This window comes from Lissotriton helveticus, chromosome 9, assembly GCF_964261635.1.
Source record: "Lissotriton helveticus chromosome 9, aLisHel1.1, whole genome shotgun sequence".
Lineage (NCBI taxonomy): Eukaryota > Metazoa > Chordata > Amphibia > Caudata > Salamandridae > Lissotriton > Lissotriton helveticus.
Window position 1 is genome coordinate 873,363,295 of NC_136070.1, and position 1,139,496 is coordinate 874,502,790.

General features: G+C 43.9%; 1 protein-coding gene and 1 pseudogene across 1 annotated transcript; both read left to right on the forward strand.

Moving 5' to 3' along the window:
• Nucleotides 1-21,716: 21,716 nt before the first annotated feature.
• LOC144781939 (cytochrome P450 2G1-like) lies at nucleotides 21,717-751,215 on the forward strand. Its single transcript, XM_078661027.1, has 10 exons — nucleotides 21,717-22,075; nucleotides 183,663-183,879; nucleotides 192,303-192,465; nucleotides 234,808-234,960; nucleotides 269,647-269,807; nucleotides 377,516-377,692; nucleotides 480,046-480,187; nucleotides 620,408-620,595; nucleotides 679,869-680,010; nucleotides 749,098-751,215. Exons 2-10 carry the CDS (start codon nucleotides 183,709-183,711, stop codon nucleotides 749,277-749,279), a joined length of 1,479 nt encoding a protein of 492 aa, XP_078517153.1. The 5' UTR covers nucleotides 21,717-22,075; nucleotides 183,663-183,708; the 3' UTR covers nucleotides 749,280-751,215.
• Nucleotides 751,216-1,014,548: 263,333 nt separating this feature from the next.
• Nucleotides 1,014,549-1,023,821, forward strand: LOC144783024 (thioredoxin-related transmembrane protein 2-like; annotated as a pseudogene).
• Nucleotides 1,023,822-1,139,496: the final 115,675 nt, after the last annotated feature.

The window sequence follows — 1,139,496 nt, forward strand, 5'->3', positions numbered from 1 at the left end:
TCCTGCCTCCGCTTCTGCTTCCTGCATCCTGTGTGAGACTCTGCACTGCTAACCATGAGCTCTTGATTCAGTTGTGTAATGTCAGTGGTGCAATGTATATAATCAGTGACTGATTCCAGGGGAGACGGAGAGTTAGGCCTCCTCTCGCTCGTGGCTGCCGTCCGGCTCTGTTGCTTGGATCTGAAGCACCCGAAATCAAATACACGATATACAGCAATATGTTATGAAAGAAAAAGAATTTCTCTCTTTTTGAGAACAAACAAATGAATTTTATGAAATAATATGTCTATTGTGTAATTTATTTACTTTTTATGTATATGTCTATCTTATATTTATATTAAAGTATATCCTTTTGATATCATTCCAGTCCATTGCTTAAATCATTTTTTATTATATAATTTTGTGGTATCTTAACATTGTTTTTATAGTCAGCCAGCTCTTGTACTCTTTTGCCTGCCTGGGTATTTATCCCTACAAGAAAAAGCACCCGAAATCAAAGACAGTGCTGTGAGTACCTCAGAAGGAAAGCAAACGGCCTACTCACCGGGTCCCAGGTCTAGCGGTAGCCAAAGTGCGGACCTCGGGAACGGCTACGCGGGTGCAGGAATACCCGGTTGCCTGTCCTTAAGATGGCGGTCCCGGGGACAGCAACGAAGAGCCGAAGACGACGCACTTCATTTTATTTAAACAGTGGAAATAGATTTGAGACTGCTGGGCCTGATTATATAGTGCAGCACAGGACAACAAATTGAGAGGTGATGAGAAGCATCTCTACCTATTGCGAGGACCAAGCAAGGTATTTTGTGTAGATGCTGCGTGGGACAATGATAGCCATGATCATGCTCCACTGTTAAATTGCTACTATATGGTTCTGGAGACACTGCTCTACTGCAACTTAGAGTTAGAGTTGGTCCATTGAACACCAAAGGACTTCAGCACTAAGGCAGACAGTACCAAGATGGCTGATGAACTGAAGCTGGACAAGTAGCTCCCACGGCCGGGATCATTAGCATTTTTATATCCCACTGTTACCCTGCCCTGCAGCAACTTTTAACCAACAGCGCCTCCAGACTTGTCCTCATTCTTGTTGAGGCTAATTTATCCTTAAGACTAGAGTCAGAGGGATATAGGAGGCACCTCGCCTGATCCCAAAATGGCAGCTGTTTCTCCCCCTTGTTGCTGTATTATGGCTATGCCTTCTCCTCCTCTGCAGGTGAGCGGTCATTAGCTCTGCCTTCTAGCTGCTCCATTGCTCGACGGGCACCCCCCTTCAAGCGAAGAACACTTGGACCGGCCGAATGTAACACAAATGTCAGAAATCTCTTGCCTGACCTCAAGTTGGCTCCTACAGTAGCCCCTACCACGTTGTGCTACTACTCCGGGACATAAAACGAACTTCGACCTGACCTTAAACCTATCCCCCATCATGATTACTCGTCAGGAAATTGAACTTGTTGATCTTTCCTCCGACATTGGAGACCTAGCCTTCTGGCTGAGGCCCGATAGAGCTACTAAATAGCTAAAGAGGTGATGGGTTGTGGACTTCCCCTTCGGCCTTCACCTACCCAGCCGGTCCTTGGTCAGACCTTCCTTTGTCTCTCTGTCGTACCTCCCGCCTTCCCCTTCACCCTACCACCCATTCATCCTGTCTTCTACGATTTTTAAATATTGTTCTGTGGGCTGTTGACTTCCCCCTCAGCCTTCACCTACCCAGCCGGACCTTGGGCAGATTTTTCCTTTCGTCTTTCCGTCGTATCCCCCCCCCAACCCCGTTACCCTACCCCTCACCCTCTACACTCCTTTGACATCGTCCTCAAAAATATTTATACGTTTCCTGTAACTGATGTTATTTTGGAACAATGAGGAATTCATGCAAAGCGCTCTGATACCTTCGGGTCTAATCTGTTTTTATACCTGAATGCTGAGACCTGAGCAACATGGCTGATGCCCGGTGGAGCTGCTAGACAGCTAAAGAGGAGATTGGCCCTGGTATCCTCCTCGACCATCACCTACCCAGCTGGACGTTCGACATAGTTCCTCCTCATCTCCCTGCTTTTGGCTCCTTCCTCCTCTCCCTGCCTCCCACGAACTCTCACAACATTGATTTTATACTGTACTTTGCTATGCTCGTGTAACTGATGTAACTTGTAACGTAACTCTGTCATTAATTTACTGTACATTGACCTTATGTTAATCGCTATGATTCCTTAACTCTTGAGTCTAACATATTTCTCTTTTCGCCCGTCTGCCTTTACCCCCTCCTCCCTCAGGTTCCCCCCACCCATCCTTTTACTCATACTCCTGTCCCCCTTTCCCTTTCTGCCTCTGTATCATTTGTCATTCACTTTTAATTTACGTGTAAAATCTTTAAAATTATTATTCTTGTAACTCAGTGTTGTTCCTTATGTAAAGCGCTCTGATAGCTACGGGTCTAGCCAATGCTATATAAACTCAATAAATAAAAAAAATACAAAATAAATCGCTTTGATTTTTTTTTTTAAATATAGCTGACAAGAGTCTCACAGTCATGTATAAAAATGCCGGGCCAATTCTGGCATTTTAGTCAGCAGCACTATGAGTATGAGCCCTTATTGAAAGTGTAAAAAGGAAAACTACATGGTCCGCAATGCTCTGATCTTAAAAGCCAAGAATTGCTGATAGTATCATATGTCATAGTGCTACTTGGCAGGCTTGTGAAATGTAAAAAGGAAAATTACATCTAGACTGAGTTTAAGCTTGCAGGGCATCAACAGCCAAGTAGGTGAGAGGACAGAGTTAGCCTTTCAAAGGCAAATATAAGCTAATCACTGCAAATGGGTTAACATTAACACTCATTGGAAATGAACATTTTAACAAAGGATGCTATTTACCAGAACAGTGCAGCAGTAGAAGAAGCTGGACATGTCTAAAGACACATTTGGAAAGAAAAAACAATATGCTGGACCGTTCTTCCTGAGGTTAATTTCGCGTGATTTAGATGGGGCATCTACATCTCCACTATGATTGATGTAATCTGCCTTGAACAGGTGCGCCACTTCCTGCAGGTGTGGCATGACTATGTCTTGTGCTGATGACACACCAGTGTTATACCCTCAGCAGGGGTCACAGGTCACCAAAGATGAGGGTGAGGCTGGTGGTCATTGGGACACCTCTGTTCTTCCTGTCTGAGCACTGTCACTGTGCATGAGGCCCTGCCCATGCACCCTACAAGTTCAGTAGTTAAATCAGCACCAATTTAAAATGATGATTTTAGTTTTGTACTGCTCGGCTGTGCTGTCAATCATTAGGTGCCTGAGTGCGAGCTTGCTTCCTATCCACTCAACACCAACAGGCCAGTCATCGCATTCACCAGGTGCTGCACAGACATGCACTTGGGCTCAGCCTTGATTTGCTGAGTGAATGTTATGATGGATGGTGGCACTCGTTAGGGACGATGACAAGTGTCAATGACGGTAAGTCACTTTTGCATTCTGGGAAGGCTGAGACAGCACACATTGGTGTCACATGTTATAATGCTTGAGGAAGGTCAGCAGGAATACCTGTACTTTCCTTGTTCCCGCACTGGCCCGCTGATGTAAGCGACACCAGCAGTCACCACATTGTTTTTATCTTTAAAAATTTTTTTTTTTAACTACTTCGCATATCAACACATGGCCAGCTTACGACAATGATCAATGTCCATAATTCTCATCGTATTATTAATCCCAGCACCCTCATGACCTTCCACACGAAGCCATTATTGTTTTACGATGTTAATACAGTATTATCCCTTACACGATAATTTTCTCAATGAGCTCATGAGTGCTGTAATAAAACAGGGTGTTAGGTTCTTAAATGCCTTCAATCACCAAGACAAGTCGTATAGTTTATAATAAGCCATCGTAATCAAACACCTTCCCCGCTCCCACTGCCGCCAGTGTGTCCTAACACCTAACCACCTATTATAGTAACATCCGTACCTTTGCAACTTGATTCAGGACGATCGAGGGACGGTACGCCTCGGTCCCGGTACTCCTCTGAACCCCCCATTCCAGTGGCACAGGTAGCCCTGTGATTTTAACCTGGTGTAAATTTGAAGTGTATTCCACCTATAACTACGTTTAGACAGTTTATCTTTATCCTCAACATAGATAACAACTGTGCACTAGATTTGGTTAGTTTCCTAAAGTCTGGAGATGAACCCCAAAAATGTGTTAGGCTTTGTGAACTCAATTCCATCTGTTCTTGTTTCCTCATGGGGAGCCCATCAGACCCTCCCCAACAGGATCCCCTTCCGAGCCAATCTCTGGAATCCCTAATGCTATAACTAGTGCCTCCCACGACCTTTCTGCCTCCATCGCCTTCTCATTATTAGTGCGTATAGCCTGCTGCAATTTAACCGTGCCCTCACTCCTAGCCCACACAAGTAGTTCTGATTTCCACTTCCCTATACTAGACTCGCGCCGTGACTTCCATTGGGCCGTGATTTCTCTCTTAGCCAGTAGCAGACCAAGATCTATAAACTTACTTGTGATTTTCGTTTTGGGAGTATGAGGAAACCAATGCAAAATACAAGTGCCTATGTCGACCTCTATCTGTCGCTCCCTGACACCACATAGCAGCCAACCACCTCCTGCCACTACATTCCTAACTGTCCGCAGCTCCACAACATATGGTGCAGCTCCACCCCCTCTAGGTTACAGCGCGGGCACTGGGCCGTTCTAACTGGAAGTACAGATTAATCTTGGCCGGCGTCAAATAGGTCCTATGCAGTATAAAGAAATGTATCAATTGAAACCTAGCACGCTCTTCCAAGGTCAACTTCCCACTTTCTCTGCAGGTCTTGCAAAGGCTGCAGTCCTTCAGTGACCAATCGCCTGTAAATACAAGTGACCGCCTGAAGCATTCCCGCCACCATCACTACATACTGACAGGCCATATTAGTATGTGGTTCCAACAGCCCTCCCTTCCAGTGGCATTGTGTCGCTGCAACCAGGGCTACACGCAATAAATAGTCCCCAAGCGGCAGGTCGTTCCTTTCCTGTAGCTTCTGAAAAGGCAATAACACCCCATCGTCATACAAATCCCCCATTACCTGGACTCCCATTGTCTCCCAGTTTGCCAGTGCAGACCAATCCCCTTCATGCGGTAGGGCAGTACACATGCCCTGGGGTATCTCCGGAGCGTATGGGCGACTAATGCCCGCTCTACGCTGGCTCCAGTTGCAACACTGTCTCAGGGTTGGTTCTTCCGAAGTTAGTGACCCGACACACAGACCCTGCTGTAACATTGTAAACAACAGCACGTGGTGCTGTATCCACTGGCCCTCAGGGCCGTCCGGTCCCCTGAACTCCCGAGCCATCGCCTGAGTGAGCCTTTGCAGCTGGGCCGCCAAGTAATAAAATTCAAAGTTCGGTACCGCTAAACCCACATCCAATCGCGGCCTCGTCATTGTAGGCAGAGCCACCCGCTGTCTCCCATGTCCCCATATGAAGCCGCTAACCATGGATCTGATCTGCTTGAAGATGGCCCCCGGTATCCACAATGGTAATGTCCTAAAATAATATAGCAAGCGGGGGAGCGCCACCTTCTTCAAGAGTGCCACCCTGTCAGCCACAGATAGTGGGAGAGTGCTCCAAAAGGCCAAGTTACCTCGCAGTCCCCGCAAAGCTTGTCCCACATTCCCTTCCAGTAAATCGGCAGTTGCATGATATGTATTGGTCCCCAGATAGGGTAAGCAGCTCGGCTCCCACCGAATACCTTCTACCCAGGCCGAACGTACTGTTGAAGGGAGCATCGGAAATCCCCCCAAATATTCTCAACAGGCTCGTCGCCCCCTCAAGTGCCTCTCCAGTGTCAACTAAAAAGAGAAGTAGATCGTCAGCATAGAGAGATATATACTGTTCCTCGCCACGCAAGGACAGACCCCTATAGTACCACCCACTCCTAGTGTGCTCAGCCAACAGTTCTATGGCCAATGCAAACAGCAGCGGCGACAACGGACATCCCTGTTGCGTTCCTCGTTCTACTGAGCAGGGGAGGATATCACCATCCCTGTCCCCACCATAGCGGTAGCCGTCCTATACAATAATCCCGTCCATCCCACAAACGCCTCCCCCAGGCCGACTGCACCCATTACTCGGTACAAATAAGGCCACTCCAGGCTATCAAAAGCCTTCTCTATGTCCACAGACAATACTGTAGCATTTGGAGCATCCCTATGATCTGCGTCCAGTATACGAAGTAAGCGTCGCACATTAACAGCCGTGTTCCGGGTCGGATGAAGCCCACCTGGTCACAGTGGACCAGTTGGACCATGTAGGCTAAAAGCCGAGTCACCAGAATTCTGCTCAATATCTTGTAGTCAGATGTCAGCATAGATAACGAGCGATACAACGATCTGTCTAATGGGTCCCTTCCTGGTTTCAGAAGTGGGACAACGATGGCCTCTCTAATGGAAGCTGGGAGCCTCCCCTCTCCCCGCGCCTCTTTATAAACCGCCACCAATTGCAGAGCAAGTAAATCAATATAAATTTTATAAAATTCAATGGGCAGACCGTCAGTACCCGGTGTTTAATTACGTGCCATGTGTTTATAGCGCTCCGTATTTCCCCCAGAGTAATGTCTTGCCAAGGACTCCCATATAAGCCCTCGTAATACTCTAAGAACAAACCGTTAATCCCTCTCTGGGTATAGACCGGTGTTCCCAACGATAAATTCAACGCTAACATAGGCGTGCCCCGAGGTGCCGGATTAGCCAACCAGGCCAGCAACATGCTCGCCTTGTCCCGCTCCGCATGTGCCTGTGCCAGATAGGCCCTGTGATCATAACATTGTAGTCTCTCTATCAGAGTCGCCACCTCCTCCCTGCCCCCCACCATTTCTTCCTGCTGCTCGGGGTGCTCAGGCCTCTCCCTCTCAACTCCGCGCAACCTGTTCTCTGCTGCCTCCACCTCATTTTGCAGCGTCCTCCGGACTCCCGCCGATTTAGCAATGCACAATCCTCTCATCACCACCTTGAAGGTGTCCCACTCCATAGCTATATTAGATGCCGACCCCCCATTTTCTGTAAAATACTGTTCAATATCTTCTATATCCTTACAGAAGGCCGTGTCCTCCAACACCTCTGGGCATAATCGCCACAGTGGTATCGCAGGTCTCTCCCGAACCCAGCTAATCGTTAGCAATAGCGGATTGTGATCAGAGAGCGTTCTTGCCAAATACTCACTATTAAGAACTTTTGCATGTACATCCGGAGTGCACAATATTGCATCTAGGCGCACATGCAATTCATGCAAGGCTGAGAAAAAAGAATAGTCACAGTCGTTCAGGTGTTGCATTCGCCATCTGTCTACAAGCCCCAACTTCTCCTTCCAATACCTCCTGGCCCTAGCAATCCTGTGTATCGGAGCCTCCGGCAATGGTGGGTGTGACCAATCCATAACAACATCAGCTATCGAATTAAAGTCCCCTCACAGTATCACAGATCTGGTCAGGTAAGGCGCCAGTTTTTCCGACAAACGTTCAAAAAAGGCCACCTGCTCAACATTAGGGGCGTATGTGCTACACAATGTTACATCCAGGCCGTTCAGCCACCCCCCCACCACCACAAACCTCCCTTCTGGGTCAACGAATTGGCGGGTCATCTGGAAGGGGACTCCCGCCCTAATGCATATGAGCGACCTCCTTACAAACGCAGAATAAGTTGTACAATAAACTTGCCCCCGGCATCTACGTTGCAAAGCGCTGCCCTCCGCCTTATTAATGTGGGTTTCCTGTAGAAAGGCCACCTACACCCCCCACCGTATCAAATAAGCATGTACCCTGTGGCGCATTCTCATCGTATGCCTCCCCCTCACGTTCCACGTCAGGCATTTAAAATCAAGTATCGTCCCCATGTTGATCTGTTATCCCTCGGTACCTCTGTACTTTCCCCCTGGACACACCGGCATCCCTCACAACTCCAAACAAACCATTTAACAATCCCCAATAGCCCTACCCCAGAACAGGTCCCAACAAAGCAGCACCTGTCCAAACTCTAAACTACAGATTCCCCAGTAGCTACCAGGGATCTCTACTCACAATAGAGGGGAGGTGGCCAAGTACCAGATGGCCCAGATTCCAACTCAATCAACCATCACACGCCTTACCCCCATCCCCACTTATGCTACAGCACCACTGTAGCCCCCCTAAATAAGGCAACACCTCCCCAAGTCCTCCATATCCACCACCCCATCCCCACCCCATCACGTCTTATAATATAACCACCAATAGTAAAGAGGAAGAATGTTCGTAACCAACAGCACCCTCTAGTCTCGGATAAAGTCTTACTTTACTATGCATTAGCAATCTCATCAGCAGTCCCTGGAGTGACATGAGGCATAGTAACACTTGCAGAGTCCGATTCTTCAGACGCCGTCCCGGCGAATCCCTTCTCGGAGTCATTCGCTCCCCTCCATTCTGGCTCCTGTTCGTGAGATATCTCTGTCATTGCCTTCAGTGCTGCTAAGCTTTCTGTCTCCGTCTGGGAGACCGTCTGCTTCCGGGATCTGAGCCTCCGCCTTCCAGTGTGCATTGGTCGGGCAGGGCCCCCCCAGCCGCCTCCGAGCCGTGGCCAGCCTCTCCTTGCCCTGCCCTATAGGATTCCAGACAGTCCCACGCCTCCTCAGGGGTGCTAAAGAAAAAGTTCTTGTTATCCATGGCCACCCTCAATCGCGCTAGAAACATCAGGGAATATTGTAACCTTTCTGTGCGGAGTGCCTTCTTTACTTCCAGAAAGGTGGCCTACTATCGCTGCACCTCGAAAGTATAGTCAGAAAACAACGTCACATTGCCATTTTCAACCCTGAAGGGGCCCACGGTGCGCTTTATTCAGAAGCAGATCTCTGTCTCTGTAGTGTAACAGGCATGCTACTACAGGTCTGGGCAGCCTCCCAGGATTCAATGGGCGTGCCGGCACCTTATGCGTCCTCTCCGGGGTGAAGAAAGAGGACAATCCCTCTGACGCAACTTCCGTCTTCAACCAGGCCTCCAGGTAGTCCACCATATTATCTCCTTCCACTCCTTCAGGCAGGATCACCACGTGTGCATTATTCCTTCTGTTCCACCCCTCAGAATCCTCTGCCCTCTTCTGCAAAGCCTGCAGGCGTTGGCTCACGTCCCCCATCTGTGTCACAAGAGCTTTGTGCACCGGCTCCAGATCTCCCAGCGTGGGTATTGTTATTTTTACTTGGTCTGCCAGTTTTGTGTGATCAGCACGGAGAATGCCCAGCCCCAAGGACACCTGTGCTATATCCTTCTGAAGTGCATTTCTAGTGTCTGTGATAGCTTTAGGTATCACCTCCACTTGTTGCTGCATCATTCCCTCTGGGTTGCGACTCCGATGCGGCAGTTTTTCGGTGATCCACCGCCTCTTCCTCTTGTTCCGGGGGAACCCCCCCTCTGTTTGCCCCGTGGCTTGCCCATGGTCATCGTCCTTGCAGGTCTAAAAACTCCCAGCCAGAGCCGTGCTTCGTCTTCCCCGTCCTCCTCCGCCACCGACTAGTCTTAGCAATGGTTCACGCCATGAAGTGCCCCGCTCGTGTTCCGCCATATAGGGCTAGCCACCACTCAGCCCCCAATATGAAGAGGTCACTCCCCTGGTTGCTCCTCACAGCTCGTGGTCCTATACAGTATGGCGCTCAACTCTCCTCTTGGTCCCTTAGGCCATCACTCTCCTGAGTATACACCACCATGGTCTGGGTCCCAGCCCAATAGTCTCCGGCAGCCCCACCTCAAACCCTGGGCATACAGCCAGCAACCACACCCGTTGCCGTTCAGGTGAACACCGTCGCCCAGAGCACAGCTCCTGCTAGCCGTGCTATCCCCACAGATTTTGGCCTCCTTGCCGCAACGTCAATGGCAGCCCATCAATGTGCTCCCTCTCGCCGTCAGGTGCAGGCCATACACACTAGGGCACCCGGGTAACCTCCACTCAGAGCATTCCACTGCTCCAGGTCAGCTCAGGCAACCAATCCGGATAGCACCCGCAGGGTTCCGACGCTTCTTCGCACCCCTCAGTCGCCAAATCAGCAGCTCAACTAGCCATCACCCCAGGCTCCTCAATGAGTCTCCATGCGAATCCCATAACATCTCAGGGTCCATCCCGGGCAGTATTCGCCCACAGGGGGTCCGCCCCCTACGTTCAGACCTCCAGGGCAAGCGCCGTTCTCACATCTGCAGCCTGGCCCTCAATAGTGTCACAAAGCTTTATTCATTCAATGGTGGCCGCACGATCACCATAAACTATCTGCACCCACCTCCACTCCTGGTCTATATATGCTGCAGTGCTACCTCATAGGGGGTCCCTGCCCTTCTGTACTCCGCAGCTCTGCACCTCATTCCTTTCAGCCCCTCTAGCCTCCCTGCGTTGCTCCAGGAGAACAGTCCATTAGAACAACAATCAAACCTCTGGACTGAGTCTGGCAGAAAAAGCATAGGGCTGACTCAATGGCTTTGCTGCATGTCTTCCACGTGATCCTGCAGTTGCAGTAGCCCTTTTTCAGTTTGTGTCTGTCTTTTTTTTTTTTCATTTTCTTTTAGGAACCTCCCAGTCCCCAGGCGTTGCACCGCTACTTCACAGGGTGTACCTGCCCTTCTGCGCTCCTCCGCACTGTGCTCCTCTTTTCTCAGCCGCTCTAGTCTCCCCGTGCTGCTCTAGAGTGATGGAGGCCAGAGGGGGAGGAGAGCTCCACGGCAGCTGCTGCCGCCCTGTACGGTCGCTACCGCTAGCTGCCGGGACCACTCCTCATGTTCCTCCACCCGGTAGACAGCTTACAGCAGTCCGGCTCTCGCTCTTGCAAGCTGCTGCCACTCCATGTTGGCTCAGCGCTCCACCTTGACCGCAGCCGCCATCTTGCGCACTCAGGATCCCGGAACCCGTTCACCTTTGATTTCCCTCTGCGGCGATCACGTCCCCCGTAGGCACCGTCGCCAGCACCAGGGCGGCACCGCACACTGCCAGCCGTTTTGCAGGGACAGAGTCAGTCCCTATGCAGGAGAAATGCTGGGGTTGGCGCGGAGCTCTAGATCACACGTCCATCCGCATCGGCCCTAAAGCCACGCCTCTACCAGCAGTCATCACATGACCACCATGAATGAATGACTGTGGGTAGCGCATTTCCAACTCTATAAACCAGGCTGACAGCAAGGAATTGTGCATGGACAAAGCAGGTTCCACACTTGTTGGCCAATCAAGCAAAGTTCTGAATTACTGAGTCTGAGGCCCACTGCAAGTAAGACAAATAGGACATATAATTTTATTTAGGTATGGAAACGCAACTAAAGTGCAGATGTGTTTATGCATATAATAGTTTTACAAAACCCTTAGGTGTTGCCCTATGAATACTTTAGAACAGTATAGAAGTAAAGAACGTGAAATGAATAGAATTATATGGTGATGAAAAGGAATTTGACCACCTGGATATGGTACACATTAGGAGACACGAAAATGGTCATCCTAGAAAAAGGTCTTGAAGGACCTTTTTGTCTGGTTTTATATTGACTAAGTTTTAAAGGGTGAACATTGAATGCATCTCTGAAAAGGCAGTTTCCAAGGTGGTTTCTGAACTGAAGACACTTTACCAGGGTTCTCATGAAAAGGGTCCAGGTTGTTCCTAAAGTAAGCCTGCACGCACATCAAGCACCTTCCTCATTTGTCAGTGTTCTGGGCTTTTGAGCTGTGCAGCACTGTCTGATCATGAGGTTTTCATAGGTTGGTAAGGTGAGGCCAGATGCTTGGCGGTATGATAAAGAGTGACTACTTTCATGTGAGTGCGGATGAGGACTACATGGATGAATGCATAGAGGTACTTTCAGTTGTAAGCCAGACTAATTGACTTGGACAATGCCTTCTCATAGTGCAGACACCACGATACAAGGTTTAGTAGTTCCAACTTGACTCTAATTCATTTTTTGTTTATTAGACACAAGTTTCTTTTGCAGGTGCATTAGCCCACCATATCGGATTGCAACAGGTAGCACTATCTTTGAATATCTAGTATCACATAAATCACCAACTCCTTGGCTCTGCACATGCCCAAGGAAGTCCAGGTTCACACCTGCTTCCACCATTCTAAAATATGAGAAAGCTTTGTGCAGCATGAAAGGGTTTTCTCACTAATTCCTCTTGCATCTTGTAAATGGCCCACATGTGGAGGGGCACTTAAGGTGTGACAGGAGCAGGACTTTCCCATAGAAACTTAAGATAGAGAGTGAAAATCGGGACAAACAAGTTTATCTTTGCAACAGACAAGAAAGGCCTGTATCAGATAGAGATGCAAACTTTATGTCTAGCTACTTGACTGCAATGCGGAAGGAGTGTGGAGTGAACTACAAATTCACCACACCCTATCACCCACACTGCATTGGTTTAGTTGAAAGATTCAACAAAACCTTAAAGGGTATGATCGAGGGTCTCCGAGAAAAGCTTAGGCGGAGATGGGACATCCCATTCAGGGAGGTTCCTCAGAAGGGGGTTGGCTACAGCCCTTTTGAACTTCTGTTTGGGCATCCTGTAAGAGGACTATTGTGTCTGGTGAAGGAGGGATGGGAGTTACCTCTCAAACACCCTAAACAGGACATAGTGGACTATGAACTTGGTCTCCGCTCCAGGATGGCCGAGTATATGAAAAAGGCAACTAAAAACCTTGAGGCTAGCCAGGAATTACAGAAAGCCTGGCATGACGAAAAGGCTCTACTGACTGTTTACCAGCCAGGACAGAAAGTGTGGGTGTTGAAGCCTGTGGCCCCTGCAGCTCTCCAAGACAAGTGGAGTGGACACCACACTATTGTTGAACAGAAGGGAGAGGTTACCTATTTGGTAGATCTTGGAACTCCCAAGAGCCCCCATTGGGTGCTTCATGTGAACTGACTAAAACCATATGTTGACAGGGCAGACATGGGCTTGCTCATGGCTACTGATGAGGGACAGGAGGAAGAGAGGGGCCCTCTCCCAGACCTGCTCTCACAGAACCCTGATGATGGGTCAGTAGATGGTGTGGCCTTGGCAGGCAGCCTCACTGATCAGCAGCAAACTGATTGCAGACAAGTGCTCAGTCGAACTGAATGAGCACTTGTCAGTTCATATGTCTGAACTGGACATATGTTTTCTCTAACTCCAAGTCAGACCACCTGGTACACTCATGAAGTAGACACTGGGGACAGTCTGCCTGTTAAAAATAAGATTTACAGGCAACCTGATCATGTCACTGTATCAGGACAGAAGTCTAGAAAATGTTGGATTTGGGAGTTATTGAACCCTCAGATAGCCCTTGGGCTTGTCCAGTGGTCTTGGTACCAAAGCCTCACACCCAGAGTGGTAAGAGAGAGATGAGGTTTTGTGCTGACTACAGAGGTCTAAATGCAGTCACTAGGACTGATGTCCATCCAATCCCAAGAGCAGATGAGCTTATAGATACTTTGGCCTCAGCCAAGTTTCTGAGCACATTTGATCTTACAGCTGGCAACTGGCAGATCAGATTAGCTGATGATGCAAAGCCAAAAACAGCATTTTCAACCCCTAATGGGAACTATCAATTCGTGTTAATGCCCTTTGGTCTGAATAATGCACCTGCCACTTTTCAAAGGTTGGTGAACAAAGTCCTAACAGGCCTGGAAGACTACTGTGCAACATATCTAGATGATATTGCTATATTTAGCTTCACCTGGGAGGATCACCTGGTCCACCTGAGAAATGTTTTGGAGGCCCGGTAGAAGGCAGGCCTAACTATCAAGGCTACTAAGTGACAGATAGGGCAGAGTCAGGTTGTGTACTTGGTCCACCGTGTAGGTGGAGGCCAGGTTTAACCATTGCAGAGCAAAATCCAGACCATCAAGGACTGGGTTGCTCCAACTACCCAGACTCAGGTCAGAGCTTTCTTGGGCCTGACTGGGTACTACAGGATATTTGTCAAGGGGTATGGTTCCATTGTGTCACCCCTGAATGACTTAACTTCTAAAAGAATGCCAAAGAAAGTTCAGTGGACAGTTAGCTGTCAAAAGGCATTTGATGACCTGAAGCAGGCCATGTGCACTGCACCCATTCTGCAAAGTCCTAACTACTCCAGAGAATTAATTGTCCAAACAGATGCATCTGATTTGGGGGTAGGGGGCTATGCTATCACATTTGAATGATGAGGGTCAGGACCAGCCAGTACATTTTATTAGCAGAAGGCTGACCCCTAGAGAGAAACGTTGGTCAGCTATTGAGAGGGAGGCCTTTGCTGCGGTTTGGGCTCGGAAGAAGCTGAGGCCATACTTGTTTGGCAATCACTTCACTGTTCAGACTGACCATAAGCCCACATTATGGCTAAAACAGATGAAGGGTGCAAACCCCAAACTTTTGAGGTGGTCCATTTCCCTACAAGGGATGGACTATACAGCGGAACACAGGCCTGGGAGTAACCATGCCAATGCAGATGGACTCTCTAGGTATTTCCACTTAGAACATGAAGTATCAACTGGTCTAGATTAGATAAATTCCCTGCGTTTCGGGGGGGGGGGGGTTGTGTAGGAGCGTAGGATCTGCCTACTATGGTTACCCCCACTTTTTGCTTTGCTGGTGTTTCACTGTTTTTCAACTTTAGTCTGGCTGGGGCCATGCTAACCAGGACCCCAGACTAGCTGCTTCCTCTCTAAAATGATTGCATGCACATTAGGTACATTCCAGATTGGTTACTGGGTTACCCTTGTGAGTCCCTAGTATATGGTACCTTAGGTACCAAGGGCATAGGTCCCCCAGAGGCTACCAGGGGCTGAAGCATGCATTATGCCACCACTGGGAAGCCTTCCAAAATAGCACCACAGGTATGCTACTGCAGCCTGGGTAAGGTGGTGCATGCACCCCTTACTAAGATATAGGTTACCTATATCTACCTTTAATCACTGACACATATAAACCTATAAGTCACTCCTATGGCAGGCCTTATCAATCCTGAAGGCATAGTGCTTAGATTCGTGTAAGAGGGTGCCCATGCATGAGCAGGACCTCTGCAGCTTTCAGAATCTATTCTATGAGGCTGTTCTGTGGTGCAGCCAGACCATATACCCCCCTGCCAGTTCTGGAGGCGGGGGTAGAATTCCACCCTTCTAGAGGGCGAAGACATGTACACACTTACTTAACCGGTAATAATTTAAAAGAGCCCCAGCATCACAAAATGGATGCTGCAGCCACAGACACGAGTCTGACCTGCGGTTGCTGGACAAAATTCCAGCAGGGGAGGCCTGGACAAAAGGTTTCCTGTCACAGGTAGGTGTAACTACCTCCCAGACAGGCTTTTGTGTATTGGGGCTGGGTAGGTTCATTCATAGAATGCTTTTCAGACAGTGCTGGGGGCACACTTGGTGCCCCTCTGCATACCCCAGTTCAAACCGGTTGCAGGGGCACTCAGCCCTGCTCTGGCGCAAAACTGGGTAAAGGGAAAGGGGTGTAACCACCCCCCTCACTTAGAACCTCCCATAGCTGGATCCCTAGAGTATGTCTAACCCCCTATCTTAGTATAAGTATGGGATCCCAGTCCTTGGGACTTCAGATTACACCTGGACGAAACTCTGCAACATATATCCTGGAATTTTGACATTCTACATCGACTAGAAGACAGAGGAATCTCCCTTGGGGTCAAGGAGGGACTCCCCTGTTCAAACAGGCACCAAAGAAGCATCTTGCCAGTCTACAATGCCAAGGCTCCTTCCAGAACCCGACGGATTTGCGACTCAGGACACGGACTTCCAGACTTCTCAGAGGCCGACGCGAGATCCCAGTAAAGCTGAGACCCGCTGCCCTCACAAGTGACGTGGGACCGAAACTCCTGGACACCGTGCACATTTGCAAGTGCATCAACTTCCCGAAATTGTGCATTGGGCTACTTGTAGTCCAAGCCCGAGCACCATTTGCAACGAGTGTTCCGCGAGCCCGCTTCTGCCAATTCTGCTCAAGCCCCTTCGCAATCCCTGGTCCATCGACTTTTGGATCCTCACAAAGGTAACTTCTGTTTTTTGGGCTTCCCTGGTTGCGCCAGACGTGCCCTGACTCCCCTCCAAAGGCTGAGGCCCTCAGACCTTGCTGGTCTCCACCGAAGCCAATCTTTGCTTCTTGCGTGGGTTGCTGTTGCCAAGGCTTTTGGGTCCGATCTGGAAACTGACACCACAGCACTCAACATCCTTCCTGGCACAGCTCAAATCCAGCACCTGGTCACCCTCGACACCTCCTGGTCCTCGTGGCTGAAGAGTCAAGCTTCACCTTCTTCACCTGAAATCTCCCGACATCGGTGGGCATCTGTTCATCGCCTTCCTGGTCACTGGCTAGTGACCCAGACTCTGTGCCCTCTGCTTTCCGGTTCTTCAGATCTCGGATCCACCCTTGGATCCACCCGCACACTTTCCACTTGGTCGCCTGCAGCATTCTTCAGCACCTCGCCATTGAAATCGACGACGAAACCCGACACGAAAAGACACCTATGCACCCGGCTTCCCTGGGTGAGGTAACTTGAGTACTCCGGTACTCCCGTGGGTGTTGACTCTAGAACCTCCTAATTCTAAAGGGGTTTGCTCCAAGTCCTCTACTAAGTGTCCTTAATCAGTAATTTTCCAACCGCGACTTTCCCCCTAGAAGTCAATGGTGATTCGCGGCTGTGTTTAGACACTGCACGCCTCCCCCGTGGGTCCCCTGTGTCACTACCTTGGGTGGTTCCTGGTGGCCCCAGCGGTTCTAAAGGCTCTAGGCCTTGTATCTATGTCAGTCGTTGTTCTTATACCACTTTCTTAGTATATGGTTTGGAACGCCCCTAGGGCTCCACCTATATTGTGCTAATTTACTGTGTGCTAAATAAGTTTACAGAATGTACTTTTCCCTCTAGCCTCATAAAGAGACTAGTGCGATCTGTTTAGAATAAATACATATATTTTATATATATACCTGGTGTGGTCCTCCTTTCATTTGGTCATTCGTGAGATTATAGACTGGTAAAACTAGCTGCTTTACATACCTTCAAGCCTTAGCCTGAAGGCTGCTCTCCACAGCTACCATTAGGATAGCTTTCTGAAAAGGTTGTCTTTAAACTCACCATCAATAAGGGTTGTTTGGACTGGTGCAAGATGCCCACTAGAATATGGACTGCATATGCCAGGCCAACTTCTCACACACGGCATATCCATTTCCACCAATGGCAAAAAGCATGGAGCTGCCGTACTGCCCTGTAAGTGTGTCCGACCCTGGCACCCCAGAGAAAAGCAAAATATTAGTTGATGGCGACCACAATCTTTAATATGTTACAAGTTCCGTTTGCCTATCTCGCCTGCCTGTTGCAGCAAAAAAGGTCTGCTTCGTGTGAGTGCATGTAAACCTGATCCACTTCTCCCAGCTTTGGACGTGCAGGCAGCATTTCCTCCTCCAATCACCTTCTCTCTGTAATAGAGCAGCCTCCTACGAGCTGCTAAGCTGTATGAGCTGTGTGTTTGTTCTTGTGTATTTCGCATGTATCACTTGTGTTGCGCAAAATATTACTTTTGTCAAGTGGGCTGAATGTAATATTTGAGTTGACACTACTATAGTGCAATATTTTTGATAGCTTACAAAGCGATGGAACTGAATCTAAGCAAAAAGTTGACTTCTTGAACTAGCGTTGGAATAAAAATGTTCACACATTAGGTAAAAATTATTTCTAGGGCACAAAAGCTTCGAGTTTGAGTAAGAATGTTAGTGAACACAGGCACAGTGAATGAGTAGAAGTGTTTAATTGTAATGCATTTAGGGTGACAGGCCGTGGATCCTTTGTATAATAGCTTCCACTCAACATTCCAAACAAAAGCTGGCATACAAATTTACCTTTTATACAATTGTGCACGACTGTGCTTATCACTCTGGTACTGTTTCTCGCACTATACAAGTTTATAATTCCCTCTTGTATGTAAATACACCTTTTTCACTGTTCCTTGACCTGTGTATTTTTGCTTGCATCACTATGCTACTATCACTGAAATTGTGATAGTCGGGTATTGTCACTGATCGTCATAATTTAATGTCTGTCACGGGCAAGTCGAGGTTCTCGCTGCTCAAGTGTGCTCAAGTGGGAGTAATTTCTGATATGTACATGTTTTTCATGTCTTCAATGCTTAACTTTGCGCGCGAGAATGTGCCCTCTTTGTCATTGAAGTGTTGCTCATTAATTACAGTAAAATTATGAAAATTTCACACATAGCAATCTGAAACCTTGCCAGCTATGTGCTTGAACTAAAGTAAGTAGACATACAAACATGTGTGCCCACCACAGCTCACGATGAAAGTGGCACAAAGGCATACATGTTTTTTTTCAGACACACAAATATATGCTCACATACCACAGACATATTGGCGCACATAAACTGTAAAAACATTTCAATAACGATTTTACTGTAAATCACTTTGTAATCGTGCTTCCTGAAAGAACTCTGCATCCGGGAACGTAATATGCTTAGCCAGCAGTTGGAGTTGGCCTAGAAAAGAACTGTAGTATGAACTAATTCAGCACCGTTAATTATTTCCTCTTCTCTCTCCAAGAAGTAAGGGATTCAATGGCTGTATAAGAATCACCTGTCTGCAATGCGTGCATTTCTATCAACAGCTCTGCTCAGCCCGCTGCTCGTTCTGCCTGCAGGAGCCAAGGTTCTTCTCTCCTGGGGTGGGCTGGGCTGCTGGGGGCTTGTCCAGCTGTTCAATAGGCAGGTTGTCCGGAATCTGCTGAAGAGAAGGGGATACACGATCCAGAGGGGATACCAGATATTACACAACACCAAGACACTCTATGGAGTAGCCGCGTGCTCAGGGCCGTTTCTAGGTGTTTTGCCACCCTAGGGGAGAATTGAAAAATGCCACCCCCTCCCTTTTACTACTGACTCTTTCCCCCTGTCATCCAGGCTAGAAGAATTAGCTATAAAAAGCATTAGATATAAAGGAACTTGTATTAGGGGCTAGTAGCAAGAAGACTGGATAGCTGGCTGTTGTACACTCCTTACTGACAGCGAAAGTATTCACAACTCCCTATCATTACCATTAACAACGAAGAACAACAGGGAGTTTAACCAGAATGCAGAGTTTTTTCACCACTAAGCAACATTTCACAATAACAAAATGGCAAAAATGTATTAACAAAATTCATGTAATGCCAATATTTGAATTTCTTGGTATTTGGCAGCCGTAATGAAACTTTCACTCAGGCCTCCTTATATTCTAGAATGGCAAATTATCTCTCAATAGCAGGGCCATTTATTTTTCAAATTACAGATAATCCTTAATCTCCCCATTATGCTTCTATAACCCTATTCTTTCACATACACACTTCCAGGTGCAGGAAGGTTTGGAATGACACGGAGAAACAAGAGCCGGCCTTTGACTGCCTGCCCCATTCTCCTTGACCTGTTCCCTCCTCCGTCCTCTCTTTTCTTTCTCCCTCATCTACTTAAGCAATTCTCTCCTCACCCCTCCCCTCGTCCCACCTCACACAGCCCCTGTATCTTTCCCTGTCTCTGTACCCCCTACCCCCTGCCTCCCAATACCATCGTCCTTCTGCAGCTCCCCCCTATGGCTGTGTCCTTGGGGCTGCAAGGTCTCCTCACTTTGCCTGTAAGTGCTTAAAGCTCACATGGTAATTGCAGCACCCAGGCCTGTCATGTCATCTCTCCTCTATCATCCTCTCCTCACCCCCCACCCTGCGCTCAACCCTCCTCTCTCACTCAGGTGCCATAACCATTTGCACCTTGCCACTCCCCCCCCCCAGCACCCACCTCAATGTGCACCTGCTCTCGTTCCTATCTCTGTGTCCACCTGTACCTCCATGACTCTACTAGGCCCTCCATGTCCGTTTGCCCCACGGAATGTTTCAGCTTTTGTTCTTACCTTTTCTATCTCTCTTCTGGTCTTTGCGACCCCTCGTTTTATGTTCTGTCTTCATGAGGCCATGTGCCCCCATGTTTTACTCTCCTCAGCGATGTTATTTAGAATAGATAGGTATGGTGTAGCCCTGCATGTATATTTATCCGGGGAGGGGGGTCTCTGCTGTCTTTGTGGTCACAGTTCTGAGAACAGTAACTCCTGCCACTGAGCAGGGGAGGGGAGGGGCAGAGCGAAGCCTATCCAGAGCCGGAGGCACCAGATCACACTATCGCTTTTTACTGCCAGGAGAGCTATTAGTTGCCAGCTGTGCGTCGCCCCACTTGTCACCCCCTGGCGCACCCCTGCCTTGGTGCGTACCCGACTGTTTCCCTGCCTCTCTGTCTGTTCTGTCTGTACTGTCACCCTAATGGCATGTGCAGCGCAGCAATGCTGGCAACGCACAGATCGCAGCGCACACGGCCCCCTCCAGTGGTGCCAAACGTGACATCAAGGCCTACAACATTTTTCCCCCTTTTGCCGCCCTAGCCCTTTTGCCGCCCTAGGCAGCCGCCTAGTCCTGCCTAATGGTAGAAACGGCCCTGCGCGTGCTCTATAAATGCCCAATTACAATTACAATGTGCCAGTATTCAGCTTAATTGTGAATAAAGCCACATAACAGCCATTTACAAATGGTAGTGCCATTCATATTGAGTGACATCATTTCGGCTGTTTATGAAAATTTAACAGCGACCCATGCATGAGTAGCTCAGCCAGAACAGGATTTTCCCTTTGCTTTATAGGACTTAGAGTCCTTTTTATCTCATTATAAATTCAGCACTACAAGTCCCAGAATGCAAAGTAAATACAACATTTGCTGAGCACTCAAGCCTGAACCTCTAAAATGTGAGAATTTTGCGAGACACGTGAGCCTCTCTCCAGTAAATTTTCTGTACTGGGCATTTTGCAAATGTTTTGGGCTCCTGAAGGGCCAGGAACTGGCATACAAATAATAATTTGTGTAAAATCGTCCATGTCATTTTTTTTTTTATTCACCAAGGTTGCTTCTGCCTTAAATTTGTTTTAGGAATAGTCCAGAAAGCTTTAACAACTCTTTGGACGTGTTATCTATTTATTTTATTTCACATATTTACATAGCATAACTCCCCATATGAAAGGCTTTAATGCACTTTACATAGGGAGAACGGGTAGGCATCTGTAGTTCCAATATTGTGGTGGCCAGAATATCTTTACAATAACGTAGGAGACAAAGCAATACATTAGAACTTACATTAATTTCAACAATAAACAAAAAGGCGAACACAGGTGGAGTTAGTTTTATGTAAGAGGGAAGGCAGGAGCAAAGGTAGTTAGAAAGATGAGGAGAAATGAAGAAGTGGAAAGAATTGGTGTTTGGGTATGAATTCTATGAACTATGAGAACAAAAGGGATCCGGAGAAATGTGAGAATAGGCAAAGCCAGTGATAGGTTAAAATAGACAATAAACCGTTAACTTTTGAGGTTTTTCGCGGCATTGACAGAGGTTTCTAAGACGTCGAACTATTCGAGTAGGCAGCTCAGAAACTCAGAAACTTGGAAGTTCTATTTCCTCCTTAAGTTTTAGATTCCAAACAGATGTTGCAGATAGTTGGCAAGTAGTTTGAATTTAATTGATGTGATGTGGATACATTTCATGGCTTCAGTTTGTTTCGTTAAGTTTATATTCACAAGGAGAAAATATTTAGGGATTTTAATGACTGCCTGATTTTTTTTTTTTACAACTCTCGACCAGAAAATTCCAGTAAACCGTTTGGCAACCCTATCTCCGGCTTGAACCAACATGCAGTTCACACGAGAAGCAGGGAGATGTATGTTAGGCTGAAGATAGAAGAGAAAGGGCAGCCTTTGTAGACTCCATCTGTCAAAAACCCCTTTAACTCCAATGGGTGTGTAGTTGGCAATGACTGCCCTAATTTCAGTGCAACGGTGAGGAATATGCCTGTCCTGGAATTCCTGCCCGGTTGCTTCTTGCCAATGCCTGGCTGGCTCCCAGTCCTTTGCCTGCGGACTAATCTGTAAACAGCAGCGAGAAGTTGATTCGAGGTCAATACTTTAAACTGTTTGGATACGTTTTGAGCCTGAGCAGGAAACAACGCACACAGCGAGCTGACTCTGGAGGCAACACCTCTGCCGCTACTTTCTGCAGTTGCAAAGAAGGTACTTTCATTTTTAACAGCGTTTCTGGAAAATGCACATTTATGGGGATGTATCATGATGGGCTATAGAGGCACAGTGCAGGACTCCAGCGACTGTTTCATGCGCCAGCTGTCTTAAGTGATTTCATTTAACTCTTAAGGGCAGAGTAACAAACCCCTTGCGCCTCATTTACGCCGCCGTTGCGTCACTTTTGTGACGCAGCGGCGGCGCAAATCCTGCTCCATGGTGCGGGGGTACTTACAATGTGACGCATCTGGGAGATGCGTCACGTTGTAATGCCCTGCACCACATGTAGGCGTTCCTGTGCAGGGGGGCGTTCCGGCGCAGGAACGCCTCCTAAAAGTGGCTGAGTGAAATCTACAAGATTTCACTGAGTCACTTTTAGGCCCATGCTGCATCAAAACCCTGCGCCTGCCTGAAGCAGGCGTAAGGATTGATGCAGCATTAACTAGATAGGGCCCCCAGAGCATTGCTGGAGCTGCGTCGCGCTTGCGACGCAACTCCAGCAATGCGTCACTTTTACGGCACCGATGCGTCACGCATCTGTGCCGTTTTTGCACCATGGTGCGCCGCATTGTAAATGCGGCGCATCCATGATGGCGGAGCTGTGGTGCACAATAACTGGCGCATCCCTGCTGATTTGCAGGGATGCGCCAGTTATTGTAAAAATGCCCCTTGAGGTGCATAAAACAGGCGCTCGGCTCTGCGCTGCGCCAGCAAAGCCCATCAAGTTATGGGCTATGGTATGGGCTTTTGATTGTATAAGAGGGTGGCTATGTATCGCTCCTCAAAAATGCAATGATTTTATATCTAAGGACTTGTATATAAACCAGCTTCTAAGAAATAAATATTAACCCTGGGGGCGTATTTTATGGGCTTTAATGACGCAGAGCAAAGGGCCTGTTTTATGTGTCTGCTGGCCGTAAACCGACATTTTAAGGTTTTCAGATAATACAGCTTGGAAATAGTGAGCAAGGATTACCTTTTTCTGTTTCTGTCCTATTTTGCCTGAAAGTAAAGCACTGACTCAAGCTTGTCTGCGGCACCAAAAGCCATGAATTACGCACTGTTTAGGTATCCTGTGTATGCTGTTGTTGTCTTGTCAATTTTTGTTATTTTTTATAATTGCATCTCTTTTAACGTTTATTTATATGTTGTTTCAAATCGGAAAGTACGATGTCCATTCTGATTGTTGTATGTTTTATGGTATATTACCGAAGTAAAGATTTCTGACTGACTGACTCAGGGAACAAGCACTGGTAAAATCATTAGTTTTTTTTTTTAAATATAATTAATAATAGGCTGTTTTTTGTTGGTAGTTGTGGCTTGCTGAGTAGTTGTATAATGGAAGTTACAAAAAGTCTGTTACAGTGTTATGCCTTGTTATTGTACAAACAAGCAATATATTGTGCTGTTACTGGTGGTATAGTGTGAGAGTAACGGCCATTTTTTGAAAAATTAAATGAAAGAGGAACGTAATAGAATAATTTGATGTAATAGCAATATTATGTGTTTAGAGGACTTCTGACAACTTTTGGCCCCAGTACCACTGCACCTGTAGCACCATTAAAATCATGACTCTAGTGCCTGCTAGCTAACTGCACTTGTGATTGCCTGTTTAGGTGTAAAATGTAGCAATATTCTATATTTTGGCCCTGGTGCCACTGCACCATTCAAATCAAGCCCCTTTTAACTACAACGGTGTCTGCTGTATATAGGAAAATACAGCAATATTAGGTATTTAGAGAAGTTCTGGCAACTTTTGGGCCCAGTGCCACTACACATGCTGCACTATTCAAATCATGATCCTGTTGTCTGCACGTTAACTGCACTTGTAACTGTATATTTAGTAGTAAAATATAGCAATATTAAGTAATTAGTGGGGTGCCTAGAGCTTAGACTCCCAGTGCTACTGCACCTGCTGCACCACTCAATCATGATCCTATTGCCTGCTAGATAACTTGACATATGGCTGCCTGTTTATTTGTAAAATGTTAACAATATTTGGAGTTTTGAGGAGTTCTGGCACCTTTTGGGCCCAGTGCCATTGCACCTGAAGCACCGTTCAAACCACGTCCCTTTTAACTGCAAGGTAACTGCAATTGTGATTGCGTGTATAGTACTAAAATATAGCAATTTGAAGTGTTTAGAGGAGTTCTGACAACTTTTGGGCCCAGTGCCACTGCACCTGCTGCACCATTCAAATCATGACCCAGTTGATTGCAAGGTAACTGCAATGGTGACTGCTTATTTAGTAGTTAAATATAGCAATAGCTGGTGTTTATAGGAGTTCAGACAACTTTTGTCCCCGGCGCCACTGCACCTGCAGCACCATTAAAATCCTGGCCCTAGTGGACTTGTGATTGCCTGTTTAGTTCTAACATTTAGCAATATTCTGCGTTTAGTGGTGTCCCTAGATCTTTTGGTCCAGGTGCCACTGCACCTGCTGCACCATTCAAATCAAGTCCCATTTAACTGCAATTGTGACTACCTGTTTAGTAGTCATATATATCATTATAATGCGTTTAGAGAAGTTCTGATAATTTTTAGGCCCAGTGCTACTGAACCATTCATATCATGACCCTTTCAACTGCAAGGTAACTGCACTTGTGGCTGCCTGTTTATCAGTGATATATTGCACAGTTCTTGTATATTAATTTTATTTTCAACGAGCAATGTTTACTACAACTTTTAGAATTTGATCAACATGACCAAATAGATTAAGTTGAAATAATCAATCCGATAATGCCTGAAAAGTGCAAAGAAAGTTACTAGAGCATGAATAGGAAATGCCACAAAGGTTCTAATGCTAAAACATCTGCTTTAGAAAAGGAAGTAATAAAAAGCGTAATAAAAAGCAAGCATTCTAGCATACTGTTAGAAGCTGTCTGCCTTTTCCTTGGGAAAAGATCTTATTCTGACAGTGAATGGGGCTTAAACAGTGTGAACAGTTTTGGTAGAAGTATTGTAAATGTGCGCAGCCAAGGGAAGTTAACAAAAAGTTAAAGTTCCAAAGAAAAGCAAACAAACTCAGTAGTTTGGCTACGGGAACTGATAAGAGCCCACTTTTAAGAGATTTCACAAGCAAAGCACAATCGCTGTGAAAAATGAAACCTAAAAATGGGTCTTACCGCTATCAGAATGGTTGACTGGCGATTCCTGCAAGATCTACCTTCATGGCGACGCATGGCGGAGGATCTAACTTGCAGAGGATGTGGTAAAACAGCTGAAACTCTGCTGCATGTGGTCTGTCTCTGCCCAGCCCTTAACTCCGAATGCAGGTCCAAACTTAAAGCTGAATGGAATAGGCTGGGCGTCCGGTCCTGTAGGCAAGCGATTATGGTGGCTCTGAACCCCGAAAATACTGTTTTAAATATAAAATTCACAAAATTCATTCAGCTGGCATACCGTAATTTTGATCAAAATGGGTCCTGCTAATGCACCCCCCCTACTCCTGTTAATCTTTAATGCACCCCACAACAGATTCTAATTTTAAGGGGGGAGGAAATTAAATTTAATATAGAGGTTTAGGAATGTTGGTTGTCTTTTATATGTACGGTACCATCGACAATGGGTATATCATAAAAGGGTTGATGAGAAAAGTTATCTTGCACAATATGTTTTAAGCTATCCTTTCTCTTATCACTACCACCCTGTGTTTTTACTTTCCTTTTAAATTGCTATGGAACAAGGAGGCCCAAGAGTGGATAAATTCTACTTTTATCACGGCTGGTTAATTGTCTGTTACTCGTTCTCTCTTCGCTTTTTAACAGTTGCTACATAATGTGAACTTTGTAATTTTCTTTTAAAGATATATGTTTATATCTAAATAAAGATATTTTTTGATTTTGATTTTGATTTGATTTGAAACCTAAAAATGGGGTTAAATGAATTCCAAGTATGCTTGCGGTGCATAAAACAGGCTCTTGGCTCTGCACTGCATCGGAAAAGCCAATCATGATAACAGCACTGTTCTCTCCCCCACCCCATGTAGTCTGTAGCACTGATAAGAACCATTATACATCTATTGAAAAATCTCAAACTCATTTCTAAACACAACATTTTGTTTTCAATTAGGAACTTGGTCCAACGGTTTTGAAATTCAACATTTTTCTCCAAATTTCCCATCCATGTTCTGGCTCTATGATGAATTAGAAACAAAAGGCAGCTAGGTGCAAACTGCTCTCCATGCAAGTTCTGAAACCCACATGCTAGCCAGGATGTGGTTCTGTCAGGGTTTCTTTGCTTTAGTACTCTCCTTTGTGCATGCAAACCATTAAAAATGCACATTTGTAACACAACTTGAAGTTGGGCAATTGCTCTGCTCCAAACCACATGGCCTTCTAGACATTTCATAGTGACTTCTATAATCATGGTAAATATTTTAGGTCTGGGTATAAACAGCCTTAGCTATTTAGATAACATCATGTCATCAGAGAGTGGATTTTGTGCCAATTCCCCCAGCCACTGATTGGTCTTGCTCTTTTCATACCTTATCAATAATAGAAAATGTCGCGGCCAAAGCATTTCGAGGATGGTTATGTTGACATATTTGTTTTCCATTTTATTTCATTAATGGGATTTCAAGTAGTCATCTTGTAAGCCAGTGTATGTTCTTTGAGATATTTACTGAGCATAAATATTTATTGTGCTCATGGCTTACTGTTTTTCAGGAAATGCTGCTGCTGTGGTGCATTAGCCTATTATAAAAGCACAATGCCTAAGCATCTTTGCACAATAATTTGTTGATTTTAGTGTTAGCCATACACCTTTTAGTTTTTCTAAAATGATATACATATGTAATATACTCACTGGTATTCTGACAAAAAATCAAGTTAAAAAAATAAGTAGCAGAAATATCAAGTTTTAAATATCGTGACACAGAAATATTGTGTGCAAACATATAGTTGACGGAAATATACATTTTTAACGTTTCCTTATGTATTTAAGTAATATTTTAATTGTACATTTTTATTGTTTGTGTAATTGTTAATGTTTTTAAATATAGTTAGTAATTTTAAGTTATTATATTTGTTATTTAATTGTAATGTAGTAATTTATGGTGTTGTAGCGGATTGTGAGTTCTATAGGGGTACTTGTATTAATCTAAGATATGTGTTTGAAGGGAAGTACTTTACCTACTGTGGCATAGACTGGAATGGGAATAGTACATTTTACCCTTTTGGAGTCCAACTCTTACCCTATTGTTGCACAGACTGGAGTGTGAATAGTAAATGTTACCCCTCCTTTGTCCAACACTTCCCCTACTGATGCACTGACTGGAGTAGGAATAGTACAATTTACCCCTCCTGAGTAGGGTGACCAACTCTTCATATTCAGGACACTGAGTGTAAACATTCAGGACAAAGGGTCCGAAATCAGGCCAAAAATACAGGACATTAGGTCGAAATTCAGGACAAAACTTTGGGACAAAAGGTACATTTTACAAACACATCGGTGCAATTGCTTAGGATGTAGCTAATTGGGACCTGCAGTGCTGGACTAGAGTGCAGTGCTCCCAGTGGCCAGCTTTATGTGTCAGAGCGTTTCAGTATTCCACGTCTGTTCAGCTGGTGATGAGTGGTATAGGTGCTGGTACAGTCCTGAGTGATTGATAAAACCCATGGCGGAGAGGTTTTGTGTGAGAGTAAGAGTGTAAAGCAGGAAAATGAGCTGTTAACTAGCCTGCATTTGCTATAAAAGGCTGCACACTGCTGAGTGTTATGGTATTATTTTGGATTAGAAGGGTTAGATAGGAGTTGAAGTTACTAGACAATGCCCTGTCTAGCCATATACCAGCCCTCTATATTTTACCTGTATATGGGAAATAGTACACTGCTTGGGCCATTTAATTTCTGTGAGCTGTAAACTACAGATTCTCATTGATGCACAGAAGTGTGCTACAGACTTAGGTTTATGGTACCAGAGTACTTTACATCACACACATATAAAGAAAGAATGAATCATATGAGTGTAAATCAGTGTATAGAAAATGTTACATAAGGCAACGGGGACTACAAGGTGTAGGATGCACATCATCCATAGGCATTTTGTAAGAGCGCAGGTCTGAAGAAGCACAGAATCAGGATCCAAAACATAACACAGTAGCTAGCATTGACTTTAATGATAAGAATGTATTTCTGCCCAAACAAACCCTTTTTAGCAACATCAGGATAATGAAAAACTGGGAAGAAAACATAACTTTTTAACCTGTATCATGCAGCTTGCATGCAGCTCTTTGATGGCAGTTCATTGCTCACTGAGCTAGATTACGTATTTAACTCATGAACTGCATAGTAACAAAAGAATTTCAGTGACAAAAGCAGTAACCCACTCAGCCCTCACATAAAATACTGTTCTTTGATCGGCATGGTGCACATTCTTTGCAGCAGGCTTATTAACGCTCTGTGCTACCTTAGATGATTCAAAACTGCTTCAAAACAAAACTCCCATCTCTCTCTAGTGGGTACATTAGTCACCAGAGTTGTTGTGACAGTTTTATTGTTACCTGAAACTGCTGGATATACAAGGAACTTTGTAGTGCCAGCCCCCTTGCAACAAAACTGCCCCCACCCTTCCAGCCTGCCAGAGAAATGCCAGATGCCTGGAACAGCCAGTCCGGACTTGCTACCACCCTCCAATGGTGCCCCTCATCTTCAGATAGACCCTCTCTCATGTGTATTTAATTTGTTTATAGTGCCACTCATTCGAAGAATGTACGGCAGGGTGTTGGAATGTGTTACATCACACACATATTATATAGAGACAAGGTCAATTCATAGGAAATGCTACTAAAGACAATCACGGCAACAAGATGTAGGAGTTATATGTCACCCATACTGGTAGGCAGTAGCGTGGTGTGGGTGGGGCTACAGGGGCAGTTGCCCTGGGCACAATATTCTTAGGGGTGCAAAAGTTTAAAAGAAAAGAAAAGAACTACGGTAGATGTGACTCGAGTCATATTGGTGGTGGTGTCTGCAACTGCAGGTTATGTTGTCTTGACCACCTTTCCATGCAGAAAGGTCGCACGGAGCTGACACCATGTCATGAGTGATGTATTTTGTGATATCATCAGAAATGCATTGCAGGGGCGCGAGTTACAGTTAGCAGAACTAACTATAATGGAGGAATTTCTATGGTATTGTACGAGTGAAATGCCCAGTTAACTATAACAACCCTGAAACCAAAGATGTTTTCAGTGAATTTCTAAGGTTTTTTAAATGCTAATTTCTAACTATAACGTGCCTGAAACCTATGTTTTTTTCAGTGAATTTCAAAGGTTTTTCAAATGCTAGTTTATACCTATGCCTACAGAGGTAGGACATGTGAAGAAAGAAGAAAAAACGCATAGAAAGTAAGCATGGGCGGATTTTGCGGATTCGCAATCCGCGAATTTGCGGATTTGCGTATTTGCGGATTGCGACAATACGCAAAATCCGCGAATTCTCGCGGATTTGCGGATTTTTTTCGGGGGTGTATGTTCGCACGGGTTTCTGCAAGTTCGCGAGGGTTTTGTACAATTTCGCAAATTGCGAACTTACTTGTCGGGTCGCCAGTTTTGCGAACTTGTTGTTTCTACGTGCCCAGCCTGTTTGCAAGGCTTTCTTCATCACTGCCACCCTCTGTCACCACTGGCACTCTCTTTGGTCACCCATGCCACCCTCTGGCTCACCCATGTCACCCTCTGTGTCATCACAGCACCCTCTGGTTCACCAGTGTACATTATTGGGGCAAAGCAAAGCACTGCCATCCTCTGTCAACACTGGCACTCTGGTTCACCCATGCCACCCTCTGGCTGGCACACCCATGCCACCCTCGGTGTCATCACAACACCCTCTGATTGACCAGTGAGTGTACAAGCACACCTGCTAAGTGCTTTAAGTTTTGCAAACAACAACACCTGCCCTGCCCCAACTGACATTAATGAAGGCTGGCACCTGCTTGTCGGCTCCCTTTCCTTTTTGTTGCAATAACAGGATGCAATGGCATACTTGTAACTATTCTGTGACTGTCAGAGCAGGGTCACACAATAGTTGCAAGTAGGCAACCGGATTCTGGAGGGCCCCTTCAGGAAGCACTACAGGTAAATGGTTACAAATGATGAGCTCGAACTTTTGCACCTGCTCGTTGGTTTTGCTTTTGCAAAACTCATTTTTCGGTAATTTCGCCCTATTCGCGAGGCGCGGCGTCGTGCGAAATCGACCGTGGAAGCCGCAAACTCGTGCGAGTTACCCCAAGGTTGAGTATGGGCGCCGCCATTTTGTTTGCGTGACGTATTTCCGTTTCCGCCCGCTATGTGTAATCTCGCGCAATGAGCGCCTTGCGAATGCAAGTTCGCACGAGTTCGCGAGAGAAATCGCGTGCGAACTTACTTACACGCACGTGTTCGGGCCGCCATCTTGTTTTTCATTCATTCCTATGTGTCTGGGTATGGTGTTTATATCCTCTGTATATCTCTGCCATCCTTTGCTTGTTTTGATATTTTTTTGATCTATTTAACTTTTTTTCTATCCCTCTATTTTTCTAGGTCTATATTTTTGTGTTTTAGGCTACTTTTGTTTACTTTTCAACTACTTTTTTAAACTTTTATTTCCTTCTTCCCTACTCTTATTCTTTTTGCATTTTGTCTCCTTACTGCTAACACCTGCCCAGAACATGGTGAAGACAGCTGTCAAGCTGGCCAAGACGGGCACCGCAGCCCGTGCCCGGCTCCCGTGTGGCCGCTTGAGGGCGGAAATGGTGGTGCCCCGGGAGATCTTCAGCCCTGAGGAGGTGGGCTCACTCGTTTTTTATGTGCAGCGCCGTCTCCCCAGGACCATCGCGGCTGGCGGCAGGATCGCTGCTGGTTATACCAACAGCCAGGAGCGACGGAAGCGGTGGGGGCAGGTGTGCCGGGCCCTTTTTAACATCACGGGGGTCCAGCGCACCTACAATCAAGTGACCCACCGCTGGACCGATATCCTGGACCGAGAGCGCGACCTGCTAGACGTGCTGGGAGTGGAGGTCCCCGGGCTTGGTGAGTAGTAGTAGCAATTTTTTCATCACTCACTACTCTGTTTGTTCTCCTGCTCTGTGTGACTGTGTTATATATTGCAAATGTTTGCTTTAACTTTTTTACAAAGAGCAATAATGCTGCTGATTACATTGATAGGAGAGGTAAATTAATATTTCAAAATCTTCTGTGCATTTCAGGTGCACTGTTCTCCTTCTCTGTGGCGGTGCCACTGCTTATTTGTTTTCTATTTTGTGTTTATTTAATTGGGCTGAGTAATGTATGAGTGTATTTTACAGAACTGCGTAATGCTAGACACAAAGGGGCAGATTTACAAGCCCCTTGTGCCACGTTTACGCTGCCTTACCTGACGCACAGCGACGTAAACGTGGCGCATCCCTGCGAGTCATGTACAACGTGATGCATCTAGGGAGATGCGCCACGTTAAGGCCTGGTCCTGCATCACAATGGGTGCGTTCCCACGCAGGGGGGGGTGGGGGGTGGGGGGTGGCGGTCAGGCAGCTGTGCGCCTCGCAAAAGTGCCTGCGTGAAATCTACAAGATTTAATGCAGGCACTTCCGTGACGCTGCTACGTCAATTCTTTATGCCTGCTTGCTTGAAGCAGGCGTAAGGACTGATGCGGTATGTTGAGTATTGGGCAGCCCTGAGCATTGCTATAGTTGCATCGCGCCTGCGACGCGACTGTAGAGATGCGCCTCTCTTTCGTCACGAGATGCGTCATGCATCTGCCTACCCTTGCGCCAGGGTTTGCCGCATTGTAATTGCGGCGCATCTGCCATGACGTAAGGTTAGTTTTGCGTTACGCATTTGTTCAGGTGCACATCTGGAGGTGTCCAGCTCAGAACTCGTAAGTATGCCCCTAAGTGTCAGATTAGCAATTACCTGCGCATCCCTGCAAAGTGTGCGGCACGCCAGCACCACCCATGGTGCGCCGTATTTACAATGCGGCTTACACACCATGGTCCCAAAACGTCACCGAAGCGTTACGCATCGGTGCCGTAAAGGCGGCTCATAGATGGAGTTGCGTTGCAACGATGGCGCAGCTCCAGCAATGCTGCGTCAAGCCGTAAGTCTGCTTCATGCAGGCGCAGGGTTTCAGTGACGCATCATTGTCCCAAATGACTGATTGAAATTTTATATATTCCCCATAGCCACTTTTAGCATGCGTTCCTGCGCAGGAACGCCCTCCCTTGCGCTGGAACGCTCCCTAATGGCGCAGGGCTTTAGAATGGGATGCATCTCCCATATGCGTCACGTTGTTAATATACGCCACACCATGGCGCCTCTCTTGTTGTGGCGCTGCGTCACAAAAGTGACGCAAGAACGGAGCAAAAGAGCTGCAAGGGGCTTGTAAATCTGCCCCTAGAGTAGAGGCTCAGGTGCAGTCCTTCCTTTGTAGCCCTCATTTCGGATGAAATAGTTGGTTCTTGTTCTTTCTAAATGTTTAATTTGGTTGACAAGGACATCGACAAGCAGCAATCATCAATGTTTTCTGTTCTTTCTTTCATGTTGTACGTCAGGTCCGCCCAGGGGCAAGCGGACAGAAAAAGCGGATGCAGTGGCTCCAAAGGAGGAGGATGCAGGCCAGGGCGGCGAGGGCTCCTTTGCTGGCCCCAGTAAGTTTTCATTTAAATATAGAGGACCTATTGTTGTCCAAGCGTTCCTAATTTAATTTTTTCGAAATAGTGTTTAGATAGGAGCAAAATCAATAATACTACTGTTGCAGGGACAATTCTCCACAAACCGAACTATGGACACCAAAGACCAGAGTAATAATATTTCAGAGTGGCGTGTTTGGCACACTGTATAAACCTGGTAGTGTCAGCGGCACAGAATCCTCCTTGCGAAAATTGCAAAACCTTTCGCTCAGTCACTCTAGTCTGGAGGACCAAAAACCACAGAGTCTATTCAAGTTTAAAAGCTTTATTAAAAGTAAAAGTAAACACATATATTAAAATAAAGTTAGTTGGAAATGGAAAAGTGCTTGGTGCTGAGTTGATGAGTAATGGAACACATTTCTTGTGGTCGAGCCGAGCTTTCACCTGGTTTGAAGTTGATGTTGCTCTTGTCCTTAGAAGTCCAGTTTCTGTCTGTTCAGAGAAAAATGATGTGTGTTAAAATTAATCAAGCATTCATCAATTATGACAAAAAAATGCAGCAAGACAACAACCTTCCCTGGAAGGATGGACCTTTTTTACTTTAGACTAGAGTAGACAGTCAATTAATGTTTCTGTTGTTTTCACATTTCTTCATTCCTAGACCAAATACTAGTGAGTGGTGTAATCTAACATTCTTAAATTTACTTTGTAGGTGGAACATCTGGTGGTGGGGCCAGCTCGGATGTGGTGGTGATCATAGACTCTGAGTACGAGGACAGCTATGGGGAGAATGCGGCGCAAGAGGAGTCGGACCAAGAAGTACAGACTGTGAGGAAGGAGACAGTGGCGGTGGCGAGTACAGGTAAGCTGGATCATGGTACTATCTGACTCTTAGATAGGATATGATGTGTATCCAGTGGTGGCCCAGTGACAAATTACAATATGGTAATTACAGCAGGCTGGGACCGACAGACAGATAGAGGCAGAGACAGAGAGAGAGGAAGACAGAAGGAGAGAGAGAGAGAGGAAGGGAGCCAGAGGGAGGGTGAGGGAGGGAGACAGAGAGAGAGAGAGAGAGGGAAACAGACATATCGCCTGGGCCTGGTGCAGATGAAACGGTTGCTGGAGTGGTTAACGGTTCAGAGGAAAAGTCACTCACTTCTGCCAGATCTCTTTCATATGAAAGAGCACCAAACCAAGGATACAAGTGAGTTGTGGGAAGGGAAATGGTGATTCAAGCACCCCCCCTTGCCCCTCCCTGCGGACGCCCATGATACTGGCCTGAATAGTTTTGTACTGTGCTGGCTAGTTGCTAGTTGTACTGTGACACAACTTCCTGCTGAATCTTTTTGTGTTAATCATATACTTATAGAACATTGGTTACAGATTATGTCTTTCTTTCTTCATATAGTTGGTCATACTAAAACCTCAACACCGAGCAGGAGTATGAAGGCTGTACTGGCCCGGCAATGGAGGCTGGATGCCACTGTTGCCCAATATCGGCGGCTGGTGGAAATGGAGGGGGACGACACGCACTCCAGTGCATCAAATGTAACATCTGCATCCTCCTCCGTGACCCCACGTTCTGCCGGTAAGCGCAGTGCTCCAGCGAACCGGAGCCGTGCTGGAAGACGCCACCGCCGAGCAGCAAAGGCTGCACCTCATAGTACTGTTAAGGCTCGCTTGCGCCGTGCACTCCGCAGAGTGTCCGACCTAGAGGCGGAGGTCCAGAAATGGAACGAGTATCAGAATGTGGTGGAGGGCCTCCGCTTAGATCACGCCACCCTCCAGGAGAAGTACGATGCCCTGGCCCTAAGGCATGATGCCCTGGAGGCCAAACTCAACACCTTGCATCCCTAGAGTGTCCCTTGCCCCTTTTTTAGAGACTTTTGGGGGGTGGGAATTGGGAGTTGGGTTTTTTGGGGACTTTTGAAGGACTATTTATTTGTTGGGGTTAGGGAGGGTCTTGCGGGAGATTATTTTGTTAGGGATATAAATATACTTTTTCAAACTTTATCTGAGCATACCTGTTTTTTTACTACTTTTGAGCTTGGTGGGTGGTGGTTTTGCAGTAAGTTAATTTAACTGAACCCTGTCATCGTGTTGGTTCACGTGCAATAGGCCAAATGTTTTCCAAAGTAAGGGGCAGATTTATGTTAACTGGCGCATCCCCAGGGATGCGCCAGTTAACATGCGCCACAGTGCGCCACAGCTCCGCCACCCATGGTGCGCCGCATTTATGATGCGGCGCACCATGGGGCAAAAACGGCACAGATGCGTGACGCATCTGTGCCGTAAAGGTGACGCATTGCTGGAGTTGCGTCGCAAGCGCGACGCAGCTCCAGCAAGGCTCGGGGGTGCCCCATCTCCACAATGCTGCGTCAAGACCTACGCCTGCTTCAAGCAGGCGCAGGCTTTTGACGCAGCATTGGCCTGAAAGTGACTGAGTGAAATCTTATAGATTTCACTCAGCCACTTTTGCGAGGCGCACCTGCCCCGGAACGCCCACCCTGCGCCGGAACGCCCACAAGCGGCGCAGGGCTTTACAACGTGACGCATCTGCCTAGATGCGTCACGTTGTAAATCGTTCGTAGGGATGCGCCACGTTTACGCCGCCTTGCGTGACGCAACAGCGGCGTAAACGTGGCGCAAGTGCCTCATAAATCTGCCCCTAAATGCCTGTCACAGAGTTTGTTAATTAAGAGCCCTAGGACTTTACTACTAGTACCACTGTCACTCTCTCGCCTCTCCGAACACTCCATAATACTACCTCCCATCCAAACGCTTATCTTACCTGTAATTTGTGTTTGAGGGCTGGCTCCACCTGGAATTCACAGAGTCCTAAAGCGTTCTGCAGCAGGGCAACAACTGGAGTTTCCCGGCGTGGATTTTCTGCAAAACAAAAGCAATCAACATTAGAAATGTGGCAGCGGTGCTCACACACCACAAAAACCTAGAAGCCCCACAGACAGCAGCCCTAAGACAGGCAAGCGAGCAATAATAACGCCTAAACGTTCACGTGTAATAGGCCAAATGTTTTCCAAAGTAAATGCCTGTCACAGAGTTTGTTAATTCAAGAGCCCTAGGACTTTACTACTAGTACCACTGTCACTCTCTCGCCTCTCCGAATACTCCATTATACTACCTCCCATCCAAACGCTTATCTTACCTGTAATTTGTGTTTGAGGGCTGGTTCCACCTGGAATTCACAGAGTCCTAAAGCGTCCTGCAGCAGGGCCACAACTGGAGTTTCCCGGCGTGGATTTTCTGCAAAACAAAAGCAATCAACATTAGAAATGTGTCAGCGGTGCTCACACACCACAAAAACCTAGAAGCCCCACAGACAGCAGCCCTAAGACAGGCAAGCGAGCAATAATAACGCCTAAACGTTCACGTGTAATAGGCCAAATGTTTTCCAAAGTAAATGCCTGTCACAGAGTTTGTTAATTCAAGAGCCCTAGGACTTTACTACTAGTACCACTGTCACTCTCTCGCCTCTCCGAATACTCCATTATACTACCTCCCATCCAAACGCTTATCTTACCTGTAATTTGTGTTTGAGGGCTGGCTCCACCTGGAATTCACAGAGTCCTAAAGCGTTCTGCAGCAGGGCCACAACTGGCCAATTTCATCCCTTAATAGACCTTGCCAGCAATGGCCCAGCCAAGACCCGTAAACCCAAGCGCAAACAAGTTTGACACCCCCAAACAGCCAAAAATGCAAATCGGGGAAAAAAAGTCACACTTAGCAAAATGTATTTAAATGAGGACTCACTACTTCCAGTCCCTCTTTAGGGGACTCAACGTAAGTTTCTTCATTGTGCAGAATCCAGGCATCAGCATTACGGGAAATGGATAGGATGAGTGGAGGAGGAGGATAGACGACCAGGACTGAGTTCTTGTCAACTAACTGTTGTGAACATGAGGAATGCTGCGGCATCAAAATCAAGACAGTTCTGCTGATGGGCTTGTTGTTGCTTGTGATGGGGTGATTACAGTTTTGTTGTGAATGTGATGAAGCACTTGCTAAACAAAGAAAGACAGACACACAGGAATAAAAGTGAATAAGGAGGACTAAATTTACAGTTAATGAATGATTGACTCATTTTCAGAACTCGCTGTCAGGGAAGCAGAACTCGTCCTCATACTCTGCTAATTCATCAGTCGGTTGTATTTCTGGTAACTGAGGAGAACTTTCCTCAGGTAGGTCGGTGTCCTCTTCTTCCTGCGTGCATTCTCGTACTTTGTAATCTGGTGGTATGAAGTGCTGGTTCATCTTTATCACGGTGAGCCGCTCCACATTTGCGGGCAAGAGGCGGGACCTTTTGCAAGTCACAATGCCACCAGCAGAACTAAAAACACGTTCTGAAGACACGCTTGCGAGTGGGCAAGACAAGTAACTGATAGCCAGGTTGGTGAGCTCTCGCCATATTTTTCTTTTCCCATGCCAATACGCCAATGGGTCCTCAGTAATATTGACCGCTGTTGAGTCCTCCAGATAGGCCTGCACCATTGAAAGAATGTCCTCCCGCATTCCTGTACTTTGCACTTCTGTGTCCTTTCTGGGACAAGGAAACCCTAGCTCACTTAGCCAATCCGCTTCAGACATATCACCTGGGCCTGGTGCAGATGATACGGTAGCTGGTGTGGTTAACGGCTTAGTGGAAAAGTCACTCACTTCTGCCAGAGGCACAGATGCAGAAGTGCTTTTTTGGGACGCCTGATGGCCTGCTGATTCACTAGTAGTACTGTCTTCTCGTACAGTTTCCTTCCGCTCTCTTTCAAAACGAATGGCTGACTGAGCTAGCAAACCTTTGTACTCTGTAACATCTGATGTTTCAAAAGGAATTATTACTTTGCCAAACAATGGCTTGTTGTAACGTGGATCCAGAATAGTAGCACAAATGTAGTGCTGTTGTTTCTTGATATTTACAAGCCGTTTATTGCTAACTAGGCGTTGTAATAATCTCTGCGCCAACTCATATGCTTCATTCTTTCCAGCATCTTTTATTTATAAAGACACCACCTTGACTTGGTGCTCGAGCTTCAGCAACAATGGGATAGCTTTGCTCAAAGAACAGTCCTCCCTGCTGACGTCACGCGTGAAGACCTCAAAAGGATGAAGCATGTCTGTCAGGCTTTTAACTAGCTGCCATTGCTCCACCGCTAGCATCATTTCAGTCGTATCACCACCCAGGTTGTAGAAATACTCATTGACTACTGGAAACAGCTCATGCAGATGCTCAAGCATGTAGAAGGTTGAGTTCCAACGTGTTGCCACCTCCTGGATAAGTGCTTTCACTGGCATACTACGTTAATTTTGCTTGCGCCACAGCTCCTTCCGGGCCTTAAACGAATGGTTAAAATGTGTGCATATTCTTCTGCAGATGGTCAGTATTTTGTCGACTGCAAGTTCTTTTTTCAAGAACTTTTGCACGACAAGGTTCATACAGTGCGCCAAACACGGCACTCTGAAATAGAAACCGTCCTCCATGGCCCTAACTACATTGCTGCCATTATCAGTAGAAACATAACCAACCTTGCATTTTCTTGGGGGCAGCCATTGGGAGACCTTTTTGTTAAAGTCATCCAAAATGTTGGCTGCAGTATGACTTTTCTCCATGCCAAACATGGCTAATGTTGCATGTTTACGAGCACCCTTAAAAATCTCGACCAAGTCACCACCTGCATTTATCTGTTTTGTAACCCCTGAAAAAGAGACCCAGTGTGCAGTGATGCACATGTAATCAAGGGCTTGGCAACTGGTCCACATGTCTGTTGTCAGGTGTATAGTGTGAACAGCACTCTTCTGCAAAGCAGCCCCAACCAACTCAAGCACCTCTTTATATAGTGCTGGAACAGCAACCCTGGCAAAATAGAACCGGCTAGGAACCTTCCATTTAGGGGCCAGTCTTGCCACAAGTTCAAGGAAACCCACACCTTCGACAAACGAAAAAGGGAGAAGGTCCACCGCTAGCATTTTAGCCAGCTTAGTGTTATACAGGCGTACAATTGGGTGGTTGCGTTGAAATTGCACATCTGAGGAGAACATGGCTGAAATGGTGTGCTGGACAAATTTACTTGATGATGCTGATGCCTTCTTCGACCCACTTCTAATCAGTGTTGACATTTTCCGCATTGGTGTGTCTCCCAAACTCTCAGTGTGCCTCCTATGTGTTCCGGAGGGTGTGGTGCTGCCAGGGGTACTGGGTGCAACCGGACACATGTCTGACGCTTCTTCTACCTCCCCGTCATCTTCAGATGAAACACCTAGTATGGGTATATTTTGGCCACTTGCCCTTTGGGATTGCTTTCCCTTGATGTTTGATAGGTGCGCAAACAATTCGACAGCGTGCCTTCTTTCAAGATGACCTATCTGGCCTCCGGTTCCATAGTTGGTACCAGTCTTACCACGGCTAACGCTAGTCTTACAAATGCAACAAACGGCTATGTTATCATACTTTGCATGGACACTAAAAAAGTTCCAAACTGGGGACTTGAAACCTCTGGTTTTGGCGCACGAGATGATACTGCCAATGCCAGATGAAGCAGTGGTGGATGAGCCTTGCAGACATCTACTGGGTTGTGCAATTATTTCAGCAACCCTACTTGAGGGAGTCGAGCTGGATGGAGTCCCCCTCTGGGGAGAAAATATGGGAGCTGTAGATTTTGTTGAACGTGTTGTACTACTTGACTGCATTGGTGGTGCTACCAGTGGCACGTCGCCAGGGTCACGCTCAGCCTGACGTCGGGATAGGGTATAAATGTCTGTCTGCTGCATGGCCGGTGTGGCTGGAATGACGTGTGTGATGACTAGGTCATTGCTGTCATCCTGTACATCAACATCAGAATGAACCACTTCATCAAGTCCGACGTTCGGATCCATAAGTATGAGCTTTCCGGGGCCCTTCCTTTTACCATTTGATACCTTTCGCAGCTCATGGTGTGCCTCCCTCTCAGACGTCGGAGATGGGTGCCAATCTAGATCCAGATCATCATCTGATGGAGCGGGGCTTGAAGAGGAACTTCTACACACTCCTTGATCTTTTCTTTGGTGGGGAGCTGGGAGAAAATGAATCATCAGGAGGAGTGCCTTCGTCTTCCTGACATGATACCCCGGCTCCAAAGTCAATTTCCTCCTGTGCCCCTACTTCTGGAAGAACAACCATTGTGGGCACTTGCACCGCTCCATGCGCCGCTACATGGGCCTCTTCACTGATCGCTACTTGCAACTCTCCATGGACCTCTCCTTCTCGGCCTTCTCCTTCTCGGCCTTCTCCTTCTCGGCCTTCTCCTTCTCGGCCAGCTCCTTCTCGGACAGCTCCTTCTCGGACAGCTCCTTCTCGGACAGCTCCTTCTCGAACAGCTCCTTGCGCATGTACTTGTGCTTGTACTAGTAGCCCATACAGTTGTTGTTGCGGCTTTGGTTGTTGAATAGTACTTGTGAGATGAGTTACAACCTGTGTTGATGGTGTGCTGCTACTTTCTTGCGATGAGCCAACATCACTGGTCGTTGGTGATTCAACCACTAAACAGGCTACCTGTGCAGCACTCATGGTGGGCCTTTGTTTTCCCCACAAAAATGTAGTGGTGGTGCCACCAGTCTCCTTGGTAAGTGGTGCCACTTGCTTCTTCTTCTCCTTAGTAGAGACATCTTTCTTGCTAGAGGACCTACGGGCACCTCTTTTTGGAGCCATCTTCTTCAGATGTCGGAACAACAGGCCGCAGCAGGACTTCTTCCTGGCACTGATGCTCAACGATGATGCGGATTTATTGACTTTATGCACCTACAAGCAAACGAAGACAGAGGAACATCAGTAAATATATGTTGCATATGTAGCACTTCAATAAATAGTTTGCAAGTAGGCATTTATGAATACACTCGTGCACACCACACAATATGGAAATTTCAAAATTAAGAATTGCTAAATTTTTGGGAAACAGGAATTTAACATTGATCCAAGAGAGCACACACAGAGAGGGTTATAGTTTCATGTACCACTGACTCCCCCTGGGCACAATGGGTGAAAGCAAGGCAAAATGGGTGCAGGCCTATGGCACAAAGCTCACTGCCTGCCTTCAAAATGGCCGCTTGACCCCCATCCACATGGCCAGGACCATGCCTCAAAATGGCCACCACCAACATAGCCAGCCCCCAACCCCTACTCCAAAAAGTCAAAAAACACAACACAAATCAAATCACCACAATCCAATGCCATCCATCAAGTTTCAGAAGGCTTATGCTGCCTGCTGGTGGTTTTCTGGTGCAAAATTGCAATTTTTACAATTTCGCAAGTGCGAGATTGTTGCTTCACGGCACGAACGTGCCGAAAAACCAGCAAAATCCGCGAACAGACCGATTCTGGGCCCCCTGGCCATAATGGATGAAATCAGAGCACACTGGGTGCAGGCCTATGGCACAAAGCACACAAACTGGCTTAAAAATGGCCCATAGACCCCCATCCACACGGGACCAGGCAATAAAATGGCCCCCACCCACATAACAAGCCCCCAACACCACCCCAAAAAGTCGCAAAACACACAAAAATCACCACAATCCAATGCCATCCATGCCCTGGCCAGAATCATGTTAAAAATAAAATTCAACAAAACAGTTGTATCATGCATGCACCCATAACTAAGCCTGGTGGTTTTCAATTCATGTGCAGAATTGTAATTTTTACAAATTCGCGAGTGCGAGATTGTTGCTGCGCGGGACGCGAGCAGTGCGAACACAAGCAAAAAAATCCTCAGCTCGCGAACTTGCAGATTTTCCCCCCAAAAAGTCGAAAAACAAGCAACACACACAAAAATCACCACAAACAACATCAACTTACTTCCTTGTGAAATAAAATGTCGAATCCAAAAGTAATCCAAAAGGCCTCAAATCCAAATATCCAGCAGCATCCACAAAAAGTAATCCTTCCCAGTCAAGATCGAAATCAAAGTGGCCAGGAAATGGACTAAGCAATGGGAGGAGCTTGCTGGACAGGAACAGGAAGTTGGAGACTGGGGCACTTCCTTCACCCCACCCCTATGGGAGGAGCTTGCTGGACAGGAACAGGAAGTTGGAGACTGGGCCACTTTCTTCACCCCTCCCCAATTGTAATTTTTGTACTTTCGCGAGTGCGAGATTGTTGCTGCCCGCGCCGCGGACCGCGAGCAGTGCGAACACAAGCAAAAAATCCGCTTCGCACGGATTTGCGTATTTTCGCCACATCCGCGAGAGTTCGCGGATTGCGGATTTACCGAAAATCCGAAAAATCCGCGAGCGTAACGGATTTTCCGCTCATGCTTACTAGAAAGAAGCAAAAGTAATGCAGAAAGAAGCAACAGAAGTCCACAAAGAGGAAGAAAAGTGCAGGAAGAAGCAAGACATGTGCAGGCCTTGTTACAAAATCATCCTGTGCCCAGAACTTTTTCAGAAGGGTACTGGTGGTAACTGACTCTGACTAACCAGGCCTAGAGCCAGTGGTATGCTGAAAAACACATAGAATACAGTGAAAACACCTACATATACTAGGGAATACCATGCGTTGGGGTACCCTTGTGATTAGCATGACCTCCTCTGTGAGGCCCTAGTACATAATAGGGCAGGGGGATTAAAAGTACCTCTTAAAATGCGCTGCGGGCGCGTTGCTGCGGGCGCGTTTGCACAGTGGTGAAGGGGGATGGCCTGAGGTGACGTGTGCAAACACACCCTGTGGCCATTTTAAGTTGGGAGATTGAGTCCCCTTGAATCCTGACAGTCCCTGGGGTCCAACTAGCCAACCAGGTACCTCCAGTAAGTTCCACAGAGCTGCATTGCAGAGAAGTGTAAAAAGAGGCGTGGTCTGGACCACCTCTCTGCAACATAGGCCTCTGGCACTTACTGGAGGTACCTGATGGGCTAGTTGTCTCCCAGGGGCCCTCAGGATTCCTCACGATTGAAGGGGAATTAATTCCCCAACTCAAAATGTGCCAAAGGGCGTCTTTGCACACATCACCTCAGGCCCCGCCCCCTCCCTTCACCACTGTGGAAACACGCCCTGTGGCACGTTTGTAGTTGGGTGATTAAGTCCCCTTGAATGCTGAGGGTCCCTGGGGTCTAACTAGCCCACCAGGTACCTCCAGTAAGCGCCACAGAGCTGCGCTGCAGAGAGGTGTAAAAAGGGGCATGGCCTGGACCACCTCTCTGCATCCCAGAGATGTGACTAAATGAGGTCAAACTTTACAAGTCAAAGTCAAACTTGACGATATTTACTATTTTTTTAATGTGTGCAGTGTACCTGATAGATTTCACTAATCTTATAGGCTTGCATTCAAATGGAGTCTGTATAGAAGTGCCTACTGCGTCATATTTATATTACAGATGAACAGGTCTTTAAAATGATTCAGAGATGAGACAGAATTAGGTGAGAGATCAAGTCATTATGCAGGACAATATTCTTCAGGGCTTATTTGCAAGACTCTTGCGCCACTTTTGTGTTACTTTTCTCATGTTGAAAGTGATGCAAAAGTGGCGCAAGGGGCTTGTAAATAAGTTCTTTCATTTCTAATGCATTTAATCGGAGGCACTGTATATTTAGGTCGCTCTGCTTACCTTGTGTAAATATTGTGGCCAACAGAGTTCACAACTTGAACTCAGCTTTGGTTGGTCACGGCAGAGTGTACAACAGCGTCCATAACTTTAAAAGAGAAAGAGAAATGATGTGAGAGGGAGAGAGAGAAAGAGAGAGAAAACGACATTAAAACTGTGAGAGAGTGAAGTTATAGATGGAGCAGTTAATAGTAGAGAAAATACTCATGGCTCACCTTTTGCCTTGGTTGTGTGTCCAAGTATGTGCTGGTTCATAGTGCATCCTCCAGTTTAGTGATCCGAAATATAGTATATAGAGTTAGTCATAGTATAGTACATACAAAAGTGGCATAAGGGGCTTGTAGATTTGCCTCTCAGACTGTTGTAATCTATCTATTGTCACTGCTCGGAGGTAATTGTGCATTCCTATGCAGTAAATCTGCTGCACACTACCCACTCTCTCCTTTCACAGATGACTTGTCGTTGTTTCGGAAATAAGCTCTTTTGCTCACCTTGTGCCATTGGCGTGATTCAAAGAGGGTGCACCACGTGTTGTAGCAGCCTTCTCAAATGTTGTTACGATGGCCACGCATCATCACAGAATCCTCGAAAGTTGAGTTTTAGAGGTGTTGGGGGGACGCCAATTTGTGAAACACAACCTGTAAGATAAAAAGGAAGTTAACATTGTGTGTAATTTTTTTATCAAAGGAGAGAGGAAGTGAGAGAGTGACAGCAAAGAATATTCGCAGCTCAACTTTCTGTCACCAGTGTGTTTTTCATCACGTGCTGGGACATAATGCACCCTGAAGCTCTACATCTAAAAGATAGTGAAAGAAAGATGTTATGTTTGGTATTTGTTACTATCTTAATGTGGAGTTGAATATCATCAGCCTTTCACACACGTTCCCTCTCACATTTAAAAGAACTATTTGTATAGTTTATATTCTGGACGTTTGAGCGATTATAAAAACGTTCCTGCTATTGGAAAAAAACACTTACATGTAAATTGATACACTATATAGGACTGCGTTTGTTTAAATCGCTGCGTCGCTTTTTTGTATCCAGTCTGCTGCATCCCATTGACTCACTCCAATGTACACCCAGGCCTCACTATTCACCTTTTCGTGGACAGGACACCTTCTGCATCCTGTAGTCCCGATCTGCCACTAAGAAGCCTCATATATGGTGCTGAGTCTTGATATTGGTATGGCTCGTGCTCCCATCATCATCGCAGGTCCCTCATCCGCTCAGTGCTTCTGATACCACTAACTCACTGACCAAAGATGCCACACACATAGTGGTGGGCCCCCCTACTCGGTGGTTCGTGCCTACATGAGGCGTTTGAATCACTAGAACGGGCCATCACAGCGCTTGGGATGAGAGCAACTCTAAAATGGCGTAAAGCACGTGTGCCCCGTCTATTTTATTGGTAGGGTCACGTGTGTTGTGACGCAGGTGCTGGATGGTGTGGTGTGGGTGTATACCAGCCATGAGGGAGTGTGTGTGTACTGTTCTGACAACTAGACCTGGAAGTAAGAAATCACTACAATTAAATCTGGGGAATGTTTTGTTGTTATGTTTTCCTGGAAGCGTTAATGGAGTGGGCTGGCCTGACGTATGCCAGCGCTGCTCGACGCTCTGAACCATGATTCCGGAGCTATGGGCGTGGTCCCGTTGTGAGCTATATGAGAAATCAAGTGATTCTGGTGTCCGTTTTGTAGTGCTGACGTCACCTGAGTCTTAAAAAGAAATGTGTCATTATATCTGTAAAGTCCCACAACTTGGCCAACATGGAAGGTACGGGGTATCACTGACTCTATATTCGTTCATAGTTGCATACATAAAAGATGGTGGACATGACACATTTCTGCGAGTATGAATCTTTGTTGTACATTCAGTGGAGTGTTGTAGCTGTAGTAATACAGGGCTGTGAAAGGTTTAAGTTGCAGTTTTTGGCACATGAAGGGCAGCTAATGTATATATATATATATATATATATATATATTTCCCTCCAAATACCTCGATGATTTCCGAAGCAGACCAGGACACACAGAATTTGTTTGCAGATTTATTAGCAGGTGAAAAAGTGCGACGCGTTTCGCCGATAAGGCTTGCTCACGCTCGTCAGAAAAATAGTAACAACCATTTTTAAAGTGCTCTACACACACCCCCAGTGAATCATGTGTTTCATCAGGTATTCGTCGCGGCCATTTTGTACATATACTGATAACATTATTGTGTTCAACAAACACCATAAAATAATGTCGAAATTCATTATACAGTCATGTATGTGGAAACCATATTAATGGGACATAATTGTGCAAGAGCAAATGTGGTAATTCAAAAATTTGAGTACGCATTATACTCTAATTGCATACTTGTCTCAATTAACAAGAAATTTCAATGTTATTATATACAATTCAATCGCATTTGAAAATACTGTATGATTGCACGCATTCTCTTTGAATCCAAGTTAACCATGAATATGTTTCAATATGTAACATCGATGGACATTGGTTGATGAGTTCAGCCATTTTTTGCTGGATTCAGTCTGATTGGTTCGCGTTACCACGGGATGCACACTCACCTCCATGTGCTTCTTGGTGTCAATAAAGTTGTTGAAAATAATATAAACAACCGAGAGTCAACAAAACCAAAAAGTCTTTCAACTGCCCATGTGGGCTATCATGCGGACATCAATCGAGATGTGAACACAAATTATACCCAACCAAATGTCCATCAAACCAGAAAGTCATGTATCTGCCCATGTGGGCTATCGCGTGGACTTCAACTCATCATGCTGGTATTAATTCTGATCTATTCCAATCAGTGTGATGCGATTCTGCCCAAGTGGGCATATATATCTCCTCACCGCATCAGGTTAAATTTGAGACAAAAAAGTGTCCAATACAGTATATGTTCTGGTTCCCACATTCCAATACCTCCAGTAGTACCACACAATTCCTGAAAAAACACACAAATGTGATATAGTTCTGTTAAAATTGCAATTAAAATACAGACGGCATATGTTCAATTCAATTTATCAGTTTCATTATTCTTCATACAGATGTACTGATAATTCCTCGCTAGTGTTCAGCCCCATAGGTGTCAGACATTGAAAGTCAATTATATACTTGGACTCAAGTTTTCTCATGGAGAGTTCATAGTTTCCCCCCCGTATTCCCAGATCGACACAATCAATAACCACCATGCGAAGTTTGGTCTCATCTTGCATGTGAAAATCAAAGAAGTGTCTCGCGACCGGATATTGTTTGTTGTGATTCCGTATCGCTCTTAGGTGTTCCAACACTCTCTTTTTGGCCTCATGTTTTGTGCTACCCACATATAGTTTGTTGCACGGACAAATTAAAGCATACACACTGTATGGGGTATTACAAGTTAATCGTTTTTTGATGATAAATTCTCTGGATGTGCCAGGTATCAACAGAGTCTTGCAATCTCTGCTGTGTTTGCATGCCTTGCATTTCCTACAGCAAGCAAACCCAGCATTGATAGCATGTTTCGATCGACCTACGTCAGTTACATAGTTATTGCTCAACTCATCTCGTAGGGATCTACCCTTCCTAAACGTAATCTGTGGATTATCTCCCAGATATTTAGAAAGATGTTCGTCAGTGTTTAGCACATGCCAATGTTTCTTGAATACCTTTCTTACATCCTGTGACTGGCCTGAAAACGTGGTTATGAATCTGATTGTTTCAGACTCTGGCTGGGTCAATTTTGGAGCTAGTAATTCATCTCTTGTTTTACTGTTGCTACGTTCTACCGCCTTTGCAATGACCTTGTTCCCGTAACCTCTCTGTCTAAATCTCTGGCACATTACCATTTCTTCCTTCTTGTATCCTTCCTGCGTGCTGCAATTGCGCCTGGCACGCAGTAATTCCCCATAGGGGATGCTGTACACAAGATTCTTAGGATGGCAACTCGAAGCTCGTAGGAGACTGTTCCCTGATGTATTTTTTCTGAACAGTTTTGTGGTCAGATTATTGTCAACCACCTCAATTTCAACATCTAGAAATTCCATTCTAGATTTGCTGATATGTTCAGTAAGAATCAGATTCAGGTTATTGATGTTCAGTTTATTGATAAACTGTTTAACCGAGTCCTCATCACCACTCCAAATGAAAAAAATATCGTCAATGTACCGCAGCCACAGGTACACATTGTTGAATTCTGCCATCTCCATGACAACCCGCTCCTCCCACCAGCCCATGAATAAATTCGCATAGCTGGGGGCGAAGCAGGTTCCCATGGCCGTGCCCTGTGACTGGCGATACATGACGTCATTGAAATAAAAAAAATTATTCGTTAGACAGAAGTCTATCATGGATAGCAACATTTGGGAATGTAGCAACAAAGAGATGGATCTTGAGTTTAAATAGTGTCTAACTGCCTCCAGACCATCCTTGTGCTGGATGCAGGTATAGAGGCTGCTGACATCTAGTGTGACCAATGTGTAGTTGTTATCCCAATGGATTCCATTAATGATACTCAAAAATTGAGTGGTGTCCTTCACATAGGACGGCAGTGCCACCACAAAATTCCTGAGATAATGATCGATATATTTGGAGGTATGCTCCAAAAGGGAGCCAATGGATGACACAATAGGACGACCCGGTGGATTGTCCGGGTCTTTGTGGAGTTTGGGGAGGAGGTACAATATTGGTACTTTCGGGTGGGCACAATAAAGGTACTGATATTCCTCTATTTCTAGGAGTCCTTTATCCCTCCACTCCAACAGGAGATCTCTAAAATTCCCTGTAGATCTTAACTCATCATCCTTCCCACATCTGCAATAACATGTTAAATCTTGTAGTTGTCTGAGTCCTTCTTTGAGGTATGTCTGTTTATCCAAAACCACAACATTACCTCCTTTATCGGATTGTCGTATCACGATTTCTTGATCTGCTCTAAGTGACTCAATAGACAACAATTGTGCACTTGATAGGTTCTTGTTATTCTGGGGTATTCTTTTAAATCTTAATTTCCCCAGATCTTTCAGTACCCCCCTCTCAAACACATCAATAGCGTCACATTGAACTGCTGGTAAAAACACACTCTTAGGCTTAAATTTTGACCCTGGGTTTGTATCCAAATCAAGGCCCCAACTCTCCCAGTCCGGTTCAACACTAGTGTTCTCATCATCTCCAATAATTTCTTCAAGTAAGAAAATGTCCTCAACATCAAGATTACTCTGGGTATTACTAGCCAATAGAACAGGTCTATCCTTAACTTTGGTGCAAAACCATTTCTTCAATTTTAGTTTTCTAGCAAATAAAAACAAGTCAATGCGAGTCTGGGTGAAGTTCATATTCTGAGAAGGACAGAAGGAAAGGCCAAGTGCCAAGATCTCATTCTCACCTTCCGTTAGCACATGGCGTGAAAGATTCACCACAGTCATGTTCATTTCATGTTTCTGCTCCTTGTTTCCATTCCCATTGGAGCTTTTGTGGCGTTTGTTCCTCCTGTTTTTGGCTTTCTTGTTCCTCCTGTTCCTCCTCTGCTTCCCCGTCCTCGACCTCTCACATTCCCCTTCTCCCCCTGAAAAGTGTCTGTCCTGTTCTGACTCATCATCTGGAACTGGGCTAAAAAATTCACCCTTTTATTTGCAACGGCAGCAGGTTCCTTCGCTGTACCCGGATTGGAAGCATCCGACAGATTACCATCGGAAATATCACTTTCTACTACCTCAGTGCTTGATCCAGGTTTCTGTTTGTTGATAACTGCCATCCCTGTATTTTTATCAAAAAGATGATCATACTTCTTTTGAAATGTTAGGGTGCGTCCAGATTGGTAATCATTGAAGTCCCTGATAAATTTCCGTTGTTTCTTTGCCGTGATCTCTTCCTCCAACTTCTCCATTCTCCCATTCAATTTTTTTATATGTTCTTCCAGTGCCTCTTTTGTCATCAGAGGTTCGATTTCCGCTAGGAGGCTCTCTATATTCAATAAGAGCTTGGCACGGTCCTTTAGGGCATATTTGACAAGGATTTTCAACATTATTACCGAACAGGCGGAGGTGTTATCTGACCATTCATTTATCATTTCTGGGTCGGGGTCCTCAAAAGTAGGAATGGTAAAAATTCTCAGACCTCTTGGGACGCGTTTCACTTCGATGTATCTAGATAGTGACTCCGCCTCCCACCACTTGGAGAGTTCTCTCTTGTATAGTTTCTCCAACTGGCTGAGTTTAGCTTGCAAAGTTATTTCTTGGCCAATGCTCTTTGAGATCTGTGCTGGCTCTGCACTCGTGCCCGCAATATTGAAGAATAATTTATCCGCCGTCTGTTTACGACGAGAGTCCAATTCACCTGCCATGGTGATCAAAGTAAAGCAAACAGTTACTGTACGTGTCACGAAGCTTGTAATTGCCTATCAGCTTCGAACACGCTCGCAGACTTCAGTGCAATAGCGTAGGTAGGCTGGTACCCGTGCTGTGCGAGCCTACGTGAAAGTATCAAGGTGTTCCCACCCTGTGCTCTCCGCTAGCTCGCCTCTCTGGATCCTCAGCTTTCCTATATGCAATTTAAATCAAATCACCGTCTGGGCACACACGTTTTGTTAGTTCTGCAATATCTGGAAAGATCCCCCACACTGGCGTTTCTCCAGCAGGTTCCAAACACGGTGTTTGTGCACAGAAGGTCAGCCAGTGCACCTCATATGCAATTTTCACTCCTCCAATGCCGGTTTGTGCACACAGGCTGTCGTTGCGCGGTCCTGGACAGGCCACCGACAGGCCTCGAATAATTCCCTCCAAATACCTCGATGATTTCCGAAGCAGACCAGGACACACAGAATTCGTTTGCAGATTTATTAGCAGGTGAAAAAGTGCGACGCGTTTCGCCGATAAGGCTTGCTCACGCTCGTCAGAAAAATAGTAACAACCATTTTTAAAGTGCTCTACACACACCCCCAGTGAATCATGTGTTTCATCAGGTATTCGTCGCGGCCATTTTGTACATATACTGATAACATTATTGTGTTCAACAAACACCATAAAATAATGTCGAAATTCATTATACAGTCATGTATGTGGAAACCATATTAATGGGACATAATTGTGCAAGAGCAAATGTGGTAATTCAAAAATTCGAGTACGCATTATACTCTAATTGCATACTTGTCTCAATTAACAAGAAATTTCAATGTTATTATATACAATTCAATCGCATTTGAAAATACTGTATGATTGCACGCATTCTCTTTGAATCCAAGTTAACCATGAATATGTTTCAATATGTAACATCGATGGACATTGGTTGATGAGTTCAGCCATTTTTTGCTGGATTCAGTCTGATTGGTTCGCGTTACCACGGGATGCACACTCACCTCCATGTGCTTCTTGGTGTCAATAAAGTTGTTGAAAATAATATAAACAACCGAGAGTCAACAAAACCAAAAAGTCTTTCAACTGCCCATGTGGGCTATCATGCGGACATCAATCGAGATGTGAACACAAATTATACCCAACCAAATGTCCATCAAACCAGAAAGTCATGTATCTGCCCATGTGGGCTATCGCGTGGACTTCAACTCATCATGCTGGTATTAATTCTGATCTATTCCAATCAGTGTGATGCGATTCTGCCCAAGTGGGCATATATATCTCCTCACCGCATCAGGTTAAATTTGAGACAAAAAAGTGTCCAATACAGTATATGTTCTGGTTCCCACATTCCAATACCTCCAGTAGTACCACACAATTCCTGAAAAAACACACAAATGTGATATAGTTCTGTTAAAATTGCAATTAAAATACAGACGGCATATGTTCAATTCAATTTATCAGTTTCATTATTCTTCATACAGATGTACTGATAATTCCTCGCTAGTGTTCAGCCCCATAGGTGTCAGACATTGAAAGTCAATTATATACTTGGACTCAAGTTTTCTCATGGAGAGTTCATAGTTTCCCTCCCGTATTCCCAGATCGACACAATCAATAACCACCATGCGAAGTTTGGTCTCATCTTGCATGTGAAAATCAAAGAAGTGTCTCGCGACCGGATATTGTTTGTTGTGATTCCGAATCGCTCTTAGGTGTTCCAAAACTCTCTTTTTGGCCTCATGTTTTGTGCTACCCACATATAGTTTGTTGCATGGACAAATTAAAGCATACACACTGTATGGGGTATTACAAGTTAATCGTTTTTTGATGATAAATTCTCTGGATGTGCCAGGTATCAACAGAGTCTTGCAATCTCTGCTGTGTTTGCATGCCTTGCATTTCCTACAGCAAGCAAACCCAGCATTGATAGCATGTTTCGATCGACCTACGTCAGTTACATAGTTATTGCTCAACTCATCTCGTAGGGATCTACCCTTCCTAAACGTAATCTGTGGATTATCTCCCAGATATTTAGAAAGATGTTCGTCAGTGTTTAGCACATGCCAATGTTTCTTGAATACCTTTCTTACATCCTGTGACTGGCCTGAAAACGTGGTTATGAATCTGATTGTTTCAGACTCTGGCTGGGTCAATTTTGGAGCTAGTAATTCATCTCTTGTTTTACTGTTGCTACGTTCTACCGCCTTTGCAATGACCTTGTTCCCGTAACCTCTCTGTCTAAATCTCTGGCACATTACCATTTCTTCCTTCTTGTATCCTTCCTGCGTGCTGCAATTGCGCCTGGCACGCAGTAATTCCCCATAGGGGATGCTGTACACAAGATTCTTAGGATGGCAACTCGAAGCTCGTAGGAGACTGTTCCCTGATGTATTTTTTCTGAACAGTTTTGTGGTCAGATTATTGTCAACCACCTCAATTTCAACATCTAGAAATTCCATTCTAGATTTGCTGATATGTTCAGTAAGAATCAGATTCAGGTTATTGATGTTCAGTTTATTGATAAACTGTTTAACCGAGTCCTCATCACCACTCCAAATGAAAAAAATATCGTCAATGTACCGCAGCCACAGGTACACATTGTTGAATTCTGCCATCTCCATGACAACCCGCTCCTCCCACCAGCCCATGAATAAATTCGCATAGCTGGGGGCGAAGCAGGTTCCCATGGCCGTGCCCTGTGACTGGCGATACATGACGTCATTGAAATAAAAAAAATTATTCGTTAGACAGAAGTCTATCATGGATAGCAACATTTGGGAATGTAGCAACAAAGAGATGGATCTTGAGTTTAAATAGTGTCTAACTGCCTCCAGACCATCCTTGTGCTGGATGCAGGTATAGAGGCTGCTGACATCTAGTGTGACCAATGTGTAGTTGTTATCCCAATGGATTCCATTAATGATACTCAAAAATTGAGTGGTGTCCTTCACATAGGACGGCAGTGCCACCACAAAATTCCTGAGATAATGATCGATATATTTGGAGGTATGCTCCAAAAGGGAGCCAATGGATGACACAATAGGACGACCCGGTGGATTGTCCGGGTCTTTGTGGAGTTTGGGGAGGAGGTACAATATTGGTACTTTCGGGTGGGCACAATAAAGGTACTGATATTCCTCTATTTCTAGGAGTCCTTTATCCCTCCACTCCAACAGGAGATCTCTAAAATTCCCTGTAGATCTTAACTCATCATCCTTCCCACATCTGCAATAACATGTTAAATCTTGTAGTTGTCTGAGTCCTTCTTTGAGGTATGTCTGTTTATCCAAAACCACAACATTACCTCCTTTATCGGATTGTCGTATCACGATTTCTTGATCTGCTCTAAGGGACTCAATAGACAACAATTGTGCACTTGATAGGTTCTTGTTATTCTGGGGTATTCTTTTAAATCTTAATTTCCCCAGATCTTTCAGTACCCCCCTCTCAAACACATCAATAGCGTCACATTGAACTGCTGGTAAAAACCTTCTGTGCACAAACACCGTGTTTGGAACCTGCTGGAGAAACGCCAGTGTGGGGGATCTTTCCAGATATTGCAGAACTAACAAAACGTGTGTGCCCAGACGGTGATTTGATTTAAATTGCATATAGGAAAGCTGAGGATCCGGAGAGGCGAGCTAGCGGAGAGCACAGGGTGGGAACACCTTGATACTTTCACGTAGGCTCGCACAGCACGGGTACCAGCCTACCTACGCTATTGCACTGAAGTCTGCGAGCGTGTTCGAAGCTGATAGGCAATTACAAGCTTCGTGACACGTACAGTAACTGTTTGCTTTACTTTGATCACCATGGCAGGTGAATTGGACTCTCGTCGTAAACAGACGGCGGATAAATTATTCTTCAATATTGCGGGCACGAGTGCAGAGCCAGCACAGATCTCAAAGAGCATTGACCAAGAAATAACTTTGCAAGCTAAACTCAGCCAGTTGGAGAAACTATACAAGAGAGAACTCTCCCCGTGGTGGGAGGCGGAGTCACTATCTAGATACATCGAAGTGAAACGCGTCCCAAGAGGTCTGAGAATTTTTACCATTCCTACTTTTGAGGACCCCGACCCAGAAATGATAAATGAATGGTCAGATAACACCTCCGCCTGTTCGGTAATAATGTTGAAAATCCTTGTCAAATATGCCCTAAAAGACCGTGCCAAGCTCTTATTGAATATAGAGAGCCTCCTAGCGGAAATCGAACCTCTGATGACAAAAGAGGCACTGGAAGAACATATAAAAAAATTGAATGGGAGAATGGAGAAGTTGGAGGAAGAGATCACGGCAAAGAAACAACGGAAATGTATCAGGGACTTCAATGATTACCAATCTGGACGCACCCTAACATTTCAAAAGAAGTATGATCATCTTTTTGATAAAAATACAGGGATGGCAGTTATCAACAAACAGAAACCTGGATCAAGCACTGAGGTAGTAGAAAGTGATATTTCCGATGGTAATCTGTCGGATGCTTCCAATCCGGGTACAGCGAAGGAACCTGCTGCCGTTGCAAATAAAAGGGTGAATTTTTTAGCCCAGTTCCAGATGATGAGTCAGAACAGGACAGACACTTTTCAGGGGGAGAAGGGGAATGTGAGAGGTCGAGGACGGGGAAGCAGAGGAGGAACAGGAGGAACAAGAAAGCCAAAAACAGGAGGAACAAACGCCACAAAAGCTCCAATGGGAATGGAAACAAGGAGCAGAAACATGAAATGAACATGACTGTGGTAAATCTTTCACGCCATGTGCTAACGGAAGGTGAGAATGAGATCTTGGCACTTGGCCTTTCCTTCTGTCCTTCTCAGAATATGAACTTCACCCAGACTCGCATTGACTTGTTTTTATTTGCTAGAAAACTAAAATTGAAGAAATGGTTTTGCACCAAAGTTAAGGATAGACCTGTTGTATTGGCTAGTAATACCCAGAGTAATCTTGATGTTGAGGACATTTTCTTACTTGAAGAAATTATTGGAGATGATGAGAACACTAGTGTTGAACCGGACTGGGAGAGTTGGGGCCTTGATTTGGATACAAACCCAGGGTCAAAATTTAAGCCTAAGAGTGTGTTTTTACCAGCAGTTCAATGTGACGCTATTGATGTGTTTGAGAGGGGGGTACTGAAAGATCTGGGGAAATTAAGATTTAAAAGAATACCCCAGAATAACAAGAACCTATCAAGTGCACAATTGTTGTCTATTGAGTCCCTTAGAGCAGATCAAGAAATCGTGATACGACAATCCGATAAAGGAGGTAATGTTGTGGTTTTGGATAAACAGACATACCTCAAAGAAGGACTCAGACAACTACAAGATTTAACATGTTATTGCAGATGTGGGAAGGATGATGAGTTAAGATCTACAGGGAATTTTAGAGATCTCCTGTTGGAGTGGAGGGATAAAGGACTCCTAGAAATAGGGGAATATCAGTACCTTTATTGTGCCCACCCGAAAGTACCAATATTGTACCTCCTCCCCAAACTCCACAAAGACCCGGACAATCCACTGGGTCGTCCTATTGTGTCATCCATTGGCTCCCTTTTGGAGCATACCTCCAAATATATCGATCATTATCTCAGGAATTTTGTGGTGGCACTGCCGTCCTATGTGAAGGACACCACTCAATTTTTGAGTATCATTAATGGAATCCATTGGGATAACAACTACACATTGGTCACACTAGATGTCAGCAGCCTCTATACCTGCATCCAGCACAAGGATGGTCTGGAGGCAGTTAGACACTATTTAAACTCAAGATCCATCTCTTTGTTGCTACATTCCCAAATGTTGCTATCCATGATAGACTTCTGTCTAACGAATAATTTTTTTTATTTCAATGACGTCATGTATCGCCAGTCACAGGGCACGGCCATGGGAACCTGCTTCGCCCCCAGCTATGCGAATTTATTCATGGGCTGGTGGGAGGAGCGGGTTGTCATGGAGATGGCAGAATTCAACAATGTGTACCTGTGGCTGCGGTACATTGACGATATTTTTTTCATTTGGAGTGGTGATGAGGACTCGGTTAAACAGTTTATCAATAAACTGAACATCAATAACCTGAATCTGATTCTTACTGAACATATCAGCAAATCTAGAATGGAATTTCTAGATGTTGAAATTGAGGTGGTTGACAATAATCTGACCACAAAACTGTTCAGAAAAAATACATCAGGGAACAGTCTCCTACGAGCTTCGAGTTGCCATCCTAAGAATCTTATGTACAGCATCCCCTATGGGGAATTACTGCGTGCCAGGCGCAATTGCAGCACGCAGGAAGGATACAAGAAGGAAGAAATGGTAATGTGCCAGAGATTTAGACAGAGAGGTTACGGGAACAAGGTCATTGCAAAGGCGGTAGAACGTAGCAACAGTAAAACAAGAGATGAATTACTAGCTCCAAAATTGACCCAGCCAGAGTCTGAAACAATCAGATTCATAACCACGTTTTCAGGCCAGTCACAGGATGTAAGAAAGGTATTCAAGAAACATTGGCATGTGCTAAACACTGACGAACATCTTTCTAAATATCTGGGAGATAATCCACAGATTACGTTTAGGAAGGGTAGATCCCTACGAGATGAGTTGAGCAATAACTATGTAACTGACGTAGGTCGATCGAAACATGCTATCAATGCTGGGTTTGCTTGCTGTAGGAAATGCAAGGCATGCAAACACAGCAGAGATTGCAAGACTCTGTTGATACCTGGCACATCCAGAGAATTTATCATCAAAAAACGATTAACTTGTAATACCCCATACAGTGTGTATGCTTTAATTTGTCCGTGCAACAAACTATATGTGGGTAGCACAAAACATGAGGCCAAAAAGAGAGTGTTGGAACACCTAAGAGCGATACGGAATCACAACAAACAATATCCGGTCGCGAGACACTTCTTTGATTTTCACATGCAAGATGAGACCAAACTTCGCATGGTGGTTATTGATTGTGTCGATCTGGGAATACGGGGGGGAAACTATGAACTCTCCATGAGAAAACTTGAGTCCAAGTATATAATTGACTTTCAATGTCTGACACCTATGGGGCTGAACACTAGCGAGGAATTATCAGTACATCTGTATGAAGAATAATGAAACTGATAAATTGAATTGAACATATGCCGTCTGTATTTTAATTGCAATTTTAACAGAACTATATCACATTTGTGTGTTTTTTCAGGAATTGTGTGGTACTACTGGAGGTATTGGAATGTGGGAACCAGAACATATACTGTATTGGACACTTTTTTGTCTCAAATTTAACCTGATGCGGTGAGGAGATATATATGCCCACTTGGGCAGAATCGCATCACACTGATTGGAATAGATCAGAATTAATACCAGCATGATGAGTTGAAGTCCACGCGATAGCCCACATGGGCAGATACATGACTTTCTGGTTTGATGGACATTTGGTTGGGTATAATTTGTGTTCACATCTCGATTGATGTCCGCATGATAGCCCACATGGGCAGTTGAAAGACTTTTTGGTTTTGTTGACTCTCGGTTGTTTATATTATTTTCAACAACTTTATTGACACCAAGAAGCACATGGAGGTGAGTGTGCATCCCGTGGTAACGCGAACCAATCAGACTGAATCCAGCAAAAAATGGCTGAACTCATCAACCAATGTCCATCGATGTTACATATTGAAACATATTCATGGTTAACTTAGATTCAAAGAGAATGCGTGCAATCATACAGTATTTTCAAATGCGATTGAATTGTATATAATAACATTGAAATTTCTTGTTAATTGAGACAAGTATGCAATTAGAGTATAATGCGTACTCGAATTTTTGAATTACCACATTTGCTCTTGCACAATTATGTCCCATTAATATGGTTTCCACATACATGACTGTATAATGAATTTCGACATTATTTTATGGTGTTTGTTGAACACAATAATGTTATCAGTATATGTACAAAATGGCCGCGACGAATACCTGATGAAACACATGATTCACTGGGGGTGTGTGTAGAGCACTTTAAAAATGGTTGTTACTATTTTTCTGACGAGCGTGAGCAAGCCTTATCGGCGAAACGCGTCGCACTTTTTCACCTGCTAATAAATCTGCAAACGAATTCTGTGTGTCCTGGTCTGCTTCGGAAATCATCGAGGTATTTGGAGGGAATTATTCGAGGCCTGTCGGTGGCCTGTCCAGGACCGCGCAACGACAGCCTGTGTGCACAAACCGGCATTGGAGGAGTGAAAAAAAAAAAAAAATATATATATATATATATATATATATATATATATATTACCTACTGGCGGTCGCCAGTAGGTATATATAGTTAGGATTTTTTCTCTATGGGATTTTTGAAAATTCTATGTCTAATAACTTTGGCGTTTGTGGACGGAATTGGCTGAAATTTTCTGGAAAATTGAACATTTTGTTTCTGAGCAGCCCCTGGAAATTTGGGGGGGGTCGTCAAGGGGGGGCCGAGAAAAAAGGGGGGTCCCAAAACGTGTTTTTAACATTGAGTTTTCCATAGGGCGGTTGGCCTCACTTTTAGCCCGAACGGCTGAATGGATTTCCACGAAACTTGGCAAAATTGTAGGGACTGGTAGCCCGATGTGCCTTTGCTAGGTCTCAATATATGTGCTTCAGTGGATTTTGAGAAATTAACGTTTAAAAAAAGATATATATCTGTAAGCGCGCTCTGGGCAGCGCTCCGGTTCGCGGACTTTACGCGTAACGGAACTTCGCGAAGCGAAGCTGATTGGCTCTCCGGTGTCTGTCAACATTCTAAACAGTCCGGAGCGGCCGACATCTTGTCTCTCGGTAGGATCGAGAGACAAGAGGAGGCCAAAACAAAGGGGGAAATGACCATAAGGGGGCATAGTAGATCCTCCCTGACCCCCTAGGTTTAATGTGGAGGCTTTAAAAGGGCCCCGCGGGGCAAAAAAAAAACGGGAAGCGTTCTGGGCAGCGTACTATAAGGAAAAAAGAATGATAGACTTTTCAAATACTGTATGTTAATTGATTGTTGGTTTTGTTGATTATTATTTTTTTTTTTTTTTTTTTTAAGCAATTATTTATTATTGTGATTGTGTTTGAAAATTTAATAACATTTCTAACATTTAACTAGTTTATGAATTACATATAAAAATGATTAAAGACTCAAACAATTTTTTAATATTACATACAATTTTATTTTTCGGATTGTTTTTCAAAATTTAATAGAACGTCTAGCATTTGACTGTCCGATATGTCCTCTTGTTGAGTGAACATAAGTTCCCACATTTGACCGTCATCATAATGAAGTAAATGATCCACAGATTCTACACATTGAACTAATTCATGGTCCCGTGATTCATCCATGAAATCTGAGTCATCATTGTCCTCAATATCTTTTTCTGTGTTGTTCTCCAGAACAATTTTGAAGGAAACATTCTGCTCACCTTCCATTTTATTGCTGTAATTTGCATAAAAAATAAATATATCAGTAGAGATAGGGCACTGTTGGGTTTAAGTTCAGACAGGTACTTGTGAGTTTATAACAGAGAAGTAATCTATGGGCACTGTATGGTTTCAGGCGTGAAGTAGTACTATTAAAAAGTGCCTGTGAAGAAGCCTAAGTAAATTCATAATTATACCACAGAAACCTAAATCAATCCATAATTATAATAAAGAAGCCTTTCTCAATGTCTAACTCTTACAGAGGGATAGTATATAACTATCTGAAAATGTTTTCAAATTTATAAAATAATATCTCACCTTCTAAAAAGAAGTTTAAGTTGTGAGTGAAAATGATCTTGCAATGTAGTTCAGGAAGTAGTAGTCAAAATGGCTGTGTTTCTCTCTCTTCCTTTATATATATTCAGGTACATAGCCAATCAAATGTCAGGTAAAAAAAGTAGAAAATGAAAGTAACATTTTAATTGGTTGTCAATTCCAACACTTCAGATGTGTTTTGTGAAGTAATTTACCTCAGGGTATTTAGAGAGGTCTACAGGCTAAATGGTTAAATGGAATTTCAATCAAATTTGTGAAAATGGTAGGCATTGGTATGTAGTATGAGCTAATCTATATTTGGTGAAATTGTCTCCAGTCGCTTTTCTGTAAACTACTTTCCCACCTTTTTTGATGGTGCGCTTCCCAGGGAGCGACCCGGTACGCGAACTGGTGAGCGCCCCGGTTCGCGAACCTTAAGCGTTACGGGAGTCCACCATTTTGTGTTTCGGTCGAATTAAGATACAAGATGGAGGGCAAATAATGTTCAGAATGGGTAGAAGGGGGCACGGTAGACTTATCTTGACCCCCTAGGTTTTCTGAGGGTGGCTGAGGAGGCCCATATGTGCGGAAAAAAAAACATTTTTTAAAAAATTTAGCGAGGTTAGCTCCCGGTTCGCGTACCGGGTAGCGCCCCAGGGAGCGTACTTTGTTGAAAATTAGTGAAAAATGTTAGAGTAAAATAATAATTGTGAGTGATCAGATGTAGGGTAGCTCTGAGAAGAGCTTTTGGGTTTATGGTACATTTAGGTACTTATACGTAGGTACCAATGCACAGTCTTAAATTCAGAATGAAAATTCTGTTGCCCTCATCTGAGAAGTGAACTCCATCTCCTCTGTAGATATCTTGCATGTAGTAACGCAAGTTATTGTTGTACAGGGAGCCCATTCCATGGTCTCTCATGTAAGCTGAAACAGATTTGTTTACATGCTTCCTCGACTTCTCAATTTGTGGACAAAATTGGTTTGACCACCTCCATTTCTATCTTTGGCATATATTTGAATATACCAAGGCAGTCTGAGGAAAAAGTGCCATCAATTGCTCAAAGGTGTCCTTTAAAAGCATTTCCAGACCTACCCCAGTCAAAGTGCCCAAATCATTACCTCCACAGTGCACAATTAACAGGTCAGGTTTTGGCAAATGCATAAAGGTTTTCACCAATGGTATCAATTGGTGACATTTTAATCCTCTGTGGCCAAACCACTTAATTTCCACATCTTGTAGATTGAGGTTAGGTAAATTCCTGTTCTCAGCATACCTCTGAGCCCAATAGATGTAACTATGTCCAACAATCCAGACAGAAAACATGGTGAGAGAAGCTTCTCCTGCAGTCAGATGAAGTGTGGCAATGAAATGGCAGTTGAAAAAATAAGAGTTTAAATTGAAAAAAACTGTGGAGTTTCTGTGTTAATGAAGCAGTAACAGTGATTGGTGGATTTTGATTGCTGAAAACAGAAAGTTAGGGTGCATGGATGAGTTGTTTGAAAGATGTATTTTGAGTGGTCAAGAAAAAATCATTAAATGAAAGAATGCACTGGATATGAGGTGCACTGAGAGTTCAGAGTTCAATTGCAACATTGTTGTGTGAACTTGCAAACACCAGAGGTCTTCCAAGAGGTGGTTGCCATGCAGAAAAGGCATGAAATGGCAGAGGGGGGAAGGGTTTTGATTTGAAAAAAGTGAGGGAAGAGTTTTGATTGGGTGACATGAGAGATATGTGTGAAGAATTACAGCATTTCTGTGCTTTTGATAGCTGCAGACTCTGGAGTGCATACCTTTTGCTCTGCTGAAGACAAATTGGTGTGTTTCTGAGACTGTTTTGAAACTCAAAGTATTTGCTAAGGTGAGAAAAGATTTCTTTAATTTAGATAGAGAATAGTGTGCTTTAAGGAGAAAATTATGAAGAAAGTTGTGTTCTTCAAATGTTGCTTTGTCTCAAGTGTTTTACAAATAGATTTTGTTTCTTTGAGAAAATGTAATTGGAGAAAATGTGAAGTATTAGTACTGACAGGGTGTTATTGTGCATAGGAGCTGTGGAGTCTTTTCAAATTATGATTTGAAAATCGTTTTTGAGGAAAATGAATGGTTACAATATTTATGACAAGGACATAATGGTGTATGCTTCATTATAAGGCAATTGAGTGTCTCTGATGTTATTTTTCCCATTTTAATGTAAGACCTTTCTCTGTGGAGCATATTGCTTGTAAATATGCTCCCACCTGTGCATGGCAAATTTAGATTTTGAATGATTGTGTTACATAGCTATGTTAAAAGTGACCCAACCATGCTGCAAAGGCAATCAAAAAACGCTTTTATGTGTCTTAAGGACATTTTAAGTCATTTCCCTATGTGCAGTGTTTTCAAATCATGATTTGAAAATCGTTTTTGGGGAAAAGGAATGGTTTGTAAATTTATGACAAGGATATAATGGTGTATGCTTCTTTATAAGGCATTTCAGTGTCTCTGATGTCATTTTTCCCATATTACATTAAAAGACCTTTCCCCGTGGGGCACATTCCTTGTAAATATGTTCCCACCTGTGCATGGCAAATTTAGATTTTGAATGTTTGTGTTACATAGCTATGTTAAAAGTGACCCAACCATGCTGGAAAGGCAATCAAAAAACGCTTTCATGTGTCTTAAGGACATTTTAAGTCATTTCCCTATGTGCAGTGTTTTCAAATTATGATTTGAAAATCGTTTTTGGGGAAAAGGAATGGTTTGTAAATTTATGACAAGGATATAATGGTGTATGCTTCTTTATAAGGCATTTCAGTGTCTCTGATGTCATTTTTCCCATATTACATTAAAAGACTTTTCCCTGTGGGGCACATTCCTTGTAAATATGGTCCCACCTGTGCATGGTAAATTTAGATTTTGACTGTTTGAGTTACATAGCCATGTTAAAAGTGACCCAAAAACTTGCAAAGGCTTTAAAAAAACACTTTCATGTGTCTTAAGGACATTTTAAGTCATTTCCCCCCGGGTGCAGTGTTTTCAAATTATGACTTGAAAATCGTTTTTGACGTAAAGGAATGTTGTTAAAATTTATGTGCGCCATATGCCCCCAAATTTCTTTTTCAGGGGTGCAGCAGGGTGTTCTTGAGACACCCCTGCACCTTTGGAAAAATTCCTAATTTGCGATGAGCTAATTGCTAATCGCAAATTGCACCTTCATTCCTATGGGCCTCCTGGCCCATGGAAATGAATGGGTAATTTGCAATTAGCAATTTGCTCATTGCAAATTAGGAATGGTAAAGAATCGCTATTTATTCCTTAAAATTCGCTATTTTGGAAATGCAAAATAGTTTGATGATACATATGGCGGTTCATCTCTAACAAGATAAGAAGCTTAGGGATACATTTATGATGACTGGCGCAATGAAGTGGACATCACTTACTTCATTGGTAGAGCTTTACATGTATTATCTCCTCTGTATTCTTCGTCAAGCGTAACTTTCATCTGCAATCCTGAGTAGGCCTCACCTTAAACAAACCTCTGGATAGGGCACACCTTATCGTCATCCTGAATTAATCATTTAAAATGCTAGGGACAGATTTATGATAGGTGTATGCCTCTTTTGCGCCACTGTGCGTCACTTTTGTGATGCAGCGGTGGTGCAAAAGATTTGCTATGAGGCGACAAAATTACAAATTAATGCATTTAGGCAGATGTGTCATGGTGTAAAAAACACCGTGCCACATGAAACTGATGCAGCAGTGATGCAAAAGATGCACCATGTTGCAAGACAGGCCTCACTTGGGGCCATATGTATGAAGCTAATTAGCATTTGCAAAGGTCGAAGTTCTGTGAATTTTGGCTTTTGCGAATGCTAATTAGACAAATGGTATGTATCAAACAAGTTTGATGCAAAATAAGGAATAGCAAAATTTGCTATTCTTTATTTTGCGATTGCACTGAAGGATTTGCAAATTTTGTGATTTCTTAAATGCAATGTATCAAACAAAAAATATGCAAAAAATGCCATTAAGGATTTGCAAATTACCACCAACTTCTAGTTGGTGGTATTTTGCGAATTCTTTTCAAAAAGCTTTTTTTCCAAAAAACAAAAGGTGCCATATGACGCCCATACATGCCCTTAGGGCATGTATGTGCGCCATATGCCCCCAAATTTCTTTTTGAGGGGTGCAGCAGGGTGTTCTTGAGACACCCCTGCACCCTTGGAAAAATTCCTAATTTGCGATGAGCTAATTGCTAATCGCAAATTGCACCTTCATTCCTATGGGCCTCCTGGCCCATGGAAATGAATGGGTAATTTGCAATTAGCAATTTGCTCATTGCAAATTAGGAATGGTAAAGAATCGCTATTTATTCCTTAAAATTCGCTATTTAGGAAATGCAAAATAGTTTGATGATACATATGGCGGTTCATCTGTAACAAGATAAGAAGCTTAGGGATACATTTATGATGACTGGCGCAATGAAGTGGACATTACTTACTTCATTGGTAGGCCTTTACATGTATTATCTCCTCTGTATTCTTCATCAAGCGTAACTTTAATCTGCAATCCTGAGTAGGCCTCACCTTAAACAAACCTCTGGATAGGCCACACCTTATCGTCATCCTGAATTAATCATTTAAAATGCTAGGGACAGATTTATGATAGGTGTATGCCTCTTTTGCGCCACTTACAAAACACTGCCCACGGGGAAATGACTTAAAATGTCCTTAAGACACATGAAAGTGTTTTTTTAAGCCTTTGCAACTTTTTGGGGTCACTTTTAACATGGCTATGTAACTCAAACAGTCAAAATCTAAATTTACCATGCACAGGTGGGAGCATATTTACAAGGAATGTGCTCCACGGGGAAAGGTCTTTTAATGTAATATGGGAAAAATGACATCAGAGACACTGAAATGCCTTATAAAGAAGCATACACCATTATGTCCTTGTCATAAATTTACAAACCATTCCTTTTCCCTAAAAACGATTTTCAAATCATAATTTGAAAACACTGTACATGGGGAAATGACTTAAAATGTCCTTAATTCAAAATTTGCTATTCCTTATTTTGCGATTGCATTGAAGGATTTGCAAATTTTGCGATTCCTTAAATGCAATGTATCAAACAAAAAATATGCAAAAAATGCCATTAAGGATTTGCAAATTACCACCAACTTCTAGTTGGTGGTAATTTGCGAATTCTTTTCAAAAAGCTTTTTTTCCAAAAAACAAAAGGTGACATATGACGCCCATACATGCCCTTAGGGCATGTATGTGCGCCATATGCCCCCAAATTTCTTTTTCAGGGGTGCAGCAGGGTGTTCTTGAGACACCCCTGCACCCTTGGAAAAATTCCTAATTTGCGATGAGCTAATTGCTAATCGCAAATTGCACCTTCATTCCTATGGGCCTCCTGGCCCATGCAAATGAATGGGTAATTTGCAATTAGCAATTTGCTCATTGCAAATTAGGAATGGTAAAGAATCGCTATTTATTCCTTAAAATTCGCTATTTAGGAAATGCAAAATAGTTTGATGATACATATGGCGGTTCATCTGTAACAAGATAAGAAGCTTAGGGATACATTTATGTTGACTGGCGCAATAAAGTGGACATTACTTACTTCATTGGTAGGCCTTTACATGTATTATCTCCTCTGTATTCTTCATCAAGCGTAACTTTAATCTGCAATCCTGAGTAGGCCTCACCTTAAACAAACCTCTGGATAGGCCACACCTTATCGTCATCCTGAATTAATCATTTAAAATGCTAGGGACAGATTTATGATAGGTGTATGCCTCTTTTGCGCCACTGTGCGTCACTTTTGTGATGCAGCGGTGGTGCAAAAGATTTGCTATGAGGCGACAAAATTACAAATTGATGCATTTAGGCAGATGTGTCATGGTGTAAAAAAAACGTGCCACATGAAACCGATGCAGCAGTGATGCAAAAGATGCACCATGTTGCAAGACAGGCCTCACTTGGGGCCATATGTATCAAGCTAATTACCATTCGGAAAGGTCAAAATTCTGCGAATTTCGGCCTTTGCGAATGCTAATTAGACAAATGGTATGTATCAAACAAGTTTGATGCAAAATAAGGAATAGCAAAATTTGCTATTACTTATTTTGCGAATGCACTGAAGGATTTGCAAATTTTGCGATTCCTTAAATGCAATGTATCAAACAAAAAATATGCAAAAAATGCCATTAAGGATTTGCAAACTACCACCAACTTCTAGTTGGTGGTAATTTGCGAATTCTTTTCAAAAAGCTTTTTTTCCCAAAAACAAAAGGTGCCATATGACGCCCATACATGCCCTTAGGGCATGTATGTGCGCCATATGCCCCCAAATTTCTTTTTCAGGGGTGCAGCAGGGTGTTCTTGAGACACCCCTGCACCTTTGGAAAAATTCCTAATTTGTGATGAGCTAATTGCTAATCGCAAATTGCACCTTCATTCCTATGGGCCTCCTGGCCCATGGAAATGAATGGGTAATTTGCAATTAGCAATTTGCTCATCGCAAATTAGGAATGGTAAAGAATCGCTATTTATCCCTTAAAATTCGCTATTTAGGAAATGCAAAATAGTTTGATGATACATATGGCGGTTCATCTGTAACAAGATAAGAAGCTTAGGGATAGATTTATGATGACTGGCGCATCACCAGGGATGTGCCAGTCATCCTGTGCCACTGTGCCGCCACCCATGGTGTGCTGCATTTACAATGCGGCGCAGCATGGGGCAAAAATGGCACAGATGCGTGACGCATCTGTGCCGTAAAGGTGGCGCATTGCTGGAGTTGTATCGCAAGTGCGATGCAGCTCCAGCAAGGCTCAGGGGTGCCCCATCTCCACAATGTTGTGTCAAGACCTATGCCTGCTTAAAGCAGGCGCAGGGTTTTGACGCAGCTTTTTCCTATCTGATTGTAAATGCGGCACACCATGGGTGGCAGAGCAGTGGTGCACGTTAACTGGTGCATGCCTGGGGATGTGCCATTTAACATAAATCTGCCCCTTTACATTTAAGTATGTGCAGGGGACACAGAGTCGGTGAGGCTTATCCAAGGTTAAGAAGAGATGAGTCCTGTTCACTGAAAAATTAGACATAGGCTTCACCTGCTCAGCATCGCTGGACATGGCTAAATAATAGCTGCAAAATGTTACTCTTGTTAAACAATTTTACTATTATAATCTCTGAGATTTGTCTCTTACTCTGCAACATCTCATTGTTGTTATCTTTCTTTAAAGATAAAGACAACATCAACATGAGCGACAATCAGCAATCAGTTGATTTCGACCTCATCATTGAACTCGTAATTGAAACATCAGTGGATGTTGATCCCTTGGATGATTTAAATCCTGAGGATGAAGAAGAACGTGATGAGGATGCAGATTTGTCCGAATTATATGACATAGGGTGGGAAGCTGACCTGCTTGAGCCTATGGAACTATAAACATTTATTTTTAAAATTTACAATAAATGAAAAGTAAAAATGTAAACTGTTTAATTTTAAATTAAACACACCTTCAAAAACAGGTTATGTGTAGTGTCTTCAATAAAATATTAAAATATGCTCATAAAATTAGATCAGATTCACATATAAAACAGGACAGGTAAATGAAGAAGAATTCCATTTCTTTTCTGCTATTTCTGTATTCTAAATTTGCCAAAGCACTAAAAAATATTATATGTAAAAATGTTAAGTAGTGTGTTAAGTTTTTGTTGACTGTTATTGATTTACTGTTTGGTAATAGTGGTTAATAACATTTTTTATTATATTTTACCACAGATTCAACTGCAGATAATTTCAAATTTTGAGAATGCCAACTAAGGAGAGAATGAGAAAGGCTACAAAACGTCAAAGACAGCAGGTCCATCATTTACAGCAGCAGTCCTCTACAAAAAAAAATCGTCAAGTCACCAAGAAAGCACCGGGTAAGAGTACAAAAACATTCATAAGAAATATTTGTAGTAAAAAAAATATTACTACAGAAAATGTTTCAGTCCAGAAAAAGAGAAGCAATTCAAACGGAAAGGAAAGGCCAATCAAAAATGTTACTGCTAGAGCAAGAGATAACTCTGTGCATGATCGTAGAAGGAAACAACAGTTTAGGGAATTTCGTAAACGAATGTTCCGCAACAGGATAATTGGCAATTTGTTAAAAAATATTAAGAAAGGTCAACAGAAAGTGCTTTTTTATAAGAGAAAAAAAAAGTTGAGAAAGTTATTGATCAGGCATTTGAAATTAAACGTAAGTTATTTATTTTGATAATCAATAGAATTAGGAAGCTAAACAAGGCAATTTATGATTTCAAAAGAAATAGTAGATGGAAGAGAATAGTTAATCGTAGTAATTTTTGTGAAGTTTTTTCTGGAGAATGGATGCATAGTTCAAGCTGTGAGGCATTTTTTAATGAAGAGAGCTATTTCCAGGATAATGATTTGGTGCATGCAGTTGACACCAGTGGTCGTGCTTATGAAGTGAAAGATGGTTGTCCAGTTGAAAAAGAAAAACTTGTGACAACAGAGGCAGAAGAGGTGTTAGGTAATGAGGTTTTAGGAAGACGTGCTAAGGGTCCTGTGTACACCTGGAAGTGTAGTAGTATTTGCAGTGTGCGACAGGATTGCATCAATTTGCTTTGTGATTTTGTACGGTCATTTAATAAGAAAAGTTTGAAGCAGAAAATGAGGTTGTTGCAAGAATTAGATCCTTGCAGAGTGAGAGAAGTGACAGGTTTGCATGGTCATTCACTGGCTTGTCTTTCCAGGAGAGTATGCCAGAGTGTTTTTCATCATTTCAGGATGCTAGCAGTGCATCATAATAAAGTGAGGAAATTAGTTAGAATGTTGTATTATGCTAAGAGTCCAGCAATTATGCTTAAACAATTATGCGCTGCTCTTTTGCATGGTTCTGAAATAGATGTGAAGAATATATGTGAAGAAATTGAGTTTTGTTACTTTGGAAGTAAAGAGGAGAATGTTGAAATTGACCAAGAAGAAGCGGGTAATGTGGAAGATAGTGTACAGGTTTCCAGTACAGATAATTTCCAGAGGGAAATTGCGACGTTTCAGGTCAAATCAAGTGAGAGGCCAAATTTCACTTGTGTGTGTTGTCGACGCACTTATTATAAGAATCAGACTAAGTTAGTGGATTTATATGCAAAAAGTGAAAGGGAAAATAATAGTGAATGGAAGGATTTCACAACATACTTGATGGTAGAAAATTGTTTTGATTTGGGATTGGATCAACGTGTGTGTACTTATTGTTGTTGCAAATTAAATCAAAACCAGATGCCTGCTAGAGCAGTTCATAATAATCTGGAATTGGTTGAGATTCCTTCTGAATTGAAGGATTTAAATACTTATGAATCTATTTTGATTCAAAGTATCCATCCCTTTCAGGCTATTGTAAGAATGGAGCCAAAGACAGGGAAATTGCCTCCATCAGATTTACAGAGAGGATTAAAGGGAAGAGTTGTTTATTTGCCTCTAGATTTGAAGAAAAACATTAACACAATTGGAGTAGAAAAAGTGGAAGAGGAACCTCTGGTTATCTTAGTTAATGGGGTTCCGACAAAGAATAAGAAAATATGGCAAGATTTAGTGGATGTTAGGAAAGTTAAAAAGGCAACATTGTATTTGAAAAAAAATAATAAATACTATAAGAATGTATATGTTGCAGAAGAGGAAGTAAGTGAGGAAGAGGATAGCGATTTGTGTGCTGGTCAAATTGAGAAAGTAGAACCCTCTACTAGTGAAGAAATATATGAACATTATAGTGTTCATCCTTTGCATTCCAAGGAAGTCATGGGGAATGCTATTGAGTTGTTTGAAATGAAACAAGCCAAAGGGAGTCCCATTAGTGTTTGGGAGGAAAGTTTGGAAGCTCGGTGTTTCCCACAGCTTTTTCCAACAGGTCAGGGAGGAAGATATGATGAGCGACCTCATCAAATTCCTGCTTCTGAATACCGGACTTTGCGATTGTATGCAGGAGATGCTAGGTTTCGACAATGCATTCCCTATTTGTTTCATCTCCTGTTTGAAAGCGATCTGTCTGGACTGTCATATGCAGTGAATCACATCTTGAAAAGTGGTATACACATGCAAAACATCTCGGCAAGTGACTTTATGGATAAAGTCAATGTCCAAGACAGTATTTTGGATTCTCACCTGATTAATCTCATGGCGTGTCAGCGTGGTACTAATGAGTACTGGTACCGTCGTCATGGTGATTTAAAATGTATGCTGAGGAACTTAGGAACTCCCACATGGTTCCTCACTCTGAGCTGTGCCGAGTATGGCTGGGAAGACTTACTTGAATTTCTACGAGAGGCAAATGCTAATGTAGAAAACATCGAATTCAAGACACCCGGAGAACTGTGCTCTTTGGATCCAGTCAATGTATGTAGGTACTTCAATCATAGATTTGAAGCTATGATGTCTTTCATCATGAATAAGAAGAATCCACCTCTTGGAGAGGTGTTGGATTTCTTCTGGAGAAAGGAGTACCAAGCAAGAGGTGCTCCTCATATACATATGTTGCTGTGGATCAAGGATGCACCTAAATTTGGAACGGATCCAGAAGACTCAGTGATGAGTTTTATACAAGAGTATTCTACGTGTGCTGTTCCAAACGCAAAGGAGAAGAAAAGCCTAAGAGAAAAAGTTCTGCGTTTCCAAAGCCATCGATGTGGAAAGTACTGTCGTCGTAAATTCCGAAACAAGGACAAGTTCTACACCAAATGTCGTTTCGGCTTTCCACGACCGGTGATTTCTAAAGGAAGAGTAAACAGTTTGATGTCTTCGCTGCGACATAATGTGATGAAGAAATCACCTAAAAACACATACAATTTGAAGAGGAACGAAGAGTCCAAGTACATCAACGACTACAACCCGGTGATTTTGTCCATGTGGAATGCTAACATGGATATACAGTTTGTGGCTGATAACTGTATGGCTGTGGCTCGGTATGTGACGTCTTACATCACCAAAAAAGAGAAGACAGAATTGAAGGATATGTGGGAGGACATTTCCCATGAAAAGAGCCTCAGCAAGAAGTTGTACAGTTTCAGTCTGAAGATGATGTCGCATCGAGAAATTGGAGCGTACGAATGTTCTGACCGGTTGTCTTCAGCAAGTCTCTATGCCAAGTCCAGGAGTATCATTTGGGCGAGTCTTGGTCTTGCTGCAACGCGTAATCGAGTTCTCAAACCTGTGCGGGAAATTGAGTATTTGGCGGAAAAGGAGCCAAACAGTACCGACATTTTGAAGACCAACATGTTGGATACATATTATCCAAATAGAAGCATTCACCTCGAGAATGTTTGTTTATATGAGGTTCTTCAAAATTACATATTCAAGAGGAACATCAAAGAAGATACTGAGAAAGGAGTGTATGCTTTAATAGGAAGTGAGGGATGTCTGGTCAAGCAAAGAAAATGCCACTTGGTAAACCATCGAAAATTGAGTGGCGAATCTCCTGAAAAAAAGGAGTTTTTCTATTTAGCACTTTTGTAACTTTTCCATCCTTGGCGTGCAGAAGAGGAACTGCTTGGAGATTTTCTCTGTTACGAAGACTCTTTCAATGCCGCCAAGGAGACCATAGAATGTCCTGCTTTTCCCAAATATGTAGAAATGTTGAATGCGGAAATTGAGCAGGAAGCAATGATTGCAGCCGAGATTGCCAGAGACAGTTCTCAGGACAGTCAGAGTTCTGCTTCATTGAGTCAGGATCCACTAGGAGGACCTGTTATCGAAAATGAAGCTGCCACTGCTATGAATGAAGTGGAAAGAGCCATGGCACATGCTCAGGAGGATGCGGTTAACTTAGAAGAGTTGGAAAGACAACTCAACGTTGAGCAGAGGAAAATATATGACGAAGTTACCATGCAAATTGATCATGGATTAAGTCATGACAAGAAAGAGTGCTCATGTACGTCGTTGAAGCCTGTCCGACTGTACGTGAGTGGAGAAGCGGGAACTGGAAAAAGTTTCCTTATTAAAGTAATTTCATGTTATTTGCAGGAAAGGACAGAGTCATCGCTGTCTTGTGTTGTCACCGCTCCAACTGGACTGGCAGCACATAACATTAAAGGGATTACTTTACATCGTTTACTGATGCTGCCAGTGGAGCATGACAACAAATTACAATATCACAAGCTATCTGGAGATGCTTGTTTTGAAGTTTCAAGAATCTTGAGGAAAATGAAACTTCTTATCATTGACGAAGTAAGCATGGTTTCCAATGTCATGCTTGCCTTTGTGCATTTGAGAATGCAAGAAGTTCTCAAAACAGAGTATGATGTGTTATTTGGTGGCAAACACATCATTGTTTTCGGAGATCTTCTGCAGCTGACACCAGTGAAAGGGCAACCTGTGTTCAAAATGCTCACGCATGAAGATACCAGGAAGTGCCTAGGCAGCATTGGCAACGTCAATATATGGTTAAACTTCAATTATGCTGAACTGCATGAAAATATGCGTCAGGCGAAGGATGAAGTTTACAAGACTATTCTACAAGATGTTAGAATTGGAAAAGTGACCGAGCATGGGAAAGAAGCTTTACATGCACGATTACTGTCAAATTTATATCCAGAACAAGATGTTGTGCCTGAGAATATTTTTCAGAAAATTACTGAGAAGAAATCTGGAATATGTTTGATGCCAACTCTTGCAGAATGTGCCAAATTCAACAACAAAATGTTGCATTTAGAAAAGCAAGAGATTGTGAAACTGGAAGCTATTGACAGAGTAGAGCATATGGGATCAACAATTATTTTGTCTGAGAATCTGAAAACAAAATTGGATTCATTAGAGAAGAGTATATCTAAAACTGCAGGTTTTGAAAAGACTCTGAATGTGTGCTTGAACTGCCGTATAATTTTAAGAAGGAATTTACATGTTGAAAGAGGTCTGGTAAATGGATCAATGGGTAATGTTGTTGATTTTGTGAAATACAGAAATAGAGATGGAATTGAATTTTTAAAAATTAAATTTGATGGCATTGAGGAAGTACAGCTAATTGGTCGTTGTTCTGCTAGATTTTTGCTTGTAAAAGACTTATATGTTCGCCGTAAGCAGTTTCCTGTTTGCTTGGCATATGCGGTGACAATCCATAAATCGCAAGGTTTAAGTGTAGACAGTGCATTGGTGAATATTGGCAGTTCTGTGTTCAAGGAGGGTATGGCATATGTGGCATTGTCACGAGTTAGAACTTTATCGGGATTGTACTTGATTGAGTGTGATGTCACAAACATTTGTGCGGATCTAGATTGTGTTAAGGAATACAATAGGTTAAGAAGAGAGTATGCGCCACATTTGCCTCAATATCCTTTGTTTGAGAAACGTGTGGTAGGCCGGAAACTAAGAAATGTGACCAATACTAGGGAGGTTGTAGCAAAAAGACGAAAAGTCGATGAACCTGAAATTATAAGCAGAAACAAAAAGGATTCTGTTGAAGATGTTGTTGGTTTTCAATTTGAAAACAGTTCTGGTGTCAACTGCTATGCTAATGTAGTGGTTAATGTTTTGTTTTCTCTAGAAAATGTAAAAGAAGAGATTGTGGTCAATTCTGATCAAAGATTTTGCAGTTTGTTAAATTCTGTCTTAGAAAAATGTAGCACTGATAGAACAAACATAGAAAGTGTGTCTGAAATTCGAAATCTGTTAGACAGATGTTCAGGCCAAACACAATTCTCTCAAAATATTCAGCAAGATTGTCAGGAGTTTTTAATGTATATGCTTGATGTATTGCATGCTGAAGGTGTAGATGTAGATCAGCTGTTTGGGCTTTCTTATCAATGGCAGCATGACTGCGAGAACTGTATGGTATCAAGTACTACTAGTGTAGACTCAGAAAGATTGATATATTTAACTTTGCCAGACAGTAAATCAGTCTCCTTTAATAAGCTATTAAAAGCAGCTGATCACAACATGGAGTGTAGCCAATGTAAATCTGAAATGATGTCCACATTATTTATACAAACATATGGCCAGTATGTCATTTTAATGTTCCAACGATGTAGGCCTGATGGAACAAAATTGACAACTTTAATTAAAAATTTTGTGGCTTCGCAGTTGTCAATATCAGGAAGGACTTTTGTAACTGCAGCAATTATATATCATGACGGTCCTTCAATAACATCAGGACATTACACAGCTTATTTAAAGTCTAGAAATGGCTGGTCATTCTGCAATGATTCTGTTTTAATTTTAAAAAAAAATTGCCGTATGACCTTAAAAACTCTTACCTGGTGTTTTTAAAACCAAAATTTTAGGGAAAGAATCTCGGGATGTGCTCTGAGGAATTTCAAGAAGTTCTAATGGCTCCTACACGATTTGGCCTTGAGGATAAGTGTAGTTCAGAGACATAACTTCTAACCATAAGACTGGACGTCATGGAGAAATAAGTGCACTTTGAATGAGTTCAGAAAAACTATTTCTTTTTATAAGCTAATTGAAGCAGCCAATCAAAACATCGAGTAGAGGGAATGTAAGTCTGCAATGCTGTCTACTGTTTTACATTGCTTTGTGATTAAAAGTGATGTAGAGAATTAAATAATTGTAGTAGTCATAGAGGTAGTGTAAGTCTGCTTCATAGTAAGCAGTATCAGTGTCATAGGAAATGTAGAACATGACTGAGGAAGAAGGGGAAGATATTACTAGTCCAGGATTGTGAAAATGATCTTCAACATTTTAATTCTGAAAGTTGCGGAAATGCCAAATGACGGGATTGGCTTACAAGAAATCCAATAGTTATAAATGGCTCTGACAAGATTTGGCCTTGTGGAAACTTGTGGTAGAGAGCAAGAAGTCATTTATTGTATGTAACATGTTTTTCAAAACGATGGAGGTTTTCTTTCAGAAAGTGGCGGGCTGAAAGTAATAACAGCACAACAGAGTGTAAGCTGTTCATAGGACATCCTTTGACGTCATGGAAAGTAAGTTAACTTTAAGGAGTTCTGAATTCTGATTTGTTATGTTGTATGGGTTTTTTAAACACAATCATTTTGATTGTGTTTTTTTTCCCCCGCTGTTATATGATGAATACCTTCAAGTCACTGTTTTTAGTGAAATTTGATACATTCTGAGAACAGCAAAAATAAACCATTTAACATGTATAATTAATTCTGTACTGTTTCCATTTATGATGTACATTTAGAACTGTGTAGGAGGGATGGAGAAGGAGAGGCTTCTGTAAGTGTCAAAATTCTTGCATACAGTGCTCATATTCTACGTAGTCTTTCATATGATAGACTACATTTCCACAATGAGATACCTAAGCAAAGGAAACACAGGTCATATGATTGTGGAATGAGCAAAAAAATTTGCATGTTTTTCAATTATATTACCTGTGTTTCCTAACATTACACACCACATTGTGTAGATGAGGTTTAGGCCTGTTCCTGGAGACAGAGGAGGTCTGACATTTGTTCAAGAGTGCAGTGGACATTAATCACTTCGTTGGTAGGCCTCCACATGTATTATGTCCTCTGTTCTCTTCAAACAACTCGAAATTTCATTTGGAACCCTGAGTAGGTCTCACCTCAAACAAACCTCTGGATAGGACACATCTTATTGGCATCCTGAAGCAATCATTTAAAATGTTAGTGTCTTGCGACACTTTTCTGAGACAACAGCAGTGCAAAAGATGCACCATGTTTTAAGATAGGCCTCACTTCATCTGCATCAAGATACTGTTAGTTTAAAATGTATATCTTTAGGACTGTGTAGGGGGCCTGGAGAAGCAGAAGCTTCTGTCAGTGTCAAAGTTGTTGAAAAACTGTTTGTCCTTCAATCTTTCCCCTTGTCTTTTGTAATTTTTAAATACATGTTTTAATATTTTTCAAATGTCTGTTCTCTCTTTCACAGATTGAAAGTATAAAAACAAAAAGTGAGTAATTTAACGACAATTATAAGGTAAATGTTTTGTATTCTTTTCGTTACATTTCTATCACATTCACCTACTATTAGTTCCACAGCTTTATTTCTTTAACCCTCAGTTTCCTGCCTTTGCTACTTTCCTCATTCCTTTCTCTTTTACCTACTTACTCAACTCCTTCCACTCCTTTTCTCAGTCCCTCTCTTCTCATAGTTCCTCACTCTTGTTCACTCACTCCGTCTCTATTACTCTTAGTGTCTTTGACTGATCACTTTTTCACTACTTGTTCATAATGCTTTCTCTGTGTAGTTGAAGCACACTAAGGGGCATATTATGAACACAGCCAATAAAATTATTGCTGTTTTTATTGGCAGAAAACTGGTGCAAAAGTGGTTTTAGTGGCAGTTTTCTGCCGCAAAAGCGGCTTTGGTGACATATTTCTGCCGATAAAAGCTGCAAAACTTTTATTGCCTATGTTGATGATATGGCTCTATGTTATTTACATTTCTTTGCTGTTTCAATTAATCTTTTTCTGTTATTTTTTGTTTTCTGTTTTCTATTTTTTCTCTCTGTTATTCCCCATGTTTTAATCTTATTTTGAACATTCACTCACATTCTCCAAGAAACTCTTCTTTGTTATTGTTCTACTCTCTTTTTTTTCTTTCACTTCCTTATCTATTTTGTTTTCCACAATTATACCCTCTTCCGTCTTTTCTTCGGTAAATATATCTATTAAACAGTATCTCTGGTTTACTCCCTATAGCTGTCTTTCTTTTAACATCACTCTCTGTTTACTTTCCTTATACTTACTCTTCTTTTTTATTTTTTTTATTTTTTTGGTTCGCTCCCGGTTCGCGAACTGGGAGCGAACTAAAAGAAACAGAGCTTGCTAGAGTGCTAAACATTCTAGCAATTTTTTTTGAAAGGGGAGGTAGTTCTGAAAAGAACTTTTTTTTAATGTTTTTGTTGTTTTATATTTTTTTTTATTTTTTGAACATTTTTTGTTTTTTTTGTATTTTTTGAACAATTTTATATTTTTTTGGGTTTTTTGGGGGCGGGGAAACAACAAAAAACAGGCATTGAAAAGGGCTCAACAGGAGCAAAAAAAAAATTACTGTGTGGGGCGGTTAGGGCAATTATGATTGTGTAAGCTAGGTTTATTGAATTGATACTCATGTTGCCACATGATATCAATGCACCGCAGTGCAGACAAGTAAACTTCATATGCCCAAAATTATCCTGGATGTTTGGCACGGTTTCCCGTGCCTCTGCTGCTGTCAAAGAAATCAACGAAGTGGACCTGGCCACAGGAGTTGCTGTTGGGTTCTGTTCCATGTCTCGTATTTCCGCCCGGCTGTAATTGAGTGGATGCCACCTGCTCATGTGCCTATGCATGGTATAGTTCCCATAGCTATACTTTTTATCAGTCCCTCTTGATAATTTTTCTTTGCAAATGAGGCAGGTGACATACCTCGCATTCACTTTCTTCTGGCCTGGAGGCATTGAAAAAAACTGCCAAATGAAACTGGCTTTCCTATGGGAAACCCGGGGCACCTCTTCCAAGAACTGTGGTCCTTCTCTCTCCTCTTCCTCTATTTCTTCCTCTTCCTCCTCTGTGTTGGTGATGACCTGGGGAGGTGGTCCTCTCTTCCCATGAGGAGGTGGTGGTGGTGGTGGGGGTCCACCAGCTGAAGCTACCATTGAAGCCATTGCTCTAGTATGAAATAAGGTCTTCCTCTCACAAAGATGAAAGTCAGAGTGAGGAAAGAAGGAGGGGTTTTCATCATTTGGGAAAAACAATAGTTCTAAACCAATGAAAAGTGTTATTTTTAGGTCACCTGACCTAGCCTTACATGATTATGAAACCAAAAGTTAAATGAACCAATGAAAAGTTTTATTAACAAGTCACATGACCTCTCACGCTTATGTTACGCGCTGCGGAACGCGCCCCGGATCGCTTCCGGGTCGCTGCGCTTCGCGCCTCGGTTCGCGTACCGGAGCACTTCCGGGTGCGCTAACGCAGCGCGTCATAAGACGCATTACGCGACAACGTGATACGTCGCGCTTCCGCGACGCGTCACGATGTTGATTTCTAAGGCGGCAGTTGCGCTAACGGAAAGTTTACCGGTTCGCGGACCGGGTCGCGGCATCAAATTGAGCTAACGGAAAGCTTCCCGGTTCGCGAACCGGGAGCGAAACAAAAAAAATATTTAAAAAAAAATTATTAATAAACATATAAAATATATTTTTGGATTTAAAGAAGAATACATTTTACAGCTATAGATATTAGCTTTTAAAAAACCAATGAAATTCACTGAAAAAACCATAGGTTATAGACCATATATAGTTAGGAATTAGCATTTACAAAACCTTGAAAATTCACTGAAAAAAACATAGGTTATAGACCATATATAGTTAGGAATTAGCATTTACAAAACCTTGAAAATTCACTGAAAAAACCATAGGTTATAGACCATATATAGTTAGGAATTAGCATTTAAAAAACCTTATTTTACTCACACAAAACCATTGAAATTCCATATATAGTTAGTTGTACTAACTATATATCGCGCACCCGCAATCCACTGCTGATCATGTCACATATTACATCATTCATGACATGGTCAGTGACATCACTGATGACATCACTGATGACATCTCAAATGACATCACTGATGACATCACTGATGACATCTCAAATGACATCACTGATGACATCACTGATGACATCTCAAATGACATCACTGATGACATCACTGATGACAACATCCAGTGACTGTATTTTTCTGTAAAGTTAAAATATGTCTTGAGTGGATGTATAAGTGTCTGGATGAAGGATTTAGTAGGGGCATGACTGACTGTATGAGTGACTGATTAAATGTGTCTCACTGAGTGCATGGGTTAGTGACTAAACTGTCTTAATTTGTGCATCATTATGTCTGTTGTTCTGTAAACTGCTGCATGTGTTGATCAGTAGCTATATGATTAACTATATGGGTTATTGATTGGTTGCCCAAGCATTTGTATGGGAGACTGAGTGTGTGTGTGGGTGGCTGGGAGGTGTATGACTCTCTGCATAGATGTGTGAGCAGTTGATTGACTAGATGTATGGGTTAAAAAGTGCATGTGGAAACAGCTGTATGGGCAGTTGACTGTGTGCATGAGTGTATTGGTGAGTGAATGGATATCTCAGTGCTACATGTTAAAGTAAGTACATATGTAAAATACAGTACATGTGAGAGTTGACATATATAAATAACTGTGCATAAGAGCCAGTGAATGTGTGAGTGGCTGTATGGATCATTGTGAACTTGTATCCAGGATTGTATAAGTGAGTAAATATGTTTTAGTATATGTTTGAATAAGTAAGGTGTGTATAACTGTATAGTTGAGGAAATGGAGGTGTGATTGATTCTTTGTATGACTGACTAAGTGTCTGAGTAACTCCATGGATGAGTGACAGTCTATGAGTGTCTGTTTACACTGATTGTATCTAAGGTTATATTAGAGTCTGAAGAGGTTCATCGTATTATCACATGAATGATGTCATCAGTGATGTGATCAGTAATGTCAAATGAGATGTCATCAGTGATGTCATCAGTGATGTCATTTGAGATGTCATCAGTGATGTCATTTGAGATGTCATCAGTGATGTCATCAGTGATGTCATTTGAGATGTCATCAGTGATGTCATCAGTGATGTCATTTGAGATGTCATCAGTGATGTCATCAGTGATGTCACTGACCATGTCATGAATGATGTAATATGTGACATGATCAGCAGTGGATTGCGGGTGCGCGATATATAGTTAGTACAACTAACTATATATGGAATTTCAATGGTTTTGTGTGAGTAAAATAAGGTTTTTTAAATGCTAATTCCTAACTATATATGGTCTATAACCTATGGTTTTTTCAGTGAATATATATATATATATATATGTATATATATATATATATATATATATATATATATATATATATGTGTATATATATATTACCTACTGGCGGTCGCCAGTAGGTATATATAGTTAGGATTTTTTCTCTATGGGATTTTTGAAAATTCTATGTCTAATAACTTTGGCGTTTGTGGACGGAATTGGCTGAAATTTTCAGGAAAATGGCACATTTTGTTTCTGAGCAGCCCTTGAAAATTTGGGGGGGGTTCGTCAAGGGGGGGCCGAGAAAAAAGGGGGGTCCCAAAACGTGTTTTTAACATTGAGTTTTCTATAGGGCGGTTGGCCTCACTTTTAGCCCGAACGGCTGAATGGATTTGCACGAAACTTGGCAAAATTGTAGGGACTGGTAGCCCGATGTGCCTTTGCTAGGTCTCAATATATGTGCTCCAGTGGATTTTGAGAAATTAACGTTCAAAAAAAGATATATATCTGTAACAGCGGACCGGGCAGCGCTCCGGTTCGCGGACTTTTCGCGGTACGGAGCTTTGTGAAGCGAAGCTGATTGGTTCTCCGGCGTCTGTGAACATTCCAAACAGTCCGTAGCGGCCGCCATCTTGTCTCTCGGTAGGATCGAGAGACAAGAGGAGGCCAAAGCGAAGGGGCAAATGACCATAAGGGGGCATAGTAGATCCTCGCTGACCCCCTAGGTTTGATGTGGAGGTTTTGCGGGGCAAAAAAAAAAATATAATAATAATAATCGAACGGCTGAATGGATTTGCACGAAACTTGGTAAAATATTAGGGACTGGTAGCCCGATGTGCCTTTGCTAGGTCTCAATATATGTGCTCCAGTGGATTTTGAAAAATTAACGTTCAAAAAAAGATATATATCTGTAACAGCGCTCCGCTTCGCGTAACGGAGGTTTGCGAAGCTGATTGGTTCTCCGGCGTCTGTAAACATTGCAAACAGTCCGTAGCGGCCGCCATCTTGTCTCTCGGTAGGATCGAGAGACAAGAGGAGGCCAAAGCGAAGGGGCAAATGACCATAAGGGGGCATAGTAGATCCTCCTTGACCTCTTAGGTTTGATGTGGAGATTTTAAAAGGGCCCCGCGGGGCAAAAAAAATAAATAATAATAATAATCGAACGGCTGAATGGATTTGCACGAAACTTGGCAAAATTGTAGGGACTGGTAGCTCGATGTGCCTTTGCTAGGTCTCAATATATGTGCTTCAGTGGATTTTGAGAAATTAACGTTCAAAAACAAGATATATATCTGTAACAGCGCTCCGCTTCGCGGAGATAAAATTATATCTGTATTACCTAGCTGTTGCTAACACCAGTTAGCGACGGCTAGTAGGAGATAGCGACCATCTTGGGCCCCACTTTGCATGTGAGTGATATTTATCACTAATGACATGCAAAGTGGGCATGCCAAGATGTTAGCGACTGGAAACAGTCGCTAACATCGCTATCTCCTATTATCAACTTTTGGAAATATTCGCGATAAGCGCGAATATCTGCAAAAGCTAGCACCTGCCCTGAGCAGTTCTTAGCCATGTTATCCAATGGGAGGTGGATAACATGGCTAAGAGCATTAGCTCGGTAATGCATGAATATCGCTGAGTTTTCAGCGATATTAATGCATTGCGGTCGTTTTTTATCGTATTTGCGATAAACCTTGATAATAGCAAGGTTTATCTGCGATAATTTCTGACGATGCTTAGCGGTAAAAAAATCGTTGCTAAGCATCGTTAGGGATAAATATCGCTTAACTTTGGTAATATGCCCCAACGTCTGTTAACGTTCGATTCGAAGGAAATCAGGAAGTGTTGAAAAACATTGTCTGCGCCATCTTGCCTTTTTTCAAATGCCACACTTTTGTCGTGCACGGCAGTCATTTTAGATGCCTTGACCAGACCCACTCTGTGCACGCTGTCGATCCTTAGCATGGCTCCCCACCCTCGCAAGCATCTCCCCCAGGCAGTGGTCACCCCCGCTCTCTGTCTTATGCATGGGTAATAAACCACCCCCCATCTGCGCTGCTCTTCCCTGAGAATCACACCCTGTGCCCGCCCGACACCTCCCTTTCGCCCTATTCACTACCGCACCCTCTGACACTCCTTTTCCTCTGTGTCCGATTGTCCAGGCCGGTCCTAGGGTATCAGCTAGCCCGGCAGATGTAGTTTATGGCCCCAGCTGTAAAGAATCACCCCTCTTCAAAGGAGTTATAGTAGATCAAGGCCCACACTCGATGAGATCCGTCACAGCAGACGCGTTCCTATTATCTGAAAACCATCCTGTATTGTGATTGGGGAGGGTACCGAGCCTGAAGCGGAAGATTCCAGGGATGACTCTTTGTACATCAAAGTTTTTACAATTATGTGTCACATTAAAAATATATAGCACTCCAACAAAGTAGTAAGATTATAAAACTTTAATAACTTATAAATATATACAAGAAAACAAAAACAGTAATAACATATAAACATTTTTAGGGAAAAACAACGAAGTAGCGGTCGGCTGTGCGAATAGTCCCAACGCAGCACAACGTCCAGATTTCTGGCGTGGGGCGTCGCGGGGGGTGGGTCATCAGTAGCAAACTGTTGTGCGAATAGTTCCAAGGCAGCAGAACGATGGCACCAAGGTGATGTCCAGTAAGTTGCCGCACTGGTTTTGGTATCCTACAATGCTGCTCGGAATAACGGCGTGGGGCGCCCCGGGGGAGGCGGCGTGAACGGGCCTCTCCAGGTGGAGTCTCGTCTGTTGTAGTGGGGCGCCCCTTTACCGTTTCAGTTGCCATTCCGTCCGCTTTTGGTCCACTGTGTCAAAAGCCGCAATTCAGCTGAGTTGCGCCCACTCTTGCGGTGCAGCGATAGGCGGCTGTCACAGGACTCTCAAAATGGCGGCAGGCTGTTTCCTTTTTGGGCCTGGTCCACTGAAATGGCCCTGGGACACCTTGGAAATCGGACGCTTGTCTGCTAGGTCTTGGACCCCATTCTCGAAAGCGTCCCCTCCGCCTTGAGGATTCATCAAAAGTTTTGGGGGCCCCCGACTCCTGTAGGCTTCTGGTGGGGAGCGGCTGCCATGATTGCTCGCGGAATGACCATGACGGAGCTACGAGATGGTGGTGCTCTCATGCTGACGCCAGCTTCAGTCTGAAACATCCAGAAACAAGGTGGGGCTTTCATCGTTTGGGAAAAAAAAAAAGTTTTCATCCAATGAAAAGTGTTGTTTTTAGGTCATATGATCAAGCCTTCCATCATTAGGAAACCAAAAGTAAAATGAACCAATGAAAAGTTTTATAAACAAGTCACATGACCTGTTATGCGGCATAGGGTATAAAATGCGGAGAAAATACGTTGGCACGTGAGGCGGCGTCAGTAGCGGACCGATGTGCGAATAGGCCGAAGGCAACACAACGCGCCAAGATCCGGATGGCACCGAGGTGGTGTCCAGCAAGTTGCAGCACTGGTGTGGCCATCCTACAATGCTGAAAGTCGGCGTGGGGCGCCCCGTTGGCCTGTGAGTTTGCGTCAGTAGCGGACCGATGTGCGAATAGGCCGAAGGCAGCACAACGCGCCAAGATCCGGATGGCACCGAGGTGGTGTCTAGTAAGTTGCCGCACTGGTGTGGCCATCCTACAATGTTGAAAGTCGGCGTGGGGCGCCCCGTTGGCCTGTGAGATGGCGTCAGTAGCGGACCGATGTGCGAATGGGGCCAAAGGCAGCGCAACAATATTTTCTGACTAGAAGACACCACAAGGCGCTGAGATGCCAAGATTCGGATGGCACCGAGGTGGTGTCTAGCAAGTTGTGGTACTGGTGTGGCCATCCTACAATGGTAAAAGTCGGCGTGGGGCGCCCTGTTGGCCTGTGAGATGGCGTCAGTAGCGGACCGATGTGCGAATGGGGCCAAAGGCAGCGCAACAATATTTTCTGTATGGAAGATACCACTAGGCGTTGAGATGCCAAGATCCGGATGGCACCGAGGTGATGTCTAGCAAGTTGCTGTACTGGTGTGGTCATCTTACAATGCTGAAACTCGGCGTGGGGCGGCCCATTAGCCTGTGAGATGGCGTCAGTAGCGGACCGATGTGTGAATAGGCCGGAACCAGCACAAGGCGCCAAGATCCGGATGTCACCGTGGTGGCTTCATAGTTGAGAGGCACTTCATCTGCAGTGGGGCGCCGAGATCCGATGGCACCGAGGTGATGTCTAGCAAGTTGCTGTACTGGTGTGGTCATCCTACAATGCTGAAACTCGGCGTGGGGCGCCCCATTAGCCTGTGAGATGGCGTCAGTAGCGGACCGATGTGTGAATGGGGCAAAGGTAGCGCAAGAATATTTTCTGAATAGAAGACACCACAAGGCGCTGAGATGCCAAGATCCGGATGGCACCGAGGTGGTGTCTAGCAAGTTGTGGCACTGGTGTGGCCATCCTACAATGGTAAAAGTCGGCGTGGGGCGCCCTGTTGGCCTGTGAGATGGTGTCAGTAGCGGACCGATGTGCGAATGGGGCCAAAGGCAGCGCAACAATATTTTCTGACTAGAAGACACCACAAGGCGCTGAGATGCCAAGATCCGGATGGCACCGAGGTGGTGTCTAGTAAGGTGCACTGGTGTGGCCATCCTACAATGCTGAAAGTCGGCGTGGGGCGCCCCGTTGGCCTGTGAGATGGCAGCAGTAGCGGACCGATGTGCGAATGGGGCCAAAGGCAGCGCAACAATATTTTTGGAATAGAAGAGACCACAAGGCGCTGAGATTCGGTTAGCACCGAGGTGGTGTCTAGCAAGCTATGCAGCTGAGTTGCGTGCGCACTTGCGGCGAATAGGTCGAAGGCAGCACAACAATGTTTTCTGAATAGAAGACACCACAAGGCGCTGAGATTCGGTTACCACCGAGGTGATGTCTAGCAAGTTGCCACACTGGTGTGGCCATCCTACAATACTGCTCTGAATAACGGCGTGGGGTGCCCGAAGGGGGGGGGGGGGAGGCGGCGTGAACGGGCCTTCCTAGGTGGAGGCTCGTCTGCTGTAGTGGGGCGCCCCTTTACCGTTTCAGTTGCCATTCAGCTGAGTTTCGGCTGTTCTTGATGCTACAGCGACAGGCGGCTGCAACAGGACTCTCAAAATGGCGGCCTGTTCTTTGGATTTGGGCCTGGTCCACTAAAAGGGCCCTGGGACACCTTAGAACTCGGACGCTCGATTTTTTTTTCTGTACATGCAAAAAAAGGTAAATGCCCGGTACGTTACACGCTTCATCTGCCACGATGAACTCTCCAGAGGAACCGAAAAAAAATATAGTTATGGTAACTATACCATGCATCGTCATATGGAAAGGTGGCACCAATTAATTATAATGCTGCATAAAAGAGAGATTTGGAGGAGAACCCCTGACCTGCTAGTACATTCATCAAAGAAGTGGCACTGACAGCATCAGAGGCAAGGGAAACGGTCCCAAATATTTAGAAGAACTTTGGAAAGATTAAAATGACATGTTTAGATTGTGGCAAATTAATTTCATGTGGACAGATGAGTGTTACTCTAATAAATACAGCATATGAACATCATCATAGTCGATGGTTGGTAGAGACATTTTGACTATATCCTGGACCTGCCCGTCCTCGCCCAAAATGGCGCCGGAATAAATGGGACTCGTAACTCCTTGTTGTGTACTGGTTGCAGAACCTTGAAATCACGAGATACGTATGCAGTTTTGAAGCACATGGCGGGCGGGGACGAGAATTGATTGAATATTTCGACATCCCTATTGATATTAAGTTCTGATGTGTTATTGATTACTGTACTATTGAAAGTTCGAATTAACGTCACCCATGGTACTTGCCCGCAAATGTATATCTAGATAATTTTATTGTAACTGGCCCTGTCGTATTTTAATTATAAAATGTACGTCCACCGATTCCGTAACTGTTAGACACCTTAGTTCTTGCAACCTAATGGCCCGCCCGTTACGTTCCTCTACAGTGTAAATGTCTACTCATCATATACGATTACAGTTTGCTCCGTGGCCGGCCCACGTGGTTATAGGCTCGTATTTGTATAATGAAATTTTCACAATAAAGGTTTTTAAAAGAAAACATGGTAGTAGTATATACATTGGTAAAGTTTTTAATAATAGTCACTGTTTTAGAATCATTAAAAGGCAAGTGAAATAAAGCAGACCAATTACATGAAGGGTAAAAGGTATAATACGAAGGAACGCAGTAAAGATAAATGGTCAAGGGCTGTTGTGTTTTCTACTCCTGCAACATAAAGTGATCGATAAGAATCTCATATTCAGGCGTATCGGCGACTAAGACAGCAGGTCGACCCTCTTTTGCTCAACGGCTCCGTCATGGGACGAAGAAACGCTCTTTTTCTCGAAAAAAGAATATATTTTACTTGCAGGACAGTTGTAAATTTTCCGGGAAAGTACATTAGCCTGGAACATTATAACATATATTTAAGAAAAAATAATGTTCGGAAGTAATAAAAAGCGTAATTTTTAGGTCATATGACCAAGCCTTTCATCATTAGAATAAGAAAAGTAAAATGAACCAATGAAAAGTTTTATTAACAAGTCACATGACTTGTTATGCTTACGTTACGCGCTGCGCGCCCCGGATGACTTCCGGATGCGCTAACGCGGCGCGTCATATGACGCATTACGCGACAACGCAGGTCCAGAATATAGTCAAAATGTCTCCACCAACCAGCGGTCGGAACACAACCCCTTTCAGCAGGCTAAATAGTTCTGTTAAATGACAGCAGAAGGGACAGGCAACAAGAACCATCAGTCAAAGAGGGGAGGGCTAGTTCTTCTCTACCGGGTTACATTGGGGCGCTACCGGAACTGATCGAATTGGTAGTCTACAGTGTTTCTGGATGTTTCAGACTGAAGCTGGGGTTAGCATGAGAGCAGCACCATTTCGTAGCTCCATCGTGGCCATTCCACAACCAATCATGGCAGCCGCTCTTTATCGTTATTTTGGGCGGGGTGGGTGGCGAAGCCGAGCTGTTTTGCAGCCATCATTGTGTGGAGTTCAGTTCATCTCACTAGTTTTGTATTTGTCATGAGGGGTTGTTCCTAATGTTTCTATTTTAGCGAGGTCAAAAAGAGATCCCATTAGTGGCCTACTGATTTTGCTCGATTCCTTTTCTTTTTTTCTTACACGATTTTTCGTTATCTGCAAAGACTAAACAGAGTATTGCGACTCTGTGTTGGTTTGTAAATAGAGAATGAACCAAAGAGAACCAATTCTAAAACAGTAAATACTTGGATAACAATCAATCAAATGGAGAGAGAAGCAGGCACGACGTATTACAACGGGGGCAAAGGCCTGCGTTAACTACCCTTCACTATGTGCAAAGAGAGAGTACTCCTAATAGAAATGAGGGGGGGGGCACATTCAAAGCAGATCAGTGTGCATAAACACGAAAATGTTTTCACTTACCACGTACTTGACATTCGACAGCTTATGATATTTGCTATTAAAAAACCATTGAAATTCACTGAAAAAACCATAGGTTATAGACCATATATAGTTTGGAATTAGCATTTACAAAACCTTGAAAATTCACTGAAAAAACCATAGGTTATAGACCATATATAGTTAGGAATTAGCATTTAAAAAACCTTATTTTACTCACACAAAACCATTGAAATTCCATATATAGTTAGTTGCACTAACTATATATCGCGCACCCGCAATCCACTGCTGATGATGTCACATATTACATCATTCATGACATGGTCAGTGACATCACTGATGACATCACTGATGACATCTCAAATGACATCACTGATGACATCACTGATGACATCTCAAATGACATCACTGATAACATCTCAAATGACATCACTGATGACATCTCAAATGACATCACTGATGACATCACTGATGACATCTCATTTGACATCAATGACCACATCACTGATGATATCATTCATGTGACAATACAATGCATCTCCTCACACTTTAATATAACCTCTGTTACACCCAGTGTTAAATACAGAGTATAATTTTTGAAACCATTGACACACCAATACTAGTTACTACATACGCACTCGGTGATTCCTATGTTTACACACACATTCACTCATTTACCCATACAATCATTCATACATACAATCACTCATCTTTACAACACTATCATATGCACTCATACACCTATACAGACTCTCACACTCTGTCACTCATCCATGGAGTTACTCACACACCTAGTCAGTCCTGTAAATAATGAATCACACTTCCATTTTCTAATCTATACAGTTAAACATAGAGCACCTTACATTTTGAAACATATACTAACACATACTTACTCTCTTATACAATCATTGATACAAGTACACATTAATCTGCACAGAGTCACACACCTCCCAGCCAGCCACACACACACTCAGTCTCCCATACAAATACTTGGGCAATCAATCAATAACCCATATAGTTACTCATATAGCTACTGACCAACACATGCAGCAGTTTACAGAACAACAGACATAATGATGCACAAATTAAGACAGTTTAGCCACTAACCCATGCACTCAGTGAGACACATTTAATCACTCACTCATACAGTCAGTCACGCACCTACTAAATCCTTCATCCAGACACTTCTACATCTACTCATTCTTCAATATGTAAAACATATTTAAACTTTTCAGAAACACACAGTCACTGGATGATGTCATCAGTGATGTCATTTGAGATGTCATCAGTGATGTCATCAGTGATGTCATTTGAGATGTCATCAGTGATGTCATCAGTGATGTCATTTGAGATGTCATCAGTGATGTCATCAGTGATGTCACTGACCATGTCATGAATGATGTAATATGTGACATGATCAGCAGTGGATTGCGGGTGCGCGATATATAGTTAGTACAACTAACTATATATGGAATTTCAATGGTTTTGTGTGAGTAAAATAAGGTTTTTTAAAAGCTAATTCCTAACTATATATGGTCCATAACCTATGGTTTTTTCAGTGAATTTTCAAGGTTTTGTAAATGCTAATTCCTAACTATATATGGTCTATAACCTATGTTTTTTTCAGTGAATATATGTGTTGATCAGTAGCTATATGAGTAAGTATATGGGTTATTGATTGGTTGCTCAAGTATTTGTATGGGAGACTGAGTGTGTGTGTGGGTGGCTGGGAAGTGTATGACTCTGTGCATAGATGTGTGAGCAGTTGATTCACTAGATGTATGGGTTCAAAAGTGCACGTGGAAACAGCTGTATGGGTGGTTGACTGTGTGCATCAGTGTATTGGTGAGTGAATGGATATCTCAGTGCTACATGTCAAAGTAAGTACATATGTAAAACACAGTACATGTGAGAGTTGGCATATATAAATAACTGTGCATAAGAGCCAGTGAATGTGTGAGTGGCTGTATGGATGATTGTGAACTTGTATCAGGGATTGTAAAAGAGAGTAAATATGTGTTAGTATATGTTTGAATAAGTAAGGTGTGTATAACTGTATAGTTGAAGAAATGGAAGTGTGATTGATTCTTTGCATGACTGACTAGGTGTATAAGTAACTCCATGGATGAGTGACAGTCTGTGAGTGTCTGTTTACACTGAGTGTATCTAAGGTTATATTAGAGTCTGAAGAGGTTCATCGTATTATCACATGAATGATGTCATTTGAGATGTCATCAGTGATGTCATCAGTGATGTCATTTGAGATGTCATCAGTGATGTCATCAGTGATGTCATTTGAGATGTCATCAGTGATGTCATCAGTGATGTCACTGACCACGTCATGAATGATGTAATATGTGACATGATCAGCAGTGGATTGCGGGTGCGCGATATATAGTTAGTACAACTAACTATATATGGAATTTCAATGGTTTTGTGTGAGTAAAATAAGGTTTTTTAAATGCTAATTCCTAACTATATATGGTCTATAACCTATGGTTTTTTCAGTGAATATATATATATATATATATATATATATATATATATATATATATATATATATATATATATATATTCGAACACGGTTTCACTCCAGTAGGGCTGAAAAACAGGCTAGCACACAGGTCTCCGGTTTGTAGATATTTATTGCGACCCCCTCACCCTTAACAGACGCGTTTCGCTTGGAACAAGCTTCGTCAGTGTCAATTTGCGTGTTGGTACTAACGCCATTTTAAAGACCCACTCATACTATGTTTCAACAACATAGAAAACGGTATACTTTCATCATATTACCAAAATGGTCGCCATCTTATAGTGTGTTTCATCATTTCCATGGTTAGTGTCTTTTTATCTGGCGTTTCAAAATAAAGTGCTCTCGTGCAAAACCCCGTTTTAAAAAACAATGTGACAGCAAATTGATAATATACCACAATTAATGATAGCCTGGAACATAACGAAAAAAGTCAAACTAAATTATATCATTTTTTCGTTGAATTTCATGCCCTGAATGGGCAGTTTGAGTGTTATAGTGATGTCATGAGTGATGTAATATGTGACGTCATCAGCAGTGCATTACACGCGCAAGTTATAGTGAGTCCAACTAACTATAACGTGGAATTTCATTGGTTTTATATCAGTAAAATTTACAGCTAACTATAACTGGTGTCAAACCTATGGTTTTTTCAGTGAATTTCATAGGTTTTGTAAATGCTACTTCCTAACTATAACGTGTGTAAAACCTATGGTTTTTTCAGTGAATTTCATTGGTTTTTAAAATGCTAATTCAGAAATATCTCGTGTATACAACCTATACTTTTGTCAATAAAGTTCTGGAAATATTTTTTTCGGAAACAAGACGTTTTCTTCACTGTTCAAGTTGCATAGAGACTCATTGTAAAGCGATACAGAATTAGAAAGTCTGTACCTTGCCTTTTTTTCAATGCATTAAAATTTGCCTGTAATTAAAAATAGCCTTTCTAAACTTTCGTGCACGACCCGGTGTGCGCACTCTCGGCAACAGTTCTCAATAAAATGGATAGCGCATTTCCAGGCTTTCGTGCGCGACCGACTGCGCGCACCCGCCTATATATTTCGTGAAAACTTTGCAATCTGAACTTATTGAATTTCTTCATAGACCCATCAAAGAACTTATACTACGTCAAAGAGACTAAACCTAGGCTTCTTTTTTAATATTATGAAAATTTTCATTAAATGGAGCCGAATGTCTTTTTAAACTTTCATGTGTGACCGAATGTACACACCTTGGTATTTTAAAAAAAAATATAAAAGGTTTTATACTTTAACAATTGTATGCTTGAATCAAGCTCAGAAGATATATTAAATCCGGATATGTTTGGATTTACTCCTTTTCACGTTTTGAAACTTCGCTGAATTAGACCGCTACTTCCAAATGGCGTACGTGACCAGATACTATCACCGCGTACACGTCCTGAGACGCGCATGTGAAGTCATGTGACTTGAAAACAACACTTCCAATTGGTTCTTAGTAGTTTCTATTCTGCAATTTACACGGAGCACTCCACCCACTTCTCTCACTATCTTTTCTACTCTCAAAAGAGAACGACGTTCAACACGCTACGGAAGACTTTGCTGAAATGGCTGCCGCCCCGCATTCATCTTCCGAATCTGAAGGAAATGAGCGACTACCTTTAAAAAGAAAAAAGGAATCTTTTATTTGGCAATTTTTCACTTATCCTGAAGAACAAAAGAAAGTGAATGCGCCAAAAGTTACCTGCACGATATGCAATTCGGTTCTCTCAAGAGGAAATCCAAGAAAAAAATATTCCTTTTCCATACATACCATGGTGCGGCATGTCAAACAAGTGCACCCTATGGAATTTGCAAAGGCATCGACAAGAGCCCTGGTCACGCTATTACCATCAGAGGTGGCCAGCACATCTTCTGGTGGACGACCTGTATCTCCATCGAGTGCTGTGATGGACTTGAGACCATATCTTGCAACGGTGCACATGAAATGCAACGAGTGTGGAGAAATTCTTCTGTACGGAGAGCAGAGCCTCATTCTTACTAAACTAAAAATTGAGAGTCATAAATGCCCCGAGAAAAGATACATTTCTTCATTTCATTTTGATCTTGTGTCACACATGAAAATGTTGTTGCAAGTTTAAAAAATCAAAAACATCATAACACTTGTTTAAAAAAAAAAAAAAAAAAAAGTTATTTTCAGAACTAACTCATTCTACCAAAAAGAGCTCCAGGAGCATATTATAAAGGGGGTTTATCTCCGCTTTTTTGGCTTTCGTTAGTGCGCGACCGTGTGCGCGCACCCGCCTATATATTTCGTAAAAACTTTGCAATTGCAACTTATTAAATTTCTTCATAGACCCATCAAAGAACTTATACTACGTCAAAGACACTAAACCTAGGCTTCTTTTTTTATTATTATCAAAATTTTCATTAAATGGAGCCGAATGTCTTTTTAAACTTTCGTCCGTGACCGAATGTACACACCTTGGTATTTTTAAAAAGAAATATAATAGGTTTTATACTTTAACAATTGTATGCTTGAATCGAGCTCAGAAGATATATTAAATCCGGATGTGTTTGGATTTACTCCTTTTCACGTTTTGAAACTTCGCTGAATTAGACCGCTACTTCCAAATGGCGTACGTGACCAGATACTATCACCGCGTACACGTCCTGAGACGCGCATGTGAAGTCATGTGACTTGAAAACAACACTTCCAATTGGTTCTTAGTAGTTTCTATTCTGCAATTTACACGGAGCACTCCACCCACTTCTCTCACTATCTTTTCTACTCTCAAAAGAGAACGACGTTGAACACCCTTCGGAAGACTTTGCTGAAATGGCTGCCGCCCCGCATTCATCTTCCGAATCTGAAGGAAATGAGCGACTACCTTTAAAAAGAAAAAAGGAATCTTTTATTTGGCAATTTTTCACTTATCCTGAAGAACAAAATAAAGTGAATGCGCCAAAAGTTACCTGCACGATATGCAATTCGGTTCTCTCAAGAGGAAATCCAAGAAAAAAGTATTCCTTTTCCATACATACCATGGTGCGGCATGTCAAACAAGTGCACCCTGTGCAATTTGCAAAGGCATCGACAAGAGCCCTGGCCACGCTATTACCATCAGAGGTGGCCAGCATATCTTCTGGTGGACGACCTGTATCTCCATCGAGTGCTGTGATGGACTTGAGACCATATCTTGCAACGGTGCACATGAAATGCAACGAGTGTGGAGAAATTCTTCTGTACGGAGAGCAGAGCCTCATTCTTACTAAACTAAAAATTGAGAGTCATAAATGCCCCGAGAAAAGATACATTTCTTCATTTCATTTTGATCTTGTGTCACACATGAAAATGTAGTTGCAAGTTTAAAAAATCAAAAACAACATAACACTTGTTTTAAAAAAAAAAAAGTTCTTTTCAGGACTAACTCATTTTACCAAAAAGAGCTCCAGGAGCATATTATAAAGGGGGTTTATCTCCGCTTTTTTGGCTTTCGTTAGTGCGCGACCGTGTGCGCGCACCCGCCTATATATTTCGTAAAAACTTTGCAATTGCAACTTATTAAATTTCTTCATAGACCCATCAAAGAACTTATACTACGTCAAAGACACTAAACCTAGGCTTCTTTTTTTATTATTATCAAAATTTTCATTAAATGGAGCCGAATGTCTTTTTAAACTTTCGTCCGTGACCGAATGTACACACCTTGGTATTTTTAAAAAGAAATATAATAGGTTTTATACTTTAACAATTGTATGCTTGAATCGAGCTCAGAAGATATATTAAATCCGGATGTGTTTGGATTTACTCCTTTTCACGTTTTGAAACTTCGCTGAATTAGACCGCTACTTCCAAATGGCGTACGTGACCAGATACTATCACCGCGTACACGTCCTGAGACGCGCATGTGAAGTCATGTGACTTGAAAACAACACTTCCAATTGGTTCTTAGTAGTTTCTATTCTGCAATTTACACGGAGCACTCCACCCACTTCTCTCACTATCTTTTCTACTCTCAAAAGAGAACGACGTTGAACACCCTTCGGAAGACTTTGCTGAAATGGCTGCCGCCCCGCATTCATCTTCCGAATCTGAAGGAAATGAGCGACTACCTTTAAAAAGAAAAAAGGAATCTTTTATTTGGCAATTTTTCACTTATCCTGAAGAACAAAATAAAGTGAATGCGCCAAAAGTTACCTGCACGATATGCAATTCGGTTCTCTCAAGAGGAAATCCAAGAAAAAAGTATTCCTTTTCCATACATACCATGGTGCGGCATGTCAAACAAGTGCACCCTGTGCAATTTGCAAAGGCATCGACAAGAGCCCTGGCCACGCTATTACCATCAGAGGTGGCCAGCATATCTTCTGGTGGACGACCTGTATCTCCATCGAGTGCTGTGATGGACTTGAGACCATATCTTGCAACGGTGCACATGAAATGCAACGAGTGTGGAGAAATTCTTCTGTACGGAGAGCAGAGCCTCATTATTACTAAACAAAAAATTGAGAGTCATAAATGCCCCGAGAAAAGATAAATTTCTTCATTTCATTTTGATCTTGTGTCACACATGAAAATGTTGTTGCAAGTTTAAAAAATCAAAAACAACATAACACTTGTTTTAAAAATAAAAAAAAAAAAAAAAAAAAGTTATTTTCAGAACTAACTCATTCTACCAAAAAGAGCTCCAGGAGCATATTATAAAGGGGGTTTAGCTCTGCTTTTTTGGCTTTTGTTACTGCGCAACCGTGTGCGCGCACCCGCCTATATATTTTGTGAAAACTTTGCAATTGCAACTTATTACATTTCTTCATAGACCCATCAAAGAACTTATACTACGTCAAAGACACTAAACCTAGGCTTCTTTTTTATTATTATCAAAATTTTCATTAAATGGAGCCGAATGTCTTTTTAAACTTTCGTCCGTGACCGAATGTACACACCTTGGTATTTTTAAAAAGAAATATAAAAGGTTTTATACTTTAACAATTGTATTCTTGAATCGAGCTCAGAAGATATATTAAATCCAGATGTGTTTGGATTTACTCCTTTTCACGTTTTGAAACTTCGCTGAATTAGACCGCTACTTCCAACGTGACCAGATACTATCACCGCGTACACGTCCTGAGACGCGCATGTGAAGTCATGTGACTTGAAAACAACACTTCCAATTGGTTCTTAGTAGTTTCTATTCTGCAATTTACACGGAGCACTCCACCCACTTCTCTCACTATCTTTTCTACTCTCAAAAGAGAACAACGTTCAACATCTTTCGAAAGACTTTCTTTTCACGCGATAATGTGAAATACTGAGATTGTTACAGGATTTTCTATCAGATATGTGTTCCCATTTCTGTTGAAGCACTAACACCGTGGAAAATTCCACCAATAGCAGTGATATTTTTAACGCCGAGCACCGGCGATTTTTATCACTTAGAAGCCTTCCTATTATGAAGGTTTATCTCCTAAGTCTCTGATTCTCAAACTGTGCAACACGGCTCCCCTGTGTGCCGTAATGAAGTGCTAGGGGCGCCGCCCACACTCTAGTGTGACTAACCATCTATAAATTCCACATACATCTCTACCCTGTTATCTGCAATTGTGAGCATCAAAAGGAGCTGCGCTACGCCCCTGTGAGAGGCCTCACTCCCACTGCTGCAACGGCTTGGCAGTCCTCCAGATGCACAGGAACAGCCCCTCCGATCCATTGAAGTTCTCTGTCGTGAGAGGCCTCACTCCCACTGCTGCAACAGCTTGGCAGTCCTCCAGATGCACAGGAACAGCCCCTCCGATCCATTGAAGTTCTGTGTCGGTCTCAATACCACTTACAAAATGAAAATAAGCACTGAAGAATATTCAAGTATGTAGTACTCCTCCTGCTACAGCATACAGAATGCATTCTATTACCTATAAAAAAGTCAAACACCCACGCTACAATCATATAGAACACTTCCTCTAAAGAAGCCTGTGAATAACTTTAAAACATCAGGTTAACCTTTTTTTACTCTCTCATCATTATTAAAGATAAGTATTTACAATGCTAAATTAAACAATGCCATGGTTCTTGCTTTTTAATTTTAAAAATCTTGCAATCTTTCACAAACCCAATACTCATGGCTTCTTTTTCGTGACAAAAATCTTGCAATATTACATACCTACATAGAATAACAGAAAAAACATAACACTACAAAGGCCGAACACTCTACTAAACGCGGATTTGTAACCTATGGCGCAGATTGATGTTAACTACTTCATACCCAGATATGCACCAGTTAATGTGCACCACAGTATGCTAGTGCTCCGTTACCCATGGTGTGCCACATTTGAAATGTGGCGCACCATGCTACAAAAACACCATACATGCGTAACACATCTGTGCTGAAAAAGTAATACATTGCTAGAGTTGCATCGCAAGTGTGATGCAGCTCCAGCAAGGCTCACCAATGCACTATATTCACAATACTGCATCAATACCTACGCCTGCTTCAAGCACATGCACAGTTTTGAAACAGCATAGGTCTGAAAGTCACTGAGTTAAATATCATGCATTACAGTCAGCCACTTTCAAGACGCATTCCTTCAGAGGAACACTTCCTTATGGTGCAGGGCTTTAGAATGTGACATATCTCCTAGATCCATAACGTTGTAAATATGGTACATTATTTCCACTGTCATTGTATTAAATAAACTGACGAAATTGTGGCGCAAAGAGACGCAACGTCAACATAAAGCTGCTACAATGTGTTTTAAAGTGCCCTTTAAATTACAACCAACACTCTCTTTCAAGAGACCCCTCATGTTTTTTTAACACCTGTTAAGTCCTTCCATGCTCATGCGGAGCCGCTCCATCACGAGCATTGCCTCAGCTGTCCTCAGAATAGACCAGTTTTGTCATGGGCTTGCCGCTGTGCTTGCACAGCACTAATATTGTACCTCCATGACACGTTCTATTGACTAAGCAGAGCCATGACAGAACCACTGTATCATGAACAGATCTCAACCGTGGCTCATGAAGGAGTACCTCTATCATGAGCATAGAAGTACCACTCAGCCCCCCGGCCCCCTAATGCTGAGGCAGAATTGCCACTGCAGCAAAGGACTTAAACTCCTGGAAAGAACAACATGTAACATTTAATATCATTTCCCACCAATGTTTTCATATATCAGTGTTGCTGAACTCACTCAGTAAAATGTCACTCATTTCATTAAATCACTTTTAAAGCATGCCTTATAACAATGCACCCAATCCTATGTGGAAGTGCTTATATTAAACATGACATTGCTTTAAACAGGATAGACAAAGAAATGACACAGTGATGTAAAAGTTTCTTTATATTTTATACTTACCTAAAAAATAGTAAAAAAGTAAAGTAAATATCTTTTCAAAACGTAGTACCTGTGGAAGAAAAGTAAAAATAAGATTATAATGTACATTTCATAAAATGAAAAAAAGTAGGAGTCAATAAGAGAGAGGCAGAGAAAACTCTCGGATGTTATTAGTTGTACTTACCTTATAAATATAATATCTGTGGAAGACAGTAAAAAAATATGTTTTAATACATATTTCTAAATTCAATGTAACAAAATAACTCAAACAACAAATTAAATGGTTTATTTTTGCTGTCCTCAGAATACATTGATTTTCACTATAAACAATGATTTCAATATTAATCATCATATAACAGCGGGGAAAAAAACCCACAATCAAAATGATTGTGTTTAAAAAACCCATCCAAAATCTCCATACATATTATAAATACCTGAAAAAAACATATCTTAAATGTTTTTCTCAAATTCGCAATTTCTTGAGTAAGCACACTACATCTTCCACAGTTACAAACTAATTAAACTATACGACCTATTTTTAAATATATCTCAAAAAAACACAGTGCAAGTATCTCCTATAAAAATCTATCTTAACTATACATTTTCTTCTCTCATACCTTTCCGCGTGGCCAAATTGTATAAGTTAACTCATTATCTTTTAAATACCTCTCTCAAAAACTTGCGTCCATATATGTTCTAAAATAATTATCTAAAGTACTCATTTTCTTCTCTCATATTTTTCCACATGGCCAAATACTATGAGTTAAGTAGTTTTTTTCTGAAATTTCTTAATCTTAATCTTATCTATTCTTTTGTGAACCTTTACAGTAACAATGTGTAACATGTTTTATACCATCAAACATTAACTAAATTTCTATCTGATGTTATCACTATACCAAACACAAATTTCATTTATAGATTTGTAGACCCTCAGTCACATGATATTTGTAAACAAGAAAGTTTCATATCTTTACAGTATTAATCTTCCTACAGCAAGTGATTCTACTGAAATTTGGGTTCCAAAAATAGCAGATAGGAGTTAGTTAAGGCAAAATCAAACGTTTCTTAAAAGTCAATTGGGTATCATTGCAAAGCGTCCAGCCACTTCCACACTTCAAATAAGCTGTATAATGTCCTGATGATGTGGAAGGCCCTTCATGAAAAATGATGGCTACAGTTACAAATGTTCTTCTAGAAATAGATACTTGAGTAGCCACAAAATTTTTAATTAAAGTTGACAATTTACTCCCATCAGCTCTGCATCGTTGAAACATTAATATTACATATTGTCCATATCTATGGATAAATAAAGTTGATAACATTTCAGACTTACATTGAGAACAGACCATGTTCTGATGCGCATCTTTTAGTAGTTTATTAAAAGACACTTCTTTACAGTCTGGTAATGTTAAATATATAAATCTTTCACTGTGTATATCAGTACTACTTGAAAATGAGCAATTATCACACTTATGTTCCCATTTATAAGAAAGGCCAAAAAGATTATCAATATCTACACCTTCATCTTCCAAAACTGTAAACATATACATAATAAATTCCTGACAATCTTGCTGAATATTCTGTGAAAATTGATTTACTCCTGCACATATGTCTAAAACATTCCTTAGTTCTGAAACACTTCCTACTTCACTTTCACCACTACTACATTTTTCAAATATAGAATTTAAGGAATAGCAAAATGTTTGCTCTTGATTTTCTACAATCTGTTCCTTAAAATTTTTTAGAAAAAAAACAACATTAACTACTACATTTGCATAACAGTTGACACCAGACCTGTTTTCAAACTTAAATCCAACAATCTCTTCAATACTAACCGTTTTCTTATGCCTACCAACAACAGCTACATCTTTTTTTCGTCGTTTCTCAACTACTTCAGCACATTTCTCCTCATTTTTCCTTTTCTGACCAACCACACGCCTTTCAATTAAAGGATATTGAGGTAAACTTGGAGCATATTCTCTTCTTAACCTATTATACTCCTTCACACAATTTAAATCTGCACTAATCTTTGTCTCATCATAATCAATTAAATAAAGTCCACATAAAGTTCTAACTCGCGATAAAGCAACATATGCCATACCCTCTTTGAATACAGTGCTTCCAATATTTACCAAAGCACAATCTACACTTAAACCTTGAGATTTGTGAATAGTCACTGCATATGCCAAACAAATTGGAAATTGCTTCCGACGGACATATAAGTCTTTCACAAGCAAAAAACGATTTGAACAGCGACTAATTTTCTGAACTTCCTCAATTCCATCAAATTTAATTCTTAAAAATTCAATCTCATCTCTATTTGTATAATTGACAAAACCAACAACATTACCCATTGCTCCATTTACCAATCCTCTTTCTACATGTAAATTTCTCCTTAAAATTATCCGACAATTTAAACATACATACAGATTTTTCTCTAAACCAGCAGTTTTAGATATACTTTTTTGAAGAGAATCCAATTTTAACTTCAACTTTTCAGACAAAACAATAGTACTACCTTCATGCTCTATTCTATCTTTAGCTTCCAGTTTCCTAATTTCTTGATTTTCTAAATTCAACATTTTCTCATTAAAAACTGAACATTCTTTCACAGTTGGCATCAAGCATATCACTGATTTATCTGCTACCTCTTTACTATATATTTTCTCAGGTACATTATCTTCATTAGGAAATAGCTTGGAAAGTAATCGTGTTCGTAGAGTGTGTTTCACATCTTCAGTTAGTTTTCCAATCCTTATATCTTGAAGAATATTTCCATATTTACTATCCTTTGCCTGTCGCATATTTTGAATCAGTTCAGTATATTTGAAATGTGACCATATATTAACATTTCCAATACTGCCCAGGCACTTTCTAGTCTCCTCATGCGTAACAGTTTCAAATACAGGTTGTCCTTTCACTGGAGTTAGTTGGAGTAGATCTCCAAAAACTATGACATGTTTACCTCCAAATAACACATCATACTCTGTCTTAAGTATCTGTTGCATTCTTAAATGCACAAAAGCAAGCATTAAATTAGATACCATGCTTACTTCATCAATAATAAGAAGTTTCATTTTTTTAAGCACTCTAGAAACTTCAAAACAAGCTTCTCCAGATAGCTTGTGATATTGTAATTTATTTTCATGTTCAACTGGCAGCATCAGTAAACGATGTAAAGTAATACCTTTAATATTATGTGCTGCCAATCCAGTTGGAGCAGTAACAACACACGACAGTGTTGACTGAGTTCTTTGCTGTAAATATGTAGTAATTCCTTTAATTAGGAAACTTTTACCAGTTCCAGCTTCTCCACTTACATATAATCGAATAGGTTGAAATGACATACATGAGCAATCTTTTCTCTCATGACGAAAGCCATGCTCAATGTGCTCTGTCACTTCATCATATATCTGTCTTTGCTGAACATTAAATTGCTTCTTTAATTCTTCTAAGTTGATTGCTTCCTCTTGACCTTGCTGCATTGCTCTTTCCACCTCATCCATGGCGGTGGCTGCTTCATTTTGGATAATTGGTTGTCCCAGTGGATCTTGACTTAATGAAGCCGAACTTTGACTATCTTGTGAACTATCTCTAGCAATCTCCGCTGCAATTGTCGCTTCTTGCTCTATTTCATCATTCAACATTTGGAGATAATTACTAAAAACAGGACATTCAATACTACTTTTAGAAGCGTTGAATGAATATTCATAACTATCAAACTCCCCAAGTAGTTCCTCTTCTCTACGCCATGCTTTAAAGAGTTGCAAAAGAGCAAAATAGTAAACTTCTCTTTTGTCAGGTGTTTCGCAACTCAGTTTCCGATGATTAATCAAGTGTCCTTTTCTTTGTTTCACCAGACATCCTTCTTGTCCAATTACAGCGTATACACCTTTATCAATGTTCTCTGTAACATTCCTTTTAAAAGTGTAGTTTTGAAGTATTTCATACAGACAAATGTTTTCTAGAAGAGTACTTCTATTTGGATAGTATGTATCCAACATATTTGTTTTCAGAATGTCTGTACTGTTTGGTTCTTTCTGGGCTAAATATTCAATTTCTTGCACAGGTTTTAGAACACGGTTTCGTGTTTCTGCAAGACCCAAACTCACCCAGAGAATAGTCCTTGATTTAGCATAAAGACTTGCTGATGATAATCGGTCACAACATTCATATGCTCCAATTTCTCGATGAGACAACATCTTCAAACTGTACGTCCACAATTTCTTGCTTAGGCTCTTTTCATGAGAAATGTCTTCCCACATCTCCTTCAGTTCCGTCTTTTCAGATTTTGTGATGTAAGACGTTACATATCGAGCCACAGCAATAGAGTTGTCTGCAACATATTGTATGTCCATGTTAGCATTCCACATGGACAAAATGAGTGGGTTATAGTCATTTATATATTTGGATTCTTCACCTCTTCTTAAATTGTACGTATTTTTAGGTGACCTTCTTCTGATGTTATGTCGCAAAGATGACATCAAATTGTTGACTCTTCCTTTTGAAAGTACCGGTCGTGCAATCCAAAACGACATTTGGTGTAGAATTTACTCTTTGATTAGAATTTTCGCCGACAATATTTTCCACAACGATGACTTTGAAAGCGTAACACTTTTCCTCTTAAGTCCTTATCAGTTGTACTATTAGGTATGTCACAAGTGGCATACTGTTCAATAAAAGACAGTACAGTCTCATCCGAGTCCCTTCCAAATTTAGGAGCATCCTTGATCCATAACAGCATATGAATATGAGGAGCACCTCTTGCTTGGTATTCTTTTCTCCAAAAGAAATCCAGTACTTCACCAAGAGGAGGATTTTTCTTGTTTGTAAGAAAAGACATCATAGCTTCAAATCTATGATTAAAATATCTGCAAACATTAACCGGATCTATCGAACACAGTTCTCCGGGTGTCTTGTAGTTTATATTTTCTATGTTTGCATTCGCCTCCTGAAGAAATTCAAGTAAATCTTCCCAAGCATACTCTGCACAGCTTAGAGTTAAAAACCATGTTGGTGCTCCTAAGTTTCTAAGCATGCACTTCAAATCTCCATGACGACGGTACCAATACTCATTAGTACCACGCTGACAAGCCATTAAATTAATTAGATGTGAATCCAAAACACTATCTTTCTGTTGCACTTTATCCATAAATTCCTTTGCTGAAATATTATGCAGATGAACTCCACTTTTTAAGATATGGTTTACTGCATAAGAGAGACCAGATAAGTCACTCTCAAACAGAAGATGAAACAAATATGGAATGCATTGGCGAAACCTCGGATCTTCTGCATATAATCTTGTTGTCCGGTATTCAGATGCAGGAATCTGCATAGGTCGATCATCATATCGTGTACCTTCACCTGTAGGGAATAACTGTGGGAAACAACGACCTTCCAAACTTTCTTCCCACACACTAATAGGATTTCCTTTCGCCTTTTTCATCTGAAATAATTCAATAGCATTCCCTATTGCTTCTTTGGAATGCAGTGGATGAACACTGTAATGTTCCTAAATTTCTTCACTTCTGGATAGGTCAACTTTTTCAATTTGTCCAATAGACAAATCACTCTCCTCTTCTTCACTTACATCTTCTTCTTCTACGTATACATCTTTATAGTACTTATTGTTTTGAACTAAATACAACGTTGCCTTTTTGACTTTTCTAACATCCACTAAATCTTGCCAGATTTGCTTACTCTTTGTAGGTACACCATTAACTAGAATAACTAGAGGTTCCTCTTCTACATTTTCAACACCAATTGTTTCCATATTTTTTTTTAAATCAAATGGCAAATATACAACTCTACCCTTTAATCCTCTTTGTAAATCTGAAGGAATTAATTTACCAGTCTTAGGCTCCATACAAGCAATAGCCTGAAAAGGATGTACACATTGGATCAGAATAGTCTCATAAGTATTTAAATCCATCAATTCTGATGGAATATTTATCAACTCTAGATTATTATGAACAGCTCTAGCAGGCATTTTATTTTCATTTAATTTATTATAACAATATTTACAAATACGTTGCTCAAAACCCAAATCAAAATAATTTTCCACCAACAAATAAGTTGCAAAATCTTTATATTGACCATTATTTTCATCTTCACTTTTTAAATATAAATCAACTAACCTAGTTTGACTTTTGTAATGAATGCGTCGACAACAGACACAATAAAAATGTGGTTTCTCACCTGCAATTACCTTAAACTTTATTATTTCCTGTTCAAACTTTTCAATATTAACATGTCCAACATTTTCTAACACATTTCCTTCTATAATTATATCAGTTTCTGCATTATCTTCCTCTGGACCAAAATAACTTACCTCAATTTCTGCACAAATCTTCTTAACATCTAATTCACATCCATGCAAAAGAGCACTATTTAACTGTTTAAGTTTAAGTGCTGGACTTTTTGCATAATACAACTTTCTCACTAATGTTCTCATTTTAGTATGATGCACTGCTAACATCCTGAAGTGATGAAACACACTCTGGCATATTTTTTTAGAAAGACAAGCCAGAGAATGACCTTGCAGACCTATTTTTTCTCGCACTCTGCAATGATCTAATTCTTGCAAGATAACAATTTTTTTTCTAAGACTTTCTTTAGTGTACTTACGTAAGAAATTGCGAAAGAAATCAATTGAATCCTGTCGTACACTACAAATGCTACTACAATACCAACTGTAAACAGGAACATTAGGACGTCCCCCTGAAGCTTCTCCAGCCATCACCTCTTCTGCATTTCTAACCACAATTTTCTCTTTCTCAATTACACATCCCTCCTTCACCTCATATCCTCGACCACTGGTGTCAACTGCATGCAACAAATCGTTACTTTGAAAGTAACTCTCTTCATTAAAAAATGGTTCAGAAGTTGAAGTATGCATCCACTTCCCAGAAAACACTTTACAAAAATTACTCCTATTTATGTGTCTCTTCCATTTACTTTTAGCTTTTAAAACTCGTATTGCCTTATTTAGCGTATTTATTCTATTAAGTACTAAAATAAATAATTTTCTTTTTGTCTCAAACGCGCGCTCAACAATACCCTCTATATATTGTTTCTTCTTGAGAAAAGCAGATCTTCTTTTAGAAACTTTCTCCTTTTGTAATAAATTCGAAACTACTCTTTTGTAAAACATACGCTTCCTGATTTGACTAAATTGATTCATCCGAGTTTTACTGTACAGATTTTCCTGTCTGCTGATTCCAGAAACATTTTTATCTTTGGTTCCATGTCTCCTTCTCGATACTGGTATACTTTTTTCCTTGTCGACTTCAATACTAACATTTTTCCTTCCACATATTGCTCTCAAAAACATTTTGGTTTGCTTACCAGAAGCACTCTTCTTTTCATCCGTCCTATGTTCTTTTGATACTTCTTCAATTCCTTTCTTCTTCAAATTGTAAGTCCGTTTATAGAGCTTTCTTTTTTCAGTTCTGGTCGGCATCTTAATTTAAGATTTTGATGAAATTCTCAATCTGTAAAACACAAACATAACAAATATTATAGTTGACTACTAGCATATAACGTACAAATTTAAACCACAGATTCATTTTCTAAGTAGAATAAAGAAAATAACAGAAAGTCTCTGAACAGAGTAGGAAATCCTGTAGTAAATGTTGGTTCTTAATTTTATCACACTCCATATCTGTTTTAACATTATAGACAGTTTTTAATTCTAATTTTTAAAGCATACAAACAGTACACTTTTTTCAAGAACTATGGGTCATCGTAGATGTTTTAACCTTTTTTACTACAATCTCTTTTACACTTCATGAGAACATGTCTTATCACTCTCATAAAGCACATCATCGATGAATAGGACAAGAAAACTGTCTTCAAGAATGCTTTACTATTAAATTTTTTTTTATTCATTGAAAAGTTCATAATCTAGTAGAACTTCCAGCATTATATCATCAGTAACTTCTTCAAGTCCAAAGTCCTCATCTCCTTCTACCATCTCTAAGTAAGCTGAGTCTAAAGACATGTCCATAAAATCATTATTTTCATCTATTTCCTCTTCAAAGACTGCATCTAAGATTTCCTCTATCACTTCGTTAATGATTTCAAAATGAATTTGTTTCTCTTCTCAGGAATTCTCCATAACTAGACTCAGTTTATTCTTCTGTATCCTTTTAAAAAAATATACAGACTAAATTATATCTTTTTTCATAAATGTATAACTTAAAAGTACCTTTACTAATTTTTAAACTACATATATTTTTATAATTTCTAACTTATTAACTGTATATATATTAAGATACCACGTTCCGCTTGTTTTGAAAAGAAATTGGCAATATAACCCTAAACATTAACACTGATCTTTTTTTTTCCATTAAATAATTACTGTTCTTAAAAGACATTTTACAGTAAAATTTCTTTTTAGATTTTCTAGATATCACAAATATTGATTAACTGTAGAATTAATTTTTAGAGACCCATTTTTTCAGTTCACCAGTACAAAGAGCTATGTAAACTATATGCACTCTGAAGAGAAGGCTCACACTACACAAACCATAGCATTCACTTAACAGATTACTACTTTCCACAGAGACAGTTCCTTTTATGTTTCAACAGCATACTCACCATGTAAATGTCATAGCATATACAAAATGTCATACTAAGCATGAAGAACAACCTCATAATAAACCTCTGCATGAATATGTAAAACAATACCTATACATAGTATAATCACAGATATGCAGGAAAGATACCCATCACACCTAGAACCATATCATAATACCTCTCTGTAAATAAAAGAGAAAGACTTCCAAACATAATGCAACAAGATTTAAAAAATCATGAGCACTTCACAAGATTTAAGTAATGGAAACATGAAAGAATTATACCCCAGTGATCCATAAATCTGAACTCCATCAAAAACAACACATGCACCAAGCCCATTAAAAGATAATTTCAACTGTCAGTGGAGAATATCTCAAAATACATATCTAGTATAAGCAGATCCAACCCATGTGAATAATTAAAAAGAAAATCATATTTCAAAATGAAATTTTACAAACATTTAAAAAAATCTTCTTCATTATTTTCATGTGCACCCAAAAAAATTGCCTATGCAAAAATAGCAACTCAACTGAAAAAAAGAATATAATTCCTCAAATTGTGTAATTCAGAAGGCAGGTTGTTGCTTTTCACCACCAAACACTGTAAAAAAGAAAATATTAAAATTGAATTAACTTATTACAGACTTATTTCTTACACAACATAGAGCCATTATAGCAAAGAACAAGCATAACAGATAAATTCCCCAAGATTCTCTATCATTACAATAAGATACAAAATGTCTCATTTATGAAACCATTGCGCCACAGATATGTCACTTTTTCCCATGTTAAAACTGATGCACCAGCGACACAAGGCCTTCATAACTAAAAGCCCATGTGACGGAGAACAAGTGCATAGACAGAAAATACAGGGCCAACCTTGGGCATATGCAAGCAGTACACCTGCACAGGACCACCAAACCCCAGGAGCCACCATATTAATATATATCCTTAATATAATAATCCTCTAAGGATGCATACATATTTGCGTAGCGGCCCATAGCAGGAATTTGGCGTGCTCTGGCTCTGTTCCACTTCCAAACACCTTGATCCACCCCCCCTATTCAGTGGGCTGCACGCTCCGCCCCGCCCAAACCCCCTGTTACAGAGCCCCCTACCTACGCTCCCTGCCCAGGGCTGCCATGACCCTATACCCGCCCCTGGAAAATGTATAAGACACAGCAACAGTAAAAATCAAAGAATAGGCAACATGCAGAAAAACTGCACAGTAGATAAAGAAACATATGTTTAAGATAACGCCATTGAAAAACATGTAGTAATTTTTTTAATCTGCCATGCATCTAGCCCTCCAGGACCGCTTTGGAAACTCCTGCTTTAAACCTTTACATTCCATTTTCACCACACACACGTTTTGTAAAAACCCATGTAACGGACAACAACTGCATACACAGAAAATGCAGAGCTGGCCTTAGGCATATGCAAGCTGTACACCTGCACTGGATCACCAAACCACAGGGGCCACCATGCCAATATATATCCTTAATATAATAATTCTCTGACAATAGATACATGTTTCTGTGATGGCCCATGCCAAGAATTACGCGTCCTCTGGCTCTGTTCCACTTCCAAACACCCTCACCCCTCCCCCCCCTTTACTGGGCTCCGCACTCCGCCCCGCCCGGACCCCCTGTTACAGGGCCCCCTACCTACGCTCCCTGCCCACGGCCACCATGACCCTAGATCCGCCCCTTGAAAATGTATAAGACACAGCAATAGTAAAACTCAAACAATAAGCAACATGCTGAAAAACTACACAGTAGATAATGAAACATATTTTTTAGATAACTCAATTGAAAAACATGTAGTAATTTTTTTAATCTACCATACATCTGGCCCTCCACGACCGCTTTGGAAACTCCTGCTTTAAACCTTTACATTTGATTTTTAAACCATACACACGTTTTTTTTCAAAGCTGCATATTAAACGCCTAAACATGTATTTAGTCGTCCACATGCAGGCACTTTCAATTACATGACTTATTTAAGTGGAATCCCTGTAATGTTGCATATCTTTCCAAAAATACACCAGTGCCTATTATTATACGATTTTTTTTCATTCTTCATCAGTGATATTATTTTTTACATATAATGAAAATCACTATGACTTTTTAAACGACAAAGCTTACGCGGTAAAAATCACTCTGCATTTGCTTCCCTTTAAGAATGTAGTTTATCTACCCCACGCATTTGAACCTTGATTTTTTCATCTGGCAGCAAATTCCGGCCTTGAATCACAAGACATGAACAACAGCCTTATTGTCACAAAAAGAAGTTAGCGTAGCATCTGTTCGCGAACATATCTTTCACTTAGCTAATATTCACAGACAACACCATTCCTTATAAAAGAGTGGCCTTCCTTTACAATTTACTGAGGTGACTCCCTTAATTTTAAACGCATCCTCCACTTCAAGACAGGCTATTTTTTTTATAACTACTAAGCAATGGTTTTGTGACCGGACTGCCAAAAATTATATCAAGTCATTCTGCTACTCTTCACTCCATGCTCTGCGACCTATTTCTGTGGACTTCCTGTTGAACTGCCAGTGCTGCGACGTTTGTGTACCCATCTCGTTTATTTCAAAATGGATGTCCCTCCTGTCTTCGCAAACAAGCCGGAACACTTAGAACTATTTCGCCAGAAGATGCTTGACTACTACGGCATCTTAGCACTCTCAACTTTGAATACTTCATATCGATTATCATTTCGATATTCCTATTTCACCTGTGTACAGCCTGTATTTCATTGCCTGAGCTGTGATTTCATGTGGGCCCTGGACTTATGTCTCTGCAACTTGGTACCTCCTGAAGTGAATTACAATCATCTCATGAATCCGTTAATTGATCATGAACAGCTATGTTGCAACGGAGGGATTATGGCCTTTGCAGCGATACAAGGAGTTCTAGGTCATTGGAATATATTCGCAGCGGCGCAAGATTTCCTGACAGACAGCTACATTGAAAACCCACCGAGCTGTCCTCTGATGGTACTAGAGGCTCCGATAATAACAGATCATGAATGCTGCTTTCCTCTTTTCAATTGGATGGCTGACATGTTTTCGGATCATAACAGTGACTTCCTGTTAGAGGCACTTGCTGCCTACTTTGCCTATACAATACTTGGATGACTGTTATGCAAGCCATTGACGTCCACATTTCGTTTTGCCTCCCTATCTTTTTCACGTTTTCTTGGATATTTTCTTAACATGAACAGACCTATTGGCTTTACTAACAGTGGACATTATGATTTCCTGCTGGTTAAATTTTGATCTTTTCTGTGGACTAAACTTTTTTTCTTCAGCTACTCGATTTTGAACTTTATTTTTTATTAAAGTCTAATCTCTTATCTTATGTTCTTTCAAACGTACTCGAAGCAAAACTCGGTAATATATGCTACATGTGCCCTAATTAATGTGTAAATATAGAATGAGTTTTTTATAACTGTAAACGCCATTTCGCATTTGAACTGCTTATTTCCGCCTCACACACCTCTGCTCCTTTAATTTTCCATAAACTAAAATATTTTTTAATACATAAGAGAAAAATATGTTCTTTCAATAATATTTCCATTGTTTTTCGTACTGTACTTCAAATGCAATACTGCAACCTTCAAAAGATATCTCAATACAGTAGTTCTTCTCAACACTGATTTGCGAACGATCCAACACATTACATACATGCACCTCTCGCCATTTTGTCGGTTTTGGCGCGTTTTTTTCCCTTACACAATAGCATAACAGAAACGTGATAGTGCTTCGCATGCAGAGAGCTCATTGATAAAGACATATTGTCTAACCACTAGCATTTTCATGTTTTGTTCCTAAACTGAAAGGCCAGAGACCTTCTTGCATGCAGAGAGCTCATTGATAAAGACATATTGTCTAACCACTAGCATTTTCATATATCGTTCCTAAACTGAAAGGCCAGAGACCTTCTTCCATTTATTAACATATAATGAGCCTTATTTATGAAGGCCTTGCGCCGCCGGTGTGTCACTTTTTCCCATGTTAAAAGTGACGCACCGGCGGCGCAAGGCCCTCATAAATCTGCCCCAATATACTTCCTCATAAGAGTGTATAATTAATTTTGCTAAACCATATTCATTTTTCATCAACTATACCGTTTGTATTTTATGTACTAGTGGCTATACCGATTACTTTGTTTTTTGCAATGTCTGTACTCGTATTAGATACGAAACTTGCCTTGAAAACAGTGCATTTCTGAATAAACATTTCAAATATACACGTTTTCTCTTTTAATCCATAATCTCAACTAAAATGATTGTATATTGAAACAGTATTCATGTGTTCCACGTAACTTCAGCTGTACTAACTTAATATTTTCTTTTGTTGACCTGATTTACTCATACTAGAACCCACAGGCCTATAACAGCCCGTGAACCCTTTCTTAGTAGGTCGCGCACCATCAGACAGTTGTACCTCTGTAAAAAAATAATTTATTACTCTTAGCAAGCACTACCGCAGTTCCGCTTCTCTCAGTGTTAATCACTGCTCCCACGCTTCTACAGACCAGACTCTATGTCGTATTTCACTCCTTATCACGCTTTAATCTCCACAATAACAAACACTTCTCCGCCAGCCACCAGAGAACAGAGTGCAGATGCAGAGGCACTAAGTAGTGAAATACAACATACCCTCTGCTCTATGGAAACAACCGAGCGGTAATTGTGAAAGAAAACATTCACTAGCGCTTCAAAAAAGCATTTCAATTATATAAATAGTTTTATCAAAACGTTCCAACTACTTTGATGAGACTATCTGTGTGTGCCTACACAACAAAGTTCCTCAACCCGGACTGAAGGCAGACACAGACAGACACACACACAATAAGATAACACAGGGCAACGGAGACGGAAAACAGAAGGGAGATGAAGATGCAGTCAAACAGCAGGAGTGAGAGAGATATTTTTATACTCCGTTTGGTACCTCAATTTACGAACACATTTACTGCACAAATCTGTGTACAACCTCATGGTCAGAACTTTTCATTTTATTTTACTCGACCACCTCCCCCTCTCACCCCAGCAGTGCAAGCCGCGGCCACAAACTACAATGTAATTTTGTCGTCTGTCAGAAAGTTTAAGAATTCATTAAGCATTACCACTTTTTCAAGACGATATCACATGTAATGTACCAACTTTTCATTTTATTTTACTCGACCACCTGCCCTTCTCACCCTACGCCCACCATCGCAGGCCGCGGCCACAAACCGCACTATAATTTTATTCCATTGTTTTACGTACTGTACTTCAAATGCAATACTGCAACCTTCAAAAGATATCTCAATACAGTAGTTCTTCTCAACACTGATTTGCGAACGATCCAACACATTACATACATGCACCTCTCGCCATTTTGTCGGTTTTGGCGCGTTTTTTTTCCCTTACACAATAGCATAACAGAAACGTGATAGTGCTTCGCATGCAGAGAGCTCATTGATAAAGACATATTGTCTAACCACTAGCATTTTCATGTATCGTTCCTAAACTGAAAGGCCAGAGACCTTCTTCCATTTATTAACATATAATGAGCCTTATTTATGAAGGCCTTGCGCCGCCGGTGTGTCACTTTTTCCCATGTTAAAAGTGATGCACCGGCGGCGCAAGGCCTTCATAAATCTGCCCCAATATACTTCCTCATAAGAGTGTATAATTAATTTTGCTAAACCATATTCATTTTTCATCAACTATACCGTTTGTATTTTATGTACTAGTGGCTATACCGATTACTTTGTTTTTTGCAATGTCTGTACTCGTATTAGATAAGAAACTTGCCTTGAAAACAGTGCATTTCTGAATAAACATTTCAAATATACACGTTCTCTCTTTTAATCCATAATCTCAACTAAAATGATTGTATATTGAAACAGTATTCATGTGTTCCACGTAACTTCAGCTGTACTAACTTAATATTTTCTTTTGTCGACCTGATTTACTCATACTAGAACCCACAGGCCTATAATAGCCCGTGAACCCTTTCTTAGTAGGTCGCGCACCATCAGACAGTTGTACCTCTGTAAAAAAATAATTTATTACTCTTAGCAAGCACTACCGCAGTTCCGCTTCTCTCAGTGTTAATCACTGCTCCCACGCTTCTACAGACCAGACGATATGTCGTATTTCACTCCTTATCACGCTTTAATCTCCACAATAACAAACACTTCTCCGCCAGCCACCAGAGAACAGAGTGCAGATGCAGAGGCACTAAGTAGTGAAATACAACATACCCTCTGCTCTATGGAAACAACCGAGCAGTAATTGTGAAAGAAAACATTCACTAGCGCTTCAAAAAAGCATTTCAATTATATAAATAGTTTTTTCAAAACGTTCCAACTACTTTGATGAGACTATCTGTGTGTGCCTACACAACAAAGTTCCTCAACTCGGACTGAAGGCAGACACAGACAGACACACACACAATAAGATAACACAGGGCAACGGAGACGGAAAACAGAAGGGAGATGAAGATGCAGTCAAACAGCAGGAGTGAGAGAGATATTTTTATACTCCGTTTGGTACCTCAATTTACGAACACATTTACTGCACAAATCTGTGTACAACCTCATGGTCAGAACTTTTCATTTTATTTTACTCGACCACCTCCCCCTCTCACCCCAGCAGTGCAAGCCGCGGCCACAAACTACAATGTAATTTTGTCGTCTGTCAGAAAGTTTAAGAATTCATTAAGCATTACCACTTTTTTAAGACGATATCACATGTAATGTACCAACTTTTCATTTTATTTTACTCGACCACCTGCCCTTCTCACCCTACGCCCACCATCGCAGGCCGCGGCCATAAACCGCACTATAATTTTGTCGTCTGACACAAACTTTAAGAATTCATTAAACATTACCACTTTTTCAACACGGTATCACATGTAATATACCAACTTTTCATTTTATTTCACTCAACCACCTGCCCCTCTCACCCTACACCCACCAATGCAGGCCGCGTCCAGAACCCGCACTCTAATTTTGTCGTGTGACAGAAAGTTTACGAATTCATTAACCATTAACATTTTTTCACGACGGTATCACATGTAATTTACCATTTCTCTCTCTATCTGCATTATCTGTCTCTCTGCTAATATCATTTTTTCACTTCATAAACAACTTCTCTCATTATATATAAAGGCTTCAAAATCACACAAATAATTACTCTTTATATTAAACATATTTTAAACTTCATATTTCACATTTAAATTAAAAATAGTTTTAGAAATACAACACATTATGACAGCCAAAAATGACTTTAGTTTCAAACTATGAGGAAAATCAATCATTGTTTGTGAGTAAACCATATTTTACGGTACATGACAAAACAAACAGTTACAGACTTACCTTTACCAATGCTTTGTACGATGTACAACAGTGACAGTCACAAAATAGATATTCGTTTGACAGAAGTCTCAATTATGCTGCTATCACTGCAACCAAAATTCAATGGCACAGATATCCAGTCAATACAGACTCATATATGTCTCTTCAGCCAATCATATTTCCTCCCGCAAAATTTTGTATTCAAATTTACATTTCAGTTGGTTGTCCCTCACAATATTTTCAATGTCACATAAAAGTCACCCATCACCCACTGCCATCTCTGGTTGTTTCCATGGTAACACCTCATTCTGCACCTGGCTGAAGGCACAGGTCAAAAGTTCATATCTCAACGTTCTATAGCAAACTAACAACACTGTTTTCCCTCCAGAAACACCTGCCTATCCACAGCTCTGTTACATGTCATTTTTTTCACACCCAATACTACTTTTTCTTTTACATAACATTAACATGCAACGTAGTCTTCAATCTTCACGTATTACAATCAACCAATCATTTTTCGTTTTTCAACCACACCAAGCTTCATCCATTTTTTTATCCTGACTTTCAGCTTCTAACTGCCATTCCACTTCCAGAACCCATCGGAGTACGAGTGCATCTGCCTTGAAAATGAAGGTTTGGCTTTTAGGACACAGCTATATTCACTGGAGTGGAAAATATGCAGCAAGCAGACGAATTTCCAACCTTAATTTACCAAATGTGCAGATAACGTGGATTGGGCAAAGAGGATTAAGATGTCACCAATTAATACCATTGGTGAAAACTTTTATGCATCTCCCAGAACCAGACCTTATAATTGTGCACTGTGGTGGGAACGATCTAGGCACATTGACTGGGGTAGGTCTGGAAATGCTTCTAAAAGACACCTTTAGACAATTGATGACACTTTTTCCTCGAACTGCCTTGGTATATTCCAATATATGCCAAAGACAGAAATGGAATTGGTCCAATCAACATTGTGCACAAATTGGGAAAGCAAGGAGACATGTTAATAAATCTGTTTCTGCTTTCCTCAGAGATTATAGCATGGGTTCTATTTACCACAACTACTTGCGTTACCACATGCAAGACATCTATAGGACAGATGGTGTTCATTTCACGGATGAGGGAAACAAAATCTTCCTCTGCAACATCAGACTCTGCATCGGTACTTACTTATAAATGCAGAAAAAAATCAATTAACACAAGGGCTCTTTTCAGAGCCACCTTATATCAAAGCACTCAAACTTCTAATTTATCTCCATTTTCACACTCTTGTAATTAGGTGTGCGCGCCCAAGTGCGCGCACCCCGCAACTTAAAAAAAAAATATATATATATATATTTTCGCGTTTAAGGGCCTTACTGCACACCCTGAGAGAACCTACGCAGCAAAACAATCTCTACCTTCTCCCCTTTCCATGTTCCAACGCTTTGAAATGACAATATATTTACTCGCAGTGACAAAATGGCGGTCAACACTTCCTGATTTCCTTCGAATCGAACGTTAACAGACGTCACGCAGCAAAAAAAAAATTCCGCTCGCGCGCAGCCGCTTGAGTGCGCGCACCCGTGCGCGCTTATAGATATATAATTGACTTTAACTTTAATTTTCTCAGCAACTACTGAACAGATTTACACCATTCCAAAAAAAGTGTAATCTGCGAGCCGGACTCTACAGTTTTGCCAAATTTCTTATAAATCCATTCAGCCGTTCGACCTGTAGCCGTGTCTAAACGTCCTATGGAAAATAACATGGAGAAAACACGTTTTGGGACCCCCCTTTTATCTCAGCCCCCACTTCACCATTCCCCCCCAAACTTACAGGGAAGGAGCGCAACGGACCGAGCCATCTTCTTTGAGAAATTCGCAAAGATTCATCCACCAGGGCCAAAGTTAATCCAAATAGAATGTTGAGGATTTCCTACGGAAACTAGGTCCTAACTATAACTACCTACTGGCGACCGCCAGTAGGTAATATATATATATATACGTATGTGGTTATTCAGGTACACTGTAGAACTTGGTGCTGGAAATAAATGTTCGAGCCTCGGAGTTGCTTCCACATCCTGTTATTGTAGAGTAATGACGTAATGTACGCAATCATGAAAATGTATTCGTTTTTGGTTGATTTTGCGCTATATAAATATGCTAAAAAAAAAGAGGAATAGCCCACACTTACTGTCACAGGTAAGATGATTGCATACACTATTTATAGCAAAATATAATGTGGTAGGGCGGAGGAGCAGCATTTTACCACCACAATAAATACACAGGCACAGATAGATAGTTGAAGTGGACACGGGCACGTGTGCTCGACTCCATTTTATTACATTGTTGTTGGTAGGAAGTAGAATAGTAATCATGATATCATATACAGATATTTAATCATAAACGGTTTATGACTGCTGCTGTACAAAGGTAGGAGCATTGTATGTCAAATAATAAACAGAAGATTCTATCATAAAGAGTTCATGAGTTGTGGTGGACTGAGGTAGGGGCGGTTTGTGTGGAACCTGCGATGATGTGTGGTCCAGGCAGACGGCACTGGTAAAAAAAGGTGTACTGAATTAGTGGTACGTCTGGTGTTTATCGTGTGCTCACCCTGCGATGATGCGTGGTCTGAATGGGCTGCCCTGAAATCATTCTCTGTTGCATATTGGAGTATATGAACTTTGAGGGTGGAAAAAAACCTAGCATCGATGGTTATTAATTGCTGTGAAAATTAGGTGTACCGATTGCTCCTCATAACAAATTACACAATTCCTCTTCATGCAGTGCATTGTAACTTTCACAAATTGGGGATGTATGTCTGGTGGCGATGTTGAAGGTGATACCCCAGAGGTATTTGGTATTGCTGGTGGTGGAGGTACATTTTGGCACAATCTTGTACATTGTTTGTTATCATAGTTCACATGATGCAGCTATTGAAGGTGCTTGCACATGCTAGCAGTGCAACAGCACTATTTATTTATCTGCTTTAAATAAACCGAGGCTGAATTTAATACTGTCTGTAGTGTAGATGAAAAAGTAAATTGAAGTTGAGAACCCTACAGTGCACAGTGTACATAGAGGCTAGTAGTCAGTACAGTTGCAGAACAATGTTTTTTTCACCTATTTAAAAAAAGTCTGAATACATACAGTATAATTGTCTCTGCATTAAATAATCAGGGTTTAATTTCCTACTGTCTATAGTGTAGATGCAAAGGTGAATTCAAGTTGTATACCCTGCTGTCTGCAGTGTAGATCTTAGTGTGGAGTGCATCATCAGCAATTATAGTGGAAGTGGAAGATCGAACATGTATGCAGCATGTGTGTTATTATTCAACTAAATGTATAAGTGATACAAAGTAAATTTTTCAAGGAAGCATAATAAAGAGATATTGTGTAGGGTGTGATAGGTGCTATACTTAGTTTGTTTTTAACTGAGTTAGTGGTATCTAAAACAAGAAGGTTCTGTGGAGCCTGCGATGATGCATGGTCCAGGCAGGCTGTACTGATAGTAATGTTTTTTGTGTTGTGAATGGTGCCTTAGTAAGGCCATGTGATAATCATTTTTGGTGCAGTGAGTTTTCTAGTATCTTTGGTGCTTAGCGTGTACATATTCTGCTATGATGCGTGGTCTGGGAGAGGAGGGCACAGTAATTGGAGTAATGTCTTTTGTCGATTGGATTCTGCATGAATTCCACTTAAAAGTGATAGTATGCCTCATTGCTGACATAAAGCTGTTCACTCCTCTTTCCTATGATTTATGGTGCACTGAGTTAGTAGTATCTGTGGCCCTAAGCTTGTACGTACCCTGCGATAATGCGTAATGCAGGGGGGCTGTACTGGGAGCAATGTTTTTTGCCTAGTGAATGCTGCTTTAATAAGGCTATGGGGAAATGACTTGTGGTGCAGTGATTTAGTGGTACCGAAAGAAGTCAGCATGCTTGTACCCTGTGATGATTTGTGGTTGGGGGGGTCGCAGTGGTATAATGTCTCTTGTCTACTGGAATGCTTGATGTTCAATCGTCATTCTATCTGAAAAAAATCTGAACACATACAATACAATTGTCTCTGCATTAAATTAATCAAGGTTGAATTCCTTATTGTCCGTAGTATACATGCAAAGGTGAGTCCAAGGTGAGAACCCTGCTGTCCGCAGAGTACATCGAAGGCTGTAGTTGACACACACATTGAGGAATGCATTTTCTGTTACATTCTATAACAAAATCTGACAATACAGTACTATTTTTCTGCCTTAAATAAATTGAGACTGAATTTTATGTTGTCTGTAGTGCTTATGCGCCACTTGTATCAAGTGATGAACTCTTTTGATCGCAGTGTACATTTGAAAACAGAACTCACTACAGTCATTGAGGAATGTTTTTTGTGGCATCCTTTAAGAAAATAATCTTTGCCTTACATAAATAAAGGATATCTTGAATGTTGTCCGTAGTATAGATGGAAAGCTGAATTCAAGTTGGGAACTCTGTTGTATGCAGCGTAGATTTAAGGCAGTAGTCGACACAAAGATCGAAGCATGCTATTTTGTCACAGAATCTGAGGACACAGTACACTTGTCTCTGCCTTAAATAAAGCAAGGCTGGATTCAATGCTGTCCGTAGTGTTGATGCAAACCTGAATTGAAGTTGTGAATCCTGTTGTATGCAGTGTAGATTGAAGGCAGGAGTCAACAGAAAGATCGATGAATGTTATTTTGTCACGGTTAACAGAATCTGAGGACACAGTACAATTGTCTCTGCCTTAAATAAAGCAAGGCTGGATTCAATGCTGTCCCTGCTGTTGATGCAAAGCTGAATTCAACTGATATCAAGTTGTCAACTCTACTGACCGCAGAATAGATTGAAGGCAGCACAGATACTGAAGACAAATTTAGATCCAAAGTTGAATTCAAGTTGTGAACCCTGCTGTCCGCAGTGGCATGGAAACCACTAGTCGATACAGACATAAGTCTGCAGTATTGTGGCGCAGAGTTCGCAATCAGCCTGTATCAAGGAAGCACGCGGTCATAGCAGCAGCCACGTGGCAGGGTGCGGACCTTCGCTGCGGCGCATTCTGTTATCTTTGCAGAAGTGAAGCACGTCTAAAGCGTAGACTAATTATTTATAGTCTTATGTTGACATTGCTTAAGTTGGACTAGCCCACTCTGCTTCTATTTCAAAGTAGGTGGGTGAACACAGCTACATGACCAAAATATTCCCTGGTGTCTGAGATAATATGGTTGCGTCCACTATTCAGTACACTACACGTATCAATGGTATATGTACACACTGAAAAGTTTTGATTTCTATAGTGAATTGTGTATAGTATTTCACTGGTAGTCTTAGCGTTGTGTACAATATTGTTGATGTTCGAGTTCTATCCGTTATGCATACTTGGTTGTCACATCTCTATAGATTGAGCTAGTGTACTGTTGAGGAGATATATTATTTTGGAAAGGTCCGTAGCACTGCCTCTGAGGTAGTAGGAAGGAGAGGTCTGTGGGGGTGGTTGCAGTGGTAGTGGTGCTGAGTATTGTGATTTTGTTGGGTGTCGCAAGTGTATAATTACAATCTCTAACACATATTGCTCTTTAAACATGGGTGTGAGTTCAATGTAATTCACTGAGTACAAATTCAACGTTCTAACAGGAGTTAAATGTTGATGTTAATTTGTTAGTGGTAAGTGGAACTATTGCCTGATTTTTTATGTAGCATTACAGATTTGGTTTCTGGTTGAAAATTTTGGGAAGTGGTCAACATAATAGGTAGAAATTGTCATTTAAAAAACCTTTGAAATTCGCTGAAAAAACCATAGGTTTCAAGCAGGTTATAGTAAGGAATTATAATTTAATAAACCTTTGAAATTCATTGAACAAACCATAGGTTTCAGGCAGGTTATAGTTAGGAATTAGCATTTAAAAAACCTTAGAAATTCACTGAAAAAAACATAGGTTTTAGGAATCTTATAGTTAGCTGGACATTTCACTCATACAAAACCATTGAAATTCCTCTGTTATAGTTAGTTGTACTAACTGTAACTCTCGCGCCCGCAATCCACTGATGATGATGTCACATATTACATCATTCATGACATGGTCAGTGACATCACTGATGACATTTCAAATTACATCACTGATGACATCATCCACGTGACAATCAGATACACCTCATCATACACTACTATAATCTTTCATCACTCACTGTAAAATATAGAGTGCCATATTTAAATCCATTGACACACTAATACAAGTATCTAAAACGCCACTCAGTCATTCTTAGATCTACACAAACATGTAATCAATTATCTATAGATTCACTCATACATGCTGTCAATGATCAATAGAACACTATGAAATATACTTATACACCTATATTGATATTACACACCAGCACACATCCTATTTACTTATGTAGTCATCCTGCTCAGTTATGCAAACAATGCATCATACTTATATTTACTGAGCTGCACACTTATACAAACACCACTTCATTTAATGATATAGATAGTAACTCATACTTGTGTGTTATAAAATTTATATTACTCATTCATTCATAAATCTTTATTTCGGTAATTTTTCACCATAAAAGATAAAGGAACCATTTCATAAAACTGTTAAGACATTAAAACATTAAAACATTCGAAGGTCCATCAAAGTCCATAAGAGTTTTTCATTAGTACAAGGTATCACATTTTTACTACAGTAAAGTTCAGAGACCGGCCTTAAGGCACTGTCTTCTCAGGGACCACATTGCACCTAGATATTTAGCCACTGCAAAAACAATGTGATCCGACAGGTCTGTTTTCAACACTCTGAACGCGGCCAGACACTCTGCAAACCCCAAATTCCTGCATACAGGAACAATCCATTTCTTGCGGGTCACGTTATAAGTCGGGCAGAAAAAAATTATGTGCAGCTCAGATTCATTGGCCACTCTGCAGGCCGGGCATAGGCTGACTGTTGGTTCGCTCCACTTACTGGTAAGGGCTCGGAGTGGTAGTGTCCCGTGCCTCCATTGCAAATAGAGTTTCCTGAGTGAGACAGGATATAATTTATCCAAGGCTGGTTCAAAGCTGTAGATGTCCTTAATACGTAAAAATGACTCCGTGAATGTCCCAAGGTTTTGTCGACGACAGAGTGCCGCTAATTTACTGTTGTAATAAACCTTTGCCAGTCTCTTTTTTGGGATTAATGGGCAAGTGGATAAAGGGTCAGACCAAAGAGTCGAGAGGCCTAGACCCTCCAGCTCAGTTTTAATAAATTTAAACCATTTAATTTTCCCTACATTAGGCATAGCAAGCACCTCCTGGAGCCCATGCCTATAACTAATCAATTCTGGAACTGCCCACAACCTACGCCAATAAGCCAAGGGACGCAATGCCAGTTCTTCATCAAGAGGTTGCATCCCCAGGTCTAGCCTTAGTGGGACAAGAGGCGTACTGGGGGGAAGTGCTACCACCCGCCAGATACACCTCATCATACACTACTATAATCTTTCATCACTCACTGTAAAATATAGAGTGCCATATTTAAATCCATTGACACACTAATACAAGTATCTAAAACGCCACTCAGTCATTCTTAGATCTACACAAACATGTAATCAATTATCTATAGATTCACTCATACATGCTGTCAATGATCAATAGAACACTATGAAATATACTTATACACCTATATTGACATTACACACCAGCACACATCCTATTTACTTATGTAGTCATCCTGCTCAGTTATGCAAACAATGCATCATACTTATATTTACTGAGCTGCACACTTATACAAACACCACTTCATTTAATGATATAGATAGTGACTCATACTTGTGTGTTATAACATTTATATTACAAGTATACAGTTATCCAAACAGTGATTCATGTAATCACTTAGTCGTATGTATACTTATTTATATACAACAAATGTCACATACACTGCCTTTTATTATTCTAGTTTGTTGGACGTGGACCATTGAGAGATATATTTGCTAATCAGCACATCCATATACATATTCACTCACCCAAACAAGTATTATAACATGTCATCAGGGATGTCATTTGAGACGTCATCAGTGATGTCATGAGTGATGTCAGTGTCCATGTCATGAGTGATGTAATATGTGACGTCATCAGCAGTGGTTTGCGGGCGCGCGAGTTATAGTTAGCTGAACTAACTATAACGGGGGAATTTCAATGGTTTTGTATGAGTGCAAATGACCAGCTAAATATAACATGTGTGAAACCTATGGTTTTTTCAGTGAATATAGAGATATAGATATAATGAATGCATAAAAAAAATTGGGATTGGCGTATCCCTCGCAGATCCGCAAACCAAAAGCACACATCAATGCAAAAGAGAACATTTAATATTTTTAGTTAAGGGCTCTGAATGGAGCTCACAGCAGATATAACAGAGTCTAAAAGAATATCATTTTTGGTGCATAAGTGTGTTTGTGAATGGGTGTGAGATTGTTTCTATGGGGTATCGAATGGGTGTGACAATGTCTGTATGGGTTTGCAATGGTGTTACAGTGCCTCTATGGTATATGGATGGCTGTAACACTGTTTATATGGGTTTGTGAATGGGTGTGAGACTGTCTCTATGGGGTTGTGAATAGGTGTAACAGTGTCTGTATGGGTTTCTTAATGAGTGTGATAGTGTATGAGTGGGTATGTGAACCAGTATGACAGTGTCTGTATGAGTTTGTGAATGGGTATGAAACTCTTTCTATAGGTTTCTGAATGGGTGTTAAACAGTTTTTATGAGGTTGTGAATGGATATGACACTCTCTATATGGGTCTCTAAATTGGTGTAACAGTGTGTCCATGGTATATGAATGGGTGTGTCAGTGTCTGCATGTGTGTGCCAATGGATGTGACTGTATGGGTTTGTGAAGAGTGTTGCACAGTGTTTATATGTATTTGAACTGACATGCCAGTGTCTCTATAAAGTTGTGAATGGGTGTGATAGTGTCTGTATGGGTTTATGAATGGGTGTGAAAGCCTATCTATTTGTTTCTGAATGGGTGTCACACAGCCTCTATGCTGTTATAAATGGATATGGCACTCTCTGTAGGGGTCTCTAAATTGGTGTAACGTGTGTTTATGGTATATGAATCGGTTGTTTATATGTGAATTGATGTGAAAGTGTCTCTATAAAGTTGTAAATGGGTGTGAGAGAGTCTGTATGGGTTTGTGAATGGTTTTAATGGTGTGTGTTTGGGTATGTGAATAAGTGTGACAGTATATGTATGGGTTTGTGAATGGGAGTCACAATGTTTGTATGGGTTTGTGAATGGGTGTGACAGTGTCTGTTTGGGTACGTGAATGAGTGTGATAGTATCTGCATGGGTTTGTGAATGGGTCTGAGAAGGTTTCTATTCGTTTGTGAATGTGTGTGAGAGTGTCTCTATGGGGTTGTGAATGGGTGTAATAGTGTCTGTATGAGGTTGTGAATGGATAAGACAATCTCTGAATAGGTTTGTCAATGGGTGTAACAGTATACCTATGGTATATAAATGGGTGTAACAGTGTCTGTATGGGTTAGTTAATGGGTGTAAGAGTGTATCTATGGATATGTGAATTGGTCTCACAGTCTCTCTATGAGTATGTGAATGGGAGTGATAGAGCGGTATAAGTTACTAAATGGGTGTGACTGGAATATGCGATGTTACACGGGAAACAGCATTTACATCGCAAGCACTACAACGCATGCAATTACAACGACTTTGTTGTTACAACGCAAACCATTACATCGCAAGTCGGTTCTACGACTTGCTGTAGGGGCCGTGTTGGATTTAGGAATAGTATAATTTACTATTCCAACTCCAGCGTGTGCAACAGTAGGGAATGTGATGGAATAGTAAATCATACTATTCCTTAGTAACGCTGTTTCCCGTATTTAAATTTCCAATGAGGTCCACTTAAAAACCACACAATTAATGTATAAATACACATTAAATGACGAGCTCAATTCATTGCCATCGCAAATTGAATAACATATTAAATTCCAGCGTAATTGTATCAAAGTTCACTAAGACACAGTATTTATAATTACATAACAGCAGCAGTATTACATTCAAAATAGCCCTTCATAGCAAGTTGTTAAGGCCTACAAGCAAATGGGGAGAATCAGTAGCACCAAATATGCAATAGGAAACGAGGGTATTCACTATCAACAAAGGACATACATTTAAATACATATGTAATTTTGTAGATAATATAATACAGTACAATATCAACTTCATAGTAGATCTATGTTAAGTAAAGTGCAACGTGCAGCAGCAGAGACTTATGAGCAGAGCAGGTTCTAAGGAGGTAACTAAAATATCTCTGACTACCAACTGGTTTTCCCCGGCAATTACGAGTAATAGCAAGATATGATCCAATTCTGTACAAAGTACATTTATATAGCTGCAGAAACATATGTAAACAATAGGATAGTATACAATATCAGTTTTAAAATGAGACCAGTTTTTAGCTAAAGTATGTTATGTAGCAGCAGAAAATGAAAATTGTAAACCAGAGGGAGTTCTAATGAAGTAAATTAAACATTTGTGGCTAACAACTGTTTTTCCCTGGCAATGACGAATAACAGCAGGATATGATCCAATTCTGTGGAAAGTGCATTTATAAAGCAGCAGAAACATTTGTAAACAGTATTATAGTGTACAATATCAGCTTTAAAATAAGACCAATTTTTAGATAAAGTGCAACATGTAGCAGCAGAAAATTGTAAATCAGACGGAGTTCCGAGGAACTTATTAGAAGATTTATAATTAAAGATTCATTCTCCCTTAGCAGCAGCAATTAAAAACAACACAAAAAATAGGGACCTGCATAAATAAGGGTAGGGAAAACTGAAATATATTCATAAACACCTTAAAAAACTTTAATAATTGTATACACACTATTTCTTTTTTTGGAAAAAGAAGGAATTCACACCCTGATGATACATTCTTAATGCTATTTTGCAAGAACATAGGTCAAAGCCATCTGTAACAAAACTCAAATAAAACTGGGCAAACTAACAGAATATGATCAAAATTCTGATTGCCCAGATTACAACATCTACAATTATTTTCTAATTTTCATGGCAGGGTACCAATTAGCTAGTAGATCATTTAATGGAAAAAAGGTTCATATGACATCATGTAAACCATCGTCGAAACCATGTTCTAAATTCCAGGAGAAATATCTGAGTTATTCTCTGTGTTTTTCACATTGCTATTATCTTCAGCCTTTATTTTGATCTGAAATGCTTAACATCTCTCTGAAAGCTAACCATACAACTTGTGTTTGTTTAGAAAATAATAAAATACCAAAGACAAGAGGGAGGTCACTGACTCCTCCTTTATGTTAAAATAGTTCAATGCTAAGGAGAAATCACGTGCAAAAGACTATTTATCAGTGGATCCTTCAAAGATTTCCTTACACATAAAACCCCCTAATGTGTATAATTCACTATTCTTTAACTGGTATCCCAAACATGATATACTAGCTAAGCCTTGAGTGAATGAACCTAACAAACTAAATTCCAGTCTAATGGCAGCTATTGGGACCGAGGTATTAAAATATATAATTTACGTAGGATCTGATCTTCAATATTATCTAAGAAACTAGTTTCAATAGCATATAGTAAAGTGGGAGAAATGTTTGCTTTAAAAACAGCAAGCAAATATAAAAAAAATCTTCGTCCCACTGCGCTATAAAATATACGTAGACCATTTGCACGTATTACAGCTTTAGAAGAACTCTGTGCAATATGTGGCTTATTGTTTGTGTTACCCGTTATTACTTTCCCCAAATAAAGAAAATAATCTAGCATTTTTAATTTTTCTGAACCAATTTGCCACTCAAAATTACCCAATTTTCTACTTCTGCTACATTTCATAATCAGAACTTTACTTTTAGAAACATTTATCTTTAAGTACTGCACCATTGTATATTTCTTCAAAGAAATCAGCTTTTTATTCAACCCATCAGGGGTCAAGTCCATAATTACAATATTGTCTGCATACATAAGAAATGCAAATGGACGGCTACCTATCTTTGATGCATCTCCTTCTAAGGGAGAAAAGCATTCGGGTAAGTTTGCTACATACAAAGAGAAGAGTAACGGGGCTAATAAACAGCCTTGTTTCAGTCCATTTTCAGTGGGAATTATTGTTGATAGGCCTTGATTTCTCCTATTAGCACATGACACCAGGTTCGTGAGTGCAGGTCAATAATTAAAAATAACTGGGTGCTAGGCACTTCCATTTTATGGAATTCTTTCAACAGTAAGGCCCTGGCAACCTTATCGAAGGCTGTTGAAAAATCTATAAGAGCCACATAAAATTGAGCTACGAATAATCATGTTCTTTTCCTCTATTAGTTTCAACATGCTAATATTATCCAAGGTAGAATAATGTTTCCTAAAACCTGCTTGTTCTATGGGTAAGATTTTCTCCTCCACCACCCAATCTGTAAAATGATCTAAAATGCTATAAGCAAATATTTTCCCTATCGCATATAACAGGGCTATTTGTCGATAATTGCCCGGATGATGCCTATGTCCCTTTTTATATAGTGGAATTAAAATAATACCAGACCAAGATTGGGGCGTCTTACCCTGCCGGTAGCAATAAGCAAATGGCAGTGCAAGATACGTAGCCCACATTAGCGGCTCTTTTTTAATAACTGTCATAGGGATTTCGTCAGGGCCCATTGCTCCTCAGGCTCTAATTTTCTCAATACAACCCACAATTTATCCCTTTGAGGGTGCAGAGCTAAATTTTAGAGGTTTAGTGGAATATCTTGCAATGGATGCAGGACAAGAAGAAATAGGATTTGCAGAGTAAAGTTTGTTCAGATATAATTTCCATTCTTCTTCTTTTATAAGAATTGGAAGAGATTTTAATCTTGTTCCACAGCAGTCTGCAATTATTTCCCAATATCTTTTAGCATTTTTTTTCCGAAACTGCCTCTTTTAACTGTATCAATTCATAGTCTTCCTTTTTTTGTTTCAGAGAATGTTTTTTTCTTTGTCTTTTTCTCTTTAGTAGGGTTATTAATGTACTACATTTAAGGGAGAATTTCAGGAAGTGGGTCCTCACTAGTTTATTTAGTTCCCTATTTAAACGTAATAGTGGATCAAAAGGGACCCTCCGTTCAGCTGGTAAATGAGACAATTTACTTGTCGAGACTAAGGGACTTATATAACATTCAAAAGCTTCAAACTAGTTAATTTTGGGAGGCTGAGGATCTGCCACTGCTTGCTGCTGCTGCTGATCTCTTAATAACATTGTTAAAGTCTCTTTAAGTTTAGAAACAGCTGGAATATTCCAAAAACGTTCTGATATTCGTTAAAATAAAGCCTACCGGGGCCGGGTATGCTTAAAATTCCAGGACCCAACCTTAGCACAGGACATCTCAAATTTAGTGCAAATCAGCATGTGGTTGCTAAAATCATTTTCAAGACTTCCATACTGGAGAGTTTATTTTAAAAAATCAGCTGTTATAATTAAGTAATCAATGCTAGTTCCTCCAGTAGGAGCCTTATGTGTGATTTTTGCTGGTATGTCATTTCCTAACCTCCCGTTAACTATTAAAACGTCTAAAGTTCTCAGACCTTCCAATAAAAGTGTGACTCTTTTATCTGTCTGACTGCTATTCGGGAAATGAGCAGAGGGACTATTTAAAGCTTAATTTTTTGAGCCATTGGCAAATAGCCTTATACAATGGGTAGAGACCTTGGCATTCAAATCACCAACCAACATTAATGCCTACAATCTTCTCCGTCCATAGTAGTGGAAATAAAAGTGAACAATTATTTTAATAAATAAGTATTAGAAGTGTCAGGAGGTATATACACATTAACAATCAACAGGGAATCTAAGCTACCAAGTTCTTCTTTAAGATCCAATTCAATCCCCTAAATTAGGTTAGAAGTAGGGGGAATTACTTTGTATATCCATGTAAAACTTGTTCTAAGAAGAAGAGCAGTGCCTCCTTACGCATGTCCTCTGTTTCGTTGGAGCTCAGGACGGCTCAGCACATATACTCTTCAATGAACCAGTCCTTTATGATCCAGGATTCTTACATGCACGTTATATCAGCATTCTGTTCTTTCAAAAGTAACAATTTGTTTTATTTGTGCTTAAGTCGGTTGCATTCCAGGAAATCAGTTTAAGACCCTTCCTAGGTAGAATTCCCGTGTCTCAGGCCCAAAGAACTATTTATGTTAAGAGCCCCTGCTACCCAATTCCATTTCATGTTTTCCATGTCTGCAGTTATCAGTTGGGTATTCTTTTTCTCCCCAAGGAGAGAAACTCCCCTTCCACCCTTTCCAAAACAGACCTGCAATGTGCTTTCTTTCTCTAAGTAAGGCAGGTCCCCTGAAGGACGATCTAAATGGAAAGAGGGTTGTTGATTGTAAATCACTTTTTTTTAAGCTGCTTCCTCTTTAGCCACTAAAACATCAATACCATAAGTTCTTAGTCTGTCACTTTTTGACAATACTTGATTGGATATTATCTTAGAGCCAAACGTCACGCTAGCTCCCCATAATTGCTATGATTTTGAACTTGTACCAAGGTTAAATCACTACTCTGAATCATATGTAGATCAGGAATTACAGCAAAACAATTCAATAAAAAGGTTCTATTCATATACATCTCATGATCAAAGATAAAACAAAAGTCTGGATAAAGTGGAATAGAATGTAAATGGCTTGCTTGACAGACCTCCTCACACACCATTCCAGTTGGAATATAAATGACATTACTGCCTAGAGAGGAGGAAAATAAAGCAGCATTAGTTCAGATTACAATGTGCCACCAATTTAGAACTTGAACCAGGAGTTGAGACTCCTTGTAAAGTCAGAATTGAAGTGCTTGTGTTCTATAGCGGAGATTGAGGACCCATTGGAATAGTTTCAACTTGTCCTTCTTCCCTCTTTTGAACATTCAATATCTAGTTCAGGGGCACATTTAGGATTGCATTAGGGTCAAAATGTAGTTGTTTAACTCTTTTTTTGTTTAATTCGACATTTTAACCTTTGTTCCTTCTTTTTTCTACAGATAGATTTACTTTTGATTTCCTTTTCCTCTAATATAGGAAGATCAGCTTTTAGTTCCTCCATTTTAGAATGACCAGCTTTTTTATCCAATCTTTTTAGAAAAATAAGGAATACGTTTTGCTCTATATTTGTTGTTTCCTTCTCTGGGCCCTGGGAAGGCAAATGTATTTGTGGAGGGTAGAGACCTCAGAAAGCTGCTGAAATGAGGGGGATAGAATTTAATCAAATATGTCTTTCTTTTATTTGTCAGTGTGATTTCTACCACCATAAAGTGTTTCAGCCTGAGTGCCAGATTCCCAACAATTTGGATGGAAAACAAGACAAGTTTGTGTAGATTTGGGCTGATTAGGATTAAATCCCTGAAAGAGGTGAAGAAGGAATCCTGTTACAGGAGCTGGATTTATGACAGAGCACTGAAGTAACTTTAATGGTCGGGATCCTGGATGAGAAATTAACATTTTTCTCAAGGACAAAAGTGAGTCCAAGATGTAATCTGAAATGCTTGCAGATTGCTCCATTAGGGCTAAAATAGACAACAGAACTCTTTCCAAGCATAACAGAGATTCAACCATCCGTATTTTTCCCTCTGGGTCATTATTTAATAAGAGAAAGTTCAACAATAGATCAGGAGTAATGGATGGCCTTCAGTTTAACATCTCTCTTCCAGTAGGTGTGCTACTAAACAACTGCATCTTGAAGAGAGAACCCAAAGGAAAATCCTGAGAGTTTGGAAGAGATGAAGTTTCAGCAGTGTAAGGCTATAAAAACTTGGGTTACTGAGGAACCTTGGGGAATAGTTTCAGAATAATATTGATATCTGGGAGAGTGAAGTCTTCCCTTGGCGGGCTTTCCTCTTCTGGTTTCAGACATCTTCCAACTTCGGCCTGGGTCACTCCATTTGGAATAGTGGACAGTAAGATTTTGTTTTTAACTCTCTGTTTTGATACGTACAATTGTACATACAGAGAGCATCACTCTTGCAACCACAATCCCATTTTTAAGGTTGAGACCATCTTCATCCTCTATCGTCATGTAATCATAGTCAATAGTGAACAGATTGGTACATTTTTCTCTTCGACAGTCCCCGATATATATGCCTGCAATGCCCCCCAAATTTCTCCCCTTTCTAGGGGAACCCTCTACTTTTCTAAATCGTTAATTTTGCTTGCCAAAACTAGTCCAGGTAATTTTCCCATTCCTCTAGTGTAGAGGTGGTAATCTCACGTCCATGATTTTGACACATTCTGCTTGGCAACCACAGCAGAAAATATTAGCCATTGTTTTGTATGTCGTAGCCAATCATCATTTGTCCCTGTTATTAGGAGAAACCATTTGGGGGTCCAATGGCACTTCTATGCCCACACTTCCGAAATTTTATGAGCTATCTTTATCCAGTATACTTGAAGGATCGGGCATCCCAGATTAAATGGTAGAAGGACCATTCAGACCCACACCCCTTATGGCATCTTGTATTGTCGCTTCTTCCCAGGTCTAATAGCGCTGACTTGGAGTAGTATACTCTGTGTAGCACTTTAAGCTGTATTAGTCTGAACCTAGCCCGTATCACCACCTATCTAGGGCCCTGCAGCATCTCGACGGATTGCTCGTCTTCCAGGGTGCCTACATCTTGTTCCCATGTAGACCGCAGTGTCTTTGTGGGATCTGGGGCATTAGTGGACAGTACAATTTAACAACAGGTTCAAAGATAAATTCTTCCCCATACCAGGACACTATAATTCCAGAAGAGATGTTGGTAAAATTTGTTGGAAGTGATTTTTGAGTTCCGCTTCAGCCACTTCGATCACTTCGACTTCTGCAGGAACAAATTCTAGCTTAGGCCCCATCATCAATACTTGGTTTATACTTGTCTCCTTTTTTGAGAAGAAGATGGAGATGGTGTCAAATCCTTTCAAGGTATTCAGCAGTATTGATTTATTCCTTAAGGGGTTAGCTTTAGGTTTTTTACATAAACCAATTTTCCTGAGCGGAGTTTTCTTGGAGTCATACCTCCAAGTAAGTAATTCACCTACCTCCGTCTTCCGACCACCAAAGGAGTCCAGTGCCCTCCCAACGCTTATCCTGAACCCTGGGACCTAAATCCAGGGACCTAGGTTTAGGTTTAGAGAAGGCTACCCTGCATCAGTACTCTGGCTGGAGATGAAGAAAATAACAATGATGATGGAAGCTTAAGCTGGCCGCAGACAGCAACCAACAACCAACAGCCTATAGCAACAGCATCAACGTCAGCAGAGAACTAGCTATGGACTCCAGTAGAAACAAAGCTGCACCCAGAACTTAACCGGGCCGCCTCTGTGCCCAATTGTAGTAAGCGCGCCGGGCCGGGGAGTATGCCCTGGACTGACCGCCCTCCAAGATGTATCCAAATTAAGGCACTAGGGGCTACTACTAACCCTCTTTGGCTTATGGCGGAATACTAAACCTATGCTGGGACACGGGCATCAATGAGGAGTATAAAAGGATGCAGGTGGTGACGATGCAGGTGGTGACAATAGGCAGACTATGGAAGAGTAACATCCAGAACCAGGGCAGAAGCTCTTCCTTCTTCCTCCTCCCTCCACCTCCGGGCGGTTCACCTGCAGTTTCACCTGTGGCCCTGCAGCCCTCCCCGGGCTCTGCTCACTGACTCTGGACTATGATCCAAGTCCAAGTCAATCAATCAATCAATCAATCATAACAATTGTATAGCGCGCTACTCACCCGGAAGGGTCTCAAGGCGCTTGGGGGAAGGGGGCCGCTACTGCTCGAACAGCCAGGTCTTGAGTTGTCTTCTGAAGGCGAGGTGGTTCTGAGTCAGCCGAAGGTGGATGGGGAGGGAGTTCCATGTCTTGGCCGCCAGGTAGGAGAAGGATCTGCCTCCGGCGGTGGCTCTTCGGATGCGTGGTACGGCGGCGAGGGCGAGGCTAGCGGACCGTAGCTGGCGGGTGGGCGTGTGGAAGGTCAGGCGGTCGTTGAGGTACTTGGGGCCCAGGTCGTGGAGAGACTTGTGTGCGTGGGTGAGGAGCCTGAACGTGATGGATGTCGAGGATGAGTCGGGGGGAGGCGTTCTGGATGCGTTGTAGTTTTTTCTGTAGCTTGGCTGTGGTTCCGGCGTAGAGGGTGTTTCCGTAGTCCAGCCGGCTGGTGACGAGGGCCTGGGTGACCGTCTTCCTGGTTTCGATCGGGATCCATCGGAAGATCTTGCGGAGCATGCGGAGGGTGAGAAAGCATGAAGAGGAGACGGCGTTGACTTGTCTGGTCATCGAGAGGGAGGAGTCCAGGATGAAGCCCAGGTTGCGTGCGTGGTCTGTCGGCTTGGGGGCGGTGCCCAGGGCTGGAGGCCACCAGGAGCCGTCCCAGGCGGAGGGTGATGGTCCAAGGATGAGGACTTCCGTCTTGTCTGAGTTCAGTTTCAAGCGGCTGTTCTTCATCCACTCGGCGACGTTTTTCATCCCTTCGTGGATGCTGGTTCTGGCGGTGTCGGGGTCTCTGGTGAGGGAGAGGATCAGCTGGGTGTCGTCGGCGTAGGAGATGATGTTGAGGTTGTGTTGGCCTGCGATGGCTGCGAGAGGTCTCATGTAGATGTTGAAGAGGGTGGGGCTGAGTGATGATCCTTGCGGGACGCCGCAGATGACTTCGGTGGCCTCGGAACGAAACGGGGGGAGGCGGACTCTCTGTGTTCTTCCATCGAGGAATGAGATGATCCACTTCAATGCCTTCTCTTGGATGCCGGTGTTGCTGAGGCGTTGGACTAGGATGCGGTAGCAGACCGCGTCAAACGTGGCGGAGAGGTCCAGGAGGATGAGTGCCGCTGTTTCCCCGTTGTCGAGAAGGGCTCGGATGTCGCCGGTGGCTGCGATGAGGGCGGTCTCGGTGCTGTGGTTGGCTCTGAAGCCGGACTGCGAGGGGTCGAGGGATCCATTCGTCTCGAGGAAGGCGGCAAGCTGTCTGTTGGCGATCTTCTCGATGACTTTGGCAGGGAAAGGGAGGAGCGAGATGGGGCGGAAGTTTTTGAGGTCGGTGGGGTCCGCTGTTGGTTTCTTCAGTAGGGCGCTGAGCTCGGCATGCTTCCAGCTCTCCGGGAAGGTGGCGGTGTCGAAGGAGGTGTTTATGAAGTCTCGGAGTTGGGGTGCGATGGTGGAGTCGGCCTTGTTGAAGATGTGGTGGGGGCAGGGGTCGGTCGGAGATCCGGAGTGGATGGTGTTCATCGTGCGGGCTGTGTCTTCGGTGGTCACTGCGGTCCAGGTGCGGAGGGTGGCGGTGGGGTGCGTTGGTTCGACGGTTGGGTGTGAGGAGGGTGCGCCGAAGCTGTTGTGGATGTCGGCAATCTTACGGTGGAAGAATGAGGTGAGCGAGTCGCAGAGATCTTGTGACGGGGTGATGTCGTTGTTGCCGGTGCTGGGGTTGGAGAACTCCTTGACGATGCTGAAGAGTTCCTTGCTGTCGTGGACGTTGTTGTCCAGTCGATCCTTCAGAGAATTCTTCAAGGTGGTGCGGATGAGCTGGTGGTGCTTGCGGGTCACGTGTTTGAGTGCGGCATATTGTCAGTGGTCCGGTCGAGGAGCCAGGCTTTCTCGAGGGTGCGGCAGGTCTTCTTGGAGTCCTTGAGTTCGTCGGTGAACCAGGGGGCCTTCTTGCTTCTGGGTTTGCTGGGAGGGTTCTTCAGTGGTGCAAGGTCGTCGGCGCAGGCGGTCAGCCACTGTGCAAAGTTGCGGGCTGCTTCGTTGGGGTCCGGTGTGCTGGCAGGTGGGTTCTGGCTGAGGGAGGTGGTGAGCTGGTCGGCGGTGATCTTGCTCCAGCTTCTGTGAGGAACCTGTTGCGGGTGGTGGTGGGTAGTGGTTTTTCTGAAGCTGAAGTGGACGCAGCTGTGGTCGGTCCAGTGGAGTCCGGTGGAGTGGCTGAAGGCGATGTGCTTGCTGGCTGAGAAGATGGGGTCAAGCGTGTGGCCGGCGTAGTGGGTGAGGGTGTTGACCAGTTGCTTGAGTCCGAGGTTGGCGAGGTTGTCCAGCAGGGCGGCGGTGTTGCGGTCCTTGATGTTCTCCAGGTGGAAGTTGAGGTCCCCTAGGAAGATGTAGTTGGCGGGGGGGAGGGCGTGTGGGCTGATGAAGTCCGTGATGTCTTCGCTGAATTGTGTGCATGGTCCCGGGGGTCTGTAGATGAGGGTGCCTCTGAGGGTCGTCTTTGGGTCGGTGTGAATCTGGAAATGGAGGTGTTCGGCGGCGGTGAAGGTGTCGTCGGCGTCGGTCGTGATGCGGATGGTGTTCTTGTGGACGATGGCGATGCCTCCCCCAGTCTGGTTCACGCGGTCCCACCTGATGATTTTGTATCCATCCGGGATGGCGACGGCAATGTCGGGGGCTGAGGAGGCGTTCATCCATGTTTCCGTGAGGAACGCGACGTCTGGCGATGTGGTGTCGAGCAGGTTCCAGAGTTCGACGGCGTGTCTGTGGACGGAGCGGGTGTTGAGCAGGATGCACTTGAGGTCGCTGCTGGGGTTCGGCTTGGCGGGCGCGGTGCATGTTCGGAGGCAGGTGAACTTGCAGGTTGTGCAGGTAAAGGGTCCGTGGAAGCGTTTCGGGGCGGCCCGGCAGCAGGCGGGGTTCCGGCCGGCATTGAGTGCGTTGAGGGCGGCGGCGTAGGTCTGTCGGGTCGTCTTGCATCGGTGGAGGCCAGGGGTCCTGGCGCTGGGCGCGGTCCAGGCACGGACGGGCGCAGACGGGCTTGCCTTTGGTGCGCCTTCGGCACACAATCAGTGCGCCCTCTGCGCGTGACCGCTGCGCGTTCGCGTGGACGTCATAAGAGAGGAGCCGGGAGGGAGGAGCAGCTGGGTGGCGGGAGCGGGGCGGCGAATGGGCAGGAGGGGGGCGGGGCCGCAGGGAGTCAGTGGTGGGAAACAGAGGTTCGAGGGCGGCTCAGCGGCGGCTGGGTCATCTGGGGGGCGAAACAACAGAAACAAAACAGAGGGACAATAAAAATATAAATGAAGGGCTAGAGTGAGCAAGCAGAACAGAGGCACAATTAAGGCACAAGGAAGCAAAGCGAAGGGCAAGGGTGAGCAAACAAACAGAGGCACAAGGCAGACCAAAACGCAGGGCAAGAGCCCAAGGCCAGGCGGGCAGCAGCGAGGCAGAAGCAGTGGTGTGTGGGGGCGACCTCGCCTGTTTACAGGCTCGGCGGGCTGAGCTCAGTCCAGGTCTGAGCTCAGAGTCCACTCCACAGCACCTCCACAGCACTTCAGCACTCAATGCTCCTCAGTGCTCATGCAGCTTCGTAAACACCTTCATTCTCCAATCTCCAGTCGCTAGCCCCCTGGTCTACTATGGATGGTCGGGCCTTGCCAGAGCTGGAGCAGGTACAAAAGGGAAGGGAGGTAGAGGGAGGAAAGGGCATAGGCTCACCCTCCAAATACTGTAGTCAACAGAAGATTCCTGAGAACAGAAATCAAAAAGCCTAGCCGATCACTATAATTCCATTCACAACACTCATTGGGGTTGGACTGGTAGGTATAGTAGATGGAAAAAGAGGATTGCTCTTTTTCTTGGTGTCCCCTCACTCACCAGGGTTGCCCCATGGTGACATGCTTCATCATAGGGGCCATCCCAGTCCTCTACGGACTGGGGCGTGCTGCGACTGGCGAATTAAGTAGGAGCACTTATAGTTTGACTATGTGTGGTGCGGGTGTGATAGTGGAGTGGTCTAAGTGATTGGTTTAAAAATACCTGCCTAGTAAGCTTTCAATAAACTTTATTCCTGCTTCCAGGTGGTAACATTAAAATATGGGGTGGAAATACTAGGATCCCTAAACGCAATGTGTTAAGGTGTACCTATCAACTCCTGTCAACATGTTTCGTGCATCCCCCAAGCACTTCTTCGGGACTACACAGGGACCAGCCCTGTGTTGGCCACTCATTAAACGCTGCAATGAGCTTTTTAATAAAATGCTGCAATCGACATTAGTGCATGCATATAGTACCTACGTATTCAATTGATTCACGAGGTTCCTGTAAGACAAAGAACAACTTGAAAAGTCAAGGGGTGTTATCCCCAACATGAACACACATAAACACATATTGGATTGCACGAGGAAAAACGTAATTCCATTTCCCGTGGTCCTCAACAGGACGTTTTCATGTATAAAAAACGTGATTGTTTTCATGCATAAAACGTGGTAGTTTTCATGCATAAAAACGTGATAGACACCTTGCTGTGAGAAAACCAAACACTCATCTTGCTCTCACACTCATACATATTTACATACATGTAGTGGGACCTAACTGCGCCCCATGGACTCGAAGGGGTTCAGTATCCCAGCAATCTAAAAAGAGAGAGATGGAAACAGGACGGATAATTCATCTGCTTGTCTTGTTTCTTATGACCTGCAAGGTTGTGCGCTTGTCGATCAGCCCGCAGAGCGGTAACAGACGGCACTTCATTTGCCAAACACTTGTTTCATTACACTTACTTGCTAACAGGATACCTCCCTCTTTAGCACCTACTCGCGCCTCTTCGGTCCGAATGTTGCTGGACCGGGGAGACCGGGTTAGTTTTAAGAACTAAGCTTGCCCGGTTACTTCCGCATTGCACGTAGCGCTCTGTCGAGGGCTAGAGCACGTCGAGTAAACGCGATCAATGTTGGCGGCCATCTTAGGTGTATTCAGTACACTTTAGCAATTTTGGAGAACAGATATTTCTTTATTGGGATGACCATTGTTGTATTCAGTTAATTTTGGGCCTACTTCTATGATTCATTGTTATTATCAAGCGATTTGCCACAAAAAAATTTAAAAAATATAAAAAGTATAAAAAGGTCGTGATTCATGGGAGTTATCCGTCAGAGCAATCTAAACAACTCCAACAATTAGCTCCAAGTACTATATACTGTATGTTGGGTTTTTTGGATAAGTCCATGAAAATTACTGTTTTTGATCACTAAATTCAGTATTCTTATTATGTGAATTGTCCCCAAGGGATGTCATCGTTCAAACCCACAATATGAGAACGGAGTTTAAAAACCCAAGGTTGTTCTTTCTCTAGCAGTTTTTTCTCCATGTCTGTGTGTGGCTGTTGTATTTCCAAAACAACCCACCGCATGTCATTAGGGGTATGTCCCTTCTCCAGAAAATGTGTGGTCATTTTTGTATTGGAGTGTTTACACCTGAAATTACTACGGTGTTCCACCATCCGTGTATTGACCTTCCTGGTGGTCATGCCAATATATTGTAGATCACAAGTACATGTGATCATATAGACCACCCCAGCTGTGTTACAATTGGAAAAGGATTTCAGATCCCAGGTCATGCCATTGTTACATATGACTTGTTTAGTTGCACTAGTTAGGTGACAGACACTACAGTTCGAACATGGGTAGTGTCCTATTGGCAGTGGATGTAGACGACGAACTGGACCTTCTATAGTTTTGGGGCGTGTATGGACTATTAAGTCCTTCAGAATTTTACCTTTGCGGTGACTGAACATGGGTTGGGTGAGGTTAAGGCCACCACTATTCAGTGTCCTCCAATGTTTTTTGACAATTTTTGCCACTTTTTGTGAGGCCACGGTGTAGGTAGTAACACATATGGGCCTCCTGTCAGTGTCATTCTTAGGTTCAGTTCTAGGCTTTGTTTCTAAAAGAGCTTCTCTGTCGTTATTTGGCACTCTCCTTTTTGCTTTTGACACAATCTTGCGTGGGTATTGTCTCTGGAGTATTTTCGTGCTCAGTTCTTTGGCCTGTGTCTCGTAATCACGTTTTTCTGAGCAGTTTCGCCTCAGGCGTAAGAGCTGCCCGAAGGGTAAATTCTCCCATAGTTGCCGTGGGTGAAAACTTTCAAAGTTTAACAGACAATTTCTGGACGTGGGTTTGAAGTGTGTGGTTGTGGTTAATTTACCACCTTCTGCTCTGATATTTAGGTCTAAAAAGACCAGTTGTTCTCTGCTCATTGTGGAGGTAAAATTCAAAAATGGATCTTGTGAATTCAACCAGATGAGGAATTGGTCAACTTCCATCTCATTTCCATTCCAGATGAGGAAGACGTCGTCAATATAACGCCTCCACATCTGGATATGTGTTGAGTATGGGTTGTCGGGAGTCAGAATTCTTTTGTTCTCCAGTTGGTGGAGGTACAACCCAGCCACACTCGGCGCGAATGTACTTCCCATGCTAGTTCCATGGGTTTGCCTATACATGGTATGTTGGGATAGAAAAAAGTTTTCAGTCAAGGCTAGGCGGCAGCATTCCAAAACAACATGTCTAGGTGTTTTGTATTGCCATTCATTTTCAAACAGAATCTCCTCCAAGATTTGCAATGTTTCTCTGTGGGGCAAGCTAGTATAAAGACTCTCCACATCGAGTCCAACCAGTATTTGTGTGGCAGGGTCAAATTTGAGGTCCTTGATTAGGCATAGCACTGCCTTGGTGTCTTGTAAATATGTCTCAGTTTGCTGCACTAGGGGTCGTAGGAACGCATCTGCAAACTTTGACAGAGGCTCCAAAATCGACCCAATCCCAGAGACGATTGGTCTCCCTGGTGGATTCTCTAAACTTTTGTGGATTTTTGGGATTGTGTAGAAGTATGGTGTCCTTGGATGTTTATTATCAAGAAAATCAGCTTCTTTTTTGGATAGCCAATCATTTATTAGGCATTCCTCCACCATTCTCGCAATTTCAACCCTCAAACGTTCTGTTGGATCCGCAGTTAGGATTTCATAATTCCGTTGGTCTGCCAAGAGTCTGAGACACTCGGTATCATAGTCTTTTGAGTTCTGCACCACCGTTGCACCGCCTTTGTCGGCCGGTTTTATTGTGATGTTAGTATCATTTGCCAATTCTTGTATTGCCTCTTGTTCGGATCTGCTGGTGTTGTAAAAAGTTCTCAATGACCCTGTTTCCAAATCCATCACCTCCTTTAGGATTGCTTTCTCAAAAGACAGCAGTTCCACTGGTAGACTTGCCGCTGGCGGAGTAAAGGAAGATTTTTTCTTTAGTCCTGTATCACTCCAGGTTCCCACTGGTTGTGGTTTATCTTTAAAAAACACTTGTAATTTTATACTGCGAACGAACTCCTTCAATTCACAATATAACTTGAATTTATCCAAGTTAGTTGTTGGGACAAAACCCAGACCCTTTTCTAGTACTCTAGTTTGGTCTTGGGTAAGAACTTTGTCTGATAAATTGACCACTAGGCTCAGATGTTGCTGGTTGATGGTGCGCTCACCGGGCGTTGGCTCCTTGTGTGTGTTCTGCCTGTTTCCAAGGGTTGCGCCCATTGTACTTGTTGGCCTCTGGTTTTTCCTCTTCCCGGCCTTTTGCCTCTCCCTAAAAAAGGCTGCTGTTGCACACCTGATGTTTGGGTGTTATCCCAAAACGGGAATGGTTGTTGGGGATATGGTTGATGGAAAGGTGGAGGGCCATAGAAAAACTGTGGTGGTGGTGGTCCTTGAAAAGGTGACCAAAAATGTCCTCTGTTTCTCATCCTTCCCGCTCTGCTTCGTCTGTTTCTTGGTTGGTTACGGTTGTAACTTGAGTCAGAGGAGTCGGATCCTGAGTCTGAACCCCCACTGTCTGTATTATAACCAGGGTTTTTTTCCGGAAAGGACGTAGTCCACCTTGATATATGGATATACTTTCTCATGTGAAAAAGACTTCTTGTCTTTGTGAAATTTTACATATTTTGTATCCTTCAGTGAGACTTCAAATTCAGTCATTGATTTGTTCAATTCATTAGGTCTTTTTTTAAGTTCTGCTGGTGATTGGTAGGACTTCAATTTAACCTCTAAGTCATGAATCTCAATTTTCATGGCCTCTGCTCGGCGTGCCGCAGTTTTTACAATAAGGACTAGCCAGTCCCTAGTGCAGTGCCAGCTGATCAATGACCAATCTTTTTTGAAGACGAGATCATCTTGAAAGTTGAAAGGTTCGTTGTTTACTATTAGGCCACGTGGTGCTGCATTAGCCCTATGATATTCACTCATCATGATTCCATGTATTATTGTTTTTATTAGGTTGCGTTTCAATTCTGTTACTTCATCCCAACATTGCTGGGCTTCACTCGTATCTTTGTAGGGTATGCTATTGTGGGGGAGCATAGAAGCTATTATCCTGTCTTCCTCATCTTCAGTGAAAGAGAGTCCTGTAATTTCCGCCATGGCGGTATCTACTGTGTGATGATGTATTGATTATGTTCTTCGTAAGTCAAATGATAAGCTGGTTTTTGTCACAGAACAAGGTGTGTTAAAAAACTCCCGCAGCTGCACGCTGCATATAAACTAGTACAAAAGGGAAGGGAGGTAGAGGGAGGAAAGGGCATAGGCTCACCCTCCAAATACTGTAGTCAACAGAAGATTCCTGAGAACAGAAATCAAAAAGCCTAGCCGATCACTATAATTCCATTCACAACACTCATTGGGGTTGAACTGGTAGGTATAGTAGATGGAAAAAGAGGATTGCTCTTTTTCTTGGTGTCCCCTCACTCACCAGGGTTGCCCCATGGTGACATGCTTCATCATATGGGCCATCCCAGTCCTCTACGGACTGGGGCGTGCTGCGACTGGCGAATTACGTAGGAGCACTTATAGTTTGACTATGTGTGGTGCGGGTGTGATAGTGGAGTGGTCTAAGTGATTGGTTTAAAAATACCTGCCTAGTAAGCTTTCAATAAACTTTATTCCTGCTTCCAGGTGGTAACATTAAAATATGGGGTGGAAATACTAGGATCCCTAAACGCAATGTGTTAAGGTGTACCTATCAACTCCTGTCAACATGTTTCGTGCATCCCCCAAGCACTTCTTCGGGACTACACAGGGACCAGCCCTGTGTTCGCCACTCCTTAAAAGCTGCAATGAGCTTTTTAATAAAATGCTGCAATCGACATTAGTGCATGCATATAGTACCTACGTATTCAATTGAATCACGAGGTTCCTGTAAGACAAAGAACAACTTAAAAAGTCAAGGGGTGTTATCCCCAACATGAACACACATAAACACATATTGGATTGCACGAGGAAAAACATAATTCCATTTCCCGTGGTCCTCAACAGGACGTTTTCATGTATAAAAAACGTGATTGTTTTCATGCATAAAACGTGGTAGTTTTCATGCATAAAAACGTGATAGACACCTTGCTGTGAGAAAACCAAACACTCATCTTACTCTCACACTCATACGTATTTACATACATGTAGTGGGACCTAACTGCACCACATGGACTCAAAGGGGTTCAGTATCCCAGCAATCTAAAAAGAGAGAGATGGAAACAGGGCGGATAATTCATCTGCTTGTCTTGTTTCTTGATTTCTGTTCTCAGAGCTGGAGCAGGGACAGGAGCAAAACAGCAAACAGCAAAACAATGGTGAGCAAGCGTCACATCACACGCCGCATGATGGCACGTTGGTGCAAGTCCCAAGCCCCCAGGCTTGAATGGGTATCAGGCTGGGTATCAAGCAAGAGCTGCAAGGTACCCGCAAGCCACACCCAGACCTAGCTGGGCCGCTTCTGCGGGTGTCCGGGCTCTCACTCAGTGATGGTCTACTAAATCCCTTGCACTTGAAAAGAAACAGCTGAACACGGCTGCGGCGCACCTCTTCCTACTGCGAGCGACATCATAGCTGCAGTCGCCTCCGCAACCGTAGCCGACAGTCGCCAGGCCCGGCTCTCCTCTCGCTGCTGCAGCGGAAACACAGCCATCCACAATCTCTCCCGCCTGACTTCCTCTCTCGCCTGACCTTCGGGTGTAACGTAGTTATATAAATGGGTGGAACAGTGTCTAAATAGGTATGTCAAAGGGTGTGACAGTATCGCTATCAGTTTGTGAATGGGTGTCACAAAGTCTGTATGAGGTTGTGAATGGGTGTGACAGTGCCTGTATACAGTTCTCAATAGGTGTGACAGTGACTGTATGAGTTTGTGAATGGGTGTCACAAAGTCTCTATGGACATGCAAATGGGGTGATAGTCACCCTATGGCTATGTGAGTAGGTGTGAAAGTGTCTGTATGGGTGTAAGAGTGGATGTGGGAGTCTCTGTATGTAAGTTCACGTGGAGTTAGACAGGGGGGCCGTGCTAAGCTCAAGACATTTCACGTATGGCCCCAAACTTTTTTTTCTTCACAATTCTGACATCAGAGCATATGCTCAGCCCTCTTTTATAACATGTACAAGGGGGTCAGGAAACCCATTTATTCAAGTTCAAGTTCAAGAAAAGCTTTATTCGATTGGTAAAAAGCAATCATAAAAGCACACAAATATACCATACAAAGACAATTTGATAAGAAAATCCATAATAAAAACATTACGAGTAATTACATTAAATATTACAGAATGACTATCATAAAATTGTAACCATCGTTACTGTGCAAAGTGAGCATTAAAGTGACCATCAGTTTCCTATGATAAAGCACTTTTTTCAAAAAGTCTAAGATTCTTAGAACACTGTTTTCATTGACTAGTAACTGTAAAGACAGTAATGCCGGGCGACATTGACGTAATCCAGCTCTCTTTAAAATGGGAACTAAAAACAATTGCCTTTCAATAGAATAGAATTTGCAGACTAAAATGACATGGATCCTAGTTTTGGGGGAAGTGTAATCACGGGGGCAGGGCCGGAGATCGTGAGTCTAATCGTTCATGACAGGGAAAGTAACTAAGCTATGGAAAGTCCCCAGCTTAAAACAGGTTAATAAAAACCTGTCATAAGCACAAAAGATAAGTAGGGTTGAATATTAAAAGTTGTTAAAATCAATTGATGGTGTAGGACAGTAGGCTTTAAAATCTCTGATGCCATTCTCAGGGTATCCAGCAGCATTAAACACTCATTTCTCAGATCCTTTCTAGTTACTGTTTTAATAGAAGAAGGATTTAAAAAATATTGTAAGTGGCCCAAATCCTTGAAAGAATTGTGAACGTATCTCAGCCAGGGAATCATTGTTGCTCCTTCCAATTTCATTAAATCTGAGAGGATATCTCCATTCAATTTAGTTTCATCTTTCGTCCATAGTCTGTGCCACAATTGCACAGGCTCTATCCTAATTAAATCAGAGATAAACAGATACCCAGTTCAGCGTGGCAAACACACCCTGAGGTGCTATTAGGTACGGCTAAAATTTATTTTAAAAAGGAGTTTTCAACTGTCTGTATAGGGGAGAGATCAGCAAGCCCCCATACCTCACTCCCATAAAGAGCAGCAGAAACACATTTAGCCTTATATATTTTAATTAATTCCTCAGGAGGTAGTTTGCCAAGTTTCCTGGCAAAGATGGTGAGTGCAGAGGTAGTACGTTAGAGGGTCAATTTTTTTTGCGGCTACTGCTTGTACCCAAGAGTCGTTCTGGGAAAAAAGAATACCCAGATAGGAGAATTTTTTAGTAGCCTCAATCCTTTGTCCTGCAATAAAAATATCTTTGTTAATCTTAAAACCTCTGCCACAGCGCATGATAAAGGTTTTGGTGGAATTAACCCTTAAGCCCAACTCTTTCATAAAGCGGGTAAAGCTATCCACGACTCGTTGCAGTACCACCTGTGTACGTGACATCAGGACAACATCGTCAGTGTACAATAGGGCTGGTATTTGATGGCCATCTACCTGAGGAAAATCCAGGTTATCTTTACATACGCACCCGGAACCATCCCACAGCACTCGTCCTGCCGGCTTTTCCCCGCGTTACGGGGAATCCAACACTGAGGAGCCTCCACACTCCCCGTGATTGACCTAGTGGACGCCTATACCATTCCAAGCAACCCATTACAGAAGTCAACCCACTGCAACAATACCCTAATTTGAAGCATCTCCCAATTCTCACTGGACATGATCAGTACTGGACCACTTATGACAACGATTTGAGATTATTTAACCTGGTCTCGAGCGGGGCCGGGTCGGAATTATCACAGGCACAGCGACCTGTGGTTCAGCACCCATTAACTACAGCCCTGAGGAGTCGCAGAAGTATTGTATTTCCTCTGCGACGAAACACGTGTCGGCTGGCCATTTATAAGCAATAAAAGAGGAGCCGAAATACTCGTTGTCCCCTTTCTTCAACAGTGGAAACTTGAACTTTTAAATGTCCATTGAGGCATCTATTTTCTGTACTTTCTTCATGTAGTGTGCAACAGGTTTTGGTTTACTTTGTACAGTGTGTGTTTTCACACACTTTTGGAGGGGTTATAGGGCTTTTTTCCCCTCACCTGTATGCACCTACTGCCGAAAACAACAACACTCACACCTCCTGCGCTTCAACCATGAGCAGTGCGCCCAGCATTTCCCTCACTCTAAAAAACCCTGTTCTCAATTGGTCCTTATCTTTACATAAGGCTTCCACAAGCCCGTTTATATACAGATTAAAGCGGAATGGAGCCAGGACGCAACCCTGCCTGACTCCACTCCTAATCGGAAATGCAGCCGTACACTCGCCCTTCAAGCCGTAACATACGCGTTCCTTAGCGTCACGATAAAAACATTTAAGAAAATAAATATTATTCGCGTCAACCCCCATATCTCCTAGAAATTTCCATAATTTCGAGTGGACCACGCAGTCAAAAGCAGCTGAGAGGTCCACAAAAGCTAAAAACAAATTCCCTTTCTTGGCCCTCGTGTATTTTCCCACCAACAAGGAGAGATTCAGACCCTGTTCTACTGTCCCTAATCCAGCTAGAAAACCGTATTGCAGATCGGATTGGATCAAATTTTCGTCAGCCCATTCCAATATGCGCTCTAATATAACCCGGCCCACAACCTCCGTGATAGAATCCAGCAGGGAAATCGGTCTGTAGCAGCCCGGGTCATTCCTATCTCCTTTTTTGAAGATAGGAATAATGGTGGACTCTACCCAAGTGGGTAGGAATCCGGCGTTGCAACTCGCGTTGAGGACCTGCACAAGGAGAGGCCCCCACAAAGGTATAATTGACTTAAACAGGTCTATGGGGACCCCGTCTGGTCCAGGAGCCTTACTGGCGCGTAGGGCCCTCTCAACTTCCTCCAGGTTAAACGCTAGATCCATGGAGTGGGGAGAATCGTTTATATCTCGGGTCCCTACTGGTGTTTCTACTCCTCCATAAACCTGGGTAAAATGCTTTATCCACAGTTTCTCCATGATGGCTATCTCAATGGAAGGGCCAGTATCGTTAGATAAAAAAGGTGTTCTAATTGCATTCCAGAAACCTGCGCTATCATTAGTTACTGAAGCCAAGTGCAGAGCCTCTCAAGCCTCATTCCTTAGTATATTTTCCCTGTCTCTTAGGACACTTGTTTATAGGCCTGTTTAGCTCTCCTGACTTCGACAACATTCCTTGGTTTCCTATACTATTCTTTTTTTTACAGTGAGTGAAGTTGAGTACACTTTGAATCAAACCACCCCCCTCTGGGCCCTCTTTCTCTTTTGTTGCCTGATGAGGGACTCTCTAATTACCTTAGTTATCTTTTGAAAGGACACTAGTAATGCGACTGGGGGAGTATCTTCACTAAGACATGTCTCTATGTCTGAGATACATTTAACGATAATTGATTTAAGCATCTCTGTTTGGTTCACCATTGCCCATCGCAAGGAATAACCGTTGGTACTTGCAATTGTTAGATTCTCTAGCAGTCGATTACTATAGTTGGTCGCTGCAAATTTCTCAAGCGGCAGTGTAATGGGTGTAAATGGGTGTGACAGTGTCTAAATAGGTATGTCAAAGGGTGTGACAGTATCGCTCTGGGTTTGTGAATGGGTGTCACAAAGTCTGTATGAGGTTGTGAATGGGTGTGACAATGTCTGTGTAATTTTCTCAATGGGTGTGACAGTGACTGTAAGAGTTTGCAGAGTCACAGAGTCTCTATGGACATGCGAATGGTGTGGTACTCTCCCTATGGCTATGTGAATAGGTGTGACAGTGTCTGTATGGGTGTAAGAGTGGATGTGGGAGTCTCTGTATGTAAGTTTGTGTGGCAATATCTGTATGGGTATATGAATATCTGTGAAAGTAAGAGAAAGTATTAAAATATATGTATATTTTTTTCAGCAGCACTAACTCCACGGATCCCCGTTGAGTTAGACAGGGGGGCTGTGCTAAGCTCTGCATGAGATTTCACGTATGGCCCAAAAAAAAGTTTTTTCACATTTCAAACATCAGAACATTTATTATTTATTTATTATTTATTCATTTTAAGGTTTTATAGAGCGCGAACTTGACCGGCGAGGGTATCAGAGCGCTTTACAGGTTCATAGAGTAATACAGAAAAGATGGTTATCACAGGAGACCAGTACATCGGAGAGCTTTACATAATCTAAGGGTCATATGGTAGGCAGGGTGTCAAAAGGGTACTGTGCAATGGCGGGAGGGGGTGCTGGGTACTAGAGGGAAGGGTTAAAACTGTACATCGGATCATTTTACAGATTAGAGGGTCATACAATAGGCAGGATATCGCAGGGGCGCTTTACATTAGGAGACGGAAAAAGAAAACTATACAACAGGGTAATTTACAGAGTCGAGGATTATACAATAGGCAGGATATCACACGGGTACTAAGTCTCTCGGTGGCTGTGGAGCAGGTTTAGCCAAGGAATTTACCCATGTGGAAGGATTTAGCCTCTTTTTTGAAACGTGCCAGGGAGGGGATTCTGCCGATGTCGGGAGAGAAGGAGTTCCATATTCTTGGAGCAGTCCCGGTGAAAGCCCGATTGGAGTTTTTTTTTTTCGTAAAGTGTGCAGGCCGGAGTAGGAAGGCATTTGCCGATCGTGAGTTTCTGCTTCCTCCGGATATCACAAGCTTCTGTGCTAGATACGCCGGGGAGTTAGAGTGTAAAGCTTTGTGCGTGATGCATGCCAGCTTGAGGTGAATCCTAGCCTCGAGGGGAAGCCAGTTCAGCGCTTTCAGGTGAGGAGTGATGTGATCGAATTTTCTAGAGCCTGTAAGTAATCTGGCGGCTGTGTTGAGGCAGGCTTTTAATGGTGCCAGAGAGACCTTGGGTAAACCGGAGAGGGTGGAGCAACCATATTCCAGCCGAGAGATAACTAATGATTGGACTGCAAGTTTCAGGTCGGGAGTAGCTAGAAAGGGTTTCACTTTCCATAGGTAGCTCAGGTGGAATTTGGCAGATTTGGCCATTGAGTAGATGTGGTCTCGCATGTTTAGGTTGTAATCCAAGGTAATTCCCAGCGATTTGGCCGAGTCCACAATGGTCGGGGGACAATTTAAGGCTGTGATAGCTTTGATCCATGTCTGGATCTCAGAGTTGCTGTTGGGCGGGGAGATTAGAAGGAACTCAGTTTTATTAGCATTGAGTTTGAGTTGGTTGAAGCAGAGCCATTGGATGGTCAGCTTCAGGGCCTCATTCAAGGTGAAGATATCCGCAAGAGATGAGATTTTTATGCAGATCTGAGTGTCATCAGCATACATGTGGAAGGATATATTTGCAGGGCAAAGGACTTCGGCAAGGGGTTCTAAATAGAGATTAAAAAGGGTGGGGGACAACATTGATCCTTGAGGGACTCACACAAGGTTTTTTAAATGCTAATTCCTAACTATAATGTGTGTTAAACATATGGTTTTTACATTTATATACAAAAACTACCTCTCCGTCAAAGAAGCAAGAGGACACAGCGGGGAACTTGGCGGGGGTTCTTTATTGAGCAGCTTGTGTGGCATAATGCATTTCGGCTCCCATGAGCCTTCTTCAGATGGCGTAGCTGAAACGAGGTGAGTCCAATTCCTCCTTTATAATTTTAAGGCCCTCCCAATGCCGTAAGGTCAGCTCGCTCCGCTGAATAGGGACTCCATCTCCCAGGAGTCCCTGTGCGCCCAATCGCTACCACCCGAGCCGCTCTCCCTGCTGGATACTCCCCCCGGACATCTACCTCCCTATTTTAGCCGGCCACTAATCCCGCTGCGCGGGAGTGCGCCGAACGCCGTGGCTGGACCGTAGCTGCTGCTTCTTTGCTTTGCCACCGTCAACCCTCTACCGCTCGCTGTGCGGGTCCAGCAGCGCACTGTCACCAGCCGGAGCTGTGGAAGGGACTGCACCTTGAGGAGGAACTTTGTGGGCTGTGTTGCGGCGGAGCAGGGCTGCGAGTGTTGAAGCAGGGACTCCATCTCCCAGGAGTCCCTGTGCGCCCAATCGCTACCACCTGGGCCGCTCTCCCTGCTGGACACGCCCCCCGGACATCTACCTCCCTATTTTAGCCGGCCACTAATCCCACACCGCGGGAGTGCGCCGGGAGAAGCCTGGGAGAAGCCCGGCACAAGGGCGGGACCATCTGTGGCCGTCCGTGGTCGGAGGAGGTTGGGTTGGGTCACCCCCCCTTGATCTGTTGTATTAATTAGATATATCCTTATTTAATGTCATTGGTTTAATTATGCCTCTACGCTCTGGAAAGGAACGTACTGTTCAGTTGCAGACAACTAAGGGGGTAGTCTCTGGCCCCTTGGACGCCTTCATCGCTATGGCAACAGGCATCTTGGAAAAAGAGATAGCTGTGGCTGAAAAAGGCTCTCAATTGATTTAGTTGGTGGGAAACGCTCTTCGTTGGGTACAATTGCTACAATACCTAGCCCCGATGCACCGGTACCGAGTGCTAGTCTTTTTTTGGTTGCAGCACCGGTGGACGTGCATCGAGAGGCGGCGGGGGAGGGCTCGTCCCTGATCTTCTCTGATAGTGAGATCAACTCTGGTAATTTACACGGCAGTGGGGCAGAGGGTAGTGTGCTTTTGGCTAGTCAATCTCAGCCGGACTCTTCCTTTGATGAGGACTCCATGAGAAACCTATCACGTAAGAGGAAAAGACGCAAGGGCCGTCAGAGGGGAGGCGCTACCAAGATTCTAAAGACAAACTGTTTATCTCAGCCAACCACTACTCCCGAAGCAATCCCTACTGTACTCCCTGCCTTGGTCTTAGATGATCCCCCGCACCCTCCAAAATATCCTTTTGGGCTTTCAGATCCTTGTCCTACATGTTACAATAGCGATGATGGCTTGTTGTGTAAAATGGAAGCTTTATTCAAAACCCTTCTACTGCCCGTTTTGGAAAGAACTAGATTGATGACCTCAAAATTGGATGCACTTGAGAATCTTGTTAACACCAATACTGGTCTTTTAAAAAAACTAGTTAATTCACAAAGTGCTATGGCGAATTCCATCCCCTCTAGTAATCCCAAATTACAGGGAGCAGTGGCCACGGGTAAGTCGTCTTCTATAGTACCCGCTAAGCCAGTATCCATAAGACCTGCTCTAAATAAACCCGATGGGACGAGGGTAGGGGGCAGAATTGCGAATAGTGATAACATACCCACATTGGCCACGACTATACAGGTCCCAAAGAAGGCTAGTTCCAAATCAAACCCCTTGGGACAGCCAAGTATCCCCAAGTCCGTTGTGGCCACGTTGGCCCAAGCCCATGTGAGGGACGATTCTAATACATCTACACAGCCCAAAAGAAGTAATGGAGTATTGGGGAGTAGACCTATCAATCCTTCCATTCTCTCCTCAAAGGCAAAAAAACGGGGACCCCCCGGCACAGACTTACCTGTTGAAGCCACCCCATATACGATTGTCCTAACAGGTGTCGCACCCATTAGGGAGGACCAAACTGAATACTTTGGGGATCTCAAAAACAAAGTTGTATTTTGGTTAAATAAACACCGTCCCCTTCCTCCCTCCTCATCCACAGACATACTGAATGTGCGAAGAGTTGACTGGGTGGGCCATTGTACTAAGGACTTAGAAGGGGATTGTATTATCATATCCTTCAAGGACCCTTGGGTTGTGGACTTCATACGCAGGGAAGCTAGGTTTGGCAGATTGGGTGATGTGCAGACATTGGGTCTTGGATATTTTTATCCCCATCGATTTTGTGAGTTTCCCCCCAACCATATGATTCCAAGAAGACCTATTAGGAGATACCAAGCGGATAGAATACCCTCTACCCCGTATTATCCCACATTGTTCAACCGCTTCGAATCCCTTTCTGGCCTAGAGGGTATCGATTGACTTCATCCTGTTGTTGGAAGTGGGAATGATCCCAGCAATTATGTAGGTGGGGCTGAAGTAGTTTGTAATACGGCATTGAGTCTGGGGGGAGGCACTCTGGAGATAGAGAATGGGACAGCCCTAATATATAACATGGACGCTAATCTGGAGGGGGGCCCTCAACCCAATAAGTGTGAGAACTCGGGAGTGGCCCATTGTGTTCAGAACGCCACGGCATCCTCCAGTCAGGTGGTGTTGCTTAAACTAGCTTCATGGAATATAGCGGGGTTAAAGGGGCGCTTGGGTTCAGAGGATTGGGTAGAGTTCATCGACACCTATGACATCTTATTGTTTCAAGAGAGCTGGGCCCCCGGTCCAATCCACAGAGTAGGGTTTTTTAAATTTTTCAAACCGGCAGTGAAGGGTCATAAGGGTAGAGCCTCAGGGGGCCTAGTTATCTGGGTAAAACAGTCTACTGGCTATAGGCCAGTGGAAATTGTTGTGGACAACCCAGATCTACTGGGAAATAAATTACGCAAGGAAAACTGTCAGGATGTTGTAGTTATCAACATCTATGCCCGAGGCCGCCCTGGAGGGCGTAGTCCTGTTGTACTAAATGTATTAGATTATTACCTCGAAGGGATTGGGAGAGACAAGTTACTCATTTTAGCAGGGGACCTCAACTGCACCTTTGAACCTTTTCTTAGTGCGGGGGAGGACATGGGGTTGGAGGATGACACCGTGTGGAATATCCCGATGCTGTCCCTGAATAATATTATAAGGGGCACAGAGGCGGCATTACATTGGGCGGGATTGTGCCTGGACTGGGGTCTGAGAGCCGCCAATGGTCGTACGGCCTCCGATAAGGCCGGAAAACCCACTTTTGACAATGGGGTTAGTAAAAGCAGAATAGATTATATCCTGTTAAAAATGGAATATTGGTCATTTCTGGACGACATGGAAGTCATGGTTCGCCCCGAAAGTGACCATAACCCATTGTCACTTAGTCTAAGACTTCCTGGTGTCCCCGGTAGGCTTACTTCTGCTGCATATATAACGGGTGATGCCATCCTGACTAATGTAGAAGAAGGCTTAAATGGTCAAGGGTTGTGGAGAATCCCTCCCTCTTAGATGGTATAACGGAGGTAGTATCATCGACTCTGAGTGATATTTTGAAATTATCGCCCACTGCGGCTGCCATTGACCAGATCTGTGATCTTCGCGAACAGTGTTTTGACAAACTTAAGACCCTTCTAACCCTCCCATTAACACGAGGAAAGGCGAAGGCACAGGGTTGTTAGGAAAAATGGTATAATAAAAATTGTAGGGTCGCGCATAGCGGCTTAATCAAAGCTGTTAAATCTAGATCACTAGCGACATGAAAGAGGCACGTTTAAGGTACAAAAAAGTACAGTGGGAGGCGAAAAAAGAGTGGGATGAACGCCATTGGTCAGATCTCTTAGAGGCTTGTAGCTCCTCTAACCAGGTCAAATTTTGGGAAATAGTGAAGTGGGGTAGAGACCACGATTCACAAATCGCTGATAACCATGTGTCTGTGGAAGCATGGGTTGAATTTTATTCCAGCCAGTTTCTGGATCCTGATTTGGAATCTTGTACCGGACAAGTCATGTGGGAAACCTCCCTCCACACTTACAACCAAGTGTTAACGTTTACGCCTTTAGAAACAGAGTCTGCAATCCGCTTAGTTCAGCGTGGGAAAGCGCCAGGGATGGATTCCAAAACTAATATCCAACTCTGGGTTCCTTACATAACTTCAGTAGCAAATGCCATTGCTAAGGGGGCACGGATCCCAGATTCCTGGAAGGGGGCGGAAATTCTTCCCATCTTTAAAAAAGGGGACCGTTCGGTCCCGGGCAATTATCGCCCTATAAGCTTAATCGACTCCCTTCAAAAAATTATTGCTAGGATGGTCCTAGCTAGAGTCCAGGGCTGGATGGAGATGGAAAGTATTCTTTCTCCCATGCAGGCCGGCTTTAGATCAGGTACCAGCAGCATCAACCAGGTATTCAGATTTACTCTGATATACTGGAAAGGGGTGCTGTTGGGCGGCGGATCCATCTATGCCGCCTTTGTAGATCTAAAGTCGGCCTTTGATCTTGTGCCAAGGGTTAAACTGTGGGCTGTCCTGAAAAATTTGGGACTGCCGCCGGAATTGCTCGACTTGGTAGTAAGATTACATGAGGGCAACTTCGCTAGGGTGAGGTGGGGAGGCCAAGAGCAGGTGACTGATTGCTTCCCTGTAACTCGAGGCGTCCGTCAGGGGTGTTTATTGGCACCCATGCTCTTTCTGTTGTTGATCGATCAAGTGGTGAAGTTCTGCCGATACCCCCACTGATGCTCCTTCACTGGGTGGGACTAAGTACCCCATGCTCATCTTTGCCGATGACACTCTGCTCCTCTCAAAGACCCGCAGTGGCTTGCAAACTGCATTAAATAGATTTGAGGAGTTCTGTTTGGTCAACGATTTGAAAATTAATGTGAGCAAGATCAAATTTATGGTCTTAACTAAAAGCCGCCCCCTTAAAAGTTTTATGAGCATGAATGGAGTAAGTCTCGAACAAGTAGAGGTCATGACCTATCTAGGAGTAACCTTGGACCATCGCCTTAGCTGGAAACCACAGGTTGACACACTTTACCTAAGATTTCCACACCTTACTGGTTGTCTTCTGCAGGAGCAAAAAAGGTCTATAACCAAACGGGTTAAACCCGCCCTTAGGATTTATGAAACTAAGATCAGTTCCGCAATTTTGTACGGGGCAGATCTTTGGGGGTTTATGGACCTATCAACGTGGTAAAGGTTCAAAACACATTTTTGCGAAGGTTGATAGGACTTCCCCAATCCACTCCGACAAAACCACTTTGTTTGGACATGGGGTGTACACCAATCAACGAGATGGCCCGATATCGGTTAGTAGCTCTGTGGAGACGCATTTGGACATCACCAGATTTAAGCCTCTTTGCTAGGGAATTAGAGGAAGTAAGATCAGCTTGGGGGTCCAGTAATATACCCTGGCTGCGCGAAGTCAAACTAATTTTAGAAGACATAGCTGTAACCAGCTGTGGGTTTCTCCGCAGTCCACTACCTTTCCCTCCAAGCAAGATTACAAAGCATTATACTGGGCCTCTGTTCGACAGGAGTCTGTTATTAGCTCAGATGCCACCAGCCTAACTGGTAGATTCCTGTCCCACAAATTGGACCCTTTTTTGAGAATTATTGGGACCTTATAACCGAGACATCAGATAAAAAGCTGTACCATCAGTTTCGAGTCGGGTCTTTGCCTTTAAGGTCTTTTACTAAGAAATGGTCCGCCCTTTCAATTGATCGTTGCCCTTGGTGTATTGACCATAAGGAGAGTGTTGGTCATCTTTTATTTGCATGCCCTGCCTATTACGCACCAAGAAACAAATGGATTAGGCCCATCTGCTACCTTCTTAAAGTACGAGGGTGTGACGAGGCGTTGTGGGCGCTACGTACCACCACCTCTAAGGTGGTAGTCGTAGGTGTTGCCAAATTCCTGGGGTGGGCATGGGTTATTAGAGCAATACATTTACAGGTATCCTGATTTTTAATTTTTTTAATGGGTTTTTGTATATGAGGTCTTTATTACACTGTTTAATTCTTTTTTTTTAATGATGATTTGTTCCATGTAATTATGTTGATCTTAGACCTAGTATTTTATGCATGTTCTATTTCTTAAGCTGTCTTAAGATGTAAAAATCGCAATAAAGACTTTAAAAACCTGAATAATTTTTTTGCAGTTCGGGGTCCTTCAGGGACCCCCTGAGAAGGCCTAGAGGGTCAGGTAGTCTCTACTCTGCCCCCTTTTCACGTTCTCCACTTTTGTTTTTGATTCACTTCTGCCTCGAGGGTGCGTGCAACGTGCGCACACCTCCCGATTTTTTTTTATTTTAAAAAATTAGTTTTTTGCCCTTCGGGGTCCTTCAGGGACCCCATGAGAAGGCCTAGAGGGTCAGGTAGTCTCTACCCTGCCCCCTTTTCACGTTCTCCACTTTTGTTTTTGACTCACTTTAGCCTCGAGGGTGCGTGTACCTTGCGATTTAAAAAAAAAAGAAATGTTTTTTTGCCCTTCGGGGTCCTTCAGGGACCCCATGAGAAGGCCTAGCGGGTCAGGGAGTCTTTTCCCTGCCTCCTTTTTACGTTTTTAAAAGCTTTTACGAAAATTGGGTAAAACGTCATTTATATGCGACGGTGGCGCAATGTGCGAGCCCCCGTGCGTGCACCCCGTGTGCACACGTAAAGTCATGTGACTTGAAAACAACACTTTTGATTGGTTTATTGTAGTTTCTTTTCCAAATCTTCAAAAACCCCACCCACTTCCCTCACAACCTGTTTCACTTCTTTGAGAGGAGCACCTTCTGGATTTTTCTCAACCATTTCAAAATGGCAGAACAGCAGCCACAGGATTCTTCTGACTCAGAAGTCGACTACTTACCAGAACAACCAAAGGTAAAGAAGACAAAAGAGTCATTCATTTGGAGATTTCTTTCATACCCTGAAGGGCAAAAAAAAGTGAATGCCCCAAAGGTGACTTGTAAAATCTGTGGATCTGTTCTATCAAGAGGAGATCCCACCAAGCACTACTCCTTCAGCATCCACACAATGATGCGGCATCTAAAGAACGTCCATCCGAACAATTATGCTCGAGCTTCAACTCCTAATAAACAACAGAGAATGCTGGTGCTAGTCGATTAAACACAACAACCTTTTTTATCCACAAACATTGGAATCAAACCAAATGTTTTTGATTTTTATTTTATTTTTAGTTCATTCGATTTATTCAGTATTTCGTTTATCACATGTTATTATTTTCCATTTCACATATTTTACAAATTTTTAGACCTTATGTACAAAACCTAAACATTAATATTCCAAAAACAAATTCCTAACAAAATCATGCAAGCTCTCAACCATACTCCACTCATACAATTACAGATAAAATACAGCTGGAAATGTAATATTCACAGCAAAGCCATATGACATATGAAGAGATTCAAATTTGTTATATAGTCTTTTGATCTGTTTGGTCTTTTCAATGGCTATCAACAGTCAAAGTAGTGATGGAGGAAGATAGGAAAGAGAAGTGAGGGACAGAGAGGGGAAAGAGGCAGTTGGATAACGTGAGTGAGGGTGAAGAAAGAGTACTGATAGTGAGAGAAGGACTGTAAAGGTGAATGAAGTGGAGTAATGAGAATGAGGAAAGATGAGTAAGATGAGTAAAGGAAGGGTAGTAAGAGAGAGATTAAAGAATGGGAAAGAGAGAAAGAGAAGTAATAGAGTGATGAAAAAGTATTTTTGTATGTTATACTTATCTTATAAATAATGACAAGTTAATAGTACATTTTTTTATAAATATAATATCCGTGGAAGACAAGAAAAAACTGAGTTATATTATATATTTCATAATACAAAAGAAAGTAGGAGTGAAGGAAACAGAAAGGGAAAGAAAGGAAGGGTGAGGGAGAGAGAGAGGGAGAGAGTGAGAGAGAAAGAGAGGGAGAGCGAGTAACTGACAGGGAGTGAAGTGGTTAGACTGAGTGAGACAGAGGGAGAGAGGGAGAGAGAAATGGAGTGAAGAGTCGTGAGAGACTAAAGGAATGAGAGTTACCAAAAGGGAATGAGAAAAGGGGAATAAGGGAAGGGTATTGACGGATGGAGTGAGCCAAAGAGAGTGAGGGGGAGTGAGGGAATGGGAGCAGGAGAAAGGGAATGGGAGTGATGCAGAGAGAGGAGAACAAGAAGATGGGGAAGAGGACTGAGATTAAGTGAAGGGCAGTGACAGTGAGGGAAGGGATATAAGGATGAGGGAAGGGGAGTGTTGGAAAAAGAAGCATATTAAGAGAAAGGAAAAAGGAGTAAGTGAGAGAGAAGGATTTATAGAAAGAGATAGGAAACAAAAGGAAGACTAGTGGAGAGAGAGGGAGACAGTGAGAGAGACAAACAGAGGCAGAGTGAGGGACTGTGAGGGTGTAAGTCAGTCATAGTGACTGAGACAGAGGAAGAGACTTAGAGACGGATGTAGGAAAGGGGAGTGAGGGAGGGAATAATGGAAGGGGAGTGAGCGAAAGGGAGTAAGGGAGTGAGAGAAGTAGAGTGACTGAAAGTGAGTGAGGGATGGTGTGAAGGAAAGAGAGTGAGGGGGGAGTGAGAAAAGAGTGAGGGATAAAGCAAAAGAAGGATAGTGATGGAGGAAGAAAGAAAAGAGAAGTGAGGGTCACAGAGAGGAAGGAGGGAGCAGGAGAAGGTAAGTGAGGGTAATGGAAAGGGTACTGATGGTGAGAGAAGGAGTGTAAAGGTGAATTAAGGGGAGTAAAGAGAGTGAGGGAAGGAGAATAACATGAGCAAAGGAAGTGGAGTAAGAGACAAAGTGAAGAAAGTGAAAAAGGTTAAGAGATGTAAGAGAGTGATGAGAAAGTATTGTTTGTTTGTCATACTCACCTTATATGTAATGAAAAGTTAATAATCTATTTTTAATAAATATAGTATCTGTGTAAGAGAAGAAAAAATTGAGTTATAATATATATTTCACAATACAAAATAATATGTACAATATGTTTTGTATTTTATTTTGCTGTTCTCAGAATAAATTGAATTTCACTGAAAACAGTGAGTTCAATAGTACTCATCATATAACAGCGGGCGAAAAAAAAAGACAATCAATAAGATTGTCTTTAAAAAACCCATTCAACATTTTCATTAGGAATGTAACAATTAGAAAAATACATATCTTAAATGTCTTTTTCGAACAGCAATTTTTTACGTAAGTAAGGGATATTACCAACAATCACAAAGTAACAAAACATTATTACTTCTTTCTTATACACTCTACATAAAGTGATGTACAAACATATGCTAACAACATTTACCCGAAATAGTCATTTTTTGTTTCACATATCATTCTTCATGGTGGCCAAATAGTATGTGTGAAATACTTACTTTGGAAGTTACTTAATAGTACTCTTAAGCGTCCGTTTCCCAACCTTCTGTATCAAAAGCACCAACATCTTTTGGACCATCTAACAATGGTTATACCTCCACCCGATGCTATTTATCATGTTCATAGAACCTTAAACAACTAGCATGCTATCAGAACCTCAACATCATCTGGTATGCCGATCACACTCTGCTCATGCTTTATCTTACCAAGGAGCTGTATACCATTAAAAGAAACCTCAACAAGGGAATAAAAATGTCATCAACATCTCCAACAACTACAACAAATCTAAAACATCTCTGCCTCACTGATAATCAACATCTCCTGTGATAGCCACATCACCCACTATCTGATACACTTACACTACCTCTACGTCAACTACAAGAATTGTTTTAACCTCATCACCCTCACTCTCAAAGTACTTTTCAACACCAGACTACCCTTTCTTAACAGCAGTAATTTTCCCAGGCCAATTATTTTCCCTTAAATTTGGGTTGTAAAAACACTAGGGAAGAATTTGGTAAGTCATAAGGCAAATGTTGTTTAAAAATCAATTGAGTATCCTTACAATGAGTTCAGCCTTTCGTACATTTTAAATAAGCTGTGTAATGTCCTGATGTTGTAGAAGGACCATCATGGAAAATAATTGCTACAGTTACAAAAGTTTTTCCTGATATTGATAGTTGAGAAGCCACACATTTTTTTATTAAAGTTGTCAGTTTTCTTCCATCAGGTCTGCATCGTTGCAGCATTAAAATTACATACTGTCCATATATTTGTATAAATAATGTTGATAACATTTTAGAGTTACATTGGGTACAGACCATGTTTTGATTTGCTTCTCTAACTACATTATTAAAAGACACTGATTTGCAGTCTGGTAGAGTCAAATATATAAATCTTTCAGTGTCTATCTCAGTACTACTTGAAAACGAACAATTGTCACAGTCATGTTGCAATTTATAAGAAAGGCCAAAAAGATTTTCAATTTCCATACCTTCTTCTTGCAATACAACAAGCATATACATTAGAAATTCCTGACAATCTTGCTGAATATTCTGTGAAAATTGATTTAACCCCTTCAGTGCTGCGCGAATTTCACTGCAGTGCTGAAGGGTTTAAAAGCGTATTGGCTCATGACGGAAATGTTCCGTCATCAGCACCGGAGCACCGACGCTGATGACGGAACCGTTCCGTCATGAGCATGGAAGGGGTTAAACCAGAACATATTTCTAAAACATTTCGAATATCAGAAACACTTTCTATTTTAGTTTTATCACTACTACATTTCTCAAACACAGAATTCAACAAACAACAAAATCTTTTGTCCCGATTTTCAACAATTTGTTGTACTAAAGTTTCAAGAAAAAAAACAACATTAACCACTACATTAGTATAGCAGTTGACACCAGAACTGTTTTCAAACAGAAAACCAACAACCTCTTCAACAGAATCCTTTTTCTTTTTGCTTACTATCACTGGTTCATCTAGTTTTTTTCTTTTCTCTGCAACCTCGCTACAATTTTTCTCATATCTTCTTTTTCGACTTACCACACACTTTTCAAATACTGGATATTGAGGTAAATTGGGAGCATGTTCTCTTCTTAACCTATTATACTCTCTTACACAATTTACATCTGCACTAATCTTTGAGTCATCAAAATCTATCAGGTATAATCCAGATAAAGGTCTGACTCGAGATAAAGCAACATATGCCATACCCTCTTTAAACACAGTACTTCCAATATTCACCAAAGCACTATCTAGACTTAAACCTTGAGATTTATGAATAGTTACCGCATATGCCAAACAAACAGGAAACTGTTTACGGCGGACATATAAATCTTTTACAAGCAAAAATCGAGCAGAACAACGACTCAATTGTTGTACTTCTTCAATTTCATCAAATTTGATTTTCAAAAATTCAATGTCATCTCTATTTGGGTAACTCACAAAATCAACAACATTACCCATTGCTCCATTTACTAAACCTCTTTCTACATGTAAATTACGTTGTAAAATTATCCGACAAATTATACATGCATATAGATTCTTTTCTAAGCCAGCAGTTTTAGATATTGATTTTTCTAAAGAATCCAATTTTGACTTCAACTTTTCTGACAAAATAATAGTAGCTCCTTCATGCTCTATTCTATCAATAGCTTCCAGTTTTGTAATTTCTTGATTTTCTAACTTTAGCATTTTTTCATTGAATATTGAACATTCTTGCAGAGTTGGCATCAAGCATTTCACTGATTTCTTTTCTGCAATTTTTTGATATATATTCTTTGGGAGAATATTTTCATATGGAAACAAATTTGTAAGTAATCGTGCTTGTCAGGGCATTTGGGGAATAGTTGGTAGGTCCGCATGAGCCGGATGATTTATTTTCCCGAAGCGCTGTTCACATATTGATAAACAACAAATCGGCGAAACTTGGGGTTTCATTCATTGGACCTGCCAACTATTTCCCAGATGCCCTGACATTGAATATCTATTACAGCGTATACACTTGTGGTATCCCAGTCTTCTCATTGTTACATAGGGGCAACCATTGTGCATAAATATTAGTCCTGATGATGGTCTTATAGACAACAGCACTCAAGACCGAAACGTCGACCAAATCATCATCTCCTAAGCTAGACATCGCTTCAAGAGTATACCTTTGTTAATGAAATGACTTGGTTATCCTGCTCTAGTTGATGAATTGTTATGTACTGATCTGCTGACCCACGCGTACATCTGTTCATAACTTTGCTTTGCTCATTTATTTATTTTTTTGATTCCCCATGAAATAATTTCCTGATTAATTCTATATAAATACTTTTTCAGATTTGATTACTTTCCCGTGTGTTTCTTGTTTTGTTCTCTTTGTTTTTAACATTGAATGTTTTTTCCATTGAATACAATTATTACCTGATGAATACATATTAGTTATATTCTTTTGAACTAACTTCATTGACTCATGCCACCAAATTCATTCAACCCAGTAAACAAACTAAATCCCTTGTAGTTTTTCCCTACTTTGAACTGTTCACTGCCCATACCTACAAGGGTCAATTGGGTTACCCATTATCTGTTTACGTTACCTGTAATCAGGCCCACACTAGTGTACTTGAGGGATGTAGGATGATGCAACGCGTACCATCACAACGCAGTATGCTACATCGCGGTTTTGACAATGCAATTTGTTACATCGACTTGCGCTGGAGAGTGCTAGACTTAGCAATGGTGTGAATTACCATTCCAACTCTAGTTTACGTACAGTAAGGAAGGTGTTGGAATAGTAATTCACACTATGCATTAGTCTAGAGCACCCTCCAGTGCAACTCGATGTAACGACATGCGTTGTTAAAACCAAGATGTAACCATACCGCGTTGTAATGGTCTTGTGGAAAAGGATGTTTCCCGTACTCGAGAGATGTCACCCAGCATGGCCGCACTATCACTGTGGCTTGATCTCAGCTGCCATGTTTGCGACTATGGTCAGGCTGCAGTTTAATCAGATGATGGCAGAAGGAGCCTAACTTCCATTACCACTCCTTCTCATTGCTGCTCGGTTGTACAGTGCAGTTGTGCACTCTGAGGGTAGGCGCCCTACCTGGTCTGCAGCTCTACATTCAGTTCTACCACGCAGCTGCCACAATCTTGGTCGTCGCAGTTGACTGTGGCTGACTGTGGTTATGTGCAGGGACCTCAAAGGACTCCTCTCAGTTTCCAATGTCACCCCAGCTATTCGGAGTGTCCTGAATTGTGTGAGGGCTGCTTTTGGGCTCTGGGCAGGCTGTAGTATCGGCAGATGGTGAGGCCTGTGGTGGTGGGGACGAAGGAAGAAGAAATTGCATCCTACCCGGCCACCATTCTGGCCACGCCCCCTTGTAAGAGTTCTTTCAAGTAAATGGATTCCTTTACCCTTAGATTGAGAGGAGGGTTTTTAGATTGATCCAATCAAGTTGGGCTCTATAGTTTATATAGAGGTATGTGTCAGTGGAGGGTTAGCCCATGCTCTATAGCAGCTCTTCAATCACCTTAATTTGTTTAAGGAACAGTGGAAACTGGTAAAAAAGAGTACTTGCTGATTGAACTATATCCAATTTCAAATGACCTACAAGAACAGGTGAAAGAGATTATGGACCATGTCCACTTTTTTGAGGACACTGAGTGGAAATTACAGCATCTGAATGTGAGGGTGGTTGGAATCTGAGAGTGAGAGTAAGGCCTGGACATGGTCACCTACCTGCAAGAGTGGTTCTAAATGAGCTTGGTTTCATGGGACTTCCTCATTTCTTCACAATGGAATAAGTGCAGTGTTCTAGTAGGACCTTTCCGACCAGGAGCACTCATATAGCCTCTACTGGCAAGACTACTGAATAATAAGGACAGCAATGTAATAGAGTAAAGACCAAAATAAGCAGGATATATATTTTTTTAAGATGTAAAGGTTATGATTTTCTATGATTATATAATAGCAGTCCCGCACCAGCTCTCTACTGGCGAGATGTACAAAATAACATATTTGCGATTTCCTAATAGCACTTTTTTTGCTATGCGCTATTAGGAAATCACAAACTACAATGTGCAACAGTGTGTTTGACACTGTTAGTGATTCACAGTAGGTTGTATGGACCTGCCTCATTGATATTCATGAGGCAGGTTGCAATTTGTGACCCATTTTGAATGGCTACAATCTAAAGGATGGTGGCCTGCTGAAGTCAGCAGACCACCTTGTCTGTGATTTGTTTATAAATAAAGCAATATTTTATTTGTAATACAGCCCATTTCCCTTAAAGGAAAACAATGCATTTCAAAAATAAAAATGAAAAGATACCTTTTCATTTTTTGAGAGTAGGCAATGGTCTGTGGCCAAATGCCTGCTCTTAGAAAATATTGGGACCCATATTCACAAAGAGGAAGTTGTACCTTGGGGCCCCTTCCCTTTTGCGAATGGGTTACCACCAACTTGAAGTTGGCAGTAACTGCGAATGTTTTGCAACCGCATTCCCAGTCACAAAACATTCATACATGCCAGTGCAATTCAGTATTAGGAAGGCACGCCGTAAACACGCTCCTTCCTAATACACAATACCAAAAGCAAAATGTGATTCGGTAACAAGTTACTGAGTCACATTTTGCCGTCTGTACATGTCAAAATGCTTTTTACCGACTGGTAAAATGATTTGTACATATGGCCCTACATTCCTTTAAGTGACGTGCAGAGAGGGTGACCTAGGAAAAAGGCATGTTTCAAGAATTTCTCAGAAGATTAAACCTTTTTTTCGCAGATGGAAACTTGAACAGGAGGTCACCTGGTGAATGTGTTGCTTCTGAGCACAGCATACACAAGTTCAAAATCCGATGTTGACAGTCTACAGAATGTGGACTCTGAACTGCCTATAGGAATTGTCATATAGCAAGTCTGCTCAAAATGTGTTTTGTAGTACTGACCTGACAATGATTGCTTATGTGGTTACAATAGTAATGAGTTACTTATACTGTAATGATGTTATTTATATTACATATGTTGATTGGTACAGATGTGTCCAGGTGTGAGGAAAGCTCCCTAGTTTATTAACCCATATTATGGTGATAGGGAACATGTTGTTGCGCAGTATAGAGGACCACTGCCATGCTGTCCTGGGAAAGGGAAGTTGTTGGTTGGGGATTCAGGAATAGTTATAAATATTTGGGTCATGGTCAGTTCTTACTCTTCTCTAATGACTGCTTCTGTTGCCATGAACAGACTCATGCATTTAGGGTTACTCATAATAATATTGGATGATCACTTGAAATGTTAGGAGCATCAATAATACAGTAAAGCATTTACAATGCTGTGGTATTCATGTATCTTTATTACTAGAAACACACCTAAAATACAGGTGAAGGGAGCAAGAAGTAAAGTGCTGGAGAAGCCAAGTGTCTTATGCCATGGGAATTTACATATGGGTGACATTTAGAGTACCTTTGGTAGTACTAAAAGTGCTAATATATAAGAAAGGGAGGTAAATTATTTAGGTTACTTTTTTTGTCCCGCCAATTGGTAGATTATGCACATCTACTGATGTTGTTAGGAGGGAACCTTAATAGTGATGAGGAAAGGTGCTGAGATAGGTCACATCCAGGGTTGAACACATCCAATATGGTAAGAGTTGCAAAAGTAATATCAGAAGGCCATCGACATTAGGGCATGATTGACACTTGGTACATGTTTAATCTACTTGCCATTGAGTAGTCTTTTTTAATCTCACCCATGCATGAATTACATGTTAGACTGAATAGGATCTATTGTTCTGTAAGGCTGTAAATATAAATAACATTCACTGAATATCTTCGGAGACTGCTTTCTGACCATAGCCCTTTCCACCTTCATCTGTATTGGGTAGACCAAAGACAGGAATACCGTCCTTGAGGTTCCAGATCACAGCAAGGTAAACCATGTTTGTTGACAAATTATTTTGTTGCAAGTAAAGTACGCTATGTAGGAATCACCAAAGATCTCCTGAACATTCTCCAACCCACCCAAAATGCTACAGAAAGACTCATCCTAAAACTATTGGTTCTAGATCCTGTCAAAAAAATGGCTTTGACCGCTGCGTTCTGGATCACTTGTAGTCGGCTCAGAAGATATTCAGGAAGGCCGAGATACAAGGAATTAACATAGTCCAATCTAGACATCATCAACGCCTGAACCACTATCTTCCTGTAGGGGATAGAGAGCAATGGGAGGAAATTTCGCAACATTTTCAGTAACCCAAAGCAAACCCCAGCTACCGAGTGTACTTGGGCCTTCATAGAAAGAGTTGAATCCAGCTTGATTCCCAGATTTTTCACCTTGGAAACGTCCAACACAGGGGAAGACATATCCTGGGGCCACCATTCATGCCAGATATTAGGTGGCTGAGGCCCAAAGAAGATAATCTCAGACTTCCCGGAGTTACATTTTAGATGGTTATGACTTAACCAGGAGAAAACTTTAGAATAACAGGTGTTTATTCAGTTACCATCAAACTCAAACATCACTGCCCTATACACAAACACACTCTGTTTAAACTCCTCACACATGCACAAAGAACTTAACAGCATAGACCTCACCTATCACAACAGCTGCATTCACTTCCACCAACCTTCCAGGCACCTCTGCACGACTGGACTCTCACTCGGAAATGTACCCCACATACACAAAAACAGAGCCAAAGATTGCACCTTCTTGTACATCTCCCACAACGCATGGAACACTGTCACATAAAATAACATACCATCTTGGATGAAATAGGGCACTACTTGTAAGACAGCCTCTAAAGTCCTACTTAAATTGGATACATTTAAAGTAGTAATAAGGAGTCATTGTAGAGGGATGACGTATGCAATACAAAAGGGACTAGAGAGAAACCAAGGTGGAGCTGCAGTGATGGTCGTGGGGCCTTCGACATCAGTGGTCCAACTCAGTATTATGAGTACGGTGGTCAGATCATGAGTGGACCGCTGCAAGGGACCTGCGATCCCTGGGCCTGGCAATGCAGTCTTCAGGCAGCAATTTGATTGGCGGTTCCTCTGAAGCACCTCCCATCATAATACAAGTTTCTTCACTGTAACCCTAACCAAAGCAGTGAGACTGCATTTGTTATAGTGGCGGTGAGGAAATGAACATAGGGGGTAGCACAGGCCCCCTGGTGCCTCATGGCCAATGGGATGCATGTATGGGGGCACATGGTGTGCCCCTCTGTGTGCATGCACCCCCTTTCCTTCATGGCATAAACTTCACAGTCTATGCCTTGCAGGAATGGGCTTTGGTGTTCTCATTGTGGTGCCTTTTTGAAAGGCATTGTAGTGGGAATACCAAAGGCCCACCCGCCTGACCAGGAGAAAACGCCTAAGCTGTCGGTGGCATGCCTCCCCGCACCACCAAACTCATAATCAGGCCCTAAGATACTGTCCCAAGTGGAAAAACTGCAGACCTTAGACCTGACTGCCTCCACACTCTCAGGACACAGAGGGAATATGACCATCAGATTTATTTGAAGGCTTGCTTTGTTTGGATTATGGAATCTACATATCTAACTTAATGAAGGGAATAAGAAGGGGTGCCTGATCATCAAGGAAGAACCAGGGGAGACTAGGATTACACATCACTGGGGAAAGTACCTGTCCGCTCATTAAGGAATAACACAGATTTATTTTTGATAATACCCTGACTTATATTTAGAGATAGCCTTAGTGATTCTACAAGATCAGTCCCCACATCTTGAAACATTTAAGCTAACTAATCTACTTGCTAATCACATTACTACCATGGAAGAATCAATGTCGCTGCCTGAAATAAAAAATGTTTGCACTGATGTGGCCGTAGATAAAACTATGAGGCCAAACAGACTACCAGCAGAATGTTGCAAGACATATGCCAATGTCCCAGGACGGATATTTCATGTCCATACAAAGTGACCTATTAGAAAGGAGATAGAGGGGGATTTTTTCTCTGCAAGCCTGGTCATGACACAATCAATACAACAGCATTTAGGCAACACTCAACGTTAAAAATTGACTATAATATTTTCACTAAAGTCATAGTAAATTGTGTTATAAGGACATTGGCGTTGATAGTACACCCTTGTTAAAGTGGGTTTAATATTAGGAGGAACACTTCACCTAATATTAGGCATTTGTACCATAGAGCATGTTGCAAGACATTTACCTTCTATTGGGATGCATGTGGGCATTGCTGTCTCATTCAAGGTCCATATTGTTTGTCTTTATAAGGAAGACATAGGTCCAGATTGCAAGTTGAGGTGGTATTTATCGCCCCTGATACAGAACAGTACCACTGGGTATGTTATTTAATGGGTGCAATAAATAACACCTATTATGATTTATGGGTGGGAACATGCAGATTTTGGTATTTAACACACCGAAATCCTCATGATAGGGCAAATATCAAATGTATTCACCTGTGAAATTTAACGTAGGTTAGTAGTAGTACAAGCTTTATTCGAGACAATTTCTCATAAAAGCACAACATATAATCAAATACAATACAGATAAAAACAATTGATTCGTTCATCATTATATATACATGTTCTAAAAAAGAGAAAACAGTTGTGCAAGCTCATACAATACTAGACACTAAGAATTGCACACAAGAATAAGACCAAGTTGCAGTAGAACTACATAAAAAATTACATAGAATTAAATAAGCCTATCTATCGACCTCCGCCACATTGACCAAGCCCACCCCAGATATTGGGCCACTCCAAGGACAATCGACTCTTGGGTGGATGTGCATAGGATTCTCATAGCCACCACACTATGTCGTGTCCCAAGATTTTTACAAACCGGAGTTAGCCATACCCTCCTTGGTAACAAATAGGCATCGCAGACAAATAGAAAATGGCCTAGACTTTCGGTAGCAGCTTTACACGCTGGGCAACGTATAGAGGTCGAACTCTGCCAACCTGCAGTTAATGTTTTTAGCGGAAGTGATCCAGACCTTAACTGGAAGACTAGCTTCCTGTCCAATGGAACAGTTATACTGTCCCAGTAGTTTTCTAAAATGGGACAGATTTTAACTTCCAGAAAGCGACCAGCCATAGAATCAGATCTCGTGCCACTCAGAAGGCTGCTATCTACCCAGTCCCAATAGTGGGACTTGAGGGCTTCTTTACTTGGAAAAACTTCCCCCTGTGGATTAGTCCAAAGGTTGGAAAGCCCCAGTTTGGTTAGCATGGATTGTAAATTCTTTAGCCAGTCGATCTTATGAAAGTTATCTTCCTTAATTATTGCCAGGAATCCATCCGCATAATGTTTAATCTCTGGAGTTGTCCAAAGACGTCTCCAGTAAAGGATGGGGCGCAATCGCGCTCTATCACTGATTGATCGTCTACCTAGATCAAGAAACAATGGAATTAGGGGAGTGCTCTGGGGGACGCCTGTAATTCCTCTAAGGAACTTATTCTCTGATGTCTGTAGGGACGATAACTTTCCCCAGGCCCACAACTCTGCACCATATAGGGCCGCGCCTAGGACCTTTGCATCATACACTATGAGGACAGGCTTGATTGGTTTAGTTTTAGATTTTCTATGTTCCCCCTGCAAAGCCCCCGAAATTTGCTGATGTTTTAATACTGTTTTGTCCAGGTGATGTGACCAACCCAGGCCATCTGCTATTTGGACCCCTAAGTATGTGAACTCCCCGACCACCTCTAGCTTAGTATTATTCAAAAATAACCTAGGATGGGCTTTGTGGCGCGGGGAAAAAATCATGAACTTCGTCTTGCCCACATTTACTTCAAGGCTGTGCTCTTTACAAAAATCATCAAATATGTTTAGGGCACGCTGTAAGCCTGCAGGAGTCTTTGACATAATTAGGGTATCGTCAGCGAACATCAGGATCGGGACCCTGACGCCCGCTAACGAGGGAGCATCTACACCGACATCCAACAACCTCCCCACAATCCCATTAATAAATAGTGAGAAAAGTAGGGGTGCCATTGCACAGCATTGGCGGACCCCCCTTTCTACCGGGAAATCTGATGTGGACTTGCCATTCCCACCCCACTGGACTGTAGCAAAATTACATTCATGCAATCGCATGATTAGGGTAAGAAGTTCAGCTGGGATGCCTAGTTTGTGTAAAACCATCCATAGTTTGCACCTTGGGACCAAATCAAAGGCTGCCCGCAAGTCGACAAATGCAACATCCAGGCAGCCTTTGCCAAGAAATACTGTCCTCCACCGCAAAATGGTGAAGCGAAAAACTTGGTCAATTGTGCTGGTGGCCCGCCTAAATCCTGCTTGGTAGGGGGAAAGAGCATTGTTATTGTCAACCCAGTCCATAAGCTGATTTACAACCATTTTCCCCACGACTTTCTGTATGGTAGCGATCAAGCTTATTGGCCTATAGTTGGCCGGTAAAGACCGGTCTCCTTTTTTGTAGATGGGTATAATAACGGCACCTTGCCACAGCTCAGGGACCATCCCTCCCTTGGCAATGGCGTTACCCAATAAGAAAACATACCTCGCCCACCTCTTCATGTCTTGTTTAAAGACATCCGAGGGTATCCCGTCTAACCCTGGTGCCCTCCCCCCTTGGGCTGAGCAAATTGCTATTTCAACTTCCTTAAGGGAGAACAGATTGTCAATAGCAAAGACTGGCGATATCACCTCCCCTATCCCGACCTTCTTTACTTCTGCATATTGTGGTCTAAAGTACTCAACCCAGGCTTCTTCAGCTACATTATTGTCAGGCCTATCAGGTGTACCGCCTCTACCCCACTTTATAATCTTCCAAAAGAGCCTGGAATCCTTACTACAGGAAGCCTCCTTCAACTCTACCCAGTGCTCTTCATCCCATTTTCTCTTTGCTTGGGAAATGCTTGTTTTATACAATTTCCTGGCTGCACTAATTGCAGCCTTATCTCTTTCTCTGATAGCACGACCCAGTGCCAATCTTGCTGACCTACACTGACAATTAAACCACCTGGCCACTTTAAGAGGTTTTTTCCCTTTAGTGCTTTGTGGTTGCATAAAGTGCGGCTTTAGGCGACAGAAAAGCTTGTTGTGGATATCTGTAATATCCCTGGAACCAGGGATTGTAGGTTTAGCCACTTCCATAGAAGTAAGAGCCTTATCCACCTCAACATTAATAAAGGTCATTGTTTCTTCGTTTGCTAGTACCTTTGGCCATTTCAACCTTCGCATATCGTTGGCCATTACTGGGATTTGGTCATTTCTTATAAGCGTGTTTTGGGGCCCAACATTCCACGATTTGTGGGTCACACAAAGGGGATTGTGATCGCTTTCCAATCTACCCTTGATAACCATATCATGAACCCCTTGCCAGAGTGAAAGACTACATAATACATAATCTATTCTGCTCCTACTATGACCATTGTCAAATGTACAAGCTCCCTCTTTATCCCCTGATGTCCTCCCATTTAGGGCTCTTAGCCCATGCTCCATACACATGGCGTTTAGTAGCAGTATGTCCTTCGTCCACCTCTTGACAGGGCTTAAATACAAAGATGGTACTCCCCAGAGCATGTCCTCATCATGACCTAGGGGGTCGTTTGTACTGTCAAGTGGTTCGAAGGTCCTATTTAAATCCCCAACTACTACTATTCTGTTGCCTAGTGACTTAGTTTCTAAAAAGGCGGACAATGCCTCTAAGATGGAAGAACTCCCTGAGTTGGTACCTCTTGCGTAGATGTTATACAGATCGATCACATCCCACCTTTCTGAGGACAATCTTAACATTTGTATGTCACTAAGGCCCAACTCCACCACTTTAATAGAAATACCCAGATCCTGCTTTATCCATACTGTAAGCCCTCCCATTGGCCGGCCCCTGGCCCCTCTAGAGGCAGGAATAGAAAAATGTAAATACCCATGGAGGAAAACAGGGTCACAGGCCCATGTTTCTTGGAAGCAACACACATCGAACCCATTAATGAAATCTAACCAGATTTGTGATTCTAACTTACTGCCCAACCCAGCAATATTCCAAGGTAAAAACTTCCCAGAGCTAAGCCCATCCCCACATACTGCATTTATATTAGAACGTAGTTGGTGGTTCATAGAGCTTTCATCATCCCCAACTAGTCTTGCGATTTTCCTCATGCCACCCCCATCTATATCATTATCAACATTTGCAGTTAGTGTGGGTAACTCCCCCGCTCCAGCATCCACACTCGCTTCCCCACAGCCTTCCACCATTTTCATAATCTCATTGCCAATATTCAAGACATTTAACGTTAGACCAACATTTGAATCAAGTTCAACACAATCCCCTTGTTGATTCCTGCTATTTCCTCCCCTACTAGTATTCGTGTGATCAAGGATTTGTCAACATCCCCACCCTAACTCTTGCCATCCACCCGGGAGATTATAGTTCGGGCCAGTGATATGGTTATGGCACTGTAGCAGTGGAGCTGATGTAGTAATCCTTGGCCATCGGGGACTTGAGGGGCAGTTTTGCTCATTCAACAGACTAGTCGAAACACTGGTAGGACGTGGATAGAAAAAAGTAAGGTCAACAATGCCAATTCCTCCATTATTTGTGCCCCATCCCTGTCTTGTTATCCATCCTGCCACCCTTGGGTCTTGAAAGTTAACCACAATACAGTCCCCCCCCAGGCTTTTGGTGGTAGAGCCTATCCAATCTATTCTCCTTACCCCCAATATTAGTCCGTCAACTTCCCCTGGTAGAGGCCGATTCACCCTTAGCCAGTGCATAGCCTTATTTTTAAGCATCTGGAAGGATTCTCTCTGTCCCGTTGGAAGTGGTGGGACATTTATAAGGACTACTACAAAGGGGAAGGAATCTGGGGTGAGGTTCATGGGGGGTTTCTTATGAGGTGGCTTTATCAGGGGTGGTAAGGACGGTCTGGGAACTATAGGAACAGGGCGGGGTATAGGTTTGTTTGCTAGAGGCTGGTTACCAATTAGAGGGGCAGATGGTAGAGCAGTACCCACTCTGGTACACGCATTACCCCCTGCTCCCACAGTAACCAAGGAGTTTAAGGTAAGCGGTGGTTGTTGCGCCTCAGTCTGAGCTGAGATTACGATATTAGGGGAATTTTTGTAGGGTCCCGGTGGCGCTAAGTCGAGAGGCTTAAGTGGTCTCTTCGCAACCGCACTAACTGCTTTGGGAGAGTTAATTTGTTGCCTTCGTCCCTTATCTTGTGATACACATTGAGTAGTATTCTGGGACTTGCTACTTCCGTCCAGCCTTACCTGAGCTTTTATCAAAGCCTTTGTTGAGAAAAAGTTATCTAATGTTACCTGCTCAAAATGGTCTAGCCGGTCAGAAAGCTTGCTAATACGTTCCTCTAACGGGAGCAGAATTGACCGTAGCAACCTTTCTAAGTCAGGAAACAGGTTGCAGGGGAGTGGCGGTTTATCTGCTATAACCATACCAGTGTCTGAAGAATTAATAGCACTAGGATCTGGGCTATCTAATAGCACAATATCCCCCTCTTGTACAATTTCCCTACTACGGCTTACTTCAGAGACAGCCTTACTGGGGCACGTACTTTTGTTTACTTTTCTAAGTTTGTGTGGTGGTTTAGCTGGATTACATTTTCTAGAAACAGTAGACCTTTTTCTTTTTGAACCAGATTTAGGTTGAGCCAAGGAAACCTGAGCACATACTTCTGCTGTACATGTTGTAGAGTCTATATGGCTCACACCAGATGGAATCGGTTCAGCTACAGTACCCTGGTTCTCCTCATTAGTGATAGCATCATGACATATTTCGGCTACAACAGGCAAATTTAGTGAGGACAAGGGTGTTACCAATGCAGGATAGATTTGTACAGAGCGTTTGTCTATGGGATTTTTAAGAAGTTCAATAGATAATCTGCGCTCAGCACGCCTCTCTGCAAGCCTTATCTCTTTGTCTATAATCTGGGTCGGGCGGTTAAAGAATGTATCTAACGGTCCAATGACTGCTTGCCCAGCCTCGACCGGTGGAGTCATTGGAACGATACTACTTGGGGATTCAGGCATACCTTGTGGTAAACAGCACTTATCTGGCACAGCAGTATACTTATAACTATGATATCCATTGGAATCAATGTCAGAGGGCTGGCCCAGCCCGGCCTCCTCCGGCCCCGGACGGCCACAGACGGTCCCGCCCTTGTCCCGGGCTTCTCCCGCGCAGCAGCAGGGACTATTCCTTATATGTAAGGGAGGTGTTCAAGGGCGGGGCAAACAGGGAGAGCGACCAGGTGGAGGTGATTACAGCGCAGGGACTCCTGGGCAATGGAGTCCCTGTCCCTTGCCTGGCGCTCGCAGCCCTGTGCTTCCTCCTCCTGCCCACAGTGTCCGATAGTAAATTCCTCAGGGAAGCACCCTGACACACAGGCGAAGTCTCCCAACAAAGAAGGCAATCCGGCGGGGGAAAAGCAGCACACAAGGGTTCTCCTTCCTCAAGGCACAGAAAGCGTCTCCACCAAAGCAGCAGCTTGCAGGCACCTTTCACTCGGTGCTCAAGGGCGGGGCAAACAGGGAGAGCGACCAGGTGGAGGTGATTACAGCGCAGGGACTCCTGGGCAATGGAGTCCCTGTCCCTCGCCTGGCGCTCGCAGCCCTGTGCTTCCTCCTCCTGCCCACAGTGTCCGATAGTAAATTCCTCAGGGAAGCGCCCTGACACACAGGCGAAGTCTCCCAACAAAGAAGGCAATCCGGCGGGGGAAAAGCAGCACACAAGGGTTCTCCTTCCTCAAGGCACAGAAAGCGTCTCCACCAAAGCAGCAGCTTGCAGGCACCTTTCACTCGGTGCTCAAGGGCGGGGCAAACAGGGAGAGCGACCAGGTGGAGGTGATTACAGCGCAGGGACTCCTGGGCAATGGAGTCCCTGTCCCTCGCCTGGCGCTCGCAGCCCTGTGCTTCCTCCTCCTGCCCACAGTGTCCGATAGTAAATTCCTCAGGGAAGCGCCCTGACACACAGGCGAAGTCTCCCAACAAAGAAGGCAATCTGGTGGGGGAAAAGCAGCACACAAGGGTTCTCCTTCCTCAAGGCACAGAAAGCGTCTCCACCAAAGCAGCAGCTTGCAGGCACCTTTCACTCGGTGCTCAAGGGCGGGGCAAACAGGGAGAGCGACCAGGTGGAGGTGATTACAGCGCAGGGACTCCTGGGCAATGGAGTCCCTGTCCCTCGCCTGGCGCTCGCAGCCCTGTGCTTCCTCCTCCTGCCCACAGTGTCCGATAGTAAATTCCTCAGGGAAGCGCCCTGACACACAGGCGAAGTCTCCCAACAAAGAAGGCAATCCGGCGGGGGAAAAGCAGCACACAAGGGTTCTCCTTCCTCAAGGCACAGAAAGCATCTCCACCAAAGCAGCAGCTTGCAGGCACCTTTCACTCGGTGCTCAAGGGCGGGGCAAACAGGGAGAGCGACCAGGTGGAGATGATTACAGCGCAGGGACTCCTGGGCAATGGAGTCCCTGTCCCTCGCCTGGCGCTCGCAGCCCTGTGCTTCATCCTCCTGCCCACAGTGTCCGATAGTAAATTCCTCAGGGAAGCGCCCTGACACACAGGTGAAGTCTCCCAACAAAGAAGGCAATCCGGCGGGGGAAAAGCAGCACACAAGGGTTCTCCTTCCTCAAGGCACAGAAAGCGTCTCTTAACGTAGGTTAGTGTATTTAATGCATGATGTGTTAAATAAAGCCAAGCTTGAAATTCTGTCCCATGGATAAACTGGGGTTTACTCGCAGGATGGAAAGAACTGCCTAACCTGTAATCAGGCTCATACTAGTGTACTCAAGAGATACCACTACAGTGATCTGCCAGGTAGTAGAAGCATTTAAGCACTTGTGATTCGTATCTGGCTTGATGATCAACAGGTACAAGTCCTGTGTGTTCACAAATAGAACATAACATATTGCAAATTCATTGCCTTCCTTGAATTGTGCTCTCAGTCAAGAACAGCAAACTTACTGTAAGTTAAGAACAAATGTCTAAGATGAAATACTGATGTTATAGAAGCTCCTTTATCATCACAAACTGTATTTGAACTACAATGTATTACAGTGTAGATCACCTTCTTACGTGCTCAAAGGAAAGTCCCCTTCAGGTTGGGAACAATAGACAGATCACTGGAACCACACCCATATCATAGTGTGTGTACTATTGTGTAGTTTTGAATGTGCAGTGTGGCATAGATTTAAGCTTTTTTCTAATTCATTTCTATTTTATTCAATATACAAGTCCATTCATGCTACGATTTCATAATATTAAAACCCTTTCGGATATATTTATGAGCCCCTTTGCATCAATCTTGCACCACAAATTTATGAAGCCACACATGGCCACCCTGTGTAATGTAATTATGCAAATCGCTATGTTGCATTACTCTGCCTCAGGGAGGTATTTTCATGGGTGTTGTGTGGGAGTTCCCATGTAACATCAATGGATTTTGATGCATTCCCAGATTTACAACAGCAGGTAAATATGGGAGTGCACCAAAAAGATATCCCTCCCCAGGAGAGGCATAACAAGCACACATATCTGTATTACTTCTTATGTTGTCCTCTTTCTATGTGTGCTACAGAATGCAGCACACTTAGATAGCCTCTCAGGATTGTTTTTTGTGCAGAAAGGTGCCCCTTCAGGCACAAAACAATTACGCCTACAACACAGGCACCATTGTACCATGGTGCAAGGGTGCCTGTTTTGGCGCTGAGCTGAAAAAATGTCGCCAGCCCAATGGGAAAAGGACAGGAATGTGCCAATTTGTATACATGTGACATATTCCTGCCCTTTCCCTGTGACGCAGAGCAGAAAGGTGACTTGCTGTGCTGGCCTGTGTCACAAAAGTCATAAATATGCTCCTTTGTTTCCAGAATGTATTCATTGCCTATAACATTTCATTCTTACTTAGTAGAATCATAGGCTCCCTGCACCACTGCCCGTATTTCTTTGGGATTCCATTGGTGGCTACAGTCTATCAACCCAAGAATGTGTTGTTTCACTTGATCATCTGAGCCGACTGATGAAGGGCAACCCCCAAAATTCAGTGGGGACATTAGTATGAATGTTTTGATGTATTAGAGTGGAAGTACAGAAATGTAAGGCAAAATATAGATTTTCAATAGGAATAATGAACTATTTGATGGTTGTAGGCTACAACAATATTTTGGTTTCAAAATCTAGGTATGAGGCAGGTGTTCGTCCTGAAGATGCAAAAAAGCATTTTCTTTTTTTCTCTGAGCCTCATAAGTTCTGGTGGTTTTGTGGAAATTTCCAGAGAATTGACGTTGACCTCTGTTCTAAAAACATTTTCAGAAAAGAGGCTTACAAATAACTGTGCTATAAACATTTTTATTCCAAAACATCAACTTTGCAGTATCATGAAAATGATTTTGCTCAAGAGGGGGATAATATGAGATTTCCTAGCTTACATAAAGGAAAGTTTAAATTTGGTTAAAGACACAGAGGCAATGATTATGCTTTCCTTGTTCACTTTAATTGAATAGCAGCTATGTAAAACCATTAGAAAAAACACAAATCCCATGAACATCAGGAAACCAGTTCATTGGAGTTCAACAAAAACATTGACCAATCAGGATGCCACTAGTCCATTATACCCCACAACAGTGTCCATCCTTCCTCTTTCTTCGAGGTGAAGAAAAGACAGAATCAGCCAATACTCCTGTCTGCCCAAGTCATTCCCTGTGAGAGAGCACAATGCTGAGAACCCACTCTAAATATTAGAATGCATCATACAGGTGATATACCTATCCTTCCAGAAGCAGTTGTACAACAACAACACTTGTGACTTACAACTAACACGGAATCAAAACATGAATTACTCGCTTTCTTAATGAATCATCAACCATATCGAGGGTGGAAGGAGTTGTTCTGTGACCCCTGACGGGTTTATGCTTGCCTCCTGGTCCTTAATAGGATTCAAACTTTCCATTATCAAGGCTAGGAAATATTATATTCTATGTAAGGACAGGAGGTGAGGATTATGCTAGTTAAAAGCTTCTCCACCACCAAGGTTGCCATGTGTCTTAGTATAAAAACTCTTGAAAACAGAGTCTGAAGGCCAATCAAGATATCCTCTTGATAGGCCACCAAGGAAAATGCTTTAGAAGCCATAGCCTCCCTGGTAGAATGAGCCCCTAAAGTCTCCATAGTGATGCCTGCCTCTTGCATGGCTCATCTGATCCATTCAGCAATGGTTGGGGATGACATCACGTTATTGGTTTTTGTGAGAGCGATAAGGACTTGTTGTTTCTATGGGGGTGCAGATTCTCTGTCATTGCCACATTAGCCTTAATACATTTACCCACACTTAGTTTAGGAGAAAGCGGGAACACTGGATATGAGATTATTCTGGAATTAGTCTTAGTCCGTTTTGAGACAAAAAAGGTGACCGATCCGGGATAAAAGCCCTACAAATGATGTCCAAGGCACGGACATTGGGAGACCTTCTGCAAGAGATCATACAAAGCAGGGGTGCTAATTTAGCAGATAGATGTTTACAAGACAAACACTTATCTCTTGGCCAAGAAAGGAAGAGGTTGAGCAGCACATTTACGCTCTAAACGACTGACTATCTGGGAACGAGGGGGTTAGAGAGGAGTACTCCCCTAAGATGTTTTTGTACCAATGGTTGCTCCTTGACTGGGAGTCTGTCAATGGGGGGCTGACCCGTCAAGATGGAACATGTTGATAGTTCTGTAAACCAATCCCTCGGATGCCAAAGTGGCAAAGAAGTTTAGGACGTGGACAATGGTGCTCCCCACGAGATCCAGGTGTCTTTGACAACATCAACACAGCCACCTGGACCAAGTTGATCTATATCTTTAATTGGTATTGCTTGCCCATGCCTTGCAGAAAAGGTCTGCAGCCTGGCCGAAAGGCTTAGGGCATGCTATGGTACCTAATCATCTTCCACGCTATAAGCCACAGAGAACTTTCCAGGACTGGATGATCGGGACTGAAGGAGGGATCCCGGAGGAGAGTTGCCTATAGGGGTAGATGGATTGGAGAATCCCAATCAAGTTCAATCAGCAGTGGAAACCATGCTTGAGACCTCTACTGGGGGTGATCACCATCACCTTCTCTCGCTGCCTCTAAACTTGGGTGGACAGCCTAATATAATCGAGGAATGGCGAAAGGCATAGCCCTTCTCCATCCCCAAGTCTGTGTGAATGCATCCGTAGCTTGGGCCAATGGATTCAGTCTTCAGCTGAAGAACTGGTGACTTGGTGATCCAGACGAGACATAAAGAGGTCCACCAAAAAAGGGCCCCAGCGAAGGTTCAGTTAAAGAAATATGGAGGGATCAGGCTTCCAGAAACTGAGGTCCCTCAGATTTTGTGACTGCCAGTCCACCACTTTGTTGTCCACACCAAAAAGGTGTTCCGTTTTGAACAAGATTTGGTTCTCCAGGCAGCTTTCCCAGAGGCTCCGGGCCAGGTCGGAGAGACATTTTGAATGAGTTCCCGCAAGGTTATTGATGTATCTGACGAATGTCACATTGCCCATATTTAGTAGTGATCACAAATGAGCCTGCCATCAGCTCCAATCAATTGATGTGAAGAGTACTTTCATGTTCAGACCATCTTCCTCCTGTGTAGAATTACACACATCTCGCCCCCAGTCCACACCACTATCATTTATTTATTTATTTATTTATTTATGTAATTTTTAAAGCGCTACAATTACCCAAGGGTGTCTCGGCGCTAAGAGCTGTATATGCTACCAGTATCCTAAGGACAAGTAAGTTCTGAGTCTAACGGACTGAGGGCTCATTGAGAGAACAACCAAGTCTTGAGTTGTTTTCTGAAAGTAAGCAATGTAGGACTAGATTTTATAATAAAAGGAAGGGAGTTCCATAATCTTGCTGCCGCAACAGTAAAACGTCTGTCTCCCCAGTTTACTTTCCTTGTTCTGGGGGTTTGAAGCAGGTAGGCCGTGTTAGAACGAAGCGTTCTGCGAGTTGGAAGGGGCTTTAAAGAATTTCTGAGAAATTTGGGTCCCATATTGTGTAGTGCCTTATACACAATACACAAAGATTTAAACTTAGTACGGCTTCTGACCGGGAGCCAGTGTAGTTGGGCCAAATGTTTTGTAACAGAGGCAAATTTTGGAAGGCCTAATAGAACTCTGGCAGAGGCGTTCTGGATCATTTGCAATTTAGAGATGACTTTTTCCTGCGCATTGAGGAAGAGGGCGTTACAATAATCGGTGCGGGAAAACACCAAAGTTGAAATAAGAGTTTTGCCTGTTGTAGTAGGGAGGTATGGCAAAAGCTTCTTAATTTTTCGCAGGATGTAAAATGACGATGAAACAACTGAGTTCACATGGTGATGAAAAAGAAGTTTGTCATCGAATGTAACTCCCAAATTCCTCACTTTGCCCACTGGTTCAGGTGGAATGCCCATCTCTTCCGGCCACCACGATGGGGACCAGGCAGGCTGGACCTTGCCAAACAACATTACTTCGGTCTTAGCAGAGTTAAGTTTTAAGCAGTTGGAAGCCATCCAACTGCTAATGGCTCGCATCCCATCTTTAAAGTTGGCCGCTATCGTCGGGCCATTTTTGTGAATAGATAATACCAACTGAGTATCATCAGCGTATGTAGTCAGGCTGATGTTATGCGCTTTTATTACTCTCGCCAAGTCCGACACATAAATGTTAAAAAGGGTCGGACTTAGCGAGGAGCCCTGAGGAACGCCGCAAGGGAGCTTGAATGTTGGTGAGGTAAATGGACCCATCTTCACTGCCTGTTTGCGATCAGCCAGAAAGGAAGCTATAAGGTCCTTCGCCTTGTGTTTGATACCGATGGCCTCGACACGGCCGATCAAGGTAGAATGATCGACCGTGTCGAAAGCCGCTGATAGATCCAACAGTATCAAAATAGCCTGACCATCGTTGTCCATAATGGTTCTAATTTCATCAGCAGCCTTGATCAGGGCCGTTTCTGTCCCATGACCTTGTCGAAACCCGAACTGAGTGTCATCCAATAGGTCATTGGCTTGAATGTAGTCAGATAATTGTTCATTCATGACAGATTCGAAGATCTTAGCTGGGAAAGGCAATGAGGCAATGGGACGGTAGCTGGAGGACTCAGATGGATCAAGAGATGGCTTTTTAAGTAACGGTTTTATTATGGTATTTTTCCAAATATTAGGATATGTGCCAGATGCGAACATAGTATTACAGATGTAAGTCAAAGGTGGGACAATAGTGTCTGGAATGGAATGAAGTACAGAGGGATGACAAGGGTCCAGAGGAGAACCTGATTTAGTGGACAAAATAAGTTTGTGGATATGGTAAGAGTGTACCTGGGTAAATTCCAAGAAATTAGCTGGGTTGGACTCAAGTTGAATGTTCATAGGTGACCTAGTATTAGAGTTAGGAGTAAAGTCCTTAAAAATGGAAGAGACCTTATCAGAAAAATAGTCAGCTAATTTATTACATAAACTTTGTGAAGTTTCAGTAGGAGGATGAGCTGGTTCTGCAAGGTGGTTCACTACATCGAAGAGCTTTTTCGCGCTGCATTTCGCCTGATCTATTTGGATGGTGTAATAGATATTTTTTTCCCTGGCTATTTTCTGCTTATAGTCAAGGAGAGCAGCTTTATAGATTGTTTTATCTGGTGTTTTATAATGTTTACGCCAGTTGCGCTCTAAGTTGCGGCAGTGTTGACGTTGTAGCCTAAGTTGTTCTGTGAACCATGGGGCCGAAGGAGTTTTCCTGTTACGTTTGAAAGTTCTGGGCGGAGCTAGAGTTTGAAGCGTCCTTTCCAGAATGGAAGTGTAAGTGGCGGCTGCAGTATTTGGGTCTGTTTCCCCCTCTGCGTGTACAAACGCGTTGGTGAGAATCAGATCAAGATGGTTATAGTCCAAGTTTCGCCAATCTCTGGTGGTTGAAAGAGAGTTATGTGAGGAATTTTTACCTGTCTTTGGTTTGGTTTTAATATCAAAAAGTATAGCAGAGTGGTCAGACCAAATAAGAGGTAGTACTTTGTTCACAGTAATGAGAGGGTTATTGGAAAAAATACCGTCAAGCGTGTGTCCTGCCTTATGTGTGGGAGTCGTTATCAGTTGTTCTAAGTCTACAGCAGATAGGTCCACGATGAGCTGGGCCGTGTCTTTATCCGTCTGAGATTCTAAATGGAAGTTAAAATCACCCATTATAGTGAAGTATTTATATTCAACAACTAGTTCACTTATTTGATGAAGTTGGGACAAAAAAGCGTTGCGAGAACCTGGGGGGCGGTAAAGTAGTGTGCCCGTGAATGATTGATTGGTATTGCGCAAAACAGTAAATACCAGGGCCTCACATGCCGCATGTTTAAGGTCAATAGCTTTTACTCGCAGAGTGTTGCGGTAAATTATTGCGATACCACCACCTTTTTTTGGTGCCTTGCGATCTTGTCTATAGACACAATAATCCTCTGGCATAGCGGCTTTAAAATCTGGTCCTGAGGCTTCATCTCCCCAAGTTTCGGTCAGAAACAGAAGATCGATATCATGACTGGCAAGCAGTTCCAGTATTTCAATCTTGTGGCAAGGTAGTGAGCGCGCGTTCACTAGTGCTGCCTGTAATCGTTTAGGAGGTATCTGTTTGTTTTGTATGATGTTTTTGCACAGAGTGCACATAAAAGGACCTCCAGTAGGATCTGCATAGATACACACCGGTGGATCGTGTGTGTTGTGGAAGGTATTATTCAATGCATGTAAATCATATGAGGAATACACTAACCGTGGTGCTATTGGTGAGACAGGGGGGGTGGCCCTGGGCTCGGTCCAGGCTCGGACGGGCGCAGACGGGCTTGGCTTTGGCGCGGCTTCGGCACGCGCCCGGCGCGCCCGCTGCGCCAGCCCGCTGCGCCGTCTGGTTATGACACACATATTATAGTAAGAGGAGGGTGGGAGTCCTGCGTGACTAGAGCGCTGACCCCGCTCTCCTAAGATGGCGCCCACCGCCGGCCGACGCCTGAAATGGTCTACGTCGGTGGTGGCAGGAGGAGGGAGCGTGAAAGAGTGTCAGTGTGCCTCAATTCTTATTCCCAGTAATTTCTAGATGAAGAGCCCCCCAAAATACAAGTTTAAAATACGATCCAACACTTTTACTGTAAAAGTTTAAAAACGATTAAAATTGGCTAATTAGTTGTCCACAAGTACTGATGATGCAGCGTTAGCTCGCAGCCCCTGCAGCTGTCACGGGGAGAGCTTCTAAGGCAATGCGGCCTCTGAATGATGAATTTAAATATCGTCGGAGGGCGGGAGTCCTGCGCGACTAGAGCGCTGACCCCGCTCTCCTAAGATGGCGCCCACCGCCGGCCGATGCCTGAAATGGTCTACGTCGGTGGTGGCAGGAGGAGGGAGCGTGAAAGAGTGTCAGTGTGCCTCAATTCTTATTCCCAGTAATTTCTAGATGAAGAGCCCCCCAAAATACAAGTTAAAAATACGATCCAACACTTTTACTGTAAAAGTTTAAAAACGATTAAAATTGGCTAATTAGTTGTCCACAAGTACTGATGATGCAGCGTTAGCTCGCAGCCCCTGCAGCTGTCACGGGGAGAGCTTCTAAGGCAATGCGGCCTCTGAATGATGAATTTAAATATCGTCGGAGGGCGGGAGTCCTGCGCGACTAGAGCGCTGACCCCGCTCTCCTAAGATGGCGCCCACCGCCGGCCGACGCCTGAAATGGTCTACGTCGGTGGTGGCAGGAGGAGGGAGCGTGAAAGAGTGTCAGTGTGCCTCAATTCTTATTCCCAGTAATTTCTAGATGAAGAGCCCCCCAAAATACAAGTTAAAAATACGATCCAACACTTTTACTGTAAAAGTTTAAAAACGATTAAAATTGGCTAATTAGTTGTCCACAAGTACTGATGATGCAGCGTTAGCTCGCAGCCCCTGCAGCTGTCACGGGGAGAGCTTCTAAGGCTCTCCCCGTCATCTGACTCCATCACTAGGTTAAGACTGGACCCGAAAATGGCACAACAGTTCTTTGCCTCCATGTGCGCCAACCACCATTTGAGTTCTGCTTTCACCTCCACCGACAAGGAAAAACATTCTGAGTATGTGAGGCCTTTCCGTAAGTGAGATATCTTTTGGCACTGGAGGGACCTGCAGTGCAGGGGGCCCAGAAATATGGCTTGGATGGATAAGGAGAAGAGGCTGACTACTCTTGCTACTTGACGGAGGGAGGTGACCGGTTTTCCCAGGGTGCGAGCCAATTCTTGCCGCTTCTAGGCAATTTTTCATGAGGGACGAATGATGCTCACTTGAACGGAGTCCACCACAAACCCTAGGAAGACTATGGAGTTGGAGTCAATACTGCCTTTTTCTTGTTGATGTGAAAGTACAAAGATGGTAGAAGAACAACCACCCACTGAAGATGAGTTTGTAAGGCTCCCTGATCCTGGTTCATAAACAGGAGATCGTCCAGGTATATTATTAGGTGAACTCCTCTGGCTCGAAGGCGTTCCACCACTGGTCGAAGGACCTTGGTGAAGCACCAGGGGACAGAGGAGAGGCTGAAGGGGAGGATTGGGAATTGTTAGATAATGTGGAGACATTAAAACGGGAGGAAGCACCGAGGGGGAGATGGGAACCGTGAGGTATGCATCTTTTAAGTCCAGACAAACCAGCCAATTGTTGGGAAGGAGAAGTGCTCGGAGCAGATGAATACCTTCCATTTTTAAGTGGTGGTAGACCAGCGACTCGTTGAGGTGTTTGAGATTACTGGGAGTTTCCGACCATCGTGTTTGTCCACCACAAAAATATTGCTGAGGATGGCACGAGGATGGGGAATTGTCTGGACAATGGCCCCTTTGGATAAGGGGCTTTATATTTCTGCTTCCACCAATTCTGACTGCTTTGTGGAAAAATTAAGGGATGGTGGAGGTACGGACTGAAAGATGGACTCTATGTGGAATCCTTGGATAGATTGCAAGATCCAAAGCGTTGGATGTGGACAAAGTGTGCCAGTCTTCCCCATATTGCCCTTGAGAGAATGGTATGACAGTCACTGTGAGAAGTGTTCTGTTGGTGTCTGTCCTGATGTCCACCTCTGGAGCCGCTGTGTCTGGTATATGAGCGGGTTTGATAAAAATCTCAGAATCGGGATTGTTCTTGGAATTGGCCACATTTAGAGGCTGTGCCCCAGAGGCAGGCCTGCTTTTGCCCGCGGCCGCTGGAGCATTCCCCTCTACGTTCGGCCCTGGTGAAAACCCCAGGGATAAAATATTTTCTTGATTGAGGATTGGGCCTTGTCTAAGGAACTAAAAGTGGCAACAAATTTGACACTCCCTTTAATTAAGGGCTTGCCAAATAGTCCGTCTTGCGCCACCGGACCTACTTTGGAATTGGATAGCTCCCCTAGCTTGAGGTCGGTCTTAATTAGGAGGGAGTATATCCTCTCTGTGGATAGGGCACAGTTGGCATTATCTAGAAAGATTATTGCTCTTCTGGGACTTCTGGAGAGAACTTTGGGTGAAATGATGGAACTGAAGGCCTTGGCATCCTCCTACATATCCATAATTTTGGTTATGAGCCCTACTGTGTCCAAAGGTTTGTCTTGACAGGATCGCCATTCTTGGGGTCTCAAATATATTTGTCAAGAAAGGTTGCCAGATGTGGATTGTTCTCTGGCATAAGGGCCACTTTGTTTGTCAGTGAGGAATGGGGATATTCTGCCTTGAGGCAATTGCGAACCTCCTTGTCCATGTCTTTCCTAAGCTGCTCAGCCATATAGGTTTGCCACTTTCTCCGCCAGGACCCCGTCCGAGAATCTGGGGTGTAGAGGGTCATCCACATCCAGGAGAACCTATTGAGCTATTGTGTAGGAATCATTGCCGTCAGGTGGCGCAGATGTCGGTTGGGGATGCCAGGGTCTGTTGGGCTCCAAGTCTGCGTCAGAAAATGGGGATGCATCCCTGTCAGGAGACTGGGGAGGTCAAGGGGATCTCCAGGTTAGGGATGAAGGGCGGGGGAAGATTGAGGGGTCTGCTGGCTCCAAGGAGCTATGGTTTATGAAGGCACCCTTTAGGGGAGCAAAGGTGTCTAGACCTGTGCAAGTGCACTTGGTACAAGCATGCTTGGGTGTCTTGGGTCTGAACGTAGGCTTAGGAGGTGGAGGCCCCCTGGGTTCTGCCCTTGGGTTGAAGGGTTTTAAGGCATTGAACTGCCAGCATCCTTAACTTGTTTTCGAGAGACACTAAGGCTTCTGAGACAATCCATTGGATTGATGCATCCATGACATCACATAGTACATAAGTATTTCATTTGAAAAATTGCCATTGTCTGCAAAAATAGACTCCCTTGGGGTGTGCACACTCCGGGCCTGGGGTGCTTCTTTTTAGGACGACACAGCCGTTGTGCCCTATTGATAATAACAATATAATAATCCACATTTGTAAAGCGCGAACAATCACCTGTAAGGATCTCTAGGGGCTGGGAGCCATTGGGAAAATTAAGCAAGCTATTGCCCAGAGTCACATGGTGCTGGGCTAACCTGCTGCCGGAGCTGGGGATCGAACTGAGATCCCCAGATTCCAGCGTCAGTCGCCCTGGCCGCAGCGCCACACCTCTCCCTCGATCACACTATACTGAGGAATGTGATTTGAGGCCCCTAGACAAATGCTGAGGCCACCAGCAGTCAGGGGTCCACACCTCAGAGCCCCGACACGCCTGAGAGGGAGGGACATTTTTGTGGGACTATAATGAATTTGTGGCTCCCTGCTTGGTTAATGATTTTGTTGAACTCCAATTAACTGGTCCCCTGATATTCATGGGATTTGTCATTTCTCTAATGTTTTTACAGGACTGCTATTCAATTAAAGCGAAGAAGAAAAGCATTATCCTTGCCTCAGGTCCAGACATAGAATTGAGAATCTACAGCTGTGTTATGCTATGCACTGGAAATGTCAACCTCTGTTGATCCTAGACGTGCTTTGAATAGTAGTGATTGACACTCATCTGCACTGGATATGCTTTGGAAAAAAGAGATAACAACCCTCACGCAAGACATCTGATGGCATTTTGGCTGTGTAAAATCTCTTGTTCCTGATATATTTACCAGACCTTCTGAGCAGTTCCTGAGTGTTTCTTGTGTAAGAGATCAATTTGCATTTGTCATTAAAATACTGAATAGGTGCAGTATTTTCACATATGTGTGCAATCTTACTATGCTAGCATCACCCGTTGCGTCCTCTAGCATTTGCACACTAGTGCGATATTAGGATGCACATATTGGGTTTGCTAGAAAATTGCAGATTTGCCAGTCCTGCTCCCTAAAATTCTAAATTACACTAGGTTTTTCAATAAAATATCTCTGTTGAGGTTGTTCATAATTTTGAATGTTCATCTTGTCGTGTTCCTTTAAGTAAGACCCTTTATGTATTAATATTGCATATGTTAGCTGCAAGATATCACAAACGTGAATGCGGATAGTTAGTAAAGTTGTGCTACTGTTGTATTCTGTACTTTCTGATGAATTCTACCTTTTTACATTTTTAACACCCCTACATGCAAGAATTTCATAGGATTGAGTACCCTCAGGTGAGATGTAGTAAACTTTTTAGCCATTGGAAAACTTCTGATTCACAAAATTAGAGGGGTTGCTGCTGCGAAAAAGCTGTTTGCTTTGTACTAAACCTATCTTAGGGTTTGCTAATGTTTTAACAACTTCTAAAATGTGTTTATAAATAGAGACCCTCTTGCATTATGGAAGAGGTGTGTTGTGGGTATCCCTTCCAAATAGTGATGCTGTGCCATATGTATCAATATCTGGAACAGGAATATTGGTAGCAAACCATTAATTAATTACTGACTTCCAAGTTGGGGTGGCAACTGAATCACAATGCAAGCAGAATGTTAATTTAGGGTATGTTCAGTCCAAATCATTTTTTATAATTGTGCTTCTACAATGCCTCTCCATGGCCTAAGATGTAATTTTGTTAAATCTTCTTTTAAAGGGAGTTTCCTGCAAATACAAACTTAATCTAATCAACGTGTAACCCAATGGATTTCTTTGGAATAGTCACTTCCTTGCTCATTGCCTGGCTCTCCTGCCTGTTTCTAATTATTGCCTGGAACAAGAAGCTCAATCTACCACCTGGACCCTTTCCTCTACCTTTGATTGGAAACTTCCTTCAAATAAAGAGCGGGGAAATTGTGAGCTCCCTGCTGGCAGTAAGTTTATTTTGTTTTTGTATTTTTGCATATTTCTAAGGGATATGCTTCCTCAATACATGTATTATATATTGTCTACAAATGTTTCCAACTGAAGGTGGTTGGTAAGGGAACTACATTCCAAATTAGGTGCCCACTCAAAAATCCTTATTTTCTAGCATGCATACATTAGTTATGACAATCCAACACTGAACTGCACTTACAAGTGTGTAATTAAATGATTCTCATGTAATACTGGAAAAGTATTGGAAAGTACACAAGTAAATCATACATTTCCAAGTAGAAATTCTAAAACTCTGAATCACTCCATTTAAATGAGACATGGGTGTTCAAATCGGGTAAACTGTTTTTAATCGCAGCAATGCATAGGCATATGCCTATGCATTCGGAGATTCCAACATTTTGGGGGATTTGTCCTAATGTCTTCAATGACTCGCTTGGGATTCTTGGGCAAGTGTAGAGACTCAGGGACTCATTTATGAGGTTTTTCCGTAGGGCAGAGCCGCAGGCCTTCCTGCTGCGCTGCCCTACGGCATATGAAAAGGGAAGGAATGTGCCTTATCTATCATTCCTGCCCTTTCTCCCAGTGCTGGGGCACAATAGGCTGCCATGCGCCAATGCAGCCACCTTTCCACCATGTTACAAGGGTGCCTGCGTTCGAGGATGATTGTTTTTGTGCATGAAGGGAAACCTTCCTGCCCAAAAACAATCACAAGAGGCTTTTTCCTCTTTCTATATGTGCTGCAGAATGTGTGCTTCTCCTCATTATGCCTCCCTTAAGCCTCCCCTGGGGAGGCATATGTTTTTGGCATGCCTCAGAGTTACGATTAGTGTTGAATCAGGGGCAGTGTCAAAAAGTGTCAGGGGGCAGTGTCAAAAAGCCATGAATGTTGCTGGGAGAGGCCACAGCAACAGCCATTGCAAGACTCGTTAGCGAAGAAAACTGCACTAAAGGGAAACCATTTACAAGGCAGCATTATGCCCAAAAAAGTGGCTTTGTGCTGCCTGGTAAATATGGAGCAGGCTCCTGCCACCGGAGCATTACAAAAGGTGACGCACCGGTGGTGCAATGGGCTTATAAATGAGCCCCTCAATACCTAATTTGTAGAAGAAATACTTCAAACATTGTAGATATTCAGAAGTTAATTCTCCTGCCTCATCGAGTGTATGTGTTTGTGTGTGTGTGTAGGAGGGGTGTTTGTGTGTGTGTGTAGGAGGGGTGGGGGTTGTGTTTCTGGCAAATTAGCTGCGACACATCGTTGGAAAAATACTGGCAGTAGACCAGATACCGTTTTCTTTAGAGCATTCCCTCTTATGCCAGTCTCATTGGGCAATCCCAGTCAGTCAGTAAATATTTTTATTTGTATATGATTAATTAAAATATTTACAAAATTGTGAAACGTCCATAGTTGTTGTTACTTAAACATAACAAAAATAGGATGCATAAAATTACAGTATTATTAACAGTTTTATAGTTACCCTCGAGGGATTTAAAAAGTTCATCTGGCATGATTAAGTCTCTTTCTTGTTAGGTCAAAGAACTTCACAACTTGACAGTTCAATTTGATGTCGCTAGTAGAGAAGCACAGTTTGGCTGCCTGTCTACAGGTCCGAACGGCATGTAGGTTAAAAAAAGGACGTAAGAGGTTGAACCTCAAGTCCTTTACGCTACGGCAGATGCAAATCACATGAACTATGTCCTCTTTGCCGGTTTTGCACATGCGACACTGTTGTGAAGGGTTGTTTCTCTCCCAAGGTGGAAGATGTGGAAGTATGGGAATTACCCCGAGGCATAATTTTAAGAATTTTTCTTTAACATTTATTTTCATGCCGATGCTGAAGTACGCTTGTGGCCGCAGTTTTTCATAGTCACCCACCGTTAGCCATCCGTGTGCTCTGTTTGCTAGGTCTTTCTTGTCTTCTATCGCTGAGATGATGCTAGCTGATTTTTTGGCTACTTTTTTAAAAGACAAGAGTCTATGTGTTTGTGTGTGTGTGTAGGAGGGGTGTTTGTGTGTGAGTGTAGGAGGGGTGGGGGTTGTGTTTCTGGCAAATTAGCTGCCACACATCGTCGGAAAAATACTGGCAGTAGACCAGATACCGTTTTCTTTAGAGCATTCCCTCTTATGCCAGTCTCATTGGGCAATCCCAGTCAGTTCTGTCCAAGTCCACCATATCAGACATTGGGGTCCTAGAAGGGAAAATGGACAAAAATATCTCCCACCCTGTTCATGAGGGCATAAGTTATTTTATTTCTAAAACAGGACAGGACCCCTTACTTCAGGAGATGATATAGGCAAGGACAGATCTACTGCGACACTCTTTATTCCTCTTGCGTGCCTTCAGGATGCAGCACCATTTCATGGGACAAACATCAAGTAAAGAAGCAGACAACTCTACATTTAGTGGCCTCCGCTGCAACAGCCATAGGAAGCTGGTAAACCTAATTCTATATTACCCTCTTCATTCCTATTTCAATGATTCTACAGTAGTTTCCTTGGAAGACAGGAGACAATATCCTGGTCTTATCAACGTAATGGAAATGTACAGTAATAAACTCACGTTTGGCAGATGTTTGACCATGCATTCCCAATGTTATAGTGATGTGTGTTAATTAATGTAGACATATATCAATGGGAATGATGGTTAATTTGCATTGTTGGACGCAAAGCACCGAAATACCGTTTTACCTAAAATATAATCCATATTGAGATGCAATGAAAAATGTCTAATTTGGCTAGCCTTTCATTGAATTCCTGAGGCAAACCATGGAATTAAAGTGGTTAAACATATCAATTACACTAAGAATGGGCTTCAATTCTTTAATTTAATTTTTATTATCATCCTTGGGATTTTGTAAAGTTTTATATATATCAATGGAACCTCAATGTGCTGCATACACACTGTGAAAACAGGTACTGAATCTAGGGAGTAAACATATTTGCTGATAACTAGGCTATCAACGTTATCCCAGTTGAAAAAGGTGTGGAATACTTCTCAAGGATTGAGGAAAAGAGTTCCCATCCATGCCATATTGACTGCACATCTTTGCTGATGATGGAAACAAGCTTTAATGGAGGTGAATTGATCAGTTATTTGATTGAGGAGTGAAGAGGACACGGTAGAGAGTGAATTATTAGACAAGCAGGGAGGAATTAAACACTTTTGCGCAGAGATTTATATAACAGGAACAGAGGTGGAATGAGAAGCATTTCTCAATAAGGTACTAGTATAAGGACTTGAACATTGCCTATTGTGGCATCTGCAACTTGAAATACAACCATGCGTCATAATTGTCGGAAAACTAATGTTTCTTTAGTAACACTGACAGCAATTTGCAACAGCCACATTTGGGAGGACAGATTTGTTGCACATGTTCCTAATGCATTCAGGATGTTGATGATAGAAGATATTAGGACATTAAGGTGAGCTGTATCAGGTTTTAATGGTCACAGACCCCTCAAATAAGTAAATCAGAGTGTTTGTGAATGATAACACTTTTTAGGCGATGTCCTAAACACAGTTATTGCCTCTTTAAATGCCTGTCAGAATTCTAGAGGATTCTTTGGCGAGCATGCTATGGCCAATGATGAAGCCTGACACCAGGATGGTGTATGAAGCCATCCTGTACATTTTCTCACACAATTGTGTAGGTCCAGAAATATCAGATGAACAGAGTAGCTAGAGTTTTTCCTCGGTGAAGGAACACCAATATCATAAGGTGTGTAAAGGCCCCCATAAGAGTCTGGGTTAGAAAACATAGGGACCTGTTAATTTCTGGGGTGGAAGACCACAAGCAATCAACAAAAATTAATTACATTTTGCAACTTCTATGTGTGCTGCATAAAAGATACAAAACACCATTTAACAATTGTTTATGTGCAGGAAGGGAGACCACAATCATCCCCTTAAAGCAGACACTCTTGCACAATGGTGCATCGGTGCCTGTGTTGGCACTAGGGGCCTTATTTATGAAGGCCTTGCGCCGCCGGTGCGTCACTTTTTCCCATTTTAAAAGTGGCGCACCGACGGGGCAAGGCCTTCATAAATAAGGCCCTAGGTTGCTAAGTCTAGCGCCAGTACAGGGGGAAACATAGAGATGCACCATATTTTTGTAAATATGGAGCAGCTCTGCGTTTCTAAAGCGGAGGAGTGCAGCGTTAAGCCAAGAAGGATAACGCTGCACTCCGTCACTTCGTTGTAAATATGCCCCATAGTTTCTTGACATAGGGGAGTTACATATTTGCTGACATTTGTAAATAAATAAATCATGATAGTTGTAAAAACAAAACAAATATACATTGCCAGATTAGTTTCTTTGTGACGAATCAATTAGGGGTGAAGGAATAAATTGATGAATAAATTCATGATTTAAAAGTTTTCTGAGATGGGTGGATGAATCTAGAATTCACGCTACCATGGTAAAGACCCAGTGTTAGAAATGGCACACGTCTCACAAATGGCTGCACCCAAGAGCCATTGGACAATTTGAGTTGTAGATAGAGGTATGTGCCCATTAATTAGATCTAATGAATGGAATAATATCTTCCAAAACTCATGTTCTGTTGTGCTTAGTAGGCGTAATATGCCATTTTAATTACTTCGTTTCAACAGTGTAATCATTTGAAAAAACAGCTGACACGTGTTTCTCAAGGCTGATATTGACAAAAGGCCACAAGAATAAGTGGTACAGGGCCAGGGCTAGGGTCAAATTGTAAATAGTTTATATCCAAAACAATGTAGGTAGTGTGCACAATAGAAAACAGAAGGCAGTAAAAACCCAGATATACTAAGTCAGTTAGGCGAGAGAGATGTGTGTGAAACAGTGAGGATAGAAATATTAAAGAATTTGGAGAAAAAGGGAAAATTGTCAAAGGTTAAAGTTATGATAGGCAAACCACAAGGAAAGATGGCATAGCTTATTATACAGATCTTTCACTGACGTTCATTAACAGAAATGTTACAATGGCTATAACAACAATGTGTGCCGAATGAACTCATATAAAGTGATACAAAAGGGGATGATGGACGGAGCGTTTGAGCAAATCAAACACTCACCCCCAGTCAACTGATCTGGGTTTAATCCATCACCATTCTTTAGCTCACTCAGCCACCCCAGTTCGGACATGGCCATATGCAAATCAGTCTGACCCTGTGCCTCATGGGAACAGTCCAGCCCGAACTGCCAAGCCATGTCTTCCCTGGACCGGAAACAAGCATCCTGGGACCGGTTTCGGATTCATAATTCTCATCAGCCAGGCTATCTTGAATCCAGTGGCCAAGTGAGCAAGGGACTCACGTCTGAGCATACCCTGCCAACTTAGGGCGAACAAAGCGATACAAAAGGGGATGATGGACGGAGCGTTTGAGCAAATCAAACACTCACCCCCAGTCAACTGATCTGGGTTTAACCCATCACCATTCTCAGCCACCCCAGTTCAGACATGGCCATATGCAAATCAGTCTGACCCTGTGCCTCATGGGAACAGTCCAGCCCGAACTGCCAAGCCATGTCTTCCCTGGACCGGAAACAAGCATCCTGAAAGTAAATATTTGTGGTGTGAATGATAGAAAAAAAAGAGGCTTATTGACCAAACTCATACAATATATGCAGATAGATGTCTTATGTCTGCAAGAAACGCACATACCCTGGAGTAAATTGGGCTGGCTGAAGGACTTATTGACAGGGAACTCATCAAGGCACTTCAATAAGGGGGGTCGGTATCTTAGCAAGCGAGGAGTTATAATTAGTAAATGTACCCAGGAGGATACATTTTGTTCGATGGGTGATTCTGGAAGCTGTAATCAGTGAAACTCCGTTTTCAATCTGTTCATTGTATGGGTTGAATCTGGATGACCCGGAAGCTTTGAATTACTCAAGCATAGAATTGGCCTTATAGCCATACCCGCTAATACTTTGTGGTGATTTTAATATCCATTTAGATAGTAGTTTCAATTTTCTTAGTAATCCCCCGTATCAGGGAAGAAAAGTTAGGACTTTACAGGGACTGGTCAGGGAACCTGGACTTGTTGATGTCTGGCATAGGGAAAGGCAGGGTGATCCAGGATTCACTTTTTACTCAGCTCCCCATAACAAATTAGTCCGCCTGGATTCTTTTTTTATGTCATATCAAATTGCTGAGAAAGTTAGCATTGAGCTCTCCCCTAGGATCATTTCAGACCATAACCCATTAGTGGTGCAACTTCCATTAAGCGGCCTCCCAAGAGCCCAAAGGACTTGGACTTTTGAAAGAAAACTGCTATTTGATCAGACATATTGTGTGCAGATGGCTAAGTGGATTATGGAATTCTTTAATATAAATAGAGGCACTGCCTCTGAAATTATAGTGTGGGACGTGTTGAAAGTGGCTGTATGGGGTGAGACTCTTAGTTTTTCCATACACCGACAGAGCATGGTACAGGAAAAGATTAGAGGCTTGGTCGAACAGCTTAGACTGTTAGAGGTTGAGCTTATGAAGAAAATTGGTGAGGCTCAAAAAACAGATTAGTGCCAACAGCTTATCGGGGTTACAAAATCTAGGATACACCAACACTTTGGGGAAGAACTTGCTATTAAATATGTACCGTATAGGGGTGATATATATGCACATGGGGAGAATACAGGGAGGATCTTGGCTAAGTGCGTACAACAAAGGGGAGTGTTGAATAGAATTTGTAGGATCAAAGATCAATATGATCAGATCCAGGATTCTCCGGCAGGAGTGTTGGAAGTATTTCTGAACTTCTACCGGCAACTATACACTGCAGAGGAAGATGGGACCATGGAATCGGTAGAGGAATTTTTAAGTGATCAGGAAACAAAGAAGGTTTCATCTGACCAAAATAATATTCTCGTAGCTCCAATCGCATGAGAAGAGATCGAAAATGCCATAATCTTTCTAGCTGCCGGGTTGGTGGTGGGTCCAGATGGGATACCTTTAGAATTCTTTAGGACATTCCAGCAAGTACTTCCGACAGCACTTGTATCTTTATTTCAACTAGCTCAAAAGGGTCAAACGCCTGAGTCTTGGCTGAAAACCACCATAGTAGTATTTAAGAAAAAGAACAAACCTGAACTTAACCCATCACCATATAGACCTATTTCGCTTATTAGTGCTGATAGTAAGATGTATTAAAAAATCATTGCCAACTTCAAGTTGGTGGTAATTTGCGATTTCCTTGAAAAAGCACTTTTTTGCTTTTTTCAAGGTGCCATGTGGCACACATATATGCCCCTAGGGCCCTAGGGCATGTATGTGCACCACATGTGCACACATGCGCAATTCAGGGGTGCAACAGGGTGTCCTTTTGGAACCCTTGCACCCTTGTAATTGCGCATGCAATTTGCGAGTACCTATTGGGTACACGCAAATTGCCTGCGCAATTCCAATTCATTCTTATGGGCCTCTGGCCCATAGGAATAAATAGGAAGCCATTCCTTATTTGCGAGTCGCAAATTGCGAGTCGCAAATAAGGAAGGTGTAGGAATCGTAAAAACCATTGCGATTCCTACCTACATAGCATTTTGCGAGTCCTTAATAGAGATTCCCTAATAATCACTATTAAAGACTTGGTAAACTGCATTTACCTACATCTGGCCCAATATCTTCCCAATCATTCCCTTCTAGAAGGCTTTATTATCAGATTTAACAAAGCTGATCTGCCTGCAGATAAAGTATTCCTTGTCAATTTCAGAAGTGATACACCTATTTCAATAGATCTTGGGATCCAGGAATTCCGACAAGACATGGACTCTATTTATCATTGAGCAAGAGGGACACGTGGAGATGGACCATTTTGCTATCCCATTACCACTGATGTCGAGGAACTTCTTACTTCTTTATGGAATTAACTAAAGACACCCAATCTACACTTTGATACACCCTTTCTTTTTGTAGAAGTCGAATAACTCCTGACATACAGCCGCTTCCAACCTGAGTTACACTTCAGCCACACATCATCCTATGCATGCATCTATGCTCTAGAATGTAGCTAACCTGGATAAGGTAATAGACTGAACTGGAAAATAACATTAGTGATGGATTATTGTAATGAAAAAGTTAATAGGAATAAAGATATTCTATGCTAATTTGTATGTATGTTAGAGATTTGTGACTGTGTGTTTGAAGGAACTTTCTACACCCTGAAAGTGAAGGGTTTAAGAAGAGAAGCTTAGTTCTCTGTTTATATGCTGTACATGTGTTTTACATATGTCTTCTGTGTATAGGTGGTGCATTTACATGAGAGAGTGTAGTCGCTTCTTGTGTGTATCTCTTTAACTCCTACCACCTTTTTGTTATTGAATATTGTCACCATAATGAATTGTGACTCGATAGGTCAAGTTGTTTTTCAATGCCACAAGTGCCAACAGCAGTTTCACATCTTCACTCAAAATGTTTTCTTCTTTGTGTTTATTAATGCAGCTGAGAAAGAAGTATGGAGATGTGTTCACAGTGTATTTGGGTCCTCGTCGTGTCATTGTTGTGTGTGGCTATGAAGCTGTAAAGGAGGGTTTGATTGATCAGGGAAATGACTTCGGTGGAAGAGGAACAGCACCATCATTTGACAAGGTCTACAAGAATCATGGTATGTACGATTTCCCTTTCCCAAGCAAATCCTGCCGATGTGCTATGACTGAAGTTATCTAGTGTCCTAAAATATTGAAATATATAGGTCCTTTCAGACCCTCACCATATTACAGGTGCAAAAAAACACCCATATGTTAATTCAATTTATGCCAAACTGACAGGAACTTGGGAAAATGGTTATTGCATCTGTTATTCTTTTATTATTAATTTGTTTAGTTGGTACCAGCTAAAAACTATTGATATTTTCCTGTGTAAAACCGCGGGCAAGTGCAATTTACACTTGTTTACTAACTGGAGTTTGACAAAAAAAAGCAGCCCGAATGTGCAAAAGAATTACAAAAGGCACTCAAAGAATGTCACACTGTTAGACCTAACATGCCTAGTGTGGTCGTTTCCCAAATGTTCACCTTCTCCCCTCCTGTTACCTGGATTTCAATTTTGTTGGAATTAGAACTTTGTGCACTTTACCACTGGTAATCTGTGCTAAACTGCTTGTGCTCTCTCCTATGGTAAAATTGGATACACATATTTGCCACATTTAATTCACTTGTAACTCCCTAGTGAACTGGTACTACGTGTACCCAGGGCTGGGAAATTAAATGCTACTATTGGGACTCTGGCTCATATTGTGCCACTCACTAAATTAGCCCTTTAAATCATGTTTCAGGTTTGTCATTGCAGCCTGCAGTGCAGTTTTGAACTGCCAATTCCACCTTGCAAAATAACCTTTTTGATAAGCCTAAGCCTTCGTTTGTAGCTTTTTCATGCACTATGATTGTGAATCTCTTGTTTATAATATCTTTTGAAAGGAGGCTCTTATCAGTACCCCAAGACAAATTACTGTGTCCATCCACTGTTGTGTGGAACTTTTATTTCATTTTGCCTGGCTGCACGCACTGCAATAGATGTGTTACATTCCTGATTGTTTCATTGTGATACCAGTGAGGAGAATACATTTGGGGCCAGATGTAGGTAAATCTCATTTACCGATTCATAAATACCGAAATTTTACAGATTCCGTATTTATGAATCTGTAAATGAGATGTAGGTAAAAATTCGGTATTTTTTACCAAATCGGTAAGATTCGGTATTTACCGATATCGGTATTTGCTATTGAATCCTATGGGCCTTGAAGCCCATAGGATTCAATTGCAAATACCGATTCGGTATTTACCGAATCGGTAAAAATACCGAATTGCTAAGGGGGACAGGGTGTCACTTTGACACCCTGTTGCACCCCTGTAACTGGCTTTTGCACCATGCACATGGCACAGGTGTACATGCACAGATGTGCATGTACAGAAGAATTCGTAATTTACCATGCAATTGTATTGCATGGTAAATACCGAATTCTAAAGGCCCTGTAGCACTGTTAGAAGTGCTATTGATCCAGCGGCCTATAGAAAATATGCCATAAGCGATGCTACCTAACTCTATAACCTACTTTATAAAATACTACTCTAACTCATGGACCCATTAACTAAACATGACATATTTTGACCTACTGAATCAGGTGGCCAAATTAAACCTATACAACTTATTTACAAATTATATACAATTATATACATTCGCGGTAAACGATGACATCATTTGAACAATTCCTAACTATTTAAATGACCACCATGGCGATGGCATCTAGCTAATAGTAACCTGTACTTCTGAATAACCAAGACCAGCTTGTTTTCAAGAGTAAGATTTTATTAACTCATTTTGAATTATTAGGATTATAATTTCATAAATGCAAATTTTATTAGAATCATAGCAAGCATGTTTGAAAAATATTATAAAAGAAATACAGTTTTAAGCAAGGAATTATAAGTTTAGCATTTCTAAAAACCTAAGTCCCTAGCTAAGCTAAATAAATGGAAATAAAGTAAAGTCTTTAAGGATTCTTACGTGCTCCACGCAAAGTCCGACAGCACGACACCCTCATCAGAAAGTTGGAAAGCAGCAGCCAGCCCATCCCCAGGGCATGGGATTTTTATACCTTTCTATGCTAGCTAATCTAAGTAAAGGAACATTTTCTGCAAAAGTCGATGTCTCATTGGTCCATGAGTGACAAGTGACATGTCACCCAGATTTCAAAACTTCCATTCGGTCATATTCTTTGGGACTATTGTCTTTCTTGTACGTGTTCCAAAGCTTCCTTGATTTGCAACAAATTTGAGCAAGAGTTCTCACTGGTTTCAATACACTTCCTCGGAGGCCAAGTTATCTAATGTTCTTTCTACCGGTTTCTGACCTTGGCCACGTCCGACAAAAATAATGACAACGCTCCTTTATTGTTCAGTGAATGAAACTTTGATGGAAACTTTCAAAATGGACATCTCGTGCTCCTTGCAGAATTAAAATTCATCTTTTAGCAAACTCGAGCAAACTAGGCCCAAAAGCAGGCAACTTATTTTTCTAGTATAAAACAAACACAAGAAAAGTATTAATGTAAGAAATATTATTTATTCTGTTTCCACCCTTCGTTTACTAATTGATTAACCCTCCCAATTAGTCTAAAGTTACCTAGCAAGAAGCAAACAAATAAAGCAGCATTTTATATTTACCAGTCTTCATGAAACCATTAAACCTTATATGCACCTAGAATAGTAGAAATGACACCACATAGACAAGGAAAGCAAAATAAGCACATGCCTCTTTTAAATCTGCTGCAGTTAATAATGACAAAACGAAAACGACAAAATTAATGTATTATTTTTGCACGAACAAAAGATGCAACAATTATGCACGTTTATGAGCACACATGTTAATGTCCCCGTGTGTAAAGTTTAATCTAGGTTGTGTTAGCATAACACATCACAAACTATTAATATTATTATTTCATGTTATGGAAGTGTGACTTCACGAGTTTAAACAGATTTCTGTTTTCTATCTCGCTCCATCAACTCCCTCATCTGGTGATTAACAAATCACCACACCACCACCCAAAATTTGGAAATTTAGATTTCTTGGAAAATGATTCAAATTCATCTGTGTCAGTATTTCTAGAAATTTGTTTCTGCAAAATCCTTACAATTGTCATAACGTGCTCTGTGTAATTCTTGTAACTCAATCTCTCTTTCTTCTTCTTTTTTGATTTTATAAATCCTTCTCTTTTCCTTCATTTGTTTCTTTCTCTTATGCAACAAACAACCAATTTTTGTCAGAACAAAAATGAATATTATCACAATCAAAGGTGCCAAAATCTTGCCAAGAACTGAACTTCCAATGTCATGAAACCAATTTTTAATTGATTGTAATCTTTTTGAAAAATTTTCTGAAAAATCTTCTTCTTCTAAGGGAATTATCTCTGAATGCATCTCTGTGATGTTTTTAATGTACATCTCAATGATCTTACTTTCATCAGGGATATAGGTGCAACAATGTTGCACATGTAAAATGCCGCAGACTCCTCCCTCTTTTGCTAGGAGTATGTCTAAAGCAAGGCGATCTTGAATCACCATGGATCTGATTGCAATGACTTCAACATTCACTAATTGAAAACCATCAGCTGTATCTGTTGACAATCTGTCAACAATTGTGGACAATTTTCTGATTCTTCCTGCATTTAGGGTTATACCTACAAAAGGTATCACTGCTTGAAAAATATCTCCCAAAACCTCTGTGAAAGTTTCTCTTTTAACCCTATTTACATAATTGTTGATTTTGAACAGTCCTTTCGAATCTCTGTCAACATGGAACATCTTAGGAAAAACAATCCCAACATAACAAGTTCCATACCAATGATCAGGGAGATTGTAGTAAGCCTTGTCACCACAAACAAAATAAATTCCAGGGAAAATTGGATCTTTTCCACCTTTGAATCCCCAACCTCCCATGATTTGATATGTATCTTCACAATTACTTGCACCCACAAAGTAGTTATCAAAAAGTGTATTGTCTCTTCTAATGCAAAGCTTACCACTAACTGGTTTGTCTATGTGAATTGCAACATTATCAAGCATTTTGCCATTTAGCTTCTCATCCTCTTTCTGCCAGAACCTAGACTTAGTCTGCTTGACTATTTCATTTCTCTTGTAGATTGCTCTCCTCTCTTCAACTAGGTTCAAAAACTTCTTTCCCTCAGCACTTAGTTTGCAGGTCAGATTGTTCTTGTAAGCATACTCATAGGTGAGTTCATTAGTGACAAGGAAAAATTCCCTCATCTGTTTCGCTTTTTTATGCTTATTCAAAGCACCCTCAATTTTTAAATTTGCAAAAATCTCGTCAAAATCTGAATAATAGTAATCTAAGCGTCCAGTTTGATAGAATAAGCTAGCTAACACACTGCATGTCACACCATATGTAAGAGGAAGCATATTGTATGTCACTCCCTCTGAAACAGAAGCAGGTAATTTAACACAGACGTAGCAATCTTTTGCATCCATTACCTTAACATATTCACTCAAAAGCTTTGTGAATGTATTGCTTGAAAAATCACTAATAGATTTGTCCTGATGAATGTTAGGTTGATGATCAATAACTTTGCCTGTTGCACTATGTTTGTTTTGACTAACTGAAGCTTTGCTTGTCATGTTGGCTTTGTTAAAATCTTTGTTAATTTCAAATGGAATGATCACAGCTAAAACTAACCAGAGCAGAATTAAAATGAGCAGACACACCAGAGTCATCTTACAGCATCTCTTAAAAATGGAACACCTTGAAGTACTCTGTTCCATAACGTAAGGCATCTTTGGTTAGTTTTGCCTTAAAAGAAAACAAACAAAAAAAACTATTTTAAAATTTAAATTTAAATGATTAATTATTTACACCCCCCTTTTTAAAATATATATTTTTTTTTAAATTTTTTTTTTCAAGACCCTAACAGTATTTCTTCGACCTTATGTCACAAAGTAAGTTTTCCTCAACTAAACAAGTTTTCTTCGACCTTGTGTCACCTAACAAGATTTCTTCAGCCTTTTGCCAAAAATTTAAAAACCCAGAAAATCCCAATTAAAATTTCTGTACTTCAATCATTGTCACTAATTTCTTCAATGTCTTCTTCTTCTTGACTACTATCATAAATGTCAATAACAGGTGGAATTACTAGATAAGTCCACTCAGGAGATTTATATTTCTGATTTGGTCTTATAATCCTCTTTCCTTTTCTTGTCACTACTTCAATTTTTCTCCCAACTCCAACTTCCTTTTCAGGATCCTTTTGACTACTGATTTCTTCTACCTGCTCTTTCGGTTTCTTGATCAACCTGACTCTCAATCTTCCACCAGGCCAAAAATCTGTTTTCCTCACGAATTTTCTCTTTGGTTCTGAAGCTCTTGTCTCTGACTTCCAAGATCTTTTCTTTGAACTTCTATTTTCACCATCCACGTCACTTTCTTCAGTATCACAGTCTGAAACTTCAATGATTGACTCAGGAACTTCTCTATTCGGCAGTTTCACTCCTTCAGGAACTATGCTTTGTCCCCCATCACTGGTACTCGGTAATTCGTCTTCCTCCTCCTCTTCAATTACCTCCAACTTCCCAGATTCTGGTTTTTCGTTCCTTACTTCAGAGCTTGACTTCTGCTTTTCAATACTCTCCTGGTCAGAAATGTATTTTGATTCAGCTTCTCTGTCCTTGATAGAACTTAGTCCAGTTGTTTTTCCTTTTAATAGATTCTCTTCTTCCTCAGAATCTATTTCAATAACTTCCAAATCTTTTCTTGTCAACTCTCCATTCACAGGCACAGGTTCCAGATGTCGACCTCTCTGTCGATCTTCAGTATCTGGATTTGTTCCACCTTCTACTTCAGAATCAGAATCTTCTGTAGTATCACTTTCAACATCAGAACTCTCAGGAGTAGGCACTGGAATAGTATGACTAGGATGAATCCACCTTTTCAATCCTCTGCATTTCACTGAATTTGTAGTGACCAGAATTATTTGTCTAGGCTTCTGCCACCTAGGAGCCAAACAATTTCTTCTTCGATGTACTTTTGTTCTGACCCAATCACCAGGTCTCAAATCATGTGTCAAAACTTTCTCATCTGATTGTGCTTCAGTTCCCACCTGATTAGACACAGAAGTCACTATATCAGATAACTTTTTACAGTAATCCAAAATAGCACTGTCATTTATGCTCAACAATTTTCCCACAGATACAAAAGCTTGTCCCATGACTCTTCCCATCAGTATTTCATGAGGACTCAAACCTGTCTTTTTATCAGGTGTACTTCTCAATGACATTAAAACAAGTGGAAGAGCATCAGTCCACTTTACACCTGTTTCCAGACACATTTTTCCAATCCTGTTTTTTATTGTCCCATTAATCTGTTCAACCACCCCAGATGCCTCTGGTCTGTATGCACAGTGTATCTTCTGCTCAATGCTTAATGCCTCACATATTAACTTCATCAGTTTGTTATCAAAATGGCTTCCTCCATCACTCTCAATAGTGACTGGAAAACCGTACCTTGGAATGATTTCTCTGAGTAGCAGTTTTGCCACTGTAACTGAATCACAATGTCGTGTAGGAAATGCTTCCACCCATCTTGAAAACAAACAAACAATCACAAGAACATATTTCAAGCAATTATGTAGAGGCATTTCAATGAAATCCATCTGCAACCTGGTAAAGGGACCACCCTCTCGACCAATTACCCCTGTACCTACAACTGATTTCCTGTTTGGGTTCATTTGTTGGCATGACAAACACTTTTGACAAAAAGATTCTGCAATCGTTCTAAATTTTGTATTGCACCAGGTCTCTCGAAATAGTCTAACCATGGAATCTCTTCCAAGGTGAGCTGGGCCATGATACAATCTGGCCATATCAGCAATCAAGCAATTTGGTAAGACTATTCTACCATCTTTGTAGGTCCACACTCCATCCTCATCACGTGGTCTACAATCTGCTCTTAACCACAAATCTTTTTCCTCATCATCTGCTTAATTTTGCAAATCTCTGATCTCCTGCCATGTCTCTACAACTGTTGTTAGCATTAATGAATTTGAATCAGATTCTTTACTTTTTTCCCGATTGTATGCACAACATTTTCTCGCACAATATTTTGCAGTCTCATCTGCATAGGCATTACCCTTTTAAGATATAATCCACTCCTTTTGTATGTGCTGCACACTTTACAATTGCAATCTCTTTTGGCAACTGTATGGCATCAATTAGTCTTTTGATAAAAACTGCATTTTTAATTGGTGACCCTGCTGATGTCAGATAACCTCTCTGAGACCAGAGCTGTCCATAATCATGCACAACTCCGTACCCATACTGACTATCAGTAATGATGGTAACGCTTTTGTCCTTTGATACTTCACAAGCACGAATTAAAGCAATCAATTCAGCCACCTGTGCTGAACGAATTCCTTCAAGACATGATGCTTCTTCGACATCTGCAACTGTACAGACTGAGTATGCTGCTTTCAAAACACCTCCCTCCGTCCTCAGACAGGAGCCATCCACAAAGTAGACTACATCTGATTCAGGCAAAGGGACATCTTTAATGTCCTGCCTTGGTTTGGTGCAACATTCCATGACATCCAAACACTCATGTTCCATTTCATCTTCATCAACAATTTCAGAATCAGGCAGTAATGTAGAAGGATTCAAATTCAAGCATCTTGAAATGGAAACATTGTCTGCTCCCAGTATGATTTTCTCATACTTAGTCAATCTGCTACTGGTTAAATGTTGAGTTTTACCTCTTGTCAGTAATATTTCAACCGAATGAGGCACAAAAACTTTCACAGGAAATCCCATTATGATTCCTTCGCTCTGCTCAAGACTGACACTTGTAGCTGCAACTGCTTTCAAACAACCTGGTAAGGCTTTTGCAATTGGATCAAGAACTGCAGAGAAGTATGCAATAGGTTTCTTTAGATTCCCATGTCTCTGAATTAACACAGACAATGCACATCCTTCTCTCTCACTGCAATACAGTTCAAAATCTTTCTCATAATTTGGCATGCCCAAAGCAGGAGCTTGACATAAACTCTTTTTCAGGTTCTCAAAAGATTCCATCTCAACTTCATTGAGAGTAATTGGATCTTTTACATCAGACTTTGTCAGTCTCTGTAGTGGTTTCGCAATTACCGAAAATCCACTTATCCATTGTCGACAGTAGCCAACCATTCCCAAAAACATCCTAACCTGTCTCTGTGTTCTTGGTGGTTGCATTGCTTGAATCATTTTTATTCTCTCAACTGTCACCTGTCTTTTTCCCTTTGCAATTCTGTGACCAAGATATTTCACTTCTTGTTTGCAAAACTGCAATTTTGCTGGAGACACTTTATGTCCCTCATCGGCAAGATGATTCAAAAGTATTATTGTGTCTGTTACACAATTTTCTCTTGTTTTAGCAGCAATCAACAAGTCGTCGATATACTGCACCAACGTAGATCTGCCAGGTAAATCTAAATCTTCCAAAGATCTTTTTAACAACTCATTAAAGATTGAAGGACTCTCTGTATACCCTTGAGGGATTCTACACCATGCGAGGGTCCTACTCTGGAATCTGAAAGCGAAAATTTCCTGACTCTCTGGATGTAAAGGAACAGTAAAGAATGCATTGCAAAGATCAATGACAGTGTACCATTCAGCATCATGTGGAATCTGATACAAAATGACTGCTGGGTTTGGAACCACAGGACAACATGGAACAACAATCTGATTAACTTTTCTCAAATCTTGAACAATCCAATACGTTCCATTCGATTTTTTAATTCCCATGATCGGTGAATTACAAGGGCTACTCTCAATTTCTTTTAAGACACCTTGTTTAATGAATTTTTCAATCACAGGTATAACTCCCTCAATAGTCTCTGCTTTCATCTTGAATTGAGGAATATTAGGAAACTGTATTCCTTGCTTCAGTGTAATTTTTACTGGATCGACATGTTTCATCAGACCCATCTCATTCCCAGTCAAATCCCAAATTTCAGATTTCACTGTTTCCTTGAGCTCTTCTGGCAAATTCTCTTTTTCAAATGTAGGAAACAATTTTGTTTCCTCTGTTTCCATTAGCATCATTGTCATCCTGTACAAACCATCTTCCTCCATAGTTTGTAATTCAACTCCTTCAGGAGAACAATATATTCTGCAATTCATCTTGCACAATATATCCCTGCCCAATAGATTCACTGGACTACTGTTACAAACCACAAATCTGTGCTTATCCTTAAAATTTCCAATTTCAACTGGTACTGGATCAGTCAAATCAGTTCTGATTTGTTGATTGCTTACTCCAACAACTTGGATGGTATCCCCAGAGAGAGGTAGGTTTTCAATTTCCACTGATCTAACAGTAGAACGGGTAGCACCAGTGTCCACTAGAAAAGTGATATCTACATCATTAACTTTCCCGTTTACAAATGGACCAGACTGGTCAACCTCAAGAGTGGCTCCAACAACACACTCTTCCTCCTCTCTCGGGCACCGTCAGAAGTAATCATCAGAATCACTTCCCTGACCTTCTGTCAACAAAAACTGTTGTGAAGCATTTTGCACCTTTTGCCTTTGGGGTTTTATTACCTGTTCATCTCCTTGAAATCCCACACCAGAATTATATTTTTGAGTTCCCCCACAATTTGGAAAAGGAGGTTGTGGCAATTGACTCTGTTGGTTATTCACCTGTTGATGCAGCTGTCGCTGAAGATTTAATTCGTTTAAACTCTGTTGCAACTGTAGCTGTTGCTGCAGGTCAACATCACTCTGCATCTGTGGATTTAACAATGGACTTTTTAAATTTCTAGGTGGTTTCTTACATTCATCTCTCCAGTGTCCAATCTCGCCACAATTAAAACAAGGTAATTTTTGCTTCATCTCTTCAATCCTTGGGTTAATTTTTCTTACAAAATTATTACTTTTAAACTTTCCTTGACCTTGGTTCGAATTTGTAGTTTGAACAAAATTTGTGTTTTTATTACCAAGACTAGCAATCTGTTGCTCAGCCACTTTTACCTGAGCCCACATGGCTTTCTCCTTGAGCTTCTTTTGTCTCACTTCTAACTCATCACTACAGTATTTTGCTTTTCTCAAAATGTCATCAACAGAAAGTGCTTGCCATCCGACAATACTATTCCTGATCATATCTGCAATTTCTGGTTTCAAACCATAAACAAATCTATAGACGAAATGACTCATATCTTTCTCGTCTAGTTTTTCATAGCCACTGTATTGTTTAAAAATCAACAGTAACCTTTCGTAAAATGAATGAACCGATTCTTTTGTTTCCTGGTTTGTTCTTTCTATCTTAACCCAATCGACCTCTTTTGGTGGAATTTTGTTTTTCAACCAGTAAATCACCTTTTCATAAAAATCCATTACAATTGGATTTGGAGCACCTGTTTCTTTAATTCGCTCAGGTTCTACTTTTGGCCAACTTATGGCTATTTTGCATTCTGTCCAAAGATCTGATGGGACAACAATGTCAAAAAATCCATCCAGATCAATCCACAAAACCTTTGAGACTTTGATGAACCTGTACACCTGCCTATACCACTCGACTGGCTTTTCTCTCAGTCTTGGAAAATCATTTGTGAACAGCAATATGTCCTGTCTTGACCAAGGGACATGAACATATCCTCCACCTGCAATCTCTCTCATTGGAAATTGTTTTGACAATTTTTCCAATTTCTCATCTTCCTTCTTTCTCGTCCATTTCACTCTCCACTTGCTCAATTCTCCCAGTTTTTTGATGTAAACAATCAAATCTTTTATGTGCATTATTCTTCCCATTGAGTTCAAATTCTCAATGTCACTTTCTGAAAAATCTAATCTGTAATGTTTTGCAAAATTCTTTTGCCTGCTCAAATCAATTTCAAGTTCAGCTGCCAGTTCATCCAACTGATCATATTTGTTTTTTGTTTTCCACTGAATACTCTTGCAAATGAACAGTAGTTCATCATCTCGATAAAAATTTAAACTGTCAGGACCAATTGTACCAATTATTAATTCCTCCAAATTTGCTTTTAATTTTGCAACATCAAGTTTAGGTTTTGTCACTCTGACTTCTGAGCACTCAGCTTCAGATTCTGCACCCATCGGTGATTTTTGAGATAAGTTCTCATTAAAAGTCAAATTAGGCATTCTCGATTTTGAAGAGTTAATTTCAGATATGTCTGAGTAAAATTTTTCAGCAACCTTCTGAATTTCTGCATTTAAAGGAACAGTCAAACCTGTCTTATTTACTTCTCTTTGCTCAAAAACAGGCTGAACAGGACCAATTGTTACTGGAACTGTCACAGCTTCCATGCTTTTTGTTATTTGTCGAATTAATTCTTCCTTTGATCGTAAATATTCAGAAGAATCTCCAGCCTCCACATTTCTAACTTCTCTCACATAATTTTTTGGAGCTTCCCTTTCTCTTGGAATTAATGAAAAATGTCTACCTCCAATACAGACATTTGCATTTGCCTCAGCTTCTGATTTTCTTGGAGTTTCAAAACATTCAGAACTATTTGGGTAAATTTTAGGAGTTTCAATAACTGGAGGTGCACTCGGTGTAGTTTCTGTAGAAACCATCGGAGTAGACCATGACCTAGGGGGTCTCAAAGGCTCGTTCCTTTTATCTGATGTATAGATTTCTTCTAAAACTGCATCCTCAGATTCACTTTCTACAGGAGCATTATTTCTCTTTTCAGTTCTTTTTCCATCAGGAGAACCTAAAACCATCTCTCTAATTAAATAGAGTCCCTCACTCATGCTTCCCTGTCTCCACATTCGCATCCTATCCTCATGTGTCTCTCTTCTATAACTCGGAGCCTTAGGAGGTCTTTTAATTCCACTAGCTTCCCTTTGTAGTTGATACATCTCATCCTCCCATTCAACTAAAGCTTCAAATTGAGTTGGTCTCGGCTTTGGTGTAAGAGCATTCATTTTCTCTCTCAAATTTCTCAAAACTTTTACATTAAATGAACCATCGTCTGGCCAAGCCAAAACACCATCATCCTTAGTGTAGTGTTTCCAAATATCAAACCACAAGACAGTATGATAACCATATTCACCTTCCATATACGCTGCAGGTGTTTTGTACTTATGAAGTAATTTACCACCTCGCGTTTCAATTTTCTTGTCAGGTGAAATACAACAACGTTGGCTTTTTCTCAACGTGTTTAAAATGATAACTCATTTTTAAGAGTTAAATTCAATCGACAATTCGTTCGTAAAATATTTCCGGGATGTTCCGCAAAAACAACCAATCCGTGCGCGAAACACACCAACAAACCAATCAGGGTTGAGCTACGTCACTTTTTTACTCAACCAATAAAAATGGAGATTTTCTGAAGAACCAATCAGCTTACAGCTCGTCAGAGATTCAAGAACCAATCAGGACAAATGTTTTATATCTATAAACAGGTGAGAGTCCTGTACGGATAACGTCGTTATTCTACTAACGGTGCATGATTTCTATAAACAGGTGAGAGCCCTGTACGGATTTCATGTGTGTTTGAATTTAGGGATTTTTCCGTGTGAAAGTGCGAGTTTGTTTTGTAATTTATGTTCGAGTGGAACTTTCGGACAGTCACTTAGTTGTGCGTTCTGAGGGAAATGAGTTCATAATTACTTGTTGAAGGGTAGAGTAAAAAGATTACTGTACTGGCAAATGCATATCCTATGAGAATAGCGTTGTCTATTCCGAGTAAGAGAATACTTGAATGTATGTAAACTATCTGCTACCAGAAGAATTGATCCAGCGGCCTATAGAAAATATGCCATAAGCGATGCTACCTAACTCTATAACCTACTTTATAAAATACTACTCTAACTCATGGACCCATTAACTAAACATGACATATTTTGACCTACTGAATCAGGTTGCCAAATTAAACCTATACAACTTATTTACAAATTATATACAATTATATACATCAGCGGTAAACGATGACATCATTTGAACAATTCCTAACTATTTAAATGACCACCATGGCGATGGCATCTAGCTAATAGTAACCTGTACTTCTGAATAACCAAGACCAGCTTGTTTTCAAGAGTAAGATTTTATTAACTAATTTTGAATTATTAGGAATATAATTTCATAAATGCAAATTTTATTAGAATCATAGCAAGCATGTTTGAAAAATATTATAAAAGAAATACAGTTTTAAGCAAGGAATTATAAGTTTAGCATCTCTAAAAACCTAAGTCCCTAGCTAAGCTAAATAAATGGAAATAAAGTAAAGTCTTTAAGGATTCTTACGTGCTCCACGCAAAGTCCGACAGCACGACACCCTCATCAGAAAGTTGGAAAGCAGCAGCCAGCCCATCCCCAGGGCATGGGATTTTTATACCTTTCTATGCTAGCTAATCTAAGTAAAGGAACATTTTCTGCAAAAGTCGATGTCTCATTGGTCCAAGAGTGACAAGTGACATGTCACCCACATTTCAAAACTTCCATTCGGTCATATTCTTTGGGACCATTGTCTTTCTTGTACGTGTTCCAAAGCTTCCTTGATTTGCAACAAATTTGAGCAAGAGTTCTCACTGGTTTCAATACACTTCCTCGGAGGCCAAGTTATCTAATGTTCTTTCTACCGGTTTCTGACCTTGGCCACGTCCGACAAAAATAATGACAACGCTCCTTTATTGTTCAGTGAATAAAACTTTGATGGAAACTTTCAAAATGGACATCTCGTGCTCCTTGCAGAATTAAAATTCATCTTTTAGCAAACTCGAGCAAACTAGGCCTAAAAGCAGGCAACTTATTTTTCTAGTATAAAACAAACACAAGAAAAGTATTAATGTAAGAAATATTACTTATTCTGTTTCCACCCTTCGTTTACTAATTGATTAACCCTCCCAATTAGTCTAAAGTTACCTAGCAAGAAGCAAACAAATAAAGCAGCATTTTATATTTACCAGTCTTCATGAAACCATTAAACCTTATATGCACCTAGAATAGTAGAAATGACACCACATAGACAAGGAAAGCAAAATAAGCACATGCCTCTTTTAAACCTGCTGCAGTTAGTAATGACAAAAGGAAAACGACAAAATTAATTTATTATTTTTGCACGAACAAAAGATGCAACAATTATGCACGTTTATGAGCACACATGTTAATGTCCCCGTGTGTAAAGTTTAATCTAGGTTGTGTTAGCATAACACATCACAAACTATTAATATTATTATTTCATGTTATGGAAGTGTGACTTCACGAGTTTAAACAGAGTTCTGTTTTCTATCTCGCTCCATCACTATCTACATCAGAAAATACATTTTCGGTATTTTTACCGAATGGTAAATTTACCGAATCGGTAAAATTGACAGAATCTGTAAATTTAACGATTCTGTAATTTTACCGATTCGGTAAAATTACCGATTCGGTAAAATTACTGAAAATGTCAGTTTTTGGGCCCCTTCATCTCCATAGCCCTTTACTGGTCGGAAACGGCCGGAAATCGGTATTTTCGGCCGATTCCGACCGGTAAAGGGCTACCTACATCTGGCCCTTGATCTCACTCTACATTTTATATGGGCTTAAATCTTGAATTCGATTTTATGACTTTGTTTTGGGCAATTACATTAGTATGCCTGTATGAGCCATGTCAAGATCTCATGTTACTCTTTCCCCATATTGGAAGAACTTGACAGCACTGCCATCTACTGGTTATTTTAATTGAATATAAAAAAAAATGGTTTTGTATACATGTTTCCTTCGGGTTTTATGTTGCTTGGGTACTGAACCGATCTCCAGTAGTCAACTTGGATATCAAGCCAGCTATCTTTGTTTTTAGGTTTTGCCTGCATAAACAGCTTATTATCAATCACATAGGCTAAACTAATGCACTCATCAATGATTGTTAATACATATGTAAACCCTAAGGCAGGCACTAAACAGCCCACAGGGTCGAGCACATTGAATTAAAAAAAACCTGGGTCATGTGTTTTTAGGTTTGCATGTCCTGGAAGGGAAAATCTCCTAAACTAATTTTTCACTACTGTAAGGCCTACCTCTCCCATGTGACAGCATGGGGTTATGTTAGTAAATTTAATAACTGCAAACCTTTGATTGGGACAGGTAGAAATGGCATGCTTGTTCTCAAATGAATGGTAATTTAGAATCAATCATTTTTATTATGCAGGATGGAACACAGCCCAGCTCCCTACATCGACTTGCCGGCAGGGCTGATTCGTGCAGGCAATACACAGCGTCTGGAGCTACACCCCGGAGGTCGACCCCGCGTAATTGAAGTAACTCCGCCGACCCTCCTGCGTTACAGTCTCCGCTTTTAGGCAAAAAAAAAACAACAAGGAGAAAGAATCAAAAGAAACAGGAAGAACAAGACCTCCCCCTCCCTAGCCCATATCCTGACCAAAACCTCCCTCCCCCCAACCTCCTAAACCTACACAGCTCCCTTAGACACCAAGTGCCCCTAGGGCTCTATCTGCTCCACCTGCCTGCAAGCAACAGCTCCTCTAGGGACTGGTGTGGCACCTACAGGTTCCAAAGGTATAAGCTGTAGGACTTGCAAATACTTTGGGCACGTCACTTCCCGAAAGTCTTTGGACAACAGCTGTAAAAACGGGCCCCAGAGTCTAGCTTACTCCGAGCCTTTCCCATCTATACTCAAAGAAAGGTGCTCCATAGCAAGGGTGTGCCACTACCGTTGGATCCAATCTCTAGAATCAGGTATTACTGGAGAGCCCCACTGAGCCAAAAGATCCTGCCGCGCAGCCAGCAAAGCCAATGCAATTTGTCTGCCCCTAAGGGAGCCCCAAGGGAAGAATTTAGGATGGTGTAGCCCCAGCAATGTGTGCTCAGGTAGCCGAGGCAGTGTAATTTGAAAAGCAGCATCCAGCTCGTCAAGGACTGTGGCCAATAGCGTTCCAGCTTTGGACAGCGCCATAGCAAATGTATCAGGTTCCCAGTCATCCCACAACCCCTCCAGCAGAGGCCGGACTTCATCTTGTCCCACATCTTGATGCGTGCAGGGGTATAGTACCAATAGGTCGCTGTCTTGTTGGACGATTCAGTCCCTGGGTTGTTAGCGGTCATGTGGTGCACTCTATAGAACACATGCTCCCATTCTCTGGCTGAGAGAGGACGCCCTAACTCCACTTCCCAGCGGACTTGCGCTTTCATACGTTGCTTCCGCGAGTAGCCTAAAATCATTGCGTAAAGCTCCGAAATGAGGCTCCGATCATCGTTTTTACAGACTATCCAACGTTCAAAGGCCGTTAGTGGCCGAGACATGAGGGCTACGTTGGCTGGTTGGGTCACCCAGTGTGCTACCTGTGCATGGTAGAACGCATCCTCCGTGCGCAGATGAAAGTATTCCGAACGCAGTGTGGGAAACGGGATCAGCCCGTCGAGATCAAAGAGTGAGCCCACTCGTTTGCATCCTTCCTCTCGCCAACGATGGAAGACCGGTGATGCTCAGCCCGGCGGGAAGTCAGGGTTATCTACTATGGGCATCATTGGGGATGGGAAGGAAGTCCAGCCTTTATGCAGCATCAACTGATCCCAAGCTTTTAGCGTCGGGGAAGTCACCGGGGAGGAATACAATCCCCACGCCCTACGCTTGCGTGGCAGCCATAGCTCTCGCCAAATATTACGCCCAGCCACTGTCTGGTCCATAAAGTTCCAGTGTTTACTGGACAAAGGCCTTTTCCATTCTACTATGTACCTAAGGTAGGATGCTTGAAAGTATGCAGCTAGCAGAGGGAAACCCAGTCCCCCAGCCGCTTTCGGGGTAGTAGTAACTGCAAACGCGAAGCGTGGCCTCTTGTGGTTCCATAAGAACTTGTTGAGGAGACCGTGTAGCCTCCGCAGCATGCCCGGCGGTGGACTCAGGGGCAACATCTGAAAAAGATAAAGTATGCAGGGGAGCACCGTCATCTTGATTGCGGCCAATCTCCTGAACCAAGCCAATTTAAGACGGGACCAGTCAGAGAGGGACTAACAGGCAGATGCATCAAAGAAAATACCGGGAGCAAACGGGCAGATTATCAGAATCTGGCCGTTTGCTCCCGGTATTTTTACATTTGGGATGCATCATCCCAAATGCAGATATCGCAATTTAAGGAATCTCTAAATAGTGATTCCTTAAATTGCATTTAAGGAATCCCAAAACGAGATTCCTTAAATGCAATGCATGAAACCCACAAAAATAGCGAATTCGCTAATAGGGGGAGCAAATTACCATGAAGTTGAACTTCGTGGTAATTTGCTAAAACTTTGAAAAATGCACTTTTGTGCATTTTTGAAAGTTACATGTTGCGCACACACATGCCCTTAGGGCATGTGTGTGTGTAACATTTGTGCACAGGTCCATTTCAGGGGTGCAACAGGGTGTCCTTTGGACACCCTGGCACCCTTGAAATAGCGGAACATTAGCGATTTGGTAATAGCTAATCGCTAATAAGGAATGGGAAAGCCATTCCTTATTAGCTATTACCAAATCGCAAATAAGGAATCTGTAGGAATCGCTAATAACATTGCGATTCCTACATGCATCCCGTTTCGCGAGTCTTTAATAGCGATTCCTTAAAATTCGCTATTAAGGACTCGCAAAACATAACTTTGATGCACCTGCCAGTTAGTAACTTGTTCCGGTAATAGGGTATAATTTAAGTTGGCTAGTATCTGGGCTAGCCGTATACCCAAGTACGTGATGTCTGATTGTACCCATTGGAAGGGAAAGTCCCTCTGCAGGTCTACTACATCAGCGTTTGGTACCGATATGTTAAGAATTTGCGCTTTAGAAAAATTTACTTTAAACCCCGCTGCTTTTGGAAAGCCAGGAGTTCTGCGGACAGTCACCGTAGAGAAGAGTCAAGATGACATCGTCTGCATATAGACTGATTTTATGGACATCGGCCCCGAAACGGATCCCTGAAATAGCAGCTTGAGAGCGCACGCGCTGGGCAAAAGGCTCCATATAGAGCGAAAAAAGTAACGGGGAGAGGGGGCACCCCTGCCGCGTCGCCTGAGTGATGGGAAAGGAGGCAGATCGACACCCATTCACCCGCACCACCGCTGTCGGAGCTGCATAGAGGCACTGTATCCACCTCATCAAGTTATCGCCTACACCAAAAGCCCGCAGCACCCCAAACATATAGTCCCAGTCGACACGATCGAACGCTTTCTCCGCGTCAATGGAAAGCAGCAAAGCCTGCGACCTAGAGCGGTGCACCAGGTCCAAGAGATGGAGCAGTCTCTTAGTGTTATCACCCTCTTGCCTAGTTGGTATAAACCCCGCCTGATCGGGTTCGATCACTACATCCATCAAAGGGCTAAGCCTTGCAGCCAACACCCCAGCAAACAGTTTAGCGTAAATGTTGAGGAGTGAAATCGGCCGATAAGAGCCGCATTTCCCTGGCTTGAGAATGACCGTTATGGCTACCTCAATCATGGAGGACGTTACCACCCCGGTGTCGAGGAAGGAGTTGAAGAGGCGAGTCAGAAGAGAAGCCAGCTCCCTACAGTACGTTTTTATAAAATATAGCTGAGAACCCGTCTGGCCCAGGTGATTTAGCTAACTTCAGCCGAGCAATGGCGGAGATAACTTCCTCCACTCGTATCTCCGCATCTAACGTGTCGGCCCAGTCCCGATATAGGGGCGTGATACCAGACGATGCGAGATACTCCTGTATGCTCCCAGGTGCTGTGTCCTCTTTCTGATAAAGCGATTGGTAAAAGTGGCAGAAGGCGCTAACAATGGCAGCATCAGCAGTTTGGGTCTGCGTCTGATGATCTTTGATTGCTTGGATAGAGTCTGACTGCGCACGTGTGCGCAAACGATGTGCAAGCATCCTACCCCCTTTTCCCCCACATAAGTAGAATTTATGTCACAAGCGCAATAAGGCATGAGCCGCTCTGTCAAGATCCAAGTGTTTGAGCACACGTCTTTTCGCTTCAAGCTCTCTCCACACCCTTGGAGCCCCTGTTCTCTTGTGTATCGCCTCCAGGCCGCGCACGTCTCCCTCCAGCTCCGCATGCTTCTCCTTGCGCAGTCTAGCATACGTAGCTGAAGGAGATATAAAGTCTCCTCGGACCACTAGCTTCAGAGCTTCCCAAACCGAGGCTAGCAGAGTGTCCTCTACCATATTTTCCGCCAGGTAGCGAGTGATAGTGTCACAAATCTTCGAGACCACAGAGTCAGAGTGCAACATGGAGTCTCGAAGGCGCCAACCGGCCGAAGGTGGTCGACCGCCACTGAACGAGACCTCTACAGATATAAGAGCGTAGTCGGAAAGGGAGCGTGGCGTGATATCCGCAGCAGATAAGTGAGGCAAAAAGGAGGATGAAGCCAGAAAGTGATCAAGGTGCGCATAAGTCTTATGAGCAGCTGATTAGTAGGTGTAATCACGCTCTTGGGGATGTTGGACGCGCCACACATCATGCAAGCCCTCCTCAGAAAGCCACCGTTTCCCTTCTTGTGACCAAGCACCAGTTTGGTGTGAGCGCTGCTCCGATCTATCTATCCCCCCTTCCATCACAAGATTTAGGTCTCCCCCCACCAAGATCAATGCATCTGGGGACGCCAGTACCTGCGCAAGGGCTGCACGCAGTAAGGATTCTTGCTGGACATTGGGAGCATAGATAGACCCTACTGTGAAGATTGACCCGCCCCACTGAACTCTCACGGCTAGAACCCTTCCTCTTATGTCAACTACCTGGGAAAGCACCTTACAATGCATGCGGGCACTAAATAGCAGCGCAACCCCATTCTTCTTATGCGGGCCAGAGGACCAAAGTTGTAGTGGAAACCGCGTATCCTTCATGCGCCGGACATCTTTAGCAAGGAGATGCATTTCTTGTAGGAGGAACACATCGCTGTCAGCATTCTCCAAGAGGGACAGCATCGCAGCATGCTTCACTGGGCTGTTGAGTCCTCGAACATTGAGGCTCACCACCTTCAAATCCCTGGTCATTCTACCTTAAGCAGGGGAACAGAGCTATCACCCCCTACTGCGCCTAGGCCCACCGTGCGTATTAGGGACATGTAGCGCGGAGAGACCGGCACCCCAGCTGCCCCGGATCTCAACACCCCCTTGTGGGGATTCATTATGTGACCCCCCCCTCTTATCTCCACAGACGAACGATTGGGGGTATTCTATGGAGCAAGGCTGTTCCCGGGACGAGGACGACGGCGGTCCCTTTAACTGGCACCTACCAGGCGAGGGGGAGGAGCCTACACCGATGTCAAATACGGAAGCTGACAGCACACAGGTGTGCTTGTTCACCGGAGGCGTAGGAGGAGTTGGAGGCGAGAGCGGAGTGGAGTCAAGAGAGGAGACGAAGAGTGAAGGGAGAGAAGCAGTGAAGACCGGAAGAATCGTTGTACCATCCCAGAGAGGAGGAGAGACCCGTTGGCGACGTGGGAGCCAGGAGGCCATCGGCATCACGAGCCGCCCAGCTGCACGCCAGGAGGTGTGTGGCTCACAGAGGTACGGAGCCGTATCGCGGGCTGGGTGGAGAGAAGGGGTAGACCCGTCCCCTGACCTGAATTCCCCTGTAACCCCTCCCTTTACACCCCTTTCCCTCACCGTGACCTGTAAAGTAGCACGGGTGGTGTTCCCGCACTCCCTTTCCCTTGAAGCACTCTCGACGTCAGGACTTTAGACTGATACCTGTCCTTTCTTCCTTTCCTTCCTGACGGCTGTCCTGGTATCATCACGGAGCTGGAAGCGTCTCGTTCACGCCGGAGTCCCCGACGTCCTACAAGGGAAGAAGACGGCCCTCATCCCAGGAGGAGAACGATAAGGAGCAGATCACCCGGGAGGTTCCCTTCGAGGAGAACTTGTACTGACTTTCTCTATAGCCAAATAAAACCCGCTGTCACTAAAACCCGCCTCTTGCCCTTTCCTCCACAACCCACTACAGGACAACACAAGCCTCCGGGGAACCTCCCCCAATACCCCTCTGCGTGCATACCGAGCCCCCCAATCCTTACTCATGCCCCCCCTTAGCTGATGCGGAGCACCCAAACCCCCCACTCCCCCACCCGCCACTCCCCCCCTCCCCAAACAAGGAGAACCCCAGAGTCCCAGAACACAACAATCCGAGAAAAAGGATTAAACGATAGTCCGTTAAACAGGCCCCCAAGGCAGGGGAACATAGCTTCAACCAACCCAGTACCCAGTTCCTGATACAGGACATTTCCCCAGACAAGGACACACGCATGTAACTCATCTGTTCCTCGTGGATAGTCTCCTCCGGCGCCAGCTACATGCCCTGAAAGGGCCCTGCAAAGGATCGAGTCTCACGTGTCTCCAGGAGCGTCCGTCACCAATGCCACGGAGGCCACCGTGTCCCCCCTCTCTCTCAAGCTCATCAACAGGTCAGGTTTCAGTGCTGCGTCGGCTTGCCGACTGTCTGCCACTCCGTGGAGCGCCGCCGTCATCTGTTGGGAGAGCCGCCGCTTGCAGTCGGGGTAGTGGGCCTTTCCAAGCCCAGAATATCAAGGGTCGCTTCCAGCAACCGGACCTGGACCAGCTTGGATTTCCATTTGAAGATAAGCCTGAACGGGTGCCCCCACAAGCAGGGAACACCCTGCTCCCTCAGATCGTTAGTGACAGGCTTAAAGTCTCTCTGTTTAATCAAGGTAGAGGACGCCAAGTCCTAAAACAGCATGGGGCGGTGGTCTCGAAATTGAAGGGGAGTAAGGTTGCGTGCCTTTCTCAGAATCCTTTCTTAAGTTGAAAGTCATGCACACACACTAGAATGTCGGGAGGAGGGGCCTTGGGCCCCCGCGCAGACCCACTCGGAGTACTCGGTCCATTTTAATCTCCTGCAAGCCCTCCTCGCGCAAGATGTGCCTAAAGAGAGCTTCCACATACTCCCGTAGGTCCGCACCCTCGCCTTTCCACGGAACCGCCCTAATCCGAATGTTATTTCGCTGTGATCTGTTCTCCAAATCCTCGGTGTGGGCCTGTAGGTCCAGGTTCTGCTCCGTGAGGCGGATTACATCCTGCTGCAGCCGATAAACATCCTCCGCCGTCCCCAGATCGTGCTCCTCCAATGTTGCGACTCGCTCCCCCGCGTCGTCAACGTCCTGCCGCAACTCCCTCAGGTCAGACGCAAGCTGGGAACGTACTTCCGTAATGTCCTCTTTAATGGCAGTAAACAACAATAATAATGTGAAAACGGTTCTCCCGAAATTAATTTTAGGTCTAGAGGAGGGAGTGACAATGGAGAACAACAATAAGGAACCTCTAAACTGACCTATATGATATTAAAGTGACTAAATCTACAAACTTAAATGGATGCAACACATGTAAAAAGTTTCAAACAGACATATTATTTTTCATGTTGTTTATTTTTCTTTTACTATTTATTTATTTATCACTCGGGACACTGGAGCAGGACGATAGGTCGCAGGAGCACGCTGATCGGAATTACCGATCTTCTTCCCCTCCCTGCCAAGTGACCCATGAGGCTTTAACAGCAAGTAGCAAGTTAAAGCAGAGGGAATCCCCCTCTAACACGTACAGCACCTTAGCGAGTGCGACACTTTTTACCACACACTGTCACTTAATATAGTTTATTGTCACCCACACATACTCATTGGTCCTGAGGAAAGCCAGTTTTAACCAAAAGGCCTGGCTGAAACATGTAGACCACAAAGGACGTAGGAGCTCTTAATACACTCCACATCGTCCACAAGCCTTTTTATCTTGCTAACAGGGGCCCAGATATTAAAATTTACCTTTCACCCTCGGGAACTGGGACCACCTGTATAGCTTTTAACTTTTCACGTTCATTCTCACTATCACTGCACACTCAGTAAGCATACCAGCTCCTCAGTAATCTGGAGTCGCAGCACACCCGGGACACATTCGGTGTCACTGTGGTGGGCCCGATGATGAAGCATGACACCAACTAGGTTGGTGTGTGAGGGCTTCATGACCAAACCTAACCAAGCCCACAGATGTACCTCCTGAGTCTCACTAACACAACCTAGCTAGTCCTATATTGATATTTCTACATATAATCAGGGGACCCGGACTAGCTTACCTAGTCCTCTCTCTCCCTTTTGATTTGCTGAAAAGTTTCAAACAGACATATCATTTTTCATGTTGTTTATTTTTCTTTTACTATTTATTTTCTTTTTTGTTTGTCAAAGTAAAAAGGTTTTTATGGCATTTTATGGCATTTTATGAAATACATTATTTACACTACATAACTTGACAAATTCATTAAATACAAGAGTTAAGACAAAAAACCGACATGAACCCCAGATATAATTAAATAATACAAATTATCTCATCATCATTCATTCCTGAACTTTTTCACCATGACAACCACTCATGCATACTCATACCAAAACTATATAGAAAACAACTACAACAACAAGGGAAGGCAGTACAGCTGAGATTCTAAGCGTATTCACAAATGTTTACATCTACAATTCTGTATCTTGATGCTCCATCAGTTATACATTGCTTTTTTATTTATTCTTCTCATGTGTAGATCTCAGGTGTATAGGGCCTACGTACGTTTCGGTGAACATGTATAACTTATATCACCTTCTTCAGGGCCAACATAGACAAAGACATGTACATATAAATATAAAATCTGGGGGATCTTCTTATCTTAAAATGAATATATAACACATTACATATATTTGTGCTGCATCCTTAGCATCTCAAACGATCTCAATCTGATACTTAATATTTATTAGGTGTGCTATGAGGTGAACAAGAAGCTAGCAATTTTAGAGCCATCATATAATTGAGGGGATTGTGTCTGATTGTGATTACCCCGGTTGGACAGACTGGACAGAATACCAATAGTGAGAGAAAAGAAAAAGAAAAGGTGGAAGAAAGCTAGAATTACACCTAGGGTGCGGTCGTTATCGCTACATATAGTGACAAGGTCCTTCACCAAGAACAGAACAATAAAATATACCTACATGGAAATAAATGTATCAACGTCTTATAGTGAAAGACTCAGAAAGCGCAGTCTCATTATCCAGAGCAATACTCTGAAAAGAAGGATAATTTGAAGATCACAGGTCTTTACCCAATAGGATATTTATCATTGATAAGCAAGTAAAGTGGGGGGACTGGGAGGAAGAGACAGATATCCTCCAGTAATTTACAATTTGCAAGATATTTCATGTCCTCTCTTGCTTAATATTTGTTGACAGGAGTGCCAGAAGAAGGATATCTCATTAGAGATGCCAGGATGTGGGCAAACATAGCCTGAAGGGGGGGCAACAGACAGAGGCTGTGAGCTGTCTGATCATATATATGTGCTCTCACTGCAAAGCTCAATATGACAACACTACATTTCACCTAGTGCACGGTCATACGCTGCCTCCGTTTTTCTCTATGTTTCAAAATGCGTTTGCGTTCAGCGTCAGTCCTCCTACGTTCACAAAGTATGCCTATCACAAGAAAAAAGGCCCTATTGTTAAGCCTAAGTCCTGGGCAGGTTGGAAACGGTATTAATTTTGTCTTTACAACTGAGCTGGCATACATGCTGGTAATGCCGTTAAAACAGGTTGGTAACGTAACCGGAGCGGGAGGGTGAACATGATTTATATTAGTAACCTGGCCAGCAGTGGTGATTAAGCTAAATATAACTAAATATGCTGGCATGGTTTATGAGGAGACAAATTAACATGCTACTCTTGCCAAAAGGGCAGGGTGATAATGCGCCCAGAGTGGGAAAACGAACATAGGTTATATTTGTGACATGGCCAACAAAATTAAAAGTAGGCGGGCATGATTTGTTTACGGTGGATGTGGTAACCAAGTAGCGGTTATGCTTTAAGCCTACCCAGGTCCTAACATATCCCAATGGGCCCTATTGCTCTTACCTGTAACTGGTTCTGATACTGCTCCTCTGTACGATTAATGGGGACTCAGGGTCCACGTGGCAGCTAATATGAGGATGAGAGCCATTCTTTATATACATATGGAGAGAGCTCCCCCTACGCAAGTGTCTTCAATTGTCAAGTTCCCGCCTGCCAGGGAGTCATAGAAGTAGTAAGCGGACTGCGGATACTGAGTTTATCTTGGGCCAAGTTTAACGTGACTAGTAAAAATAGACAAAGAATATAAGACTTTAAGCCAGACCTATCGAAAATGGCGCTCATAGTCGGGACTACGATGGTACCACGCTCTACCCGGAATGGTTGCAAAACTCAATTAACTGTCTAGAAGGGTATTGCAAATTACATAGTAAGTTTTATGTGGGAAGCATTTATAGATTTCACCCGAATATATTAAATACAAATGTGCTTGGCACCCCCCGCAAAGAGGCCATAAGTACTCCTGCAGTATCTATTAAATGTATTTAGGTTGTCACTATCCACATGATCTCCTCATTGTGCCCATGCCGGACCGTGGCCAAAGTATAAATCCAGTATGACTCGTGCTGCTTTCTGAGCTTGGGAGTGTCCTTCCCTGGAATAATGCGTATACGCTCCAAAATGAGCCATCGCATGTCTCTCTCTGTGTGTTCGTGCTGCTGGTAGTGTGCAACCATAGGTGCATTCATTTTGCCTCTTCTGATGGCTGACTTATGTTCTGAGAACCTAACCCGAAATTCTCTTGCTGTCTCACCCACATATCCTATGTCGCAGGGACATAGTATAAGATAGATGATATTTGAGCTTTTGCAGTTGGTCATTTCTCTAAGTTGACCTGATTTTTTGCCATAGATGCAGGTTTGTCTCGTGATAGCTTGATCACATGCGTGGCAAGTGCCACATCTCTGATTTTCTTTTGGGCGTGGCTATCCATCTAAAGTAGTTTGCCTCGTGATGATGGTACTACTCATTCTACTATGGACCAGCTTGTCCCTCAAGGTAGGATATCTTCTGAATGCCACCAGCGTTTTTTTCAGCATGGTAGCCTCTTCATTGGTGTTTAGAATCTTCCAGTTTTTACAAATTACTCGTCTGATCTTATCATTTAGACTGGAATGATTCAGTACGCATACTAATTGTTGGTTATCCTGTTTAGGTGTAGTATTAATCAGGGTGTCTCTATTATAATATTTTGCTCTTTTTAGAGACTGACGAACGAATCTTTTTGGATCGCCCCGTAACAACAGGCGATCTTTTAATTGTAGTGCATGAAACATGAAGTCTTTCATGTTTGTACAATTCCTCCTTATCCTAAGGAATTCACCAAAGGGAATTGAGTCTTTCTGGCAGGGGGGGTGATAACTGCTATATTCTAGTATGGTTTTTTTCGCCGTGGGTTTCCTATAAAGGCTTACCGTTAGCTCACCATCTATACAGTGTATCCATATATGCAAAAACTCAACTTGGTGGGGAGAGGAGTTGCAGGTAAATTTGAGATTTTTATCTGCTAAGTTCAACCATGCCATGTACTCCTTTAGTACCTGTTCTGAGCCCGTCCAAATAAAAAAAATATTGTCAATAAACCTGTGCCAGCTCATAATATTTTTAAGAAGGGGGCTATTTCATTGAATACATGTTGTATTTCAAATTACGCCCATATAGATATTAGCAATGCTAGGGGCACAAGATGCCCCCATGCTAACTCCTTTGATTTGCTGGTAGAGGTCTTGCTGGAATTCAAAGAAGTTGTTTTGAAGGACAATCTCTAGGCATTCTGAAAGGAAACTATCTGGTCTCACACCCGGTGTCCTAGCCAGGAGTGCTGCTACCGCTTCCATGGCAAGGTCCTGGGGGATGTTAGTATAGAGTGATTTTTTATCTAACGTTACCAGAAATTGTGTGGTTTCATTAAAAGCAGTATGTTCCAAAATGGAGATCATGTGTCCTGTGTCTTTTATGTATGACTCATATGTGGTGGTATGAGGACATAAAAAGGTGTCTAGATATTTAGACAGGGGTTCTGTACAGGAATTTATGGATGCCACAATAGGTCTTAAAGGTGGATCTTCCACATTTCTGTGTGTCTTGGGGACACCATAAAGTGCCGGAGTCACTGGATTAGATTTGATGAGGAAGTCCATTTCCTTGTGACAGATGAACCCCTCTGAAAAAGCTTTATTTACTGTTTCCTCTATTTGAGTCTTTAAAGTTGAAAGGGCTCTGCTATTGATATTCCTATAGTGTTCTTTGATAGATAGCATCTGGCTAATCTTATTGGTGTACTTGATAGTATCCATTACTACTATGCCCCCTGCTTTATCGCAGAGTTTAATAGTTATGTTGTGGTTTTCTTGTAGCGTTTTTAGAGCTTGTCTTTCTGATACCTCCATATTAGCTTGAGGTGAGGGGATGAATTTCATAATCTTCTCTAGTTCTTTGATCACATTCTTTTCAAAGATGTCTAATGTTGGAGTGAAGGTAGAAGGAGGTTTACAACCCGAGATCATGCGGATAGTGACAACCTAAATACACTTAATAGATTCTGCAGGAGTACTTATGGCCTTTTTGGGGGGGGTGCCAAGCACATTTGTATTTAATATATTCGGGTGAAATCTATAAATGCTTCCCACATAATACTTACTATGTAATTTGCAATACCCTTCTAGACAGTTAATTGTAGTTTTGCAACCATTCCGGGTAGAGCGTGGTACCATCATAGTCCCGACTATGAGCGCCATTTTGGATAGGTCTGCCTTAAAGTCTTATATCCTTTGTCTATTTTTACTAGTCATGTTAAACTTGGCGCAAGATAAACTCAGTATCCGCATTCCGCTTACTACTTCTATGACTCCCTGGCAGGCGGGAACTTGACAATTGAAGACACTGGCGTAGGGGGAGCTCTCACCATATATATATAAAGAATGGCTCTCATACTCATATTAGCTGCCACATGGTCCCTGAGCGCCCGTTGATCGCGCAGAGGAGCATATCAGAACCAGTTACAGGTAAGAGCAATAGGGCCCATTGTGATATGTTAGAACCCTGGTAGGCTTAAAGCATAACCGCTACTTGGTTACCACATCCACCGTAAACAAATCATGCCCGTCTACTTTTAATTTTGTTGGCCGTGTCACGGATATAACCTATGTTCGTTTTCCCACTCTGTGCGCATCGTCACCCTGCCCTTTTGGCAGGAGTAGCATGTTTATTTGTCTCCTCATAAACCATGGCAGCATATTTATTATATTTAGCTTAATCACCACTGCTGGCCAGGTTACTAATATAAATCATGTTCACCCTCCCGCTCCGGTTACGTTACCGACCTGTTTTAACGGCATTACCAGCATGTATGCCAGCCCAGTTGTAAAGACAAAATTAATACCTTGTCCAACCTGCCCAAGACTTAGGCTTAACAATAGGGATTTTTTTCTTGTAATAGGCATACTTCGTGAACGTAGGAGAACTGACGCTGAACGCAAACGCATTTTGAAACATAGAGAAAAACGGAGGCGGCGTATGACCGTGCACTAGGTGAGATGTAGTGTTGTCATATTGAGCTTTGCAGTGAGAGCACATATATATGATCAGACAGCTCACAGCCTCTGTCTGTTGCCCCCCTTCAGGCTATGTTTGCCCACATCCTGGCGTCTCTAATGAGATATCGCTCTTCTGGCACTCCTGTCAACATATAACAAGCAAGAGAGGACATCAAATATCTTGCAAATTGTAAGTTACTGGAGGATATCTGTCTCTACCTCCCAGTCCCCCCACTTTACTTGCTTATTAATGATAAATATCGTACTGGGTAAAGACCTGTGATCTCCAAATTATCCTCCTTTTCAGAGTATTGCTCTGGATAATGAGACTGCGCTTTCTGAGTCTTTCACTATAAGACGTTGCTACATTTATTTCCATGTAGGTATATTTTATTGTTCTATTCTTGGTGAAGGACCTTGTCACTATATGTAGCGATAACGACCGCACCCTAGGTGTAATTCTAGCTTTCTTCCACCTTTTCTTTTCTTTTCTCTCACTATTGGTATTCTGTGGGCATGCTGACTATCCCCTCTGTCCACCAGGCGTAAACACAATCAGACACAATCCCCTCTATTATATGATGGCTTTAGAATTGCTAGCTTCTTGTTCACCTCATAGCACAACTAATAAATATTAAGTATCAGATTGAGTTTGTTTGGGATGCTAAGGATGCAGCTCAAAAATGTGTAATGTGTTATATATTCATTTTCAGATGAGAAGATCCCCCTGATTTTATATTTATATATACATGTCTTTGTCTATGTTGGCCCTGAAGAAGGTGATATAAGTTATACATGTTCACCGAAACGTACGTAGGCCCTATACACCTGAGACCTACACATGAGAAGAGAAAAAAAAATAAAGAAAAAAGCAATGTATAACTGATGGAGCATCAAGATACAGAATTGTAGATGTAAACATTTGTGAATACGCTTAGAATCTCAGCTGTACTGCCTTCCCTTGTTGTTGTAGTTGTTTTCTATATAGTTTTGGTATGAGTATGCATGAGTGGTTGTCATGGTGAGAAAGTTCAGGAATGAATGATGATGAGATAATTTGTATTATTTAATTATATCTGGGGTTCATGTCGGTTTTTTGTCTTAACTCGTGTATTTAATGAATTTGTCAAGTTATGTAGTGTAAATAATGTATTTCATAAAATGCCATAAAAATGCCATAAAAACTTTTTTACTTTGACAAACAAAAAAGAAAATAAATAGTAAAAGAAAAATAAACAACATGAAAAATAATATGTCTGTTTGAAACTTTTTACATGTGTTGCATCCATTTAAGTTTGTACATTTAGTCACTTTAAAATCATATAGGTCAGTTTAGAGGTTCCTTATTTTTGTTCTCCATGGCAGTAAACAACTCCAGCATGAAAGCCTTGGTTGCTGGGGCATCGTTGTCATCCCGTCTTGGGGACTTGTCAGCGGCGGCGAGGCTGGCTGCAGAGAGGCCTTCTGGTTGCTGTCTTTTGTCAGCTTGTATTTCTTGAGCCTGGCTGCTGCCATTTTGTTGCCTTAGGGGGCCCACAACCAGTGCCATTCAAAGATCCGTCTCCCCTTACACGGCTCCTCTCCGGGTTGGACTGAGCACTCGGCAATCTACCGCTGCCCGTAGCTGTCCGTCGGTCAGCAGACCGTGAAGCAGGTGACCTGTGAGGTCTCCCTCCCACTCCTCACCTCTGGGAGCCGTGTAGGTATAGGAGAGAGGGAATCTGCGCCTCCGGCGGGAGGCGGGCAGCTCCGATACCCGAGTCCGTCACTGAGCCGTCACGCTCACCTCCCTCTCTCCGCCGTAGCATCTCAGTGGGGCTATTTCGCCACACCGGCCACTGCTGCCACTCTTCCTGCTCTGGGTTTAGAACTCCCAGACGGCAGCTCCGATGCCCAGCAATCGCTGCTCCAGTCACACCATCGGCGTAGAGCAGACCGCTCTGATCCTGGGCTCACCAGCTGCCCCCTGCTGCTGGCAACGCGACTCTCCTGGCTCGTCGCACGCCTTGGCCGCGCCGCGACTTCGGGAAATAAAGCCACACAGCTTCACCGGACAGCTTCAGGGTACGGGGCACCGCTTTTCCCGGCGTGGATGGATACCTTTCAGGGCGATATACAAGGCTGTAGAACGCGCGGTGCCGGGGGGACTGAAAAACACGTCCTACTACGCCGCTATCTTGGGCACGCCCCCCATGAATGGTAATTTAAAAACCTCTTTCATGGTAAAGTCGGATTTTAAGTCACAATTCTGAAAATGCTACTCTTAGAAAGTTTGCAATGTCTTGCCCTTACCATTTGGTGCCTGCTGCCTGTGTCCTTCGTCACATAATTGTGAATAGTTAGGCAATTGGCCTTTGTGAATTCATTCAAGACAGTAAGACAAAGGTGGCCTAAGTGTTGGGAGGGGTGGAGCTGTTCCTTGCCCCACTTACATTTCAAAGGGCTGTCTCCAGCATAATCACAAAGGAACTTGACACCAGTCCTGTGCCACTCTGGAAAACGTGGAGCCACGCAGAGGAAGCAAAGGAGTTTTCCAGAACTAGATGTGGGGAGTAGCCTTTAAATTAGCCCCATTTTGAATGCTGGAATCTGGTATAAATATTGGACCCTCATACTAACTCTTCACTACACTCCTGGACCTGTGGAGAACATTAATATGACTGTCTTGGACCCCCAGAGGACAGGCCTGCATCTTGATGCTTGTTTTGTACTTTGGAGGACTACCCTGCTGCTTGAGGCTTGCCTTAGAGGACTGCCCTGCTGCTTTATGCCTGCCTTTGTGTCCTTGAACCCAGGACTACCAGAGTGACTCCAAATGCTGTTGGCTTGCCTCCTGTTTAAGCTACAGGGACATAGCAAGCTCCTGATGCTTTGAACCTTGCACCTGGCTTGTGCTAGAGTGGGTTCTGACCCCCCAAACTAGTGTTCCACAAAGTCCTTGACCCTTGGTAGTGATACCGAAGGTGCTGCTCCTGAATAAGCCTACATTTTAGGTTTAAAAAGAATGTTCTTTAGAAAGTGGCCTGACACCAACAGAAGACTGGGACCTACCTGCTTGTTGATCTGTCTAAGGGACATCGGCGGTTGGCCTGACTCCACTGTATCTCCTGCTACATTCTTCTCCACAGCAGCAAATCCTGTTCAGCATGCCCTATCACCGAAGTTATTGTGCCTTGTTGAGTCCTCATCTGATACGGCCTGCAGCAACATCCCATTGGAGATTTGTGACTTCCAAAAAAGGGTCAAAGTCCAAAGATGGAAATATTTAGTATGACTCTGTTTAGCGACTCCCTGACAACAATGCCTCCTCTTCTCCTCCTCTGCCAGCTGCCTTGCCCTGCTGAACTTAACCTTCTCAGGGACTTTTATTCAAAAATTCTTTTGAGTCTGTAGGCAAGCAGACACCTGGCACAATCCACTTTGTGTAATTGTACCGTGCTCCTTCCCAGTCGGCCTTAACGTTTGACTTTACCCTTGTATTGAGCGACCAGATACCCATGGCTGCCACTTTGATCTTTGAGAAACTATTTAACACCTAAAAGTTTAAAAACTCATGACTTTGGTTGTACTGATTGGTTTCAATTTGTTTTGGTGTCATTGCATTTATTACATCGTACTCTATTTTTCAAATTAGTGTGGGATTTTTCATGTGTTGTGTTTTCAATATATTACTGTTTGTGTGCTGCATAAATACTGTACACAGGACTTTTAAGTTAAGTCTGCCTGCTTTGTGTCACAGTACCAGAAGTTTAGTCAAAAGTTAATTTAGTCAAAAGTTAATTTCATGTGGTTCACTCTTACAGGAATTGTGGCTGTTGACTGAATAGGGTTTTCACCTCCCATCAACCAATAACCCTTTTTCTTGCACATGCTGTCCTGGAAGTCAAGGTTTAGGTCAAGGGCTCGTATGTTAGACTAGATAGAGGTTAAAAGAAGTCAAAGCAGGCCCACTAAAATGGGTGCTAGCAAATGCAAGATCACTGATCAAACATAGGACTGAATGTGCACTTTTGTTGGAGGAATACAAGATAAAACTGGCTTTCATTACAGAGACCTGTGCAGATAATGCTTCAGGACCAGACCTAGTGACAAGGACCCCTCCAGGTTTCCAATGCTACACATTGGATAGACCGCTTAAAATGGGAGGGGGGTTGGATGTTATATATCACGCATCACTAGAGCCTACCTTCCACAATGCCTCTAATACTTGCTGTGAGGCCCTATCATTTAGTTTCCACACTGCACAGCATAATATCTTTAAGGGGATACTGCTTTGCCGCCCGCCAGGCCCCAGAAGCTGTTTTCTGGAGCTGCTAGGCATGTTATGCCTAGAACGCTTCACGGTGCTGGGGGATTTCAACTTTTATCTGGAGGTTCCGTCTAACTCAGATACTTCCTTACTGGAGCAAATTATGGGAGCTGGAGACCTCAAGCAGTTGGTAGATGTCCCTACACATAATAAAGGACACCCTCTGGATGGATTATATTCTAATCACCCAGACCTAGCCTGTACTGCAATTCTCCCTTTACTGTGGTCTGACCACAGTGCTATTCAATTTGAATTGAAGTCCCCGCGTGCCATCGAGCTTTCTTAAAGCCCCCTCAGGAGATTTAAAATAGAGCATGGAAAGATGCGGACAGCACTGAACTAGAAGAATCTTTGAGTAGTTCATTGCGTCCCCTCACTTCTGGAGTGGAAGAGGCTACAATGTCCTATGCACAATGGCTTGACGCAACCTGTAACATACTAGCCCCTGTAAAGAAGGGGACCCCTAAAGGAGCCCAACCCTCAGCCCCCTGTTATTCGGACGAACTAAAAAATCTAAAATTGGCCTGCAAGCGCCTGGCGGAGAGGCTATAAAAGTGCAGATAAGGAATCATATAGACATAGCATTGCTATCTCTAAGGAGCTAGTGTTGGACACCAAAAAAAAGTTTTTGACTGGGCACATTTTACAAGCTATATCTAATTCGAAGGAACTTTTTAAAACTATTAAGAAATGTGCTAATCCGAATGTCCTTAAGAGTTCAAGCAGCCCTCAACTCTGCGATAAACTGGCTGATTTTTTTAAACAGAAGGTGGAATTCATGTTTTCCTCCTTTACCTTAGCTGACAAAAAGGAACAAGAGTGGCCACTTCCAGTGAAACCAGATAGCCCAAGCCTTATACCGGTCTTAAACCAATTTCGTCCTCTTGAGATACAAGATACAATTAAACTTTTGAGTTCCATTCGTTCTGGGGCTCCCTCTGATCCCTGTCCAGCGTCGGTTTTGAAACAAATTTCACAGGTCATTGGGACAGCACTTACACTGCTAGTGAATGCCATATTCAATTCAGGCTTTTTTCCCAGCATGTGGTAGAAGGCCTCCATACTTCCCCTACTGAAGAAACAGACCCTTGACCCAAAAGACCCTAATAATTACAGGCCTATATCGTGGCTTCCTCTTCCCGCTAAGGCCACAGAAAAATCCATGAACTTCCAACTCAGTGCATTCCTCCAATCTAACAAAACACTTGATCCATCCCAATATGGGTTTAGAGCAGAGCACCGCACTGAGATAGCCCTAATCAAATCGACAGAAGAAATCAGGGAGGCCCTGGATAGGGGAATCAATGCTAAATGCTATACTAATTCTTCTAGACCTGTCCGCGGCCTTTGACAAGGTCCATCATAAACTTTTGATGGACCAGCTGTCTGAGGTGGGGATAAAAGGACTGGCTTATCCTTAAGTCCAAATGCAGATTTCTATGCTAACTCCATTATACAAGCACCTAATACCACTAAGGCTCTATTCAAGATCGTTAAGGACCTCTCCACTCTGACCTGTATGAGCAATAAAGTGATGGCATCACAGAAACTTTGTGATGAGATCTCCTCCTATTTTGAAGATAAAATCGCCAAAATTGTTGGTGGTCTCCACCCCCACATTATTGATGATCAGGATACTCTTGTGCAGTGGGTAGAAGAGGAGCTGCAAGTGACAACCTCTCTGGACAGTTTTCAAACTCATACCAATACTTCTTTTAACAACCTGGCTCATAGTGTGTCCTCGGGCTCTCCTCTTGATCCTCTCCCACACAAAATTTGGAAGACATATGGTCAAGACACCGTCCCTTGGTTGCGACAGATCTGTAACCAATCCTTGGAAGAAGGCACGGTCCCAGAATGTTGGAAGCAAGCCATGGTAACACCTCTTATTAAGAAGCCCTCATTGGACCCGACAACCCCAGCAAGCTTTAGAGCTATGTCCCTCCTGCCATATCCAATTAAAATCTTGGAAAGGGCAGTAAGCAAGACTTTGTCTTGCTTTTTAGAGGATAATCAACTGCTGGATAGGGACCAATATGAGTTCCGCCCATGTCATGTGACCGAGACGGCGTTAGCAACTATGCTGGATAATCTTCGTTTGCGAGCCGACGACGGGAATGCTACTATTTTAGTGCTTCTCGATATGTCGGCCGCATTCGACGCGGTGAACCATTCAATACTGGTTGAGAGATTGAGGGAAACAGGGGTGAAGGGACGGGCTCTGCAGTGGCTACGGTCCTATTTATCGGGGGGACAGCAGATGGTGACCATGGCACCGTTCACCTCTAGCAAATCCCCGGTAATTCTTGGGGTACCACAGGGCTCTGCGATTAGCCCTATCCTTTTTAATATCTATCTGCAGCCCCTGTTCCCCATCATGAAGTCATTTGGAGTTGACTTAGTCAACTACGCTGACGATACCCAACTGGCGTTTTCCTTGGAAGGGAAACACGCAGTCTCCATGGGCACGTTCCAGGAGTGCATGCGTCAGACTGCTGGCTGGCTGAGGAGGAACTCTCTGCAGTTTAATGGTAGGAAAACATAGGTGGTCTCCTGCTCCTCCGTTAAGATGTCTAAGCACTTGCAACTGGAGTTTAGGCTCACTCCTGAAGAAGAACCTCTGCTCCCTGTCAACATGGTGCATAATCTGGGGGTTCTGATGGACGATAACCTCCAAAGGGAGTCACAGGCAAACAAAACTGCCAGCGTGTGCTTCTCTTTGATGCACATGCTTCGCCAGATACTCCCATTTTTACCAAAGGACCCACGCTCTCTTGTAGTGAGAAGCACAGTGCTAAGCAGGCTGGATTACTGCAACTCTCTGTACTTGGGAGCACCTCAATACATCTTTCCGGGGTTGCAGAAAGTCCAGTCTGCAGCAGAAAAGCTGGTGCTAAATAGGCAGCGTAGGTCTTCCACCACCGTGGCCTTAAGAAACGTACACTGGCTGCCTATTAAGGAAAGGGTCCACTTTCAATCGCTCTGTATGGTGCATAGAGCGGTACATGATCGGGGCCCAGTTCCCCTGCAGGAGAAATTCACCTAGTACCTCCCCAAGAGGCAGCTCTCCTCCTCTAGTGCTAATTTGGTGAGCGTTCGTAAATGTAAGCGTTCTAGTATGGGGGGGGGGGTCTTTAGTGTGGCTGCTGCACATCTATGGAACGAACTACCACAGAGTGTCAGACAAATTGATTGTGTGACCAAGTTCAGAAAGAGCCTGAAAACCTGGCTCTTTCCCAAGGACTGATCTCCCTTTTCTCTGATACTTCTACTATACAAGTAGTTTTTACAATTTACAATTTACAATTTACAATTACAATTTACAATTTACAATTCAATGAGCCCCTAAGTCCAAACAAAGAAATCCTGACCAGGGGAATATGAGAAACATTTCTAACTAACTAGACAACTTCCCGGGCATGAAAATTGAACTTTTCTGCCAAAATCAATGCTTTCAGCTAGACTTCGTCCAATGTCCATCCTTCTTCTAGAGGACTTCCTCGGATACAGTTTTTACTCCACTGAATGATTTTGACTTCTATTTCAGAGATAAAGTCAGAAGTTACAGTCTTTGAATGGGAGGAACGGCCTTCACATATTCGACCTATGCTCTATCGCGGTCAGTCTGAAATAACATCTATATTCCCTGTTCCATGCGACAAGTACTTCTGAATGCTTTACAAATGTTCACCAAGTTTACGCATGTCTGCTCTGTGGCATAGCTATCAGGGGTTGTGCTCAGGTTTAAATTATTGAAGCCTTTGTCTGGAACTAAAATGTTAGCAACTTTTAATAGTGCACTTTTGCACTCTATGAGACCTTCTAGAAGCTGAGTGGAGTAGTATTTAAATTACCAATGGCTACCTATGTTTAACTTGAGACAATCCAGGTCACTGGATTAGAGTCAATACTTTTAAACTCTAGCTCATGCCTTACCATTACCTAGTCTCCTATTGAATATTAGTATTCTTCACCAGAATTATCCCACGCGGCCGTTGCCACCAACGTCACTCATCTGCGCCCAGAGGTGCCTTAAAAATCTTCGCGGGCTCCCGCAGCATGGGAAGCCCTCCTGACTTTGTACCTGCCGCCACTTGCTGCAGAGGGGGAGAGGGGGACCAGGCCCACCAGTCTCAGCCTCCCACGCAGCCGTTGCCCCCAACTTCACTCTTCTGCACCCAGAGGCGTCTTAAAAATCTTTCGGGCTCCCGCAGCGCAGGAAACCTCTCCTTAATTTGTGCCTGCACCACTTGCAGCCAAGTGGTATAGGGGGACCAGGACCACCAGTCCCAGCTTCCCAAGTGGCCGTTGCCACCAACGTCACTCTTCTGCGCACGGAGGCCCCTTAAAATTCTTCGCAGGCTCCAGCAGTGCAGTATGCACGCAGGATTGCCCGGTCCTTGTACTAGTGAAGCCTGGGCCAAGATCGGGCCCCTCTGGGCCTGTCAGAGCCCAGTTGAGGCTGGGCTGGCTGGGCCCACACTTGGCTTTAAACTTTTACTATTTGTTTTTCATTTCTCCTTGTTATAGGATTGCTTGGATCAGTCGCCTCCTCTGAAGGAGAACTCTGTCAAGTAAGGCTGCTGGACATTTTGCCATGCTTTAAGCCCGTTTTAATGTGATTCTACCTAACCCGGTTTATGGCTAAAGTGAAGCACACGGGGGAGAGGGAGAGTACTCCTAAACCCTTCCAGAACTCTACCCTTGATTGTTTCTTAGCACGTGCTGCGGAATCCATAGATAAGAAATATTAGTAGCAAAATGCCGGCTATCATATGTATGAACCAGGATATTTCCACAAGTGCCCAAACAAAGAATATGGACTTAGACAGCCTTATGTTTGATCAATCTGCATTAGAATTGTCCCCTTCTGTGATGCCCCTGCTCTGACTTAAAAGAGAGCCTTACTGTTGATCAATCTGTATTCGAATAGTCCCCTCCTGTGATGTCCCTGCTCTGACTTCAAGCATCCCCAATACCTTGCCTCCGAGCTAAAAGGAAGAGGAAGAAAAAACATCTGGAGCCCCCACAAGCTGCCAATACTAGATCAAAGAGAAAAGCCAAAAGAGGCCCCAATTGTGGACTGTAATAGCTCTATTCTAGTGTCACCTACAACATCACACCCCTATCCTGTGCCACCTCTCCCTACAGTTTTATCTTCGCAAGATATCAAGCTTTTAATGAATGGATTTGAGAAAATAATGCAAAATAGTTTTTTTTACCCATTATCAATAGGCTTGATTACTTAGAAGTTAGTGTGGAAAACATAAAAAAGTCACTTTAAATGTTAGCAATAGAGACAGAGAATCACACCCCCTTCATGTCTGGATTCTGTAGATTATTTGGGAGCTAAAAGCTGCAGGAAGTCCAACATCATGGTGGAAAATCACCCCTGTAATCCAAAACAATCTTTAGCAATGACCAATGCTCAAAAAAAGTTAATGACATACGGGAAGTTCCACTTAACCGTAAAACTATGGCGCATAGCTATGGTAAATACCCTGGACTTCACACCACCAGTCCTCCACTAAATAGGAAAGAAACTGAACTATCTAGACAGTCCAATCTACATTTAAGTAATCCTCCCACAGGGGCAGACTCCTGTAACATTGTTATTCTTCACCTCCCTCCAGAATGTTGTCCATATGTGGTTATTTTAACTAATGCTCCGCCACTTATGTACAACCAAAAGGAATCTAGCCCTAAGTTGAGGAACAAATTATGACATTGGCTATCTCAGAACACTGACTTTTCCAATTCTCGCTTCCATGACATCCTGCTTGTTCGAAGAGTGAGCTAGGTTGGTCCGTTACGAAAGGTTGCAAAAGGAGACTGCATAGTGATTAACTGTAGATCTAAAGGTCTTCCAGAGTATTTACTCCAAAGTAGGAAGAAGCCATTTGGGAGGTGCCCAGGTCAAGGGATTGATCTAGTGCCACTCAGTTTCTTTTATAAGCATCGTAAGCCAGCCGGGATATCTCTCCCATCGAATGCTCGCTTTGTTCATAATTCATCAAACAGAAAAGTTAATTTCCCCATGGAAGTCAGTAATAGATTTGCAGATTTAACAATTTCGATAGCCCTGACTGACTAAACCAAGGGAATGGCAATATAAAGCTGCCCTACCCTGAGCTACAAGCATCCTAGCAGAGAGATTAATTACTGCTGGTAATGCTTTCTATAATGGGTTTGGGAATAATACCTCACCTACTCAATTGATTACCAGTGAAACTGCCCTGGATCCATCGCAAGTACATTTCACAACTAGCTGCCCACACAAGGGAAGCGTGGGTGCTGAACATTTACTTCAGGCTGTTTCTTGGAATATCGCAGGAATAAAATCTAAGTTAAGTGACCCTGAGTGGGGCAGGATGGTGGACAGTTGTCACACATGCCTGTTTCAGCAAACCTGGGCAACAGAGCGGTGGAGAGGGTGGGTTCACCACACTTGGTATTGAGGCTAGGCTACCAACAGCAGGCCACCCAGCTGGAGGGCTGCTAATTTGCATTAGGACAACACTGGAGTGTAAAATCAAATTACTCGAGGTAGAATGCCAGGTGATCCTTGGCATCGATTTGATATGGCTCAAAAGGAACATCCATATTAGATTATTCAACATATATAATAGGTTTAGTATCTATCATAAGCTCTCTGAAACTATACCAATGCTTGCCAATTTTATCGAAACCTGCTGTGGGGAGTATTATCTTATCCTAGCTGGTGATTTCAATACGACTTACGAGCCAGTAGATTTTGTACAAGAATTAGTACAGGAAGGACAGCAAGCTAAGGTTGTAAATAAGCTACACATTTCCCCTATTAAAAGGTGCCCCGAGGTTGGGCAGTAGGTATTTTCCATTACTCTAACCTATGGAGTGCATGCCTGTAACAGGCAGACACCATCTGACGAAGAAGAAAAGTTTAAATCCAAGAGGGGGAGTACCAAAAGTAGGATAGATAATATTATGATGGACCTTGACTTTCGCCATATGTTAGGGATATGATCGTCCAAAACCATGAGGATAGGGACCACAATGCCCTCTTTTTGGAGCTAACTGGCCTTCCCATTTTTAATAATCAAACCTATCAAACATCAACCCCACTAGTAACCATAAACAACATCAGGAGAATTAAATGGCCCCAGGTCACGGCAGATGGGAAAATACTCAGAATAATTTATAAAGAAGTGGCACAGACCCTTACGGATCTTAGTGACTTAGACCAAAAAGATGATGATCTTATTGTGGCCTGCTTCCAAAACCTGTCCAATAGTATCAAACCTCATTTGAGTAAATTGTCCAATTTTAACACGTCCAAACGAAACATCGCCCATGGTACAGTGAGTACTGCAGACTAGCTAAGGTCATTCTAACAGTGGAAGTAAACAGGGGTCCCGAGATGACATTAAGAACACGAGAACTTTGTATAAGAGGGTTCAGGACAGGGCTAAAAGAAGTTGGGAGACTGATAACTGGCGTTCTTTGGCTGAATCCTCCGGACAGAAGGATAGTTGACTTTTCAGATATCTTCTTTCTAAGGGCTCATCTAAGCAGATCAGTGAAGATGATTATTACATACAACCGCATGTCGGGGAAGAATATTTTAAAAAGCTTTATATTGGTGTGGCTCCTGACGCAGAGAAGGTAAAAGTATCAGTAGCAGGGGAAGGTATTTTAATGTGAACACTGGAATATGCCGAAGGTTTCTCCTTAAAGGAAGTTATAATAGCAATTAACTTACTACAGACTGGGAAAGCTCCTGGCCTAGATAGATTTCAAGGAGATCTGTACAAAGCAGAGCCTAACATCGAAGGAGATAAAGGGGAACCCTCAAATTACAGACCAATAAGTCTTATGGATGTCTCCCAAAATGTTTTCTGCAAAGTCATTCTGCTACGTCTCCAGAATTGGATAGAGGAGAACACCATTATCTAACACTTGCAGGCAGGCTTTAGGCCATCTACGAGTACTCTAGATCAAGTGTTCAGATTCCTGTTGCTCATTTGGAAGGAAGTGAAGATCCAGAAGGGTCACTTATACATCGTATTTGTTGATCTCAAAACGGCTTTCGATTCCATTGATCGCACCAAGTTCAGGGCCACATTCAGAACTTTAGGACTCCCAGGTGACTTACTTCACCTATTGGTCCGTTTACATCAGGATAACTACACCAAAGTTAGTTGTAAGTCAGATGGTAGCCTTTCTAACAGAATAGTAATCTCCAAGGGTGTAAGCCAGAGTTGCCCTTCTTGCTATTCGCAGACGACACATTGCTCATCTCCAAGGCTCCGATGGGCATTAAGAATACTCTAAATAAGTTTGCTGGATCATGCACAGATAGGGGCCTTGAGATTGACTGCTCTAAAACAAAATACATGGCTTTTACACTTATAAATCCGCCAAGGGTAAACTGATGTTGGGTACCCAACATTTAGAACAGATCAAGGCTTTCGACTACCTGGGAGTCAGAAAATAATGATAATCTAGTATGGACATCTCAAATTCAGAAGAGTGAGCTGGGTCTGCAACACGCGGACTGCGCAATAGCAAAGAGGGCAAAACGCTCAACCTTTCGTCCAATCTCTCCCATAATTGAAATACATAGGGCCAAAAGCCTAGATGCTGCCCTTTATTGGTCCCAACTGTGGGGGCTGGAATTTGTGACACTGCTAGAGGTAGCGGAAAACAAATTCCTAAGGGCAATCCTCAATCTCCCTATTAATACACCAATATTGCCACTAGGCATTGACCTGGGGCTTAAGTCCATTACACAGTTTGCTGTTCGCAAAGTCTTAATGTTTTGGGTCAGAATTTGGACTAATAATACCAAGATCCCTGTAAAAGAAGCGGTGGTGGAATCACTAACCCTTCAAAGACAGATAGGTCAATTGACCTGGTTCAATAGGGTCAGGGAGTGGCTTTTTACATTGGGCCTGGATGCGATGTGCGAGGGCTCACAGTCTATAACAAAAAAAATGGCCCCCTTGTTAAAAAAGAGATATTGGGATTTTGTAGATTTCTCCTGTACTGACACTGCAGCATGAGGCACTTTAATTCTGCAATTTGTTAATGTTAAAAGTAGTTTTAATATGTATATGGATGACATCGAACACCCTCAGGCACGAGCACTTTATATACAGTTTAGGACAGGAACTCTTCCACTAAATGCATGGAAAAATAGTGGGGCAAATGTTACTATATATCCCTTGTACCCGTCCTGTCATTCTGCTCTAGAGACAATAGAACATTTCTACTTTTTGGTGTCCCATGTATGCAAGCTCAAGGAAATCATGGATTATTCCAGGCTGCCGACTGTTTTTTTTCCTACGTCCCCTTGAAGCTTTACGCATATTCAGGTCAGATACAACAAAATCGCTTGTCTTTGAAATAACTTGATACCTGTTATATACTTGGTGGCAGAGATCGAAAGTTATATCATAATGAGTTTGGGGCTAGACTAGCTTTACTATATGTGTCCCTAAATTGGTATCTTCATTTTTTACACTTGCAAAATTGTAACCTGTCTTAAGTCTACCTGACAGCTGCGCCACGCTATGTTCTATATCATTCTTTTAAAGAACCTGTTTTTTAATGTTTTTATGCAATAATGTGTACATCAGATTTTATGCTGTTTGTGATCATGTTCTTGGTCGATCAATAAATAAAAAAAAATAGAAATTAATTAACAAAGAGAACCTAAAGTGTGATGCATTAGGATGATTTCCACTCCAAATCACTTTCTGAGCTGTATTTCTCTGATTATTTGAATTTGCTTTCTGTCCATAGGATTGGCATTCACTAACAACAATGAACGGTGGAAACAGATGCGTCGTTTTTCACTTACTACCTTTAGGAATTTTGGAGTGGGGAAGAGAAGCATTGAGCAACGAGTCCAAGAAGAAGCCAAGTGCATGTTGGATGAGATCAGGAACAAAAAAGGTATAAATTATTTGGTTGCAGGGGTATACCTCACTATAATGCATGTGTTATGATGGATAACAAGACAATCGCATCCATTGTATTGTCCTATCAGTTTGCAAAGTTAAGTACAAGCAAGTAGAATTGGTTAATTGGATAATTAATGCAATAGAGAGTCATACAACTACAGTTGCTTCCAGTGAACCATCTAACAATTAAAATATTGAAACGTGTTGACAAAGATACCTGACTTACCTAATGGCATAATTTACTTACTTTTATGAAAAGCACCAACATAATAAATCCCAGCTGTGCACTCTGCCACAGGTCTGTGTTACCAGCAAATAGTTAGTTAACAACCTTTGTGTGCTTTTGTACTAATGACTCATGGGCCTAAGAGAAGATTTGCAAAAAACTGGCATTCACTGATCATGTCACACCACCAGCATTGTCTAAATAAGAAGCACTTCAAGTCTTTCAGTCAGCTAATTAGGCCATAATATTGGAAATAGATATAATCCCACTGCACAGAATGCACAACATTTCACTCCATGGTGGAAGTTGGGAACCACAAACATTCAATGGTCTTCCTTGTTGAACATTGGAAAATGAAGATAGAGACTATGTATATCCCCTGATTGTAATTAGCTAGTCAAAAGACAGGGCAGCATGGGATTAACGGTAGTTACATGGGGTGATGTAGAGGAAAGTGGCATGGGGTGGCATAGAGTAGAGTGGTGTAGGGTAGAGTAGAGTGGCATGGAGTAAAGTGGTGTACAGTAGAGTAGTGTAGAATAGAGTGACATAGATTGGAGTGGCATAGATTGGAGTGGTGTAGAGTGGTGTCGAGTAAAGAGGCATAGGATGGAGTGGCGTGAAGTAGAATAGGGGTGGGCACAGTTCACCGGGTTGCACTACGTGGAATTACTCAAAGTTGCATTAAAACTCAGCAGAATTCCGCTGAGTCCTGCTCTACCCTATTTTGAGATAGCATTTGGGGCACTTGTATAAGTAATTGTATCTCTTTTCGAACATGTGCCTTACCCCACCCTGCCCCCACACCTCCTGAGCAGGGCTCTCCTCTTCCCGACGTCTGAAGCATCCTGAGTCGTCCTGGATTGTCACGGAGGCCAGGGAGCATGGCCGGGAGTGCGGGCCGAGAGTAGGCTGCATGATCAGGTCGGAAGAAAGTAGTCCCCCATAGTAGGTCAGCTCTGGCAGCTGGAAGTTCCTTGCAGCGTAATTACGTGGCACGTACCAGTTTAGAAAATATCCTGGTGTTGCCACTGCACACATTCTGCATGCTCTGTCCCCTTTCTGAGTAGCACAGATGTCTGAATCAGGCTGGGGGAAGTGAGAGGATCCTCCCTCCTCTCTTTCCCCAGCTAGTGCACTCGGGTCCTAATGCCATTTGTGGAATGACTGGAAGCAGGTGTTGCACGTGATGTCACTCAGCCTACTTTCAGAGCGCTGCAGCAGGTTCCTAGTACACCAAACTGAACTACCTTCAAAGCTGCAGTGAAGGGTGGGAGACCCTGATAATGTTGTAGATATATACCCTGATAATGTTTTAGAAATATGAGCAAGGCAAGCCACATGCTGAAAGTAGGCAAACTTCACCAATCCACCTGTTAAAATAATAACACTACAATAGCAGCTTGGTTTAATAGTGCAGGCTGTTCGAGCTCTATGACTTCTTGCCAGTGTAAGCAATGGGTTGCTGTTATTACACAGCTCAATTCTACAATGTTCATCATCCTAATAGCATGAAAGGCAGGGGCAGTCCTGCTCGTAATTGAAAGTTATGTGTAAGACTGGTACTGATCTTTAACATAGGTGCATTAAACTGGTACCTCGCAATTCTCTTGGGAAGGACATTGTTGAGGAGAACAAAGAAGTAGAGTGGCATAGATTGGGGTCTAATAGACTGGAGTGGCGTGGAGTACAGTGGTGTAGAGTAGAGTGCTGTAGAGTACAGTGCCTTAGAATAAAGTGCATGGAGTGCTGCAGAACAGAGTAACATGTAATTGTGTGGAGTGGCATGCAGTAGAGTGGCATAGAGTAGAATAGTGAAGCATAGAGTAGTTTGGATTGATGTAGATCCAAGTGGCTTGGATTGGTGTATAGTGGAGTGCAATAGAGTAGAATGGTGTAGAGTAGATTGGCAGAGAACAGCGCAGAGAAGAGTGGTGTAGAGTAGAGGGAAGTGGCAGAGAGTAGACTGACAAAGAATAGAGTGACATAAAATAGAGTGGCATAGAGTTGACTGAGTAGAGTGGCATGGTGTAGAGTAGAGTGGAGTTCTGTAGAGTAGAGTGGTGAAGAGTGGAGTGTAAGTGACACAGAATGGCGTAAAGTAGAGTGGCATAGAGGGGTCTGGAATGAGGTAGAGTGGCATAGAGTCGAGTGGAGTGGCATAGAGTGGTGTAGAGTTGAATAGCATTGTGTGGAGTGTAATAGCATGGGTGGCATATAGAAGCATGGTGCAAAGTAGCGACACATAGAGTGGAATGGCATAGAGTGGAATAGAGAAGCATCAAGTAGAATGGAGTGTGTGGAGTAGAGTGGAAAAGAGGGGAGTGGCGTAGAATAGAGTTATATAGAATGAAGTGCCATAGAGTGGGGTTGAGTGGAATATAGTAGCATAAAGCAGAAGGGAGTGGTTGAGAGTGGAGTGGCATAGAGTAGACTGACATAGATTGGCATAGAGTGGAATCGAGTACAGTGGCGTAGAGTGGAGTGGCGTAGAGTGGAAAGACATAAAGTAGAATGGCATAGAGTAGAATAGCATAGTGTGAAGTGAACTGACATAGAGTAGAGTAGGGTAGTGGTGTAGAGTGCCATTGAGTGGCACTGTGTGGAGTGGAGTGGTGTGGAGTAGACTATAGTGGCATAGAATAGAGTGACATAGAGTAGAGTGGAGTGGCATAGAGTAGATTTCTGTAGAGCACAGTAGAATGGCATTGTGTGGAGTGGAGTGGCATGATGTATGACGTTACAACACATACTTTTACAACGCCTACCTTTACAATGCATTTTTTACAACGCAACATCCATTACAACGCATGCATTTACAACGCATGCATTTACAACGAATTTTTTAAAACTACCTTTACAACGCATTCCATTACATCACATACTACCTTTACAACGCATACCATTACAACGCATAACATTACATTGCATATAAGGTAAGTATTGGATAGTGTAGGGGTAAAAATTACTATTCTAACTCCAGGGGGTGCAACAGTAGGGTAAGTGTTGGATAGTGTAGGGGTAAAAATTACTATTCTAACTCCAGGGGGTGCAACAGTAGGGTAGGTTTTGGATAGTGTAAGGGTACTATGTGTTGTAATGGTATGCGTTGTAATGGTATGCGTTGTAATGACTGCGTTGTAATGACATGCGTTGTAGTGGTGTGCGTTGTAGTGTCATGCGTTGTAATGGTGGCGTTGTAAATGCATGCGTTATAATGGATGTTGCGTTGTAAAAGTTTCGTTGTAATGGTAGTGCGTTATAAAAGTTGCGTTGTAAAGGTTGTTCACCGGAGTAGCATACCGTAGAGTGAAGTGGTATAAAGTAGAGCGACATAGTAGGGTAGGGTAGCATAGAGTGGTTTGTAGTGACGCAGAGTGGAGTAGTGTAGAGTAGAGTGTTCTAGAGTGGCATAGTGTAGAACTGTGTGGAGTAGATAGGAGTGTTATCGAGTAGAGTGGGGACAAGTAGAGTGGCATAGAGTGGTGTAGGGTGGAGTAGAGTGGAGAAGAGTGGTGTGGCATGGAGTAGAGTGGAGTAGTAAAGATTGGCATAGAGTTGGGTGGCATGGAGTGGTAAAGGGTGGAGTGGAGGAGAGTGGCATATAGTGGCAAAAACTAGAGTGGCATAGAATGGTGTGGAATGGTATGGAGTTGAGAGGCATAGAATAACGTGTCGTAGAGTGGAGTGGCGTGCTGTGGAGGGAAGTAGAGTAGAGGGGCATAGAGCAGAGTGCCATAGAGTGGTGTAGATTTGAATGCAGTGGCATGGAGTAGAGTGGTATAGAGTGAAGTGGCATTAAGTGGTGAAGAGTGGAGTGGCGTAGAGTGGAATGGAGAGGCATAAAGTACAGTGCTATATAGTGGAGTGGTGTAGAGTGGCATAAAGTGGATTGGAGTAGAACAGCATAGCACAAGGGAGATTTGGGAGGCATAGAGTGGACACATGTAGAGTGGCGTCGATTAGAGTGGCATAGAGTGGAGTGGCATAGAGTGGAGTGACGTAGATTAGAGTGGCATAGAGTAGAATGGCATAGAATGGAGTGGGGTGGAGTGGCATAACGTGGAGTGGTGTACAGTGGCATACAGTAGAGTGATTTAGAGTGGCGTGTCAAAGTGTGGTATAGAGTAGCATTGTGTGGAGTGGCATAGATTAGGGTGTAGTGGTATAGAGTAGAGCAGCATAGAAAAGGTTGGAGCAGCATAGAGTAGGATGGCATAGAATTGAGTGGCATAGAGAAGAATGGCATGGAGTAGAATAGAGAGGAGTGGCATAGAGTGCAGTGGCTTAAATTGGAATGATGTAGAATGGTGTAAAATGCCATAGAGTAAAGTGCTTTAGTGTTCGGTAAAGTGGCATTGTGTGGAGTCCTGTAGAGTACATTGGAGTGGCATGCAGTGCAGTGGCATAGAGTAGTGTGGCGTGGAGTGGAGTTGAGTGGCTTAGAGTGGAGTGGGGTAGAGTAGAGTTGAGTGGTATATCGGAGAGTAGCATGGATTAAAGTAAGGTAGGGTAGAGTAGAGTGATGTCAATTGGAATGGTATAAAGTGGTGTGTCGTATATTGGCTTGAATTTGAGTAGCATAAAGTAGAGTGGCGCAGAGTAGGGTGGTTGTGGGTGTAAGTAACTAAAGCATCAATTCCGACAGATACGATGAACGTAACATAAAAAAGAAGCCATAAACCTGCCTAATCAGTAGGAACACACATTGCACATCCAGTTATAATACCAAAATACTTTTATTACAAAACAATATTCCTGTGCGAAAAGAATAGGAATAACAAAAACGAGAAAGAACCCAGGTACTTGGTCTATGCTCCATGGAGGAGATAATAAAAGAAAGGGAGGGAAGCCTACAACAACTAAGCAATTAAACAATTGCAAATTAGAGTGGCAGCAAAACAACTAATGGTATGCTGTAGGTGGATTGTAGGCCCACTGAATTGTTAACAGTATGTCTTTTGAGGACAAGAAAGACCTACAGCATTTCCTGCATGGGTGTCTCCGTTATGGCCATAAGATTTTTGTCATCCTATAAACTGTCTGTAGATCCAAAAGCATCATTTTAAAAAACTCTTCTTTTAATTGTTAACATTGAAAAAGGTTATTAAATATGTTTTATTTTGATATATTTTTAACATGTAATTATATTTTAAATAATGTTATTTAAACTAACAAAATCTCCTATGGGTTTTTATTTTAAGTTCCTACTTGTATTATTTTCTAATGGGAGAGTGTTGAAAAATCAGTGCTTAACAATGTGTGGAGCTGGTACTATTTCTTTTTTGAAGTAGGAGCTTACTCTTGTAAATTTGACTCCACCTCTGTTTCAGAGGGTGGGGACATGTAAGTCTACACTTTTGAGTAACCTTACACTCACATTTTGTGAATAGCCAAAAGTAGTAAGGTTGCACAAAAGTGTAACAGTAAATTATGTCTATATATAACTCACAAGTGTAAGTTTCCTTTGTGAATAGTAGGAGTGGGCAATAAATTCTTCTTCACTGGTGGAGTTAGAAGAGTTTTGCCCACTCAGCGTTATGCTTGTGACATGGAGTTCCAGCAAAACTCCTTCAACCGCTGCTTGATGGAGTTTTTTGTTGTACGCATTTCGACAATGTTAAGACAGAAGAATTGGCATTCCCTTCTGTGATTTTGGGGTGCTAGGATTGCACCCAGCAAGATGTTCTCAATGCGGGTTGTTCGCGATGAGAAAGCTTTGGCTCGAGTAGAAAATTTTGCTGAAGTTTTATGTAACTCTGTGGAAATTCGTGGAGTAAAACTTCATGAGTTTTGCCCACCCCTAGTGAACAGTCATCTCTGCATCTGATTTACAAAGGTAAAGTTACACAGTTGTGTACGTTTACCGTTGTTTGGTATACACAAAGGGATTAACTAGTAGTATCTTTACGAGAGCAGACTCTAGGCACATAAAAAGATAGAACAGTCCTATATTTTTGTGTGCAGAGACTTCATCCTCGTAAAGTTACTATTAGTAAGCCCCTTTGTGAATACCAAACAAACATAAATTTACAGAAAAGTGTACGTTTAGCTTTGTGAATCAGGACTCCAGTAACTAACCTGGACATGGTGATAGCCCTCTGCTTTCTCTAGCTGAAGATTTGCTTAAATCTAATGAAGGATCTTATTTCAGCCATCTCAAAAAGAACTGAAATCATGGTGCAATCCCTATGTTTCCAGCCATCAAAGGGTTCTGAGATCACGGCTGGGTTGAAGGACAGATTATGGTGGATAGGCATATGAGGGGATGGGAGGATGGTATGGTGGTAGCATATGCATATGTTGTCCCAGATTGTAAGAGTGGCATTCATCGGCTGTTCAAGTATACATTAATGGGTTTGTCCCTTTTGGGGAACCAATCCAGGTCCCACAGAGATCTACCAGCTAGTGATCCCTCCATATGTGGCCACAACATGTCTTTAGCTTGGACAGAACAGTCTACAAGGATTCATGGTTGACATGCTCTGTAATAAAAAAGGAGTTCTGAGAGTCCCAAGCCACTCCTATTGTTTGGTCTCCTCAAGAATTTGTGAGAAATATAGGGGGTGACCCTTCAACCATAGGCAGCAAAGTACTATTTTTATTGTCATCAAACATTTTTTGATTTAGGAGTATGAAGAGGGCCATGAACACATATATGAACCTAAGGAAAATGTTTTTCTTGATCATGTTGATCCTGCCTTTCCATGAGAGGAAAAGATGGAACCATTGTCTAAGGATTTTGCGAGTATCTTAGAGTAAGTGGGTAATATTTGTTTTTATAGAGGCAAGCATTATTGGGTGTAAAATTGATTCTCAAATATTTAATATGCTGGCAGGCTCTTCAAAATGGAAAAGATGTTTTCTAATCATCCATCACTGCCTGGAGAAAGGGAAGGATCAGGACCTCAGATTTGGTTATGTTTATATTAAAGCTGCTCTTTTTCTCAGAGCTTGAGTTGTAGCATCAGTTGTGGGAGGGAGGTTGCAGGGCAAGAAAGGGTTAAGAGGACATACTCAGTGAAGAGGAACATTTTATGGGTATCTGGGCCAAATAGCCCTGAGATGACTAGGTCTTCACTGATTCTGACCACAAGGGGCACTATAGTAAAAGGGAAAAGTAATTGGTACAAAAGGCATCACTGTCAGGTTACTTTGGAGAGCTGAATAGACCAAAAGCAGAGAGATCTATATTTAAAGCACAGATTTAGGCAGGTAGTAGCTAATGAGGGCCATAGACAGAAGTCGGGACTGACCCTGCACCCAGCAACACTAAGATTTGTATTTCCTTCCTGGTAATTTGTTAAGCAGCTTGATAATACAGCTCAGAGAGGCACTGTGGAATTGTTTTCTGTAAGGGACACAAGAAAAACTGCAAATGTGAGTAGAGTCACCGCTAGGAACCTTAACCTTACAGTTTATGGAGAGGCTAGGAGTCTCCCGAACCCACATGGTGGTGCCATGCATAAATGTGCAATCCAATGTATTCTACTAAGCACTACCAGATGTGTGGGAGAGCAGAAGAAGGCTGAACCTGTAGCTAACAACTGAGAAGAGCACTAAAAAACTGAATCTGCACACTTTATTGTGTCAAAGATAAAGAAGTTGAATCCAAATGTCATAGGCTGACCTCTTGTTCAAGCTACAGGGCACAGCAAGCTACAAGAAGAATACTGCAACTTTGCAGCTGATCAGTTCCAACTATAACTGCCTGGATCCTGCTGGTGCCTTCTGCTGGGATGAGTCTTGACCCCTAAGTGGCTTTTCTGAGGTCCTGAAACCATGGTTTGTGTAAAAGTATTCTCATCCTAGCATCTCCTGAAACCTGGGACTTAAAAACTTTTTGGCTCCAAAAGCCTACCGAGCTGACCTATTAAAGATGCTCTGCTACTGGGCTGAAAATCCTGGTTGCATTTGTGTGAGCTTTTCTGCAGCACAAATCTTATTCAGCGGGACTTTTCGGAAAAGATATCTGGCTTTGTTGAGCCTTCATTGGCTACAACCTGCAGCCTTGCCCAGCTTGAAAAATCTGAGCTCCATAAAAAGAAGTGACTAACACCCAGATTCATGAAGGTGCCATTCTGCGATTAGCAATTTGCGAGAAATAGCGATTCGCATTTTGAAATTCACAGAATGGCATTCATGTAGAAATGCGATGGAAAAGAGCGAATCGCAATCGGTCACAATTGCCGATTGCGATTTTGCCACAATCGCTTAAATTTTGCAGAATCGGCATTTTTCCATGTAGAAATTGCGATCTCGCAATTAGCGAAATCGCATTTTGCAATCTCGCTAACTGCGAGATCGCAAAAACGGGAAGTCGCATTTCGAGCCCACTGATGACATCACAAGCAGGAAGTAGGCTTTCCCCACCCACAAACAGAACACAGAGCCAGAGAGTGGAAGCAGGATTCTGAAGAGCTCCAAACCTTTGACCGTGCAGCACCCCAGCAGGGCACAAATCCTCAACATGTCCCAGTATGCAGCAGGGAGCAGTGGGCAGGAGAGGAAGAGAAAACTCAAGTTCTCAGATCTTGAACTCGAGTATTTGATTGAGGGGGTCACCAAGGACCATGCACGCCTCTTCGGCAAAGACTCCCGGAGGGTGCCAGAGGCAGACAAGTGCAGGATCTGGCAGCGCATCCACGCTAAAGTAAATTCGGTCGGGGTGACCCAGCGGTCAATTGATGACCTCAAAAAGCGCTGGTACGACCTGAGAGGTCGTTCTAAGGAGCGTATTGCCGAGAGGCTTGGGAAGCGACTGGCCACCGGTGGAGGGGAACCTGTAGCCACACCAAACACTCCATTGGAGGACCTCATAGAGTACACCATCGCACCAGAAGCCTGCGTGGGGGTAATCCAGCTAGACTCATCCCGACCCAGCCAACAATCAGAAGGTAAGTGCCATGCAACTGCGACCCTGTCCCCCAACAATGCCCATGACTCCTGAGCTAGCAATATGACATCCCCAACAATGCAGGCCATGCACACCTGAAATGCCCCATTGCATTGTGGTAGTTGTAGTAAAATCATATATCCCCTGTTAGCTGAACACAGCCAGACCTGTCAAATCAAAGTAATTCCAAAAGCCAGTCAGGGTAAGCAAGCCTGCATGCATGTATCAACATCGCTTGTGCAAGATACATAACAATAATCATGCACCCTTTTACATTACAGGTGCTGTTGAGCAACCCAGCAGAGATAGCGAGGCCCTGCACATCGCCGAGACCCAGGAGGACACTGAGGGTGAGGGCCAGTCCAACCAACGACCCGGTCCATCACAGCCACCTGCAGTGCTTCCACCACCACCACCCCGTGTGGACAGGGCCACCCCTGCAGCCACAGGTGTCCAGCCAACACCCCAACAGACACCCACAGCAGTGGTACAGGCCCCACCACCAGCGCCTAGGAGGCAGACGAGGCGCACAGCTGGAGCAAGAACACACACCAGCGCACTGAGGTGCCAGCAGCGCCAGGCCTCATCAGGCACGGGCAGGGAACTCCTACTTCCTGATCCAGGCCTGGCCATTGAACGCCGCATGCTGGCGGTGCACCGTACCCAGGCGCGTCACCTGGCAGCAATTCACACAGCTGCAGGCGACTGGCCAAAATATTGCCCAGATGACCGCTGCTGTCAAAGAGAACAGCCAGCTGCTGGTAGCCCAGCAGGACATGACCCGCCGGCGCCACCGCCAACTACTGGCTCGCCTGTCGGCCTACACCAGGTCGAACCACATTGTTGGCACGCAGGTCACTTGCCATGCAGGGCCAGATGGTACAGTGTTGCCAGGATGTGGCCAGGTCACTAGATCTGCTATCAGCAGCAGTGCTCGGCAGCCAGCCCACTGCCCATGGAGAACCAGGGGGGCCTGACGATGTGAGCGAGGTAGCGTCGACAAACAGCAGCGCATCCTTGCCGCCTGTGCCTGTACGTCGCCGCAGCAGCAGGCCGACAGCATCAACTCGGGCCAACACCGTCCCTCAGGACCCAGATAGACGACTTGGTGCGTCTTGTCGCAACCGATAGTGAAAACTTAGACACTCTCGGGGAGGCCATGCAGGACACCCCTGCAAGCCCTCTACCCCAGCATGGGGAGGTATGAAGAAATACTCTCTTCATGTGACACCAAAATAACAAGAGGCCAATTTATTGTGAATTAACAATAAAGATTTATGGTCTGACTTGAATCAAACTCATGTCATTATTACATTTCTCATGCATGAGTGCAGTGTTTTGTGAGGGGAATGGGTGCACTAGAAACAGTTAATAGTGATGTGGTTGCGGCGCCTGTGTCCTTCAGCAGGATTTTCTCTGCGTGCATGACGCACATGTGGAGGTGGGCGGTTGTCCCCTTCCGACTCACTGCCAGAAATCTCCACTGGTATCCTGCGCTTGGTAGCAATGTTGTGGAGTATTGCACACACGGCCACGATGCGGCAGCAGACCTCAGGTGTGTATTTGATGGCCCCACCAGTCTTGTGCAGTATGCGGAAACGGCTCTTCAATAGGCCAAATGTCCTCTCAATGCAATTTCTTGTGCGTATGTGTGCAGCATTGTAACGCCGTTGCTGTGATGTGGCAGGGTTGAGGTATGGGGTGAGGAGGTACTCACGTAGACTGTACGCGCTGTCACCTGAAGGTAAGAAGCACAGGGTGAGTGCCTGTTCTGCGCAGATACATGATCACAGTGTGCTATTTGGGGGCATGTGTACTTACCTAGTAGGTGTCCTTTGCCAAAGTCTCCCCTGGCCAGTCGTGTGTGCATGCCGCTGTGCCGGAAGATGAAGTCATGTGTGCTCCCCAGATATTGTGCCACTATGTCTGTGATGATAGTCTTGGCGTTGCACACCATCTGGATATTGAGGGAGTGGTAGGACTTGCGGTTGCGGTACATGTATTCCGTTTGTGCTGGTGGGCAGATGTGGATGTGGGTACAGTCAATGCATCCAATTACATGTGGGAATTGTGCAATGTTGTAGATTTTCAGCTTGGTGTCATTCAATTCCTGTTGGGTGGTGGGAAATAAGTTGTAGTGGTGTAGCCGGGTCAGCATTGCATCCAGGAAAATCCTTAGGCAGCGGGACATGGTGGGCTGGGATATCCCCCCTGCAACAGCGACTATCCCCTGGAAGCTTCCGGAGGCCAGTAGGTGCAGGCTGCACAATACCTGCACATGGGTGGGCACGACATTGGTCCGCCTTGTTGGGTGCTGCATCAGGGGGTCTAGGTCCTGGATCAGCTTGATGATCATTGCCCCATTCAGGCGGTACTTAGAGTAAATTTGCTCATCAGTTTGGCCCAGAAGGGTGACCCGCTCGCGGAATATTCGCTCCTGGATCCTGCGTCTGTTCTGTGCTGCTCGCTGTAGCCTTCGCCGCCTGACCACCATGTAGAGTCCTGGCATTGTGAGAGTCGTCATGCTCCAGCTGCGTCCCCTTATGTGTGTTTGGTCAGAGCTGCACCTGTTGGTAGTTTGGTAAACTTTTTTTTTTTTTGTTTGTTTTCCTTAAAGGTTACCACCTGGTTTGGGTTCTCCTTAAATAGCGCCTCGCAAATTGCGATTTTTGGCATTTTCGCTTTTTGCGATATTTCTTGAATAGCGATAGCGATTAATTTGCGATTTCGCTAATTTTTTCGCAGAATCCATGGTATCTCGCATATTCCCATTCGCTAATGGGCTTCTTCCAGGATCCTGCGAATTTATTTGCGAACTCGCAATTTTTCTTTAGCGAATTTGCAATTATAGTATTTTCACTATCAAGAATTCCTTTTCTTTAAATTGCGCTCCCATTTGCGAATTCGGAGCCATTGCGAGCGCAATTTGGCTTCATGAATCTATCTGCAAGTCTGAGCATAGAAATCTTCACTGGGCAAAGGCTCTAAACGTATGTAGCCAAGGAGGGACCATCTCACGGCATGAAATTGAAATATCTTCCATTCATAGCTTTCCCGTCAAAAGTCAACAGTTTCATAGGGACCTCGTCCAAAGGCTATCAAACGTTATGGATGGCTCCTTGGCAATAGCCTGCTGCCTTGACCCGCTGAGGATTTTTGGCTTTCATTTCAGAGACTAAGGGGCAAATGCATGAAAATTACATCTTGTCATTACCAAATAGCGATTTTTAAGAAATTGCTATTTGGTAATCGCAAATTCCAGTGCATCCAAACAGGCTGCAAATAGCGTTTATCTAATTGTGATTCCTTAAGAATCACAAACGCTTTAGGGAATCGCTATTTGTTATTGCGACTCCATTCTTTCCTATGGGCCTCAAGGCCCATAGGTGGTAATGGTCTTGCATTGCCTAAATTTGCGATGACCTAATTGGTAATCGCAAATTGGGTAATGCACAGGCAAGGGTGCCTGGGGGACAAAGGCCCCCTGAGTCTCCCCTAACAAAAAACAGGTGCACATGTAAGGCGCACACATGCATTAAGGGCATGTGTGCACCACATGGTACTTTGACAACTGGAGTTTTGGGCATTTTTTCAAATATGCACATAGTAGCATCAACTTGAAGTTGATGTTAAATAGCGTTTCCTAAATGCACAGTTCGCATTTAGAAAAGGCTTTGTGCATACGCATTAGGGAAATGCAAATTGCGATTTCCTATTTGTATTCTCAATTTAGGTAATCACAAAAAATTTCGATTACCCAAATTGTGAATCTCAAAAACTTTCCTGCATTAGAAAAGGCCATTTTGCCATTGCAAACTGACGATTTTTGCCAATTGCGCTGTCTGCAATCACAAAATACCTTGATGCATGTGCCCCTTAGGGCCTGAATGTAATGTTGGATGGTTGGCCCACCGACAGCCCAGCGGTCGTGTTTCAACCACCAACAGCACTTCAGCCCGCCTGGTGTATTTTGATTCTAGCAGTTGGACCCTGATCTGTTGGATACAAGACTGCCGGCTCCGCCAGAATCACTGATCCCGACGGGGCAAAAATTTGGAGCAGTGTCCCTAAATGCAGCAGTGCTAATGCGGTCACCACCGTCGAGGTTACGACATCCCTTTCCAACAGCCTTTTCATGGTGGGAAGTCCTCCATGAAAATTTTATTTAAAAGAGATTTGGGGGGCCCAAGCAAGGCCCCTTTCCATCATAGAGCACTAGAAATGTGGCACTGGGGCATATGTAATGTCCCCACTGACCTCTGTGCACCATGTGCCATTCATGACATGGTACATTGCAGAGGGTGCATAGACATGCGGGAAGTGTTGCACGGTAGAGGTATGTACTGTGCCTATTTTCCATGGCCACCACATACCACGGTACTAATGCCTTTGCCAACGCTAGCCTGCTGGTTGATTCAGAATGCCACTATGGCAGCCATGGGCCGGACCATCCGGCATCAGAATAATGCCCTAAGTCCAAAGGTGAAGCGCCAGACTAAGTCAAAGCTGGTTTCTGTGTCCAACCTGTGCTCCATCTCAGTTTGCCTCAAAATGCACTTAAGTATATTGCGACCAGTTGATTGCAGTTGCTACGTAACTCTTTTTTGTGCAATTTTTAACCAAAAACTTTAAAAAAAAGAAATAATGCCTCTTGTTTCCCTAATTGGATTTTTGTCATTTTTATATCACTTTATTTAATAAAATGTATTCTTTTTTCCAAATTCGTTTGGGATTTGTCTTCTGTTGTTTTTTGATTAAATTACTGTGTTGGTGCTGAATAAATACTTTATACATTGCCTCTGAGTTAAGCCTGTGCCATAGATATCAAGTATATTTAGTGACTCTTGTGGTTCATTCTGAAAAAGATTGTGATTAATACTTGAGGTGGGTATGTCATGTCAAATGTCATTGTTTAGTTCATAAAAACCACAGCAAAAAGATTATTTCATGTTATATTATCAGTACCTCACAAATTGAGAACAACTTTAACTGAGGAATGTGATTCATTATACTAGTGAACTCATTTATAAAACCATACAATGCATGTCAGTCACCCAAGGATAAGAAAGACTGATTATGATAAAAACATTTAAAATACTAGTGCGTCCAATTTTGAAAAAGCACCGCTTGTAGAATCAATCCAATCAAGAAATTACCACCTGTGGCGGATTATTAAAAGTAAATAAATAAATAAATAAATAAATAAATAATCAGCCACAGGTGGTGATTTCGGGATAGCAGAGGCGGCGTGTTTCTGAAATAGAGGAACGCCGTGGTGTTGGTTTATCCAGACTAACACATTTGGTGACTACCATGAAAATACTCGTCTTTTGGAAATCTTGAATAATATCTACCTACATCACTATTATCTTGGACTCGTAACTTAAGATTGCTGATCCAATATAAGGTATCGGTCTTTAGTTAGCTTGGTCTATACATATACTGAACTAGACGAAGGAGAACTTCAGGAAATAGATATACGACTCCTAACATAGAGTCTGCCGTGGGAAGTGAGACATAAAGGACTTTTCCCCCTTTTTCTTGTTGAACAATACGACGCATGAGACCGTTTTCTCCGCCCTGAAGAAGTTCTATCTTAGAACGAAACGCGTTGGCTGGCTTTTGTCCAATATGGAACATTAAACAAGCATTGAAATATATATCAAGACTCAGCGGTAGTGCCAGTTGCTTATCAGTTTTTTACAAGCCCTATGGACATGTGTTTCCGGATTTCATTATCCAATAGTCAGTTATGAGTTTTTGAAGAAGTTTGATGATGTGGGAGTTGGTGTATCAACTTTGAAGCTGAGCTCCTAGGATTTCTACGAATTTCCAACACCTTGATAGGGATATTGCATCAGGGTAGGAGAAACATATTGCAGAGGTCTCCAGGAACATACGCGCCCCCTTCAACAATAAAGATGGTTTCAGTAAGGCCCTCCTTGTAGCATCTAGAGTTGGACAGCAGCACACAAGGTGTAGTGAGGATTCCTGTTCAAAGTTACATGGCCTGCATGTCCCATTGTTACCCAGATCAGCCTATGATGGTTTGAAATCTGCTACCGGTAACCTCAGCAGGCGCATGTACATGATGTCTTTGCGCACTCTGCGAAGTAAGACTGAGGTCTGCTGACCAAGTAGGAGGAGTTTCAGATGAGTAAAATCTCTGATGATTTTAGAGAGGCAAAATCAAGCTGGAATGACGCCAAGTGTACTTGTCTATTGATTACCTTATTCCTGGCCAGGTAAGAGATGGAGTCAAGAGATTATACTGGAGCTTCGATTTGCAGTGGAGTAGTGTGAAATGCAGGATGGTTCCTGGAGAGGCAAGATTGCGTGTAGTTGACTGCTGTAAGCCTGCCATCTTCCCCGAATAGATCGAGGCTGCGACCAGCCATTAGTCTGACTTTTGCCTCAGAGGGCGGACGCAGTAAGCAGGGTGGCGTATGCACTACTGTTGCACTGCTAATTGTATGGCGGCTCATGGCATCGTGCTCCAGCCATAGGATAGTGAAAGACACTCTCTGCAAGTGGTGCCAACAGGTGCATGGAAAGGTTATGGGGGTGAGGGGCAGTAAAACGATGAAGTTTTGAGCTGCAGGCTCCATAGGAGGTGGGCCCGCACCCTCGATGACTGCCGATTTGAGTGGAGCTAATGGGAGCTCCATAGAGACAAAGCAGCGTGCTGGCATGGGCAGAGGAAAGAGAGAGCCTGGTAGTGAGAAACCAGCAGGGAAACCAGGAGGGCAACAGAAGGAGGATCCAGCACAGCACACGCTCATGGCCATGTTTGCCAATCTATCAGCGGCAGAAACCACAAGTAAGAACCAAACACTCACTCAAGTAGCCACCCCACCTGGGGCAGAGGAAAGTTTGTACTGAGGGGGGTAGGGGTGAATGAACTGGGAGATGTCCCTTCAAAAAATTGTTCCCCTCCAGAAATATAGCCCCTCGGTACAGCAAATCTAGAGGATGGGGAATAGGAAGGAGAAATAGGGGACCAAACACTGCTGGATGCAGAGGGGGCTAAGGAATTAACCACGAGGGATAAAACCCAAAGCAAGAAAAATCCAGATGAACTACACGAAAGCCGTGCAAGAGATGACCTCCTAAATGTGGTACGGCAGCAGAGAGGGGAATTTTCTCCAGATGGAATAGGGGATCGTTTTTTCTTCTTAACTGATGAGTCAGACCCCTCTGGGAAGGAAGACACGTCTACAAGAAGTGAGGGTTTCTTGGAGTCGGATAGTTCCTCCCCGGAGACCAGTTGCAAGCAGCCCAGAGGAAGAAGAGCATTGGGGGAAGCAAAAAAAAGAAAGACAATAAGAAAAGGCATGTGGGTAAGAAGTTGAATTGGGATTATTCAGATACGCAACCTGTACAGCAGACAGAAGGGCTAAGTGAAGCAGTAGAGATGGATTCTCAAGAGAAAGAACCATTGTTAGCCACAATATTCAGATCTATTCAGCAAATGCAAGATGATGTGGGGGCAGATGGGCGCAGAGCTAGAGTGACAAATAAAAAAGTACAAGCCGGGATTCGAAAGATAACTAAAAAATGTGGGGACATCATGGAAAGATTGACCGCGGCTCAGACGCGAATGGAGACTCTTGAGGTAGAAATTGAGACAGTGAAGGAGCAGAACACCGGGCTGGGGGTTGCTCTGTTGGATGTCATGCTCAAGCTTGAAGAACAGGAAAATAGGCAGCATAGAAACAACCCGTGCTTCTTGGGGGCACCGGAGGGGGGGGGGAAGGCAGCAACGCGATATTATACATTTTTACCTTGCTGAACACCTTCCCTGAGCAAGTGAAGCTGAACTGGGATTGCGAGATACCACACACACAATGGGTGCCCCTAATCATGAAGAAACAGCCCCAAGATCGCCCAAGAGCTTTTTTGGTATTTTTTTTTATTTCCTGTTGTGACAGCTGGTGTATGACCAAGCTTAACCTAACTCTCCAAAAACGCATGATGGGGTCTCTTTCTTTGCTAAGCCGGACTTTGCCCACGCAACTGTAGAACGGCATTGTAGGTTAAGACAGCTAATGACTCCATTCCAGGAAGCAGGGGCAGAGTTTTTTTTTTTTAATCTGTCCAAACTGAAAGTTAAATAGAAAGGAATTTCTATCATATTTGTTTCAGAGATTCTAGTGCAGGGTTACTTGAATGAAACAGTAAAGCTGGAAAAAGGGGGGACCTTGGAGACTTGAGGGGTAATAATCTCTGAGGCTAATCTGGAAAGTACTGCTGAATTATCGTTATTGACATTGTTTTGGGATATCACGGGGAGACGTTGGGGCAGTTAATTAGATGCACATCACTCAGGCTATGCCTGATTGCCTAGGAATTTGAGGGGGTGGGCAGAGGGGGTAATGGGAGGCAGTGGGGTACAGGGGTGGGGAGGGGTGGGACATAGACCGATAGGCTTGGAGTGGGTTGAGGTTATGGGAAGTTACACTGGGGTGGTGTAATAGTTAATGTTGAAACAAATGATTCCTCAATGTGGGGTAAGGCTAAACAAAAACTTAATAATGAGTAAGTTAAGGATCACATTGATCAATATCTGTGGTCTAAACAATGTTAAAAAGAGGCAAATAGTATCTCAAGGGCGCAGATTGCTACAAGCCGATATAGTGTCCCTTTGAGAAACCCACCTAGAAGGGAGCTAAAAATATCTCTTGAAATACTTGGTATATAGTATAATATGAGCAACAACGCAAGGCGCGCGTACTCGGGGGGTAGCAATTTTGGCCTTTAACAAAGCTATCCCCTTTTCTTCAGTTAAAGCTGACACATCTGGGCATTGGATTATCGTTAGCTATGGTGCTCCTGGGTCTCCTAAGTTTACTTTATGCTCCCTTTATGTTACCAATGTTGATGATCCAATCCTATTGGGTTGGTTGTTGAATGAATTGTCACATTGGCAATTGCCGATAGTGGTGTGCGGCGATTTTAACATTAACTTTGATAGTGGTTGGGAGCAGGGGGAACCATATACAGGCAAGAAACCTAAAGTTTATCAAGCTTTATGTGACATGTGTCAAGAGCATGGACTGTGTGATGTCTCGGAGGAAGTAAGGTCAAAGGATCAAGGATTTACATACTACTTAGCGCCTCACCAGAAGTATGCAAGACTGGATTATTTCTTTGTCTTGCACACAATCAGGCAGAGAAGCACAATTGAAATGGCCCCCAGATACCTCTCAGACCATAATACGCTATTAATTGAGGTCCAGGGAGGGAGTGATCAGGTAAAATCCTTTTCTTCATGGACATTCGAAAGAGCATTACTGGTGGATGGAGGCTATGTGAAGTACTTGAAGAAATGGATTCCGGAGTTTCTGGGCAGAAACCTTGGCTCTTGCTCCCTTGGCACAGTCCGGGATACACTAAAAGCAGGGATATGGGGGAATAAATGCAACATGAAATAAGGAAGAATAAAGCTGAAAAGATGGAACTTCTCTCTTTACAAAGCAATTAAGCACAGGCTGAAGGTGGCTTACTAATGGCTATACAAAAGAAGGAAAATATAGAAGATGCCTGTCTAGGGGCTGCAATAAACAAAGCAGCAATAAGGGAAAAACTCCTGAAAAAAGCTGGCGACGAAGCAACAGGGCACCGTGAGGAGATGTACGAGTGCAGCAAAAGGATTTGTCATCTTCTTGCAGTTAGGACAAGGCAGGAAGTTACCCAGAATGAAATCAAGGCAATGAGAGATCCGCTGGTAGGCTTGAGGTGAGATTTAAATGAGATCCGTACCACTTTCTGCAACTTTTATCCATCTTTGTATACGGAAGGTCAGGGGGGGGTAGGCAGAGGGAATAACTGATAGGAAAGTATCTGGAACAACCTGCCAAGGTGCTATTAACAAGAGAACAGAGGGATCAGCTAGATCAACTACTAATGAGGAATGAGTTTGCTACTGCCATGGATAGCTTACCGAGAGGGAAAGCGACGGGACCAGATCTGATTCCCACTTAGTTTTACAAAGTCTTTAAAGAACAACTGAAAGATATTATGAGGACCTTGTTTTTACAATTTATGGAGGGGATGAGACTACCAGTGTCATGGGCTATGGCAAAGATTATTATCTTTCCCAAAAAAACAAGCCTTGTGAGGAGTTAGGGTCTTATCGGCCTATAACCCTTATCAATGGGGATGTGAAAATGTATTCCAAAACTCTAGCCTCCCGCTTGTCACTAGTAATACATTAAATTGTGTCCCAGAGCCAACATTGTTTTATTCCGGTGAGAGGTACCATAGAACACATTAGGAAGATCATCACAATGTTTGACATAAGGCAAGTGGCAGGATACCCTATGGCCACAATTTATTTAGATACCGAGAAGGCTTTTGATAGTGTCTCCTGGCAGTTTCTGTGGGCCTCTTTGCAATGGCAAGAGATTGAGGAACAGTTTATCTGTGCAGTGAAAGCTCTGAATAAAGATCCTAAGACTAGAGTTTGGGTCAATGGGGGACATACCGAAGCATTTAAAATAACAAGAGGAACACGTCATGGGAGCCCCTGCTCCCCATTATTGTTCGCTATTCATAGACCCTTTTTTATATATTTAGAGTACTCAGCAGATATACCTCCACTATTTGAAACAGAGTATGCAGAGAAGGTGTTGGTGTATGCTGACGATGTCACATTAGTCACATCACATTCCGAAACGGCAATGAAAGCATTTGAAAAGAAGACCCAAAGATTCGGCCTAGTGTCTGGCTTTGCCCTGAATAGGGATCAAACACAAATAGTATGTATGTATGTATGTATTTATTTATTTCTTAAGCGCGGCTGCCACCCAAAGGGTATCCTGGCGCTGAGACTGCATCTGTGCTACAGGCAGGACTACCATTACATTTTTCTTGGGAACAAGAACGTTTTAAGGTCCTTTTTAAAAGAGATAAAATCCTGTCTGCTCCTCAGCGCCAGCGGGAGGGTGTTCCAAAAGGTAGCGGCCGTGAAACCAAATGCCCGGCCCCCCATCCTCACTCTATTGATCCTCGGGACCGTCGCTAAAAACGCAGAGGAGGATCTTAAGGATCTGGAGGCGCAGTACCAGGAAAAAAGATTTTGAATCGGAGTCGGCCCCTGTCCATGCAGGGCCTTAAAAACAAGACATGCTGCCTTGAACAAGATTCTCTGCTGGACAGGTAGCCAGTGAAGATCAGCCAATGCTCCAGTGGAGGAGGCAGAGCGAGGACGCGATAGGGCCAGCTTAGCTGCCATATTTTGTATCCTCTGAAGTTTTAGGATTAGGATTTTAGGGGCCCCCAGAAGTAGTGCGTTGCAATAGTCTAAACGACTAAGGATAGAGCTGCGCACTACTTCTGTCCTTGCCTCTTTGGGAAGAAGCGGTAAAATCTTGCGTAGGGCACGAAGTAGGCCCATACAAGTCGCTATGGTTCTGTTCACCGAAGCATCAAGCTGCAGATTGAATTCGAACAGAACTCCCAGATTAAGGGCCGACTCAGCGGCCTCTACCGTACCAGGAATAGATGTAGGCCAAAAACCGTCCGGAAGCGGACGCGGGGTACGGTCTAGGGAACAATGAACAACTTCCATTTTTGAGCTGTTAAATTGGAGCGAGTTAGCACGCAGCCACTCGGCTGTAGCCGACATACAGCGATGGAAAGTATCTTTCGACACTGCCTTGGCGCCCTCAAATGAAAAAATCAATTGGGTGTCATCGGCATAATTGATGACCGATATGCCGAATGACTTTATCAGAGCAACCAAAGGTTGAAGATACAAATTGAACAGAATCGGGCTGATCGCCGATCCCTGAGGGACGCCCTGATCCACATAGTGAGTGGCAGATTGATAAGGTGGTAATGCCACTGCCTGCTGTCTGTCGCTAAGGTAGGATGTTATCCAGCTCAAAGCCAGGCCAGTTACTCCTATCGCCTGTAGACGGCTCAGCAATACTGCATTGTCCACCGTGTCGAACGCGGCCGACATGTCAAGCAGCACTAAGAATGCTGACTTGCCCATGTCGACTCGCGCCCGTAGATCATCGAACACGGTGACCAATGCAGTTTCCGTGCCGTGAGCCGGCCTAAAACCGAACTGTGATGTGTCCAGGCAGGAATTGTTTTCCAGAAAACTGGATAAAGTTCTTGTGACCCACTTCTCTACAACCTTTATTATAAAAGGTAAGAGCGAAATGGGCCTATAATTGGCTGGGCTTGAAGGGTCCAAGGAGGCCTTCTTCAGCAGTGGTCTGACAATTGCCATCTTCCAACTTTCTGGAACCACTGCTGTACTTAATGACTGACAACAGATGGTGTGGAGCGGCGGAAACAGCTCATTTTGGAATGCCTTCCAGATCTTATGAGGCATAGGATCAAGTGGTGATCCTGAGGACACACCATTTGCCAGGAGGCAGAATTCTTCCAAAGAGGGGCACGGGAAGCAGGACAACTGAACCGCCGTGATGGGTGGTTCTATCGGGAGGAGCAAGGAGGATGTTAACTGAGCAGAACTCTGGAGTCCACTCAGGATTTTCCTCATTTTCTCCTCAAACGCATCAGCCACAGAATCGCACAGGTCCTGAGAAACGGGGATGGTCGAGGCAGCACAAAGCGGATGGGCTAGGTTGTTAACCAGCTATAGTATAGTAGCTAATGAATTTGCTCCAAGTATGGGAAAAGGGTTGTTAAAAAGACCACATATTTGGGGGTGGTGATAACTGCTGAAGTCAATGAGATTGTTAAAGAAAACCTGGATCAGTGTGTCGGCTAAATGAAAAAGGCACTGAACAGAATGGATAACCTGCACCTCACATTGATTGATATAGTCTATATTATCAAGATGTTATGTTTTCCCAAGGTTTTATACTTTTTAAGGGCAATTCCCTTGATTTTTATGAATTCCTGGATTAAAAAATTGAAAAGCATCTTTGCACAGTTCATATGGGCGTACTCTAGATCCAGAAAAACGATTAAATATTTATTTTTGCCCAAAGAGCGTGGTGGCTTGGCCTTACCTACTCTTAAATTATATTGGTAGGCAGCTTCTGTTAAATATTATACAGCCCTTTTGAAGGCAAGCCTTGGGATGGAGATTTCCAGTGACAGCTACCATTATGTACTGGGGGACAGCCACGATGTAAGAGGATGCTTATGGCATCAGCTTAATTATGGATACTACAAAAGAGTATGCTTCAAGACTCTACATACGGGTTTTAGGGTACAGTCCTCTGTACGCCGTTCAACAGGGCTGGAGAAATTAAATTATTACACTCCCTTTGTACAGAATAGGGACCTCTCTAATATTCTTAATGATCATTACTTTGAAAAGTGGATAAAGGCCAGTATAACACAGGTCGGGTGCCTCTTTAATTCAGGTGGTGTAATGTCATTTGAGGAGGTGAAGGGGAGATATGATGTAACTAATAGAGAATTCTTTAAATATTTACAAGCTAGGTTCTTTCTGTTAAAAAAGGGAGGATGAAAAGAGAAATTTGAGAGCTGTGATTTGGTGGACAGATTAAGACAACCTGAAGTGCCAAGGATTATAATATGCAGTATACTAAATAAGTATATGAAAGACGATCTGGGCAAATGCTCTCCAAAGGTGCAAGAGACTCTGGGAATTTCAGATGGAGATTTTCAAGAGGCCTTTTGAAACAACCTTAGGGATTTTAATGCCTGCTAATCTTCAAGCACAGTTTTATTAAACATGCTTTGAACAGTATTATACCCCATATAGGATTGCCAAATGGGGGGGGGGAGTGTTTTTCCCACGGTGCGCGTTATACATGGCAGATTTATTCCATATGTTTGCCACCTGCATCGAGCTTATACTGCTGATAAGAAAAATATAAGTATTCTTACAGAAGAAGTTGCTGTTGCACGTGAAAGTTACCCCTCAAGTAATTATGCTTGGTATAAATTACCTTAGTATAGATTATGGTGGGGCCCTTGTCTGTATAGCATTGGTGGTATATAGAATCTGCATAGCGTCAGCATGGCTGGACGCTAACCCACCAATAATTTATCAATGGTTAGGTTGCCTATTGAAAACATATAGCCTTGCGAAAGCTATCTATAACAACAAAATGAAAGGAGTTAAAATATGGCAGCTTATTTCTAATTGGAGAGACCAAGTGGATGGGTAAGCCATATAGTCTTTACAAGGTAGGGGATGAACATCTTTTATAATCAAGTGCAATTTGCTTAAGGAAAGTGGTTGTGGTAGAATGCACAGCAAGGTAGCTGTACCCGGTAAGGAGATCATTGATAAATTGGCCCAGCATATGGGAAGCGTTTGGTATGCTATAGTTCTTTTTAATTTATTTTTTATTTTAATGTCACAAACAACAAATGAGAAAACAACCAAACATACATAACACAAGCAATAGTAGAACCAACAAGAGCATCACAAGTTGAACAATCATTAAAAAAAGAAAATTTCACGTATCTTGAATAAGATAGTCAAACAAGTAATAACCTAAATAAGTGAAATCTAAATCAAAATCAAAATCATGGCAACTTGAAATAGGAAAGAAAAAAATTGTACGTACAAATGGAATAATAAATGAGACCAGCACAAATTAAAAATATGGAAAGAAAAAGAAAAAAGAAGAAAAAAAAGGCTTAGAACAAGCGACAGCAATTAATCCCATTGCAAACTTGCCCACTCCTTCCCGAATTTGACCCTAGAGCGTACACCCCGCGCTTTTGCTAACGCTAGTTCCATTTCATAAACTCCCCTGAGCAGTAACCAAAAATCACTAATCTTAGGACTCACTGCCTCAATCCAGGCCCTGGCAATGCAGAGCCGGGCAGCAATAATAACAATTGAGACTAGTGATTTAGGTAGATTAACTGACACGTTGAATACACCCAGAATTATTTCTCTTTCCATTAGCTGCATTTATGTACCTGACAACCTACTCAACACCGAGGCAATCTCCAACCAGAATGTATTTAAGCATGGGCATGAGAAGAACATGTGTCTAAGATCCGCAGCATACAAGTTGCACTTTGGGCAGAAAGATTTCAAAGAGCCCTGGGAGTTTGCCCATTTTGAAATAATCTCCGGAGTATAATATAGCATAAACATCATATGATGCTGGTGCAACTTTAGATTGATTGAGGAAACAGCAGAATTAATTGTAGCCAAGGACTCATGAAAATCTTCCATGGTAATTCCAGTTAAAAACATCTTGTTAATGTTAGCTACTTTCATCACGCCATCATACATCGTTTCTTGCATAAAACACTGATAAGCTTTACCAATCTGGCCCCAGGCAGAAGTGTGAAAGATAGCCCTAAGTGCAGCAGTAGTATCGGGGAGAGCATACAAACCCTTCTCTTGCAGAAAATAATTTCTAATTTGCAGATACCTAAAAAATGAGTACTGTAGTATCCCAAACTCACTTTTTAAGGAAGCAAATGACCTAACGCCCCCTTCATCATAAATCTGCCCCAGGCGTATTATTCCAGCCTGTTGCCATATTCTGCAGACGGTGTCCGAAAAAATTCCCGGGAACCTAAGGTCATGCCATAAATAAGTAAATTTGTGTAAGTCAGGCTAAGAATAGGTTTTACAGATATCTTGCCATATAGTATAGATATGCCTAGCTACCTTGAAGCGAACTCTCTTGAAATAGTTTGGGTCTGACATATAGTATACCATAAAAACACTGTTAAGACCAAATGTAAGCTGATACGCTAACCAGGTTTTACCCACCGTTGGTCCAAAGAGTACACTCTGAATACGATTAAGAAAGGCAGCCCAAAAGTATGTTTTGAAGTCGGGAAGCTAAAAACCACCTTGCTCATAAGTCAGCTTAATATATCTGAGAGCTCTCCTTGTTTTGCGATAGCCCCATATAAAACTACCAATAACAGAATCAAGTCGCATAAAAAAAGAATTTGGGAACCTTAAAGAAATTGAGCGAAATAAATAAAGAAATTTGGGCAGGATATTAATTTTTACTATGTTGCATCTCCCAATTATAGTCAGCGGCAGCCTATGCCATCTACGCAAATCTACAGTGATTTGTCCGAGTAGACGTTCATAGTTCAATGACATAAAGTCATTTATACATCCACTGAGGCGCTGCAGGAGATGCAGGAGCGTAATTAAGAATGGTCTGCGTTTTGTTAAGATTAAGCTTATAGCCAGAGAGGGAGCCAAAACATTGCGCCTCTTGTATAATTGTATCAATCGCTGCTTCAGGTCCAGAAGTAAATACCGCAATGTCATCTGCATAGGCCGTAATTTTTAAAGATATACCATTAAAGCAGAGAGGAGAGATAGAATTATTATGAAGAAGATGCCTAATATAGGGGTCAATATAAAGGGCGAATAATAATGGGGAAAGAGGGCAACCCTGACGGGTTCCCTGCTGGATGTTGACTATCCCGGATGTACAGCCATTCAACTTGATAGCTGCCACCGGATTACGATACAGTTGCTGGACCACTGAGATGAACCTCCGATCAAGGCCAAATGATTGCATAGTGCTCCATAAAACCCCCCAAGCGACCTGGTCGAAGGCCTTCTCAGCGTCCAGCATTATCATGCCAATCAGCTCATTTAGTTGACCAGCTGAATCAAAAGCTGCGTAGGATGTATTTATATGCGCCATCGTGTCCCTACCTGGTACAAAACCATGTTGTTCTTCGGAAACCAATAGGTGCATACACGGGGCTAGACGAGAAGCGAGCAGTTTCGAAAATATTTTAGCATCTGAATTAATAAGAGAAATAGGTCGATATGACCCCATCTCCTCAACCGGTTTACCCTTTTTGGGGAAAACCACAATATTAGTTTTGTTCCAGGAAGGGGGAGCGTCTCCTCCATCCAATATGACGTTGAACAATTCTAGAAGAACTGGTGACAATATTTTCTTTAAAATTTTATAAAACTCTAGCGGTATGGTGTCCTCTCTGACTGCCTTACCATTGGGAAGAGCCCCCAGGGCCAGCTCGAGTTCCTCAATGTCAGCCATGGTCTCTAGACACTCTGATTGAAATATATCCAAAATAGGAAGAACACTCTCTTGCAAATACCGCCCTAGAGCTTCTTGATTATATACTCTGGTTTCCTCATACAAGATGCCATAGAATTTCCTAAATTCCTCTGCTATATCTTCAGAATTTGTATAGTTATTAGAATCCACACCCTTACTAAGCTTGATGTGCGAATGTTCCCACTGATCAGCAAGTTGATAGGCCAGCACTCTTCCTATCCTTTCTCCATATTCATATTGCTTTATTCTATATTTTAGGAAGTCATTAGCCACGTTATCTTTAAGTTTCCTCTGAAGTTTGGCTTTGGTCTCAATAATCTGGGCATAGATCTCTTGCTCTCCACTATCTTTAGATGCTAATGCAGCTGCATGTTGCTGCTCTAATTGCTTAAGCCAAGCCAATTCTGTTCATTAGCACTTTGGATGTTATATTGTCTATTCTGTTTTACTATATACTGGAGAATTGCCCCTCTCACACCTGCTTTTAAACAGTCCCATACCATAGCCATGGATGAAGAGTGAAGGTTGATCAGAATGAATTCCTCTAAACCCTATGCATATAAGCGACATAGTCCGGATCATATAGCAAATGTCGAGGGAATGAAAACTCCTTTGCTTGGTATGATCTAGACCCTACCAGAGTTACATTAATCATAATAGGGTTGTGATCCGAGGTTATCTTTGGACAGATGATCATTGTTGCATTGACCAACAACCCGTAATTAATGCAAATCATATCGATCCTAGAGTATTGTTTGTGTGGATGGGAGTAGAATTTAAACCCTGGTAGTAATGGGTATAAGGTACACCAGGCATCATCTAATTGATGGATATGCATTAAATCAAGCATACTGGCCCTTACCTGGACCATTCTGGCCCTTGAACGTGTATTAGTAGTATCAATTTTTTTATCCATAAAAAATTAAAATTACCCATTACAATACGTTCGCCCTCCCAATCCAAAAGTTCAGAATTTAAAAAAGAAACAACCTCAGGGCAATCAATATTAGGACCATATACCATACAGAATGTGATCTTTTTTCCCAGGACCAACAACTGCGCGATTGCCCTCCTCCCCCGACTATCTGCCAAAGTTCTAAGTTCAATCGTTTTCGAAAATGTATCTTTTAATATCGCAACACCCCTTAAAGATACTGTCTGTGAAGAGCAAATAACCAAATCATACCCTAGTTGTTTAAATAACTTTCTGTCCTTATATGCGAGATGGGTTTCAGCCAGCCCCAATATTTGAGGCTTGAATCCTTTAAGTTCTTCCGCAACCAAACGCCATTTACCGGCTGTGTTGAGCCCACAAACATTCCAACTCATAATCTTGATTCTAGACATTATAAAACATAAAATTGGCCACTTGATATTTTAACCAAAACCAAATATCCCTTTTCCTGCGTGACAAGAGCTCATTTTTATTTCCAGAATTTACCTGTGTTATTATATGCAAAATGTGACTATTTAACCCCCCCCCTTACATCCGACCCCTAAAAAGGCCCCCCCTGGGCCCCCACCCCGTTTCTTGAAAAAGGAATCACCCCCTGGAAGCTGTCCTGGATAACAGCAAATGAAGGACAGCCCAACCTCCCCTCCCCAGAAGCCCCGGGACAAACCCACACACAATACTCCCCCTCAACCACCACCCCAGCAACTAAACTGTATTTATCTTCTAAAGTCTTTGTAATTTAGGACTGACATGATAAGCCTTTGAATTATTACAAAATTATAGCTTTACCACCATGCTTCCTACCCTATTACCTCTGGCCCTCTCAACCAGACAGACAGTTTAAAATGGGCCAAGAATATTCATTAGTCACAGGAAGTTTGGCAACTGGCCAAAGCTTTTTTAGCCTCCTGCTCATTAACAAAAAAATTAGGAGCGGCCATCCTTAACAACTTTAAGCCGGGCAGGTTCCTGCAAAAAAAGCTGAGAACAGACAGACTTAAACAAATCCATAAGTTGTCGTATTTGCCATCTCTTGTCCATTGATGATTTTCACAGATCAGATCTGACGAAAATCGCCATAGTATGCTATACTTCTAAATACTGGGCAAGTGTGATTTCAGAAAGCTACCCGAGACAGGTAAATTCTGTTAGTGACTTCATGTATGCATTTTATTGTAACCTAGTATATTAATAACCAGGATGCTAATATTGTTTATAATGTATGCACATGCACTTTATGCTATGGTACACTGCAGAATATTAGGCGAACTTGATATCAGAATTATGGGCAAGATAAGTTAAATGTTTTTAGAGATTTCTCGTATGTACTAGTTTGAAAATGTTGCACTTTAATGTATCAGGCTGCTAATACTATTATACAATGTATATTGTATGCAGTTGCACTTTTTTGCTATGATGGACATAGGCTTTTTATGTACTACCCAGGGGGTGAAGATGTTCTGTATTATCCGAATGCTAAACTGTGGATGTGGGAAATGTATATTACTTAAGATCTTAGAATGCTGCTCAAGTAGGAAATCTGAAATTTGTGTTAAGTCTGGTTAATGCTTTTAAGAGGCTTCGTATATACACCTATGTGATATGACACACTTTAAGAATTGGGCTGCTAATATAGTTGATAGGGTCCAGTGCCTCATTGAGAGCTTCTGTGTCATTTTGTGCTCAGTAATAATGCAGTTGACACCCTCATCTTAATTTGGAAAATGAAAAAAATACAATTCCCTGCAATAATGATATTTTTTGCCATTTCTTGAACTCAATTTTGTTGAACTTTGCCTGCCTATACCTGCCCATACACCCTTTACCTTGAAGGTCCACCGGGAGCTGGACAACAGGACCGGGTGTGCAGTGGGAGTGACGCGGTCGCTTGCACGGCGAGTGGCGCAGATGGGCCAAAGAACTACAGTTCCCAGGGCGCACCAGGACTGCGCACGAAGCCAACGCCATAGGAAAGCGCCCGGAGGTGCTTAAAACACCAGGGCGACTCCCATGGCGTGGGCCGCGCGCGGGCCAAGGGCGGGCCCGTCCCGCGCCCGTCAAAGCCAGGATAAGGCAGGGCAGGGCCACATCTCTTTCGCCGGATTACTGGCCTGCCTGCTAAGGAATAGTGACAGTGACATTAGATGGTGGTCAGTGACATTTGATTGTTTCTTCTTTTTCCTTCATTATCCAAGTGGTCCCCGTATATTAATACTCCCAATATACTCCCTGCCTCTCGATTACTGTAGGCTATGAGCAAGTCTGGTGATAAGGGGGTGGGGGTCTTACGTGCTGTGGGGACACTTGATTCTTTTTTTCATAAGAGTGGAAAATGCCCTATCCCGGGAAATTGAGTTAACGCAGAGACGCTTGTCCCTGGAACATCGTCGCTCCTCCATTGGCGTCGCCGCTACTGGTCCAGTAGTGCTGTTAGCGCCAGAGTTACTGGAGGCCATTAGAAAAGATCAGGCAACTACACCTTCTTCCCCGGCCCCATTAATGTCCCCACTGGGGGTCGTAGAAATAGATCCTTCCCCTACCTCTCCTTCCCCCCCGAAAACCCGGACTCGACAACAACATATCAATCAAGTAAACCGGGGAGACACACCTGTAAATATAACTGCAGTCAAGAGGAAAGCAGGGAGTATCCCGGCCGCATTACAACAGGCTAGTAAAGTGTCCAAAAAAGGGGGGTGGTACACGGGGGAGGAAGGGATGTGTGGGGAGGAAGCTGGCACAAGCGCAAGTGTTAGTACCGGGTTGGATGCAAGTTCACAGGGGGGAATAGCGTAGATGATGTCCGACCTCAAGAATAGAATAGTTCTTAAAATTGAGGAGAAGTTATTAGAACTTTTGGGACACTTCTCCTGTAAACTCTCCAAGATTGAAAAAAGGCTTGAGAAGATCAAACAGCAGCTGTCAACCATAGCAGCCAGCAGACAGCAGACAGAGTGGAGGCCTTATTACACCTATTGTCCCGCCTGGGTTCATGGGGTCTGAGCAGATGCAGACTGGGATGGTGGTGGACACCGGGGGTGTTGCATTTTCAGAGGCTGCGGTGCCAAACCTACCCGGAAATCGGAGTCTGCAGCCCAATGCAACCATTAGAGAAGGCACAAGGGTTTACGCTAATAAGCCCAAGGGTAGAGGGATTCACTCGCTACAGTCCACACAAGAGAGAATTGATCTCCCTCCTGAGGCCACTCTATTCACTGTGATTTTAACTAATGTCCCCCCTCTACAGAGTGGAGTGGAAGAACATTGGACCTCACTGCGTAACAAGGCCCTGTACCATGTAAATAATCTGTCTGGTTTGGGGGTGGTCTGTTCAAGGACTTCAGAATGGCACTCAGGATACCCTGGGTAGGAACATCTACCAAAACCTATAGAGGGGATTGTGTTATACTGAATTTTGACTCATCACATACTGTGTAAATGATCCTGGAAAGGGCGGGTACAAGGTATGGCCTAGAGGAGAGCATTGGGTGGTCCCTTTAGTTTTTTTTATAGAAATCATGTAGAGGAACCACATGCCACGTCAGCGCATAGATACCCATTATTTGGGAAAAGCCCATATGAATTCTCTGTACCAGTTTTAAACAGATTCGATGCATTTTCATATCTGGAGGATATCGAGTGACTAGTAACCCCAGACGTCCCTCTTACTTTTGCAATCCCATCTGAAGCTCAGAGTAAGGAATCACCTGCACCTAGTATTTCCCCCGTAAATAGGGTGGGCCAATCAGTTCCGGGGGCACGCACAAAGCTTGTAACCTGGAACATTGCTGGTCTCAAAAATAAATTAGATGACCCGATCTGGAGAAAATTTTTATGTGGGCAGATATCATTGGGCTACAAGAAACATGGGACACTGAGAATCTTCTTAGTCTAGATGGCTACACAGCCCACTGTATTCCTGCTGTCGCCTCTAGCATGGGGAGGGCAAAGGGTGGGCTGGTAACATTGATCTCGGCCACCATCCCTGGGACCCACACCCAATTAGATACTGGGTCACCACACTGCCTGGCAGTGCAAATTGGTTGTAGTGCAGTGGCCATTATTCTGATTATTAATTTTTATAATTCTTATGACAGACTTACCACGATTGAACACCTTACTGCGCTGAAACATTTTCTGGAAGATTATAAAGAAGCCAACAGAAATCCAGAAATCTGTGTGCTACTATAGTTTTGGGAGACTTTAATATTCATGGTTGCCCGGATAAATGTCAGGTTTCAGAGGGTTTAGGCCCCACAGAGCAAGGATATACCCGTTTCGAGCAATCTGCACAGGGAGAACTTACTGAAATTATCTTGGCAGATAATGGTTTAATACTCCCTTGTATGTTGGATGAGGAGGTTCCCACCTTTAAAGGGAACGGAACCCCCTCTATCATTGATTATATTTGTATTAGTTCTATGCTGGGTGACAAGATTTATGGCTACTCAGCTGTTTGGTCAAGTTTTAGCGACCACAACCCAGTGGGTCTTACCATGATGAATCTGATTGAATGGTCTGAGCTATGTCACAATAGGACGGACAAGTCAGATATCCGCCCAATGGACCAGGCCCGTAGAATTAGATGGAGCAGTGTTGTACCCGGAGATTTTTACAACAACTTATTAACTAAGGTTGGAACAGAGTTGCAGAGATGTATGAATGTGCAAGCTGGGAACATAGAGGTCATAGAGGCATATACCAAAATTTGTTCCCAGGTCACGGATGACCTTAGACGACCAGGGAAGGATAAGGACCGTGCTGGGGAGGGCTGGTTTGACCACAACTGTTCGATAGCCCATCAAAAGTTGACGGCGGCCCTGAAACATAAACCAGTGGATAAGTCCCTTGTGGCTTCTCTAAGGAAAATCTATAAAGACGCCCGGGAAGTCAGAAGACAGGAAATTAGAGACGAGGCCTGGGAAGAACTAACCTCTATTGATGTACTTAAGAATAGCTCCAAATTCTGGGCAGTGGTCAACAAACCTTTTTTTCATGATCCCTGTAATGACCAACTGGATTGTGGCATAGAGGAACAGGTGTGGTGTTCACATTTTAAATCAGTCTATGAAAGGGAGAAAACAGGGGAGGTGGTTACACCCCCCCTATTGGGGATCCCTATACTGTATCGGTGACTGAGATAGAGGTGGCTGAGGCCATCAGTAAGATGTTAAGTAACAAGGCTCCTGGTCCTGATGGCGTCCCAGCCGACCTCTTTAAATCAGATGTCAAGACCAGGTCAAAGGTTTTAACTAATGTCTTTAACAGGGTATGTAAATCAGGTATGCCGGGTACCTGGTCTGAATCCGTTATTGTACCCATTTTTAAAAAGGGAAACAGAGGGGAACCCAGCTGTTATCGCCAGATTTCCCTCATTTACTCTGCTGTGAAAGTCCTCGGTCGGGTGGTCTTAGGTAAACTCACAGGATGGTTGGCTGATACAAACACCCTTTCAAGCTTGCAATTTGGGTTTAGGAAAGGGCGAGGCACAATAGATCACAGCCTCAACCTCCAACTTTTAATTGGGAAATACACAATCGCCAATAGGGGCACGCTATATTTAGCTTTTATGGACCTTTCCTTGGCCTTCGACCGTGTGAATAGGTCCAAACTATGGGGATTGCTCCTTAAACTTGGCGTTGAAAAAAACATTGTGTATTTCCTTGCCGATCTCCACAGGGACCTATCGGCCACAGTTAGATACAACCGTATGGGCAATTGTACTAGAAAGATCAGTATCGCTAATGGGGTAAGGCAGGGCTGTATTTTGGCCCCCCTACTCTTTACCTTATACATCAACGATCTTGGTACTGTATTAACAAAGGTGTGTAAGGATATACCAAGGGTAGGCAAGCTCTTCATCCCGGCATTATTATATGCGGATGATGCCGCTCTCCTAGCATGCACAGCAGTAGGGTTGCAATGTCTTTTAAATTAATTTGCTGATTTTATGAAAGCGTTGAATCTCAGTGTCAATTTCTCAAAATCGCATGTAATGATTGTGGGTACAAAACCAAAAAGGGTTAAAACTTTGCACTGTGAAGGTAATGTCCTGTCTAGGGTCTCGACCTTCCCGTATTTAGGAGTCATCTTTGACGATAAGTCCACATGGTCGCCCCAATTGGCATCAAAACGTAACGTTTATGCAAGGTCCATCTTGGCTGTTTTGGGTTTTGCTCGCAAACTGGGTGTTAAACCACTGCAAGCGGTGTTAAAGATATATGCGCCAAATGCATCTCATTAGCTATGTACGGAGCGGATCTTTGGGGGTTTAATAATGCAAAGGCCATACAGGTGGCAGAGGATAAGTTCTTGAAATCTATCTTATCCGTCCCCCAATCAACCTCCGGTTACATCGCTCATCAGGAGCGTGGGGTGGGACACCTAGAAGATCGCATAGCTATAGCCCCATTGATAAAATGGATCTCAATCTGGTTGAACCCTGAGTTAAAGTTGAATCGTGAAATACTCAGGGATTGCCTTGCACTTGAACGTGGCCATCTTATCCCCCTGGCTGAGCTATGTCAAAAAATTAGCTGTTGAACTGGGTCGCCCAGAACTGTTTAACTCACCAAATAAACTAGTGAAGGGGGATGTGAAATGGGTAAAAGACACGCATAAGCTAATGGCATGTTTGGCCAGAGAGGACAAGGAACTGGGTAAACAAACAGTAAGGGCTCATCAATTATTAAAAACCTCAGGTGAAATTGAGCCCTACTTAAGAATCGTTAATAACGCGAATCACCGATTCTTATTGACGAGATTCAGACTGAATAAATTCCACCATCTTCTCATAGAACGTCCTGGGTGGACCAGGGAGAAAGATTTGGAGATCTGTTTGTGTGACGGATTCTCCATTATGGACACTGTGCACTTTATGTTTTTTTGTGAACATCTCCGTCCCATCCGCAAACGGTTTATTAATCCTCTTATTAGAGATAAGGGCTTAAAGCAAGTCAAACCAGCCTTTTTGTATTTGCAGCTGCTGACGAATGTTTGGGAGATTTTTAATATAGCCAACTTCGTGACTGTAGCTATAAGATTAAAGGAGAAAATTAAATGGAATTAATTAACGTAGCGGTAGGCGAATTGATGAATTGTGACTGAGCTCTTTCTCTTCTCTAAATATTTTTATGGTTTTTAACTGACATTTGCAGTAGTAATTTGATAATTCGGGAAACATCCTTTACAACAAAACATTTACAACGCAGGTTTTACAACGAAAACCATTACAACGCATTGCACTGGGGGGCGCTCTAGGATAGGGAATAGTTTTAATTTACTATCCAACACCTTCCCTACTATCCACGGGGACTGGAGTTGGAATAGTAAATTAAACTATTCACTATCCAGCACCCCAAAGCTCTATGCGTTGTAAAAACTGCGTTGTAACAGCATGCGCGGTAAAAGCATGCGTTGTAATGTCATACATCCTGATAATTCGTATCTTTTAGTCTTGATAATGTATTGTATATATTGCTATTTTGCACTCTTTTATTGTATTGTTTTTAAATGTGGCCTTGACTTTTCATGTTTAGTATACTTTTATGGTTTTTGTTATGAACCGAATAAAGTACTGTTGACTGACTGACTGATATTTTTTGCACTAGGTTCTCCATTTAACCCCAGAGATCTCTTTGGGACTATCACCACCAATATTATTGTCTCCATTATGTTTGGAAACCGCTGTGATTACAAGGACTCAGAGCTCCTCTCTGTGACTCGCATGATAAATGACTGCTTTCATAAAATGAGCTCCTTCTGGGGACAGGTAAATAATGTTTCTCCTAATCTTCGATAATAATCTACATTGTAACTGGATACATGAAGTATTAGCAGTTTAGCAACACAAAAAGTCACATGCACAGGATTACCATAGGTATACAAAAATAGATGCAGTGTTAAGACAGTTGTGCCAGGAAGGATTCTGAAGGCATAAATTAGAATGTTAACGTTCAGAGTTTTTCACGCCCTCTTATAGGTTATTTAAAGTACTTAGCTGCCATGAGCAGTCGCTATTTTTGATGTGTGAGCTGACAACCCTTTGTCCTCCATTAGGCAGCAGTGTTGGGTACATTAAAGTTAAGATGTTAGAATAGCAAGTTGTTCATTTCATTTGCTAATGCTAACGAGCGGCTGAAGTTACTTACAGCCTGATTCATGAAGCTAAATTGCACTCGCAAAGGGCCAGATTCTGAGAATCTGGCCCTTTGCGAGTGCGATTTTTGCATTTGGTATTCATCATCCCAAATGCAAAAATCGCTATTTAAGAATTCGCATATTTGCGAGGAATTGGATTTAAGGAATCTCTAATAGAGATTCCTTAAATGCAATTCATCAACCAAATAGAAATAGCGAAATCGCTATATTTGGTCTCAATTTACCACCAGGTCTGACTTGGTGGTAAATTGCGTAAATAGTGTAAAAAGCACTTTAGTGCATTTTTTTCTTTTGCATGTTACACACACACATGTCCTTTGGACATGTGTGTGCGCAACACCTGTTCAAATGTGCATTTAAGGGGTGCTACAGGGTGTCCTTTGGACACCCCTGGCACCCTTTAAATCGCTATCTGATTTGCGAGTAGCAAATTGCTACTCGCAAATAAGGGATACTCCCCATTCATTCCTATGGGCCTTTTGGCCCATAGGAATGAATGGGGAGTTATTCCTTTTTTTGCGAGTAGCAAATTGCTACTCGCAAATAGAGAACATGTAGGAATCGCTATTTATTTAGCAATTCCTACATGAATACCGTTTTGCGTGTCCTCAATAGCGAGTCGCTATGATTCGCTATTAGGGCCACGCAAAACGGCCCGTACATGAATCAGGCTGATAGTTATTTTGGCCTTTTGCGAATCGGAGGTTTCCAGTGTGATACATGAGAGGTTGTGTTCATATAAAATCACACTTACCCTTATCCAGAAAACCTCTAGTTGCGCAGGCCCTAAAAAAGGAAGGACACATTTTTACAATGCTTTATCATGAGGACCACTTTTGACAGGAGAACGACCTGTACAACGCGGTCGTTACACCGCTGTATGTTTACATCGTGGGCGTTCCAACGCAAGACTTTACAACGACTTGCGCTGGATGGCGGTCTAAACTAAGGAATAGTATGATTTACTATTCCAACACCTTTCCTACTGTTATGTAGGCTGGATGTGGAATAGTAAATCATACTATTCCTAAGTCCAGTGCCCTCCAGCGCAAGTCGTTGTAATGACTTGCGTTGTAACGAACGCCATGTAAAATACTGCGTTGTGAATGTATGCCTTGTAACGTCATACATTGTTGACTTTCACTAATTTATTTATCTTTCATTCTGCTTCTATCTCATGTACAGGTACGTTAATGTATTGAGCACTAGGACCTGCATCTCATTTTGGTTTGTGTTACTAATGTATCTTCTTGCTCCCTACATCATGAAGGCAAGCAGTTAACTGATTGGGTGATTTTAATGTGTGGATTCCTCGGCCACACGCTTGCTACAGCAGCCTGATCCTGCTTCTATTTTGGACTGTTTTCCTAAGTCTTTCTCAATAGGCCTGCTCTTTTACTCATCGCACAGAGCAAGGGTGTCATGCATGCTCCATCAGGATGGTATCATGATAGACCTCTAATACACAATCAGATTTAAAATTCAGGAATTACTTCATCAGCTGACCTCCTGTTGACGTTTTGTGCTCACAGTGTTTAACCCACTCCCAAAATTTTGGAGGGAAAGTATCAATGGATGTATAATCCAAAATCTTGGGCAAACAATTGTCAGCCAGCAGTAATATAACATTCCAAAGCCATGCAAAATCAAGAGTAACTACTGCTTGTTGTGCCATGGCACAGGAGGATAATCAGGGGTAGACCTGACTTGCCTACAATACAATAAAGGACTCAGTCTGACCTCATCACCAATTGATCACCTAGCCATATCCATCTTTAGTGGGAATAACGGGGTGCTGGTGGGAACATGCACCAGGGTCCTCTGGAACATACGTTCCATAGAAGATATTTTGTCACATCTTTCAAAGACCCAGAGTACCACCTCATAAAGTGCATCTGCCAATGCTTTAAGATTATACATTTGGAGGGCTGGAGAGATAGGCTTGTTAGCTGAGATTTGGCGTTCTTTATTAAGTGGTCCAACTGTTAGCCTTAGTTTGAGAGACATCTTGGTGGTATGCTGTTTTCAGAACATCATTTCAGACAACTTGATGCCCAAATGCTGAAATGTATCAACCCTATCTAGGAGAGCCCCGCTGATAGTGGGCCCCCCACTGTGTGTTTTTTAATTTTTTTTATTATATACTTCGTTTTTGAAGTATTTATCTCTTTTTTTTTTTTTTTTTTATTTGGCAAGAAATAATTGCAGAAACACATTAGAAATTCACATTAACGATCTATCTTGCTCAACGGATACAAAAACAAGAAGCAAAACTTAAGAATACATAACAAATTACATAGACATAAATAGAATAGTCGAGGCAATTTTTACCTTAATAAACACAGTTCAATTGGAAGCTCTATTATTATTACTCCAATTCTCAATTGATTTCCAAATCTTGATGCCACGGGCTTTCGCCTTCTTCCCTTTACACGCGAAAATCACCTTCTCTTGATTATACATACCTAACAACCGGGCGTGCCAAATCTGAAAGTTAGGGGGATCTGCATCTTTCCAATGGGCTGTTAAAATAATCCTATATATAGCTGTCCCCAAGAAGAGAGATGTTTCTTCCTCCTTGGTATGCCTCAGTGCACTATCAAAACCCAAGATGTAGAGGGTAGGAGATTCAGGTACTGAGTGCCCAAACACTTCCCGCCAAAAACCTGCTATCATACCTCTCAGACCTGCTAATTTATTACACTCATATAACATATGGAGTAAGTGTGCCGCGGTTTTTCCACATCTCGGACATTCTGAGGTAGCTCTTTTCCCCCAAGAGTAGAGTTTAGCAGGTGTAAAATATAAATCATAAAGAGTCTTATACAATTGAGCTTTCAAATTAGAAGAGATAAACAGCTTCGTTAAAAGGGTTAATGACATATCGATGTCCACATTAGGATTATTTACTTTCCTCGACCAGCAATTTCTACCTTTCTAGGGTCCTCAAATCGAGTATTCTGAATGCAAATAACGATTGTTTTGTCCTTATTTAGGGAATACCCCGAGAGCTGGCCGAAGACTTGGGTAATCTGTTCAATCTCAATTATTGCCTCTGTGGGGTGAGATGTTACAACCGCCACATCATCGGCATATGCTAATATTTTGGTGGTGAAGGGACCCACGATGATTGGTTTGATAGCCTCAGCTTCTAACAGTTTTAAAATAAGAGGATTTATGTATAGGGCGAAAAGAATCGGAGAGCATGGGCACCCCTGCCTAGTCCCACGGGATATATCAAAGGGCTTAGACTCCTGACCCATTGCCAATACTCTAGCCTTAGGTGAGAAATACATCGCCTTAATAGACTTCACAAAACAGGGTCCCATATTATTTTGATCTAAAATCGCCCACAAGAATGCCCACGAAACCCTGTCAAAGGCTTTCTCGGCGTCCAGGAGGACCATCGACATCTGGCCCCCCGCGACACTCTTGGCATCAAACAGAGCAATAACCCGACGGGTATGATCCGTAGTGCCCTTGCTCGGAATGAAGCCATGTTGCCACGGCGAGACCAGATGTTCGACGATCCCCCTAAGCTGATTAGCTAAGATCTTAGAATATAATTTCGAGTCAGAGTTTAGAAGTGAGATAGGGCGATAAGATGATGGTATGTTGGGGGGCTTATCTTTTTTTGGAGAAATCACTATATTAGTTTCCATCCATGAGCTAGGAGGGGTGCCACTCACTTGAATCCCTATAAATAAATCAAGAAGTAAAGGTGTTATGATACTACCAAGAATTTTATAGAGCTCAAGTGGTATTTTGTCTGGGCCTGCGGCTTTCCCTGAGGCTAGCTCAGCGAGGGCTATTTGGACCTCCCTCTGAGTTATGTCTCTTTCAAAATCTTGCCTAGTAGCCATATCCATTCCTAGATTGTCTTCAAGCTCAATTGCCCATCTAGCAATTGCTTCTTTAATTTCTATATGGTCTAAAGCAGGGGTACTCATAGTACGGCCCGCGGGCCGGTGGCGGCCCGGCAAGCCTTCCTGGGCGGCCCGCGGACATTGCAGACACATGTGTTTAAAAATAAATAAATTAAATAGTGTTGCAAATACAGCCGCAGCAGCGCTAGGGGGCCAGGGGATTCCAGTGATTGTCAGAGGGGAGCTGCAGGGGCCTAAGAGGTGAATTTCAACAAAGCCTTATTAACATGTAAATCGTCTTTTAAAGACCCATGAAGTACTTGATGGGGCTGTGTGCGCGCGGCCGGGGATGCTGTCTAAGCCCGGGCTGAGGGCTGACACACACACACACACACACACACACAGGTGAGAGGACAGAGAGGGAGGGAGAAGGGAGACACAGCGAGAGGGCAGGAGGGAGAGAAACAGAGAGTGTGAGACAGGCGGGAGACACAGAGGGAGGGATGTAGACACGGAGTATTAACTCGAGCAGGTTAAATAAACAGTATTTCCAACCGAGTTACCAGAGACACACTTTTTTGGTCTCGAACCCGCTTTTGAATTGATTCACATAGTAGTAGCAGTAATACGTTCTGTTCGGCGGTAAATACCGCACAGATGCTAATTCGATCTGCTGTTGGTACTCAGTTTACTGGCTTCGGAACGATGGACGTTTAAATCTTCCTTTTGGAAGTCGAATTCCTGCTCTCCCAAAGACTGCATTTTGTCAGTGACGAGTGATCAGCCCACGCTCTCCAAGCAATGAGAGGCTCATTACCAAACTTTCCAAATCACCTTATGCCCGAAAGGGAGCTTTAAAGTGGCGAAAATTAAAATGAAACTGGATGGTCGGACCCTAGCTGCTCATGATTAGGATTGTGCAAATTAACTATAGCTATTAGCTGTAAAGTTTCTCACGTTAGTGTGAAATATCTTGCAAAATATCAGTTGGGTCCATTTTGTACCACCATTTATTTTTTACGGGAGCTTTGGCTTAGAAAAAAAGTCTTGTGGGATATTTCCCTGCATAACCAACTTGTGGGATTTTTACATATACTATTTTTCGGGTTTTTTTCTTCTAAAAATGCCAAATCCGTGGCTTTTGGAAAGTTCTTTTTTTTTTTTTTTAAGAATGCACAACATTGATATTTCAGCTTCGTACACCCCTCCTCACATGCACAAACCCAATATCCAGATTTGTTTATCCCTCTGTTTCACGCAAAACTATCATAACAAATATAGCTTTCAAGGTAAAGCGCTTTTAAGCCTGAAGTTGCTGAAGACCATTTTCAATCCTATTCCACAATACTGCGCGCAACGTAAATAATATCAGGATAGGTTTGGACGATGTATGTATAGCAAACATTTCTGAAGTGGCAGCAAGGAGATGAACGTGGTTTTCTGGAAATAATTTCAAATAAATAGATCAAAAAATATGCCAAATCAAATTCATTTCCCACACAACGAAACACAAAGATTAAACTATCTACCTACTAACTAAAAGTTGGAAGAATATACAATTCCAGTTGGAAATTCCTGCACATTTTTTTAAGGCAGAGATCAATTTACATGCAGGACATGAATTGATCGAATTGGCCCCAGGTCAGGTCTTTGGTGGCAGTGCAGCTGAAACTGTTTACATTCTGGCTTGGTTTTTGTGACAGATTGGACGCCTCTTGCCTTGCATATTTGATCATTCACTTTCGTTGTGTCTGTTTATGAGGGAAATGGGTTTAATTGCAAATTGATCAGGAAACTCATCCTCCGATGACGATTCTCTGGGATTGAGAGAGCACATTGGGTAGCACAAACCTAGCTGGGAGTCAAACAAGTACCGAACAGTGAGAGACAGCCCAAAGTCAGAGTAAAAACACACATGTGTGTGTGTGTGTGTCTGCAGTTTCGGCTGCTACCTGGAAGCAGCAGTGGGTCGGGGGAGTAGGGGCGGGGTGAGAGATGGTTTTAAAAAAATCACTTATCTCCCGGCCGGCCGCCACCTCTCCTGCGTTTTCTTCCTGGCTTCTTGGGGGAGACAGGAAGCACCAGGGCTCTTAGGCTCCCTGCAGTCAATCAAAACGTTGTAGTGCAGTATTATGATTGGTCTGAGCGCTGTGAGACTGCGCTCAACAAGGAGCTGGAGGGGAGCTGCAGGGGCCTAAGAGGTGAAATTCAACAAAGCCTCATTAACATGTAAATGGTCTTTTAAAGACCCATGAAGTACTTTATGGGGCTGTGTGCGCGCGGCCGGGGAAGCTGTCTCAGCCCGGGCTGACACACACACGGGTGAGAGGACAGAGAGGGAGGGAGGGAGACACAGAGAGAGGGCAGGAGGGAGACACAGAGGGAGGGGGGAAACTGAGAGTGGGAGACAGGGAGGGAGACACAGAGGGAGAGTAGGAGACACAGAGGGAGGGAGGGAAACAGAGAGTGGGAGACAGGGAGGGAGACACAGAGGGAGAGTCGGAGACTGGAAGGGAGACAGAGGGAAAGTGGGAGACTGGGAGGGAGACACAGAGGGAGAGTGGGAGACTGGGAGGGAGAGTGGGAGACTGGGAGGGAGACAGAGGGAGAGTGGGAGACAGGGAGGGAGACACAGAGGGAGAGTGGGAGACAGGGAGGGAGACACAGAGGGAGAGTGGGAGACAGGGAGGGAGGCAGACACAGAGGGAGGTAGAGGGAGAGAGAGGGAGGGAGAGAGAGGGAGGGATGGAGAGAGAGAGAGGGAGAGAGAGAGAAGGAGGGAGAGGGAGAGAAGGAGGGAGAGGGAGAGAAGCAGGGAGAGAGAGAAAGATGTGTGTATGCTGGGTCTGGTGGCTCAGTAGACGAAGGTGTCTGCTGCAGGGACCTGTGTTTAACCTCGTGGTTACAATTTTTGTTTGTTTTAGCCCCGCCCCCCCCTCTGACCCCACCCCCACCGGTGCGGCCCTCAGCCACATACCACACTGTATATTTGGCCCCCGAGAGAAAGTTTGTGAGTACCCATGGTCTAAAGTGTCCTCATTTTGGTACAATTTTTCATAATATTTTTTAAAGACTTCTAAGATAGTCTCAGGTGTTGTATATTCTTGTCCATCTGACTCAATGCACTTAATTAAATTAAGAGATTGTTTTTGGCGAGTACGGAGTGCCAACTGTTTGCCAACCCTCTCCCCGATTTCATAGATCTTATTACGATGAGATTGATATGTCTCGGCCACCCTTTGAGTAATTTCTCTTAGAGTTTGACCACCATCCCCGCCCTGCATGATTAGAGTAGTATGCCTCTCCTCTATTCTAGCTAGTTCTTGAAGCTGTAACTCGTTTATCATAGCTGCCTCTTTCCTCTGCCTGGCCACATAACTAATTGTCTCCCCACGAATTGATGCCTTGAAACAATCCCAGACCATATTTCTAGACGCGCTATAGCGATTACAGTCTATAAACCCTTGCGCCCATACCATCACATACTCTATATATTCTATATTGAAAGCAATTTCCTATCAAAGGACCAGCTTGAGCGAGGTCTAGTCATATTATTAATACATACAGTAAGTAGTAGAGGATTGTGATCCGAGATAATCTTTGGGAGTTTATTAATTTGTGTTCGACTAGCACAGTTACTTGACATCCAAATATAGTCAATGCGGACATATTTATTATGGGGGTGTGAAAAGTATGTATACCCGGGATCCTGATGCTGTTTCAGGTCCCATATATCAGCCAGGCCTAGACTTTCTTTGAGTTGTAAAATAGCACTATATAGTTTTGGCTTACGACCAACGGATTTATATTGACCGTGGTTATGTGTTAATCCAGTTTGAGTCAAAGAGATATTAAAATCTCCACAAAATATCAGTGACTGAGGCCCAGATGCAAGTTCCATTTCAAGATCAATAAAAATAGAAGGGACATCTTGATTGGGAGCGTAAATAGAGCATATTGTAATTCCAATCTTAAGCTCCGCAATCACCCGCCTCCCCATAGGATCAGCAGCCTTACGTATAGCTGGCCCCAAAAAAGATTTCGATAAAATAGCAACACCTCTTGTCCTTGTGGTATGAGTTGTACATACCAATAAATTGAACCCCGGATCCCACAATACTTCCCTTTCTGCCCATGGGATATGGGTCTCTTGGAGACATATTATATCGAATGCATTTTAACTAATTATACGACACATTTGATCCCTTTTCCCCCTATCGTTAAGCCCTGCAACATTCCAAGAACAAAGTTTTAACCTAGCCATATTGTGCTGTATTTATTTTCCCGTCCAATTCTGCTATGTAACCAAACTTAGCATTAACATCACAGTTTCTATTTCTGTATCCATCTTTACAATTACAATTGCCATTTTTTATGAACTTTTCCCCCCCCTTAACCTCCCCCATCCCCCTAACCCTTCAGCCCCCGACTCACCCCCCACCCTCCTACAGTTGAGACAAATAGACTCCATAAGAGTCTATAGTGATGAACGTGCAGTACCACTCCAGTGCTCCCAAGTTACACCATGAAACGTATGCATGAATTCCTCTTATTTGTATTTTCCCCTCTTTTACTTTCACTTTAACCCCCCTAAAATGTCACTTTTTTTTTAAATAAACCAAACACAAGAAAATAAAATTAAATCTCACTAGAGAAAAGAAATGAAAACCAAAAAAGGAATCTTACAGGGGTTCACATATTGTCCTATATGGCATTCTTTTCTGTAGAGGCAAAAAAGAGAAGAGAAATATTTTTATCTTGAAAGGCTATCCAGATATTCTTTTGCCTTAACTTCGGAAGTAAAGAACTTTATCTGTTCTCCATTGATAACTTTAAGTCGAGCTGGATTATTTAGAAATGCCTGAAGCTTCTTATCTTGAAATGGTTTAATGAGTTGACGCAAGCGCCACCTCCTCTCAACCGTTGCATGACAGAAGTCAGGGCGTACAAAGAACGTTATAGGCCCACTTGATTTTTTAGCCTCTGGTCTCGCTTTCTCCCAGACTGCCTGCCTCAGTATAAAGCTGCCAAAATACACTAATAGGGCTCTTGGATATGCTCCTGGTTTAGGTGAATTTCTCAAAGTAAAAGGGACTCTATGTGCACGCTGCACCTCCAAGTCCCAGTTCCAAGTTGACAATTCAGGGAGGGAATCTTGAAACAACTTAACCACGAAGGAGCGAGCATCCCCCCCTTCTGCTCCTTCAGGAACTCCCAGGACCCGTAGATTACTTCTCCGTAATCGATTTTCCATGTCCTCGAGCTTCCACATCATATCCAAGAGCTCCAGCTCATGGGCATCGATCTGTTCATGATTTGAGGCAGTTTCTGACTCATTCACCAACACTCTCGACTCCATCTCAATCATTCGGTCATTAAAGGAGCTAATTTTCCTCGAGAGTTTGCGGACCACCCTCTGCACCTTACGTAGCTCTGCTTGGGCCTTACGGCCATCATGGGATGTCTCTTCTCTATGTGCGGCTATGGCTAGCAACACTGTTTCAATCGTTGGTGCTCAGATGCCTTGGGAGGTTCCCGGCTCCGAATGCTGAGCTGGGCCAGTGATCAGCCCATATGAACGTGTCGGAGTGACTACTGGAAGAAGATTACTGGTAGGAGTGTAGTCCCAAACCAGCTCAGCAGAATCTCGATGGCTCTTTCTGTGTCTCAGTGCCATTTTCTGAGCAGTTCTAATCTCCTTGGTGCTAGTCTCATCATCACTAGAATCACTCAAGTGAGATCCTGATCCTGTATCTGCTGACCAACCCAGCTCATCAGAGAAGGAATAAAAATCACTAGGATCCTTGTCTTTATCTTTGTCTTTGTCAGGATCATCCTCGCTAATAGTTTCAGACACATGTTGCAGAGACTGTGAGCCATCAAGAGATATTACCGCCTTTTGCCTTATCTGTGAAGCAAGTGCCCCCCCTGGACTGTCTGCTTGAGCTTCTGTACTCCCAGAGGCAGATGGGAGTAATTGTGGGTGATTACCTACGGTAGTAGCACTCCCGGGGGTTAGCACAGGTAAAGTAGGTCCTTTGGCATTCTCAACTATTTTGTCCGTCTGATCACATCCAACAACATTTCTTAAGTTTTCAGTATGGGCCCCGCTACTTGGGGGGTGCCCCCTCTGCTCACCGCATTGTCCTGCCCTTCTGAATCTTCGGCCAGTCCGCCTCCATCCTCAGTAGATTTAGCGGCAGTTTTAGGGGTTTCAACAGCTAACACAGGTTGCACTGTAAGCATTGCCTCGGGCGTGTGCTGTGCTCCCGGCTGGCTCTTCCCTCCCTGACCCGGAAGCAGCCTCCCCGGTGTTTTACGAAGAAGCTCCACTACAGAGGGAGCGTTCTGGCCGCCTTTCCGGGCAACACCGCACTGGCCTGGAACCTTGCCGGGGGTCTTCTCCAAAGGTCTTGCCACTATCGTTGGCGACCCCGCACCCACGCCAGCACTTTTTCCCGATGCCTCCGCAGCCTCTCAGATGGCCAGCCTCGCCGCTCTTGCTTCCCTTGCTTTCGCGGCCGCCGCTGCATTCTTCGGAGCCATTTTCTGCTGCGTGGACGGACCTGTGTGGAAACACTTTTCTTGAACTTACTGCGAAGCAACTTATCATGGTTGCGAAAACGTGAATTTCTTAAAACCGGTTGAGCCACTGACTATTCACCTTGCTCCACTGCATAGGAGATGTACTAATGTTATAATGATCTGTTTATAGTGAGCAATACATCAGTTTCATCGTACATGACTGGTGTTACGATTGTTTGACAGATTTGAACCTATTCCTATATCTACACTGCAGGTGTCTACTCTATCATCTAATCGAATGGTACTCTGCTTCAAATATACTACAGCTTGCGTCTCTCACATTGATGAACGAATAAAGCTCCACTTCACCACATGTATGCCTTGATGAAGTCCTTGTGTAGGACGAAACACGTGTTGGCGATTTACGTGCTGGGATAATATGTTTTATGTAATTTGAATATCAATAAAGAAAAGACTGAAGAAATCAAAAACTGGACTGTATTTGAACTTCAATTGATCCTTTTGGAACCCCCCATCGAATAGAATCGTGTCCTCTGTCCCTTACAGTACTCTCTATGATAACTAGAGTGTGGTACAACTAGGGCCTTATGCACTTTATGCCCAGACTGTTATAATATGAATCACTGGGAGTGCTGTAATTAGAATCTCAACCCCTTGATTCTTCGGAGCCATGTCACCGAAACCAGAGCTCTGCTCCTGCACCCGCTCCTCAGCGCCGCCCAGGTAGGTCTGGCAACAGTTCTTCTGTTTTTTAACAATATGACATATATAGCGGATCAGGGAGAGGCCGATTACCGTGGCCAGACACGGTATATGACTCTTTGTCCGTGCTCCATGTCTCTCTGTGATCTCGCCCTCCAGCATTTTACACCGCAATTGCTTGATTCTTATCAGCCATCCAAACGTAGTTTCTTTTTTTCTTTTTCCAATCTCCATGTACCTTTTTTTTTTTCCCCACGCACGTTACATGTTCAGAAAGTAAATCTCTACCATGAGCACCGGACGGCCCACACTGCGGTCTCAAGCGGCCGCCATCTTGCCTCCCTGAAGTATTTATCTCAAGGCACTGCGTTGCACATCAAAAAGTCAAACTGATTAAATAACAATTGCAGGTCAATCTGAGTTTTGGACACTAAAAGTGTGTCATCAGCGAAAAGGAGTGTTGGAATGTTCCCCTTATTTAACAATTGAACATCTGCGAGTTTAATGGCCAGAAACTGAACAACATCATTCAGATAAAGAGAAAAAAGAGCTGGGGCCAAACCACATCCTTGGCTAATGTGCTTGGACACACTGAATTTTTCTGTAAGTTGGCCTTGGTCCTCCCACGGTACTCTGCCACAATTTACTTCATGGAGGAAAACCACAATAGATAAGATCTCCATGGGCATACCCGTGTCATGCAGCACACAACAAAGGTTTGCTCTAGTGACTAAGACAAATCTTGATTTCATTCAATGAAAGCGACATAAAGGCTCCCCTTCCCTGTAACCACTATTTTCCAAAATAGTAAGAGGAAACAAAAGAGCTGAACAATGGTGTTTATCCCGCACCTGAAGTCAGCTTGGAGGGGTCACAGTATACAAAGCCCATTTATCCAGTCCTGGATCTTCAACAACAAAGTTCAAGAGAAGACCTTCTGGGCTAAGTTGATGAGCCTGATGGGCCTATAGTTCATTGGGATATTACTGTCACCCTTCTTGTATGTAGGTATCATCTCAGCTTCCTTCCAAGATCCAGTAATTAGAGCACCACCAGCTATGGCATTAGAGAGTAGTCTAATGTATACAGTTGAGCTTTCCCTTGCGTGTAGGAAAAGGTAACCGCGAATGCTGTCAGGACCCAGCACTTTGTGTCGCACAATTGCATCAATAGAAGTTTGAATTTCCGAGAGATCAAATGAAATGTCTTCAAACTCCAATTGAAATTATACTAGGATAGTGGGGATTATGGCTTTGGAATACATTGATTTAAAATGGGAATGCCACTCCTCTGCTGCTATGTGGTTCTCATGCAATGGTTAAGCCCTAGTACCACTTTATGTAATCAAGGACGAGAATGTATTGGTATCTTTGTTTTTGCAAGCCTCATTTAGAGATACCACCTATCCTCATCCCACTCCTTCTTCGCCTGTGCCTGGGTCTGTTTAAATAACTTCCTTAGTGATCTTACAAGGGGTACATTGTTTGATTTGATGGCCTGAAAGAGTAATTCCCGCACTGTTCTACATTCTCTACTAAACCAGGTATTGCTGCCCTTAGATGTTTGTTTCAATGGTTACCACAGGTGCCATAAAATGCTGTAGCTGTCGCTCAAAACTTTCCTTGTGGCACTAGATGCCGCCACTTTAAACGTAATCTGTCATTGGTGAAAACCAGTTCGCAAAATAATGCATTCTGCCTGTCCTGATTAGGCAAACAACTCTATGATAACAACAGCCTTAGGCATACAGGGTTACTTATGGTCACTTTCCATGCTGGCCCTTATTTCTATTTCATCAACTAGGTGCCACAGCCTTAAATGCAACAAGATATAGTCTATGCGACTCAAACAATGAATTCTGTTTTAGGTGTGTGCCCCCAGCTTGTCAGACTTAGTTCTGCCATTGAGAACTTTGAATCCAAACACAAAGGACAAGGCTCTGAGCTGGATTGCAACCTTTTTAATTTTTTTTACGAAAGATAACACCAGACTCAGCATATGCCAGGGTTTATCCTCCTCACTTGCCCTGCAAGCATCAGCTATGGCTAGGGGCTCAAAGGTGACTTTAAAGTCACCTGCTTCTTTAAAAAAAAAGAAAGGGGGTCTCTCCTATCCAATAACTCCTCTAATTTCTGGAGGGTATCAGATTGCGGTGTTCCTTGCACATAGATAGTATAGATACTAATGGCAGAATGTATCTGATGAACATCTGCTAGAAAGTGAAGTTAATCACATGTTATTCATGGATAATAGTGAAACAGTCTAGTGCCTCAATTAGTGTTAGTAAAAGAATAGTGCTCAAGTCCCGTGAATAAGAATGAGATGATCTTTCAAAGATTTAGGCTATTTCTCAAGGTCGGAAAGTAGGTGATATGAATCCAGGTGCATATTTGATTAAAAAACATATAAGTGCGATAAAAGAGAAGCGTACATTGTTACTGGGTATTTTGCCAAGCATTATTAACAGGTGTGATTCAAATCTCTTTTTTAATTTAGCGCGGTGATTCATTTCAAATATAAAGGCGTCTTACCTACCGTCGTGAAGTGACGGCAGGTAAGATGTTTCACTATTATCCATGAATAACACGTGATTAACTTCACTTTCTAGCAGATATTCATCACGGTATTACATTTGATTATTAAGTCACCTTTAACAAAATATTGCATACCTACGTTTTGTAGAATGTTATCCTCAACATGAGTCCATTGATTTTTGGTTTAGATATTCCCTGAAGAAGAGCACCGAGTGCACGAGATGCATTGGGAACGCCTTTGAAAAATGAAAGTTGAAAGACTTGTAATGTTCAACAGTTTGAATAGAAGATGAGAGATATAAGAAGTTAATGAATACAATTTGCCTCTGAATAAATGAAAATACCCAATCTAAGGAAAGCCCTTATCGGATTACTATTTTTTGAAAGAATTAAACGCTAATTAGCGGATTCAGAGCTGTGCCCAGAGGGTCATCCACTAATCAGAGGATGCTACAATTGTTCATATTCTTAACACTCTAAGAGGTAGAGAGTGAAACCTCGGGGAGCACACCACAAAAACACAACCTTCACGCACCTGAGCCTGTGCGCTAACCCATATAATATTCTCTTGCTATGTGTCTCAAACATTATAGGAATGTGTTTCCGTTGCAAACAACCACCCTAGTTGAAGAGGACATATTACCTGAGGGAGAAACAATAACATCAGATGCTAATATCTCTTCACATTCATCGACTATGTCATCAAGTCTGTCAGTAAATCAGTCATATAACTTTCATTTCAGTTAAAAAACATTAAAAGTGTACAATATAACAATTACGATTCATCTTTTTTTTTATTCCTAAAAACTATATATCTGTACACAATTTGTAAAATATGATAACAATTGTACTAATCTAGAGTTACAACAACATCAGACAGCTAAATCATTCACCATTACAATTTCAGACCCTCCTTGCCCCTTACAAATCCAACAGATAATAAATCCTTGCACAAACTAAAAACTATGTATGATGTTTTATAGCTCTTCATTACTCTTAGGGCTTGCTGATATTTCCTAAACCCTAGTCTTTTGCATAGTGGGTGAATCCATTCCATCCTTATCTCGCCAGAAGCTTTGCAAAAACACAAAACATGTGCAAAATCTTCAGTATGGCCCAAGGTACATAAGGATCTGTACCTTATGTACCTTGGGCCATACTGAAGATTTTGCACCAATTTTTAACTAACAAGCCCATCCCATCCTATGAAGACTTTCTGAACAATATCCAACCCCAAACAGTGAAGTTATTATATAAGAAAATCCATTATGACATACAGAAAGTTAAATCCTCACCCTGCAACTTCCATTTCACTATGTAGGATTTAACTTTCTGTATGTCATAATGGATTTTCTTATATAATAACTTCACTGTTTGGGGTTGAATATTGTTCAGAAAGTCTTCATAGGATGGGATGGGCTTGTTAGTTAAAAATTGGTTTCTCAACCTCCCTAAGATTGGGTCACAATGAAGAACATTTAACATATATCCCCAGTATATTTGCTTAACATAGTTCTTTGAGCCCTTAGATAACAACTGTGGCTCAGTCCAATATGAAGGAAGACCAAGCTTGGTTTGCCAAGTCTGCACATGTCTAAACCATTGAAAAGTTAATAACTTTTCAAGTTGCAGTAACTCCCTGGTACCCTCTCTATAATGAACCAAACCTTGTGATGTCCATTGTCTGATCCAATGAGGTATCAGCCACAGATTTATAATATGCCCTATCCATTTGATGTTTAAATCATTGTATATGGATACTAATGGTGCCACAGTTTGTAGACCTAGCAATCCTCTCAGGAATTTATTCTCTCAAAGTGCAAACTGCTTTGTATTACCTATACCCCACAGCTCAGATCCATAAAGGCCAAGGGCTTGAGCTTTGTGTTTACAGATTCCTACGGCCGGCGTAATCAGTTTATTTACAGATGCATTGTATTTACTAAGTGGAGCCCTAGACCCATGTGTTAACGCCATATTAGCATGATTTATTTGTGGATTCCACAACAATCTGGAGTCAAGTGTAACACTTTGAAAGACAAAATTCTTCATATGTTCTAAATTTTGCCCTCCCAAATTGATGTTCCTCCTAAATTTCCTGTGAGGTTTAATGGCCATATATTTGGTTTTCCCGGTGTGCATTTCCAAACCCTTTTCAATGCAATATATGTCAAAGTCATCAAGCACATTTTGGAGACCCCTGGGTGTTTGTGAAATCAAGATGGTATCATCTGCAAATATTAGTGCAGATGATACAGGGGTTCCACTACATTTCAGAGAGTCATGCTTGCATTTTTCTCAAGTGGTCAACTACATCTTTGATATAGAGTGAGAACAGGATGGGCATAAGCACGCAAACTTGCCTCACTCCTCTAGATATGGGAATTGGTTCAGTAAGTGCACTATGGATACCCCATAGCATAATTATCTTGACGCAGCCTGACTATCTGACTCAGGAGATCCTCAGACACACCTAGTTTTATTGGTGAAACCCACAGGGGCCCTCTTGGACCAGATTAAACGCAGCTTTTAGATCTAGGAAGGCGATATGGATATGTCCACACTTTAATTTAATGTTCTTACACAAAATGCACTTTAGTCTAAAGACTTGAAAGTCTGTACTTGTGGGGGTTCCAAACCCTGCTTGGTATGGTGTTAGGGTGCAATTATTATGTATCCATTCCTTCAATCTGTTTAGGACCTGCTTTGCATACATTTATGCATTACATCAATAAGTCTTATGGTCCTATAATTTCCAAGTTCTTGTTTACTCGTTTTTGTGTGGACTATTTCAGCTCCCTGCCACATTGGTGGGATTGGTGCTCCCAATGCAACCACATTAGTAACCAGGTTAACATCTAATCTGTCCATTACACAGTTGCCTCCAGGATGTTTTGACCCTCTTTCTTACCACCCCTCACCCTACCATCTAGTGCTTTCTCTTCCCCATTTGCTTGCACTAGTGAGATAATATAAAACTGAGAGGTTAGCTATGTACAAGTGATGGCCACAAAATGGCTACAAATACCTGAGTCCGTCAGTAGTGATACCAAGGGCTAGTCCACATCGGAATGGCCAAATCAAAATACGGGTCAACTAAGTGGCACAGTAACTTCCAGGCATTTCAATGGCTTGGCAATCAACCAATCAGAGATTTGTAGAGCGCACTACTCAACCGTGAGCGTCTCAAGGCGCTGGGAGGGGGTGTTCAGCTTCAGTAATCCAAAAAGCCAGGTTTTGAGGCTCTTCCTGAATGCTTGCAGTGTAGGTTCTTCATCTGATGCAGAGGGTGAGATCGTTCCAGGGCTTGGCCACGATGTAGAAGGATCTGCCTCCTGTTCTGGCTCTTTGGATGCAGGGGATTTCGGCAAAGGCTAGGTCAGCAGAGCGGAGGTTTCTCCTGGAGGCATAGAAGGAGATGCTTTCATTGAGGTATTGGGGTCCGGTGTTATGGAGGGCTTTGTAGGCATGAGTAAGTAGCTTGGAGGGATTTTTTTGACAGGGAAACAATGGAGGACTCATAGGTGTTGGCTGATATGGTCTCGTCATGGATGCTGAGGAGGAGTCTGGCTGCGGCGCTCTGGACGGTCTGGAGTTTGTGAAGTAGAAATTTGTCGAATCCGGCATAGAGGGCAATCTCGTAGTCCAGCCTGCTGGTGATGAGTGCCTGGGTGATGGTCTTCCTGGATTCGGGGGGATCCATTTGAAGTTCTTGCGGCGTATGCAGAGGCTGTTGAAGCATATGATGGATACAACATTGATCTTTCAGTTCATGGTGAGGGAAGAGTTGAGTATGATGCAGAGGGTGTGGTCATGGCCTGTGGGAGGGTTGCCGAGGGTGGGGGGCCACCAGATGTCTTTCTACATGAAGGGGGTAGATCTGAGGATGAGGACTTCTGTTTTCTCAGAGTTGAGCTTCAAGCAGCTGTGGCTCATCCAGGTTGCGACATCCTTCATTCCTTGCTGGAAATTGTGCCTGGAGATGTCAGGTTCCTTGGTAAGGGAGATGATGAGCTGGGAGTCATCAGCGTAGGATACTATGCTAAGTCCATGTTTTCTGACGATGGCAGAGAGGGTGGCCATGTGGATGTTGAAGCGCGTGGGCTCCGGGAGAATCCTTGGGGTACTCTGCATCTGATCTCTGTGGTTTCGGAGAGGAAGGGCAGGAGTCCGATTCTTTGAGTTCGGCCGGCGAAGAAGGAGCCGATCAAGTCTAGGGTGGTTCCCCCTTATGCAGGCATCATGGAGTCTGGTGGCTAGTGTGCAGTGGGAGACAGTGTTGAAGGTTGCTGCAAAGGACCTTGCAACAAAATCAAAGAGGGTGTTCCCATCGCCAGGGCTCACAGAGTTCAAACACATCTTCTAGGGCTTGCAATCCTGGAATTTTGGGTCCCAAGTGGTAGTCAGGCCCTTAGGGAGTAAAATACTATCAATACATATCAATGATGCCCGCACAGCGGGATTGCTAAATCGCTTGACAGCAAGACCGTGCAGACCCTGCTCCCAGGGCTCACAGAGTGCAAATACGCCGCCTAGTGCTTGGAACCCTGAAATTTCAGGTCCCAAGTGGCAATCCCGCCTTCAGGGGGAAGAAGATCCCAAGACTTCTCCTCAATGATGTAAGGGTGTAGTATGGAGTACACCTAGTAAATAATATATTACTAAAGCATGGTGTGATAGTGCACTAGTATTTATAGTCAGCACATATTTGAAATGGCCACTAAATGTTTCAGAGGTGTACAGTATTACTGATACAGCGATGTAGCTTATTAATGATAACGTGTGAAAATCAAGTTTCAGCTAACAAATATCATTTACAAATTAGTAAGTTAAGTGTTTTGATTTAATTCTATTAAAATCTGTGTTTCCTTCACACTTCGGAATTACCAAATGCTTAATTGGGATTTTCCTAACTGCTGATATAATCTGAAATAGTTGTACAGTTCTTTTAAAGGTATTTTCTTAGTGTGTTTAAGTAAGAAATGACACCCTACAGCCTTTCCTTTCACATTCCCTATACCCCAGCAAGATTTCAAAGTATTTCACTTTACACAAAATCCTCTCACTTTGCACCCAGAGAAAGTAAACACCATTCTCCATGTCAAAAGAATCAGCGGTAATTTGACAGACACATACCCAGACATTTGACCCCTGTGTTTGAAGCACAGCAAATGTGACTATATGGAAACACAAATTAAAGGCATCATTATTGCTCATTCACCTTATGAACTCCAGGCGTGGTTATATTGGGGTGTTGTAGCAGCCTTCCCGCCCCTACTTCCAACACCTATGATGAACAAAATAATTATGAGAATAGATGCAAAAGGTTAGATTATGGAAAATAGGGTGTGAGGGAGAAAGCACAGAAAAAGAGCAAATGGGAGAAAGAAAAGGAAGGAAAAGAATAGAGGGCTGAAATGGAAAGAAAGAAAGAAAAAGGAAGAAAGGAAGAAAGAAAGAAAGAAAGAAAGAAAGAAAGAAAGAAAGAAAGAAAGAAAGAAAGAAAGAAAGAAAGAAAGGGAAAAAGAAAAGGAAGGAAGGTACCATGGAAAATGGGAAGAGAGAAATTAAACAGATTGACAACAAACAAGAAAAAAGGAAAAAATGAGCACATAAGATATAATGTTGGTATACAGTGGGTGACGACAAAGTGTGAGAATAAAGAAAGAGGAAAAGAAAGAGAAAGCAAAACATGTTTACAAGTGAGGTAAACAAAGAGAAAGACAGAAAGAATGAAAGGAAGGTTGGTAAACTGAGGAAAGTTAGAGAATGAAGCAAAGAGAAAGATTTATGGAATTAGTAATAAGATTGATGAAAACAGAGAAAGAAAAAAGAGAGTAAAAAAGAGAAAAATGAATAGTAGGTAAACTGGGAAATGAGGCTGTGGCAATTCATTCTTAAATAAATAATTTTGAAGTACATGGCTCTTATAATTACCCTGACCCTTGCTCTAAGCGATGATCAGGCAATCAAGCCACTTTTTAAAGCCACATACACTAGAACCCGTGTTGGAGATTGCACTAATGAATGTAAAGGGTTATTGCGCTGGATCGGGGTACCGGATCCCAGTGGACAAGGGCCCTTGAACAAATAAAGGAAACTTTTGCAGGACAATATTCCAAGTCAAAATCCTAAACGTCTATTCAACATTTATAATAATTTCAGATTGCCAAAATACAGTATTTAATCAGATTCATTTCAGCACCAATACCGCATGAAAAAAATGCCAATTGTGAGAGGCCATAACATAAGGGAATTACCCATTCAGAAATATAAAATCCAATAAAGAGGTAGCAGAAATCTACTCAGTCAGAAAGTCAAAGGAGAGTAATCAACAAGAGGATCGACGTGCATTCAGCCTCTGAAAAAAGATATGTTAGACATAGAAACGTCTGTGGCAAGTCAAAGAAAAGTCCTTAAGCATAAATCAAATAAGTAGACTATCATGGTTCTGCCTCCACAGAAATGAGCAAAAGACCTGGCACACATCCCAGATATGGCACATTTTATAGTTTAACCGCATGCGCGCTAGCGGTTTTCCCGCTGTGCGCTGCATTTTTTTAAAAGCCGCGTTATATGACGAGCTCAGCTCGTCATGAGCGTACGAGCGTCGTAACTCATGACGAGCTGAGCTCGTCATGAGCGGGGAAGGCGTTAAGAGAACTAAAAAAACATCGCACAGGACATGGCTTCAAGTGCTATCATATTGCTGTACTAACAAAGACACATGACATATACCACGCAGTCAGCATTGAAAAATGTTTTTTACAAGGTTACTTTAGGAAATGTCTAAATCATGGATAAATGTTAATCACCCTTTACCCTACAAACAAGGGAAATGACATTGCACTGTTGAAGCAAACCAAACAATAAGCCACTTAAAAAATGAATGAAGATACAGTTGCAGCTTGGGCAACAGCAGACCTGAATATTGCAACATACAAGAACATTCTGGCATGGCTTCCTCCTAAGGCATACACATAAATTCATTTTATTCAGTACAAGAAGAAAGCACAATTGAATTAATCCCAATTCAACTATTTTATGAAAAGGAAAAAAACAGAAGAGAAACATACACATAGCACATTTCTTCATGCAATTTTATAATCAACATTTTCTTCAGCAAATTTAAAATGTCATTGCAAACAAGCAAAAGCCCTGTAAAATAAATGTGCCTCTAGTTATGCTTACTAAAGCACACACAAGTAAAAATTATTTTTTAATTAATAAAACTCTTTAAGTCCCTCTATGATTTTTCACATCACAAACTGCATTACTCTGCTGAGCAATAATCCATCCATCAATATTAGTTTCTTCTATTTCGACGTCTCAAAGGACTTAATTTCATCATATTATCTGGTATTTAATGTAATCAATGATGATATCTTCCCTCTTTCTTTTACTAGTCATCTTCAACTTTCATAATCACATTTCAAAAATCCCTTAAAACAAGTAACTTCTAAAGGTTTTATTTGTCTAAATAGACAACTTAGAATAAGAATAAGTATTATGGTAGGGGGTTGGTATCCTTTTTAATAAGCCACCACCCTCATCACCAAAACATTTACCAGTCCTTGCTATTCCTTTTCTAATCGTACTGAACAATGAACCAATCATTCCCATGCACCAGTCTCTCACAAGAGAAAACATTAGTTAAATTATTAATCTACCTATTAATTAGCATGCAAATATCAGGCACAAATGTACAACTTTACTGGACCTTTATTACACTGCACACACCATCTTCTTTCACAAGTAAAATATCCAAAGCAAGCCTATGTTGCACAACTATTGCATGAATGGCTACTATGTCTTCATTCATTTTAGTTAATGAACCTAGAGCTTTAGCAGCCAAACGATCAACTAAAGTAGACAACTTTCTTATTTTTAGATTATTCAAAGCTACACCAATGGGACATCAACACACCAAATATATCCATAAGCACTTGATAAAGTCCATGTTTCACTCTTATAGAGCTTGTTTTACTCATCTAATTCTGTAAGCAAATTAACATAAGTATATCCTTTAAAAATGCCAACAGAAACATTACCATGATTCAATCTTCTATCGCATATAGCATTATTATACTCTTTCTATACACACTTTCAAAAATAAAAACTATGAACAAGGTGCCAAAATGTCAAACATTTATTTTTTGAAAATATTACAAACTTGATGTCATTAACTTCAGTTTTCAAAATAAGTTGATACAAGCAGATCTGGGCATATAATTCAGGAATTCAATTCCCACAGTTCAATGCAGGAACAAAACTATCTTCTGCCAGAAACCTAAAGAATACAATTATTGTTTAAAAAAATAGCATTACTTCTAAATGGTATGTGCATACAAATATCTGAGATTCTAATCTATGAGAGGTTTTCAGGAACAAACTAACATTTCTTCTTAAAGATTCAAAATTTCAATTCCATTACCCCATCAGAAAATCATTGAATGCTTATCACCTTCATTCCCAGTTCATGTCTGTTCACGGAGGATACTTCAACAGTCTCTCAGATCAATCTCTAATTCTTCTGGTCCGATCTTTGCCAAACATGTGCATTCAGGAGCTGCATGCTTCTAGTTTGGCACTCTTACTCTTATTGATCTACTGACTTTAGGCTTTTCAGAATCTCTTTCATTCAGATCTATTGTTGTTTCAGCTGAAGTTTCTCCATTTATCTTCATACTGTCAACACTCTTTTTACTTCTCTCACATCTTCAGACCAATCAGAAAGTATCAAGTTTCCACCTGCAGTCAAATTGTTCCAATTGTCTCCTTTTCATATATATATATTTTTTTTACTACAGGCACAACATACAACTGGGACAATATGAGTTGCTTTTTAGGTTAAGTTGTTTTTCTTGTTGTTGTTGTTTTTGAATTTGTGTTCACTGCCCTCTGAATCCAAGTAGCAAACTCAATGTTGCCTCTCTGAATTAGTGGTGTGTGGCACCACTTCTTCATCTGCAATCTTCCCTCTCTTTCTGTGAGATGTGTGGGTCCAATTGGGTAAACCCTCACACATTACAGCAAAATTCATCAGATCACTTGGTAAGGACCTTTCAATTGAGCCAATAAATTGGATTTTTTACCATGTTTTCGCACCACAATTCATTGTCCAGGCTTTAAATCATTGCAGGGTTCTTCTCTTGCTGAAGGTGTAGCTAAATTTACCTGGTGAGAGATAGAGCTCACCCGATCATCTAACCCCTTGCAGTAATCCAGAACCAGATCATCAGTATTATTCATAAGTTCAGTTATAAAGCTTCAGAGCCTCCTCCATTCTGACTTTATAGAGATAGGGAGACAAGCCTGTTGTCCTTGTGGGTGTGCTCCACAGACTCAACAGAACTAAGGAAAGGGTATTTGACCATTTCAATCTTGTTGACACACACACTTTAGTCAACTTTGCTTTCAGGTTAAGTTTGACCCTAGCTACAATGCCATATGCTTCTGTATGATAATGTGTGTAAATGTCCTAGTTGTCGTGCTACTATGGAAACTATTGCTCACATATTAATTGTGTGCCCAATGTATTCTGCCCCGCGTAAGATATGGCTAAAGCCCATGTGCAAAATATTGGGCACAAGGTGCTGTGCATCTGCATTGAGAATACTTTGTTCCAGCACTGATCCGATTGTGTATGTTGCAATAGCAAAATGTCTTGGGTGGTCGTGGGCATTGAGGGCGAAAATGGTTTTAGGATAAGTTTTTATGGTGATTTTAATCTTGCTCATAAATTGTGTCATATTATAATGTCAAATCTCCTTTTTTCAATACAATTTTTAGTCCTTTAAACTATTTCATTGTACGTATGTTCGTGCTTTTATGACAAATGTTGAATAAAGCTGCTTTGACTGACTGATATCCACAATGGAATTTCTGCTACACTTTTAGTGCCATACAAAGGACTCTCATGACTTAATATTCAAAATTAGTTGCTGTATCTCACTCTAAAGAAGTTGGTAAAGCAAATATAGGAACAACCCCCCTTAATAAAAGCTCAGCTACAGTTAGTGAGTCTCACCTGCTGGTCGAGTACGTCTCTGTCCAATTAGAAAAGACTAAAAATTACCAAAATATATCTTAGATTGTTACAAGGGGGCATCTCTATAAAATCTATTTGTAATTTTGTGGAAGGACCTTTAGATTTTCTTATGTGATGGTCCATTTGTCTTCCTGCTGATATTTATCTGTTTATAGGTGACACATCTCTGACGGAGTATCTCTGCAATTTTCTTGACACTTGGAATAAACCAATATTTCTCAAAGATTGACAACATACCATCACAACCCATGAAAAGATCTTGCCAACAGCAACAACATGGAATCAGGCAGTACATGTCTCTTATCACTTTACATCCAAAACTCCTTATGATCCTTTGAATTTCCTGCTTTCTCTTATCTTTTCTTTTCATCCTTCTGCCCTCCATGTAGCAGTTCCCTCAACTCCTCAAGTGATTGAGCTGACATTGTCTAGAAACTATTGACATTTTCCATTTCACATTCTGCTTTTCAATTCGTTCCTAATGTAGTAGACATAAGAGCACAAGACTGTGCAACCTCATCTGCAAATTTATTGCCCACTGAATCTATTTCATCTTCACTCTTGTGTGCGGCATATTTAATAACAAAACTCTCTTTGAAAGTTGTAGGTGTTCTAGCAAATCCCATATTCTTGGCCTATATATGATAGGGCCATCAGCAGATATCAATAAACGCATTTGCAACCAAAATTAGCCAACATTGAAACTGTTTTAGCTATCTGTTATATATTGTAGTAGAATGCTCTTATTATTGCAATCAATTTTACTAATTGTGCTGCAGTTACCTTGCACAAATATTATACTTCCCCAATATGTTATTGTGCTAATTGCATATGCGGTGTGACGCTTGTGGACTTTCACTACGCAGAGTTACTGAAAAAATTACCGAGATTCAGCGGAGTTCAGCTTGCGGGTGGTGTTCCGACCCTTGCTTAAACAAAGGACTGAAAGCAGCCTGCGTCTCTGCTTATGCTTTATTGATAGAGAGGACATAACTTTTGCTCTTATCTCCACCACATCCCAGTGCTTAGACATCACTGGATTCCTCTGAGGCTATTTATGAACCATTAAACACCCATGGGCGTGTTGCACTCATAGATGCTGGTGCTCATTCATGTATCGATAGACAGCTTGTACCTGGGAAAAGGTAATTTACTTTTAGACCCCACTTCAGCAAACACTAGGAAATACAATTACTGATCACTTGTGCCCTTGCATTAGTCTATGTACAAAGTCATACAAGAGCATGTAGCACATGAATGATATAGAGTCGGGCAATAATTTTATAGATTGTCTGTGTACCCTACCTGCAGAAATGCATATAGAGCTCATGAATAAGCAACCTAAGGCTATTGATGGGAATGAACAGATGTTGCCACTGTGGTATCCTCCTGACATGCACAACGATGGTCTCCAGGCATGCCAGGAAAGGGCACACCCTACAAGAAGCAGGTATGAGGGTTGGTGTGTGTGCTCGCTCGAAGAGACCACAGACTCAAACAGATGGCACACAAGGATGGGCAGAACATACAAATACTAGGTACAGCAGACACATAAACTAGAAATATATGCTTCAGTCACCAGGTAGTGCTGTCTAGTATGTAGTGAATGTCAGCGACTGATTTGCTTGATTTGGTTAAACCTTTAAACGACATTGCTTACTTTAATTAATATACCACAATGAAGTCCGCAGAATATGGGTCTGAGCTGTCTATACACATGTATTAAAGTGCAAGTCAGATTTAAATGTTACATCTTTCAAATGTATGCTCGAACACCTGAATTCACACCAATGGTTGATGAATTCAAAGAACCCTGGCCTAAACCTACACTTAATGTGAAACCTTTCAGCCCTAGAAAAAACTTTGCCTTAATTCACGATTGCAAAAAACACAGTTGATGGATAGAATGTAGAACAATGTCATACATTCACCCCAGTACAAGGATCTTGGCCTAAATCCATAGTTTTTTTGCACTCCACACCACCCTGGGTTAGACACTGGCTATATGCAAATCAGCTTTGACCCTGTGCCTCATGGGAACAGTCCAGTCCGAACTACCAAGCCATGTCTTTCCCAGACCGGAATCAAGCATCCAAGGACCGGTTTCTGGCTATCAGCCTTCATCAGCCTGGGTTGCTTGACTCCAGTGGTGTGGAGAGCCTGGGACTCACGTCTGAGCATACCCAGCCCACTCGGGGTGAAAATTGCAAAAAACACAGTTGATGGACAGAATGTAGAACAATGTCATACATTCACCCCAGTACAAGGATCTGGGCCTAAATCCATCGTTTTTTTGCACTCCACACCACCCTGGGTTAGACACTGGCTATATGCAAATCAGCTCTGACCCTGTGCCTCATGGGAACAGTCCAGTCCGAACTACCAAGCCATGTCTTTCCCAGACCGGAATCAAGCATCCAAGGACCGGTTTCTGGCTATCAGCCTTCATCAGCCTGGATAGCTTGACTCCAGTAGTGTGGAGAGCCTGGGACTCACGTCTGAGCATACCCAGTCCACTCGGGGTGAAAATTGCAAAAAACACAGTTGATGGACAGAATGTAGAACAATGTCATACATTTATCCCAGTGCAAGGATCTGGGCCTAAATCCATCGTTTTTTGCACTCCACACCACCCTGGGTTAGACGCTGGCTATATGCAAATCAGCTCTGACCCTGTGCCTCATGGGAACAGTCCAGTCCGAACTACCAAGCCATGTCTTTCCCAGACCGGAATCAAGCATCCAAGGACCGGTTTCTGGCTATCAGCCTTCATCAGCCTGGATAGCTTGACTCCAGTGGTGTGGAGAGCCTGGGACTCACGTCTGAGCATACCCTGGCCACTCGGGGTGACAATTTCAAAAAACACAGTTGATGGTCAGAATGTAGAACAATGTCATACATTCTCCCCAGTCCAAGGATCTGGGCCTAAATCCGTCGTTTTTTTGCACTCCACACCACCCTGGGTTAGACACTGGCTATATGCAAATCAGCTCTGACCCTGTGCCTCATGGGAACAGTCCAGTCCGAACTACCAAGCCATGTCTTTCCCCGACCGGAATCAAGCATCCAAGGACCGGTTTCTGGCTATCAGCCTTCATCAGCCTGGATAGCTTGACTCCAGTGGTGTGGAGAGCCTGGGACTCACGTCTGAGCATACCCAGTCCACTCGGGGTGAAAATTGCAAAATACACAGTTGATGGACAGAATGTAGAACAATGTCATACATTTATCCCAGTGCAAGGATCTGGGCCTAAATCCATCGTTTTTTTGCACTCCACACCACCCTGGGTTAGACACTGGCTATATGCAAATCAGCTCTGACCCTGTGCCTCATGGGAACAGTCCAGTCCGAACTACCAAACCATGTCTTTCCCAGACCGGAATCAAGCATCCAAGGACCGGTTTCTGGCTATCAGATATCATCTGCCTGGATAGCTTGACTCCAGTGGTGTGGAGAGGCTGGGACTCATGTCTGAGCATTCAGGATGACCCGCTTTTCAAGCAGAAGTTGTTTTTTTACTATGGTTATTTTACCAGATTACCCACTAGTATCAAAAAGTCTTGATGCCCTGAAAATGTTGCCTGTCTCTCTCCATTAGGCAAAAACAAAATCTGCACCACTTTGCTTACTGGAGTGGGAAAGCTCTTTCAATTATACAATTTGAAGATCAACGGATCAGCAGGAAGTTCACGGAGGCTTGTGGGAGGGAGTCGGCTGACGATGCTAGTACAGGCCACTTGGCTCTCATGCTGTGTGTCATGTCAAGTTAGGAGTTTTTGTATAGATACAGTACGTGTATGGGTAGGGCACCAGTTAACCCCGCCACGCAGTGGAGTGCAGCGTTTTTTCCAAACTCCTTGAACTTTGCTGGCGGATTTCACCGCCCACTCCTACTATTTGATCATAAAATGCTTTTTTTGGTAATGGTAGGATTTAGGGTATTGTAGCACGTAATTGAAATATTCTCTGCCACCAGAATAATCTGCTCATACTTAGGTAATCAACTATTTGATGCTGAGTACGTGTATGAGTCATCAATGTCTCAACCACCACACTAACTGTGTGTCCCATCACAATCATCTCACTATTAACACTTGCCAAAGAAGACTATGCAATGCCCTTCATACACCAAGGGAGCACAGTGTCCCCTGCATCTAGAATGGAAGAAAAACATGGGTTGGTCTACTTGACCCCTTCCCACCCCTTTGCTTCTGTGTGAGGATTGAACGTACTCACCCTTTTCCTTCTTGACAAAACAAATGGAAAGATATCTTGCAATATACCCTTCCTAGAGCAGGAGCACTACACAGCTGGCTGAGCTCCCAGAATGTGTGCATGTATTTATTGTTCCAAGGCACTGATCCATTACATCATTGTGAATCACCCTCTTTAAATTCTTTGCAGTCATGGAAAGGTTTGGAATATACTGACAACAGTAGCCAACCATCCCTGGAAACATATTACTTCTCTCTGTGTTATTGGTGACTTCATTTTCAGAATTGCAGAGATGCATTCTCTGGATACCATTTGTACTCCCTTCTCAATTTGGTGGTAAATCACTCCCTCCTGACCATGATGTAATTGCACAGGAGATACTTTCTGCCCATACTCAGCCAAATGATTCAACAAAGCAATTGTGTCAAATCTACAACCCTGTTCCATTTTTGCTACAAACATAAGACCATCAATATATTGGACATGCACCAAGTCACAAGGCAAATGTAGACTTTTCACATCCTTCTTCAGTATTAAGGGAAAGATGGAAGGACTTTCTATATACGCTTGTGGGATTCTACAGCAAACAAGGATTATGTTTCAGAATCTGAATGCAAACAGACACTGACTATCCCCATGAAGAGGAATTGAAAAAATGCTTGTTAACAGCCCTTCTGCCGGATCCAGAAACAATATTACTGCAGGATTTGGTACCAGAGGACAACAAGGAATCATAATATCATTAATGTTGTGCAGGTGCTGTACTATACTCCATTTTTCACTAGGTTTCAATATTCTCCAAATTGAAGATTTATATTGGCTCCTAGAACTTCTTTTAGAATACCCTCCTTAATCGTTTCATCAATAACAGGGGGAATTTCCTAATTTGCTTCACAAGTAAGCTTGTATTGTAGAGTGCGAAGATAAACTTCATTCAGTTTTAGAGTGATCTGTGCTGGCTCTGCACATGTGATCAACTGAGTTTCTTTTTCTGAAAAATCCAACTCTCCTTGTTCACAGTATGTATTAAATTTGGATGTGAATATTCTTCTGAGTGAACTGGGAATACTTTAATTCTTGTGATTTTATTTTACATTGGAATTCTCATCTTTTTTCAGGATACGAACCCTATCCGGTGTGCACATACGATCTCGACCCAAAAACATTACCTGGATTCATATCATTGGTTATGAATTCATGGCCATTTATGATGGAACCATTTTAAACCATGACATTAGCTAACAATTTATTGTTTACACGTTTTTTTGAAATGCCTACAACTTGGACAACTTTCCCCAAGAGGAGTAGGTTAGGAACCTCCACAAGTCTAACCATGGAAACAGTAGCATCTGTATCGATTGATACTGGAGAGCCATTCAGTTCTGCTTTCATAAAAGGGCCATTCTAGTCTATGTCCAGGACTTCACCAATCATGCAGTCCTCTTCCCCCTCAGTCACTGTCATTTCGCCAAACCCGGTTCTGTTGGAACCCTGAGTGCACCAGAATTGGTAGAAAATTATCATTAATCAATGAAGATTTTTGCTGAAATCTAAAACTCCTTGGGAAACACTGCAATTACTTTCATGGGCGTTTTCATGATTTGAGCTTAAAGCATATTCCCTATCTACTACTCTCGATTCTGCTTGTTCTGCACAAAAGCAGATAGGGCTAGGGCAATTGACTGTGTCACCCCATTCTATGCTATCAAATTTATATACTGCTGCATTTGGGGAATCATTTGCAACTCATCTTGCAATCTATGTGGATTAAACCTATATTCTCATTTCCAGTGTCCATGTTTGCCCTAAGATTTAGCAAGGACCATTTTACATCTGTATATTATTAGTATTTTGAATAGGCATGTTGTTAGTATAGTCTCTGCCTTGAGAACCACCATTTACACTTCGCACAAACTGCAAAGAACTGCCCTGCACATTAAAACTTTGAATACCAACCCCAGAACCAGTAACAAAACAAGAACTAGAGGCCAAATGCACAAAGCTATTTTTGCAGAATCGGGCCGATTGTGACCATAAAAAAGCATTTGCTTATGTACTAAACCCTATTTGCGATTCAGTTACACATTACGGAATGGCAAGTAGGGTTTGCGATCCGGCGTTAGGAAGGGGTGTGTTTATGGCATCCCATTCTAATACTGAATCCTAGGGGTATGTAGGGATGTTTTGCGACTGAGATGTGCTTGCAAAACTTTTGCATTGAAGTTGGTGGTAATGCTTTGCAAACAGCCGCGGCCGGTAGTGGGAGTACCGGCCGGGCGGTGACGTGGGGAGGGCAGGGTGGGGGGTAGTAATGTATGGATTACGGAGCTTAACAGGTATGTAAACATTTAAATAAATAAAACAAATTTAGTTGCGCGCACTGCATCGCATTTGGTGATGCAGTGCATGCAAGGAAATTCGTTTTATTTATTGCAATATATATATAATATTTGCAAATGGGAAGGGGTATGCAAGGGACCCCTTCCCCTTTGTAAGTGGTGGTACAGACATTCTTTCAGAGCAGGCAGTGGTGCCAGGAACTGCTACCTTCTATTAACCCTTTACCGGCTGGGCCTTTTCACCCCCAGTGCTGATCCCCTTTTTTGGCTATTTGGGGTAGTTCATGATTAGGCCTCTGTAACTTTTTGACCACATTGGATATCCATGCCAAACTTACGTCCTTATCTGCCAACACCATGGAGATTCTAAAGACACCCAGGGTTTGTGGATTCCCCTGGAGAGGAAATTACAGAGCCAAAAGACAGGTACATTTTGTTTTTTTGGGGGGAAACAAGGGCTATAGATGAAGGTGTCTGTTTTTTCCCCGCAAATGGGATCAAAAAAGGGATTGTGGTGCTGAAAGCACCATCTTTCCATCTTTCTGGGACAAGCAGACTTTTGTCAGAAAACAAAACATGTTCATCACAGTTGTGGCATTTTTCTGGGACGTAGCCTATTTTTGCTATTGTTTGTACTTTCAAACTCTTTCCAGTTAATGGTAGAAATTGGTATGAAAGCAATAATTGATCCTTGTACGCTATACATTTTCAAAAAGTGGACAGAATTCTGAATTCATCAGAGGGTCATTTGTGTAGATCTTCAAGGTTTCTTTATAGAAACTAACCGTTGAATATAGGAAAAATTGAAAATTAGTTAAAAAAAACAGATATTTGTGTCAACGTTTTCACCTGTAATTTCTTCTAACTATGCCAGCTGTTTGAAAGCAATATGCCCTGACATCCTGGACCTTTCTTGTTGTGGGGATATATAGGACTTGTAGGTTCACCAAGAGCCCGACAAACCCAATACCTGAGCAGCCTCTTGCAATGTTTTTTTTATTATGTATCGGGCTTACAGCAGTTAAATTGGGTAAATATATACATGGAAAAATCGGTATGAAAGACACCTATGTATTTTTGAAATTGGAACAAAATATAGAGTTTAGAAACAGTAGATATTTGCACATTTCCGAATTTGTGAATACCCATACTAATGAGAATTACAGGTCATTTTTCAAAATGACTTCTTTTTTATACATTGTCTTTCATTTGGAAGGTAGAAATGCATCAGAAGTCAATAGGAAATAACAGTTGCCTTACAATTCTATGTTAATCTAAGTCTCCCGATAAAAATGGTACCTCACTTGTGTGGGTAGGCCTAGTGCCCGCGACAGGAAACGGCTCAAAACGCAACGCGGACACACTTTATTTCTACAGTGAAAACTGACCCTTTTTCCGTAAAGTGCCTAGCAGTAGATTTTGAACCCTAGCACTGCCGACACATAGGGAAACCTATCAAACGTATACATTTTTTAAAACTAGACATGCAGGGGAATCGAGGATGGGGTGAATTAGCTTGCTCTCACCAGGTTATGTTACCCAGAATCCCTTGCAAACCTAAAATGTTTTCCAAAAAAACACATATTCCTCACATTTCTGTGGTGAAAGGTTCTGGAATCTGTGTGGATCCACAAAATTCCAACCACCCTGCGTTCCCCAAAGTCGTCTGAGAAAAATGGTACCTCACTTGTGTCGGAGGCCCAAGTACCCGCGACAGGAAATGGCCCAAAACGCAAAGTGGACACTCCACATTTTGACAGAGAAAACAGAGCCTTTTATTGCAAAGTGCTTAACTGTAGATTAGGAACCCTAGCTCTGCCGGCACCTAAGGAAACCTATCAAACCTATACATTTTTGAAAACTAGACACACAGGGAAATCCAGGATGGGGTGAATTGGCTGGCTCTCACCAGGTTCTGTTCCCCAGAATCCTTTGCATACCTAAAAAAGTGTAAAAAAAAACACATTTTCCTCACATTTCTGTGGTGGAAAGTTCTGGAATCTGCTTGGATCCACAAAATTCCACCCACAAGCGTTCCCCAAAGTCTTCAGAGAAAAATGGTACCTCACTTGTGTGGGTAGGCCTAGTGCCTGAGACAGGAAACGGACCAAAATACAAAGTGGACACACCACATTTTTGCAATGAAAACGGACCCTTTTTTTGCAAAGTGCCCAGCTGTAGATTTTGAACCCTAGCTCCGCCGGCACCTAGGGAAACCTATCAAACCTATAACTTTTTTTAAACTAGACACCCAGGGGAATCCAGGATGGAGTGACTTGGCTGGCTTACACCAGGTTCTGTTACCCAGAATCCCATGCAAACCTAAACAATTGTCAAAAAAACACATTTTCCTCACATGTCTGTGGTGCAAAGTTCAGGAATCTGCGTGGATCCACAAAATTCCACCCACGCAGCATTTCCCAAAGCCTTCCAAGAAAAATGGTACCTCACTTGTGCGGGAGGCCCAAGTACCCGCGACAGGAAACGGCCCAAAATGCAACATGGATACACCACATTTTCACAATGAAAACTGACTCTTTTTTTGAAAGTGCCTAGCTGTAGATTTTGAACCCTAGCTCTGCCGGCACCTAGGGAAACCTAGCAAACCTATACATTTCTTACAACTAGACAACCAGGAGAATCCAGGATGGGGTGACTTGGCTGGCTCTCAACAGGTTCTGTTACCCAGAATCCCTTGCAAACCTAAATAATTGTCCAAAAAAACTAATTTTCCTCACATTTCTGTGGTGGAAAGTTCTGGAATCTGCGTGGATCCACAAAATTTCACCCACCCAGCGTTTCCCAAAGTCTTCCAAGAAAAATGGTACCTCTCTTGTGTGGGAGGCCCAAGTACCCGCGACATGAAACAGCCCAAAATGCAACATGGACACACCACATTTTCGCAGTGAAAACTGACCCTTTTTTTGCAAAGTGCCTAGCTGTAGATTTTGAACCCTAGCTCTGCCGGCACTTAGAGAAACCTATCAAACCTATAATTTTTTTTAAACTAGACACCCAGGAAAATCCAATATGGGGTGACTTGGCTGGCTTTCACCAAGTTCTGTTACCCAGAATTCCTTGCAAACCTAAAACATTGTCAAAAAACCCACATTTTTCTCACATTCCCATGGTAGAAAGTTCTGGAATCTGCGTAGATCTACAAAATTCCACTCACCTCACATTCCCCAAAGTCTTCCAAGAAAAATGGTACCTCTCTTGTGTGGGAGGCCCAAGTACCCGCGACATGAAACAGCCCAAAATGCAACATGGACACACCACATTTTTGCAGTGAAAACTGACCCTTTTTTTGCAAAGTTCCTAGCTGTAGATTTTGAACCCTAGCTCTGCCGGCACCTAGAGAAACCTATCAAACCTATACATTTTTTTAAACTAGACACCCAGAAAAATCCAGTATGGGGTGACTTGGCTGGCTTTCACCAAGTTCTGTTACCCAGAATTCCTTGCAAACCTAAAACATTGTCAAAAAACCCACATTTTCCAAACATTCCCATGGTAGAAAGTTCTGGAATCTGCGTAGATCCACACAATTCCACTCACCTCACATTCCCGAAAGTCTTCAGAGGAAAATGGTACCTCACTTGTGTGGGAGGCCCAAGTACCTGCGACATGCAAGGGCCCAAAACATATTGAGGAGACAACAAAATTGCATATCACAAAAGATCTGGTTTTGCAAGGGGTGTCACCTCGGTTTTTGTCCCATTGCTCGGTGGCCAGCAAGGGAAACCTACCAAACCCACACATTTATGAAAACTAGACACCTGGGGAAATATAGGGAGGTATTGGTTGTGTAGATCCCCCAACGTTTTCCTACCCAGAATCCCTTGTAAACCGCAACTGTAACTGAAAAAATCACTTTTCTCCACATATGTTTGTGTGGGAAACTTGTGGGATCCCCGGGCTGACACAAATTTCCTACTACCCAGCATTCTCCCAGGTCTCCCGATGAAAATGGTGCCTCACTCTTGTGGGAGGCCCAAGTACCCAGGACAGGCAAGGGCCCAAAACGTATTGAGGAGACATCAAAATTGCCTATCACAACACAACCTGGTTTTGGAAGAGGGGTCACCTGGGTTTTTGGCCCCGTGCTCGGCGGGCAGTTAGGGAAACCTACCAAACCCACACATTTCTGAAACCTAGACACCCAGGGGATTCAAGGGAGTGATTACTTGTGTGGATCCCTCAACATTTTCTTACCCAGAATCCCCTACAAACCTCAAATTAGCTGAAAAAATCACTTTTTCCATATATTTTAATGTGGGAAAGGTGTGGCATCACAGGGCAGACAAAATTTCCTACCACCCAGCGTTCCCTCAAGTCTGCCGATAAAAATGGTGCCTCACTCATGTGGGAGGCCCAAGTACCCGCGACAGGCAAGGGCCCAAAATGTATTGAGGAGACATCAAAATTGCCTATCACATAACAACATGGTTTGGCAAAGCGGGGTCACCTGTGTTTTTGGCCTCGTACTCGGCGGCCAGCTAGGGAAACCTACCAAACCCATACATTTCTAAAAACTCTACACCCAGGGGGTTCAAGGGACATATGACTGGAATGGATTCCCCAATGTTTTCTTACCCTGAATCCCCAGTAAACCTCAAATTTAGCAGAAAGAAATCACCTTTTCCACATATTTTTGTGTAGGAAAGTTGTGGGATCACCGGCTGACACGAATTTCCTACCACCCAGCGTTCCCCCAGGTCTCCCAATAAAAATGGTGCCTCACATGTCTTTCTGCTTCTGCACCCATAAACGACAATTTATTTTTTATTATTGTTGAGACAGAAATGTTCCATGCATAATAATGTATGTGTACCCCTTCCAAGAGGACCCCAGCTGAAGTGATATCTGGATCCTGGTAACAATTTTTGGTCAAGGGAAAACACATATCATGCGTGTGTGCTATGACCTAGGCCTGTCTCACCGATTGTAGTCCTGCTAAGAACAAAAGGGGCACCCAACTTATTATCTTCAGGTATTGGAAGCATACTGCCTCCACCTGGAGTGAAGTAGCATGAGCACGGTAGTATTCGCATGCTGTGTTTTCAATGTTAGTGATCAGTAGAGTGAACAGGCCTTTTTTGCCTGTGTCCATGAAGTGGCTCCTTCTGGCCCACTTGTGTAAAGTTCTGCTGCTGTGTTTTTAATTTCCCCTTGGCCTGAACTGGGGTGTATGAAGTACCAGTCAGGGTGAGTTGATGCATGTGGATGCTGCGATGTATGTATGTCTGTGAAGTAGTGCAGTAGTGCAGTAGATGCGAGCATGCACATGTATTGTTGCTTGTGTGTACAGGGATGTATGTTTGCTTGTGAAGGGCACAATACATGGAATTATCTGGGTTCCTTTTTAGAAGACCCAGGGCTTGCGGGTGGATTATGAGGAGGTAGACGAACCCCAGATAGATTTTTGGATTGCTGCATTTCTGAGTGCTGGGTGGGACACACATTGGAGCAAGGAACACAATTCAGCAAGAGATGGGCTTATAATTGAATCATGGAGAGTTGGGGTGAAGGCCCTTCAATAACCTTTGATGCATATACCACGTCGGCTAACATCCAGGTGTAATGTGTATGTATACTTGTAATGCGCACTATCACTTTTCAGGCATCCTGGCGCTGTATACCGCTGTGGAACCCTTCCTGGCTTTCCCTGTGAGATGCCCCCTACTGGGCACCCCCAAGGTGAAGCCAGGCATCCTAGCGCTTTTGGGGCCGTTGTGGAGATTAAGCAAGCTATTGCCCAGAGTTGCAGAGTGGGACCCATGATTAGAGTAGGCACAGAGGCGAGAATTATCGAGTCCGTGGACATTGAGCCCAAGACCCTGCTGCGTCGGTAATTGAACCCTGGTCCCGGGCCAGACCTCAGCCTCCGGATCTGCCACTCTAATCGGTGAGCCACACTTCCAGTCATTTCCATGGCCTGAGTTTGAGGCTATCAGGTTTGGAGATAACTGCTGTGACAGACTGTTCTCTGGAGGAGTAGCACAATAGAGGAATGGCCTCTTGGAAGTGGGTAATCCCAAGAGCACACACTTCTAAGACACAGACACTAAATCACATTTGTGTGTGGAAAAGACTTATAAAAACAGGAGCTTGAGACACCTTTATTGTCATACTGAAGCTGCACGCCGGTGTGGAGAAGCTCAGTACAGTGTCTGTCTATTTGGACCAGTAATGGAATTACCAGTCTCCCTGCTGGATGAGAGGACATCACCGACGGGAATCAAGACCATCACCCTGGAGCCTGGAGCTCAGATTCTGCCTGACCGAAGCCCAGAGGATCCGGTGAGGAGCAGGAGATTGCCTCGAGGGAATAAGGTTGAGTGGGGATCTGGTAACAGAGTGTGAGAGATGTGTCCACATTGGAACAGCCGTACTGATCGACCATCTACCCATGTTTATTGTTCAGTATGCCAGGTGGGGACCATAGTGAAAGTTAAGGACCATTGCCCTGGTGCTGCATTGTGGCGAAGAGAGCTATTTCCCTATGCATCATGGTGACCTGAAGCAGACGGCTGCCTTAGTTGTGTTTGCGACACCTGTATGCAAGGTGGGGCCTTAGTGCATCTTAAGGGCTGTCTCCTTGGTGCAGCGTTTTGGTGAATGGGGCTGTTGCCTTGTGCAGCATTGTGTCTCGAAGCCAAATGCCATCGTAAGTGTGTGTTTGTGACCCCTGAATGCCAGGAGGGGATGTGGTGAATTGTTAGGGATCCCTCCATGGTGCAGCACTGTGGGGGAGAGTGCCATCATCCTGGATAGTGTTGTGACCCACAGAGGGACATCCTTGTGAGAGCATGGAAAGTGATTCCTGATTTCCGGGGGCAGTGTTAGGAGGAGTGAGCCGTGACCCACAAACCAATTCCGAACTGTAGACTCAGAGAGGCTACATCATGATTGGATTGTCCGGAGCACCCTGTGTCTGCCATAAGATCTCAAGGAAACTTGCCACAACAACCGAGGAGCACCACAGAGGGACAGGCCCCATGCCGGCCCTGAGTATACTCTGGCTCCTCCCCGGCACCCCCAACATTGGCCTCAACCTCAGAGTGCTGAATACATCTGGGCTCTTCATCTTGTCTCCAGCAGGTAAGAGCAAACATTCATGTCTCAGAGCCAATAGGTGAGGGCATCTGCTCTGACTGTAGTGCTGAAGGTGCTGGGACCCTTCGACTTTTACTAGTCATTGTAGGATTTCTAAAACTTTTGTTAACTAGCAGGGCTTAGCCTGGATGTTTTCTCGAATAAATCAGGAATAATCCTGTCCGTAGTTAGAAGAGCAGATCCCGGTGCTGGCAGGGACTGTGCTAGAATACAAACCCTACGAAAAGTGCACTATTATTTAGTGTGTACCATATTTCACTTTGTACACTACGTTTTATCAAAGCACCTATTTGGTGGGACATTCAATTATTACACTTGCTATATGTATGCTGGCTTGTAAGCCTGTGTGTGCCCTACACCTACCTACTCCCCGAGAAGCCTCAAACTGCTTAGCTTGCACTATCACTGAGTGTCAAATGCGGAAGGGGTTCTTGGCCCAGTTGGTCAGAGATCTTAGTAGACCGGACCCTAGGATATCAGGGGTGAAAGACCTCAACCACAGTAGGTCCTGCTTGCCTAGTAGCCTTTGAAAGGGGTTTGGACAAATGTACATTGAAATTTTGGGGCATATTACCAAGCAATAGCGATAATTATTGCTATTGCTTGGTTAGAGAGAATATTTTACCGCTAAACTGCGGCGATTTTTACCGCAGATAAACCTTGGTATTACCAAGGTTCATCGCAAATGCGATAAAAAACGGCCGCAATGCATGAATATCGCTGAAAAGTCAGCGATATTCATGCATTACCGAGCTAATGCTCTTAGCCATGTTATCCACCTCCCATTGGATAACATGGCTAAGGACTGGTCAGGGCAGGTGTTAGCTTTTGGAGATATTCGCGCTTAGCGCGAATATCTCCAAAAGTTGGTAATAGGAGATAGCGATGTTGGCACGCCCACTTTGCATATCATTAGTGATAAATATCACTGACATGCAAAGTGGGGCCCAAGATGGTCGCTATCTCCTACTAGCTGCGCTAACTGGTGTTAGCGACAGCTAGGTAATAGGGAGATAATTTTATCTCCGCTTTCTTGGCTTTTGAAGCCAAAAAAGCGGAGATAAACCCCCTTGATAATATGCCCCTTTGTCTTTATAAGTTCACATTTCCAAGTCTTCTTTTAGTTTGAATGTATTTAATTCTGCCACTATGGTCTCACTTATTGAAGATGAAGTGCCGGCACACCTCCGTTGAAGGTAGCCGCACGCAGTATAAATGTCCTATTATTAAAATCATTATTATTATTAAGTAGCAACATCTTATCTCTCCTAACTCTCAGCTCTGATGCTCCTATCACCTCCACCTGCACTTGAACATGAGCCACGTTATATGGAGGTAGTCTCCCTTCAGTAATCAATCTGTTCATAAATTCATCCTCTCCCACAGGATCATTCTAATTATTTTCCATCTCATTCTTGTTCTCGTTTTTGTCATCTTTTGGTTTCTATTTGTCTGATCCATTAGTAATCACAGGAAAAGTGCCTACAGTTTTTAACACTTTCTGTCTCCATGCCTTCTTCTGTAAATGCAATCTCATATTCATCCAATGGTTGACAGGCCCAATTTGTCTATTCAATATTTTCTTATCTCCCTCTCACTTGCCATGTTGTCTCGCTCATTCAAGGCTTTCAACTGCACAGTTTAAGCTTCTGTTTCATCTCAAACATAGCATGCTTAAAATTCTCAGTCATTTTCCTTTCAAATGTACCATGCTCATGAAAATGTAACTGACTATTCTCAGGAGTATTTCTGTTTCATTCCTTTAACCACAAAGATGTATATCTCCATGATCCAAAATTAGTTCTTGGATGGGGTAACAATTGGGGCTAGAGAATCTCCTCCCTTAGCAATGTATAATTGACGTATTTAAAAGTGCAGCCATTGTAATCACAAGCTAGTTCAAAATTCACATAAATAAAACCTATCACAATACAATTTCAAAATGAAACTTGAAATGCAAGACATAAAAGCAAAACAAATAAACCTTTTTTTCCTATCAGATATGGGACAGAAAATCTAACTCACCATAGAAAAGGGAAAAACGCCTCAAGCCTTTCCAAACACATCAATTTTGGCTCACAACCAACTGTAACCTACCTACCCGTAGATTAGGCATGTCTATCCTCCTGCACAAAATAATAAACAACAGTATCCAGATTAGTTCATACACAGCTTGACTAAAAAGGATTTCAAAGGACTTTAACCTATAGGTCTTTGACCTATAACCTGACATGACACGACAAGCCTTTTCAGAATATTGCAGAGTTTTTAGGTAACTCAGTGGAATTCTGCAGAATGAAATTCAATGAGTTCCGCCCACTCCTACATAAGAAAACATTCCATCGTAGACAACATATTTCACAAAAAACCCTATTGATAGTCTTCTAACGCAATTTACAACACCAACAATAGGCACACCTGCATCAACCTACATACTGCAGGATTGCCTACCTCATGACAAGTTTTGGGGTGCAAATTTGTAATTACATATTTAGCTTAAGCCTAGAAGATTTCCTATATGATCAGTTATAATTAAGAATTTCCTTGAACTCGTTATCACATCACAATATGAATCATAGGTTGTTTTCCCAGCAAGGGATTGAGAGAGAGCAGCGCTTCTTCATCTTACAGGCAGTTTGTTTCTCCACCTCCTACATTGGCTGATAACAAGCTGAGTTCTCACAGAGTTTAAGAAATTGGGTTTTTGATTAAGGGGGGTATAGACTCATCTCAAGCAACAACCGCAATCCTTCTCAGGGCGAACCAGAAAAGTCACTAAATTATTCTGTGCTTAACCCTCTGGTAGCTTGCCACAAAAGCAGTCAGGCTTTACTTAGAGACAATGTATTTAGTATGAATGCAGCATATACATAGTAGTAAAGTAAAAACCCAGCACAAGAGAAATCCCACACCAATTTAGAAAAATATAGAAAAACGTAATAAATATTTTGACACCAAAATGAATTAAATCACGCTTTCTGTGACACCAGTTGGGTAACTCCAAGCCCCAGCATCCTCAGCACTCCCAGGAGGGAGGAGCCTACATCCTCGCGTGTAAAATCTCCCACAATCCCCGCAGCGTGGGATGCGTGCGGGCTAAGTCTGGGCCAAGGGCAGGCCCGTCCTTGCCCGTCATTGACAGGAAGAGGCAGGGTAGGGCCCCTCCCTTTCATCTGGCTTGTGGACTGTGGATCTTATTTTGGACTAGAATAGGCATGTGAGGTACTGTGTTCATTTCTGTGTTTACCCTGTTTCCCATGTGAGCGCAGGCTCTGTGTATAATGCAGCTGTAATTCTCATTCATAGTAATCATCTTGAGCTTGTGTGTCAACGTTGTTCAAGTGTTATCTAGACTTTGCCTAGACCCCTGCTACTCACTAGAGCACAAGTGGATAGGGCTTGGCTTGCTTTCTCTCATTATTGCTAGAAGCATAGAATGATGGGGAAGAGAAAATCGATGAAAGGAAGTAGGAGTGGTGGTGCTGGTGGTAATGGACGAGCTGATAAAGGAAAAAAAGGCCAGGCAGTCACAGAAACATACAGGCAGTAACTGTGTCTTAGATAGAATAGATACAATAGAGGTCAATCCAATTTGCATCCTAGCCCTGACGAATCCCCACACTGGTCCGCCCAACCCAAGATCTAGCAGACAACCCACTATCCAAGCAATATTTCACAAATCGCTTAGAAAAGGGGTTCCTACACCCAACAGGTTGGCAAAACAAGACACAGTAAGGGCCTGTCAATCATCCACCCATCCCCCCGGCAATAACCCCCATCAGTTGGGACCTGACATCCCCTGTGCTAACAGGTTCTTACCCCTGTAGGATCTGCCTGATGATGATAGGGATGGTAGGCCCCATCCACCTCCCACTTCTAGTTTAGGGCTAGACCTAAGGCCTAGTCTAGAATCTCAGGAAACTCACCAACTCATTAATACCCTCAGACTTGAAATAGGGACCATGAAAACTATGATCGAGGACCTAACTTCCCTGGTTAATCTCCTTCTGTAAAAATATCCTCCTCTGCCCTGGCCACAGAGTGTCAATCCCAATTCAAGACATCTTTTACAGCGCCATCAGGGTAATTATACTGAACACGAGGCAGGTACCGATGATATGGGTACCTGCCCCACAGGTCCCACCCTGCCCCCCTTTGGCCCCACCCCCAAAGCCAGCACCACTCCTCCCAATGGCTAAACATCCAAACAACCCCAACATTAGCCATCTAAATGTCCACCATAACACAGCAGCAACACAGGACCAACCAGCTCATATCAGATATATCTCTTCACTTCAGGCACAACATCTCTTAGGCAGTGTGCAACATAGACCGATTTATCCAAACATTTCTAACCCATTTGAAGCCCCTAAAATCTATATGGTTAACGTACCCCAGCTTGATCCTAGAAATGGGGTCGAAAATGCAGACTCCCTGACTAACAAAGCCACTCATTGGATCCGCCATGTCTGGGGCTGCCCGTCAGTTATACGGGATGACATCATTAGAGCTCAAAGGTTTTCTTCTCCCGTCCAACCGCTAGATCATGTTGAGCTTAAACTGAAAGGAGCTGAACTGGCAGAAACCTTCTTGCCCTGGAATTCCGTACTTGCCGCCTGAAACTTCTTCTGTATAATTTAGGCGATTTTCAACTGATAGCCAGCGTAGCCAACCTGTTAGGCATACACCTACTCCTCTAGCAGGAAGCTCTTCATTGGAGGCTATTGATTGACTGCAGAGTGAGCCCCTACCGCACTTGGGATCTCACATTGTCCCTCTAAGTCTTACGGCCACTATCCTTAGTAACCTGTCTCCGTTTACGGGCACTGACATGGTGCCTAGAAACACACTGGTAACACCTTCCCTGCACATAGAAAAGTGGGACACCAGAGGCAAGTTACCCAATATGCTGGATGGGAAAACGGAACCCTGATTCACTCCATGCAAGTTAGCTGTGATATGGTTGAACATCGCAGGGCTGAGGTCAAAGGTCGCATCGACTAACTGGAACACCTTCATTGAGCGCCATGATATTTGCCTTTTTCAGGAGACTTGGCTGGTGGAACCTCTTTATCGTATAGGTTACCTAAACTACCATATTCCAGCCATCAGTGGGGGAAAAGACCGGTTTGCCAAGTGATTGGCTACAATATCCAGGTGCTCCAGACCCAGAGTGAGGACATCCTTGCAATTAGGCTGAAGATGGGTCCGAAAGGAAATATCAACATCAATAATGTCTATTCAAGAGGCTTAAGTGGGGGGAAGAAGTCAGAGGTTTTAGCGGCTCTCAATGAACTTTTAGACCTGCACTCCTGGGATTCCCAAGTCTTAATTGCGGGAGACCTTTACTCGACCTTTGAGCCCCTTGCCATCGGGCAGCGCAATCTTACAGGAGAGGAAGGCACCCAGTGGGGTATCCCAAAAGTGGAACTTGCACCCATAAAAAAATGGACAGATGCAGCAATCCAAATTAATTCCATTTGCCGAGAAAAAGGACTATGGGTGATAAATGGAAGATCTCCCTCAGACAGACATGGGGCAAATACATTCAACAACGGTCACAGTGCTAGCCGCATAGACTATGTCCTAATCAACCTGCGGGTATAGCAAGCTTTTGAGGACATGATTGTGAGGGACAGGGTAGAGAGTGATCATAACCCTTTATGCACGACCTTAGATCTATTACCAGAGAAGGTACCCACACAGCTAAGCAATGAGCTGTCTACCCTTGTTGTGGTCCCCACAAATGACATGAGATGATTAAAGTGGGTGAAGATACTAGGGAAGCCCGAAGTCCTAGCTACTAATACTAATGACCTCAATGGTTCCATAGCTGATCTAGAGGCTTGCACTGCTAAGCCTGAGTCTCCTGACCTTACAACTGTCACTCATGATACATTTTTTGTCCATCTATGCTCCCTCTTCATCACACATCATAAGGCTAGGAGCACACACCAAATGAAAAAAAGCCATTGGTTTAACAGGGAATGCAGACTGTCCCGCAGGTCTTTATGGGATGCAATTAAAGCAGGAGATCCCGATAAAGTAGGTCATCTAGGCAAACATACAGGAGGGCTCAGGAAAAGGCCACAAAGGCATGGGATGAAAGTAGATGGCAGGACCTCAGACTGGCATGTGCCAGTAATAACTCCATAACAGTTTTGGAATATAGTAAAATGGGATAGGGGAGGTCAGCCACTACCACCAAAAATCGGGTAGCCCAGGACCAGTGGGTAAACCAATTCAAACCCCAATATGTCCATAGCATAGCTGATGGAGATCTGGTCAATCATCTATATTTGTTTTATCAAGATGCGCCTTTTATCGGGGCTGATGTCATCACCACCCTAGGAGCAGTAACAGGCGGAAGAGCACTGGGCCTAGATGGTATCCCGGCCTATATATTCCTCTATGATAAGTCTAGATGGTGGTATATGGTCCTGCAGGCTAATGCAATCGCCCAAGGTGCACAAGTCCCCGACACCTGGAAAGGGGCTAAGATTATCCCGTTTTTAAAAAAGGGGTTACATCCCACCCAGGCAATTATAGGCCTATCAACCTAATAGACTCCTTGCAAAAAATAACGGGGCAGTTATTTCTAAACAAGGTCCAAGGTTGGATGGACGAGCAGGGTATCTTATACCGGCTGCAGGCTGGCTTTCGGGCACGTATCAGTAATATTGATCAGGTGTTCCGTTTCATCTTATTATATTGGAGGACAAGGTTTTAGGCAAGGGCAGCTTGTATGCTGCCTTTGTCAACCTTAAGTCAGCTTTTGACCTTATTTCTCTTAGTAAATTATGGGCAGTACTGCAAGATCCAGGGTTGCCCCCTGAATTGCTTTCCCTTATTGCTAGACTTCATGAGGACAACTTTGCCCAAATTCAATGGGACACTCAGGGTAATGTCACCAATCCCTTTCCCATAGAGAAAGGGGTGCGTCAAGGCTGTATCATGGCACCCACATTATTTTCTCTGATTATTAACGGGATGCAAAGTTCTTGGAGTCTACACCCACTGGTGCCCCAGTTCTATGAGGTGAAAAAATCCCTATTTTAATGTTCGTGGATGGCACGTTAATTATATCTAAAACCCGAGCAGTCTTCAACAAGCTTTGCTACTTTTTGAAGAGTATTGCCTCATACGGGGTTTGGAAGTTAACATGTCAAAAATGAAATTATGTCTTTTAACCCACACAGACTTGTTGCCAACAGATAATCCGTTCATACCAAATAGGGATGCACATATGTACCACACCCTTCTCAATGGAAGAGGTTTCAGTGCAAGTCCTTATCGATAAACACTTTGTAGGAAGGGGAGTAATGAGAAAGTCAGATTATTTCCTTTTTTTTATGCAAGGAACAGACAACAAGATACAAAAAAAATTAAAACGGTATCCAATGCAAATACAAAATGAGCAATACGATATAGACATATATACACAACAGAAAAAGTTATCCAGCAATCCAGCAAAATGAAAACATTAATAAACTCAGTTACATCCATTCAGTTATAAGGGTCCATATTTTTAGCCCTCTACTCCTCTTACGAATGCTCTTTGTTTTAAATATGGCAACTTCAAGGTTGTACATAGATAATAACTGAGCCCTCCAAGAAAAAATTAACGGGGGATCTGGAGATATCCACTCTTTGGTGATACAGGCACGCAGCACTGCCATGCAAATAAAAAGAAAAGCAGCCCATTCCTCTGGTAGGATCAAAGCTTTTGAATCGGTACCAAGCAAGACCAGCTCTGCAGAAATGCATATTGGGGGGCCAAGTATTTCTGTCAACAACTGTTGAATAGAACTTAATAAAGCTGCAAGTTTGGGGCATGAAAGAAACATATGTTGAGCATCTGCAGCATAACAGCCACATCTGCTACAACTGGCTCCAGCATCAGTACTCCATTTGGAGACTTTCCTGGGAGAATAATACAAATCATACAAAACCATATAATGTTGTGCCCGCATCCTACCAGAAATCAAAAGCTCATTAGCAAAACAAATAGAGGAGTGAAGGTCAATTGTTGCGACATTTAATTTAGCTCTCCATTTCTCCTGACATTGATCTAAATCCTCTGGAAGTAACATAATTAGATTAGAATACAAAAAAAACAATATGGAGCCCTTTTCCCATCCCCTCTAACAACGGGAATATCTTGAACCGCGTATTGTATTGCCCCAACTGCCCACAGTAGCTGCAAATTTATAAAAATTAAAAATAAATCCTTCTTATGTACATCGTATTTACATTGTAACTCAATAAAAGACAATGGCTGAATATCATGAAACATATCCCCTAAATTACTGATTCCCAGCAGACACCAGTTCCTGGTTCTTATATCACGAAAAATACTAGGAAAAATTCCAGCTGCATCAAACGGAGTATAGCGTTTTATTTGAGGGAGCCCTAAGTACCACTTAATTTGCCTCCAGATTGAAAATGCGGCAATCAAAAACTTAAACTTGTTTTTTTTATAATAGCTGGGTTCAAGTATTTTCAACAGACAACCATTGGCCTCCTCTCCAATGGTAAAATTATATATTGAGGGGTTATGGCAAGGTCATAGGTTAATTTTGTTACCGATAACTAAAGGAGAAATAAATTGCAAAACAGATGCCCAATAATAAAATAAAAAATACGGAATACCCCACCCCCCAATTGATCTAGGGAGTGGCATTTTTTTAAACGCCCTTCTATTCGGTTTGTAGCCCCACAAAAATCTTGAGGAAATGTTTTCAAGTCTTTTAAGGCAGGTTAAAGGAAATTCTAATGGGACAGATCGAAAAAAATAGAAGAATTTTGGGAGAACCAGCATTTTTAAGACATTTGCTCTTCCATACATTGATAAATGGAGATGATTAAGGCGTTCTAAGGTGGAATTGACTCCATCTAAGACTGGATTAAAATTAATCTCAGGAATCCGGCTAACTGGTGAGGTAATTTTAATCCCTAAGTATGTTGCCTCTGTTACCACTGCTAGATCCCTTGGCGAGTCACCCCCCACATAAATATCTGCGTCTTATTTATATTTAGCTTATACCCCGAGAAGAGACCAAATTGTTTGGCTAATGTTTCTACGGTTGATAAAGCAGGCTGCAGATCGGTGGTTATAACCACGATATCATCTGCATAGGCAAGGGCTCTGTATTCAACCCCACTTATACTGACTGGTTTGATATGTATACATTCAGTTAATTTAACCCCCAAAAAATCTATATATAACGCAAATAATAAAGGAGACGTAAGGCAACCTTGCCTAGTCTCGCGTAAAATAGGTAAGAGATCCGATTCTGTTCCAGCTAGGCGCATAGATGCCGTTGAGGCCGAATACAAAGTTCTAATAGCCTGGAGGATTCGTGGTCCGAACCCCTTCAGGCGTAACACCTCCCAGAGGTAAGGCCAGGCAACCCTGTCGAATGCCTTCTCGGCATCCAACAGGGTCACGCCTATAGATGTTTTAGTCACCTCTGTCCAGTCCATTAGAGCAATGACTCGCCGCACGTGATCTGTCGTGTCACGGCCGGGGATAAAACCGTGTTGTAGATGTGATACTAATGAAGAAATCATGGAAGAAAGTCGAGTGGCTTGCTGTCGGCATTTATTAAAGATATTTGCCTATAGGAGGATGGCATCAGACAGGGTTTATCTTTCTTTAAAAACATCGTTAATATTGACTTATGCCAGGAAGCCGGAGGGGCACCGCTTTGTGCCGTAACACAGACTTCCAACAGGTGTTTCTTCAAAATCGAAAGGAAGGTTCGGAAGAATTCCAGAGGAATCCCGTCAGGACCTACCACTTTCCCTACTGCTAAGGATGAAATCGCCAACTCGAGTTCCTGTCCTGTATAGTCCACCTCTAGAGCTTCCCTCTGGATGTCAGTAAGTTTAGAAAATTCCTGATCATTCAAAAACTTGGCTAGTTCATCTGCAGTATCAGGGGAGTCCTCAGTAGAATAAAGTTTGCTATAAAATTCTCTAAATGTTTCCAAAATTTTGTTGGGCTCGGTGTGTATTAAGCCATTGACATCCTGTATAGCGTCTACTTTCCTCGCCACTGATTTCTGTCTTAGCCGTTTGGCTAGCAATCGTCCGGTATTTTTCCCAACCTCGTACATGTCAGAACGAAAGATCGCTATTTGAGCGGCTAGTTTCTCAGCGTACCATTCGTATATTTTCATTTTTTGAACAGCAAGGTCATGCACCCCCTGTTCATATTATTCTTGAGCGGAGTTGGAAGTTTGTATCAACGCCACCTCTAAAGCACGTAATTTGGTCAGCCCCAAGTCTTCTTTAGCCCTAATAATACGCTGCTTTTTTATAGAAAAACGTAATGTTTACCCACGGACTCCCGCTTTAAAAGCATCCCGGACTATACCCACTGCGGCAGAACCGGAGTTAAACTTAAAAAACTCTGGTATCCATTTGGCCATATGCTGTAAGTACGCTTGATCCAGCAGTAGCTAATGATCAAAGGTCCATGAGCTCCTGTTGGAAGGCGAAGAAAAATCAACTGCTAATTCGAGAGTAACAGGATTATGATCTGAAATAATTTTGGGGAGAATATCTATGTTAGCATTGGTTAACAATTCTATAGGGGCAAAGAAATAATCAATATGGACATGCTTTTGGTGTGGGGCAGAGAAGTAAGTAAAGCCCGGAGTACCTGAATTTTTAAGCCACCAGACATCCACTAACCCAAACTCATTCATGATAACTTTCCTGGCTTTAGACAACATTATGCTTCCTACCGGGATAAGAGCTATTGTAACTAAGGTAAGCATGGGCTGAAAATTAGTTCCGCTCGCGGAATTTGCGGATTTTCCGCGATTTCGCGATCCGCGAATCTCGCAAAATCGCGGTAAAATCCGCGAATCAGCAGGGACGAATTTTCAGGCAAGCACTTACAGGGTTACAGCAGCAGGTGCAAAAGTTGAAGCTAATTTTTTGTAACCTTTTACAAAAGGGTTACAAAGAAATTAACTTCAACTTGGGCACCTGCTGCTGTAAGCCTGTAAGTGCTTGCTGGCACCTCGTTGCCTACTTGCAACTATTCTCTGACCCTGCTCTGACCCTTGAAGCAGGGTCAGAGAATAGTTACAAGTAGGCAATGAGGCACCTGTCACGAAAAGTAAACCTCAACAGGAAGCACTAGCAGGTATAAAAACAAGCATTTGCAATGCAATAGGTCTCGCATTAGGAAAGTTTGAGCTATTGGTCTTGTAAATTACAATTTTTTTTATTTATGTGTTGGTTTTGAAAATAGCTAAATTAATAGCTTTGTCATTTACAATGCCAATAGTTATAACTTTCGCAAATGTGACACCTATAGCATTTGTAATGCAACATGTTTTGTATTTACGTGACTTAGCTGTATTGATATTACAAATTACAATGGCTTTTAATTTTTTTAAATAATTAATACTTAAATAAAAGTGATTTTAATTTATAATGGCAATAGCTTAAACTTTTGTAAATAACTTTTGTGAAGATTATGTTCAGTGTATTTTATTGTGACGAAAATCCAAGAACAGAAGTGAAATATTAACATTTTTTTGTGACATTTGTAATAAAGTTTGAAACATTGAGAGAACATATTTGAACCAGTTGTTGTTAAATGGTTGCGCAGATTGATGCTGGGGTGGCGCTGAGTGACGTTGTGGTGGCGACGAGTGATGCTGTGGTGATGCTGAGTGGTGCTGTGGTGGTGCTGAGTGATACTGGGATGGTGCTGAGTGATGCTGGGGTGGTGCTGAGTGGTGCTGTGGTAGTGCTGAGTGATGCTGTGGTGGTGCTGAGTGATAATGTGGTGGTGCTGAGTGATGTTGTGGTGGTGCTGAGTGATGCTGTGGTGGTGCTGAGTGGTGCTGTGGTGGTGCTGAGTGATAATGTGGTGGTGCTGAGTGATGATGTGGTGATGCAGAAGGCAGAAAGGCACAAAAAGCAGTCTAACAAAGGGCAGAAGGGCTGAAAAACAAGGGAAAAACGAGTCTAACAGAGGGCAGAAGGGCACAAAAAAACATTCTAACAGAGGACAGAAGGGCAGAAAAACAAGGGAAAAACGAGTCTAACAGAGGGCAGAAGGGCACAAAAAACGAGTCTAACGGGAGGAAGAAAGGCACAAAAACGAGTCTAACAGAGGAGAGGGCCATGAGGCAAGCTCAATGCTGATCTGATTAAGCATTTCAGGGTCATCTAAATTAGGGCCGTATATAGAACATACGGTAACAAGAACGCTATTGATCCTCAATTCAACATAGCCCATCTTCCGTGCGGATCAGCTTTAGCACAATTGCACTCTCCCCAACCATATTATTTTAAGATTGCTACCCCTCTTGTTGTTGATCCCTGACATGTGCATGTCAAAATTTGAAAGCCCAAGTCTTTCAAACACATCCTGTTGTTCCACACAATATGTGTTTCTTGAACACAGAGTAGCTGTACCCCCATATTCTTAAGAAACTGTGCCATAACCCCTCTTTTCTTTCTATTATAAAGCCCACAGACATTCCAAGAACAGATAGAAAATGTAGCCAGTGTCAAAAAGAAAACATATAAACAGTACTGATAATTTATTATTACATCTTCTCAGTTGCAGTCGCAAATAACTAAATGATTTCAAAACTCTGTTCCTTCTGTTCCTTGCCCTTCAAACCCCTACCCAACCCCCACCCCAAAAAACCTCCCAACCCTCCACCCCCTCCACTGCCCAACAACTCACCAAACCCACCACTGTGAGGTAAGGGGACTGAAGAGTCCCTATGTGAGATGGAAAGAAAGGAGTGGGCGCTCTCCTGTCACCCCTTCCCCCCTGCTATAACTAGAAATCTTCCATGAAAAGGAGGTTTGACTAAAAAAAAAGGGAAGACACTGCATACCATATCAAGCCGTGTGTGACCAAGAAGTGAAAAAAATACCAAACAAAGTTGCAAAGTTACATAGGGCAAGGGAGAAACTATCCATTAAAGTGCATCTAGGAACTCCTTGGCCTTAATCTCTGAAGTGAAAAACATTGTTTTATCTCTGGAAATTACCTTCAATTTAGCGGCGTTTAATAAAAATGCCTCTGCCCCTTTACTTTGGAAATTCAAAATGAGTTGGCGGAGGTGCCATCTCTGCTGTACCATTGCCTGACAATAGTCTGGACGGACAAAAAATGTGCAGCCTTTTGCCTTGCGTTTGCGATCAGGGCAAGCCAGATCATAAAGTTGTTATTGAAGTAGAAAATTATTAAGACAAATAAAAATTGCCCTTGGTTTATTTTCGTGAAAAAAGAGGGACCCGGTCACTGTTTTGATCTGCCACTTTTTTATTTTTAAAAAGGGAAGCGTACCTTATCGCGAAATACGACTGCGTGAGTGCTGGCTTGAACGAGTATGGAGAATGCTGAAATAGATTACACGAGTTCAATGTATAAATGACCACTGACCCAAATTTTCAAAAAGAAATTCGACTACACGCAGTAATTAACCTGTACTCTTTAATGAACCTTCGGACTACATGTCCCACAATCATCTGAGTGCATGTCCCAGTTCAAATGAGGTCATGTGACTTTGCCCAAACACGCACTGGAGAAAAACTCGGCAAGACGCAAGCAGCCACAAGTGAACACTGCAGGTAATGCCATAGCTGATAAATAATATCGAAATCTCCGCAAGGAAAATAAATCTTTTAATGCGCACATTATTTTCCCTGTTTAAAATCACAGTGCATGCGGTAAATAAGACACGACCGAGAGAGGCGGCGCCCCTTCCCTAAACGACGGCGTCGTGTAAACATACCGAGAGCCTGAAGTAAGTAAAAGACAATTACGGAAAGGTTGGCGATAACAAACTACATTTAGAGCCTCTAATTGAAACCGTTCTATGTTAATGTTACAGAACTTGGTGTGCCCCTCGATAGAAAGCCTGCCATAAATACAGCCCTGAGGACAAGCACTGTCAGACATGAAAGCTCATTAAACAGTAAGCCATACTGTGTTTAATTTGGTTCTACATAACAAGCAACAACACGATGTCCCCAAAGATAAAAAGAAACATTTATTGTGTTTCACTTTGCAGAAAGATGGCCTGTCATCTTCCGCCCAAGCCGACTCTATAAACTCCTGGCTCCTGTCGGGCTGCGACTCTGTCGCTCCCCTCAGGCGGGTGTCTTCCAGACGTCCGAATGACGCTAATCGCTGGTTTAATGAAGAACTCAAGGCCCTAAAACTCTCAGTACGTCATGCTGAGCGGGCCTGGAGGCGTAATTACTGCCCAAACCTTAAAACCCAGTACTCCGCTCTCCTATCCCAGTATAAAAGAGCAATTCTGGCCACCAAAACCGCCTTTTTCTCCTCAAAAATTCTAGCCGCTGAAAATCAGCCCAGAGAAATCTTCTCTATAGTACACGATCTGGCCTACTCTGACAGAGCCACCCTCAATCCTCCTCCTTCCCAGGATCTTTGCGACTCCCTTAACACCTATTTTTTAGATAAAATCTCTAATATCAAAGCAAACATCCCTCCTCCCCCCCTACTTTTGTCGACCCCCAATGTCCGTTAGGCGAGGCCCGCCTCAAATCCCTCCCCCCTTTGACAGAGGAGGCCTTTCTTACCCTCCTCTCGATGGTTAAATCAGGGTCACCCCTGGATCCCTGTCCCCCTCACATCCTCAGACATATCTACTCCACTTGTGTGCAGCCCCCTCTCAAACTTCTCAACAGCTCACTGTCTCAAGGCATTGTTACTCAACCACTAAAAACAGCCACCATTTTGCCCATCCTAAAGAAACCTGGAGCCGACCCCTCCGCTCTTGTCAACTACCGCCCTATTTCATTATTGCCCTTCCTAGGGAAGGTACTAGAGCGCCATGTCACCCGTACGCTCAGCACCTTTGTGGAGGAGAGCGGGGTTTTAGCCCCCTGGCAGGCTGGGTTCCACCCCGCACACTCCACGGAGTCCGTGGTGCTATCGGTCCTTGACAACCTCAGAGAGGGTATGGACACCAACCATCCCCAGGCCCTGGTCCTCCTCGACCTCTCCGCCGCCTTTGACACGGTCGATCATTCCATCTTACTTTCTCGTGTCAGGGCGGCGGGGATCGGAGGTTCGGCCTTGGTCTGGCTGTCCTCTTTCCTGAGGGACCGCATCCAGGCAGTACGCCTGCGCGACTTCTCAGCGGACTTCCGGAAAGTTCCATGCGGGGTCCGCCAGGGCTCCTCCCTTTCTCCCCTTTTATTTAATTTGTACATCGCCCCTCTTATTTTTGCCCTCCACCAAATGGAAGTCACCGTTCTCAATTACGCGGATGACCTGCAGCTTATTTTTACCCTGTCCCCATCCCCTGAGTCCATGGTGAATTTTCAGTCCACCATGATCTTCATCCGGGACTGGATGAATTACAACCACCTAAAGTTAAATCCAGACAAGACCGAGTTGATTCTGACAGGTGGTTGCTCCAGTCCCTGGACCTCTCTCTTCTGGCCCCCCTCACTAGATCCCCCTCCCTCCCCTTCTTCTTCCGTGAAAACGTTAGGGATCAAGCTGAATAACCAACTCAACCTGCACTCCCAGGTCAGTTCGGTGGTGTCCTCTTCCTTCCTCTCACTTCACACCATCCGTAAAGTTTCCCGTTTTTTTTGTTCTCTGCCCTAAAACTCATTGTCCTAGCGATGGTGGTCTCCCGCTTGGACTATGGAAATGCTCTATATTGCGGTATGCCCGCCTATAGCATGCAACGTTTACAGCTGGTCCAAAACCAGGCGGCCCGCCTGGTTTACAACTTGGCCAAATTCCAAAACGCTACGCCTCTCCTAAAGTCCCTGCACTGCCTCCCTATTCGAGAACGAGCCCAGTTCAAGATGGGATGTATCACCTTTCAAGCCCAGGCTGGCACGGCTCCCGTCTTCATTTCTGAGGAAATCAAGGCATACGCCCCCGCCAGGGAACTACGCTCATCTTCCCAACACCTGTTGGTAGTCCCACGCTTCAGGCGCAAAAAGTGGGGGGGCACGAAATTCTCCACACTTGCCCCCGCCTTTTGGAATTCTCTTCCCGCCCACCTCAGATCTTCCACTCAATACTCCCACTTCCGAAAGGCCCTAAAAACCTTTCTTTTTTCACAAGCCTTCCCTTCATAATCCACCCTTCGTCATCTTCCTCGACTTCCCTATCCTCTAGGACTCAGTACTTCATAGCGCCATGAAACCGCCAGGTGTACGTGCGCTCTATAAATATTTTAAACTCAAACTCAACTCAAACTCAAAAACGCCAGTCAAGAGTCTGAAATAAACAGAATAGACCAGTTCATACAGCATAAGGAGGTAAAAATAATTGTCGCCAACTTACTTGTAGGTGACATTAAATGTGAAGGTCCCACATTAAAGTATGTCCTTCGCTTATTTTAATACAGGTACCCAACTAATAAGCCCTGAAGAAAAGTCAGATAAATGAAATACGGGCTTGGAAACGCGTCGGCTTTGGTACATTTGTCGTAAAAATGAATGCTCTTTCCGCAAAAGGCCCTATAATAATTCCATGAATGTAATGGATAAAAAATTACGCATTATGTTTTGAGCTTTTGCGTGATCAGGTTTAAACTAAAAATGTCTAATATATAAACCTGGTAGAATCATTTGGTAGGGTACAACTGTGAAGTTAGATAACAAAAATTTTTTGGGGTTAAATGTTTGGTGTAATGTGTAATGGTGAAATGTTTTCAATGTCTTTTGTATTGTAAAAAGTGTATATAGTAAGTGTAAATATATGTCCCGTGTACAGCCACGAAAAAACCTCACACTTGGTTAAAAAATTGGTGAAATTTGTATTATCCTTCTTCCAAAAAAAAAGTACATATAAGCGCCCAAGGATTAATTACCTTTGGGTGTGATTCTGCTCAAAAATAAAAAAGTGGCAGATCAAAACAGTGACCGGGTCCCTCTTTTTTCACAAATTTAGATGTTGTCCTACCCGGCCACAGTGCAGGACACAACCCCCCTTTGTTGTTGAACTTGGTTTATTTTCGGCACCACCCAACCCCGCCCGGATATGGAAGGGAAATCTATGAACTCTTTGGAGCTCCCTCTCCCACTCCCACTCCTTTAACTCAGGAAAGGCTTCTGTACAAAGTTCAATAACATATTGGCGGATATTTTTCCCCTCCGCCCCTTCAGAAACCCCCAATATTCTGAGGTTATTTCTCCTTGCCCTGTTTTCCATATAACACAGTTTCCAACTAATATAATCACGCAGTGTATGCAATGCTAAAACATCAGCTTTAAAAGAAGAAAAGTCACCCTCGATTGTGGAAATTCTATTCTCGGCCTCGGCCACTCTAGTGGAGAGTTCAGAGCTAGCTTTTGCGATGCGACGGACTGAGTTCTGCAATTTCCGAACTGCGCCGTGAATACGCAGACTTTCTGCCTTCGTCTCCTCCCGATGTGTCTTAATAGCCTGATAAATTGTGGAGAGGGTGATGCTGCCACCTATATCATCAAAGGGGGGTCTATGACTCACTGCATCAATGCTCCCAACTGGGGTTGCCCCCTGGTCAGCAGAAGCCGGTTATGGTAACAAATTGCCAAGCTCTGGAGCAGTTAGAATAGTATTGTCTCCACTAGGGGATCTTGAGAAGTTTTCCTCTTCTTCCAGAAGAGAAGAGCTTGCTAAGCTTCGGTCATCTGCCCAGTCAAGGTTCAACTCCACGCTTTCACCCTCACCCTCTCCCTCCCACTCTGAAACCAACGACACATTGGACATTGGACAAAACTTTCCTCCAGAGTCAAAAGAGTCAAGATCATTCAAGATTTCCTTTTCCAAGGGAGGGTCACCCACTTCAGGCAGAGTTCTTGTGTCAACGTCCGCATCCGAGGGAGCAGAGACAAGACTAAGTAGCTCAGGAACAATACAAGGCAAAGAAGAAGAATTCTCTTCAGATGTAGCAGAAACGGCAACCCTAGCAATCGGCTGGTCGGCTAACGGCAGCAGTGTATTCTTATACTCTCTCGACTGATTCTTTTTCCTACTCTTATTGAAAATAAAAGGAACTGTTACCTTTGGTCCTTGCGGAGGCTCACCAGAAACAGGTGCTGTCAAAGATCCGGCTAGGGAGACTTAGACTGAGGGGACTGCGGAGGAGACTGCAGAAACAAAAACTGAAGGAGATAAAGAGATCCCAGCCTCTTGGGAACCACTGACACCACAAACAACACTGTCTCCATTTTTTAATCTATCCGTTCTTCTCCCAGACTGCAGATGGGTGTCCATACTTCCGGGACCAGGTAGAGCCTCCTCTGGAGTATTGGCAGCCGCCGCCGCTCTTGTGGTTGCTCCCTTTGGCGCCGTGTTCGTGGCTGTATTCTTTGGCCTCATTGTATGTGCTTGGGTAATCCACTCCGGGTTTTGCCAGTAGTCCTCCAAGTGCACCCTGGTCACCCTGGTCGAGAAAGCAGCTTGCCTCTGCGTTGCGCAATCTGACCGAGGAAGAGATTCTAATTTAACACTGTGCGAGTCTCGCCCCCTGCAATGTGGTCTCACCTTCCTTAGTGACTTCTCGTGCCCCACGCGGCGAATGCCGCAGGTCTCACTGTCAGCGATGCAAGAAATGTCCGAAAAGAGACCGGGGAGAAAACACTGAGAACCAAGAGTCAGCAGCAGTAGGAGCCGGCATTTCAGAGAGGGAGCTCCCGACAATGCACCCAGGCTCAGCATACCATCATCATTGAACCAGTCTTGGGACGCCGTAAAAACCCGGCTTGCTTACTTGCCAGTGGCCGTGTAGTTCTTTACCATGATAAAGACCGCATCCAATTAACCGGATAACCCAGGTAGATGGTTCCGAAAAATTCCTAAAGCCAGGTAACCGCCGTCGGCAATTCATTCATTTGTTGAGAAAAGCAGTGTCTTCTAACAAGCAGGGGGTCAGAGCCACGATGAAGCAGGAGAACGCCAGCAACCTGACTTACTCGGACACAGCCGCATCCACCATCTTGCCTCAAATTATTTCCAACGTGTTCATTTTTTGTTCCCATAATTTTGCATGAGTCCAGCACCAGCGTGGCTTTCAATTAAGCCTCATAATAGACTAGAAGTTGGATGGGAACAACAAAATACATTTGTCTCTGTACACGAAATGTTAGTTCTTAATTTGGATTCCTTCCTGGTAATTTTTTTAATGGGATACAACCTATTTGTTTTAATAGCTATTACTGCAGCCTGGGGCTAAAGGGAATCTACTAGATGTGGACCGGATCAGTCTCACACTACACAACGCCCAATGTGGGGCTTTGATAATTTGAGTATCCCAAAGGACCACACACAAGAGTAAACACCAATACAACAATGTCTGGTAAATATTGGTAGTAAATTCCTTCCTCAGAACAGACTGTAAATCTAAATTCTGCTGAAGCGGTTGTTAAAATTGAATAGTCAAGGAACTGCTAATATTTGACTGAGCTTTCACAGGTATTCAGAATCTAATGTAAAATGGCAGATGGGCATATTCCAATAAGGGTCAATTTAATTGAATAGAATGACACATTTTTGTTAGATAAGGAGGGTTCCTAGTTACATAAGGAGTGCAGTATTTGTAGTAACAGCAAGCCCAAATTTACCCAGTTAAAATATTTAAAATGTGCTCCAGTTGAATCTGATTCCAGGCATTTTGCCCTGTAGGGGTGCAAGACCTCCTGCCAGATATGTACCCTGAAGAAGTCAGGAGATTTCATAAGTTATCAAGGACATATGCAGTGTTTTCATGGGGGATTACGACATCTAGTAAAGTAGCAGTAATGTCAATTAGGGTGGGACGCTTGAGCCTCCTAGGGCCTTTCACCCTGCAACTGTTTTTGCTGCAGTAAAGCATCAACCTTTTACTTCCAAACTGAAGCTTCACTAAATTCTTCATACCAAGAGGGTAGACATATTGCACATTCAATTACAGGTGGGGCATGGCTTTGTTGAGGAACGTGGTGGCTTAAAGTTTGAACACGTGCTCCGCTGATGACATCCTACACCTATCCAAGCTATCGCAGTCACCAATGCCATGTTGAGGTACATGTTGGGTGGCCCTAGACAACAGGGTGGTCCCAGGGGAAGATATTTTAATGTCTGAAGGCTGCCACACAGGAGTTGGCATGTACTGATATCAGGCTTAAGATGGCTTCCCCCATGATGTGTTGCGGACCTGACTCCTAGACAAACACAGAAGAAAATGTTGCGCAACTGGTGCATTGTGCACAGGGGTCCTGTTTCTGACTGCCTTCATCATTGGCTGCACTGGATAGCCTGGAGATATTCCGTCATTGTACCACTGCCGTACTGTTCAGAGCCAAGTGGAGAAATAGTCCATACGTGAGGCAGTGCCAGAGGCCAGAGACTGATATATACAAGGAGCTCAGAGGTGAGACAGGCTGATAGAGTGGTCCCCCTTGCACAGTTGTGAATGTCACTGGAAGCAGCAATTGTCTCAGGTGGGACCAGTAAAATGACTATAAGTGTTGGGTAGAGACTGGGCACAGAAACCGCAAATGCTTTAGACTGCCTAAGGGCTTGAGGCTGCTACCCACTAGGGCTGTGGAGGTGGTGGATACTGCAGAAGATTTCCCTTGCCTCGAGGTGACCAACATTACATTCTTACTCCACACAACACTTGGGATGATGACTGTGCAGTGGCCACAGGGTGACGGCTAAATTCTAAGAACAACAGTGTAGCCACCTTACTGACCCCTAATGCAGCAACTTGAGGTTTGGACTAGGAGAATGGGGCATGTGTGCTTTGACCACACTCAACTTGCTTTTTTGAAGATAACAGCACAATAGCGGGCAACCTGCACATCCTGACAGCATTTTTTGTTAAACAATGGATACCTATCCTTCAGCTGTCATTCTGCTCATCCAGGGTTTGGGGCTGGGTTTGAGGCTGGGTTTGGGGTTGGCCAGCCCGCTACCACGCTGACGTGGTTGGTGATGCTGTTGCTTCCTATTCTGATTTTCACTCTCACTGTAGGCTGAAAGAGAAATCAAAACGAACCACAGTTCTCAAAACAAAAGGAGAAGTTCCTCTGTTATTTCTGCAATAGACCACAGTGCAGATTAACTGTGTGAAATCTAGGAATCCAGGTGATACATCAGCAAAGTTTGCAATGCAAATGGCATGGCCAGATCCCATGGACAGAAATGAGTAAATTCACTTCCAAAATAACAGACACTGGCTCTGTAAAGGAGACCTACACATCTGACGAATCACTAGATGATTCCGCGATTGTGGAGATTTCTATACCGGGCTAGCCATTTACATCAGTGCTAAATAAATCCAATGTAATATTGCAGCCAATTTTAATTGATGCACTGGCCCTCTTGATGCACTGGCCCTCTGCGTTGGGTTAAGCCATGCTGACTACAGGAAGATACCTAGCTAGCTACATAGATAGATAGATAGATAGATAGATAGATAGATAGATAGATAGATAGATAGATAGATAGATAGATAGATAGATAGATAGATAGATAGATAGATAGATAGATAGATAGATAGATAGGTAGATAGATAGATAGATAGATAGATAGACAGATAGATAGATAGATTGATAGATAGATAGATACATACATACATACTTAAATCATTACAATGACTCATTTATCCTTATGCATAAAACTTCACCTGTTGCACAGCACTTAAAAGAAATATGAAAAGGAGTAGTAAAGTGTTTGTCATTTAGTAAAAGAGAAGAATAACAATGTCTAAACCTGGCCACCATCCATATTGCACATAGGTATGATGATATACAGGGCGAAAATTGCTTATGCTTTCGTAAAAACACGACCTTAAGACATGCTCTCAGATCACACATTAAGTAGCAGCAAAAATGAAGTGAGCATAGTCACCCTATTACTTTAATCTGGGAATGTGAACTGCCTAGGTGAGCTCTTTACCTGGTCTCAGTTCATTGGTGGCCTCTTTGACAAAGTTTGAAAAGAGAATTGTCAACAGGCAAGAAGACCCACTAAGACAGCACGCAATCACCTTGATAGAACGCGGGCTCACCTGCTCAACATACTCACCTGGGCCCATATATCTATGTATACACTAAACAGGTAAACCTACACTCAATCAATTGGGGTTTTTACCATTTGGATTTTTATACCATTTATCTTACCAATCCAAGTCACCGATACCTATAGTCCTAAAGGATTAAGGGAGTTAAACAGAGAATAGGTAGCAATAATAACATTTAGCATTTCATAAATGACCACAAATGCGGGAAAGGTTTAAAATCTTCATCTAAGTAAATCTTTGAAAAATTATAAAACATGAACCTCAAATTAATTTCCTATTTTGTTTAGACTAATGCAGATTTTAAAACATAAACATTTTCAAAATGATTCGGAGAGAAAATGTTGTTAAGCATTTAAACATAGGGGGCCTTATTTATGATGGCCTTGCGCCGCCGGTGCGCCACTTTTAAGATGGGAAAAAATGACGCACCGGTGGCGCAAGACCTTCATAAATAAGGCCCAGGGTGGGTAAGAGAAAGGGAAAACAGTACAATGACAAACCCTTACTTTATAGTTACCTAGAACGGTGTGATGACCAACCCTGGTCACAGGCTGTGTCAAAGAATAAGAATCCCAAAGTATAGGTGCCAGCAGGAAAGAACAGGTGCAAGCCAGAATCAGGACAGGTTATGGCAAATTGGATCAGGATAGGACTACCACAGGCTAAGACCAGCACCACAGTTAAAGTTCAAACGCCAGCGTTGTAAACCCTCTCTGCAGCTAACAGTCGAACATCGTTTGGTCATCGATCTCCTTCCCAGAACCCCGATTGGGTTATCAAATATTCTGACAGAGTGCTCCGCGAGCAACTCTGCTCTCGTTCACCTATTGAGTGCGTTGGGTCAGTGACAGGTCAGCTATTCGGACAAGTTGGACAAACTAACTAGCTAAGTCTACCCTAGTTATACTATTTTTCAGGTCAGTGTACCACCCCAAATGTTGCAAATGTGTGAATCCCACAATTTTATTGGAACAACAACGAGGAGTAGCCATCACACCATATTTTCTTGAAATAACTTGTCAATCATGTATTCAAGTCGTTCCCTCCCATAACTTTATCTACCCATGTTCATTATTCCTCCCAGTAGTGAAATGTATCAATGATCATTTTAAAACAATGTAATCAATTCAGCTTCCTCTGACAAAGCAAGGAGTTCACTCTTCTCCGCCTTCCATGTCTGTCTTGGCCATGATTCAAGGCTACAGCTTCTGTGGCTTCAAGACTTGTCGCGCAGGCGCAGTTTCTCCAAAGATGGAGTTCATCAAAGCATTTAGACCCATTTTTATAACATGTAAAAATAGAAAAGAAACAGTTTTAGAAACACAGAATAAATGAATGCACTGCAGATATAAATCGTCGTCCAAATCCCATTTTCTCCAAAATCGCCCATAAAAATACCCATGAAACGCGATCGAACGCTTTCTCTGCGTCAGAAAAACACCAATCCAACATCCAAATGATTTGCAGTAGCATAATCTAAAGTTGCAATAACCCGGTGTATATGATTAATCGTACCGCGGTCTGGGAGAAAGCAATGCTGTTGTTCAGATACTAAAGTTGGGACAATTTGGCTTAGTCGATTGGCAAAGATTTTAGAATATAATTTTGCATCAGCATTTATGAGTGAAATAGGGCGGTATGACCCAGGTAAGTGCGAAGGTTTATCTTTTTTGCGGAATATAACTATGCTTGCGTTTTCCCATGATGGCGGCGGATAGCCATTTTGGGCTTCTAAAAACGTTGCGAGCATATCATTCTTGATTATGGGGAATAGTATTTGATAAATTTCTAGCGGGAGTTTATCAGGTCCACAAGCTGTCCCCAGGGCCAATTCTTTCAAAGAAGTCTCTAGTTCTTCGATTGTGATTGGGAGCTCTAGTTGTTCCTGCTGTGCTGAATCTAATTGTGACAGTTCAAGTTTATCTATATACTGATCAAATTGATCAATTGAGAAATTTTCTTGGGTATAAAGATTTGTGTAATACTCATAAAAGACCTGTAGAATGCCTTCAGATGACTCAATTAGGGTGCCCTGATTATTTTCTAAAGAGGTTATACGCTGTATAGACTGTCTCCCACGCATTCTTTGAGCTAGACATCTGCCCACATTTTCCCCATATTCATATCTTTCTGCACGAAAAGTCTTATATTGTTGTGCTATATCCTGGCTCCAAGCCCCGTTTATCTTGGCTTTGTGCTTCCCAACTTTGTCTTGAGAAGTTACGCTATCTCGATGTAATCTAATGTCATGCATTAAATCATGTTCTGCATTTATTGATTCTTGTATTAGTTGTGTCATTATATTTTTCTTTTTCTGCTGTAATCTCCAGCCGTAGCTACATGTTTCACCACGTAATCCTGCCTTGAAGCAGTCCCATACCATTGCATAAGATGTAGAGCCTCTATTAAGATCAAAATATTGCTGAGCCCAATCTATTACTTGTTTCACATATATTTCATCTAATAAGAATTTCTTATTAAAAGTAAAAGATCTTTGAATTCGTTGGGTATTAAGTGTAGGTATATCTATAACGATTGGAGCATGATCTGATGTAATGCGTGGTTTAACTAACATACAAGATCCTTGTGCCATATGTCTGGGTATAAAAATATAATCTATTCGCACAAATTTCTTGTGCGGTGAAGAAAAGAAAGTAAAGCCAGGATCCCTCGGGTTCGCAACAGGCCACCCATCAATCAAACCATGCTGATATAGAAGTTGACGTAGTGCCTTAAATACCTTGGGCTTCCGGCCTTTATATCTAGTGAATTTTGGATTCCAGATATCCAACTCCCCATGAATATTGAAGTCCCCCAGTAAAAATAATGGGGTACTCCAAAGAGCTAAATCTACATTTAGATATTCTATCACTGCAGCGTCGTCAATATTGGAACCATATACTGTGCAAATTGTAGTAGCAACATTACTTATAACACATTCCGCGATTGCCCAGCGTCCTAGGCTATCTACTTTAGTTTTCCCAGTTGCAATTACAGATCGTCGTCCCAATATTGCCACGCCTCTATTCATGGTAGATTGTTGGGAGGAAGCTAACACAACAAACCCAAGGTCATTCAGAGCTTGTCTTTTTACGCACGGTATATGCGTCTCTTGAATGCATATTATATCAGGTTGTATTAGACGAATTTCATGCATCACACGCTTCCGTTTATGCACATTATTAAGGCCACATACATTAAATGAGCACATTCGAAAATTACAGCTCGCCATGACAGCTACTTAAATTCATTGCAAAAATTAAATTGTAACATTGTACCATTACATCAGCGAAAAAAAGACAATTTATTTCAACACAATATTCTATGACCTTGACTGAATTTTTCCCTTTTTTTCCCCCAGCACACCCCCCCGTGTCCATCCCCCCCGAACCCCATCACACCATCCCCCCCCCCAGTGACCCTCCCCCAACATTAAGGCAAAGGGGCCTATTGCCCCGGTGATGTATGTGAGAACACCACAGCTGTTTGGGCGTGACCAAAACTCTAAAACAATAGAAGAGCATGAGTTTTACCACACAAGACACCTAATATCTAGAGCTCAAATCATACTCCTCATGCTAGTGTATTCAGATACGCTTTTGCTAGAGCTTCGGCGGTGAAAAATCTATTTTGTCCCTTATATACAATCTTTAATGTACATGGTTGCAGCAGGAAAGCTTGAGCACCCTTTTTTTGAAAAGGATCGATCAGTTGACGCATTCTCCAACGGTTCTCTACAGTAGTATGGCAATAATCAGGACGTACAAAAAAACTCGATACCCTTCCCGGAACGTTTCTTATCCGGCCTTGTGAGATCATATAATTTTTGTCTTGCCAGGAAGTTATTCAAGGATATCAAAATAGCTCGAGGGTATTGCCGAGTTTGGGTGTTCCGTGTTATTTGTTTTCGAAAAGGAAAGCGATGTGCCCTCTGAATCTCCTGAGACCATTGCCAGTCTTTAACATCAGGAAAGGCTTCTTCAAAAAGATCCACCACAAACTGTCGTACATCTTGTCCCTCGCTTCCTTCCGGAACACCCAAAATTCGCAAATTATTACGACGAAGTCTATTTTCCAAATCAGTCAGTTTAGAATTCACATCTTCTTTCTGCCCCTTGGACTCGTCGAGGGTTGTTTTAATGTGTGTTACTTGGTCCTCTAATGAGGATATGCGTCCTTCCGCTTCCACCATTCTATCTGTGAAGTCGTTACATGATTTTACTAAGCGTCGCTCCGTGTTCTGGAGCTTTTTACAAGCATTATGAGTTTTTAAGTGCTCGGATTTTGCCTCCAGTTGCTGTTCTGAAATGGCTTTCAATATAATATCTATTGGTGTTTGATTAGGACAGCCAGAACTAGGGCTAGCTAATTGAGTAGAGTCTGCTAGATCCTGATCTAGATCTTGGTCTATTATAGTTGGATCTCCATCAGAGGTTTCCTCGCTCCAGGTTCTAGCTGCCTGCACATCGGCTGTAGAGATGACAGGTGTTTCCTTGCTTGTGTCTTCCAGAACCTCCTCTAGATCCTCTTCTTCTAGATCGGACCCCTCGGAATGCTCTGAAAGTGAATAAAATTCACTATCTTTACTGCTAATGGGGTCACCATCACATTCTACTCCCTCAACTCGGGATAGGTCCAATTCCACATCCCCTTCAACCTCCCTTTCGTCGTCATTAATATTAAAGACAACAGTGTTCTGTGTTTTGGGCAGTGCGAGAGGAGAGTCAAGTGTGGGTGGAATAGGTGGAATAGTTGGCATAGTTGAGGTAGCTACCGGAGATGCTACTAACTGTTCAAGTGCCTCTACCAAAGTCTTATCTTGACCATTATCCAGATTGACCCTCCCAAGTCGTCGTTAGCCATATTCTTTTCACTCAAAACTCTGTCGCTCTGCATTTTAGAGCTTATTGCTGTTACTCTTCCTTTAGAATTAAACATTTTTGGGATTTTTGGAGTGCCCATTTGACTTGTATCAGGGTCATTATTGGTAATATCCTGCTTTGACTTTGCCGCTAGAGCAGCACGAGTCCCAATCTGATTTTCGCCGCTAGGTCTGGTTTTGCCACCGCGTGCAGTTTTAGGGGCCATATTGCCAACAGTTCCTTATATTGTGCAAGTTTTGTATGGATTTGACTCTCAGCTAGAAAAGAACTAGTCTCTTTATAGTCTCTTTATAACTTGAGAGTCACTTACATCCTTTTAAACCTTTTAGACCTTTCGAAAAATTCTCTTCCCCCCCCCCCCCCTAGTTTTGACAATTTTCAAAAAGTTAGAATCAGTCTTACTTGGCTGCTTGGCTTTTTATTGCTGTTTTTGTCCAGATCAGTGCTTTCTCCTCAGCTCCTTGAATGTTGATGTCAAATGAATAACGCTATTCCTTGCTATTCCTTGCCGTTTTCAGCTGAGTCCGCGCTTGGATAAGGAAATAGAAACAATGATACAACTCGATCTGATAAGCCGTCCTTCTGTACCTGAACCGACATTCAGAATACAGCGCCGAACAACTCCAAACCCCGAGGCACCTGGAGCGCCACCTGAGACGCCAGCAGATTGAAAGCGGGCGTCTCCCACACTAGCACCGGCACAGGATCGCAACACACGGACTGGAGTAGAATTCCATAGCGCTGAAGCTTCACCCAGCTTTCACGTCCGCGTCTGCTCGACACAGCGGACGCCTCTCCCCATCAGCACGGAGGCCGTGAAACATAGACCGGAGCCAGACCTCAGGATGCCGCTGCTGCTTCACCCAGCATTCACGTCCGCGTCCTGCTCGACACAGCGGGCGCCTCTCGCCTCTAGCACGGAGCTACTCAAGAAAGCGTTGCAGCACCGCAAACTTCAGCCATACCTCCGCCAAAACCTCAGCGCAGCAACAGTGAACTGGAAACACGGTCTAGCGGTAGCAAAATCCCCGCCAAAAGCTCAACTGCACCTTCTGGTTAAAGCGCCCAAACGGAGCTCTCACAAACACGCCTGACGTGCAGGCGCCATCTTGCCTTGGGATTTGGACGACGATTTATTTCTGCTTTACATATTATGTATAGACATCCGAGGGCTAAGATATGTATCTCGGGGCAAGAGTCAATGGCAGTTAAAATCACGAGGGGTACACGGCAGGGGTGTCCCTGCTCACCTCTTCTATTTGCTATGTATATAGAACCACTGCTAAAGGCATTTATGTCATCCCAACATATACAATCCATGGTCTTGCCTGGAGGTAATATACGCGTGTTAGCTTACGCTGACGATATTGCAGTAATAACATCTGGTCCGGAATCCGCATTAATTGAAATAGAAAGTTTGACTCGCGAATTTGGCAACGTGTCAGGGTACAAACTTAATATCCAGAAAACACAGGTTGTATGCTCAGCAGGATTATGTACTAATGATAGTAGAGTCACTCTAGAGGCCAAATATTTAGGCATTAAAATTAGATTGCTACCTCAACAGCTAGTTATGGCAAATTGGTCAGATATACTATTATCAGTTAAAAGTCAATTAGAGAAAATTGAATGTTTACATTTATCATTGGTTGGGAGACGTAATGTCTTAAAAATGACTATTTTACCGAAAGTTCTATATTATTTTCGAGCAATACCATTGGAGATATCCAAATTACAATTGAGCAAATTGCAGTCTATAACTGATCGTTTTCTTTGGGGTTGGAAGTCCCCGCTCTCCGCATCTAAATATATGACATTACCAATCTTAAGTGGGGGCTGGGGAGTTCCGAATTTTGCATTATATTATTTGGCATGTCTAATGCAAAATATTAAATATTTTTCAATAGGTGGAACTCCACCCACATTTGAAAACCCAGATATCTTTTCTCTTTTACTTGGCCCACAATCTCGGCAAATGTTGCTTCGTTTTTTAGAACCAAGCTACTATAAAAGAACTAGATTTAAACTTATAATGTCCGCCTTTAAAGGATGGCGATCTATACGGAAGCTTATTTCATTAAGACGTATTAATTTTTACACTCCATGTAATTCTATAGAATTGCTTCCATTGATATTCAGGGATCATATTATGGGTATATGGCGGGAAAAAGGTATAACAACCATTGGTGACATGGTTAAAAATGGTACATTTGCCTCATTTCAGGAGCTAAAAGATGAATATAGTCTTTTTCAACATGACTCTTTTAAGTATTTGCAAATACGGAATTTTATCTTTACACATCCAAGTATTGTACCACTTTGCCATAATGAATTTATGGAAATACTTAAAAAACCAACACGTATAGGGATTATATATAATTATTTGTTACATTTACAGCAGGACGATATGGAACAGCAGGAATTAAAATGGTGTACGAGACTAGGCACATCTGTAGTACCTCTTCATGAATCAATATGCATGGCCGATAAAATTATTTTATCTGCCAATTTATATTCACAACATTATAAAACTTTATTTAATCTTTATCATACACTACTCAAAATGTCAAAATGGAGTATTCGCTATAACAGGAAATGCTATAGATGTCAATGTGATCTAGCAGATATTATGCATATCTTCTCAGACTGCCCTATATTAAAACCGTTTTATATTCTTCTACTTCTATTTCATTGATATTTCTTTTCTTTCCTTTTTTATTTATTGCATATGTCTTTTTATGTTTACGGCATCTGCAACAAATTATTATCCCTAAAATCATTAAGGCTGTTCCCACCATTGGCATCAGTATTTTACCTACAAAACTTTTCCCTACATTAGAAACACAACTACCTATAGAGAAAAGACCATCTGTTAGTCTCTTCCATGCACTATCAACTTCCAGTGGTTTAAGTTATTTTTCTAAATATGTAATATTCCTTACATACCCTTTCAGTTCTACACTTTTGTCAGGTATGTAAGAGCAACAATGTTGCGCTTTCAGCATTCTGCAGACTCCGCCCTCTTTTGCCAACAATGTATCAAGAGCAAGTCGATTTTGTAAAACCATTGATCTTACTGCAACTAGTTTTGTATTAATCATTAAAAGACCTCCAGCAGTGTCTGTCGATAAACGATCTACCACTGTCGATAATTTACAAATTCTTTGAGTATTTAAAACCACTCCCACTAAAGGTATCAATGCACTAAATATGTCACCTACAATTTCTGCTATACTAGTACTTTTACTACGTATTAGTCCATTAGTATCTTCATTACTTCCAGTGATTCTATTTATATGATATACTTTTGGGAATACTATTCCAAAATAGCAACTCCCATACCAATGATCAGGCAATTTGTAATACGCTTTGTTCCCACATATAAAATAAATTCCAGTAAACACCCGTTCAGTTCCATCTTTGAAACCCCAACCCCCAATTATTTTATAATTGTGTTCACATTCACTGGAACCAATGTATGTATTGTTATAATAACTTGTTCTCTCCCTGTGGAGACAGAGTTTCCCTTTCTTTTCAAAGTCCAGCAACATAGCAGCATGAGTTTTGCCATTCAAAGTGTATTCTTTATTTTCTGCCCATTTAGGAATCTTTCGTTTCTGTTCTGTAGCTTTTATTTGGAAATCCTCTTCTTTTCTCAACTAAATTCAAAAATATCTTCTCTTCTTCATGTAAAATGCATGTTAAATTATTCTTGTGTGCTTCAGCTATCTCTATTGTACCTATTGTTAGAAAATATTCTCCCATAGAATGAACTATGTCACCTTTTCTATGTACAGGATTCAGGTGACTATGAATAGGAAGTTCAGAGAAAATCACATCTAATTTAGAATAATAATATTGTAAGGGTCCTTTCTTGTAAAATAAACTAGCTAAAATACTACACAAGATACCATAAGTCAGGGGCAAATTATGATAAGTGACGCCTTCCGCTACAGACAATGGTAGCTTCATACATACGTAGCAATCGCTTATTTCCATTGCCTCTTCATAGTGTACTAATAGATTTGCGAATACATTCAAATGTGTTCTATTTCTAACTTTATCGTAATGCAATCCTTCCCTATCTGATGCTTCTACTTCTATTCGTTGCTGCCTAACATTATCTATATTCCCATGTGTATCTAATTTTTCAGGTCCATCTAATTTCTCATGATTGTTAGTATCATTCTTTTCCCATTTTTGCTCATTAGATAAGGAATAGCTACTGTCAATGCCAACCATACTATGAATATTATTACTACTCTACATGTGCATATTCTACAGCATGGTTTAAGCAATTTCTTTTTGGTTTACCATTAACAGTATGACCAGCCATTTTTTGATTAGGGAGACTTAGCCCCTCTTTGAGACTTTTTCACAGAATTTCAACCTGTGAAATTTTCAGGTTGGTCTTACTTCTTCATCTGTTGGTTTATCAATTAATTCATCATCATCTTCATCGCTCAGTTCTAATTTTTCAAGATTTTCAAGGATGACATAAGTCCATTCAGGGCCTCTGAACTTATTATTCAGTCTTTTCAATTGCGGACTTTTTCTTTTTAGTTGTTCTGCAGAAAAACCATTTTGAATTGATATTTCATTTACTTGCTCTGGTTCTTCATTTATTGATTTAAGACGAAATTTTAGTTTCTTGACAAAACCAGGCCAATTATCTCCTTTTCTGAGTCTTTTAGCTGGCACTATGCTTTGCTTTTCTTCAATTGTTCTTTTGTTTTCATTCAGTTGTGGCACAATTTGTATATATTTGTTATCTGTATCCCTCTCTATCTGACTTGGTCCAGGTATTTCTTCTGTTTCTTCCGCCTGGATTCTAATCTGACCTTGTTCAGGTGTATGCTGTAATTGATTTTGATTTAGTTTGTTTTCTTCTTCCTGAATACATTTATCTACATCTATCTGATCCTGCTCAGGTATCTCGATCTCTTGCTTTTCTTCTTCCTGAGCCTTCCCCCTTTTACCTATCTGTCCCTTCTCAGACTCTGGAACTGTGACAGGTATTTGGAATGTCTGAGTATATTGATCTTTCCTTATCTGTTCCTCCTCAGAATTACTTTTGACTTTGATTTGTGTAATCTGAGTACGTTCTTCTATTTCTGACTCATCCTCACTATCACTCTGTCTATCTAAATAAGTCTGGGTTCTGGTTCTCACAAAATCGGCAGGAATGTCAATCACTGGAATCCATTCATCCTGACTAGTGCTCGGTTGTTCATCATCAACTACTTTGGAATCACTTTCTCGAGACCCCTCAGCTGCACAACCTTCAGCTTCAGTTTCATCAGGTTCAGCCACTCTTTTTGTATGGCTCGCGTGGATCCAATTTGTAACTCCTTTACATTTTACTGCTGTAGTGGTAACCAATATCAGTTGTGTAGGTTTTCCCCACCTTGGAGCTAGGTTCTCGTGTATGTTCTTTTATTACAACCCAGTCACCTGGAATCAGATCGTGTGCTGGAGTTGTTTGCCTGGTGACAGCGTCTTCTCCAACCTGGTGAGAGATAGACCGCACTTGGTCAGCCTGTTCTTTGCAGTACTCTAGTACTAAGTCATCAGATATATTTATCAACTTATGTCCTGGCACCCATGCCTGCCTCATTGCTCTTCCCATGAGTGTTTCATGAGGACTCAAGCCTGTTTTTCTGTCTGGAATGCTTCTGAGTCCCATCAGAACAAGAGGTAAAGCATCTGGCCATTCTAATCGAGTTGATTCATAAATCTTTCCCAATCTGGATTTGATTGCGCCATTCAGTTGTTCTACCACTCCAGAAGCCTCTAGGCGGTATGCACAGTGCATCTTTTGTGCAATTTTAAATGCTTCACAGATTAGACCAATTATCTCATTATTGAAATGTCTTCCTCGGTCTGATTCAATCATTACTGGAAAACCGAAACGTGGTATGAGCTCTCTAAGTAATAGTTTGGCTACTGTGATGCTATCATTCCTACGTGTAGGGTAAGCTTCCACCATTTTGAAAATAGGCAGACAATGACAAGAACGTACTTCATTCCTCTGCAAGGGGGTAACTGAATGAAATTAATCTGAAGTCGAATAAATAGACCTTCTGCCTTTCCAATCTTTCCTGACAACACTACAGTTCTTTTCCCAGGATTCATTTGTTGGCATACCAAACACCTATGGCAAAGACTCTCTGCAACGTTCCTGAACCTTGCATTGAACCAAGTTTATCTGAATAGTCTTATCATAGCATCTCGTCCTAGATGAGAATCACCAGGATACATCCTAGCCATAGGAGCAAGCATACAGTTTGGCAACACAGGCTTCCCATCAAGGTAAACAATGATACCATCTCCAACCCTTCTCTGACATCCTATTTTCGCCAACTTTTCCTTTTCTTCCTGTTCTGCATCATTTTGCAAATCTTTCACTTCTTCCCACGTTTTCACTCTCTCAAGCAACATAAGTTGGCTGCTGTTTCTTTCTGATTACATTTTCGTGTTTAATGCCATTTTATTTTTGGCACAATATTGAGCTTGCTGGTCAGCATATCTGTTACCTGCTGTCACTTTGTCATTGCCAGATTGGTGAGCAGCACACTTGACCACAGCTACAGTGTCTGGTAATTGAATTGCTTTTAGTAAATCTTTCACAAAATTTCCATTTTTAATCGGAGTACCTGATAAAGTCAGAAACTCTCTTTGCATCCAGAGTTGGCCAAAATAATGCACAACTCCATTGCCATATTGGCTATAAGTAAAAATAGCCACTTTCAGATTTCTCCCAAATTTACAAGCTTTTGTCAATGCAATTACTTCTGCTACCTGTGCAGATTTTACTCCAGGTAAATATTATGCTTCAACTGGACCCCGTAGAGTGCAAACTGTATAAGCAGCACTCAAACCTCCTTCCTCACGTTGCATACATGAACCATATACAAATAGCTCATGTTCTGAATTTGTTAGTGGCTCTTCTCTTATGTCTGAGCGTGGTTTAGTACAATATTCTGTAAGATCAATACAATTATGTTCGATTTCATTTTTGACTTCTGCAAATTGCGATTCAGGTAACAATGTTGCTGGGTCAGAATATTACATCTAGCAATTGTCACATTCTCTGCACCTACAAGAATTCGTTCATACTTAGTCAGCCGACTAGGTGTTAAATACTGAGTTTTAGTCCTGGTCAGTAAAATCACAACTGCATATGGAACATACACTGTTACTGGATGTCCCATGATAATGGACTCACTTTGCACAAGACTCGCACAAGTTGCTGCTACTGCTTTCAGACATCCTGGCAAAGCTGCTGCCACTGGATCAAGAGTAGAGGAAAAATATGCAACAGGTCGTCTCATCAGACCATGAGTCTGAGTCAGAACTGAAAGTGCACAATTGTCTCGTGTATCACAAAACAATGCAAAATCTTTTGTGTAGTCAGGCATCCCTAATGCTGGTGCTGAACACAGACAATCTCGTAACTTTAAGAAAGATGACATGCTTTCATCATCCCATTCTACTGGCTCCTTTGCTCTTTTCCTTGTCATTTGTATTAATGGTTTTGCTAGGACTGCAAATCCCACAATCCATTGCCTGTAGTAACCTACAACTCCAAGAAACATTCTGATTTCTTTCTGTGTTTGAGGTAGATTCATGTTTTAAATTATTCTGATTCTTTCAGAGGTAACCCTTCTAACACCTCTCTCTATCTGGTGCCCCAGATATTTCACTGATGTAGTAAAATACTGCAATTTTTCAGGTGATACTTTGTGTCCACCTTTTCCTAAATGATTCAGCAAAGCAATTGTATCAGTAACCCAGTCTTTTCGATTCTTAGATGCCACCAGTAGGTCATCTATATACTGCACCAGGACTATTTGTCCGGGCAATATCAAAGATTAAAGACATTTTTTCAAGTTCTCATTAAAGATCGATGGACTATCTGTGTACCCCTGAGGGACGCTATTCCAAACATAGATATGGTCATCGAATTTGAACGAGAAAAGATACTTACTATCCAGGTGCAGTGGTATTGAGAAAAATGCGTGGTAAAGGTCAATTACGGTGAACCAACCTGCTGCCCATGGTATTTGATACAAAATCACAGCAGGGTTTGTCACAACTGGACAACCTGAGACGACAATTTTATTAATTTTGCGGAGGTCCTGTATGGCCCTGTATTTTCCGCTCGGTTTCCTGATGCCAATAATGGGTGCATTACATGAACTGCTCATTATTTCCTGCAAAATTCCTGCTTCCACTAGACGTTTTATTTCTAGTGCGACTCCTGCTTTTATTTCTGGGCTCATTTTGTACTGTCGAATATTTGGATAAACTGCACCTTCTTTTACTGTCACTTTTACTGGGTCAACATTTGCCATTAATCCTACATATTTTCCTATGAAATCCCACACTTTAGGATCTACTGTATGTTGTAATTCTTTTGGCAAGTCTTCAATGGTAAACTTTGTTTTTTTTCAGTTTCTTGTTTTGCTAACATAATTTCATAAATTCCGTCTTCATCTGGAGTTTTAATTTCAACACGATTTGGTGTACAAAAGATAGTGCAGTTCATTTTGCACAACAAATCCCTGCCTAATATATTTACAGGACTGGAGTCACATACAACAAATGTGTGCATTTCTTTAAAATTGCCTATTTTGACTTCGATTGGTTATGTAACTGGGGTAGTAATTTGTTTATTAGAAACGCCCACTACTTGGATTGCTTCTCCCGAGAGGGGTAGGTTTGGAACGTCTCCTGTTCTCACAGTAGAGCGGGTAGCGCCAGTATCCAACAGAAAGGTAACATCATTTCCTTCAACCTTTCCTTCAATGTATGGACCTGGCTGATCTACCTGCAAGGATGCGCCAAGTACGCTTTCCTCGTCCTCCCCCTCAGGCACCGTCAGAAACTATCTTCATCAAAGTATGAGTCACTCAAAAAAAAATGGGTTGTCTCTGTGTCCTTTTTACCACTTCCTTCCCAACTTGTGTTATTTATACTGTATGCTGGTTGACTCCCAGGGTTTGGCATAGGCGCCAATGGTAACTGATTTTGTATTACCTGTTTTTGCTGCTTTTTCGATACCTCATTCTGCGTCTGTGGATTCAAATTATTATTATTATTTAGCACAGCCTCACACTTGTTCTTCCAATGCCCCAACTTGCTGCACTCATGACAAGGACATTTCTTTTTAACCTCCTCTTGATTAAATTTTCCTCTAGGTTTATCACCATTTCCTTCTCCTTGGGTCTGAATGTTGTTCAATTGGAGCTTTTGTTGCTCTGCCAATTTTCCTGGTGCCCACATTACTTTTTCTTCTAAATTCTTTCGTTTATTGTCCAATTCATCTTCACAATATTTTGCATATTTCAGTATTTCATATACAGGTTTGGCCTGCCAACAGATTTTATTATCCTTAATCCATTGTGAAATTTCTGGTCTTAGTCCAGACACAAACCGATAGATAAAATGCGTCATATCTTTGGTGTCAATATTTTCTAAACCACTATACTGTTTAAAAACTTATAAAAGATGTTCATAATATGCATGCACAGATTCAGCTTTATTCTGGGTAGTTCTGTCTATTCTAGTCCAGTCTGTTTCTTTTGGAGGTACTTTCCCGTTCAAGTACACTATAACCTGATTATACTTCCTCATCACTTCGTCTGATGGTGCTCCTAATTTCGAGTCTCTGGGATACTCATCATTTGGCCAGTTTACTGCAATTTTACATTGTGTCCATAAATCCACAGGAACAACGATGTTGAATAACCAATCTAGATCTTTTAATAACACTTTTGAAACCTTTACAAATCTCTCGACCTGTCTGTTCCAATCTACAGGTTTCTCTCTGAGTTTTGGAAATTCATTTGTAAATGACAATATATCTTGTCGGGACCATGGAACATGCACATAACCTTCACCTGGCACTTCTCTCATTGGACACAACCTTTCCACTTTCTCTGTTTCTTTCAACATATATTCTGATGATACAGTGCTGGTCCCTTGAGCTTCTTCCTGTTTTCTTTATCCATCTAGCTTTCCATCTGTCTATGTCACCCCATTTTTGCAACAATGATAACAGTTCTTATATTTGTAATGTATGACCCAACACATTCATATTTTTATTTTCTAAATCTTTGTCAGAAAATTCAGCTCAATATAGTTTCAGTAACACTTTTGATTTACCAATGTCAATCCCCATTTCACTTGCTAAACTCGTCAATTTTTCATGAAATGTTTTTGTATTTCGAGTGATACTGCGACATATAAACAACAATTCATCTTCATTTAATGCATTCAATCGATCTAATCCCACATTTCCAGCAATCATTTCTTCTAATTCAACCCTTAATTTAAAAATATCCAATGTCTTTGACTGTGATTTTGTTTTTCTATTTCTCTGGACCATCTTTCAATTTCTTCTGGAGTAACTACAGTTGCACTTCTCGTACCTGAAGAGGTTTTGATTTGTATCTCTCTAGTATTTACAGGTGTGGTTTTCTTAGCCGAGCTACTTACTGGTTCTCTTATAGGTAAATCCATCAAATAAATTTCTGACCCACATTCACTTGCTTGGTCATCCACTATTAGTGTTTCTTTCCTTGGCTGCACAACAGGTGTAGTTAAAACAGGATGTCTGGGACTAATCTGTTTTTCTCTATATAAAGGAGCAACTGGACCTATAGCCATTGGAATTGTCAAGGCTTCAGGACTGATATTTAACTGTGTAATTTTCTGAATTAACTCCTTCCTTTGCTTAATGATTGCTTCTCGTCCTTTTTTTATTTTTTTCTATTTTCAAAAACCTTTATTGGTAGGTTATACGGATACACAGCTTCGTGCTTTCGACCAATTTGTGTCCGGCAGCACTAGTATCCATCTGTCATAATAATCAGGTAATAATCATAGCAAACAAGGTATTAACACAACAAGCCGCCTACAACCACTTCGGGCCGGCCGCGTTGCAATAATAAACATACATAGCCATCGTCTGTAACGGACAGTAGATCATGGCAGCAATTACAGGCAATAATGTTTGTGGAACATCATACACCAAATGTATTCCTCTCTCGATTTATAGTCCACAGTGCTTTCCAAACCCAATATGCAGGAGGCGACAGATCCCCTCATGCAAGGCCAATGTTATGAAAGTTCATGCAAAAAGGCATTCCAGGTCCCCCAGCTAAGCTGCACCGTACACCCTGTTAATGGACCACTGCTATGTAATCCATGTCCCCGGTACCCCTAGCCCGTGGGTGGTGAGAAATAATAGTGCACAGTTATTAGTATACTTATTTGAAGCACTAATGGTCCTCTCCCTGAGCCTCTTCCTGCAGGTAGGATAGTAATGGCGACCATATATCTCAGGGTCTAGATGTAATAGGTAAGAGTTCAGCGTACAGTGCAGATTGTTCCTGGCAGAATATCATATTATTAAGCCACTCTTTAAACTTAGGGGCTCTCCCTCTACTCCATCTGCAAGCTATTCGTCTTTTAGCCATTAACAGTGCCAGTGCCGTATATCGGCGGTATGCCAGTGGGACATGTTTAACATAGCTCAATAATGCCACCAATGGTGTGGCTTCTATTAATGCATTGGTCATCTGATTCAACGCTGTAAAAACCTGGCCCCAATAATCATGTATTGCCGGACAATTCCAGGCCAAGTGTAAAAAATCGGCCTGTGGTGCCTGACACCTATCACATCTATCAGTATCTCGGTGCTTACGCTTGTGCATGCTAACCGGAGTGTGGTATATTCTGTGAAGATATTTGTAGTGTATTATCCTCAGTCTGCTGCTGGCCGAGATTCATTCAGTTTGCGAGCAGCAGTATTCCCATTGCTCCTCCGTTATGGTTTGCCCTAACTCCGCCTCCCATTTGGAGTGAGATGGTGTAACCCCAGCAGTGTGCTGAGCGCGCATTGTGCGATAAAGCAAAGATACTAGTCGCCTTGGCAAGAGCTGCAGGAGGAGTGTCTGTAGTGGCGGAAGAATCGGGGGCTCATCCGAAAATTCTACATGCAGGGATTTGACACCTTGCCGTAGGCGGATGTATAAGAACATATTCATTGGAGTGCCTTGCGCTCCTCAAAACATGGTGTCCGACTGTACGGAATTTTTCAGTCTCATACAGATCCCCCAAGATTTAAGGGATAGGCGGTCTCGTAGTTTATGAAAGAGTGCTTCCTGTAAAAGGGGCATATCTGGATGATATACCAGTGGCAAAAGTGGTGAGTAAGGTATGCGGGTCTCGAAACAACGTGCAATCTGATGCCACGCCGTGATCGTGGCATTGACAGTGGTCTGAGTGCGTTCCTGGGTAGGCAGTGGTGTATGTATGGCGCCTTCTATCGGTATTGGGTGTGCTAGCCAATGCTCTGCTGCCAGCTGCGGCATATATTTAGGTTGGTGAATCCAAAAGTATAAATAGTGTGCCTGAGCGCTGACGTAATAGTGTTCAAAATCTGGTATATCGAATCCACCTGTCGAGTAAGGCCTCGTCAATACAGCCCATTGTAGTCTAGCTTGCTTACCCCCCCGTACCAATCGAATCATCTCAGACCTAAGCATCTTGAAAAAATGTCGTCCCAGAAAATAAGGAATATTCAAGAAGGGATAAAGCAGCAGGGGTAAGACCACTATCTTAATCAATGATGCCCTGCCTGCCATAGACAGCGGGAGCTTCACCCAGCGATTTACCTTGTTGGTTATGCGAGTGAGGGCCACTCCATAGTTGAGCCTCATGAGTTCTTCCTTATTTCTACTAATTTGAATCCCTTAATAGCGGAGCTCATCCTCAAACCACTCCAAAGGGTAGTCTAAAGGAAAGCGTACCACTGAGTCAGTTAAAGGGAAGAGGCACGACTTTCCCCAGTTGATCTTAACGCCATACAGGTGCCCAAAAACAATGAATTCCCGTAGGAGCGTGTTTAGATTATGCTGCGGGTCTTTCACATATAAAGTGATGTCATCAGCATACATCGAGATCAATATTTGTCTCATGTTGCATTGCAGTGCCATAGCATTGTGATGTTGTCGCAAACGCGCTGCAAGGGGTTCCGTGGCTAGGGCAAAGAGCAGGGGGGACAGAGGACACCCCTGGTGCGTACCTCTAGTAATCGAGAACTTTGGGGCCACTTGGCCGTTGATGAGCACTTTGGCTCCCGGCATATGACACAGAAGAGGAATCCATGATAAAAAGAGCGGTGGAAAACCAATGCGGCTCATTACCGCAAATATGTAGTGCCATTCGATAGAATCAAAGGCCTTGGTGGCGTCTAAAAATATCGCTGAAAAGGGTAATTCAGGGGCAACGTTATTCATTAACGTAAAGAGGGTTCTCAAATTATGAGAGGTGGCTATCCCCGGGACAAACCCAGACTGATCCGGAATGATAAGAAGTTCCAGTAAAAGACTCAGTCGCTTGGCAATAAGTTTTGCCAAGATTTTGGCATCACAATTTATCAAGGAAAGCGGTTTTAACAAGGATATAATTAGGGCTTCTCTCATAGATGGGGGAAGAAATCCAACCTCTAGTGACTCTTCATAGACTTCGCGATGGATCGGGGCCATGACATCAATATAAGTTTTGTAAAATTCCACAGGGATGCCATCCATTCCCGTGGCCTTCCCAGATTGCATCCCCATAATGGCCTCATGGACCTCATCTAATTCAAACGGTGCACACAGGAATTTACGATGCACATCGCTTAGCCAGCCAAGAGCCACGTCCCCCAAAAAATCATCCAAGTCATATTCGGGGCATCCGAAGTGGTATATAGAGTTTCATAATGCCTTGTAAATTCGGCTAACATACTGGCCGTATCACAACAGCGCGTCCCGTCTGCCCTTTTTAATTCCACTACATAGTTGGAGTATCGCTGGTTTGCGGACCACGTCCGCTTGGGTTTTCCCAGGACGTTCTCCCTCCCCGTAGCGACGAGCCTGCCAGTGCTTCCCCCGAAAGTTGGATTCCCTTTGCGCTTCCTCAGTGTATTTTGTGAGTTTAGTCCTGATTTTTTCTCGTGTGTCTGTATCTGGTGCATGGTGCAGTGCATTTTCCAGTGTCCGCAGCTCGCGCTCTAACTTATGGAGCGTATTAATTATGTCCCTGAGTACCCCAAAACCCTTGGAGATTTAGAATCCTCTCAGTGTCAACTTAAAAGCCTCCCAAATGGTTTCTACACTCTGTACTGATCTCTTGTTACATGCAAAGAAATATAGTATCTCCTCATGCAGTTCTTCGCGGAGGGCTGAATTCCGCAGAAGAGAGCGTTAGCCTAACAGGGGGGTGATCAGAATACGTCTGGGCCAAGTGCTGTACCGCGCAGACGGCAGGTCCAAGCCCCCGAGTGTCAAAACAGTAATCTAGTCTCGCCCAGGTAGCCGTGTGTGCTGTAAAGTGCGTACCCCCCGCATCAATTGGTGTAAGTGCCTCCATGTGTCTAGTAGTTGATGTTCTGTGATGATATCTTTGAGTAGCATACCTGCCTTAATGTGATGTCTTGGGGCAGGGTGAGACCTAACCCAGGTAGGTGCATATGTGACATTGAAATGCCCACCCCACACAATGTGGTTCGACCCAACAGCTCTTACTGCTATTCACAACTTAAAAAAGAATTCTGTATCATCTACATTAGGCCCATAAAAACACACCAGTGTAACCGATTTAACACCCAATCTCCCCCATACCATGCAATATCTACCCTGATCATCGCTGGACGTTCCTACCAGGTGGAAAGGCACCTGTTTCTTAATCAATATAGCCATGCCTCTAGCATAATTGGAGTATGAGGAAAAACCCCCGTGCATGGCCCATCTCGAGGCGAACGTGTTCGTCCTTTGGGGTGAGAAATGAGTTTCTTGCAGCATAGCTATATGTGTATTGTGTCTATCTAAACATGCCAGCACTTGACGCTTCTTACGAGGATCCACGTGACAATGGTCAGTTGTGACTTACCATCGTTAGCCATGCAATAGTCAAATAGAAAGGACAGAAGCATGTTGTGGCGTACCTCAACATTCCGATATAATAAAAAGTCTCTGTAAGTTGCTGCGCATACAGTGCACATATAGCCTTCAACTTTAAATCACCATTTATCAGCCGTATGCTGTGTGTACCCAGCATGAACATAACAGTGAAACCAGAACCAGTCTCCCCCTTTCTTCGCTCCCCCGTCCCTCCCCCTCCCACTGAAGCAACCCCAACTCACCAGTATAGTAAACCCTCCCACCCCTCCCCACCCATCCAATCAAACCAATACAAAGAAAAATTCTCGCCAGCTCTTGTGGCAAGGCATTTAAAGGGGAATACCCTGTGGAGGCCATCTAGGTGGCAACACAAACCTCCCAACACCCTTGGAGCCCGTGTTGAAAACACTACAACTCCTACGAGTATATGGGGAGCCCGGCGAGGCATCTACCAGCAGTCCAGAGGAGACCCCATCGTCGTTAGCATACAGTTCAAACAGCCTCTGTCCCACTCTGAGTCAATCGTACTTACAGGAGCACTGTACAAGTGAGATCAAGCATAGTGCAGGGCATCTTACTGTTCATCTATCCCTGCACCCTCCATCGGTGATTGTCGTCCTTCATCTTCTCCCTCCGCCGATCGAGCTGTGTGCCGAAGGTGTTTGAGAAATTCGTCCACCTGTTGCAGATTTGTAAAGAAGTGTTGCCGACCCTGATGGGTCACTCGCAGCCTTGCCGGGTACAGGAGAGCATAGTCGATTTGGGCTTTTCGCAATTTTGCTTTGACTTCTAAAAATTTCAACCTTTCTTCCTGTACTAGTGGTGTGAAGTCCGGGAACATGGTGAAGGAGTTACCCTCATAAGACAGTGTCTGCTTGCCACGGGCCGCCCGTAATGCAACGTCTCGGTATCCGTAATTTAGCAATCTGGCAATTATGGGCCTCGGGGTCGCACCAGGCTCGGGTCTAGGGCCCAACGAACTGTCCGCCCGCTCAACAATGAATTGGGAGGAGAAAGCCTCAGATCCCACCGCAGCCAGCAGAAGTTTCTCAACATTTTCTTCCATGCGACCAGTGTTTGTGGATTCCGGAATCCCTAATATACGTATGTTGTTTCTTCGACTTCTCGCTTCCAAATCCTCATTCTTGGAAGCTATGACGCGGAGCAGATTATCCATCCGAGAAAGCTGCGAGGAGTGCCTGGCCACCACGTCGTCTGATTCTGATATGCGCCTCTCTGTTTCGGCTATGCGCTCCTCATGTACATCCATTTTGTGGACGATAGCATCCATGCCGGAGGACAGCCTGTCGACCTTGTCCGCAATGGTTGCAAACCCCTGGCGCACCTCACATAAAATGTCCTGTATCTCTTTGATTTGCACCGCAGCGGCATCGGCCGGGTCATTAGTGTTCAGGGCGGCAGGCAGGTCTAGCCCGTTTCAACCATCATGTATGATGCAGGCGTGTTCAGTGGTGGTGGAATAATAATCCCTTCTCTGGTTTTAATCGGTTTATCCTTTTTAAAGAAATGTTTAACTTTCTTGAAAAATGACCTTTTTCTTTTATCGCCGTACATAATATAAGGTCTTCCTCTTATCATCTGTTCTGTGCAAAACCTAGATATTGTCTATCTGATCGATTTCCTATGAATCCTGGATCTAAATGCCACATATATTTTATGCCGCTCTACTTTGTAATGACACTCAGTTTGTTTACGAGAAACCTCCAATATCAAAACGTTTTTTATTTTCAATGACCAATCAATGATTAGAATTTGAATAAATCTAACCAATAGTTACGCGGCTTTTCCCCGTGAGACGAATTCTCGCGCTCCTGTACTCAACCCTCCTTTCCAAAATTCCCTCAGCTAGCCACCCGCTGACTCAACCAATACCAGCGCGGCTCTGAGTAACATCAGCGCAGCTCCGCAACTGACTCCCTCTTTTGCAAGGTAATACGAGAGTTTATTTTAAATACTCATTTTATTAATTAATGACGTAAAAACATTTGCCACTGTGTCTGTGTAACTAATTTAAAGTAAAGAAATGACTGTATTCACTGCAAGTAACTCCCTTCCGTTTGCTCTTCATTCCCTACAAGTAGATCCCTTCCGTCTAACTTTCACACAAGCATCGAAGAACCTGTTACTCCCTCGGGCTTACCCTTTTTAGGTTATGCAAAGCCAAAGTTTCACCAACAAAGCCCTTTGCTGTCAATCCAGCTTAGAAGAACCTGCTACTCCTCCAGTGTGACCCTTTCTAGGTGATATCACACCAAAGTCTTACTAGCGAACTCTTTGCTATCAATTATTCACACATTTATACAGAAAAATCCCTAAAACAGTGCTTCCGGTTTTACCTAACCATGCACTTACTTCACTGACAAATGACCTCACTACAGAATGGTTTCCATTTACCACCTGTTATTCTGCCCCCAGGGTTTCCAGACAAAACATAAAAACAGGAACGAACAGTTTTGGTTAATATATAAAATCAATAAAATCAATAATCAATCAATATTCACTAACTACCTATCTACACTAATCCCTAACCTTGCCTCTGCTACCAAAACAACTGATAGAGCGCGGGCTCACCTGCTCAACATACTCACCCATATATCTATGTATACACTAAACAGGTAAACCCACATTCAATCAATTGGGGTTTTTACCATTTGGATTTTTATACCATTTATCTTACCAATCCAAGTCACTGATACCTATAGTACTAAAGGATCAAGGAAGTTAAAGTGAGAATAGGTAGCAATAATAACAGTTAGCATTTCATAAATTACCACAAACTCGTGAAAGGTTTAAAATCTTTATCTAAGTAAATCTTTGAAAACTTATAAAACATGAAACTCAAATTATTTTCGCATTTTGTTTAGACTAATGCAGATTTTAAAACATGAACATTTTCAAAATGATTTGGAGAGAAAATGCCGTTAAGCATTTAAACAGAGTGTGGATAAGAGAAAGGGAAAACAATACAATGACAAACCCACACTTTATAGTTCCCTAGAACGGTGTGATGACCAAACCTGGTCATAAGCTGTGTCAAAGAATAAGAATCCCAAAGTATAGGTGCCAGCAGGAAAGAACAGGTGCAAGCCAGAATCAGGACAGGTTACGGACCAAATTGGATCAGGATAGGACCACCACAGGCTAAGATCAGCACTACAGTTAAAATTCAAACACCAGTGTTGTAAACCCTCTCTGCAGCTAACAGTCGAACCCCGATTGGGTCATCGATCTCCTTCCCAGAACCCTGATTGGGTTATCAAATATTCTGACAGAGAGGGGGCGTGGCCAGCCAGGCAGCGAAATGGCCGCTTCTTGAGCGAGCTCCGCCGGCTGAGGCGATAATCCTAAAATATTCCTGCTGCATGACTGATGCGAGGGCATAGCTACACAGAATCGAAGCGCTAAGACTTCGGGGCGTCAGACGAGCGATGTTTACGGGGCCGAGGGGTGAGCTGTGCCGACCCTGCGCCTGCGCCTGCTGAGACCGACGCTGCTGGCCGGTGGCTGATCGTACTGCCCCCGGATACCCTCCTGACTCAAATCCGGTGCCGAGCGGGCCTACTGTGATAGCGGTAACTGCAAACACAACAATGATGGACAGAATGTGGATCAATGTCACACATTCACCCCAGTCCAAAGATCTGGGCCCAAATCCATCGTTTTTCCACTCCACACCACCCTGGGTTAGACAATGGCGATATGCAAATCAGCGCTGACCCTGTGCCCCATGGGAACAGTCCAGTCCGAACTACAAAAGCCATGTCCTTCCCAGAACGGAAACAAGCATCCGAGGACCGGCCCGGTTTCGAGGTAACACCTCTCTTCAGCCCGGCTAGCTTGATTCCAGTGGTGTGGAGTGCCTGGGACTCACGTCTGAGCATCCCCAGTACACTTAGAGCGGTAACTGCAAACACAACAATGATGGACAGAATGTGGATCAATGTCACACATTCACCCCAGTCCAAAGATCTGGGCCCAAATCCATCGTTTTTCCACTCCACACCACCCTGGGTTAGACAATGGCGATATGCAAATCAGTGCTGACCCTGTGCCCCATGGGAACAGTCCAGTCCGAACTACAAAAGCCATGTCCTTCCCAGAACGGAAACAAGCATCCGAGGACCGGCCCGGTTTCGAGGTAACACCTCTCTTCAGCCCGGCTAGCTTGATTCCAGTGGTGTGGAGTGCCTGGGACTCACGTCTGAGCATCCCCAGTACACTTAGAGCGGTAACTGCAAACACAACAATGATGGACAGAATGTGGATCAATGTCACACATTCACCCCAGTCCAAAGATCTGGGCCCAAATCCATTGTTTTTCCACTCCACACCACCCTGGGTTAGACAATGGCGATATGCAAATCAGCGCTGACCCTGTGCCCCATGGGAACAGTCCAGTCCAAACTACAAAAGCCATGTCCTTCCCAGAACGGAAACAAGCATTCGAGGACCGGCCCGGTTTCGAGGTAACACCTCCCTTCAGCCCGGCTAGCTTGATTCCAGTGGTGTGGAGTGCCTGGGACTCACGTCTGAGCATCCCCAGTACACTTAGAGCGGTAACTGCAAACACAACAATGATGGACAGAATGTGGATCAATGTCACACATTCACCCCAGTCCAAAGATCTGGGCCCAAATCCATCGTTTTTCCACTCCACACCACCCTGGGTTAGACAATGGCGATATGCAAATCAGCGCTGACCCTGTGCCCCATGGGAACAGTCCAGTCCAAACTACAAAAGCCATGTCCTTCCCAGAACGGAAACAAGCATCCGAGGACCGGCCCGGTTTCGAGGTAACACCTCTCTTCAGCCCGGCTAGCTTGATTCCAGTGGTGTGGAGTGCCTGGGACTCACGTCTGAGCATCCCCAGTACACTGTCCATCATTGTTGTGTTTGCAGTTACCGCTCTAAGTGTACTGTGGATGCTCAGACGTGAGTCCCAGACACTCCACACCACTGGAATAAAGCTAGCCGGGCTGATGAGAGGTGTTACCTCGAAACCGGGCCGGTCCTTGGATGCTTGTTTCCGTTCTGGGAAGGACATGGCTTTTGTAGTTCGGACTGGACTGTTCCCATGGGGCAACAGGGTCAGCGCTGATTTGCATATCGCCATTGTCTAACCCAGGGTGGTGTGGAGTGGAAAAACGATGGATTTGGGCCCAGATCTTTTGACTGGGGTGAATGTGTGACATTGATCCACATTCTGTCCATCATTGTTGTGTTTGCAGCTACTGTGATAGCGGTCACGCTCCACCCCGGTGCATATCGGGGGCCTGGTCGCGACTGCGGAGCTGGGGAGCTGAGAGTTGGAGCCCGCCTCTTGCCCGGTGCTTGGAAACGCTTCCAGATAACAACCGCAAGTATAGCTCTGAACTTTACCGTTGGTCTGCTGCGGGGCGCCATTTTGTCGGCTACGAGGTGAAGACATCGTGCCACCCCTGGCGGTGTAGCGCTGATAGCTGGGAAGAGATCCTCGCTCAGGTCCCTTCCTGCTCCTGTGCCACTATTACTGGGGTGCTGTGAACTTTGGCTGCTTCCCCTGCCCTGGGGCCCCTGCGGAAGCCAACCGCACGCTGATCCAGCAATTCCTGTCAATGGCTGTAATTGATGCTCCAATGTGACCTGCATGTCGTGAATACGGAGTGGGGAGGTGCTGAGGAGAAATGTGTGGGTCGTAGCTAATACGTAGCTCATACGGCTGAGATTGCCCGGTGGGTCGTGTGCGGCGAGGAGATAAAGGCTGAGATTTGGCGCCATTTTGTCTGCAAGTCTGGTGTGCTGATTTCTCGTTCCGCCGCAGCGACCAGATTGGGCTGAAGAGCTAAGCCTGTGCCTCGGTTTATCAGAGGGCCGGTTCCCCGGGTATATAACACTGCACATACCCTTACTGAACACCAGTGCAATCAGAAGACATCGCTGGCATACGTGACTCTGGCGTCTGCGTTGCAGACATTTGGTTACCTGACCGCGCTGGGGACAGTGGTTGGCCTACGCACCGGGCTGCACTCCAGAGCGTTGGGGGCACACCTGCCGCTTGCATTCGGAACCTGCTGTGTTTACCTACGACTCTGCTGGGTTGGCGACTATCTACTTTGAGGTGAAGCCCACACGAGCGGCTCCAGAGGTTGTTCACCCCGCTACTTGGGGCCCCACATCATGAAGCAGGCATGGGGAAACCGGACGTCCGGCAGCCCAAAATCACATTGGACAATAGGCGCACTGCCAAACGGGCCGATCCCGACCCAAATGCCCAGGGTGCTGCAGGTGGAGATGTGATGGATGAAGGCGATGGGGAAGATTTGTGATTGCTAATGCTGGAAATGCGATCCAGTTTGCGAAATATTGATGCAAAGCTGGACACTCTGACATCTCAGCTTGAATCGGTGAAATCCCAGGTAACTACTCATGAAACGCGGCTAGACTGCTTGGAAAATCGACATACTGAGTTTCATGAGTTTCAACAAGAAACGAAAGAGCAACTCCTACATATGGATAAGTTGTTGAATGTCATACAGGCAAAGAACGATGATTTGGAAGCGCGATCTAGGAGGAACAACATCCGTGTCACGGGAATTCCGGAAACAACTGCGACAACTAAGATGGATGTATTTGTGACAGACCTCCTACACGAGCTCTTTGACCCTCATCTCTCACAGATGTTTGTAGTGGAGCGGCTCACAGAGCGTTGGGCCCGAAACCACCTGTGGGAGGCACGCCGAGGCCTATCCTGGCCAAACTTCTAAACTACCAGGACAGAGACATGGTGCTACGACTTGCGAGGGAGAAAGGGCAAATTACCCATAATGGAAATACCATCTCATTCTATTCGGATTTCACTCCGGCAGTGCAGGCCGCTCGAAGAGAGTTTCCCCCAGCAAAGAGACTGTTGCTACAGGCACAAATTCCCTACTCGCTTCTATATCCTGCCAAGCTCAAGGTGTCTCATGATGATACAGCACACTTCTTCAATGACGCAAAATCAGCCCTCAAGTTTGCCAAGCATGTCTGTGGTCTGCGATCCAAGGCGACTGGGGGTGCACGGGCTCAAGTAAGTGAGAACCTGAGCGATAACGACTGACCCATCTTTTTGCTTTGTCTGACTCGCTGAATGTACCATTGGCATGGTCTCATGGCCCTGGGCGAAGCTGTGATTGCTACCGCCTACATTTAATGGTGACATTTTGCTGCCTCTGTACTTGTTGTTATGGAATGCTTCTATTTGTGTTTCTTCCTATCTGCTGCACCTCAAGAATTCTCTGAACGTCAGGCTGTGCTCTCGCTGATGTTAGTTACACAGTACTCAGCCACCCAGTGTGCACGGGGTGTATGCTTGGGCTCCCACGCCTCAGAGGGGTGTTACCCGATGTTAAGTTTAATCCACTTTTGTTGTGGAATATGGGGGGATTTGCCACAACCTGATTGGGGGGTTGGTGCGGGAATGGGGGCAAATGGGAATGTTTAGTTTGGTTGTTCTGTACCGGTCTACAGGTTCTCCGTTATTTCCAGAAATGCACCTGCAGGTTACAAATGATTGGGTGGTTGGCGCACATACTCTCTTTACAACGCTATTATAGGAACTAATGCAAACTCTTTTAGAATCCTTACCTGGAACGTACGGGGACTAAATGATTGCAGAAAGGCGCGCTTAGTGCATAAATATTTAGTGAGACATACTGTCGACATTTGTTTTCTACAGGAAACGCACCTGAATTCACAACCGTCATCCCGACTAAAGCACAGCAGATGGTCAGGCATACACTCTTGCGATATACTCCAACTATGCACATGGGGTGGCTATTCTTATTCATAAGGGGTTAGATTGGAAAGAGCATGTGGTGTCTTTGGATCCTGAAGGTTGTTACATTATACTCCAGGGCAGGCTGGATGGGAAGCCTGTGGTGATGGCAGCCATATATGGGCCAAATGTGGACTCTCCAGAGTTCTACAGGGATGTCTGGGCAAGGATAGCTTTCACTAACTGTAGCACCATCATTGGGGGGGGTGACTTCAATGCTGTGCTGAACGATGCCCTAGATCGACAAGGAGCATCGAGACCACTGCATCCACAGGCTGGATTGGCCCTTCACAATCTCATTGACGAGGGCAAGTTATTGGACATTTGGAAAATTCGGCACCCAAACCTGCTGGAAAGGACATGCATTTCTAGTCAACATGCCGCCTGGTCCAGATTGGACTATTGGCTTGTTTCCTCTGACGTCGCCGCCTGGACGGTAGAGGTATGCCACCTTGCTCGCTCATTATCAGACCATGGCCCAAGCTTGCTCATATTAACCCTCCCGGATTCACCTTCGCGGGCCTTTAGCTGGAGACTCCCGCCGCATGCTCTGCTAGATGAAGCGTTTAAAGAGGAAATTAGAAACGACATTGTTGACTATTTTACCCTTAACACCGGTTCGGTGTCAACTGAGGCGACCCTATGGGACGCCATCAAAGTGGTAATAAGGGGGAAATGTATAGCACGGCAGGCTGGGGTCCTGAAGGCCATTAGGAATACCGTAGTCCAGATCGAATGGCAGATCAAAGAGCTAGAAAGGCAATTTTGCACTGACGCCAGTCCCCACATGGCGGCTGAGTTGAAGGGGAAACTTTTAGATTATGCAGAGGAGGCCCAGCGTGAGTTGAAGTTTTTGGGGAAATATGCTGAAGCTAGATGATATGGAGAGGGGGATAGGCCAGGGCGTACACTTGCCAACATGATTCGCAAATCCGCGTCTACACCATATATACATACAATACATACTCCAGAGGGGGACATTGTGGTGGGTCAGGCAGGAGTCTTGAAGGAATTTTTTGCCTTCTGTTCTAACCTTTACACCACCACTCAGTCGGAATACTCTGAAAACCTGCAAACCTTTCTTGACTCCATTGCACTGGTGTGGTTTAATGACGCACACCGGAAATACATGGACCTCTCTTTCACAATTGACGATATCAAGCAGGTGATTAAAGGTCTTCCACTGAACAAGGCCCCTGGTCCTGATGGCCTGACAACTGCGTTTTACAAAGCCTATGCAGAAGAGCTTGCACGAGGCTGCATGCGGTGTATGAGGAGGCATGGAAGCTGGAATCCTTCCGGCCTCTATGCGAGAGGGCACTCATAACGACGTTGCTGAAGCCAGACAAAGATGAGGCTGAATTAGATTCGTATTGTCCTTTGTCTCTCATAAATGTAGACGTCAAAATCTATGCCAAACAACTGCCAAACCGCCTGCAGCCTCTACTTCCAATTGTGGCCCTTCCGGACCAATCGGGGTTTATACCCGGACGTTCGACGTCGCATAATCTTAGAACGATATTTTCGGTCCTGCACTACCTCCATCCCAGTGTTTGGGCCGCCCCGATATTTTTAGACGCGACAAAGGCGTTCGATACCCTTGAATGGCCGTATTTATTTTGCATCCTAGTCCGCATGGGCTTCAGCCCTTTATTTATCAGTCGGATAAACCTGATTTATGCTGGGCCTGTGGCCAGGGTAAGAGTGACTGGCATGATATCGGACACTTTCCCCATAACCCGAGGCATCATGCAAGGATGTCCACTCTCGCCGCTCTTATTTGCCATCGCCATGGAGGCCCTTGCAGCCAGAATACGCCAACATCACACAGCCAGGGGTATAGGCTTCAGTACTCGAAGTTTGCTGATCTCCCTATATGCAGACGACGTCACTTTGTATATCCTTAACCCATCAGAGAACCTAGACCCGGTGCTAAGGGAATTTATAAAATTTGGCGGCCTATCAGAGTTATCTAGCAACTGAGCGAAATCTGTCATATTTCCATTACAGACCGAACCCTGGAAGTGACGTCGGAATACCCACTACGTTGGGAAGCGGAAGGAGTTAAATATTTAGGCATCTGGCTGAGCCGTGACCTGCAGGACATTTGGACCATGAATTTTGGGCGGGCTATTACATGGCTGGAAAGTAAGGTAGCGATCTGGTCCAAGCTGCCCCTGTCTATAGTGGGGAGAGTGGCCCTGTCGAAGATGGTGGTGTTGCCGACATTTCTGTACCTTTTTACCAATATACCAATCCCCCTCACGCAACATTATATCAAATGTCTTCCGACTCAACTGCTTTCCCTGGTGTGGTCTGGGGGAGAGGCCAGAGTATCATGGGCCCTTTTGACGCTACCGCTGTGCCAGGGTGGTTTGGGCGCCCCAGACATGCAGCTATATGCACTTTGTGCACACCCAGTTTCTGCATTTCTGGGTATTTCAGACACCTTACCAGCCCCATGTGGCGGTTGAAATAGATGCATTTGCGCCGACCTCACTGGAGGTGGTGCTCTATAAAAAGACATTGCGGCCCAACTCAGATGTAGCCACTGCGGACACGTTATGATGGGTTTGGCTAGCCCTGCAACGGCGAGCTCACCTCCCATTGCTGTTTGCGCCTGCTATCCCCTTGCGAAACTACCCGATGCTGGCCTGTTTGGAGGAAAGCGGAGGAGTGGTGGATGCTGGATGGCACCCAGATGCGCACTTTTGCGGACTTGTACCCAGATGGGAAATGCAGACCACCACCCATGGGAGAAGATGTCAGGGAGGTGTCCTTCCTGGAGAAATTTGAGTATCATAAATTTAAAGCGGAATCTACCGCGATGTGGGAAAGCTTCCCAGAGGCGCCCCCAACATTTCAGGCTCTGCAAAACATTTTGGCGTTGGCCTCGCCGCGTAAGCTGGTGACTCGACTGTACACAGCTGTGCAAGACCAGGCTCCGTCGGCGATCATTAAACTTAAATCCATGCAGCTCTGGAATGCAGACTTAGAACCCCAGTTGACGGACATACAATGGGACTTCTGCTGTAAGCAGTTGCTTGAACTCTCCCCCAATTATAGACTGCGCCTAGTCCATTTTAAATTTTTACATAGATATTATAGGACCCCGACTAGTCTATACCGAATGCGCCTTAGGGAGGATGAAAGGTGCTGGAGGTGTGGGTTTGAACCTGCCACGTTCCTTCATATGGCCTGGGAATGTCCGATACTGACTGAATTCTGGCGCGCCATCTTTGATGCTATTAATCAAATATTAGAAAAAAAGGATGAACCCACCCCGCACCTGGGTCTGTTAGGCCTTGTATGTAATACTGTGCCTAAGGAGCGCAAATTACACGCCTTACTGTTGTTGTATGCAAGGAGACAGATCGCCATAAGATGGGGTAGAAGAAAGGTACCTACATTTGAGGCATGGTTAGCGGATGTCACTTACGGTCACACACAATTAGGTACATATTGGGTACTGATGCCCGTAGCCTCTAGGCCTAGAGATATCTGGGAGCTGTTCCTGCATTGGACCAAAGCGAGGGCAAGTTCGCCCACACTTGACAGCTCTCCGGGGGCTACTTGAGATATATGACTTGACGCAAGTGATGGGGTGTTTTTTATTTTCACATTTAATTTCCATCTAATGTCGATAAGATGTAACGGTATACAACGTTTACAACGAAACTTTTACAACGCACTACCATTACAACGCAGGCATTACCACGCATACCATTACAACGCATTGCGCTGGGGGGCGCTCTAGGATAGGGAATAAGTTTAATTTTCTATCCAACACCTTCCCTAGTGTCCACGGGGACTGGAGTTGGAATAGAAAATTATACTTACCACTATCCAGCACCTCTAAGCGCTATGCGTTGTAAAGGTTTGCGATGTAAAAACCACGTTGTAAAGGTATGCGTGGTAAAAGTATGCGTTGTAACGTCATACATCCAGATGTAACTGTTATTTATATGTATATGGTTCATAGATGCCGTTCCCCTACTACACTAGTCACGCACCTGGTTCCTATTCAGGAAAGCAGTACTTTACTGTAATGTGTTGCCTACACTGTACCATGTTTCGTCCTGTAACCCTTTTTCGCAGATATGTTTAAGTCCTGTAATGTGCAATGTTGAATCCAGAGCTGTACTGCGGAGCGGACCTGACCGGTCTATGTTCGTTAGTTCTATTTTTTGTTCTTGTGTTTTTGAGTATATCTTATATATATATGCCAGAGATCCAGATGTACTAATGTGTATTGTGTATTTGATATGAAAATTTCAATAAATACAATAAAAAAAAAATCTGACAGAGTGCTCCACCAGCAACTCTGCTCTCGATCACCTATTGAATGCATTGGGTCAGTGACAGGTCAGCTATTCAGACAAGTCGGACAAACTAACTAGCTAAGCCTACCCTAGTTATAGTATTTTTCAGGTTAGTGTACCACCCCCAAATGTTGCAAATGTGTGAATCCCACAATTTTATTGGACAAAGAACGAGGAGTAGCCATCACACAATATTTTCTTGAAATAACTTGTCAATCATGTATTCAAGTCGTTCCCTCCGATAACTTTATCTACCCGTGTTCTTCATTCCTCCCGGTAGTGAAATGTATTGATGATCATTTTAAAACAATTTAATCAATTCAGCTTCCTCTGACAAGGCAAGGAGTTCACTCTTCTCTGCCTTCCATGTCCGTCTTGGCCATGATTCAAGGCTACAGCTTCTGTGGCTTCAAGACTTGTCACGCAGGCGCAATTTCTCCAAAAATGTAGTTCAGCAAGGCATTTAGGCCCGTTTTTATAACATGTAAAAATAGAAAGAAACCGTTTTAGAAACACATAGTAAATGAATGCACTGTATACCACTTCTTTCTACTCCATTCCCATTATTATATTTTACCTATTGTGTTAAATGTTAAGGGAAAACAAACAGCTTAGCGAAGCAGCGATGCAAGCTTCTTGCACGTTAGGACACATAATGGCCATCTTAGTTCTATTGCACAGAAGCAGACGTTTTCCCATCAAGCATGTCACGTGGGCATGACAGACGCATGCGCAGTAGAAAATCCCGCGTAGCAGAAGCCATTTTAGTGCAAGCGTATTATAATTAGTGAAAGCACAGTGGCAAGCTACCCCTAGATGCCTAATATGTTGTGTAATGCAATATTATTAAGACAAAACATATTAGTTAGTATATTAATATTATTTTCGAGAGAGTTGAGTATGAGCAAGTCACTTTACGTGTGAAACCTTGCTCCATCAACCTCATTGCAAGCTCTTATATAGGCCTCGGTGTAGTTCGCTGAGTTTTGCTACGCGGAACTCCGCGAGTGGTGGAGTGCAGTGCTAACTGCAGTTTGTGCTGGTATTCCTGCCGCTCGGGTAGAAATTCTACCCAAGCGCCAGCTCGCGCTTGGGAACTTACTGTTCGCGATGACGTACTCACTGTTCACGATCGCTAGCGGGGAAAAAACTCTGCTGCACATTGTAAATCGGTGTTCTCTGCACTCCCCTAGCTACTCAGAGTGCTGAAAACTCAGCAAACTCTGCGAATGGAGCAAAGTTCACCATCCAGGCCTACTCTTATATATAGGAGGCAGACAGTCAGTCCTAGCTAGTATTTCCTGAGCGGAAGTAATTTTTTGCAAATGCACATGGTATGTCTTATTGTTTCAGGAGCAGTGTGGCACAGCCTACATTGCTGGTTAGAGTTGCTGTGCAACCTCCCATACCACTGCCCCAGACAGGTACTACTAGCTGCCACCTGATTAAATGTAATATTGATTCCTGCAAGAGATGTTGCTTTAAGTATGCCAGCCAATTTGGTGGATTATAATGTTTGGACGAAAGAGTTGTGTTTGCTAGCACTCTTGCTAGGCATTGCTTGAGAGATTGATTTCTCATAGGTCTTTTGCTTTGAGAGTTTGAAGCGACAGCTTGAGGTATTTCATTCACGTGGATTACTCGTTTTTGTTTACTTGACACAAGAGAGATTTCAAAGAGTCTGGGCCCGCTTCTTTTCATTTTGCACAGTAAGAGATCAACTTGGCATGCAGTGCCAGCTCTTGCCTTACTAGATTGCATTTCAGGCAGACTAGTCTTAGGGGAGTGAAGTCTGGGAGGTGGAAAAGGCGCTGATGGCAACGGCACTGAGCAATCTCCAGTCAGCTGCTACCCCAATTCTTGAATGCAGTCATTTCATAGGCCAGGCTAGGCATTACTTTGCTCCCTATACCCTTGCACAATATTGCTGTATCAGGGCCCGTCATGCAGAACTTTTTGAAAAGCTTAATGGCTGACCTGAATTCTTCAGGGCTTTCTGCAGTGCCACATTGCACTCTCTTTAGTCAATCCATATTCCTACAAATGTATAGAATTTTCCCTTTCCAGCCTTGCTTTTTCCAGAAAGCAATGCATTTTCCAGCTCAACCTGCGGCCAAAATGTATAACCTTGGATTTAGAGCTGTTGATTTTGATGATTTTAGTATGAAAGAAGAAGGCAAGTGCATCTAGTGATCTTTTGAGCCCAATGGGCATTTTAGCTAATACGATGGTGTCATCAGCGTATTGCAGGGTTTGGATCTTAGCGCTCACCACCTTCGGGCCCAAGGCTCTTGCTTTTGCCAGGGCTTGATTTAAATCTGGCAAACATGGATTCAACAGCAGAGGAGCCAAGACACATCCTTTTTTTAGGCTTCTATAATTGACAATTCTTTCTGGTGTAACCCATTTAGATGAGATATTAATTGGCACCCACGTATTTGTGTAAAGTCTTACAATTGCTGATCACAGGGTAACAAGAATGCCAAAGCTGGCTAATTTTACCCTGAGCCTGCCTCTGTCTACATTAACGAATGGTGATGCAAAGTTAATAAAAACGGCATATAGACATTGGCGCTTGCTTGTCATTGTTCGCTCCACTAAAGTGTTACGATATAGCAGATTGTCTTCAGTGCTACTTCCTCTCCCCAAACTGCTTTGATAAAACGGGATCAATTTTCTATCAAGGGCCCACTTTGCTACCTTTTGGCTTAGTATTTTGGCAAAGCACATTCCTTCCACATCTAGAAGTGCAAATAATCAAAAGTTCTCCAGAGAGGTAATGTGATGGAGCCAGCAATGAATCCCTCCAGCTATCAGGGATGCTAACCCCAGTAAGCTTCCTGACAGAGTGGTCAAAAATGAATCTACATTGGCTGTATTTAGACATTCAGTATCAGACCAACAAGAACAAGTGACTGAACTGAACAGGAGGTCCATTCTCTGCTTGATATGGTAGAGGAAGCAGAAGGGTAACCCTATAGTAAAAATAACACGATTATAGGGCTCCCTGAAAATAAGAAGGCCCATTTTCCGAGTTATTAATTGAAGAATGCCATCCCTAAAAAAAGGTGCTTCCAGGCACACACTGAGTTATTTTATGTAGAGAGGATTCACAGAGTCCTGGAAAGAGATGGAAGTATAAACATTCATATCTTTCTAGATTATACAACACTAGTGCAGTGGCAAAGATTGCGCTTTCTGGAAGTTAAGTAGATATGAAATTTCTCAACATAACATTTGGCTTGATGTAACCAGCAAAGCTTAGATTGGTGGCAGAGGGCAAGGTTCACTTTTTCGTGACACTAAACGAATTCTGGACATGGTTAGAGACTGCCAACCATGACATCACTCTAATAAGGAAACACCCAGAGTAGGACCTGGGGCCAATGGTCAGACTGTGCCATTTGCAGTGCATTCCATGAGCCCCAACCAGAGCAAGCTGCAGCTACGCAGGCCACTTTGGTTAGAGACCTGAGGGTGAGCCAGACATCAACAACACAACATGCACAACATTGACTCTGTAGCACTGAATGATATGCTGGACAGCTGGACGAAGTCCTCGGCCTTGGACCTTGTGCCCTCAACTCTGAGAGAGTCCATCATCACTCCTGTGATTGATGATATATTCTTTGATTCCACCTATCACCAAACAACTGGCAGAAGAGGTGAAGGCCTGATCTCTTTCTGTGTTAAGACCTTTGTTAAATACGGGTGATTATGGTACCTCCTGCCCGCAAAAAGTCTGGTTTATGGTCTGAGGCAGCAGATCGAGCCTTCAGAGTTTCACCCAGAGGTGCAACACTAAAAATATGAGTTTACTTTGTTTTATATTATGTTATATGGCCTATCAGAGTTATCTAGCAACTGAGCGAAATCTGTCATATTTCCATTACAGACCGAACCCTGGAAGTGACGTCGGAATACCCACTACGTTGGGAAGCGGAAGGAGTTAAATATTTAGGCATCTGGCTGAGCCGTGACCTGCAGGACATTTGGACCATGAATTTTGGGCGGGCTATTACATGGCTGGAAAGTAAGGTAGCGATCTGGTCCAAGCTGCCCCTGTCTATAGTGGGGAGAGTGGCCCTGTCGAAGATGGTGGTGTTGCCGACATTTCTGTACCTTTTTACCAATATACCAATCCCCCTCACGCAACATTATATCAAATGTCTTCCGACTCAACTGCTTTCCCTGGTGTGGTCTGGGGGAGAGGCCAGAGTATCATGGGCCCTTTTGACGCTACCGCTGTGCCAGGGTGGTTTGGGCGCCCCAGACATGCAGCTATATGCACTTTGTGCACACCCAGTTTCTGCATTTCTGGGTATTTCAGACACCTTACCAGCCCCATGTGGCGGTTGAAATAGATGCATTTGCGCCGACCTCACTGGAGGTGGTGCTCTATAAAAAGACATTGCGGCCCAACTCAGATGTAGCCACTGCGGACACGTTATGATGGGTTTGGCTAGCCCTGCAACGGCGAGCTCACCTCCCATTGCTGTTTGCGCCTGCTATCCCCTTGCGAAACTACCCGATGCTGGCCTGTTTGGAGGAAAGCGGAGGAGTGGTGGATGCTGGATGGCACCCAGATGCGCACTTTTGCGGACTTGTACCCAGATGGGAAATGCAGACCACCACCCATGGGAGAAGATGGCAGGGAGGTGTCCTTCCTGGAGAAATTTGAGTATCATAAATTTAAAGCGGAATCTACCGCGATGTGGGAAAGCTTCCCAGAGGCGCCCCCAACATTTCAGGCTCTGCAAAACATTTTGGCGTTGGCCTCGCCGCGTAAGCTGGTGACTCGACTGTACACAGCTGTGCAAGACCAGGCTCCGTCGGCGATCATTAAACTTAAATCCATGCAGCTCTGGAATGCAGACTTAGAACCCCAGTTGACGGACATACAATGGGACTTCTGCTGTAAGCAGTTGCTTGAACTCTCCCCCAATTATAGACTGCGCCTAGTCCATTTTAAATTTTTACATAGATATTATAGGACCCCGACTAGTCTATACCGAATGCGCCTTAGGGAGGATGAAAGGTGCTGGAGGTGTGGGTTTGAACCTGCCACGTTCCTTCATATGGCCTGGGAATGTCCGATACTGACTGAATTCTGGCGCGCCATCTTTGATGCTATTAATCAAATATTAGAAAAAAAGGATGAACCCACCCCGCACCTGGGTCTGTTAGGCCTTGTATGTAATACTGTGCCTAAGGAGCGCAAATTACACGCCTTACTGTTGTTGTATGCAAGGAGACAGATCGCCATAAGATGGGGTAGAAGAAAGGTACCTACATTTGAGGCATGGTTAGCGGATGTCACTTACGGTCACACACAATTAGGTACATATTGGGTACTGATGCCCGTAGCCTCTAGGCCTAGAGATATCTGGGAGCTGTTCCTGCATTGGACCAAAGCGAGGGCAAGTTCGCTCACACTTGACAGCTCTCCGGGGGCTACTTGAGATATATGACTTGACGCAAGTGATGGGGTGTTTTTTATTTTCACATTTAATTTCCATCTAATGTCGATAAGATGTAACGGTATACAACGTTTACAACGAAACTTTTACAACGCACTACCATTACAACGCAGGCATTACCACGCATACCATTACAACGCATTGCGCTGGGGGGCGCTCTAGGATAGGGAATAAGTTTAATTTTCTATCCAACACCTTCCCTAGTGTCCACGGGGACTGGAGTTGGAATAGAAAATTATACTTACCACTATCCAGCACCTCTAAGCGCTATGCGTTGTAAAGGTTTGCGATGTAAAAACCACGTTGTAAAGGTATGCGTGGTAAAAGTATGCGTTGTAACGTCATACATCCAGATGTAACTGTTATTTATATGTATATGGTTCATAGATGCCGTTCCCCTACTACACTAGTCACGCACCTGGTTCCTATTCAGGAAAGCAGTACTTTACTGTAATGTGTTGCCTACACTGTACCATGTTTCGTCCTGTAACCCTTTTTCGCAGATATGTTTAAGTCCTGTAATGTGCAATGTTGAATCCAGAGCTGTACTGCGGAGCGGACCTGACCGGTCTATGTTCGTTAGTTCTATTTTTTGTTCTTGTGTTTTTGAGTATATCTTATATATATATGCCAGAGATCCAGATGTACTAATGTGTATTGTGTATTTGATATGAAAATTTCAATAAATACAATTAAAAAAAAAATCTGACAGAGTGCTCCACCAGCAACTCTGCTCTCGATCACCTATTGAATGCATTGGGTCAGTGACAGGTCAGCTATTCAGACAAGTCGGACAAACTAACTAGCTAAGCCTACCCTAGTTATAGTATTTTTCAGGTTAGTGTACCACCCCCAAATGTTGCAAATGTGTGAATCCCACAATTTTATTGGACAAAGAACGAGGAGTAGCCATCACACAATATTTTCTTGAAATAACTTGTCAATCATGTATTCAAGTCGTTCCCTCCGATAACTTTATCTACCCGTGTTCTTCATTCCTCCCGGTAGTGAAATGTATTGATGATCATTTTAAAACAATTTAATCAATTCAGCTTCCTCTGACAAGGCAAGGAGTTCACTCTTCTCTGCCTTCCATGTCCGTCTTGGCCATGATTCAAGGCTACAGCTTCTGTGGCTTCAAGACTTGTCACGCAGGCGCAATTTCTCCAAAAATGTAGTTCAGCAAGGCATTTAGGCCCGTTTTTATAACATGTAAAAATAGAAAGAAACCGTTTTAGAAACACATAGTAAATGAATGCACTGTATACCACTTCTTTCTACTCCATTCCCATTATTATATTTTACCTATTGTGTTAAATGTTAAGGGAAAACAAACAGCTTAGCGAAGCAGCGATGCAAGCTTCTTGCACGTTAGGACACATAATGGCCATCTTAGTTCTATTGCACAGAAGCAGACGTTTTCCCATCAAGCATGTCACGTGGGCATGACAGACGCATGCGCAGTAGAAAATCCCGCGTAGCAGAAGCCATTTTAGTGCAAGCGTATTATAATTATTGAAAGCACAGTGGCAAGCTACCCCTAGATGCCTAATATGTTGTGTAATGCAATATTATTAAGACAAAACATATTAGTTAGTATATTAATATTATTTTCGAGAGAGTTGAGTATGAGCAAGTCACTTTACGTGTGAAACCTTGCTCCATCAACCTCATTGCAAGCTCTTATATAGGCCTCGGTGTAGTTCGCTGAGTTTTGCTACGCGGAACTCCGCGAGTGGTGGAGTGCAGTGCTAACTGCAGTTTGTGCTGGTATTCCTGCCGCTCGGGTAGAAATTCTACCCAAGCGCCAGCTCGCGCTTGGGAACTTACTGTTCGCGATGACGTACTCACTGTTCACGATCGCTAGCGGGGAAAAAACTCTGCTGCACATTGTAAATCGGTGTTCTCTGCACTCCCCTAGCTACTCAGAGTGCTGAAAACTCAGCAAACTCTGCGAATGGAGCAAAGTTCACCATCCAGGCCTACTCTTATATATAGGAGGCAGACAGTCAGTCCTAGCTAGTATTTCCTGAGCGGAAGTAATTTTTTGCAAATGCACATGGTATGTCTTATTGTTTCAGGAGCAGTGTGGCACAGCCTACATTGCTGGTTAGAGTTGCTGTGCAACCTCCCATACCACTGCCCCAGACAGGTACTACTAGCTGCCACCTGATTAAATGTAATATTGATTCCTGCAAGAGATGTTGCTTTAAGTATGCCAGCCAATTTGGTGGATTATAATGTTTGGACGAAAGAGTTGTGTTTGCTAGCACTCTTGCTAGGCATTGCTTGAGAGATTGATTTCTCATAGGTCTTTTGCTTTGAGAGTTTGAAGCGACAGCTTGAGGTATTTCATTCACGTGGATTACTCGTTTTTGTTTACTTGACACAAGAGAGATTTCAAAGAGTCTGGGCCCGCTTCTTTTCATTTTGCACAGTAAGAGATCAACTTGGCATGCAGTGCCAGCTCTTGCCTTACTAGATTGCATTTCAGGCAGACTAGTCTTAGGGGAGTGAAGTCTGGGAGGTGGAAAAGGCGCTGATGGCAACGGCACTGAGCAATCTCCAGTCAGCTGCTACCCCAATTCTTGAATGCAGTCATTTCATAGGCCAGGCTAGGCATTACTTTGCTCCCTATACCCTTGCACAATATTGCTGTATCAGGGCCCGTCATGCAGAACTTTTTGAAAAGCTTAATGGCTGACCTGAATTCTTCAGGGCTTTCTGCAGTGCCACATTGCACTCTCTTTAGTCAATCCATATTCCTACAAATGTATAGAATTTTCCCTTTCCAGCCTTGCTTTTTCCAGAAAGCAATGCATTTTCCAGCTCAACCTGCGGCCAAAATGTATAACCTTGGATTTAGAGCTGTTGATTTTGATGATTTTAGTATGAAAGAAGAAGGCAAGTGCATCTAGTGATCTTTTGAGCCCAATGGGCATTTTAGCTAATACGATGGTGTCATCAGCGTATTGCAGGGTTTGGATCTTAGCGCTCACCACCTTCGGGCCCAAGGCTCTTGCTTTTGCCAGGGCTTGATTTAAATCTGGCAAACATGGATTCAACAGCAGAGGAGCCAAGACACATCCTTTTTTTAGGCTTCTATAATTGACAATTCTTTCTGGTGTAACCCATTTAGATGAGATATTAATTGGCACCCACGTATTTGTGTAAAGTCTTACAATTGCTGATCACAGGGTAACAAGAATGCCAAAGCTGGCTAATTTTACCCTGAGCCTGCCTCTGTCTACATTAACGAATGGTGATGCAAAGTTAATAAAAACGGCATATAGACATTGGCGCTTGCTTGTCATTGTTCGCTCCACTAAAGTGTTACGATATAGCAGATTGTCTTCAGTGCTACTTCCTCTCCCCAAACTGCTTTGATAAAACGGGATCAATTTTCTATCAAGGGCCCACTTTGCTACCTTTTGGCTTAGTATTTTGGCAAAGCACATTCCTTCCACATCTAGAAGTGCAAATAATCAAAAGTTCTCCAGAGAGGTAATGTGATGGAGCCAGCAATGAATCCCTCCAGCTATCAGGGATGCTAACCCCAGTAAGCTTCCTGACAGAGTGGTCAAAAATGAATCTACATTGGCTGTATTTAGACATTCAGTATCAGACCAACAAGAACAAGTGACTGAACTGAACAGGAGGTCCATTCTCTGCTTGATATGGTAGAGGAAGCAGAAGGGTAACCCTATAGTAAAAATAACACGATTATAGGGCTCCCTGAAAATAAGAAGGCCCATTTTCCGAGTTATTAATTGAAGAATGCCATCCCGAAAAAAAGGTGCTTCCAGGCACACACTGAGTTATTTTATGTAGAGAGGATTCACAGAGTCCTGGAAAGAGATGGAAGTATAAACATTCATATCTTTCTAGATTATACAACACTAGTGCAGTGGCAAAGATTGCGCTTTCTGGAAGTTAAGTAGATATGAAATTTCTCAACATAACATTTGGCTTGATGTAACCAGCAAAGCTTAGATTGGTGGCAGAGGGCAAGGTTCACTTTTTCGTGACACTAAACGAATTCTGGACATGGTTAGAGACTGCCAACCATGACATCACTCTAATAAGGAAACACCCAGAGTAGGACCTGGGGCCAATGGTCAGACTGTGCCATTTGCAGTGCATTCCATGAGCCCCAACCAGAGCAAGCTGCAGCTACGCAGGCCACTTTGGTTAGAGACCTGAGGGTGAGCCAGACATCAACAACACAACATGCACAACATTGACTCTGTAGCACTGAATGATATGCTGGACAGCTGGACGAAGTCCTCGGCCTTGGACCTTGTGCCCTCAACTCTGAGAGAGTCCATCATCACTCCTGTGATTGATGATATATTCTTTGATTCCACCTATCACCAAACAACTGGCAGAAGAGGTGAAGGCCTGATCTCTTTCTGTGTTAAGACCTTTGTTAAATACGGGTGATTATGGTACCTCCTGCCCGCAAAAAGTCTGGTTTATGGTCTGAGGCAGCAGATCGAGCCTTCAGAGTTTCACCCAGAGGTGCAACACTAAAAATATGAGTTTACTTTGTTTTATATTATGTTATATGCTGTTGTGTGGGTGATTACAGCGCTTTCTTCAATGACTGAGGACGATACAGACACTATTAACCTATTTACACATTATCACCTTTCTTTGGATGTTAGGGTATCTAATCCTAATGTATAAAATGGGGTCTTGGTTGATAAGCACCATGTAACACAGCTACCACTCTACCTATTTTCATATTGTCCCCTCCCTAACACTTAACTGGATATATTGATGTTAGTGAAAATCCCAAATCAGTACGGGATTATTCAACTGTAAACAAGAGTCAGAGTTATACATTTCTATCATCGAGTCTTAAGGGGATGGCCTTTTCCTATGAAACGATATTGGATATAATCATTTCTTACATGCAGTGAAGTACATGTAACCTGTTTACAAGAAACCTGCATGACAGTGCTTGAGTTACACAAACTGGAGAAGAGATGCAGTGGCCAAATGCGGGACACTACTTATTTCCATCTTCTCCCGAGGGACACTTATATGGACCACCCAGGGATATACTATAGCATAAGTCACACAACAGTAGATGAGAATGGTACATGCATGAAAATTGAAGGCTCTCTGGGCTCAATATTGTGGGTATTCATGCACCTGACACTGGTCAGTTACAATTGCCTAATAATTTTTCATCGCATTTGACAAGAACATGTGGGTCTACCAGTTTACGTGGAGTGGATTAATATTTGGTCTCAGATTGTGACCAAGACTACTCTCTTCTACCACTTTTTACGACCCCATGCAGTACTTTGGCCCACAGCTTTCGTCAATGGGTAAGGAAATGGGGTTTGCATGACCTATGGAAGGAGCTTTACCCAACTGATTGTAAATATCCATTCCAATTGTCTCTACACAACATACACACATGTTTAGATATGTATGTAGGAACAGCGGATCTAACACATAAACTTCATACTGCTGAATAATTATGCCACGCCAATTCAGACTACAGCCCAATGTGCTCCTCGACTTTCCCTTTAGAGTGAAAATAGGGGAAGAAGTGGATCATTACTTCAGGGAAAATGGTCAGAAACAGAGGGGCCTTCAGATCCAAATACTCAATAATTGCCGTATTAAATATTTAAGAAACGTGTGCGTATCCCCATGAGGGCCGACCCCACACTATTATCAGCAAGGTTATTTTAATGTTCAGGGACACTGTTGCATGACGTTATCTAATTAGCGAATGCTGAATAGTATAAACAATTGTAGGTAGATACGTTTTTTCAGAATGGAATATTCATTCAATGTATACATACAAATGTATTTAATAAAGAATAGTGATAGAGATCCAACATGAAATGAAAGTAGTTTATTGTGCACAGGCTTGGGGCCTTTTCAATGCTCAAAGTGTTGTGAGAAGTTAAGAAACTAGAACGCTCTTTCGTATTTGACACAGACGTGGCACTAGACACATACAGTGGAAAATGGTTACAGACCTACCCAACACGAAAGCTACAGCTTTTGTGTATAGAGTAACTTCAATTAAGTGGTGTAGCTAGATCTTTTGCTGCCAGTGGCAGTTGGGGCGTTTGCCACCCGTGACGGCCGCAGGTAAGAGCGGAAAGTGGGGTAGGCTGGCGGCAACGGTCCCTGTGTTTGCTGCCCCCACAATGCCAGCAGGCAAGAGTGTGGAGTGCTGCCACCCACAAACCTCATGCTGCCTGGGGTGGACTGCCTCCCCCTTGCTACACAACTGCTCAAATGTCTTGGATTGAACTACCAGACTCTCGACTGGTAATTTTACTTACAGTAAACTCTGTTTTTTCTTCTCACAACAATTTGAGCCTTGAAAAGGTACCAGGCTTACGAGACCCGATGAGGAGAAACATGTGTTGGCTGTTGTTGGATAAATGTATATATAGATTGAATAAATATTCCATTATGTAATTAACTTACATATCTACAATTGCTTATTCAACATTCACTAATTTCATAACTTTGTGCATCAGTTTCCCCAATCTTTAAAATAACTTCAAGGAGAATAGAGGGACTGCATCTCATTCTAACATTGAGTGGGACACTTTTAAATCTATAATACGAGGACAATGCATCAAAACTTCATATGGTGTGAAATTGACATTGACTTATAAAACAAGCAACGCAGAGGAAAATCTCTGGGTCAACTCCACAATTACTAATGTGAGAAACAGACCAATGCTCTTAAAGGTAAAAGAGAATTCTCAGACTCTCATAGAATGATTGAGTGTTATCAACTGTAAAGAAAATCTGGAACACCAACATAGGAAAGGAGACAGAGTGGGTCCACTCTGCCTGCCTTGAGAGGTTGGTACGCCCCCATCTGCATTATACACTCATTCAGTGGTCATTTGGTATTCTCTCAAGCGAGGATTAATGAAGTATTTTCAGAATACTACCTGTGACTATACAATGCCCCAGTAATGCCATCCTTTGTCTGTATCACACAATACTTGAGATTTATTTCAGTTTCAACTCCACCCCCTGAACGCATTCACATATAGGAAAGCTAGAGGTCCAGGAGGTGAAAATCACAATACCTGGCCTAAGGGAAAACACCAGGAATAGGCCGGTTATCAACAGAGTTTTTTGCTACCTACAAAACACAGCTTGCACCAAGACTTCATTTCATGTACATGGAGGCCTCTCATATAGGCATACTATCCAAGAAATAATAACAACAGTACTAACCAAACTGGGCAGAGATCTACTTTATGTTAAGTTGTACAGGCTAATCATCTTACTAAATACAGAGTATAAAATATAGGGGAAATTATTGCAAACCGACTAATCCATTACTTACCTAGACTGGTACTTCTAGATCAATGTGGTTTTATACCAGGGAAAAAAACACACACAAATATATGCCCCTTACTGTAAATTATGGATCACACACACATGACCCGGAGCTCGCCAACTGTGAATTCGCTCAGTATCAAGAATGCCTTTGACACACTACTATGGCCATACATGTTCCCATTGTTAACTAGTATTGGAGTTACAGGTAATTTGCTGCTCTGGACACAGATTTGATATGCTTAGTCAATGGTGACGGTATGTACAGCCTGGGTATACTCAGAAAGGTGTCCAATATGTAGGGTGAGCTAGACAGAGATGCCCGCAGTCCCCAATCGTGCTTGTTTTAGTGCTCCAACCACTGCCATATCTGCTCAGAACAAAGGGGCAAGAAAGGGTGCTCAAGAGCTGCGCAGCACCATAGGTCAGTTTGCCTGTCACGGCAGCATCATTCAGTGAATCCCCCTTACCTTTGAAATTCACTTAAAAAAACATAGGTTTCAGTTACGTTAAAGTTAGAAATTAGCATTTAAAAAACCTTTGAAATTCACTGAAAAAAACATAGGTTTCAGGCACGTTATAGTTAGAAATTAGCATTTAAAAAACCTTAGAAATTCACTGAAAAAACCATAAGTTTCAGGGGCGTTATAGTTAGCTGGACATTTCACTCGTACAACACCATTGAAATTACCCCGTTATAGTTAGTTCAGCTAACTATAACTCGTGCGCCCGCAATGCACTGCTGATGATGTCACATATTACATCACTCATGACATGGTCAGTATCATCACTCATGACATCACTGATGACTTCTCAAATGATATCACTGATGACATCACTGATGATATCATCCTTGTGATAGAGTGGCAGACCTCCTCTCACCCTAATCTAACCTTTGATACACACATTCAAAAATAGAAACTAACATTTTCAAAATAATGGACATCCCAATACTAGTTACAACAACCTATTCAGTAATTCCAAGATCTACATACACATCCACTCATTCACCAACAGTCCTATACAGTCACTCATACATGTACCTACTCATCATATGTACTCATATACCTATACATCCTGTTACACACCACCACTCATCCATAGAGTTACTCACACATAGTCACTCATGCTGATAAAGAATCAAACATCAATTTACTTGCATATACAGTCATACACACACTACCACACTTACTTCTACAGAAACTTACACATACTTACTCTTTTAAGCAATCACTTATAGAAACACTTACCTATTCATACAGGAACTTTTCCAATCTCGCACACTCATATATACTCAGTTATTTACACCAATACTCACATATGCTACTTTAAAACATATGTAGTTACTTATAAAAACACGTTTGAGACCGTCATTCACTCACTAACACACCCATACACACACTCATTCACCCATACAGTCCTGCACACATACTGTCTTCAACACATACAAACAGTGACACACTCATTCATGCATCAATGAACTAAGTAATACCCCCCACTGAACCATACAGACACTCAGACACTCATTCTGATACTCGAAACACCAAGTAATAACCCATATATACACTCATGTAGCTACTCACCAATCCATGCAGTCACTTATACACAACGTGAGAGACTGATACAGATATTTATATATTTAAACATTACTCATTAATCCATGTATTCATTAAGATACACTTAATCAGTCCGTTATACAATCAATTTAAAAAAAAACAATTTAGACACTTATATACCCATTTATTCTTCAATCGACCTTGAGATATTCATACATAAAACATAATTAATTTTCAGTAAAACACACATTCACGGGATGATGTCATCAGTGATGTCACTGACCATGTCATGAGTGATGTAATATGTGACGTCATCAGCAGTGCATTGTGGGCGCACAAGTTATATTTAGCTGAACTAACTATAACAGGGGAATTCCAATGGTTTTGTATGAGTGAAATGTCCAGCTAACTATAACGTCCCTGAAACCTATGATTTTTTAAGTGAATTTCTAAGGTTTTTTAAATGCTAATTCCTAACTATAACGTGCCTGAAACCTATGGGTTTTTTCAGTGAATATATATATATGTGTGTATGTGTGTGTGTGTGTGTGTCCACCCTCTAACCTTAGGGGGTTGAGACATGTAAGTCATGCAAGTCTACATTTAGATGTACATCTATACTGAAAAATGATGAATAGCAAAAAAGTGGGTAATTCTATTCATGCACTTTGGGTGAATGTCTACACTTTTCTGCTATACACCATTTTTCAGTGTAGATGTAAACCTAAATGTAGACTTGCGAGACTTACATGTCTCAACCGCCTCAGTTCAGATGGTGGAGACATATCTGCACTTCGTAAACAAATGTACACAATGTATGGCTTCACAACAACATGAAGCATAAGGAGAAAATGTGAGAGCTAAGGGGTCGGCTGTACTTCTATGCCTCCAGTAGTAATGCTTATCAGGTTATTTTCTCATGGTAATGCCTGTTTCCATATTCTTTTCAAAACAAAGTTATATATAGTGTAAAAAGAGACTCTGCAAAAATGTGTTTGGTTGATCTACACCTGAAATACCATGGTAATATTAATAGTAGTAACTTTCTGGTCATATTTTAATTTGAATGTGTGCCCACCCCTTCAAGCTAAGAGGTTGGAAAAAGTTCTTCTACAGAAATTCTCTGCCCAGTATTACTGAATTACATGTAATCTGAGATGTATACCTATGCACAGGTATTAATCTATATTTGCTGATATCTCCACATGCAGATTTACCTTTGTGAGTTGGGTGTCTAAAGGTAAGCCAGAACTACTCCTAAAAGTTTGGATTAAATGAGAGGTACAACAGGAGTACGTTATAACTACCCATAGCAAAACCTTTGTGAGTTGGGCCATAAAATGTAATGATGTGAAACACCATTTGCTACCTCAATATTCCTACCCAATAATCGTATTACCTGTACAATAACTCTATTGTCACAACGATTCACTTTCAACTTCCTGCAACATCACCATTACAGTCCATGGCACCATATAAAAATATGAAATCAAAAAAGTAGAAAAATAAAATGTTTAACAAATGTATTTTACTATACCTATCTTTTGCCCTAGTTGTATGACACATATCCACGTGTGATGGATTTTCTACCAGGACCTCATCACAAAATATCTAACATCCTAGTTGATCTTCTGGCCTTCACAGAAAAGAAAGTGAAAATTAACCAAGGGACTCTGGATCTCAGCAATCCCCGGGACTACATTGACTGCTTCCTCATCAGAATGGACCAGGTAAGTGAGGTGTCCTTCAAGTTATGTTATGTTATGTTATGTTACATACATTTGTATTGCGCACAGCTGCCCCAGCTAAGGGGCGTCCTGGCGCATGGCAGGTAATATGCAACACCTACAGGGAACACAACAGATAAAGAGACAAAGGGCTGGATTATTAAAAGAGAAAGGTTTTTAAAGCTTTACGAAAAGCTAAAAGATCATCTAGTAACCGCAACTCTACAGGAAGAGAGTTCCAAAGCTCGGCTGCTCTGACCCGGAAGGATCGGCCACCAACCCGACACAACCTGTATCGAGGGATCACAGTAAGTGCTTGGCCCAAAGATCTCAAGGACCGGGTAGGCACATACCAGGACAGAAGGTCCGCCAGAATTTGAGGACCCCCTCCCCTCAAGTTAGACATAACTTGTTAGACTGTAATGACGAAGACCTTTTCTAGAGGTCCCTCTAGTCAGACAGGAGTCCTTGCTGTAAGTAGGTGTGGTACAGTAAACCTTTACTGGAGGTCCCACAGGCTTCCACTACTGCCCCTTCAATATTACAGTACAAGAGACCAGGGTTGTAGCTACATCTTTGCATTTAAAAAGTTTCATTTTAATGAACTTGTAGATGTGAACATGCATACCTGGTAATGATTTTTCCCTAAAAATGTCTGGCTTGAATTCTTCTGGACTTCACAAACTATGATCTGCAGGTATTTTCTATTTTGTCCATCTTTTTGCAAGCCTGTGAAAATGCACTTTGTCATCTGAAGATCTCTCTAATTCTTGGGGTTATAGTTTGGGGTCTCTGGTGTTTGGAGGGTGGGCAATTGATTCAGGGCTTGATTCTCCACTTGTTAACTGTGAAAGGGTTTTCACATATTAAATGTTTCTGCATTATATCAACTTTAACATGTAAACAAGCAAATGTTATTAACTGTGCATTATTCATGCTTAGAGCTCACTATATCCTCATTTCAGGACTTTAGGGGAGAACTGACCATAACCATCTACAGAAATAGAACATCCTAGTCCTAGCCTCAGAACGAAAGCTAACATTTTTAACTGATACTTCACTGCACTCTACACCACCCTGCCCTCTGATGGCACCCCTGGCCCCTCTACCATTAAACCAACTTCTACTCCCTTTCACAATGAGCAGATTCATGCTCCCACACCACCTCCCTCTTGCAACAAGCAGATTCATGCACTCACATCCACACCTCTACTGCCAAAACCCATGACTCTCAACTCTCCCTGCGGTCTCTGCCCGCACCCCGTCTATCCAACTCCACTGCTGAATACCTTGATGCTACGGTTTTACCTCCAGAATCATCTTCACGCCCCCAGGGCTCTCAACCCAGCCTGAGCTTCACCCCACTCCTTTTGACCAGCAATCCTCTATCCCCTATAGGATGGCTCCCACCTTAGACCCTGCAAATGGCTCCAACCTGCCCCAGAACATGGCCCACCCCTCCACTGTCCCATGTGTCTTGCAACAGCTCCCTATAACAGCCCATTAATTGCTCAAAATCAACACTACTTTGGATGAAATGGTGTCACTTTGCATAGAATCAAAGAATAGCCACACCCTCACTATATCAAGATGTATTACAGAAATTATAGTGCAACAGAGACTTGTTATAAAAACATATGTAAAATGTTATCAGTTGATGACAGGAACTTAAAATACCCTAAAGAAATTCCAAAACAGTATTAGGAGCATATTTAATTTCCACAGATGACATATTTCCATATTCAGTTATTTTGGTTATTTGCAGGCAATACTTTAGATCTTAACATCCACGTCCATCTTAAGAACTTTGCCATTGGAACTGCATAGCAAACGAATGGATCAGTGCAAATAAATCTCATGGCTACACTGGACGAACTGGTGCCCATATTCCTATATGTATGTGCCAGCCATACTTTGCGAGAAGCGACATACGCGGCAAGAGGGATGCAGAAATTTGCAACAGAGGTGCAAAAAGAAGCAAGAACAGTGCAGAAAGAACCAACAGAGGTGCAGAAAGAGGCAAGAGGGGTACAGAAAGAAGCAAGCAAACTGCAGGAAGAAGCAAAAGAGATGCAGAAAGAGGCAAGAGAACTGCAGATAAAGGCAAGAAAGGTGAACAAAGAGTCAGGAGAGGTGCAAAAAGAGGCAAAAAGGGTACAGAAAGAGACAAGTGGGGTACAGAAAGAAGCAAGAGAACTGCAGAAAGAAGCAACAAAGGTAATGAAAGAGTCAAGAGGAGAGCAGAAAGAGGCAAGAGAAGAGCAGAAAGAAGCATCAGAGGTGCCGAGCGAGGCAAGAAAGGTAAAGAAACAGGCAAGAGAGGTACAGAAAGAAGCAATCTAGCATCTTCTACTGACAACTTAAGATTGATTTGGTGAGGCGCGTTGACAACAATTACTTATTTTTTTAGAATGGTAAGAGAACCCCCCCTACCTATTGACTTCTGTTTGACCCCAATTGATCATAATCCTGAGGTAATTTATGCTTTTAATAAACTCTGTGGGGGAATCAAACTAAAGATATCTAGGATCATAGCAGAATCACACCATGGACCAAGATGGTTTAACAGTGATTGCTCTTTAGCAAATAGAGAGCTCCATAAAGCACTCACAAAGAGCCTGAGTGACCTGGCCCTTATTAAATCTCTGAGGCAACAATATAAGGCTACAACCATTTTACGAAGAGATGAGATTATAAAAGAGAGTTGGGACAACCTTGCATGTGCTGCCAGACTTAAGAATGTGAATGGCTTCTGGGCAGCAGTTAAAGGGTATACAACCTTTACAACGCAACTTTTACAACGACCTACCATTACCACGCATTTTTTACAACGCAGGATCCATTACAACGCATACCATTACAACGCATGTATTTACAACGCAGGTACCTTTACAACGCATCCCATTACAACGTAAGTATTGGTAAGTATATCATTTTATTAAAAATATTATAAGTTTGGGTTTTTGGGTAAAGGGGTATTTTTAGGGTTCAGGGTCAGTTTTCAGTTTTTGGGTAAAGGGGTATTTTTAGAGTTTAGGGTCAGTTTTCAGTTTTTGGGTAAAGGGGTATTTTTAGGGTTCAGGGTCAGTTTTCAGTTTTTGGGTAAAGGGGTATTTTTAGGGTTCAGGGTCAGTTTTCAGTTTTTGGGTAAAGGGGTATTTTTAGGGTTCATGGTCAGTTTTCAGTTTTTGGGTAAAGGGGTATTTTTAGGGTTCAGGGTCAGTTTTCAGTTTTTGGGTAAAGGGGTATTTTTAGGGTTCAGGGTCAGTTTTCAGTTTTTGGGTAAAATTGTATTTTTAGGGTTCAGGGTCAGTTTTCAGTTTTTGGGTAAAGGGGTATTTTTAGGGTTCAGGGTCAGTTTTCAGTTTTTGGATAAAAAGGTATTTTTAGGGTTCAGGGTCAGTTTTCAGTTTTTGGGTAAAGGGGTATTTTTAGGGTTCAGGGTCAGTTTTCAGTTTTTGGGTAAAGGGGTATTTTTAGGGTTCAGGGTCAGTTTTCAGTTTTTGGGTAAAGGGGTATTTTTAGGGTTCAGGGTCAGTTTTCAGTTTTTGGGTAAAGGGGTATTTTTAGGGTTCAGGGTTAGTTTTGGGTTTTTGGGGTACAGGGGTATTTTTAGGGTTCAGGGTCAGTTTTGGGTTTTTGGGTAAAGGGGTATTTTTAGGGTTTAGGGTCAGTTTTGGGTTTTTGGGTAAAGGGGTATTTTTAGGGTTCAGGGTCAGTTTTGGGTTTTTGGGTAAAGGGGTACAGGGTAAAAAGTAAATATAATTAAATTTAAATTACATTAAATTAAATTGATTAAATTAAATTAAATTACATTAATTAAATTAAATTAAATTAAATTAATTAAATTAAATTAAATTACATTATATTAATTTTAATTAAATTACATTTTAAAAAATATTATATACTTAGCAATACTTACGTTGTACTGGTATGCGTTGTAAAGGTACCTGCGTTGTAAATACATGCGTTGTAATGGTATGCGTTGTAATGGATCCTGCGTTGTAAAAAATGCGTGGTAATGGTAGGCGTGGTAAAAGTATGCGTTGTAACGTCATACATCCCAGTTAAAGATATGAGGTCCATGGGCCACACATTAACTCTAATAAGCTGTAATATCACTAGTGAATCATGGGAAGCCCATTCCTCCAAGATTTATTTAGCCCAAAATGAGTATCTATACAAGCATCAAATTGCTTCTAGGATTCAGAAATCTTTGTCAGAAGTAGAGGATGCCATTCATCAAAGTTTAGGCAATAAAGCTCCTAGCCCTTTTGATCTTATTAAAGATAAACCGGAGTTTTGGGAGCCCCTTTTATATGTTTTTAATAATTTAACCAATGCTACGATTGCGAGCACATGATCTACCAGCGTATCGTTCCAAATTTAAAAAAAGACGATAGATCCAACCCAAGTTGTTACAGACCTATCTCCCTGATCGAAAACACATTGAAAGTTCTCGGGAGGATCCTGTTTAACAAGATTAGGCTATGGACTGAGAAAGAACAACATTTTAAATTATTGTCAGTTAGGTTTTAGAAGTAAAATAGGCACAGTCGAACAATGTTCAAAGTTCAAAGTTCAAAGTTTATTATGATTTGGCTCTAATAAGGGCCACATAAAAATACATACACATTTGTATATTAATAAGAATTAAAAACATCACACGCCAACAGGACCAGGCACAAATTATCTACAAGTAATCCAAACATCAACATCTCCTGTAAATTCATTAATAAATATCTAAGAACTCTTTAAAATATTTAAAAATTCTGGAACAGAACATTTCGTTAGGGGGACAATAAAGTGCAAGGAGAAACATGTTTACATTTACAATTCCCAATTGTAAACAAATTGGTTTTATCCATTTTTGACGCAAAGGGAACAATACCGGACAGATAAACAAAACATGGTTAAGATCTTGAATAGCATTATTACAATGATTGCATATGGGAGAAACTCCATACCATTTTGCTAAAAGTGGATTAAGTGGAAGTAAATTATGACGTAATAGGTACCACATTCTACGGACTCCATGCGGAATATTCCAAGTTAAGTATTGTTGGGCTGATTTTGGTGTGTAGGTTATAACCAGGGTTTCCTTTTCTTTAAGCTTTCTTTGGGCGAGTATATCCGACTTATAGCAAAGTTCCCAGGACATACTTTTTAACTTTAGCTTTAACTCTAATGGAGAGAGCAAGAATAACGTGCTTTCATCCAATTCAAGCAGCAAGATCGCTTTTCTAAAATTCTTTACCAGCTGCGAGAACTCATTAAAGTTGCCCAATAATTCCTTTTTTTAAATTGCTCGTAAGGTACCTGGTTTACCTCTGGCTAAGCAGGCTACCCATCTTACAAGGGCAGCCAACCCCTGAGCCCAACTGCTTCGCAGTCCGAATTCCAGCCTGCATGATGAGGTAGAGCAGGCAGAATTAAATGAGGAGATTTTTCTTAGTACCTTTCCTTCCATTTTATGCATGAAACCCCATTGTTTCAAATCCACTAATTCTATTCCATAAAGGAGGGTTGCAGGAATTTTCGCTCTAAACACATCTAGGCATAAAGAGAAATGCCTCTTCCCAGTAGCTTTATACAGAGAACATAGTCTCCTTCCATGGGCCATTGCTTTTCGTGAGCTATGTTCAATGTGAGGCTTCTCACTAAGATTAGCAGAGATTAGTTTGCCTAAAAACATGTAGGATTTAACTACCTCGAGTTTTTCTCCGTTAATTAACCAGTTATAGCTACTAGATCTGCACTTCTTCTTTCCAAAGATGCACATAATTTTACTTTTAGAGCTATTAATTTTCATAAAGTGTCCATCGGCGAATTGATTCAATGCGAGAAGACGATTAGCGAGACCTTTAGGGGTCAGGTCTAATACCAGTATGTCGTCCGCATACATTAAAATCGATATCCCTGTCCCTCCGATTTTCGGAGCTATTCCCTCACAATCTGCAACTTTTGTTGGTAAATCAGCCATATACAAGGAAAACAAAGTGGGTGCCAAAATACAGCCTTGTTTTAATCCATTCCGGGAAGGGATCGATTGGGAAAGACCCCTTTCACCACCTTGTAACACCTTAACCCATGTATTTGAATGTAAAGCCTTAACTAGATTCAATAAATATTCCGGCATACCCAGTGCCGCCAACTTTCTCCACAACGTAGGACGATCCACCTTGTCAAACGCAGTGGAGAAATCTATAAATGCTACGTATACGCCTCCCCCCCGTACACGAGCATATTTATCCATTATTACCTGTAACGATGTTAAATTATCTAACGTTCCATGTTCTTTTCGAAAACCTGTCTGTTCCATAGGTATGATATTATTTGAATTTGCCCAATCTGTTATTAAAACCAATAGGAGTTTAGCAAAAATTTTCCCTATTGAGTCTAATAAGGCTATTAGACGAAAATTAGAGGGATTATCCCGGTCACCTTTTTTAAAGAATGGGATTAGGATACTCCCCCGCCACGATTCAGGGACTGTTTGTGTCTTAAAACACGCTAAAAATACTGGGAGGAGAATCTTGCTCCAGGAAATTATATCCTGCTTAATTATAGACATGGGTAGTTCATCGGGTCCCATAGCCCCAGAAGAGCGCATGCTCTTTATTACGGAAGCAATGGAAAACTCAGTAGGGAGTTCCATTTTAAGATCACTATTAAGCCTTGGATCCCATAAGTCCACCCCTGCCCCATTTGGCGCGTATAAGGTGGTTACGAATTGGGTCCAGGCATCTTCCGAAATAGCTATAGGAGTGGACGTTTTTACAGATCCACATCCTTGCCTTATTACGGACCAAAACTCTCTAGAGTTTTTGCGGATTGATACCTCTCTTAACTTGATCCATAAATTATCCTCTTTTTCTCTTTTTAACTTGGATCTCAATCTTACCCTCCTTCTTTTTAGTATAGCTAGCTGAGAGTCAATTTCCCCTGATCTATTAAGATATTGCTTTCTGACAAGTTTATTAATCTCGATATTTAATTTGAGTAAGGGACTAGGAGAATAGTATTTCTTTTTATGATTTCCTGTTATTCTAGCCATTGCAGTGACTTTTTTAATGAAAAATTCAAGAAACAGGAATTCCCTTCCTTGCCAGTGGTCAAGCTCCATTTGTAATTGAGTGAGGATACTTTGTACGTTCTTATTGTTAATAGATCCCCAATAGCATCTATCTTTCTTATAATTAATAGAAAAACCTCTATTCTTTAAAGACCAGAGGCTAGTTACAGGGGGAGTTAGAGAGACAGTTAAGTTAAGGACTTTATGGTCACTCAGGGGGGTATGCGAGATCACTAAATCTTTAAGAGAGGAGAACATATCGAAGTCTGTTATTACATAGTCTAAGATGGATTCTCCCTTAGTGGAGCCATGTGTATAATTAGCTGGAGTATCTGATGGCATTCTGCCATTTATAATAATTCCCTCCACAGAACTTAGTTCCCCAAGTAAAATCTTGCCTCTTTTATTAGTTTTTATTTTAGAGGGCAGAAGAGCTTGGGGTATGTTATATACTTCTTCTTTTACTTTATTTCTAAACACATCTAAAGAGGTATTAGACACTTTACAATTTAAGTCCCCCACCAATAATAAATATGGGGGGTGATCGACCTCTATTTGTTGTTGTACATAGGAAAACATACGTTTTAAAATTATGATAAAATTATCTTCAGGGGGAATATAAGCATTTAATATTATAAGCGAGGACCGTTGAGCAATGGGATCTAAATTAGTAATGGTTATGGCTTGAAATAGGTTACTCTCGTCTTTATAATGAGAGAAGTGCCATTGCAATGCATTTGATAATAGGCAAGCAATTCCACCTTTAGCATGACCTTTTTTTGAAGGGGTGGCAGGGGCCTCTAAGACGAAGTAATCATTCCCTCCATATGGAAGATTTTTGCACCATGTCTCTTGAATGCATACCACATCTGCATTCAAGGAAAGAAGAAAATCAAATTTCTCAGGGCAATTAGACAAACCGGCAGCATTCCAAGAGACAATTTTTATACCAGTGTTAAAGATGCGAAGCTGGTTTTTGAATTCCCGAAGAGGAATTTGAAAGAACTCCGGGTAACCAGTTCCACATCGAAATGTCTTCCTTTAAGGGATTATCTGTGCTACCAGGTACGGGGAGTACCTGGGAGACCATTCGTTTACCCCTGGAAAGCCAGATCTTTAGGTCATTATTACCCAGTGAAAAGTCATCATGTCCAGAGGTCAATTTTGTGTTTCGTTCAATCGAAGATAAACACAAATTGTTATTAACAATGGGTAGCACGTCAATTCCTCTACATTGGAAGGCTTCGGCTTGCTGAAGAACTAAGTTAGCAATTATTTTCGAGTAAAATTTTACCCTTGTTCTTTGCCCATTTATAGATTTTATTGGGAGAACTAAATCAATGTCATTTGTGGAAATCAACTTTAAGCTATCTATTTCTTTAAAACAATTAAGTAGCCAGGATCTATTCATTTTTAGATCAAAATCAAATAATGGGAGAAAATCCAGTGTTAGAGTATCAACATATAAAATAGGGCTTTTTGCAATCTGAGGTTTTACATTCCTAACTACCTCCTTCTGAGAGCTAAAAGTGGGGGCAGCTGGATTAAATACTGATATTGTTGGCAGCACGTGTAAATTATCATCGGTACTTGTTGAGTGTTGCTGAGCCGGAACATTTATCATTGAGCGTGGGGACTCCCTCTTCATTATTAGATCAACCAGGGTATTCCCACTTTCTTCCTTAATAGTGCTTTCAACTTCCACCTTATCAGGGATGTCTGGAGGAGGGGTGTACTCTCTTTCTATGCGAACGGGTGTTTCCGTTGTTATTTGTTTTTGAAAGATAATTTGTCTAGGTCTTTTCTTTTTATATTTACGTATCTGTTTCCTATTTTTCCCTCTTGATTTTATTTTAGCAGCCCGAGGAGTCCCAATAGGTCCCTCAGGCTCCTTTTTATCAAGCACAAAAATAGGAAAAAGATCATGAGCCCCCATATGTGGCTCTTCAATCACATTTTCTTCCTGAGCAGCCAGTATTGGTTCTGTTCTCTGGGGCAAGAGGAATGAGGAGGATTGATCAAGGGCCTTATGAATATCTGCCTTTATGATACCACCCGAAGGGACATTTCCCCTCACCTCAGTATTTTTAACAGATTCTCTTTGTACAGAAAGATCAAGGTTAGCAGATTTAGACAAAGGATTAATCACATTTTCAACAGTTTTCACATTTTTTGCCAATAATGCATGCAATATCTCAGTAACCGAAGACAAAATACAATCAGAATTTACAGCAAATTTACCCATTAAAAGTAGTATTGAAGAGAGAATTTGCTCTAAGGCAATAAGTGACTCAGAGATAGGTTTGTCATTGTTTGGATAGCTGGATGATGTTAGGGCACAAATCCCCGATAAATTAAGATGCGGGGATTGCATACCACTCTGTGTAGACAGATTATCGCTAGATTTAACAGAGGGGGTACTGCTATATAATAGCAGACCGGAGGGTGTTTCTCCACAGGGTGTTTTGTTCGCCGCTATATGTGATAACGATGTCTTATCTACATATCGGCCACAGAGTTCTAAGTCAATGCTAGTAGCTATTGAGACATCACCCTTAGCTTCATCCAAGATATCAATTCCCTTAAGATCTTCAGGGCCCAAAGTTTGAGATATCATCAATGGATCAACGTCAGCCACATCTACTGGACATAGGGCAGGATTTCCCTCATTTGGCTGACTCACGGACCCTTTTATTTCTTCCATAGGTTCCAACAAACAAACTCCCTCCACGTTTGGACAAAAATCTAATTTAAAAGATTTATCTTTAACACTCACCCTAGAACTTTCTAAGGATTTATTCAAACTTTTCTCCCAAATTTGAGCCAGTTGCTTCTGGCCCTTCATAAGATCAATAGTAGCTTGTTTTTTCCTCAAATGAATAGAACCCGGTAATATACCAGGTTTCTCCATTACGACTTTCCCAGAGCGTAATTTCTTTGCCTCCATAAGGCTATTAGAGGGAAAAAAATATCAGGTCCTACAACAAAATTCCCACCATTAAACTAGAGCGAAAAATTAAAATAATAAATAACCACAGGAGATGAGGGCGTGAGACAAACCAGCAAAAGAGAATTTTGTGACAAAAGTCCTATCAGCGTATTTTCATACCTTAAATTGATATATATGGTACAGCACGCAAAATCACTAAGAAAACACAAAATCCAAATAACGTGGCCCAGCCCGGCCTACCTCGGCCTCTGAGGGCCACAGAGGGCCCGCCCTTTGCCCGGGCTTAGCCCGGCGCCGCCCGCGCGCGTTCCGCGATGCGCGTACCTCAGGCGCTAATGAAGGCAGGTGAGGGAGGGCGTGTCCGTTACAGTTGGTGTTACCAGAGGCTTCTGGTCAATGTGGTCTCTTTAGACCCAGCGGTCAGTCGGCAGTTCCTGGCGAGTGTTTCCCGCGAAGCGGGAAACGCGAGCAGTAGTCTCAAGCAAGCGCTGCCAAATGCGCTAACAGATGAAAAGCGCTGGGGCGGCTTCGGCGCTTCTTCCTCTTGGCTCGCTCTGCTGCTTCAAATGCCCTGCTTCGTGTTGCACAATCACACCCAACAGGAAAAAAGATCTCCACACCTCAGCGCACCTCAGGCGCTAATGAAGGCAGGTGAGGGAGGGCGTGTCCGTTACAGTTGGTGTTACCAGAGGCTTCTGGTCAATGTGGTCTCTTTAGACCCAGCGGTCAGTCGGCAGTTCCTGGCGAGTGTTTCCCGCGAAGCGGGAAACGCGAGCAGTAGTCTCAAGCAAGCGCTGCCAAATGCGCTAACAGATGAAATGCGCTGGGGCGGCTTCGGCGCTTCTTCCTCTTGGCTCGCTCTGCTGCTTCAAATGCCCTGCTTCGTGTTGCACAATCACACCCAACAGGAAAAAAGATCTCTCGAACAATGTCTAAACCTTAACTTGATCATTGGAAAATACACCATAGTCCTGATATCTTCTATTTACTTGGCTTTTATTGATCTTATCTTGGCCTTTGATTATGTTAACACGTCACGCTTATGGTCGATTGTTTTAAAAAATGGGTTGGATGAGGTTTTAGTTCATTTTTTAGCCTATTTACATAGGGACCTGAAAGCTTGGGTGAGGATCAGTAAGGGCGGGAAGTTTCAAAGGACGTCAATATTCATAGAGGGTCAGACAGGGGTTTCTCCTGGCCCCGCTTCTTTTCATTTTATACATCAATGACCTACACAACTCACTTATTATACTTACTGACAATGTCCCTTGAATTAACGGTAATATACTTCCCGCCCTACTGTACGCTGACGATGCTGTCCTAATGGGTCGCACACCCAATGCATTACGCACTTTAGTTTGGGGCTTTGTAGATTTCATGGGTGGCTTAGATCTTTGTACACATTTTAAAAACTAGTTTCTAATGGCCTGTGATCTGAAAAAGCACTTTATTAATAGAATCTCTATAGATTCTGAATGTTTACATCGCACTTCCACTTTTCCCTCTCTGGGGCTGGTATTCTCAGCCAATGGTTGATGGGTTGATCAAGTGGCACATCGTAGGAGCAAGTTTTCAAAAGCCATCAACTCAATACTCTGCCTTCCGCAACCCAAAAAGGCAGAGGTGGTTTTAGCTATTACCAACATTTTTAAATGACAGTGCATCCCCACTGCAACATACGGTGCTGAGGTTTGGGGCTTCACAAAGTGTAGTAGCATCCAGGGTGAGGAAAATAGATGTTGTCTCAAACATCTGTGAGCACTGATTTCTTCTTCACAGTATGTTTGCTAGAAGGAATTGAAAATGCCATACGTTGAAGATTATATCAGGGCTCGCCCAGCTACATTCTGGCTTTCAACCTGGAGAAACCTGGCAACGACTCTCACCGGAGATGTAATAATAGTTTGCCTCAAATGTGAAAAGGGCAGGGACATACCCTGGCTTGCTGCTTTAAGGGAGAGCCCTACCGTTTCCATGCGTCGTACGCCCCCGGCCTTCTGACGTCACAGTGGGCGTGTGTGGAGTACGGCCGGGGGCCATCCAATCTGCGCATGCGTCAGATTCGGCCCCACCCCGGCGTTATGTCCGCCGCAGCGAAGCAGTTAAACAGCATGAAATTTGAACATAGCATTAAAAATCCAACTGACATGGAACACATAAACAAAAAATCCCTACAGTCGCCCCCCTCTAATCCTTTTAACCAGGGTGGGACCCTAACAGAATAAAATTTATCAAAAAGGGTTCCCTTACCTGTTTTACATTCACATCCTACATCTACACATCTCTAGTCCCCTCACACCCATGGCACCGATACAGCGAGGAATAAAAGATCTCCGAAAAAGAGCCTCTTTATTGGTGCCCGTCGAGCATTGCAGCACCGGCCCGACGAGGAGCAGACCCATATGATGAAGCATGACACCTAGCTTGAGGGGTGCGTGAGTGTCCTAGTTCTGAAAGGAGGTATTCCCAACCTCCTTACCACCTACAGTACACATTTAGTGGCTAAATACACCACTACAAGGAACTCCGTACCCTACTGTCTTGTGGCTTAGTAGATGCATCCCATTTGTCAGCACATTTGCCATCAAGTTACCTTTTAAAAACCATATGTCGTTGGGAGAGAGGACTGCTTTTTCGCCTAAGGGCAAGTACTTTGAAATTTTTGCTTTGTTTCCCCTTAGGGTACAATGCTAACCTTGATAAATTGCTATGTCCCTACGATGATCGTAGGAACCAATCAATGTTACACTTTCTATTTTTTGCAACTTTTAAAAGAAATATACAAAATAGCTTCTGATTCCATTCTTTAAGAAAACTACCACTATTCATTATAAGGCAGCCTACATGAAAATTCTCAATATTTTTTCGCGTGTGATCTTTTTTGAAAGCGGCAGTTCGTGTGTAAGCCTCAATGAACATTCATTGAAGGCTGTTTCTATTGAGTGTATTAATCTGTAATTTATGATCATGGTTAAAACCTCTGGTCTGTTGCACCTAATTGTTAACTCTTATACTTGTTGAGATAGTATTCATGTATATCCTACATGTCCATTTTTTGGAATTGTTTTATGATGTTGGACTGTCATTTATTTGATTGCACTTATATAGTCCAATGTATTCTATGCTGCAATTTGATCTGTGTATACAGCTCCCTATTGTGAACCTCTCCTTCTTTTCATGATATCGATGCTTCTTTTATCTTTATGCATTTTTATAGTCTAATATATTCCTTTGCTGTTATTCGACCTGTGCTTTTATGGATATATTCATGTCCGAATAAATATTCAATTGATTGATTGAGAAAGAAGCAAGACAAGTGCAGAAACAAGCAAGAGAGGTAGATAAATAGGAAAGAGGGTGAAGAAAGAAGCATGAGGGATGTATACATTTGCAAAAGAGATGCAGAAAGAAGAAAGAACAGTGCAGAAAGACCCAACAGTGGTGCAGAAAGAGGCAAGAGTGGTGCAGAAGTAGGTGGGAGAGGTACACAAAGGGGCAAGAGGGATACAGAAAGAGGCAGGAGGGGTGGAGAAAGAAGAAAGAGAAGTGCAGAAAGAAACAGCAGAGGTGCTGTTATAGGCAAGAGAGGTACAGAAACAGGCAGAAAAGGTATAGAAAGATGGAACAGGGGTGAAGAAAGAGGCAAGAGAGGTGTAGAAAGGGGGAATATGGATGCTGAAAGAGGCAAGAGGAGTGCAGAAAGAAGCAACAGAATTGCATAAAGAGGTAATAGAGGTGCAGAAAGAGGCAAGTGAGGTGCAGACAGAGGCAAGAGAGGTACAGAAAGAAGCAAGGGAAGTACAGAAACAGGCAAGAGAAATGCACAAAGAGGCAGGAGAGGTGTAGAAAGAAGCAGGAGAAGTACAGAAAGAGGCAAGTGAGGCACAGAAACAGGCAAAAGAGATACAGGAAATGGCAAAGGAACTGCAGAAAGAGGACAGGTTTGTGCACCATTAATACCAATTTATTACCCACATTTAGCAATAAGTAACACTTGACTATTCCAGCTTTGCAAAGGGCCTTCCACCAAGCTGTAACAAACAAACACGTGACACTGCGCTTTTGGGAACATTTGAGCCGTTTGACCTAGAAACAAGGATTTTTTAATTAAAATCTGCAGATTAGGCAGCAGATGATGGAATATTTGGCAAATGCGGATAATGTTTAATTATGTGAAAATTGGTGCAGCCAAACAGTCACATAATTCCAGTGGCCCTAGTCATGCCTCCGACTAGATCTAGAAGTGCTCCTCAGGGGTTCCATCTTATATTGTGTCATGTCCATGTGGCCTCCCTTCCCTGGGCCACTATTCGCCTAGGAGACCCCATCCCCGGGCTCCTAGCGTCTTTTTTTATTGTTGAAAAAAAGATTTTTCCCAGAATGCCGGCTGCGTGGCCCCCTTCCCCTGGGTCACTTCAGGCCCCAGTGATCCCATCTTCCTGGCCTAGCCTTGTTTTTATTTTCCATGGAGGGTTCCGCGTGGCCCCCTTCCATAGACCACTTCTAGTCTGGGGACCCCATAACCTGGGGCCTGGCCAGCCTGTATTTTTGGGGTTAGGGGGCTGCATGACCACCCCTCCTGAGGCCTAATGAGATCCCAGGGGCCCCATACCTTGGGGCCCGGCCTTATCTATATATTTTTTTAATAGCATCAAAAGGGAAGGGGCTGAGTGACCCCCCAGGGCTACTTTTGACCCTGTGGACCCCATGCCCCCGGCCTGACCTAACTGTTGGGGACCGTGGGATGAGCCCCAATGCCCCCACGGTCCCTGCCGGCTGCCTGCCTCCTGTCGCCTTGGCAGGGCGGGATGTCACTAACCATGTCATGAATGATGTAATATGTGATGTCATCAGCAGTGCATTGCAGGGGCACGAGTTATAGTTAGCTGAACTAACTATAACGGACGAATTTCTCAAGGTTTTGTACACGTGAAATGTCCAACTAACTATAACATCCCTGAAACCTGTGTTTTTTCAGTGAATTTCTAAGCTTTTTTAAATGCTAATTTCTAACTATAATGTCCCTGAAATGGGAAACAGCGTTTACAGCTTTGTCAATACCACGCAGGTAGGCAACAACGCGGTTGTTACAACGACCACGTTGTTACCACGCATGGCATTACATCGCAATACGTTTCAATGACTTGCGCTAGATGGCATGCAACGTCAGGGAATGTGTTGGATTTTACACCCTCCCTGCTGTTGCACTAACTGGAGAAGGAATAGTAATTTATACTATTCCTAAGTTCAGCGCACCACTTAGCGCAAATCGTTGAAATGACTTGCGATGTAATGCCATATGTGGTAACAATGCGGTCGGTGTAACGACTGCGTTGTTATCTACTGTGTGGTAATAGCACACTATGTTTTGTGCTATATTCCCCTGAAACCTATGGTTTGTTAGGTGAATTTCAAAGGATTTTTAAATGCTAATTTCTAACTATAACGCCCCTGAAACCTGTGTGTTTATCAGTGAATTTAAAGGTTTTATAAATGCTAATTTATAATTATGCCTACAGAGCTAGAACGTGCAGAAAGAGGAAGAAATGCGCAGAAATAAGTAAAAGAATACAGAAAGAGGCAACAGAAGTCCAGAAAGAAGAAGAAAGGTGCAGAAAGAAGCAAAAGATGTGCACAAAGAACTAATAGAGGAGCAGAAAGAGGCTTTGTTACAAAGTCATTCTGCGCCCCAAACTTTTTGTTGATGGGTACTGGTGGTAACTGACTCTGATTAACAAGGCCTAGAGCCAGTGCAATGCTAATAGATCATTCGGAATACAGTGAAAACACCTACATACACTAGGGAACACTATGCGTTGGAGTACCCCTGTGATCCTCTGTAAGGCCCTAGTACATAATTGGGCAGGGGGATTAAAACTACCTCCAAGTCAGAGGTGCAAAAGGATGCTTCTTCAAGTAGTAGTCATGTTTGCAGAGTGGTGGAGAAAGGGTGCTGGGCCTCTGACCAGCGTTCAGGAATTGTACTGCATAGGACTTAGAGGAGGTATTAGAAATGCTTATTGGCACCCAAAGTCCCTCAGGAGTAAATTGGACTTCATCCCCATCTCGTAGTTTGCCAGGCGGCGTGTTTGCAGAGTGGTGGAGAAAGGGGGGCATGTCCTCTGAAGACGTCTTAGCAATCCCACTGTGTGGGACTTACTGGAGGTAACAATAGGGGGTAGTTGACCCCCAAGGACAACCTTGGGGGCCAACTACCCCTCCTTTACCTCCAGTAAGTCCTACACAACAGGATTGCTAAGTTCTCATAGCAGGCCACGCCCCCTTTGCCCACCACTCTGCAAACACGCTCCCTGGTGCACTCTTGGATGGGGATCAAAGTCCTCTTTGCTGTTGGGGGTCCTTTAGGGGCCAACTAGCCTACCTCTTACCTCCACTAAGCCCCATACAGTGGGATTCCTGAGAGGTGTACAATGGCCACACCCTCTTTCCTCACAACTGTGCAAACACACCATCCGGTGCATTGTGAGTTGGGAAAATAAGTCCCCATGAATTTTGAGGGTCCCTGGGGGCCAACTAGCCCACCAGGTACCTTCAGTAAGTGCCACAGAGCTGGTTTGCAGAGAGGTGGTCCAAGGACACACACCCTTTTTACACAACTCGCAAATGTAGCTCCTGGCGCACTGCTGCTCGGGGGATGAAGTCCACTTGTGTCCTGAGTTCCTCCCCGGGACATTGCAGGAGCCAACCCTTGGGTGTGGTGGTCCCCAGGGCCATCAAGGGCTCCAGGAGGGGGGCCGAGCAGTCCCCCTCCCAGAATTTCAAAGCCCCAGGGAGGTGGTGGTCTCTGGGGCAAATGGGGGGGCTCTTGCCCCCACACATCTTTTCTTTTTCAATAGAGCCCCGGGGAGGTGGTGGTCTCCGGGGCTACGGGGGAGCCGCATACCCCTCACATACACTTGAATAGGCCCTGGGAGATGGCAGTCCCTGGGCAGTGTGGGGGGTTGGGACCCCCCAAGCATTTATTTTTAAAGCCCCAGGGAGGTGGAGGTCCGCGGTGCTGCAGGGTCCCCCGTGGGTCCCCGCAAATTAATTACGTATTGCCCCGGGACCTGGCCCACCTCGGGGTCTATATAAAATGAAGCGTGGGAGCCCGCGCTTAATTTAATTTATTTTTAAAATGTACTCCGGATTCGCGCACCCAACATGTTTTTCATGTTTTTTTTACTCTTTTCTTGTGACTTGGTTAGATGGCTGCCGACACTTCCTGGTTTGGAGTGTTGATAGCCAATCAGAGTGAAGATCGCGCACGGGAGGAGTCGTGACTCCTCCTCGGTGCTCAGATATCGAAAGTTTTCTTTTTTAATTTCTCAGGAACTACTGAACGGATTTACATCATTTGAAAAAAAAGGTCACTTTTTGGACCAAGAACTTTTTGCCAAATTTGGTGTAATTCTGTAAAACAGAGCCCCTCCCCGGGGCTCTGTTTATTTTTTATTTTTTTTAAATGTGTGTGGAATGCTTGATCCCCCCACACACCAAATATTCCAATTTGGTGGTCTGTTACAGACCCCTGGGACCACCACCTCCCTTAGACTTTACAAACATTTGGAGGGGGGCCAATGCCATACCAAACTCTGCTTTGCTTCTTTGAAATGAGAGCAGGAAAACCTGCTCTTGCTTCAAGGAATCAAATTGCTTTTGAGCAAGTGGAGCTGCATGTCAGCCTGTGCTCATATTAATGAGCCCCTGGGTAGGTCAGGTCCCCGGGGCATTGCCAAAATTAAATAGCGGGGCGTAAGGGAGGTGCGGCATCGTTGGCGATTTGCAACTTCGGTTCCTTACTTTGGGGGAGATGATGCGTCAGTGTCCTGGATGCTTGTGCAGGTAGGGAAGGCGTTGGTCCCGGACCGGAGAGGAGGTGATGTCACGATGGTGCCGAAACCACGGTTCCGTACGATGTCACGATGGATTCTTGACCAACCACTTCGACGATCGGCTCTGCGATGATGTTGGCTTCGGAGTCGATGCGGCACAGCAGCAGGCATCGGGCCGGCGTCGCAAGTCGGAGCAGCGCTCACGGCTATGGCAGGCTTATGATGTCGTTCGCTGGCATAGATGTGGCACTGTGGCTGGCGTCGGGTCTACGTTGCAAGTCAGAACAGTGCTCGCGACTTTGATGCAGATGACGGTGTTGCAGAATTCCTTCTGTAGCAGCTAGAACAGCAAGTTCCAGATGCAGGCAAACAGAAGGGGTAAAGTCTGGTATCCCTGAGACTTCGGTCAGGAGGCAAGCTCAAATCAAGCCCTTGGAGTAATATTCTGCAAGATGATGAAAGTTCTATAAAAGTTCCTTCTCCTTTCCTTGGCAATAAAGAAACCACTGCAGGCCAACCCAGCAAACAGCACACTGGCAGAGCGGCAGTCCAAACTCCTGCAGCTTCCTTGGTTATTCTCCTTGGCAAAAGGTTTGTCTTGTTCCCAGAAGTGATTTAAAGTCTTGGGGTCTGGGTCCCCATATTTATACTCATATCCTCTTTGTTCTCGGAAGGCAGAGAGGCCTCTGCCTAGTTCAAACCAGTTCTGGTCAGTCCTGGAGCACTTTGTTGACAAGACTCCTTCTTTCCTTTCATGGTATAGGCCAGGGACATCAGACACACCACTGGAGGTGGTGCCAGCATTGTGGAGGGAAGGCACAGCCCTATTCCGGTCCCAGGTGCAACTCCTCCCACCCATCTACATGCAGATCTCTCTATTCAGCCCTGTGCTGACTCACCCTGTCTCCTGGAATCCCCAGCCCCTGTCACTCAAACTCCAGACAAGGAATACACAACCTAGCAGAGGCAGGTTTGGATAGTTAGGCAAGAAAATACCTACTTTCTAAAAGTGGAATTTTTCAAACACAGAATGCTAAAACCAACTTTACTAAAAGATGTATTTTATCATTCTGAGTTCAGGTATACTAAACTACCTAGTTCACTGGGTCAGTTAGGATTATAAGATGTTATAATCAAACTGCCCATTCTGGCCTATGGGGAACAGGTATCATTGCAATAGTGAAAAACGAAACTGGCTGTAATTCACTATTAGGACATGCCACACACACCACGGCATGACCTACCTTATACTTACAATGCACCCTGTCCTTTGGCCTACCTTAGGGGTGCCTGATATGGAGAAAAGGGAAGGTTTAGGGACTGGCAAGTGGGTGCACTTGCCAAGTCGACATGGCAGTCACAGACTGCACACAGGCCCTGCAATGGCAGGCCTGAGACACACTTTACAAGCTGCTTCTGTGGGTGGCACAACCTGTGCTGCAAGCCCACCAGCAGCATTTGATTTACAAGCCCTGGGAACACATGGTGCACTGTACTAGGGTCTGACAAGTAAATCAAATAACCCAATCATGGAGTCACTAATTAGTACAACAATTTAACATAGAGACCACTTGCACTGTGGCACTGAATAGCAGTGGCACAGTGCCCAAATCATCTAACCAGCAAAACAGATCAAAAACAGAGGAGGCAATCAGTTAAAAAAATGGAAGGGAGACTCACGCCAATGATACCAGGTCTAGCACCGGGGCTATGCAAATTATATGCTGGGGCACGAGGCCCCCCGCAGCCCCGGTAACCGCCACCTTCCCGGGACTTCTTTAATTGGACATGGGGAGGGGAACGATGGATGCCTAAATGGTTGACAAAGAGCACTCTTTGGTGGAGGGAGATGGGGAGGAATGGAGAGATGGAGACAGATGAATACTGTGAGATACTGGGTGAGCCAAGCATGATGAGGAGATGGTTAAGTATGCCAGTCAGTGGGACTGTCAAAGGAACAGAATCGGAGGCGCAAAGCTTTTGAGCTGTCTGCGGGTCAACGGCTATCTGATCTCAGATGTTGTGTGTTGTTTGGTGTAGCTAATGATGTCACACTATCGGAGACCCCCACTCCTCCGGGACGAATGCTAGGCAGTGCGCAAGGTTCCCACATGGAGGGAGGGGGCTGGAAGGAGAAGGGGTTGTGAACATGCCCCCCTCCTGGTTTCGCCGGGAGATCTGCATGGATCTCAGAGAGCTCTGCTGTTTTTCTCTTTGGTTATTAAGATGAAACTGCTGATTGCTCCTGACCTTAGTACTTCTGAGTGCAAATGGGCTACTCAAAACCTTAACATAACCAACCCACCCCCCTAAAATCAAAAAGAGCCCGCTTCACCAAAAAGGATAACACGTAACATGATAATAGAAATGATCTGAAACTACTATATAGTTTGAGGAGCCCGTTCCATGGTCATCTGAAGGGCAACGGTCCACCTCCCAGCCAAGAGCCAATGGACTGTCAACCCCAGTGCCCCCACCCTTGAGCCATGGGTGGGCGGCTGACACTGTCCCTCTGGGCTCCCCACTTACTTTCCAACAGATGGGCAGCTTTGGAAGACTGTCCGTCCATGGGAAGGTTTGTGAGCACTATTCTTCCGAAACTGAGACATTTAAATAGAAAAGAGGGCTTTTGCATACAGGAGCCAGGCAGCGGAGAGCAGCAGAAACCACTGACGGGAAGACACTTTTTGGTATCACACATACAGCCAGATTTTGTTTTTCTCGGGCCACCAGCTCTACACAGCAGAACCTCTCCCCAAGCTTTACACAAGCAGCACCCCTCCCCCTCCAACACCCCACAGTACACTAGAAAAGTGAGCAGTATGCTGTGATGAAGAGAAAGACGGGGGCCGGCAGCGGCCCCGCCGCAAGTATGGCAGGCGCACCGGCCCCCACCCTCTCTCTGTGTTGGGGCAAGCCTGTTGCGTCACAATGACGTGGCGGGCGCGCCTTGACACTGATTGGACCCCGGGTCTCCCAGTGACCTGGAAGTGATTTAATCACTTCCGGGTCACCAGGGAGCAAAGGCCACGCCGGTTAGAACCGGCCTGGCAAGTCAGGGGTTAAAAGGCCGGGGAGCGCGGGAGTCTGCCTCTTTGACTGCACTCCACGGCCTGCCCCTCCAGCCTCTAGAGAGGCTGTCATTCTTTTTCCATGCAGCCTCGCTAAGAGCCTGCATTTTTTTATTTGCCTCTCTTTCATTTATCTTCCAGGTCGGCCTAGACGGCATCGTGCAGAGAGGTGTCAAAAACATTGTGTGTCTTTGTGTAGCGACACCAGTGGAGGAATCGGTAAGGAAGCTGTGGGCAAAGATTGGTTTGGCAGACACGGGGCCGGGACCTGAGGCAAAGCGGCTGGTGAGAGCTCCCTTATCGGAGCTCAATTTGGAGGAAGAACGAGCTGTTCTTAGTGACTGAGAAAGGCAGTCTAGCAATATGTGTGTAGAGCCTCGTAGGCAGGGAAATGGCTGCGGGTGCTAGTATTTCACTCGCATTTACTTTCCACTTAAAGTGAATTATTTTCTAACCCGCTGTTTGTTCCGCATGTTGAAACCGGTTTTGGGGCTGCGCGAGCATCGCGTGTGCAGCGAACTTGCTGGCCAGGCTGTTTTCCGGCTGAGTTGATGAAAGCCCCAGGGCACTGTAAAAGCGTTTGGTGCATAATAAGTAGTCGGTTGTGCAGCGGTGGCAGCGCACATGGGGGGCTGCCTATTGTTCTTAGTTTACCGCATTAAACTAGAAGGTGGTGAGCTTATAGTGGGGGGCCAGCGTGAAAAAAGAAAGGTCTTTTCATTGTTTTTCAGGAAGACTGTAACCGAGTAGCGGAGACCCTTGGTCCTTGAGTCCAGCCCGACGGCGTTTTGGCAGCGTGAGGAGTGCCTGTAAAGCCAGCTGCGCAAACGCTCGGTTTTCCCTGGATTGCAGGATTTGCACTGAGTGAGGGCAGTGCGTGGTGAGCACTTTGAGAATGCGATTCGCAGCTGCAGTTGTATGCTGCCTTCTGTCCGCTCTCCCCCGATGTTCGCGGGGATCGTGCTGATTTGTTCCTTGGGCCGGTGTGAAATAAGGTAAAAAGTGCATCTTGAGCCAGGAATGGGTCACGCGATTCCCGCAATTTTGTTTGTTTTGTTGAGTAGCCATGAGTGGGGGCGGGTGGCAGTGCGCACTGAGGCAACTCCGCTGGTGTGCCTCTTTCTCAGCAGGGTTTTATCTTCGCTGGTATAGTGCTGCATTTGTGCCTTGGCCAATTTTTAACACAGTGGCAATGCGTCTTGAGGCAGGCTTCAGTAGCGCGTTAGTCTGTGTGCACTAAGACCATTATAGACACGCGGAAAGTTAAGTGTCCTTGTGTGTCATCAGCATATGAGAATTGTAGTGTCAAGTTTAGAGTGTCCTGCAATAAGATCGCCGGAGCCTGCAGCTGAGGAAGAAACCGCATTTTTTAGCTGGGATCACATGTCGCTGATCGATAAGAACGTCATAGACACATGTGTAAAGTAACAGTGTCCTTGGGTGTGATAGGCATATGAGGATTGTAGTGTCAAGTTTACAGAGTGTCCTGCAATAAGATCCCAGGAGCCTGCAGCTGAGGAAGAATGCGCTTGTTAGCTGGGGCCACAGGTCGCTCATCAATAAAACATCATAGACACGTGTAGAGTAACAGTCTCCTTGGGTGTGATGGGCATATGAGAATTGTAGTGTCAAGTTTGCAGAGTGTCTTGCAATAAGATCGCAGGAGCCTGCAGCTGAGGAAGAAAGAGCAATGTTTTAGCGGGGTCACAGGACGCTGATATTCATCATATAAACACAATACATTGTGAATAGTGTGTGCGTGTACTTAGAACATTATACACACATGTAAAGTTAGCAGAGTGTCCTGGTGTGTGATAAGCAAATATTAAATGCAAGAGTAAAGTGTACAAAGTGTCCTTGCAATGTTAAACACAAGATAAACTTTACGCATTGTTTTTGGTGGGTTTATATGTGTGAGCTCTCTAAGCACAGGACAGACACATTTATAATTTACAGAGTGTCCTTGTACATGTTTGATACAGGATACACAATACTGTGCATAGTACGTCTGTGTATGTCGGTGCACCTGGCACATGATAAACATGGGCAAGGTTGACCATGATCTGTAAGTTTTCAAGCACAGGATAGACATAGCACACTGTATAGTGTCTGTGTGTGGGTGTGTGCACAAAGCACCTGAGAATCATGGGTAAAGTAGACAATTGGCCATGTATGTTTTAAGCACAGGATAAACATGAACCATTGTTATTGTGATCGCACTAAGCACAGGATAACCACAGTGATAAGTTGATAGGGGTATGTGTTAAGTACACGATACACACACTGCAGTATCTAGTTGTGTGCAATAGGTACGGGTGCACGAAGCAGGATAAACAAGGTGTCAGGTTTGCAGTGCGGATGTGTTAAGTACAAGATAAGCCCACTGCAACATCGGGTGGTGTGCACTAGATACGACATGTTTCTGGTACGTCTGTGGGCGCACTAAGCAGGATAAACACAGTGTCAGGTTTGCAGTACGGATGTGTTAAGTACACGATAAGCACAATGCAGTATTTACGGGGGTGCACTAGTTGCGTCAGGTTTCTGGTACGTCTGGGTGCACTAAGCATATTGCACATGCACTACTCAATCAAGGCGATTGCTGCCAGGTTTGCAGTTTTGCATGTGCGCGCACTGGGCCCATGAGATAACAGTGGCATGTTTACAGTCTGAATGTGTGCAAACAAAATGCGAGGAACTACATAGTATCGTATTATATTGGACAGGTTGACTCGGGACATAATGCACAAACTACCATTTGTATAGTCTAAAAGGCACTGAGGATACAAGAACATACATAGTCCGTGTGCGCACCAGGCACGATACCGAATTAAATACTCTGAATGGGTTACACTGGCGACAAGAAGGCCCCCATGTGTTGCACGCACGAGGTAATCCATCATGTGGGATTTTTGCATTGATTGGGACCAATCATTAGGAAATATCGGCTAAGTTTAGATGCATTTATTTTAAACAGAATTTGGCAATGCCCATAGCCCGGTTTGGCAAGGAATGTGCATTTCGAGCCATGGTTTCAGCATTCCTTAAATAACCATGAGTGCGCTATTGCACTTCACTCTGTACCCTGTACCTCCCCTAAGTGACCATGAACGTGATATTATATTCCACTGTATACTTCCATTCTTTAATTATTGGGGCACTCGCACACGTGGAGTACACCTTCAGGGGGGCCGGGTACATGGTACATTGTATGCTGTTAAATATAAGCCTGTTCTCTAACGAAAGTATTGGATTGCATTCCTCTCTAGTCGGACACGGGGGGTCAGTCATGGGCATTTCACTTTGTTTGGAACATTTCTCAAAAGGGGTCCAAGATGGGAGATGGTACTTGTCCTTTCCCCTTTTCAAAGGCTTCATTTAGTGGGTCGTATCAATGACATCGACACAGGCGATGCTAGGGAAAGTATTTAATCTCTTGCGGTTATTTATGAAGAGGTACCCACGTATACAACTGGGGCAATGCTAGCCACCCTCACTGTAAGCCTAATTTCAATGTTCCCCAGGTAATACAACTGATGCTGTGCTAAGCGCTCTCATTTGATAATCGGATGGTAATGCAACTGGTGATATGCTAGACACTCTCATTGAATGTCGGATTTGCAATGATCTTTATGTAATACAACTGATGCTGTGCTAGCCTCTCACATTAAAACGTTAGGGCATGGACCATTCACGGTTAAATTGAGTTTGGACCGGTTCGCAAGAAACACGAACTATATATTCAGCTTAATACCTACTGGAGGAGTTACGTTTAGCATGTTACAGCAATAGATTCCAAGGTTTTGAGGTCAGTCCTGTGAGGCACTGACCTTGGTGAGGTCACTCATGTACATTATCAATACTTATGATGTCAAAGCAGTACATCCCAGGCCTGGTTGTCACACCTTCAAGAGTACCTCCGCACGCATGTGACGTTGCACACATGGATTAAGGGTCTGTGTCAAAAGCATCTAGGCACCAATTATAGGTACACATGTGTTTCAGAAGTGCGTTATGTTACGCAGTGCTATAGCACCGGTCCGCTTATAACCGTATGCGCAGTATACAGGTGGTGTGTCACACGGTATCTATACACCCTTGTGCGCATACACGTAGGCACAATAATGCATTGTGCCACACAGTACCCTGCACCAATGTTTGGGCACCTGTGCAGTGAATGGCCATCTAGCATCACACGGTACCGTTGCCTCCCCCTTTTTTGCTTGTACAAGGAAGCATTATATGCCTGTGGTTTGTCACGCGGTATTTAGGCACCCTTTGATTGAACACTTATATAGTGTGATGTCCGCGTGGGGTCACACACTACTGACGTCCTTGGGCCTGTATGACTACCCATCCTACTTCTGTGCTGTGTCTCACAGTACCTATTCCCCGGGGGCCTTGTGCAAATTGGTGCATTTGGATGCCTACGTTGTCAGACAGTACCTGTGAACCACTGGGCACGTACAATTTGACAAAGGGTACAGGTGTAGTATCACGCAGTATCAATGCATCCATTGGCCGGCATTTTAGATGTCTGGGTTGTGTCACAACAGTACCTATGCACCCTAGGCAGGGGGTGTGGGTGAAAATAGGGGGTACAGTCTCATGAAGTAGGGCTGGCATGTGAACTGTATCTTTCGTCTGAAAGCCAATAACGCTAATCATTTGTGTTTGATTTTCATTTATGTATGACTGGATCCATGGCTGATACCTGGGAAGTGCTCCACACCACAACAACTGCCAGAGGTGAACGGCCAAGGGGAACAGTAGATCTGGAATGTGAGTGGCAAGTGATGGGATCGAGTGTGATGGACGATCAATCAAGGGCTCAAGAGGTGCCAGCACTATATGGGTTGTGTATAGGTGTGTTAACCATTGGTTGTGCCAGCCTTAGTAATTTAGCAGTAAGCTGCTTTACAGGTGTATGCCTTGCCAGTTTGACCAAACCCAGGGGTAAAGGGCATATTCAACACCTCCACACCCCTTGTCAGGAAACAGTATTCTGTCCTTACTGCGGCTGTGCTCGCAGCTGCCATCGTAGCGGACACTGCATGGTTGGGATATTCCGTAGTAGTGAGTAGGCATACACAGAGCATATCCCAGAGCATAGTGGTCAGGTGTAGGTAGTTCACGGACTTCATGATATGCTTATAGGAGATCTTGGGGCCTGTGGTTCCCTGGGTTGCCTTCCAATTGCACCAACAATGAGTGTCAGTGTCTGGGGCGACGTGTCTTATCGGGCACAACGTGATGCCATCAATTGAGCCCATTTAGTGGCCCCATGGCGGTATTTCCACTATCCCTGAGTCAGACAGCCCTAGCATCTCTATCCCACACTTGGGAAGGGGGTGGGGGTATGACTGGGTATGCCTGGGTAGAAGGGTGGGTCGACATGTCCGTGCCCGGGATACACCCTGGCGCAGATACTCCAGAGATTCCAATGGAAGGAAATTGTCCCAGAGAATCTTCTTGCCTAGTTAGTGGTGTATAGAGACTGTGCATGACCTTTCAGTGAGTTTTTTGGGGAGCTTGGGTAGTGACTTTTAAGGACAGGGCATGACCTTTCAGTGTAAGAGGGTAGGGGGCCAGATAGTCGGTCAACTACGCTGGCCTGTGGCGATAAGGTCATGATTTGTGAGCAGTAAATTGAAGGTACTTAGAGGGCGGCACCATTCTTGAATGGGGTCGCCCAAGGGGAGGCACAAGTGGTCTCTCCTAGAACTCCAGGGGCAGATACAGCCTGTTGGGTAGATGAGTGCGGGGGAGGGGGGGAGTCACGCTTTCTCTAGGCTGGTTGGCCACCCGCACGTGCACAATGACGCCAGTAAACGGTGCAGAGATGCAAGGGCCCCCTTTAATGGAGTTAATAGAGCGTACGGGGGTAACCGGTGGGAAGTACCCTTACGGTAAACAGACCCTCTGCACATGCGCACTTCGACGGGAGGGCGTGGTTAATAGAGTGTACAGTGGAACTGGGGGGGAAGTACCCTAACGGTAAACGGGCCCTCTGCGCATGCGCGCTCCGACTGGAGGGCATGGTTAAGTGATAAGGATCTGACACCAGTTAGTGACCTTGCCGTAGGCCCAAATAGGATACGCAGAAAAGTAATTACTGTATGATTAGGGTTCATATGTTAGATTCGGATAGGAGATACCTTGTACTAGAATTATGTTAAGGTTAGCCATCTGATATCTGTATATATCAATTGTAATCAATATCATGGAATGTTTTCTGCGTAATTGTGTAAATATTGTTTATTTCAATTTTTGTTTTTATTTGTATATTCAATAAATACGGCTGGGGGTTGTACGACCCCCGCCTCCAAAGAAATCTCTCTCATGCCGTATTAATAATAATGTCTGATTAAGGATAGGGGGGGATCCGTCAGTGCCTGGCCATACCTGGGGGGCTGTCATCCTCTGTCTGGGGACTTGGCAGGATTAGGATGAGGGAGAATGCCACCAGGGGGGCCCTCACTACACCTGGGGAACTCGTCCCCACCCAGTGGGCAGAATGTTCATGTGTGAGGACCCCCAGCAGATTTTGGGGAAGGCGGGTGTGGTCTTATATGCCCCGCCTCCAGCATTTTTACTGGGATCCCTGCAATGTGCCCAGGAAAGACATGGCTTAGCAGTTCGGGCTGGAATGTTCCCATGAGGCACAGGGTCAAGACTGATTTGCATATGGCTATGTCTGAACTGGGGTGGTGTGGAGTGCAAAAAAATGATGGATTTAGGTCCAGATCTCTGTACTGGGGTGAATGTATGACATTATTCTGCATTTTGTCCATCAACTGTTGTTTTTGCATTTGTCACCCCGAGTGAGAAAGGTATGCTCAGACGTGGGTCTTGTGCTCTCCACACCACTGGAGTCAAGCTATACTGGCTGATGATGGCTTATAGCCAGAAACTGGTCCTAGGATGCTTGATTCCAGTCCAGGAAAGACATGGCCTAGCAGTTCAGGCTGGACTGTTCCCATGAGGAAAAGGGTCAAGACTGATTTGAATATAGCCATATCTGATCCGGGGTGGTGAGGATCGCAAAAAAACGATGGATTTAGGCCCAGATCTCTCTACTGGGGTGAATGTATGACATTGTTCTGCATTCTGTCCATCAACTGTAGTTTTTGCATTTGCCACCCCGAGTGGGACGGGTATGCTCAGACGTGAGTCCCATGCTCTCCACACCACTGGAGTCAAGCTATCCTGGCTGATGACGGCAGACAGAAACCGGTCCTAGGATGCTTGATTCCGGTCCAGGAGAGACATGGCTTAGCAGTTCAAGCTGGAGTGTTCCCATGAGGCACAGGGTCAAGAATGATTTGCATTTGGCCATGTCTGAACTGGGTGGTGCGAGTGCAAAAAAACAATGGATTTAGGCCCAGATCTCTGTACTGGGGTGAATGTATGACATTGTTCTGCATTCTGTCCATCAACTGTTGTTTTTGCATATGTCACCCCGAGTGGGACGGGTATGCTCAGAAGTGAGTCCAGTGCTCTCCACACCACTGGAGTAAAGCTATCCTGGCTGATGACGGCTGATAGCCAGAAACAAGTCCTAGGATGCTTGATTCCGGTCCAAGAAAGACATGGCTTAGCAGTTTGGGCTGGACTGTTCCCATTAGGCACAGGGTCAAGACTGATTTGCATATGGCCATGTCTGAACTGGGGTGGTGTGGAGTGCAAATAAATGATGGATTTAGGCCCAGATCTCTCTACTGGGGTGAATGTATGACATTGTTCTGCATTCTGTCTATCAACTGTTGTTTTTGCATTTGTCACCCCGAGTAGAACGGGTATGCTCAGACGCGAGTCCCATGCTCTCCACAATACTGGAGTCAAGCTTTCCTGGCTGATGACGGCTGATAGCCAGAAACCGGTCCTAGGATGCATGATTCTGGTCGAGGAAAGACATGGCTTAGCAGTTCGGGCTGGAATGTTCCCTCGAGGCACAGGGTCAAGACGGATTTGCATATGGCTATGTCTGAACTGGGGTGGCGTGGAGTGCAAAAAAATGATTGATTTAGGTCCAGATCTCTGTACTGGGGTGAATGTATGACATTATTCTGCATTTTGTCCATCAACTGTTGTTTTTGCATTTGTCACCCCAAGTGGGACAGGTATGCTCAGACGTGGGACCTGTACTCCCCACACCACTGGAGTCAAGCTATCCTGGCTGATGATGGCAGACAGAAACCGGTCCTAGGATGCTTGATTCAGGTCCAGGAAAGACATTGCTTAGCAGTTCAGGCCGGACTGTTCCCATGAGGCACAGGGTCAAGACTGATTTGCATTTGGCCATGTCTGAACTGGGTGGTGCGAGTGCAAAAAAACAATGAATTTAGGCCCAGATCTCTGTACTGGGGTGAATGCATGACAATGTTCTGCATTCTGTCCATCAACTGTTGTTTTTGCATTTGTCACCCCGAGTAGGACGGGTATGCTCAGAAGGGAGTCCCGTGCTCTCCACACCACTGGAGTCAAGCTATCCTTGCTGATAGCCAGAAACCGGCCCTAGGATGCTTGATTCCGGTCCAAGAAAGACATGGCTTAGCAGTTCGGGCTGGACTGTGCCCAATAGGCACAGGGTCAAGACTGATTTGCATATGGCCATGTCTGAACTGGGGTGGTGTAGAGTGCAAAAAAACAATGAATTTAGGCCCTGATGTCTGTACTGGGGTGAATGCATGACAATGTTCTGCATTCTGTCCATCAACTGTTGTTTTTGCATTTGTCACCCCGAGTAGGACGGGTATGCTCAGACGTGAGTCCGGTGCTCTCCACACCACTGGAGTCAAGCTATCCTGGCTGATGATGGCTGATAGCCAAAAAGCGGTCCTAGGATGCTTGATTCTGGTCCAGGAAAGACATGGCTTAGCAGTTCAGGCTGGAATGTTCCCATGAGGCACAGGGTCAAGACTGATTTGCATATGGCTATGTCTGAACTGGGGTGGTGTGGAGTGCAAAAATGATGGATTTAGGTCCAGATCTCTGTACTGGGGTGAATGTATGACATTATTCTGCATTTTGTCCATCAACTGTTGTTTTTGCATTTGTCACCCCGAGTGAGACAGGTATGCTCAGACGTGGGTCTTGTGCTCTCCACACCACTGGAATCAAGCTATACTGGCTGATGACGGCTTATAGCCAGAACCTGGTCCTAGGATGCGTGATTCCAGTCCAGGAAAGACATGGCTTAACAGTTCGGGCTTGACTGTTCCCATGAGGCACAGGGTCAAGACTGATTTGCATATGGCAATGTCTGACCCGGGGTGGTGTGGATCGCAAAAAAAGATGGATTTAGGCCCGATCTCTGTACTGGGGTGAATGTATGACATTGTTCTGCATTCTCTCCATCAACTGTTGTTTTTGCATTTGTCACCCCGAGTGGGACGGGTATGCTCAGACGTGAGTCGCATGCCCTCCACACCACTGGAGTCAAGCTATCCTGTCGGATGACTGCTGATAGCCAGAAACCGGCCCTAGGATGATTGATTCCGGTCCAGGAAAGACATTGCTTAGCAGTTCGGGTCGGACTGTTCCCATGAGGCACAGGGTCAAGACTGATTTGCATATGGCCATGTCTGATCCGGGGTGGGGTGGATCATAAAAAAACGATGGATTTAGGCCTAGATCTCTGTACTGGGGTTTATGTATGACATTGTTCTGCATTCTGTCCATCAGCTGTTGTTTTTGCATTTGTTACCCCGAGTGGGAAGGGTATGCTCAGACGTGAGTCCCGTGCTCTCCACACCACTGGAGTCAAGCTATCCTGGCTGATGACGGCTGATAGGCAGAAACCGGGCCTAGGATGCTTGGTTCTGGTCCAGGAAAGACATGGCTTAGCAGTTCGGGCTGGACTGGTCCCATGAGGCACAGGGTCAAGACTGATTTGCATATGGCCATGTCTGACCCGGGGTGGTGTGGATCGCAAAAAAACGATGGATTTAGACCCGGATCTCTGTACTGGGGTGAATGTATGACATTGTTCTGCATTCTGTCCATCAACTGTTGTTTTTGCATTTGTCACCCCGAGTGGGACGGGTATGCTCAGACGTGAATCCCATGCTCTCCACACCACTGGAGTCAAGATATCCTGGCTGATGATGGCAGACAGAAACCGGTCCTAGGATGCTTGATTCCGGTCCAGGAAAGACATGGCTTAGCAGTTCAGGCCGGACTGTTCCCATGAGGCACAGGGTCAAGACTGATTTGCATTTGGCCATGTCTGAACTGGGTGGTGTGAGTGCAAAAAAACAATGGATTTAGGCCCAGATCTCTGTACTGGGGTGAATGTAAGACATTGTTCTGCATTCTGTCCATCAACTATTGTTTTTGCATTTGTCACCACGAGTGGGACGGGTTTGCTCAGACGTGAGTCCCGTGCTCTCCACACCACTGGAGTCAAGCTATCCTGGCTGATGACGTCTGATAGCCAGAAACCGGTCCTATGATGCTTGATTCCGGTCCAGGAAAGACATGGCTTAGCGGTTCGGGCTGGACTGATCCCATGAGGCACAGGGTCAAGACTGATTTGCATATGGCCGTGTCTGAACTGGGGTTTTGTGGAGTGCAAATAAACGATGGATTTAGGCCCAGATCTCTGTACTGGGTTGAATGTATGACAATGTTCTGCATTCTGTCTATCAACTGTTGTTTTTGCATTTGTCACCCCGAGTGGGACGGGTTTGCTCAGACGTGAGTCCCGTGCTCTCCACACCACTGGAGTCAAGCTATCCTGGCGGATGATGGCTGATAGCCAGAAACCGGTCCTAGGATGCTTGATTCCGGTCCAGGAAAGACATGGCTTAGCAGTTCGGGCTGGAATGTTCCCATGAGGCACAGGGTCAAGACTGATTTGCATATGGCTATGTCTGAACTGGGGGGGTTTGGAGTGCAAAAAAAAGATGGATTTAGGTCCAGATCTCTGTACTGGGGTGAATGTATGACATTGTTCTGCATTCTGTCCATCAACTGCTGTTTTTGTATTTGTCACCCCGAGTGGGACGGGTATGCTCAGACGTGAGTCCCATGCTCTCCACACCACTGGAGTCAAGCTATCCTAGCTGATGACGGCTGATAGCCAGAAACCTGTCCTAGGATGCTTGGTTCCGGTCCAGGAAAGACATGGCTTAGCAGTTCGAGCTGGACTGTTCCCATGAGGCACAGGGTCAAGACTGTTTTGCATATGGCCATGTCTGAACCGGGGTGGTGTGGATTGCAAAAAAACAATGGATTTAGGCACAGATCTCTGTACTGGGGTGAATGTATGACATTGTTCTGCATTTTGTCCATCAACTGTATTTTTTGCATTTGTCACCCCGAGTGAGACAGGTATGCTCAGACGTGGGTCTTGTGCTCTCCACACAACTGGAGTCAAGCTATACTGGCTGATGACGGCTTACAGCCAGAACCTGGTCCTAGGATGCGTGATTCCAGTCCAGGAAAGACATGGCTTATGAGTTCGGGCTTGACTGTTCCCATGAGGCACAGGGTCAAGACTGATTTGCATATGGCCGTGTCTGAACTGGGGTTTTGTGGAGTGCAAATAAACGATGGATTTAGGCCCAGATTTCTGTACTGGGTTGAATGTATGACAATGTTCTGCATTCTGTCTATCAACTGTTGTTTTTGCATTTGTCACCCCGAGTGGGACGGGTATGCTCAGAAGTGAGTCCCGTGCTCTCCACACCATTGGAGTCAAGCTATCCTGTCTGATGATGGCTGATAGCCAGAAACAAGTCCTAGGATGCTTGATTCCGGTCCAAGAAAGACATGGCTTAGCAGTTTGGGCTGAACTGTTCCCATTAGGCACAGGGTCAAGACTGATTTGCATATGGCCATGTCTGAACTGGGGTGGTGTGGAGTGCAAATGAATGATGGATTTAGGTCCAGATCTCTGTACTGGGGTGAATGTATGACATTGTTCTGCATTCTGTCTATCAACTGTTGTTTTTGCATTTGTCACCCCGAGTAGAACGGGTATGCTCAGACGTGAGTCCCATGCTCTCCACACCACTGGAGTCAAGCTATCCTGGCTGATGATGGCTGATAGCCAGAAACCAGTCCTAGGATGCTTGATTCCGGTCCAGGAAAGACATGGCTTAGCAGTTCGGGCTGGAATGTTCCCATGAGGCACAGGGTCAAGACTGATTTGCATATGGCTATGTCCGAACTAAGGTGGTGTGGAGTGCAAAAAAATGATGGATTTAGGTCCAGATCTCTGTACTGGTGTGAATGTATGACATTGTTCTGCATTTTGTGCATCAACTGTTGTTTTTGCATTTGTCACCTCGAGTGGGACAGGTATGCTCAGACGTAGGTCCTGTGCTCTCCACACCACTGGAGTCAAGCTATCCTGGCTGATGACGGCTTATAGCCAGAAACTGGTCCTAGGATGCTTGATTCCGGTCCAGGAAAGACATGGCTTAGCAGTTCGGGCTGGACTGTTCCCATGAGGCACAGGGTCAAGACTGATTTGCATATGGCCATGTCTGATCCGGGGTGGTGTGGATCGCAAAAAGAAAATGGATTTAGGCCCAGATCTCTGTACTTTGGTGAATGTATGACATTGTTCTGCATTCTGTCCATCAACTGTTGTTTTTGCATTTGTCACCCCGAGTGGGACAGGTATGCTCACATGTGGGTCCTGTGCTCTCCAAACCACTGGAGTCAAGCTATCCTGGCGGATGACGGCTGATAGCCAGAAACCGGTCCTAGGATGCTTGATTCCGGTCCAGGAAAGACATGGCTTAGCAGTTCGGGCTGGAATGTTCCCATGAGGCACAGGGTCAAGACTGATTTGCATATGGCTATGTCTGAACTGGGGGGGTTTGGAGTGCAAAAAAAAGATGGATTTAGGTCCAGATCTCTGTACTGGGGTGAATGTATGACATTGTTCTGCATTCTGTCCATCAACTGCTGTTTTTGTATTTGTCACCCCGAGTGGGACGGGTATGCTCAGACGTGAGTCCCATGCTCTCCACACCACTGGAGTCAAGCTATCCTAGCTGATGACGGCTGATAGCCAGAAACCTGTCCTAGGATGCTTGATTCCGGTCCATTAAAGACATGGCTTAGCAGTTCGAGCTGGACTGTTCCCATGAGGCACAGGGTCAAGACTGTTTTGCATATGGCCATGTCTGACCCGGGGTGGTGTGGATTGCAAAAAAACAATGGATTTAGGCCCAGATCTCTGTACTGGGGTGAATGTATGACATTGTTATGCATTTTGTCCATCAACTGTATTTTTTGCATTTGTCACCCCGAGTGAGACAGGTATGCTCAGACGTGGGTCTTGTGCTCTCCACACCACTGGAGTCAAGCTATACTGGCTGATGACGGCTTATAGCCAGAACCTGGTCCTAGGATGCGTGATTCCAGTCTAGGAAAGACATGGCTTATCAGTTCGGGCTTGACTGTTCCCATGAGGCACAGGGCCAAGACTGATTTGCATATGGCCATGTCTGACCCGGGGTGGTGTGGATCGCAAAAAAAGATGGATTTAGGCCCAGATCTCTGTACTGGGGTGAATGAATGACAATGTTCTGCATTCTGTCCATCAACTGTTGTTTTTGCCTTTGTCACCCCGAGTAGAAAGGGTATGCACAGACGTGAGTCCCATGCTCTCCACACCACTGGAGTCAAGCTATCCTGGCTGATGACAGCTGATAGCCAGAAACCGGTCCTAGGATGCTTGATTCCGGTCCAGGAAAGAAATGGCTTAGCAGTATGGGCTGGAATGTTCCAATGAGGCACAGGGTCAAGACTGATTTGCATATGGCTATGTCTGAACTGGGGTGGTGTGGAGTCCAAAAAAATGATGGATTTAGGTCCAGATCTCTGTACTGGGGTGAAGGTATGACATTATTCTACATTTTGTCCATCAACTGTTTTTGCATTTGTCACCCCGAGTGGGACAGGTATGCTCAGAGGAGGAACTGTACTCTCCACACCACTGGAGTCAAGCTATACAGGCTAATGACGGCTTATAGCCAGAAACTGGTCCTAGGATGCTTGATTCTAGTCTAGGAAACACATGGCTTAGCAGTTCGTCTGGACTGTTCCCATGAGGCACAGGGTCAAGACTGATTTGCATATGGCCATGTCTGAACTGGGGTTTTGTGGAGTACAAATAAACGATGGATTTAGGCCCAGATCTCTGTACTGGGTTGAATGTATGAAATTGTTCTGCATTCTGTCTATCAACTGTTGTCTTTGCATTTGTCACCCCGAGTGAGACGGGTATGCTCAGAAGTGAGTCCCGTGCTCTCCACACCACTGGAGTCAAGCTATCCTGGCTGATGACGGCTGATAGCCAGAAACAAGTCCTAGGATGCTTGATTCCGGTCCAAAAAAGACATGGCTTAGCAGTTTGGACAGGACTGTTCCCATTAGGCACAGGGTCAAGACTGCTTTGCATATGGCCATGTCTGAACTGGGGTGGTGTGGAGTGCAAATAAATGATGGATTTAGGCCCTGATCTCTGTACTGGGGTGAATGTATGACATTGTTCTTCATTCTGTCTATCAACTGTTGTTTTTGCATTTGTCACCCTGAGTAGAACGGGTTTGCTCAGACGTGAGTCCCATGCTCTCCACACCACTGGAGTCAAGCTATCCTGGCGGGTGACGGCTGATAGCCAGAAACCGGTCCTAGGATGCTTGATTCCGGTCCAGGAAAGACATGGCTTAGCAGTTTGTGCTGGAATGTTCCCATCCACATTCAGTCCATCACTTGTTGTTTTTTGCAATTGCCGCCCTAAGTGCGCTGGGGATGCCCAGACGTGGGTCCCAGGCACTCCACACCACTTGGAGTCAAGCTAGCCGGGCTGAAGAGAGGTGTTACCTCGAAACCGGTCCGGTCCTCGGATGCTTGATTCCGGTCTGGGAAAGATATGGCTGTTGTAGTTCGGACTGGACTGTTCCCATGGGGCAACAGGGTCAGAGCTGATTTGCATAAAGCCATTATCTGACCCAGGGTGGTGTGGAGTGCAAAAAAACGATGGATTTGGGCCCAGATCTTTTGACTGGGGGAGTGTGTGACATTGATCCACATTCAGTCCATCACTTGTTGTTTTTTGCAATTGCCGCCCTAAGTGCGCTGGGGATGCCCAGACGTGGGTCCCAGGCACTCCACACCACTTGGAGTCAAGCTAGCCGGGCTGAAGAGAGGTGTTACCTCGAAACCGGTCCGGTCCTCGGATGCTTGATTCCGGTCTGGGAAAGATATGGCTGTTGTAGTTCGGACTGGACTGTTCCCATGGGGCAACAGGGTCAGAGCTGATTTGCATAAAGCCATTATCTGACCCAGGGTGGTGTGGAGTGCAAAAAAACGATGGATTTGGGCCCAGATCTTTTGACTGGGGGAGTGTGTGACATTGATCCACATTCAGTCCATCACTTGTTGTTTTTTGCAATTGCCGCCCTAAGTGCGCTGGGGATGCCCAGACGTGGGTCCCAGGCACTCCACACCACTTGGAGTCAAGCTAGCCGGGCTGAAGAGAGGTGTTACCTCGAAACCGGTCCGGTCCTCGGATGCTTGATTCCGGTCTGGGAAAGATATGGCTGTTGTAGTTCGGACTGGACTGTTCCCATGGGGCAACAGGGTCAGAGCTGATTTGCATAAAGCCATTATCTGACCCAGGGTGGTGTGGAGTGCAAAAAAACGATGGATTTGGGCCCAGATCTTTTGACTGGGGGAGTGTGTGACATTGATCCACATTCAGTCCATCACTTGTTGTTTTTTGGAATGTTCCCATGAGGCACAGGGTCAAGACTGATTTGCATATGGCTCTGTCCGAACTGGGGGGGTTTGGAGTGCAAAAAAAAGATGGATTTAGGTCCAGATCTCTGTACTGGGGTGAATGTATGACATTGTTCTGCATTCTGTCTATCAACTGTTGTTTTTGCATTTGTCACCCTGAGTAGAACGGGTATGCTCAGACGTGAGTCCCATGCTCTCCACACCACTGGAGTCAAGCTATCCTGGCTGATGACGGCTGATAGCCAGAAAACGGTCCTAGGATGCTTGATTCCGGTCCAGGAAAGACATGGCTTAGCAGTTCGGGCTGGACTGTTCCCATGAGGCACAGGGTCAAGACTGAGTTGCATAGGGCCATGTCTGAACCGGGGTGGTGTGGATTGCAAAAAAACAATGGATTTAGGCCCAGATCTTTGTACTGGGGTGAATGTATGACATTGTTCTGCATTCTGTCCATCAACTGTTGTTTTTGCATTTGTCACCCCGAGTGGGACGGGTATGCTCAGACGTGAGTCCCATGCTCTCCACACCACTGGAGTCAAGCTATCCTGGCTGATGACGGCTGATAGCCAGAAAACGGGCCTAGGATGCTTGATTCCGGTCCAGGAAAAACATGGCTTAGCAGTTCGGTCTGGACTGGTCCCATGAGGCACAGGGTCAAGACTGATTTACATATGGCCATGTCTGAACTGGGGTGGTGTAGAGTGCAAAAAAGCAATGGATTTTGTCCCAGATCTCTGTACTGGGTTGAATGTATGACATTGTTCTGCATTCTGTCCATCAACTGTTCTTATTGCATTTGTCACCCCAAGTAGAACGGGTATGCTCAGACGTGAGTCCCATGCTCTCCACACCACTGGAGTCAAGCTATCCTGGCTGATGACGGCTGATAGCCAGAAACCAGTCCTAGGATGCTTGATTCCGGTCCAGGAAAGACATGGCTTAGCAGTTCGGGCTAGAATGTTCCCATGAGGCACAGGGTCAAGACTGATTTGCATATGGCTATGTCTGAACTAAGGTGGTGTGGAGTGCAAAAAAATGATGGATTTAGGTCCAGATCTCTGTACTTTGGTGAATGCATGACATTGTTTTTCATTCTGTCCATCAACTGTTGTTTTTGCATTTGTCACCCCGAGTGGGAATGGTATGCTCAGACGTGAGTCCCGTGCTCTCCACACCACTGGAGTCAAGCTATCCTGGCTGATGACGGCTGATAGCCAGAAACCGATCCTATGATGCTTGATTCCTTTCCAGGAAAGAAATCGCTTAGCAGTTCGGGCCGGACTGTTCCTATGAGGCACAGGGTCAAGACTGATTTGCATATGGCCATGTCTGATCCGGGGTGGTGTTGTGTATCGCAAAAAAACAATGGATTTAGGCCCAGATCTCTGTACTGGGGTGAATGTATGACATTGTTCTGCATTCTGTCCTTCAACTGTTGTTTTTGCATTTGTCACCCCGAGTGGGACGGGTATGCTCAGACGTGGGTCTTGTGCTCTCCACACCACTGGAGTCAAGCTATACTGGCTGATGATGGCTTATAGCCAGAAACTGGTCCTAGGATGCTTGATTCCAGTCCAGGAAAGACATGGCCTAGCAGTTCGGGCTGGACTGCTCCCATGAGGAAAAGGGTCAAGACTGATTTGAATATAGCCATATCTGATCCGGGGTGGTGAGGATCGCAAAAAAACGATGGATTTAGGCCCAGATCTCTCTACTGGGGTGAATGTATGACATTGTTCTGCATTCTGTCCATCAACTGTAGTTTTTGCATTTGCCAACCCGAGTGGGACGGGTATGCTCAGACGTGAGTCCCATGCTCTCCACACCACTGGAGTGAAGCTATCCTGGCTGATGACGGCAGACAGAAACCGGTCCTAGGATGCTTGATTACGGTCCAGGAGAGACATGGCTTAGCAGTTCAAGCCGGAGTGCTCCCATGAGGCACAGGGTCAAGACTGATTTGCATTTGGCCATGTCTGAACTGGGTGGTGCAAGTGCAAAAAAACAATGGATTTAGGCCCAGATCTCTGTACTGGGGTGAATGTATGACATTGTTCTGCATTCTGTCCATCAACTGTTGTTTTTGCATATGTCACCCCGAGTGGGACGGGTATGCTCAGAAGTGAGTCCAGTGCTCTCCACACCACTGGAGTAAAGCTATCCTGGCTGATGACGGCTGATAGCCAGAAACAAGTCCTAGGATGCTTGATTCCGGTCCAAGAAAGACATGGCTTAGCAGTTTGGGCTGGACTGTTCCCATTAGGCACAGGGTCAAGACTGATTTGCATATGGCCATGTCTGAACTGGGGGTGGTGTGGAGTGCAAATAAATGATGGATTTAGGCCCAGATCTCTCTACTGGGGTGAATGTATGACATTGTTCTGCATTCTGTCTATCAACTGTTGTTTTTGCATTTGTCACCCCGAGTAGAACGGGTATGCTCAGACGCGAGTCCCATGCTCTCCACAATACTGGAGTCAAGCTTTCCTGGCTGATGACGGCTGATAGCCAGAAACCGGTCCTAGGATGCTTGATTCTGGTCGAGGAAAGACATGGCTTAGCAGTTCGGGCTGGAATGTTCCCATGAGGCACAGGGTCAAGACGGATTTGTATATGGCTATGTCTGAACTGGGGTGGCGTGGAGTGCAAAAAAATGATTGATTTAGGTCCAGATCTCTGTACTGGGGTGAATGTATGACATTATTCTGCATTTTGTACATCAACTGTTGTTTTTGCATTTGTCACCCCAAGTGGGACAGGTATGCTCAGACGTGGGACCTGTACTCCCCACACCACTGGAGTCAAGCTATCCTGGCTGATGATGGCAGACAGAAACCGGTCCTAGGATGCTTGATTCTGGTCCAGGAAAGACATGGCTTAGCAGTTCAGGCCGGACTGTTCCCATGAGGCACAGGGTCAAGACTGATTTGCATTTGGCCATGTCTGAACTGGGTGGTGCGAGTGCAAAAAAACAATGGATTTAGGCCCAGATCTCTATACTGGGGTGAATGTATGACATTGTTCTGCATTCTGTCCATCAACTGTTGTTTTTGCATATGTCACCCCGAGTGGGACGGGTATGCTCAGAAGTGAGTCCCGTGCTCTCCACACCACTGGAGTCAAGCTATCCTGGCTGATAGCCAGAAACCGGTCCTAGGATGCTTGATTCCGGTCCAAGAAAGACATGGCTTAGCAGTTCGGGCTGGACTGTGCCCATTAGGCACAGGGTCAAGACTGATTTGCATATGGCCATGTCTGAACTGGGGTGGTGTAGAGTGCAAAAAAACAATGAATTTAGGCCCTGATCTCTGTACTGGGGTGAATGCATGACAATGTTCTGCATTCTGTCCATCAACTGTTGTTTTTGCATTTGTCACCCCGAGTAGGACGGGTATGCTCAGACTTGAGTCCGGTGCTCTCCACACCACTGGAGTCAAGCTATCCTGGCTGATGATGGCTGATAGCCAAAAAGCGGTCCTAGGATGCTTGATTCCGGTCCAGGAAAGACATGGCTTAGCAGTTCAGGCTGGAATGTTCCCATGAGGCACAGGGTCAAGACTGATTTGCATATGGCCATGTCTGACCCGGGGTGGTGTAGATCGCAAAAAAAGATGGATTTAGGCCCCGATCTCTGTACTGGGGTGAATGTATGACATTGTTCTGCATTCTCTCCATCAACTGTTGTTTTTGCATTTGTCACCCCGAGTGGGACGGGTATGCTCAGACGTGAGTCGCATGCCCTCCACACCACTGGAGTCAAGCTATCCTGTCGGATGACGGCTGATAGCCAGAAACCGGCCCTAGGATGATTGATTCCGGTCCAGGAAAGACATTGCTTAGCAGTTCGGGTCGGACTGTTCCCATGAGGCACAGGGTCAAGACTGATTTGCATATGGCCATGTCTGATCCGGGGTGGGGTGGATCATAAAAAAACGATGGATTCAGGCCCAGATCTCTGTACTGGGGTGAATGTATGACATTGTTCTGCATTCTGTCCATCAGCTGTTGTTTTTGCATTTGTTACCCCGAGTGGGAAGGGTATGCTCAGACGTGAGTCCCGTGCTCTCCACACCACTGGAGTCAAGCTATCCTGGCTGATGATGGCTGATAGCCAAAAAGCAGCCCTAGGATGCTTGATTCCGGTCCAGGAAAGACATGGCTTAGCAGTTCAGGCTGGAATGTTCCCATGAGGCACAGGGTCAAGACTGATTTGCATATGGCCATGTCTGAACGGGGGTGGTGTGGAGTGCAAATAAATGATGGATTTAGGCCCAGATCTCTCTACTGGGGTGAATGTATGACATTGTTCTGCATTCTGTCTATCAACTGTTGTTTTTGCATTTGTCACCCCGAGTAGAACGGGTATGCTCAGACGCGAGTCCCATGCTCTCCACAACACTGGAGTCAAGCTTTCCTGGCTGATGACGGCTGATAGCCAGAAACCGGTCCTAGGATGCTTGATTCTGGTCGAGGAAAGACATGGCTTAGCAGTTCGGGCTGGAATGTTCCCATGAGGCACAGGGTCAAGTCGGATTTGCATATGGCTATGTCTGAACTGGGGTGGCGTGGAGTGCAAAAAAATGATTGATTTAGGTCCAGATCTCTGTACTGGGGTGAATGTATGACATTATTCTGCATTTTGTCCATCAACTGTTGTTTTTGCATTTGTCACCCCAAGTGGGACAGGTATGCTCAGATGTGGGACCTGTACTCCCCACACCACTGGAGTCAAGCTATCCTGGCTGATGATGGCAGACAGAAACCGGTCCTAGGATGCTTGATTCTGGTCCAGGAAAGACATGGCTTAGCAGTTCAGGCCGGACTGTTCCCATGAGGCACAGGGTCAAGACTGATTTGCATTTGGCCATGTCTGAACTGGGTGGTGCGAGTGCAAAAAAACAATGGATTTAGGCCCAGATCTCTATACTGGGGTGAATGTATGACATTGTTCTGCATTCTGTCCATCAACTGTTGTTTTTGCATATGTCACCCCGAGTGGGACGGGTATGCTCAGAAGTGAGTCCCGTGCTCTCCACACCACTGGAGTCAAGCTATCCTGGCTGATAAGCAGAAACCGGTCCTAGGATGCTTGATTCCGGTCCAAGAAAGACATGGCTTAGCAGTTCGGGCTGGACTGTGCCCATTAGGCACAGGGTCAAGACTGATTTGCATATGGCCATGTCTGAACTGGGGTGGTGTAGAGTGCAAAAAAACAATGAATTTAGGCCCTGATCTCTGTACTGGGGTGAATGCATGACAATGTTCTGCATTCTGTCCATCAACTGTTGTTTTTGCATTTGTCACCCCGAGTAGGACGGGTATGCTCAGACTTGAGTCCGGTGCTCTCCACACCACTGGAGTCAAGCTATCCTGGCTGATGATGGCTGATAGCCAAAAAGCGGTCCTAGGATGCTTGATTCCGGTCCAGGAAAGACATGGCTTAGCAGTTCAGGCTGGAATGTTCCCATGAGGCACAGGGTCAAGACTGATTTGCATATGGCCATGTCTGACCCGGGGTGGTGTAGATCGCAAAAAAAGATGGATTTAGGCCCCGATCTCTGTACTGGGGTGAATGTATGACATTGTTCTGCATTCTCTCCATCAACTGTTGTTTTTGCATTTGTCACCCCGAGTGGGACGGGTATGCTCAGACGTGAGTCGCATGCCCTCCACACCACTGGAGTCAAGCTATCCTGTCGGACGACGGCTGATAGCCAGAAACCGGCCCTAGGATGATTGATTCCGGTCCAGGAAAGACATTGCTTAGCAGTTCGGGTCGGACTGTTCCCATGAGGCACAGGGTCAAGACTGATTTGCATATGGCCATGTCTGATCCGGGGTGGGGTGGATCATAAAAAAACGATGGATTCAGGCCCAGATCTCTGTACTGGGGTGAATGTATGACATTGTTCTGCATTCTGTCCATCAGCTGTTGTTTTTGCATTTGTTACCCCGAGTGGGAAGGGTATGCTCAGACGTGAGTCCCGTGCTCTCCACACCACTGGAGTCAAGCTATCCTGGCTGATGACGGCTGATAGGCAGAAACCGGGCCTAGGATGCTTGGTTCCGGTCCAGGAAAGACATGGCTTAGCAGTTCGGGCTGGAATGTTCCCATGAGGCACAGGGTCAAGACGGATTTGCATATGGCTATGTCTGAACTGGGGTGGCGTGGAGTGCAAAAAAATGATTGATTTAGGTCCAGATCTCTGTACTGGGGTGAATGTATGACATTATTCTGCATTTTGTCCATCAACTGTTGTTTTTGCATTTGTCACCCCAAGTGGGACAGGTATGCTCAGACGTGGGACCTGTACTCCCCACACCACTGGAGTCAAGCTATCCTGGCTGATGATGGCAGACAGAAACCGGTCCTAGGATGCTTGATTCTGGTCCAGGAAAGACATGGCTTAGCAGTTCAGGCCGGACTGTTCCCATGAGGCACAGGGTCAAGACTGATTTGCATTTGGCCATGTCTGAACTGGGTGGTGCGAGTGCAAAAAAACAATGGATTTAGGCCCAGATCTCTATACTGGGGTGAATGTATGACATTGTTCTGCATTCTGTCCATCAACTGTTGTTTTTGCATATGTCACCCCGAGTGGGACGGGTATGCTCAGAAGTGAGTCCCGTGCTCTCCACACCACTGGAGTCAAGCTATCCTGGCTGATAAGCAGAAACCGGTCCTAGGATGCTTGATTCCGGTCCAAGAAAGACATGGCTTAGCAGTTCGGGCTGGACTGTGCCCATTAGGCACAGGGTCAAGACTGATTTGCATATGGCCATGTCTGAACTGGGGTGGTGTAGAGTGCAAAAAAACAATGAATTTAGGCCCTGATCTCTGTACTGGGGTGAATGCATGACAATGTTCTGCATTCTGTCCATCAACTGTTGTTTTTGCATTTGTCACCCCGAGTAGGACGGGTATGCTCAGACTTGAGTCCGGTGCTCTCCACACCACTGGAGTCAAGCTATCCTGGCTGATGATGGCTGATAGCCAAAAAGCGGTCCTAGGATGCTTGATTCCGGTCCAGGAAAGACATGGCTTAGCAGTTCAGGCTGGAATGTTCCCATGAGGCACAGGGTCAAGACTGATTTGCATATGGCCATGTCTGACCCGGGGTGGTGTAGATCGCAAAAAAAGATGGATTTAGGCCCCGATCTCTGTACTGGGGTGAATGTATGACATTGTTCTGCATTCTCTCCATCAACTGTTGTTTTTGCATTTGTCACCCCGAGTGGGACGGGTATGCTCAGACGTGAGTCGCATGCCCTCCACACCACTGGAGTCAAGCTATCCTGTCGGATGACGGCTGATAGCCAGAAACCGGCCCTAGGATGATTGATTCCGGTCCAGGAAAGACATTGCTTAGCAGTTCGGGTCGGACTGTTCCCATGAGGCACAGGGTCAAGACTGATTTGCATATGGCCATGTCTGATCCGGGGTGGGGTGGATCATAAAAAAACGATGGATTCAGGCCCAGATCTCTGTACTGGGGTGAATGTATGACATTGTTCTGCATTCTGTCCATCAGCTGTTGTTTTTGCATTTGTTACCCCGAGTGGGAAGGGTATGCTCAGACGTGAGTCCCGTGCTCTCCACACCACTGGAGTCAAGCTATCCTGGCTGATGACGGCTGATAGGCAGAAACCGGGCCTAGGATGCTTGGTTCCGGTCCAGGAAAGACATGGCTTAGCAGTTCGGGCTGGAATGTTCCCATGAGGCACAGGGTCAAGACGGATTTGCATATGGCTATGTCTGAACTGGGGTGGCGTGGAGTGCAAAAAAATGATTGATTTAGGTCCAGATCTCTGTACTGGGGTGAATGTATGACATTATTCTGCATTTTGTCCATCAACTGTTGTTTTTGCATTTGTCACCCCAAGTGGGACAGGTATGCTCAGACGTGGGACCTGTACTCCCCACACCACTGGAGTCAAGCTATCCTGGCTGATGATGGCAGACAGAAACCGGTCCTAGGATGCTTGATTCTGGTCCAGGAAAGACATGGCTTAGCAGTTCAGGCCGGACTGTTCCCATGAGGCACAGGGTCAAGACTGATTTGCATTTGGCCATGTCTGAACTGGGTGGTGCGAGTGCAAAAAAACAATGGATTTAGGCCCAGATCTCTATACTGGGGTGAATGTATGACATTGTTCTGCATTCTGTCCATCAACTGTTGTTTTTGCATATGTCACTCCGAGTGGGACGGGTATGCTCAGAAGTGAGTCCCGTGCTCTCCACACCACTGGAGTCAAGCTATCCTGGCTGATAAGCAGAAACCGGTCCTAGGATGCTTGATTCCGGTCCAAGAAAGACATGGCTTAGCAGTTCGGGCTGGACTGTGCCCATTAGGCACAGGGTCAAGACTGATTTGCATATGGCCATGTCTGAACTGGGGTGGTGTAGAGTGCAAAAAAACAATGAATTTAGGCCCTGATCTCTGTACTGGGGTGAATGCATGACAATGTTCTGCATTCTGTCCATCAACTGTTGTTTTTGCATTTGTCACCCCGAGTAGGACGGGTATGCTCAGACTTGAGTCCGGTGCTCTCCACACCACTGGAGTCAAGCTATCCTGGCTGATGATGGCTGATAGCCAAAAAGCGGTCCTAGGATGCTTGATTCCGGTCCAGGAAAGACATGGCTTAGCAGTTCAGGCTGGAATGTTCCCATGAGGCACAGGGTCAAGACTGATTTGCATATGGCCATGTCTGACCCGGGGTGGTGTAGATCGCAAAAAAAGATGGATTTAGGCCCCGATCTCTGTACTGGGGTGAATGTATGACATTGTTCTGCATTCTCTCCATCAACTGTTGTTTTTGCATTTGTCACCCCGAGTGGGACGGGTATGCTCAGACGTGAGTCGCATGCCCTCCACACCACTGGAGTCAAGCTATCCTGTCGGATGACGGCTGATAGCCAGAAACCGGCCCTAGGATGATTGATTCCGGTCCAGGAAAGACATTGCTTAGCAGTTCGGGTCGGACTGTTCCCATGAGGCACAGGGTCAAGACTGATTTGCATATGGCCATGTCTGATCCGGGGTGGGGTGGATCATAAAAAAACGATGGATTCAGGCCCAGATCTCTGTACTGGGGTGAATGTATGACATTGTTCTGCATTCTGTCCATCAGCTGTTGTTTTTGCATTTGTTACCCCGAGTGGGAAGGGTATGCTCAGACGTGAGTCCCGTGCTCTCCACACCACTGGAGTCAAGCTATCCTGGCTGATGACGGCTGATAGGCAGAAACCGGGCCTAGGATGCTTGGTTCCGGTCCAGGAAAGACATGGCTTAGCAGTTCGGGCTGGACTGGTCCCATGAGGCACAGGGTCAAGACTGATTTGCATATGGCCATGTCTGACCCGGGGTGGTGTGGATCGCAAAAAACCGATGGATTTAGGCCCGGATCTCTGTACTGGGGTGAATGTATGACATTGTTCTGCATTCTGTCCATCAACTGTTGTTTTTGCATTTGTCACCCCGAGTGGGACGGGTATGCTCAGACGTGAGTCCCATGATCTCCACACCACTGGAGTCAAGATATCCTGGCTGATGATGGCAGACAGAAACCGGTCCTAGGATGCTTGATTCCGGTCCAGGAAAGACATGGCTTAGCAGTTCAGGCCGGACTGTTCCCATGAGGCACAGGGTCAAGACTGATTTGCATTTGGCCATGTCTGAACTGGGTGGTGTGAGTGCAAAAAAACGATGGATTTAGGCTCAGATCTCTGTACTGGGGTGAATGTATGACATTGTTCTGCATTCTGTCCATCAACTGTTGTTTTTGCATTTGTCACCACGAGTGGGACGGGTTTGCTCAGACGTGAGTCCCGTGCTCTCCACACCACTGGAGTCAAGCTATGCTGGCTGATGCCGTCTGATAGCCAGAAACCGGTCCTATGATGCTTGATTCCGGTCCAGGAAAGACATGGCTTAGCGGTTCGGGCTGGACTGTTCCCATGAGGCACAGGGTCAAGACTGATTTGCATATGACCATGGCTGACCCTGGGTGGTGTGGATCACAAAAAAACTATGGATTTATGTCCAGATCTCTGTACTGGGGTGTATGTATGACATTGTTCTGCATTCTGTCCATCAACAGTTGTTTTTGCATTTTTCACCCCGAGTGGGATGGGTGTGCTCAGACGTGAGTCCCGTGCTCTACACTCCACTGGAGTTAAGCTATCCTGGCTGATGACGGCTGATAGCCAGAAACCGGTCCTAGGATGCTTGATTCCAGTCCAGGAAAGACATGGCTTAGCAGTTCGGGCTGGACTGTTCCCATGAGGCACAGGGTCAAGACTGATTTGCATATGGCCATGTCTGAACTGGGGTGGTGTGGAGTGCAAAAAAACAATGGATTTAGGCCCAGATCTCTGTGCTGGGGTGAATGTATGACATTGTTCTGCATTCTGTCCATCAACAGTTGTTTTTGCATTTGTCACCCCGAGTGGGACAGGTGTGCTCAGACGTGAGTCCCGTGCTCTCCACTCCACTGGAGTCAAGCTATCCTGGCTGATGACGGCTGATGGCCAGAAACCGGTCCTAGGATGCTTGATTCCAGTCCAGGAAAGACATTTTTTAGCAGTTCGGGCTGGATTGTTCCCGTGAGGAAAAGGGTCAAGACTGATTTGCATATGGGGTGGTGTGGAGTGCAAAAAAATGATGGATTTAGGCCTAGATCTCTGTACTGGGCTGAATGTATTAAGTATGAAGTACTTGTTGTTCCCCATATATAGCGCTCACCGCATCTAAAAAGTAACAGGCACCGCTGTTGGGAGCGGAATCACTTAGACTCTGGTAACACTCTCCTCGACTTTCACCGCCATCTTGGGTCAGGCAGGGAGTCATTGCGGCGCCATTTCGGCCAGCGCCCTAGCCTCGCAGTCAGGACTTGACGCCCCTATTTAAAGCTCGCCATGTCGACGCGCAGCGGAGACGCGCAGTGGAGTCGCCGGACTCACGCCGGAGTCCAGCCAGAGTCCTGCCCGTCTGGGCTCGTCCGGGCTCAGACGGGCCTGGGGCCTGGCATTATGTCCAACACACTACCACTGCGTCTTACATACACTCGGGAGGAGCTATCTGCATTACGCATCCTGCCCATTGAAAGCCACCCTGTCGTCAACACTGGCGCCCCAGCATTATCCTCACAAGGACTGGACGCCTTAAAATCCCTCCACTCAGGTAAAAACACCTTACTCTGGGGTCTGCTCAACTGCAGGTCACTTCCGCGTCATGCAGTGGAACTTAATTCCCTCATTCAGGAGCAGGAATTGGACATCCTGTTTCTGTCAGAAACTTGGATTACTCCCAGTTCTGACGCTGACATTGTACTAGCCCTCCCACCAGGCTTTCTCATATTTCATTTGGACAGACCTGATGGACGAGGAGGTGGTCTTGCTGTTATTTATCGAGACAGCTTTAAATGCAGGGCCCGGGATGGATTTGTGGCTAACTGTGAGAGTTGCCACTTTTCACTGCAGATATCCCCCACGGTGACATTGGCAGGCCTGTTAATTTATCGGCCCCCTGGCAGCGTGGGCAGCTTCGTAAGTTCTGTGATGGAAACAGTAACAATGCTGGCGACATCCACTTCCACTTTTATTGTTCTAGGGGACTTGAATCTGCATTTTAATGACACCGCAGACACAATTGCCTCAGATCTCAAAGGCGATCTGACTGCCTGTGATCTTCAGCTAATTAATATAGGAGCCACCCACGAGAAGGGCCACTTATTGGACCCAGTTTTTTCTAACATCCCCCGGCTTAAGGCCAGACCAGCCCTCCCTCTCCCATGGTCAGACCATTCTTTAGTGGCGGTGGAATGGCAAGTCAAACTGCCCTCAACACCGACACATCAAGCGGTTGTGGTGGACCGTGTATGGTCCAGACTATCGATCAGCGACTGGACCCACAACTTGGCAAAATCACAACCTCCATCTGAGTCAGACCCGATTAAAGGCGATGCTGACCTTAACAGATGGTTGAAAGCCTCGTTTGATACCCTCATTCCTATGAAAACGATACAGAAGAGGGAAAAAAGAACTGGTTCTGCTCCTTGGTTTACGGCTGAGCTCCGCCTGCTTAAAAAAGGATGTAAGAAACTTGAAAGGGCCTGGAGGAAGAAATTTGATGCTGCTAAGCGCAAGGACTACTGGATAGCGATGAGGGGCTACAAAGCAGCCCTCCGCCTGGCAAAAGCACAATTTTTTGAGGAACGCATACAACTCGCCTCAAACTCCTCCAGGGAAACATTTAAGGTGGTGCAAGAACTCCTTAAAGTCCCCGAACCAGCAGTTACCCACGACCCTCAGAAGTGCAAGGAGTTGGCCGATTTTTTTCACATTAAAATTGTGAAAATACTCAACTCCCTTCCCCAGGTTACCAAACCGCAAGGGACCCAAAAAGAGTCCACCCCAATTCAGGGGAAAGAGCAACGCACTTCCCTGGACAGGTTTGGCCCAGTTTCAGAAGCTGAAACGATGAAAGCCATAGCCTCTATAAAAAGCGGCTCCCCTATGGACCCAGTTCCTTTTAGAATTTTAAAGCAGGCAGCAACCGCTGTGGCAGGGCCCATTACGGACCTAATAAATGCCTCTTTCTCTCATGGTCTGGTGCCACCCAGCTGGAAAAAAGCCGTGGTCAAGGCATTGTTAAAAAAATCTAATCTTGACACGGCGGAGCTGGCCAACTACAGGCCCATCTCTCTGCTGCCAGGCCTCAGCAAAATTGCTGAGACGCTTGCAAATCTTCGACTCTCCAACTTTTTAGAGTCGAATGGTCTGCTCCGAGACTCGCAGACCGGTTTTCGTCCCGGTCAAGGTACTGACACGGCCCTCCTGGCAGTCGTTGAAGAATCCAGACGCATCTTAGATTCGGGAGGATCAGTGGCAGTGATCCTCCTGGATCTGAGTGCCGCATTCGACACCGTCAACCATCGGGTGTTGACTCAACGACTGTCAGAGGTGGGTGTGGCAGGGGCCGCTTTGAAGTGGCTTTGTTCATTTCTCGAAGACCGGTCTTATCAGGTCTGGGAAGGCAGCAACAAGTCTTTATCCATCTCTCTCCAGTGGGGGGTGCCGCAGGGCTCGGCCTTGAGCCCGACATTATTTAATGTCTATATGGCCCCCCTGGAGGATGTGGTGGCCCCTTATAACATCAAGATCATCAGCTATGCTGATGATACTCAGCTGGTGGTCGCCCTTCCTCAACTGGTGGAGAACCCTGACTTGTTGCACTCATGCCTGGTGGATGTCTACACCTGGATGAGCAGTTCAGCTTTGAAGCTGAACGGCTCTAAAACAGAGATTATGTTACTTGGTAACAAAGCTCCCCTATTGCCATTAACATGCTGGCCAAGCTGTATGGGTGACTTCCCCACCATGAAAGATGAGATTAAGAGCCTGGGAGTCTGGCTGGAGTAAGATCTTTCCTTCAGAACTCACGCCAAAAGAACTGCGGGGGTATGTTTTGCCCTGCTGCGGGCTGCTCGTAAAATCTTCCCGCTCCTTCCCCTTTCATCGAGGAAGCTGTTGATTCAGGGGCTGATAACATCTCGCCTTGACTATAGCAATGGTCTTTTTCTAGGCGCCCCTGAATCCACTTTTAACAAACTTCAGCAGGTGCAAAATGCGGCGGCCAGACTTCTGATGGACATCCCCAGAACAGAATCTGCCAGACCCGCCCTTAAGGCTCTGCACTGGTTACCGGTGCGGGAGAGAGTGAAGTTTAAGGCACTCTGTACCGCACACAAAATTCTTCAGGGTAACGGACCACCTATCCTGAAGAACTTGGTAGTGCCTTACAAAGCGAACAGAGCGCTAAGGTCCGATCAGAAATGCTTGCTCCACGTCCCGAGAGTAAAAAGATCGCGCACCGGCGGGAGACGTTTTTCTGTGCATACAGCAACTCTCTGGAACTCTCTGCCACTAAAACTCCGCGCTGAGACCTGCATTTTGCGCTTTCGTAGGGGCCTGAAAACTCATTTGTTCCCGGTGTGAGCGGGTACAACTAACTTATGGTTCACGGTTGATGCACTGTTCATAGCGCCGGGATGCCCTAGGGTAGCTGTGCGCTATATAAGTTTTTTTAATAATAATAATAATAATGTATGACATTGTTCTACATTCTGTCTATCAACTGTTGTTTTTGCATTTGTCACGACGAGTGGGACGGGTATGCTCAGACGTGAGTCCTGTGCTCTCCACACCACTGGAGTCAAGCAATCCTGGCTGATGGCGGCTGATAGCCAGAATCCGGTCCTAGGATGCTTTATTCCGGTCCAGGAAAGACATGGCTTAGCAGTTCGGGCTGGACTGTCCCATGAGGCACTGGGTCAAGACTGATTTACATATGGCCATGTCTGAACTGGGTGGTGCGAGTGCAAAAACACGATAGATTTAGGCCCAGATCTCTGTACTGGGTTGAATGTATGACATTGTTCTGCATTCTGTCCATCAACTGTTGTTTTTGCATTTGTCACCCCGAGTGGGACAGGTATGCTCAGATGTGGGTCCCGTGCTCTCCACACCACTGAAGTCAAGCTATCCTGGCTGCTGACGGCTTATAGCCAGAAACTGGTCCTACGATGCTTGATTCCGGTCCATGAAAGACATGGCTTAGCAATTCGGGCTGGACTGTTCCCATGAGGCACAGGGTCAAGACTGATTTGCATATGGCCATGTCTGATCCTGGGTGGTGTGGATCGCAAAAAAACTATGGATTTATGTCCAGATCTCTGTACTGGGATGTATGTATGACATTGTTCTGCATTCTGTCCATCAACAGTTGTTTTTGCATTTGTCACCCCGAGTGGGACAGGTGTGCTCAGACGTGAGTCCCGTGCTCTCCACTCCACTGGAGCCAAGCTATCCTGGCTGATGACGGCTGATGGCCAGAAACCGGTCCTCGGATGCTTGATTCTAGTCCAGGAAAGAAATTTTTTAGCAGTTCGGGCTGGACTGTTCCCGTGAGGAAAAGGGTCAAGATTGATTTGCATATGCGGTGGTGTGGAGTGCAAAAAAATGATGGATTTAGGCCCAGATCTCTGTACTGGGGTGAATGTATGACATTGTTCTACATTCTGTCCATCAACTGTTGTTTTTGCATTTGTCACCACGAGTGGGACGGGTATGCTCAAACGTGAGTCCTGTGCTCTCCACACCACTGGAGTCAAGCTATCCTGGCTGATGACGGCTGATAGCCAGAATCCGGTCCTAGGATGCTTTATTCCGGTCCAGTAAAGACATGGCTTAGCAGTTCGGGCTGGACTGTCCCATGAGGCACTGGGTCAAGACTGATTTGCATATGGCCATGTCTGAACTGGGTGGTGCGAGTGCAAAAAAACGATGGATTTAGGCCCAGATCTCTGTACTGGGTTGAATGTATGACATTGTTCTGCATTCTGTCCATCAACTGTTTTTTTTGCATTTGTCACCCCGAGTGGGACAGGTATGCTCAGATGTGGGTCCCGTGCTCTCCACACCACTGAAGTCAAGCTATCCTGGCTGATGACGGCTTATAGCCAGAAACTGGTCCTAGGATGCTTGATTCCGGTCCATGAAAGACATGACTTAGCAATTCGGGCTGGACTGTTCCCATGAGGCACAGTGTCAAGACTGATTTGCATATGGCCATGTCTGATCCTGGGTGGTGTGGATCACAAAAAACTATGGATTTATGTCCAGATCTCTGTACAGGGGTGTATGTATGACATTGTTCTGCATTCTGTCCATAAACAGTTGTTTTTGCATTTGTCACCCCGAGTGGGACGGGCGTGCTCAGACGTGAGTCCCGTGCTCTCCACACCACTGGAGTCAAGCTATCCTGGCTGATGACAGCTGATAGCCAGAAACCGTTTCTAGGATGCTTGATTCCGGTCCAGGAAAGACATGGCTTAGCAGTTCGGGCTGGACTGTACCCATGAGGCACAGGGTCAAGACTGATTTGCATATGGCCATGTCTGAACTGGGTGGTGCGAGTGCAAAAAACAGATGGATTTAGGCCCAGATCTCTATACTGGTGTGAATGTATGACATTGTTCTACATTCTGTCCATCAACTGTTGTTTTTGCATTTGTCACCACGAGTGGGACGGGTATGCTCAGACGTTAGTCCCGTGCTCTCCACACCACTGGAGTCAAGCTATCCTGGCTGATGACGGCTGATAGCCAGAAACCGGTCCTAGAATGCTTGATTCCGGTCCAGGAAAGACATGGCTTAGCAGTTCGGGCTGGACTGTCCCATGAGGCACTGGGTCAAGACTGATTTGCATATGGCCATGTCTGAACTGGGGTGGTGCGGGTGCAAAAAAATGATGGATTTAGGCCCAGTTCTCTGTACTGGGGTGTATGTATGACATTGTTCTGTATTCTGTCCATCAACTGTTGATTTTGCATTTGTCACCCCGAGTGGGACGGATGTGCTCAGATGTGAGTCCCGTGCTCTCCACTCCACTGGAGTTAAGCTATCCTGGCTGATGACAGCTGATAACCAGAAACCTGTCCTAGGATGCTTGATTCCGGTCCAGGAAAGACATGGCTTAGCGGTTCGGGCTGGACTGTTCCCATGAGGCACAGGGTCAAGACTGATTTGCATATGGCCATGTCTGAACTTGGGTGGTGTGGAGTGCAAAAAAACAATGGATTTAGGCCCAGATCTCTGTGCTGGGGTGAATGTATGACATTGTTCTGCATTCTGTCCATCAACAGTTGTTTTTGCATTTGTCACCACGAGTGGGACGGGTATGCTCAGACGTGAGTCCCGTGCTCTCCACACCACTGGAGTCAAGCTATCCTGGCTGATGACGGCTGATAGCCAGAAACCGGTTCTAGGATGCTTGATTCCGGTCCAGGAAAGACATGGCTTAGCAGTTCGGGCTGGACTGTACCCATGAGGCACAGGGTCAAGACTGATTTGCATATGGCCATGTCTGAACTGGGTGGTGCGAGTGCAAAAAACAGATGGATTTAGGCCCAGATCTCTGTACTGGTGTGAATGTATGACATTGTTCTACATTCTGTCCATCAACTGTTGTTTTTGCATTTGTCACCACAAGTGGGACGGGTATGCTCAGGCGTTAGTCCCGTGCTCTCCACACCACTGGAGTTAAGCTATCCTGGCTGATGACAGCTGATAACCAGAAACCGGTCCTAGGATGCTTGATTCCAGTCCAGGAAAGACATGGCTTCCAGTTCGGGCTGGACTGTTCCCATGAGGCACAGGGTCAAGACTGATTTGCATATGGCAATGTCTGATCCGGACTAGTGTGGATCACAGAAAAAAAAATGGATTTAGTCCCAGATTTCTGATTCTTATTTCTATACCCCAACACTCACATATACTGTCTTTTACATATGTAGTTACTCACACATGAACCACTGAGACAGCCATTCACTAACCAACACACCCATAAACACACTCACCCATCCATACAGATCTTCACAGATACACTCTTGAACCCATACACCCAGTGAATCACCCACCCATGCATCTATGCACAGAGTCACACACCTCCTACCTACCTAAACAGGCACTCAGGCACCCACACAGACACTCAGACAACCAATCAATAATCCATATAGACAGGTACTCACCAACCCATGCAGCATCTTACACACCAACTAACAGACTGATACAGACATTCATACAGTTTAGTCACTAACCCATGCATTCAGTAATACATGTTTAATCACTCACTTATACAGTCAGTCAGACACCTATTAAACCCTCCATTCAGACAATCATACACCCAGTAATTCTTCAATACACCTTGGCATTTACCATCATCATTGATAATTTTCTTTCGGTCAGCAGAACATAAAAGTGCAGGTAAAATACATACAAAAAAGAATGGATCATTAAATCAATCAATCAATCAATCATGCCATTTGTATAGCGCACTACTCACCCGGGAGGGTCTCAAGGCGCTTGGGGGGAGGGGTATGCTACTGCTTGAACAACCAGGTCTTGAGTTGTTTCCTGAAGGCGAGATGGTCCTGGGTCAGCCGAAGGTGGATGGGGAGGGAGTTCCAAGTCTTGGCAGCCAGGTAAGAGAAGGATCTTCCTCCGGCGGTGGCTCTTCGGCTGCGTGGTACGGCTGCGAGGGCGAGGCTGGTGGACCGTAGCTGGCGGGTGGGCGTGTAGAAGGTCAGGCGGTCGTTGAGGTACTTGGGGCCCAGGTCATGGAGAGACTTGTGTGCGTGGGTGAGGAGCCGGAACGTGATCCTCTTGTCGACGGGGAGCCAGTGCAGGTTCCTCAGGTGGCTGGAGATGTGGCTGCGTCGGGGGACATCCAGGATGAGTCGGGCGGAGGCGTTCTGGATGCGCTGGAGTCTTTTCTGTAGCTTGGCTGTGATTCCGGCATAGAGGGCGTCCTGGTCTCCTGGTCTCGGTCGGGATCCAGCGGAAGATCTTGCGAAGCATACGCAGGGTGTTGAAGCACGATGAGGAGACGGCGTTGACTTCTCTGGTCATCGAGAGGGAGGGGTCCAGGATGAAGCCCAGGTTGCATGCGTGGTCGGTTGGCTTGGGTGCGGTGCCCAGGGCTGGGGGCCACCAGGAGTCGTCCCAGGCGGAGGGCGAAGATCCCAGGATGAGGAATTCCGTCTTGTCCGAGTTCAGTTTCAGGCGGCTGTCCTTCATCCACTCGGCGACGTCTTTCATCCCTTCGTGTAGGCAGGTTCTGGCGGTGTCGGGGTCTTTGGTGAGGGAGAGGATCAGCTGGGTGTCGTCGGCGTAAGAGATGATGTTGAGGTTGTGCTGGCATGCGATGGCTGCGAGAGGTTTCATGTAGATGTTGAAGAGGGTGGGGCTGAGTGAAGATCCTTGCGGGACGCCGCAGATGACTTCGGTGGCCTCGGAGCGAAACGGGCGGAGGCGGACTCTTTGTGTTCTTCCGGCGAGGAACGAGATGATCCACTCCAGTGCCTTCTCTTGAATACCGATGTTGCTGAGGGGCTGGACTAGGGTGCGGTGGCAGACCGTGTTGAATGCAGCGGAGAGGTCCAGGAGGATGAGGGCCACTGTTTCCCCCTTGTCGAGCAGGGTCCGGATGTCGTCGGTGGCTGCGATGAGGGCGGTCTCGGTGCTGTGGTTGGCTCTGAAGCCGGACTGCGAGGGGTCGAGGGATCCGTTCGTCTCGAGGAAGGCGGTCAGCTGTCTGTTGACGATCTTCTCGATGACTTTAGCAGGAAAAGGGAGGAGCGAGATGGGGCGGAAGTTTTTGAGATCGGTGTGGTCAGCCGTAGGTTTCTTCGGGAGGGCGCTGATCTCGGCGTGCTTCCAGCTCTCCGGGAAGGTGGCGGTGTTGAAGGAGGCATTGATGATGTTCCGGAGTTGGGGTGCGATGGTGGAGTCGGCCTTGTTGAAGACGTTGTGTGGGCAGGGGTCGGTCGGTGATCCGGAGTTGATGGTGTTCATCGTGCGGGCTGTGTCTTCGGTGGTCACCGTGGTCCAGGTGCGAAGGGTGGCGGTGGGGGGCGTTGGTTCGACGGTTGGGTGCGTGGGTGGGGCGCCGAAGCTGTTGTGGATGTCGGCGATCTTGCGGTGGGAGAACGAGGCGAGGGAGTCGCAGAGGTCTTGTGACGGAGTGATGTCGTTGGTGCCGGTGCTGGGGTTGGAGAACTCCTTGACGATAGTGAAGAGCTCTTTGCTGTCGTGGGCGTTGTTGTCCAGTCATTCCTTCAGGGATTTCTTCTTGGTGGTGCGGATGAGCTGGTGGTGCTTGCGGGTAGCGTGTTTGAGGGCGGTCATGTTGTCGGTGGTCCGGTCGAGGAGCCAGGCTTTCTCGAGGGTGCGGCAAGTCTTCTTGGAGTCCTTGAGGTCATCGGTGAACCAGGATGCCTTCTTGCTTCTGGGTCTGCTGGGAGGGTTCTTTAGTGGCGCGAGGTCGTCGGCGCAGGCGGTCAGCCACTGTGTGAAGTTGCGGGCTGCTTCGTTGGGGTCCGTTGTGTTGGCGGGTGGGCTCTGGCTGCGGGAGGTGGTGAGCTGGTCTGCGGTGATCTTGCTCCAATTCCTGTGAGGTACCTGTTGCGGGTGGTGGTGGGTCGTGGATCTTTTGAAGCTGAAGTGGACGCAGCTGTGGTCGGTCCAGTGGAGTCCGGTGGCGTGACTGAAGGTGATGTACTTGCTGGAAGAGAAGACGGGATCAAGCTTGTGGCCGGGGTAGTGGGTGGGGGTGTTGACCAGTTGCTCGAGTCCGAGGTTGGCGAGGATTTCCAGCAGGGCGGTGGTGTAGCGGTCCTTGTTGTTCTCCAGGTGGAAGTTGAGGTCCCCGAGGAGGATGTAGTCAGTGGAGGGGAGGGCGTGCGGGCTGATGAAGTCTGTGATGTCTTCGCTGAATTGTGTGCGTGGTCCCGGGGGTCGTAGACGAGGGTGCCTCTGAGGGTCGTCTTAGGGTCGGTGTGAATCTGGAAGTGGAGATGTTCGGCTGCGGCGAAGGAGTCGTTGGCTTCGGTCGTGATGCGGATGGTGTTCCTGTGGACGATGGCGATGATCTTGTACCCGTCCAGATGGCGATGGCGATGTCGGGTGCAGAGGAGGCGTTCATCCAGGTTTCCGTGAGGAAGGCGACGTCCGGTGATGTAGCGTTGAGGAGGTTCCAGAGTTCCACGGCGTGTCTGTGGACGGAGCGGGTGTTGATCAGGATGCACTTGAGGTGGTTGCTGCTGGTGTTTGTCTTGGCGGGTGCGGGGCAGGTTCGGAGGCAGGTGAACTTGCAGGTGCAGCAGGTGAAGGGTCCGTGGGTGCGTCTCGGGGTGGCTCGGCAGCAGGCGTGGGTCCGGCCGGCATTGAGTGCGTTGAGAGTGGCGGGGTCGTAGGTCAGTCGGGTCGTCTTGCCTCCGCGGGGAGGGCCAGGGGTCCTGGCGCTGGGCGCGGGCCAGGCGCGGACGGGCGCAGACGGGCTTACCTTTGGCGCACCTTCGGTGCTCAATCGGTGCTCCCGCTGCGTGCGTCCGCTGCGCGGTCGCTCTGGAGGCGTCATAAGTAAGAAGCCGGGAGGGAGGAGCAGCTGGGTGGCGGGGCGGCGAATGGAATCACAGGGGGGCTGGGCCGCAGGGAGGCAGCGGCGGGAAATTCCAAGAAGCAGCGGGAAATTTCCAGGAGCAGCGGGAAATTCCCAGGAGCAGCGGGCAGCGAGCGAAGGAATCTGCAGGCAGGAGGCGGCAAAGGCAGGCAGGAGCGGCAGCAGTGAGTGGGGCGACCAAGCCCTGTGGAGGGCTGAGCGGTTTATTATTAAAAGAATAAATAGAAGGCCAAGTCAATATTAGACATAAAAATTAATTAAACTTAATGGTTATCAAGGACATGAGAATTTAAAATTCATGATTAAACACGGATATTATCCAAAACCTTTCCTTCTACGCCACATGCCAAATAAGAAGCGAGATACAGCAAAGACAATAGGGGGGTGAGTATCATACGTTAAAACCCTACAGGCTTGGATGCAATATCTGAAACCTAGGCTCCTGCATAAAGGAATCAACCAGCAATTCCTTATAACTTCATAGGCAGGGCAGAAAAAAATAACATGGCAGACATCTTCTCGCTTATAGTTACATGCCGGACAGGCCATATTTTCCGATTTTGCCCATTTACAGGTAAATGCCCTGAGTGGTAGACTGCCATGCCTCAGCTGGATGTAAAGCTTCCTCGCAAGGGGTGGGTAAATTACATCTAGGAATTCCTCCGATCGCGATTCAGTTTTTACTATGAGGAACTCTGCAGACAGTCTTCCCAGGGTAGCTGAACTCTGTAGAGCTAGTAAGTTCTGGTGCCTCAGCTGACGGACGAGTTCCGATTTGGTTATCCCTGGTCAACACATCTTAGGGGTCTCCCAGAACTCAAGTAAACCAATCTGGGTACTGAGAGCCCTGATGTGAAGCAGCCACAGGATATTCTTGCCTTTTAGAAGAGCCCTAACCTCTAAAAATTCCTCTCTATAGGAAGCCAATTCGGGCACTGACCAAAGTCTCTTCCAGTAGAGCATAGGCCGTGCTGCTTCTAGCTCTTCGATTGATTCCAGCCCCAGATCAAGTCGCAGGGGGATCAGTGGTGTACTTAGTGGCAAGCCCAAAAGGCTCCTCATGAATCCCTGCTCCACCCTCAGGAGATTAAATATACTTTTGTGGCCCCAAAGTTCAGCGCCATACATTTAGGCCGTTCCAGCCTGGAGTCGATATATTTCAATAACCGGGGCTGCCGGTTTGAAGTCTGAGATTCTATGGACTTTGCTAATACCCCCTGCTACGTGGGATAGCCTGAGAGCTGATTTAGAAATTTGGGAACCCCAATCAAAGTTTTCCGTCAAGGTGATGCCGAGGTAGACAAAAGTCTTGACTCTTTCTAGGGGAATACCATTGAGAATAGGGTTTGGACGGGTCTGCTTCGGGGGGTTTGAAAATCATAAACTTGGTCTTATCCAAGTTTATCTCCAATCCACGTGATGCACAAAAGGGTGCAAAGCCATACAGAGTGCGCTGGATGCCCAATGATGTTTTAGATAACAACAAAGTGTCGTCCGCAAACATCAGAGCGGGCACCCGCCCGGTGGCTAGCCTGGGAGCGTCATTGTCAATTACACCAAGTAAATGGTCCAGAAGACCATTGATGTAAAGACAAAATAACGTTGGAGCCAGGACGTACCCCTGGCGTACACCCTTCGAGACAGGAAAACGTGCAGACAAATCACCGTGCCTCCCACACCTGACTTGGGCATAGTTACTAGTGTGAAGTCTGATTAGGATGTTCAATAAATAGGGCAGAAGACCCAAGTCTGCAAAGACTCTCCACAACTTCTCCCTCGGAACTAGGTCAAAAGCGGCCCGCAGGTCAACAAAGATGAGATAGAGGCTGCCACCCTCCACTCTCACCGTTTTCCAAAATAAAACCTGCAGCCGAAATATTTGAACCAGAGTTGAAATGTCCGTCGTAAACCCGGCCTGGAGTATGGTCAATATCTCATTTTCCTCCATCCACGCCTGGATTCTATCTAAGATGATCCTGCCCATTAGTTTTTGTGTGGTATCTATAAGACTAATGGGCCTATAGTTTGATGGGGTTAACGGGCAGCCTTTCTTATGGATAGGGATGATCTCAGCTCCCAGCCAGGTGCCTGGCGGGTCGGCCCCCTTTAGAATTGCGTTAAATAGGACAACCAAATACAGTGCCCATATTTTGGGTTGGGACCGAAATAAATCCCCGGGCATTTTGTCTAGGCCGGGGGCTTTGTTAGGTAGTAGTCTTGCTATTGCAGACTCGACCTCCTTCAGGGTGATGTCCTCCAGCCTTTCCGGATGGTGCTCGTCCCCAAAAGCCAAGGGGTCCTGCCTCCGTTCATCATCCAAGGGCCCCACCAATCGATAATCATGTTGGGGCACTGGGATGGTCAACAGAAGAGATGCCACAGTTTCCCCCAAGACCAAGTCCGTCATCCCCACCAATCTATACTCCTGGAGGGGTTCAGGATTGGGAAGGAGTATAATCTCTTCATCTGAATTGGCATATAGTGTTCCGAAGTGCGCTTCCCACACTGAAGGCGCTATATTCGGAAGTAGTGCTGGTCCTCCCCCGCTCAGACCCGAGCTAACAATAGCCCAGAACTTCTTGAAATCATTACGTGAGAGTGCAGATCTAAGTTCCTCCCATCTATTCTCCTCCCAGTCCTTCTTTCCCCTGGAAATGGCCTTTTTAAACACAAGACAAGCTTTCTTAATACTAATTCTATCTTCAGCTTATATTGCAGCCAGCACGTCTTTTTTTGCTTTCCTGCAGGGGGCGTCATACCAGGGATGTGTCTTGGCCTGGTGGAGTTTCTTTCTACCCACAGGACATAAGACGTCCGCAAGTCTGACGACAAGCTGCTTGTGAATTTCCAAGGCTCTAACCTGGGAGTCTGGATCTAAGTTCTTATTGCCTATATCCCCCATATCTGAAAGCTGCGGTATAGCTATCTGATATATTTCAGCAAGTTGGGTAGGAGAGCCCTGAAAATAAGGCCATTTAACCCTCTGCCTGTTATTAGATATCAAAAGAGGCGGCAGAGCGCCATTGAGTTCGGGAGCAGGGTTTGTTAGCCCAAAACTCCCGGGTTTGAGTGTAATGACGAGGGCATTGTGGTCACTGTCGTGCCTTGGGTAAACCCTGAATTCCAGCACCCTATTCCAGTGTCTAGCTTCCATCATTATGTAATCAATTATAGACGTTTGTCCTAATCTATTGAACGTAGCTGACCCCGGTCTGTCGGGCTCCAGCCTCCCATTACACGCCCGCAGAGACGTTGTAAGGGAGAATGATTTAATTTGAAGGACCAATGGGGTCCATGCTCTGACAGGGGGGATCTGGGGGTCGGGAACATGGCAGAACTGGTCCTCGTCGTCTAGCTCTCCCATGTCTGGACTCACGAGGGGCTTGAACTGACAATTAAAATCACCTCCGACTAATAGGGCGACTGAGGGGTCAAGTGACTGTATGAACTGCTTTAATTCATCAATAGTGCCAGATTCTTGCCCACTCTTGAGTGGCCTTGAATAAATGTTTAATATGGCCACCTGGGTCATGTCTTGAAGCGTTAAAAATACACATTGGACATCGGGAGAGTTAGTTGGTATTTGAACTACCTGGACGCCCAAGTGCATGCCCACCCATATTGACAGGCCTCCCGAGGGTCTCCCCCTGCCCCTGGTTGTTGCCAGGATATCGAAAGTGGCGAAGCTGGCCCTTACGCTCTCCTCCAGTGCCCTTGTTTCCTGCATCAGACAGATGTCATGCATTTCCATAAAGGAGCCCCACTCAGGTAAGGGCAATTTATTTTTCATCCCGGCTAGGTTCCAGGACAATATTTTTATGCTCCCATCCTCTGCCCTAGTACTAGTTGGTGGTTTACCCTTACTTTGGTTAGGCCCAGTGCTACGCATTGGGGTATCGGTCTCTGGTATCTTTTCCCTTGCCTCACCTCTTAGCAGCTCCTTAATAGAGGCGCAAGCCCCCACATATTGCATGTTTTCCCCCAGTTCCATCCTACCCTCTGTGCTCACATGTTGAGGTGTTGTTAGATTTTCAGGGGTATTGATGTCACCATTGCCCTCCACTAACGCTGTTTGAATACCTAGGCTACTAACAGTTTGTGGTAGAGGACTCTGCCTCTCAGGGCGTCAATCCACCTGTTCCAACGTGCTAAACCTATTTCTTTGAGGGAATAGTGAAAGTAGAGGGATATGAGGCTGGAAGCCCTCCCAGGTTGTTGTCCCCTGTTGGATTCTATGGGGTAAGATGTTCTGCCCCCCTTCATGCTGGACACCTCTATACTGCCCAGTTCGCAACTGGGGGGTGGGATAGAAGTACGATAAATGTAGGGGGAGAATTTGAGTTTTAGACCAGGTGGGCACACCACTGTAGGTGTGTTCCACAGCACATGTATGCTTAAAGTTGATTACAACACAGTTTCCTGCAATAGTTTTAGGTCCAGTCCCAATCCAGTCTACTTTTCTAACACACAATATTTCACCTGAGGCATTAGGGGGCAAAGCCCTGTTGGAACTAAGCCAGTGTATACATTTATTTTTAAGTTCGGTATGATCCTCACTTTTACCCTGGCTTAGGGCAGGGACCCCAGCAAGCACCACAACATATGGTAAAGACTCAGGAGGGAGAACAATGGAGGGCAGTACATTTGCAGGCCAATCCTCAGAAATATTTCTATTGGCTTGGGCTTGTTAGTCCAGATGCTTTGGCCCCACTTCAGATACCCCCTCGTAGATATGGTGCTTCTACTAACTACTTTTCCAGCCCTGGGCAAAGGTGGAGTAGTATCAGGAATAGAATTGACAGTTACCCGAGGAGGTACGGCTGGTATATTATTGCTGGCTGGCAAAGTTTTAAGGTTGGAAGTAGACTTAGTAGTGCTGGGAATCGATCTAGTAACGGGGTTCCCCGTGGGCTAGTCGGCTGTACTCTCCCTAGGCCTGAATTATTTAGCGTTGAAACTAATTTATCAAGCCAGGATGACAGAGATTTGAAATGTGAACCAATGATCTGGAGTCAAGCTATACTGGCTAATGACGGCTTATAGCCAGAAACTGGTCCTAGGATGCTTGATTCTAGTCTAGGAAACACATGGCTTAGCAGTTCGTCTGGACTGTTCCCATGAGGCACAGGGTCAAGACTGATTTGCATATGGCCATGTCTGAACTGGGGTTTTGTGGAGTACAAATAAACGATGGATTTAGGCCCAGATCTCTGTACTGGGTTGAATGTATGAAATTGTTCTGCATTCTGTCTATCAACTGTTGTCTTTGCATTTGTCACCCCGAGTGAGACGGGTATGCTCAGAAGTGAGTCCCGTGCTCTCCACACCACTGGAGTCAAGCTATCCTGGCTGATGACGGCTGATAGCCAGAAACAAGTCCTAGGATGCTTGATTCCGGTCCAAAAAAGACATGGCTTAGCAGTTTGGACAGGACTGTTCCCATTAGGCACAGGGTCAAGACTGCTTTGCATATGGCCATGTCTGAACTGGGGTGGTGTGGAGTGCAAATAAATGATGGATTTAGGCCCTGATCTCTGTACTGGGGTGAATGTATGACATTGTTCTTCATTCTGTCTATCAACTGTTGTTTTTGCATTTGTCACCCTGAGTAGAACGGGTTTGCTCAGACGTGAGTCCCATGCTCTCCACACCACTGGAGTCAGGCTATCCTGGCGGGTGACGGCTGATAGCCAGAAACCGGTCCTAGGATGCTTGATTCCGGTCCAGGAAAGACATGGCTTAGCAGTTCGTGCTGGAATGTTCCCATGAGGCACAGGGTCAAGACTGATTTGCATATGGCTATGTCCGAACTGGGGGGGTTTGGAGTGCAAAAAAAAGATGGATTTAGGTCCAGATCTCTGTACTGGGGTGAATGTATGACATTGTTCTGCATTCTGTCTATCAACTGTTGTTTTTGCATTTGTCACCCTGAGTAGAACGGGTATGCTCAGACGTGAGTCCCATGCTCTCCACACCACTGGAGTCAAGCTATCCTGGCGGATGACGGCTGATAGCCAGAAACTGGTCCTAGGATGCTTGATTCCGGTCCAGGAAAGACATGGCTTAGCAGTTCGGGCTGGACTGTTCCCATGAGGCACAGGGTCAAGACTGAGTTGCATAGGGCCATGTCTGAACCGGGGTGGTGTGGATTGCAAAAAAACAATGGATTTAGGCCCAGATCTTTGTACTGGGATGAATGTATGACATTGTTCTGCATTCTGTCCATCAACTGTTGTTTTTGCATTTGTCACCCCGAGTGGGACGGGTATGCTCAGACGTGAGTCCCATGCTCTCCACACCACTGGAGTCAAGCTATCCTGGCTGATGACGGCTGATAGCCAGAAAACGGGCCTAGGATGCTTGATTCCGGTCCAGGAAAAACATGGCTTAGCAGTTCGGTCTGGACTGGTCCCATGAGGCACAGGGTCAAGACTGATTTACATATGGCCATGTCTGAACTGGGGTGGTGTAGAGTGCAAAAAAGCAATGGATTTTGTCCCAGATCTCTGTACTGGGTTGAATGTATGACATTGTTCTGCATTCTGTCCATCAACTGTTCTTATTGCATTTGTCACCCCAAGTAGAACGGGTATGCTCAGACGTGAGTCCCATGCTCTCCACACCACTGGAGTCAAGCTATCCTGGCTGATGACGGCTGATAGCCAGAAACCAGTCCTAGGATGCTTGATTCCGGTCCAGGAAAGACATGGCTTAGCAGTTCGGGCTGGAATGTTCCCATGAGGCACAGGGTCAAGACTGATTTGCATATGGCTATGTCTGAACTAAGGTGGTGTGGAGTGCAAAAAAATGATGGATTTAGGTCCAGATCTCTGTACTTTGGTGAATGCATGACATTGTTTTTCATTCTGTCCATCAACTGTTGTTTTTGCATTTGTCACCCCGAGTGGGAATGGTATGCTCAGACGTGAGTCCCGTGCTCTCCACACCACTGGAGTCAAGCTATCCTGGCTGATGACGGCTGATAGCCAGAAACCGATCCTATGATGCTTGATTCCGGTCCAGGAAAGAAATCGCTTAGCAGTTCGGGCCGGACTGTTCCTATGAGGCACAGGGTCAAGACTGATTTGCATATGGCCATGTCTGATCCGGGGTGGTGTTGTGTATCGCAAAAAAACAATGGATTTAGGCCCAGATCTCTGTACTGGGGTGAATGTATGACATTGTTCTGCATTCTGTCCTTCAACTGTTGTTTTTGCATTTGTCACCCCGAGTGGGACGGGTATGCTCAGACGTGGGTCTTGTGCTCTCCACACCACTGGAGTCAAGCTATACTGGCTGATGATGGCTTATAGCCAGAAACTAGTCCTAGGATGCTTGATTCCAGTCCAGGAAAGACATGGCCTAGCAGTTCGGGCTGGACTGCTCCCATGAGGAAAAGGGTCAAGACTGATTTGAATATAGCCATATCTGATCCGGGGTGGTGAGGATCGCAAAAAAACGATGGATTTAGGCCCAGATCTCTCTACTGGGGTGAATGTATGACATTGTTCTGCATTCTGTCCATCAACTGTAGTTTTTGCATTTGCCAACGCGAGTGGGACGGGTATGCTCAGACGTGAGTCCCATGCTCTCCACACCACTGGAGTGAAGCTATCCTGGCTGATGACGGCAGACAGAAACCGGTCCTAGGATGCTTGATTACGGTCCAGGAGAGACATGGCTTAGCAGTTCAAGCCGGAGTGTTCCCATGAGGCACAGGGTCAAGACTGATTTGCATTTGGCCATGCCTGAACTGGGTGGTGCAAGTGCAAAAAAACAATGGATTTAGGCCCAGATCTCTGTACTGGGGTGAATGTATGACATTGTTCTGCATTCTGTCCATCAACTGTTGTTTTTGCATATGTCACCCCGAGTGGGACGGGTATGCTCAGAAGTGAGTCCAGTGCTCTCCACACCACTGGAGTAAAGCTATCCTGGCTGATGACGGCTGATAGCCAGAAACAAGTCCTAGGATGCTTGATTCCGGTCCAAGAAAGACATGGCTTAGCAGTTTGGGCTGGACTGTTCCCATTAGGCACAGGGTCAAGACTGATTTGCATATGGCCATGTCTGAACTGGGGGTGGTGTGGAGTGCAAATAAATGATGGATTTAGGCCCAGATCTCTCTACTGGGGTGAATGTATGACATTGTTCTGCATTCTGTCTATCAACTGTTGTTTTTGCATTTGTCACCCCGAGTAGAACGGGTATGCTCAGACGCGAGTCCCATGCTCTCCACAATACTGGAGTCAAGCTTTCCTGGCTGATGACGGCTGATAGCCAGAAACCGGTCCTAGGATGCTTGATTCTGGTCGAGGAAAGACATGGCTTAGCAGTTCGGGCTGGAATGTTCCCATGAGGCACAGGGTCAAGACGGATTTGCATATGGCTATGTCTGAACTGGGGTGGCGTGGAGTGCAAAAAAATGATTGATTTAGGTCCAGATCTCTGACCTGGGGTGAATGTATGACATTATTCTGCATTTTGTCCATCAACTGTTGTTTTTGCATTTGTCACCCCAAGTGGGACAGGTATGCTCAGACGTGGGACCTGTACTCCCCACACCACTGGAGTCAAGCTATCCTGGCTGATGATGGCAGACAGAAACCGGTCCTAGGATGCTTGATTCTGGTCCAGGAAAGACATGGCTTAGCAGTTCAGGCCGGACTGTTCCCATGAGGCACAGGGTCAAGACTGATTTGCATTTGGCCATGTCTGAACTGGGTGGTGCGAGTGCAAAAAAACAATGGATTTAGGCCCAGATCTCTATACTGGGGTGAATGTATGACATTGTTCTGCATTCTGTCCATCAACTGTTGTTTTTGCATATGTCACCCCGAGTGGGACGGGTATGCTCAGAAGTGAGTCCCGTGCTCTCCACACCAATGGAGTCAAGCTATCCTGGCTGATAGCCAGAAACCGGTCCTAGGATGCTTGATTCCGGTCCAAGAAAGACATGGCTTAGCAGTTCGGGCTGGACTGTGCCCATTAGGCACAGGGTCAAGACTGATTTGCATATGGCCATGTCTGAACTGGGGTGGTGTAGAGTGCAAAAAAACAATGAATTTAGGCCCTGATCTCTGTACTGGGGTGAATGCATGACAATGTTCTGCATTCTGTCCATCAACTGTTGTTTTTGCATTTGTCACCCCGAGTAGGACGGGTATGCTCAGACGTGAGTCCGGTGCTCTCCACACCACTGGAGTCAAGCTATCCTGGCTGATGATGGCTGATAGCCAAAAAGCGGTCCTAGGATGCTTGATTCCGGTCCAGGAAAGACATGGCTTAGCAGTTCAGGCTGGAATGTTCCCATGAGGCACAGGGTCAAGACTGATTTGCATATGGCCATGTCTGACCCGGGGTGGTGTAGATCGCAAAAAAAGATGGATTTAGGCCCCGATCTCTGTACTGGGGTGAATGTATGACATTGTTCTGCATTCTCTCCATCAACTGTTGTTTTTGCATTTGTCACCCTGAGTGGGACGGGTATGCTCAGACGTGAGTCGCATGCCCTCCACACCACTGGAGTCAAGCTATCCTGTCGGATGACGGCTGATAGCCAGAAACCGGCCCTAGGATGATTGATTCCGGTCCAGGAAAGACATTGCTTAGCAGTTCGGGTCGGACTGTTCCCATGAGGCACAGGGTCAAGACTGATTTGCATATGGCCATGTCTGATCCGGGGTGGGGTGGATCATAAAAAAACGATGGATTCAGGCCCAGATCTCTGTACTGGGGTGAATGTATGACATTGTTCTGCATTCTGTCCATCAGCTGTTGTTTTTGCATTTGTTACCCCGAGTGGGAAGGGTATGCTCAGACGTGAGTCCCGTGCTCTCCACACCACTGGAGTCAAGCTATCCTGGCTGATGATGGCTGATAGCCAAAAAGCGGCCCTAGGATGCTTGATTCCGGTCCAGGAAAGACATGGCTTAGCAGTTCAGGCTGGAATATTCCCATGAGGCACAGGGTCAAGACTGATTTGCATATGGCCATGTCTGAACTGGGGGTGGTGTGGAGTGCAAATAAATGATGGATTTAGGCCCAGATCTCTCTACTGGGGTGAATGTATGACATTGTTCTGCATTCTGTCTATCAACTGTTGTTTTTGCATTTGTCACCCCGAGTAGAACGGGTATGCTCAGACGCGAGTCCCATGCTCTCCACAACACTGGAGTCAAGCTTTCCTGGCTGATGACGGCTGATAGCCAGAAACCGGTCCTAGGATGCTTGATTCTGGTCGAGGAAAGACATGGCTTAGCAGTTCGGGCTGGAATGTTCCCATGAGGCACAGGGTCAAGACGGATTTGCATATGGCTATGTCTGAACTGGGGTGGCGTGGAGTGCAAAAAAATGATTGATTTAGGTCCAGATCTCTGTACTGGGGTGAATGTATGACATTATTCTGCATTTTGTCCATCAACTGTTGTTTTTGCATTTGTCACCCCAAGTGGGACAGGTATGCTCAGACGTGGGACCTGTACTCCCCACACCACTGGAGTCAAGCTATCCTGGCTGATGATGGCAGACAGAAACCGGTCCTAGGATGCTTGATTCTGGTCCAGGAAAGACATGGCTTAGCAGTTCAGGCCGGACTGTTCCCATGAGGCACAGGGTCAAGACTGATTTGCATTTGGCCATGTCTGAACTGGGTGGTGCGAGTGCAAAAAAACAATGGATTTAGGCCCAGATCTCTATACTGGGGTGAATGTATGACATTGTTCTGCATTCTGTCCATCAACTGTTGTTTTTGCATATGTCACCCCGAGTGGGACGGGTATGCTCAGAAGTGAGTCCCGTGCTCTCCACACCACTGGAGTCAAGCTATCCTGGCTGATAAGCAGAAACCGGTCCTAGGATGCTTGATTCCGGTCCAAGAAAGACATGGCTTAGCAGTTCGGGCTGGACTGTGCCCATTAGGCACAGGGTCAAGACTGATTTGCATATGGCCATGTCTGAACTGGGGTGGTGTAGAGTGCAAAAAAACAATGAATTTAGGCCCTGATCTCTGTACTGGGGTGAATGCATGACAATGTTCTGCATTCTGTCCATCAACTGTTGTTTTTGCATTTGTCACCCCGAGTAGGACGGGTATGCTCAGACTTGAGTCCGGTGCTCTCCACACCACTGGAGTCAAGCTATCCTGGCTGATGATGGCTGATAGCCAAAAAGCGGTCCTAGGATGCTTGATTCCGGTCCAGGAAAGACATGGCTTAGCAGTTCAGGCTGGAATGTTCCCATGAGGCACAGGGTCAAGACTGATTTGCATATGGCCATGTCTGACCCGGGGTGGTGTAGATCGCAAAAAAAGATGGATTTAGGCCCCGATCTCTGTACTGGGGTGAATGTATGACATTGTTCTGCATTCTCTCCATCAACTGTTGTTTTTGCATTTGTCACCCCGAGTGGGACGGGTATGCTTAGACGTGAGTCGCATGCCCTCCACACCACTGGAGTCAAGCTATCCTGTCGGATGACGGCTGATAGCCAGAAACCGGCCCTAGGATGATTGATTCTGGTCCAGGAAAGACATTGCTTAGCAGTTCGGGTCGGACTGTTCCCATGAGGCACAGGGTCAAGACTGATTTGCATATGGCCATGTCTGATCCGGGGTGGGGTGGATCATAAAAAAACGATGGATTCAGGCCCAGATCTCTGTACTGGGGTGAATGTATGACATTGTTCTGCATTCTGTCCATCAGCTGTTGTTTTTGCATTTGTTACCCCGAGTGGGAAGGGTATGCTCAGACGTGAGTCCCGTGCTCTCCACACCACTGGAGTCAAGCTATCCTGGCTGATGACGGCTGATAGGCAGAAACCGGGTCTAGGATGCTTGGTTCCGGTCCAGGAAAGACATGGCTTAGCAGTTCGGGCTGGACTGGTCCCATGAGGCACAGGGTCAAGACTGATTTGCATATGGCCATGTCTGACCCGGGGTGGTGTGGATCGCAAAAAACCGATGGATTTAGGCCCGGATCTCTGTACTGGGGTGAATGTATGACATTGTTCTGCATTCTGTCCATCAACTGTTGTTTTTGCATTTGTCACCCCGAGTGGGACGGGTATGCTCAGACGTGAGTCCCATGCTCTCCACACCACTGGAGTCAAGATATCCTGGCTGATGATGGCAGACAGAAACCGGTCCTAGGATGCTTGATTCCGGTCCAGGAAAGACATGGCTTAGCAGTTCAGGCCGGACTGTTCCCATGAGGCACAGGGTCAAGACTGATTTGCATTTGGCCATGTCTGAACTGGGTGGTGTGAGTGCAAAAAAACGATGGATTTAGGCCCAGATCTCTGTACTGGGGTGAATGTATGACATTGTTCTGCATTCTGTCCATCAACTGTTGTTTTTGCATTTGTCACCACGAGTGGGACGGGTTTGCTCAGACGTGAGTCCCGTGCTCTCCACACCACTGGAGTCAAGCTATGCTGGCTGATGACGTCTGATAGCCAGAAACCGGTCCTATGATGCTTGATTCCGGTCCAGGAAAGACATGGCTTAGCGGTTCGGGCTGGACTGTTCCCATGAGGCACAGGGTCAAGACTGATTTGCATATGACCATGGCTGACCCTGGGTGGTGTGGATCACAAAAAAACTATGGATTTATGTCCAGATCTCTGTACTGGGGTGTATGTATGACATTGTTCTGCATTCTGTCCATCAACAGTTGTTTTTGCATTTTTCACCCCGAGTGGGATGGGTGTGCTCAGACGTGAGTCCCGTGCTCTACACTCCACTGGAGTTAAGCTATCCTGGCTGATGACGGCTGATAGCCAGAAACCGGTCCTAGGATGCTTGATTCCAGTCTAGGAAAGACATGGCTTAGCAGTTCGGGCTGGACTGTTCCCATGAGGCACAGGGTCAAGACTGATTTGCATATGGCCATGTCTGAACTGGGGTGGTGTGGAGTGCAAAAAAACAATGGATTTAGGCCCAGATCTCTGTGTTGGGGTGAATGTATGACATTGTTCTGCATTCTGTCCATCAACAGTTGTTTTTGCATTTGTCACCCCGAGTGGGACAGGTGTGCTCAGACGTGAGTCCCGTGCTCTCCACTCCACTGGAGTCAAGCTATCCTGGCTGATGACGGCTGATGGCCAGAAACCGGTCCTAGGATGCTTGATTCCAGTCCAGGAAAGAAATGTTTTAGCAATTCGGGCTGGATTGTTCCCGTGAGGAAAAGGGTCAAGACTGATTTGCATATGGGGTGGTGTGGAGTGCAAAAAAATGATGGATTTAGTCCCAGATCTCTGTACTGGGCTGAATGTATGACATTGTTCTACATTCTGTCTATCAACTGTTGTTTTTGCATTTGTCACGACGAGTGGGACGGGTATGCTCAGACGTGAGTCCTGTGCTCTCCACACCACTGGAGTCAAGCTATCCTGGCTGATGACTTCTGATAGCCAGAATCCGGTCCTAGGATGCTTTATTCCGGTCCAGGAAAGACATGGCTTAGCAGTTCGGGCTGGACTGTCCCATGAGGCACTGGGTCAAGACTGATTTGCATATGGCCATGTCTGAACTGGGTGGTGCGAGTGCAAAAACACGATAGATTTAGGCCCAGATCTCTGTACTGGGTTGAATGTATGACATTGTTCTGCATTCTGTCCATCAACTGTTGTTTTTGCATTTGTCACCCCGAGTGGGACAGGTATGCTCAGATGTGAGTCCCGTGCTCTCCACACCACTGAAGTCAAGCTATCTTGGCTGATGACGGCTTATAGCCAGAAACGGGTCCTAGGATGCTTGATTCCGGTCCATGAAAGACATGACTTAGCAATTCGGGCTGGACTGTTCCCATGAGGCACAGGGTCAAGACTGATTTGCATATGGCCATGTCTGATCCTGGGTGGTGTGGATCACAAAAAAACTATGGATTTATGTCCAGATCTCTGTACTGGGGTGTATGTATGACATTGTTCTGCATTCTGTCCATCAACAGTTGTTTTTGCATTTGTCACCACGAGTGGGACGGGTGTGCTCAGACGTGAGTCCCGTGCTCTACACTCCACTGGAGTTAAGCTATCCTGGCTGATGACGGCTGATAGCCAGAAACCGGTCCTAGGATGCTTGATTCCAGTCCAGGAAAGACATTTCTTAGCAGTTCGGACTGGACTGTTCCCATGAGGAAAAGGGTCAAGACTGATTTGCATATGGCCATGTCTGAACTGGGGTGGTGTGGAGTGCAAAAAAATTGATGGATTTAGGCCCAGATCTCTGTACTGGGGTGAATGTATGACATTGTTCTACAATCTGTCCATCAACTGTTGTTTTTGCATTTGTCACCCCGAGTGGGACAGGTGTGCTCAGACATGAGTCCCGTGCTCTCCACTCCACTGGAGTCAAGCTATCCTGGCTGATGACGGCTGATGGCCAGAAACCGGTCCTAGGATGCTTGATTCCAGTCCAGGAAAGACATTTTTTAGCAATTCGGGCTGGACTGTTCCCGTGAGGAAAAGGGTCAAGACTGATTTGCATATGGTCATGTCTGATCCTGGGTGGTGTGGATCACAAAAAACTATGGATTTAGGCCCAGATCTCTGTACTGGGGTGAATGTATGACATTGTTCTACATTCTGTCCATCAACTGTTGTTTTTGCATTTGTCAACACGAGTGGGACGGGTGTGCTCAGACGTGAGTCCCGTGCTCTCCACTCCACTGTAGTTAATCTATCCTGGCTGATGACGGCTGATAGCCAGAAACCGGTCTTAGGATGCTTTATTCCAGTCCAGGAAAGACATTTCTTAGCAGTTCGGGCTGGACTATTCCCATGAGGAAAAGGGTCAAGACTGATTTGCATATGGCCATGTCTGAACTGGGGTGGTGTGGAGTGCAAAAAAATGATGGATTTAGGCCCAGATCTCTGTACTGGGGTGAATGTATGACATTGTTCTACATTCTGTCCATCAACTGTTGTTTTTGCATTTGTCACCACAAGTGGGATGGGTATGCTCAGACGTGAGTCCTGTGCTCTCCACACCACTGGAGTCAAGCTATCCTGGCTGATGACGGCTGATAGCCAGAAACCGGTCCTAGAATGCTTGATTCATTTCCAGGAAAGACAGGGCTTAGCAGTTCGGGCTGGACTGTCCCATGAGGCACTGGGTCAAGACTGATTTGCATATGGCCATGTCTGAACTGGGTGATGCGAGTACAAAAAACAATGGATTTAGGCCCGGATCTCTGTACTGGGGTGAATGTATGACATTGTTCTGCATTCTGTTCTTCAACTGTTGTTTTTGCATTTGCCACCCCGAGAGGGACAGGTATGCTCAGATGTGGGTCCCGTGCTCTCCACACCACTGAAGTCAAGCTATCCTGGCTGATGACGGCTTATAGCCAGAAACTGGTCCTACGATGCTTGATTCCGGTCCATGAAAGACATGGCTTAGCAATTCGGGCTGGACTGTTCCCATGAGGCACAGGGTCAAGACTGATTTGCATATGGCCATGTCTGATCCTGGGTGGTGTGGATCGCAAAAAACCTATGGATTTATGTCCAGATCTCTGTACTGGGGTGTATGTATGACATTGTTCTGCATTCTGTCCATCAACAGTTGTTTTTGCATTTGTCACCCCGAGTGGGACGGGTGTGCTCAGACTTGAGTCCTGTGCTCTCCACTCCACTGGAGTCAAGATATCCTGGCTGATGACGGCTGATAGCCAGAAACCGGTCCTAGGATGCTTGATTCCGGTCCAGGAAAGACATGGCTTAGCGGTTCGGGCTGGACTGTTCCCATGAGGCACAGGGTCAAGACTGATTTGCATATGGCCATGTCTGAACTGGGGTGGTGTGGAGTGCAAAAAAACAATGGATTTAGGCCCAGATCTCTGTGCTGGGGTGAATGTATGACATTTTTCTGCATTCTGTCCATCAACAGTTGTTTTTGCATTTGTCACCCCGAGTGGGACAGGTGTGCTCAGACGTGAGTCCGGTGCTCTCCACTCCACTGGAGTCAAGCTATCCTGGCTGATGACGGCTGATGGCCAAAAACCGGTCCTAGGATGCTTGATTCCAGTCCAGGAAAGAAATTTTTTAGCAGTTCGGGCTGGACTGTTCCCGTGAGGAAAAGGGTCAAGACTGATTTGCATATGGGGTGGTGTGGAGTGCAAAAAAATGATGGATTTAGGCCTAGATCTCTGTACTGGGCTGAATGTATTAAGTATGAAGTACTTGTTGTTCCCCATATATAGCGCTCACCGCATCTAAAAAGTAACAGGCACCGCTGTTGGGAGCGGAATCACTTAGACTCTGGTAACACTCTCCTCGACTTTCACCGCCATCTTGGGTCAGGCAGGGAGTCATTGCGGCGCCATTTCGGCCAGCGCCCTAGCCTCGCAGTCAGGACTTGACGCCCCTATTTAAGGCGAGCTCTCCTGTACAATCGGCCTTGAACAAAGGCACTTCAACCTTGCAGCACAGAGCTCACAGGCACGCTCGCAGGGCAAGTTGCGGCGCTCAGCGCGTTTTCTTAAGTTCGTCTTTTTAAATATTTTAAATGTATTTGTAGTACTTGTTGTTCCCCATATATAGCGCTCACCGCATCTAAAAAGTAACAGGCACCGCTGTTGGGAGCGGAATCACTTAGACTCTGGTAACACTCTCCTCGACTTTCACCGCCATCTTGGGTCAGGCAGGGAGTCATTGCGGCGCCATTTCGGCCAGCGCCCTAGCCTCGCAGTCAGGACTTGACGCCCCTATTTAAAGCTCGCCATGTCGACGCGCAGCGGAGACGTGCAGTGGAGTCGCCGGACTCACGCCGGAGTCCAGCCAGAGTCCTGCCCGTCTGGGCTCGTCCGGGCTCAGACGGGCCTGGGGCCTGGCATTATGTCCAACACACTACCACTGCGTCTTACATACACTCGGGAGGAGCTATCTGCATTACGCATCCTGCCCATTGAAAGCCACCCTGTCGTCAACACTGGCGCCCCAGCATTATCCTCACAAGGACTGGACGCCTTAAAATCCCTCCACTCAGGTAAAAACACCTTACTCTGGGGTCTGCTCAACTGCAGGTCACTTCCGCGTCATGCAGTGGAACTTAATTCCCTCATTCAGGAGCAGGAATTGGACATCCTGTTTCTGTCAGAAACTTGGATTACTCCCAGTTCTGACGCTGACATTGTACTAGCCCTCCCACCAGGCTTTCTCATATTTCATTTGGACAGACCTGATGGACGAGGAGGTGGTCTTGCTGTTATTTATCAAGACAGCTTTAAATGCAGGGCCCGGGATGGATTTGTGGCTAACTGTGAGAGTTGCCACTTTTCACTGCAGATATCCCCCACGGTGACATTGGCAGGCCTGTTAATTTATCGGCCCCCTGGCAGCGTGTGCAACTTCGTAAGTTCTGTGATGGAAACAGTAACAATGCTGGCGACATCCACTTCCACTTTTATTGTTCTAGGGGACTTGAATCTGCATTTTAATGACACCGCAGACACAATTGCCTCAGATCTCAAAGGCGATCTGACTGCCTGTGATCTTCAGCTAATTAATATAGGAGCCACCCACGAGAAGGGCCACTTATTGGACCCAGTTTTTTCTAACATCCCCCGGCTTAAGGCCAGACCAGCCCTCCCTCTCCCATGGTCAGACCATTCTTTAGTGGCGGTGGAATGGCAAGTCAAACTGCCCTCAACACCGACACATCAAGCGGTTGTGGTGGACCGTGTATGGTCCAGACTATCGATCAGCGACTGGACCCACAACTTGGCAAAATCACAACCTCCATCTGAGTCAGACCCGATTAAAGGCGATGCTGACCTTAACAGATGGTTGAAAGCCTCGCTTGATACCCTCATTCCTATGAAAACGATACAGAAGAGGGAAAAAAGAACTGGTTCTGCTCCTTGGTTTACGGCTGAGCTCCGCCTGCTTAAAAAAGGATGTAAGAAACTTGAAAGGGCCTGGAGGAAGAAATTTGATGCTGCTAAGCGCAAGGACTACTGGATAGCGATGAGGGGCTACAAAGCAGCCCTCCGCCTGGCAAAAGCACAATTTTTTGAGGAACGCATACAACTCGCCTCAAACTCCTCCAGGGAAACATTTAAGGTGGTGCAAGAACTCCTTAAAGTCCCCGAACCAGCAGTTACCCACGACCCTCAGAAGTGCAAGGAGTTGGCCGATTTTTTTCACATTAAAATTGTGAAAATACTCAACTCCCTTCCCCAGGTTACCAAACCGCAAGGGACCCAAAAAGAGTCCACCCCAATTCAGGGGAAAGAGCAACGCACTTCCCTGGACAGGTTTGGCCCAGTTTCAGAAGCTGAAACGCTGAAAGCCATAGCCTCTATAAAAAGCGGCTCCCCTATGGACCCAGTTCCTTTTAGAATTTTAAAGCAGGCAGCAACCGCTGTGGCAGGGCCCATTACGGACCTAATAAATGCCTCTTTCTCTCATGGTCTGGTGCCACCCAGCTGGAAAAAAGCCGTGGTCAAGGCATTGTTGAAAAAATCTAATCTTTACACGGCGGAGCTGGCCAACTACAGGCCCATCTCTCTGCTGCCAGGCCTCAGCAAAATTGCTGAGAAGCTTGCAAATCTTCGACTCTCCAACTTTTTAGAGTCGAATGGTCTGCTCCGAGACTCGCAGACCGGTTTTCGTCCCGGTCAAGGTACTGACACGGCCCTCCTGGCAGTCGTTGAAGAATCCAGACGCATCTTAGATTCGGGAGGATCAGTGGCAGTGATCCTCCTGGATCTGAGTGCCGCATTCGACACCGTCAACCATCGGGTGTTGACTCAACGACTGTCAGAGGTGGGTGTGGCAGGGGCCGCTTTGAAGTGGCTTTGTTCATTTCTCGAAGACCGGTCTTATCAGGTCTGGGAAGGCAGCAACAAGTCTTTATCCATCTCTCTCCAGTGGGGGGTGCCGCAGGGCTCGGCCTTGAGCCCGACATTATTTAATGTCTATATAACCCCCCGGGAGGATGTGGTGGCCCCTTATAACATCAAGATCATCAGCTATGCTGATGATACTCAGCTGGTGGTCGCCCTTCCTCAACTGGTGGAGAACCCTGACTTGTTGCACTCATGCCTGGTGGATGTCTACACCTGGATGAGCAGTTCAGCTTTGAAGCTGAACGGCTCTAAAACAGAGATTATGTTACTTGGTAACAAAGCTCCCCTATTGCCATTAACATGCTGGCCAAGCTGTATGGGTGACTTCCCCACCATGAAAGATGAGATTAAGAGCCTGGGAGTCTGGCTGGAGCAAGATCTTTCCTTCAGAACTCACGCCAAAAGAACTGCGGGGGTATGTTTTGCCCTGCTGCGGGCTGCTCGTAAAATCTTCCCGCTCCTTCCCCTTTCATCGAGGAAGCTGTTGATTCAGGGGCTGATAACATCTCGCCTTGACTATAGCAATGGTCTTTTTCTAGGCGCCCCTGAATCCACTTTTAACAAACTTCAGCAGGTGCAAAATGCGGCGGCCAGACTTCTGATGGACATCCCCAGAACAGAATCTGCCAGACCCGCCCTTAAGGCTCTGCACTGGTTACCGGTGCGGGAGAGAGTGAAGTTTAAGGCACTCTGTACCGCACACAAAATTCTTCAGGGTAACGGACCACCTATCCTGAAGAACTTGGTAGTGCCTTACAAAGCGAACAGAGCGCTAAGGTCCGATCAGAAATGCTTGCTCCACGTCCCGAGAGTAAAAAGATCGCGCACGGGCGGGAGACGTTTTTCTGTGCATACAGCAACTCTCTGGAACTCTCTGCCACTGAAACTCCGCGCTGAGACCTGCATTTTGCGCTTTCGTAGGGGCCTGAAAACTCATTTGTTCCCGGTGTGAGCGGGTACAACTAACTTATGGTTCACGGTTGATGCACTGTTCATAGCGCCGGGATGCCCGAGGGTAGCTGTGCGCTATATAAGTTTTTTTAATAGTAATAATAATAATGTATGACATTGTTCTACATTCTGTCTATCAACTGTTGTTTTTGCATTTGTCACGACGAGTGGGACGGGTATGCTCAGACGTGAGTCCTGTGCTCTCCACACCACTGGAGTCAAGCAATCCTGGCTGATGGCGGCTGATAGCCAGAATCCGGTCCTAGGATGCTTTATTCCGGTCCAGGAAAGACATGGCTTAGCAGTTCGGGCTGGACTGTCCCATGAGGCACTGGGTCAAGACTGATTTGCATATGGCCATGTCTGAACTGGGTGGTGCGAGTGCAAAAACACGATAGATTTAGGCCCAGATCTCTGTACTGGGTTGAATGTATGACATTGTTCTGCATTCTGTCCATCAACTGTTGTTTTTGCATTTGTCACCCCGAGTGGGACAGGTATGCTCAGATGTGGGTCCCGTGCTCTCCACACCACTGAAGTCAAGCTATCCTGGCTGCTGACGGCTTATAGCCAGAAACTGGTCCTACGATGCTTGATTCCGGTCCATGAAAGACATGGCTTAGCAATTCGGGCTGGACTGTTCCCATGAGGCACAGGGTCAAGACTGATTTGCATATGGCCATGTCTGATCCTGGGTGGTGTGGATCGCAAAAAAACTATGGATTTATGTCCAGATCTCTGTACTGGGATGTATGTATGACATTGTTCTTCATTCTGTCCATCAACAGTTGTTTTTGCATTTGTCACCCCGAGTGGGACAGGTGTGCTCAGACGTGAGTCCCGTGCTCTCCACTCCACTGGAGCCAAGCTATCCTGGCTGATGACGGCTGATGGCCAGAAACCGGTCCTAGGATGCTTGATTCCAGTCCAGGAAAGAAATTTTTTAGCAGTTCGGGCTGGACTGTTCCCGTGAGGAAAAGGGTCAAGATTGATTTGCATATGCGGTGGTGTGGAGTGCAAAAAAATGATGGATTTAGGCCCAGATCTCTGTACTGGGGTGAATGTATGACATTGTTCTACATTCTGTCCATCAACTGTTGTTTTTGCATTTGTCACCACGAGTGGGACGGGTATGCTCAAACGTGAGTCCTGTGCTCTCCACACCACTGGAGTCAAGCTATCCTGGCTGATGACGGCTGATAGCCAGAATCCGGTCCTAGGATGCTTTATTCCGGTCCAGGAAAGACATGGCTTAGCAGTTCGGGCTGGACTGTCCCATGAGGCACTGGGTCAAGACTGATTTGCATATGGCCATGTCTGAACTGGGTGGTGCGAGTGCAAAAAAACGATGGATTTAGGCCCAGATCTCTGTACTGGGTTGAATGTATGACATTGTTCTGCATTCTGTCCATCAACTGTTTTTTTTGCATTTGTCACCCCGAGTGGGACAGGTATGCTCAGATGTGGGTCCCGTGCTCTCCACACCACTGAAGTCAAGCTATCCTGGCTGATGACGGCTTATAGCCAGAAACTGGTCCTAGGATGCTTGATTCCGGTCCATGAAAGACATGACTTAGCAATTCGGGCTGGACTGTTCCCATGAGGCACAGTGTCAAGACTGATTTGCATATGGCCATGTCTGATCCTGGGTGGTGTGGATCACAAAAAACTATGGATTTATGTCCAGATCTCTGTACAGGGGTGTATGTATGACATTGTTCTGCATTCTGTCCATAAACAGTTGTTTTTGCATTTGTCACCCCGAGTGGGACGGGCGTGCTCAGACGTGAGTCCCGTGCTCTCCACACCACTGGAGTCAAGCTATCCTGGCTGATGACAGCTGATAGCCAGAAACCGGTTCTAGGATGCTTGATTCCGGTCCAGGAAAGACATGGCTTAGCAGTTCGGGCTGGACTGTACCCATGAGGCACAGGGTCAAGACTGATTTGCATATGGCCATGTCTGAACTGGGTGGTGCGAGTGCAAAAAACAGATGGATTTAGGCCCAGATCTCTGTACTGGTGTGAATGTATGACATTGTTCTACATTCTGTCCATCAACTGTTGTTTTTGCATTTGTCACCACGAGTGGGACGGGTATGCTCAGACGTTAGTCCCGTGCTCTCCACACCACTGGAGTCAAGCTATCCTGGCTGATGACGGCTGATAGCCAGAAACCGGTCCTAGAATGCTTGATTCCGGTCCAGGAAAGACATGGCTTAGCAGTTCGGGCTGGACTGTCCCATGAGGCACTGGGTCAAGACTGATTTGCATATGGCCATGTCTGAACTGGGGTGGTGCGAGTGCAAAAAAATGATGGATTTAGGCCCAGTTCTCTGTACTGGGGTGTATGTATGACATTGTTCTGTATTCTGTCCATCAACTGTTGATTTTGCATTTGTCACCCCGAGTGGGACGGATGTGCTCAGATGTGAGTCCCGTGCTCTCAACTCCACTGGAGTTAAGCTATCCTGGCTGATGACAGCTGATAACCAGAAACCGGTCCTAGGATGCTTGATTCCGGTCCAGGAAAGAAATGGCTTAGCGGTTCGGGCTGGACTGTTCCCATGAGGCACAGGGTCAAGACTGATTTGCATATGGCCATGTCTGAACTTGGGTGGTGTGGAGTGCAAAAAAACAATGGATTTAGGCCCAGATCTCTGTGCTGGGGTGAATGTATGACATTGTTCTGCATTCTGTCCATCAACAGTTGTTTTTGCATTTGTCACCACGAGTGGGACGGGTATGCTCAGACGTGAGTCCCGTGCTCTCCACACCACTGGAGTCAAGCTATCCTGGCTGATGACGGCTGATAGCCAGAAACCGGTTCTAGGATGCTTGATTCCGGTCCAGGAAAGACATGGCTTAGCAGTTCGGGCTGGACTGTACCCATGAGGCACAGGGTCAAGACTGATTTGCATATGGCCATGTCTGAACTGGGTGGTGCGAGTGCAAAAAACAGATGGATTTAGGCCCAGATCTCTGTACTGGTGTGAATGTATGACATTGTTCTACATTCTGTCCATCAACTGTTGTTTTTGCATTTGTCACCACAAGTGGGACGGGTATGCTCAGGCGTTAGTCCCGTGCTCTCCACACCACTGGAGTTAAGCTATCCTGGCTGATGACAGCTGATAACCAGAAACCGGTCCTAGGATGCTTGATTCCAGTCCAGGAAAGACATGGCTTCCAGTTCGGGCTGGACTGTTCCCATGAGGCACAGGGTCAAGACTGATTTGCATATGGCAATGTCTGATCCGGACTAGTGTGGATCACAGAAAAAAAATGGATTTAGTCCCAGATTTCTGATTCTTATTTCTATACCCCAACACTCACATATACTGTCTTTTACATATGTAGTTACTCACACATGAACCACTGAGACAGCCATTCACTAACCAACACACCCATAAACACACTCACCCATCCATACAGATCTTCACAGATACACTCTTGAACCCATACACCCAGTGAATCACCCACCCATGCATCTATGCACAGAGTCACACACCTCCTACCTACCTAAACAGGCACTCAGGCACCCACACAGACACTCAGACAACCAATCAATAATCCATATAGACAGGTACTCACCAACCCATGCAGCATCTTACACACCAACTAACAGACTGATACAGACATTCATACAGTTTAGTCACTAACCCATGCATTCAGTAATACATGTTTAATCACTCACTTATACAGTCAGTCAGACACCTATTAAACCCTCCATTCAGACAATCATACACCCAGTAATTCTTCAATACACCTTGGCATTTACCATCATCATTGATAATTTTCTTTCGGTCAGCAGAACATAAAAGTGCAGGTAAAATACATACAAAAAAGAATGGATCATTAAATCAATCAATCAATCAATCATGCCATTTGTATAGCGCACTACTCACCCGGGAGGGTCTCAAGGCGCTTGGGGGGAGGGGTATGCTACTGCTTGAACAACCAGGTCTTGAGTTGTTTCCTGAAGGCGAGATGGTCCTGGGTCAGCCGAAGGTGGATGGGGAGGGAGTTCCAAGTCTTGGCAGCCAGGTAAGAGAAGGATCTTCCTCCGGCGGTGGCTCTTCGGCTGCGTGGTACGGCTGCGAGGGCGAGGCTGGTGGACCGTAGCTGGCGGGTGGGTGTGTAGAAGGTCAGGCGGTCGTTGAGGTACTTGGGGCCCAGGTCATGGAGAGACTTGTGTGCGTGGGTGAGGAGCCGGAACGTGATCCTCTTGTCGACGGGGAGCCAGTGCAGGTTCCTCAGGTGGCTGGAGATGTGGCTGCGTCGGGGGACATCCAGGATGAGTCGGGCGGAGGCGTTCTGGATGCACTGGAGTCTTTTCTGTAGCTTGGCTGTGATTCCGGCATAGAGGGCGTCCTGGTCTCCTGGTCTCGGTCGGGATCCAGCGGAAGATCTTGCGAAGCATACGCAGGGTGTTGAAGCACGATGAGGAGACGGCGTTGACTTCTCTGGTCATCGAGAGGGAGGGGTCCAGGATGAAGCCCAGGTTGCATGCGTGGTCGGTTGGCTTGGGTGCGGTGCCCAGGGCTGGGGGCCACCAGGAGTCGTCCCAGGCGGAGGGCGAAGATCCCAGGATGAGGAATTCCGTCTTGTCCGAGTTCAGTTTCAGGCGGCTGTCCTTCATCCACTCGGCGACGTCTTTCATCCCTTCGTGTAGGCAGGTTCTGGCGGTGTCGGGGTCTTTGGTGAGGGAGAGGATCAGCTGGGTGTCGTCGGCGTAAGAGATGATGTTGAGGTTGTGCTGGCATGCGATGGCTGCGAGAGGTTTCATGTAGATGTTGAAGAGGGTGGGGCTGAGTGAAGATCCTTGCGGGACGCCGCAGATGACTTCGGTGGCCTCGGAGCGAAACGGGCGGAGGCGGACTCTTTGTGTTCTTCCGGCGAGGAACGAGATGATCCACTCCAGTGCCTTCTCTTGGATACCGATGTTGCTGAGGGGCTGGACTAGGGTGCGGTGGCAGACCGTGTTGAATGCAGCGGAGAGGTCCAGGAGGATGAGGGCCACTGTTTCCCCCTTGTCGAGCAGGGTCCGGATGTCGTCGGTGGCTGCGATGAGGGCGGTCTCGGTGCTGTGGTTGGCTCTGAAGCCGGACTGCGAGGGGTCGAGGGATCCGTTCGTCTCGAGGAAGGCGGTCAGCTGTCTGTTGACGATCTTCTCGATGACTTTAGCAGGAAAAGGGAGGAGCGAGATGGGGCGGAAGTTTTTGAGATCGGTGTGGTCAGCCGTAGGTTTCTTCAGGAGGGCGCTGATCTCGGCGTGCTTCCAGCTCTCCGGGAAGGTGGCGGTGTTGAAGGAGGCGTTGATGATGTTCCGGAGTTGGGGTGCGATGGTGGAGTCGGCCTTGTTGAAGACGTTGTGTGGGCAGGGGTCGGTCGGTGATCCGGAGTTGATGGTGTTCATCGTGCGGGCTGTGTCTTCGGTGGTCACCGTGGTCCAGGTGCGAAGGGTGGCGGTGGGGGGCGTTGGTTCGACGGTTGGGTGCGTGGGTGGGGCGCCGAAGCTGTTGTGGATGTCGGCGATCTTGCGGTGGGAGAACGAGGCGAGGGAGTCGCAGAGGTCTTGTGACGGAGTGATGTCGTTGGTGCCGGTGCTGGGGTTGGAGAACTCCTTGACGATAGTGAAGAGCTCTTTGCTGTCGTGGGCGTTGTTGTCCAGTCATTCCTTCAGGGATTTCTTCTTGGTGGTGCGGATGAGCTGGTGGTGCTTGCGGGTAGCGTGTTTGAGGGCGGTCATGTTGTCGGTGGTCCGGTCGAGGAGCCAGGCTTTCTCGAGGGTGCGGCAAGTCTTCTTGGAGTCCTTGAGGTCATCGGTGAACCAGGATGCCTTCTTGCTTCTGGGTCTGCTGGGAGGGTTCTTTAGTGGCGCGAGGTCGTCGGCGCAGGCGGTCAGCCACTGTGTGAAGTTGCGGGCTGCTTCGTTGGGGTCCGTTGTGTTGGCGGGTGGGCTCTGGCTGCGGGAGGTGGTGAGCTGGTCTGCGGTGATCTTGCTCCAATTCCTGTGAGGTACCTGTTGCGGGTGGTGGTGGGTCGTGGATCTTTTGAAGCTGAAGTGGACGTAGCTGTGGTCGGTCCAGTGGAGTCCGGTGGCGTGACTGAAGGTGATGTACTTGCTGGAAGAGAAGACGGGATCAAGCTTGTGGCCGGGGTAGTGGGTGGGGGTGTTGACCAGTTGCTCGAGTCCGAGGTTGGCGAGGATTTCCAGCAGGGCGGTGGTGTAGCCGTCCTTATTGTTCTCCAGGTGGAAGTTGAGGTCCCCGAGGAGGATGTAGTCAGTGGAGGGGAGGGCGTGCGGGCTGATGAAGTCTGTGATGTTTTCGCTGAATTGTGTGCGTGGTCCCGGGGGTCGTAGACGAGGGTGCCTCTGAGGGTCGTCTTAGGGTCGGTGTGAATCTGGAAGTGGAGATGTTCGGCTGCGGCGAAGGAGTCGTTGGCTTCGGTCGTGATGCGGATGGTGTTCCTGTGGACGATGGCGATGATCTTGTACCCGTCCAGATGGCGATGGCGATGTCGGGTGCAGAGGAGGCGTTCATCCAGGTTTCCGTGAGGAAGGCGACGTCCGGTGATGTAGCGTCGAGGAGGTTCCAGAGTTCCACGGCGTGTCTGTGGACGGAACGGGTGTTGATCAGGATGCACTTGAGGTGGTTGCTGCTGGTGTTTGTCTTGGCGGGTGCGGGGCAGGTTCGGAGGCAGGTGAACTTGCAGGTGCAGCAGGTGAAGGGTCCGTGGGTGCGTCTCGGGGTGGCTCGGCAGCAGGCGTGGGTCCGGCCGGCATTGAGTGCGTTGAGAGTGGCGGGGTCGTAGGTCAGTCGGGTCGTCTTGCCTCCGCGGGGAGGGCCAGGGGTCCTGGCGCTGGGCGCGGGCCAGGCGCGGACGGGCGCAGACGGGCTTACCTTTGGCGCACCTTCGGTGCTCAATCAGTGCTCCCGCTGCGTGCGTCCGCTGCGCGGTCGCTCTGGAGGCGTCATAAGTAAGAAGCCGGGAGGGAGGAGCAGCTGGGTGGCGGGGCGGCGAATGGAATCACAGGGGGGCTGGGCCGCAGGGAGGCAGCGGCGGGAAATTCCAAGAAGCAGCGGGAAATTTCCAGGAGCAGCGGGAAATTCCCAGGAGCAGCGGGCAGCGAGCGAAGGAATCTGCAGGCAGGAGGCGGCAAAGGCAGGCAGGAGCGGCAGCAGTGAGTGGGGCGACCAAGCCCTGTGGAGGGCTGAGCGGTTTATTATTAAAAGAATAAATAGAAGGCCAAGTCAATATTAGACATAAAAATTAATTAAACTTAATGGTTATCAAGGACATGAGAATTTAAAATTCATGATTAAACACGGATATTATCCAAAACCTTTCCTTCTACGCCACATGCCAAATAAGAAGCGAGATACAGCAAAGACAATAGGGGGGTGAGTATCATACGTTAAAACCCTACAGGCTTGGATGCAATATCTGAAACCTAGGCTCCTGCATAAAGGAATCAATCAGCAATTCCTTATAACTTCATAGGCAGGGCAGAAAAAAATAACATGGCAGACATCTTCTCGCTTATAGTTACATGCCGGACAGGCCATATTTTCCGATTTTGCCCATTTACAGGTAAATGCCCTGAGTGGTAGACTGCCATGCCTCAGCTGGATGTAAAGCTTCCTCGCAAGGGGTGGGTAAATTACATCTAGGAATTCCTCCGATCGCGATTCAGTTTTTACTATGAGGAACTCTGCAGACAGTCTTCCCAGGGTAGCTGAACTCTGTAGAGCTAGTAAGTTCTGGTGCCTCAGCTGACGGACGAGTTCCGATTTGGTTATCCCTGGTCAACACATCTTAGGGGTCTCCCAGAACTCAAGTAAACCAATCTGGGTACTGAGAGCCCTGATGTGAAGCAGCCACAGGATATTCTTGCCTTTTAGAAGAGCCCTAACCTCTAAAAATTCCTCTCTATAGGAAGCCAATTCGGGCACTGACCAAAGTCTCTTCCAGTAGAGCATAGGCCGTGCTGCTTCTAGCTCTTCGATTGATTCCAGCCCCAGATCAAGTCGCAGGGGGATCAGTGGTGTACTTAGTGGCAAGCCCAAAAGGCTCCTCATGAATCCCTGCTCCACCCTCAGGAGATTAAATATACTTTTGTGGCCCCAAAGTTCAGCGCCATACATTTAGGCCGTTCCAGCCTGGAGTCGATATATTTCAATAACCGGGGCTGCCGGTTTGAAGTCTGAGATTCTATGGACTTTGCTAATACCCCCTGCTACGTGGGATAGCCTGAGAGCTGATTTAGAAATTTGGGAACCCCAATCAAAGTTTTCCGTCAAGGTGATGCCGAGGTAGACAAAAGTCTTGACTCTTTCTAGGGGAATACCATTGAGAATAGGGTTTGGAAGGGTCTGCTTCGGGGGGTTTGAAAATCATAAACTTGGTCTTATCCAAGTTTATCTCCAATCCACGTGATGCACAAAAGGGTGCAAAGCCATACAGAGTGCGCTGGATGCCCAATGATGTTTTAGATAACAACAAAGTGTCGTCCGCAAACATCAGAGCGGGCACCCGCCCGGTGGCTAGCCTGGGAGCGTCATTGTCAATTACACCAAGTAAATGGTCCAGAAGACCATTGATGTAAAGACAAAATAACGTTGGAGCCAGGACGTACCCCTGGCGTACACCCTTCGAGACAGGAAAACGTGCCGACAAATCACCGTGCCTCCCACACCTGACTTGGGCATAGTTACTAGTGTGAAGTCTGATTAGGATGTTCAATAAATAGGGCAGAAGACCCAAGTCTGCAAAGACTCTCCACAACTTCTCCCTCGGAACTAGGTCAAAAGCGGCCCGCAGGTCAACAAAGATGAGATAGAGGCTGCCACCCTCCACTCTCACCGTTTTCCAAAATAAAACCTGCAGCCGAAATATTTGAACCAGAGTTGAAATGTCCGTCGTAAACCCGGCCTGGAGTATGGTCAATATCTCATTTTCCTCCATCCACCCCTGGATTCTATCTAAGATGATCCTGCCCATTAGTTTTTGTGTGGTATCTATAAGACTAATGGGCCTATAGTTTGATGGGGTTAACGGGCAGCCTTTCTTATGGATAGGGATGATCTCAGCTCCCAGCCAGGTGCCTGGCGGGTCGGCCCCCTTTAGAATTGCGTTAAATAGGACAACCAAATACAGTGCCCATATTTTGGGTTGGGACCGAAATAAATCCCCGGGCATTTTGTCTAGGCCGGAGGCTTTGTTAGGTAGTAGTCTTGCTATTGCAGACTCGACCTCCTTCAGGGTGATGTCCTCCAGCCTTTCCGGATGGTGCTCGTCCCCAAAAGCCAAGGGGTCCTGCCTCCGTTCATCATCCAAGGGCCCCACCAATCGATAATCATGTTGGGGCACTGGGATGGTCAACAGAAGAGATGCCACAGTTTCCCCCAAGACCAAGTCCGTCATCCCCACCAATCTATACTCCTGGAGGGGTTCAGGATTGGGAAGGAGTATAATCTCTTCATCTGAATTGGCATATAGTGTTCCGAAGTGCGCTTCCCACACTGAAGGCGCTATATTCGGAAGTAGTGCTGGTCCTCCCCCGCTCAGACCCGAGCTAACAATAGCCCAGAACTTCTTGAAATCATTACGTGAGAGTGCAGATCTAAGTTCCTCCCATCTATTCTCCTCCCAGTCCTTCTTTCCCCTGGAAATGGCCTTTTTAAACACAAGACAAGCTTTCTTAATACTAATTCTATCTTCAGCTTATATTGCAGCCAGCACGTCTTTTTTTGCTTTCCTGCAGGGGGCGTCATACCAGGGATGTGTCTTGGCCTGGTGGAGTTTCTTTCTACCCACAGGACATAAGACGTCCGCAAGTCTGACGACAAGCTGCTTGTGAATTTCCAAGGCTCTACCCTGGGAGTCTGGATCTAAGTTCTTATTGCCTATATCCCCCATATCTGAAAGCTGCGGTATAGCTATCTGATATATTTCAGCAAGTTGGGTAGGAGAGCCCTGAAAATAAGGCCATTTAACCCTCTGCCTGTTATTAGATATCAAAAGAGGCGGCAGAGCGCCATTGAGTTCGGGAGCAGGGTTTGTTAGCCCAAAACTCCCGGGTTTGAGTGTAATGACGAGGGCATTGTGGTCACTGTCGTGCCTTGGGTAAACCCTGAATTCCAGCACCCTATTCCAGTGTCTAGCTTCCATCATTATGTAATCAATTATAGACGTTTGTCCTAATCTATTGAACGTAGCTGACCCCGGTCTGTCGGGCTCCAGCCTCCCATTACACGCCCGCAGAGACGTTGTAAGGGAGAATGATTTAATTTGAAGGACCAATGGGGTCCATGCTCTGACAGGGGGGATCTGGGGGTCGGGAACATGGCAGAACTGGTCCTCGTTGTCTAGCTCTCCCATGTCTGGACTCACGAGGGGCTTGAACTGACAATTAAAATCACCTCCGACTAATAGGGCGACTGAGGGGTCAAGTGACTGTATGAACTGCTTTAATTCATCAATAGTGCCAGAATCTTGCCCACTCTTGAGTGGCCTTGAATAAATGTTTAATATGGCCACCTGGGTCATGTCTTGAAGCGTTAAAAATACACATTGGACATCGGGAGAGTTGGTTGGTATTTGAACTACCTGGACGCCCAAGTGCATGCCCACCCATATTGACAGGCCTCCCGAGGGTCTCCCCCTGCCCCTGGTTGTTGCCAGGATATCGAAAGTGGCGAAGCTGGCCCTTACGCTCTCCTCCAGTGCCCTTGTTTCCTGCATCAGACAGATGTCATGCATTTCCATAAAGGAGCCCCACTCAGGTAAGGGCAATTTATTTTTCATCCCGGCTAGGTTCCAGGACAATATTTTTATGCTCCCATCCTCTGCCCTAGTACTAGTTGGTGGTTTACCCTTACTTTGGTTAGGCCCAGTGCTACGCATTGGGGTATCGGTCTCTGGTATCTTTTCCCTTGCCTCACCTCTTAGCAGCTCCTTAATAGAGGCGCAAGCCCCCACATATTGCATGTTTTCCCCCAGTTCCATCCTACCCTCTGTGCTCACATGTTGAGGTGTTGTTAGATTTTCAGGGGTATTGATGTCACCATTGCCCTCCACTAACGCTGTTTGAATACCTAGGCTACTAACAGTTTGTGGTAGAGGACTCTGCCTCTCAGGGCGTCAATCCACCTGTTCCAACGTGCTAAACCTATTTCTTTGAGGGAATAGTGAAAGTAGAGGGATATGAGGCTGGAAGCCCTCCCAGGTTGTTGTCCCCTGTTGGATTCTATGGGGTAAGATGTTCTGCCCCCCCTTCATGCTGGACACCTCTATACTGCCCAGTTCGCAACTGGGGGGTGGGATAGAAGTACGATAAATGTAGGGGGAGAATTTGAGTTTTAGACCAGGTGGGCACACCACTGTAGGTGTGTTCCACAGCACATGTATGCTTAAAGTTGATTACAACACAGTTTCCTGCAATAGTTTTAGGTCCAGTCCCAATCCAGTCTACTTTTCTAACACACAATATTTCACCTGAGGCATTAGGGGGCAAAGCCCTGTTGGAACTAAGCCAGTGTATACATTTATTTTTAAGTTCGGTATGATCCTCACTTTTACCCTGGCTTAGGGCAGGGACCCCAGCAAGCACCACAACATATGGTAAAGACTCAGGAGGGAGAACAATGGAGGGCAGCACATTTGCAGGCCAATCCTCTGAAATATTTCTATTGGCTTGGGCTTGTTAGTCTAGATGCTTTGGCCCCACTTCAGATACCCCCTCGTAGATATGGTGCTTCTACTAACTACTTTTCCAGCCCTGGGCAAAGGTGGAGTAGTATCAGGAATAGAATTGACAGTTACCCGAGGAGGTACGGCTGGTATATTATTGCTGGCTGGCAAAGTTTTAAGGTTGGAAGTAGACTTAGTAGTGCTGGGAATCGATCTAGTAACGGGGTTCCCCGTGGGCTAGTCGGCTGTACTCTCCCTAGGCCTGAATTATTTAGCGTTGAAACTAATTTATCAAGCCAGGATGACAGAGATTTGAAATGTGAACCAATGATCTGTTCCATATGGGCCTGGAAATCAGATAATAAATGAGTAACCCAAACAGGAGTTCCCACAGAGGACAGAGAAGGACCAGCGTCAACCAGTAAAGAATCATATATAGGCATGACTCTTTTGGTTAGTTTTTTTGCAGGCTTAGGTTTCTTACTTCTGGGACGGGGTTTAAGGACCTTTCTGGCCACAGAATGAGGAGGGGATTTAGCAGCCTCTGGGTGACATGTACGTCATGAACCACCTGGGCACAGGGCAGCTCAGAAAAGGAAGACATGAAAAAAGAACTGAAATTCGGAGGATTAGCAGTAACTTGTGAAGAGTCCCCTACAGGCTGGAAAGGGGGAATGGCAGGAGTGATTGATAATCGCCTCTCTGTATTTTCTATGGCTGTTGTCACTACCCCAATTGTTTTCTGCAACATCTTGTCAATGGCAGTGAGACTCGGGAGAGGTTGTGTCTCGGCTGCCTGGTGCCTAGTCATGGGGCGAGAGATAGCAGGCTTAGTGTTTTTACCCATGTTGCTCATTATTGAAAATGGGGTAGGCAGATCCCCACTATACACAAAGTTTCCTCCCTAGAATAATCAAGATAAAACTACACACTACAAAATTATTTGGATAAGCAATCCTGTGACCATGACCTTATACTTTAACTGAATATCCAATTTGGAATGTTAAACAGTACCTTTTGGAATAAATCAAGTCCGGGGCAAATGGTGAGAATGTTAAGGGGATGGCCCAGCCCAGCCTCTTCTGGCCCCTGACGGCCACAAACGGCCCGCCCTTTGCCCGGGCTGTGCCCGGCACGGCCCGCGTGCGGTCCCGCGATGCGGGGGCTGTCCTCTGTTTAAAGCGCCTACGGGCGCGGAATTTGCGGTGGCGGCTTCCGCCGCAAAGGAGCCTGGGGGTGTAGTCCCCCTCTGCACTGCGGCCGCGAGGATGAAGAGCTGCGGTGGCGGGAGGGAGACCAGGATGACCAGCGGCAAAGACAGGGAACAAAGGTGAGTTTCAAATGCCCCCACGTGTGTCCAGAGAGCGCCCGCTCCACCAGGGGCTGTTCTCTGTTTAAAGCGCCTCCCGGCGCGGAAATGGCGGTGGCGGCTTCCGTCGCAAAGGAGCCTGGGGGGTGTAGTCCAGTCCGCACTGCGGCCGCGAGGATGAAGAGCTGCGGCGGCGGGAGGGAGACCAGGACGACCAGCAGCAAAGGCAGGGAACAAAGGTGAGTTTCTAATGCCCCCACGTGTGTCCAGAGAGCGCCCGCTCCACCGGGGCTGTCCTCTGTTTAAAGCGCCTCTGGGAGCTAAAATGGCGGTGGTGGCTTCAGCCGCAAAGGAGCCTGGGGGTGTAGTCCCCCTCTGCACTGCGGCCACGAGGATGAAGAGCTGTGGCGGCGGGAGGGAGACCAGGATGACCAGCGGCAAAGGCAGGGAACAAAGGTGAGTTTCAAAACCCCGAGTGGGATGGGTATGCTCAGACGTGAGTCCCATGCTCTCCACACCACTGGAGTCAAGCTATCCTGGCTGAAGACGGCTGATAGCCGTAAACCGGTCCTAGGATGCTTGATTCCGGTCCAGGAAAGACATGGCTTGGCAGTTCGGGCTGGACTGTTCCCATGAGGCACAGGGTCAGGGCTGATTTGCATATGGCCATGTCTGAACTGGGGTGGTGTGGAGTGCAAAAAAACGATGGATTTAGGCCCAGATCTCTGTACTAGGGTGAATGTATGACATTGTTCTGCATTCTGTCCATCAATTGTTGTTTTTGCATTTGTCACCCCGAGTGGGATGGGTATGCTCAGACGTGAGTCCCATGCTCTCCACACCACTGGAGTCAAGCTATCCTGGCTGAAGACGGCTGATAGCCAGAAACCGGTCCCAGGATGCTTGATTCCGGTCCAGGAAAGACATGGCGTGGCAGTTCGGGCTCGACTGTTCCCATGAGGCACAGGGTCAAGGCTGATTTGAATATGGCCATGTCAGACCAGGGGTGGTGTGGAGTGCAAAAAAAGATGGATTTAGGCCCAGATCTCTGTACTGGGGTGAATGTATGACATTGTTCTGCATTCTGTCCATCAATTGTTGTTTTTGCATTTGTCACCCCAAGTGGGATGGCTATGCTCAGACGGGAGTCCCATGCTCTCCACACCACTGGAGTCAAGCTATCCTGGCTGAAGACGGCTGATAGCCAGAAACCGGTCCTAGGATGCTTGATTCCTGCTCAGGAAAGACATGGCTTGGCAGTTCGGGCTGGACTGTTCCCATGAGGCACAGGGTCAAGGCTGATTTGCATATGGCCATGTCTGAACTGGGGTGGTGTGGAGTGCAAAAAAAGGATGGATTTAGGCCCAGATCTCTGTACTGGGGTGAATGTATGACATTGTTCTGCATTCTGTCCATCAGTTGTTGAGTCCCATGCTCTCCACACCACTGGAGTCAAGCTATCCTGGCTGAAGACGGCTGATACAAAAGGGGGTGGTGATGGACGGAGCATCCGAACCAATCAAACACTCACACCCAGTCAAAAGATCTGGGTTTAATCCATCACCGTTCGTTAGCCCACTCTGCCACCCCAGTTCAGACATGGCTATATGCAAATCAGTCTGACCCTGTGCCTCATTGGAACAGTCCAGCCCCAACTGCCAAGCCATGCCTTCTCTGGACCGGAAACAAGCTTCCGAGGACCGGTTTCTGGCATTACAGCCGTCTTCAGCCCTGCTTGCTTGAATCCAGTGGCAAAGTGAGCAAGGGACTCACGTCTGAGCATACCCTGCCACACTTATGGCGGCCAAAAGCGGTACAAAAGGGGGTGGAGATGGACGGAGCATCCGAACCAATCAAACACTCACACCCAGTCAAAAGATCTGGGTTTAATCCATCACCGTTCTTTAGCCCACTCTGCCACCCTAGTTCAGACATGGCTATATGCAAATCAGTCTGACCCTTTGCCTCATTGGAACAGTCCAGCCCGAACTGCCAAGCCATGCCTTCCCTGGACCGGAAACAAGCTTCCGAGGACCGGTTTCTGGCATTACCGTCGTCTTCAGCCGGCTTGCTTGAATCCAGTGGCAAAGTGAGCAAGGGACTCACGTCTGAGCATACCCTGCCACACTTAAGGCGGCCAAAAGCGGTACAAAAGGGGGTGGTGACGGACGGAGCATCCGAACCAATCAAACACTCACACCCAGTGAAAAGATCTGGGTTAAATCCATCACTGTTCTTTAGCCCACTCTGCCACCCCAGTGCAGACATGGCTATAAGCAAATCAGTCTGACCCTGTGCCTCATTGTAACAGTCCAGCCCCAACTGCCAAGCCATGCCTTCCCTGGACCGGAAACAAGCTTCCGAGGACCGATTTCTGGCATTACAGCCGACTTCAGCCTGGCTTGCTTGAATCCAGTGGCAAAGTGAGCAAGTGACTCACGTCTGAGCATACCCTACCACACTTATGGCGGCCAAAAGCGGTACAAAAGGGGGTGGTGATGGACGGAGCATCCGAACCAATCAAACACTCACACCCAGTCAAAAGATCTGGGTTTAATCCATCACCGTTCTTTAGCCCACTCTGCCACCCCAGTTCAGACATGGCTATATGCAAATCAGTCTGACCCTGTGCCTCATTGGAACAGTCCAGCCCGAACTGCCAAGCCATGCCTTCCCTGGATTGGAAACAAGCTTCCGAGGACCGGTTTCTGGCATTACAGCCGTCTTCAGCCCGGCTTGCTTGAATCCAGGGCAAAGTGAGCAAGGGACTCACGTCTGAGAATACCCTGCCACACTTATGGTGGCCAAAAGCGGTAAAGAAGGGGGTGGTGATGGATGGAGCATCCGAACCAATCAAACACTCACACCCAGTCAAAAGATCTGGGTTTAATCCATCACCGTTCTTTAGCCCACTCTGCCACCCCAGTTCAGACATGGATATATGCAAATCAGTCTGACCCTGTGCCTCATTGGAACAGTCCAGCCCGAACTGCCAAGCCATGCCTTCCCTGGACCGGAAACAAGCTTCCGAGGACCTGTTTCTGGCATTACAGCCGTCTTTAGCCTGGCTTGCTTGAATCCAGCGGCAAAGTGAGCAAGGGACTCACGTCTGAGCATACCCTGCCACACTTATGGTGGCCAAAAGCGGTACAAAAGGGGGTGGTGATGGACGGAGCATCCGAACCAATCAAACACTCACACCCAGTGAAAAGATCTGGGTTAAATCCATCACTGTTCTTTAGCCCACTCTGCCATCCCAGTGCAGACATGGCTATATGCAAATCAGTCTGACCCTGTGCCTCATTGGAACAGTCCAGCCCCAACTGCCAAGCCATGCCTTCCCTGGACCGGAAACAAGCTTCCGAGGACCGATTTCTGGCATTACAGCCGACTTCAGCCCGGCTTGCTTGAATCCAGGGCAAAGTGAGCAAGGGACTCACGTCTGAGCATACCCTGCCACACTTATGGCGGCCAAAAGCGGTATAAAAGGGGGTGGTGATGGACGGAGCATCCGAACCAATCAAACACTCACACCCAGTCAAAAGATCTGGGTTTAATCCATCACCGTTCTTTAGCCCACTCTGCCACCCCAGTTCAGACATGGATATATGCAAATCAGTCTGACCCTGTGCCTCATTGGAACAGTCCAGCCCGAACTGCCAAGCCATGCCTTCCCTGGACCGGAAACAAGCTTCCGAGGACCGGTTTCTGGCATTACAGCCGTCTTCAGCCCGGCTTGCTTGAATCCAGTGGCAAAGTGAGCAAGGGACTCACGTCTGAGCATACCCTGCCACACTTATGGTGGCCAAAAGCGGTACAAAAGGGGGAGGTGATGGACGGAGCATCCAAACCAATCAAACACTCACACCCAGTCAAAAGATCTGGGTTTAATCCATCACCAGTCTTTAGCCCACTCTGCCACCCCAGTTCAGACATGGCTATATGCAAATCAGTCTGACCCTGTGCCTCATTGGAACAGTCCAGCCCGAACTGCCAAGCCATGCCTTCCCTGGACCGGAAACAAGCTTCAGTCTGAACTGGGGTGGCTGAGTGGGCTAAAGAATGGTGATGGATTAAACCCAGATCAGTTGACTGGGGGTGAGTGTTTGATTTGATCAAACTCTCCGGCCATCATCCCATTTGAAGATGGCTGATCGCCAGAAATCGGTCCTAGGATGCTTGATTCCGGTCCAGGAAAGACATGGCTTGGCAGTTCGGGCTGGACTGTTCCCATGAGGCACAGGGTCAAGGCTGATTTGCATATGGCCATGTCTGAACTGGGGTGGTGTGGAGTGCAAAAAAACGATGGATTTAGGCCCAGATCTCTGTACTGGGGTGAATGTATGACATTGTTCTGCATTCTGTCCATCAATTGTTGTTTTTTCGAGTTTCAAATGCCCCCACGTGTGTCCAGAGAGCGCCCGCTCCACCGGGGCTGTCCTCTGTTTAAAGCGCCTCTGGGCGCGGGAATGGCGTTGGCGGCTTCCAACGCAAAGGAACCTGGGGGGTGTAGTCCCCCTCCGCAGTGCGGCCACGAGGATGAAGATTTGCGGCGGCGGGAGGGAGACCAGGACGACCAGTGGCAAAGGCAGGGAAGAAAGGTGAGTTTCAAATGACACCACGTGTGTCCAGAGAGCGCCCGCTCCACCGGGGCTGTCCTCTGTTTAAAGCGCCTCTGGGCCCGAAAATGGCGGTAGCGGCTTCCACCGCAAAGGAGCCTGGGGGGTGTAGTCCCCCTCCGCACTGCAGCCGCGAGGATGAAGAGTTGCGGTGGCGGGAGGAGACCAGGACGTTCAGCGGCAAAGGCAGGGAACAAATTTTTTTTGCATTTTGTTTCCCTCTGAGGCGGAAAGCCAGAGGTCTGTTTGTGCTCCCTTGCACCTCTGCCACAATTTAAAACTTGTAAAAACGATTGAGACACGAATTGTTTTTATGACCTGTATATATTTTAACTGGTGCGTTTTATAGTACTGTCTCCTCTGAGGCGAGATTACTTCGCCGAGGCTCGAACTTCCCTCCACAGCGCCGCTCTACCCAGGCGCAGGGAAGCTTTGCACTTTACTCGGCCGCCATCTTCCATTGGGAAGGCTGGCCGAGAGCTCTGCGCCCCTCCCGCCCTCCGAGGGTATTTAACAAGTGTTCTTAGCAAGCGTCAGTAATTTGCATTTTGTTTCCCTCTGAGGCGGAAAGCCGGAGGTCTGTTTGTGCTCCCTTGCACCTCTGCCACAATTTAAAACTTGTAAAAACGATTGAGACACGAATTGTTTTTATGACCTGTATATATTTTAACTGGTGCGTTTTATAGTACTGTCTCCTCTGAGGCGAGATTACTTCGCCGAGGCTCGAACTTCCCTCCACAGCGCCGCTCTACCCAGGCGCAGGGAAGCTTTGCACTTTACTCGGCCGCCATCTTCCATTGGGAAGGCTGGCCGAGAGCTCTGCGCCCCTCCCGCCCTCCGAGGGTATTTAACAAGTGTTCTTAGCAAGCGTCAGTAATTTGCATTTTGTTTCCCTCTGAGGCGGAAAGCCGGAGGTCTGTTTGTGCTCCCTTGCACCTCTGCCACAATTTAAAACTTGTAAAAACGATTGAGACACGAATTGTTTTTATGACCTGTATATATTTTAACTGGTGCGTTTTATAGTACTGTCTCCTCTGAGGCGAGATTACTTCGCCGAGGCTCGAACTTCCCTCCACAGCGCCGCTCTACCCAGGCGCAGGGAAGCTTTGCACTTTACTCGGCCGCTATCTTCCATTGGGAAGGCTGGCCGAGAGCTCTGCGCCCCTCCCGCCCTCCGAGGGTATTTAACAAGTGTTCTTAGCAAGCGTCAGTAATTTGCATTTTGTTTCCCTCTGAGGCGGAAAGCCGGAGGTCTGTTTGTGCTCCCTTGCACCTCTGCCACAATTTAAAACTTGTAAAAACGATTGAGACACGAATTGTTTTTATGACCTGTATATATTTTAACTGGTGCGTTTTATAGTACTGTCTCCTCTGAGGCGAGATTACTTCGCCGAGGCTCGAATTTCCCTCCACAGCGCCGCTCTACCCAGGCGCAGGTAAGCTTTGCACTTTACTCGGCCGCCATCTTCCATTGGGAAGGCTGGCCGAGAGCTCTGCGCCCCTCCCACCCTCCTCCCCGTCCCGCCCAAAGTATGAATAAAAACAACACCACCGCCCGTCCGCGCAGCGGGCGGGCGCAGCGGGCGCGCCGGTGGCGCGCCGAAGGCGCGCCAAAGGCAAGCCCGTCTGCGCCCGTCCGCACCGGGCCTAGGGCCATAACCCCTGCCCCTTGCCCCTCCTATACCCGTAACGCACTCTTGGAGTTGTGTCCGTCCCACGCCCTGTCGTGTACTAAACTCGATGTCTCCCTTATGCAGCCGGCAGCACGCAGACAATGTTCATACTGCAATATCCCGTTAGCGTTCATCAACCCAACCTTGGATGTTAAGTCCTTCACTACCGAGGTTGATATGTTTTACTCTATGGCACTCATTAATGCTCGTTCCCTGGGCAAACACTGCCAAGATATAGCTGACCTCATTAGCGACTTTAATCTGGATATACTCTATATCACAGAGACATGGTCCGATGAGGCATCCGCCCCTGACTATGTCATGGCAGTCCCCCCAGGTTATTATGCCTACCGACAGGACCGACCTATAGGAAAAGGAGGAGGGATAGCTATATTAGCGAGAGAACTTTTCAAAGTCCGTTGCTCGCCAATTCCTACCAACTCATGCGAAGCTATGCTTTTTGACATAAAACTGTCCCCCACCTATAACTTTAAGGGAACACTGATTTATAGACCCCCGGGGACAAGATCTGCGTTCCTGGCAAATCTTAGCAATATCACTGAGTCTATTGCTTCAGAAGACTCTACCACGATGATGGGAGACTTCAATTTTTACTTAGAGCTTCTCAATGATAGGGACACAACAACCCTTGTATCTGACCTAGATATAATGGGCCTCAGACAACTGGTAACAACACCCACCCATCAGGCAGGCCATACGCTGGATGGTATTTTTACAAATGTGGAAGGACTGTGTGTTACCTCAGTCCTTCCTATGACCTGGACAGACCACTCAGTCATTTTTAGCAGACTAACCATCAAAAGTCCACGCAGACCTAAAGCGGCCCCTGTGGAAAAGGGTACGTTTAAAGCATGGAAGGACATTAATCCCTATGACCTAACGCTGCTTCTCAATACTACTACTCCAGAATTATCCACTGACCCTACCATCGCAACCAACCAATTCCAAAAATGGTTGGGTGAAGCTACGAATCAGCTGGCCCCCACCAAAACAATATCTAAAAATAGAAATATGCCCACTGCTCAGTGGTACACGGCAGAACTAAAAATTCAAAAACAATTAACCAGAAATAGGGAAAGACACTGGCGAAGAACTTATAACAGTGAAAACAAGGAAAAATATAAGAAAGCTTTGGCTACCTATAAAACCATGATAATAGCCGCAAAAAAAGATTTTTTCACACGCCACATAGAAACTGCGAGAAATTCTAGCAAACAGCTATATCACATTGCCAAAACCCTCGCTGGCAATGCCCTGGATCTTAACCCACCCCCATCGCAAAAACTATGTGACGCTCTATCGGAGTTCTTTTTTGCAAAAGTCAACAACATCTACCAAGTCTTTAACTTAGACCAGGCTAGTAGTAGTGTCTCCACCCCCATGATTACTCTTAAAACCTCTATGACCTGCTTCAGCCCCCTTACCACTGACCAAATCAAGGGCATAGTAACAACGATTAAAGCTGGATCAGCCCTGGATCCATGCCCGACCTCCGTACTTGCCATGGTACCAGATACAGTAATTCCTATTATTACCATGGTCTGTAACATAATTCTGGCATCTGGATCTTACCCTAATGCACTAAAAACAATCTGATCAAGCCTCTGCTTAAGAAGCCTGGTTTAGATAAAGGGGATCTAAAAAACTATCGCCCTATAGCAAGTCTCCCTTTTTTAGCCAAGGTCATAGAAAAGGCTATGAACCAGCAGCTTTCAGCCTACATTGAAAACAACAACCTGCTAGATGACACGCAGTTCGGTTTCCGCAAACATCATGGAACAGAAACTGCTCTCATCAAAGCAGCCGATGACATAAGAGTCATCCGCGATCAGGGAGGAACTGCTTTGCTGGTTCTCCTAGACTTGTCAGCTGCTTTCGACACGGTTGACCATAAGATTCTGGTCGACCGTGTCGAGAAGATGGGCATTACGCTCACGGCTAGGGATTTAATTGCTTCCTTCCTGACTAACAGAACTCAGGCGGTCACAGTGGGCCCTTTCCAGTCAGCTGATTTGTCGCTACCGTGTGGGGTACCTCAAGGCTCATCCCTAAGTCCGACACTGTTTAATATATATGTGTCGGACCTTGCTAGTGTCATCAAAGCACATGGGATGGGCCTAACCTCATACGCTGACGACACTCAGTTGGTGCTGGCTATAAAGGGCGATGGACAGAAGGTGGCAGAGAGATTCCAAAGTGGGATGATGGCTATCGGTGAGTGGATGGCAAAGAATTGCCTGAAGCTTAACTCCGATAAAACGGAGGTGGTCATCTTTGGTAATCTCTCTCCAGCTTGGTCGGCAATTTGGTGGCCATCGGCCTTGGGCACACCTCCCAGCCCTACGGTCAAAGTCAGAAACCTAGGGGTTACTTTCGACGACCAGCTTAACTTTATGGCCCACGCAAACAAGGTAGCAGCTAACGCCCATTTCAAGCTGAGAATGGTAAGAAAAATGACACCTTATCTACCAGACTCAGCAGCAAAAACCTTAGTCACCTCCCTAGTGCTTTCAGCGTTAGACTACTGTAACGGTCTGCTGCTCAATGCTCAGAGCAGAGTTACCAAGAAACTACAGACCGTGCAGAATGCGGCCGCTCGCGTTCTGTCAAAAAAACCTAAGTTTGCACCTATCTCGGACACGCTCAAAAGCTACCATTGGTTGTCCATTCCCAACAGGGTTAAATTTAAAGCTCTGTGCACAGTCTATAGGTCTCTACAGGATCAAGGACCTCGATTCCTCAAAAACCAACTGATTCCTTATAACCCATCTAGAACTCTTAGATCCACATCTCTCAACCAATTAGCGGTCCAACGAAGTCGAACAGTGTCCTGGGGCGACCGCTGTTTTTCAATCGCGGCCCCTAGACTTTGGAACACCCTACCTAACCATATAAAAACAAGCCCCACACTTCTCCAGTTCAGAAAAAACCTGAAAACATGGTTATTTAATCAGTGATTCTTTTTTCCGTACTTTCTGTTCATGGTGAGACATTGATGCACTTTTTAGCGCCGAGATGCCCAAGGGTAATTGTACGCGCTCTATAAATGCCATTAATAAATAAATAAATAAAGGTGAGTTTCAAATGACACCACGTGTGTCCAGAGAGTACATTTACATATATCAAACATATTTAAACTTTACAGAAACACACAGTCACTGGATGATGTCATCAGTGATGTCATGTGAGATGTCATCAGTGATGTCCATGACCATGACATGAATGATGTAATTTGTGACTTCATCAGCAGTGCATTGCGGGGGCACGAGTTATTGTTAGCTCAACTAACTATAACGACCGAATTTCTCTGGTTTTATATGAATGAAATGTCCAACTAACTATAACATCCCTGAAACCTGATTTTTTTTCCAGTAAATTTCTATGGTTTTTAAAATGCTATTTTTTAGCTATAACATCCCTGAAACCTATGCTTTTTCAGTGAATTTCTATGGTTTTTAAATGCTGAGAAATCCTCGGCCAACCCGATGGACATGAAAAACTACCAGCCCATTTCTCTCCTTCCCTTTGCAGCCAAAGTTACCGAGAGATTCGTTAACATCCAGCTGATCACATTCATCGAAGAGAAAGCCAGCCTCGACTCCTCCCAGTCCGGATTCTGCAGCAACCACAACACCGAGACCACCCTCCTCGCCACCAACGATGACATCCGCATGCTTCTCGACCAGGGCCACACTGCTGCTCCCATCCTACTAGATCGCTACGCAGCCTTCAACACCATCTCCCATGGCACTCTCGTCCCCAGTCTCGTCAACGCTGGCATGCAGGAAAACGTCCTTGACTGGATCTGCTCCTTCCTCACTGGCAAAACCCAAAGGATCAGACTCCCACCCTTCCTCTTCCAAACCACAGAGTTAAACTGCGCAGTACCCAAGGATCCTCACTCAGCCCCACGCTCCTCAACATCTACTTGGCCCCTCTCGCCATCACCGTTAGACAGCATGGGCTCAGCATAGTTTCCTACGCTGATGACACCCAGCTCATGCTCTCCCTCCCGAAAAAGCCTGAAGACACCAGACTCAGCTTCCAGGAAGGAATGAAAGACATTGCAGCCTGGATAAATAACAGCTACCTTAAGCTCAAACCTCAGCATCATTCTAGACTCCACCCTCACCATGACTCTCCAGATCAACGCTGTCGCCTCCACCAGCTTCCACTCCCTCCACATCCTCCACAAGACCTTCAAGTGGACCCTACCCGAATGCAGAAAGACCATCGCCGACTCACTCATAACCAGCAGATTTGACTATGGCAATGCCCTCTATGCTGGAATCAACAAAACCATTCCACACAAGCTTCAAACCATCCAGAACACAGCAGCCAGAGTCATCCTCAGAACCCCTCGACATGAGCACATGACCCAGCACTTAGAAGATCTCCACTACTTCCCATCAAGAGAGAATAACCTTCAAGCTACTCACCCACGCCTACAAATCCCTCCAAAACATCAGACCCAAATACCTCAACAAAAGACTCTCCTTCCATGTACCCAAAAGGAATCTCCACTCTGCCGACCTAGCCCTAGCAGAGCTCCCAGGCATCCGCAAGACCGGAGCAGGCGGAAGAGCCTTCTCCTACGTCACAGCAAAAACCTAGAACAAGCTCCCAGTCCACATCAGACACTCTGCCACTATGCACCTTCTCAGGAAAAGCCTCAAGACCTGACTCTTCAACTGATCCGGAGCTGCAACCCCCTCCCTCACTGCCTTGAGACACTCACGGTTGAGTAGCGCGCTTCACAAAACCCTGATTGATTGATTTATAATCAATTATAACCTAATTAACTTCCCACCCTATCCCCCCTAAACCCAACAAACTGCTACAACACATTAAATTGCTATTAAAAAGTAGTTAATTAATATATATATTTAATTAATTCTAAATCACTTAAAATTACAAGCTGTATTTAATTTTTTTATAACATTTATATAAACCATTTAAAATCAATTTTAAAAAACATCAATATTATTTAAAACAATATTACTTACTTCAAAAAACGATATTCTTGTCAACAATATTTGTGCATCATGATATTTATGTGTCACGGTATTTAATTTTGGATATTTCTGTCTCCCAGTATTTTTAAAACAATATTTTGTCCAAACTTCTTCCAACACTATCCCTAGCCAAACCCCTGCAAAGCTTAGACCTACAAACCTCTCCGAAACTGTTTCCTTTGATTTCAAGATTGACGTCAATACAATTATTGCCTTAGTGCACTTAGAAGCAAAGGCTGCAAAGAACTGGCCTGACACCTACTTCTGTGATGAATTGTAGACTGTGGTATCTATACAGTGGTGGTGGAATCTTGGTAGAGAACTGGAGTGTTAGTTTCAATAATCAAACAGAGTCCAACAGTTACCAATGGCTGCATATTTAAATGCATGCACTGAAGGAACATTGAGGTAAACATAAGTTGGGAAAATGTGAACATTTGTTCTCTAAAATTTGTAATTTGTAATTCTTCATACTTTTTCTCTCCTTTCTAAGGAAAAGCAGAATCCAGCAACAGAATTTAACATGGCAAATCTATTGAGCAGCACCCTGCAGATATTCTTTGCGGGGGTTGAAACTACTGCCACTACCCTGACATACGGGTGCTTGATTCTTCTAAAATACCCAAAAGTGAAAGGTAATTTTATGGAGGTTTTGGATTTGTGTCCTTTTACCAATCATGCTGGGTTAGTTGTAATTCATAGGAACTCTGTCAAATACTTAATTTAGAACTCTGCCTGAGGAAGCCAAACATTTTCAGAAAACTGCAGAGAGGTTTGTTTGAGTAAAGCATTGCACCTGTGTGTTTGCCCAATAATCTGTGAATTGAATAGTTGTTTTGATCATTTACAGTTATATGTTGGTCAGTTGAAAGTTGACAGTTGACAAGCAAGCAGTACTTAAGCCTACATTTTCTTTTTGACAATTATACTTTTGTGTGTTTCATAGGTAGGCAGCAAATAAACAGCCAAAGTGCTCCTTACCATTTTTCTACTCTTTGTTTATATTAAGACATAGCACATGAAACATACTCAGGGCAGGGGCAGAGTCTTTTCATCTTGCGCAGCTTGCAAAACCTCTTCACAATGACAGTTTTCATGACTGTTCAGCACTCTAAGCCATTAAACTGCCACTAGGTGTGTCCCATTAAGTGTAATAAAGAGTGACAGATGATTTCTAGCATGATATTTGTTCAGACAGTCAATTTTTTTACGGATTGTAAAAGTGACTCCTAAATGCGATTGATCGATTGATTGATTAATTACTTTATTCGATATATTGCATATCATAAAAGTACATACATTCCAGACATAAAATCACTTAAAAAATAGTATATCTAATTCACAAATATAAAAGACATTAAAAAATTCTATGTACAATTTTTATAAAACTTGAAGAGAAAATAAAATGCGAGGCAATTATATACATATGGACTTTCTACACAGGCAAGTTCTCGGCTTTGTTTGTGTTTATCATCCTAGTGCGTGTCAGCCAAGCACTTGATAGATACTTTGCGACCCCACATACAATGAACAGAGATGTTGTATCTGATGAGAGGATGCGTAGGGCGACCCTATGGTCACTAACTCCCCGCTCCCTACATACTGGTTTTAACCATCGTGATGTAGCTCTTTGGTATGCTTTACAGGCGAACAGGAAGTGAGGTAAGGATTTGGTCGCACATAAGCAGCTTGGGTAGATAGAGTGTGGCGCGCGAGTTCCTTTCCAACCCTCCGTGAACCGTTTAGAAAAGCTCTGAAAACACATCTCTTCCCAAGGGTTGCCTGAGCAGCGTATACGGTGTGAACGTCGATTCAAGCGCCAGGATGCCCTTGGGGTGACAGGACCGCGCTATATAAGTATACATACAATACAATACAATACAATTAAGAGGGAGTGTCCCATACCTCATTTTCAGAAAGAGTGATCTGTCTTTTGGAACTTCAATGAAGTCTAGTAATAGTTCTAGCTTCCTAGTGGGCTTATGTTCCAAAAATTGGGTAGTTAGTTTTCCCCACTTTGTGCTCCTCAGTTCCTCGGCTTGAACCCACTCCCAATACATTTTCTTAACAACTTGCTTGGGAGGTGGGGACTGAGAGATCCAAAATTCTGCCAATCCCAGGTTCATAACCAACTGTTTCAATTTGTTAAGCCACTGTATCTTTTTAGCACTATTCAGAACGATCAGCTCATCCAACACCAAGGCATAATTTTCCAGTTCTGGTGTCCTTCTCAGGCGCACCCAGAACAGCAAGGGGCGGAGGCGAACTATATCTGAGATTGAACGTTTGCCCATGTCGTGAAAAAGGGGCTTCAATGGAGTCGAGATAGGGAGGGAAACTAAGTCCCTCAGAAACTTATTCTCGGCTCTAACCAATTCAACTGTGTTCTCGCTGCCCCATAATTCAGAACCGTAGACTGCAGAGGTTAACGCCTTCCCTTCGTAGACAGCAAGAACCATAGCTATAGGCCTGCTGACGGGCATTCTCTGGTTTCTCAGAATTACTCCAGATACTCTTTTAAGGTTCAGGAGCATTTTAGCAACGTGGGAGTCCCATTTCATTTTGTTATTAATCCTGACTCCCAGGTAGTCAAATGCCTCCACAACCTCTAGCGGCAACCCATTAAGAGTGATGTAAATTCTCTTTACTTTTTTTGATAGGGACAATACCATCAGCTTTGTTTTAGTGGTATTGATGGTCAATCCACGTTCGTCGCAAAACAAGCTAAATCGGTCCAACAATTTCTGGAGACCCGAGGGAGTTTTGGACATCAGGAGGGTGTCGTCTGCGAAAAGGAGGGTGGGTGTTTTCTCCCAAGCCAGGACCGGGGCATCGGCAGTGTACTCCCTCAAATGGTCTATCACCCCATTAATAAAGAGGGAGAACAATGTCGGGCCATTACACAGCCCTGGCGCACCCCCCTGTTCACAGGCACCCTCTCTGTTAGTTGACCCTGACTCCCCCATCTAATTCTGGCACAATTGTCCTGATGAAGTTTGACAATAAACTCCAGGAGGTACTGCGGGAACCCCATGTCCAGCAGCACCCTCCACAGTTTATCACGGGGCACCAGATCGAAAGCACTCTTCAGATCTATGAAGGCCAAATATAAATTCCCCTTCATGATGGTCACAGATTTCCAATATATAGCGCAAAACCTGAAAACCTGAAGACCTGGTCCATCGTTCCCACATTTTGTCGGAAACCCGCCTGAAAGTGAGTCAGTATATTCTCTTCTTCAAGCCAAGTTCCTATTCTTTTAACAATGACCCTGCCAACTACTTTCTGGATAGCATCGGTTAAACTAATCGGCCTGTAGTTGGCAGGGTCCTCCCTATTGCCTTTCTTGTAGATGGTCACTACTTCAGCGCCCTTCCATGAAGCTGGGACAGAATGTCCACGAAGAATTAGGTTCATTAGTAGGGCAATGAAGTCAGTCTATAACTTAGGGTCATGTATAAATAAATCACCCGGTAACCTGTCCGGACCTGCTGCTTTAGACGGGGTTATACTCATAATGGCATCATGAACTTCCTAGGTTGCAAAGAGATCTACAGGTGCATGCCTGTCTATTGTTAAATCATGTAGTGCCCCCAAAGTTTGCCCTGTTTCATCCTCACCACAATACAAATTTGAGAAATGGGAGTACCATTGCTGCTCAGTTATATGGTTAGGGAGGAGCTCTACTCCTCTTCTGTCAAGTTTATTAATCAAATTCCAAAACAGGGTAGAGTCCTTTGAGCAGGCAGCGATCTTAAGTTGTTGCCAATGCTCTTCCTCCCAATCCCTCTTTGCCCTTCTGATGCAATTATTGTATTCCTTTCTGGCTACCCTAACTGCTAAGGCATCCTTACCCTTAATAGAATTCCCTACAGCCTTTCTCTTTTTCCTACATTCAGCCGTATACCATGGGGTACCCGTGTTGGTTAGATTATTCTTCCTGGGCCCTCTAGTATCCCCAATGGTAAAAAATAAACCAATTTTCTTTATTAGATTCTTATAAGAATCCATGAATTTAGAACTTTGTTCAGTGAGCTGAATGGAATTAAAGGGTGTAAGTTCTCTAGTCTCAGCTTCAACTAGTTCTTTAATATTGATTAGTTTATCTTCTTGGCACATCACCATATTCCATTTAATTTGGGATTACAATTGGATGGAACCACCTCTTTTGCAGACAGTAAAGGACCATTTGGTGTGTCCCTCCTGTTCCCCCATCTTATTTTCATGCAGAGTGGATTATGGTCACTGTCCTGCAACTGTCTGACTTCCATATCCACTAATCTGCCCCAAGATCGGGTATCAAGTAAAATATAATCGATGCGGGACGGGCAACTAAGTCTATTATAGGTCATCACACCATTTAAGTCTGAAGTGGTCCTACCATTCAGGGCGCGTAAATTATGTTCTAATGTTAGTGCATTTAGTTGGATCGCTCTAGGAGTCCATTTACTAATTGGCGCCAAAGTCAGGGGTGGGATTGAAAGTCTTGAATCCTCTTCGCTACATCCCAAATGATCTTCTTCACTTAGGGGTTCATATGTACAAATAAAATCTCCCCCCACAATAACACTAGATGAGGGGGGAATTCCCGCTAATGCCACCTCGAGTAATGCTATAGTAGGTGAGGTTTGGCCTCCCGGGGTACCTCTAGCATACACATCAAACAACTCCATAGATCTTACAGTACTAGGGCCCTTAATGGAAATATGTAATATATCATCAGTGAACGAATTGTGCACAGTGAGTGTCCAATTCAGAGCCACACTAATCCATACATGATGTCCTCCTGATGGGCGGCCTCTCCCTGTACTAATTGCCGGGATAAAATGGGTAGAATACTCTTTTTTAAACAGGGGGATCATACTCCAGGTTTCCTGGAACATGCAGATCTCAAAAGTATCAATAAATTCATTCCATGCAGGATTTTCCATGTTTTTTTGGAGACCCGCTATGTTCCATGAAAGCAGCTTGATCACGTTGGTATTTACGGCTATCCGTCTAGTTAAAGGTTCGGGAGGTGTTGTCTCTACTACTAACCTTAGAGGGAGTTGTACTTTAGTAAAGTCATTAGTCCTTTCTTCACCGGCTGGGGCAACCTCGGCATTATACGCCGTTGCCTCCCCATCTCTCTGCCTTGTGGTGGAATTGATCTGATGCTCGGGCATACACATATTATTTAATTGTGCTGCATTATTCAAAGGATTATCTTTTGATGGTCAATCTATTTTATTAAGATTCGAGTCATCCCTGGGCATAGCTTTGGACCATAACGAGGCATGTCTAATTTGTATATTAGAGTTCCTAGGGGGGCATGTTCTGTACTCTAGGGCTATTAAATTCTCTGCAATTACTGCATTATCAAGCTGCATTTCAATGCAGTCTGTTAGCGAACTAAACAAAGACAGTCTTTTTACTTGAATCAAATGTTCCCTGATTACCGATCTGCACCCTCTCACATGGCGCAGCCAGTGAATTGTTTTATTGCGGATTGATTCACTGCTCTCATAGGTGTTGGCAGCGCCAAGCTTAGTGACCCCAGTCATATAGACAGTGGCATTTGGGGAACTGGATGGTTTGTTAATCCGTTTATTACTCCATTTTCCCCCAGCACTTACTTCTTTAGTTGCCTCTACCGAGTCATTAGAATGTTTTTACTCCCATATGAGTCCCTATGCTTTAGTGGTGGACCCCGAGGTTTTGCCACTACAGCGTAGAAACTGGTGGTATTCTGCCCGGCAGGCGTACTAACTAGAGAGGTTTGCACTGAAATCTTGGGTAATGGCCCTCCTGCTATTTTAAGAGCATTCGATGGTACTGCTCTTGTATTAGGGGCTTTTGCCAGTTCGGACAATATTGTTGTTTGAGGGCTCTTCCTCGCATGTGATTCCCCCTGCTTCAATAATTCCATCATTAGTTTTTTAATGAAAGCTATGTCCCCTTCCAGACTTTCCATTTTCTTCAAGATTGCCCTGTTAAAGTTCATACATCTCGGGCATTCATCTATAACATTCTTACCCTCCACAGCTCCCCCAGGTCCTTGTGATAATACCTCGCTTAGTTCCCTAGATTCCCCCTCCAACACAGAAAATCGGTTAGAACAGATGATACCCTTTTCACATGATCTCTCCTGCATTGACCGGTCTGCTTTTTCTATTAATTTACCCGGGAGGTCAACCTTATTACTCAGTTTGTCCCCTCTTGAAATCTCTATCACATTTGCCTCAATGGGATTAACAGAAATAGAATGCAAATCATCGGCAGGATGTGTATTGTTTGGTTTCTTGGAAAAAATTGCAGGGATCACTTTACTTCTTTTCAGTATCAGGCTATCAAGCAAGGGATCCACATTTTCCACCTCTTTTGTACTTGTGGCCCCCAATAAAATATCTTCACAATACTCAACAATGGATTCAATACTGGTTAAAACACAATTAGCTGCAGCATGTTGGGACTTTTTTGCCTTCTTTCCTTTTTTTGTGGTAGCAGACGCTCCACCCACTCCATTGCCTTCCTCTTGCCCATTACTTTCCACAGGCCCTCCAAACTCTATAAAAATATTGTCCCACTGGTATGATGTAACCCACAGTTAATATCAAGCGGCAACTACCCCACCCGAGTTTACACAGTACCTTGAATGAGATGTTAGTCCTGTGCTTCACACGTTAGGGAGGTGGCCCTGCCCTGCCTTCTAAATGCATTATTTCTAAGATCTGCAGTGTGTATACTGTGTCAACTAGAATCCCAAGGCCCTCTGAAATCTTGTAGTCACACTAACTTCGACCATCCCGCTTTCCGGCATGGATGCACTTCACACCAAGTCCACCTGACACGCTATGCTGCTTCAGCATTAGGCCGTTGACGTAGCCACTTAGTGGGTATACTTGAAATCCACTTGCCTCAAGAATAAACAGCAGCAGAAGTCCAGAGATTCAGAGAGCAGTTTGACTGAAACTGTAATGCAGCTACACCAGGCCACAGCTGGCCTACCAGCAGAGCAAGGGTTGGCCTGACTTGGGAGCCCACCTGAAAGCTGAAGACCGGAGATTTTACTAGCCCTCACAACTTTAATAGCTGCCATGCTCCAAAAGACCTCAGCAGCCTCCTTGGGCCTTGAAAATGCCTCAGCAGTCCGAGCGGCCAAGGAGCTCTGGGGCCTAATGAACAAAGACAACCCTTAAGGAGGATATGTCAATGGGAAGAGACAAGATAGCAGGCTCGGCTGAGTATTGAGAGCAGTGCAAAGCAACCACAAGGAGATGATGGATAGAGCGCTGAAACTTTTCAGACACTCACCCCCAGTCACAGATCTGGGTAGAATCCATCATTATTCTTTAGCTCACTTTGCCACCGAAGTTAAGACCCAGCCATATGCATACCAGTCTACGTCATGGGAACAGTACAGGCCGAACTGCCAAGCCAGGTCTTCTCTGGACTGGAAACAAGCATCCTGTGACCAATGTTCCCTCTAATATTTTCTTTCTTTGAGTGGCAATGAAGGTCCGCTGTGCACTACAGCCAAGGCTATGTGGGAATGCACCACCCTTGTGTTGTTTGCCCACCTTCCCTCATCCAGGTGTTTTATATATATGTATTTATATATATATATATATATATATATATATATATATATATATATATATATATATATATATATATATATATATATATTTTACCTCAAACGCCTGGAGCTTCTAGGAGGCACTCAACAGTTCTCCGCCCTCCGGGCTTTTCTCTTCAGCGCATTTCGCCTTCTTGCATTAAAACTTGCCCGACGCGTTTCAGGGAACTTGTCCCATCCTCAGGGGCTGCCGACAGGGAGCACTCGTTGGGCGTCTCCAGTTTCACGGATTCTTATTGCACAAATCTCCTGGTAGGCGTGGATTCAATCCCGTTTCATACCAAGCATTTCTGGGATTTGTAGTCCGTTTTGGATGCCTCTTTGTTTGTTATGCTTGTAAGTAAAGTCGAGTGTTCAATGTCAATTGGGGCACAATATTCATTACCTTTAGTAGGTCGCATTTGAGGTTCCATGCGCTGTACTTTCACAGAGGAGCTCCGTGCAAACCCCCAACCAGTTTTGGAAGTGTTAGCCTCACGTTGCCTCGAAGTTTCGTGTTTCTGGCAAGTGATGGTGCTCTCCCCACGGCACAGACAGCCGTGCAATTATTTTACCTCAAACGCCTGGAGCTTCTAGGAGGCACTCAACAGTTCTCCGCCCTCCGGGCTTTTCTCTTCAGCGCATTTCGCCTTCTTGCATTAAAACTTGCCCGACGCGTTTCAGGGAACTTGTCCCATCCTCAGGGGCTGCCGACAGGGAGTACTCGTTGGGCGTCTCCAGTTTCACGGATTCTTATTGCACAAATCTCCTGGTAGGCGTGGATTCAATCCCGTTTCATACCAAGCATTTCTGGGATTTGTAGTCCGTTTTGGATGCCTCTTTGTTTGTTATGCTTGTAAGTAAAGTCGAGTGTTCAATGTCAATTGGGGCACAATATTCATTACCTTTAGTAGGTCGCATTTGAGGTTCCATGCGCTGTACTTTCACAGAGGAGCTCCGTGCAAACCCCCAACCAGTTTTGGAAGTGTTAGCCTCACGTTGCCTCGAAGTTTCGTGTTTCTGGCAAGTGATGGTGCTCTCCCCACGGCACAGACAGCCGTGCAATTATTTTACCTCAAACGCCTGGAGCTTCTAGGAGGCACTCAACAGTTCTCCGCCCTCCGGGCTTTTCTCTTCAGCGCATTTCGCCTTCTTGCATTAAAACTTGCCCGACGCGTTTCAGGGAACTTGTCCCATCCTCAGGGGCTGCCGACAGGGAGCACTCGTTGGGCGTCTCCAGTTTCACGGATTCTTATTGCACAAATCTCCTGGTAGGCGTGGATTCAATCCAGTTTCATACCAAGCATTTCTGGGATTTGTAGTCCGTTTTGGATGCCTCTTTGTTTGTTATGCTTGTAAGTAAAGTCGAGTGTTCAATGTCAATTGGGGCACAATATTCATTACCTTTAGTAGGTCGCATTTGAGGTTCCATGCGCTGTACTTTCACAGAGGAGCTCCGTGCAAACCCCCAACCAGTTTTGGAAGTGTTAGCCTCACGTTGCCTCGAAGTTTCGTGTTTCTGGCAAGTGATGGTGCTCTCCCCACGGCACAGACAGCCCCTGAGGATGGGACAAGTTCCCTGAAACGCGTCGGGCAAGTTTTAATGCAAGAAGGCGAAATGCGCTGAAGAGAAAAGCCCGGAGGGCGGAGAACTGTTGAGTGCCTCCTAGTAGCTCCAGGCGTTTGAGGTAAAATATATATATATATATATTTTCAGGCTTCAGTTCACTGAAATGCACGATCAGCACTCCGGAAAGGGTGCAGTTGTGACGTGGCAGCGGGTCCACGGATAGATAGCAGTTCAAACTTCCACTCAAAGGAAAGAAGGTAGAGCACTCACAGGTTTGAGATTTCATCCATGTATTGAATCACAAAAAGCGGGACACATTCTGGCTTACACCTTCCTCGACCACAAAGTTTTACCGATAACAAGCACCATTTTACCTTACTTTCGCACATGCGTGAATGCATTTCATCATAAAAATAGAAAGCGGCTTACAATATCAATTCCTTTTTTTTTTTTGTATTTATTTTTTTATTTGGAGTCAGAATACATCAAATAAGTAAAAAAAAAAAATACATTGTTAGATTAATCTGGACATGAGAATAGCAATTGATCCTCAGGTTCATTAAATAATGCTTGATCCAAAAATACATTGAATAAATACTTAAGACCAATAATTGAGAAATTGAAAAATTACTTAAAACCATCAATATAAGCCTATTTCCACTATATATAACAATATAATATGCAGAGTAACAGTTCATACATCTATTGCAGTAGTCTCCCTCCAATTAGTTACCGGGGCCCAAAACCTTCTTCCAAAGTCCCGCACTTTCGCCCCCTTATGCTCATATAGGCAGGTCTCAATTTTATGTATTCTGAGGAGCCTGGATAACCACATTTGGAAGGAAGGTGCAACAGTATCCTTCCACCCCGCTGATATCAAGATCCTAAGGACGGCTACAGATATAAAAGCCAGAGCTTCTTCTTCCTTGCCCAAATTTAGGTTAGAGTCTGTGCCCAAGATCATCAGGGTAGGGGATAGAACGATCTTGTGTCCTAGCAGCCCCTCCCAAAAATTTTCGATCTCTTTCTTTACAGGGGTCAGGAGTCTGCAAGTAAAAAACATATGCAATAGGTATGCTTGTACCCCCCCACATCTCGGGCAATTGTCATCCGCTCTAGCCCCCCATGTAAACAACTTAGCTGGGGTATAATATAAGTTAAACATTGTTTTATAATGTTGAGCTCTTAAGTTTGTGGCTCTAAATATCCTTTTGTTCAGTGCCAGAACCAGGTCAACATCTACGTTTGGGTTTCCAAGTTTATTAGACCATGCAGCCTCAGTCTTCTCAACATCATCGTGAATCTCTAAAAGAAGGATGTTGTATATGGGCTTAATTTTATTGCATCCATTAGTCAATACATCCAGGAGGGGACTGTTTCCTAGAGAAGGTGGTTTCGGTTTAATAGCCTTCAGGGAGCTTTCAACCTGGGTATAAGCAAACCAATGATTGTCTGGAATTCCGTACCTCTTTTGTAAAGCCTCAAAGCTCATTATCCCATCCCCACTCATTAAATCCCGTAGTGTCTTAATGCCCAACTCCCTCCAGATTTTAAAGGTCCTTTCTATCCCTAATCTTGAGAAGAGGCTAAAACTACAAATATGGATGTATGCAATAGTTTTGGGGATATTACACACCTTTCTACTGGCCTTCCATACCCTCCAAACGCTATCGATGATTTTGTATCTCGCTTTTTTGTAAAATCTTCGATCTACTTCGCATAGCATAATGCCCATTGCCTTTCTTCCCAGCAATAGCTCAAAGATGGAGGGGGGTTGGTGTGCTTCAGTTCTAACATTATTGATATGGGCATCTGATTGAAAAAGTATCATCATTTGTGTTAAAAGACAGGACCAATGGTATAGCCTTAGGTTGGGGAGAGCTAACCCCCCCTTTCCCTTGGGAGAGAAAGAAGGTTTGTTGACCGTCTTATTTTGCCAAATTGCCAAATGAACTTAATAAACACAGATTCCAATTTCAACATTATTTTTTCCTCAATAAATAGTGGTATGGCCCTAAAAAGATATAATAGTTTTGGGAACATTGACATCTTGACTGCGTTTATCCTTCCAATCAATGAAAGGTGCAGGCCATCCCACCTTCTCAGGTCAGTCTCTATTGATTTTAAAAGTGGTAGATAATTTCCTTCCACTATTTTCTCTACTGCAGCGCTAATTGTTACCCCCATGTATACTGCTGCATCCACATATCTGGAATCTGTCTTTACTACATTCCTTGTGCAAATTATCTGGGTCTTTGCTTCATTAAGTAAATAACCTGAATTAGCACCAAATTGTTTTGTCAGCTCGGCCAAAGTTGTCATTGCCTGCTGGGGATCGTTAGTAAATACAGCCAGGTCATCCGCATAAGCTAATATCTTGTTTTCAAACCCATTAATTATCACTGGCTTTAACCTTGGGCATCCCAATATTGCTTGAATAAGCGGGTCAATATATAGGGAGAAAAGAATTGGAGAGCATGGGCATCCCTGCCGTGTTCCTCTTTTAATAGGGAAGATACCAAATTTCTCGCCCATGACCGTGACTCTAGCCTCGGGCCGTGATACATTGCTTTCAATGCTCCAATAATTTTTTGCCCAAAACCTCTTCCTTGAAGAATGTTCCAGAGATAGCTCCAGACCACGCGGTCGAAAGCCTTCTCCGCGTCGAGCAGGATCATGGCGACCTCACTCCCGATGGCAGCATGGGCGTCAAATATAGCTATTGCTCTACTTATGTGATCCGTTGTGCCACGTCCGGGAACAAACCCATGCTGCCAAGGAGAGACAAGCCCGCCTATAATCCTGCCCAATCTCGAGGCCCATATTTTGGAATATAGCTTAGTATCAGAGTTGATTAAAGAAATCGGTCTGTACGACCCCGGGTTCTCACTAGGTTTCCCTTTTTTGTGAAAGATGATAATATTTGTCTCTTTCCAAGAGTCCGGGGTTTCTCCCGTATATACTATCCCATTAAAAAGATCTACCAAGAGACCTATAATTTCCGTTTCAATTTATTTATATAACTCGAGGGGGAAGCCGTCCGGGCCGGCGGCCTTCCCTGGGGCTAGTTCCTGGAGGGCTGCTTTGACTTCCGATTCCGTAATGTCCTTGTCTAGTTCCTCTTGGAGAGAGGCATCAAGACGAGGGCCTGAATCCTCTAAGTTTATCTGTTGTTCCCCATCCATATTTTCCTTGTCATATAGATTTTGATAGAAGTCTCTAAAAACACGCAAAATATCTTTGGTTTCTGTATATTCATTACCCCTTTCTTCTATCTTCTTAATAGTATTCTTAGATCTTTCTTGCCGAAGTCGGAGAGCAAGGGCTCTACCGGCATGTTCGCTAGTTTCATAGCGATTAGCTCTTGTAGCCTGGTATTCCCGCATCGACTTCTGAGTGGACATTCTCTGAAGATCTGCCTTAATAGTCATAAGTACTTTATGGCTATTAGTGGCATCCCCACCTTTTGCGATGTCCTTAACATGCTCTTCTTCTATTTTTGTAAGTCTATTTAATAGTTTCAATTCAGCCTCTCGGTCTTCATTCCTTAATTTTGTCGAGTAACTAATAATTTCCCCTCTCAAAGTCGCTTTAAAGGAGTCCCATACTATATTCCGGGAGGAGCTATATCTATTGGCCGAGAAGAAGTCATCGGACCAGCTCTTGATATGGGCGATAAATCTGGCATCCTCTAGAAGTCTCCTCTCAAAAGACCATGGGGGTCTAGCTCCCCTACAATGGCTTCTCTGATATATAATTACTAAGGGATTATGGTCGGAAAGCACTCTTGGCAATTTGGTTATAGTCACTTTATTAATCTCAGATGCGGAGACAAACAAATAATCCAGCTTTGAGTGCTTCTGAGCTGGGTTTGAAAAGTATGTAAAACCAGGATCAAGAGGCTCCTTGACTCCCCAAATATCCACTAAGTCTATTGATTCCTTCATAGCTTTTATTGCCCTGTACACTCGTGGCTTCCTACCAATATACTTTGCGCTATCCTCCCAGCTAACAGAGATATTCAGATCTCCACAGACTATTACAGGTGCCACCCAACCAACCAGTTCAATCTCCAGGAAGTCAAAGACCTCCGGTTCATCGCCATTCGAGCCATAAATTACACAAATGGTAAAGCCCAATTCCAGCTCTGCAATCACCCATCTACCACAACTGTCTGCTTTTACCTTTTTAACCCCTCCCAAAGATTTTATTATCAAAATAGCAACCCCTCTAACCATTGAGGTTTGTAATGAGCAGGCAGCCAAATCAAACCCATTCATTACCAAAAGGTTCCTTTTTGTCCAAGGGAGGTGAGTCTCTTGGAGACATAACACATCAATTTTATTAAACTTAGCAAAGTAAGTCAATCTTTGTCTCTTCCTCCAGTCATTCATCCCCCCAGCATTCAATGTACATATTTTAATATCTGACATCTTTACTTTTAATTTGACCTGCCAACCTGATCTGCCACTTGATCCTTTTATTCTTTTTCAGTTGCTTCACATGTCCAAATATAATCAAAACCGTAGCGATGCACTCCAAACTCCATTTTAAGTTTTTTTTCCTTTTTCCTCCCCCCACGAACCCCCCCACCCCCCCAAGATCCCTTCCCTCCACCCACCCCCCCCTGCTCACCCGCCCACACTGTGAGGCGCACAACACTAGTTTGTGCATGTGATGAAAATGCAGTTGCGATGAGGAAGTCAAATCACCTTATTTAGTTGCAAAACACCCGGGAAAAGAAAGCGAGAAACAGAATAGTGGAGACCAAACTTAGACAGCAGCAAACCAAGCATTAACACACATGAGGACTCTATCCATTAGGCAATAGAAGCGTATATACTGCACATAGCTATTTGTCAAGGCTGTCCAAATACTCCTTGGCCTTGATTTCAGATGAGAAATATATTGTTTTCCCTTCATTAATGATTTTTAGCTGCGCTGGATTTATTAGATACGCTTGAATTTTTTTATCTTGAAAGGGCTTTATTAGCCCCCTTAGCCGCCAGCGTCTTTCTACTGTCACATGACAGAAGTTCGGGCGGACAAAGAAAGATACCCCATCGCAGTTCTTTCTTGCGTCTGGTCTGGCCCTTTCCGAGATTGCCTGCCGAAGTATAAAATTGCCCAGAAAAATCAGCACCGCCCTAGGTTTATCCCCCTCTTTAGCAGTTCTTCTTATTTTGAAGGGAGTGCGATGAACTCTTTGTAGCTCTTTAGACCAATCCCACCCGGACAGTTCAGGGAAAGCTTGCTGGAAGAGTTTAACAATGTAGGCACGGATATCGGACCCTTCTGATCCCTCGGGAATTCCTAGGATTCTCAGGTTGTTTCTTCGAAGCCTATTTTCCATCTCCTCCAGCTTCCATTGCATATCTATCACTTGAGAGCTCTGGGCGTTTACTTTGGATGTGGCTGCTGCCATCTCAGTCTCTGTTGCGACCACCCTCTCCTCTAGATTTGAGACTCTGTCCCCGGTGGTAGCACAAGCCTTTGAAAGTTTTCTTACTACCCCCTGCATTTTCTCATTGCAGCCTGTGATTTTCGACTATCTTGGCGTGTTACTTCGCGGTGTGCTAATATCTCCTGATGTATAGTCTCAAGTAGCGACATTTGAGCTTGTTCCATCAAGGGGCTGCCCAATAGGGGCTGAGCGGAGGAGTGATCCCAACTTAGCTCCTGTTGCTCCATTTCTTGGCCCCAACCAGCTTTTTTTGCCTTCATGGCTGTAGTAGGGGCATTTTCCTCTGGGTCAGTGTCCGTCTCCACATACGAGCTATGTTCATCTTCATCTTCAGACCCCTCGCCCCCGTCTGAGACAGAGAAGAAGGCTTCACTAGGGTCATTTTCTTTTTTGCCACCAGCTCCTCCTGTAGCCCCATTAGGCATTAGTTCCTCTTTTGCAGCAGGGAGGTTTAAGGGGTCATTTGACTCCCTCTCAGCGTTAATTATGTCCTCCCTAGTATGTTTTATCTGTGGGGGCTGGGTATTTATATCCTGCACCTGAGCCTGTAAAGTATCAGTTACTGTCAAATTTACATCATCATTTTTTTCCGGAGATAAACAGGCTGGATTTTCCCTCTCTGCCTCTGTCTCTGCCTTATTTTCAATTGTCAAAATGGATATTTCCGGCGCCTGGATCCGGGGGGGGGGGTACGGGACTGTCTCAACTCGTTAACTACATCAAAAGCATTGCTCTCTCCAGTGTCTTTAACCTCCTTCTCCTTACCCGCTTTCACCAGTAGGTCCAAAACTGATGCCGTCGCCAACCGGGTCTTAGGAGCTCCTTGTTGCCTTTTTTTTTGTTGTATATCTGGCATAGGGGTTTCATCTCCACATGAGGTGTCTGGGGCTGCATTTCCAGCTTCCTCCTTCTGCATTTTCTTCCTGCTCGCAGTTTTTCCTCCCTGATTTACTTTAGGCGCCATTCCAAGCTGAGCTCTCTGCTGGCGATATCTCACAAATTGAGCAGCACGGCAGATATCACAGCTTTTCTCTCCGCTCTGTCTCTTTCTTCTGCTGCGGCCCCCCTCTGACCTCCGTGTACGGCACAGCTGATCCCGTCGTCTCTCCTCGCTCCCGCAGCTCCCCTCTGAGCTCTGAGGGCGGTTCCTGCAGCAGCGTAGCGGGTGAGAGCGCCGGACTTCAGAGCTTGCCGAACCGCCCTCAGCAGCAGCCTCGAAGCTCCTATATAGGTGAGAACCAGCATCCCCCCCTGGGTCTCGGTAGTGCACAAAATGATGTGCCGGTAATGCTGGTAATGTAGCAAACTCGCTACATGCGGGTTTCACGCCGAGTTATTTTGACCATCCATGTGTGCTGCTTGGATCCCGGGCTATAGCGCAGACCGCGACCTCATCGCACAGTGCACCGGCCACTCAAGCGGCCGCCATCTTGCCTCGCTAGACACATAGATGTAACATACAATATCAATTCCTTGTGCTGTCGTTGAGCGCCATTTTAGAGTGAGTTTTCCAACCCATTCCACTCCTTATCGATAATCAAAACATATTTCATTAATGACATCATGAAAAATATAATAAGAATAATGAAATTACTATCTTCCAATTATCTTAAGACATTGGCAACAGTCGCGTTGATGATTTTGCTCGAATTGAGCATACAATACAACATCAAAAATATATAACAAACCGATTCTGTTCTGGATGAGCTAACAATGCATATACCAAAATTATTTGGTCCCTGATCCCGCTCTGGATGAGCAATTACCCTGATTGCAAATGCATGTATTACTCTGTCGCTCTGTATTTATATTTACGTCTCAAATGTAACTGTCTGCTATTTACAATTTCTAAATTATATCTCAAAAGTTCATTAATTTCAATGCTCATTATCATACTGTTTTAGGTGAGCTATTCACCAGAGCCAAGAACGAAAAAAAAAATTATATACTAAAATATGAAAGAAACATTATAGATCATGCTGCCAGACACAAGAAACGCGTTACTGACAGTATGTCTTCAGTACATAATCATTAACAGGCTTAAAGGGAGATTCTCAGCCCACATGAATGGCCAACTCTTCTTCTGTATTCAGACCCCCTGGTACTTTCGTTTTCAGATCAATAATGTATCTTGATTCTGACCTGCTTAAGCGTAGTTCTCTATTCCCCTCTCTTTCATTAGGTGGAACGTGATCAATACAAAAGAATCGTAGAAAACTTCTGTTGCTAGAGTGTGATTGGGCAAAGTGCCTTGCAATCAGATATGTCGGATCCTTCCTCTCAATATCTCGAGCATGTTCAAGGTTCCTTTTTTTGTGGGATGTATTGTACTTCCTATATACTACATATTGCATGGGCAGGATAGGCAGTATACACAGTGTGGAGTATTACAAGTGAGAAACGTGTTAATTTTTCTCACATTGTTGCACCCTGGTACTTTATAGGTCAGTATATTGCTGCTATACTCGCATGCCTTACATTTTGTGCAGGGGTAAAAGCCAGTTAAATCACTTCAATGCAGATTCTTTTTATTGCTCTCCAGATGACTTTGGGTTAAGCTATCCTGTACATGATTTTAGGATAGTTGAACACATTTCTGCCTATTACTGAGTCAGTTTTCAAAATATGCCAATTACCCTTTATAATTCTGGAGATATTTTGGGTCTCGTCAGTAAAAGTCATGATTAATCTGGACTTTGGATTATCTGGATTTTCTGATTCTTGTTTTATATCCTTTAATAGTAGCCTCTCTCAACTCTTTTTAGGGCTGGTTGTACTATGTCCTCGGAGTAGCCTCTTTTCCTGAATCTCTGTGATGCTTCTAAGGCTGATCTTTCAAAATCTGATTGTCTAGTGCAGTTCCTTTTTAATCTTAGAAATTCGCCATAGGGTATACTTCTAATTAGAGGTGCTGGATGACTGCTATTTACCTCTAAAATCGAGTTTCCTGCCGTCGGTTTTTAAAAGAGGGAAGTACATTCACACAGTTTAATCACTAACTCATGCATTCAGTAAGACACTTTTAATCACTCACTTATACAGTTATGTTATGTTATGTTATGTTACTTCTACTTTTACACCGAACAACTCACCCGGGGGCATCTCGGCGCTGCTTAGAGACCAACCTGAGATTGGGAAATCAGATCATATAAATTAAAACAAGTAAGCTTTTAGTTGTTTCCTAAATGCACTGTAGGTGGAGATTTCATGCAGAGCAATAGGTAATTTATTCCAGTATCTTGGAGCAAGGTACGAAAAAGCTTTGCCCCCTGTACGACTAAGACATTTTCGGGACACATGTAGAAGAGCTAATGTACTGGATGTAAGATTTCAACAGGGTACATGTTTTGTGAGTTTCTTTTGCAGATAGCATGGACCTTTGCCTTTCAAGGCATTGTAAGTAAGACAACACATTTTTAAATGTGATCGCTTCCTCACTGCTAACCAGTGCAGCTCTTTCAACAAAGGGCCCGAGGGGGAGCCTGCCAGACGATTCAGAATCATTCTTGCCACAGTGTTCTGAATCACCTGTAGTTTAGCAAGCAAGGTCTCTCCTACTTTGGTCAGCAGAGCATTCCCGTAATCCTATCAGCTAATCTCCATTGCCTGAACCAGAGTTCTACGACATTTAAAAGGCAGGTAGGGAAGGATCTTGCGCAGAAGACGCAAACTATAATAGCAAGAACTGGTCATGGCAGCAATATGATCTTTCATTGTTAGTGTCCGATCAAGTTTTAGCCATAGGTTTCTTAAACATTGTTTGGGTACAGGTGCTGTTCCCAGCTGTTGCGGCCACCATTGATCCGACCTTATAGTTGAGGCTTTCCCCATTAACATGACCTCCATTTTTCCAGGGTTCAATTGAAGGCAATTCTCCGTCATCCAGCTGGAAATTGCAAGCATTCCGGCAGTGAAATGGATTTTCTCTGTTTCTAAATTGTGGCCGACAGTAAACATGAGCTGAGTATCATCAGCATGTGAAACTGCTCTACAATTTTTGCCGGAGGGGCCATATATATATTAAATAACGTCAGACTTAGACAAGAACCCTGAGGTACGCCCTTCTCCAGGCGCATCTTTTCTGAGAAATGTAAATGTAAATGTAAATGTACAGGAATTTATATAGCGCAAATCACCGAGCGGTTTCTAAGCGCTTGCTTAGGGAACCCGTCCTGGTATTCCCCTGTGAGATAACCCCGGCAGGGTATCCGCAAGGTGAAAGCCAGGCATCCCGCCGCGATGGGCCGTTGTGGAGATTAAGCAAGCTATTGCCCAGAGTCGCAGAGTGTGAACCCGTAAATCGAGTAAGCACCGGAGCGAGAATTGTCGAGTCCATGGAGGTTTTAGGACTCAAGACCCCGCCGAGCCGGGAATTGAACCCTGGTCCCGGGCTGACCTCTGCTTCCAGGTCTGCCTCCTCTAACCAGTGAGCCACACTTCTCCACACAAATAGGGCCCTAACATAATGGTTTTTTGTCTGTCTGACATGAAGTGCTGTAGCCATTTTAAGGCTGTACCTTGCATACCACAGGCATATAATCTCTCCACAAGCTTTGAATGCGAGATGGTATCAAACGCCGCAGAGAGATCCAATAGGAACAGTGCTACTGATCCTTCCGCATCCATTACCTGCCTAAGGGAGTCAGTCACAGCCAGAATAGCAGTCTCAGTACTGAAACCCAGATGAAAACCTGATTGTGAGGGGTCCAGAATTTTTGTTAGATTCAAGATATGAATTTAGCTGCCTATTTATTATACTTACCAATTGATTACCCAATAGGGGTAGCAAGGAAATAGGATGGTAATTGCTAAGTACTTGAGGGTCAGCCGTGTTTTTTTCTAGTATTGGCCACACATACGCTTCCTTCCATGTCATGGGGATGATACCCGTTTGTATCGAACGATTACAAATATTTCGAATTTCTGAGGCGCAACTGATGGCTAGGAGAGCCATAGTCTTCGGGGGACAAAGGTCTAAAGGCGAACTGGATTTTGCTGTGGAGTTAAAAACCTCCTCTGACATAACTGTTTCAAAACAGTCCAAGGTACCAGGTGTGACCTTTTCTGATTCCCTTAGTCTGATATTGGATTCTGGGTTCGGTAAGGCAGTAGATGGGAAATTAGCAAGAATATTAGAGATCTTTTCTTGAAAATAAGTCGCAAATGAATTACAGAGCTCTTAAGATTCCACTGGGGATTGTCTACAAACTTGTGGGGGCACAAAATCCATTACTATATTAAAAAGAACTTTTGAGGAGTTAGTGGCGTTTTCTATTTGATGCATAGTAAAAGTTTGTCTAGCTGTTTTTATAATCTGATGATAGCTGGACAAAGACTGTTTGTACAGATTTCTATTTTGGGGGTCTTTACTATTCTGCCAGAGTCTCTCCAAAGTTTTACATTTGGATTTTTCTACTTTTAAATCGGATGTATACGAGGGGGCTGATGGACTCCGCTGCAGGGAGCCATCATTTTTAGGTGGAAATACTGTATCCAATGCTGTCACAAAGGCGGAATTAAAATATTACAACAATTTGGATGCTTCCAAGTCATTGTCTGGTAATTTAGGATGGAATGCCTCGCTGAAAGCTTTCAGAGTAAGATCTCGCAATGGTCTACGCACTTTTTTTTCCGTTCTGTGTTCACTGCTAAGCCCATCAGGCACGGCGATTGAATAGAGAACATGATCATAGAATGGTCTGTCCAAGTAAGAGGGTCCGGGGGATTACAAGTCAGGTAATCTATGTTGGAAAAGATTAAAACTAACGAGTGGCCAGCCAGATGTGTTGGACCTTTAACTCTTTGAGTAAATCCAATTAATTCTAAATTAAAAAGAAGTTTATTAACTTCAGGATTTGTGTAGTCTTCCCTGTGAAAGTTAAAATCACCAAATAAAAGAAATAAATTAGGTGCAAGCACATGCATGGCTATTTGTTCTACCAATTGATCGGTAAAATTGGCCCTAGATCCTGGGGGACAATAGATCAATGCTCCATTCCAACTGGCTGTTGGTGATATATGAATCTTAAAGATCCCCAGTTCCATGTTACTATTACTTAAGGTGGAAATCCAAGTCACATTAACCCCTTCGGTGCTCATGACGAGCTCAGCTCGTATAAAACCCTACAGTACTTGAACCGTGTTGACCTATAATTAACCGTGCAACATTTTCTAAAGGAGTTTTTGGGAAATGGAGGTATCACAGTCTCCTAGTTGTTATATAATTACATCCTAACCTTCTTTCCAGGCATATCTTCATGGCCTTATCGCAACCCTTCAAAAGTAATGAATTTCAGAAAAAAGCCAGTTTATTTTAAAGACAGGTGTATAAATCTTTGCTGGCATTCAATCCCCCTGGGCTCTTGCTATTCAGCTTCAATATATAACATGTCTCAAGGAGACGCAGTCTAGCTTCCCTGTCTCCCAAACGTTTTAATGGTAAAATGGCATCTATCAAAAAATATTGGAGATACTCATGGTCACTATTGTGCTTTGACTCAAAGTGACGCGCTACAGGGTAAGCCTGGTCTTTACCTGAAATGACTCTAATGTGCTTCAGGATCCGTTTATGGGTGGGCTGATGGGTGCTGCTCACATATTTTAGCCCACATGGACACTGCAGCATGTAGACCACATATTCAGTTTTGCAAGTTAATCTCTTTTTGATGGGTATTAATTCACTCCTACAAGGACTGGAATAGTGGGTCTTGTTACAGCCAAAACGTCAGGCTTTACATGAAGGATATTTCTTAAAGCCTTTGCCTTAAGCCATCCAAGTGCCCGAAATCGTAGTTTCAAGGCTGTTACTGACCAAAGCATTGGCCATAGAGGCAGATTTTCTAAAGGTCAGTTCGGGTTTGTTAGCCACCAAACTGCCTATCACAGGGGCCCCTCTCACCAAATTCCAAATTCTGTAAAAGATTTTCCTGATTTCTGAATGTTGTTTATTGTAAGTTAAAATGACTCTTGATTGGATTCCTGTTGTGACGACCTCAGACTTGGCGGCATTGTTCTTAGGGATTAAGGCCTGTTATCTCATAACAATTCTTGTATGGGCAATAGCTTTATTAATTGTCTCCTCAGAATAACCCCTCTCCAAAAACCGCCTCTTGCTTGCCTCCTGTGCACTGACACAATCTGACTCAGAGCTACAAATCCGTCTCAAACGCAGCATCTCCCCATAGGGGATGCTGCGGATCAAGTGGTGCAGATGTTGACTGGCCGCGTGTAGCACCGTGTTTCCCGCGGTTGCTTTCCTGTGTAATCTAGTGGCTAAGATGTTCTTGTTCACAAACACCTCTACATCAAGAAAGCATATTGATTGCATGTTAATTTCTGATGTAAATTGAAAATTAAAGTTGTTGTTATTTAACTGTTTTGCAAAGGTCTCAACACTACTATAAGAACCCTTCCAAACCATAAAAAGGTCATCAATATACCTCAGGTATAACACTAAATTATTTGACATAGTATCTTCCTGCTGATCCATGAGGACCCGCTCCTCCCACAGCCCCATGTGTAAACATGCAAAACTGGGGGAGAAGCAGGCCCCCATGGCCACACCACTTATTTGTTGGAATACCTGGTTATTGAATAAAAAGAAATTCTGCTCCAAACATAATCTTAACATAGTCATGATCATCTTGTTATGGTTAGAAAAATGTATTGGACGTTTGTTTAAATAGTATTCCACAGCTTTCATACCGTCACCATGTCTGATAGATGTGTATAAAGAGGTAACGTCAAGAGTCATTAACTAATAATCCGCATTCCAGGTCACTTCTTCCAATTTATGAATAATATCCGTAGTGTCCATAACATAAGATTTCAAATTTTTTCTTGTGAAAAAAGTCAATATATTTGTAGATATTTTCTGTCGAACTATTGATGGCTGAAATTATTGGCCTGCCAGGTGGTGTCTCAATGTTCTTGTGAATTTTTGGAATCAAATAAAATGTCGGAATCACAGGATGGTCTTTTTTAAGGAAACAAAATTCATTATCAGAGATCAAACTACCACTTCTCCATGCCACCAACTTCACATTTTGTTCAACCCATGCTGCCTTTATAGCCATGATGTTACTTCTCCTATAGCATAGTGAATCCCCCAGTTGCGTTTCTGCTTCTTTTATATACATACTGCGAGGCCATAGGACATTGTTCCCACTTTTGTCCGCTTGCCTCACAATCACATTTTGGTTGGATTCCAGCTTCTTGATCATGTTTCTGTAGCGTTGGTTCTGTTTGTTGATGACAGATTGCTTTTTATTTGTGGTAATATATCATTTTTTCAAGTCTTGTGTGATCAACTCCTGGTACACGTCAAGATTATCATGTGTCATGATCGGTTGAAATGTGGATTTTGGTTTGAATGGAGTCCTACAGATTCCCATGTCCTCCACTGAAGTAGATGTTAACACGTTCTCAGTATATATATATATATATATATATATATATATATATATATATATATATATATATATTGCGTTGAGTCCGGAACAACAAGGCACAGTGTAGCGACACCACGCCATGTAGTAAAACGGAATTAGAGTAAAGCCACAAACTCCGTGCTCTGTTGTCAGTGAGTTTTATTCGTGATGAAATAACAGCCCACCAGTCGCCATGACGCGTTTCACCTCAGCCGAGGCTTGATCACATGTCATGGTAAGAAGAGAGGAAGTAACTTAAATAGCTTAATTGATCACATGATCAGTTTAGAGTCCCATTCAAATTTTAAAGGGATATACATCACATTATTATACTGGGCATAGTGCCCTTTTAAACCCCATAATCACATCCCCAAACAAAAGGAACAATAACCCATTCATATTAATTAGAACCTTCATAAGAATTAAATTGATCATTCCAATACTTTTTTTTAGAAAAAAGGAAATTAGATTCAAAATTTCATAGAACTGGAATAATTCCTAAAAACAATCCTTTTAGAAAAATATATATATATATATATATATATATATAAGTCTAAAATCACATATGTATACAAATATATAGGGTTTCTCTAAATTCATATATTTACATAATGTACAATAAATATATAAAAAACCACCTATTATTTACATCTCACATATTCCAAAACAGATATTTTTTCATATTTGTGCTGTTGTTTTGGAAACGATTGCCACAGTTCCATCAAAGGTATCATAATAGTTTGGGGAAAACGTGATTTATAACAGTATTGAAATAAATACTACCCAAGTGGGTTTTTAAGTTAATATAGGGGAACCATCCAATTCCGTGATGCATGTATTACAACTAGTTACTTCCCTGAGGGTCGTTTATAAAAGTTCCATTTAAAGTGAATGTGCAGATAAGATTCAAAATATGAAATTCTTATTTAAAATTTAAAATACTCAGGCTGCCAAATATGTTAAAGATTTTACAGTATTCAATCAAACGTACAAGTACCAGTTAAAGCCACCATGAGGTAATATTTCAGATTATAAACAGGTGTACAGATCCTCCGTACTGTTAAGCCCACCAGGCTGTTTACTGTTACATTCAAGGATATAATGGGTTTCTAGTAGACGTAATTTACTGTCTCTGTCTCCCCCCCTCCTCAAAGGTAAAACGGAGTCCACCAGATAGTATTTTAATAATTCTGGGTTGCTCTGGTGGCATTTTTCGAAGTGTCTCGCCACTGGATAGGCTGAATCCTTTCCAGAAATAGCTCTTAAATGCTGCAGGATGCGTTTATGTGCAGGAAGACGTGTACTGCCTATATACAGAAGATCACATGGGCATACCAATACGTATACCACATATTCTGTCTTACATCCCAGCTTTTGTCTGAATGCAATTGGTTTCTCATGGAAAAGACTCGTATAGTGGGTTTTATTGATAGCGTGCTTACAGGCCTTACAAACTTGACATTTTTTGAAACCTGTAATTCGTTCCCACCACTTCTTTGGGAGTTCTAAGGTATTGCTTACAATGGCACTGCTTAAGGAAGACGATCTTCTGAATGTGATCTCTGGTTTATTGCATATTAGATCACCTATCACTTGATCTCCTTGTACGAGATTCCAGTTTCTTGAAAAGATCCGCCGAATCTCAGCATGTTGCTGACTATATGTGACAATGGCTCTACACTGTATTTTCTCTGTTGGTGGGGTCATAGTTTCAATAACAGTAGTAGGGATTATACAAGGTTCTATTAGTTGTTCCCTTTTGAATTTCATTGTTTTAGTCATAGCTTCGTCTATCATTTTATGACTGTAGCCTCTTTCCAAAAACCGCATCTTGCACTGGAGTTGAGCAATTCTGCATTCCTCCTCAGTACTGCAAATACGTTTTATTCGTAACATCTCCCCATAGGGGATGCGACGAATTAAATGGCGAGGATGGTTACTGGAGGCATGTAATACCGTGTTACCAGCGGTAACTTTTCTATGCAACTTCGTTTCTATTTTGTTGTTCTTAATATAAACTTCCACATCCAGAAAATTGACTGAAAATTCACTAATCGTTGAGGTAAATTGAAGATTCAGATTGTTAACATTCAGCCCATCAACAAAATTAATAGCACTTTCTTTAGAACCCCTCCAGATAAAAAACAGATCATCAATGTATCTGAGGTACAATATAGCATGTTGTTCCATTGTTGTTCTGTGCTGTCCCATCAGGGTCTGCTCCTCCCACAGCCCCATGTGCAAACATGCGAAGCTGGGGGAGAAGCAAGACCCCATGGCCACCCCTCTCAATTGTTGATAGGCTTGACCTCCAAACGTAAAAAAGTTCTGTTGTAGGCATATATTAAGCATCCCCATAAGCATTTTGTTATGCTGTGCATTGTGTATGGGGCGTTTGTCCAAAAAGAATTGTGTTGCCTTCAGTCCGTCTATATGCCTTATAGACGTGTACAGGGAACAAATATCCAATGTCATAAGTAAATAGTCTTCAGACCAACTCTGCTTAGATAGTTTGCACAAGAAGTCAGTTGTGTCTCGTATGTACGAGTTCAATCCTTTAACCCATTCTTGTAAGAAAAAGTCTATGTACCTGGATAGGTTTACCGTTGCACTATCAATTGCCGATATTATCGGTCTCCCTGGTGGAGACAGTGGATCCTTGTGAATCTTTGGCAAAAGATAGAAGGTGGGAATTACAGGGAATTCCTTTTTGATGAATTTAAATTCATCCATAGAGATCAATCCACAGCTGCGCCACCCCATAAGTCTAGCATTGAGCTCACTCCAAGCCGTTTTGATAGTTATAATGTTAGTTTTTCGGTAACAGGCAATGTCACCGAGTTGTTTTTCAGCTTCTGCTATATATTTGTCACGTGCCCATAGCACAACGTTGCCTCCCTTGTCCGCTTGTTTCACGACTAGGTTATCATCTGATTTCAATTTTTTGATCAGAAGATTGTAGTTCTGATTCTGTCGTGCAATGGCTTGACTTTTTTTGTTGGTTGTTATATATAGCTTTTTGAGGTCCTCCACCAATAAATCCTGGTAAATGTCCAGATTGTCATGGGTTGAAATGGGGTTGAAGGTAGACTTTGGCTTAAAAGGTGTAATTGTCTTATCTTTACCAGTACTAGCAGTGACCGCACCTGGCGCTGTGCATGGATTTGCTGTGTTTTGTTCAGTCTGTAATTCCCAAATTTCTTCAAATGAGGGGGCATCTTCGACTGTTAGTATATTCGGGCTCAAGGGTATTATCTCAATGTCTTTACTATTTTTTGATCGTAGGCGATGAAACTTGGTAAGCTTGAGTTTTCTCACAAACCTGTATGCATCCATACATGTACTTGCATAATTAAAAGTTTGTGGTGGACAATAGGAGAGCCCTAAACCAAGAATTTTAGTCTCTTTGGGACTTAGATTTATGTTGGTCAAGTTGATTACTGAGGGGCTCCCTGTTGATTGCCCCGTTTCTTGTTCGACCATTTCCCTTTGTTTCTCTTCTTGGTTGTGCCACTTTTCTTTGTGGCGTCTGCGTCGCTCTGATCGTTTGCGGTTTGCACTTTTCCTGTTTGGGTAAGGTTTATTCTTGGTCTTAGGGTTTCGCGTCTGGCCTCGCACAGGCGTCTCATCTCCTGCGCAGGTGTTAGTACGGTAAACCCCAATGATGTACTGTGTAATTCACCCTCCATTTCACTTCCTTCTGTGGAGCTCAAGCTGATTGATGAAGCAGAGCTTGAATTCTCCTTTGAGACACCGGCACGATTATTATCTGCCCGTTGGCCCTTATTTCCTTCTTTTTCAAATCTTTTCGCGAAAGTGAATATGCGCCCATTCAGGTAGTCTAACTTGTCCCTTTCAAATTTGAACGCCTTACGTTTTTTGATTATTTCTTCCTCCTTCTGTAGCCGGAATTCCATTTCATCCCTCATCTTTTTCAAGTTGGCATCATCCCCCCCCCAGTTTTTCTAGTTCCGCTTCAACAGATTCAATTTCACTCTGTAATTTCATGCGGTCACTCTCGGCATATTCTATCAAAAGCACCATCAGTTTAGCCGAGCAATCCAAGTTCGTTGCTGCCCATCTCTCGAGCAAGCGAGGGTCCGGATTCTCATAACTGGGGGCCAGCGAAATTCGGAGGCCACGTGGTATACGACCAACTTCCAGATACATGGACAAAGATTTGTACTCCCACCATTTGGAAGTTTGTTTTTTCATTAGCTTCTCCAGTTTGCGAAACAGATCACGCGCCGTTGGATTTATAGCGCTAGCAGCACTTTCCACTGGTGTCGACGTTGTTGCCCCCCCAGCCGGGGTGACAAATACAAGTTTGGCAGCCTGCTCCCTGCTTCTTAACACGACGGCCGACATGGTGGAATACAATTAATTACTGTGATTCCTGACAACAAACAGATTCAGTCGATCGAAGGTAATCCCCACGACTGAAAGCGTGCACACTCCTCACCGCGTTTTCTCGAACCACCGTCTCCTGACCTGGATGTCGAAATATCCCTGTAGCGTTCAGATATTCGGCTCCTTCAGTCACAGCTCGGTGTGTGTTCCTTACGCAGGGGCTTCTCGCGGCTTCCTCCTCACCAGAGTACACAGTCCGGCTCCGGGTCACGTAGCCAATTACTTCCTGCCGCTTCTCGCCACTGTTAGAGGGGGGGCTTTACTCGTACCTCGGAAGTTCGTTAGGTACAAAATATTGTGTTGAGTCCGGAACAACAAGGCACAGTGTAGCCACACCACGCCATGTAGTAAAACGGAATTAGAGTAAAGCCACAAACTCCGTGCTCTGTTGTCAGTGAGTTTTATTCGTGATGAAATAACAGCCCACCAGTCGCCATGACGCATTTCACCTCAGCCGAGGCTTGATCACATGTCATGGTAAGAAGAGAGGAAGTAACTTAAATAGCTTAATTGATCACATGATCAGTTTAGAGTGCCATTCAAATTTTAAAGGGATATACATCATATATATATATATTTTTTTTTCGACGAGTTCGAAGTATTCAAGGAAACTCGTCTTCGCCCCCAACAAAGAAGTCATCCACCTGCACCCCAACAAAATCAAAGAGGAGGACGCGGAGGGGCAAGAGGGGCAAGAGGTGGTGCTCAACAAGCAACGGCATCTCCGAGGGTCACGAGGAGTGGATTAAACCGCAGGAGATAAAAGATAAAGAAGAGAATAACGTTATAAACCTTTCAAAGTGAACAGTGACGACTGATGAAATTAACATCCTCAAAAAAGGTTTAAGCTTCTGCCCAGCCAGCGATTTCGATCCAGTGAATGTACGGATTGATCTATTTAAGTACATCAGAAAACTCAAGTTCAAAAAGATCCATTTACTGCACCCTCCAAAACCTGAAGTCATAGAACCCAGGACTTCTGTTTTGGTTACAAATATGAATGATGTGCCTACGTGTGATGAACTGGCGGACACACTCTTGAGACCCACACAAGAACTGCTATCAATGATCACAGACGCCGAGATGGCCGAACAGACAATGACTGAACAAAAAAGAGACCCAAGCGCGATGAAAAATAAATCTAAAAAGTTGCTGATAACTAACTATGATACAATTGATTTATTCAACCATGCGGTGCTTGAAGATCTGGAAAAGATCACAATTGAAACAAAGAAAAAAATGAATCGAAAAACCTCCAATATATCCAGGAAAGAATGGGAGGCTATTAGATGACTCAAAGAGGACAAAACAATTGAAATTAAACCTTCGGATAAAGGAGGTAATGTTGTCATTTTTAATCGGGATCATTATCTTTTGGAAGCACAAAGACAACTTAGTGATAAGGACTGCTACACTCCCATACAAAGAGCTGAATACAATAAGAGCATTATAAAATTTCACAACATGCTAGAAGAATGGCAAAAAGAAGGAATGCTCAGTATGGATGAATATCTTTTCTTAAAATGTGAAGCACCTATTGTACCAACCTTTTATCACCTCCCGAAGGTTCATAAACACGCTAAAAGACCTCCGGGACGCCCGATTGTGTCCTCAATTGGGAGCCTCTTAGAGAATACCTCAAGATTTATAGACTCTTATCTGGCACCCTTCGTTAAGGACCTCCCTTCCTATCTAAAGGACACTCAGGACTTCCTAAGTATCATGGACAATGTTACATGGGACTCTGAAATGTTACTAATAACATTAGATGTAGTTAACTTATACACCTGCATTAACCATGAGCAAGGTCTTACTGCTATCAAGTGGTTCTTAGATCAGAAACCTGACCATTTTCACAGTCACAGTGTCATGATTCTTTCTATGATAAGATTCTGCTTATACAATAACAACTTTTTGTTTGATGGGACAATGTACAATCAAAAGAGAGGTACTTCCATGGGCTCGTGCTTTTCCCCCAGCTACGCGAACTTGTTCGTTGGCTGGTGGGAGAAGCACGAGGCCTGGAAAGATACCAATAATAAATGGACCGAAAGGATTTTAATGTGGACCAGATATATAGATGATCTGTTCATTATTTGCCATGGTGATCGTCTGTCTGCGGAGAATTATATTGCTACCCTCAACACGAACAATCTCAACCTAAGATTCACTAGCACTATTAGTGCAAGCAGTATCAACTATTTAGATGTTGAAATATTTGTACATAATGACACCCTACAAACCCGCCTATATAGAAAGCCTACGGCAGGTAATGCAATACTGCATGCTGGCTCTTACCACCCTAAGAGCCTGGTGAAGAATGTGCCCTATGGCGAATTTCTCCGCCTAAAGAGGAATTGTTCCTTAGAACAAGATTACATGCAGGCTAGTAAGGATGCTAAAGAGAGGTTTAAGAGAAGAGGGTACAATAAGAATATCTTACAACAGGCCAGTGTGAAAGCCTCAGGCATCAACAGGAGGGACCTCCTGACACCAAAGTTGAAAGTAGAGGTGCCTGATGAGGTGAGAATGATCACAGAATTTAACACCAAATCAGGGGAAATTGTAAACATCTTCAAAAAGCACTGGCATATACTCACCGCAGACAAAATATTGAACAACCACCTGCCACAGAGACCATTGATCACATATAAAAGGTGTCCATCTTTGGCAGACCATCTGGTCCGCAGCCACTTTAGAACAATGGTCCAACCCATCAAATTATCTAAAACAACGGGCTTTTTCCCATGTCTAAAATGCAAGGCATGTAGATTTAGTAGTAAAATGTCAGAGTATCCTAATCGTACTGGTGATAAGAAACCCAATATAAAAATCAAACAGTTACTTAATTGTAACTCAGAATATACCATCTATTGTCTAACCTGCCCCTGCAAACTGCGATACATTGGCAGCACTATAAAACCTGCTAAACTAAGAATCCTGGAACACATGCGGGCAATCACCAACAAGGACAAGACATATCCTGTTGCCCGCCATTTTGCCGAACACCATCAAAGTGACTGGGAGAAACTTAGTTTTTATTGCATAGAGCAGGCCCCCAAATTGGAGCGGGAGGAGACAGAGATAAGGCCCTATGCATTCTTGAGTCAAAGTGTATCATCAGTCTTAAAATCATGACTCCGTGGGGACTTAACAATAATGAAGAATTATGGGTTCACCTTTGAGGTACATACAATTTGATACATATTACACAAGGGTTACAATCATCTAACATCCCCTAGAGACAACAACATTATTCTTCTACTAAACGATATGTCCTTGTTTGGTAATCTGTGCTGCTGACATAATTGCCCATCCAGGGCTAAATAACTAGTACAATGCGTTATATGAAAAGGTTGATCCTAGCAATTTTGCATTTTATTGGCTAAAATCTATAAGAGATACCAAAAATAGAAAATTCATATGAACTTATAAAATAACAGAATTGTACGCATTTATGAAATTCACTGTGTTTACAAACTGTTTTATGAATGTTTTGGTCTACAATGTTTTTAATAAGCACTATGCACTTTATTTAAAGTCACCACTGATAACCACGTATACTTTAATGCAATTTGCATGTTATAAGATGGCTCCCATCTTTTTGAATGTTAGTAGCCGTCTTCTCCATGATTATGCTTGACCGGCTAATGGTTTAAAATGGCGACTTGTATGTGGCACAAACGTAACACTGACGAAGCCTGCAAAGGCGAAACGAGTCTGTTTGGGGTGAGGGGGGTTTGGTGTAAATACATTTTTAAACCGGACACCAGTGTGCCAGCCGTATTCTTTCCGAACCAACGGATGAAAGGAGGAACGTGTAGCAATATATATATATATATATATATATATATATATATATATATATATATATATATATATATATATTCACTGAAAAAACCATAGGTTTTACACACGTTATAGTTAGGAAGTAGCATTTACAAAACCTATGAAATTCACTGAAAAAACCATAGGTTTGACACCAGTTATAGTTAGCTAGAAATTTTACTGATATAAAACCAATGAAATTCCACGTTATAGTTAGTTGGACTCACTATAACTTGCGCGTGTAATGCACTGCTGATGACGTCACATATTACATCACTCATGACATCACTGATGACACCATCCTTGTGACACAGTGACAGACCTCCTTTCACTGTAATCTAACCCTTGAAACGCATATTCAAAAATAGAAACTAAAATGTTCAAAAAAATGGAGATACCCGTACCAGTTACAACAACCAATTCAATAATTCCACCATGTATATTCACATGCACTAATTCACCAACAGTTCTATATAGTCACTCTTACATATATTCACTAATCATATGTAGTGATACACCTACACATCCTGTTACACACCGACAGTCATCCAAATGTTATTCACACACATACTCACACATGCAAATAAACTATTGAACATACATTTATTTGCATAAACAAATATACACACACTACCACTTTACTTCTAAGGAAACTTACACATACTTACTCTCTTAAAAAATCACTTCTAGAAACACATACTAATTTAAACAGGAACTTTTACAATCCCTCACTCTCACATATAGTCACTTATATACATCAATATTCACATATACTACATTAAAATATATGTAGTTACTGATAAAGACACTAATAAGACAGTCATTCACTCACTAACACAGACATATGCACACGAATCCACCCATACAGTCCTGCACATATGCTGTCTTCAAAACACATACAAACAGAGACTCAGTCATTCTTGCATCTATGTACTAAGTAATACTCCCACCAAAGCATGCAAACACTCATACTGATACTAAGAAAAACATCTAATCACCTATATACATACACATGTACCTACTCATCAACCCATGCAGCCACTTATACACAAAGTGAAACACTAATACATGTATTTAAATATTTAAGCATTACTCACTAATATATGTATTCACTAAGATATTCAATAATATATACATATATAACACATATTTATTTTTCAGAAAGACACACATTCACTGGATGGTGTCATCAGTGATGTCATGAGTGATGTAATATGTGACGTCATCAGCAGTGCATTACACGCGCAAGTTATAGTGAGTCCAACTAACTATAACGTGGAATTTCATTGGTTTTATATCAGTAAAATTTCCAGCTAACTATAACTGGTGTCAAACCTATGGTTTTTTCAGTGAATTTCATAGGTTTTGTAAATGCTACTTCCTAACTATAACGTGTGTAAAACCTATAGTTTTTTCAGTGAATTTCATAGGTTTTTAAAATGCTAATTCAGAAATATCTCGTGTATACAACCTATACTTTTGTCAATAAAGTTCTGGCAATATTTTTTTCAGAAACAAGCCGTTTTCTTCACTGTTCAAGTTGCATAGAGACTCCTTGTAAAGCGATACAGAATTAGAAAGTCTGTACCTTGCCTTTTTTTCAACGCATTAAAATTTGCCTGTAAATAAAAATAGCCTTTCTAAACTTTCGTGCACGACCCGGTGTGCGCACTCTCGGCAACAGTTCTCAATAAAATGGATAGCGCATTTCCAGGCTTTCGTGCGCGACCGACTGCGCGCACCCGCCTATATATTTCGTGAAAACTTTGCAATCTGAACTTATTGAATTTCTTCATAGACCCATCAAAGAACTTATAATACTTCAAAGAGACTAAACCTAGGCTTCTTTTTTAATATTATGAAAATTTTCATTAAATGGAGCCGAATGTCTTTTTAAACTTTCGTGTGTGACCGAATGTACACACCTTGGTATTTTAAAAAAAAATATAAAAGGTTTTATACTTTAACAATTGTATGCTTGAATCGAGCTCAGAAGATATATTAAATCCGGATATGTTTGGATTTACTCCTTTTCACGTTTTGAAACTTCGCTGAATTAGACAGCTACTTCCAAATGGCGTATGTGACCAGATACTATCACCGCGTACACGTCCTGAGACGCGCATGTAAAGTCATGTGACTTGAAAACAACACTTCCAATTGGTTCTTAGTAGTTTCTATTCTGCAATTTACACGGAGGACTCCACCCACTCCTCTCACTATCTTTTCTACTCTCAAAAGAGAACAACGTTCAACACCCTTCGGAAGACTTTGCTGAAATGGCTGCCGCCCCGCATTCATCTTCCGAATCTGAAGGAAATGAGCGACTACCTTTAAAAAGAAAAAAAGAATCTTTTATTTGGCAATTTTTCACTTATCCGGAAGAACAAAAGAAAGTGAATGCGTCAAAAGTTACCTGCACGATATGCAATTCGGTTCTCTCAAGAGGAAATCCAAGAAAAAAATATTCCTTTTCCATACATACCATGGTGCGGCATGTCAAACAAGTGCACCCTGTGGAATTTGCACAGGCATCGACAAGAGCCCCGGCCACGCTATTACCATCAGAGGTGGCCAGCACATCTTCTGGTGGACGACATGTATCTCCATGGAGTGCTGTGATGGACTTGAGACCATATCTTGCAAAGGTGCACATGAAATGCAACGAGTGTGGAGAAATTCTTCTGTACGGAGAGCAGAGCCTCATTCTTACTAAACTAAAAATTGAGAGTCATAAATGCCCCGAGAAAAGATAAATTTCTTCATTTCATTTTGATCCTGTGTCACACATGAAAATGTTGTTGCAAGTTAAAAAAATCAAAAACTGCATGACACTGTTCCTGTCAAGGTAGCATAGCTGGCGGCCTAGGGGTGGAGGACCATTGTGCAAATACCCCGGGGAGGACTCTGGATATGCTTGGTCCCTGAGATTCTTAGATGTCACTGCCTTCCACAAATGGCATAAGTCCTGGATGTTCGGTGCCATACTTGAGGGTTTGACCTAAAGACACGTCCTGCGGTGCCCTGGTCCAAAATCAAACAACATAACACTTGTTTTAAAAAAAAAAAAAAAAGTTATTTTCAGAACTAACTCGTACCAAAAACAGCTCCAGGAGCATATTATAAAGGGGGTTTATCTCCCCTTTTTTGGCTTTCGTTCGTGCGCGACCGTGTGCGCGCACCCGCCTATATATTTCGGGAAAACTTCGCGATTGCAACTTATTAAATTTCTTCATAGACCCATCAAAGAACTTATACTACGTCAAAGACAGTAAACCTAGGCTTCTTTTTTATTATTATGAACATTTTCATTAAATGGAGCCGAATATCTTTTTAAATGTACACACCTTGATATTTAAAAAAAATATATAAAAGGTTTTATACTTTAACAATTGTATGCTTGATTCCACCTCAGAAGATATATTAAATCCGGATATATTTGGATTTACTCCTTTTCACGTTTTGAAACTTCGCTGAATTAGACCGCTACTTCCAAATGGCGTACGTGACCAGATACTATCACCACGTACACGTCCTGAGACGCGCATGTGAAGTCATGTGACTTCACAACAACACTTCCAATTGGTTCTTAGTAGTTTCTATTCTGCAATTTACACGAAGCACTCCACCCACTTCTCTCACATCTGTACCCTGTTATCTGCAATTGTGAACATCAAAAGGAGCTGCGCTACGCCCCTGTAAGAGGCCTCACTCCCACTGCTGCAACAGCTAGGCAGTCCTCCAGATGCACAGGAACAGCCCCTCCGATCCATTGAAGTTCTCTGTCGTGAGAGGCCTCACTCCCACTGCTGCAACGGCTTGGCAGTCCTCCAGATGCACAGGAACAGCCCCTCCGATCCATTGAAGTTCTGTGTCGGTCTCAATACCACTTACGAAATGAAAATAAGCACTGAAGAATATTTATGCTGTAGCAGGACGAGTACTACATGCTTGCAGAATGCATTCTATTACCTATAAAAAAGTGAAACATCCACGCTACAATCATATAGAATACTTCCTCTAAAGAAGCCTGTGAATAACTTTCGAACATCAGGTTAACCTTTTTTTACTCTGTCATCATTGTTAAAGATAAGTATTTACAATACTATATTAAACAATGCCATGATTTTTCCTTTTTAATTTTAAAAATCTTGCAATCTTTCACAAACCCAATACTCATGGCTTCTTTTTCGTGACAAAAATCTTGCAATATTACATACCTACATAGAATAACAGAAAAAACATAAAACTAAAAAGGCCAAACAGTCTACTAAACACGGATTTGTAACCTATGGGGCAGATTCATGTTAACTACTTCATACCCAGATATGCACCAGTTAATGTGCACCACAGTATGGTAGTGCTCCGTTACCCATGGTGTGCCACATTTGAAATGTGGCGCACCATGGTACAAAAACACCATACATGCGTAACACATCTGTGCTCAAAAACTAATACATTGCTAGAGTTGCATCGCAACTGTGATGCAGCTCCAGCAAGGCTCACCAATGCACTATATTCACAATGCTACGTCAATACCTACGCCTGCTTCAAGCACATGCACAGTTTTGAAACAGCATGGGCCTGAAAGTCACTGAGTGAAATATCATACATTACAGTCAGCCACTTTCAAGACGCATTCCTTCAGAGGAACACTTACCGGTTATTAGAGGTAGATCGTCCGACTCCACCGGAGGAGACCCCTAATAAAAAAGACATATATAAAATGCGGACTAGCCACTGTATCGTGCTAGCAAACTTTAACTTAAAAATCGTTAGAAAAAACAAAAGGAATCGAGCAAAATTAGTAGGCCACTGATAGGATCTCTTTTTCACCTCGCTAAAATAGAAACATTAGGAACAACCCCTCATGAGAAATATGAAACTAGTGAGAGAAACCGAGCTCGACGCCATGATGGCTGCAAGATAGCTCGGCTCCGCCGCCCACCCCGCCCAAAATAACGACAAACCCTATACAAATATTATAACTAAATACAACACACCAGCAAAGTAACAGGGTAAAACGTTTTATTAAATAACTATTTACATGGCAGCCTGCTGCAACATGAAAACAACACTTCCAATTGGTTCTTACTAGTTTCTATTCTGGAATTTACACGCAGCACTCCACCCACTTCTCTCACTATCTTTTCTACTCTCAAGAGAGAACAACGTCCTACATTTTTCGGAAGACTTTGGTGAAATGGCTACCGTATCTCATTCATCTTCCGAATCTGAACAAAATGATCGACTACCTTTAAGAAGAAAAAAAGAATCTTTCATCTGGCAATTTTTCACTTATCCTGAAGATCAAAAGAAACTAAATACACCAAAAGTAACCTGCACGATATGTGACTCGTTTCTCTCAAGAGGAAATCCAACAAAAAAATATTCCTTTTCCATACATACCATGGTGCGGCATGTCAAACAAGAGCACCCTGTGCAATTTGCAGAGGGATTGACAAAAGCCCTGGCCACGCTATTACCATTAGAGGTGGCCAGCACATTTTTTGATCGACGACCTGTATCTCCATCGAGTGCAGAGATGGACTTGAGATATTTAACTATATATGGTCTATAACCTATAGTTTTTTCAGTGAATTTGCTCCGCCGCCCACCCCGCCCAAAATAACGAGAAACCCTATGCAAATATTATAAAAATATACAACACACCAACAAATTAACAGGGTAAAACGTTTAATTGTATCAAAAGGAGAGGGGGGGACCAAGGAGCTTATAAGGTCCAGTGTCCGTGCTCCGAAAATCAATGTTTAAACAACAAGGAGGACAAAGTTCCTATGCCAGGGAGCAAAAAGTCACCCATGCATCGTGGTGCAAAAAGTCACCCATACTTAAAAAATTGGAAGAAAAAGAAAGGAAAAAGAGAAAGGGGGATTCCTAGGTGTAAAAGACCCAAAGCTATGAGAGGGAAAGACATTGTGTTTCCTCTGTTGCCCTCACACACCCCGAAGAGTGTCATGCTTCATCATCGGGCGTTTGCTCCTCGTAGGGCCGGCGCTGCAATTCCCTACGGGTCCCCCGAAGGGTCACTTTATCGGAGATCGTTTAGAGGAATGCCGGATGATGCATGTGGGTGTGCGGGTAATGAGTCAAGAGGAGGGTAAAGAAAAATCGTGCCAGTGTGATAGATTGAAATTAAAACAAGGGTAAACATGCAGCGATATGTTTAAAAGTATACCCTTGGCAGTCAATACTGCTAAAAGTTATTGACCCAAGAGGCCTATTATGCCTAGGTGTCAATTGTCAAGGTCAACATGTTTCGCGCTTCCGTTGCCCATAGGTCGTTAGCGCTTCGTCAGGACCATAAAGAATATGTAAAGTGCACGTGATTTAGTGAGTATAAAAATTACCCTCTTATCTCAATCAGGGTGGAGTAGAACCTGTGTACCCTTATCATGGTCACAGCTAATAGGTGGAAGCCACTCCTGAATGAAGCCTAGGAAATTGAAAAAGAACAAAACAAAGTAATAAGACAGCATCGATGACAACTTGATGCCGCAAAATGTACCACATGTGTGTACATCAATTACACTTAAGCAATAAAGTAGAAAGGCACACAGGACAGGTTGATCGTAACTGGTCAAAAAGAGGGGGGGGGCTTTGTTTCATGTGGTTTTGGCCCCTACCTTACATAGCATCAATATTGAAAAAAGGCGGGGAGGAGTTTAAGTGATCCTCAACCTAGTAAAGTTTAAAATATATACTCCATACGACAAAGCAATCTGTCCTGGTTTGTTTACTTAAAACGGGCGTACAAACTGTAAAGTGATAAGTGCTCAAAGAATATGCTCACCAAGCACTGCGTGTAGTAATCCTACGTGGTCAGAATTATGGGCGCCCGCAAGTAACCGGGCTGTAAAAACAAACACAGAGACAGCAGCATACAGGCACATTAGCCAATCATCTGAAGTGCTGGGCCGAGTGCTCACAGTGCAGGATATTTCATCTTTGAAGTACTTACAAATGAGTGCGGGAGCTGCCTTCTTGCAACCTACCCAAGACCACGCTTCTGCCGAAAGGAGACTCACATCGGCAAAACCGCCAGTTTAAATGCACTGGCCGGGTCAGGTGTGAGGCGGTATCCTTTTCCGGGGAGGAAAGGAATCCTAGTGAGAAGCAACTAAATGCGCATGTGTGAGCACCGGAGATAAACGCGCATGAGCTTTAATCGGGCACACTACTCCCCTGCTCATGCGCAATGGCTCACTACATGATCAAGGAACGGGAATTGTCTAAAAAATACCCAGAAACATACAGGCAATTTGCAAAATGAAATAATTTAAATACAATGCCCTCCATCGCCACATAATTTACCATAAAGGGGTTGTCTTGATGTCATGACTGGACCGCACTTCGTCCTGCAAGTAATATAGCCCTGTGATACTGCTACCTAATCGTGAACACTCAAATGGACTCCAGCACTTTCTTAAAATACAATTTGTTAAATTGCTATCTTAAAGGGTTATCCATTACGTACCATGCGCAAATCTACAGTTACGAAAGTGGGGCAAAAAATCACTGCATCGCAATGGCAATGAAGTCCAGGTATACTGTGAAACCAAGTCCCACTGAAAAAGTAATCCTGTCTCGTGTGCCTCACGAAAAGAAAAGAAAGAAAGGACAGAATAAAATTAACGGTCCCACGGCTAAACAGCCGTGCTAAATATATGTATCAAAAGGAGAGGGGGGGACCAAGGAGCTTATAAGGTCCAGTGTCCGTGCTCCGAAAATCAATGTTTAAACAACAGGGAGGACAAAGTTCCTATGCCAGGGAGCAAAAAGTCACCCATGCATCGTGGTGCAAAAAGTCACCCATACTTAAAAAATTGGAAGAAAAAGAAAGGAAAAAGAGAAAGGGGGATTCCTAGGTGTAAAAGACCCAAAGCTATGAGAGGGAAAGACATTGTGTTTCCTCTGTTGCCCTCACACACCCCGAAGAGTGTCATGCTTCATCATCGGGCGTTTGCTCCTCGTAGGGCCGGCGCTGCAATTCCCTACGGGTCCCCCGAAGGGTCACTTTATCGGAGATCGTTTAGAGGAATGCCGGATGATGCATGTGGGTGTGCGGGTAATGAGTCAAGAGGAAGGTAAAGAAAAATCGTGCCAGTGTGATAGATTGAAATTAAAACAAGGGTAAACATGCAGCGATATGTTTAAAAGTATACCCTTGGCAGTCAATACTGCTAAAAGTTATTGACCCAAGAGGCCTATTATGCCTAGGTGTCAATTGTCAAGGTCAACATGTTTCGCGCTTCCGTTGCCCATAGGTCGTTAGCGCTTCGTCAGGACCATAAAGAATATGTAAAGTGCACGTGATTTATGGAGTATAAAAATTACCCTCTTATCTCAATCAGGGTGGAGTAGAACCTGTGTACCCTTATCATGGTCACAGCTAATAGGTGGAAGCCACTCCTGAATGAAGCCTAGGAAATTGAAAAAGAACAAAACAAAGTAATAAGACAGCATCGATGACAACTTGATGCCGCAAAATGTACCACATGTGTGTACATCAATTACACTTAAGCAATAAAGTAGAAAGGCACACAGGACAGGTTGATCGTAACTGGTCAAAAAGAGGGGGGGGGGGCTTTCTTTAATGTGGTTTTGGCCCCTACCTTACATAGCATCAATTTTGAAAAAAGGCGGGGAGGAGTTTAAGTGATCCTCAACCTAGTAAAGTTTAAAATATATACTCCATACGACAAAGCAATCTGTCCTGGTTTGTTTACTTAAAACGGGCGTACAAACTGTAAAGTGATAAGTGCTCAAAGAATATGCTCACCAAGCACTGCGTGTAGTAATCCTACGTGGTCAGAATTATGGGCGCCCGCAAGTAACCGGGCTGTAAAAACAAACACAGAGACAGCAGCATACAGGCACATTAGCCAATCATCTGAAGTGCTGGGCCGAGTGCTCACAGTGCAGGATATTTCATCTTTGAAGTACTTACAAATGAGTGCGGGTGCTGCCTTCTTGCAACCTACCCAAGACCACGCTTCTGCCGAAAGGAGACTCACATCGGCAAAACCGCCAGTTTAAATGCACTGGCCGGGTCAGGTGTGAGGCGGTATCCTTTTCCGGGGAGGAAAGGAATCCTAGTGAGAAGCAACTAAATGCGCATGTGTGAGCACCGGAGATAAACGCGCATGAGCTTTAATCGGGCACACTACTCCCCTGCTCATGCGCAATGGCTCACTACATGATCAAGGAACGGGAATTGTCGAAAAAATACCCAGAAACATACAGGCAATTTGCAAAATGAAATAATTTAAATACAATGCCCTCCATCGCCACATAATTTACCATAAAGGGGTTGTCTTGATGTCATGACTGGACCGCACTTCGTCCTGCAAGTAATATAGCCCTGTGATACTGCTACCTAATCGTGAACACTCAAATGGACTCCAGCACTTTCTTAAAATACAATTTGTTAAATTGCTATCTTAAAGGGTTATCCATTACGTACCATACGCAAATCTACAGTTACGAAAGTGGGGCAAAAAATCACTGCATCGCAATGGCAATGAAGTCCAGGTATACTGTGAAACCAAGTCCCACTGAAAAAGTAATCCTGTCTCGTGTGCCTCACGAAAAGAAAAGAAAGAAAGGACAGAATAAAATTAACGGTCCCACGGCTAAACAGCCGTGCTAAATATATGTATCAAAAGGAGAGGGGGGGACCAAGGAGCTTATAAGGTCCAGTGTCCGTGCTCCGAAAATCAATGTTTAAACAACAAGGAGGACACAGTTCCTATGCCAGGGAGCAAAAAGTCACCCATGCATCGTGGTGCAAAAAGTCACCCATACTTAAAAAGTTGGAAGAAAAAGAAAGGAAAAAGAGAAAGGGGGATTCCTAGGTGTAAAAGACCCAAAGCTATGAGAGGGAAATACATTGTGTTTCCTCTGTTGCCCTCACACACCCCGAAGAGTGTCATGCTTCATCATCGGGCGTTTGCTCCTCGTAGGGCCGGCGCTGCAATTCCCTACGGGTCCCCCGAAGGGTCACTTTATCGGAGATCGTTTAGAGGAATGCCGGATGATGCATGTGGGTGTGCGGGTAATGAGTCAAGAGGAGGGTAAAGAAAAATCGTGCCAGTGTGATAGATTGAAATTAAAACAAGGGTAAATATGCAGCGATATGTTTAAAAGTATACCCTTGGCAGTCAATACTGCTAAAAGTTATTGACCCAAGAGGCCTATTATGCCTAGGTGTCAATTGTCAAGGTCAACATGTTTCGCGCTTCCGTTGCCCATAGGTCGTTAGTGCTTCGTCAGGACCATAAAGAATATGTAAAGTGCACGTGATTTAGTGAGTATAAAAATTACCCTCTTATCTCAATCAGGGTGGAGTAGAACCTGTGTACCCTTATCATGGTCACAGCTAATAGGTGGAAGCCACTCCTGAATGAAGCCTAGGAAATTGAAAAAGAACAAAACAAAGTAATAAGACAGCATCGATGACAACTTGATGCCGCAAAATGTACCACATGTGTGTACATCAATTACACTTAAGCAATAAAGTAGAAAGGCACACAGGACAGGTTGATCGTAACTGGTCAAAAAGAGGGGGGGGGGGCTTTGTTTCATGTGGTTTTGGCCCCTACCTTACATAGCATCAATATTGAAAAAAGGCGGGGAGGAGTTTAAGTGATCCTCAACCTAGTAAAGTTTAAAATATATACTCCATACGACAAAGCAATCTGTCCTGGTTTGTTTACTTAAAACGGGCGTACAAACTGTAAAGTGATAAGTGCTCAAAGAATATGCTCACCAAGCACTGCGTGTAGTAATCCTACGTGGTCAGAATTATGGGCGCCCGCAAGTAACCGGGCTGTAAAAACAAACACAGAGACAGCAGCATACAGGCACATTAGCCAATCATCTGAAGTGCTGGGCCGAGTGCTCACAGTGCAGGATATTTCATCTTTGAAGTACTTACAAATGAGTGCGGGAGCTGCCTTCTTGCAACCTACCCAAGACCACGCTTCTGCCGAAAGGAGACTCACATCGGCAAAACCGCCAGTTTAAATGCACTGGCCGGGTCAGGTGTGAGGCGGTATCCTTTTCCGGGGAGGAAAGGAATCCTAGTGAGAAGCAACTAAATGCGCATGTGTGAGCACCGGAGATAAACGCGCATGAGCTTTAATCGGGCACACTACTCCCCTGCTCATGCGCAATGGCTCACTACATGATCAAGGAACGGGAATTGTCTAAAAAATACCCAGAAACATACAGGCAATTTGCAAAATGAAATAATTTAAATACAATGCCCTCCATCGCCACATAATTTACCATAAAGGGGTTGTCTTGATGTCATGACTGGACCGCACTTCGTCCTGCAAGTAATATAGCCCTGTGATACTGCTACCTAATCGTGAACACTCAAATGGACTCCAGCACTTTCTTAAAATACAATTTGTTAAATTGCTATCTTAAAGGGTTATCCATTACGTACCATGCGCAAATCTACAGTTACGAAAGTGGGGCAAAAAATCACTGCATCGCAATGGCAATGAAGTCCAGGTATACTGTGAAACCAAGTCCCACTGAAAAAGTAATCCTGTCTCGTGTGCCTCACGAAAAGAAAAGAAAGAAAGGACAGAATAAAATTAACGGTCCCACGGCTAAACAGCCGTGCTAAATATATGTATCAAAAGGAGAGGGGGGGACCAAGGAGCTTATAAGGTCCAGTGTCCGTGCTCCGAAAATCAATGTTTAAACAACAGGGAGGACAAAGTTCCTATGCCAGGGAGCAAAAAGTCACCCATGCATCGTGGTGCAAAAAGTCACCCATACTTAAAAAATTGGAAGAAAAAGAAAGGAAAAAGAGAAAGGGGGATTCCTAGGTGTAAAAGACCCAAAGCTATGAGAGGGAAAGACATTGTGTTTCCTCTGTTGCCCTCACACACCCCGAAGAGTGTCATGCTTCATCATCGGGCGTTTGCTCCTCGTAGGGCCGGCGCTGCAATTCCCTACGGGTCCCCCGAATGGTCACTTTATCGGAGATCGTTTAGAGGAATGCCGGATGATGCATGTGGGTGTGCGGGTAATGAGTCAAGAGGAAGGTAAAGAAAAATCGTGCCAGTGTGATAGATTGAAATTAAAACAAGGGTAAACATGCAGCGATATGTTTAAAAGTATACCCTTGGCAGTCAATACTGCTAAAAGTTATTGACCCAAGAGGCCTATTATGCCTAGGTGTCAATTGTCAAGGTCAACATGTTTCGCGCTTCCGTTGCCCATAGGTCGTTAGCGCTTCGTCAGGACCATAAAGAATATGTAAAGTGCACGTGATTTATGGAGTATAAAAATTACCCTCTTATCTCAATCAGGGTGGAGTAGAACCTGTGTACCCTTATCATGGTCACAGCTAATAGGTGGAAGCCACTCCTGAATGAAGCCTAGGAAATTGAAAAAGAACAAAACAAAGTAATAAGACAGCATCGATGACAACTTGATGCCGCAAAATGTACCACATGTGTGTACATCAATTACACTTAAGCAATAAAGTAGAAAGGCACACAGGACAGGTTGATCGTAACTGGTCAAAAAGTGGGGGGGGGGGGCTTTCTTTAATGTGGTTTTGGCCCCTACCTTACATAGCATCAATTTTGAAAAAAGGCGGGGAGGAGTTTAAGTGATCCTCAACCTAGTAAAGTTTAAAATATATACTCCATACGACAAAGCAATCTGTCCTGGTTTGTTTACTTAAAACGGGCGTACAAACTGTAAAGTGATAAGTGCTCAAAGAATATGCTCACCAAGCACTGCGTGTAGTAATCCTACGTGGTCAGAATTATGGGCGCCCGCAAGTAACCGGGCTGTAAAAACAAACACAGAGACAGCAGCATACAGGCACATTAGCCAATCATCTGAAGTGCTGGGCCGAGTGCTCACAGTGCAGGATATTTCATCTTTGAAGTACTTACAAATGAGTGCGGGTGCTGCCTTCTTGCAACCTACCCAAGACCACGCTTCTGCCGAAAGGAGACTCACATCGGCAAAACCGCCAGTTTAAATGCACTGGCCGGGTCAGGTGTGAGGCGGTATCCTTTTCCGGGGAGGAAAGGAATCCTAGTGAGAAGCAACTAAATGCGCATGTGTGAGCACCGGAGATAAACGCGCATGAGCTTTAATCGGGCACACTACTCCCCTGCTCATGCGCAATGGCTCACTACATGATCAAGGAACGGGAATTGTCGAAAAAATACCCAGAAACATACAGGCAATTTGCAAAATGAAATAATTTAAATACAATGCCCTCCATCGCCACATAATTTACCATAAAGGGGTTGTCTTGATGTCATGACTGGACCGCACTTCGTCCTGCAAGTAATATAGCCCTGTGATACTGCTACCTAATCGTGAACACTCAAATGGACTCCAGCACTTTCTTAAAATACAATTTGTTAAATTGCTATCTTAAAGGGTTATCCATTACGTACCATACGCAAATCTACAGTTACGAAAGTGGGGCAAAAAATCACTGCATCGCAATGGCAATGAAGTCCAGGTATACTGTGAAACCAAGTCCCACTGAAAAAGTAATCCTGTCTCGTGTGCCTCACGAAAAGAAAAGAAAGAAAGGACAGAATAAAATTAACGGTCCCACGGCTAAACAGCCGTGCTAAATATATGTATCAAAAGGAGAGGGGGGGACCAAGGAGCTTATAAGGTCCAGTGTCCGTGCTCCGAAAATCAATGTTTAAACAACAAGGAGGACAAAGTTCCTATGCCAGGGAGCAAAAAGTCACCCATGCATCTTGGTGCAAAAAGTCACCCATACTTAAAAAGTTGGAAGAAAAAGAAAGGAAAAAGAGAAAGGGGGATTCCTAGGTGTAAAAGACCCAAAGCTATGAGAGGGAAATACATTGTGTTTCCTCTGTTGCCCTCACACACCCCGAAGAGTGTCATGCTTCATCATCGGGCGTTTGCTCCTCGTAGGGCCGGCGCTGCAATTCCCTACGGGTCCCCCGAAGGGTCACTTTATCGGAGATCGTTTAGAGGAATGCCGGATGATGCATGTGGGTGTGCGGGTAATGAATGAGTCAAGAGGAGGGTAAAGAAAAATCGTGCCAGTGTGATAGATTGAAATTAAAACAAGGGTAAACATGCAGCGATATGTTTAAAAGTATACCCTTGGCAGTCAATACTGCTAAAAGGTATTGACCCAAGAGGCCTATTATGCCTAGGTGTCAATTGTCAAGGTCAACATGTTTCGCGCTTCCGTTGCCCATAGGTCGTTAGCGCTTCGTCAGGACCATAAAGAATATGTAAAGTGCACGTGATTTAGTGAGTATAAAAATTACCCTCTTATCTCAATCAGGGTGGAGTAGAACCTGTGTACCCTTATCATGGTCACAGCTAATAGGTGGAAGCCCCTCCTTTCCTAGGCTTCATTCAGGAGTGGCTTCCACCTATTAGCTGTGACCATGATAAGGGTACACAGGTTCTACTCCACCCTGATTGAGATAAGAGGGTAATTTTTATACTCACTAAATCACGTGCACTTTACATATTCTTTATGGTCCTGACGAAGCGCTAACGACCTATGGGCAACGGAAGCGCGAAACATGTTGACCTTGACAATTGACACCTAGGCATAATAGGCCTCTTGGGTCAATAACTTTTAGCAGTATTGACTGCCAAGGGTATACTTTTAAACATATCGCTGCATGTTTACCCTTGTTTTAATTTCAATCTATCACACTGGCACGATTTTTCTTTACCCTCCTCTTGACTCATTACCCGCACACCCACATGCATCATCTGGCATTCCTCTAAACGATCTCCGATAAAGTGACCCTTCGGGGGACCCGTAGGGAATTGCAGCACCGGCCCTACGAGGAGCAAACGCCCGATGATGAAGCATGACACTCTTCGGGGTGTGTGAGGGCAACAGAGGAAACATAATGTCTTTCCCTCTCATAGCTTTGGGTCTTTTACACCTAGGAATCTCCCTTTCTCTTTTTCCTTTCTTTTTCTTCCAATTTTTTAAGTATGGGTGACTTTTTGCACCACAATGCATGGGTGACTTTTTGCTCCCTGGCATAGGAACTTTGTCCTCCTTGTTGTTTAAACATTGATTTTCGGAGCACGGACACTGGACCTTATAAGCTCCTTGGTCCCCCCCTCTCCTTTTGATACATATATTTAGCACGGCTGTTTAGCCGTGGGACCGTTAATTTTATTCTGTCCTTTCTTTCTTTTCTTTTCGTGAGGCACACGAGACAGGATTACTTTTTCAGTGGGACTTGGTTTCACAGTATACCTGGACTTCATTGCCATTGCGATGCAGTGATTTTTTGCCCCACTTTCGTAACTGTAGATTTGCGCATGGTACGTAATGGATAACCCTTTAAGATAGCAATTTAACAAATTGTATTTTAAGAAAGTGCTGGAGTCCATTTGAGTGTTCACGATTAGGTAGCAGTATCACAGGGCTATATTACTTGCAGGACGAAGTGCGGTCCAGTCATGACATCAAGACAACCCCTTTATGGTAAATTATGTGGCGATGGAGGGCATTGTATTTAAATTATTTCATTTTGCAAATTGCCTGTATGTTTCTGGGTATTTTTTTGACAATTCCCGTTCCTTGATCATGTAGTGAGCCATTGCGCATGAGCAGGGGAGTAGTGTGCCCGATTAAAGCTCATGCGCGTTTATCTCCTGTGCTCACACATGCGCATTTAGTTGCTTCTCACTAGGATTCCTTTCCTCCCCGGAAAAGGATACCGCCTCACACCTGACCCGGCCAGTGCATTTAAACTGGCGGTTTTGCCGATGTGAGTCTCCTTTCGGCAGAAGCGTGGTCTTGGGTAGGTTGCAAGAAGGCAGCACCCGCACTCATTTGTAAGTACTTCAAAGATGAAATATCCTGCACTGTGAGCACTCGGCCCAGCACTTCAGATGATTGGCTAATGTGCCTGTATGCTGCTGTCTCTGTGTTTGTTTTTACAGCCCGGTTACTTGCGGGCGCCCATAATTCTGACCACGTAGGATTACTACACGCAGTGCTTGGTGAGCATATTCTTTGAGCACTTATCACTTTACAGTTTGTACGCCCGTTTTAAGTAAACAAACCAGGACAGATTGCTTTGTCGTATGGAGTATATATTTTAAACTTTACTAGGTTGAGGATCACTTAAACTCCTCCCCGCCTTTTTTCAATATTGATGCTATGTAAGGTATGGGCCAAAACCACATTAAACAAAGCCCCCCCCCCTCTTTTTGACCAGTTACGATCAACCTGTCCTGTGTGCCTTTCTACTTTATTGCTTAAGTGTAATTGATGTACACACATGTGGTACATTTTGCGGCATCAAGTTGTCATCGATGCTGTCTTATTACTTTGTTTTGTTCTTTTTCAATTTCCTAGGCTTCATTCAGGAGTGGCTTCCACCTATTAGCTGTGACCATGATAAGGGTACACAGGTTCTACTCCACCCTGATTGAGATAAGAGGGTAATTTTTATACTCACTAAATCACGTGCACTTTACATATTCTTTATGGTCCTGACAAAGCGCTAACGACCTATGGGCAACGGAAGCGCGAAACATGTTGACCTTGACAATTGACACCTAGGCATATTAGGCCTCTTGGGTCAATAACTTTTAGCAGTATTGACTGCCAAGGGTATACTTTTAAACATATCGCTGCATGTTTACCCTTGTTTTAATTTCAATCTATCACACTGGCACGATTTTTCTTTACCCTCCTCTTGACTCATTACCCGCACACCCACATGCATCATCCGGCATTCCTCTAAACGATCTCCGATAAAGTGACCCTTCGGGGGACCCGTAGGGAATTGCAGCGCCGGCCCTACGAGGAGCAAACGCCCGATGATGAAGCATGACACTCTTCGGGGTGTGTGAGGGCAACAGAGGAAACACAATGTCTTTCCCTCTCATAGCTTTGGGTCTTTTACACCTAGGAATCCCCCTTTCTCTTTTTCCTTTCTTTTTCTTCCAATTTTTTAAGTATGGGTGACTTTTTGCACCACGATGCATGGGTGACTTTTTGCTCCCTGGCATAGGAACTTTGTCCTCCTTGTTGTTTAAACATTGATTTTCGGAGCACGGACACTGGACCTTGTAAGCTCCTTGGTCCCCCCCTCTCCTTTTGATACATATATTTAGCACGGCTGCTTAGCCGTGGGACCGTTAATTTTATTCTGTCCTTTCTTTCTTTTCTTTTCGTGAGGCACACGAGACAGGATTACTTTTTCAGTGGGACTTGGTTTCACAGTATACCTGGACTTCATTGCCATTGCGATGCAGTGATTTTTTGCCCCACTTTCGTAACTGTAGATTTGCGCATGGTACGTAATGGATAACCCTTTAAGATAGCAATTTAACAAATTGTATTTTAAGAAAGTGCTGGAGTCCATTTGAGTGTTCACGATTAGGTAGCAGTATCACAGGGCTATATTACTTGCAGGACGAAGTGCGGTCCAGTCATGACATCAAGACAACCCCTTTATGGTAAATTATGTGGCGATGGAGGGCATTGTATTTAAATTATTTCATTTTGCAAATTGCCTGTATGTTTCTGGGTATTTTTTCGACAATTCCCGTTCCTTGATCATGTAGTGAGCCATTGCGCATGAGCAGGGGAGTAGTGTGCCCGATTAAAGCTCATGCGCGTTTATCTCCGGTGCTCACACATGCGCATTTAGTTGCTTCTCACTAGGATTCCTTTCCTCCCCGGAAAAGGATACCGCCTCACACCTGACCCGGCCAGTGCATTTAAACTGGCGGTTTTGCCGATGTGAGTCTCCTTTCGGCAGAAGCGTGGTCTTGGGTAGGTTGCAAGAAGGCAGCACCCGCACTCATTTGTAAGTACTTCAAAGATTAAATATCCTGCACTGTGAGCACTCGGCCCAGCACTTCAGATGATTGGCTAATGTGCCTGTATGCTGCTGTCTCTGTGTTTGTTTTTACAGCCCGGTTACTTGCGGGCGCCCATAATTCTGACCACGTAGGATTACTACACGCAGTGCTTGGTGAGCATATTCTTTGAGCACTTATCACTTTACAGTTTGTACGCCCGTTTTAAGTAAACAAACCAGGACAGATTGCTTTGTCGTATTGAGTATATATTTTAAACTTTACTAGGTTGAGGATCACTTAAACTCCTCCCCGCCTTTTTTCAATATTGATGCTATGTAAGGTAGGGGCCAAAACCACATTAAACAAAGCCCCCCCCTCTTTTTGACCAGTTACGATCAACCTGTCCTGTGTGCCTTTCTACTTTATTGCTTAAGTGTAATTGATGTACACACATGTGGTACATTTTGCGGCATCAAGTTGTCATCGATGCTGTCTTATTACTTTGTTTTGTTCTTTTTCAATTTCCTAGGCTTCATTCAGGAGTGGCTTCCACCTATTAGCTGTGACCATGATAAGGGTACACAGGTTCTACTCCACCCTGATTGAGATAAGAGGGTAATTTTTATACTCACTAAATCACGTGCACTTTACATATTCTTTATGGTCCTGACGAAGCGCTAACGACCTATGGGCAACGGAAGCGCGAAACATGTTGACCTTGACAATTGACACCTAGGCATAATAGGCCTCTTGGGTCAATAACTTTTAGCAGTATTGACTGCCAAGGGTATACTTTTAAACATATCGCTGCATGTTTACCCTTGTTTTAATTTCAATCTATCACACTGGCACGATTTTTCTTTACCCTCCTCTTGACTCATTACCCGCACACCCACATGCATCATCCGGCATTCCTCTAAACGATCTCCGATAAAGTGACCCTTCGGGGGACCCGTAGGGAATTGCAGCGCCGGCCCTACGAGGAGCAAACGCCCGATGATGAAGCATGACACTCTTCGGGGTGTGTGAGGGCAACAAAGGAAACACAATGTCTTTCCCTCTCATAGCTTTGGGTCTTTTACACCTAGGAATCCCCCTTTCTTTTTTTTCCTTTCTTTTTCTTCCAATTTTTTAAGTATGGGTGACTTTTTGCACCACGATGCATGGGTGACTTTTTGCTCCCTGGCATAGGAACTTTGTCCTCCTTGTTGTTTAAACATTGATTTTCGGAGCACGGACACTGGACCTTATAAGCTCCTTGGTCCCCCCCTCTCCTTTTGATACATATATTTAGCACGGCTGTTTAGCCGTGGGACCGTTAATTTTATTCTGTCCTTTCTTTCTTTTCTTTTCGTGAGGCACACGAGACAGGATTACTTTTTCAGTGGGACTTGGTTTCACAGTATACCTGGACTTCATTGCCATTGCAATGCAGTGATTTTTTGCCCCACTTTCGTAACTGTAGATTTGCGCATGGTACGTAATGGATAACCCTTTAAGATAGCAATTTAACAAATTGTATTTTAAGAAAGTGCTGGAGTCCATTTGAGTGTTCACGATTAGGTAGCAGTATCACAGGGCTATATTACTTGCAGGACGAAGTGCGGTCCAGTCATGACATCAAGACAACCCCTTTATGGTAAATTATGTGGCGATGGAGGGCATTGTATTTAAATTATTTCATTTTGCAAATTGCCTGTATGTTTCTGGGTATTTTTTCGACAATTCCCGTTCCTTGATCATGTAGTGAGCCATTGCGCATGAGCAGGGGAGTAGTGTGCCCGATTAAAGCTCATGCGCGTTTATCTCCGGTGCTCACACATGCGCATTTAGTTGCTTCTCACTAGGATTCCTTTCCTCCCCGGAAAAGGATACCGCCTCACACCTGACCCGGCCAGTGCATTTAAACTGGCGGTTTTGCCGATGTGAGTCTCCTTTCGGCAGAAGCGTGGTCTTGGGTAGGTTGCAAGAAGGCAGCACCCGCACTCATTTGTAAGTACTTCAAAGATGAAATATCCTGCACTGTGAGCACTCGGCCTAGCACTTCAGATGATTGGCTAATGTGCCTGTATGCTGCTGTCTCTGTGTTTGTTTTTACAGCCCGGTTACTTGCGGGCGCCCATAATTCTGACCACGTAGGATTACTACACGCAGTGCTTGGTGAGCATATTCTTTGAGCACTTATCACTTTACAGTTTGTACGCCCGTTTTAAGTAAACAAACCAGGACAGATTGCTTTGTCGTATTGAGTATATATTTTAAACTTTACTAGGTTGAGGATCACTTAAACTCCTCCCCGCCTTTTTTCAATATTGATGCTATGTAAGGTAGGGGCCAAAACCACATTAAACAAAGCCCCCCCCTCTTTTTGACCAGTTACGATCAACCTGTCCTGTGTGCCTTTCTACTTTATTGCTTAAGTGTAATTGATGTACACACATGTGGTACATTTTGCGGCATCAAGTTGTCATCGATGCTGTCTTATTACTTTGTTTTGTTCTTTTTCAATTTCCTAGGCTTCATTCAGGAGTGGCTTCCACCTATTAGCTGTGACCATGATAAGGGTACACAGGTTCTACTCCACCCTGATTGAGATAAGAGGGTAATTTTTATACTCACTAAATCACGTGCACTTTACATATTCTTTATGGTCCTGACGAAGCGCTAACGACCTATGGGCAACGGAAGCGCGAAACATGTTGACCTTGACAATTGACACCTAGGCATAATAGGCCTCTTGGGTCAATAACTTTTAGCAGTATTGACTGCCAAGGGTATACTTTTAAACATATCGCTGCATGTTTACCCTTGTTTTAATTTCAATCTATCACACTGGCACGATTTTTCTTTACCCTCCTCTTGACTCATTACCCGCACACCCACATGCATCATCCGGCATTCCTCTAAACGATCTCCGATAAAGTGACCCTTCGGGGGACCCGTAGGGAATTGCAGCGCTGGCCCTACGAGGAGCAAACGCCCGATGATGAAGCATGACACTCTTCGGGGTGTGTGAGGGCAACAGAGGAAACACAATGTCTTTCCCTCTCATAGCTTTGGGTCTTTTACACCTAGGAATCCCCCCTCTTTCTCTTTTTCCTTTCTTTTTCTTCCAATTTTTTAAGTATGGGTGACTTTTTGCACCACGATGCATGGGTGACTTTTGCTCCCTGGCATAGGAACTTTGTCCTCCTTGTTGTTTAAAACGTTTAATAAAATAACTATTTACATGGCAGCCTGCTGCAACATCGATCCAAATGCATGGTTTTTTCAGTGAAATTCCTCCGCCGCCCACCCCTGCCAAAATAACGAGAAACCCCATGCAAATATTATAAAAATATACAACACACCAACAAAGTAACAGGGTAAAACGTTTAATTAATTAACTATTTACATGGCAGTCTGCTGCAACATTGATCCAAATGCATGACACTGTTCCTGTCAAGGTAGCATAGCTGGCGGCCTAGGGGTGGAGGACCGTTGTGCAAATACCCCGGGGAAGACTCTGCATATGCTTATCCCTGAGATTCTTCGATGTCACTGCCTTCCATAAATGTCATAAGTCCTGGATGTTGGGTGCCATAGTTGAGGGTTTCACCTAAAGACACGTCCTGCGGTGCCCTGGTCCAACCATCACATATACCTGCGCCAGGAGACGGCGTGGGGTGTACTGGAAGGGAGAGGCGGCGCGAACGAGCCTCCCCCACCTCCCCAGGTGGAGGTTTCTCAGCTACACCCGTAAAGACACGTCCTGCGGTGCCCTGGTCCAACCATCACATATACCTGCGCCAGGAGACGGCGTGGGGTGCACTGGAAGGGAGAGGCGGCGCGAACGAGCCTCCCCCACCTCCCCAGGTGGAGGTTTCTCAGCTGCACCCCAGCACTTCACTCGACATAGGCGGCCGGCTCCCAGGGTCCGGCGGAACTTTTAGCCTTTTGGTGACTCTTCCATTCTGGACCTTGTCCCACAATCCGTTTGACCTGATGACACGTCCTGCGGTGCCCTGGTCCAACCATCACATATACCTGCGCCAGGAGACGGCGTGGGGTGCACTGGAAGGGAGAGGCGGCGCGAACGAGCCTCCCCCACCTCCCCAGGTGGAGGTTTCTCAGCTGCACCCCAGCACTTCACTCGACATAGGCGGCCGGCTCCCAGGGTCCGGCGGAACTTTTAGCCTTTTGGTGACTCCTCCATTCTGGACCTTGTCCCACAATCCGTTTGACCTGAAGACACGTCCTGCGGTGCCCTGGTCCAACCATCACATATACCTGCGCCAGGAGACGGCGTGGGGTGCACTGGAAGGGAGAGGCGGCGCGAACGAGCCTCCCCCACCTCCCCAGGTGGAGGTTTCTCAGCTGCACCCCAGCGCTTCACTCGACAAGACGAGTTGCCCCCGCTCCTGCGACACAGTGCCTCGCTCGGCCAGCTGAATTACGCCTGCTCTTGCTATTACAGCGTCTCACCCGCCATCCGGCTGAATTGCACCCACTCTTCCGGTACAGCGACAGGCGGCTGCCACGGAGCTCAGGAAATGGCGGTCGGCTCCACAGACTTGGGCCTGGCCTGCAAGGATGGCTCTGGACAACCCTGGAACTCGGATGCTTGACTGCTTCGGCATGGGCCCCATTCCCAAAAGCGTCCCCTCAGCCTTGAAGATACTACAAGAGTCACCGGTGCCCCCGACTCCCGCAGACTTCCGGTGGGCAGCTTCTGCCATGATTGCTCGCAGAATGGCCACGACGTAGCCACGAGGTGCTCTCATGCTGACGCCAGCTTCAGTCTGAAACATCCAGAAACACTGTAGTATCGCGTTGTCGCGTAATGCGTCATATGACGCGCCGCGTTAGCGCATCCGGTGCGCGAAGCGCAGCTTCCCGGAAGCGATTCAGGGCGTGGTGCGAAGCGCGTAACATAAGCATAACAGGTCATGTGACTTGTTAATAAAACTTTTCATTGGTTCATTTCACTTTTGGTTTCCTAATGATGTAAGGCTAGGTCATGTGACCTAAAAGTAGCACTTTTCATTGGTTTAGAACTAAACCACACCTCTTCAGGTGGTGGTTGAGCAAGAGGTGCCCCCCCCTCCCCACCTTCATGTTGCCTGATTCGGCCAGCTCAATCGATCGAGCATGAGACTCTGTTGTGATCTGAAAAACCGCTGCCTGCGGTGCCTCACAGAACCGCTTAATGAAGGCCCCCGAGGGGCGGTGTGGTGGCGCGGACTGGGGGGGGCCGCTTATCTCCTACCCCGTCCCCAAGTCTCGCTTGGCCAGCTGAGTTCCGATCACTCTTGCGGCCTACGACATGGAGAGGCCGAGGCGTTGACTAGACGGGACCTCCGGCCGCAACCACAGCGCCAACGATCGCTGCTGACGGAGGGGAGCCTTGCCGGTGAGAGCCACTCATCTGAAGAACCGCTGTCTGCGGTGCCCCCATGAGCCGCTAGACGGAGGCCCACGAGGGGCGGTGTGGTGTGGTGGCGTGGACTGACAAGGGTCGCTTGGCTCCTGCGCCCTCCCCAAGTCTCGCTCGGCCAGCTGAGTTTCGCCCACTCTTGCGACCTACGACATGGAGAGGCCGGGGCGTTGACTAGGCGGAGCCTCCGGCCACAACCACAGCGCCAACGATCGCTGCTGACGGAGGGGAGCCTTGCCGGTGAGAGCCACTGATCTAAAGAACCGCTGCCTGCGATGCCTCCCTGAACAGCTTAACGGAGGCCCCCGAGGGACGGTGTGGTAGCGCGGACTGGGATGGGGCGCTTGGCTCCTGCGCCCTCCCCAAGTCTCGCTCGGCCAGCTGAGTTTCGCCCACTCTTGCGGCCTACGACATGGAGAGGCCCGGGCGTTATGGATCAGTATGAGCAAATTGATCTCAGTCTTGTTGCCCTGGTGTGGCCTGAGATCGCCCCCGACATAAGCGGCCGGCTCCCGGGGTCCGGCGGAACTTTTAGCCTTTTGGTGACTCTTGTCTTCTGGACCTTGTCCCACAATCCGTTTGACCTGAAGACACGTCCTGCGGTGCCCTTGCAATGCGGCCTGGTCCCTGAATGTGTGCAGGGGGACGGTATTGATTGGATCAAGATGGCGGCTTCACACAAAGCTGACTCAAATGTTGCTGCTGATGCTATGCAGACAAAAACTGGTTTTCAGTTTGTACATTCTTCAGGCTTTTTCTTCATAAATGTAACAATATGAGACTCACTAGGAGAACGGCCGTTTATCTTTCCTTTGAAAATGCTGCCAACAATATTTTCTGAATGGAAGACACCATCTGAGATCGCCCCCGACATAGGCGGCCGGCCCCCGGGGTCCGGCGGGACTTTTAGCCTTTTGGTGACTCTTGTCTTCTGGACCTTGTCCCACAATCCGTTTGACCTGAAGACACGTCCTGCGGTGCCCTCGCAATGTGGCCTGGTCCCTGAATGTGTGCAGGGGGACGGTATTGATTGGATCAAGATGGCGGCTTCACACAAAGCTGACTCAAGTGTTGCTGCTGATGCTATGCAGACAAAAACTGGTTTTCAGTTTGTACATTCTTCAGGCTTTTTCTTCATAAATGTAACAATGTGAGACTCACTAGGAGAACGGCCGTTTATCTTTCCTTTCAAAATGCTGCCAACAATATTTTCTGAATGGAAGACACCATCTGAGATCGCCCCCGACATAGGCGGCCGGCCCCCGGGGTCCGGCGGGACTTTTAGCCTTTTGGTGACTCTTGTCTTCTGGACCTTGTCCCACAATCCGTTTGACCTGAAGACATGTCCTGCGGTGCCCTCGCAATGCGGCCTGCTCCCTGAATGTGTGCAGGGGGACGGTATTGATTGGATCAAGATGGCGGCTTCACACAAAGCTGACTCAAGTGTTGCTGCTGATGCTATGCAGACAAAAACTGGTTTTCAGTTTGTACATTCTTCAGGCTTTTTCTTCATAAATGTAACAATGTGAGACTCACTAGGAGAACGGCCGTTTATCTTTCCTTTCAAAATGCTGCCAACAATATTTTCTGAATGGAAGACACCATCTGAGATCGCCCCCGACATAGGCGGCCGGCTCCCGGGGTCCGGCGGGACTTTTAGCCTTTTGGTGACTCTTGTCTTCTGGACCTTGTCCCACAATCCGTTTGACCTGAAGACACGTCCTGCGGTGCCCCCGCAATGCGGCCTGGTCCCTGAATGTGTGCAGGGGGACGGTATTGATTGCATCAAGATGGCGGCTTCACACAAAGCTGACTCAAGTGTTGCTGCTGAAGCTATGCAGACAAAAACTGGTTTTCAGTTTGTACATTCTTCAGGCTTTTTCTTCATAAATGTAACAATGTGAGACTCACTAGGAGAACGGCCGTTTATCTTTCCTTTCAAAATGCTGCCAACAATATTTTCTGAATGGAAGACACCATCTTGTAGCATAAAGGGCTGCGTCAAGAGTGGTATTGCCCAGAATGTCTTGTTTTCTAGTGCTCGTAATGATGAAGCCAGAACTGCCGAAAGGGATTCTGGTCCTGCCGCTACTTATTGGACACATTGAACTATACTCTGGTCCTGCCTGACCTCGACCAAAATGGCGCCAGTATGGGAGCGAATTGCAACTCCTTATGACGTTCTAGTTACTTAGCCTTGACGTTATGGGGGATGTATGCGGTCTTTATGCACATTGCGGGCGGGGAAGGGTACTGACTAGGAATACGGACAACCCTATTGATGTCGATTTTTCATTATTGATTATTGTATTAATAAAGCTTCGAAATAATGTTACCCATGATACTCACCCATGGTATGCGTATTGACGATTTTATTGTAACTGATCCTGTTATACTTTCAATTAAAAAATCAACCTTCACTGATCCTGCAACCGTTTGTCACGTTTAGTTTTTTCAATTAAATGGCTCGCTTGTTACATACTCCTATACCCCTGGCTTTTGAAAGACACCATCTGTAGAATAAAAGGCTGCGTCAAGGATGGTATTGCCCAGAATGTCTTGTTTTCTAGTGCTCGTAATAACAAAGCCAGAACTGCCTTGGTATATTCCAATATATGCCAAAGACAGAAATGGAATTAGTCCAATCAACATTGTGCACAAATTGAGAAAGCAAGGAGACATGTTAATAAATCTGTTTCTGCTTTCCTCAGAGATTATAGCATGGGTTCTATTTACCACAACAACTTGCGTTACCACATGCAAGACATCTATAGGACAGATGGTGTTCATTTCACGGATGAGGGAAACAGAATCTTCCTCTGCAACATCAGACTCTGCATTGGTGCTTTCTCATAAATGCAGAAAAAACTCAATTAACACAAGGGCTCTTTTCAGAGCCACCTTATATCAAAGCACTCAAACTTCTGATTTATCTCCATTTTCACACTCTTGTAAATAGGTGTGCGCGCCCGGGTGCGTGCACCCCGCAACTTTTTAAAAAAAAAATATATATATATTTTCGCGTTTAAGGGCCTTACTGCACACCCTGAGAGAACCTATGCAGCAAAACAATCTCTACCTTCTCCCCTTTCCATGTTCCAACGCTTTGAAATGACAATATATTTACTCGCAGTGACAAAATGGCGGTCAACACTTCCTGATTTCCTTCGAATCGAACGTTAACAGACGTCACGCAGCAAAAAAATAATTCCGCTCGCGCGCAGCCGCTTGAGTACGCGCACCCGTCCGCGCTTACAGAAATATAATTGACTTTAACTTTAATTTTCTCATCAACTACTGAACGGATTTACACCATTCCAAAAAAAGCGTAATCTGCGAGCCGGACTCTACAGTTTTGCCAAATTTCTTATAAATCCATTCAGCCGTTCGACCTGTAGCCGTGTCTAAACGTCCTATGGAAAATAACATGGAGAAAACACGTTTTGGGACCCCCCTTTTATCTCAGCCCCCACTTCACCAATCCCCCCCAAACTTTCAGGGAAGGAGCGCAGCGGACCGAGCCATCTTCTTTGAGAAATTCGCAAAGATTCATCCACCAGGGCCAAAGTTAATCCAAATAGAATGTTGAGGATTTCCTATGGAAACTAGGTCCTAACTATAACTACCTACTGGCGACTGCCAGTAGGTAATATATATATTCTATTGGGAATAACTTTGGCGTTGATGGACGGAATTGGCTGAATGTCTCCAAGAAAATGGCCAGCTCCACTCCGCTCCTTCCTTGAAAGTTTGGGGGGGATTTGTCAAGCGGGGGCCGAGATAAAAGGGGTCCCAAAACGTGTTTTCCCAATGTTAATTTCCATAGGGCGGTTGGACTCACTTTTAGCCCGAACGGCTGAATGGATTTCCACCAAACTTGGCAAAATTGTAGGGACTGGTAGCCCGATGTGCCTTTGCTATGTCTCAAGATATGTGCTCACGTGGATTTTGAGTAATTTAGGTTCAAAAAAATATATATATCTATAAGCGCGCCCCGGTACGCGCACCGGGGCGCGTACCAGCGCGCTATGCGAGTACGCGAGCGGAAAGCTGATTGGCTCGCGAGCGGAAAGCTGATTGGCTCTCGGGTGTCTGTCAACATTCCAAACAGTCCGGAGCGGCCGCCATCTTGTGTCTCGGTAGGATCGAGACACAAGAGGTGGCAAAAACAAAGGGGGCCGGGTAGACCCCCCCTGACCCCTAGGTTTGATGTAGGGGCCATGAAAGGGCCCCGCGGGGCCAAAAAAAAAGATTTTTTTTCTTTCGATTTTCGCGGGGGGAGCGCCCGGTATGCGCACCGGGGAGCGTACCGGGGAGCGTACCATGAGGAAAACCCAGTGAAACAGTAAAATAATTATTTAAAGTGCTTAGAGGTAGGGTGGCTCTGAATAGAGTTGTTGTGTTGTATGGGTGATTTAAGTAACAACATGTAGGTACCAATGCAGAGTCTTAAATTCAATGTACACCGTCTCCTCTGTAGATATCTTGCATGTTGTTACAGAAGTTATTGTGGTATATGGAATCCATACCATAGTCTGTCAGGAAAGGAGAAACAGACCCTTTAAGCACTCCCTGAGAAGGCCTAGGGGATCATGGGTAGTCTACCATGCTCCCTTATGATGTTTTCAAGTATTACATTTTACTCTCTTCTGAATCTACACAAAATTGGCGGTGATATGGTGCATTAGAGACAGACAGTGAGAGAAAGGAGGCAGGAGATGAAAAAGAGTTGTCAAATACACATTGGAGATAATATAGTGGGAGAAAGGAAGTAACTATGAGTAAACTTACTATGTGACACAAAAAAGTTGCACAGTATACTGTAAGTCACACTTTATATTATAATCATTTTGGTACTACTTCATGAATTACATATAAAAATGAATAATGTCTCAAACAATATTTAATTATTAAATACAAATTTATTGTTTAGAATTTTCATAATTTAATAAAACTTCCAGCATCAGATGATCTGGAATTTCCTCAAAATTTGGATTGCATGATTCAATATTTTCTAAACAGTCAATTAATTATTGGTCCAGAGACTTATCCATAAAATCCATGTCAAGAAAATCTTGAAGAATCTCTTCATCCGTAATTTCAAAAGAAATATTGATGGTTTCTTGTTTACCTTCCATTTTCTTGCTGTAAATTGCATAAAAAATAACTATATCAGAAAGCAGTTGAAGTTTTGAGAGAAAATCCTTTACAAATGTACCTCAGGTAGTAGTAGTCAAAATGGCCGTGTTCCCCTCTCATTTTTCATATATATTCATGCACATAACCAATCAAATGTCAGCACATAAAAATACAAAACGAAAGAAACATTTTAATTGGTTGTAAATTCTAACACTTTCATATGTGTTTTTGTCATGTAATTTACCTCAGTATATTTAGACAGGGCTACAGCCCAAATGGCTCAATGGAATTCCACCATATTGGGGAAAATGGTAGGGACTGGTATGTAGTAGGGCTATTTTATATTTAATGAAAGTCTCTCCAGTGGTTTTTATGTAAATTAACTTCCAAATTTTTTGCGGAGCGCTTACCGGTGCGCGCCCCGGTACGCGCACCGGCAGCGCAACAGGAGTCCTCCATCTTGTGTTTCGGTACAATTGAGACACAAGATGGAGGACAAACAACGTTGGGAATGGGTAAAAGGGGGCACGGTAGAGACCCCCTGACCCCCTAGGTTTTCTGAGGGGGGCTTAGGAGGCCCATATAGGCCCCCAATTTTTTTTTCTTTTTTAAATTTTCGCGGGGGAGCGCCCGGTACGCGCACCAGGAAGCGTACCGGGGAGCGTGCTTTGGTGAAAATTAGTGAAAAAAGTTAGAGTAAAATAACCATTTTGAGTGATCAGAGGTAGGGTAGCCCTGAAAAGAGCTTTTGGGTTCTGTGGCTGATTTAGGTACCTACAAGTAGGTTCCAATGCACAGTCTTAAATTCAGGAGGAATATTCTATTCCCCTCATATGAGAAGTGCACACCATCTTCTCTGTAGATATCTTGCATGTTGTAACGCAAGTTATTGTTGTATATTGAACCCATTCCATAGTCTCTCATGTAAGCAGAAACAGATTTATTCACATGTTTCCGTGCTTTCTCAAATTGTGGACAAAATTGGTTGGACCACTTCCATTTCTGTCTTTGGCATATATTGGAATATACCAAGGCAGTTTGTGGAAAAAGTGCCATCAATTACTCAAAGGTGTCCTTTAAAAGCATTTCCAGACCTACCCCAGTCAAAGTGCCTAAGTCATTTCCACCACAGTGCAGAATTATGAGGTGAGGGTGTGGCAGATGCAAAAAGGTTTTCACCAATGGTATCAAATGGTGACATCTCAATCCTCTCTGGCCAATCGACTTGATGTCCACATTTGGTAAATCAAGGTTGTGAAAATTTCTGATAGCTGCGTACCTTTGAGCCCAGTGGATGTAGCTATGTCTAATAATCCAGACAGAATACATGGTGAGAGGAGGTTCTGGTGCAGTCAGATGAAGTGTGGAAATGAAATGGCAGTTTGAACAGTAGGAGTTTGCAAAAAAAACTGTGGAGTTTCAGTGCTCTTGAATCACAAGCAATGATTGGTGGATTCAGATAGTTGAAAACTGAAAGTTAGGGTGCATGGTTCTGTTCTGTGAAAGAAGTAATTTGAATGGTTAAGAAAAAGTCATTTAAAGAAACATTGCACTGGATAAGCTGGTGTATTGAGAGGTCAAACATCCTTGCTGAGTTCATTTGCAACATTGTAGAATAAACTTTTAAACCTGAGAGCTCAGTGAGGAGGGAGTTGCTATGGTAACAGGCAGAAAGGGCTGAGGGGGGAAGGGTGTTGGTTTTGAAATAGTGAGGGAAGAGTTTTAATTGGTTAACATGAGGAATATGTGTGTAGAATTAGAGGTTTTCTGTGCCATTCATGGTTGCAGTGTCTGGAGTGCATACCTTTTGCTCTGCTAAAGAAATATTGGTGTGTGTGTGTCTGACACTATTCTCAATCTCCCAAAGCATTTGTAAAGGTGAGTAATGATTCATTTAATATAGATAGAGACTTGTATGCTCTATGGAGAAGATTTGGAAGCACATTGTGATTTTTTAATGTTGCTTTGTGTCATGTTTTTTGATAATGCTTGGTAAAAAGATTTTGCTGCATAGAGAAATTGTATTTTGTAAAATTGTGAAGTTTCAGTAGTGACATGGAATGCTTGTACATAGGACCTGTGCTGTTTTTCTTAAATGTGATGTGAAAAACGATTTTGGGGAAAATGAATGGCTTTTACATTTTTGAGAAGGAATAAAGAGTGTCTGCATGATTAAAGAAATACATTTGAACCTTTCACAATGATGTCACCTGTGTTACCTCAGATTAGGAAGCAGATTGAGATTCTTTCTTGTTGGTTTGTGTCATGTTTTTTGATAATGCTTGGTATCAACATTTGCAAGATAGAGGAATTGTATTTTGTAAAATAGTGATGTTTCAGTAGTGAAATTGAATGCTTGTACATAGGACCTGCGCACTGTTTCTTAAATGTTATTTAAAAAACGATTTTGGGGCAAATTAATGGCTTTTACATTTTTGAGAAGGAATAAAAAGTGTCTGCATGATTAAATAAATATATTTGAACTTTTCACAATGATGCCACCTGTGTTACCTCAGATTAGGAAGCAGATTGAGATTCTTTCTTGTTGGTTTATGTCATGGTTTTTGATAATGCTTGGTATCAACATTTGTAAGATAGGGGAATTGTATTTTGTAAAATAGTGATGTTTCAGTAGTGAAATTGAATGCTTGTACATAGGACCTGCGCACTGTTTCTTAAATGTGATGTGAAAAACTATTTTGGGGAAAATGAATGGCTTTTACATTTTTGAGAAGGAATAAATAGTGACTGCATGATTAAAGAAATACATTTAAACCTTTCACAATGATGTCACCTGTGTTACCTCAGATTAGGAAGCAGTTTGAGATTCTTTCTTGTTGGTTTGTGTCATGTTTTTTGATAATGCTTGGTATCAACATTTGCAAGATAGAGGAATTGTATTTTGTAAAATAGTGATGTTTCAGTAGTGAAATTGAATGCTTGTACATAGGACCTGCGCGCTGTTTCTTAAATGTTATTTAAAAAACGATTTGGGGGCAAATGAATGGCTTTTACATTTTTGAGAAGGAATAAATAGTGTCTGCATGATTAAATAAATATATTTGAACCTTTCACAATCATGTCACCTGTGTTACCTCAGATTAGGAAGCAGATTGTGCTTTTTTCTTGTTGGTTTATGTCATGGTTTTTGATAATGTTTGGTATCAATGTTTGCAAGAGAGAGGAATTGTATTTTGTAAAATAGTGAGGTTTCAGTAGTGAAATGGAATGCTTGTACATAGGACCTGCACTCTGTTTCTTAAATCTTATTTAAAAAACGATTTAGGGGCAAATGAATGGCTTTTACATTTTTGAGAAGGAATAAATAGTGTCTGCATGATTAAATAAATATATTTGAACTTTTCACAATGATGTCACCTGTGTTACCTCAGATTAGGAAGCAGATTGAGATTCTTTCTTGTTGGTTTGTGTCATGTTTTTTGATAATGCTTGGTATCAACATTTGTAAGATAGAGGAATTGTATTTTGTAAAATAGTGATGTTTCAGTAGTGAAATTGAATGCTTGTACATTGGATGAGCGCTCTGTTTCTTAAATGTTATTGGAAAAACGATTTTGTGGCAAATGAATAGTTTTACATTTTTGAGAAGGAATAAATAGTGTCTGCAAGATTAAATAGATATATTTGAACTTTTCACAATCATGTCACCTGTGTTTCCTCAGATTAGGAAGTAGATTGAGCAGATGAGGTGAGGCATGTCCAGGGGTGCAGAGGAGGTGAGGCCTGTGTCCAAGAGTGCAGTGGAGAGGTCTCACCTCCTCTGACCCTTGCACAAGCCTCACCTCGTCTGTGCCCTCTGGACAGGCCTCAATGTATTGGGTATAATTGATGGTAACAGGGTGCAGATGAGGTGAGGCCTGTCCAGGGGTGTAGATGAGGTGAGGCCTGTACAGGGGTGTAGATGAGGTGAGGCCTGTTCAGGGTTGCAGATGAGGTGAGGCTTGTCCACGGGTGCAGAGGAGATGAGGCCTGTGTTCAAGAGTGTAGTGGGAGAGAGATCTGTCCAGGGGTGCAAAGGAGGTGAGGCCTGTGTCTAAGAGTGCAGTGGGGGAGAGGCTTCATGAAGTCCAGTCCACTGCCCTCTTAGAGACAGGCCTCAACACTTCTGCTCCCCAGGACGAGCCTGACCTCATTTGCACTCCTGGTCAGGTCTCACCTCATCTGCATCCTGTTACCATCAATTATACCCAATAGATTGAGGCCTGTCCAGGGGGCACGGAGGAGGTGAGGCTTGTCAAGGGGTCAGAGGAGGTGAGTCCTGTCCACAGCACTCTTGGACACAGGACTTACCTCCTCTGCACCCCTGGACAGGCCTCACCTCGTCTGCATAATCTGCTTACTAATCGAATGCTTGTACATAGGACGAGCGCTCCGTTTCTTGAATGTTATTGGACAAATGATTTTGGGGCAAATTAATAGCTTTTACATTTTTGAGAAGGAATAAATACTGTCTGCAAGGTTAAATAGATATATTTGAACCTTTCACAATCATGTCACCTGTGTTTCCTCAGATTAGGAAGTAGATTGTGCAGATGAGGTGAGGCATGTCCAGGGGTGCAGAGGAGGTGAGGCCTGTATCCAAGAGTGCAGTGGAGAGGACTCACCTCCTCTGACCCTTGGACTAGCCTCACCTCCTCCGTGCCCCCTGGACAGGCCTCAATGTATTGGGTATAATTGATGGTAACAGGGTGAAGATGAGGTGAGGCCTGTCCAGGGGTGTAGATGAGGTGAGGCCTGCCCAGGGGTGCAGATGAGGTGAGGCCTGTTCAGGGTTGCAGATGAGGTGAGGCTTGTCCACGGGTGCAGAGGAGATGAGGCCTGTGTTCAAGAGTGTAGTGGGAGAGAGGCCTGTCCAGGGGTGCAAAGGAGGTGAGGCCTGTGTCTAAGAGTGCAGTGGGGGAGAGGCTTCATGAAGTCCAGTCCACTGCCCTCTTAGACACAGGCCTCAACACCTCTGCTCCCCAGCACAGGCCTGACCTCATCTGCACCCCTGGACAGGCCTCACATCATCTGCACAATCTTCTTACTAATCTGAGGAAACACAGGTGACATGATTGTGAAATGTGCTAATATATTTTTTTAATCATGCAGATACTAATGGAGTGGAGTAGTGTGGCTCACTGGTTAGAGGCAGCAGGCCTGAGAGCAGAAGTCAGCCCGGGACCAGGGTTCAATTCCCGACGCGGCAGGGTCGTGGACCTTGGTCAGCGGACTCGATAATTCTCGCTTCGGTGCTTACTCTAATCAGGGGTTACACTCGGCAACTCTGGGCATTAGCTTGCCTAATCTCCACAACGGCCCCACCAATTCCGGGGATGCCTGGCTCCACCTTGGGGACTCCCAGCAAGGGACCATCCCACAGGGAAAGCCAGGACGGGTTCCCCAGAGTTATACAGCGCCGGGACGCCCCGTTGCTGGGGCAGCTGTGCGCTTTACAAGTATACTACATTTACAAGTATACTACACAAACTAATCCTTGTCAATAATGTAAAACCAATTCATGTGCCCGAAATCTTTTTTTAAATAACATTTACAAAACAGAGCACAGGTCATATGTATAAGCATTTCATTACACTACTGAAACCTCACTCATTTACAAAATACAATTCCTTTATGCACCAACATTTCTTTACCAAGCATTATCAAGAATGTATTAGTCTCTATTATATTCTCTTCCTGACTTACTCTATTTTTCCACCTCTCCCCTTCTAACACCCTCTCTCTGACTTATTCCTTTTTACATCCTGACTCTGTGTTACACTCTCTTACACTCTGTCTTTGACTTACTTTGTCTTACACCCTGTCTCTAATGTATTCCCTCTCTCTCTTTTTTAACAGCAATTTGTAAGTCATACTCTCTCTTACATCCTCTTCCTGATTTACAACCTTTCTCTTTGTAACATTCTCTCCCTGACTTACTCCCTATTACACCTTTTGTCTGTTGTACACACTCTCTCCTTCTTTCTGAATTTTTTATTCTCTTCCTCTCTCCCTGTTACACCCTGTCTGACTTACTCCTTGTTACATCCTCTCTCTGATTTACTTCCTCTTACACCCTCTCTCAAACTTACTCTCTCTCTCTCTCTCCCTTTTACAGCCTCTCTCTGTTTTAGTCTCTTTTACATCCTCTCCCCTTCTAACACCCTCTCTCTGTCTTACATCCTCTTACACCCTCTCTCTGTCTTCCACCCTGTTACACCCTTTTTCTGACTTACTCCCTTTCTCCCTTTCTTTGACTTACTCCCTCTCCCTATTACATCCTTTCTCTGTCTTACAACATATTATACACTCTCTCTGTCTTACACCTTCTCTATGTTTTACTCCCTCTACCTGTTTCTTTGTCTGACTCTCTCTGTCTCTTTGTGTTACTCCCTCTAGCTCTTTTTCTCTGTCTTACTCATAGTTACATAGTTGCTGTGTATAAACTTAGATATGTTGTAAACTAGTGTTTATATTGTTTGCTTATTGTCATTGCTTTGTTGTTTGGTAATAGTGGTCTATAATGTGTTATTTATTTCTTTACCACAGATTGAAATCAAGATTTCAATAGTAAGGAAATATGCCCTCAAGGCAGAGGAGAAGGAAAGATGCCAAGCAGAAAAAATCAAAAACAGCAACGGAATTAAAGCACTCCCCTACAACAAATACTTCAAAAAACACAAAAAAAGCTCCTGGTAAGACAACTAAGTCTTTTTTTCGGAACATATGTAGATAAAAAAAAAATGTTAATGGAAATGTGAATATACAGAAGGAGAGAGCAAATTTGAAAAGGAAGGAGACGCCCCCCAAAAATGTTAAAACTGGAGCAGGAGAGAACAGTATGTATAGGAATAGAAGGCAAAACCAATTTAGGGACATTCGTAGACGAATGTTTCGCAATAGGGTAGTTTTAAATTTGTTAAAACATGTTAAGAAAGGTAAACAGAGAGCTGCTTTTTACATGAAAAAGAAAAGTGTAGAGAAGATTGTTGATCAGGCTTTTTGAAGTTGAGAAAAAATTATTTATTTTAGTAATCAATAGAATTAGGATACTTAACAAGGCAATTGATGTTTTCAAATCAAACAGTAGATGCGAAAGAATAATTAATCGGACACATTTTTGTGAAGTTTTTTCTGGAGAATGGATGCATAGTTCAAGTTGTGAGCCATTTTTTAATGAGGAGAGTTACTTCCAGGAGAATGTTTTGGTGCATGCAGTTGACACCAGTGGTCGAGCATATGAGGTGAAAGATGGTTGTCCGATTGAAAAAAGAGAAACTTGTGTCTAGAAAAGCAGAAGAGGTGTTAGCTGATGAAGTTTTAGGGAGACGTACTAAGGGTTCTGTGTACACTTGGGAGTGTAGTAGTATTTGTAGTGTGCGACAGGATTCAATCAATTTGCTTCGTAATTTCTTATGGACATATAGTAAGAAAAGTCTAAAACAGAAAATGAAGATGTTGCAAGACTTAGATCCTTGCAGAGTGAGAGAAAACACAGGTTTGCTTGGGCATTCACTGGCTTGTCTTTCTAGAAAAGTATGTCAGAGTGTTTTTCATCATTTTAGGATGTTAGCAGTACATCATACTAAAGTGAGAAGGTTGTATTATGCAAAACGTCCAGCACTTAAGCTAAAACAGTTAAACAGTGCGCTTTTGCATGGAACTGAATTAGATGTGAAGAACATTTGTGAAGAAATTAAGTTAAGTTACTTTGGTGAAAAAAGGACAGTGTAGAATTTGACACAGTAATTCAAGGTAATGTGGAAGACAATGTAGAGATTTCAAGTACAGAAAAGTTTGACCAGGAAATTTCCAAGTTTAAGGTGAAATCAAGTGAAAGGCCAAATTTTAGTTGTGTGTGTTGTCGACGAACTCATTATAAGCACCAGACTAGATTAGTTGATTTATATGTAAAAAGCGAAAAGGTAAATAATAATGAGCGGAAGGATTTTGCAACTTATTTGTTGGTAGAAAATTGTTTTGATTTGGGTTCCGATCAACGTATTTGTAAATATTGTTATAATAAATTAAATGAAAACAGAATGCCTGCTAGAGCTGTTCATAATAATCTGGACTTGGTAGACATTCCTTCTCAATTGATGGATTAAATACCTATGAGTCTATTCTGATTCAATGTGTGCATCCTTTTCAGGCTATTGTTCGCATGGAGCCTAAGATAGGGAAATTGCCTCCTTCAGATTTACAGAGAGGATTAAAGGGAAGAGTTGTTTATTTTCCTCTAGATTTCAAGAAAAATATTGATACAATTGGTGTAGAAAATGTGGAAGAGGAACCTCTGGTTATTCTAGTTAATGGGGTTCCGACAAAGAGTAAGAAAATCTGGCAAGATTTAGTGGATGTTAGGAAAGTTGTATTTGGTCAAAAACAATGAGTACTACAAACATGTATGTGTTGGAGCAGAGGAAACAGTTGCAGAAGAAGACAGTGATTGTTCAGCCGGTCAAATTGAAAAAGTTGATGTGTCTAGAAGTGAAGAAATATATGAACATATACTGTTCATCCTTTGCATTCCAAGGAAGTAATGGAGAATGCAATTGACTTGTTTCAAATGAAAGCAGCAAAAAGAAGTCCATTTAGTGTATGGGAAGAAAGTTTGGAAGCTCGTTGTTTTCCACAGTTATTTCCAACAGGTCAAGGTGGACGATATGACGATCGACCAGTTCAAATTCCTGCATCTGAATACCGGACTTTAAGATTATATGCTGAAGATCCAAGGTTTCGTCAATGCATTCCGTATTTGTTTCATCTACCATATGAAAGTGACTTGTCTGGGCTTTCTTATGCAGTGAACCATATACTGAAAAGTGGACCACATCTGCAAAATGTTTCGGCGAGGGACTTTATGGAGAAAGTCAATCTGCAAGACAGTATTTTGGAATCTCAGCTAATCAATCTCATGGCATGTCAGCGTGGTACAAACGAGTATTGGTTCCGTTGTCATGGGGAATTGAAATGTATGCTAAGAAACTTAGGAACTCCTACATGGTTCCTCACTCTTAGCTGTGCTGAGTATGCATGGGACGACTTACTTCAATTTCTACAAGAGACAAAAGCAAACATACAAAATATAGAATTCAAAACACCTGGAGAACTGTGTTCTTTGGATCCAGTGAATGTATGCAGATATTTCAATCATAAATTTGAAGCTATGATGTCTTTCATTACCAACAAAAAAAATCCTCCCCTTGGAGAGGTTTTGGATTTCTTTTGGAGAAAGGAGTATCAAGCGAGAGGTGCTCCTCACATACATATGTTGTTATGGATTAAAGATGCACCCAAATTTGGAACAGAATCGGATGACACAGTGATGAGTTTCATTGAAAAGTATTCAACATGTGCTGTTCCGAAAACTACTGAAGAAAACAGTTTAAGGCAACAAGTTTTACGCTTTCAATCACATCGTTGTGGAAAGTACTGTCGTCGAAAATTCAGAAACAAGGACAAGTTCTACACAAAATGTCATTTCGGGTTTCCACGACCAGTGATTTCCAAAGGAAGAGTAAATAATTTGATGTCTTCTCTGCGACATACTGTGACGAGGAAATCACCAAAAAATATATACAATTTAAAAAGAAACGAAGAGTCCAAATACATCAACGACTACAACCCAGTGATTTTGTCCATGTGGAATGCTAACATGGATATTCAATTCGTTGCTGACAACTCTATTACTGTGGCTTGATATGTGACGTCTTACATCACAAAAAAAGAAAAGACAGAACTGAAGGAAATGTGGGAGGACATTTCACATGAAAAGAGTATAAGTAAAAAAATTATACAGTTTCAGTCTGAAGATGCTGTCGCATCGAGAAATTGGAGCATATGAATGTTCTGATCGGTTATCATCAGCAAGTCTCTATGCCAAATCTAGAACAATGCTTTGGGCGAGTCTAGGTCTTGTTGCAACACGAAACCGAGTTTTGAAATCTGTACAAGAAATTGAGTATTTGGCAGAGAAAGAACCAAACAGTACAGATATTTTAAAGACAAACCTGTTGGATACATACTATCCAAATAGAAGTAGTCATCTTGAGAACAGTTGTTTGTATGAAGTTCTGCAAAACTATAGTTATAAGAGAAACATCACAGAAGATATCAATAATGGAATATATGCTGTCATTGGGTGTGAAGGATGTCTAGTGAAGCAGAGAAAAGGCCATTTGATTAATCATTGAAAATTGAGTTGCGAATCTCCAGACAAAAGGGAATTTTACTATTTAGCTCTTTTGCAACTCTTTAAGCCATGGCGTACAGAAGAGGAACTACTTGGAGATTTTCTCTGTTACGAAGATTCTTTTAATGCAACCAAGGATACCGTAGAATGTCCTGTTTTTCCAAATTATCCGCAAATGTTGAACGAAGAAATAGAGCAAGAAGCCACAATTGCTGTAGAGATTGCTAGAGACAGTTCTCAAGACAGTCAGAGTTCTACTTCATTGAGTCAGGATCCACTAGGACAACCAATTATCCAAAATGAAGCTGCCACTGCCATGGATGAGGTGGAAAGAGCTATGGAACAAGCTCAAGAGGATGTAGTTAACTTAGAAGAGTTGGTGAAACTGCTAAACCTTGAGCAGAAACAGATATATGACGAAGTCACAGAACAGATTGAACATGGATTCAGTCATGAGAAAAAAGAGTGCTCATGTACATCATTTAAGCCTGTCCGACTGTACGTGAGTGGAGAAGCGGGAACTGGAAAAAGTTTTCTGATTAAAGCAATTGCAACTTATCTGCAGAAAAGGACTGAATCACCGCTGTCTTGTGTTGTTACCGCTCCAACTGGGCTGGCAGCACATAACATTAAAGGGATTACTTTGCATCGTTTACTGATGTTACCAGTTGAGCATGATAATAAATTGCAATACCACAAGCTATCTGGAGATGCGTGTTCTGAAGTTTCCAGAGTCCTGAAGAAAATGAAACTTCTTATCATTGATGAAGTTAGCATTGTCTCAAATCTAATGCTTGCTTTTGTGCATTTGAGAATGCAAGAAATTCTTAGAATAGAGTATGATGTGTTATTTGGAGGGAAACACATTATTGTTTTTGGAGATCTACTGCAGTTGACTCCAGTGAAAGGACAACCAGTGTTTAAAATGCTCACGCGTGAAGATACCAGGAAGTGCCTAGGAAGCATTGGAAACGTTAATATATGGTTACATTTCAAATATGCAGAACTACTTCAAAATATGCGACAGGCAAAGGATGAAGATTATAAAAATATTCTACAAGATGTAAGAATCTGAAAAGTAAGTGAGCATGGGAAAGAAGCTTTACATGCACGATTAATTTCACATTTGTATCCAAATGAAAACATTCTTCCAGAGAACATTTTTAAGAAAATTAATGAGAACAAATCTGGGATATGTTTGATGCCAACTCTGCAAGAATGTTCCATCTTCAACAACAAAATGTTAAAGTTAGAAAATGAAGAGATTGTGAAACTGGAAGCTATAGATAAAATAGAGCATATGGGAGCAACAATTATTTTGTCAGAAAATTTGAAATCAAAATTGGATTCATTAGAGAAGAGTATATCTAAAACTGCTGGTTTTGAAAAGACTCCGAATGTGTGTTTAAATTGTCGTATCATTTTGAGAAGGAATTTAAATGTTGACAGAGGTCTGGTAAATGGAGCAATGGGTCATGTTGTTGAATTTCTGAATTACAGAAATAGAGATGGAATTAAATTTTTAAAAATTAAATTTGATGGCATTGAGGAAGTACAACAAATCAGTCGCTGTCCTGCTAGATTTTTCGCTTGTAAAAGACTTATATGTTCGCCGAAAACAGTTTCCTGTTTGTTTGGCATATGCGGTGACAATTCATAAATCTCAAGGTTTAAGTGTAGATAGTGCTTTGGTGAACATTGGAAGTTCTGTGTTTCAAGAGGGTATGGCATATGTGGCATTATCATGAGTCAGAACTTTATCAGGATTGTACTTGATTGAGTGTGATGAAACAAAGATTTGTGCAGATCTAGATTGTGTTAAAGAATACAATAGGTTAAGAAGAGAGTATGCTCCACATTTGCCTCAATATCCTCTGTTTGAAAAACGTGTTGTAGGCCGAAAAAGAAGAAATGAGAATAATTGCAGTGAGGTAGTAGCAAAAAGACAAAAAGTAGATGAAACTGTAATTGTAAGCAAAAAGAAAAAGGATTCTGTTGAAGATGTTGTTGGATTTCAGTTTGAAAACAGTTCTGGTGTCAACTGCTATGCAATGTAGTGGTTAATGTTGTTTTTTTCTTCAAACTTTACAAGAACAGATTGTTGAAAATCGGGATCAAAGATTCTGCTGTTTATTGAATTCTGTGTTTGAGAAATGTAGCAGTGATAGTGCAAAAATAGAAAGTGTTTCAGAAATTCGAAATCTTTTAGACATATGTTCTGGTCCAAATCAATTTTCACAGAATATTCAGCAGGATTGTCAGGAATTTTTAATGTATATGTTTGGTGTATTGGAAGATGAAGGTGTAGATGTAGAAAATCTTTTTGGCCTTTCTTATCAATGGCAGCATGACTGCGACAATTGTAGTTTATCAAGTAGTACTAGAATAGACTCTGAAATATTTATATATTTGACTTTACCAGACTGCAAATCAGTGTCTTTTAATAATTTAGTTAAAGCAGCTGATCACAATATGGTGTGTACCCAATGTAAGTGTGCAATGCTGTCCACATTATTTATACAAATCTTATAGTCAGTATGTCATTTTAATGTTCCAATGATGTAGACCTGATGGAACTAAATTGACAACTTCTATAAAAAATTTCGTGGCTTCTCAGTTATCAATTTCAGGAAGAACCTTTGCAACTGTAGCTATTATTTATTATGACGGTCCTTCAACAACATCAGGGCATTACACATGCTATTTAAAATGTCAAAAAGGGTGGAAGCTCTGTAATGATACTCATTTGACTTTCAAACAACGTTTGCATTTTGACTTAAAAAATTCATACCTAGTGTTTTTAGAACCAAAATTTAAGTAAAGGTAATTGGCCTATGAAGACGGGAGCAGTTAATAAAAGTTAGTTTGCTGTTTAAAATTATATTGTGAGTAAAAGTGATCAAGATAATATAAAAATTCTACTTGTCATATAGGTACTGTAAGTGGATCTCATAGTAAGTGATATCAGTATTATAGGAAATGTTGAATATGAGTGAGCCAGAGATGGAAATATGAATATTTAAACATTGTGAAAATGCTGTATTAGCTTTTCTTTCAGAACGTCGGGAACACGGTAATTTCAGAGTTTGTTTTGAGTAATTTGAAAACATACTGATACATCTGACACTATTTGGCCTTAAGGAAAAGTGAAGGAATGAGCAAAGAGTCATGACTGAACACAAGGAGGAAATGAAAACATTGAAAAATATTTCAGATGTTCTTGGAGCTTTTCTTATAGAAAGTCGATTAAATTGAAGTTTTAGAGAACAGCAGAGTATTTTCCAATGAAAAGGACCTTCATGATGTACTATTTGGCTTAAAGGAAAAGTAAGTAAATCAAAGATTAGTGTACATATGTGATTTTTAAGTTTATATGTTTTTTTTAAACACAATCTTTTAGATTGTGTTTTTTTCCCCGCTGTCGTATGATGAGTAGTTTGAACTCACTGTTTTTAGTGAAATTCAATATATTCTGAGAACAGCAAAAATAAACTATCTAACATGTTGTACAAGTTATTCTATAGTTTGTATTGTGTAATTTAAATTGTATTCCCATTGTCTCACACTCACTTTCCTTTTTCCACCCTCTTTCAGCTCTCTTTACTCACTCACACTGTCTTTCTCTCACTCTGTTTCACCCCTGTTCCTTTACTCCACTTCTTTCACAACCCCTCATTCCCATTTCAACTGTCTGCATCCCCTCTCTCCTTTGCACCACTTTTCAACTTTCAGTCTCTCTGCTTTACTTCCCTTTTCCGTCTTTTCCTCCTTTGCTCTTTTAGTAATTCCTCTTTACTCACTCACCTCTTTTGTCGCACTCTGTCACTATAACTCACCCACTCTCTCTCACTTATCTTTCTTTGCTCCTTTCTTTTGTCCTCTTCTCTCTGTTTTATGTTGACTACCTCTATGTCCTCAGTCCCTCACTCTCCTTGTGTTGTGCTCACTTGTGTTTATCTACCTTCTATCATTTCTCTTACAACAACTTCACTGCTCCTCTCTCATCGTTCTTCATCCCGTTTCTTTTACTCCGGTTCCATTACTACCCCTCATTGCCTATTTATCAGTGTCCTTCTCTTTACTTTCATCACCGAATCACATTCTCTCTGTTCCACTGCTTTAGTCCTCTTCACCTCTCTTTCCTTCTTTTGCTCCCTTATTCATTTTCCTTTCCTCACTCATTGTACTCCACTTCACTCAGTCCTTTCCTTAGTCCCTCTGTCTACGAACTTCCTCACTCCTTTTCCCTCAATCCTTCTATATTATCCTCACTCCTTTCATCCCTTCACTCTGTGACTCCCCTTCACTCACTCTCAGTCATCTTCCATTCCTCATTCTTGTAAATGCATCCTCAATTAGACTCCTTTCCCTCTCAGTCATTCCCTTTTTACTTACTCCTCCTTCCTGATTTAGTTTTGCTAACTCACATTCTTTTAGTATCTTTCTTACCGTCAGTTCATTTCTCTCTTCTTCTCTTCCTCTCTGTCACTGAATGTATCTGCCTTACTCTTAGTCATTTGCTCTCCTTCTATTTCTTTTTCCCTCTTTTTGTCCTTCTACATTACTTTATTTCCCTTTCTGTGTCCTTCACTCTATTTTTATTTCTTAGTACACTTTTATGATTTTTAACCTCTTGACCTGTCTCTTCTATTTTAAAATATATATTTTACTAATTATAACTTATTCTTTCTTCTCTCTTTCACAGATACAAAGTGTATTAAAACATGTAATTAAGTTTACATTAATTATATGGTAAGTGTGACTAAAAAAATGTAGTTTCTCATCACCCTTTGCTTTAACATCACTACTATTCTCTCACCCTACCTGTTTCCTTACTCTGCTTCCCTCACTTATTCTTATCCTCCATGTTTACTCCTCTTTCCCTTACTCTCCTACCACATTCAACTTTTTTCAGTCCCCCTACTTTACTTCCCTTACCCTCTGTTCCCTTCCTTCGCTCCCTCACTCATTCCCTTTCCCTTACTCACTTACTCCACTCCTCTCACTCCTTCTCTCAGTCCGTCTGTCCTCACAGTTCCTCACTCCCGTTCCTTCACTCTGTCTCTCTTACCCTCACTGTCTCTGTCCCCTCACTCTGTCACTACTCTTTCGTCATGCTCACTCCCTATAACTCACCCACACTCCCTCACTTACCTTTCTTTGCTGCTTCACTCAGTCCCTTTCAGTCACTCCTTCCTTTACTCTCTCTCTCCTTTCTCTCTGTCACTCCCCATGTCTTACCCTTTTTCACTTTCATCCACCCTCTTTCACGCCTCTTTACTTACACTCACTGCTCTTTTCTCACCCTCCCTCAACGCTGTTCCTTTACTCCGGTTCCGTCACTACCCCTCATTCCCCATCCTTTACTGTCCTTCCCTTTACTTTCAACACCCACTCACATTCTCCCAGTACCTCTGCTTTAGTCTTCTTCCTCTCTCTTCCCTTCTTTCGCTCCCTTATTCATTTTCCTTTTCTCACTTACACCCTATTACACCTTTTCTCTGTCTTACTATCTAATACACAGTCCCTCTGTGTTGCTCCCTCTAGCTCTCTTTCTCTTAACATCACTCTCTCTGTCCCCTTCCCTCATGCTCACTCCGTTATTATTTTACCCTGGAGAAAAAAGAATGACAGAGTTTTATAAAAATTTAGCATTTTTTTTATAAATTGGAGGTAGTTCTAGAAAGAACTGTTTTTTTTAATTCTTTTTGTTGTTTTATATTTTTTTATTGTTTTTTGGAACATTTTTAACTTTTTTTGGCTTTTATGAACAATTTTATATTTTTTTGTAATTTTTATGGGGACAAACAAAAAACTGGGAATTGTAAACGGCTCAACTGGAGCAAAAGAAATCAGGAAAAAATTAAGGTTTCTTTCTGCAGTTGTGGTTGTCTCCAGCACGGTTGATGAGTTTGATGCTTTGCTCCCCATGGGAAATTGTAGTTCCGCAAAATATACAAACTATTTTGTAATCTTCAAACTGGCGTTGAATATTTGGGACCATCTCCCTTGTCTCTGGACCCGATGGAGTGGGTTGATTTGTTTTGGAGGTGCTGGGAGAAGATTGGGGAGGGTTTCTGGTCAGTTCTCTGACCTCTGCCGCAGCATAGTTGTTTGGGTGCCTGCGTTGCATGTGGCGAAGCATTGTATGGTTCCCAAATGAATATTTTTTTGCAGGGTTCCCCCTGGAATGTACAGTGCCACAGATGAGACATGTCACTTTTGCAGCATTTACTTTCTTTGCACCCCTTGTTTTTTTTAAAAACTCCCACACAAATTGCTCCTTAGGTTTATAGGGGGATTATCTTCAGGCAGGAACTGCCTCTCCTCCTCCTTCTCCTCCTCCTCTTCTTCTTCTTCACCACCACTGTGGTGTTGTGGTGGTCCTTGTGGTGGTGGTGGTGGTGGTTGAGATGCTCCTGCTGCTGCTGCTACTGTAGCCATTTCTCACTTACTAGAAACAGGTCTTCCTCAGCCAAACAACAAAGTGAGAATGAGGGAAAAAGGTGGGGGCTTTCATCATTTGGAAAAACAAACTGTTCTGAACCAATGAAAAGTGTTATTTTCAGGTCACATGACCCGACGCGCTTACGCTACGCGCCCCGGGGCGCGCCCAGGTGCACGCCCGGGGGCGCTTACGTAGTGCGATCGTATGCGCTCGGGCGCTTCCGGATGCGCTTACGCCGTGCGTCATAAGACGCATCACGCGGCTACGCGATACGTCACGATGATGTTTTCGTTCGCGGAAATAGCGCTAACGGGGCGCTCACCGGTACGCGCACCGGGGCGCGCCGCAAGACTGCGCTTACCGGTGCGCTCACCGGTACGCGCACCGGGAGCGCTCCAGGGCAAAAAATAAATAAATAAACATGAACAATATACATAAAAAAATAGTATTACATAATATATACAATATAGGATTCATTATAAAAAATATTATATTTATGTCATCAGTGATGTCATTTGAGATGTCATCAGTGAGGTCTCTAACCATGTCATGAATGATGTAATATGTGACATCATCAGCAGTGCATTGCGGGCGCGCGAGTTATAGTCCAACTAACTATAACGTGGGAGTTTCAATGGTTTTATGTCAGTAAAATTTCCAGCTAACTATAACTGGTGTCAAACCTATGTTTTTTTCAGTGAATATATATATATATATATATATATATATTAGCTACTGGCGGTCGCCAGTAGGTAGTTATAGTTAGGATTTTCCATAGGGAAATCGCAACATTCTATTTGGAATAACTTTGGCGCCGGTTGAGGAATCAGCCTGAATTTTTCAGCAACTTTGCCTCGCAGCGCTCCGCTCCTTCCCTGAAGATTCGTCAAGCGGGGGTTGAGATAAAAGGGGGGTCCCAAAATGTGTTTTCCCCATGTTAATTTCCATAGGGCGGTCTGTCGCACTTTTAGCTCGAACGGCTGAATGGATTTTCACCAAACTTGGCAAAATTGTAGGGACTGGTAGCCCGATGTGCCTTTGCTATGTCTCAAGATATGTGCTCCAGAGGATTTTGAGTAATTTAGGTTAAAAAAAATGTATAGATCTGTAAGCGCGCCCCGGTGCGCGTACCGGGGAGCGCTCCGGGCGCGCCACGCGACCTGCGCACGGGAAGCTGATTGGCTCTCGGGTGTCTGTAAACATTCGAAACAGTTCGCAGCGGCCGCCATCTTGTGTCTCGGTAGGATCGAGACACAAGAGATGGCAAAAAACAAAGGGGGAAATGACCAAAAGGGGGCAGGGTACACCCCCCCTGACCCCCTAGGTTTGATGTGAGGGCCATAAAAGGGTCCCTCGGGTAAAAAAAAATGTTTTTATTTTTTTTCGATTTTCGCGGGGGAGCGTACCGGGGAGCGTACTTTGGTGAAAAATAGTGAAAATAATAGTGTAAAATAATCATTTTGAGTGATTACAGGTAGGGTAGCTCTGAAAAGAGCTTTTGGGTTCTGTGGCTGTTTTAGGTACCTACAAGTACGTCCCACACACACCCACACGCACACAACCCCACACCCCCACACCCACACACTCTCCACACACACCTCACACACGCACACCTCCACCCACACCCAAACACCCCACAGCCCCACACCGACACCTTACACATCCACACCCACAACCACACATCCCACACACCCAGACACACACACACACCTCACCCCCAACACACACACACGCACACACAGATACCTCACAGACACACCTCACACATCCCACACACCTCCCCCCACACACACACGCACACCTCACAGACACATCCACACATCCCACACATACACATACATCCTATACACATACTCTCCACACCCACACACACCCCACACACACCTCACACACCCACACTTCCACCTACACCGAAACACCCCACACAACCACACCCACACACACACTTTACACACCCACATCCCCACCCACACCCACATACCCCACACAGATATACACCTCACCCCCCCAGACACACACACACACACATACACACCTCACAGACACAACCCGCACATCCCCCACACACACCTCCCCCACCCCCACACATGGGGAAAACTCAGTGAAACACTAAAATAATAATTTAAAGTGCTTAGAGGTAGGGTATCTCTGAATAGAGTTGTTGTGTTGTGTGGGTGATTTACGTACCAACATGTAGGTACCAATGCAGAGTCTTAAAATCAATGTACACCGTTTACTCTGTAGATAATTTGCATGTTGTTATAGAAGTTATTGTGGTATATGGAATCCATACCATAGTCTGTCAGGAAAACATAAAGAACATGGAGGCAGGAGATGAAAAACAGATGTCAAATACACTTTGGAGATAATATAGTGGGAGAAAGGAAGTATCTATGAGCAAAATTACTATGTAAAACAAAAAAGTTGCACAGTATACTATAAGTTTGACTTTACATTATAATCAATTTGGTAGTAGTTTAAGATTTACATATAAAAATGAATAATGTCTCAAACAGTTTTAGAATTATTAAATATACATTTATTTTTTAGATTCATTTTCAAAATTTGATAGAACTTCTAACATTTGACTGTCCGAAATGTCCTCTTTTTGAGTGAACATAACTTCCAACATTTGACTGTCAGAAACGTCCTCATATTGAATTAACAAATCCACAGATTCTACACATTGTAGAGGTTCATGGTCCCGTGATTCATCCATGAATTCCAAGTCATTGGGTTCAATGATTTCCTCATTGTTCATCTCTAGGACAATTTCAAAGGAAACGTTCTGTTCTCCTTCCATTTTTGTGCTGAAATTTACATAAAAAAAGAAATCAGTAGAAATATGACACTGTTGGGTTTAAGTTCAGACAGGTAGTTTTGATTTTTTAACAGTGAAGTTAACTTTGGGCAGTGTATGGTAACAGGCAGAAAGTAGAAATATAAAAAAGTGTCTGTGAAGAAACGTAAGTAAATTCATAATTATAGCAGAGAAGCCTAAGTCATTCCATAAATATAACAGAGGGGCCTATCTCTATCTATAACTATAGCAGAGGGACAGTAAATAACTACCAGAAAACGTTTTAAAAAAATAACTTAAAGTGCCCCTTACCAATTATCAACTTACTTTACAGAGAGGTGAAGAAGACAAATTGCGAAAATCCTTTCAAGATGTACCTCAGGTAGTTGTAGTCAAAATGGCCGTGTTTCCCTCTCATTTTTCATTTATATTCATGTACATAACCAATCAAATGTCAGGAAAAAAAAATAGAAAATGAAAGTGACATTTTAATTGGTTGTCAATTCTAACACTTCAGATGTGTTTTTGTGAAGTAATTTACCTCAGGGTATTTAGAGAGGTCTACAGGCTAAATGGCTCAATGGAATTCCATCTAATTTGGGAAAATGGTAGGGATTGGTATGTAGTACGAGCTATTCTATATTTGGTGAAAGTGTCTCCAGTGGTTTTTATGTAAATTAACTTCTAACATTTTTTTAGAGCGCTTCCCGGTGCGCGCCCCGGTACGCGTACCGGCAGCGCTACGGGAGTCCTCCATTTTGTGTTTCGGTAGATTTAAGACAGAAAATGGAGGACAAACAACGTTAGAAATGGGTATAAGGGGGCATCGTAGGCACTCCTTGACCCTCTAGGTTTTCTGAGGGGGTCTTAGGAGGCCCAAATAGGCAAACAAAAAAAAAAGTTTTTATTTTTCACGGGGGGAGCGCCCGGTACGCGCACCGGAAGGCGTACCGGGGAGCGTACTATGGTGAAAAATAGTCAAAAAAGTTAGAAAAAGATAAGCATTTGGAGTGATCAGAGATAGGGTAGCCCTGAAAAGGGCTTTTGGGTTCTGTGGCTGATTTAGGTACCTACAAGTAGGTACCAATGCACAGTTTTAAATTCAGGAGGAATATTCTATTCCCCTCATCTGAAAAGTGCACACCATCTTCCCTGTAGATATCTTGCATGTTGTAACGCAAGTTATTATTGTATATTGAACCCATTCCATAGTCTCTCATGTAAGCAGAAACAGATTTATTCACATGTTTTCGTGCTTTCTCAAATTGTGGACAAAATTGATTGGACCACTTCCATTTCTGCCTTTGGCATATATTGGAATATACCAAGGCAGTTTGAGGAAAAAGTGCCATCAATTGATCAAAGGTGTCCTTTATAAGCATTTCCAGACCTACCCCAGTCAAAGTGCCCAAGTCATTTCCTCCACAGTGCACAATTAAAAGGTCAGGGTGTGGCAAATGCAAAAAGGTTTTCACCAATGGTAGCAATTGGTGACATTTCAATCCTCTGTGGACAATCCATTTAATCTTCACATTTGGTAAGTCAAGGTTGTGAAAATTTCTGGTAGCTGCATACCTTTGAGCCCAGTGGATATAGCTATCCAATAATCCAGACAGAATACATGGTGAGAGGAGATTCTGATGCAGTCAGATGAAGTGTGGAAAAGAAATGGCAGTTGGAACAATAGGAGTTTGCAAAAAAAAAACCTGTGGAGTTTCAGTGCTCTTGAATCACAATTCAGTGAGATAGTTGAAAACTGAAAGTTAGGGTGCATGGTTGTGTTCTGTGTAAGAAGTAATTTGAATGGTTAAAAAAAGTCATTTAAAGAAACCTTGCACCAGAAAAGCTGGTGTATTCGCAGGTCAAACATCCTTGATGAGGTGATTTGCAACATTGTAGAATAAACTTTTAACCCTGGGAGCTCAGTGAGGAGGGAGTTGCTATGGTAACAGGTAGAAAGGGCTGAGGGGGGGAAGGATGTTGGTTTGAAAATACAGAGGGAAGAGATTTGATTGGTTACCATGAGCAATATGTGTGTAGAATTAGAGGTTTTCTGTGCCTTTATGGTTTGCAGTGTCTGGAGAACATACCTTTTGCTCTGCTATAGAAATATTGGTGTGTGTATCTGACACTGTTCTGAATCTCCTAAAATATTTGTAAAGGTGAGTTATGATTCATTTAATATACATAGAGACTTGTATACTCTATGGAGAAGATTTGGAAGCAAATTGTGTTTTTTTAATGTTGCTTTGTGTCATGCTTTTTGATAATGCTTGGTAAAAAGTTTTTACTGCATAGAGTAATTGTATTTTGTAAAATTGTGAAGTTTTAGTCGTGACATGGAATGCTTCTACATAGGACCTGTGCTGTGTTTTGTAAATGTGATGTCAAAAACAATTTTGGGGAAAATAAATGGTTTTTACATTTTTTAAAAGGAATAAAGAATGTGTGGATGTTTAATAGAAATACATTTGAGTCTTTACAATGATGTTACCTGTGTTAACTCAGTGTAGGAAGCATATTGAGTTTGTTTGCATAGAGGAATTGTATTTTGTAAAATTGTGAAGCTCCATGTGAAAGCTTTTGCCTCAGTCTTATCCCTGTTGTGAGGCAGATGTTTGTAAATAGGATCTGTGCTATTTTGGGGAAAATAATGGTTTTTACATTTTTGAGTATAATGTGGCGCAAAGGTTTAAAAAGTGACGCATCTACCTACATGCGTAACTTTTTAAATATGGGGAAAAAAGGTACATGTTTGGGCTTTCCTGGGGAGCCTAGGTGGTGAGGCTTGTATCTAAGAGTGCAGTGGACTAGGCTTCATGAAGTATATACCTGTCTGTATTCTTAGACGCAGGTGTCAATTTGACTCTTTACAATGATGTTACCTGTGTTTTAACTCAGTGTAGGAATCATATTGAGTTTGTTTGCATAGAGGAATTGTATTTTGTAAAATTGTGAAGCTCCATGTGAAAGCGTTTGCCTCAGTCTTATTCCTGTTGTGAGGCTGGTGCAAGATTTTGCCTCAGTCTTATCCCTGCTGTGAGGCAGATGATTGTAAATATGATCTGTGCTGTGTTTCCTAAATGTGATGTCAAAAACGATTTTGGGGAAAATAAATGGTTTTTACATTTTTGAGTATAATGTGGCGCAAAGGTTTAAAAAATGACGCATACATGCGTCACTTTTTAAATATGGGGAAAAAAGGTACATGTTTGGGCTTTCCTGGGGAGCCTAGGTGGTGAGGCTTGTATCTAAGTGTGCAGTGGACTAGGCTTCATGAAGCATATCCCTGTCTGCATTCTTAGACACAGGTGTTAATTTGACTCTTTACAATGATGTTAGCTGTGTTTTAAATCAGTGTAGGAAGCATATTGAGTTTGTTTGCATAGAGGAATTGTATTTTGTAAAATTGTGAAGCTCCATGAGAAAGCGTTTGCCTCAGTCTTATTCCTGTTGTGAGGCAGGTGCAAGAGGGGAATTGAAATGTATGCTAAGAAACTTAGGAACTCCTACATGGTTCCTCACTCTTAGCTGTGCCGAGTATGCATGGGAAGACTTACTTCAATTTCTACGAGAGGCCAATGCTAATATACAAAATATAGAATTCAAAACACCTGGAGAACTGTGTTCTTTGGATCCAGTGAATGTATGCAGATATTTCAATCATAGATTTGAAGCTATGATGTCTTTTATTACCAACAAAAAAAATCCCCTTGGAGAGGTTTTGGATTTCTTTTGGAGAAAGGAGTATCAAGCGAGAGGTGCTCCTCACATACATATGTTATTATGGACTAAAGATGCACCCAAATTTGGAACAGATTCAGATGAGACAGTGATGAGCTTCATTGAAAAGTATTCAACATGTGCTGTTCCGAAAACTACGGAAGAAAACAATTTAAGGCAACAAGTTTTACGCTTTCAATCCCATCGTTGTGGAAAGTACTGGAAAATTCAGAAACAAGGACAAGTTCTACACAAAATGTCGTTTCGCTTTTCCACGACCAGTGATTTCTAAAGGAAGAGTAAATAATTTAATGTCTTCTCTGCGACATACTGTGACGAGAAAATCACCAAAAAATACATACAATTTAAAAAGAAACGAAGAGTCCAAGTACATCAATGACTACAACCCAGTGATTTTGTCCATGTGGAATGCTAACATGGATATTCAATTCATTGCTGACAACTCTATTGCTGTACCTCGATATGTGACGTCTTACATCACAAAAAAAGAAAAGACAGAACTGAAGGAAATGTGGGAGGACATTTCACATGAAAAGAGCCTAAGCAAGAAATTGTACAGTTACAGTCTGAAGATGTTGTCGCATCGAGAAATTGGAGCATATGAATGTTCTGATCGATTGTCGTCAGCAAGTCTCTATGCCAAATCTAGAACCATCATTTGGGTGAGTCTAGGTCTTGCTGCAACACGAAATCGAGTTTTGAAATTTGTACAAGAGATAGAGTATTTGGCGGAGAAAGAACCAGAAAGTACAGATATTTTGAAGACAAACATGTTGGATACATACTATCCAAATAGAAGTCCTCACCTTGAGAACGTTTGTCTCTATGAAGTTCTGCAAAGATATATTTATAAAAGAAACATCAGAGAAGATATCAATAATGGAATATATGGAATCATTGGATGTGAAGGATGTCTAGTGAAACAGAAAAATGTCATTTATTAATCATCGAAAATTGAGTTGTGAAAATCCAGACAAAAGAGAATTTTACTATTTGGCTCTTTTGCAACTCTTTAAACCATGGCGAGAAGAAGAGGAACTACTTGGAGATTTTCTCTGTTATGAAGACTCTTTTAATGCTACGAAGGATACAATAGAATGTCCTATTTTTCCAAATTATCTGCAAATGTTGAATGAAGAAATAGAGCAAGAATCAACAATTGCTGCAGAGATTGCGAGAGATAGTTCTCAAGGCAGTCAGAGTTCTGCTTCATTGAGTCAGGATCCACTAGGAGGACCAATTATCCAAAATGAAGCTGCCACTGCCATGGATGAAGTGGAAAGAGCTATGGAGCAAGCTCAAGAGGATGTAATTCATTTAGAAGATTTGGTGAAACAATTAAACCTTGAGCAGAAACTGATATATGACGAAGTCACAGAACAGGTTGAACATGAGAAGAAAGAGTGCTCATGTACATCATTTAAGCCTGTCCAACTGTACGTGAGTGGAGAAGCGGGAACTGGAAAAAGTTTTCTGATTAAAGCAATTGCATCTTATCTGCAGAAAAGGACTGAATCACCGCTGTCTTGTGTTGTTACCGCTCCGATTGGGCTGGCAACACATAATATTAAAGGGATTACTATACATCGTTTACTGATGCTGCCAGTGGAGCATGATAACAAATTGCAATATCACAAGCTATCTGGAGATGCGTGTTCCGAAGTTTCGAGAGTCCTGAAGAAAATGAAACTTCTTATCATTGATGAAGTAAGCATGGTGTCAAATATAATGCTTGCTTTTGTGCATTTGAGAATGCAAGAAATTCTTAGAACAGACTATGATGTTTTATTTGGAGGAAAACATATTATTGTTTTTGGAGATCTTCTGCAGTTGACTCCAGTGAAAGGACAACCTGTGTTCAAAATGCTCACACATGAAGATACCAGGAAGTGCCTAGGAAGCATTGGAAACGTTAATATATGGTTAAACTTCAAATATGCAGAACTGCTTCAAAATATGCGGCAGGCAAAGGATGAAGATTATAAAAATATTTTACAAGATGTAAGAGTAGGAAAAATAAGTCAACAAGGGAAAGAAGCTTTACATGGACGGTTAATTTCTAATTTGTACCCAAATGAAAACATTCTTCCAGAGAATATTTTTAAGAAAATTAACGAGAAGAAATCTGCCATATGTTTGATGCCTACTCTGAAAGAATGTTCCATGTTCAACAACAAAATGCTGAAGTTAGAAAATGAAGAGATAGTGAAACTGGAAGCTATAGATAAAATAGAGCATATGGGAGCAACAATTATTTTGTCAGGAAATTTGAAATCAAAATTGGATTCATTGGAGAAGACTATATCTAAAACTGCTGGTTTTGAAAAGACTCTGAATGTGTGTTTAAATTGTCGTATTATTTTGAGAAGGAATTTAAATGTTGAAAGAGGTCTGGTAAATGGAGCAATGGGTAATATTGTTGGTTTTGTGAATTACAAAAATAGAGATGGAATTGAAATTTTAAAAATTAAATTTGATGGCATTGACGAAATAGAACAAATTTGTCATTGTTCAGCTAGATTTTTGCTTGTGAAAGACTTATATATTCGCCGAAAACAGTTTCCAGTTTGTTTGGCATATGCAGTGACAATTCATAAATCTCAAGGTTTAAGTGTAGATAGTGCTTTGGTGAACATTGGAAGTTCTGTGTTTAAAGAGGGTATGGCAGATGTGGCATTATCACGAGTGAGAACTTTATCAGGATTGTACTTGATTGAGTGTGATCAAACAAAGATTTGTGCTGATCTAGATTGTGTTAAAGAATACAATAGGTTAAGAAGAGAGTATGCTCCACATTTGCCTCAATATCCTCTGATTGAAAAACGTGTGGTAGGCCAAAAAAGAAGAAATGAGAGTAATTGCAGTAAGGTAGTAGCAAAAAGACAAAAAATAGATGAAACTGTAATTGTAAGCAGAAAGAAAAATGATTCTGTTGAAGATGTTGTTGGATTTCAGTTTGAAAACAGTTCTGGTGTCAACTGCTATGCTAATGTAGTAGTTAATGTTGTGTTTTTTTCTTCAAAATTTACAAAAACGGATTGTCGAAAATCGGGAACAAACATTGTGCTGTTTATTGAATTCTGTGTTAGAGAAATGTAGTAGTGATAGAGGAAAAATAGAGAGTGTTTCAGAAATTAGGAATCTTGTAGACATATGTTCAGGTCAAAATCAATTTTCACAGATAATTCAGCAGGATTGTCAGGAATTTTTAATGTATATGTTTGATGTATTGGAAGATGAAGGAGTAGATATAAAAAATCTTTTTAATCTTTCTTATCAATGGCAACATGACTGTGATAACTGTGCTTCGTCAAGTACTACTAGAATAGACAGTGAAAGATTTATATATATGACTTTACCAGACTGCAAATCAGTGCCTTTTAATAATCTAGTTAAAGCAGCTGATCACAATATGGTGTGTACCCAATGTAAGTCTACAATGCTGTCCACATTATTTCTACAAAATTATGGTCACTATGTCATTTTAATGTTCCAACGATGTAGACCTGATGGAACTAAATTGACAACTTCTATTAAAAATTTCGTGGCTTCTCAGTTATCGATATCAGGAAGAACCTTTGCAACTGTAGCTATTATTTTTCATGATGGTCCTTCTACAACATCAGGGCATTACACATGCTATTTAAAAACTTCTAAAGGTTGGACCCAATGTAACGACACTCATTTGACTTTCAAACAACGTTTGCCTTTTGGCTTTATAAATTCATACCTAGTGTTTTTACAGCCAAAATTTAGGTAAAAGTAATTGGCATATGAAGACGGGAGTAGTTTATAAAGGTTATTTTGCTGTTTAAAAATATATTCTGAGTAAAAGTGTTCCAGGCAATATAAAAAATTGACTTGTCATATAGGTACTGTAATTGGATCTCATAATAAGTGAGGTTAGTATTATACAAAATGATGAACATGAGTGAGTCAGATATGGTTTTACAAATATTTAAATGTTGTGAAAATGTTGTAGAGCCTTTCTTTCAGAACGTCGGGGAAAAAGATCATTTCAGAGTGCCTTAGAATTAATTTGAACAAATACTCATACATCTGACACTATTTGGCCAAATGGAAAGGTGCAGGAATGAGTAAAGAGTCATGACTGAAAAAAAAAGGAGTATATGAAAATATTGAAAATATTTCAGATGTTCTTGGAGCTTTTCTTCTAGAAAGTCGATGAAATGGATTTTTAAGTGAACAGCAAAGTACTTTCCAACGCGAAAAGGACCACCATGATACAGTATTTGGCCTCAAGGAAAAGTAAGTCAATCTAAGATTAGCGTAGATTTGTGATTTGTCAGTATCTAAGGTTTTTTTTAAAACACAATCTCTTAGATTGTGTTTTTTTTCCCGCTGTCATATGATGAGTAATTTGAACTCACTCTTTTAAGTGAAATTCAATATATTCTGAGAACAGCAAAAATAAACTTTGTAACATGTTGTACAAGTTATTTTATACTTTGGATTGTGTAAATTAAATTGTAATCCATTCTCTGACATTTACTTTCCTTTTTCCATCCTCTTTCACCTCTTTTTACTCACTTATAATGTCTTTCTCTCACTCTCTGTAACCCCCGTTCCCTTACTCCACTTCTTTGACAATCCCTCATTTTCATTTCAACTGTGTGTATCCCGTCTCTCCCTTGCATAACTTTTCAGCTTTCAGTCTTTCTGCTTTTCTTTTCTTTTCCGTATTTTCCTCCTTTGCTCTTTTAGTAATTCCTGTTTACTCACTCAGCAGTATTATTGCACTCTATCACTATAAATCACCCACTCTCCTTAGCTTATCTTTGTTTGCTCCTTACTTTTGACCTCTTCTCTCTGTTTTTCGTTCACTACTTCTATGTGCTCAGTGCCTCACTCTACTTGTGTTATGTTCACTTGTGTTTATATACCTTCTATCACTTCTTTTACAACAACTTCACTGCTCCTTTCTCATCGTTCTTCATCCCATTTCTTTTACTCTGGTTCCATTACTATCCTTCATTTCCTTTCTTTCAATGTCCTTCTCTTTACTTTCATCACCAAATTATTTTTTCTCAGTACCACTGTTTTAGTCGTCTTCTCCTCTCTTTCCTTCTTTTTCCTCACTTACTCATTTCCTTTTCTCACTCATTGTACTCCACCTCACTCAGTTTTTCTCTTAGTGTGTCTACCTTATAACTTCCTCAGTCCATTTCCTTCAATCGTTGTATATTATCCTGTCTCCCTTCATCCTTTCACTCTATGACTGTTCTTCACTTACTCTCAGTTATCTTCTATTCCTCATTCTTCTAAATGCATCCTTAATTAGACTGTTTTCTGTCTCAGTCATTATCTTTTTACTTACTTCTGTTTCCTGATTTAGTTTTGCTAACTCACATTGTTTTAGTATCTTTCTTACCTTCAGTTCATTTCTCTGTTCTTCTCTCTCTTTTTCTCAGTGAATCTATATGCCTTACTCTTTGTAATTTGCTCTCCTTCTATTTCTTTTTCCCTCTTTTTGTCCTTCTACCTTAGTTTATTTCCCTTTCTGTGTTCTTCACTCTAACTTTATTTCTAAATAGAGTGTTATGATTTTTAACCTCTTCATTTGTATCTTTTAATTTAAAATACATATTTTACTAATTATAACTTATTTTTTCTTCTCTCTTTCACATATACCAACTGTAGTAAAAAAAATTAAAGTTACATTTATTATATGGTAAGTATGACTAAAAAAATGTAGTTTGTTATCACCCTTTGCTTTAAGGTCACTAACATTTTCTCAATCTACCTCACTCCTGTGTTTTTACTCTGCTTCTCTCACTTATTCTTATTCTCCATGTTTATTCCCCTTTCCCTATTTACCCAATAATATTCAACTTCTTTTGATCCCTATTCTTTACTTCACTTACCCTCTGTTCCCTTCCTTTGCTTCTTCACTCATTCTCTTTTTCTTAATTATTTACCTTACTCCTACACATATACCTCATCCCCCTCCCAACACATACACACACCTGTAACATACACCCCACACACACACCTCATACACACAAAAAATTCTCCCACACACACTCCTCAAACACACACACACATTCCATACACGCACATACATCGAACACATATACACCCCACACTCATACACTTCTCACACATATTTCACACACCCTCATCTCTACCCACACCAAAACACTCCACACAACCACACCCACAGACACACCTTACACACCCACACTCCAACCTACACCCACTGACTCACTGTAAGTCACACACACTGCATTACTTATCTTTTTTTGCTGTTTTACTCAAGCCCATTCAGGTACTGTTTCCTTTACTCTCTTTGTCCTCTCTCTTTGTCACTCCCCATGTGTTATCCTAATTCAATATTTCTCCCTCTTTAGTTATGCACACTACTTTTTTCTCTCTCTCCCTCACCAGTGTTATTTAAGTCTGGTTCCGTTATTACCTTTTATTTGTACATCATGTTTTCTCTTTCATTTTACTCTTTACAGCCACTCACATTCTTCATGTGCCTCTGCTTTAGTATTCTTCTTCTCTCTTTCTTTGTTTCACAGCCTTATATTTTTTTCATTTTCTCTCTTACACTTTCTTATATCTTTTACACTGTTTTACTATGTATTACACAGTACCTCTGTGTTGCTCCCTCTTGCTGTCTGTCTCTTAACATTACTCTCTCTTTCTCTTTCTCTTATGCTCTCCTTCTCTTGTTTTTTTTTTCTTTTTTTTTTGATTGTGCTGAGAAAAATGAAGTCAAGAGTGCTAAAAATGTTAGTAATTTTTAAAAAATGGGAGGTAGTTCTGAAAAGAACTTTTTTTTAATGTTTTTGTTGTTTTATATTTTTTTAAATATTTTTCTGAAATTTTTTTTTTGTTTTTTTGAACACTTTTATAATTTTTTTGGTGTTTTTTTGGGGGAACAACAAAAAAAGGAATTACAAATGGCTCAACAGGAGCAAAAAATAAAAGATTTATTGCTTCTTCTTTTGGTTACATTGATGGTTTTCCACCGCATTGCTTATTAAGATCACGCTTAGTTCCCCATAGCACTGTGTCTTGCCACAGAAGACACATACAAATTTGAGACTGCCAAAATTTTTTTGAACATTGGGCACCATTCGCCGTCCTTCAGGTGCTGCATGTGATACTTTGGCAGAGGAGGTGCTGGGCTGTGGATTCTTCTGATTTTGCGCCATGGCACGAACCTCTGCTTGAGCAAGATTATTAGGATGCCAACTTTGCATGTGGCGCAACATAGTATAGTTGTCGAATGAATATTTCTTCTTGGAATTGCCCCTGGAAAGAATATCTCCGCAAATAAGGCACTTAACCTTAGGGGCATTCACTTTCTTCTGCCCAGGAGGGTGGGAGAAGATGTCCCAAATACAATGCACTTTTATGTGACTCTGTCTTGGCTCTTCAGGCAAAAATTGCCTGGGTTGTTCCTCCTCCTCCTGTTCTTCCTCCTCATCCTCTTCTTGTTCGGGGACAAGGAACTGGGATGGTGGTCCTTCCTTTCTAGGTGAATGTGGTGGTGGAGGGGGTCCACCAGCTGCAGCTACTAATGATGCCATTGTCAGAATCAGATACAGGTCTTCCTCTCTCAAAGTAGAAAGTCAGAGTGAGGAAAAAGGTGGGGGCTTTCATCATTTGAAAAAAAAGTGTTCTGGACCAATGAAAAGTGTTATTTTCAAGTCACATGATCCAAGCTTTCATCATTTGGAAACCAAAACTGATCTGCACCAATGAAAAGTGTTATTTTCAGATCACATGACCTGACGCGCTTACGCTACGCGCCCCAGGGCGCATTGCGTAAGCGCGTCATGACGTTGCACGATCGTATGCGATCGCGTGGTTCCGGGTGCGCTTACGCAGTGCGTCATATGACGCATCACGCGACTACGCGAAACGTCATGATGTTGTTTTCGCTCGCGGGAATAGCGCTCTCGGGACGCTCCCCGGTACGCGCCCCGGGGCGCGCCGTAACATAGCGCTCACCCATGCGTTCACCGGTTATGGTTAGAAATTAGCATTTAAAAAACCTATTAAATTCACTGAAAAAACCATAGGTTTTACACCAGTTATAGTTAGCTGGAAATTATACTCGCATAAAACCATTGAAATTCCCACGTTATAGTTAGTTGGACTCACTATAACTTGCGCGTGCAATGCACTGCTGATGACATCACATATTACATCACTCATGACATGGTCAGTGGCATCACTCATGACATCACTGATGACACCATCCTTGTGACAGAGTGACAGACCTCCTTTCACTGTAATGTAACCCTTGAAACACATTTTCAAAAATAGAAACTAAAATTTTCAAAAAAATGGACATACCCATACCAGTTACAACAACCAATTCAATAAATCCACCATCTATATATACATCCACTCATTCACCAACAGTTCTATATATTCACTCATACATATACTCACTCATCATATGTAGTGATACACCTATACATCCTGTTACATACTGACAGGCATCCAAAAGTTACTCACACACATACTCACACATGCAAATAAACTATTGAACATCCATTCATTAGCATATACAGCTATACACACACTACCACTTTACTTCTAAGGAAACTTACACATACTTACTCTCTTAAACAATCACTTATAGAAACACATACTAATTTAAACAGGAACTCTTAGAATCCCTCACTCTCACATATACTCACTTATATACATCAATATTCACATATACTAGATTAAAACATATGTAGTTACTGATAAAGACACTAGTGAGACAGTCATTCACTCACTAACACACACATATACACACTCATCCACCCATACAGTTCTGCACATATGCTGTCTTCAAAACACATACAAAGAGAGAGTCAGTCATTCATGCATCTATGTGCTAAGTAACACCGCCACCAAACATATAGACACTCATATTGATATAAAAAAATCTAATAACCCATATACCTACACATGTAGCTACTCACCAACCCATGCAGCCACTTATACACAAAGTGAAACATTAATACATATATTTAAATATTTAAACATTACTCACTAATATTTATTTTTCAGAAAGACACACATTCACTGGATGGTGTCATCAGTGATGTCATGAGTGATGTCACTGACCATGTCATGAGTGATGTAATATGTGACGTCATCAGCAGTGCATTGCACGCGCAAGTTATAGTGAGTCCAACTAACTATAACGTGGGAATTTCAATGGTTTTATGCGAGTAAAATTTCCAGCTAACTATAACTGATGTAAAACCTATGGTTTTTCCAGTGAATTTAATAGGTTTTTTAAATGCTAATTCCTAACTATAACTGGTGTGAAACCTATGGTTTTTTCAGTGAATATATATAAATATATATATATATATACAATCACAAATCCACAGGAAGAACGCAAGCTCAGAGGTCAAAGGGGATGCTGAAAAAAAGTTTTTATTTCTTAGAACCGCTACGCTTTTCGAGTCAAGCCTGTCTCTTGATCACACGATTTTTACAGTTCTACAACGATGTGCTTAAATAATAACAGAAATAGAAAAGGCACCATTGCCCAGCCACACCTTACGTTGTACTTGGCAGACGCTTCGTGAAGCAGTGGGGGTGTTCTTTTGACTACCTGCCCCAGGAGACAGCGGGCCAACGAGTGTGCGCTCCAGCACCTCTCTCACCACTGGCAGTCCTTTGAAAGCAGCTCGTGCCCGCGCTTCGTGAAGCAGTGGGGGGGGTTTTGACTACCTGCCCCAGGAGACAGCAGGCCAACGAGTGTGTGCTCCAGCCCCTCCCTCACCACCGGCAGCCCTTTGAAATCAGCTCACGCCTCCCGCTTCGCGGGAGACGCTTCGTGAAGCAGTGGGGGTGTTCTTTTGACTACCTGCCCCAGGAGACAGCGGGCCAACGAGTGTGCACTCCAGCCCCTCCCTCACCACTGGCAGCCCTTTGAAAGCAGCTCCCGCCTCCCGCTACGTGGGACGCGCGCGCGCGCGCTGGGCGAAGCCCGGGCCAAGGCCGAGCCCGTCCTAGCTCATCATAGACAGGAAGAGGCAGGGCAGGGCCACCCTCTTTACATCAACCGCCATTTACCTCATACAACGATCTGCTACAAACCTATACCATCAATTAAGGTACTTTATTTGCCCTTTGGCTAAAAAGCCAATAAGTGGACTGTTGAATGTGTAACATTGTCTAATGGGCAAAAGGAAAATTATGGAAGGGGCTGGGGGGACCACAGGATCGAATACAGCCCAGGGTACCAGGAAAGTGAAGAAGGCCAGGAAAAGCAACAAGAAATGGACTAATATTTCTGTAATGAATCGGATTGAGTCACTCGTTGATGATTGTGAAAATATATTATCGGCTGATTCCCACCTGAATACAGACCCCACCAATGCCCAGATAGCCGAAATTGGCAAACGCTCCCAGTCGTATGCCTCAGATGTTTCAAAAATCGTTTTGCTTGAATCTTTCCACTAACAACGAAGAGGCACTAATAGGGCAGCTTAATCCAGAAGCTGCAATTTTTCAGCCCCCCTCATCACCATCACATTCTGGGCCGAGGCACTTGGAGCCAACTGTTATAGTCTGCTCCAATCGCTTCTCTGCCCTGGCTAGTGATTTAACCTGTTCCGACGATCTAATCACCCAGGCATCATTGGACGATTAAACAGAACCACAGAAGGAGGAAGAAATAGCCTACAGTACAGGTAGCTAGTGTCTATTGTAAATTCCTTAAGAGACGAAGTTAGTGATTTAAAATCTTTGGTTCATGAGCTAGTAGCTTCCGTTAAAAGTCTAATCTTGCACCATTTGTCATGTAATTCAGTAAATACTTCCCAGCTTCCCAAACCCTTGCTAAAAACCGCCAAGATTGCAGGTAAAACAGGCTCCACAACAAATCAATCTATACCCATTCTCCCATTACTTCCATCGTTTGTGCCCACTAAGACAGCATCGCAGGCCCATTGTTTGAGACAAATCTCAAGCCATTTGTCAATTAGGGCCCCTGATAAGACCAATCGCACCGACTTTAACATCTCTGCAGCCAAGTTGCTCCCACGCACTGATATAGCCCCCGTTCACAGGCTTTTGAGCGTTCTTCTTTTGCCGAAAAGCATACAGTTTTTATTGTGAATGTTCCCAAGCATGTGGGCTATGAACAAGGGGACTCACTAATAAACAAGGCCATACATTGGATTCGGCATGTTAGAGGGTGCCGCTCAATAATAAGAGAAGACATCGTCAAGGCTAGGAGGCACTCTTCTTATGACCAACCACTAGACACAATTGAGCTCACATTGACCACTCCCCATTTGGTCGAGGGTCTACTAACATTAGATTATAGGACATGCCCACCTGGCTCTTTGGGTATACAGATCAGATGTTTTCCATCAGTCGATACCGCAAGAGCCAGGGATGAGATCTTCGAGGGTCACAATTAAATGACATCGATTGACAGGCAAAAATGTATCAGATTCGTTCGAATACCCCAAAACCCAGGACGGGCTCTTGTGAGTATTGTTCTTGCTGTCTCATCCAGTAAACATGACCAGGAAAGGATACACTTACCAGACTCACCTAGCACATCTGGAAGTGCTCATGTTATCAGGACTGTAGACACAAGCCAAAGCCCACTAATAGCCACAAGACACATAGTTGCATCTCATCATATCCAGGATCAGTTAAAAAGTGAACTGGAGCACACTAGGGACCATGTTTTAAATCTTAAGATTCTCTCCTGGAATATAGCGGGCCTTTCCAAAAAGCTTTTATTGCCCGAATGGAATAATTTTGTTGAGGGTCATACCTTTTGCATTTTCAAAGAGACATGGAGCATTGAGCCCCTTCACAAAGTGGGCTATATCTCCTTCTGTATCCCAGCAACATCGTCAGGAAAGGGGCGCCCTTCTGGGGAACTGCTAATATGGGGTAGCATCTCCTTGGATTGTACGATCACCCAGTATCGATGCACCTCTCCTGATCTCTTAAGGCTCACTCTTAGGGGAAATAAAGGGGAGAAACTCTAGAGATTTTCAATATGTATGTTAGAAGAACCAAAGGAGGAGTTCAATCGCCCATAGTTTCATGCCTGGAAGCTGAACTTTCTACCTGTCCTTTCGACTCTTATTTCCTAGTAGCAGGAGAACTTAATTGTACTTTCGAGCCTCTTGCCGCAGAAGACATGTTGGGTATTGAAGATGATGATGCGAAGTGGGGAATCTAACCGGTTAAAAGGAGGACACAATTAGCTATCCAGCTGAATGCCCTATCTTAAGAGTATGGGGAGAGATCGACTAATGGCAGGACCCTTTCAGATTTAGCAGGGGCACACACTTACAATCTGGATGGTTGTTCTTCACGTATTGATGATATCTTCTTAAGAGATACTTAATTGACTTGGTGATAACACCCACTTTCGACTGTGATCACAACTCACTTTGCCTAACCCTAAAGATTCCGTGGCTTCCTAACCTCAGTAACACGGATACGGGTGATCCCATGTCCACAAGGGAAGTAACCCCCTCGAATTGTGGAAGATTTCTCAAATGGCACAGATTCGCACTAGATGAAACAAGATTGCATGGCATAAGACAGACTCTGGTAGAGGCATCAACTGAGATGGAAGTGGCGCTTGATGAATTAGATGGTATTTTGAAGGTACCCCTAATTTATGAAAAGACTATTAGTATGCTGGGATCCTTCTTCTATACGACATCTGGCTGTGGGCATCCCACTCTGAGCAGCAAACGACGATATATGGTACACGAAAACCTGCAGATATAAAAATCTGCCCTGATTATGGCCGTTAAAAGGAAGTCATCTCCTAGGACCCAAATAGCAAGAAGGGAATACAAGTTGATAGTGTTCAAAGGCAAGAAAGAGTGGGAGGAAGCACACTGGCAAGTCTTAAAGACAGCGAGCATGGAAAGGGACGCTAACCCCTTTTGGAATCTGGTTAGGAGAAATACTCGACCCGATTCTGAAGTAATGACAAATAACATCCCATGTAAAACCTGGTATGACCATTTCACGAAACTTTATTCTGACCCAGAGGAAAACCATTGTGAAGGTCTACCCACTGACCTTAACATAGGCTCTGGTCCCTCTAGTGGCGATCCCGTCTGGGAATCGGAGGTGGAAACTGCAATCCAACTAAAAAGTTCCAGCCAAGGCAGGGGGCCGCAACGGCCTTCCTAGAGACCTGCTCCTGGCCGATCCTGCAAGATGGACAAAGTTCATTACATCTTTAATTAATGCCATTAATAACGGCTGAACCATCCCCGACTCTTGGAAGGGGGCCGAGGTTGTACCTATTTTTTAAAAAGGAGCCAGGGAAGACCCAGCCAACTACCGTCCAATTAGCTTGATAGACTCTATCCAAAAGGTAGTTGGTCGGAGGGTGCTAGAGAGGATCTTGACATAGGCTGATGAGCATAAAGTCCTCTCCGACCAGCAGGCCGGATTTAGGGCAGGTACTGGGACGATTGAACAGGCGTTTCGGTTACTCCTTCTTTACTGGAAGGTGGTCCAGATAGGCAAAGGCAGTCTTTACCTTGCATTTATTGATCCAAAGACTGCCTTTGACCTGGTCCCTCGTGAGTGCCTGTGGAGGGTCCTGGCAGAGCAGGGGGTCCCCAAGAATATTCTTGACATACTAATTTGCCTCCACAATGGGAACTACGCCCAAGTGAGATGGGGCTCCCAGGGACAGAAAAAACCCTGAATTCCAGTGAACAGGGACATCCACCAGGGCTGTGTATTGGCTCCCACCCTATTCTCTTTGTATGTGAATGGGGTGCCCTGGCGGGCGACAGGATTCCTACACTCCTGTTCGCTGACGATACCCTCCTTATTTCAAAGACCCTGAAGGGCCTGCAGACCCTACTAGAGAGATTCCAACTATTTTGTACTTCGAGAGGGCTGGTTATTAATACTTTGAAAACAAAATTTCTAACACTCAATCCCCAAGGTCATTCAGGGACTCTTCCTCATTGAATGGGGTCTTACTAGAGAGGGTTACCACATTTGAATATTTAGGTATCCGTATCGCTGACTCAATGCTCTGGAGGTCCCACACCCAAAAAATGCTCTTGAACCCCAAAAGGGTTGTGGGGGCAATATTGAAAGAACATCGTTCTTCATCGAGCAGACCACTCACCCCGCCCTTACGATATATGCAGCTAGAGCAGTTAGCTCGGCCATTTATGGTGCAGAACTGTGGGGCTTTACTAATGTAGAGGAAATTACCAGATCAGAAAATAAATTCCTGAAAGATCTGATGATACTCCCCCAAAGAACTCCTACTAAGCCCCTATTGCACGATCTAGGCCGTGACCCGTTTAGAGACATTGCCAGACTCCACCCTTTTTTGCTGTGGGCCCGCCTATGGCGGACTCCAGAGCTATCAAAATACGCAGCAGGGCTAAGCGAAATAATGGATCGGCACGGGTAACATAGGATTGATTGGTTAAAAGATGTAAAAAAAACTCTTGTTCGACCTCGATTTTAGAGAGGCATGGGAAAACAGAACCTCCCCACCCAAGGCAGAACTCAATAAGGCGTATTGGTTGTGGGTTAGCAGGAATGACTTCCATAATCCTAAAATAGGCAGGCAGACAGAGGAGTTCAAGCACAGGCATTCCACCTGTTTAGAACCCTATCTAGATATCATACAGAAACCACATGATAGGGCTCTTTATTTTCAGTTCAGGGTAGGTTCACTGCCTACACGAGAACAAACCGCAAAATGGAGGCCTCCCTACCAGACACCTGCTTCTTGCCCAAGCTGTGAGGCTATCCTTGAGACAATTCCACATATCACGTTTGCATGCCTAGCTTACACAGCACCGAGAGAACGATGGTTAAAACAAATTTGCAACCAACTGGGCACTCGTAGCCATCATGCTGCTTTGCGCATTCTGAGAACCGATGCCCGGGAACTCTATGCTTGCGGACTGGCTACATTTTTCAGATGGGCGTGGACTATTAGATTAAGAAATTTGAATAGTAATTCTTGAACTGAACTGTTGTGACGTGTTTGCTGATTCTAAAGTTTGTATTGTTTTTATAACGAAATAGCTAATATACTTGTGTTGCTGCGTTTTATTTTTTGCTTTTAAAAGAAATCTTTTATCTATTTATCTCTAATAAATTCTTGAGACTATCGCTCATGGTATTTTGCCTTAAGACAAATTGCATTTAACTTTATTTATACAATTTTATATGAAACTTGCAGCTTTTAAGATATGTATTATCGAAATAAAGCTATTGTGACTGACTTGGCAGACATATTGGAAAAGGTTACGTTTGTATGACTTTCTTCACACTCAACTGAAATATTTGCAAATAAGCGTAAATTGCAAGTTGTCTGGAACTAATGTAATCCAAAAAAACATTCAAAATATATAGACACATTAGTGAAAGTAAAATAAGAATTGAAATATGTCTAGTTTCATTGTATCTTAAAGGTGCCCGAAAGGGCTCCAATAAATCAGTAGAAAAGTCGACTTTATATGTATTAAAAGTGTGCGTATTCCAATACATAATCTGCTACTATTATGATTATGAAGATAAATACTCGCGGTCTAGTGCCGCTGCCCAAAATCATAGGCATGCAAGTTCCCCACGCGATCACTTACTTCAGCTATATTACTGAACTATCTCTGGTCTAGTGCCCGTAGGATATGTCTAACAGCTGGGAGAAGTGAAAGAAAAACGAAGGCGGGACTGGAAATTAATCCAAGACCCAGTGGAATTAGAAAGTAGGGTCCTCTATCCATGTTCCACATTAATAGTTCAAAAAGACACAAAACTATAATAAAGTGACAAAGGTGCACACGTATATCTAAAAAGTCTCTTATCTCCAGTGTACCTGCAGAATTCATCATACAAAGAAAAGGGTAGGTAACCGGTGATGTGCTCAAATAACGTGAAAGGTCTCTTCCTTTCCTCCTGTAAAAAGATAGTAGAGAAAAGAGACTGGATTAAAACCAAGGTAAAATCTCAAAATATACATTTAGATCATTCAACAAACTACACCATCAAAGTCTAAACCAATTCAAGCCATCAATCTTCATGTAAATGGGTTGCAAGTTCCTCATCGAGATTATGCCCTCCTGGGAATGAGGTTTCTAATTCCATGATCCATTTGGATTCTTTTATTCTCAATGCCAATTCCCGGTTACCTCCACTCCTTCCAAGATTAACCTGCTCAACTGCGGAAAATCGAAGGAGGGAATTGTTGGATTGATGCATATCCTTGAAATGGCGAGCACATCGACCTTAGTGATAGCTCGTAAATGCTCTTGAACACGTTTTTTAACCATACAAACAGTACTACCAACATATCTACGTTCACATGGACATTCAAGAACATAGACAACGTAGTTTGTATTGCATGTGAGAAATTGACTGATCGCCCTATTCTGGGTACGTACCTGAATTTCAATATCTTTGACCATGTAGGTGTTTTTGCATACTCTACAGTGTCCACACGGGTAAAAACCTTTTAGACCATGTGTTTGATGTTTACGTGTATCAGTGATATCCCCTCTCACTAAGATATCCCTTAGACTTTTCCCTCTTCTGTAGGTAATCCGAGGTCTAACACTAAGCCTAGGACCTATGATGTTATCAGATTTTAAAATTTTCCAGTTATCTGCAAGGATTTTCTGGACCTTTTTAGATTCTTGATTAAAGGTAGTAATGACTCTAGAGATCCCTTCCTCCTTGGGCGTATTTTCTCTTTCTGTTAGCGTGTCTGACCTCTCCGTCTATTTCACTTTGTTAACTGCTTTTTCTAAGACCCATTCAGGACACCATCGCTCTCTGAACTTGGTCAGCATAGTGCCCTGTTCAAGGAGAAAGTAAACAATAGTAAACAACACAAAGAAGAAAGGCTTCTTCCGTACTACAATTCCTTTGTGCCCTCAGTAACTCCCTGAACGGAATACTCCATTTCAGCGGTTCGGGATGAGCACTGAGGGCATGCAGAAAACTGTTGCCAGCGGTTTCCTTTATGTGGTGACTAGATACAAGACATCCTTCATGGACTGTGATTTCTGTATCCAAAAATGTAATTCTTTTCTTACTCATGTTGCTAGTAAGGTGTACGTATAAGAATTCTTGTTCAATTTAGTGATGACATTTTCTGCATTACTTTCAGTACCGCCCCAGATAATAAATAAATTGTCTATATATCTGATCCAAAGTTTAACAGATTCAAAATCACTCTTCATGTTGACATCTTGACAAATTTCTTCCTCCCACTTTCCTAAAAAAAGGTTTGCAAATTGCCATGCCACCGCACCTGTTTATATAGCTCACCATAAAACATAAACATTTTATTGGTAAGACATGTGCTGATCATCTCCATGAGCACGCACGTGTGCTCTAAGTAACCTATGTCCCTCTTCTTAAGGAAATGAAAACTTGCCTCCATACCCTGGACATTGTCAATGATGGTATAAAGTGAACTCACGTCCAGGGTAATAAGAACAGAACTTTCTTCCCATTTGATTTTTTCAATTTTGTTGAGGAAGTCCTTAGTGTCCCTTATGTAGGAGGGTAAGAGACACACATACTCCCTCAAGAAATGATCAATGTATTTGGAAAGACTTTCATTGAAACTACCTATTGAGGACACAATAGGTCTTCCTGGTGGTTTTAATGGGTCCTTGTGTACCTTAGGGAGAAGATACAATATCGGTAACTTAGGGTAGTCTTTTTTAAGAAAACAAAATTCCTGCCAAGTTATTAAGCCTGCTGCCTGCCATTCTGTCAATTTCTCCCATGCACTAGTTACGCTGAGGTTATACTCACTCATGCTACTTTTACAATACAAATTCCCTTCATTAAGTTGTTTTTGTGCTTCTTCTATATACATCTCCCTGCCCCAAAGGACAATATTGCCTACCATATCTAAGAGGTTCGTATGACAATATCTTTATCCTCAGCGAGAGAGAAAATAAATTCTCTTTGTTTTCTAGACAAATTAGAATTCATATTGTGACCACCTCCTACCTTGCGCTTCTGTTTGATAAGTTCTCTTGTGACTACCTCATGAAAGGTGTCAATGGAGTCGTGGGGAAGAGCTGGATAGAAGATGGATTTGGGTTTAAATGAGGTACAGGCAGCTCTATCTGTATGTGTTTCGTTAAGGCCCTCAACTTGAATGTCTCCTTCTTCATCCGGCACCACCCCATCTAAGACATAAACAGTACAAAGAAGATCTATGTCACCCATATTTAACTCTGGTATCGTTTCATTGTTACCTGATGCTATTGATATCTGTGCTGTGGGTCTGCTGTTAAACAATGTATGCCATTTCATGAGCTTAGGTTTACGTATACATTTAAAAATGTCAACGCTAGTATTGGAGTAATTGAAAAGTTCAGTTGGACAAAAGGTCAGTCCCAAGCATAGAGTAATTTTCTCACTTTCACTGAGAGTTCTAGAGGACAGATTAATTACAGTTGTCTTATCCATGTTTATCTGCCTTTCTTGTAGCCTCTGAGTTTCGTTCCGACAGGCTTTTTGTTTGTTTCTCTTTTGCTTGAGCTTGAGTAGTCTCTGTCTTGTTCGCCCCTTCCTCTTGCTCTTCCTCGTCTTTGACCTCTCCCTCGATTTGTCTGATTTGCTTGTGATTTTGCAGTTTCCGACTCCTTTTTCCGTCGTGTCCGCATTACACGGGACTCGCCTAAAAAAGACGCCTGTTTTGCAGTAATTTCCACTTCAGATGATGTGCTTGCTGTTTGCACCGACGTGTCTGTATCCGAGTCATATACTGGTGCTATCACACTCTGGATCTCAGGGAGAGTGGAACCACCTGGTAGACTTACTTGGCCAGTTTGTTGTTTGTAGAGATGATCATATTTGGGACTATACGTAAGAATCCTTCCACTCTCATTGTCTCCACAATCTCTGTGCAATTTCCTCTGTTTGCGATATTTGATGTCTTCTTCATATTTCTTAAGTCTTCCTTTGAGATCATACTTAAATTTATTTATGGTATCCTGTTCTGTGCTGTTATTAAACTCTTCATCTAGCTCTTTCAATTCTTTCAGGATACCCTCCCGATCTTCCCATGCATATTTGATCAATATGCCTAGCATGTTTCTTGAACTTGCTGCAGAGTTAGTTGCCCATTCTTCCAACATGTGAGAATTGGGGGACTCATGTGATGGTGTGATGTATATCCTCAGACCTTGAGGTACCATTGCTTTTGCAACATAATCCTGGAGGGAGATTGCCTCCCACCATTTGGAACATTCTTGTTTCTTAAGTTTCTCATATCTCCTGAGTTTAGGGTTCAATAAACTGCCATCTGGTTTGTCTGATACTGGTTTGGTGTTTGCACCTTTCCCTAGTGCTCGAGTAAATAAAGTCTGTGCTTCTCTACGTCTTTCCCCCTCGTCCTGCATTGGATCTAGACTGTGTAGAATCTTGCTTTGTGTATAATGCAGTAAGAATCAGCACATCACGGTAGTAAGAGAAAATCAGCTGCATTTCCTTTCCACTTCACGTAATCCTGTTTTGCAGCTCCCAACCTCCCCGCCTACTTATTGGCGGTTCCTGATGCCACTCGAAACAACAAGCAACTTGCACCCGACGTTTGTGAAAGTATTTCAGGTACGCTCTAATATTTATGCGAGACCTCCAGCTGTTATTAATGTATCCGTGCCCCAATGCACGTTTCTGCCTCACACTGATATATGCAAACCCAATCCCCGGCTCTTGCCGTCCGCGAAAGTGTCCACCCGCACACAGTGCATGCTGATGCCTCCCCCACGGACAACAGTTACCAAGGGCAGTCTTACCTCCGTGTACCGAGGCTCGCGTTGTCCACTCATTTTTTTCACATCCCAATGCCGAGAATACTTTCTCCTGACTTCGCGGTGGCCGGCACTCGATCCCTCCGTGTCAATAAGTCCAAACAGAAAGCGTCCTTCCAGAGTCAGCTCCCGTAGTCAGGTGGTGTGTTTAGCCAGCAAGACCCATGCCAGTCAAAATTTGAATAATAACAAATCCACAGGATAGAACGCACGCTCAGAGGTCAAAGGGGATGCTGCAAAAAAGTTTCTATTTCTTAGAACCGCTACGCGTTTCGAGACAAGCCTGTCTCTTGATCACACGATTTTTACAGTTCTACAATGACGTGCTTAAATAATAACAGACATAGAAAAGGCACCATTACCCAGCCACACCTTACATTGTACTTGGCAGGCATATTGGAAAAGGTTTGTATGTCTTTCTTCACATTCAACTGAAATATTTGCAAATAAGCGTTATCTGGAACTAATGTAATCCAACAAAACATTCAAAATATATAGACACATTAGAGAAAGGAAAATAAGAATTGATATATGAAAGGGCTCCAATAAATCAGTAGAAAAGTCGACTTTATATGTATTAAAAGTGTGCGTATTCCAATACATAGTCTGCTACTATTATGATTATGAAGATAAATACTCGCGGTCTAGTGCCGCTGCCCCAAATCATAGGCATACAAGTTACCCACGCAATCACTTACTAATCCGGCAGAGAAAATTTTAAAAAAAGAAGTGCAGACTCCTGCGCTTTGTTTAATTTAAGCCCCGAGTGGGTCAGGTCCTGGGGCAGTAAAAACTTGTATGGGGGCCTCAATCCCCCCAAACTGCCCCTGGGACCTCCACCCCCGGGGCTTTGTACAAATATTTGCGGGGGCACACGGCTCCCTGCAGCCCCAGGGACCACCACCACCTGGGGCTGGTTTTTTATAGTTTGTGTGGCCTCTAAGGCCCCCCAAGCCCCGGGGACTGCCACACCCAGGGCTCTCAATATTTAAATTTTCGGGGGTACACTGCCCCCCAGCAGCCCCAGGGACCGCCACCCCCCCGGGCTTCTTTTAAAAAAAATAATTACCTGTGTGGGGAGGCTCAAGCCCCTCCACATGCCCCAGGGACCGCTACCTCCCCGAGGCTGTACTATAGATGGGAGGGGGGCTTCGCAGTCCCCTTCTGGAGCCAGTGATGGCCCTGGGGCCCTCCAACCCCCAGTGCCGGTTCCTGCAGTGTCCCGGAGTTTGCTATGGCAGGGCGGGAGTCTCATGGCTCCCGCCCTGTCATTGCAAACTCTGGTTTGGTTTTTGGAAGAGAGAGCAGGGAACTTGCTCTTGTTTCCAAAAACCAAACCAAATTGCTTTTCCACACGGGGAGCTGCATGTCCCCGTGTGGAAAAGCAATGCCGGCTCCCACAGGGGGTGGGAAGGGGCGGGACCATGGGGGAATTGGGGACCCCCCCCACGGTCCCCAACGAGAGACCAGGCCCCAGGGGATGGGGTCCCCGGGCCATGATTGGCCCGGAAGGGGGGGCACGCAGCCCCCTCCCCCATAAGAAAATCCTTTTTTTAAACTAGCAAAGGCCGGCCCTGGGGGATGGAGTCCCCGGGCCAAATATGGCCTTGGGAGGGGGCCACGCGACCCCCTTCCATTTAAAATATAAAATAAATAATAGGGGTCAGGCCCTGGGGGATGGGTTCCCCAGGGCCAATAAAATAGGAAAGGAAGGGGGGCCACACAGCCCCCTTCTTAAAAAAATAAATTTAAAAAAAGGCCAGCATTGTGCCGGAAGCCCTGCCCCCTCCCTGCAGCACTCTGCAAACGCGCCCCCTGGCGTTGTAAGATGGGGAACTAATTACCTTTGAATACTGGGGGTCCCTGGGGGCCAACTAGCCCATCAGGAACCTCCAGTATGCACCACGGAGTTGCGTTGCAGAGAGGTGTTCAGAGGCCACACCCTTTTTTACACCTCTCTGCAATGGGACTTTATCCCCCAAGTTAAAATGCGCCACGGGACGCGTTTGAACAGTGGTGAAGGGAGGGGGTGGGGCCTGAGGTGACATGTGTGCAAACACACCCTGTGGCGCATTTTAAGTTGGGGAATTAATTCCTCTTCAATCCTGAGGGTCCCTGGGGTCCAACTAGCCCACCATGAATCTCCAGTAAGTGCCACAGAGCTGCGTTGCAGAGAGGTGTAAAAAGGGGAGTGGCCTCTGAACACCTCTCTGCAACGCAGCTCCCTGGCGCATACTTGAGGTTCCTGGTGGGCTAGTTGGCCCCCGGGGACCCTCAGGATTGAAGAGGATTTCTAAGGTCTTTTTAAATGCTAATTCCTAACTATAACGTGCCTGAAACCTATGTTTTTTTCAGTGAATTTCAAAGGTTTTTTAAATCCTAATTTCTAACTATGCCTACAGAGATAAGACATGTGAAGAAAAAACGCACAGAAAGAAAAAAAAGAAATGCAGAAAGAAGCAACAGAAGTCCTCAAAGACAAAGAAAAGTGCAGGAAGAAGGAAAACGTGCAGAAATAACAAACAGAAGAGCAGAAAGAAGCCTTGTTGAAAACTCATCCAGTACCCTCAACTTTTTCAGACGGGTACTGGTGGTAACTGACACTGACTAACCAGTCCTAGATCCACTGCTATGTTAAAAGACACTTAGAATACAGTGAAAACACCTACATACACTAGGGAACACTATGCGTTCGGGTCTCTCTGTGATTAGCATGACCTCTTCTGTAAGCCCCCCCTATATAATAGGGCAGGGGGATTAAAACTACCACTTAAAATGCGCCACAGGGCGTGTTTGCACACCTCACCTCAGGCCCCGTCCCCTCCCTTCACGACTGTGCAAACACGCTCTGTAGCCATTTTAAGTTGGGAGATTAAGTCCCCTTGAATCCTGAGGGTCCCTAGGGTCGCATTAGCCCACTAGGAACCTCCAGTAAGCTCCACAGAGCTGCATTGCAGAGAGATGTATAAAGGGGCACAGCCTAGCCCACCTATCTGCAATGCAGCGCTTTGGCGCTTACTGGAAGCACCTGGTGAGCTAGTTGGCCCCCAGGGTCCCTCAGCATTGAAGAGGAATTATTTCCTCAACTTAAAACGTGCAACAGAGCGTGTTTGCACACGTCACCTCAGGCCCCGTCCCCTCCCTTCACCACTGTGTAAATGTGCTCTGTGTCAGTTTTAAGTTGGGAGATTAAGTTCATTTGAATCCTGAGCGTCCCTAGGGTCCAACTAGCCCACTAGGTATCTCCAATAAGCGCCACAGAGCTGCAATGCAGAGAGGTGTAAAAAGGGGCACGCCCTAGACCTCCCCTCTGCAACGCAGCACAGTGGTGCTTACTGGAAGCACTTGATGGGCTAGTTGGCCCCCCGGAGCCCTCAGGATTGAAGGGGAATTATTTCCCCAACATAAAATGCGCCATAGGGCGTGTTTGCACACGTCACCTCATACCCCGTCGCATCCTTTCCGCACTGTGTAAACACGCCTTGTGGCCGTTTTAAGTTAGGAGATTAAGTCCCCTTGAATCCAGAGGGTCCCTAGGGGCAAATTAGCCCACTAGGTGCATCCAGTAAGCACCATTGCAGAGAGGTGTGAAAAGGGGCATGGTCTGCACCACCTCTCTGCAACGCAGCACAGTGGCGCTTACTGGTAGCACCTGGTGGGCTAGGTGGCCCCCAGGGTCCCTCAGGATTAAAGGGGAATTATTTCCGCAACTTAAAAAGTGCCATAGCTCGGTGGCGTTTACTGGAGGTACCTGGTGGGCTAGTTGGCCCCCAGGGACCCTCATGATTGAAGAGGAATTAATTCCCCAACTTAAAACGTGCCACAAGTTGTGTTTGCACACATGTCACCCTAGGTCCCACCCCCTACCTTCACCACTGTGCAAATGCGCCCCGTGGCACGTTTTAAGTTGGGAGATTAACTCCCCTTGAATACTGAGGGTCCCTGGAGTGCAACTAGCCCACCAGCTACCTCCATTAAGCACCACAGAGCTGCGTTGCAGAGAGGTGTAAAAAGAGGCGTGGCATCAGAACACCTCTCTTCAATGCAGCCCCCTGGCGCATACTGGAGGTTCCTGATGGGCTAGTTGGCCTCCAGGGACCCCCAGTATTCAGGGGGTATTCGTTCCTCATCTGCAAACGCACCAGGGGGCGTGTTTGCAGAGTGCTGAAAGGAGGGGGCATGGCCTCTGGAGAGATGTTGGTCTTTTTTTTTAAGAAGGGGGGCTGTGTGCCCCCCTTCTTTTCCTAACACTCTTGGCTCTGGGGACCCCATCCCCCAGGGCCTGCTCCCCAATTTTTTTCTTCACATTTTTGGGAAGGGGGCCGTGTGGCTGCCCTCCCGAGGCCATAATCTGCCCCGGGGACCCCATCCCCCAGGTCATGGCCAGTTTCTTAAATTCTTTATGATTTTGGAGGGGGGCTGCCTTGCCCCCCTCTTTAGGCCATTTATGGCCTTGGGGACCCCATCCCCTGGGGCCGGACTTTTTTTTTTAATAATTTAATATTGGAGCTGGGGGGGCGCGTGGCCCCCTTCCTGGGCCACTAATAGCCCCATGGACACCATCCCCACCCTCTGTCCCCAATCCCCCCACGGTCCTGCCAGCTCCCCGCGTCCCTCGGGAGCCGGCGATGCTTTTCCACATGGGGAGCTGCTAAGATGCAGCTCCCTGTGTGGAAAAGCAATTTGTTTTTCATTTTGAAAGAGAGAGCCTGTTTCCCTGCTCTCTCTTTCAAAATGCAAACCAAGTTTGGTATGGCAGGGCGGGAGCCATGAGGCTCCCGCCCTGCCATAGCAAACGACAGTGTCCCAGGGGTGGGCACCCCAGGACACTACAGGAGCTGGCCCTGGGGGTTGGCGGTCCCCAGGGCCATCAATGGCTTCAGCAGGGGGGCCGTGCAGCCCCCCTCCCAACATTTTCAAAGCCCCGGGGGTGGCTGTCCCTGGGCTTGGGGGGGTTTGATGCCCTCCACGGATACATTTTAAAGGGGGTGGTGGTCCCCGGCTGTGGGGGGTCCGTGAGCCCCCTCATAAACTGTCATGAAGCCCTGGGGGTGGCGGTCCCCGGGGCTTGAGGGGCCTTTGAGCCCCCACACCCATTTCAATTTGAAGCCCCGGGGGGTGGCGGTCCCCGGGGATGGGAGGCCCCTCTGGGCCCCCCTTTACAGTAAATATTATTGCCCCCGGGATTTGCCCCCCCCCGGGGGCTAAATTGCAAAGAAGCGCGGGAGCCCGCTCTTCGTTTTTTTTTTATCTGCAGGATCCGCGCACCCTTTGCGATTTTGCCAATTTAAAAAAATATATATATATTTGTGGCTCTGGGGGTCCTTGTTTGACCCCCTAAGCAGGCATAGGGGGTCCGGGTGTTTCTACCCTGCCCCCTTTTTGCTATTTGCATGTTTTTTCTCTGCTTTCCTGTGCCTCAGTTCTACCGAGGCACAAGATAGCTGCCTGATTTGGAGTGTTGAAAGCCAATTAGCATACAGCTCGTGCTCGGCAGGGTGCGCGGAGGGTGCGCCGATCCTCCACGGCCACAGATATCACTAGCTTTAATCCTTCATTTCTCTAAAACTACTGAACGGATTTACACCATTTTTTAAAAGGTCACTTTCTGAGCCAAGCAGTACCTTTTGCCAAATGTGGTGTAATTCCGTTCATCAGTTTTTGCTATAACAGTGTCTGAAGTTTCCTATGGGAAAATGATTTTTTCACCACTATTTTTTTAATTTCCCAGGAACTACTGAACGGATTTATACCATTTAAATAAAGGGTGCTTTCTGAACCAAGCGCTACCTTTTTGCAAAATTTGGTGTAATTCTGTTCGGCAGTTCGGGCTGTAGCCGTGTCTAACATTTCATATGGGAAATAACGAAGGGAAAACTCATTTTGGGACCGCCCTTTTTTCTCGGCCCCCGCTTGACGAATCACCCCCAAACTTTCAGGATAGGAGCAGACCGGCACCAACGTTATTGCAAATAGAATGTTGTAGATTTCCTATGGAAAATAGGTCCTAACTATAACTACCTACTGGCGACCGCTAGTAGGTAATATATATGTATATATATTTTCATTGATATATAATTTTAAATTAACTTTAGTGTTTTTCTTATTTAGGGGAGACTTCCCCTCCAACACACCCCTTTGATTTATGTTTTGCTCTTTTATGCCCCTTCTAACCTCCTGTCCGCCACAAAAACATTAAGCAAAGCCAAATAGCACTCTGCTGCACGCCTTCTCTGCCAAGTTCCCAGACAGGCTTCCATCTCGCCTTATCTTCGTGACCTCCACTTGCTACGAATCGATCAAAGATTTATATTTAAAACTTTGTGTTACATCTTTAAAATCAAACAAGGGGTTGCACCACCGTATTTGCAAGAGCTCATCCATCCCTACATTCCTTCTCGTCCTCTGCGCTCTACAGCTCATGGGGACTTTGTGATCCCCAGATTTAAATTAACAAGAATGGGAGGTTGTTCCTTGTCTTGTCTCGGCCCCAAAATCTGGAATTCTCTTCCTGTGTCTTTAAAAAATGATTCGTCTTATCTGAGCTTTCGAAAAAATCTTAAAACTTGGCTTTTTTAGCAGTAAATGTGCTTTGAACTTCTCGCTTTCTAGCAATTTGTGTGCTAGGCGCCGGGAAACCCATTTTGGGTATCTGTGCGCATTACAAATGTAATTTAATAATAATAATAATAATACCCAAGAGCTATTTGGATTTGTCAATGCATTTTTACCTACCCAGCCACTCACCCCCAGTCAAAGATCTGGGTTGAATCCGTCCTCGTTCTTTAGCTCCCTTTGCAACCCCAGTTCAGACCCAGACATATGCAAATCAGTCTTGACCCTGTTCCTCTTGGGAACAGTGGAGCCCAAACTGCCAAGCCACCCCTTCCCTGGATCGGAAACAAGTATTTTGGGACCGGTTTCAGAGTAACACTCCTCTTCAGCCAGGCTAGCTTGAATCCAGTGGAGTAGCAAAGTGAGTTAGGGACCCACATCTGGGCATACCCTGCCAATTTAGTGCGAACAAACCAAACACTAGGAGATGATGGAAGAAGGACTGAAACTTTTCAGACACTCGCCCCCAGTCACAGATCTGGCTTAAATCCATCATTGTTCTATAAATCACTTCGCCACCACACTTCAAACCCAGCCATAGGCCAACCAGTCTTGAGCCTGTTCCTCCTGGAAACAGTCCAGCCCGAACTAACTGAGGATCCCACTTGAAAGCCGAAGACCTGAGACTGTAACAACAATCACAGCTTTAATTGCTGCAAGGCTCTAAAAGACCCTAGTAGCACCCTTGGACTTGAGAATACATCAGCAGTCCCAGCAGTCCTAGCAGTTAAAGCGGCCAGGAAGTGCAAAAGGGCTAAAAGGGGCAAAGGCAACTCTTATTATTGAGAGCAGTGCATCAGCATGCGGAGCAGAGTTATGATATAGAGCAGCAGAGGAGGTGGGAGACACAGGCTTGCAGCTACATACTGAGACCGGTAAGCAGCAAGTAGCATAGGACCAAGTGGCTGCCCATGTGCAACCGTGCAAAACTGAAACTTTTCGCTTCTTTCCACTCTGCTCTCTGCAGTTCTGTATTTTCTTGCCCTTTTTGCCATTTTTCACTGAAATTACCAACTTTCTGCCCATCTTACCCATAGACTTCTTTCTGAAAATCTTCTACAGAGGAGCTCAGCAGCTTTGCTCCTCATTATGCTGTGCATCAGTTAAATGCTAAATTATTCAGTACTCCAACTATTAGCTTAATCTCTATCCTTCTTCTGCTGAACTCCTGCACATAGCTGGGCTCATTAAATATAAAATGAAATATGGCAGGATACAACACTTGCATACTCAACATTGAATGAAAGGAAGAGACAACTATGAGGTATTGTCCAACTAAATAAAAGTCTGCCTTGCAGCATGAGGCTCATAGAAGCAGCCAGAAAGGTGGGAAAGGTGCCCCTGTTTTGATGATCTTTAATTTCATCAAGAACCATGTAAACCTGTACCACAAAACAACATCTACTCTGGAGGATAGGATGACTATCCGCAGGACTCAAATGACAGAACTGAACTACACTAAACCTGCCTTCTCGATGGCTTTACGACTAAACGAAATCCGACCTTCGAACCGGGGTGCATTCACAGAATTACTTTAAACTCCTTAGCAATGGTGCAGCTTGGGCAAAATGAAGTGCATCCATTAATTATGTGGGGGGCAAATATGTTTTTTTGAGTTTGCTATCTATAAAGGGTGTTTCTTTTTTTTAAAAAGGAATTTGTGTGGGTAAAATCTTCTGATGTGGTGTGCCACAGAAATCTATTCTGAATCCCTGTATGGTATCTAGGACACAAGAATCTTGAATGCTTTCACCAAATTTCCTATGAAGTGCATTATTCTACCTCTCAAAATCACTTATGTTAAAGGAAGAAACTTTCCCTGTAAATGCACTTACTAGTCTGGTAATTGCCTCTGTGGTTTTGAAGGAAGTGACCCAATTAGGGCCACCTGGGTCACTCTCACCCTCCTCTTACCTTCCATAATGAAGAGTCGATGACACAGTAGAGAATACAAGCAAACTAGTTTATTCACAAAGTACACTCCAGTCGAGTCCAATCTGACCAGCCTCCTATGATGGCTGACGCGGCACTGCCACTAACAAGCATAAAGTTATATTGCGTATGTTACGGAGTCCACAAAGACCCGCTACAAAGGAAAAACACAGGTGTATGTAATAATACAATGGAGGTACAGAACAGAGGTTTCCGTTCCGTAGCCTGGTACAAGTTATCAACTATCCAAGTTCGTCTGGCCTATCCTCCCCTCTAGACGGGTGGGAAAAGGCATCTATGTAACAGAAAAGGCATGCGGTAATGAGTAAGATTTAACATCAGAGTAACAAAACTTACCAAGGACCATTTCTCGTAGAAGAGGAAGTAACAGTTTTGAATATAATACAAAATGGCGTCTTCGAGAACTAAACTGGCAGCACAGTAGTCAACCTGACAAACGCAACATCTGCATTAACTATTTGCGTATACACGCTGTTTGCATTGTCGCAGGGATTCTGCTCCTACACAGAACTGTGCATAGAGACTTGGAACCTCAGTGAATTAGGGTGTACCAAAACTCACCTTAGTAGCCAAAATCCTCTACCAGACTACCAACAAGGTTATCAGCATAGTTACTATTCCATAAAATACAAAGGGTGAAAGCATGTTAAAATGCTAAAGGGAAGAAATCTCAAAAGCTCCTCAGTCTTACCCTCCCTTGCTACTATATTATATTATATTATATTATATTATATTATATTATATTATATTATATTATATTATATTATATTATATTATATTATATTATATTATATTATATTATATTATAGAAGGTCTCTTCGAGTTTTAGAAGGGTGGCCCCATACCTCTATTCTTAATAGAAAGGGATCACATCATCTTCTACACCAAATCTCTGTTTGCGAATATTCATCTAGCGTGTTTGCATGCTCTGCGCAGTGCATTATTAAACCAGCCAAAAGACAGAGTTGGCCACAGCTGCATATGTGTTATGTCTAGGACGTGCGCTGATCAGACCGAACAACAACCACTGTGTTGAAATAACCTTGAAGGCCTCGGCACTCACTGTTCAGACATAGCTTACCAAGCAAAGCTGATACTATAGGAAAACATAATATTCTTGTGTGAAGCAAAATATTCTACTAGGCTCAAAGCATTAATAACAATATTTGCCGTGTGCAGAAGCAGCAGAATGGAAAAATGGCGTTTAAACTTCTAATAAGCTCATGCTAACTTAACACAGTGTGAAGGCAAAGCCTATCTCCATGACACCCTTACTTGATCCGAGCACGGATAAGATAAGATAAGGGGCAAAAACAATAGTCAGAACAAGTCTCCAATTTGCACAAGGAAGAAAGAAATATATTTGAAGAAAAAACCTCAAAAACTGCGTTGTAAAGACATGCATGGTAAAAGCATGCGTTGTTATGTCATACATCCATTTTTACACATTATTACATTTGTATTTTTCAGTTTGTCAATAATTTATGACAATCAACACACAGAAAAATGATTCCTACACAGAACATTATAACAGTGTCAACGGATTTATGAGATTACAATGCATGCTTTTACCACGCATGCCTTTACAACGCAGTTTTTACAATGCATGCCTTTACAACGCATAGCGCTAAGGGGTGCTGGATAGGGAATAGTTTAATTTACTATTCCAACTCCAGTCCCCGTGGATAGTAGGGAAGGTGTTGGATAGTAAATTAAATCTATTCCCTATCCTAGAGCGCCCCCCAGCGCTATGCGTTGTTATGACATGCGTTGTAATAGTTGCGTCGTAAAGGCACTGCGTGGTAAAAGTTGCGTTGTAAAGGATGTTTCCCTGTAAAAACGCATCTCATCTGAAGTAAATGATAATCAATTGAGATGTCACTGAGAGATGATTTCATTTGTGTTACATTGCATGAGTTTAGATTTATTTTGTCTGCATTTAGAATAGATGTTCACAGCTGTGCGCACGGTTCTTTCAAGATATTGTGTCTTGAACCACCACAGATTTAAGTGCACCCACTTGCCAGGCCTCCACCTTCCCTTTTCTTACATGTAAGTCGCCCCTAAGGTAGGCCCAAGGTACCCCCATGGGCAGGGAGCTGTGTATTTCAAAGTTAGGACATGTAGTGGTGCGTTCCTACATATCCGAATAGTTAAATAATGTGCATTTCATTTTTCACTATTGAAAGGCTGTCTTTCCCATAGGTGTTCATTGGAGCTGCCTTGTAACATTTTACAAGTGTAACTTCTAATGGGGAAAAGGTAGAGAAATGGAGTTTAGGTTTCCTGAGCTCAGAATCTAATATTACCTCTTTATATAGGGGTGGTTTTTATTCGGTCTTTGAAAATGCCACTTTAAGAAAGTGGGAGTTTTATTGTTTAACAATCCTGTGTACCTTGGCCTGTTTGTGTATTTACTGTCTGGTTTTATGGCGACAGGATCTAGGGAGATGTGTTTAACCTAGACAGTCACATGGGGAGTTGAGGTGTGTCCTGCCTTTACTGGGTGACTCCTGGCCAGACTGAATAGACCTTTCCGCATTAAGAGTGGTGGGAAGACTTTTCACTAGTACCTAAATAGGCTGGGCTTGCTCTGCACAATGCTGTCTGCACCTCCTCTAGTGAAGCTGGACTACGACAGAATTGGTTTCTACTGAGCAAGAGGGACTTGATGCCTAAAACCTCAAAGGGAAAAGTTGTATAAATATTGGGGCCCTAACCCCAGAACTTTAGAAAACGTTTGGACTAAGGACCCTACCAAGAAGAAGAGCTGTAAAAGCTGCCAAGAGGAACAATAACCCATTGCTGTTCATTGCTTTGTTGGATGGCCTACAGTTGCTGTTCCTGTCTTGAGCAGTAAAAAGACTGGACTGACCTTTCTTTAATCCTTCTGTTAATGGTTCACCACGGGCTTGAAGTAGAGGTTGCCTCCTGTGGGAAGTCTGAGCCACACCAAAGACTTTACCATCCTCTGGGTACCTGCATCTAGGACTGTGTGTGTTTCAGCTGCCACAGAGGAAAATGCAACCTGAGGGCATCAATGATGATGGCTCCTTGACCTGTTGGAGAGGACTGACCCACTTGACACTGCAACCTTGGTCTCACCAACTAAACTACTTGAGGCATCAACAAACCACTGCTTGCACCGTGACCTGAGGGCATGGCACTTCTCACTGCCTTGCTTCACATCGCCGTCCTGGTATCCCTGATTATGATGCTCCACACCAACATTGACACTGCTGCCTGCACCATGGCTTGGGGGCACCACTTGTAAGTTACACAACCCACCTCTTCGTCCTTCACCGCAACCTTGGCCCACCGATATTGGTGCCATCACCTTCAGATCGTCTACCGATGACAGATCTTCAACAACGATGACGCCGCAGCTTGCACCATGGCCTGTCAGCACAGCCTCACTTTGTAATGCTGCCCTTGTCTCAATGAGGCCACTGGATGTCGTCACTGAGCTGCTGCCATAATTGTGACCTAAGGACACCACACACCGTACCGCTCCTCTTCACACCACAGCCCCGATGCTGGTCGACACCAGCACTCCTGACTTCAAACTTGTGGAGTCCATTCTGCAACGTGTGACTTTAAGGGTCTGATGACTCCTGCACCGACCTCCAGAACAGAAGCTGCTTCTTTGGAGCTCATCTTAAAGTCCATGATACCCTACATTTCCAAGGTACTGCTTGTGGGTCTTCTTGACACCGCAGCTGGCCCTCGATGTTGCAGTCAGCCTGAATGGTTGGATTAGTTTTTTCACGGTGCCATGATAGCCCCGGGTAGAGGTATCAACTTCAAGGGACTACATTTTAGGTTAATTCAAGGAAAATTCATGCTTTTATTATTGTATATTAGATTTTTACCATTTGGGTCATGTTAAACCAAGATAAATAATGGCTATTTTCCTAAAACTGGTGTGGCGTTCTTTTGTACTGTTTTCACTGTATTACTGTGTGTTATGTGCAAATGCTTTACACATTGCCTCTGAGAAAAGCATGATTGCTCGTGCCAAGCTACCAAGAGGGTGAGCAGAGATTATTTTAGAAGTCAAATCTCTCTTACTCTGACTAAAAGGAAGATTCCCTTCTTGGATAGGGCACAACCCTGCCAACCGGAGACTTAATTTCTAACACCACCATATTTTTTAATTGTCAAAATGTTTTTAAAGATGTTTACATCATTATGTGGTTACAAAGTTGAATTTTAATCCAATTTTGCTCTAGAATTTGTTTCTTTAACATTAGATTTATGTTGTAAAATATATTGTTGTCTCGGAAAGAGTACTCATTTAGTAATTGAACTTCAAGCTTTGAGTAAGCAGGTTTCATTCTGACACAACATGTCAGCTGTAGTATTGGGTTTAAGGATGAAAATTTACAGAAAGAGGGTGGGAGCACACTTCCTCACATTCCAGCACTCAATTTGCCCAAAGGAGTGCATGATAACACTTACTTCAGTAGTAGTCTTTAATTTTCCCTCTTGGTGCAGCCTGTGGTGTCTAACTCTAGACACATGTTTCTGGATTAATTCTTTCATCAGTAGAGAGCAACAAGACAATATTTCAAATAGCTTTATTTCAGTGCAAAGTCATCAAAGCAGAGTAAAACAACAGATAGAATACAACAATAAAACATTTTCAGCAAGACTTACAGTAAAAAGAGGCAATCAATTAATGTAGGTATTAATTCCATTTGAACTTGGAGTATAAAATATGTTCTCCAACTCACATAATACCAATTTGCTTGATAATTATAAATCTTTTAGTATAGAGTGCATATCCGGATCTATAACAACAATATGCATGGATACAATTATATATGTGCATTACAATATAAAGTGACTTGTGCAGTTTCAACAATTACTATCCTTCCTAACAACTATGCTTCATGGAATAATACATTACTAAATGTAAGTGATAACAAAGTTCCCCCTGTGTCATACATCACTCTTACATTTTGTGTGCAATAGTAGAGGTATAAAAATATAGATAAAGACTTAGGTGAGCACGCCATTTGTCTCAGTATCCACATTCCCAACAGGAACCTACTAACACCAAAGCAAATTAATTGAGTGTTGTCATATTTAAACATCATAGTTGCCTCTAAGAGTTTTCTAACTCCCAGTCCCTGACACAATGGAATGACCCATCTTTTCCTGCAATTGCTGTAGAAGGGGTGAATAAAACAGAAAGTGTTCAACAGTTTCTTTGGATGCACCACACATTAAACACTGCACAACATTAGTTTCCTTGTTTTGGGCCCAACTAGCTATAAAAGAGCCAATGCGCAAGGTTCCATGCCGAAGCTGTAAATACAGGCAGCTGTCTAGTGGAGGATGCATATCATTCAGAAAATGCCCCTTCCTGAAGGAGTTTTTAGCAGAAAGAAAAGTTTCCATCAAGGATCCAAAGCAGCACCTAGAGAGTTGCACAGAGTCTTTATATTGCCAATATGCTGATATGAGCAATATCTTAGGTATGGCCCTTACTATGCCATATGCACTCCATCTGGATTTCTAACCCTATCCCCTTTGAAGGAGCCTTAATATATCTTTACTATGAGATATCTAAGGAATCAGGAATAGACAGAACTTCTTCCAGGCACTTGCGATAGGAGGTGAGCTCTGCGGTGAGCCATATTCTCCTCTAATAGAGTTGGGGTTGTAATCCTATTTTGACAGAAATTGGTCTCAACCCCAGGTCCAACCTAAGCGTCAAATGAAGTGTGCTAACAGGAAGACCTTTCAGCTGTCGCATGAAGCAGTTTTCAACAGCTGAGAGAAAGTCCACTGTAATATGACTCCATAATTTAGCTCCATATCACGCCGTCCCGAATGCTTGAGTATTATATATTTCGAAGGAAAGCTAATGGGAAAAAACTGGGACTTAATGTCACCTTACATATTACCCTACTGCACATGAGGTGAGCATGCCACCCCATATGCTTTGTCAGGGTAACACCAAGATAATCAAATGTACTCACACGCTCTACAGAAATACCTGCTAGCTTAGGGTTTTCCCTCTTGTGGTTCCCTGGGTTCAAAATCATGAATCTTGTCTTGCCTATGTTGATCTCACACCCCTCTCATTACAGGAGCTGGCAAAGCAATCCAACAGCCTCTGTAGGCCAATTGGTGTTTTAGAGAGGAGCAGGGTATTGTCCGCAAAAAAAGTGCAGGGATCCTCAAATTAACCAGCCTGGTTGCATCATTGTCACACAACTCAAAATGATCTACTAGGCCAATGATGTACAATAAAAACAGTGCAGGACCAAGGATGCATCCTTGTCTTACCCCCCTGTTCACTGTGAATGGTCCTGTTAATTCCCCTGCATTACCAAATCTCACCTGTGCATAGTTATCAGTGTGTAACCTCAACAGGATGTCAAGCAAATAGGCTAGAACCCTCATCTCAGCAAGGACCTTCCACAAGGTCCTCTGGGGACTAAATTGAAAGCTGAATGAAGGTCCACAAACACAATATATAGTTTGCCTTTGACCAGGGTATTGGTTTTCCAGTATAGCATTTGAAGTTGGAATATCTGTTTGAATCTTACTAACTGATTTCCTGAATCCTGCCCGCAACCGGATGAGTACTTCATTGGTAGCCAGCCATTCCTGTAATCTGCCCAGGACTACTTTGCTAAATAGCAACTGTATAATATCAATGAGACTTATAGGCCTGTAGTTGAGAGAGGAATCCTGGGCCCACCTTTTAGGTTGAGCGTACAGTGCTTGCGCTGCATGATGATCTGCTTTATATACTTTGTGGGCTCTGGAGTATTGCCGCAGGACCTGTGACCTCACGCCCACCACCCGTCTGAGATCGCTGCTTACATTTTAAGTGATTTGCCCAAAATCACAGGATACCGCTTGCATTTCCACCATTGCATCTTGTTTCCTGCTTGTGGCAGCATGCTTGCCCTGTGCCATCTCTCCCTACCCCTTCACCCCGCCCCTACCACACTCTGAGATCGCTGCTTGTATTTTAAGTGATTTGCACAAAATTACAGGATGTTGAGCTGATACCGAGACTCTAACTACCGAGTCGGCAGCTCTCACCGCATGCCCTTCAAACCATGTTTGATGCAGTTTCATTGATGTTTTTTAAATGTTTCCAGATGGAGCCACTTATAAGTTCAAATGCTGTTCCAGTCACATTGTGTTATGTTATGTTATGTTACGTTATGTTATGTTACGTTATGTTATGTCATGTTATGTTATGTTATGTTATGTTATGTTATGTTATGTTATGTTATGTTAATTGTACCGCGCATGGCTTCTCACGAGTGTCCCGGCTCAATGACTTAAGGGGAGCAGGCCGCTAGCAGATGAAAAGATGCCATTTGAGATTTTTTTTTAAATGCACACAGGTCTTCAATGCTGCGTAGAGCCAGGGGAAATGCATTCCACGCTGCCGCCACCCTGCGAGTCAGAGAGCTGCCGCCCAACCTTTGGAACTGTAATTGGGGAACCGTTGCTAATCTGAGGGATACAGATTACAACAGTCTTGAGGACATGTAGAATGCGAACCGCTTTTGTAGATAAGATGGACCAGTGCCATGCAGGGAAAGATGAGCTAGGACCAGCCATTTAAACTTAACCCGTTCTGCTACGGGACGCCAATGAAGCAAGCGCAGGTGGTGCCGCACGCTATGTCTGAAGGAGATGCCCAGCAGCAGTCTGGCTGCCGAGTTCTGGACAACCTGCAACTTTTTGATCAGGTAGCCAGGGATACCAATGTAGAGTGCATTGGCATAGTGCAGCCGAGACAGGATGAGGGCACAAGTGACCGTTTCTCTTGCTACTTGAGGCAGGAGAGGAAAAAACTTTCTTAGAGTCTTGAGAAGGCCAAAGCAGGTGCCGGCCCATTTTGAGATGTGGAAAGAAAAGGAAAGACTCTCATCAACCCAGACCCCCAAGTTCTTCGTGGCTTCCCATCAGAGGATGGCAGGGTAAAGTCAGGTGGCCACAAAGTTTCCCTAAACCTAGGAGGGAATTTGCCAAACAGCAAAATCTCCAATTTCTCCTCATTGCATTTTAGTTGTGCTCCAGAGAGCCACCTGAAAATGGAGGAGAGACAGTGATGAACTCCAGTAACCGAATTGTCATCCCTGTCCCAGGTGAAGAGTAACTGCGTATCACCGGTGCAAGCCATCACCTTAGCCCCCAAACTCTCATCCAGATAGTCCAGGGGGTCACGTAGATATTAAAAAGAAGGGGACTGAGCGAGGACCCCTGAGGGACTCCCGTTGTGACAGCCTGATGGAGAGAGGCTGATGGAGGCAGCCAGATCTGCTGGACCCGACCCTCGAGAAAGGACTTGAGCCAATTCCATGCAGACCCCGACACGCCTATCCTGGATAAACGTGAGAGAATGATAGAGTGGGGTACCGTATCGAACGCCGCAGAGAGGTCATGCAAAATCAATTCAGTCCTCCCGCCAGTGTCCAAGCACTCCCGAATGGCCTCTACAACCTCCACCAGCACAGATTCCGTGCTATGAGCTGCATGGAAACCTGACTGAGCGGGATGCAGCAGACCCTCTCTTTCAACAAATTCCGTGAGTTGTTGGTGACAACCTTTTCACACACCTTGGCCAGACAAGGTAAAAGAGAGATAGGCCTGTAATTACCAGGACTGCGCGTGTCTAATGAAGGCTTTTTTAGGAGTAGCAAGATCTTGGCCTGTATGCCGTCTCTCTCTCCACGTCCTCACCGATTTCATTTTCAACATTGTGTCTTGTCTCTTGCTTGCCCTGTGGCATCTCTCCCTATATTTTCACCTCGCACCCACCACCACTCCGAGATCATTGCATGTATTTTAAGTGATTTGCCCAAAATCACAGGACACCACTTTCAGTTTCACCATTGCATCTGGTTTCCTACTCGTGGCAGCCTGCTCGCGCTGTGCCATCTTGCCCTACACCTTCCATCTTAACACTACCCCACCACTCTTCTAAGATCACTAATTGTATTTTAAGTGACTTGCTCAAAATCACAGGACACTTCTTGCTCATCAGCTACTCAGCACCCTGAAAGCTCCAGGGATGCAAAAAATGTTGCATTACTAAATCCTTATAAGGTCCCAAAGGCAAGACCTATTGCATTGAAAATTTAATTTCAACTCCTACCCAAATAGGGGGTATGGAGGCTCCTTTCATGATGGCAGAGAATACTACGGAAAAGTAAGCACGACAAGCACCTGGTTCATTCAGAAATAGGTCACCTGTTTTTATACAAGCCTGGGGCTTTGTTTGGTACTGTCTCTCCGATGGCTTTTAACAATTCTGAAATTAGAATGTCACAGGGGTCACAGCTGTGTAGCTGTACAGTAGATCTGGAACCCAAATTGGCCCCTTGATCAGAATAAAGACTAGTGAAATGCTCCACCCAGGCACCAGATGCGATATTAGATCCAATTGGTCTTTGGATCTTACTGCCTCAGGGAGGCCTGCCCAGATTCCCCTCTCCTCTTCTTTTTAGCATTCAGAAGTGCTTTTTATAACAAAGCATAGCATCTAGAATTTCTAATGTTTTCCTCCCCTTCACTGCCATGACCAATTTATATTGGGACTCTGTACAGGTTGAATTGTATCTCCCTCTATTGGCTTGTCCAACCTCCTTAAAGAAAAAAGTTATCCCTTCTGTTGGTGAACAGCTGGATATTTACTACCACTACCACACACCAACCCTCAATGGTATTATTAGTTTTATCTGAAATAGTTAACTCTTTTAAGCTGTCAATGACTAACCTATAGATCTCACTAATAGATTCCTGTGAATAGGACACCCTACTCCACTTGATTCTATATCTATTACGCTACTCGCAATTAGCAACCTCCTATCGCAGTTTGCATTGGACCCATTAACCTTGCCTTTAAAAGGTATACAGCTAGATTCATCAATGTCCCAATCTGCGAATCCTAAATTGCGAAAAAAAGCGAATTGCAATTAAGGAATCGCAGATTGGCATTCATGAATATTTGCGGGAAAAAAAAGCAATTCGCAGTCGACTGCAATCGCCGATTGCGAGTTTCAGAAAATCGGTAAATATTCGCATAATCGGCCGATACCTGGTTAGAATTTGCGATCTCGCAAATAGCGAGATCGCAAATAGCGAGATCGCTAATTGCGATCTCGCTAAGTGCGAGATCGCAAAAACGGGAAGTCGCATTTTGAGCACAGTGATGACATCCCAACCAGGAAGTAGGCAGGTTCCACCCTCATTCAGCAGTGAGAGTCTGTACAGGAAGCATCACATTCAGAGGTCCCCTCCAGTGTGCCTACAGGAGTTGTGCAGGATACACCCGAGTGGCAAGCATGACTGAGGAAGCTGCAGCTGGATCTGCTAGTGGACGCAAAAGAAAAATCAAATTTTCGGAGCAGGAGCTAGAGTTCCTGATAGAAGGAGTCTTCAAGGACTACAATCGGCTGTTTGGGAAAGATTCGAGGAGGGTGCCCGAGGCCGATAAGAGTCGGCTATGGTTGCGCATCCGCGCAAAAGTTAACTCTGTGGGGGTGACCCAGCGCTCCGTGGACGAACTTAAAAACGCTGGTATGACCTCAGAGGGAGGTCAAAGGAGAAGATAGCGGAGAGGCTGGGGGAGCGTGTGGCGACAGGTGGAGGGGAGCCCACTGTCCCACCGAATACACCACTGGAGGACCGAGTGGAGGACACAATAAATCCACAGGCATGCGTGGGTGTGACACAGCTTGACTCCTCCCGACCCACACAAGACACACCAGGTAAGTGCCATGCGACTGCGACCCCCTGTCCCCTAACAATGTCCATGACTCCAGAGCCCCCCATATCAAACCCCAGTCATGCAGCCAAAGCACACCACTAAAGCGCTATAGCATTGTGGGACATGTAGTCTGACCACAATTACCATCTTGACCCATTAAGCCAGACATGTTTAGTGAGAGTCAATCCTGTAGAGACTCAGGGAATGGTAGTCTGCATGCATGTAGGAAGCCTAACTGTGTAAGAAACATGTCACTAATCAACGTCCACTTTACATCACAGGTGGCTTAGAAGTCCCAAGCACAGACAGTGATGGCCTGGTCATGGACATCACGGAGGACACAGAGGGAGACACAAATCTCTCCCCACAGCCCGGACCATCTGTGCAAGCTGCCGCACCAGCGCTTATCACACCACCTGCCCCTGTGGCCAGTGCCACCCCTGTGCCAGCACGCGCTGCTGTAGCACTGCCCGTCACACAGTCCCCAGTGGGACATGCGACACCAGCTCCAGTTCGCCAACCAACCCGCCGCCCTGCGGCTGTGAGGAGCCAGTCCAGCAGACTGGTGAGGGGTCAGCGCACAAACATTTCCCGTGCTGGTAGGGGGCAAAATGTACAAGCAGGTGGGCTATCCATCGAGCGCAGGATGCTCCATGTGCATCAGACACAGGCACGTCATCTCGGGGCCATCCACCTGCAACTCGACAAGACCGCCCGAAATGTTGCAGTAATGTCTGAGCGGATGACAGCTGCTATGGATGCCAACACACAGGCCATTAACAGGCAGCGGTAACTCAATCGCCGTAGACACCGCCAACTGCTGACCCGCCTGTCGGCGTACACGCGGTCGAACTATATAATAGGTAACGCTACCTCCCAGCTCTCGCGACGCTCCTTGGCAATGCAGGTCCAAATGGTCCAGTGCTGCCAGGACGTTGCGACAGCTCTGGAGCATGTGGCCACTGCAGTCCAGGCCATGCAGGCTGCCAACCATGGCCAGGGGGGGAGCGACGACACAAGTGAGGCTACATCCAGCCATAGCAGCCAGTCCATCCCTCCGGTGGTAGCACCCCGCCGCAGCAGCAGGCCCTCTGCTGCCTCACGGCCTACTCAGGAGGAAGATGGGTAAAGGAGGCTGGGAGCATCTGCCCGAAGGCGGCATTGAGCATTGACATTGACATGAGGGGCCATGCTGCTGTTACAAGCATGCCCTCCTGGAGGACAGACATATGACGCAATATGTCATATATGTACAAGTTAGCAGAATGCCAAGTTTATTGTGCTTTAACAAATAAAAATGTTCTGACTACCTTAATCTGACTCAAGTCATTATTAATGTCCTCATGCATGAGTCAAGTAATGGGTGTGGGGAGTGGGTGCATTAGAAATGGTTCATGCAGATTGCGTTACGGCGCCTGTGTCCCTCAGCAGGATTCTCCCCACGTGCGTGACGCATTTGTGCAGGTGGTTGGTTGTCCCCTTCCGACTCACTGCCAGATATGTCAACAGGGATCCTGCGCTTGGTAGCAATGTTGTGAAGGATGGCACACACGGCCACGATGCGGCAGCAGACCTCAGGATCGTATTTCATGGCCCCACCTGTCTTGTGCAGTATGCGGAACCTGCTTTTCAACAGGCCAAATGTCCTCTCAATACAATTCCTTGTGCGTATGTGTGATGCATTAAATCGCTGTTGCTGTGGTGTTGCAGGGTTGAGGTATGGGGTGAGGAGGTACTCACGGAGAGCATAGCCGCTGTCACCTGAATGTGCCTGTTCTGCGCAGCTACATGATCACAGTGTATAATTTTAGGGCATGTGTACTTACCTAGTAGGTGTCCTTCCCCAAAGTCTCCCCTGGCCAGTCGTGTGTGGATGTGGAGGAGTGTGGCTCAATGGTTAGAGCGGCAGACCCTGATGCAGAGTTCTGGCTAGGGACCAGGGTTCGATTCCCGCCACGGCGGGGTCTCGGGCTCAATTTCCTCGGACCTGTTAATTCTCGCCTCGGTGCCTATTCTAATCACGGGACCCATGCTGCAACTCTGGGCAATAGCTTGCTTAGCCTCCACACCGGCCCCAACAGCGCTAAAGATGCCTGGCTTCACCCTGGGGGTGCCCAGGAGTGGACACTTCACAGGGAAAGCCAGGAGGGGTTCCACAGCGGTATGAGTATCAGCGCCAGGAAACCACATAGGCGACACCGCAAGGTGACCGTCTGGTGACAGTGCGCTCTATAAGTACCATGACATTTACATTTACATTTACATTTAACCTAACTGTTTTTCAAAAATATTTTTTTTTCGGTACTGGTTACCACCTGATTTGAGTTCTTCTTAATTTGCGCGTCGCTATTAGCGATTTTATCGTTTTTCGCTTTTAGCGATTTTTCATGAATGCCGATTGCGACTGATTTCCGAGTTCGCAATTGAATTCGCAGAATCCATGGATTTTCGCTATTTCAGTTTCGCAAATGCCCATCCTCCAGGATTCTGCGAATTTATTTGCGAACTCGCAATTTTTATTTAGCGAATACGCAATTTTGGTATTTTCTGTTTCTTGAATTCCTTTCCGTCAAATTGCGCTCGCAATTGCGAATTTTCAGCTATTGCGATCGCAATTTGGCTTTATGAATCTAGCTGATAGTCTATTACAAGGACAGGGGTTTGTGATCACTGTCAGGACGTACAACCACTTCCATGTTGATTAAATTAGACAAGAGTCTGACACCTACCATTGTATAATCAGTCAGACGTGAGTAGTTAACCCTGCTAAATGTGTGTGTCCACAATCTGTCAGAATTTGTTCTTCCATTGCATGCACGCAGTCCCTGATTTAGTGTGAGGGCGTTGAGCTGAATTTCAACAGTAGTCCATTTCTTCATTGGTGCAAGCCCAATCTCTGGGATATTCCAAACAGCATGCTGTATATAGGGAAATTGTCACAATGTATTCTGATGTAAATACTTTGTAAGGCAGCATCCGATTGCTTACTCGAAAAGCAAAAGATTTCTTTATTTTTTATTAATTTATCGACCTGGGCAGTCAGAATCAAACTAATGTCTTCCGTGAGTGACAAAGCTGATAGAGAATTCCTTATTGGTACACATACCCTGTTAAATTTACGACCATTAATCCTGTCCTTTCTCCAATTTCCATTAGTCATATCCTGTTTGCATTGCAGAACCGTATGTAATTGCCCACTTTATTTGACAAGTATTAGATACACATGGTCACATTGTGGAAGCAAACCCTGATAAGTTTGCGACCAGTGGTGACGATAATCTTCAAACGAAGAGACCTGTGTCACTTCACCCCATCTAGACGGGGTGAAGTGACACGCGTCTGACTGCCCAATTCGATAAAATAATAAAAAAATAAAGAAATCTTTTGCTTTTTAAGTTTGCAACCGGACTTTGCCTTATGAAGTATTTACATCAGACTACATTGTGACGATTTCCCTATATTGCTTTGAAAAAGTCTAGGATTAGACAAAACATATGTCGGCAAGATCGTGTGCTGGGATTTTTTTTTTTTTAAACAATAAAAAGATAATGAAAACCAACATATGAATTCCTTGAACAAGCTTTATTGTCTGTACACCTGATGTCCCATTAGATTGTCGTCATGAATTTTTTAATAGAATTACACTAGAACTCAGTTTTCGACAATCACATATCCAATACTGTTTTTGGATTGTTGTACATTATAAGTGGTGTGCTCCAACAGCTTTGTTCTTTGGTACATTTGCTTGATTGTTAATCTTTAACGTGCTAATAGCACCTCTGGGTAGTAGGTGTTTTAAGCTACTATAGCACCCCGGCTAGACTATATCATTTGACTTATTCACACTTATTTGGTTATTTGTAAATACAGATTACAGATTGATTGTGCGGTTTCTTCCATATCAGGGACCACTAATACCTACCTTCTCTTTTTTCTTAGACCTTGAATAGATGTTATAAAAATAATATGATATACCATCCTCCTAAGTAAGAGATACACACATTAGGTCAACAGAGTCCGATGCTACCTCCCACTACAAACCTAAAATAGAGTTTTTTACCCATATCAATAAACCCCCTGAGGGCCTTCCCCACCCAGAGGAAATTGCCGCCTTTGAAAAGATTACATACCTTGAACAGTTAGTGGCATTAGGGCTCAAGTCTCTTTTAGGAGACAGATATCATAATGATTTATAAAAGCACACCACTTGGGGTTAGACAGTTTAGGGCTGAAACCGCCACATTCCAGGAGATTAGCTAGAATTGTGGGTCCTGAGGGGGCACAGGGATTATACCGTTGACTCCAGGAGCTGGGAGCCTTACGCTGTATTAGGATGTACTGCTGTGACTAACCTTGAGGAGAAGTCCCTTTTCTACTGAGAGGTAGGGATGAGATGGAGAGAAAGTCTGAGAAAAGTAGTCGATCCCCCCCTTGTCAAGCTTCTGCAGTCTTGGGGAACCTGACCTCAAGTTTGTTTTGGGTAGTTAATCTAATCCATCAAGTGCTACATAGCAATTGTAGGTAGGGATTGCACAAGAATCTCCCACCATGGTCTGTACAATGTGTGGACTGTCAGGTGGGAGATAAGCCGTGGTGTCTGAGATGGCTGCTGGTAGCTTTACCACTAGAGGACAAGGGGAGGGTTTATAGAAAAGCCCCTGTTGCAGTGGATCAATACGACTGTTGTCAGAATTGTTTCCACCCCAATAGGTAAGTACTTGGAGTGCCAGATGAGGGAACCTAAAGTTGATGAAAATACAGTCCCCATCATGATCCACTCTTCTATGCCCCAGTCATGCCACTCTCCGAGTAAGTCGAATATTATGAGCCGGTACCAAGGGTAAATCTCTACATTTTACAAGCCAAATTCAAAGTTTGTTATATTACATATCATAGGACTCATCCTGACCAGCTTGCAATTCGGAACAATGTATGGACAGGAAGCTTGTAGAATATTAACCATTGGGAGCATTGAACGCCCTTTAGGACTATCAATTATGCGCTCTTCTAGGAAGAAGATGCCCCAACGTATTGAATCTTTTGTATTGCACTGATGTGAATTCAATCAATCAATCAATCAGGACACTTATAAAGCGCACTACATACCAGTGAGGGTCTCAAGGCACTGGAGGGGTGCTGCTACTGATCAAAGAGCCAGGTCTTGAGGAGCCTTCTGAAGGCCAGTAGGTCTTGGGTCTGCCGTAGGTTGGTGGGGAGGGCGTTTCAGGTTTGGGCGGCGAGGTGGGAGAAGGATCTGCCGCCGGCAGTCGTTCTTCGGATGCGGGGGACTGTGGCGAGGGCAATGCTGGTGGAGTAGAGATGGCAAGTGGGGGGGGGTAGAAGCTAAATCGTCTGTTGAGGTATGCTCGGTCGGTGTTGTGGAGAGCTATGTGTGCGTGGATGAGGAGCTTGAAGGTTACCCTCTTGTGGACGGGGAGCCAGTGCAGGTTTCTCAGGTGGGGTGTGATGTGGCTGTGGTGGAGGATGTCGAGGATCAGACGTGCCGAGGTGTTCTGGATGCGTTGCAGTCGTCTCAGGAGTTTGGCCGACGTTCCTGCATAGTGGGCGTTTCCGTAGTCCAATCTGCTGGGGACGAGGGCCTGGGTGACTGTTTTTCTAGTTTCGATGGGGATCCATTTGAAGATCCTGCGGAGCATTCGGAGAGTGTTGAAGCAGGATGAGGCGACGACATTTACCTGCTTAGTCATGGAGAGGTTGGAGTCAAGGATGACCCCTAGGTTGCGTGCGTGGTCGGTGGGTGTTGGGCTGTTCCCAGTGTGGTCAGCCACTAGGAGTTGTCCCAAGCTGTAGGGGTGGGGCCGAGGATGAGGACTTCCGTTTTGTCTGAGTTCAGCTTCAGTGGGCTGTTCCACATCCATTCGGCGATGGCCTTCATTCCTTCATGGAGGTTGGTTTTGGTGGTGTGGATCAGGCGTGCGGAGGCGCTCTGGAGGCGTTGGAGCCGTTTCAAGAGTTTGGCTGAGTCTTCTGCGTAGAGGGCGTTTCCGTAGTTCAGTCTACTGCTGACGAGGACCTGGGTGACCGTCCTTCTCGTTTCGGTGGGGATCCACTTGAAGATCCTGTGGAGCATGAGGAGGATGTTGAAGCAGGAGGTGGAGACGGATTTGACCTGCTTCATCATGGAGAGGGTAGGGTCGAGGATGCCCCCTAGTTTGCATGCATGGTCGGTGGTTGTTTGGGGTGTTTCTAGTGCAGTCGGCCACCAGGAGTCGTCCAAAGCTGCGGGGGTGGATCCGAGGATGAGGACCTCCGTTTTGTCTGAGTTCAGCTTCAGTGGGCTGTTCCACATCCATTCGGCGATGGCCTTCATTCCTTCATGGAGGTTGGTTTTGGTGGTGTGAGGGTCTTTGGTGAGGGAGAGGATCAGCTGGGTGGCATCGGCGTAGGAGATGATGTTGAGGTTGTGCTCTCTGGCGACGTGGGCGAGGGGTGCCATGTAGATGTTGAACAATGTCGGGCTGAGGAAAGAATTATACAAGAGAGGGAGGATAGGGCGGAGCAGCCATGGGACTGCTGGGGATTGATTACTGAGATCAACCCTTCAGTCTGATGGAAACTATCAGCAGCCCTAGCACTAGTATTGTTTTGCTGTTCACTTATTGAGCCACTATCGGTGGCCTTAGTGCCCCTGGGAATCATCACATGCCCTCCAACTAGGGAAAGACCAGTGTTCTTAAGGGATAGATTTGAGAATGGATTAATATGGGAACAATTTCAACCTTAAGCAATTCTTTGACTTTACTCATACATTCCTTTACTAGATTTTCAAGACGAGCCAAAAGTGAATAGATTCTGCACTGAATACCTTTTTAGTAGTATTCATACAGCCTGCAGTGAATTTCTTTATCCACGCTGGCTTATTCACAGGATCCTGATAGGCACATCCCTTAGCAAGAGCTTCGTCAACATGCTTGTTCCTACTAGAGGGTGCTGGAGCAGTCAGAGTACAACTATTAGGAAAGAGCCAAGCACACTTGGCTCTTCAAGGCTGCTTTTTACCTCCACTACTACATGTAGGGCCAGGGTTGGGTAAAATGATCATTCCAGATTCCTGCTTGTCAATACTATGAGGGCAATTCATTGTCTCCGATGATTGGGTACAAGGTGGAAGGGAAGAACTCGACTTCGGTGATTGCTCAGCCCGAAGGGATAGCCACCGTTCTGTTAATTCTATTTCTGTACTGAATACCCCCAGTGTCCCATGATGCATCCTAGCTATGGAGGTGGTCTTGGCTGGGTCGTTAGGAAAGGAAGATGGTTGGTTACTATCTAATCGAGAACTATAGGAAAGCGCCCTTTTTGCATTGTTACCCTCTAACGTTTTGCCAGATAACTGATGCAATTTGACTGGGTGTACCTTGGGTCCCTGCTGATCAGGTTTCCAGGGCCTGTGTTCTTTCCCTAACCTGTACCACTGTTTCCACAATTGGCACATTTCTGTACTACCTGTAAGTCCCTTGTGATGGGTACCTATGGTACTAAGGGCATGGTAGTCAGGGAAAGTCCTCTGAGGACTGCAGCATGTATTAGGCCACCCTCAGACACCTCTTACCACAAACGTGCACCATAGCCATTGCAGCCTGTGTGTTTTGGTGCAGCTCAAAGTCCCTGTGTGCATGACTGCCCAGCACTGCATGAGGCCTAGGTAAGTTACCCATAGGGCAGGGTGCAACATACCTTATGTGATGGCCTAGCTGCATGAGCAGCCAGGCCCCTATAATATCTAAGGCCATTCTTAGATATAATAGGTGCTCAGTAAAGCAGCATTGCGTTTATGGTCTGGAAACATGTCAATACGAGTTTCCTAGCACCTTAATGGCTTTACTGAATCCTGGGATGTTTGAATTCAAACATCTCAGAATAATAAACTTATTCCTGATTTCAGTGTCAGATTTATTATCCCATGCATTCTGGAGTCCCTTCTAGAAGGGACCCCTGAACCAAACCAACCGCTGGTGGGTTTCTGACTGATGAACACCAGCCTGCCACCATGAGACAGGTTTCTGGACCCCAGGGGTGTGAGTCTTCGCTTCCATGGTCCAGAAACAAAGCCTTTCCTGGGCGGAGGTGTTCACACCTGCCCCAGGTCAAGAAGGGCCATCTGTACCAGGGAAGTTTCAAAGGCATTGCCGTCTTTGCAACGCAACCCCAGCCTCTCCTGCTAACAGGAGCCAGCCCCTTCCTGTCTTCACCCCCATTTAGGCGGGAAGACAGGTATGAAAATCAGCACAGTCCAGAAGGTGTGCCCACCTCAGGTGGGGGAGGCCAGTTGAAGCCCACTCTTCAGTACCCGCCTTCTTGCAGATGGAGGGAACCCCCCAATTAGGGTTAGGGATTGTGCTCACTCTCCCACGTGTGGTGAGCACACTAAGGGAGTAGTCACCCTAATATCAGCAGCACATTGGCTACCCCAGAAATGCCCCTAAATACGGTATTTAGTGGCACCCCTGAACCCAACTCAGCAGTCCTTAATGACCTAGGAAGATTGGTGAAGAAGATCATGCAGCAGAAGATGATCCATGCGGCCACTTCTTTGGCCCCAGTCCTACTATCTGCACCTTCACTCAAACCCTGCAGCACAACGACTTCCAGCCTGAAGACCAGTGACCTCCAAAAACCCTGAGAGGACTGATCAGCTTTGAAAAAGACCCAAGAGTACTGAAGACAGCGTCGCTGTCTCCAAAAGAACTCAAAGACCCTGCAGAACCATGAATACTCACCTTTCAGACCTAACTCTGCACCCAACCCCCACGGTCCGAATCCAGGAGACTCACCAGTCCAGAAAAGGTTCTCCAGCGGTCCTGAGCCTGAATCCATTGAGGGGAGACATCTTTTAGCCTTTGTGACAATGCCTACAACCTCCGCACCTAGATCCCCCTTGACCACAACGTGCCCGATAATGAGAAACCAGTTGTCCAAACACACCCCTGCATCCCCTGGCCTGTGTCCTGCTGACCAGAACCAATGGTGCCCTGATGTAGCCTGGCATCTCACCTTCCGCCCTTGGCTGTTGGTTCCATCAGAAAGACTTCCTGGTGTGAGCCTGCAGCTTGAAACTGGAACCGACAATCTACTTAGGGTATCAACGGTCGCCCAATGCTTTGCTAGCATTCTGCACCAGACTATCCCTGTGCCACTGGTGATGTGGTTTTGGTGGTGCCCTGGGCCCCCGTTTGTACATATATGAACCCCTGAAGATTGTCCTCCAAGGCTAGTTTATCTGCCCATGAGCAGTCTCCGAATGATGTGCCCCTAGTCTCCATTGACTATCATTGGCACCCCTACACTCTGAACCCGGTTGCGCTGTTGCCACTGGTGGTGCACCTTGAGTGCAGAATTGAATCTTGGGGAACTTTGGTCCTACCCCCAAAAGGAACATAACAAAAGTTGTCTTGCTTACCTGCAATCACTAACTTCTTTTTTTCCCATAGGATTGCAAGGTGTGGCCTTTTTCTAATAAATGTTGAACATGTTGACTCTGCCTTGTATTTCAACAAAGTAATTACAAATGAGTTGTCCTGCTTACTGATGTACTGCAGACCCTACACTGTATTATTAATTTGTTTTGCTTGCACTAAATTAAAAAAGTAACTGAAAAGTAACTAAAAGTAATCTGAAGTAATTACAAGTAGTCTAAGGAGTTTACAACACATTTTCTATATGATAAAATAACGTGTCTGCTTATACAAAACTATTTTTTTTTAAAGTATCACTTAACTGCTACTAAGTAAATCTCGGTTCTAGTAATAAAAATAACAAAACAACACATTGCTATACAAGCAACTGGTCTGAATTCAGTCTGAGTGTGTGACCTCATTTCTTGTCTCAGTATTTACAACAAAAGCTTAACACTACCCTCTGATAAGCCTAACTTTGTCAGCCCAGATATCACTAACGTGAGAGTAAGGTATTATTTACTTTATCCTCTGCTATACCTCTAGGGATCCACTGAACTCTGTGCACACTATACCTTACTTTGTTATAGTATATTCAGAGCCATATTCCCAAAGGAACTGATCAGGTCCCTAATTTAATGTAAGATTAGACATAACAGAATTAGCCATAATTAAAATGGGCTCAGCCCTTTTACTTCTGCAACCACTGCCTGCACTTCACTGATAGAAAACTGATGAATAGTGCTTTCAGGTAGTATGTGCTACCAGGGTTCACAAACAATTAGTCAGGACCCAATCTTTGCTCTATCACATGCCTAGCTGTAGGTTTCACCCAGTGACCACCTACTTTTTGGTAAATTTTCCAAAAGTGAGATAGGTTGGTGCCCATGGTAAGTATATACAATACCAGGGTAAGGAGATCCCAAATTTTGGATTCACGTCGTCGATACAGGAATTAAAATACCATGTTGTTATAGTCTTATTTTCTTTAACTAAATGCAAGTGAAAACAAAGACAGGCGACACACATTCCGCCCAAAAGGCAAGCAGGCCAAGGACTTTTTCAAGGCTGATTGCAAAGGTGAACATAAATATGTCAAGAAAAAAGAAACAAGAGCGCGATGGAGTGTGCCGATGAATATACATAAGGTCACATAAAGTCAGATGTCAGTTGGGGACCCAGAGAGAGTGGAGTATCATACATAAATGCTGCTCTTTGTTTTGGAATTTGCTTGCTTGGTTTTCCCCTGCAGTAAGATTGCTGTGCATTGGCGGAGAAGAATCCCTAGCACCAGCACCTTAGCGTCGATTTGGCAAAACATTTGCTTACATATAATTTCAAACTCCAGACTGGTGTAGAGCAAAGTTAATTATGTATTCTATTTTCCCATTAAAAGCCCTTCAAAGAGGTATAGCTATGCAATCTGGGATGTGCCTGAGGTTTGTATGCTGAACAGTCAATTTTTGAGAAACTTGAGGGGTGTTTGGACAAAATATCGAGGAAAAAATATTGTGTGGACAACATTTTGTGTCAAATATATCGGGGACAAAAATATTGTGAAGCTAAGTTTCTATGGGAAAGCAAATATTTACTATATTACTCAATATCTACATACCTTGAAGATATGTATATCTTCAAGGCACATAGATTTGGAGTTAAGAATAGTTAATATGTACTTATTTCTTTACACTTACCTTCTCAAAGATTTAGCCCTTGATAGTTTTGACACATTATTCTGTTCACACAATATTTTTTCAATTTATATTCTATTAGACATCTACTTGTGGACTAATGATGACTAAATTCTAACTTCAATGTGAGTACCTGAAGGGATTGAGCACTAGCTGGCTTATTGTTTACAAACATTTGTAAAACTATAAAAGCGACTTCAACTCCCCAAAGGCACTGCTATAAAAGCTCGATAAAAAGTTTCAAATGGGAAGTTTTCCCTCTTAGAATAAGTTAGCTCTCCAACCGATTGGTAACTAGCAAGTAACAAAATAATGATTTACAGCTATATATGCGGTCACAGACCATTGATGATACATACATCTCTGAATCACAAACACGAGGGAGAAACCCATTTCATGCACCCTCCTATTTGTTATTCATAAAGGGCGGCAAAAGCCCCTAAGGAGTAGGAACGACTTTTCAAACTTATCAAATGTCTGTTGTACATTGTAAAAACGCATTTTATTATCGCACCCTGTAATTTGGTAAATCACAGGGTATGCTATATTTGCCCAGACCTGTGTGTGCCATTCCTCATTGTGCTGGGCTTCAGCCTTTCCTTAGATTTCAGCCATCCTTCCAGAAATCTTGCCTTACAATCTGAGATCTTCACCTAGATTTCTGGAGAGTTTTTATTCCTTTGAGGCTTTATACCTTCTGCATGGAATTCCTTCATGAAGATACCAGTTCTCTGATCACATATATATGAAATGTGAATCAAACCAGCTACTGGAGGGTGTTGCTCCTACCTCTGTCAATTCAGGTCAAGGTCAAAATCACTTCACCGGTTACAACACCAAACATTTGATCGACTTTGAGCAACAATGGTCCCAATTTGCATAGTGATGGTGCATGACAGCAATAGAATCAAGAAATGCTTGATGTTCACACAGAAAAAGCAGCACTAAAACAAACCGTGGCCGACAGAGCTAATAACCTTCCTGCCGTAATAGCCAATTCTACTTGTTTTTCTGCGGTCCCTACTAAGTTTCAGGGATTTTATGATGACTTTTGCTTCATGACCTGACCTATTTATGACCCTATAAGCTGAGGTGATGTATTTGTAGTTTCTTATCTGGAGCTGCCCTATCTTGGGCCGGGTCCCCGGTGTCTGATGAAGAGCAGTCCTTGAATCATTATACAGCTTTTTAAAACTCTTTTCAAGAAGCTGTTTGAGAGTTTACTGCTGAAGAAACCTTGTAGATTTTTGTCAGGGCAGTTTGATGTATACACTTCTGTGACTTGGTTCCATCAATTGACCCATGAGACCTCCTGATTGAAAGAATTTTAATGAGCCTATTTTGTAATAGTCTCAAGGATGAGATGAAGGACGAGCTCATGCGTTCTCCATGTTCCACAACTTCCTCTGTTTGAATTGATGTCTTTAATAATTGAACAACGTTTGAAAGGGTTAATGACTGAATGAAAGAAACTAACAGGTTCGGAACCGGTTTCACACCTCGTCCTTCCTATTGTTTAATACAGCACACATAGAAAAAGGAAAATGTATATGAGGATTATATTTGTGCTGGAAAGTGTCCCTTCCTGCACATAAACATTCTTGACTACAACACAGGCACCCTTGCACCATGGTGCAAGGGTGTATGCATTGGTGCTAGGCATTCCTGCCTTTCATGCAGCGCAGCAAGGTGGCTTGCTGAGTTGCAGTATGTTAAAAATGTATAAATCTGCCTTTAGGACTCAAAAGGCTGAAATAGTCATTCGTGAATTAAAGAAGATCTACACTCTAGCTCCAGCCCTCAGACATCCAGATCCAAATACAGAGTTTATGGTTTCTACTGATTCTTCCAAAATAGTTGTGGGTGCTGTCCAGTTACTGGTGTAATCTGATGAGATGCTGAAGCATCCTGTGTTCTAATTACCTCATGTTTTAACTTCCTGTGAACCAGTGAACACAATAATGCTGCCTTGGATTTTTAATTGTCAGCCATCAAACATGCATTTATTGAATTCATACATTTGTAAATGGGTACCAGATAGTCTTTTGACGTTAGAATAAGCCATCTAAACTGACAATGTTTACAAAACAATTCTGTGTCAAAATTGTCACCAAGTTCATTGTGCATATTTCTATAACATTTATATAACACTTACATTTCAGATTACCAGAATGGTGCTATTGACGCCTTGTAAAACAGGCATTCCAGAGATTTTAAAGCAAAGTTCTTCGTCTGCCTGATTGAGTGGTTAACTTACTCAATTAAATTCTTCAACGACTCTGAAGTTACTTATAACTTTACACATAAGAAAGAATTGGAAGATATTAAGGGCCAGAGGTACCAGAAAAAGTGTGGGGTGTGCATTACTTTTGTAACACAAACCCCGTGTGACATACTTTCCAATTTAATTCAGGATTTGCTTTGGAATGTTGGACAATGTAACACAAAATAATGCTATGCACTGCTTTCAGCTACTTTGCATGACTTTGGGTCCATGGAGCATTTCATGAGTGGTATGTGGGCATCTCCAATGCAACCACCCATGAGTTCTGTTGCAAATCCCAAAGGGATTTGCAACAAAACGTAATGTCTCTTCAAGGCAGATGCAACAATGAGAGATGTTTTATTGTCTCCAAATCTTTCAAACTTTGCACATTGGCTACATCGTAAAGCACACATGCAAAGTGGGGATTGCATTTAAAGCATTGCTTCTGTTTTAGAAGGATCGTCTTCCAGTATAAAACCTATGCTTAACAGGGCGCACACACCCTTGGACTATGATGCTAGGGTGTGGGCATTGGTGCTTGCAGCCTAAAGTCCACAAGCATAGACAAAGAGTAAAACAGAGCCTTATCTTAGTAAATATGTTGCACTTCTCATCTCTCTTACTTTCGCGCAGCACAGTAACTTTGGTTGCTGCACTGCTGTGCTTTAAAAGTTGGCAAAACTGGGCCAAAGTGTAAAACTCCTTTCCTGCATCATAATGATCTATATTTAGCCAGCACACCTGGTTAATTTCAATTAAAGATTTGCAAAACGAAGTTACTCAGATGTCCAATAACTTAGTTAAATCCATTCTTGAACCTGACCTGCTTTCTCTTTGGTGGCAATCTATTCATGTGGATGTAGAGGACTATGGGGGTAATTATGATGGTGGAGGGTCTGCCAGCCATGTTGTGGGAGGCTCTCAGCCATCCGATGAAGATCCTCCGCCTGCCAAATTTGGATGGCGGGGAGAATCGTTCAGCGACCATGGCGGGCACATAGACCGGCCACTACGGATCCGCCACAAGCAATTATTCTGATTGCCTGGCAGATCGTCCAGATTGCATAAAATGGTGGTGGTGCCTAGGAGGCACCATCCGCCAGATTTCGATGCTGGCTGAGGCCAGCCTTTCTCTGGTGTGTAAACACCATTGAAAGGCTGGCAGAGAATGTATTTGGGGGTCTGTTGTGGGGCTCCCCTTGTGTAAGGGGGTACTACATAGTGGGGGTAACCATGTTATCCCCTTACATTTCACTGCACTAGGTGGCAGGCATGGTTCCTTACACGTAGTGCAGTGAAAAGCACGGCATGCATGTTTAGCATTGCGGCGCATGCTGCAGCCAGCAGCACCCACTACAACGTTAACCATGCACGATGTGACCGCCACGGTGGTGGTTGCATCGTAATCTGACATGTGCGATCGCCGCGTTGCAGATGGGCGGTCCCAGGCACCCGCCATCTTAATGACCCCTAATTTTCGGCTTGTCCCATTCATGCCCAGGAAATGGTGACTCACGAGAAATCCTTTTCATATTCAGAACATCTTACCAATGTTCCTCAGCCATGGCATATTATTTCCATGGACTTTATTACTAATCTAAAGCCTTCCAAGAGATATCAGGGGACCTGGTTTACTGGAGATATTTTTTCTAAAATGCTGACTTTTCACCCTCTCTGTCCATTTCTTCTGCTTCTCCAGTGGTCATGACAGTTCTTTATTGATATTTTTAATCTCTATGGATTTCCTAATACCATCATTTCAGATAAGAACTCTCACTATATTACTCGATTATGGAAGGCTCTTTGTTGCCCCGGCATATGACAAGTCTTTTCATCAGCTTTCCATGCGCATACTGAAGGACAGACAGAGAGGGCAAATCATTGTCTGGAACAAAATGTTTGGCTCCACAGTAAGGCTGTGCAATACAACTCTCTAAATATTTACCCTTGGAGCAATTTGGTTATAATAATGTTGTATATTGTAAAACTAAGGTGTCACCATTTTTCTTTCTTTAAGGATTCTATCCCCAAACCTTTCCTTCTCCAACCTGGCTGAGTCCCTTAGTTATGACGGCTTCCAAGTTCTGGGAATAATTACAAAAACAAAGACAATTAGGTTTTAAAAATCTGTGACAAGCCACGCGGTCTATTCAGGCCAGAACCTACTCTACTGTACACCCAAAACTATATTTGCTCCTTAATACAATATCTGGTTACCTTATTATTTCTTGCCTACTCAGAAGTTTCCTGTTAATTTAAGACTGTGATTCTCTGGTCCATTCGCTATCATCAAGAAAATGAATCAAGTTTTATTCAGTCTACAGATACCCATATCTTGGCAGTTTCATTCAACCATCCGTATTTCATAATTTAAGGTGTAAATTACAGATCCTTCTTATTTTCTCTCATCTCCTTATCCTTTTGTTGTTTGTGAGAAATGGGATTTCTGTTTAGCAGAGGTATGCACCCTGTCCATGCAGGAACCACAATCCTAGTCAGAGTAAGTCAAATACACACCATAAATTAACTTGTGCTCATCCTCAGGTAGCTTGGCACAGAGCAGGTAGGTGTAACTTAAGAGACAAATGGTAAACTATTTGTGCAACACTTCAAACAGTAACACAGTGAAAACACCACAAGAAGACTCCACAGCAGTTTTTAAAAAGTAGCTTGAATTTTTACAAACAAATCAAGAAGGAAATGACAAAAATCCACAAAGTGTACCTGGAGTTATGAATTTTTAAAGACTAAATGAAAATATAGTGCTTAAAAGCTTAAAGCATCCACTGGGGACATCTTGTCACACTAGACCTGGGTAAAACCAAAAGTTCAGACTGACCGTGATGGTTTGATGGGAAGATAGAGGGACCAGCCTTTGCCTGCTGATAATTATCATAAGTACCTGGGATGTGTTGTCAGCAGAGTTAAGATGCAAGAAACAAAGAGGGGATGCATCGCTGTCAAACTGCTGGATTAAAGGCGATGCTTCATTGTTGAATCACTCAATAGAAGGTGATGCATCAGCGCCGAGCATCAAAAAGTTGGAGATGCAAGACCCATAGTCCGTGCAGCAGCTGCACAGCATCAGTGTAGAGTGAGATACACAGGTTCCGATTGGCGCAAAGTCGTTGATGCATAGATTTTAGCAGTTACAGCACTTTATACAAACTTAGAGAGGGTCCAGAACTGGATTGGCACAACTTGGCGGGGTAAGACTTGCAGCAAGCAAATTTCAGGTCCTGTTGCAGGGTGATGAGAAATTGTTAATGTCCTTGGTACTTAGATTAGGGGCAAACCAGCATTCCCTTGGAGTCACTCTGGGTTCAAGTGAGATGGTCCAGTCCTTCCTCAGCAGGGCAGAAGGTACCAGGCAGCAGGGCAGCACAGCAGAAAAGCAGTTCTTTCAGAGCTGCAGTCCAGCAGAGCTGCAATCCTTGTAGTAGCACAAAAGTCCTTTTTCCTGGTAAAGTTCTCCACAGGTCGCGTTGTGTCTGATTTGGTGGGGTCAAAGAACCAGTACTTATTGTTAGCTATGCCTTTGATATGGGATTGACTTCAAAGGAGGACAAAGAGTACCTGTCTCCCAGCTCTGGCTCCAGACTCACTACAGGGGCATATGCAACCCCTTGTGTGTGGACAAGATAAACCCTATTCAGGTGTAAGTGTCAGCTCCTCCCTCCCATTCTGCCCAGGATGACCCATCAAGATGCGGATGGCCACTCAGTCATACCTAAGCTCCCTTTCTGTGTGGCTGTCTGGAGGGAATTCACAAAGTCCAGCTGTCACCCTCCCCAGACATGTATTGGAGACAGGCTGCAGGCACACAGGCCAAGAGCAGAAAATGGTTTGGCGCCTGCAGCATGGATTGTGGGTCACGTAATTAGGTGTAAATGGTAGTTGATCTTTGTGTATTCCTCACAAGCAGTATCATAAAAGGGAACTAGGTATGGGTAGGCTGGGCGGTGTTTAGCTGTCACCTACCACACTTGCTCTTCAATAGGGCTGCCTCCTGCACTCAAAAAGATCTTCACACTTGCTTATTATCAACCCAGACATCTTGGAGTCCGGTCATGAATAGGAAGGAACTTCCAGAACCAGAGGTGTGGAGAAGTCTAGGAGTTTCTTCCACTTCAAATTTGGCACCAGGTGTGACCCTGAGACTAACTCTTCAATACAAATCTCGACATGTGTAACACTACAGAAAGACTACTTTGTACTCCAGAGAACAGCCCTACTGCTTGAGGTCTGCCTTATTTCTCAGAGGACTGCCCTGTTGCTTAAGACCTGCCTTGTTTCTCAGAAGTCTGCCCTGCTGTTACTAGGGGACAGCTCTGCTGCTTGAAGCCTACCTCGTTCTTTAAAGGATCGTCCTGCTGCTGCAGGTCTGCCTTGCTGCTTGCAGGAAAGAGAACCATCTCCATGAACGCAGGACTACCAAAGTAACTCCAAGGGTCAGTTGTTTGACCTCCTGTTCTGAGTTACAAGAACACATGCTCCTGAGGCCTCCCTACACCTTGCTTAGCTGGCCTGGTGCAACAGACCCTGACTGAACCTGCAACTGGACTTGCCTGAACCCTGCTAGACTCATTTGGAGTTAGTTCATGATCCCTAAGAGGTGCCTCTCAAGGTTTTGGACCGTTGGCTGGCATCAGTTGAGCCTCTGTTGTGAAATACTATACTTTTGAATTGTGTGCGCCGAACTTTGAGATGGAAACTTTTTCAGCATGATTGACCTAGTCCCTGTTTCAGGCCCGCATTCCATTGCGGTTGGCTTGAATTTGCGACTTTGTACTGGTCTAGTGCAGCCAGATGCCCATAGTGATTTCATAAACCATTAAAATTGCATTTCTCCGGCTTGTGTTTTCCCTACATTACCAATTCTATTCTGCATACATATTATTAACATTGCCTCTAAGTTAAGCCTGACTGCTATTGTGTAAAGCTACCAGAGAGTTAAACACAGGTTATTTTAGAGAACTTTGTGGTTCACCATGTCAAGGATTGTGGTTTTTTCTTAATTAGGGTTTCTCCCTCCCCCAAACAATAACCCTATTTCTCACAGGAAACATTTCATTCTAGCTATCTCTTATATAATAGTTGATGTGATGTAGCTGCATAAGTAAAAAACATTGCATGGGCAGGGATGCCTTGTGTGCTTGTGTTGTTATGTCTGCCAAATAGCTTTTATCACAAAAAACTGGTTAACTGATTGGCTACATGTACAATGGGGAGTTGGATCCTGTGTAGAGTTAAGCTTATATTGAGGAATGCGAACAATAGTAAAATTGTGGGACTATTCCAGGTAAGATAACGAAAGTTCACCAGATGCACAACTATGATTCAAAGGTAATTGACTTTTCAGCCAATTTAACATCAACTTAAATTTGATAAAGTGTATTATCACTTAATGTATTCACTTCAAACTCAATTTGATCCTTTTTGTTGTGACAGAAAAGGTGCAGGACGAAATTGACCAGGTGATTGGCAGACATCGTCAAAGTTCTATTGAAGACAGGAATAAAATGCCATACACTGATGCCGTCATTCATGAGATCCAAAGATATAGTAACATCCTCCCATTTGGAGCTCCCCATTCTGTGACCTGTAACACACAGTTCCGAGGTTACAACATCCCAAAAGTAAGTGAGCATTGACCAGAAAGACATATTTGGTAGGAAACAAATATTCAGAAAGTCTTGTTCCACAGTTGAATTATAATGTGGTGACTGGTGAGGTGAGGTAACATATGAGGCAGAAGTACCCAAAGAGCAGTAGCGTAACAAAATTCCAGCAGCTCCCACAGTGCAGGGGGCCCTGAGCCCCAGGGATCCCCTTAGCAAAAGTGGTAGTTGTGAGCTGGGAAGGGGGCACTCTATGTACTTTGCAGGGCCCCCCCTCCAGTTTTGCTACGCCATTGCCAAAGAGGTATGGATATTTTCTCCTTATGTTCTGGCCATTGGAGGAAAAACTAAGACATTGCCACATCATTGGCTTGTCATACGTATACAAGGAAACGCAGAAAAAAGAGGTTGGTGAGTAAGAGCAAATGCACTTGTCATCATAAGTAGCCATTTGCGATTTGGACACCCTTCTTCCATATTACAGAAGTATATTCAGTCATTCATGAGGTTTATAATGGAAAATGTAATCATTTATTTATTTACACTTGGTGCGATAGCATTTTCATGGCAAAATTTTTAAATGACTAGACTTATGGGCTGATTTACAGTTCAGCGTGCAGATTTTACTCCATCAAGACAACTGTGTAAAATACTCAATCACCCCAAGGCCGCACTCCAAATTTACAGATGTCCACTAGCCCAGAGGGCATCCCTGATTATTGACAGGAACATCCATCACTTACTTCTGATTTCACTATGCATTTTTCTCTTTGCCTTCTCTATACCCTAGGCTTTAGTGACGTCAATTATTATGTCATCAGGGTAAATGTCTTTTGGCAAATTTTTGGGAAATTCAGAATCAAAAATAATATTATCATATGATGTCACATTATGTGGTTTCATTGAGGTCAAAAGAGTATGTGAGGTTCTCTACCCCAGGCGTTTTAGTGAATCAACATTCATAAAACGTAGACAAACCTGGCACTTGTGCTCATTTGATCGGATGTCCGAAGTGATCGATTGGTTCTGCTTCTAAGAAGTCTGTTATTTTCCACTAGGGCATGGGTGGTAAGCGATAGCACAGGTGATTAGTGCTATTCCTTTATCCCTTAAAATTTCTTTTTGGTCTTTGCCATTTTCTTTGTGAGAATTTTAGTGAAGGCACAAACTGATTGTTTGCTGCTGTTTCTAGATAGCTTATTATTATATTTGAAGTCTCCGAGCATCTGCTAAATTGTTGACGGTGAAAAGGTGGTACTGGTAGTCAGTGAGAGTCTTTTTCCTTTCTCCCCATTCAAATATTTAGTGTTTTTTTGTGGATTAGGTGCTTATACGCATATCAGTGACAGTCCGGAGTCATCAATTGTTTCTGTCTTAGTATATTTTAGTTTGTTTCCATGAAGTCATCAACGTTCCACATTCTTTGGTTGCTTGAGTTAAAAGGGAAATTAGTGTTGTGTTAATTTGTCTCAATCCTGAAGATCATATGGGAGGTCATATTGTTGTTTTCCGAAATGGGTGGCATGTTCTGCAAGGGGGATTGAAGTGGATTAGGATTTGAGGTGATAGCCGAAGATTGGACTTCCAGGGGTTTTTCTTGGGATCTTTTGAACAGGAGATTCTTGAGACAGAGGTTGTTGGTGAGTACCAGACACAATAGTCTGTCTGGTGCAAAGTGATGTTTGAGCTCAGGTACATGTTTGTTCTTGTGTCAATGCAGAAGATTACTGGCCTCAACTAGGCCAAAGGCAGGAGTTCATGATGACCCCAAAGGACTAGGGTTGTATAAATGGAACAGGTTAGTCCCACTGAAGATTTACCTTCTCAAAGTTAGTGCAAAGCATTCTGAAGAGAGAATGCTTTGCGCTGATTGGAAACACAAGGTGGAGTTGTATGCTCCAAGAGCAGGTCAAACATTTTGGATGGTCGTGGCTGAAGTGGGAAGAGTTGGTTGTCACTGGAGCTTCACACTGGTTGATGGTCATGGACAGTTTATCATATTGCAGATATCTTGTTGGCAGCAGTTGCAGATGGTTGTTGTTTGTGAGAAGAGCAGGTCCCACTAGAGCTTCGTGTTGACGGTTGTTGTAATGGTCAATTCCTAGCTAGAAGAGCTCACTTCGCAGTTGTAAGGACCCCACAAGTCTGTATATTCAACTTTTCATCAGAAGCACCTCTTCTGAGTTCTGAGAGCCAACATGTTTCTGGGGAGGCGGTTCTTGGGAGCTTGCTGCCTATCTCTCCTTCACAAGCTGGAGAGGCCCTTTGTTGGGGTGACTATCCCGAATGGGATTGAACCCTACTGTTCTTTTGGAATTTCCCTGTAAGCAAACTAACAAGCATTACAAGAGGATGTCCTCACTTATGCCTCGAGGGCTCTGACAATCCCTTAATCATGCCTTCGAGGGTTTATTTGTTTGTAATTCTTTTTACTTCGGAGAATTCGACAAAAACAATATCGACAAGGTTAACATTGTACATATTAATATAAGTATCTAAATTGTACAATTGATTGCAATTAAGAACAGATGGAGGTAAAAATATTACCTTCTAAAATAGCAATAAAAATACCATAGTCTATCTTCATTTGCTATTGCACATTCCACCATGATTTACCAGTTTTCTAAGAATAATTGTTTTGTATTATATATAGACTCATTTCACCCCCCAAAAATATCATAAGAACTCCCATATTGATTTATACTTGGGGTAGGATCCTGACCTTAAAGCACATCTTTTTTCAGGGTCCAGAACTCAACTCATTTTGTTCAACCATTGCTGGAAAGGTATATTCTTTCATTCACGCCAATTTTGCAATATCAGAGACCTGGCTTTTAAAGCAATAATAAATGAGTGTTTCTCCTATAAAAAGACAGTTGTTATATTAGGAGAATATCCTATAACAACAGTGTTAATGTCTATAACTGCCCTAGGATCTAAATTGTGAGTACAGTATTTCTATATATCATCCCAGAACTGTTTTATTTTTGGGTAGTCCCAGACAATATGAGTCCAGCTCCCCCACCTCCCACTGAACATAGAAAACATATATCTGGAATCTGGAGGTATATTTTATGCAAGAATGCTGGAGTTCAATAGAGTAGCCATTTGGCATAAAATTGCATTCTTCTAAGGGTGGCCCCTTTTAAATATGAACCTGTTAATCTTATTCCAGGCCCCTATCTGGAGATGAAGATTATCTTTGGTTAACCATTGATCCCGAGCCTTCTCAAACGTTTTGTCAATAATATTCTTTCTAAGAATGGATATCCAACCACTAACAGTTCTACATGTAGTTGTTGCAATCAGCTCATCTTAGAGATCTAGCTTTGCTACAAGCATAGCAGGGCCTACACCTTTTATGAAATGTCTGAGCTGAATAAAAGACCATTGCAATATTGCTTTGAAATACCTAATACTAGATTCAATCTGGGTCCAGTTTTTACAGACAACTGAATTTCTAAAGTAACACAGAGGAATAATCATTTGCTTCCCATTTCTGTATAATGTTTTTCTCTAATAGATGTTTATCCCATACATCTATATTCACAAAACACTTGGAGCCATTATTCAGGGGAATGTTAAAGTGCTTACACATTTGCACCTTTTGTTTAAATAACCATTGTAATACCTTATAGCATACATTCTTTGGGAATTTTTACAAGTCTTAAAAAGTATACCATTTCTTACTCTTGGCTAAAACGTGTCATAAAAGAATTGTGTATGTTAGATGATCCAGAACTTCTACACAATTTATGTTAATTTTTTCAATAAATGGTGTATAGTTCAGTACATATAAATCATTCACTATCTCCGACACATGAATACCTAGATAACGGTTTGGTCTTGAATTAATTAGGTGGTGGAATTCAGGCAGTAAATTGTCTAGTGCACAGTTATATAATACAATTTTGGTCTTTGACTTATTTATTTTGTAACCGCCTAGTTCTTGAAATTTTATCCTCAGGCTAGAGAAAGAGAACTATATCATAAACATAACGTTTTATATTAGACATCCCATTTATTGGCACAATTTCAATTTTATTAGTTCTAATAGCTATTGCCAAAGGCTATTGCCAATGGTGTTATGAATCTATGAACAAGGCAAAGAGTGTAGGCGAAAGAGGATAACCCTGTTGGGTGCCCCTGTTTTCTTTACATTAGCTGATATTTCTAGAGTTACTAATGACCTGCAGTGTGGCACCCTCATATAAGTGTAATATTATCTGGATAAAAATTTTCAGAAAACCAAAGCCGTCAAGCATGGTAAAAAGAGTTTCCCAGGATTCAAAATGAAATCAGCATCTAAAAACGTTACCTGTGTGGGTACTTTATTTTGTGTTATATAATCGAAGGCTTCTATTAAATAAATTGCATTAAAAAAGCTGCCTACCTTCCACAAACCCACATTGATATGACTGAATAATCATCCAATAATAGCGTTCATCCAATTTGTAAAGAATTTAGTGCAAATCTTATAGTCTGCATTTAGGAGACTAATTGGCCTGTAGGAGTTAATATCTTCCTTATTTTTTCTTTCTTTAAAAAGCGAACTACTACAGCTGTCTGAAAAGATGGTGGGAGCACACTTCCTTCCAATATATAATTCGCGAGTTACAAAATGTCTATATGTAAATTTTTTATGTCGTTCTGCTAGAATACCATCTTCACCTGTCATGCACCGTTGGATAAATATTTCACCACTCTATCTATCTCTTCAATTAAGAATTTAGGGGCATATTAGCAAGAACCTCGTTAATATTATCGCTGTTTTAGCGGCAGGAAACTGCCACTAAAATGACAATAATGAGCTTGCTAATATGCGTTATAGAATTCCAATAGAAGCCCAGGTTAGATGTGCAGGACATCTAACCTGGTCTTCTATTGGAATTCTCTAAAGCATATCAGCAAGTCCATTATCTCTGTTTTAGCGGCAGTTTCCTAGGCGATAATTTGAACGAGGTTCTTGCTAATATGCCTCTCAGTTACTAACTTCTGAGTTTAGCCATTTGTCAACCGTGTAATTGGGAGGTTATCTAAAAACTTTTTAAGAAGGCTAGTATCTACCTACTGCTGTGTGTTATATATTGTCTTATTTTGTTGTTTAAATGCCCGCTGTATATCAAGTGATTCTATTAAGTGAACTTTAGTGTATGCATTGACTAAGGATGTAATCCTATTGCTGGCTAGTCTTTCTATAGACTGCCAGGCTAATAGCCTGCCCGTATGCTCACTGTCTTCATAAACTTTTTGAAGATATGCAGTATTTGAAATGTACCCTTATGCATAATAGTATTCTTGAATGACAGCTTTTTCCTGATTAAATAATGCTTTTTTCACAGAATTTTTGATTGCATGAGTGCTATGCTTACCTGATGTAGTCCGGCCTTCAATTCCAACCTTTGTAAAGATGCTACCTTGCTTTCTTGTACCCCTTTGGTTGAGATATATCCACACATTGTTGCCTTAAAGGCCTCCCAAACGTTCTCTGTTCGAGAGGATGTAAGATCTCATCTCTCTAACTTAATTCCTGTCACTTCCATTTTACCATGCATGGTCAGGCCCGGACTGGCCATAGCGGGCACCGGGCAATCCCTCGGTGCGCCGCACGGGTGGGGGCCGGTTTTGGGCCGGTTTTGCAAAATTGGCCCTGTACCAAAGTCGACCGAACCCCCCCTCCTCGAATGGGGAAGGGGGCTGGCCGAGCCCTTTGCCGGGGCCGGTTGTGGTTCACAGTCCGGCCCTGTGCATGGTCTTAGAAGTCACCTGACCTGGACTGTTAATTAGACCCTGTTTCAACTCTATGATGGGGATGGGTATCTCAAATATTGGTGCATATATTGTGGCTATAGTGTGCCTAGTTATATTCAAAATGCCCTTCATAAGCACCCACCTGCCCTCTAAAATTTGTCTGTGTGAATGTTACTTGAAAGGGTAGTTGTTTTTTTATATATATCCCAACATCCCTGTGGGCAGAGCTAAAATTTGACAAGTAGTGAAAGCCAAACCCATTGCCTAAAAATGTAACTTATACCATTTTTTATGCATAAAAGATGTTTCCTGTAAGAACACAATATGCATGCAGTGCCCTCTCACCTATATATCTGTTGGTTGAGCGTTGATTGTTAAGACCATTAGAATTCAATGATAATACCTTTAAAGCTTCTTTATGCATTGTGCTTTATAAGGATGCAGCATATAAACCGATATTTCACATGGTGCAAATAAAGTGATTCGTGCATTAAGCAACTTGTATTTACCTAGAAAGAGTGCATAATGTATTGTCAAGAAAGAAAGTGACGTCCTATTTTTACCACATGAGAAATGCAACGTATATTGCCAAAAAACAAGGTGACCCATGTTTTAAGATGAGTTCTTCAATATAGCTGATTGTATCCTATTTTCTCCTCATAAGAGGTGCATCATACATTAGCAAAAAGAAAAGATAACATATGAATTAATATAATTTCTCACTAGTAGCCGATTACGTCCTATTTCTACCAGAAAGAAATGCATGAGATAAAGTAAAGATGACACATATGCATGCCTACCTAGTTCCCTTTGTAGGGAAAAAATGTAAGTATCTTCTGCCTAAGCTGCCTGTTTATCCAGTTATGTCTGGCCAAAATATTGCGTGAATTTTCTTTTATCATAAGGCCGAGCTGTCTTTTGCTATGCTGTCTCTCTGTCCTGCTTTGATGTCTCTTTTTTATCATAGTAACAGTGGTTCTCATCCCAGTTAATCTGGCCTTTATTCAGCTCAACCAATTTTCCAGAATTAGAAAATGTTTACCTGTACGTGAACCCTCCATTTTTTCCCATGCTTCACCAACACCCCCCCAAATTACCTGTGCCCCCACAGGAAGGATTGGCCATGCTTCCCTCCGCTACCCCAACACTGATCTAGATGCCATTGTGTTGCATCACATCTGCGTTCAATCTCGCGCCCTCCCAGAGATTCTGGAGCCCCCCTGGCCAACCAACTACCCAACATAATGCATAGTATTATTTCTTCTTTGAAATCTAAAACAACTAGCGACTTGAGATTCTAATTAGACATTTTCATAAGTAGTGTCTGAGCCTCCCAAACCACAGAAAATAGAAAATATTGACTGTTTGCTAAGACCCTCAATTTAGCTTGCTGGACTATAGATGTCTGTGAGCCTTTGGCCTTATGTAAATCAATCATTTTCAAGAATTCTTTACATTCCTGGGATGTAGCTATAGACATATTAGAGACATTTTAAATTGAGGTATTTCTGAAGTTAAGAGAGTTCTCTTAGCTATAGCCAAGCTTAAGATATGATCTTTAATGTGATGGTCTGCAAAAGTTCAGAAGTATTGTAAGAGGGTATTTTGCATTTGCGTCTCTTTGAGCCGGGACCCTAAGAGCTCTCGGAATCGTCAGATCACACTTCAATTCTGGCATAGCTTTCTTCAGTAGAGACTCAGATCATTTCAGTAGTTGAGTATCTTAACTTCCGTCCGGGATGCCCTCCAGTCAGAGGTTGGAATGTCTGTTGTAGTTCTCTAAATACTGCAGCTTGTTCTCGATCTGATTTTTACTTTTTTTAAGTTGGATGATCTCTTGCTGCATACCAGTCACCTTGTATCCCAGATACGAGACACAGTTTTTGGCCTCTTTCAACCTCAATGGGACAATGGACATACTTTCCTCCAATCTTGTCATTCATGAAGCATTCCTATCTATTGTGCTTGCGATTGTTTCAAGTCTCTAATTTCTCGGAGTGTGGTGGGTACGGTGCTTTTAATCATTCTCCCCTGTCCTCTGTCTCCTCTGACTCATGTATTAGATTTTTCTCCTCTAGCCTCACACTTATTCCTGATAGGGGGATGCATGATCCCCTTTACTAACTCCATGCTTCGAGAAAATAGTGGCTGTGGGTAGGTTAGTTTGTTTTGTGGGTGGGCTTAGAGGAGGGCTAGTTTTTCTGGTGGTTGCAGCTGATTGATCCTGGACCTGCACCAGGGACTGCGCCTAAGCCTGGAGTGCTGTTTTCTGCATGGTTTGTTCTGTTTAGTCTTGCGGCCAACTGAAAGGTTCTAGATTTAAGGATGTATCTGATATCTGCAGTTCTGATATTTCTCCTGAACATGCTGACTCCAGCCCCTTCTTGTCCCCCATATGGCTATTATTATCCATATCTGCATGTTTCTCCGCTTCCAGAACAGCGTTCGCTTTCAACTCCATTCTTTGTTGTGCGCTACGTTGGACCCTGCGTTTCAATTTGGGAGCTGGGAATGGAGTAGCCTAATTTTGTATTGTGGATTTAGCTCTGTCTGCCTTGCTGTGTGTGCATTGCATGTCACAGGTAGTGCTCAAAACGGAATTATGTGCTCATTCTGTAAATTATTAGGCTCAGCCACAACGTCTCTCTAAAAAATCCCAAATCATACCATGGGAGGCCAGGAGTACGAACTCAAATACTCCTCTATTGAGAGCTCAGCCTCTCTATGGCGTGCTCTCATCATACTCCGGATGGTCCACCCGGCACACACCCGCCTAGTCATTCAGAGGCAGCTCAGCGTTGATCATTCCTACCTCACAATCACCTCTACAGGTACTCCAGGTGTCTGGTTCGGAAGCTTCTTTGTTTATCTGAAGGCGGCCACTTCGTCCATGTGGGCCGTACTCAGTCGACAGCCAGCAGCCAGTGCCCCTCATCGGCCGCAGACAGCTTTATTGCCGTCCCTCTCGCAAGTTCTTCCCGTACTTTGTCCATGTCTCATCGCCCAGTGCTCGGCCCACTTTTCCACGCAAGAGCTGGTACTCCAGAGCGCTCTACAGGATCCTCAATGCATTCATACATATTGCTGCCATTCACGTATGGCGGCCGACTCTAGTGGGTGGTGTGGGGTTGAGGGACCACTAGCGACAGAGTGTGTGGGTAGCGGCTGCCGCTCTTTCCGCCCTTGGCCCTTTGAGGGTCTTGTTCAATCTGTCAACAAGCCCATTTGTCTGAGGATGGGTGGGGGTGCAGGACTTACACTTACATTTGGCAGAGGAGCACTTCTGCTAGTATTGTCCTGGAACGCAATGCACTGTGACTAAGATGCAGCCCTGCCGAATCTGACCTCTATCCTGCAAAGAACAATGGTCAGTTCTGCACTGGCCAGCTTACTGTGACATCATGCTCAGGTATGGGTGGGCGATTATCCCTAGAGATCTTGCAGAGGGTACTCCCACTATGCTCTTGATAATGTAGGTAGTGTTAGGTTGGAGTATAATCATAGTAACGTAATAATGGTTGAACAGTGTATCTTGTTCAACATTCTTGTAATGTTGGTTATAGTGTTTTTCTTCTTCTTCCTAATAATTGCAGCACACTCTTTCTATGCAAGAAGGTGATTGTTTTAATTAATGTGTTCCAACCCAATTTGTATCTGTTTTGGGCTTATTTTGAGTATGCAAAATTAAAACAAGGAAACAGTAGATCTGTTTTCACAACTTTCTTAGGGAATAAAGAGTGATCATGTTCGAGATTGCTGATACCATCTGGTACCCTAGTAAGGTTAGGGGTTCAGATGGGGTACTGTGAGCTAGCTAGGTACCAGACCAATATGACCTGGTTCCTATGATGGTATGCGAGAACTATTCTCCCACATTCTGCAGTCTAAATGTTCAGATACACAATCCTACTGAATTCATAGGAACTGTATAATACGGTGTCACCAGCCTTTTAGAGCAGGCACTTATTTAACGAGTCTCCAGAGTAGTTATTGCATGTGCCCATGATCTCCTTTTCACCCTGTAAAATAGTGTTAGGGATTTTTCCCTCCTCAGCTTAATTGGAAACCCCTATTTTAATCTGTAGGTCGTTCAAGCTTGAGACTTTAAAAGGGTTACCTCACGAAAGTATTTTACTTTCTTTGAAATCCGTTCATTAAAAATGGCGCTAGCAGATAACATCCCAGTTAACTGCATACATGCTTTTACAGCACCATTACAACAAAGGTTCCTTTTTGGAGTGGGAGACGTTACCTTTTCGATTGTGGCCCACGAAGCATGCAAACAGAGATATTCTATTCATGGATTCACTATAAATCAGTTGAAAGCACTTCACAAACATTTCACAACTACACTCCATCTGCATTACCAGGTCAATCTAGACCTTATGTAGAATTATAAATTCCATTAACATATCAGGAACATCACTAGTGGTTCCAAGGAGCCCTTTCACATCTACTAAACAATGTGCGACTGGGCCCCCTCAGTAATGAAAGGGCAACCAGGCCAGTCCTAGCCGGCTATACACCATATCCAAACCTAGCACCACTAAATGCTGCAGATGTTTGTGTTCTCTACAGAGGTCTAGTTAGACTATACAAACACTTAATGCAGTGAGTACTGCGTACAATAACAATTACCCTAGTGAGTGCTGTTCAAGCTATGCTGCCACACATACCTATGCCTGCAATGAATACGGTGACTATTAAGGCAGTTATGGGTAAAGTTTTTACCAGATGGTAGGAATTCCTTTATGGATTGAAGTAGTGTGTGGAACACAAGATAAACATAGAGTTCACACAATATGCCTACCACTTAGCACGGTTCCCCCATGGGAAGATTGTGCAACTTGAGGCACAGTCTTTGCTGCCATGTATACCATAACGCATGGTACACCGTCTATCGCTGTTTTGCCTAAAATGCTAAAACAAAGTCAAAATGAATACAGGGTTGCCCCGCCTGGACTTAGGACAGAAATTAATTGGAAATCACAGTTTCCTCAATCATGTTAAGTAATATTAAAGGGGAGGTAGCATGTCCTTGTCGCAGACCAAAAGCACGAAATACCAGAAAATATTGCTGAAACCTATGCATCCATTGGTCGAGATAATTTGGGAGCCAGACCCAATAAGCAATTCTGAAAAAGAAACAACCAAGCAGGTACCCAAGTTTAAAAAAAAATGTTGTGACAATTTTTTTTTTTTAAGAAAGACCAAACTCATGGGGTGTATTCCACGCCTGAAGCCCACTGTAATTTTTTATAATTTACGTAGCCGTGATAAACTTAAACAGCCTGATAGGTATCAGTATACTGAATCTCATTTCTTTCAGGACAGACCAGAAAAACACTTGGAGAAAGGGAGACACCCATAGTGCAGGCAAGAAAAGTATGTGTAACCGAGAAAGGACTCATAATGCTCATCTAGCATCATCACAAAAAAGAAGAGAATTTTCCACCATAAAAACCCCATTTCAGAATGAAAATGGTAGCAGATATTTCAAACAAGCATACCACACATAATGAGAATGCTTTTCCATAACAATATGTAGGCATTAACATTTCTGGAAAACCCAGCACAGGTCATTGTAGTACACTAGAATCTTCAAGAGTTTATGGTTTTAAGAACAACTAATTAATTTATTCAAATTGAAACGCCATATCAGACTTTATGATTTAGACATCCAAATTGAGAATGACATGCTGCGTACTATTAAAGTAACATTCTGGGGAAATTTAACAAATACATATGACATTCTCTTTGGAGAAATGGATTGGCTGTCTGAGTTTCTTAGAAAAGTTCCACAAGGCGAAGATGCCATTATACCTTACGTCTCCGTTCTGGTTCCTGATGTTGTCAAACAAGCTTATGCTGCAGAATGGGCCATTGCACAACCCCCGGCATTATATCACAATCATGTAGGCTGGGATAAGGATTCACCTTATCACGTTATACCCATAAGGTCCAGTCTGCAAGTGCAACCACAATACCCCATAAAACAAGAAGTTAAACACCCAATTAGGGAAATTATCTTACAATTAGAGTATTAAGGTGTCATTGAGCCTTCCATTTCAGCAATGAACAATTCATTATTTCCAGTGGCCAAACCAGGTAATTCCTAATATTTAGCTTTATATTACAGATATATAAAGAGTCACAGACATACCTTTTCAATACAAAATGCACACAGTACAGCACTAATGAACAACATAGTGCACAAAAAATATAAAACCTCTTTGGATATTTTCAATAACATTTTTTGCGAAAATATAGCAACTGAAAGCAGAGATTAAACTGTGTTTAGCACTTTAGGAAGGCCAAAACAAATTCTGTCGACTTCTTCAAGGGCTGTTTTCTGCCAGAGTAACATCAGTTCTGCGTGACATTGGTCCAGAATCATTGTCCTATGTTGAGGACATATATCTGACGGACAATGACGTAAGCACACACTTATATTGTAATTCTTAGGTAAATGTATGATGGCTACAGAGGAAATTTATACAAAGCAAATAATAATTTTCAAGATAGGCATTAGTTAAAAAGGAATTTTTAAAGAAATTTTCTGTTTTTGTCAACAATTCAACATTTATTGATTAAAAATTACAACCATTTAAAATCATAATAACCTGTACACAAGGACAATTAACTAAAACACAATTCATACACAATACTAAAAGAGAAGAATAATATTCATACAAAAAACTTAATATATATATAGACACACAGCTAAAGAAAAAATTATTCTGTTTCCTAAATCATGTTATGTTAAAGACTTAACAATTAAATGTTATTAAAACATCTCAAACTACGTGGCATGACATCATATAGTCTCTCGACGCGCGTTTCGGCGTTCCAACAAACGCCTTCTTCAGGAGCCACACAAGTACACTAAAATATACATGAAAAAGAAAAAGCATGTATAAGCATATATTTCGACAACTCTCTCAACATACTATACAAAGTATTCTAAGCTTTTTACAAATTGTCAAGTTGCTATTCTTGTGTACTATTATCTTACTCAACATCCAAAAACCAAAAATCATTGTACTTTTAATTATGTTCAAAATATATCAACATTAGAACAGTATTATCTTTATACACAAAGTTAAACGTCCTCTTTTGGGTGTAGCCATCTCTATCTGACAACTCATACTAAGGATAAACTTACACACAGATTCCTGGTTACAAAGTTATTTTTTGAGCAGCTGCTAAGCGGTATATTATCACAGGGGTTTAAGTGGATGTTCAATTTAAACCACAACCAGCAGGGTCATGGAATTAGGAAACGTTTTTTAAGAGTCATGGAATTAGAAAACGTTTTTTAAGGGGACATAAGTGCGCCTTGATCTTTATTCAGTTTCCAAAAACTATGTGTCATAGAAACAACAAAACCCCTTATTTTTACTGTATATTCCAGCATATTAGCTATTGCCCGAAAACATTGTGCCGCACTGGCATTCAATTACATTTCGCCAGTGCAGGGCGGACTTCATACACCATATCCAATGGCTACTAATTTAGCAAAATTTTTTTTATAAATCCAATTAAGGATGCGCTCTAAACTCTGGTAGAACACTATCTTCTCGCTGTATTCTATTCTAATATCCGTTGCTACCTAGTCCATAATTTTTAAAGAAGTGCTTACCTAAGTTTAAAAGTTCCAGGGTATTAAGAGAGAGTTCCTTGGATCTGTGGTTCGTCTCTCGTTGATGTTAAATAACCAAGTTTTCTAGCTGTTAATAGAACGGATACCATTTTAATTATTTCATGAAGTCTCTCTATTTGGACATTCCGCCTAGATTTTACAGTGACGTTGATTACACTTACTTTTATTTGGTTCACTGCAACGTTGTTTCACTATTTGTAAATATTTAGCCAAGTTCGGGGACGTTTTAGGATACAGTGTCCTCTCCGCTATTGAAAAAACGAAACAAGATAATAAAAACCCGTTCTCACTCGTTCGAGGTGCCTGTTTCGTTTACAACCATTTTACACTTTCTAAGGGTGCTATTTATACTTACAATATCTACTTTCGCTAAACCATCCTCCGATTCTCGATTCCAGATGAAATGGTTATCAGGGACCTTCGTGATAAAATATGGAAACGTGCGGTCAAAGATTCTTGCACTTCGCTTTCCTTTCGAGTGGATCCTTGGATATGGATACGCACCGCTAGTCCCTAAGGAAACACATATATAACAACCCGTTTAGTATTAGTTCCAGTTTAACTCCTCTAGGGCTGACCAAGTCTACTCTACACGATACTAAGTATCCGCTTTGGTCTTCTTACCTAAAAAATGGTAATTACAGGTTCAGCGGGGCTGCCAGATATTCCAAGACGGCGTCTCCCGACCGTTAGATGTGATACTAACAGCGCGCCGCAGAAAGGTCCTTCTTATTGGGCTCTTTCGCGCGCACAAAAAACAAAAACGGGCCATGTGACACGTTCAGCCAATAGCCCATTGCTGGTTGTCGTCAAAATATTTTAAAGCGATACTGCCCTCCGGATGTTAACTGAGCTCTAGCACCCGTATGTATAGGATTCAACCCAAGAGTATCAAGGTCGATTTATTTTAAAGCGGCAGTACTTTCTAGACGGTCACCGCAATATGGAACCCCTATATACGGGATTCAAACGGAGCGTAAAAAACAATCAACATTATTTATTATTGTATTAAACCATGTTTTCTTATATCTAATTTCTTCATGGCTAGTGCTGTCTCTAGCTATCTATCAGTCTTTTTGTTCTTCCTTCATCATTTAAGGGACCAAAAATAATCCATTCTGTACAATCGCATTAGGGTGTGGCAATATACTGCGAAATTTCTTTAAAGATCTAACTGGACCTAAATGAAATGCTACGACATCTATTACTAATAATTCTCATAAAGGGAGGGAAGTGTAGGTACTACCCTTCCAACCTAAATTTCGCTACTCTTCTCATATTAAAAAAACTGTACAGGGTATAACATATTAAAAAACTAAATTTGTACTGCGTCCTTATGTGATAGCATTTTCCCAAGGGATGTCACAGTTCAATCCTATCTTAAATGTGTTAAAAACAAATATCCAGAAGACTTCCCTTTTCTTCCTAATGGCGCATCCTCCTTTACTGTCAGGTGTTCTTATCTTTTCGAGGATACGCCATTGGAAGTCCTCAGGTTTATGATTGCTCTCTAAAAAATGTTTCACTAGAGGAGCTGTGAGTTTCTGGGTTCTCACGGCAGATCTGTGCTCTGTCAAGCGTGTTTGGATAGATCTACTAGTCTCTCCAACATAGCCTAGACCACATGTGCATTTCAAAAAATAAACTACATTTGTAGTTTTGCAATTCCAGATGTCGTTTGCTCTTGCTGTATATCCATTATGTGTAAAAGATTCCCCACTGATAATATTGGTACAGGACTTACAGGAGGAACACTTCACGGTTCCTCGTACCGGAATGTTAGTCAGCAGAGATCGTTGATTCAAAATTCCATTTGAAAATTTGGAATTGAATCTAGAATGGACAATCTTATCTTTCAGGTTTCTGTTTCTTTTATAAGCAAACATTGGTTTAGGTAATTTACTATGGGACGTAGGATTACAGTTTAGGACATGCCAGTTTGCATTGATTATCTGGCGTACACGCTCATTCAATGTTGAATGTGTGGTTATACAGACCAGTTGATCCTTTGTCTTTTTATCTTTAGAAATTAGTAATGAATCTCGGTCAAAGAACCGCGCTCTCTTATAGGAGCTCCTAACTAATCTGTGGGGATAACCCCGATCTAAGAACTTCTTGCGCATCACTGCTGCCTGTTGGTCAAAGTCTGAGAGGTTAGTGCAGTTTCTACGCACTCTTAAAAATTGAGAAAATGGAATACTCTCACGCTGGTTTTTCGGGTGAAAACTATCAAAATGTAACAGCGTGTTACGAGCTGTACTTTTTACAAAAAGATCTACTTCAAGTTTACTGTTGTTTTCACGAATTAGTAAGTCCAAAAATTCCACTTGGCTGGTACTGTATTGGGCAGTGAAATGCAAGTTCTTGTCTGTCAAATTATGGAATTAAATCTGTCAAATGGATTAATTTGACAGACAAGAACTTGCATTTCACTGCCCAATACAGTACCAGCCAAGTGGAATTTTTGGACTTACTAATTCGTGAAAACAACAGTAAACTTGAAGTAGATCTTTTTGTAAAAAGTACAGCTCGTAACACGCTGTTACATTTTGATAGTTTTCACCCGAAAAACCAGCGTGAGAGTATTCCATTTTCTCAATTTTTAAGAGTGCGTAGAAACTGCACTAACCTCTCAGACTTTGACCAACAGGCAGCAGTGATGCGCAAGAAGTTCTTAGATCGGGGTTATCCCCACAGATTAGTTAGGAGCTCCTATAAGAGAGCGCGGTTCTTTGACCGAGATTCATTACTAATTTCTAAAGATAAAAAGACAAAGGATCAACTGGTCTGTATAACCACACATTCAACATTGAATGAGCGTGTACGCCAGATAATCAATGCAAACTGGCATGTCCTAAACTGTAATCCTACGTCCCATAGTAAATTACCTAAACCAATGTTTGCTTATAAAAGAAACAGAAACCTGAAAGATAAGATTGTCCATTCTAGATTCAATTCCAAATTTTCAAATGGAATTTTGAATCAAAGATCTCTGCTGACTAACATTCCGGTACGAGGAACCGTGAAGTGTTCCTCCTGTAAGTCCTGTACCAATATTATCAGTGGGGAATCTTTTACACATAATGGATATACAGCAAGAGCAAACGACATCTGGAATTGCAAAACTACAAATGTAGTTTATTTTTTGAAATGCACATGTGGTCTAGGCTATGTTGGAGAGACTAGTAGATCTATCCAAACACGCTTGACAGAGCACAGATCTGCCGTGAGAACCCAGAAACTCACAGCTCCTCTAGTGAAACATTTTTTAGAGAGCAATCATAAACCTGAGGACTTCCAATGGCGTATCCTCGAAAAGATAAGAACACCTGACAGTAAAGGAGGATGCGCCATTAGGAAGAAAAGGGAAGTCTTCTGGATATTTGTTTTTAACACATTTAAGATAGGATTGAACTGTGACATCCCTTGGGAAAATGCTATCACATAAGGACGCAGTACAAATTTAGTTTTTTAATATGTTATACCCTGTACAGTTTTTTTAATATGAGAAGAGTAGCGAAATTTAGGTTGGAAGGGTAGTACCTACACTTCCCTCCCTTTATGAGAATTATTAGTAATAGATGTCGTAGCATTTCATTTAGGTCCAGTTAGATCTTTAAAGAAATTTCGCAGTATATTGCCACACCCTAATGCGATTGTACAGAATGGATTATTTTTGGTCCCTTAAATGATGAAGGAAGAACAAAAAGACTGATAGATAGCTAGAGACAGCACTAGCCATGAAGAAATTAGATATAAGAAAACATGGTTTAATACAATAATAAATAATGTTGATTGTTTTTTACGCTCCGTTTGAATCCCGTATATAGGGGTTCCATATTGCGGTGACCGTCTAGAAAGTACTGCCGCTTTAAAATAAATCGACCTTGATACTCTTGGGTTGAATCCTATACATACGGGTGCTAGAGCTCAGTTAACATCCGGAGGGCAGTATCGCTTTAAAATATTTTGACGACAACCAGCAATGGGCTATTGGCTGAACGTGTCACATGGCCCGTTTTTTGTTTTTTGTGCGCGCGAAAGAGCCCAATAAGAAGGACCTTTCTGCGGCGCGCTGTTAGTATCACATCTAACGGTCGGGAGACGCCGTCTTGGAATATCTGGCAGCCCCGCTGAACCTGTAATTACCATTTTTTAGGTAAGAAGACCAAAGCGGATACTTAGTATCGTGTAGAGTAGACTTGGTCAGCCCTAGAGGAGTTAAACTGGAACTAATACTAAACGGGTTGTTATATATGTGTTTCCTTAGGGACTAGCGGTGCGTATCCATATCCAAGGATCCACTCGAAAGGAAAGCGAAGTGCAAGAATCTTTGACCGCACGTTTCCATATTTTATCACGAAGGTCCCTGATAACCATTTCATCTGGAATCGAGAATCGGAGGATGGTTTAGCGAAAGTAGATATTGTAAGTATAAATAGCACCCTTAGAAAGTGTAAAATGGTTGTAAACGAAACAGGCACCTCGAACGAGTGAGAACGGGTTTTTATTATCTTGTTTCGTTTTTTCAATAGCGGAGAGGACACTGTATCCTAAAACGTCCCCGAACTTGGCTAAATATTTACAAATAGTGAAACAACGTTGCAGTGAACCAAATAAAAGTAAGTGTAATCAACGTCACTGTAAAATCTAGGCGGAATGTCCAAATAGAGAGACTTCATGAAATAATTAAAATGGTATCCGTTCTATTAACAGCTAGAAAACTTGGTTATTTAACATCAACGAGAGACGAACCACAGATCCAAGGAACTCTCTCTTAATACCCTGGAACTTTTAAACTTAGGTAAGCACTTCTTTAAAAATTATGGACTAGGTAGCAACGGATATTAGAATAGAATACAGCGAGAAGATAGTGTTCTACCAGAGTTTAGAGCGCATCCTTAATTGGATTTATAAAAAAAATTTTGCTAAATTAGTAGCCATTGGATATGGTGTATGAAGTCCGCCCTGCACTGGCGAAATGTAATTGAATGCCAGTGCGGCACAATGTTTTCGGGCAATAGCTAATATGCTGGAATATACAGTAAAAATAAGGGGTTTTGTTGTTTCTATGACACATAGTTTTTGGAAACTGAATAAAGATCAAGGCGCACTTATGTCCCCTTAAAAAACGTTTTCTAATTCCATGACTCTTAAAAAACGTTTCCTAATTCCATGACCCTGCTGGTTGTGGTTTAAATTGAACATCCACTTAAACCCCTGTGATAATATACCGCTTAGCAGCTGCTCAAAAAATAACTTTGTAACCAGGAATCTGTGTGTAAGTTTATCCTTAGTATGAGTTGTCAGATAGAGATGGCTACACCCAAAAGAGGACGTTTAACTTTGTGTATAAAGATAATACTGTTCTAATGTTGATATATTTTGAACATAATTAAAAGTACAATGATTTTTGGTTTTTGGATGTTGAGTAAGATAATAGTACACACGAATAGCAACTTGACAATTTGTAAAAAGCTTAGAATACTTTGTATAGTATGTTGAGAGAGTTGTCGAAATATATGCTTATACATGCTTTTTCTTTTTCATGTATATTTTAGTGTACTTGTGTGGCTCCTGAAGAAGGCGTTTGTTGGAACGCCGAAACGCGCGTCGAGAGACTATATGATGTCATGCCACGTAGTTTGAGATGTTTTAATAACATTTAATTGTTAAGTCTTTAACATAACATGATTTAGGAAACAGAATAATTTTTTCTTTAGCTGTGTGTCTATATATATATTAAGTTTTTTGTATGAATATTATTCTTCTCTTTTAGTATTGTGTATGAATTGTGTTTTAGTTAATTGTCCTTGTGTACAGGTTATTATGATTTTAAATGGTTGTAATTTTTAATCAATAAATGTTGAATTGTTGACAAAAACAGAAAATTTCTTTAAAAATTCCTTTTTAACTAATGCCTATCTTGAAAATTATTATTTGCTTTGTATAAATTTCCTCTGTAGCCATCATACATTTACCTAAGAATTACAATATATCTATTGTCCCTGTCGTTGGAGTTGACAACGCCAAATCAGGGGGTCCTCGTTTGTTTGACATTAGTAAGCACACACTTAGCCAGAGTGGATCGCATCATTTAGGGATTTTCTGCGCATGGAAACAAATTACATTTCAAGAAAACCAAAATTGCTTTTCTTAGTGTCCTACTCTTAGGATATGAACTTTCAAAAGGAGACAAGAGCTTTGCCCCACACTTCTTAGAGAAATATGCTCTTTTACAACCTCCAAACATCATCAAAAAGCTACAATCGCTTTAAGGTTTTCTCAACTTTGGCAGAACATACATACCAGACTACGCTCAATGGGTTTAACAATTCTATGACTTAATTCATCTTGATTTCTCAGACAAATATTGGAGTACAGAACAAACTGATATACTCAGAACACTGCACACTGACATCCAGACACTTGCACATTCGTGCCAATACAACTAACTTGGTGAGCCATGTCATAGCAGGATCCACTGGATATGCGCGTCACCTTTAAAGAAGGTGACACTGTAACAATTGCATTTATATTAAAAAAACTGAATGTGTTTTGCATCAACAGAAAAATGCTGACAGTAGTTCAGATACCTCTTATATAAGAAAGACCATTGGCTCCGTGGAGACACATAATTGTGGTTTCTCCCTTCCCAGCCTTGGAAGCTGTCACAAAGGCCAGTGTTCCCTACACAAAAGCCTTACTTCCGAGATGATACAATGGACCACCTCCTTGCTTCTAATGTTGACTATGTCTTTGACCCTTTGCAAATGGAAGAATTTCTTAAGTATGAACAAGCATACCTATGGCCCAGTGAAGTTTTGCTTCTCGATCAGTATGATTACATAATCTATACTGATGGTTCAGCTCGGCCTGCAATCTCCACTAGGCAACAATACTCTGTGCATAAGTTAGTGGTGTCATGAAACATGGAGAAGTTAATCAGCAACAAACATTTACACAACCATTAGGGGATTGTACTTCTAAGCTTGCTGAACAAGAAACTTTAATTCGGACACTAGAAATATGAATCCTAAATTTCCATACACATAAGGCCCGACTCGCAAAAGTAATCTGAGACAAAATCCTAACTTTACGACTTTCGGTATTCACAGAAGGCATTTAGGAGTAATACAGTTAGGATTTTTTGTCAGTTAATCTTAAATTTTGGACTTAAGTTAAACTTGAGACAAAATCATAACTTTATGACTTGAATGTTGTCTCAGTTAAACTTAAGTTTGTCTTAAGTTTAACTTAAGAGCAAAATTTAAGATTAACTGAGACAAAATCCTAACTTTAGTGCTCCTAAATGTCTTCCGCGAAAACTAAAAGTCGTTAAGTTAGGATTTTGTCTAAGATGACTTTTGTGAATTGGGCCCATAGTATGTGGTTCATAATATTGTGTCCAGTCCTTTAATTAACCTTTATATTATTGGCTCTTGAATGGATTCAGAGATTGTAAAGGAAACACTATCAAGCATAAATTGCTTTGAGGAGAGGTAGCATATCTTAAAGAATGTTTGCCATGGGCTCATGTAATTCATATACTAATTCATCCACTTGTTGGAATACCCATTGTAGGGAATTCATTGGCTGATGAAGCAGGCAAATCAGTGGTTCGGACTGATTTTGTTACGGCAATTACTCGTTCCCATACAAGGGTGGATGAAGACATCATGGTTGAAGTCAATGCTTCACACAGTGGCACTCCTTCACCAAAATATTTTTCCAGTAAAATACTCCTAACTAGTGAGTGCCCACAACAGATGTTTTATTTGAATTCCTGGGGTGGGTGATCATGTGAAACCAGGACTGCAGATTAGAATTAATCATAGCTGCTCATGAAGGATTAGTGTCTGCCCATGCAGATGTGGGAACTAAAGTTTCTTTAATCCAGAACTGCTACTGATGGCATGGTCTGTACAGACAGACTGAACAATATGCCCTTTAGCTGTAACATTTGCCAGCAAATTAAAAGTTCCATCAGAGTTTGCCCACTGCAGACACCCCATTGCATTTCAAACAAACCTCTGCATGTGTCTATGTAGATCACTGTGGACCTCTGAATTCAGATGGTGCATTAAATGTCTTTTTCTGGCTGTCAATCAATCAATCAATCAATCAATCAAGAAATTGTAAAGCGCGCTACTCACCCGTGAGGGCCCCATAGTGCTTGGGGGGAGGGGTCAGCCCCACGTCAGTCGAAGAGACAGGTCTTGGGGCTCTTCCTAAAGGTGTGAAGAGAGGTGGAGTATCTGATGTCGATCGGGAGCTAGTTCCAAGTCTTTGCCATGATTTAGGAGAAGGCTCTTCCACCAGCTCAGCGGATGCGTGGGATTTTGTCAAGGGCGAGGTCGGCAGAACGGACTTTTCTCTTGGGTAGTGGAAGGAGACTCTTTCGTTGAGGTATTGGTGTCTGGTGCTGTGGAGGGATTTATAGACGTGGGTGAGTAGCTTGACGGTTACTCTCTTCTCAACTGAGAGTCAGGGCAGGTTTGGCAGGTGTTGGGAGATGTGTTCATGTTGTGGGATGACGATGACAAGTCTTGCCGCGGTGTTCTGTATGGTCTGGAGTTTGTGGAGCAAGGATTTCTTGAGTCCAGGGTAGAGGATGTTCCCGTGGTCCAGTCGGCTTGTTATGAGTACGTTGGTGACAGTCTTTCTGGATTCCGAGGTGGTATCCATTTGAAGGTCTTGCAGAGAATGCTGAGAGAGTTGAAGCAGGTGGAGTCTGGTAGTGTGGGGGTCCTTAGTGGGGGAGAGGATGAGCTGGGTGTCGTTGGCATAAGATACTATGCTGCGTACATGCTCTCTTATGATGGTGGGGCGCAGGGCCATGTAGATGTTGAGGAGCATGGGGCTGAGCGATTATCCTTGGGGTACTCCGCAGTTGATCTTTGTGGGCTTGGAGAGGAAGGACAGGAGTCTGATTCTTTGGATTCTGCCAGTGAGGATGGAGCTAAGTCAGGACTCCCTATGAATGCCTTTTTGTTGTTCAGGTATATGTTCTAGATCTCAACAATCCAGGCGCAGTGGAGGCAGACATGCCTTTTGACATCTATAAACATTTCGCTGTCTTAGAGGAACTTCAAGACATATGAAATAACAGTTCTAAATGTTCTGCCACTGATGAAGTGAAGGAGCAAAAATCAACTTACAGCTGGATTCCTAAAGTTGGGGATCTGATTCACGGGAAGATTACAGAAAAAAATGAATTTGCTCCATCATACAGAGCACCTTTGCAAGTACGTGGCATTCAAGGTACTAGAGCTGTAGATACAAACAGTTTGTCCCTAATGATGTCAGCAAACAACACCATGTGGCCAGTCTTACACAGTAGGCCACACGGGCTCCTTGGTAGCTACCTGTCTCCTCTTGCTACCATATAGGAAATCCCTGTACAATAATTAAATAAAACAAATATTGTTTTCCCCGGCTGAGGGCTTCAGATGCTGAAGTTTTACTACATCAGATGTGAGTTTACAGTTTTTTAATGCTATTTCTAACAGCAAAGTTGTTTATTACAAACCACCTTGGGAGGTGTCTACCAGTTCTCCATTACCACATGAGGTTTCTGTATTTGAACAGAGTACCTCTGGCAGTTTTGCTGACATCAATGATTTTTTTTCTGATTCCTTTAGTACTGTACTACATGGTACAAGAGAGATCTTCCTTGGCTGAAGCAGACTTATCTGATTCCTCCTTGGTCTTTCATTTGGATTTCCATTTCATTGCTTTTCCTCTTCATTTGGATTGGATTTGTTATAGTATTTTTCTTGCTTTTAAATGGACATTACCTTCCAGAATGCCCTGCTGCAGACATGTCAGCTGAGGTATTGAAGCCTCATTCCTTTTCACATAAGGTGTGAAGAGACCTGTCCTTAGTGAACATTTCTGCATTTACTATCGCTGATGGAATTGTTTGGGATAAAGTCCATTGTTCTATTTTTGTCCCTACAGAAACTCTGTAGATTTCCTATGTGTTTAAGTTTTCAATGGATGAAGTTAATACTCATGGCTCCATCTCAGATTAATGGGATATAAACAAAGTCAAACACTTGCATTCTGAACTAGAATCTGTATTTGTATTTGAATTCTGCTAATTATGGTAAAAGATATTCTTACCATCACTATGCCCATCACTTTTTACATAAACCTAGTACTCCACATACAGTTTTCAATTACACACAATGAGTACATTGGCCAACACCACCAATGGGTAGTTCAAACATATTTGAAAAAGTTTGTATTTTTTTTGGTGACAACCCTCTAGACCCAGTTACTTATTTTTAGAAACGTACCCATTTCTCAGTGATAAAAATATGCTAACCCAAAGAAATTGATCTATTCAGACTCGTTTATTTCCCAGCTGGCCATACACGGGTATGGATATTGGAACAAAACATTGATTATAAATCAATTTTGGGAACATGATACTGGCAAGGACAGGGCATTGATACTTTATTTAGAGTTTGTCCAATGCCAAGACAAATTATTTTTCTGAACAAAATAGTGCAGCAAACTACCAGCCTGGATTTGGCTAAAATGAAGGAAATGACCACACCTAGTTTTCACTCTATTGCACATTTTGACATTTGACAACATATTATAAATGGTACAGACGAATAACTGAATAGTATGGTGCCGAATGGAATGTATAATTCTTCAATTTCAGGTTCAAATGGGTGGGTAGTGTGGCCGAATATTTGGGAGAAAGCATTGGCTGTTGTGGAAAATGGCAATGACGACAATGTTGACTCAAATGTTTTCTTTGAATAATATTGTATCATCAACATCATTCAATATAATACAGAATTACATTTTTCTCCTCCAGCATGCACATAGTCAGCTGAGATTGATTATACAATTGAGTTGGTCTTTTTTTTAATACTTTTTATTTGATTTTACCAAGAGTCAGAACAATTATCACAATAAATTGTTGCAATATCCAAACAATTCTGCGGTATCACCATACTGATAAATACACTTCAGAGAGAGAAAAAAGAGAGGGAAGAAGGGGGAAGGAGAGAAAGCGGGGAACAGAGAAATGAGGATCCCTCTATAATATCCCTAATTGTGCCATATCAGTCCACAGAGAGGGCGACAAGCTAGACCCAGTGAATATGAGACCAAATCCTTTCAACTTGTTTGATTGATCGAGGACCCCTGGCCTTAGTAACTGCAATTTCACATTCATAGATTTGACATAGCATTGCCCAGAATTCAGTTACTTTTGGTGGTATAGAATTCGTCGATAGACTGGCAATACATAAAAAAGCACTGACAATTATAACCATAAAGGCATCAGTCCCAGGTTGAAATCTTGACTGCAATTGCAAGGCACTGACTCCATCTTAACGCTAAATGTATATGTCATCCTGGGGAAAAGACATGTATTTCTGATACAATCAATCAATCAATCAATCATAACATTTATATAGCGCACTACTCACCCGGGGGGTCTCAAAGCGCTGGGGGGAGGGGGTCCACTACTGGTCGAATAGCCAGGTCTTGAGCTGCTTCCTGAAGGCGAGGTGGTCTTGGGTCAGGCGGAGGTGGGTCGGGAGGGAGTTCCAGGTCTTGGCGGCCAGGTAGGAGAAGGACCTTCCTCCTGTGGTGGTTCTTCGGATGCGGGGGACGGCGGCGAGGGCGTGGCTGGTCGATCGGAGCTGGCGCGTGGGAGCGTAGAAGTTGAGGCGGCTGCTGAGGTATCCTGGGCCTTGGTTGTGTAGGGCTTTGTGTGCGTGGGTGAGGAGACGGAAGGTGATTCTCTTGTTGACCGGGAGCCAGTGCAGGTCTCTCAGGTGTCCGGAGATGTGGCTGCAGCGGGGGATGTCCAGGATGAGTCGTGCTGAGGTGTTCTGGATCCGCTGGAGTCTCTTCTGGAGTTTGGCGGTGGTTCCGGCGTAGACGGAGTTGCCGTAGTCCAGCCGGCTGGTGACGAGGGCCTGGGTAACCGTCTTCCTGGTCTCGGTGGGGATCCATCGGAAGATCTTACGTAGCATGCGCAGGATGTTGAAGCACGACGAGGAGACGGCGTTGACTTGTTTGGTCATGGAGAGGGATGAGTCCAGGATGAAGCCCAGGTTGCGTGCATGATCTGTGGGTTTGGGTGCGCTGCCCAGGGCGGGGGGCCACCAGGAGTCATCCCAGGCGGAGGGTGCGGATCCCAGGATGAGGACTTCCGTCTTGTCCGAGTTCAGTTTCAGGCGACTGTTCCTCATCCATTTGGCAACGTCTGTCATCCCTTCGTGTAGGTTGGCTCTGGCGGTGACGGGGTCTTTGGTGAGGGAGATGATCAGCTGGGTGTCATCGGCGTAGGAGATGATGCTGATGTTGTGCTGGCGTGCAATGGCTGCGAGGGGGCTCATGTAGACGTTGAAGAGTGTAGGGCTGAGCGAGGAGCCTTGAGGAACGCCGCAGATGACTTCGGTGGCCTCTGATCTGAACGGGGGGAGGCGGACTCTCTGTGTCCTTCCGGCGAGGAAGGAGGTGATCCACTCCAGTGCCTTCTCCTGGATTCCGACGTTGCTGAGGCGCTGTACTAGGGTACGGTGGCAGACAGTGTCGAAGGCCGCGGAGAGGTCCAGGAGGATGAGGGCCGCTGTTTCTCCGTTGTCGAGCAGGGCTCGGATGTCATCGGTGGCTGCGATCAGGGCGGTCTCGGTACTGTGGTTGGCCCGGAAGCCAGACTGCAAGAGGTCGAGGGAGCCGTTCGTCTCGAGGAAGGCGGCCAGTTGCTTGTTGACGGTCTTCTCGATGACTTTTGCCGGGAATGGGAGCAGCGAGATGGGGCGGTAGTTCTTGAGGTCGGTGGGGTCGGCTGATGGCTTCTTAAGAAGGGCGCTGAGTTCGGCGTACTTCCAGCTCTCCGGGAAGGTCGCGGTGTCAAAGGAGGTGTTGATGATGTCCCGCAGGTGGGGTGCGATGACAGAATCGGCCTTGTTGAAGACGTGGTGAGGGCAGGGGTCTGTTGGAGATCCGGAGTGAATGGAGTTCATCGTGTTGACGGTGTCTTCGGTGCTGATCGGGGTCCAGGCACGGAGGGTGGTGGTGGGGGGAGGTGGTTCGATCGTGGCGTGCGTTGGTTGAGTGCTGAAGCTGTTGTGTATGTCCGCGATCTTGTTGTGGAAGTAGGAAGCGAGGGAGTTGCAGAGGTCTTGCGAAGGGGTGATGTCGTTGCTTCCGGCGTTGGGGTTGGAGAGCTCTTTCACGATGTTGAAGAGTTCCTTGCTGTTGTGTGCGTTGTTGTCCAGTCTTTCCTTGAATGCTGTTTTCTTGGTGGCGCGAATCAGTTGGTGGTGTTTTCGGGTGGCGAGCTTGAGGGCAGTCATGTTGTCCGGTGTTTGGTCTCTGCGCCAGGTTTTCTCGAGTGCTCTGCAGTTCTTTTTGGAGCTCTTGAGTTCGTCGTTGAACCATGGTGCTTTCTGGCTGCCGGGTCTGCTTGGCAGGGTCTTCAGAGGGGCGAGGTTGTCTGCGCAGTCGCTGATCCATTTCGTGAGGTTGGTGGCCGCTTGGCTGGGGTTCGTTGTGATGGTGGGAGGGTTCTCGCTCAGGGCAGTGGCGAGCTGGTCTGCAGTGATCTTGTTCCAGCTCCTGCGGGGGACCGGTTGCTGATGATGGTGGAGCGTGGTCCTTCTGAAGCTGAAGTGGACGCAGCTGTGGTCCGTCCAGTGGAGTCCCGTGGCGTGGTTGAAGGTGATGTCCTTGCTGGAGGAGAAGATCGGGTCGAGTGTGTGTCCGGCGTAGTGGGTGGGGGTGGTCACCAGTTGCTTGAGTCCGAGGTTGGCGAGGTTGTCCAGCAGGGTGGTGGTGTTGTGGTCGTTGTTGTTCTCCAGGTGGAAGTTGAGGTCCCCGAGGAGGATGTAGTCAGCGGAGGGGAGGGCGTGCGGGGTGATGAAGTTGGCGATGTCCTCGCTGAATTGTGTGCGTGGTCCCGGGGGTCTGTAGATGAGAGTGCCTCTGAGGGTGGTCTTGGGGTTGACGTGGATCTGGAAGTGCAGGTGTTCGGTGGGTGCGAGGGTACCGTCGGTGTCGGTCGAGATGCGGATGGTGTTTCTGTGGATGATGGCGATGCCTCCTCCGGTCTGGTTGACGCGGTCCCTCCGGATGATCTTGTATCCGTCCGGGATGGCGATGGCGATGTCCGGCGCTGAGGAGGCGTTCATCCAGGTTTCCGTGAGGAAGGCGACGTCTGGGGCTGTGGTGTCGAGTAGGTTCCAGAGCTCGACGGCGTGTCTGTGGACGGAGCGGGTGTTGAGCAGGATGCACTTCAGGTGGCTGCTGCTGGAGTTCGGCTTGGTGGTGGGTGCTGGTGTGGCGTGGGTCTGGTTGCAGGTGAAGTAGCAGGAGTGGCAGCTGAAGGGTCCGTGGGTGTGTTTCGGTGTGGCTCGGTAGCAGCCCGGGGTTCGGCCGGTGTTGAGTGCGTTGAGTTCTGTGGCGTTGTAAGTCCGTCGGGTCGGCTTCCGACGGTGGGGGCCAGGGGTCCTGGCGCTGGGCGCGGTCCAGGCGCGGACGGGCGCAGACGGGCTTACCTTTGGCGCGCCTTCAGCGCACAATCGGCGCGCCCGCTGCGTGTCAACGCTGCGCGTATGCACGGTCGCCATTTATGGCGAAGTGGGAGGGAGGGCGGAGCAGCTGGGAGGTGGGAGCGGGGAGGTCACAGAAGGGAAGGGGGCGTGGCCGCACGCAGGCGGCGGGAAGCGGGGAGCGGGTGGGGGGCCCCGGAGATCGGTGCTACATAGAGCAAGGCACTAACACAGGAGAAATGAAAATAAAATTACATTAAGTATGGCACAGAATACAGAAGAAAAAACGATACAGGCAGCACAAATCGACGGATGACACGCAAACTATGACGGCGGGGGGCGGGGTCGACGGGGCGGGCTCAGCGAGGCTGAGGACAGTAGCGAGGGTGTGCAGACGCTACAGCTGGTGGCCGTGCGGCGCGGGGGTGTCCTGAGGTCACTTATGTTTATTACAGCTGTCTTCTGAGAAGGCTGGTAACAACAGTTGAGGAGTTCTGGTGTTTCTTGATTATTAGTACACTCAAACCTATGTAAGAGATAATTCCTCACTTGTAAGTACATGAAGAAGTAAGGGTGTGGAAGCCCAGATACATCCTAAAGCTAAGCAAAAGTCCAGCAACTCTATATGTCATAAAAATGCCACAAGTTGTGTATGATTAATTGACCCGAGGCATGCGAAATATTGTCATGAAATATGTCTGAGAATGATGGATTACCCCATAAAGAGTATAAAGGTCAATATCTGCTATCGAAAATTTGATACAGATTTCACTCCAGATCCGAACCACACCCTCAGCAATTGAGTTGGACATTTCAGGTTATAAATTAAAACCGTGTGCCATGGAAATATTTGAATGTAACAGAATTGTTTTTGTTGTACATTTTAACATGCACACAAAGACGTATAGCAAATCAAGATGAGATATGCACAAGAATACACATAGAGCATTTAGAAAAATTGCCTTTTACAGTAGTCGAGAAACCATCAGCTGTATGGCTTATCCATGGTTTTATCATATTATCAATATCCACACTTCAGTTTACATCTTGTCTGAACACCTTCAAGTAGGCAGATATAAGGCCTTAAGGGAAAGTTTTGTCCAAAAAAACCTGGTTTTACCTTCTGATTATAGATGTTTGAGTTGGGAAACTGAAGTATTCATGAGCAGAAATAAATGAGAAACTTATTTTGGCCATCCATTAGTTTGTTAAAACGTTGCACTCCATGGAGCGTGCAATGCATCCATGGCCAATGTGGTGTGCTATCTAAAGGACGAATGTGTTCACTTGATTCGGCCAGTGTGCAAGTTAATTGGAAGTTATTTGATCCTAAATGACCATGGTTGTTCTGGGATAAAACCGGGAGAGTCATTTTTGGTGACAATTTCCAGGGTAGTTAATTGTAACAATGTGCTATTTCCCCGACCACACAAGTTTAGGAAAGTTACTGTATGCCCTTCTATTCAAATCTTTAACATTAACTTTGATGAGTTAAGCAGACTGAAAGCCTTATTGTTTCACAAGGACGTTGTATTAACATCTGCTAGGGAACTGTTCAATCTTCAAGTTGCAAGGTCTTCCTCTGAATTGCAATTGCTATTACACACAAACCTGCCTCAGCATTTGGTGAACCAGTACTCTGAATATTTAATACTGCGGGAATGTTACACTTTTTTAAAGAGAATGGGTCTGGCTCTGGTAGCACGTTCCAGTCTGTATTCGGAGTGATTCCATCCTTTTTGTACTCTTTGGTTTTCCATCATATGTGGAGATATACTGCTTGAGATTTTCCTGCTCATATCTGTTTCGATCCTATTTTTGTTGCTCTGCAATGGATGTTCCAACTCGAGACCAAATGGTGATGGACTTGCCACATATGATGCTGTGTCGTGAATGCATTATTCAGTACTTTGTAGTGTATTTACTCCAGGAATTGAATGACAACTGGATCTTGTCCTTTTACTCCTTTGTGGTTACGCTGCATACAGCCTATGTTACGCTGTCTATGCTGCCCTTTTAGTGAGCACTAGATCTCTGTCTTGCTATGCAATTTGTTTGATCTATTTAAATGGCCTGCAAGTGCATCCATTGATAGCTCATCTTCAGTGCTGTCCTATGAGACACCTTTGGCTGTGCTTAAGTAATCTTGTAATGAGACACTCTCTGAGATTTAGTCAAGCTCAAACACAAATCTGTGATCTCATTTGGGGTCAGCAAGTGCTTTTTGAGCTTTGGCAAGTGCTGATCCATTAGAAAACAGCATGGTTTTCAGCAAAGGCATGGAAGTATGGCCTAGCTCCAGTAGGGGGCCAGGTAGATCCCTTACGGGGTCAGACAGCACCAATGTAGGCTACAGTGGTTTTGTCCTTCCATGTGGGGCAATCCATCATGCTACCCCACTTTCCTTTCTCTACCACATCCCTTTAGGTGGAGGAGAGGCCTCATTTGCTGGACACTAAGAGGGCCCTCAGTTTCTATATAGATGGAACTAAGGAAAAGTGGGTGGACAACCAACCGCTCATTGGATTTGCTGGTGCAAACTAGGGGAGGTGGGTACAGAATCAGAACTTTTTGATAGTAATTTGGCTAAAAATGTGCTACGCCTTCGCCAAGAAAGAGTGGGCTCTGTGGCGCCCCTTCTGAGGGCAGGACAAGGCCCCTGTGCAGTCTGACACCAGTTGATGTGAGAGCAGTTATTGGAAATTTCTGTAGATCCAGTTTGGGGCCTGTAAAGCATTCAAAAGGTAAGTAATCTATGATGAGATAGATAGAGTATCCATGGAAAAGAGTGTAATGAAGGTAAGCTACTTGTTATTTTGGAGCAGCTGTAAAATAATGAATTTTTAAAATGTATACAAGGATTTAGCTTTCACTTCTACACAGTATGACCTAGTCTCTCATTTTACAGAATTGAAAACTTACAATTCTTCATGTTTACAACATTGAACTCAGTTACACACAATTTCAAACAGGCTTACTTAGAGTTTTAGCGGACTGTATACTACCTCAAAACATGGCGTATATCCTGTTCACCGTACTACAAGTGGTATAGGCAATAATCCACTTGTAATACGCATTTCCCCACTGCCAAAGCCTAAATAATGTCTGTTAGAAATTGCGTTTCTGGTTGGCAAAGGTATGCACCTTGTCCAAGCAGGAACCACAATCCTTGTCAGGGTAATTCTGATAGACACGGTAAATTAACCCATGCTCTGGTAGCTTGGCAGAGCGGGCAGGATTAACTTAAGAGGCAATGTGTAAAGCATTTTTGCAACACTTTAAACATTTCAAATTGCAACACAGTGAAATCACCACAAAAAGACTCCACACCAGTTTAGGAAATAGCTAATATTTTTATTAACAAAGCAAGACCAAAATGACAAAATGCCAATAAGTGAAACCGAAGTTATACATTTTCAAAGAATGAATGAAAATGGAACGCTTGAAAGCTTAAAGCAACAACCTGGGCTATCTGGTCATGCTAGACTGGGGTAAATCCAAAAGTTCAGGCTGGTCACAATGGAGCATGGATCAGATACAGGCACAAGTGTATGCCCGCTGAAAAGTACCTCCATCAATGCAGGAAATAAAGAGGTAATGTTTTGTCGTTGCTAGATTGAAGGTGATGTTCTGGTGCAGAGCAGCACGAAGTTGGATATTTCTGAAACTGGAGATGATGCACCGCGCAGTTGGTGATGCAATGTCCCTGGTCCATCCAGCGGTGGTGATGCATTGGCATCAAGGGAGATGACCCAGTCCAATCTGTGCAACCTCGTCGATGCATGAGTTCTGTTAGTTGCAGCACTTTATACCCACTTCCAAGGGCCCTGGACTGCATTGGCACCACAAAGCAGGGAATGACTTGCAGCAAGCAAAGTCAGATTGATAAGAAGTCTTTGGTTTCCCGGAGACTTAGAACAGGGGGCAAGCCAGCATGCCCTTGGAATCTTTCTGTGTTCAAGTGAGATGGGTCCACTCCTTCAACAGGAGGGCAGACGGTAGCAGGCAGCAGGGCAGCACAGCAGAAAAGTAGTTCTTTCAAGCATCAGTTCAGCAGAGTGGCAGTATTTGTAGCAGTACAGAAGTCCTTCCTCCTGGCAGAGTTCTTCAAAGTTCCAGTAGCGTACTGAAGTCATAGGGTCAGAAGTCCATTTTGAATACCCAGTGGTGCCTTTGAAACAGGCGTGACTTCAAAGAAGGGCTTTGAAATGTACATTTGTCTCCCCTCCCTACTGGGGGGTATGCAGCCCTTTGTGTGGGGACAGGAGGAAGCCTATCCAGGTGAAAGTGTCATCTCCTACCTCCAGTCATGCCCAGGATGACCAATCAGGATGCGGATAGCCCATCTGCAACACCTAAGCTTCCTTTGTGTGTAGCTGTCTAGAGAGAATGGACAAAGTCCAGCTGTCTCTAACCCCAGAAGTTTAATGGAAACAGGCCGCAATCACACAGGACTAAGAGCAGAATTCTACTTTAGCAGTAAAGAGGATTTATCGTGCCCTACCTTTTTGATTACAAACACACTTCCCTGTGGGCTATCTAGGGCCTACCTTTGGGGTGACCTTTATGCAATAAAAGTAAGCCTGGGTGGAGTTCGCATAGCCGTGCTACCCCGGACTCCGCAAAGCTGTAAAAAAACTCTGCAATGCTAAGCGGAGTTCTGCGAGCATGGAAAGTTGCTTGTTCCGCATGCTCGTGCATGCTCGCAAGATGTTTCTGACGTTCAGCAACAGGGATTGCGTGTTCAGGGGGAAATACTGTGTGAACTTCACCACTCGGTCGCCAATGGCCTCGGCCATCTTGTTTTTCTACTCTTGGTTATGGTTCTGTGGCCTGTTTTGAATCCTCCCAATATCTTTTCAATCCTTTGTTTTTAATATTTTTTTTCTGATCTTTTTTATTTATTATCTATCCCTCTATCTTCCTAAGTGTATATTTTGTAGGGTTTTCGACTTTTACTGCGTTATTGTACTATTTTTCTATTAAATGCTTCTTTTTTTTTACTTCCCTACTTCTTCTCCTGACTTTATATTTACTTCTACATTTTCTTTTCTGCTCTTGCCCCAAGAACCATGGCTAACAGTACTAAAAAGATGAGGCAGAGTGCGACCAGGATCCACCTTCCGTGCCCAGAAAGGGTGCAGCCCGGGCCTTATTCTCCCAGGTGGAGGTGGCTGCCCTAGTTTTTTTTGTGCAGCGCCACAGTCAGCAGGCCTTGTTCAGGCTATGGGATCCAGGATTGTCACCGCCAATGGGCGAGGGTACGCTAGGATGTGTTTCGCTGCTCTGAGGTCTGGCGCACCCACAACCAACTGATTCTCCTGTGGTACGATATCCTGGACCGGAAGCAGGAACTGCTGGACCTGATAGGTGTTGACGTTGCGGGACTTGGTGAATAGCTAATTTATTACTAGTGTTTGTTTGGTCCTATGTGATGGTGAATATTTTTTTTCCCAAATAGCAAGAAAGCTGCTGCTGCTTACATTCTGGTAGATTACATTGAAAAATTTCATAGAATGTGAATGTTATTCTTCTAGATAGGTGAAAGGTGCAACTAATCCTACTTGTTTGCATGTGTGTGATCGCTTGGGCTGATTTTGTAAGAGAGGTTAGAGAACTTAAGTTAGGTAATGCAGACTAGAGAATCCTTTCCTTTGTCCTGTCACTAAGATAATGGTAGGTAGTTATAGGTAGTTACTAAGTATTAGTTGGTAATTTTTTAGCTGTCCACGTGAAGTGTCCTCCGTCACGTGCTGCTGACTTCTTAGCAGAAACTTTTGTAGTTTGTTAGTGAGTGAATATTGCAACTCAGCAAATCAGCAACCAACCAACAATTTAGTGTATGCAATGTGCATGTGTCCATCTGTGCATTTTTGAGGACTAAAATAAATGCAGTCTTAGTGAATTGGCCCATAAACGGGGTTGATTAATTGATGATTGCAAATGAGATCGGAACTTAGAAGAGGCAAATATAACTTTTGGCAATTCATTCCAAAGTCTTTGGAATAGGCAGGCTAGGTGGTACTTAGGTTTAGGATTCTGGAATCGGAATGGAACAGTGGAATAATAAAGAGATAGGATGGTCTACAACCACAATACTACTCTAATACTAGTCGATCTGATTAAACAAGTACATTTTATTGCAATGGCCGTTTCCTGTCAAAAAATCTTTTTGGAGTTTAAAAAAAAAATATGTATTAATTGTTTTACACCAATACATTTTTGTCTCTTTATTATGTCTACTTGATTAACATCCACGGGCATGAAGTCGATGGGGTCTGCTGAGGTGGGACCTGGAGGTGCCTCCCTGGATTGCTCCTCTACAGATGGCTCCGCTGCTAACCCCAGTACGTCTTCATGTTGTTAATATTAATAATTATATTTCCCTAACTTTTACTGCACCTTTTTTTTTAACTATGATTTCCGTTTCCTAATTCTATTTTTTACCAAATCTTCTTTGATCTATCTGTTTCTAAATTCTTGTTATCCGTGCATTACCTACCAACTTAGTTATTTATATTTCTATTGTCTTTTTTTTATTACATCAATCTAACTGCCTCTGACTCTGTACTACTATTAGTCTGTCGGTAGCTTTCTTTATCATTTATTCAGTTTTTCTAGTTAGCTTTCCCTCTCCCCTTATATTTTGTGGACTGCCTAGCGGAGGTACTACAGTAAGACTCAGAGAACACATTGGTCCTTTACTACTACTAGTACTACTACTCTGCTGCACAGAGTGCATGTCCAACTAAGGTATTCTATGCATGTGTGTTAGGATTAGAAGGCTTTCTTTTACTTTCTTTCTCATGCTCAATCAGTAAATAAAATGATGTTCACATTGGACACCCCAAAAAGGTGTATTTTTACTTTTTCTCGTCTAGGCCTAGTAATATTATTAGCAGCAGTTGATTGTGGACAACTGATTACCGTGCACCATGTCTGGAAGAAAGTATGAGGAGGAGGAGGGCACAATTATATTTTCTAACCAAGAGAGAGGACTCGAGAGACCTCATGTCTGATTGTCCACTCAGTTGGCCACTCTTTTTCTTTTTAAAAAGTTTTAAAACTCAGATTCACCAATAGTTCTAGCCACTGAGTCCAGTCCTTTGGGTTGTCCTCTTCTTAAGAGGCTTTTTGAAAATTGCCACCAACAAAATGCCCAAACAGATATTCTTCTTTAGTACCCGATTTGTACTAGTGATGTGTGTGGTTTAAGTATTATATTTTCAATGTTGCTAATGAAAAAAGATAGGGGGAGGCTTAAAGAGCATCTAAAAATGTGTAAACAAATTTCTAGGCGTACCGACCACCAGTGCCAGGGCAAGCAGGGAATACAGTGCCAGTCAGGAGGAAGAAGATGTGGCAGCTGCAAGGTGTTGAGCCAGCAGCAGTAGAGGTGGTGGTAAGTTATATTCCTTACTTATTGACAATACACACTCATTGCAAAGGTGTACACTGTACTGTTGAGAGAGACTAAGTTGTTGTGAGCAACGGTTAAAGAAGAGACCCTTTTTACTTAGAATTAGCAATAGCATTAGTAGCAGGAGTTGAGTAACTAATGGCCTCTTCTATCTGACTTCAACTCAGCTTGGAAAGTTTTATGAAGAAGACCAAGAGTCAGACGACCTTGATGGATGGGTTGAACGAAAAAGGAAAGACAGATTGAAGGAGGAAAGACTGGCAGAGAAGGATGAGTGGGTAAAGGAAGGGGACCCGGGATGCATAGGTGGCTGTTAAGATGCATGGGTTGTTGAAGGATGTGTGAAAGGTCAAAGAAAGGATACCTGCCTAGGTGGGGGAAACTGTATGGGTGATAGGAATCCTCCAGGGGCTTTGAAGGGTAAAACTTAAAGGCAAGTAATGATGCATGGGTGATGGTTTAAAAAATTGACCAGTGTATGTTGTTGGTGAAAGGTTTGTTAAGAGATTAAGAAGAATGATATCAATGTTTACCTGGATGGTATTCGATCTTAGCACAGGTTGAGACTGTCACTGGATGAAGAGATTGTAAATGAAAATAAACTGTGCCAGAGTAGCAAACCAAGGGTGAAGATAAGAATAAAAAAAGAATGCTAGAAGAGCAATGCAATGATAAATGGAAAAATCAGTGGAAAGGAACAAGGACTGTTTTTTTTCAAGGTTTTTGATTCAAGGTTGTATTTCCGAATACTCCTTTGACTCACAGTAGTTTGCAAGCACTATATAAATATTGTGTATGTATGTACCCATAACCACCCATTATTAATCACCTTCCTCAGACTCCGAGGCCCACTCTGTCATTTCGACCGTGTCATCCATGGGTGGCCTATCCAATGAATGGTTACACAATCAAACAATAATAGAATCTCACGTTGTCCCATATATAATAATTCATATCAGCTTGTTATAGTAGTCAGGATAGAAGTAAAATTGAACAGTTGCCATTGATTTAACAGAGTATGGCCATAATAGAAAAATAGATAATTGTGTAGTGGTAGACTACTGCTGCCCCACCTGTAGACAGTAGTAAAGTAACATGATTCTGCGACTGCGACACAAGTATCTCTGTCTAGGGTGCAAGCTGACTGATTTGGAATGCCTACAAGGTTAATCTAGCTAAACAAGAAGGAGAAGAAGAAGACTTGTCTACTCCATGGTGCCTAGTAATGCTTGAAACTCCCACAAACATTAGAGGAAGTGGGAGAATACCACACATGTTATGTACTGTGCCTGCTAGTGCTACTGTGCCACTATAAGTGTATGTGTAGAATTAATTTTGTTTTGCTAAGAGTATTGGTTACAATTGTATTTTTTCTTTCTTGATATATCTACTCCTTTACAACCAAAATAACAACCCAACAAGAAGGAGTTAGCAGCCATGGCCGGGCAACGGAAACTGGAGACCATCCTTGATGATAATTGGCAGCTGGTGGTTCTGGCGGAGGAGTAGGAGGTGGCAACTGCTGGCTGCATGGTGATGTTTTGGTTCCCAAGGTGCCATGGTGGTGGTAGTAGTAGTAGTAGACACTGAAAGTAGCATTTGTAAAAAAAAGAAAATGAGATATTCAGTCACCTGATGGAGACTAGGGAACGAGTAGTAGAAGTACAGTACACAAAAAGACTGCCAAACAAGAAACCATGATGATGATAAGCAATGCTAAATAAAAATAAACCAGAATGCCTGGAGGGCTAGCCTAGAACAAGTTGCAAACTGAAGTTGACTCAAGCTATGAAGCAGACAAGCAGCTTTGTAACATTTAGTGCTGGAACTAGGATGATTGATGAATTGATGCTGGCAATCAAATAAATTATGGTGGATTATGTTCCTTTGGAAAAATTTGAATATCGAATATTGTGCATGGGTGGGCAATCTAATATTGCCAGTGTGGGTTATAGCATATAAACTTAGAGCAGAAGAAGATCCTCACCCTGCCTTGAATTAGTGTTGCTTTCATCACGTCCACCCCAGCAAGTGTGTGATCAATAATTGGTGTAATTTAATTTAGTCACACCTCAGCCCAGGGGAAAAGGGTTAGGGTTTGATGAATGGTTGGGAAGGGGGAGTTGAGGGAAAGGTTTGATAAATACAAACACTACACATGGACAACACACAACAACACACATAATCTTGGCAGCCAACAAGAACAGGAGCATCAGCCCCAAAGACCTTGCTGTCAAAGTCTTCCAAAATGTTTGCAGCAGTATGAAATTTCTCCATGGCTACAGGCGCATCTTTCTGAGCAGCATTAAAAATGTCAGCACTGTCAAAACCTTTAGATATCTTTCCTCTAACCACCACAAAAGACATCCAGTGTGATGCACATGTAATCACAGTCTTGGCAACTGGTCCACATATCTGTTGTCAGGTGGATAGTGTGAACACCACTCTGCTGCAAAGCTTGTCCAAGCAATTCCAGCACGTCATGATATAGTGCTGGAACAGCAACTCCGGCGAAATAGTACTGGCTTCCATTTCGGGCAGATGGCTGCCACAAATTCAAGAAAACCCACCCCTCCCACAAAAAATAAAGGGAGGAGGTCCAGTGCTAACATTTTAGCCAGTTTCCTGTTGTATAAACGTGTCGTTCGATGATTGCGTTTGTACTTCCCCACCGACCTAAACATCCTGAGAATGATAGTCTGGATTTTTTTCTCTTCTGGTGCCACTGATGCAGGTGACTTTTTGACGCCAAATATTAGGCTCAGTGCACATTTTTTCATTGTGGTACTCTCTTGTATTGGATCCCCTGGTGTCTCAGCCTGACTCTTAAGCCATTGCGCTGTTTCTGATGATGATGTGGGTGGTGCCACTGCACTGCTGTGGGACAGGGCTGCTTTGTGTAACAGAGAAAATGTCTCTCGCTTGTTTACCTTCCACTGTGATCAGATCTTCTTCTTCATCCCCTCCACCAATAAGACCTGCAGTTTTGTTGCCGCTAAGATGGGACTCCCACTGGATCAAGTGATGTTTTCTCAGATGGGTTGTTTGGCCTCCAGTACCATAGTTTGTACCAAGCTAACCCCGACTAAATACTTGTACACAAATGGAGCATGTACCAATGTTCACCTCTTTCTTGCTAACCCAAAAAAAAATCCAAAACTGGGGAGGTCAATTTTCTGGTGCTGCTGGTGCCACTTGCAATGTCATATGAACTGGTAGATAAGCGTGATGTTTGACTCTCTGCAGTACCTACTTCTACTGAGGTGGTGGTTGGTTGCTGCCGGAGAAATATGGAAACTGGAGGAGGTGTTGGTGGTATCTGTGATGGTGGCATCTGTGCCACATCCCTCACTGCAATTTGAGATGGAGTAATGTTGGTCTTCACTTGGGTGAGACTAATGTCCATAATGACTGGCTTATCATCATCCTCCTCTTCTGCATCTACCCCCATAAGTCTAAGGTTTTCTGTATCCTTCCTTTTCTCTAGCCTTATGTCATGGTGTCTCACTCTCAGACTGAGGTGGCTTCCAATTGGGGTCTAGATCATCAGAAGGGGGGCTTGCAGAAGAAGTTGATGGAGTAACCCTTCTTTTCCTTGCAGGGGATCTGGAGGAAGACAATAGATCTTCTGAAAGAGTTGCTTGCTCTTCTTCTTCCTCTGCAGGAAAGTTGATATCCTGAACGGCCCCTACTTCGGAAGGAACAACTACTATTGGTGGGTGGTTGCTGCTGTTGTTGCCCACTTATCTGAGTTTCTTGCATTGATTGGGTACTGCTTTTCGATAACAATAAATCAATGTCAACATCACTGCTTATCAGCATTGCACTCGTGATTAGACTGGTTGCCTCTGCCTCAGATATGGGCTTGGGCCTAGGTTGGTGGGGTGGGTCCACTGATGTGGGGTTGCTGCTCCTAACTTGATCCCTGAACACCGCTGCTGCAAGCACCATTTTTTGATATCCCAAAAAAGGTTTTGGATGACATACCGGTCTTGGTAAGTGGCAGTGCCTTCTACCCACTGGTAACTTTCTTGGTACTGGACCTGGTACCGTTCTTGGGGCCATCTTCAAGATGTCAGCAGCATGCAGTGGCACACGTTTAAGAGATGTCTGTAATCACACATCACATGACGTCTGGCAGTATAATGGGTGATGTTGTCTCCTCCTCTTTTGTGCACCTAAAAGCAAAGAAGCAAGCAGAACATCAGTGAAACATGGCATTCATTGTTGTGGTTACATTTCAACTAGTACAAACAAATATAAAATATAACTTAGTGTTTGGTCACACCTGTTAGTGTTATTAATATTATTACATTTATGACCTCAGTATTTAAAAAAAACATAACAATACAGCGTAGCCATTTGTGAGACTTTGACTACAAGAGCTTTCATGATGTACTGCACACTCAGGAAGGATAGGAAAGAGGAAAGACAACAACAAAAATACAAACATAACGGACTCAGTTTGGCATTGTGCTTCATGTGGAATGCAGCATTCAGGAAGATGCAGCTGAGAATGGATTGAAGCAATAAGCCAATTCGAACAAAGGATAGACTTGCAGGCCTATGGCAAAAACAGTAAAGCACACTAACTGCCACCACAAAATGGCCACCAGCCACATGGTCACTCACAAGTCACAACAACAACAACAAGGAGGCCTGGATAACTATGAACTCAAGCAGGCCTATTTGGAGTTGGACACAGACTTTACAAAATGACCCCATGCCATATGGTGAGGCTCAGCCAAGGCTAATGCTGGCCCACTATTACAAACATTCTCACACACTGGCCAGACAAAGTAGGCATACTAAACAACACAGCTTTAATGCAACAATACCAAAAATGAAAATCTTCAAGGCTATAAAAAGGATTGCAAGTTACAACCATACACATCCAACAAAGGCATTTATTTAACACACATGAAAAAAGTGAAATAAAATATTTTGCATTTCAATCCAATGCCATCCATGTCCTAAATGATGTTTAAAATCAACAGACACCACAGAAACAGTTGTTTCATTTACCCATTAGTACCTCTGGGCCTATTGGTTGGAAAACCCATTGGCAGACTAGGCCACATAGTGAATCAATTCAAATCAATAAATTTGCAAATTTATTTGAAAAGGTGGTGAACTGTGCTACATTTTTTGCTGGATAAAAGATAAAAACATTGCATGCAAAACAACAACAAGCAAGGAGGCATGACCACCTTAAAGAAGGCTTGAGGCCTAATGTAGAAGCACATTGGCTGCCCCTTCACAAAATGGCCGCCAGCCACATGGCCGGGCCATAACAACAAGAAACGGAAGACAGACAATGCAGCCCTATGTCAAAAGCACATTTGCTGTCTTTCCAAAATGGCCTCCACCTACATGGCCAGGCTACAACAACAACAAAGAGAAGACAGACAATGCAGGCCTATGGCAAAATCACACTGGCTGCCTTTACAAAACGGCCGACAGCCATATGGCCAGGCCACAACAACAAGAAAGGGAAGACAAAGGATGCAGCCCTATGGCAGAAGCACAGTGGCTGCCTTCACAAAATGGCAACCAGCCACAAGGGCAGGCCACCACATCAAGAAGCAATAGGCCAAGAGGAACAAAGGGAAGACATGTAGGCCTATGGCAAAAGCACGCTTTCTACCACCATAAAATGGCCACCAGCCACATGTTCACTCACAACAAAAAGCAGGAGGTCAGGAAAACAATGAACTCAAACACACCTATATGGAGTTGGACACAGACTTTACAAAATGGCCCTTGGCCACTTTGGGAGACTCAGCCAAGGCAAATGCTGGCCCAGTATCACATACAAACTCACACACTGGCCAGACAAAAGAGGCATAGTAAACAACATAGCTGTATTGCAACAATGCCAAAAACAAAAATCCATAGGGCTACAAAAAAAGTTTGCAAGTTACAACAACCACATAAATCCAACAAAGGCATTTATTTAGCACACAAGAATAAAGGGAAATACAGGAAAAAATAGCATTAAAATCCAATGCCATCCATGCCCTAAATGATTTTTAAACTCAACAGACACCAAAGAAACAGTTGTTTCATGCACCTAGGAGTAGCTCTGGGCCTACTGGCTGAAAGGCCCATTGGCAGACTACTGGGCTAGTGAATTAAATAAATATGGCAAATTGATTTCAAACATTGAAGCAAATGTAGTGAACTGTGCAATATGTTTCCTTTCTAACAGAAGAAGAAATACTTACAAAGAAACAACTAGGCCCCCACTGAAACTACAGGTCACCGACCAAAATACATTAAAAAAATGATGAAAAGTTCAAAAATATCTAGGTGCATGGCCCCAATCAATCCAACTCCAAATTTCCAACTTACTTGTGAAATCTTAAATTCAGAGTCCTCAAAGCCAAAGAGATAGGATGCAGCAGACTAAAAGAGTGATCCTTCCAGTTCCAAATACAAATGAAAAGTGAAGAGGAGATGAACAAAGCACTCGGAGGTGCCTGCTGGACAGGAACAGGAAGTTTCAGACTCTGGGGCACTTCCTTCCTCTTTAAAGAAGTAGAAAAAAAGAAAAAGGACTCCTTGCACAAAAAAGTACAGCCAAATGTCAATCTGAGGAGTTATTTTAATTCAAATTGTCATTTCGAGAAGGTTTTGATGATGTTTGGTGTCTGATGGCGCACCCTAATGACGTGTTTGCCATCACAAACTCTCGCGGGACCTTGCAGCTGGCTAGCAAATCTCATGGCGCTCACGAACAAGCGCGAACACAAAAACCCTGCAAGCGGAGCAAAGGTTTATGCCCAGGGTTAAATGAAAGAGGAGTTTAAGGCTTCCCAAAGGGTTTTAAATGTCAAGTCGACATGGCAGTGTGGCACTGCCTTCAGGCTGCAATGGCAGGCCTAGGACACATTTTATAGGGCTACTTAGGTGGGTGGCACAACCAGTACTGCAGGCCAACTAGTAGCATTTAATTTACGGGTCCTGGGTATATGAAGGACCACCTTATAAGTGACTTACAAGTAAATTAAATATAGCAAACAGGTGTAAACCAATTATGCCATGTTTTATTTATTTATTTATTTATTTTTAAGATTTGTAGAGCGCAACAAATACCACAAGTGGTGTCTCAGCGCTGAGTTAGCAGAAAAAAGGCAGCACTCCCTGTAAATTATTGAGTAAATAGCCATGTCTTCAATTTCTTTCTGAAAATCATCAAAGATAGGCTGCTTTTTATGTGGGTAGGCAAAGAGTTCCAGAGTTTAGATGCGGCCACAAGGAAGCGTCTGTCTCCCCAAGTGACCGTTCTCACCCATTGAATACATAGAGCCGCAGAAGAGGCTGATCTTAAGACTCTGTTAGGGACATATCTACACAGAGATTCCCTGAAAAACTCAGGTCCCAGGCTGTTTAATGCTTTGTAGGTTATGCATAAAGCTTTAAATGTAGTTCTCTTTCTGACCGGGAGCCAATGAAGTTGGTGTATAATGGGGGAAATGGAAGCAAACCTTGGGGTTTTGGTCAGAATTTGTGCGGCTGCATTCTGTACCATTTGTAGTTTATTAAAAACCTGCTCCTGGGCATTCAACAGAAGCCCATTACAGTAGTCCACCTTGGACAACACCAAGGAGGACATGAGGGTTTTTCCAGCCGATAGAGGAAGGAATGGTAACAACTTTTTCACCTTACGAAGCGTAAAAAAGGATGAGGATACCACCGCGTTGGCATGACTGGTAAAGTTTAACTTGTTATCAAACAACACTCCCAGATTTCTGACCTTCGGAACCGGGATAGGTGGATTACCCATCTCCGAAGGCCACCAAGTTGGAGACCAAGATGGCTGTAGATCTCCAAACACCATTACCTCAGTCTTATCAGTGTTTAGTTTTAAGCAGTTCCTATCCATCCATTGACTAATTGCTCTCATGCCTGACTGGAAGTTAGCTGCGACCTCACTCCCGTTTTTTCTCACTGCCAGCACCAGTTGAGTGTCGTCTGCATACGAAGTCACTCCTATCCCAAAGGTTTTAATGACCCTCGCCAAGTCCGACACATAGATGTTAAAGAGTGTCGGACTTAGCGAGGATCCGTGGGGGACTCCGCAGGGCAACATAAAGGTCCGCGAATAGAAACTTCCCATTTTTACCGAATGATCCCTGTTCGACAGAAAAGAAGCCAGGAGTTCGACAGCTTTGCCCTGTATGCCCATGGCGGTGACACGGTCGATCAGAGTATTATGATCGACCGTGTCAAAGGCCGCTGAGAGATCCAACAGAATCAGGACTGCCGTGCCACCCTGGTCCATGATCTGTCTGATCTCCTCAGCGGCCTTTATAAGCGCTGTCTCTGTGCCATGGCCTCCTCTGAACCCAAACTGGGTGTTGTCAAGCATGTTGTTCTGGTCAATGTAGCTCGCTAGCTGTTTATTTATTACCTTTTCTAGTATTTTGGCAGGGAAAGGCAACGCTGCTATCGGACGATAGCTTTTTAGTTCTGAGGTATCAAGAGTAGGTTTCTTCAAAAGTGGCTTTATTATAGCTGATTTCCAGCTTTGAGGGTAATTCCCTGATTTACAGGTAGTATTGAAAATATTTTCCAATATTGGGGCCACCACGTCAATGGATGATTTTATAATGGCCGGTGGACAGGGGTCCAAAGGAGAACCCGACATGGTGGCTTTAATGAGATCCTTTATTTCTAGCAGGGATGGAGGGTTAAATTCAACCAAAGAGGGAGTAGTGGGTGATATGTTGTTCAGTGATCTTGAGGGTTCCACTTCTGTAATGTTATTAAATTTGTCAAAGATTTCTGTGACCTTAGTCCTGAAAAAATCAGCCATTTTGTTACAGAATTCTTGATTCGTATCTAAGGTTGTGGGAGTTGGAGTATTTGATAATATTGTCACTACCTGGTATAGTTGTTTGCTGGAGTTCTGGGCCAACTCTATTTGTTCGCAGAAGTATCTGCTTTTTTCCGTTCTTAATGTCTTTCGATAGCCTGACCATGCTCGTTTATATCTTTCTTTATCATTGTTGTCATAGCTGACTCGCCAGCGTCTTTCAAGATTGCGGCATTTCTGCCTCTCCAGTCTTAAAGATTCTGAGAACCAAGGGGCCGATGGTGTTACACGATTCGGGCGCAATTTCTTTAAGGGCGCTACTTGGTTAATAGTGTCTGTGAGCCATTGATTGTAATTATTGACTGCTAGATGAGAGTCTGACACTATAGGTGGTTTGTTGTTTTCAAGCTTCTCAGCTAAAGCTTTGGTATTTATGTTTTTCCAGTCCCTACATAGCCTATGATTACTTTTAGCCGTCTGTAAATTTTTGTGTCGTTTAACGGGGATGTAGAAGACCACTACTGCATGGTCTGACCACACAACTGGGAGAACCGTGGGGGGGGGGGGTGATAGCTGGATTGCTCGTAAATAGGCCATCAAGAATATGGCCTGCTGTATGCGTGGCTGCGGTGACTAGCTGATTTAGCCCAGCTGCCTTAAAATCATCAATGAGATTTGATGTATCTTTATCTGCTGTATTTTCCAGATTTTAGGGTGATTAAACCCAGATAAGTTGACTGGGGGTGAGTGCTTGCAATGTTCAACACTCCGTCCATCATCCCCTTTGGTTTTGCTTTGTTCACCCTAAGTTGGCAGGGTATGCCCAGACGTGGGTCCCTTGCTCACTTTGCCACTGGATTCAAGCTAGCCTGGCTGATGACAGCTGATTAACCTGAAACCGGTCCCAGGATGCTTGTTTCCGGTCCAGGAAAGACATGGCTTGGCAGTTCGGGCTGGACTGTTCCCATGAGGCACAGGGTCATGACTGATTTGCATATGGCTTGGTCCAAACTGGGGCAGTGTAGGGAACAAAAAGAACAATGGATTTTCACCCAGATCTCTTGACTATGGGTAAATGTGGGATTCATTAAGCATTCTGCCCATCATTTGTAGGCAGAGCACTTCTCACCCTAAGTGGGATGGGTATGCCCAGGCCTGCTTGCTGTGCCACTGGATTCAAGTTATCCCTGCTGATAAAGGGTGTTACACTGACTGAAACCAGTACCAGTATGCTTGTTTCTGGTCCAGAGAGGATCTGGCTTGGCAGTTTGGTCTAGACTGTTCCCATGAGGAAAAGTGTCATGACTGATTTGCCTATTGTTTGGTCCAAACTGGGTGGCACAGAGAGACAAAGAACAATGGATGTAACCCAAATGGCTTGACTGGGGGTGGATGTTTGATTCATTCAGCATTCCATACATCATTTGTTGCCAGAGCACTTTTAGAAAGTAGGCATTTTCTTGTTCACCCATTCTGTGTGCCTATGCCTGTTCGTATATTCACTCTCTGGTTTTGGAGTGACAGGAGCTGTGAATATGCATTGACTCCCGACAATCCCAAGGGGGTTGAGGTGTGTCCTGCCTTTCCTGGGTGACTCATAGCTGGGTGAATAGACCTAGTCTGCATTTAGAGTAGTGGGAGGAGTTTCACAGCACCTGAATAGGCTGTGTCTCCTTTGAAAATGCTGTCTCCACCGCCTGTAGTGATGCTGGGCTTGAGAGGACCAAACTGCTTTAGGCTGGGCTCAGATACCCTGGCCACAAAGAGAACAAAGAGAAAATGGGCTGTAAGTATTGGACCTTAAACCTCAGAGTACTAGATCACTTCTGGACTCAAAAGGAACCCTTGCCAAGGAGAAGAGCTGGAGAGCTGGAAGGAGTAGTACTGTCCATTTGCTGTGTGTGCTTTGCTGGGTTGACCTGAAGTTTCTGCTACTGCCAAGGAGAGGACAAAGACTGGAACTTTGCTGTCGACCTGCTTGAAGAAGAATCTCCAAGGACTTGTGTGTGCTTGCCTTCTATTCTGAACTCTAAAGACCACAAAGACTTCACTAACACCCACCGACCAGCACCTGGACCCCTCTGCTGACTCCTGCATTCACAAGGGTGCCAATTTTAGTTCAAGGGCAATGAAAATATTATGGTTAGTGTGGCAAAGCAAGACGCCATCAGCACCGTGTCCTGTGATGCCACAACCTGCACCGAGGCTGAGGGCACTTCTCGTGAAGTACATGGCACACTGCCCCACCTGCACCTCAGATTCCGACCACCCTTTGACACCTGCCATTATTGTCCTTCCCAATGCCAGCGCTTGCACCGACTCCATCACCACCAGCACTAGCATCATGTTATCGTGGAGCCGATAACTGTCGAGGGTGACTACGCAAACTCTTCAATGTCACATTGCTTAACTGGAATTGACGCTTCATCCCCGATGCCGCTTTACTTTCCCTATCTTGGATTTGATCCCTCGTCACCTCACGGACTAGACACCTTGCCTCCCCCATGGCAGAAAGGAACAAGCTTCGCCTCATCACTGACAACTAACCTTCAGACTCCATTCATCATCTGTTGAATTTGTTTCCAAGGAACTGTTGTTTGGGGGATTCATATGACTCTGTGCCTGACTGCGCACCTCGGGGTTGGCTCCCTACTTTGGATTTGTGCCTGTCAAAACATTGTGATAGCCCTAGGTGGAGCTGTTTTGTTTCTACCAGTTCTATTATTGAAGTAACCCTTTTAAAAGTGATATCTTGATATATCTATGATTCATTTTTGTTACATTTGTCTTTTTTGGTTTAGATAAAGATATTTTATTGTTCTAAACTGTTGTGGTGTCTATATGTGGTGTTTTCACTGTGTTACTGTATGTTTGGGTACAAATACTTGAGACATTGCCTTTAGGATAAGCCTGTGTGCTCGTGTCAAGCTACCTAGAGGGGGAGCAAGGGTTATCTAAAGTGTTTAGTCTCCTTACCCTGATTAGAAGGAAGGCTCCCTTCCTAGGCAAAGGTGCATACCTCTGTCAACTAGAGACCCCCAATTCTAAAACATCCACTGCAAGAAGGAATTCTCATTTCTCATCAAAGGAGTTCTTGACCCGAACATCAAAGTTCAGCAGATCACTTATTTACTTGATCTCTTACTATCATCTGCAATAAAACCATTACCTCTAACTGGAAGGACACACACAATGCATCCATTCAAGCTTGAATCAACTGGATATCGCATAACAGAGGGCCAACAACAGCACCTTAAAACACTCCCCCTGGAAATCACAACAAAGACCTATTTGAAAATGCTTAAAAGACAACTTTGCTACTAGCAAACCACCATAAACTAAGCAAGTTAACGTGACTCCTCAGCTTGATTTAGTTAGCCCTTATACACTCCAAGAAAAGAGACAGAAGTTTTCAATGAAATATGTGCCCTTATACCGTAGTCCTTCCCTTATGATCCTGCTCTGTATCCATTTCCAGACATGTGAACACTTTACTTATTCTAATGTTGAGTATGTATACATCCACTGTACTATGGCAGCCTTCTCCAAGAGACTTTTTGATTCATTTTTGTTCTGGTATTTATTTATCCTCCCCTTTTTAATTACTTTGTATCCCCTATTATGATTTTTTTCTGTGAAAATAAATAAAGCTTATTTTGAAAAATAGTAAAATAAAACTGGACTATTCTCCTCGGTTGCCTGTGGTAAAAATAAAAGAAAACAAACTAGTTATTTTGATAATATTATCAAGTTGCAGAAATAAATCATCCTTTGCATTATTAAAAACACTGGGATGTATTTATGGGAGGCTTGTGCCATCAGAGTGCCATTTTTTAATGCTCTGGCAATGCAAGCCTCTCAATCATATCTGTGAAGTGAGGCAAAGTCACTCTGAGTGGCTTTTCATGGTTTCATAGATATGGAGTAAGACAAAGCAGCGCAAGTTGCTACCTTGCCTTACTCTGCGTCAAGGAGGCATTCCATGGGCATTGCAGTGGGTTTTCTGATCCAGCACCCATGCATTTTGATGATGCCCCAGATTTACTTAATCACATAAACTTGGGGAAGTGCCAAACCCTTACGCCTCCCAGAGCAGGCGTAACAAGGAGAAATATTTTATTTCTGATCGTGTTTTCGTCTTTCCCTCTGTGCTGCATTCTGTGGCATTCATGGAAAGACTAGACCGCCTCTCAATACTGTTTTGGTGCAGGAAGGTTCCCCGTCCTGCACAAAAGCAATCGTACCTGCAACAGAAGCAAATCTTGCACTATGGTGCAAGGGTTCCTATGTTGGTGCTAGGCAGGAAATTCTGCATCACAACAGGGGGAAAGGATAGGAATGCACTGTATTTCATAAATACAGTCTATTCCTGCCCTTCCACATTGGTATTAAGCAGCGCAGCGAGAAGACTTCTGGTGCTGCCCTGCGCAAATTTCTCATAAATGAGACCCTGAGTCTGTCTGTAGAAGGAAGAGAATATTGAAGCTGTTCTTTTCAAAGGGCAGCTAGCAAGGGGCATTGATGTAAATTACAATGGTTAAAATGTGTTTAGAGATCTTTAACTGATTATTGTTAAAAAAAACTATGGACAATGGGCAGGGCCAGTTGAACTTGGTAATCAGTGGATGAGGGTTTTACTACATAAGTATGACTTTACTACACTTTGTACATGTCCCTAAACATCTATTAACCTGCAAGAGTCTCACTCACAGAAAATGTACATACTATGCTCAAACAGCTGTAGGAACCTGGTTCTATATATTGTGCATGAAAACGAAGTACACTGCGCAGAGAGTCCAGTGGATCCCAAATTGGTGTACAGAGGCAATAGAAGATAATACTAACGATCTATTTGTCGTAGTATGGGAGAGCAGTAAGGCTTATTAGATAAATAACATCACATTTTATATAATTTGTCCGACCAAGAACTTAATTTTAACGTAAGTACTTTTTAAGATATGGGTTTTCAAAGTTCGCAAAATATCACACTCTTGTGCGCAATTTCACACCAAAGAAGTTGATGGGAAAATGCATATAAAATCATGCAGTTGGATCTCGAGTTTTACCTTCTGGGTTTATTTTAAGTAGCAAGGCAGGTCCAATGTTCTACCACTGGATTGTCAGGAGTGTCCCGGATTTGGCTAGTATCAGTGTGCTGAGGTCATTGATAGCAGGTTTGCTACAGAGTAGAGGCTATCAGAAAACACATTACACAAGAGGACTTAACGGTAAGTCTGCTGAGTACCACTCAAGGGAGCAGATCGTAAGGGCCACAATCAGTACCCAAATAGGACAGGCTGGGTGCAGAGCAGATAGGTCAGCCAGGCGGCATGCATCAAGATGTCTTTGCAGTCAGGGGCAGGCAGGTTGAAGGGACAATTTTGGGACAGCTTGACCACTCACATAGTGGGTCTCAGGGTTCCTGACATCCCTTGACTGGTACTTGCTTCCTGGGCAGGTGGAGTCCAGACTGGACTCTTCGTCTTGGTGAAGGTTACAGGGGGTCTACAACCCCGGATTTGGTACAGCACAGCTCTGGTTGGTCGTGGTGTCTTCACACTGTGGGGGAGACAGATCTAGGCCTTCAGACCTGATGTACCTATTTTTGCTTGGATGCTGTGTCGGAATCATCGGGTAGCAGCAAATTGGTAAACCAGACTCTGAGGGTTTGTTGCCTGCGTACTCAGTCAAAGATCTTTATTCGGAAAAAATAAATCCATAAAAGTACACAACAATTGTTATGACATGCAATACAATACAAGAAATGAGACAACTGGCAAATATGATGATATGTCTGATGTGCAAAAAGTGCAAAAACTTTTTTTTTAAAAAGAGACAAGGCAATATATACAATCTAAAAAATTTCTTAAAAATAGCGACAGTTATCCACACAGATACATATAAATATATATATACACAGCTTAAAACATATAACAAACGAAGGTGATATAAGGTGCAATATGCAGATTGTAAATTCCTATCAATCAATACTCAAAGTAGCTCGTGAGCGAACAGCAGCCTTTAAAAAACAGCTCACTCTAAAAATAATTTCATCAGTACCTAACATTAACAGATTCCTCATAGCAATCTTGAAATCAACCAGATCGTGTTTCCTGCAATAAGGCATTAAAAAGTGCATAGTAAACAATTTATAAAAATCACAGAAAAACATGAAATGCATGAGGCTTTGTTTCATACACGGGTTACAAGGACAACCTAGTGTTTCCAAATGTTTATTATAACCCAGTGGAAAATTTAACAAATTTACTATACTGCCGTCCCGGAAACGGAATAGTAAACTTCTATTCCACCTACCAAGATTTAAACGTAGGTATTTCCGGGGTGGGGCAGTGTAACTAGAAATGAGCTCTGAATGGCCCAAATATTTGGCAACTGTACATTTAGGGAAGTGTATCCTTTCCCGTTTCTCTCTGTACAGGTTAAACAAAGCCCCTTGAATACACTTCTTATGAGAACGATCAATAAGGTTAGGAGATGTAAACAAATAGCCATACCCAACATCTATTAAGCTTTCTTTTACTGCTTTTAACCATGCTATATAATGTGCCCTATCACATTTTAGGCAGTCTAATATTATGTCTTGGGTCAATATGGCTGCCGGGTTCGTCCATAGCTTTAACCAAAAAAGGGCAGGCCTTGATCTAACAAAGTCCTCAATATAGGGGATGTTTAATTCACTATGACATATGTAATTTGAAGCACATATAACTCCTCCCAACGATTTCCGACAGAATCTATTTTCTTCCGTCTGGATATGGAGACAATTTGTATATCCCCATACCTCGGCACCATAAGTGCCGGTAGGGATGCATTGTGTTTGGTAAATCTTAATTAATGGTGTTATCACATCCGCATGGTTGGGTTGGCGTAAAGAAATTATGGAGTTAATGGCTTTACCAAATTTGTTTCTGGCATAAGAAACATGCGGTTGCCATGAACCGCTGTTCGAAAACATCAGCCCCAAATATGGAAAAGTACATGTGCTATGTAAAACATTCTCCCGTGAGGTTATCCTTGTAATTTTATGCTTCTTTGGGCCACAGGACATAATAAGGGATTTTTTAAAATTTGTACTTAAACCCAGATCAGCCATAAAGCTAACGAACCCTGAGATTAGAGTACGCAGGGCCTTTGGAGTGCAGCCCATTAGGACCGCATCGTCAGCATAAAGAAGGGTGGGTAACGGCATGCCCTTAATATAAGGTACATCTTTAGTTAGGATTCCTAATGAGCTGCTCAATTCATTAATATATAAGATAAAAAGCAGCGGGGCCAGGACGCAACCCTGTCTGACCCCCCTGTCGATTAAAATATCATCTGAAACTTCACCATAACAGTTAATGCGCACACTGGCTCTTAGGTTGCTGTGAAGGTAAGATAGGAAATGCACCCAATTTTCATCTAGACCATAAGTAAGAAGGGCAGTCCATAAACGGGAGCGGTTTACAAAATCAAAAGCAGAACTCAGGTCCATAAAACCAAAATATAAGGGGGATTTTTTGGCAATTGAATATTTGGCCATTATCAAGTTTAAATGTAGGCACTGTTCTACCGTGCCCACCTTACTACGAAACCCTAGCTGACTTGGGTGAAGAATAGAACTTTCCTCCGCCCAAGTTCTAATTCTTTTAAAAATTACCCTGCCCAATACTATCAAGGTGTTATCAATCAATGATATTGGGCGGTAGCACCCAGGGTCAAGCCTATTACCTTTTTTAAAGATGGGGACGATGGTGCTATTTGACCAAGTTTCAGGGATGGATTCATTTGTTAAATTGTTAAAAACATTGCATAATAATAGAGCCCAGAAATTAGTTTCACATTTTAATTGGTCGATGGAAAGACCATCTGGGCTGGGTGCTTTATTACTGGCGAATTCAGTAATAGCATCCTCTACCTCAAGCAATGTGATGTTTAAGGGAGTTGGAGGAGGAAGGTTTACTACAGGGTGATCAGGTACAGTATAAATCATTGAAAAATGCTCCACCCACGCAGGTCCCAGGATATTACAATTGATCGATGTTATATTCGAACCAAGTGATCTTAACTTCTTTACCTCCTTCCAGAAACCCGGGGTGTCTTTTAGGGCGGCTGAAAGTGCTAAAGATTCCCAATGACCTTTAACTAGTTCATTTGATCTAGTGCGCAGCGTGGATTTGTATCTTGCTCTCAGAAGCCTTACCTGGGAAATATCCCGTGGTTCGGCCATGAGAGCAACCCTTAGATCCCGGTTTGCCTTTGAGCAAGAGGCATCAAACCATTTTGGGGCTCCCTCAGCTTTCCTTGATGTTGACTTGGAAATTTCGCTTTTTATTGCGGAGCAGAGTTCCCCAAAAGATTGAATCAAGTTGCCCCCGCAATTATCGATATCTAGACAGTCCGAGATCAATACAGGATATTTCCTAATTACGCTGCCCAAAACACCTCTGTTATCCACTCCCCTCCAAACAACCCTTAATCCATCCGTTGTCGCCGCCAAGTTAGCTGCGCCGATTTCCCTATGTGATGTTTTCCCCCTTGATAATTTCAGATGAATCACAATTGGGTAGTGGTCACTATATACATTGCACACTACCTCTGCCTTTGATAAAACATCGGCAAGGTAAGATGAAACAAATATATAATCAATAGTTGTTGCACTCCCATGACCGATGTTAGTAGGGACTGGTTTAGTGCTTGTATCGTTACCAGCAAATTCCATAGAGTTTAAGAGTTCTCTAGTTGCAAGGAGATCGGATAATTCTACGCCTCTCCTGCATGGGGGATTATTTAAATGGATGTGAGCATTAAAATCTCCTCCTAAACAAATCCCATCAAACTTCCCGTATTTATGCCCCTCTATTATATCATCGAAAAAATTAAACAAGTCTAAAAATTTACGGTTCGGATGGGATAAAAAATCATTATTATAAAAGTTTATCAGACATAATTTTACCTCTCTTACATATACCAGTGCCATAAAACTTGGGTTATTAGTTTGTATTGCTTCTATTTTTACCTCTGCTATTATTTTTATCCAAATTGATAAACCCCCACTTGGCCGGCCTAAGGGTGGGGATGGCACAATACTGTTGTGACAGCTATACCCTTCTAATAACAGATTAGTTGTACTCCAAGTTTCCTGGAACATTAAAACATCATAACAATTTACCCAATCCTTCCAAGCTTTGTTTTCTAATTTTGCCCTTAGCCCTGCAATGTTCCAACTTACAATGGACAAATTCTCACAAACACGAGGACAAACATCATAAGTGGCAATAGTTGTTAAATTAGACACTTGATCACATTGAGGGTTTAATGGCAGAGGAGGGTGGGGCAATGACAGGACCGTCCCAGAATCTACAGTCTTTAAAGAATCATCAGCAAAGGGCAACACTGCAGCAGAATCTTCCAGAGTTGCAGGCAGTCAATCTAAAGTGCCCTGGTCTGATAATGCTGAGAATCTATTATATAACGGGAATGTTGGTGGTGATTGCAACAATCTGTTGGGGGGTCTGTAAAAGTAATTCAGAGGTAAGGGGGTCACCACGGTAGATGGACCATTCTGAGTATTCTTCCTGTTTAGTAAATATTTTACTACGCCCGGATTCCTGAAGTTAATTGTGATACAATCTTCATTGATATTTTTAAACAGGGGACCGACCCAGGTCACCCGGCGAGCAGAGAGAATTTCATTTGTTATGTCGTAGCCAACCCCCTTGTGCTTAGTTAACCAGTCAATACATTTGTTGTGTAACTGTACCCAAGATTCGCTTTGGCCCTCCCTAAGTGGTGGTATACCGGCCAAAACCAAGACATAAGGGCACGATTCAGGAGGAAGATGTAAAGCTGGACCTTGATGTTTTATTGGTCTATTATCCTCAGGTTGAGCCCTGTGCTGGCCAGGTCTGGTAGGTACTTTCTGCTTAGCTGTACCAGTGGGGGGATGCTCTTTTTGGTAATGTTTGTGGTTTTAATCAGACCGGAAGATGGTGGAGGAATGGGAGGCGGGATTTTCAAGATTTGTGGAGAATCATTTTGCTTTGTGTTAGCTTCCACTGGTGTCAAGGAGGGAATGTTAACAATTGGTACCCCTGTGGCCCCTTGAATTTTAGCTAAATCACAATTTTTATTGGGCTCTCCGTTGGATAGAGTATTAGTAATAGACTCTAAATCTTTTACCAAATGGTCGCCTCTAATTTGGTCTAGACAGACCATCCCTTTCCTCTTAGCTTCATCATTTTTCACAAGAGTCTCCAGTCTGTCAAACCTTTTAAAAATAATATTAAATTGTTTCATCATTTGACCTTCAAGTTGTTTAAAAATTGTATCTGCAACAGTCTCTATAAGGTTTCCCTGTGATTTAAATTGATGAACATTTTCAATAGGAAAATCCGTCTGTGTGCAGATTGAATTAGTACCATCATTTGTTATCACGGTATCACAATGTTCCCCTATGTCCAAACAAACTGTTGGGGCTTCTGTTTGACGCTTTTTCCCCCTAGACCACATACTCTGTGGGGTAGGCTGATTAACACTCCTAGGGGGCTGCTTCCTCTTGTTTAAAACAGTCTTTGCTGGGCCCCTTTTACGTTTTGCTCCTGCAGTCTTAATATTTACTGTTGAGGGTGCAGAATCGCTAGCAACATCAGTAGCTATAACAAGGGTGTTTCCTTCTTGCGATGCAATAGATGAGCTCGCCGCAGAGCTAGATTTTACTATAATTACTTCTGGCAATAGGGGTATAGTGTGATTAGGACTTATAACAATGGTCGATTGGCCATTACTTTGAGAGGCCAGAGAAAATCTCCTTTCAGTCTCAGCGATCTCATTAAATGCATTTTCCAGGAGACTCTCAAAGGAAAGTTGTAGTGATGCAGGGGCTTCGGTAATCTTCGTATCCATATTAATTGTACTAGTGGAGGTGTTGTTACGTTCCCCCATAATGGACGATAAGTCTCACCTTCCAATGGAAGTTAGATGGGTAGCCCGCCCGACCACTGTTGACCTCTGAGGGCCTCAGAGGGCCCGCCCTTTGCCCGGGCTTAGCCCGGCGCACGCCCGCGCGCGTCCCGCGACGCGGACGGAGCCTACGCCCTTTGAAGCGCCTCCGGGCGCGCTGTCAGGCGGAAGTGGGCGGAAGTGCTCGCCGAGCACTCTGGGAGCTGTAGTCTCCCCGCGGCGTCCACAGGCTTCACTGGACCGCTGCGGCGGGAGAGAACTGCAGCGTGAGCACCCCAGAGGCGGCGAGGCAACGAGCAGGTGAGTGGTCCCAGGTCTGGTGCCAGCCGTCCGCTGATGGAAAATGCCCCCGCTCCACAGATGGAGCCTACGCCCTTTGAAGCGCCTCCGGGCGCGCTGTCAGGCGGAAGTGGGCGGAAGTGCTCGCCGAGCACTCTGGGAGCTGTAGTCTCCCCGCGGCGTCCACAGGCTTCACTGGACCGCTGCGGCGGGAGAGAACTGCAGCGTGAGCACCCCAGAGGCGGCGAGGCAACGAGCAGGTGAGTGGTCCCAGGTCGGGTGCCAGCCGTCCGCTGATGGAAAATGCCCCCACTCCACAGATGGAGCCTACGCCCTTTGAAGCGCCTCCAGGCGCACTGTCAGGCGGAAGTGGGCGGAAGTGCTCGCCGAGCACTCTGGGAGCTGTAGTCTCCCCGCGGCATCCACAGGCTTCACTGGACCGCTGCGGCGGGAGAGAACTGCAGCGTGAGCACCCCAGAGGCGGCGAGGCAACGAGCAGGTGAGTGGTCCCAGGTCTGGTGCCAGCCGTCTGCTGATGGAAAATTGCCTGCGTACTGCATGGAAGGAGTTCCTGTAACCCAAGGGAGTTCTCTGGTTATTGGCGTAGAGCTGGAAGTGCTCCAGGGTTCCTGGAGGTGACACAGCTGCAGGACAAGACCGCACACCACAATGGTTGAGTACTAGAAGCAGCAGGCAGGGTCTCGTGCCAAAATTCTGAAGCAGGTCCACAGGTTCGCAGCTCTTCTTTGTCCGTAACTTCTTTGTAGCCATCATATTTAATTTCAGGGTCCAGAGATGCCTCTTAAAAACTAAATTTGGGATTGTTAACAGTGGTGGCAGGTAGTAGTCAATGGGCTACTTATCTTTAGGGTGTCTACACCTTCTAAGTTACCACTTCCTATGAACAGGGGCACTACCCTAGGCCTGATAGGTTAATTCCTCCATGTCAAGATGGAGGAAGTGGAAAAGTAATGTCCACATCACCTGTCCTACCTTAGGGTTGGTACTGGCTGAATGTGGGCACCCCTCCTGTTCTAATCAATTTTTCATCTTGTCCTCTGGCCAAATATGGAGCAGGATATGTGGGCAATCAGAGATACCTGGGTTGCAGCTCAAAGGTAGCATCATCTTCAAAGTTTCCCACCCTGGAATGCCATTCTGGTTTGAGCTGGCTTTGTTCCTGGCCTCGGAGCATACATGTTCTCACCTTGTGAGGTCAGAAGCGGGTTTGGTAGTGGCAGGCTTGCTAAGACTAGTCAGAGACTACACCAGTGTTTGGTAGGTTTTCAGGGGACCCTCTAAGGTGTCCCCTGTGTGCAAGTATTAATAAATCCATCAGAGGCATCAGTGAAGATTTATTAAGACAAGGGGCCAGATGTAGGAACCCTAATACCGGTCGGTAACGGCCGAATTCGGCCGTTACCGACCGGTATTTGGGTTTTCTGATGTAGGGGGCCTATATTTTACAGATTCTGTAAATTTACCGAATCGGTAAATTTACAGAATCGGTAAAATACCGAATCGGTATATATTTACCGATTCGGTAAATCCATATGTAGATGACACTCCTGAGAGGGCCACAGGCCCTTAAGAGTCGGTATTTTACCACCCAATCCTATTGGGTGGTAAAATACCGAATTCAGGTGTGCATGCACATCTGTGCAAGCACACCTGTGCAATGTGACACACAGACATGCCCTTAGGGCATGTATGTGTGCCACATGGCACACAAGCCTGTAGTTGGGGTGCTAGAGGGTGTCAAAGTGACACCCCCTGCACCCTTGCAGGATTCGGTATTTACAGATTCTGTAAATACCGAATCTGTATTTCCCATTGATTCCTATGGGCTTCAAGGCCCATAGGAATCAATGTGAAATACAGATTCGGTATTTACAGAATCGGTAAATACCGACTCTTACAGAATCGGTAATTGAAATATGAAAATTACCTACATCTGCCTCCTTCCGATTTACCTACTCTTAAATACCGATTCGGTATGAGTCGGTATTTAAGAGTAGGTAAATCGGAATTACCTACATCTGGCCCAAGATGTTTAGTACCAAACATCTTAGGGTACAGTGAAGCCATCATGGAGCTAGGAAACTCTTAATGACAAGTACCAGGCCCATGTTTTCTCTATGGCTTCCCTCAGCACTTACAATATCCAAAATGGACTTAGATATTGTAGGGTCATATCTGTTCATGCAGATATGTCTGCACATGGGATATAGTGGACCCTGCCTTAGGGAAGCAAGGCCTGCAGTCAGAATGACTTATCTATACATCATGCAGTGTCTGTGGACATGGTACTCAGGGCTGTGTGCCATATTGACTCTTCAATTTTCTCTGCACCAAGACACGCAGCCTGCAAAGGCAGTGTGCATGACTTGGAGGGAGGTCCACAGGGTGGCCCAATTTGTGCTGCAGCCCTAGTGGACCCTCTTCAGTGTCAATGTCCTAGGTACCAGGGATAGCATTTACTAGGGACTTATACGGGTTGCTGAAGATGTGTCAATTGCAGTACAGGTTTAGGGAAAGAATACGGGTACTGGGAACCTGGTTAGTAGGGACCCAGTATACCTCAGTTAAAGTTGCATCACAAACCAGGGAAAAAGTGGTGTTGGGGGGGTACTACACCAAGAACCCAGTTTCCTACAACAGCTAGCAGCTTCCAGGCTCGTAATTTGCATCATTGCCTATGCTATTCAGATCCAGCATTCAGTTGTAAGCAGCAAATAAATTAACCATTCTATGATTCATTGCCACTAGTAGTAAAAGTATATTTGGGGAAAAATAATCCCTTAAAAACCATTAGAAGCGTCATCAATCATATTAATATATGCGATGTACATTAGTTTATAAAATCTGTGTAAAAATAATAATATTACTCTCAAAATTGTTTAAAAAAATTGATTGATCTATCATCAGTTATTGTTCAGTGAAACACAGTGTTTCCTTACACACCATGCATATTAATACAATCTGGACAGGGGGGTATTCGGAAGCCCTAATAAGGCTGAATAAGACCATTGAGAAAATGTCTAACTTTTTAATTTTAATGCCCAAAAATAGTTTAACCCATATAATTAGATGATGGGAGGCTCTCCCTACCGCAAAAGTCTGTGTTCCATTGAACTATTGGGTGCTTTATGCACTAGTATTAGCTACTGATAAATTATTACAGTGGCCACATCTTCAACTGCAAGCCTCAGTGTAATGTGACAGAACTGCCTGAGTTTGGACAACAGGTAAGAAGTAGCAACATTATTAATTTTATCATTGTTACTAGATGGATATAATCATGATAAATGCTAATATGCTCAACCTACAAAATGAATGGCCTTTATCAGAGCCCCATCTTGCTGAAAAGTTTGCTACATTACCCTAGTGTGGTGCTCTGCAACATTGATATCAAAAGTCAAGCTTACAGTTTTTCAGACCTTTCACTCGTTTTGCTCGACTTTTTCCTGACCAACATCAACATTTTATTAAATAAATATTTCTGTGATGCAACAACTAGGCAATCTGGATTCTTAAAAGAAATGTATGCCCCCCCTCAGGAATCAACTACATATACAGGTACAGCTAAGCCTATGTCCTGACAGTCCCTAAAACTATTTCTCATTCTAGCTACTCCAATCAATACATACATCCTGGAATTATCTCATGATAGGTGGAAACAGATAATATTATATTGTTCAATGGAGAAAAGTATGTTTACTTCTTTTACTTGTTTTGATTTCTATAAGTCTGTTAGAATGTTTTTGGAGATTGCTCTTTCAAATAATGTAGTTCTTATGGCTTATTTTACTCTAGTTGCCCGTATTCATAGTTTCTTGTTTCTGCGTTTTGTTGCTTTTGCAGGGGACTGATGTGTTCTTCATGCTTGGTACTGTATTGTGGGATCCAGAAAAATTCAGTAGCCCAGAAGAATTCACCCCTCAGAACTTCTTGAATGATGATGGCAGTTTCAAGAAGAATGATGCTTTCTTGCCATTTTCAGCAGGTACAAATTAAAGCTGTATTCTCAACCAATGGCATTTATCACACATTAGTACACTTCACCACTGCACTGGTCCTGATGATGTCGTTTCTCATGGCAGATGGAAATAATTAAAGGCCTGTCAGAAGATGGAATAATTTCCAGACAACATCAAGTAAAGATGGTGGGCCCAATTCAAAAAGGTACTACTCGTAAAAGTCCGTTGTGAATGCTAAAAGTTGAACTTTACGACTTTTGGTATTCACAAAGGGCATTTACGGGTAGTAAATGCCCTTTGTGAATACTGAAAGTCATAAACTTTGACTTTTGTCTCATTTTACCTTTGTGAATCGGTCCCGATAATTTTAAATATTGACCATGAAGTGGTTGTTATAGTGGTTGCCATTCCAGTGACAAGTTCATGATTTTGGATGAACCCCTAACAACCTGAAAGAGGATGATTTAGAGATTGGTTGAAGAAGGGAACTTATGATAACCACATCACCTAGATTCGGTCTAACATCCTGATTGGGTAGCAGTGCGCAGACCCATATACGGATCCTGCTTGCTTCTCAGCTAAATTGAGGCACAGTAGAATGGAACCCGCTGGCAGTCCGAATCCCAGAGACCACAGGAGCAGGCCACTGAGGCACCTGAATCTGCTGGCTCACTTTAAAATTTGGAGTAAGCAGTGATGCTAGTGAATGAGTGCACTCCATTGGGTGGAGGAGTTAAAGATTGCCTGTGCCTCATCAACATCTAATGTCCTCTTCCTTCCACTAAGCTTCAAATGTAGCTCTAGAGCCTCCATGCTCCCAACCTGATTTCCCTCTCTATTGGAACACTGAGCTGCCTGTCTCATAGAAATCCACACAATGTGAACTGCCATCTCCTGTTGAGGGTACTCTACATTGCATGGGTACATTGCCACCACTGGTTAAGTGTTGTTTACTGCCTGACCAGCCTTCCAGGTGCCAGATCCCATGGTACAAAGTGCAGGCAAGACCTCCAGCCCAGTCAACTCCCATGTCCCGAGCGGCAAGAACCAATCCTACTAAACCAGATTAGACAGCCTCTGGCCATTAATAAGATTGACCCTGTTAGAACTGGGATTTCTGGTTGGCTAAGGCTTGTGCCAAAGCCAGGCAGAAACCACCACTCTAGTCAGGGCAAGGGATTACACGCCAAAGATAACCCCTGCTCACCCCCTTGGTAGCTTGGCGCGAGCAGACAGGCTTATCCCGGAGGCAACATGTAAAGCACTTGCGCACGCACACAGCAACAACATCCCAGGCACACTACAAAAGGAACTCCACACAAGGTTATATAAAAATAACTTTTGTATTGTCAAAACACATCAGATAGTAATCACACAATATACATTGTGCCAACTGGCACTGGCAATATTCACAAGGGATTATTTACACCGGACAGGGCCACCTGGGCCACTGTCAGGATCAACACTTAGCAGAAATTGGTACAAGTAAAAATAGATCATAAACCTACAACCAGCAACTACTGGTAATCACTGTACTCCACCTCAACCTGTAACATAAACTACATTACGTACTCTTCTCACTAGTCTAAACACATTAGACCCCACCTCCTAAGTATAACTCACATTTAGTGGCATAAAGCACAGAGTGAAGTACATTCTCACTGACACAAACCTACATAGGTAAATCCATCTCTAGAGGTATCAAACACAGGATGCGTAAAACATACTAAATGTATTACATTTCCTAGCACTTAGAGCACATAAATAACATTAGGGCCTTAGGCCCTCTACACATACCAGCCCCCCTGGCCAACTGGCCATCAAGAAGGGGCTCAAATGCCCTGAGTCCAGAATGTCAGGGCGCGCTGCCAATGCAGCGCCAGTCAAGGGTGCGCCATCTGCGCAAACCTAAACGTTGCAGCTGCCCACTACTTGCTGGGCAGCTGAGAACAAGAACAGGGCCTGAACGCTGCAGCTGGCACTCCGTGCTGCGCAGCTGTGTCAGGGATGGGGCAAAGGAGTGCATCTCACTCCTAACTCATAATCCATGTCCCCCAAAGAATTGCGCCTAAACGGTGCAGCTGCCCACTACTTGCTGGGCAGCTGGGAGCATCACAATGAGGAAGGCCTGGCACCTCTGTGCCACTTCTGTCCCTCTCAGGGACTCTCTCCAGAGCTGCCCCATTCATTGCAACTGCCTGTGCCCTCGCAGGGCAGCTGGGATCAGCCACCACGCGGGCACCACTGTGCCATTGGACTCAATGGGCTTCCTACACGGGAAAAGCATGGTCCCCTCTGGGCCCTCTCAGTAACTCTGGCCAACTGGAGCAGCTGCCCTCTAGCCATCGGTGTAGCTGGAAACAACGAATGCAGGCACGTTACCACGGTGCCCTCTGGCCCCCTTTAACTACCCTTGTCCACAAAGGAAAAAGGCACGCTGCCCTCACTGGCACCTCACGGGCTCTTTAAAATAAACTTGCCCCCTCGGTGGAGCCACGTAGGCTCTGAAAATCATTGCAAAACGTGGGAGTGGCCCGCTGCTAGACGGGGCCACTCTCTATTGACACAGGGAATTCACTGGCCCTTCTTAGAAAATAATTATGGGCATTGTTGGAGCCCGCAGGCCCAGAGACAATTCAAATGTTGGGGCTGCCCACTGCCATCCGGGGCCGCCCTCAATGCCCCCCTAGCACAAGCAAGATCCCACGGGGTGCTTCGGGGGCTTCTTCACCACAAAGAAGGAAGCCCTCACTCAGGCACTGCAACACACGCTCTGAGCCCCCAGCCCCTCTCCACTTACCGGGCTGCTCTCCTCTGGCGGGGGCTCCTCCGGGCAGGCAGCTGTACGTCTCCTGCGGGGCTTCCCTCGACTCCAGGGAACCTCGCACTGCCGTTGGCGGCCTCGGCCGCCGGTTTTGCTTCACCCGGGCCCCATCCTGGGACCCGGGGCTTTCTTCTCCTTATCCTTTGCCGCCACCGCAGGGCACCCCTTGCTCATGGGAGCCTCGCGTCCTCACTGGCGCCAACCTCCTCTCTCTCCCCGGGCTTCATCCAATACCAGCGTGGCGGCAGGTGGGACTTCCCTTCCAAACCGGAAGTCCCGCCTACCGTCAGGCACTACGATGCCTGACTTCCTGTTTTCGCCGCGGGCCACAGCGGTGAATCCCGGGGGCAAAAACGAGGGGTAGGCATCCTCGAAAATGAAAATGAACAGCGGGGTGGGCATAATGCAGGGTGGGCACCTGCTAAAAAATAGTACACATGATTAGGCGGCCTTAAGCGGGGTGGGCTCCCGCATTTAGCAATTTTGGGGAAATCCCTACACCAGGGGATTCCCTCAGCGCAAAAGTGCAGCACAGCGCTGCCAAGCTCCAGGGCTCCTCTGGGGCCAAATCTTAGCGCTCCAAGGGTAGCATCTTGCCTGGGCAACAGGAGAAAGCAAGGTAAAGGGTCCCAAAAAGTCCTCCAGCATCCAGGGGCAGGGCAGGGCCCAGGGAGGCAAGCCTTCCCCTGGGCCCCAGCAACAGCACGCCCCTGGTTGTTTCAAGTTAAGCACAAGAACATTTTCATGGGGTCACAGCCCCTCTTTTATACACAAAATCCCTTTGATTCCAAAGGTGCAGGCAAGGGGCAAACCAGATGCAACTGGTTCTTGGGCACTTTATTTTGCTCAGCCCCTCTGCCTATTCACAGGATGGGTCACGGACATCAGACACACCACAGGGGGTGGAGCCAGCATTGTGGAGGGAAGGCCCAGCCCTATTCAGGTCCCAGGTGCACTCCTCCCTCCGATCAACATGCAGATCTCTCCATCCACCACCGGGCAAACCCATCCTGACTCCTGGAGCCAGGCACACCAGCCAGCTCTAGCCAATCACAAGCCAGACAGTCAATTCACATTCACTGCACAGACATGCCAACTTCTAAAAGTGGCACTTCCGCACTAGACACATTAAATCTGCACACATCCTCGCGCAGCATTCAATCTCACGAGTCCGCACATACCAAACTCGACCCTGCACTCCCCACACAGATCAGGAACTACCATGGACACACGTTTCCCCATTCATTCCTATGGGAGGGCAGGCCACTCTCACCACACATACACAGAGAGCGCACGCACTTTACACTGGACCATAGTGGAAAAGTGCGTAGAGGCATAAAATCACCAACACCAGGTTACAGAAACAGGCTAGGCAAATGCAAAAAGTTTCGGGGTGAACCTGCCAAAAGAGTCAAGTCCAATAGACCCTAAGCAGGTAAAGCTTGCCAAGTGGAGGTGTGGATTGACTCCTTGAAGAAATAGAGACAAATAGCCCTCAATGTGAAGAAGATGAGGGAACCCAGTGTCTCTTGATCTAAATGCACTCCAGCCTGTGCAATTGATGACAAGCTAGATCATCTCAGAGTGCTCCTTGACCAAATGAAGGAGAAAATGGATAAGCAAGGAAGTAGGCTGGACGAGGCAGAACATAGGATCTCAGGTAGAAGATATCGCTGACAAGCCTGGAAGATGCAGATGCCCATCTGACTGCTGAAATGACCAAAGCTATGGCTGAAAATAAGGTGTTTGAGTCATGCTCCAGGAGTAATAATCTTCACATGGTTGGTCTGAAGGAGTCCATGAATGTGAGAAGGATGGAGACATTTGAGGAACAGCTTATCAGAAAGCAGGTAGGCAAACACAATTTCTCCTAAATCATTGTGGAAATAGAGCCCAAAGATCACAGGGCCCCAGGCTCGTGCCTGGACCTAAACCACCCTTGGTGAATGCATAGCAAAACTAAATTTCAGGGATCAGGACACGTGCTCCACATTGCAAGAGAAAAATACTTCTGGAGTACCAAGGGTTGGGTTCTCCATCTGTTTGAATTTCACTGTTGCAGTATGGGAGGCCTGCCATGCCTTTGCCGAGGTCAAGAAACTATAATGATCTAAAGACATCACACCTACGTTGAAGGAGAGTATGATCTGCTTACTATAGTTACCCCCAGTTTTTGCTAGTGTTTCACTGTTTTTCGAATTTAGTCTGGCTGGGGCCCTGCTAACCAGGTCCCAGCCTAGCTGCTTCCTCTCTAAATTGATTGCAAGTACTTTAGGTACACTCCAGATTGGTTACTAGGTTACCCTTGTGAGTCCCTAGTATATGGTACCTTAGGTACTAAGGGCATAGGTACCCAAGAGGCCTACCAGGGGCTGAAGCATATATTATGCCACCCCTGGGAAGCCTTACAAAATGGCACCACAGGACTGCTACTGCAGTCTGGGTAAGGCGGTGCATGCACCCCTCACTAAGATATAGGTTACCTATATCTACCTTAAATCACTGACACATATAAACCTATAAGTCACTTCTATGGCAGGCCTTATCAATCCTGAAGGCAGAGTGCTTGGTTTTGTGTGAGAGGGTGCCCATGCATGAGCAGGACCCCTCTGCAGCTTTCGGAATCTATTCTCTGAGGCTGTTCTGTGATGCAGCCAGACCATATACTCTTAAGTGCATTATAACCTCGCGGTAAATGCTAACTTTGAAATGTCATGTCTGGGGTCAAACACTTTGGAATCCCACCCCGCCCGCCAGTCCTGGCGGCGGGGGTAGAATTCCACCCTTCTAGAGGGAGAAGACATGTACATACTTACTTAACCAGTAATAGTTTAAAAGAGCCCTGGCACAGACACAGGTCTGACCTCCTGCTGCTGGACGAAACTCCTGCAGGGGAGGCCTGGACAATAGCTTTCCTGTCACAGGGAGGTGTAAGCACCTCCCAGACAGACTTTAGTGTATTGGGGTGGGTGGATGCATTCATAGAATGCTTTTCAGACAGTGCTGGGGTCAAACGTGGGTCCCTGTTCATACCCCAATTCAAACCGGTTGCAGAGGCACTCAGACCCTGCTCTGGTGCGAAACTGGACAAAGGAGAAGGGGTCTAACCACACCCTCCCTGGGTCCTCCCATAGGTGGGACCCTAGAGTAAGTCCAACCCCTAAACTTAGTATAAGTATAGGAACCCAGTCCTTAGGACTTCAGATTACCCTGGACGAAACTCTGCAACATATATCCTGGAACTTCAACATTCTATTTCGACTAGAAGATGGAAGTATCTCCCTTTGTGTAAAGGAGTGACTCCCCTGTTCAAACAGGCACCAAGGAAGCATATTGTTGGTCTGCATTTCCAAGGCTCCCACCGGATCCCGATAGATTTGTGACTCAGTATATGGACTTCCAGACTTCTCAGAGTCCAAAACGAGATCCCAGCAAAGCAGAGACCCTCAATCCTCACGAGTGACATGGAGCCAGAACTCCTGGACACTGTGCACATTTGCAAGTGCGTTGACTTCCCGAGGTTTCCCGAATTTGTGCATTGGTCTACCATTTGCCCCAAAGATTGTGGGCCTACACTCCACGAGTGTTCCGTGGGCCCGCTTCTAGCATTTCAGCTCGTCCGTCGACTGGTGGGTCCCCACAAAGGTAACTCTTCTGTTTCTTGGGCTTTCCTGGTTGCTCCAGGCTAGACCAGGCCGGTTCAGGTGCCTGAGCTCTGTGCACGTTTGTGGATCCAGTCGCGAGCGAGCAGCAAGGAAGACGCCAGAACTGCATGCCTGCCTGCCACGCCGAACTGCCTCACGTCTCACCAGTTCACTGGCTCACCTGTGATCTTTCCTCCTTCACGGGGGGCCCATAAATGATCTTTGTCACCTTGGGGGCCTTGCGAGATGGAGACCAGCTGAGCCTCGGCTGCCCCACAGTGGGCTGAGCAGCGGTTTGAGCGGGAGGTAGGAGACAGGAGGTGGAAAGTGGAGAAGGGGACGAACGGAGAAACGGTGAGCAAACAGAGCTAAACAGAGAGCGAACAGAGATAAGTTTTGCCCCGCGGAGGCGGCTCGGTGGTCTAAGACCGGGTGCGGCCTGCGGTTGTGGCCAGTGGGCCCAGGGACAGCTGAGGTGTTACCACAGATAGGGGAGCCCGCCGGAATTTAGGACATTTTCTAAGGTGCCCAACCGACTCAACGGACTACTGGACCCCCTGAAAAGCAGTGGCAGAATTCCCTAAAGGAATTACTAACTGATTTACTGACTGATTGAGTGAGCTCTTCAGGGAAAACATCAATTCAAGTCTTACGCTCACCCAGTGCGTTTTATTGGCAACTGTTGGTTATAATACGACTCTTGTTGTGGGGCCACTTACTTGGTTTTGGATCTCTCTTGCCCCCGAGCTACCTCATACCTGCCTCCACCTGCTGCCTATCAGTCAGGGGTACTGCAACGCCATTGTCTGCCACACGCGTTGGGACCACAACTCCCAGAGTTCCAGGGGGCGCGTGCCAATCGCGTCAGAAGAGCCGGGAGGTGCTTAAAAACACTGCGGCCCTCCTGCAGCGCACCCGTCAAAGAGGTGAGAAGGTGAGGAGCAGAGGAGCAGAGGAGTGGTGGACCCCCCAATGACCCCCTAATGACTTTACTGGATGGCCCTTGTGAGCTTTGCTGTGCGTTTTGTGAAGCCCAGTAATCTGAAGTAAGAAGTGGCGTGAAAGTGTAGGAGGCGAGAGACTGATAGTGTGGAAAAACGAGGTGAGCCGGGCGTGTGGGGCGTCTGCGAGCTGTACGAGTTGTATGTGTTTCCATCGCCCGTCGCTCAAGCCGTGGACTCATTCCTCGCTCGCCCTTTCTGCGCTATCCGCTCTGTGCTATATCCTGCTGCGCCAGGTGACCTGCCTTATCTTGATCACCTCAGGTCTGTTGGGGATCTGTGTCAGTGGTTCTGCAGGGTTGGCTGTCTTATCGTTTTTCATTAGTCCTTCATCTTCTTTTTGATCGTCGTCGGTCTGTGGATTGTGGTTTGTGGACCTCGGACCTTGGACCTTGTATCTTGGACGGTGGGTCGTGGACCCGTGGTCCTTGAACCTTGAACTTAGTCTTTGGCGTCTCAGGCGTCTTTTGCCTTGACTGTTTTGGACACTGGGAGTAACTATTGACTAATCTCAGATACAATCCGGATATAAGTCTTGTACAATACTTGGGGTGGGTTGTGTGTTGGTTTTATTCCTCATCTTCAAGTGTTTACTTCGACCCGAGACCCGAGAAGTCTACCACAGTCATCGTAGTCACCGTAGCCCCAGTTGCCAGACGGGGTCGGCGTGCAGCTCTGACTGGGCTACCACCGAATAGCCCAGGCCTCGGGTAAAGTGTCATGCGAAATAGCCGTGGGGGTCTTCAGAGGTTTCTGGGGGCTATCTAAGGAATACTCTGTGTCGGATATAACGCGACGTAAAAACTGTCCTAAGGCACTTTTTGTCTTCATTTAGTTTCATTCAGTAATCCTCTCTCTTGGAACGAATTGCTTTCCCTTGTTAGCCTTTTCATATCTTTAGCTGGAGGAACCTTAAGTTTAAGTGGTGTTAACTTCTTTTGCCATGGTAAAACTGCGTTCACAGTCTAAAGTAAAATCTGTAAACCCTCTAGAAGCTATTAACCATAGTGATAAGAGTGACAAGAATTCGTGGAGCCCCCCAAAACCTCAAAAATTGATCCGTAGACACAGAATTGGTGCTCATCTATCTCTTTTAAAATCATATCCATCAATAACATCAATGTTCTCTAAAAAGGGAAGATGGTTTAAGAGCGGAACAGGACAAAACAACGAAGATCTTGGAGCTGTGGGAAATGAGGATAATTCAATGGAGGTGATAATGGACTCCGAAAGAATAGCTGAGAATGAAGTAGATAGCCATATATCAAGATCAGAAGCACTCTTTCCTGTAATAATAATACAGAAATCTAATGGGGACGTAGGCAATGTAGCACCCACTTCTATTGTAAGTCGAGCTGTTGAGTCATATCAAGAAGGGGTGGAGAAAAATTCGGGTTTGGAGACGGAATTGACCCTATCTAGGAAAGAGGCGGTAGATGCCACGCAGAGTAAGGGTGGCGAAAGTGAGGACGTCACCCTTCTTTCTCCACTAGCAGATTTGATAACCCTTTTTGAAAAAGTACATGACAATGTAAGTGTATCTCAAAGGAGTTTACCAGACTGCTCTTCATCAATAAAAAGAAGCAAATTTTCTCCTAAAAGTGAACGTCAGAAAGTCCATAGTGAACTTAATGGGCAGGCTAACACAGAGGACCTCACTCTTCCGGATATTGCCATTCAACTGGAAAAGAACGCAGAACATCTGAAGCAGTTAGAAATATTGGGTGCACAATGTTTGGTTATAGATCCCCATACGAATAAGGAAATATTGTCTCCTCAAGCAGGAACTCATTTACACATGCCAATTATGTATAGCAGTACACCTACTAAATCCTCTTTGACATCAGATTTTCATGATTTATCTTTGCCTCGTGATAACCACATAGAGAACTCCGCGTTTTCATTGCTTAAAAATGAGATTACTGGACCAGGGGGGCTAACGTATACATTTACTAAATTGGAAAACATTTTAGCTGCAATTTCGTCCCTTCTGGAGAAGAGTGCCTCTAACTCGGATCATATCCTCAAAGTCTTAACACCCATTTTGGGAGGGGTTTTAGAACTTAAACAACATGGCCAAGTATGTGTGAAGTGTTCCTCCCCTATACCTAATAATCCTTGTCAAATTAATGGCAGTATTTATGAAGCTGCTAATGGCCTAGGGTTAGAGGAACCGAACAAACGGTTGGTGGACGTTGGATGTTTGCTGTCTGGAAGAAATTCAACTCCAAGCCCATCCCAAATTATTGTTAATGACTCTACAAAGGTCCCCACTGAGGGGAAAAATGTAAATGAAAAAGTCTCTCCCGTGATAGATACAGTGCGTGTTTTCCCAATCTTTAATATGAGCAAGTGCAAAAAACCCAAACCTCAGGAATCACCTGAAATAATTAATATTCTGGAAGCCTCTGGGGGGGAGGAACATTTATTAGTAAGCGAGGGAAGTGTTAAAAACCAGTGTAGGAGGAAAAGGAAGGGGAAAAATCGCCGGTTCCCAAAACGTAAGCAGAGAAAGCTGCGGTTCCAAAGCCTAGTACTATCGGATCATTCTAATTTCGCTCCTGATGATGAAAATAACACATCAACAGTGGCTAAACAGAGGATGAATCCGACTACAGCTGAGGAACAAGATAATGTCCCCCAGCCGATTATCCTGACTAGTAGGACTAGAATCTCCCAGAATGAAAATGAAAATGGGTTGGGTGAGGCCAGGAAAAGAAGGGACTCTAATCTGGAAAGTAGCACAGGAGCGATGGTGGATAATATACAAATCTTTGTACCAGCCCCGAGTACAGAATTAAGTGGGACCGCATGTGAATCAGTGGGTCCCGCTCTGATTTTCATGAAGCCTGATGTAAGTAATGGTGGGGGAGTTAGTCGTAATATGTCTACATTGGTTAATAATAATAAAGGGGGTAAACCCACTGATTCCACCAGGAACCCTTACGATACGAATGTTTTGAGGCCCCTAGAGCTAGGCACTGGACATGTGAATAATGCATTAATTTTTATCCCTCTTTTTGATGCTGAGCCAATGACACTGAATCGAGGGGCACTTCTTAGAATCCTATCGGAAATAGAGGATCTAAAATTAATTTCCTCTAAAGATATCGAACTAGTCCTTTTAGATTGGAGGCACAAACCTCAAGTCACCAAAGCAATCTTTAAGTCAGGGGTGGTGTCTTCCCTCGTGTTAGCAAATGAGGATGGCTTTAGGAAAAGAGGAATAGATGTTATTGTCTGCCCCAAATCCCAGGGTGCTCCATTGCAGCAGCTCGAATCCTCTCATTTTTGGCAAGGGATAGGATTAAATGTTCATGAGGGTGAGAATATGACGACTAAATTTGAGGATTTGGAAATTACAGTAGGGAGGGGATCGGGTGTAAGAAAAATAAAGGTAGTAGCACCCGAGGTACATGAGGTTCTTGGCTTTGATAGTGGAGATGAGGTGTCAAAATGGAACTGGATTGCAGGCGCCTTGAATGGGGCTAAATCTACAAACATTATCCCCACAGAGCGTAGGTAGCCTACTAGGAACAATCGTGTCTTGGAATATGGCGGGGCTAGTAAAAGATAATTCTAAGCTTATTTCCTTAGCATACCTAGACCCCAAAATAATCTGCCTCCAAGAGACGTGGGCAATTGATGAATTCCAGCTAGATAATTACTACGTGTATTGTAGTGCAGCAAAACAATCTATAAAGGGGCATGCAAGTGGAGGATTAGCCATTCTATTAAGCTGCGAGTTAGTATGGGTCCCTGAGATATTTATTCATCCTTCAAACTGCTGTATCTGTGTAAAGTTAAAATTAGAACAAGACAACTTGGGATGCGCAACATTTCTGTATGTGGTAAATGTATATATCCCTCCTGGGAAGGCATTCAGCCCACTGGTCGATTCCATTTGCACTTTTGTGCAAAAGGTATGTAGCAATGATGAAAGAGTGTGTATCCTGATGGTAGGAGATTTTAATGCCAAGATTAATATTAGCTCAATCACATCCTTTTCTAATCTGGATCTGGAGGAGGATTGGTTTATACCAGAGGCAATATTCCCTTCCAATTTAAGATCTGATAAACGTGGCCTTTTATTGTTGCAAAATTTGAGAATACTTGATCTTATAGTATTAACCGCATGCGTGCGGCATGATTTCCGCCCGCACGCTGACAATTTGTAAATCCCATTATTCATGACGAGCTGGGCTCGTCATGAGCGTGCCAGGAGGCTACCTCATGACGAGCCCAGCTCGTCATGAGCGTCGAAGGGGTTAAGTGGCAGATTCCCAGAGGACTCACCGGCAGCTCTCACCTTTCACGGGTCACATGGCAATTCCCTTCTCGATTATATGGCAGTGTCATTGCAACTGTTTGGGGCATGCTCCCAGTTTAAGGTTCTTCCTACTAATTTGAGTGACCACAACATATTGGCTGTCAAAATAGCTTTAAACTTCGAGAAACCTGATCTATGGAATCAGAGGAATGAGACAATAACATATTTGCGAAGTAATGGTCGCACTTGTTAGTCACATAAGAACCTTCTGAATCTTCATTGGATATTTAAGAACATTGCGTTCAGTTTAACCTGGGAGAACCCGATCGTGAGATATGAAAGAGTCATGACTGCTGTCAGAAAGTTGGGATGAAAGATGAAAGGTGATAGCACCACCCCCAAAGTAATAATACCTAATGAAATTAAATCTCTTAATAATAATATAAATAGGTTGATTAGATCCCAATTTATTGACCCATAGCCATTAAGACAAAAAGAGATATACAGATTAAAACAGGTCCGGAAAAGGAAAATAGTCGCTGATCGCAGGGCCTCTGAAGACGAAAAATGGGTTAACCTTCGGGAAGTGGCACTCTCGGGGGATAGTAGAAAGTACTGGGCATTGATTGCCAAATATTGTGACAGTAGTGTAAAATCCCAGCCCATGTTGATCTCTGAAATTGAATGGTCTACTTATATATCTCTATTGTACGCCCCGAATCCCTTAGATGCTGGGGCTGAGGGGTTCAACAAGTATAATTTTTCGGTAGAAAAGGTAGAAGCACCATTAATGAGCGATCTTGAGGGATACATCAAGGGGGCGAGATACTCCGGGGCAATGGGGCCGGATGATGTCCCTGTAGCCATAATAAAAAAGGACCATGGCGATTGGGCAAAGATGTTACATCCGCTGTTCATCAATTGTTATAAATTTGGGGATATCCCTAATTCCTGGAAGGGCAGTATAATAGTACCTCTATATAAGAAAGGCCCAAAAAAAATTCCAGCAAGCTATAGGCAAATCTCCCTTCTGGACGCAATGGGAAAACTTTTTGCAAAAAGCATCCTTGTCCACCTGCAAGAATGGGTATTCGGTAATAATTTAATCCCCCTTGAACAGTTTGGTTTTCGGAAGAATAGTGGCACCCTAGACAATATCTCTGTCTTACAAACCCTAATAGATAAATATCCGGTGGCTAGAAGGCTTCCACTGTATACAGCCTTCATTGATTTCTCCACAGCGTTTGATAGGGTAGATAGGGGGACGCTGTGGAGGAAATTGATAAGGATGGGGATCCCAGGGAAGTTGCTTAGAGTAATAATCGCTCTCCACTCTTCTACCTGGACTCAAGTTCTGTTAGGGGGGACCCAAGGCCTATCAAAGAAAATCCCCACCCACAACGGGTTGAAGCAGGGGTGCCTTTTGGCCCCTTTACTCTTTTCAATCTATATAAATGACCTTCCAAGTAGGGTAGGGGAGAGTAAAGGGGACCCTCCACAAGTGGGTGATCTAAAATTAAGTTGTTTATTGTATGCTGATGACGCTATCATCATGGACCTAACTCCAATTGGGTTGCAAAGACGTTTGATGGAGTTGGTCAAGTATACTAATGAATATTTCTTAAAAATAAACACTTCTAAGAGTAAGGGGATGATTTTTAGCCAGAAAGGTTGCAAGGTTAGATCAAATCTGAAATGGTTTTTGGGGGATGAAAATATGGAAATAGTGACATTTTATCCTTATTTAGGATTTTTTTTTACAAATAGGTGCTCCGCTAACAGACATTTAGATCACTGCAAAAGTAAAGCTATTTCACAGGCTTCGGCAATCAACCGCTTGTATAAGCAATGCGGGAAAAGACATTTTTCACACACTATTGCAGTATATAAAATAAAGATTCCGCCGACCCTGAATTACGCATGCAAAACAATTGACGAATGTGAGTGGGCTATGTTCGAGAAAGTGGAAGGTAAAATTTGGCGTCAAATATGTAACTTGAGTCACGCTGCATTAATCGCGGCTCTTAGGCTCGAATTTGGCCTTCTCTCAACGTACATTATGTCATTGGCGGGGTCTTTAAGATGGTGTAACGCTTTGATAAATGGTCAAGAAAATCTATTAAGGCTGGCATTGCACAAGGACATTTTTGATAATCTAATTTGTAAAAGTGTGATTTTTAGAAATTATTTAAAAGCTTTAAGCATTTTTGGTTTGGATTTAGTAGGGGCAGCAGTTTTAAACAAAATAACTTTAAAGCAATTAATTAAAAAAAACATATATGCAATCTCGCGAGAAAGAGATCTGAAAATATGCAGAGGGAATGGCAGATTGGACTCTTTAGCGGAGAGCTCACTTATTAAAAATCCTCAGCCGTATGTTCTTTGGTACCTGAAACATGGAGTACGTAGAGTGATTCTACTCCTCAGATTGAATTTGCTGCCATTGAGGATAGTAATAGGAGCTTGGGAGGGTATCCCCAAAAATGAAAGACTCTGTGATTTATGCAATGGTGGCATCCAAGATTTTAATCATGTTTTGTTTGTGTGCCCTGTACTTAGTTCAATACGTAGAAAATTTCTAAGACATGGTGTTTTACAATATATTATTTCAACAGCAGAACAGGCACGCAACTTTCTTCTGCACCCCCCGTCAGAACAGATATGTTTTAAGATTTTCTGCTTTTTTAAAGAATTTTTAAATGTATATTAGAAGTCATAAGTAGGGCATCTATGCACTAGCACTTTATCTTAATGCACTTGCACCTTCAGTAGCACCTTACAAAATCATCTGTTGTTAACACTGTTTTCTGTCCTCGACACAAGAAATGTTTTAATTGTAACTGTATATTGGGTGAACCATACATAATTTCCTAACTATATGCTGCTAAAATGTAATTTTATACTAGATTAGATTGTTTTATTAAATTAGGGAGTTAGCCAATAGTGTCCCTTTCCGATAATGATTAGAAGAATTCAGTCCTCTTGAGTGACGTATTCCATGATTAACAGAGATTAGTCCGTTTAGGGAGAAGGTAATTTTAGGAAAATTGGTTCTTTTTTTTTTTTTTTTAAAGTATTTATTTGTAACTAATGTTAAGGATTTATTGGAAAATGTATTATGTACTGTGTGTAATGTAGGATAATTGCAGGGTGTAATCTTTTGGGCTTTTAATACTGTTTTTTATGAATTAATGCTTTATTGTAATGTTATGTGGAAGTCTTCGGAATTCCAAATCATAATAAACTGAACTGAACTGGTTGCTCCAGACGTTTCCTGACTCCCCTCCAAAGCGTGAGTCCCCCAGACCTTGCTGGTCTGCCCCGAAGCCAATCTTTGCTTTCTGCGTGGTTCGTTATTGTCAAGGCTTCTTGGGTCCACCCTTGGATCCACCCGGACACTTTCCACTTGGTCGCCTGCAGCACTTTCCAGCAGCTCGCTATTGAAATCGACGACGAAACCTGACATGAAAAGACACCTATTCACCCGGCTTCCCTGGATGAGGTAACTCGAGTACTCCGGTGCTCCTGTGCGTATTGACTTTAGAACTCCCTAGTTCTAAAGGGGCTTGCTCCAAGTCCTCTTCTAAGTGTCCTTAATCTGTAATTTTCCAACCGTGACTTTCCCCATAGAAGTTAAAGGTGATTCGCGGCTGTGTTTAGACACTGCACGCGTCCCCCGTGGGTCCCCTGTGTCACCACCTTGGGTGGTTCCTGGTGGCCCCAGCAGCTCTAAAGGCTCTAAGCCTTGTATCTATGTCAGTCGTGGTTCATATACCACTTTCTTAGTATATGGTTTTGTACGCCCCTAGGGCTAATCATATATTGTGCTAATTTACTATGTGCTAAATAAGTTTACTTTATGTACTTTTGCTTCTAGCCTCATAAAGAGACTAGAGGGATGTGTTCAGAATAAATACATATATTTTATATATACCTGGTTAGGTTCTCCTTTTGTTTGGTCATTCATGAGATTATAGACTGGTTAAACACGCTGCTTTACATTCCTTCAAGACTTAGCCTGAAGGCTGCTCTCTACAGCTACCACTAGGAGAGCTTTCTATATAGGTTGTCTTCAAACCTACCATCAATAAGGGGTGTTTGGACTGGTGTAAGCTACACACTAGAATCATGGACAGCATATGCCATACCAAGTTCTCACATTGGTGTGCAGCATGTGGGATTCCAGCTTGCTATTGTTTTACCACATAATCTCAAGTGTGTGATCATTTGAAAACCACTAAAGGTACCAGTGGTACATATAATACAAGCTTAAATACAGTAAGTTCTACTGAACTTAGAGGTTTGTGTTAAGGGCTTAAGCACACCATTTCTACAACTCAAGAAAGTCTAGTAGGTATACAACTAGAGTAGGTAGAGCATACACCACACCTCACTAGTTATTTCTTCAAGGCCAGGAATCAGTGGAACCCTGCCAGATGTCAGTAGGTTACAGACATCCAAGTATGACACATTTCCTTTTCAAGAGTTAAGGGCTCTGTGTACTATGAGGAAATTGAAGACACCAAACAATTTAACCACCCAACATCTTAGAGAGGTGTTAATGCTTGATGACCAGAGAAAGGCTTCAGAACCTGAAAGGGTAGGCAGTGGGGTGGAAGCCACAGAAGGGGAAGAGGTCAGTGGTACCAATCCACAGTGCTAAGGCTCTGATGTTGACCAGACAGGTGACAATGACCTAGACCTGGAAGAACCAGTTCCAACTGGAGATGAAGAAGGCCAGCAAGGCTCTGTCTTTGTCCCCCCAGGATGAGTTAAGGGTGTGCCTAGAAGGCCAAGATCTCCTTCAGTGGAGCCTAACCCTTCTGGCACATCAATAGGGTCTTCTGTCTCTTTTCATAGGAGGGCCAATTCCCAGGATAAGAGAGAGAACCAGCTGAGGTTTGAAGAAGCCCAACTGGAGATTAGGAAACAAAGAGTAGCCTTAGAAAGGGAGTCCCTAGAGCTTGAAAGAGCAAGAAAAAATATGGGACTAAAGTCCCATGGTGGCAGCAATGTCCCTAGAGGTAGGGATATGTCTTATGACCATAAAAACCTGAGCAAGATTGTCCCTCCCTACAAGAGTGGAGGCATCTTCTGACCGCACGCAGGTTCCAGTATTGCCGTGAGGGCAACGGCTTTGCCCTGAACTTGGCCACCTGCTCACCTGCTTACTGCCTACTGCCGTGAGGGAAACGGCCGGTCCATCACTTCAGCAGCGGACCACAGCTCCCAGGTGCCCCAGGGACAGAGGCGCACCCGGGACGTCACTGGCTGCGCCCGGAAGCGCCATTAAAGACCGGAGCTCCGACCGCTCTGTGGGGGGCATCTTCTGACTGCACGCAGGTTCCAGTATTGCCGTGAGGGCAACGGCTTTGCCCTGAACTTGCCCACCTGCTCACCTGCTTACTGCCTACTGTCGTGAGGGAAACGGCCGGTCCATCACTTCAGCAGCGGACCACAGCTCCCAGGTGCCCCAGGGACAGAGGCGCACCCGGGACGTCACAGGCTGCGCCCGGAGGCGCCATTAAAGACCGGAGCGCAGAGAGCTCTGTGGGGGGCATCTTCTGACCGTACGCAGGTTCCAGTATTGCCGTGAGGGCAACGACTTTGCCCTGAACTTGCCCACCTGCTCACCTGCTTACTGCCTACTGCCATGAGGGAAACAGCCGGTCCATCACTTCAGCAGCGGACCACAGCTCCCAGGTGCCCCAAGGACAGAGGCGCACCCGGGACGTCACTGGCTGCGCCCGGAGGCGCCTTTAAAGACCGGAACGCCTCCCGCCCCGCGGGACGCGCGCGGGCAGCGCCGGGAGAAGCCCGGGACAAGGGCGGGACTGTCTGTGGCTGTCGGGGGCCGGTAGAGGCCGGGCCGGGCCAAGCCCCTTAACAACTGCAGACTTGGAAGTGACTGGTGAATATTTCTGGACAACCTTTCTGGTCAGTAGAAGGAGGGATCTTGTTTATTGTATTGATGGGCGATTCTGTGACTCTCCACTGGGACTAGAGACGCTTGGGAGTGGTAGTGGGTGGTTGCGATTGTTGGACCCCTATTTAACACAGTGTTTTGGTATCCGGGCCTCCTCCTGTTTTTTCCATCTGCTAAATCTGACTAGCGAGAGAGCTATAGCGACCTGCAGTCCGTAACAGTAATGGCTAGTGCGGTTCAAACTAGGTCCTCCAAGCACCCTAAGTGCACCCCCCCAGATCCGTTAAGAAGTAGCAAACCTAAAGGAATCCCGCCTTCTACTCGGGACAAACCAACTGCTATTGATAGGATGTTGCGCAAAGCACTAGGGGAGGTAGCAAACGAGATCGAGCGTACAGAGAGACGCTACTCATTAACCCCCCAGATTGACTTAACAACTCAGCAACAGGATCTAGAAGCTCAAGCATCCCCATTACTTGCCTCACTTGACCTCGGGATATTTGACATCCCTTGTGCCCAAGAGGGGACCTCATTTGTACAGGAGACATTAATAAGGGAGGAAACACCACAAACGGGCAAGACTAGGAAAACTAATGGTAAAAGAACCAGGCGAAAGAGGGTTACCCCAAATAAGGTACTGTTTGACAACTCTCTCACAGAAGTAAGGGCTCATGGAGGGGACGAATTAAACACACAAGTGCCCCCAATGTGGGTAGCCCAAATAATTTCTGACTTACAGAACCACTTAGAGCAACTTATCGCCAACCAAACCAAACTAATTCTTAGTAGGCTGGATAAAGTAGTAACTCTGGTGAAAATAAAGGGGTCAGTTGGTGGTTCCAATCCCCCCCCCGTGCGACAACTCAGTGGGGGAGTGCACTAGCATCAGCCCAGACACGCTACCTATAAGCCTCCCCGAAACGAACAAAGCACCACTACCACACACCCCCTGATTCCTTTGAGCACACAATCATCAAGCTCGATACAGGCCCCCCTGGGTCTCCCCGCTACTATTAGGGAAGTTACCCGGGGAGCGCCAAAAGGCATCCATCAAGCTATGGTCCACAGGCAAGCTTCGCCTCCACCTGTGACTCTGTGTCAATCAGAAACACCTACCACCAGGGTGAATTCTAACACATCAGTAACCCTTAATTTACCCCCTGACGCAGCCCCTTATGTAATCATCCTCACAGGAGTCCCGGAGCTGAGACCAGATCAGATAGAGCCCTATGGTGAGCTCAAAAATAAAACCATGTTCTGGTTAAATAAGTGTAGGCCCTTAGTAGGCAATAAACAGGGGGAAATACTAATGGTACGAAGGGTGAACTGGGTGGGAAGTAGGCCCAAGGACCACAACGGGGATTGTGTGGTGGTGAATTTCCGAAATAAGCAGTTTGTTGACCAGATACTAAGGTGGGGTCCAACCACAGACTCGAGCAATTTTAGATCTATGCCCCTGAGCTTCTTTTATCCCAGGGGGATTTACAACTGGGGGCGGGCCTTGGATGGTCAAAGCTGCAGGGAGTGGAACCTGGTTGGTCATAGTCGTAGACCCCAACACGCAGCCATGAGGAACCGGGGAGTGATTGATCTCCAGAATAGATATGACCCCTTGTCGCCTTTAGAAGAACTGGACTTACTATGGATAGATACAACCCTCTGCAGATACAAGACAGGGACAAGAGCTCTGAACAAGATAAGGCACCTCTGACTCGCCCAGTGTGGTGCCAGTCATTGCAGAGAGTGGACGACCAACGGGTAACTATAGTAGAGAGCCCACAAGCTAGGTCCGCAGTAGAAATAGAAATAATGGGGCTGGACAGCAGTGCTGTATGCAGCCAATTAACAAAATCATATAGCTTAGCCGACCCAAATGAAACTCTGGTAACTGACAGGAATGTAAGTAACAATCCCATCATATTCTATGTAAGGAGACCCGATAGGGAAGACAGATTAAAAATGATTTCCTGGAACATAGCAGGGCTCGTAGCAAAATACGAGGAGCAAGAATGGAGGCAATACATTACCGGGTTTCATGTTATATGCCTCCAGGAGACCTGGGCGATTGACTGCAACCCTTTCTTTTTGAAGTGGTTTAAGTGCTTCTCAGTCCCTGCCCAAAAGTCAGCTTCAGGGAGAGCCATGGGAGGGCTGATCATTTATGTGGATCTTCAGATAAAAGGGGTGTGGTCCAACCTCAATTGGCCATCACACAATATACAGGCTTTGGGCTTACACTCAAAAGGTTTAAACATTACCCTGATTAATTGGTATAATGCAGTGGGAGTCAACGGGAAGGGCAATACAATAAAGGAATTAAACTCTCGCCTAAATGCCCAGATGGCGGTTGCGAAGTCAGCAGCAGCACCGTCCCTAGTCCTAGTAGGTGATTTTAACTGTCACTTGTGCGCGAACCTAAGACCTCTTAATAAGGATTGGTCCCGCTGCACAGTGGAGAAAGGGCCGCACTTTCTACATTCACCTGAAGGGATAGACTTAGACAGGGTGTTGAAAGGTCACAATTTGGTCCACACCATGGACCTGGTAGAACTGGGTAGCGGTGGGAAGCCTAATCCTACCTTTAAGGGTAGAGGATGCCGATATTACATTGATTATATCATGGTCTCTTGTATACTTAAAGCCTGGGTCAAAAGGGCAGGTATAGAATGGAGCATATATAGGGACCATAATCCCCTTATGTTAGATCTAAAAGGCCCAACCATTAAAAATGTGTCAAGAGAGGTAGGTTCTGTAGAGAACGTAACAGACCAGGGGAGGAGACTTAGATGGTCCAAAATAGATGGGGACACCTTTTATAAAACTCTAATAACTACAGGGGCAGACGCATTTAATGTATGCCTCGACCCCACTATTCAGGGGGCGGCTGTTGTAGAAGCATTCGAAGAGATGGCGCACCTCATTGAAGGACTACTAAAGACCACTAAGAGCGGGAGATTAACTACCACCCCCAGATGGTTTGATAAAGACTGTTCACAGACACATAAAGAGCTGAAAGCTAGCCTAAAATCGCTACCTAGGGATAAGTTACACATTGCCCGATGTAGGCTTGCATATAAGAAATCAAAAAGAGAAGAGAGAGAGAAGGTGTGTATGAAAAAGTTCGTATTTAATACTCCAAAAATAAATTGTTTTTTAAAAAGGGTACAGAAATATAACAATGTTATAGGAGAAAATGATTCAAGAATGACAATCAAACAAAAACTCTCTATAACAATTGTAAGCGCTTGTCCGCTTCTTCACAGTTGATCAATTATTTAAACAGACAAAGCGTATATGTCGACGTTTCGGTCTCTAGTCTTGAGTTGAAGAGACCATCCTCAGGACATATAAATCATATCTGGAAAAACCCTGATAAGATGGGGTCTTGTAGCCTCCAAATACACTTTATTGATGATTAAAAAAGGCGATCGATAATGCCCTTCTGTATAGTAAGTGGCATATGCAATCTTCTACTTGAATGTATTTCGGTTGGTTCAGCTCAAATAACTCTCGCAGTTTAATGCGGGCGGTTAAGAATTGTTAATCTGTTTGAGAGAATGCTTCTGCGCAAATTGATGTCGCACAGAGTCTTCCCCTTTACTTTAAGTCTTTATGGAAGACAAGAGATCTGGCCGTGGCCGCATGCACCCAAAATGAAGCACTTCTTGCTTCATTTTGGGTGCATGCGGCCACGCTGACGATTTATTCAGCTCTTTATGCATTTTAGCTCCTATTTTATTTTCCCTTTACATTATTATTTTAGATAGTGAACTAAGTAAACTAGGGGTAGACTCTCCTCAAGTAGGCACCCGCCCGGTCTCCGTCCTGCTTTACGCGGACGACGCGGTGCTGTTAGCTCGGACTCCTAGGGGGCTACAGAGGCTGATCGATGGATTTGTACGCTTTATGTACACACTTGACATCAGCAAATTTGGACAAATCCTATGTCATGCTGGCGGGGGCCAGACCAGACAAGAAGTTTTCATATAAGATAGGCACCCATAAAATAGGACACGTTCAGTCCTTCTCCTATTTAGGTGTATTATTTGATGGGTTGTTAAAGTTTAGACTTCTTGTGGATAAACACTGTTCAAAACTGGTGGCCTCAACCGGGGCAATAATGAATTATGGTCGTAGGCTGGGAAGATGGTCCCCTGAGCAAGTCATGAACTTGTACAGATCAATCTGCTGCACCAAAGTAGCCTACGGGGCAGAAGTTTGGGGCTTCGTAAACACTCACCAGGTACAGGCAGAGGAAAATAAATTCTTTAGAAGGATACTCAAAATCCCACAGAGTACCCCTGCCTATATCACCCATGAAGAACTGGGAGAAGCCTATATTGAAGACCAAATCAAGGTCAGGCCGCTTTTGGCCTGGGTGAAGATCTGGTCTAACCCGGAGGCAGTCCTTAGTAGACAAATTATACCAGACTGTCTGAAAATAGATAAAGCGAGATGTATCCCCTGGCTAAAATATGTAAAGTTTACTTTAGAGGACATTGGCTGCAAGAACCTCTTTACAAACCCTGAAGCCATTACTCCCCAGGATACAATGAGAGTCAAGAAAATGTTTGGGGAATGGATAATTGCAAGAAGGGCGGCCATTGAAGAACGCAAACCCACAGTTGCTGCTTATAGACTATTGAAAATTGAGAGTGGAATGGAACCCTATCTCTCACTGACCAACAATGCACATGACAGATTTTTTATGACCCGTTTTAGGTTCAACCTTTTGTACCATTTACTGGCCGACCCCCCAGGTTTTACTTTAACGGTTGAGCAGAAGGGTACCTGCGGCTGCGACAACAGGTCTTCGCAGGATACCCTTCATTTTGTTTTACTATGCTCATATTATATACTACCTAGGCGCAAGTTCCTTGTGAGAATCTTGAAAAGAGCCAAGTTCAAACACGCCAAGGTAGCTTTATTGTTCCTGCAAAAGGCTAATGACGCATATACTCTGTTTTGTATTACGAATTTTATTAAGATGGCGGTGAGGCTAAGGAACTCGAGAGGGAGGAGCTGATTGTAATGTCCATTAACCGAGAGACCCTTGACAAAGGAAATGCTATGAATTGAATTGTTTTTTAATGTTTTTAATTGTTTTTATGCACTTTTATGGTATTTGTTAAATGCCGAATAAAGAAATATTTGAATTTGAATTTGAGTGGGGATGACATCCACAAATGGATAACTGCACTTGAGAGAGCCTGCAAAGTACAGAAGGTACCCCAGAAGCAGTGGGCAGCAATCTTGTGGCTCTCCTATGCAGACAAAGGAAGAGACAAGATTCCTCACTTTCAGAGAAGATGATGCTGATAATTACAAAGTCCGGATTAGAACTGGGTTGACTTTGTTGATTGTGCTACTAAGGCTATGGAGGGCTGGTTACTGGGCAGTAAAGTGTGTGATTATACAGGATTGTATAACCTGATCATGAGGGAGCAGATCCTTAATAACTGCCAGAATCAGCTGTTGCATCAGCATCTGGTAGACTCTTATCTGACCTCTCCAAAAGAATTGGAAAAGAAGGCAGACAGATGGGTCAGAACCAGGGTGAAGCAGAGGGTACAGAACCAAGGTGGTGACCAGAAGAAGCAAGATCCTTGTAAGGGTGGGGAAAAGGGTAAAGACCAGAAGTCTTTACAAGGCCCCCAAAAATCTTCTACTGTTGGGGATTCATAATCTTCTAAGAAAAGTAAAGGCCAAAAGAAACCATGGTGTAAAATCTGTAAACAGAATAGCAATTGGAATAGTGATTGCACCAAAAAAAGATGCAACTCCAGCCACCATTGCCCCTAAGGCAACTGTTCCCCCTAGTTCAGCTTCAAGTGGTGGTACTCAGCAGAAGGGTGTAGTAGGGTTAACCCTGGGTCCTGAGATGGGCTCTGGCCTAGTCAGAGTTCCAACTCAGGCTGTGTTAGTCTGTGATGGAGGCATGGATATGTCCTCCTCTGTGAGTCCCTGTAACCTGGGCAAGTACAGACAACAGCCTTTAATAAATGGGAAAGAGGCTTTGGCTTACAGGGACACGGGGCAAGTGTACCAATGGTGACACACGACTCTGTGGGCCCTGGACAAATCATACTTGGTGAACTTTACTTTACCAAGTGACCAATGCTAGCAATGTCAGCACCAACCATGCCCTGGCAGATGTTAATTTCTCCTGGGGAGGGGTAACTGGCCTTAAGAAAGTTGTGGTTAGTGCAGACCTCCCTGTTGAACGCTTACTTGGCAATGATTTAGAAACTTCAGCCTGGTCTGAAGTGGAGTTTAGGGCCCATGCAGAAATGTTAGGGATCTCTGCACGTGTGTTTGCTGTGACTAGGTCGCAGTGCCTTCCCCCTGACTCAGAGTGATGATCAGTCTCTTGAGGGAGATGATTGTCTCCTGAAGAAGGAACTGTCCCAGAGGAGCTTGAGCCTGATCAGGTTGAGTTCTTGGGGACAGGGGACCCTTCCAGGGCAGATCTGAGTCAGGAGCAACTGAGCTGCCCTTCTCTTGAACCCCTCAGCATGCTGACGCTGCTGGGAATGCTAGTGGCACCCATAAAATGTATTGGGATGATGGACGCCTATATTCAGAGAGTAGAGACCCCAAGCCTGGTGCAGCCAGGAAGTTGGTTATACCTTTGAAGTTCAGGGGCTTCCTATTGACACTAGCCCATGATATTCCTTTAGCAGGACACCTGGACCAGAACAAGACTTGGAACAGAATCGTCCCTCACTTTCACTGGCCCCACATGTCTGAAGACACAAAGGAGTTTCATCGCTCCTGTGTCACCTGTCAAGCCAGTGGTGAGGCAGGTGGCACCACAAAAGCCCCATCATACCACTACCTGTGGCGGAGGTTCCCTTTGAGAGATTGGAGATTGACATTGTTGGACCAATGGATCCTTAGACAGCATCCGGGCACAGGTTTCTCCTAGTGGTGTTGTACCATGCCACTAGGTACCCAGAGGCTATACCCCTTAGGATGACTATAGTACCTGTTGTGGCAAGAGCCCTCTTGGGAGTGTTCTCAAGAGTGGGTTCCCTAAGGAGGTAGTATCTGACAGAGGTGCAAACTTTTTGTCTAGCTACTTGACTGCAATGTGGAAGGAGTGTGGAGTGAACTACACATTCACCCACAATGCAATGGTTTAGTTGAAAGATTCAACAAAACCTTAAAGGGTATGATCAAGTGTCTCCCAGAAAAGCTTATGGGAGATGGGACATCCTACTACCCTGCCTTTTATTTGCATATAGGGAGGTTCCTCAGAAGGGGGTTTGCTACAGCCCTTTTGAACTTCTGTTTGGGCATCCCGAAGAGGCCCATTGTAGCTGGTGAAGGAGGGATGGGAGTTACCTCTCAAACCCTCTAAATAGGACAATGTGGACTATGTACTTGGTCTCCGCTCCAGGATGGCTGAGTACATGAAAAAGGCAACTAAAACCTTGAGGCTAGCCAGGAATTACAGAAAGCCTGGCATGACCAAAAGGCTGTACTGACTGTTTACCAGCAAGGGCAGAAAGTGTGGGTGTTGGAGCCTGTGGCCCCAGCAGCTCTCCAAGACAAGTGGAGTGGATCTCACACTATTGTTGAACAGAAGGGAGATGTTACCTATTTGGTAGATCTTGGAACTCCCAGGAGCCCCTATAAGGTGCTTCATGTCAACAGACTGAGACCATATGTTGACAGGGCAGGCATGGACTTGCTCACGGCAACTGATGAGGGACAGGAGGAAGAGAGTGACCCTCTCCCAAACCTGCTCTCACAGAACCCTGATGATGGGTCAGTAGATCGAGTAGCCTTGGCAGACAGCCTCACTGACCAGCAGCAAACTGATTGCAGACAAGTTCTCAATCAATTCAGACATATGTTTTCTCTAACTCCAAGTCAGACTACCTGCCGCACTCATGAAGTGGACACTGGAGACAGTATGCCTGTTAAAAATAAGATTTATAGGCAACCTGATCATGCCAGGGACTGTATCGGACTGAAGTCCAGAAAATGCTGGATCTCGGAGTTATTGAACCCTCAGTAAGCCCTTGGGCGAGTCCAGTGGTCTTGGTACCAAAGCCTCACATCCAGGGTGGTAAGAGAGAGATGAGGTTTTGTGTTGACTACAGAGGTCTCAATGCAGTCACTAGGACTGATGCCTATCCAACCCCAAGAGCAGATGAGCTTATAGACATGTTGGCCTCAGCCAAATTTCTTAGCACATTTGATCCTACAGCTGGCTACTGACAGATCCGATTAGCTGATGATGCAAAGCCAAATACAGCATATTCTACCACTAGTTCCAACTATCAATTTGTGGTAATGCCCTTTGGTTTGAAGAATGCACCTGCCACTTTTCAAAGGTTGGTGAATAAAGTCCTAACAGGCCTGGATAACTATAGTGCAGCAGATCCAGATGACATTGCTGTCTTTAGCTCCACCTGGGAGGATCACCTGGTCCACCTAAGAAATATTGTGGAGGCCCTGCAGAAAGCAGGCCTAACTACCAAGGTTACTACGTGCCAGATAGGGCAGAGTCAGGTTGCGTACTTGAGCCACCTTGTAGGTGGAGGCCAGGTTCAACCATTGCAGACCAAATCCAAACCATCATGGAATAGGGTTGCTGCAACTACCCAGACTCAGGTTAGAGCTTTCTTGGACCTGACTGGGTACTACAGGAGATTTGTCAAGGGGTATGGTTCCATTGTGACACCACTGTATGACTTACATTTTAAAAGAATGCCTAAGGAAGTTCAGTGGACAGTAAGCTGTCAAAAGGCATTTGATAACCTGAAGCAGGCCATGCGCACTGTACCAATTCTGCAAAGTCCTAACTACTCCAGAGAATTCATTGTCCAAACAGATGCATCTGAGTTGGGGGTAGGGGTTGTGCTATCACAAATGAATGATGAAGGTCAGGACCAGCCAGTAGCTTTTATTAGCAGAAGGCTGGCCCCTAGAGAGAAATGTTGGTCAGCTATTGAGAAGGAGGCCTTTGCTGTGGTTTGGGCTTTGAAGAAGCTGAGGCAATACTTGTTTGGCACTCACTTCACTGTTCAGACTGACCATAAGCCCCTCTTATGGCTAAAACAGATGAAGGGTGAAAATCCCAAACTTTTGAGGCGGTCCATTTCCCTACAGAGGATGGACTATACAGTGGAACATAGACCTGGGAGTAACCATGCTAATGCAGATGGACTCTTCAGATATTTCCACTTAGAACATGAAGACCCAACTGGTCAAGGTTAGTTTAATGTTCCTGCGTTGGGGGGTGTAGGAGAGTAGGATTTGCTTACTATGGTTACCCCCACTTTTTGCTGGTGTTTCACTGTTTTTCAACTTTAGTCTGGCTGGGGCACTGCTAACCTGGACCCCAGCTTAGCTGCTTTCTCTCTAAATTGATTGCATGTACTTTAGGTACACTCCAGATTGGTTTCTTGGTTACCCTTGTGAGTCCCTAGTATATGGTACCTTAGGTACTAAGGGCATAGGTACCCCAGAGGCCTACCAGGGGCTGAAGCATGTATTATGCCACCCCTGGGAAGCCTTCCAAAATGGCACCACAGGTCTGCTACTGCAGCCTGGGTAAGGTGGGGCATGCACCCCTTACTAAGATATAGGTTACCTAAATCTACCTTAAATCATTGACACATATAAATCTATAAGTCACTTCTATGGCAGGCCTTACCAATCCTGAAGGCAGAGTGCTTGGTTTTTTGTGAGAGGGTGCCCATGCATGAGCAGGACCCCTCTGCAGCTTTCAGAATCTATTCTCTGAGGCTGTTCTGTGAGGCAACAAGCCCATATACTCTTAAGTGCATTATAACCTTGCAGAAAATTTTAACTTTGGAATGGGCACATGGAAGCATGTTGTGTTTGGTGTCAAACACTTTGGAACCCTTCCCCCTCCTGCCAGTCCTGGTGGTGGGGGTAGAATTCCACCCTTCTAGAGGGAGAAGACATGTACATACTTACTTAACCGGTAATAGTTTAAAAGAGCCCTGGTCAAGCCTCCTGCGGCTGGACGAAACTCCGGCAGTGGAGGCCTGGACAATACGTTTCCTGTCACAGGGAGGTGTAACCACCTCCCATACAGACTTTAGTGTATTGGGGCTGGGTGGGTGCATTCATAGAATGCTTTTCAGTCAGTGCTGGGGGCACACTTGGTGTCCCTGTGCATACCCCAGTTCAGACCGTTTGCAGGGGCACTCAGCCCCTGCTCTGGCGTGAAACTGGACAAAGGGCAAGGGATGTAACCACCCCTTCCCTGGGTCCTCCCATAGGTGGGACCCTAGAATAAATCCAACCCATACATTTTGTATAAGTATAGGAACCCAGTCCTTAGGACTTCAGATTACCCGGGATGAAACTCTGCAACATATATCCCAGAACGTTGACATTCTATTTCGACTAGAAGATGGAAAAATCTCCCTCTGGGTCAAGGAGTGACTCCCCTGTTCAAACAGGCACCAAAGAAGCATCTTGCCTGTCTGCATTTCCAAGGCTCCCGCCAGATCCCGATGAATTTGTGACTCAGGACATAAACTTCCAGACTTTTCAGAGGCATATATGAGATCCCAGCAAAGCTGAGACCTGTAGCCCTCACGAGTGACGTGGAACCGGAACTCCTGGACACCGAGCACATTTGCAAGTGCATTGACTTCCCAAGCTTTACCGAAGTTGTACGTTGGGCTACTTGTAGTCCAAGCCCTATGCACCATTTGCCCTGGAGATTGTGGGCCTACACTCCATGAGTGTTCCGTTGGCCCGCTTCTAGCATTTCAGCTCGAGGCTCCTTCGCGATCCCTTGTCCATTGACTAGTGGGTCCCCATAAAGGTAACTCTTCTGCTTCTTGGGCTTTCCTGGTTCCTCCAGAAGTGCCCAGACTCGCCTTCAAAGGGTGCATCCCTCAGACCTTGCTGTTCTACACCAAAGCCAATCTTTGCTTTCTGCGTGGGTTGCTGTTTCCAAGGCTTGTTGGGTGAAATCCGGAAACCGACACTGCAGCACTCAACATCCTTTGTGGGACCACTCAAGTTTAGCTCCTGGTGCTCCTCAATGCCTCCTGGTCCTCGTGGCTGAAGAGTCAAACTTCACCTCCTGCACCTGAAATCACCCGACATCAGTTGGCATCTTCTCATCACCTTCCTAGTCACTGGCTAGTGACCCAGACTCTGTCCCCTTTCCTTTCAGGTTCATCAGATTTCCGATCCACCCTTGGATCCACCCAGACACTTTCCACTTGGTCACCTGCAGCACTTTCCACTAGCTCGCCATTGAAATCAACGACAAAACCCACCACGAATAGACACCTATGCACCCGGCTTCCCTGGGTGAGGTAACTTGAGTACTCCGGTGCTCCCGGTATCGACTCTAGAACTGCCTAGTTCTAAAAGAGCTTGCTCCAAGTCCTCTTCTAAGTGTCCTTAATCTGTAATTTTCCAACTGCGACATTCTCCATAGAAGTTAATGGTGATTTGTGGCTGTGTTTAGACACTGCACGCGTCCCCCATGGGTCCCCTGTGTCACTACCTTGGGTGGTTCCTGGTGGCCCCAGCGGTTCTAAATGTTCTAGGCCTTGTATCTATGTCAGTCGGTGTTCTTATACCACTTTCTTAGTATATGGTTTGGTACGACCCTAGGGCTAATCATATATTGTGCTAATTTACTGTGCGCTAAATAAGTTTACTTTATGTGCTTTTGCCTCTAGCCTCATAAAGAGACTAGAGGGATGTGTTTAGAATAAATACATATATTTGATATATATACCTAGTGTGGTTCTCCTTTCATTTGCTCATTCATGAGATTCTAGACTGATAAAACAAGCTGCATTGTGCTTTTTTTACATTTATGTGTGTGCATATTAATATTTTCCCTTTTCAGAAACAGATGTTGGTGTGCTGAAATGCAGTGCATTTGCCGAGGGATTTCGATAATGAATCATTTGTGTGTTCAATGCTTTTCTAATAAAATGTGACCACATTTTTGATTAATAATACATGTATCAATAGTATGCTGCATATAGGAGTACAGTATAATACAGCTTCATTCCTTTATAAAAAATTTCAATTATTGGATTATATGTAGGTTTCAGAACTAATATGCATTTAAAGAAAACTATTAGGTTAGCATGACTGTGGGCCTTAAGCTTACAGTTGCGACATTTCTGCATGTTTCCTCCTTCATCTGCAGGGACAGACCAACAGGGACAAAGGGAGAATTACTAGTTGGTACTAACAGATGAAGGGAGGAACCCAAGGATGCTTTGGAAGCGGAGACTGGAATATTGGAGTAGTGCTCAAGGTGCCAAGTTCTTTTCTGGAAACTGGAAAAGAACTGTGATATGTATAAGGTCATATTTCTTGAATGCTCTTTGTGCATTATAATTAGTGAACCTATCTCATGATTAGTCAGATTTCCTTTAGACTTGAAGAGGTACAGACCTCTCTTGACATCTCTGATTGTGCGGCTGTATGCTATATATGATTCTTTACCATTAGAAATTCTACAGAGGTTCTGATGATTACACATTTCTTTTTGTCTTTATTCGATAGGGTTTTAACTATCCTTAGTTTAGTGCAGGGTTTATAAGATGTTACAAATCCTTTCCATGTATAAGTAGAATGATCAAAACCAATTGTCTAGTCATCAAATCCTTTTCTTTATTTTCTGTATTGCGGCTACAGCAATTCTTATATGCTCTTTGCTGTTGAGGAACAATATTGTACAACTCTTTGGTTGTCCTTTGATAATAAACTTTTATTTTTACAGTGTGTTCTTGAGATTGAAATATATTGGTCTGGCTTTGAGTTTGTAATAAACCATTTAACTTCAAGCTATTGGCTCAAACTTTAGTTGTGTGGTCTGAAATGATCACAATGTACCGTAACATTTAAATTGTTGTGAACACCTTTCCCTGTCAGGCTGCTACAAAGAAGTATTGACTAGAGTTTAATTGTAAGAAATGGCTAAGAGAATTCTCAGATGGCAGCATACCAAGGATTCTTAGTGCCTGAAGTCGAGAGGTCAGAAAACTGCCTCTTTAGAATAGTCCAGATTGAATGTATGATCTTATTCCGCTGTATTTTTCCCCGCAGGAAATCACAATGCGGTCGTTACAATGACCGCGTTGTGATTCCGCATGCCATTACTCCGCAAGTCGGAACAACGGCTTGCGGAGGCGGGGCGCTGGATGTTGGAATAGTATAATTTAGTATTCCAACTCCAGTCTGTGCGGACAATAGGGAAGGTGTTGGATTTTCAATCCAACACTCCGCCCCCCCTCCACAAGTCATTGTTCCGACTTGCGGAGTAATGGTATACAGAATCACAATACGGTCATTGTAACGACCGCGTTGTGATTCCCTGCGGGGAGAAAGATTTGTGGTAAACGTTGTTTACAATCCAGATCCAGTCTCAGTCCCTTGTGCCCATGTTTTGACTTGGTGATGCTCCAGTGGTTTGAGATCGAGCTGTAACAGCAGAGGAGTGGGTAATAATGGAGTTGTGTATAAAAGGCTGATGCTTAGCTTGCCGTGGTTGTAGCATTTGTGTGGTGTCTCATGGAGATTGGATGATATGATGTGGTAAGTTGATGTCAGGGCCTGCACTAAGGCAGTGCTATTGGTGCCACCACAAGGGGCACTGACTTGGGGTGGGAGCAAAAGACACACAATTTATAGATGGCATGCAGCACAAATCAAAACATTCACCCCAGTCAAGAGATCTGGGTTGAATCCATGATTCTTTTTCTCACCATGCCACCCCAGTTTAGGCAAGGCAATATGCAAATCAGTCTTGACCCAGTGCCTCATGGAAACAGTCCAGCCCAAACTGCCATGCCAGGTACTCCCTTGACCGGAAAAAGCATCCTAGGACTGGTTTCGGGGTTTCATCCCCTCATAAGCCAGGATAGCTTGAATGCAGTGGCACAGTGAGCCAGGGACGGAATGCTGAACAAATCAAAACATTCACACCCAGTCAAGAGACCTGAGTTCAACCCAGCATTCTTACACTCATAATGCCACCCAAGTTTAGACCTGGCCATATGCAAATCAGTCTTGACCCTGTTCGTCATGGAAACAGTCCCTCCCGAATTGCCAAGTCAGGTCTTCCCTAACCGGAAACAACCATCCTTGGACCGGTTACGGGGTTTCACCCTTCATCAGCCAAGATAGCTTGAATCCAGTGGCACAGTGAGCCCGGGACCCACGTTTGGGCATGGCTGCGCACTTAGGGCGAGAAAGCAAAAGACATGCACTTGATGGACGGAGTGCAGAACAAATCAAAACATTCATCCCCCAGTCAAGAGAGCTGGGTTAAATTCGTAATTTCTTTGCTCACCATGCTACCGCAGTTTAGACCTGGCCATATGCAAATAAGTCTTGACCTTGTGCCTCGTGGGAACAGTCAAGCCCGAACTGCCAAGCCAGGTGTTCCATGGACAGGAAACAAGCATCCTAGGACCGGTTTCAGGTTTTCACCCCTTATCTGCCAGGATAGCTTGAATCCAGTGGCACAGTGAGTCCGGCACCCAAGTCTGGGCATGCCTGGTGCACTTCAGCGAGAAAGCAAAAGACATACAATTGATCGACGGAATGCAGAACAAATCAAAACATTCATCCCCCCAGTCAGCAGATCTGGGTTGAATCCATCGATTTTTTGCTCACCATGCTACCCCAGTTTAGACCTGGCCACATGTAAATCAGTCTTGACCCTGTGCCTCATGGAAATAGTCCAGCTTGAACTGCAAAGCCTGGTCCTTCCTGGACCAGGAACAAGCACCCAAGGACCGGTTTCAGGGTTTTACCCCTCATCATCCAGGATAGCTTCAATTCAGTGGCACAGTGAGCCCTGGACCCACGTCTGGGCATGCCATGCGCACTTACATTGAGAAAGCAAAAGACACTCAATTGATGGAGGAGATGCAGAACAAATCAAAACATTCACCCCCACTCAGGAGAACTGGGATGAATCCATCATTTTCTGCTCACCATGCTACCCCAGTTTAGACCTTGCCATATGCAAATTAGACTTGACCCTGCCTCTTGGGAACAGACCAGTCCGAACTGCCAAACCAGGTCCTCCCTGGACCAGAAAGAAGCATCCTAGGACCAGTTTCAGGGTTTCATCCCTTATCAGCCAGGATAGCTTGAATCCAGTGGCACAGTGAGCCCATGACACATGTCTAGGCATGCCCAGCGCACTTAGGGCGAGAAAGCAAAAGACATACAATTGATGGACTGAATGCAGAAGAAATCAAAACATTCACCCCCCAGTCAGGAGATCTGGATTGAATCCATCATTCTTTTGCTCACCATGCTATCCCCAGTTCAGACCTGGCCATATGCAAAACAGTCTTGACCCTGTGCCTCATGGAAACAGTCCAGCCCAAACTGCCAAGCCAGGTACTCCATGGATGGAAAAAGCATCCTAGGACCGTTTCAGGGTCCCACCCCTTATCTGCCAGGATAACTTGAATCCAGTGGTAAAGTGAGCCCTGGACCCACGTCTGGGCATACTGGGTGCAATTAGGGCAACAAAGCAATAGACACACAATTGACAGATGGAATGCAGAAATCAAAACATTCACCCCCATTCAAGCAATCTGGGTCGAAGTCATCATTCTTTTGCTCACCATGCCACCCCGGTTTAGATCTGGCCATATGGAAATCAGTCTTAACCCTGCTCCTCATGGGAACAGTCCAGCCAAAATGCCAAGCCCGGTCCTTTCTGGACTGGAAACAAGCATCCTAGGATTGGTTTCAGGGTTTCACCCCTCATCAGCCAGGATAGCTTCAATTCAGTGGCACAGTGAGCCCAGGACCAACGTCTGGGCATTTCCCGGCGCACTTACAGCAAGGAAGCAAAAGACACACAATTGATGGACGGGATGCAGAACAAATCAAAACATTCACCCCCACGCAAGACACTAGGGTTTAATCCAGCATTCTTTTTCTCATAATACCACCCCAGGTTAGACCTGGCCAAATGCAAATCAGTCTTGACCCTGGGCATCATGGGAACAGTCCAGCCCAAACTGCCAAGCCAGGTCTTCCCTGGACTGAAATCAAGCATCCTTGGACCGGTTACTGGGTTTCACCCCTCATCAGCCAGGATAGCTTGAATCCAGTTTCACAGTGAGACCGGGACCCAGGTTTGGGCATGCCATTCGCACTTAGGGCGAGAAAGCAAAAGACATGAAATTGATGGACGGAATTCAAAACAAATCAAAACACTCACCCCCAGTCAAGAAATCTGGGATATATTTGTATGTTTTTTTGCTCAACATGCTACCCCGATTTAGACTTGGCCATATACAAATAAATCTTGACCGTGTGCTCGTGGGAACAGTCGAGCCCGAACTGCCAAGCCAGGTCCTCCCTGGACCAGAAATAAGCATCCTAGAACCAGTTTTGGGGTTTCACCCCTCATCTGCCAGGATAGGTTGAATCCAGTGGGACAGAGAGCCTGGTACCCATGTCTGCTATACCCGGTGTACTTAGGGTGAGAAAGCAAAAGGCACACAATTGATGGACGGAATGCAGACCAAACCAAAAACTAGACCCAGATTCAAGAGATCAGGGTTGAACCCATCATTTTTTGCTCACCATGCCTCCCCAGTTTGGACCTGGCCATATCCGAATCAGTGTTGACCCTGTGCCTCAAGGGAAATGTCTAGCCCGAACTGCCAAGCCAGGTCCTCCATGGACCGGAAACAATCATCCTAGGACCGGTTTCGGGGTTTCATCCCTCATCAGCAAGGATAGCTTGAATCCGGTGGGCCAGTGACCCCATGTCACACATCTGGGCATGCACTAAGGGTGAGAACGCAATAGACACACAATTGATAGATGGAATGCAGAACAAATCAAAACATTCACCCCCAGTCAAGTGATCTTGGTTGAATCCATCATTCTTTTGCTCCCCAGCCACCATGGTTTAGACCTGACCTGACCATATGCAAATCACTCTTAACCCTGTGCCTCGTTGGAAATTTCTAGCCCGCACTGCTAAGCAAGGTCCTCCATGGAGCGGAATCCATCTTCCTAGGACCGGTTTTGGGGTTTCACCCCTCATCAGCAAGGATAGCCTGAATCCAGTGGCACAGTAAGCCCATGACCCACGTCTGGGCATGCCCGGTGCACTTAGGGCGAGGAAGCAAAAGACATATAATTGATGGACAGAATGCAGAACAAATCAATCAATCAATCAATCAAGGACATTTATAGAGCGCACTACTTACCCGGAGGGTCTCAAGGCGCTAGGGGGGGGGGTGCTGCTACTGCTCGAACAGCCAGGTCTTGAGCTTCTTCCTGAAGGAGAGGTGGTCTTGGGTCAGGCGCAGGTTGGTCGGGAGGGAGTTCCAGGTCTTGGCGGCCAGGTGGGAGAAGGACCTTCCTCCTGTTGTCGTTCTTCGGATGCGGGGGACGGCGGCGAGGGCGTGACTGGCTGATCGGAGGTGGCGTTTGGGAGCGTAGAAGTTGATGCGGTTGTTGAGGTAGCTCGGGCCTAGATCGTGTAGGGCTTTGTGTGCGTGGGTGAGGAGACGGAAGGTGATTCTCTTGTTGACGGGGAGCCAGTGCAGGTCTCTCAGATGTCCGGAGATGTGGCTGCGTCGGGGATGTCGAGGATGAGTCTGGCTGAGGCGTTCTGGATCCACTGGAGTCTCTTCTGGAGCTTGGCGGTGGTTCCGGCGTAGAGGGCGTTGCCGTAGTCCAGTCGGCTGGTGACGAGGGCCTGGGTGACCGCCTTCCTGGTCTCGGTGGGGATCCACCGGAAGATCTTCCGTAGCATGCGCAGGATGTTGAAGCATGACGAGGAGACGGCGTTGACTTGTCTGGTCATGGAGAGGGAGGAGTCCAGGTTGAAGCCCAGGTTGCATTCGTGGTCTGTCGGTTTGGGTGCGGTGCCCAGGGCGGGGGGCCACCAGGAGTCGTCCCAGGCGGAGGGCGAGGAGCCCAGGATGAGGACTTCCGTCTTGTCTGAGTTCATCTTTCATCCCTTCGTGAAGGTTGGCTCTGGAAGCGGCGGGTTCGTTGGTCAGGGAGAGGATCAGCTGGGTGTCATCGGTGTAGGAGATGATGTTCAGGTTGTGTTGGCGTGCGATGGGCGCGAGGGGGCTCATGTAGACGTTGAAGAGGGTGGGGCTCAGCGAGGATCCTTGAGGGACGCCGCAGATGACTTCGGTGGCCTCTGACTTGTACGGTGGTAGACGGACCCTCTGTGTTCTTCCGTCGAGGAAGGAGACGATCCATTCCAGTGCCTTCTCCTGAATTCCGACGTTGCTGAGGCGCTGCACTAGGGTGCGGTGGCAGACAGTGTCGAATGCCGCGGAGAGGTCTAGGAGGATGAGGGCCGCTGTTTCTCCGTTGTCCATCAGGGCTCGGATGTCATCGGTGGCAGCGATGAGGGCGGTCTCGGTGCTGTGGTTGGCTCGGAAGCCAGACTGTGAGGGGTCGAGGGATCCATTCGTCTCGAGGAAGGCGGCCAGCTGTTTGTTGACAGTCTTCTCGATGACTTTGGCTGGAAACGGGAGGAGCGAGATGGGGCGGTAGTTCTTGAGTTCGGTGGGGTCCGCTGTTGGTTTCTTTAGTAGAGCGCTGAGTTCGGCGTGCTTCCAGCTCTCCGGGAAGGTGGCGGTGTCGAAGGAGGTGTTGATGATGTCCCGCAGGTGGGGTGCGATGACAGCGTCGGCCTTGTTGAAGACGTGGTGAGGGCAGGGGTCGGTCGGAGATCCGGAGTGGATGGAGTTCATCATGCGGACGGTGTCATCGGTGCTGATCGGAGTCCAGGCGCGGAGGGTGGTGGTGGGCGGCGTTGGTTAAATGCTGAAGCTGTTGTGTATGTCCGCGATCTTGTTGTGGAAGTAGGAGGCGAGGGAATTGCAGAGGTCTTGCGATGGGGTGATGTCGTTGTTTCCGGCGTTGGGGTTGGAGAGCTCTTTCACGATGTTGAAGAGTTCCTTGCAGTTGTGTGAGTTGTTGTCCAGTCGGTCCTTGAATGCAGTTTTCTTGGTGGCGCGGATCAGTTGGTGGTGCTTCCGGGTGGCAAGCTTGAGGGTGGTCATGTTGTCCGGTGTTTGTTCCCTTCTCCAGACTTTCTCGAGGGCTCGGCAGTTCTTCTTGGAGCTCTTGAGTTTGTCGGTGAACCATGGGGCTTTCTTGCTGCCGGGTCTGCTGGGCGGGGTCCTCAGAGGGGCGAGTTCGTCCGCACAGTTGCTGATCCACTTCGTGAGGTTGTCGGCGGCCTGGCTGGGGTTCGCTGAGCTGGCGGGAGGGTGCTGACTCAGGGAAGCGGCGAGCTGGTCGGCTGTGATCTTGTTCCAGCTTCTTCGGGCAACCTGTTGCTGGTGGTGGTGGGTCGTCGTTCTTCTGAAGGTGAAGTGGACGCAGCTGTGGTCCGTCCAGTGGAGTCCTGTGGCGTGGCTGAAGGCGATGTCTATGCTGGATGAGAAGACGGCGTCGAGTGTGTGTCCGGCGAGGTGGGTGGGGGGGGTCACCAGCTGCTTGAGTCCCAGGTTTGTGAGGTTTTCCAGCAGGGTGGTGGTGTTGCGGTCGTCGTTGTTCTCCAGGTGGAAGTTGAGGTCCCCGAGGAGGATGTAGTCGGCTGAGGGGAGGGCGAGCGGGCTGATGAAGTCGGCGATGTCCTCGCTGAATTGTGTGCGTGGTCCCGGGGGTCTGTAGATGAGGGTGCCTCTGAGGGTGGTCTTGGGGTTGACGTGGATCTGGAAGTGCAGGTGTTCGGCGGGTGCGATGGTGTCGTCGGTGTTGGTCGTGATGCGGATGGTGTTCCTGTGAATGATGGCGATGCCTCCTCCTGTCTGGTTGACGCGGTCTCTCCGGATGATCTTGTAGCCGTCCGGGATGGCGATGGCGATGTCGGGCGCTGAGGAGGCGTTCATCCAGGTTTCCGTGAGGAAGGCGACGTCTGGGGTTGTGGTGTCGAGCAGGTTCCAGAGCTCGACGGCGTGTCTGTGGACGGAGCGGGTGTTGAGCAGGATGCACTTCAGGTGGTTGCTGCTGGTGTTCTGCTTGGTGGACGCTGGTGCAGTGCAGGTCCGGGTGCAGGAGAACTTGCAGGACTGGCAGATGAAGGGTCCGTGGGTGCGTCTCGGGGTGGCTCGGTAGCATCCAGGGGTTTGGCCGGCGTTGAGTGCGTTGAGGGTGGCGGCGTCGTACGTCCGGCGGGTGGGCTGGGGTCTGCGGGGGCCAGGGGTCCTGGCACTGGGCGCGGTCCAGGCGCGGACGGGCGTAGACGGGCTTACCTTTGGCGCACCTTCGGCGCTCATTCGGTGCTCCCGCTGCGCGCGTCCGCTGCGCGCGTCCGCTGCGCGGTCGCTCTGGGGACGTCATAAGAAGGGAGCCGGTCGGGAGGGTCTGCGGGGAGCGCGAGCCAATCGGCTGTCGGGGGGGCGGGGCCATGGGCTGGGGCGGCGGGAAAAGCTGGAGCCGGCTTGGCGGCCCTCGGGAGGCTGGGGCGGCGGGAAAAGCTGGTGTGGGCTCGGCGGCCCTCGGGAGGCTGGGGCTGCGGCAGCGGCAGCAGGCACAGGAGCGTGGGGGTGACCAGGCCGAAGGCGCAGTGGTCAAACATTCACCCCCCAGTCAGGAGATCTGGGTTGAATCCGTCATTCTTTGCCTCACCATGCTACCCCAGTTTAGACCTGGCCATATTCAAATCAGTCTTGACCCTGTGCCTCATTGGAACAGTCCAGCCTGAACTGCCAAGCCAGGTACTCCAGGGACAGGAAAAAACATCCTAGGACAGATTCAGGGTTTCACCCCTTATCTGCCAGGATAGCTTAAATCCAGTAGCACAGTGAACCCTGGACCCTTGTCTGGGCATACTGGGTGCAATTATGGGGAGAAAGCAAGAGACACACATGTGATGCATGGAATGCTGAACAAATCAAAACATTCACCCCCAGTCTAGCGATCTGGGTCGAAGCCATCATTCTTTTGCTCACTCTGCCACCATGCTTTAGACCTGGCCATATGGAAATCAGACTTAACCCTGCTCCTCATGTGAACAGTCCAGCTGAATTGCCAAGCCCGATCCTTCCTGGACCGGAAACAAGCATCCTAGGACTGGTTTCAGAGTTTCACCCCTCATCAGCCAGGATAGCTTCAATTCAGTGACACAGTGAGCCTGGGACCCACGTCTGGGTATTTCTCGGCGAATTTACAGCAAGAAAGCAAAAGACACACAATTGGTGGACGGGATGCAGAACAAATCAAAACATTCACCCCCCGTCAAGACACCTGGGTTTAATCCAGCATTCTTTTGCTCATAATGCCACCCCAGGTTAGACCTGGCCAAATTCAAATCAGTCTTGACCCTGTGCGTCATGGGAACAGTCCAGCCCAATAGCACAGTGAGCCCTGGACCCTTGTCTGGGCATACTGGGTGCAATTATGGGGAGAAAGCAAGAGACTCACATTTGATGGATGGAATGCAGAACAAATCAAAACATTCACCCCCCCAGTCTAGCGATCTGGGTCGAAGCCATCATTCTTTTGCTCACTCTGCCACCATGCTTTAGACCTGGCCATATGGAAATCAGTCTTAACCCTGCTCCTCATGTGAACAGTCCCGCTGAATTGCCAAACCCGATCCTTCCTGAACCGGAAACAAGCATCCTAGGACTGGTTTCAGAGTTTCACCATTCATAAGCCAGGATAGCTTCAATTCAGTGGCACAGTGAGCCCAGGACCAACGTCTGGGCATTTCCCGGCGCACTTAAGGCAAGGAAGCAAAAGACACACAATTGATGGACCGGATGCAAAACAAATCAAAACATTCACCCCCAGTCAAGACACTTGGGTTTAATCCAGCATTCTTTTGCTCATAATGCCACCCAAAGTTAGACCTGGCCAAATGCAAATCAGTCATGACCCTGGGCATCATGGGAACAGTCCAGCCCAAACTGCTAAGCCAGGTCTTCCCTCGACCGAAAACAAGCATCATTGGACCGGTTATGGGGTTTCACCCCTCATCAGCCAGGATAGCTTGAATCCAGTTGCACAGTGAGCCTGGGACCCAGGTTCGGGCATGCTAGACGCACTTAGGGCAAGAAAGCAAAAGACATGCAATTGATGGACGGAATGCAGAACAAATCAAAACATTAAACCCCAGTCAAAAGATCTGAGATAAATTCATAATTTAGTTGCTCACCATGCTACCCCAGATTAGACCTGGCAATATGCAAATAAGTCTTGACCCTGTGCCTCGTGGGAACAGTCCAGCCCAAAAAGCCAGGTCCTCCCTGGAAGTGAAACAAGCATCCTGTATCGGTATCGCCTGCGATTAGTAATATTAGCGTAGTGATTTTAGAAGCTGCTAAACATAACTTAGGCTCCGCTTTGTAATTGACCTGCTCTCATAGCGCATGGAATTGTAGCGCCGCCCGCCCTGCTTTGTGAACAGTGCATATGTATGTTTACCTCCACCAGCAACTGCAAGTATTTCGATTGCACTCTCGGTGCCTCAGGCGATTTGCTGCCCCTGCCTCGCCTTCCCTTTGAACTCCATTTTGTTTAGTGTTGTTGTTTCCAGGCACGCCCCTCCTCCCCGCTACCGCCTCCCAGCTGCTGACCCTCCCACCCACGGTCATAGAGCTCGCCACCTCCTCTCTCCCCTTGTGACCTCCCGGACTCGTTCCTGACCGGTTGCTCCCTCCTCGCTCCTCTCCCATTGCTGCTGGCTGCCTGCCCTTGGTGAACATCGCACCCCTAACTGGACACCACGGTATCGCCTGCGATTAGTAATATTAGCGTAGTGATTTTAGAAGCTGCTAAACATAACTTAGGCTCCGCTTTGTAATTGACCTGCTCTCATAGCGCATGGAATTGTAGCGCCGCCCGCCCTGCTTTGTGAACAGTGCATATGTATATTTACCTCCACCAGCAACTGCAAGTATTTCGATTGCACTCTCGGTGCCTCAGGCGATTTGCTGCCCCTGCCTCGCCTTCCCTTTGAACTCCATTTTGTTTAGTGTTGTTGTTCCCAGGCACACCCCTCCTCCCCGCTACCGCCTCCCAGCTGCTGACCCTCCCACCCACGGTCATAGAGCTCGCCACCTCCTCTCTCCCCTTGTGACCGCCCGGACTCGTTCCTGACCGGTTGCTCCCTCCTCGCTCCTCTCCCATTGCTGCTGGCTGCCTGCCCTTGGTGAACATCGCACCCCTAACTGGACACCACGGTATCGCCTGCGTTTAGTAATATTAGCGTAGTGATTTTAGAAGCTGCTAAACATAACTTAGGCTCCGCTTTGTAATTGACCTGCTCTCATAGTGCATGGAATTGTAGCGCCGCCCGCCCTGCTTTGTGAACAGTGCATATGTATGTTTACCTCCACCAGCAACTGCAAGTATTTCAATTGCACTCTCGGTGCCTCAGGCGATTTGCTGCCCCTGCCTCGCCTTCCCTTTGAACTCCATTTTGTTTAGTGTTGTTGTTCCCAGGCACGCCCCTCCTCCCCGCTACCGCCTCCCAGCTGCTGACCCTCCCACCCACGGTCATAGAGCTCGCCACCTCCTCTCTCCCCTTGTGACCGCCCGGACTCGTTCCTGACCGGTTGCTCCCTCCTCGCTCCTCTCCCATTGCTGCTGGCTGCCTGCCCTTGGTGAACATCGCACCCCTAACTGGACACCACGGTATCGCCTGCGATTAGTAATATTAGCGTAGTGATTTTAGAAGCTGCTAAACATAACTTAGGCTTCGCTTTGTAATTGACCTGCTCTCATAGCGCATGGAATTGTAGCGCCGCCCGCCCTGCTTTGTGAACAGTGCATATGTATGTTTACCTCCACCAGCAACTGCAAGTATTTCGATTGCACTCTCGGTGCCTCAGGCGATTTGCTGCCCCTGCCTCGCCTTCCCTTTGAACTCCATTTTGTTTAGTGTTGTTGTTCCCAGGCACGCCCCTCCTCCCCGCTACCGCCTCCCAGTTGCTGACCCTCCCACCCACGGTCATAGAGCTCGCCACCTCCTCTCTCCCCTTGTGACCTCCCGGACTCGTTCCTGACCGGTTGCTCCCTCCTCGCTCCTCTCCCATTGCTGCTGGCTGCCTGCCCTTGGTGAACATCGCACCCCTAACTGGACACCACGGTATCGCCTGCGATTAGTAATATTAGCGTAGTGATTTTAGAAGCTGCTAAACATAACTTAGGCTCCGCTTTGTAATTGACCTGCTCTCATAGCGCATGGAATTGTAGCGCCGCCCGCCCTGCTTTGTGAACAGTGCATATGTATATTTACCTCCACCAGCAACTGCAAGTATTTCGATTGCACTCTCGGTGCCTCAGGCGATTTGCTGCCCCTGCCTCGCCTTCCCTTTGAACTCCATTTTGTTTAGTGTTGTTGTTCCCAGGCACGCCCCTCCTCCCCGCTACCGCCTCCCAGCTGCTGACCCTCCCACCCACGGTCATAGAGCTCGCCACCTCCTCTCTCCCCTTGTGACCGCCCGGACTCGTTCCTGACCGGTTGCTCCCTCCTCGCTCCTCTCCCATTGCTGCTGGCTGCCTGCCCTTGGTGAACATCGCACCCCTAACTGGACACCACGGTATCGCCTGCGTTTAGTAATATTAGCGTAGTGATTTTAGAAGCTGCTAAACATAACTTAGGCTCCGCTTTGTAATTGACCTGCTCTCATAGCGCATGGAATTGTAGCGCCGCCCGCCCTGCTTTGTGAACAGTGCATATGTATGTTTACCTCCACCAGCAACTGCAAGTATTTCGATTGCACTCTCGGTGCCTCAGGCGATTTGCTGCCCCTGCCTCGCCTTCCCTTTGAACTCCATTTTGTTTAGTGTTGTTGTTCCCAGGCACGCCCCTCCTCCCCGCTACCGCCTCCCAGTTGCTGACCCTCCCACCCACGGTCATAGAGCTCGCCACCTCCTCTCTCCCCTTGTGACCGCCCGGACTCGTTCCTGACCGGTTGCTCCCTCCTCGCTCCTCTCCCATTGCTGCTGGCTGCCTGCCCTTGGTGAACATCGCACCCCTAACTGGACACCACGGTATCGCCTGCGTTTAGTAATATTAGCGTAGTGATTTTAGAAGCTGCTAAACATAACTTAGGCTCCGCTTTGTAATTGACCTGCTCTCATAGCGCATGGAATTGTAGCGCCGCCCGCCCTGCTTTGTGAACAGTGCATATGTATGTTTACCTCCACCAGCAACTGCAAGTATTTCGATTGCACTCTCGGTGCCTCAGGCGATTTGCTGCCCCTGCCTCGCCTTCCCTTTGAACTCCATTTTGTTTAGTGTTGTTGTTCCCAGGCACGCCCCTCCTCCCCGCTACCGCCTCCCAGCTGCTGACCCTCCCACCCACGGTCATAAAGCTCGCCACCTCCTCTCTCCCCTTGTGACCTCCCGGACTCGTTCCTGACCGGTTGCTCCCTCCTCGCTCCTCTCCCATTGCTGCTGGCTGCCTGCCCTTGGTGAACATCGCACCCCTAACTGGACACCACGGTATCGCCTGCGTTTAGTAATATTAGCGTAGTGATTTTAGAAGCTGCTAAACATAACTTAGGCTCCGCTTTGTAATTGACCTGCTCTCATAGTGCATGGAATTGTAGCGCCGCCCGCCCTGCTTTGTGAACAGTGCATATGTATGTTTACCTCCACCAGCAACTGCAAGTATTTCAATTGCACTCTCGGTGCCTCAGGCGATTTGCTGCCCCTGCCTCGCCTTCCCTTTGAACTCCATTTTGTTTAGTGTTGTTGTTCCCAGGCACGCCCCTCCTCCCCGCTACCGCCTCCCAGCTGCTGACCCTCCCACCCACGGTCATAGAGCTCGCCACCTCCTCTCTCCCCTTGTGACCGCCCGGACTCGTTCCTGACCGGTTGCTCCCTCCTCGCTCCTCTCCCATTGCTGCTGGCTGCCTGCCCTTGGTGAACATCGCACCCCTAACTGGACACCACGGTATCGCCTGCGATTAGTAATATTAGCGTAGTGATTTTAGAAGCTGCTAAACATAACTTAGGCTTCGCTTTGTAATTGACCTGCTCTCATAGCGCATGGAATTGTAGCGCCGCCCGCCCTGCTTTGTGAACAGTGCATATGTATGTTTACCTCCACCAGCAACTGCAAGTATTTCGATTGCACTCTCGGTGCCTCAGGCGATTTGCTGCCCCTGCCTCGCCTTCCCTTTGAACTCCATTTTGTTTAGTGTTGTTGTTCCCAGGCACGCCCCTCCTCCCCGCTACCGCCTCCCAGTTGCTGACCCTCCCACCCACGGTCATAGAGCTCGCCACCTCCTCTCTCCCCTTGTGACCTCCCGGACTCGTTCCTGACCGGTTGCTCCCTCCTCGCTCCTCTCCCATTGCTGCTGGCTGCCTGCCCTTGGTGAACATCGCACCCCTAACTGGACACCACGGTATCGCCTGCGATTAGTAATATTAGCGTAGTGATTTTAGAAGCTGCTAAACATAACTTAGGCTCCGCTTTGTAATTGACCTGCTCTCATAGCGCATGGAATTGTAGCGCCGCCCGCCCTGCTTTGTGAACAGTGCATATGTATATTTACCTCCACCAGCAACTGCAAGTATTTCGATTGCACTCTCGGTGCCTCAGGCGATTTGCTGCCCCTGCCTCGCCTTCCCTTTGAACTCCATTTTGTTTAGTGTTGTTGTTCCCAGGCACGCCCCTCCTCCCCGCTACCGCCTCCCAGCTGCTGACCCTCCCACCCACGGTCATAGAGCTCGCCACCTCCTCTCTCCCCTTGTGACCGCCCGGACTCGTTCCTGACCGGTTGCTCCCTCCTCGCTCCTCTCCCATTGCTGCTGGCTGCCTGCCCTTGGTGAACATCGCACCCCTAACTGGACACCACGGTATCGCCTGCGTTTAGTAATATTAGCGTAGTGATTTTAGAAGCTGCTAAACATAACTTAGGCTCCGCTTTGTAATTGACCTGCTCTCATAGCGCATGGAATTGTAGCGCCGCCCGCCCTGCTTTGTGAACAGTGCATATGTATGTTTACCTCCACCAGCAACTGCAAGTATTTCGATTGCACTCTCGGTGCCTCAGGCGATTTGCTGCCCCTGCCTCGCCTTCCCTTTGAACTCCATTTTGTTTAGTGTTGTTGTTCCCAGGCACGCCCCTCCTCCCCGCTACCGCCTCCCAGTTGCTGACCCTCCCACCCACGGTCATAAAGCTCGCCACCTCCTCTCTCCCCTTGTGACCTCCCGGACTCGTTCCTGACCGGTTGCTCCCTCCTCGCTCCTCTCCCATTGCTGCTGGCTGCCTGGCCTTGGTGAACATCGCACCCCTAACTGGACACCACGGTATCGCCTGCAATTAGTAAGATTAGCGTAGTGATTTTAGAAGCTGCTAAACATAACTTAGGCTCCGCTTTGTAATTGACCTGCTCTCATAGCGCATGGAATTGTAGCGCCGCCCGCCCTGCTTTGTGAACAGTGCATATGTATGTTTACCTCCACCAGCAACTGCAAGTATTTCGATTGCACTCTCGGTGCCTCAGGCGATTTGCTGCCCCTGCCTCGCCTTCCCTTTGAACTCCATTTTGTTTAGTGTTGTTGTTCCCAGGCACGCCCCTCCTCCCCGCTACCGCCTCCCAGCTGCTGACCCTCCCACCCATGGTCATAGAGCTCGCCACCTCCTCTCTCCCCTTGTGACCGCCCGAACTCGTTCCTGACCGGTTGCTCCCTCCTCGCTCCTCTCCCATTGCTGCTGGCTGCCTGCCCTTGGTGAACATCACACCCCTAACTGGACACCACGGTATCGCCTGCGTTTAGTAATATTAGCGTAGTGATTTTAGAAGCTGCTAAACATAACTTAGGCTCCGCTTTGTAATTGACCTGCTCTCATAGCGCATGGAATTGTAGCGCCGCCCGCCCTGCTTTGTGAACAGTGCATATGTATATTTACCTCCACCAGCAACTGCAAGTATTTCGATTGCACTCTCGGTGCCTCAGGCGATTTGCTGCCCCTGCCTCGCCTTCCCTTTGAACTCCATTTTGTTTAGTGTTGTTGTTCCCAGGCACGCCCCTCCTCCCCGCTACCGCCTCCCAGCTGCTGACCCTCCCACCCACGGTCATAGAGCTCGCCACCTCCTCTCTCCCCTTGTGACCGCCCGGACTCGTTCCTGACCGGTTGCTCCCTCCTCGCTCCTCTCCCATTGCTGCTGGCTGCCTGCCCTTGGTGAACATCGCACCCCTAACTGGACACCACGGTATCGCCTGCGATTAGTAATATTAGCGTAGTGATTTTAGAAGCTGCTAAACATAACTTAGGCTCCGCTTTGTAATTGACCTGCTCTCATAGCGCATGGAATTGTAGCGCCGCCCGCCCTGCTTTGTGAACAGTGCATATGTATGTTTACCTCCACCAGCAACTGCAAGTATTTCGATTGCACTCTCGGTGCCTCAGGCGATTTGCTGCCCCTGCCTCGCCTTCCCTTTGAACTCCATTTTGTTTAGTGTTGTTGTTCCCAGGCACGCCCCTCCTCCCCGCTACCGCCTCCCAGTTGCTGACCCTCCCACCCACGGTCATAGAGCTCGCCACCTCCTCTCTCCCCTTGTGACCGCCCGGACTCGTTCCTGACCGGTTGCTCCCTCCTCGCTCCTCTCCCATTGCTGCTGGCTGCCTGCCCTTGGTGAACATCGCACCCCTAACTGGACACCACGGTATCGCCTGCGTTTAGTAATATTAGCGTAGTGATTTTAGAAGCTGCTAAACATAACTTAGGCTCCGCTTTGTAATTGACCTGCTCTCATAGCGCATGGAATTGTAGCGCCGCCCGCCCTGCTTTGTGAACAGTGCATATGTATGTTTACCTCCACCAGCAACTGCAAGTATTTCGATTGCACTCTCGGTGCCTCAGGCGATTTGCTGCCCCTACCTCGCCTTCCCTTTGAACTCCATTTTGTTTAGTGTTGTTGTTCCCAGGCACGCCCCTCCTCCCCGCTACCGACTCCCAGCTGCTGACCCTCCCACCCACGGTCATAGAGCTCGCCACCTCCTCTCTCCCCTTGTGACCTCCCGGACTCGTTCCTGACCGGTTGCTCCCTCCTCGCTCCTCTCCCATTGCTGCTGGCTGCCTGCCCTTGGTGAACATCGCACCCCTAACTGGACACCACGGTATCGCCTGCGTTTAGTAATATTAGCGTAGTGATTTTAGAAGCTGCTAAACATAACTTAGGCTCCGCTTTGTAATTGACCTGCTCTCATAGCGCATGGAATTGTAGCGCCGCCCGCCCTGCTTTGTGAACAGTGCATATGTATGTTTACCTCCACCAGCAACTGCAAGTATTTCGATTGCACTCTCGGTGCCTCAGGCGATTTGCTGCCCCTGCCTCGCCTTCCCTTTGAACTCCATTTTGTTTAGTGTTGTTGTTCCCAGGCACGCCCCTCCTCCCCGCTACCGCCTCCCAGTTGCTGACCCTCCCACCCACGGTCATAAAGCTCGCCACCTCCTCTCTCCCCTTGTGACCTCCCGGACTCGTTCCTGACCGGTTGCTCCCTCCTCGCTCCTCTCCCATTGCTGCTGGCTGCCTGGCCTTGGTGAACATCGCACCCCTAACTGGACACCACGGTATCGCCTGCAATTAGTAAGATTAGCGTAGTGATTTTAGAAGCTGCTAAACATAACTTAGGCTCCGCTTTGTAATTGACCTGCTCTCATAGCGCATGGAATTGTAGCGCCGCCCGCCCTGCTTTGTGAACAGTGCATATGTATGTTTACCTCCACCAGCAACTGCAAGTATTTCGATTGCACTCTCGGTGCCTCAGGCGATTTGCTGCCCCTGCCTCGCCTTCCCTTTGAACTCCATTTTGTTTAGTGTTGTTGTTCCCAGGCACGCCCCTCCTCCCCGCTACCGCCTCCCAGCTGCTGACCCTCCCACCCATGGTCATAGAGCTCGCCACCTCCTCTCTCCCCTTGTGACCGCCCGAACTCGTTCCTGACCGGTTGCTCCCTCCTCGCTCCTCTCCCATTGCTGCTGGCTGCCTGCCCTTGGTGAACATCACACCCCTAACTGGACACCACGGTATCGCCTGCGTTTAGTAATATTAGCGTAGTGATTTTAGAAGCTGCTAAACATAACTTAGGCTCCGCTTTGTAATTGACCTGCTCTCATAGCGCATGGAATTGTAGCGCCGCCCGCCCTGCTTTGTGAACAGTGCATATGTATATTTACCTCCACCAGCAACTGCAAGTATTTCGATTGCACTCTCGGTGCCTCAGGCGATTTGCTGCCCCTGCCTCGCCTTCCCTTTGAACTCCATTTTGTTTAGTGTTGTTGTTCCCAGGCACGCCCCTCCTCCCCGCTACCGCCTCCCAGCTGCTGACCCTCCCACCCACGGTCATAGAGCTCGCCACCTCCTCTCTCCCCTTGTGACCGCCCGGACTCGTTCCTGACCGGTTGCTCCCTCCTCGCTCCTCTCCCATTGCTGCTGGCTGCCTGCCCTTGGTGAACATCGCACCCCTAACTGGACACCACGGTATCGCCTGCGATTAGTAATATTAGCGTAGTGATTTTAGAAGCTGCTAAACATAACTTAGGCTCCGCTTTGTAATTGACCTGCTCTCATAGCGCATGGAATTGTAGCGCCGCCCGCCCTGCTTTGTGAACAGTGCATATGTATGTTTACCTCCACCAGCAACTGCAAGTATTTCGATTGCACTCTCGGTGCCTCAGGCGATTTGCTGCCCCTGCCTCGCCTTCCCTTTGAACTCCATTTTGTTTAGTGTTGTTGTTCCCAGGCACGCCCCTCCTCCCCGCTACCGCCTCCCAGTTGCTGACCCTCCCACCCACGGTCATAGAGCTCGCCACCTCCTCTCTCCCCTTGTGACCGCCCGGACTCGTTCCTGACCGGTTGCTCCCTCCTCGCTCCTCTCCCATTGCTGCTGGCTGCCTGCCCTTGGTGAACATCGCACCCCTAACTGGACACCACGGTATCGCCTGCGTTTAGTAATATTAGCGTAGTGATTTTAGAAGCTGCTAAACATAACTTAGGCTCCGCTTTGTAATTGACCTGCTCTCATAGCGCATGGAATTGTAGCGCCGCCCGCCCTGCTTTGTGAACAGTGCATATGTATGTTTACCTCCACCAGCAACTGCAAGTATTTCGATTGCACTCTCGGTGCCTCAGGCGATTTGCTGCCCCTACCTCGCCTTCCCTTTGAACTCCATTTTGTTTAGTGTTGTTGTTCCCAGGCACGCCCCTCCTCCCCGCTACCGCCTCCCAGCTGCTGACCCTCCCACCCACGGTCATAGAGCTCGCCACCTCCTCTCTCCCCTTGTGACCTCCCGGACTCGTTCCTGACCGGTTGCTCCCTCCTCGCTCCTCTCCCATTGCTGCTGGCTGCCTGCCCTTGGTGAACATCGCACCCCTAACTGGACACCACGGTATCGCCTGCGATTAGTAATATTAGCGTAGTGATTTTAGAAGCTGCTAAACATAACTTAGGCTCCGCTTTGTAATTGACCTGCTCTCATAGCGCATGGAATTGTAGCGCCGCCCGCCCTGCTTTGTGAACAGTGCATATGTATGTTTACCTCCACCAGCAACTGCAAGTATTTCGATTGCACTCTCGGTGCCTCAGGCGATTTGCTGCCCCTGCCTCGCCTTCCCTTTGAACTCCATTTTGTTTAGTGTTGTTGTTCCCAGGCACGCCCCTCCTCCCCGCTACCGCCTCCCAGCTGCTGACCCTCCCACCCATGGTCATAGAGCTCGCCACCTCCTCTCTCCCCTTGTGACCGCCCGAACTCGTTCCTGACCGGTTGCTCCCTCCTCGCTCCTCTCCCATTGCTGCTGGCTGCCTGCCCTTGGTGAACATCACACCCCTAACTGGACACCACGGTATCGCCTGCGTTTAGTAATATTAGCGTAGTGATTTTAGAAGCTGCTAAACATAACTTAGGCTCCGCTTTGTAATTGACCTACTCTCATAGCGCATGGAATTGTAGCGCCGCCCGCCCTGCTTTGTGAACAGTGCATATATATGTTTACCTCCACCAGCAACTGCAAGTATTTCGATTGCACTCTCGGTGCCTCAGGCGATTTGCTGCCCCTGCCTCGCCTTCCCTTTGAACTCCATTTTGTTTAGTGTTGTTGTTCCCAGGCACGCCATTCCTCCCCGCTACCGCCTCCCAGCTGCTGACCCTCCCACCCACGGTCATAGAGCTCGCCACCTCCTCTCTCCTCTTGTGACCGCCCGGACTCGTTCCTGACCGGTTGCTCCCTCCTCGCTCCTCTCCCATTGCTGCTGGCTGCCTGCCCTTGGTGAACATCGCACCCCTAACTGGACACCACGGTATCGCCTGCGATTAGTAATATTAGCGTAGTGATTTTAGAAGCTGCTAAACATAACTTAGGCTCCGCTTTGTAATTGACCTGCTCTCATAGCGCATGGAATTGTAGCGCCGCCCGCCCTGCTTTGTGAACAGTGCATATGTATGTTTACCTCCACCAGCAACTGCAAGTATTTCAATTGCACTCTCGGTGCCTCAGGCGATTTGCTGCCCCTGCCTCGCCTTCCCTTTGAACTCCATTTTGTTTAGTGTTGTTGTTCCCAGGCAGGCCCCTCCTCCCCGCTACCGCCTCCCAGCTGCTGACCCTCCCACCCACGGTCATAGAGCTCGCCACCTCCTCTCTCCCCTTGTGACCGCCCGGACTCGTTCCTGACCGGTTGCTCCCTCCTCGCTCCTCTCCCATTGCTGCTGGCTGCCTGCCCTTGGTGAACATCGCACCCCTAACTGGACACCACGGTATCGCCTGCGATTAGTAATATTAGCGTAGTGATTTTAGAAGCTGCTAAACATAACTTAGGCTCCGCTTTGTAATTGACCTGCTCTCATAGCGCATGGAATTGTAGCGCCGCCCGCCCTGCTTTGTGAACAGTGCATATGTATGTTTACCTCCACCAGCAACTGCAAGTATTTCGATTGCACTCTCGGTGCCTCAGGCGATTTGCTGCCCCTGCCTCGCCTTCCCTTTGAACTCCATTTTGTTTAGTGTTGTTGTTCCCAGGCACGCCCCTCCTCCCCGCTACCGCCTCCCAGCTGCTGACCCTCCCACCCACGGTCATAGAGCTCGCCACCTCCTCTCTCCCCTTGTGACCTCCCGGACTCGTTCCTGACCGGTTGCTCCCTCCTCGCTCCTCTCCCATTGCTGCTGGCTGCCTGCCCTTGGTGAACATCGCACCCCTAACTGGACACCACGGTATCGCCTGCGATTAGTAATATTAGCGTAGTGATTTTAGAAGCTGCTAAACATAACTTAGGCTCCGCTTTGTAATTGACCTGCTCTCATAGCGCATGGAATTGTAGCGCCGCCCGCCCTGCTTTGTGAACAGTGCATATGTATGTTTACCTCCACCAGCAACTGCAAGTATTTCGATTGCACTCTCGGTGCCTCAGGCGATTTGCTGCCCCTGCCTCGCCTTCCCTTTGAACTCCATTTTGTTTAGTGTTGTTGTTCCCAGGCACGCCCCTCCTCCCCGCTACCGCCTCCCAGCTGCTGACCCTCCCACGCTCCGCCCCCTCCACTATCCATTAAATGCCAGATGTCCACACGTGCAGCGTCCACGCGCTGCGGCCGCGCCGAAGGTGCGCCAAAGGTAAGCCCGTCTACGCCCGTCCGCGCCTGGACCGCGCCCAGCGCCCGTCCCCCTGCCCTTGGCCGCTCCCAATCCCCCAGAGTAACTTATGATGCCGCTACTCTCCTCGCCCTCAACGCCGGACGCACCCCACTCTGCTGCCAAGCTACCGCAGGACGTACCCACGGCCCATTCTCCTGCCTCTCCTGTAAGTTCAACTGCGTCAGAACCCTCACCAAACACACTTCCTCCACACACAGCTCCGAACCCAACGACTTGAAATGCATCCTACTGAACACCCGCTCGGTCCACAGACACGCAACCGAACTCTGGGACCTAATAGACTCTACATCTCCTGACATCGCTTTCCTCACTGAAACATGGATGAATACATCTTCTGCCCCCGACATCGCCATAGCCATACCGGACACATACAAGATCATTCGAAAAGACCGCACCATTAACAAAACTGGAGGAGGCATAGCCATCGTCCATAGAAACACCATCAAAATTACAACCAGCTCTGACGACAATCTTGCAACCGCCGAACACCTCCACTTCCAGATCCACACCGACCCCAGGACCACACCCAGAGGAACCCTCATTTACAGGCCCCCAGGCACCCGATCTCAATTCAGTGACGACATCACTGACTTCGTCAGCCCGCACGCCCTCGCTTCCGAGAACTACATTCTCCTAGGAGACCTCAACTACCACCTTGACAACATTCTCGACAACAACACCACCACCCTTCTGGACAACCTGTCCAATCTCGGACTCAAACAACTTGTTAACACCCCCACTCACACAGCCGGACACACGCTCGACCCTATCTTCACCTCCAGCAAGCACATCTCCTTCGATCACACTACAGCTCTCCACTGGACAGATCACAGCTGTGTTCACTTCAGCTACAAAACAACCCTGACCCACAACCGTCCACAACCCATTCCCCGAAGAAAATGGAACAAAATCACCACCGACCAACTCCTCACATCACTCAGCCAAAACACTCCCACCCTAACAACGGACCCAGACCAAGCGGCCGCAAACCTCAGGCAATGGATCACCAACAGTGCGGACGAACTAGCACCCCTGAAAAAACACCAGTTGAAATCATTCAGCAAAAGGGCTCCCTGGTTCAATGACGACCTTAAAAAATCCAAGAAGACATGCCGCACCCTGGAGAAGAACTGGAGAAAAGAACCAACCTCAGACAACATGGCCTCCCTCAAGACAGCCACCCGCAAACACCACCAACTGATTCGATCCGCCAAGAAATCAGCATTTAAGGACCGTCTCGACAACAACTCTCATAACAGCAAGGAACTCTTCAATATCGTCAAAGAATTCACCAACCCTCCCGCAGCATCCAACGACATCACTAACTCCCAAGACCTCTGCGATGCGTTATCCTCCTTCTTCTACAACAAAATCGCCGACATCCACAACAGCTTCATGAATACTCCCAATGACCAACTCACCCCACCCCCTTCTGTTCCCACCCCTCCAACTAACTACCTCAAGTCCTGGAACCCAATCACCATTGAAGATACCATTCGCCTCATGAACTCAATCCACTCTGGCTCACCCTCGGATCCCTGTCCCCACTACATCTTCAACAAAGCTGATTCCATCATCGCCCCCAACTCCGCGATGTCATCAACTGCTCCTTCAACTCCGCCTCCTTTCCAGAATTATGGAAACACGCCGAACTCAGCGCCCTTCTGAAAAAACCAACAGCAGACCCCTCAGAACTGAAAAACTACCGACCCTTTTCCCTCCTCCCTTTCCCGGCCAAAGTCATCGAGAAAGCCGTCAACAGCCAACTCGCAGCCTTCCTCGAATCCAACAACTCCCTGGATCCCTCACAAAACGGCTTCCGAGCCAAACACAGCACCGAAACCGCCCTCATTGCGGCGACAGACGACATCCGAGCACTCCTGGACAACGGTGAAACAGTGGCCCTCATTCTACTCGACCTCTCCGCCGCCTTCGACACTGTCTGTCACAACACCCTCATACAACGCCTCTACAACATCGGCATACAAGGAAAAGCCTTGGACTGGATCATCTCGTTCCTAGCCGGAAGAACCCAGAGAGTCCGACTCCCCCCTTTCTACTCCGAGTCCACCGAAGTCATCTGCGGCGTACCCCAAGGCTCCTCACTCAGTCCCACCCTCTTCAACGTCTACATGAGTCCCCTCGCCTCCATCGCACGTCAACATAACCTCAACATCATCTCCTACGCCGACGACACCCAGCTAATCCTTTCCCTCACCAAAGACCCCAACACCGCCAAAAACAACCTTCACGAAGGTATGAAAGAAGTAGCCGAATGGATGAAACAGAGCCGCTTAAAACTCAACTCAGACAAAACGGAGGTGCTCCTCCTTGGATCCTCCCCCTCAGCTTGGGACGACTCCTGGTGGCCTTCCGCTTTGGGATCAGCGCCCACACCCACAGACCATGCACGTAACCTTGGCTTCATTCTAGACTCCTCTCTCTCAATGTCCAGACAAGTCAACGCTGTATCGTCCTCCTGCTTCAACGTCCTTCACATTCTCAAAAAGATCTTCCGCTGGATCCCCCTCGAAACAAGAAAGACTGTCACCCATGCACTGGTCACAAGTCGACTGGACTATGGCAACACACTCTACGCCGGAATTACAACAAAATTGCAGAAAAAGCTCCAGCGCATTCAAAACGCATCAGCGAGACTCATATTAGACATCCCTCACCAAGAACACATCACCGGTCACTTAAAAAACCTCCACTGGCTTCCCGTCAACAAAAGAATCACTTTCCGCCTTCTTACCCACGCACACAAGGCCCTTTATAATCTAGGACCCGAATGCCTCAACACCCGACTGTCCTTCTACTATCCCACCCGCCAACTAAGATCATTCAATCAAGCCCTCGCCGCAGTCCCACGCATCCGAAAAACCACCATGGGTGGCAGATCCTTCTCCTTCCTGGCTGCCAAGACCTGGAACTCACTCCCCACCCACCTCCGCCTTACTCAGAATCACATCTCCTTCAGAAAAGAACTGAAAACTTGGCTATTCGATAAACAGTGATCCCCTCCCCCTAGCGCCTTGAGACCCTCTGGTTGAGTAGTGCGCTTTATAAATGCCTGAACTTGAACTTGAACTTGAACCAATTTCAGGGTTTCACCCCTCATCTTCCACGATAACTTGAATCCAGTGGCACAGTGATCCTGGAACCCATGTCTGCTATAGCCTGCGCACTTAGGGTGAGAAAGCAAAAGGCACACAATTGATGGACGGAATGCAGACCAAACCAAATAATAGACCCCCAGTCAAGAGATCTGGGTTGAACCCATTATTTTTTTGCTCACCATGCCTCCACAGTTTAGACATGGCCATATGCAAATCAGTCTTGACCCTGTGCCTCATGGGAAGTGTCTAGCTTGAACTGCCAAACCAGGTCCTCCATGGACCGGAAGCAATCATCCTAGGACCGGTTTCGGGGTTTCACCCCTCATCAGCAAGGATAGCTTGAACCCAGTGGCACAGTGAGCCTATGCCCCTCGTCTGGGCATGCCCTGCACACTTAGGGCAAGAGAGCAATAGATACACAATTGATAGATGGAATGCAGAACAAATCAAAACATTCACCCCCAGTTAAGTGATCTGGGTTGAATCCATCATACTTTTGCACACCATGCCACCCCAGTTCAGACCTGGCCATATGCAAATCAGTCTTGACCCTGTGCCTCATTGGAAATGTCTAGCCCGAACTGCCAAGCCAGTTCCATCTGTGGACTGGAAACAATCATCCTAGGACCGGTTTCGGGGTTTCACCCATCATCATCAGGGATAGCCTGAATCCAGTTGCACAGTGAGCCCATGACCCAATTCTGGGCTTGCCCGGCGCACTTAGGGCAAGAAAGCAATAGACACACAATTGATAGATGGAATGCAGAACAAATCAAAACATTCACCCCCAGTTAAGTGATCTGGGTTGTATCCATCATACTTTTGCACACCATGCCACCCCGGTTTAGACCTGGCCATATGCAAATCAGTCTTGACCCTGTGCCTCATTGGAAATGTCTAGCCCGAACTGCCAAGCCAGGTCCTCCATGGACTGGAAACAATCATCCTAGGACCGGTTTCGGGGTTCTACCCCTCATCAGCAAGGATAGCCTGAATCCAGTTGCACAGTGAGCCCATGACCCAAGTCTGGGCATGCCCGGCGCACTTAGGGCATGAAAGCAAAAGACATGCAACTGATGGACCGAATGCAGAACAAATCAAAACATTCACTCCCCAGTCAGGAGATCTGGGTTGAATCCATCATTCTTTTGCTCACCATGCTACCCCAGTTTAGACCTGGCCATATGCAAATCAGTCTTGACCCTGTGCCTCATGGGAACAGTCCAGCCTGAACTGCCAAGCCAGGTACTCCATGGACAGGAAAAAGTATCCTAGGACCGATTCTGGGTTCCACCCCATATCTGCCAGGATAGCTTGAATCCAGTGGCAGAGGGTGCCCTGGACCCACGTCTGGGCATACCTGGTGCAATTAGGGCAAGAAAGCAATAGACACACAATTGATGGATGGAATGCAGAGCAAATAAAAACATTCATACCCAGTCAAGCGATCTGGGTCGAAGCAATCGATATTTTGCTCACCATGCCACCCCGGTTTAGACCTGGCCATATGGAAATCACTCAGTCTCAACCCTGCTCCTCATGGGAACAGTCCTGCCGAAATGCCAAGCCCGGTCCTTCCTGGACCCGAAACAAGCAACCTAGGACTGGTTTCAGGATTTCACCCCTCATCAGCCAGGATAGCTTCAATTCAGTGGCACAGTGAGCCTGGGACCCACGTCTGGTCATTTCCCGGCGCACTTACGGTGAAAAAGCAAAAGACACACAATTGATGGACTGGAAGCAGAAACAATCAAAACATTCACCCCCAGTGAAGACACCTGGGTTTAATCCAGCATTCTTTTACTCATAATGCCACCCCAGGTTAGACCTGGCCAAATGCAAATCAGTCTTGACCCTGTGGATCATGGGAACAGTCAAGTCCAACCTGCCAAGCCTGGTCTTCCCTGGACCAGAAACGAGCATCCTAGAACCAGTTTCGGGGTTTCACTCCTCATCTGCCAGGATAGCTTGATCCAGTGGCACTGTGAGCCTGGAACCCATGTCTGGTATACCCGGTGCACCTAGGACTGGTTTCGGGGTTTCACTCCTCATCAGCAAGGATAGCTTGAATCCAGTGGCACAGTGAGCTCAGGACCCACGTCTGCGCATGCCCTGTGCACTTAGGGCGAGAAGGCAATAGACACACAATTGATGCACGGAATGCAGAACAAATCAAAACATTCTCCCCCAAACCAGAAGATCTGGGTTGAATCCATCATACTTTTGCTCATCATGCTACCCCAGTTTACCCAAGGCCAAATGCAAATCAGTCTTGACCCTGTGCCTTATGGGAACGGTCCAGCCGGAACTGTCAAGGCAGGTCTTCTCTGGACCGGAAACAAGCACCCTATGACCGGTTTCAGGGTTTCAACCTTCATCATTCAGGATATCTTGAATCCAGTGGCACAGTGAGCCCAGGACCTAAGTCTGGGCATGCCCAGCACACTTGGGGTGAGAAAGCAAAAGACACATGATTGATGTCCAGGATACAGAACAAATGCAAACATTCACCCCCAGTCAAGAGACCTGGGTTACATCCATCATTCTTTTTTTCACCATGCCACCCCAGTTTTGACCAGGCCATACGCAAATCAGTCTCGACCCTGTGCCTCCTGGGAAAAGTCCAGCTTAAACTGTCAAGCCAGGTCCTCCTTGTACTGGAAACAGGCCCCCTAGGACCGGTTTCGGGATTTCAACCCTCATTAGCCAGAATACAGTGGCACAGTGAGCCCAGGACCCACGTCTGGGCATGCCTAGAGCTCTTAGGGCGAGAAAGCAAAAAGCACCCAATTGATGGATGGAATGCAGTACAAATCAAAACATTCACCCCCAGTCAAGCGATTTGGGTTGAATCCATCATTCTTGTGCTCACCATTCTACCCCTGTTTAGACCTGGCCATATGCAAATCAGTCTTGACTCTGTGTCTCTTGGGAACAAACCAGCCCGAACTGCCAAGCCTGGTCCTCCCTGCACTGAAAACAAGCATCCTAGGCCCAGTTTTGGGGTTTCACTCCTTATCAGCCAGGATAGCTTGAATCCAGTGGAACAGTGAGCCCGGCACCCACGTCTGGGCACACCCGGAGCACTTAGGGCGAGAAAGCAAAAGACATGCAAGTGATGGACGGAATGCAGAACAGATCAAAACATTCACCCCCCAGTCAAGAGCTCTGGGTTAAATCCATCTATTCTTTTGCTCAACATGCTACCCCAGTTTAAACCTGGCCATATGCAAATAAATATTGACCCTGTGCCTCATGGGAACATTCCATCCCAAGCTGCCCTATTATAACTTTTTACTGGCAGGCTTTTCCTTTGGTGTTCCCACAGCGGTGCCTATAAAATAGGCACCGCAATGGGAACGTCAAAGGAAGTTCCAGCACGGCATGGACCATGCCGTGCTGGAACTTCTGTTCATGTACACAGGGTGGGACATGTTGTGCCCCCCTGTGTGCATCCACAAGGCGCGAGGCATAAGGGCACCCTGCATGGCCCCCTTTCTTTCCTCATAGCCACTGTTTTCATGGAGGTAAGACCTCCCTAAAAACAGTGGCCGTGATTAAAGTCATAATATGCTTGGAGGACTGCAGTGGTCACAGCACAAGCTCCCTAAGGGAAACAGGAGTATGCTATCTCATCATGTGCGGCCACATTGTAATTCTGTGGTTGGGACCGCCAACCGAAGGTCCGTCAGTCTCGATTCTGCGTTGATGTCGGCAACTCCCATCGACATCATAATCGGCCCATTAGTGCTTTTAGGCAAAGGTTTGCACACCCTTATGTTGGTAGTGTGGCATCTTGAATTAGTAAGTAATTTTTGTTCCTCTAAGAGGATGCCTTGATGGGTTGAGAGGTGGGAATATTGACCCCGATAGCAAGGATGACTAAGAGAGTATCTTGTGATTGAGATAAGCAGCTATGCACACTGCACTTGATAATGATCATGTGAGGAAAATGAGTTGCAATCTGCTGGTTAATTGTTATCCTTTTCTTCTAAATGGTTTTAATGTTTGTAGGACTGTGTTGGAGACCTTACTGTGCCCTGTCCGCATTTAGAGGGTGCACTGGCAAGGCCACACTGGAAATTGGAAATTGTGCCTGTTAATAAGGTTGATTAGGAGAGCCTCATGTGATTGGGATACGCCGCTAAAACTACCAGCCAGCCACTACACATCTCCCTGTTATTGTCGAGTCCTCCCTGGGCAGTCAACTTCAGATTCCATCTGCTGAAATGTTTTTCTGGGTGGTGGATAACCTCAAACTCACCGTTGAGAACTGAGTAGCCCACCTGTAACACCTTTCCACTGATATCAAGCCCAATGCTAGATCCAAGCAGCAAAGTACCCCTCTGACGAGCCCTGACAACTAGGAAAAGAATCAGAACAGCTTCTAATTGCAAAGGTAGATGCTTGACGGAGACCATACCGACCCTGCACGTTCAAGGCTCATAGACTACCATTATGAGTGAAAAGAAGTAGTTTATGAAACTTTTTGAGTGAAAATGCAGTGATTTATTTATTTAAAATCATAACTCCGGGTCCATGCACTTGATATTTGTCATTTTTTTGTCTACATAAAGATTTAAACATATACTATTTTTGTAAATTGCGGTAGGATTTTTATTGTCTTGTTTTTTCTACTTTTTAACTGTTTTGTTTTGGGAAATGTTTTACACTTGTTTCTTTTGATTTAAGCCTTGGTGCTCGGTACCAAAGCTACCCAGGACTGAGCTAAAGTTTACATGAATGTAAACTAGATCTGATGCACACGAGTGATAGTATTACTTGGTGAGGTCACAAAGCCATCCCAACTAAAAATCCACCTTTTCATACCAGCAATAAAAATAAAAACATCTTCCCTCTCTGTTTATAGTTTTTCACAGATGCATTTTTGGGAAAATATTACAATTCCACTAGATATGAAAATCACAAATGCACAATGCATGAGGAGTGTGCATGGATGTGTCTGTGTTTTTAGGTGTTGCTGTGTAATGTACTCAATGCCCACATGGTTGGGCATTGACAGATTTGCAGAAAAGTACTTCATGCAAGTTATTTTCACGCCTGCTACCTAATATTACATTTTGTATTCACAAATGTGGAAAAACACTTCTCATTTGTAACAGAAGACAAATACTTGACCACATACAATGACACAGCGCAAAACTACTAATGCAACACCAACATTGACAGACTAAGGGCCTAATTTCAGTGTGGGGTGATGCTATCGGACAGACTGTCGGAGGCTTGCTGCCCGACATCGAGCTTTTTCCACTGACTGCCATATAATGATAACGGCAGTCGGAGGGAATCCCGTGGGGGATTCTGCTTCTCTTCCAATGGGCTCACAGAGCCCATTGGAAGAGGAGTGGAATTGTAATCCCATGAATGATGGCGGAGGCAGCCTCGGCTCTGCAGTCATGATTACAATGTTACTTTGCCACAGCTCTTCTATGTTGGCCTTTCCAACATTGAAAGACTGTCAGAAAGTGACTTTGGAGGCCCCTAACAGGACCCCCTTCCCACCTGGTCCTCCATCATGAATACTGTCCTGAAAAGACCGCCTCAAATTGTATTGTTCTATTCCAGATAGGTACCCTATATATGCCCAGGTAACATTATAACCTTTCACCTATATCCTTCCCTACATTACATAAATAACAGTTCTTGGGGACTGACCTTTTACCCAGATATAACACTGCATTCAGAACGCGGGTTTTCTCTAGTTCGATTCTCATTCATTATGCATGAGGCTTCTTGGAAGCACAGCAGGACTATTTATTTATTTATTTTATTTATTTATTTGTGAGTTTGTATAGCGCTTGAATCACTCCGGCAGGAGTATCTCTGCGCTTTTTGACCGGAAATCAGCAACATGATACGGGGATGAACTAGACTTCATTTTTAAAGAGAATGGTTTTTAAAAGTTTACGGAATGTCAGGTGCTCTTTACATTGTCTTAAGGCCAAAGGTAACTTGTTCCACAGCCTAGGGCCAGTGGTAGATAGGGCTCTGCCTCCGTGTCTTAATTTTTTAATATGAGGCACCACGAGAAGGAGATTGTTACTAGATCTGAGAGATCGTGCTGGAACATAAGGAATAAATTTCCGCTCTAGATAGATTGGTCCCTGTCTATTCAGACATTTGTGGATCAGGCAGCATATTTTAAATTTGACTCTCTGTCGGATTGGAAGCCAATGTAGGCGATTCAGGAGAGGTTTGGAAGCGGTTCTCGGAGGGGCATTCAGAACAAGGCGAGCTGCCGTGTTCTGGATGACTTGCAGTTTATCCAGCACTCCTTCATTGGCTGATAGTAACAAACCGTTACAATAATCAATCCGACTGAGGATCAACGCTTGAACAAGCGTTTTCCTTACTGAATCAGGTAGAAGTGGAAAGACCTTACGGAGGAGTCCGATGGTGTGGAAGCAGATCCCCGATATATAACTAGTATGTTGTTTAAATGACAGGTCGTGATCAAGCCGGATTCCCAGATTCTTCACAACCTGTTTAGGTTCAGGGACTGCTCCAAGTTCTGACGGCCACCATTCAGGGGTCCATAGTATTTTAGCCTCTCCAAATAACATGATCTCTGTTTTGGTGACGTTACATTGGAGGTAGTTGGTAGCCATCCATTTTGCCACTTCTTTCATGCCTGTCGAGAAAGAGTTCCTGACCTCTGTGGTGAGAGTTTTAAAGGGGAAGAGGAGCTGTGTATCATCTGCGTATGATACGGGGATAAAGCCGTATCTACGCAGAACTCCTGCCAGGGGTGCCACATAGATATTAAAAAGAGTAGGGCTCAAACATGAGCCCTGTGGCACACCTTTAGAAATCTCTATTTCCACCGAGCGATATGCACCCATGGTGACTCTCTGGGTGCGGTCAGTCAGGAAACTCTTTAGCCAGTCAAGAGCTTTGTTCTTAATGCCAGCGTTCGACAACCGTTGTGTCAAGATGGTATGAGACATGGTGTCGAACGCTGCTGAAAGATCTAATAGAACCAAGATGACTGAGAGGCCCTTGTCCTGGTAGGCATGGAGATCATCAGTAACAGACAATAGACTGGATTCTGTACTGTATTTGGGGCGGAATCCCGATTGGGATTCATCCAAGGCCTTTACTAGTTCCACATGTGCAGATAGATGGTGGTTGACATGCTTTTCTATAATTTTCCCCACAAAAGGTAGCAGGGAAATGGGCCTAAGATTCGTCAAGTCAGACCACGATAAGGCGGTGTTCTTCCTTATGGGTCTGACAAGAGCTCTTTTCCATTCCTTAGGGACAACACCTGAAATAAGTGAAAGATTTACTAGTTCACTGATCGTTGGGCACAGATGTTCATCGAGTGTGGGCATTAATCTGGCAGGAATTATATCCTCTGGACTCCCGCTTTTAATTAGTTTTAAAAGATTAGACGTTTCTTGCAACGAGATGGCAGGGAAAACGTCCAGCGAGTGTACAGCAGGTATGCATTCTGTAAGATCAGGGAAGGATGCTGTATTAGTCAGTGAGGCCTGATTTGTCAAAATTATTTTTTCATAAATTTTATCGATCTTGCTAGTGAAAAAGCAGGAAATATCATCACATAACTGTTGAGATGACATGTCAGGGGCTTCACATGCTGGGGGTTTAACAAATGTCTGTAAAATTTGAAAAAGAACTCTCGGGGAGTTTCCAGCCTCCTGTATTTGAGATGCAATGTGTGATTTCCTAGCACCACGAATTTCTTTATGATAAGAGGACAGTGCACACCAATATTTCTTCTTATCCTCCAAAAGATGAGAAGTTCTCCATCTCTTTTCTAATTTCCTAGCCCCTTGTTTCAAAGTTCTTAAATGATCAGAGAACCAAACTTCAGACTAACAGCAGGATTACCATCTCCTGTATAATGGCTCTGTATAAAGTTCACGCCCAACATCATCCTTTAGGCCGACACAGTAACACAGCAAGGTAGGAACCCTCGGAAGACCTATGGGTATAAATACCATTCATTCATTTGATAACTTTATTTCGGTCATTGACCATAAAAGTGCAAATAAAATACATACAAGCACAGTGATAAAATCCATAAATACAAGCAGTTTAAAAAGTTAATAAAAAGAGGGGTATTACCCCAATTAGTTCCTTGTAAGAAAGGTAGTCCTTCTGCGCCACATACCATGTAGGAAGCGGGAAACCAAGAAAACAATAAGAGGGGAGGTGTCTATGTTAAAACTCTACAAGCCTGTGCGCATTGTCTAAGTCCCAAGTTTCTGCACAACGGAGACAACCAGCATTTCTGTATTTTACTATACGCCGGGCAGAAAAACAGAACATGCGCAATATCTTCTATGCTATTGTTACAGGCTGGGCAGGTTCCCTCATGTGAATTGGCCCATTTAGAAGTCAGCACCCTAATGGGCAAGCAGCCATGTCTTAGTTGGGTGTATAATTTCCTCGCAAGGGGAGGCTGTACTAGATCTAAAAATTCCTCCCTCTTGGGTACAATTTTCACCTGCAAGAATTCAGCGGATAGCCTACCCAGAGTTGTCGAGCAATGTAACATATTAAGGCTATGATTTCTCAGAGTGGCCAACAACTCTGACCTCTGTAACCTCGAGCAACTCTCCTTAGGGGACTCCCACAGTTGAGGCAAGCTAATTTGGTAAGAGAGAACCTTGATGTGGGATAGCCAGGGTATGTTTTTGTTCTTAACCCGCCCCCAAACTGCAGAAAATTCCGCTTTGTAATCAACAAGCTCCGGTACAGTCCAGAGCCTTCTCCAGTAGAGCAGAGGTCGTGCGGCTATCAATTCTTTAATGGACTCAAGGCCCATATCCAGCCGCAACGGTATGAGAGGGGTGCTTTGAGGTAGGCCTACCAGATTAAATACATCACATCTTGCTTAGGAAGATAGAGGAGACCAAGACTTCCTGGCTGTGACACTGAGCAGAGACGCTGAGGTTCCTGCACGCAGACAGTCCAGCTAGCAGCGGTCTAACATCCCTCGCGGGGTGTCCAACTCGAGACCTGGACTGTGTCCCATATTCTTTCATTCTCAGATAATGGGGTGCACTTGATCCTAGAGAGATTCCTGGCATTACACCTACACAGATGCTAGGTACATTTAGTTACATCTATTCAGGGAGAAATTTTAGGAGTGCGCACCTTTTATCATGTATTTTATATAATTGTATGTATTAAGGATTGTTACAAGATGCTAGAGTTATACCATCCATTCACTCTCTTAGTGCTTCAATCAATCAATCACATGTTTGTTAAGCGCTACTACTCACCTGTGTCTCAAGGTGCTTGGGGTGGGGGGGTACGCAGGTTCCAGTCCATCAAGGAGGGGGTCTGTCAAATAGCCAGGTTTTGAGGTTTTTTGTGAAGATGGGGAGAGATGTTGTCTTTCTGAGTTGGAGAGGGAGGGAGTTCCAGGCTCTGGCCATGAGGAAGGAGAAGGAGAGGCTGCCTGATCTGGTCTTTCTGGTGTGGGGGACCACGGCATAGGAGAGCTGGGCTGATCGTAGGGTCCTTTGGGGTGCGTGGAATTGGAGTTGGCTGTTCAGGTATGCTGGACCGGTGTTGTGGAGGGCCTTGTGAGTGTGGTTGAGCATCTTGAAGGTGACTCTAGCTTCGATGGGGAGCCAGTGGAGTGTGCGCAGATGCTGGGAGATGTGGCAGTGTCTTGGCAGGTTGAGGACTAGTCTTGCGGCGGTGTCCTGGATGTTCTGTAGCTTGTGTGTGAGGTTTTTGTTTATTCTGGCATAAAGTGCGTTGTTGTAGTCGAGTCTGCTGGTAACCAGGGCGTGAGTGATGGTCTTTCTGTGTTCGAGGGGGATCCATTTGAAGGTCTTGCATAGGAGGCAGAGCGTGTGGAAGCAGGAGGATGAGACGGCGTTGATCTGGCGCTCCATTTTGAGTTAGGAGTCCACGATGATTCCCAGGTTGAATGCTTGTTCCATGGAGGTGGTCAGACTTCCGAAGGCGGGGGGCCACCAGGTGTCATTCCAGGCATCGGGGTGTGGGACCATAATGAGTACTTCTGTTTTGTTGGTGTTTAGTTGAAGGCAGCTGTTTTTCATCCATTTCGCAAAGGCTTCCATGCCTTCTCAAAAATTGTGTCTGGTGGTGTTGGGTTCGTTGGATAGAGAGAGAATGAGCTGGGTGTCATCTGCGTATGACACAATGTTGAGTCCGTAGGTTGTGACGATGGGGGCGAGCGGAGCCATGTATACGTTGTAGAGCGTAGGGCTGAGGGATGACCCCTGGGGGACTCAGCAGGTGGTTGGTGTAGGGTCCGAGAGAAAAGGGGCGAGTCTGACCCACTGCATTCTGCCAGAAAGGAAGGAGCGGATCCAGTTGAGGGCCTTGTCTTGAATCCCTGCGTTGTGGAGTTCCGTGTATTAGGGTGCGGTGAGAAACTGTCTCGAACGCCGCTGAGAGGTCGAGGAGGATGAGGGCTGCTGTTTCTCCTTAGTCCAGTAGGGTGCAGATGTTGCCTGTTGCAGCGAGGAGGGCGGTTTCCATTCCATGCTGTGGTTTTTTCTGAAGCCGGATTGGGAGGAGTCAAGGATGTTGTGCTCTTCGATGAATGTGGCGAGTTGGCTGTTGATGGCTTTCTCAATGACTTTGGCGAGGAAGGGGAGCAGGGAGATGGGTCTGTAGTTTTTTAGGTCGGTGGGGTCCGTCAAGGGTTTCTTGAGGAGGGGGTTGATCTTGGCGTGTTTCCCGTCGTCGGGGAACGATGCGGTTGCCAGGGAGCAGTTGATGGTGTGGCGGAGCATGGGTGCGATGGTGTTGGCGGGTCTGTTGAAAATGTGGTGCGGGCAGGGGTCAGTGGGGGCCCCGGAGTGGATTGAGTTCATCGTCTTCAGTGTGTCTTCGGTGGTGAGGGCTGCCCAGTTGTCGATCGTTGGCTTCATGGTGTCAGGGGCGGTTGGTGAGGGTTCAATGTGTTAGTTGTCTTCATCGACGTTGTCGTAAATGCTCTTGATTTCGTGGTGAAAAAAAGTGCTCAGTTTGTCGCAGAGGTCTTGTGAGGGTTGGATGTCAGTGGACTCGCTGGAAGGTTGGGCAAACTCCTTGATGATGTTGAAGAGTTGTTTGCTGTTGTGTGCGTGGGTGGAGATTCTGTCTTTGATCGCTTTTTTCCTTGTTTTTCGGATGAGTTGGTGGTGGACTTTGGTGGTGGCTCTGAAGTTGTTATGGGCTTCTGTGAATTTGGTGTTCCTCCAGTCCTTTTCGAGGCAGCGGCAGGTGCGTCTGGACTCTCAAAGTTCGGTGGTAAACCCTCTAGCTTTCTTGGCGTGGTGTTGCTTTTTTTCTTGAGGGGGGCTAAGGTGTTGGTGCTGTTGGTGATCCATTTGTTTAGGGTTCGGGCTGCAGTGTTGGGGTCATCGTTTTCCACGACAGTAGAGGTGGAGTTGCTGAGTGATGAGGTTAGCTGGTCATCGGTGATTCTGGTCCAATTTTTTTTTACTAGCATGTGCTGGTGTCTGTGGATGGTGGGTGTTCTGAAGGGGAAGTGGACGCATTGATGGTCGGTCCATGGGAGTTCGGTGGTGTGGCTGAAGGTGATGGAGTTTCCTGTTGTGAAGAGGGGGTCGAGGGTGTGTCCTGTTGAGTGCGTGGGTTCGGTCACGATTTGGCGGAGTCCAATGTTGTGGAGGTTGTCCAGGAGAGATATGGTGCTGGGGTCCAGTAGGTTGTCGAGGTGGAAGTTGAGTTCTCCCAGCAAGGTATAGGTGGTGGTAGTGATGGCCTGCAGGGAGATGATGACTGTGATGGAATCGGCTTCTTATCATATATCTCTGCTACTGTCTAACGGTTGTTGCAGCTCATCTATTCTACACTAGAATAAAAACAGTTGAATAAATTCTTATTGACAAATGCCCAGTATGTTTATTCTGTGTATCTCTGAGACAAAGAGAGCATGAGTGACTGAGCGAAAAGTAGTATATTGTTTCCACGATCCTGGGGGAACAGGGTTGTCTTGTTCTGAAGTTGTCAAGAACTATTCTCTCCCCGAAAAGAGGAGATTCTAGTGGCTCTGTGAGCTAGCTGATACAGACAGGCTGACGTGTCTGTGGGGGTGCACAGAATCAGTATCCCACCAATCCCACAGTTTATGTTATCCAAAATGCGCAGATCCTGTATAGGGCGTATAGGAACTACACGACAGCATGTAGGGTCGAAACATCAACATCTTTAAAAGGGATTGCCTGTTATTCAATCAGTTGAATACAGAAATCAGTGAATACATATTGAACAGTCATTTTTATGGAACTTTGAGACATCCTGTCTGTATATATTTCACATCACTGCACCTTTGAGCACTGCACTGCCTGCACTAATTTTGTTTATATATGATATACTATACCTATTTTGGAGAATAAATGGAGCATTTTTTTTTCTGTCAAGAGAGAGAGTTATGCTGACAGAATAACAAAAGAGTCCCACAGATCCGTTCTATTTGTTCTCGCTCTTTACCAGTAGCGGTCGGCAGTAGGTGTTTCTGTAGGGTGGTGACGTGGGCAGGGGGAGGGGCAGGGTGGGGGTAGTAATGTATGGATTACGGAGTTTTACAGGTAAGTAAACATTTAAATAAATAAAACGAATTTCGTTGCGCTCAATGCATCACAAAATGTGATGCAGTGCGCACAACGAAATTCGTTTTATTTATTTAAATGTTTACTTACCTGTAAAACTCCGTAATCCATACATTACTACACCCCGCCCTGCCCCTCCCCCTGCCCACTTCACCGCCCTACAGAAACACCTACTGCCGACCGCTACTGCTCTTTACCTGGTTCCGTAACTGGACACACGGGTCAGGTCCTGTGTATTGTTATTTGGCTTGAAAATACCGGTATTTGTTCACATATCTAAAGTAAATAACAGAAGATAAACCCTAACATATACAAATCAACATAACACATCGAAAATATACTAGTACTCAAAACAGCCAAACCAGAATGCAGTGCAACACAACAAAAACCACATAATACTACAATAAAGCAGCGTAACAGAGCAATAGCACACAAATATTATAACCAATCACCACAAAAACAAAATGCAACTTAACCAATCTGCACAAAGATGTTTGTCTCATGTCCACTAATCTGCTTTCATAATGCAGTCCAGAAAGGTATTTGCACCAAGCACCGCCATCCTTACTTAAAAGCTAGTCAGAATATGTGGTTCTCCGGTCCAGGAACATTTGAAAGCATTACTTTTTTATTATCTTATTTTGTATTTCCGTCAATGTTAGCTTATTAGGAAGCTGTAGCCCTTCTCCTTTCATATAATGATTGTTTACATGTTTTGAAATGGGCACTCACTGGTGTCAAATGTTTCACAATACAACGTTCAAGGTCAAGGGAAACAAAGACAGCACTGGGTGACAGGGGTCTTTCGTTTTCAAAGTCAGCGTTAGAAATGGCAGTGCCAGCGTTTTTACATGGATGCTCCTTAAGCAAAGAATCATGTCCAGTTTTCCAATTGCAGCAGTTTGCCAAGGATGTCTCATATGTTAATAATTATCCCCAGTGTGGCAGCATCATCATTTTTTCCAACGCTACCGTTAATGCCAAGAAGTACCTACATGGCTAGAATTACTAGCAGAGGTGCCGGGGCCAGTGGAAGACTCAAAGAGTAGAATACTCCAAAACCCACTCTCCCACACATTGACACACATTTGTAATCACACACCCTCACTCTCACTCATACTACTATCGCTCCCACACTCATTCATGTGCACTTACTCTCACTGCCTCACTCACAATCACATACAATCGCTGTTACACTCAATCTTGCAGTCTCAATATCCCTCTCTCTTTCACACTGTTGCACTTATTCTCACTTGTGATTCACTCATTCTCACTCACAGTTACACCTACTACTACTCACCTACTCCCACGTCACTCAATCTCTTTCGTCATCACACTCACACTCTTACACAGATAAACACACTACACACAGGTTCTTCCTGTACACATTTGACACATTATTTTTCACTTACCTTAAACAGTCAGTGCTGGCTAGACACTAGGAGCAGGAATACAACCACCTCCTACCTTGAGCACTAATGCAAGAATCTAGAAATTGGAAACCAGGCAGTAATAAGCAGGTTCCAGCTTTCATATTCCTGCTTTCTCACCGCATCATCTCCAAATTCATCACAGGATTGGGTGGGGTCTGTGAGACTCCTGACCTCATGCCACTCTGTGACCAGATGGGAGAGGGTGGGGTGAGAGGATGATTGTTGGTTAGCTCCGGGAACTGCAGGGATTACACCTAAAGTCCACAGAGTTACCTGTAGGCGTTATGGTGCACCTTGTCACAAATAGGGTGGCTCCGAGGCGTGTGTGACTTCTGACACAATACTGTGTTTGCCCTGGAAATTCTGTCAATGACTAGCATAGGAGCCTCCACTCGCCTGCCCCAGGCATCAGACACATTAATTGCCGCAGGGAGGCTGCTTTCAGTCCTAAGGTCATAATATCTCTTAGAGCAGGCATGCCAGAACTATAGGGATCTCAGAGCCAGACCAGCCATTCAGAAAAACCTGCATATGGAGATACTGTGGAATAGGTGGCCCCGGTATGGCAACAAGATTACCAAAAAATATTATAAAGCCTGAGCAGTTGATGTATCCATTAATTTAGAGGAAATAGATACTTTAGTTGATAAATCAACTTTATAATTGACTATTCTTTTCCACTGTGTTTTTTAGGTAAGCGGATTTGCATTGCAGAGGGACTGGCACGCATGGAACTGTTTATTCTCCTTACTACCCTTCTGCAGAACTTTGACATCAAGCCTGTTGTTAACCAGGAAGAACTTGACATCACACCAGTAACAAGTGGCTTCGGACAATTCCCGCGGGCATACCAGCTCTACATCACCCCACGTTAAAAATTGATGCAGGGCAGTGGGGCACCAAAGATTGCCCACTTTCAGCCCTACAGCGCTGTCATTCATGATATGTTTATCTTAAGTATACTGCAAGCATTAGTTTTCTTTATCTGCTGAGCGTCAGAGCTGCATTTTACTGAATCTTCATTTCACGAAAGGTTAATTGAAATGTCCTGTTTTGGGGAATGTCTGTTTTTATAAATTTTAAGAAGGGTCAATAAATCTAAATGACCTTTCTTAAACTATCACTTATTGAAACAATCAATGCACTGATGTTTTGCACCACTTTTCATCAAGCGCAAAGCTCTCAAGATTTCCAGTTCCCCATTGAAATATTTCATCCAGTCCATATTTTTTATTGCATTCTAGGTATTATAGTCCAAATTTGAAAAACTTGGATTATTGAGTTAGCATGCTCCGTGGAAATTTATGAAGCTTACCTGCATGGTGTTCTTGAAGTGCTTCTCTCTGAGATTCCATCTCTACACTGAAAACTCTCAAACGTTATCAAACTAAATTCATTTTTAACTTTCTCGAACTTTTCATCCCATTTCTTCATTCTATTTGGCATCGGTAACCAGCTAAAAGTACCAAAAACATAGGTGCCTTTCTTTGTGGCACTATAATCCATCTATTAGCTTACAACAAAAGATAAACCTCCCCTCTTTTCAGGTCCTTTAAGACATCTATCCTGATGAAGCACCCAATAATGTCGAATGTGAGGGTTGAAACGCGCCTTATTGATTTAAATCTAAGGAGGACATCAACCAACCTAAAGTCAATACCGCCAAAGAAAGAATATACATTCGAAAAGGTGACTGATTACCTTTCCTGAGTCAACTTGGAGGACACACAAACCTAACAACATTGACTACAACTAAAGTCAAGCTTGTTGAACACGATTTATTACTTGCTCTCGACTTAATGTTAAAAGCATATATTTTTCTACTACTGAGTGTCTTCCATGTATGCCTATGAGTGACTGATTATGGATTTCTTCACATATATACATGTGTACTGAGGCAATTTTACAAACCTTTTGTAAAACCTTTTTCATTAAGTAATAATGTGTAAAGAGGTGTCTTCACACCAAGGTGGGAAGAACAGTGTGTTGGACTGACACAGACCTGAAAACTAGCACAATTTAAACATAGGCATTAGGCCTTATGACATTTAAATTATGCCACCTAATGTAAAATTCCAGACCTTCGGGTTGCATGAAATGCCTCGTAATTCTGAATTATGGAATTGCAGGACATTTTTGCCAGTATAACAGTAGAGCCACGGAAAATGTTTTGTTTGACTTTTTTATGTGAGGTATGTCCTCATGTGAAAACGTCACCAAAAAGCATTTTATCTTAAAGGTGCATTTTTTTTAATTGTCTTGAATTTGTGTGAAAAAGTACACAGTTTTACTCTGGTGGCCATACCACTAATCCCTGTTTCGCAAGCGAGGTCTTTTTTTCTGTTCATAGCTCGTGGCTGAATATTTTTTGACTATCATAAAAATTCTGCATGACGAGCTAGTGATTTATAGATAATAGCTGCATAAACAGATTTTTGAGCTGTATTAATAATTATTCTTTTGATCTTTGCGCCTGATATGATATATTGCTTAATATCTTCTATGAGCAGGCAATAAGAGATGCGTTATTAAGTTTAAATGTCGATCTAATTTGCAAGATATAAAATGAAAAAGGCAAAGCTTGCATCTGCTACAATGTAGTGCTTACATTTTTACGGGAGAGCTGAGAGGAGGAATTAGGTGGCAGAATAGGGGACGTAGGGAATGTGGAGGCATTGGTTACAGAAAGGGGAGCTTTTGAGGTATATTACATCATTTAACAATCGTACTGCATTACACAATGAGTTTGTGTGTATTAAAGTGCGCCATTCTATGTAAAATGATTAAAAAATGAGCTATCTTGTTTAAAAATTGCTTTGTTATTATGTAAAGAGAATATACAGTGATATATCTCGATTTAACAGGATTGTTTTAGTTTTGTAAACAGTGTTACATCGTCACTCCAATGAAGAAACAAACCAATGGACACATGAAATTAAATAACACTTTCTTTAGGGCCACACAAAATGCAATGTCTACCAATCATTGATCCTGCTATGAAATAAATGTCCATACGCAGAGTACACATTTGTTTTGTCCCCTTGTTCCCCGTTTAGATCCCTTGTGACCAAAATCACGACTAGCCAGTTGTACGTTAAGGCCAACACCCTTACTATAGACTTTTTCAAGCATATTGCATGACATTTTATATGTGCTTACTTGAAAACATATCTGCATCATAACCCTAACAGCCTAAAAAGCTGAAGATTTTAAAAGGGTGATGTTTTGTTTCTCAAAAAACAATACAGTGAAGAAGCGTTCATTGTTCACAACCCACACAAGGGGGTTATTGAAAACACATTGATAACAGTTACCCAACAATTCGAGGAAAGTTTAAAAATACATTCTGCCAAGTTTTACAATCAAGTAGTTTTATCAAACTACTGTACTTCGATACAACACAGATTTTACCAGTCATGCAAAGTTAAAGTGGAAGAGATTGTTTCAGGAATGCTAAAACTGTTATCTCACAAAATTCAACCACTTATTTTCCTCTGGCCTCTCAAAGGGTAGGAAAAATGATTCAACAAACTGCAAAACTTATACCTCCTCCTCATGAATCCGCCTCAGGCCCTGCAGCTGCACAAAACCACCACAGGTTATGGAATCTGAGCACTTTTAATTGCTGCCACTTGAATGACGATCAATAATACACCAGCTATGCTTCAATCATTGCTCTTCAACACCAGAAACACATTTTGACAACATGAATTTATGTACACTGGCATTTAATGTTCGCAAGTCCATTTTCTCACAATTCAAGCAATGAAAAGGGACAGACATCCGTCCTAATGTCTGCCCTTATCTACTATCAAAAAATTGGAAGGGGGGTACTTACAGCGTTGAATGAATATGGTTTCTACACCCTAGTCCATGCAATACCCTTAATTAATTCCAACGACATGAAATGGCCTGCTGAAGATCCTGATCTGCTAACAACAAAAGATTCACAGTATCTTAGTCCACACTGCTCAAGGTTGAGGTGTCTGGTCACATTTCACATTGTTCTCAAGCAGTTCACCAGCATGCAGTCATCAAGACAACAGTGATGCATTACACCATCAACAGAAAGTGTCCTTTACAATATAAAACTAACCTGCGCTCTGACACTTTTTGCTCAGAAAATCCACCTTTGGAAGCACATCTTGCAGAACTTAAGGCATCAGTTCATGGCTCTGCAAAAAAAAAACATCATCATTGTAAAACAGCTTTAAATTTGCTCACGACATAAAAAAACAAAAAAAAATAACCATCCCCATAGGATGGCAACCAACAGATATTCTTCGGGGTTTACTGTGTTTAAAGCCCAATTAAAAAAATCTACAGCTGCAAAAACGCAACAGAGATCTACATTTAGAGAATCAGAACTTTTTAATGAACCACAAAGGTTGCAAAAAAATAAGCTATAATATGTGGCTTCATGATTCGGTGTAAAATGAACACAACATTTACACATATGAGAGATTTTATATTACAATACTAAATGCAAGAAAAAAAAGGTATTGACATTGCTGCTCACAGTTTACATGAGATCCCTGCTTCATGCACTAATTTTGAATTAGTCTGAGCATTATGAATATGTGAACTGCCACAAAGGGGTTTGATAAAAATGTGGGGCATATTATCAAGAACAGGCGATAACATTATCGCCGCTTTATCGGCAGGAAACTGCCGCTAAAGCGGCGATAATGGGCTTGAGAATATGCCCTCGTGAATTCCCATAGCAGCCCAGGTTAACACCAGAACCTGGGCTGCTATGGGAATTCAGAAGGACATATTATCAAGCCCATTATCGCCGCTTTAGCGGCAGTTTCCTGCCGATAAAGCAGCGATAATTTTATCGCCTGTTCTTGACAATATGGCCCTATATTCTCAGACGTCCCAAGATTGGAAAGTTTATGTGAGTAAAACCACAGCTTAGACAGAAGTTTAAAGTGCATGCACTCGAGAGAGATACAACTTGTACTACTGGGGATATGGGACACACAGGAAGTCACGGGGTGCTAGGAAGCATTCCTAAAAGTGGAAATGCAATATGGGCTGTGGAGCATTGTGGGGTGAACTGCGGACAAGGCAATGTGCTTATATGCACGTTCTGGTCATCAGGATTGAGGACTGTGAAAGATTGGTGAATTGTAGGTTCCCTGCACTACAGCGATATTCATTCTGGGCGTTGTCGATGTTAAATTATTTAAAAAAACCAAACATTTTTTTTTACTACTAAACTGAAAGTCCAGTGTGGGGCACCACAGGAAGGAATTGTACTTAGACTTCAGTCATTCATTTTGTCATGCCAGGAGCCATCTCCTGCCACAAAATTTATGACATAATTGAATAAAATATGTTTTGCAAAAAAAAGAAATTACCCCCCCCCCCGCAAAAATATCCCCACATTTCATCTGAACAAGGCACACTTTGGTTTGCCTAGAAATAATGAGGGGACACGAGACTGGACCTAGTTCCCCAACTTCAAAGTCGACATCTCTATCCCGTTACAACATCGTGTCGCCTCTTATTTTAAACCCTGGCAAAGTAGTGGTATCAGTAAATATAGGGAGATTGTTCAGTAAGAGTAGTTTCTTACCAGATAGCAACGCCGATATATTAGTTCTGCCAGCATTTCAGTTTGGCGATACAAAAGGGGATGATGGACGGAGCGTTTGAGCAAATCAAACACTCACCCCCAGTCAACTGATCTGGGTTTAATCCATCACCATTCTTTAGCCCACTCAGCCACCCCATTTCAGACATGGCTATATGCAAATCAGTCTGACCCTGTGCCTTATGGGAACAGTCCAGCCCGAACTGCTAAGCCATGTCTTCCATGGACCGGAAACAAGCATCCTTGGACCGGATTTGGATTCATAATCCTCATCAGCCAGGCTATCTTGAATCCAGTGGCCAAGTGAGCAAGGGACTCACGTCTGAGCATACCCTGCCACACTTAGGGCGAGCAAAGCGATACAAAAGGGGATGATGGACGGAGCGTTTGAGCAAATCAAACACTCACCCCCAGTCAACTGATCTGGGTTTAATCCATCACCATTCTTTAGCCCACTCAGCCACCCCATTTCAGACATGGCTATATGCAAATCAGTCCGACCCTGTGCCTTATGGGAACAGTCCAGCCCGAACTGCTAAGCCATGTCTTCCATGGACCGGAAACAAGCATCCTTGGACCGGATTTGGATTCATAATCCTCATCAGCCAGGCTATCTTGAATCCAGTGGCCAAGTGAGCAAGGGACTCACGTCTGAGCATACCCTGCCACACTTAGGGCGAGCAAAGCGATACAAAAGGGGATGATGGACGGAGCGTTTGAGCAAATCAAACACTCACCCCCAGTCAACTGATCTGGGTTTAATCCATCACCATTCTTTAGCCCACTCTGCCACCCCAGTTCAGACATGGCTATATGCAAATCAGTCTGACCCTGTGCCTTATGGGAACAGTCCAGCCCGAACTGCCAAGCCATGTCTTCCATGGACCGGAAACAAGCATCCTGGGATCGGTTTCGGATTCATAATCCTCATCAGCCAGCCTATCTTGAATCTAGTGGCCAAGTGAGCAAGGGACTCACGTCTGAGCATACCCTGCCACACTTAGGGCGAGCAAAGCGATACAAAAGGGGATGATGGACGGAGCGTTTGAGCAAATCAAACACTCACCCCCAGTCAACTGATATGGGTTTAATCCATCACCATTCTTTAGCCCACTCAGCTACCCCATTTCAGACATGGCTATATGCAAATCAGTCCGACCCTGTGCCTTATGGGAACAGTCAAGCCCGAACTGCCAAGCCATGTCTCCATGGACCGGAAACAAGCATCCTGGGACCGGTTTCGGATTCATAATCCTCATCAGCCACGCTATCTTGAATCCAGTGGCCAAGTGAGCAAGGGACTCACGTCTAAGCATACCCTGCCACACTTAGGGCGAGCAAAGCGATACAAAAGGGGATGATGGACGGAGCGTTTGAGCAAATCAAACACTCACCCCCAGTCAACTGATCTGGGTTTAATCCATCACCATTCTTTAGCCCACTCAGCCACCCCATTTCAGACATGGCTATATGTAAATCAGTCTGACCCTGTGCCTTATGCGAACAGTCCAGCCCGAACTGCCAAGCCATGTCTTCCATGGACCGGAAACAAGCATCCTGGGACCGGTTTCGGATTCATAATCCTCATCAGCCAGGCTATCTTGAATCCAGTGGCCAAGTGAGCAAGGGACTCACGTCTGAGCATACCCTGCCACACTTAGGGCGAGAAAAGCGATACAAAAGGGGATGATGGACGGAGCGTTTGAGCAAATCAAACACTCACCCCCAGTCAACTGATCTGGGTTTAATCCATCACCATTCTTTAGCCCACTCAGCCACCCCATTTCAGACATGGCTATATGTAAATCAGTCTGACCCTGTGCCTTATGCGAACAGTCCAGCCCGAACTGCCAAGCCATGTCTTCCATGGACCGGAAACAAGCATCCTGGGACCGGTTTCGGATTCATAATCCTCATCAGCCAGGCTATCTTAAATCCAGTGGCCAAGTGAGCAAGGGACTCACGTCTGAGCATACCCTGCCACACTTAGGGCGAGCAAAGCGATACAAAAGGGGATGATGGACGGAGCGTTTGAGCAAATCAAACACTCACCCCCAGTCAACTGATCTGGGTTTAATCCATCACCATTCTTTAGCCCACTCAGCCACCCCATTTCAGACATGGCTATATGCAAATCAGTCTGACCCTGTGCCTTATGGGAACAGTCCAGCCCAAACTGCCAAGCCATGTCTTCCATGGACCGTAAACAAGCATCCTGAGACCGGTTTCGGATTCATAATCCTCATCAGCCAGGCTATCTTGAATCCAGTGGCCAAGTGAGCAAGGGACTCACGTCTGAGCATACCCTGCCACACTTAGGGCGAGCAAAGCGATACAAAAGGGGATGATGGATGGAGCGTTTGAGCAAATCAAACACTCACCCCCAGTCAACTGATCTGGGTTTAATCCATCACCATTCTTTAGCCCACTCAGCCACCCCATTTCAGACATGGCTATATGCAAATCAGTCTGACCCTGTGCCTTATGGGAACAGTCCAGCCCGAACTGCCAAGCCATGTCTTCCATGGACCGGAAACAAGCATCCTGGGACCAGTTTCGGATTCATAATCCTCATCAGCCAGACTATCTTGAATCCAGTGGCCAAGTGAGCAAGGGACTTACGTCTGAGCATACCCTGCCACACTTAGGGCGAGCAAAGCGATACAAAAGGGGATGATGGACGGAGCGTTTGAGCAAATCAAACACTCACCCCCCAGTCAACTGATCTGGGTTTAATCCATCAACATTCTTTAGCCCACTCAGCCACCCCATTTCAGACATGGCTATATACAAATCAGTCTGACCCTGTGCCTTATGGGAACAGTCCAGCCCGAACTGCCAAGCCATGTCTTCCATGGACCGGAAACAAGCATCCTGGGACCGGTTTCAGATTCATAAACCTCATCAGCCAGGCAATCTTGAATCCAGGGGCCAAGTGAGCAAGGGACTCACGTCTGAGCATACCCTGCCACACTTAGGGCGAGCAAAGCGATACAAAAGGGGATGATGGGCGGAGCGTTTGAGCAAATCAAACACTCACCCCCAGTCAACTGATCTGGGTTTAATCCATCACCATTCTTTAGCCCACTCAGCCACCCCATTTCAGACATGGCTATATGCAAATCAGTCTGACCCTGTGCCTTATGGGAACAGTCCAGCCCGAACTGCCAAGCCATGTCTTCCATGGACCGGAAACAAGCATCCTGGGACCGGTTTCGGATTCATAATCCTCATCAGCCAGGCTATCTTGAATCCAGTGGCCAAGTGAGCAAGGGACTCACGTCTGAGCATACCCTGCCACACTTAGGGCGAGCAAAGCGATACAAAAGGGGATGATGGACGGAGCGTTTGAGCAAATCAAACACTCACCCCCGGTCAACTGATCTGGGTTTAATCCATCACCATTCTTTAACCCACTCAGCCACCCCATTTCAGACATGGCTATATGCAAATCAGTCTGACCCTGTGCCTTATGGGAACAGTCCAGCCCGAACTGCCAAGTTTGAGCTGGTCCTCGCTGCCAGGAGCCTAATGGGGCAACAAATGGTTGCCGGTAGTATGTTGTGAAACCCCGCAATCACAATCGTGATCCAAGAAGCCGGCAACTAATCTACACTCAGAACTAAAAAAAAAAAGAGCGGCAGTGACGTCGGAAAGGAAACAGCTGCCATTCTCCCACTGCCTTGAAAGTACACATGGCTGCTGAATGTAAGCGAAGTACGTCGTCCTGCTTGAGTTAGGAGTAACCCAATAAAGAAAATAGAACAGGTCCGGTGTAACAACCAAGTAAAAGGGGAAGTAGCCATGGGAGGAATCAAATGATGACAGGGCCCTACTAAGGAGGGACTTCGAGCCTATCAAGAAATCATATGGCAGCATATACAAAGGTCAAAGACACGAGCCAATGAAAAACATGGGTGGGGAGTTGGCCGGGCTTCACTCTCCTACTCAACTACCCCAGATCTTCCCTAGTGCAGCATTTGCACGCTGACTCTAGGCTCGACCTAAAAAGTATCAACTTGGGCCCTCCTTATGTTTATCACAGAGCAGGCAACACGCTTCAGGCGTGGCTGGGAATCAGGCTCTGCGTTAATAGGCTTGTCAACCGAGTGGCAAGTTTCAGATTGGTGGCAATGAAAAAGTGTTATTCCTATGCTGACAAATGACTTTGAACCACAGATGAAAGTCAAAGTGAGTGAAGTGGCTGATTGATCTCAGAGAGCTAAGGGATTCTGAACTGGATCACAAAACACTGGTTGTAATATACTGGTCATTAATCGTGACAAATATTTTTGCAACTAATATTGAACTATGGAAACCAATCTATGTACTAATAGTTCAGTTAACAGAATTGGCAAATTCCCAGAGAGGGTCTCAATATGACTTAATTAACCAATATTATTAAGGTAGGTCATAATTTGTGAATTACTCCAATTATTAGCCATCTCATGGATGGTTGTCTGCTGGAATCAGCCAGCTACTATGTCTGTGATCGCATATAAATAAAGTAATCATTTTCTTTTTAAACACAGCCCTTTTTCCTTATGGGAAGTAGAGCTGTTTAAAAAAAAGTTTACTTTAAAAAAAAGTTTGGGAGTTGGCAGTTGTCTCCTGGACCACTGCCTACTCCCCAGCACACACTTTATTTCTAATTAGCTCCCCAACTCAGGAGTTAGGAAACTAGGTTACGGTCACAAAACATTAATATATCATATACTAATTCTAAACTTGGAAGGCATCCCTTCAACATGCCCGTTCCATATTGAGAATAGATATCCATTCACAATCCCATTTTAGGAGTCGGTAAAAGTTTGATGACTCCAAAAATGGGATTAACGAAGTAAACAAAAATGATGGGTATAGTACATAGTGAAAAACCCATTTTGCTGGTGCAAATGCGCCTATGTTGTGAAGCGCAGTGTTTGTAACTGCAAAATAGGATTGATCATCAAGCCCTTTGTCCCTTATCGAGTCCCTTTGGGAGTACAACCAGTCTTGTATATTTCCCACAATAGGTGTGATAACCCTAATGGTCGTGTGGCTTTTCAGTAAAACCCTATTTTATATAATCAAAGCGAATGAGGCACAGTATGCTGAGAAAAATGGCAGAATGGACTTGAAAAGCCAATTATTAGTGTTAGAAAAATTATAATGTTTTGAGATCTTGATATGGTGGGAAGTAACGTCTTTGTCAATTATGTAGACATTAACATCATCCCTAGGATAACATGCATCAATTACATTTAAAATGTATGGCAATAAAAATTCAGCACATTTAAAAAAAATAACTTGACTTTTCAAACTGATATACACATCGAGGGCAATGATGGAGGAAGGTGCATGATCTGGTTATAGCTGATCACGCACCAACATACACCAAAGACCATATTTACTAATGCTTTGGAACAGGTTTGAGTCACTTTTGTGATGCAAAACCAGTCACAAAGTGCTAGGCTGAAATTTACTATCTAGTGCTAATCAGAAGCTCTGTTGGATAGTATCCCAAAGTAACGCAAAGTTATATAATGCAGTGCTTTGATTTCCTTTGTGTCAAGGGAACAGTCCATGATTTGTGTATAGGTGTTCTAATGTAACAGCCCATTGGTGTTGATCCTAGCCCCTATCTACAAACATTGGCAGACATGCATTTGCACCGAACTCTTATGCCTCTTTGAGGGAGGGTGAATGAGGTCAACTTTGCATGGGGCTGTATTGTTTAGTACACATACAAGTGTGAAGAGCCTTAAGACACAGGTTTTGTAGTGGAAGGGACCTCTTTCAGTACAAAACCTAGCGACAAATTTATCAAAGGGTTGAGTGGCTCTTGTGCGCATCAATGTACAAGAGCGACACAACTCTTAAGTTAGATTTATCAAGTCATACAAGGCCACCTTGCATAGCCCAGTGTGACTTGATACCAATACAGGCACCCTTGCACCACGTTGTAAGGGTGCATGTATTGGCGCTAGACAGCACATTGTTAAATACGGCACATTCTGACCCTTTCCCTTTTGTCAAGGTGCAGCAATGTCACTTGCAGTGCAGCGTTATAATTTGATAAATATGTCCCCTAGTCTTCAGAGAATATACACACCCATGCACTACAGTGCAAGGGTGTGTGTGTTGCCGTGTGGCTTCCAACAGTCTGTCAACGCAGGGGGAGAGAAAGAAACTTTATTGCGTGATTTAACAAACCTTTGCAAGTTACAAAATATTAGGATGTACGTGTTAAAAGAAAGTGGAAGTTCAAGTCCTTGTAATAAAAAGTACCCCCCCCTTTTTTTGTCCTTGAGTGGACCAGCCTGGGTGCCCAGCCCCTTTAGTCAGTTGGTATGATGACTCTAACTGGTTGGCCTTTTCTGGGTAGCTGCAGGGGGGACTTGGCAAATTATTATTCTGATGAAGGATCATGTTCTTGGGTCCCCTCCCCTAGTTTTTTTACAGCTCAATCCATAAACCTTACTAAAGCAGTTTCTAATTTGGTGTTCCGTGGGTCAAAGCAGGCCAAAACTGCGGCTCTGCATGATCTGAACCTCGTTGATGTTCCAGAGTTTCCTTAAGAGGGACCGTCTTTCCTTCAACAGATTTGGACAAAGGCATAGGATATGTATTATGTCTTCCTTATGGTTTCCACAAAGTCGACAGTATTCCTGGCCGTGATCCCTTTTCCATTTAGGCAGGTGACACAACAAGTTGATAACTCCCATTCTCAATTTAAAAAAACTTAATTTGGTGCGTGCGGTAAATGGTAGGGTTAGGTACCTCTGAGGTGTCAGCTGGACGTATGATAGCAGGGTCATCCATCCGTGGCTTCTTTTTGCTAGACGTGCCTTGTATTCCAATGAGGAGAGTTTTCTTACACTTATTTTTGCTAGCCTTTTAAATTCATTGTGGCTTACTTGAAGGTTCCAAACTTCATTCAAGCCTAAAGTTTTTAGTCCTCTTTCCCAATATTCATGCCCTGCACGCCATAGTTTTGTGTTAAGGCAAAACCATAGGTGTTGTGCTAGGCTGCCTTCCTTCGGCGACCTCAATTTGTGACAGCACATTAAGAAACTCATAGATCTGGCCAGTGATTGGTTACAGATGCCCAGTTCCAGCTTAATTTGGGCTGGTGAGGTTTGTGTAGGTAACTTGATCACTGTTCTGTAGAGTTGTGCAATAATTTAATCTAATTGGCCATTGTCCAATCATTTCAAGACCTCACTTCCGTAAGTTAATGTAGGAATGAATCTTGCCTGTGCTGCCTGCAGTGTTGGAGCGAATGTTGGGCCGAGTAACTTCTTGTGAATAGAACTAATTGCAAAAGCTAGTCCTGCACCCTTCTTTTTTTTGTTCTTCTAAGTGTGTTTTGTATCTTCCGTTGTTGTTGAAAAGAACACCTAGATACTTGTGGCAGTTGGATTCTGCAATGCTTTCACGATTAAGGACCCAAACCAGCTTCTTTGCCCTTCCTGGACGTACCGCCAAAATTTTTGTTTTCTTGTTATTTATCAGGAGCTCGTTCTTATTTGAGGATTCGGAGGTAGCGTCCATGAGTCTTTTCAGGCCAATCTTTGTTTTACTTAGAAGAACCACGTCGCCGGCGTAAAGAAGATTTGACAGCAGGAAACCAGCTACTTTGGGAGCATGAGAGTTTACTTGTTTAAGGCTTCAGGAAAGTCTGATAGGAATAAGTTAAAAAGTATGGGTGCCAGGACGCAACCTTTTTTAAGACCTTTTGTCGTTAGGATTGGGCGTGACAGTCTAGAGCCGTCCCCGATCTTGATCCTGACCCATGTGTCCTTGTGCAGGAGCTGTATGGCTCTTAAAAGGCCATTTGGGATGTTCAATCTAGAAAGCTTCTGCAAGAGCTTGGCCCTGTTGACGTTGTCAAAGGTGGCTTTGTAGTCTATGAATCCCATATAGAGCGAGCAAGTACTGATCTCCACCTGATCTATCAAGCCGGAGAGAGTCATAAGATTGACCGAGGTACCAGTGTTGCTTGTGAAACCGGTTTGTTTTGGAGGAATTACGGAATGGTCGTCAGCCCATGCCCGGAGTGAGTTGAGCAATATCCCGGCAAAATACTTTGCTTCATTGTCGATAAGGGTAATTAGGCGGTAATTCCCAGGAGATTTTTTGTCCCCACTTTTGAAGATTGGTGCATGAATCGATCCCTGCCAAGAGGGCGGAATGATGTTATTTTATAGGATAGAGTTGAAAAGTGGAGTTAGCTTCGAGGCCCAATAGGTTGAATCCACCTTGAACAAGGCCTGAGGGATGCCTCCTGGACCTGGGGCTCCATCCTTCCGACCCTTTTTGATGTGAGTTTCAATTTGGTCCTTCTGGACTGTTCTATGTTTGATACCACTTTGATGGCTTAAGCTCTCTGTTCGTTTTTCAATTGTTTGACCTGCGTTGGAAGATTTGTCTATTGTGAGTGTTTTAAGCTTTCGATCTAAGGGCCAAAATGCCGCTTTTTGAGCGTTGCTGCCTTCTTCGCTGGTGTTCTGATGAAAAATATTGTCTTGAGGGTCATTGAAATGAATGTGCAGAAAAGCAACCCACTCAGGCTCCAGTATATTTGACGACGCAACTTTCAGGGCACGCCTACCTAGGCTATTGATGGTACGCCAGAACCTCGCGGAATTATTAGTCTTTATGTCTCGGTGTAATCTGTCCCAGAAGGAGTTTCAGTGAGCTCTGCGTTGTTCTCTTTTTACCTTCTTCAGGTGGCTGCGGGCCTCTCTCAGTTTTGTTATTGTTGGAGGGTCCATTGGGTTTGTTTTTAATTCCCGCCATATCCGGTTCATAGTTCTTTTTGCGGATTGCATCACGGGATTCCAAGAGATCGGCTGTTGTGCCCCGATCGGATTTGCATACGTTGTTGGTTTTGCATGTCTGTGTATCAGTTTAGTTGCAAATGTTGTCCAATTGACAATTTGGTCATCAGTAGACCTACTAGTACTCTCTAAGATTTGTTTTGCCTCTATTGCTACTTGTTGTAATTTACTTACAGAGCACTTGATTCGTTTTAGATTGATCGTGTAGCTGTCAGATATCAGTGCCCTTTCTTTTTCGTGTTGCATTAGTCTGGTGCTAAGCGATGTTTCTTGGGGACTATGATCGCTTTCTGTTCTATTTCCAAGTCTAAAACCTGATATTTGGTGCAGGAGGGAGAGGCTGACAAAGGTGTAGTCAATTAGGGAATCACCATTTTTTGATAGATATGAGAGGCAGGGTGGCTTGTCTGGAAGAAAGCGCCCCATAAGCTCTCTAAGGCCCAAGATTTCAAGGTTGCCTTGTAAGGAGCGTCCCTTCGAGTCTTCCTTATGCCATCCTGGAAGCTCCTGCGGTGGTATGACCCAAATGCTTTCATGTGATTTAGTTACCTCGTTTTTCTGTAGGTCAGACATTAGCCACATGTTAAAGTCAACAGATAGCATTATTTCTACATTCGGGATCCAGATTTTGTTCTTAATATTGTCGCTATCACCTCTTCAGAGAAGGATTGCCTCGACACGGAATTTGGGCGAACATAGGCGTTCATTAAAGTGATAGACCTGCGCTGGCCTTTGTTTGTGATGAAGGAGATTCCCACAGACTGGAGGAAGTGTGATGAGCTCACTAACTCCCATGAAGCAATTGCTTTATTTATTGATATGTATATTGCTAGGCTGCCACTGCCTCTTCCCAAAGATTTCAGTTTCTGGGCTGGAATATGATGAATTTTGAATCCTTCTATTTGCTTCGGCTCCACAAGCCATGTCTCTTGCAGTAGTAATATCTCAAATGATCGAAAATAAGAGATTATTGCTTTGTCCTCCAGTTTATTTGTAAGCCCATTTATGTTCCAGGAGCAAATCCTTAAAGGACACATGTTATTGCCCTTTTCACTGTTGTGACTGTGCTGTTAGCGTAGAAGCCGAGTTGAGTTTAAGGTGCCGGCCAGCCATGACCATGTTCCGACCTCTTCCCGATCCCTATTAAGTCTGATCGGTCATCTCTTACTTTCCTTGCTTAAGTGTCGAAAGTGGGAGTTTTGTTGCATGCACTCCTCAGGACTGAATATACTACTCCTTTTTCTGCATGTGTACGCTCAGTGCCTCGACTTGCCTGCAGAACATGTGGGTAGCCTGGTTCTCTTCCGGGTAAAATGAGTATGCCTCACTGCTTGAAGGTTTCTGTGTGCCCTAAGATGTTATTCATTGCCTCTTTGCTCTTTCGAGCTCCAATTGACCTTTGTGGTTTCGTTTATTTGGCCCTGCCGGTGCGATAAATTCTATCGATGTGATGTCTTGTGAGGTTATAACGTTTGACAGGCCTATAGCTTCTATCAATTTTATGATGTTCCCGCGATTTAGTATATCGCAGCTACCTTTAGACTTATACTCAGGGTAGAAAAGCGTAAAGGTTGGATCACCACAAGAAGGGGCCATAACCAGCCTTGGATTTGGCTCTAATCTTTGAGCACAAAGCATTTGGTCTAATTCTGTCAAAGTACCTAAAGAATGTTTGTTTATTGCTATGTGAATAGATGTATTAGGTGCCCCGTTCCTTGCACTGAGGCACTTTTGGTTTTTGCCGCAGGCTATTTGTACTTCGGCTCCTTTGTCCCTCGCCTGTGTTGTAACATTGCCCGGGTGATATTGAACTGTGCTGCTGGTATGCGCCTGGATCGATGAGTTGGTGCTGCCGAGCGGATTGATGAACCGGCTGGAACTTTGACCCTCTGCATTCTGCAGAGGCGTTGGGTCAGAAAGAGCCATGTGAGTGATTGTAGTTGGCTCCGTTTTCCCCTGTATGCCCAGTAGGCATTCGGTGGCCCTGCTACATCCTTTTCTGTTGCCGGTAGAGGAGTGCCAATCTTCTTTTGTTTGCTGCTTTCCAGCAAGGTTAGTTGGTCCTCTGATTGTATTTTTGACTCATCGGTTCTTTTTGAATCATAACACTTGTAGGAAGGTGGATACCTGACTATAGTTATCCCAGATTTTTTCCCTTGTGTTTAGCTGGTATTCGACTTAGTTGGCTTGATGATCCTGCTAATCAGGGCCCCAGGCTATCTGCTCTCTCTGTAAAATGGACTCCATGTACCCTAGGTACATACCTAATTGGATATTGAGTCACCTTATCAGCCCCTGTATAGTGTACTATAGGTACCCAGGGCATAGGTGCACCCAATGCCTACCAGGGGCTGCAGCATATCTTTTGCCACCCCTGGCTGGCCATCCAAACTGACACAACTGGCTGATCACTCAGCTGGGGCAAGGTCGTGTAATCACCCCTTGCTTAGGTATAGTATTCCTATATCCAACCTTATCTGGTCACATATGCACCTCTAAGTCACTCCTATGGCAGGCCTTAACAATCCTGGAGGCAGAGTGTTTGGTTTTATGTGATATGGCGCTCTAGCATGAGCTGAGCCTATCTGCAGCTTTCGGAACCATGTCCTTATAGCTGTTCCAGTTTATTGCCATACCATATACTCTTAAGTGCATTATAATCCTCGCGGTTATTGATAACTTTGGTTTGGCTTTATCAAAACATGTCGTGTAAGGTGTCATTCGCTTTGGAATACTACACCCTCGCCAGTTCTGGCGACGGGGGTAGCATTCCACCCTTCTAGAGGGAGAAGACATGTTGCTTTCATTAATCCTGGTTAAAGTTAACCAGAGCCTCAGCATCACAAAATGGATGCTGCTGCCACAGACACAAGTCTGACCTCCTGCTGCTGGTAGCCCTTCCAGCGAGGGAGGCTTAGACAATAGGTTCACTGTCACAGGGAGGTGCTAGCACCACCCCAGACAGGAGATAGTGGATTGGCGCAGGAAGGGCTGAAGGAAATGAGACACTGCCTGGGGCACACAAGGTGTCCCATGCATAGTCCAGTTCAAACCGGCCCTGGGGCACTCCAGCCCCAGCTCTGGCGTGAAACTGGACAAAGGGAAAGGGGTGTAACCACCCCCTTCCTGGGTCCCACCCATAGGACTTACCTAGCAGGTAATCCAGCCCCTTGATTTGGATTAAAGGTAGGAGCTGTGTCCTTAGACTTTAGATAATCCTGACTGAAACTCTGATACAAAACTCTGGACCCTTCGACATCCTAATCCACGTAGAAGACTGAAGAATCTCCCTTGTGGTCAAGGAATAACCACCCTGTGCAAACAGGCACCATCAATCGCTCCACGGTTTGCTTTATTGTTGCTCTCGCTAGAGCTCGAACAACAGACCCTGACAAGAACCAGACTTCCAGACATTCAACAGCCCGATCCACAGCCACAGCAAAGCTGAGACCTGTGGAGGCGATGAGAGACGTGGGACCGGCCATCTTGGAAAGCCAGCAAAGTGCTTTCTGTGCAGCTCCTGAGGCACCCTTGAAGCTTTGCATTGAGGATTAAGAAGCCCCAGTCCCGAGCATCCTTTGCACCAAAGATCACCTCTCCACACTCACCAAGTGCTGCGTGGGGCCCTTTTGCATTTTTCTGCTTGACGCTTCGGTCTGGTCACTTGCACGTTGGCTAGTGGTCTCTGTGACTACGAACCTTTGATTTTCTAACACTGGTCTGGTTGCTCCAGACTGGCCCTTGCTCCCCTGAAAAGGAGCAGCCCATCAGACCTTGCTGGTGTGATCCAGAAGCCATCTTCGATTCCTACATGGGTTGCATTTGCCAAGGCCTGTTGATTCCGAATTGAGAACCAACACCGCCATCAGCGAGAACCTGCATGGTACAGTCCCTGCCCAGCTCCTGGTTGTCGTCGACACCTCCTGGTCCACGTGGCAGCGGAGACAACCTTCACAACATCACCTGATTGCAACCCAACATCGCCTGGTTCCTTCCTGGTTCCTTCCTGGTCACTGGCTAGTGACCCAGACTCTGTCCCCTCTGCTTTCAGGTACTCTACATCTTCGATCCACCCTTGGATCCAACCGGACTCTTCTCTCCTGGTCGCCTGCAGCATCTTTTCTCCAAGGCTCCATAGGACTCCACATCGAAACCCGACGCACTTTAACACCTATGAACCCGCTTCCTGTGGGTGACGTAACGCGAGTACTCCAGTGCTCCTATGTAGGTTTACTCTCCTAGTATCCTAGTTTCAAGTGGTTTAGTTCTAGTCCAGTCGTAAGACTCCTAACTCTTTAACTTTCTAACTTTACGCACCCATTGACTTCTATTGGTGCACGTGTGTGCATTTAGACTCTGCACCCGCATCCTGTGGGCCTCCCACTTCCTAACTGCTGTTAGTCCAGTGTAGCCCCAGCGATTTCCAAGGCCCTAGACCTTACCATTGTTCGTGACGTGGTACTTATACCACTATCTTAGTATATGGTTTTACGGGCCACCAGGGCCTATCCATATTTGTGCAACTTTTGTATGTTATATTAAGTTACTTGTAATACGCTTGTGCTCCTGTGCTGATAAAGAGTTAAGGGGATCTATTTTAGAAATAAATACATATATATTTTGAATATATAACCTGTGTGGTGTCCTTTCATTTGGTATTAAAAGGTTTTCATATGGTAAAACAGCTGGCTTCACATGCCCTCTTGAGTTTAGCCTACGGCTGCTTTTGTCCATGCTACCACTAGGATAGCAGGTCTATTAGGTTGACTTTACAACCATCACCATAAGGGTTGATTGGACTGGTGCAAGGTGCTCACTAGAATAGTGAACATCATATACCAGGCCAACTTCTCACATTGGTGTGCAGCGGTTGGGATTTGAGCTTGCTGTTGTTTTACCATTGTAATCTTTGATATCATTTGAAAGATCACATTAGGTACCATAGGTACATATACCAAAGCTTAAAATACATAAGTTCTACTGAACTTAGTTGTTGTAGAGGAAAGGGCCTAGCACACCCTGACTACAACTCCTAGAGAGGTTCTAGTAGGTAAACACTCAGTGTAGGTAGGTGCACACACCACACCTCACTAGACATGTCTGGCACTTGTGAACCCTCTGGTTCTCTACCTGTGGTAAGTGACCTTCCCAAGGCACCCTCCAGATATGAGATGCTCAACGTCCGAGAGATGAGGTCATTGTGTACCTCCAGGAAGTTGATACAGGGTTCCAACCCTACCATCCAACACCTGATAGAAGTCCTAGAGGCTGTTGATCTTGAGAAGGCCTCTAAACCAGCCCCCCCCCCCAGATAATACAGGTGAAGGTTTCCCCTTCACAGAAGATAACTCCATAACTCCAGAAGATGGTGAGGAAGTGGAAGAAGATTCAGATGGAGATGATAGCCAGGTCCAAGTCAGGAGGCGTAGCCAGGGTAACCTAAGCTTACATGGGAATGGAGAAGGGTTTCACCTTTCCAGACCTAATAGTAGGCTTCTCCCAGGTAATAGAAGGGAAAGATCTCCTTCCAGGGAGTCTGTTCTCTCTAATGCCTCAAGTGGTTCTCAAAGGGGAATGACTTCCCCCCAGAGAAGAGAACATGAGGCTAGGATGAGAGCTGTCCAACTTCAGATAGAGAAAGAGGAAACAGCCCTGGCACAAGCTAAACTTGCTTTAGCAAGGGAGCAAAAGTTAAGTGGATTAGATTCCACTGGTGGCAGCAGTATACCCAAGGATAAATACAGGTCCTATGATCATAGAAACCTGAGTAAGATTGTGCCCCCCTACAAAGATGGGGATGACATCCACAAGTGGATAACTGATTTGGAGAGGGCCTGCATGGTAAAGCAGGTTCCCCAAAGTCAGTGGGCAGCAATCTTGTGGCTCTCCTTTTCAGAAAAAGGAAGAGACAAACTCCTCACTGTTAGACATGAGGATGCTAAAAACTACACTGTCCTGAAGAGTGCTCTAATTGATGGGTTTGGCTTAACCACTGAGCAATACAGGTTGTTGTTCAGGGATACCCAAAAGGCTCAGACTCAGGACTGGACTGATTTTGAAGATTGTGCTACTAAGGCTCTGGAAGGTTGGTTACTGGGCAGCAAAGTACATGACTATACAGGATTGTATAATCTGAATATGAGGGAGCAGATCCTTAGTAATTGTCAAAACCAGCTTTTACACCAGCACCTGGACTCATATCTGACCTCTCCTCAAGAATTGGGTAAGTGGGCAGACAAATGGGTCAGGACCAGGATTAGGCCTACAAATCAGGGTGGTGACCACAAGAAGGATAATACCAAGACTCAAGAGAAGGGTGGAGATAAATCAAAAGACAAGTCCTCCACAGGGCCCCAAAACACCAATGGTGAGGGTGGGTCCAAAAACACCTCCTCTGTCAAGAAACCTTATTGCCTTGTCTGTAAACAGCCTGGTCACTGGAAGACTGATAGCAGTTGCCCAAGGAACAACAATAAGGAAAATATTCCTCCAAGTAAGACTCCAACACCTCCTGTTACTATTAGTAGTAAACCCCCAGGTGATGGGACTGCCCCCAAGAATTTGGCTGGGTTTACTGTTGGAACTCAGGTGGACTCTGACCTAACCAGGTCCCCTACAGCAGCTACTCTTTTATGTGAGGATGGTATGGGGTTTGCCAACTTCACTGCTTGTCCCAACACTTTGAGCAAGTACAGACAGGAGTCCCTCATCAATGGTCAGAAAGTTGAGGCCTATAGAGACACAGGGGCTAGCATCACTATGGTGACTGAGAGTCTAGTTCCCTCAAGGCAACTTTTACCAGGAGCCGCATACCAGGTGACCAACATTGATGGAGTACAGAAAGATCATCCCATGGCAGTAATTAATCTCTGCTAAGGAGGTGTCACTGGCCCCAAGAGAGTGGCAGTGTCTACAAACTTGCCTGTAGATTGTCTACTGGGAAATGATCTGGAAATCTCAGCCTGGGCTGAGGTTGAACAAGAAACCCATTCTCAAATGGTAAATCTCCATGGAAAGGTTAGTGGGGCTGTGATGGCCACAGCCCCAGCTCAGGATATCCTCCCTGAAAAGGTTGGTAGGGCTGTGCTAGTCTCAGCCCCATCTCAAGCAGACTCCTTCCCTAGACAGATTGACAGGGCTGTTATGGTAACAGCCCAAACCCAAACTGAGTCCCTTCCTGAAAAGGTTGGTGGGGCTGTGATGGCCACAGCCCAAACTCAGACAGATTTCAGTGTTGTGAAGCCTGAAACTATGGATCACTCCACTCAGACAGAGAGCATTGGGGAGTTGGAAAAGTCTCCCTCCCACCAGACATTAGGTGAGAGTCAGTCTCCTCAAGGAACTGACCCTACCCCTTGTGAAGGAACTGCCCCAGAGGTAGTCAGGCCTATCCTGTCAGAGCCCCTGATGTCAGTGGACCCTTCCAAGGTGGAACCCAGTCTGGAGCAGGTAACCTGCCCCTCTCTACCCTGCCTCAGTCAGCCCAGGGCTGTAGAGATCAGGGAGGTCAGTGGACCCCAAAGGGCCCCCTGTTCACCAGAACCCCCCCATCAGCAGATTAGGGACACCTAAGCTAGCAGCCCTAGCAAGGTGAAAACTTCAAAAACTCCTGAGGGGTCTCCCTTACATTTAGTTAGGAACCTCCCCCAGATGGACACTGTTGGGCACAGGCAAACATGGGACCCAAAGGCCCCAAACCTGACCTGTCCCTCCAGTAAGCCAACAAAAGGGACCCAGCCTCCAGCTGTAGGAAGCCAGAGGTTGACCCTGAGAGCACAGTGCAACTCAGTCATGGAAAAAAAGCTATCCATGGTGGATAGTGATTGGAGGAAGCTGAGCCCTACATTAGTGGAGCCTCACTTCAGTACTCCATCTCAACACCAGCCTTTTACTTTGCCAAAACACACCACAGGTACAGATTCCCTATGGTGGAGACCCTCTGATACCCCTAGGGTGAGGGATTGCTTAGTGGACCATGAGACAGGGGGTAACCATGCTAGTGCAGGTACTTCCTTATATGGCCACCTAGGCAATATAGGCTTACCTGGTCAAGGATAGCCTTATCTCCTTTCGTTTGGGGCGAGGGTTGTGTAGGAAGGTGGATACCTGACTATGGTTACCCCAGATTGTTTGCCTTGTGTTTAGCTGGTTTTTGACTTAGTTGGCCTGGGATCCTGCTAATCAGGGCCCCAGGCTATCTGCTCTCTCTGTAAAATGGACTCCATGTACCCTAGGTACATAACTAATTGGATATTGAGTCACCTTATCAGCCCCTGTATAGTGTACTATAGGTACCCAGGGCATAGGTGCACCCAAGGCCTACCAGGGGCTGCAGCATATCTTTTGCCACCCCTGGGTGGCCATCCAAACTGACACAACTGGCTGATCACTCAGCTGGGGCAAGGTCAGGTAATCACCCCTTGCTTAGGTATAGTATTCCTATATCCAACCTTATCTGGACACATATGCACCTATAAGTCACTCCTATGGCAGGCCTTAACAATCCTGGAGGCAGAGTGCTTGGTTTTATGTGAGATGGTGCTCTAGCATGAGCTGAGCCTGTCTGCAGCTTTCGGAACCATGTCCTTATAGCTGTTCCAGGATATTGCCATACCATATACTCTTAAGTGCATTATAATCCTCGCGGTTATTGCTAACTATGGTTTGGCTTTATCAAAACATGTCGTGTAAGGTGTCATACGCTTTGGAATACTACCCCCTCAGCAGTTCTGGTGATGGGGGTAGCATTCCACCCTTCTAGAGGGAAAAGACATGTTGCTTTCATTAATCCTGGTTAAAGTTAACCAGAGCCTCAGCATCACAAAACGGATGCTGCTGCCACAGACACAAGTCTGACCTCCTGCTGCTGGGAGCCCTTCCAGCGAGGGAGGCATGTACAATAGGTTTCCTGTCACAGGGAGGTGCTAGCACCACCCCAGACAGGAGATAGTGGATTGGGGCAGGGATGGTTGAATGAAATGAGACACTGCCTGGGGCACTCAAGGTGTCACATGCATAGTCCAGTTCAAACCGTTCCTGGGGCACCCTAGCCCCAGCTCTGGTGCGAAACTGGACAAAGGGAAAGGGGTGTAACCACCCCCTTCCTGGTTCCCACCCATAGGAGGGACCTAGCAGGTAATCCAGCCCCTTGATTTGGAATAAAGGTAGGAGCTGTGTCCTTAGACTTTAGATAATCCTGACTGAAACTCTGATACAAAACTCTGGACCCTTCGACATCCTACTCGACGTAGAAGACTTAACAATCTCCCTTGTGGCCAAGGAGTGACCACCCTGTGCAAACAGGCACCATCAAGTGCTCAACGGTTTGCTTTATCGTTACTCTCGCTAGAGCTCGAACAACAGACACTGACAAGAACCAGACTTCCAGACATTCAACGGCCCGATCCACAGCCACAGCAAAGCTGAGACCTGTGGAGGTGACGAGAGACGTGGGACCGGCCATCTTGCAAAGCCAGTGAAGTGCTTTCTGTGCATCTCCTGAGACACCCTCGAAGCTGTGCATTGGGGATTAGGACGCCCTAGCCCCGAGCATCCTTTGCATTGAAGATCACCTCTCCACACTCACCGAGTGCTGCGTGGGGCCCTTTTGTATTTTCCTGCTCAATACGTCTATCTAGTCACTTGCCCGTTGGCTAGTGGCCTCTGTGACGATGAACCTTTGATTTTACAATGCTGGTCTTGTTGCTCCAGACTCGCCCTTGCTCCCCTGAAAAGGAGCAGCCCATCAGATCTTGCTGGTCTGATCCATTAGCCATCTTCGATTCCTGCGTGGGTTGCATTTGCCAAGGCCTGTTGATTCCGAATCGAGAACCGACATCGCCTTCAGTGATAACCTGCATGGGTCAGTCCATGCCCAGCTCCTGGTTGTCGTCGACACCTCCTGGTCCACGTGGCAGCGGAGACAAGCTTCACAACATCACCTGATTGCAACCCAACATGCCTGGCTCCTTCCTGGTTCCTTCCTGGTCACTGGCTAGTGACCCAGACTCTGTCCCCTCTGCTTTCAGGTACTCTACATCTTCAATCCACCCTTGGATCCAACCGGACTCTTCTCTCCTGGTCGCCTGCAGCATCTTTTCTCCAAGGCTAAATAGAACTCCACGACGAAACACGACGCACTTTGACACCTATGCACCCGCTTCCTGTGGGTGAGGTAACGCGAGTACTCCGGTGCTGCTGTGTAGGCTTACTCTCCTAGTATCCTAGTTTCAAGCAGTTTAGTTCTAGTCCAGTCGGAACACTCCTAACTCTTTAACTTTCTAACTTTACACACCCACTGACTTCTTTTGGTGCACGTGTGTGCATTTAGACTCTGCACCCGCATCCTGTGGGCCTCCCACTTCCTAACTGCTGTTAGTCCAGTGTAGCCCTAGTGATTTCCGAAGCCCTAGGCCTTACCATTGTTCGTGACGTGGTACTTATACCACTATTTTAGTATATGGTTTTACGGGCCACCAGGGCCTATCCATATTTGTGCAACTTTTGTATGTTATATTAAGTTACTTGTTATAAGCTTGTGCTCCTGTGCTCATAAAGAGTTAAGGGGATCTATTTTAGAAATAAATACATATATATTTTGAATATATAACCTGTGTGGTGTCCTTTCATTTGGTATTAAAAGGTTTTCATATGGTAAAACAGCTGGCTTCACATGCCCTCTTGAGTTTAGCCTACGGCTGCTTTTGTCCATGCTACCACTAGGATAGCAGGTCTATTAGATTGACTTTACAACCATCACCATAAGGGTTGATTGGACTGGTGCAAGGTGCTCACTAGAATAGTGAACATCATATACCAGGCCAACTTCTCACATTGGTGTGCAGCGGTTGGGATTTGAGCTTGCTGTTGTTTTACCATTGTAATCTTTGATATCATTTGAAAGATCACATTAGGTACCATAGGTACATATACCAAAGCTTAAAATACATAAGTTCTACTGAACTTAGTTGTTGTAGAGGAAAGGGCCTAGCACACCCTGACTACAACTCCTAGAGAGGTTCTAGTAGGTAAACACTCAGTGTAGGTAGGTGCACACACCACACCTCACTAGACATGTCTGGCACAGGTGAACCCTCTGGTTCTCTACCTGTGGTAAGTGACCTTCCCAAGGCACCCTCCAGATATGAGATGCTCAACGTCCGAGAGATGAGGTCATTGTGTACCTCCAGGAAGTTGATACAGGGTTAAAACCCTACCATCCAACACCTGATAGAAGTCCTAGAGGCTGTTGATCTTGAGAAGGCCTCTAAACCAGCCCCCCCCCCCCAGATAATACAGGTGAAGGTGTCCCCTTCACAGAAGATGACTCCATAACTCCAGAAGATGGTGAGGAAGTGGAAGAAGATTCAGATGGAGATGATAGCCAGGTCCAAGTCAGGAGGCGTAGCCAGGGTAACCTAAGCTTACATGGGAATGGAGAAGGGTTTCACCTTTCCAGACCTAATAGTAGGCTTCTCCCAGGTAATAGAAGGGAAAGATCTCCTTCCAGGGAGTCTGTTCTCTCTAATGCCTCAAGTGGTTCTCAAAGGGGAATGACTTCCCCCCAGAGAAGAGAACATGAGGCTAGGATGAGAGCTGTCCAACTTCAGATAGAGAAAGAGGAAACAGCCCTGGCACAAGCTAAACTTGCTTTAGCAAGGGAGCAAAAGTTAAGTGTATTAGATTCCACTGGTGGCAGCAGTATACCCAAGGATAAATACAGGTCCTATGATCATAGAAACCTGAGTAAGATTGTGCCCCCCTACAAAGATGGGGATGACATCCACAAGTGGATAACTGCTTTGGAGAGGGCCTGCATGGTAAAGCAGGTTCCCCAAAGTCAGTGGGCAGCAATCTTGTGGCTCTCCTTTTCAGAAAAAGGAAGAGACAAACTCCTCACTGTTAGACATGAGGATGCTAAAAACTACACTGTCCTGAAGAGTGCTCTAATTGATGGGTTTGGCTTAACCACTGAGCAATACAGGTTGTTGTTAAGGGATACCCAAAAGGCTCAGACTCAGGACTGGACTGATTTTGAAGATTGTGCTACTAAGGCTCTGGAAGGTTGGTTACTGGGCAGCAAAGTACATGACTATACAGGATTGTATAATCTGAATATGAGGGAGCAGATCCTTAGTAATTGTCAAAACCAGCTTTTACACCAGCACCTGGACTCATATCTGACCTCTCCTCAAGAATTGGGTAAGTGGGCAGACAAATGGGTCAGGACCAGGATTAGGCCTAAAAATCAGGGTGGTGACCAAAAGAAGGATAATACCAAGACTCAAGAGAAGGGTGGAGATAAATCAAAAGACAAGTCCTCCACAGGGCCCCAAAACACCAATGGTGAGGGTGGGTCCAAAAACACCTCCTCTGTCAAGAAACCTTATTGCCTTGTCTGTAAACAGCCTGGTCACTGGAAGACTGATAGCAGTTGCCCAAGGAACAACAATAAGGAAAATATTCCTCCAAGTAAGACTCCAACACCTCCTGTTACTATTAGTAGTAAACCCCCAGGTGGTGGGACTGCCCCCAAGAATTTGGCTGGGTTTACTGTTGGAACTCAGGTGGACTCTGACCTAACCAGGTCCCCTACAGCAGCTACTTTTTTATGTGAGGATGGTATGGGGTTTGCCAACTTCACTGCTTGTCCCAACACTTTGAGCAAGTACAGACAGGAGTCCCTCATCAATGGTCAGAAAGTTGAGGCCTATAGAGACACAGGGCTAGCATCACTATGGTGACTGAGAGTCTAGTTCCCTCAAGGCAACTTTTACCTGGAGCCGCATACCAGGTGACCAACATTGATGGAGTACAGAAAGATCATCCCATGGCAGTAGTTAATCTCTGCTAAGGAGGTGTCACTGGCCCCAAGAGAGTGGCAGTGTCTACAAACTTGCCTGTAGATTGTCTACTGGGAAATGATCTGGAAATCTCAGCCTGGGCTGAGGTTGAACAAGAAACCCATTCTCAAATGGTAAATCTCCATGGAAAGGTTAGTGGGGCTGTGATGGCCACAGCCCCAGCTCAGGATATCCTCCCTGAAAAGGTTGGTAGGGCTGTGCTAGTCTCAGCCCCATCTCAAGCAGACTCCTTCCCTAGACAGATTGACAGGGCTGTTATGGTAACAGCCCAAACCCAAACTGAGTCCCTTCCTGAAAAGGTTGGTGGGGCTGTGATGGCCACAGCCCAAACTCAGACAGATTTCAGTGTTGTGAAGCCTGAAACTATGGATCACTCCACTCAGACAGAGAGCATTGGGGAGTTAGAAAAGTCTCCCTCCCACCAGACATTAGGTGAGAGTCAGGCTCCTCAGGGAACTGACCCTACCCCTTGTGAAGGAACTGCCCCAGAGGTAGTCAGGCCTATCCTGTCAGAGCCCCTGATGTCAGTGGACCCTTCCAAGGTGGAACCCAGTCTGGAGCAGGTAACCTGCCCCTCTCTACCCTGCCTCAGTCAGCCCAGGGCTGTAGAGATCAGGGAGGTCAGTGGACCCCAAAGGGCCCCCTGTTCACCAGAACCCCCCCATCAGCAGATTAGGGACACCTAAGCTAGCAGCCCTAGCAAGGTGAAAACTTCAAAAACTCCTGAGGGGTCTCCCTTACATTTAGTTAGGAACCTCCCCCAGATGGACACTGTTGGGCACAGGCAAACATGGGACCCAAAGGCCCCAAACCTGACCTGTCCCTCCAGTAAGCCAACAAAAGGGACCCAGCCTCCAGCTGTAGGAAGCCAGAGGTTGACCCTGAGAGCACAGTGCAACTCAGTCATGGAAAAAAAGCTATCCATGGTGGATAGTGATTGGAGGAAGCTGAGCCCTACATTAGTGGAGCCTCACTTCAGTACTCCATCTCAACACCAGCCTTTTACTTTGCCAAAACACACCACAGGTACAGATTCCCTATGGTGGAGACCCTCTGATACCCCTAGGGTGAGGGATTGCTTAGTGGACCATGAGACAGGGGGTAACCATGCTAGTGCAGGTACTTCCTTATATGGCCACCTAGGCAATATAGGCTTACCTGGTCAAGGATAGCCTTATCTCCTTTCGTTTGGGGCGAGGGTTGTGTAGGAAGGTGGATACCTGACTATGGTTACCCCAGATTGTTTGCCTTGTGTTTAGCTGGTTTTTGACTTAGTTGGCCTGGGATCCTGCTAATCAGGGCCCCAGGCTATCTGCTCTCTCTGTAAAATGGACTCCATGTACCCTAGGTACATAACTAATTGGATATTGAGTCACCTTATCAGCCCCTGTATAGTGTACTATAGGTACCCAGGGCATAGGTGCACCCAAGGCCTACCAGGGGCTGCAGCATATCTTTTGCCACCCCTGGGTGGCCATCCAAACTGACACAACTGGCTGATCACTCAGCTGGGGCAAGGTCAGGTAATCACCCCTTGCTTAGGTATAGTATTCCTATATCCAACCTTATCTGGACACATATGCACCTATAAGTCACTCCTATGGCAGGCCTTAACAATCCTGGAGGCAGAGTGCTTGGTTTTATGTGAGATGGTGCTCTAGCATGAGCTGAGCCTGTCTGCAGCTTTCGGAACCATGTCCTTATAGCTGTTCCAGGATATTGCCATACCATATACTCTTAAGTGCATTATAATCCTCGCGGTTATTGCTAACTATGGTTTGGCTTTATCAAAACATGTCGTGTAAGGTGTCATACGCTTTGGAATACTACCCCCTCAGCAGTTCTGGTGATGGGGGTAGCATTCCACCCTTCTAGAGGGAAAAGACATGTTGCTTTCATTAATCCTGGTTAAAGTTAACCAGAGCCTCAGCATCACAAAACGGATGCTGCTGCCACAGACACAAGTCTGACCTCCTGCTGCTGGGAGCCCTTCCAGCGAGGGAGGCATGTACAATAGGTTTCCTGTCACAGGGAGGTGCTAACACCACCCCAGACAGGAGATAGTGGATTGGGGCAGGGAGGGTTGAATGAAATGAGACACTGCCTGGGGCACTCAAGGTGTCACATGCATAGTCCAGTTCAAACCGTTCCTGGGGCACTCTAGCCCCAGCTCTGGTGCGAAACTGGACAAAGGGAAAGGGGTGTAACCACCCCCTTCCTGGGTCCCACCCATAGGAGGGACCTAGCAGGTAATCCAGCCCCTTGATTTGGAATAAAGGTAGGAGCTGTGTCCTTAGACTTTAGATAATCCTGACTGAAACTCTGATACAAAACTCTGGACCCTTCGACATCCTACTCGACGTAGAAGACTTAACAATCTCCCTTGTGGCCAAGGAGTGACCACCCTGTGCAAACAGGCACCATCAAGTGCTCAACGGTTTGCTTTATCGTTACTCTCGCTAGAGCTCGAACAACAGACCCTGACAAGAACCAGACTTCCAGACATTCAACAGCCCGATCCACAGCAAAGCTGAGACCTGTGGAGGTGACGAGAGACGTGGGACCGGCCATCTTGCAAAGCCAGTGAAGTGCTTTCTGTGCATCTCCTGAGACACCCTCGAAGCTGTGCATTGGGGATTAGGACGCCCTAGCCCCGAGCATCCTTTGCATTGAAGATCACCTCTCCACACTCACCGAGTGCTGCGTGGGGCCCTTTTGTATTTTCCTGCTCGATACGTCTATCTAGTCACTTGCCCGTTGGCTAGTGGCCTCTGTGACGATGAACCTTTGATTTTACAATGCTGGTCTTGTTGCTCCAGACTCGCCCTTGCTCCCCTGAAAAGGAGCAGCCCATCAGATCTTGCTGGTCTGATCCATTAGCCATCTTCGATTCCTGCGTGGGTTGCATTTGCCAAGGCCTGTTGATTCCGAATCGAGAACCGACATCGCCTTCAGTGAGAACCTGCGTGGGTCAGCCCATGCCCAGCTCCTGGTTGTCGTCGACACCTCCTGGTCCACGGAGCGGAGACAAGCTTCACAACATCACCTGATTGCAACCCAACATGCCTGGCTCCTTCCTGGTTCCTTCCTGGTCACTGGCTAGTGACCCAGACTCTGTCCCCTCTGCTTTCAGGTACTCTACATCTTCAATCCACCCTTGGATCCAACCAGACTCTTCTCTCCTGGTCGCCTGCAGCATCTTTTCTCCAAGGCTAAATAGAACTCCACGACGAAACCCGACGCACTTTGACACCTATGCACCCGCTTCCTGTGGGTGAGGTAACGCGAGTACTCCGGTGCTGCTGTGTAGGCTTACTCTCCTAGTATCCTAGTTTCAAGCAGTTTAGTTCTAGTCCAGTCGGAACACTCCTAACTCTTTAACTTTCTAACTTTACACACCCATTGACTTCTATTGGTGCACGTGTGTGCATTTAGACTCTGCACCCGCATCCTGTGGGCCTCCCACTTCCTAACTGCTGTTAGTCCAGTGTAGCCCTAGTGATTTCCGAAGCCCTAGGCCTTACCATTGTTCGTGACGTGGTACTTATACCACTATTTTAGTATATGGTTTTACGGGCCACCAGGGCCTATCCATATTTGTGCAACTTTTGTATGTTATATTAAGTTACTTGTTATACGCTTGTGCTCCTGTGCTCATAAAGAGTTAAGGGGATCTATTTTAGAAATAAATACATATATATTTTGAATATATAACCTGTGTGGTGTCCTTTCATTTGGTATTAAAAGGGTTTGCATATGGTAAAACAGCTGGCTTCACATGCCCTCTTGAGTTTAGACTAAGACTGCTTTTGTCCAAGCTACCACTAGGATAGCTGATCTATAAGGTTGACTTTACAACCATCACCATAAGGGTTGATTGGACTGGTGCAAGGTGCTCACTAGAATAGTGAACATCAGATACCAGGCCAACTTCTCACAACACTCTATAACTGCCGGTCGTCTGAAGGTGTTAAACATCGGGTAGAGTCTCAGATCTTGTTTTAGCCTACCCAGCTTGTTGCAGCCTTTTCGCTTCCTTTGTCTTTTCCCCTTGCCTGCCTGACCTTCCAAGTCTTGTTTGGTTGAGGATGGTAGAATGGATGTGAGAGTGGACTTTTCTCTGCCGGCAGTTAGGGATTTTTCTTGTTCACTCATTGAACTGACGGTAGCCGATGAGTCCTGGGATAAAGACGAGTTGTTTTCTTCTGCCACTCGTGCCCCTGAGTTTGCCACCACTTTAGCTTTGTTACCATGACTTGAGTCGCCGTCTCTGTCATTTGCAGGGAAAGACTTTGTGTTTGTAATTTCTTTTGGGTCTACCAATAGTTTTTCCATCATCACTGGAGGCGTGCTGATTTTCTCGACTATTGGTGTGCAATCACATCCTAGTTGCGGGCGGTCTGCTGCCGCTTGAGCCCGTCTAATCAAACTATTCAGATTTGTGATCTTGTCGTCTATTTTGATTACATACACAGCCAGTGTGTTCAGGAGGCTGATTTGTATGTCCATTTTGTTGGCTTGATAGGTCATTGCATCGGCTGACCTTTGTAGAATCTCCAAGGCTGTGGCCCATGCCTTCTCTTGCTTGAAATCCTCCTTTTTCTCCTCCATTTGTGAAGATGATGGCCGAGGGTGGCCAGGGACGTCATTGCCGTATGAAAACAGTATTTTTTCTCATTCCTTTGACTCTAGATTGGAAAGATCCTTCTCAACTGCGTGGGCTTCCTCTGTGGATATCGTGGGCGCAGACCCTCTTGGGGCGGGTTGTACCCGTTGGGCAGGTTCTATTTCTCCGTCCCCCAAAGGAAGTGAGTGCTCTCGAAATACAAATGGTGTAAGGGCTAGGGTGTCTTCTTCTTCCTTCATTTTGGTTGGGCTGTCCTTTTTGGCAGGATTTGCTAATTTTCCATTTAGATTGCACAGTGTGTTCAGGCTGGCATCGTGACAGACAGAGTTAGTCGCTGCAGGATCGCTCGTTGTCACTCTATTAGATTCTATTAAGGGATCCATGTTGTTAAAGATATAATTTGGTCTAGCGGCAGGAGTGGCTATAAAGTCACACCTGTGCTCTAAATGAGTTGAAGTGGGCTTTGTGTTTGGGCTTCCCAGAGTCGTAGCTGTGGGAACCCCTAAATACTTCTGCATGGAGGGGTTTCGGGCTCCGCCCACTTGAGTTTGATCTCAGTGGAACAAGATGGCCAGTTGACAGAAAGGCAAAAAGGAGTGAAGAGTGAGTTTAGAGAGAATGAAATCAAGTTGAAATGAAATTGAGATGAAAATTGCGGCTTCTTTCTTTGCCCAGGTTTGCCCAGCACCTTTGAGATGACCACTCTCTCTTTCTTTCTCTTTCTCTTATTCTTTTTCTTTTTCACTTGACCTGTTGTAGTGTCTTTGGTAGTCACTTTCACTTTCCTCTTTCCTCTTGTGCTGTCCTGCTGTCGCCTCCTTGTGCGCTTCCTTGCACCTCCTTATCTCCCTGTACCACATTGAGAGTGAGGTACTGGGGTCTAGGGTTTAGGCTTGGACCAGCACGGACCAACACGGCATAAAAAAAGGACCCAGCCATACCCTCGTTCAATGCTAGGGGTGCTGTGGCTCTGATGGCTCTAGTGGCTCTGGTGGATTAATAGCTCAGTTGAGGCCCCCGAGGCGTCAGATGTCAGTCGAGGGGGTGGCTCACAGTGATCAGCCTTGCTTGTTCCTCCTCTTCCTATTTCTACATGGAGGGGGCTTTCCGTGGGCTTTCCGTAGGTCAATGGTATTTGGCTGATCGTGTCCCCTCACACCCATCGCACCCCTCCTCTCCCGTACCCTGTACCGCTCCTGCAGTTAGGAGGCGGAGGGAGGGTGTGTAAATAAGTGGCCGACACCGAAGCTGACAGTCCCCCACTCTCATATACAAGTCCCGGGGGCTTGGAGCCAATTTCCTCCGCTTCCACTGAGCCAGGAGCACGGAACAACGGAGCAGAAGCAATCCCAGTCCCTCGCTCATCCCTGCTCCCTCTCACCGTCACTCGCCGATGCTCGCGGCTGTGGGCCGCTTCAGGACGGCGATAGTGATGGCGGTAGGCTCGGTGGGCTTGGCGGCTCGAAGAGGATGTTGATAAGTGCAGGCAGCGGCAGCACACCACACGCCACACGCCGCTGCTGCCGCTGCAAACCTTACTCGCTCCTCGCTCCACAGTTCCTCGGAAGACACGGACTGGACTGGAAAGCCTGGAACTTCGTTAACAAAAGTTCAGAGAGTCTATGATGTAGGGGGGGAAGAGGGAGAGAAAAGATGCACTGTTTCTTAGTATACATGGCATAATTCTTTCTCTCTTACTTTGACGCAAGGCAGAGCTGCTACTCTGGTGCAACATTGCCTTTCATCAAAGTATAGTACATCTGGGTCCCCCTTCACATCATCCATTTTGTTGTATAATATGTAGTTCTTCCACTTCCCCACCCCCAACACTGTACATCTGCAACCCATATTCTATTTGGTTCAGTAGGTCTAGCAGTGTATGGTGATTTTGCAAAATACTGACGCTGGATCTGTATTACACTTTTTTTTCTGCAAAGAATGTCGAACACAGCACAAATTATTTCAAAGAGCATTCCTCAATAGGCCCAACCACCTTGTGCCCCTTGTTCACTACATTGTCTAAGTGTACAGTGCCCTTCAAGCTGGACCACATCACATGAAAGAAACCCGCTGCATCGTTGTGGCTCCTAGGTCAGACGTTTGCATCAGTAAGATAAATCATATACAGCTCCACAGGAGTAAGGTACACTCTGTGAAGAAATTTTTATTCCAGCAGTTTGAATGTAGCATTACCAGATACTGCCCTTATTGTACCCAAGCCCTACTCAAATCAACATCAGAGAATGGCTATAATGGGTCACCCCACTCCTTTTCTCAAAAAGCCTGTTGAATCAATTCTTCATATAGAGTCACACATAGCACACATAGAATGAGGAAATCACCTCTGGTGATTGTTTATGTGCAGGAAGGTGTCCCTTCCTGCACATAAACAATCATTAAAAAAAAGACTTTTAGCAAGTTCTATGTGTGATAATGCTTCAAGAGACAATGGTCCCAAACTTCAATTCAAATAACAAGACAAAAATGAATATATACCAAAATTGAAATCTATATTAAATGTCCAGCCGGACATATTTAATAGTTGTTATAATCAGATGTGGTAAAGTTATTCAACAATTTCCAAGTAGGACACAGCCTGTGTCCAACTACCACATGAGTACAAACAAGGAAACATATAAATGCAAGGCAAAACGAAACAGTCTGTAAATTGTTCACAGTTAAAACAGACGATTAATTTTTAGGTACACTTTATGTGATTTCGTAATAAAAAGATTTTTCGTGCATCGGATTGCCCTTCATCCTGTGTGGACTTCACGACCTGGAATCTCGCCCCGAGACTTTGCTGCTTTTAACGCCACCTCTTGCCGGACCCGCTGTGCGGGTCCCGCTTCGTAGGTGAGGACTGCTGGGCTCCCTAGGACTTTGCTTTTGGCGCTGTAGAGGAGCGAAGGGGAAGAGCTGCAGGGCTGCGAGCGACTGCAGGGACTCCAACTACCAGGAGTCCCTGCCCGGCCAATAGTGCACACCTGGCCCACTCTCCCTGCAAGCCCCGCCCCCAGCGAACGGATTGTTTAAAACCTTACCTGCTTACTGTTCTGGTGGGATATTTCGTGCATCGGATTGCCCTTCATCCTGTGTGGACTTCATGACCTGGAATCTCGCCCCGAGACTTTGCTGCTTTTAACGCCACCTCTTGCCGGACCCGCTGCGCGGGTCCCACTTCGTAGGTGAGGACTGCTGGGCTACCTAGGACTTTGCTTTTGGCGCTGTAGAGGAGCGAAGGGGAAGAGCTGCAGGGCTGCGAGCGACTGCAGGGACTCCAACTACCAGGAGTCCCTGCCCGGCCAATAGTGCACACCTGGCCCGCTCTCCCTGCAAGCCCCGCCCCCAGCGAACGGATTGTTTAAAACCTTACCTGCTTCCTGTTCTGGTGGGATATTTCGTGCATCGGATTGCCCTTCATCCTGTGTGGACTTCACGACCTGGAATCTCGCCCCGAGACTTTGCTGCTTTTAACGCCACCTCTTGCCGGACCCGCTGCGCGGGTCCCGCTTCGTAGGTGAGGACTGCTGGGCTCCCTAGGACTTTGCTTTTGGCGCTGTAGAGGAGCGAAGGGGAAGAGCTGCAGGGCTGCGAGCGACTGCAGGGACTCCAACTACCAGGAGTCCCTGCCCGGCCAATAGTGCACACCTGGCCCGCTCTCCCTGCAAGCCCGCCCCCAGTGCGCTACTCTTTCTATAACTTTAACATCGTTTACCGCTGCGCGGGAGCGCGAAGGAGCACGCGGGCTAAGCCCGGGCAAAGGGCGGGCCGTCTAAGGCCGTCCAAGGACGTATAAGGACGGGCCGGGCCATTTCTCTTTCGTGTTGGACTCAAGGACTTAGAGTACGTATTCTAGCTATTAGTGGTATTAGGTATTCAATCTACTTTCTTCGTGAAGGTTTAGTGTTATTGATTTGCCTTAATTGTTTTATTTTTAAAACTGTATATACATTGTAACCCCACATGATGTCCTTACGATCAGGGAAGGGTAGGCAGGTAATGGTAAAGTCAAGTAGTGGTAAAGCCACAGGAACTTTGGATGATTTTATTATACGGGCCACGGGGATACTGGACAAAGAAATTGCCCTCACAGAAAAGCGTCTGTCTTTAGACTTAGTTACGGGGAGACGTTCTTCCTTGGGAAGGATTGGCTCTGCAATCATCCCTGAAAAGAGTATAACCTCTGACCTGGAAGCCAGCCCTAACCTAGTAGTAATCCCAGATTCCCAATCAACATCTATGGATGGCATAGCGGATTGTCCATTAGAAGATCATGTTTCCACGAATACCACTGGGGATGGTACCCAGCACTGTAACTCGGCCGCATTAGGATCGGCCCCCTCACAACCCTATGTCCTGGATTCTGACCCGGTAGTTAATAAACCTGGCAAACGTAAGAGAGGGGGGGTCATACTAAGGGAAGTAGAATTAAACTGGCAAAGACATCTGCTTTAAGAGTCTTTGCTAAACCACCTAAACAAAAGGGAACTTTGTCTGGGGAGTTTGGCCATTGGATTAATTGTTGTCAAAATAATAACAATGAGGAGCTCCTGGTAAATGTAGAGAAGCTGGTAAAAAGCCTCTTGACTCCCCTCATAGAAAGAACACAAATTATCAACCTAAAATTGGATCAACTAGAGCATCTAATATCAGTTAACACACACTCGTTGGAGACTCTGGCTGAAAATAGTAAACGCCCTGAGCCCTTGGGGAATCATATTACAACAAAGAAGGGGGCTCAGAAAAATCAAAATCAAATCAAACAAACCCAGCCTACTGTATCTATGGTTTCCCAGGGAACCCCCGAACAAACAGCTTCGACCAAACCTACATTGGCGGCTATTGTGGCCTCTCAGCCAAAGACTACTACAGCTATAGCATCAACATCAAGCTCGACTGCGTTCGCTCTAGCGGTCGCACTTGGAGATAATCGAACTCCATTGAGTAGACCACTAGCCCCCAGTAAAATAGCTCCCCTAAGTAAACCAATCTGTGTGAATATACCCCCTGACTCGGCTCCTTATATGGTAATCCTGACAGGTGTTCCGGTAGTTGCAACAAATAAACATGAATCAAGGGAGGACCTATTAAATAAGGTAAAATTTTGGCTCAAGAATAATAGGCCACTCACCCCAGCTACTGTTACAAAAATATTAAGTGTGCGAAGGGTGCCTTGGGTCGGGCCAAGTAAGAAGGACCTAGAGGGGGATTGTATTCTTATCAATTTTAGGGATAACTGGGTCAAAGATATGATTTGTAGTAAAGCAAGGTTTGCCAGAATGGGGGATATCCAATGCATAGGCCTAGAATATTTTTACCCCAATTTGTACCATGCTTCCCCTAACTTCTGTCACCCTGAGTCAAGAGCTCAGAGTAACAGCCATTTTGGTTGGATACAGAGTAACGCTGTACCTCGACCTCCCCGAAATCATCCTGGTATGTGGTACCGGGGTGATGGATGTCTTATGTGGCCGCCAAGTATCAGCAATTTTATGCAAGTACCGTATAATCAACCAAGAATAAGACTCCATGGAGAGGAATATACAGGGTGGATGCGAAACCAAAATATTCCCCTGAGAAACCGTTTTGACCCATTAGTGGGAATGGAGGGTTTAGACTGACCACCAGCCAGGAATAAGGAAAATGTTCTACTTATGTCATATCTGGCTATGGGGGGAAATATGGGGGAAATGCAGAAGGATAACCCAGTGGTAGCTGTCCCTGACCGTGATGCCCAGATTACTAGCCCTCCAAACACTGAAGATAATGGTAACCCAGGATGTGAGACCAATTAATCTTCTCCTGGGCAAGACTGGGTAACTCCAATAGAACCTGTGGGGGACAATCTAGGGGAACCCAGGCTGTGCTTAATTTCGTGGAATTTTGCGGGTCTTACGGGTAGACTGGAGGATGAAGCCTGGCTGATTATGTGGGTGGCCAGGATATTCTGTGCCTACAGGAGACATGCAGCCGAACGGCTCGGAACATTGAGGGTTTTCAATCTTTCAATGTTTTGGCGGTTCCATCACCAGCTGGGAGGGCTAGGGGTGGGATAATGACAGCACTATCCATTAAATTGCAGAATTTGACAACTTCCAAGATAGTAGACACTCCCTGGTACCAGTTGCTCTTGTTGGAAAACCTGTTCCCTGAGCCTTTGTTGTTGATCAATTGGTACCACAATATTTTTGATGGGAATGATGTATCGACAATTCAGAGTTTGGAGGAAGCAATATGTAAGGCGCGTAGCGAACGACATCTACTGTTTGTTATTTGGGTTGGTGACTTCAATTGTTCGTTGTGTAGATTTGGTGGTTCAAATGTGTGTGGTTTGGAGGATCTAAACGCACAGCCTTTAATGCATTTTAAACACACGCCCCAGGGGGACGCCTTAAATAATATCATCGTTCTAAATGACTTACGTATGGTGGAACCCTGGGTTGACCCAATTTTATCACCAATACCAACCTTTCAGGGAACAAGAGGTGTGATGAGCACTATTGATTTTGTATTTGTGTCTAGCAGTTTTCTCCAATATGTTAATAGGCTTGAGGTAGTAGCAAACGCTGCAAGTGACCATAATCCTTTAGTGCTGTCTTTGTGCATCCCTGTAAGTGGAAAACTGCCGGTTTGGGAGCATCCCATAAAATATAACAAGAATCAGGGCGTTACCTTGAAGTGGGGGAAAATAGATGCAGTTAGCCTAGAGGCAGAGATCCTTAATACCTGTAAAATTGAAATTGAATCCTGTCTACTCCCAGTATCTGATCCTGAAAAGGTTATTGAGAGTTTTGAAAAACTATGTGGGCATGTGGCTGAGCACCTTAAAAAACCAGCGGGGAAAGAAAGTCTAAAGGGTTTTAGATGGTTCGATTCCGTGTGCTCCGCCTCACATAAATCTCTAAGAGTGGCCCTACAACAAAAACCAAGGAACAGAGAATTGATAAGAACAAGTCGAAGGGCCTATAAGGAGGCTATTGCAAAGAGGAAGCAGGATTTAAAAAAACGTGCCTGTGAAGATCTAGAGAAGGCCTCTGAGTTAAAGGATAGCAGGCTCTTCTGGGAGGTATTAAACCGTCCCTTATTTAAGAGTGATGCCAAGGAAACCATAGTGATGCAGGTCACTAGTGAATCATGGGAATCCCATTTTGGTAACATTTTTAATCCAAAGGCCCTACTAACTGTGGAAATACTGGATAATACAGGGGATCTGGTGATTCCATCCACAGCTTTGGCCCTTAGCTCTTCGCTCACATTGGAAGAGGTTGAGGAAGCTTTAAGGAAAGGCATATCATTAAAAGCTCCAGGCCCTGATGCTGTCCCTTTGGACTTTTTTAAACACAACATTGAGGTATGGGCACCTTTTTTGTTGAATGTGTTTAAGGCTGCTGTTGTTGGTCGTATCCCTATGTCCTGGAAAGAGGCAGTGGTGGTGCCGATTTTTAAGAAGGGCGATAGGTGTGATCCCCGATGCTATCGCCCTATATCTCTAATAGATGCATCGTGCAAAATATTGGGAAGGGTCATTTTGGCCAGACTAGAGACATGGGCAGATTCTGTTGGCCTAATTGTGGACTCCCAGTATGGCTTCAGGAGAGGAAAGGGCACGGTTGAGCAGTGTCTGAACCTGGCACTAATCATTGGCAAGTACATGAAGGCAAGGAAGTCTGCAATACACCCTGCCTTCATGGACTTGTCAAGCGCCTTTGACACTGTTTGCAGAAGTAAGTTATGGCAGATGATGGACGACATGGGTTTTGAGGAACCCTTGGTTACACTACTCCGCAGACTGCATGCAGCCACAACCGTGTCCATAAGGTTCGGACCTGGGGGTGAAATGACAAAATCCATTCCATCAACTGAGGGGGTGCGCCAAGGATGCATTTTGGCACCTTTTTTGTTTTTAGTATACACAAACGGATTAGAAAAGTATTTGCTGGACCACTGTTGCGATTTTCCAAAGGTAAATGGTAAGAGCATTCCTATGCTCTCTTATGCAGATGATACTGTATTAATGACACTTACAGGCAATAGTATGCAGGTGTGTTTAACTGCTTTTAATACCTTCATGCTGGACCTTGACCTGAAGGTTAATTTTACAAAATCCTTTGTAATGGGCTGTGGCCCAAAAGGATCAAAAACCAGGAAATTTGTAGTGAATAACCTTATAACCTTATCATTGAAAAGGTGGACAATTTTAATTACCTTGGAAATCTGTTTAATAACAAACTAAGTTGGGCCCCATTAATGAAGGCCCGAGCTCAGAGTGCCAGTCGGTCCATAGAGGGCCTTTTCCGTTTTTGTAGTAAGTTGGGTCAAAAACCCGTTGCGCACCTCAAAACCCTTTATATATCAAAATGTTTATCTGTGGCCACTTATGGGGCAGGGGTATGGGGGACCGAAAACCCTGCTGTAATACAGGTGATGGAAAATAAATTCCTAAAGCGGGTCTTATCGATCCCATCCGGCTCGTCAAATAGCTTCTGCCACAGTGAAATGGGAATGACCAATGTGACTGATATTATTCGTCTGTCGCCCCTATTACTGTGGGGTAAAATATGGTTATCCGAAGAGCTGCAGCTCTCCAAAGAAATTCTTCAAGACTGTATGACCCTAGATAATGCAAAGCAGATCCCTTGGTTGTCATATGTCAGTAATATGTTGCACAAGATAGGTCTGGGCCATCTTTATGATAACCCTGAAAAAATCCATGGGAACATAAAAGCCCAAATAAAAGCAGGTTATTGGAAATCTTTAAACACATCATGTTTGGGAGAAGTATCAGCTTATGTCAAACTCCAGCACCAGTTTTATCTAACTTTTATAACTAATGCGCAATGGCGGTTTTATCTCACAAGGTTTAGGCTAGATATCCTTCATTTTCTGTTTGCCTTTCCTAAGCAAGGGGGTTGGTGTGAGAGGCTGCCCCCTTGTCCTTGCAATAACAGAGTTAACCAAAGTACTATACATGTTGTCCTCTTCTGTTCTCTATATCAGGAGCCAAGGATTAGATTTATTAAGCCCATCCTGAAGGGGCGGCAACCATGTACTTGTAAAGAAGGCTATGACTATCTGTTATCGCTATCTTCTGCTGGTTTGTTGTGCTATGTTAAACTTCATAGGAGTATCATTGCAGATTAGGAAACGCTATGGATAATTTAGCCATAGACCTGTATTCTGCCATGGGAATTTGTATATATGCTGTATGATGGCCTCCCAATTCAAAATTATCATTGTGTGTAAGATTACCTGCTAATATACTGGGGGATAAATGTGGGTACCACTATCAATTGTTCTTTTATATCCTGACAAATGACAAATGGTTATTTAAAAAAAAATGTAATCCCTTTTCTAAATGTATAATTACAGTGGTTCATTTTAATTGTGTATCATGCTTTTTAACTTTGTACTTTTATGATTCATTGTATGAATCGAATAAAGATTTTGAACCGAACCGAACCGTAATAAAAAGATTTTCAAATCATCAAGTGTAAGCTGTCGACGACATTTCGACCCCTTTTTAATATGGGATCATCATCAGGACATATGAATTAAGACCTTTACTATTAGAGAAATTGCCAAACATGGTACATAACAATTACATAAGACAAGAAAAATTATAATGTGAAAAAACGAACGGGATAGGGAAGAAAGAAGTGGGAAAAAAATATATACATGTTAATACAATATAGAGTTATATGTTGAACACAGTACTGACGCAAAAGAAATCACTCCCTGTGAGCTTTAGTTTATACACCTCTGAGTTTGTGACCAAGCAAAGACCAATATTTCAAAGTGCGTTGTGGCGAGGGCTCATGCAGCGTATTTAAGTGGTCTGGCGTATTTTAGTGATCTAGCAATAGAATTGTGGGCACAGTGGGAAAGATTATGCCACACATGGTCGACTGGGGAATTTATTAATTATGAGGATCGGTACAATAAGGTGATATAGTAATTTAAGACTGATCATAATTACAAGCGCCGTACCTCAATGTGGAACAGAATCATCTGTAAGTGCATGGCAAAAATGACCAGTGCACAGAATAATCTGGAAAAATTGGACATAGGACATTAGGACTGGTGCGTAACTTAAACCTAAAAAGTGGGAAATCCAAGAAAGCTGCTTACCACTAATGCGATCCGAATAATGCGTAAGGATCAACGAGGTTTACCTACAATTAAAATGAAGGGTCATAACGGGGTGTTAACCTTTATTACATTTTAGATTTTAATACCAGCGGTCCATTCTAATAAAAATTATCATGTTAGATCTAGAATGGGACTCACCAACGGTAGGAAGTTGCTGGTAACTCTTAGGTCAGTTCCTGCAAAAGAGAGCAAAAGATTGCTCAGTTTATGTAGAACGAGGAGATAGTGGCTATAACGATATGTAAAGCAAAGCGTCTTACCAGAAGGTCTGCATAAGGGCTCCAAAAATGGGAAGTCTGGCGCGACGTGCGAGTGAATACTCGAAAAATCCAAATGGCAAATAGAAAATGTGGTGAGCGCCCGAGTCAATGCTCAATATTATCAGGGCGGAAAGTATTTCCACCATAAAAACCAGTGAGCTGAAACAATATCACATGGTCATAGTCATGTGATCGCCAATGTAGCAATGATTCTATAGCAAGTCTGGCAGCCATCTTGGAAGGGAGGGAATTATACGAACATAGTAGTAAATAGAGAACCCAGTTTCAACTGCATAGGTCATTCACTGGTAAACAATGTGTAAAAAAACGTTATCTATGTCCGGGCCAAGGATGACAACTTAGTTTGTATAAGAGTCGATTAACTCGCGATCCTACTTTATACGAATAGCAGCGCTGTTTTGCTAGAATGTAATGCGCCAGTAGCTGGAGAGCTTCTAAACTGAAATTACTATTTACAATACACAAGCTCCATAGGTAAAAGAATACACTGTGTGAGCAACCAAGTTGTTTACTTAAAGGTCGGATGACTAGAAGACATAATGAGTCCGAATGCAGTGGCCATTTTGGAGAGGTGAAAACATGAAAGCCCAAATGACTTGCCTTCTAAGAATACAACTCTACAATCACAAGGAATCATTCTATAAGGAGAACACGTTCAAAAAAGTAATCAAACAATTACTAACGTCATAATCGGCTAGCCACACAAGAACAAAAATTCAGATAAAGCACAATATTAATGAAGAACTAATGCTTACAGATGGGCCTTATTTTTGTATCAAAAATCCTTAATCACAGTGGTTCCATAAGCATACCGTCTTTCAATAATTTAGTTAAAAATCAACCTCATGAATACTATTTCAACAGTACAGCATCCCATGACTTCAATATGTTACATACTAACAGCGGAACTGAGAATTGATTCATAGGGAGTAAAATTAGAAAGCCAACTCGTATTGAGCTAAGTAACAGAGAATGAAGTCCAAATGATATCAGAGCAATGAGGTCCAATCCTCCATGCGGTTCAAGCCAGTATAAATACTTTTGGTCCTCAGAATCCATTTTAATTCTTCTTTTTTGAGCAGGGTGCCCACATCACCTCCTCTTGGGGGGCTTTTAACTGCATCAATAATTGTCCATTTGAATTCAGATTCAATGTGATTTTTCTCAGAAAAATGGTCCACAAGGGGTGCATTAGGTGTCTTGCACCGAATTCGGCTCTTATGTTGTCCAATGCGGAGGTGGGCCTTTTGTGTAGTTTGTCCTATATATATTAGTTCACAAGGACAAAAAATGGCATAAATTACATTCGAACTATTGAAATTTGTAAAATGTTGTCTATGAAAAACCACCTGTTGAAACAAAAAGTCTTTTCCTTCAATTGTGTTTTCACATACACTGCACGAACCACATTTTACATGGCCTGTTAATCGTGGTAGCCCCCACAGGTCTTCCAGTGTGTTTCCAGTATTTACAACTGGCAATGCTGCCCTCACTAGATGCTCTTTAATGTTTTTAGATTTCTTAAAAGCAAATAGCGGACGCTCTAAATTTAGGACACCTGCATTGAGTGTATGCCAATGTTTACTAACACTTTTTTCACAGCATTTGAAATAGGAGAGAAAGTGGTAACACATACAATGCGATTATGTGTCACTTTCTCCTTTGGCTCAAGCAAAGATTCTCGTGAGCAATACCAAGCCCGCTTGAGAGATTGTCGAATGAGTTTCCTAGGGTATCTTCTCGTTAAGAGTTTAGCAGACAGGGTGTTAGCTTCTCTAAAATAATCTTCCTTTTGAAAACAATTTCTTCTCAGCCGAAGAAACTGCGAAAAAGGCAAAGAATCACGTAAAGCCCTAGGGTGATTACTCTGATAACTGAGCAGTGTGTTACGCTCAGTGGGCTTTCTATAAAGGCTTGTAATAAGTCTTCCTTCATTGTGAAAAATGTTTAGATCTAGGAAAGATATTTCTTGTGTGTTAGTCGATAGGGTAAACTGTAAGCCATTGGAGTTATTATTTAGTCAGTGATGAAAATGTGAGAGGAGATACACAGATTCACGCCAAATCAGAAAAATGTCGTCTATGTATCTCCTCCACAGGGCAATAGCACTGTGGAAGGGATTCAAAGGCGAAAGGATACGATGGCATTCAAGATGATCCATATATAGGATCGCTAGATTGGGAGCAAAAATTGCTCCCATTGATGTCCCTCTGACTTGACCATAGAATTGATAATCAAATATGAAAAAATTCTTAGTGAGACAGATCTCTAATAGCTGTAGGATAAACAAAGTAGGTACTGCGTGTGGACGCGGTCTGGAGTCCAATACTTTCTCAATGACCAAAAGGGAATCCAATTGGGGGATATTAGTGTATAAAGATTCCACATCTAAGGTACATAGTACCTCAGATGTGGGATCATATGGGAAATCTTCAATCAGATTGATCATACCCATACTGTCCCGTATGTAACATTGGGTATTTGGTACAAAATCCTTTATAAAATGGTCTACATAGTGACCTAGTGGCTCGAGAACCGAACCACAACCCAACACTATATTCTTATGGACGTTCGGCAATGTATATATTACCGGTGTCCTTGGTGATTTGATGTATAAGAACTGGAATTCTTTTTTAGTAAGATATCCACAGTCCAGAGCTTCAGTGGTCACCTTGTTTATCATTTCTTGGATCTCCTTCGTTGTGTTTTTTGGTAGCTTGCAATAATGTGCATTATTGCCTAGTTGTCGTAGAATCTCATCTCGGTATTTATCTTCATCCTGCAACACAATACCGCCTCCCTTCTCTGCTGGCTTAACAATCAACAGATTGTTATTTTTAAGATCTGCCAACGCCTGTTTTTCAGCCAATGAGATGTTATAGGGTATAAATACTTTACTATTCTTGATTTTTGCCAAGTCTTTTAGAACCAGTTTTTCGAAAGTAATAATTTCGCCTGGTATCATGCCTCCTGAAGGTGAAAAAGTGGAAGGGGGCCTGAATGATGTATTTGAAATTTGAGGAGTGGAGGGGTTCAAAAGAAAAAAACTTTGAAGTCTTATCTTTCTGAAAAACTGTAGAAGTTCAGTCTGGACCTCTAAAAAGTTAGGACGGACAGTAGGGACAAATGAAAGTCCTTTATTGAGAATAGATAGTTCAAAAGGCGTCAGACAGTGTTTTGTAAGATTGAAAATAGGTAACATGGTAGTGTCAGAGATGGTGGGTTCAATATTAATCATATTGGGAGGAAAATCTTGATTCACCATTGATAAGGCTGCCTGCGAGTGAATCGTTCTCCCGGAGGATTTGGCCACCGTTGTGGTTGTTTGCCTCTTCCCCTTTTGGGCTGTTCTGTCTGGCCTCTCTCTAAAAAAGGAGTTCTTCTTGGGGTATTTTGCCCTTCCCTGTTATCTGAATTGTCAGAAGAATCCACCGAACTGTCAGAGAAACCTACAATAGTTCTTTTTTTTATTAAAGCGGCCCCAAGGGCGTTGGTTCTGGGGGCCCGTGTAGGATCTATTGGAATAGAAATCTTTTGAAAGATATAGATAGGTCGACTGGGGAATTTATTAATTATGAGGATATTATCAGGGCGGAAAGTATGTCCACCATAAAAACCAATGAGTACTGAAACAGTATCACATGGTCATAGTCATGTGATCGCCAATGTAGCAATGATTCTATAGCAAGATTCTATATTCTGTGCACCGGTCATTTTTGCCATGCACTTACAGATGATTCTGGTCCACATTGAGGTACGGCGCTTGTAATTATGATCAGTCTTAAATTACTATATCACCTTATTGTACCGATCCTCATAATTAATCAATTCCCCAGTCGACCGCGTGTGGCATAATCTTTCCCACTGTGCCCACAATTCTATTGCTAGATCACTAAAATACGCCACACCACTTAAATACGCTGCATGAGCCCTCGCCACAACGCACTTTGAAATATTGGTCTTTGCTTGGTCACAAACTCAGAGGTGTATAAACTAAAGCTCACAGGGAGTGATTTCTTTTGCGTCAGTACTGTGTTCAACATATAACTCTATATTGTGTTAACATGTATATATTTTTTTCCCACTTCTTTCTTCCCTATCCCATTCGTTTTTTCACATTATAATTTTTCTTGTCTTATGTAATTGTTATGTACCATGTTTGGCAATTTCTCTAATAGTAAAGGCCTTAATTCATATGTCCTGATGATGATCCCATATTAAAAAGGGATCGAAACGTCGTTGAAAGCTTATACTTGATGATTTGAAAATCTTTTTATTACGAAATCACATAAAGTGTACCTAATTATTAATCGTCTGTTTTAACTGTGAACAATTTACAGACTGTTTTGTTTTGCCTTGCATTTATATGTTTTCTTGTTTGTACTCATGTGGTAGTTGGACACAGGCTGTGTCCTACTTGGAAATTGTTGAATAACTTTACCACATCTGATTATAACAACTATTAAATATGTCCGGCTGGACATTTAATATAGATTTCAATTTTGGTGATATTCATTTTTGTCTTGTTATTTGAATTGAAGTTTGGGACCATTGTCTCTTGAAATACTGTATAATCTCAAGGTCCCAGACCTATTGCTACTTTGGGTTTCCCTTGTTTTGTATAATACTATGTGTGATAATTCAGCACACATAGGAGTTGAAAAACATCATTTCAGATTTTTTATGTGCAGGAAGGGACACCTTCCTGCACATAAACAATCATCCTCATGATGTTGGTGCATGGTAGAAAACTGTGCACCAGCGCAGGAGAGAGCAAAGGGATCCATTATATCCTTGTAGATATAATGCATCCCTGTGCTTTGAAAGTGCGGCAAGCTAAAGGGCTTGCATTGCCACGCTGCGGCATTTTTTTGTAAATGAGACCCTAAAACCCTAAGAAATGTACAGAAAAAGTAAAAACGTGGTGAGAGAGCAGAGGCTAAAAAGGGTGAAAAAGTAGATAATGGCAGCAGTGAAAGAGAGAAAACAGGCTAGGAAGGGGCACAGGATAATAGGAGCAAAGAGCAGATAACGGCAAGCGTGAAAGAATGCAGAGATGCTCAGAGGGGACGGAGTGAAAAGAGGCAAGAGAAAGAAACAGTCATACATGGGCATGAGGGACAGAAATAGTACAAATCAGGAAATAAGCCTTGCAGAGGTTTGGAGAGGGAGAGGGGTAGGAGAAAAGGAGCTAAGGAGAAGGGTGAGGTGGGAGCCTCAGTCAAAAGGAGTCGGGACTGAAACGGCTTGACTGGTTGGCAGGCACAGCTGGCACACGTAACTGCGGTGGGGCAGGACAGGGGAAGTCGACAGGTGACTGGATCGGGAAAGTAAAATTAAATAAAAAATAAAAACACTTTTCTTGCACTCGCCGCATCTCAGACTCAGGCGTAAACTTCAGATTTTCCAAGTGATTTTGGCTCCAAGTTCAGTGGTAATCTCTCTCTCCTTGCAAGCTGTGCTTACTGGAGCTTACAGCCTATTTGAGACCATTTCTGAGTCACATGAATGTGCTTTAGCTCATATTCCTGATACAGACCACAATAAAACAACTCTCAGATATGTCAAAAGTGTTTATTACTGTGTGATATGTGCAGAGCCATTGAGTGTATTTCCTGTTGTTACTGGGGGAAAGAGGGTAGGGTGGTACTGGCACTACATCTGCAATGTGTGAATGGGCTCAGCCATGTACTATGCAAGTGGCAAACTCTAAGGGAGTACGCTTAATGGCCATTGCTTGCTTGTAGATAGATGTACAGGGCAATCTAAGTATCATTAAATCATTTAGTGCCAATGCCCGATGACTGATCTGGTGGTAACATTCCTGCTTAGGGTTATAATTAGCCATGAATCAGATTGAGCTGAGTCAGGGAATAGTGTACTTATAAGTAGGTTGGTGGTGCTGGTAGGCTGAGGCCTCTCCTCCGGGCTAGAGAAGCTCATTCACCGGGATAGCTTCCAATGCATGCACATATCCAGGACTTGGTATTCATTTTCACCTTTTCCAGATGTGGCATGCCGTCATAGCATGGCACACACGCTTTGGGATGAAGGCTGGTCAGTAAGGAATAGTTCCAGAAATGGGTACATCTCAAAACTTGCCACAACACAGATGGACAACAGGGTTGGATTATCCTCCTCTTATGATGAAAGTTTAGATGTGCCATTCTGGCTCTAGATTTAAATTCCTCGATCACTCAGGGGAGATATCAACAATCATCACATGTTTTCCCGGCTTTGGACTATGTACTGAAAGTACCAGATTTTGTTACTGGGGACATTCATGGTAACGGAGGGACCAAGCATCAGAAAAGAGTCTTTATTAAGGGTCTCAAAAGTGAATTCAGTACCAGAGTGAGGATAAGTTTGGGCAAAATTATGGCCCTGATTTAGAGTTTGGCAGCCATTGAAACAGTGACAGAGTACCAGCTTCACAAAACAAACTTCCTTGCGCCTACTTTTAAGTCAGGCGGAACTTCAGTATGTCAGTCACAACTACATCGCCACCGCAAACGTACACCTCTAATGGCCCGGCGGAGTGAGTGCCGTCTGAGGTGGTAATGTTCTGTCACCATCTTCAAGTTTAGCTTGAAATCATTTTTACCTTCCTATCACATTCTTACATAAAAAGTGTGAATTTTCATGTTAAGATTGACTACAGTTGTTTTAACATTAAGTTTGCCATTCTTAATTAAGGTTTTATCCGAAATTACCTAAGCTAATATTGAAATTGTTCTTTGGCTGCTATGTCCTTTCACTCATTCTCCTGTTGCTGGAACCACGCTGCAGTAGCTTGAATTTACTAGATCATTGCAAATTTTCTGATTTCTTTGAAAACTGTTTGTTTTTGTGAGTTTCACTGAAAGCTGAATAGTGAATTTTTTACACCTGTGTCTGAGACAAGCTGACCGTGATGCATCATCTTATTATGAGACATATCTTAAAGACCATGCAGCCGTAATCTTCCTTTGTGCAATTTCTGGGAAGAGGGAGGAAGCCACATTGTCGGCAAATGCTGGATCCTGATTGGTCCCTGCTCCCTGAGAATTGTGGGAGTGTTTCATACTGTTGTAAATTGTATTTTTTAATTGTACATTGCTGAGCTAGTTACTTTCAGATGACCCTCTCTGCTCTATTGCGAGTGACCACATCTTGTTTTACGCCTGCTCATAGAGTTAGAATCCTGAGCAAATCCATTCTTTTTTAACAGACTGAGGGGTATATTTACTAAGTTTTAGCTCCTTGTTTACATCACAAAAGTGACGCAAATCAATGCTAAATCTTCTTTTAGGGAGGAGAGTGCCATAATTTTGGAAATATGGCGCTCTCCTCCGTTTGCACGGTGTGATTATCTAGTAAACCTGGGCCTAAATCTTTCTTTAATTCTGCTTTTGGAGGTTTACGTGCTGTCACCTGCTGCTTATCTTACCCAAACTTATTTGAATCTTTAGTTTTAGGGAGTTTCCCATCGGTTGAACCTAAATCTTGGTCAATTTGCATATGACAACTTTAAACAGCTGGTCTTTGTATTTGCTATTTTGACTTGTTTGGATGATGCAGAACACTGTTTTTATAAGGTGATTATTCGTTTGTGACAATTTTGAAAGATTTGAGTTTCTAACTTTACTAATCCACTAATAAACCTTCATGGTTTGCAAATCTACTACTCTTCATCATGCTTGTGGAGTCTAATGTGCTTCACAGTCATTGATGTACTGTTGATAAGTTGCTTCTAAGTCTCAATTTGAGACAAAGGTTCGTCCACTCGAGTATAGCTTGTAATTGAATATACACCAATGATTTGCCTGGTGCAAACCCTATCCTATGCTGTTTTAGAGGCCTAGCACACAAAAGATTGCCCCTTCCCAATTGACTTTTAGTAAGGGACCAAATAGAACTTAATTGAATCTAGTCCGGTATGTTTATTTATACCTGTTACTAATATTTTTTCATACAAAAATCATTTCAAATAGCAAAAAGAAGATACACAATACTAACAATTATTCACAATACATTACAAACTACCATGAAACATATTACAAAAAATTCACCAAAACAAATAACATCAATATTACATCCAATAAATCTGTAATGCAACACTTTCACATTACATTAAGCCATTTCATTCTTTAAATTCAATTACATGGAAAAAAGAAGATTGCTTTATCACAAGAGCAAAGCAATACATGTGTCACTGGTATTTTGAACCACACTGAATGTTACAATAATTTGGCCACCGTTGTGGCTTTATTGTAACATTCAGTGTGGTTCAAAATGGCTATTTGAAATGATTTTTGTATGAAAAAATATTAGTAACAGGTATAAATAAACATACCGGACTAGATTCAATTAAGTTCTATTTGGTCCCTTACTAAAAGTCAATTGGGAAGGGGGCAATCTTTTGTGTGCAAGTATAATAGGGTCCAGCCCTCCCCCAGCCCCGCTAAGGACCTACCTCCTTTTTGTGTGCGTTTTAGAGGCCTAGTCATTCGTACACTCTCCCTATTTAGAGTGGGCAGAAGTGGCCAGTTTTCACTGTCCATCACTAAATCTGGTGGTATGGGGCAATGAAAACTTCAAAATGATTCCCACAGTTTGGGAGCCAATTCCCAGGGGTGTGGTAGTCATTACGTTTTTTTAATTTTTAAAACAAAATCATGCCTTTGGATTTTGCTTTTGAAAATTTAAAAAAAACAGGTGAAACATTTAACGGACAGTACCATCATGTTGACAGAGCTGTCCGTCAAACTTTTAATACATTGACAGGAACCACCATGATGAGGGTACCTGCAGATGTAAGAGGTGTCTGCTGGGCCAGTAGACATCTCTAAATTGGGCCCTATGTGTCTTAAACCTCCCACACCTCACACAAACAGTGCTAAAAACTGGGCTTGTGTAATGGCCCAAATGAAACGCTGCCCAACGCATGTGCAGATGTTTCAAGAAAATAAACGGTGTGGTATGTCACTATTGTACAGCGTACTTTGCTGTTCTGCCTTTCTGTCCCATAACATTGGGTAGGTGGAGCTCCAGCCAGGCATAACTTTCTTAGACTTTGTCAGGCTTCTGCCTTTCAATATTCCTAATGATTCACAACCATAGGGGCTTTCCAAAAACCCCGAACCTGGGACAATTGATCAGTACATCTAACAAAAGGTTCAGGGGAAAAGATTAGTGAAAACTTTTTATGATCACACATATTCATTAAAAGAAAAAAGAATCAGAGAAAAAGAGATAAACCGTGGTTAAAGAAGCCCTTTTAGACGGTATTACTGATATCAAAATTCCATATGTATTACATATAATACAAGAATAATTCTAAAAAACAGATGTGCTCAAGACAAAGGTGCTGGTGTGCATAAAGGGGAACAACAATTTGGGCCACAGAAAAGCGATGCTTTTCTGTGGCCCAAATTGAATTAAGGACACAATACTCATGTTTATGTTGTTCCTTTATTCCAACATGTAATGGTTTTGTTTGCCACCTGTCTGGTTTGTAATATATGTTCCTCTTTATGTACACCAGCAGCTTGGTCTTGAGCATACCTGTTTTTTAGAATTATTCTTGTATTATATGTAATAAATATGGAATTTTGATATCAGTAATACCGTCTAAAAGGGCTTCTTTAACCACTGTTTATCTCTTTTTCTCTGATTCTTTTTTCTTTTACTGAATATGTGTGATCATATATAGTTTTCACTGATCTCTTCCCCTGAACCTTTTGTTAGATGTACTCTTCAATATTCCTAGGCTCCTTTATCAGCTCTGATTCCCTCACACTATCAACTATTTCTGGGGCGCAGACAAACATACAAATTTTGCACTGAGCAGGATTTCCCTCTCTGTCGGGCCAACATACTGGTTATAATGAGAGGTGTCTGGGTTCCTGAGCACTTCATTGGTTACTGAGTAGGCTAACGCAGATGTACCATACAACATAAATAACATGCAGCATGTAAATGTGTGTTGATTTGGCTGCTAATCCAAAATACATGTGAAAACATAAACCTTGGGTGTTGGCTGAATGGTATACTGGTTAATTACGCAAAGGAAACAAAACACTGACACAGTAGCTGGCTCTTTATCAGCGCACTTTCTGGGTTAAAGGTGAATGTGGGTGGATTATATAACTGCATGGAACGCCTTATTGAATGCATCAGAGATAAAACACCTTGTTCAAACCCAGAAAGTCTAATGGCTCAAATAACAAGGTTTTGCAATGTCAATTGTTTTAGGTTGTAGCGATTGAAACAAGCATTTGCAATGCAATAGGTCTCGCATTTACGTGAGTTTGAGCTATTGACATTGCAAATGACAATGCTCTTTATTTTTGTTTCCGTTTTTAAAACATAAATAAAAGGCATTGTTATTATCAATGGCCAACAGCTTAAACGCTCATAAATGCGAGACCTATTGCAGTGCAAATGTTTGTTAAATACAGCGCCCACACCAAAATCAGTGCACGCACCCACTTAAAGCCGGCGCTGCCCCAGTACCTGTGGGGGGAGAGGGGGCTTGGAGCTTGGTACCTATAATTTGACAATGCAGCAGTTCAAAGCTCGCTCGCTATACTTACATGGCATAAGTCCTTTAGCAGGTGATACTTTACCTTTATTGTAATGGCTGGCACTTTTTAGCACAGTTATTGAGCTTTAAACAGGACAACACTAGCACTTCAAAAGCAGTGTTGGATTAAGTCACGTTTTACATAATTTCTAGATGACAGAGAGAACTCATAATGTGGCTAGTAACAATTACCGACTCCAATAACTTTGTCAACAACCTTCCTTAGCGGAAATCAAATATCAACAATGTCCAGACCCTACACAAGCACAAAAGTACCTATTTTTTCAGCTTATCGCACTATCTGCCAAATTCATGAAAGGGCCGTTTGGCGAGTCTTTAATAGCGATTCATAAGGAATCGCTATTAAGGACTTGCAAAACGGGATTCATGTAGGAATTGCTAAATAAATTGCGATTCCTACACATTCCTTATTTGCGATTAGCAAATTGCTAATCGCAAATAAGGAATAACTCCCCATTCATTCCTATGGGCAATTAGCTAATTGCAAATAAGGAAGCGATTTCAAGGGTGCCAGGGGTGTCAAAGGACACCCTGTAGCACCCCTGAAATGTAATCTACATTGGTGTTGCGCACACACATGTCCAAAGGATGAATCCCAAATGCAAAAATTGCACTCGCAAAGGGCCAGATTCTCAGAATCTGGCCCATTGCGAGCGCAATTAAGCTTGATGAATCTGGCAGTAAGCCATCTGATGCACATGCTTAATGTGCTGCCAAAATCCAAGATCTGCTGCGTCTCATTCTTGAGGCATGCTGCTGGCGCACGAACCGATGGGAGGGGAACGACGACGAGGGAAGAAGGACAACACAGCCTTCATCTTTCTTAGGCTGGTAGTGTATTTATTAGCGCTTCAAAACCCTGGTGAGGCGATGCAGTGCTTCTGAGGTAGGCAGAATGGTAATTCACGACTGCGTGTGGTTGGGAGAGTGGGGGCACAGAGTGCATCGTGTGGGAGTGTTTTATTGACGTTTGTGATTACCAGAGTTGCTCTTTTTATGGCTGCGGTGTGTGCCTGTGCTTCAGCGCGGGGAGGGCGCGGAGGGAGGACTTAGGGAGCCTTTCCGGGTCATGCCTATAACTTTGGTGGGGGTGGTAAGGTCAGAATTGTGTTTCTTTTCGGACAACTCTTTAAATTTACAGCAAACATCTGCTATTCAGCGCCAAGACATCCTTCTGGTTGAGAACGCGCTTTACAAATACATGTTATGTTTTGTTGTGTTGTGTTATACTCCTGCTTAGTACCGGGTGGTCTCTGGTATTTGTTTGGTGTGCGGGAATTTTAAGGAGGTTCACAGTGTGTGTGTTATTGTTGTGTGTGGTTGGGAGAGTGTGGGCTCACAGAGTGCGTCGTGTGGGAAGTGTCTTGGTGTTGTGTGTGATGAACAGAGAGATACTCTGTGTCCGGCTGCTTGTATGTTTGAAGCTGCACTTGAAAGATAAACACATCAGCTCCCTAGGTGGCCCTGTGGGCAGTGCAGAGAGCCCGGGTGCAGGTGCGTCTGGCCAGGGGTAGCCAGTGGGAGCCTAGTTGGCTGGGTGATGTGGTCACGTAGTCCAGGGTGTAGTAGTCACCTGGCCACTGCTTTCTGTGACGTTTGAAGCCTTCAGAGTAGGTGGACTAGTGTCCCCAGGTACAGTCCATCCAAAACTGGATAGGGTGGGGGTGGCCTAACCCTTCTCTGGCAACCCATGTGTGGGAAGACGTGATGAGGGGCCAGTGATATGAGCACTCCTGGTGACGTCATTTACTTGGGGTCAATGACAGGCTGGGCTCACTCCCAGGTTTGTTACCTCTGTGGATTTCCCAGTAGGGGGCTACAACGTCATTAACCACAATGCCCTTGGTGAACATAAGATCACTTCTCACTGTAAAGCGTCTATGAGGATGTCTGACCAGTGTATTCCTTGAGGGCCCGCCATTTGCTGCCTGGTTTCATTTGTTCCCCTTAAATATTTACATGTGTGCCAGGCAGGTGGCCTCTCCTGTGTCCCTGCTGCTGGGGGTGGACAGGCGAGTGACTGCCAGGCAAGTAAATTCTTCGGGTAAACGCTTCGGGTCACCAAAGCCAAAAATAGTGTCATATTTACTTACAGATTAGAAATAGGTGAGCAACCCAATATACCCATGCGGGCTTGGGCAGATAAACAATAATGAAATTGGGCCAGCAAGGGATTTTGTTTATATTGTTGAAAATCACAGAACAGCTGTTCTATCTGAATACGCTGCCGTAGCCGACCCAGTTAACGAAGTTTTCGAAAGCGCACGCTTATTCAAAAACGTGACGACGCATTGAATGCTATTGCATGAACCGTAAACGCTTTTCCCTACGCCTTCTCTCACCAACATCCAAAGCGTTTGTTGAAGTGGAGTCGCAGATTTTAACTTCGACCAAGGGTTCCGAACAATTGACACTTTCTCACTCAACATCACTGACCTGGCTAGGAAGTGCATGTGTTTTTGATTTTAAAGGGTCCACATCCAAATGCACTAAAGTTTATGTCCTGATGATGGTCTTATGAAAGCATAACACAAAGACCGAAACGTCGACAACTGTGTCTAATTCTGCATGGGATTCACCCACTATTGATTTTCATTTACTTTTTGATTTGAAATCTTTATGTTTCATCTGTTAGCACTTTAGACTTTTTCTCTTTGATATACCTGTGAAATATTCAATACACTCCCTGTATATCTCTAATGCATTCTTCTGTACCCCGTTTTTATAAATGATTAATTTCTGTGTCTTCAAGTAAACAAAAAACTTTTCTGACTTCCAAAACCTGGTTATTGTATCATTTTTGATAATGTTAGTGTGGTAACATTATTTGTTTGTCTTTAAATTCACTTACCTCAGCCACTAGTTTATAACAGTGTGAGTTCTCAATTAATTTAAGTCTCATAGCAGCTGATTTTCAACAATATAAACAAAATCCCTTGCTGGCTCAATTTCATAATTATAAATATTTACTTACAGCCAACTTCTACATGAGCCTAAATGTGAATGTCACAGCGCTTAGAGACGGCTGAACGGCGCTATGAAGCTTTCCTTAGAGCAGTGGTTCCCAAACTCTTGACTCCTGAGGACCCCCGCTGAATCACTACTGGAAGCCGGGGACCCCCAAGCAATTTGTACAATTTAAATTTCTTTTTAAAAATGCCTTTTGAAGCAGAGGCAATTTCAGGAGGGAGACAGCCTGAATTGGGTCTATTGGCATGGACATTTATGCATACAGCCGTGTATTATTTACTGGTACATGGCTCCTGCTCTCAGCCACAGCAGCACCTCTACATTCTCATTCCAGAGCCTCAGAGTGGTGACACTTCCTTACAGAAACAGGTTGAATGATTGTGAATTATTGCAAGACCATATAACAATGCTATGCCAATTACCATAAACCCCTGTTAGACATAATTTTTAGTCACTGACAGCAGAACAACATTTTAGGTCTGAATATGAAAGTTTCACAGCACACATAATTCACCCAAGGGCTTGTGGAAAGTGAGCAATCAGACAGCAGCACGAAAATCCTCCTGCTGATCCTGGCTGCATCTATTTTTACCCGCCTGCCAAGTAACGGTAACCTATACACATGTATGTGCCTTTCAACTGATTTACTTCTGTTGGTGGAAGCTTGCACTGCATGTATGTGCACGAGGAGGAAGCTTGCTCTACTGCCGTCTGTGATTTAATATCTAAAAAGAACAATTGATGGACAGAATGTAGAACAATGTCATACATTCACCCCAGTACAGAGATCCGGGCCTAAATCAATGTGATTTATTATCTGTTCTGTGTGTGATTGAAAGGAGTGTTTGGGGAGCTTGTGGTGCCCACAATCCTAACTGCTTTTTGCTTTGTCAGTGCTTCTCAAACATGACATAAATGAGCGAAAAGGCAGAGCTTCCTCGCATGAGGTTGGCGTTTGTAAATCTCTGCAAAACTTTTCACTGGGATTCACAGGAATAACATTTATCTTTTAACGATTGTCTATAGACATATGCTGCTAATGCGCACCAAATATGTATTTCAATTCACTCACTAAAAGTACTTGGTGTGTGATCTGAACAATTCACATAAAGCTGGCTTTTTCTGCCCTATTATTGGTAATGTGTAAATGTACATATTCTGCCAGATAAGATAGATTTAGACTAGAAGCATTCATGCCAACATTTTTAGAAGAAGAAAATGTAAGATGTCAAAGAAATAATCAGGAGAGTGTATTACCATTGTTGACTTCTATTCAAGCAGAGGCAATTTCATGAGGGAGACAGTCAAAAGAAATCCATTTTTGGCTTTGAAAATCGGGAGTCTCCCGTCGGATTCGGGTCTATTGTATGTAGCAGCACACTGTGGACGATTATCCTGGAGCCCGGGAGTTCCACAGCTGACTTCAGGACTGTGGCAAGCAATCAGAATATTGTCTTGTGATCACACCGGTTTGATTGGACGGCGAATGTTGATATGATCTTGGGGGCTCATGGGCGCTGTTTAGTTTTTCCTAGGGACATGTTGAAATGCAGAAGCTGTTTTTTTTCTGCTTTACGATGCGGGGGTGATTTACTTTCCATGCATTGCCGCTGAAATCGTTTGCCTTTACCATGCCCCTCCTAATGCCTTTTCCCCGCCCCTTTCGAGAATGCCTGGCATGCATTACTATGCCGGGGCACTTGGGTGCCATCGCGGAGTTTAATACTGGGATTGTTATGCACAGCGCTTAATTACAGGCCTCCGCCTTACGCAGCATTCCATGTTATTGCATTGTGCCAAACGACGCAATTTCCAAATGACATCCACTCTAGAGATATTAGCAGGCCTAGTAGTGATTCGGATTTTTGTGGTGTTATAAAACTCTTGCATTGTGGGAAGTTTAATTGTTCCTGTCACTCTAGCTGTCTAGCAATGTTTCGGAAGGTTCTGGCCCAAATGTTAGCCTCTTGGAGGTGATGTATGCGCTATTTCTACAGCACAAAATCAGAGGGCAGGCGCATCAATCTTTTTTAAATGGTTCCCTGCCATGTTATATCTGTTTAAATACCTTTAGCTTGCTCCTAAAGCAGATTGTATTGTTGTGGTCTCGCCGCCCTTGCGCCAACATTCACAGCTCTTATGTGCTGTTAGTTCGCATGGACGTTTAGTTTTTCACTATGACGACAGGCACTCGATTCCTGCGGACCCCCTGGGAATGTCTCACGGACCCCTGGGCGTCCGCCGACCACAGTTTGGGAAACGCTGCCTTAGAGGAACTTGCTACTGCCTCAGTGTGAAGCCAGCACATGCGCGCTGCGGTTTCCAAAGTGCGCCTTTTCTGAGATTAAATTAGTTTGTAGATTTATATAGCCCATGAGGGTATCCAGGTGCTGTGCATCAACACATGGAGAGTAAGTGATTTGCCCAGAATCACAGGATGCTGCACCGATGCCGAGACTCGAACTCGGAACCCCAACTCCTGTGTCGGCAGCTCTGGTCGCTGGATTTTAGTTAGAACGTAAAACAAACTGCCACAGATCACACGGAGCGCTTTCTGGCGCGAGGCTGTCTTGACTAATTAACCGAATGCAATGTAACATGTATATGTAGACAAATGTGCCTTTCATCCCAGCCGTATTCTGAGTCGCCTTGGGCCGGATATATCCCCTGAAGTGTTAAGATGCAAACGTGACCGCCATTGATAGAGAAACGCTGTGTTCTTTGACAAAGAGCGCACAATGGAGGACTCTGCAGGGCGTTGCCATTGTGCTAATACAAGAAAAAAGTGCTTAGCGGCTAATTAAGAGACGCCATGTCACACCGCAAGTGAAACATTTAGTCGGGATGAACCGTCCAAAAAGGAGACAATGCGGTTACCAAGAAGCCTCATTTTGAATGGGAGGCCTGCGTTTAGCATAAACGATGATGCCATTCAATAGGAATGATGGGCGGGGCTTCAAGTCCCCTTCTGAAATCTACTCGATCACTATAAGACTCGCAGAGCAAGGAGCGCATGCGCACTCCAGCGCTAGGTCTGTGAGACCTAAAAAGGCACAAAGCGTTAGTTATGAATATTGTAAAGGTTTTAATCATTTCAAAAAGTAGAACATTTGTATACTTACTACAAACATTTTAAAAAGGTTGAATTAAATGTATTTTTTTATAGTTACACTTGTAAGAATATACTGTTGCAGGAAAGATGTGAAATATGTTTATTCAGGCAACAATTTTGAATATTTAAACTATTTTACATTGCAAAATATATTTTTAATTGTGACCCTGGGAATTGTCTTTTTCATTGTCTGACCTTCTTGTGGGCTTCGTCACAAGTCCTCAAGCACCTTTTCACTGGAAAGCTGGTTTTGATTTTAAGGCCACTTGGCTGTTTGTTTGGTCAGAAGCATAGTTCTCTGTAGTGCAGCAGGTACAGTGGCGCCGGGGCCAAGCTGTCTGAGGGGCCCTCTGCTTCCTGGTTATGATTTTATTTCAGAAACTTTCCGAGGAGTGGGGGACAATTGTATTCCTTGCATTAAGGCCAATGGCTTCCTGGCTACGCAACTGTGCGTGTAGTCACTCTGGAGACAGGAGGGTGTGCGGCACACACATGCTCTGTGAGAAATGGACATTTTAGAGAGTTCATATATATATTTGTAAAATGGCATACGGTGAACTGCAATTCATAGTCCTGATAGTCTTTTTTTAAAATCAGGATTACAAGATCCAAAATACAAAGCAAAAACCTGGACTGTGGGAACAGTTTATTGAAAATGAGCACCCAAAATATTCAACAGTAGCAATCTGGTTAGTAATCAAACCAGAATGATGCAAAAAACATCCAGTATAGACAACACGGTTGCTCTAGCTTATCTTGTGCATCACACCTCTCAAGCTTTCAACCCACTATTATTTGCTTGATTTATCTACTATTCCGCTGTTTTTGACAGTGTGAATCTTAACATATTGTGGTCAAAGCTCATAAAATGGTGCATCCATGACACCCTGTTAAAAGCAAATATCTCCCACCACTCAAACACCTGGATGCTTGTTAAGTTAGGAAACAGAAACAGGGTGACCTTGCAAACACCCATATGAGGGCTCAAGCAGGATTGCATGTTGGGCCAACACTGGTTCAATCTTTACACAGCTTACCTCGGCCTAGCAATATCTAAAGACAAATTAGTTCCACCAAGGATTGGGTCTCACAGACTATCAGTTCTTCAGGACGCAGATGACCTGATCATGTTGGATCACACAAAAATAGTTATGCAGCGGGCACTGGACCAGCCAAACCTCTACAATCAAAACAATGAATTGAGGGCAAATTTCAGAAGAATTTTTAACTTGCCAAATCATATTCCACACTCATAATTGCAATTAGAGTTCGGCCTGAACAGTCAAATCCTGGAATGTAAGGCATCATTCATATAGTATTATCACTCACAGGCTGAAGCAAATCCGGGAACTGTAAAGGAAGCCCTCCTTGAATTTTTTAGGACACCAAATAATCCATTGCCAATATATTTAACAACCCCTGCCAACCATCTGAACAAATACATGGCTCTAATAGTAACAAACTCGCACAAGGCTATTATAATGGCAGTCAAAAAACAGGTACAAGCCCTGCCCAGGGAAACCGACCTGAAAAATATTCAGAATGCCCTTTGCGCACAATAAATTATAAATTTTTATACAACACTGATGAAACAGCCCTACTTAAAGCAAGCCTTAAATAGAAACTGAAGACATCTTATATGACACACCACGTTGATGGTCTTGCCAGTACAAAAGGATCGATATAATTGGGCAAATTATCAAGATAATCCAGATCCAATAGCCTGCAGGTTCTGTGACTACAGGAGAGAATCCATGCAGCATCGCCTTTGCTGCTACTGCCCAGATGTTCTAACCGCCAGACTCACTTTGTTGAGGCAGATGGGTTTTGTCTTTTGGCATCAAAGCTGAGATGCCTTGAGATACTGTCTCATGGACTTAACACGTTTCAGCGAGTTTGTAAGTTCTGTGTACATTGCTATGAAGAACTATTGCTCTGAAAAAATTTAATAATTACCAGCTTGCCTTTAAACCCTTGATTTTCATGGACATTTATCATGGAGTGCGTCCAGTGGATTTGTAAGGGTTTTGTCCAGGTGCATTGTGGGCATTGTGATCCTAACCTTTCAAGGCCCATCATGTAGATTCCAGATCCTTGGAATGTGTTTTGAACAGTTTGGACCCTCAAGAGGAACTTCAGGAAGAAGTTCATGACGTTTGGAGCAACATAGGAAAAAAGCTCCATAAGGGGACCGACTCAATCAACGTGAGCCAAGACGGACCTCTTCAACTGCGAGCTGGCCTGACCTGCTGCTTTATCCAGCAGAAAAGCTCCGGAGGTCTGATTCCAGAGGTCTGAACATCTGCAGAATTTCAATATGCTCCCTATTTTTATTCACCCTTATTTCTTAGCGGGCTATATCTGCATTTGTTTGTCAAGGTTGAATAATGTATTGTGAATGTAGTTGGCGGATGTAAAAATGTGGTTATTAGTTGAGGGAGAATGAGAGCCACACACAAGTAACAATCACTATCTTTGTCAGGGTGAACTACAAGTGCCAGTAAAATAACCTGTGCTTTAACCTTCTGGTAGCTTGGCACAATGAAGTTAGGTTTAACTTAGAGGCAAGGTGGGAAGTGTTTATGCAGCACACAAACAGTAGTAAAGTGAAAACACAACACAAAGAAAATCCTAAACCAATGTAGAAAAATAGAGTACAATTTAATAAATAAAACAATATCAGAGCGATGAAAATCCAATCAGTAGAACTGGAGATACTGATTGTTAAGATTTTAGGTAAAAATAGTTCCAAAAGGCACATAGTTGCCAACTGTGGATATCTGTCTTGCTGGATCATGACAAATTCACAAGTTCAGGATGATCATAATGGAACAGATGCAGAGTACAGGGTCGAGTTGTACCTTATGTCCTCAGTGAGAGATCTGCACGCCAATGCTTAGGGAGGGTTTGTGTCACTCAGCATTGCTTTAGATGAAGCTTTCATCTGTGATGTGAGGCTTTACAGGGCTTTGCATTGCTCATCGTTGGTTCTGATTAAGTTCAGAGCTATGGAGTAAGACTTTGCATGGTTTGGCTTTGGAACTGGTTTAGCTTTCCGTTGGAATCTGTGTGGCATGGCACGGCAAGTCTTTGGGTTGCACAGCTTTGGTTTTAGTAAAGCCTTTATTTCATAACTGCATGGAGCCTTATGGAAGCTTATTTTAGGGTTCTCTCTGATGCTAGCCAAGTGTCCAGGACCTTAAATGCACCTGTTGGGGATCAGGACTCACTGCAGCAGGGGCAACATCAGGGCTCAGGCAGCTCCAGTTGATGCTGGTTGTGTCCCCGAAGCTCAAACAGGAGGTCTGCAAACTGACCATTGTGAATACTCTGTGTATCCTGGGATCAAGTCAAGCAAGTCCAATCTTCTTCTTCAAACATGAGGCGAGTCCTTCAAGCTGCAGGGCAGTCCTTCTAGCAGTAGGGCGGTCATTCTATTGAATCTTCCACAGGTGAAGGTGTGTTCTAGTTAGTGGCTATTGAGCTCTACACATTTTTTCTTCCATCGACCTTTAGATATACATATATAAAACATATTTATTTTTCAGAAAGACACACATTCACTGGATGATGTCATCAGTGATGTCATCAGTGATGTCATTTGAGATGCCATCAGTGATGTCATGAGTGATGTAACTGACCATGTCATGAGTGATGTAATATGTGACGTCATCAGCAGTGCATTGCGGGCGCGCGAGTTATAGTTAGCTGAATTAACTATAACGGGGGAATTTCAATGGTTTTGTATGAGTGAAATGTCCAGCTAACTATACATGTGTGAAACCTATGGTTTTTCAGTGAATTTCTAAGGTTTTTTAAATGCTAATTCCTAACTATAATGTGTGTGAAACCTATGGTTTTTTCAGTGAATTTCTAAGGTTTTTTAAATGCTAATTTTTAACTATAACATGGCTGAAACCTATGGTTTTCTCAGTGAATTTCTAAGAGTTGTTAAATGCTATTTTTTAACTATAATGTGGCTGACACCTATGGTTTTTTCAGTGAATTTCAAAGGTTTTGTAAATGATAATTTTTAAATGTATTAATTGTTATATTTTTTTATACTGATTTACTACATTATTTTAAACTATTTATTTTTAGATATTTTATTTTTTGAATTACATTACAAATTTTTAATATAAATTGAAAAAAAATGTTTTTAAAAATATTGAAATTGTAATATTTTTTTTTATTTTATATTTTTTAATTTATATATATTTTATATAGCAGGCAATGATATCCTATGGAAGAAAAATCAAGTTACTGGTAAGTACAGTTACATTTACTTTTCAGGAATAGTAGTTATCTAGATTGGGGAATTAATTCTTTTTCAATCCTGAGGTTCCCTGTGAGCCAACTAGCCCACCAGGTACCTCCAGTATGTGCCAGGCAGCTGTGTCGCAGAGAGTCGTTCAAAGGGCACGCCCCCTTTTTACAACACTCTGCAACACAGCTCTGTGGCGCATACAGGAGATACCTGTTGGACTAGTTGCCCCCTAGGGGACCTCTGGATTGAACAGGAATTAATTCCCCAACTTAAAACGCGCCTCATGGCATGTTTGCACTCACATCACCTCAAGCCCCGCCCTCTACCTTCACCACTGTGCTAAAGTGCCATGTAGAGTGTCCTAAGTTGGGGGATTAAGTCCCCTTGCATACTGACGGTGCCTGGGGGCCAACTAGCCCACCGGGAACCTCCAGTAGGCGCCAGGAGGCTGCGCTGCAGAGACATGTAATGAGGCCATGCCCCTTTTTACACCTCTCTGCAACGCAGCCCTCGGGCGCGTTTGCAGAGGGGGAACTAATTCCCCTTGCATACTGGGGGTCCCTGGGGGCCAACTAGCCCAACAGGATGCAGAGGGGGAACTAATTCCCCTTGCATACTGGGGTCCCTGGGGGCCAACTAGACCAACAGGAATCTCCAGTATGCGCCAGGGGGCTGCATTGCAGAGAGGTGTAATGAGGCCACGCCCCTTTTTACACCTCTCTGCAACGCAGCCCCCGGGCGCCTTTGCAGAGGGGGAACTAATTCCCCTTGCATACTGGGGGTCCATGGGGGCCAACTAGCCCACCAGGAACCTCCAGTATGCGCCAGGGGGCTGCATTGCAGAAAGGTGTAATGAGGCCACAATCCTTTTTACACCTCTCTGCAAGGCAGCCCCCTGGCGCATTTGCAGAGGGGGAACCAATTCCCCTTGCATACTGGGGGTCCATGGGGGTCAACTAACCCACCAGGAACCTACAGTATGCGCCAGGGGGCTGCGTTGCTTTGCCCTGGGGGTGGTGGACCCCGGGGCGGTGTGGGGGGGATTGGGGCCCCCCCACACTTCTTTTTCACTATGCCCCCGGGATTTGGTCCCCTTGGGGGGTAATTTGAAAAAAAGCAGACCAGGTTTTAAAAAAAAAAAATGGGGTCCTTGGGGGTCCTTGTGGGACCCCCTGAGCAGGCCTAGGGGGTCAGGGTGTTTCTACCCTGCCCCCTTTTTGTGTTGTACACGTTTGTTTTTCTGCTTTCTTGTGCATCGGTCTACCGAGCACAAGATGGCTGCCAACACTTCCTGGTTTGGAGTGTTCACAGCCAATGAGCATGCAGCTCGTACTCGGAAAGTTACGCGTACGGTACTCGTATGGTACTCGTACGGTACTCGTACCCCGCGATTTGTGTAAAAAAAAAATTGGGGGGGGCCTTGGGGGTCCTTGTGGGATCCCCTGAGCAGGCCTAGGGGGTCAGGGTGTTTCTACCCTGCCCCCTTTTTGCGTTCTACACATTTGTTTTTCTGCTTTCTTGTGCCTCATTCTACCGAGGCACAAGATGGCTGGCAACACTTTATGGTTTGGAGTGTTGACAGACAGTTGACAGCCAATTAGCATTCAGCTCGTGCTCGGGAAGGTACAGAGTACAGTAAGCTTAGAGTAAGCTTACCGTATGCACCTCTAGATATACTTATGATTTTACTTTCGATTTTCTCAGGAACTACTGAACGGATTTACACCATTTAACAAAAAGGGTCATCTGCGAACCAAACTCAAGCTCTCTGCCAAATTTGGTGTAATTCCGTTCAGCCGTTCGGGCTGTAGCCCTGGCTAAAAGTCCTATGGAAAATTGCATGGGGAAAACACGTTTTGGGACCCCCTTTTTTCTCGGCCCCGCTGCATGAATCACCCCCAGACTTTCAGGGAAGGAGCGGAGTGGAGCAGGCCTTTTTCTTGGAGAAGTTTGCGAAGATTCGTCCACCGGCGCCAAAGTTATTCCAAATAGAATGTTGCGGATTTCCTATGGAAACTAGGTTTTAACTATAACTACCTATTGGCGACCACCAGTAGGTAATATGCCGAGGTATATTGAAGAATGAGTGGGTGTATAAGTGCCTGAATAGATGATCTAGTAGGTGCGTGACTGACTGTATAAGTAGGTAAATAATTGAACGTGTCTTACTGCATGCATGGGTTAGTGACTAAACTGTGTAAACTTCAGTATCAGTCTGTCAGTAGGTGTGTAAGTGGCTGCATCGGTTGATGAGTAGCTACATGAGTATTTATATGGGTTATTGATTGGTTGTCTGAGTATCTGTAGGGGCGTCTGAGTGTCTATGTGGACGGGTGGGGTATTTAACTCTGCTAGATATATGAGTGGTTGATTCACTGGGTATATAGGTTCAAGAGTAATTAAACGTGCCTTACTGAATGCATGGGTTAGTGATTAAACTGTGTAAACTTTGGTATCAGTCTGTCAGTAGGTGTGTAAGTGGCTGCATTGTTTGGTGAGTAGCTACATGAGTATTTATATGGGTTATTGATTGGTTATCTGAGTATCTGTAAGGGCGTTTGTGTAGAGGCGGTGGCAGCACCTCGGAACAACGCTTGAGAAGGCGAGCAGATTGCGAGGGCTCTCCTCTGCTCCCACCTTATTCCCTTTGATGCATTTGAATTGACTCGTTTTTAGCAATTTTTAAAAACATTTTATACATTGTTGTGTTGAATACTGTGTGTTCTTTTAAAAACCGACCGCTACCTGCACTTCACTAATTTGGTCCCCCTCAGCCCCGTTCCACCGCGGCTTCACGTGCCGTTTGTTGTGGAGGGCTAGGACGGCCGCCATCTTTAGTGTGGGTCGGACCCTGCCGGACCAGAGTTAGCGGTCCAGCGGAGGTTGGGTTTTGTTTGCCTACAAATAGAACTGATGCTCGTGGGACTTTGCTTTTGTCTAGAGGCGGTGGCAGCACCTCGGAACAACGCTTGAGAAGGCGAGCAGATTGCGAGGGCTCTCCTCTGCTCCCACCTTATTCCCTTTGATGCATTTGAATTGACTCGTTTTTAGCAATTTTTAAAAACATTTTATACATTGTTGTGTTGAATACTGTGTGTTCTTTTAAAAACCGACCGCTACCTGCACTTCACTAATTTGGTCCCCCTCAGCCCCGTTCCACCGCGGCTTCACGTGCCGTTTGTTGTGGAGGGCTAGGACGGCCGCCATCTTTAGTGTGGGTCAGACCCTGCCGGACCAGAGTTAGCGGTCCAGCGGAGGTTGGGGGTTTTTTGCCTACAAATAGAACTGATGCTCGTGGGGCTTTGCGTTTGTGTAGAGGCGGTGGCAGCACCTCGGAACAACGCTTGAGAAGGCGAGCAGATTGCGAGGGCTCTCCTCTGCTCCCACCTTATTCCCTTTGATGCATTTGAATTGACTCGTTTTTAGCAATTTTTAAAAAAATTTTATACATTGTTGTGTTGAATACTGTGTGTTCTTTTAAAAACCGACCGCTACCTGCACTTCACTAATTTGGTCCCCCTCAGCCCCGTTCCACCGCGGCTTCACGTGCCGTTTGTTGTGGAGGGCTAGGACGGCCGCCATCTTTAGTGTGGGTCGGACCCTGCCGGACCAGAGTTAGCGGTCCGGCGGAGGTTGGGGTTTTTTTGCCTACAAATAGCCATGCCCTTTAAGACGCGCAGCGGCAACGCGCAGCGGGCGCGCCGTCTGCGCGCCGAAGGAGCGCCAAAGGAGGGCCCGTCTGTGCCCGTCCGTGTCCCGGACGCGGCCAGCGCCAGCCCCCCTGTCGGTGCACCACTAATACCCCACAGAACCAGGACTCGCTACTCCCGTGAGTACCTATTGGCACTTAAATTGGCTTCCTGCCCCTGCAGTAACACATGGGAAGCAGCTGGCGATCCCTCGCGGGTCTGTCAAGCTTGCAACTTTTGCTATCAGCCCACTCTCTCATCCCCAACTCAGCTCCCCGGCGATCCGTCACTTATTCGGGCAGGCCTGATCAATGCCAGATCACTGGTTAAGCACTCTGAGGACATTTTTGAAATACTGAGTGACAACCAGTTTGATCTCCTCTTTGTCACTGAAACCTGGCTAAATGAGACATGCGGACCGGTGGTCGAATTTGCCATCCCACGGGGTTTCAAAATTGCCAGGAACGACTGCCCATTAGGCAGAGGTGGTGGCCTAGCAGCCATATTCAGAGAACAATGGACTCTCTCTCTAGAACCCCAAGGCCCCCCAGCGGATGCTGAGATATTGCATTTTTCACTTTCACTTGGGGCGCACTTCACTCTAGGGGGTACCCTGATCTACCAACCACCAGGCCATGTTGTAGATTCCTAAGTACATTGGAGGACATAGTAGTCCCACGGGCATTGAGCTACTCCAGATACCTTCTTCTGGGGGATTTCAATATACATGTGGATAATCTGGACCTCCCTGACACGTCCCGCCTAAGTGAAGCTCTTGCCATGGCCCAGCTCAAACAATGGGTTAAAACTCCCACTCACTCAGGTGGACATGTCCTCGATTTGGTCTGCACTAATTTCGACATTAATCTATCCAATCCCGAAATTGTGCCCTGGTCCGACCACATGCTGATTAGATTTTCTTGGACCCTGACACGCCCGGCCAAGACTAACGACTCAACTGCTCATAAACAAAAAATCACTGTAGAGATCATGTCTGAACATCTTGACACCTCCCGCCCCACTCTACCTATGGAAATTGAGTCGGCCGTTAGCACATTCAATTCCTGGATAGAAGGTGGGTCGGCCGCATCAATAAAAACAGGTCGGGTTTGCCGACTGCGCACCACTCCTTCTAAACCCTGGTTCACCCCTACCCTCCGTGATCTTAAGTCAGGTTGTAAAAAACTTGAACGGACATGGAGACAAGCCTATCTCCCCGAGGCTAAAAAGAACCTAAGGACGGCGCAAAAGAAATATTATGCGGCGATCAGATCCGCAAAAAGCCAATATTTCGAAGGGCGCATAACTAATGCCAATAACAATAGCAAAGAAATCTTTGCTATAGTGAAAAGTTTCACCTCACCCTGCGCTGCCCAACCCATACTTGCCTCCACGGAGAAATGGTGCGAAGAACTCTCAGTTTTCTTCGTTGACAAAATCTCCAAAATCCAGGACGATCTACTTACTGTATGCAACAGTTTTCCACTCACACTGGTCATCCCGTCTCCTGTGCTACCTACCCCCACGGAACGGTTTCACCAGTTCATCCCAGCAGAAAACACGGACATTGTCAGTATCCTCGCCTCCCTACATTCAGGATCCCCTTCTGACCCTTGTCCTGCCAGAGTGCTTGCACGTCTCGCAGACACAGTTGGCAATGAGGTAACGCATATTATCAATTGCTCTTTCCTCACTGCCACGGTCCCGACCTGTTGGAAGCAAGCAAAATTGCTCCCACTTCTAAAGAAAAATGGATCAGATCCTGCTATCCCTGCTAATTTCCGGCCTATATCATTGCTGCCGGCTCTAGCAAAAGTATGTGAAAAGGTCGCCTTCACTCAGCTAGACAAATTCGTCGAAAATTCCCAGGCTCTTCATCCAGCACAGTCAGGCTTTAGAGCAGCCTACAGTACGGAGACGGCATTGGTGGAAATGTCCGAGGCCATCCAGGAGTGTTTGGACGAAGGTGGCAGAGCGGCTCTGATTTTACTAGACCTCTCTGCCACCTTCGATACTGTCCCTCACTCCCTTCTGCTCACCAGACTAGCGGACATAGGCATCACAGGCTCTGCCCTTGACTGGTTAACGTCTTTTTTGGACAACAGATTCCAACAAGTCTGGATGCCGCCTTTCGCCTCCTCCCCCAAGAAACTTGCAACGGGTGTACCCCAGGGCTCTACCCTTAGCCCCCTGCTTTTTAATATATATTTAACCCCGCTCATTTACCTCGCTGAACAACTGGGAGCAAAAATAATGGCCTACGCTGACGACACTCAACTCCTGTTCACGTGGCCCAAAAACAACCTGGATACATCTGGAGCCCAAACTTGCTTGTCATCTGTCTTTCGCTGGCTTGCCCTCGCACAATTAAAATGCAACGAAAGCAAATCGGAAATTCTGCTATATGGCTCCTTCCCAGATAACTTTGGCAACTCTCTTTGGCCGGCCGATTTACCTTGCCCCAAATCCATCGGAGGCCCTGCTAAAAATCTTGGAGTCTGGTTTAACAATGACCTCAGATTTGAGGATCATTTAAAAAACTCACCGGGATCTGCTTTTCTACACTTAAAACTTTACGCAGGTTCTTTCCACTCTTCCCGAGAGCGGCCAAAGAGACCGTCATCCGTGCCCTTATATTATCCAGACTGGATTATGCAAATGGCCTCTTCTGCGGCCTTCCTGCCTATCTGATCCATCGCCTCCAAGTTATACAAAATGCCGCTGTACGGCTTTTGTTTAATATCCCAAAAAGTTCAAGTGTCCGTCAACCTCTCCGCACCCTACACTGGCTCCCGGTTGCCCACCGGATTTTATTTAAAATCCTTGTCCTCGCCTATCGAGCTGTCCACCAAGCTGGTCCAGTTTACCTGCGGAAAAGATTCTCCATATATGTTCCCAACCGCCCCCTCAGATCAGCTAATCTGCACCAAATGACTGTCCCAAAATTCAAATACAGCAGGCTCGGCGGCCAATCCATCTCAGTCAGAGCGGCGAGAGCATGGAACACCCTCCCGCAGCAGTTAAGAACAGCTCCATCTATCATTCTGTTCAAGAAGGGATTGAAGACCCACCTCTTCAACATCACTGTATAGAGTCCCCCTCTGCCTTGCCTCTCACTCCCTTCGCGCCAGGATACTACTTTCTTAGTAACAGAGCGCGCTATAAAAGCCTATAATAATAATAATAATAATAATAATAATAAGGGTGCCTGAGTGTCTATGTGGAAGGGTGGGGTGTGTGACGCTGTGCATAGATATGCGAATGGTTGATTCACTGGGTAAATAGGTTCAAGAGTGCAAGTGGAAACAGCTGTATGGGTGGGTGAGTGTGTGTATGGGTGTGTTGGTGAGGGAATGGATGTCTCAGTGGTACATGTCTGAGTAACTACATATGTAAAAGGCAGTGTGTGTGAGAGTTGGAGTATATAAATGACTATATGTGAGAGTGAGAGTGGCTGTATGGATGAGTTTGTACTTGTATCAGTGATTGTATGAGAGTTAGTATCTGTATGAATAAGTGAGGTGGTGTGTGTATAACTATATAGGTGAGTAAATGGGAAGTGTGATTGATTCTTTGTATGACTGACTAGGTGTGTGAGTAACTCTGGATGATTGGCAGTGTGTGAGTGTCTGTATAGATATGTGACTGGATATGATAATGCTGTATTGATGCCTAACTGTATGTATGAGTGACTGTATGGGTGAATGAGTGGATGTGTGTGTAGACCTACAAATTATTGAGTGGATATGTACTAACTGGTATTGGTGTATTAATGGTTTCGAAAATTATAGTCTATATTTTAGAGTGGGTGTATCAAGTGTTATATTAGGGTCTGATGAGGTACATCAGATTTTCACCGGGATGATGTCATCAGTGATGTCATTTGAGATGTCATCTGTGATGTCACTATGTCATGAATGATGTAATATGTGACGTGATCAGCAGTGCATTGCGGGGGCGCGAGTTTTAGTTAGCTCAACTAACTATAACAGGGGAATTTCTATCGTTTTGTATGAGTGAAATGTCTAACTAACTATAACGTCCCTGAAACCTATGGTAAATGCATAATTTCTAACTATAATGTCCCTGAAACCTATGGTTTTTTCCGTAAATTTCAAAGGTTTATTAAATGCTAATTTCTATTTATAATGTTCATTAAAGCTATTTTTTTCTGTGTTTTTAAATTATCATCCCATTCTCAACCTGGTGAAAACTGCAAATCTCACCATTTTCCCATCTATACCTTCCGCCACAAAAATCTCCAAAAGCGAGACCCACAACTAACGCTAATGATATACAAAGTAAGCGTTCCTGTGGAAACTAAGAATTAAAAAAACCACTTCCTCATATTTTCAACGACCAGCCAAATCTGCAATGCGATCCAAAAAGTAGGCGATAAGCCGAGTTACCGGTAACAAATTAACATCAACCTTTAACTGGTGTAAGGAGGTCGACTATCTACTGCGTGAATTGGACCCAATTCACAGCCACATCTAAAGACCAACACATGATAGAGCTGCTGATCATGCACCTCCGACACCCAACAAGGCCACAACACCTAGCGCCACCACCACCAGAACGTTCCCCGGACCACCACCCCTACTACCACCGAGGCAGCGCAAAACTAGGAAAACGGACCTTCCCAAAATGCCATGGCCCCTCAGCCGCACAACAGCTGAATGTCGGGAGATATGGCAACTAAGTATGTGTGAAGGACGCAAGTCGCCCATCAATAACAATGCACACAATGCCAAGTGTACTGGCAATGTGCTGCACAGACCTCACTATGCAAAGCCCAAACCTCTCCATGTGGAGATATAGTATTGATACTTGTAGTGTAGTGCACAGTGTATGCAACCATGTTACCTCACGCAATGGGGAATATCTCGGTCATGTAGCTGTGTTGTTCCCCCATGAAAGCAGAAGCAGAGTGGGCTGGTCCAACGTACGCCACCCCAGCGTAGCAGTATGAATAAATAGGCCCAGACCTGGGCATAGTTCACTTGTGGGAAGACCAACAACTCTGCCAGAGCGGTGGCCCTCACCCTGGCACGTGGCTGCCACCATGACCGCGGGCCTCCTGGACATAGGCCCCCTGCGAACCCAGCGGCACAGCACCGCAGACTTATGTCTGTGCCGACTTCTGCCTTTGATCTACACTGTGGACAGCAGGGCTCACAATTCAGATGTAGTGGTGATTGACTCCCTTCAGTCTTATTTGTTGTTCTTTTCTTTAAATAACCTTTTTATATGTAAATCTATACATGACTAAGATTCTTCTTTGTCCAACCGCTCAGGGACACTTCTGGGCCCAAGAAGGTTGTTGGGGGTATGTTGGTAATGTGGGGAGAGGGTGCATTACCTGCTAATGTGGGGAGAGGGAGCGTCAAAGGTGTATCCCTCACAGAAAGAACTCCAATATGTTTCACAAATGCCTCGGACAGATGCCAGCTGACTAACTGAATCACAAAATGATACTTCAATACTTATGTAGTGTGAGTTATGAAAATTTTCACCCAGGCTCGCAGAGGGACAGCTGTGGCCCGTCTGCTCGACTCACAGACGCAGTACAACCAGTTGTCCTCGTCATTGTGACTATCCATGCCCTGTTCCGTCATACGCCACGCCACTCCGATTACGTTCTGACGTTGGCCCCACATAGCTACCTGTCGCAGGTGTACTCGCTGTTGGTGTGCAGGTCAGTGGTCTAGTTCTCAACATTTTACAGCCACTCCCTGAGGGCAGGTTTGCACACACACCACACCCATCCAGCACATGCGTCACAGACAATGTGACCACGCAAATATATTGGATGTATGACGTTACAACTCATACTTTTACAACGCATGCCATTACAACAAATTTTTTACAACGCAAAAACTTTTACAACGCATGTATTTACAACGCATGTATTTACAACGCAGGTACCTTTACAACGCATACCATTACAACGTAAGTATTGGTAAGTATATATTAATTTTTTTAATTTAAAATAATTGAAAATAATATAATTTAATTTAATTTAATTTAATTTATTTAATTTAATTTAATTTAATTTAATTTAATTGATTTCATTTAAAATTAATTTTATTTTATTTTTATCTTATACCCCTGTACCCAAAAACCCAAAACTTACCCTGAACCCTAAAAATACCCCTGTACCCCAAAAACCCAAAACTGACCCTGAACCCTAAAAATACCCCTGTACCCCAAAAACCCAAAACTGACCCTGAACCCTAAAAATAACCTTTTACCCAAAAACTCAAAACTGACCCTGAACCCTAAAAATACCTCTGTACCCCAAAAACCCAAAAATAACCCTGAACCCTAAAAATACCCCTTTACCCAAAAACTGAAAACTGACCCTGAACCCTAAAAATACCCCTTTACCCAAAAACTGAAAACTGACCCTGAACCCTAAAAATACCCTTTACCCAAAAACTGAAAACTGACCCTGAACCCTAAAAATACCCCTTTACCCAAAAACTGAAAACTGACCCTGAACCCTAAAAAAGCCCCTTTACCCAAAAACTAAAAACTGACCCTCAACCCTAAAAATACCCCTTTACCCAAAAACTGAAAACTGACCCTGAACCCTAAAAATACCCCTTTACCCAAAAACTGAAAACTGACCCTGAACCCTAAAAATGCCCTTTTACTCAAAAACTGAAAACTGACCCTGAACCCTAAAAATACCCCTTTACCCAAAAACTGAAAACTAACCCGGAACCCTAAAAATACCCCTTTACCCAAAAACTGAAAACTGACCCTGAACCCTAAAAATACCCCTTTACACAAAAACTAAAAACTGTCCCTGAACCCTAAAAATACCCCTTTACCCAAAAACTAAAAACTGACCCTCAACCCTAAAAATACCCCTTAAAAAAACCCAAACATATAAAATTTTAAATATAACTATATACTTACCAATACTTACGTTGTAATGGTATGCGTTGTAAAGGTACCTGCGTTGTAAAAACATGCGTTTTAAATACATGCGTTGTAATGGTTTTTGCGTTGTAAAAGTTTCGTTGTAATGGTAGTGCGTTGTAAAAGTTGCGTTGTAATGGTTGTTTCCCAAATATATTAGATTGACAATGTCACATCCTTTATTGCTGGTGCTGACTGGTTAGCGGATGCTCCACGGGTCTCAACTATAAAGAGTCCATGAATAGTTGCACAGAAGTTTAGTCGCACCCTCAGCTGTATGGCTGTCAGGGGCCTACCATCCCCTTGGCTCGGACTTCATATCATAGGGCTAGCGCCACTCGAAACTCATGTGGCCATCAGGGGCCTACCACCACATTGCTTGGACCTGAGTTCCACAGGCTTAGTGGCACCAAAGCCTGAGGTGGTCTCCGCCATTGATGACTCAGGACTCAGCCACATGTGTGAGATCTGCCGTGCCGCGGAGAAGCTGATGTGGTCTCTGCCATACAGGACTCAGCGACATCTGTGACATCCGTGGAGAAGCTGATGTGATCTCCGCCAATCATGCCTCAGGACTCAGCGACATCTCTGAGGTCCGCGCAGAAGCTGATGTGGTTTCCGCCATTCAGGACTCAGTGACATCTGTGAGATCCGCGGAGAAGCTGATGTGGTCTCCGCCATTCATAACTCAGGAACACCTCTGAGAAAGATGGAGATTTGACGGGCACGTGGAGTGCCCACTGCTGCACACTCCGGTGGCACCAGGTAATTATTTGCTCATGGATACGCAGAAGCGACAGTCTCTCTCTCTCTCTCTCTCTCTCTCTCTCTCTCTCGCTCTCTCTCTCTCTCTCTCTCTCTATCTATCTCTCTCTCCCTCTCTCTCTCTCTCTCTCTCTATCTCTCTTCATTACTTTCCTTCTATCTCTCTCTCTCCCTTCTCCCTTTCTCACTCCCTTTCTTTCCTTCCCTCTCTTTTTCTCTCTGGCTTGTGTTCCCTTCTCTGTTTCTCTCTCTCAGTCCTTTGGTATGTGCATTACACACGTCCTTATTTTGTTCTTTATTTTCCAGGCTCTATTGTCGACATCCATGGTCCCCAAAGAAGTCTTCCACCTTGTTGTTTTGTATTATTTTTGTTAAATTTTGTTTATTAGCTTATTATATATATATATATGTTTATGAAAAAATAAAGTTTGACAAAAAAAACTAATAACCTTTTTGGTTGTTTTCCTAACTGCTGTGTGGCTCTTTCTTATTCTTAATACTGTTATTTGGTGGTATCCACCATGGTGTTACATTTTGGCGCACTTATTGTGGTATTACTGGTGATGTCTGCAGTTTGCACCAACTTCTGAATACTTTGTTAGATTTATCTCAACTTTAGTTGCATTAAAGTGCTGATAATAAAATGCAGAGTTGCTGTTCCCGTGCAAAAAGACACGAGGTGCACCTTTGCGATTTATTCTGAATACTAAAATCCTGTATTGAATTGCACTGGGGTAGTGGCTGCACTTACAGTGTACACACAACATCAATGAAGACATCTCATTGTATTTATATTGATTGGGAATAGTGCGTCAGGTCCTGGATCTTGACGGGATACACTGCCTAGTTTGTATATTGTTCTGTACATGAAAAAATCACATCACAACTTTCACAACAAATGCAATGCAAAACAAATCCTGGCGATAAGCCACGTTACTACCAGGGATTTTACACCTGCTTTCTGCTGGTGTTAAGAAGGACGACTACCTGCAGCATGAAAGGAAACACAGCCAAGAGCCACACCAGAACACCCAAAGGTGCCATAGAGTCAATGAGCATGATACAGGGATACCCATGAGGGCCACAAGACTCATCTTAACAACCCCAGGACTGCCAACGCCCCCCAAACCCGCATCTGAGCAAGTGAGTCCCTGTGGTCATTTTGTTAGCATGATAGGCATGGGCCCTGCAACATCACAGTCTGCTGTCTTCAGCAGACATTACCACATCACCTCAGCATTGGCAGTAACCCTGGACATGTAGCTACGCATGCATCCTCCTGCATGCACAACAGGCATTTGCTGGTCTGGCGCAGGGGTGTGCCTATCGGGCAAGGGGAATGGGGTATCTCGGACATGTTCGTGTGCAGGTAGTGAGGTAAGTGCGTCTCTGTGTTCTGGTGTGGCCTGCCAAAAGGGCCGCAGCAGACGATATTGTAAAGTGGCATGCACCACCACCAAACGGCACTCTCATGGTGTAGTAGGAATGACGCAGGACATTCCCGAATAGGCATTACAATGCTGTGCCCTACAAGTGCACAAGATACAACAGTGCACAGTACAAAAGTGTGGGGGCTCGTGGGAGGGAGGAGCAGCTGTTTGGCAACGTAACAGACAGTGAACCCACCCATGTGCCACGTGCTGGGCATCTCATCCATTATGACCAGGGTCGCAGACATCCCACAACACCCACGACCGGCCTTTGTACACATCCCGTATGAATGCAGCCTGGTTTTCACTTCAATGCTCATTCAGTGGTGTGATATTTGTGAGTTGTGTGACTTGTGCACCTTGTTGGTGTGTTTCATTTTTGGCCATTGTTTGTCTATACTTGTGCTGTCCTTGATTGTGCATGAAGAGGGCCATCCGGCCCTCTCCTTCCATCTCCCCACTCCCTGCTTCTTCCTCTTCCTGGTGCTGTTGTTTCTATAATTTTATTCCTCCACACATAAATACATGTAAAGAACAAATTAGAATACTTACTTGATTCTATTAGGTTTCAAAACTTCTCTCTATTAGTTTCTTATAAATTTTCCATATAAACAATTTTTTTTCATATTCAACGACACATACAAGTCAGCAGTGCAACGTATTCTAGCAACACACTTTCTAGGACATTCTACAACATGCGCAGGTTAAAAGTTCATCATTTTTTTCAAACCTAACAATATTTTTTTGCAACATTTTCTCGAACATTTTACGGCACGTGCAGGTTAAAAGTTCACAATTGTTTTACGTTCGAACAGTGCCTTCCAAATGCAAGTAGCAGGTGTGGTTGCCTTGAGCAACTTTTATCCTATGATATGTACTCCATGTTGAAACTGCTTTTTCTTAACCAATCACAAAGATGTCTTTCCACAAAACGAATGTGCACCCTACTTTTCAAAAACAATGCTTTTCATCTCACACTTAGGTATCGTTTTGTATGGCAAAAACAAGTAGTTCCCCATCTTTAAACATATCTCTTATTCTACAAAGGAACTGCAAGAGCTACAGACATCTTTCCATACCTTCCAGCCATACCTTCAAAATGCTAGTGTGGATCGTAGGACATAGCTATATTTTCTGGTGCAAGAGATATGCAGAACTGAGACGTATTGACTTAGAACTAGGTTTACAAAATGTGGACATTAAATGGTTTGCACAGAGAGGACTAAAGTGGCACCAATTGTTGCCTTTGGTTAAAACCTCTTTGCATCTTCCACACCCTGATCTCATGATTGTGCATTGTGGTGGGAATGACCTAGGCACATTGACTGGAGTAGGTTTGAAAATGCTTATGAAGGACACCATTGGACAATTGATGTTAGTTTTGCCTCAAACTGTCTTTGTATATTCCAATACATGCCAAAGACAGAAGTGGAAATGGTCAAATCAATTTTGTTCTCAGATTGAAAAATCTAGGAAGAAAGTCAACAAAGCTGTGTCTGCATACCTCAGAGACCATAGAATGGGGTCCATCTACAACAGCATGCGTTTTGATATGGCTGATATCTACAGAAGTGATGGAGTACACTTCACAGATCAGGGAATTCGAGTTTTTCTGAATAACTTGAAGCTGTTCATCCGCACTTATATGTAGCTCCAACTAATTAACACAAGGGCTCTTTTTAGAGCCACCCTATAAGTGACAACTTAGGCCCGCTATTTTAGGGCCAGGTAACGGCAACTCCCGGACCCATGCCAAAATGTGTTCTCCACACAGCTGAGGCGCAGCAGCCAGACAATCTGACTTTGCAGCACAGAGCTCTCGCTTTGATCCCCGGCTCTAGAGACAGCTCAGGATAGCATCATGTGACTCTGGGAAATAGCTCACTTCATTTCCACGCCGGCCGCCAGCGACTGCAGACCCGTACGAGTGAGTAGTTTGCACTTTACAAATACTGTATTGATTCGAAACGGCACAATTAAACTTCACACTCCCTTTGTAGCACCCCCAATCGCCTTACAGACGTCACACTGTTTAAAACAAAAGTTCCTCCAAGTAAGTAGGCACACATGCTGACACTACTTGGACAGGTGTGCCGCAGCGGCTAGAAAACATGAGTTCAGAGCACAAAGCTCACAATTTAATCCCCTGCTCCGGCAAAACCTCAGCTCAGCACCATGTGACTCTGGGCAATAGCTCACTTAATAGCTCACACAGTTTCCACGCCAGCCTCAAGGGCCTTCAGACCCATACGGGTGAGTAGTTTGAGCTTTACAAATACCGTATTGATTTACCTTTGCACTCCCTATATAACCCCACTTAAGCACCATATACAAGTTGGAAAGGTAAGGCACAGCACCCAGAGCACATGACTTCACAGCACAGGTCACACAGTTTGGGCTCACAGTCTCATCCCCGAGTCCAGCAGCAGCTCAATTTAGCAGCATGTCACTCTAGGCAGTACCTCACTTAATTTCCGTATCCAGCACTTTCAGACAGGTAGGGGTCAGTAGTTCAGTGGCTTTATCCTCTATTCCGGCAGCAGCTCAGCTTACGCCCCCAGTGCCATCAGACCCGTTGGAGTGAGTAGTTTGCACTTTACAAATACCGAATTGATTTGATGCGCGCAAATTTACCTTTCCACTCCCTGTTTAAACCCCCTAAGCACCATACACAAGTTACAAGTTACAATGTTCGAAACAAAAGTTCCTCTGAGTAGGTATAACTACATGCTTGACACTACTTGGACAGATGTGGCACAGTGGCCAGAGCACATGACTTCACAGCATATGACACAAAGTTTGGGCTCACGCTTTCATCCCTGAGTCCGGCAGCAGCTCAGCTTAGCAGCATGAGACTCTAGACAATACCTCACATATTTTCCTTACCCCAGGACTTTCAGACCAGTACAGGTCAGTACTTCATCCTAGTAGGTATAAGTATTAACACATGCTGACACTACTTCCACAGCTGTAGTGCAGCGGCCAGGGCACATGACTTCACAGCATAAGACACACAGTTTGGACTCACGCTTTAATCCTTGAGTCCTGCAACAGCTCACCTTAGCAGCATCAGACTCTACGCAATACACCACTAAATTTCCGTAGCCCAGCACTTTCACACAGGTAGGGGTGAATACTAGGCCCGGGCGAAGTACTTCGCTACGCCCACGGAGTGGGCGTAGTGTTGCCTACTTCGCCGTTTGCAAAGTAGGTGTGTCAGGCAACACTACGCCTACTCCGTGAGCATAGCGAAGTTACCCACCACCCGCCTCCCTCCCGCCCTCCCTAAATACCTAAATAACCTTTTTAAAATGAATAAAAACCACTTGCCTTGTCGGCTGTGTCCCCGGGGCTCCCTCTCATAATCGCGCTGCCGTCTGGGATACTAATGCGCATGCGCGGCCGCCCGCACATGCGCATTTCTCACGAGAAATGCGCATGCGCGGGCGGCCGCGCATGCGCATTAGTATCCAAGATGGCGGCGCGATTACGAGAGGGAGCCCCGGAGACGCAGCGGACAAGGTAAGTTGTTTTTATTCATTTTAAAAATGGTATTTAAGTATTTGGGGAGGGCGGGAGGGAGGCGGGTAGTATTTAGGGAGGGCCGGAGGGAGGCGGGTGGCGCGTAGTGGGGCTACGCGAAGTGCGTAGGTGGGCGTAGTTTCTTGCCCACTTCGCGTAGCCCCACTACGCCTACTACGCCCACTCTTAGTGAATACTTCACTTCGCACCCACTCTTTAGCAAACCTTAAACTCCCCACAGAGGTTACAGTGCTCCTACCCTCCTCGTTCCTACTTTTTTCACCCTTTTCTCCCCTTACTTGCTTCAACAGAATCACAAAATGGCGGCCAACACTTCCTAGTTGCAACCGCTTGCAGCCTATAAGCAGCAAGCTCATGCTCGTAACGCCTCAGCCAATCAGACGGCAGAATTCCCAAATATCGATATCTGTAAATTTCGATATTTCTCAAAAACTACTAAATGGATTTACACCAAATAAACAGAAGCGTGCGTTCTAAACCAAGACCTGTCTCCCTGCCAAATTTGGGGTAATTCCGTGTACCCGTTTGCCCTGTAGCCTTGACTAAATTTTCCTTTGGAAATTAACATGGAGGAAACACGTTTTGGGACCCCCCTTTTTTCTCAGCCCCCCCTTGACGAATCACCCCTCAAACTTTCAGCATAGGAGTTGCTAAAAACAAAGAATTAGTTTGGAAAATTTCATGAAGATCCATAAAAAAAAAAGAAAGTTATAAGCAAAAACAAAAAATGCTCTTCCTATGGAAACGTGGTCCTAACTATAACTACCTACTGGCGACCGCCAGTAGGTATATGTATGTATATATATATATATATATATTCCACCAAGGCAGAAACCAGCATAGGAGGCTCACCAAGCTGGCAATGCAGGGGCCTCCTAAGCGAGGCTCTGGCATCCGCGCTGGAAATGTGACAAATAAACTCCTCCAGAAAGAAAGAAGAGGCCACAGCAGGGGAAACAGCGGAGGCACCTTTATTCTGCCAAACACCCAACAAATGGCGAATGCATTTTGGCATCTTAATTGCCTTCTTCAGCGCCAGGGGTGTGCAAAGGAAGTAGGCGCCGATCTGGATTTAAATATCCTGCCCCTTCCTGATGATTAGCACGTTGCTCCGCCCCAAGGTAAGTTCCATCAGCATATACCACCTGAAGGCAGCCAGTGTCACGGTGCCTACAGGTACCAGAATGCTTTGTTCATGTCAGGTCGGTAATGCGGGGGTGAATTAGGCGCCATCATGTTGCTGTGCCCCCAATAGTAGTGTGTCCTTCGGAACTCACCCCCGCAGAAAGGATTCCCATGGCTTGAGGGGTTGATGCGGGTGGGTACTCGAGGAGGCGGCTGATTTCGGAAGGACACACAACTATAAGATGGTAGTTTCTCATCGCGAGCGGTCGCGAGCATACGCGACCACTGGCAATGAGAAACCTGACCTCCCCGTGTTGAGAATCTCGCCGGGAGGTTTATTTTCCAAGCTCGCAATCAGCAACTTGATGTTGCTGATCGCGAACGAGGAAAAAGTCTTGCCAGGATGTCATTTTGCATGCTCGCGGTTGCCAACTTGACGTTGAGGACCGCGAGCAAGCAAAAATTGACTGCTGCACTTCACTATGCATGTTTGTACTGTGCTACGTGCAGTTCGCGTAGTGCGTATTTGCGCAAACTTCGCAAACTACGCGAGCGTAGCGTAGTGCTTTGCCCAGGGTTACTGTATAGACAAAATCCCACTTGACTACACCCTGGAGTGAACTGATCATCACAAGCTGAATTACCAGGTACATGACATTGAGAAAGAACTGGTTTAAGTCCCCCCCGAGTACCCTGAGTGCAGCTTTGGAGATGTAGCAGCTAATGGCACATGTAAAGTCACTGGCAAGAACAGCAGAGGATGCAGGAGGATCGTTCCCCCCAGCGTAACAATGTGAGGTTGTTGGGTCTCCCGGAGAGAGCAGAAGGGGCTGATGCATTGGCATATACTGACACATGGTTGCGTGACCTACTGTCAGCAGATGCACTCTCCTCATTTTTTGTTGTGGCGCAGACCCATTGAGTGCCGGTTAGCCGCCAAAGTCCATGGACAGGTCCTACACCCCTTCTCTTCCGCCTCCTACAGGGATCATGACGCTGCCCTGAGGGAGGTACACATACTGGGGGAGCTGAAAGGGTATAACGCCACCGTTATTTTCTTCCCTGACAACGCCACAGGGGTTCAAAGGCAGGGGGGCTCATCTTTAGTGGTTCAGCAATGCCTCCAAGAGTTGGGCATCAAATAACCTCTCCTCCACCTTTTAAGGATGCGAGTTATCTCAGATGTTGACACACAAATCATTGGCACCGCTGAACAGGTCTGGACCTACCTGCAAACCACTGGTTGACAGGTACTTTGGGCAAGGTGTGAAGGGTCTGCTCAACAAGCTGTAATTTGTGGAGTGAGTTATACTAGGAGGCATAGGCAGAGCAGGCATCCCTGCCACAACTAACAGCCACCCCCAATATGCAGCAGTTTATCCAAGAGAAGGCGGAAGGAGCTGCATGCTGTGCCGACAATGCAAAATTGCACTTAGAGACAGGATCCCTACACTTCACCTGAACTCTCCTCTTGCGACCTGGTCATCCAGTGTGGAGTCTGTGCAGCCCTGCATGCGAGTCCTCAAATGGCAGATAACCTAAATTAATGTTGACTGGTTGTGCATCTCTGTTTCTTCCCTGGTTCCAGACAGCTCCAGAGAGTCTATGGCTTTCTGCAGTTCCTTGTCTCCAGGTTACTGTTGCTGAAGTTCTGGTCTACCAAGGTCAGCACTTAGAGGGGATCAAGTCCAGTTGTCACCCAAAGGGAACGGCGCAGTTGTTCAGGTGAGTGATGCATGTCAGGGGTGGTGGTGGTAGTTTTCTTGGTGCGCCTAGCTGTAATGGTAGGAAGCCCATGACGTTGTTGACCTTGTCAAGGATAAATTGTGGGAGTTCTCTTATTATCCAAGGAGGCCCTGGCGGCACTCCGGCAATGCTCTAACATCCCTTGTTAGACATTCCGGTGGCGCAATGTGCCATAACATGTTTACAAGGCCACGTAAAGCCACTTTACTTGGCTTTTCATGGCCTTGTAAACATGTGTCACTTTTATGCATTAAACAGTATGAAATGGGTGGTGATTGGGTGTTGCTCTGTGCAATGCCGTGCCAAACCAAGGGAATCTGAAGCATTCCCATGTTTACGAGAAATCGTAAACCTTTGGCATATGACATAATCTAACACTACCCCAAGGGTGGCATTTGGGAGGTGCTACAAAGATAAATGTTTTCATTCTCCTCTTTTTCCACTTTTTCTATGTCTTGCAGAATTCTGAAGCACACAGAGAGCTAGGAAATAGCCTAGATTGATAGGTTTTGTGCACATATACATTCCTCCCCTCAACGCAGAACATGCGTGCAAGGATGCCTACGTTGGCGCTAGGAAGTTACATTTAGCACCAGCGCAGGGTAAAACACAGGGCTGCACAATCCATACTAATATTATAAAGAGAGAGCCCAAACCTTTGAGGCGGGTAATCTCAGTAACCACAGCACCAATCACAACACTCAATACAGCGTTGGAAAGGTCAGTTGCAGCAGAAGGACATAGGCTATGCAGACGGCCACCATATATATTTTTTTTTTTGCAGAGTTTTATATAGCGCAAACGTGACCCGAACTGAATCAGGTATCAGAGCGCTTTACATAGCACCAGTTACGTTACATGAGGACACACATTCATTTTTGTTAGGCACGGGGGGATTAAGTGATTTGCCCAGAATCACAGGATGTTTGGCGTCATTACCAAGACTCGAACCCAGATCCCCAGGTCCGAGGTCGAGCGCCTTAGCCGTTAGGCCAACTCCTCTATACATTTAAAAGGTAAAAGAACCGTGCCAGCAAAGTAGTCCCTTGTGGGCGTGTCTGCGTTGTGCTGTGGGCGTGGGCTGGGGGCGTGTGGTACGGCCATCACATCGTGGGCTGTGGGCGTGTGCTGGGGGCATGATAAACCCTGGGGGCGTGGCAAACGCTGGGGGCGTGTGTCCGCCCTTCATGCCATGTGAGTCGTACATACAAGCGCCAATTACGTTGCTGCGCAGCATCAAGGGGAACGCTGGGGGCGTGACATGCTGGGGGCGTGAGCAACGCTGGGGGCATGTGTCCGGCCTTCATGCCATGTGAACGCAATGGCGCCGCATCAATGGGCACGCTCGGGGCGTGAGAAACGCTGGGGGCGTGTGCTACGTTCCGCCCTTCATGCCATGTGGGTCGTACATTAATCAGAAGATCGTCTGCTGTGGCCGTGTGCTGGGGGAGTGACAAACGCTTTCACCTGGAGGCCTGGTAAGTAGCGTTACTGCAGCCTCTCCTGCGCGCTGTTACTGAACTCTCTCATTCAACGAAATTACACGCGCCTGCTACCATCAACCAGGGCTGTAGCCGGGCTCAGGCGGCAGATCAGTGCACTAATTACACGTGCCTGATAACATCAACCAGGGCTGCAGCTGGGCCTCAAGCAGGGGAACACGCGCCTGCTAACATCAAACAGGCCTGCATCTGGGCCTCAAGCGGGGGAACATGCAAATGAGCGTGTCTGCGGGGACAATTACTGCAGCCTCTCCTACTCGCTGTCACTCAACTCTCTCATTAAACGGATTTACCCGCGGCTGATAACTCTCTCATTCAACGACATTACATGCGCTTGCTAACATCAACCAGGGCTGTAGCCAGGCTCAGGCGGCGGATCACTACACCAATTACAAGCACCTGCTAACATCAACCAGGGCTGCAGCTGGGCCTTCTCCGTCCCTATTCTAATGAAACAAAAAATGTTGTTTACCGCGAGATTTTAAAATAAATTGCCCTTGCCAAATACACACATTACACACATTCTATTTCATACCCGGACAACGTCAGGACGGGCTGCTAGTATTCTTATAAATATGGTGCAGCCCTGCGTTTCTAAAGTGATGGACTGTGTTGTTAGACTTCAAGGCTTAACGACACGCTCACCCCGTTGACTTATTTTCACGGGAAGACATGCATTTACAAATACATAGTTCTACCTTCCCACTGGTGTTTTGGGAACCGAGTTCCAGTGGACTATCAATAGTTTCTTATGAGATGCTTCCATCGGCTCAATAAAGTGTTTGCTCTCTCATTTCCAATGCATTAACCCACAAATTAGGCTTTCTTGCACCTTCCTATTAATAATAGTGACCTTATTTTTCAGTTGTAAACGACACTACCCATTTTAACACAAAAAATCGAGTTAACTGTTCTTTTACTGTTAAGTATTTATCCTAGGATGAAAAGAATTCAATATTCAGGGACTGCTTTCAAAGTTTATCAGACTTGTAATAACGTTTTCTAAAAAAGTGATGAGATATCTAACCATGCAAAACTCCCACCTGGTCAGCAAATTTGTAATTTGTAATTTGTAATTTATATTTATATAGCGCATTATCACCAACGGTCTCTAAGCAAATGCATTGTTCCCTTAAGCATCCGGATAGTTATCATGTTCTATGAAGTGAAGTTTAGCCCACCCGGAAGGAATCATTTTAGGAATCAAATTTAAACATTCTTTTTATCCTCATTCTTTGAAGCATAGGATGAATTAAATTCTTTGAACTATGGAGGGCTACACTATAGAAAATGCCAGGGGCACAACTGGCGTTTTACCCATTTTTAGGCTTATGCAGCCACGTTCATAATTCTGATAACATAGCTGCACATTTTGCTGCTGTTCACTCAGTCGCGTGCTGGTGTGGATTATTTCAAATAAGTACACCCAGTTCCCCAGTATCCCATGACATATTTCAGACATCGGTTCAGGGGCATGGAGAAAAGCACTGATTGTACACCTGACAGGAAGTGGTCTATAGTAAGTGCACCCCTGAGGAAAACAGTGGCGTATCCAAAAAATAATGTACCCTAGTTCAAGCAAGGAAATGGACTTCCTAGACCCTCTTTGAGTAATAAACTATTGCAATAATTCTGGTACAGTGGTATCCTTAGGCCTCTGGGCCCCGGTGCCGCATCACCTGCAGCACCATTGTTAGTAGGGGCCTCATTTATGAAAAGTGACGCAATGCTGTGTGAAAATAGCAATGCATCATTTTTCATTGCGCCCTCCTTACGACATGCTGAATGTGTCATATTTACAGTACAAGGAGTTACAGATACGTCAGTATTTCTGACGTATCTATAGGTGCAAAAATTACGGATTGCTGGAGTGTGTCACAAAAGTGACGCAACTTCAGCAATGGGTCATTTCACATGGGCAAGTCCCATTTCAAATGTGCCTGCGTCAGTCTTACGCCTGCTGTGAGGCAGGCGTAAGATATTGACGTATTTGCATCCTAGAAGTGGTGCAGTGAAATCTCGTAGATTTCACTGCGTCACTTCTACAAGGCTTACTTGCGTTGGAACGCCCACCTTGCATACATTATACCTGGCGCAGGTATAATGTGGCGCAGGCGTTTACAAAGTGACACATCTACCTAGATGCATCACTTTGTAAATATGACACAACATGGTGCATGTTTATGCCACTGATGCGTCACAAAAAGTGAAGCACCGGTGGCGCAAAAGTGATGTAAGGGCTCATAAATAAGGCCCCATGCTCTCAGAGGGAGCCAATTCTCTGAAGATAGGGAGACACACTGTACATGCCTCTTTGCTAGCTAAAAACGTGCCTCTGCCCCTTCTAACTGTGCTGTCAGTTCCTTCACTTTGAAAGACGAATCAGCAGTTTCAATGCTGATACACAGTCCCCACTCCAGACATTTTCATACCAGCACAGGGGACCGATTTAAGTTATGCACTGCTGCACTTTTCCTTTTTGTACAACCGAGGATGTAACTTGAGCAAAGACTGTTCACTTAATATAATATAGCCCACTGAGTTGCAGCAGCTAAGAATCAGTGTGAAAAATCAGAGCAAACGTATTTGAACTGTGTGAGAAAATATCGAGGCAAAAACATTGTTTTCCACTACTAACGCATCAAAATATTGAGTTCACTTCAAATGCGACAATTCTTTATTTAGGTTTGTAAAAACCGTAAAAGAAGAACATACATCAATTAGTTAAAAAATACAAATGCAAAAATCCATTCTCAATGCAGAAACACCTATCGGTAATGATAAAAGTAATCATGAGAGTGATTAATTAAAACTTACCGACAGATGGAGTCTTAAAGTGCGTGTGCAAGCATTTGAATATGAAAGCATATGTTGGAATTAGAATTCCCCAGTGTATCCCAATGTTAAGAAGAACCACGAGCAGGTAAGTCAATTCAATTCACGTTGTCATTATTTGGTCTGGCAGAAGCAGATCATAAAAGATACACACATACATACAGTGATAAAAATCATGCTATTATAAGCACATGTATTAAGAACATCCACAATAAAAAAATAATTGAATATTAATTTACAATTTCTAAAGGGTAAGTCGTTTAAACTTGTTTATTCGACACAGCCTTCTCATCAGTAGCTGTCGGTGGTGAGAGTGCTGCCTTGCGGTGACGTGAGGTGGGGAGGGGCAGGGTGGAGGGTAGTAAACTATGGAATACAGCCAAATACAGGTAAGTAAACATATAAATAAATAAAACGAATTTTGTTGCGCGCACTGCATCACAGCCTGTCAGCACTCCCACCACCGACTGCTACTGCTCCTCATACCACAACCGTACAACACAGCAACTGTTGAGGATAACAGCATTAGAATCTTCAACAAATGATGTCCAGCACGCAGCCACACTGTGGGAACAATATATGGGTGGGGGCCAACCGGGAGAGAAAGGGAAGAGGCAAGGGAAGGGATATACCAAGGAAGAGACTATAACACATCTCCCCCTGTAAAAATAAGACAATATGAGCAAGAATTACAGAGGGGTGGAATGGCAAAATTAGACAATCAAAACAGAGGATGTATATTTTACAAATCTCATGAGTAAATAAGAAGAATGCTTGATGAAATAACAATGAGTATAGATATGAACAATTGTTCAGCATGCAGCATGCTATTTATCAAACATTAAAACAAAAAAGCAATGAGCAATAAGCAATGCCCTAAGAAAACCGTATCTCCAATCCAGGAGATCCATTAAACTTCAGGAATAACTGAGATGTCTAGGAAGACCATAGGAAAATTACAATAGAGGCATTACAAAACAGAACAGCAGGTTAATGTGGAACATAATCCCTGTGGTACCCCAGAGTCTTGTGAGGTCTAGAACTTCTGCGGTCACCGCGGTTGTCACTAACCCTGGAGTCATCCTAAGAACCTCCCTCCAGATCGTCCTTCATCAAGGAAGAAGGACACACAGTCAATCTATCCATGCTCCAAGTTCATACATCATCCAATGTAACCACATTACTGCCCACCTCAATCACTTTCTTGGGTTTAGAAAACTTGCTCCCACCGCTCTGATGGGAAACAGGTAATTTGACGAGAACAGTGTCACCCACCATCCACCAGCGCTTCATGAACCCTTGCTTGGCATCATATTTCCTTTTGTATCTACCTTGAGGAAGTTCCCTGAGCCGTCTCATCTTGCCCCTTTCAACTCACCTGGGCTCTCCTCCACCCAACCCATCACACGTGAAGCAAAAGCTTCAGTTTGTGACAGTCTAAGACAGTTGGAGTATCAGGGGGTAATTGAGTCACGTACATTACCTATGAATAATCCTCTCTTTAATGTCCCTAAACCTGATGATTCATTTCGGATTGTATTGGATCATAGAAATTTGAATTGCCACTGCCGCACTTTTGCGGTACAAAACACACACAGCTCGGTGCTGGTGAATAATATTGTTTGTAAAAAATGCAAAACAACACTTGACATTTCCAATGCTTTCTACAGTCACAATCTCGGCAGTGCAAGTAGTGACTTGACAGCATTCACTGCCGTCGGATATCAGAAAAAATATACACAATTGCCCATGGGGTATAAGAATAGCTCCGGGGCATTTGCTACACGCATAGTGTCTTTATTGCATGACATTGACCCTGAGGCCTTGTCGTACGTTGATGACGTCTATTGGACTGACTACAACCTTGCGCCGCATCTTGACCGAGTCGACCACATAATATTTTCTTTTGCCGACTACAGTTATGAATTCAATTTTGCAATGCTACATATTGTACATTTGGCAGTGCTTTTTTTTGGGCTACTATGAGCTCAATAACGAGGGAAAGGGTTTAGCACCTTACTTCCTAGAGAAATGCACACATTTGCAACCCCCTTCATCATTGAAAAAGTTGTAATCCCTGCTGGGTTTTTGAGTTTCGGAAGGCCATATATTCCTCATTATACCCAGCGTATCAAACTGCTTTATGCATTGATACAACCTAAGTTTTCATCTGCCAGCTGGCTTCCGGAACATACTTCCATTCTGCAGTCTTTGCAGGCAGATTTGCTTGTGACAAACGTCTTAATGATGTGTGCTAACACCACTAACCTGGTAATACGTATCATTTCAGGAGCCGTGGGTTTCATGTACGTGACAATCAATGAAGGAGACACAATACCTATTGCATACAAATCACACTTATACACTGCGGCTGAAATGCGTTTTTCCTTTGTTGAAAAAATCTTGATGCCAGTGAAGATGGTGATTCTGAATGAACGCTTGCTGGCACAGGGCAAGCGCATTCTTATGGTCAACCCCTTCCCTGTTTTGGAAGCAGTGACTAAAGCAAGTATATCTAACTCGAAGGCACTAACATCCATTGGATTCAATGGGCTACTTCCTTGACATTTTCGGATGTCTTCCATTGTGCACACTCAGGCACTAGGTGACTGTACGGCGCAATTGGCTGAACTGCGTGCTCTTGTTCTTGCTCTCGAGTTTGCTGGTCCTCTTATGAATACCCTTATTGTGTGCGATTCTTACTACTGTATCTAGTCGTTGAATGATAACTTATTCTTTTGGTCTCAAAATGATTACCGCGATTCTAAAGGCAGCTCAATTAAGCATAAAACGCTTTGAGTTCGGGTGGAAGATCTTAAACAACATCTGCCTCTCACACCTGTTTTTCACACTCTTGGCCACCAGCATGTCTGAACGCACACTCTTGGTAATTCTTTGGCTGATGAAGCAGCCAAATCTGCAGTAGCCACGTGTTCCTTAGCAGCAGTTACAAGATCTATGACTAAAATAGATAAAGCGATTCTGGCAGTGGTTGCTGCAACTAGGGAGGAGGGTTGTTATCCTTCAGGTTTCCCTTCCAAGTACTCTTATCATGTAACACCAGAACAGGTTCCTTATGCTATCAATCAATCAATCAATCAATGACATTTATAGAGCGCACTACATACCCGTAGGGTCTCAAGGCGCTGGGGGAGGGGGGGGTGCCGCTACTGCTCGAACAGCCAGGTCTTCAGCTTCTTCCTGAAGGAGAGATGGTCTTGGGTCAGGCGCAGGTCGGTCGGGAGGGAGTTCCAGGTCTTGACGGCCAGGTATGAGAAGGACCTTCCTCCTGTAGTCGCTCTTCGGATGCGGGGGACGGCGGCGAGGGCGTGGTTGGCTGATCGGAGGTGGCGTTTGGGAGCGTAGAAGTTGATTCGGCTGTTGAGGTAGCTTGGGCCTTGGTCGTGTAGGGCTTTGTGTGCGTGGGTGAGGAGGCGGAAGGTGATTCTTTTGTTGACGGGGAGCCAGTGAAGGTCTCTCAGATGTCCGGAGATGTGGCTGGTTCGTGGGATGTCGAGGATGAGTCTGGCTGAGGCGTTCTGGATCCGCTGGAGTCTCTTCTGGAGCTTGGCGGTGGTACCGGCGTAGAGGGCGTTGCCGTAGTCCAGTCGGCTAGTGACGAGGGCCTGGGTGACGGTCTTCCTGGTCTCGGTGGGGATCCACCAGAAGATCTTCCGTAGCATGCGTAGGATGTTGAAGCACGCCGAGGAGACGTTGTTGACTTGCCTGGTCATGGAGAGGGAGGAGTCCAGGATGAAGCCCAGGTTGCGTGCATGGTCTGTCGGTTTGGGTGCGGTGCCCAGGGCGGGGGGCCACCAGGAGTCGTCCCAGGCGGAGGGTGAAGAGCCCAGGATGAGGACCTCCGTCTTGTCCGAGTTCAGTTTCAGGCGGCTGGTCGTCATCCACTCGGCTACCTCTTTCATCCCTTCGTGCAGGTTGGCTCTGGCGGCGGCGGGGTCGTTGGTCAGGGAGAGGATCAGCTGGGTGTCGTCGGCGTAGGAGATTATGCTGAGGTTGTGTTGGCGTGCGATGGCCGCGAGGGGGCTCATGTAGACGTTGAAGAGGGTGGGGCTCAGTGAGGATCCTTGGGGGACGCCGCAGATGACTTCGGTGGCCTCTGACTTGTACGGTGGTAGGCGGACTCTCTGTGTTCTTCCGTCGAGGAAGGAGATGATCCATTCCAGCGCCTTGTCCTGGATTCCGACGTTGCTGAGGCGCTGTACTAGGGTGCGGTGGCAGACAGTGTCGAATGCCGCGGAGAGGTCTAGGAGGATGAGGGCCACCATTCCTTTGGTTGGGGATTGGCTAATTTCCAACTCAGACAGCACACAAGCTTTGATCAAGACAACACACAAAGGCATTGCTTTGGCCCATGCTGGTGTGTCGGCAACAGTCTCTATTCTTCAGCAACGTTACTGGTAGCTTGGTTTATTTAAACAGACTCGTAACTATGTTCTTTGCTGTGATGTTTTTCAATAAATCAAGCCTTCTAAAGTCCCATGTCCGCCACAAACACAGCAATGTATTTCTAATATACCTTTTCGATGTGTCTATCTAGATCACTCCGGTCCTCTTTCTTGTGATACTGCATTCAAGTGTATTTTGGTTGCGGTTGATTCGTGCACTAGATTCCTGTGGGTCTGGCCACAACGTAGTGCTGACGCTTGAAATGTCATCAGGGATTTGCGTGTCTTTGTCTGGATGTTTGACTGTGGTACCTTCTATTCTGCCCATGATCCAGTATTTGCCTCTAAGGCTTACAAGGATGCGATTAAGTTGTTGGGGGTAGTGCAATTCAATTGTGAGGCGAATGAAACATCACATAAAGCAATCCTTGACAGCTAGAGTCTTATGTACTGGCAGGAACTGGCTATCCCACTTGTATGGGGTCCAATGTGCACTAAATAATCTCCTTAGAAGATCTCTTGGTGGGCGGACACTTTACAAAATGCTATTTGGCTTTCATATGTTCGTTCCTGACCTTGATGGTCTGGACATTATGCAGTTGCCTCTAAGTTTGAAGTAGATAATCAATCTGCTATGTTACCGGATCTACAAAAGAAACGTTCTACCCTGGCAACTGAGCATTTACCCTCTTTCACTGCTGAAGCACCACTGATTCCTGTTACCGGTTGACTTCCTAAAATTAGGGATCTGGTAGGTGAGAAGATTGAGAACAAAAAATAATTTGGTCCCTCTTACCGTGCTCCTGTTTCAGTATTTGGACTGAAGGGTACTCGTACAGTCATTCTACCACCATTGCCAGGTTGCAAAGACAACAGGTACATCTCAGTGGACAATATCAAGTTAAACCGTGAGGCCGATTTTGATTCTGAATAGTATGACACCTGCAGTTTTGTGCAGCACAATTTCCTTAGCCCCACTGACTTTGTTGCGATCTGTTGCCACATGGATGTCTGCTCATATGATGGACATTGTAATTGATCTTCATCCTTTGCATCAATCCTCTTCTGTGCCCTTTTCCAGCGGTTAATTCCGTGAGTGAGATGCCATCTAGCCCACGAGTACAAAAGGACTATTCAGCACTTTCACCTTTGCTTGCAAGTCCAGTGATTGCTTGTAATGGAGAGCTGGCAAACATTTCTTCTGGCATGTCCTCCTTATCATACAGTTTGTCTGAAGCACCACCATCTAAATTGCTTATTTCCTACTCTTGGTTCAAAAAGTCATACTTTGTTCCCCCATGGACCTACATTTGGTTGGTGCTCATCCTGATTTTCCTCTTCATGTCAATTGGATTTGTGACAGTGTTCTTTTTACTTATAAATGGCCATTATCTCCCTGAATGCTCTGCAGTAAAAATGGTTGACTGAACTTTCTCTCCTCACACCTCATGTGCCTCACCACATATCATGAAATGCGACCAGTCTCTTGTGAACATTTCAGTTTTCTTTGTTCCTACTAGCATAGTTTGGGACAAAGTAGCTTAGGAAATTCATGGGCAGACTGAGGTCCTTCGAGTTCCATACGTGTTTCGAGTCTCATTAGGAGATGTGGTGTCACAGGACTTACATTCGGATGATTGGGATGTGCAAGCAGTTCAAGCATTGTTTTCAGATATAAAATATTATGCTGCCTTTGATGCTGAAAATGTGTATATAAATCCTGCCAATTATGGTAATCTCTTTTGCTATTAACATTATAGGCATCATTTTTTACACAAAATCAACACGTTGAGACCTGTTTTTAAATTTACCCAAATGGGAACGTTGTCCAATTCCCTTAGAGGGGAGTTCTAAAACTCTTAGAAATAAGTTCACCTATTTTTCAGAATATGAATTGAATAATCCTGAATCCTATTTTTTAGGTTTCAAAAAACCCATGAATCCAAGTCCCTGTTATCCCACACTAAACTGATTTACGCCAACTTGCTTAGAACACAGTTGGCTACACTCGGTTATGACCATTGGAAATGGACTATAGATTTAAAATCAATCTGGGGCACAAAGCCATGGCAGGTTCAGGGTATTTTTAAATAATACCATTTACCAACCATTATGGCCTCACAACTGTCAAAAACCTGAATACCCCCTCTATTCCTTCATTGGCTGAATATGACAATTGGCAGTTACATAATAACTACACCATTGAGGCTTTGCAAGCTCTGCTTCAAAATGCCTCTTTAAATGTTTCTGAAATTGATTCATCAGGATGGTTGGTGCGGCAAACTAATACAAATGCATGCCAGTTGCGTTTCTATAATGTTACACCTGGTTTCATTCAGACTAAGCCTGACCCTCGTTATCCACCTCATCATTCTGTGACTACATACTCAGTGGGTAAATTATGCCATTAGTGGTTGAAACACTCTACCCTGGCATCTGTGAAACAACATCTTAACCTCTTATATAACGATATTGATTTGGCTGATTTTCTCCTGGGCCCACGTACTCCAAGAGCCAAGTGATTTGTTTATGCCGCTTACAATGAAATTTGGAATCTTTCACAGATGGAAGCAGCCTTCCGTCTGCGTCAAATTGATCAGGCTAATTTAGAAAAATTCCTTGCTGTTGTGTACAACAGCATTAACACACTTCACGCATTTACACCCTACACAATATTGTTTCATCTGTAATAGATATTGCTCAAAATTATGTTTCTGTGTTATATCATGGTCAGAATCAGTTAAAGTCGGTCATGCAATTTGATTGGACTTTGCAGACACTGAAAATGGGTAAACTGCCTTGGGATTATTTAAATGCCACTGCTTTATTTTTGCATTTTAACCTGACTGATAAACAGAAGTTTGTCTCCATGAAAGATTGTGTATACACGCTGTTACATATTTAACGATTGGAACCTTTACCGTTCTCGGTACCGGAAACAGACTCTGCTGTTTGGTTAATCCATGGGGTTATCACTTTGCCCTTTTCACTTTTCCAATTTAAATCATGTATGCAACACTTTTCCTGTTTACCACTTTGGTGGTAGTGCTTTTCTGCATGAATTATGGGCCCTGCCCTTTGCTTATCGGTGTCTGAGGGAGGATAAAGACGTTTTCCTTACAGGGGAGAAGTGTGATTCAACAGTGGGTCACTCTCTTGTGGCAAACACGTTAAATTGCACGGCGAGTGTAATGTGTCAGCCCCAAATCTGGCTTGCTTTTAAAAAGGGACCCCAGTACCAACCATCACGCCTGTCTTTACATTGCTTCTAATGGCGGCTATCTCATTTTAAACAATCAAGACTGTTGTGGTTTGCGGGCGGGAGTCTCATACTTGGTAACAGTTTGACACTGTTAACCACTCCGCCTTACTCCACACCCTCAAAGATCATTTCCGCTTCAATGGACCTGTCCAAAATTGGTTCACCTCCTTCTTCCAGCATAGAACCCAACAAATTAAAATCAGTAATTGCCTCTCCTTGGGGGTCCTATTGCCTATACCTGTCTCCTTGGGGGTCCCCTATGGCTCTATTCTCTCCCCCTCTCTTTTCAACCTCTTCATAGAACCCCTCACCCTCATTCTTAAGCAAGCAGGAAGCAACTTCCACCTCTATGCTAATAATACCCAACTTTACTTTAAGATCAAATCCCATGCTGACATTCTACACCTCAATGATGTCCTAACCAAGGTCCAACACTGTTTCCATCACAACCCCCTTAAACTCAAACCTAAAAAAAATGAAATAATTCTCTTCGCTCCTAAAAACAATTGGCTCCCAATACAATCTGGATCTGGATCTCTCACCTCAAAGCGCTTAACTGCTCTCTATCCATTTCAAACTCGGTTAAATTCCTCGGAATAAGCATTGACCAGAACCTCAGTCTTATGCCCCACACAAAAAATCCTGTCAAAGGAGCTCTGTTCTCTCTCCATCACCTCAAGAATATTAAACCCCTCATTCCTGCTGATGACTTTAAACTAGTGGTCCAATCACTGGCACTGTCTAGATGTGACTATGGTAATGCCATTCTTTCTGGAACTCCGAAAGTCCACTTAGCCCCAATCAAATCAGTCCTTAACCTCGCGGCCAGACTTATTACTGACTATAGATGGTTTCACCACATCTCCCTCGACCTTAAAGGTCTCAAATGGCTTTCCATTAAAGGCAGATTTACTTACAAGACCACTTGCATTACACATAAAGCCCTTCATCAACATACCCCACTGTATCTCTCAGGTAAACTATACAAAGCGGGCTGCTCAAGAGAAATGTGGAGCACCAACGCTCTCATGCTAGTCCCCCCCTTGTTAAACAAGAAATCTACACAATCACATTCTTTCTCCGGTAATGCGCCTACTATCTGGAATTCTCCCTCTAGAGATCTACGTTGCAACCCCTCCTACCTCAGTTTCAAGAAACACCTCAAACTGCACCTTCTCAACAAATACTGGGGTCCTTAATCCTTGCATTCTTTTTCAGTTTCACAACTTGCTCCTGACTGTATTAGGTTCCCGCAATTTTTTCCTGACTTTCTTTCTTCCCCTCTTCCCATTCTTAAATTCACTCCCACCCTCCGCCTTCTTGTTTTCTTGTAATTATCGTTCTACACCAGCATGTGATCACCTATCCCTTATCCTGCCTCAGTTCCCCTCTACTTCCTTACTAACCCCCCTCGCATGACCATCCTCTCTAGCGTCACTATATAATACTTGCTATGGCCTATAGGCAATCCGTATTTATATTCACATGTTATAACTGTACTGTTTTTATTGCTCTATTTGTTCTTTGCATGTTACTTTTTTGTACAAATGTTATATTGCAATTGTTTTATCATCCAATCACTTGTAAAGTGCTTTGATACCCTCTGGTCTAGCCAGCGCTATTTAAAACCTTTTAAAATAAATAAAAATTTTAAAAATTCACCGACCATGTCATGAGTGATGTAATAGTAGTGCATTGCAGGAGCGTGAGTTTACTTTCACAGGTTTTGTACAAGTGAAATGTTAGTCCAACTATCACGCTATAGTAACCTGTGTTTTTTCTGTTCATTCTAAGGTTTTTTAAATTCTAATCCCTAATTATAACGTCCCTGAAACCTGTGTTTTTTTCAGTGAATATATATCTATATATATATATATATGTATTACATCATTGATCACCGACAGGGGACGAGATAACCCATCTATGGGTCTAAATTATATGTGTGCTCACTAGTGTGTACACTAAGAAATGTCCTCCATGTAATTGGCAGATGATCGCATTGTCTGTATATGGCGTTCAAAACGTTGCAATGTCATTTACTTGTTCATCATCCCTTTCCACAACAGGAAGGAAGGTGCATATAATGTGTCGCAAAGACATGGAAATATAAACACTGACGAAGGACTCTTAGGTCTGAAACGCATCTGTTTTTGTTTGTGGCTGATTAAATTGTTGCTGCATAACCCCCGTGAGTGCGTTATCGTTCTTGGCAAGAAAGAAACGATTGGAGCTGCTATATATATATGTATATATACATATATACAACTCTGTGGCACTTACTGGACGTACCTGGTGAGCTGGTTGGCCTCCAGGGTTGCTCAGGATTCAAGGGGACGTGCCACTGGGTGCGTTTGCACACTTGTCACATAAGACCACGCCCCCTCCCTGCACCACTGTGCAAACCCAGCCCCTAGTGCATTGTAAATTGGGGGATTAAGTCCCCTTGAGTCCTGAGGGTCCCTGGGGGCCAACTAGCCCACCACCTACCTCCAGTAAGTACCACACAGCTGCGTTGCAGAGTGGTGTAAAAAGGGGGCATGGCCTTGGACCACCTCTCTGCAAGGCAGCTCCCTGGCCCTTACTAGAGGTACCTGGTGGGCTAGTTGGCCCCCAGGGACCCTCAGGATTTCAGGGGACGCAATCCCCCAACTTAAAACAGGCCATGGGGCGCATTTTCTAATTGGTGCAGGAGGGTGCAGGCCTGATGTAACAGTATGCAAATGCACCCTGTGGTGCATTTTAAGTTGGGGATTAAGTCCCCTTGAATCCTGAGGGTCCCTGCGAGCCAACAAGCCCACTAGGTACCTCCAGTATCTGCCAGAGAGCTGTGTTGCAGAGAGGTGTTCAGGCCATGCCCCTTTTTACACCTCTTTGCAACGCAGCTCCCTGGTGCATGCTGGAGGTACCTGGTGGACTAGTTGGCCCCCTGGGACCCTCAGTGTTCAAGGAAAATAAATTCCCCTACCTACAATGCACCAGGGGGTGCATTTGCTGAGTGCTGCACTTAGAAGGCGGGGTCTCCGCAGCGATGCCAGCTTTATTTTTCTTTATTTTATTTTACAAGGGGGGCTGTGTGGCCCTCCTTCTTTTACATTAATTGGGGCCCTGGGGACCCCATCCCCCAGGCCCTGCACTTTAAAAGAAAATGGGAAAAAAACAGGAAGGGGGTCCTCCTGAGGCCTCTAGTGGCCCCATGGACCCCATCCCCCGGGGCTGTGCCTCATGTTTTTTTTTTAAAGTTTTTTTATTTATTGATGGAGGGGGACCGTGTGGCCCCCCTCCTGGACCTCTTCTGGCCCCGGGGACCCCATCCCTGTGGCCGGCCCATTCCTTTTGGGACTGTGGGGGGAGCTGCAATGCCCCCATGGTCCCGCTGGCTCCCAGCCTCCTGCGGGAGCCGGCATTGCTTTTCTACATGGGGAGCGGCTAACATGCAGCTCCCCTTGTGGAAAAAGCAATGTGGTTTGGCTTTAGTAAGCGACATCAGGAAACCTGTTCTTGCTTAGAAAATCCAAACCACAGTTTGCTATGACAGGGCGGGAGCTGCACGGCTCCTGTCCTGCCATAGCAAACAGCAGTGTCCCGGGGTGGGCACTTCCTGGTTTGGAGTATTGACAGACAATTAGAATAAAGCTTGTGGTTGGAAGGGTCCGTGAATCCACTGCGCCTCTAGATATCGATATTTTGAGTTTTTTAAATTTCTGAGCAACTACTGAATCGATTTATCCCATTTTTAAAAAGACCGCTTTCTGAACCAAGCAGTACCTTTTTGCCAAATTTGGTGTAATTCCATTCAGCAGTTCGGGCTGTAGCCTTGGATAAAGATTTCTATGGGAAATTGATTGTTTGACTCTTATTTTTTGAATTTCTCAGCAACTACTGAACGGATTTACACCATTTAAAAAAAAGGTCGCTTTTTGAACCAAGCACTATCATTTTGCAAAATTTGGTGTAATTCCGTTCAGCAGTTCAGGCTGTAGACTTGGCTAAAGTTTCCTATGAAAATTAACATGGAAAAAACACTTTTTGGGACCCCCCTTTTTTCTCAGCCCTCGCTTGTTGTGTCACCCCCAAACTTTCAGGAAAAGAGCTGACCTGGATGAAACATTTTTTTGGAGAATGTTTTGTAGATTCGTCAAACAACGCCAAAGTTATCAGTAAATCAAAAAATGCTTTTCCTATGGAAACTAGGTTCTAACTATAACTGCGTATATAAATAACCGACTGGCAGTGGCCAGTAGGTAGTTATAGTTAGGACCCAGTTTCTATTCATAAAGCGTTTTTTCTTTTGCCAATATCATTGGCGCTGTTTGACGAATCTTCACGAAATTTTCAAAACTAATGTTTTACTCATGTCAGCTCTGTCTTGAAATATCGGGGTGATTGTCAAGTGGGGGCTCAGAAAAAGGGGGTCTCAAAACACATTTTCTCCATGTTAATTTCTATAGGAAATTTAGACAAAGCTACAGCCTGAACTGGTAAACGGAATTACACCAAATCTGGCAACCAGGTAGGACTTGGTTCAGAAATCGTGCTTTTTTTTAAATGGTGTAAATCCGTGCAGTTGTTGCTCAGAAATTCAAATAAAAAAAATTAAAATATCAATATCCGAGCATGAGGAGGATTCCCAAACCCTCCTGACCACAAACTTCTTTCTGATTGGCTGGCAATCCTCCAAACCATGAAGTTTTGGCAGCTATCTTGTGACTCAGTAAAACTGAGTCACAAGAAATTAGTTCAAAAATAGGATAAAAACAAGAAAAGAGGGCAGGGTAGAAAAGTGCTCCCACACTTTGTTTCTTTAAGCCTTGGGGTGGGCCAGGTCCCACGGGCAATGTCCATTGAATTAGCAGGGGCCACAGGGACCCCTGCAGCCCTGGGGACAGCCACCCCTGGGGCTTCATCCATCATGTGCGGAGGGGCACACTGCCCCCTTCAGCCCTGTGAACCGCTACCTCCCTGGGGCTTATTTATAAGCAAATGCATGGGGGGCTCCACCCCCACAAGCCCCGTGGACCGCAACCTCCCCGGGGTTCCAATAATATCAAAGAAGTGTGGGGGGCTCTTGTCCCTCCCCACACTGCCCGGGGACCACCACTTATATATAGATATTGCCATACCCAGTAGGTGGGGTCCCGGGGGCTGAAATAGGCCATGGGATGGCAGCCCCGCAAAAAAATGTTCAGGTCGTGGGGGATTGGGTCCACAGGGCCCAAAAATAATAAAGGGAATGGGGGCCATAGAGCCCCTTTTCAAAAAGCAAATTTGAAAAAAGCCAGCATCTTGCGGGAAGCCCCACCCCCTCCCTGCACCACTTTGCAAATGCGCTTCCTATCGTGTTCTAAGTTGGGGGATTTAGTCTCCTTGAATCCCTAGGGTCCCTGGGGGCCAACTAGCCCACCAGATACCTCCAGTAAGCCCCACACAGTGGGACTGCTGAGAGGTGGTCCAAGGCGACGCCCTTTTTACACCACTCTGCAAACGCGTCTCTTGGTGCACTGCTGGTGGGGCGATGAGGTCCTCTTTGCCCTGAGGACCTCAGGACTAAAGTGGGCTCCATCCCCCAAGCAGCAGTGCACCAGGAGGCGCGTTTGCAGAGTTGTGTAAAAAGGGGCGTGGCCTCAGACCAGTTTCATCAATCCAGCTGTGTGGGGGATTACTAAAGATAACAGGAGTGCTATTTGGCCCCCAGGGACCCTCATGAGGCAAGGGGACTTCATCCTCTAACCAGGAGCATGCCAGGAGGCGTGTTTGCAGAGTGGTGGACAAAGGGGTAGTGGCCTCTGTCCACCTCTCAGCAATCCCACTATCTACGGCTTACTGGAGATATCAAGTAGGCTAGTTGGCCCTTAAGAATTCCCAGCAGAGAAAGGGACTTTAATCCCCATTGAAGAGTGACCCAGGGAGTATGTTTGCAGGCTGGTGGTCAAAGGGGGCATGGCCTGCTATGAGTACTTACCAATGCTGCTGTGTGGGACTTACTGGAGGTAATAGGAGGGGTAGTTGGCCCACAATGTTGTCCATGGGGGTCAACTACCCCTCCTGTTACCTCCAGTAAGTCCCACACAGTGGGATTGCTAAGAGGTCTTCAGAGGCCACGCCCTTCCTTTTCCACAATTCTGCAAATGCGCCTCCTGGCACACTACAGGTTGTGGAATGAAGTCTGCTTTACTCCTGAGGGACTTTGGGGGGCAAGAAGCCCTCCTGGTATCTCCAGTAAGTCCTATACAGTGGAATTCCTGAGCGCTGGTTGGAGGCCCCGCTCCCTTTCTCCACCACTCAGCAAACACGACTACCAGTTGAAGAAGCATTTGCAATGTAATAGGTTTTGCATTTGCAAGCGATAGAGCTATTGGCATGAATGTAAAAGTGTTTTATTAATGTTTTTCAGAGTGGTGTATAGGCAGGTTGTGTGTGGTGGAAATATGTGGTATGATGTGCATCAAAAATACCTGGATAGAAGGTATGTGGTATTTAGTGTATAGGAAGTATGTAGAGTGGGAATACGTGATATGGAGAGTAATTATGTGGTATTGTAGTCTGTATTGTGGAGTTGTAACCTCAGGTTTAGTCTTCCTTGTTTCCATAGAAGCTAAACTATAAACTCAATGAGACAAAAGAAAGAAATAACAACTGAGGAGCACTTCTGGACCTAGTCAAAGTTCTGAGCAGGGCCACTGGAATTATGGGACTGTTTGGCTGCACCGATTCAGAAAAGGGGGTGGTGATGGACAGAGCATCTGAATTAAGCAGAACACTCATACCCAGTCAAAAGATCAGGGCTTGATCCATCACCGTTTTTTAGCTCACTGCACCATCCCAGTTCAGAACCTGGCTACATGCAAATTAGTCTGTCCCTGGCCCAGTGCATCATGGGAGCAGGGCAGACCAAACTACCAAGCCAATTCTTTACTGGAAAGGAAACAAGCTTCCGGGGACCGGTTTCTGGCATTACAGCCGTCTTCGGCCCGGCTTGCTTGAATCCTGATGGTGCAGTGAGCAAGGGACTCACATCTGAGCATACCCTTCCACGCATGTGGTGGCCAAAACGATTCAGAAAAGGGGGTGGTGATGGACAGAGCATCTGAATTAAGCACAACACTCATACCCAGTCAAAAGATCAGGGCTTGATCCATCACCGTTTTTTAGCTCACTGCACCATCCCAGTTCAGAACCTGGCTACATGCAAATTAGTCTGTCCCTGGCCCAGTGCATCATGGGAACAGGGCAGACCAAACTACCAAGCCAATTCTTTACTGGAAAGGAAACAAGCTTCCGGGGACCGGTTTCTGGCATTACAGCCGTCTTCGGCCCGGCTTGCTTGAATCCTGATGGTGCAGTGAGCAAGGGACTCACATCTGAGCATACCCTTCCACGCTTGTGGTGGACAAAACGATTCAGAAAAGGGGGTGGTGACGGACAGAGCATCTGAATTAAGCAGAACACTCATACCCAGTCAAAAGATCAGGGCTTGATCCATCACCGTTTTTTAGCTCACTGCACCATCCCAGTTCAGAACCTGGCTACATGCAAATTAGTCTGTCCCTGGCCCAGTGCATCATGGGAACAGGGCAGACCAAACTACCAAGCCAATTCTTTACTGGAAAGGAAACAAGCTTCCGGGGACCGGTTTCTGGCATTACAGCCGTCTTCGGCCCAGCTTGCTTGAATCCTGATGGTGCAGTGAGCAAGGGACTCACATCTGAGCATACCCTTCCACGCTTGTGGTGGCCAAAACGATTCAGAAAAGGGGGTGGTGACGGACAGAGCATCTGAATTAAGCAGAACACTCATACCCAGTCAAAAGATCAGGGCTTGATCCATCACCGTTTTTTAGCTCACTGCACCATCCCAGTTCAGAACCTGGCTACATGCAAATTAGTCTGTCCCTGGCCCAGTGCATCATGGGAACAGGGCAGACCAAACTACCAAGCCAATTCTTTACTGGAAAGGAAACAAGCTTCCGGGGACCGGTTTCTGGCATTACAGCCGTCTTCGGACCGGCTTGCTTGAATCCTGATGGTGCAGTGAGCACCCATGATCCCTCTTTCTGTACGTCTGTTGCTTCTTTCTGCACTTCTCTTGCCTCTTTCTGTACCCCTCATCCCTCTTTCTGCACCTCTGTTGCTTCTTTCTGTACTTTCCTTGCTTCTTTCTGCACCTCTCGTGATACTTTCTGTACCTCTCTTGCCTCTTTCTTTACCTTTCTTCCTTCATTCTGCACCTCTCTTGTCTCTTTCTGCACACACAGGGCTATTTTAAACTGACCTCAGGCTCAGCAGTGCACACATGCAAGTGCAGAAAAGGGCTGCTGGCCTTTAAACTGTCATGCCCTATTATATGCTAGGGACTTAGCGGTAGTTTTAATCCCCCTGCCTGTCCTTATAGGGGAAGTCATGCTAATCACAGGGTTAACCCAACCCAAAGTACCCTAGTATATGTAGGTATTTTCACTGTATACTAAGTGTCTTTCATCATAGCACTGGCTCCGGGCCTGGTTAGGCAGAGCCCTTGATTCAGTCAAAATAAGTTAACACCAGTACCAGTCAGCAAAAAGTTGGGGGGTGCCCAGGGCACAGGATGACTTTGCAACAACCTTTACAACGCAACTTTTACAACGCACTACCATTACAACAAAATTTTTACAACGCAAAAACCATTACAACGCATGTATTTACAACGCATTTTTTTACAACGCAGGTACCTTTACAACGCATACCATTACAACGTAAGTATTGGTAAGTATATAATTATAATTTAAATTTTATATGTTTGGTTTTTTTTTAAGGGTTATTTTTAGGGTTCAGGGTCAGTTTTCATTTTTTGGGTAAAAGGGTATTTTTAGGGTTCAGGGTCAGTTTACAGTTTTTGGGTAAAGGGGTATTTTTAGGGTTCAGGGTCAGTTTTCAGTCTGGGTAAAGGGGTATTTTTAGGGTTCAGGGTCAGTTTTCAGTTTTTGGGTAAAGGGGTATTTTTAGGGTTCAGGGTCAGTTTTCAGTTTTTTGGTAAAATTATATATTAAGGGTTCAAGGTCAGTTTTCAGTTTTTGGGTAAAGGGGTATTTTTAGGGTTCAGGGTCAGTTTTCAGTTTTTGGGTAAAGAGGTATTTTTAGGGTTCAGGGTCAGTTTTCAGTTTTTGAGTAAAAGGGTATTTTTACGGTTCAGGGTCAGTTTTCAATTTTTGGGTAAAGGGGTATTTTTAGGGTTCAGGGTCAGTTTTGAGTTTTTGGTATTTTTAGGGTTCAGGGTCAGTTTTCAGTTTTGGGGAAAAGGGGTATTTTTAGGGTTCAGGGTCAGTTTTGTGTTTTTGGGTAAATGGGTATTTTTAGGGTTCAGGGTCAGTTTTGGGTTTTTGTGGTACAGGGGTATTTTTAGGGTTCAGGGTCAGTTTTGGGTTTTTGGGGTACAAGGGTATTTTTAGGGTTCAGGGTCAGTTTTGGGTTTTTGGGGTACAGGGGTATTTTTAGGGTTCAGGGTCAGTTTTGGGTTTTTGGGTAAAGGGATATTTTTAGGGTACAGGGTCAGTTTTGGGTTTTTGGGGTACAGGGGTATTTGTAGGGTTCAGGGTCAGTTTTGGGTTTTTGGGGTACAGGGGTACAGGGTAAAAATAAAATAAAATTAAATTAAATCAATTAAATGAAATTAAATTAAATTAAATAACATTACATTATATTAAATAAAATTAGATTATTTTTAATTATTTAAAAATAAAAAAATTAATATAAAAATTAATATATACTTACCAATACTTACGTTGTAATGGTATGCGTTGTAAAGGTACCTGCGTTGTAAATACATGTGTTGTAAATACATGCGTTGTAATAGTTTTTGCGTTGTAAAAATTTAGTTGTAATGGTATGCGTTGTAAAAGTATGAGTTGTAACGTCATACATCCTTTTTCTACACCTCTGTTGGTTCTTTCTGCATATCTCTTGATTCTGTCTGTACCTTTCTTCCTCTTTCTGGACTTCTGTTGCCTCTTTCTGCATTTCTCTTGCTTCTTTATGCGCCTTTCTTCCTCTTCCTGCACATGTCCTACCTCTGTAGGCATAGTTAGAAATTCGTATTTAAAAAAACCTTTTGAATTCACTGAAAAACCATAGGTTTCAGGGATGTTATAGTTAGAAATTAGCATTTAAAAAAACCTTAGAAATTTACTGAAAAAAAACATGGGTTTCAGGGACGTTATACTTAAAATTTAGAATTAAAACAAACCTTAAAAATTCCCTGAAAAAAAGACAGGTTTCAGGGACGTCATAGTTAATTGGACATTTCACTCGTACAAAACCAGAGAAATTCTGCCGTTATAGTTTGTTCAGTTAACTATAACTCACGCCCCACAATGCACTGCTGATGACGTCACATATGACATCATTCATGACTTTGCCAGTGACATCACTGACAAAGTAGAGACAGTCCCCCTCCTCTTTTGAATTGCCTATCTGATCTAAATGTGTCATACCCAGGGGGTGTAGCTGCAACTATATCAGGACCGGAAATGTAATCTGCCCATATTTCTGTTATGAATGCTACATCTTTATTTAGCATTTGCACAAGATCGTGGAACTCTAAAGGATGTTTCACCAGAGATCTAGTGTTTAGGAGTAGGCAATGGGTGCTGCTTTTGTTTGTTGGGGGATACTTAGTTGAATCTATGTGCTCAGGTGGTGTAGTACCGTCTGGTGGCTGACTATCAGGCGTCTATCTAACTTGGTCAGAAGTATTACCCTGATAGGGGAGATAGGGGGCATTATTGGAATTACAATTTCTTAGCGCTAATAATTCCTCGCAGGAATAACTGATGGTGTTGGTGGATTTTGAAGCCACAGAACCAGGGGTTCAGGCGCTTGGAGTGGTCCAGTCATGGACGGGCGCAGACGCGCCTTTGGTGCGCCGGCGGTGTGCATGCGCCATTTCCTCCTCTTATAACGCCGGTCTTGGTTAGGAGCGGAAAGTCTAGACGGATTCCTTTTCCAAGATGGCGGTTCTGTGTGGCCCTGCCAGGAAGTGAGTCACCTTTTTGTTAATTCTATTCCGCGAGATCTAGCTCCACAACAAACAGCCCACTAATGACTGCGGTGGACCGGGGGATCAAAGGGCGCAAAGGTGCAGTTCCACTTCTTTAGAGTGAGTGCTAAATACGCTGGCAGAGTGCAAAAGTTTTTGGTTTAAAAAAGGTAAAAAGTTACTGCAATTTAAAAAGTACAAATAGTTACAATATTATAACTTCAGCTTAACCCTTACTGGCAGCAGGTAGTGGTGGAATTGTTGTTTTAGCCTGTTCTAATGGTGTTCTGTCTTGTGGTCACATTCTGTCTTGTTGCAAATATATCCCCAAAATAGATCTTTCACCCAGGGCTCATATGCCCTATACTTGTCCATGGTCTTCAGCCTCCAAGGGATTGTATGTGTTATTGGCAATGGGTATTATTTGTATTTCATGTTGGTGACACAAGTATAGTTTCATTACATAGGTATTTGCATTAGGTTCATTTCTGACATACATTAGGAGATTGTGATTGTAGTGTTACAGATATCTTAGCTATTACTTCTGGGGCAGTGTTAGGTGATGCTGCTGGAAACTCAGCTTTCTGTCTATTCCTGGTAGTGCTGTGGTCAATGGAGGATAAGTGGAAGCCTTTTGTGCAAAATTGTTTTTCTACTACAGTGCTATGCACTATCATTCATGAAACCACTTCATGGCTTGCTACACATCTGTTAGTGCTCTGCTCCTCCCATGCACCTTCCTGCCCCCTCATGTTGTACATGTCAAGGTATACCTTTACACCCTGACACAGTGCTGCCACAACCTCCTTCATGGTGCTGAGCAGAAGCTCTGCTTTACCCTCAGTTTTTGATAACAGAAGTGGTGAGGATGGTATTGGGGTTAGGGAGGATGTTGTGAGGCAGTGTATTGGTATCAGTGGCACACACTTTTGTGTGTGCATTTATGTTATGTTGCCATACCACGTGGCACATATAGCAGTGGTGATCTTACAATAAATGTTTATTCATATTTATGTGTATGTGTACATTTCTAGATCTTCCTTTATGTTGGGCCTTCCCCTGTATTTCCTTTAAAAAATCCTTGTCACCTGATGCAGAGATTCCCTCACTACTCATGCTCACCATGCTACAAAGCAATATCTCATTAGTGGACTATCGCTTTGTGGTCACTTCAATGTCTATGGGTAGGTATGTCTCTTACCAGCGTTGACATCTGCAACGGTTTTGATTTCAAAGATAATTAAGTAGGTAGAAGAGTGGTACGACATCAAGTCAAGTCAAGTCAAATGATCTTTATTCGGAGTAAATACATCCATAAAAGTACAGTACAAATTAAACATTAAAAAATCACATATTAAAACAATTAGTACATCGTATTAATGCAATTAATAAAACCGATGATTATTGGTACAAAAACATATCATGTAGAGGAGAGCTTCCACAAGTCCAATCTTAAACATACACCCATCAAAAATGTGCGAAGAAATTGTACAAATTATGCAAATTGTGCAAGGAATGCAATTTCACTCTTTACTTCATAGTGAGTCCATAGTAGCACGAGAACGAACAGCAGCTTTAAGAAAGCTGCTTACACAAAATATCTCCTCGTCTGTCCCTAACAATCGAAAAGTTTGTAATGCCAGATTAAAGTCTCTAAGTTCATATTTGCGACAAAACGGCATTAAATAACGAGTGGTATACAGCCGATAAAAACTACAAAAAAAGAAGAAATGCACCAGGCTTTGTTTACCACCCGTCATACATGGACAGTCCAGCTTATCAAGATGTTTGTTGTATCCCAGAGGAAAATTTAACAGATTTACAATACTATCATCCCGGAGACGGAACAGAAGACTCCTATTCCATCTACCTAATGAAGTAAGAAAATATCTCTGTGGTGACACTGATAAGCCAGCATTAGGATCACGAAGGGTAGAATACTTGATAACAGATGTCTTTAAATATTCAAGTCTTGACCGTTCCATATTATAGAGATTGTTCAGGGCCCCTTTAATTTTATTCTTATGAGAATGGTCTATGGTGTTGGTAGAAGTAAATAAAGAGCCAAACCCCACACTAGTCAGACTTTTCTCAACCGCATTCAGCCATGGAATATGGTGGGACCTATCACTTTGTAAACAGTCAGTTATTATGCTGCGTGTTAAGGTGGCTGAGGGGTTGAGCCAAATTTTTAGCCAGAAAAGCACTGGTCTTGAACGAATAAAGTCTTCTATAAAGGGTAAATTAAGTTCTTTATGACAAATATATGTTGCCGCAGAGACAACTCCCCCCAATACCTTTCGGCAAAATATATTTTCCTCAATTTGAATAGGGGTACAATTAGAGTATCCCCACACCTCTGAACCATACGTGCCAATAGGTTGGCATTGAGTACGGTAAATCTTTATAAGGGAGGAGATAACATCTGCATGTCTTGGTTGACGGAGGGAGAGGACCGAATTAATAGATTTTCCAATCTTATTTCTCCCATATGCGACATGTGGTTGCCAAGATCCTGAATTTGAGAAAAGTAATCCCAAATAAGGAAAAGTGCTTGTGCTTTTTAAGATATTTTCTCCGGATTTGATTGTGGTGATGTTATATCTTTTAGGGCCGCAATTCATAATATATGATTTATTAAAATTGGTCGACAAACCCAAGTCGGCCATAAAGGAAACAAAACCTGAGATTAAAATCCTTAAGGCATTAGGTGTGCGGCCCATTAACACCGCGTCATCCGCGTACAAAAGGGCGGAGATGGGGGTGCCATTAACAATTGGAACATCATTGGTTAAAGTGCATAGGGTCTTACTCAGCTCATTGATGTACAGAATAAAAAGCAGGGGGGCGAGCACACAGCCCTGTCTGACCCCCCTGCCAATTAAAATGTCTTTGGAGACCTCACCCTCACAATTAATACGAACACGGGCCTTTAAGTCCCTGTGCAAATAAAAGAGAAAATAAACCAAAGAATCGTCTAAACCATATTTAAGAAGTAGTGACCACAAACGTGAACGGTTAACAAAATCAAATGCAGAACTTAAATCCATAAAACCAAAATACAGGGGGGACTTTTTTACAATAGTGTATTTTGCTGTTAACAGATTTAAGTTCAAGCATTGTTCAACAGTGCCCACTTTAGATCTAAAACCGAGCTGGCATTGGTGTAAAATATCATTTTCGCTGACCCAGCTGCTTATCCTCTTAAAAAGCACCCTCCCAAGAACCTTTAAGGTGTTGTCGATCAGTGATATTGGGCGATAGCAGCCTGGATCTGATCTATTGCCTTTTTTAAATATGGGCACGATAACACTTTTAGACCATGAATCTGGGATGGAGTTATCAGATAATTTATTAAAAAGGTTACAAAGGAGAGGTGCCCAGAGACTAATTTCTGATTTAATTTGATCTATAGATAGACCATCAGGGCCAGGGGCTTTATTGCCCGCACTCTCAGATATGGCATCCTCAACCTCATATAGTTCAAACCTCAAAGACCTAACAGGGAGAACAATATCAGAGGGTGGCCCTGAAACAGCATAGATTTTGGAGAAGTGCTCGGCCCATGTATCCCCGTGATGTTAGAGTTAATAGATGTTAAATTGGAGCCAAATGATCTAAGAGCCTTGACCTCCCTCCAAAACCCTGTAGTGTCTTTTAGAACAGCAGTGCGTACAAGAACCTCCCAATGATCCTTCACTAGTGCTTCAGAGCGGGTACGTAATGTGGACTTATATCTAGCCCTCATTGTTCTTACAAGTACCAGGTCTCTAGGTATGGTCTTAATAGCGTCCCTCAGATCTCTGTTGGCCCGTGAGCACGAAGAATCAAACCAGCGTGGGTTACTAGATTTTTTGGCCCGTGCTGGTTTAGAGGTCTCTCTTTTGATGGCAGTACAGAGTTCACAGAAGGAGTCAATGATAACATGCCCCGGTTTATCACAGGCCAGGCAATTCATAATTAATGAGGAATGTTTATGAATCACGTTAGCTAGAATGCCCTTGTTGTCCACACCCCTCCATATAACCCTTAACCCATCTGTGGATGCTTCCAGGTTTGTTACTCCAGTTACCCTATTAATTTCAACTTGATTGGTCCCGTGATTTTTCAGTTGTATTAATAATGGATAATGATCGCTATAAGGAGAGCAAACAACCTCAGCTTTTTCCAGGATGTCGCACAATGTTGGAGAGACAAATATATAATCTATAGTTGAGGTGCTCCCCTGACCAATATATGTGGGGGTAGAGACGTTATTTCCCTCAGTACCGGCAATTTCCATAGCATTTAATAAAACACGAGGGGCAAGGTGGTCCCTCAATTCTTCTCCGTTCCTACACGTATAATTGCTACGGTACATATGAGCATTGAAGTCTCCACCAATACAAATACCATCAAAAATTCCATGTTTTTGCCCAACAATCACATCATCTATAAAATTAAACAGCATTAAAAAAAATTCATTTGGGTGGGATATAAAATCATTATTATAAAAATTGATTAGACATAGTTTTATCCTGTTGATATATTTCAATGCCATAAAACACTTTGCATTATTCTTAATCAATTTGGTTTGCACACCAGCTTTTATCTTGACCCAAATTGAGAGGCCCCCGCTTGCTCGACCCATAGGGGGGGCGTTTACAATTTGATTATGGCAACAAAACCCTTCAAGTGTAATTGGGGTGGTGCACCAAGTCTCCTGCATCATTAGTATATCAAACCTTTTGATCCAGTCAGTCCATTCTTTAATTTTCGATTTTGACTTAAGGCCAGCTATATTCCAACTCATAAGAGACAAATCAGGTATCTGCCCTGGTGTTTCTGTGGTGCATAACAGTTTATTCTCAACAGTAGGTGAGACAACCACGGGAGTCGTCGGTGCTAATTCTTGATTCGCTAGCTCTAATGGCTGGTCAGTTGCCATGGTGGGAACTGATTTGGCAACAGGTGGTCAATCCAAGGTATCCAGATCTGATAAAGGTGCAAACCTATTATATAACCCAAAAGGAGAGAGGGCTGGATGTGATGGCCTTTGTGGGGGTCTATAAAAATAACTTAAAGAAAGTGGAATTACAACAGTGGACGGGGCTGGACGTACCATGTTTGTGTTAATGTTGAGCAAAGATCTAACTGTGCCGGGGTTCCTGAAGTTAATGACAATACAGTCACCTTGGATATCTTTAAATAGGGGGCCTACCCACGATACCCTACGTACTGAGACAATCTCATTTGATATATTATAGCCAACCCCTTTATGCTTTGTCAGCCAGTCAATGCATTTGTTGTTAAGTTGGACCCATGATTCACCTTGTCCCTCTCTGAGTGGTGGAATGCCTGCCAAGACCAAAACATAAGGGCAGGCATCAGGGGGTAAGTGCAGAGAAGGTCCCTGATGTTTTATGGGTCTACTGTCCCTAGACAGACCCGTATTGCTAGTGCTGGCCGGGTTAGACCTTGATCTTGCTGGTATCTGGGAGTCTTTCGAATTACTAGTGATAGGACAGGCACGATGTAAAGTGCTCGGGACATTAGATGTAATTGTTTTTGGTTGTAAACTGTTTACAGCCTTATTGTGTCCATCACTATTAGTTCTTCCTGGAGGGATAGGTGGTTGGCTAGGTGTTTGGGTGCCGTCAGATATAGTGCTAGTACTAGCGGTGGCAGACCCCCCAGTAGATAAGGTGTTGCTCAGTGTCTCCAGATCTTTTAGCAAACGGTCACCCCTAATCTGATCAAGGACAACAGTACCCTTTCTTTTCGCTTCTTCATTTTTTACCAGGTTTTCCAGCCTGTCTAATCTCTTAAAAACATTTTTGAACTGTACTGTCATTTGACTCTCTAAACGTTTAAAAATAGTGTCCACAATAGTCTCTATTAGATTCCCATTTTGTTTAGTTAAGAGGTTGATATCCCCTACTGGAACAGTCTGTGTCCATATTGTGTTGTTATTACCAGTAGGAATGTCAATGCGAGTAGAAGTATCATCAGGATCAGCAGGTTGTGAGTCGACTATAGAAATTGTTGGCCCACTCGAGAGTTTCTGCTTAGACCACATACTCTGTGGTGTGGGCTGATTCTTGTTACAAATGGGTTGTTTCCGTTTATTTGCAAAATGTTTGGGGGATGCCCTTTTTCGTTTTTCCCCTGCCGGTGTTATACTTCCATTCACCGGATTAGAGGAAATAGTGACAGGCTGGGAATCAATAATTGTAACAGGGACGGTTTCGCCCGGGATGGGCTCCTGTGACAGAGCACCGGTGATGGACTTCGTAACCAAAATCACAGGGGAAATAGGAATGTTTGGAGGTAGTGACTCCATAGAGTTAATATTAGGATTACTCATTGACATTCTCCTTTCAGTATTTGCGATTTCGTTTGACACCATACTTAGGGCATTTTCTAATAGATTTTCAAAAGAGGGGGGGGGAATGGGAAATCATCAATTACGGGCGTGGTAAAAGTATTTTCCATGTTTAGTTAGTCTTCACTCACCAAACGGGAAATATCAGATGGAATGGCCGGCCGGCCGCTGAAGTCCACTGATGGCCACAGACGGCCCGCCCTCTGCCCGGGCTCAGCCCGGCGACGCCCGCGCACGTTCCGCGACGCGGAGGTAGCGTCCTGTTTAAATAGCGCCTCCGGGCGCGCAGCGGCAGGCAGTGGCCGGAAGTGTTTGCTTGGCCCTCTGGGAGCTGTAGTCTCCAGCCGCCACCAGCCGCGAGATGAAGAAACGCGGCAGCGGCGAGACCACAGCGTCAGGGCCCCAGGAGCAGGAAAGCGACCAGCAGGTAAGTGCCCCACAGCGTCATGGCTCAGTCTCCGCCGAGAAAATCACCCCCGCTCCACCGAGGGAGCGTCCTGTTTAAATAGCGCCTCCGGGCGCGCAGCGGCAGGAAGTGGCCGGAAGTGTTCGCTTGGCCCTCTGGGAGCTGTAGTCTCCAGCCGCCACCAGCCGCGAGATGAAGAAACGCGGCAGCGGCGAGACCACAGCGTCAGGGCCCCAGGAGCAGGAAAGCGATCAGCAGGTAAGTGCCCCACAGCGTCACGGCTCAGTCTCCGCCGAGAAAATCACCCCCGCTCCACCGAGGGAGCGTCCTGTTTAAATAGCGCCTCCGGGCGCGCAGCGGCAGGAAGTGGCCGGAAGTGTTCGCTTGGCCCTCTGGGAGCTGTAGTCTCCAGCCGCCACCAGCCGCGAGATGAAGAAACGCGGCAGCGGCGAGACCACAGCGTCAGGGCCCCAGGAGCAGGAAAGCGACCAGCAGGTAAGTGCCCCACAGCGTCACGGCTCAGTCTCCGCTGAGAAAATCACCCCCGCTCCACCGAGGGAGCGTCCTGTTTAAATAGCGCCACCGGGCGCGCAGCGGCAGGAAGTGGCCGGAAGTGTTCGCTTGGCCCTCTGGGAGCTGTAGTCTCCAGCCGCCACCAGCCGCGAGATGAAGAAACGCGGCAGCGGCGAGACCACAGCGTCAGGGCCCCAGGAGCAGGAAAGCAACCAGCAGGTAAGTGCCCCACAGCGTCACGGCTCAGTCTCCGCCGAGAAAATCACCCCCGCTCCACCGAGGGAGCGTCCTGTTTAAATAGCGCCTCCGGGCGCGCAGCGGCAGGAAGTGGCCGGAAGTGTTCGCTTGGCCCTCTGGGAGCTGTAGTCTCCAGCCGTCACCATCCGCGAGATGAAGAAACGCGGCAGCGGCGAGACCACAGCGTCAGGGCCCCAGGAGCAGGAAAGCGACCAGCAGGTAAGTGCCCCACAGCGTCACGGCTCAGTCTCCGCCGAGAAAATCACCCCCGGTACGACATGCGCAATAGATTCATTGCCTGCACAGGAAGTCAGAAACTGTGTAGAGGTGAATTTCGGTCTTATACGTCTGCTTCCCACCAGTTCTGATGAGATAGATGGACTGCCACAGACGGCACATTCGAAACACGCATCGTAATTGGGTGGGTGGCTCCTAGGAAGCAAACACAAGGAGATGATGGACGGAAGGCTGAAACTTTTCAGATACTCACCCCCAGTCACAGATCTGGGTTGACTCTATCATCGTGCTTTAGCTCACTTTGTCACCCCAGTTCAGACCCAGGTATATGCAAATTAGCCTTGAAGCTGTTCCTCGTGGGAACAGCCCAGCCCGAACTTCCAATCTAGGTCTTCCCTGGACCAGCAACAAGCATCCTGGGACTAGTTTCGGAGTAACATCCCTCATCAGCCTGGCTGGCTTGAATCCAGTGGCAAAGTGAGCAAGGGACCTGCGTCTGGGCATACCCAGCCAACGTAGGGCGAACAAATCTAAGGATGGAAAGCTCTCCCATCATCTCCATTGGTCCTTTCCGAGCCCTGCATGGTCTGAAATTCCTGTAAGAGTCGGAAGAACCACAGAGGTCAGAAAGCCATGTATTTGAATGCATCGTAATCCGGAGGTACAAGTGACTGCTTCTGATGAGACATACGGCAGTTTGACTGCCTCAGACAGGACCACAGAAGCCAGTCCACCCAATATCAGCAAGAGGCCCGTAGAGATGATTTGCATGGTCCATGTGCACAATCACTATGGCATTGGTGTCTTGAAAGTGAGTAAATCCAAATTCTGAAACATATGCATGAAAACTATTAGACAATAGAATGAAGATTTGACAGTCTGATATACAGGCCCCATCAAGAATGACTCAAAAAATGTATCTCAGGGCAAAGCTCAGCCGCCTTTGGCCAACACAAGTCCCTTTAAGTCAGAAAAGAACACTGTTAGACCTTACATCCTTATGTTGGTCTTCCTCAAACTTTTGCCTGCCTGCCTACCTCCATTTGTCTGACCTCTTTTTTGCTGTTGGTAGGACCCTGTGCACTTTACCTCTGCTAAAGAGTAGTAAAGTGCTTGTAGTCTCTCCCCTACACAATTGGCATATTTAATTTACTTATAAGTCCCTAGTAAAGTGTGCAACATATGCCCAGAGCCTGTAAATGAAATGCTACTAGTAACCCTGCAGCATTCATTATTCAATGAACTTTAGTAGCCATCTTATCATGTCTCAGGCCTGCCATTGCGGAGTCTGTATGTGCAGTTTACACTGCAATTTTGACCTGGCAAGAAAACCTCTTGCCAGGCGTAAACATTCCCCTTTTATACATATACACCACTCTTAAGGTAGGCCCTCTCTAATCCTGTTAGAAATTGAGTTTCTGGTTGTCAGAGTATGAACCCTGTACAAGCAGGATCCACCGCTCACGTCACTGTCAGCTAGATACATACTAAAAGCTAACCTGTGCTCACCATTTTTAATCTTGGCACAGAGCAGTCAGGCCCATTTAAAGAGACAATGTGTAAAGTATTTCTGCAACACACACACACATACACGCACACACACATACACGCACACACACACACACACACATGCACACACACACACACACACACAGTAATGCATAGAAAACACCACAAAAATACTTTACACCCAGTTAGAAAAAACAGATTATAATTTTATGAGTAAATCAAGGCCAACATGACAAAAATCCAATAAGTAGAAACGGAATTACGAATTTTTAAAGATTAAATCAAATTATAGTGCTCAGAGACAAAAGCGCCAACCAAGGACTTTTGATCATGCTAGACGGAGGTAAATCCAAAGTTCAGTATGAATGCGATGGAGGGCAGGCCAGCTACAGAACTCACACAGGTCCCTCTGAAAATGTACCTTGGCTGGAGGAAGTATTGCCTTTGAAGACTCGATTCAAGGAGAAGAGGAGGCGAGGCGTCGTCCTTGATCCCCTGCATGCAGGTGAGGCATTGATTCTGATCCATGCAGTCAATGAAGTCTTCGTTGACAAACCCCTGTTGGATGCAGTGGATGCGTCATATTCGAGCCACACTGTCCGTCAGCCATGAGCCGCACAGTCCGTCAAATAGATGTTTCCAAGCAAAAGCTGTGTCAGCGTTGAAGGGAAATGCGTCAGTTTCGTCCTTCGCAATGTTGCAGATGCTTTGGTTTGGATGGATCAGCACAGCAGAGATCCCTAGACTAGGTTGGCACCACTTGGCACTGCAGGAATCACTGATGGCAACGTCCAGGTGCTGCTGCAGAGTTAAAGGAGACTTCAGAAAAGGGGGCAAGCCAGCAAGCCTTGGAGTCACTTTGCGTTCAAGTGAGAAACGTCCAGTCCTTGTCCTCAGCAGGGCAGAGATCAGCATCCAGCAAGGAAAAACTACAAGGCAGAAAATCAGTTCTTCCAGATCAGCACTAAAGCAGAGTGGCAATCCTTGAAGCATAGCTGTCTTTACTCCTGGCAGTATTCTGTACTCGTCCAGTAGTGTACTGTCTTGGGAGAGTCAGAGGCCCAGTACTTATACCCAGTGTACCTTTGAAGTGGGGGTGACATCAAAGCAGGCCCTTAAAATGAACAGGTCCCACTTTCTTTCTAGCCCTAGTTCCAGACTATTAGGGGGTAATCAGCCCTTTGTGTGGGAAACAGGACACTACGTATTTAGGTGTAAATATCAACTTCCATCTCTTCCTGTCCAAGAAGAGCTTTCGGAATGTAGATGAATTCTCTGTCACACCCAGACTTTCTGTGGTTGTGGCTGCCTAAAGGGAATGCATAAGGAATAGCTGTCACCCAGCCCATTCAAAGCACACAGAGCAGTAAGAGCAGAGGAATGTCCACTTTCTAAAAGTGGCAGTCCTTAAATCAGTAATGTTTAATCCAACTTTACCATTAAGGAGGATTTATCAATACCATTACAAAGATATACAATATGATGTAAGTACTCTTTCAGATCACAAATTACAGCTTAAAAAAGCTTGAAGGAATTCCCTATGCTAGCCTGTAAGAGGAGGAGAACCCACAGTGGAGAAATTAAAATGTGGGGGTTTAGCGCTACTAGGACTTTCAAAATGAACCAGTACATGTTCTATCTTTTACTTACACAACACCCTGCCCAGTGGGCTACCTGGGCCTACCTTAGGGGTTACTTACATTTAATAAAAGGGGAGTTTAAGGATTAGCAAGCTATCAAAGGGTGAACACAGGTTATCTTTTACTGTGTATATAGCTTACCCTGACAAGGATTGTGGTCCCTACTTGGACATGGTGCATACCTCTGCCCAACTAGAGACCCATTCCAATACACACCAATTTGGAAAAATGGAGTACAGTTTAATAAAATATTTAACACCAAAATGGCAAACATTCTGTAAGTAGAAACTGAATGAATTTGAAAGATTTTAACTAAAAACTAGCCACTAAAAGATCAACGCACCAACCGCGGACATCTAGTTGAGTGAAACCGGGTCAAAGTGGAAAATTATATCTGACTGCAATGAAGTGTGTGTTGTGCATAAGAAGTCGATTGGGCCCCATTGATGCTTACCTTCGAACTAAGAAGAAATTTTGGAAAAAATGTTTTGAGAAGGTAAAATTGTGAGGGGCAAGGCTGCAGGTGGTGTCTGAGGAGGAAGGTTAGTCTTCAGGGCGGGACTGGACGATGTTTATTTATTTATTTTATTTTGAGAGTTTTATATAGCGCGAACAAGATCTTTGCAGATAACAGAGCGCTTTACAAAGGCAGGTGGAGGGCAGGGGAACAAGGGGGCATAGTGGGGAGGTGGCTCAACATGATCATGTACATAGCACCAATATAGTATATAACATAGTACCAATATAACGTATAGTACAGGTATGAGGTAGCAGGCATAGCTGGAGCGTAAGTCATCACCAGGTTCATGTACATAGCACCAATATAGTATATAACATAGTACCCATATAACGTATAGTACAGGTATGAGGTAGCAGGCATAGTTGGAGCGTAAGTCATCAACAGGTTCATGTACATAGCACCAATATAGTATATAACATAGTACTCGTATAACGTATAGTACAGTTACGAGGTAGCAGGCAAAAATTGGAGCGTCGGCCATCCACTCGCTGTAAATAGACACGTGCATAGGAATGTATAGGCAATATCATAGCGCCAGACTGGTAATACTGTTCTTAATGTAAAACACGCGAAATTGTTCAAGTGTATTTAGCCATAAGGATACTTTTAACTTCTTTCTTAAAAAGAAGGGAGGAAGAGATGAGTCTTGTTTCAGGAGGAAGTGCGTTCCAGATCCTGGGCGCCATACCAGAGAAGGAGCGTTTGTAGCTTTTTTCCTTCCGGAATCTTCGCGGTTTCAGCAGAAGATTGTTCGTGCTCCTGGTGGTTCTGGACCCACCTGAGATTGTCAACTTCTGAGTGAGGTAGCTGGGTGATTTCAAGTGTATAGCCTTGTGCGTCATGCAGGCAATTTTCAGCTGAATTCTGGCTTCCAGAGGCAGCCAGTTCAAGGCTTTGAAGTCAGGAGAGATATGCGAATGCTTTTTTGATCCAGTGATGAGTCTTGCTGCCGCATTTAGTGACGCTCTTAGGGGTGCAGTTGTCGTTAGGGGGAGGCCGCAGAGGGCCACGCTGCCATAGTCTATGCGAGGGATGACTAGAGCTTGTACTGCTGTTTGGAAGTCTTTTGCTGGGAGGAAGGGTTTCAGTTTTCTCAAGGTGTTTATTTGGAAGTTCGCCCCCTTAGTAGCCTTGCTGATATGCTGCTGCATGCTGAGGTTTGTGTCTAGTGTTATGCCTAGGGATTTAGCTGAGTCCACGATGGTCGGTTGGACATTGAGTGCTGTTAGGTGCTTAAGCCATGTTTGAGCGGAAGATATTTTCGTGGGAGGTGAGATTAGGAGGAACTCAGTCTTCATAGCATTGAGTTTGAGGTGGTTGTCAGCCAACCAAGATTGGGTGCTTCTGATCGTTGAATTCAGACTCAGGATGTCTTTGGGGGATTGTAACTTGAGATATATTTGAGTGTCATCGGCGTACATGTGAAAGTGTACATTGGATGCTTGTAACAGAGTGGTGAGAGGTTCCATAACTAGGTTGAACAAAGTAGGGGATAAGCAGGATCCTTGAGGGACGCCTAACGATACCGGTACTGGGGAAGACATTAGGTTTTTGCTCTTGAATTTTTGAGACCTGTTGTGAAGAAAGGAAGTGAACCAGCGAAGCACAGTCCCAGATAGGCCCATTCTTGATTTTAGGAGTTCGAGTAAGCTCTCATGTTTCACTGTGTCGAATGCCGAAGAGAGATCAAGAAGGATGAGGAGGCAGGTATTGTTTTGATCTAACATTTGGATGGCGTCGTCGATAATGTGAGTCATAGCGGTTTCAGTACTGTGCCCTGCTCTGAAGCCTGATTGGTGTGGGTTGAGGAGATCAAACTGTTCTATGTGCTTTGTCATTTGCAGTTGGACGCATTTTTCTAGCAGCTTGGCGAGAGTGGGAATGTTGGTAATCGGACGGTAGTTGTTTAGATCGGTGGGGTCGGCTGTTGGTTTCTTCAGTAAAGGTGTAACTTGACCAACTTTGAGGGAGTCCGGGATGGTTCCTTGTTGTAGTGAACTATTGATAATTTTAGTCCAGAGTGGGAGTAGCAGAGGGATGAAGTCTTTTACGGCGTTAGCAGGAAGAGGGTCAGTGAGGTGATTGGATGGTTTTAGAGTGCTGAGTATTCTGCCAACTTCTCCTTCAGAGTAGGTGTCAAAGGATGACCATGTCGCATTGTTTTTTAGTTCAATGGGTGTTATGCAGTTGGGTATTGAGTGCAGGCTTGCGTCATTGCGGAGGTCTCTCTTTATATTGTCAGTTTTATTGTTGAAGAAAGCTGCGAAATCTTCACAAGAAGGGGTAGTGCTGATAATGTCGACCGCTGGGGGTTGTTCCTTAGATTGAGATCGAATTAGTTCGAACAATTTACTTGGACGGTTTTTGGCTTGGTCTAGCTGGATTCTGAAGAACTCTGACTTTGAGCGTTTTATTTTCCTGAAGTATGCATTTCTCTTTTTCCTAAGAGTTTTGAGATGCAATGTCGAGGGAATTGATCTCCAGGTACGCTCTGCCGATCGCATAGCCCGTCTCTCTTCATTGAGACTCCCGTTGTACCAGGGGTTGGATTTCTTCGTGGATACTCTTTTCAATTGCATTGGAGCGGCCTCATTGATTATTGTGGCCATGGAGTTGAGATAGTGGTCAGTTAGGACCAGCACATCAGAGGTGTCGGTAGGGGGGAGTAGGAGATTGCAGCTGTTGGGGGGTAGAGAGTTTGGATTGAGTTTCCTCATGTCTCTTTTCCAGACTTTGGGCATGGCGTATTGCACCGGGATGAGTTTTACCTTTTCCTTGATGATGAATGTTATAATATGGTGGTCTGACCAGTCACAAGGTTGTATTGAGTCGAGTTGAGTGGTGCCTTCTTTGGAAATGACCAGGTCGAGGGTCGAGCCTTTGTCGTGTGTCGGAGTGTTGCAAATTTGAGTGAGGTCAGATGCGGTAAGGAAACTTTTGAGGCTGTTAACTACTGCGTCACTGCCATCATTCCAATGGAGATTGTAGTCACCCAGGTAAATTTGTGTGTGTAGCCGTCCTGCGTTGATTAATATTGTGTCCATGAGTTGTTGGGAGAAGACGAGGTTGTCCCCCGGGGGGTGGTACATGATGTGTAACGAGCATACAGGTTTATTCTCACTGGTGACATCAAGGCAGAAGTATTCACAGGAGGTAAGAGAGGGGGCGGTGACTTTATTAATAGAGAGGTTGCTCTTGTAAATGCAGGCGATTCCGCCACCTGTCTTGTTGGGCCTGTCAAGTCTAGTGATGTAGTAGTTGGGGGGGACTAGGATGTCCATGATAGGATTGGAGGATTCAGTTAACCATGTTTCAGTTAGTATGGCCAGGTCAAGGTTCCTAGACCGGATGAGGTCAGCGACCTCCATTGAGTGTTTTTGAGCCGACCTACAGTTGAGAAGTGTGCATTTGAGACTGGGGGTGCAGGGGGAGGTGGAGGGTTCCGTAGTGAGAGGGACTTTGGTGAGGTTGTTGGGAACAGAGCCTCTGTTGCTATACGTGGGGTGCCTACTGGGGTTGGAGAGAATCGTAGAGATGGACATGTGCGTGGTGGCTAAGCTCTTTTGGGTTGCCGGGACATATGTGCTGAGTAGGGTTTGTATGTCGCGGTCCGAGAGAGTCTTGATAGCGCGCTGGGGGCGGTTGGCGGTATTGCGAGAGGGGATAGAGGTCCAATGTGAGGGGTGGTTCGGAAGTGTCTTGGTAGTGCGCTTAGGCCTGTTGGAGGTATTGCGAGAGGGGATAGAAATCCCATGTAAGGGGTGCCTAAGATGTGGGGGGGTGTTGTTCATTCGTTGATATGTGGTCGTGCGGGAGGGGTGCGGGAGGAGTAATTCTTTGAGCGAGTGAAGCTCTTCTTTCACTTGGAGGAGGGCGGTCATAATTATATCCAGCGTGACGTTGGGAGTGGGGTTAGGGTTATTGGCAGGGTAATCAGCGACAGGCGGGGTGAGGCAGATGCGGGACGAGTGGAGACTGGTCGTTGTGGGGGGGCAAGTGTAGTGCTGGGGGGTGAGAGTGGGGGGACAGATGTTGAGGGGGGAGTGGGTACCAGGAGTGGAGGGAGGGCTAAGGGTGGGAGGGAGTGACCTGTTGAGGGAAGGGTGGAGACTTGGAGTGGCGGGAGGGGATATGTTAAGGGTGGGGTGTATGTCTGGCCTGGTTTGAGTGTCGGGCATACGGGGGGCGCTGATGAGGGGGGAGTGGAGGCTCGGAGTGTCGGGAGTGCATGGAATGAGGGGGGCGATGTCGAGGGAGGGGTGTATGTCAGTATTTCTTTGGGTGGGGGTGGGGGGGGAGATGTTGAGGGAGGGGTGTAGGTCTGGAGTGCGTTGAGTGCAGAGACTGGAAGGGGCGCCGTTGAGTGAGGAGTGCGGGCTAGGGGTGGCGGGAGTGCAGGGAGTGAGTGGGGAGATGTTGAAGGAGGTGTGTCTGACATGAGTTGTTTGAGTGCAAAGAGTAGGGTGGGGGGTGATGAGGGAGGAGTGGGGCCCAGGAGGGGGGGCGAAGGGAGTGGGGGGTGGCGGGGGAGAGAGGACACGGGTGGGGGAGCTAGGTGCGGCACAGGTGTGGGGGGTGGCGGGGGTGGGGAGATTGGAGGGGTAATTGGGAGGACATAGAGTCGCGTTGTGAGGGTCAAAGGCGGTGGGTCGTTCTGAGACGTTAGTTGGACGTGGGGAGCTCTGGTTCAGTTGTATTGGAGTATGAGTGGAGGGCAGCCGATTTGAGAGGTGCTCTTTGAAAGTGGGGAACAAGTCGTCTAGTAGTTCCAGGTTCCTGTCTGTGGCTTGAATTAGAACAATCCCGTTATTGTAAATAGTAATGGCTGTACTGCCAGGGAAGCGATTGGATGGAGCGATGGAGAGTGATAGTCAATGAGCGGATTTCCTGATGGTGGAGACGTTGAGCAAGGCCTGGAAGGTTTTTCTCCATTGAGCTCTACGTGCGGTGTGGAAGATGATATCGGTGTTCAGGGATCCCTTAGCCGGAGAGAAGTAGGTGTCGGCAAAGGGTCTTCCAGGGTGGGACCTCAGGAGGTTGTGTTTAAAGCGTTTAGCGGCTTTTTTTGTGAGTGCGGGTGGGTAGATTATTTTAAATGTGTGATTGCCGCAGTGATCCATGTTAGGAAGGTGCAGGGTGGGTGTGGGAGATTAAGCAGGGGAGATGTGCAGGATCGCAGATAGATGCAAACAAAATACCAATGCCTGTATACGGTATGTTACATAGGTCAAAAGAGGCGACTGCAGACCATATGTTACAGGTGTCAGAAAGGGCACTAGTGGGACAATATGTTACATGGGTCACATGAGATAGCTGCAGACCATGTGTTACAGGGACAGAAGAGGCACTAGTGAGTGAGCTCAATATGTATTAGCAACTAGGTGCATTATAGGCATAAAAGGCGAAGGGAGCAGCATACATAGGTATATAACTATATATATAAGCAATCAGCTATGTGTATAATACTGCTGAAATATTGTGGCAAAAACATATGTCCACTGCAATTTAAAGCGTCAGGTGACGCTAGTGAGCAGGGTGAGATAGGTGCAATAGGTGCAGCGTGAATTAAGTGTAGGTGGATATATCCAGGTACACGTGGGAGTGTAATACTGCAATAAAGGTATGGACTCTATCACACGGAGGTGTAGGTACATAGATATGTGAAAGGTAAACAATGTACTCGAGTGTGTGGTGATGTAAATACCTTTCTATTTGGCAATTACTGCAGCTCAGCAAGTTGTTCAGGCTGGTTGCCGCAATAGTATGTAGTCAGACAGCAGTGTTAGTCCTTTTTCTGTTATTGTCAATGTTCGGGATGACCAGTTTCCCTTTCTGCTGAGGGCGAGTTAGTCTTATTTCAGTGTTGCTACTTCCTAGTTGCTGCTTGGGGGGAGGAGCGAGACTTAACTTCTTTTTGGTGCCCCTTGAACACTTTTCCTGCTGCTGTTCAAGATGTCTGCCAGAATAGACTATACGGCAGTATTGTTAGTCCTTTTTCCCTTTCCCATTCTGCTGAGGGCGAGATAGTCCTGTTTCTGTGTCTCTGCTTCCTGGTTGCAGCTTGGAGGGAGGAAGAGCCTTATCTCCTTTTAATACCCCTTGAACTCGTTGGAATGCATCCTCGAGTTAGGGGCGGTGGTATGATTTATTGCTTGATTGTTGATCCTTTTATGGCCCCCGCCATTTTGCACAAAGGGGGATAATGGCGATGCACTCCAGCCGGGGAAACTCGACAGCACACTTGGAAATCCGGGCCGCGTGAGAGGGGGCCGACAAAGGTGCAGGGAGAGCAGCCCTCTGTGCACAGCCTCCTGTCAGAAGACTGGTGGCCGATCACAGTGTCCCTGGACCCGCCGCAGCTCCGCTCCCGCTCGCATCCCGAGGCATGGGGGGGGCGACTGGGGGTGTCAGTACTCCAGGCGGGCCGCCCGGCTCAGTCCCGCTCCCGCCAACCAAGCGCGGCGCTCCCTGTGAGTGTGTCCTTCCAGGAGCGACCTCCCGAGCGGAGCCAGTCTCGTCCCGTCGGGGACTGCGGCAGACCGTCCCGCCCTGGGATCTGTCGTCCGGTGCAGACAAGAGGCAGGAGGACCCTCCGATGATGCCCTGCTCCAGTCCCTCTCACCTGCCGGACGTCTTTAAAGATATCCTTGTGACGCCCGTGTCCCCAGCAGGTTCGCGCCCCTTGACCAGGGCTCCGCCACAGCTCCGGTGAGGACCGTAGGTACCCCGCAGTCCAGGGCTCCGCCAACCGCTCCGCCGTCCAGTCGCCAGCGCTTGCTCACAGCTCCGGAAGGTGAGAAGTAGTGGCAATTTACAATCCAGTTACTTTTTGTTGATCCAGTTACTCTTAGATAATCCAGTTACTCGTTTTTCTCCCGATGGCGAGCGTGCTATCTGGGATAATTCCTGCAGGGATTATCCTCAGCCCTGGGAGCTCCGGTGGCTGGCTCCTACCAGGCGGCCATCTTGGACTTGCTTGGATGTTGTGTTGAAGATTTTTATGTTTGGACTTAGTCACTTTCTTGGAAATTGAAAATCTCCAGCGGGACAAAGGAGGAGACTGTAGCTGAAAAAAGTTCCAGGAGGATGGATACCCCGTTAATGAAGGACCGCTGAACAGGATTTGCTGCTGAGGATAAGAACGTAGCTGAAGCTGCCACAAAGTCAGTTGGATTTTGGCTATATGGGCACCTTTAGCACTGCCACAACCAAGGGTCAAGAACTGGAGGGGCACCACTTGGGGTTTTGGACTCACTCAGGCTGAGTTCAGGTATGGGTTCAAAATTATGGGAATTGGTTATGTCTCTGGCTCTAAGCAAGAGACCAGCATACTAGCCCTTAGAGGCACTGGTTGTCCTTGGTTCAGGAGACGTATCAGGACTCAAGCAGCAGGGAGCCTCCAGGCACAGGAGTCTGTAATATCTTAGTTAAAATGTTTTACATGCTTTTCACCCTCATGCTTTTCACCCTCCACTGTGGAACTCTATAATGTTGATGTCACCTAGAATGTTGGGGCATGCAGCAGACAGTTGGAGAAGGGCTGACAGCCTTGCTGGCTGCTCCTGGTGGGGCTGATTACATATATACTTCAATGCTGTAACTTATCTTAATAAATCCTCTTGAAGCATCACAACCAGCGTGGACCAAGTTACTACATATTTTATGGCGACGATTTTAACCTAAGAACCTGCAACTGCTACCTCTAAGAACCGCTGTGGACATCCTGAATTTCTACTTTCAAGCAACTTTTACAAGTTTTGAAATTTCATCTACTCCAACTCTTCTCTGGCACATCAGCCCCACCAGTGACCACCCACCGGTCGCCCTCAACGCACAAGTGCCAGTTTGAGTTCCTGTTTCTTCAGTGAGGGTAAGTCTGCCAGTATGCGTCCTGCGTGATTTGTTTGCCTATCACTTACCTACACACTTTACCGTGTAAAAGATTATTTTTAGCGACGCAGGCAGCACCTCAAACTTTTCTTGATTCAGTATGTGTCACAGCGTTCCCTATTTACAAGAAACAAAGAGTTTCAATTTTTTAGTCTAAGCCTCAGCCTTTTATGTTTTCCTCAGCCGAAGTTTCTAACACTGAATGAGGTTTACAACATAAATCTACTGGCTTTTCATTTTCCAACTCGAAGCATTTCATTTAGAAACCCTGCAACTTAACTTTTCGCACTGACATTTTGAGCAAACTGTCACTGTTTTTCCTCAGAAAAAAAAAGAGACCAGCGATTTGATTTAATGTTGTTTTTTAAGTTCATGCCTTACTACGAAACTTTTTATGAGATAATATCTCAGACACTCGAAAATTTGATTTATAAGGTCATGAACCCAATCTGCATAGGACTTCGACATCTGCCAACAGTTTATTTTTCAAAATAACATTTCACCGACACTTGCCAGCAGTGTTTTTCTTTGTAAAATGTAAAATGCCATCTGTTGAGTTTTGAAAGGCTGCTGTTCGTGAAAACAATTGAACATGTCAAGTCTACACACTGCTGGTCTTGGAAGAAATCTTAATTAGCTTAATAAATTAGTGACAGTTTATTTCCGTGACATTGGAAATTTAAACGGCGTCTGTTTTTACCTTTCCTCGAGCCTTGCAGCACACTCGTAGATCATTGCTGATGTCACATCATTCTTTAGACTGCCAATGCGCGCCTTACTCTGTTGACGTGCTGTGAACCATCCGGCTTTGCGTGAGGGGACGTGCCGCCATTTTGGAGTACTGTTTTCTTCCTTATCTCGGGTATGTATGTACGCTGTCCGAAATGCACTAACACCAAGTGCAGTGAAACCTACGTGTCAGACTTTGGTGGTCGCAAAAGTTTAATTGAAGGAAAAATACACTCTTTAATGGCAAAATGGAAGAATTCATCCTACGAACTTTTGGACATCTTCTTGGAACGATGTCAGTCATCGTTAACTTTCAAGTGGGTCTGCGTTGAGAACACTTGACATCTCGGGTGAGAGTGTTAACTCACCTGTGTCCTTTTAACTTGCTGTGTTTTATTTTCTTTTGCGAGAATATTTAGCTTCCTTGCGTTATTTAACAGCATTCTAGCTATGTTTTATTATCATTCTAGATTATTGATGTATCACTTTGTAATGCTCACTACCAAAATGTTTTGCCTGTGTATGTGGTAGTGTGGTGAAATGTTGTATTTTGGTTTCAATTTGGCACAATTGTTTTGTGGGTAGAGGTGTGGGAGCAGGTCTCCTTACTCTAGTCTATTCTTAGTGTTGGGTGGTGTACACACTCTTTCACTGGTCCCTCCCTATACGTGCCTGATCTTATGTACTTTACAGTAACAGTTTTAAAATTTTTGACAGTTGTTTCATTGATACAGCTAATTCAATTATTCTACCCTACATAGGGTATCGTGAGGTCTTTGTTCTCAACATGGTGTACACAATTGTTTTTACCTTCACATTTCGTTATTATGGGTATGAGTCCCATGTTTCTGTAGTGGGTGTCAGTCCCATCTACCTTGTTGTTATGGGTACAAGTCCCATGTTTCTGTAATGGGTGTCAGTCCCATCTACCTTGTAGTCATGAGTACAAGTCCCATGTTTCTGTAGTGGGTGTCAGTCCCATCTACCTTGTTGTTATGGGTTCAAGTCCCATGTTTCTGTAGTGGGTGTCAGTCCCATCTACCTTGTTGTTATGGGTACAAGTCCCATGTTTCAGTAGTGGGTCTCAGTCCCATCTATCTCATGTTATGGTTAATACTTCTGCACAATCATATTGCGAGTTTTTTTTTTTTGCAGTGGTCCGTTAAAGACTGGGCATTTATCTATTTCTTCAACTTTCAGTACACTGTAGCCCAGTACTTTTATCTTTATTCATTACTCTAATGTTTGAAAATGTATGGAGAAGGAGTTTTACATACTATATCTCTTTCTCTGTCACTTTCTTTTCTCCTGATGTGATTTGCTCTCTCGCATGCTTTCCTGGCCAGTTTGTATGCAGTGGTAATCATTGATGGTTTCTTACTTATTCCTTGTTCTTCGCTTTGATTCTTTCTCACAATTATCAGAATAAAGGATATGTCTTTATGTTTCTTTCTTTTAACCGTGTTGCCTTCTTCGTCTCTTCTTTTGCTTAGTTCCTTTCTAGCACTCTTTTCTCTTCTAGCTAACACACCTTAATGCGTTTTGTTTTCTCTTTAGTTTTCATTTGGAAGAGAAGAGGATATGTAATATCTTTGTTTTCAATTGGAAGAAAATAGGATATGTAATATCTTAGTTAAAATGTTTTACATGCTTTTCACCCTCATGCTTTTCACCCTCCACTGTGGAACTCTATAATGTTGATGTCACCTAGAATGTTGGGGCATGCAGCAGACAGTTGGAGAAGGGCTGACAGCCTTGCTGGCTGCTCCTGGTGGGGCTGATTACATATATACTTCAATGCTGTAACTTATCTTAATAAATCCTCTTGAAGCATCACAACCAGCGTGGACCAAGTTACTACAGAGTCTTTCTAAGTGCAGAAAAACAGTCTTGTGGGGTATACAGCAGGCCAGAGCAGCAGACAGTCCTCCAAGAGTGCTTCAACAAGTCCAGAAAGTTAACTGAAGAGTGGGTCTGAAGGCCCTTTTTTCGAACTGGTATCTTCTTTGAAGTAGGGGAAATTTTTAGAGGTTTCTTTTTGAAGTGGTCGAAATTTCCAGACTCCCCAGACCTGGCTCCAGGCTGGCTGCAATGCAAAGCAAGCCCTTTGAGTGAAGGCAGAGCACAGCTTATTCAGTTGCAAGTGGGGCTTTGCCCAGCTCCGCCCCCATTCTTGACAGTAGATTACCCTTTCAGGCACACCTAATCCCTCTATTGTGTGACTGTTTGAGAGAAATTCACAAAGTCTAGCTGCCAACTACACTCAGTCCAGTGCCCTAGGACAGGCTCCAGGCACCAAATGGCAATGGCAGGAAAAGGCCAACTTTCTACAAGTGGCATTTTCAAAATTGTAATTTAAACCCCAACGTTACCATTAAATACGATTTTTAATTACAATTTCATAGATACGAAACATAATATGCTTAACTGTCCCTAAACAAATCTTAGCAGTAGTAAGGCAACACAATGTTGTCATATGGGAAAGGTAGGCCTTACAGTAGTGAAAACAAATTTAGGAGTTTTTCACTACCAGGACTTGTAAAACTTAAAAGTTAATTGCCAAACTTTGAATTACCAATCACCCTGCCCTTTGGGCTACCTAGGGTCTACCTTAAGAATGGCTAATAAGCAATAAAAGGGGAGTTTAAGGCTTGGCAAGGTGGTTGTATTGCCAAGTCGAATTTGCATTTTTAAAATGCATTCAGGCTGCAATGGCTGGACTGGGACATGTTTTAAGGGGTTACTTAAGTGGGTGGCACAAAAAGTGCTGCAGGCCCACTAGTAGTACCCACTTAACAGGCCCTGGGTATATGGTATACCACTCTAAAAGACACTTATAAGTAAATTAAATGTGCCCGTTAGTTGTAAGCCAATTTTACCATGATTAGAGGAATGAGCGCAAGCATGTTAGCATTAGTTAGCAGTGGGAAAGAGCAGAGAGTCGCAAGCCCAACAAAAATGAATTTCAGCAAACAAAATGGAGAGAAGAAGGCAACATGTTTAGGGGAAGGCCACCCTGAGACTGACAGTTTTAACAGTTTATTTGTTTGGGAGGCCAGACCCTAAGTGCAAATGTAGCACCAGTATGAGATTTTATAACTTATCTATGAGCCACATCACCAGAATCACTAGAAATCAATTGATGTGCAAGAGATTACTGACATGTTTGCTTCCAGGAAAGGGAGTTTACTCATCAGTGAAGCTTTTCCTTGTATCACACACAGCTTGCACATTGATGGAGTGTCAGTGGTATCTGTTGTAGAAAAGATGTTCCTTCTGTTGAGGTGGCTAAAATGCCACATAGATGTCATTGATGGCACTTAATAAATGAGGGAATTTTGCAAAGGCTTAGAAATTCCTTTCCACCTTTTGCCTTTTCTCCACTGACTGTGGCATGGTAATAAACCAGTGCACTCTGCCGATAATGAATCTCTACCTGGCACAAGCATTGAGACTGGTTTGCTTGATTTCTTTGTCTCACCCTTTAAAAATGTCTCAGTGTGAAAATATAAATAAATAATCCTTGGCCTTGTAAAGTGTGCTAGGCATGGGAACATTAAGTGATTTGCGCAGAATCACAGGATGTGGATGCTGAGACTCGAACCTGGTTTCCAATATCTCAGAAATAGGCAGCTCTGGTTGTTACGCCACAAAAAGTTTATTGATGTTATGACGAGGACAATACAAGTTTGCTTTATCTATCTATATATAAATAAAAATGTTTGTTTGTTGAAAATCGTGAATCTCCAAAAGTTCTTCACTGATTGCTTTGAAATTTTAACACAACGTTGGATTCGAACACGCGTGTATTTTTATAACACAACGTTGGATTTGAATACGTGCTTGTCAAATACGCGCGTGTGTTTAATCGAAAGCCCGAACAGACATATAAACATGTCAATGTTCGTTTGTTCAAAATCTTAAATCTCCGAAAGTATTTCACCGATTGCTTTGAAATTTTGACATAAAGTTGGATTCCATTAAGCACGTGTTTATATATACACAACGTTGGATTTGAATACGCGCGTGTCCAATACGCGCGTGTTTTTAATCGAACGGCCGAACAGACCCTATCGATTTGGTTGCTGCGCAACAACTACAATGGACGCATGGAAACAATAGTCTACATATATTAGGTTGGACAGTTGGTGTCAGGATGGCAGACCGGGAAGTGGGTGCAGGGAGGGGGGAGGAGCTAGTTCACTTTGCAACATTAAGAAGGGATGCATAGAGACAATATTCTACATATATTAGGATGGACAGTTGGTGTCAGGAAGGCACACCGGGAAGTGGGTGGAGGGAGGGGGGAGGACTTGGTTTACTTTGCAACATTAGCGCGTGTTTATATATACACAACGTTGGATTCGAAAACGCGCGTGTTTTTATATACACAACGTTGGATTCGAAATACGCGCATGTCGAATACGCGCGTGTTTTCAATCGAAAGCCCGAACAGAAAATAAAAATGTCAATGTTCGTTTGTTCAAAATCTTAAATCTCCGAAAGTTCTTCATCGATTGCTTTGAAATTTTGACACAACGTTGGATTCCATTAAGCACGTGTTTATATATACACAACATTGGATTTGAATACGCGTGTGTTTTTAATCGAAAGGCCGAACAGACCCTATCGATTTGGTTGCTGCGCAACAACTACAATGGACGCATAGAGACAATAGTCTACATATATTAGGATGGACAGTTAGTGTCAGGATGGCAGACCGGGAAGTGGGTGGAGGGAGGGGGGAGGAGCTAGTTCACTTTGCAACATTAAGAAAGGCTACATAGAGACAATAGTCTACATATATTAGGATGGACAGTTGGTGTCAGGAAGGCACACCGGGAAGTGGGTGGAGGGAGGGGGGAGGAGCTGGTTCACTTTGCAACATTAAGAAATGATGCATAGAGACAATAGTCTACATATATTAGGATGGACAGTTGGTGTCAGAAAGGCACACCGGGAAGTGGGTGGAGGGAGGAGGGAGGAGTTGGTTCACTTTGCAACATTAGCACATGCTTATATATATATACAATGTTGGATTTGAATACGCATGTGTACTATACGCGCGTATTTTTAATCGAAGGCCGAACAGACCCTATAGATTTGCTTGCTGAGCAACAACTACAAGGGACGCATACAGACAATCATCACAAAAACATATTGTATACCGCAAGCATTGTGAAATTAAACATAGTAGAAACGTGCACTTACTCTTTTCTTTCTCTTCTATTTAACCAGACTGAGCCACAGCAACGCGTGGCCGGGTACAGCTAGTTTTTAATAAAATTATTTGAGCAAAGCACAACATGCTGTGTTAATTTTGTTAATGGATTTTGGTGGGCAAAGTATGTAACTGCATTTTTAAGGACTGTGAATTCAAGATTGTCAGACGAGAAAGAAGCAAGATATCTCAAGGGGATAAAGCGCATGCTGCAGATGTGCATAACCAGTGTTTGTACTGCAGAGTATGTCAATCCCTTAACCTTTTGGTGCTTTTGAGGATGCTGTCCCCTTTTGTAGAAAAGAATAACATCATCAAGTTGGGAAAATCCGCCTAGAAAAAACAACAGGGCACAAAAATTACAGGCTGGCAGGAAACCATACATTCTTTCTCAGCACATCTAAAGGTTTTCTCAAGCACAGAGCTCACCAGGGACTAACTTGTGACCCAATATTTGTCAGTAACTCATTACCATTTTTAGTAACCTTTGAAGAATAGAAGTTTGAAAAGCCCAGCTGAAAATCAGAGCTGTGACGTAGATTATCAGAGCATGGAAGTGGACAGAGTTCGATCGAATCAAAAAGTCACACGTTTGGCAGTGGTTGAACCATGCAAAAATATGGAAAGAGTGGTGACACTTATCTTTTAGTAGCTATGGCTGCTTGACCTAGTGTGACCCTACAGCACTGGTGAAGTTACTTCAAAGTCTCTTTAGGACCTCAAACTGACCTGGGATGAAGCGAGCACAGACCTACACTCCCTCCTGTAAGGCTGACTTTAATGTAAACAGACAAAGAACTTGGCTTACAAAACTAAAACAATCAGATGCTGTGTGGGAAGAAGTAAGGAGAGGGAGAGAGGTTGTTGGGTGAGGAGGGGGAAGGGAGAAGGGAAAGAGAAGAAGTGAAAATTGATTGACCCACCAGTGCACTTTAAAGTACGATCTGAAGTCAGCAATAGAATGATACATTACACAATCAAAGCTCTGTGCGACTAACGTGCCCCTGATGGGACAAACACAAGAATAGGTAGGAAAGCCATGAAACAGGGTCAGGAAAGCCATGAAACAGGGCCAAGAAAGTGAGTTAGATAGCACAGCTATCCAATCATTAACAACGGGCTGATCTAAAGCCCAGAAAATCTTTGTTTTTAACTCTGCCAAAGGACCTCAAAAGTAAAATGGAATTAGGATTCATAAGGCAATTTTAATCTGCACTTATAACCCCTCATTCCTAGTTAAGAACTCCGCCTACAAACTGTGTTGAGCCTGTCTACTCACACCAGGTGTAGTGGGTGGGGACCCAGTGATGAAACATGCCACAGGTGGTACCTGTGGGTGAGGATCCTACTAAAATATCTAAAATATGCCAGGATCCCACTAATTTACTTGGGTGTGGATCCTACATTAATCTTAAAATATGTTAGGACCCCACAATTGATCTTTTGTAATTAAGGGCTACTAAACACAAGCCCTGCGATAGCAGGCCTGAGACAGGTTTGAAAGGCTACTTGTTTGGGTGGCACACTCAGTGCTGCCGGCCCACTAGTGGCATTTAAATTACTGGTCCTGAGTATATGGCAGACTGCTTTTACAAGGAATTTACAAGAAAATTTAAAATGTCAAACAGGTATAAACCAATTATACCATGTTTAGAAAAGAGGGGAAAACAAGAGATGCTTCGGTCCTATCACTAACCGGCCTGGACCACTCAAATATTGTACAACAAAACATTGGCTTTTATGTATTTTCACATGTTTATCATTTATGTTTTTTTTGCTGTAATGTTGAATTGTGTTATATTCTCATAAGCATGGTACACTGAATGCTGTGCTATTCACCTTATGACATTAATGATTGTTCTAATCGACATGTGCATGAAATGAGTCACAAATGATGTGAAATAAATCACATGAACTTAGAATTGTTGGTCTACGCTCATATATGAGGAATCAGTAACAACCTATCTGGTCAATGTTTTGTTGTACAATGTTTAGAAAAGAGAGCACATGCACTTTAACACTGGTTTTAGCAGAAAAAAGTGCTTAGAGTCCTAAAGCCAACATAAAGAAGATCTGAAAAAGTGGAGGTAGAAGGAAAACAGTTTGGAGTGACCCTTCAGAAAGGGTTATTTTCTAACACAACCTCCCTCAATCTTAAAGCCTGGACGTACTAATCAATACCTTGATGGACTTCCCTGCTTAGGGCAATAGAGCATGACAATGGTCCACCACTGCAGGGGCACTTGCCAGTTCTATGCCTTTCGGAACCCAGTTGGATCTCTCTGTGTCTGCTTTCTGGGGCCGCTGAACTGACGCATGCGGAATCCTTCTCCTCAACTGTGGAACCCATTGAGCAGCGCCTAACTTTAACCTGCTCACAGATGCATCCCAGTAGATAGATAGTATCTTTACGGCTAGCAAAGTGATGTGGCCCATTCCACCCCTGGGGTCTGACTTCTGTCCCCCTCCCAAGGAACACCGTGTCCACCAGGACAGCAACCAAAAGGAGCCACTGATAGCTGACCTCTGAAGTTTCTCAGAGTGATGAGAGGTAACCCCAGGTGACTTGCACCCTTTTCCCACTCTCCCTCTCATGGGTTCGAAGGTAATATACTGAAACACGTCCTTTAACCCAGGGTATGTACCCTTAAGCTGAACAGGTGCTTGGCAAGCCAGGACTTCCAGGGGAGTACAACTATCCTACCCAGGAGAAATACATTCTGCACGTGTTGTGCAAGAGTCTGCCTAGTGCAGGTTGCGAGACCTCTGTCCCTGTGACAGTGCATGGAGCCCTAAAGGCCAGAAGTGGCATCAACAGGGTCAGTCGTGGGGTGCTCTGATCTCAGAGATGGCAACCCCTGACCCACTGGTCCTCCCACTGTGGACTATTTCAACCTCCTACCTCTACCTTTGGCCCTCTTCACCATCTGCTGTGGATTGGCATCCTCAGAAAGCAGAACTGGTAGACTGCTTGTGGCAGCCGCCCCCCATTTCTCGAACACTTTAGAGCTCCCATCAGTGGATGGTCTCTTGGTACGGATCAGGCTCCCCTGCTTGTACTCCTTCTGGGAACAGTCCAAGCTCTGTAGCTAGAAATAGGGGACCCTGTGCCTCTGCCCTCCCCACCTCTCATCCTACTCTTACAAGAGACATGGGGCCCTTTCTCCCACGCATTATACTGGGACCTGTCTGGGTCACTGTGAACCTTCCTCTCATTTGGTTGATGGGAAGCTGAGCCAAACCCCTTAGGATCACTCAGCAATGCCTTCTCACTCTGGTGCTCACCCAGACATTTGTCTCTTTTGCATATTCCCTGGGGTTAGAGAACTTACAATGAACCAGGTGTTCGTGTAGCTATAAAAAACAGTGACTGAACATGTGCTTGCTAGCAATCAAATTGTACAGCCCCTCAAAAGCGTTTACCATCCGACTCTTCACCCAACCATCCAGTGCCTTGCAAAAGTTCCCCACGAAATCCTCCCAGGACTGGTGAGACAGTTTTCGACTGCCCCTGAATTTCAACCTGCACTCTTCAGGTGTGAAACCATCCTTCTTGACAAAGGTCTCCTTCATGGTGAGATACCTTAGGCTTTCCCGCTTCTCTAGGGCCAGTAAGGCGTCCTTTCCATCACCAGTAATATGACTATGTATGCCAGCTCCCCAATCCTCCTCAGGGATCCAGTGCACCTGTAGAGCTACCTTATATGCATGAAACCAAACCACCTGTCTCTGTTGTTCCCCTCCTTGATATCAGAAACCAAATCTCTAGGTATGTGGATTTTTTCTTCAGCACTGGGCACAGTAATTCTGCTGCCACCATTCTGGCTAGACTCTGCACACTGTTTAGCCTACAAGTCCAACTCCTTGAGACTTAGTTCATTACACACAAATATCGTATTCTCTGTCAAGGATCTCTCGGCCTCACTTTTCCTGTGCTCTGCAGCCAGCTGGGCCTTTTGAAACCTGAGGCCCCTCTCAGCCTGTCTTCCCTTTAACTCTTCAGGAGACATGGTTTGAGAGGAGACATTGCCTCTTGCATAGAATTCAATAGGGAACTCTCTCTCTGTGGGATCCCATCTCTCCTCTGGAGCCTGTATCGTTATTTTTTTGCTTTTCTCCCTCCTTCTCAGGACTACTGCTCTCTCAGGGCCCTGATGGTGATGTCAGTTATAACCAGGGTGCTGAATTCTCTAGAGTAGGGAAGTAGTCTTCTTTACACTCTTACTGTGGTGCAGTTTCTATTCTGGGAACCTTCTCCCAAGCTTTAAGGGCAAACTGATTCTCAAACCTGGGGTCACCCTCAGGGATTTGTCGTCCTCTATATCTGCACAGCTTCCTCAGCTCTGTTTTGCTGTACCTCTCAATGGCATTGATATCTAACTCCAAATGGTAGATACACTGCACCCTGCCCCCAGGCCGGTGGGTCCAACACCATTTCAGAGCTCTCCTCCTCTGTTGTTGCTTGCAGTGTTTTGACTTCCTCATAGGCTCTGAAGGCTATCTATAGGTCCTCTTTGGAGTTTTTCCTGCCCACATACAGCCCCCTCCTTGCAGATCTTCTTCCACTCCCTACCAGTGTAGTATGCTAGGCATTTGAGATCCAAAGACCTCCGTACAAGGTATCAGAAGTGCAACCTCAAAAGGAGTTCTAAATTGATGAAGCTGAAGCAGGATTCAAGTTTAGATAAGTAATGAAGTGAGAGAAAAAATATAATTTAAAACTTGCAAAGGTCTTCTGTATAGAGTTTTAGTGAACAATGAGTTACTACATGGTATTGCACAAATCAAGTCCTATCCTCAGTGCTGATCACCAATTTTAGAAACTGGGTCTCTCGTTGGCAGAGGTATGCACCCTGTCCAAGTAGGGACCACAATCCTAGCATGAACCACCACGCGAGTCAGGGTGAGCTAAATACACACTAATAGATAAAGGGCTCTTTCTCTGGTAGCTTGGCACAGAGCAGTCAGGCTTATCTAAAGAGGCAATGTGCAAAGTATATAAGCAACACACACAGAAAAACAGCAACACAATTAAAACATCTCACAAATACTCGACACAGGTTAAGAATAATAGAGGATATTTTAAATTAAGACCAAAACGATTAAAACTCTAATAAGCAGAACTGGAGATGAATTATTAAAAAATAAACCAAAAATAGTGCATAGAAGTCAATAGCACCAAACGGGCTATGGGACTCACGCAGGTCCCACTGGAGAAAATGTCGACTTCAAGAGCACAATGTGTTGGTTCGAGTCATGCAGTCGGGCCAATGTGTCATCAACTAGCCTTCTACGTCATTGTCGAACCCCTTCACAATGCAGACGCTACGTTGTCATTGAACTTGCAGTTGGGTCTCACGTTGTCGTCAAACCTCTTCATGATTCAGGCACTTAGATGTAGCCAAACCTCTGAGTTGGGTGCCCCATCGTCATCAAGTCATGCAGGGATGTCCTCAGATCGGCACTGTGTGAGTGTTGCATGGGCACAGCATCAATTACGATTAGCGCAAAGTCTGCTCTGAGTCAATTTTGAAGTAAATCAGCTGCAGAACTCACTTCTAAGGTCCAGAGTCCAGCAGCATGGTTGTAGTAAAATTTTGATGGTACTGAGACTTCAGAAACAGGGAGCAAGCCAGCAAGCCCTTGGAGTCACTCTGGGTTCAATTGAGATGGGTCCAGTCCTTGCCCTAATCAGGGAAGAGATCAGCAGGCATCAGGGCTGCTCAGCAAAGCTGAAAACAGTTCCTTCAGAACAGCAGTCGGGCAAAAGTGCAATCTTTGTAGCACAACAGTCATTATTCCTGGTAGAGTTCTTTACAGGTTCAATAGTGTACTGTCTTGGTAGGGTCAGAGCCCCAGTACTTATGCTCAGTTGTGCCTTAAAAGTGGGAATGACTTCATACCAAACCCTTGAAGTGCACAGGTCCCTCTGTCATCACAGCCCTGGCTCAGTAGGGGGTAATCAGCCCTTTGTATGGGCCACAGGACACTGCGTTTGCAGGTGCAAGTGTCAGCTCCTTCGCCCTCTTCCTGCCCAGGAATAGATATCAGAATGTAGATGAGTTCTCTGTCGCACCCACCCTTCCTGTGCTTGGGGCTGTCTAGAGGGAATGCACAAATAGTAGCTGTCAACCACCCCAGCCATGTATATGAGACAGGTTGCAAGGCACACAGAGCAGTAACAGCAGTGAAATGTCCACTTTCTAAAAGTGGCATTTCTAAAACAGTAGTATTAAATCCAACTTTAGCATTAAGGAGGATGTATCATTACCATTCAAAAGATATACCACATGATGCAGCTACTCCTATCTGATCAGGAATTACAGATTAAAAGGGTTTTAGGAATCCCCAATGCTAGCCTATAAGAGGACTAGGCCTCACAGAAGTGAAAACTGAATGATGGGTGTTTGGCACTACCAGGGCATGCACAACTTACCAGTACATGTCCTACCTTTTACTTACACAGAACCCTGCCCTATGGGCTACCTATAGTTTTAAATGCCAAATCGAAGTGGCAGTAAACTGCACATACAGGTCCTGCAATGGCAGGCCTTGAACTGGTTTGAAAGGCTACTTGTGTGGGTGGCACAATTTGTGTGGTAGGTTCACTAGTAGCATTTACTTAGCAGGCCATGGGCATATGGTATACCACTTTAGAAAGGGTTTACAAGTCAATTAAATTATGCCAAACAAATGCAAACAAATCATACCATGTTAAGAGAAGAGAGCACATGCACTTCAGCACTGGTTGGCAGTGAAAAAGAGCTCAGAGTCCTAAAGCTGGAAAAATTTCAGAAAAAGAGGAGGAGTAAGGCAACATTATTTGTGGTGACACTTCAAAGAAGGCTATTTCCCAAAATTGTGTTTCTTTTCGTGTGCTGTGTTTTCATTTTAGCACTGTTTGTGTGCTGTTTAAATACTTTACAGATTGCCCCTAAGTCGAGCCTGACTGCTTTTATGCCAAGCTATTAGAGGCTTAAGCACAGGTGTGTTTAGTAAATTTTGTAGTTCACCCTGACGGGGATTGTGCTATTGCATGAGCAGGGGCCACCCCCTTCAACCAGTGACCCAATTCCTTACATGTAGTCATTTCTCACTACAACCGAATAGACAGATCTTACCCTAAGAGTGACTATATGCACGAATAAATGATGTACTACAAATAAGTAAGTAAAATGTATTGTTTTTGATTAATTAAAACCATTACAAAATACATTCTGATAAAATGTTTTGATAAAAAAGGCTTTTCAATCAATGCTCTGTTAAAAAGGTTTTTAGGTATCAGTGCAAACGTGCGTAAGTAAAAATTGCGGAATATTCAAATTCTTTTTGCTGGAGGCCTATGAGGAATTATACACTGGTTGTAGTAACAAGCATCTTTTGCTTGGATGCTACTAGAACTAAAAACTTGAAAGGCTTCCCATTCAGTTGTGGATCCAGTGGATTGAAGCATGCAAGTACTGCTTGTCTCGGTGTGTGTATGCCTCGTCCGTTAAAGTTAGTTTTTAGCAGGTCAACCCTTTCCGTGTTAAGCTTGACACAGGAGCATATTATGTGTTTGATGTCTTCCTTTCCAGCCCCACATAGCCGGCATAAGTTCCCGTAGTTCTTTCTTAGCCATGGTGGAAGATGTGGTATGACTGGCAGGATTCTTAGCCTATGCTTTAAAAAGGCTTCTTTAGACTTCCTTGAATATCCTAATACAAAGTATGCCTGTGATCCAAATGATTTATAATTGGATAAAGTCATCCATGCGTGACTCCTGTGTGCAAATTCTGCTTTGTCTTCTATAAAGGAGAGTTTTTTAACAACCTTATTAGTGATGCGTTTAAAGTGCAAATGCGTTTTTGGGATTTCCCATAGGTTGGCCAATCCCGTTATAATTAGCAATTCCTCTAAGTAAGCTTTGGCCAGTGAGGTAGGTGTGCTGCACAGTACCTGCCAGAGCTGGTGATTTAATGTGTTTGCGGCGAAGTTCTTAATTTTGTGCCAGCACTTGATGTATGAGCCTCGCATTGCGAGGAGTTGCTTCGTTAGACCAAGCTCGAGCCGAATCTGTGCTAGCGACACGTAAGGCGGTAAATGTAACATTCCTCTGTATGCTTTTTTCAAAATAGTGTCCAGTAATCGAGCATCCCTGCCTCTCAAAACCTCACTGCCATATGTAATTGATGATGGAATTTTTGCTTCTGCAACGCGGAGAAGTGGAGGGAATGTTTGACAAGTAAGTTTTGTTTTAAGTTGTCTTAGCGTGATCGCAACCGCCATTCCCTTCCTTTTAAGTGCTTTGAGCTGATTCGTGAAGTGACCCCCCCCCCTTGTTGATCATAACTCCTAGGTATTTATTCACCTCACAGTTGGTGAGTGGAATTTTACCTAGTGACCAAGAATGGGACCGTTTCCCATTTAGTCTTGTTTTTTTTTTATGTTGACTTCCAGATAATTCCTGTTGGCATATCTATGAAGTATGTTGAGTAGCTGTTGTAGACCAACTTGAGAATGGCTGGTTAGAACAACATTGTCCGCATAAGACATATTGGAAGTGGTTTTTCCTCCTATTCGGGGAGCATGCGCATTGCAAGCAGTAAGTGCTGTTGTCAGATCCGCAGTGTAAAAGTTGAAGAGAAAGTGTGCGAGAATGCACCCCTGTTTAAGGCCTTTGGTTGTTTGAATGCGCCTCGACAGATGAGAACCATTGCCAAACAAATGCAAACAAATCATACCTTGTTTAGCGAAGAGAGCACATGCACTTCAGCACTGGTTGTCAGTGGAAATGAGCTCAGAGTCCTAAAGCTGGAAACATTTCTGAAAAAGAGGAAGAGTAAGGCAACAACATTTGGGGTGAACCTTCGAATAGGGCTATTTCCCAACATTGTGTTACTTTTCTTATGCTGTGTTTTCATTTTAGCACTGTTTGTGTGCTGTTTAAATACTTTACAGATTGCCCCTAAGTTAAGCCTGACTGCTTTCATACTAAGCTACTAGAGGCTTAAGCACAGGTGTGTTTAGGGAATTTTGTAGTTCACCCTGATGGGGATTGTGCTATTGCTTGAGCAGGGGCCACCCCCTTCAACCAGTGACCCAATTCCTCACATATAGTAATTTCTCACTACAACAGAATAGACACATCTTACCCTAAGAGTGACTTCATGCACGAATAAATGATGTACTACAAATAGAAGCACTTCTTCAGACATATCATGTCTTTTTTGCTGATGATCACAGGCATGCACTTGCTCTCCTATCTCATCACTCACTTTTGACACCCAATGAAAAAGTCTGTGGTACTCCTTACCTCTGCGGGTGTGGACACAAATGGCACATGTGCGTACTCAAGCAATCATTGAATGTGCTGTTGGCATTCTTAAGCCAATCCTAAGATGTAATGAATATACAGTAGGAGTTGTACTGTTTTCCCCAGAGGTTGTGTGGCACTTAGTGGTAGCCTATTGTGTGTTGCACAATCTCACCATGCAAAAGGGCTTGCATGTAGACACCAATTTTACACTACACCCAATCCAGGTTCAAGGAGTCAGGCACAGAACAAAGGTTAGCTCCAGCAACCTGTTGCTTAGTTTTTCCAATGAGCAGACAGTTTGGTTGCTACATTATTATAGTTTGACAGTGTCCTGCCAATGATGAATGGTGGAATAATGTACTATCATTGTATACTATTCTCAGACAGTATTGTTGAACTATAGAAATTCAGCATCTAAATTAACTTTCCTCTAGTTATTAATACAATAACACTTTATATTTACACACATTGTATCATGTAAATATTTTCCCAAATTCAAAGCCATTCACATAGTTAACACAACTATTCATACAGGTGTGTTTCACCCCTCAAATATTTAGTAAAATTCAGCAACCTTTAACATGTAATGTCATTCTACATGCGTATTGAGACTTCTGCATGTGGTACGGAGACCTTTGTACTTGGGACAGAATTCTCTGTGGGCAAGGTGTATACCTCCTTGTGCACGGAGTATACGCTCCCATCTGGTGGTGCCAATATTTTGCCTTTGTTCTGTTTTCCTCTTTGAAGAAGATCAGCGTCTTTTGATTCTGAACTGTCACCTGGAGCAGACTTCAGGGTAGATTTACTAACATTTTGCGGTGGGTTTGCATCACAAAAGTGATGCTATTCAGCACAACATATTTTGTTCCTAATTTACTTTCTAGTGCAAAACTTATTTAGTGCTGGAAAGTAGCCTGACAGTGATGCAAAGCAGTGTAACACACTGCTTTACGTTACTTAGCACCAAGGGGGGGTTACATGGGTTGCACATGAGCATTCCCATGCTACTAGCCAAGCCTTTTGATTCAAAACCATATCTACAACCAATAGTAGACAGGGTTTAGAGCCAAAAGTTAACGTCATTTAAAAGGAAGAATTAAGAGGAGAACTGTTTTCCTTTCTTTCCTTACTGCATGTGTGCTGCACATGCACCTCTCCCAAGCACCAGTACTGAAATCAGTACTGGTGCTTGGGAGAGGCGAGGAGAGAGCCATATCTCTGTAGATATGGCACTCTCCTACTCCATCCCTGTCACGCAACACAGCTTGGCATTTTTAGCTGCTGTGCTGTGTTCCGCGTCTTGTTTGTAAATCTGGGCCTCCATTATATTTTATTTTGTTAACTGTTTTATTTCTTATCATTTGTATTTATGAATTTATTTATTTTAATTTTTACTGTAGTGCAAAATATTTGATTTTCTTTTTTGATGAAACCTTTGTTTAGTTTTGGCATTGGTAGATCCACAGTTTGTGAAGTTGCATGTGTTTGCTAAGGAAACTTTTTGACATTTTTATTTTTAAATGTGTGCTATTTCTCTGCTTGAGGTTTCTTTACTGTTGTAACAATTTTTGCATATCTAGCTTCTAATCGCTGTCTTTCAAAATAATGTATGGTTTTGTGAAACATTTATAATGTGTTCTGCTATGTGTAAGTTTATTTTTTCCTTTTAGTGGGACATCTCTAGTGCTTGCTTTGTATGTGCAGAGTAGGTGCAGTTGATCCTCAATCTAGCTGTCTTTCATACATGAAAAGCATTGAGGTATCTTTTTGGTGTACAAAGTTCATTGTGTGGTTCATATTGATAGTTTCTTTCTAGATCGTTATACAATTATATATTTACTGATTGTTACAACCCAAGTTTGTTGAGTTCAAATTTGACAAAGTGTTGTTCAGTTTTGTCTTTTCTTTTTTTATTGTTACATTAGTAAGCATTATGGCTGCCCGCAGGCTGACTGCCTAGCAGGGTGTTGGTTTTAATTTTTAATCTACCTTTGAACATGGCTGTGTGCATAGGAGGCAAAGAACCAAGTGATAGTAATCATCTGGTGATGAATCCACTTTTAGCTCTGATGAAGTGCCCCTTTAAGAGGAGGACATTGAGATGACAGTAGTGCAGCATGAGCAAGCTGGATTGCAGCCTGGCTTCCCTTTGGAAGTGCGGAACCCTCGGTTGCCCCTAAAATGGTGCATCCTGATTTGCCTACCCTTAATGGTGTTGCAAAGTGTGGAGCTGAATCAAAGAAATTTTTTTCCTTCGAACTTCTTCCAACTGTTTATTGATAATGGGATTTGGATGATATTGTTGATTAGACCAATTTGCAATCTTAATAGTTTTTGAGGGACATCAATGCTACATGTAAGTCCCATTCTAGAACTAAGAATTGGACCCCTACAAACCTCCAAGAAAGGATTCAACTCTGGGGTTTCATCTTTTGGTTGGGACTGCTAAGGAATCACAATTCCTTCCATCTAGCCTTCCCACATTTGTCTTGATAAAAGTGCTACCCCACTTGTTTCGTTGGTCCTTGTATTCACAACAGGTCAATGGGAGTTACCTTGAAACATGCAATGAAAATGTACAATTCTAGACAAGGTTTGAGGTTTGCAGGCCATTGTGGGTAAGAACACATTGTGCTTTAGGCCCTTATGTGCCACAGGTGTTAGACCTACACAGACAACTGAGGTATCATTTTTATTAGGAGACTTGGGGGGACACTGGGTGGTATGAAATGTATAGCTTCCCACAGATTCCAAAAGTTTTTCTTACAGAAATGTGAGGAAAATGTTTAATTTTAGCCAAAGTTTGAGGCTTGCAATGGCTTCTTGGTAAGAAAACCTGGTTAGAGTCAAGAAAGTCACCCCACCCTGGACTCCACCCGTATTTAAATTTGAAAAGATGTGTAGGTTTGTTGAATTTCCTTGGGTGCTGGCTGAACTAGCGCCCAAAATGCGCAGCTACCCAAATTGAAAGAAAAGGGTCAGTTTTCAGTGGAAAAATTAGATGTGTCCATGTTGCGTTTTGCGCCCTTTACTGTGTCAGGCTCTGAGCCTACCCACACAAGTGAGGTGCCATTTTTATTGGGAGACTTTGAAACATACTGTGTGGTAGGGGAAGGTGTGGTTCCCTGCAGATTCCAGACATTTTCCTCACAGAAATGTATGGAAAATGTGTGTTTTTGCCAAGGTATAAGGTTTTCAAGGACTTCTGGTAGGAAAACTGGTGAGTGCTATGCAAGGCACCTTACCCTGGACTCCCCGGGGTATCTAGTTTTCAGAAATGTGCAGGTGTACTAGTTTTCTTTAGGTGCCATTGAGCTAGGGCCCAAAATCCACAGTTATACACAGTGCAATAAAGTGTCAGTTTTCAGTGGAAAACAGTGATGTGTCCATGTTGCGTTTTGGGCCATTTTCTGTCGTGGACACTAAGCCTATCCACATATGTGAAGTATGATTTTTATTGGGAGATATGCAGGAACACACAATAGTCAAACATTTGTCATTATCCATTGAATTTCTCTCCATTTCTGCCTTCTAAAATGTAAGCCAGTGAGTAGGAAAGAAGACATTGACATGTCATAATGGGTCCCCACAAATTTAGATATGTACAAATAGTCACTGCACCTAAGCTCAGTATCTGCTTTACATTTCAACAATGCATAGGTGTACTTCATACTCAAATTTCACTCTTTATATTTAAACATATGAATTGATATATAGTCGGTGCACAATAGGAAGCCATTGTAAGGTGCAGCTTGGTTGCTGGCTCTGAGTACCTCGATTCTTAACCCCTTCGATGCTTGTGACGGAACCGTTCCGTCATCAGTCACGGCTGAGCTGTGCTGATGACGGAACGGTTCCGTCACGACCGCACCCTGTTCTGGAATGTCCAGCACAGGGGCGGAATCGGCGCCGCACGGAAGCGGTTAAAGAACCTACAAGCCCTGCATATCCATGCGACCTGAAGGGTCTGGTGGATATAACAGTATATTGCTTTTGTAAATCTGCCGTTGTGGCAAGAAGTTACAGATGAATACTTTGTTACAAATGGCTGTTTTTTCCAACTTAAATGCAATTTATTTTCAATTGTTCGTTTTTTTCGGAAACCCATGAGGGCACTATACAAATGACCCCTTGTCGAATTCCGAGTTTTGTGTACTTTTCAGAAATGTATAGCTAACTGGCATCACTTATGGGTTTCACGTTTGTTTCCACTACAAACTGGAAGCAGTTTGAAATAACACACATTAGGAGAAATGGGCTACTTCTTCAAAAAAGTTTTACAAAGTAATGAAAAATAGGTTTTTGATCAACTCTTATTGTTCTGAAAAGATAGTATGATGGTGATTTTAGCACAGCAAACCTTTTGTATATGACATTTTCATGAACATAACATACACATTTTTTTTCACATCACTTTTTTCCCATTAGTTTTAAAAAATTTAAATATTCCTATATTGTGTCTACCGTTTCGATCCCCTCCAGGAGAATCCACAAACTCTCAGTACCCTTAGAATCCACATCATGCTGGATCAAAACAACAGAAATTTACTTTCAATACTTTAAGTGGAAAAAAGGTATGGAGATCTAAATACAAAGTACCCGAAACAGCCAAAAAACGGCACAGCATTCCAAGGGGAAAAGCCTAGATTGACAGGGTAAGACTCTGATTGTTTTAATTTTGCCCCATTCCAAGAACTGACTACATTATTCTCATATAAGATTTGACTACACATATTTTAGTTTAATGTAACATTACAATTAAAAGCCTACTCTTTGATGTACTGTAAATATTTGTGGAGAACATGAATGGACTAACATGCAACTGTCTCAAATGAGTGTGAAGTGTGTAGGTAGATAGGTGTTGTTATGAAATCACTTCATACATAATACAAACATAAACACTCCATAAGGCAACAAACACATTAAAACTGGCATGGATTTATCATTTAATAAGTGTTTATAGCTATGTTGTGTGATTTTTATTAAAAAAAATTTATTAACAGAAGAATAAACTTGTATATAAAAATGTGATATGGAGTTAGGTTAGGTATTCAAAAGTTGTTTTTCAAACGAGACTACAGGTTAGGTTTTAGCAAACCTAACTTTGTGAATGGTGCATTCAAAAGTTAGATTAAATATGTGTTTGAGTGAGAAAGTTGTTAAGAGCCTAGTGAAGGCAACTGTGGAATAGTTTTAGTGTTTATGGGGCCGTCTACATCTGTGGCTATGCAATACAATTGTTTATCTGGTTGTATTGGTGGGTGTGATGGTGCTTGTGTTAGTAGTTCTGATTTTGATGTTTGGGTTGATGGTGTTAGGTTGGTAGGTCTTGAGGAGGGATTTACATCAGGTTTGTAGGTAGAAAGCGCCTAATAGGGTGTGGGGCCTCAGTTGAACCCTGTGCATGCTTTTGTCCTGCAAAATATCACTGGCATTTTTTCTGTTACTGCCTCTATCATCTTTACGGTCAACACACATGAAAAAAATAGGGTTTGCCCAAGTACGCCTACTGCATCTGGGCAAAGGAAACACTCTGTGAAGAACAGTGATGAAGAGGAACAAATACATGTACAAATCTGTGGGAAAACGGTTTATTAATCCCTAGCAATGAGTCATAAATCTCTACAATTAATTTAATTATATCAAACGATACACACTCCACTAAATGGTTGTTCAAGCATGTATTTATCTGTTCTAAATCGCTGAACACACACAAAGATACATACAAAACATATACATAAATGCAAACGATATACAAATCACCAATCCTTCCTACCCTTTGTCTTTGCATGTGGATTCTACAAATAAACAAAGGATGTCATTAAAAAACAGCAATCCAAAATACTATGAGGTAGTCCATTACACAATCAAGGAAATTACTCCATCCTCCACTTGTTACAAGAGAAGTGTAACCGCAATCTTTAGGAATTATCACAATCTTTGGACTCCTCCATGATGAAAGGTTGACGCGTTTCTGCCCATTCATTCTGGCCATCAGGACAGGGGAGACAAGGAATGGCAATGCCTACAAAAAAGTCTTGTAGGAACCAATCAATACCACTGAATATCAGTAATGATTAAAAACATCAAACAAACGAGAGCCTGACAAAGCTGTGCCTTTATAGACCAGATAACCTTGGGTGCTAGACTGTGATACCCCAACCAAAATATTGTGTTGAGAAGGTAGATCAAGTTCAGAGAAAACACCAGGAAGAGATACAAAGTCAAAAGCCCACACATGACAATCTGACAAACAGAAACCAATATTCACCATGTTCCATCACCAATATGAACAAAAAGGCGTAAGCATACAGACCTAGATCTCATTCACAAATTACTCGTGAGCCCAAAAGCTCTTCAGTTGTACGTCACACAAGGAGGGTGGGTGCTCTTCTAGAATACCTCCTGTCATGTCACTAATATGAAAGAATTAAAAGAAAGTCAGATAATACCCCATCCAAAGGCAGGGATGTGAGTACTAGTGCTGGCAGAAACTCACCTGGACAATTCTAAGAGAATAATAAATTAGGTCCCTGCACATAACACAGAAAAAATGGGTTTCTGCATGGTGAATATCCTCTTTTTTGAATCTGCAACATAAACAGATAGAGGAAAAATGAACCGATGCTCCGAATAATAAAAATAAATCACTAAAGGAAAATCGATAAAGAAAAATGTGGCACACTTACTTCGGCAAAGCAAAACCAAAGGTGGTGATGGACGGAGCGTTGACAATACAAGCACTCACCCCCAGTCAACTGATCAGGGTTTAATCCATCGCCGTTCTTTAGCCCACTCTGCCATCCCAGTTCAGACATGGCCACATGCAAATCAGTCTGACCCTGTGCCTCATGGGAACAGTCCAGCCCGAACTGCCAAGCCATGCCTTCCCTGGACCGGAAACAAGCCTCCGAGGACCAGTTTCTGGCATTACAGCCGTCTTCAGCCCGGCTTGCTTGAATCCAGTGGCAAAGTGAGCAAGGGACTCACGTCTGAGCATACCGTGCCAACTTATGGCGAACAAAGCAAAACCAAAGGTGGTGATTGAAGAACCGGGTTATTTAAGACCCAGCGGCGCCAGGGGCACGCCCAAAGTCTTCGGGTATCACCTGTCTTCAAACATAGAGACACGGAATCTTCTTGGTGATGTCAAAGATCAAATTTATTGGCTGCAGCCAGTAACAGAAGTCCTAGAAGTCAACACGGTATGTGTTCTCAGGAGACCGCTCTCCTTTTATTAAGCACATATCCTTTTTATGCAAAAAATCACATTCCAGACAAATACCTTGCATTTACAAACTGTCCAATCACATGTATCCAAATCAGAGGTATCGCATGACGGTAAAGCCCACTTTTCAATTGCCCAGCCCATGATCGATCATTGGTCAAACCCAACATTCTTCATCAGACAGGTCGATCGAACCCATCATAAAACCGGGCACCTCCCCATCGTAAACAGGCCATAAAGAAAGGAGCAGAGACAGGTGTGAGTAAGATAAGACATAGTTGTGTGCAATAAAAGGGTTTATGATCTCCTGTGCCTTGATCCTCAATCTCGATCAGCTACTGGAAAAGGAACTGGCCTAACAAGTTTGGCTTCAGGCAAGAGGGTCGTTCGCTCGGGTCATTCAGAAGTCAGCTAAAGTGTACGTGTGCTAGAGACTCGTTTGGCCGTAGTCATCGCCCTATGTGAGGGCAACCACAAAATGGCCGCCATACACAAAATGGAACCCAAGGGTTCAAAACGAAAGTCTAAATACATAGTGAATCCATCGGTGTAACGTGACGAAAACACTCATGCTTGCCGTACTAACTGGTTACGGTTCGCTAATATCAAATTCATAACGAAACCATGACCTTTATGAAACGGGGTCAGGATTCACGGAACCTCAGACCCTCCTTTTACCCTTACATAGGCAATAACCTACACTCCCGTTAATCTGAGTCCAGGTCTATACTCATCAGCTTATCAAGATGTTGCTGAAGCATAATCCTATTACTTAGTATCTCTCTTGGGACAGGGCTCCTTGCACACGTAGTAGTACAGAGGCCACATATAGCAGGAGCGCACTGTACACATAGACAGAACAGGAAAAGAATCGCTAAAGCCATCCCAATGATCATCAGAATCTTCTATCCCCAGGTGGATAACAGTTCCCAGAACCATCCCATCAACGACCAATCTCCTTTATCCACGTGTATAGAGTCGGAGATCTTATGTAACTTGGAAATGGCCTGGTATACTGTCAGAGCATTGTCTGGAATGAAAACGCAGCAGCTCGATTGGATCACTTTACATACCTGACCTCGATCTGCAAGTATGACATCTAACGCAACTCTGTTCTGGAGGGTCATAAGGCGATCCGACTGGAGCTCAGCAGTCAAGTTACTAAGGGCACCGGCAGTTTCAACTACGGTGGCCTCAACCACTCTCGTCAATTGCCGTATGTTCCTGCTGTTAACCATCGGTCCCCAAAACGGCAGAAAACCCTTCAAGAAATCTCCTAATTCTTGTCCTGCAGTATCTTCCTCACTGAAGACACCTCTAACAATTCTCGTCTTGTGGTAATCTGCCGCAGCTGTGTAGGTGGGAGGCAACAGGAACGAGACAAAACATGTGCCTGAGAAATCAGGGGGCAACCATGTATATGCCCTATCGTTACAGACAAAATAGGTACCCTTAGCTGCTAGAAACGTTGGGGAAGTCTGGGACGCAAAAGCATACGTCTCAGTGCAGATACTCTTCCCTAACTGAGCTCTCGGATTCTTGCCATTACCTTGCAGACAAAGATGACCCTGATGGGGTACGATCCAAATCGGAGAGGATCTTTTCGCTCGCTGGTTCTCATTCAGACTAACTCTATATCCAGTCACATTCCATCCAATATATGCTAGTGTCTCATCGCTCGGGATTGTCTCATAGCAGCTAACTCCTCTAATCATATCGACTATTCCCTTAACTAGAGCACTATTCTTTGGATTATCCTTCACAGAACGTAGGGGGTAAATTTCACGAGCATAGATGAACATCGTTCCGTATGCCCACACATAACCATTGTAGCTGAATGGCAGGACCAGGTAAGGAATACCTTTATCAGTAGTATGGGGCATAAGACCACACACCCAACAGTTAGTCGTGTTCACTACTAGTTGGTGTTGGTGCAGAAGCTGAACAAAGGAGTTGTTAATGAATTCCAATCTTCTAATGGATTCATGTTCAGGCAGAGGATGAAAAGAATGCGAAGAAACAGTAGAGGAAGGTATGGTTTGTGTAGTGGTTGCTAACGTCACTTGAAAGGAGAATATAATATATCCCATTAAAAACATCATCAAGCTAAGCAACATAAAAAGACATAATAATCAAAAACATTTTCTGCTCATAATTTTACACATTTTGCTTTTAAAACTCGCTTCGTCAACAGGTCTCTCCATCTCGAAAAACTCCATCCTCTAATCGTGCTGCTCGCGGCGGTTGGGTGTTCCGTGCTGAGGAATGTGCCTGTCAATGCAGGGAAACGCCCTAGGACCGAACAGAACCGTCGACCTTGTGTCTTCGGCTTGCACTCCCAAGACTTTACACAGCGACCCTACAGCTGAACCCGGATGGCGGTTCGAAAAACAAAAATCGGTCAAAACAGTCCCTCAGATGGGAGAGCTGAATTTCAAAAATAGCAAAAGGAAAATCTTTTTAGTTTATTTGTCCCATGACTCTTGGTCGCAAATTATAACGGCTTTTATCAGGCAATGTCTGGTCGCGGAATAGCAGTTCAGGCTCAGTAGTGTCCAATCGAACTGACGGTGGCACAGCTTCTTGCAGAAGATCGTCGCTTTCTCGCTCAGAACTTGTCCCAATTAAACGTGCATCGCTAAAAGGCAGAAAACGAGGCACAGTGTCAGTTTCCGAATCAGGAATGCCCTCCTGGACCCACCGGTCGTAAGACAGAGGCAAAGGAACCCTCTTACAATGTACTCCGTGGACCCAGTTCTTCTTTCCTTGCACTCGCACTGCAGATCGCGTTGATAAGAGTACCAAGTAGGGGTCAGTCCAGCGAGGCTGATCGTTCTTTGTCCGCTGAAAATTTTTGATCAGCACCCAGGAGCCGGGATCTATGGCATGTCCTGGATCTTCAGAAGCCTGAGGCAATGTATCATGAACCTGTTGGTGTAAGACACGCAATTTAGCCGTCAAATCATACAGATAGTCAAGCAATACACGGTGTTCAATCTCGCCGAATTTCGTCGGCCTCGGCACTCCCCATATGTTTGCCGGGCGACCAAAAATTATTTCATAGGGACTAAGTCCCACTCGAGAATGTACAGTCATCCTAGTTGATAAAAGTGCTAATGGCAACGCGTCAGGTCATCTAAGATCAGAGCTCGCCTGTATCTTGGCAAGTTTTAACTTAAGAGTGCCATTATAGCACTCTACTAGTCCATCTGATTGTGGGTGATTTGCAGCGTGGAACTTCTGTCGGATTCCTAGCCCCTCACACACTCTCTTCATCACTTGACCCACAAATTCACTCCCTTTGTCACTCCAGACCATTCTCGGCAAACCATACCTAGGGAAAAAACTCCTTAACAAGGGCTTTAGCTGTGGACAAGGCAGTGTTATCTTTTAGGGGATATGCTTCTACCCATCTTGAAAAGGCACAAACGACCACGAGTACATATTTCAGGTTGTTGCATCTCTCCATGTGAATAAAATCTAATTGCAAACGGATACGTCGGAGGCGCAAAATGACCAGGTGGGGTTGGAGTTCCCTTACCAGGATTGTACATCAGACAAACCATACAATTCTTGACCACATTCTCTGCACACTTAGGAATTCCAGCATTTTGCCATACTGGAGCCAACAATTTACAAATCCCTTTCACACTGATATGAGCCATTCCATGCGCCATCGTAACCACTGCAAGCACGTACGCATCGGGTAACAACCATCGCTGATGCTCTGACAACTCAACCCAACAACTATTCACATCCAATTTACCCGTACTCTCTCTCCACACACTCAACTCTTTCTCTGTGGCTTCAGCTTGAATAGACTTCACATTTTCTATCGTATCCTCCAATATTCCAACATCACCAATCCATCTTGCAGGGCCTGCAACATACATTCGACTCATCACATCCCTCGCCACATCTTTTGCAACTTCATCGGCAAACGCATTACCGCGACCAATGTCATCGGTAACCTTCTTATGTACACTGCATTTCACAATCGCAACTTGCAACGGTAAGGTAAGTGACTCAAGAAGCTCATTCACCAACTGACCATTCTGAATCTTTGTTCCATGAGACGTGAGGAACCCACGTTTCTTCCACAAACGTCCAAAACTATGAGCCACACCAAACGCATACTGGCTGTCGGTGTATATGGTCACGCTTTTTCCTTTCGATAACACACACGCTCTCGTAAGTGCAATCAACTCTGCTGCTTGAGCTGAATTATGTGGGATGCGTGCAGCTTCAACAATCGTATGCAAAGTCGTAACAGCATATGCCGCAGTCGTATCACCATTTGGAAGCTTGAAGCATGAACCATCCACCCATAAGGTACCATCACACTTCACAAGAGGAGTGTCCCTAAGATCTACTCTCCATTTCGTTTCCTCTTCTGTCCTGAGAAAACAATCATGCTCTTCAGAATCATCTGTCTGTACTGAAATCGGCAACAACGTAGCTGGATTCAACGTATTGCATCTCTTTATGTGCACTTGACTTGCTAAAAGTGTCAACTCATAACCTGACAATCGGGCACTAGTTAAGTGCTGTGACTTGGTCCTGTTTAACAAAGTATCCACTGCATGTGGAACCATCACAATCAACGCATTATTCATCACCAAACCAACAGACTGTCGAATAGAAACAGCTGCTGCCGCTGTGGCTCTAAAACAACTGGGCAATGCCCTAGCTACCGGATCCAAGGTCGACGAGAAATACGCACATGGACGTTGCTTGTCCCCAAAAGATTGTGTCAACACTGACAACGCACATCCTTCTCTTTCGTGGACATAAAGTGTAAAAGGCTTACTGTATTCGGGGGTACCCAACACAGGAGCCGAACACAATGCATCGCGCAATTCAGAAAAACTTTTCGGACAGTCGTCAGACCACGGGAGGGGATTCGGTGTATCTTTACAAGTCAATGGCCAGCAGAGAAAAATTCGGTATCCATTGTCTGCAATATGACGTGATACCCAAGAAAGCACGCACTTCTCTCTGTGTAATTGGCACATTCATTTTCGCAATCTCCTGAATTCGTTCTGGGGTCAACCTTCTTCCCTCCTTCGATAAGAGATGACCTTAATAGGTCACTTCTTGTCGACAATACTGTAACTTCGAAAGAGACACCTTGTGATGGAAGTCAGACAAATGACGTAACAATGACAAAGTAGCTTCTTTACAAATCTCTTCAGTATCGGCAGCGACTAACAAATCGTCAACGTACTGGAGAAGAGCAGCACCATCAGGTAAAGCAATCGTATCAAGATGTGTTTTCAGAGCCTGACTATATATAGAAGGACTTTCGCAATAGCCTTGAGGAGCTCTCTTAAACCGGAAGCTTCGGCCTCCTAAAGAGAAGCCAAAGATATCCCTACTCTCCTCGGCAATCGGGATGCTGAAGAAAGCATTCTTCAAATCAATCACCGAAAACCAAGTGGCCGAAGCTGGAATCATGGTCAATAAGGCAGTGATATCTGGAACAACAGGAAATTGCGGAACTACAATCTTATTCACCTCGCGAAGATCAATCCCGAACCTGTAAACGGGTGGCTGAGAAGAGTCAGTGCGTTTCAAGACAGGCAAAACAGGACTATTGCAAACATTACCTCTTGTTTCCTCAATCACATCTTTCTCAATTAAATCATGGATAATCGCTAGCAACGCCCTTTCACCATCACTAGAGATCCTATATTGGGGAATGCGTGGCATTTTAACGTTCGCTTTCAGCGTCACAACATATGGCGGTATCTCCAAAAGACCCACATCATTAGGACCAGTAGCCCAAATAGTATTAGGAAGAGAAGACAATTCTGTCGGAAGTTGCTCCCTCGACAAATACATCGGAGAGACCACTTTCTTTCCTAATGTAAGTTGCACTCCCGAAGGAGAACAATACAATGTCGCACACAATCTTTTCAACCGATCCAATCCCAACAAGTTCTCACCACAACCTGTCGTCAGAATAAGGGGTGCTTCAAATTCACGAGGTCCAACAGAAAGAGACAAAGGACTAGAAATCGGGTTTCTAACTGGGGCGCCAGAAAAACCTACTGAAACATTCGTTAAGCCAGACAAAGGTGCGCCAGGGAGTCTAGAGTGCATAATAGAACTCTTCGCAGCACCAGTATCCAACAGAAAAGGTTCTGACACACCTGATGTAATCACTTCAACATAAGGTCCACTCTGATCTACTGGAACTGAAACAACTCCCTCTCTTTGTCCATGGCTTTTCTAGCAATCATTACCATCCATATTCTCACCTTCGACATAGTAGTCGTCAGCATAGTATTGAGTCGTCCTACCAGACGCATTATTCTGCTGATCAAAACAATTCATTGAATTTTGTGGAGGAAAGGAACGCGCGTTCTGGGGGAACCCTCCACGTCCCCTACCTCTAGAAGCTTGCGCAACACCCCGACCTCTCGCGCCAGAAACACCATTCATACACTGTAACAAAACAGGGCAACTATGTTTAAAATGACCCTCTTCTTTACAATATGCACATTGATTAGGGCCTACAGGAAAACGCGGTTGAGAAGGCTCAAACCTTTGCGAGTTTCGCTGAAACTGCTGAGGTTGCTGGTAATCACGTTGGTTATTACGAGGCGGGTACGCTTGCTGTAAAAGAACCTTCGTCTTCAAATCTTTAGTCTTCTTGTCTGCTCTATCCTTCTCATCCTTATCCCTATTTTCGTAGTATTGTGCAGTAGCCAATATCTGTGCTGACGAGGAAACAGCCCAAGAACTCTCTGAATCCTTTAACTTAGTACATATTTCGGGAAGTAAATTATGCACAAACTTATCAACAAACAACCGTTGACCACCCTCGGTACTCATGTCTTGACCACTATGGTCAATAAACGTTTCTTCAAACCTAGTGAAGAAATCAGATACATTTTCATCCTTCTTCTGCTTACACGCAGACAATTTGTCCCAATTTACTCGCATAGCAGGCTTTAAAGTTTTCATGTAAGTAATGATCCTACCAGGAAGGTCCGCAACTAAAGGCTCAGGTTTAGCACCACCAACTTGTCGCGCATCTGCAGCACCAATATTAACCCATGTATCACCCAACTCCGGCGCATGATCAGTATGACGAATTAAACCCCATAAAGGCTGTGGGACCACATTACGAAATAACATGTCTATATCCGCTAGATTGATAACGCATGAGTCTGCAGTCTGTGATAATTCCTTATAATACCCTGCAGGATTTTTACGGGGGTCAGGCAAAGTCTGCTTAAGGGCCAAGACTTCAGCTCGTTTCCACGGAACATTTACCCAAACACGTTGAAAATGAGCCGGTACGGCATCAATGTTATTAGGGGCATCAGCCTGAACAGCTTCCTTCCATACAGGAGGAACTTCTCTCATGGGATACTGTCTCACTTTTCTCCTAACAGAAGGGTCAGGCTCAAACAATGACCGAGAAGGAGACTCATTCCTGAACGAAAGCAGCGTCGCTACCGCTCTCTCAACGTCGGGACCCAGAATCGTGCCTTTCGCAAACTCAGATTGTACATTGGACAACTCAGGCGGAGTTAGTTCCAGATCACCATCTTCCCATTCCTCACGAAGGAAAGTGCACATTTTATCAAAGACATATCTCTGGTTCGGTGCTTCCCATTGACGGAAAACATCCATATATAGCGCCCACACACTTGCACTCTAATTTGTGCCCCCCACCGCTTTTTGAGCGGATTCGGTTGGTTATTTGCCGGCTCTTCGTGGCGTCTTCCGCCATCTTGGGTTGGACCGGGACCTCCTCTACGTTATTCGCCTGAGCGCTCTAGTGCTCAGAGCAGGTCAGCCTCTATTTAAGGCGAACACCTATTACAACTCGCCCCTGGGAAAGGTAATGCTGTATTTGTATCTCGCTTTATTGGCAGCACTGAATAGAGCGTGCAGCGCTGATTTTTAATATATCGCCGTTTTTTCTATTTTTGTTCTTTTAATTTATTTGACCCTGTTTTTATTGTCACCTTTATAGCGCCCACACACTTGCACTCTAATTTGTGCCCCCACCGCTTTTTGAGCGGATTCAGTTGGTTATTTGCCGGCTCTTCGTGGCGTCTTCCGCCATCTTGGGTGGGACCGGGACCTCCTCTACGTTATTCGCCTGAGCGCTCTAGTGCTCAGAGCAGGTCAGCCTCTATTTAATCCTCACCCCTCCAGCGCAGCGGTGACGCGCAGCGGTAGCGCCTGACTCGCGCCTGAGTCGAGCCAGAGTCTGCCCGTCTGCGCCCGTCCGCGCTAAGGACGCGCGGGGCGTCACGGGTCTCTCTTGGCGTTACCCTCTGAGTGAGAGGATGATCGCTTACTCTAGTGCCTCGCTTCGAGCTATCGGGGATTCTCTCCCGCGGTGCTCCTTTGCATCGTACCATCCACTGTGTGGCCCTTATCAGTGTGCCTGTAAGAGGTGGTCGTTGGGCCAGCCAGTAGGTATTCGTGACTCTGCCGCCCCCCTTGCTCCACAAGCACACTCTGGTGTTTCCCCGGCGATTGGAGGCTTGGGGCATGGTCTACGACTCCTAAATCTTAATACCAGATCTCTGGTAAAACACCATCTGTCCATTGTAGATCTAATCTTGGATGAGCTGCCAGACCTGTTTGCCATTACCGAAACTTGGCTCCAGGATACCGATGACGCCATAGTCAATCTTGCCTGTCCTCCTGGCTATTCATGTTTCACATCTAATCGCCGGTCTAGAGGTGGAGGTATCGCCTTATTTATTAAATCCACTTTCACGTGTACCTGGACGGTCCTACAGATCGCTGGATGCGAAAGCGCGCTGTTTAAGATCATCATCAGTCCCCAGTTCTCGCTGTCAGGGATGGTTGTTTATCGCCCCCCAGGCAGCGATGTTGCTTTTAGGGGCGCCTTTCCGGAGGCGGTGAGTACACTGGCTAGTGGCTGTGCCAACTTTTCGATCTTAGGTGACCTCAACCTCCATTTTGACAGGCTAGAGACCTTGGCCATCAGTGGTTTTTTGGCCGATTTAGAGGCCCTGCAGTTGACCCAACTGGTCTCTCAACCTACACATTTGGCCGGTCACACTTTGGATCCGTTTTTTACGAACTTAACGGATGTCCAAATTGCGGCGGTTTCTCCTGTGGCATGGTCTGACCACTTTCTGGTGTCCGTCTGGCTACAATATATCAGCAACAAGAGAGAGAGGGTATGAGTAGGCACTCCTAGACCCCGGGCTAATTCATACAAAAACAACAGAGGAGTGACTTGGCACAAGAACCTAAAAAAACAACCACGGTTCCCTTAATGTGTGGTGATGGTTAAATAAATGAACCCCTCTTTTTGTGTGCTGTGTCTTCATCTTAGATAAAATGGTACTGCCTGTTCCATTAGTATACCATCTGGTACGCAGCTCACCCTCTAGAGGAAGCAATCTGCAGTGGAGGAGCTCTATTCATTTAGAAGGACCCTCACTCACCACTAATTGGTGACATGCTTCATCATCGGGTCCCCGCTAGGGTGACCGAGTATCACCCTAGCGTGCTACAACGCCTGACTACAGCGGAGCAGGATGTGGTGAGTGGAACAGTACCCAAATTAAAAGTGACTAAACGTGTGGTGATTAGTGCAGTTTAAAAAATGCGTAGGTTGTAACCAGGTCAAAAACTTTTAATGATGGTCAACCCGCATTGGTTAAAACATTGTGAGTGGACTAAACAAGGTTCTGAGTTAGGGAACCCGAGTCCTAAAAATCGGTCGACATGTTTCTGCTATTTTTTATTGCTTTTTGCTCAGCATTCTTCAGGACCTAATAACTAGTCCTCCAGTGGTGTGCGCGCGCTAAGGCGTACCCTCCCGAGAGGCTCTAAATGTGAAAAACAAATTAAATGTAAAAATGTGTGAAAAAATCATCACACATCAGTAACCATGTCATCTCATGCCATTAGCAGAAACAATCATAGCAACAAAAAGCGGGACATTAACATGCCCCTTCGGTGAGGGTGGCGCGGGTGTACTTCACGCGTTGACTTTCTGCACTCGCGGCTCCCCGCCCGTGACCTGCTTTCTGGTCCAACCCTCCCGGAACTATCGTTTCCGGGAGGGTTGGACCAGAAAGCAGGTCACGGGCGGGGAGCCGCGAGTGCAGAAAGTCACCGCGTGAAGTACACCCGCGCCACCCTCACCGAAGGGGCATGTTAATGTCCCGCTTTTTGTGGCTATGATTGTTTCTGCAAATGGCATGAGATGACATGGTTACTGATGTGTGATGATTTTTTCACACATTTTTACATTTAATTTGTTTTTCACATTTAGAGCCTCTCGGGAGGGTACGCCTTAGCGCGCGCACACCACCGGAGGACTAGTTATTAGGTCCTGAAGAATGCTGAGCAAAAAGCAATAAAAAACAGCAGAAACATGTCGACCGATTTTTAGGACTCGGGTTCCCTAACTCAGAACCTTGTTTAGTCCACTCACAATTTTTTAACCAATGCGGTTTGACCATCATTAAAAGTTTTTGACCTGGTTACAACCTACGCATTTTTTAAACTGCACTAATCACCACACGTTTAGTCACTTTTAATTTGGGCACTGTTCCACTCACCACATCCTGCTCCGCTGTAGTCAGGCGTTGTAGCACGCTAGGGTGATACTCGGTCACCCTAGCGGGGACCCGATGATGAAGCATGTCACCAATTAGTGGTGAGTGAGGGTCCTTCTAAATGAATAGAGCTCCTCCACTGCAGATTGCTTCCTCTAGAGGGTGAGCTGCGTACCAGATGGTATACTAATGGAACAGGCAGTACCATTTTATCTAAGATGAAGACACAGCACACAAAAAGGGGGGTTAATTTATTTAACCATCACCACACATTAAGGGAAACGTGGTTGTTTTTTTAGGTTCTTGTGCCAAGTCACTCCTCTGTTGTTTTTGTATGAATTAGCCCGGGGTCTAGGAGTGCCTACTCATACCCTCTCTCTCTTGTTGCTGATACTCCTCTGTTGTTTTTGTCCGTCTGGCTACCCCTTCCTGTCACCCCCATTATTCCACCTTCTAAGTGGATTCCTCGGCGCCACTGGAACAAGCTTAGGCTAGAGGACCTTCATCACATCATGGCTGTTGAGCCCTTAGGTCCCCTGCTTAATGCTACCTCGGGCTATGACCTGTTTTGTAACTGGATTACTAAGGCGCTTGACGCCCTGGTACCTATCATCTCCAGTAAATCCAGCCCTCGGCAGGCTAGCCCCTGGTACGACAGTGCTCTTTGCGCCTTGAAGGCCTCCTGTAGACGGGCAGAAAGGGAGTGGCGTAAGACGTATGACGCCGTCAGAAAAACTGCTTATCTGGCTTCTGTTAAGCTCTACCACCGAGCTATATGCAGAACCCGGGCGGCGTTCTACGCGGCAGAATTCCGTAGCAGTCTCAATCCTTCCAAGACCATCTTTAAAACCATAAAAGATCTGATGGCAAAGAGAGCTGCCCCGCAGGTGGATAGTTCCATCTCCCACTGCGAAACCCTGGCTACTTTTTTCTTGGACAAAGTTAAGAACATCTACCAGGCGTTTCCAAGTACGACGCTACCCGTGACCCCCTCGAGGGGCTCCAGTAGCTGTCCGTCGCTGCACTCTCTCCCCATTCTCTCTGACGAGGGGTTTGCCAAGTGGGCACAACGTGTTAAATCCGGCTCGCCCGCAGACCCGCTAAGATCTGCCCTCTTCAGGGATGTTGCTTTTCAGGGACGCACGATAGTGTGCTCACTGATTAATCTCTCCCTGACCTCGGGCCTTGTTCCTGCCAAGTGGAAGCAAGCGGTGGTTTCCCCGATCCGCAAAAAACCATCTTTGGATCCTTTAAAACCAGAAAACTACCGCCCTATCTCTCTGCTTCCTTGGCCGGCCAAAGTTATGGAGGCCCATGTAAATCTGGCCCTCGCGGAGCATATGACCCGAGCTAATGTCCTCGATCCCATGCAGAATGGGTTCCGTGCTGGTCACAGCACGGAGACGGCCCTTCTGGCTATGGTTGAGCATTTGCGGACTGTGTTGGATGCAGGTCAAACGGCAGCGCTTATTTTATTAGACCTTAGCGCTGCCTTTGACACCGTGTCCCATCGCATCCTTCTACACCGCTTACAGGACATTGGCATTTGTGGCTCGGCTCTGCAATGGTTCCGCTCCTTCCTCAGTGATCGCTCCTTCTGCGTTGCCACCCCTCCTTTTCAGTCCAAGTACCATCCTTTGGACCTGGGGGTTCCTCAGGGCTCCTCGCTGAGTCCCACGCTTTTCAATCTGTACGTGCAGCCGCTGGCTGAGGTCGCCAGGCAGTGGGGCCTAACCATGGTCTCTTATGCCGACGATACTCAGCTAGCGGTTATGATCAGCGGGGATGCCGAGCAGGATGTCCCCAGGTTCCGAAATGGACTGAGAGAGGTGGCCAGCTGGATGAATAACAACTGTCTCCAGCTGAACGCGAAAAAAACGGAGGTGATGATCGTTGGAAGAGATGCGGACCGTTGGGGGGACAGTTGGTGGCCACCTGAGCTGGGGCCGGCCCCGGTACCAGTCCTGGAACTCAGGAATCTGGGAGTGTGGCTTGACCACACATTAAGCTTTGTGACCCATACCAAGAGAGTGGCGGCAGGCTGCTTTGGTGTATTACGCGGGTTAAGACCGGTGCTTAAATTTTTTGACGCCCCGACAAGACAGCTGGTCATTCCAGCGATGATTATTTCCCGGTTGGACTACGCTAGTTCACTCCTTCTTGGAGCAAACCAAGCTGAGATCCTTCGTCTACAACGGGTACAGAATGCAGCGGCGAGGGCGGTGGTCGGTTTGCCTCGGACCTGTCCTACCTCTAAAACTCTTCGGTCCTTGCACTGGCTACTGATCAAAAACAGAATCCACTTTAAGGCTCTTAGCCTGGTTTTTAAAATCTTGCAAGGGTCGGCACCAGAGATACTTAATAAACTTGTCTCTCCCTATGTTCCAACTCGCTCACTCAGATCTCTTGGTCAATCTCTTGTGGTTGTCCCCCGTTTCAGACTTAGCCGGATGGGTGGACGCTCCTTTCGAGTGAGAGCTGCGACTCTCTGGAATGCGCTTCCCGTGGAAATCCGCCTCTTGGATGATCTATTATCATTCCGTAGGGCCCTGAAAACCTTCCTGTTTTAAACTACCTTGTTTATTATCCCTGTTTCTTCTTTGTTGCTTGTTTTAGTGTTGTGTTGTGTCCACCTTTCCCTGCGCCAGGACGCTCCTTCGCTGGAGCATCTGTGCGCATTAAAAATGACAATAACATAACATAACATAACAGACTCTACATCATATCTTAATGGACGAGTGACCCATTTACTTGCTAAATGATCCAATACTGCCCTCTCTCGGGAATCAGGTAGTTGACTACGCAACTGTATACGCTCTGAAACGGGGGTCATACTAAATGACCCAAAGAAAGGAGACAAAAGACTAGTAACAGTATCAGTCATCCTCTGTCGGACAGAAGGAGAAGTTGACAGGACAGGAGATAAAGCGGACTGAGAAAAAGTTAATGTAGGAGCAGTAGCAGAGGAGGCAGCGAGAACAGGCGAAAAAGTTGCAGGAAGTAAAGGCGGAGCAGGTAGCAAAGTCGGCAGTCCTTGAGAAGGCTGCACCAGAGGAGTAGGAGCCAACTGAAGAGGAGCTGGCGGCTGCGCAATAGCAAGAGGCAAAGCAACCGCGGTTGCGCAACTAAAGGTGGCGGAGGTGCTGTAGCATTCTGCGCATAAGGGGGTGGCAAATTCAACAAATGTGACATCAAAGGATCTTTCACAAGGTCCTTCATCGCATCTTGCTCAAGAGGCGGCAGAACTGGATAGCATTTATCAATCGCCATTTTACGTTGCCTGTGCAACTGCTCACTCGCTTGTTCTTCTTCATTATCTTTAAACTGTATAGCAGCTTGCATTATCGAGATACCCTTTTCTCTTTTATTTTTCTTCGCTAATTTAATTTCTTTCTGTTTGGCTTCCTTTCGCCAGAGGCGGAAAGAGTCAAACATCGCCGGCCGGGCTTTCTTCCTAAAACGTCTAACTTCTAGATTATCTAAAACTTCCGTGTCAAAACTACCATATTGGGGCCATTTGAGGGCACCGTCCTTCCTTGTGTACCGAATCCATACTTCATTATATGTGATGGGGCCCACGCCATGTTTCACATAGAGCTCATAGGTTGGAGTTCCAATCGGAGGAACCGGACACGAATCCTCCAATCGGGAATCCCCATTACGACCGCAACAAAATATTCTTCCAAGTCTGCTAAAACCAGGCATCTTCGCTCTCTAGTCTAGCTTCAAACTTCAAGGGAGTATCGAATACGATAGTCTTGTGAATACAAAAGTCCCTCGGCTTTGGAGCTTGCAAGTTCCAAATCAAAGATCCCAAGGGATACCCAAAAACTAAGGACTGGGAGACACTCCACTCATACTTAACTGAAGTATCGATGACGTCGCCAGAAGATCCGTCTATCGTCTCGCTCTACAAATCATCAAAGGATCCAAGACAGGGCGACAGTCAGGGCAGCAGTCCTTTGTAGCCGTCAGAAAGCGAGGAACCTCGCAGCAAAGACTTTCGGACCACGATGACATACAGGGGTCAATGAAGTGGCAGGCCTTCCTCCAGAATTTTCACACAAAGCTCCTCACGATCTTCAGGCTTGGACCGGTACACCTGAAGTCACCCCACGTTGGGCTCCAACTGAAGAACCGGGTTATTTAAGACCCAGCGGCGCCGGGGGCACGCCCAAAGTCTTCGGGTATCACCTGTCTTCAAACACAGAGACACGGAATCTTCTTGGTGACGTCAAAGATCAAATGTATTGGCTGCAGCCAGTAACAGAAGTCCTAGAAGTCAACACGGTATGAGTTCTCAGGAGACTGCTCTCCTTTTACAAAGCAAGCCATCCTTTTTATGCCAAAATCACATTCCAGACAAATACCTTGCATTTACAAACTGTCCAACCACATGTATCCAAATCATAGGTATCGCATGACGGTAAAGCCCACTTTTCAGTTGCCCAGCCCAAGATCGATCATTGGTCAAACCCAACATTCTTCATCAGACAGGTCGATCGAACCCATCATAAAACCAGGCACCTCCCCATCGTAAACAGGCCATAAAGAAAGGAGCAGAGACTGGTGCGAGTAAGATATGACATAGTTGTGTGCAATAAAAGGGTTTATGATCTCCTGTGCCTTGATCCTCAATCTCGATCAGCTACTGGAAAAGGAACTGGCCTAACAAGTTTGGCTTCAGGCAAGAGGGTCGTTCGCTCGGGTCATTCAGAAGTCAGCTAAAGTGTACGTGTGCTAGAGACTCGTTTGGCCGTAGTCATCGGCCTATGTGAGGGCAACCACAAAATGGCCGCCATACACAAAATGGAACCCAAGGGTTCAAAACGAAACTCTAAAAACATAGTGAATCCATCGGTGTAACGTGACAAAAACACTCATGCTTGCCGTACTAACTGGTTACGGTTCGCTAATATCAAATTCGTAACAAAACCATGACCTTTATGAAACGGGGTCAGGATTCACGGAACTTCAGAAATCCATCACTGTTCTGTAGCCCACTCTGCCACCCCAGTTCAGACATGGCCATATGCAAATCAGTCTGACCCTGTGCCTCATGGGAACAGTCCAGCCCGAACTGCCAAGCCATGCCTTCCCTTGACAGGAAACAAGCCTCCGAGGACCGGTTTCTGGCATTACAGCCGTCTTCAGCCCGGCTTGCTTGAATCCAGTGGCAAAGTGAGCAAGGGACTCACATCTGAGCATACCCTGCCAACTTATGGCGAACAAAGCAAAACCAAAGGTGGTGATGGACGAAGCGTTGACAATACAAGCACTCACCCCCAGTCAACTGATCTGGGTTTAATCCATCGCCGTTCTTTAGCCCACTCTGCCACCCCAGTTCAGACATGGCCATATGCAAATCAGTCTGACCCTGTGCCTCATGGGAACAGTCCAACCCGAACTGCCAAGCCATGCCTTCCCTGGACCGGAAACAAGCCTCCGAGGACCGGTTTCTGGCATTACAGCCATCTTCAGCCCGGCTTGCTTGAATCCAGTGGCAAAGTGAGCAAGGGATTCACGTCTGAGCATACCCTGCCAACTTATGGTGAACAAAGCAAAACTAAAGGTAGTGATGGACGGAGCATTGACAATACAAGCACTCACCCCCAGTCAACTGATCTGGGTTTAATCCATCACCGTTCTTTAGCCCACTCTGCCACCCCAGTTCAGACATGGCCATATGCAAATCAGTCTGACCCTGTGCCTCATGGGACCAGTCCAGCCCGAACTGCCACAAGCCATGCCTTCCCTGGACCGGAAACAAGCCTCAGAGGACCGGTTTCTGGCATTACAGCCATCTTCCGCCCGGCTTGCTTGAATCCAGTGGCAAAGTGAGCAAGGGACTCACCTCTTCGGCAAACATCTAAGATCTGAAAAAACGCTCATCCTGTACGGTGTGCTAGAATTACAACAACACGGTTGGTGGCGGCATCCCTCGGGTTCTCTGCGGCATCTTCCAACTTGAAATGCCGAATGCATGCCTCCGCGGGACGCCCGCCTACATATTAATGGATGCAGTAAGTAGAAACTGAGAACAGACTAAACAGCTCTCTCCAACAGGTACCTGGAAATGGAGAACGGACCATTCCGACATGTTAAAAAACAGTGGTCCACTCCAGTTGTGAGGCGTATGCCCCTCACATCACAATAGGAGGCATCAATTGTGATCGTGACTCTCACTGAATTAAAAGAAAGGAGGAGACCTGACTCTACCATAAGGGAGCTCCATCCAGATCAAATTTTTCACCCTAATTATAATCTTATAATTACCAAACTAAACTCTATAAGAAAAATCACGTGCCAGCAGTTTAATAAAAGGGGGGGTGAGTAACGACATTCAACCAGAAAAATTGAATAAAAAAGGTAGAATAATAAAGAAGACTGAAGGTAAGTCAAAAAACGACTAGAAAGAAAGACCATTGTACACTCAGTGCTCCTTTCATATACAATGTCACCCGCGGAACATGCTCTAAATATATATCAATGGCTAAAGGCTGCACAATTAAAAACTCAAAACAAATACAAAGGATCAACTCAGATATATTACATATTGTCTAAGCTCTGTGCACAATGCAGTCATAGTTAGTAAGGCACACAAGCCATTTCTCAATACATAATAGTTGTTTTCAAGGTGAAGAAAAATTATTATTGCAAAGAATTGTTACAAACATTCATACTCAACTTCCCAATAGAATTAAATATTATGCACGCACAGATCCTGTGAGACCACACAGTAACCTCACAGTGTCCAGAATAGGGAGAAGGAAAAACGTTTCTATTGCATCACAAGATTTAAGACATTATACATGAATTATAGATGGATCACATGTATCGATAACTCTTCCAAATCAATGACCACACTTCATCGAGGTCATTCAAACCATGAACAGCTGCATGATATTTTTCCATCATCCTAGACTCTAGTCTATTAAGGAGGGTATGCATCTTGTTATTATTAGCTTTCTGTACTACTATCAAAACAGACCACTGCATCTCATTTTCATTCTGTTTCAAATGCTAATAGTGTTGTACCAGTGGTGCTCCCTGCATAAAACATTTTAATCTCGACTTATGTTGCAGGATGCAAGACTTTACTGGTTGTCTTGTTTGTTTGACCTATATAAAACAGATCACAAGGGCACTTCAAGCAGTAGATCACATTTTTGGTGTTACAATTTGAAAAATTGTTCTGAACATGTTTGTGGCCCCTGATCATGATGAATTTAGAATCAGCGGTCATCTGACAGGCTCCGCAGCCATTGCATTTAAAGTGACCATCCACTGGAGGGAGTCCAAGCATTCCCCTCAGATATTTTTTCCACTGTTTGGGCTAGTCATGGCGCTTTAACCAGTTGTTGTCATAATTTCTTCCTTTTGAGAAGGAAAACAGTGGTTTAGGAATTCCCAAATGTCTAACCAATCTCCAATTTTGAAAAATTATCTTTTTAATTTTGTTAGCCTTTGGATTATATGTAAAGACACAGGTCAAAGGATTCAATTGTGTCTGTTCATTAGGCACCAATAGATCCTCTCTGGGAGTGTACCAAGCTCTTTTACGGGCAGTTTTTACCAACTTCAGCAGATACCCTCGATCAACAAGCTTATTTTATAAGATTTCTGCATTTTCAAAATAATCTTCCTTGTTTGTGCAATTTCTTCAAATTCTGCGAAATTGCCCATAGGGCAAATTCTCCTTCGAGCTCCTTGAGAAAATGTAACAAAGTGTTACAGTCTGTGGGTTTGGTGTATAGATTAACTACGAATAGACCATTTTTATTTTGGATCCACACATCTAGCAAATTAATCTTAACATTACTGCTCATAACTGTAAAATTGAGGTCTGACATCCTCAAGTTCAGCGAATTGTAAAATAGGTCGAGTGTGTCATGGGCTCCTTCCCAGACCATAAGGATATTGTCTATATAGCGATACCAATGAATGATAGACTTAAAAACATTGGTATTTCTATAGAGCCATTGATTTTTGAAGCAGTTCATGACAAGGTTCCCTATTTCAGAGGCAAAACAACACCCCATAGCTACTCCTTTAACTTGTAAACATAAGGAGTCTTTCAAGTTAAATAAATTGTTCTTTAAGCATATAGATGCTAAAGCAACTATAAAATCTGTGGGCACATGATGGAGTCTTTCTCTCTGCTCAAGGGTAAGTTTTAAAACCTGAAACGCTTCATTCTGCGGGATATTGGTATGCAATGATTCAATATCAAATGTAACCAATAAATGCCTGATTTTCTCGAAAGGAAGATTTTCTATTTTCAAAATCAGATCCATTGTGATTCTTACATAAGATTTAGTCTTTTTAACGAACGGTGAAAGAAAGTTATCTATATATTTGGCCACTGGTTCTAATAGAGAACCACAAGCTGAAATGATCGGTCTCCCGGGAGGGTTGTCTGCATTTGCATGTATTTTGGGCAATACATATATGATAGTTATTTTAAGGCTCACTGTGTTCAAAAATTCTAACTCTCTTTTGCAAATCCATTGTTCTTCTAGGGCTTCTGTAGTGAGTTGTAATATCTGCATTCTCAGCTGAAAGGTGGGGTTGGTATCAATTGGTCTATAGTGAGAGATGTTATTAGGCTGTCTCATAACATCCTTGTCATAATCTTCACTATCCCAAACCACAATCCCACCCCCTTTGTCTACCAGCTTAATAACTATAATAATGTGGACAATGTGGGTCTGTTGGGGACAAAATTGAGTCCTGGTATACTGAATAATAACCAATAAAAACCAACAATATTACTCAAACCTATCAGTAATAATCAATGAAACGGAAAGGGAAGAGAAAAGCCAAATGAGTCAAAAAACCAAAAATACACCGAAAATAAATCAATCAAAGTTTGTATTTATGGATAAATCCATATATTTTTTACATTTTGTGGTGCCACGATGAATCCCTTTCAAATATTTCTTTATTATGTTTCGGAACTCCGAGGAGGTCCACATAAAAACCATTTACAATACATAAAACATTCAATGCAAGACAGACATCTACAATGTTCACAAGGCATGAAATACTCAGATTCACTTATCACAAAAGTCATCAATAAATAGCTAAAAAGCATTTAAAAAAGTTAAAAATGCTAAAGCAGAAAATTTCATTTGGGGGGTTATACAGGGCAAGTAAGAAAGAATTGGCATTTAGAATACCCAATTGCAAACATACAAATCTTAACCACTTACGCCGAAAAGGGCGTAGCGCAGGGCAAATAAAGAGAACATGCGAGCGGTCCTGGGTGGATAAGTTGCAAAAATTACAAATTGCAGGAGTACCATACCACTTTGCCAATAGATTGTTTAACGGCAACAAATCCTGTCTTAGGAGGAACCAAAATCGCCGAATGCCATGTGGTAAATTCCAGGCGACATAGGGTTGCATAACTTTACTAACAAACGAATCAGTAAGATGGTTAGCTCACTTTTTTAGATACATAGCCTCCTTATCCATTTTAACCACTTGAACGCTATGGGGATTTTTCCCCTGTGCTGGAAATCCAGGAACATCATTATTCATGACGAGCTGGGCTCGTCATCAGTGTAGCAGGAGGCTACTGCATGACGAGCCCAGCTCGTCATGAGCGTGGAAGGGGTTAAAACTAAGGTCCCAGGATGCCTTTTTCAAGATCGTTTTTAACTGTGCAGCGGAGACAGTAAACTAAGTGTGTTCTCCTCCAATTGGAGAAGAACAGCCGCCTTTCTAAAATTTTTAACAATTTGCGAATACTCCTTTAAGCTGCCCAGCAGTTCAACCTTCATAAGATTTCTTAGAGAACCCATTTCTCCTCTAGCTAAACTGGCAACCCACCGTACTATAGCTGCAAGGCCCTGCACCCAACTACTGAGAAGGCCATATTCAAGTCTGCAGGCAGCTACTGAACAAGCGGTATTAAGAGAAGATAAAGATCTTAACAACTTCCCTTCTACAGAATGTAAAAAATCCCATTGCCTTAGGTCAACTAGTTCCATTCCATACAAAAGGGAAGAAGGGATTTTTGCCCTAAAGACTTCCAGTAAGCAATTGAAGTGTCTTCTCCCCGTGGCTGAGTATAACCCACTCAAGCCTTTTACCTGGGATAGGGCTTTACGGGTATTATTATCAGTATGGGGCTTATCACTCAAATTATTGGAAATGATTTTCCCTAAAAAGACATAAGTCTACCACCTCCAATTTTTGGCCACCAACTGTCCACTCAAAGTTCTTGTATTTTAACTTTTTTCTCCCTGCAATACACATAATTTTGATTTTTGTTGCATTTATCCTCAGGAAATGGGCTTCGGCAAAAAGATGTAGTGCACGAAGACGATTGGCTAACCCTTTAGGAGTTAAATCCAGTATAATAATGTCATCTGCATATAACAAGCAGGAAATCGGGATTCCCCCTTCTACCGGGGCTATACCAATACTTGAGGAGACAGATGCAGGAAGATCTGCGATATACAGTGAAAAAAGCAGTGGGGCAAGAAGGCAACCTTGTTTTAATCCATTAACTGATGGAATGACACGTGATAATCCCCTTTCTCCACCTTGCAGAACACGACACCATGTATCAGTATGTAAAATCTGCACCAGATCAAGCAAATGGGGAGGCATGCCCATAACCGACAGCTTTCTCCACAGCAAGGGACGATCCACTTTGTCAAATGCTGTGGGGAAGTCAATAAATGCCGCATACACATATCCCCCACGAACCCTAACATATTTATCAGAAATAATCTGAAGTGCAGTGAGGTTATCTAGGGTGCCGTGCCCTTTGCGGAAACCAGTTTGTTCTAGGGGTAAAATATGGTTCGCATCAACCCAATCATTAATTAAGGATAACAGACATTTGGTAAAAACTTTTCCAATTGCATCGAGGAGGGCAATTTGACGATAATTCTTTGGAATATCCCTATCGCCTTTTTTAAACAGTGGCACCAGTATACTCCCTTTCCAAGACGAGGGGATAATTTTCGTACTAAAGCAGAATCTGAAGACAGGAAACAGTATTTTACTCCATAATACTGGTTCCTGCTTCAAGACAGAAATCGGGAGTTCATCTGGTCCCATAGCTCCAGAAATACGCATGTCCATAATCGCCTGTTCAATTGTTCTTTCAGAGGGGGACTCTATTGGAGAATCAAGTTCAGTACTGAAGTCCCTAAGTTCCACCAACTGCCCATTCATGGCATATAAAGTGGAGATATAATTAACCCATGACGATTCAGAGATAGGAATTGGACGGGGACCAACTCTTGCACCACAACCCTCCCCGATGAGAGACCAAAACTCTCTGGCTTTGCCACGAACCACTGCCTCCCGTAAACTTCTCCATAGTGAATCCTCTTTTTCTTTTTTTTATCATTTTCTTAATCCTACTTCTCCTTCTTTTTAAGCAATTAATTTTGTGAAGCCTCTCAGATGATCTACACAGATATTGCTCCCGCACTAACTTATTTATTTCCTTATTAAGGAGAGTAATCGATCATGGGGGAGGATCTTTTTTCGCGGCACATGTGATTTTTTACAAGCCAGAGTGATCTTCTTTATAAAGTCCTCAAAAAGGATTAATTCAGACACTTTCCAATTATTTAATTCTAATATAGTTTTCTCAAGGATTCGTCCCAGGCCCTTTATGGTTTTAGAGTCCCAAAAACATCTTCCAGACTTCTTGTGAAAATTAACCGCATCACCATTGAGTGACCACGGGTCAGATTTAGGGGGGTGAATTAAAAGGTTTAGAGTTATCAACCTATGATCACTGAATATATTCTCTGAAACTACCAGATCTCTAAGTAATGAGAAGGTGTGGTAATCTGTGATAACATAGTCCAAAATGGACTCACTTGTGCTGGTTTTATGGGTATATTTTGCTGGGACATCAGATGTGAGCCTACCGTTCACTATTAACCCCTCCATGAGAAACAATTCATCCAGCAGCATTTTCCCTCTTTTGTTAGTTTTTATTTTATCAGGGAAAAGAGCTTGAGGTATCAAAAGGGCTTCCTCTTTGGATTTATTTCTAAAAAGCTCTAAGCTATAATTAGAAACTCTACAATTGAGATCCCCCACTAACAACACCTGAGGAGTTATTATTGTCTGCTTTAGCTTTTCAATAAAATTAAAAACTTTCTTTAATACACTGTTGTAACATTGCTCAGGAGGGATATAAGCATTTATTATAACCAGTGGGTTTTTATTTTCTCCACTACCGAAGTTACTAAGGGAGACCGCCTGAAAAAGATTACTCTGATCCACGAAATGGGAGAAGTTCCAATCTATTCTATTCGAGAGAAGGCACGCAATTCCTCCTTTTGCATGCCCTCTCTTAGAGGGGGTGGCTACGACATCAAGCACAAAATAGTCCCTCCCTATATCAATTCTATCTGTGCACCAGGTCTCTTGAATACAGATCACGTCGGGGTTTAATGAAAGAAGATATTGTAGTTTTTCAGGAGTATTGTTGAACCCCGCAGCATTCCAGGAGAGAATTTTTAAGCTACTGCTAAAGATTAGGAAATAGCTTTGGGTTATCTTTTGATTTACTTAACAGAGCCCCTGGAAGCCAATTCCATTGTTGGTTATCCTCTCTTGAAGTGGTGTCAATATTTTGTGGGGCAGGAATTACATGGGACACTAGCCGTTTAGTTTTTAATACACATATTTTTAATTCCTCAAAGAGAGGGGGGTGACCTGCTTGTCCCAGTCCCCGTTGAAAAGGTCTATTTTCACAAAATCTATCTCCACCATTCGGCAAGACAGGTATCACATCAATTCCTCGACTTTGGAAGTTTTCCGCTTGATTCAAGATGAGGTTCACTATTAGCTTAGAATAGAACGCTACCCTGGTATGAGATGTATTATCAATTCTTGACATAGAAACCAAATCAATATCATTTGATTGAATTAATTTTAGACTCTCTATATCTCTAAAAGATTTAAGTAACCATGTTCTATTTAATGCCACATCGTGGTCAAACAACGGAAGAAAGTCAAGCATCAGTGTATCTACAAAATCTTCCGTAATTTTTCCACGTGGTTCATGCGAACAGATTGTACCTTCCACCAGGGAATGAAAAATAGGAGCAGCTGGATTAAGGACAACAGGGACAGATGATGTTATCTTTGTCTCTTCTATTTTTGGGAGGAGACTCAAAGCTCTCCCCCCCACAGGGGGCGGTCCTCCTATAGTAGAAATGGCACAAGTAGGGATAGTGTTATTACATTCTGCAGAGGGTGCTTGGATATCGGGAGTACAAATATTAGAATCTTGCTTCGAGGACCCCTTACCTGGCTCTTCCATACTGGGTAGAGCAATTGACTGTTCTTGGGAATTCTCAAATATTATTTGTCTCACCCTTTTTTTCCTATATCTGCGAATTGGTTTCCTCTTTTTTCCTCTACACCTTTTGTGCTTCCCTATTATTTATTTTTCTTCATTCTCAGTCCCCTTGGATTCTGGCATGAAAATTGGGAAGAGCGCCTTATCAGGTTTATAATCAGCGGAACCCCCGTCTTCTTCTACAATTTCAAGATCAGAATCCCTTATACAAATATAAGCTGAAGATTTAGGGACTAGTGGAGGCTCACTGCTAGCTGGAACCCCCGAAATAATTTGATCAGAATTATAAGGCATACACAAAGGATTATTTCCGGAAGGAGAGGCACCAGAGGACACCGGATCCTGCGCCCCCACTCTGGGATCTGGTCCCAATGTCTTCTCTGGAATTCTAAGCAATAGAGCCTTTAATATTTGAGTAACAGATTCCAAAACACAGTCTAAGCTTCCCACAAATTTACTCAATAATCGCAATATCGAAGACAACAGATGTTCCAGAGCAATCAATGACTCTGAAATAGGTTTTTCATGTCTATCCAAGCCTGGTGGTATAATAGGATCAATACCTGAAATATTAAGCATGGGGCTTTTTGAAAGGTCAGACTGTGTAGATGATTCTTGATATTTTAGGGAGGGGTGCTACTATAAAGCTGTAAGCCAGAAGGAATAGTGCCAATCGGGGTTTTAGTGGCTTCAAATAATTTAAGTGAACCTTCTGCTAGGTAACGACCACACAACTCCAAGTCAATATCTAGCCCTAGGGAGTCACCATTATATACCTCCTTTGGCTGGGTACGTCCCACTAAATCATTAGACAGATACGAATCAATCTTTAAGGGGACATTATTTTGAAACACATTATCTATTCTAGGAACAATCACATTACCAGTACAGGAGTTTTCTCCCGGTTTTAAATTAAACCCCTCACCAGATTGTAAATCGGGACTCAGTTTTTCTATCAAAACAGGACTCTTATTAATTACCACAGGATCTGCGCCAAGAGAAAGAGCTACCCCCAAGTTCTTATTTATTATAATTTCTTCAGGGTCAGCCTCCTTCAACAAGTCTTTATCCAAAGTCTTTTCCCATAGCTGGAATAGCTGGCATTGACCCTTTATTTGGAGATTTTTTGACTCCTTGTTTCTAAGGGGGTTAGATTTTGTTTTAACACATGACCTTCCCCCCAAGAGTCTCCCAGAGCGTAACTTTTTAGCAGTCATCCTTAGCTTTATATCCAAGACGAAGTCCGAACACAATGCCAGTAAGAAAGATAATACTTAACAGCTTAAAATATATAAAATAGGACGATTGGATAGCGTGAGTCAGAGTTCCAATGTTAGTGAACAAGTCAATGTCTATGAAAGCATGAGTGACAGAAAAAAAGCTAACAAGCTAGAACAAAATAAAAAATAAAATATCCAATAAAAGAATATAAGTATATGGGCCCAGCCCAGCCTACTTCAGCCACTGGGGGCCACAGAGGGCCCGCCCTTTGTCCGGGCTTAGTCCGGCGCGTCCCGCACGCGTCCTCGCGGGACGAGGGACCTGCCGGTGCTTTATGCGCCTCCTGGCGCGCTGGATACACGCGTCGTCAATTCCCCCTGAAGGCTGCTGGGAATTGAAGTTCGACCGGCGGAGCCAAGCCCGGCCGGTCGAATGCAGGAAAGTTGTGGCGGAGCCAAGCCCGGCCGCTGCACAAAGAGGCAAGGTTCCTCAAGACGCCTAGCGGGAAAGAGCAGAAAACATACGGGGAACTCGGCCCCTGCCGGTGCTTTATGCGCCTCCTGTCGCGCTGGATACACGCGTCGTCAATTCCCCCTGAAGGCTGCTGGGAATTGAAGTTCAACCGGCGGAGCCAAGCCCGGCCGGTCGAATGCAGGAAAGTTGTGGCGGAGCCAAGCCCGGCCGCTGCACAAAGAGGTAAAGTTCCTCAAGATGCCTGGCGGGAAAGAGCAGAAAACTGTATAGTGGTTGTTTTAGCGAGGCCTAAGGAAGCTTGGTGACTTTAACTTTTCTGAGCTTCCTCCGCTCTCAGCTTTATGGCAGGGAAATCAGGCAAAAATCAAAAAGAGGCTCAGGGCTCAGGGTATCACAGCAGGATGCACTTGAGGCACTTGTGGCACCCGCGGTACTTACAGCTTACAGCTCCCGCAACTCCCGCGGTAACATCCGCAGTAACACCCGCGGCACCTCGGCACCTCAGCAGCTCCCAGGGCAACTTCCACGTTTGTTCCACAGTACTTGCTGCACTAGCCGCACTCCCGGTTCCCGCGTTCGCGGCTCCTGCACACGCGGCTCTCACGGCATTCACGGCACCCGTACCCGCGGCTCCCGCGGCTCTATAGTGCAAGGCTCACACTATCCCCCGCGATTGGAGCTCACCGCTGGGTGCTGGGTGGTAGCAGGACCTGCCTTGGAGACACCGCCACGGCCGCCTCCTCTCCTCTCCTTCTGAATCCTGACTCGCCGAATCTCGTTCCGTTTCCTGTTGCCTCTCGTACGCCCACTTAGAAGTCGGACCACGATGACATTAGAAGGCTGTCAAAGTTCATGAACATACAGTTTGTTCCAACAGCGCAAGTGATATGGTGAAAAAAGTGTGAAAAAACTGCTGAATGTGAACAAGATATATACAGTGCTGTATGAATTGTTGAAACTAGTCATTCAAAAGGACATCCATTCCTAAGTACATGAAGCTCCACAACGCTTGGGATTTAAAATTTCCATATCAGTTGGGATAGAGAGAGTAGGGTCAGGATTATCACAAGTACGTTGACGTTTCGACCCAGAAACGTGCATGATTGACGAGTAGGCACAGTGGGTCTTCCTCAGGACTAGACAAACCAAGGGACAGCCTGTACAATTTGAAATGGGTGGATTTAGAATGGTGTGTTGGATATGGGGAAAAGAACAGCAAGGTAAGGTAACTGGGGACCTACTCAAAACAAAAGAGATCTTCAGGGTACGGTCCACCATTCGGTTGAATTTAAAGCAATGACTGAATCAAGGCCCTTGATGGTTATGAATCACATCAATGGCACGGCACAGTACTGTAGCTAATGGGAAAGCGTGACTTGATGTCTGTTTATATATCAATGTTGCCCCCATATTAGGCTGTATAAATGCATGCCAATGACCCCTTAATGCAAGCGTTGATGTGTTACTAGTTAGCTAGCTGAAAATATCGATAAACTTGCAGTGACTAACATAGATTCCATGCGTTAACAACTGTGGTTGCTCACACAGAGTGTTTAAAACTGGCTTGAGCAGGAGGAGGTCCGTCAAATAAAATGGTTTCTAAGACGCAAGGGTGATGTGAAGAATTGGTGAAGAGGCAGGCGCTAGTGAGAGAGCGCGAGGTGCCTAAGTTAGTAAACCGTCTGTTGTAACATCATGCATATGTGTGCCTAATCTTCTAGTAGGCATTAAAACCAATTCAGTGTGAATGTAGAATGATTTTGTTTAATTAAGTCTAAGGAAATCCAATTAATCACAGCGCTTATATGAGAGCGCAAAATACCTAAGATAATAGACCTTTAAGTTCCTGATCTTCTAATAGGTAATGGAACCAATTCAGTGTGAATTGTGCACAGTAAGGTGACTGGTTACGGTGATGAACGTGAACACAGTGGGGCAGATTTACAAGGAACTGACCCATCTGCATACATGCGTCAGTTTCCTTGCGTCAACTCCAAATGTCTTTGGGCCATCATGGATGCACTGTATTTGCAATACAATGCACCATGGCACAAGGAATTCTTCTTCGGGGTCCAAGCGAGGGTTGACGCAGGTACACAGCGGGTGCTGAGCGTCGAGGGCGGTGTGGCAATTACGCTCCCACCCCCTCCTGTGACCCATGGTGTGAATCCTTGACACCAAAAAAGTGCAGAAACCGTAAGTTCGGAAGCCTCCTAAACCAGGAGAAATTAGGAAGATACTCTTTTCCTCCTAATTTTTTTGCACTTTTCACTTTTTTGTTAATTTTCACTTTCACGTCCCTAGGTAAGGGTGGGCCTTAGAGAGTCCATACCACCAGGGTTTAATACACACTGAGTCTTGATGAATGCCAGGTAAATTCATACCGTTTCGTGGCTGAAACATGTCGACTGATATTAGGAAGCTACCACTTAATTAACTGTGGACGAATTTCCTACACATAATTTTAATCCATAAGTCCTTAGTGATCATTGTAATAAAGTTAATTTTGATACACTACTGACTATTTTTAACTATCCACCGCTCACTTAATTTTCTTTGCACAACACTGCCTTAACCCACCAACCCGCTCCACAGTAGATCTGGCGTTGAAGCACACAAAAGAGACACTAGGTCTCTTTTGTGGGGCCCGATGATGAAGCATGTCATCACTAGGTGGTGAGTGAGGGCTTTCCTTAAACGCCTTAAGTGAAGTCGTTGACCTGCTCCTAACGGTGGTTCAATACTACCATTGAACACTCTTGTCTTGTTTATTGATTAATACTGGGGTATAAGAGTGTTTCACTACTCTCCCTGCCTCTCTTTTTGTTTTTGACATAAGTTAGTAAACCGTCTGTTGTAACATCATGCATATGTGTGCCTAATCTTCTAGTAGGCATTAAAACCAATTCAGTGTGAATGTAGAATGATTTTGTTTAATTAAGTCTAAGGAAATCCAATTAATCACAGCGCTTATATGAGAGCGCAAAATACCTAAGATAATAGACCTTTAAGTTCCTGATCTTCTAATAGGTAATGGAACCAATTCAGTGTGAATTGTGCACAGTAAGGTGACTGGTTACGGTGATGAACGTGAACACAGTGGGGCAGATTTACAAGGAACTGACCCATCTGCATACATGCGTCAGTTTCCTTGCGTCAACTCCAAATGTCTTTGGGCCATCATGGATGCACTGTATTTGCAATACAATGCACCATGGCGCAAGGAATTACAGATGCATCAGAAATTCTGACGCATCTGTTGGAGAAAAAGTGACGCCTTGTTGGAGTTTGTCACAAAAGTGACGCAACTCCATCAATGCGTCAGAAAACATAGGAAGGCCCATGTTAAATGCCCTGTGTCAATCCTTACGCCTAGTCTGAGCAAGCGTAGGGATTTTGACGCAGTGAAGGCGTAGAGTGATGCAGTGAAATCTTGTAAGTTTCACTGCGCCAGTTCTACGTGGCTTTTTGCATGGGAACGCCTACCCTGCATACATTATACCTGGCGCAGGTATAATGTGACGCAGGGCTTTACAACGTGACGCATCTCCCTAAATGCATCACGTTGTAAAGTTGCTGCATTATTTGCACTCCGGTTGCATCGAAAAAAGTGACGCAATGGCAGCGCAGGAGGCGCCAGGGGCTTGTAAATAAGTGTGTAGAACGAATATCGTAAAATTCAAAATAAGTCTAAGGAAGAGAGGGGTGAGACACTGGCGTTGCACTTAGCAAAGGTTTCCTGTCCTGTCCTGCACCTGTCCTGACCTGTTGGCTCCTGATTAGTCGGAAGCCCTTCTTTTTCCAGCCCTTGGCCAGGGGTTGGTCCTCGTACCATTCTAGGTAAATATAAATCTGTGCGGTATGTCCTTGTACTGTTTCCCTTTTCCACCCTTCCCAGGTACCAATGTCGAAAAGTATTTCTGCTAAGTTTTTTAATAATTTTACTTTGATTGTTATTTTTCTACTTGAAAAGTCTTTGGTTGCAGTGTTCTAGTATCTGACTCACAAAGTATTGCATAGATAAAGTGTTGAAAACTTTCCCGAGTCTGTGGTTATTTTATGTTGAGGTGAATTGTTATGCTACTGATTATTCTAACAGCCAGATCCAATCAAATAGTGTTAATAAAGTAAAAGTGACAAGGAATTGGTAAGTTCTTGTGTACAGGTATAAATTATAAGATCATTGATAGGCAGGAGAAATAGGTTACCGGTTTAAGGTGTGTAACATTTTTATGGGCCCAGGTGAGTATGGTATTAGAGAAAATCTCCTGAACCGGAGAATCCATCACCAATAGGTCTCTCCTTTGGGACCTTACAATTATTTAGTTATGCAACACAATATCCTTACTGCAACAATATTAACTGTTGCATCGCTAAACACTTATAAGGTCCTAAAGGCTAGACCTATTGGCTATGCCAATGCTTGTTTCTGATAGCTGCTCCATCAGTTTTTTTACCCTTGTTCTCTAAGGTTGCTCATCACTAGAGGTGCCTCTTGGAGTGTGAGGTGATTGTTCAAGAGGTTGGTTCCATTTAGAACACACAAGTAGAGTCCATCCAGTTATACGCTGACATGCTACAGACACTTCCATTTTCCTCTGGCTTTCCATAAGCATGGCTTGTTGGGAAAATCTTGACAGGCCAGCCCAACTCTGCGTAGAAAGCCACCTGTTGGCATGGACGCCAAACCAGAGATTAAAACAATCTTCCAGGATTTTGTGACTTTTGTTTGAGGTTCATAACAAGATGCAAAATAGACAACTGGAGAAAAGAATATGGACACCAAGGAAGCGAGGAGAATATGGCTTCATAATCTCTGAAACACAAGTTCTCTCAGACTCAGAAATTTAACAAGGTTATGTTGAACTAGACCTCTTCAACAAAGTAGTAGATGAGCCTGACAGGGGGGCTAAGCTAAATTGTGTCTCCTGATTGAGTTACTTGGTGTGGTTGGGCTTGGAAAAAATTCCTAGATCTGTCTAGATAACATTTCTGACCGTTAACTTTTTGGTCTCGGCAACTTTAAATATGGCCACTGGAATTATGTAATTTCACGGCTGCAGAGTTTTCCCTCAAAAGTTTGGATTGTCAATACTTGCCACTTAATCCATTATCTGATACATGATTTGTGAATGTCAATACATACCTTGTTTCTAGATCAAACCGGAAAAAGTTGGCAACATTTTCTGCACAAGGTGCAGAGGACCTTCCAAAGCGGCAAAGATTAACTGGTCAACTTTCACCTGCTGAACGGTGCTTTCAGAAATTAAAGGCAGGAGAAGTTTGTTCTAAAGGTGTATACCCAATCAATTGACTGTGGTGGCTGGAGGTTAATTGTCTGCCGTGGGAAACAAAAACAACTAAATTGAACCAAATAGACTCACACATCCCTTTTTGTCATACAATATTTTGTTATTTTGCTAATCATGGAAATAAATGTTTACATTGTTATTGCGGAGCAGAAGATATATCATGAGTGCCATCCGAGTTTGGGAGAATTTAACGTGTTTGCATCTCTCTTCATGGATTTGAGTGTTTTTAAAACAGGCACCTACATGTATATGTCATACCATGCGATCCTTGTATACATGTGTATTGTGGACAACACGCGCAGAGAGTGTTTGATGTCTGGCACCTTCAGAGAAACAGAAAAGGCAATAACACAGAGTGAATTATGATTTAGCGCAGGTGTTGATAATCCATATTTACTGAACGTCATGGCTGATTTGCTTTACGCTTCTATCTAGTGGTTGCTTGATTCAATCTCTGTTTTGGATTAATTCCATTTTTGATGTAATCAATGTGAAGGTTTTTGCAGTGATACTGACAATATCACGATACGCTGAAGTGCAAAAGTATAGGAGAGGTGTGTGGAATATTAAAAAGAATACTAGCCTGAAGAATTCATGCTGGTTATGCGTGTCCTTCAAGTTTGTCTTGATAAATCTCCATACATGAGAGGTGTATGTGTAGACATGAGCTGCAGGTTCGCCCAGCTTAGCTCAAAATGCACCTCTGGCAAAGCCTTGTCGGGCCAAAATCCTACAATGCTTTTGGTTGATATCACGGCTGATTTGCAAATCATTAATCCAATTCTGTAGCAACATAGACAAGCTACTAACGATGGAATGAAATGCTGGCGAGTGGAAGGGTGCTTGCTGAAGCATTTGTATCCATCGCTCTTTGGTCCTTGGGGCAGTAGGTTTGCATTAACTCAGGGAGGGCTTCCAGTCAGCCCATCACAAGCTGACACCTCTCGCTGGCACTCTTCCTGACACACAGATGAGGGCTACAGATAGATCATCTTCAAGGAGTTGGCTCGGCGGGGGAAGAGCTCCATTTGTTCCTTCTAAACATCTCAAGCTGCTCCAGGGAGCAGAGAGAGGCCTGGCTGGCTGCCGGCAGTAAAACTTGAATTTTTCCGACGCACGGCTTCACTTTAGTGTTATGTATGTAGTCATCCAAAAACAATGTTACTAAAATACCCTGTGATTTTCCCACGTTAGGTTCGGTATCCTTCCCCCTGTGAGCCAATTCTATACGTATCAGATTGCAATCTGTCCACGCGGACCAAGGGGGGACCCCTCCATGATTCGGAGACTACTGCCTGCGCCTCTCTGCCGTATTTGCTATCCGGGGCCAGCTGGGCCTGGCGCCACGGGAAGCTTCAGAGCAACGATTGTTGGAGCTCCAAGGGTGTGGTTTCAGTGCAAGGTCAGGACTATCAGAGCTCCAACAGTGTTGCTTCAGTGCAATAATTATAAGAGCTCCAAGCAAAATAGTATTTTGTCCTTTGAGTGCACCCCCGCCCATGCAACAAGACTGTGGGGCATATTATCAAGGCGGGCGATATGAAATTATTGCAGCTTTAGCTGCCATTTTCAGCCGAAAAGCGGCGATAATTTCATCTCCCTATTAGCAAGCTGTCTCTAACAGCTGTTAGCGACAGTTTTTATGCGATATCAAGTGGTTTGGGGCCTGCTTTGCATGTCAGCGATATTTATCGCTAATGACATGCAAAGTGGGCGTACCCAACCTGTTAGCGACTGAAAGCAGTGGCTAACATCGCTATCGCCTATTATCAACGTAGGCGTAGCGATTAAAAAATTTGCGCTAAGCGCGAATATTGCTGAAAACGAACGCCTGCCAGACCAGTTCTTAGCCATTATATGCCAATGGGACGTGGATATTCTGGCTAAGTCCTCATTGCCGATAATGAGTGAATATGGATTACCAGCGATATTCACGTATTTCGCCTCTAACGCCAGAAATGTTATCGCCTTTGAGGATAAACGTTGCTAATAGCACGTTATCTCTGCGATAAAATCCGGCGATGCACAGCGATAGAAAAAATGTCGCTAAGCTTAGTTAGCGATAAATATCGCTACTTGTTGATAATATTCACCTGTCTTTGAAAGCTTTTCTATATATCTGGGGCAATCTTTGGATCTCTCGTGCTGGTGCCATGGGTCATTTACCTACAGACGCCTTAATAAAGTGCCTTGAGGACGTATTTGTAGTTCTGCTTTTCCGAAAAGGTAGGGGTGTCGCTGTCATGTGCAAATCCATAACGTGCTGCACACGCTGCTCGACTCTGAGACGCAAAAGCAATGAATCCTACCTTGCTCAGGGAATTTGTATGCGCCCTAAAGTATTGCAATAACCAGGCAAGGGGTGTGTGAGTCTCCGTCGAAATACACACCATCGCAAGGGGGTGGTGGGTGTGTGGAGGAGGCTACACTCTCTCCTGAAGGTGAGCTCGTCACGTGTGAAAAAAATCTAGCCAGGACTTTCAAAACCCATATAAATGTAGGAACCCTCTTTCAATGCAAAGGTGGGTGGTCCTGTCAGCATCTCATCGCCTTCACCAGCAGTCTGAAGGAGAAGTGCATCACAAATAGGACATTCTTATTTTGGCGGATTTACGTCACCTGGTTCTCCCGCACAGATAATTAATAACACCCCATCCCTGTAATATACCAGCTAAGATATGCTGCGGGCAATGAAGGTGTTTGTGCAAATGTCAAACACGATAACAGCGCGCCCTTATTTTCACTTTACCTAATTCACGAAAGGGCACTCGCCAATCCACAGCATGGTAGGAGTTTGCGCTCGCTGAGGCTCATTGCTGTCCTCATATGACACACATTCCTGTAGGCTTGCAAGCAGGGCTATCTCTTCAGTTCAATTTGGTCACGGGGAGAGAGGGGAATCCCTGCTAGGGTGCCAGACAATGGGTAGCTTGTGAAACTGGAAGGGCCAGGGCAGCCTCCACCTTCCCAGCCCCAATAGCTGCCATAACGGATCAGTGTAACACTTTCTAGTAGGCACACACGTCATTTGCTGCTGCGGAGTAAAGGAAGCCTGCTGGCATGCGGCCAGGCCCTGAATTGCTGGGCAATATCACCACTCCCCCCCTGTGGCCGTGAGAATGGAGTGGTCTGAGGAACACGCTCCCTGCCTGAACCTGCGATGCCAGAGTTCCTGCACCTTTGCCTGAGCCTGGCAGATTTGTTTTCAATTTTCCACCCCTGTCCCTTTTCAGCAACTTTCTAGTCATAATATGATTTAGAATCTTCTTGGAAGATTTGTAAAGCGCACAAATACCCTGGGGTGTCTCGGTGCTACGGACAGCAGTAGATAACCCGGAAAGGGATTATTGATTGAACAACCAGGTTTTGATCAACTTTCTGAAGGTAAGCAAGGATTGACAGGATCTAATCTCCAATGGGATGGTATTCCAGAGTTTGGCCGTGGTGACCAGGAATCTTCTGTCGCCCCAGGAGGCTGTTTTCGTGCATGGGACCTTTAGTTGAAGAGCATTAGATGACTGGAGTGCTCTATTGGGCGTGTGAATGTTTAGATGATTTATTAAGAATTCGGATCCATTTTTGCGAGATGCTTTAAAGGCAATGCAGAGTGTTTTGACTTTATCCGATTTTTTATCGACAACCAGTGATAGTTCTTGATAATGTGGGCGACGGGTTTGAGTTTGGGTGTTCCAGATAAAATTCTAGCAGCTGCATTTTGAACTGTTTGAAGTTTTTGAATGACCTTCTTTTGAGCATTAGCAAACAGTCCGTTGCAGTAATCAATGGAGGACATCACCAAGGTACTGACTAGCGTTTTACAAGCGTTCAGGGGAAGTAAAAGCAGCATTTTTTTAATCATGCGTAGTTTGTAGAATGCAGTCGAGGCTACCGAATTAGCGCGTGCCACGAAGGACAGTTTATCGTCAAATGTGATGCCCAGATTCCTAACCTTGGTTACTGGAGTAGGCGGGGGGCCCATGGAAGGTGGCCACCAGGTTTGGGACCAGCAGGGGAGTAGTTTACCGAAGGTCATGACCTCCTTTTTAATTTAAGGCAATTGCTAGCCATCCAATTACTGATGGCAAGTTTGCCTTCCTGAAAGTTAGCTGCAATCCTTTCTCCCTTGTGATTTATGGCCAGCACCATTGAGTGTCGTCGGCGTAAGAGGTAAGGCCCATCCCGTGAGCCTTGATGACTTTGGCTAGGTCCGACACATAGATAATAAAAAGAGTCGGACTCAGGGATGAGCCTTGAGGGACCCCACATGGTAGGGTCAGTTGGGCGGAGTGGAAGTTGCCTAAGTGTACAGACTGAGTGCGATTGGCCAAAAAGGATTGCAACGATTCTTTGGCCTTGTGTTGGATGCCCATGCTAGCGACACGGTTGATCAGGATGGTATGATCAACCGTGTCAAAGGACGCTGAGAGGTCCAGCAGAATGAGTATTGCTGCTCCTCCCTGGTCCATGATGTTCTAATGTCTTCCGACGCTTTAATTAAAGCAGTCTCAGTACCATGCCCTTTACGGAACCCGAATTGGGTCTCATCTAGGAGATGGTGATCTTCTATGTAGTTAGAGAGTTGAGTATTAATGAGTTTTTCTACGATTTTAGCTGGGAAAGGTAAGCTAGCTGTAGGCCTGTAATTTTTGATATCTGCAGGGTCAAGATTGGATTTTTTCAATAGAGGTTTGAGAATTGTCTTCTTCCAAATGGTCGGATAAGTTCCAGAGGAGAACATAACATTAAAAATGTTGGTAAGCACAACTGCCACCTGCTCAGCAACTGGCGACAGAGCGTCAGCTGGACAAGGGTAATTTGCTGAGCCTGACTTTATGGAAGACATTGTATTGAGAATTTCTTCTGCTGTGATATTTTCAAATTGCTTCAGACAGAATTCTGGGGTATTGTTGATCAGAGGTTGATCAAACAACTTGGAGTGAGATGCAAATTCCGAGTATATGTCATTAACTTTATTGTAAAAGTAGTCCACTAAGGAATTACATAAGTGACTGAGAGGGTGTTGTCACCGGGGTAGGTGTATGATCTGATAGTTTAGATACTACTTGATAAAGCATTTTATTAGAGTTTTTAGAGGATTGAATTTGTGATACGTAGTATTTGCTTTTTTCTTGTCTAATCAAAGATTTATATTTGGCTAGCTCATTTTTGTAGAGGAGTTTTTCTTCGTTAGTATAGAATTTGCGCCATTGCCTTTCCCTATTTCTACATACTTTCTTTTGTTCCCTTAGGATTTCAGTGAACCATGGGGCTGACGGGGAGGTTCGATTTTTGGAGAAGGATTTGCTTGGTGCCAGCAGATTAAAGGCATTCCGCAGCCTGCAGTTCTAGCACCTTTGTCTGAGCCTGGCAGATTTGTTTTCAATTTTCCACCCCTGTCCCTTTTAAGCAACTTTCTAGTCATAATATGATTTAGAATCTTCTTGGAAGAAGAGGCAAGACAGAAAAAGGTCACAAAGTTGAAGACAGATGTAAAACAAGCATTTGTAATGTAATCGGTCCGATTGTATTGCAAATGCTTAAGTTTAAAACTGAGCGCGGCGCCGCTTCACGGACACCGCACCCGGTTTCTTTATATATTTCTTAACTTTAACACTGAGCGCGGTGTCCTTGAAGCGGGCACTGCCCTCAGTGCTAAAGGTAAAAAATATATAAATAAACTGAGCGCAGTGTCAGTGAAGCGGCGCCGTGCTTAGTTTCAAAGTTAAATGAGCGAGACTCGTAAAGCGTTTCCCTTGCGGGAGCGAGCTAAGGGCACCATCTGTTTGCAAGTTAATTACAAACAGATGGTTTCCAAGCTCGCTCCTGCAAGGGAATCGCCAAACGTGCACTTGTTGCCATTGAAAGCAATGCAACGCGTGCACGTTTTTCGCCAAAAAAGCTAATCGATTACAAGAGGTCCCCTCCTATAGGCGTGACCTAAGTAAAAGCAGATGGATTCCTTGTAATAGTTCATTGTGAACTGGATATCCAGCGATCTTCCATTAAGCCAAGCACAGAAGTCCAGTAGGCTTTGTTCAGTTCCCTTCCAAACCATGATGACATTGTCAATATAGCGCTTTCAGATGGTGAAGTTTTGATGAAGGGGTTTTGACGTTGTAGATGTTCCTATCTTCATATATATTTTTTTGTCCTCATACATGCCGTCGGGAACGCTCTAGATATGATTCCTCCACACCTTCCAAACAGGAAAATTTGATATACGCCCTTGTATAATGCCTATGGAGGGGAAGCTGAGTTCTCCTAGAGATAAGACTGTATCCTAGTCCCACTCCCTTTCACAGCACCTGGAAGACCGAATGTTACTATGGAGGACCGGATCAACAGTTCCCTGGCATATTCATCGGACCGATTTTACTTCTCCCTCCAGGTCACTAGAGCCGCCCAGATCTTACAAATACTAGATTCGTCACAGGCCATATCTGATTGACTGGTCGGAATAATCTGCTTTAGGCAGTCCGCAAAGGAAGGGGGAATTTCAGATTTCCAAGTTCTACAAATTTCCCTTCTAGCGATAATTATTACGTAGAACACAAATCTCGCAGCTGGAGCATTCATACGTTAGTCCGACATCAGACCAAAAAAGATTAAACTTGGGTTAACTTCAATCCGCTGGAGCAACACATCCTCAAGAAAACCACATATCTCGGTCCAAAAGAGAGGGATTCTCGGGCAATCCATAAACATGTGCAAGTCATCTGCGGCTGGGTACTTACATCTGGGGCAATTATAGACCCTCGCGGTACTTTAGACAGTTTCCCAGTAGTCCAGTAAACTCTGTATACAGTAAAAAGATGAATCCTCCTGAGTGTAGCTGGTTTCACCACAGCCTGCAAAATAATGAAAGAGTCACACCAAAGTTTCCACATTCCCTCCACCTCCCCTACAAAAACACTGCCCCAGAGTTTCCCAACCTCCAATTCCACGCCATCCCCAGCTTCCAAAAAGGCCCAGTACCAAAATTAAACTTTGCGTTTCCATGTATCCATTCTGGAAACTGAATCGAATATCGGACTTCCATCACCGTTGTCCCACGACTGCGTTGCCCACCATGCGGATAAATGATAGAACTTAAATGTTGTCAGTGTACCGCAGGACAGACTTGAGATTGACTCCCTGCTAATCAGTTGTGAATCCTTCCGAAGATCTCCCCAAAGTCTGATACCGGCTAATCTAAGTGGTTGGCAAAGTTGATCCTGAAGGCATTCGGGGGTACCCCCAAATTGGGGCCCGTGCAGTATAGTACAGGACTTTCCGAACTCTTCTAATGTGCATTCAGTTATTTAGTGCTGCTCGCAGAGTCTTTAGTCTGACCTTCTTGTAAAACTTTGGATCGCCAAATTTGTAGAGAAAGAACTCAAATAGTAGACCAAGAGAGGAAGAATCCATTTTATAAGCCAGGATTCTAAAATTCTTAAAATGGAAAGCATGGCAATAGGAAAGTAGGTCGGGTAAGGTAAGTCCCCCGAGCTTTAACCCTCTCCTGAGCTTTTTCCAGGCAATTCGCGGGGTTTTTGTGGCCCATATAAAAGACCCAATTTTGCCTTGAAGTATAGAGATGTCCTTAGAGCTAAAGGACAGAGGGATTGAATTAAACAAAAAGGATAATTTAGGCAAAATTATCATTTTGACGAGGTTGACCCTCCAGTGGATGTTCAAGGGGAGATTCGTCCAGCGCTGCAAAAGGCTGCCAACCTCTTTAGATACCTTCTTCCAGCTAAATTGTGATGTATCTACCAGCTTCTGGGCTAGGTGTATCCCAAGGTATCTCATTTGACGCTTCGCCCCCTTTATTGTATTCGCACAATTCCATTCCATTATTTCAGTTTTTTCTTTATTGATTTTATAACCCAAGACTTTAGAGGTATACATAAGGAGATCGTCGGCATAAAGAGCCAACTTGAGCTCCAGATCTCCGATTTTAAAAGTCCTAATGAGGGAATCCGCTCTAAGGGAGCATACGAAGGGTTCAACATATATATTAAATAATAATGGTGACAAAGGACACCCCTGCCTCATGCCTCTTAAAATACTGAACCATTCTGTCAGGGCACCATTAACAAGAACTTTTGCTTGAGGTTTAAAGTAAAGGGATTTGACAGCCTCCACGAAATGTATGGGAAAACCAAAGTTTTGCGAAGTCTCCGAAAGATACAACCAATTCACCTGATCAAACGCCTTAGCAGAATCAATTGCAACTATAGTAAGAGGAAACTTTTATCTATTGCAACATCTATTGCCCCTATGACTTGAAAGGTGAGCTTGTTTAGCTGTCTTCCAGGTATAAAACCCCTCTGGTCTGGATGTACAATGCTCTTAATAATTTTCGCCATCCATGCAGCCAATACCCCAGCAAAGATCTTATGATCCGAATTTAGTTGTGAAATCAGTCTATATGCATCGATTTTCTGTGGGGCCCTATTCTGTTTAAGGATCAAGGACACCGTCGCTTCAGACCATGACGAGGGGGTGCATTCTCCCTGCAAGTATATTTTATTAAACAGGGTTCTTAAAACCGGCACCACCTTGTCTAATTGCCCAACATAGACCTCTATTGGGAGTCCATCCGGGCTGGCTGCTTTACCCCTACTAATTTTTTTAAGTTGTTCCCTAATTTCACCCTCGGATATACTGGTACACAGGAACAGCCTATCAGCTTCAGACAACTGAGGGAGGTCCCTTAAATTTAACCACTCCCTAACTTCCTCTGGTCTAAAGTCAGTATCTTCCTCACACAAATTAAGCATAAATGATCTTGCCTCCTCTCTAATCCTGTCGTCATCATGTAACAGGGCACCTGACCCTCTTTGTACCAGGTTCTTTATATGGTTTCTGACCCTATCTGCCCTTGACTACCATGCCAAGAGGGAAACACACTTTTCGCCATAGGCAAAATGTTGCAATTTGCTGGTATCCCATTAATCCTTCAGGATCCTATCTATATTGGCCTGAATATCTGCCTGAAGAAGCGCCAACTCACTCTCCAACTGCGGCATAAGGTTCCGAGATGTCAGGACTGCATGCTGTAACTCGGCCTCCTTTTCCTTAATCCTATTGAGCCTATCAGCTTCAGCCTCTTTCATGGATTATCTTTTATTGATCATTGCAGAGCTTAATAGTCCCCTCAAGTAGGCGTTAAAGGTCTCCCACACTATCAGGTCTCTAGCAGTATCTGTGTTAAGCCTGGACAATTCTTCTGTTTTTACTTCAAGCTCAGACCTCACCCCCTTATTTATTAGCATGGTCCTATCCAGAGTCCACCTCCTCTGTAGCTCTTTGTGCTTAAAGTTAACTACCAGCTCAACAGCAGAATGATCTGATAGGGTCGCCGGGATACAGGCTATAGACTCGAGCTCTAAAAACATACTCTGATCCACCAAAAAATAGTCTATTCTTGAATGGTGTTTGTATTTTTTGCTATAGGAGGAAAATGCCCTTATGTTACTATTCTTAACCCTCCAAATGCCTATCAGATTAAACTCCTTGATGACATTTTTGAGCACAGAAAATGTTCAGGGTGGCATAGTGTATTTAGCTTTAGAAGTCCGGTCTAACTGCCTATCAAACACTAGATTAAAACCACCTCCAATTATGACTGGAGCAAATGAATTTAGCAATCTGGCCTCTAAATTTAAGAGAGGCCCGAGTTATCTTCATTTGGCCCGTAATAGGCAGCACAAACTATCGGGGAACCACAGATTGTCAGGGTGGCCACCAGCCACCTCCCTGGCTGATCTGTATCTAGTTTTTCAACCCTAATCCCCATATTGCCTCTTATGATCAGTGCTACCCCTCTAGTGCAGCCCCTTTGTTTAGAGCATAGCACATCCTGAGCCCAACTAAGCTTACTGAACCCCTGTTTGCATTCATGGGCCTCTATATGGGTTTCCTGTAACAGGCAGATATGAGCCTCACTATTCTTTAGAAACTTGCAGACCCAGGACATCTTCCTACTATTCCTTAAACCATTAACATTCCAGGTGAGGAATTTAATTTTCTTCGACCTACTCATATTTTAACCCAAAAACTTCCCAACTTGAGCTAACATGATCTACTTTTACTCGTATGAGGACACATTTTTCTTTCCCCCCCCTTGCTGCCACCATCCTGTGCAGCCCTCCTTCGCCCTCCCATGAGGAACCCCCCTTCCATCCCTTGGCGATAAAAAGAAACCTATAACAACAAATCACTTTGGGTCTTTTTGTGTATTACAAGCCTTGAAGGGATCAAGAAAAAGTGAATGCGTTCTACATACAATCAACTCTCATTTACAGTGCTCAAATTGTCATAATCCTATTGGGAATACATCCCTTAAGGACTAGAACCCTCAGTCCAGCCCGAACTGCCAAGCCATGCCTTCCCTGGACCGGAAACAAGCTTCCTAGGACCGGTTTCTGGCATTTCAGCCGTCTTCAGCCAGGCTTGCTTGAATCCAGTGGTAAAGTGAGCAAGGGACTCACGTCTGAGCATACCCTGCCAACTTATGGCGAACAAAGGGGTACAAAAGGGGGTGGTGATGGACGGAGCATCTGAACCAATCAAACACTCACACCCAGTCAAAAGATCTGGGTTTAATCCATTACCGTTATTTAGCCCACTCTGCCACCCCAGTTCAGACATGGCCATATGCAAATCAGTCTGACCCTATGCCTCATGGGAACAGTTCAGCCCGAACTGCCAAGCCATGCCTTCCCTGGACCGGAAACAAGCTTCCTAGGACCGGTTTCATGCCTTTCAGCTGTCTTCAGCCAGGCTTGCTTGAATCCAGTGGCAAAGTGAGCAAGGGACTCACGTCTGAGCATACCCTGCCAACTTATGGCGAACAAAGTGGTACAAAAAGGGGTGGTGATGGACGGAGCATCTGAACCAATCAAACACTCACACCCAGTCAAAAGATCTGGGTTTAATCCATCACCGTTCTTTAGCCCACTCTGCCACCCCAGTTCAGACATGTCTGAACTATTCCTCCTGTCTGTTTCAAACGATCTGCCATTCCTATCTTCATATTGATCCATGAACAGGTTCGCCAGAACTGGGGAAACACCGGCTCCCATGGCTACTCCTTTGCACTGGAGGTAGAAAGTATTTTGAAAAATTAAGAAATTGCGCCTCATTGCTATTTATTTATTTATTTATTATAAGTTTTGTATAGCGCTAGCTGGACCCGAGGGTATCAGAGCGCTTCACAGCAGGTACAACAATGTGCCTTATCGGCGATGGAAGATTGATAACTGGACAGCTCAAGGAGATTGCAAATAACAAAAACATACAGATCATAGTGACTACACGGGTTAGGGATACTATGAGCATCCCCTTACAGTTCCGGTGGCTTCCAGGAAGAGGGCTTTGAGTAAAGTCTTGAATTTTGGGAAGTGGGAGGTCATTCTGATGTGGGGAGGGATGGCGTTCCATATCCTGGGTGCATTGCCTGCAAAGCATTTACTTAAAGTTTTGCGTTTCCGCGGTTTCAACGGAATGAGAAGAAGCGTGTTGGAGCTTCTGAGGGTCCTGGACTGGCCAGCCCTTTTGAGTTTCGCAGCCAAGTATTCTGGTTTGCCTGTGTGGAGGGCTTTGTGTGTAAGGCATGCTGTTCGAAAGTTGGCTCGTTGTACAATAGGGAGCCATTTCAGATCCTTGAGCGCGGGGGAAAGGTGTTCGAATTTCTTGGTTCCTGTGACCATTCTAGCCGCGACATTGAGGGTGGTTTTCAAGGGGCCTAGGTGTGATTTGGCTGAGCCGGTCAGGGCTGCGATTCCATAGTCAATTCTGGAGAGCACCAGTGCTTGAGTGGCCTGTTGAAGGTCCTTGGGAGGTAGGAATGGTTTTATTTTGTAGAGAAGTTTCAGATTGAGGAAAGCGCTTTTGGCAGAGTTTGCGATGTGTTTTTTCATGTTTAGTTTGGGGTCTAAGGTGATACCTAGGGATTTGACTGAGTCTTTTGGCTTGAGGGTGCCATTGAGGGCATGGATGGCTTTGAGCCATTCTTCAATTTCAGGGTTTTTGTCTCTGTTGGAGATGAGTAGAACTTCAGTTTTTTCTTGATTAAGCTTTAAGTGGTTTTGTGAGAGCCATTGTTGAACGTCTTTGAGCGTGTCGTTGAGTTTGAGAATGTCATCCATACAGGTGGTTTCCAGATAGAGTTGTGTGTCATCAGCGTCGAGATGGAAGGGGATGTTGGAGTTCCTGAGTATTGTGGTAAGGGGTTCCATGTAGATATTGAAGAGTTGGGGGGAGAGTACTGACCCTTGTGGGACTCCTCTACTGACGGGTAGGGGGTCGGATTCAAAGTTTTAGATTTTTACACTTTGGGAGCGATTGTGTAGAAAGGAGGAGAACCAGTTCAGTACCGTCAATTCCAATCCTGCTCTTTCTTGAAGGGCTTTCAGGAGCAGCGTGTGATCGACAGTATCAAATGCGGCCGAAAGGTCAAGGAGAATGAGAAGGCAGCATTGGTCAGAGTCAAGTGATTTGTGTAGATCGTCTATGACGTTTAGGATGGCAGTTTCAGTGCTGCATCCTTTTCTGAAACCCGATTGGTGGGGGTCAAGGAGCTTGATGTTCTCTAAGTGTTGGGTTAGCTGTGGGAGAACACATTTTTCTAGTGTTTTGGATAACAGAGGGATGTTTGACACGGGTCTAAAGTTGTTCATATCTTCTGTGTCCAACCCTGGTTTTTTTAGTAGCGGCGTGACTTGGCCGACCTTGAGGCAGTCTGGGATAAATCCCGAGCTCAGCGAGCTGTTGATGATTTTGCACCAAATTGGGGCTAGGGTGTGTTTCAGGACTTTGGTCAGGTTTATAGGAAGCTGATCCAGGGAGTGGGATGACAGTTTGGCGTTGGAGATCAGGGTGACGATCTCTGTTTCCTGAATCGGCGTGAAGACGGACCATTGGGTGGGTGGGATCGATAGGGTGCTCTCAGTCAGTACTGGGGTATTGGTCTCTCTGGGAAAAGAAGGGTTTGTGCTGAGAGAGAGGTCAATCTTGATGATTTTTTCGTGAAAATATTTGGCGAAGTTGTCGCATTGTTTTTTGGAGGACACTGAAACGGATTTGATAGTTTTGGATGTTTGACTTCTGATGATGTTGAAGAGCTCTTTGGGGCGTTTTTTTTCCTTTTTCTAGAGCGGAGCAGAAGAAGGAAGATTTTTTGTCCTTGATCAGTGGGTATCCATTGTGTGGTCGGTCTTTGATCCAGTACCTCGTGTATGCAGGAAATTACTAGATCTTGTGGAATGCTGGTATATAGCGAGGTCACATCCAGAGTGACTAAAAGCTGTGTTGCTGGGTCGAATGGCTGGTTCTCTAAGATATGTATCATGTGCATTATGTCTCACACATAGGATCTGGTTTCTGTGACCCATGGTTGTAGAAAGTAGTCAATGAATTGATTGAGTGGTTCTAGGATGGAGCCGCATCCAGATGTAATCAGTCTTCCTTGGGGATGTGTCAAGTTCTTGTGTACTTTAGGGAGAGTATAGATTGTCAGCGTTCTAGGGTGTTTTTTGTTGAGAAAGTTGTACTCAGGCTCGCTCAAGTATCCATCCTCCAGGCCACACAGTGTGAGTTGATGGATCATTTCTTGTGTTGCCTTGGTGGGGTCTTTATTGATTCTAGTGTAACTGTCCTGACAATCCAGTTGTTGTTGTATCTCTGCAACATAATCCACTATGTTCTGCACGACTACTGCGCCTCCTTTATCTGCGGCCGTAATTACAATTTCGGAGTTATTTTTCAAGGATACCAAGGCGTGCTTTTCTTCCTTGGGTAAGTTGTGATGGATATACTTGCTTTTATCCCAAAGGGCCATGACTTCAGTGAGAACGATTTTTTCAGAGGCAAGTATTTACTGGCTCATCAGGTATGCAGTCAGAGTGAATGTGGAAGGTGGTTTAAAGCCTGTAGCAGTGAGATGCTTAGTAGTTTGTTTGTTTTTGTGGAAAAATTGCTGTAATTCCAGCTTCATGTTGAAAGAATCCGGTGGTGTAGTTAGTACGAAGGAGAGGCCTTGTGCCAAAATGGAGTTTTCTCCTAAGGATAGAACATGACTGGACATCAATATTGCTTACGTCCTGTTGTTCAGAGATGCTCATGAACTACCCCGATCATCAGCGGAGGAACATGGCGGCCGCCAGCTAAGCGGCCGCAGTCGCGCCTCACCTCTGTGCTGGTAGAATGGCGATCCAATGTTTAACATGGTGGGTTTTCGTCTCCTCTTGATGCGGCCGATGCGGTTAATTTCCCTCATTCTTTCTGTTTAATGTTTCGTGCCCTCTTTTAGAACGGGAGACTATGCGGGAGTTTGTTGATGGTTTTGGTGCCGGCATGGAGCCGATTTCACCCGATGAGTGTAGCGACTGGAGATGGGAGGAGGCAGCGCGGCTCCGGAGACGCAGGGACGCCTCCTGCTTCTGGTTTAGATTCGCCGTGGGAACAGGCAGCTTGGGAGTCATGCACGCCGAGTCGGTGTTAGCCGAAAATTTGCCTAGGCTGAATGACGAGCTAGTTAGGACCTTGGGAAGGAGGCAAGCCGCACCCGAGGTCAGTGTGTTCTTCTCTGAGCGAGTGAGTGTGCCTGCGGAGATCTCAGCTGCAGGCTTTTCCGGGGGCGGGGGCCCCAGAGGAGGGATCCTTTTTGCATATGGGCGCTGGGAAGCAGGCAAATTTCCTTCCTGCTGTATGGAGGTGGGGGGAGGGTGTTTTGAAGAGCAAAGGGGGGTTGAGGAGGTAAAAGGATGTCTCTCTACTCCCAAATTAGGTTGCTACACCCTAAGGGTCAGCTTAGCTCACTCAGTGCAGAATTCTGACATTATTCAACCCATAGTGACCCCCAATAAATCCCCTCCCATTTTGGAGACCAACATTAAGGGTAAACAGAAGAAGCGTAGTGTCACAACCAGGGAAGTGGAAATTAAAGCAAGAGAAGCCCCGAAGAGCAGAGGGAAAGGTAGCGGGAAGAAAAGAATTGTGTTAAATGCTAAAATAACTCCCTCTTTAAAAACTTACCAAGGAGTCATGTCCTCCACTTCAAGCTTGAGCGATGCGGCTGAATTAAACACCCAAACAGAGCTGGAAGGAGGGGCCCCACACCTAAGATGATATTTTAATCTAAGCCGCTAGATGGCGACAGTGAACCTCCTCTCCTTTTGACTCCGTTCCAGCAATGCAAGCAGAGGGGGCCTAAAAATCTAGTATAACTTTGTCTCTGACCTCGCCTAAACCCCAATCCCACCCAGAGGTTACGTTGTCTAACAGATTTAAGGCCCTAGAAGTTAAGGACTCACATACCGTACATAACTCTCTTCCTGTCTCATGTTCCACAAGAAAGGGTATATGAAGCGTCAATGTAAGGGGGAGCCTCTGGTGGTATAATTATGACCACTGAAAATGGAGGAGCTGAGCCGGAGAACCCCGGAAACATTGGATCAGTGGTGCATACCTTGTCTGACATTCTGATTGCCATGAAGGGGGAAATGATAAGTAGCTTTAAGGTGTCAAAGATGAATCAAGTGGAGTTGGCAAGCAGGTTTTCCGTCTCTGAAGCAAACCAGGCAGCAATTAAATTCTCCTGCGAGATGCTTGCCCAGAAACTGGAGGAGGTGGCAGCAAGAACGGATCAAATTGAGGCAGAGATTCCAGTAATAAAAAAGGCAACAAGCTCTGCCGCAATGGATATGGCAAAGTTGGCAACTAAGAATAAGGCATTAAGAGACGATCTAGAAAGGCTGGAAAATCACTCCTGGAAAAACAACTGAGACTATTGAACATTCCAGAGAATCTTGAAGGGACAGATCTCAAGGGATTAATTATTCTGTTGTTACAGGGGACAGTTCTAAAAAGTTTTCCGGATATAAATTTGGCACAGGAGATCCAAAGTGTCCATCGAGATCTGTTTATGAAGAAGCCCGGCCACAGAAACCTAGGAAGATCTTGGTTAATTTTCTTTCCTATGCTGTTAAAGAGCAAATATTGTCTGCAGGTCTAAAGGAGGGCTCAGTCTCCTTTTCACTCACAGGGCAAGAGCCAATTACTTTTCAGATAAGATCTGACATATCGCACATAACAGCTACCAGGCAATGGGAGTTGGGGTGCAGGTTAGAGGAGTTAAAAAGCCTAGGAGCGAAGGCTCAGTTGAAGTTTCCAGCTCAGTTGCGAACTATGTTTAATAATCAAATGCATCAATTTCGTACAAATGAAGAGGTAGATGAGTTCATGGCAAAAATCACAGGGGGAAATATGGGAAATGAATATGAGAAGGTGTTATTATGGAGGTATGACTACAGCATAAATAGCTCTATACCACGGAGGCTTAGGTCGTCCATTCATTAAATTTTTTTTTGTAAAACATTTTTTATTTGAGGTGTGGGCGACTAAATAGGTTAAGCCTATTGGAAGGGAGGGTTCCTCATGGGAATGAAGGGACTCTGGAGGGTGGGTGGGTGGAAAGGGGGGCACTGGATGGGAAGCAAAGCGTTGAAATAAAAAAAAACTCATCTCATTTTAGGAATTTAACATTTGGGCCAATGGTTCTGGGTCAGGGGCTTTCAGTTGGATGGCAGGAGTAGCTGCTTAACACAGTAAGATTAGTTTTATCTCCTGGAATGTCAACCGACTGAGATGCCGAAGGAGACAAAGATTGATCATGAAATATCTAGAGCTCTCTGAGGCACAGGTATGCATCCTACAAGAAACACACTTAACCGCTGAAGAATCTAAAAAAATGTTTTCTAAAACGCCCTGGGTTGAGAGTTTCTGTTCTTCTAGTCAAACAATAAATAGCTGTAGAGTTGCAATCTTGATAAAGCGGGGGTTAGCGTGTTCTATAAAATCAACTCGGACAGAACAAACGGGGAGGTGGATCATCACGCATTTGGACTTTGGGGGCACCGTCTTAATCTGTGCTTCATTTTACGGCCCAAACATGGACGACTCGTCTTATATCTCTAAACTTTATTCAAAGCTAACTTTGGAGAATCCTCCATTGACTGTGGGGGGGACTTTAATGTCCTCCTAGATCCCCTCAAGGATAGGTCAAATCAAGGCCATTATATAGGGTCACCTCATATTTGGCGTGCAATGAAGAATCTGATACACAACCTAGATTTGGTAGATACTTGGAGGGGTAAGATGGGAGAGGCGGCTGGGTTTACGTTTTACAGTAAAAGATACCATCATTTTTCCAGGATTGACCATATGTTAGTGAGCAGAGATCTCCTGGTTAAAACGTCTGACGTTTCTATTCTCCCAAGCCACCTTTCCAACCATGCCCCCGTCTTGTTTTCATACAAAAAATTAACAAATTCCATTCAAACTAGATGGACACTCAATAGGGGAAAGTTGACCGACCCAGACATTATTCAGGACATCAAAGCATCCTCCTTAGAGTTTTTTGATATCAACATAGGCTCAACGACTATGGAGGTTGTCTGGGATGCCTTTAAGGCTAATCTTAGGGGTTGGCTCCATGGCCTTATATGCTCCAAAAATCAAGCTGAAGGCCGGGAGCTAAAATCGAGAGAGGAAAAAGTAAAGAAGTTAGAAGCAGAATTTCTCTTGTCAACAGGAGGGCCACCTGAAACGATGGGTAAAGTGCAGGAGGATCTAGAGCTAGCAAGGCAAGATTTTAGAGGGAAGCTAGACGAGAAATATAGGGCTCAATGGCTAAATAAGAACATGGATAACTATGAGTACGGCGAGAAGGCTAGTGCCTTGCTAGCATGGAAAGCTAGAACTGACTGCTTTAAAAACAACATTAGCGAGTTAGTAATAAATAACAGTGGAGATAAATCCACTGATATAAAGGACATACAGGACTGCCTGCTCTCCCTCTTCACATATCTTTATCAGGAGAACCTGATCCCCTCAAGACATCAAATACGGGCATGGCTGAGCACTAAATCTCTATCTTCCCTAATGAAGGCTGGTAAAGACCTCCTGGACTCACCGATCTCGTTGGAGGAGATAAGAACCCAAATAAAGATATCTAAAAATAAGAAAGCATCTCGTTTGGATGCCCTCCCAAACGAGGTTTATAAACTGACACATGAGGAAACTCCAGTACTGGGGACTTTATTTCAGTCAATCTATAATTCAACGGGGCAAATCCCCAGTTCATGGAAAGAAGCAACTATTGTCCTAATACCCAAACCTGGGAAAGACCCTCTGAGAGCAGACTTTTATTGACTGATCTCCTAGCTAATGCCTATTATAAAATCTTCATGGGCATATTAGCAGGGAGATTGGCTAAATTGTCCCCTGGATTGGTTAGTCCCGACCAAAAGGGGTTCATTAATGGACGTTACATCCAGGAACAGACGCAGTTACTCATTGGCAACATAGACCTGGCCACAGTAAGATCAGAACCCTTGGGGGTAATCGCTTTAGATGCTGCAAGGCGTTCAATAGGGTCTGCTGGACCTATTTTTGGGAGATATTGGAAGTAATGGGCTTCGGCCCTGTGTTTATTCATACCTTAAGACAATTCTACCAGGGTACCTCAGCAAAAATTTTGATTAATGGGTCGCTTACTTCCTGCTTTGGAATTCAGAGGGGAACTAGGCTGGGGTGTCCTATTTCCCCCCTGTTGTTTGATTTATATATAGTGCCGCTGGCCCAGGCTATAAGGCTAGATGAACTAATCCCTCCCTTCAAATCTCAGCAGTATTCATCGAAAATAGCACTATATGCTGATGATATTATCCTTTTTACCAGCAATCCAGAAGTAACAATGCCACAGGTTGAGATCCTCCAGCAGGAGTTTGGTTCAATTTCTGGGTATCTAGCCAATTCCTCCAAGACGGAGGTAATGTGCTGGAATATTGAGCAGTGGAGGGGGCAGATCAGCACAGAGTTTAAATATCTTGGCATCACTATAGTCAAAGATCTTGAGAAGATTGCCCCTTTAAATCTGAAAAAAGTCACTAAAGAACTAGACCATCTATTCGCAAGGTGGAAGAATCTCCCCCTAGCTATATATGGGAAGGTAAATTTAGTAAAAATGACTATTCTCCTCAAGCTGACGTATATCTTCAATGCTGTCCCCCTGATGTTTCCCCAACAGGGTATTTCGAAAATCGAAAGTAAGATCGGGAGTTTTGTATGGGAAGAGAAGGGAGTGAGGCTGTCATGGAAGAAACTGAGGAGGAGGTTAGTCAAAGGCGGGTTAGCTCTCCCAGATATCAGCTGGTATCTGGTAGCATTCCAATTTAAAGCTACCCGGATGCTTCTGACAAATCCTGCTGCTTCAGCTTGGGGGTTATTGCTTAGCGAACTGGCAAAGAAGGTTGAGGGGGGTAGTGCAGAGGGGTTGCTCTACAACATTTAGGTCACCTAAATTTTTTAAAAGAGTGCGCCTGAAGGTCCTGAAAAATGAATTAGGAATCTGGTTCAAAGTAAGGACTAGGTGTGGGATAGGTTATTATTCTAACCATGCCCCTGTCTGGGACTCTACGGGGACCCCTCTCTGTCTTAAAGACGGATTGGTTGCCCCCATTAAGAGAGCTGGAGTCTCCATTTGGTCAGATCTGGAGGATGCAAATGGTATCCACTCGTGGGAAATTTTGAGAGCCAGGATAGGCCCTGGTATATCCAAATTCAAGTTTTTACAACTGAAATCCTGGTTCGAGGTGGAGAGTGGGGGTATAAGGGGAGATTGGGAATTAGAGTCTCTATTTACATCTGCCCAAAAGCTGAAGAAGGAAGTTTTGATTTGGTACAGAAAGCTGGTTGTAGCAGATGATCAGGATATCCCAACACAGGCTTCTGCTTGGAATCAATCCCCCTTTGAATCTGTAATAGGGGATCTTTTTGTTAAGGGTTCTGCTTGCGCAACACTTTTAAAACCTTCCCTAAAACTTCTTTACAAATTTACAAAATCAGTTAGTTTAAAGAAGAATCACTTTTTTGTGACTTACCATATTTATTATACCCCAGCAAAAATAGCCATATTTGCCCCAACCCCGATTCGAAATGTCACAGATGTATGGCCCCTAAAGCCAATGCCCTTCATATTTTTTTGAGTGCCCAGAGCTGGGACAGTTCTGGAAAGAGATTGGGGGCTATCTGTGCAGGATCTTTGATATGAACATTGTGGTCAATGGGTCTTTAGTCTTCTTTGCTAACAATGGCTCCTCAACAATAGACCAGGCAGAGACCGACAGAGGATTATTGCTATGTCTTATCCTGTTGGCGCGCAGAGAAATATATATGAAATGGAAGGACCCAAGCCCCCCAAGAAAGGAAGATTGGCTTAAATCCCCATTTGCGATGGCTCGCCTTGACCATGTTGGCTCTAGTAACGTCGTAACTAGCCTCTGGCAACCCCTTATCAATATGGGCCGAGATCTGAGACTGTTTTGATAAATATGCGTGAAGGTACCCGGTCCTATGATTACACCTTAACTCCAGTGCAAGGAGTTGGTCGGGAGACCTAAGCAAGCGCAGTTAGCTGGAGGGAGCCCATGTCCATAACAACGGCTGTAACACTCTGAAATATGCTTATTGGTGAGATGTGGACAAAAAAATAGGATAGAACATGGCTGGAGATGTTGATGATGAGGTTGGATTTGTCAGGGTTAGAGTCATAGTGGACATGATCATGTTTGATGTCTGTTCCAGGATGCGGTTGCCTTCAACAGGTTCAATCCCACTTGGGATATCCAGTGGGGCAACATCATGGAGCCAAAGGTCTACCATTTGTATGTCTGCCACCTTGTCTGGATCTACCCACGATGCTCTTGGGCATATAAGTAGATCTGGTTGTACCTTAATAACTATTGCAGGATTCTCAGCCCGATCTTTCGAGGCTTGTTTTTCAGCCCTTGTGCAATTAGTCATAGAGAAAACATTTTTTTCTGTGTTATATGCAAGGACCTAATTAATTATTCTCTCTTCTGCCAGTACTAGCATCAAATCCCTGCCTTTGGATGGGGTATTTTCTGACTTTCTTTTAATTCTTTCACATTAGTGACATGGCAGGAGGTCTTCTAGAAGAGTGCCCCTCTCCTTGTGTGAAATACAACTGAAGAACTCTTGGGCTCACAAGTAATTTGTGAATGAGCTCCCCTCAGTAAGATCTAGGTCTGTACGCTTTGGGACTTAACTAATCAATAGATTGGTAGAATGTCAATCACTGCTAGCAGTATGTCCACTGGTATTGCCTGTGGTGCAAAATAAACACTGGGACTGTAATCTCTCTAAGTGACAAGAGAGACATACCAAGAGCAATGTCATTCAAAGGCATACATTCTCATGGCAGTGACATGTTTGATACTCACTAAAAGAAAACACGCCTGTGGGGTTCTCTCCTGTATGTTGTCAACTGGGATAAAGGAAAGATTATTATGAAAGAATTACAATGCCATGCCATCATATTAAGTAACTTAATCAAGGATCTCACAGTCAATAAGTGAATAAAATGGGAACAAGGGTGGAAATACTGATGTGTGACAGTAAACATACAACTATCATGTCACTTATGAAGAGAGAGAGAGCTATTTGACCCATATTCAAAAGGTCAGACGGTATACTTAGCAGTCTCCACTATCCGTATGCTGTGTACAGCCAATCCAGGATTTAGTGCAGCCTTAGGAGCTGATGTAGCAATAGCGGCAGGTGTTAGATGGGATCACAAAACAGACCCTTAGAAGTGGATTAAAGCACGATGAGTATGGATTTATTTGTGTCAAAAACATGACAATATAAGTAATCATCAAGCAAATTCACCCATAAAAATGAAATACCCCCAAAAATGTAAAGTCCAACATGCAAAGGTATATAAATCTCCCATAGCATAATTCACCAAAAAGTAGCTTGGGAGCTACTGCTGGCCCTCCATCTCTCCTATGTGTAACCAAACCTAGTAAAAATTAAAGTTTTTGTTTATTTGAATTTGGTATGTCCCAAATTTGAAATGGGTGAATAAATCTGGGTATTTTCAGACCTGTTTTTTGCAAAAAAACACATGTTTAAGGCTAATATTTAGATTAAGTATGGGCGAAATTTGCGAATTTGCGGTATGCGAATTAGTGCGAAAGCAAATTCGCAATCCGCATAATCCGCAAATTCACACGAATTTTTTTGCGTGTTCACGGGGTTTTTTGCGTATTCGCGGGCCGCTTGCAGCGCACCGACCGCACAGCCATCTTGTGCGCATTGCGTATTTCCGTTTCCGGGCGCTATTTGCAAGCTCGCGTTGTGTGCGGGGCGCTATTACGAGTTCGCGTGTGTTTTTGTGTGCTCGCGGGGGAAATATCACGCGAACTTACCCATACGGTCCTCAATGGGCGCGGCCATCTTGTTTTTCATTTATTGCTATGGTTCTGGTCCTCTTTCAATGTTTGCAATCCATTGTTCCTTTGAACTTTTTTTTGCTCTTTTTTGAACATTATCTATATCTCTATTTGTCTAGATCTATATTTTGTGTTTTTTTCAACTTTTTGTTACTTTAATAACTACTTTTTTTTTAGCTCTTTCTTTTATTATTTTTTCCCCCACCTATTCTTTTCTTCTTTCGCCCAGGACCATGGCAAAGGGAGCCGGGAAAAGCAAGGGGAAGGGTCCCGCACCCCGTACCCAGCTCCAATGTGGGCGATTGAGGGGGAAGGATGTAGTGGCCAGGGAGGTTTTCACCACGTTGGAGGTGGCCGCTCTTATATTTTTTTGTTCTGTGCCACCTCCCTAAGACCGTGGCAGCAGGGGGCAGGCCCGGTCAAGGGTATGGCCTCCGGGAGCATCACCAGCGGTGGGATAAGGTGTGCCGGGCCATGCGGAGGGAGTCGGGTATCCGGCGCACCTATGACCAAGTGACGCACCGGTGGGCCGACGTCCTCGACCGGGAGCAGGACCTGATCCACCTGCTAGGCATGGAGATCCCTGTCCTTGGTGAGTAGCTATTTAATAACTACTTTGTTTTCTTCTGCGCTGTGTTATGTTGCTAATATATGTTTTTCCCGAAGAGCAAGAATGCTGCCTATTTGATTACATTGCAGGTAAAATAATGTTTAAATAGCTTCTGTGATTGCAGGTGCTCACCTACTCAGTGGCGTCGCTACTATGCTTACTTGTTTGCAACTTTGTGCTCATTTGGCCTGAATATGTATGAGTGTAGTACTTTACAGAACTGCATAATGCTAGAGAGACTAGAGACTCAAGTCTAGTCCTTCCTTTGTACTCCTGCTGACACTAAGAAGAAGAGATAGTGTTGGATTGATAGGTTGAGTATATTATGACTTGTTATTAGTAGTGGGACATTTTTTAGTGGTCTGCAATAATGATGACGGACTGTGTCTGTCACGTCGTGTGCTGCTGAGTGCTGGCAGTCGTAGTAGAACCTTTTTGTTATTGGTTTAGTTAGTGATTTACATAACTTTCCAAGTAGACGGTCTGCGAATCCAGCAATACTGTACTAGTATCCTCCCAGTTGACCAGATCAGATAGGTCAATACATGTAGTGCAATTGTTGCTAATTTGTTTCCCCTAGATAATTTTAGATTGTGGTCAAAGAAATCAAATATTTCCAAAAAACAATCATCCATATTTGTGTTTATTTCATGATCATCAGCACCTCCCAGGGGCAAGAAGACAGCAACACCCCAGACTCTGGCGGAACAGAGTTGGCAGGAACGGTCCTCTGCAGGCTCTTCTGCTGGCCCCAGTAAGTTGTTCTGTTGTTAATATAATTATACTTCCCTAACTTTTACAGCTCCTATTCATTCCAAACTGTTTCCTAATTCTATTTTTTACAAAATAGTCTTTGATCTTCTTGAAGACTGTTTCTACATTCTTATCCTGCCTCTCTACCATCACTCTCTGTGCTACTACTATTTACTAATATTTATGAGTCGGTCTGTGTAGGTAGCTAAGCTTGCCCAGTCGGCAAACGGTGTGGAACAAAACTCTGATCTAGCAATAGCTCTAGAGGCACTCAGTGCAGTCCTCTGGGTTGCCCTTGCTGTCTATTCCAGTCTTCTTAATGTTAGTGCTTTGACAATTTCCAAAAACAAAATGTCAAAGTCCACCAAGGCTAAGCTAGTACTTGGCTTTTTGATTTGATAGTAGCACATACGATACCGCTAGTGTTTCAGGGACTATTCTGCACATACAGAAGTATGGGCAAGAGAAATGGGACATTGTTGATGATAGGTGCCGTTCGACTTTCCACATACTTCAGTCAGAAGTACCTGTGTGATACTCGGGAGCCCTCACCTTGTTGTAACTTCAAGTCCTCCTGGTAGTGATGAGGAGTAGTTGGTTCTGTCTGTAATTATAAAAATGTTGCACGTTAAAGAGCAAGCATTCATCAGTTGTGCCAAAAAGAGTTGCATGTTATGGCTAAGCATATAAGTTATGTCAGTCTTATGTTTCACCAAAAATTCATGCAAAATTTTCGCAGTCTTGCGGGTCAGACTGCTAATATAACCGTCATACCAAACAAACACAAAACAATATGAAATATGAATAGGTACTGAAAGGTCGTAGACTTGAAAGTATAGTCTTGGGCCAGAAAGGGATGATGAAGTGTCAAAACTGTGGCCATTGTGGCAATGTAATGGTAGGAAACTCATTTACTCATCCTCAAACAGGCAAACACATAATTTTGAGACACACTTCGGATTGTAATTCAAGTTTTCTAGTCTATGCGATAAAATGTCCATGTGGACTTGTATACGTTGGACGCACCACAAGAAAGGTGAAAGTTCGAATGACCGAACATAAAAGTATGATTCGAACAAAGAACATGAAATCATGTTTGGCTGTACATTGGCATGAAAGAGGGCACACAATACCTCAATTGAAATTCACTGTGTTAGAGAGATTGGTGGAAAGATCACATGTTGACACAGTTAGACTGTTGGCACAAAGGGAAACTTATTGGATAAAGTCCCTTAGGACGTTGACCCCCTATGGGCTTAATGATAAGATTGAAATGATTTGCTTTTTATAACAACTGTTCGCAATTGCTCATGTATTTAGCATCTGTATTGTATTTTAATGTTTATATTGTTCATAAGTGTCATTCATATTCATGCTCCCAAAATCTCACAAAGTATTCGCAGACATCACATTTTTCAAGCATTGTATTATAATATTTTCCAGTCTATTACTTAAATTTCTTGGTTAATTTTGGTATTTACTTCCTAAAGTGAGGGTAAACGTCCGTTCGTAATTTGCGTTTTAGGATTAGTAAACTTACGCCCGCCATTTTGGATGAGGTTGCAATAGTTAGAAGTCCGTTTTCTATGTTGCTAACACCCTGACGTCAGACGCCATATACCGACATTCGGCAAGCGAGCAGGTCTAGCGAGAGAGCGGCAGAGCCAGATCGCGGTTGGAGTTACACGGAGTGCTTTGAAAAGTGGGAATAAGGTAGGGCATAGTTGGAATCTAGGAGAACAACTTTGGGTAATTTTGGGTCACGTTTTTTAAAAAACGGTAATACTAAGGAGGTTTCCTCTGGTTGATTTACAGAGACATAGACACTACAACAGCGGTTTCATGTAATGAGAAGTGGGATCAGGAAGACTAAGTAAGTCGCGTTTCGAGTTTTTGTGTATCAACAAGACATTTCACTTTGATGGCAGGTAGCTAAGTGTTTGGTTGACATGTTGTTTCAGAATAAGGAGACCACGGACTTTGATTGTTGTTGACTCTATTGTAGCTAATGAAGGTAAGAGGGCATAGATAAAGCAGCCTTTATATTAAGAAGAGATGTATCATTGGTATACTTTGGTTTACATTGGTCATTTTTTGCATGCATGCGGGCAATAAGAGGGGCAGTCCACATGGGTGTGTTCACTTTGTTTTCGGTTTGGATTATAAGGTTATAGGAGTATTTTTGGTGAACTTTTGCGAGCATGATGTGTAATCACACACAGGATGTGTTTTGTACACTAGGAGATCGTCTGGTTTCTGTGTATCACATAAAACAAAAAAGTTGAGACGTGATTGTAGATTGTAAAAAATATTTTGGTTACTATATGTTGGAATGTTTTGTTACTTGTAGTGTATTCCCCTGACGAAGGTGCATACCGAAATGCATTGGGATATGACTTCACGTGTTTAATGATGAAGAGTTGTTTGAAGAATTCCAAGTAATATATCTTCTGACAAATAAGAAGAATAAAAACAACCTTGAAGAAAAGAAATGTGACCAGAGTTTTGATGAAAGTCTATTCATATTTCATATTGTTTTGTGTTTGTTTGGTATGACGGTTATATTAGCAGTCTGACCCGCAAGACTGCGAAAATTTTGCATGAATTTTTGGTGAAACATAAGACTGACATATTTAATATGTTGAGATCAGGTTGAAAATGTATGAAGAATAAGAAAAAAAGCTATCACGTGTAGTGAATAAGTGAATAGTGCTTCCCATAACACAGGTTTCTGTGAATTGTTTCTATTTGTACCAACTTGGCTAGGGGCTAGTCAAGATATGGGTTAGCACCAGGTTTAATTGAAAACAAAAAAAGATAAAAAATTGTTTAAATAAGGAGTGCATATCACATATCATTGTTTGCATAAGCATATAAGTTAACACCCTCCTCAAAACCGTGACTTCCTTTCAGTCACAATAATTAAAAATTGTTTAACATTTTCTCTTCCATAACGAGACGAAGTAGGGGGTGGTGTATGGCATCTAAAAATATGACATGTTTTTTCTAGGCGTCACAACATCGGATGCAGCACTTGCCACCACCAGTGCCGGGGCCAGCAGCGTGGAGGGGTCCACTCAAGCGGCGGATGCGGCGGCGCCACAAGTGCCACCAGGAGGAGCAGAGGGGGATGGCTCAGCAGCGGCGGACGGTGGTAAGTTATTATTATACTCCTTACTTATTGACATTTTACAGTAGACTCGCAAAGGAGTGTATGATGTACTGTACAGTAGACAGTACACTACTACAAGTACACTGTACTGTTAAGAACAGTTACTGATTTAGAACTACATTTTGGCCAATCACGGAGAAGACAGTCACCCTTGACTTAGCAATAGCATTAGCGGTGGTAGTTCTCGAGTCAGCAATGGCCCCCTCTATTTGACTTCAAATCAGCTGGGAAACTTTTATCGGGAAGCCAAGTCATATCAGATGATCTTGAGGGATGTGATGAACGAAAAGGGATAGAACTTAGGGTCAATGGAAGGACGAGCGAGTCGTAAAATTTATGACTGTAAAGAATGATACGTGTTTTTGAATGCAGGCAGAGGTGGCTGATAGGAAGGAATCAAATGCATGGCTGCTTGTAGCAAGGATGGTCGGAGGAGAAAGAAAAAAGGACTGCCTGTGTGGGTGAATCAGAAAATTCATGTGTGGTGTGCATTGCAATATATCATTTGGGTGAAACTGAAATGCAAGTCAAGACAGTGGTTTACCAAATAAAATGAAAAGGGTGTTATTTGGTTGTTGAGAAAAAGTAAAGTTGTTACAGTTGAGACATTAAGAAGAATGATAGACGTTTACTTTGGAAGTCTGGATGGTATCTTCTTCCTCATACATAGCAGAGGTGTATGTAGAGCAGACGCTCAGTGCATGAAGAGTGTTACTTTGTTCGAACAGTGTGTCTGTGCCAGAGTAGCAAAGCAGAGGAAATCCAAATACTACAAGTTGTAATTGTTCAGAAACTCTCCCTTGCCTAAAGTAACAGTACAGTAGTTTACTTTGCAAGCACAGCATATATTGTGTATGTATTGTATAGTTGACAATTATATCAAGTCAAGTTCCTTCCTCCGGCAATTATGGTTACCACACTCACTCCCTATGTTCATAATTTTCTTTCTGCTGTGTTAATCATTGGTGGACTATCGCTGTTGTTTACTCAATCTATCACAACAAAGCACCTAAGTTCATCCATCATATAAGCAAAGAGATAATGTGATCGGCTGGATACATGATCAGAAATGAATAATCTTCATTTTCCTTTTGTAGTACTGAAGGCCCGGGGGGGCAGTGCGAAATATAAATTACATTGAGCAGTAGCCCTTGATGTAACCGAGTATGGCCAGTGCCATCCCAATACAAAAGTAAGAGCTTCCCTATCCCCACCTGCATGTACTGCTTAAAGTAATGCATGCAAGTCTGCGTCATCATGGCTTCTGTCTCTTTTTCTTGGGTGCAAGCTGACTGAGCTGGCATTATGCCGGCTAACACAAGTTCACGTACAAGTAATTTCTTTAGCAAAACTAGAGATACTGGTGTACTCTCTGACTCTCTGACTATGTATTGAGTCCATAGTGCTGCCTGGTAGTAGAATTCCTGAAACTCCCACTGTTACAGGCCTACAACGACGGTGGAAAGATACATGCCAAAATGTTATACTGTGCTTGCAAATTGCTAGTGTTACTGTGAGACAACTTTCTGTTGAATTATTTTGTATTATTGTTTAAGAGTATTGGTTACATTATTTCTCTTTCTTTCTTCATATAGATGCTCCCAAAAAGCTCACCAGACAGGAGATGGCTGTCCGGGCCAGGAAGCTGGAGGCCATTTGCGTTGAATATTGCCGGCTGTGGGCTCGGGAATTGGAGGAGGGGGCATCAACATCAACAACCTCCTCCAGCACTGCCCCCGTGTCCACCAGCCAGCAGCCTTCAACACAGCGCCGTGCTTGGACAGCCTTCCGCTGCCGGTCAGCTGCAAGAACACCAGAAGCTGGCCCCCACAGAGCCTGGATGGCACGCATGCGCCGCCTACGCCTAAGAGTGGACTACCTGGAGCGCAAGGTGGACAATCTTGAGAAACAGCTCCGGGACCTCCGCAAGGAGCATCGGGACCGCCTGTCCAGACACCACCGTTAGTGACTGTGTCCCTTGCCCCTTTTTTGAAGACTGTTGGGGGGGGTGGGAATCAGGAGTTGGAGATTATTTGGGACTTTTCAGAGGACTATTTGAAAATGGACAATTGTTTGGGTTAGGGAGGGGTGGGACTAGTTTATTTTTGTTAGGGAAATTATATAATAATTTATTTAACATACTTCAACATACTGTATGCGTAGATGTTATTTTGTGGGGTGGTGGGCGGGGGTTACGGCACGTTTGGTTTCCTCAAACTTAAGAGCATGAGTTATCTAAAACATCCAAAAATTTTCAAAAGTGCCACTAACAGAGTTAGTGAATTCAATTGGCCTACTAGTACTTTACTAGTACTACTGTCAGTCTCTCCTCCGAGTCCTAGCCCATTATTCTACCTCCCCAAAATGCTTATATTACCTGTGATTCATGTTTGAGAATAGAGCTAGTCACAGCGCTAGCTGCATGGCAAATGGCGATTACGCCATCCCGGACCGAAATTCTGTTGTTGTGGTGTTAGTAGGAGGGGTACCACACTAGCAGTAGCAGTATATGAAAAACAAAGTAAAAAAATGAGACATTGAGTGGCCTGAGAGGAGTATTAGAAGAAACAGTAGCCTAAGAAATGCTGAAGATAAGTATGGGGAAAAAAGAATTGCATGGATGATTATGGCTACAACAAGAACAGTGACACAGCAGCGTAACAACAAGTCTTCTTGACATGTAGGAGGAGGATGTTGACGATGGATCCAATCAATCGTGGGCATGAAATTCAGAAATTATTTTAAAATACTCATTGTTGTTTTTTTAACCAGAATTACAATATCCTAGGATTCATCTAGCTGCCTTAAAATTGATTTGAGGAGGTTGCTTGCAAGTTATCCTCCCCAGCAAGTGTGTGCAATTATTGTTGTAATTTACTCGCACCTCAATGAAAACCACACAGCCTGGGGGAAGAGGGTTAGGGTTTGAAACTTGGATGGGAATGGGTTGGTGGGGAAAGTTTTGTGGAGAGAGGAAAAAAAAAAGCAGCATGGACAAACAAGAAATGAAGATAAACAAATCTTTGGATACGAAGGACATAAAGGAAGTGCATGCACTACTGCATGCATGAAGTTGTTTGCTAAATGGATAGGTTACTGAAAAGTAAGTAGTACTTTCTACAATGTACTAACTACAAAGAAACAATGTGACAGTACAGGGCTGCAGTATTTACGCAATTTCGCTTGCCTATCTGCCCTCAGAGAGAAGAACCACTTAGTACATTAAATTAGTTTCAAAAATAGCAAAGAAAAAAGTATACAATGGCTGGAGGGATGAATTGAAGCAGAGAGCAAACAAAGGCACAGAGTCACACTCATAGAAGTTCAAAGCAATAACATTACTTAAAAGATAAGTAGAAATGAAGATGGATACTGTAACTGTATGTTGTTGTAGTTGTCCTGTTGAATTTGGGAAGTTGCATGCATCCAGCCATTCCTCTTTTTCGCGGTACTCCTCCATTCCATCTGACGCTCCGTCGATCAATGTTGGGGACCAGAAGACACCTTGTTCACTGCCTGCCTGGCGGATGCTGAGTTGCGGCTCGCTAATGGTAAGCCTGAGTTCATCCTTAAAAGCCGGCCTGTAATTGTTGATGGAAAAACAGGTAGTGATATTAAAACACCACGGAGAAAAACATATAAGGTACGCTGTGTAGTGCAAAATAACACTTTCAGTTTCAGAGTGGACAGTATTACAATACATACAAGCATCATTTCGAAAGTGCGTACTCTGAGTCTCCTAAATAAGTGTGGGCGAAATTTGCTGATCTTTCCGCACAAGCTAGGTGTAAAGTGTAAACTGCGATTTTAGAACAAAATTAGACCTTCCCAGCAGTGCTCCCAGCCCCTCCAACCCACCCCCAAAAACCTAGAACCCCCCCCAAACAGGCCAAAAGCAAAAATGGAAAATGCCACACTTAGAAAATCTACAGAGGCCTACCTGAAAATCGCTCCAAAAGCTCTCGGCAGCTAGGCCCGAACCCCCCTTTTCCACCATGGATTTTCTTCAAACCACTTGCAATCAAAATTAGACCTTCCCAGCAGTGCTCCAAGACCCCCCAGCCCACCCCCAAAAACAAAGAACCCCCCAAACAACCCCCCCAAAAACATGCAATACTGATAGGCCTCAGTTTAAATTGTGCCAAAACGCTGTCTGCAACTAGGCCCAAACCCCCCTTTTCCACCATGGATTTTCTTCAAACCACTTGCAATCAAAATTAGACCTTCCCAGCAGTGCTCCAAGACCCCCCAGCCCCCCCCCCAAAAACATAGAACCCCCCAAACAACCCCCCCAAAAACATGCAATACTGATAGGCCTCAGTTTAAATTGTGCCAAAACGCTGTCTGCAACTAGGCCCAAACCCCCCTTTTCCACCATGGATTTTCTTCAAACCACTTGCAATCAAAATTAGACATTCCCAGCAGTCTTCCCAGCCCCCACAACCCACCCCCAAAAACCTAGAACCCCCCCAAACAGCCCCCCAAAAACACGCAAGTGAGCTAAATAAGAAAAACTTTTTCACAATGGATTTTCTCCAAACCACTTGCATCCAATATTAGACCTTCCCAGCAGTGCCCCCAGACCCCTCAACCCACCCCCAAAAGCCTAGAACCCCCCCAAACAGGCCAAAAGCAAAAATGGTAAATGCCACACTTAGAAAATCTACAGGGGCCTACCTGAAAATCGCTCCAAACGCTCTCTGCAGCTAGGCCCAAACCCCCCTTTTCCACCATGGATTTTCTTCAAAACACTTGCAATCAAAATTAGACCTTCCCAGCAGTGCTCCAAGACCCCCCGACTCAGCCCCAAAAACGTAGAACCCCCCCAAACAGCCCCCCAAAAACATGCAATACTGCTAGGCCTCAGTTTAAATTGTGCCAAAACGCTGTCTGCAACTAGGCCCAAACCCCCCTTTTCCACCATGGATTTTCTTCAAACCACTTGCAATCAAAATTAGACCTTCCCAGCAGTGCTCCAAGACCCCCGGACCCACCCCCAAAAACGTAGAACCCCCCAAACAGCCCCCCAAAAACATGCAATACTCCTAGGCCTCAGTTTAAATTGTGCCAAAACTCTGTCTGCAACTAGGCCCAACCCCCCCCCCTTTTCCCAACATGGATTTTCTTCAAACCACTTGCAATCAAAATTAGACCTTCCCAGCAGTGCTCCCAGACCCATAAACCCACCCCCACAAATCTAGAACACCCCCAAACAGCCCCCCAAAAACATGAAATACTGGTATATCCAAAACATGGCAAATTGCGCCGTTCACAAAAAATTGCTGTTTTCAGCACTTCCACTACTTCGATACTCTTGAAACTTACCTGGACACTTGTTCCAGTGATTCCAAAAAATCTCAGCAAGGCAGAACAAAATCGAATCACTGCGCTCTTTGAAGAAGAAGAAGAAGAAGAAGAAGAAGAAGAAGGTTTACGACTAGTTTTCACTTTTCACCCAAACACACGCGCCCACAAAACACCAAAAAAGGCCAACATTCTGCCAATTTTGGACCAAGGAACACCAAACCCCCCTAAAACCTTGCCAACATCATTATGAACGAGCCTGCATCGGACCCTGAGCCCTAGACTCCGCGGGAACCCTACCAACTTAAACCCAAAAACCCTAGTAAATCGCACTGAACCCTAAACCCTAGATATGCTTTGTCTGCCTGTGTCAAAGAGCCTAGCTATGCTACATCAGGATGCTTCACTCAGTGGTGCCTGCCTTGACCGTCTGCATGGCCCTGCCGCAAGCATGGGCCAAAAATCCGTTCAGCTCAAGAATTTGCGAATTTTCTGTAATTTCGCGCGATTCGCCAAAACACACGAAAAACAGTAAATTTCGCAAACATAACGGATGTTTGGCCCAAGCTTGAGGCAGGGCCATGCAGACGGTCAAGGCAGGCACCACTGAGTGAAGCAACCTTATGTAGCATACCTAGGCTCTTTGTCAAACAGACAAAGCATATATAATTGTATGCAGCAAAACACATAGCCCCAATTTTACATGAACTGCTGTCTGGAGTGGCGTGGACCCTGCCTGGCATAACAACAACAGTACACTGCCTCGCCCTTGACCACTACATACCACGAATAGACAGACATGTAGTTCTGCTGTAGTAGTTGTTGTAGACTGGTTTACCTGTTTGCCACTCACGAATTGGCCATAGTTCTTCCGTAAACCGACGCTGATGATCCATCCATCCCAGTGAGTGACTGTAAAGAAAAAAGATATATTATTTAATCAATCATCATGGTATATAGGCAAGTGAGTCTACTCCCAGGACATTTTGCATGTTGGAAAATGCAACATAGTGGCCCCTGAAATTGAAGTACAATTTGAATTAAACAAGCTAAAAAAAAACAGAGTAGTAGACATGAGTTACAATTACTGTGTAAAAGATTAAATAATAACTAAGACAAGACATATGATTCATTTCATGCACAAAAAACAAACAGCAATTGGTTTCATCAGGCCAGACAGCCATTGCTGTCTACTGCAAGCCATCTTCTCATTATTCGTTACCTGGTCTACTTTTTGTCTACATCTTCTTCGGAAAGTGAGGGCCCACAGGGCAGCCTCTCCTGTCAATTTCAGAAGTAACTGTGTCTGTCAGCAATCAGCAAGCATGTAGTCAGTCAGTAATTTCAGTCCCACTTGAGGGGACTCGTCTACGAAGACAACGTTTCTTTATTCTGCGTAATCCATCCATCTGCCTTGAGGGAAATGGATAGGGGGAGTCTGGAGGAGGAGGATAGAGGAGCATGATTGAGTTGTGAACTTGTGAACCTCAGGAATGCAGACTGCAGCACCTTCAAATCAATAAGGAAAATAAGATGAAGACAGTGCTGCTGATGTACTTGTTGTGATTAGGTGATTAGAGTTTTGTTGTGGTAAAAGTTGCAAAACAAAGTAAGACACACAGGAATAAAAGTGAATAAGGCCGAAAAAAAGGAAGTCATTTTCAGGCCTCAGTGTCAGGGAAGTAGAGGTCATCCTCAAACTCTATGAATTGAGATGGGAGTAGGTCAGCTAACAGAGAAGAACTTCGGTCACCTAAGTCGGTGTCCTCTTCTTCCTGCGTGCATTCACGTATTTTGTAATCTGGTGGTATGAAGTGCTGTTTCATCTTGATCAGTGTTAACCTCTCCACATTTTTGGGCAAGAGGCGGGTCCTTTTTGAAGTTACAATGGCACCAGCAGCACTGAAAACACGTTCAGAAGACACACTTGCGAGTGGGCAAGACAAATAATTTAGAGCCAGGTTGGTGATCAGTCGCCATAGAGGCCTTTACCTATACCAATACAGCAATGGGTTCTGATTAACAAAGACCTCTGTTGGGTCATCCAGATAGGCCTGCACCATCGACTCAAGGTTCTCCAGGGTTGCTCCACTTTGTGTACCATCTGTGACCTTTGCATCACTGGAGCGAGCAAACCCTTGATGAGTTAGCCAATCTGCTTCCGACAATATTATGGCAGGGCCTGGTTCTGGTGAGGATGATGATACGGTTGCTGGTGTCATTAACGGCTGTGAGGGAAAGTGACTCCCTTCAGCCACAGATTCAGAAGTGTAACTTGACGCCAGATAGCCTGCTGATTCAGTTGTTCTTCTGCCGGCTCCTTGAATTTTCTGCCGCTCTTTTTTCGAACCGAGTGGCTGACTCAGCTAGCCAATGTTTGTACTTTGAAACATCTGCTTCATCAAAAGGAATGAATGCTTTGCTGGCCACTGCCTTTTTGTACCGTGGATCCAGAATAGTGGCACAAATGTAATGTTGTTCTGTATGTATGTTTTAAGCCTTTCATTGTCAACTAGGCGGCTTAATAACCTCTCCGCCAACTGATATGCGGCTTGCTTTTCAGCATCATCTCGGAACGTTGAAGACACCGCCTTCAGTTGGTGCTCTAGCATGACCAACAATGGGATAGCTTTGCCCAAAGAACAGTCCTCCCTGCTGACTTCACGCATGAAGACCACAAAAGGACGAAGCATGTCTGTCTGGCTTGCAACTAGCTTCCATTCCTCCAACTCTAGCCTCATGTCTTTCATAGTAGAACCCAGTTTATAGACATAATCATTTATTACCCCCACTGCTCAGACAGACGCTCAAGCATGTAAAAGGTTGAGTTCCAACGTGTTGCCACCTCCTGGATGAGTCCTTTGACTGTCAGTCTACGTTAAAGTTAAATGCTCCTCAGCTGCTTCCGGGCCTTAATAGAATGGCTGAAATGTGTGCAGATTCTTCGGCAGGTGGTCAGTAACTTGCTGACTGTGTTTTCTTTTTTCAAGAAATCTTGCACCACGATGTTAATACTGTGCACCAAACACGGCACTCTGAAGTACTCACCATCCAGCATGGACTTAACTATATTACTGCCATTATCTGTGGAAACATAACCAACTATGCGATTTCTTGGATGCAGCCATTCATAGACCTTCCTATCAAACTCCTCCAAAAGGTTAGGTGTAGTATGAGTTTTCTACTTGGCAAACATGGCTACTGTTGCATGTTTCCGAGTATTTTGAAAAACTGTGTCTGTGTCAACACCTGCAGATAGCTTCTCTTTAACCCCTGCAAAAGAGACCCAGTGTGCAGTGATGCACATGTAATCAAGGGCTTGGCAACTGGTCCACATGTCTGTTGTAAGGTGGATAGTGTGAACAGCACTCTTCTGCAAAGCTGCCCCAATCACCTCCAGCACATCTTGATGTAGTGCAGGAACCGCAACTCTGGCAAAATAGGACCGGCTATGAACCTTCCATTTAAGGCAGACTGTTGCCACAAATTCTAGAAAACCCACCCCTTCCACGAAAGAAAAAGGGAGAAGATCCAGCGCTAGCGTTTTAGCCAGCTTTGCGTTATACAGATGTGCCGTTGGGTGGTTGCGTTCAAATGGCGCATCGGACCAAAACATTCTGCTAATGGTGGTCTAGACCATTTTACGTGATGATGATGATGCAGACTTCTTCATATCAGTTAGGCTCATTGATGTACTTTTTCGCATTGGTGTCTCTACCAGACTCTTAGTGTGCCTCATACATCTTGCAGGGGTATAGGGTGTGGACGCTACCACTGCAGTGCTGCTGCCAGGGGTACTGGGTGTACCAGAAAAAATGTCTGTCGCTTCTTTACTTCCCCTGCACGATCAGCCCCTCATCATCATCAGATGCAATATCAATAGATACATTTGGATTTGTTTTTCTTTTGGCTTCCTAGATCTTCCTTAGGTGCGCCTCCCACTCGATAGTGTGGTGTTTTTTTAGATGACCTCTCTGGCCTCCGGTGCCATAGTTGGTACCAAGCTTACCCTGACTAACTGCTTGTCTACAAATCGAACACATGACCATGTTTTCCGCCTTTTGGCTAACAGTAAAGAAGTCCCAAACTAGGGACTGGAGAAGTCGGCTGGTGGTGGAGGTGCTACTTTGAGTTTCAATGCCAGATGAAGTGGAGGATGGGCGTGGCTGAATTCAACTCTGTTGTTCACTTACAGCACCACTACTTGAGGTAATGGAGGTCGAACTGGATGGAGGTCCCTGCCGGCCCTTCTGACTAAAAAATATGGAAGCTGTAGGTCGTGTTGGTGTTGTAGTTAACTGCGTTGGTGATGGTACCAGTGCCACGCCGCCCACATCCTGCTCAGCAGCCATTCGGGATAGGGTCAAAATGTCTGTCTGCTGCATGCCCACTGGGGCTGGCCTGACGACTGTGATGACTGGGTCATCGTCAGACTGTTCATCAGAAGCAGAAGACACCACTTCTTGTTCGTCGTCATCACCCATAAGTGGAAGCCTTGCGGGAACGTTCCTTTTAGGCTTAGCTACCTTTTTCCGCTCATGTTGTGCCTCCCCCTCAGACTGCATTTGTGGGTTCCAATTAAGATCAAGATCATCAGAAGGAAGGGTGCTTGAAGAAGAACTTGTAGTAGCCCTCCTTAACCTTTTTCTTGCTGGGGATCTGGAAGACAATGGATCATCCTCAGGAGGAGTGGCTTCCTCGGATGACACCTCCGCTTGTATCTCGATTTCCTGATGTGCCCCTACTTCTGAAGGAACAAGCATTGTGGGCAGTTGTGCCGCTCCATTAGCCTCTATTTGCGCCTCTCCATGCGCCTCTCCTTGCGCCTCTCCTTGCGCCTCTCTTTGCGCCTCTCCTTGCGCATGTACTTGCGCCTCTCCTTGCGCATGTACTTGCGCCTCTCCTTGCCCATGTACTTGCGCGTGTACTAGTTGCACCTGTGGTTTTCGTTGCGGCTGTGGTTGTTGAATACTCATCAGCTGAGTTACACCCTGCATTTATTGTATGCTACTTTCTTGCGATGAGCCAACATCACTGGTCGATGGTTATGGAACAAGCAAAGTGACTGCCTCTGCAGCACTCATGGACTTGGACCTAACTTTGTGTGGTGGCACTGAGTACAATGATGTGGAGGTGCTGCTCCCAGCTTGGTCCCCGGCAGACCTCGCCGCTGCAGTAATTGTTTTTTTTCCTGAAAAAAGTGTCTGTGGGCACACCAGTATCCTTGGTAAGTGGCACCACTTGCTTCTTCTACTCTTTCTTACTGGCAGTTGCAACATTCTTTGTAGAGGAGCCACGGCCAACTTTCTTTGGGCCCATCTTCTTCAGATGTCAGAACAGCAGGCCGCAGTTGCACGAGTTGCGGAGTTGTCTGTGGCCACACGCAGCGTTTTGCTGCACACTCCGCTGAAGGACTTCTTCCTGGCACTGGTGGTTCTTTTGTGCACCTAAAAGCAAAGTAAGCCAGAGGAACATTCGTTAAACTCCCTATAAAATTGAAAAACCCACAACAATCAACACAATCCAATGCCATCCATGCCCTCAATGATGTTTAAATTCAAGAGGCCCCACACAAAGCCTTGGTCCATGCACCACTCACTACCCCTGGGATTAATGGGTGAAAGCATGGCAGGCTGGGTGCAGGCTTATGGCTCAAAGCACACTGCCTGGCTTCAAAATGGCCCCTTGTCCCCCAGCCACATGGCCAGGTCCTGCCTGGACCAGGCCTCAAAATGATCCCCACCCACAAGGCCAGGCCCCAAAAGCACCCCTAAAAGTCGAAAAACACACAAAAATCAACACAATCCAATGCCATTCATGCCCTCAATAATGTTTAAATTCAAGAGGCCCCACAGAAAGACTAGTTTCATGCACCACTGAGTACCCCTGGGCATAGTGGTTGAAAGCAAGGCAAACTGGGTGCAGGCCTGAGCACACTGCCTGGCTTCAAAATTGCCCCTTGACCCCCACCACATGGCCAGGCCCTGCCAAAACAAGGCCTCAAAATGGCCCCCACCCACATAGCCAGGCCCCAACAACACCCCAAAAAGTAAAAAAACTCACAAAAATCGCCATAATCCAATGCCATCCATGCCCTCAATGATGTTTAAATTCAAGAAGCCCCACAGAAAGACTAGGTCCATGCACCACTGAGTACCCCTGGGCATAATGGTTGAAAGCAAGGCAAACTGGGTGCAGGCCTGAGCACACTGCCTGGCTTCAAAATGGCCCCTTGACCCACACCACATGGCCAGGCCCTGCCTGGACCAGGCCTCAAAATGGCCCCAACCCACATGGACAGGCCCCAACAACACCCCAAAAAGTAAAAAAAACACATAGAAATCACCACAATCCAATGCCATCCATGCCCTCAATGATGTCTAGATTCAAGAGACCCCACAGAAAGACTTGGTCCATGCACCACTCACTACCCCTGGGCCTACTGGCTAGTAAGGCTTTACAGGCACCCCAACATTAAAAAAAATCAACATATAACAGTGAGCTAAAATTCCATGACATAAATGAGAATTAAGTTTAAAAAAATCACAGAAACAGTTGTATCATGCTCCCATAACTAGCCCTGTGCCTACCCACAATATATATTTTTTTTAAGTTGTGAAAAAAGTTTTAAAACTGTAGTTGCAGCAACTGCAATGCCCCAAAACAAACAACACCAACTTACTTATAAAATCTCAAGTTCAAAAGTGATCCAAACTCCAAAGTCCAAAAAGTCCTCAAATACAAATATCCTGCGGCAGCCACAAATAGTAATCCTTCCAGCTCCAGATCTAAATCAAAAGTGACCAGGAAATGGACAAAGCACTGGGAGGAGCCTGCTGGACAGGAACAGGAAGATGGAGACTCTGGGGCACTTCCTTCCTCCTACCCCCCCAAACATGGACTCCTTGCACCAAAAAGTGCAGTCAAATGTCAATCTGAGGAGTTATTCTGATCAAAATCATCATTTTCAGAAGGTTTACGCTGCCTGTGGTGGATTTCTTGTGCAGAATTGCAATTTATGCAATTTCGGGAAAGTGAGCTGTTCAAATCTCCCGCCGGAATTCAGCTGCGCTTGCAAAAAACAACAAGTGATGGACTGAATGTGGATCAATGTCACACACTCCCCCAGTCAAAAGATCTGGGCCCAAATCCATCGTTTTTTTGCACTCCACACCACCCTGGGTCAGATAATGGCTTTATGCAAATCAGCTCTGACCCTGTTGCCCCATGGGAACAGTCCAGTCCGAACTACAACAGCCATATCTTTCCCAGACCGGAATCAAGCATCCGAGGACCGGACCGGTTTCGAGGTAACACCTCTCTTCAGCCCGGCTAGCTTGACTCCAAGTGGTGTGGAGTGCCTGGGACCCACGTCTGGGCATCCCCAGCGCACTTAGGGCGGCAATTGCAAAAAACAACCAGTGATGGACTGAATGTGGATCAATGTCACACACTCCCCCAGTCAAAAGATCTGGGCCCAAATCCATCGTTTTTTTGCACTCCACACCACCCTGGGTCAGATAATGGCTTTATGCAAATCAGCTCTGACCCTGTTGCCCCATGGGAACAGTCCAGTCCGAACTACAACAGCCATATCTTTCCCAGACCGGAATCAAGCATCCGAGGACCGGACCGGTTTCGAGGTAACAGCTCTCTTCAGCCCGGCTAGCTTGACTCCAAGTGGTGTGGAGTGCCTGGGACCCACGTCTGGGCATCCCCAGCGCACTTAGGGCGGCAATTGCAAAAAACAACAAGTGATGGACTGAATGTGGATCAATGTCACACACTCCCCCAGTCAAAAGATCTGGGCCCAAATCCATCGTTTTTTTGCACTCCACACCACCCTGGGTCAGATAATGGCTTTATGCAAATCAGCTCTGACCCTGTTGCCCCATGGGAACAGTCCAGTCCGAACTACAACAGCCATATCTTTCCCAGACCGGAATCAAGCATCCGAGGACCGGACCGGTTTCGAGGTAACACCTCTCTTCAGCCCGGCTAGCTTGACTCCAAGTGGTGTGGAGTGCCTGGGACCCACGTCTGGGCATCCCCAGCGCACTTAGGGCGGCAATTGCAAAAAACAACAAGTGATGGACTGAATGTGGATCAATGTCACACACTCCCCCAGTCAAAAGATCTGGGCCCAAATCCATCGTTTTTTTGCACTCCACACCACCCTGGGTCAGATAATGGCTTTATGCAAATCAGCTCTGACCCTGTTGCCCCATGGGAACAGTCCAGTCCGAACTACAACAGCCATATATTTCCCAGACCGGAATCAAGCATCCGAGGACCGGACCGGTTTCGAGGTAACACCTCTCTTCAGCCCGGCTAGCTTGACTCCAAGTGGTGTGGAGTGCCTGGGACCCTCGTCTGGGCATCCCCAGCGCACTTAGGGCGGCAATTGCAAAAAACAACAAGTGATGGACTGAATGTGGATCAATGTCACACACTCCCCCAGTCAAAAGATCTGGGCCCAAATCCATCGTTTTTTTGCACTCCACACCACCCTGGGTCAGATAATGGCTTTATGCAAATCAGCTCTGACCCTGTTGCCCCATGGGAACAGTCCAGTCCGAACTACAACAGCCATATCTTTCCCAGACCGGAATCAAGCATCCGAGGACCGGACCGGTTTCGAGGTAACACCTCTCTTCAGCCCGGCTAGCTTGACTCCAAGTGGTGTGGAGTGCCTGGGACCCACGTCTGGGCATCCCCAGCGCACTTAGGGCGGCAATTGCAAAAAACAACAAGTGATGGACTGAATGTGGATCAATGTCACACACTCCCCCAGTCAAAAGATCTGGGCCCAAATCCATCGTTTTTTTGCACTCCACACCACCCTGGGTCAGATAATGGCTTTATGCAAATCAGCTCTGACCCTGTTGCCCCATGGGAACAGTCCAGTCCGAACTACAACAGCCATATCTTTCCCAGACCGGAATCAAGCATCCGAGGACCGGACCGGTTTCGAGGTAACACCTCTCTTCAGCCCGGCTAGCTTGACTCCAAGTGGTGTGGAGTGCCTGGGACCCACGTCTGGGCATCCCCAGCGCACTTAGGGCGGCAATTGCAAAAAACAACAAGTGATGGACTGAATGTGGATCAATGTCACACACTCCCCCAGTCAAAAGATCTGGGCCCAAATCCATCGTTTTTTTGCACTCCACACCACCCTGGGTCAGATAATGGCTTTATGCAAATCAGCTCTGACCCTGTTGCCCCATGGGAACAGTCCAGTCCGAACTACAACAGCCATATCTTTCCCAGACCGGACTCAAGCATCCGAGGACCGGACCGGTTTCGAGGTAACACCTCTCTTCAGCCCGGCTAGCTTGACTCCAAGTGGTGTGGAGTGCCTGGGACCCACGTCTGGGCATCCCCAGCGCACTTAGGGCGGCAATTGCAAAAAACAACAAGTGATGGACTGAATGTGGATCAATGTCACACACTCCCCCAGTCAAAAGATCTGGGCCCAAATCCATCGTTTTTTTGCACTCCACACCACCCTGGGTCAGATAATGGCTTTATGCAAATCAGCTCTGACCCTGTTGCCCCATGGGAACAGTCCAGTCCGAACTACAACAGCCATATCTTTCCCAGACCGGAATCAAGCATCCGAGGACCGGACCGGTTTCGAGGTAACACCTCTCTTCAGCCCGGCTAGCTTGACTCCAAGTGGTGTGGAGTGCCTGGGACCCACGTCTGGGCATCCCCAGCGCACTTAGGGCGGCAATTGCAAAAAACAACAAGTGATGGACTGAATGTGGATCAATGTCACACACTCCCCCAGTCAAAAGATCTGGGCCCAAATCCATCGTTTTTTTGCACTCCACACCACCCTGGGTCAGATAATGGCTTTATGCAAATCAGCTCTGACCCTGTTGCCCCATGGGAACAGTCCAGTCCGAACTACAACAGCCATATCTTTCCCAGACCGGAATCAAGCATCCGAGGACCGGACCGGTTTCGAGGTAACACCTCTCTTCAGCCCGGCTAGCTTGACTCCAAGTGGTGTGGAGTGCCTGGGACCCACGTCTGGGCATCCCCAGCGCACTTAGGGCGGCAATTGCAAAAAACAACAAGTGATGGACTGAATGTGGATCAATGTCACACACTCCCCCAGTCAAAAGATCTGGGCCCAAATCCATCGTTTTTTTGCACTCCACACCACCCTGGGTCAGATAATGGCTTTATGCAAATCAGCTCTGACCCTGTTGCCCCATGGGAACAGTCCAGTCCGAACTACAACAGCCATATCTTTCCCAGACCGGAATCAAGCATCCGAGGACCGGACCGGTTTCGAGGTAACACCTCTCTTCAGCCCGGCTAGCTTGACTCCAAGTGGTGTGGAGTGCCTGGGACCCACGTCTGGGCATCCCCAGCGCACTTAGGGCGGCAATTGCAAAAAACAACAAGTGATGGACTGAATGTGGATCAATGTCACACACTCCCCCAGTCAAAAGATCTGGGCCCAAATCCATCGTTTTTTTGCACTCCACACCACCCTGGGTCAGATAATGGCTTTATGCAAATCAGCTCTGACCCTGTTGCCCCATGGGAACAGTCCAGTCCGAACTACAACAGCCATATCTTTCCCAGACCGGAATCAAGCCTCCGAGGACCGGACCGGTTTCGAGGTAACACCTCTCTTCAGCCCGGCTAGCTTGACTCCAAGTGGTGTGGAGTGCCTGGGACCCACGTCTGGGCATCCCCAGCGCACTTAGGGCGGCAATTGCAAAAAACAACAAGTGATGGACTGAATGTGGATCAATGTCACACACTCCCCCAGTCAAAAGATCTGGGCCCAAATCCATCGTTTTTTTCAGCTGCGCGCCGCATCTACGTGTTCAGCATTGTTTACTCCAGCGATGCGTGATGGCGGACCCTTATGACGTACTTGCGTTGTCAAACTCTCGCTGTGCAGGATGGCCGGCCGTGATGACGTAATCGCGGTCGAAAAACTCTCGCGCGATCACGCAGCAAGATCCAAACTGGCGCAGCACACGCAAACCAGGACAAAAACAACTCGGTGAACACAGATTCACAGTAAGTCAACGCCGCGCGCGCGTTATTGTATTTTTTAAGCGCAACCAAGCAAAAAAATCCAGCAGCTTGCAAATTTATGGATTTTTGGGCAAATTCACGAGATTCGCGGACTGGGAAATTGCAAAAAATCCGCAAATTCCGCGAAAGAAACGGATTTTACGCCCACGCTTAATTTAGATAGTAATTCATGCTGCTTTAGGTAATGGAATCTTGACTGAAGTGATCACTATTGTAACACTGATCATTTGTGTTAGTAGCTCTGGTTGATTTTTATTGCATATAGAAAGCTCATATAATTAAAAAAAGGTGGCGATCCCTGTCTTATGGTCATCACAGTCTGCTTATAGGAATAGTCTTTTTCGCCTGAATCCTGTGGAACTTCTTCTCCATCTGCCTCCTTTCATCACACCATTTCATTTCATACTGTCCAATGTTGTGTGCCTCCTCCCCCAATGCATTTAAAGACTCTGTGACCACGTGCCACAAGGCTGCCTTCTGTGCTCCACTGAGATTTGATGGAGGCAGACCATGTACTTACATACAACATGTGACCACAATTGTAAAATAAGCGTAATCTCCTCCTCTTTCAATTTTCTCTTCCTCTTGAGTATTGTTGTCTACATACTGAAGGATGGACGTGGATCCTATTAGCTGCAGTCTCACAAAGTCTAAGGGAGACTGAGTCTAGGATAGGGGCTGTATTTATGTGTTTTTAAGTAATGTTTGTCAGGTGTGTGTGATTTGGGTAATTTGTATAATGTTCACCTATTTCCTTCCATATGGTGGTCTCCACATTTGGTCTAGACCCCAGTGGCAGACATATCCCCAAAAGAGGCAGTCATGTAGTAACTTTACGGATGTAAATTCAGACATAGGAGGTTCCACTCAATTTGGAGTGGGTGCAAACTCCCAAATCCACACCTAGCTGTAACGTTACTCTAAAAAATTGTAAATAGCAAAAATATGGAGAGTTTAACAGAGGTGTAGGAAGAGATTTGCATATGAGTAGTGTGAGAAGTTGGCCTGATAGGTGATGTTTCCAATTCTGGAACCACCGGTTATCAGACCAAACAATCCCTTATGGTGTCTGGTTGTAAGTCAACCTTATTAGACAAGCTATCCTAGGGGTAGCATGGACTAAGCAGCCTAAAGGCTTAACTTAAGAGGTCGTGTTAAGCGAGCTGTTTTACCACATACAATCCTGTAATATCAAATGAAAGGACACCACAAAAGTATATATTATAAAAATATATGTATTTATTACTAAAAACAATCCCCAGTATTCTTTATGAATAAAGGGGCACAAGCGTTAAATCAAAAGCACAGTATAACATACAAAGTTGCACAATTTTGGATGAGGCCTAGGGGCCACTCAAACCATATACTAAAAAAATGGTATAAGAGATACCATTCGATCAGTGGTTAGGCCTAGGGCCTAGGGAATCACTGGGAGCAGTCGGGACTAGCAATGCTGGAGTCGGGAAAAGCCCGCGGGATTCGGGTGCAGCACGTAAAGTGCGGCTTGCATCAATGTAAAGTCAATGGTGCGTAAAAGTTACAAAGTTAAAGATAAAAGACACTTCCGCTGAACCTAGAGGAACAAAACTTAAGACACAGACCCTAGAGGTGTGTACCAGTGTGGGAACACCGGCGTTGCAATGTTACCTCACCCACAGGAAGTGGGTGCACAGGGTCGAAGTTGAGTCGGGTTTCGTCACGCAGATTCTTGGTGCTTGGAGCTGAAAGGGCTGCAGGCGAGGTGAAAGAGAAGTGTCCGGTGGAGGCCAAGGGTGGACTCAAGTCGAAAAGTACCTGAAAGCAGAGGGGACAGAGTCTGGGTCACTCAGCAGTGACCAGGGTGGAACCAGGATGGAACCAGGCAATGTCGGGCGCAATCAGGTGGTTGTCAAAGAGCTTCTCTCCGCTGTCACGTGGGCTCTGGGGCATCTACGACGTCCAGGAGCGGGTCACAATCTGTCGCACGCAGCCTCTCGCCGTCGGCGCTGTCGGCTTCAAGATTGGAGCAAACAACACTTGGCAAAAGCAATCCACGTGAAACCGGGAGATTGCTTCTCACTCAAACCAGGAGGGTCAGAGTGGGGGCTCCTTTTCAGGGGAGCTGGTGCAGATCTGGAGCAACCAGAATCGCAGGTCGAATTTCAAGTTTCGTCGGTACAGGGGCCACAAGCTGGCTGGCAAGTGACCGGGCCAACGCGTTGAGCCAAATGGAGCAGAAGGGCCCCACGCAGCACTCGTCGAGTGTGGAGGGCTGAACTTCGGTGCAAGAGTGGCTCAGGGTTGGGGCTTCTCAAACCCCGGTGTACAGCTTCAAGGGTCACTCGTGGGCTGCATGGTCAGCGTCTTGTGGTCTTTTCAAGATGGCGTGCCCCACGCTTCCGGTCGCCTCCATGGGTCTCAGCTCTGCAGGGACTGTGGATCGGGCTATTAGAAGGCAGGCAAGCTTGATCTCGTCGATCTCTGTCGCTCGAGTTCTGGCAGGAACTGCAACAAAGCAGACGTCGATGGCTGGATGGTGCCTGTTTGCACAGGGTGGTCACTCCTTGACCACAAGGGAGATTCTTCGGGCTTCTACGTCGAGTAGGATGTCGAAGGGTCCAGAGTTTCGTTTCTTATGTTTCATCAGGATAATCTGAAGTGCATTGGCACTGCTCCCAGTCTTATACCAATCTAGGGGGCTGGATTACCTGCTAGGTCCCCTCCTATGGGTGGGACCCAGGAAGTGGGTGGTTACACCCCCTTCCTTTGATCCTGGCCGCGCTGGGATGGGGACTGGAGTGCCCCAGAACCGGTTTGGCCGGATTATGCAAGGGGCAGCCTTGTGCTCCCCAGGCACTGTCTGGTTTCTTTCAAACCTCCCTGCTACAATCCACTATCTCCTGTCTAGGGGGGTGTGACACCTCCCTGCGACAGGAAACCCTTTGTCCAGGCCCCCTTGGCTGAGTTTCGGTCAGCTTCAGGGGGTCAGACTTGTGTCTGTGGCAGAAGCATCCATTTTGTGGATCTGAGGCCCTTTTAGAAATTAACCGCATTTAAGTAAAGTAACATGTCTTACCCCTCTAGAGGGGTGGAATGCTATCCCCGTCGCCAGAACTGGCGAGGGGATAGTATTCCAAATCGTATGACACCTTACACGACATGTTTTGATAAAGCCAAACCAGAGTTGCTATATAACCGCGAGGATTATAATGCACTTAAGAGTATATGGTATGGCATTATCCTGAAACAGCTTAGGGATTTTGTTCCCGACGGCTGCAGACAGGCTCAGCTCATGCTAGAGCTCCATCTCACATTAAACCACGCACTCTGCCTCCAGGATTGTTAAGGCCTGCCATAGGAGTGGCTCACAGGTTTATATGTGTCCAGATATAGGTTCAGATATAGGTATACTATATCTAAGCAAGGGGTGATTACACCACCTTGCCCCAGCTGAGTGATCAGCCAGTTGTGTCAATTTAAGAACCAGCCAGGGGTGGCAAAAGATAAGCTGCAGCCCCTGGTAGGCCTTGGTGGCCCCTATGCCCTGGGCACCTATAGTGCATCATACAGGGGCTGACAAGGAGTCCATTTCCAATTGTGGTATGTACCTATAGCACATGTATCATTAATTTAGTGAGAAAACAGCAGGCTGGGGGTCTGATCAGCAGGCCCACAGCCTCAGTAGTCGAAAACCAGTGAAGCAAAAAGCAAAAATTTGGGGTGACCATAGGATAGCAGACCCTACTCTCCTACACAACCCCCCCCCCCCCAAACGCAGGGACATTAAACTAACCTTGACCAGATAAGTCTTCATGTTCTAAGTGGAAGTACCTGGAAAGACCATCTGCATTACCATGGTCAGTCCCTGGGCGGTGCTCCACTGTAAAGTCCATCCCCTGTAGGGAAATGGACCACCTGAGTAGTTTGGGATTTTCACCCTTCATCTGATTTAGCCACAAGAGGGGCTTATGGTCTGTCTGAACTAGGAAGTGAGTTCCAAACAAGTAGGACCTCAACTTCTTCAGGGCCCAAACCACAGCAAAGGCCTCCCTCTCAATGGCTGACCAATGTTTCTCCCTGGGGGTCAACCTTCTGCTAATGAAAGCAATGGGCTGGTCTTGACCATCTTGATTAAGTTGTGAGAGCACAGCTCCCACCCCCAACTCAGAAGCATCTGTCTGTACAATGAACTGTTTGGAGTAGTCAGGACTCTTCAGGATAGGTGCAGAGCACATGGCCTTCTTCAGGTCATCAAATGCCTTCTGACAGCTAACTGTCCACTGAACCTGTTTTGGCATCTTCTTGGATGTCAAGTCATTTAATGGTGTCACAATGGACCCATAGTTTTTCACAAACTTCCTGTAATACCCAGTCAGGCCCAAGAAGGCTCTGACTTGTGTCTGGGTAACTGGAGGAGCCCAGTCCTGTATGGTCTGGATTTTGCTCTCCAGTGGATGAACCTGACCTCCACCTACTAGGTGGCCCAGGTACACAACCTTACTCTGCCCTATCTGGCACTTTGTAGCCTTGATAGTCAGGCCTGCCTTTTGCAGGGCCTCCAGAACCTTCTTCAGGTGGATCAGGTGATCCTCCCAGGTGGAGCTAAAGACAGCAATATCATCTAGATATGCTGCACAAAAGTCATCCAGCCCAGCAAGGACTTGATTCACCAACCTTTGGAAGGTGGCAGGTGCATTCTTCAACCCAAAGGGCATCACCACAAACTGATAATGTCCACTAGGGGTAGAGAATGCTGTCTTGGCTTTTGACTCCTCAGCTAGTCTGATTTGCCAGTAGCCAGCTGTCAAATCAAATGTGCTCAGAAACTTGGCAGAAGCCAATCTGTCAATGAGCTCATCTGCTCTTGGAATGGGATGTGCATCTGTCCTAGTGACAGCATTGAGGCCTCTGTAGTCCACACAAAACCTCATTTCTCTCTTTCCATCTTGGGTATGAGGTTTTGGCACAAGGACTTCTGGGCTGGCCCATGGGCTCTCTGATGGCTCAATCACTCCAAGCTCCAACATATTTTGCACCTCAGCCTTGATGCAATCCCTGACATGGTCAGGTTGCCTGTAGATCTTATTCTTGACAGGCAGACTGGCACCAGTGTCCACCTCATGGGTGCACCAGTTAGTCTGGCTGGGTGTGAGTGAAAACAAATGCCTGTGGGCCTGCAAAACTTGTCTGCAGTCCATCTGTTGCTGGTCAGGGAGGCTGCCTGCCAAGGCTACTCCATCAACTGAACCATCATCAGGGTTCTGAGAAAGTAGGTCTGGGAGAGGGTCACTCTCTTCCTCCTGTTCCCCATCTGTGGCCATGAGCAAGCTCATGTCCTCCCTGTCCACAAATGCTTTCAAACGATTCACATGGAGCACCCTGTGGGGGCTCCTAGGGGTTCCAAAGTCAACCAAGTAGGTGACTTCTCCCTTTTTTTCAATGATAGGATAGGGTCCACTCCATTTGTCCTGGAGTGCTGCTGGGGCCACTGGCTCCAGTACCCACACCTTCTGTCCTGGCTGGAACTCGACCAGAACAGCCTTTTGGTCATGCCAAGCTTTCTGTAATTCTTGACTGGCCTCCAGGTTTTTGGATGCTCTTTCCATATACTCAGCCATCCGGGAGCGGAGACCAAGTACATAGTCCACTATATCTAGCTTAGGCTTTTTGAGAGGTAACTCCCATCCTTCCTTCACCAAACACAATGGACCCCTCACAGGGTGGCCAAACAAAAGTTCAAAAGGGCTGTAGCCAACCCCCTTCTGTGGGACCTCTCTGTAAGCAAAGAGCAAGCAGGGTAAAAGAATGTCCCATTTCCGCCTAAGCTTCTCTGGTAATCCTTTTATCATTCCCTTCAGGGTCTTGTCGAATCTCTCCACAAGCCCATTGCACTGTGGGTGATAGGGTGTGGTAAACTTGTAGTTTACTCCACACTCCTTCCACATTGCCTTCAGATAGCTAGACATAAAATTAGTGCCTCTATCTGACAACACCTCCTTTGGAAAGCCCACTCTTGAGAAAACTGCAATGAGGGCTTTTGCCACCACAGGGGCTGTGGTGGTCCTCAGGGGAATAGCTTCTGGATACCTGGTGGCATGATCCACTACCACCAGTATAAATCTGTTTCCAGATGCTGTTTGAGGATCCATGGGACCCACAATATCTATTCCAACTCTTTCAAAGGGCACCCCCACCACAGGTAGTGGTATTAGGGGGGCCTTTGTTGTGCCACCTGACTTACCACTGGCTTGGCAAGTGACACAGGAGCGACAAAACTCCTTGACATTTTCTGACATATGAGGCCAGTGAAAGTGTGAAACAAGCCTGTCCCACGTCTTGTTCTGGCCTAAGTGTCCTGCAAGGGGAATATCATGGGCCAAGGTAAGAAGGAAGCCCCTAAACTTCAGAGGTATAACCAACCTCCTGGCTGTACCAGGCTTGGGGTCTCTAGCCTCTGAGTAAAGGAGTCCATCATCCCAATACACAGTATGGGTACCTTGGGCATCCCCAGCAGCCTCAGCAGCAGCTTGCTGTCTGAGGGGTTCAAGTGAAGGGCAATCTAATTGAGCCTGCCTCAGGTCTGCCCTTGAGGGTCCCCCTGTCCCCAGAAACTCAACATGGTCAGGTTCAAGTTCCTCAGAGACAGTCTCCTCTTGGACTGCAGAATCAGTTTCCTGTGAAACTTGATCCTCAACCTGGGGCAAGGTGGAAGGCTCAGCCTTTCCTCTCTTGCTCCTTCTCTTGGGTTGTGGTTGGTCTATTGTTTCAAGATCCACCACTGGTTCAGGAAGGCACTTCTTAGCCTGAGACCTTGTCACTGCAAGGACATGAGCTGAAATCCCTAGCATTTCTGCATGAGTCCTGTACTCCACTTCTGACCAAACTGAGCTTTCAAGATCATTGCCTACAGACAGTCTACTGGGAGGTCTGCACTCACAACAACTTTCTTTAGGCCATTTACCCCTCCCCAGGAGAAGTTCACAACTGCCACACTATGGGAAGTAGTGGAGCTGCTTGCATTGGTCACTAGGTAACTCTCACCTAGTACAATTTGTCCAGGGTCCACAAAGTCAGGTGTCACGATTGTGACACTGGCACATGTGTCCCTGTAGGCCTGAGCCAGTTTCTCATTGATTAAAGGCGTCTGCCTATATTTGCCCAGGTTACTGGGACTCACTGTAGTGGACAAAGCTAGGTCCACATCATATAGGAGAACTGCCTGAGTAGGGATTCTGACTAGGCCAGATCCTACTTCAGTACCCAGGGTTAACCCTACTACACCCTTTGGTTGTGTTCCACCACTGCTTACTGAACTAGGGGGTGCAGGTGCTTTAGGAGCTGCAGTGGTGGGGACTGGATTTGTCTTGGTGCATTCACTGCCCCAGTGTGAAACTGATTTGCAGTTATTACACCAAGCTTTCTTTGGGCCATTATTCTTCTTTTTCTTGTTTCCATTTTGGGAACCACCCTCCTTATTACTAGTTTGGGTGCCTGAAGACTTCTGGTCCTTTTCTTTATCTTTCTGATTTCCACCCTTCTGGTCTGTTTTCTTCTGGTCACCACCTTGGTTCTGGGGTTTCTGCTTAATCCTTGTTCTGACCCATTTGTCCGCCTTCTTTCCCAATTCTTGGGGAGAGGTCAGATCAGAGTCAATAAGGTATTGATGCAACAGCTGGTTTGTGCAGTTATTAAGGATCTGTTCTCTCATGATAAGATTGTACAATCCTGTATAGTCTGAAACTTTACTTCCCTGCAACCAACCCTCCAAAGCCTTAGTGGCACAATCTACAAAATCAGTCCAGTCTTGAGTCTGTGCTTTTTGGGTGTCTCTGAACAACAACCTGTATTGCTCAGTGTTTAGGCCAAACCCTTCAATAAGAGCACTCTTCAAGGCAGAGTAGTTTTTGGCATCCTCAGGTCTAACTGTGAGGAGCCTGTCCCTCCCTTTCTCTGAAAAGGAGTACCATAAAATTGCAGCCCACTGATCCTGAGGAACCTGCTGTACCATGCAGGCTCTCTCAAGAGCAGTCATCCATTTGTGGATGTCATCCCCTTCCTTGTAGGGGGCCACAATTTTTGTCAGGTTTCTATTATCATAGCTCCTGTCTTTTTCTCTAGGAATATTGCTGCCACCAGTGGCATCTAAGCCACACAATTTCTGTTCTCTTGCCAAGGCAAGTCTAGCTTGAGCCAGGGCTACCTCCTCCCTCTCTATTTGGAGTTTGACAGCTCTCATCCTGGCCTTATGCTCTATCTTTTGAGAGGCAGTCATACCTCTCTGAGATTCCCTTGAGGCACTAGAAATATGAGAGTCCCCTGAGGGAGATCTCACTCTTCTGTTACCTGGGAGAATGCTCTGGTGGGATCTGGGGAGGTGCTGGCCCTCTCCATTCCCCAGTAGGTTTAAGTTAGCCTGGTTAAGCCTGACAACTACAACCTGGTTAACCCCTTGATCCTGATCTTCAGGTTCATCTATGTCTGAACCATCCTCCTCCTCTTCCTCTTCTTCTTCTTCCTCCTCTGGAGTGGTATCAGTTACAGGGGGGTTCACTCCATCTCCTGACTCTAAGGGAACTGCATTCGCCTTTTCTAAGTCATCCTGTTCTAGAATGGCTATCAGGGAAGGACTGGTGGGACTTCTGCCCCTTTTTAACCCTCTTGAGATGCACAAGGCAACCAAGTCTTTGTGGGTTAGATTGTCATAGCTGGAAGTTGCCTTGGTAAGGTCAACTGTCACAGAACCAGACCCTGAGGCCTTTCCTGTGTCAGACATGACTCTAGTGTGGTGTACAATTAGATATTCACATGAAGACTTACCTGTGTTAATTGAGCACATGACATTTACTTTGACTATCTTTTTCTAGTATACCTGCTTCAGTCTTAGCCCTTCTGGCTCATCCTTAAATCAAACTCCCAATGTTTATGTTGAAAACCAGGGCCTATACTTTTCCTGGTCCTATTTCAGATCTGCTTTAAGTCTGGGCTCCTGGTGTGGGTGCTGGGCAGCACTGTTAGTTTTGTAAGCCTGGTTGAACGTTACCTAACTTCCTTTGTAGAAATTACAGATCATGCTCAATCAAATTAAGCAAATGCCTGCAAAATGCCTCATTGGTTTCTCACACTAGCTTATAGCACAAATTGCATCATTATGCCCACTTTAGCTGTGTGTATGCACTAGAAAAATAGCATAACATCACATTACAGTGCATGTATATCTCTTATGAAAAGAGACTGTTAAACGTGGGCCCACGGTGCAGGCTGGCAGACCCCTAGAACAGGTGCGGGCCAGCCTAGACTGGCCAAAACTTGTGGCCTATGGTGGCCACACTTTTGAATTTTCGATGACTTGACCCGCTATCACCATTAGTTGCCCACGGGCTGGCTGGGTTGCCTGGGTGCCCGGCAGGGGCGGTTAGTGAATTAAATGCAGATACTGCCCTACTGCGGGTCACCTTGCGATGGATGCTGATGCTGCCCTCCTAGCCAGCAGCTGCCAGGTCTTCCTGCCTTTTTGCAGATTGGATGTCTGTTTAGGGTGCAAGGGTAAGGGGGCTCATGGTTCATGCAAGATTTGTTGCTCGGGGTTCCCTAAGCACACTGTTTGCATGCACATCTAATCCCATCTTTGGTTGATTTGGGCACTTGTGAGGACATTTATTTCTGAAAAATATCTTATTATTCTCTCCTTGGGAACTGCATTGGAGGGGTACTGATACATGTTTCAATCAGCATAGCTCACAGAGGGGAGAGGATAATTCTCATTCACTTTGATGAATTGGATTAAGGGTTTAACCATCTATCTGTCAGCGCTTTTGGAGAAATACCCTGATTGGCACCCTCAGATGGCCTATTAGTTGAACAAAATTGTAGGAGATTTTAAGGAATTTGTTGGGTCTTGTTGGAAGGAGCATAAGGCATTTAGACTGAAGAAAGCTACAACCCCATGCATGTTTTGGGACCAAACTGACATCAATGCATGGCTTTAGTGCATGATGTTGAAGAAGACGGAAGGCAGTGGCCAGTCACCCTTTCTATTGGCAACTGAAGAAGGACAGTGAAAAATGGGGCATGTTGGGCATTAACAAAAAATGCATGCTCTAGACCTCAAGGCACCTGCCAATCTAAATATATTTGTTCCTTCTGTGGGACACCAAGGCACCCTGAATTCAAATGCTTTAAGAAAGTCATGGATAAAAATAGCTCAAGATAAGGTAGGCCTATCATTAATATTTGTCAATGCCTCTCTTTTGTCATCGCTGATATTGAACCTTGGCTGAACTTGTACACTTGATTAGGAGCAGGATGCCTGCTAGATTTAGGCTTTCTTGATGGTTTCACAATAGCTGCCTTGGGCTTTCAGGGTCCTGGGTTTTGCATAAATCAGCACTCCTTGGTACTAAGCAGAGAATTGGCATGAAAAACAAATTGAAAAGGAGCAAAAGTTGGAAAGGTGGCAAGGTCTTTTGCATCACCCTCTGTTTCCCAGATGTGTATGTTCCCCTTTGAGTTTGGTTACAAACAAGGAAAAGGGAGAGTACAGACATATTTACAATCTCTCAGCACTGAAGAATCTTCAGTGAATGATGCTATTGACTTATTCTTATGCTCGGTGCACGATGCATCCTTGGATAGTGCCATGTCCCTGTCAAGGAAGCTGGGTCCAGGGTCTCTGATGGCGAAGGCAGACATTGAGTAAACATTCCAGCTGCTTCCTGTCCACCCTGATGACTACCATCTACTGGATTTTCAGTTTAGGAGGCAGTTTTATTATGACAAATGTATGCCCATGGGGTGCTCTTTCTTCTATGTGTGTTTGTAGTTATTTAGTACTTTTCTGCAGTCGGTTTTTACAGACGTATCAGGTACCAATTTCAGCATACATAACTTGGATGACTTCGTTTTCTTGAAACCAGGGGTACATGACTTCTATGCCAAATCCCTACCAACCTTACCTTCCAACACTTGATGTCAGAATGATGTGTTCTCCTAGCTAATACAAGGACGGCAGGACCAGCCACCACCTTAGTATTTTTGGGATTGAGATTGATTCTGTAGGAGGAGAGAACAGGCTCCTGGCGGACAAGGTAAATGCCATTTGTCCTCTCTTATGTCATACCTAGGGGAATGCAAGGACACCCTACGGCAGGTGCAAATCTTAGTGGGTCAAATCAATTTCGCCCTATGGATAATACCCGTGGTAAGCCAATTTCCCTGTTTGAGACCCCAGGTCATGTCTGGTCTAAGAGAGAAGCACCACTGAACTCGCTGATCGGGGGATCAGAAGCAGGCTTTAAGTATTTGGCTATCATTTCTGGTTTTGTTCTTTGGGACTAGGGTCTGGTCAGCTCCCTTGATGTCCAGTCAGGAGTTTGGTTTGTTCACAATGCCACAGGCAGTCTGGGTTTCGGTGCTATACTGAGGTACATGTGGTGTGCCCAACAATTATCCCAGCCTGGTTGGATTAAGATTTGGGGTTCAATATCACTTTTTTAGAGCTGTTCCCCATTGTGGTGGCCTTGCATATCTGGATAAGCCAAATCTGCAATCACTCTGTGATATTTTGGTCAGATGACATGGCAGTAGTTAAGTTGGTTTTGTTATGTCTTCAGAGTAACATTTTGTCTAAAACAAAACATGTGCCTGCTATGTTAAATAAAGCGGCTGATGCAATGTCTAATTTTAAGCTTCAGGATTTCCGGTACTTCCACTCCACAGAAGAAGCGGAACCCACACACTTCCCAGAACACCTATGGAACTTTGGAACCCTGCTCTCTCTGAACTGATCACAGTGAGCTTTGCACCAAAAAAGTTGCGAGCATATGAAAGGGACCTGCCTACATACACAGCATACGACTGGGGCAATCCTCAAAGGGACTCACTAACTGGCTGGGTTTCCTTGGGCACATGCAGTCGCAGGGTAGATCAGCGGTAGTTGCTAGGTAACATGTGTCAGCACTTGCCTTGATTGCAAAGTGGAAGGGGTAATTGCCCACTCATGCTCCTTTTTAGTTAAACAAGCTCTTAGGGGATGGGAAAGATTGGATGGGTCAAGAAGCAATGAAGGGTGTCCCATAGATAGTGACAAGCTGATTAGGATCATCCTGCCTGGGGTGTGCACATCTCCCTCTGAGGTGGCACTCTTCCTCATGGCCTTCTAATTTGCCGTTTATGGTCCCTTCATGAAATCAATTGTGGGAAGATTTAAGCAAATCACACAGGGTGGGATTCTACTCCAACACATGTCCTGGGTGGTGTGCAATCTGGTTGTGACCATACTTTGCTTTAAGACTGATCAAGTGGGGAGGGGGGAACAGGTTATTTTGAGGAAAGTAGAAGGGCTAGCATGGTGTCCGGTAACCTCGATGCTTAACTACCTTCACTTGTGCCCCCGGGTGGCAGTCACCACCTTGCTCATTCACATTTCAAGTGTGCTGATGACACAATCCCAGTTCACTCAGGTCCTCCGAGCAGCAGAGATCTGAGGCCAATTCAGCACGCATTCCTTCAGAATAGAGGCAGCGACTTCTGCAGTGGGAGCAGGACTTACCCTGGAGGTGGTTATGAGAATAACCAGGTGGAAATCAGATTGCTACAAGCGCTCTGTGTTGCTCAACATGACGTAGGAATCGATTACTTTGGGTTTACCTTAATGGTACCTTGTTTCTTTGTCACCTGCTGTTTTTTGCATATAGACACATACCTGCTGACAGTGTGTGGATCATTGGTCATTTCTTTGTGTGTCAGGAACAGGTGATATTTTCGCAGGATCACTTCCACCAGTCTGCAATAGAAGCGAAACTATGTTTCCATTGGGCTGGCAGGGGTGGTCTTCATCTGGATGGTCTATGGCAACTGGTGGAAAAATAGATGTCAGGGAGGCGTCCATCACTGACACTCATCATCCTCCACATCTGTGGCAATGACTTGGCAATCCTAGGCAGGAGGACTCTATTTCAAAACGTATTGATCAAAATCTCTTGGGCCAAGAGGTGCCTGGGCAAACTTACTGAATGGTCGCACATCATCCCAAGGAGGGCATGGAGGTACTGTCACTCCGCCAAAAACCTCATCGAGTCAGCCAGGTGTTTGAAAGCAGGATGAGCAACTGTTGTATGAGGCTTTCCTAAAGAAAATCCCTCATGGTTGCATTTGGCAGGAATCTCTGTTTCACAAGGATGGTCCTTAGGTGTTGATTCAGGGCAATGTGATATTTGTGGGCAACTTGGTTGCTTTTGCTGTACAGCATTTTGCATGCTTCTAGGTAGAAGACTACAGGGGGAGTCCTGGGCAGTCAGTAAACCACCCAGGTCTGAGGCAAAGGAGTTATGTTTGGCTACAAAACAGGTGGACAACCTTGGCAACTGGTACAATTGCAGGCTAGCCCAAGAGTGAATTACTCTTGAGCCGATGTCCCAACTCGAGGCAGGGATACACAAACTCAAGAGAAGGGATAGTGGCATTGGCTACAGCAATTTCCCCTAGTCTCCTTGGTGGACATTGCATAGTTGAGCGGTCCAGGTATGGCCCATCCCAAATGGTGGCCGGGGGATACCTTATTGGGTGACTTTGGCATGGTTATTTAAGATGCTGGTGGACCAGTTCTGATGCTGGCCCATGTTCCCTCTATTCTGAGGGAACAGGCAAGTTTGCCTTGTAAGGACTACAAATCTAGGGATGCCTCAGGTAATGGGACATGAGTGTTGGTCAAACATGTATGCATTTTAATGTACTCTTGTATTCTTTGAATGTATTAGTTACATACAAGTTCAAGTTCAAAAGTGCTTTATTCGAGTTTTACTCATAAAAGCAGACATACATACATGTAATAAAAAACAATTAAATTTACAAGTCAATTAGACGTAAGCACATAGATGATGTTTAAAAAACGATACACAAATAAAATGTCAGGTGCAAGTTCATTATAAAAAAAGTGCCTGATTAATAATCACGGGAGGCAATTTGTAAGAAAATTCATATCATAAAATTTCATACCGATGATACATTAAAATAGTATGTTACAATAAGAAAGTAAAGTAGACACAAATCTAGCAGTCTCTGACCAACTAATCAACATCTACAGAGAATAAACAATAGTCTAGCAGTCTCTGAATTTACATTGAAATGTTACAGAGAATAGACATGTGTCTGACAATTTACTGTCAACTAAGCGATGAATAATTATCCTGCCAGCAATCTCTGTCTTATAATCCAGGCCCACCCCAGGTACTTTGCGGTAGCAATTATAATCCAATTAACAGAAGTAGATCTTACAATCCGCAATGCTACCATACTATTTTTTGTACCTAGGTTCCTGCACATGGGAGCCAACCATGCTCGCCTTGGTGCAGAGTACATTGGACAAGAGAACAAAAAATGACCAAGAGTCTCGTTACCTACCCCACAGACTGGACAGATTGGTACACCCCCTGCTTTCCATTTAGATGTTAAGTTACAGAGGGGGAGGGAACCTACCCTCAATTGGAAGAGCAATTTCCTGTCCATGGGGTTTAATATGTAATCCCAATACATTTCATAAATTGGGTACAATTTGATCTCTAAGTAACTAGTGGTCATAGACCCACTGTTTGTACTAAGCATACTCTTATTAACAACATGTTCCCAATAAATGTTTTTTAGGGTGGACTTGGAAGGGAATAAAGCCCCAGCTGGATCAATCCATAGAGCATTAAGACCTAATTCAAACAAAGCAATCTTTAATGATTTAAACCATTTTATTTTGTTAAAGCAGTCGGCCTTGACAACATCTTTAAACCCATTCGCGTAGTGAGAGAGCTCTGGCGTGGTCCAAAGTCTGCGCCAGTACAAAATCGGGCGCAGTTTGGCTTTATCAGAGATCGCTCTCCTACCTAGTTCGTATCTTAGGGGCAATAGCGGGCTGCTCTGAGGGGCACCTATCAGTGTCCTGTAAAATTTGTTTTCTGAGGTTTGGAGTTCCTGAAGGTTTTCATGCCCCCATAACTCCGCACCATACAAAGCAGACCCTATTGCTTTTGCCTCATAGATTATCAGTGGTGGTTTAATGGGCTTGGTGAGCGATTTCCTTTGCTCCTTAATAATTGTGCCAGCTAATTGCTTGTGCCTTAGAGTAGCAATATTAAGATGTAGCTGCCACCTGTTGTCATTAGAGATATGGATCCCTAGATAAGTGAAGGATTTTACAACCTCCAGGGTACGACCACTCAGAAGAATTTTGGGTTTAAAATTTCTGTGGGGATTGAAGGCCATGAGTTTTGACTTGGACCCATTTACCTCCAATCCATGAGCTACACAGAAATCATCAAATATTGCCAATGCTTTTTGCAACCCAGCTGGTGTTTTAGATAAAATTAAGGTATCATCGGCGAACATTAAAATTGGAACTTTTTCACCTGCAAGAGAGGGAGCATCCACTGCCTGAGATTGCATACAAGAAACCACACCGTTAATAAAAAGGGTGAACAGAGTAGGGGCCATTGAACAACCCTGCCGTACCCCACGCTCAACTGGGAATTCGGCAGTGTCATTACCGTACCCACCCCAGCGAATTTTAGCGTAATTGCCCTCGTGTAAACGCATAATTAAGGACAACAGTTCCCCAGGGACCCCAAGAGTATCAAGAACTTCCCACAATTTTGCCCTTGGTACCAGGTCGAAGGCAGCCCGCAAATCAACAAATGCTGCATACAAGCTGCCTCCGCCCAGCACCACGGTTCTCCACTGAATCAGTTGGAGACGGAAGACTTGGTCCACAGTGCTGGTTGCCCTGCGAAAACCAGCCTGATAGGGGGATAAGATGTTGTTATCCTCAGCCCAGTCAAGCAACCTGTTAACGATTACTCGCCCCACTATTTTTTGGATAGTGTCGATCAAACTAATTGGGCGGTAATTACTAGGCTGAGCGCGGTCTCCTTTCTTATATATTGGGATGATAACGGCACCCCGCCATGATTCTGGAATATCTACACCTCTGGCAATATGGTTTATTAACAGATGAATATACTTGCACCATCTTGCAGTGTCGTTTAAAAAAACGTCTGCAGGAACTCCGTCAATACCGGGGGCCCGACCACTATGAACAGTTTTAAGTGCAATCAGTATTTCACTCTGCATAAAAATGTCATCTTCTATCAAAGAAGATGGTGGGCGAACACTATCTATGGACTGGTCACTAGAAGCGTATTGTTCGCTAAAGAATTTTACCCAGGCATCCTGGGGGACATTGTTTGTAGTGGCATCTTCAAGCCTGTCATGACCCCATTTGACTATATGCCAGAATAACCTGGAATTATTTTGGTCACTAGCACTCTGTAGCAAATTCCAATGGGCTTCATCCCAGTCTTTTTTTGCTTTAGCTATGGAACGTTTGTATTGATTCCTAGCTATCCTAGTGTCCTCCTTATTTTTGTTCTTGATTGCATCACCCAAGCGGGCCCTGGCCCCCTTACAGTCCTGATTGTACCATTTAGAAGGCCTATAGACCCCGGGCTTCTTTTTATTTGCCGGTTTTAAAAAATGGCATTTTATTTCTTTGAAAAGATCATTATGGACCTTGGTGACATTATTTTGGTTAGTAGAATGCCCAGCCTCACCTTCAAGGGCCAGTATAGCCTTATCAGTTGCCATACTTATTTTTTCTAAGACCAGCGGGTCAGTTCTAACACTAGTCCACCTCAGCCTGCGCAAATCATTGGTGGGTACAGTCAACGGTGGAAAAGATTCAACACAAGTGCTTAAAACAACATCAGACTGCCACCATTTATGGAGAACACATAAAGGATTATGGTCACTCTCAAGCCTTTCCAGAACAACCATATCAGTGACTGTTGGCCATAAGGGCATACTACATATAACGTAGTCAATACGGCTCTTATTTCTCCCGTTATTGAATGTCATGGCTGGTACTCTGTCAGACTTTGTCCGACCGTTCAAGGCCCTTAACCCATGTTCGAGGCACATGGCGTTTAGGCCAAGAATATCCTCAGTCCAGCGTGTTATTGGAGTTGTATTAAGTGCGGGAATATCCCATAACATATCTTCCTCCGTGCCCAGATGTGCATCACCAATGTCCAAAGGTTCGAAAGTGCGATTTAGGTCGCCAGCTATTAGTGTATTTTTCCCAGATGAGTGAGTATCTAACAATTTATACAAAGACAACAGGACCTCAGATTTTCCTGCACTACCCCCTCTAGCATATACATTATAAATATCTATCGAGGTAGATGGGTTACCTATTAGTCGTATGAGCTGGATGTCTTTTTGATGGAGCTCAATGTTTCTCACATCAAGCCTAAGAGACTGGCGCACCCATATAGTAAGTCCGCCCATCGGTCGCCCCTTTGGGCCCTTGGTGGCCGGAAGATAAAAGTTCAAATAGCCCAATGCAAATACAGGATCACAGGCCCAGGTCTCTTGAAAAACACAAACATCATACAGGCTGACAAAACCAAACCATTCACCACAATCCATTTTGGAACAAAGCCCAGCAATATTCCAAGACAACAAATTCCCGGTAGCATTTACCATTATTGAATAGTTACTGTGAGCTGGCCCTGTTGGCGTTGAATCAACAATACCAATTTCATTAATATTTACTGCAGTTAGTCCGGCTCTAGGTACATTAGTGACTGTCACATTTTGTAAAAGTGTTAAACAACTAGACACCTATAGAACTTGCAGCCGTGGGAATTTGCAGCAAGGTGGAGGGGTTAGATGGTAGTCAATCACAAGCGTCTAGGTTGGAAAGAGCAGAAAACCTGTTTACCAAACCTAGACCCCACTCACCAAGATCAGGGTTCTTGCTGCCCCTTTTAGTTACAACGTTCCATTTTGTTCTTAGGGTGCTGCAGTTAGGGCCTCTGCCTTTCCTAGGATAGAAGAAATCTAGGGTCAATGGGACAATTGGGGTAAATCTTTTCTGAGGTGGGTGAAGATTGGGCAGGATGTTTGGCAAAACCTCGGGGTCAGAGAAGTTAAGCACAACACAGTCCCCCTTGAATTTTTTTACCCTATTCCCAATCCACTCAACCCTTCTTGCGTTCACCAGTTCTTCAGCTAGTTGCTCTTTGCCCCAGGAAGTTATGGCCATGTTGTTGGTTAGCCATGATAAAGATTTGTTTAACAATGATGAAGTTGATTCGACATCGCCTGGGGCTAGTGGAGGTACATTTGCAAGAACAAGGACTAATGGTGAAGCTTCCACAACAAGCTCTGATGATCCTTTCAAGGAGTTAGGTTCCCCATGAAGCAAAGCAGATGGAACATACAATACTGTTGTTTTTAAAATGATGCGAATATTTATCTTTTATTGCTCTCTAATTCTCTACTGTTATTTTGAAATGTGCTAAGTCATTTGTCATATTTATAATGGTTAATAACAAGCTGTTTGCCTTTTTCCCCTCTATTGCATTTTCATCTAGGCGTGAGGCTCCACACAGTTCCTAGACAGGATACATGTGCAAAAGGAGACCTGATGGCCCCTTAATGTGATAACCCATACAACAGATGGCGCACACAGATTTTGAGGAAAGGCTTAATTAATAAACCTAACCCTAGGTAGAAAAATCAAACCTTAAAAGCCAATGGAGAATAAGGGGGGAGATAACATAAAAATAAAAAATTCATCACACTAAAACAATAGAATCAAATGCCAAACAAAAATACCCAGGTCCTACGGCTTTATGGGTAACCCACTTGTTATAAAAGGGCCCCTTAACATTGGCCTTTGTTTAGGGCCCAGATTTAAATTAAAACAACAAAGCCCCCTCGGCCCCTACAAGCAGGGCCAGCTTTAGCAATTTTTAGCACTCATTTAGATGAATCAGCCCCATGACCTCTTCCTCGAATGTCCTCAATACCACCCAACAAAGGTGCCCCTCATCCCTCCATAGTTCTCCTTCTCCATACATTTAATTTTCTTTCAAGTAGTGGTAAAGGCCGGCTTTACTAATCCCCTCAGCCCTCAACATAACTTACAGATCTATTCTTTGTAGCAGCCGTACTAACCCTCTACTTGACTTTATGGCAAAACTGCCACTAGACAAAACTCTGATCTCTCTCTCTGGCAGGAACATTAATTGCAAGCGTTATATTGGCATTACTTTTAGATCTTAAGTTATTGCTATACACAGTGCCCTCCCTGAGGTCATTGCCCCCCCTTCCAGGTCAGACCCTCCACATTGCTGCTCCCAAAGTCAGCAGACAATGTGCAGATGCTGCTGAAAGTGTCACGGTGTCTGAAAATTGCACCAGGGAGAGTTCAGCATATTTCAGTGGGGCCCAGCTTCTTGACAGGGTGGACGGCCGTATCCACCATGTAAAAATAGTGGATGGATGCCTGCTACCCGCATATATCTCAACTTATGCCCTGAGAATAACTTCTATCAAATTACAAAAGCCATTTCAATCAATAACAAATTTTAAGTGGTGTCCTACTAGGTGACCATTGTTAGGTGCGTATCAAGCTGAACTTTTTATGTCATATTATTGTGCTGACCCTTAATCATAGTTTGTTAACACAGGTTTGTTTGTTGACTCCTGGGGGCATTTTTACAAGGGCAAAGCATGGCGCAACACCGCCTTGTAAATATGGGCCTCCTCGCCGCAATTTTCTGCGGCAAAGGGATGTGCAGTGGTTGTTATTGTAGACTTACCCATGCAACACCCATTGCTTTTTGACGCTGCACAAAATTTACGAGGATTTGTAAATCTGTGGCAGTGCCAAAAACGAATGCCTTTGAAAAGGAGGCGTTAGAGTGCCGCAACGACTAGAAATTATTTTATTTTTCCGTATTTTTTGCTCTTGTCTGCAGCACACATAGAAGGAGCTAAATGCCATTAATTATTGTTTATGTGCAGGAAGGTGTCCCTTCTTGCACGAATGCTGTGAACTCTATCAAGCCTAGATATAATTAAGTTCGTAGAGTGAGCATAATAAATAAATACTACTTATTAAGTAGTCATCAACCCGAAATATTCATAGCTTTTTGCCACAACCAATTTTTTTCTGTCCAAGAGCCACTTTAGTGTACTTCGCATAGCTCATAGACTACAAATGGTGCCTTTTTATTGTCTGCTTAAAGATGATTGAAGTTATTGTTTTCACTGTGTGTACAAATAGACCTTTAAAAAGGAATCTTAGTAATGTCAAATAGGAGAAGAATGTCTGCCTGAAAAGTAACATCTGCGGATCATCTTCCTAAACCTGGAGCATGCATCCAATCACTGGTAAAGGTAAATGTATTCTAAATGTCATCCTTAAAAAAAGACTAAAAAGTAAGAGAGAAAGACTGCACCCCTGGTAAAGGCCCAGTGTCTCACCCTCAACTACTATAGGCGCTTTTAACAGAAAATCATCTAACCTATGTGCTTCAATTTATTCAAAAGATGTCGTTAACACAGTTGAACCTTTGTGAATAATCGATGGAACACGCCTAGGACCCTGTACAATAAAAACTTGGGCTAATTCGGGTAGTAGGATGAGAGTCATATTGTTATCAAGGGCAGAGGATTATTTTCACGACTGGTGCTTGATTACCTGGCCGTATGACGCCCACATTTCCTTTACACTGCTTTGCACGTGCAGGAATAGTCTGGAATACCTGCCGATATTTTGGGTTTAGATTTTCTGGTCACAATCAGGGACATCTTAAGGTTGTTTGGGGCCCTGGGCCAAACCTATTTTGGGGGCCCTTTTATAGAATAGGTTGAAATTTTACTCAAGTTCAGCTTTTTCATGCCCTCTTTGGCCAGGTCACTGACAGCATACAGGTGCAATTGCCCAAATTCTAAATGCATTTGCATCTAATATTCAGGGATAGTGATGTGTGTTTTCAATATTTTAACAAATCAGCCGTTAACTAATATTACTGCAAATAATATCTGACACACTTCCATTTTTCATATGTTTGGTCCTCTTGCGATCTAGTAGAAACCTTTTTTATGGATGCTGAATGAAAAATAAACACAATATTTCTCTGCAAAATGTCTTTAACAGACTCTCACACATCACCCATTATAAAAATAAATTAAAGAAAAATGGTATTCAAAACATTCGCTTTAATAATTATTCAAAGTCATCAGGGCAAAACTCTGCATAACAGAGCTGGCTCTATTAGGGGGCCCCTGAAAGGCTGGGGCCCTGGGCCAGAGCCCACTTTGCCCATGCCTTAAAACGTCTCTGGTCACAATGTTATGACCACTCCATACTCCTGCTTTGATGTACAGAACCCACTCCATTGTGGTGGCAGGTGCCTGTAGGAGTTAAATCATATGGGAACTTAATGGCATGGAAGGATCCTTATGTCTTATGTCTGCCCTAGTGACGGCTTTCTCTTAGGCTTGCCTCGTGTATTCAAAAAATATTACATAAGTAACACTAATAAAACTTAAAAGAGCTACCTTTGTTTTAGCAGCAGTCCTGTTCTGGGGCCAGAGGCACAGCGGCTTATATTTTAAGTTTGGACCAGCGCTCCGCGCACCAAGCCCACATCTCGCCGCACCCGCTTCGCGGGTGCCGCTTCGACGGGAGGAGTGAACAGCAACCCAGCGGGACATCTCTTGTGGCGGTAAGGCGGTAGTGGGCGCGAGGCGTCAGCGGGGCTGCGAGTGTGCGGGGACTTCATTTCCCAGAAGTCCCTGCAAGACCAAGGAAGAGCTTCCGGTCCGCTCTCCCTGCTGGCCTGCCCCCCGCCCCCCCCCACGAGGCTTTTTAGAGGCGACCCAGTCCTCTGACTGGTGGGACACCTACTTTTGTTTTAGCAGCAGTCCTGTTCTGGGGCCAGAGGCACAGCGGCTTATATTTTAAGTTTGGACCAGCGCTCCGCGCACCAAGCCCACATCTCGCCGCACCCGCTTCGCGGGTGCCGCTTCGACGGGAGGAGTGAACAGCAACCCAGCGGGACATCTCTTGTGGCGGTAAGGCGGTAGTGGGCGCGAGGCGTCAGCGGGGCTGCGAGTGTGCGGGGACTTCATTTCCCAGAAGTCCCTGCAAGACCAAGGAAGAGCTTCCGGTCCGCTCTCCCTGCTGGCCCGCCCCCCGCCCCCCCCACGAGGCTTTTTAGAGGCGACCCAGTCCTCTGACTGGTGGGACACCTACTTTTGTTTTAGCAGCAGTCCTGTTCTGGGGCCAGAGGCACAGCGGCTTATATTTTAAGTTTGGACCAGCGCTCCGCGCACCAAGCCCACATCTCGCCGCACCCGCTTCGCGGGTGCCGCTTCGACGGGAGGAGTGAACAGCAACCCAGCGGGACATCTCTTGTGGCGGTAAGACGGTAGTGGGCGCGAGGCGTCAGCGGGGCTGCGAGTGTGCGGGGACTTCATTTCCCAGAAGTCCCTGCAAGACCAAGGAAGAGCTTCCGGTCCGCTCTCCCTGCTGGCCCGCCCCCCGCTCCCCCCACGAGGCTTTTTAGAGGCGACCCAGTCCTCTGACTGGTGGGACACCTACTTTTGTTTTAGCAGCAGTCCTGTTCTGGGGCCAGAGGCACAGCGGCTTATATTTTAAGTTTGGACCAGCGCTCCGCGCACCAAGCCCACATCTCGCCGCACCCGCTTCGCGGGTGCCGCTTCGACGGGAGGAGTGAACAGCAACCCAGCGGGACATCTCTTGTGGCGGTAAGGCGGTAGTGGGCACGAGGCGTCAGCGGGGCTGCGAGTGTGCGGGGACTTCATTTCCCAGAAGTCCCTGCAAGACCAAGGAAGAGCTTCCGGTCCGCTCTCCCTGCTGGCCCGCCCCCCACGCCCCCTTTATCATAGTCTCCGACTCCCGCAGCGCGGGACGCAGCCCGGGCGAAGACAGGGCAAAGACTGGGCCGTTTGAGGCCGTTCGAGGACGGCCGAGGACTGGACTGGCATACCCTCTTTCGCCCATTCGGCCATATCGTTAAATTGTGGTTGGTGTTGCTATTAATATTTATAATCCATAGGAGGCCTTATTTAGGTTTTCATTGTGTATAAATATGTCCGTTAGGATAACCCGTAGCAAGACTAGTAAGGGAAACACTTCAATCAGTGGTCCAATGGATGATTTTATCACTCGTACCAACTTGGCCATTGATGAGGAAATTTCTAAATTGCAGACTCGTGTTTCTCTCGAGTTGGCAGCCGCTAGAAGATTATCGGAGGTAATTACTGTTTCAAAAAAATCTTCACTGGGGCATATAGCTACTGCTGTTACCCCGGAGCGACCTGCCACCCTTAAGTCATTAGTCCTGCAGGCAGAGGTTCACCAGGTTCCAACTCTACAACTTGCCTCACAGGTCTTAGAGCCAATTGTTGATGCTGGTGATATGAATTCACCTGTATTGTCTCCTGTGAAGAATGTTAGTTTTAATTTTTCTATACCAGCAACTCCAAAATCTTTCGCTGATACGCAGGTCACTAGCTCTAATTTCCCCGACCCTGTAATTTTTAACTCATCCAGAAGTAATTTAAATTCGGGTAATTTCCCAAAAAGGAAAAAGATCTCCCGGTATACCTATTATGGGAAAAAGGCAAGAGTTGTGGTGGCACAGAAACTAAAACCGCCCCCTGTACCAATCCCCAATATAACTGAAGGGATTACTCTTAAGCAACAGATACATTTAGAAGGTGCTAAAGGGGGGCTAGTACCGACTCAAACCACTAGCACACTACAAGAGGGGGGGCCCAACTGTTGAGGGCCAGGAAGGGAAGGAAGGGAAGGACGGGGAATTTATAGGCATAGTTTGGGAAACACTCAAGAAACTACTTTCCCCTCTTGCTCATAGACTCTCATCTATTGAAAACAGTCTGTTGGAGATGGAGAAAAGCATTATAGCTTTGGCCACTCTTGGCTTGAGAAGTCTAGAAAACCAGGGCATTGGGGTAGAGGATTCGATTTCTCAGGTATCTTCTTTTCCTCCACCTGTACTACCACCGGAACGTCCGGTTCCGAAACCACGAACTGTGGGTGTGAACCAAACTGCTGCATCTGTTAAACCTGTTGTCCCCTCCCGTTCTTGTTCTGTACCCATCGTAAATTCTACTGTAGTCCCTCCTGCTAAACCTTGCCCCACAGAATCTCGCCAACAGTATTCCCAGGGTACTTCTGTAAAGAATAATTTTAGAGGGGGTTACATTGATCTTCCCCCAGAGGCAAATGATTACGTGGTTGTTTTAACGGGTGTTTCTCAGCTTGAAAATGCCCATCACGAGAACCACTGGTCCCTGAAGAACAAGACAATGCACTGGCTCAATGCGAACCGTGCAATTCCCAATGGTAGGAAGAGTAGAGTGCTGATGGTACGACGTGTTCCTTGGGTGGGCCCTACAAAGAAATCTGTGGTCGGAGATTGTGTAGTGGTGACCTTTGAGGACCCACATACAGCACGTTATATTTGTTCTTGCCCCAATGGTGAAGGTTCCCGTGTTATTCCTAGACTTTTGTCTTTTTTTTTATCCTCCACCCTCTAAAAAACCACGGGACGATGGTTGGTCCCTGGTACAGCGCCATCCTTGGAGGACTTATCCCTCCAATTACCAAGATCCCTTTATGTGCTGGAATGGTCTACCCACCCAGAATAGGTTCGGTAGCCTTGAGGAGGTAGACTGACTTATAAGGCAACCAACGTCCAATGTAGTATCAACGGCCTCCGCAACTCAGATTGCGGGGCCTCTTGTAAGTCCCCCCGTAATGTCTGATTACAATCACGGACATATGGAAAGCCATCCAACTTTGACCTTAGCACATATTGATAATGTTGAGGGTTGCGCTGGTGCTAAGACTAGTATTTTATCCGGGGTACCGACTATTGACGAAGAAATAAGGATAGATGACCCACAGCAAGATAGTGTAGCCCCCCCCTTGGCACCAATGCTTCTCACCGCCGAATCTGATTCCCCTGGTAGTGAGTCAATCCCACAGCTGTTTTTCCTGTCATGGAATATCGCTGGAGTGGGCAAAAATCTGAAAGACCCAGAATGGGCAGATTATGTCGACTCCAGTGACTTTTGCCTATTACAAGAAACTTGGGCATTGGATATCCCGCACAGGATGGGATATAAAACTTTTGGCATCAAGGCCACCCAGTCCGATAGGGGAAGGCCATGTGGGGGATTGATCATATGGCTTAAAATTACTCTAGCCATAAGAGTTGATCTCATAGATACAGGAACCCCTGACATTTTGGCTTTAAAAATTATATCAACCGAAGGGGGTGAATACTACATTATTAATGTCTATAACAGACCTACAGGGCATTCCAAAGTCTCGACCACCTTGGAAATCCTGGATACCTTTTTGAAAAGGGTGGTGGGTGAAGTCCCTGTGATATTGGGGGGCGATTTGAATTGTAATTTCGAACCGATCCTTGGGATTTCCGATGTCCTCCAAGATGAGGACCAAGCATATAATATCCCTCAGCTTGAGACCTCGAAATATGTCCCGTGTACCACTCTGGCGGTTCAATTGCTGAGGCTAACAGTTGATCATGGCCTTAGAGCGTGCAATGGTCGTTTTCCCTCTGATCTTACAAAACAACCCACCTTTGGGAAATCAAAAAGTAGACTAGATTTTATTTTTGTCTCTTTAATTATTTGGCATTTTATGATCGATTTTAAAGTATCATTAAGGGTCGAGAGTGATCATTTTCCTCTGGAACTTTTTATTGATCCACACATAATCAGAGACACCCACGGCCCCGCCTTATGTGAGGTAGTTGCTGATGACCAACGTGAGCAGGCACATACAATTAATAATAATAGACGTGCTTTAAAATGGCCGCATCTTTTAAGTGAGGGTAAGACCCTGGCTGCAGTTTATTCATTGTTTGATAGGTCTTTTACACCCCTAGTAGGACAACCCTTGTCTACTGATAATTGTGACCACTTTGTTGAGTTACACAAGGTTTTCTTTGATGAATTAAGAGTCCATATGTCCAAATTGCCGAGGAAGAAACAGCAAAATGTACGCGTGGGATGCCACGGAAAACTTTGGTACGATCATGCTTGTAAAATGGCTAAGAGGAAGCTCCTATATGCGATTAGAAGTAAAACCCAAGATGATGTTAGACTCGCCAGGGAGGAGTATAAGCGAGTCCAAAGGGTATCGCAGAAAACATGGGAAGAGTCAATTTGGGCTGACATGTTGTTTGCTGCAAAACATAATGATAATGTTGGCTTTTGGAGGTTGGTTGCAAATGGGGGGCATGCTGGTAGACCTGTGAGGGACTCGTTCATTGATGAAATGACATGGGTGACGCATTTTTCCAATTTGTACAAACCATATGATAATGATAAGGAGGAGGAGCTCCCATGTTCACTTCCACTACCTGTAGGTCTCGATTTTACTTTGGAAGAAACATATAGGGCAATTAATGAATTAAAAAATAACAAAGCTCCCGTCCCAGACAAAATATCGGGTGACCTCTATAAACATGTACCTGAAGTTTGGGCTCCCTATATCAATCGTTTGTTTAATGCTCTGTCCGTAAGTTGTAATTTTCCTGATAGTTGGCGTGCAGCAGAAGTTGTCCCGATCTTTAAAAAGGGAAAAAGATCTGTTCCCTCTAATTATAGACCTATTAGTTTAATGGACATCCTGCAAAAACTTTATGCCAAGCATCTACTATTTAGGATAAATGACTGGTTGGAGGAGTCGGCTATACTTTCCAAATTTCAGGCAGGCTTTAGGTCTAAGACCAGTACGATAGACCAGGTCTTTAGATTTTGTTGTCTGTTTTGGAAGTATGTTCACATTCGGAAAGGTCATTTGTATGTAGCCTTTATCGATTTGAGGGCGGCATTCGACCTTGTTCCTCGCAATTTGTTATGGAGATCATTAAATACAGCCGGTCTGCCAGAAAGTCTTTTGGTCCACATTATTGAATTGCACGCTAGAAATCACGCAAATATCAGATGGGGTCCGAAAGGTGAACTGACGCGTGATATCCCGATCAAGCGTGGTGTCCGACAGGGATGCGTCCTCGCCCCAACTCTGTTTTCTATTTTTGTCAATGATGTGCCTGATTATCTTAATGCTTGCAATAATGATTCACCACAGCTGAATGGAGAGAGAGTGCCTGCGTTGCTCTTCGCGGATGATACCATCTTAATATCCCAAACCAAGAAGGGCCTCCAGGCACTCTTAAACTCCTTCAGCAGCTACTGTGTGACCAAAGGGCTAGAAATAAATGTTGATAAAACAAAATGTATGGCTTTAAATCCTATTAGACCGGACAGAGGGAACCTGACCCTGAATGGGGAAACTCTAGGTACTGTGGAGAATTTTACTTATCTGGGGGTAGTACTCGATTCTAAGTTAACATGGAAGGCTCAAATCGAGAAAAGTAAGGTGTCATATGCCCATAATGCAAAACCTATAATCTGTAGATTGAATGCTAGTACAAGTAAAAGTATAACTCCTGTACTTGAACTTTTTAAATTTAAAATTCAATCTGCCGCTTTATATGGGGCTGAGATATGGGGACCTTGGGCCAGGGAGAGTTTCCAAGGCCTTGATAACAAATTTATGAGAACAATTGTAAAGGTCCCAACCAGCACACCACTAATACCTCTCCAGCTCGATTTGAATTTCAAACGAACCGACCACCTAAATATTATAAGACCATTAATGTTCTGGATAAGGATTTGGTCCACTCCAGAACTGATAGATTACAGGAATGGTCTTCAAGAAGTATTGAATTTAGATTCTTTCAATTCCCTTCGGTGGTTCGGTCATGTTAAAAAATGGTTCGATAATCTGGGTTTGCGTTCGTTCTGGGAAAACCCAGAGAATTTACCAGCCTCTGCTAAAATCACGGTAAAAAGAGCATATTGGTGCTTTATGAACAACAGGCATGTTCATGACAGTAGAATCGGCACCCTAACTAAACATTTTTTATCCTTCAAAAGTGAACCGTGTTTTGAATCCTTCCTGGACGAAATAGAGCCTCCTCTTGCCAAGACTCTCTTCCTGAAGTTCAGGTATGGGAACCTCATGCTGAATTCCAACATCGAGCGTTGGACAAATAAAAAACTGGATTGTCCTAATAGTACAAGTGAAAGATGTCCTATGTGCTCAGACTTATGTAAGGAGAATGAGGTCCATATGTTGTTTATATGTAAAGCATACCTGAAAGCTCGAAAAAGATGGCTCAAACCTATGTGTGTTCTCTTAGGAACTAGATCGTGTTTTACAGCATACAGGATCTTAAAAACCAATACTGCACAGTTCATTGTATTCAGTATCAGTAGGTTTCTTCACTCGGGTTTTATTGCCCGAAAGAAATTGGGACAGGTGCTTTGAAGATGGATTGATTTCAAATAGTGAACCTTGCTGCTAAAAACTGCACTTCCCTGCTAAATTGCACCTTATTATTGAAATTATTGTCCTAAATGATTTGATGCACGTATTTTGTTATGATATATGAGTTAATGAATGTATATATGTGTGTCTTTTATGGCCGTCGGCCGAAATAAAGAAATAAACTTAAAAGAGCTTGGGGTCAACCAACTTCGGCATTGCTCTGTTAGACTGTTACTTACATTTCGGGACAGCAAACAAGACAGACTATGTGCCAGTATTCAGCTTAATTGTGAATAAAGCCACATAACAGCCATTTACAATGGTAGTGCCCTTCATATTGAGTGACGTCATTTTGGCTGTTTATAAAAATTTAACAGCGATCCATGCATGAATAGCTCAGCCAGTCCAGGTTTTTCCCTTTGTTTTATAGGACTTACTGTCCTTTTAATTTCATTATAAATTCAGCACTACACGTCCCAGAATGCAAAGCAAATGCAAGATTTGCTGAGCACTTAAGCCTGAGCCTCTAAAATGTAAGAATTTTGCTAGACACGTGAGCCTCTTTCCAGTAAAGTTTCTGTACTGGCCATTTTACAAATGTTTTGGGCTCCTGAAGGGCCAGGAACTGGCATACAAATAATAATTAGTGTAAAATCGTCAATGCGATTTTTTTTAATTCACCAAGGTTACTTTTGCTTTAAATTTGTTTTAGGAGTAGTCGAGAAAGCTTAAACAATGCTTTGGACATGTTATCTATTTATTTCATTTCACATGTTTATATAGCATAACTCCCCATATGAAAGGCATTAATGTACATTACATAGGGAAAACGGGTAGGCATCTGTAGTTCCAATATTGTGGTGGACAGAATATGTTTAAAATAAGGTAGGAGATAAAGCAATACATTAGAACTTACATTAATTTCAGTATTAAACAAAGAGACGAAACCAGTTGGAGTTGGTTTTATGTAAGAGGGAAGGCAGGGGCGAAGGTAGTTTGAAAGAAGTCGAGGAATGAAGAAGTGGAACGAATTGGTGTTTGGGGATGAATTCTTTGAGGATGAAAAAAAAGGGATCCTTAGGAATGTGAGAATAGGAAAAGCCAGTGATAGATAAAATAGACCTTAAACGGTTAACTTTTGAGTTTTTGTGTGGGATTAACAGAGGTTTTTAAGACGTCGCACTATTCGAGTAGGCAGCTCAGAAAGTTGGAGCCGCACAAGATTCTGAAGTTCTGTTTCCTCCTTAAGTTTTAGATTGCAAACAGATGTTGCAGATAGTTGGCAAGTAGTTTGAATTGAATTGATGTGATGTGGATACATGTCATGGCTTCAGTTTGTTTCGTTAAGTTTATATTCACAAGGAGAAAATATTTTGGGATTTTCATGAATTTCCTGATGTTATTTTTTTGTTGAGCTACTCTCGACCAGAACATTCCAGTAAACCGGTTGGCAACCCCATCTCCGGCTTGAACCAACATGCAGTTCACATGAGAAGCAGGGAGATGTATGTTAGGCTGACGATAAAGGAAGAAGGGCAGCCTTTGTAGGCTCCATCTGTCTAAAACCCCTTTAACTGGTGTATAATGGCTGCCCTAATTACACTGCAACGTGATGAATCTGACTTTGCCGCCAAGGCCTGGCTGGCTCCGAGTTCTTTGCCTGAGGACTAGTCTGTAAACAGCAGCGAGAAGTTGATTCGAGGTCAATACTTTCAACTGTTTGGATAAGTTTTGAGCCGGAGCAGGAAATTATGCACACAGCGAGCTGACTCTGGAGGCAACACCTCTGCCGCTTCTATCTTCAGTTGCAAAAAAGGTACTTTCATTTTTAACAGGGTTTCTGAAATGCACTGTATTATTATGAGCTATAGGCACAGTGCGGGAGCCCAGAGACTGTTTCATGCGCCAGCTTTTTTAGGTGATTTCTTTTAACCCTTGATTCTCGGAGTTCGTGCTCTGTTTTCAGACAGCACAGCTCGGAAACAGTAAGCAAGGTTTGCCTATTTCTGTTTCTGAGCCGTACTGTGAAAATACAGTACTAATTTAGAGAAACACTGGGTTCTCAGAACTCACTTTACGCTCTTAAGGTGCATAAAACAGTAGCTCGGCTCTGCCCTGTGCCAGCAAAGCCCATCAAGTTATGGTATGGGCTTTTCATTGTAAAAGAGGGTGGCTATGCAACACTCCTCAAAATTGCAACGATTTTATATCTAAGGTCTTGTATATACACCGGCTTCTAAAAAATAAATATTAATCCTGGGGCGTATTTTTGGGGCTTTAATGGCGCAGAGCAAAGAGCCAGTTTATTGTGTCTTCTGGGCTTGAAGTGAATTCATTTAAACCGACATTTTAATGAGCTAGTGTTCATTTTTAGATAATACAGCTTGGAAATAGTGAGCAAGGATTACATATATATCTTTCTGCGCTATTTCGTCCGAAAATAAAGCACTGACTCAGAGAACAAGCACTGGTAAATTCATTAGCTTTTATTTATTTAATTAATATTAAGCTGGGTTTTTTTGGGAAGTTGTGGCTTGCTGATTAGTTGTATAATATAAGTTACAGAAAGTCTATTAAAGTGTTATGCCTTGTTTCTGTACTGAAAGGCAATATATTGTGCTGTTACTATTGGTATAGTGTGGGTAAGTAACTGAACTTTTTTGAAAAAATTTAATGAAAGAGGGACAACATAGAATTAATTGATGTAATAGCAATGTTATGTGTTTAGAGGAGTTCTTTTGGCCCCGATGCCACTGCACCTGCTGCACCGTTCAAGCCATGGACCTAGTAAATGCATGATAACTGCATTTGTCACTGCCTATTTAGTACTAAAATATTGCAATATTTCGTGATTAGTGGGGTTCCAAGAGCTTTTGGCCCCAGTGCCATTGCACCTGCTGCACCATTGAAACCATGACGCTAGTGCCTGCAAGGTAACTGCACTTGTGACTGCTTATTTAGTAGTAAAATATAGCAATATTTGGTGGTTAGAGGAGTTCTGACAACTTTTGGCCCCGGTACCACTGTACCTGTAGCACCATTGCAATCATGGCCCTAGTGCCTGCCAGATAACTGCACTTGTGATTGTCTAGTAGTAACATTTAGCAATATTCTCTGTTTAGTTCGGTCCCTAAAGCTTTTCGCTCTGGTGTCACTGCACCATTCAAATAAAGCTACTTTTAACTGCAAGATTACTGCAACTGTGTCTGCTGTACAGTAGTAAAATACAGCAATATTAGGTATTTAGAGAAGTTCTGACAACTTTAGGGCCCGGTGCCACCACACCTGTTGCACCTTTCAAATTATGACCCTATTGTATGCAAGGTAACTACACTTGTGACTGCCTGTTTAGCAGTAAAATATAGCAATATTAAGTAATTAGTGGGGTGCCTAGAGCTTAGGGTCCTGGTGCTACTGCACCTGCTGCACTATTCAAATCATGATCCTATAGCCTGCTAGATAACTGCACCTGTGACTGTCTTGTTTAGTAGTGCACCTTAACAATAATCTGGTTTTTAGTGGGGTCCTTAGAGCTTTTGGCCCCAGTTCTACTGCACCAGTTGCACATATCAAAGCAAGTCAATTTTAACTGCAAGGTAACTGCAATTGTGATTTCCTGTTTAGTAGTCAAATACAGCAATATTAGGTGTTTAGACTTTAGAGGAGTTCTGACAACATTTGGGCCCTGTGCAAGACTATGTTGTCTGCAAGGTAACTGCACTTGTGATTGCCTGTTTAGGAATGAAATATAGCAATATTAGATATTTATTGGGGTGCCTGGAACTTTTGTTCCCGGTGCCACAGCACCTGCTGTTCCTGCTGCAATATTGAAATCATGACCCTAGTGCGTGCTAGATAACTGCACATGTGGCTGTCTGTTTAATTGTAAAATGTTAGCAATAGTTGCTGTTTTGAGGAGTTCTGACACCTTTTGGGCCCAGTGCCACTGCCCATGATGCACCATTTAAATCAAGCCTGTTTTTAACTGCAATGTAACTGCAATTGTGACTGCCTGTATAGTATGAAAATATATCAATATGATGTGTTTAGAGGAGTTCTGACAACTTTTGGGCCCAGTGCCACTGCATCCGCGGCACCATTCAAATCATGAGCCTGTTGTATGCAAGGTAACTGCACTGGTGACTGCCTGTTTACTAGTAAAATGTTTCCATATTTGATGCTTAGAGAGGTTCACAGGACTTTATTCCCCAGTGTCATTGCACCTGCTGCACTATTGAAATCATGACCCTAGTGCCTGCAAGGTAGCTACACTGGTGACTGCTTATTTAGTAGTTAAATATTGCAACAATTGGTGTTTAGAAGAGTTCTAACATCTTTTGTCCCCGGTGCCACTGCACCTGCAGCACCATTAAAATCATGGTCCTAGGGCCTGCTAGATAACTGCACTTGTGCTTGCCTGTTTTATGTAGTAACATTTAGCAAGATTCTGCATTTAGTGGGGCCCCTAGAGCTTCTGGGCCCGGTGCCACTGCACCTGCTGCACCATTCAAATCATGTCCCTTTTTACTGCAAGGAAACTGCAATTGTAAATGCCTGTTTAGTTGTCAAATATAGCAATATTATGCGTTTGGAGGAGCTCTGACAACTTTTGGGCTCAGTGCTGCTGCACCATTCAAATCATGACCCTGTTATCTGCAAGGTAACTGCACTTGTGGCTGCCTGTTTAGCAGTAATATATAGCACGTCTTGTATATTAACTTCATTTTTAACGTGCAATGTTTATTACAACCTTTAGAATTTGATCATAATGACCAAATAGATTAAGTTGAAATATTCAATCCGATAATGCCTGGAAAGTGAAATAAAAGGTACTGGAGCATGAATAGGAAATGCCACAAACGTTCTAAGGCTAACACATCTGCTTTACACAACTAAGCAATAAAAAACAAGCATTCCCGCTTACTGTTAGAAGCTGTCTGACTTTTCCTTGGGTAGAGTTTTTATCCTGACTGTGAATGGTGCTTAAACACTGTGAACAGTTTCGGTAGAAGTATTGTAAATGTGTGCAGCCATGGAAAGTTAACAAAAAGGAAAAGTTCCAAACAAAAGCGAATGAACTCATTAGTTTGGCTACGGGAACTGGTAAGAGCCACCTTTAAACATATATTATTTACAAGAGATTTCACAAGCACAGCGCAATCGCTGTGCAGACGAAACATAAAAATGGGGTTAAATGAATTCCATGTATGCTCGCGCTGCATAAAACAGGCTCTTGGTTCTGCACTGCATCAGAAAAGTCCATCATGATAACATCCCTGTTCTTTCACCCACCCACTGTGGTCTGTAACACTGATTTTTTTTTTTTTTTTATGAAAGACCTTTATTGTTCTAGACAGTCCATCTCGTGTTCACACTGCATTTAGCCTACAACCCATAGGGCCGGCCGCAATGGTTGTTAAACAGGGAGTATTGGTTAAGATGACACAGCCATTCAGCCGACAACCCAGGGGTCCGGCGGCGTAGGGTAAGGAGAGCATGCGGACATAGTATAGCACTTAGCACAATGGAGAAGTAGGTCCATACATTTTCCCATTTTCTGCAATAAGTCATGAAGGCTCGCCAGCGCGTCCGTGACGTTTGTAATATTCGGGCAGCAACCTATATCCACAAAGTGTGTGCAGTGACAGAGGTAAGTACTAGGTATGGTGTGGATAGGTTGCGAGGGATTGAAAGTTCTATATGTGGAGGGTCGCTATGAAGTGAGCGCGTGAATAGTAGTATAGCTCACTAAAGCAAGGAAATGAGCTCGCATCGCTGGTGATGGCAGAGCATGGCCATTACAGTCAGGGCTGGAATATTCGTCAGCCTAATACCCATGGCGTCTCACAGTAGTAGTCATGAGGGTGCACACAGCAGTGGCGCAAGTTTGTTCCCATGGTCAATCCTTCAGCGTCAGGTAAGGGGGGGGATTCGTCCTCACCATGGCGCGCAGTGTGCGTGTACAGGGGAGGACCTGATGTTGTCTCGTCAGGAGTGCTTCATGCCGTAAGGCATGCGTTGTCCCGTAGCAGTGTCACTGTATGTGGAATGTCGCTGTCTATGGCAATATAGGGTTCGGTCGGGGGACATGACCGATGAGTAAACAACTATAGGTATAAGCGCAACTGTGGAGTAATAGCGGGGCGGGAGTGAGAGAAATGCAGTGTTGGCAGCGTGGTATGTGATGAGAGGTCTGTAGTTAGCAAGTTCGGGGGGGAGGGCAGTGAGTTGTCATTGGTGGCGGGGTGGGTGGCGAGAGTGATCAAGGGGAGAGTGAGCACGTGGGCATGGGCACAGTGTGGTGCGCTTGCGGCCATAGCGGGTGAGCGAGAAGCTAAAGTGTTAATAATGGCATGGGTGCAGTGGCAGCCAGACAGGGAGGGGGAGAAGGGGGGGAGAAGGGGGGGAAAGAGGGGGGCGCGGCGAGGGTCATAGTGTTCCGGCACGTCTCGTGTCTGTGCAGCAGCGGCTAGTCACGTCATCTCAGTGCGCCTCACGTTCCTGGTAAGCTCGTTGAAAGGAATTAAGGAAAGCGTCCCAAGCCTGTGCAATAGGGAACTTCCGGAGGCCCGCTGATTCCTCCCGGCAGAGCACTGCACTCTCTGCCCGTGCCCAATTAATGAAGGATGTGTGCCAGTGTCGGATGTGCGGGGGGTAGCAGCCTTCCAATGTTTGGTGAGTAGGCGTTTGGCTGTGATGAGACCCATGTCCCAGAACCGTGTCGGCACCTTGTTCAACTTGGTCTGTAGCACTGATAAGCACCATTATACATCTATTACAAAATCTCAAGCTCATTTCTGAACGTAAAATTTTGTTTTCAATCAGGAACTTGGTCCAACGGTTTTGAAATTCGAAATTTTTCTCCAAATTTCCCATCCATGTTCTGACTCCATGATGAACTAGAAACAGCCAGGTGCAAACTGCTCTCCACACCAGTTTTGAAAGCCACATGCTAGCTGGGCAAAGTTCAGGATGTGGTACTGTTACGATTTCTTGGCTTTAGTACTCTCCTTCTTGCATGCAAACCACTCAAAATGCACATTTTTAACACAACTTGAAGTTGGGCAAAAACTCTGTCCAAAGTCACATGGCCATCCAGACAATTTATAGTACCTTCTATAATCATGGTAATTCTTTTAGGTGTGGGTATAAACAGCTTTAGCTATTTAGATAACATCATGTCATCAGAGAGTGGATTTTATGCCACTTGCTTTAGCCACTGATTTTCCTGCTCTTTTCATACCTTATCATTATTAGAAAATAATGGCTGTCGAGGCCAAAGCATTTTAAGGATGGTTATGTTGACTTATTTGTTTTCCATTTTATTTCATTAATGGGGTTTTAAGTAGTCATCTTGTTAGCCAATCTATGTTCTTTGAGATATTTACTGAGCACAAACATTTATTGTGCTCAAGCTTTCTGTTTTTTAGGAAATGCTGCTGCTTTGATGCATTAGCCTATCATAAAAGCATAATGCCTAAGCATCTTTGCACAATCATTTGTTAAATCTAGTGTTAGCCAAAAACCTTTTAGTTTTGCTAACATTATATACATATGTAATATACTCACTGGTTTTCAGACAAAACATCAAGTTAAAAAACGTAACTAGCAGAAATATCAAGTTGTAAATATCGTGACACAGAAATATCATGTGCAAAAATATAGTTAACAAAAAGATCAATTTTTTGAGTTTCTTTATGTGTTCAAATAATATTTTAATTGTGCTTCTTTTATATTGCTTGTGTAATTGTTGTTAATGTTTTTAAGTATAGTTAGTAATTTTAAGTTATTATATTTCTAATTAATTTGTAAAATAGTAATTTATGGTGTTGTAGTGGGTTGTAAAGTTTATAGGGGTACAGGGTGGGAAGTTAATGAAGTTTCATTCATTTATAATGTTTTTAATTAATAATAATTATTTCATTTTTACGTATGTAAATTGCATACATATTTTTTATGTTATATTTAAGTGTGGGTTGTTGGGTTTAGATGGGTATAGGGTGGGAACTGAATTAAATCTTAATTGATTAATTATTGATAATGTATTAATTAATTCATTGTTAATTAAATGTGTACATTGGGTAATTAGTATAATGTTTTCATGTATATTTTAGGTTTGGCTGTTGTGTTTGTAGGGGTATAGTGGTGGGAAGTTAATTAAGTAATAATTGATCAAATATTATTTATTGATAAATTATGAATTAATGAATTGTTAATTATCTATGTACATTGTGAAATTATCTTAATTTACATTTTAGGTGTAAGTTGGGTTTGTAAGTGTATAGGTAGAAAGGTAATTAAATATTAAGTGTTTACTTAAAGAATATTTATTTATTATTAATTAATTGCTAATTAATTATGTAAATTGTGCAATTATTATAATGTCTTTATTTAGATATACGCTAAATGTGCGTTGCTCGCAATATGTGGGGCAATAGCGTGGGACCTTAATGAAATATTTATTGAAATTTTTTTTTCTCAGACTACTTAAAAGTGTAGATTTATTTTCTTGTTTCATAGTTTTTTTAATGTTTATATTTAATTTTAAGTTAATAGTTTTATAATTTTATTTAAATAATACTTTTCTTAAAATAAGATATGTGTCTGAAGGGAAGTGCTTTCCCTACTGTTGCACAAAGTGGAGTTGGAAAAGTACATTTTACCCTTTCGGAGTCCTACTCTTTCCCTATCGTTGCAAAGACTGGAGTGGGAATCGTAAATGTTACCCCTCCTGAGTCCAACACTTTCCCTACTGATGCACTGACTGGAGTAGGAATAGTACATTATTACCCTCCTGAGCAGGATGACCAACTGGCATGGGTGCAAATTCAGGACAGTGAGTGTAAAAATTCAGGACAAATGGTCAAAAATCAGGACAAAAATACAGGACATTAGATCAAAATTCAGGAAAAAAAGCTTTGGGAAAAAAGGTAAGTTGTACAAACACGTCAGTGCCATTGTGAGATGTGAAGTGGCACACATAGGATGTAGCTAATTGGGACCTGCAGTGCTGGACTAGATTGTAGTCCTCCCAGTGGCCAGCTTCATGTGTCAGAGCGTTTCAGGTATTGCATGTCTCTTCAGCTGGTGATAAGTGGTATAGTATGTATGTATGTATTTTATATTTGTAAAGCGCTCTGTAACCCTAAGGGAATCCTGGTGCTAAGACACAGTAGACTGAGAAAAGAAGGCACTGCAGGAAATAACTGGCCGTCTATTAAATTCTGGGAAAGAGCCAGGTCTTTTCTCTCTTACGAAACAGCAGCAGATCCTGTATCTGCCGCAGCTCCGGGGGAAGGCTATTCCATAAGCGAGCGGCAGCTATGCCAAAAGCTCATCCCCCCATTGTAGATCTTTTAATCCTTGGAACAATTGCCAAATTGGCTGCTGAGGAACGCAGACTGCGTGCCGGTACATACCATCCAAACCTAGCCTGTAGCAGTTTGGGTCCGAGTCCGTGAAGTGCTCTAAAGGCAATACACAAGGACTTGAACAGTATCCTCTGTCTCACTGGAAGCCAGTGCAGGTCAGCCAAGGCTTGAGAAGTAGAATACCTGCGCGTTCTCATCAGGACCAGTTTTGCTGCTGCCGCCTGGACACTAACACGGAGACTCCAGTAGCAGAGCATTACAGTAATCCAGGCAGCTAAGGATAACACTCCTGACCACTAAGCCTCTGACCTGAGGCGGCAATAGTGGTAGTACCTTACGTAACCCTCTGAGGAGCACATAACAATGTCTAGCTACTTTGTTTACGTGTGATTCCAAGTTAAGCTTCTCATTGAAGCTAACCCCCAGGTTACGCACCATGCTCACTGGAACCGGAGGTATATCTGTAGGAATGGGCCAGAAGTCAGAGGGCAAGACTAATGGCACTCTACCCACCCTGCAGTGCAAGATCTACGTCTTGTCACTGTTGAATTGCAGAGCGTTGTTTCTCAACCAAGACGCCATTTCGTTCATACACTTATGGAAAGTTTCTTGGGAGTCTGCATAAGCGCCATCCAAGGACACAATCAGTTGAGTGTCGTCGGCATAGTTAACTACACTTATATTATGGGCTTTTATAACATCCAGTAATGGCCGCAAGTAAACATTAAATAAAATGGGGCTGATTAAGGACCCCTGAGGGACCCCATGTTTACTGACACAGAAATCCGATTGGAAGGGGGGTAAAGCGACAGTCTGCCGTCTACCTATCAGATAAGACTGAAACCACCGCAGAGCCACACCTGTCACCCCCACCTCCTCCAGTCTTGCCAGTAAGACAGCGTGGTTGACAGTATCGAATGCGGCAGACAGGTCCAGCAGGATCAAAGTCGCCGATTGCCCCCTGTCCGCACGCATTCGAAGATTGTCCAACACCGTGACCAATGCTGTCGCAGTTCCATCCCCTGGCCGAAAACCAAATTGATCTTCCCCCAATTTGTTATTACCTTCCAAAAAGACAGAGAGACTACGGCTAACCATGCACTCCACAATCTTTACGGGGAACGGTAGAAGCGAGATAGGTCTGTAATTTCCATGGCAGCCAGGATCCAGTGAGGGTTTTTTTAGCAGGGGAGTTATTATTGCCTCCTTCCAACACAATGGGACCACCCCGCTACTGAGTGATTGGTTACACAGCTGGTGAAGCAGTGGGAAAATCTCGAGACCCAGCTCTTTCCACATTTTTGGGGGGATGGGATCCAGCGGAGATCCAGAAGTGATTCCCATTGCCACCTTGACAAACTCATCCTCAGTAGGCAGATCCCAATGGTCAAGGGCAGCCCCTTGCCTCCCTGGCTCTGGCCCCCCACACCCAGCAGCCAATTGGATATCTATTCCCACTTCCCCCTTTCCCAAGTGCCTAGTAGATTATCTGGTCTCACACCCTCAATGATCCTGTTAATCTTATCCTGAAAGAAAGTTGCCAGGGTCTGGTATAGCCTGAGTGATGGATAAGACTCATGGCGGACTGATCTTGTGTGAGGGTAAGAGTGTAAATCAGGAAAATGAGCTATTAACCAGCCTGCATTCGCAATAAGTGGCTGAACACTGCAGAGTGTTATGTTATTACTATGGATACAACAGTTAGATAGGAGTTGACATTACTAAATAATGTCCTGGCTAGCCATATATCAGCCCTCTAGATTTTACCCGTATATGGAAAATAGTACACTGCTTAGGCTGTTTCATGTATGTGGGCTGTAAACTGCAGATTCTCATTGATGCACAGAAGTGTACTACAGACTATTATCTGTATACCTTGTTGAGGCATTATTGTAGGTCAGAAGGAGGCACTGTTTTTTACAGACAGAAGATTTTCTATTGAATGGAAGCACAATGCCAACATGCAGTGTTACTGATAAAACTATATAGCATACAAATACTAATGTGTGGAAATGTGCGTTTGGCAAATATGTATCATTTGTTTTGATCCTAATAAAACTTTGTTTCAAGCACACTTCTGAATTACAAACAAGTGGTCCATTTGTGGTTTCCTAACTGCTGATATGTTTTGAAACATTTGCACAGTTACTGTGCAGATATTTAGTAGTTGTGTGTTATAAACAAACTGACAACCTACAGCCTTTGTTTTCGCACCCCCAAGAAAATTTGCGCAAACAGGGTGCATTTTACAACACATTTGTCTTTCTATATTCTATTGTATTAGCTTCATAAGAATAGTAAATGATGACCTTAACTGTTCGCCAGGATATGACAATCTTTGATGGGGCTCTTCAATGATTCCCTCACTATCACCAACAGCGCCTCTCTCTCACATGTATTTCATTTTGTTTTATAGCACCTCTCAAATCAGTTTAGGGTGCCAGAGTATTTTACATCACACACACATTCATAAACAATTAATCATATGTGTGTAAATCAGTTTATAGAAAATGTTACATAAGGCAACGGGGACTATAAGGTGTAGGATGCACGTCACCCATATTGGTAGGCATTTTGTAAGAGTGCTTGGTCTGAAGAAGCACAAACTCAGGATACAGAACATAACACAGTAGTTAGCATTGACTTTAATGATAAGAATACATTTCTACCTAAACAAAGCCTTTTTTATCAACATCAGGATAATGAAACACTGGGAAGAAAACATAACTTTGTAACCTGTACCATGCAGCTTGCATGCAGCTCTTTGATGGCAGTTCATAGCTCACTGTGTTAGATTACATATGTAACTCATAAACTGCTCAGTAACAAAAGAATCTCAGTGACAAAAGCAGTAACTCACTGAGCTTTACACATAAAATAGTGTTCTGATATGCATGGTACACATTCTTTGCAGCAGGCATATTAACCCTTTGTGCTATTTTAGATGATTCAAAACTGCCACTAAACAAAACTCCCATCTCTCTCCAGCGGGTAAATTAGTCACCAGAGTTATTGTGACACTTGTATTATTGCATGAAACTGCTGGGTATACAAGGAACTTTGCAGTGCCGGCCCCCAGTACAAAACCGCCCCCGCCCCCACCCCCACCCTCCCAGCATCCCAGGGAAATGGCAGATGCCGGGTATGGCCAGTCCAGCTTGCTACCACACTCCAATGGGGCCACTCATCTTCACATAGACCCTCTCTTATGTGTATTTCATTTATTTTATAGTGCTGCTCATCCGAAGAATGTACGGCAGGGTTTTGGACTGTGTTACATCACAGACATATTATATAGAGACAATGACTCCAAAATGTGAAAGTCAATGTATAAGAAATGTTACTAACGACAATGAGGGCTACAAGGTGTAAGAGTCAGATGTCTTCCATACTGGTAGGCAGTGGTGTAGCATGGGCGGGCAACAGGGGTGTTTGCCCCGGGCACAATATTCTTAGAAGTGAAAAACTTTAAAAGAAAAAAAAAGCTATGGTGAATGTGACCCGAGTCACATTGGTGATGATGTCTGCAAGTGCAGGTTATGTTGTCTTGCCCACCTTTCCTCCAAGAAGGGCTGCAAGGAGCCATGCCCTCATGCATATCTCAGGGCCTCAGGAAAGTGGATGGCTGTTTGTGCTGCTTCCCGATGGCACGGGACCAGTGCTGCCCTGCGCACAACAGCAGAACGTCTCTTGGGGTACCACAGTGATTAGATTAGATTAAAATACTTGTAAAGCGTATGGCTGCCTCGGCAAAGAGGTGTCCCAGCACTGGGGCAAGACTAAGCAGGGGACTAGACCAAAAGGTTAGACCTGAGAAAAGAGCCAGGTCTTCACAAGACGTCTGAAGGCCTGATGGTCAGGGTTACTCTGCGCATGTGTAGAGGGTGAGAATTCCATAGGGCGGGGGCCAGACGTCTAAAGGAGCGGCCTCCAGATCTAGTTCCGGGTATGCGAGGGATAAGTGCAAGACGCAGGTTCGTCAAACGCAGTGCACGTGGTGGGGAGTACAAGGTGCACAGATCGCCTAGAATGTCTGGGGCGATTCCTGTCAGTATCTTGTGCGTGATGCAGAGCACCTTAAAGCAAACACATTGTTCAAGGGGCAGCCAATGTAGGCTATGGAGGACATTAGAGGCATGGCTGAATTTAGGGAGGGTGAAGATGGCAGGTGCTGCCGCGTTCTGGACATGCTGCAGTCGGATGAGCATGTATTTATTAGAGGCAAGAAGAAGCACATTGCAGTAGTCTAGGCGGGCCAGGAGAGCAGGGCCGGACTGGTCATGCCGGGCACCGGGCAATCCCCGGTAGGCTGGCAGGGGTAAGGGCCGGGTTCGTGACCGGAGGCCGGTTCTATTGTTGGGGCCGATTTGGACCGACCGTCCAAATCGGCCCCAACAACAGAACACAGACGTTAGACACCTGTGGCTGGCTGCAGCTCAGATAAGCTTCCCGCAGACTTGCCAGCAGGAGACACTTAAAGATCCGATCGCGCGCTGGGTGAGAGCCTGACAGTGCTACAATGTTGCAATCTGCCAGTGCCTTCCCGAGCGTTAGCTGTGCCGCCAGCGCGGCGCTGTGTGGTGGTATCATGACCTCACGTCCTTTCCAGGAAGGAAGTGTGAAGTCGGTCAGAAGTGGCGGCCGGGGACCCGTCACCCGACTGGAGTTATTAACTTGCAAGACTCTGAGCTATTACCCGGTGAGTTCCGAGGGGCAGGTAGCTGTGCTGCAATAGTGTGTTTTGGCTGCCTACTGGCCTTGTTTGCAAAACAGCACAGGAGAGCCTCAATCATGCCCTGCGGCTGGCCGCGCCTCATCAGGGTCCGAGTTGGATTGCAACGGCAACCAAGTTGGCTCTCGCCTGCCTACCTTCTAGATGCTGCATAAAAGTAAGTGCTCAGCCTACCCCTGATGTATCCATCGCCCAAAGTTGACACACAATACACACAAAAACAACGGGACACACATGCACGCTAATTAGCCAAGCACAGACAATGTACGCACGCCTGCTCTTATTGGTATTACTGTATTTAAATTTAGTGTAGCACACTCAGCACGAGAGTGTGGGGAAACATTCCTGAAATTAGCCCCTCTCTAGGCACACAGGCGAATCCTGCGTCGGCCTTGCGTGGAAAATATCTTATAGTTACAACTAACGTCTTGTTGATTAACCGGGCCGGGGTGCAAGGGCTCGCCTGTTCAATTAAATAAGTTGTAGCGGCTTTCCGTGCAGGCCTGCACTTGGGGCTACTTTTGTGCGCTCACAAAAGTCGGAGCTGGAGTGCCTCGCAGCCTCTGCATAGCAAAGATGGTTCACATGCTCCGGTGCTCCCTCCGCCCGAGACGATTTAAGGACTGTTTTGTTTCTGAAGCTGTTGGTCGACGGCAGCCAGTGGTGGTGCCCAGGTGGGTACAGTGGGAAGCACACATCGAGGTTATGGCAAGAGAGGCAGGAGCAGCAGACACAAAGGGGAGCAGTCATTAAAAACGGGAACACACCAGGAAAGAAGCATTCACTTCATGGCAGCACTGTTTTCAATCTGCATGGCGTGTTTTTCTACTGGCTGTGAGATGGGAGGGCTGGTAAGTCAGTTTTTCTGTGTACCTACTTATATGCAAACTAGATTCCCGTTACAGCTGGAGTAACATTGTAGGCCATTAAATCAAACGCAAGACATGGGAGAGCATGTGGTATTACCACAAGAGCTGCACACTTTGGAACTTAGAAACAAGGTTCAAGACTGAGCATTGGCTCAACATTGTGTAAATATTCACAAGTGACATAATCTTCCTGGTCCTAAAACCAAATTTGACCTTCACTAATAAAACTGCTGCTCATGTAAAGTGCTGCAATGCATGCTATATAAACCACAACAAAAAGTAACGAACAAGTCCAGTTTGTACCTCAAAAACCAATTTATGTCATTTATTTTGTGCGGTGGTCATTTACTGGCAATATTTTAGCCATGGTGTAATTTAGAATATACTTAGTAATCCCAGAATACTTGCCCTTCTTCTGATTCATTTGTACAATATCTGTGACATGTTATACATGTGCAGAGTACAGTCAAACTTAAATATATGCATAAACTTTACTGCACAATTAGTTGTAGTCATCACAATTTGTACAAACATGTTTTTGTATGACACATATTTGAAGGCACTCTTACATGTGATAATGAACCTACACAAGGTTGTGAAATAAACAATTTGTCTAGGATCACACAATTTGGTGACACCAAGAATCAAGGATTTGTCCCAGTTTTTCTAGTTTCACTCCAAAAAATATGATCATTAGTGGGTATCTCTTTCTGATATCTCATGCTAATACTTTGTGTGTAATTCTTGGAGAATAAGATTAGAGCATAAGTACCACTGCCTGCTGGTCACAGGCTTAGTCCTACTTTGGGCGTATGACGCTTTCCCACATCCCTCTGATTCCCTCAAAACCCCTGAACCTAAGGCTTGGCTGCAGCAACACACAGCCTCCAGGTAGCACCACCATGTATGTAGCCTTCTCACACCTCTCCCTTCCATTAAACCCCCCACCCTGAACCTGGGGCTTGGCTGCAGTGAGGCACTGCTTCCAATCAACACACTTTTATAAGGGCACTAGCTTAGTTTTGCAGCAGTTTTAAGATCTTCTTAAAGTTTCTCATTGCTCAATGTGTGTAATTTGTGAAATTTATATATGTTTTCCATGTTTTCATTGCTTGAATTTGCTTGCGAGAAAGTGTCACTTATAGTCGTTGAATGTCACTCATTATTACAGTGAAATTCTGAAAATGTCGACTTAAGCAATCTGAAACCTTGGCAGCTATGATTAAGCACAATCAGGCCGCTGGCTTGTATGATCGGGAGCACGATTCCTGATCAAAATGAAATAATGTATTTGAAATCAGCGCAGCACTGCCAGTATGAGAACTCATGCAGGAAGTGCCACGCCGATTTCAAATAAATTATATAATTTTGATTAGGCCGCCGCTGCCGCGCCGCCCGGCCCTATAATGTGTTACACGCTCCCTGCGTGATGACGTCACCCCCTGCTCCAGTCCAGTAACCCTGTACCATGGTGGTCCTGGCGCCCCTGCTCGCCCTGCTGTACTCAAATCGGCCCGCAGCTCACGTGATGGCTCACGCCTGGAAAGCTGAGACAGAGCTGCTAGGGAAGGAGACCGACGTTATAAAGGGGTTAAGACATGCCTGAGAGAGAACAAGATAGACAAGAGAGGGAGCTAACAAGATAGACCTCCGAGCGAGAGAATGAGACAGACCTGAGAGAGAATACGATAACCAGAGACTGTTGATGCAAAAACTGCATATTTCAAGTAATTAACATATCGTATGTACAACATACTCGAGCTTCAGACAAGCTAGTGTATTAAATGTATCACCTGAATAGGACACCTTTTTTAGGGGGCCAGTAAAGTGCGGTGCACTGCATACATGCCACTGAACCCGATTCAGACGGGAGACTCAGGATTATTTAAACCCAAACTTGCTATATTTTGGCGGTCTCCCGCTTAGAATCGCATCTGCTTCAATAGAAGCTCTTGGGGGAAGTACATTCTCCGATTATGTTTTTTTGTAACTTCCACTGTCCTCTTATAAAAGGTTGGTATGGATGGAGCATGTAAATTAACCTCCCTTTACCCCACCATGACTCGGCAAGAATCCGGGTTGGGGGTGGTGGGCAGTTTCGGGAAGCATGACTCACTGGGAAATCAGGCATGGTCAGCGACTAGCTGCCGCCCCCCCCCCCCCAACCGGCACCCAACACCCAGAAACGTGGACACGAGACTTCTTTACTTTTTGGAAGGCGGGCGCTAGTCGCCCGGCCGTATTTATTAAGATATGAAATTAAAAAAGGTTTTAGTTGCATGATCAACAATTTATACAAAAATCAGCAGGACATTAGATACACATTTTGTCAACAAGTTTGAGAGCCTGACCTTAACAAAAACTCTAATACATGTTGTTTCCTAACCGAGTCTAACATCCTCATCTTGATTTTTGTACATTTCTGGCCATATGGCAAGGTCACTACCGGTGTCAGGTCCTACAAGCTGCGCCTCCCCTAGAGACGTGCGCATGCGCAGTGTTACCCCGGGAATTGCCCGGTCTACGCCCTGAACTCCATTTACCCACTAAAGGAGGGCCCTTACTCTGCGCCATCCGGTGACGTCATGAGTATACGCGCGCGGGGTGGCTACCAGCCTAAGGAAAGCGTGAACTACTCCTACCCGCGCTCCTTTGCAGCATCAATTACCTTGCCCCTGGAGTTCTAGGAGTGGCCCGCAGGCCCCTCCCCCTGGGCGGGAACCTCCATAGAATGATGCCCGCCCCCTCAGACCTCAAATATGTGCTCACCGATAATGACCTTACCGCCACAGGCCAGCATTGTTAACCGACGATCTGGCCTCCCCCCTCTAAATCCTACCTAAGGAACGCTCCCATTAGCAAATCCCTCCAACCAGGCCCAGATATTGTCAGACCACAAGACATTCCCTGCTTTATTCAGGTGAACTCCATCCCTCAAGTAATACCGGTCGCCCCAGATACACCCATGAGGTATTGTCTGCAACAGGGGGGCTCGAAACAACTTGTCCAACCGTGTGTTGATCCTCTTTACCGAGTGATTCAACGCCCTGACCGAATCCCCCCCCGCCACTGTAATCGAGGTATGAGTTGCGACCATACTACCGTGCAACCCGGGCAGGTCCTGGCCATCCACCCCGCCGTTGAGATAATCTCTTCAATCAGAATGCGCCTCCCCATGTTGGCCAAATCATTCTCCCCCAGGTGAAGTATCACCACTGATGGGGGAGATTGCCGGCGCGCTAACAGCCCCTGGAAGAAGCCCCTAAACTGGTTGAGGCATAACCCCCCCCTCCCAAAGAACGTGATGTCAAACCCCAGTTGTACAGCCCTTTTCCCACGGTCACCTGAAATAAAAACACATTCGGCTCGTCTCACATAGGAGTGACCCACAATCCAAACATTTTTCCTCATTGTTTCCTGGCTGTAGTTCCGCGCTGATGTATGTTGTTGGTGCCCGACGACAAATTCCTCCCCTGCGTAACAGGTCTGAGAAACTGTAAGAAAGCAGAAACAAACCAAGCGTGAGCACCATGTAATCACAACATGTCAATCCGTACATATCGTTTGTAGCAATCTGAGGACCATCTTCCAATTTTCTTCACTCTCTCCACTGGGAGGCCCCCTGCTACCGCCTCAGTTGCTGCCCCAATCCTAAAGGAATGAGAGCCAAACTCTTTAGGGTCAAGACCTGTTTTTCTGACCACCATCTCCAATACCCTCCTGAACTGATACCTGGTCAAGGGGTTACCGTCGGCGTGACAGAGAAGTGCCCTGCCCGCTGTGCCTACCAGCAACCCGTGCAATACTTCCACGTGCTTCACTGGGCAGCAAGGGTTGGCGGGGGCCCGTTGGAGGACTATGGTGTGACCCCTTGACTCCTGGCCAGTCTTTGACTTCTGAATGGTCACCCACATGGTGTCCTCCTTTATCCTTACACCCGCCCTTTGCAAGCCGCCCTGTAGGTCTGACTTGGAACCTGCCACCAGTTCGCTAATTCTCAGTGCCCCATAAAATGCCAAGGAGAATGCTGCTTTAAAAAGGAGTACCTCCCACTCCGAGCTACAAACAGTGTGCAGCGCGCCCAGTAAAGCAGTCAGCCGTGCCAACCCTATGGGCTTTCTCTTATCTTTCTGATGGCCCTGAATACGGCGCCAACCCCTCAAAGCCTTACGCACCATAAAGGTATTAGTGGGATCACGCAAGCCCCTAGCTTGAGCAAAGAATGATACCGCTGCCCTATGCCTGTTTGCAGCTGCCACAGAGCGTCCCTCCCTATGCATCCATTCTAAATAGGCCGCAAAGCCATCCTCCTGCGCCCATAGCACCTCCCATTGCTGCCCCAAAAAGGTACAGTAAGACAGAAACGCCCCTTCATAAGCCGTCTTGGTCCTGGGGGCTAGGCTAGCGACCACGAGGTCCTGTCATCTGGGGCACCAATCTGCCAAAGTACTGCTGGGAAGTGCGCTGGCGAGGGGTCTACTGTAGGAAGATGTTCCCTGAAAACCTGCATTTTGAAGCGAGAGAGGGAGTCAGCTGCATTGTTCAGAACACCAGGGACATGTTTGGCCTTAAACACGACATTCCATCTTAGGCACTGTAACACAATTTCTTTTATCAGACGAAGTATGAAAGGACATCGTGCTCCCTGCTGGTTTATACATTCCACTACTGTCATGTTATCTGACCAAAACACCACTGATTGATTACATAGATGTTCGGGCCAGATCATCAATGCCACCCATATTGGGAAGAGTTCCAGGAAGCCAATATTGGTGGTCAGACCCCATGTTCTCCATACCTCCGGCCACTGTTGAGCGACCCACATGTTCCCTAGGATGGCGCCAAAGCCCACACTACCGGCGGCATCAGTCCACAGGCCCAACTCTGCTGATGTTGTGGGCGGGCCGGGCCAGACCACCCTGCCGTTAAAATCCTCCAGGAATGCCATCCATATAAGCATATCCTGGCGAATTTCAGACGATAGCCGAGTGCGGTGGTGTTTCTCCCTCAGCCCCTTCATTGCTTGGGCAATGGAGCGAGAGAAAGGGCGAGCCATGGGGATGATCCTCAGTGCGAAGTTCAACTGCCCTACCACCTCCTGTAATTGCTGCAGGGTGACCTTATCTTTCCGTAGGCATAAACGTAGCGCTGTTTTGAATTTGTCCACCTTGTCCCTAGGCAATCTAAAACATACCTCCACTGAATCAATCTCAATGCCGAGGAATTCTAAGCAGGTGGTCGGGCCAACAGTCTTCCCGGGCGCAAGCGGGACACCAAAAGCCCGCATGAGCACGCAAAATTCCTGCAATGCTAGTGCACACTCCTGAGATCCCGCCGTACCCAGGAAGAGGAAATCATCCAAATAATGCATGACCTGCTGGTGGCCCGTCGCTTGTCTCATGGCCCATTCAAGAAAAGAGCTAAACATCTCAAAGTAAGCACAAGATATAGAACAACCCATGGGCATGCATTTATCCATGTAGAACATATCCCCAAAGGTGAAGCCTAAGAGATGTTGATCCGCTGGGTGTACCGGGAGGAGGCGAAAGGCTGATTCTATGTCTGATTTCGCCATCAGCGCCCCGGGCCCCGTGGCCTGTAATAAGTTAACAGCCTGATCAAAAGAGGCGTACTTAACACTACAGATACCCTCGTCAATGGCATCATTGAGTGACGCCCCCCTAGGTGCTGACAGGTTGTGGATCAATCTGAATTGCCCTTTCTCTTTTTTGGGGACAACTCCTAATGGGGAACACACAAAATTGGGCACCGGCACTACAGTGAAAGGGCCAGCTATCCTGCCTAAAGATAGCTCCTTGTCAATCTTGGCGGCCACCACAGCCGGATTGTGCTTTACTGATAATTGGTTTCTACAGTGCGCGCTGCCTGTGTATCCTGCTGCAGGGATCCTAAAACCTTTAGAGAAACCTTCTTGGAGTAGGGTGGCCGATGTGTGGTCCGGGTATCTGTTCAACCATGGAATCATTGCCAACACATCCACTGGCGTGGGGGGGCCTAACTGGTTTGTCTTACAGTGGCTTTCCCCTTCCCCTCTGTCCCGTGTTCCCTTGCTTGGACCTACAGGCAGTTTCTGGATGCGAGGGGTGACCACAGGAGGAACATGCATGTCTAAACTTACACGCGCCCCTTGTGCAGGTGCGCCTATTGAAGTCCCAGCACACCCCTTTTTTCTCTGCCCCACTGGCCCTAAACTTCCCGGGTACCTCACTCGTTTGGGGGGGCCGAAAGGGCTGTTGGGGTCTAGCGGAGAACACCTTGACCGAACCGGAGAACTGAGGGGGGGGTGCATTATCCGAGAACTGTTTATGCCATGACATGGAGTCCACCGTGTCCCATGTTAATGATCTATTAAATTCCAATGCTTTCCTGAAATTCAAATCATACCCTTTCCACGCATCCCCAGAATTCTGTTCACTCCACCCCACAATCCTGCTCTGGTAGCATGCCAATGGCGCCTGTAAATCTGGTGGGCGTTCAGCCTTAATAGCCGTGAATACAGCCCAAGCCTTAATCCAGTTGAGCAGTGTTTCCTCAACCCTAAATCTAGCACACTGCACCCTCCATTCACTTGGGTGCATCCACTCCTTCAGTGTTTTCGCATGCTCCATTTCCCTATTATCCAATAACAAGGAATAAATATACACATATTTATCTGCCCAAATCATCTCCTTCACAGCTAACGACACATGTTGAGCCAAATTCTCACTCCTGGAAGGTAGAACACCGTCCCCCAAGAGCGGTAATGCCACGTCCTTACCATGTGCGGGCACCGGGGCCGGCTGCCCACTAGCTCCATCCGGCTGGGCAAGACTGGGACCTGCAAGGGGAGAAGATACGGGCACAGCAACACTGTCGGCTACTGCTGCCGATTTAATCTTTTCCACAAACCTCGCCGCCTCTGCTGCATGATCTGCAGAGGTCGGGAAAGCACCTCCCTTCTGCAGCCACGGCATCAAAGCCGTTATCTGAGACAATAATTCAGGAGGCATTGAATCCAAGTTCCCACCTGGGACAGTAGATACCACTGGGGTTATGCCCAATGGTACCGGTACAGTAGGCAAGGCGGGAGCCGGTTGCGGCACGCCTGTGGCCGGGATTGTGGCCACCGGTGAGGGAGCAAGTCCCGCATCTTCTGGCAGTACGACAGGCACAGGCAAAACGGGGGCTGGCAGTATAGGCACAGGTATAATAGGGGGTGGGACGGCCGCCGGCGGCGTGGCCGGTACCGGCACTACTGGCCCTGGGGCAGGCGCAGCATACCTGGGTTTCTTGGCCTTAGACTTCCTAGGTGGGGTAACAAAATCCCCCCTTGGCAATGGTGCCGCCCTCTGGCGGATAGGCCTACCCGATGGGCCAGGGGCATCCTCATGCCTCTCATTAAACCGTGCTTCCAGCTCATCTACCTTCCCTAGCCGCTCTTTAATTTCACCCATCTCACGCATCATGGCCCGCATCATCGCCTCCATCTTGGACCCACCTTTGCCACCCCGCGGACCTGGCATGATAAAACCCCAACAACCAGCTGCCTACTCTCCTAATATCATGACAGGCCAACTTTGTGTACCTTTCAGATGGAGTGTCACCAGGGGGCTTTCAGCACCATGCAACGGCGACCGCAACACTAGCGGCTTGTCCGCTTATGTAAGGGGTGAGTAAACCTAATGTAGACCCACCCGGCGGCCACCAGGAGCGATGAATGCCAGCCCCCCGTACTCCTCTTACCGACCAGTCCCGTGCACTCGCTGGCGATATCGGTCTTTGATCACGTCCACCACCAAGGCTGCGCGTTTACTCTCCTTACGTCCTCACGTCCTCTCTGTGAGTGAATTGCACCAATAATGTCGTTAAATGCCTGGAATAGAGAAAAGCATTAACACCGTGCGATAAATCAGGGGCAAGTTCAGGTAAAACTTAGATCAAATAAAATGGATGCTTGATCCCCCTTGTTAACCCTTTTGGGATGTGCCCTACTGAAGCTCGTTTTGCTCAGTAACAGGAAACCAACACTCCCTTCAGGTCCGAATAATTACAGCATAACAGTGAAACCACTTCTTACCCTCCACTGTACCGTTGGTAGCGGTCACTAATAGAAAAAGACAAAGGCAGCCTTAAAGAACAGTTATAAAACCTCAATTCACTATTACTTCCATTTAACAAAGAACAGTAATGAAGTCTCAAAGTACTTTCCTTTCAGTTACACACTCTTATTCAAAACAGTCGTGAAAAGAAAACAGTTGTCACTTGCTTTTACTCTTGCTTTTGCTTAAAACCCTAGTTCTTGTACTCCCCCCCCCAGCAAAAACAGTTAAAGTTCACAACACAGGTAAATTTTTACTTGTGCGATATTGCACTTCATTAGAAATAAGCCCCACTGAATTCGAGTCTCCCCTCCAGGTCCTGCCCTGGTCGACCCTGCTTAGCTTTCGAGTGAAATCACCCCTTCGGTTCTGCTGGAACAACCTCTCCGCTCCGCCCTAAAGTAGCGGGAAAAAACCTTACTTTGTGTTATATATGCGGTTGAAAACCGCCGGTATTGCCACAAACCGCCGCTAACCCGCAGCTCGAACACGATCCCCTCTGATCAGCAGGGAGACTCTTTTTTTGTGCCACGCAATCTATGCGGATGAACCGCCGGTCTCAACCCGCCGTTTGCTACAGCACGGCTCCTCTCCCCGAAATACACCGGCTGACCGATGCGCCGTCCCTGGACAACCCGCCCTCGCACAATACCTTGCGGGCCTCGAAAACGGCCCGTACCACGCTCCCGACCCGATCCGGCAACTGGCTCCGTGAGTTCCCCGGCGAGTCACTGTTCGCTGGCGACAAGACGGCTGGCTCCACGCGGCGGTGATCCTTCCCAGTAGTCACGACGCCAACCCCAATAGAAAAGGGGATCACACGGCTCCGGAACCGCTATCCTGACAAAAACGGCGCGAACTTTGAACCTGAAAAAGAAAGACAAAAAGTTAAACAAAACAAAGAAGCCCCGAGCGCGGGGCACACGGTGCTGTGAGGGAGCGTCCAGGGACAAGGGGGTCTCCTGGGCGCTCCCCACCTCTTTATTCTCAAGGGGCTAGGCGGGGGGGCACGCCCCCCCCGGCCCGCCCCTCCTGTAGCCCGCCCCCCCTGACCCGGACCTTCTACCTGGTATCCGGGTCAGGGAGGCCGCCGGCCAATCGGTGGTGGGTCGCGCCCACCAGGGCCCACCCCCAACACCGAGAGACACCAAAGGGGAAAGGGGGGGAGACGGTCGCCGCGCCGCCATGCGTGCGGGGGGGCCGAGGGCCCCCCCTTTTCATTTCATGACTCAGCGAAAATCAGAGCAAAACCGGCAATGTTTGTTTGTGCAGACTCGCGCTGTAGCATGACAGCAAAAAACGAAATCCAACTTGTGACTGTGTAAAACCAGCCAATGTTTGGGCCTAGTCAGAAAATACAAAACCCATACCGTGACTCGACAAAAAACAAAATTGTGACTTCTGAGTAAGCAGAACTATCCGACGTGTCAACGCCAAAACAAGAAGAGGCATCATGCTTCAGCAGATACAGTAATGCTTAATGATGGCTGGTGCCGCCCTACTACCTCTTCTCGGCTCTGCTCTCGCTCGCCTTCCCGCTGGTGCAGAAGGTGCCGCCGCTGTGCCTGGGACTGCCCACCCAGCTCGAGGACGGCAACTCCTGCGATTTTGACTGGAGGGTGGTCGAGATTCTGATGTTCCTCAGCGCCATCGTCATGATGAAGAACCGGCGCTCCATCATCATTGAGCAATACATGGGGAACATCTTCATGTTCAGTAAAGTATGTATTTTGTATGTATGTATGTATTTTAATGCTTATTAAGCGCAGCTGTCACCCAGCGGGTATCCTGGCGCTGAGATCAGTTCCACCATCTGCTCTACCATTTATTCTGCTCTAGGGAAGAGAAAGGTTTTAAGGTCCTTTTTAAATAAAATCAAATTTTGACTGCTCCTCAGTGTTAAAGGTAGAGTGTTCCAGATTGTGGCGGCCGTAAAACTGAAGGCGCGGCCGCCCATTCTCACTCTGTTTATTCTTGGGATTTTCACTAAGAACGCTGAGGCGGATCTCAGAGGTCTGGCAGCCTGATACCACGAAAAGAGGTTTTGCAGTGGTATTGGTCCTTGACCATGCAGTGCACCAAAAATCAGTGACCAATGCAATTCTTTTCTTCCATCTGGACATCCTCATGGGACTGCTCTATATCACCCTGTGCCTAGTGTTCTTTCTACATGGGACCAGAATATATCAAATATTTCAACAACAAGACAATCGATGAGGAGATTGATAAAGATCGACGGGTGACCTGGCTCGTGGAGTTCTTTGCCAACTGGTCTCCAGAATGTCAGTTATTCGCACCTGCGTATGCAGACCTCTCCCTAAAGTACAACTGTGCTGGCCTAAAATTGGACGCTACTCGGATGTCAGCACCTTTATGTCAGCACGTCTCCTCTCACAAAGCAGCTTCCCTCGCTGATTTTATTCCAGGGTGGGAAGGAAGTGCTGTGGAGGCCACAAGTCGACAAGAAGGGAAGGGCTGTATCTTGGAGCTTCTCCGAGGAGAACGTGATCCGAGAGTTCAACCTGAACGAGTCGTACCAGAAATACAAGAAACTGCCCAAGCGACGGAAGATTATGGAAGAGGAGGAGACCGAATCCCAACCTGGCGAGAACCCCTCAGATGAAAGCAAGAAATACAAGTGATGCTTCCAACGGGACCATCCCCTTCCTCTCCATAGCTTGTCACCTCTTTCAGTATCATAGTGGGCCTTCCCTCCCTCCCTGTCGGGTGAGGCGAGGTGGTCTACTGATTATTGCACTGCCTGGTGGTGGGATAGATAACTTGTTTTGGTCTATTTATGTTCTATTTCTTAACCTGTTGGCTTGAACGGATGTCTGTCCGGCCTCTGCCCCATCCCTACATGACTAACGTGCACTAAGCAAGGAGCACAGGGTTTCCCTCATGAGTCTTTACACATGTCTGTGAGCCCTCTGTTTACACCCCCTTCTGAGTGACACAGCATTCTCCTTTTCGTGTCCTCGTTACTGAACGGTTCATTTCTCCACCTGAAATAGGATTGGGTCTACATTTTAAATGTTTTTTTCTCCCAGAGCCTGGCGTATGTGTAGTAGGGAAATGAGTATGTATTGGGAGGGGCTGCGGGGTTAGGGTACAGAATGTTTGAGTGAGTGGCAGTCCGGTCAGAAGTTAGTTTTTTGTGTGTTTTAGATTCTCTTTTAGCCCTCTCAATCTGTGGGCCCCCGGTTTCTGTAAATATAGTTCTTGTTGTTAAAATCCTTTTGCTGGACTGCGTGGGTGGCCTGTCCCATGAGCTGCCCCGTGCTACTCTGGAAAATATGCAATTCCTTATTTGTTCCATTGTGAATGAAGAAGGCAGTGAGGTTTGGAGCAAATGGGAAGACCGGAAACAAATTACAAATGTGAAATCTTACGGAGCAACTTACAAATGCAAGAAAAATGTACCTGGCTGATGGAAATTCTCTACTTTTCGGTGTCTTTTTCCAGTTATCTGCCCTCTACTGGCTGCCTCTCCTAAAGCGTTGTCTTGCGCTGCCACCTTTGTATGTTTTATTTATTGGACCTTGCTGTAGTCTTCCTTGCTTCACCTCTACCTAGGGTACTTTGCAGTATGGGGTTTCCCTCCCCTAGTCCTCATTCCTTGCTGCCAGGAGGAATGCTCAACAGAATTGTGAGTCTTGCACCTTTGGATAGGTTGTTTGGGCTGCTTGGACTGTGAAGGGCTGTGTGCCAGGCTGACAACCATTGGTGAGGAGTATAATGAAGTGCTTGAGACTATTACTTGTTCACCTCTTATGGCCTTGCACTCTCATCTCTATCCTTCAGAGCTGCCATGGACATTATTGTGGTGTTACTTCTGATGGGCCGCAGTATCCCCCTGGCTCTGATGGGATCGGTGCTGCTGAACCACAGGTTGTGATCACAGCACTGTTGAAGAATGGAAGGGAGAACTGAATGGGTGTGATACCGAGATGGTTTCATGTAGAAGCAATAATAAGTCTCTCTCCTGTCACACTGCTCCCTTCAGAGGAGTTCATTAAATCATGGGTATTACACAGTACACACCTATGTCACGTCACCACCTGACTTGTGATGCTGTGTCACCTGACCACCATGATGATGGTGTTGCTTGTTGTGTAGAAGACGCGGAGGGCAGCGCGCATATGTCACCGCCTCCGCGTCTGTGCGCCGCTATTTTTTTTAGGGTGGGGTTGGGCTCTGCTGCTAATTCTCATGCGCATTGGGAAAGTGCATGTGACTGAGGCGAGCTAGGCAGCATTCAGAGCGATGCCAGAGAGGAGGACAGCCTGGAAAGAGAGTGGCACATCCAGTAATTTAATTTCCCATGTCTGTACTGCCGCCCGCAGGTGAGTGCTTTGCATCGGTGCGCTTGCCAGATCTGATTGATTTATGTGGTGGTGGTGCCTGCATTTACGTTGCAGGTTGTCTCTGCATTACTAAAGACACCCTGAAGATGTTTGAATAGGCTAGCGCAAACTCGTGTCATCTATACCAACTCATCCAGGCCTGAACTCATCCTCGCGTGATCTAGCTAGTCTTAAGGTTCTGTCAGGGTGAATGCATTTCTTACCTTTGACTGGGCTCAGCACTGCACTGTCTGGGGGCTCGGGGGCAGCGTCACGCCATATGGGAGAAGGCCTAGATACTGATGCCCTGACTGTCTGGTGTGGTGGGCGACAGTATGGTGCTGACAATTAGGTGCTGGTGCCGAGCACCGGAAACCAATTAAGTGCTGGTGCTTAGCACCAGAAAGCCCCGGTTCAAATTAAGCACTGGTTCTAGTAAATTTTTATAATAACCATTTTTCATTTAGATATCTTTTCCCAGTTGTGGTATTTTGTGGATATATTGACAAATAGGAGTTCAGGTTCATATTTGGGTTTGCCATTCAATATGATTTTGGCTGGCCATTTCAATGCAAAATCGGGGGCTGCTCCGAATCTGTCTGAATCAACTATTTCACCATACTTATTTGATGCCAGATCGGAGATAGATTTGGATTCTAGAGGGATCTTTTACTCAATTATTTGGCAGTACATGATTTGGAGAGTATAGGGGCTGGTCTCACTTTTAGTTTGTGCTCTCTGATTCACTACTTGTGTCTATTTTTGATGCTCTCTGAAAGAATATCTATGGGTACATTTGACTGGGTGGCTAACCTGATGTTCTTTAAGGTCATCATCTACTATTTACTGTGCTTTGAAAGTTGATATCATTTGAATATGTAATGAAAAATGGGCTGTAAAATTCACCATTTAGGTCTGTCGTTTTGCAAAATGTTCTTGGGGGAGAACCCTCCTAGTATCGGTCAGGCTCGCTCGCTACGCGCCGGATGGGGGCTGGTCTGGCAAAATTTGCCAGGACTGCTTTAGGTTCCCAGTCCGGCCCTGCAGGAGAGAGGCTTGAATGATCAACTGGCGTGTTTGGGCATCAAAAAGACCCAAAATCGGTCTGAGGCCGCGCAGTAGTCCAAAACACTTCCCCGCCAATGATTTGGCATGTGTTTCAAGATTAAGGTCTTTGTCAAGTATGAAACCCAAATTCTTCATGCGGGTTTAGGGTCAGGGGGGTCACCAAGTGCCAGGGGCCACCATTCATTAGTCCAAAGATGGGATTCTTTACCAACCAGGAGAATCTCAGAATTGGTGGAGTTCAATTGCAGAAAGTTAGCTGTCATTCAATCTGCGATAGCAGAGATATCATTTTTGCATTTTATTTTGTCTTGAATGAGATTATTGGACAAAGCAATCACCAATTGGTTGTCATCAGCGTATGACATCAGCGAGATTCCTCGTGCTTTGGCCATCCGTGCCACAAGGCTCATATATATATATATTGAAGAGTATACGACTCAGTGCAGAGTCTGAGGGACCCCGCAGCAGAGAGGTAGACATGGGAGGAGAAAGGGGGAGATGTCACTTGGAAAGTCTGGTCTGCCAAGAAGGAGGATAACCACTTCATTTCCAATCCCTATCTCCTTCAAACGGAGGAGCAGGATTTCGTGGGAGATTGTGTCAAATGCCGTGCTTAGATCCAGCCGCACCAGAGCTGATGTACTGCCGGCATCCAGCGCGAATTTGAGTTATACAACAGCCAGTAATGCCGACTCTGTACTGTACCATGGTCGGAAACCGTTCTGTGAACTCTCGAGTATGTGGTTGGTTTCCAAAAAGCCCGTTAGCATTGAGTTCATGTGTGCTTCCATGATTTTAGAAAGAAAAGGAAGGAGTGAAATCGGACGATAGTTTTCCAGTTTGGAGGTGTCAAGCATGGGTTTTTGGAGTAGAGGAACCACTTTTGCATGCTTCCATGACTTAGGCATCACCGCTGAGGAAAGGTATTGATTAAATAACCCCAGACACTCAAGTAGAAGACCTTGTTGGAATTTCCTGAAAGCGTCTGGTTTGAGGGGGTCATCTGGAGATCCTGATTTGATTTTGAGCCCTAATCTCTCTAATTCATTCAGGGGGATACAGAGAAGTGATGAGAGAATGACAGTCTCAGGGCCGGTTGTGCATTCTTCCCAAAAACACTGGCGGATGTACCATGGTCGAACTTTTGGTAAATATCTTCGACCTTCTTCAAGAAGAAGATCACCAGCTCTTCACAATGTTGGTGGAGGAGATAATATTGCCTGATTCCACTGGAGAGGAAATCAGATACTTCAATAGAGAGAATACAGTTTTGCTGCGACTGGTGCTTGTGGTGATCAAGCTAGAGTAGTGAGCTGCTCTGGTTTTACACACCAGCTTATGGTAGGATTTAATAGCCGCTCTATAAAATGCTTTGGCCTGGGGGTCATATAATCTCCTCCAAGATCTTTCCAGGATCTTGCAGTTCTTCCTGGCAAGGTTTAGGTCTTCATTAAACCAGGCGTTGGACCAGTGCTTTTAGAGTGAATGAGTTTGAGGGGAATGCATGTGTCCAAGGCTTGGGTTATCCACCTATGGAAGAGTGCATCAGCCTCTTCCACGTTGTTGGATCTTACCAGTGGCGTTGCGTTCAAGGCTGTAAAGAGGTCTGCTTGATTCAATTTATGCCAGGGCCATTTTAGTGAGGGTTGCTGATTAGGCTAGGACTTGGGGCCAGCTATCGTTAACCGCATTAGGATGAGGAAATGATCTCTCCAGATCATAGGAAGCGGTGCTAGAACTTCCAGTGACTCTAGATTAGAAAACATAGGGTCAAGGAGATGTCCCACTCTGTGCTTGGAACTGGGGGCCAGCTGAGTCAACTGACAAGCTGCCAAGTCCCCTAGAAAGATGAGAATCTCTGAGGATTCTTGCAGCTCTAAGTGAAGGGTCAGATCGCCTATAATATTAAAATTGGCAGTCTGGAGAGCTAGTACTGTGTTTGTCAAAGCTTCTCTAAACGTTTTTGATGGGCCAGGAGTTCGATAGATGAGGAGGCAAGAGAAGGTGAATTTTGCGTTCAGTGTGATTTTAAAAAGTGCACTCTCAAAGTCGGGGAGACCTAGGGGTGACATACGACAAGAGTGGGCTGATTTGTAAATGATCGCGATACCACAGTGCCATACAAGGAATTAGTTTATGCTTTTTGGCAGGCAGAAGGAGCATTTCAAGCCTGAGTTCCACGCTTGCTGCCTGACGTCATGCGTCATTTTTTCAGATGGTGGGCTGAGTGACCCGGGCGTGTGGCATACATTCATGCTTTTATTCATCATTCAGTCTTTCACCATTTATTCTGTCCTTCCATTTGTGTGCCCATTCATATCCAAACCTATTCAATCATTTACAAAGATATCCATCATCTATTCTTCCATCCATTATTTCACTCATCTATCCAACCATTTACCTTTTCACCCATATAGACATCTTTTCACTTACTCATCCATCCATCCATTCACTCAGTCACTCATCCATCCATTCATCCATCCATTTACCATTTCACTCATCCATTCTTCATTCTAGCACTTCAACCTCCCTATCACTCATCTATGCATTCTTTCAATCATCCATCCTTACATCCTTCTTTTCACTTGTCCATACATCCATTCACCCATTCATCCTGTCAATCACCCTTTCATACCTTTACTCATTCAGCCACCCTCCCTTTCTCTCCCCATCCCCTTTCACGTAGCCATCCCTTTACCCATCCATCCACCTACCCATCCATCTACTCATCCAATCATAAATTCCATCCATTGACCCTATCACTCATGCATCTTTTCACTCATCCATCATTTTTGCCCATCTACCTTCCCTTTCACTCACTCATCCATTCTTACACCCACTCGTTCACTCATCGGTCCATCCATTCATCCTTTCACTTACCAATTCATCAATCCATCCATCATGTCACTCATCCAGGCACTCATTCACTCTCCATCATCCATTCTTTCATTTATTCATCCGTCCTTTCATGTATCCATCCACCCTTTACCAATGCATCCACCATTTTACCTATACATCCACCATTCCCCCCATACAACCACCATTCCACCCATACGTCTATTTATTACCCTTTCTTTCATCCATCCTTCCACTCACTCACTCACTCATCCATCCATCTTTTCTCTGAATATCCATCCATTCACCCTTTCACTAATCCATTCATCCTTTCACCTATCCATCCAGCTATTCACCCATTCCTTCATTTACTTACTCAACCTCAGTTTCATATTAATTATTAACTGATCCTTGTCTGCAGAGTTGCAGATAGAAAAAGCCCTTTAAGAACCTCACCCTTGCTGTAGTTCCTAAGGCAAGAGGTAGGGTGAGGGAGGGTTCACTAAGCATCATAGGCAATCTGCAAACATGGAAGTCATGAGTTGTGCATGATGCACAGTGCCAGGACGTGAGGTAACTGTGGCATGGCGTTGTTGATTCCAGGGCTTTAAGTGGGTTGAAATAACTTGGGGGTCTCTCCAAAGGGCATTTCAGATGTAACTAAGGGTGTGGCTTGAAACACACAAGCTAAAAATCTGTGCTTAGACTATTGTGCTGCCGGCCTGGTATTCTGCTACTTCTGTTATTGCATCCAGATATATTATACAATACACATACAACAAACCAGAATTATTGGCTTTCCCAATGGTTGTTAGTTGCTCAAATTAAAAATGCAGCATCTATTACTATGTTGTATATATTAATGAAAATGCTTCAGTTCTAAAATGATGAGACTGTGAATGAACTATAACTCTTCTTTTTAACTTCTTTAGCTGGTTTCTTTTCCTGAACTTGATTCTGTACATTTCTTCCATCTGGTGAGGTGCAACATTTTTCTTTGTGTATGGTTAAAACAGAATGCCCTGCCCTAGACCGAGGCAAGAGGAGGAGCACCACATGCCTTAACAGCCCAGACTGGCCCATTGTCATTCGGTATGTGACAATCAGCTGGCATAAAGAATGACAATGGGCAGGGTGGGCTGCTCTTGTACTCAGAGGATGAGTGTGAAGTGGCCCTGTCAGGGAGCTGAGGCTTCTTGCAGAAAACAGTGTTGCTCTCCGCAATGCCCAAAATGATGGACAAAAGGCATCCATAAGAGGGATCTTCATGGATAATGGACTAGAGATCCAAATCAGAGATAGTCCATGAAATAACAGATGGTTGGTCACCCAACTCCAGAGTCAAATGCTTTCCCTACTGCTGCAGTGACTGGAGTGGGAATAGTAGTTGTTACTCCTCCTGAGTCCCATGCTTTCCCTACTGTTGCACAGACTGGAGTGGAAATAGTAAAGTTGACCTCTTTTAAGTCCAACGCTTTTCCTACTGTTGCACAGACTGGAGTGGGAATAGTCAATTTTACCCCTCCTGAGTCCAATGCTTTCCCTACTGTTGCACATACTGGAGTAAGAATTTAAAATGTTACCTCTCCTGAGTCCAACACTTTCCCCTACTGTTGCACTGATTGCAGGGGGAATAGTAATTGTTACCCCTCCTGAGTCCAATGCTTTCCCTACAGTTGTATAGACTGGAGTGGGAATAGTAATTGTTACCCCACCCAAGTCCAACATTTTCCCTACTGTTGAAACTGACTGGGAATGTGATGTCTACTGCAGTCTATTCCCTATAATATCGTCCATGAAGAAATGGAGTAGGCTTTTCTTTCTGACCTGTTGTCTTACCGGCCCCTATCATTATGGATGTACCTGTGGCTCAAAAAGGGAATCGCCCTAACCAAGGAATTTTTTAACTTATTTCCTTTCCCTGGTTTACTATCATCGTATTCCCTGGCTCAAGTTCGTAATGGATAGTCTTGATGACTTGGGAAGGGTTGACTTATTCACCAATCCAGAGAAAATGTGTAGAAGAGACCAATCTTGGATGAAGGAGACATTTTTAAAAAGCAGCAGATGGATAGACAAGAAGAGGAGCTGAAGAAGCCTAGTGTGTGTGGGTATTTCCCATTGAAAACAGTGCCATCAACTGAGCCTTATCTCTTCCGGCTTACAATTTCCCATGACCGATTTTTACTGACTAGGTTTCATTTGTAACTTTTCTATTATCTTGTGGCACACCCGGGTGGGGCACATAGGGGCCAGAGTGTCCCTCCATCTGGTGAGGTGCAACATTTTTCTTTGTGTATGGTTAAAACAGAATGACCTGCCCTAGACGGAGGCAGGAGGAGGAGCACCACATGCTTTAACAGCCCAGACTGGGCCATTGGCATTCGATATGTGACAATCATCTGGCATACAGAATGACAATGGGTGGGATGGAGCTGTTCTTGTGCTCGGAGGATGAGTGTGAGGTGGCCCTATCTGGGAGCTGAGGCTTTTTGCAGGGGAATAGCGCTGCTACCCTCAATGCCCAAAATTATGGACAAAAGGCATCCGTACAAGGGATCTTCATGGACAACAGATGGAGATCCAAATCACAGAGAGTCCGCAAAATTTACGGACAGTTGGTCACCCTACTCCTGAGGCCAACGCTTTCCCTACTGTTGCAAAGACTGAAATAAGAATATTACATTTTACTTCTCCCGAGTCCAATGCTTCCCCTACTGTTGTACCGATTACAGTAGGAATAGTAATTTTTACCCCTCCTGAGCCCAATGCTTTCCCTACAGTTGCATAGACCGAAGTGGGAATAGTACATTTTACCCCACCGGAGTCCAACACTTTCCCTGCTGTTGAAACTGACTGGGAATTTTATGTCTACCTCAGTGTATTCCCTCTATTATAGTCCATGAAGAACTGGGGTTGGATTCTCTTTCTGACCTGTTGTTTTACCGCCCCCTATCATTGTGGATAAACCTGTGGCTCAAGAAGTGAATCGCCCTAAGCAAGTATATTTTAACTGATTGGCTTTCCCTGGATTACTATCATCATATTCCCTGGCTCATGTACATTAAAGATTGACTTGCGGACTTGGGAAGGGTTGACTTAATCACCAACTCAGAGAACATGTGTAGAAGAGACTAGTCCTGGGTGAAGGCAAACTTTTAAAAGAAAAAAGGTAGGTGGATAGGGAAGAAGAGGAGCTGAAGAAACCTAGTGTGCATGGGTATTTCCCATTGAAAAAGGTGCCATCAACTGAGCCCTATCTCTTATGACTTAAAATTTCCCATGACAGATTTTTACTGACTAGATTTAATGTGCAACTTTTGCATTATCTTCTGGCCCACCTTGGTGGGGCAGGTAGGGGCCAGAGTCGTTCTCCCCCGTGGCTGCGACGGGAAGTCTCAGAAGGACATGATTTGGGGTGGGCGTAGTTTGCGAAATAGTGCTACGCGAAGCTAAGCAAAGCTACGCAAAGTGCACTTCGCACTACACAAGCTACGCGTAGCACTTCGCGAACTGTGTAGTAGCATGTTCGCACTGTGCAAGATGTCGTTTTCAATGATTGCACAGTGTGGACAAGCATGCGGCACTGTGCAATCATTGAAAACGGCATCTTGCACAGTGCGAGCTGTACTTTTCTGCCGCTCGAGTAGATTTTTACTCGAGCTGCAGCTTTTTCAACGCGGACTGGTAATTTCTCATCACGAGCGGTCGCGAGCATGCGCGACCACTGACAATGAGAAACCTGACCTCCCCATGTTGAGAATCTCGCTGGAAGGTTTATTGTCCATGCTCGTGATTGCGAACAAGGAAAAAGTCTCGCAAGGCTGTCATTTTGCTTGCTCGTGGTCGCCAACTTGACGTTGAGGACCGCGAGCAAGCAAGAAATGACAGATGCACTACCCTACGCTACGCATGTTTGCACTGTGCTACGTGCAGTTCGCGTAGTGTGAAACTGCACAAACTAGGCAAGCGTAGCGTAGTGCTTTGCCCAGGGTTAGACATGATGCATTTTTTAATGTTCTGCAGTTTTTATGAGGTTCCCAGAAAAACGTATCCCACCGCCATTTTAAAGAAAGGAAATTTAAGACCGGTCTGACCAACGTTAATTTTTGTACAAATGCTTACATGCAATTCTGTGTTACATGTCCTTAGCTTCTTGAGGTCCGCAGTCAGGCAGTGATTAATCTATTTTCCAATGCCCTTATAGTGAACTTAAGACTGCCTTAACACAATTGCTCCGGTCGATGTCATAGCCTTTTCTATATTCTTGTAATTTAGTGGGCTGGTGGATAGGAATTGAACCATCAAAGGTACATTACAAGGTTTTAAACCAATTATTCTTTACACTTTACATTGTTCATACTGCGCATAGTTTTAATGTTGATTTTAAAAGAAACTTGGGTAGATTGAAATGCATCCCTATCTTCAAGAAGGTCTCATCCCTCCTTCCTGCAAACTATCGGCCCATTAGCCTCATCAATATTGCTCAACATGTTTTTGCCCGAGTGCTTCTGGACCGATTGCAAAACTGGATGGAGGAGTTTTCCATTCTCACCCCTTACCAGGACGGTTTTGGAACAAAAACATCCACAATTGATCATGCTTTCAGGATGCAATTACTGCACTGGAAAACAGTGATCTTGGAGGGTGGCAGTCTCTATATGATCTTTGCGGACCTAAAATCGTCCTTTGATTTATTCCCTAGGGGAATACTATTGGCCATCATATCCGACCTGAGATCCTGGAAAGATTGCATGTGAATAACCATACTCAAATAAGATAGGAAAGAATGGTGAACTCACTGACCGGATACCCATAGAGAGAGGTGTGAGACAGGGGTGTGTCCTGGCCCCAACCCTGTTTTGCATTTTTATTAATGGCCTAGTGGCAACCTTGACAGCGGGAGAGGATATAGATGCTCCAAAGTTAGCGGGACGCAAGGTACCTGCCCTGATGTTCGCTGACGATACCCTCCTATTGTCGAAATCACTGATGGGCATCCAAAGGGCTTTGGATATTTTTAATTCATTTTGCAAAAATAGAAGTTTGGAAATTAACACCCAGAAAACAAAATACATGGGGCCTTATTTATGAAGGCCTTGCGCTGCCGGTGTGTCACTTTTAAAATGGGAAAAAGTGACGCACCGGTGGTGCAAGGCCTTCATAAATAAGACCCATGGTGTTTAATGCAGGGCACTCAAAAAGACCCAATCCACATCTAGGGGATTTCTTAGAAAATATATCTGTATGCGAATACTTGGGATCTATCAGAAAATGGAGTGGGGTGACCAAATTAAGAAGGCTTGTCTTAAACTGACTCAAACCTCTGGGGGTCTTGCAAAACAGCAAAGGAAGTGTGCAAACAAGATTCTGGAGCCGGTCTTGGAAAAATACAGGGTGCAAGCGAGAGGGGCCAACCTGTATGCAGTGGAGCTGTGGGGTTACAGGCCATCAAACAGCTGGCGGGGATTGGAAACTCATTTCTTACACAGCTGTTGGGTCTTCCCGGTAGTACCCCTCTAACTCCTCTCAGAATGGATCTGGGTGTTAGCCAAGTGGCACTGGAAGTTGCGGTAAGACCTCTACTTTACTTGCGCCGCCTTTGGTGCACTCCAGAAATATTTATGTATAGGGAGGAATTGAAGGAGGTAGCCAATCTTAGGGGAGCAAGTAAAATTCCGTAACTCACATATATCAAGAATTGCTTCTTATCCATTGGAATGGGTGACTTATGGAACAGTCTGGAAGAGAGTTCCTTGGCAACTCCAAGAAAAGTATTGATAAACAAATTCAAGGAATACCACCTCAACCAACAACAAAGTAACCCCAGGACAGGCACACTTACATCATCCTTCCTAGAGGTTAAACTGCAATACATCTTTGAATCCAACATAGATGACATCCAGGCGTCCCTAGATAGAAAACTGTATTTGCAGTTTAGGTATGGTGTGCTACCTCTATGTGCTGTTAACTTTTAGTGGGGAGGTAGCTCTATGAAGGATGCCCGTCTTGTTAAAATTGTACGGCGACTGTTTTGCATGTGCTGTTTTTCTGCCCCACCTTTAAGGCAATGAGGGCTCGCTGGTTGCAACAGCTTTGTAGGAATCTTGGAAACAAACATTCCTTACAGGCCTACAGGATTCTTAAATATCACACCAGCGTGCCAATTGTATACTCACTTTCCCGCTACCTATTCTCAATGTGGTGCGCTCGCTGTGCAGTTCTAAAGAAAGCTCCAGCTTGATTATTCCATTTTATCAATTAATCATGTATGGGACCTTGTATTTAAATCTGTTTTCTATTAATATACGATTTAGCACTTTACGTTGAAGATACCTAATGTTTACCATGCCATTTAATACTTTCTTAATTGTATTTTAATTGTTCTCAATTTTTAGCTGTACATGACAATTTTTTATATTGATAATCTGCACTGAATTTTAAAATGTGATGCTTTTGCTTTTATGGTCTTGTGAGGCTGAAATAAAGATTTCTTGACTTAACTTGAAATGCATAGAAGATTGCTAACAGAGGTTGCCTTTTTCCCATTTTTTTGTTTTTGTTTTGCAAATGTGTAAATTGTAACCATTTGTATAATGTATAGATTATCACCTCATCGTCTTTATTCATACTGTAACCCTCTTACTTTTCTAGTACTTTTATGGTCTATCTCAGTAGATGGAATAACGTTTATTGATGATGATGATGACTGAGAAAAGAAAATGTTACCCCTAATTGGTACAACGCTTTCCCTACTGTTGCAGAGACTAGAGTAGGAAAAGTACATTTTATCCCTCCTCACTTCAACGCTTTCCCTACTGTTGTACAGACTGGATTTGGCATACTACATTTTACCTCTCCTCAGTCCAGGGCTTTCACTACTGTTGCACAGACTGGAATGGGAATCATATATATTTTATTCCTAGAATGTTATAGTTTTGTTTATATTGTTTAAAATTATATTTTTATCAGGTTTCTCTGCATTTAAAATGACATTTTTTAATTAGTAATGTTTGCAATATATAATATATTTTTAGTAAAAATATATTCTTTTATATTGAGTACTTAATATGTAATAAAATTGGTATATCTTTCAAAGATTTTCTAGTTCATTTGTTATGGTTTTAAAATTGTTTTGTGTATATATATATATGTGTGTGTGTGTGTGTGTCTGTATATACGTGTGTGTATATGTGTGTGTGGGTGTGTGTGTGTGTGTGTGTGTATATATATATATATATATACACACACGTATATATACATATATATCGAGTATAGGATTATCCAGTGTGTCCAAAAATAATCATCCGGCACTCCAGGTAGATCTTCAAAACACTTGGGCTTTATTTATGACAAGATTTCAACATCAACGCATTTCAGCAGTCTCATGCTGCCTTGTTCATGATTTTATAGTTTTGTTTATATTGTTTGAAATTATATTATCAGGTTTCTCTGTATTTAAAATGACATTTTTTAATTAGTAATGTTTGTAATATATAATATATTTTTAGTCAAAATATATTCTTTTATATTGTGTACTTTAAAAAGAAAAATTATATGTAATAAAATTGGTATATCTTATAGTTCATTTGTTATGGTTTTCAAATATTTTTGTATATATATATGTGTGTGTGTGTCTGTATATATGTGTATAAATATGTGTGTGTGTATATATATACACACATAAATATTCATATATATATATATATATATATATATATATATATATATTACCTACTGGCGGTCGCCAGTAGGTAGTTATAGTTAGGACCTAGTTTCCATAGGAAATCCGCAACATTCTATTGAGAATAACTTTGGCGCCGGTGGACGAATCTTTGCGAATTTCTCAAAGAAGATGGCTCAGTCCTCTGTGCTCCTTCTGTGAAAGTTTTGGAGGGATTCGTCAAGTGGGGGCTGAGATAAAAGGGGGTCCCAAAACTTGTTTTTCCCATGTTATTTTCCATAGGACGTTTAGACACGGCTACAGCTCCAACGACTGAATGGATTTATAAGAAATTTGGTAGAAAGGTAGAGTCCGGCTCGCAGATCACGCTTTTGTTTAAATGGTGTAAATCCGTCCAGTAGTTGCTGAGAAAATTAAAGTTGAAATCAATTATATATCTGTAAGCGCGCGCGGGTGCGCGCACTAGTGCGGCTGTGCGCGAGCGGAATTCTGATTTGCTGTTTAACGTCTGTCAACATTCGATTCGGAGGAAATCAGGAAGTGTTGACCGCCATTTTGTTAGTGCGAGTGAATATTTTGTACAGAACAAAGGGTTAGAACTTTGAAAGGGGAGAAGGTAGAGATTGTCTGGCCAGGTAGGTTTTCTCAGGGGGTGCAGTAAGGACCCTGAACGCTAAAAGACATTTTTTTTCTTGTGAAAAAAAGTTGCGGGGTGCGCGCACTTGCTCGCGCATCCCTATTTACAAGACTGTGAAAAACTATAGTGGAGAGCATGGAAAGGGAGTAGGGTGGAGACGGTTTGATTTCGTAGGTTTCCTCAGGGGTTTATTAAGGACGCCGAAAGTCTAAAAGTAGCTTTTTTTGCAAAAAAATTGCGGGATGCGCGCTCCCGGTCGCGCACGACGAACAAAAAAAATAAAGAAAGATGGAGATAAATTACAAGTTTGAGTGTTTAGATGTAAGGTGGCTCTTAAAAGAGCCTTTGTGTTAATTGAGTATTTTCTGCACTTATAAGTAAGTACCGATGCAGAGTCTCATGTTACAGAGGAACATTCTATTTCCCTCATCCATGAAATGAACACCATCTCTCCTATAGATGCCTTGCATGTTGTAACGCAAGTTGTTGTTGTATATAGAACCCATGCTATAATCTCTGAGGAAAGCAGAAACAGATTTATTTACATGTTTCCTTGCTTTCTCAATCTGTGGACAACGTTGATTGGACCAATTCCATTTCTGTCTTTGGCATATATTGGAATACACCAAGACAGTTCGAGGAAAAAGTGACATCAATTGACGAAAGGTGTCTTTTAGAAGCATTTCCAGACCTACCCCTGTTAATTTGCCTAGATCATTCCCACCACAGTGCACAATTATAAGGTTAGGTTCAGGGAGATGCATAAAAGTTTTCACCAATGGTATCAATTGGTGACATCTCAATCCTCTTTGGCCAATCCACGTAATGTGCACATTTGGTAAGTCAAGGTTAGAAATTCGTCTGTTTGCAGCATATTTTTCACTCCAGTGAATATAGCTGTGTCCTAAAAGCCAAACCTTCATTTTCAAGGCAGATGCAGTAGTACTCCGATGGGTTCTGGAAGTGGAATGGCAGTTAGAAGGTGAAAGTGAGGATAAAAAAGTGGATGAGGTTTGGTGTTGATGAAAAACTAAAAATGATTGGTTGATTCTTATACCTCAAGATTGAAGACTACGTTGTATGTTACTGTTTTCTTAAAACGAAAACTTCTATTGGTCGTGAAAAAAAATGAAATGTAAAAAAATAGTGGATAGACAGGTGTGTTTGGAGGGAAATGAGCCTTGTTGCTTTGATTTAGAACGTTGAAATATGAACTTTTGACCTGTGCCTTCAGCCAGGTGAAGAATGAGCTGTTACCATGGTAACACCCAGAGAAGGCAGAGGGTGAAGGGTGACCTTTATGTGACTTTGAAAATATTGAAAGGGATAACCAACTGAAATGTTAATTTGATTATGAAATTGTGCGGGAACAAATATGATTGGTTGAAGAGACATATATGAGTGTGTATTGACAGGAAATCTGTGCCATTAATTTTTTGTTGCAGTGATAGAAGCATTATTGAGAGTTCAGTCAAATGACTATCTGTTTTGTGACTATCATTGTTCTACATCTTATAAAGCATTGGTAAAGGTGAGTCTCTAACTGTTTCTATTGTGATGTACCGTAAAATGTGGTTTGGTCACTACAATTGTTTATTTCCCTCACAGTCTCCGAGTAACCGCATTTTTGACTTTGGCACTGTTTTCTATTTCTTCAACTACTGTTCCATTTCATTTAATCACTCTTTATATACATTATTTATTTGCAATTATTAGTTTTAAATTACGATTAATAAATGTGATTAAGCTCAGTGGACTTCAGTCATGTTCTTATGTTATCCCCTACTGTTAGTTCTTTTAATGCAGTGTCAGTCAGAGACGGAACTGCAACGAAATTCCGGGGGGGGGGGGGAATTTTTTTTTTTGTTAAGGGGACATGAACGTTTAATCAGTAGGTAGAGTAAAGCTGGAGGGGCTCTTAGAATGGGTAAAACAAGTGCAAGGCCTAATTAACATTCAAATGGTTCTTTATAGAGATGTGAAACGTTCAGGTGCGGCTCTGTGTGTATCTGGGATGTATGTTATCTTGGGCTTCCACAGCAGACGGGAAGGGGGGTGAGGGGGCTGAAGTCCTGTAAAGTTAATGGGGGTTGCGCGCCGTTTTTTCACTTTCTTTCAAGTGTGAATTATAGTTTTGGAAATATTTTTGGTATACTGAATAAATGGTATATAAAATATGTTAAAATAGACAGTAATTATTTGACTGATTTGGGAGCGTTTCCATATAATCTGTAAAGTTGGTTGAAGATCAAAAAATGGAATTAGCAGAGACACAGATAATGCAGGTAGAGAGAGAAATGGTTGATTATATGTCATATCGTCGTCCAAAAGTGCTAATGCTTAAGGTATTTATAAACTTTATGTTGGAGGATAAAATTACAGTGTGGTTTGTGGCCGAGGGCTGCACTGGTGGGGGTGTGGTGAGAAGGGGAGGGGGTCGAGTAAAATAAAATGAAAACTTGTGACCATTAGGTTGTACACAGGTTCGTGGAGTACATGCCTACATACATTGAGGTAGCAGACCGAGTACACATAGAGCTCTCTCCCTCCTGCCGTCTGAATCCATTTTCATCTCCCTCCTGCTTTCTGTATCCGTTGCTCTGTGTTATCTTAGTGTGTGTGTGTCTGTCTGTGTCTGCGTTCAGTCTGGGCTAAGGAAGTTTGTTCTGCTGGCAGACACAGATAGTCGCATCAAAGTACTTGGCAGGTTTTCAAAATACTATTTATATAATTGAGATGCTTTTTGGAAGCGCTAGTCAGTGACTGACTACTTTCAGAATTACCGCTCGGTCGGCTCCATAGAGCAAAGGGTTTGTCGTATTTCACTTCTTAGTCCATTTGGTTTTCCACTTTGTTCTCTGGTGGCTGGCGAAGAAGTGTTTGTTATAGTGGAGATGAAAGGATGATAAGTAGTGAAATACAACATAGTGTGTGGACTGTAGAAGCGGGGGAGCAGTGATTATCAGTCTGAGTGAAGCGCAACTGCGGCGGTGCTTGGTAACAGTAGTAAATTATTTTTTTCCCAAGGGTACGATAGTTTGCATGGTCCGCGACCCGCTAAGAAAGGCTTGACGGGCCGTCACAGGCCAGCGGGTTGCAGTATGAGTAACTCAGGTTGACAAAAGAAAACATGAACTTAGTATAGCTGAGATTACGTTGAACACATGAATACACTTTTAGTATACAATAATTTCAGTTCCGAATATGGATTAAAAGAGGGAACGTATATATTTGAAATGTTTATTCACTAATGCAGTGCTTTGTAGCGAAGTTTATAATCTAATACGAGTAAAGATATTATAAGAAACAAAGTAATCGGCATAGTTACTAGTCCATAGAACACAAATGGTAGAAGCATAGTATGATGCAAAATGAATAAGGTTTAACAAAACATATTCTACAGCCTCCTAAGCAAAAATATTAAATTATATTAAATTTAAGAAGGTGTCTTTTGATTTTAAGTTCAGTAATCATATATGAAAATGCTAGTGGTTAGACATCATCTCATTAACAATTAGTTGTGTGCATACGAAGCACTATCAAGTTTGTGTTATGGTATTGTGTAAGGAAATACAAAACGCGCCAAAAGCGAGAACTTGGCTGGAGGTGCATGTATGTTATCTGTAGGGATGTCGAAAATCAGTGTTCAAAACAACTACTGTATTGAAATATATTTTGAAAGGTTTCAGTACTCGATGTCAGATACAGCTCGATAAGCAAGGGTAATATCAGTGTAACCACATATTTTTCTGTTATGAATCGAACATATTTCACTAGGCAGAAAAGAAAAGCAGAACATGTGTGTGAGGCGGAAATAAGGAGCAGAAAGGGAAAATGGCGTTTAAACATACAAAAAGTCATTGTAGCTTTACACATTTATCAGGGTACATTTAACAATATTTTACCCAGCCTTGCTTCGAGAATGTTTCAAATAAGATAAGATAAGATAAGCAAGTGATTTGTTGAAATTAGAGTACAATGAAATGTTTTGAACGAAATCGAGTAGGTGAGGAAAAAAAATTAACTGCACATAAAACACGAAATCTCACCAGTAAGAAATTGTAATGTCCACTGTTAGTAAAGCCAATAGGTCTGTTTATATAAAAAAATAAAGTCCAAAAAACGTGAGAAAGATAGGGAGGGAAAAAAAACTTAAGACGTCAATGGCTTGCATAAGAGTCATCCTACAACTGAGTAGGCGAAGTAAGCAGCAACCACTTCTAAAAGGAAGTCAGTGTTATCATCCGAAAACAAGTCAGCCATCCAATTGAAAAGAGGAAATGAACATACATGTTCTTTAATTACCTATGTAGCTGTGTGCCAAGAAATCTTGCGCCGCTGCGAATATATTCCAATGACCCAGAACTCCATGTATCGCTGCAAAGGCCATAATCCCTCAGTCGGAACAAAGCTGTTCATGATCAATTAACGGATTCATGAGATGATTGTAATTCACTTCAGGAGATACCGAGTTGCAGAGACATAAGTCCAGGGCCTACATGAAATCACAGCTCAGGCAATGAAATACAGGCTGCACACAGGTGAAATAGGAAAATCGAAATGATAATCCATATGATGCACTCAAAGTCGCGAGTGGCAGGATGCCATAGTACTCAAGCATCCTGTGGCGAAACAGTTCTAAGTGCTCCAGCTCGTTTGCGAAGATAGGACGGGCATCCATTTTGTAAAGAAGAAAATAGGAACAGAAAAGTAGCAGCTACTGGTAGTAGATCAGGAAGTTCACAAAAATAGGTCAGAGAATATGGAGTGAAGAGTAGCAGAATGACTTTAAATAATTTGGGGAGAGAAATCACAAAACCATTGGTTAGTAGTTGCAAAAAAAAAAGGCCAGCTGTGAAGTGGAGGATGCGTTAAAGATTATGGGAGTCACCTCAGGAAATTGTAAAGGAAGGTCACTATTTAATAAGTTATGCAGTTCTCTGCGAGTGTTAGCTAAGTGAAGGAGATATGTTTGTGAACAGATGCTAGGGTAACTTGATTTTGTGACAATAAGGCTGTTGTTCATGTCTTGGGATGGAACTTTGAATTCAAGGCCGGAATTCGCAGCCAGAAGGAAACATCAAGGTTCCCATGCGGGGGTGGATAAACTACATTCTTACAGAGAAGCATATGCAGAGTGACTATTACAGAGTAAGGTTTGTCGTTTAATAAGTCATAGCAATTCTCATTGCTTGAAAATAAATAATCACTGTTGAGTATTAAGGTAAAAGTCTGCTTTATAGGAGGCACCGGTGTACCTTTGAAAAAAACCGCAACATTACAGCGGTTCTAGTTAAATAAGTCATGCAATTGGAAGTGCCTGGATGTGAACGACTAATCCCATGTTTCAGTACGCTCATCTCTATACAAATATAATTTTTTGCCGTCTCTAACGGATTTGTAAGTAAAAGGGAGGGACTTGGTTTCATGTTACTAAGAGGTACTGAGCCGGTGGTATGTATTTTTGTGAAAAAAATCTGGAATTTAAACATTGAAAAAGCATGAAAGATAGAGTAATTAGTTTGTGGATTAGGCATGTTGCAGCTGCGGCTTCAAACTAAAAAGGGTAAAGTGTCTAGGCGTTGAATGTGGAACACCGAAAAAGAATCGTGTGTGATGGAAAGGAAACTTGGTTTGAAAATGAAATTTACAGGTGCAAAGGGAGAGGAGACATTAAGATAGTTTCAGGGCTTTAAGTGTGCCGGGTCTTTTCGGGTCTCATTAGAGGCAGTTTCTTAAAGCAGGCTGGGTGTGTATCGGGGTGCACTTTTGAGCTCTGGCATAGGTAAACTTTTTTTTTGCTGGCCTATCGTGACAGCATGCTGTTGCAGTACTTCAAGAAAAAGTGGCAGAGCAAAAAAGAGAGTGCAGAACAGACACGTTCAGAAACTGCAGGTAGATTATGTGTGGTATTGATATTAATGCTTATTTAACTTGTGCAGCTATGAATGTGTGTCAAAGGCAATAGTCCACAGTTGCTGTAGGTATCATGTTATCTAGTGTACCATACCCTCATGCTTTGATATGTAGGGCAAAATTTACAGTGTGGTTTGTGGTTCTGATGGGTGAGAGGTCAGAGGGGAAAGGGGTGGGGCTAAAGGGAAACAAAGAGTTTTGACTATGACGTTATACAGAAGTTCCTGCAGCAGATGTCTTCATGCACTAAGTTACTGTGGAGTTAGCAAACATATATCTGTCTTCTCCTTTCCCTTTTCTCAATATCTCTATCTTTGTGCTGGTTCCTTCATATATTTCAGTGTGTCCGGCTAGTTCTCTGTATCTCTGTCTATTGTGCAGTTTTACCTTATGTTGTGTACTCTCTGAATTCTACCCTTCTTGTCTCTCATGTATTTTCTCTCTATCCTGTTTTTGTTCTCCCTCACTGTTAGTTGTATTCTTTCTGTTTCTCTTGTTGTCCCTCTCTTTGTTGTCCTTTTTACTATTCTTTTTTCCCATCTGTGCTTCTTTTACTTTGTGGCCTGAATTATGCCCTTGCTTTCCCTCTCCCTTGTGATCTCTCACTGCTTTCTATGGTCGTTTTGTATCTTTCTCTATCTCCTGTTTTCAGTCTTTCTCCTGCATTATCTCTATGGTGGTGAATCTCTCTCTCTTCTATTCAGCCTCCTTCTCTCCATCTCTCTCTCCCTTCTGCTCTTCTTGTCCATCTCTACATTCCTTATGCTCTCTTTCTCCCTATTGTGCTGTTTGCCTGGTTTCCTCTATTTCCATGTGCCTCCTGGCGTTTGTTTCTTTTGTGCCCTGTCTGTTGTTTCTACTCTGTCACACCCTGTCTATGTTCATCTTTTTGTTTTTTGTAACTTCCCTCTTTTTGTTCACTATTCTCTGCTTTCTGTTCTTTTTCTTTTTCTCTATTTGTGCTTTCAAATCTGGTCTCTCTCTGCATGTTCGTGTCCCTGGTACTGTGTGTCTGTCTCCTGTGGTCTGTGTCCCTTCTATTCTGTGTCTCTTTCGTATTGTACATCTCTCTGTATCTCTGTCATTAGTTTTGTGCAACTAGTGATTATGAAAATGTAGGAAGGAAAACGAATCAGTATAATTACCAGGATTTAAATATAAAACTCAAAAGCAAATTATTCACCCAAAATTATGTAAAAAGAAGCTTTATTCACAGTGTGATGTTGATGTTCCATGCTGATATATTTTGCCAAGTAAGATGGGTAACAGATATACTAAGTAAGATTGTGTAGCAGTGCATATCAGAAATATTGCATGTAGTATCCTGGCAATGTGTGGGAGATTACACTGTAAATGAAGTTTGATTTTTTAAAAATCTGGGTGAAAAATGTGGTTATTGGATGTGTTTAAAAAACAAATATTAAACTTAGTTAGGCTTTAGGATATATAATGGAGAGAAAATCGGGAATGTATCTGTTAGGCTTGTTATTTGGCACAATGGGTGTAGGTTGTGTAATAAATATGTCTGTAATATGTTAACTAAAAATCAGTTGTTTATTTTTGTTTTTTAGAGTGTTTGGTGCTGAAAAGCAACAACCTGTAGTCAACGTGATAGACTTTACAACGATCGAATTCTTTTTTCCAGGTGAGTTGGTATTTTTTAAAGGCAATTTATGTTTGTGCAGATTAAAATAATAAGTAAGATTTCTTAGAATATTTGCACTGCTTCTCTTTTGCTGGAGGATTTTATGTTCTATTTTACCATGTCTGTACCTGCTTGCACTACATATGTATTTTGAGATAGGTTTCCACTGTCTGTTGGCACTATCTTTTTATGGGCCGGGTCCATGTGTTATTTTCTATGCAGTTCTGGTTCATCTATTCTTTGACTGCAAGAGTTTGCTCTTTCCGTGGATTAATTCTTGCTAAGTTATCATTATCTCTCTAACTCATGCTCTATCATTTGTGTACAGTCGTTTTTCTTGAATTATAGAGGTGTATTATGATATGGCTGTTGGCATGATGGGCATTTTATGTGCATATCTGTGACTGTACTATCTATTTGCACCCTATTATATGCATTTGCAGAGGTCTATTATGATGTGGTTCCTCATGGTTAGCATGAAATGTTCTACATTCGATGAAATTCACATGTTGAGTATGCTGTTGAAAGGTAAAAGCAACTGTCTCTGTGGGAAGCAGTAATCTGTTTAGTGAATGTTTTAATTGGTATATTGTGAGTCCCCCCTTCAGTCTGCATACAGTTTGAATCGTAGTTTGTAGTGGTGAACTCAGAAAATAGATCCCTAAAAATAAATTGGAAAGTCTATCAACAGTTCTACAGTCCAGAAATCCTAAAAACAAATTTCACAGTAAGATGTGTTTTTACAGCACAATTTACTTAAAAACATTGAAAGGGATAGTGTTAATGTCTAGGATCATAGTGTCAGTTTCTTTCAAAACAAGAGGAAGGTGCTATCTTAATATATGTAGTTAATGTGTTAAAAAGTATGAAAATGTATGTAGTTTAAAAATTAGTAAAGGTAATTTTTGGTTATCTATTCATGAAAAAGATATAATTTAGTCTTTAAATTTTTTTAAAAGGACACAGAAGACAGAAAAGGAATACTAAAATGGAAAATGATTCCGAAAACATAAATTTACATTTTGAAATTGCAAATGAATTTATAGACATATTACTAGATGGAGTATTTGAGGAGGAAAATGACACAGAAAATGTGGACTTTATGGGCCGCACTTTTGACAGTGCTTATTTAGAAATGGTGGAAGGGGAAGAAGAGAATTTGGAAGAAGAAAATTATAATAATGAAGAAGTTCCTGATGATATTATGCTACAAGTGATTTTACAATATGAATTATTAAATGAATAAAATTATTTATATAAAAAAAAATCTTGAAGGCACTTTTCTTGTACTATTCATCGTTGATCTGCTTTATGAGAACGAGAAAAAAAGTTTTCATGAACTGTATCAGATATTAAAGTTAAAAAAAATTAAAAGCACGAGGAACACCTACAGTGCTTGAAAATTAGTATAGTGTTCATATGCCTGAAAAATTAGAATCATAAAATATGTCTATAATGGTGACACAGCTGTGGACTGTTATAAATTTAGAACCAATATTCACTACAGGATTTCCTACTCTGTTCAGAGACTGTTTCTTTGTCTTTAATCTAGTTATAAAATTAAGCAGTGGTTATAATTTGTATGTTATATGGTAGTAGAGGTCTATAATATTTTTTAACTTTTTTCCAAACAGATTGTCATTTTTAACACAAACATCAATCAGTATGCCGACCAGAAATGAAAAAAGAAAGCTGTATAAACGGACATACCATTTGAAGAGGAGAGAAGGACAAGAATTACATAATCAACAAAGGACGGAGAAAAACAAGAGTGCTCCTGGTAAGAGCAGCAAGGATTTTATAAAAAAGTTGTGTCAAAGGAAAAGTAAATTGGATAATGTTCAAAAGGAAAAGCAGTTGTCAGTATCTACAAGGAGAAATGCAAGAAAAAAGAAAAATGTGTCTGAAATCAGCGGTGAGGAAAATATGTACAGTAAAAGACGTACTAATCAGTTTGTGGAAATCAGGAAGCGTATGTTTCTTAAGAGAGTAGTTTCAAATTTATTAAAAAAGGAAAAAGTTTCTAAAAGGAAATCTGCTTTTTATAAGAAGAAAAAATATATAGAGGATGTTGTTGAGCACGCGTTTGAGACAATTTTTATTTTTATTTTAGTACTTAATAGAATAAATACACTAAATAAGGCAATCAGAGTTTTAAAAGCTAAGAGTAAATGGAAGAGACACATAAATAGAACTAATTTTTGTAAAGTCTTTTCTGGGAAATGGATGCATACTTCAAATTCTGAGCCATTTTTTAATGAAGAGAGTTACTTTCAAAGTAACGATTTGTTGCATGCAGTTGACACCAGTGGTCGAGCGTCTGAGGGGAAGGATGGCTGCCCTATTGAGAAAGAGAAAATTGAGGTTAGAAATCCAGAAGGGGCAATAGGTGGAGAAGTTTTAGAGGGACGTGTTCATGCTCCTGTTTATAGTTGGAATTGTAGCAGTATTTGCAGTGTACGACAGGATTCAATTGATTTCTTTCGCAATTTCTTACGTAAGTACACTAAGGAAAGTCTAAAAAAAAAATTGTAATGTTGCAAGAATTAGATCGTTGCAGAGTGAGAGAAAAAACAGTTTTGCAAGGCCATTCTCTGGCTTGTCTTTCTAAAAAAATATGCCAGAGTGTTTTTCATCACTTCAGGATGTTAGCAGTGCATCATACCAAAATGAGAAAATTAGTGAGAAAGTTGTATTATGCAAAAAGTCCAGCACTTAAACTTAAACAGTTAAATAGTGCTCTTTTGCATGGATGTGCATTAGATGTGAAGAATATTTGTGCAGAAATTGAGGTAAGTTAATTTGGTCGAGAAGAAGACAATGCAGAAACTGATATAGTTATAGAAGGAAATGTGTTAGAAAATGTTGGACATTTTAATACTGAAGATTTTGAACAGGAAATAACAAAGTTTAAGGTCATTGCAGGTGAAAAACCAAATTTTACTTGTGTGTGTTGTCGACGCATTCATTACAAAAGTCAAACTAGGTTAGTTGATTTATATTTAAAAAGTGAAGATGAAGATAATACTCAGTAGAGAGAGTTTGCGACTTATTTGTTGGTAGAAAACTATTTTGATTTGGGTTTTGAGCAACGTATTTGAAAATATTGTTATAATAAATTAAATGAAAATAGAATGCCTGCTAGAGCTGTATATAATAATCTTGAGTTGATAAATATTCCATCGGAACAGAAGGATTTAAATACTTATGAGACTATTCTGATTCAATGTGTACATCCTTTTCAGGCTATTCTTCGTATGGAGCCTAAGACTGGGAAATTAAATCCTTCAGATTTACAAAGAGGACTAAAGGGTAGAGTTGTATATTTGCCACTTGATTTAAAAAACAATATGGAGACAATTGGTATTGAAAATGTAGAAGAGGAACCTCTAGTTATTCTAGTTAATGGTGTACCTACAAAGAGTAAGAAAATCTGGCAAGATTTAGTGGATGTTAGGAAAGTCAAAAAGGCAACGTTGTGTTCAGTCAAAAATAATAAATACTATAAAAATGTGTACGTAGAAGAAGAGGATGTACGTGAAGAAGAGGATAATGATTTCTCTATTGGATACATTGAAAAAGTCGACTTGTCCAGAAGGGAAGAAATTTATGAACATTACAGTGTTCATCCACTGCATTCGAAAGAAGCAATGGGGAATGCTATTGTGTTATTTCAGATGAAAAAAGCAGAAGGAAGTCCTATTAGTGTATGGGAAGAAAGTTTGGAAGGTCGTTGTTTCCCACAGTTATTCCCAACAGGTGAAGGTGCGCGATATGATGATCGACCTACGCAGATTCCTGCATCTGAGTACCGGACAACAAGATTATATGCAGAAGATCCGAGATTTCGTCAATGTATTCCATATTTGTTTCATCTTCTGTTTGAGAGTGACTTATCTGGTCTTTCTTATGCAGTAAACCATATCTTAAAAAAGTGGAGTGCATCTGCAAAATGTTTCAGCAAAGGAATTTATGGATAAAAAGCAACAGAAAGACAGTGTTTTGGATTCTCACCTAATTAATTTAATGGCATGTCAGCGTGGTACTAATGAGTATTGGTACCGTCGTCATGGAGATTTAAAATGCATGCTAAGAAACTTAGGAGCACCTACATGGTTTTTAACTCTGAGCTGTGCAGAGTATGCTTGGGAAGATTTACTTGAATTTCTTCGAGAGGCGAATGCAAATATTGAAAATATAAACTACAAGACACCTGGAGAATTGTGTTCATTGGATCCAGTTAATGTTTGCAGATATTTTAATCATAGATTTGAAGCTATGATGTCTTTTATTACAAACAAGAAAAATCCACCGCTTGGTGAAGTTCTGGATTTCTTCTGGAGAAAAGAGTATCAAGCAAGAGGTGCTCCTCATATTAATATGCTATTATGGATCAAGGATGCTCCCAAATTTGGAACAGACTCGGATGACACTGTACTGTCTTTTATTGAACAATATGCCACTTGTGACATACCTAACAGTACAACTGATAAGGACTTAAGAGGACAAGTGTTACGCTTTCAAAGACATCGTTGTGGAAAATATTGTCTGCGAAAATTCAAATCAAAGGATAAATTCTATACTAAATGTCGTTTTGGATTTGCACGACCGGTGCTTTCAAAAGGAAGAGTCAACAATTTGATGTCATCTTTACGACATAATATCACAAGAAGATCACCCAAAAATACCTACAATTTAAGAAGAGGTGAAGAGTCCAAATATATAAATGACTATAACCCAGTCATTTTGTCCATGTGGAATGCTAACATGGATATACAATATGTTGCGAACAACTCTATTGCTGTGGCTCGATATGTAACGTCTTACATCACGAAATCTGAAAAGACGGAACTGAAGGAGATGTGGGAAGATATTTCTCATGAAAAGAGCCTAAGCAAGAAGTTGTATACGTACAGTTTGAAGATGTTATCTCATCGAGAAATTGGAGCATATGAATGTTGTGATCGATTATCATCAGCAAGTCTTTATGCGAAATCTAGAAGTATCCTGTCGGTGAGTTTAGGTCTTGCAGGAACACGAAACCGTGTTTTGAAAACTGTGCAAGAAATTGAATATTTAGCACAGAAAGAACCAAACAGTACAGACATTCTGAAAACAAATATGTTGGATACATACTATCCAAATAGAAGTACTCTGCTTGGAAACATTTGTCTGTATGAAGTACTTGAAAAATACATTTTTAAAAGGAATATTAGAGAGAATATTGAAAAAGGTGTATACTCTGTAATTGGACAGGAAGGATGTCTGGTCAAACAAAGAAAAGGACACTTGATTAATCACTGAAAACTGAGTTGCGAAAGTCTTGACAAAAGAGAATTTTACTATTTAGCTCTTTTGCAACTCTTTAAACCATGGCCTACAGAAGAGGAACTACTTGTTGACTTTGATAGTTATGAAGATTCATTTAACGCATCTAAAAGTAGTATAGAATGTCCTGTTTTTAGTAATCATCTCAAAATGTTGAATAGAGCAAGAAGCAACAATTGCAGCGGAGATTGCTAGAGAAAGTTCTCAAGACACTCAAAGTTCTGCATCGTTGAGTCAAGATCCACTGGGACAACCAATTATCCGAAATGAAGCAGCCACTGCCATGGATGAGGTGGAAAGAGCAATGCAGCAAGCTCAAGAGGATATAATAAACTTAGAAGAGTTGGAGAAGGAACTTAATCTTGAGCAAAGACAGATATATGATGAAGTGACAGAGCACATTGAGCATGGTTTTCGTCATGACAAAAAAGAATGCTGATGTATGTCATTTGAACCTATTCGACTATATGTAAGTGGAGAAGCTGGAACTGGTAAAAGTTTTCTAATTAAAGGAATTACTACATATCTACAGCAAAGAACTGAGTCACCACTGTCTTGTGTGGTTACTGCTCCAACTGGATTGGCAGCACATCATATTAAAGGTATTACTTTACATCGTTTACTGATGCTGCCAGTTGAACATGAAAATAAATTACAATATCACAAGCTATCTGGAGACGCTTGTTATGAAGTTTCTAGAGTCCTTAAAGAAATTAAACTTCTCATTATTGATGAGGTAAGCATGGTATCCAATTTAATGCTTGCTTTTGTGCATTTAAGAATGCAACAGATACTTAAAACAAACTATGATGTGGGTATTTGGAGGCAAACATGTCATAGTTTTTGGAGATCTACTGCAACTAACTCCAGTGAAAGGAGAACCTGTATTTCAAACTGCTACACATGAAGACACCAGAAAGTGCCTGGGCAGTATTGGAAATGTTAATATATGGTCACATTTCAAATATACTGAACTGATTCAAAATATGCGACAGGCAAAGGATACTAAATATGGAAATATTCTTCAAGATATAAGGATTGGAAAACTAACTGAAGATGCGAAAGAAACTCTACGAACACAATTACTTTCTAAGTTGTTTCCCAATAAAGATAATGTACCTGAGAAAATATATAGTAAAGAGGTAGAAGAGAAGTCAGTCATATGCTTGATGCCAACTCTAAAAGAATGCTCTGTTTTCAATGCAAAAATGTTGAAGTTGGAAAATCAAGAAATTAAGAAACTGGAAGCTAAAGATAAAATAGAGCATGAAGGAAGTACTATTATTTTGTCTGAAAAATTGAAGTTAAAGTTGGATTCTCTTCAGAATTCTATATCTAAAACTGCTGGCTTAGAAAAGAATCTGTATGTATGTTTAAATTGTTGGATTATTTTACGGAGAAATTTACATGTAGAAAGAGGTTTGGTGAATGGAGCAATGGGTAATATTGTTGGTTTTGTAAATTAGCCAAATAGAGATGAGATTGAATTTTTAAGAATAAAATGTGATGGAATTGAGGAAGTTCAACAATTCAGTTGCTGTTCAACTCGTTTTTTGCTTGTGAAAGACTTATATGTCAGTCGGAAGCAATTTCCAATTTGTTTGGCATATGCAGTGACTATTCACAAGTCTCAAGGTTTAAGTGTAGATTGGGCTTTGGTAAATATTGGAAGCACTGTATTCAAAGAGGGTATGGCATATGTTGCTTTATCTTGAGTTAGAACTTTATCTGGACTTTATCTAATTGATTTTGATGAGACAAAGATTAGTGCAGATTTAAAATGTGTGAAGGAGTATAATAGGTTAAGAAGAGAATATGCTCCAAGTTTACCTCAATATCCTTTAATTAAAAAGAGTATGGTTGGTCAGAAAAGGAGAAATTAGGAAAAATGTAGTGAAGTAGTAGAGAAACGAAGAAAAAAAGATGAGGCTGTCATTGGTAGCAGTAAGAAAAAGGTTAGTATTGAAGAGATTGTTGGATTTAAATTTGAAAACAGGTCTGGTGTCAACTGCTATGCAAATGTAGTGGTTAATGTTGTTTTTTTCTAAAACAATTACAGCAACAGATTGTACAAAATCAGGAGCAATCATTTTGTTGTTCCTTAAATTCTGTCTTTGAAAAATGTAGCAGTGGTAATAGTGAAGTAGCAAGTGTTTCAGAAGTAAGGAATGTTTTAGACATATGTGCAGGACTAAATCAATTTTCTCAGAATATTCAGCAAGATTGTCAGGAATTTAGTATGTATATGCTTACAGTTTTGGAAGAAGAAGGTGTAGATATTGATAGTCTTTTTGGCCTTTCTTATAAATGGCAACATAATTGCGATAATTGTTCATTTTCAAGTAGTACTGACATACACACAGAATGATTTATATATTTAACATTACCAGATTGTAAAACAGTGTCCTTTAATAAACTAGTTAAAGATGCGTATCAGAACATGGTCTGCTCTCAATGTAACTCAGAAATGTTATCAACATTATTTATCCACAGATATGGACAGTATGTAATTTTAATGCTTCAACGATGCAGAGCTGATGGAAGTAAATTGTCAACTTTAATTAAAAATTTTGTGGCTGCTCAAATATCTATTTCTAGAAGAACATTTGTAACTGTAGCAATTATTTTTCATGAAGGGCCATCAATATCATCAGGACATTACATAGCTTATTTGAAGTCTCTAACAGGTTGGAGGCTCTGCAATGATAGTCAATTGAGTTTTAAGAAACGTTTGCCTTTTTGACTTAACAAATTCTTATCTGATATTTTTGCAACCTAAATTTCAGTAAAATTACTTGGTGTAGTAAGATTAATACTGTAAAAATATGAATCTGTGTTGTTTAGAAATATGATGTGATTGAGGGTGTTCAGATCTAGAAATGAAACTTTTATGTGGCATAGTAATAGTATCAGGTAAGGTTTCCTTAATGTATAATGGTACAGAACACGTTGGAATTAACTCATACTATTTGGCCACGCGGAAAAGAATGAGATATCAAAATGTGGACTTGAGATAAATGTTTTTAGAACATAGTTGCACGGATATTTGTTGAGAGGTATTTAAAAATAAGTGGTATAGTTTAATTAGTTTGTAACTGTGGAGTATGTGCTGTGCTTACTCAAGAAATTGCGCATTAGAGAAAAACATTTAAGACATGTTTTTTTCAGGTATTTATATTATGTATAGAGATCTTGTTCGGGTTTTTTAAACACAACCATTTTGATTGTGGTTTTTTCCCCGCTGTTACATGATGATTACTATTGAAATCACTGTTTATAGTGAAAATCAATTTATCTGAGGACAGCAAAAATAAACCATTTAATATGTTGTCTAAGTTATTTTGTTAAATTGGATTTAGAAATATGTATTATAACAGATTTCTTTATTGTCTTCCACAGATATTACATTTATAAGGTAAGAACAACTAATCATATCTGAGAGTTTCGTGTACCTCTCTCTTATCCTTATTTCTTTCATCCTCTTCCTTTGTTAGTGGTGTTTAGTCATGGTTATTCCCTTTAACTCATGCACATTTTGCATTTTTTTATTTTCTATCCTGTTTCTCTTACATCTTTTCTGTTAGTATTCTATTCAGTCTATCTAACTCTTCAGTTTGTTACTTACGTTGTTTTATACTGACTCACCTTTATTGACCCTGTATCTCCTTTGTTTCCTGAATCTTAATTTCTTTGTCTTACTGTACCTTACAATTTGTTCCCTTACTCTGCTTTCATTAATTATGCTCAATTTCCAAACTTAAATCTATAGTTTAGTTCTCTTACCCTACTTCATTTCTCTTTATCTCTCTCTCTTACACTCCTTGTCTGTTTCTATTCCATTTATCTTCTGTTACTCATCCTTTTTCACTCTGTTTCTCTTAGTGTTGTTCCTTTATTTTATATATCTCTTTAAGACATTTCGGTACTTTTAGTCTGTTTATTTTACAGACGGTTTGTTTCGTGTATTATCACTGATCATACTCTCATTTTGTCTCTCACTTTCCTTTCCTTTAGCCAGTCATTCTTTGAGTGCTATTATTTCTTTCAATTAATTCTTTTATTTATTGATTTATATACTACATATTCTGTCTCGGTCTCTTTCTGTCCCTCAGTCTTCTTTTCTTTCACTTTCTGTTTCAAACACTTCTACTTTGTTTTGTTTTATGAAATGACATTATAACCTTATTTTTACTTTTCTTCCACAGATACCATGTTTTTTAATGATTTTAAGTTTTTCTTTATTACTATTTCTTAGGTAAGTATAAAAAATAAAAATACTTTTTCATCACTGTGTCATTTCTTTGAGTATCCTGGTCATACCAGTGTCGTGTTTTATGTGAGCACTTCCACGGAGGATTGGCTGCACTGTCACAAGGAGCCTCTTAAAAATTAATTTAAGAAATCAGCAACATTTCACTGAGTCAGTTCACTAATGCTGATGTGTCAAAACATTGCAGGTAAATGATGTGTGTTAAAGAACTTTGGGGCATATTATCAAGGGGGTTTTACTCTGCTTTTTTGGCTTTAAAAGCCAAGAAAGCAGAGATAAAATTATCTCTCTAGTACGTAGCTGATGCTAACACCAGTTAGCGACATCTAATAGCAGATAACGACCATCTTGTGACCCGCTTTGTTTGTCTTTGAAATTTATCACTATTGACATGCAAAATTAGCATTGCAAGATGTTAGTGACTGGAAACAGTTCCTAACATTGCTATCTCCTTTTACCCACTTTTGAACATATTTGTGCTAAGGTCGAAAATGTCCAAAACCTAATAGCTGCCCCTGAGCAGTTCTTAGCTATGTCATGTAATGGTTGGTAGATAACATGACTAAGACCAATAGCTCGGTAATGCATGAATATTGCTGACTTCACAACAATATTTATGTATTTGGACCGATTTTTATCACTTAGGACAGTCGTTCGCAAACTTTGTTGACCTGTGGTTTCCTTGACCTACTCAGCAGTTTACAGTGGCTCCCCACCATTTTTTTTAACGGTGGGTAGGTGGTATGTACGTCCTGTTATCTTCCTTAATGTAATTGGGACACATTCTTTCACTCATCCAATCATCCGTTCACTGATCCAGCCATCCGCTCTCTTATCCATCCACCCTTTTACTTCACTGATGTATCCATGCTTTTGTCCATCTACCGGCTGTGTGTACAAAAACTTCCTAGGCAATCTAAATGGCAGAACACAGATAAATGGACCAAGTGAAACTAGGAATAGGCAAACAATCAAGGGAAAGCATTAATAAAAAATATAATCATGATTTTAATAGACACATTAAAAATCATATAGAGAACAGGGTGTTCAAGTTATATGACAAACAATTACATAAAATAACACGATATACACTCGTTATAGGTTAAGAAGACACCAGCAACACAATGCAGTGTCAACAATAAAAATAGCAGCAAAATTACTCGACGCGCGTTTCGGCGAAAACGCCTTCTTCAGGAGCCGCAAGTTACAATCTGTAATCACATATAAAAAACATAAAGAGTTATTATGACCACAGCCCTGGTAGTTTAAATGCACTCGAAACATCATTTTCACTTTTACAGGAACAGTGCAAAACAATATATACATAAAAAATGAGGCCTATAACCTAGAAATCGGAGGTCCAATTAATATATCTTGTGTCTGGCTTGTCATATGATGGACATATATCTAACTAAAACAATTGTGAAGTACTCCCTCTACTGTGTTACTGGACCGAGAGAGCAGATAATGGGCCTCCCTGTAACACAAGTTTATGACATAGACATTAATATTACTCGGATACCAAAAGATAAAGAGAGCATAAGTGATGGGCCTCTCTATAACAGGCAAAATACTAACTTTTACATTACTAAAACTTCAATGTATGATATTAACATAAGTTGATAGTAACTTGCTGGGAAAAGGATCCTCAAAGGTGTTATCCTCTATTAAATGACACAATAACAATGTAAAGCATAGACGTCGTTTAAACTTGAATATATAAATTTGACATTACTTAATCATAACTTACTACAAAAGGCAACCATGGGATGTTATCTTCAGATAGATGACACAGTAGCAATGTACCTAAAACACGAATAGATGATGTATAGTGAATATATACATAACCAATATTATATCAAGGCAGGCAGATCAATGGGCCAATGAACACAAATGTTTAGATTGCCTAGGAAGTTTTTGTACACACAGCTTGCTTACCCTGCCCTAGGAGTCTTTAGCTATCACTACCCAGGGGGTCCTTGTTTGTTCACATTTTGTCCATCTACCCCCTTTCACTTACTAATTAATCTTTATATTCACCCTTTTACTTATCCATTCTTTTACCATTTCACTTATCAATTTATCCATCCACGCATTCACTTGCCCATCATCTACCCTTTCATTTATTCATCTATCTATTCTTTCACACATCCATCCACTAAATCACTGATCCATCAGGTGCTCTTTTACTCATGCATCCATCCTTTAACACATCTATCCATCCTTTTAGCCATTTATGCACCCTTTCAGCCATACATCCATCTATTTATCTTTTCTCTCATCTATACTTCCACTCATTCATTTATTCATCCATCTTTTCTTTGATTATCTAACCATTCTCTTTTCATTCATCCATTCATCCTTTCAGTAATCGATCCAGCCATTTAGACATTCCATACTTATTTACTCACCCAGCTTTGTACTTTATGACCTGAGTCTTTGTCTGCAGAGTTGTAGGGAGAAGAGGCCTGTGAAGAACAAACTACAGCAAGGGGTGGGGTGCGGTGGGGGAGAGTTCACAATGCCTCCGTACATAGGCAGACTGAAAACGTAGAAGTTATCAGTCACACATGATGTACAGTAACAGGATGTGAGGTTACTGTAAAATGGTGTTGTTTCCAGGGCTTTAAGCAGTGTTAATAAAAATGGAGGGGTCTCTTGAAAGGGGGTGTTGGATGTAATTCCGTGGCAGTTTAAAACACCTAAGCTACAAATATGCGTTTAGCATAGTGTTGTGGTCGACTGGTGTTATGTTGTATCTGTCATTGCATGCAGATATATAAAACAGCAAGTATGTTTACACCAACAACAAGCAAGGACAATTGGCTTTGTCAATGGTTGCTAGTTCCTTTAAGTACAAAAGCAGTAACCATGGCATTGTTGAATATAATATTGAAAATACTTCTGTTCAAAAATGATGAGAGAATGAAAGAACTTTAATCTGTTTTTTTAAACTTATTTCATAGCCTTCTTTAAAGGAAGTGTTTTCTAACATTCCAGCATGGGTGTTTTACTTTTTTTATCTAACAGAATCCCTTCTGTACGTTGAGGCAGGAGGAGCTCTATGTGCTTGAACAACCTTGACTGCCATATTCTCATTCAGTAAGTGGCAATGACGTCCATAGAGAATTTCAATGGGCGGGAGGGGCTGCTCCTGTGCTCCTGGAGGAGCGCGAGGCCGATCCCGCAGCGGGGGTGAGGCCTCTCGCAGGGGAGCAGCGCTGCTCCCTGTGATGGCTACAATTATAGATAACAGGGTAGGGACGTCCGTGGAATTTACGGACGGTTGGTTAGCCTTGTGTGCGCCGCGCCCTTGCCACCTCATTACGGCGTACTGGGGAGCCGCGGTGCACAGTTTGTGAATCACAGGCTATTGGGAATAACTCTGGCGCCGGTTCAGGAATTTGTGTGTAATTTTCGAAAATTGTGGCCAGCTCCGCTGCGCTCCTTCCCTGAAAGTTTCGGGGGGATTCGTGAAGTGGGGGCCGAGAAAAAAGGGGGGTCCCAAAACGTGTTTTCCCCATGTTAATTTCCATAGGACGGTCTGACAAGTCTACAGCCCGAACTGCTGAACGGAATTACGCCAAACTTGGCAAAATTGTAGGGACTGGTACGCAGATGTGCCTTTGCTATATTTGCTGAAAATTGCTCCAGTGGTTTTTACGAAAATTAACTTCAAAAACACATATATATCTATATGCGCTCTCCGAGCGCTTACAGGTACACGTACCGGGGAGCGCACCCGGCGCACTACGGGAGTGCGCGAGTGGAAAGCTGATTGGCTGTCGGGTATCTGTCAACATTCTAAACAGTCCGGAGAGTCCGCCATCTTGTGTCTCGGTAGAATCGAGACACAAGAGGTGAAAAAGAAAGAGGGAAATAATTAAAAGGGGGTAGAGTAGAGACCCCCAGACCCCCTAGGTTTTCTGAGGGGGGCCTAGAAGGACCTTAAACGGCAAAAAAACGTGTTTTTTTTTTTTCCGCGGGGTAAGCGCTGGCTGCGCTCCCGGGTACGCTCTCCGGTACGCGCACCCTGAGCGCACCATGGGGGAAAACGGTGTAAAAAAATAGAGTAAACAAATAATGTAGAGTGTTTAGAGGTAAGTGAGCTCTGAAAAGAGCTGTTGTGTTAAGTAGGTGTTTTTTGTACCTACAAGTAGGTACCAATGCAGAGTCTTATATTCAAGAGGAAAACTCTATTCCCCTCATCTGTAAAATGCACACCATCTCTTCTATAGATGTCTTGCATGTTGTAACGCAAGTTGTTGTGGTAAATGGAACCCATACCATAGTCTCTCATGTAAGCAGAAACAGATTTATTTACATGTTTCCTTGCTTTCGCAATCTGTGGACAAAATTGGTTGGACTAGTTCCATTTTTGCCTTTGGCATATATTAGAAAATACCAAGGCCGTTTTTGCAAAAAGGGACATCAATTGCCCACGGATGTCCTTTAAATTTCCAGACCTACCCCAGTCAAAGTGCCTAAGTCATTTCCACCACAGTGCACACTTATAAGGTCAGGGTGTGGTAAATGTATAAAGGATTTTACCAATGGTATCAATTGGTGACTCCTCAATCCTCTCTGTCCAATCCATACAATGTCCACATTTGGTAAATCAAGATTGTAAATACCTCTGTTAGCTGCGTAATTTTGACTCCAGTGGACATAGCTATGACCCACAAACCAGACTTTTGTCATTTTGAAGGTAGATGTGCTTCTAGACAGATGAGTTGTGGAAATGAAATGGCAGTTTGATTATGAAAAAAAGTGTTTCAGAATCAGTGCAGATGAATAACCATAATTGATTGGAGCTTTGTTAAAAATCTCCACTGAAAATTAGGGTGCATGCTTTTTTTTTGTAAGAAGTCGTTTCAATGGTTGAGAAAAAGTCATTTAAAGAAACATTGCATTTCATAAGCTAGTAGATTGAGAGGTCAAGCAGCCTTGATGGATTTTTTTGCAGCATAGTATAATGAACTTGTGAACTGTGTGCTGTTTTAAGAGGGAGTTACCATGGTTACTTGGTGAATGAACACTGGGGGGATGGGTGAATGTTATGTGAGTTTCAAAGTCTTGAAATGTACAACCAATTAAAATGTGCAGTTTGGTTTTGAATTTGTGGGGGAACAATTTTTATTGGCTATGTACAAGAATATGGCTCTGAAATGAGAAAGAATCTGTGCCATTATTGAAAGGCTCCAGTGAAGGAAGCATTGTTCAGAGATTCTGGTTACGAATATCTGTTGACTGTGACTGACACTGTTTGACATCTTCCAAAGCATTTTTAAAGGTGAGTAATGATTCTTTTAAAAAAGATAGAGAGCTTAAAGATTTTTGATAAGTATCATAGTGAGTGTCTGTGTGAATTAAGGAATTATGGGGCTTACTACCAACGATGAACGATATTTATCGCTAACGAGGCTTAGTAACAAATTTTTTAACGCTAAGCATCGCCGGAAATTATCGCAGAGATAACTTGCTATTAGCAAGGTTTATCTCAGAAGTGATAAAAATCCTTGCGCTAACTGCCAAATGAGAGATTATCGCTGGAAAACCAACGATAATCTCTCGAAGTTTGGCGTTAGCTTGATGATAGGGGCTCACAAACTTAGCCATGATATCCACCTTCCATAGGATATCATGGCTAAGTCAGGAAAATACCAGGTGTAAACAAAGCAGTGCTAACAGCGGTTAGCGCTGATTTTTTTTATCACTAACAGGGTTATTGAAATCCTTGATAATAGGAGAAATGTCGCTTAACAACATTTCTCCTATTATTTTTCTCTGGAACGCCCCCTTTGCATCTCATTAGAGATGCAAGGGGAAGCGAAGAGAAAAAGGGTGCTAACATGCAAATTTGCGTGTTAGCACCCTGTTGCTGATAGGGAGATAATTTTATCTCCGCTTTCTTGGCCTTTAAAGCCAAAAAAGCGGAGATAAATCCCTTGATATATTTTTACCTTTTTCCATAATGTTAGCTGTGTGTTTATAAGGTAGACTTCTTTATAAATAGTTTTTTATGCTTGGATTCAATGCTGGTTTAGAAATAGTGTAATGGTTTCATTGGACTTGTAAATATGCTCCTTTTTTTGAAGCGCCTTGTGCAATTTTTAGCATGGGTGGAAGCAGTGAATGTATGGAGAGGGATAGGAATAGCAGATAGAAAACCATATGAAATGGTGTGGGAGATGCATAAAGTATTTCAGTAATGGTATCCATTGAGATGGAATATAAGATAAAGAGGGGCATATTTACAAGACTTTTGCGCAATTTTTGACATGGGTGCAAGCAGAAAATGCATGCAGAATAATAAAATATGCACCCAGACAAGAATATGAAATGCCGTGAGAGATGTTTAAAGCTTTTTTTAAATGGCATAAACTGAGATAGAACATACAAAAAAAGAGAGGCATATTTACAAGCTGTGTGCTCAATCTTTGACATAGCTGTGTGTTTATAAGGTAGACTTCTTTATAAATTGTTTTTTATGCTTGGATTCAATGCTGGTTTAGAAATTGTGTAATGGTTTCATTGGACTTGTAAATATGGTCCTTTTTTTGAAGCGCCTTGTGCAACCTTTAGCATGGGTGGAAGCAGTGAATGTATGGAGAGGGATAGGAATAGCAGACAGAAAACCATATGAAATGGTGTGGGAGATGCATAAAGTATTTCAGTAATGGTATCAATTGAGATGGAATATAAGATAAAGAGGGGCATATTTACAAGACTTTTAGAGCTGATACAGAGATAGTGTATTGGTTTCATTGGCATATTAGAGTGCTAACATTCTGAATTTATGGCAAATGTGTGACACATCTGAATGCTTTCTTTATGGAACCAAAGTAAACAAGCATTAAAAATGCAATAGATTTGGTGCGATGTTAGGCACATGTCCACGATATTACATGTAATCTACCATCTCTGTCTCTGCAAGCAGTATGTGTGTCCTTGCACAAATTATTTCTCTGTATCTACAGGCCAAAAACAGGCCACCTATATATAAACAAGATATAACATTAATTAGTAAATTATATCTAACATTGCGCAAGCGGCTTGTAAATATGCCAATGAAACCTTTACACTATCTCTGGACCAGCATTAATGTCAAACATTCTGAATTTATGACAAATGTGTGACATATCTGAATGCTTTCTTGATGGAACCAAAGTAAACAAGCATTGAAAATGCAATAGAGTTGGTGTGATCTTAGGCACATTTCCACGATATTACATGTAATCTACCATCTCTGTCTGTGCAAGCAGTATGTGTGTCTCTGCACAAATTATTTCTCTGTATCTACAGGCCAAAAACAGGCCACCTATATATAAACAAGATATAACATTAATTAGTAAATTATATCTAACATTGCGGAAGCGGCTTGTAAATATGCCAATGAAACCTTTACACTATCTCTGGACCCGCATTAATGTCAAACATTCAGAATTTATGGCAAATGTGTGACACATCTGAATGCCTTCTTGATGGAACCAAAGTAAACAAGCATTGAAAATGCAATAGATCTCGCCCTCGGTGTCACACATACTGTTGGCAGTGACAGACATGGTACATTATATCTAAAATCCAATTAATCTGCCTAAGATCACACTGTGAGTGAAGCTTGAAATAATTAGCAATCAGAGTGCTAACATTCTAAATTTATGGCAAATGTGTGACACATCTGACTGCTTTCTTGATGGAACCAAGGTAAACAAGCATTGAAAATGCAATAGATTTGGTGTGATCTTAGGCACATGTCCACGATATTACATGTAATCTACCATCTCTGTCTCTGCAAGCAGTATGTGTGTCTCTGCACTAATTATTTCTCTGTATCTACAGGCCAAAAACAGGCCACCTATATATAAACAAGATATAACAATAATAAGTAAATCGTTTTTGACACAAAGCAAAGCACATGTAATGTAAATGAGCCTTTTGTTGTATACTAGTGTTTATATTGTTTACTTATTGTAATTGTTATGTAATATGTTTGTAGTGGTCTATAATATGTTATTTTTTGTTTTCCACAGATTATAATCATCTATACAAACAAACAAAAAGATGCCATCTAAAACAAGAAGAGAAAAAAATTATAAAAGAAAATTAAGGTCTAAGAAAAAGAAAATCAAGAACCAACCAAAATAAAATCTTCAGAGAAAAAGAAAAATGCTCCTGGTAAGCAAAGTAAAAATTTTCTCAGTAAGTTATTGAAATGTCAAGAAAAAAAAGTTTTTTAACTAAGAACAATGAAACACCTGTAATTTCAAAAAAGACAGGATGTCCTTCTAAAAATGTTAGACGTGTACAAGGAGACGATATCTTGCAAAGCAATAGAAGAAGCAAACAATTTTCTGACATTCGTAGACGAATGTTTTACAACAGAATTGTATTACATTTATTAAAAAATGTAAAAAGGTATAAAAAAAAGACCGCTTTTTACAAGAAAAAAAACATAGTTAAGATTGTGGATGAAGCATTTAAAGTGAAAAATAAATTGTTTAGTTTAGTAATGAATAGAATTTGTACACTTGATAAGGTAATCAATGTGTTCAAAACAAAATGTAAGTGGAGGAGAGTAATTAATCGAACTAATTTCTGTGATGTTTTTTCTGGAGAATGGAAGCATAGTTCAAGTTCTGAGCCATTTTTTAATGAAGAAAGTTACTTTCAGGATAATGATTTGGTGCATGCAGTTGACACCAGTGGTCGAGCATATGAGGTGAAGGACGGTTGTCCGGTTGAAAAAGAAGAGATTGTGCCTAGAAATACAGAAGAGGTGTTAGCTGATGAAATTTCAGGGAGATGTCCTAAGGCTCCAGTATATACATGGAATTGTAGTAGTATTTGTAGTGTCCAACAGGAATCATTTGATTTGTTTCGCACTTTCTCACGGACATATACTAAGAAAAGTGTGAAACAAAAAATGAAAATTTTACAAGAGTTAGATCCTTGTAGAGTGAGAGAAAAAACAGGTTTGCAAGGGCATTCACTGGCTTGTCTTTCAAGAAAAGTATGTCAGAGTGTTTTTCACCATTTTAGGATGTTAGCAGTGCATCATAATAAAGTGAGGAAATTAGTGAGAAGGTTGTACTATGCAAAAAGTCTAGCACTTAAACTAAAACAGTTAAACAGTGCTCTTTTGCATGGAACTGAATTAGATGTCAAAAACATTTGTGATGAAATCGAGTTTTGTTACTTTGGTGAAAAAGAGGTTAGTGCAGAAATTGATACAGTAATGGAAGGTAATGTAGAAGAGAATGTAGAGATTTTAAGTACAGAAAAATTTGAAAATGAAATGATAAAGTTTAAGGTCAATTCAAGTGAAAGGCCTAATTTTTCTTGTGTTTGTTGTCGACGGACTCATTATAAGCATCAGACTAGATTAGTTGATTTATATGTAAAAAGCGAAAAGATAAATAATAATGAGTGGACAGATTTTGCAACTTATTTGTTGGTTGAAAATTGTTTTGATTTGGGCTTTGATCAACGTATTTGTACATATTGCTATAATAAATTAAATTAAAACAAAATGCCTGCTAGAGCTGTTCATAATAATATGGAGTTGGTAGACATTCCTTCTGAATTGATGGATTTAAATACCTATGAGTCTATTCTGATTCAATGTGTGCATCCTTTTCAGGCTATTGTTCGCATGGAGCCTAAGACAGGGAAAATGCCTCCTTCAGATTTACAGAGAGGATTAAAGGGAAGAGTTGTTTACTTGCCTCTAGATTTTAAGAAAAATATTGATACCACTGGTGTTGAAAAAGTAGAAGAGGAACCTCTGGTTATTCTAGTTAATGGTGTTCTGACAAAAAGTAAGAAAATCTGGCAAGAATTAGTGGATGTTAGGAAAGTCAAGAAGGCAACGTTGTATTTGGTAAAAAATAATCAGTACTATAGAAATGTGTATGTGGGAGAAGAAGAAACAACTGTAGAAGAGGACACTGATGTCTCTGCTGAACAAACAGAAAACGTTGATGTCTCTAGAAGTGAAGAAATTTACGAACATTATAGTGTTCATCCATTGCATTCCAAAGAAGTAATGGGGAATGCTATTGACTTGTTTCAGAAGAAAAAAGCCGAAGGAAGTCCCATTAGTGTATGGGAAGAATGTTTAGAAGCTCGTTGTTTTCCACAGTTATTTCCAACAGGTGAAGGTGGACGATATGACGACCGACCTGTTCAAATTCCTGCATCTGAATACCGAACTTCAAGATTATATGCAGAAGATCCAAGGTTTCGTGAATGCAGTCCATATTTGTTCCATCTACTGTTTGAGAGTGACTTGTTGGGACTTTCCTATGCAGTAAACTATATACTGAATAGTGGAGCACATCTACAAAATGTTTCGGCAAGTGATTTTATGGATAAAGTCAAACTGCAAGACAGTGTTTTGGAATCTCAGCTAATTAATCTCATGGCATGTCAGCGTGGTACTAATGAGTATTGGTACCGTCGTCATGGGGAATTGAAGAGAATCTTAGGAACTCCTACATGGTTCCTCACTCTTAGCTGTGCTGAGTATGCTTGGAAAGACTTACTTGAATTTCTACGAGAGGCAAATAAAAACATTCAAAATATTGAATTCAAGACACCTGGAGAACTGTGCTCTTTGGATCCAGTTAATGTATGCAGGTATTTCAATCATAGGTTTGAAGCTATGATGTCTTTTATTACAAACAAAAAAAATCCTCCACTTGGAGAGGTGTTGGATTTCTTTTGGAGAAAGGAGTATCAAGCAAGAGGTGCTCCTCATATACATATGCTGCTATGGATTAAAGATGCACCTAAATTTGAAACAGATTCAGATTAGAAAGTGATGAGTTTCATTGAGCAGTATTCTACATGTGCTGCTCCGAAAAGTACAGAAGAAAACAATTTAAGACACCAAGTTTTACGCTTTCAAAGTCATTGTTGTGGGAAATACTGTCGTCGAAAATACAAATCCAAGGACAAGTTCTATACGAAATGTCGTTTTGCATTTCCACGTCCAGTAACATTGAAAGGAAGAGTGAACAATTTTATGTCTTCTCTGCGACATACTGTGACAAGGAAATCACCCAAAAATACATACATCCTAAGAAGAAATGAGGAATCTAAATTTATAAATGACTCCAACCCAGTCATTTTGTCCATGTGGAATGCTAACATGGATATTCAATATGTGGCTGACAACTCTATTGTTGTGGCTCGATATGTGACGTCTTACATCACAAAATCTGAAAAAACGGAACTGAAGGAAATGTGGGAGGAAATTTCACATGAAAAGAGTCTAAGCAAGAAATTATACTGTTACAGTCTAAAGATGTTGTCGCATCGAGAAATTGGAGCATATGAATGTTCTGATCGGTTATCATCAGCAAGTCTATATGCCAAATCTAGAACCATCATTTGGATGAGTTTAGGTCTTGCTGCAACACGAAACCGAGTTTTGAAATCTGTACAAGAAATAGAGTATTTGGCGGAGAAAAAACCAGACAGTACAGATATTTTGAAGACAAACATGTTGGATACATACTATACAAATAGAAGTACTCACCTTGAGAACGCTTGTCTCTATGAAGTTCTGCAAACCTACATTTTTAAAAAGAACGTCACAGAAGACATCAATAAAGGTGTATATGCTGTAAGTGGATGTGAAGGCTGTGTAGTAAAACAAAAAAAAGGCCATTTGATTAATCATCGAAAATTGAGTTGTGATTCTCCAGACAAAAGGGAATTTTATTACTTAGCTCTTTTGCAACTCTTTAAGCCTTGGCGTAGAGAAGAGGAACTACTTGGAGATTTTCTTACTTATGAAGATTCGTTCAATGCAACCAAGGACACGATAGAATGTCGTGTTTTTTCACATTATCTGCAAATGTTGAACGAGGAAATACAGCAAGAAGCTACAATTGCAGCAGAGATTGCTAGAGACAGTTCTCAAGATAGTCAGAGTTCTGCTTCATTGAGTCAGGATCCACTAGGAGGACCAATTATACAAAATGAAGCTGCCACTGCCATGAATGAAGTTGAAAGAGCCATGGAACAAGCTCAGGAGGATGGAGTTGACTTAGAAGATTTGGAAAAAGAAATAAACGTTGAGCAGAGACAAATATATGATCAAGTCACACAACAAATTGAGCATGGTTTATCTCATGAGAAAAAAGAGTGCTCATGTACATCATTTGTACCTATCCGACTGTATGTGAGTGGAGAAACAGGAACTGGGAAAAGTTTCCTGATTAAAGCGATTGCAACATATTTGCAGAAAACAACGGAATCATCACTCTCTTGTGTTGGTACTGCTCCAACTGGGTTGGCAGCACACAACGTTAAAGGGATTACTTTACATCGCTTATTGATGCTGCCAGTGGAGCATGATAACAAATTACAATACCACAAGCTATCTGGAGAAGCTTGTTGTGAAGTTTCAAGAGTCCTAAAGAAAATGAAACTTCTTATCATTGATGAAGTAAGCATGGTATCACATGTAATGCTTTCTTTTGTGCATTTAAGAATGCAAGAAACTCTTAAAACAGACTATGATGTGTTATTTGGAGGCAAACACATCATTGTTTTTGGATATCTACTGCAACTAACTCCAGTGAAAGGACAGCCAGTATTTAAAATGCTTACGCATGAAGATACCAGGAAGTGATTAGGAAGCATTGGAAATGTTAACATATGGCTACATTTCAAATATGCAGAACTACTTCAAAATATGCGACAGGCAAAGGATGAAGATTATAAAAATATTCGAAAAGATGTAAGAATTGGGAAACTAACTGAGCATGGCAAAGAAGCTTTACATGGACGATTAATTTCAAATTTGTTTCCAAAGGAAAATATTCTCCCAGAGAATATTTTTAAGAAAATTCCTGAAAACAAATCTGTCATATGCTTAATGCCAACTCTGCAAGAATGTTCAATCTTCAACACCAAAATGTTAAAGTTGGAAAATCAAGAAATTGTGAAACTGGAAGCTATTGATAAAATAGAACATGAAGGAGCAACTATTATTTTCTCAGAAAAGTTTAAATCAAAATTGGATTCTTTAGAGAAGACAATATCTAAAACTGCTGTTATGGAAAAGACTCTGTATGCATCTTTAAATTGTCATATAATTTTACGACGTAATTTAGATGTGGAAAGAGGTTTAGTAAATGGAGCAATGGGTCATGTTGTGGATTTAGTGAATTACCGAAATAGAGATGGAATTGAAATTATTAAAATTTAATTTGATGGTATTGAAGAAGTACAACAAATCAGTTGTTGTCCTGCACGATTTTTGCTAGTGAAAGATTTATATGTGCGCCGAAAAAAGTTTCTTGTTTCTTTGGCATATGCAGTGACTATTCATAAATCTCAAGGTTTAAGTGTTGATAGTGCTTTGGTGAATATTGGAAATTCTGTGTTCAAGGAGGGTATGGCATATGTTGCTTTATCTCGAGTCAGAACTTTATCTGGACTGTACTTGATTGATTTTGATGAGACAAAGATTAATGCAGATCTAAATTGTGTAAAAGAATATAATAGGTTAAGAAGAGAGTATGCTCCAAATTTACCTCAATATCCTCTGTTTGAAAAGCGTGTGGTATGCCGAAAAAGAAGAAATGAGACAAATTGTAGTGAAGTTGAAGCAAAAAGAAAAAAGGTAGATGAACCAGTAATTGTAAGCAGAAACAAAGTGGATTCAGTTAAAGATGTTGTTGGATTTCAGTTTGAAAATAGTTCTGGTGTCAACTGCTATGCTAATGTTGTGGTTAATGTTGTTTTCTTTCTACAAACTGTACAAGAACAGATTGCTGAAAATCGTGATCAAACACTTTGTTGTTTATTAAATTCTGTATTACAGAAATGTAGCAGTGATAGAACAAAAATACAAAGTGTTTCTGAAATTTGAAAGGTTTTAGACATATGTTCTGGTCTAAATCAAATTCCACAGAATATTCAGCATGATTGTCAGGAATTTCTAATGTATATGCTTGTTGTTTTGCAAGATGAAGGCTTAGATGCAGAAAATCTTTTTGGCCTTTCTTATAAATGGCAACATGACTGTGACAATTGCTCCTTTTCAAGTAGTACTACATTAGACACTGAAAGATTTATATATTTGACTTTACCAGACTGTAAATCAGTGTCTTTTAATAATCTAGTTAGAGCAGCAAATCAAAATATGGTCGGTAGTCAATGTAAATCTGAAATGCTATCAACTTTATTTTTAATAAGATATGGACAGTATGTTATTTTAATGTTCCAACGAAGTAGACCTGATGGAACTAAATTGACAACATTAATAAAAAAAATTGTGGCTTCTCAATTATCAATTTCAGGAAGAACCTTTACAACTGCAGCAATTATTTACCAATGATGGTCCTTCAACAACATCAGGACATTACACATGTTATTTAAAATGTCAAAAAGGTTGGAAGCTCTGTAATGATACTCAATTGACTTTCAAACAACGTTTGCCTTCTGACTTACTAAATTCTTACCTAGTGTTCTTACAACCGAAATTTTAGGGAAGGTAATTGACCTATGAAGATTGCAGCAGTTAATATAACTTAGTTTGCTCTTCAAAATTACTTTCTGAATGAGAGTGATGAAGATAATAAAAAACATGTAGTTCTCATAGAGATAGTATATGTTTATCATATAGTGTTGCTGTGAGTATTATAGAAATTATTTCTAAAAAGTAAGCTAGAGGTGGAAGTTAAACTCTTGTTTCATAATGTAAAAGATGTTGGAGCTTTTCTTTCAGAAAATCGGGTAAATGAGACATTAAGAATACTCTGGACTAATTTCCATAGAAAAGGACTTTGTATATACTATTTGGCCTCGTGGAAAAGTGGATGGATCAAAAGTGAGTTTAGATATGGTTTTTAAAATTTTACATTATTTAAGAAATTATTCAATGGGTTTTTTAAACACAATCATTTTGATTCTGTTTTTTTTTTGCCCGCTGTTATATGATGACTACTATGGAAGTCACTGTTTTAAGTGAAATTCAATACTACACATCCTTTGTCTTTGCCCAAACCTGCTGCACGAAAGACGGTCCCTCCTGAGGAAACTCTGGAACACAAACATGATTAGATCATGTAGAGCAGCAGTCTTGGCTTGCTTTGACCCTCGGAACACTAAACTAAACTGTGCCCTAGTAAGGTTTTTGGAACAAGCAGAAAAAAAACTTGGTGAGGAGACACAAGTACGCGATTTCTCACCAGCACAATCACTAGCCTAGTTCCAACTGCCACCTTACTGCATAATGGACATGATCCTTAGCTCTCCTTTTTATAAGTATGTTTTAACACATTTTTATAATCTTTATAACGCATATGATCTTATACTAATTTTTATATGTATTTATTGATATATCATTTCTAAAATTCTGTAATTGGCAAAGGTTTTTTTAATCATGCAATAAAGATTTCCTATTCACCTCCAATATATTCTGAGAACAGCAAAAATAAACCATTTAACATGATTTTGAAATTATTATTAAATATATATTACTTTCCCATTCTCTTATGCTCACTCACCTATTTCCACCCTCTATCACTCCTCTTAACTCACCCTCACTGGCCTTTTTTCACTCTCCCTCACCTCCCTTCCCATATTCCACTTTCCTCACTTATTCTTATTAACCACTCCTTCACTGTCCTTTCCCTCTCCCCCATTCATTACTTTCCAGCTGTCAGTCACTCTACTCCACTCCCCTTCCCGTTGTTTTCTTTCTTTGTTTCCTCAATAATTCCCCTTCTCTCACTCACCTTATTACACTTCACTCACTCCTTCTCTCACTTCCTCTGTCCTCTCACATCCTCACTCCCTTTCCCTCACTCCCTGTCTCTTAGCTTCAGTCTTTCGATCCTGTTACTCTCTCACTCCTCTTCCATCACCCACACTCCCTTACTTATCTTACTTTGTCTCTTGTATTCTAAAATATATATTATAAATAATCTATTTTTTCTGTCTTTCAGAGATATAAATTTTAATGGAAATATGATATTAAATTTACATTACTTATAAGGTAAGTTTCATGTACAATATTTATTTTCACTATACTGTTTTCCATAACCTCACTACTCTTCTTTGATACTCCCACGCCTCTGTTCCCTTATTGCGCTTGCCTCACTTATTCTGAATCCCCACGTTTACTCTCTTTTTTCACATTTTTCTCTTACACTCACCTTCTTTCAGGCCTTCTCCTTTATTTTCTTTCCTCTCTCTTCTCTTACTTCATTGTTTTATATTTTTCCCTTCTTTTATTCTCCTTACTCCACTTCACTTACTCCTTCTCTTTCTTTCTCTGTCTTCTTACTTCTACACTCCCCTTCCCTCAATCTCTTTCTGTTAGCCTCATTATCTCCATCCCCTTAGTCTCTCACTTCTCTTCTGTCACGCTCACTGCCTATAACTCAGCTATACTCCCACACTCACCTTCTGCCAGAGCTTCTCCTTTAGTTTGCTTCCTCTCTCTTTCCTTCCTTTGCTCATTCACTCTTTTCTCTTCCCTTACTTTCTTATTCCACTATATTAACTCCTTTTCTTACTCCTTCTGTCCTCTTATTTGTACACTCCCCTTCCCTCATTCTCTCTCTGTTAGCCTCATTCTCTCTGTCCTCTTAGTTTCTCACTCATTTTCTATCACCCTCACTCCCTATAACTCAGCCATACTCCAACACTCACCTTCTTTCAGACCTTTTCCTCTACTTTCCTTCCTCTCTTTTCCAATCCTTCACTCCTTCCCTCTTTTCCCTTCCCTTACTCCTCTTTCTGCAGTTCAGTAACAGCTTCTGTCAATCCCTCCGTCCTCTAACTTACTCACTCCCCTTTTCTCACTCTCTCTGTGTTACCCCCATTCTCTCCGTCCTCTTAGTCTCTCACTCCTCTTCTATCATGCTCACTCCCTATTACTGAGCCATACTCCCACACTCATCTTCTTTCAGACCTTCTCCTTTACATTCCTTCCTCTCTCTTCCCATCCTTCGCTCTTTCACTGTTTTCCCTTCCCTTACTCTCCTTAATTCACTTCACTAATTCCTTGTCTTACTCCCTCTATCCTCTTACTTCTACACTCCCCTTACCTCATTCTCTCTCTGTTAGTCTCATTCTCTCTGTCTCTTTAGTCTCTCACTCCTCTTCTGTCACGCTCACTCCCTATAACTTATTATAACTTATTATACTCACACACTCACCTTCTTTCAATCCCCCTACTTCACTTCTTTTCCCCTCTCGTCCCTTTTTTTGCTCCCTCACTCATTTTCCTTTCCTCTCTCACTAAAATTAGGACTGGGGACGGCAGAGGTGGTTTTTTAATGCTCGAACAATGATCATAATGTTCCTACACACAGCTATGTCAAAGATTGCGCACGCAGCTTGTAAATATGCCTCTCTTTTTTATTCTATCTCAATTTATGCCATTAAAAAAAGCTTTAAACATCTCTTACTGCATTTCATATTCTTGTCTGGGTGCCAATTTTAATATTTTGCATGTATTTTCTGCTTGCACCCATGTCAAACATTGCGCAACAGTCTTGTAAATATGCCCCTCTCTGTCTCATAATCCATCTCAATTGATTCCATTACTGAAATACTTTATGCATCTCCCACAACATTTCATATGGTTTTCTATCTGCTATTCCTATCCCTCTCCATACATCCACTGCTTCCACCCAAGCTAAAGGTTGCACAAAGCGCTTCAAAAAAAGGAGCATATTTACAAGTCCAATGAAACCATTACACAATTTCTAAACCAGCATTGAATCCAAGCATAAAAAACTATTTATAAAGAAGGCTACCTTATAAACACACAGCTATGTCAAAGATTGCGCACGCAGCTTGTAAATTTGCCTCTCATTTCTTGTATATTCTATCTCAATTTATGCCATTTAAAAAAAGCTTTAAACATCTCTCACGGCATTTCATATTCTTGTCTGGGTGCCAATTTTAATATTCTGTATGCATTTTCTGCTTGCACCCATGTCAAAAATTGCGCAAGAGTCTTGTAAATATGATCTTGCACTCCACCTTTGGAGCATTATACAAATAAAGAGAGGCATATTTACAAGCTGCGTGCACAATCTTTGATATAGCGGTGTGTTTATAAGGTAGACTCCCACATTACATTTCACTGTCTTCTGAAAGTACACAAAATGGCGGCGAAAGTGTACATTAGAGAGAGACAGTGAGAGAAAGAAGGCATGAGATGAAGAAGAGACGTGAAATGCACATTGGAGAAAATATAGTGGGAGAAGGGAAGTACCTGTGAGTAAACTTACTATGTAACACAGAAATGTTGCACTCTATACTATAAGTCTCACTTTATACCACAATCATTTCACTACTATCTCATAAATTACAAGTAGAATAATAAAAAATGTCTCAAACAATTTATAATTTCTAGATATAAATTTATTCTTCAGAATTTTCATAATTTAGAAGAACTTCTAACATTAACTGATCAGGAATCTCTTCATCAGAACTCTCTGAGTCTCGGAACTCAATATAGTCTAAACATTCGATTAATTCAGCATCCAAAGTCTCATCATTAAAATCCCCCATTCCATCTCCTCTCAAAAAAAGTTCTTCTTCATGGATAGTGTTATCAACAGGATCATTCAAGACCTCAATAAAACTCGTCTCAACAAAAGTCGAAGAAATTTCAAAATTAATATCAACGGTGTCCTCATTGAGATCCATATTCTTTTCAAAATTCTTACTGTAAATTGCAGAAATAAAAAATCACTTTAATTTAGCGTTTTTAGTAATAGATAATATAAAACTAGTTTTATCAAGTATTAAATTCCCCTTACAAATTAATAACTCACCTTTTAGAAAGCAGTAGAAGAGTTAGTACTGTGTAAATTTCACACCACAAATAGAACACCAAAAATTCCTCACAAATGTACATCAAAGAGTACTATCACAAAATGTCTGTGCTTCCCTCTCATTGTTCATTTATATTCATGTAGAAAACCAATGAAACTTCATCACACACAAATTCAGAACCAAAGAAACATTTTAATTGGTTCTAAATTTCAAAGGCTAATTGGCTCCTGGGTGTCTGTAAGCATTCTAAATGGTCTGCATAGTCTGCCATCTTGTGACTCTGAAGAACAGAGACACAAGAGATGAAAAATAAAAGTGGAAAACGTTGATAGGGGGCAGGGTAGAGACACCCTGCCCCCTTATGTTTTATCAGGGGGACCTAGGAGGACTCCGAAGGGCAAAAAAAGTTTTAGTTTTTTTTTTTAATTTCGCGGAGTAAGCTCAGGGTGCGCGCACATGGGCGCTTACCGGTACGCGTACCCTGAGCGCACCACGGGGAAAAACAGTGTAAAAAATTAGAGTGAAAATACAGCTCTTTTTTGAGAATTGGAGGTAGTTCTGAAAAGAACTTATTTTTTTCTTCTTTTTTTATATTTTTTTATACTGTTTTATAACTATTTTATTTTTTTTTGTATTTTTTTCAGGGGAAAAACAAAAACAAGGATTCCAAAACTGCTCAACAGGAGCAAAAAAATTGTGAAAAACTAGGGACGGGGAGGGCAGCTGTCTCTTCATAGCAATGAGTTCAAAGCTCTGCTCCCCATAACAGAGCAGTTTATCACAGTCCACGCATAGAAATGTTATGCCTGCAAAGACCGGCTGCACGTTAGGGACCATTCTTCCACATGCTGTTCCCGAAGGTGTTGCTCCACCAGTGGAGGTGCTGCTGCCATCTCTTGGTAAATTCCGTGCCAGGTCCCTGACACTCTCCCTGGCAAAGTTATTTGGGAGTATTCTCTGGACATGCCTAATTAAAGTGGCATTTCCAAAGCTATATTTCCTATTAGGAGTGCCTCTGGATAAAACAGTGCCACATATCTTGCAGGTTACCTTAGCAGCATTAACTTTTTTTTTACCATCAGGGATGTCAAAAAATTTCCAAATGAAGTGGTCCTTTGTTTTGTGGTGAGGAGGGTCCTCAGGCAAAAATCCATCAGAATCATTACTGGATGACTCCCTTGCAGCCATTGCTGTAGATCAGAAAAGTTTGAGAAGCAGATAATGCACAGAACACCTCCTGCTGTCTCCAAGTACAAAGCAATAGTGAGAGAAATGGGTGGGTTTCTCAATATTTGGAAAAAAAAATGTTCGGAACCAATGAAAAGTGTTATTTTAAGGTCACATGACATGACACGCTTACGCTGCGCGCCTCGGAGCGCTTCCGGGGGCGCTTACGCGGCGCGAACGTAGGCGCTTCCGGGGGCGTTTACGCGGCGCGAACGTAGGCGCTTCCGGGGGCGCTTACGCGGCGCGCCTGCGTGACGTTTTGGTAGCTTTACGGAAATGCAAAATCATTTTCATTTCGGAAATCAAAAATACTGCTTTTATAAATATGGTACTGTATGTCTCGCATTATTATTTACTTTTCATGCATATTTTTATACGAACTCAGAAATAGCGATCTCGCTGCGCTCTCGGGAGAGCTTACCGGTGCGCGCACCCTGATCGCCCCAAGTCAAAATGATACGGGTAAGCTTACCGGTGCGCGCACCCTGAGCGCACCAGGAAAAAATGATGAAAAAAAATATACATTGAACAAATATATATATATTTTTTAAAAAAATACAATTAATACTTATAAAAAACAGCTACTAAAAAAAATCGTAGGTTACAAAGTCGATATACAAAGGAATTTGCTTTTTAAAAAACAATGAAATTCACTGAAAAAAACATAGGTTTCACAATCGTTATAGTTAGGAATTAGCTTTTAAAAAACCTTTGAAATTCACTAAAAAAAACATAGGTTTCACAATCATTATATTTAGGAATTAGCATTTAAAAAACCTTTGAAATTTACTGAAAAACCCATAGGTTTCACACTCGTTATAGTTAGGAATTAGCATTTAAAAAATCTTTGAAATTCACTGAAAAACCATAGGTTTCACACCAGTTATAGTTAGCTGAACATTTTACTCATACAAAACCATTGAAATTCCCACGTTATAGTTAGTTGGACTCACTATAACTTGCGCGCCCGCAATCCACTGCTGATGATGTCACATATTACATCATTCATGACATGGTCAGTGACATCACTGATGACATCTCAAATGACATCAGTGATGACATCACTGATGACATCATCCAGTGTCTGTGTGTTCCTGTAAAGTTAAAATATGTTTAACATATTGAAGAATGAGTGTATGTATGAGTGTCTGGATAATGGATTTAGTAGGTGCGTGACTGACTGTATGAGTGGGAGATTAAATGTGTCTTACTGAATGCATGGGTTAGTGACTAAACTGTCTGAATATGTGCATTATTATGTCTGTTGTTGTGTAAGCTGCTGCATGTGTTGATCAGTAGCTATATGAGAGGCTATATGGGTTATTGATTGGTTGCCCAAGTATTTGTATGTGAGGCTGAGTGTGTGTGTGGGTGCCTGGGAGGTGTGTGACTCTGTGCATAGATGTGTGAGCAGTTGATTCAATTGGGATATGGGTTCAAGAGTGCATGTGGAAAGAACTGTATGGGCGGTTGACTGTGTGCATGGGTGTGCTGGTGAGTGAATGGATATCTCAGTGCTACATGTCCAAGTAAGTATATATGTAAAACACAGTGCATGTGAGAGTTGGCATATATCAATGACTATACATGAGAGCCTGTGATTGCGTAAGTGACTGTATGGATCAATGTGTACTTGTATCACTGATTGTAAAAGAGAGTAAGTATGTGTTAGTATATGTTTGAATACGTAAGGTTATGTGTGTATAACTGTATAGATGAAGAAATGGGAGTGTGATTGATTCTTTGCATGACTGACTAGGTGTGTGAGTAACTCCATGGATGAGTGGCAGTGTGTGAGTATCTCTATAGGTGTATGAATGCATATGATAGTGTTGTATTGATGAGTGACTGTATGTATGAGTGATTGTATGAGTGAATGAGTGGATGTGTGTGTAGACTTAGGAATCAGTGAGTGTGTATGCAGTAACTGGTATTGGTGTGTCAATGGTTTCTGGAATGGTAGTCTGTATTTAACAAGGGAGGTATCAAAGGTTAGATTAGAGTATGAGGAGGTGCATCGTATTATCACATGAATGATGTCATCAGTGATGTCATCAGTGATGTCATTTGAGATGTCATCAGTGATGTCATCAGTGATGTCACTGACCATGTCATGAATGATGTAATATGTGACATCATCAGCAGTAGATTGCGGGCACGCGAGTTATAGTGAGTCCAACTAACTATAACGTGGGAATTTCAATGGTTTTGTATGAGTAAAATGTTCAGCTAACTATAACTGGTGTGAAACCTATGGTTTTTTCAGTGAATATATATATATATATATATATATATTCCTCCACCAGTACAGGTAAAGAGATCCTCGGCTGTCACGGGCGGTCCGAGTCGGGTAACCGGTATCCCATTAAACTCTCTCCAAAACACCTCCTGATAAGGACGAGGCTCGGACACCCGGGTTGACTTGCAAGTAAAAATTTATCAGGCAAGTAGAAAAACGACGCATTTCGCCATTACGGCTTGCTCATGCTCACCAAACATTTCAAATCGCCATCTTAAATACACAAACATGTAGAGTCACCACAGTGCAAAAAGTTAATGATGTCGGACATTTTGGCATGGACCTCTGGCAATGGTAGTTCTATTCCAACAAAACAATCGCCATATGCAACGTGCATATGATTATAAATGTATTTATCATTTTAAATGCGGCTGAATTGTGGATTGCGAAAATATAAAAAAGCAAACCTCTGAAAATTCATATTTAATTGCAAAACATCGTATTAAAATGCCAATACAATTCTAGCCAGCCTAAATTGCATGCTGAATACCTAGTGTGTCATCATAACAGTTTATATGCCATACATAGGACTCCAAATTGCCGGTTGTCAGTTCCGTGTCACGTGATATTAGATGGTATTGTAAACTAATCCGTCATTGGTTACCTCCCAAAACTTTCTGTTATCGGCTTGTTCATTTGTCTCCAAGACTAGGTTGCTAGGAGATCATCCAGCATTTGATTACTATTGCCGTAATTCTGCCCTTGATAACGGACATCCTTTCCTTCCATGCCCAAGTGGGCAATAGCCAACCTATTAATATTAAGAGTCCAATTTGGCATAATATTCATCTCGCCCCAGTGGGCATTCATGAAATCTGATCCACAATAATACAGCATCACAATTACATTGTCCTTCAAGAAAACAAGTAGAAGTGCCCCCACCTGAAAAATAATTAAAATTAGAGTCTCTTTGAAATCAAGCAGATTACAGAATACACAGTAGCCAACATTTTAAAATTAGTCATGCAGATGTATTGATAATTCTTCACTCACATTGAGCCCTTTGGGTGTGGAACAGTCCAGATCTATAATATAGCGGGACTCTAATTTTCTAAGTGACAATTCTCGATTGCCCCCTCTCACACCCAAATCGACACAGTTAATTACCACCATCTGTACCAAATTTTCATCCTGCATATGCATCTCATGAAAGTGTCGGGCAATCGGATATTGTTTATTAAAATTCCGTATTGCGCGTAAGTGTTCCAACACTCGTCTTTTTTGCCTCATGTTTAGTACTCCCAACATACCACTTGTCACAAGGACAAATTAAAACATATACGCTGTAAGGAGTATTGCAAGACAGTTTCTTCCTAATGACAAATTCTCTAGATGAATTGGGCACCAACAGTTGCTTGATGCTTTGCATTTACGGCAACATCTAAATCCCTGGATGTTGGTGTTGGAACTCTGATCAGTGCTGGTCACATAATTGTGACTGAGTTCATCCCGCAGGTATCTACTTTTCCTAAAGGTAATCTGTGGGTTGCCGCTCAATTCTTTTATAAGATGGTCATCGGTCATGAGAACATGCCAATGTTTCTGGAAGATTCTTCGAATATCATTTGCCTGCCCTGAGAATGTGGTAATGAATCTCATACTGTTACCCTCATCCTGATCTTTGTTAGGGTGTAATAATTCCCCCCTCGTTTTCATTTCTACTCTCGTAACAGCAGTATTGATCATCTTTTTGTTGTATCCTCTCTCGAGAAATCTCTCACGCATGACTGCCTCCTCCTCTTTGTAAGCTGCCATGGTGCTGCAATTCCTCCTGGCACGCAGCAGCTCGCCATAAGGAATGCTCTGCACCAAGTTCCTCGGATGGCAACTTTTGGCACTCAGGATGCTATTGCCCGCAGTACTTTTGCGGAATAGTCTGGTTGTTAATAGGTCATCATGTATTTCCACTAAAACATCCAAAAATTCCATTCTGTTTTTGCTAACATGTTGTGAAAACTTTGGATTCAGAGTATTGCAATTGAGTTTATCAATGAAATGATTCACAGACACTGCATCCCCGCACCAAATAAAAAAAATTGTCAATGTACCGCAGCCACAGAGCAACGTTGGTAAATTCTGCCATCTCAGTGACAACCTGCTCCTCCCACCAGCCCATGAATAAATTTGCGTAGCTCGGGGTGAAGCAGGTTCCCATGGCATTGCCCAGTGACTGCCTGTACACGACTCCATCAAAAATAAAAAAATTGTTCTCGAGACAAAACTCGATCATGGACATGATCATTTGAGAGTGATGAAGCAGGGAGATAGATCTGGTTTTCAGAAAGTGTTGAACTGCTGTGAAGCCCTGGCTGTGTTGTATGCTGTTATATAGACTACTCACATCCAAGGAAACAAGTAAAACATTATCTTCCCAATGGATTCCATTGATCACTGTTTGGAAATGAGTAGTGTCTTTCAGGTAGGAGAGAAGTGCCACCACATAAGGCCTTAAGTAGTGATCTATGTGCTTTGAAGTGTGCTCCAAAAGAGAGCCTATAGATGACACTATAGGTCATCCAGGAATACAACTTCCATAAGGCACTGCGTCATTTGAACTGGCTATTAAGGGGCGTGCCATGAACTAATCACAAATGGAACTTTGAACCTGCAAGCACGGAGCAGTTTGTCATCCTCTGAAGAAGAAGGCAAGAACCTTCGAAACGCGTAAGGACTAAAGACGAGCCTGCCGCTTTTGAAATTGACTAGAGCTTCCCTTTCATACCAATAAAGGCTGTTTTCAGCGTGCTGCTGTCTCGAGTGATGCTTTTGCTGGGGCAACCTTTGGAGCTTGATATATATATATATATATATTCACTGAAAAAACCATAGGTTTCGCACTAGTTATAATTACCTGGAATTTTACTCGCATAAAACCATTGAAATTCCCACGTTATAGTTAGTTGGACTCACTATAAGTTGCGCGTGCAATGCACTGCTGATGACGTCACATATTACATCACTCATGACATGGTCAGTGACATCACTCATGACATCACTGATGACACCATCCAGTGAATGTGTGTCTTTCTGAAAAATAAATATTAGTGAGTAATGTTTAAATATTTAAATATATGTATTAGTGTTTCACTTTGTGTATAAGTGGCTGCATGGGTTGGTGAGTAGCTACATGTGTGTGTATATGGGTTATTAGATGTTTTTCTTAGTATCAGTATGAGTGTTTGTATGGTTTGGTGGGGGTATTACTTAGCACATAGATGCATGAATGACTGACTCTCTGTTTGTATGTGTTTTGAAGACAGCATATGTGCAGGACTGTATGGGTGGATGAGTGTGTATATGTGTGCGTTACTGAGTGAATGACTGTCTCACTAGTGTCTTTATCAGTAACTACATATGTTTTAATCTAATATATGTGAATATTGATGTATATAAGTGAGTACATGTGAGAGTGAGGGAATCTAAGAGTTCCTGTTTAAATTAGTATGTGTTTCTATAAGTGATTGTTTAAGAGAGTAAGTATGTGTAAGTTTCCTTAGAAGTAAGGTGGTAGTGTGTGTATAGCTCTAAATGCAAATAAATGGATGTTGAATAGTTTATTTGCATGTGTGAGTAACTTTTGGATGACTGTCGGTGTGTAACAGGATGTATTGGTGTATCACTACATATGATGAGTGAGTATATGTATGAGTGACTATATAGAACTGTTGGTGAATGAATGGATGTGTATATAGATGGTGGAATTATTGAATTGGTTGTTGTAACTAGTATGGGTAACTCTATTTTTTTGAAAATTTTAGTTTCTATTTTTGAATATGTGTTTCAAGGGTTACATTACAGTCACTCTGTCACAGGGATGGTGTCATCAGTGATGTCATGAGTGATGCCACTGACCATGTCATGAGTGATGTAATATGTGACGTCATCAGCAGTGCATTGCACGCGCAAGTTATAGTGAGTCCAACTAACTATAACGTGGAATTTCAATGGTTTTATGCGAGTAAAACTTCCAGGTAACCCTAACTAGTGCGAAACCTATGGTTTTTTCAGTGAATTTCATAGGTTTTGTTAATGCTATTTCCTAACTATAACGTGTTAAAACCTATGGTTTTTTCAGTGAATTTCATAGGTTTTGTTAATGCTATTTCCTAACTATAACGTGTGTAAAACCTTTGGTTTTTTCAGTGAATTTCATAGGTTTTTTAAATGCTACTTCCTAACTATAACGTGTGTAAAACCTATGGTTTTTTCAGTGAATTTCATAGGTTTTTTAAATGCTACTTCCTAACTTTAATGTGTTTAAAACCTATGGTTTTTTCAGTGAATTTCAAAGGTTTTTTAAATGCTAATTGTTAACTATATCTTGACTGTAACCTATAGTTTCATCATTGAATGTTTTTATCCGCTAAAAAAGTTTTCTTGACTGGCATAATTGTTTAGGGACTCCTTGTAAATTTCTAGAAATTTACGAAGTCTTTACCTTGCTTTCTTTTTAAAGTTTTCAAACTTGTCACTAAATGTCGGAGAACGTCTTTTTATACTTCCTTGCGCGACCGGGTGAGCGCACCCCGGTATTTTTAAAGATTAAAAAAGGTTTTATAGTTTATCAGTATTCATCTTGGGGCCCCATATGAAGGTGTACAACATCAGGGATTATCTACCTTTCCTCCTTTTCACGTTTTCAAACTTCATTAAATTAAACCGATACTTCCAAATAATGTACGTGACCGGATAGTGTCACCGCGTATACATCCTAATGCGCGCATGTTAAATCATATGACTTGAAAAGAACACTTCCTATTGGTTCATAGTAGTTTCTATTCTGAAATTTTCCAGAAACTACCCACTTCCCTCACTATCTTTTTTCCTCTCAAGGGAGAAGAAGCTTTCACATCTTTCCGAAAAGTTTGGTGAAATGGCTGCCGCACGCAATTCATCTTCGGAATCTGAGGAAAATTATCGAGTACCTTTAAAAAAAAGGAATGAATCTTTCATCTGGCAATTTTTTACTTATCCTCAGGATCAAAAAAAAGTAAATGCCCCGAAAGTTACTTGCACAATTTGTGCCGCAGTGCTTTCAAGAGGAAATCTTTCGAAAAAATATTTGTTTTCGATACATACGATGAAGAGGCATGTGAGCCAAGTTCATCCTGTGCAATTTGCACAGGCATCTACAAGAGCTCTGGCAACACAACTACCACCAGCTGTGGCCAGTACTTCATCTAGAAGACGACCTGCATCTCCATCTACTGCACAGTTGGACTTGAGACCATATTTGTCGTCAGTGCATATGAAATGCAACGAGTGTTTTGGAATAATTGTGTACGGAGAGCAGAGCCTCACTCTTATAGAAAGAAGAATTAATGAACATCAATGCTCCGACAGAAGATAATTTTTCAACAATTTCTTTTGTTCCTGTTTCACAGTTTCACAGTTCAAAATTTCGGCTCCAGTTTAAAAAATCTAAAACAATATAAAACTTCTCAAAAATAAAAAAAAAATAATAAAACTACAAAACCAAAAAAAAAAGTTCTTTTCAGAACTAACTCATTGTACCAAAAATAGCTCTATTCATAAACTGAAGTTTCGCCGCTTTTTCAGCACAATTTTTCAAAGAAGCGGCGATACTTGGGGCATATTATGAATAAGACGTGATACGTTATCGTCGCTTTTATCGGCAGGACACTGCTAATAAAGCGACGATAATCGCCTTCATAATATGTTCTATAAATTCCAATCGAAACGTATGTTAGATGTCTTTATATCTATCATTACGTTCGATTGCAATTCATAGAGCATATTATGATGGCCGTTTTTGCCCCTATATCGGCAGTTTCCTGCTGTTAAGAGCGGCGATAATGTTTTGCCTATCCTTGTAAATATTCCTCAGCACCTTTGTGAAAACGTCATAACAGCGCCTGCCGTAAGAGCACTTTCCATGTCTGCCACACAGAAAGTTAATGACATGCATACTAGGCGTACGTCAAACCACAAGCAAAATGTGGTTGGAGGGGAAAAGACTATCACGAACACAGCCGCTACGAGAAAAACAGTTGGAATAAACTTGTTTATCGTACGACTGCCACGGCCTGCTCTGATCAAGCATTTGGCAGCGTTAACATGGGGGTGTGGAAAATAAAACTAAATCAACCCCCTCTCCTAATTACAAGGCACACATTAGTGCCTGAAAACAACGCTTGTTTTCACGCGGTAATGTTAACTGCCGCCGGCTGTTACAGGATTTACTATCACATATGTATTCGAATTGATAATAACGCAGTTACACTGCGGAAAATTCTGGCGATAGCCGGCAAAAGTCAAATGTACGATGTTCGGGGCATATTAACAACAACTATAGGTTCACCAGGCATCCCCGTTTTGCCAGGACGGTCCCCATTTTTACCCAGCTATCCCAGCAAATTTCAAGAAATATTGCTCATGTCCCTGTTTTTAGAGAGGGTCGACTGAAAACGGGGAGAAATCTATTTTATGTTTTACAAAGCAGTTAAAGTTACCTGTTGTTTCTACAATGCAATGTAATTGACAGGCAAGGTACACGGTTTAAAAATTACATTTTATTTATGTTCTTACTGCCTCTTCTGTAATTCTCTGCTAACGAGCACTCTCATCGCTTGAAGTAAAATCGTAGTCCTTCTTCTATTTTTTGAAATGTCCCGGATTTTGGCTTTAATAATCTGGTTACCCTAAACAACTAGCGATAATTATCACTATGTTGGTTTACTTGCGATATTTTTTTTGTCGAGCTGCGGCGTTTTTTTTTGCTTAGGAGTCTTGCTATTTCTGGCATCACAGCCTTCTTCGGCCCAGCTTGCTTGAATCCTGATGGTGCAATGAGCAAGGGACTGACGTATGAGTATACCCTCCCACACATAGTGTGGATAAAACCGATTTTGGAAAAGGGGGGTGGTGATGGACAGAGCTTCTGAATGATGCAGAATACTCTTACCAAGTCAAGAGATCATGGTTTTAATCCATCACCGTTTTTTAGCTCACTGCACCATCCCAGCTCAGAACCTGGCTATATGCAAATTAGTCTGTTCCTGTCCCAGTGCATGATGGGAACAGGGCAAACCAAACTACCAAGCCAATTCTTATACTGGGAAGGAAACGAGCTTCCCGGGACCGGTTTCTGGCATCACAGCCTTCTTCGGCCCAGCTTGCTTGAATCCTGATGGTGCAATGAGCAAGGGACTCACGTCTGAGTATACCCTCCCACACATAGTGTGGATAAAACCGATTTTGGAAAAGGGGGGTGGTGATGGACAGAGCTTCTGAATGATGCAGAATACTCTTACCAAGTCAAGAGATCATGGTTTTAATCCATCACCGTTTTTTAGCTCACTGCACCATCCCAGCTCAGAACCTGGCTATATGCAAATGAGTCTGTTCCTGTCCCAGTGCATGATGGGAACAGGGCAAACCAAACTACCAAGCCAATTCTTATACTGGGAAGGAAACAAGCTTCCGGGGACCGGTTTCTGGCATCACAGCCTTCTTCGGCCCAGCTTGCTTGAATCCTGATGGTGCAATGAGCAAGGGACTCACGTCTGAGTATACCCTCCCACACATAGTGTGGATAAAACCGATTTTGGAAAAGGGGGGTGGTGATGGACAGAGCTTCTGAATGATGCAGAATACTCTTACCAAGTCAAGAGATCATGGTTTTAATCCATCACCGTTTTTTAGCTCACTGCACCATCCCAGCTCAGAACCTGGCTATATGCAAATTAGTCTGTTCCTGTCCCAGTGCATGATGGGAACAGGGCAAACCAAACTACCAAGCCAATTCTTATACTGGGAAGGAAACGAGCTTCCCGGGACCGGTTTCTGGCATCACAGCCTTCTTCGGCCCAGCTTGCTTGAATCCTGATGGTGCAATGAGCAAGGGACTCACGTCTGAGTATACCCTCCCACACATAGTGTGGATAAAACCGATTTTGGAAAAGGGGGGTGGTGATGGACAGAGCTTCTGAATGATGCAGAATACTCTTACCAAGTCAAGAGATCATGGTTTTAATCCATCACCGTTTTTTAGCTCACTGCACCATCCCAGCTCAGAACCTGGCTATATGCAAATGAGTCTGTTCCTGTCCCAGTGCATGATGGGAACAGGGCAAACCAAACTACCAAGCCAATTCTTATACTGGGAAGGAAACAAACTTCCGGGGACCGGTTTCTGGCATCACAGCCTTCTTCGGCCCAGCTTGCTTGAATCCTGATGGTGCAATGAGCAAGGGACTCACGTCTGAGTATACCCTCCCACACATAGTGTGGATAAAACCGATTTTGGAAAAGGGGGGTGGTGATGGACAGAGCTTATGAATGATGCAGAATACTCTTACCAAGTCAAGAGATCATGGTTTTAATCCATCACCGTTTTTTAGCTCACTGCACCATCCCAGCTCAGAACCTGGCTATATGCAAATTAGTCTGTTCCTGTCCCAGTGCATGATGGGAACAGGGCAAACCAAACTACCAAGCCAATTCTTATACTGGGAAGGAAACAAGCTTCCGGGGACCGGTTTCTGGCATCGCAGCCTTCTTCGGCCCAGCTTGCTTGAATCCTGATGGTGCAATGAGCAAGGGACTCACGTCTGAGTATACCCTCCCACACATAGTGTGGATAAAACCGATTTTGGAAAAGAGGGGTGGTGATGGATAGAGCTTCTGAATGATGCAGAATACTCTTACCAAGTCAAGAGATCATGGTTTTAATCCATCACCGTTTTTTAGCTCACTGCACCATCCCAGCTCAGAGCCTGGCTATATGCAAATTAGTCTGTTCCTGTCCCAGTGCATGATGGGAACAGGGCAAACCAAACTACCAAGCCAATTCTTATACTGGGAAGGAAACAAGCTTCCGGGGGCCGGTTTCTGGCATCACAGCCTTCTTCGGCCCAGTTTGCTTGAATCCTGATGGTGCAATGAGCAAGGGACTCACGTCTGAGTATACCCTCCCACACATAGTGTGGATAAAACCGATTTTGGAAAAGGGGTGTGGTGATGGACAGAGCTTCTGAATGATGCAGAATACTCTTACCAAGTCAAGAGATCATGGTTTTAATCCATCACCGTTTTTTAGCTCACTGCACCATCCCAGCTCAGAACCTGGCTATATGCAAATTAGTCTGTTCCTGTCCCAGTGCATGATGGGAACAGGGCACACCAAACTACCAAGCCAATTCTTATACTGGGAAGGAAACAAGCTTCCGGGGACCGGTTTCTGGCATCACAGCCTTCTTCGGTCCAGCTTGCTTGAATCCTGATGGTGCAATGAGCAAGGGACTCACGTCTGAGTATACCCTCCCACACATAGTGTGGATAAAACCGATTTTGGAAAAGGGGGGTGGTGATGGACAGAGCTTCTGAATGATGCAGAATACTCTTACCAAGTCAAGAGATCATGGTTTTAATCCATCACCATTTTTTAGCTCACTGCACCATCCCAGCTCAGAACCTGGCTATATGCAAATTAGTCTGTTCCTGTCCTAGTGTATGATGGGAACAGGGCAAACCAAACTACCAAGCCAATTCTTATACTGGGAAGGAAACAAGCTTCCGGGGACCGGTTTCTGGCATCACAGCCTTCTTCGGCCCAGCTTGCTTGAATCCTGATGGTGCAATGAGCAAGGGACTCACGTCTGAGTATACCCTCCCACACATAGTGTGGATAAAACCGATTTTGGAAAAGGGGGGTGGTGATGGACAGAGCTTCTGAATGATGCAGAATACTCTTACCAAGTCAAGAGATCATGGTTTTAATCCATCACCATTTTTTAGCTCACTGCACCATCCCAGCTCAGAACCTGGCTATATGCAAATTAGTCTGTTCCTGTCCCAGTGCATGATGGGAACAGGGCAAATCAAACTACCAAGCCAATTCTTATACTGGGAAGGAAACAAGCTTCCGGGGACCAGTTTCTGGCATCACAGCCTGCTTCGGCCCAGCTTGCTTGAATCCTGATGGTGCAATGAGCAAGGGACTCACGTCTGAGTATACCCTCCCACACATAGTGTGGATAAAACCAATTTTGCACCCGGCAGTGGGTGACCGGCCAGGGCCGGCGGTCTGCGGTGGGTGCTGCAATGTGACTGTAAGGGGGGTACCAACTGCCATTTCCACTTGCATATTCAAATGTATGTGTTAGCCTGCACCGCCCCCGCGGAATGCGTGCTCCGCCATAGCGACGCCAGTGAGTGATTACTTTCAAATGATGCACCATCGCGGTAGCGCGCACATGCGGTTGCCGGTGTGTGACCGTGACGGTCCGTCCACATGTAGCCAATGGAAACAGGTAACGCGGGGGCGCATAAGCGCATTCAAAAATAGCGGAAGCCGTGCAACGCCACACCAGGGCCAGTCATTGGCTCATTTTGAATAAGGCATCCAGGGGAAACCAATTGCTGCAGACTTGTGCCACTGATATGAGCTCAGGGCCCTCTAAATGTGTGAATTTATGCAGCACACATTCACTGCTTCCAGCAACTGCAGCCTGCGACCATCACCTCGACCTGCTGCTGCTGAGCTATCCAACAACTGCTGCCTACGACATCACCTCGACCTGCTGCAGCTGAGCTATCCAACAACTGCTGCCTGCGACCATTACCTCGACCTGCTGCTGCTGAGCTATCCAACAACTGCTGCCTGCACCCATCACCTCGACCTGCTGCTGCTGAGCTATCCAACAACTGCTGCTGTTGTGCCACAGTCCTGGACCTTGCCATGCAGAGAGTGCGAGAGATCCGGTCTCGTCCCTTCACCGCAGCGGAGCTGGATGTCCTTGTGGATGGTGTGCTCCGCCACTATGAACGGCTCTACGATGCCCCCGGACAGGTGGTAAGTGCAGTGGGGGACATGTTGGTGTGCATGAGGTGGTCACTGACTCCTGGCTTCTGCAAGCTTGACGGTGTGCTGTGGGACCTTCACATGTGTTACACTGAGCATGGCTACTGAAAGATACGTGTTGCTACTATGTTTCTGAATGTCCAACTGTCCACTGACGTTCCCCTCTTGTCTCCCATCATGGTAGGTCAAGCTGCACCTTCGCAAGGCCATGTGGAGGACCATAGCACGTGATGTACGGGCAGTGGGGGTGTGCAATAGACGACACACACACTGCCACAAGCTCTGGGACGACATATCCAGGCTCAGCAAGAATGTGGCGGAGATGACACTGGGGCTGATTCCAAGATCAACCCGGCTTGCACGACGCACCATGACCCCTCTAATGCACCGTATAATAGCTGTGACGCATCCTGACCTGTCCGCCCGGCTGAGAGGGGATCAACAGCAAAATTGCGGTAAGCAGACTGTATGTGTCTGTGACTTGTGAGTGCCTGCATATATTGGTGCTCAGACACAGTAGTGACATCTGTGGTGCATATGTTTTGCTGCATTTCCATGTTGGTGCCATTAGCGGGGTGAGCGTTAGCATCCATGTCCGCCAGGTGGAATACCAGTTGCTTTGTAGCGGAGGGTCCCAGGACATGCCGTTGAGGTCTGTGATCCCATGGCATGACATGTGTGGTGGTCTGCATGCACTTGCCCTGTTTGTTTGATGTACATGTTTCACAGGCACCCCCGGTTCTTTGACATGAGGATGTCTGGAAGGGGTGGTTCGTATGCAGGATGGGTGCTACATGTTAGTCGACTGTAAGGAAAGTTGTGATTTTGTAACCTTCAGTACGTTAATGTGGCACTTGGGTTAACATCTTTTCTGTCTCTTTCAGATTTGGCCGAGGGCACTGACCCACAGACGACTGAGATGAGTGGTGGCAATGCATCCGGATCCGAGATCACACACACGCAGACTGACACTGAAGAGGGCAGCCCCGGAGAGGGGGACAGAACCGTCCCTGAGGACTCACATGTGGAGACACCATCGTCCTCATCTTCAGACAGTGTTGGTGAGTCAGCACTGTCACACACAGGGAGTGGGCAATCAACACCTTCAGTCGGTACACAGCACACAGGGCCCACACTGCCACCAACTGCAACAAGTAATGCTCGTGCTCACCAGAGTAGGGGGAGCAGAGTTGCCTTCAGTGCAGGCACCGCTGCCCCTGCCCCTGTGACACAAAGTGCACTTCGTGCTGAGGCTGTTGATCTGCTGCAACAGGTGTGTGTAGGGCAGACCAACATGATCAATGCATTCCAAGACCACGATAGGAAGTTGGGGCAGGTGGTAGCATTCATGGATGGGATGCATGGCGATGTTGCTGGTCTCCACTGAACAGTTCAGTCATTAGCAAACACTGTGTCTGCAGCCATTCTACAGTCGCATGGACAAGGTTCTACTTCAGTTCCCCCATCCACACCACTTGATGTCTCAGGGGAGAGTGACATTTCAGACCAGGCCTCATTTTCTTGGTATTGCACTAGAAGCAGCCACAGGCAGCAAGGCAGGGCACGGAGGGCACAGACACCATCCCCTAGGACATAGAAATCTTTCACCGAACACGACATCAGCTACCCTGAAGTTGACACACAGGATCCTCAAGGGGTGTTGGGTGACAGGGATTCACATGTAACACAGGCATACCCCTCAAAAGGTACTCCCAAGGCTAGGGACACTCCCAAGGACAAGGACACTACAAAGGAAAGGGCACCTCCCAAGGCAAGGGACACTCCCAAGGACAAGGACACTACAAAGGAAAGGGCACCTCCCAAGGCAAGGGACACTCCCAAGGACAAGGACACTACAAAGGAAAGGGCACCTCCCAAGGCAAGGGACACTCCCAAGGACAAGAACACTTCAAAGGACAGGTACACTACAATGGACAGGGACACTACAAAGGACAAGCCAACTCCCAGGGACAGGGCACCGCCGACGGATCAGGCACATTCCAGAGACAGGACACCTCCTACGGCCAAGGCACCTCCCAGGGCCAAGGGTTCTCCCATGGACACGAGCTCCATCAAGGACAGGCATACATCACCCCTGCCTGCCCTGAGGCTGATGTTGGTAAAGGAACGTAAGACACATGTGTCTGCGGTGGAGTCCCCCCATACCTCTACTCCCATCCACACCCCGCAGAAGCAGAGGAAGGAGTACACTGTTGTTGCATCCCCCATTACACATGATGCAGAGGGCAGAAGGCAGGCCCACAGCAAACGTCAAGCAGGGTCCAGCACGTCCCCAGAGAGCAGACCCCCACCAGCACATGATCCACCTTTAATGGGTGATGTTTCTGATGAGGCCACACCACTTACCAGTCCATTCATGTCTGGGGTGCCCCTACATATCCCAAAGAGACGGAGACACACACCAGTGACACCTGCCCACCCCAATGTCGCTGCAGTACAGCTGTCCCCAGCTCCCAGAGCCACCCTGCCTCCTGGCCCATACAGCCCTGTGGCTCATCATTTCAGTGGTCCTAGTGGGTCAGCTGCAGTTCACTCTCATGTGTCAGATAGTGGCACTGTGTCTGTTGTTCGATGTCATGCCTCATGTAGTAGCACTGTGTCAGTTGTGCCCTCTCCTGTTTCAGGTACTGGCACTGTGTGTGTTCGCCACTCTCATGTCTCAGATGCTGGCATGGTATTTGTTGGTCACTGTACAGGGACATGTCCTGGCAGTGTGTCTGGGTCTATGGCTCATGTGTCAGTCACTAGAGCTGTGGCTGTGTCTCACACTCCTGTATCTGGGTCTATCGCTCATGTGTCAGTCACTAGAGCTGTGGCTGTGTCTCACACTCCTGTATCTGGGTCTATGGCTCATGTGTCAGTCACTAGAGCTGTGGCCGTGTCTCACACTCCTGTATCTGGGTCTGTGGCTCATGTGTCAGTCACTAGAGCTGTGGCTGTGTCTCACACTCCTGTATCTGGTGCTGGCAGTGTGTCTGGGTCTATGGCTCATGTGTCAGTCACTACATCTGTGGCTGTGTGTCACACTCCTGTATCTGGTGCTGGCAGTGTGTCTGGGTCTATGGCTCATGTGTCAGTCACTAGAGCTGTGGCTGTGTCTCACACGCCTGTTTCTGGTGCTGGCAGTGTGTCCGAGGCGACTAGGTCAAGCAGTCCACCAGATTCTGTGCTGTGAGGTGTAGCTCCCATCACTCACATGTAATTTGACTTGGCGTCTGGATTGTCCATTGTAACCACCCTTGCATTATTAATGTCCATGGGACCGGGCGCTTAACCCACGTACTTGTGTTGCCTCTGATGTACCTGCTCTGTTATGGACACTGCCCTGCTGCTGTTCTGATACTGCATTGTGCCCTCTCATGTGCTGCCTCTGATGTACCTGCTCTGTTTTCTGCCATGGACTGTTGATGCACTTAGCCCCTCTCATGTGCTGCCTCAGATGTACCTGCTCTGTTATGGACACTGCCCTGTTGCTGTTCTGATACTGCATTGTGCCCTCTCATGTGCTGTCTCTGATGTACCTGCTCTGTTCTCTGCCATGGACTGTTGATGCACTTAGCCCCTCTCATGTGCTGCCTCAGATGTACCTGCTCTGTTCTCTGCCATGGACTGTTGATGCACTTAGCCCCTCTCATGTGCTGCCTCTGATGTACCTGTGCCTTGCCATGGACTGTTGATGCACTTAGCCCTTCTCATGTGCTGCCACAGATGTACCTGCTCTGTTCTCTGCCATGGACTTTTGATGCACTTAGCCCCTCTCATGTGCTGCCTCTGATGTACCTGTCGCTTGCCATGGACTGTTGATGCACTTAGCCCCTCTGATGTGCTGCCTCTGATGTACCTGCTCCGTTATAGACACTGCCCTGTTGCTGTTCTGATACTGCATTGTGCCCTCTCATGTGCTGCCTCTGATGTACCTGCTCTGTTCTCTGCCATGGACTGTTGATGCACTTAGCCCCTCTCATGTGCTGCCTCTGATGTACCTGTGCCTTGCCATGGACTGTTGATGCACTTAGCCCCTCTCATGTGCTGCCTCTGATGTACCTGCTCTGTTATGGACACTGCCCTGTTGCTGTTCTGATACTGCATTGTGCCCTCTCATGGGCTGCCTCTGATGTACCTGCTATGTTCTCTGCCATGGACTGTTGATGCACTTAGCCCCTCTCATGTGCTGCCTCAGATGTACCTGTGCCTTGCCATGGACTGTTGATGCACTTAGCCCCTCTCATGTGCTGCCTCTGATGTACATGCTCTGTTATGGACACTGCCCTGTTGCTGTTCTGATACTGCATTGTGCCCTCCTATGTGCTGCCTCTGATGTACCTGTGCCTTGCCATGGACTGTTGATGCATTTAGCCCCTCTCATGTGCTGCCTCTGATGTACCTGCTCTGTTATGGACACTGCCCTGTTATTGTTCTGATACTGCATTGTGCCCTCTCATGTGCTGCCTCTGATGTACCTGCTCTGTTCTACCCAGTGCCCATGCTCTTGGCTACTCTCGGATTATACCACTATTATGTGCAATAAAGCAAGTCAATCGTGTGTAGTGGTTTGTCTTTGTCATTCCTTGCATTGTTGATATATTGGTGCTATCGTAAATGCTGTTTCCCCAACATGACCATCCCCCTCCCCACGTCACGGCCCCGGAAGGTACTCCCCTTCCGACAGCAATTGGTGTGTTGGCGTACCTGCGTCGTCATCGGCGATGGTCCATGACTTGCTGGTGGTGAAGCAGGAAGAGTATAGGGAATGCGTGTAGCGCTGGGTCCATGACGGCGATCTGCCTGTGGTGGGTATCTCTGCAATGTTTTGCCTCTCCGCTGTGGTGAATCCGCCGTGTTCTGGCAGGTTGTTTTTCCGCAGCGATATGATGTGTGTTTTCCGCCATCGCGATTTAGAGGACGGTCGGAGACGTCATTCCGTACGGCGTTGTCTCTGGATTGGTTACGTCCGCCGCGGGGTCGGGTGTAGTTCCGCGGCGGTGCGTGCTCTTCCGCGGTGTACGGACATTTGACAGTGCTTCCCATCCTAATATGGCGGACGGACTGGCCGCGGCTGGCGGACTGTCAAAAGGCATTTTCTGCCTACTCCAGGATGGCAGTCGGCCTTCCGTCCGCCATCGTAATCGGCCCCATAGTTCAAGTTCTGAGCCTTTATTTAATGAAGAAGGTTATCTTCAGAGAAATGATTTGTTGCATGCAGATGACACCAGTGGTCGTGCTTATGAGTTTAGAAATGGATGTCCTATTGAGAAAGAGAAAATTGTTCCTAGGAATGCAGAAGAGATGTTAGCTGATGAAGTTTTAGGGAGACGTCCTAAAGTTCCAGTGTACATTTGGAATTGCAGTAGTATTTGTAGTGTTTGGCGGGAATCTATTGATTTTTTACGCAATTTCTTACGTAACTATGCTAAGAAAAGTGTTAAACAAAGGATTAAGATGTTGCAAGGACTAGACCCATGCAGAGAGAGAGAAAATACTGGTTTGCAAGGTCATTCTCTGGCTTGCCTTTCTAAAAAAGTAGGTTGAAGTGTTTTTCACCTTTTCAGGATGTTAGCAGTACATCATACTGAAATGAGGAAATTTGTCAGAAGATTGTATTATGCAAAAAGTCCAGCACTAATGTTAAAAAAGTTGAACAGTGCTCTTTTGCGTGGATCAGTATCAGATGTAATTAACGTTTGTGATGAAATTCAGGTTAATTACTGTGGTCCTGAGGAAGACAGTACAGAAATTGATATTTTAATAGAAGGAAATATAGAAGAGAATGTACAACATTGTAGTACAGAACATTTTGAGCAAGAAATTACAAAGTTTAAGGTGATTTCAGGTGAAAGGCCAAATTATTCTTGTATTTGTTGTCGGCAAACTCATTATGAAAATCAGACCAGGACTGTTGATCTGTATTTAAAAAGTGAAAAGGAAAATACTAATGAGTGGATGGAATTTGCAACTTGTTTGTTGGTAGAGAATTGTTTTGATTTGAGTTCTGATAAGCGTATTTGTAAATATTGTTACAACAAATTAGATGAGAACAAAATGCCTGCTAGAGCTGTACATAATAATCTTGAGTTGGTAAATATTCCTTCTGAACTGATGGATTTAAATACTTATGAGTCTATTCTTATTCAATGTGTGCATCCATTTCAGGCTATTTTTCGTATGGAGCCTAAGACAGGAAAATTGCCTCCTTCAGATTTACAGAGAGGATTAAAGGGAAGAGGTGTATATTTGCCTCTAGATTTAAAGAAACATATTGAAACAATTGGTGCAGAAAATGTAGAAGATGAACCTTTAGTTATTCTTGTTAATGGCGTTCCTACTAAGAGTACGAAAATCTGGTATGAATTAGTGGATTTTAGGAAAGTGAAGTATCTGGTAAAAAATAATCAATATTATAAAAATGTGTATGTGAGAGAAGGAGGAACAACCTTAGAAGAAGATAGTGACTCGCCATCTGGACAAATTAAAAAAGTGGATGTGTCCAGAACTGAAGAAATCTAGGAACATTACAGAGTTCATCCACTTAATTCCAAAGAAGTGATGGGGAATGCTTTTGAGTTATTCCAAATGAAAGAAGCAAAGGGAAGTCCCATTAGTGTATGGAAAAAAAGCTTGGAAGCTCGTTGTTTCCCACAGGAAAAGGAGGATGATATGATGACCGACCTGTGCAGATTCCTGCATCTGAATACCGGACATCAAGATTGTATAGAGAAGATCCAAGATTTTTGGCAATGTATACCGTATTTGTTTCATCTTTTGTTTGAGAGTGATTTGTCTGGACTTTCTTATGCAATAAACCATATATTGAAAACAGGTGTAAATCTGCAAAATGTTTCGGCAAAGGAATTTATGGATAAAGTACTGCGGAAAGATAATGTTTTGGAATCTCAGCTGATTAATCTCAGGCATGTCAGCGTGGTACTAATGAGTTCTGGTACCGTCGTCATGGAGAACTTAAATGTATGCTAAGGAACTTAGGAATTCCTACATGGTTCCTTACTCTAAGCTGTGCTGAATATGCTTGGGATGGTTTACTTCAATTTCAACGAGATGCCAATCCAAATATACTACATTTTGAATACAAGACACCTGGAGAATTGTGCTCTTTGTATCCAGTTAATGTATGCAGGTATTTCAATCATAGATTTGAAGCTATGATGTCTTTTATCACCAATAAAAAAAATCCTCCACTTGGAGAGGTTCTGGATTTCTTTTGGAGAAAGGAGTATCAAGCGAGAGGTGCTCCTCACATACATATGCTAATACAGATCAAAGATGCTCCCAAATTTGGAACAGACTTATTTGATCCTGTGTTGTCTTTTTTTGAAGAATATGCTACATGTGATATACCCAACAATGCACTAGATAAGGACTTAAGACAACAAGTCTTACGATTCCAAAGCCATCGTTGTGGGAAGTACTGTCGTCGAAAGAACAAATCTAAGGACAAATTCTACACCAAATATCATTTTGGATTTCCACGTCCTGTAATATCAGAAGGAAGAGTGAACAGTTTTATGTCATGTTGCGACATAACAAAAAAAACTTACAACTTAAGAAGAAATGAAGAGCCAAAATACATAAATGACTACAACCCAGTCATTTTGTCCATGTGGAATGCTAACATGGATATTCAATACGTTGCGGACAATTCCATTGCTGTTGCTCGATATGTAACATCCGGATCACTGAAAGAATATCGACTGAAAGAATATCGACTACCCAAAATATCGTTGAGAAAATATCGAGTACAAAATATCGAGTTTCTATCTACAAACAGGTAAGTACAAAAATATCGAGTACAAAATATCGTTTACAAAAATATCGTTGTTAAAAATATCGACTTTACTAAAAACAATGTTTAATTACATTAATATAAAAAATTAATTACTAAAATATAATTAACAATACTTAAAATAACTTTTAATAATTAAATAATTAATGAAAGTAAAAAAATATTTTTTTTTCATCATATTTCTTAAAACATATATATATAGTAACAAAATTTAATTAAATAATAGGCAATATTGTATATGTACCCCAAAAACCCCAAACTGACCCTGAACCCTAAAAATACCCCTTTACCCAAAAACTGAAAACTGACCCTGAACCCTAAAAATACCCCTTTACCCAAAAACTGAAAACTGACCCTGAACCCTAAAAATACCCCTTTGCCCAAAAACTGAAAACTGACCCTGAACCCTAAAAATACCCCTTTACCCAAAAACTGACCCTGAACCCTAAAAATACCCCTTTACCCAAAAACTGAAAACTGACCCTGAACCCTAAAAATACCCCTTTACCCAAAAACTGAAAACTGACCCTGAACCCTAAAAATACCCCTTTGCCCAAAAACTGAAAACTGACCCTGAACCCTAAAAATACCCCTTTGCCCAAAAACTGAAAACTGACCCTGAACTCTAAAAATACCCCTTTACCCAAAAACTGAAAACTGACCCTGAACCCTAAAAATACCCCTTTGCCCAAAAACTGAAAACTGACCCTGAACCCTAAAAATACCCCTTTAATTTAACATAATTAGCAATTAATCAATTAAATTAAATTAATTACCAATTAAATTGTAAATAATTAACATATGTTATTTAATTACCAATTAATTAATTATTACTACCAATTAATAAATTTACATATTTAATTTATTATAATTAAATTACTTCCCACCCTATTCCCCTATAAACCCACAACCCGCTACAGAATAAAATTACACAATAATTAAAAAAAATTATTAATTAAAAATAATTATTAAAAAAAATGACACTTTTCACATATATTATAACATAAAAACACTATAAATAATTAAATATTATTGAAAAAACTATATTTTTTACTATCTAGATTATATACTTGGATATTTTCACTGTCTATATTATTTACAGTCAATATTACTTCACTTACCTTAAAAACGATATTTTGACTGTCGATATTCTGTCTAGTCGATATTTTCTCCAAACGATATTTAAAACTCGATATTCTTTCCAGTCGATATTTTGGAGTCGATATTATGTCTGTGCACCGTAACATCCTACACACCCAAATCAGTGAAGACAGAATTGAAGGGAATGTGGGAAGAGATTTCCCACGAGAAGAGTCTAAGTTAGAAATTATATAGTTACAGTTTGAAGATGTTATCTCATTGAGAAATTGGAGTGTATGAATTTTCGGATCGCTTATCATCTGCAAGCCTATACTCCAAATCTAGAAGAATCATTTGGGTGAGTCTAGGTCTTGCTGCAACACAAAATCAAGTACTTAAATCTGTACAAGAAATTGAAAATTTGGCTGAAAAAGAGCCAGAAAGTACAGATATTGTGAAAACAAATATGCTGGATACATATTATCCAAATAAAAGTCATCATCTTGAGAACATGTGTCTCTATGAAGTGCTGCAAAACTATATTTTAAAACGGAATATTACTGAAAACATCAATAATGGTATATATGCCGTGATTGGCTCTGAAGGATGTTTGGTGAAACAAAGAAAAGGACATTTGATTAATCTCCGTAAACTAAGTTGTGAAACTCCTGATAAAAGGGAATTTTACTATTTAGCTCTTTTGCAACTTTTCAATCTGTGGTGTTCAGAATTGGAATTACTTGGAAATTTTGAAAGTTATGAAGATTCGTTCAACGCAAGTAAGGATACTATAGAATGTCCTGTTTTTGCTAAGTATGTGAAAATGTTGAACGATGAAATTGAGCAAGAAGCTACAATTGCAGCTGAGATTGCTGGATACAGTTCTCAAGACAGTCAAATTTCTGTTCCGTTGAGTCAGGATCCACTAGGAGAACCAATTCTTCAAAATGAAGCAGCAACTGCTATGGAAGAGGTGGAAACAGCAATGTATCAAGCTCAGGAAGATGTAACAAACTTAGGAAACTTGGAAGTACAACTAAATGTTGAGCAGAAACAAATATATGAGCAAGTGAGAGAACAGATTGACCATGGATTACTTCATGAGAATAAAGAGTGCTCTTGCTCATCATTTCAACCTATCCGAATGTACGTGAGTGGACAAGCTGGAACAGTCAAAAGTTTTTTGATTAAGGTAATCACAACTTTTCTACAGAAAACAACTGAGTCGCATTTGTCTAGTGTTGTCACTGCTCCAACTGGATTGGCAGCACACAATATTAAAGGAATTACTTTACATTGTTTATTAATGCTACCAGTAGAGCATGAAAACAAATTGGAATACCAAGGGTACTCTGGAGAAGTTTGTTGTGAAGTTTCAAGAGTCTTGAAGAAAATGAAACTTCTCATTATTGATGAGGTAAGCATGGTATCAAACTTAATGCTTGCCTCTGTGCATTTAAGAATGCAGCAAATTCTTAAAACAGAGTGTGACGTATTATTTGGAGGAAAACACGTCATCGTTTTTGGAGATCTACTACAACTTACTCCTGTAAAAGGATAACCAGTGTTTAAAACACTGGCGCATGAAGATACCAGAAAGTATTTGGGGAGCATTGGAAATGTTAACATTTGGTCATATTTTGAGTGTAAGGAACTTATTACAAATATGCGACAGGCAAATGATACTGATTATGGAACTATTCTTCAAGATATAAGAATTGAGAAAGTGACTAAACATGGCAAAGAAGCTTAACAGAGACGATTACTTTCCAATTTGTTTCCAAATGAAAATATAGTTTCTGAGAAAATATATATGAGAATTGCAGAAAACAAATCTGTAATCTGCTTAATGCCAACACTGCGTGAATGTTCTATATTCAATGAAGAAATTTTAAAGTTGGAAAATGAAGAAATTATAAAACTGGAAGCTATTGATAAAATAGAACATGAAGGAATCACTATTATTTTGACTGAAAAGTTGAAGAGGAAATTGGATTCTTTAGAGAAATCGATAAGTAAAACTGCTGCTTTAGAAAAGAATGCATATGCATGTGTAAACTGTAGGGTAATTTTACGACGTAATTTGAATGTGGGAAAAGGTTTAGTAAATGGAGCAATGGGTAAAATTGTTGATTTCATTAATTATGTAAATAGAGAAGGTATTGAATTTTTTAAAATCAAATTTGATGAAATTGCAGAAGTACAACAATTTAGTCGTTGTTCAGCTCGATTTTTGCTTGTAAAAGATTTGGATGTTCGCAGAAAACAGTTTCCTATTTCTTTGGTGTATGCAGTGACAATTCATAAATATCAAGGTTTAAGTGTAGATAGTGCTTTAGTGAATATTGGAAGTACCGTGTTTAAAGAGGGTATGGCATATGTTGCTTTGTCTCGAGTGAGAACTTTATCTGGATTGTACTTGATTGATTTTGATGAGACAAAGGTTAGTGCAGAAGCAAATTGTGTGAAAGAGTATAATAGGTTAAGAAGAGAATATGTACCCAATTTAGGTCAATATCCAGTATTTGATAAGCGTGTGGTAGGTAGAAAAAGAAGATTTGAGAATATCTGTAGTCAAAATGTAGAGAAAGAAAAAAAACAAGATGAAGTTGTGATTGCAAGCAAAAAGAAAAAGGACAGTATTGAAGAGAATGTTGGTTATCAGTTTGAAAATAGTTCTGGTGTCAACTGCTATGCTAATGTAGTTGTTAATGTTGGTTTCTTCTTGAAAGTTTGCAACAGCAAATTGTTGAAAATCGGGAAGAAAGATTCTGTTCGTTGTTGTATTCTGTTTATGAGAAATGTAGTAGTGATAAAAGTAAAATACAAAGTGTTTTGGACATGTGTTCTGGTTCTACTCAATTTACGCAGAATATTCAGCAAAATTGTCAGGAATTTTTAATGTTTATGCTTGTTGTATTGGAAGATGAAGGTATAGATATTGAAAACCTTTTTGGCCTTTCTTAAAAATGGCAACATGACTGTGAAAATTATTTGTTTACATGTAGCACTAACATAGACACTGAAAGATTCATATATTTGACTTTAGCTGACTGTGAATCAGTATCTTTTAACAATCTAGCTAGAGGAGCAAGTCAAAACATGGAATGTAGCCAATGTAAATCAGAAATGTCATCAACATTATTTATATAAAGATATGGACAGTATGTAATTTTAATGCTGCAACGTTGTAGAGCTGTTGGAAGACAATTGGAAACTTTAATTAAAAATGTTGTAGCTACTCAAGTATTAATTTCAGGAAGAACGTATGTAGGTGTGCAATTATTTTTCATGATGAACCTTCTACAACATCTGGACATTACACTGTTTATTTAAAATGTTTGAAAGGTTGGATACATTGTAATGATAGTCAATTGGTTTTTAAACAATGTTTGCCTAAAGAGTTACCAAACTCTTACCTAATATTTTTAAAGCCAAAATTGTAGGAACAAAATGTCACCTTTCAGGATTACTGCTGTTAAGGTAGGTTGGTCTGGTGTTGTAGCGTACTTTGTAAGTGAAGGTGAGGAGCTTGAAGGTGATTCTCTAGTCAACATGAAGCCAGTATAGATCTCTCAGGTGGTGGGTGATGTGGCTGCAGCAGGGGACATTGATGATCAGTTGGGCGGAAGTGTTTTGGACTCCTTGTAGTCGTTGTTGGTGTTTGTCAGAGTTGAGATTTAGAGAGTTGATCCTTATACAGTTGATGACGTCTTTCAGTGGTATGTGGCTCCTTGCTGAGGGAGAAGATGAGTTGGGTGTCGTTGTCTTAGCAGATAATGTTCAGATTGTGATGGTCGGCCACTTTTGTGAGGGTGCTATGTAGATGTGGAATAGCGTCATGTTGAAGGATGAGCCCTGGGGGACGTTGCAAATGATGTGGCTGGTTTTGGATCAGAAAGGTGGGAGACGGATACTGAGGATTAGTATTGAAGAACTTCCAAGCTAAGAAATCTAGATATACTATTTGGCCATGAGGAAAAGTATGTAAAACCATTAAGGACTATTTGTTGTATATTTTGTCAGCATATATTTGCACTGTATGAAAATTAATAATATTGTTTTGTTATTTTAAGATTGTTTGACATATCTCATAGTTACGTAAGAAATTGCTGTTAGAAAAAAACATTTAACATATGTTTTATTTCTATTTTTTAGATTGTTATTGAGAATGTTGAATAGTTTTTTTAAGATAATCTTATTAATTGTCTGTTTTTTTGCCCGCTGTCAATCAATCAATCAATCACAGCATTTGTATAGCGGGCTACTCACCCGGAGGGTCTCATGGCGCTTGGGGTAGGGGGTCTGCTACTCCTCGAACAGCCAGGTCTTGAGTTGCTTCCTGAAGGCGAGGTGGTCCTGGGTCAGGCGGAGGTGGGTGGGGAGGGAGTTCCACGTCTTGGCGGCCAGGTAGGAGAAGGATATTCCTCCCGTGGTGGCTCTTTGGATGCGAGGGACTGCTGCGAGGGCGTGGCTGTTCGATCGGAGCTGGCGGGTGGGAGTGTAGAAGTTCAGTCGGTCGTTGAGGTATCTTGGGCCTTGGTTGTGGAGAGCTTTGTGTGCGTGGGTGAGGAGTCGGAACATGATTCTCTTGCTGACGGAGAGCCAGTGCAGGTTCCTCAGGTGTGCCGAGATGTGGCTGTGCCGGGGGATGTCCAGGATGAGTCGTGCTGAGACGTTCTGAATGCGCTGGAGTCTTTTCCGGAGTTTTGCAGTGGTTCCGGTGTAGAGGGAGTTGCCATAGTCCAGTCGGCTGGTGACGAGGGCCTGGGTGACCGTCTTCCTGGTTTCGGTGGGGATCCACCGGTAGATCTTACGTAGCATGCGTAGGATGTTGAAGCATGACGAGGAGACGGCATTGACTTGTCTGGTCATGGAGAGGGAGGAGTCCAGGATGAAGCCCAGGTTGCGTGCGTGGTCTGTTGGTTTGGGTGCGCTGCCCAGGGCAGGGGGCCACCAGGAGTCATCCCAGGCAGAGGGCGACGATCCCAGGATGACGACTTCCATCTTATCTGAGTTCAGTTTCAGGCTGCTGTTCATCATCCACTCGGCTACGTCTTTCATCCCTTCGTGTAGGTTGGTTCTGGCGGTGGCGGGGTCGTTGGTGAGGGAAAGGATCAGCTGGGTGTCGTCGGCGTAGAAGATGATTTTGAGGTTGTGTTGGCGTGCGATGGCCGCGAGGGGGCTCATGTAGATGTTGAACAGCGTGGGGCTGAGTGATGATCCTTGTGGTACGCCGCAGATGACTTCAGTGGCTTCTGATCTGAACGGGGGAGGCGGACTCTCTGTGTCCTTCTGGTGAGGAAGAAGGTGATCCATTCCAGTGCCTTCTCCTGGATTCCGATGTTGCTGAGGCGCTGTACTAGGGTATGTGGCAGACCGTGTCGAACGCCGCGGAGAGGTCCAGGAGGATGAGGGCCGTTGTTTCCCCGTTGTCGAGCAGGGTTCGGATGTCGTCGGTGGCTGCGATGAGGGCGGTCTCGGTACTGTGGTTGGCCCGGAAGCCGGACTGCGAGTGGTCGAGGAATCCATTCGTCTCGAGGAAGGCAGCCAGCTGTCTGTTGATGGTCTTCTCGATGACTTTGGCAGGAAATGGGAGGAGCGAGATGGGGCGGTAGTTTTTGAGGTCGGTGGGGTCTGCTGATGGTTTCTTCAGTAGGGCGCTGAGTTCGGCGTGCTTCCAGCTCTCAGGAAAGGTTGCGGTGTCGAAGGAGTCGTTGATGATGTCCTGTAGATGGGGTGCGATGACGGAGGCGGCCTTGTTGAAGACGTGGTGAGGGCAGGGGTCGGTTGGTGATCCGGAGTGGATGGAGTTCATCGTGCGGATGGTGTCTTCGGTATTGATCGGGGTCCAGGCGCGGAGGGTGGTGGTGGGGGACGTTGGAGCGGTCGTAGGGTGCGTCAGCTGTGTGCTGAAGCTGTTGTGTATGTCTGCGATCTTGCTGTGGAAGAACGAGGCGAGCGAGTTGCAGTGGTCTTGCGATGGATTGATGTTGTTGTTTCCGGCGCTGGGATTGGAGAGCTCTTTGACGATGTTGAAGAGTTCCTTGCTCTGTGGGCATTGTTCTCCAGTCGTTCATTGAATGCGGTTTTCTTGGTGGTGTGGATCAGTTGGTGGTGTTCTCGAGTGTGCTCTTTGTATGATTTTTAACTAAATCGAATAAAGATAATTTGACTGACTGACTGACATAAATGGAGAGTGGGAGGGGCGCGGTGAGGGAGGAGCAACTGGGAGGCGGGAGCGGGGTGGCGAGTGGGGGGGGAGCGGTGCGATGATGCTGGAGGGAGCGTGGGTGGGGCCGCGGGGGAGCAGCGGCAGGGAGCGGGGTGGGTTAGGGAACAAGCTGGGACAAAATCAAGTCAAATGCAGAAAAACTACGAGGGGAACAGAATACAAAATACAATACAATCAATGAGGCAGGGGAACAGAATACAAAATACAATACAATCAACGAGGCAGGGGAACAGAATGCAAAATACAATACAATCAACGAGGCAGGCACAGAGGACAACGGAACCAAAGAAAGTACAGTGCGGGAAGGACGGCAATACAGTTACCAGAGGGCAGGCAGGGTCAGGGGGCCAAACCAGCAGGGGCAGAACTCTCTGGTCAGCAGGAGGAGGCCGGGCGCACTCGGGGTGGGCCACGCGGCGGGAGGAGCGACCGGGTCTGACCAGGGCAGGTCGGGTCCCAGCTCCTCGCCGGTGAGCCTCGCCTAATGAACCCTTGTGTGAGGGAGGAGCAGCTGGGAGGCGGGAGCGGGGTGGCGAGTGGGGGGGGAGCGGTGCGGTGATGCTGGAGGGAGCGTGGGTGGGGCCGCGGGGGAGCAGCGGCAGGGAGCGGGGTGGGTCAGGGAACAAGCTGGGACAAAATCAAGTCAAATGCAGAAAAACGAAGAGGGGGACAGAATACAAAATACAATACAATCAACGAGGCAGGGGAACAGAATACAAAATACAATACAATCAACGAGGCAGGGGAACAGAATGCAAAATACAATACAATCAACGAGGTAGGCACAGAGGATGACGGAACCAAAGAAAGTACAGTGCGGGAAGGACGGCGATACAGTTACCAGAGGGCAGGTAGGGTCAGGGGGCCAAACCAGCAGGGGCAGAACTCTCTGGTCAGCAGGAGGAGGCCGGGCGCACTCAGGGTGGGCCACGCGGCGGGAGGAGCAACCGGGTCTGACCAGGGCAGGTCGGGTCCCAGCTCCTCGCCGGTGAGCCTCGCCTAATGAACCCTTGTGGGAGGGAGGAGCAGCTGGGAGGCGGGAGCGGGGTGGTGAGTGGGGGGAGCGGTGCGGTGATGCTGGAGGGAGTGTGGGTGGGGCCGCGGGGGAGCAGCAGCAGGGAGCGGGGTGGGTCAGGGAACAAGCTGGGACAAAATCAAGTCAAATGCAGAAAAACGACAAGGGGGACAGAATACAAAATACAATACAATCAACGAGGCAGGGGAACAGAATACAAAATACAATACAATCAACGAGGCAGGGGAACAGAATGCAAAATGCAATACAATCAACGAGGCAGGCACAGAGGACGACGGAACCAAAGAAAGTACAGTGCGGGAAGGACGGCGATACAGTTACCAGAGGGCAGGCAGGGTCAGGGGGCCAAACCAGCAGGGGCAGAACTCTCTGGTCAGCAGGAGGAGGCCGGGCGCACTCGGGGTGGGCCACGCGGCGGGAGGAGCGACCGGGTCCGACCAGGGCAGGTCAGGCTGTTATGTGATGAGTACTATTGAACTCACTGTTTCTAGGTAAATTCAATATATTCTGAGAACAGCAAAAAAGGCAAATGAAATGCTTTACAAATTATTGTATTGTAAAAGATATATGATAACTGTATTTTTTTTGTCTTTCACAGAAGCTAATTTTATAATATATAATTTTTTTATTATTTATTATTTTTAAGGTAAGTATAAATAACTCTTAAAAATGGTCGATGGAATGTGCTTCTACAGAGCTGAAGTAACAAAACATGGATGGAGTACATACGTTTTTAAAGATGGTTTGTGTCTTTTAAACATATTTTAAAACATTTATATATATATATATATATATATATATATATATATATATATATATATATACTGAGTGTACCAGTATTCTTTGCAGTTTACTACAACACATCTACTAGTTTAAAACAGGTAAGGTGAATAGACATATTGTACTTTTTTTAGTACTGCATTTTATTATAACAGCCTGAGTTTTTTCCTATAGAGATAAGGAGTGACTGGTTTGAAAATTTAAGAACATTTAAAAACTGAACATTCAAAATAATAATTATACTTATATAACGCATACAAAAAACATATCATCCTTGCCAAAGCCGAGTACTACGAATCCCGTCTAAGTAAGGCAGTCAACGTGCAGAAAGAGACTTTTAAAATCCTGTCGGAGTTGACCAAAAAACCAGACAGCGTTCAGTCTCCCATAAACTGCAATTGCTTTCAGGATTTTTTCTTGGAGAAAGTAAGAACCATCATCCAGGACATAAAAAATGGGCCGCTTAATGGAATGGCTACACCTATAATCCCCCAAAATCAAACTGACTGTGCCATCACACTGTTTCCAGAGATTGACATCTTGAGCCTGCAGCAGTTGATGGCCAGAATCAAATCTGGATCTCCAGCGGACCCTTGTCCACCTAAAGTTTTTCAGGCAGCCCGTCCACTATTGGAGGAGCATGTCATCCATCTCCTAAATAGATCCCTGGAATTAGGACAACTACCAGCAGCACTTAAGGAAGCGCGGGTAAGACCGCTGTTGAAAAAACCTGGCGCAGACCCCGCAATACTAAAAAACTATAGGCCGATCTCTCAGCTACCATTTCTCTCTAAAGTACTGGAGCAACATGTATTAAAATCTTTGTCCATGTACTTGGAGTCCCACTCCCTGCTTCACGAACGACAAGCAGGGTTCCGAGCACACCACAGCACCGAGTTGGTGATGCTCTCGGTGCTGGATGAATTGAGAGGCTTGGCTGACGGTAAAAAACCGAGCGCCCTGATTTTATTAGACCTTTCAGCGGCGTTCGATACCGTCAGTCATGCGCTGCTACTGGAAAGGCTGAGTGACTTTGGCATCAAAGGCCGGGCTTTCGAGTGGTTGCAGTCCTTCCTGTCAGGAAGGACACAAAGAATACAACTCGGAGAAGAAATCTCCGCCGTGGGAGATATAGAATGTGGGGTACCTCAGGGCTCGGCCCTATCCCCACTGCTGTTTAATCTATATCTGCAGCCTCTGATTGCCTCCCTGGCGAGTATGGGCTGCACAGTATATAACTATGCAGACGACACGCAGCTGCTGCTGAGTGTTGACAATACAAACACCGCCCAACTCCACACTCAGAATATTTTGAGACACACGGTCCAGTGGATGACAGGAAACCTCCTAAAAATCAATCCAGACAAGACTGAGGTCTTGGTTATTTCATCTACCACCTCACCATGGTGTGACCTCTACTGGCCCGCAGAGTTAGGTCCAGCACCAAAACCCAGTTTGAACGTGAAGAGCCTGGGGATCAAACTGGATTGTGACCTCTCTATGGTCAGCCAAATCTCTTCAGTGGTGGGCAGCTGTACTAATATCATCCGACAGCTACGGAAATTAGTGCCTATCATTTCCCAATCTATGCTACGCTCCATCGTCGCAGCTACTGTGATTTCACGCATAGATTATGGAAATGCCCTTTACCTTGGCCTACCAAAAACCTTGATAAATAGGCTACAGGTGGTGATGAATGATGCCGCTCGTCTTATCTTCAGACAGCCAAGACACACTAAAGCATCCCCCCTGCTACAAAGCCTCCACTGGCTCCCTATTAAGGAGCGAGTGGAATTTAAAAATCTGTGCATCGCCCATAAAGCCATCTATGGCATGGCACCTGCTTACATCAAAGATCGCCTGGTAATGTATAGCCCAAAGAGAGCTCTTAGGTCCTCAGACTCTCAGCTATTAGTCTGCCCTCGGTACAAACTTGCCACCAAGGGCGGTAGAGCCTTTTCGATGCTGGTTTCGCATTTATGGAACACACTACCTGAGCCACTACGAAAGGAAGGAAACCTCCTACGTTTCAGAAAGGGGCTGAAAACGCTGTTGTTCAGGAGAGCCCTGTGAGCCACGTAGGCCAGTGGATGCCCTCTGTACTGTCAAGGTTGTTGTTTACCATCGATTCCCGAGCGCTTAGAGGCCTGTAGGTGAGAATGGTATTTGTATAATATTTTTTAAAGGGCAAAATAGTTGATAAAGCTGGTTTTGTGTTATGTATTAGGAAAAATGATAAAATGAAGTGTTTATGTTTTTGTACAAGGAACTACAACATAAGAAATTCACTATAGAAAAACAACAGAACAATATGGAAGACAATTTCGAAATAGAAGAACTAAACATACCTTTCACTGGCAGCGAGAATGAAGAGGAAGAAATTACTGCTGCAGATATCAGCTGTGATTTCCTAGATGAAACCTTGGATGCTGATTTTGTGGAAGCATTAGATGACATCGAGTTTGATCATATGACTTTTGAAATTGATAACCAGGAAAATGAAATTCCTGATGAAATTGTTTTAGAAGCTCTATTAAATTATGAGATGTTACAAGAATACATTTATTATTATATAATAATAATGGTTCGAGACACTTTTCTTGCAGAATTGTAATCATTCAGCTAGTACTCAAGTGCTCATTGTGCAAAGTGGGCCTTAGGGCATGGACTGCTTCAAACCCCTATAGACTATGCATGTACTCTTCTCTGCACCGGCAAACTTGTCTTTTATAGCTTCTATTTCCTTGTCTATATCCTTACACTTCCAGCAAACTCTCTGTGATTGCTGATTGAGTATTGTACTGAGCTATTCAGCAGAATGTCCTTATCTATGCACTGTGCTAAAAATGAAGCTCTTTTAAATTCAGTCAGACACTCTCCTTGCGGAACAGTAATTATCCAGTCAGTACTCAAGTAATCATGAAGCAAAGTAGGCCTTAGGCCATGGACTGCTTTAAACCTGTATAGACTATGCATGCAGTCTTCTATGTACCTGCAAACTTGTTTTTTATACCTTCAATTCCCCAGTCTGTATTATTAGACTTTCACCAATCACTTTGTCATTGCTGATTCAGTATTGTAGTGAACCATACAGTAGTATGTGCTTATCTATACACTGTTGTAAAAGTAAAGCTGCTATACATTCAGCCACACACTCTCCTTGCAGAATTGTAATCATTCAGCCAGTACCCAAGTACTCATGGTGCAAAGTGGGCCTTAGGGCATGGACTGCTTCAAACTCCTATAGACTATGCATGCACTGTTCTATGCACCTGCAAATTTACCTTTTATATGTTTAATTCCCCAGTCTCTATCCTTACATTTCCACCAAACACTCCGTCATTCCTGATATAGTTTTGTAGTGACTTATTGATCAGTGTGTAGTAATCCATTCACTACATGCAAACAGTAATCAGAAAAAGTACAATAAGTGGTACATCCCCAGAGATATGCCAGTTATTGTGCACTGTGACGTCACCACAATGGATGCACCGTATTTACAATGTGGTGTATTATGGGGCAAAATGTGTGATGTATTTGTGTTGTGAAGGTGGCGCATTGCTTGACTTGTGTTGCAAGCGCAACGCAGCTCCAACAATGCTCTTGGGGCCCTATGCCTACAATGCTGTATCAATCCTTACACCTGTTTCAAGCAGATGCAGGGTTTTGACGCAGCATAAGCCTAAAAGTGACTGAATGAAATCTTATAGATTTCACTCAGTCACTTTTAGGAGGCGTTCCTGCGCCAGAACACACACCCCTACGCAGAAAAGCCTCCTTCTGGCTCAGGACTTTACATTGTGATGCACCTTCCATATGCATCACATTGTAAATACCACACACCATGGCACATCTTTTGCACCGCCGCTGCATCACAAAAGTGATGCAACATATGTGTAAAAGAGGCACAAGGGGGTTGTAAATCAACTCACAACACATAGAAATTCACTCGGGCAGTTTCACCAGCAGTGCAAATTGAAGCATAGATTTGTAACATATTGATATAGATATGTTACATTCAAGTGCTTCGAGGGACTACAGTATACTATAGGTAAACACCTTATAAATTTATGCTGTAGCACTTCCTTATAGTTCTGCACTTTCACATTCACCATACACTAGTAATGTATTCATTCATTCATTTATGAACTACACATTCATTCTGACAAACTTTTACACACTAATATAGAAATATAGTTCTTTCTTTGACCAGTGAAGGTCGTTCTAAAAAGAACTGTTTTTGTTGAGTTTTTAGTTTTCTATTTTTTTGGTATTTTTTCAACAGGTTTTTTTTTTAAACACAAAAATGGAACTGGAACCCAAAAAGTGTCCAACAGGAACAAAATGGAATGTGAAAAAAAAACTAATGACAAGGACAACGATGCTCCCGCATCCTGCGTTTTAGCAGGTCGATACACAAAAGTTTGTCGCAATAAATGCAAAGGATTTTAAGTTCACCAAAATCAGGTTCGATCTGTGGGTGTGGACTGCTTCCCAAATGTGGCGTCGGTGCACTTGATGTACTTGGTACAGCAGCAGGTGGGTCCTCTTGCATCCTCCGTGTTGCCGCTCTCGCAAAGTTGTTGGGGTGCAAGTTCTTCACATGCCGCACCATACTCGCAGTGCCAAATGAGTATTTCTTGCAGGATTGCCCCTGGAAAGCGTTGTTGGGCATATTTTACAAGTGGAGCATTAACCTTTTTTCCCCTTCAGGGAAAGTAAAAAACTTCCAAATAAGTGCCTCTTTTTTCTTCTTCTGAGGTGCTTCTGCAATGAATTCTCCATCAGAGGAATGGCTGGAAGACGAGACCATAGGTGTTGTCATGGTTGTCTTCCTTCTAATTTGACAGGCTTCAGAGAAGAGATGCTTCTTCTTAGAAAGTCAAAGTAGAATGATTAAAATAGGAGGGGTCTTTCAACAGTTGGAATAGGAAGTGTTATAAACCAATCAAATCTCTTATTTTTAAGTCACATGGCTTTGCGTATGCTCATGGTGGGCTTACGCTGCTCTTACGCTGTGAGTACGTACGACGTACCTCCGCGATTTGCGTAATTGCTTTTAAAAGTAATATACGCTTATTAAAAGTTTAAAAAAACAATTTTCATGATTATACTACATAATGTCTTCCATTAATATGTACATAGGCTAGAGTCCAGACGGGTGCCCGCTTTGATGTTTGCGGATGACACTCTGCTGTTGTCTAAAACATCAACGGGCATCCAACGCATCCTGGACGGTTTGGCAGCATTTTGCACATTGCGTGGTCTAGAGATAAACTTAGATAAGACTAAGTTTATGATTTTTAATCCCCCTAAACAGACCCGTCCAAACCCGCTCCTGAATGGCTCTCCTCTGGAAAGAGTTAGGACCTTTGAGTACCTAGGTATCACTTTATCGGAAAATCACGTTTGGGGTTTTCAGACAGCAAAGGCGGCCCTCAGGCTATCCCAAATGTTGGGTGGAATTGGTAAAGTGCAGAGAACCTCTGACTTTAAGCCAGCGGCTCCGGTGGTTGAAATTTACAGACTTCAGGCCAGAATGGCTTTTATGTATGGGGCAGAACTATGGGGACATCAACGTATACCCAGCCTCGTGAAGGTTGAGCATACCTTCATGAGGAATCTATTGGGTTTGCCAGTTAGTACACCACTCATTCCCCTACGTATGGACCTGGGGTTAGATCCCATAGAGGAGGCAGTAGTTGCACGGCCGAAGCTGTACTGGAAGAGACTATGGTCAGTGCCTGAACTGGCTTCCTGCAAAGAAGAATTTATAGAGGTGTGGGATTCTTTAAAAACAAAAAACATTCCGTGGCACCTACATATCAGGGCACTTAGGGCCCGATGTAGGTCGGTCGGTAACGGCCGAAAATCGGTATTTTCGGCCGTTACCGATCGTTAAATAGGTGATTGGCATGTAGGGGGCTTTATTTTACCGAATCGGTAAAATTACCGATTCGGTAATTTTACCGATCCGGTAAAATAAAAAATCGGTAAATTTACCGAATCTGAGCCACCCATATGTAGGTGGGACTCTTCAGAGTCCCAGGAGCCTTACCAAATCGGTATTTTACCATCAAATAAATTTGATGGTAAAATACCGATTCCGGTGTGCATGCACATGTGTGCATGCACGCCTATGCCATGTGACAGGCAGACCTGCCCTTAGGGCATGTATGCCTGCCACATGGCACCCGAACCTGTTTTGGGGGTGCCAGAGGGTGTCAAAGTGACACCCCCTACACCCTTGTGGGAATCGGTATTTACCGATTCGGTAAATACCGAATCGGTAATGCCCATTCATTCCTATGGGCTTCATAGCCCATAGGAATGAATGGGCATTACCGATTCTGTATTTACCGAATCGGTAAATACCGAAATCATCCGATTCGGTATTCCAGCACAACTGGAATACCTACATGTCGACCCCATAGATTTACCGATTTTTAATTACCGAATCGGTAAAATTCGGTAATTTAAAATCGGGTAAATCTATTTCACCTACATCTGGCCCCTAGTAACTGTATTGGCTTACCTGAGCTGTTGGATAATCCCGAAGAAAGTTGTCCATGGATAACCAAGCTAGACCTGTTACACCATCTCAGGAACTACAACTCATTATCCTTACAGAGGTGTACTACCGTAGGAAAATTGACGATAGAGTTCCTCCAAGTAAAAATCTAACCTAAAATGGAGGATTTTTTGGATGTAATTTATCCCTCACTTGCGAGGAAACTCTACATGCAGGTTAGGATCGGCAGTCTTCCACTCAGGGTATTTACTTGTAAATGGGCTAATACAGAGAACCCTTGGTGCCCGGCATGAAACTATAAGCGAGAGGATGCATTTCACGTTTTGTTTTTTTGCCCTGCTTATCAGTTCACAAGAAAATGTTGGTTGATCCCACTCTGTAGGAATCTAGGCTTCAGCCAATGTGCCCAAGCTTGTAGAGTCCTAAGGTATGACACCCACCCTCCTATTTTTTTTGCTGTCTCACGGTTCCTGCTTGGCATGTGGCATAGACGGAAAAGCTTTTCATGATAAATCATGTCTATTTCGAGATTTTATTCTGTCTATCTTGATAACTATTAAGGTTTAATTTATTCTTAGCTGTAAATTTTACTGGACATGTTATTTATTGTTTTATCTATTTCGTGTTTCTATGTATGTATTTTATCTGTACTTTTATGGTCTGTGGTGACCGAAATAAAGTTATCAATGATGATGATGACATTAAATACATAAATATATGTTTTTGAACAATTAGAAACTTTCACGCCGTACGCGTACGGGGCCCCGTACATTACATCATGGGGAAGCGCAGATGCGACGCGCAACGTCAAAGCTTATCCGTAACGTGTGCACGCGTACGGTGCGATTACCCCAAAAAAAACAATGTGGTGCGATTACTCCCAAAAAAACAATGAAAAAGTAATTATATAGAATTTTATTTTAATATATTGAAAAGAGAAATGTAATTAATAAAAAAAAAAAAATTAATTTAGTTTTGCTATTATTTTAAATTAACAATATGAAATATAATTAACAAAGAAATATAATAATTAATACATTTAAAAATTATCATTTACAAAACCTTTGAAATTCACTGAAAAAAACATAGGTTTCATACACGTTATAGTTAGGAATTAGCATTTAAAAAACCTTAGAAATTCACATAAAAAAAACCATAGGTTTCACACATGTTATAATTAGCTGAACATTTCACTCATACAAAACCATTGAAATTCCCCCGTTATAGTTAGTTCAGCTAACTATAACTTGCGATCCCGCAATGCACTGCTGATGTTGTCACATACTACATCACTCATGACATGATCAGTGACATCACTCATGACATCACTGATGACATCTCAAATGACATCACTGATGACATCATGGTTTTTTCAGTGAATATATATATATATTCACTGAAAAAAACATAGGTTTCACACCTGTTATAGTTAGCTGGAAATTTTACTCGCATAAAACCATTGAAATTCCCACGTTATAGTTAGTTGGACTCACTATAACTTGCGCGTGCAATGCACTGCTGATGACGTCACATATTACATCACTCATGACATGGTCAGTGACATCACTCATGACATCACTGATGACACCATCCAGTGAATGTGTGTCTTTCTGAAAAATAAATATGTTTTATGTATGTATATGTAAAAGTTGATGGAAGAATAAATATTTAAATACGTGTTTACATGTTGATTGGTTAACTGGCTTATTAAGTGTATCTTAGTAAATACATATATTAGTGAGTAATGTTTAAATATTTAAATATATGTATTAGTGTTTCACTTTGTGTATAAGTGGCTGCATGGGTTGGTGAGTAGCTACATGTGTATGTATATGGGTTATTACATGTTTTTCTTAGTATCAGTATGAGTGTTTGTATGGTTTGGTGGGGGTATTACCTAGCACATAGATGCATGAATGACTGACTCTCTCTTTGTATCTGCTTTAAAGACAGCATATGTGCAGGACTGTATGGGTGGATGAGTGTGTATATGTGTGTGTTAGTGAGTGAATGAGTGTCTCACTAGTGTCTTTATAAGTAACTACATATGTATTAATCTAGTGTATGTGAATATTAATGTATATAAGTGAGTATATGTAAGAGTAAGAGATTGTAAGAGTTCCTGTTTAAATTAGTATGTGTTTCTATAAGTGACTGTTTAAGAGAGTAAGTATGTGTAAGTTTCTTTAGAAGTAAAGTGGTAGTGTGTGTATAGCTGTATATGCAAATAAATGGATGTTTAATAGTTTATTTGCATGTGTGAGTATGTGTCAGAGTATGTTTTAGATGACTGTTGGCGTGTAACAGGATGTATAGGTGTATCACTACATATAATGAGTGAGTATATATATGAGTGACTATATAGAACTGTTGGTGAATAAGTGGATGTGTATATAGATGGTGGAATTATTGAATTGGTTGTTGTTACTGGTATGGGTATGTCCATTCTTTTCAAAATGTTAGTTTCTATTATTGAATATGTGCTTTAAGGGTTACATTACAGTGAAAGGAGGTCTATCACTCTGTCACAAGGATGGTGTCATCAGTGATGTCATGAGTGATGTCACTGACCATGTAATGAGTGATGTAATATGTGATGTCATCAGCAGTGCATTGCACGCGCAAGTTATAGTGAGTCCAACTAACTATAACGTGGGAATTTCAATGGTTTTATGCGAGTAAAATTTCCAGCTAACTATAACTGGTGTGAAACCTATGGTTTTTTCAGTGAATTTAATAGGTTTTTTAAATGCTAATTCCTAACTATAACTGGTGTGAAACCTATGGTTTTTTCAGTGAATTTCAAAGGTTTTTTAATAGCAAATCTCTATAGGTATGAAATGTAATATTTTTTATAATGAATTTTATATTGTATAATTATGTAATAGTATTTTTTTAATGTTTATTTATTTATTTATTTATTTTTTTGCCCCGGAGCGCTCCCGGGGCGCATACCGATGCGCTCACCGGTGAGCGCAGTGTTACGGCGCGTTCTGGGGCGCGTACCGGTGAGCGTCCCGTTAGCGCTATTGCCGCGAACGAAAACAACATCGTGACGTTTCGCGTAGCCGCGTGATGCGTCTTATGACGCACGGCGTAAACGCACCCGGAAGTGCCCGGACGTATACGATCGCGCAACGTCCTGATGCACTTATGCTACGCGCCCCCAGGCACGCTCCGGGGCGCGTAGCGTAAGCGCGTCGGGTCATGTGACCTGAAAATAACACTTATCATTGGTTGAGATCAGTTTTGGTTTCCAAATGATGAAGGCCCGAGCCATGTGACCTGAAAGTCACATTTTTTATTGGTTCAGGACAGTTTTGTTTTCCAAATGATGAAAGCCCCCACCTATTTTCCTCATTCTCACTTTGTACTTTGAGTGAGGAAGACCTGTTGGAAGACCTCTCTGTACCTATTTGCCTGAAAAATGGCTACAGTAGCAGCAGCTGCAGGAGCATCTGCTCCACCTCCACCACCACCACCACCACCACCACCACAAGGACCACCCCAAAACCACAGTGGTGGAGACCAAGAAGAGGAGGACGAGGAGGAGCAAGAGGAGGGGGGTACTTACCAGAAGATAATACCCCATATAAGCCAAAGGAGCACTTTATCTGGCAGTTTTTTTCCAACCCAAAGGATAAGAATAAAGTAAATGCGCCAAAGGCGACTTGTTTAATCTGTGGTTTTCAACTTTCAAGGGGGAACCCTAACAAAAAATACTCTTTTGGCAACAACACCATGATTCGGCACATGCAACGCCGGCACCCTAATAACTATGCTAGGGCAGAGGTCAGGGAACTTGCCAGAAACCCTGCCCAATCTTCTGCCAGCACCTCCCAAAGTAATCAACCCACCCCATCGGGTCCAGAAGCGAGGGAGATGAGCACAACTATTCAAACCAAGTTTTCCAATTTTAAAATCGTTTGTATATTTTGTGGAGCGACAATATGCAATGGTGAGCAAAGCATTACACTTATCACCCGTGCTTGGGATCACCACAAGTGCCCGAAGAAACATTAATTTTTTCCTGTTTTTTTTTTGCTCCAGTTGAGCCATTTACAATTCCCTGTTTTTTGTTTCTCCCCATAAAAAATACAAAAAAAATATAAAACTGTTCATAAAAGCCAAAAAAAGTAAAAAATGTTCAAAAAACAATAACAAGAATATAAAACAACGAAAAGAATTAAAAAAACAGTTCTTTTTAGAACTACCTCTAATTTATAAAAAAAATGCTACATTTTTTGGAAACTCTGTCATTCTTTTTTCTCCAGGGTACGCATATCGGTACGCTCCCCGGTACGGGTACCGGGGAGCGCACCCAAAAAAAAACAAAAAAAAAGGAGTGAGCATGAGGGAAAGACACAGAGAGAGTGATGTTAAGAGAAAGAGAGCTAGGGGGAGCAACACAGAGGAACTGTGTATTAGATAGTAAGACAGAGAGAAGGTGTAATAGGGTGTAAGTGAGAAAAGGAAAATGAATAAGGGAGCGAAAGAAGGGAAGAGAGAGGAAGAAGACTAAAACAGAGGAACTGAGAGAATGTGAGTGGGTGTTGAAAGTAAAAGGAAGGACAGTAAAGGATGGGGAATGAGGGGCTGTGATGGAACTGGAGTAAATGAACAATGGTGAGGGAGGGTGAGAAAAGAGCAGTGAGTGTAAGTAGAGGGGTGAAAGAGGGTGGATAAAAGTGAATAAGGGTAAGACATGGGGAGTGACAGAGAGAAAGGACAGAGAGAGTAAAGGAAGGAGTAACTGAAAGGGTCTGAGTGAAGCAGCAAAGAAAGGTAAGTAAGTGAGTATGGGTGAGTTGTAGGGAGTGAGCATGAGAAAAGAGTAGTGACAGACTAAGGGGACAGACACAGTGACGGTAAGAGAGACAGAGTGAGGGAACGGAAGTGAGGAACTGTGAGGACAGACGGACTGAGAGAAGGAGTGACAGGAGTGAAGTAAATGATTAAGGGAAAGGGAATGAGTGAGGGAGCAAAGGAAGGGAACAGAGGGTAAGGAAAGTAAAGCAGGGGGACTGAAAGAAGTTGAATGCGGTAGGGGTGTAAGGGAAAGGGGAGTAAACATGGAGGATAAGAATAAGTGAGGGAAGCAGAGTAAGGAAACAGGAGTGAGATAGGGTGAGAAAATAGTAGTGAGGTTAAAGCAAAGGGTGATGACAAACTACATTTTTTAGTCACACTTACCATATAATTAATGTAAATTTAATTGCATGTTTTTACTACACTTTGTATCTGTGAAAGAGAGAAAAAAATAAGTTATAATTAGTAAAATACATATTTTAAAAAAGAAGAGACAAGTCAACAGGTTAGAAATCATAAAAGTGTACTAAGAAATAAAGTAAGAGTGAAGGACACAGAAAGGGAAATAAAGTAATGTAGAAGGACAAAAAGAGGGAAAAAGAAATAGAAGGAGAGCAAATTACTAAGAGTAAGGCAGATACATTCAGTGACAGAGAGGAAGAGAAGAAGAGAGAAATGAACTGAAGGTAAGAAACATACTAAAACAATGTGAGTTAGCAAAACTAAATCAGGAAACAGGAGTAAGTAAAAAGGGAATGACTGAGAGGGAAAGGGGTCTGATTGAGGATACATTTACAAGAATGAGGAATGGAAGATGACTGAGAATGAGTGAACGGGAGTCACAAAGTGAAGGGATGAAGGGAGAGAGGATAATATAGAAGGATTGAGGGAAAAGGAGTGAGGAAGTTAGTAGCCATAGGGACTAAGGGAAGGACTGAGTGAAGTGGAATACAATGAGTGAGGAAAGGAAAATGACTAAGGGAGCAACAGAAGGAAAGAGAGGGGAAGAGGACTAAAGCAGTATAACAGAGAGAATGTGATTCGGTGATGAAACTAAAGAGAAGGACACTGAAAAATAGGAAATGAGAGGTAGTAATGGAACCGGAGTAAAAGAAAAGGGGATGAAGAACGATGAGAGAGGAGCAGTGAAGTTGTTGTAAGAGAAATGATAGAAGGTAGATAAACACAAGTGAGCATAACACAAGGAGAGTGAGGGACTGAGGACATAGAGGTAGTGAACGAAAAACAGAGAGAAGAGGACAAATGAAAGGAGCAAAGAAAGATAAGTCAGGGAGAGTGGGTGAGAAATAGTGACAGACAGCAACAAACGAAGTGAGTGAGTAAAGAGGAATTACTAAAAGAGCAAAAGAAGAAAAGACGGAAAAGGGAAGTAAAGCAGAGAGACTGAAAGCTGAAAAATGGTGCAACAGAGAGAGGGGATGCAGACAGTTGAAATGGGAATGAGGGGTTGTGAAAGAAGTGGAGTAAAGGAACGGGGGTGAAACAGAGTGAGAGAAAGACAGTGTGAGTGAGTAAAGAGAGCTGAAAGAGGGTGGAAAAAAGAAAGTGAGTTTGAGACAATGGGAATACAATTTAAATTACACAATACAAACTATAGAATAACTTCTACAACATGTTACATAGTTTATTTTTGCTGTTTTCAGAATATATTGAATTTCACTAAAAATAGTGACTTCAAACTACTCATCATATGACAGCGGGGAAAAAAAAACACAATCTAAAAGATTGTGTTTGAAAAAACCCATATAAACTTACAAATCACATATGTACACTAATCTTTGATTCACTTACTTTTCTTTTAAGCCAAATAGTACATCATGAAGGTTCTTTTCGTTGGAAAATACTCTGCTGTTCTATAAAACTTCCATTTCATCGACTTTCTATAAGAAAAGCTCCAAGAACATGTGCAATATTTCTCAATGTTTTCATTTCCTTCTTGTGTTCAGTCATGACTCTTTCCTTGTTCCTTCACTTTTCCATAAGGCCAAATAGTGTCAGATGTATTAGTATGTTTTAAATTAATGAAAACAAACTCTGAAATTACCGTTTTCCCAACGTTCTGATAGAAAAGCTCCGTCAACATTTTCACAATGTTTAAATATGCATATTTCCATCTCTGGCTCACTGTTATTCAACATTTCCTATAATACTGATATCACATACTATGAGAACCATTTACAGTACCTATATGACAACTAGAACTTTTATATTATCTTGAACACTTTTACTCACAATATAATTTTAAACAGCAGACTAACTTTTTTTAACTGCTCCCGTCTTCATAGGCCAATTACCTTTACTTACATTTTGGTTCTAAAAACACTGGGTATGAATTTTTTAATTCAAAAGGCAAACGTTGTTTGAAAGTCAAATGAGTATCATTACAAGTAGTTCAACCTTTTCGACGTTTTAAATAAATTGTATAATGCCCTGATGTTGTTGAAGGACCGTCATGATAAATAACAGCTACAGTTGCAAAAGTTCTTCCTGAAATTGATAACTGAGAAGCCACGAAATTTTGAATAGAAGTTGTCAATTTAGTTCCATCAGGTCTACATCGTTGGAACATTAAAATTACATACTGACCATAATTTTGTATAAATAATGTGGACAGCATTGCAAACTTACATTGGGTACACACCATATTGTGATCAGCTGCTTTAACTAGATTATTAAAAGGCACTGATTTGCAGTCTGGTAAAGTCAAATATATAAATCTTTCGGTGTCTATTGTAGTAGTACTTGATAAACTACAGTTGTCGCAGTCATGCTGCCATTGATAAGAAAGGCTAAAAAGATTTCTTATATCTACACCTTCATCTTCCAATACATCAAACATATACATTAAAAATTCCTGACAATCTTGCTGAATATTCTGTGAAAATTGTTTTTGACCAGAACATATGTCTAAAAGATTTCGAATTTCTGAAACACTTTCTATTTTTGCTCTATCACTGCTACATTTCTCAAACACAGAATTCAACAAACAACAGAATCTTTGATCCCGATTTTCAGCAATCTGCTCTTGTAAAGTTTGAAGAAAAAAAACAACATTAACCACTACATTAGCATAGCAGTTGACACCAGAACTGTTTTCAAACTGAAATCCAACAGGATCTTCAACAGAATCCTTTTCCTTTTTGCTTACAATTACAGTTTCATCTACTTTTTGTCTTTTTGCTACTACCTCACTGCAATTCTTCTCATTTCTTCTTTTTCGGCTTACCACACGTTTTTCAAACAGAGGATATTGAGGCAAATGTGGAGCATACTCTCTTCTTAACCTATTGTATTCTTTAACACAATCTAGATCTGCACAAATTCTTGTTTCATCACACTCAATCAAGTACAATCCTGATAAAGTTCTGACTCGTGATAATGCCACATATGCCATACCCTCTTTAAACACACAACTTCCAATGTTCACCAAAGCGCTATCTACACTTAAACCTTGAGATTTATGGATTGTCACCGCATATGCCAAACAAACAGGAAACTGTTTTCTGCGAACATATAAGTCTTTCACAAGCAAAAATCTAGCTGAACAATGACAAATTTGTTCTATTTCGTCAATGCCATCAAATTTAATTTTTAAAATTTCAATTCCATCTCTATTTTTGTAATTCACAAAATCAACAACATGACCCATTGCTCCATTTACCAGACCTCTTTCAACATTTAAATTCCTTCTCAAAATAATACGACAATTTAAACACACATTCAGAGTATTTTCAAAACCAACAGTTTTAGATATAGTCTTCTCTAATGAATCTAATTTTGATTTCAAATTTTCAGACAAATTAATTGTTGCTCTCATATGCTCTATTTTATCTATAGCTTCCAGTTTCACTATCTCTTCATTTTCTAACTTTAACATTTTGTTGTTGAAGATGGAACATTCTTTCAGAGTTGGCATCAAACATATCCCAGATTTCTTCTCGTTAATTTTATTAAAAATATTCTCTGGAAGAATGTTTTCATTTGGGTACAAATTTGAAATTAATCGTGCATGTAAAGCTTCTTTCCCATGCTGACTTACTTTTCCAATTCTTACATCTTGTAGAATATTTTTATAATCTTCATCCTTTGCCTGTCGCATATTTTGGAGTAGATCTGCATATTTGAAATGTAACCATATATTAACGTTTCCAATGCTTCCTAGGCACTTCTTGGTATCTTCTTGCGTGACCATTTTAAACACTGGTTGTCCTTTCACTGGAGTCAACTGCAGTAGATCTCCAAAAACAATAATGTGTTTCCCTCCAAATAACACATCATACTCCGTTCTAAGAATTTCTTGCATTGTCAAATGCACAAAAGCAAGCATTAGATTTGAGACCATGCTTACTTCATCAATGATAAGAAGTTTCATTTTCTTCAGGACTCTGGAAACTTCGGAACACGCATCTCCAGATAGTTTGTGGTATTGCAATTTGTTATCATGCTCGACTGGTAGCATCAGTAAACGATGTTAAGTAATCCCTTTAATGTTATGTGCTGCCAGCCCAGTTGGAGCGGTAACAACACAAGATAGCGGTGATTCAGTCCTTTTCTGCAGATAAGTTGCAATTGCTTTAATCAGAAAACGTTTCCAGTTCCCGCTTCTCCACTCACGTACAGTGGACAGGCTTAAATGATGTACATGAGCACTTTTTTTTCTCATGACTGAATCCATGTTCAATCTGTTTTGTGACTTCGTCATATATCTGTTTCTGCTCAAGGTTTAGTTGTTTCACCAAATCTTCTAAGTCAACTACATCCTCCTGAGCTTGTTCCATTGCTCTTTCCACCTCATCCATGGCAGTGGCAGCTTCATTTTGAATAATTGGTCCTCCAAGTGGATCCTGACTCAATGAAGCAGAACTCTGACTGTCTTGAGAACTGTCCCTAGCAATCTCTACAGTAATTGTGGCTTCTTGCTCTATTTCTTCGTTCAACATTTGCAGATAATTTGGAAAAACTGGACATTTTATGGTATCCTTGGTTGCATTAAAAGAATCTTCGTAACAGAGAAAATCTCCAAGTAGTTCCTCTTCTGTACGCCATGGCTTAAAGAGTTGCAAAAGAGCTAAATAGTAAAATACCCTTTTCTCTGGATTTTCGCAACTCAATTTTCGATGATTAATCAAATGGCCTTTTCTCTGCTTCACTAGACATCCTTCACACCCAATGACAGCATATATTCCATTATTAATATCTTCTCTGATGTTCCTCTTATAAATATAGTTTTGCAGAACTTCATACAAATAACTGTTCTCAAGATGACTATCTTCTATTTGAATAGTATGTATCCAACATGTTTGTCTTCAAAATATCTGTACTGTTTGGTTCTTTCTCTGCCAAATACTCAATTTCTTGTACAGATTTCAAAACTCGGGTTCGTGTTGTAGCAAGACCTAGACTTGCCCAAATAATTGTTCTAGACTTGGCGTAGAGACTTGCTGATGATAACCGATCAGGACATTCCTATGCTCCAATTTCTCGATGCGACAACATCTTCAGACTGAAACTGTATAATTTTTTACTTATACTCTTTTCATGTGAAATGTCCTCCCACATTTCCTTCAGTTCTGTCTTTTCTTTTTTTGTGATGTAAGACGTCACATATCTAGCCACAGCAATAGAGTTGTCAGCAACGAACTGAATATCCATGTTAGCATTCCACATGGACAAAATCACTGGTTTGTAGTCGTTGATGTACTTGGACTCTTCGTTTCTTTTTAAATTTTATGTATTTTTTGGTGATTTCCTCGTCACAGTATGTCGCAGAGAAGACATCAAATTATTTACTCTATCTTTAGAAATCACTGGTCGTGGAAACCCGAAACGACATTTTGTGTAGAACTTGTCCTTGTTTCTGAATTTTCGACGACAGTACTTTCCACAACGGTGGGATTGAAAGCGTAAAACTTGTTGCCTTAAACTGTTTTCTTCTGTAGTTTTCGGAACAGCACATGTTGAATACTCTTCAAAGAAGCTCATCACTGTCTCATCCGAATCTGTTCCAAATTTGGGTGCATCTTTAATCCACAACAACATATGTATGTGAGGAGCACCTCTCGCTTGATACTCCTTTCTCCAAAAGAAATCCAAAACCTCTCCAAGGGGAGTATTTTTTTTGTTGGTAATAAAAGACATCATAGCTTCAAATCTATGATTGAAATATCTACATACATTCACTGGATCCAAAGAACACAGTTCTCCAGCAGTTTTGAATTCTATATTTTGTATATTTGCATTTGCCTCTCGTAGAAATTGAAGTAAGTCGTCCCATGCATACTCAGCACAGCTAAGAGTGAGGAACCATGTAGGTGTTCCTAAGTTTCTTAGCATACATTTCAATTCCCCATGACGACGGTACCAATACTCATTTGTACCACGCTGACATGCCATGAGATTGATTAGATGAGATTCCAAAATATTATCTTGCAGATTGACTTTCTCCATAAAGTCCCTCGCCGAAACATTTTGCAGCTGTGCTCCACTTTTTAGTATATGGTTTACTGCATAAGAAAGCCCAGACAAGTCACTTTCATACAGTAGATGAAACAAATATGGAATGCATTGACGAAACCTTGGATCTTCAGCATATAATCTTAAAGTTCGATATTCAGATGCAGGAATTTGAAGTGGTCGATCGTCATATCGTCCACCTTGACCTGTTGGAAATAAATGTGGAAAACAACGAGCTTCCAAACTTTCTTCCCATACACTAATGGGACTTCCTTTTGTTGCTTTCATTTGAAACAAGTCAATTGCATTCCCCATTACTTCTTTGGAATGCAAAGGATGAACAGTATAATGTTCATATATTTCTTCACTTCTAGACACATCAACTTTTTCAATTTGGCCAGCTGAACAATCACTGTCTTCATCTGCAGCTGTTTCCTCTGCTCCAATGCCTACATGTTTGTAGTACTCATTGTTTTTGACCAAATACAACGTTGCCTTTTTGACTTTCCTAACATCCACTAAATCTTGCCAGATTTTCTTACTCTTTGTCGGAACCCCATTAACTAGAATAACCAGAGGTTCCTCTTCCACTTTCTCTACACCAATTGTATCAATATTTTTCTCGAAATCTAGAGGCAAATAAACAACTCTTCCCTTTAATCCTCTCTGTAAATCTGAAGGAGGCAATTTCCCTATCTTAGGCTCCATGCGAACAATTGCCTGAAAAGGATGGACACATTGAATCAAAATAGACTCATATGTATTTAAATCCATCAATTCAGGAGGAATGTCTACCAAATCAAGATTATTATGAACAGCTCTAGCAGGCATTCTGTTTTGATTTAATTTATTATAATAATATTTACAAATACGCTGATCAGAACTCAAATCAAAAGAATTCTCCACCCACAAATAAGTTGCAAAATCCTTCCACTCATAATTATGTATCTTTTCACTTTTTACGTATAAATCAACTAATCTAGTTTGATGCTTATAAAGAGTTCGTCGACAACACACACAAGTTAAATTAGGCCTTTCTCTTGATTTCACCTTAAACCTGGTAATTTCCTGGTCAAACTTTTCTGTACTTGAAATCTGTACATTGTCTTCCACATTACCTTGAATGTCTGTGTCAATTTCTACACTGTCCTCTTTTTCACCAAAATAACAAATCTCAATTTCTTCACAAATCTTCTTCACATCTAATTCAGTTCCATGCAAAAGAGCACTGTTTAATTATTTAAGCTTAAGTGCTGGACTTTTTGCATAATACAACCTTCTCACTAATTTCCTCATTTTGTTATGATGCACTGCTAACATCCTAAATGATGAAAAACACTCTGACAGACTTTTCTAGAAAGACAAGCCAGTTAAAGCCCTTGCAAACCTGTGTTTTCTCTCACTCTGCAAGGATCTAAGTCTTGCAACATCTTCATTTTCTGTTTTAGACTTTTCTTACTATATGTACGTAAGAAATTACGAAACAAATCGATTGAATCCTGTTGCACACTACAAATACTACTACACTTCCAAGTGTACACTGGACCCTTAGTACGTCTCCCTAAAACTTCATCAGTTAACACCTCTTCTGGTTCTCTAGGCACAAGTTTCTCTTTTTCAATCGGACCACCGTCTTTCACCTCATATGCTCAACCACTGGTGTCAACTGCATGCACTAAATCATTCTCCTGGAAGTAACTCTCCTCATTAAAAAATGGCTCACAACTTGAACTATGCATCCATTCTCCAGAAAAAACTTTACAAAAATTAGTCCGATTAATTACTCTTTTGCATCTACTGTTTGATTTGAAAACATCAATTGTCTTGTTAAGTGTCCTAATTCTATCGATTATTAAAATAAATAATTTTTTCTTAACTTCAAAAGCCTGATCAACAATCTTCTCTACACTTTTCTTTTTCTTATAAAAAGCAGCTCTCTGTTTACCTTTCCTAATGTTTTTTAACACATTTAAAACCACCCTATTGCGAAACATTCGTTTACGAATGTCCCTAAATTGATTCTGCCTTCTATTCCTATACATATTATTCTCTCCTGCTCCAGTAGTAACATTTTTGGGGGGCCTCTCCTTCCTTTTCAAATTTGCTCTCTCCTTCTCTTTATCCACATTCCGACCAACATTTTTTTTTATCTACATATGTTCCGTAAGAAAGGCTTAGTTGTCTTACCAGGAGATTTTTTCCTGTTTTTTGAAGTATTTGTTGTAGAGGAGTGCTGTAATTCCGTTGCTGTTTTTGATTTTATCCGCTTGGCATCTTTTCTTCTCCTCTGCCTTGAGGGCATATTTCCTTACTATTGAAATCTTGATTTCAATCTGTGGTAAAGAAAAAAATAACACATTATTGACCACTATTACCAAAAAACAAAGCAATGACAATAAGCAAACGATATAAACACTAGTTTACAACATATCTAAGTTTATATCACAGCAACTATGTAACTAGGAGTAAGACAGAGAAAAAGAGCTAGAGGAACTAGCACAAAAAGACAGAGAGACTCAGACAAAGAAACAGGTTGAGGGAGTAAAACATAGAGAAGGAGTAAGACAGAGAGAATGTATAATATGTTGTAAGACAGAGAAAGAATGTAATAGGGAGAGGGAGTAAGTCAAAGAAAGGGATAAAGGGAGTAAGTCAGAAAAACGGTGTAACAGGGTGGAAGACAGAGAGAGGGTGTAAGAGGATGTAAGACAGAGAGAGGGTGTTAGAAGGTGAGAGGATGTAAAAGAGAGTAAAAGAGAGAGAGGCTGTAAAAGGGAGAGAGAGAGCGTAAGTTTGAGAGAGGGTGTAGGAGGGAGTAAATCAGAGAGAGGATGTAACAAGGAGTATGTCAGACAGAGGGTGTAACACAATCAGAGGAAGAGAATAAAAAAGTCAGAAAGAGGGAGAGAGGGTATAAAACAGACAAATGATGTAATAGGGAGTAACTCTGGGAGAGAATGTTACAAAGAGAAAGGTTGTAAGACGGAGTAAATCAGGAAGAGGATGCAAGAGAAAGTATGACTTACAAATTGCTGTAAAAAAAGAGAGAGAGGGAATAAATTAGAGACAGGGTGTAAGAGAATGTAAGTAAAAGAAAGAGTGTAACAGAGTGTAACACAGAGTCAGGATGTAAAAAGGAATAAGTCAGAGAGAGGGTATTAGAAGGGGACAGGTGGAAAAACAGAGTAAGTCACGAAGAGAATATAATACAGACTAATACATTGTTAATAATCCTTGGTAAAGAAATGTTAGTGCATAAAGGAATTATATTTTCTAAATGAGTGAAGTTTCAGTAGTGTAATCAAATGCTTATACATATGACCCATGCTCTGTTTTGTAAATGTTATTTCAAAAAAGATTTCAGGCACATGAATTGGTTTTACATTATTGACAAGGATTAGATAGTATCTGCATGATTAAAAAAATATATTAGCACATTTCACAATCATGTTACCTGTGTTTCCTCAGATTAGTAAGCAGATTGTGCGGATGAGGTGAGGCCTGTCCAGGGGTGCAAAGAAAGTGAGGCCTGTGTCCATGAGTGCAGTGGAGAGGACTGACCTCCTCTGACCCTTGGACAAGCCTTACCTCATCTGTGTCCTCTGGACAGGCCTCAATGTATTCGGTATAATTGATGATAACTGGGTGCAGATGAGGAGAGGCGTGTCCAGGGGTGTAGATAAGCTGAGTCCTGTCTATGGATGCAGATGAGTTGAGGTCTATTCAGGGTTGCAGATCAGGTGAGGATTGTCCAGGGGTGCAGAGGAGGTGAGGTCTGTGTTGAAGAGTGTAGTGGAAGAGAGGTCTGTCCAGGGGTACAAAGGAGGTGAGGCCTGTGTCTAAGAGTGCAGTGGGGGATAGGCTTCATGAAGTCTAGTCCACTGCACTCTTAGCCACAGGCCTCACCACCTATGCTCCCCAGGAAAGGCCTCTCTCACCCACTACAGTCTTCAACACAGGCCTCACCTCCTCTGTAGCACTGGACATGCCTCACCTCATCTGCACAATCTACTTCCTAATCTGAGGTAACACAGGTGACATCATTGTGAAAGGTTCAAATATATTTATTTAATCATGCAGACACTATTTATTCCTTCTCAAAAATGTAAAAGCCATTCATTTGCCCCAAACTCGTTTTTTAAATAACATTTTAGACACAGAGTGCAGGTCCTATGTATAAGCATTCAGTGTCCATGAGTGCAGTGAAGAGGACTGACCTCCTCTGACCCTTGGACAAGCCTTACCTCATCTGTGTCCTCTGGACAGGCCTTAATGTATTGGATATAATTGATGGTAACTGGGTGCAGATGAGGTGACGTGTGTCCAGGGTTGTAGATAAGCTGAGGCCTGTCTAGGGGTGCAGATGAGTTGAGGTCTATTCAGGGTTGCAGATGAGGTGAGGATTGTCCAGGGGTGCAGAGGAGGTGAGGCCTGTATTGAAGAGTGTAGTGGAAGAGAGGTCTGTCTAGGGGTACAAAGGAGGTGAGGCCTGTGTCTAAGAGTGCAGTGGGGGATAGGCTTCATGAAGTCTAGTCCACTGCACTCTTAGACACAGGCCTCACCACCTATGCCCCCCAGGAAAGGCCTCTCTCCCACTACAGTCTTGAACACATGCCTCACCTCCTCTGTACCTCTGGACATGCCTCACCTCATCTGCACAATCTACTTCCTAATCTGAGGTAACGAAGGTGACATCATTGTGAAAGGTTCAAATATATTTATTTAATCATGCAGACACTATTCATTCCTTCTCAAATATGTAAAAGCCATTGATTTGCCCCAAAATCGTTTTTTAAATAACATTTTAGACACAGAGTGCAGGTCCTATCTACAAGCATTCAATTTAACTACTGAAACCTCACTATTTCACAAAATACAAATCCTCTATCTTGCAAATGTTGATACAAAGCATTATCAAAAAACATGACACAAACCAACAGAAAAGAAGCTCAATCTGCTTCCTAATCTGAGGTAACACAGGTGACATCATTGTGAGAGGTTCAAATATATTTATTTAATCATGCAGACACTATTTATTCCTTCTCAAAAATGTAAAATTCATTCATTTGCCCCCAAATCGTTTTTTAAATAACTTTTTAGAAACAGAGCGCAGGTCCTATGTACAAGCATTCAATTTTACTACTGGAACCTCACTATTTCACAAAATACAAATCCTCTATCTTGCAAATGTTGATACAAAGCATTATCAAAAAACATGACACAAACCAACAGAAAAGAAGCTCAATCTGCTTCCTAATCTGAGGTAACACAGGTGACATCATTGTGAGAGGTTCAAATATAATTTTTTTAATCATGCAGACACTATTTATTCCTTCTCAAAAATCTAAAAGTCATTGATTTACCCCAAAATCGTTTTTAAATAAAATTTTAGAAACAGAGCGCAAGTCCTATGTACAAGCATTCAATTTCACTACTGAAACCTCACTATTCCACAAAATACAAATCCGCTATTTTGCAAATGTTAATACCAAGCATTATCAAAAAACATGACACAAACCAACAGCAAAGAAGCTCAATGTGCTTCCTAATCTGAGGTAACACAGGTGACATCATTGTGAAAGGTTTCAAATATATTTCTTTAATCATGCAGACACTATTTATTCCTTCTCAAAAATCTAAAAGACATTGATTTGCCCCAAAATCGTTTTTAAAATAACATTTTAGAAACAGAGCGCAGGTCCTATGTACAAGCATTCAATTTCACTACTGAAACCTCACTATTTCTTACTTTGATAACTTTATTTCGGTCATAGACCATAAAAGTGCAATAAAATATATACAAGCACAATGTAAAAATATAAATACATCGAGTTAAAAGGTTATTAAACAGTAGATATCAAAGTAATAGTTGTGAATGGAAGCGGCCGTCCCTTAGTCCTTGTGGATTATCACGGATCTTCTCCTCCACATACCGAGAAGAAACCTGGAAACAGCGAAGACAAGGGGGGGTAGTATCATAAGTTAGGACTCTAAGGGCGAGAGCACAGTGCCTAAAGCCCAAGTTCTTGCAAAGTGGGGTAATCCAGCACTTCCGAATTTCGACATATGCTGGGCAGAAGAAGAGGATGTGTATAATGTTTTCCTGTCATGATTGCAGGCAGGGCAGTTATGTTTCGTCGCTTTAGCCCATCTTGATGTGAATTCTCCAACTGGTAGGGAGCCATGTCTCAGTTGAATGTAAAGCTTTCTTGCCAGTGGAGGTTGCACGAAGTCCAAAAACGCCTCCATCCTGAATTCATCTTTAGTTGTTAGAAACTCATTGGATAGTCTGCCCAGGGAATTAGAGGAATGTAGCATTTTGAGGTTATATACTTTAACAGCTGCCACCAGGACAGACCTTTGGGTCTTCAAACAGCTATCCTCCGGTGTGTCTCAAAGTTGGGGAAGGCCGATTTGATAGAAAAGGGACTTAACATGTGGTAGCCATGGTATGTTCTTGATCTTTAACTGCCCCCAAATGATTTTAAATTCTGCTCTGAACGGTTCCAGCTCTGGGACAGACCAGAGCCTTCTCCAATAGAGCAGAGGTTGGGCTGCCGCCAGCTCAGTAATAGGTTCCAGATCCAAGTACAGATGCCGCATGAAAGAATGTTCTGCTTTCATCAGGTTGCATGTGTTAGTGTGTCTCCAGAGTTCGGCTGCATATAAGGCTGCAGACCTGACCTGTATGTTATATATCTCTAGGGCAGGGGTAACCGGTTTATAAGTTGAGGCACTGCAAAATCTGCCTATGCCGCCCACTATCTGTGCTAATCTCAGGGAGGATTTAGAGACTTGCTGGTCCCATTTAAATTGTTCTGTCAGAGTCACTCCCAAGTATATGAAGGTCTTAACTCTCTCAAGGGGGGTTCCGTTTAATGTGGGGTTGGGGCGGGTGTGCCTCGGGGGGTTGAAGATCATAAACTTGGTTTTCTCCAAGTTGATCTCCAAGCCTCGTGTGGCGCAAAAAGAAACAAACCCATCCAAAACCCGCTGGATGCCCGATGATGTCCGCGACAACAACAAGGTGTCGTCCGCGAACATCAGAGCGGGCACCCTACCAGTGGCCAGGCGTGTTGCATCATTGTCCTTGACACAATTAAGTCTGTCTATCAGGCCGTTGACATATAAGCTGAAGAGGGTAGGGGCTAGTACGCAGCCCTGACGTACTCCTCGTGTGACAGGGAATCGATCAGATAATTCCCCGTTCTTCCCACACCTCACCTGGGCATAATCCCCAGTGTGGAGCCGAATTATGGAGTGCAATAAGTAGGGAGGGAGCCCAAGATCCTCCAAGACCATCCAGAGCCTCTCCCTCGGGACCAGATCGAATGCGGCCCGCAGGTCCACAAAGACAAGGTAGAGGCTGCCCCCCTCTACTCTTGCAGTTTTCCAATATAGGACCTGGAGTCGAAAGATCTGGTCCAGGGTCGAGACCCCTGATCTAAAACCGGCTTGGAGGGTGGTCAAGATTTTGTTTTCCTCCATCCAGCCCAATAGCCTCTCCAGCAGAATTCGGCCCATCAACTTCTGTGTGGTATCGAGTAGACTAATTGGTCTATAGTTTGATGGAGCAAGTGGACAGCCCTTTTTAAAGATTGGAACAATCTCTGCCCCCAGCCATGTTTCAGGGACTGGGGATCCCCGTATAACAGCATTAAACAGAACCAACAAATATGGGGTCCAGATCTTTGGCTGGGATCTAAAAAGATCTCCAGGGAGCTTATCCAAGCCCGGAGCCTTATTCGGAAGCAATTTTTCAATTGCCAGTTCGACTTCCCTGAGTGTGATGTTAATTGGGCAGTAAGCGGGGGCTCCAGTAAGGGCACCTATTTTTACAGTTGCAGGACAAAGTCCTGGTCCAGGGCCCAAGGCCCCCGACAGTCTACACTCATGCGGGGGGTCTGGGGCCATTGGGAGCTCAGGAGCTCGGTTAGAGCCAAGCGTTCTCTGAGGGGAAGACCCTGAGCCCGGGGCCCCCTGCAGTCGACACTCATGCAGGGGGTCCCGTAGTGTGCTGATGCGGGTGTTCGAGGTCCCGGTCCCAAGGCCCCCGGCAGTCGGCTCTCGTGCGGGGGGTCTGGGGCGACCGAGGTCTCGGAGGCCCGATCAGAGCTAGGGTTCTGGCAAGAGTGGGACCCAGTGACCGGGGCCCCCAGCAATCGACACTCATGCAAGAGGTCCCGAGTCATACGGGTGCAAAGGACCAAACTCTCGGTCCCCGGGGCCCCCGGCAGTCGGCTCTCATGCCCGGGGTCCCACGGCACAGCATCCCGTGTAGTCAGAGCCAGTTCTGAAAACTCTCCCTGGGGCAACCACCCACTAACCTCCCTCTCAGGGCTTGTGTAAAGTGACTTAAAGTGAGCCTCCCACACTATAGGGGCAATATTCGAGACCCCAGTGTCTCTCTCACCTATCTCTGAAGAGGTGACAATTAGCCAAAAGGTCTTTGAATCTTTTAAAAGCAGTGCCTGTCTCAGCTCCTCCCACCTAGATTCCTCCCACTCACTCTTTGCTCTAATAAGTGCCTTCTTATACAGCAGTCTAGTTGTTCTAATTTTAGGGACCTCCTTGGATTTAATAGCCATAAGAAGATCTTTCTTAAGATTTTTGCATATGTGGTTGTGCCAGGGATGTATTTTATTCCGGTGTGGCTTGGACCCGCAAACCGGATAAAATACCGCCCCTAGACTCTCAACTAACTTTGTGTGGATTTCTATAGTCTGCCCATGGGAGGTAGAGTTTCCCATGTCACTTATTAATGGGACAGCTAACTGATAAATTTGTGCAAGACGGGTAGGAGAGTCTAGACACGAAGGCCATTTTACTCTTCTCCTATTATTAGATAAAATATAAGGTGGGGGTGCCAAGATGGAGTTAGAGGCAGGATTAGTCAACCCAAATGCACCGGGTTTAAGCGATAATACCAGGGCATTGTGGTCGCTATCATGCCTTGGGACAACTTCAAAATCTTTAAACTTGCCCCAGTCGTTAGCCTCCATCATAAGGTAATCGATATTAGAAGTTCGGTTAATCCTGTTATATGTAGGCAGGGCAGTATTTTTATTATTGCCCCTTCCATTGCATGCCCGCAGAGACATTGCAAGGGTCAAGGCGTTAATTTGTAAAACTAGCGGGGTCCAGGCTTTTACTGAGGTTATTTTTGAGGCGGGAATTTGCCAAAGCAAGTCCACCTCATCCTCCTCACACGACTCAGATCCACTCAGTGGCTCGTACTGACAATTCAGATCACCACCTAGGATGATCGAGGTTGCAGGGTCAAGTGATTGAAGGAAGTGGTCGAGCGCTTGGATGGTGCTCGATTCTTTTCCATTAATTATGGGCCTAGAATAGATGTTAATAATAGCTAGTGTGGATCCGCTAACAGATGTTAGCAAAACACACAGAATATCAGGCGAGTTTGTGGCCACCTGTGCACCCTGCATGCCTACAAGCAAACCTACCCATATAGCAAGGCCTCCCGAAGGCCGGCCTTTCCCGCGTGTGACTGCAGGAATGGCATAGGTTGCAAAACCAGGGTTTTCAATCTTCTCAAGGGACCAGGTTTCTTGCATTAGGCAGATATCAAAAGTGGACATGAAGGAGGTCCAGTCAGGCATAGGTAGCTTACTTTTTAGATCTGCGACATTCCACGAGAGTATTTTTATACTGCACTCCCCATCCCTTACTTTATCCTTTACACCCCCTCGCTCATTTGGTGGTACCTGATTATGTCTCTGATCAATCTTTGTCTCCTCCCACATTAAAGATTGTGGGGAGAGAGTCACAGAGCCATCAGAGGATAGTGGCTTTTCTTGAGTTACAACGTCTACCACTGGGCTGCCTTCTTTGTGTTCTGTTGGGGGTGAGCAAGACCGCGTGAGTCAATCCACCTCCTCGAGGACGCTAAACCTATTCCAGTGGGGTTGTATTGGAAAGAGCTGGGCTTGCGATGGGAAACCCTCCCCAAAAGGCTGCCAGTGATGAGTCCCGTTTAGATGGAAGACAGGAATCCTAAAGTTCTGTGGTCTCCTATTTTGGGGCTGTTTATAGCTCGGAGTAGGGTAAAAATAGGACAAATGCATAGGAAATATTTGCGACTCTCTATAGGAAGGGGATCTGCAAATGTGGTCAACAGCAGAAGGGTCCCTAAAATTGATTGTTATAATATCCCCTGCCACTGTTTTGGGGCCCCTCCCAATCCATCCTACTCTTCTCACTGCCAATATGTGGCCTGACATATTAGGGGGTAGGGGTCTGTTCAAGCTTAGCCACTGTATGCACTCATTATGTAGTTCAACCTCTTGCTCTCTCTTCCCCTTACTAAGGGGTGGAACTCCCACTAGGGCCACTACAAATGGTTGGGCTTCTGGAGGCAAATCTATTGTTGGCAGAGGTTTAGATGTTACTTTGGATGTGAGAGTTCTTGGTGTTGCTTTTTTTGTGCTGTGTTTTTACCCTCCTTGGGATGTTGGCTGGGTCTAGCAGACTGACCCACAGCGGGAGAAGTTTTAGGACCTGATGACTTGGGCACGGGTATAGGTACAGGGTTTGTGTTTTTAACAGCAGTGGTTGCCGGACCTGGCTTTCTATTTGAGTCTGCCGGGGTAGTAGATTTAGCTGTGTCTGGGCACGGTACCTTTACAGAGACACTATCTTGAACAGTGGATAGCGGGTTGGCGTTGGGGATGTGTGGTTTAGTTGTACCCATAGACTTGTTATTTAACATTGATGCTATCCTATCTAGTTTGGAGACCAGGGGTTTAATATGGGATGCAATTATTTGTTCCAAACTATTCTGAAGATCCGTCACCATATATTGGTAACCCAACAAGGTATCCCTGTAGGTGGGTGCCGAGGGTGGTCAAATGGGGTTACCAAATTGTGGTTGGGCTGTTTCTTCGTGGTTACAGTCTTAGTGGGATTATCCTTTTTTATCTTAGAAGCCACTCTGCCGGTTTTTGATTTAGCCACAGAAGGGGAAGAGGGCAGGATACAGGATTGATCAACTTTGTTGGTGAGAGACTCAACTAGAGCTAGAGATGAGTCATCCACTATTGGAGGTTCAGTTGAGACCTGTGCACAGGGGAGTTCGGCGAAGGTGGAAGTTAGATAAGAATCAAGGATCATAGGGTCCATAGCAATGACTGAGCAATCTAATCCTTTGTCTGTAGGACCTATTGTGGGCGGGAGGGATAGTCTTCTTTCGGTGTCTTCAATTACATTGGCGACCACCCCTCACTATTTCACAGAATACAAATCCTCTACCTTGCAAATGTTAATACCAAGCATTATCAAAAAACATGACAGAAACCAACAGCAAAGAAGCTCAATGTGCTTCCTAATCTGAGGTAACACAGGTGACATCATTGTGAAACGTTCAAATATATTGATTTAATCATGCAGACACTATTTATTCCTTCTCAAAAATGTAAAATTCATTCATTTGCCCCAAAATCGTTTTTTAAATAACATTTTAGAAACAGAGCGCTGGTCCTATGTACAAGCATTCAATTTCACTACTGAAACGTCACTATTTCACAAAATACTATTTCTCTATCTTGTGAATGTTAATACCAAGCATTATCAAAAAACATGACACAAACCAACAAGTAAGAAGCTCAATCTGCTTCCTACTCTGAGTTAACACAGGTAACATCCTTGTGAAAGGGTCAAATTTATTTCTTTAAGCATGCAGATACTATTTATTCCTTCTCAAAAATGTAAAAGCCATTCATTTTCCCCAAAATCGTTTTTCACTTCACATTTAAGAAACACAGCACAGGTCCTATGTACAAGCATTCCATGTCACTACTGAAACTTCACAATTTTACAAAATACAATTCCTCTATGCAGCAACAACTTTTTAGCAAGCATTTTCAAAAAATATGACACAAAGCAACATTAAAAAACCACAATTTGCTTCCAAATCTTCTCTATAGAGTATACAAGTCTCTATCTATATTAAATGAATCATTACTCACCTTTACAAATGCTTTGGGAGATTGAGAACAGTGTCAGACACACACACCAATATTTCTTCAGCAGAGCAAAAGGTATGTACTCCAAGCACTGCAACCATGAATGGCTCAGAACACCTCTAATTCTACACACATATTCCTCATGGTAACCAATCAAAACTCTTCCCTCTCTATTTTCAAACCAACACCCTTCCCCCCTCAGCCCTTTCTACCTGTTACCATAGCAACACCCTCCTCACTGAGCTCTCAGGTTTAAAAGTTTATTCTACAGTGTTGCAATTGAACTTAGCAAGGATGTTTGACCTCTTAATACACCAGCTTATCCAGTGCAATGTTTTCTTTAAATGACTTTTTCTTAACCATTCAAATTACTTCTTTCACAGAACAGAACCATGCACCCTAACTTTCAGTTTTCAACTATCTAAATCCACCAATCATTGCTTCTGATTCAAGAGCACTGAAACTCCACAGTTTTTTTTTGCAAACTCCTACTGTTCCAACTGCCAAACGCATTTCGAGCAATCACAGGGAAATATTGGCTTGTTTGCAGCGATTGGGCAGTCATTTCAATGGTTGAGAAAAAGTCATTTAAAGAAACATTGCATTTCATTAGCTAGTAGATTGAGAGGTCAAACAGCCTTGATGGATTGTTTTGCAACTTAGTATGATGAACTTGTGAACTGTGTGCTGTTTTAAGAGGGAGTTACCATGGTTACTTGATGAATGAGCACTGGGGGGATGGGTGAATGTTATGTGAGTTTCAAAGTCTTGAAATGTACAACCAATTAAAATGTGCAGTTTGGTTTTGAATTTGTGTGGGAACAATTTTTATTGGCTATGTACAAGAATATGGCTCTGAAATGAGAAAGAATCTGTGCCATTATTGAAAAGCTCCAGTGAAGGAAGCATTGTTCAGAGATTCTGGTTAAGAATATCTGTTGACTGTGACTGACACTGTTTGACATCTTCCAAAGCATTTTTAAAGATGAGTAATGATTCTTTTAAAAAAAGATAGAGAGCTTATAGATTTTTGACAAGTATCATAGTGAGTGTCTGTGTGAATTAAGAAATTATATTTTTACCTTTTTCCATAATGTGAGCTGTGTACCGTATAAGGTAGACTTCTTTATAAATTGTTTTTTATGCTTGGATTCAATGCTGGTTTAGAAATTGTGTAATGGTTTCATTGGACTTGTAAATATGCTCCTTTTTTTAAAGCGCCTTGTGCAACTTTTAACATGGGTGGAAGCAGTGAATGTATGGAGAGGGATAGGAATAGCAGATAGAAAACCATATGAAATGCTGTGGGAGATGCTTAAAGTATTTCAGTAATGGTTTCAATTGAGATGGAATATAAGATAAAGAGGGGCATATTTACAAGACTCTTGCACAATTTTTGACATGGGTGCAAGCAGAAAATGCATGTAGAATAATAAAGTATGCACCCAGATAAGAATATGAAATGCCGTGAGAGATGTTTAAAGCTTTTTTTTATGGCATAAATTGAGATAGAATATACAAAAAAAGAGAAGCATATTTACAAGCTGTGTGCGCAATCTTTGACATAGCTGTGTGTTTATAAGGTAGACTTCTTTATAAATTGTTTTTTATGCTTGCATTCAATGCTGGTTTAGAAATTGTGTAATGGTTTCATTGGACTTGTAAATATGCTCCTTTTTTTGAAGTGCCTTGTGCAACTTTTAACATGGGTGGAAGCAGTGAATGTATGGAGAGGGATAGGAATAGCAGATAGAAAACCATATGAAATGGTGTGGGAGATGCATAAAGTATTTCAGTAATGGTTTCAATTGAGATGGAATATATGATAAAGAGGGGCATATTTACAAGACTCTTGCGCAATTTTTGACATGGGTGCAAGCAGAAAATGCATGTTGAATAATAAAATATGCACCCAGACAAGAATATGAAATGCCGTGAGAGATGTTTAAAGCTTTTTTTTAATGGCATAAATTGAGATAGAATATACAAAAAAAGAGAAGCATATTTACAAGCTGTGTGCGCAATCTTTGACATAGCTGTGTGTTTATGAGGTAGACTTCTTTATAAATTGTTTTTTATGCTCGGATTCAATGCTGGTTTAGAAATTGTTTAATGGTTTCATTGGACTTGTAAATATGCTCCTTTTTTTGAAGCACCTTGTGCAACCTTTAGCATTGGTGGAAGCAGTGAATGCATGGAGAGGGATAGGAATAGCAGATAGAAAACCATATTAAATGGTGTGGGAGATGCATAAAGTATTTCAGTAATGGTATCAAATGAGATGGAATATAAGATAAGGAGGGGCATATTTACAAGACTTTTGCGCAATGTATGACATTAAAGCTGATACAGAGATAGTGCATTGGTTGCATTGGCATATTTACAAGCTGCGTGCGCAATGTTTGACATTAAAGCTGATACAGAGATGGTGTATTGGTTTCATTGGCATATTTACAAGCCGCGTGCGCAATGTTTCACATTAAAGCTGATACAGAGAGAGTGTATTGGTTTGATTGGCATATTTACAAGGCGTGTGCGCAATTTTTGACATTAAAGCTGATACAGAGATACTATAATGGTTTCATTGGCATATTTACAAGCCGCGTGCGCAATGTTTGACATTAAAGCTGATACAGAGATTGTGTATTGGTTTCTTTGGCATATTTACAAGCTGCGTGCGCAATGTTTGACATTAAAGCTGATACAGAGATTGTGTATTGGTTTCATTGGCTTATTTACAAGCCGCGTGCGCAATGTTTGACATTAAATCTGATATAGAGATAGTGTATTTGTTTGATTGGCCTATTTACAAGCCGTGTGCGCAATGTTTGACATTAAAGCTGATACAGAGATTGTGTATTGGTTTTATTGGCATATTTACAAGCTGCGTGCGCAATGTTTGACATTAAAGCTGATACAGAGATAGTGTATTGGTTTCATTGGCATATTTACAAGCTGCGTGCGCAATGTTTGACATTAAAGCTGATACAGAGATTATGTATTGGTTTCATTGGCATATTTACAAGCCGCGTGCGCAATGTTTGACATTAAATCTGATACAGAGATAGTGTATTGGTTTGATTGGCCTATTTACAAGCCACGTGCGCAATGTTTAACATTAAAGCTGATACAGAGATAGTGTATTGGTTTCATTGGCATATTAGAGTGCTAACATTCTGAATTTATGGCAAATGTGTAACACATCTAAATGCTTTCTTGAAGGAACCAAAGTAAACAAGCATTGAAAATGCAATAGATTTGGTGTGATCTTAGGCACATGTCCACGATATTACATGTAATCTACCATCTCTGTCTGTGCAAGCAGTATGTGTGTCTCTGCACAAATTATTTCTCTGTATCTACAGGCCAAAAACAGGCCACCTATATATAAACAAGATATAACATTAATTAGTAAATTATATCTAACATTGCGGAAGCGGCTTGTAAGTATGCCAATGAAACCTTTACACTATCTCTGGACGAGCATTAATGTCAAACATTCAGAATTTATGGGAAATGTGTGACACATCTGAATGCTTTGTTGATGGAACCAAAGTAAACAAGCATTGAAAATGCAATAGATTTTGTGTGATCTTAGGCACATGTCCACGATATTACATGTAATCTACCATCAATGTCTGTGCAAGCAGTATGTGTGTCTCTGCACAAAATATTTCTCTGTATCTACAGGCCAAAAACAGGCCACCTATATATAAACAAGATATAACAATAATTAGTAAATTATATCTAACATTGAGGAAGCGGCTTGTAAGTATGCCAATGAAACCTTTACACTATCTCTGGACCAGCATTAATGTCAAACATTCAGAATTTATGGGAAATGTGTGAAACATCCGAATGCCTTCTTGATGGAACTAAAGTAAACAAGCATTGAAAATGCAATAGATCTCGCCCTCGGAGGCACACATACTGTTGGCAGTGACAGACATGGTACATTATATCTAAAATCCAATTAATCTGCCTAAGATCACACTGTGAGTGAAGCTTGAAATAATGAGCAACTAGAGTGCTAACATTCTAAATTTATGGCAAATGTGTGACACATCTGACTGCTTTCTTGATGGTAGCAAAGTAAACAAGCATTGAAAATGCAATAGATCTCGCCCTCGGTGTCACACATACTGTTGGCAGTGACAGACATGGTACATTATATCTAAAATTCAATTAATCTGCATAAGATCACACTGTGAGTGAAGCTTGAAATAATGAGCAACTAGAGTGCTAACATTCTAAATTTATGGCAAATTTGTGACACATCTGACTGCTTTCTTGATGGTAGCAAAGTAAACAAGCATTGAAAATGCAATAGATCTCGCCCTCGGTGTCACACATACTGTTGGCAGTGACAGACATGGTACATTATATCTAAAATCCAATTAATCTGCCTAAGATCACACTGTGAGTGAAGCTTGAAATAATGAGCAACTAGAGTGCTAACATTCTAAATTGATGGCAAATGTGTGACACATCTGACTGCTTTCTTGATGGTAGCAAAGTAAACAAGCATTGAAAATGCAATAGATCTTGCCCTCGGTGTCACACATACTGTTGGCAGTGACAGACATGGTACATTATATCTAAAATCCAATTAATCTGCCTAAGATAACACTGTGAGTGGAGCTTGAAATAATGAGCAACTAGAGTGCTA

Bases quoted from the DNA above. Each gene is read 5' to 3' on its own strand.
- LOC144781939 (XM_078661027.1), top strand. From the start codon at position 183,709: ATGGATTTCTTTGGAATAGTCACTTCCTTGCTCATTGCCTGGCTCTCC. The intron at 480,188-620,407 runs GTAATTTTATGG...TTGTTGTGACAG, and splicing joins AAAATACCCAAAAGTGAAAG to AAAAGGTGCAGGACGAAATT. The intron at 620,596-679,868 runs GTAAGTGAGCAT...TTGCTTTTGCAG, and splicing joins GAGGTTACAACATCCCAAAA to GGGACTGATGTGTTCTTCAT.